Raw genomic sequence first — 907,048 nt, forward strand, 5'->3', positions numbered from 1 at the left:
AAGACCCCAACATAGGAAATACAATAGGGTGTATCCAGCTTTCAGGAACATCAGCATAATAATTTCCATCAAGACATGGCAGGTGAGAGAGAGAGAGAGAGTGGGACATAAGAAACCTTAAAGGGGACTCCAAGGGTGCCCCACATAGGGCGTGGATAACAGGGAAGATGGCACTGGGGAAGGCAACCCGTTACATTGGTGCATTGGCTGGGAAACTTCCTATGGTAGTGTGTACCTTGAGACTATGGTTTGCCAGAATGAAAGAAAGAACCTTGGGTTCAAAGAAAGGACAGGAAAGATGGGGCAGATCCAAACCATGGATATGAGGGCACAACAACAGATATGGGAACTCCTGTGCCCTGTAATCCAAGGTCTGCAGGAGCAAACAGAAAGGCAACAGGCATTGTTAAAAAGGATGGTGAGAGATGTACAGATAAAATGAGATACCCATGAGGGAGTTTGTGGATATGGTGCCAAGGTTCACCCTGGGCCAGGAGGAGAATAGCCTGCATTAATGGTGGATGTGAGGCTTGAAGGACAAAAGATATGTGCTATGTTGGATTTGGGCTCCTCACATACAATGGTGTGGAGAGATGTGTTACCCAGAAGAGAGCTACAGGTCGGATAACCATGCAATGCTTGTGTGGGGAAGCCCAAAGGCGAGACAGAGTGTGGGTTACTTTACAAGTGGGCGAGAAAATGTGCCCTATGTTGGTTGGGGTAGCGGAGCACTTACCCTACCCAGTGATGCTGGGATGTAACTGGCCAGAGCTTCTGACCATCATAGCCCAAGTATGTATTTTGAGAGGGGTGAGAAAAACCAGAAGTACCCCACAACATTACCCCATTAGGACTAGGGGGGAAGCCTTGGAAGAGAAGTCAGAGGCAGAAGAAGGCTCCAGCAGGAGACCCCTAGAAGCAGGGAAAAGAGGATGTAAGACAAAGCAGTCCAAAGGAGTACTTGAGGATGATCTTATGGTGGAGGCATTCACCGGTGAGACTGACCAACCTCCATCAGATGAAGAAATAGAACAGGAGGTGGATGTTTGGTGTTTGTGGAAGGATGAGCATTTCCGATTGGAGCAGAGCCAAGAGGAAGGGTTTCAGTATGCATTCCAGGAACACCTAGCTCAGCGAAATGGGGAGGTGCTACATCCAGAGCTGATGAAGACCACGCCATGATTCGAGGTGAGGAATGATCTCCCATATCGGGTCAAATGTGAAAGAAATGGGAGTGAGGAAGTAATACAATTGCTGGTACCATGGCGATACCGGAGGGCCCTATTGAAAGTAGCTCATGAACTCCCTATGGGTGGACATTTGGGGTGGGACAAAACTAAGGCTCACATTAGGGGAAGATTTCTTTTTGGCCAGGGTTGCTACAGGAAGTAGCAAAGTACTGCACATCTTGCCCCATGTGCCAAAAATTAAACCCCAGCCATCCTCCGAAAGCACCATTAGTACCACTGCCCTTGGTGGAAGTCCCCTTTGAGCGGGTGGCTGTGAATATTGTGGGGCCACTGCCAAGAAGGAGTGCTGGGCACCAATTTTTTTTGGTCCTCCTAGACTATGCAACATGGTACCCAGAGGCCGTACCTATGTGGACGGTGTCCACCTCCAAGGTGGCAGAGGAGTTATTGGAAATATTCTCCTGAATGGGACTCCCTAAAGAATTTCTGACAGACCAAGGAATGAACTTCATATCTCGTGTGTTCAAAGGGGTGAATAAAACCTTGGGAATTAAACATCTAAGGACTGTGGTATACCATCCCCAAACTGACGGGGCTAGTGGAGCAGTTTAACAGGACTTTGAAACAGATATTGAAGAAGTTTGTGGTACAGAGACCCCAGAAGTGGGATCAAATCTTACCGTCATTGTTATTTGCAGTACGAGAAGCACCCCAAGCCTCAATGGGGTTTTCCCCTTTTGAACTATTATACAGACGGCAACCAAAGGGAATTCTCAATTTGATCAAGGAAAGTTGGGAAGAACAACAAAGTAAAGATCGGAACCTAGTTCAATACGTGATGCAACTGACAGAAGGCCTGGAGGTGACACGGAGGGAAGCCTTAAGAAATCTGAGGGAGGCAGAAGAATGGCAAACAACCCATTATAATCAAAGGGCTCAGGAAAGGAAGTTTGAATTGGGAGACTGCATATTGGTTCTCTTGCCAGACCAGGAGAGTAAATTACTGGTGCAATGGCAGGGCCCTTATGAAATAGTACGCCAAGTAGGACCTGTGGATTACGAAGTGCATCAACCAGACAGGCAAAAGAAAAAACAGGTGTACCATGTTAACATGCTGAAGCCATGGCAAGAATGAGAAGGCCTATATTTGGCCCTGCAACTGGATGAACTGGAGCTGGGACCCTCCCTGAGGAAGGGGGTTGGGAAAAGTGAAGTGGAGGTGCCCCCCGACTCTCAGAAGAGAAGAGGCGGCAGGGAATAGAACTTGTGAGAGTATGGAGATGTCTTCCAGGAGGTTCCTGGGGAAGCTCGAGGTGTGATGCATCGAATAAGAACTCCTCCAGGCCAGGTGATCTGCAAAAACTGGAGGCAAATCCCACAACATCTTCAAGGGCAGATAAAAGAGGAGCTCAAGATTATGTTAGAGAAAGGTATAATATAAGAGTCCTGAGGTGATTGGCGCAGTCCCATTATGGCAGTGCCGAAGCCAGATGGGAAAATTAGACTGTATTGATTTCAGAAAAGTAAATGCTGTGGCTAAGTTTGATGCATACCCGATGCCAAGGGTGGACGAAATGGTGGAGAACATCAGACAAGCCAACTATATCTCCACATTGGACCTCACGAAAGGCTACTTGCAGGTCCTCTTAGCACTGGAAGACCAAGAAAAGACAGCCTTTGCCACACCATGGGACCTATTCATGTTTCGCCGTATGCCCTTTGGATTACACAGAGCTGCTGCAACATTTCAGCGGCTAATGGACAAAGTTTTAGCCCCTCACGGGGGTTTCGCCATGGTGTATATAGATGACATGTTTGTGTATACAGCAGATTGGTTGGGGCATTTAACAGTGCTGCGAGCAGTATTGCAGGACTTAAGGGAGGTGGGGTTAACTGCCAACCCAAAGAAATGCACCATTGGGAAGGAGGAAACATGGTACCTGCGATTCCAGGTGGGAAGCGGTAAAGTACGACCTCTGCTGGATAAAGTAGAGGCACTAGGGAAGTATCAAACACCGCGAACAAAGAAACAAATGAGGGCCTTCTTGGGACTGGCAAATTATTATAGAAAATTCATTCCTCACTTTGCAGATCTAGCGGTGCCCTTGACTGACATGGTAAGGGCCACAGCTCCAACCAAAGTGAGATGGACACCAGAGGCAGAAACAGCATTCTAAAAGGTGAAGGATGCACTTTGTACACAGCCACTGCTAAATACACCAGATTTCAATAAACCCTTTTCAGTATTGACGGACGCAACAAACTGGGCCATTGGCACAATGTTAATTCAAATGGGGGAAGGAGAAGAACATCTGATAGCTTACATAAGTAGAAAGTTGCACCCACCTGAAAGGAATTATGCTACGATTGAGAGAGAATGTTTGGCGATCAAATGGGCCATAGAAATGCTCCGTTATTATCTGTTAGGTCAGAAGTTTATATTAATCACAGATCATGCCCCACTAAGATATCTGACTTCATGCTTTGTAGCTAACACTAGGCTGATGAGAAGGGCTCTCAGTCTTCAACCATACTACTTTGTGGTGGAGCATCAGCCAGGGGCCAAGAACATAAGTACAGACTTCCTATCTCGACAATATGCAGAAGAGGGTGCAGAGGGGATGGAAAGGCCCCGGACAAAAGAGAAGGGTGGAGGGGTGTAACGGGGAATATGCTTGCATATTCCCTTAACTCAGCCTTGAGTGATTAAAGGTGACTCTGGTGGGGTTCCAATTATTTTATTTTCATTTTCCAAGGTATTTTGCAAGAATAATAGTTTCAAGTAGCATTTCAGTATGAGATTCTGGAAGAGGAAGAACAGATAATAAACAGGGATTATTTTAAATGCATTAACCAAAGCTCACAATGGAATCAGGAGGGAAAGGGCAAAAGAAAAGAGCAAAAAGATTATATTGATTTATAGCAATTTCAGCCATAGCATTATAATTCTTGCTGTAACAGCACTTTCCTTTTACTTGACTGTCAAAGTTTCATAACTCAGCTGTCACATATCTTTCTATGACGAACCTTTTAATGCAGAAGCTAGATCTTTGCTATTTGAAGGAATTAGTGAAGGAAAAATGTATATAATAAGATTTCTTTAGTAAGATCATTATGTCAGTCTAACTTAAATCATTTTCTTAAGACAGTATTGAAGAATGGATATAATTGAAAAAAATGTTTTAGAAATTTAAACAAAACTTCTCCACCCCTCCTTTTAGCCACTCGAAGTTAGACAAGCCCAGTTATTTCACATCACTTCAAAGGAAGTTGTACTTTCCTAGTAGGCTTTAAATCTGACCTCCAATGGATAAACAGAGGCTGTGATATCAATCTGGCTCCTTTCTGAAACACCTTACTCTTAACTGGAAAAAAATGTTACAGGCTGGAAAAGTTAACTATGCTGAATCAGTCATGGGTTGGCAATTGCTAATGGTAAATACTCCAATCAATAGCTTTACTTGACCCACTGATATTACATTCCCCACCCTTGCAGTAGGTAGTTACTGACAGCCTGAGGTCATCAGTGTCTAGATTATAGCCTACGTGTAACATCACCAGAAACATTTAATTCTGTTCAATATAACCACCAGGAACCTTTTCATAAATTAATATAACAGATTTCTGGTGCTCTTTCTTACTTTTGAGATAATTTTACATTCCTAGATTGTGTTTCTCTGAAATTCTTTTCTTGCAAGTCATATAACTGTCAAACAAGAAATATTTATAATTGAAAATTATATTTGAACTTATTAAGATTTGAACATTCCAATTAAACATTAACCTGGATATTAGTTGAGATGTTTGTGCTTTAGCTCAAATGAATAGACATCTTAAACTTATTAAAAGCCAATTATTGTCAGATTTCATTATTCAAAGGGCATCTGTATTAAGTGGCCCATATTCGTATCTTATTTTTAGAACTTTCTAGTGAGTGGGCTATTTTTTGTAATACAGCAGCTGTTATACAAAACACAACTATTTTGCTACCTTTAGAGAATAAAGCCATGGGGTTAACAGAAAGGCAAATTTAACAGAGCCTAGAGGACATATAAACTGGTATAACTCATACTTTCTTCCTGTATCAATAATATAAGATTTCCTGCAGCACCTTTTTTTCAACTCAGATGGTATGTCTACACTACAAATAGATCACACTGGAGAGTGTCATGGTGAACTATGCCAACTGGTGAGTGTAGATTCTTTCTCAAAACAGAGGTAATGTGATCAGTCCAGTGCATTGGGAGTGCACCAATAAGCTCTCCTAAGAAAGTAGCTTATTGGCAATTGGCAGGTGACACACTAATGTAACTGTGCTACATCTAACATGCTAGCATGCTTCATGAGTGTGACTGATTCTGAGCACATGTACACCACTTGCTATATAGTCTTTCATGGTGTAGATATGTTCAGGGTGACAGTCAGCCTCAGAAATCATATAAAAGTTTTGCTTTGACTCTTGGAGTGATCTACAATTATTCCACTGATATTGAAGGGGCACTAAGCTGATATAACTTACAAATCAGCAAATCTGAGGACGCTATGAAGAAGATGCATGTTAAAATGGCCCTCACCCTACATGACACCCTCTTCTGGGTAGATTGGGCCTAGGTATCCTTAAGGAAACTTGTGCAGAAAGGAAAGATAAAATAATACTAGAGGGGTCTAATATCTACTTCATAGCAGGAGAAAAACATAGGCAACTTTCTTTGAAGGATGTTCCTTATTAACAAGGTTCATTTTCTTTGCACTGTTTTTTCTTTTATACCCTGCATTCATGCCACTGGGCCACAGACAGTTTTATATTTCAGGATTCTGCCATATTCATGATTTCAAAATCATAAAAACTTTTTGTACCCTCATAAAGAACTTTAATCCTAAAACTAACAGGCTAACAGCAAATCCATTACCTGCTGAAATGTTTCCAACCTGGCAGCACAATCTATATTACACAAGTTATGAGAGCTGCTGTGCATAGCAGATGCTCCACATCAAGTTCTCTACAAGCAGACATCAGGATGACAGTGCAATTCAAGACCAGAAGTGAGAAATGTCTAACTTTTATGTGACTTCCCCATTGACAAAGTGCAAACAAAATTCCACTACTCTTCCTGTTAAAGGAAATGTGCTCACTGAAATAGAGCTGTAAGAGCACAGGCAAGATATTTAAGCATAAATATATTACATTACTGCTAAAAGTAACTTTATCAAGAGGAGCTTTATAAGATGCTTCCTAGAGGAAAGCTGGATAAAGGATATTCAGGATAAGTTTACTAAATGAGCACGGTAATATATATATATATTTCCTTGAATAGTTTTAGCCAAATTTAGAGAAAATTAGGATGAAGTGGGGGGGAAGGGTATAGAAGAGTAGTTCTCAACCAGGGTGTCATAGGTATCACTCTGGGGTGCCTTGAAATCCTTTGAAGGGAGCTATGGGGTGCCACACAATGTTAGCACTGTTAAGTGTGCAAACATATTTCACAAAATAACGCAGATATTTCAAAAAGGAAACCATATTGCCAAAAACATGCTGACCTCATCTTTGGATTCTTTGCAACAAAAGAATTGCTCTAATTTTTCTGTAATGAAAAAATGAGTGAAAATTAAGAACTGGCATCTTCTAAGGGTGCCTTGAGTCACGTGGGAGATGTCTTGAAGCTAATGAGAGACGCTTGAGTCTGGAAAAGGTTGGGAACCACTTGTGTAGGATATGTCTCTGGGTGCAAAATTGGCAACCAGTAAGGCTGTGTCAATGGAACAGTGTTTCAGTTCAAGTTTTTTTTAGTTTCAAAACCACTGTTCCATTTCATTTCATGAAAACTGTTTCGCTGTTTCTACGTTTTGCCCATAGGCTATAATAGGGAAGCATGAAACTGCCTTTAACTTTGTCATCTCTTGCTTGATTCAGATGAAACTTGCAGTATGGTAGCCCCTGCTGAGGCCACAAAGCCTGCCAAGTATCAAGGAGATAAGTGCAGGGGTTTCTGGGAAACTGCACCACAAGCTGATGATAAGCAAAACTCATGTCACTTGTAAGTGTGAAGACACAACAGGGTGAAAGCTACAGGGACTGCAGCCCCTGCTGAGGCCACAAAGCCTGCCAAGTTTCAAGGAGATAGGTACAGGGGGTTCTGAGAAACTGTACCTCAGGCTGCTGACAAGCAAAACTTGTGTCATGGGTGACACTGTGCGTGTGTTAAGATGTGACCTCACTGGCGCTAGGGCCTCTACATGGCATGATAGTGTGCCCCGATGAGGTCTCCTTCTCCCGTACAGCCTCAGCTTGGACTATCGCTTTAAATGACAACTGGTAATAATTTACTAAACTGCACAGTAGCACTAGCAGCATCTCAGGCAGCCAAACTGTCACAGAGCCTTTTTTTCCTTTCCTGCAGGAGCTTCTTCTCCAGCAGCTGCCAGAGAACTCTTCCTGCCAGCCCCAGCCCTTGGACCCTGATGTGCCTAGGACCCTGTGTCCTTCTGGTCAGGTGCTGCTGGTGTTCATCTAAGGACATGGCACTGGCAGACAAGGTCCTTTGGGTCAATCTGGTATCTTTTAGTAGAACAACCAAACAGTTAGAGAAAGCCAGGGCAGTAAATGGTTGTGTTTTGATTTTATGGAGAGGGGTTTTCCTCAATTGTTTGATGGGGCTAAGCAGCTTATGGTTAATGAAGTGAGCATTTTTATAAAAGAACTGAATGGTAGAAATAGAGGTGCTGTTTTGGATATATAAATGATGTGTTACTTGTGGTATGTGATGGTTCATGTTGTGTTTTTTTATGTTTATATGTTTATTTTTTAAAAATAGAATAGTTAGAGGAATATATCTTAGCAAGCTTTTGGGTTGAAAAACCCTTCATCAGACTGTGGAAGCACCTGCAGTTGGTCTGTGTGTGATGTGCCTGGATGGAAGACATAGTAAAGAAGCCAGAGGCTGGCAGGCAAGAAAGCCAGCCAATGAAAATGGAAATGGAGGTGTCAGGGGGTGATGGACAGGCTGGGGAGGGGAGGGGGGAAGAGGATGTAGCAGCACAGGTAAAAGTTCAGAGGTACCTAGGGAGTCAGATGTCTGGCAGGTTGTAGTGTGTCATAATTCTAATGTCTATATTGAGGCCACGAATTTCTGTACTTGTTACCTAGGAGGCTGATGAAGTGAAGTTCATAGGCCCAGCTCTGAAAAGTGGCTTGTAAATTCAAACAAGCACCAAACCTTACTAACCTAACCTCATCACCAGAACTGAAGGAAACTTCCTACAGCTCAAAACACAAAACCTGCCAACAATCTTCAGTACCCCCACAAACTGCACACCAGAATCTATTAAAAACAAGAATAACCAACTATCTGTAGGGGCACATTCCGCACAAAAAACCCACTCCATCTCCAGTATCTCAGGTCTGATCAAGAAAGGGAATTTACAAACCACTTTGGACAGCTGGGCCTATGAACTTCACTTCATCAGCCTCCTAGGTACAGAAACTCAAGGACTCAATATAGGCAGCAGAATTCTGACACACTACAAACTGCTGGACATCTGACTCCCCAGGAGCTAAGCAGGGACATGTTCTTCCCCTGCTGGCTGGTGATGCAGTAAGTGCCCCCTCTAGCTCTGAGAGGGGGCATTAAATGGTTTTGTGGCACTTGCTCCATCTGCACCTGCAGCTTGGGGAACCCCCAACAGTGGGAGGTTCACCTTGAGGAACACCAGCTGCTCCACCAAACCAGGATCCAAGGAGATGTGATGGGGTGTCACTACATCACCAGCAATGCTGAACACCCTTTCACTTGGAACACTGGTTGGTAGACAGCACAGGTGTTCCCAGGCAACCGTGGCCAGATTCAGTCACATCTGGCTGCCGCTTGCCCAGTAGGCCAAGGGGTCACAGCCCAGCGGTTCCACATCCTAGATGAGATAGGTAGCCACCAAGGCCTGAGAGCTACCTGCCTGATGGTGGGGGCTGCTGCTTCTGGACCCCACCATGGAAGCCCTGCCCTTGGCCCACATTGACAGCACCTGTGGTGGAGGAGGAGACAGGCTGGTGGATGGCATGCTGGCACGGGACAGTGAAGTCCTCTCTTCCTTGTCCCCCCACCTCCAACATTCTGCCTCCCTGACTCCCTTCACCAGTACCTCTGTCCACTGATCCAGGCTTTGGCTGCCACATACACTCCCCTTCACTCTTGGGTCTCACATGGTGGCAGCCATATGGACCATAGTAGACCACAAGGGATCAAGCCATTTCCTGATGCCCTCCTTCAGCCACCTGACCAGTGCCTACGTGTCTGGTGACAGCAGCTTGCCCCATCCAGGAACACTGATCCCCTGGAGGCTCTCCATTTAGTTCTGAAGTTCCCTCACTACAGGGATTACCTGGCTAAGGAGGGCATCACCAGTGCTGAGGGTCTCAGTGGCCTTGAGGAATGGCTTGAGGACCACCAAGATCTGGGAGATAGCCATCCATGACATGGCCTTGCTTTGGGAGATTGGGAGCAGTAGCCCCCTGAACAGAGCTAAGTGGGACACTATCTGTTGCTCCACCAGCCTCTCAAGCATCAGGTAAGTGGAGTTCCACTGAATCTCTACAACCTGCATGATTTTGTGCTGCAGGTTGTTCAGCTGTGTTTGTTTGTCCCACAGCATATTGCCCAACTTGATGCTCTGGTGGAAGTAGCCTGCTACCTTCCTGTATTTGGAAATGAGCTTGCTGGTGGTGCTGGTGCCATCACTGGCAGCCTTGTCCCCCTCCAAGGCATCCCTGACAATGAGGTGGAACTTGTGTGCCACACAGCGCCTGACCATATTGGCCCCATTGTCGGAGACCATGAACCCATGATTGAGCTCACCCTGCCCAACAAGCTACCCCTGCACCAAGTGGCCCCATGGTCTCTGTTGCCATGTGGGACTCATCCATCACCTCAGCTTGAAGAAGAGCCCAGTGATGCTCTGACTGGTTGCACCAGTGCCCTGTGAGGGAGAGGTAGGTGTGATGTCCACCCTGGCTGCACCAGGTGTCCAAGGTGAAGTGTAAGGCCACCTGCAGACCTATCTTGCATAGCTCCTCCCTCAAATACTCCCTGCATGCCTCATACAGGGAGGGCACCACTGTCCTGCTGAAAGTGGTGAGTGCTGGCACTTGGTAGGATGGGGCCACGAGTACCATGAGCCACCTGAACCCTGGCCACTCAACTAAGGAGAAGGGCTAGCCATTGACAGCAAGCATCTCTCCAATGCTCTGCGTGATCTTGCTTGACCTTGCAATGTGCCCCCCTTTCTGCCCACCTTTTTCCTACTGTTGCAGGGTGGGCTGCCTCTGCCTTGGGGGGTGGGGGATGGGGTCTTTAGAGCAAGAGGAGGACTTCTCTTTGGGCATGCCCCTGCTGGTTCCAGGGTGAGGAGCAAGGGCAAGGGGGTAATGGCTGTGGAGATGCATCAGCATTCCCATAGTTCTCGTGTTTTGTTCCCTTGCCCTGGTTTGTTTTGGCTCAGCACAGCAAGCAGACAGTGTATGTGGGGTCATCTGCCAGCTCAAAATGATCCCAGACCGCACTACCTGCTTGCTTCTGGGGTGCAAGTACATGTGTGGATGCTGCCATTTTCCCCCTCCTCAGCAGTCACAGGCACAACAACGGGAGGAGTGGACTCAGCTGAGCTGCTTGCTTCCACTTCTATGTCAACCTTCTCCAAAGTGCCTTCTGGGGAAGGAGACCTGGCTCTAGGGGAAACTTGAGGGTTGTAGAGCACAACCCTCAATCAGATGATTTCCCCCCTCCTTCACCAGAATTTCTCTTGCTAGGGCACTGAGATCCAGCTTCAGCTCCAGCTCCAGCTCTTCCTCTAGCACTGGAAGGCTCAGCATGGGAAATGAAATGGGGGTGGAGTAGACTGTCATGCTGATGCTGGTGCTGCTGCTTGTTGTTGTCATGGTGGTGGGGTGGGGGGCATTATGGCTGGTGCTCATGAGCAGGATGTAGTCTCAGGCACAGGCAGCGGCACTGCTCCCCTCTCCTTCCTGCTTGTGGAAGCCTCATCCCTTCTACCTGGAGGAAAAAGGCTGCATCTCAGTTTGGGGGGGGGGGACTTACACCTCTCCCTCTACCCCCTCTTCCACTCCTCCCAGAAGGCTTGCCACCACCTGCCTTTCCACCATGCTTCATGGTGTGTTTCATTATGTCTTGCTTTTATATAAATATATCCATGTTCCTATATGTCGCAGGGCACCTTGGTGCTCTGCTCCTAGAGAGTGGAAACTGCCAGGGAGAGAGAGCCCTGGCAGGACATAACGAGCACAGCTGTGGGTTGCTGGGGCAACTAATGAGAGTCAGCTGGCCAGAAGGGGCAGGGCTTGGCCCTCATAAAGCCCAGGCTGGCAGTTCTCTGCCAGTGGCCAGAGAGGCAGAAGCTAGGATGTGAGCATTGCAGGAACCGCTCTAGCTGAGTGAAGGAGGCCAGCTCGAAGAGGTTTGATCATTGTGGTTTAGCCAGGTGGCTTATAGTTATGTTGTAGCCTAAGGGCTTGTGGTTTTGTTGTGGTTGTTTATTACACCGGTGGCTAGGGTGAGGCTATAAGGAGTTGGAGGAGGCCTCATAGGGACCCCCAGAGGGGTGGGGGCCCTAGCACCTGAGAAGGGTGCAGCATACTCATTGGGGACTCACAATGAAGGGTGAGGACCCCAGCGCCAGAGCAGGCACAGCATACTCAGGGGGAACCCCCAGTGGTATGGGGACCCCGGCGCTAGTAAGGGTGCAGTATCCTTAAAGGGGCCTCACAGCGGAGTGTGAGGACCCCGGCGCCCAGCGTGGGCACAGCGAGCCCCAGAGAAGGGGCAGTATTATTAGGAAGCCCCAGGGCAGGCGCGGCGAGCCCTGAGGAAGGCCTAGTGCTGCAGTAAACTCCGGAGAAGGACGGTGAACTGCAGTGAACCCCGGTGAGAGGGGGTAGTGGTGCGGTGAGCCCTGGAGAGCAGGGGTAGCAGCGCGGTTGGGCCTGAGAGACAGGTGGCTCATCGAGAAGTCCTGAAGGGGGCGCAGAAGTCCCCAGGAAAGGGGGCGACATTGCAGGGAAGGCCCCAGAGAGGGCTCGGAGCCCAGGAGGGGTCAGCACAACAGAGAAGGCCCGAGAGACGGGCAAGAATATAGACAAAGAGAGACACCAACGTCTATCCCATCTGCGAGGCTTGGGGCATGGTATCAGGGGTGGTTGGAGCCACGTGTAGCCCATAAGGCTAGGGTGCATGGGAAGCACCTATCATACAGGGAGACCCCCGGTGGGTCCCGGAAAACACGGGGACAAAGGTCCCAGCTAACCGCTCAAGGAGACGTGAGGCAGCCTCCCATAGATTCATAGATGTTAGGGTCGGAAGGGACCTCAATAGATCATGAAGTCCGACCCCCTGCATAAGCAGGAAAGAGTGCTGGGTCTAGATGACCCCAGCTAGATACTCGTCTAACCTCCTCTTGAAGACCCCCAGGGTAGGGGAGAGCACCACCTCCCTTGGGAGCCTGTTCCAGACCTTGGCCACTTGAACTGTGAAGAAGTTCTTCCTAATGTCCAGTCTAAATCTGCTCTCTGCTAGCTTGTGGCCATTATTTCTTGTAACCCCTGGGGGCGCCTTGGTGAATAAATCCTCACCAATTCCCTTCTGTGCCCCCGTGATGAACTTAAAGGCAGCCACAAGGTCGCCTCTCAACCTTCTCTTGTGGAGGCTGAAAAGGTCCAGTTTCTCTAGTCTCTCCTCGTAGGGCTTGGTCTGCAGGCCCTTGACCATACGAGTTGCCCTTCTCTGGACCCTCTCCAGGTTATCCTCATCCTTCTTGAAGTGTGGCGCCCAGAATTGCACGCAGTACTCCAACTGCGGTCTGACCAACGCCCTATAGAGGGGAAGTATCACCTCCCTGGACCTATTCGTCATGCATCTGCTGATGCACGATAAAGTGCCATTGGCTTTTTCTGATGGCTTCGTCACACTGCCGGCTCATGTTCATCTTGGAGTCCACTAGGACTCCAAGATCCCTTTCCACCTCTGTGCCACCCAGCAGGTCATTCCCTAGGCTGTAGGTGTGCTGGACATTTTTCCTCCCTAGGTACAGCACTTTGCATTTCTCCTTGTTGAACTGCATTCTGTTGTTTTCTGCCCACTTGTCCAACCTATCCAGGTCTGCCTGCAGCTGTTCCCTGCCCTCCGGCGTGTCCACTTCTCCCCATAGCTTTGTGTCATCTGTAAAATTGGACAGAGTACATTTGACTCCCTCGTCCAAGTCGCTGATGAAGACATTAAAGAGTATCGGTCCAAGGACCGAACCCTGCGGGACCCCACTGCCCACACCCTTCCAGGTCGAGACCGACCCATCTACCACGACTCTTTGGGTGTGACCCTCTAGCCAATTCGCCACCCACCGGACTGTGCAGTCATCCACATCACAGCCTCTTAACTTGTTCACCAGTATGGGGTGGGATACCGTATCGAAGGCCTTCCTGAAGTCTAAGTATACGACATCCACCCCTCCTCCTGTGTCCAGGCGTTTCGTAACCTGGTCATAGAAAGAGACTAGGTTGGTCAGGCACGATCTGCCTGCCACAAACCCATGCTGGTTTCCCCTCAGCATAATTTGCCCTGCTGGGCTCTCACAAATGTGAGCCTTGATAATTTTTTCAAAGACTTTACCAAGGATGGAGGTGAGACTGACTGGCCTATAGTTGCTCGGGTCCTCCTTCCTCCCCTTTTTGAAAATGGGAGTTCCTCCCAACTTAACCTAACATCAAAGACGTGGTGGGCGAGAATAGAGGGTGCCCTTGGGCCGACTTGGCACGGAGAGGGGGCCTTAAGGAGATCACGGCCCTCCTGCAGGACCCCGCCGTGACACTACATGCATTTGATAATGTGTGTGTGGAGCAAAGTAGAAATGTATAAAAAGAAATATGAGTAAATGAATATGTCTTTCCTCCTATATAAATTCAGTAATGTGTGTGTGATGCAAACTGCAAAGTATAAATGTATGTAAAAAATATATAAATATATCTTTCTTCCTATATAAATTCTATAATGTATGTATGCTTCAAGCTTTAAATGTATAGAAATAAAATAAAAATGTATTTCCCTTCCTATATAAATTAAATTCTATAGTAATATCCTATCCAATATAATTATAAAATTGAAAAAAATAAATCAATTAATATAATAATAATAAAATAAGAGTCTCAAAGAACAGTATTCTGGAATCCCTCTTGCCAGTCTAGGCTAGGCTAGCAAATAAGAAATTCCTCAGGTCTGTGGTAGTAGCCTTCATTGTCTAATGCTCCTGAACTGCTGGAAGATAGCTCAGTAACTGTCAGACCCCAAGGCAGAAAGCAGGGCAGTTCAAACAATGCTGCCTTTTTATGCTGTTTTTCCATCCCTCCCCCAGAGCACTGGGATTTGAAGGGACCTCAGGTAAGGAAGACAGTCACTCACAAGCTACACAGTCAATATGACAGGAGTCCTTCCCCCTGCCTTCCCCCCTGTTCCCCCTCCCTCTCCTTACTTTGTTTCCCTGTAGGCAGGCCCAGCTTCAGCTTTGAAATTCAAAACATTTCAAAGCTTTCTAAACATTTTGACTGCCCTTGTTTCATTTCAAGGCTGTTTCAAAGCCCTTTGTTTCATTTTGATTTTGCTGTTTCAAGCTCGAAACAAGTTGAAACAGCATTGAAACAAAACAGCTTGTGAAATTTTGCAGAGTCCTAGCAACCAGATGTAGAAAAGTGGAAGAATACATTTCACAGCATCTATACTTGGAACCAGTAAAGGACATCTAAACTGGCAGTGGCAGGATGCATTGTCAATAGGAACTTGATGCTTGCTATGAAGAAGTGACAAAAATATGCCAGTAAATCAGCCAGCAAACAGCCGGCATATACTCTTGAACTCCCTTATCCATATCACTCCCCATGCTATTATTCCAGTGCCCGAGTTGGTAGTCCATCCATTCTCCTGGTCATAAGTGACATAAGGGGCAGGGGGAGAAGGAAAATCTATGCTCGCTCCCTTCCCCTTAGTATCTGGAAGTCAAGCAACCCCAACAGTAAAAGGGCAGGCCACAGGAGTGGTTGAAACAGGGCAACTGCAGAACCTGCTCAGAGGCAGCAGGCAGAAGAAGCCCCTAGACAGGTCTCTGAGTGTAGAAAGAACTAAATCCTTACCTGCAGTGTGCTCTCAAGTGGAGGGGAGAAGTATCCTGGCGGAGAAAGTCTGTGTTGGAGAGAGCCCCAGGAGAACACAGAGATGGTCCAGCCCCTTTTAGGTTCCCACCGGGAAACAGAACCCCTGGGAAGGGAAAGCTCTATTTGGAACCACTAAGATGAGGCTGGAACATCCCAGGCTGTTTATAACCTCGGGGGAGGAGTCACTTGATGTTAACTCAGACCAGGTGTCTCCCCTCAATACAGGACAGATGAGCTACAGCTGGGGACCAGAAACCAGCATTGATAGGATGGGAGTACAGGGTGGAGAGCCCAGAAGGACACAACCAGTAGTGAGAGAGGAAACTCTGCACTGGAGAGCAATGGAGGCCAGGGGTGAGGAATACTCCCACCATATTTTTGCTCCTAATGGACTGCAGAGGCTTCCTGGGAGTCATCCAGGAAGGTATTGAGAACTGTTCCTAGCTGTGACATCTTAACAGCAAGAGCCTGTACTTAAGCTCGAAGGACTGTGGTGGGGGTACTGGGGTTGAAGGAGCCCCCTGTGAGGCTCTGTTACAGGCTATAACTGATTATTTTGGATTATTGGACACGGCCTTGATGGCAGAGCCAGTTTTTCTTTCTTGGGGAGAGAATTCTCCAATTATTATTCATGTCGTGGCAGGCGAGTGCCCTGAGGAGGTAGCATACCCCTTGAGGGGTATGCAGTGCTGGTCAAGCCATATACAAAGGGATCCATCCACAGTGACCTAGTATAAGCACTTCATAAGACTAAACACATCAAATAGCAGGAGACCTGGGGAACATAAAATGTTTGTGTTAGAAGTCAACAGAAGCAGCTGGGACTTGTGAAAGTCAGGCTGCTTGTGTAGATGCCTAGTTGTGCATGAAGACTGTGACTTTAGGCCCTCATTTAATAATAACAAAAATTAGCCTCCTTACTAAGCTCTCTTGGAAAAAAAAATGCATGTCAGAAAAGAAATCTCTGAAGAAAAAGTTAAATGTCTAGTATGTTGGTTGACTGAGGTGTAGATAACAATTACAAAATAAAAATTCACTTATTACATTTTCTTACTCTCACCAGAGATATTTCACACTGCCATTTCATCAATGTTCTTCAGAAGTTGTACAATCGGCACATGAACCATTGGCAAGACTAAGGATTATTATATAAAATGGATTCCTTCCTGCTCTTCCCACGTAAAAAGTTCTGCCATCGGTGGGGATCAATAGTTTGCTTTCTTTCTCTCCTCCCTACTGCTCACAATCACTTAACTACATCTTTGAGAGAAAATAAAACCCAAAAGCCAACAATATTGCATTCAAAATGACTTAAGGGGAGGTTCTGAATTTTCTAGTTTGTCATTCCTGACTGAATGAAGTCCATAACAAGGAAATTAAACAGTATAAATTATTAGCTTGGTGTGCAAGTCTAACAGGGAAAACAAATTACATAGATCCCTGCATATGATTTAGTAATTCCTGTCCATACTGAATCTATATTCAGTTTACTGTTATTCTGTGATATCTTTAGGGCTAAGTACAGACAATCAAAAAGCCCAAAGCTGAACTGATTCAATCTTTACAGGTTAGTCTAACTTGCATAGATTGAACTGATAAGCAAATGAACAATCGTTCACTTTTGATTCAGAAAATGCAGCCACATGCCCGCAGTGGCTCAAGCCAGAAGCCAGGGCAGGGGGGTGCTAGAACATGTCTCCCTGATCAGCTGTAACAGGCAGATTGGGCCACAGCTAGCTCACCCACCCTGTAAGGGGGATTTGTGGGGAGGAGCAAAGCATCCTGGGATGCTGTGGGACTGTGACTTAACTTGAATCTGGAGGGGATCTGGGACAGAAGTTCAATAAACCAATTTAACTTAAATCAGTTCAATCTGATACTACATCTAGATTTATCTTAAACTGGCTTCAGCCATTTTGAAAGCAGTTTATGTATACTGAACTTCTTATAGATTCATAGATGTTAGGGTCAGAAGGGACCTCAATAGATCATCAAGTCCGACCCCCTGCATAGGCAGGAAAGAGTGCTGGGTCTAGATGACCCCAGCTAGATGCTCATCTAACCTCCTCTTGAAGACCCCCAGGGTAGGGGAAAGCACCACCTCCCTTGGGAGCCCGTTCCAGACCTTGGCCACTCGAACTGTGAAGAAGTTCTTCCTAATGTCCAATCTAAATCTGCTCTCTGTTAGCTTGTGGCCATTATTTCTTGTAACCCCCCGGGGCGCCTTGGTGAATAAAACCTCACCAATTCCCTTCTGTGCCCCCGTGATGAACTTATAGGCAGCCACAAGGTCGCCTCTCAACCTTCTCTTGCGGAGGCTGAAAAGGTCCAGGTTCTCTAGTCTCTCCTCGTAGGGCTTGGTCTACAAGCCCTTAACCATACGAGTGGCCCTTCTCTGGACCCTCTCCAGGTTATCCACATCCCTCTTGAAGTGCGGCGCCCAGAATTGCATGCAGTACTCCAACTGCGGTCTGACCAGCGCCCGATAGAGGGGAAGTATCACCTCCTTGGACCTATTCGTCATGCATCTGCTGATGCACGATAAAGTGCCATTGGCTTTTCTGATGGCTTCGTCACACTGCCGACTCATGTTCATCTTGGAGTCCACTAGGACTCCAAGATCCCTTTCCACTTCCATGCCACCCAGCAGGTCACTCCCTAGGCTGTAGGTGTGCTGGACATTTTTCCTCCCTACGTGCAGCACTTTGCATTTCTCCTTTCTGTTGCATTACGGACTTGAACTAGTTTCCAATGACTTGTGTTGGTTTATGAGTAATTTCTGTCCCTAGCCCAGGAGATGATTAAAAAAATACCTACTGTTTCATTGCTGAGGAAGAAATTACTCAGTGGATCTTCTAAGATAAGAGACCTAGCTCAACAAATACAATACAGGAAACCCTCGCTATTCACGGGTTCAGCATTCATGGTTTCAAAAATTCACAAATGCTTAACCTGCATTTTAAATACAATTTATGCACTGACAGGAGCTCCTCGGGAGCTCTGCACTTGCTGCTGCCAGGCTCCCACCACCACCACTGGGCTCCTGCCATTTCCACCGGGCTCCCACCATCGCCACCAGAGCTGTGCCCCCCCTCCCACACCTACCTGGGGTACTGCATTCATGAACCCAGTGCCTTATTTGCAGATTTTGCCATTTGCAGGGGATACAAGAATGTATCCCCTGCGAATGGCGAGGGTTGCCTGTATATATATATATTTTTTTAAAAGAAAACACTTCTATAATCAAACTCTTCCCACTACCTGCCCCCCCCCCCAAGAAAATGAAGAAACAAAAGAGTGGTGGAGCAAACTTCTATATATGTAAGTTTCATTAATATACATATTAAAATGCACCGAAAACAAAGGACTGTCACTTGCTAATCCATATCATGCTGCAGTGTCTCATGCAGCAAGGAAGCATTTTAAATTCATTACACCTCAAAGCACAGACAAAATAGTCAAAAGTGGTTGAAAACCGGATTGGGTTGTACTCATTTAGAACAGCCGAGTCAAGTCCTCCTCCAGTCAATGAGCTAATTATAAGCCTCACTTTGGTTTGGTTGGTTGGATATACTGATGGAGAAAGGTATCTTCTACCAGTTTAGGAAACTGTGAAATTTCTGTTTGCTGACATCAAATGTGCCCACTAATGAGACCTTAAGATCCTGATCTAATTGTTTTGAATGGCATGGAACTTCTACCTGAGGAGCCATCTTGCACATCAGTAGTTCAGTGACTTGGTTCTGGAGGCTTTGTTCATTTTCAGCAGGCCAGCCATAAATATACTGGCATTTCCATTTACAAAGACAAAACAATAAAGGAAGAATTTGGTGATCTAATAGCCTTCCACTCAAACTGTCAAGAGCCAAGATGTAAGAAGAAAAGCACTAATTTCAACTGATGCTGTATCAGCAGTGGGGGAGAGGGGGGTGAGTAATGGCAATGTTGACCCCTCCCAGTGCCTCTTGCCCTACTTCAACCATCACCATTGGTGCTGCTCTCTCCACTGCATGCCCTGTTACCATGTCTGGCCTACAAGGAGCCCTGCAGTCTAGATCTAGCCTAGGGGTGAAGTATGTTTGACACCCCTGCCCCAATACATTCTTAAATTACTAAATAGTTCCTCCAAAAGCATTTTGATTATAGTACCCAAATGAGACCTTCACCCCCCAAAATTAAATTATCTCTAGTGTTATGGATTTACAAACAAATACAAAGTACAATTATCTTCTCCAAAAAGTTTTCAGCTTAAGTTATAAGAGTCTAATATGAATTACTAATAAAACTGCTCCACTAGTTTATTATTGTGAGAGACCTAGAACACATCATAAATATAAAGCTCGTAATTAAATGAATCCATGGGGCTGCAGGTCTCAGCCAGATGGTTTTATGAGTGTGTAGGTAGCACTGCAACCCTCTCCTGGTTTGTTGGTTTGGGTTCCCAGCTCCTCCAGCCCTCTTAAACTGTTTTAACCCATCAAACCCAGATACATAAAATGATTTTCTTACTCCTAAAAATGAGTCATTAAGAATGTAGTTGACTCAGCTCAGGTCTCAGTAGTATCAAGTTAAAAGCCTTTTAGAGAACAAGGAGATTTTAGTCAGGAAATAATATGTCTTATGAGAAACCATTTCCTCCCTGATTTATAAATCGCTACAGTCTCCTACACCTGTTACTTAAAAAGCTTAATGAGCAAGAGTTAAAAAAAAGTTTAAAAGTTGAATGCATTGAAAATTGGAAATGTGTTTATATATCCAAAATGCAGGCACTTTGCTTGCTGTTCTTGTCATGTTTTTAATTTAACCTGAGCACCCAAATTTTGAAGGACCTGAAATTAAGAGTTCCTGGTCAGACATATTCCAAAGGCAGAGCCAAGTAACACAATTTAGATCCAAATCTGTATCAGAATAAAGTTCTCCATAAGCTTGCAGATGGTCACAGTAAAGTGAACTTTTCTTTACAGTTAACACAACCTCTTACATATTTCACACAAAACAAGTTTGACAATGAATGTACTATTTGTTTATAATATATGAATTGTGTATGGTTATTAATAAATACAATATTTAAATAATACAGAGACTGTGCATGATTATAAGTTACAAGTGCAATTGCTAATTTTCAAATTTGGGTGGAAGGAAAAGTGAATGTTACAATGAAATTCCAATGAGCAGGCAAGTCCTTTGCTTTCCTTCAAACACTCAAAGCCATTTCTTTTGAGACCAGAAATGATAAAAGAAAACATTATACAGCACATATTTTCATACCATTTCTGGAAGGCAGCCTGCATTTTTTCTGGCCCCAAGATTTGCCCACTTGCTGGAAGTATTATTTTCTTGAAATTGAAAAATAAATGCTCACAGCAAAAAAAAAAAAAATTATATTTTTTTTTTTGGGTGGGGAGAAACTATTGTTGGCAGCATCATTGTTTTGCTGGGGCTGAAAAAACAAAACAAAAGCAAACAAAATCTTTTCAGCCACCTTGAGCCAATGTAAGAATTTATGAAGTGCTCTGAATAAAGGTTAATGCATTCACAGTGTTCTACAGTGAAAAGGAGCTATTGGTTTATTCTTATTTATCAGTCTGACAGAAATAATGTTTTTGAAATACAGCATTCTGTAGCTACACTGTTTTTTTACGTTTGAAAACTACAAACAGAAGCTTGAAAATGAAATAATAATACATTACACTTCATAAAAGTGAAGAAGGAAAGCAAAGCTTTGCAAGTCAGATGCTTCCTCAAAGATAATGTATTTTTTCTTTTAAGTATGATTTCCCAACTTTAACCATTTTAGGTTTCAAATTAAGGCTTAGCTGAGTGGTGGTGAACCCAAGTGGCTCACGTCCAGACAAGCACGCAAGTACCTCTTGCCCTGCCTCAAAACCCTTTCAGGAGGGGCAAGAGGCACGTGCAGGAATGAAAAAATGTTCCCCGCACTGCAAATTCGTAGCACAGGGAGAAAATTGGACCCCTGGATATCCAGGGATCAAAAAAAAAAATGAAGTTTAAAAAAGAGGAGCAGGCAACCAGAGGCTGGGTACTCCACGGAGACACTCTGGCTGCCAGAGCACCTCTGTGGTTGGCCCCTCGCCCTGGTGCTGAAATACGCTGCCAGCCAGGCCATGTATTCAGAACCAGGGCTTCAGTGCTGGTGAGTAAGGGGTCGGGGGGCTGGAGGAGGGGGAAAGGGACCATGGAAGGGACCAGCACTGGCCCTGCCCACTCCCCCAGCCCCCCAATCCTTGTCCTGTCTGACCCCATCCCCTGCCAGCCCCTGACCCCTGCCCTGCCCAGCCCCACTCCCTGCCTACCCCTGAAAGGCCCTGACCCCTGCCCTGCCTGGCCCCATCCCCCAACCAGCTCCCCTGAGGCCCTCAACCCCTGCACTGGCCAGTCCCTCCCCCCGCCAACCCCCCTGAGGTCTCCAACCCCTGCCCTGCCCAGCCCCTCCCCCTGTCAGCCCCCCTGAGGCTCCCAACCCCTGCCCCCATCCTCCTCATCCCCCCAAACCCTCCCAATCCCTGCCCCCCAACCCCATAGTTTAAAAAAAAACCCAAAAAACTCCCCCAGCACTTACCGGCAGCTCCAACTGCCGTCTGGCTGACTGGGGCCCTGCCTGCAGTGCCGGGCAGAGGGACAGCCCCAGTGGCCCCAGCCCAGGCCCTCAGGCACCCCCCCACTGTCCTGTGCTGCCTGGAGTTGCTCTGCCAGGAGGCCATGAAGCCCCCACCCCCCACCCCAGCCTGTCCCTCAGTCCCTGATGCCTCCATTTCCACCTTCACTGACTGGCTTTCTTGCCTGCATTGCACGCCAGCCTCTCGGTTCATTACTATTTCTTTCATCCAGGAACAGCACACACACACCAACTGCAGGTACCTCCTCAGCCTGACAAAGGGCTTTTCAACCCAAATCTGGCATCCCAGGCAGCTAATCTAAACTCACCTGGAGCCTCACAACTCCACTGCAACCAGCAAGCCTCAAGCCTGTCAAAGACATGACGGGCCTGGGCTTTCCCCAGCCAGAACTCTGTGCATGAACATGGTACCCGGAGGTTATGGTGCCTCCTACCCACCTTTCACCAGGGAGATCCTCAGTCCTGGCATTTTCCAGGGCTGCAGTACTGCCAGCAGTCCCATCAGACCTCCCTGGCCCTGTCAGAGTGCAGTTTTAGTAGTCATGCCCAGGACCTGGGTCTCCTTCTTCCCCATATCCCCAGATTATACAACCAAGTTTGTCCTGGCATGGGAGCTCAGCAGGGACATGTTTTTCCCTTGCTGGCTGGTGATGCAGTGAGTGCTCCCTCCAGCTATGAGAACAGGGCATTAAATGGTTTTTAAAAAATGAAAAAAGGATGGAATAAGGAGGGTGGCACTTGCTCCATCTGCACCTGGAACTTGGGAACCCCAGCAGTGGGAGGTTCACCTTGAGGAACACAAGCTGCTCCACCAAACCAGGATCCAAGGAGGTGTGGTTGGGTGTCACTGTGTCACCAGCAATGCTGAACACCCTCTCACCTGGAACATTGGTCAGTAGACAGGACAGGTGCTCCTGGGCAACCATGGACAGATCCAGCCACATCTGGCCTGCTGCTTGTCCAGTAGGCCAAGGGGTCGTAGTCCAGGGGCTCCACATCCTCAATGAGATAGGTAGCCACCAAGGCCTGAACGATACCTGCCTGATGGTAGGGACTGCTGCCTCTGGACCCCACCATGGAAGCCCTGCCCTTGGCCCACGTTAGCAGCACCTGTGGTGGAGGAGGAGACGGGCTGGTGGATTGCATGCTGGCACAGGACAGTGGATCCCCCTCTTCCATATCCCCCTGCCTCCACTGTTCCGCCTCTCTGACTATGTTCACCAGCACCTCCGTTCACTGATCCAGGCTTTGGCTGTTGCATACGCTCCCCTTCACCCTTGGGTCACACAAGGTGGCAGTATGTGCACTATACTGGACCTCACAGGATCAAGCCATTTCCTGATGCCCTCCTTCAGCCACTTGACCACTGCCTGCATGTCTGGTGACAGTAGCTTGCCCCACCCAGGAACATCGATCCCCTGGAAGCTCTCCATTTGGTTCTGAAGTTCCCTCACTGCAGGGGTCACCTGGCTAAGGAGGGCATCTCCAGCACTGAGCCTCTTGGGGACCTCAAGGAAGGGCTTGAGGACCACCAAGATCTGGGAGATGGTATCCCACTCAGCTCTGTTCAGGGGGCCACTGTTCCCAATCTCCCTGAGCTAGGCCACATCATGGATGGCCTTCTGTTCCTCCACCAGCTTCTCAAGCATCAGTGTAACAGGAGGGATGTCAGGGTCGCCGTGCTCTCCCCTGCCGCCTCCTTTACTGTGCCAAGCTTCTGACTCGCACCCTCCTATTCTCACCCGCCACAACTTTGATTGTATATATATATTTCTTTTTATAGGGAGGCTGCCTTTCTTCTACTTGGCCACAGTTCTCCTGTCTTGGGTGTTCCGTGTACCCAAGCCTTATGAGCTGTGCGTGGCTCCTACCACCCCAATACCACGCCCCAAGCCTCCCAGGTGTAATAGAAGTTGTTAGGTTTCTCTATTCATGCCTTCTCTAGCGCTCGGGTCTCCAGTCCCATCTCTCTCTCTCTTTCTCTCTGTGCCCTTCTCTCTCAGGGGCCTTCTCAACAGTGCCGCCCTTCTCTTGGGCTTCTCAACTGCCCCTCTCTGGGGCTGGGGTCTATGTACCCCTTATGCAGTGCCCTCACTGATGCTGGGGTCCCCACACTATTGTGAGTCCCCTATGAGGCCTCCTCCATCCCCTAATAGCCTCACCCAAACCACCAGTGTAACCAATAGCAAACACAAACAGTAACATAAACACTAGCCTCTTGGATACCACATAAACATAAGCTACTAGCTATAACTATGCTCAGGCCTTTCTCTTTTCTGGCAGGGAGCTCCTTCTCCCTTAGCTGCTGGTCGGGAACTGCCTCTGGCCTCCCGCCTGTGCTTTATAAAGGAGCCAGGCCCTGCCCCTTTCTTCAGCTGGCTAGGCAGGTGTGGGTCATTATCCCACTAGTTGCCTCAGCAACCAGCACCTGAGGAGTCTTCCCTGCTCTCTCAGTAGCAGGCACCTTAGTGCCCTGCTACAATCAGGTATGTGGAGTTCCACCAAATCTCCACATCCTGCATGATTTTGTGCTGTGGGATGTTCAGTTCTGCCCGTTTGTCCTGAAGCATCTTGCCCCCTTTGATGCTCCAGTGGAAGTAGCCTGCCACCTTCCTACACTTGGAAATGAGCTTGCTGCCGGTGCTAGTGCTGTCATTTGCTGTCCTGTCCCACTCCAAGGCAACCCTGATTATGAGGTATGAACTTGTGTGTCACACAATGGATACCAACAAAGTTGGCATCATGCACTGCCTTGACCATATTGGCCCTATTGTTGGTGACCCGGAACCCACAGGTGAGCTCACCTTGCCCAATGACCCACCTATGCACCATGCGGTTCATGGCCACCATGATCTCTGTTGCCGCATGGGACTCATCCATCACCTCAGCTTGAAGGAGAGCCCACCGATGCCCTGACTTCAGGAAAGCCTTCGATACGGTATCCCACCCCATACTGGTGAACAAGTTAAGAGACTGTGACGTGGATGACTACACAGTCCGGTGGGTGGCAAATTGGCTAGAGGGCCGCACCCAGAGAGTCGTGGTGGATGGGTCGGTCTCGACCTGGAAGGGTGTGGGCAGTGGGGTCCCGCAGGGCTCGGTCCTTGGACCGATACTCTTTAATGTCTTCATCAGTGACTTGGACGAGGGAGTCAAATGTACTCTGTCCAAGTTTGCAGATGACACAAAGCTATGGGGAGAAGTGGACACGCCGGAGGGCAGGGAACAGCTGCAGGCAGACCTGGATAGGTTGGACAAGTGGGCAGAAAACAACAGGATGCAGTTCAACAAGGAGAAATGCAAAGTGCTGCACCTAGGGAGGAAAAATGTCCAGCACACCTACAGCCTAGGGAATGACCTGCTGGGTGGCACAGAGGTGGAAAGGGATCTTGGAGTCCTAGTGGACTCCAAGATGAACATGAGCCAGCAGTGTGACGAAGCCATCAAAAAAGCCAATGGCACTTTATCGTGCATCAGCAGATGCATGATGAATAGGTCCAAGGAGGTGATACTTCCCCTCTATCGGGCGCTGGTCAGACCGCAGTTGGAGTACTGCGTGCAATTCTGGGCGCCACACTTCAAGAAGGATGCGGATAACCTGGAGAGGGTCCAGAGAAGGGCAACTCGTATGGTCAAGGGCCTGCAGACCAAGCCCTACGAGGAGAGACTAGAGAAACTGGACCTTTTCAGCCTCCACAAGAGAAGGTTGAGAGGCGACCTTGTGGCTGCCTTTAAGTTCATCACGGGGGCACAGAAGGGAATTGGTGAGTATTTATTCACCAAGGCGCCCCCGGGGGTTACAAGAAACAATGGCCACAAGCTAGCAGAGAGCAGATTTAGATTGGACATTAGGAAGAACTTCTTCACAGTTCGAGTGGCCAAGGTCTGGAACGGGCTCCCAAGGGAGGTGGTGCTCTCCCCTACCCTGGGGGTCTTCAAGAGGAGGTTAGATGAGCATCTAGCTGGGGTCATCTAGACCCAGCACTCTTTCCTGCTTATGCAGGGGGTCGGACTCGATGATCTATTGAGGTCCCTTCCGACCCTAACATCTATGAATCTATGAATCTGACTGATTGCACTAGTTTCCTGTGAGGATGAGGTAGGCATGATCTCCACCCTGGCTGCTCCAGATATCCAAGGTGAAGTGTAAGGCCACCTGTGGACATGTCTTGTGCAACTTCTCCCACAAGTACTCCCTGCATGCCTCATACAGGGATGGCTCCACTGTCCTGCTGAAGGTGGTACATGTGGGCACTTGGTATGATGAGGTAAAGAGCAGCATGAGCTGCCTGAACCCTGGTCACTCAACTAAGGAGAAGGGCTTGCCATTGACAGCAAGCATCTCTCCAATGGTCTGGTGATCTCGCTCACCTTTGCAATGCACCCCCCTTTCTGTCCACCTTTTCCCTACCATTCCAGGGTTGCCTGCCTCTGCTATGGGGGGATGGAGGCTTTGAAGCAAGAGGGGGACTTCTTTTTGGGCATGCTTCCACTGGTGCCAGGCTGAGGAGGAGCAAGGGTAAGGGGGTGGTGCCTGCAGAGATTCATCAGCATCCCTGTGGTACTCCTGTGCTTTGTTCCCTTGACCCAGCTGGTTTTGGCTTGGTAATACAGGCAGATAGCACATATGGGATCATCTGCCAGCTCAGAATGATCCCAGACCACACTACACACTCACTTCTGGGGTGCAGGTACATGTGTGGATGCTGCCATTTCCCCCTCCTCAGCAGGCAGAGGCACCGCAACAGGAGGAGTGGACTCCGCTGAGCCACTTGACTCCACCCCCTCTACCTCAATCTCCTCCAAAGTGCCTTCTGGGTAAGGAGACCTGGATCTAGGGGAAACTTGAGGGGTGTGGAGCACAAACTCAGATGATTCCCCTCTGCCCCCAGAATTTCCCTTGCTAGGGCACTGACATCCAGATCCAGCTCCTGCTCTTCTTCTGGCGCTGTAAGGCTCAGCAAGGTAAGTAAAATGGGGGTGGAGGAGAATGTCATGCTGGTGCTGCTGCTTGTTGTCATGGTGGTGGTAGGGGCATTATGGATGGTGCTCTTGGGGAGGATACAGACTCAGGCACAGACAGTAGCACTGCTCCCCTCTCCTTGCTGCCTGTAGAACTGGAAGCCTCACGCCTGCTTGTTATAGGAAAGAGGCTGCATCTCATTTTGGAGGGGGGGAGGAACTTACATCTCTCCCTCTACCCTCTTTCCAGCCCTCCCTGAAGGCTTGCCAGCTTCCTTTCCAGCACGCTTCATGGTGTCTTTCATAGTGTCTTGCCTTGGTGTGCCAGACAGTCTGTATGTTCTTCTGTAATGTAATCTGATTTATGTAATATATGTAGATAATTGTGTATGTATGTGTATTTATGTTATGTACGTATGAATGTATATAATAAACAAAATATAAAAATGTATGTATGTGTTCTTCTATAAATTCTATATTATAATATGCAATATAATTATGCTGTGCTTCACTGCACAGTGAATGGAATGCACACTGTGAGAGAAAGCATAGATTTCTTTTGTGGGGGAAAAGAATCAAAATAGACTAACAAAAACAAAAAGAAGATTTGGGAAGGAATAAATTGAAAGAAATGAACGAATTTAATAATAAAATAAAAGGGTATAGAAAGCAAAAGGTACTGATGAAGCTCACTTGCTAGATTAGCAAGTAAGAAATGAATGATAGCCTTTGCTGTCTGACGCTGCTGAGCTGCTAGAAAACAGGGCTCAGTAACTGACCCCAAGGCAGACAGCATCTCAGTTCAAACAATGCTGCTTGTTATGCTGTTTTTCCATCCCTCCCCCAGAGCACTAGGATTGGAAGGGACCTCAGGGGAGGATCACAGTCACTGGCCAGCTACACAGTCAGTATCAGAGCAGTCCTTCCCCTCTCCCCCCACTCCCTCTCCTTACTTTCTGTTTCCCTGAAAACAAGCCCAGCTTCAGCTGTGAAACTCAAAATGTTTCAAAATGTTTTTAATGTTTCGACTGCCCTCGTTTCATTTCGAGGCTGTTTTGAAGCCTTTCGTTTTGTTTCATTTTGTTTTGGTGAAATTTTGCACAGCCCTAGTAAATATATTTCCTTCCTGCAAACATCTGTGTTGCTATTTGAAGTTAGAGGAAAAAAATAACATTAACAATAAACAAATGTTCTCTAAGCCAACTGAAAAACAAGTCACTGACCTCTGCCACGTAAAACTTCACCATCACAGGTCACTCCAAATTACAAGTATCATTTGCCAGACAAAGGACCTATGAAATGATCACAAAGAGAAAGGCATCAAATGGAATCAATCACAGTTTCTCAGCCGCAAAATGCAGTTGTTATTACATTCACAACTGCAACTTACACCTTTTATTCATCACATCCAATTTTAGCCCATTAGCCTTCACCAAGTAAAACTGATATCGGCTGTGCACCTGCCGATATAAATGCCAAAGAACTAAGAGAAAAGCAAAAGCTGAAAAAACAATTAGCAGAGAAAAGGTAAGTAGACATGTGTTGCAGCAAGCTATTGCCCTGCACTTAGTTAACTTTCTTAAATCATCAGACTGTTTGAGCTTGCTATCATCCATTCTTTCAACTTCATATCATGTAAACATAGCCTCATGATGCAAGTGCAACTAATGCTCTTGCCTTTTTTTGTCCCAGATACTTCTCTTAAGTATATGGAGTAGCTTTGCTCTCTTTGCATGAATTAGATTCTGGATTTTTCTATTGGCCCCAGGGACTTGTATTCAAAATAACTCCTTACTGTGCCTAATACACAAAGATATTCTCTCTTGAGCAATCAATCCTATACCACACTGGAAAGTAGTAGAAAGCCCTGTGTATTGGGAGTGATTACTGTATATTCTTGTATACAACATACGCTTTCTTACCCCTCCCTCCCCACAAAAAATCAGGCCTCCAAAATCAGGGTGCATGTATTAAGCAGGCAAGTTGATTTCTATGTCCAGAATAGAAGCCCCATGCTGTAATTACTGGTCCAAAACCAACTGTCCTGCAGCAACAATGGCACTTCTTTTCAGGAAATTGAGGGAATAGATTGACTTCATTGTTTTCACTCTACAGGTGTTAACTAATGTTATCTCCTTTTTAATATTGCTTTCTGCTAGCTACTCCTTGTCTCTCTCCTCCTATTTCACAGACTTGCAAACATTTTAGCTCTGTGCCTGCTCTATGCAGCCATAACTCCAAAAAAAATCTCCCCCCCCACATTTCATTATGCCTTCCCAAACGAGGGTGCCTATTTTATTCTGTGATGCATTATATTAGGATATATTATATTAAAACAAATCCCAGCAAAGCCATATCATACTACAAACCAATATAGAAGATGGACTAACAAAAACATTTGCAGGTGATATCTTTTATTGGCTGTATTGTACATTTGATAGGAACACAGACATGCCTTTAAGTGCCTCTGTATCCTTCCTGAGACATGAGGAAGGGTACAGTGGTACCCCAAACTTTGTCTATGTCTTTACCAACTATACAATTGGTCCAATTAAAGTAATCCCCCACAAAAATCCTTACCTCTCACATTTTTCCTAACTACAACATCACCCCAAAACAGAAGAGAGAGAACATTATAGGGAACAGGAAAATAACACAAGGAGAAATGGTTTAAAGCTGACTAATAATAAAATTGATTCTCCACCTCCTTGCACTCTCAAACTCATCCAAACTGCATTTCCCTTTCAGATGGTGTGGTGAAGTTCATGTGTCTTGAGATGGAGTATTGCAACCCTGTAGCACTATCCAACTTAATCCCTGTAGCACTATCCAACTTAATCCCTGTAGCACTATCCAATTTAAATCACCTTGCTTTGTCTTTACCCTTGGAATAACCTACCTCTTACACGATTAACTAGCAGGGTGGGACTGTGCAACTCTGGATAGTCATGAGTTCACTAAATTGCTTATCAATCACCTAGTAAAGCAGTCTTCTTAATTGGCCCCCTTCTGGGTTTCAAGTTTATTCTGTACCCCTTTTCTGACTCTGACTATGCTAGAAATGGGGCCCAAGGACTCTTGTAATAATCTTATTTGTGGATCTTTTGACAAGGCTGTAGGTCAATTGTATTTCACTGGCTCACAAGCAACAATTCTAAGCAAGTAACATCTGGCAGGAAATATACTTTTCTCTCCTTGATAACATGGGCCATAGCAGCAGAGTTCTGCATTTAATTTTTTTTTAATTTTCTGTGGCCATAAGAAACATCAAGAAACTCACTAGCAACATGTTCCCTACTAGCTGTGAGTTGGAATTCCTGCCTCAGTGATTCAAACCAGAAACTTAAGTAGATTCTCTTATATTCAGTGTCAAGAATTCAAGTGTGGCATAATCAGCAAGAAAGCAGGCCTACCTTTCAAAATGAAAATACTAGAACTTGAAAGTTACACCATCTTAGCAGCAATGGTGAATTTTATTTCTTTCTTACAGTATCCAAATTGTTCAGCAGGGTATAGCATTGTTATTCATTTATTTATTTGCAATAACACCCAATATTGTGCTGTTCAACTTTCACAGTCAAGTTATAACAATGGTCAGAAAAATAGAATTTAAGAAACAAACTACAATCAGGCAATTTATACACAAGGCAACTCAAATAACAAATGACAACATGGTATAAACAGTACTTTGCAAGCATCTTATATTTGAATAGGTTAAGGGCTTTGCGACCCATCACAAAAATAATCCACATCAATCTCTACATTAAAAGAATATAAAAACAAATTCTACACCAGGCTTCTTGGCATAGTTCTTTATTGATAAAAGTTATTTAACTTCCCAGTTCAGACCCTCAACTTAATGGGACAAAAAAAGATTACTGCCCCATTTCTATTTGTCTATTCTATACCCCTAAATTACAGGTAAATGTGCAGGTTGGCTACTGATAAAAGGTGCAAGAGACAAGATTTACAATCCAACCTTTTATTGTTTACAACCTAAAACAAAAAAAGCAAACAGTTATTTCAAAGTTTATCTGGCTACTCATGACAGCATAAAGTAGATTCTTACCTGTATTGGCTGGAAAGACTCAAGAGGAGGGAGGCAGGTGGAACACAGACTGGCAGCAGGCCTTGAATTTGCTGAATTCTCCAAATTTCCCTTCAGTCTATACCCTATATTTATAGGTGGCTTATTCTAATATCTAATAAATGTTCTCTAATTGGTTTTATTTAATTTTTTTTCACTGAAATGTCTACATCTGGACTGAACTAGATCTCTTGTGGATTTGCAAGGTGTTAATTAGTTGGGATTTATGTTCCTGTGAAAGATACATTTCTGGGGGGAAGGATACATTCTCTTTCCCTTTGCCATTGTGGAATGCTGTTCAACACTGTCCTGTTTCTTCTTCACCTTAGTTTTCAGTCTTCACTGACCAGGCTGCTTAGTTTTTACAACTTATTTTTGGGAGTTGGTGTTGCATGGCCTCAGCCCTTGCCAACCTGATGTCTTATCAGAAGATGACTTCAGGATGGGGAATCAACGCTATCGCAGTTGCTTTCCTGTGTTATCTTTGCTCACCTGCCATTAGGGCTGTGGCAAAACAGCACCATTTCATTTTGAATTCATTTTGCCATTTTGAAGGGACAGAAGTTTTTTCCCCTCTGTTTCAAAGCACTGTTCCATTTTGTTTCATCAAAACTGTTTAACTGTTTCAACGCTGTTTCTACATGTTTTGGCATTTTGTCCACAGGCTATAATTGGGAATCATGAAAATAATTTATTTCCTGTTTTAAATTAAAGCAGTGGAGATGGTAGCCTGTGCTGAGACCACAAAACTTGTCAAGTTTCAAGGTGATAGGTGCAGGCGTTTCTGGGGAACTGCACCTCAAGCTGTTCAGAGAAAAACTCATGTCACTTGTAATTGTGAAGGCACAGGTGGCTAAAAACAGCAGGCATGGTAGCCCCCAATGAGGACAAGAAGTCTTCCAAGTTTCAAGGAGATAGACGCAGGGCTTTCTGGGAAACTGTACCTCAACCTGCTGTCAAGCAAAACTCATGTCATGCGTGTATGTTAAGGCATACTAGGGTGAAAACAGCAGGAATGTTATCCCCTGCTGAGGCTATGAATCCTACCAAGTTTCAAGGAGATAGGTGCAGGGGTTTCTGGGAAATTGCATCTCAAACTGCGGACAAGCAAAATGCGTAACCTGTGTGACTTTGTGTGTGCATTAAGGCAGAGTGGGGTGAAAACAGAAGGCATGGTAGCCCCTGATGAGATCCTGAAGCATGCCAAGTTTCAAAGAGATAGGTAAAAGGGTTTCTGGGAAACTGCACCTTAAGGTGCTGACAATCAAAACATGTGATGTGTGACTTTTTATGCTGTTTTTCTGTCCCTCCCCCAGAGCACTGGGATTGGAAGGGACCTCAGGAAAGGATCACAGTCACTGGCCAGCTACACATGTCAATATCAGAGAAGTCCTTCCCCTTTCTTCCCCCTCCCTCTCCTTAATTTCTGTTTAGCTGCAAGCAAGCCTGGCTTTGAAACTTGAAACATTTTGAAACTTTCAAAACGTTTCAAGGGCCCTCATTTAGTTTTGAAGCTGTGTCAAAGCCTTTCATCTCATTTTGATTTCACAGTTTTGAGCTTGAAACAGGTCAAAACAGCTTCAAAACAAAACACCTGTTGAAATTTCACACAGCCCTCCCTGACATATCTTTGATCTTCTTTTAAATCACGAACTGGTTATGGTGGGTGATAGGTCCGGGCCTGTCAGAGTAATTTCTTCATGGGGCTCCACCTTCCCTACACTCCACCCTTACCACATCCTAGGTGTTACCTACATTCTTCTTTTGAGGAAATGCCCACCTCCCCCACCTCCTTGTGATGCTTATAGCAGCTCTTCTTGAGATGCTGAGGTCCTGGTCAGGCCCTTCTAATTGATCCACTAGAAGCCAATCAGTGGGGCAACCTATTGTTGGTCTGTCATCTGTTAAAGGTTCATGCCCCCCATCCCTTTAGCCTAACATCCTTCTATTATAAAGTAGCTTAAATTCATTCAATCACTTCACTAATCATTTCTGAGGTGCATCAGCTTAAGTCCCTTCCCACGGGCAGGGTTGATGCCCTGTATCAGAAAAACAAACTTAAGTCCTCATCTTCCTTCTGGGTTGATTCCCACTCTATCAATTTACTTTAACAGTCCCAAAGTGTAAAAAATCAATGTAATAAAGATGGAAAGATCATGGAAAAAATCATCAAGGGAACCTTTAACAACAGGCTAACAGAAGGCAACACTCTTGAGAGACAGCCAACATGGCTTCATTGTGGGTAGGTCTTGCCTGACTGTTCTAGCTGCCAGTGGAGGGTTCGGGATTGAGAGTGTGGTCAGGAGTAAAAAGGTAAGAAAGGTTTATTGACTTAACAAACACACAACTACGCGTAATATAATAAGGCAAAAATGACAGACAATAATAATTCACATCGGCAACATATCGGCAGTCCCCTCTGATGACAAGTTCCTCTTCTACAAAGCTCAGCAAAGTCAGGTGTCCCCGATCAGCGCTGTCTGAGGGGTACCGGGAAGAACCCTGGTATTCAGTCTTTAGGCTCCTCAAGATTCACTGGCTTACCGAATCTAGGTCAGCAGCTAATTTTAAATCAGTAGCTTCTCTCACACCACTGCATCTTCCTTTTAATGATTTCTGGATGTGCTAGCCAATTTATAACTTCTGAGCTATGCCGATAACTTCCAGCCATTCAGATTCTTTCACTACAACTCTTCTTAGGACTGACCGATAGCAGCACAAGCCTTTGCATTCTTCTGATAAGATTAATTTTAACTATGCCACAAGGCCTACTATTACTCTTACAAGGCCTTGTTAAATTTACTAGGCCTCACTACATACAAGGCCTCACTAATCTTTGATTTTAATTAAACTCTTAGTGGCAACATGCAGCTTATAATACATGAACTGATGACAAGAAACATGTGATCTAATCTTCACAGCATTCAGCAAGCACCTTAGACACAATTGTCAGCTGTCACACCTGACAGGTGTCATTTCCTTTTATGACTAGGTGACGCATCACCTGGACAAAGGAGAAGAGGTTGATGTTATATATTTGGACTTCAAGAAAGCCTTTGACCTGGTGTCCCATTATGTCCTCATGGTGAAATTGGGGAACTGTGGCCTCGACAACCTTATGTTCTGATGGCTGGGGAACTGGCTCCATGGATGGACCCAGACTGTGACAGTTGATGAAACAGAATCAACATGGTGTATGGTGACTAGTGGTGTCCCCCAGTGTTCTGCTCTCAGACCTGTACTCTTCAACGTATTTATAAATGATCTGGATTCTTGTGTCAAAAGTGGACTGGCTAAGTTCACTAATGACACCAAATTATGGGGAAGTGTGGTCACCCTAGAGGATAAGCTGGTGATCCAGGCCAACCTTGAGAGGCTTGCAAGGTTGGTGGATCAAAACCTGATGGCCTTCAACATGGAGAAATGCAAGGTGCTCCACCTCGAGAGAGAAAAACAACATCACACTTATAAGCTTAGCAGTGCTACACTAACTAGCACCATGACTGAAACAGACTTTGGGGTCATGATCGACCACAAGATAAACATGTGCCACTGGTGCGATGCTGCAGCTGGCAAAGCAAAAAAACCTCTGGCTTGCATCTACTAATACATCTCAAGCAAGACCCAGGAAGTTATCCTCCTACTTTCCTCAGCCTTGATGAGTCTGCAGCTTGAATACTGTATCTAGTTCTGGGTTCCGCAATTTAGAAAGGATGAAGAGAAGCTTAAGAGGGTCCAGAGGAGAGCAACGTGCATGATTAGAGGACAAGAGGGCAGGCCTTATGAGAAGAGGCTGAGAGCCATAGGACTTTTCAGCCTGGAAAAGCATGGGCTCAGGGGTGACTTGGTGGCAGCCTATAAGTATATAAAGGGTGTGCCTCAGGAACTGGGAGAACATCTGTTCACCAGGGCAACCAAAAGGAAGACAAGGTCCTATGGTCACAAACTCCTGGAAGACCATTTTAGGCTGGACATAAGGAAAAACTTCTTTACTGTCCGAGTCCCCAGGGCCTACAATAGACTCCTCCTAGGGGTAGTGCACGCACCTACTCCGGACACTTTCAAGAAACATGCCTAACTTGCTGGGATCGTTGGACCCCAGCTGACTTCCTGCCCCTTGGGCAGGGGGCTGGACCAGATGATCTTGCAATGTCCCTTCCAGCCCTAATGTCTATGAAATCTATGAAAACTAAGAACAAATGCAACTCCTGCCGGCAGACTTGATTGTCCCACTCATGGTAGGCTTGTGATCCTGAGCTGCATACCACTTATCTCCTTGGGCACCTACTACAACCCATGGCTTCAATCTTCTCCAGTTGTGCCGCTCCCAGAATTTTGTCAGTAGTCCTGGGTCAAGTTGGTGGGCCACTGACAACATGTGCCTATTGCGTGTGCCCTTTTGCCACAATTGGCTGCAGGCTGGCACAGGCAGAAGATTCCTCTGGCAACTCTTCTGCTGTGACATAGCAGTCTCTCCCCAGCTGCCCTTCTCTGGGGCTGGAAATAATGCTCCAGACTTCCTGTCCACCAATCTGGATGGGGCACTCACTGAGAAACTGCGGCAGAGTGCTCCAAACTCCAGCTGTGCTCCTCTCCCCTCCTGAAGTAAGTGAGGGACGATTAACTGATTATCATCCCCAGGACCTTCTCCATTCCCAGAGGCTTTCCTTTCACACTTATCTAAAATGCTTAACAGAGATATCTATTTTAAAACTATGTCTAATACATATAGTTACACCACTACAACTAATAATTTAAGTTATGATAGAATATTTAGGATTATTTAATTTAAGGTCTTCCCTTATAATGTCTCCTTTCAGGCCTTGTGCTACATTTAATTGGATATCCTTACTGGTTTAACTTGGACATAATGATTTTTTTTTCCCTTTACTTTGCTGACCAAGGTTGTCATGTCTGTAAAGGTTCATTCAACAGCTACTCAGAAATAGGTTTTGGGGGCTTCTGTTTAGCCACACTTATGCAGCTTGACCTAGGCCCCTTGAAAATGGCCATGCCTGGCAATGGTTCTACTGTGATCTTCAGTGAACTCAGACACATAATAAGATGTCCAGAAAAGTTATCAAATTGCATGCTTTAGCATCAATAGTTTTTCAAGATGATAAGGCAGGGTGGCATCTTAGAGACCAATTGGTTCAGAGAGGCATGTAATTTTGGAGGCAACAACCTACTTTGTCAGACAGCATATTTTTCAAAGAATTCTGAATTTTCATGATACCCCTAAAGCTCATAATAGCTATCCTTTTGAAATTCCTTTAATAAGGCAGTTATTTAAATTTTAAGTGTGGCCTCAGAACAATTTTTAGCCCAAGTTTAAAATGTTTTATTCAGATGATTTTTTTTTTTTTGATAAAACTGGTTAATCATGCTTTGAAAATACATCCAATGCTTTCTTGCTACTTTTTGTCTAAATAAATGGCTTGCCATTGAAACTTCATATAAGAAGTATTTGAGAAATCTGGTTGAGAAGTGCACATTAATGATTCTGGGATAAGAAACTGAATTATTGGAAATTTACTCACCGGTGAAATGGGATCATCAGAATGACCTGTAAGACTCCAGTAGTCTTTGTCTGAGAGGCATCAGATGTGACCTAAGCATTACTTCATTTTTTTATCTAATTTTTAAGAAGCAATTTTTTTCTGTATTATTCCATTATGGAAAGAGCCTGCAAGGCATAAATTCTTCTCCAGATATGTTTGTCACAGCGATTTTTCTGATGGGAGAAAAATTGGAAAAATACAAAGCCCAACTACCAACCCTACCAATTATGTCCTTGCCTAATATATATCATAATTACTACTACTGTTCACAGTGGTATCTAGGCTGTGGTCTGCATGGCTGCCTCCCCTCCTCCTCCCCCCACCCCCTCCCCTCTGCATGGCTATTCTCCCAGATGACAACAAATTATTAATTGATCTAAATGTAAGGTAAGATTTAAATGAGGAAAACAGTTCCTTCAAGTTATACTGAACAACAGTAAACCTCAAATGCTTAAGTCCAGGCATTTTTCCAAAGTATTTAAGCAATACAAATTATTCCTCTTCAATATTCCTTGCTGTTTGAACAACCGAAGCAGTGGCAGCCCAGGAATTTCTCAGGTTCTCTTCAAAATGTTATTTTGAGCAGTATTTCCAGTTAAAACATTTGTCAAAAAATGTTTTTCAAAATCAGAATAGATGATTGCAAAAAGATGTTCTTTTAAATTTTCCATTTTTCAGTAGGGTTGGAGTTATATAGCTGTGATGGCCCAGGAAATATGAGGCAAAGATTTTTTTATTGAATGTTTCATTGGAGCAACTTAGTGCCCAAAAGCTTGTCTAATATCTCTCCCAGCTATACAGTCAATTCAATAAAAAAATATCACCTAAAAATCTTTATCTTTTCCCCTGAAATTCAGATACCCAATTTATGGTTGTTTTGACATCAGTATTTAAGATTCAACCTCTCCTCTCCCTTTTTACCATGCTCTCTTTTTCTAAGGTCCCTGCTACCTGTGACATATATTACATAATTAACTGGTTAAAAGCACAGTAAATTTAGACTGGCTACATGTGCAAAGTAATTATTCTAATATAATTAAGGGCTTAGTCCATCTGTCTGTCTGTAATGTTCTTGGAGCATTCTGATTGGTTACTGAAACAACCAATCAGAGTACTCCAAGAGCATTACAGACAGGAGGCGGCAGCAGCGGCATGGTAGAGCACCGCCATGATGGTGAAGATGGAGAAGCCAGCAGTGCTGGCCTTGCCTCCATCTGGCCCTGCTCCTTGGAGGCAGTGGCAGCATGGGGTGCTGGTGGAGGGGGACAGAGGGGATGGCAAGCCAAACTTATCCCCCCCCACCATGGTCCTGGGAGGCAGTGGTGGTGTAGGATGGGGGCTAGGGTTAGGATTAGCAAACTTCCCAGCTTCCCACGTCATTCCTAATGGGCAATTCACTAGTCACATGATAAAAATGACTATCCAGCTATAAAAAGAGCCAACCAGCTACAAAGATAATACTTGAAAATGTGTAAGAACTCCATAGCTGGTTTCTATCCAGCTTTGATTTAAATATGTAGCAGGGCCCTAAGAAACAGGAATAGGAACAAATGAAAAAAGGAGAAAAAAAAATCAGATGGATGATGGATGAAAATTAAATATTACCAAAAAAAAACTTAACAGGCAATTTTATATAAATATTCCGTCAAATGACTGAAAAATACTCCATAATGAAGCCTGTGTAATGTTAACCTACATGAGGTAAACAGCAGCATAACAAGGGGTGGGCAGGCAGGACACCAGCTTTGGGACCAATTTAGTGGGGTACCAAAGTGCTAGTTCCCTGAGATTCCATGCTGTGCTTACAGCAACACCAATCAGGTGCAGGCACATCATATGTCAGCTGTAGCAACAAAATCTGGAGCAGGCAGACCATGCTGCAGTAGCAGAAACCAGGGACTCTAAGTCCTGTGGGCAGGTAAGGATCCTGCCCTCCCACTCCTTCCAGCACTCAGAACACTCCTCTTCCCCTCACTCCTGCCTGCTCTCTGGCATGATTTTGCACAGGGTACAAACTTCAGTTATAAGGGGATGGGCATAAGCTACTACTACTACTAGTAGCTGTGATCTCTTGCATCTGCCATATAAAATTAGGGATGAAAATGCCAAAAGAGAAATTGAAGAGAATTATTCTCTGCTTCTTTAGCATCAGGTTTTTTGTTGTTATTAGCCACTGATACATGAAATAGACTGCCTTCAGGCAGCATGGGCTATTAAAACAGAACGCATCTGTGCTTTCAACACTGATCTCCACTTTTCCAAATTGTTGATCAGTTGATATCAATTTACCAGCTAATCAGTTCATTTTCTTTTCTGCATTCTAAAATCGATTTTCTAGTTTAACTTCCAGAGTCTGTACTAGGAGCCAAACACTATCAAGTTTACAATCCGTATTTATTTCAGTTAGGTGCTTTCAGCTCAGTGAAAGATAATATAGCACATCCTAAAAGGCTCCTCACTCAACATGTTTACCCAAACTCTGTCCAGGTAATTTGAACCTCTACTGCATAAAAACATTTCCTGGCCTCATTAGATCATCCCTCTCCACACTGTGTTTCAGGGGAGGAAAACTCCTGTTTGAGAGGCCATGTGGTCTTGTGCAGAATGCTGGAGGGAGATTCAGGAGGCCTGGGGTATATCTAGATTCTGCTATGGGCCCAATGTATGATGCTGAAAAATTCTTGTCATCTCTCAGCCTCTGTTTCCTTTCCTACTCTTTGTTTACAGTCCCTTTCTATAAATTTCTACAGTCCCCAGCACAATAAAGACAAGTCTCAGCAGGGAACTCTGGATCTTACAGTATTATGGGAAATAAGAGTAAATATGGCAGTTTATTAAAAACAAGCAAAATAAATTTAATATATCAAACTAAGTACTTAAAAAAGAAAAAATTAGGAATGAAGAAAATGTTAGCCTATCCAGGCCCCAAAATTAAAAACTATAATCTACTTCCAGCAGTGCAAGGTAACTGTGCCATTTCTCATTCAAACTCCACAAGGCCCAGAGCATTGTCAAAATCCTTATTCTGTTCTTTTTGCACAAATGTCCTTTATCACCTCTAGTTAAAGTGTCCCATGGGAATGTTTATTGTAAGGTAAGCAGGGCATATAAAAAACATTTCTGGGTGAAATTTGACCCCCATTTCAGAAAGGGCAATGTTCTGCTGATTACAATGAAACCCGTTTCACACTGTGTACCTCCAAACACATAGGCTAGGTTCATCTAACCTGCAGAGATTCAACTGATATGTCAGTGGACAAATATCCACTTTTGACTCTGGAAATGCAGGCACATGCCTGTAGTGGCTCATTCCAGAAGCCACTAGAGCAAGTCTTTGTAGGTGCTAAAGCAAGTACTCATCTGTAGGGAAACTAAGTTGAGAGAAGGGGCATGACCAGGCTCTGGCAGGCCTGTGTGTGGTTAGAGAAGGGCTTAAAACCCCACCCTGGCCTACAGGACCCCAGCCAGGTGTACCTGAGAAAGAGGGAGGAATCAGCCCCTGTCAGGGGTCCCCAGCTTCCCCCCCTCCCAAGCCACTCACTCACTGGCTGGTGGCAGGAGCGGGGACAGAGATAGACCTGGGTAGCCTGAGGGGAAGTGGGGGTTTAATCCCCCCATTACAGGGGGGCAGTCTAGGCACCAACAGGCTCTGCTCATGTACCTGGGGCCATGAACTCAGGGCTGCGGGGACTAGATGCCAGTAGCCTGAGGGGAAGAGGGGCTTTAATCCCCACATTACAGACAGCAGCAGCACGGGCACTAACATGTGCACTGGTCCAAGTCCCTCTGAGGAGCAGCCAGTTGGCTGTGGGGAGGGGGGATGTGACCTGGCTGTGGGGAATGGGGGAGCCTGACTCACCACTGCCTGTCACTATGGGAGTGTGGCCTGGGCTGAAGTGGCCCTAGGAGGTGGGGGACAGCACCCACTGTCTCCCACTTCCAGTCCTGCATCCTACAGCTTGGAGGGGGACTGGATCACAGCCTACCACTCTTTGCCTCTCCCAGCAGCAACAGCAGAGTAAACTATCATGGTGGGCACTGGTGAGGCACCTGTCACCCGCTGCCTTCTCACAGCAGTGTCAGGTGCTCAGGCCAGGCTGGACCAGGCTGCAGGGGTCTTTTGCCTCCCCCCACCGCTGGCCACACCCACAGCCCACAGCCACTTGCCCAAAGCACCCAGTGCTGCCATGAGCAGGTGATGGGGAAAGGTGCCTGACCTTTGCCCAGCTCCTGGCTTTAGGCCCCAGCCAGGATCTGCCCAGCACAGGGTGTGGGAAGCCTACAGCAGGGCCCATTTCCCCACAACCCCCACTCCCTCCTTAATTGGCCCACTGGCCAGACAAAGGAAATACCTGGGAGATAGGCCCAGCACCCAAGCTGAAGCAGGGGAGTAAAGTCCCCACTGCAGGTTTTCCCTATAACTGGGAGCCATGCTTAGCCATGCCCCCTGCCCCCTGCTCAGCCAGCAGGCTGGCTGAGGAGGTAGTTGTCGGAGTGGGGGGGAAGTGGCCCCCAGTGTGGGTTTGTAACCCCTCGTGCTGGGCACAGCCTGGCTGGAGTACAAAGCTGGGCAGGGGGCCTGTTTTCCTCCTGGACTCTCTCCTCAGCTGGCCTGCCAGCCAAGAAGGGCATGTGGCCAGGTGATGGGCAGAGCTCCTGGCTGCAGAGGGGCCTGCGGTGTGGGCTTTACTCCCCTGCTTGAGCCAGGTGCTCAGCTGATCACCTGGCCACACCCCCAGCTCAGCCAGCAGGCCAGCTAAGGAGAGAGTGTGGGGGGGGCAGGAAATGCCCACGCCCTTCGCTTTGGACCCCAGTCAGCCTGTGTCCAGCATAGGGAGTGGGAAGCCCACAGTGGGGGCCATTTTCTCCCCCACACTCTCTTCTCAGCTGGCTTCCAGCTGAGCAGGGGACATGGCTGGGTGATTGGCCTGGCTTCCAGTTCAAGCAAGGGATTAAAGCCCCTACCACAGGTTGGGCACAGTCTGACTGAAGTCCAAAGGCAGGCAGAGGGCCATTTTCCCCTCCGATCTCTCCTCAGCTGGCCTGCTGGCTGTGTAGAGAGGATGGCTGGGTGATCAGCCTGGCTCCTAGCTGTTAGGAAGCCTGCAATGGGGGCTTTACTCCCCTACCTGAGTCAGGTCAATCAACTGACCATGCTCCCTACTCAGCCAGTAGGCCAACTGAGAAGGGAGGGGTGGGGGGAGAATGGCCCCACACCCAGCTTGACTTTGGACCCCAGCCAGTCTGTGCTCAGCACAGGGCATGATAAGCCCACAGTGGGGGCCATTGCCCCCGCCCCCCTCAGCTGGTCTGTCAGCTGGGAAGGGGGCATGGCCAGGTGATAACCCCAACTCCCGGCTCAGGTGAGGACTGTGGGCTTCCCAGCAGCCAGTAGCCAGGAAGATCACCCTGTGATAAGTTCTCCCTGGCCAGCAGGCTGGCAGAGAAAGGAGTGGGGAGGAAAAATGGCAGCCTGCTCCCTCTCCCTCTCCCACTGCCAATACAGATCCCTACTGCATCCCAGGACTGGCAGAGTGAGCATGGCCTCTGGTGCCACCATTTCACTGGAGCCAGCCTTTGAGAGGGAGGGCATCACAGAATTGGGACTGCCTGGAACCTCCTGGGCAGAGCTGTAGCTCAGCACCTCATTCCTGCCCCTGCTGGGGAGCCAGGCCTACCCTGAGCTCCCTGCAGGTGTTGGGTGAGTCCTCCCACCCCTGCATGGCCAGAACCAGCCTCCATTGCCCATCAGCACTACCTGGCACAGCCTATGCAGCTCCTGGCCCACTCTGCCCAGCAGGCTCTGGCAGGGCTGCAGCACAGCTAACACTGGAGGAAAGAGGGGACTCACATCCCAGGCTGCAGCTTTCCTGCCCCAGACTGTACCGCAGTGTGGGGCTCCCCAAGGAGTGCAGCCCACACCCAGGCAGGTCCTGTGGGACAGCTCAGGAGGGTGGGTGGGTGTCTGGGGGTGGGGGAAAATGCCTACCCTATGCCCAGTGGGGGTGGGGGGGAATCCAGCAGTGGGGGCTCCACCCCAGCTGGGAGCTGGGTCAATTCCCTGGCAGAGGAGGAGGTGAGGCAGGGGGTCCACCCCACTGCTGAGGATGGAAAAGTCCCTGCTGGCAGCTGGGGGCATGGCCAGCCCTGCTCTGTTGGAGCAGAGAGTATATCTCAGGGCTAAAAAGCATGCTGGGATGCTGGGGGACTCTGATTTAAGTTCAACCAGGAAAGGGTCTGGAACAGAAGTTCCATAAATCAGTTTGAGCCAAATCAGTTAAGTCTGATAGTACATTCAACCAGGTTTATCTTATCAACCAGTTTTGGCCATTTTGAACCTGGTTTATGTTCACTGAACTTATGTTCTGTTACAGGTTTAAACCAGGTCCTGACCACTTAAACCAGTTTATGTGTAATTTTTGTCCCTAGCCATAAGATAAGTAACTTTTAGCATATCAAGGATCAGAACCCAAATGATTACCGATGAAGACCCTTGACTCATACCATACACTTCAGTCAATCCAATCCATGCAAGAATCCAAGAGAAATGAGATACATGACTTTTGATGACATACATGGCAAGCACATGCAAAGTGCATAATGAATCAACACATTGCACAGAAATTATTATATTCACATATCTGGAAAAAAATTACTAACAATTAACAGCAAAATTAGCAAAGGAAAGTGAATCTGATATAAACATTTATTCGTTTTACTAAAAAGAATTCATTTCCATAAAACAGCAGTCCTTCATTTCTAGTCTAAAATAATTTATGTAAAAATGGTGTCTTGGTTCAGTTAGAGGTTCAGCTGAATGGCATTTGGGAATACAAACTTCTAAAATTAATCTTAAACCTAAGTGGGGTTTTATTTTTATTTTTAATAAAACATTGTTTCATGGCCTTCTGAGAGATTTTATGCTTTATAACCCTTAATTTAAAAGAGATCATGCTTCTATTTGAACAATAATTGCCAATGTTTCAGTTCATCACTTCAACTTCATTTAACTGTCTTAATAACTAATAATGTTAATTCAACTGGGGTTTTTTTAAAGTAATTTCTCCTCCATTAAGCTTTTTGTTTTCAGCAGAGAGTTACGTAGGATTGTTATTCCCATATAAGCAAGGATTTAAAACTCACCTAAGTAGCACATGTTGTCATTACCTTCTCCACCAAGTGTGAAAGAAAATGTTTATTTTGATTTCTCTTTACAAAAGAGCTCTTCAGTTTAGGGCTTTAAAAAAAAAAATCTTTTCTTATTATTTTTCCAGTAATGAAGCACATCTTCATTCTTCCGTTTTCATTTCCCCAGGCTACTCCTTTATAATCTCTGGTAGGCTAATTTAATGTATTAATATTTTAATAGCTTTGGAAGTATAGAGTTAACTACAAAAAGTACATTAAACTCCAGTTTAGTTTGAATGGATTGTCCATTCCCAAACTGGGATTGCTCAGTATGCCATATTTTAATCTCAATATCATGCATATCAGTTTTGGCATAAAGGTCATCAAAATCTGACCAACCTCATAGTATGGGTTAAAACAGAAGGAAAGGCTGCATTTGATGGAATCAAGTGAGTAATGGTACCAATACTTGGAGTTTATTGCATATTATTTGACTATTCTACTACATTACTCCATTTTATATTTTCAACTACAGGTGATGCAGTAAGTCAAAAAGGCAGTTCATGCTGGAGGGCACATATTTACATGAGCAGTCCTATGAAGTCAGAGGTACTACTCATGAGAATGTGTGTTCAGAGAAAGAAGAGTCAATAGGGTTTTCCCAAATTAACCCCAAAGAAATGAGATACAGATAGCATACAACCAGATTACTCCATCTTCCTGGATGTTGCCAGGGATCAATTTGTAATCATATACAAGTCCTCAACATGTCCAAGGACACTCTCATGCCCTGCCAACATACACTTTCCAAGAGAACACCCTCTAAACAGCCTCATCACTGCATTTCTGAATTTGGTGGGTGTTAGTGGGAGAGGGTGCTCAGGAACATCCTTCCAGGACATGTTAGAATCACAGTGCAGATTTACCCTTACAGACACATGGGATTATGAGGGAGTTATCTGAAAACATTGAATTTTAGGTCACAACTTCTTTCCCACCAATAAACAATTCTTAAAATAAATGGCAAAACACCCATCAAAGTACAACTGACTTGGTAAGTAAGTGCACTTTTTTACCAGCCATAGCTAGGAGTGTACAGGTTAAGACAGAACAAGTTTAAGTGTAGAGCTCATTGCCACTAAATGTTGTGGAAGCTGACAATTTAGCCACAATCAAAAAAGGATTGGACAAATTCTTGGAGGAAATGTGCATGAGTAGCTATTGAGCATTGGTGTTAGGGATACAGACTCTGAATCAGAACTTCATAGATATTAAATATTGCAGTTGAGGGCTGCAAGTGGAAAAGGAACAGTGGAAAGAAACCCTGGTCATACCCAATTCAACATCAGGGGTGTGCGAAGCGGGCCCTATTCAATCCAGATTCGGCTTCAGCGCAAATCAGGGACAGTGATTTAATTCATTGAGTCAGATCACTGTCCCTGATTTGATTTGGCCAAATCTTAATCTGAAGATTTGATGTTGAATCAGAGAATCAGCAATTTGGACACAGACACAGCTTTCTTCACACCTTGAGGTACCAGGCGCAGCTCGTGAACGCTGTGATGGTGGGGCAGATGGAGTATCCCACAATGTCCCTCTATGTGCTTGGCTGGGGAGCATGCCGGGGGGTCCCCCTGAACCCTCCCAGCTCATCAATAAGTCATGGGAAGACCCCAGGTGGCCCTCTAGACTCAGGAGACACCAGTTACCAAGCCAAGGAGGTGCAGGGGATCCCCTGCATGCTCTCCAGCAGACCTGCAAGTGGACCGGAAGTGCTTCTGGTCCACTTCTGGGTTTGCTGCCAAGCGCACTGGGGAACCCCCCACACTCCCGTGGGACCCTCCATGCACCGCAGCATCATAGCATTCATGAGCCGCCTGCTACCTAGAGGCATGTAGAAAAAACATTTAAAGCTGTGTCTATGTCTGAATCGCCGAATCTTTATGAATCTCTCCAAATTGATTCGGAGGGTTCCAATTCAATTCAGAGAGATTAAAGGGTCCTCTGATTCAGTTCAGAGATTCAACCACTGAATTGGGCCAAATCTCTGCTGAATCGAATCAGGAACTGAAGCCCTATTCAGCATATCCTTTAGGCATCCACTTTCTTCCACTGTGTGACACAGGATTCTGGGCAAGATGGACGTAGGTCTGACTCAGTAAATGTCAGTTCTTAAGTTCTTATATAAATGACCTTTTCACTAGGTGCCAATGGCAGCAACAAGAGCTTACGCTAAAACAAACACACCTCTAACTTTTTTATACACAGCCTTTGGGAAACTAGAAATAAAAAAATCCTTTGTTACTTTTTGGCTTTTCTTTTACTTAGAGTCCCTTTGAACATAGAACCATTGTAGCAAAACCCCCAGTTTTTCTTTTTATTTATTTTAAAATCCATTCCCTCCTCATCCTCAACCATTTCTGACTTTTTATCTCCCTCTCTATTCCCTATAGATAAGTATAAGTAAGCTAAGATGTAGGATACGCTTTAACATTGTATTTTAGGTAGTAAGTTTTATTTTTCTCTCCCTTCGTTGCAAATAAGTGCCCTGTTATTTTGATATAGGTATCTACTGTTTTATAAGTGATAATTATTATATTTGTATTGATTTTTTTTTACTGCTTTTATACTGTGTGATTACTGTTTTAGGCCTCTATATGTAAGTTAGCATAAGTCATGTCAAGTTTCCATCTTGTAATGTCAAGCCTCCATCTTATCTCCATGCCCAGTTGTGTAACCTATGACTCACACCTACCCCTCCTATGTAACTTAGTTCCTGAATGAATGGGGATGAATGAGGGTGCTTGAGAGACAATGGCAGTAGGTCTAAAAATAGCTTCCTCTGAATGGCCAAACTACCAAAACCAATACCTGGACCAAGGACCCAGCCCTTGGAACCACCCTCAGCATTCAAGAAACAAAAGATGAGGCAACCCACCATTGTGCCAAGGCTGCACATGCTTAGTAAGAACACCTGGAGCCTTCTGGAACAAGACTGATCTTGCCTGGACAGGCCCTCCCCATAGGAGATCAGAGGTAGTCTGCCCCATAAAAAGGGGTAGTGAAGACAGACTCTTTGGGACACCCTATCCATCTGGACCAGCACCAGGCCATGGCACCTATCTACCAAGAGACCCTGCTGGTGACCCCACTCTGGACAACACTTACTGGACAATGACCCCTTTCCAGCCTGGATAGGTAGCTATCACCCCCGCCCTCTCTTCAACCAAGGACTTGGACTCTGCTTCTCTTCCCTACCTGGACTCCAACCCTTCCACTGAGTCTTTCTCCTGCTGCCATTGTGTGTGTGTGTGTGTGTGTGTGTGTGTGTGTGTGTGAATCAATAATTTCATGGGGCTATGTAGTGTGTTGTCTGTTTAATAAAACTGTTATTTGGACCCCTAAGTTGGGTTTTGCTTTACTATGGTTTGGCCCTGCTCCAATCTCTGCTCCTCGCCACTCTAACTTCTCTCTCATTTCTCCCTCTCCTGCTTCTGGCTCACCACCACCTCCAACACCTGTCCTGAGCTCCTCTCTGGCTCCAAAACCCCTGTTTCTTTGCCATTGTCTTATCCTCAATGCCTTTTCCTTTTCCATTTCCTCTAAGCAACCAGGTTTCTGCCTCAGTTTATTTCCTGGCTGTCTCCTCCTTGCCACCAGACTTTTTTTTTTCCTTTCTCATGCACCAGTGACCTCCAGTAACCCTGGGGCCACTTGATCTTAAGTAAACCCAAGCCTCAGTTCCTCAGCCAGCTTCTCTCTAGTCCACCGGCTCTAATCCTGGTTCTGGCAACTTTCACTCCCTACATACACTTTCACTCTCTCACCTTAACCTTCCCCCAAGTATCCCAAGCACACACATATACACTGTACCATCCAAGTTAGGAACTTACCTGTGTGTATGTGTAGGTAGGTTGTATGTGTGTGAACTGGTGAGTGTGTGTGTGTGTGTGTGTGTGTGTATATATATATATATATATATATATATATATATATATATATATGTCATTGTGTGCATGATATATGAATTAGTGATCTGTGTATGTGTACTGTGTATGCAGGTATGGACAACTGATTTTTGTCTAATTTTGGGGGTGTATAGTGTATGTGCTTGAATTGGTTATAGGTATGCATGTGCCTAGGCAGGTTTGGATGTGTATGTGCTTGAGTTGGTTGTGCATGTGTGTCTGTGTGTGTGTGAGTGTGAGAGTATATATATGCAATTGTGTCACACCCTTCTCCCTGACAATGCAATATTGAGATCCTGAGTTGACCTGACCCCACAGGGCAATACCATAAATATCCATTTATTTGAAGAAAAGAGATAGCTATTTAAAACCTATAGATATATATTTTGATATCAGAACATAAACAGCCTAATCAGTAAATCAGGAGCAACTGGCCAACTTCTTGAGGCCTAGAACTCTTAACCCTACCATAAATCCCTCCAATTTACAATCCCACTTAGAGATCCAGGTATACTCAGCAATGAGTAGTGTAAACCAGAGGGGTTAGTGGGAGTGAGGTTTAGTTATCCTTTGTAGTTGTTTACAGAATTTGGTTAAGTTTAAGGGTCTGCAGGAATTAATATTCCTTTAAAAGGGACTGGAAAAAACAGAGGGGAGACCTCAGCTCAAGTGGGAGAAAAGTTTGCCCCCGATGTAAATCTTAAGAAGAGGTGGCTAGCCCAAGGAGGTAGTCCTGCAAATTGCTATTCTGCAGCAAGAACAAGAAAAGTGGAGATGTAGGAAGGGCTACAAATTCAAACATAAGGATGGGAGGGAAATATTATAGTTGACTTGTATTTGTTTAGATTTTTATGGAGTGGTATTAAGCATGCTGGACTGAAAAGGAGCTTCTGAATCAAATCCAGTTTCCTGCAACAGCAGGCTTCATGTCAGATAATCCCTTTCATAGACTTATCAAAGTCCATTTTAAAAGTTTTTGCTTTAAAAGATTTTGCTACTACTGCTCCAATTGAAGTTTTGTTCCAGATGCTCACTCCTCTGATGATTTAGAAAACTTCTTCCAATTTTCAACCCACAATTAGTCATGAAGTATTACCATTTATTATTCTTTTATCAACATTTAATTTTGAGATTATATAAATTCTCTCTTTCCTTGGAATTTATCAAATGAAATCATAACCTCTTGTTCATTTAAAATTTGGTAAAGAAATCTGTCAGTAATTGCATCCAGAAGTATTTGGGATCTATCATTATTAATAGCATTTCTTTTCTAATTTGAGAAGTTAAAATCTGCTACTGTGAACCATTACTGAAGAAATTCTCTTTTTAATGACCTTACTGAAATTTCTATCCTTATCCAGACTCCCAATATCACCTCAGTAGAAATTCCTTTACCAAATTTCTCCAAAGTGATTTGGATTGACCCAGATTCTGCCTTTATCCATAGTATCCATATTATCCATGGGATTGAGTGCATGCTTCACAAAGTTGTGGATGACACCAAGTTGGGTGGAGTTGCGGACACACAAGAGGACTGGTGGCAGAATGACAGAATGACCTGTCAGAATGACATGGTTACACTGGAGAAATAGTCCACAATCAATCAGATAAAATCCAACAAGAAAAAGTGCAAAGTGCAAAACCTTGCTTTGTCAAATACATTTCCAGATATTCTACTCCTGGATATAAGATGGGAAACCAAAAGGAGAACCTAACATCTCTGTTCCTTGAGACAGAGCTCCTAATCTCTAAAGCAGAGCCCCTTCCCTTTTCTCTGACCTGGAGTAATTTCACCAAACCAAAACCTCTCACTTGTAGTATCAGGATAATCTACTCAGATCTGGGTATAACCAGGACAAGGTTTATGCTTTTCATAAATGCAGTAATCTATTATCACTCATGCAACTAAAACAAATACCAACTAAAGCAACATAAACTCATGTAATTATGGATAAGCAACATTATAATTTATGCAAATATCCCAAGCTGACTTTTCTTTTATACCTCTACAGAGGGAACACAACATCCTTTCCCTGTAAGTCTTCTGGCCCTAGAGCTTACATTTGTAACAATTAACACATAGAACACATCCAGACAAGCCCGCACATGCCCTTTGTGGTGCCTCAAAGCTGCAAGAGGCATGCTGGGAACAAAAAAATGTTCCCTGTGCTGCATATTTGCAGTACCAACTCTAAATTTGATACCTGGAAATCCAGGTATCAAAAAATAACCCTTAGGAAAAAAACAGGGTAAGGCACAGTCCAGCTGGACTGTGCCCTGAGCCAAAGCAGGGGCGGATCCTCCAGGGACATTTTGGTATCTGACCAGAGCATCTCTATGGTGTTTCTGTTGCCCCAGCATGCACCCTTTGTGTGCAGGGCAAACAGAAGCAGGGCAAATCAGTGGCAGGATCCAGCCCTGGGAGCTGTCCCTGGTAAGCAGGGATGGGGGCACTGTGTGGTTTCTGGCAGGGATTGTGGGTATGGGTGGGTTTGTGGAGAGTGGTGGAGGAGGAGGGGGGGAGCGATCCATGCCCTGCAACCTACTAGCTAACATGTGCTCTGCAGGCTCTTTTCAGTTTCACTTTTGGGGGTAGGAAGGTCACACCCTCAGGGGTAGGAGAAAGAACTGGCTTTGTACCAGAACCACTCCCTGGGTAGTAGAGTTCAGGAGGTGAAAAGTTTTTCCACACAGAATAGGAGGGTGGGGGAGGGGACACTGCATCCTGGGATGCTGGAGGATTGCAACTAGGGTAGCTCATCTGTGGGGAATGGCCACACCCTAATGGAACAAGACCTGGGTAACCCAGATAAGAAATAAACTGGCCCTGGAGTGCTGTAACTTGTAAATGTATCCATTTATTAACCAGCTACTGTTTATCCAAATGCAGGGCAAGAAGTATCCTTCTTTTTGTGTCTGCCCAGCGTTTACAAGATAACACATGGATTTCTCACACATGGGGTTAATGTGCATGTGTTATAAAGCTAGCTATTTAGTTATCTGGTAATGAATACATTGTAATATAACCATGAAATTGCACTAATTATCAAAGAATGTTTGCCATAGAAACTCACTATTTATAATCAAACCTATTTCAAGGATGGTTCCACTTTTGTGGATGTTGAAATATTTATAAATGGTGCTTTCCTGCTATCACAAGTTGGGAATGAGCTTTGGCTAATAACAAAGTTCTCAGCTGGAGGTTGTATGGACTGGTGCCAAATCATTTGTATCAACTTGAGAATTAGTTCAGGGTTGGACAATAACAGCCTGAGATGGAAATGAAGATGGAATGGCAGGGCAGTCTAAATGCTTTCATCGGTCTAACTTTCCATCAAGTTGATGGAACTGGTTAATAGTATCATGTTGTGCATATAAATGTCAGCAGAGTGGATTGGTAAAAATCACATGTGAACTGTTAGTATAGGACAGTGTTCTGATCACTGTCTGAATCTCCCCCAATGACAACAGAAAAAACATTCTCCACAATTTATTTCTACTATTGTGAGACCTCTGTTATTGCACCATATGCTTTTTAAGCAAAGTTTCTTAATAGGAGGCTGTTCCTATTGAAGGTTTACTGCTGACACTTTCTTCAGCACCGGTTCTGTTACCATAGCGTTAACTATTCAGCATTACAAAAAGTCCAGGCTCTGTCTTTCGAAGAAAAGAACTGGCTGGGTACTCATCCCCTTGGATCTAAGGCTCGTTATTTGACTTATCTTACTAAAATGTTTGTATTACCGCAGCATATTGTGAACAATAAAACATATATGGAAAAACAATTTTCATCAGAATCAACCCTAGGATTGGTTGCCTAGCTACGGTATTTGCTAAGAAAAAGTCCCTGGCATAAATGAGAGCTATCCCATTTTATTCCTTATTGTGATCCATTAAAAGAAAGATCACTAGATTGCTTGAAATAAATGCACAGAAAAATTATATTAAAAGACCCTATATTGTTGTAAGTATTTGAATGACTATACATCTTTAAGAAAAGTACTGTTATGCATTAAAAGGAGAAGTTTCCATGAAAAGTACATTTTTATTAAAGTTACTGGGAATTATTATCAATATATTTCTTACATTATAATCATCTCTAATGTTTCTCCATTCTATGCAGCTGAGTACAAATGAGAATTAGATGTCCAAATGTGCTCTAAAATTGTAAATGAAATAAAACCTGTGGCCCTGAGATCCTTCTTTCTTATACTAGAAGCAGGGAGGTTGAAACAGTTTAAAATAAATGTTGCACTTCTTAATTCCAGACTGTTGGGCACCAAAATAGACAGTCAAGTAAATTCAACCAACCTCAAGGTGATTTGGCCTTTTGTCCAAATATCTCAGGTTCCATCAGGAACTGAGAAAGGCCCATTTCCATGTGTATCAGCATTTTCTTTGCAGCCTAGCCATACTCCTTGTGACTGCTCATGAATGCCCCCTTTTCAGGTCTCTCTTTGACCCTCTCAGCTTGCATAAGAACATAAGAAATATAGTTTACTAGCTGTGATAATAGATCCATCTTGTGCAGTCTTTGGACATACAGAGGCAGAAAGTGGATGCTGAGGGGACAGTTGAAGAGAACATACCCAGGATTTTCCATACCCTGCTCCTCTCCCATTGCAGCTTCCAGCATCACAAAATTTAGTAAGTTCTGATTCAGAGGCTCTGCCTAAAACCACCATACTCAACATCTACTGATGAAACTTTTTTTCAAGAAGTGGTCCAACCCACTTTCAAACTGAATTAAGCTGCCATACTCCACAACGTCTTGTGGCAATGAGTTCCACAACTTAACTACACACTGTGGAAAAGAACTGTCTTTTGTTCATTTTTAGGGTAGGACCTAAGGGCTTTTATACACAAAATCCACAAAATCTGCAAAATCTGCAATTTTGGTAGGTCCCTACTCATGAGTCACCAGAATGCTCCAAAATGTTCTGGTCTTTTGTCTGGAATTCCTCTGCCTGATGGGCCATTACTCTCAGATCTGTTACTATTGTGCAACTGTAGGAAAGTTCTCAACTGTAGGCAATCAATGCCCACAGATGCCCACCTCAACAGTGGCCTCTTGTTCTGCTACTGTGGATAGCCATTGTGCTGACCCTAGAACAGAATGGCAAGGGATAATTAGCAGCTCCACCCTGGTTCCCTGGATAAACCATATCCAAAACCATAAATATCTACATACATAATTCATACAGTGATAAAAATAGCATAAATGGATATGGTATAACATAGGCTCTTCAATAGATATGGAATAGGTTCCAATATGGTATAACAATAGGCTTTCCACAGGCCTTTCCATAGGCTTTCCATGAGACTACATGTGCCATATCAGTAAAATAAAAACACAAGAAAACAATTATGGCATGCCAGGACCCCAAAACATAACAGGCTCCATGACATACCCAGTAATAGATTCTAAAGTCAACTTCCAATATATTAGGTTTGGAATATTAGGAGTCACATCATTAGGAACATTCACTGTTCTAGTCTCTCCACATAGAGCCAGTGAACAATGAGGAAGACAATTCTTTAAAAACACTTTTTATGAGTCTCTATATTCCTTTACATTTCCCCCCTTGCTACATATTTTAATTATATAGTAACACGACTTGGATAATTATCTGTTTGGCTAAATTTATTCTTCAAAGAGGGAGGGAAGAATGATTTATAGTTAAAAATGAGTGCAGTACCTGCAGAAAGAAAGAAATATTAAGCCATTAGCAACAGCCACAGTAAATATGTCAAGCATACAAATTATTGGTTGAACTGGTCTAAAATTTCAATGAGAAGTTAATTTTTGTTCCTTTCCTTCCTTATTTTGTCAGCACAATTTAAAAACACCTTGTTGCCCTGCTTCGAACAGCAACCACCCTAAATCATATACAATATTATCTTGTTTAAATTTTCCATGCACTTCCTTAAAAAAATGCATACTGATATAGCATTTCCTTTTCAACACTTAGTGTTGTTCAGCAAGGAAGAAGAGAGAGAAGTACAGGTGGGTGCAGCATCTATTAACAATAAAATAATTGGAATGCCGAAACTCATGAATTAGCACTTTTCAAATTTAGCTCCAATTGGAAGATTATGATTTTTCTTACCTAATACAAACCCTAAACATTGCAATGCATTATGTGTACAGGAAGAAACTCCTTTTTTTCTTCTGCTAGTTCTTTTTTTGCCAGTGAGTCCTAAATTTTAAAAAATACCCCTTAATAGGTCAGTGAAATAGGGCGTTATTGCTATTTACAAAATCAGATAATTTGACCAATAAAAATGGGAATGAAGGCAGTGGGAGCTATGGCTGCTAAAATAATTACATTCCTCATACACTTGCTTAAATATAGTTATGACAGATTCGTCCTGGCAAGGAATCAGCAAAAAACACATGCACCTCTTGAAGTTCCATTTCCATATTTAAACTGTGTAGAGGACTTGGGCTAGTTTTCTCAATGGGGGTGAATTTCACTAACACACTATTGCATATTCATAATATTTATTGTTCCTTATCACACCTACTGAAAGTCAGTTTTTGCTTTTATTGCTTTCAGAATGTCTCCATTCAACTAAGTATCTATCTTTCTGATTATTTTTCTTCTGCAAGAGACTGCATTGATCCAATTTAAATCTCATGGGTTGGAGGGATTTTTTCTGGCTCAGATTTCCAACCTTCCTGAATCCCTTTATTTCACCAGTATTTTCACTTCCCTCCTAGCATAAGGCTGGATTGAGGCTTACTTCTGTACATATGAGCAGTACAGAGGGAAGGTGTAAGGGTAGAAGAGACAATGTTCATGTAGTGCCAGCCACAACTAAAGTCACTGCACTTCCTGATAAGAAAAGTATAACTGAGGGGCACTGACATACATGCAGCTACCCAGTCTAACTCATGGGGCTTCAGAGAAAGCCATGAGTTAGACCAACCCTCCAGACCCAACATATGTTCGCCATTTTGTTGGAAGGGTGGGGGAACTTTGGAACCAATCCTGCCAAGAAGCTGCACATCTGTGAAGTTCATAGACTCGTCTGTGAAAATAGTTTTGTAAATTCAAACAAGCCCCAAACCTTGCAAACATCATCACCAGAAGCAAACTTCCTACAACCCAAAACACACTGAATGGATCCAGACCATGCCATAACAAGAAATACAAAACCTGCCAACATATCTCCAGTACCCCCACAACCCCACAACACAACCATCACCATTCCTGGATCTTAAAGCTGCACCTCCAGAAATGTTATATATCTCATCCAGTGCACCAAATGCCCTGATGGAAAATATGTAGGAGAGACCAAACAATGACTGTGCACCAGAATGAATGCACACCAGAAATCTATTAAAGACAAGAACACCCAATTACCAGTAGGTGCACATTTCTCACAAGAAAACCACTCTCTCTCCAGTCTCTCAGTCCTGATCCTCAAAGGGAATTTACAAAACACTTTTCACAGATGAGCCTATAACCTTCACTTCATCAACCTCCTAGATACTAAAACTCATGGACTCAATATAGACATTGGATTTATGACACACTATAACCTGCCTGACATCTGACTCCCCAGGTACCTCTCCACTTTTACCTGCTACATCCCCCTTCTCCACCCCCCAACCCCTGGCCTGTCTCTCACCCCCTGATGCCTCAATTTACATTTTCACTGACTGGTTTTCTTGCATGCATACCAGCCTCTGGCTTCTTTACTATTCGTTCCATCCAGAAAGAGCACACACCCACTGCAGATGCTTCCTCAGCCTGACAAAAGGTTTTTAAACCCAAAAGCTTGCTAAGATATATTTCTCCAACTATCTAGTTAGTCTAATAAAAGATGTCAGATTGACCCAAAGAACCTTGTCTGCCTTGTGTGAGTTAAGGCAGAGTGGGATGAATGCAGCAGGGATGGTAGTCTGTAACAGGGGGCCTTCCCAGTGCCAGTTAGATCTTGGCCCGCCCACCCGTTTCTGGGCCAACCGCCCACCCCTATTTCCTGCCATGCCTTGATGGAAAACTAATTCAGATGTTACCCAGGTGGGAGGCTGCCCATTTAGGCACCTGATGTCTAAGGGTGACATCCATTCCACAGCTCTGTACCTTCCCTACACTGTGGCCCATGCCTTGCAGATTGCACCCTTCACCCCCTCCAGCTGTGGTCCCCTCTCTGAGACCTTTGGCTCCCCCTTAGGTCCTGGCCCTGCCTTCAGGCCAGTCAGAATCCCAAGCCTCTTGCTCTGGGCATGCCTCACAGTGGGCCCCTAGCCCTTTGTACCCCCTCTGGGTCTTGGCCCCAACATCAACCAGTCAAGGTTACCTCAGGTCAGATCCGAGCCACCTGACTGTTCTCACTCTCACAACTCCACTGCAACCAGTAAGCCTCAGGCCTCTTAAAGATGTTACAGGTCTGAGTTTTCCCCAGCCAGGACTGTGCGTGTGTGTGGTGGCTAGAGGTTATCAGGCACCCCCCACCTGCCTTTCACCAGGGAGGTTCACGGTCCTGGCATTTCCTGGGGCTGCTGCAGCACCGGCAGTCCCACCAGGCCTCTTTACTCTGGCAAGGTGCAGTTTTAGGTCATGCCCAGGACCTGGGGCCTCCTCCTTCCCCATAGCCCCAGTCCATACCTCCAAGTTCTTCCTGGCACAGGAGGTCAGCAGGGCAATTTTTTTCCCAAAATTTAAAAAGCAAATAGGTGTGGAGTGAGAAGGGTGGCACTCACTCTGTCTGCATGTGGAGCTTGAGAAACCCCAGCAGCAGGGGGTTCACCTTCAGGAACATCTTCTGTTCCACCAAACCAGGATCCAAGGAGGTACAGCAGGATGTCACTACATCCCCAGCAATGCTGAACACCGTCTTGCTCAGAACACTGGTTGGTGGACAGTACAGGTGTTCCTGGGCAACCATGACCAGATCCTGACACACCTAGCTGCGGGTTGCCCAATAGGTCAAGGGGTCATAGTGCAGCGGCTCCATATCCTTGGTGAGATAGGTAGCCACTGAGGCCTCCACACTACCTGCCGTATGGTGGGGTCTGGTGTCCTGATCCCTGACTCTGTTTACTAGCACCTCTGTCCAGTGATCGAAGGTTTTGCTGCTGCAGATGCTCCCCTTCACCCTCAGGTCACACATGCCCACCAGCACATGGACCACATTGGACCGCAATGGATCCAGCTGTTTTTTGATGCCATCCTTCAGCTGCTTCACCAGTGCCTGCACCTCTGGTGAAAATGGGTTGCCCCAACCAGGAACATTGATCCCCTGAAACTTTTCCATTTGGTTCTCAAGCTCCTTCACTACAGGGATCACCTGGCTAAGAAGGGCATCACAAGTACTGAGGCTCTTGATGACCTTGAGGAACACCTTGATGACAACCAAGATCTGGGAGATGGTATCCCACTCCATTTTGTTAAGGGGGCCACTGATACCAATGTCCCCAACCAAGGCCATCTCATGGATGGCCTTATGTTGCTCGACCAGCCTTTTGAGCATCAGGTATGTGGGGTTCTACCGAGTCTCCACATCCTGCATGATTTTGTGCTGAGGGATGCTCCACTGTGCCTGTTTTTCCAGCAGCAGCTTGCCCCCCTTGATGCTCTGATGGAAGTAGCCCAACACCTTCCTGCACTTTGAAATGAGCTAGCTGGTAGTGGTAGTGACAGCGCCATCACCAGGAGCCTTGTGCTCCTCCAAGGAGTCCCTGACTATGAGGTGGAACTTGTGTGCCACACAGTGGATGCCAACAAATTTGGCATCATGCACCACCTTCACTATATTAGCCCCATTGTCAGTGACCATGAACCCATGGGTTGGCTCACCCGGTCCAATAAGTCATCCTTGCACCATACAGTTCTTGACCACCATGATCTCCCTTGCTGTGTGGGACTCATCCATTACCTCTGCTTGAAGGAAAGCCCACCTATGCCCTGACTGATCACACCAGTGCCCTGTGAGGGAGAGGTAGGCATGTTCTCCACCCCAGCTGCTCCAGATTTCTAAGGTGAAGTTCAAAGCTATCTACAGACCTGCCTTGTGCAACTCCTCCCTCAAGTACTCCTTGTATGCATCATACAGGAAGGCACCACCTTCCTGCTAAAAGTGGTGCGTGCAGGCACTTGATACAATGGGGCCATGAGAGCCATGAGCCACCTGAACCCTGACTGCTCAACTAAGGAGAAAGGCTGGCCATCCAAGGCAAGCATCTCCCCACTGCTCTGGGGACCTTGCTCACCTATGGAACGTGCCCCCCACTTTGTATCCACCTTTCCCCCACTGGTCCAGGGTGGCCTGCCTCTGCTTCTTGGGGACGGGGCCTTTGGAGTGAGAGGGGGACTTCTTTTTGGCCACACTTCCACTGGTGCCAGACTGAGGAGGAACAAAGGCAAGGGGGTTCTGCCTCCTGAGATGCAGCAGCATTGTCATGGTGGTGAAGTGTTTCACATCCTTGCCCCAACTGATCTGCTTTCAGCAGTGCTGGCAGGTAGCATACCTGGGATCATCTGCCACCTCAAAATGATCCCACACCACACTCCCCCACTGCTTCTGGGTTGAGCATGGGAATCCTGCTTTATCCCCCTCCTCACCATGCAGAGGCACAACAACAGGAGGATCTGAGCCACCTGCCTCCACATCTTCCTCTGAAGTGCCTTCCAGAAGAGACCTGCCTCTAGGGGAAGTCTTAGGGGTGTGGAGCAAAAACTCAGATTCCCCCTCCTTCCCCAGAATTTCCTTAGCTATGGCACTCAGCTCCTCTGCTTCCAGATCTAGCTCCTCCTCTAGCACTGGAAGGTTGATGCTGGGAATTGAAATTCAGGTGGAGACTGTCACACTGGTGCTAGTGGTTATTACTGGTGTTAGTGGAGGTGGTGCAGGTGCAGACACTGCTCCCAACTCCTTGCTCCCACTAGCAGCAGAAGACTTTCCAGCATGCATCATAATATTTGGTGTGCTGCCAAATGTGTGTGTGTGTGTGTGTGTGTAATATGTGTTGTGCTTTCCTGCACAGTGATGACACACTGTCAGGGAAAACACAGAAGAGACTAGCTACCAAGAGACTAGATAGCAAGCTAGAGCCTTTAAGATGCTGTTGGTCCAAGAGATACAGCTCACAAAAGGCACAGATAACTTCACACACAGCCTTATATGTTGTTTGTATGTCCCTCCCCCAGAGCACTGTGATTGGAAGGGAAGTCAGGGAAAGATCACAGTCACTGGCCAGCTACAGATGTCAATATGAGAGCAATCTTTCCCCCCCTCTTTCCCCTCCCTCGTCTCAGTTTCTGTTTCCTGCAAGCCTGCCTTCTGAATCTCCATTTTTTTCCGAAACTTTTCCGAATCAATTTGGATGCTTCTGATTCAATTTGGACCTTTTAATGGGTCTCCTGATTTGATTCAGATTCAGACATTCAGCCACTGAATCAGGTTGAATCTCCCCCAAATTGAATAGGCTACCACAGCGTTGCACAGTCCTACTGTCTGTACAATTGGATGGGAGGGAGCTCAGGCTGGGGTTTGCCAAGTCCGTGCTGGAGTGGGGGGCGGGGGGGAGGGTGGATTGGAGTCCCTCCAAAGTTTTGGGCTCCAATCCATCCCCCCACCCCCCAGTGCATGTAGGGAAAACACCACCCGGAGCTCCCTCCCCCCATTTCTCCCCCCCTCTACCTCCCATCATGCAGATAGCACCGGGGGCAGGGCTGGGCTGGGCTGGGCTGCATCAGCCCAGTCATCCAAGTAGACAGAGGTTAATGAAGCCACTCTGCTTTGGAGATCCTTCATTTGAACCCTCATATAATGAAGGCTAATTTGTTGTGTAAATGGGAACTCTTAAAGTGCTCTGCAGCCATGCACTTCTGTTAGGGCATGACTGTAGAGTGATTTCAAGGGGCCTACTGCAGAACAAATGTAATTTATCTCTCTGTCCTGAGGGTACATGTCTATCACCTGATTTCCAAGCTGTCTCCCAGGCTGCAAGCTTCAGCCTTGCAGCCCCCCAATAAGCCAGCTAACTGAGAAGTGTTATGATGATTACATTCCACAGCATCTCTGGGAGCCATTATGCTTCCTAGAGTAGCCTTTAACACATTGGCCTCTTCTTTTATGAGCCCTTCTTACAACTTGTTAATGGAAGGCTGAAGCTAACAGTGGTCCCCAGTGTGCCCCTGTGGGCACCCTTCCCAATTCAGTACACTGCCTTTATGCTTTTGCTTTGAGTTTGTCTCCATCCTATTGGGAATTAATTTTTCAAGTAGAGTTAAAAAATCATGTAGCCTTGTAATCCTGATTAGTGCTCCTTCCTGTCAGAATCCAAAACTCTGTTGTGTAAAATGTGAAGACCAGAGACTAAGAGATATGAATTTTGTAGGAGGGAAGATACTGGAAACTTCCATAGCTCCTTCCTCTCCATTCCAGCCCATAAATTCTGCACCCCGTCCTCAATGTACATTCTGTTCCATCAAGCCTCTGAATCCTAACCCTCTCACTCATTAATGCAACATTATTCATCTTCCCTCCTTCTTACAGAACCTACAATACTGTATCATTATACAATATACCTCATCACACAACATACCATGGCTTCTTTATCACCACACTTAGAAACTGCAAGCATTTGACGGCAAAGCACTTTCTTCATCTTAGTGCACTACAGATGTTAGAATAATATCAGAGCTAAACAAATACTATACTTACTCGATACCAAAATGAGATTACCCCCCATTTAACCTGGGAGAAAAGCCCTTTACCTTGGATTTGTGTTTCCATCTCTGGCTGCAACCTTGGGTCATGGCTTCTGCCTCCCCACACCTTCATCTCTTCACTCCCCTGCCCCTACTCCTCTGCAGCTTCTTGTTTCCCCTGGCTTCATCTCCTTCCCATGCTGCTTCTGTCCCTCCTCCCCCAGTTACCTTTGTTTCAGCACTAACAGGCTCAGTCTTCACTGCACAATGGAGCACAGCCCAGCCCAGCCCTGTAGCAGTGGTGCCAGCTCTGTGCCACTGCTAAAGGGGAAGGCTGGGGCTGTTATCTGTTCCCCAGGCTGTATGGGGGAAGGGGGAGCAGGGAGGAAAACAGTCTTCCAGTGCTAGAGCAAAGGTAAGGAGGGAGGGGCAGGCAGGGGGTAAAAGCTGTGGGATGAGGGGAGATAGGGAAAAGAGAGGTGGGAACTCAAGGCTGCAGGGGGCAGGCAGCAGGGGATAAGTGGTCTGTCCCACTGTCTGCCCCCTTACTGCCTGTCCCCCACTCCTGCCTCCATAATGCCTCTCCATCTTCTGTCCCTCCCTTGCCTGTCCCACCCCCCAGCACTGCCTACCCCATTACTGCCCCTCTCATCCCCAGTAGCCCCATAACTGCCAGCACTGGGAGGGGAAATTTAAGACAATCCTCCAATATTTTGATTCTAAACATGGAAAATTAAAAAAAATATATACATTTTCCATGTATATAATCTAATTATTTGGTGGATTGTCTTAAATTAAGCTTGTCATGGACTTGGGTAAATACAGTGATAAACCACAGTAATTCATCCTATTCTTGTGGTCCCACTTTATAACAGGTCAGATTTTGACCACCATCAGGGCTGGAGCCTTCATTATTTATTATTATACAGAACATAGTTCAGGCTGGGTAAAGATTCCTGTGGATGGAAAAAGAATCATTTACAGAATTCCACCATCCTCCCCCTGTACGGCTTACATCATGGAACAGAAGACACAATAGACTGTATTATTGATGTACTGCTAGGAAAAGAGGCCTTCAAAGATCTTCAAAACAAAGCATGTTCTCTCAAGCTACAGATTTTATAAAACTCATATTTAGTGGCTCCAGATAAGGTTCCTATGTACCTGGTACAAACCCAGCTGTCCAGCCCTTTAATAAAAGTAGTGGACAACTATTTTCCTAATTGCTGCTTCTGTATATCATTGATTCTTCTGGATAACAGGAATGAAAATATGCCAGCATGGAAAAACTTGAGGTACTGCATAATGTGACAACAATAAAGCACATATTTTATCGTTCTAGTGCAGAAGGCTTGCAGATTTTTCTCTGTAACCTACTACTTTAGCTATATATACAACATAAAGAAAAACAGCTACATGCCAAGTGAGCCTGTTGTACTGGAAAATAAAAGGAGTTACCTGTATTGAATGGTATTGCATTAATTTTTGCAGGGCTGTCTACACTTATTCTGTCACAGGATGGTGTCCCCAGGGATGGCCGTGATGCCCCTAGGGCTCTGTGACCATGCCAATCTTGCCCAACAAGCACCCATTTCCTCTCCTGCCACGTCTTGCTGGTAATTATAATATAGGGAGGCTGTCATCAAGTTTGTGTTTGGACACGGTCCTGATAGACCCCACCAAACCCTGTCGGTTCTTGGACCTCTTTTTGGGTCCCACTCAAAATGGATGCCTCATAGGACACCCTCAGCCTTATGGCCTAGATGCATGGCTCCAAAACCACCCCTTTACCATGCCCAATGCCTCACAGATGGTATTTAAACATTGCCTCTTTGGCGCCTTGCTATAGCTCGGCCTCCTGTCATCACTGGGCTCTCTGCAGCCCTGTCTCAGCGCCCACACTAGCACTGGGCTCTCCGCAGCCCCTTTGTCACCACGCCCCTGGCACTGGGGTCTGCTCACTCCCTTTGTCACCAGGTCCCCTGGTGCTAGGGTCTGCTCACCCCCTTTGTCACTGCACCCCCTAGAGCTGGGGTCCCCACACTGTAGTGGGCCCCCCCAATGAGGCCTCTTCCTCCCCCAATAGCCTCAGTCCAATCCACTGGTTTATAAACAGCAACCAAAAATATGAGCCCCTGGGCTACAACATAATCCAAGCAGTTCAGGGTGCACTCTGTCTCTTTAAAAGAGTCAAATTTCCCCCCAGCACTAAATGCCTTGTAGGCTAGGGTACCTGGTGAGGTCCTGGAGCCCCTTAATCCTACCAGAAGCAGAACAGGCAGTCAAGATCTCCAGTCAAGCATCTTCCTCTATGAGAGCTCCTTCCCCCTTAGCTGCTGACAGAGATCTAACCCTCTAGTCCCACCCCTGGGGTTTATATGTGCCCAGGGCCCTGCCTCTTCTGGCTGCAGGTGCAGGCTAATTTCCTCATTAGCCTGCTTCCACAGTAACCTGCACCTGTGGGGTTCCTGGCTGACTGCTAGGGCCCTCTCTCTAGGCAGATTCTGCCCTTAAAGGAGCAGGCACCTTAGTGCCTTGTGACATATTCCTTTAAGATCTTTATGTTTGCAAACATCAAGAATCTTGCTGTGTTATAAAACTGATCTATTACAGCTGTTGGTTAATTTACTTAAATACCAAGTTTCATGCATTTTAAATTGAACAACTAGTGAGGTAACCAAAAAAAAACCACTCACCATATTTATGTGCAGAGCAAGATTCTAACTTTGTTAAAGGCCCACTAGTCTTGAGAATAAGTAATCTTAGTAAATTCTGCAAATGAGTATTGCCTGATCATTATCTTTGCAGAATGTCCAGCAAGAGAAAGCAAAGCATCCCTGGGGATAAGAGAGCTTTACATAAATATTAGATAAAACCCTTCCTCAGAAAGATCTGTAATACTGCAGTATCAAAAGATTTTTGCTTACTAAAAAGCAAAAGAGTTTATCAGACTTGTTTCTTTCCATATTTTAGAACTGCAGAAGTTCAAACAGTACAGATTTTTTTTAGTTTAATTCTCAAAAAATCAAAGAGAAACTAAGGTCTACACGTAAAGATTTCTGAATAAACAGTGGGTGCGTCTACATGTTCATTAATGCACAGCGGTTATTATTCATTTAATTTAGTATTTGTATAATCAAGTACTAAATAATGTGCAGTAACTATTGTTACTGCACAGTAACCCTGGTGAATGCCTTTTAAGTGATGCTACTGAGCAGTTGCCTAATAATACTGTACAGTCATGTTATAGCATGGTTTGCACTGTGACATGCTACTGCACAGTATTATTAGGCTACTGTGCTGTTAACGTCTCATGTAGATGCACTCATTGTCATTTTAATTTGTGACTTTCTTAATCTCACTGTGACGGGGGCTGTCTTGAGGCTGGTCCATATATTGGCCCACCCACCTGTCTAAGGCAGTCCACCCACCTGACTCAGCTGCCATGCCTTTGTTGGACCTGAAGAGTTGTTTCTAGGTGGGAGGTTTCCCATTTAATGCCCAATGCCAAGGGCATAACACACAGTTCCCACCTCCCCTTTACCATGTCCCATGCCTCACAGATGCCATCACTATATGGCTCCGGCTCCACACTGGGTCCCACTATATTCCCATCTGATGTTTGGACCCCAACCTGGATCCCTCCTATTCAGGTGGCCTAACCTTCACTATCATCCTGGGCTGCAAAACTCCCTAGACCCCTTTCCCTCTTGACAGTGCCTCCCTCTGGGACCTTTGGCCTGACAGCCCCTGGCCTTACCTCTAGGCCACTTGGGACTCCAGGCCTCTAGTTTCTGGCTGTCCGTCGTGGTGGGCATCCTTGCCCTTTGACCACCATAGTCCTTGCCCCAGTGTGGGCCAGTCAAGGTTCTCTGGATAGTTTTTCGAGTAGCTGGCCCTCTCTCCCATATGGGTCTGCCTTCTCAGGCCCCTCCAAACACTGTCCCTGCTCTTTGAGCTTGTGGGACACATAGTTACTCTCTGAACCCCTCCTGGGCCCACTGTTATGCCCTACTGGGCCTCTACTCTTCCCCTTCCCCAGGGTCACTACTCCACCACTTCACCGGAACTCCTGGACCCGATGCCCCTTGGGCCTCAGGTCTCTGATGACATGCCTGGAAACCTAGCCTCTCCCCTCTCTGGGATTATCCACTAGGTCATGGGGGCTGAGGCTATACTGCACTCCATCCTCACCCTTCAATGGGGAGCCACAGGTGTGACATTTCCTGGAGACTGCCTTACCAAAGGCAGCCCCACAACACCATCCAACCCCAGCAGGGTGTAGTTTCAGATCATGCCCCAGTACCAGGAACCTCTTCCATCCCCATAGTGCTTACCTTGGTGTCCAGGTGTTCTGGGAACAGCAAATCTCCAGCTGGGCAATGTTCATCCTTCAGCTCCCTGCAGCGACTGCCAGCTCTGCTACTCAGGGTCTGGTCCTATACCCAGGGTGGCCTTTTGCAGCCATGTGACCACCTAATTAGTCCTATCCACAACTGCCAGCTCCTTCACAGCTTCCTCAAACCTCTTAAAGTGGCAAGAACAACCTGTGCTCTGCCACAATCACAAATTATTGTGTTTTCAAGGAAATCAAAGTCACTGGGAAAGAAATAGAGACCATTTTCCCAAGTTTACGGCTTATAAGCCAAACCATCTAAAAATCTGTTCTTCAGGACATTTACATAAGCAAAAGAAAACTACCAATCTCTGTGGGAGTTGTCAATCAGGGAAAATGCAAGCATAGACTTCATGTGATCTTGGTCTGTGGAACTCCATAAGCATTCATACATCAGGATCAGGCCATATAGGACTGTCAAGTCCTATATTCACACTTGCAATCTGATTTTATTCTCAGGTTTTAATGAATTTAAATAATATGCAACATTGCCTACCCATACTAGAGATGGGAAATCATTTGAGTCAATTTGTCTATCTACTGGCAGTGAAAGCCTGCCTTAGTCATTTTGAGTCAGACAAGAAAAACATTAGTGAATATTGGAGGGGGAAATGGGACTGACATCTTTCCCTCATAAAACCAAAAATTGTTTTTACTTTTGTGAAAATTTGCAAAATTGAATTTCAAATTCAATATTAATTAGCTCAGATTTTTTCTGCTATTCTTTATTAAGATACTGAGAGCCCTGAACTCCCACTAAAAGCATCAGAGTATGTTCTTGAAGAGGAGGAATACCAGGTGAACCAATGAGTTGTATGTATCATCCCTCCTCTACACCAGCACAGTAATGAAGATTATTACAGGGAAGAATAGCAGATAAGTAAACTGAGTACAATAGAATTTTAAAAGTACTGTGGGCCAGATTTCAATGCCTGATCAAACTGGTTAGTGGTGTACTTGAAAGGCATGTCTACATGTGTACTTTAATGTGCAGTAACCTATTTTACTGTACATTAAAGTGTCACATAAAAAAGTGCAATTACACTAATGCTCAGTAAAATAGGCTATTCTGCATAAACATCACTTAAAAACTGTGAGCATTCATTATGGCACATGAAGGCAGCCTAATGCACATTTCTTTTGCACCTCATATTGGAGGGCACTTTGCACGTGGGGGGTGGCACTTTAATTAAAGGCGTGCTGAGAGCTGCTCTAATTAAAGTGCCACAGAGTCTCATGTATCAGTGTCTCAACATTTAAAAATGGTGGTGGGGGCATTTGTTCAATGAGCTTTAGTTCAAGCACCCCCACCACCACTTTTAAGCATGGGGATGCTGATACACAAGATGTAGGAGGCTGCTGGAGTGTGCTAATTACCATGATTTAGCAGACTCAATTAATCAAGCCTGCTTTGATTCGTTGGAATTATAGCATGTTGGAACAGCCTTCCTGCTTATGTACAGGCATCCAGAGGTATTAAATGTAATGCCCATTAGAAAAAGCACCTTAATGCACATGTAGACGTGCCTGAAAAGTAGTCCAGTTGACTTCATTTGGACTACATAATTTCATAGATTTCATAGACATTAGGGCTGGAAGGGACCTCGGAAGATCATTGAGTCCAGCCCCCTGCCCAAGGGGCAGGAAGTCAGCTGGGGTCATAGGATCCCAGCAAGATAAGCATCCAAATTTCTCTTGAAGGTGTTCAACTTAGGTGCTTGAACCACCTCTGATGGCAGGCTATTTCAGAACTTGGGGGCTCATACAGTAAAGAAATTCTTCCTTATGTCCAGCCTGAAACGGTCTTGCAGTAGTTTATAATTGTTCAACCTCGTCATCACTTGGGGTGCTCTGGTGAACAAACGTTCCCCCAGATACTGGTGGTCACCTCTGATAAACTTATAGGTGGCCAACAGATCACCCCTGAGCCTGAGCTTTTCCAGGCTAAACAGCCCCATAGCTCTCAGCCTGTTATCGTAAGGTCTGTTTTCCTGACCTCTGATCATGCACATGGCTCTTCTCTGGACTCCCTCAAGCTTTTCCACATCCTTTTTGAATTGTGGGGCCCAAAACTGGATGCAATACTCCAGCTGTGGCCTCACCAAGGTCAAGTACAATGAAAGAATGACACCTTGGGATTTGTTTGAGAAGCATCCATGGATGCAAGCCAGAATTTTGCTCACTTTACTAGCTGAAGCATTGCATTGAAGGCTCATGTTCATCTTGTGGTTAATCATGACCCCCAAGTCTCTTTCTTCCATAGTGCTAGCCAACGTAGCACTGCCAAGCCTATAAGGATGCTGCAGGATTTTCCTCCCAAGGTGGAGAACCGTGCATTTTTCAGTGTTAAACACCATCAGGTTCTCATCCGCCCATTTGCTGAGTCTGTCCAGGTCAGCCTGGTTTGCCCTCCTGTCTTCAGGTGTGGATGCTCTGCCCCAGAGTTTGGTGTCATAGGCGAACTTGGCCAGTCCGCTTCTGACTCCCATGTCCATATCATTAATGAAGATGTTGAACAATATGGGTACAAGGACAAAGCCTTGGGGGGACCCCCACTGGTCACAGGGCACCATGATAATTGACTTCAGTAAATTGCCACCCTCTGGGTCCTACCACAGAGCCTATTTCCCAACCAGCAGATCATGGTGGACCCAAGGCCACAGTTGGCCAATTTCTCCAAGAGGAGATCATGGGATACGAGATGAAAGGCTTTTTTCAAGCCAAGATATATGACATCAATCTATTCTCCCTTGTCCAGGTGATAGGTCACCTGGTCATAGAAGGAAATGAGATTGGTCAAGCAAGACCTACCTGCAACAAACCCATGCTGGCTGTCCCTCAGGGTGTTGGTGTCAGCCAGTCCATTAAGGATGGCCTCTTTAATAAACTTTTCTAAGAACTTCCCTGAGATAGAGGTCAGGCTGATAAGGAAGGTAACATTACATTGCAATGAGATATAAGAGGAGTTTTCTTGCCAGAAGTATTTTTATGACATATTTTGTGTGCTAAGTTTCACATTTCCCATCCAAAAATGAAAAAAAAAAAACTTGCTTGGTTAGTAAGAACAAGTGTTATATACTAATTATTAATTCACAATCTAGTATCACAGAACTGGAATATATTTGGTTGCACAACTTTGGGGGGGTTGAATTTTATTTTTTTTTCCTTTGGGATTCATTAATTTTAAGAAAGAAGGTGTTCAACAATATAGACCAGTTCCTGGAGCCTCTATAACAGCTACTCAAGCAAAACTTCTTTTTCCTAAGTGGTATTCTGCTCACGCAAAGAATATCTGAGTAAGACCTGAAAGATCTGACCTCTTTTTTTTTTTATTAGTTGGGGCTTAGAGACATTTTATATTTAAAAAAGTGTTGGTTCATTCAAGACAACATACACAGCTTCTGTTTCATAAAAATATGCTGAGGATTGAAAGAATATGCTGAGGATTGCACACTAGACTTTTTGTTTGAACATCATAGAAAAATCAGAGTTGAAGCTTAAATGAAATTTATGTTGTGAACTTCACATCTGCAAAAATTAAGAGGCAGTTTCATTTAAAAGACCACAGCTGAAATGAAGGTGAATTTCTCATGCACACCAGCAGTCCCATTTTTCCTCACATTCCTTATGATTCATGCAGACATAAAATCATTCAGTTCAGTACGGCAGCCTCAATTAATTTGCCTGCAAGAAAGCTGGTTGGGATTTATTTATACTTTTATGGCCCTGTTCTCAAAACAATTACATGCCATTCAAGTATTTTCATACAGAATGTTCTCAACTACAAAAAATAAAAATTGGAAGTTGTTGACCTTCTTGCAAAATGTACAAGGAGTATTTAATGTTATGAATCAATGTGATCTACAAGGGGCTCTTTACACAATATTTTGCCATTTACCAACATGTAGTCAGACTATGGAGACAGGAGGGCTGCCATTTTATGGTCAAGTTTGATGGTATAAATGGGTTCTCAGGTTCTTCTTCATCAATTCAGCCTTGGAAGTTTTGACTGTCTGTACTTAGCCTAAATGTTTGGAGAGTCAGTTCAGATTAGAAAAGATTAGAAAAGAAAGATTAGAAAAGATTAGAAAAGCACCCAAAAGTTGGGATCTTTGAGTCCTGGTAAGTACACTGCCTCTCTCTTTTCAATTTAGAACAGTGAGCCTGGTTCAGTTCTTTGAACAAAAATGTTTTAAGATCTGACTTCAAGAAAGAGTACAAGGTTGTGGATCCCAAGTGAATGAAAACCTTAGGCCTTAGAAAGTGGTGGCATATCAGACACAACCCTGTGTTGAATGTTCTCTATTGGCCGGAAGTTCTGTGGTAACTTTAGCCAGCTCTCTGATCAATATGCTCCTTGTTGAGGCTCCTAACTATGCTCTGTATAGGAAACATAGGCACCTAACAGTGATGCTGGTTTCCCGAACCTTGAGGTTAGAAGGCTGGCATTGCCTAAGATCCTTTGTAGATCTAACCTTTAGTTGTTTCAGAACATGTAGATTTTAAAATATATATAAGTAGAAGGTCTTCATTGTCTTTGATCCAGCCATTTAATTTATGATGTTTTAATATAAATAATTTAAGTAGATAAATTGATGAAAAAAGAAATTTTGCTATTCATTTTCATAATGAAAAACAAACACCACAGATTTTTCAAAAGGAAACAAGGCTTCCATTTGTTTTCCTTTAGCCCCAAAGCTCATTTTCATATTGAGTTTTTGTCATTAGTTCATGGTAAATTAAAAACATGATCTATTCAGATGCCTTACTGTGGGAGATTTATGCAGTATAACAATTGAGGCAATATTTTTTGCAATGTCTTTTATATGAATGCAATTAAGATATGAATGCAACATTTAAGAAATTAATTGAAATATACATGATGTGGATTAGAAGTCAATGTTTGTTTTGCAGTATAGACGGTTGCTGAAGTGTTACAAAACAGCAGTCTTTTGTAACAGATAAGGAAAACACAATCTTGCCATATAATACTAAAAGAAAAGTTATGTGTGTCACATGGTTCATTCTATTAAGATGGGCTATCGTTTATAAGATGGACTACAGCATAAAGATTAAATTAAACTGGCTTTTTCCTTTATTCTTCATTTGCATTTCTCATTTACGAATCCTTCACTTTTTCAGTCTCAGCATTGCTGCAGTAAAGAAAGCCAGCACTACTGCTTATTTCAGCCTGCTTTAATTTTCTTCTGATAGATTTTCAATGCGGCTCCATTTTTCTGCAAGTGAAAACAAATTACCCCACACATTCCTCATCCTTTCTTCTTGCCATAGCATTGATCATAGTGAAGGCAACACATTTTCTTAATATTATTTTTGTGAAACCCATTGAGCAGCAATGACACCAATTTGTTCACAATGATGCGGTGAGAACAGCAACACTAATGGTTTGCACTGTGGACACTATTAAATAGGCACCAAATATCAAAAGAGAAGTGAGATTTCTGTAATAGTTTTACAAGATTTGGATTCAGTTACCCTTCTACTGAAGTCAAAGGTAAAAATCCCACTGTATTTGAATGGTGGAGGATCTAGCCTTTATAAGACCTGTTGAGCTGGGAGTAAGCCACTCTTAAGACCCTGTTTCCCCTTCAGTCCAGCAGTAGATTTCCCATGCTTACAAGCTGTATGGGATAAGCTGACAACCTGAGTCTGCATATACAAAACTGATATGAATCATGTCAACTTCTGGCAAAAACTTTGTAATGGTCCATCAGAAATACCATGTTTTGTCTTTTCCATGATGGAATGTTGCAGGATTTAAGCTTTGTAAAAATATTTGAGTGGTTTGACAAATAAAAAGATTTTTTTGAATATTCAAACATTTTCAAATACTAGTTTTTTGGTTTAGTTTTGGAAAGGGTCAGAAGAAGTTTGAGAATAGAAAGAGCATCAAAATATAAGTCACTTATGGTGAAAGCTTTCTTGCAGTGTTGCCTATAGCTAGTAATTTTTAGGATTCACCTGATCTTTATTGTTTCATAGCTGGATCCCCTTGACAAAGAATATTTTGTCCCCAGCTCTCACATTCTTCATTCTGGGTGCTGAAATATGCTATGTCCTACAGGAATGAAGCTGTTTCAGTGACTCAGAAAAGCCCATAATAATTTCCCACTACTTTTTAATGCTATTTTTCATTTCCTTATGTTTCAAACAATGACAGGTAAATGGTCAGAGAAAGTTTAGGGAGGGGAACATGTCATTTTCCTGTCCCAAGGGTTTTGTGGTTCTGAAAAGCTTGCTAATATATCATCATTTCAGTGGCTGATGCACAGAAATCTGTCAATAAAAACAAAATCATGATCAGCTTACACAGCATTATGAAAGAAGAAAAATCTATTGATTTTCAGTGGTATGATTCAAAACAAATACATTCCTTCTCTCATCTAAAATTTTTTTTAAAAATACAGGCACAGTATTTAAATGAAAACAACTTTATTTCTTTTTAGCTCAGATGATAGACAAACACAACAGGCCTGATTTTCCACTGGCCTGTTTAGTTAGTCCTTTACTCCCTGGAAAGATAATTGCAGTCTGTGTTAAAACCTACCATCAGAAGGACAGATTTTACACCAGCTTTCTTCTTACTTTGTCAGAAGATGGAAATGACTGTATAATATCAAGGGTGTCCAGAATCAAATCCAAGGCCTGGTTACAGTGGAAAAAAATTCTTCAGACTACATCAGTTTCACATTAAGAGAAAGCCTTTTACTTTAAATACAATTACATCCAAAAACTACATTAAAATAGCCACTATTAAGGTTGAATGGCCATGCATTCACAAAAATGAGGAACTACCAGAATTAAAATTGCCTCCATAAACCTATTTCAGCTCTCTTCTGTGTTTCCATTATGATGCAGCCTTTACTGCTATGATGAAGTACCAGACGTATTTTCTCTACAGGACCTGCCTTATTCACTGCACAGGGTGGATGATAATGAATTAATGACTTGCTACTAAACATTTTGTTCTGGGGCCTTCAAATACCTCTCTGAAGAAGAAAAATACTGAATTCTTCCTGCATGTTTCTATGATGCACATCATCTGCCTCGCAGATGAACTCTGAGAGAAGTCAAACATTCATCCAAACCTAAAGGCCCATCTAGCTTGTGTGTTTAAGGCATATCAGATTCTGTAGCCAACAGCATACAACAGACAGATGTGTCTGGCTACCTTTGAATTCCCAACCAAAATGGCAAGGTAGCCATTTCGAATGGAGCTGATTGGGGATTGGCTTCAGCATGAGTCTGGAGCAAAGCTCAGAGTCTCATCTCTGGACTGATAGCAAGACCTCTTAACAGCTCTGCCACCATAGCTTTTATTCAAATAGTCCCACATCTCAGTTCCTGCAGCTCCTCATTTCTTCTCCTTTCAAGCCAACTTTATTTTAAGTTGAGGAGGTGAGGCATCAAATCTGAGGCAAACATCTGACATGGAAAATTTCAGCCCTAATGGTAATGTTATAAGCAACTGTAAATGGGCTTTCATAATTGAATTGGACAGCTTTAAAAATAGGTAGTGCTACAATTCTCAAATATACTTCTAGGCTAATACAAATGTTCAAAAAGCCTGAGGTAGCTTTGTACTAACTCTTGTGGCTTTTCCAAGCACCCTAGATTAGTTTGGGAGCAAACAGAACTTGTGTTTGCCCTTGCGGGGGGAAGGACTTGGAGCTGGCCAAAGTCAGCAGGCTGAGGGAGCTGGAGCAAGCTTTCAGAAAATGCTGAGCCCAGCTGAGCCATTGAGCAGCTGGACATCCCTGATTGGCCAGCATGGCCGCAGCCCATCCCCCCACCAGCTTCTGGCTGTCAGCAGTGGCTGAGGGAGGCGGGGGAATGGAACCCCTCCATCTGTGTTAGCCATGGCCATGTGGCTGTCCACTGGGTGGAAAACTGGGAGTGGGGGAGAGGAGTGGAGCTCCCCACTGCCCTCCCCCCTCCCCCCAGCTTACTGTCTCAAGTCTGGAGAGGGTCCAGGATGGGTCCATGTGATAGGAACTCTGCTCCCCCACCCCCCGGTCCTCGTTCCCAGTGCAATGGAAAGTTGTGTGGGTCTAAGCTTCTGTCTAAGCTTCTGTCTGCAGCTGTCAGCAACAGCTGGGCAGGGGGAAAGGAGGAGATATGGAGCCCTCTATGACACAGCTCCCCCCTTTCATCCGTAAAGCTAGCCAGCGTACCACTGCCCAGCTTATAAGGATGCTTCAGGTTTTTCCTCCCAAGGTGGAGAACCTTGCATTTTTCAGTGTTAAAACACCATCAGGTTCTCGTCCACCCATTTGCTGATCCTGTCCAGGTCAGCCTGGATCACCCTCCTGTCCTCAGGTATGGATGCTTTACCCCAGAGTTTGGTGTTGTCGGTGAACTTGGCCAGTCCGTTTCTGTCTCCAATGTCCACATCATTAATGAAGATGTTGAACAAAGCACAAGGACATATAGGTCCAAGGACAGAGCCTTGGGGTACCCCACTGGTCACAGGGCACCATGATGATTGACTTCTGTCAACCACCACCCTCTGGGTCCTACCACGGAGCCAATTCCCCAGCCAGTGGATCGTGGTGGACCTGAGGCCGCAGTTGGCCAGTTTTGCCAAGAGGTGATTATGGGATACCAGATTGAAGGCTTTTTTGAAGTCAAGATATATGACATCAATCTCCTCTCCCTTGTCCAGGTGATAGCTCACCTGGTCATAGAAAGAAATGAGATTGGTCAAGCAAGACCTACCTGCAACAAACCCATGCTGGGTATCCCTCAGGATATTGTCATCAGCTAGTCTGTTAAGGATGGCCTCCTTGATAATCTTTTCCAAGACCTTGCCCAGGATAGTGGTGAGGCTGATGGTCCTGTAGTTTGCTGGATCCACTTTCCTCCCTTTCTTGAAGATAGGCACTACATTGGCCTTCTTCCAATCTTTGGGCTCTTCACCAGAGCACCAGGAGTTCTCAAAGATCCGTGCCAGGAGATGGGCTATGATGCTAGCCAGTTCCTTGAGTACCCTGGGGTGTAGATTGTCGGACTTGAACGTGTCCAGCCTCTCAAAGTGTTCCTTCACGAGGTCAGCATTGATGGAGGGCAGGGAATCTCCCTCACTTGGGCTTCCCTGTTCTGTAATGGGCATGGGTGTCCTGTGGGACTGATGAAAGACCGAGGCAAAGTACCCATTTAATAGGTTGGCTTTTTCCTGGGTGTCGGTTGTCACTTGTCCCACCTGGTTTAGCAGGGGTCCAATGTTGCCCTTACTTTTCCTCCAGCTCCCCACATATCTGAAAAAGGACTTTTTATTGTCCTTGATACTTGTAGCTAGCTGGAGTTCCATCGCAGCCTTGACTTTTCTTGTTGGGTCTCTGCAAGTCCGGACCAGTGCAGAATATTCCTCCTTGGAGGTGGATCCTGTCCTCCATTCTTTTTTAGGCCTTTCTTTTAGCCTCAGGAGGTCCACTAGTTCCCTGGAGAGCCGAGGGGGCTGCTGTGCCCTTTTGCTGCCTTTCCTCCAAGATGGAATAGCCTGAGCTTGTGCATTGAGTATTGCTCCCTTGAGGAGCAAACACTTTTCCTGAATTCCCCTCCTCTTAGGGTGGTGGTCCCTTTGGGCCTCACTGACAAGCCTCCTAAGCTTGTCAAAGTCAGCTTTCCTAAAGTCAAGGACTTCTGAATTGCTGACTGACTTGCCAGTTTTACGGTGGATGGTGAAGGTGATCAGCTTGTGGTCACTGTCACCCAGCTTCCCATCGATCGTTAGGTCGCTGATTAGGTCATCCCCGGTTGCCAGTACCAGATCATGCAGCACTTTACCTGTTATTGGCCTGTAGACTTCTTGAGTCAGAGAGAGGTCATCCACGCATGAGAGGAAGCTTTACGACCACTCGGATTTAGCCGAGCACTCTTCCCACAAGATGTCTGGGTAGTTGAAGTCTCCCATGACAACCATGGACCGGGAGCATGTAGCCTTAGCCAATTCCCTGGTGAACTCCTGGTCAAGCTCTTGACTTTGGTTGGGAGGTCTGTAGTAGACTCCCACCATTGTGTCCCCTGTGCCATGTTCCCCATGGATTTTAACCCAGAGGGTCTCCAGTCGTCCACCCTGTTCACCAATATCGGCTTACAGGGATGCTTCTGATTCATATCTGGGGAGGAGCCATGCAAAGGCTACTCAGCAGGGGCTCCACTTCTCCTCCTGGCCCACCCAGCCACTGCTGACAGCTGCAGACAGGAGTCACGTTTCAGACCCTCATGTCTCTCCACTGCACTAGGAACTAGGAGGGCAGGAGTGGGGAAGTGGAGCTGAGCCAGCAAGTTTGGGGGGAGCCCATGTGGTGGGTGGGGGGCTCCACTTCCCCCACCTCAGTTCCTGGCCAAGTGGACAGCCACATGGGTCCAAGCTACAGCTCCTGGGGAGGGAAATGGAGCCCCGGCTGTGTGCCCTCCTCCCATTCTGTTGTCTCAGGGCTGGGGTGGCATGGTGGCAGGCTGCTTGACCTCCTGCCTGCTGGGAGGGGGGCAAGGCTGTGGACAGAAGTCACATTCAGCCAGGCAGTAAGGAAGAGGGGAAGCCCCTGCCACAGAACCCCCCCCAGCTATGCTGGCTGTGGAGGCCAGGATAGGGGAAGGGACCTCCATTCTTACCCCCTTACAGGCCTGACTAGAAGTTATAGACAGGACATAGGACTGGGGAGCATAGTCTCTGCTACCTCAACTCTGTGATGCTGCCTCAGCTCTGTGAGCTGCCCGGATACCCAAGGGTCAAAAAAAACCCATGCAAATAGAAAGCAGAGCAGTGCACACAGGGGCAATGTGCGCCACTCAAAACCAGAGCCTGGCTAGCCAGAACCACACTACTGCTGGCCAGGCTCCGTGTGACAGGATTGCCACTCCTCCAGCCCCAGGAGGCCCCAGGACCCCAAGAAAGGCTTCTGGAGCCAGCCCAGTGCTGGCTCCAGCCCACCCCTACCTTATCCAGGGTAACCTGCCATGCACTGGAAGGCACATGGCACCGGCATTACCCAGGGACAACTAGTGGTGGCACAAGGAGTGCTGTCCTTTGCTCTGGTCGATCACTATTAGGATTGTCCATCAGTGGGCAGACATGCCAAATTGCAAACTTCATTACTTGATTTGGACCACATAAAGAATGATTCCACTGGGCATAATTTCCAATCAGGTTAAATAGACAGACTATGTTTAGGGCACTTATTCTAGCTCCCTCCCTGTAACAGGGAACCCTAACCCTGTTACCAGCAAGCCGTCTGGTCCCTTTAACACCAGAACTTTTGGGGCACAGCCTACTGGCCAGGTAGGGGTTAAAAACTGAGCCTGGCCAGCTAGTCAGGTGACCAGAAGGGGGCAGACCAGAACTATAAAAACCCTGGGCTTGGCAGCAGTTAGAGGCAGCAGCTGAAAGGGAAGGAGGTTGTGTATGAGAGTTCCACAGGCAGGCTTAGCTGTCAGTCTGGTTGTTGTGAGAAGGCAATTCTTGATGACTCTCAGAGAAGGAGTGACAGTGCCACAGGAAGGAGCATCACAGATGGTGGGGAAGCAGAAGCACAAAGAAATGTAAGATTGCATGCTGCCTTCTTTAATTTCTTTTTGTGTGTATGTGTGCTTATAACCTATGGACTTACTGTTTATATATATATATATTTGTTGATTGAGACCGGTGGTTTGTGGTCAAAGCTGTAGGGGAGGAGGAAACCTCATTAGCACCTTGAGTACAGTCATAAAAGGCCAAGGGGACTTGGTGCACCAGTGGGTGCCAGTGTGTGCTTTTGAGCTGGGCCAGTGGGGGTGCCTTGAATTTGCAGCCCTCTGGCTGCAAGGCCAGTGGATGGGCCTCTAGGTTGGACAGCCTGGCTTCCATATGGAAAGTAAAAGGAGGGCCATGAGCCCTCAAGATTAAGGAGCTAGAGCCTCGGAGTCAAACTCTCTGGTGGGTTTAGACTGGTAGGCCTAGCTAGAGAGAGACAGGGGGCAAGGCCCATGGTGGCTGAGAACCCTAACATGGGAAGACAATAGGCAGTCTCCCGCTTGTAAATATTATACAGATGTTCTTACATCAAGATGTGGCAGGAGAGTAAAAGTGGAATACGAGAAGTATTAAGGGACTTCAAGGGCACCCCTCATAGGCTGCAGATAGCAAACACAAAAAACAAAAAAATTGCTGTGGGGTAGGCAACATGTTATATTCCCCATATGGGGTAAGCAGAGTGGATCCTAAATACGCCTGCTTAGTCATGATTGCAGCAGGCAAATTGCACACCTTTCTCTTTCTTTTTACCAAGTACAAAATGACCATCATACAATCCCAGCTCCATTCAGGTACATCCTCTTTTCACCACTCGCCCATCACTGTAGGACTTGCTATTGAAGGAAAATGACTGCACATGCTTTTTTTTAATGCTGATGCACAGTGACATCCCCACAATCACATAATTCTTCATGGTCAGAAAACCTTAATCTGATGGGAAGGAAAGCCTAGAGGACTAGAAGCTTCTAGTCCACTGAAGCCTTCATCCATCCTTGCAGTCATGGGGTGGGTGTAGATGAAACAGGGGGCCCTAAATTGAAGTGGCGGGTTTTAAAAAACACTGCTTCAATTCACGGCCAATTAAACTCCCATGCCATGCACACACTGATTTACTGGTGGGGATGGGATGGCAAGCTGCCAATGGGTGGAGCGGTTCCTGAGCTGTGTGGGGGAAGCTGGTGCTTGCTTCTGTGGCAGCAGCAGGTGCCCCAGGTGGCACCCATCCACAGGCATCCAGCTCAGGTGGTCCCAGGGGGCACCCGAAGCACTGGGCCCCTTTGCATCTTAGGCAGGCTCCAAGGGGTGGGGTGGGGAGATCAGGCTCACCACTTTTCTTGGGTGGAGCCTGATTTTCCTGGGCTGCTGCCAGGCTGCCTGCAGGGTTTTCTGCAGAGCCCCTGAGCTGCATGGAACCCAGTGCTTCACTCTGTGGCTGTAGGGGCAGCAAACTAAAACTCCTTGAAAGCGTTTTAGTTTGCTGCACCCCAAGTCATTTAAGGTACATTACACCACCAAATTTCCTACAACAGCTGGAATTTGTGTGCAATACACCACTGAGGCATGCAAACACTGACACCATTAAAGCAGTGCAAAAGCATTTGGCCCACTTTAAAGTGTCATCACACACGCCTCTCATTTCATCTACAAATGGCCCTGGTAAAGTATTACTTCTGCATCCTCCTCTCTGCCATTGAAGACTTCTATTTTTAGTTTTGGATTGTTAATAGTATTGAAATCTTGCTCTTAACCTTACCACCATGGATGACCCTACTAGAAGTACAAAACTCCAGACAGTATCACTCTCAAGGTCATTGGTAGGGCTCTATCCAAAACAAGGCAGTAGATGAGCAATTTTGCTGGTCACCATCTGTGTGGGCTTATTAAAGGAGCCCTCCATCCACCACTGATTGGCCAAGGGGTCCCAGTGGCCCTGCCTCTCACCACTGATTAGCTGAGAGGGATGCTTTTTCATGTGGCCTCCGCCCTCACTACTGATTGGCGGAGAGGGGTAAGGCTGTACAAAAGGGAGCCCTCTTAGCCAATCAGCACCAGCTTAAGCTGCTCAAGCTCAGATGGCTAACCACATCATCTATGCATGTCCTTATGGCCCTCCTTTGGGCACCCGAGGTTTATTGACCTTGCCCATTCTACCTGATGCTGGCTTTCTGATCCTCATGCTTCCAACATATGAGTGTGGTGACACTTGCTTCAGCAGCAGCAGAGGCAGCAGCCACCATCTTTGCTGCTTCCCTTCATGCTGATGGCTTCCCCCCCAGAGTGGGATACAAGGCTGGCCTACAGCACCCACTGAGGAGCCAGGATTTTATTTTTACTACATTTTTGGTTGTTTTTTTTCCCCAGAGATTCCATGCAAAACCATAGAAACTACCATTTTTTGCAGCTCCCATGAAAATTGCAAAATTGCTATTTGAGTAGGTCCCTAGCCTTTGGTAGCCCACAAGCCTCCCTACCATGTCAAAGTTGCAATCCTTGAGAAGTAAAAATAATGTAAAAGTTATCAAGAATGCATTTTGATTTTCAGAAATCAAAGCCAAGTATGCAGCAGTGGCAGGTAAAAAGGATATCTTTTCACTCATGAATTATAAAAACTTAATATCGGTTCCATGATGCAATTTGCCTTAACCAATACAAGCTTCCAAATGTTATTGTTTAAAATGTAAGAGATGATCAATACAGAAGGATTTCTAAATGATCTGTGAACAATTAATGTCTTGTCTTCTTAAAATGAAGGAATGTGAATAACAATTTTAAGGAATGAGTGGACTGAGACTATTACAGATGATATGAATGAATGAGTTATTAAGAGTATAGCTTCCCATTAATCCATGCATACATAAATATTATCAATGTTAATAAAACTCCATACACAAACATTTACAGTATTAGAAATATAAATTCTGAGGACTACAATGCTTTTTTTTCTTAACACTTATACTGCATTAGGAAATGCTTATTCAAATTCAAAAAACACTTGATGAAAACACTAAGTATAAAATATGTTTGCTAGTCCCCTAGGAAACTGCAGACATGTAACATTTGAAATCCACTTTGTTCAGATATATAGAATCTGGAGAACATTTGCAACATACTTTCTCTAAATACATTGAGTGCTATCAACAAAGGAATAGCTCCAAAAGGTATTCTTTCTCTGTTATAGTGGGACATACTAGACAACTGTTCTCTCATTGTAGTGCTAAATACCTATGAAACTGATGTTTAATGTTGTATATTGGCAAGAATTTACTTTTTTACCAGAAAAAGGGGGGGGGGGGGAATTCTCCTGCTGAAGAACTCTCCAGAAATGTGTTACAGATCATGTTCCTTTTAATGAGACACATTCTACTAGCTGCATGCCTTTTTTCCCCTTTCCATTATCCTACAATTTTTTTGTTGATAAATCTGTTCAAATAGTTTATACTCCTTTAGAGACACCCCAGTTATTTCCTTGAAGAATGCTATCTTGCTAACATATCATATTATGTTTCAGCCTGACACAAGTTTTCAGCATGATAGTAAAGTATCTGGATGAAATTCAGTGGCATGTGACCACATGAGATGATCTAATGTCCCCTCCTGGCCTTAAACTCTGAATACCCATAGACAGCATTACTTAATTAGCTAAATGTGTTGTTTTCAAAGAGCACATTATCTTATAGTGTTGGGTCTTTTGGGTAGTTATGGTTTGCTGTACTACAAACCTACTAGCTATCTGCGGGGGGGAAAGATGTTTGAGTGAACTAACAGTCTAATTCAGAATAATGAATCCAATGCCCAAAATAGACAATGTTCAGGAGGCTTTAACTTCAAAGGAAGAATACTGCAAAAATGTCCCAAGAATCAGATTTAATAGAAAACCACTGTTGTAAGGATAAGTGGACTATGTTAAACATACCTTTCAGAGGTATTTACTACTATTATGAGAGAACTAGGAATATCCTACAACATTATGCCAGAACATAATACAGAATATAACACAGCCTGTATCTAGATATGGGCTGACTTAACTTGGCTATCTGTATCTTCTAAATACTCTTCAGAGCTTTAGTGTACATGCCAAGTCCAAAGGATTGCTGAGGAAAATCAGATTTAAAAAAAAAAAAAAAAATAGGACCCTGGTATCAGGTAGAGTAGTTCCAAGCATCAGTTCCCAACTTTTTTGTTTCATAGGTTGTTATTCAAGCTAACTAGGATTGATTGACTTGAGAAGTTATGTTATATAGGAAACTAGCTGGTACCTCAAGTGTTGTCAACTTAACCAGTTGAGAAAAGCATCAAAATTCATGGTCAATAGGAATCATCTAATTGACTCTGACATGGATTACACCAGGCCAGTAATGCAAAATCATCATTGTATATTCCTGAATGGCTTACTCTGTAATTAATTTTACATTTCATTTTCTTTTAATAGGCTCTTTTAAATGTAGGTGCTTAAGGATTTTGGGGTGTGGCCTTCTATTCGGACATAACTTCCCTCAGAATCCATTTAATGCAGAGCCTTTTTTGTAAATTGTTTTTTGTTTTTATTGTCAGTGTTTTCCTTTATCTTTGGCTGACTATACTGGACCTTCACCTGTGATATATACTGTAAGACCCCTTATTACCTTCTACTCAGCCCATCACAGAGGGACTATGTAGCATAGCTCATCCCCATGCAGAGATACAGGTTTGCAAAGTACACGGAGCTTCAGCTAACAGCTGTATTGACCCCTGAGGCACTTCAGCTGGTCCTGACAGCTTTTATTTCAAAGACAACCACTTCTCTGATCACACAGGACCACTGATGAGCTCCAGCTGATTGGGAAAGTAGTGCCCTTTAAGTATAGACACAGCAAGGAGATAAATGACTCATTCTTATTTTGAAGTACCGCTGAGGGTTCTGAACCACCTGCAAGTCTCCTGTCATCCTTCGGGTGATGGACTCTGGTATTAAAAATGGCAGAACTCTCCAAAAAATAGGAAAAAAATCTTTAAGGAAGGAGCAGACAAGTGGTGTGAATTTTTATTCTAAGGAATTCATCCCAAGGAAGGTGCTTTCTCAGATTATGCCTAATTATTTGCAATGAGGTCTTTGACAAACAGGCCTTTTCCTCTTCCAACATTATGTACAAGTTCAGTGAAGAATCTCTGTTATAGAAATGGTTTCCCAAGCAAATAGATCAGTGGTTCCCAACCCCAGGTTGTGACCCAACTGATGCCAGCAGCACCACACAGAAAAGACAAGTCGTGCCACATGCCAGGAGCTCCCCTGCCCCTCAGCCGCTGCCACTGCACTCCACTCCCAGGAAGGGGGCCCGGGGAAAAAAAGGTTGGGAACCACTGAAATAGATCAAGACATGTCAACGTATTCTTTTTTTATTTTAACTTGGAACAGAAAACTGAAAGAGGAAGTGCATATATGAAAGGCAAACGCATATGAAAATAACTTTTTATAGATACAAAAGCACTTTGCCTCTCATGAGATGAGATAAGAAATGGCTGAATTAACTATCCAGCACAGATTTATAGGTCAATTATTTATTTTATAGGTCATTTTATTTAATCGCAGAATGTCATTCTGAGACAACAAAGTTCAATATTAAAAGGTTAGATGACATTTCCCTGTGTTCAATGGGTTTTTCTGATTTTGCTGTCATGCTGCAAAGCTGAGAGCAAATCACATTCTATATTTTTTGGCTCTATCTTCCTCTATTTCTTATCAACAGATAGAAGCCAGGTCTATCCATCAAACATTATTTGAATCTTACATTCTCCTTCCACACTACTTTTCAACTGCTTTTTTTTTCTGCCCCCAGGCAAATTCATGACTTCTGTTATATAAAAAAAGACAGATGAGCATATCAAAGAATCACAGACAAACCCTTGATTCCTGAAATACCATTTCCCAGGATAATAAAACACTTTTTAATTATGGGAAAACTTGGTCAAACCAGGATAAAAAAGCAAGAAGTTTATAACAGTTAAAAAAAGATGCACATAGAAGTCCAGCAAGAAGGTGGGAGCTGCCTAGTTTATTGTAGCAAGGGTATATAATATATATGTGTACACCTGATGCCAGGAGCTTCTGGATCGGAGAGAACAGATACATTTTCTCAAGGGTAGGAAAGGTAGTGGAACTAAAACAGCTAAGTGGGGCAGAGTGGCTCATGGATAAGACTTTCAGGGACATTGGGCACATCTACATGTGCAATTAGTCATGATTAAATTTGTTGAACACTAGCCTAATGCGCAGTAACTGATTTTTGGCAGGTATCTACACATGCAGGGAACTGACACTGCAGTCAGTGCCAGTTCCTTCCAGTCCTGCCATGTTCCCCTATGACCACTGGGGGGAGTGCCAGCCTCTGGCCCCAGCTGCCACCAATTGGCAGCCATCTTTAAACAGAGCCCTGCACTGTGCAGTCTGGGCGGACGCTTCCTCTGTGAGAGAAGCAGTGTGGCATGGGCAAAGGCAACATGCAACCACTCTGCTCCTGCCCCAGCTGCACTTCTTGGCCATGGCTGTCCCAGACTCTGGTCCTGGCACCCAGGAACTGGGTCCCCACATCCTGCTGGCCACCGCAGCTGTCCTGCTGGCCCACCACCATCATCAGTACCTGGCACACAGCCACCTCACTCTGCCCAGCTCCCCCACCTGCAGTAACCGCCTGGATGACAACTGCCATGTGGCCTCCCAGGTCCCCCACCACTGCACAGGTGTTGCAGCTAGCCATGATGACCACAGACTCCAGGACACCACCACCAGGGTCACTGTCACCCTCCTGTCCTTCCAGTCCCACTGCCTCTGGGCCTGCCATGCCAGCTGGGAATGGTGGCAGCACATCATACAACATGACCATGATGACAAGCAGTGGGTTGACACCTTCAGGATGACTCGGGTTACCTTTGACCTGCTGTGCTATCTATGGCCCTACCTGGGGTGCCAAGACACTTTGATGCACTGGGACCTCTCCACCAACACCCACCTAGCCCTGATGCTGGTCAAGTTGGCCACTCCCACACCTGCAATATGTAGAACACCTGTTTGGAGTGGGCAAGGCCACCACTAAGGAGACCATCCTAGAGGTGTGTGGCATCCTTCATAGCGTACTATGGACACGGTACTCCACATCTGCAACCCCGAGGCAGTGGTCTCAGGGTTCCAGGCACTGTGGTTTCCACAAAGTATTGGAGCCCTGGATGGGACCCCTGCCAACCCCACTCATGCTGGCCTTCCTATAGCTGCAGGGGGTTCCACTCAATGGTTCTCCAGGTAGTCGTTAACCACCAGGACACTTTCACTCATGTCAGTGATGACTGGGTGGGCTGCACATATGATGTGTGTCTTCCAGAACTTGGGACTAGGTCCACTCGTGGAGAGTGGGTGCTTTGCACCAGGACTGGAGGATGTGCAGCTGGTGCTGTCATCATCCCACCCCTCCTCACTGGGGACCCAGTCTACCTGCTACTGTCAAGTCAGATGAGGCACTATACTAGGCACCTTGACCTCCGTCAGGCCCATTTTAACTGGTGCCTCAGGCAAATTCACACCTTCGTCAAGTGCACCTTCAACTGCCTCAAAGGCTGCTGGCAGTCCCACATAGCTCGCCTTGAGGTGGCTAAGAAAAACCTCCCCTGGGTCATTGTCACAGCATGCATGCTGCACAATGCTTGCAAGGCCAGGGAACAGGTGTTCAGGGAGGCCTAGGCAGAGGAGGTGCATTGGGCAGAGGTGGCCTGGCAGTGGGAGCACAAGCTGCAGTGACAGCGCCAGTGGCAGGTCCCCTCTGGTGAGGTCCTAGGTGAGCCACACACCCACCAGCACAAGCCAAGGCACCAGGTGTGGGAAGCCCTAGTGCAACACCTCTTATGGCACTCCCCGCTCTAGCCCACCTGCCCCACTGCCCACAAACACCCCACCCCCTGCCAACCCCCAGCTCCACTCTCAGGACATGCACATGGCTGAAAGAAAAAGCTTTATTGCCCTCACAACCCCCCACCCCCATTGCTCCACCCCAACATACAGAACTCCTTCTCCCCTCCCCACCAAGAAACAGAGCCCCTCCACCACCCTCCAACTATAAAAATCCCGCTTCCCAATGTGCAAGCTATATACAAGAGTCTCAGACTTTTATTGCCCAGGAGTAGGGGACTGGGGGGTGGGGGTGCCTAGGGGTCAGAGCCTGGGGCCAGGCAGCCAGCACCCCAGCCTTGGGCCATACCCCCATTGGTCTGGGGACTGTGGTGACCACAACATATGGCAGGCTCATCCCCAGGTGATGGCGATCAGTGCTGCTCCAGGGTGGGCAGCTCCCCATCTAGCTGCCCAAGGGCAGGATCAGTGTCCCTTTGTGGTGCTATGCCTGGCATCTCTGGGGCCTCAGGCATGTGGCCTTGCACCAAGCAGTGAGGCTGGGCTCAAGCGGTTGGGCAGGGGACCTGGGGTGGGGGCTGGCTGCCAGGAGGCTTGCAGGGCTGGGAATGGGGGCTTGGCAGTGGGTGGCATACACATGACCACCAGGCCCAGGAGGGTATCCAGAACTCAATGGTGGTTGTCTATGGCCTCCACTGCCCAGCACTTGACAATAATCTGCTCAGGCAGAAGCTGCAGACATTCCTTCTCCAGGGCCAGGAACTTGGCCTAGAACGCCTCCTCCCAGGCAACATCCTCCACCTGCCAGGTCTGTGCCCATGCCTCCAACTTCTCAGCCACCTCCACCAGCTGCTGGAGCAGGAGGGTACAATTTTGCATACATCACTGATGCAGTCAGTGCATGTGGCAGACTCCAGTGCTGGGTGGAGGTGACCTGGAACCCGCATTCCCACTGGGGCTGGTAGGCTTTCCCCCCGGTCCAGATGTTGACTCTGCAGAGGCAAGAAACAGAAGTCTTTTGTGAGAATTTGTAACATTTCAGAGATAAGATTCACCAGTGGCTGTACGCTGCCCAGCCTCAGATCAGGGGTTGGCCTTGCATGGGTATCCAGGGACCATGGTAAGTCAGGCTGGGCAGGCCTGGGCCCAGGTGACCACCAGCCTAGTCCCCCATCCCTGTTTCCTCTCTTGGACCTGGTGTGCTGCTGGCCACAGACAGCCTGCCTCCCACGCCCTTTCCTGTCCCCGGGGAGGACAGGTCAGGCTCCTGGCAGCACCTGCTACCATGGCTGCAGACCCCACTCCCCGCCCCATCCCCCTTGAAGATCAACTGCTCTACTGCACTGCCACCCACCCCATGATGCCCAGGCTTGGGGCACATGGGGCTCCCAGACAACTAGGGCAAAGGTCTTGCTGCACCCTTGCCCTCCCTACTGGGGACCACTCTGGGGAGGTGTCCTGGGGCTGGCTTCCCCTCTTGCTGCCATTGCACCCTGAGAATGTCCCTGCTGCATTTGCCCTGGGCAGTGCATGATGAGCTGTTTGTGCAGGATGACAGGTGCCTAAGACATTACGCCCTGCTGCTGCTGATCCCCGTGGTACCCCAGGCACACCTGCACTCCTGGTTTGAGACCCTGAGCTATGGTGGCAGGGGGGAAGCCCAGGCCACCCCAAAACCTCCAACACCACCTGTAGTGCTATATATGGCAGTGCTACACATCCCTGGCCCCTGCTGCTGAGGAGGACATCGCTGCTGGCATCGACACCCAGTGGAAGGGACATGGGGTGCTCAATAAAGTTATGAACTGCGTCCCACCAGTCTGCATGCTCTGGGAGGAACCTAGGGCTAGGGGAATATAGGCAGTGACTGGGGCTGGGAGGGCCCTACCCCCAGTGCAGGACATGGCCAGGGCTGGTGAGACTGGTGGCTCAGCATGGGCCTCCCTGTCAGCGACAGTGACTGACTGTGTCTGGTGTCCTCAGCCCATGGTTGGTAGTGGGCCTATGCCCAGCCAGGATTCCCCACAAGGACGAGCTGACACTGCTGATGGCTGGCAGTGACATGACCAGCTGCTCCTCGTGATGGGGCCTGCAGCTGTGAAACTGTTGAGGCAGCCACTGGACAGGGCTTTCTAAGCTTCCAGTGGATGCAGCAGCCAAGGAGGTGGCCAGGGTGGGTCGCTGAACACCTGAGAACCTCTCCTCCAGTGATGTGTTACCAGAAGGGCCAAGTTGGGGTGGGGGCTCAGGCAGTCTGCCCCTGTTGGTAACCACTGCAGGGGTCAGGCCTAGGTCCCAGGGCACCAAAATCCTGGTCAGCTAAAGGGCATGGTCTTAGGGGCATGATCAGACCAACAATTATGTTCAGTGACAACTACCCACCATGCCCATAAGGCCTTGACCTTTATGTGGCACTGCCACAGCATCCTGGAGTGCCCTTGCTCCCATATGCCGTATGACAGGGCCTCATAAATGTGGTTGTTCGAGTCTGCACCCTACACAAGCTGACTCTGGACCTCCACATCACCTCAGAGCCCCATGAGGTCACCAATCTCCTCCTGGGTCCAGTTGGGGGCCCAGGTAGAAGACCCAGTCATACATGTGGGCAGGACCAGGCCTCAACAGGAAGGATGACAATCACATCATGTTCCGCGCTCAGTCTCTGGGCCCTTGTACAGCTTTCCCTGTGTGGCCAGCCCTGGACAGAGTCCAGCAACAGTCAGGGCAGGGACATAGCCAGAGACTGGTAGCTGTACAGCAGAGGCAATGCACCACAACACCTGCCAACACAGAAAAGACTGCTGAGGGTGAGCAGCAGCAGGGAGCAGGTGCTGGCCCTGCTGCCAGGGTCAGCCAGGTAGCAGCCCTGGGGAGATCTCAGGACTTGGCAGGGGTTGCAGCAGGCTTCAGCCCTTTGCAACACTCACCTGTGGCCAAGCAGCAGCTCTGGCTAGGAATCAGGACTAGCAGAGGCTACCTGTGGCCTGTCCAAGGGAAACACAGGATTGCTGTATTCCTGGTCAGACAACAGGCTCTCTCAGGCTGCCTGTGCAGTGTGCCCAAGGACACAAAATGGCTGCATGATTTTATAGCCTGCAGCTAGGGGCTGTCAGAGAGGCAGCCCAGCCCCATGGGAAGGAGACGCTCCCAACCAGCAGCCAGTTAGTGATGAGTTGTGTCTACATGTATGTTATTGTGCATTAACTAATCATGACTAAATTTGATACCTGCATTTGCAGATATCAACTTTAGTTGCAATTAGCCTATTTGCTGCACAGTAAGGATGCGCACGTATAGACACATGCCTGTACTGTGCACTACACTAGGCTAAGGTGCATTAATGCATCTCATGTAGATGCCCCCATTGTAGAGCAATCCCACCTTCATTGTAGCAACCCCCATGTTGCTAAGAAGAATGACAGCCTCAAAGATAGAGGACATCTGGGCCAGGTACAAACATTATACATAAACCAGTATAAGTGACTGATAGCTAATCTTAACCCATAATAGTACAGAAGTTCAATGCACATAGACTGATTTAAAAATGGCAGAACCCAGTCTAATATAGACCTGGATGGATGTAGCATGAGGTTTAAGTCATTTAGGTTAGACCAGTCTATCAGACTTCTATACAATGTCCCCTCCAATTCAAGTTAAGTTAAAGTCCCGCAGCATCCCAGGATGCTTTGCAGGCTCCTGCTAAACTTCCCTCACAGGGCAGCATACTAGTCTTGGCTGCATTCTTCTTCTCTGGTGAAGCAGGCTCTCACAGAGCCAGCTGCAGGCAGGATGCAGGGCTGGAGGCTGCACCAGTTCTCAGCAGTGGCTGAGCACCAGGAGGTGCAGGGTCTAGCTTTGGCCAGACCTGACCCTTGCCTGAGCTAACACAGTTGGGGGGAAGGGGGTGCATGGTGGGGGTTTCCCCCACTCAGTGCTTGGCCTGGCTGGCCAGCACAGCTCCTCTCCCCAGCCATGCTCCCCTCTGAGTGGCCACCTGTCAGCAGTGGTGAGGGGAAAGGAGAGGAATAGAGGCTCCTGCTGTGTGACCCTCCACAAACCTGAGCCAGCACAGCTGGAGGTCCCCCACATGGATGGGGCCTCCACTCCTCCTCCTCTATCCCCCCCCCCCCCACTGCCACTGACAGCCAGCTGCTGGCGGGGGAACAAGGCTGGGGTCTGCATGGCCAGCCAAGATGGGCAGTGGATGGGAAAGCCCCTGCTCCATGGACCACCCCCAGCTATGCTGTTTTGGGTCAGGGGGTATTCCATTCCTCCTCCTCCCCCCCCATCACCACTGACAGCCAGCTATTCATGGGGGGTGGGGAGAGGATCTTTGCTAGCCAGCTAGGCTGGGTATTGGAGGGTTAGCCCCCACCATGCAGTGCCCAACCCCGGCTGTGCTGGCTTGGGCCTCTCCCCAGCCACTGGTGGGGGAAGGCCTGCAGAAAGGGGCTGCACTGGCCAATCAAGGGTGACTGGCAGCTCAGCTGAGTTTGGCATTTGCTGGTGGCCTTCTGGAAAGCTTCCACCTTGGGCTTTTTGAACACCTGTACTTATCCCAAGATGGGAAGAAGGGAAATTTTTCCTTAGATAGGACTCACATTCCAGGTAATTTCAGTGTCCTCTTGTACTGTGGACACTTTTCCAAGGGAGGGGACCCCAAATGATAGAAGGCAGCATGTGTTTGTAGAGGGGGTTCAAACATTGCGCACACAGCAGAATTTGTAACTTCTTGGATGACCACATGATGACTTTCCTGATGACATGGTAGCAAAACACCCAATATATGTAGATAGACTGCTGGTAGGCACTAGTGAGGAGCCACTAGTTGTGGTCTATGTGGGTCCCAACAATGTAGCAAAGTCTGGGAGAGAGGTCCTGAAAGCTAAGTGTAAGGTTCTAGGCAGACGGTTACAGTCCAGGAACTCCATGGTAGCATTCTCCGAAATACTTCCTGTTCCACACACAGGGCCAGAGAGACAAGTGGAACTCCAGAGTCTCAAGTCATGGATAAGACTATGGTGCAAGGAGGAGGGGTTTAGGCTTTTCAGGAACTGGGGAACCTTTTGGGATAGGATAAATCCATCATTAATGATGGGCTCTACCTGAACCAGAATGGAATCAGACTGCTGGCCCTAAAAATTAAAAAGGTCATAGAGCAGCTTTTAAACTAAGGGTGCAGACAGAAGTACAGCTCCTCAGACTAACTTATGGCACTTCACAGAAATTGCCATAAGTTAGACTGACCCTCCTGACCCAACAGACAGTGGCTGTTTGGTTGGGAGGGTGGGAGAAATCAAGCTCCAATTTGGATCTGATCCAGTGAGAGAGGTTCCCACTCAACCTCAGGAGGGCTCCAATCCACCTGCTCCCCCACCTCCAGCTTGGCTGGGAAAACCCCAGAATGGACCTTCCTCCCCTGCCTTCTCCTCCTCCCATCCTGAGACAGCATCAGGGATGGGTATGGGCTGCTTCAGGCCAACCATGACCTTTCCATTTGATAATAGGCAAAATTTTTGATACACAGTGATAACAGAAAAGAAACAATGGAAGCAATCAAACAGTCCTATATATTTACCAATTCTAGGGCTGTAATCAGAGTCAAGAAACATCTGGCCAGGATGCAGCCTTCACTCTATGGCTCTCTTTCAGATGTCAGATGTCAGCAGCCTGGAGATGGGATGCTCAGGGAGGACAGGGAACCCAGGTAAGATCCTTTGTTACTCTCAAGTCTCTGCTTTTGTATAATACAATGCTATTATCTACAGTTATACGTCCAACTCTCCTACTATTCTCTTCAAGACAATGTAGGATCCGAATCATGTCCCACTTTGGGATTGCATCATCCTGACCTATGAGCTCTTCCACAACTCTCAGCTTTTCCCCACTTTAAGCCAGAGACAGAAATTACATGTGTTGTACAATCAGGCCCCTGGAACTGCTCTACAACCATGTCCAAACAGAAGTGCATGGCTTCAGAATTTTCTGATTGCATGACAAATTAACCCTCATTAGATGAGGTTTCAAATGAAGGTGCTCCAAAGCAGAGTGCTTTCATTACCATCCGTCTGCTCTGTTGGATTTAGGACCCAGGTGCCTTGTTCCAGGGGGATGAAGGGGAAGTAACAGGCAGCTAAGCAAGGACAAATTTTATAAGTGCTTCTACACAAATCTCAAAAGCCTAAAAAGGAAGAAAGGTGAACTAGAACACCTTGTATGAAATGGTGATTTCAATATAACAGGCATCTCAGAGACTTGGTGGAACTGTGACCCTCTCGGGGTCTTACCTAAAAGGAGGAAACACAGTCCATCTTTATTTGCCCACCATGATTTGATGATATACAAAATGAAGTTATACAAAGAAGGAGACTTCCAATAATGGGAGGTGCTAGTTATCCTAAATATTAGTTTCTCCCCTTTGGTGTGTAGTCTGAAGCTCCACCTCCCCTACACATCTTCCACATGCCAACCGGATCATAATTCAAGTGGTATTTCAGCTGAACAGTATCTAATAACGTGGCTTGCCACCCTTTGTATTAGGGCAAAGCCAGGTACCTCAGTCTGACCAAGGCATAGTCAATGTCAATTCAGTTAAATAAAATTAAATCATCACCATGTATGCACACTTTGCCTTGGTATATGGCTTCTAGTATGCCCAAAAAGGAAGAAACAAGTTACACCAGGGCAAATAAATTTGTCATCTCACACCATCATCTAGCTGACATTTTGTGAGATTCTGACTCATGTGTCCCTTCTTGATGATCCTCCAGTCATCTTCCATTTGCTGGCTCCATAAGATTCCGGACTCTTCTTAGCATCCCTGCCTAACTCAACAACCTGTGTTTGGGCAAGAGCCTGTGCACAAACGTTCTCAGAGCAGCCTCCACGCTGCTCCCCTTGCTCAGCAGTTCCCTGCTAGTTTAAATCTGCCACTCCATGACCTAAAGGTAAGTCCTCTCTCTCAGCAGCCCTTCCCAGGCTAATTCATCCCACAGCAGGGGCCATATTAAAGTGCACACTGTCTCATACGGTGGGGGCACAGTGTGCGAGTCACCTTAACTGGCAACAGGAAGGATGATAATCAGTGGGATATTATTTTAACAGGTTACAAACTATGAGGGGTGTGCAAAGTGGTTCTATTTGATCTGGTTTTGGATTCAGCCCAAATCAGGGACAGCTATTCAATTCGTTGATTCGGATCATTGTCCCTGATTCGATTCAGCTAAATCCGAATCTGAAGATTCAATGCTGATTCAGAGAATCAGCGATTTGGACACAGACACATCTTTAAAAGATTTTCTACATACCTTGAGGTAGCAGGCATGGCTTGTGATCACTGCAATGCTGGGGCGCATGGAGTGTCCCACAGGAGTGTGGGGGGATGCTCCATGTGCTCGGCAGTGAACCCAGAAGTACTTCTGGTCCACTTCTGGGTCTGCCGGGGAGCATGCAGGGGGGCCCTCTGGAGCCCCTTGGGCTTGACAATTGGCCACAAAGGGACCCTGGGTGCTCCCTTAGACCCAGGAGGCACCAGTCACTGAGCTGGGGGGCCAGGTGGGGCCTCCAGCCCACTCCCTAGCATACCCGGAAGTGGACTGGAAGTGCTTCTGGTCCACTTCTTGGTCTCCTGCTGAGCATGTTGGAGAGCCCCCCATGCTTCTATGGAACACTCCATGCACCCCAGCATCACAGCACTCATGATCCCTTGCTACCTAGAGACATGTAGAAAAAACATTTAAAGCTGTGTCTATGTCTGAATCTTTCCAAATCTCTCTGAACCAATTTGGAGGGTTCCAATTTGATTCGGAGAGATTAAAGGGTCCCACTTATTTGAAAAGAAAACCACAGAATCTTTGTGGGTAGAATTTCTGTACTTGAATAAAAAGGATGTAGTCTAGGATTGTACCACTGACCAATCATCAAGAAGGTGAAGTTTATTATGAAGTGTCAGGGACATTAGAGAAATTGCTAAAATGGGACAAACGATAATGCCAGGAGACTTCAACTATCGTCACATGGAATGGATAAACAACTCATCAGGCTAACATGTGGAAATGAAATTTCTGGATGTGATAAATGACTGCTTTGTAGAACAGCTCATCTTGAAACCCACAAAAGGAGAAACGATTCTAGATCTAATCCTGAATAAAACACAGGACCTGATTCAAGAAGTATCTATTGGTAAGCCATTCTCTAATAGCAACCATAACACAAATCATATTCAATACTCTAGTGGGAGAAAGAAAGCCCCCCCCGCAAAAAGTCCACCACACCAATATACAACTTTAGGAAGGAAATTACACAAAAATGAATAAGTTAGTTAGAAGTTAAAAAATGTAAAAAGTCTATAGGCTGCTTAGAAGGTGTTTAAAAATACTATATTAGAGGCTCAGGAAAAGTGCATACTACAAATCAAAAAAGCTTACCACCCAGATCAATAAAACCCCTGCATGGTTTAATAGCAGAGTTTATAAAGCTATTCAAGGAAAAAAGGCCATCTTTCAAAAAAATGGAAACATGTCCAAGTGAGGAAAGCAGAAAAACCCACAAATTGGCAGGTTGTAACACATCAGTGTCCCAGAGGTGGCCGTGATGCCCCCTAGTGGCTCTGTGACTGGGCCCCACTCCACCCCTAAGGCACCTTCCTGTCTCACCTGCCATGCTTTGATGAAAATATAAATGAATAGGAAGGCTGCCCACAGGCCTTTGTGTGGCCTTAGTCCAAATGAACCCTGATGGTCTCTGTCTGCACCCAGGCCCCTCACTGGACTTCACTGGTCCTTAGGCCCCTTGCTGGACCTCACTCTGTAACTGTGCTGCTGAAGGGCAACTCAAGCCTTAAGAGCTAATTGCGTGGCTCCAAATTCTCCCCTTTATCATGCCCCCATGCCTCACAGATGTTACTGCAACACCTGTGTGAGGCTTTGGCCTCCTCACCCTCTGCCCCTTTAATATAGCCAGGCCTTCTAGTCTGGGCCCACTGAATTGGACCTGCCTTTTAGGCTCTAGCTCTGTTTGTCCCTTCTGTCACTAGGCCCCAGGACCCTGTCTGGCTGTGCCCCTCTCAGGTGCCAGGCCCCTGGCCAGCTGCTCCTTGCACTCTCTGCCCACTATGAGCTCAAGTGCTCAAGCCTTGAGCCTGCCCCTGGCAGGGCTCAAGGTGATCGTGTGCTCCTTGGCCAATAATGGAATCTTCTGGCACCCCTAGAGTCCCAATCCTAAACCACCAGTACATATGATAAAGCATAAGCCCCCAGGCTATAACAGAACAGCAACATAAAAAGCAGCCCTCTATTCCTTTAAGAGGGCAAACCTTCTTTACCCTTGGGCTGTCAGACCTCCCAGCCTGGCTCCTTGTGAGCGTCCTAAGGCTTATTGTTCCCACAGGCAGCAAAGCAATCAGACCAGCGTCTCTGGGAGCCTCTGCTAGGCAGAAGCTCCTAACCCTGCAGTGAGCAGGGCTAGACTGGCTTGCCAGCCAAAACCCCAGGCTTATGTACTCCCAGAGCTCTGCCTACTTCTGGTCAGGTGACTGCCTGGGGAGGCTGCTAATTGTTTTGTTAGCACTGTTGCCCCCTACCTAGCCTGCAGAGCTCCCTGAATGGGCTGCTTTCATCTTGAAATAACAGAAAGCCCCAGGCTCTCTGTTACACAGGTCAAGTGTAAAAGTGAAAATTTGAGAAGTGTCTAAGAAAAAGATATTAAAGTTAATAATAGAAACTAAAATACATTAGAAGCAGGAAGCCAGCCAGGGAAGTGGAGAGACAATTACATGACCAAGGTGTAAAAGTACATGTAAAAACAATAAGGCCATAGCAGAGAAGCAAAACAAATTCTTTGCACTGGTTTTTACTGCAGAAGATACTAGGGAAATTCCCATGCCAGCTCAATCTTTTCTATTAAATGGGGCTCAAGCACATGACCACATTCATGGGACAACAGGTGAAGTTTTAGAAGAGATCAATAAAATAAAGTAACCCTGGAGACTAATAAGCCTGTGTGGTCCTGGGGGACGCCACCACCATAAAGGGAAGGACCAAGGCCCCCCACAGCTCAGGGGCTGCTCAGACCACCAGCAGCTCACCCACTGGCTGTGGACAGGCTCCACTGGAAAAAAAAGGATTATGCGGCCCTTGCTCATTCTGTCTTCAGCAGGCACCTACTCAAGGGAGAAGTGGTGAGGGGCCCAATCCTTCTTTTTCAGTGGAGCCAGCCCACCTCTCCTGCAGCTAGGGGTTGAGCTGCAGGTGGGCAGAATGGCCTCTGAGCTACAGAGAGCCCTAGTCCTTCCCTCCACAGTGGCAACATCCCCCCAGGGCCACCCAGGCATGCTCCAGGCATGCTATTTTAAAAGTTTAAAAAAGCAACAGGCATGCTTCTAGAGAGCCAGGTGCTGCTCCACCTCAGAGGCAGCACCTGGCCCAATCCAAGTCTTCCCTTACCCCAAGCTGGGGCAGCACCTGGCTCACTAGCAGCCCACCTGGGCAGCCCTAGGGGACACTGTTACCATGGAGGGAAGGACCAAGGCCCTGAACAGCTCAGGAGCTGCTCAGCCCACTGGCAGCTCACACCCCACCCCCTGGCCGTTGGAGAGGGAGGCAGGCTCTGTGGAAAAAGAAAAGGATCAGGCCCCTCACTGCTTCTGCCTTCAGCAGGCACCTGCTGAAGGAAGAAGCGGCGGGGGGCCCAATCCTTTTTTTCTGTACAGTCCCCCCCCGCCCCTATAGCCCCGCTCCCAGTGCCACTGCCACCACCTGGCTCAAGCACAACCCAGCTTAACACCCCTGCCGGGAAGAGATCAGTGCTGCCCCAGCCCCAACCCACATCTCTAGCCCTCTCTGCCCTGCATGCAGATCCGGGGGCATACGTCCCCCATGCTCTCCTGGGGTGCATGGCTCCCTGTTCCCATGCTCCCCGGATGAGCTGCTTGTGGCTTTGTGCCATGCCCCACCCTGGCTGTGCAGAGCCTGCCCCTACCCCAGCCCCACTCCCTCCCTCCCTCGCTGCTGCTGCTGCAGCCACCTGCGCTGCCCCATGTTTTGGGGGGGGGGCACATGCCCCCCCCCCGATTTGTGCATGGGGCAGTGACAGCTGTCATTGTGGACTGGGCTTTGCACCCCAGTCCCTGCTGCAGCTGGCCCGGGAGCGGCCCAACGCCACGTGCATGCCACTGCTGGGCTGAGCCACATCCGCAAATGGCCAGCTGCAGTGGGGCTCAAGGCACAGTGGGCAGCAGCAGTCGCCTCAGCCACCTCTGCCCTGCACAGAGACGGCAGGGCACATGCACCCCAGGCCTCTGCTTATCCCACCACTTGGCTCAGCTGGGGGCCCACACCCCCGAGCCCCTGCTCCTGCCTGTGCCCCGCTCCCTTCCTCACTGCTGAGGCCCCCCCCCCCCCACCCAGGCCTTTTCTGTCCCCACTCCCCTTCCCACACAGACTCACCTGCTGGGCAGGCGGTGGTGGGGAGGATGAAACAGGGTAGATCTTGGGTTGCTTTTTAATTCAAAAAGTGATCTCCTGCTTATAAAGGTTGGAGACCACTGCTCTATAGTATTTAATCCACTGTCAGAGAGAATAGTGGGCTCTGCCACGGTCAGAGATGGACCATTGGTCTGACCAAGTATGGCACTTCTTATGTTTTAACTAAACATTTTGTTTTCTCTAATATATATTTCTAATTTGAAATGGTAAATAGCTATCTATCAGTGTCTCCAAATAAAAGGAAACATAAATCTGTCAGTTGTAGGCTACAGTTTGAAGTTTTATTTCTACTATTATTTATTGCTTAAATGAGATTTTTTTCCCAAGGAAATGTCTATGGTAAGATTCCTTTTACAGAATTTGTTTTTAAGTACAAGCAGCAATTAAGTAACCTATAATTTGCTATCTCCTTTAAGCTCTCAAGCAAAAAGAAAATATACAAATGTAAATCATTTCAACTGCACTTGCAGACTACCTACTTGAACTTTTTACCAAGTTATATTTTCATGTCAGGTTAGATTTGGATTTTTAACCCAATCTGCTTTATAATCTAGTTACAAAACCTGCTAACACCTCCTAGCAGTTGTATTCTATATTCTTGAGACCAAGTCCTCCTTAAGAAAATCATTAGGAGAGTTTGTTTTCCTAGAGATTCCAGAACACATTCTCCTTCCATCAGTATGAACAAAAAACAAAGAATGTACTATAAAACATAGCAACCACCCAAATTCCAACCATATTCTTGGCCTAGCCCTAGACTTTAACTTTTTAAAGAAAAGAACCACTCTACCAAGAGACAGAGGACGAAAGAAAACTGAATTCTTTGTAGTGCAGCAGTGCAGTTAATAGGAAGTAAAGCATTATATTTTCCAGCACAAATGACAGCTTTGGCATGTTTACTTACAACACTTATTATAATAAAAATGCATTCAGTTATAATGGAATCTTGGCTCTTCAGTGCACATGAAGCAGTTCCAAATATGCACATGGAAAAAGTTTTTTTCTGCAAGCATCACTAGAGCTCATTTTTAAGTATATGTACATGTGCAAGCCCATACCAATGAAGCTTTCAAAGTCTACTGTCATCTGCAAATTGGAAACAACCATTGAGCTAGGAAAGAATGAAAGGCCATATCAAATCATTTGGGAAAAGGCAGATAATTCCTGTGGCATGATCCCCCTTTCCTCTGGTTAGATGCCTCTCCATTGAACTTCTAAGGGTTGTTGGGGGCCTGGCCTGGGGATGTGCATCTATGCATCAAACTCACAGGTAAACTAGATTAAAACTTTCATCCCACCCTTATGCAATAGGAACTTCATTCTCCTGATCAACCTTGTGGCCCCTTTCTGCACAGCTTCTAGTTTTATTTAATCATTCTTGAACATTGGCAGTTTGACTTGTACACAGTATTCTAGATGATACCATATAAATGTCCTGCACTGACTTTTGACAATGGGCATTTTCTCTAATGGACATGAGGCTTTTACATAAAATCATGTTCATTTCCTGGCTATTTAACATGGTTCAGAATGGTAACAAGATAAGCTTGGTACTGAAAGTGCCCTTTAACCCCAGCCTCTACCAAGGTACTTAATAGTTAAGTAGCATGCTCAAATGTACATTAGCACACCTATACATACTAAGATATAGCATCACTGTTTTCCAGCTTGTCTGGGGAAACCAAATCTATGTGTAAAATATAGATTGTGAGAAGCGCTGACACTGCCTGTGCTCAATACATGATGCAGACCAGAAATCCGTGAGTCCAGCTCACGGACCCAGAGTCCTAGAAACTTTGGATACAGTCAGTAGCCCGGAAAGAAGCAAAGATTGTTTCTCTGTTGTCATGTCTTAAAGCCAATTTGTAATAGCTCTTGTCACTCTAGTAATAGTTTGGAACCATATAATGGTTTAAGGCAGGGGCGGGCAATTATTTCGGGCAGAGGGCTGCTTACCCAGTTTTGGCAAGCTGTGGAGGGCCGCATGGGTAGCCCCCCCCCATCACTATCTTGGGACCAATGTCCCAGGGCCAGCACTGGTGAGGCCCAGAACGGGGCACAGGCTGGCAGGGATTTGTGGAGCTGGGCTGGGCTGCACCAGCAGGGAGAGGGGGAAGTTGGCCCGGCTCCATAGAGCCCCTGCCAGCTGGGATCCTGTACTCCTGCGGCCCTGCTGTGGGCCCTGCTGGTGCTGGCCCTGGGACACTGGTGCAGGCCACAAGCTCTCACTCATTTTTTAGCAAGTAGAAATGCAGCCTAGTAGTTGCCAACAAGGACATAATCTTTCTTTCTCTGTGTTTCTGTCTTAAAAGCAGTCAAAGTGAATACCATTGTACATGCCCACTACATTCATACTGTTCTGTGAACAAGTGTCATCCATTCTACAAAAGGCTGTAGCCCTCATTTTGCATGCAGAAACTGGATACCTAATGTGGCTGTTAATCACCCAGTGACCTGTAGTAGTGATCTCTAAACTGGCCTCCGTCTGAAATATCTATCCAGATAAAATAGTAAGAGAAGTCCAAGGCTACTTTTCCATGTTTATAACATCATCCAATCTCAAAAACCCTAGGTACAGGTTTCTTTGGGACAAGCAGAATGAAATTCTTGTAGAAATAAAACCAATGACTTGAGTTGTTCTTCCTATCCATTTCATAAAGCTCTTATTAGCCACACAGCCACAACTGAGTACCCAAGGACATCTGTAGCAGAAATATCCCAGTGTTAGAAGCATCAAAGGACAATGAAAATGTGAAAGGGTCTGAAAAAAATGGTATTTACTTCACAGATCTTTGGAGCCTTCACAATGCAGCATTGTTTGGAACAGGACTTGTAAAACAAGGAGTCCTTGATAGGATATAATACCTATTCAGAAGCTCAGCTTTGTACATTTGCTCTTAAAGCTTCCTTAGCTCAACCTAAATTTACCTTTATTGCACACAATTCTATTTAGATCATAGATTTATAGATTGTGTGGGGCTGGAAGGGACTTCGCAAGATCATTGGGTCCAACCCATTGCACTTACCAGGAAAGACAACTGGGGTCAGGTAACTCCAGCGAGGTGACCGCCCAATCTCCTCTTGAATATTTCCAGGGTAGGTGAGATTGCACCTCCACTGGAGGGAGTTTATTCCACAGCCTGGACACCCTGACTGTGAAGAAAGTTTTCCTAGTGTTAAGTCTGAAATGGTCTTCCAGGAGTTTGTTGCCATTACTCCTGGTTTTCCCCAAGGGTGCCCTGGTGAACAATTGTTCAGTGAGCCCTGGATGTATTCCCCTGATGTAGTGGTAAACTGCTACCAAATCCCCTCTCAGCCTTCCCCTTTTTAGGCTGAAGAGACCCATGTCCCTCACCCTTTCCTCGTATGGCTTGACTTGCAAGTCTCTGATCATATGGGTGGCTCTTCTCTGGACTCTCTCAAGCTTGTCTATGTCCTTGTTAAAGTACAGTGTCCAGGATTGGACACAGTACTCCAGCTGAGGTTTTACCAGTGCTGAGTAAAATGGAAGAATCACTTCCTTGGTTTTGCTTGAGATGCATTGGTTGATGCATGCCAGAGTATTTTTTGCCCTGCTGGCTACAGCATCGCACTGACAGCTCATGTTCATACTAAGGTTTATTATTACCCCTAGGTCCCTTTCAGTTCTGGTGCTAGTCCAGAGCATACCATTCTATGAGGATCTGTCCCACTTCCTGTCCCAACCACTGGTATATCAAAGGCTTCACCAACAGGGACCTCACGGGAGAAGAAGACACAGGAAGACCCCAGGATATCGTTCCCTACACAGGGGCTGCAGCTGTTCTGGAGCAAGTGCTCTCACACATCACTGAGCCCCTTCCAAGGTGTGGGGCATGTAACAGTCCCCCCAACTACCAATGGAGCAGCTGCTGCACCAGCATGACCTGCAGAACCCAGAGCCAGCCCTCCCCACACTTCTCCTGACAGGTCAGACCCTGCACAAGGATTCAGCCCAGGATGGTAAGGCTTGGCCCAGTTCCACGCAACTGGGATGGGGACCCAGGCCTCTGAGAAAATGCAGAGCCCCTGGAGGGGGGGGATGGAATGGGGAGAAGGAGAAAACCCAGCCACAACAGGCCATCCCATATGGTCACAACCCTCTCTCAGGCCTATGTGGTCAAAAGACCCAGAAAGGGATTGGGGTGTGGGAGTGGGGTGAGGATTGTTGGCCATAGGGAAAGGGTGAATTGCCCCACCCTGACCCACACCCAGATTGAAACCACTGGCCAGTAAGTGGTGGAAATGTTTTTCTCCTAGTGACCCCTCCCCCCATGCTTTTCCCCACCTCTGCCCTCCTGTGCCAAAGCCTTGAACCTAGATAAGATGCCAAGATTCTTTCCCCTCCTCCCTCCAGTTTCATGTGCTTAAGAAACCATGTCCCATTCAATGAGAACATAAAGCTGCCTAATTGACAACTTTTTGCCATATTTCTCAGGGCCATGTTACACTCAATGGGGCAATTAAGCCCTAGCAAAGCAACCCCAAGCATTTTTGCATAAACAGCTCCTCCTCCATGCAGTGCAGTCATGGAAAGGTAATGATAGCATTGTTTGAGCTCAGCAGGCAAAGGGTAAAAAAGTTTTGGCAGAAAGCACCCCAAGCTCAGGGAAAGGAGATAGCATGCAGCTATGTATGACAACCACAGAAGTCATAGGAACAAGCAGGAACAAGGAAAAAAAAAACCCTTGTAAAAAACTCCCCCAGCCCTCCATCTCTCCCAGTCCAGGACACATGTGATGAAAGGAGTCCCATGTGGGAACTGGTATTTCAGCCACTCAGCTCTCACTGCCAGGGTGACTCCTGGGTTCTGCACCTAAACAGGCTAGCAAGTGGTCCAACAGCACTTTTTCCCATCCCCTCTAATCTGATCTGTAGATGAAGTCCAATGGGCACCAACTGATTCTGATTTTCATGGGGCAGACACTGAATGTACTGACCCCTCAGGAAAACCCCCAACCCCCTTCCCACAATTGTGGCCTCATCCCCCCCAGACCAGGTGCCCCCAACCCCAACCCCTGAAAGCAAAGTAAGCTGTCTCCCTGCCACTTCAAAAATTGTTTTTGGGGTGTCAGGTCATCATGATAGAGCCACAGGTATAACTCAAGGTGGACTCTGAAGTTGGGTTCCCCAGTGCATCATCAAAGCAGACAGGCCCCCTCCACTTGTCGAGATGCTCCAGAGTTTGTAACATGTCTTTACTTCACCAGCACCTCATTGGCACATCTCTCATGCACTCTGCAGGAGTTTGGCCACCCATCCTGGATGCCACAAGCTTGCCTTCCATGCACAAATATGAAGCCTGAAAACAAGAGAGAGACAGGAGTCTTTTTGCAAGATTGCAACTTTTGTTGATAAAAATGAAGTATAAAGAGAAGCATTTCAGGCCCTCTCCTCACTCACCTGAGCAAACACTCAGACTCACCTGGCCACACACTCATCTGGGCACACACACAGACATACCAAAGAAGCTATGGTGAGTCCCATGTCTGGATCCTTCGCCCACCTGGGGCTGTGAGCCAAGCAGCTGCTCTCCACTTGGCACAGCAGAGACCATGGGTCCCAGCCATGCTGCAGGTGGGCACCACCTGCAGCAGGGCAAAGAAGGGTTGCCAGGGAATAGGGTTTCTCTGTAGGCATTTTGATGAGCAATTGCTCTGCTCCCTGTGATTGGGCCAGCTACCTGACATGAGCCCCAGGCATAGGCAAGGACTTGAAGGTAGAGATATGGCCCTGGAGGTAGAGGCCAATATCCCAGGGCTCCTATGTAGGAGAGCCAGGAGTCTATGGCACCCACTGTGGCAGTATCTCCTCCCCTGCAGCCTCTCCCCACTCCAGCTCAGCAACCATCTCCCACCATGTAGCTCTCTCAGACATACAGTGGTCCAGGATCTCATATCTGTCCAGCTCCTTCACAGAGAAGGCCCCTGAAAATAGTGCCCAAAAGGCACCAAAAGGCAAAAGCCTGGCCAGGGTGCCAGGTCAAAAGTCCCCCCACTCCAAAGTTTCATGTTTGTTGAGTGCAGCCCCTATAGCAATGCCACTGAACCCCTAACTGCTCCTTCCAGGTTCTTTTGCCCCTTTGTCAACCCTCACCTCATCCTACTGCCCCCCACCACCCCAGGTTTTCTAGTTTGTGTTAATTGTGAAGAGGGACCAAGTTCTGCAATGGACAATGTTTAACAGGTTTTCTCTACTAAGCACATGAAAAGTTTAACAGCTGCAACATTTTACTAAACCAAGCCATGTCTCTTCCTTGTGCCACATTCCCCTGCACCCTGGCATGCGCTCCTCAGAGGGGTTACAGAAGGAGAGGGGGAGGGGGTGGTGCTTGGGCATCCTGGGTTGTGGGTAGTGCTGCCCGGGAATCAGATGCAGAGGAGCCCAGGACTGGAGACCCATGGCCCAGTGCCAGGGAGGGGGCGCTCAAAGACCTTCAGCCCTACTCATCCAGGGAGGGCTCCTGGTTGACAAGAGTGAGGAAGAAGTTGGCCAGGGTGTCATGGATCTGGACAGCCTGCTGCTGTGTGGGACCAGGGTTACCAACATTGGCAGGGGGTTCATCCTCTCCCACATCCCACTGTGTGTGCCCACAGTGCCAGGACCAATCCATGAGCTGTGCCTCCTCAGCTCATGCTTCATGCAAGACCTCCTCCCGGTCTCGCAGATGTTGTGGAAGACAAGTGCTGATAATCAGTCACATCTAGTTCTCCTCGGCCATCTCATGGTGCATGCTAAGAGCCCACCAGTGCATAGAGCTCTTAGTATAGGGCTTCATCAGCCAGGTCAGAAGGGGGCAGGCCAGATCCCTGATGAGGATTGGGGAGACAATGACATCGCCAATGACAAAATCGGGGACCCTGGCAGCATAGCACCCATTCTGCACTGGCCAGGGCAGTGAAGTGTTGCACAAAACAGGGGCCTCATTCTCATTGACCACATGAAAGTTGGTGGCCCAGTCCAGGACACTTGGCACATGCAAGGTGCACTGGGTGGACATGAATGGGATGGCCAGCTGGTGGCTCATAGCCATGACTGGAACATGCCATGATGAACTGCTGCTGCATCAGGTCCAGGTGGGCAGCTGTGATGTCCTACAGCCTCCAGGGAGACTCATAGGGCGTGTCCACACATGCAAGCCCATGCATTTGCAGCAGCTCAAATAGAAGCGGTGCAAATTTGAGCCAGGGCTTTTTGCCTCAGCGCATGTGCTTGGACATGCGCTTTGTTCTGGAGCAAATTGTGCCACTTGGGGCAAAAAAACCCTGCCTGGCTCCTCCCAGATCTGCAGCTGGGGGGGAGCTAGTGCCTGGGGCCAGCACCTGTGCTGTCTCTAGCAGTATAAAAAGCTGCCCTGTCCTGGCCCCATTCATACAAAACCTGCCCTGGTAAGCAGCTCGGGGCTACTCACTCTTTGAAGCTTCTGGGACCCAGCCAATTAATACCTGGGGACACTACCCATTGTGCCAGCTGGGCTGCTGCAGCAGCATCCCAAATCCATTTTTTAAAATACCCCCAAATCCACATTCTTCCACATTTTAAAACAAAAAAACAACTCTACACACACACACACACACATATATATATCTAGAGAGAAAGAAAGAGACAGTGATAAGTTGGGTAATGCTTTATTGGTATATTACAATGTCAAAGCAATTTGGAAGCCTACCAGTGTCTCTATCATCACGAAAAAATAAATTCTAAATACCTATGTGTTGATCTGTGCTTTTGGTTTTCTTCACACATGATGGGTGTGTGATGGAAGGATGTGGTGTTTGCAGGAAGGTGATGGGAAGGGGTGTGGGAGAAGGTGGTGGATGGATGTGGATTGGTCTGTAGGTAGGAGTGGGGCAATTGCTGGGGTCACTGTGGGTGTGGGGGACCTTGTGTGGGGGCTGCTCAGGAGGGGTGGGTCCCCTGGCCCCCACAGGGTGCAGCCCCCCCACACAGCACATGGAATGCCCCCCCCCACCCCAACCCAACCCAGGGTCCCAGCTCCACCCTGCAGGGCCACAGCCCCTATCCCTCACAGGGCCCCAGCTGCCCTGCCCAGGGTCCCAGGCACCCTGGAGGCCCCCCCACCCAGGGTCACAGCTCCTGGGGAGCTTGCACTGCCTGGCCTGGCATGCGGGGACTGTGCGGAGCTGAGCTGTATCCTGCTGGCCCCAGGTAGCTCGTGTTCCCCAGCCAAACCCAGGACGTGGAGACCGCACAGAGCAGAGCCGGGTCCTGCTGGCCCTGGGGCTGCTCATGCCACCTGGCAGGACCCGGTGCGGCACATGGGAACCGCATGCCACGCTGGCTTCTGTCAGCATGGGCTGGGCCCCAGGGCTGGCTCCCACCTCTGCCCCCTGTACCTGCGGGGGGCTGAGGACCTGGCCCAGCCCCATGTGGCTCGCTAGTCTGGCCTTGCACCAAAGTAGGTCACAGGGCTCTGGGAGGCACAGCTCCTGTACACACCTCCCGGAGCCATGTTACCCACTCCGGTGCAAAGTCAGACTAGCGAGCCTGAGGGATCTGGGCCAGGTCCTCACCACCCCCCCCCCCCCCCGCCCCACCGCAACCCCAGGGACATTCCCCCCTTGCCACTCTCCAAACTCCCCTCCACAACCCCCTGCCACTCCTCACCCCCTCCAACACCCATGAACCCCCTCCCCTCCCGTAACTTACCTTGGACAGTGCCAGGGGCAGCAGAAACACAAAAGAGATGTTCTGGCCAAAACCAGAGCGTCTCTTTTGGAGGACTGGCTCTGGGCACATTGTTAAACTGTGCCTTGCTCCGCTTTATTGCGAAGCAGTTTTTTTAGACCCCTGGATATCCAGGGGTCTAATTTTCTCCCTGCACTGCAAACTTGCAGCACGGGGAACATTTTTTTGTTCCCTCATGTGCATGTCACCCCGCCTCAAAGGGATTTGAGGTGGGCAACAGGCACGTGTGTGCTCATCTGGACGCACCCACACAGGGCAACCAGCAGGACCCTCCACAGCTCCTGGCTCTCTCTGCTTGAGCTTGGGTGGCAGGGCACCTTGGCAGGGTTTGCACAGGCTGGAACATGGAGGCACGTGCAAGTCACAATGGCAGGGGCATGGTGGGCCATGTCCATGAGCCAATCAGGAGTGGCTGCATTCGGGAGTCTTTGGTACCCAGGGAGCCTATGGGGCATACTGGGAGGTATTTGAGAGCCCTGCCTACCTGCTGGCCTCAGCCAGTGCAGGTAGGCTCTGAGCCCCCTCCCATGGAAGGGCTAACGTCTGTTGTATTCAGTCCTGACCTAACCTTAGGCACTTAGAGTAAAGCTCAAAACTTAAGAGTGCTTCTGCCTCAGGCTTCTTGAAGGCCTGTACTTATCCCAAAAGATCCATATTGGGCTAACATGTAGGACAGTCAGGTTGCTTGAGCCCCGAACCAAGTGTCTTTATAATAGGATGCTACTCTATAGGAACATATTGCTCAAAGAGGTTTTCTCTGAATAACACCCCCTGCCCCCAATTTTTGGATTAAAAAAGTAACCCAAAATCCAAATTTTTGCGATTAAAATGAAACACCATTAATATATAGCTTATTAGTGGTGTTTCACTTGAAATCAAAGAAAAATGTGGATTTTGAATTACTTTCTTTAATCCAAAAATTGGGGAATTTTTTTTTATCAGAGAAAAAAAAAAAGGGTCCCTGCTCATGAACTATCAGGTCCTTTCCCTGGTGTTCACAGACAACCATTTACCTAAAGATTCCTAGAAATCAACACTGCAAACCCTCATCCAATATCACAAGACACAAAACCAGAATGATCCAGGAACACCCTAAACTGTTGTACAGAGTTTACTGCCACAAGAGATCAGATCCCAGTGGCACCTACAAAGGGTGTCATCATTTCATAATCAAAGCATTTGTATAATTATGCTAGCAGCAGTCAAATTCCTGAATGCTAAAGGTAGTCGGATTTCACATTACCATGGTTTAAGTTGGAAGTCTAAGAATCAGGGAGGATATTTTCTCTCTTGAACTTGTACATCATGTACATCTCTTTTGATTTGCACATATTGGGCAGTGCTTGAAGAAAATCACTGAAACAGGACAAATGATTGAATTTTTGAGGAAAATGAATGATTTTTTGTGATTTCTAGTGTAATGTGTGATTATACACATTTGATAATTTTCAAAATTATGAACAGTACCTACATATGATCCAATTCTGCACTGTGTTTGCCTAAGTAATGACCTCTGGGCCTCTTTAATCTCATAAATTTCAACATAGAGCAAAAGGAAGAACTTTGAAAGTTCAAAGGGCATTCAAAGCCATGGTGAAGTGTTTGACTTTCAAGGACCCAGGATGTCGGAGGCAAATGATCAGTCCTTGTGGAGTTTTGTAGTAAGCATGTCACATTACAACTGCAATCCTGACAAAATTATTTCTCCCCTCAGGGTATTTATGCTGAGCATTTTGTCACCGTTTAGCCTATTAAGTCATTTAACAGAAACCATTTACTCCTAATAGTAATACCTCATCACTGGCATTATTATTTGCTTCAGGAGCACCCTATGTTTTGTACTGGGTCCAATTGCTCAATGTGCCTTGAAAGAAAATGTCTCTTCATTTTTAATTTGATTGAATTGTTCTTCATCTTTTAGAAGGCACTTGAAGATGAAATACATTATGCCTGTCAGTAGCTGTTTTGCCATTATCACATACTTATGTTATCTACTTGGGTGTTTTTTTTCCTCTTTTAGATGGAAGTTTTAATTCTGAGAGAGTGGATCTGAGCAATAGTAGCTTTATAAATTAAGAAGAAAAGGAATCTTGCATACAGGCTATAATGTTTCCAGACTAGAAAGGAAGAAAACACAATATGTTCCCTACAGATGGCCTTTAGAAAGATTAATACAGTCGGCATAATATCCACCCAGAGGTGCCACTGCTTGAAAATATATTGTATGAAAATTGATATTAAGGGTCATACTGTGCTCTTAGAGGAACATCTTGGGCTCCCACTGATTTCAGTCTGAGCCATATGTCCAAGAATCAAGGCAGAATTTGACCCCAAGCAATAGGCTAGATTCTTCCCTCAGATACACAGGAACAAACCCCATCAGTGTGAGGACTGCAGTTGTTCTGTCTAATGTAAAATGCATAAGCAGTTCTGAAGAAGGGCCCAGAACTGAGATACCCTCCCTTGCTAAAGGAGTCCCACCACACAGGGCTACAAGTTGTGCTCCCACTTGCTGAGTCCCAGGACTGTTTATTTTTGCCATTCGTTGGGTAGAAAACAGAAATGGCTATGGGGATGTGGACATGAATCCTTTTAGTCAGAGGCAGGTTAAGAACCCAGGTATCCTACTTCTCTGATAGAGACTCTAACTGCTAGGCTTTTGAGCAGAAGTCAGGCTAGCAGCAACTGCATTTTGTTATGAACTGCACATATGATGTCAGCACCAAATAGTCACTCAGAGTATTCTGTAGAGGCTTAAGGAATCAGGGGCTTGGGTGGACTTTGGGAGCCTCCCAGCACCAACCTGGATTGCAATGGCAGAAGATGGGGAGTCAAGGCCAACCTGGATTACTTCTGAGCATGTACAGTAGCATATACCAAATTCCTCAGGAATTTTCTAGGCCAAAATGAAATCACCAAAAGAAGGTAGGTGCCTAAGTGCTTTTGCAGCTGCTGGATTGGGATTGATTTGCGTTACTTTTTGTAATTTAGCTCCCAAATTCTGTCTAACTCCCATTCACATGCCCAGAAGATAAGTGGAGATCTGGCTTTGGCATACATAGGTGTTTAGAGCATTGGCCTGTCAGTCACCATTCACTTGGTCTTGGCACTGCTACAATCATGAGCAGGGATCCTGGTTTTCTCTGATAAAAAATACAAACAAGCCAATGAATTTTTGGATTAAAAAAGTAACCCAAAATCTACAGTTTTCCTGGATTAAAATGAAACACCACTATATAAAGATATATTTATAGATACATATAGATTTATTTTATACATATATATATCTATATATAGTGGTGTTTCATTTTAATCACAGAAAAATATGGTTTTTGAGTTACTTTTTTAAATCTGACAATTGGGATTTTTTTTTTTTTTTTTTTACCAGAGACAACCAGGATCCCTGGTCACTTAATCCACATTGCACAGGACTAATCACATCTGCCTGCTATTTATTGCTATGGCCAGTCACATCCTCACAAAAACAAAGTCTAGATAGCATTTTAAGTGTGCATAGCAAATTAACACAAGAATGAATCAAGGTTGTAAGGAGGCATGATTTATGTGGGTGACAAAATCCCTTTCAAAATGGAACCAAGGGGAGGAGTAGGAGAAGAAGGATTGATTAAAGTAGGGGGAACTCTCCAGTAGAAAGGAAATAGCCCATAGAGTAACAGGATATCCTTGAGAGGCATGTCACTTTTTCCAGGGAAGCTGCATTAATGTGCTGGATCACCACAGTCACAATGTTGGCAAGTAAGACTGCAGGGGTACCTTGATAATGTTAATTGATTGCATCACATTTAACAACGTGTATCTGTAATATTCTGTCTGAGAGAAATTAAGAAAAGATTTGCAGAGATAGCCATAAAAGTCATGCCACACCTGTGATAGTTACAGTTATAACCACTTCAGGGTTTCTGAAAGCAAAATAACTTCAAACAACCAGCAAAGAGAGCAGGTGTTAGGCAATTAGTCCCCTCCAGGTGCATTGACCGATTTATTGATGAGAATCTCAAATGAACTAATATATTTATTAGTTTTCCAAATATGCAGCATCCACATCAAGTTGTACATTAATTTTATGGCATTTAATCTGCAGCTTTTCCATTTGTCCTAGTTCGTATTGACTATGCACATGTGTATATTTGTGCATAATCACATAAAAAACTGTATTTAGAAACTGCACATTATTTAACACACTAAGTATGCAGGTGGTGTGAGATTCAAAGTATCAAATAACAGATGTGGGAGCTAAATGTGAAGGATTGTGCCATGATTAATTATTTGATGACAATCTAGTAACACAGAGCTTTCTGAATATAGTAATAGTCAAAGTAGTTAGTTCAATAAAGAAGACATGGTTAACGAAAAGCTATCTCCATAATTAGTTGTTTTACTGCAAACCTTTCTTTATGTCTAGAACAGAAGTTACCCACTCCAAAGCTGCCTAATGCTTTCATTTCCTGCTTCCCTAATCTCCCATAGAAATAAATTAAAACAAGTCCCATCATTTTACCAGTTTAGCTAATTAAAGATTTCTAGACATCTAAATCTGATTTTTAAGGATACTAAACATCTGGCAGAATGTTATCATGTTACCCTTCAAAAGTATAGGAAATGTTCCTGACATGCTATACTTTGCATAAATTTGGTCTATCTAGGCAGAAAGTAATGAGTCAAAAAATAATAATTTGTCAATGTCAAAGGAGATACATTTGACCAAACAAGGTGATTTACAATTGAGCCTTGTTAAAGACAGACTGTCAGAACATGTATTTAAGATGCTTCACAGGCAAAAAAAAACCCCAACATATTTACAATGTCAGTATTACTTAAACTGTTATTTTCCCTTTAATTCTTTTTCAGACCCAAAGTGCCTTACTTTTCTTGTACAGCAAAAATAGGAGCCAACATCAAATAATATTGCTCTGCCAGCTGGCATTTTATAAAATCTTCATCTGTAAATATTAAAATTGATCTTGACTCTGCAGCTCATACAAGAGGGAATCACGTTTTGCCTAACCAAGCTGTTCAGAACAGAACTACATAACAGTTATTGCTAAGTTACTCTAATATTCACAGTGATATTAGTGGCCCTGTGAAGATATTCAGTGCATTTATATGAAGTTCTTTTTTGTGTGTCTGCTTTTTTTTACAACAGTAATATTTTTGTCACTGTGGCTTATGCCTGCAACTACTCATTTAGCCAAATGTTTTTTTCTGTATGTCTTCTAATTCCAAGTTAGTTATGACATGACCTCTTAGAAAGAAGGAAAGGCAGAGGTGTACCTTATAGACTAACTGAATCAGATGCATAAGTTTTCATGAGCAACAGTTTATTTCATCAGATATCCTTTCATAGCATCTGGCAAAGTGAGTTGTTGCTCATGAAAACTTGTGCATCTCTGATTTGGTTAGTACACCTCTACCCTCTTTTCTGCCTAACTTCAGACTAACACAGCTGAAGTACCTTTCTAGTCTAATTGAAGAAGCCAAGACTTCCTGAATTCAAAATTCAAGGTTTAAACAAACTTTCTATCTGACCTTGAGCAAGTTGCTTAGAGCTATATTGAGCTTTTGGGAGCCAGCCCAAGCATAAGGGGTAGTGCATGAAATAGTACCTGTAACTCTGTTTCACTTTTCCTGCTTCCACTTTGCTCTTGGGCTGGAAGTAACTTAGTAAATCTCTTTATTACATGTACCTTACTTCTCTGCTGAATCAGCTTAGCTGGCTGATGGTTGGCAAACAGAAGGTGCTTGACAAGGAGTATCAGACATGAAGTTCCTATTCTCCATTTTATCTGGGGAAACACAAAAAGGTGGGATCTTGTGAGGTCACATAGGGCTTCATGTGATTCACATACAGCAGAGATCTTACCATACCTACTTGAATTCAAGACAAAGCTTTTCTCTCCAAACAATGTGAGGGAGAAGCCGTGTCGTAGATTTCAGTAGTGGTCCATGGCAGGTGGTGGCTCAGCTCTGACTCCAGCTTTGGGTTCAGAGCCAAGGCTGGAGCTGAGCCACTGCTTACCCTGAACTGGCTCATGCAGTGAAGGAGGGGACACACAGCTAAGGAAGGGGGGGGGGGCATGAGGGAGACCCACCTGTATGGCTTGCGGGGAGACTGCACAGTCTGCCCCCAAGCCTGTCCCCCCTCACCCTCCACTCCTGCTCACCTTCTGCTCCAGCTCTGGCCCCTTCAGCCCTGATCTGGCCTAGGCCAGAGTTCCTGCTGCTCCCTCCAGCATGGCCAGGTAGGACCTGGGCCAGGGCCACTGCTGCCCAAAAGCTGGAACTGAGCACAGCAGCAGAAGGTAAGTGCCCTGGTGGGGTGGGGGAGAGGCACAGTGAGTGGCAGTGGGCAGACATAGGGAGACAGGAGGCAGGGGAGAGGAGGGGGTGGGGGACAGGGAGCGGAGTGCTAGCACAGGTATGGAGGGGCAAAGGGGCAAAGAGTGCAAGGAGCATGTGGTGGGGGCAGACAGAACGAGGGCAGGCAGAGGAGGAAGAGGCAGGCAGAAGTGAGACAATGTGGCAGATAGAACCTGACAAGGGGAACAGGCACAGGCAGGGGAGCAGGCATGGGGGAAAGTGGTAGGGGGCAGGCACAGGCACGCAGGGGAGCAAAGGACAAGGGGGAAAAAGCAGGAAGCAGGGAAGGTATATTTCTTTTGTGGCACAAGTGAGCTCTCACAACTATGCTACAGGCATACCAGTTGCCTTCTGCCACATCTATTCTCCTTTTCCATTGATTTTGTAGCCTTCTTTCTTTCTCTTCTTGGCCCCTTTTCTGCATCTTTCCATCTAGCCTCTTTCAAAGGAGAAAGACATCTTCCTCCTCTGTCTCTTAAAAGTATAGCACAAATTTTATTTACCATATTTTCTACAAACACCTAGGATTCACAAGATAAATCTAAAGATTTCAAACAAGTAGCCAGTGTCAAAAACATCTGACCTGGTACTGTCTTTCTGAGTTTTTTGCAACAAAAAGAGTGCTCTATTTAGTTTTTCTATAACCGAAAAAATGAGTGAAGTCTAAGAGCACCCTTCCAGACCAGCTTGCTTCTCTGAATGCCTGGAATGAATGAGGGCCACAATGCCTGCACGGGGCAGTAGGCTAGTGCTTACCCCTCCTGCTGACCCACAGTTGAACCTGCACCCAGTCCCATGCTCTACTGAAGTACATCTCCTACCTGATGCCTATGCTCCCAGGACCTGGACACACAATCCAGTTGGGCCAGGAGGCTAAAGCAGGGCAGAGCTCAGAGGCTGAGGCTACACAGAGCAAATAGGGAGGCTGTGTCACTCACAGCCACCTACCAAGCCCAGCCCGTGTGAGAAATCCTGTACCACCCCTCCCCTCCAGGCATGTTCCCACAGCACGACAAGGAGCTAGGGGCAGGACCAGCTCGCTACTCCTGCTGAACAGAGCCAGCACTGCAGCCCTGGAGCTCACTCTACTTGGGTGGTGCTTGGCTGGCCAGCAGCCTAGATACAGGTGATGTGGTAGGGGCTCGAGAGAAAAAAAGGATAAGGCACCTCAGAGTTCAAGTAATAAGCTGGTCCATGTGGCAGCAGGAGGCACTGTGGCCGTTGGTTGATGCTGGGCTTCGGCAATTGCTCTACTGAACAGGAGCAGCAAGCTAGTCTTGCCCCTAGCTCCCAATCCTGCCCCTGCTCACCATGCCTCTAGTGGCAAGTCACAGCTGTGCAGGTGAAGGACAGTCAGAGATGGTTTTTCCTACCTTAAAGTAAAAAACACTAAGTTGATTAACATTTGTTCGGTTTACAGCATAAGGTGTAACAAGGCCCTAACTAACCTGGCTTCCCTACTTGTCTCTGACATAGCTGTAGACATGGGGAAAGACTCACGTCTTATTCACAACACAGAGTTAGGTGAATTCCATTACAGACCATCTTCACTTACCCATAGATGCTAGGAGGTCTTCTCTACATAATGGACATGTCTACACAAGGTGCTATGGCACAGTAGCAGTGAGCTACGGTGTAGTAGCAATGAGCTATTGCACCATAACTCATTGCTATGATGCCATATCATCACTGGGCATGAACTATGATGGTGACACTATTGACCAGTAGTAATGAGCTCCTGCGCAGTAACTCATTGCTGCTGTGCAGTAGCATCTAAAAATAACCATGTAGTGAAGGGCTGTGCAGTAACATGGCACAGGACTTGCTTAAGCAAGTATTAAATGACTGTGCAGTAACAACCGCTTAGTCGGCCGCTCGTGTAGATTCAGCCAGTAAGAATAAGAATTAATATTTACACAATTGGTATGTTTGGAAGGGCACCACAGATCTTTTCACTCTCCACTCCGCTCTTTCTGTGGACTTGGTCTATACCCACTGGATCTATATTAGTATGCTTGTTAAATAAATCAGCCCCTGCCTCAATGATAAGTAAATATGGGCATTCCTTTTTCATCTGACTTCTCTATAATTTCTTCAGCAGAAAAGAGCTGACTGTTTTCAGAGGCTTCTTTTGGGCTTCCTTGACCTTCTGCTTCTTTTCTCTTGTGGGCTGTAGTATTCTTCACTCACTTGCCACAACAATTTTGCTTTGCTATTATGTGTATTTCAACTAATAAGGGATCTCTTCCCCTTTTCTTAACTCTAATTTTTGTTTCTTTTTGTAAACTTCTGGCCACTTTGTGACCTTCTCACCACTTTGCCTAAATCTTATAGACTCTGTCTTACTGGCTAACATTTAAGAGAAGCCCCTCGAACCATCCTGCTCTCCTGGGTCCCACTGGGTCCAGGCACGTGTCTGGTTGTGGAGATTGTCAACCAGGTCTCCTTCCACTCATAAACTGGCATAAATCAACCTACAGGAATATTTCCTATCTCCCAGCAATGGCACCCCATTTGCAGGAGTTCAAGCATTTCAATATCTTTTGGCTACCTTCCATCTGTATAGCCTTGTCAGCCATAGGCTTTCTTCACCCTGAACCTTCCTCACTACAGGCCTTCTGTCATCTATGGGTCTCTGCCAAGGGCAGCTCCAAATTTAGCAGGTATCACCACTCTGCCATTCTCCAGACTCCTCAGTATGTCTGGGGAGTTTAATCTGTCTAGGAACTTACGACAACTTCTTAACTATTTGGAATAAATCAACTTTAATTAGAGAGTTAATTATAAAGAAATCTATGCAGATTTACTGTGATTAATCCTAACATAGAGTTAATGTTACATTCTAGAGTTTACATGTGAACACCTACAATTCCCTGGTAGGTTGGAAATGTTACTCTATGCATAGTGCTGGTTTGAGTCCAAGCACTGGATATTTTTTTTAAATGATGCATAAGGATTTATGCCGAAATTCAAAACCCATTAACTATTAAGAGCATTATAAAGTGCATTTGGTTTCTAGTCTTAAAGCCCTTGTATAAATACCAAGTGGCAGGGCATTTTTGAAAATAAAAAATAAAAATTAATGTGTTAACCTTTAGGGTATATCATTTCATCTGTGTTAGGCTTCTTAATTCTCTGCTAAACATAATGGTTTGCTTACCCTCAGCATTTAGGTACTTCACAATTTTGAACTCAGCTTGGCTACTTTAGTTTACAATGAAGACAGTTAAAAGTCACTAACACAGTATAGGCACATATTAATTCCTACTGTTTCTTAATATGAGATCATTCCAAGTAGTGATGAATGTATTTGTTAACTTATTTTAACAGAATACAAACACAATTAGGTGCTTTTCTTGAAGGACATTTCTGGCTTAAACATTTAAGTAAATCACTATTCACAGAGGGAAGTTAAATTTTAAGGTAATTTACAATAAGCACAGATGAGAACAACTTGACAGACCTGGAATGTAAGGCATATTCATTATAATTGACGAACGGGCAAGAAGTCAAGAGACACTTGATGTATTTTATTTGTGGAGATAATGATGAAGGGAGACCATTTGCATTAAAGCAAAGATTGTTGTTTAGATGAAGCATAAATTATAACAATGGGAAAGGACCATTCATAGAAGGGTGACATAGCCATCAAACTTCAGTGATCGAAATGCTGACTCACAAAGCTGTTATAAGACAAGCTCATAAATCTTTCTGGTAGGGAGGAGAGAACCTTAAAGGACTCCACTTTCCAAAGCTCTCAAACTTTTACAAAAGATGCAATGTATCAACTGAGGGGAAACAATTCTAAAAGAATAAACATCATTTTAAATGAGTCTAGAGTTGCTAAAATGTAAACTTTATTCTAATTAAATAGATTTTTTTAAATCTGGGGATATCAAAATAAATCACTAAATGAAACATCGCTTGGATTGGGCAGATCTCGCTAACTCAGATCATACAAGTCATTTTACTCAGGCATCGTCTTCTAACATATGTCAACCACCTCTACACAATAAAAATTGGCTTTTTTGGTCAATTTCTTTTCTATATTATGTGATCTGGATTCTGCGTAAGGTACTTGCCAACAGAGGAAAAATGTCCAAAGAATGCCCTGAAGGCACTCTTCATTCACTCTTCTCCCAACTCCTTTGAACTTCCTCACAGGATAGAGCACAGGACCAGTGACTGGGTAGCGTGTGTCAGAGTGCAAAGTATTCTAGGAATTTTAGTTCTGGAGAGTGTTACGCCTCAGCTCTGTATTCTTGGGCAACCCTGGCACAGGATGCAGTCTGTCTGACTCACAAAGGACTCACCCCCCCCCTCCCCTCCTCTACATTAACGAAACTGATTAAGATGCAGTGAGAGACGCACCTAAAACTCTCCAGATAAGGGTGATAAGAGTGAAACAACTGCCCTAGGTCTCATCTGCATCTGAGATGGAACCAGATGACCATTCATTTACATGAGAGATGGAAAACAGAAAGCCTGAAGCAGAGACTGCAGTGAATTCTGGGACCAGAGAAGCAGGAGAGCGCTGCATGATGGGGAATCTGTGCTTCCAATGTTAATTAACCCATGTTCACACACACCCAGCTCAGCATTTATCAGACCAGTTCTAATCTGGATTTGCTAAGGACTTTTCTCCCCCCAGACACACACACACAGCTCTAAGTTTAATAGGCATCTCGGGCCGTACATTCCCCGGTCCCAGTATGGGAGGCCTATTTAAACTTGATTGACTAAAACTCGGTTGCCGGGTTAGGGAATGCTGAGGCAAGAGACCGAGTCCGAGGGGGTACGGGCAACATTTGAACAATGGTTAAGGGTTCATCACAGCATCCAGCCTGCTGGAGCCCTAATCCCAGGTGTTGTCGTATCTTTCCCGAGACGACTGGTGGGAGTCCTCTCCACAAAAGGTTATGAGCACCCCAATAATTGCTTTAAGTCTGTTAAAAGACTATAGTAAAATCTGGAAAAGTCATGCTAAGCTGAGGCTTGTGCACAACAAGTAAAAATCCAAAATCCTGATGCTGCAAGCTATCTATTGTTCCTGAAGAAACCATGAGATATCCCATCAGGATATCTGCCATCCATAGGAATCTCAAGCTGGCTCCCAAGTATTTGGGTTACTCCCTAATCTTAAATGTTTCCTGCTTATCAATCAGTTTCCTGAAATGGTCCAAACCAGATAACCCCTTGTCAATAGAAAAGACAATGATTTACACTACTGAGGGTGCTTCAAACCAGCTGAACTGAGGGTATAAAAATCTGTAAGTGTGTGTGCTTAAAGAAAGAAAAGGGAGAAAGAAAGAAGAAGAAGAAGCAGGAGGAAGGAGAAAGAAAGAAGAAGAAGAAAACTCCTGTGCTGACACCATCCCCTGTCGTTCTTGGGACGCTGGAAGAACAGATCATCTCTCTCTTCAAGGATTGTGCTACGGACTATGCCTGTCAGCTTTGCAGCCTGGGTACCGTGGACTCGGTGAGATTCCCAGCGTTCTCTCTTCTTTCTAGGCATAAACTTCTGAACCTGAACTGTATTAGTTAAGCTTGAGCTAAGTTTCCCCAAATACTTAGTGAAACCAGGCTAGTATTGTCATTGTTTGTGTTTGTTTTTCTTTTGCATGTCTATTACTACTAGTACTATTATATATTTCATATGCTTAGCAATAAATAACTTTTATAGGCAAACTGGTAGTAATTGGGTATATTTTTCCTTCTCTGCTTCTTTTTCCTCCTGTGCTCTGCAGCAACGCTTCTTTTACCTATGCTAAAGATCCCTGTGAAGCCTAAATTATTGTGGGGTCTGCTCATCAAGAGGCCAAAGATTGGGATGTGCTGAGTTTGAAACACATAAGAGGATCAGCTTGTACAGGCTGATTGACCCAGTTTGACTCAGACGTGCCCTTATGAACTGAATGCTGGCCCATGAGGGTGTCAGCTGGACACCCAGCCGGATTCAGAGGGATTCTGTTTACCTGTGTGCTTGTGTCTGACTGCATTTTATTGTTGCTCTTATGAACTGATTCTTGGCATATGAGGGTGTCAGCCTGTCCATGCTGATCAGCCCGGCCAGGTCAGGCGTGTCATGTTAACTTGTGTGTGTTTGTGTGTATGACTGATTTGGTGACTGGAGGAACCCAGTCCCATTGAGATTGAGTCCTGCAAGATAGCTCCACTGGGGGTGAGGGCTTGCAGAAGGGAGAAATACAGCTCCATATAGTAACACAAGCAGCACATTGACAGAATCACTAAGACCCTAGAAACTATCCCTAATAAATGAGCACACCCCAAAGTAATGGGCAAATTTGGTAACAAGAGCAGCAATGGAGTTAGAATCATAGAATCATAGAAAATTAGGGTTGGAAGGGACCTCAGGAGGTCATCTAGTCCAACCCCCTGCTCAAAGCAAGACCATCCCCAACTAGATCATCCCAGCCAAAGCTTTGTCTAGCCAGGTTTTGAAAACCTCCAGGGATGGAAATTCCACAACCTCTCTGGGTAACCTGTTCCAGTGTTTTACTACTCTCCCAGTGACAAAATTCTTCCTAATATCTAACCTAAACTTCCCTTTCTGCAACTTGAGACTGTTGCTCCTTGTTCTGTCATCTACCACGACTGACAACAGTCTAGCTCCATCCTCTTTCGAACGCCCCCTTCAGGTAGTTGAAGGCTGCTATTAAGTCCTCTCTCAATCTCCTTTTCTCTAGAGTAAAAAAGCTGATTTGCATAGATTTATAGATGGTAGGGTCGGAAGGGACCTCAACAGATCATTGAGTCCAACCCCCTTCCTGGGCAGGAAAGGGTGGTGGGGTCAGATGACTGCAGCCAGATGCCTATCCAGCCTTCTCTTAAAGACCCCTAAGGTAGGGGAGAGCACCACCTCCCTTGGAAGCCCATTCCAAATTTTGGCCATCCTTATTATGAAGAAGTTTTTCCTGAGCCTAAATCTGCTGTCAGTTTCTGACCATGTTCCTTGTTACCCCAAGAGGCACCTTGATGAACAGAGCATCTCCAATTCCTTGCTGCACCCCCCTAATGAATTTGTAGGTAGCCACAAGATCACCTCTCAGCCTTCTCTTGCAGAGGCTGAAGAGGCCCAGGTCCCTTAGTCTCTCCTCATAGGGCTTGGCCTGTAAACCCTTAACCATATGAGTGGCCCTCCTCTAGACCCTCTAGAGGTTATCCACATCCTTCATAAAGTACGGCACCCAAAACTGGATGCAGTACTCCAACTGCAGTCTGACCAATGTTGCACAGAAGGGAAGTATCACCATTTGGTTCTATTTGTCATGCATCTGCTGATGCATGATAAAGTGTGGTTAGCTTTGCTGATGATTTCATCATGCTGATGACTCACATTCATCTTGGAGTCCACTATGACTCTGAGATCCCTCTCCGCTTCTGTGCTGCTGAGAGGGTAATTTCCCAGCCAGTAGGTGTTCTGGATATTTTTACACCCTAGGTGCAGTACTCTGCATTTGTCCTTGTTGTACTGCATCCTATTGTGTTCTGCCCACTTTTCCAACCTGTCCAGATCTGCCTGCAATCATTCCCTACCCTCTGGAGTGTTCACTTCACCCCACCATTTAGTATCATCTGCAAACTTGGACAGAGTATACTTCACACCCCCATCCAAGTTACTGATGAAGACATTGAAGAGTACAGGTCCAAGGACCAAGCCCTGTAGGACACCTCTACCCACATCCTTCCAGGTCAATACCAACCCACCTACTACCACTCTTCCTCTCCTTCTTGAAAATAGAGACCAAACTGGCCCTTTTCCAGTCCTCCAAGACCTGACTCAAGCACTACAAGCACTAAAACAGCCATGCCAGTGGTTCTGCTATGACACTGGCCAATTCCTTCAGTACTCCCAAATGAAGCTTATCCGGGCCTGATGACTTAAACACATCCAGTCCATCCAAGTGATTCTGCATCAAGTCATCATTGACAGTTGGTAGGCTGGTGTCCCTGTGATGCCCATCTAACAACCCATTAGGAGACCTATCTTGATGCTTGGTCAAGAACACTGAGGCAAAAAACTCATTGAAGAGCTCAGCCTTGTCCCCCCCGTCTGTCACTAATAAGGAATGGTCAGCATGGATTCACCAAGGGCAAGTCATGCCTGAACAACTGTTCCTTATCATCTTTCTCTCTTCCAAGTGCTTAGAAATGGATTTCTTGAGGATCTGCTCCATGATTTTTACAGGGACTGAGGTGATGCTGACTGGTCTGTAGTTCCCTGTGTGGCGGGCCAGTAGGAGGTGCTCCTGCACTGAGCCGCCCACCTCGCTCCACCTGACCACCTTCCATTAACTAGGTAAGGTCTGGATTGGATAGGGCGATGACTGCCTGTGTCTATAGAGTGTACTGCCAGGTTCGTTTCACCTGGTTTGTTGGAAAACATTGTCTCAAAGTCCTTGAGTGCTGTGAGTAGCTTTTCCTTATCCTGGAAGGGCAGATGATCTGGCAGGTGGAGTTCTTTTATTCCTGCCTCTCCATCCCAGTCACCATAACTGACCGGCTCCTCTGAATCCTCAGGTGATCCTTCTACTGGGGAATCCAGAATACCACATCACTTCTATTAAAGTATGGTTTAAGCATGTTCACATGTACTATCTTAGGCTTTGTCCCACTCCTGGTCACTACATAGGTCACATCATCCAGCCTGTCCAGGATGACATGGGGACCTTCCCAAGCTGCTTGCAGCTTGTCTGTCTTTAGTGGCAGGAAAACCAGGACCTTATCACCTCATTCAAAGGTATGTAAGCAAGCCTTTACATCATACCAGGCACTTTGCTTCTCCTGTGCCTGGGCCAGGGAGTCTCGTGTCACCTTCATCATGTCAGTTAGCTTCTGACAAAAGCAGAGCATGTATTCTACCATGGAGGTCTTAGTGGAAGAGATTTTCCCTTCCCACTCTTCTTGCACCAAATCGAGAGGACCCTTAACTCGCCTTCTGAACATCAACTTGAATGGCAAGAACCCAGTGGACTCATGGGGTACCTCCCAGTAGGTAAAGAGCAAATTCGGAAGTTTCTCATCCCAGTCATTGGGGTTAGAGTCCACATAGGCCTTTAGCATACCTTTCAAGGTCCCACTGAACCTTTCTACCCATTTGCCTGAGGGTGGTAGGTTGTGGTCTTGAGGTGTTTCACCCCACAGCACTCCCACAGGCACTTCATCACCTCCGCAGGAAGTTCCCTGTCAGCCAGGATCTCAGAGGCAAAACCCAGCTGAAAGAAGATATTGGTCAGGGCTTCAGCAACTACAGGTGCCTCGGTGGCAGTCAAGGCAATTGCCTCTAGGTAATGAGTAGTGAAATCCACTAGTCAGGATGTATTTCTTCCCTCTATGAATCTTATGCCTCAGTGGGCCCACAATGTCTATACCCACTCACTGGAAGGATTGATCAATGATACAGAGGGGCTGTAGAGGAGCTTTTCTCTTGTCCCCACTTTTGCCCATCCGCTGGCACATCTCGTAAGATCTGCAGTAGTCGGTCACATTCTGGGCAATCCTGGGCCAATAAAAGTTTGCCTGCAGCCGCTGGCATGTCCATTCCCTTCCCATGTGACCAGCACAAGGTAAATTGTGACCTATGGAAAGCAATTGTTGTCTGAACTTATGAGGTACTATGAGCTGGCAACAGGATTCCCATGTCTCAGCATGTTCCTTTGGTACTCACAACCGATAGAGGGAGTCCCTTATCCCAGACCACTTATTCCCTCTTATCTGGGTGGAACTCTGTCTCTTGTTCCTGAGCCATCTGCCAGAGTTCTTCCAAGCTGGGGTCCCCTAGAACCTCCTACTTGAACTTCTCTTGCCCGGCTAATCAATCATCGAGGAGTTCTGGTACTCCTGTAAAGAGTGCACCTTCACCCTCAGAGATGTCCTCTAACTTCTCTCCAAGAGTCTCAGTTTCCTCTGCCACTGACTGACCAGACTCCTCCCTAGGACTGTCACTTAACCCAACCTCGAAGTCACTAGTTTCCTCAATGGCTGGTGGCTGGCTGCAGGGAGAGTCTGAGTCTCTCCTTTCTCCCCCTCTGCCTCTGTAGCCAGTTGAGTGACCAGGCCCTGGGAAGTCTCCACTCCTTCCACCTTAACCTTTCTGCTGTGTTGATGAGTCACCACATTAACACGGTAGGACTCCAAGAGGTGGGCCTCCTTCCTTTGCAGGTATTCTAGCTCCAAAACATCACATCCCACCAGGATGGGAACAGGACCCCTTCCAGCACTCCCAGTTCTATGCACATCCTGCAGCCTCTCCACTCGATGGGGAGATGGGTTACTGATACCTCAAATGGCTGAATGGTAAGGGTCCTCCCCAGGACTATATCCGCAGGTGAAACAAGATTGGCATTAATTAATGACACATTGACCCCTGTGTCCAGCTCCCCAACAAGGGTTCTCCCATTTACCATTATATTAGTCCGGTGGGTGGCCATCACCTCCTCTGGGTTTGTAATCCTGTAGCAACAGGTATGCCTTTCAGAGTGGCTCAGGTCCCCCGCCGCACTGCTTACAGCTGTTGCATGTCTGATTGGCTTAGGTTTGTTGCTTAGCTTTGGGCAGTTTGGCCTGATGTGGCCCAGCTCCCTGCAGTTAAACCACCCAATTCGGAAAAGGGGTTGCTATATCTGAATCGGGGGCCACCTTGCGCTTAGCAGGAGATGGCCCTCTTTCCCTTTTTGGGCCTGGCCTTCCCTTCCCCCCCTTTTTGGAACCCTTTCTGTTCCTTCCCAAAGTAGGGAGGCTTCTTGTCCAGCCTCTCATGATTTAGCAACAGCTGGTCTGCAATTTCAGCAGCCTCTTGGATGGTTTTGGGGGCCCTGTCTTTGACTAGGGTTTTAATCTCCTTCGGACAGCGGTGATAAAATTGGTCCAGTGCTATGAGGTTTAGCACCTTCTCTCTATTGTCAGCCTTGGCTCAGTCTGCTCATTTAAGAAGTGAGTCCCACACCTGGGCAGCAATGACCATTGACTTCCCCGGTTGTGGGATGGCATTCTGGAATTTTTTCCCAAAACAATTCAGTCCTAACCTGAACCTTGAACACACAGCATTTTTAAAGGCATCATAATTATCCAATGATTCCGAGGGCAGGCTGTTCAGGACAACAGACATGTCACCCTCAACCAGAGCAGCCATATGTTTCATGAACTCTTCCTTTGGCAACTTCCAGTGGCACGCTTGGTTTTCGAAGTTGCTTAGGAACACATCTGGATCATCCCCATCTTTGTAACAAGAGAAGACGAGGGTGTTCAGTCTGGGGGATGCAGTTGGTGCCAGCTGGGTGCCCACAGTTCCAGCAGTTGACTGCATCCAGAGAGCTGCAAGATTGTGTTCACACTTGAGCCTTGCCTCTTTGGCCTTTCCCTCACACTGGCACTGAGATTCTCTAGTCTCATGCTCATGCTATACCTCCTCACGCTGGTGCTGGGCCTCCAACTCCATCCTTTTCAACTCTAGCTCATGCTTGAACCTGTGTTCTCACTCCTCAGCTTCTAGCTGCAGCTGGTATTTCCGGAAGTCCCACACAGAGGAAGGCCCCCTCAGGGCCCCAGGTGGGTTCTGTATGGATGCGCAGAGGTGATCTTGTGGCCTGGTCATTATCACACAGGGTCTTAATCAGGGGTTCTCTCTTTTGCTCCTTCCTCACTGGAAGGCCTCTCTCTTTCATCATCTCTCTCAAGTCGGCCACCGTCATGTGGTCATACTCATCCGCCATCCTAGCTATCTATACTATCCAGCTGACCCGATGCCAAATTAGAGATTGTTTGCTCAACAAACAATTGGGGCCCTTGTTGGTTCCCTCTCTCTGGATCCTCAGCTGAGGCTTCTGCTCTGGAGATTATCACCAGCTGCCTGTGTGCACACCTCTGCCTGCCTCCTGCTCAGGGTCACTCCTACAGCATTCCTCTTGCAAGTTCCTCAGCCCTTGCCTGCCGGGACGCTCAGCCGCTCCTCTCTCCCTGCGGCCTTCAGGGAAGTGATCGCTCTCTGCCCCTCTCCGGGGCCAGAAATACCTTTGGGCAGTCTCCCTCCTCCAATCCTGAGTGAGATGCTGCTCCGGAAGTGTGGTGGGTATTTTCCTTCCCTTCCGGTCTCCAGCTGCAGCCCTGCCAGCCCTCCATGCTGTGAGTTTTGCTTTTTTTTACTCTCTCCATCTGTTGCTGCAAACTGCTTTCCTTCCCCTGATCTCCCCTGCCCAGCACATAAGACATCTTGGGGCTTCAGTTCACTCCCTCTCACTCCTTCACAAGATATAATTTACATTAAAAACAAGAATGGAACAACTAGGGACTCAAATTATTTCCTCACACACACTCCTACACAGACTCAGAGCTCACTTTTTCACATGCACTCAGGGACCGAATCAGGCCCTTATTAGTAATTATGACAATCCAAAATAAAACATACTATATAATCCAGTTAAGCTGAGCATTTTTCAATCCTAACTGCTAGTTGCATTGCATAGACAGAAATGTTCTAGAAATGAAAGACCTATCTTTACCAAAAGCATAATCCCCACTTTCATTTAGATGAGAAAAATACATGATTTTAAGTAGAGAATATACAATTTATGGATCAAGTTCAGGAATTCAGTCTCAGTTCTGGCTAAAAGATTGTGATTGTATTGGTGGTATACGCTCTAAAACATACCTAGCTGCTTACTTTGAAATAAGACACTTAAAAATCTGCCCTTACATGTTTGTTCTTGGTGGTACTTTGACCGGGGGGGGGGAGGGAAAGAAGGGGGTAGCAGGGGGAGGAGGAGTTGTGTTTCAAGGCATAAAGGCCTGGTACAAACATTATACTTTTACTGTTATAAGTGATTGGAAACCAAACTATACCTGCAATAAAACAGAAATTTGGCACACAAAACTGGTTTATGCCCATAACAAAACAGAAGTTTGGCACACAGACTGGTTTAAAAATGGCACAACCCAGTCTAAGATTTCCCCTCCCCCCACCACCACCAAAGGGTGAAAGTGTATTCTGTTCACTACCAATCTAAACTACGCCGCTTACAGAAAACTGCACAACTTAGATTCCACCTCAGGCTTTTTGAATGTGTGTACCTAGCCAGAGAGAACCAGAGAACGCAGACAGTGACAGTTTTTCAGCTGGAGATAGACAAAATAGTCTGAGTAAGCCCTGATCTGAAACTTGAAAGCCATTTTCCTTTTCTTTTCTTTTCTAGTTTTTCAAAAATAAGAGTCAGTTCATGTTTTCAAAAATCTTTAATACAACTGTGCTTTCTGGCACTGATTGGCATGGGAAGTAAAAATACCAGAGTACAAAATGAAAAGAAAAGAAAAAAACACTATAAAGCTCCAGACAGAACTCATGCCAGAGATCAAATAGTATATACTTAGAAACATCTGGTACAAAACTGTCACTAGTTTCAGTATCACTGAGTTGATTCCCCCCTACTGTATAATGACAAACATATTTGAAAGAAACAGATTATGATAGTGCTACAGCCTTATGTCTTCTATTTATGTATGTTTCTGGCCTCTGGGTAAACACTAAAAATACTGGTAGGCAAAGAATATAAATAAGAGGCAGTAAGAAAATTATATATATGGGACAATCATTCCATTTGAAATTTCAGCTCATTTTAGCTCCAGTTCATTTTAGCTATGCTATCACAAATTATGGAGCCCATAAGCTCTGGTATGATGTTGACATTTTATAACATTGGATTTGGTGCTAGAATTAGCCCTGTGGAATTCCTTATAAATACAGTAGGTATTATTTTCTTATTGAAGTATTAAAACATCATCCACACATTGCTCAAGTTTCCAAGTAAAATTATTTGCTAGATTTTTTGTAAACTGAGTACCATGGTCTCGTGCTATTATCTTCAGACATACCATTTGCAAGAGCAAATTCACAGGCAATTCTAGTTCAATTTCACACTTCATGACAGAGGCTTGAACCCTCCACTAGAACAAAGTGAATCGTTAAGCATGCAATGATATATACAAGGGACATGATAAATACACTGGGTAATATTACTCCCTGACATGACTTCACTTAATTTACCTCCCAATGATCAAATTAACCTATTGTATTCCAAGGAGGTAGCAATGAACAGAAACATACAAAATGTAGGCTTCAGTTGTGCCTTTCAGATACAGCTGGAAGTAGGATGCTGTGAATGGGTCATTGCATCTACATAACAGTTTGATAGTATTTACTCTTTACCTCTCTCCTTCTATGGTTGTTAGCCTGTGAAAAAGGTTTGATGAGAAAAGTAGTGGTAATTCATGTGCTTAGGAGAACACAAGCATTATGACTATGTAACTAGAATAGTGCAAAGTTGTGGAGAGCTTTTTCATACTATCCATTTATCAAATCCACTACAAATTGCTCAGGATCATCACTGTCCAAAATTTCTCAACCAGAATTGTAAATCCAGAAGTTTAAGGATATCTCGATAGTGTTTTGAATATTCATCCAAGCTCTTAGATGATTATGAGGTCCATACCTCAGCCAGAGCCATGAATATTAGGGGTCTGATTTTCAAAGCAACCAATGATTTGGGTGCCTTACACTTCTCCTGTGCAGTCTAACACACCATAAAACATTCCTGATACTGGATTTACAGTGGATGAATGATCAGTGTATCTATAAAATCAATTTCCTTCAAAGTTATTTTCAGCTGGGTATGCAAAAACATACCCAACAACTACTACATACTTTTAAAAAAATGCATCGAACCCATTTACCTCCCTCAGCCATCATCCTCCACACTAGTGTCTGAACCTCTACCTAAACTACACATGTCCAGGAAAGGTCATAGAATCATTGAAAATTAGGGTTATAAATGACCTCAAGAGGTCATTTAGTCCAACCTCCCGCTCAGAGCTGGACCCCCAACTGCATCACCCCAACCAAGGTTTTGTCTAATTGGGTCATCAAAACCTCCAAGAATAGAGTTTTCACAACCTTTCTGGGTAACCTGTTCCAGTGCTTCACTGCGCTCCTTGGGTGCGTCCACACATGCAAGCACGTGCGCTTGCAGCAGCTCAAATAGAAGTGGTGAAAATTTGAGCCAGGGCTTTTTGCCTCAGTGCACATGTTTGGACATGCACTTTGTGGTGGAGCAAATTGTGTCACTTGGGGCAAAATAATCCTGCCTGGCTCCTCCCGGATCTGCAGCCAGGGGGAGCCAGAGCCCAGAGCCAGCACCTGTGCTGTCTCCAGCACTATAAAAAGCTGCCCTATCCTTGCCCCAGCAGTACAAAAAGCATTTTTGACAGGAACCAAGGGCAAAGGAATATTAATTTTCTACATTTTTAGCGGCCCCGCAGGCTGGATAGAATGGCCTCGTGGGTGGGATCCGGCCCGCGGGCTGTATTTTGCCCACCCCTGCCCTAAATTATGCAGAGAGTTTTGTGAGATCCATATGGGAGAATAGTGATGCCAAGGAGACCTCATTCCCACATTAAAAATGAAAGATCTTTGAATGGATAAACATCCACACACCACTCACTGAGAAAAAAAACACACTGTGTGCTTTCCAATGCTTAATCCAAAAAGTTTCACCACTTCTCATAGAAGTATAGTTTCACATCTCAGATTTCTTTTTAATCATGCATCTTTTTTCCAGACCGTAAGTTTGGCCCATTATTCCTTGCCAGACCAGATTATGCGACTGCAAGTTGCCTATTTCCTTCCTTATTTCTGCACGTCAACCATTTTGGGGTCCATCTTTCTCTGTCATACGTAGGCTTAGTGGAATTTGATCTTTTTTTTTTTAATATAATTTTGACAGACAATATGGGCTTCATTTGTAATCATGTATTTAGTTTTATTGATTTAAATCTTCAGGATTCTGTGAAATTAGAGGTGTGGGGGGGGAAGACAATTTATTAATGACAAATGTAACTACTGTAGCACTGATGCCAGCTGAGTTATGGAAGAGCCCAGGTGTGGACCCCTATCAATTGAGAGAGTCAGATGTTTGTAGATTGACCTAGGGATCATGACTGGCCCAAGATGGGACCAGGGCCTGAGATGCCAAAGAGCAAGTATGCCTACCACAAGGGGCTCCAGAACCATAAGCCTCGGGTCCCAACTGGCTGGAGACAGGAGCCAGGCTCAAGTGAGTGAGGGGCCGGACTTGAAGATCTACAAGGTCCCTTCCAACCCTACTTCTAGACCCCATCTATAAACTCGCTAGGGGGGACCAGAAGGGTTTGGGGGAGACCTTGTTTCCCCTAGCGCCCCCCGGGATAACAAGGAATAACGGCCACAAGTTGTTGGAGACTAAATTTAGATTAGACATCTGTAGGAACTACTTCACAGTTAGGGCGGCTAGGATCTGGAACCAACTTCCAAGGGAAGTGGTGCTGGCTCCTACCCTGGGGGTCTTTAAGAAGCGGCTCGATGCCTACCTGGCTGGGGTCATTTGAGCCCAGTTTCCCTCCTGCCCAGGCAGGGGGTCGGATTTGAATATCTACAAGGTCCCTTCCGACCCTACTTCTATGATTCTATGATTCTATGAGTGAAGGACTCTCAGAAAAGAGAGTAAGGAGGTCAGCCAGCAAGCAGTCTGGAATGACAGAGGCTGAGTTCCAGTCACCTGATAGGAGGTATCCTGTAAGGGTTCCAAGAGAGAGTTGTGGCCAGTGACTGAGGGTTATGTTAATATGGTGGAGGCTGGAACAGAGTGCCCAGGAATAAGCAGCCCAGGAAAAACATCAAGGAGCCCAGAGAGGGAGGAGAAAGACCACTGTAGGTAGGCCTGTAGTGGGTCCTTGGTAAGACGTGAAACTGCACCCTGCTGGTATTGGATGGTGTGGTGGGGCTGCCTGTGGTGGGGCAGTCTCCAGGAAATGTCACACCTGGTCCTTCTCAGTGAAAGGCAAGTATGGGGTGCCAGAAAGCTTCATCCCCCACTGCCTTGTGGGTAACCCATGGAGGGGAAAGGCTAAGGGAGAACACCCTGACAGAAAAGCAACAGGTTTGGGTGGCAACATGGGGGCCAGGAGGGCCTGAGGCCAGTGGGAATAGGCCTGAATAAGAGTGAGGCCTGGTGGGAGGCCTGAATAAGAGAAAGGCTTAGCGGGAGGCCGAGAGGGAGGTCCAGGCATGTCAACAGATATCTGAAGCCTTAGTGGGTCATAGGCCAAGTTAGGAGTTCAGGTACATTTACAGACACTTGAGGCCTGAGCTGGCAGTAGGCTGAGTTTGAGATACCTGAAACCAGAGAGAGCCAGGGTCCAGAATCAGCCCAATGTGTGGGGCCGTAGGCCTGATATCCCATCATAGAGTGGGCCTGAATTGGGTGGTCTGAAGGTCTGTGAGGGGTTATAGTTTCATAGTTGGTAGGGTCAGAAGGGACCTGAGCAAATCATCAAGTCCGACACCCTGCCATGGCAGGAAAGAGTACTGGGGTCAAACGACCCCGGCAAGGTGTTCATCCAGCCTCCTCTTAAAGACCCCTGGGTAGGAGGCAACACCACTTCTCTTGGAAGTTGGTTCCAGATCCTAGCCACCCTGACACTGAAGTAGCACCTCCTGATATCTAGCTTGAATCTACCCTCTGCCAGCTTGTGACCGTTATTTCTTGTCACTCCTGGTAGTGCTCAGGGGAACAGGGACTCCTCCAGTGCCTGCTGGTCCCCTCTGACTAGTTTGTAAATGGCCACTAGATCTCCCCTCAGCCTTCTCTTGTGGAGGCTGAACAGGTTCAGGTCCCTTAGCCTCTCCTCATAGGGCCTGCCCTGCTGACTCCTGATCATGTGGGTGGAGCTCTTCTGGACCCTCTCCATGTTGTCCACATCCCTCCTGGATTGCGGTGCCCAGAACTGAACACAGTACTCCAACTGCAGCCTGACCAGTGTTGTATAGAGGGGGAGGATCACCTCCTTGGACCTGCTTGAGATGCATCTGTGGATGCATGACAAGATATGGTTGGCCTTCCTGACCGTGTCCCCACACTGTCGGCCCATGTTCATTTTGGCATCAATAATGACTCCAAGATCCCTTTCTGCCTCTGCACTGACGAGGAAGGAGTTCCCCAGCCTGCAAGTATGCTGCTGGCTCTTCCTCCCCAGGTGCAGCACCTTGTACTTGTCAGTATTGAATCCCATCCTGTTCTCATTCGCACACCCCTGTAACCTGTCTAGATCTGATTGCAGCCTATTCCTCCCTTCTAGCATGCCCACTTCTCCCCACATATTAGTGTCATCTGCGAATTTGAACAGGGTGCTTTTTACACCCCCATCCAAGTCGCTGATGGAGATGTTGAACAGTGCAGGCCCAAGGACTGAGCCCTGCGGAACCCCACTGCCCACTTCCCTCCAGGTCAAAAATGACCCATCCACCACCACTCTCTGGCTGCAGCCGTCCAGCCAACTAGTGACTCATTTGACTGTGTAGGTGTTGATGCCACAATCCCCTAGTTTTTTAATGAGAATGGGATGAGAAACAATGTCAAAGGGCTTCCTAAAGTCCAGAAAAACTATATCCACTGCTACCCCTCCGTCTAAGGATTTTGTGACCTGGTCATAGAAGGCCACCAGGTTGGTCTGACAGGACCTGCCTCTAATGAACCCATGTTGGTTGCCTCTAAGCATAATCTCCCCTGCTCACCCCTCGTGCACATGCACCAGGATAACTCTCTCAAAAAGCTTACCCACGACCGAAGTAAGACTGACTGATCTATAGTTTCCTGGTTCCTCCTTCCTCCCTTTTTTGAAAATGGGAACCATATTGGCCCTTTTCAGTCCTCTGGCACCATGCCAGAGCACCATGAGTGCTTGTAAAGCCGTGCCAGGGGCCCCTCAATGACCTCTGCTAATTCCCTCAGCACTCTGGGGTAAAGATCATCAGGACCTGATGATTTAAATACTTCCAGTCCCTCCAGAAGTTCCCTGACTAGGTCTTCACTGACCCTAGGCCTGGGTGTGCCTCCTCTAGGACCTGCGGGGGGGGGGGGGTTCCAGTGGGGGCGGTGACTCAGTCCCTGCTCAGAAAAATGGAGGCAAAGGAATTGTTAAATAGGTTAGCTTTGCTCTCTGGTGCGACGACCAGATTTCCTAGAGTGTCCTGCAGAAGCCCCACATTACCTGGTACCTTCTTTTTACCCTCTATGTATTTAAAAAAGGACTTCTTCTTGTCCTTGATCCGGATAGCTAGTCCCAGTTCTATCTCCGCCTTGGCCTGCCTGACCGCCCCGCTATAGTCCCGAGCAACCAAGGTATAGATTCATAGATTCATAGATGTTAGGGTCGGAAGGGACCTCAATAGATCATTGAGTCCCACCCCCTGCATAGGCAGGAAAGAGTGCTGGGTCTAGATGACCCCAGCTAGATACTCATCTAACCTCCTCTTGAAGACCCCCAGGGTAGGGGAGAGCACCACCTCCCTTGGGAGCCCGTTCCAGACCTTGGCCACTCTAACTGTGAAGAAGTTCTTCCTAATGTCCAATCTAAATCTGCTCTCTGCTAGCTTGTGGCCATTGTTTCTTGTAACCCCCGGCGGCGCCTTGGTGAATAAATACTCACCAATTCCCTTCTGTGCCCCCGTGATGAACTTATAGGCAGCCATAAGGTCGCCTCTCAACCTTCTCTTGCGGAGGCTGAAAAGGTCCAGGTTCTCTAGTCTCTCCTCGTAGGGCTTGGTCTGTAGGCCCTTAACCATACGAGTGGCCCTTCTCTGGACCCTCTCCAGGTTATCCGCATCCTTCTTGAAGTGTGGCACCCAGAATTGCACGCAGTACTCCAACTGCGGTCTGACCAGCACCCGATAGAGGGGAAGTATCTCCTCTTTGGACATATTTGTCATGCATCTGCTGATGCATGATAAAGTGCCATTGGCTTTTCTGATGGCTTCGTCACACTGCCGACTCATGTTCATCTTGGAGTCCACTAGGACTCCAAGATCCCTTTCCACCTCTGTGCCACCAAGCAGGTCATTTCCTAGGCTGTAGGTGTGCTGGACATTTTTCCTCCCTAGGTGCAGCACTTTGCATTTCTCCTTGTTGAACTGCATTCTGTTGTTTTCTGCCCACTTGTCCAACCTATCCAGGTCTGCTTGCAGCTGTTCCCTGCCCTCTGGCGTGTCCACATCTCCCCATAGCTTTGTGTCATCTGCAAACTTGGACAGAGTACATTTCACTCCTTCGTCCAAGTCACTGATGAAGACATTAAAGAGTATCGGTCCAAGGACCGAGCCCTGTGGGACCCCACTGCCCACACCCTTCCAGGTCAAAACCGACCCATCTACCATGACTCTCTGGGTGCAACCCTCCAGCCAATTCGCCACCCACCAGACTGTGTAGTCATCCACGTCACAGCCTCTTAACTTGTTCACCAGTATGGGGTGGGATACCGTATCGAAGGCCTTCCTGAAGTCTAAGTATACAACATCCACCCCTCCTCCTGTGTCCAGGCATTTCGTAACCTGGTCATAAAAAGAGACTAGGTTGGTCAGGCACGATCTGCCTGCCATGAACCCGTGCTGGTTTCCCCTCAGCATAATTTGTCCTGCTGGGATCTCACAAATGTGAGCCTTGATAATTTTTTCAGACTTTTCCAAGGATGGAGGTGAGACTGACTGGCCTATAGTTGCCCGGGTCCTCCTTCCTCCCCTTTTTGAAAATGGGGACCATGTTAGCCCTTTTCCAGTCCTCCGGGACTTGGCCCGTGCGCCACAAGCGTTCGAATATTCCCGCCAGTGGCTCTGCAATGATGTCGGCCAGTGCCTTCAGCACCCTCGGATGGAGCTCATCCGGGCCTGCCGACTTAAAGGCATCCAGTTCTTCCAAGTGACTCTGCACCATCTCAGGGTCTATGCATGGAAGTCTGGCACCTTGCTGCTGCCTCTCTACAACCCCAGTGAGAGACTTGTCGTGCCCCTCGCTTAGGAACACTGAGGCAAAGAACTCGTTGAGAAGTTCAGCCTTGTTCCCCCTGTCCGTCACCAATTGTTTCTGCCCATTTAGCAGGGGTCCTATTCCTCCCTGGGTCTTCCTTTTACTCCCTATATATCTAAAAAACAATTTCTTGTTGTCCTTTACTTGGGATGCCATCCTCAGCTCCATGGTAGCTTTGGCCCGCCTAACTGCCTCCCTACAAGCACGAGCAGAGGAGGTATATTCATCTTCGGTGATCTCTCCCTGTTTCCACTTTTTATGTGCTCCCCTTTTGGCCCTTAGGCTGCCCTGGATTTCTGTGGTCAGCCAGGGAAGCCTCCTGGCCCCTTTCCCTCTTTTGCCTCGCTCGGGGATCGTCTTGCTTTGTGCCCGAAGGATCGTTTCCTTAAGGCACAGCCACCCTTCTTGGGCTCCCATCCCTTCAAAACTCCTACTCTGCAGTGCATCCTTGACTAATCGCCTGAGTTCACTGAGATCAGCTTTCCTAAAGTCTAGCACTTTCACCCTACTAGTTACCTTACCCACTCGACGTCTTATGGTGAATTCTATTATTAGGTGATCACTGTCCCCCAATTGGCTACCAATCTGGAGGTCCCCCACCATGTCATCCCCCGTTGCCAATACCAGATCCAGTATGGCATTCCCCCTAGTGGGACTGTGTACCTCCTGTGTCAGGTATAGTCCTCCCTAGTGATGGCCCCTCTCTTCCATTGGGTGTACACCTCCTTTTTGGCTTGGAGATGTTCCCATATGCTTTTGGTGAGCCATGGGGCTTTTGCTCCTTCTTGCCCCCTTTGATCCATGTTGGGATTACCTCCCTTTGGGCTTAGAGGATTGTCTTCTTAAGGAACGACAGCTCTTCCTGGACAAACAACTCCCCTCCCTGCTGGGACCTCAATGTCTCCCTGACTATTCTCCTTACCTCATTGAAATTTGCCTTCCTGAAGTCCCAGGCTGCTGCCTTGCTACAGGCCTTAGCCACCTTGCGCTGGATGGTGAATTCCAGCAGGCAATGATTGCTGTCGCAAAGGTGGTCAAGCACCCACAGACCTCTCACCAGGTCATCGCCAGTGGCGAGGACCAGATCCAACAAGGCATCTCCCCTGGTGGGGCTGTGCACCTTCTGTGTTAGATGAAGGTCCTGTATCTCAGCTAGGAACCTACGTGAGCAGTCAGACCTGGCTGACTGCTCTTCCCATCAGATGTCTGGAAGGTTCAGGCCACCCATGATAAAAGTGACCTGATGGTTAGGGCCAAGCATGAGAGAGAGGAAGCCTGAAGGGCAGTATGGAGTAGTGCCAAGAGGGCTAAAAGGCTATACAGAGTAGGACAGAGTCCATGTGGCCCATGGTGGGGCAAGAATAAGTGTAACCCAGTTAAAGGGGCAGTGTGAGTGAGATCCAGTTATGGGGGTGCATGTAGGAGGCCCAGCATAGGGACAGAGTCTGGCCCTGGAGAGGGCTAAGTGAGAGTCAATTGTTTGGAGGCCATCTACGAGGCACGGGACGGTCAAAGCCATGTATTTTGCCCTTGGCATCAGGGCTTAGAATGGGCGACCTCCATCTTAGATTAACATCAAATTTTATGAAACATCAATGGTGTGGCAGGCGAGGCAGGGTGGACTGCCCTAGACCGGTACCGGGGTGCGGAGGTGGGGAGGGGTCCAATGTTGAGCTCAGTGGAAAACAGCCCCCTGTCACAGTCTGAGAGTATGTGGTGAAATCGACTTTTTATCAATACTTACCAATAAAAATCGAATCCTGCCAAACCTAGTCATAAGTAGCCCATACATACTGAATTGAAAATGCAAACGTACCAGTTATTTTCCTTTGCCTTAAAATAAATGGCTTACCTTGATTTAGATCAAAATACTATAGTGCCTTAAAATGCATTTTTAGATACTCCTGCTTTGTGTGTGGTAGACTTAAATGCAGATTTATCATAATTATTAAACATAATTTATGTTCTCTGTGGCATAATTTTAGAGCAAAATACATAAAAGCAAAATTTAATGAAACAAATGAACCACAACCATTAATAACACAGATCAGTCTGGGAGATAAAAGATACTGCAGAAAATGTAATATGCTGTTAATAATTATGACAAAAGATCTTTTTTATTCCACCTCACTTATCTGGCTGATGCAATGTCTGTTCATCTGTTGATTAGTTTTCATGAAGAAGAATTCATATCATTCTCCAAAGAAAAAGAAAAACAAAGGGAACAGATTTAAGGGTACTAGTGTGAAATACTGGTTTCTTTTTTCTTTTCTTTTTAAATTTCTTTTCTTTTCTTTTTTACTTTGGAGGAGAGCTTGCTTTGTTTTTTACAGTTAATAAATGAATGAAATCTCAACCCTCAGCACTTTTCAAAATTGAGATGATGTTAATATCACTGGTTTCTTTTGTGATTAGCTCTAAATGAAAAATGAAAACTCAGCTATATCACAGCATGGAATGATTTTATAGTTTTAGCAAACTTCTGGGCATAATGAGTAATACTGTAAATAGAATGACTAATTGATTAAATCACTAATGTTAAAGATGTCCCATACTCTTCTCCCTGTAACTTCTCCCTCACAAAATGGGAACATTCAGTATAGATGTGCAGTAAATAGAAAACAAATATGATGGTATATATTGGCTACACATAATTGTACATAATCACACTTAATTTAAATTTAGTTTGGAAGCTGGATTGTATTTTCTGTGCCCAAAGACTCGTGTCCAGAATAGCATGTTGTATTTGCTTTAATTCAATCCTTCACATCTAAAGAGTAATCTTTTTGCATTTTCTCTGATATCATCACGGTAGCTTCAGGCTAAAATGTACTTATCTTTTTTCCAATACATGTGTGGTAAACATTTGCAATTGAAGTGCCTTTTCTGTCTCTGAACTTTTATTTTGTTACAACTGGTCAATGTGGCTGCTTACAGATGTTTACAAAAATGGCACTTTACTTGAAACTTCTCATGCCCTCACACCAAGTGCAGTGCATGCCCAGAAGAGGCATCACCTTAGTTTGACCCTGCTCACCCAGTGTCTGTATAGATCACTTGCTTCAGTGGGGGTGGGGGGTTGGTGCTTTTATCTAATAGATGACTGAATCAGCTTTAGACCATACTGATCCATTTTTCCAGAAATAAGTCCCATTTCCTACCAGATATGGATATTAAAAAAAAATGCATTAGTATTTAACCAAAAGCAAGATCTTTCTAATATACAGAGATATCTGTTCAGTTGTAATGGTAGAGTCCACAGGTCCTTGGTAGTCACATAGCTAGTCCAGTTCTAATATTTGTAGGTGGTAGTAGTAATTTCCTCTCGGTGATTTCTGCTGTTGTTAAGTTCAAGGGCCCTTATGCTACAGCTTTTACATGGAAGCCTGCTGAAGATGCACATCAAGATGAAATCCCCAAATAATGGAACTGTTGACACAGTTTGGTGTTCTAATTATTTCTAGGGTGCACCTTCTCCACTTGTGTAGAAGAAAAGGAAGCAAACAATAACTATAAAATGTATCAATACCAGAAAGGCAGTTGTTCCAGTAGGACAGTCACTGGGGAGAAGGAAACCCTCCCCATGATGGAACTTGGGACAGGGGTAACCCGCCCCCACAGGAAAACCCTCAAAATCAGGGTCACTTACCTATTTCAGGACACCAGGAACAGGATGAGCCAAGCTGGGAAGAAACACCCACACGGTTCATCAGCCATGCTTATTTCTGGCTGGAGCCAGCATGGACGGATGACATCATTGATGAACGCCACCCGGCTGGGATAAAAGCTGGCACCAGTGCAGAGAAGAAGAGAGTGGTGGAGACAGTCAAGGCTGAGGGAGCTCTCCATGCCGGCATCAGGCAGCACCGGCATGCAGCAGCAGATCCGGCTCCAGGAGGAGCAGAGACCTGGAGCAGTGTCAAGGGACAAGCTAAGCTGCAGGCACTGGGGTTGTGAGGGTGGAAGGGCCATTTAGCCTGACCCCCCTCCCCGCTTTCCAGCCTTCTTTACTTTTGTGTCCCTTTTTTTTCTTTTTAAAGAAAAATGTACCCTTTTGTCATTTTTTCTTTGGATTATAATTTTTTTTCTTTCTATTCAGATGGGGCACAGGTAATGCTCCAAGGACAGGAGCTGCCCTAGGACCCAACAAACAGCTGGCAGGCTGCCAACATGACATCCAGGAGAGCACCCAGCCACCCCTGGAGCCCAGCGATGAGGAAATCAATTGAAATCCAGGAGGCATGAAGAGCAGGGATCAATGAGACTGGAGAGCAAGCGGCACTAAGATTAAGTAGCTTGTCTCAGAGGCTGGCATATGGAAGGGATGTAGAGGAGGTGGAACCCCATGAATATCCGTCAGGAAGCATGACCAATCCTGAGAAGTCACCAACGGGAGATCCCACCATTGAGGATCCAATCAAAGTCATGGCAGGAGAGTTTTGGGGTTTTCCCCAAGGTGATTGAGGACCCCTACAGAGGTCACATGAACCCATAAAGTACCCAACACCAGGCGCATGTGCTAAGGTGGCGTGTGAAGGGATATTTGAAACCAGATGGACACAGAAGTAAATCTCAAGTGGGGTTCCACAGGGCTGTGTTTGAGGTCCAGAGCTATTTAACATGTTTTTGAATTACTTGAATGGAGGAATAAGAAGGAGCTGAAACCATTTTGGAGGACAGGTATTAGAGTTCAAAAAGATCCTGATAAATTAGAGAACTGGACTACAAAAAACCAAATGCTATTCAACAAAAATAAATGTAAGGTGCCACACCTTGGGAAGTGAAACCAAATACACAGTACAGAATGAGCAATCACTGATAACAAGAACCTGAAGACTATAATGGATTATAAACTCAAACATGGCAGCAGTGTAAATCTGTTGCAAAAAAAATTACATGTAATTTTGAACTCAATTAACAGAAGTATTGTATGCAAGACATGAGAAGTGATATATCCTGCTATGACCATAGATTCATAGATGTTAGGGTCGGAAGGGACCTCAATAGATCATCAAGTCCGACCCCCTGCATAAGCAGGAAAGAGTGCTGGGTCTAGATGACCCCAGCTAGATACTCGTCTAACCTCCTCTTGAAGACCCCCAGAGTAGGGGAGAGCACCACCTCCCTTGGAAGCCCGTTCCAGACCTTGGCCACTCGAACTGTGAAGAAGTTCTTCCTAATGTCCAGTCTAAATCTGCTCTCTGCCAGCTTGTGGCCATTGTTTCTTGTAACCGCCGGGGGCGCCTTGGTGAATAAATCCTCACCAATTCCCTTCTGTGCCCCCGTGATGAACTTATAGGCAGCCACAAGGTCGCCCCTCAACCTTCTCTTGCGGAGGCTGACAAGGTCCAGTTTCTCTAGTCTCTCCTCATAGGGCTTGGTCTGCAGGCCCTTGACCATACGAGTTGCCCTTCTCTGGACCCTCTCCAGGTTATCCGCATCCTTCTTGAAGTGTGGCGCCCAGAATTGCACGCAGTACTCCAACTGCGGTCTGACCAGCGCCCTATAGAGGGGAAGTATCACCTCCCTGGACCTATTCGTCATGCATCTGCTGATGCACGATAAAGTGCCATTGGCTTTTCTGATGGCTTCGTCACACTGCCGACTCATGTTCAACTTGGAGTCCAGTAGGACTCCAAGATCCCTTTCCACCTCCGTGCCACCCAGCAGGTCATTCCCCAGGCTGTAGGTGTGCTGGACATTTTTCCTCCCTAGGTGCAGCACTTTGCATTTCTCCTTGTTGAACTGCATCCTGTTGTTTTCTGCCCACTTGTCCAGCCTATCCAGGTCTGCCTGCAGCTGTTCCCTGCCCTCCGGCGTGTCCACTTCTCCCCATAGCTTTGTGTCATCTGCAAACTTGGACAGAGTACATTTCACTCCCACGTCCAAGTCGCTGATGAAGACATTAAAGAGTATCGGTCCAAGGACCGAACCCTGCGGGACCCCACTGCCCACACCCTTCCAGGTCGAGACCGACCCATCTACCACGACTCTTTGGGTGTGACCCTCTAGCCAATTCGCCACCCACCGGACTGTGCAGTCATCCACATCACAGCCTCTTAATTTGTTCACCAGTATGGGGTGGGATACCGTATCGAAGGCCTTCCTGAAGTCCAGGTATACGACATCCACCCCTCCTCCTGTGTCCAGGCGTTTCGTAACCTGGTCATAGAAAGAGACTAGGTTGGTCAGGCACGATCTGCCCGCCACAAACCCATGCTGGTTTCCCCTCAGCATAATTTGTCCTGCCGGGCTCTCACAAATGTGAGCCTTGATAATTTTTTCAAATACTTTACCAAGGATGGAGGTGAGACTGACCGGCCTATAGTTGCCCGGGTCCTCCTTCCTCCCCTTTTTGAAAATGGGGACCACGTTAGCCCTTTTCCAGTCCTCCGGGACTTGGCCTGTGCGCCACGAGCATTCGAATATTCCCGCCAGTGGCTCTGCAATGACGTCGGCCAGTGCCTTCAGCACCCTCGGATGGAGCTCATCCGGGCCTGCCGACTTAAAGGCATCCAGTTCTTCCAAGTGACTCTGCACCACCTCAGGATCTACGCATGGAAGTCTGGCACCTTGCTGCTGCCTCTCTACAACCCCAGTGAGAGACTTGTCGTGCCCCTCGCTTAGGAACACTGAGGCAAAGAACTCGTTGAGGAGTTCAGCCTTGTCCCCTCTATCTGTCACCAATTGCTTCTGCCCATTTAGCAGGGGTCCTATTCCTCCCTGGGCCTTCCTTTTACTCCCTATGTATCTAAAAAACAATTTCTTGTTGTCCTTTACTTGGGTTGCCATCCTCAGCTCCATGGTAGCTTTGGCCCGCCTAACTGCCTCCCTACAAGCACGAGCAGAGGAGGTATATTCATCTTTAGTGATCTCACCCTGTTTCCACTTTTTATGTGCTCCCCTTTTGGCCCTTAGGCTGCCCTGGATTTCTCTGGTCAGCCATGGAAGCCTCCTGGCCCCTTTCCCTCTTTTGCCTCGCTCGGGGATCGTCTTGCTTTGTGCCCGAAGGATCGTTTCCTTTAGGCACAGCCACCCTTCTTGGGCACCCATCCCATCAAAACTCCTACTCTGCAGTGCTTCCTTGACTAATCGCCTGAGTGCATTGAGATCAGCTTTCCTAAAGTCTAGCACTTTCACCCTACTAGTTACCTTACCCACTCGCCGTCTTATGTTGAATTCTATCATAAGGTGATCACTGTCTCCCAGATAGCTACCGATTTGGAGGTCCCCTATCATGTCATCTCCCGTTGCCAATACCAGATCCAGTATGGCATTCCCCCTAGTGGGACCATACACCTCCTGTGTCAGGTGGAGGTCCTGTACACAAGTTAGAAACCTGCGTGAGCGATGGGACCTTGCTGTCTGCGTCTCCCAGCAGATGTCCGGGTAGTTTAGGTCCCCCATGACTACCGCCTCTTTAGCTTTTATGGTCTCTGAGAGTTGCCTCAGGAGCCCCGCATCTATTTCTTCCCCTTGGTGTGGGGGTCTGTAACAGACCCCTACCACCAAATCCCTTTCTCCTTGCCCCCCATGTAGCCTAACCCACAATCCTTCTACTTCCTCAGCCTCGGATTCTGTCTTGATGAGGGTTGATGTATATTGCTCACTGACATAAAGTGCAACCCCCCCCCCTTTCTTCCCCGACCTGTCCTTTCTGTACAATCTATAGCCCTCAATATGTACCGCCCAGTCATGGGATGAATCCCACCAGGTCTCTGTTAGCCCCACTAAGTCATAGGTGTTTAGTGCAAGCAGGAGCGCTAGTTCATCCTGCTTGTTCCCCATGCTCCTAGCATTAGTATATAGGCACTTGAGCCCTGCGACTGGCGCCTTTGCTGCCCCCTGCTCCCAGTCCCATGGGGCCCATTGTTTCTTACCTTCTTGTTCCTTACCTGTTCTGTTGTGCTGGCCTCCCCATGCCTTTCAGGTTCCCAATGTTCTCCTTCTTCAGGCTGGGCTGTCCTTGTGGGTGCCACATGGTTTGGTGGTCCACAGCTTCCCCTGCCCTCGTACTCCCCTCCCCCCGACGAGCCTAGTTTAAAGCCCGCCGGAGGAGATCCGCCAACCTAGAAGAAAACACACGCTTACCTTTGGGGGACAGGTGAAGCCCATCCCAGCTGAGCATGTCCCTCGTCGTGATGTGCGGGTCATGGTCCAGGAAGCCGAAGCCTGCCTCGAGACACCACTGCCGAAGCCGCCAGTTGGTCTCTCTGATGCAGTTCTCCTGCCGTCTTCCTCGTCCGGTCACTGGTAGGATGGAAGAGAAAACCACCTGGGCACCGAACTCCTTCAGCACGCCGCCCAGAGCACAGTAGTCCGCCATCAAGTGATCGGGGGTTCTCCTGGCCGCATCATTAGTACCCACATGGACTAGGACCATGGGGTAATAATCGGTGGGCTTGATCCTGGCCTGGATTACCTCCGTCACATCCCGAATCTTTGCTCCAGGGAGGCAGCATACCTCTCGTGCCGAGGGGTCCTGGCGACAGATGGGTCCTTCCGTACCTCTCAGGATGGAGTCTCCTATGACGAGCACACGTCGCCTCTTCCTCTGGGTCATCGTGGATCTCTTGATCTGTTTGGGGTGTGAAGAACGTGGTGTTTCTTCTTGCCCAAGGGTGTCCTCCTCCCCTTCCATCTCCTGCAGGGTCGCCAGGGCCTCGTACCTGTTCACCAGTCGGACTGGAGAAGCTGGTACCGGTTCTCTGCGTGCCACTCCGGTCCTGGCTGTGACCGTCTGCCACTCTGCTGTGGAGGGTATTCCCCGGGGTGCTTCTTCCTTTGGTGCCTGGGCCTGCAGGGAAAGGAAATAACTGTCAATTTCATCCTCCGCCTCCCTGATCCCCCTCAGCCTGCTAACCTCCTCCCGGAGCTCCCTCACCTGCGCCTCCAGGGCCCTAAGACGGGCACCTGCCAGACAGGCGTGGGGGCCCCCAATCTCTGCCCCCCCCGGCCCTGCTGGGGATACCCCACAGGCCAGGAGGTAGGGGGACACCGGCTCCCCCCTGGGCTCGGTCTGGATGGAGGCCTCAGACCTGCCCCGGGTAGCCTTGTCCCCCTGGGCAGAGGCCCTAGCAGTACTCCTCGTAGACACCATTCTACAAGCTGCTGTTTATAGACCTGCGCGGTGTCTACGCCCTACCCCTACAGGACTCCCACTCCTGGCCCTCCTGGCCCGCCCTCCGGCGCGAACGCCCGCGCAAACGCCGGCGTGCTCTTACAGAGCGCGCCTGTTTGCGCGCTCTGTTCGCGCTGCGCGGCTCGGGAGCGCGGCTCCCTACCGGCTCAGCTATATGGGACCCGGGGGGCTTCCCCTCCGGATCCGGCTCAGCTGCGCCGGGTCCCTCCGCCCCACTTACCTTCGGGGGATCAGCTGCTGCTGCCCCCGCTGCTGATTCCTCTGTTGTTGCTGCTGCCGCCGCCGCCTCCGGTCAGTTGGTTGGTAAGAAGGGCACACGTGCGTGCGGGACACACGTGTGCTGCCTCCTCCTCCGTAGACAGATGTTCAGGGCCCCACTCTAACTCACAGCACTTTACATAAAGTGTCATGAGTTAGAGCACCCTCCCACCCCCAGCTGAACAGATGTTTGCCTGTTGGGTCGGGGGGAATCAATCCCACTTACACCAGCCCTCCTGGCTGGAGGTGAGGGTGCTGGCCAGAACCGGCCCTCCCCATAGCCTTGCTTCCCTGCCTTCCCTCCCACCTCCAGCTCAGGCTGGGCTTGCCCAGGAGCTGCTGCTGCTGCTCTCAAGATGCCTAGTCAGAGCTAGGGTGGGGTAGAATAGAGCCCCCTTGCCTTAGGGGCCTGGGGTAGCTGATGTGAAGTTAACCCTCATGGGAACATAAGTTCCCTAAGGTGCTGTAAAGCAGAGCACCTTAATCTGTTACCTGAATGGACGAGGGTTAGTTTTGTGCATGATCAGCCATTTTAGAAGTGCTCTGCAGCCATGTACTGTTATGTCTCAGCTCTGTGTTCTTGGGCAACCCTGGCACAGGATGCAGTCTGTCTGACTCACAAAGGACTCACCCCCCTCCCTCCCCTCCTCTACTTAAATGAAACTGATTAAGATGCAGTGAGAGACACACCTAAGACCCTCACCAGATAAGGGTGACAAGAGTGAATCAACTGCCCTAGGTCTCATTTACATCCGAGATGGAACCAGATGACCATTCATTTACATGAGAGATGGAGAACAGAAAGCCTGAAGCAGATACTGCAGTGAATTCTGGGACCAGAGAAGCAGGGGAGCACTGCATGATGGGGAATCTGTGCTTCAAATGTTAATCAACCCATGTTCACACACACCCAGCTCAGCATTTATCAGACCAGTTCTAATCTGGATTTGCTAAGGACTTTTCCCCCCCAGACACACACACACAGCTCTAAGTTTAATAGGCATCTCGGGCTGTACATTCCCCGGTCCCACTATGGGAGGCCTATTTAAACTTGATTGACTAAAATTCGGTTGCCGGGTTAGGGAATGCTGAGGCAAGAGACCGAGTCAGAGTGGGTATGGGCAACATTTGAACAATGGTTAAGGGTTCATCACAGCATCCAGCCTGCTGGAGCCCTAATTACAGGTGTTGTCATACTTTTCCCGAGACGACTGGTGGGAGTCCTCTCCACAAAAGGTTATGAGCACCCCAATAATTGTCTTGAGTCTGTTAAAAGACTATAGTAAGATCTGGAAAAGTCACGCTAAGCTGAGGCTTGTGCATAACAAGTAAAAATCCAAAATCCTGATGCTGCAAGCTATCTATTGTTCCTGAAGAAACCATGAGATATCCCATCAGTATATCTGCCATCCATAGGAATTTCAAGCTGGCTCCCAAGTATTTGGGTTACTCCCTAATCTTAAGTGTTTCCTGATTATCAATCAGTTTCCTGAGATGGTCCAAACCAGATAACCCCTTGTCAATAGAAAAGACAATGATTTACACTACTGAGGGTGCTTCAAACCAGCTGAACTGAGGGTATAAAAATCTGTAAAAAGTGTGTGTGCTGCAAAAAAAAAAAAGAAGAAGGAGCAGGAGGAAAGAAGGAGAAGAAGAAAGAAGAAGAAAACTCCTGTGCTGACACCATCCCCTGTCGTTCTTGGGACGCTGGAAGAACAGATCGTCTCTCTCTTCAAGGATTGTGCTACAGACTGTGCCTGTCAGCTTTGCAGCCTGAGTACTTTGGACTAGGTGAGATCCCAGCGCTCGCTCTCTCTCTCTTCTCTCCAGGCATAAACTTCTGAACCTGAACTGTATTAGTTAAGCTTGAGCTAAGTTTCCCCAAATACTTAGTGAAACCAGGGTAGTATTGTCATTGTCATTGTTTGTGTTTGTTTTTCTTTTGCATGTCTATTACTACTAGTACTATTATATATTTCATATGCTTAGCAATAAATAACTTTTATAGTCAAACTGGTAGTAATTGGGTATATTTTTCCTTCTCTGCTTCTCTTTCCTCCTGTGCTCTGCAGCAATGCTTCTTTTACCTAAGCTAAAGATCCCTGTGAAGCCCAAATTATTGTGGGATCTGCTCATCAAGAGGCCAAAGATTGGGACATGCTGAGTTTGAAACACATAAGGGGATCAGCTTGTACAGGCTGATTGACCCTGTTTGACTCAGACGTGCCCTTATGAACTGAATGCTGGCCCATGAGGGTGTCAGCTGGACACCCAGCTGGATTCAGAGGGATTCTGTTCACCTGTGTGCTTGTGTCTGACTGCATTTTATTGTTGCTCTTATGAACTGATTCTTGGCATATGAGGGTGTCAGCCTGTCCATGCTGATCAGCCCGGCCAGGTCAGGCGTGTCACGTTAATTTGTGTGTGTTTGTGTGTATGACTGATTTGGTGACTGGAGGAACCCAGTCCCATTGAGATTGAGTCCTGCAAGATAGCTCCACTGGGGGTGAGGGCTTGCAGAAGGGAGAAATACAGCTCCGTATAGTAACACAAGCAGCACATTGACAGAATCACCAAGACCCTAGAAACTATCCCTAATAAATGAGCACACCCCAAAGTAATGGGCAAATTTGGTAACAGTACATGTGTTAGATCACAGTTGTATACCACTCTCAAGGGTCATGTGATGCTGCTGCTCCTCTAAGCAGTGTAATTCATGAGAACCTCCTCTGACTCACCTGCCATTCCTTTGGTGTTAACAAAAGAAAAGAGGAGGGTCCAATGGAAATTACAGGTTCCCCTTTTGAGACTACACATGGTACTGCAAGCTGATGATTTGGGGTTCCCCCTCCCCTACATCCCATCCACACATCAACAGTTGTGTCACCAAGGATGTATCAGCCACCAGATTAAAGCTGCTGGGCTCTTTTGAGGATACCAACATCAAAACCGTGTCATTGATGTCTTGTTCCTTGCCTCCTGGGAAGCAGCGGGTGGTTTTAGAGCTGCTATCCATATCCCCATCCCTGGGATCTCCAAAAGCAGTGGAGTTGAACAACGGAATTAAGAAATACCATTATGCTTTCAAAGATGCCCTTTGGATCCCTTACTTCTGGGATCTTGTCCAGGTAAGTCCCTGGAAGGGTTATGGGTACCCCAAACTTAAACCCTTTAATGGACCAAAAAAGAAAAAAAATTTAAAAAATGCCCTCATCCTTTAAGTCTTCCAGGCTGACCGGGTCAATAGTTAAAAAGAAATCAATCTGCCTGGGGCCTCCGTGCACCCACCCAGGTTTACCCTGCAATCAAACATAACCAAACCCTCCAGGGTGCCCACTAAGTGAGAACTAAAAGTAAAAGAAAACATATAAATAGTCCTGATATGCCAGGGCTTCCCCTCTTAACATTGAGGACAGCCCTAAAGCAGGGTAGAAAATGCACGTTCCCTCCTGCATTATTCCCCTCCTTGGGGTTCTTTGGGAGGATCTCAAGCCTTCCCTTAATTGGCCTCTGACTCCCAGCTCTTGCCTCCACAATGTATGGCCACATTTCCCTTTATACTGACCAGGCATTGCAGCACAATGACATCATCCAACATGTGCCCCTGGACCCAAAAGGAATACGAGCTTATAAAGTGGCATTGCAGCACTGCATGCTACTCCACCATCAGCTGCAGCTCTGTTTCACGTGGGTCCATTGAGCACTCAGCCCTTAATGAGTCCTGGTCAGCTGATTTACAGCCATCAGCTGATCAACCAACATGCCAGCCCGTCATCTCATTCGCATCTCCCCAGGCCCCATCACTTGGAAAATGTCACTTCTGTCTGTGCCTTACTTCCCACTAAGGTGAAGCTTTAATGGGACTAGTGTGTCTCTGGGCACCCTTTTTAGAAAGAGGTAGAGAAACTAGAGAGGTTCCAAAAACAAGTGACATAAATGATAAAGGGGTTGGAATGCAAGCCATACAAGGACAGGCTGAGGAGCAAGGTATGTTTAGTCTAGAAAAAAGTAGATTAAGAAAGGACATGATAGCAGCTTTCAAATCTTTGAAAAGCTTCCATAAAGTAGAAAGAAAACATCTGTTATCCCTTACCACAGAGGGCAAGAAATATGGCAATGGGCTTAAAGTACAGCAAATCAGCTTTAGGATAAATCTCAGTAAAAACTTCCTAATTGTAAGAACAGTAGGAAAAGCTATCTAGAGAATTTGTGAGATCATCTTCAAGAGGAGATTAGGTATGCATATCTGGCATGGCTTAGCAATACCTTATACTGCAGATGTGCAGGGTGTTGGGCTAGAGGATCCTTGAGACCTTGTGACTCTATGGTGTGGCCTTTTTAGACACTGAAATTTACAAGAAACACCTTTATACATTTGGGACAGTTTCTTTGTGGACTCAAACATTACAACTTATGCCTAGATGATTTTCATTGTATCAATAAAAATCAGAGTTCCATATACCACAAATAAACACTCTGTCCAGGTTTTTCATGGAAATCAAAATATATATATATTTATTTTAGATTGGCTAGAAAATAAGATTAAAATATTTTTTCCTTAGACAAATCTTTGTTCCCCTTAGAAAGGTACATAATTTTTTCTGCTAATTTCTGATGCTGTAAATCATCAAGGGAAAGTATAAGTCATATAGTATTGTAAATGTCAATTTTCCTGGCAAGATTCAGAGAAATATTTTCCATTGCCATTTTTACCTGCAGCATATATATATAAAATATTCCTGAAATCGACAAATTTTATTCTTCCCCTTCCCGAATAGCAAGAGTTTTTGCATAGTAATCTTTAGCAAGGCTTTGTTCTAGGCAATTCTGCAATTTCCTTGAATTTTGAAGTAGGCATTTTTTTTATTATTCTTGCAGTATTTTAACAAAAAAGTGCATTATATGGCAGTATAATTTTGAAACAGCTGTCACAAACTTTTGAAGAGAAGAGCTGTCTCTAGCCATAATATTTAATTTATTTAGATAGAAGAATATGCGGTCACAGGAATACTAATAATGAGATACAACAACATAGCAGTCTTTCTCCTCAGTCTTCTGGAGTCAGTTCAATAAAAGGTTATGGGGAGAAAAACTATTTACATCACTGTAGTAAAGTAGTGTAAGGTGGTGGGCATGTCTACACATACCACTGACTGTGCAGCTGTTATTGTGCAGTTATTTAGTACTTGCTGAAGCATGTGTAAATGACTGCACAGTATTTATTATTGTGTGCAGTATTTATTACCATTCTGACACACACATATGGCAACAAAGGACTATAAAACTCTATACTGAATTGTTGCAAATTTCTAAAACACAAAAGAAAGAAGCACAGTATATTATTTATTAGTAGGGGTCTACCCACCTCAAGAAGGTAGCTGGAGGATTTTGCAGGCAGATTGCAGGGCCAGCTGCCATTTTTGAGGCCTTATCATAATCGAGACCCGCCCCCTCCCCCCACCTCTGATTGGCTACGGTGCCCCAGTGGCCCTGCCCCTCACTGTTGATTGGCTATGAAGACTGTTGTACAGTCCCACCTCTCATCACTGATTGATGGAGAGGGATGGGGCCACACAACAGGCAGCCCTCTCAGTCAATCAGCAGCAAGGGGTGGGGGCAGCAGCCATCTTGGGCTCTCCTGTGTGTAGGCAACACCTCCTCCCTCCTTACCCCCCAGCCAGCTGTGCAGCCAAGCTGGCTCCCTATGTGGAGCCAGCATTTTATTTGCTGTAAGTTTTCTCTTTTTTTCACAGATTTTGTAGGCAATGTTGGAGTCTACGTTTTTCACAAAATCCATGAAATTGCAATTTCAATAAGTCCCTATTTATTAGCCATGCACAGGCCTCATTATAGTATATTTAAGGTTTTGTCAGCACTTCCATTGCAAGAACTATTTTTCAGTAACTCATAATTCAGCCAAAAGCTGGTGAATACAGTTTTTCAGCTGACAGCAAGTGGATTAACATTTTTCAAAACATTCTGTATGGCAATTTTTAAGTGAAAGTTCACAGTTGAATTTGTTTGGCTTTTTGATCTTCTAATTATTGCACTTTTCCTCTTAAAGTTTGTTGTCTGAGATAGTAAATTGTTGGTCTTTGATTAATATTTGACGTCAGTGAGCCTATTCAAATGCTTAAAGTTGAGGATGAAGTAAAAATAATTACATCTCCTTAAGGAATTCATACTCTCATTTTTTTCTGTTTAGGAGGTCCTCACTCTTGTTCATGCAGACAATCTTCAAGGAACAGACCGGAAATCAGCCCTTTACATTTCCTTATATCCTAAGATCAGCAGGACTCTTAAGAATGCCCAATATAAGCTGCTTTTCTATCACGACAATAGCCAAGCTCACTTAGGGATCACTCTTTCATCACTGTTGAGACATGTTCACCCACTGAAAGGTCAATTCATCTAGGATAATACTCAAAAGAGTCAATGTTCCCTTGCTGAAAAATCCATGCTAGCTTTTTGGGAACAATGATTTGTAGAGTTGGTATTACCCTGACTTCACCTCTCCATAGGCCTGGCCTTCTTGATCCAAGTATAATTCACACTGATTGCACAAATTCAAATATAAAATATATTGGTACATACATTCATCTGTCATGCCTTCCTTTCCATTGCAGGAAACGGATATGTATCTCATGGGTTGTACAGCAAAGTTCCCTTGGTCAGGCCTCAAATCTAATGTTGCACAGTGACATAATCAATATGCATACTTCAGTTGCATGCATTGATTATGTCACTATGCAACATTAGATTTGAGGCCTGACCAAGGGAACTTTGCTGAGAGATTTGGGGATGCAGAAATCATAACCCACGCAGAAAATGTGACTGCCATCTACTGGTAAAAATTGTATAGATAGATAATTCTTGCCATAGAAATGCAGACGTGTAAATACTAGTTATGAAAAGTGCAGACCTTGAATATCTCTTACTTACAACCCTATTCCTATTTAAATCAGTTGGACAGTGACCACTGACTTCCACGAAAGTAGGAATTGGGCTTCTGAGGTTAAATGGAAAAATTAACTAACAAGCATTGTCTTACAGTTACTTTTCTTTCAAACAAAAAGTCAGGACTCCTGGAGTGATCTCCAAGGATCCTGGGTTTCTCTGTTAAAAAATATCCCCAATTTTTGGATTTAAAAAGTAATCCAAAATCCACATTTAGATAGATAGATAGATAGATAGATAGATAGATAGATAGATAGATAGATAGATAGATAGATAGATAGATATTAGTGGTGTTTCATTTCAATCATGGAAAATGTGGATTTTGGGTTGCTTTTTTCAATTTGAAAATGGGGGATTTTTTTAAATCAGAGAAAACCAGGATCACTGCTGATCTCTGTTTATCATGGTAGATTGCTTCAAAAGCACAATATGAGAATGCTGGATTAATTTCCCCCAGAAATAAATGACAGCTTGATACCTATGACAGAGGTAGAAGACTTGAAGAAACCAGAAAAGCCAGAGGTGCAGTAAGCCTGGTTATCATGACAAATAATTTCAAAATAAATGACTGCACAAAAGGATTCACAATAAAATACAAGTAATGAATGTAGTCATTTTGTCAGTTAAAGTCTCTAAACATATGGACGCTACCAATACTGTACTAAACAAGATAATTAGAAATAGGCTTTCATTTTGCATTAGCTCATAATGTAATTGTACTAGGCCAGAGCAAGCAATTCAGTTGAAAAACCTAGGATCTAACCCTTAGATTTCCTATTCCAGGAGATCTTTTGTTCACAGAAAAACAGATAACAAGCATCAAAATGCAACACACAACTCTTATCCAGTTCACAGTTTCTTACCCAGCCAAACAGCCATAGGTAAGGAAATGGCAAAAAAACCTTCCACGTTGTCTTTCCCTTCCTATGGTTTGGTCTGGTGCTTGTGCAGGTTCCTTACTGAAGTACCTGTGAAATCTGAGCTGCTGTTACCTCTGTTTTGCTGAGCACAATAGCAAAGAGCCCTTCTACAATGCCACAGCCACATTACTGAATAAAATTTATGCAGCCAGAAGATTTAGTAAAGATTTACAAAAATTCTTATTCTGATTATGAACTAATCATAACCAAAATGTTGCATTAATGAAAGGACTCCCAAGAAGAAGTAGAGAGATTCATTTTCTAGATACAGTTTTAGTGACAAAATCTTAATTAAAAGAAGCTATTTATATTCATACATTTATATTTATAAGATCCTGATATGAAACCCTAGTTGTATGATTCCTGTTCCCAAACAAAAATTGACTGTGAATACAAGATGACCCTGAGTGTAAGCCGACCCTCAGTAATAACATTCTATACATGGAATATTTATAAATTTATTATAAATTTCATGTACGGAATCTAATTATCGAAGGATCATTTTAAATTTGCCACCCCTTTCCCCCACTACTGCAGTGGTGGGGGGAAAAGTGATGAGGGGGCAGTAATGGTGCAGGTGGTGGGAGAGAAGCAGTGGGGGGGTATGTTGTAGGACAGGTGGGAGGCAGTAACTGAGAGAGGCAGGCAGCTTGCCCCCTGTTGCCTGTCCCCACCAACTTGTCCCCCATTGTTTCTGGCCTCCCTGCAGCCTCAGGCTGCCCCTGTTCCCCCTCCTCCCCTCTCCATACCATCTCTACTACCTGCTACATCAGATCCCTCCCCCACTTCCTTCCATCTGTCCTCTCCTGAATTATCTACCCCCCCACCTGCCCCTCTACCCCCCCACTTTACTTTTGCTCTGTGCCTGCAGGCTCTGTCCCTGTTGCAGCCCAGGGCACACAGCATACTTACAGCCTGGCTCTGCAACACTGCTATGGGGCCAGGCTGGAACTATCCTCCATGCTCTGGGCTACAGAAGGGGCAGAACCTGCCAGTGTGGAGCAAAGGTAAGCAGGGGGAGCAGAGGGAGAGGGGAAGAGAGAAGGGCAGAGTGGCATGGAACTGGATCTTTCAGGGGAGGAGTGGCAGGACATGCAGAGGCAGTGTTGGGGGTGGGGGGCAGGCAGCAGCTCCAGCTCCAGCGAAAACCACAGGTTGGGGCCAGAGCCACAGCAGCTGCCTGCCCTGCCCAACTATCTTGTGTTCAATTGTAAGGCAAGGGGGTTTTTCCCCATGTTACATTGGGGGGAAATCCTTGTCTTCTAATAGAGTAAATATGGTATATCAGAGAGCTGATTAAAACATTGTTAAAAGCACCATTAAAAGGAGTTTACCCCCTTTTCCTCCTCCTCAATTATAAAACAAGAAGCAGTGGTGACATGTAGGGGGTGCACGGGGGTGCATGCGCACCCCCAGAGAGTGCCAGTGCACTCCCTGACAGCCGCATTCACCGCTTAGTATGGGCAGGCAGGGCAGACGAGAATGCCAGGATCGCTGTGCTCACTGCAGCCACTTTCGGGATTGGCTGCAGCTGCTTCTGGGAGTGGCTGCAGTGATCAACTGGCGCTTGCTCCTAGAAGCGGCTGCAGCCACTCCCGGAAGTGGCTGCAGCAAGCACAGCAATTGGCTGCAGTGATCGGCCATCATGGGACCCCCCCAGGACCACAGGATCGGTTGGCAGGACTGATCACAGGGGGAGCATGTGCCCCCCTGACTGAAGTGGCACCAGTCACCCATGACAAGAAGTATGCACAAAACTTGTTTGAATTTTACTAAGCCTTCCTTTTTTTCAGCAGCAAACTCATGGCAGCACATAGCAACCAAAGCAACGGAGATACAAAACACTGATGAAGTAAAGCCTGCAAGATAAGGGATGTTCCCCAAATTAATAGGCAAACTACACTAATATGAAACAAAATTTTTATTTTAAGGATCCCAATACATAAATTAACCCTACCCATGAAAAGGTGAGCTTGTACATTAACTAAAGTAAGCAGATTTTCATCCTATAATATATAGACATAGAGATAGTCTTCCTTGAAGCATCTTCCTCCAACATATACAGATGTCACATCTGAAGTTGAGTTTACCTTCAGGGGAAAGAAAATAGATAGGAGAAATCATTTCAAAATATTTTAATACCTTAAAGAACCTCTATTTTAAACTTATTGTATTAAAGTTAAAATCTGTACATACCCAGTGTTGTAGCAAAACCATCAGTTTTTCTTTTTTTATTTATTTTAAAATGGATTCCCTCCCCTTCCCCAACCATTTCTGACTTTTTAACTTCCTCTCTATTCCCTATAGATAAGTATAAGTAAGCTAAGATGTAGGATATGCTTTAACGTTTTATTTTAGGTAGTAAGTTTTATTTTTCTCTCCCCTCTTTGCAAATAAGTGCCCTGCTATTTTGATATAATTACTGTGCAGGCCGGGGGGCAATCCGGGCCCGTCTTTGCGCATGCGGGCTGTGGCCAGCAGCCCGGGCACGCGGGGTCGGAGAAGACCCGGGGCGAGCTCGAATTAGTCACGGACACGTAGTGGTTGATTTAAAGATTCTTTACTTACACCAAAGATGGTCGTGGTGTAGGCTGGACAGTTTCCAGGTTCAGCTCCGCTTAAATCCTCGTTAGAGGACTACGACAAATTCGTTCTTTTCCCCAGAGTTGTTGAAGCTCCGTGGGTTCGGTAGTTTCTCGTACAGGAAGGGATACGTCTAGGAATTTATCGGCGACAGGGAGAGGCTAGAGGCTGTTCAGGCTTCTGTTGCCTTTTAAGAAATGCGTTGGGTCCGTAAGGATCCACAGCGCTTAGAGATCTTCATGCTCTCCCTCTCGAACTCCAATTTCTCTCTCTCCAACTTATTTCTCTCCAACTTGGGCGGAAGCCACCCAAGCTCTTTATAAGGCTAGCAAGCCAATCGCTAGCTGCCACGTGTGCATATGTTAGAATTGGCCAATAATGTGGCACGAATCCTCATACAAATGGCGGGAACTCCTTGCACCGTGCATTTCTTAGATGCAAAAGAAATGCACCATGCAAAGAAAGCTTCAAATTGCCGGGAAATTCTCCGTTGCACCGGGGTTCTCTTCTGCAGCAGAAAACTCCACCGTGCAAAGAAGCTGCAATTTAGCGGGAAAAATAATTTAGCAGTGCTGAAGCACACACAAACAAAAAATCACAACTTTGGGTTGTGACATCCCCCCTTGCTGAGAGCATAGCTAAATTATGCTATACACTTTTCATTCTAGAACTTTGTCGTGAGTCATCAAACGAACAGATAAGCAAACAAACAAATAAACAAACATAAGATACGCTGTCCTGGGATTGAGTTACATAATAATCAAGAAACAATAATTAACACAAACACATAATCTGATTCATAACAAAACTGAACGATCAGGGCTTCAGTGGGCGTCATGGCGAAGTCGTACATCAGGCCCTCACTTCTTTCGGTGATGTCATCCCTCTTAAGGCTCCTCTTTGCCACGCACTCTGAATCTCGGATCTGTAAACAAAAACTCTCAAAAAAAAGATTAATGATCTTATTCAACAGATTTACAAAATTTTCATGGCTCAATTGGATGAAATCGTTGAGGATCCATCATCTGGTTCCTCTAAATAACGAAAACCTAACTCATAGGCCAATTGCCATTGGCCTGCGTCCCCTAAAATCCGAAGCTGCCACTTGTTGAGTCCAGAACGCTGTAGGAGAAATCCAAACATGTATCGCTCCTCTAGGGTTCTCGGTGGCAGTGGTGGAAGATCGGATTCACTATGTCTGGTGCCTTGAAGTCCGGTTGGGTGTCGACAGTCCCGATCAAGAGATAATCTTGGCTCCATCAGGATATGCAGTCGTGACAACTGACAAAGAAGATTACTGTTAGTTATATTTAAACTCTAGGGCCATAAGGTCCAGCCATGAGACTATAGCCTCGTCAGACTCCATTTCAGATTCTTTGTACAGATGTTGTAACTTTGTCCAAGCACGAATGCGACTGGCAACGACATCTCACTCATCAGTTGCTTGGTTGACCGTGGCTGTAGGGTAAGCTGCTCTTTCGGGAGTCGATGTTATTACAGGCTGAACTGTTGCCACAGGAGTCACTGCTGCTGTTGCTGCTTCAGGCAGGAGGGGTGGATGCACTCCTCCGCTTGACTCTCTCCTTCATCGGCAGGAAGGCGTGGTCGGTAGGGGCGTCGCTGCATCGCTAGGCGGGGTTGCCGGAGATGACGCTGCGTCGATGGGTGGTCGCTGACCGAACTCTCGCGGGGTCCTCCGAAGCTCCACCCTTCTTTTCCGGTTCTTCCACACGGTCTCCCTCTTGCTCAGCGCCATCTTGGGCTGGCGTTTCAGGCTTCCTTCTCTCAGCCGCTTCTTTGACCGCTTGAATAGCCATCTGCAGCTGGTTCTTTAAACTTAAATTCTTGTACATTAAATTAGTAATCGTACGAAAAGTTGCACTTAACTCTCCCCCCTTGTCATACCGCGGGGCCACCCTCTCATCTGAGGTGCGTTCCTCCGTCTCCAGACCTTCGCAGAGCTCGGATGGAAGCTCGCGACCCCTTAATCTAGCCGTCATGAGGGGAGGGAACCGGCCGATTGGCACCGGTTCTTCACTCTCCCGAGCATATCATAGGCATCGGGCACACTCCCGGGTGAAGGTCGGGTTCACTTTGCCCGCCGGGTTGGGTCCGGCAAGGGACACAGTATCGAGGGGCCTGAACAGGACCCGCTCGTCTCTCATTATACAACCGAATGCCACGGGGAGCAAATACACTTCCCTCTCTCTCGGGGCTCTGTCTTTGGAGACTCCCTCTTCTCCCTTTAGCGACAGGCGTCCGCTCACAAATCTTTCACCCGTTCCGCCCGCCTGGTGGTAAGCGATATGTGCCTCCAGTTCTTCAAAGCTTTTCACTTGGCATTGGTTATCGCGCCAAGGGCAGTTCTTAACCAATTCTAGCTCTAACGTGTCTTCTCCTGATCCTATCCTCGTTGCCATGTGTGGGCCGGGGGCGATCTGGGCCCGTCTTTGCACACGCGGGCTGCGGCCAGCAGCCCGGGCACGCGGGGTCGGAGAAGACCGGGGGTGAGCTCAAATTAGTCACGGACACGTAGTGGTTGATTTAAAGATTCTTTACTTACACCAAAGATGGTCATGGTGTAGGCTGGACAGTTTCCAGGTTCAGCTCCGCTTAAATCCTCGTTAGAGGACTATGACAAATTCGTTCTTTTCCCCGGAGTTGTTGACACTCCGCGGGTTCGGTAGTTTCTCGTACAGGAAGGGATATGTCTAGGAATTTATCGGCGACGGGGAGAGGCTAGAGGCTGTTCAGGCCTCTGTTGCCTTTTAAGAAATGCGTTGGGTCCATAAGGATCCGCAGCGCTTAGAGATCTTCACGCTCTCCCTCTCGAACTCCAATTTCTCTCTCTCCAATTTCTTTCTCTCCAACTTATTTCTCTCCAACTTGGGCGGAAGCCACCCAAGCTCTTTCTACAGCTAGCAAGCCAATCGCTAGCCACCATGTGTGCATATATTAGAATCGGCCAATAATGTGGCACGAATCCTCATACAAATGGCGGGAACTCCTTGCACCGTGCATTTCTTAGATGCAAAAGAAATGCACCATGCAAAGAAAGCTTCAAATTGCCGGGAAATTCTCCGTTGCACCGGGGTTCTCTTCTGCAGCAGAAAACTCCACCGTGCAAAGAAGCTGCAATTTAGCGGGAAAAATAATTTAGCAGTGCCAAAGCACACACAAACAAAAAATCACAACTTTGGGTTGTGACAATTATAATGTTTGTATTGATTTTTTACTGCTTTTATATTGTGTGATTACTGTTTTAGGCCTCTATATGTAAGTTAGCATAAGTCATGTCAAGTTTCCATCTTGTAATGTCAAGCCTCCATCTTATCCCCATGCCTGGTTATGAAACCTATGACTCATAGTATCCCTCCTATGTAACTTGGTTCCTGAATGAATGGGGATGAATGAAGGTGCTTGAGAGACAATGGCAGTAGGTCTAAAAATAGCTCCCTCTGAATGACCAAACCATCAACCCCAGGGGCGGGCAATTATTTTGAGTGGAGGGCCGCTTACTGAGTTTTGGCAAGCCATCGAGGGCTGCATGACAGGCAGTCCAGGGCAGATTAATATTAATTTTCTAAAAATTTTAGGGGCCCGATGGGCTGGATAGAATGGCTTGGTGGGCCGCATTTTGCCTACCCCGATCAACACCAATACCTGGACCAAGGACCCAACCCTTGGAACCACCCTCAGCATTCAAGAAACAAAAGATGAGCCAACCCACCATTGTGCCAAGCTGCACACGCTCAGTAAGAACACCTGGAACCCTCTGGAACAGGACTGACATTGCCTGGACAGGCCCTCCCAATAGGAGATCAGAGGTAGCCTGCCCCATAAAAAGGGTAGTGAAGACTGACTCCTTGGGATGCCCTCTCCTTCTGGACCAGCACCGTGCCACACCACTTATCCACCCAGAGGCCCCACCAGCGATCCCCCTCTGGACAACACCTACTGGACAAGGACCCCTTTCTGGCCTGGATAGGTAGCTATCATCCCCCAGCCCTCTTCAACCAAGGACTTGGACTCTGTTTCTCTTCCCTACATGGACTCCAACTCTTCCACTAAGTCTCTTTCTCCTGCTGCCATTGTGAGTGCTTGTGTATGTGTGTGTGAACCAATAACTTCATGGGGCTGTGTAGTGTGTTGTCTGTTTAATAAAACTATTATATTTTGGAACCCCAAGTTGGATTTTTGTCTGTTTCCTGGCTGTCTCCTCCTTGCCACCACTTATCTGCCCCACCCCCCACAATATCTCAGCTGTCTGCCTCAATCTCCAGCCCCAGTCTACCTTAAGTAACCCCAAGCCTCAGTTCCTCAGCCAGCTTCTCTCTCGTCCACCAGTTCTAATCCTTGTTTTGGCAACTTTCACTCCCTACACTTTAACTCTCTCTCACCTGAACCTTCCCCCAAGTATCTCAGTTACCCCAAGCACACACATACACACTGTATCATCCAAGTTAGGAACTTACCTGTGTATATGTGTAGGTGAGTTGTATGTGTGTGAACTGGTGAGTGTGTGTGCGTGTGTGTGTGTATGTGTGTCATTGTATGCATGATATACAAATTAGTGATCTGTGTATGTGTACTGAGTGTACAGGTATGGACAATTGATTTTTGTCTAACTTTTGGGGTGTATAGTGTATGTGCTTAAATTGGTGATAGGTATGCATGTGCCTAGACTAGTTTGGATGTATATGTGCCTGAGTTGGTAGTGTGCGTGTGTGTATGCACCTAATTGATTTGTGTGTTTGTATATATGCAATTGTGTCACACCCTCCTGTCTAACAGCACAATATTCTGATCCTGAGAGTTGGCCTGACCCCACAGGGCAACATTTTCTGTATTTACTGTTTAGTTTTGTCATGTTTACTCAATTATTTATTGTCATACATACCCAAGTTACTTAATTTGTAATCTACTCTTTATATTAGCATTTTATACTAGTAATACAATAATCTTGGAGTGCACACAGCGCTTCTGGTATAGAGGGAATGAGGGGTACACAGAGTCCTCATTGAGAGAATGCTGCGTCATGCTGATAGAGTGGAAAGGGAGAAATTAGGGAAATATCAAGGCCTACAGATTGCTTACAATAGGGAGAGGACAGGAGATCTCCTCCCCTATCTTTGCTGCCAACTGCACTTCTCATATGGTACCTGACTTTATTTGAGAAGACTGAAGTAAAGGCATTAAATGCTTCAGCCTTCTCCAGGTCATCCATGACAGATTATGTTTTGCATTCCATAAGGCACCTACACTTTCCTTGGACACCCATCTTGCTGGGGTCATCTGATCCCAGCAGTCTTTCCAGCTCAAGTGCAGAGGGGCTGGACCCAACAATCTGTAAGTTTCCTTCCAGCCCCTAACACTTATGAAACTATGACAAAAGCATGACAAGAGCAGAAGACTGGAGACACACAGAGGCCCTGGCATAGATGGATGGAGGTACCCACAGAACCCATAGAATGAGTGTGCAAAATGGGGAGGCTCACAGAACTGTTAGGAGAAGGAAGGGGCTCTGGAATTCCATGGAGCCTATAAAGGAGATGGGTATTGGAGGGTGACATCCAGGAAGTTTAAGAAAGAAAAGCAGGGATACAAGGAATCCCTTGGGTGTGTAATGAGTTTAGCTTACAAAAACAACACAGAGTTCAACCCTCCAGTTATGAAGAAAAGTGGAAATAGTTCTACATCTTAGACAAGGGAAGAGTCTTGTATACAGATACCAGCTATATTAAACTTACCATCCCTGACAGCACTTCTCCAGGCAGGCTGCCTCAAAGCAGAAAGCAGCATGATCATGTTTGCATAGAACTTCATGTGGGCTAATCGGCATGAGTGTGGGCTAATTGGTACTGGCTGCTACAACCTAATTAGCCTAATTCACATTATGCAAATGCAGTTACAATTCCTCCAGTTTAAGGGAGCTTCTAGGGAGCCATTCAGAGTATTTAAGACAGTGATTCTCAAACAGGATGCTATAGCACTCTTGGGTGCCATGAGGGTGCTTATGAGGGTACCATAGGGAGCTGTACAGTATTAGCAATGTTAGATACACAAACACCTACACATGACTCATAGGATAAACCTAGAGGCTTCAAATAGGAATCCATAAGGTCATTTTTTCCCTGGTGATATTTCTGAGCTCTTTACAGAGAAGTATTGCTCTAGTACTTTTCCATAGTCAAAAAACAAGTGAAAACCAAGAACTGCCATATATGAGATAAATGTGGATGAAGTACACACAAGGTACATCTACATGTGCAATTAATTTGAAGCAATAAACTCCAGAGATTATTGCTACAAGGCTCTGCATGTTAACGTGTACCCAGGACCGCAGCACCTTGAGCTAGGTTGGAGCAGCCCTGGCTGGCAGGGGGCCTGGGAGGTCAGCTTGTTGGCCTAGAGTTGCTCTGACCCAGCTCAATGTGCTGTGGAGGGGCTGGCTGTAGCATGAGAGTACTACAATGCAGGGCTAGCCAGCAGTCAGCCCCACATTAAGCACCCTTGTGCCCCAGCCAGCCCCATCAGCATCTACATGTGCATATTTACAAGTACTAACCTGCAGCAGAGTTTACTATGGCTTAATGGGACCACACAGGTAGATGCTGAGACATATACTGCAGAGCTAATTAGGCAGCTTCACAGTAAACTTTTCAGGTAGACACTCCCACAGTCAAGCAAATGATTCAGGATTTAAGAAAAGATGATGACTGACTAATATCAAGCATGTACATAAATATTTTGCTTGGAGTTAAAAAAAAAAAGTGATGCCTTGAGTCTAAAAAGGCTGAGAATCACTGGTTAATGGCACTACTGTTGGGCAAAGGTGTGCACACCAAAACATTTGCTGGACAGAGTATTCCCAGTACAGAAACTTTTTCCCTCTGGATTCCCTTTTGGTTTTCCTTTAATAATGAAGAAAATGTACTACTAATATGACATTTTAATCAATAGGGATCATCATTGTCTACCTATAGACCCTTGAGCATAGCGCAGAAATGGGCAATTTGCACTAAGGTGAAGAAATAGACAAAGAAAATCTAAAGGGGGGTCATCATATTGACATAACCAGTATCAGACTGACATCATTCTTCTATTTTCCACAGTATCAGTCCCATAGTTTTCCCATTTAGCTCACTCACAAGCAAAACTTTCATCAGATTCTGAGTTTTGTTCCTTACATTGTGCAAAGCCTAGATAAACACCCTGGAGATTTTCAAGAAAAGTATCTCTCTAAGATGGCCTAGGATCAGCACATCTTGCATTTAACCAGACGGCTGTATTAGATGATCCTTGAAGCCCCTTCCAGCCTTACAACTTTCACAAAATGTATTTGTGTAAAAAAATATATTAGTTTTGTTAAAAAAGAGCAGGTTTTTAATTTGTGCTTGGATGTATGTATGTATATATATATATGTGTTTGTGTATGTGTGTAAGTGATCAGAGAGTCCATTTGGACCTTAAAAAGTCTTCTTACTGCAAACTTTATCAAAACCAAATACTTCTGCAAAATAACTGTTGGTTTTGACATAAAATATTTTGATGAAAAACCCTTTGATTGAAAATGGTTCATTCAGCTCTATAAATAGAAGAAGAAATAAGGGAATGAGCGATACAGCAGTAGCAATCAACCTTTAAACTAAAGAAGACTCACTTGTCATTAATCAGGGCTACAGCGCACCACAAAATAATTCAGAATATTTAAATACAAAACCCATTTAAAAAAATAACAAGTTTATTATAAAGGTTTATAAAGAAATCACCAGGGCTAGGGACAGAAGTTACACACAAAGCACTATAAGTTATCAGAAACCAGTGCAAATCTGTTGCACAACAGGGCGACATTTAGGAAGTTAAATTGGGTTCAAAGTGGCTGCCAATTTAAACTTAGCTTGTCCCAGTGCTGAGTTTACACTGAAAAACCCAGTCTCAGTGACCAGCAATCAGTCTAAACCTGTAACCGAACAGAAGTTCCATGTACACAAACTGATCTAAAATTGCAGAACTCAGTTTAAGATAAAACTGGATCTATGCAGTATCAGACTCATTTGTTTTAAGTCAAACTTGTGCATGGAATTTCTGTCCACTTCCTCTGCACAACCCCAGGGCAGGAAAAACCCAGCCACTGGCCCCAGCCCCAGGGATTCTCTTTTCACTCCCCGCTTCCCCTTCACTGGTCTATTTTTTATCCCCCAGCCCCTTGCTCCCCCACCCCAGCCAGCACTCTCAGCCTCCATGCCACAAGCTGCTCCAAGTATAGCTGCTTTTATCAGCATTTGCTGCTGCCAAAACCAAGCAAATAAGTCCCGGTGGAGGGAGGAGTGGGAGCGATGGCGGTGTAGGCTCACAGGCACCCCCTCATCGCTCCACCTGTGGGTCGTGCTTGCCCACCCATCCCACCCTAGAGTTGTGCCTGCCCCCCACCTTGTGGGTCACACCTAGTCCCTCCACCCACCCATGGGTTGTGCCTGCTCCCCCTAACCCTCATGAGCCACATTTGCCCTCCCACCCCATCTGTGGATCATGCTTGCTCCCTGTGCCCCTTGTGGGTTGTGTCTGCCTCCCCCACCCATAGGTTGTGCTTGCTCCCTGTGCCCCTTGTGGGTTGTGTCTGCCCCCCCACCCATAGGTTGTGTTTGCTCCCACTACCCATTGTGAGTCATGTCTGCCCCCCTGCCACCTGTGGTTCATGCCTGCTCCCTCTACCCCTCATGGGTTGCACCTGCCCCCCACCCCACTCACAGCTCATGCCTAGCCTCCTACCCCAGCTCCAGGTTACATATGCCCCATCCCCCAGAAGACTCATGATTCTCCCCAGCTTGTTGGACCCTAGTCCCCCTATCCTGATTTACCTGATATTGGGCATCCATTTTAAATTGATTTAACTTCTCCCTACTGCCCCCAAATGTCTGTACTTAGCCCAGAAGTTCAGTGTACATACACTGCTTTCAAAATAGCCAAAACCAGTTTAGGATAAACTGGGATGGATGTAATATCATACTTAACTGTTTAGGTCAAACTGGTTTATTGAAATTCTGTCCCAGATCCCCTCCAGATTCAAGTTAATTTATAGTCTCCCAGGATGATTTGCAATTCCCCCACAAGCCTCTCCTTGCAGGTTGGTTGGGCTAGTCTTGGCCTAAGCTGTCTTCTCCAGCTAAGCAGGGAGGCATGCTCTAGCACCCCCCAGCTTCTGGCCTGAGCCACTGTAGACACATGGCTGCATTTCTGGAATCAAAAGTGAATGTCTGTTCACTTGCTTATTGGTTCAATCTTTGCAATTTAGAGTAATCTGCAAAGATTGAATTGATTCAGCCTTGGGCTTTTTGACTGTCTGTTCTTAGCCCAGAAGAAGTCATTAGAGACTCCAATTATCAGAAATCAGTTACCTGGCCTGAAACCTTCAGGTAGCTAATTTATATTCAGTCCTTATCAGTAATTATTGTTTAACAGCTATTTGGTAATTTACCTGAAATGTTTTCAGTCAGATCTTATGGGCTAGGCATCCTCATTGCAAAAGTCACCTTATCAGTCCCAACAAAGAATATTAGACTTTGCATCTGATCCAAAGTCCATTCAAGTCAATGGGAGGATGCCATTCAACTTCAGTGAGTTTGAATCAGTCTCTCAATGGGCAGGAAGAATGAACTAGTAGTCTCTGTCTCATTAGGGAGAGCCTTTCAAAATAGATGTAAGGTACACATGGAAATAATTTTCAAGTTATCAATTAGCAACTTTCACAAGCACTAAATTAATAGATTATTTTTAAACTCATCTGAATTCAAATAACAGAAGCATACGTTTTCATTCATCGTAAGTGGATACTAAAACACAGGGATATATACATTTGTTTAGGTGTTTTTATTTTAAATCATGATTTTCTTAGATACAACTGCTATAAGGACATGTTTGCTTCATCTTTTTCATATTGAAGAAAAGGGCTGTGATGACCTACATAAAGTTCAGAAGCAATTAGTAAGGCATCTCTCCTTTTGAAGTTTATTTACTAATATTCAAATAGTATGCTTACATTCAATGTCCATGCAAATACCCTTGCTTAATCACTTCATTTTTGCAAAAAGCTTTAAATGTGAAGGATATTGAAGTGCTAAATGGTATCATCATCTCCTAAGGTCAGAGGATTGGTCTACCACTTGGCAACTGCAGTTACGAGAATGTAGACAACATTCAACAAATACTTATTAGTATCAACCTCATCAACCTTAGTAGGTTCAACATTAGTAGCATCAACATTAGAGTACATAATTGTTTCTGACCACTACTGTATTTGCATCTTGTTCACATTAACAAAGTAAATAACATCTTTTATAGATTCATAGATTCATAGATGTTAGGGTCGGAAGGGACCTCAATGGGTCATCGAGTCTGACCCCCTGCATAGGCAGGAAAGAGTGCTGGGTCTAGATGACCCCAGCTAGATGCATATCTCCTCTTGAAGATCCCCAGGGTAGGAGACAGCACCACCTCCCTTGGGAGCCCATTCCAGACTTTGGCCACTCTAACTGTGAAGAAGTTCTTCCTAATGTCCAGTCTAAATCTGCTCTCTGCTAGCTTGTGGCCATTATTTCTTGTAATCCCTGGGGGCGCCTTGGTGAATAAAACCTCACCAATTCCCTTCTGTGCCCCCGTGATGAACTTATAGGCAGCCACAAGGTCGCCTCTCAACCTTCTCTTGCGGAGGCTGAAAAGGTCCAGGTTCTCTAGTCTCTCCTCATAGGGCTTGGCTTGCAAGCCCTTAACCATACAAGTGGCCCTTCTCTGGACCCTCTCCAGGTTATCCACATCCCTCTTGAAGTGCAGTGCCCAGAATTGCATGCAGTATTCCAACTGCAGTCTGACCAGCACCCAATAGAGGGGAAGTATCACCTCCTTGGACATATTTGTCATGCATCTGCTGATGCATGATAAAGTGCCATTGGCTTTTCTGATGGCTTCGTCACACTGCCGACTCATGTTCATCTTGGAGTCCACTAGGACTCCAAGATCCCTTTCCACCTCTGTGCCACCAAGCAGGTCATTTCCTAGGCTGTAGGTGTGCTGGACATTTTTCCTCCCTAGGTGCAGCACTTTGCATTTCTCCTTGTTGAACTGTATTCTGTTGTTTTCTGCCTACTTGTCCAACCTGTCCAGGTCTGCTGGCAGCTGTTCCCTGCCCTCCGGCGTGTCCACTTCTCCCCATAGTTTTGTGTCATCCGCAAACTTGGACAGAGTACACTTCACTCCCTCGTCCAAGTCGCTGATGAAGACATTAAAGAGTATTGGTCCAAGGACCGAGCCCTGCGGGACCCCACTGCCCACACCCTTCCAGGTCGAAACCGACCCATCCACCACGACTCTCTGGGTGCAACCATCTAGCCAATTCGCCACCCACCGGACTGTGTAGCCATCCAAGTCACAGCCTCTTAACTTGTTCACCAGTATGGGGTGGGATAGCGTAACGAAGGCCTTCCTGAAGTCTAAGTATATGACATCCACCCCTCCTCCTGTGTCCAGGCATTTCGTAACCTGGTCATAAAAAGAGACTAGATTGGTCAGGCACGATCTGCCTGCCACGAACCCGTGCTGGTTTCCCTCAGCAGAATTTGTCCTGCCAGGCTCTCGCAAATGTGAGCCTTGATAATTTTTTCAAAGACTTTGCCAAGGATGGAGGTGAGACTGACTGGCCTATAGTTGCCCGGGTCCTCCTTCTTCCCCTTCTTGAAAATGGGGACCACATTTGCCCTTTTCCAGTCCTCCGGGACTTGGCCCATGCGCCACAAGCATTCAAATATTCCCGCCAGTGGCTGTGCAATGATGTCCACCAGTGCCTTCAGTTCCAGCGGATGGAGCTCATCCGGGCCTGCCGACTTAAAGCCATCCAGTTCCTCCAAGTGACTCTGCACCATCTCAGGTCTTTAATGATATTTCTTTTAGCATTTGCCATTTAGTTTTATTTGATTCAGTTGCAATATTCTTTACAGAGAGAAGCAGTGACATACTGGTCCCTGGGCTTTCTTTATGCTGTTGAAGTTCTAATGCCTGGACCAAATACATGGATCAAATCACTGGAATAAAGAGTGTATGTTGACCAGTAATTCAGCTAGCTCCTGCTGTAGTGTGTGAATTATTAGCTACTGTTGGAGTTGGTCCTAGATCACATGGTTTCTATATGAACATAAGCATGGGATTTCCTGCCACAGAATTGTGAAAAATTTCAAATAATTTAAATCAGGGACAGATCCAGGGGGGTGCAGCTATGCAGTCATATCCTCCTTCTGCTGGTTGGGGGCATCTGGTGTTGGGACCCAGAGGCCTTCAGGCCTAGGTTTAACTTTTGTACTTGCTCAAGCTGCATGCTTAGCTTCAATTGTGGTTGAGACATGCATGCAGTAAAAGGAGCAGCTGGAAAAATACTGTCCCTGACTTAAAACAAATCAGGAAGTTGGCTAACTAAATTGAATAAATATAACCTGGGCAAAAGAGGAACAGTCAGAGCAAAACCTACCCCCACCTAAGAATGAAAAGACTACCTCAGAATAAAAAAAAAAAAATCAGTTAAAGGTAACTATATTGCCATAGAGAAGCAAGATTACTAATGTGCATTAGGAGGAAGGTTTAAGCTATTTTTTTGTATTAAGAAACACAAGATATCTGGTATATAAAGGGAGGTGAGAGAGCATCCCCTTTGGAACACTCCTGATGAAAGCCTGGAGAGATCTTGTTACCAATCCAAGATCCTGTCTCAACATCAGATGCAGGAGCCAGGAGCCCCAGACAAGACTTCACACCCTGATCAACCAGTGAAGTTGCATTTGTGATATTACAGGCTGGTGAGTATCTCCTTTGACTAGCTACAATCCTAAAATTTGTAACTGCTAATACTACTTCAATTCTAACTAGATTTGTATCTGTAGGGTTTAATAAACTTGCTTTTCGTTTAGGACAACCATGCCTTAGTATTAGGACAACTCCTTGCATGGTATAAGACCCATTATAGCATCAGGGGTTGCAACACTATAGGGGGATAGGACCATCAGGGAGCAGGTCCTGGAAGGAGAAACCTACATGCTATTAGCTGCCCTCAGATAAGCATGGTGCCCTGATCAGCTGCTCCCCACAGCCACCAATTGGAGCAGGGCAAGAGCAGCTCTAAGGCTTCCCCCATGCCTGGGTAAGCTGGGAATAGTGACAAGGAGGGGCGGGGGGGTCTCACTTCCCTGTGCCTGATCTTGACCAGGCAACCTGGTGTCCCCCACCAGCCCAGGACCTTTAGCCATACCTCATCTCCATATCCTCAAATGGTCTGAGGGGCATTGTGCTGCACCCCACCTTTAGGTAGTTCTAGATTCATACATGCTTTCAATCCAGCTTCTATTGATGGTCCATGCAATTGGATTGCACACAGGTGTCTATTATAGGCCTATTATAGGGTAAAGTATCAATATTTCTATCACAAAGAGTCCCCTCCATTCTAATTGCTTTAATCCAAAAAATGGGAAGTCTCTGTTCTTTCTCCTTGACTTAACATTTGTAAGGATACTTTCCTTCTCTTAACAGACACTCTAATTTTAAGCCTTCTTATACCTTCAAATCTCACATGAAGCACAAACAACGGTTTGCAGGTGCAGACAGAAGTGACAATTTTCGCCCAATCTGGCTACAGAAAGCAGTTTATAGCTGTGACCAAACACAAATGCACAGCTGCAAACAGCTTAAAAAGTGGCCAATTGGGTGAAAATCTGACCTTTTATTGCATGTGGTATCAAATAAAGATGTTTCAAAATGTAGCGTCTTTTGTAACTTATGTCTGTGGAGCTCCCAGCCTGTTGCTGTTTTCAGAATGGGAAGTGGGAAAGGGAGTGGAGGGAGTTCAGTCTGTGGGGTATTTTAGCCCCCCCTTGGAGGGTGGGGCAGGTGTATTGGAGCTCCACTGAGGTAGGTGGGCTCCAATTCACCCACTCCAGTCTTCAGCACTGGCTGGGAGCCCTAAGAACAAGCTCTCTCCACTGCTTGTCCGTAATCCTGTTCTGAAAACAGTGAGCACTGGCATAGAGCCCTGGCCATTGCTATGGAAACCTGGCTGCAGGCTCTCAGCCCGCAACTAGATTCCCCTCCCTCTTGGAACCAACAGTGAACTTCTGTTTGGTCTGGGGTAACATAACTCAAAACACTTTGCAAAAATCATTCTGAGTTACAGCTGGAAGCTGCACTTCAGTTGCACTCTGCATGGCTGCCCATTCTAGCTTGCTCTTTGCATGTCCTCTATGTCTTTAAATCACATATGGTTGTTTTTTTCTCTAAGATCACTTCAACATAGTGATTCTCTGGGTTGGCCCTATTTACACTTCCTGGAGTTATCTAATAGCATGCCTACTGTGGCAAAAGATCTGGCGTCATTCTTTACATATATATCAAATATTTCCATCTTGTCTTCTATATCAGTTTGGAGATAAGGAGTTATTGAATTCTATGATGAATTCCAGCATTTGATTTAAATTCATTCCATTTACTAATTAGACATTTGCTGAGGCATTTGCTTTCAAAGACATTTAAATGTCTAGCTGTAATTTTGGTGTATTTCCAGTTTTTACATGCATGTTTAGAAGTGGAAATAACATTTGAGTTGTAAATTTATATTTTGGTCCTTAAATTGCAGGGTTTGATGACCAAATCTTGTTTAAACTGATGAATGCACCTAACACTGTGCCAACTTATGACATCATTTCCTTTTGAATATCCACAGTTGCTTGCATGTTACCATTAAGGACTGAATTGACTCACTTCTGGTATTTCTGTGTATTCTAAAATAATGCTTTAGTTGAGAGTTGAGACAAAAAGCTTTTATTAAAATCTGAAATGGTTCTCAAAATCATGCAGGGGCTAGCCCTTTGAAAATAAAATTATATTTGGAGGGTGCTGATGTGTTACTTGTACAGGTCTGTGCAGCTTATGGAAGAACCAGTAAAGACTATGCATTCTGAGATATATTAAGCAATCTTTTTTTCTAAAAATAGAATTTGTTAGTGTCAGTCCTATCCTAATCAATTTAGGAGAAATACCCCAGTTTTATGCCCCATCAGACTGATTTTCTTCATAAGAGAGAGATGGAAGCTGGTTATAGTCAGGACAATAGAAGTACCTCACACTAGTCCATCACACAGTATGGTATATCACACTACACTATATTTCTTAGTATACTCTAGTCTAGCATGTCATTTTGTAAAAAAAATAAAAAGTGTCTTCAAATCAAAAATTAGTTCCCTCTCTACACCAAGGGGCATGTCTACACATTCATTAATGCATCTTAGATACTGCACATTTTGTTTCGTACTTGCTTAATAAAGTACTAACTAAATGTGTAGTACCTAGAGTTACTGCACAGTAGTGCCAGCACACAGTTATTGAGTGACACTTATTGTGCATTAACCTAATAACTGTGCAGTAGGCTATTAGCACGTTTTGTGCTGTAATGCACTACTGCACAGTGTTATCACACTAATGCTCAGTAAGTATCTCGTGTAGGCGCAACCAAGCTCTTCTAAAGAAAATATGAACCTATCCGTGGTTCCTATTACTACATGTTAAAATAAAAATGTTAACACAGCACCTATGAACTACATCTGGATGAAAAAAAATGGATCTACTGCTTTCTAAAACTATTTCCTAAGGACAACAGTTCAAAGGAGGGCATTTCCACAGAAGAAATTCCTTCACTGCCATGCAGAAAGCAGGGCAAGGTGGAATCTCCCTCTTCAGTCACATAAATGACAGAGAAATGGGTTTACTTAACATCCCAGAGCATCACTATATCCATCCAGCCCTGCCCCCCATAATCTTGTATCCTTTTGCATACTAACAATAGAGGCTTAGGGTATACAATTTAAATGCAAGATCAGAACTGTTGCTCTAATGCTAGAACAGATTCTCCTCTGGAAGACTAGAAATTTAACCCTCACTGACACCTAAGAGACCCAGAAAAGTCTTCCTTTCTCATCTATGAAATGTAACAAAGAAATGTAGAGGGGAAATAATTCCCCACCCTCCCACCCCCACCACCGTTTCTGCTCCTCCTTCTTCCCCTCACCCAAGATTATTTCTTCTACTTGTGACAAAACCTGAAGTTAGTGAAGACTGCCATCCCTGACAGATATCTGAGCTGGAGAAACCGCAGTGCAGCAAACAAGACTCCAGCTCCAGCACCATCACCAGCTGGTCACCTAGGAAAGTACATAGTACAAAGACTTGTCCCCTCTTTCTTCACATGTTAAAAAAGCATTCTCATTGCAACATTGACTTTGTTATTTTAGAGCAGTAAGAACTTGAGATGCCCCATCCAGCATTTCTACCGGCCTTGAAAATGAAATGAACACACCAGAAAAAAAAATCTTAAAGGACAAAAATAAAACAGTAAGAATAAAAATAGTCCATCCAAACATGGTTCTACCTAACATCACCTATGTAGCCAAAATATTTTTTCTACAGCTCACCACTTTATTCAAATATAAGTGTTCTGAGTGAATAGGAGAATCTATTCACATGGGTGGTCACTCTTTTAATATAAATAGCTAAAAATCTAGTGACTACTAGTTAAAATAACTGCTCCCAATAGCTGCTACAACAGCCCAGCAACTGCAATATACCAGTGTTTTCCTGTACTGTGGTAACTATTAGTAGAAGTTGACTTTTCAGTGAGCAGAACTGTAGAAAGTACTTTTCATCCCAAAGTACTTTACAGATTCCATGTATAGTGATGGTTTCTTCAGCAGTGAAATGAAGCCACCTTTGGGCCAACATGCCACACAAACTATCTTTTGGATGCAGGTTTGAATAGGGTATACACCCACCTCAAATTCAATTGTAAATGTAGATATTATAAGCCAAAAAAATAACCATTTCAGTTATTAAACAAACTTACAGGCATAAATTACTTTTGGAAGTCCAGGAGCAGGAGTTATCAGATTTTACTGATATCAGTTCAAGGCATTGTTAGTCGCTTGTTTTTTGCTGTGGTTTACTAAGAAAAAATCAAAAGAGATATATCAGTGTAACATGTAAGGCTTCCTTATTTCTAACTTACAAAATTAACCATGTAGTCATTTATTACTATGCTTTCAAAGTACTGTGCATATTAGTCAATATATTTTTTAGATCTGCTTACTAAAACCAGACTTTAATGCATTGGTGATGACAAATGACAGCTATAATTAAAAATGCTACTACTTTCACAGTGCATCCGTGCATATATATAGAGTACACTGTCATATAAGCAATTTCTTTTGAATAATTGCTTTCCTTGGTATACCATAGAAGTACACAAGACAGAATCTTGTCTCCCCAGTGACTTGTCACATATCAAAAGCAGTTGATAGAGATGACTTTGTACTGCTAGAATGCCTAACTTGAGGGTAAGAAAGAAAATCTTGTCTTAGCCCTTCAGTCTATGAAGGAACTGATCAGTGACATAAATGGTAATATAAGATGGTCAACTATTGTGCAGCAAAGTAACTTTCCTTGTTAAGATGTGGGCACACTACAGCAATGTGGCACCTGAAGGCAAAACCAGTGATGCTGCCGCTATGTCACCATAACAATGTATTCTCTAAAAATAACCACACGCTGCCAGCACAGTGTAGCATGGGCTATTACTGCACCATCATTTAGTCCTTCCCTTTGGAAGGACTAAATGACAGTGCAATAACAACGGCACCATACGGGAATGTGTAGAAAATTAGTCCTGTCAGTGTTAAAAAATGAGTACAGTTTGCATACCTGCTAAAAAAGTATGGGCAAAATCCTGCTCCCACCTCATTAATGAAAATGTGGACTAAGAAATTTACCCAGTCCAGAAACTTCAATGCAAACTGCTGCATCTTCCACCAAGTTTGAATTTGACCCTTCCCTACAGTGCTCTCGGTAGGCACAATTCTTCCCTCTTGTTAATTTACTGAAGCCAGTGAAGTTCTACCAGAGTCAGCTTGGAAAACTGATTTTGTGAAGCTAATGTTTCTTTATATTCAAATAAATAAACCAGATATAAAAACTTGTATTGCCCATTAATTTCCAGACTGCCAACCAAAACTCAGACATATGAGAGGTCAATAGCCCTGTACTATCCAAAAAGGTACATAGTATCTTCCAGTATCATGACTATATGATATATCTATAATGCCATGCAGTACTGTGTAAAGATACCCAGGCTACTTCTGAATACGCTAGTTTTGATGCCAAATGAAATGTTCTTTTCTTAGTGCAGCACTCAGTCTGGTATCATTTAAAGCTAGTTTATCTCTACCAAGCACAGCTTTATGCCATGTGGATTACCTCAAATACCTACGTAACTGATATATTCTCAATCTCCAAAGGGTTAAATATATCTCTTGAGTTTCTGCACCCAGGAAAAGAGACCCTAAAAGTGTATACATATATTTTCCAAACAACTATTATGCAGTTAATGAAAGCATAAGCAATTGGAGTCTGATATAAATTAGCAAGTACAATACCCCAATACAATACCAAAAGTAAGAAACATTAAAACACATGGAGCAATGGAAGGTTCTACTTTGACAGTGAGATAATTTCCTGCATCCAAAAAATCACTTAAAATGTAGAAAGGACTAAAGGAGTTTCTCCAGAACAAGGCACTGTGCTTTTCCTCCAGGAAAAATAAATTCTTTACAATTATATGTTTCATTATGTTTTGTCAATTTGTGCTCTTATCTATCCCTGAAGTCTGTCTGTTTGTCTTTATTCTTATTCACTATATCTGGAGACAATCAGACTGAGTTTGTTTCCCAGAGTTTGGAACGTGTGTGGCCTTGCTGATTTATACTGCAGCTCAGAGTTTGCAGAACTTATCTGTGAGAGCTTGCTGTACTGCCTTTGGACATCATTAGTTTTAGCAGCTTCAATTTGCCTTTGGTTTTGCTGATATTTGCATAACACTGGGAACATGCATTTATTCAGCTGACCTGTTTCATGCCAGCATGCTTTCATATTCATTGTTCTTTGCCTGCTGGTATCTGCCTGTCTGTCCTGCTCTTTGGTTATATCTAAAATGTGACTAAAACAACCTAAATTAACTGGGTGTGGAGCACACACATCTGTTTATGCTCTAATAAGGATGATGGTGAATCAAGATGTAGTGTGGCTACTGATCAAACCATGAGTAATGCAACTTAGAGAACATAAAGTAAAATACTGAGTCAGAGAAGACATTTACAGATGGGACCATCTGGCCATTACATGCTAGTTGTATGACCACAATACAAAACTACTGAAAGTGAAAAGGAGACAAGAGGGGTTCTTTACAGAGGGATGACCTAGCTGCTAAACCATAGGAATGCATTTCCCTGTATTAACGTTAAACTATGAAAAAGCCCTTGCCTCTTTCTCTAGCTCACAGGGTTTTAGTAATGATTTTATATTGGGTTGTATCACCTATATACTTTTATGGTTAACAATAATAGTTGTGATAACATAGTAATAATATCTGTTGAACAGTACCATAGATGTGTAATGGCACTGTACATTGTAAGATTGAAATATTTCCACTGTGCCTTTAATTTTAGTAAGTTAGCTGAAACAGCAAATTTTGCAGTACTAGGGGAAGCTCTGACTGTATACAAGAAACTACATTAGTGCCTGAACAAAAATAATAGACAAGAATTCCTCCTCATTGATTACTATGAATTTTTAAGGAAATTTGCAAAATCTTCATTTTTTATAGGGAACTCAAAAGAAGAAGAATTTGTTTATTTTAAGAAAGAATGGTGTCAAGGGGCAAATTATAAACAGTGCAGATTAAAATGAAGTGATTCAAAGGCCCAAAGGACAGCATGATGCCTAACTCGTATTAAAAATCAATACGAACCGGGCACCAAATTCCCATTTATGCCTTTGAAAAGTCCACCCTAAGAAGATACTTTAATGGTCTCATTAACATCAGAAGTCCTGGAAAACAGCAGCCACCCTGATAGCCTGTCAAGGTTCAGAACTGTTTAGATAAAAAAATCAAATATATATGAAATGTCTTTTACTTTGACCCCACCAGCCATCCTCCCCTCATATACAAACATATCATTATGAGGCAGCAGCCCTCTTTTCTTGTGGAGACAATTGATCATAAGCAATACACTTCTCCCTCCCCCCATCCAGCTGTTTCATTTCCCTGATCACTGCCTTTGAGAAGAAAAATGTTGTTTCCAGTCCTCCAGTCTCTTCTTACTACTATATATTTGCCTTGGGCCTATTTCTTACTAACAAACTCTCCATAAACCTATGTGGGTTTTTCTACTTCCTTCTCTTTGTCTGTTTTCACTCACAGCCAGGACCATTTTTAATAAGAGCACCATCACCTTCCCCAAGGGGCTGCTCTCCTCTTTGTGAGCTGGCTAAGCAAACTCCTCTCATCATTCACAAAGCTTTCCCAGCAGCCCCTCCATATGGCCACATTTTTCGTCACAAAGGTTTGCTCAATTAGAGCTTGTACATTTCAGCATTGCTGCTGTTTATGACTCTAGACATAGTTCAAAAACAAATTATAGGAGATGGAGACAATTTTATTGGCTGCTATATGTCCTCATTTTACATCGTTTAAAGGAAAATATGCAACTGCCTCTATAACATTCTGGGCTAGTGCCAAAAAGCAGAAACAGCACAGGACATAACCATCTAACTATGTCACACTGAGGGGGGAAAACAGATATATGTCTGTAACCCAGATGCTTGCATTGCAAAAATTGATTTTCTTTCATCTAATGATGGGAGAGAAGCAGCAAGGCTGAGACTTAGAATATTGTTGAAATCTCTGTGTCTCTGTACATGTGCAGGGAGCATGGCAGGGCACTGAATTACAGACATCAAGAGGAGGGGGTAAACTGTAATTACTGGCTGTGTTAAGCTGTCTCTGACACTGTTCAGAGGAATTCCATTAAAAGCAAGGAGTTTATGAAGTTCCGTTGTCTCAGGGCTGAGCCAAACAGAACTCAGTGGCAAAAAAAAAGTGTAGATCAGCGCTTCCCAGATTCAAAGGCTAGGGACAGACATTAAAAAAGCCTGAGCTTGAATTGATTCAATCTTTGCAGGTTAGTCTTGTCACAACCCAAGGGTGTGATTTGGTGTGTGTGCTCTTCGGCACTGCTAAATTATTTCCCGCCACAAGGAGCTTTCTTTGCAGGGTGCATTTCTCAGTTGCAAAGAGAAAACCCCGGTGCAAGAGAGTTCCCGCCATTCACATGCAAATTTGTGTCCCACTATTGGCCAGTTCTAAATTATTCCCACGTAGCAGCTAGTGATTGGCTTGCTAGCCGTATAAGAGGCTTGAGCGGTTCCCACCCAAGTTGGAGGACTCCACAGCCATCTGGAGGAGGAGGACTTCACATCTCGTGAAGATCTCTAAGCGCTGAGGAGCCTATCGGACCCAGCGTGTACCTTGAGAAGGCTATAGGGGTCTGATCAACCTCTGGCCTCTCCCCATCGCCAAATGATCCCTCGACGAGCCCCTTCCCTGCGTGCAAGTTCCACGGAGCCTAGCAAACTTCGTGTGAGTGTATCCAGAGCTCTTCTCTGAGTTGTTTTCTTCAGTTGACACGACAGGCTCGCGTTTTTAAAGCCTTCAACCGGATTGGGCTAGAGTTCGCGTGGAAGGAACTCTTGACCGCTTTTCTTCTTTCCTGTCTGTAACCGCAACTCAAGCAAGTTTTTCTGCCTGCACCGCGACCATCTACGGTGTAAGTAAAATAATCTTTAATCAACCGCTACGCATCCGTGCCTAATTCTAGTCCGCCGGCCTGCATTCCCCGACCCGCGTGCCAGGGCTGCTGGCCACAGCCCGCCGCGCACCCCCGAGGGCCTCGGACCGCTCCCGGCCCGCACAAGTCTAACCTGGCTAGGCTAAAATAGTTTGTAAGCATGCAGACATCCCCTCTGGACTGAAAAAATGCAGGTACATGTCTGCAGTGGCTCAGGCTAGAAGCTGAGGGGCGCTAGAGTAGCCCTCCCTTCCATTACACACTGCTGAGCTGGGGGGGGGGCATGGCCAGACCCCCCGCAACAGGATGGTCTGATAAGGGAGGATCCTCCCTCCCCCCCCCAGCAGGTAGTTGATAACACAGTGTTTGTCACCTGTAACTCAGTTTATCAGCTCATTAAGAAAACAACAGCCTCTCTCCATTAGTTCAAGTTCTTCTTAAGCAGGTTTTTCAAGGAAGGAATGGAGAGATATTACCAGCTACCTGTTGATTAGCTCCAAAAAGACCTAAGCTGACACAATCCTGTCTGCCTTTGTCCTGTCTGCCACAGCATGTACCATAGCCAGCATGTGGTGTGCTAGTTAATGCTGAGAGATGTCTTTGAAAGGCAGAGGGGAGGAGGGGGATCCCTGCTTCATCAGGGAATGGTGAGGGGGAGAAGGGGAGCAGGAGGAAGCCAGGAAGACCCCATTGTATATGCAGTCTATGCCGGAGCTGCAGTCAGGGAACAGAGGGGAGGGGCTAGCCCAGCTTTCTGGAGAAGAGGGCCCCACCCAGAGAGCATGTCAGGATGCTGGGGGACTCTGATTTAAGTTAAACCAGGAAGGGGTCTGGGACAGACATTGTATAAATCAGTTTGGCCCAAATCAGTTAAGTCTGATACTACATTCAATCAGATTTATCTCAATCCAGTTTCAGCCATTTTCAAGCTGGTTTATGTGCACTGAACTTCTATTTTGTTATAGGTTTAAACCAGTTTCTGATCGCTTAAACCAGTTTAAGTGTAATGTCTGTCCCTAGCCCAAATGGTTGGGAATTACATGCCTCATTTGCCACACCAATAGGGGGCCACACACCATAGGGACAGCACTAGAAAGGGCCATAGCTTTGTCTTCCCCACAATGCACAACTTGTGAGCATGTGTGTATGTTGGTAGGTTCTCCCCTATCCCTTGCACCACACACAGGTGGACACTCGATCACACAGCACAGCACCCTTCAGCTCCCTGTGGCACCATGCTCCACAGGGACTTTGGGCTGCTAGTTCTACCAGCATGATGGGCTGCACTGCCCACTGAGGAAGGGGCAAGCAGCAGAAATCTAGGGTGGGAAGGGAATGCCTAAGACCCCAGCTGCTGCTGCAGTCAAAGCAATAGGGGCAGGAGTGGCCACATATTTCTTTCTACTTGTCACCTGCTGGCCACCCTTGGAATAAATAATGGGAGCTGCAGAAGCCCAATGGATTCAAAAGCTGATCAGTTTGTGAGTAAGGGCATATCTGAACTGTTGGACCAATTCATAGGAAATGCCACTGTGAAATTACACTTAACTCACTCACTCCTGATCCACAAGTGCTAAGTGCTGAAAAACTGGCATGCACCCAGGGTGCACCCAGTATGGCTGTGCAAAGCTTTGGTAGCCAATTTGATTCGGAGGAGATTCGGCATGATTCAGCAGCTGAATCTCCGAATCTGAATCAAATTGAGAGACCCATTAAAAGGTCTGAATTGAATCAGAAGCCTCCAAATTGATTCAGAGAGATTCAGAAGGCTTGCAGCAAACAGAAAGTGAGAAGATGGAGGGGGCTGGGGTGATCATCCATATATGGAAAAGGCTGAGAGGTGGGGAAAGACTGTTCTGATATTGATATCTGTAGCTGGCCAGTGACTGTGATCTTTCTCTGAGTTCCCTTCCAATCACAGTGCTCTGGGGGAGGGAAGTAAAAACAGCAGATAAGGCTGTGTCTTAAGTGATCTGTGCCTCTTGTAAACTATGTCTCTCTTGGAGCAACAGCATGTGAAAGGCTCTGGCTTGCTAGCTAGTCTCTTGCTAGTTAGTCTCTCTTTTTATAAGTTGTATGTAATCCTTTCCTACTTACTCTTGCCTACAATCCCTATTGTTATTCCCTATCCATTCCTTTCAATTTATTCTTCCCCCCAAATCCTCTTATTTCTTCTTGTTAGTCTGTCTTGATTCTTTCCCCCCCACAAAAAGAAAACTGTGTTTTCCCTAACAATGTGTCATCACTATGCAGAAAAGCACAACATATATTTTACACACACACACACACACACACATTTTGCAGCACACAAAACATTATGAAGCATGCTGGAAAGATGGGTGCCAGGTCTTCTGGCAGGGGAAGGAGAGGGGGCAGATGGAGAGCTTCAAGTTCCCCCTGCCCCAAACTTAGACACACCCTCTTTCCTGGCAGCAATGAGTCTTCTGCTACTAGTGGGAGCAAGGAGGTGGTAGCAGTGCCTACACCTGCACCACCACCACCACTAACCAGAAGCAGCATGACATTCTCCACCCCAATTTCAGTTCCCAGCATGTGCCCTCCAGTCCCAGAGGAGGACCTGGATCTGGAAGCAGAGGAGCTGAGAGCCATAGCAAAGGAAATTCTGGGGAAGGAGGGAGAATCTGAGTTTGTGCTCCATGCCTCTCAAAGTTCCCCTAGAGGCAGGTCTTCTTCTCTGGAAGGCACTTTAAAGGAGGTTATGGGGGAAGATGGCTCAGCTACTCCTGTTGTTGTGCCTATGCTTGGTGAGGAAAAGGATAAAGCAGGATCCCCACCCTCAACCCAAAAGTGGGTGGGTAGTGTAGTGTGGGATCATTTTGAGGTGACAGATGATACCAGGTATGCTACCTGCCAGCACTGCCGAAGGTAGATCAGCCAGGGCCAGGCAGTTAAACACTTCACCACCATGGCGATACTGCTTCATTTCAGGAGGCATCACCCCCTTGCCTTTGTTCCTCCTCATCCTGACACCAGTGGGATCATGGCCAAAAAGAAGTCCCACCTCACTCCAAAGTCCCTACCCCCCAGAAGCAGAGGCAGGCCACCCTGGAACAGTAGGGAAAAGGCAGAGACAAGGGGGGAGGAGCGCATTCCAAAGGCAAGCGAGGTCACCCAGAATTTTGGGGAGATGCTTGCTCTGGATGGCCAGCCCTTCTCCTTTGTTGAGCATCTAGAGTTCAGGCAGCTCATGGTGCTCAAGGCCCCATTGTACCATGTGCCTGCACACACCACCTTTAGCAGGATGGTGGTGCCCTCTCTGTATGAAGCATGCAGGGAGTACTTGAGGGAAGAGCTGCAGAAGGCAGGTCCACAGGTAGCCTTTCACTTCACCTCGGACATCTCGAGCAGCCTGAGTGGAGATCATGCCTACCTCTCCATCACAGGGCACTGGTGCAATCAGTCAGGGTGTCAGTGGACTCTCCTCCAAGTGGAGGTGATGGATGAGTCCCATACGGCAAGGGAGATCATGGTGGCCATGAACCGCATGGTCCAGGGGTGGCTCATTGGGCAAGGTGAGCTCACCCATGGTTTCATGTTCCCTGACAATGTGGTCATTATGGTCAAGGCAGTGGGTGATATGTGCATCCGCTGTGTGGCACACAAGTTCCACCTTGTAGTCAGGGATACCATGGAGGGGGACAGGGCTCCTGCTGACAGCACCATCACTACCAGCCAGCTCATTTAGAAATGCAGGAAGGTGGTGGGCTACTTCCACCGAAGCATTAAGGGGGGCAAGCTGCTGTAGGACCAACAGGCAGAGCTGAGCATCCCGCAGCAGAAAATCATGCAGGATGTGGAGACTCAGTGGAACTCCACATACCTGATGCTGGAAAGGCTGGTCAAGCAACAGAAGGTCATCCATGAGATGGTCTTGGTTGGGGAAATTGGGATCAGCAGCCCCCTTAAAAAAATGGAGTGGGATACCATCTCCCTGATCTCCCATCAATCTGTTCCTTGAGGTCACCAAGAGCCTCAGCACTGGCAAGGCGCTCCTTTAGCCAGGTGATCCTCATAGCAAAGGAGCTTGAAAATGAAATGGAGAAGTTCCAGGAATCGATGTCCCTGGCTGGGGCAAGCTGCTTTCACCAGAGGTGCAGGCACTGGTGAAGCAGCTGAAGGAGGTCATCAAAAAACAGCTGAATCTGTTGCAGTTCAGTACACTCTATGTGCTGGTGGGCATGTGCAACCCAAGGGTGAAGGGGAGCATCTGCAGCAGCAAAACCCTTGATCACTGGACAGAGGTGCCAGTGAAGACAGTCAGGGAGGCAGAAGGGCAGAGGAGGGAGGATGTGGAAGAGGGGGATCCACTTTCCCATGCCAGCACTCCAACCACAAACCAATCTCCTCCACCACAGCCACTGCCAATGTAGGCCAAGGGCATGGCTTCAATGTTGGGGTCCAGAGGCATCAGACCCCACCATCAGGCAGGTAATGTGGAGGTCTCAGTGGCTACTTCCACACTGAGAATGTGGAGCTGCTGTACCGCCATCCATTGGCCTATTGGACAACCCGCATCCAGGTGTGGCAGGATCTGGCCATGGTTGCCTGGGAACACCTGTCCTGTCCACCGATCACTGTTCCAAGAGAGAGGGTAGTCAGCACTGCTGGTGATGTTGTGACACTCCACTGTACCACTGGTTTGGTGGAGCAGCTGATATTCCTGAAGGTGAACTTCCCGCTGCTGGGGTTCCCCAAACTCCATGTGCAGATGGAGTGAGTGCCACCCTCCTCACTCCACACCTATTTGCTTTTTTTATTTGCTTTCAGAACCTTGAAGTGCACTTTCACCTGCACCACTTTGCCTGAAACCTGGCAGGCCTCATGCCCGCATGAGGTCCTACCATCCCTGCTGCATTCATCCTGCTCTGCCTTAACACACACAAGTGATACGAGTTTTGGTTTCAACGGTTTGAGGTGCGTTTTCCCAGAAACCCCTGCACCTATCTCCTTGAAACTTGACAGGCTTCACACCCTCAGAAGGGGCTATCATCCCTGCTGTTTTATCTGAATCTGTAAATAAATGACAAAGTTATAGGTACTTTAGTGATTCCCCATTATAGTCTTTGGTTGAATCTCCGAATCGGTGCTGAATCTCCAAATCTGAATCAGCCAAATCGAATTGGGACAATCATTCAAATCACCGAATCAAATCACTGTCCCTTTGAATCTGAAGTGAATACTTGCTGCTTCACACAGCCCTAGCACCCACCACTATTCTCAGGTTCTCAATCTTGTGTGTATTAGAATCATAGAGAAAAAGGGCTGGGAAGGACCTCCAAAGGTCACCCAGTCCAACCCCCTGCCTTAGGGTATATTATAATCAATCTATACAATCCGTAATATAAACTCTACATAAGACTGCCATCAGTCCTGGCACAACACAGACATAACATCCTAACCTGCCAGAGGTAAAGCAGGGGAACCAAGGCAGTCAAGCATGCTCCTTCTATAAAGAATTATCAATATATGCTCAAAAGATAGGTAAAGGTAGAAGTAGAGGGCTATGCCCACTGTTACAGAGGAAGTAAAAAATCCCCACAGTCCACACCAGTCTGCCCAGGGAATAAAATCTCTTTGTGACTCCAAATACGGTAATTAGTCTGGCCCTAGAAGGAACATTGGCATACCTAGTCAAAATCCCTAGCCTTGGCTGTAGCCAACATCCAGTGCTCTGAGGGAGGCTTAAAAATACCTGGTCACATGTAGCAGAAAAGGGGGGGAGGGGCAGAGGCAAGCAGAAAAGCCCATTAGCAGGGAAATACCCAGAGTAAGACAGACATAGCTACACCTAGATTAGTGAACTTATATTACATTTTTTGGCTGTGGGTGCAGGCAGAATAGGCATGAGTAGATTTGGTGAGTTTTCAGAGCAGCACTTCCTGGCATGGTCTGATGCAGTTTATGTCCCAGGATGTATTTACTGTGAGAGTATAGCCCACTGCCTGTGCTATATTGTATCTAGATTTCTATATAGATTTCCCTTCCTTATTAGAACCTGAGGAAACATCCAACTTTTTGACATCAGAAAACACAAACCTTTGATGCTATAGAACAGGGACAAAGAATTCATCATAAACAAGTAGAGGCATCTGATAAGATATTTCTTGCAATAAGAAAAGATGGTAAAACAGCTGAAAAGTTGGGAAACTGACATAAGAAAATGCCAGTAGCATTACTTCAGAAGAGATGGTTAAGAAAGTGCTTCACAAGTATCCCAGTTGCAGAATTTTATGTATATTTCATCGATTTCATAGATTTCATAGACATTAGGGCTGGAAGGGACTTCAAAAGATCATCGAGTCCAGCCCCCTGCCCGAAGGGCAGGAAGTTGACTGGGGTTATAGGATGCCAGCAAGATAAGCATCCAATTTACTCTTGAAGGTGTTCAATGTAGGTGCTTGAACCACCTCCGATGGCAGGCTATTCCAGACCTTGGGGGATCAGAGAGTAAAGAAATTCTTCCTTATGTCCAGTCTGAAACGGTCTTGCAGTAGTTTATAACCATTCGAACTCGTCATCCCTTGGGGCGCTCTGGTGAACAAACGTTCCCCCACATACTGGTGGTCACCCCTGGTAAACTTATAGGTGGCCATCAGATCACCCCTGAGCCTACGCTTTTCCAGGCTAAAGAGCCCCATAGTTCTCAGCCCGTTGTCGTAAGGTCTGTTTTCCTGACCTCTGATCATGCGTGTGGCTCTTCTCTGGGCTCTTTCAAGCTTCTCCACATCCTTTTTGAACTGTGGGGCCCAAAACTGGATGCAGTACTCCAGCTGCGGCCTCACCAAGGCCGAGTACAAGGGGAGAATGACATCCTGGGATTTGCTTGAGAAGCATCTATGGATGCAAGCCAGAGTTTTGGTCGCTTTACTAGCCACAGCATCACATTAAAGGCTCATGTTCATCTTGTGGTCAATGATGACCCCCAAGTCTCTTTCTTCCATAGTGCTAGCCAGTGTAGCACTGCCGAGTCTATAAGGATCCTGCAGGTTTTTTCCTCCCAAGGTGGAGAACCTTGCATTTTTCACTGTTAAATACCATCAGGTTCTCATCCACCCATTTGCTGAGCCCGTCCATTAAAAATCAATCCTTGAGAAATTATATGGCACTCTCCTAGTGGTCTAACTCTGGGTTTTTGTTTATAATGTCCTAAAACCACTGAGCTCTGTCCTGTGTTTAAGTAGAGAAGTAGAATGAACAGTGGGGAAAAGAGGAGTATATCTACAATAGGCACAATATATAATAAGATATTACTCACAATATAGTACAAAGACCTGCAACCTATTACATTTCACTATATGATCACTGGAAAAAGGACCTTGCCTGGAATTAACAAGGGTGTGTGGCTCTAACCCCAAGCCCATACACTAATAGACATACTACACAAATTACATTAAATGTACTGGCTACGGAAGGAAAGATAGCATGACATCAACAACACAAGGATACCCAATAAGGCATGAAAAGAACATGTGGCTGCTAAAACACTTTTCTTCTTTCCTGGTTCCTCTCTGCTTCTCTTCCCATCACATTTTTCTCTCATAAACCATATTTATCTTTCCACTACTCTCCTCCATTATTCACTGAAATGATCTGCCTGAAAACACAGTATATATACTATATTTGTCAGGCAGAAAAATTCAGTAATTTTCCCAATAAATATATTATTTTATTATTTTTGTTGTTGTTTCTGTTGTTGATTATATATAGCCCTTCATAAGCAGAGATGCAAGCTAATAAAATGGAATCTGTGTTGCAGATAGGGATGTATGAATTTATTTTCTGTGATTTTTAACACCAGAACAATATCTGTGGTTCTAGTTCTTAAAATTGAAGGAAAATAATATATACCACATTTACTGAAATCCAAGATGAATTTCCTCCCGCCCGCCCAAGTCAGTATGGGGAAAAACTCCTTGTCTTGGATTCAAGTACCTATCTGGGGTATGGCATCTCAGCTTCAGCTTTGGCCCCAGGTTTCAAGCTGAAGCCAGAGCTAAGCTGCCACCTGCCCCAGACCAGAATGGCTCATTTGGGGAGACAGGGTACATGGCTAGGGATAGTGTGAGGGAAAATGCAGGCACAGGGTTGCCACCTCACCAATCTTAAAAAGGCTTTTGCCCAACAATGACACTCCTCCAGAGAGATAGCTTGCACGTTTGAAAGAGCCACCTGTATACCACGTGAAGAACTGCTGCAGTACAGAAGAAAACCCCCCAACAAATTGCACACCACTGGTTATGACATATCACCCCCTCCCTCAAACCCGTACAGAAAATCCTCAATTGCAACCCATACTAGAAAGAGACCCTATTCTTAAAGAGATCTTCCCAGAGCCACCCATCCTAGCCTTCAAACAAGCACCGAACCTCACTAACCTCATCACCAGAAGCAAACTTCCTCAAGCCCAGAACACACCAAAAGGATCCAGACCGTGCCAGGACAAGAAATGCAAAACCTGCCAACACATCTCCACCACCCCCACTATTACTACACCCCACAACAGAGCCATCAGCATCCCAGGATCTTACAGCTGCACCTCCAGAAATGTGATATACCTCATCCAATGCACCAAATGCCCTGATGGAAAATATGTAGGAGAGACCAAACACCAACTGTGCACCAGAATGAATGCACATCGGAAATCTATCAAAGACAGGAATACCCAATTACCTGTGGGGGCACATTTCTCACAAGAAAACCACTCTCTCTCCAATCTCTCAGTCATTGATCCTCAAAGCAAACTTACAAAACACTTCCCAGAAATGAACCTATGAACTCCACTTCATCAACCTCCTGGATACCAAAAATCATGGACTAAATATAGACATTGGATTTATGACACATTATAACCTGCCTGACATCTGACTCCCCAGGTACTTCTCCACTATTCATCCCCTTTCTCTCCCCACAAACCAGCCTGTCTCTCACCCACTGACTCCTCAATCTACATTTTCACTGACTACCTGTCTTGTATGCATACCAGCCCAGCCGCTGGCTTCTTTACTTTTCATTCCATCCAGGAAGAGCACACACCAACTGCTGAAACTTGCTTAGCCTAACGAAGGGTTTTTGAACCCAAAAGCTTGCTTTAAAATTGTTTTCCAACTATTTAAGTTGGTCTAATGAAAGATATCAGATTCACCCAAAGAATATTGTCTGCCTGTGTCCTTCGACCAACATGGCTACAACCTACACCCTTGAATGTGTTTTACTTTTTCTCTCCTTCATCAATAGGAAAAAAGGTTGGGAAAGTAAAAGAAAAGAGGATGATTTTTTCTACATTTTTCAAGGAAAAAAGAGGATGATTTTACTTTACTTTATCTTACATTTTCTTTTTTATTTCTATTTTTCTAAACTTTTCCTAAAAAAAACAAATAAGTGAAAGCATGAAATTTTTCACTACTCATTTTCTCCAGCTTTTTTACCTTCTCTTTTCTTTTAACCAGGGAGGGAAAAATGGGTATGTTAAACAAACAGAACATGGAATTTTTTTAACCATTTCAAAGAATGAAATCTTATCAAAAAGAAAAAAAGATGTTCACAAAAATATATTAATTTTCTCTAAAACTACATTTGCTATTGAGGTGCTGTGAGTACCTAAGAGTAGATGCTGAAAATGGCTATACAAGATGCTTTAGTGCATGTTAGACTAATTTAAAGCACAGTAAAGCATCACTGTCTATGTGCCAGGGGCTATCCCACCTGTCCCATCTGCCATGCCTTTGTTGTAATAGAATAGGCAGTTGTAAGGTGGGAGGCTGCCCACTTTAATGCCCTGATGCAAAGGGCACAATGCACAGCTCCCACCTCCCCTTTACCATGTCCTATGCCTTGCAGATAGCATCCAAAGTATTCCTAACTCCCCCAGTTCCATTGCTAGGCTGCACTTTGCCTTGGACCCAAACTCAGCCTCAGGCATCCGGAGACTTACCTTGGCCACATGCCCCCTCACTGGGGCCTCAACTCAGTCTGGGTTCTATGCCCCTCAACAGGCTTCTAGCCCCTCACACTCTACCCCTCCCTGTAGTTACTACTCCGCCCCTCACTGGGGCTGTGGGGCCTTATGTCCCTTAGGCCTCAGGCATCTGTTGACCTGGCTGCACCTGACTCTCAGCCTATGGCCCACTCTGGCCTCAGGCAGCTATAGACATACCTGGATTTGCCTCAGGCTCCAGGGCCTTGGGAGCCTGGGCCTTGGGCCCTGTGCTTTTCTGTTGGGGTGTGGTCCCCTAGCTTTTCCCCTCCACAGGGTCACCCACAAGGCAGCAGAAGCTGAGGCTTTTGGTACCCCATAGTCATTCTTAACTTGGGAGGCACAGGTGTGGCATTTCCTGGAAACTGCCCTGCCACAAGCAGCCCCACCACACCATCCAACCCCAGCAGGGTGTAGTTTTAGGTCATCCCCAGGACCAATGAAGGCCTACCTGCCCTGGTCTTTTCTCACTGGGCTTCTGGATGTTCTTCCTTGGGCTACTCACTCTGAGCACCCTACCGCAGCCTCAATCTCATGGCCTACTCTCAGCTGCTGGCCCTAACTCTCTCAGATCCCCTGTATAGGACTCCTCCCATTAGGAGGTGAGGCTTCAGCATTTATCATCTCAGCCTGCCTAGCAACTGACCCCCTTTGCTCTCTCACCAGTGCTCTCCATTGAGAACCCTTTGCTCACTGTGAGCCTGGCCAGGTTCTCCTCCACCCTGGCCTACTCCTCATGGTGGGCCTGGTTGCCTTTTGGACACTCTGGGCCCTGGCCCTGGTTTGGGTCAGTCGAGAGCCCTGGGACAATCCCCAGTAGCTGGCCCTTTCCACTCAACAGGGTTCCCCCCTGGGCCCCATCCATATACAGTCATCACTTATTGGTCTTGTCTAGAGCCCCAGAGATCTCATATGAGGCAGCCCTACTCTCAACTGGGCTCATCTGAGCTCCTGGCCTCACCCCTGCAAGTTCTAGTCAGGGGCTTGCCTAACCCCTGTGTAGGCCCACAAGCTATAAGCCTCTTCCTAGGCTGGGCCTTGCTCTTCTCTAGGCCTAAAGCCCTCTCTCCAGGGCTCGGGACCCCACAGAGTCCCTAGGAACTTCCTCCATCCCCATAGTTCCTACCCTAGACCTCCAGATGTACCCAGGAGCAGTAGATCTCAGGCTGGTGATGTTACCTCAGCAGCATCCCTGCAGCAACTACCATCTCTACTGCTCAGGGCCTGCCCTTATCCTGCAGTTGCATAGCCCTGCTCCAATCAGGAGGCCTCCTGATTGGCATTGCAGCCACCTGCAGGCTGCCCTGCTGCCTGCCCAATCCTTTAAAGTGGCAGGCACCAAGCCTGCCACAGTCTACATGTGTGTAGGACTTACTGCACATTAAATCCCCATGTGGTTGGAAAGATAGCTGCCTCTGCAGCTGGCACATCTCTCCCTGCCTTACAGAGATCAAAACTGGCCCCTGTGCCCCCTGCCAGCCCTGGGACTCGCATTGGGAGGAGCCTGGAGTTCCCCCTAGCTACTGCAGGGAGGTAGAGCTGAGCAGGAGCAGCCCTGGACCAAGCTTCTCTTGCCGGGTACAATTTGTTTCTGACAGGGGTGTATGTGTAGACACGTACCCAGGAGTACTTTAATAAACCTGCATTTTCTGTGCAGAAAATTCAGAATTCAGGCACATTATTTGCATGTGTAGATGTGCCTACAGTGTCCCACAAAATTAAACCTAAAAATTATATCAGGGTGATTTGGATAAGAGTATCGTGGGCTGAAAACAGATCCAAAGTCTTTAACCTAAGAGTATAAACAATGATCCATATCTAGATGGAGGAACTGTGTCTAGTAAAATTCTGAAGTGATTGCTGATTTACATCCTCATTGAAGATCTAGGAAAGTGAGCAATCAGCATACAAAGGAAATCTACAGGTGAGAGCTAGTTGAGGGGTGTTGCAAAATGTGGTCATAGAAGAGAAATACCATAATACAGAAGGAACATGGTAATGATAGAAACATAGGCATAAAAATAAATGAGGGGACAATCATCCAGTTTATTGATTAAAATGGGAGGGAAAAACCTAGGAAGAGATGCTGTAAGAGATGCAAGGATACAGTGGACAGCAAATGTGATGTGTTTGTAACTATATATACACACAATACGTATGAAAGTTTGGCCTGCCAAAGCAAAGGCAGTGAAAGGATATAGCAAGTTATCAATGCAGCAGGTCCTTAGCCAATATAAATTATTATGAAATCACTAACATCAATGCTGCTACAGCAATTAATATCAGCTGAGTGTTTGCCAGAACACCTGCTCTGGTGCAACACCACCTGAAATTTTCACTGAATCCTGAGTGCTGAATTACTGCAATGATATTGACTGAAATAGAAAAAAAAAATTATAAGGGCAATGGCAGGACTGAATTATGAGAAAATTGTATGAGTAGAATATGTGTAGCCTAGCTAAGCATACAATTAAATGGCAGAGAAATAGAAATATGACAACATTCTACAAATATTTTAAGGATTCCAAGGATGGTGAGGAATTATTTAGTATGATCCATGGAAATATACTTAGAATTAAAGAGATGAATTCAAGAAAGTTGGAACCCCAGTTGGGGTGAGGGCAAGGACAAAAGAAAGAATGAAAAGAGATTATAAACTCTGAATTTATAGCCTATAAAGATATGGTTCTGATGAGATTTAATTTAGGTATATAAAATCTTAAATTGCGTAGTTAATGCCAAATGTGCTTACAATTTTTTCTAGGAGACAGATAAGATGACATGGGATATAATTGCAAAGTAAAAAAAAAAATTTGAAACAGATGTCATGTATTTCCTTTTTCTACACATAGAATCATGAGTGCATGTAGAATAGTTTACCAGGCAAAGATGCTAAAGTTTAAACACTGAGAGATCATTCAAGAAACAATTACAGCAAATAGCATCCAGAGGGGGTTAGAGTATTAAAAGAAAATGAACCTTAATAGGCTGAATAGACTTCACTTATTCCATGAATTTATCATGTTCATAAACCCTGAAACAAATACAGTAGCAGAAAGATAAGCTATAAGTAGTCAATTTGTTATTGTTTCCATATATATATATTTTTATACACACACACACACACACACACACACACACACATATATACTATCCAATTGCCCATCAAGAATGATGGTGGGGGAGCAGGCAGGGATGGAGCCCCATGACCCGCCATCCAGGCCCACTCCCCCCTTCCCTCCTGCTGCTTGGGGTCTGGGCCCATTCCCCTCCTCCCCGCTGCAGCAGTGGGAAAAGGGGAGGAGTGGGCCCAGGCTTGATGTGCGGGAGGGCTGGGCCCAAGAATGAAGAGAACCTGGGCTGCTATGCCACTGGGGTGGGGGAAGCAGTGGGCCCGGGCCAACCTGGCAGCGGTGGGGGGATGGGAGAAGTGGGCTCAGGGCTGATGGGTGGGGGAGGGGGGAGAGGAGTGGGCCAAGCCCTGAGGGGGGGAGAGTCCTGCTCCTACCTTCCCCCAGCTGCTGCTGCATCAGGCCACATCGGGCCAGGCCCGCTGCCCCCCATCTGCCACTGCTCCCCTCTCCACCCTGTAGGTGGCGATGACAGAAGGGGCGAGTGGTAGGCCAAGGCTAGTGCTGCTGGCCTCACCCTGCTGTAGCATCCCAACCCTGCCCCCCGCCCCACGCTGCTGCCACCATCACCTCCAAGGAGCAAGGGTGGGGGTGAGGCCAGCTCCAGTGGCCTCGCCCCCGCCCACTCCATTGTCACCACCTGCACGGAGCAGGGTGGCGGGGGGGTGAGGCCAGCTCCATTGCCACTGCCTCCAAGGAGCAGGGCCTCCTCCCCCCCCTTGGGTTCCCCCCCTTGGGTTCTGTCCCCTGTGTCCCCGCCATCATGGCAGTACGTTGCCACCTATCCAAACACTTATTTGCACTCTGACTGGCTGTTTGTCAGGCAGTCAGAGAGTGAATAAAGCATTATGGACAGACAGACTGACAGACAGACAGACTAAGGCTTTTATAATATTAGAATACACACACACATATTATATATATTTAGTGCACCAATTCATTAGTCTAATATTGGATCGGCACTGATATAAAAAATTGAGTGCATCAGAAATCAGCCTGACGGGCCTGATTATTTGGCTGATAAATGCCCATGCATGTGCACATAGGTGGCCAAGAGCACAGCCTAGCAGCATGGATAGCTGTGTACGGCTGATAAGTCTGTTGTGGTGGAAGGGGAGGGAAGATAGACAGAGGGGCAGATCAATGCCCCCAGCAGTGAGGGAGGGAGTGGGACAGGGGCTGGAGCAAGCACTGCCCAGCCAGGGCAGGGCAGGCGTGGGGTAGAGCCGTGGATCATCCAGGCAGCACAGGGCAGGGACGGGCGGGGGAGTTGAGCAGTTCCCGTTGCTGCGATGCACCCCAGGAGGGTGGGGGACATTTGCCTCTGCAGCTGAAGGGTGGGGCTGCTGAAGGGTAGACTGCAGCTGAAGGGTGGGGCTGGGACTGCATTGGGCTCTTCCCATTGCAGGGAGGGAAGATGGAGGAAGTTGGGCTGGGCTTGTGCTTGGGGCTGGTGGTGGCAGTACTGGGAGGGGAGTATGGGAGGCGCTATGGCATATTTGGGGGGGGCTACACACTCCCCTTAACCCACCTCCCAGCGCCACTGCTGCCTGTCCCAAACAGAGCCCAGTGCACCCTTGGCCCCAGCCTGTCCCACATGGCCCCACACAGATCTGAGGCAAACGCCCCCCCACCATGCCCTCTCTGAGTACGTGCAGCACTGGGAGCCGCCACAGCTCTGTCCTGTGCCCACCCCATCCCGGCTGGGCACTGCTTGCCCCAGCCCCTGCCCCAGCCCTACTCCTCCCTCACTGCAGGGGCCTTGATCTGCCCCCTCACCCCTTCCACCACAACAGACTTACCGGCTGCATACAGCTGTATCAGAAATTGGACTGGTATCGGTCCCCAAAAAATCTCTATCGGTGTATATGCACCCCTAATATGTATGTGTGTGTCTGTGTGTGTGTACACACACACACACACGCACGCACACACACACGCATGTACATACATTATATATATAGAGAGAGATAGAGAGAGAGAGAGAATCATAATATATTATATTGAAAAATTGCGGCATTTACTTTTGCTGAGGAATGATACCTCAAATATTAAATGCACATAAATACATTAGGGACATGTCATCCATTCAGAATCTGCTTCAGGCAAGATTAACTATAACAATCTCTCTAAAATTGGTACAGCTGTTACTAATAAAAGAGCTAGTTTCACAGCCTTAAACATCTGGGGATTGTAAGTAAAAATAAATTAAGACAGCGATGCAGGTTTGCAGTTTGGGTGGAATTCGGGGGGAAATCTGCGTGTGGCCAGAGTACCAGGTTTTATGCAAGCTTCCTATAGTTTGAAAGCCAACTTTTTCCCCCACCCACTTTGTGGCAGGTCCCGGGGCTCAAGCATCTCCTCTGTAGTGGCTACTACACAATCTGAATTAGAATATTAACCATTCCTAGTTCCATTCCAGGTCCTACCTTACATATCTGTCTATGCACAAAACCAACAAGCCTATTTCTTTGTGTCCAGTGCTGTTCTGTGTTCAAAACCCAGTATACAATAGGCTCAGAGGCAAACCAGTACAGCTACTATGCTCATGTCTTCACTCCCATCCAAGTTTCCTCCTAGCTTTTAGCAAAGGAGGGCAAAGGTTTTATGCAAAGAAGGGAAACACCTTGCATAAATAGATGTTAATGTACTTACACCACAAAATCAATACCCTCTTGGTAACTAACTGCTTTTGAACATGACTCCATGTATGCTGGGCATACTACCCTTCAGTTCTGTGGCAAGTGCTCCTTATGCGTTTGAAGCACACAAGTGCTGAGATGACTGCTGCAACAGATTGCACTTTTTAATTCAATAGAAGGTGTCTTTGCATATAAGTCGTAGTGTTTCATGCCGCTGTGGAATTTGTATCTTGCAGTAATTTGCCAAACTGGTGAGCAGTAGAAATCTGGGCACACTTCAAAAGGAAGGAAGAGTGAGCAGTATAATACCCCACTTTCCTGGATGCTGGAAGAAACTGGAAAGCATTTTTTATTGCCTTCAGCTATTGCAGGGAAAGAAAGACAAGAAACAAAACAACAAGCCATGTCCCTGGCTATCCAGTCCAGTATCCTGTCCCTGAGAGTAGCCAGCACCATATCTTTCAGAAGAGGAAGCAAGATCTTTACAATGGAAAATATATGAAACTTGACCTTAGAGGAAACGTCTTCCTAACTCCTGACAAATAGTGACTGTTCCATCCCTTCCTCTTGGCTGCCAGAAGAGGAGAATAATGGAATAGATACTTTGCTTTGCAATGCACTGGCCAGATAGTCTTTACAGGAATTAAATGTTTTTCAATTTATAAGGAGGTTACAAAGAAATACATTGTTATTAGAAAGTTATTTTTATGCATTTTATTTACAGTTGATCCTGATATTCCTCAAAATTATGCTTCCTACAAAAGTCAATAAAAATAAGTGAACTGAATATTTAAAGAACTTCACAGCCTAATAGTCTGATCATAGTTTCATATACAATATGATTCAATATAACTTTGGCTACAATTTTGGGGAGGCTAGAGTTAAATGAGGAAATGGTTCCATATAGCATCTCAGGGTAGCCATAGGGGGCAAACCTGTTCTGGTTTACAGATAGTCGGGCCAGTCTCAACATGCATTTTTCAAGCAACAGACTACATAACTCCTATTTTCACCTAAGCAATGGACCTTGCTTTGGATGCAGATTCCAGTTATACCCCATCATCAATATAGAGCATATCAGCACTGGACTAAATAACAAGAGTATAATATCCAGAGTTCATTCACTTGCTCGTCTACCAATGTCATGTATGCCATCACCTGCTTACAGTGCCCCTCTGCTGTCTACACTGGACAGACCCTACATCTTTCCACAGTGAAAGAATGAATGAACACAGATCAGACACCAATTCCAGAAAGACACCCAAGCCTGTGGCAGAATACCTAGAGATGGAGATGGTGGCCAATATAATAGCCAGCCAAGAAGACAAACCCAGAACAACCTGGGAAAACAGTCGCCTCACACTCCAGGAAATGCAGGGGCAGGACGGCTGCTCCCCTGGCCCTGTACAACAGGTACACTCCACTCCCCACTCCTGAGGAGGCTCCAATGGTGACACCAGAAGAGGAAGAAGGTAAGCAGCTTGCTGGCACCCCCAACAGGAGGAGCAAGGTGGGGGGGGACGGACTCCCTCCTGCAGGGCACTGAGGGACCCATCTGCTGTCCAGACCCCCTGGCCTTTGAGGTCTGCTGTTTCCCAGGGGCTCACATCTGAGATGTATTAGAAATGATCCCCAGGCTCATCCAGCCCTCCGACTACTACCCCATCTCCCTCATCCACGTGGAAACAAATGACATGGTCAGGAGTAATTCAAACTGGGTCATGAGCGACTACAGGGTTCTGGGGGCTGGGCTCAAGGGGTTGGGGGCCAAGGTAGTCTTTTCTTTTGTGCTCCCTGTTTTAGGACACAGTCCCAGAAGTGAAGGATGCATTGAGGAAGTAAGCCAGCGACTCCAACACTGGTGCCACTGAGAAGACTTCACATTCCTTGACCACAGCACACACTTCAGGTAGAGACGATTCCTGGGAAGGGACAGCATCCACCTCATGAGGAAAGGTAAGTTCCTGTTCATGGCCAGGATGGCCGATCTTCTGGACGGGGCTTTAAACTCAGATTGCTGGGAGATGGAAATACACAAATTCAAATGTGTCCAGGAACCAACAAACAAGTAAGCCTTGTAGATAGGGACACTGGGAGAGCCACTTTTGCAGGAGCTGAGGGAATAGTTTTCCATCAGTGGGACAGGAAGACGAGGGCCTCAGTAGGAGGACTCAGGTGCCTAACTCCAGGAGCATGGGGAATGAGGAGGTGGAACTAGCCATCCTACTCTTCAGTGTGCATTATGATCTGGTGGGGCTCGTCACATGACTGAAACATAGCTATAGAGGGCTACACCCTGCATAGAAGGGACTGGGTGAGGAAAAAAGGTAGAGGCGTTGCTCTCTATGTGAAAGAGCAGTACACCTCCTTGGAGGCTGACATCGCCTCCAAAAATGGACAGCTTGAAACCCTCTGGGTCAAGTTGCAGGAGGTGGGGAGAGGGCGGCAAGAAAGACCTAACTGTAGGTGTATACTACAGACCACCAAACCACGGGGAGGAACTCAATCTGGAGTCACCTGAGATTTGACTGAGACTGCACATGCATCTGACAGTCATCATGGGGAATTTTATTTATCCAGACATCTCCTGGGAGGAACACTTGGCCAAGTTGGATTGGTCGCAGTCCTTCCTGACCTGTGTCGAAGAGTTCTTCCTGACTCAGGAGGTGTATGGCCAACCAGAGGTGATGCCCTGCTAGACTTGGTCCTGGCCAAAGGAGATGACCTGGTGACTGACCTAAATATAGACAGTGACTGACCTAAATATAGAAGTCTGGGCAACAGCAACCAGGAAACCATCATGTTCACTTTCAGATGTAAGGCAGACAAATAGGATAGAAAGATTGAAGTCTTGGACTTCAAAAATGCAAATTTCAACAAGCTTAGGTCACTAGTAGGCAAGTGCTGCAGGACCAGGGAGCGAAGGCAAAAGGTGTGCATGAAGAGTGGTTGTTCCTTAAGGACATGATCCTTAAAGCACAAAGTAAGTCCATTCCCATGCAGAGAAAAGGTAACAGAAGGGCTGGGAAGCCCTCTTGGCTAAACAGGGAAATCATGGTCCTCTTAAGAAAGAAGAAAGAGGCTTATAAACAATGGAAGCTCAGGGTAGGCTGCAAGGAGGACTATTCCACGAGGGCCCGCATATGCAGGGAACAGATAAGACAGGCTAAAGCAGAGACTAAACTTAGATTAGCAATGGGAATCAATAACAACAAGAAGTCCTTCTTTAGGTACATAGGGAACAAAAGGAAAACAAATGGGACTGTGGGGCCATTGCTCAACACAGGAGAGCTGATTACCGGTACCCAGGGCAAGCTGAACTCCTGAATGACTACTTTGCCTTGGTCTTTCACCGGATCAAGGGGAAAACCACACCAGGTAGAGCACAGGATGAACATGGTAGGAATAATCACCTTTGTACTATTGCCATAGAATTGGTGTATGACCAATTAATAAAATCAGATGTATAAAAGTCAGCGGGACCAGATGATCTTCATCCAAGAGTGTTGATGGAGCTGGCTGAAATCACTGCAGAACCCCTGGCGAAATTCTTCTACAACTCATGGCAATCTGAAGAGGGCCAATGTTGTGCCCATCCATGAGAAGGGCAAAATCAGCCTAACTTCCATCCTAGGGAAAATCCTAGAAAAGTTCATCAAGGAGTCTATCTGCAATAAGCTTGCAGAAGGTAAGATTTTGAATGACAGCCAGCAGGGCTTCATCGTGGGCAGGTCTTGCCTTACCAACCTCATCTCCTTCTATGACCAGGTAACTCGCAACCTGGACACAAGAAAGCAGGTTGACATTGTATACCTGCACTTCCAAAAGGCCTTTGATTTAGTATCCCATGATGTCCTTGCAAGAAAATTGGAGGATTGTGGGCTTAACTCCAAGACAGTCAGGTGGGAGAGAAACTGGCTGCAGGATAGAACCCAGAGAGTCTCAGTGAATTGATCTGTCTCATCCTGGCGAGAAGTGGGCAGTAGTGTCCTGCAGGGGTCGGTGCTCAGTCCAGTATGAATCTATAGTCCACCTGAGGGTGGCTGTTCTCAAACAGCAAACTTTTAAAAAATAAATTTGAACAGAAAATTGCGGAACAAGAAATTATATAATCCAGAACAAACTGAATTGTGTAAAGTATTGATTAAACAGAGTCTATGGATTCTTATCCCATTATCATCCTATATAACTCCTATGTTCCTCAATGAGTTAACTGGTTTGTTTTCTCTCTTCTTCACACCTTGCCTCTCCCAAAAGTACTCTCTGATTTTATCTCCCCCCTTCCTACACTTTCTATTCTAATGATTGCCTTCTGTTTAGAAGCTCAGCTTCCTGGCCTCTGATGAAGTAAGCTTTTGCTTACAGAAGTTTGTTTATTTAATTAACCTATAAGGTGTGCTGTTTTAATTAGCCTATAAGGTGCAAACATATCCTGCCTTCCACATTGATTCTCTTTTCTTTCTTCACCGCTTTCCTGGCAGTCCTCCAGAGTCCTTTGTACTTCCCTGGGGAGTATAATAGCAGCATCTGAACCAAAGTTTAAAACAAGAAATTAACATCATACAATAGAAGTGTCACAGGGCACCCTGGTGCTCTGCTCCTAGAGAGGAGGAACTGCCAGGGAGAGAGAGAGAGAGCCCTGGCATGTCATAACGAGCCCAGCTGAGGGTTGCCAGGGGAACAAGCGCAGCTGTGGGTTGCTGGAGCAACTAAGCGGAGCCAGCTGCCTGTAGGGGGCAGGGCCTGGCCCTTATAAACCCCAGGGCTGAGGCCAGGCTGGCAGTTCCCTGCCAGCAGCCAGAGAGGCAGGAGCTCATGGGGCTAAGATGCTAGGACTGCTCGAGCAGGCTGAAGGATGGTGGCTCTGTGGTGCAGGAGCTATATTGTTGCAGCCAGGTGGCCTTGAGTTAAGTTACAGCCAGGAGGCTTGTGTTTTGTTTGGTTAGTGTTGGTATTACACCGGAGGCTTGGGTGAGGCTGTAGGGGTTGGAGGAGGCCTCATAGGGACCCCATAGGGGTGGGGTGCCGTAGCACCAGTGAGGGTGCAGTCTAGCACCAAGAGGGTGCATTATTCTTATAGGTACCCCAGTGGTATGGGGACCCCAGCACCAGGGAAGGCGCGGCTCGTGCGCCAGTGAAGGCGCAACTGGCGGCAAGGAGCGCAACCAGTGGGTTGCAGACGGGGAATAGAGACCCTGGGTTATGTGCGGGGTATGTAGATCCCAGCCCCAGAGAGAGGGGCGATTTTTATCAGGGAGCCCGAGGTGGGCACGGTGAGCCCCAAAGAGGGGGAGCGCCATATTGAACTATTGAGAAGCCCAGTGTGGGCACGGCAAGCCCCGAAGAGGGGGAGTGCCATATTAGGAAGCCCAGGATGGGCGCAGCAGACGCCAGCAAGGGCGTCACTTGCGGGGTGCATAGACCCCAGCCCCAGGGAGGGGTGATTACTGAGGAGCCCAGGAGGGGCCATACTGAGGAGCCCGGTTAAAGGCTAGCACCGCGGAAAACCCAGAGGAGGGTAAGGTGCTGTGGTTGCCCCGAGAGGACGGGGAGTAGCAGCGCGGTGGACCCAAAAGACAGGTGGCCAGAGAGGACGTCCCAGAGGGGACTAGCCTACTATAGAGAAGGCCCAAGAGTGGGCTAGGTTATAGAAGAAGGGCCCGGGAAGCGGGCATGCAGACACAACGACGTCTTTCACATCAGCGAGGCTTGGGGCATGGTATTAGGGGTGGTAGGAGCCACACATAGCCCATAAGGCTAGGGTGCTTGGGGACCACCCGTCATACCGGGAGACCACAGGAGTCCGGAAGAACCGCGGGGACAGAGGTCCTGAGTAGCCGTGCCCAGGGAGTCATAGGCAACCTCCCAACCTTATATTTACCAGCAAGACGTGGCGGGAGAGAATAAGAGGGTGCCTTGGGCCGGCTTTGACATGGAGCGAGGGACCTCGAGGAGATCACGGCCCTCCGAGAGGGCTCCGCCGTGACAAGGAGTTTGAGTGTTTTATTTGTTACATCATTTTATCAGTATACCTGTGTGTGTGTGTGTGTGTGTGTGTGTGTGTGGGCATGCACACACATGCTCATTACATGACTTCTACTAGATGGGAAATCTTTTTTTCTATAAAATTGACATTTAGTACAATAAGGAACATTCATAAAGTAACAATTTGATAAGATAATTACAAGTCAAGAAAAGGCTACATTCTTTTTTCAATAAAAATCATTGTGCAAAATTAAATAGTATTTGAAAACAAAGAATTAAGAGCCAGATTCAGATACTATCTCACATATTCACTAACACCTCAATCCATGCAGCCAATGCACTGCTGGAGCATGAAGAACTGTGACCCAAGGAATGGCACCTCAATTTGCTCTTATATCACAACAATCTTTACACATAATTTAAATACATTGAGAGTTCACTTTGACTCTTTGCATGTGTTCTCTTTTCTTCCCTTTCTTTCCCATTCCTATCAGCAAAATGTAAGCACAAATATATCAGCTTAAATCAACTGACTTATGGGGTTATGTCAATCCATGCCACCTGAAGATTTGTTTCCTATTGTCTAGTCTTTCCTTCCACATTCCATATATACTTCTCTATCTTTTCCTTCTAACTTCTCATTGTTTTGTGTCCTTCAGTTTCTTTCTTTCTCTCTCATTATTTATATATATACACATATGTATACACACACACACACACACACAATACCAATATATATTAATATTAATTGAATTATTTTTGTCTTTGGACCAGTGATTTCAAACCTCTCTGAACAGGGTCAGGATCTATGCCCCTTGCCCTTTCTCACTATTCTAAGTTTAAGAACATGTTCTATATACCAGTAATTTTAGAGAATTCCTGCAAAGGAGTCTGAAATACCCAATACTAACTATACACAGGAATCCCACATTTTCAATCTGATCCACTGTATTCTACTCCGAGAAAAATCTTTGGCATCACTTTACAACAGCACCTACAGATTGAATACTTCATAGTAAACTAAAGATATTTTACACGCAGCACACATTTTTGCTGTATGGTTGAAAATTAAAATGCCAGTGTTATTTTATATACATCCTTTCTACAATGCAGAATGGACCTAACTATCAACAGCTAGTCTACACAGTGTTTCTGATGTTAAATAAAAGTTATTAACATCACAGTTAAACTGAGCATTTTTCATATCCTTGTATCATTAATCATTTCAAACTTGCTCGCCTTGTAACTGCAGCGTGACAGGCAGTACAGACCCTTCCCCTCTCATTTTAATCTCTAACAAATTACATTTATGTGGCATCCTTTGGAACTGCACTATTTTGGATGTGTCAGCAATCCCTTTTACATATTTCCATTTTCATCCCTAAAATTACATGCCGCAGTGACCTGACACTCTGCATACAAGATCTCAGTTCAGGCACTTGTTTCCCAAATTTTATTTGTTTGGCAAAAATAAGAGATAGGTCCTGCTTCTCTTCTTACAACAACACAAAGCCACAGTCCTATACTGGCTCTCTGTTTCAGACTCCTGCACCTGCAAAGTCTCTCTGACATGAAACAATATAGAGATCTGTTCTAGTGAATCCCTAACACAGGGATCAAGTGTAAAATCTGAAGTAACGTTGCTGAAATCACTGTCATAATGTCAACATTATAAGGAGAATTGGCTCCCTAAGAGTCAGCAACTGAATGCAATGGTTCTCATATTTCCTAAACTGGAAGATACTTCCCAATTTATTCTAAAATTTTCAGATTTTCATAGTAAGACACTACTGTCAAATGTTTATTTCTTTCAGTGAAATAAATTGAATCATATTCAGTCCTTCTCTCCAACTTCTTTTCAGTTTTGCTGTTGCTACAGTGATATTCTTAGGTGGGCTTTTTTTTTTTCTTCTCTGGGGTCTGGACAGCCAGATATGTTGAGTCTGTGAAAGCCTTGCAGAAGGAAAACATGCTGCAAATGGCATCATGCTATAGATGAGGTGTAACAACATTCGATTACAATGACATTTGTTAGCTGAAGATTCAGCTCATCTATGTATAATATTCAAACACGTGCAAATATTTAAGCTATTATATTTGATTGCGGCATACTGTGTACTTTTCACACAAATGGTCTGAGGACTCTATTTGCTTGGCATACACAGAGTAGTGCATAGAAGTTGCAAAACAAGCTGTGTATTACCATTTGGGGGATAGTTTAAACATATGTAATTAAAGGCCTTATTGCAATGCATATGCTCTCCTAAGTGAGGCTAGCACTGCTTTCAGCAGTCATCCTCAAGCAGAAGTTCTAATGTGCAGAAGGGGGTATAGTCTGTATCCTTGACATATCACAGCTACCTTATTTGCCTCTGTGATTTCTGAAGTTCCTGGACGTATCATGTCTCTCTGTCCCACAAAGCCTTCTTGAGATCCTGCTGGAACAAGCTGTCACCACTCTAGGGCTTTGCATCAGGCCCAGGGAAGCTCAAATATGAAGGAGCTGAGCATCTTTCCTTCCCCACCAAGTCAAGTAATTGAAGCCATTCATCACCTTGGAGAATCAGGCCCCATAGTCATAGTAGAAGCAGCACATGCTATTGCGCACTTCAGAGAAGCGATAACATTACCTCACAGGGAAGATGTCTGAAAAAAGAATAAATTTACAATTCTCCATGTAATAGAATTGATGGCACTTTTTTACAGATGGTCTAACTACGACTGTCAAGAACAATTAAGATCCCATTCAGCCAGTGACAAAGATGAATAAATAAATACAGTAGTGAGCAAAGATTATGCTAGTAAGCCAAATTCCAGATAAAATGAAAAACACGATTTTCTACTTTTTCCCCCTTCCAGATTACTCATTCTGACTCTGCAAAGTTTATCAGCCTGTTTGAGCTGTTGAAAATCTTTCTTTTCTTTTGCTTTTTGAGTATAAAACCTAATACGAGCAAGGATAAAGTAGCATGATTGTGGATTAATATATTCAGATCACAAGCTAAAGTTAACCTTCAATTCCTCAAGTTTATGTTGGGGGAGGCTGAGAAAAGTAAGCTATAATGTATTGTCTATATTGGTGTATAAATCATATCCTGACCTTGGATTCGGTCAGATACAACTTTGAGATGCACTACCGAAGTGCTCCCACACCTTCAGGGGTGTCCTTCAGCCCCAGGTCCCTCTCTGCCATCTGCTGCTTCACTACTGATAGCCGACTGAGATGCTCCAGTGGTTACTTCCCTAACCAGTGGCATGTCTGCTTTACCCACTAGACTTAGTTTTTAGCAGAGATGATTTTGCCACTTAGAAGAATGACACCCTTGACCAGTCAAGCACTCAGAAATGATAGGTCTCCCCTTCCTTAGAAGAGGCCTGCCAGTATGGTCTGAAGCTCTGAAGTCACACGTATCCTTAAGTTACTAAAAATAACAAAAAGACGTATAATATGAACAAGAGCAATCAAGGAATCAGTAACTGTATGTTGAGATACCAACAGAGATGTAAAAATAAACAAACAAAAATAAAATATCAGAGTCATAATGTTACCTTATCTCTCCATCTTAGCCCTGAGCATTAAAAATAAAGCTCTCTTTTAGTTCAACAGGTTAGAAAGCAGCTGCTGCCTCTGATCTTCCTGCCAGGGTGGCCTGCAACTTCTCTTGGCAGCCTGTTGCACACATATAACTTCCTGCCCCCAAAGGATGTGTCTGCTTGCCAGACCAAATTTTCTGATCTATTTATGACCAAGAGACTATGTACATCCTTTCAGACCAAGAATTACTAATCCAATATCTTAAAAACAATACCTTTCATTGAATTTCTCCACTGTGAACAATGCCCTTCTCTGAATAACCGGGTGTCATTCTTGCAGTCTCCTCTTAAAATGTAAATTTGTCATCAGCTGAAAGGCCACAGCAGGTCATGTGCTTCAGATCATGTCCACAAGGATCTATTTGACTAGCCATTAAACATGTCCATGTTAGATGCTAATTCTAAGTCATTCTAATTCTTGAGGAACACTTAAGTTAATGATTGCCCTACTAGCAGCCCTGGTCAAAAAAAAAACTATATTCATATTAAATACCACAATTCACACAGACGTAATAATACTGATAATGCTAAACACAGGCTACCTGTACATAGATACCACACATGGCATTTCAATAAAATGAATTCAAGAAAATATGCATAGCATTCCACAAACACCTCAAAATATCGTTCGTTCATGACAGAAGCCATTACTTTTACTGGAATAACTTCTTTTACATGGAAGGTAAACATACAATGACTGGTGAAACAAAAATTATAAATTAGATAATAGACATTTCCAATTTTGTCCACCTTATTAATGAAAGAATCAATTAGCCATGTATATGGGTAACAAGAATATTCAGGCAGAAGTCAGGGCAGGGTGCACCTTTGAGACAACTTGGCTCAGACAAGCATAATCTTTCGTAGGCAACAGCCTACAGAGTTATGTCCATTTCTGCTAAAAAAATAAGGAATATAAAATTGCATATGATAGGTCTTAATCTAGTTGCTACATGTTAGCGATTAGGAGAGTTTATTATTCAATACATTGCTATTGCAAGGTTTCTTGCGCTGAACCATTTAGAATTGAAGCATCTTTCTTTGAAACATGTAGTGTTAGACAGGGTCAGAGACATTAGGCTGGACTAGAGGAGCTAGGGGCTTAGTTCAGAATGGAAGTTCAGTAATTGATCCTACTACCAGTATATGTCACTAGGGCCTGAAACTGAACTTGGAATGAAGAAAAAAAATATCATCTCTAACTCCCTTTCCCTTTAATGGACATGTTTTATGTGCTTTACCTTCCTTCACACTTAATCTCCAACTGCTAACTATCTGAGTGAAATTTTTACTCCATGTGGAAGAAATTCCAATGGCCACTCAATAAGGGAAATAATGTTATTTATTTCAAACGTCAGGTCTATCAGCCACTGAAGGAATTGACACCAAACCATCTTAAAGATACTTCTTCTCTCTGAAGTTCAGAAGAGACAGGCTCTCATTCAAGGAAAGGACAACCAGCTTGTAAGTAGAGCTGACTAGAAAATGGAATTTCAGTCCAGTGAAGCATTTTGAGATTTTGAAATTTTGCTTGTGACAGATGAGATGAAAAGTTGAAATCTCAAATATTTTGTGCAATGAAATAAAAAAAAGTGTTGTCTTGTGTTCATGTAAAAAAAAAAGCTTTTATGATGCAGAGGAGGATCCATTTTCACATTTTTATTTCCATTTCCAGTCAATAAGAGGAAGGTTCCAACAAGGATGAAGGATGGGATAGATAGATAGATAGATAGATAGATAGATAGATAGATAGATAGATAGATAGATAGATAGATAGATAGATAGATAGATAGATAGATAGATAGATAGATACACACACACCATCTTATTCATTTATTTATTTCTCTTTTTTCATATTGACCCTCACCCACCTATCCAACCCTTATTGGAACCTATGAAACGATAGAGAAAAAGGGGATGAGGAAGTGATGGAAGCAAGGGCCCCTTACTAAGCTACAACATCGGAAAGCATTTCTCAGGGAAGGATAAGCAGCCAAACGCAGCAGACAGATGCAGCCTGTCAAGAGCAGTGGAAGCAAAAAGCACCTCCAGGCCTGATAACAAAAAGATGCTTTTGCCTCACATATGGGGAGAAGGTGAAAGAAACTTAAATAAGTATAACCCTTCACTTTACCTCCTTAAATTTACTTGATTTATTTTCTAAAAGTTGTTAAAAGTCAATGGCAATGTTGATATCCATGTTGCCAATTTAGGCCCTGTGATATGTGACAACCTGGGCCCATAAAAATCACTGCTTTACTTTACTAGTACCTTGTGTTGTTTGCCAGCCACACCTCATACTTATGTGAGGGTTATGTTACTGACACCTATCCTACAACTATGCCTTATCATTTCTTTCTCTTCCTGCTTTGGATGTGTGTCTCATCATGATCATCACAGCCTTATAGGACAGTCTAAAAAAAAAACATTCTGGAGTTAATTTCTCATTTTAAATTCCCTTTATTTCAGACACCATTCTCTAAAACAGCACCTGAGAAATTTTATCCAAAAGTTCTATTATTGATTTATAGGCAGGCGACCATTACTGTATGAGAGAACCAAAATCTGCCCACTTCTTTAGAAACACACAAACACCTCATGAATTCATTCAACACAGTGACTTCCGAGCAGTTTTCTATGCAGTCAGTGCCAGACATTGACCCCAACTGGGCTCCTCAACAGTGGAGCTGCCTGTCATGGACAATATAGATTCTGCTGCCACCTGCTTATCCCAAGAAACTGATTTCTTCCCCTCACCTCTATGGATTCATGGTACAAAATTCCCAAAACAGCTTCTCCTTCAGCCTCCAGATCAGCTGGTCTCTTGTTACTTTCCCCATACTTTTATTCTGTAGAGGTACACTCCATGGGCATATCCACATGAGCTCGGTAAACCCATTTGCAGCACAATATACTGCACAGTCTAGTGTTCTCTGCACCACAAGGACACACTGGCTGTGTGTGTGTTGCTCTGAGAATTTTTTTCTGCATGGTTTTTGACCCCTGGATAGCTGAAAAGTGGAGCCAGCCCACCCAGAGCCATACTCCACTGCCAGCCAGGCTCCGCATGGAAAAATCACCATTGCTGCAGCCCCAGGTGGCCCCCAGGGCCCCAAGCAAGGCTGCTGGGGCACCCAGGGCAAGTTGCCACATGCCAAAACACACGTGGCACAGGCTTTCCCCAGGGACAAGAAGCAGCAGCACAAGGTGCACAGCTGCTACTTGTCCCTGGGGAACCAAATGTCCACGCACATCTGGATGTGCCCCATCAGAGCAGTTTTGCACTGAGAGCTGCCATTTCCACAACATAGGTCTCAGATGCAGGCTCTGTTCAGGTTGGGACAACATGGTATAGGTGAGCTGTGTCAGAAGTAAAGAGTTATATTTTCCTTTGTCTGTTTGGGATCACAAAACTCTGGCAACAGCCAATAGCTGTGTTGCTCTGTTGCTAGGACACCCTGCTGCCTTCTGCCAAAAGCAAAGGTCCCACAGTGATGCAGCCCCATCCCAAAGACTGAGCCCAGCCAGTGACAGAGAGGTCTTGCTGGCACTGTGACTTCAAGTAGGTGAACTGAGCCACTTTGAACCAAAGGACACTTCCCCTTGAAGGAACACACAGGGCAATTTGTCACAGACCTATCTTTTGACAAGACTTGCATACAAAATGGATTTTTTTCCACATCAAAATCAGAGCAAAACAATAAAGCCAGAACAAAATGAAATACCCCATTTCAATTTGGAATCTTTCCAAAAGCATTTTCCTCGAGTGTTCAGCTGAAATTGACACATTTCAGAAAATATTTTGATGCTGAGAAAACTACATGTTTTTTGACCGTTCAACCAGCTGTACTTTTCAGTAACAGTCCATCTTTTGTACTTCTCTAGGACCACTCAGACATCCAGAAACAGATAAATTACTTTACATACTAATTCTAGCTATACTAAACCATTTTCTGTCTAGGTGCTATCAATTGGCAATCCCTCACAGTCAAGGATGATTGTCTTCTACAATAGCTTTATCTGTGGGTCTGCAGGTGGCTGACGAGGCCAAACTGGGGTCAACAGACTGTGCATGTGTTTGCAGGTGGGGTTGGTGGCCCTGGATTCCTGATTCAGTCCACAACATGCAGCTAACAAGGTGCAACAAGGTGTTATTGAGTGCCAGTTACAATGTCTAATTGACCGCGCTGATTGCCTATTAGCAGGGAAGTGGCTGCACTGCCAATCTGTTGAGTCATATTTTTCTCCCTCATGGGGCTGTGGTTCCTTCACCACTTTCTTGGGCTGCTTGGGGCTTTCTACCCCTGTTTGCCTCTTCCAAATGTTTGTCCTCCGGGCTCCCCCGCACCTTTCTTTGGTCGCCCTCATCATCTATGACCCCTCAGGTAAGTGCCCCTTTTCTCACCAGTCCGCTGTAGATCCTCCATTACTCAGGCTTATGGTTTCTGCCACTGCTCGCCAACTCCCGCAACTGACTCCCTCCTCTCAGGTATAGGTGGGCAAAGTGCTGCCTCTTGCTGCCGGCCTTTTAAGTGCGGCGATCACTTCAATTATCCTTATCTTCTCCGGGTGCGCTAACCCTCCTCTGCTGTGACCCTGGCTCCCTTGGTTACCCGTATCCTGAGCTTATCCCCAAGTAACAGGGTTTCTGTCTCAACCCCTCTTACAGTCATCATAAGGGACAGCATGGCTGGGTTCCATTCCCCATGTGCAGGGGCTGGACCCAGCTGGAAGTGGCCTCTCCCCCTCACCATAGGCAGCCACCCAGGGCCACCACATGTAGCCTGGGCCTTGGCAGCAGCTGCAGCAGCATGGCATAAGGCTGCTGGCAGCAGGCAGTCATCCTGGCTCACTCTGAGCAGATGCCCAAGCCCCAACCCTGGCCCTGATACCCTTCCCTGACTGACCCCTTTCCTGGGCAGGAGGAGTAGTGCCCAGCCCAGTGTGCCCCCCAACATCCCTGCCTCCAGCAGAGCTCAGTTTTAGCAACAGGACTCTATGTTTGAAATAAGGTCACACAGAACCCTCTATCTTTGATGTAATATAAGTCAGTTAAATTTGAACTACATATCAAAAAGGCATAGTACTCCCTCACTGGTGTGGTTATGCTGAGCAGGAATTGATTGTGTGTGAAAGTAGCTATAAAAATGTATCTCAGAAGTTTGTCAAAAATGCCAGAGCTGGGACAAGATATCCCAGTTCTCCATATCTAGTTATATTCATCCCCATTTTATTCATCTATATTATAGCAGCTAAAATGCAATTTGGGGCAATTTTTAAAAGTGATGTAAGCACTTATGGCCAGATTTTTTTCCATTTCTTATGCTCTCCTAAGTGAACATAGGTGCTAGGTACAATTCTACTCCACCCTACTTGAGACCCTGAAAAGTTGTTAATAAAAAAGTGGGTGGTTCTTCCTCTTCCTCTTTCACTCCCTCCTCCTCACCACCACTTTTTTGTGACTCAATACTAAGGCTTAGAGGACAGTATGCTACAAAAGCAGCTGCATTCATGTATTTGTACAGACTTGAACATGATTGAATAGACTAACGCTTAAGCATCTAAATCCACATTAATGTCTAATAGGTGAAAGAGAAGCTGACCCTTAGTTTCCTCATTTTATGGGAAGTTAATGGGACCTATTCTTTGAGTGCCCACCCTAGAAAACCTTGCTGCTTTAACTGTAATTGAGTTTGTTAGAGTAATAATCTCCCAAGGGTGGATACAGTTATACCAAAATAAAAAACTTATGTTAAACACATCACTTTGGGAAGAAAAATATTTACTGGATAATGTATCTTTATTCTGGTATAAGCATGTCCACACTAGGAGTATGTGCAGATGAACAGTGAAGGAACAGGGGGAAGGAATCTACCATGTAGATTTTTTAAATTTACATTTTTTTAATTTCGCCCTACAGCCACAAAGCAAAGCACCAGGCAGGGGATTTGGAAAGAGCTGCAGATGAGGGGCAGGTCCCAGCCCTCTGCCCTGATCTGCCAGTGGGGCAGCTAGCAGTTAGCTCACTACTAGTTGCCCCACCAGCAGATTGGGGAAGGGGACTGGGACCTACCCCATCCCTGCAGCTCTTTAAAAGCACCGTGCCTCAATGACCTGATTGAACGATGGGGCTGGGACCTGTCCCTGACCAGGACAGTTCCCGGTCCCTGCCCTGCATGCCAGGTGGAGGCTGGGCAGCTTGTCCCTTCATCCAGCTCTGTAAGCTTGGAGCTGGGGAGAGGGGGGTGGGGACAGGCTGGGGGGCTTGTTCCACACTCATTTCTGTGAGTGTGGAACTGAGCAGGGAACAAGCTCCCCAGCCTGTTCCCCCACAGCTCTGTGCTTGCAGAGCTGGGCAAGGAACAGTCTCCCCTGCCTCTGCCAGAAGGGAGTTCCCAGTGCTGGCTCCATGACAATGTGGCTGCGATGCTGGGAGATCCTTATCTCCCAAGCTGAGACTCACAACTGCAGAGCTCAGGCTCGGAGATAAGGGTCTCCCAGCTCAAGCCCCATGACTGCGGACTGCGGAGCTCAGGCTGGGAGATAAGAATCTCCTAGCACCAGCCCTGTGGTCACAGAGCCAGCACTGGGAGATAAGGGACTCCCAGCCCTCAGCTCCTTGATCATGATGATGGAGTGGGGGACAGGGGAACATTGTCCCCACTCAGGCCCCAGTTTTGGACCCCGCCCCAGCAGCTGTCAGCTCCCGGGGGTAGGGAACAATCTTCCACCTCCTGGTGGATGGCTGACCAAGAGCAGATTTTGCTCCCGGTCAGGTGTCTACATGATCAATATGGTGCTGTTACTAATCTTATGTAAATTTTTTTACATAAGAAATCTATCATGTATACACTGATCCACAGTAATTGCCTTTGTGAAATGTCATTTTGGGCCATGTGTAGACAAAACAAGGGGCATGTATGTAGGGCACTTCAAAGCAGGTTAAATGCTTTTGCACAGCTTTGATGGTATTGGTGTTTGCACGCATCGGCAGCGTTATTGAGCAGTAATTCCAGCTGCTGTAGCAAATTCGGCAGCATAATGCGCCTTAAATGACAGTTTGCTGCCCTACAGCTGCAAAGCAAAGCACCAGGCTCTGTGCAGCTCAGGGGCTCTGCAGGAAGCTTGTGCAGGCAGCCTGGCAGCAGCCCAGGAAAGCCGGCTTTGCCCAAGAGAAAAAAAAAAGTGTTGAGCCTGATCTTTTTTTTCCCCTGGAGCCTGCCTACCTGCCTGAGCTGCACAGGGGCCAGCTGCTTCCCTCCTCAGCTGCAGTGCTCCCTGGGACCACCCAAACCAGGTGCCTGTGGGTGGGTGGGTGCCACCTGGGGTGGGGTACCTCCACTGCCACACAGGGAAGCACCAACCGCCTCCACAACCCAGGGACTGCTCTGCGCTCTGGCAGCTTGCTCTCCCCTCCCTGCCACCAGAGAGGCAGGTAAATGCACGGGTGTGTGCACAAAATAAGGGTTTACTTGGCCCTAAACTGGTGTTTTTTAAAACCCACTGCTTCAATTTAGGGCCCCCATTTTGTCAACACACACCCTTGGTTACTTAGGCTAAAGACAGACATTCAAGAAGCCCAAGGCAAAAGCACTCTAAGTATCATGCTTTGCTCAAAGCATCCTAGCAAACTGTTTGCCCTTGAAGGGGGAAGGGTCAAGAGACAGAAGCAGCATGTGCTGACTGAAGCCAGCAAGCTGGGGACACCCCCACATACCTCCAAGGAGGCTTCTGGAATGACCCTGATCCCCAGCCCCACCCCTCTGCCAGCTAGAAGCTCTCAGCAGTGGCTGGGGGGTGGAAAAGAGGGGGAATGGAGCCCCCTGCCACACGGGCTCCCCCCAGCTGGCTGCCTTGGATCTTAGGGGTGGTCAGCCTGGGTCTACATGGCAGGGGGGCTCTGTTCCCCCAGCTGCAGCCAGAGCTATGCCGCTTTTCATTGCACTGGAACTGGGAGGAGTGGGAAATGGAGCCCCTCTGCCACACGGACCCAGCCTGCACCCCCCCACCCCAAACCTGAACCAAAAGCTGGGGAGCTCTATGCATAGCATAGAGGCTCCTTTTCCCTACCCCTCCCCCCTGGCCACAGAGGGAGGAGTCAGAGCCCTCAATGCAAAGGGGATTCATCACCTAAATGAATCTTTGGACAGTCCCATTTTTTCTTATCTTCTCTGTGACAGCCTGGGGGTGTGGCTGGGCTAGTGCTTGCCTGGAGCCAACAAGCACTATCTGAAGTTACCATACCACCCTGCAAAGGGCCCCTGGAATGCCAGCAGAATGTGACCTATCTTGATTTGTGATGCAATGAGGTACAGATATTCAACGAAGTGCTCTAGCCTAAAGCGCTTTAGTCTGATAACACATCCATCCAGGATTCACTTAGAGTGGCATCTGCCATTTTAAAGCACTTCATGTGCCATGAATAGCTGTTCAGTTATGTCTGTAGAGTGCATTCTGCACACTTGTCACATGATAAGTCATCTGTGCGATGGAGCAGCCCCGATAAAGGGGTCTGCTCAAAGCTGCAGAGTGGCAGAGGGTGATTCCAGGGCATAGGCGGAAGGAGAAAAAAAAGGGGGGGGGGTGCTGAACACGTACATGCTTGCACATGCACACACACACACCCAGGTGGAAAAGTCTGGAGGGGAAGCGGAAGGGGCAGAGGGAGGGAGTGGGCCTGGGACCAGGCAGGGAATGGAGCTAAACTGGCCCCGGGATTGGGATCGGGGCCAGGGCTGGGCCCGGGGCCTGGTGTGCCTGCCCTTTCCCCATGCACAGGGTAATTTCCCTGCACCTCACATCAATGAATCTACTGCCCCCCAACTCCACACTGGCCCTGGCTGCCTCCCCGTACCACCTGGGGGGCCTGAAGCTGGGGGCTGGAGTGGGGCCAGCCTCAGCTGTGCTGCCAGACTGAAAGAGATAGAGCCCTCAAGACCCCTGTGCCCACCCTGCCCTGAGTTGTCAAAGCCCTCTGAGAGGCATTGAAAGTGGGTGGCAGCTCCCACCGCTGCACATATCCCAGAAACACATGTGGGGTGGGGGGGCGGTTCCCCCTGGATCTGTGCAGGCAGGGCAGGGTGCCACTGCAGGCTGGGGTGGAGGCTGTACTAGACTCTTTCCAGCCTGCCCCCCCGCCCCAACTGGGAACAACTCAGCACAGCCCTGGCCCCAGCCCACAGCAGCTGCATGCCCTACCCCACTCAGATCTAGGGGCACACACCCCCATGCCACCTGGGGTGCAGATAGCAGCAGGAGCTGTGTCCCCTGGATGAGCTGCTTGTGGCTAAGTCCTTCATCCCACCAGCTGTGCAGAGCCTCCCCCTCCCCAAGCCCCAGCCCAGCCCAGCCCAGCCCAGCCCCACTCCCTCCCCACCCCTGCTGCACTGGAAGCCCTCAGCTGGGCTACCTTGTGGCCCTACTGCTGCCCCACATTTGCCCCCCCCCTTCTGCCACCTATGGTCCAGGGAATGAGCCCCGGCTCAGCAGAGCACAGCCCAGGCCGGGTTTGAACTAAAATTACCCATAGGGATGTTGTGGACTGGTGGAGAGCTAGTGCAGGTAGGAGGAACAAATAAGCAGTGCAGGTAGGAGGGACAGGGTTAAGGGGCAGTGAATGGGGATCTGGGTTGCTGGGGCGGGTGGTGGCTGATCTGGCTCAGCAGGCGAGGGAGGCAGGTGGGATACTTACACTAAGGTAGAACCTACAGTGACTACAATTTAGTGTAACACATGCTGGGTAACCTGGATCAGAGTTAATCCTGTCCTGGAGTGGTGTAACTTTGAGCCACCTAACAAGTCCTTAAAATTAGTTTCAGATGTTAATGTATGGACAATCCGGGTGTTAAGAATTCCAGGAGCTGCCCAAAATTACCATGTAACAAGGCCCTTACACTGGTACATCTAGGTAAGTGAAAATAAAAACCAACCCCGACCAAAACATTACTATGGTAGATTGTTTTCTAGTCTAAACCAAGTCTTTGTTACTTCTGAAAATGAGTTTTAAGGGGATTTAAACACACGCATTTTCGTGCTCTGATGCACCAGAGATCCAGCATGTCAGAGCAGACTAGACTAATCATCGAGCAGACACAGTTGTGTAAATGGTGAAATACACATCAGGGCACAGAAAATGGCAGTGGTGCACTTTTGAAGTAAAACATCTTTGATGTGATTTAGTTCAAAAGCACATCACCACCATTTTCTCAGTGTTGATGTGTATTTCGCCACTCATACAACTGCATGTACCCGGTGCTGTCAGCAGCACAAGATTTTGCCTCTTTGACTTTTAAAATGTGTTTTCAAAGTCACTTATGGGGCATTATTTTATTTCTGTTCTCTACAACTTTCTGAAAAATAGGGCTTGTGTGTTCCTGTATTGGCTTCTTTCCTCCCAAGTGCAGCTGTACCCTGCATGCTATTTTTTATGTTCCAAACCTGCACATAAGATTGGACAGGAATTTTATAATAACTAATTGTATATATTATGCTTATTATTTCCATGCAGCAAAGCCCTAGACTAGCAAAAATAATGTAAACCTTATATTCATTTTTTAGTCCACTGTGACATGGAGACAAGAAATTACTCTTCCTTTATGGTAAAAGTCTACAGAACTTTATAAGTAATGATAATCTTCATAGGCTTTTTTTAACTAATCTATATTATTCACATTATGTTCATCATTATATTCATACTCTATAGTTAAATATTCATATTATAGTCCTAATGCAGAAATGTATGAGATTGTTGAACAACCTACCCAAAGGAATATCCTTCTCTATTAAATTTTGTGTGTTTTTCAAGTAATTTCTGTAGATCTCTATTGAATTCCTGCAAATCTGTATTGGATTAAGCCCTATTAAATTCTGTAGGAATTTGTTATAGGCACTCTCCTAGAGAAGTGAGTTATTTGCTTCTTTTCCACATAATATGTTAGAAAGTAGGAAATAAATACAAAGGGGATTCATGACCTAAATGAGTCTTTGTATATTCCCATTTCTTCTTGTCCTTAAATTTTGTTCTTTACCATCTTGTGGCTGTTGTCTCTAGGACAACCTGTTGGGGATACCAAATGTAAGGCTTGATCTCAAACATAAGGCACTACCTTATGTAACCATTATGTAACCTTACAACATTATGTAACTCTGATGCCACATACTAGGAATCTGGAATTAGTTCTCAGGGGGTCCGTTTCCATGAGATGCTTAACTTCACATTAGCATAGTTTACTGAGATGTAAGCATGTGCATCTACATGTGCACATACTTACTTTACACTAAACCTCCCTAATCCTGAGTAAATTTGTTACCTGCAAATGCAAGTAGAAAATTTACATAAGATTAGTAACAGCACCATAGTGATCATGTAGACACCTGACCGGGAGCAAAATCTGCTCTTGGTCAGCCATCCACCAGGAGGTGGAAGATTGTTCCCTACCCCCGGGAGCTGACAGCTGCTGGGGCGGGGTCCAAAACTGGGGCCTGAGTGGGGACAATGTTCCCCTGTCCCCCACTCCATCATCATGATCAAGGAGCTGAGGGCTGGGAGTCCCTTATCTCCCAGTGCTGGCTCTGTGACCACAGGGCTGGTGCTAGGAGATTCTTATCTCCCAGCCTGAGCTCCGCAGTCCGCAGTCATGGGGCTTGAGCTGGGAGACCCTTATCTCCGAGCCTGAGCTCTGCAGTTGTGAGTCTCAGCTTGGGAGATAAGGATCTCCCAGCATCGCAGCCACATTGTCATGGAGCCAGCACTGGGAACTCCCTTCTGGCAGAGGCAGGGGAGACTGTTCCTTGCCCAGCTCTGCAAGCACAGAGCTGTGGGGGAACAGGCTGGGGAGCTTGTTCCCTGCTCAGTTCCACACTCACAGAAATGAGTGTGGAACAAGCCCCCCAGCCTTTCCCCACCCTCCTCTCCCCAGCTCCACACTCACAGAGCTGGATGAAGGGACAAGCTGCCCAGCCTCCACCTGGCATGCAGGGCAGGGACCGGCAACTGTCCTGGTCAGGGACAGGTCCCAGCCCCATCGTTCAATCAGGTCATTGAGGCACGGTGCTTTTAAAGAGCTGCAGGGATGGGGTAGGTCCCAGTCCCCTTCCCCAATCTGCTGGTGGGGCAACTAGCAGTGAGCTAACTGCTAGTTGCCCCAGTGGCAGATCAGGGCAGAGGGCTGGGACCTGCTCCTCATCTGCAGCTCTTTCCAAATCCCCTGCCTCTGTTTGGGGATCCAAAGCTAGGAGCTCCCTGCTGCTGGGGCAGGCGGACGTTGTCCCCAACCCAGGAGCAGGCAGCCCCCTGGGGCCAGGATACTGTGTCCTGGCCTGGTGCTCCCTCCCAGCCCTGGGATAGCACCCAAGGTCAGCCTAGATCTCCCTCTGGTGGCAGTGGAGGCCCGCTGCAGGGAACTGGGTGCTAATCCCCCATGTGTAGATACGTGCCCGAAAATGCTTACTCCAGATTAGTTTGCACCAAAATAAATCTAGGCCAGAGTACATGCATGTATAGACACACCCAGGAAGAAAGAAGCTAGGTACATGTATGTTGGGTAACTTAGTCTGATAAATTTATTTTGCATTCAAAGCACATTTGTATCTACCCACTCATATTTTGTATGAGGTTACTTCAGTCTCTGTAGAATTTCCCACTGTGTGCATCTTGTTTTCAGGCTAGATAGGGAATGGAGTAACATTATCTGTTACTGAACTTCAGTTTAAACTACAGTTCAAATAATATTTTAATATGCATCAAGTCTCTTCTCTCCCTTTTTCTAGTACTTATTCGAGCATCAAAGAATTGGGAAAGTGAGCACAGTAAGCACATATTTTTACTCTATGACTACATACACACATTCCAATAATCTGGGAGCATTGTCCCAGGTTTGCTTTCATGGTAGAGACACTTGCCCAGAGCCTCATGTACAGACATGCACATGCTGAGATGTTGAAGAGTGGAAAGCTTATAGTTCTGACACTGTAACCTGGTGGGAGGGGAGGGGGAGACCTCTGCACACATCTCAGAGTGCTGTATAGATGCCCTTAATCTGCCTGGTGACAGAGGGCAGGAGTGCATAAGGCAGCCTTGATTGGCTAACCCAGACTGCTCATGGTCAACCTGTGTCTTCCTGTAGCATAATGTAGGGATTGTGAAGGGGGCATGTTCTGCTTTTTGCTGAAGCAGCAGAGTCCAGCAAGTGACACTGTCTCCCAGAAGGGGGAGGAAAGGACTGCTAGAGGTCTTTGTTCTCTTCTGGGGGAAGCCACAGCATGTACAGACGTTTGCTTTCCCATCAGAAATTCTCCCAAGAGAGATTTAACCCTGGTTGTTCCCAGATTATTTTTCTCCTGGAGGAGCCATTTTTACTCTGGGAGAAAAGTCATGAAAATCTGTACATTCACAGTTTCTCCTGGGAGAGCAATAACTCTTACTGGAGAAACTGAATGTCTGTACAAGGCCTGTATAAAGGATATCCTGTCTACTCACCAACTCTATAGCAATGTGATGCAATGAATTGTTCCAGAGTTCCAAATGCAGATATGCATTATGTGATGCTGCAGACCCATCTGTGGCACTACACACTGCAGGTATTCCCCTTGCTGCTATGTTGCAGCAAGGGTGGGGGTTTTTTTTTACCGTGGGAGATTCCGGGGTCAAAAAAACCCATGGCAATAAGAAGTGGTGCAGTGAACATGGTGGCAACATGCGCTGCCCAAAACCAGAGCCTGGCCATCCAGAGCCACACTCTGACTGCCAGCCAGGCTTCCTGCCACTGCTGCAGCCCTCGGAAGGCCCCCAGGATCCTAGGTAAGGCTGCTGCATCCAGCACAGTGCTGGTCCCAGCCTCCCATAACCCAGCCAGGGTAACTTGCTGCATACCAAAACATATGTGGCACAGGTGTTCCCTGCGGACAAGTAGCAGCAGCACAAGGCGTACCACTGCTACTTGTCCCCAGGGAAACAAATGTCCAGACTCATCTATAAATACCCATTCTGTGCAACTCGCACACATGCTTGCCAATCCTGGAAATACATGCTTATTTGTTGCTCTATGTCTGTAAAGCAAGATAATGCTAGTTAAGTCATTAAAATGTTATGGGCCTCAATAATGTTTTTAAGAGCATTTCTTTTTTTACATTTTATTATCCCAACGGTGCTACAAGGTTAGTTATTCTGCTATGAGGTATTAAAACAAACTTCTGCCACAATTAAATATTGTAGTGTACCCCAGGACAGCAGCTACAAAAGTCATTGCTAAACAAATGCCAGAAAATAGTGCTGATGCTTTAACACTACAGTTCACTATGTGCCTAAAATCCCTCTCTACATAAGTTCCATTTGCTGTATATTGTTCAAAAAGCTTTACCAAACTTTATATGATGACCATAATGAACAAACTTTTACACAGTCCTTTGCCACAAATGTTTTCCTGACTGAATTAATAATTTCAGGGATTAAATCCTGAGCCTCCAACCTGAGCAGGTTTAGTAAAAATGCTATTAATGTGAAGAATTAATGGCAGCGAAGATTAAAAAATAGTAAATATTGCTATGTGGGACGTTTTTGTTCAGGCTGGAGAAATTCTCTATGTTTACTCACCATATGTTGAAACACTGATTTGTGGATCTTTTGGATCTTTTGCACAATATCTCCTTTATATTCAGTCCATAGTCAGTGGGGATTTCCTTCTTCTTGTGTCTCTACACCACATTTAACCATTTTGTTATCTCTGCTTGTGCCCATTTATTGTACTCTCTGAGATCTTTCATTGTATATGTGCCTTCAAGTAGCAGGTGTTGCAGAAGGTGTTGCATAGTCTGATGCTCTATGCCACAGGTGCTTGAACCAATGGTATAGTCCCAATTCTTCATTAGTCCCTTGGAGAGTCCAATTCTGGTACACAGGTGGTTGGGACATTGCCACCTTTGCCATGGTTCATCAGCACCTGGTGGTAAGGACTCAGCCACTAGAATAACATTATTTTGCTGTCAGGTATTTTTTTCATCCTCTCATTCCACATCTATAGTTATGTCTCCTTGGGTGTGGTATGAGGAGGTTGGGTGTTGGTGAGGGAGCTCCTGCATGACTTCAGTAATTTGTGTGCTGACGGGTGGTCATGCAGTGGATGTCTCATATCTTCAGTTTGTTTTGATCATTCTATCCTGCTGGGATTTTCAGAGTGGATAAACATGTATAAAAACTGAAAGGATCTGAAATTGGATTTGGACAGGCACATAAAAAAAATGTTTGTTTCTTCAAATTATTATTGATTTTAACAATCAAGCTGGACACCAAGTGTACTTTTGAGTAAGTAAATTTGGCCCAGAAATCTTACAGGAACATATTCTTGTATTGTATGCTTTCAGTTGGCTGGTAATAGCACAAGAGTAGATGTGTGGAAAAAATGAAATACAATAATGCAAAAAAAAGTCAATGGAATGCTTTCAAGCCACAGGAAAAAATTAAGTTAATTTTGTAGGAAAAGTTATTATTTTAGAGGATGTTTTCAGTTGTACTGAGGTGTTGTAGAACATAACATGTGTAGGTGCTTCGTTAAAATGCCCTCAAAGCACTACTGCATAGATCTCTTATGAATCTTTGAACTGAACCAATGAACCTTGGAATTCCCAATATCTACATGAAGTCAATTGGAATTTTGGGTGCAATATTTTGAATGGATCCTGTACTGTAGATTACCTTTTTAATAATCCCAATAAAATTTTAATTATAAATTGAACCATGGGAGTGTAAAAATGCTTCTGGAACAATTAAATGCTAATTATGTCTTGGCACTTCTTTGACTTCACAATAAATATATGAATGTTTTTTATTAAAATTCATCCCACACTTCCGCCCCTTGGGGTTCCCAGGCTAAATCATGTTTGCTAAGTTTCAGCCTACACCGATTTTTATGGCCAAGTTATAAACTCCTGAAAATATATGTTGATACAATTTTAAAAAATACCAAACATCACAAAAGGGAGTAAAACATTTAATTACATTACTTATTCATAACAAATTACAGTAGTAATTAATTAGGTTTTAATACATTAAATGCTATTGTAAAAATAATCAGCAGGCCTAAGTTTATACTTTTTTTTTTTTTTAATCTCTTGTGGTACACCCCAAACAAAGAATGGATCCTGCCACTATGCAACATAATATGGAGTGTTTTCTAACCTTCTCTTCTTTAACAAATATAGACATAACCAATCTTTGACCTGCAGACTTGTCAGTTATCTGATTTCTTCTGAAATAAACTACCATGGGAATGAGGACCTTACTTATACAGCAACTTCCATCCAGGAGATTCCCAAAGCTCACTGATGTTATAAGAATCATTTCACCACCATTTAGCTGACACCACAGAAGAAAGAAAGAAAGCAAGCTGTTTCTGAGTTAATTAATTATTCAGAAAAGAAGAAAGAAATGGCTTACATTGAAAGAAAAACAGCACACATAAATATACTGAAATACAAATGAGCCTCTTAATTACATTATATTGAGAAGCCAAAGGGAATATGAACTTTAATTATGACCTTTTCTGAATGAGGATATTATCTTAAATTACAAGGGCCTGGGACCTGATCTCCTTTCTTAGTATTTACTCAAACCCATGCTCACAAATTTCTAGGATTAGACTGTTTCAGATCTAAGAAAGAACCTTGCAGTTTGAACCCAAGATGAAAATCAAATGGATGACATCCTGAATCTGGTATAGATTGGTGGAACTTCATTGTTTGTATAGAGCTGTATTGTTTTGCATGGACTGATGATCTTACCAATATGTATGTATGTAGTGGACCATCAACTTCCATTGCCAGGTCAACTACCCTGACATCTGCTGGGAGATGCAGACAGCAAATTCCCACCATTCACACAGGTTCCTTTCCTGTGTACAGGACCTCCACCTGACACAGGAGGTACATGGTCCCGCTAGGGGGAATGCCTTACTGGACCTGGTATTGGCAACAGGAGATGACATGGTAGGGGACCGACAGATCAGCAGTCACCTCGGGGACAGTGACCACCAAAAAATAGAATTCATCATAAGGCGCAGAGTGGGTAAGGTAACTAGTAGGGTGGAAGTGCTAGACTTTAGGAAGGCTGACTTCAGTAAAATCAGGTGTTTAGTCTATGACACACTGCAGAGTAAGATATTTGGCGAGATGGGAGCCCAGGAAGTGTGGCTGTGTCTTAAGGAAACGATCCTTCAAGCACAGAGGGAGACGATCCCAATGCAGGGAAAGGGGGGAAAAGGGGCCAAGAGGCTTCCCTGGCTAACCAGAGAAATCCAGAGCAGCCTAAGGGCAAAAAGGGGGGCATATAAGCAGCAGAAACAGGGAGACATTACTAAAGAGTAATCTAATACATCCTCAGCTTGCAGTTGTAGGGAGGCAGTTAGAAAGGCCAAAGCTACCATGGAGCTGAGGATGGCATCCCAAGTTAAGGATAACAAAAAATTGTTTTTCAGATATATAGGGAGTAAAAGAAAGGCCCAGGGCGGAATAGAACCACTACTGAATGGGCAAAAGCAATTGGTGACAGACAGGGGGGACAAGGCTGAACTCCTCAATGAGTTCTTTGCTTCAGTGTTCCTAAAAGAGGGGCAAGACAACTCTCACAATGAGATTGTAGAAAGACGACAGCAGGGCACAGGACTACCAAGCGTTGACCCTGAGATATTGCAGAGTCACTTGGAAGAACTGGATGCGTTTAAGTCGGCAGGCCCAGATGAGCTCCAACCGAGGGTACCGAAGGCACTGGCTGATGTCATTGCACAGCCACTGGCAAGAATATTTGAACAACTGTTGCACACGGGCCAGGTCCTGGAGGACTGGAAAAGGGCCAATGTGGTCCCTATTTTCAAGAAGGGGAGGAACAAGGATCCAAGCAACTATAGGCCAGTCAGTCTCACCTCCATCCTTGGCGAAGTCTTTGAAAAGATTATTAAGGCTCATATATGCAAGAGCCCAGCAGGAAAAATTATGCTGAGGGGAAACCAGCATGGGTTCGTAGCAGGTAGATCATGCCTGACTAAACTAGTCTCTTTTTACGACCAGGTTACAAAACACCTGGATGCGGGAGTAGGGGTTGACATCGTCTACTTAGACTTCAGGAAGGCCTTTGATATGGTATCCCACCCCATACTGGTGAACAAGTTAAGAGGCTATGACTTGGATGACTACACAGTCCGGTGGGTGGCAAATTGGCTGGAGGGTCGCACCCAGAGAGTCGTGGTGGATAGGTCGGTATTGACCTGGAAGGACGTGGGCAGTGGGGTCCCGCAGGGCTCGGTCCTTGGACCGACACTCTTCCGTGTCTTCATCAGTGACTTGGACAAGGGAGTGACGTGTACTCTGTCCAAGTTTGTGGATGATACAAAACTGTAGGTAGAAGTGGACACGCTGGAGAGCAGGGAACAACTACAGGCAGACCTGGACAGGTTGGGCAAATGGGCAGAAAACAATAGAATGCAATTTAACAAGGAGAAATGCAAAGTACTGCACCTAGGGAGGAAAAATGTCCAGCATACCTACTGCCTAGGAAATGACCTGCTTGGTAGCACAGAAGTGGAAAGGGATCTTGGAGTCCTAGTGGACTCCAAGATGAACATGAGTTGTCAGTGTGATGAAGTCATCAGCAAAGCTAACTGCAGTTTATCATGCATCATCAGGTGCATGACAAATAGAGCCAAGGAGGTGATGCTGCCCCTCTATTGGGCACTGGTCAGACCGCAGTTGGAATACTGCATGCAGTTTTGGGCGCCGCATTTCAAGAGGGATGTGGAAAACCTGGAGAGGGTCCAGAGAAGGGCCACTCATATGGTTATGGGCTTGCAGGCCAAGCCCTACGAGGAGAGACCAGGGCACCTGGACCTCTTCAGCCTCCACAAGAGAAGATTGAGGGGCGACCTTGTGGCTGCCTATAAGTTCATCATGGGGGCACAGAAGGGAATTGGTGAGGTTTTACTCACCAAGGCGCCCCTGGGGGTCACAAGAAATAATGGCCACAAGCTAGCAGAGAGCAGATTTAGACTGGACATTAGGAGGAACTTCTTCACAGTTAGAGTGGCCAAAGTCTGGAACAGGCTCCCAAGGGAGGTGGTGCTCTCCCCTACCCTAGGGGTCTTCAAGAGGAGGTTAGATAGGCATCTGGCTGGGGTCATCTGAACCCAGCACTCTTTCCTGCCTATGCAGGGGGTCGGACTTGATGATCTATTGAGGTCTCTTCTGCCCTAACATCTATGAATCTCTTCTTGAACACTTCCAATGATGGAGATTCCACAACTTCTGTGGTGCACTTGGAACTTTAATACCAAAACTGAAGATACCTACGGGCTTTTAGCATCTCTAGGATTATGCAGCAGCTAAACAGAGGCTAGGAGGATCTCAGCTTTGGATTTGCCCACTTTAATCCAGTTGATTAAATATGTTTGTGAATGTGGGCTTTACAGCCACATCTGAATGAGAGAAAAATTTTTTAACTTTCATGGAAAAACAATTTCCAACCAAAAATATTTCAAAGGGGCTGTAGTCTGATCAAGTATATGAAATGTTTTTATAAAGATGTAACAATTTGCCAGGGGCATAAACTAGCCACCATAGCAGCTACCTTAGTTCAAACTTTGAAAATGAAACAAACTAGAATTGATACATGATACCTGATGACAAAGCTAGCACATCTTGAGAACTACATGTAGTGATACAATTTCAGACAGAAACAGGCTGTTTAGAACAGCCAGCATGAAGTGTCTCACTTTGGTAAACGTTGACAGATTATATTTTTAAAAGATGCAGATGATCCCCTAATTTATAACAAAAAGACTGAGAATTCCCACAGAACCAGAGAAAACAGTTTGGTAACTGTAGCTCAGCTGTTCTTCATCATCAAATGAAAAAGCATGGAGAGGAAATGAAGGCATGCAGTCCAACCTTGTGTCTTGTTTGACAGGACAGTTTGAAGAGAGAGAGAGAATGAGGTGGAGCTAGAAAAAAGCAACACAAGACAGACATCCAATGGCACAGAATTTCAATGAACAACATGCAGGGACCATAAGGTGGCAAAGATTTATGACTTCACACATTCAGAGTTATTAGAAGAGAACATACCAAAATGATGGCTGGGGGATCAATATCTACAAATAATGCACAGTGTGACACTTCTGTACTGTAGTCCTTGCTCTAGTGATCATTAGCCAGGCTCCATCTTTTGTGGAAAGGAGGAACAAGGACATAAGGAACACTTTCATCACATTTTTATAGAAACTTCATAACCAAAGTTTCAATTAAATAATTTAGAGGCTGGGACATATGACTCAAGAGGAAGTAAAGAAGATCCCTGAATAATTGTATGTTTTTGAAAACATACACTAGTCAATGTATCCTGCTGCACTGAATAGAAAAAAAATCAAGTATTCACCAGAAGTATCTATAAACTCTCAAAGAGATACTCAGTAGTATTGAAAGATGCTGTGAACTTTGTTAAAAACAGAAAAATCCCTCTGGAAAGTGTACTTATGTTGGAGCACTTAATGACTACTCTCCTTCTTTCTAAGAAAATACGTCTGGTATTTATATTTATTACCTTACAGACTCAAAGCAGTGATGGACTTGAACATCAAGTGCAAAAGATCTAAAATGCATAATATGTAAATGTGGGATTGAATAATGTACTGAAATATGTAGAGAAGGTGCCTGGGGGATCCATAGCTCAGCATATCACTCAGCCCCTGACACCTTGTAATAAAAGTTAATAACCCAAGTTATCTAATTAGCCTCCTGTCTAATACTTGGTACTCTTATCCTTTTGGTTTTTTATTTCAACACTGAAACAAACTTACTCATTAACATTTCAAATGGGACTTTGAAATAAAATGTTTAAAAGTACAAAAAAACACCCACCTGCATTCCAGACAAGAGCAGCTTCACGATCCATCTGCATAGCACCATATGTTTGATGGCTGTTTCAGGGTAAGCTAGGCAAGGATTTGAGACTATCCACAGCATGTTCTAAAAGTTATGCTTCCTCCTTTATGTGATCTCCTTCATCCTATGTCTGCAAAGGTTAAAGCTGATGAGTCAAAGCATCATCCAATCCTGCCCTGGTATATTTCAACTATTGTCTTCAAATAGCAAACATGCACCCAATATTTTAAGGTACTTAATTGGCTATTGCAAATGTCTGGCAATTCATTAAATCAAATTGTTTAATACTCTCCTATATCTAAACAGATAAAAGAAATGCACAAAAGTGTTATGATTAAATCAAGCATCACTCACTTCAGGCTCTAACTCTGCAAAGTTTATCACATACATAAATTCACACCCTGGAATGTGATGTAGTCTTAGTAGGACTGAAGCCTTGCAATCATTTTCAGAAACAAACTCAAACATTAGATGAAATTCACTCAAAAGTTGGGAAACAATATGTCCAAATTAACCTAGGTTGCAAGTGAACATGAAACAAGGTTTCAGAAAACCCAAAGAAGTTTTTTAAAAACTTGATGGTTTCAAATTCATTTTAGTTCATAAAACACACTGGACAAGTACAGACATTACATTTTTACCTGCAAGTGATAAGTAACCTGGAAACCAGTCTATACCTGTAACAGAATTTTGGCGCACAAAATCAGTCTATACCCGTAACAGAACAGAAGTTCAGCATACACAGACTGATTTAAAAATGGCAGAACCTGGTCTAAGATTTGCACCCCCACCCCTCTCCCCTCCCCACCAAAGGGTGCATGTGCATTCTGTTCCCTACCAATCTAAACTACAACACTTACAGAAAACTGCCTAACTTGGATCAATTCCATCTAGGGCTTTTTGAATGTCTGTTCCTAGCCATTGTGAAAGGCAGTTGTGAACACAGCTAACACAAACAAAGCTAATAATTTTCCTGCGAGTTTTAGGCTCTTTCTTTTGTATTGACTGTCAGTTGGGGCTTTTTTTAGTTCCAATAGCCACAGTTGTGCCTTGAACCCATAAACAATTTGCAAGTGTTATGGCTAAAATTACTATATTTCTCACTCTGTTTCCAAGCCTGTAGCATGTTGTGCACATGTTCAGAAAAAGGGGCACCAAAATTGTCCCCCACCTCCGTGAACTTCATGTCACAGCAGCAAGAGCAGCTCCATGGTGTTGCTCTTGCAGCAGCCAGTACATGGATACTCAGGCACTGCTGTGTTAAGAGAAAAACCCAGGGTAGGTAGAGTATGTAGTGGTGGTGGTGCTGGTGGCGGCAGCAGCAACAGCAGTGCAGCCTGGACTGTTTGAGAGTTCCTGGTATGGGTAAGACTCCTGCAGACCCTTCTCTCCTACAGGGTTTTCCCAGGCTGCAAACCCTACTTGTTTTGCCTCTTTAATACTAACGATCCACTACAATACAATTAAAACCTTGTTCCTACTGGATCTATTAATACTTTTACAAACTCATGCTGCATAGATACAATATAAAAAACTGAAGATAATGTTAATTCTTGTTTAGCAGCCTAACAACAACCCTAAACAATTAAATTTAATACAATAGGACACACCAGACAGAATAAATAGTGTTTACTAACCATGTCTTTTCAAGATGTTGCTAACAAGCTACAGCTGTGGCTGTTGGAGAAGAAATAGTTTAAATATATATATATTTGGTGCACAACAGAGACTAAAACCATGTGCTCGTGTTTATCTAGATATATGTAATTTTGCAAAAAGTTTATAATATAAAATCTTTCTTGTGAAGGATTTTATGCTGAATAAATATCAACCAAGTACATACTGTTCTGAGGTGAGTTAGCATGAAGTTTAAGCTAGGGTACAGGATTTTGATTTGAAGGTAAATCCAATTTAGTCATCACTCTGATTCTGAGCTTTATATTATTTATAAGAGTTGGCAATACTATACTACTTCAGTTATTTTCCTGGAATTTCGGTCCTAAACAGCAGGAAATTTCATAATACCAACTGATCTTCAAAGATCTCCATTACTTTGAAAACTGCAAGACAGACAGGTTTGCTAGGTTTTGGTTACATTTGAATAAAAAAAGGGCAGGTTTAGATCTGGAAACTTGATGTTACACTCTGTACCTGACCGAGGGTGGACTAGGCACTTAGAGCCTCTCTACCTGGGGTGGGTCTTCCTCCTGCTTACCTGCTACGTCTTGATGGTATAAGAAAGTTCAGAGGTGGGAGGAGTCATCAGCAGGGACAGCCAGAAGAAGAGATGCAGGGTGGTTGTGGGACAACAGGAAAACTGAGTACCTGGGAACAGGTCCCCAGGGGCCACTGAGCAAAAGCACTGCTGATGGAGCCAGCCACAAGGAGTCTGTCCCATTGTTGCTGGTCCCTGTATCATCATAGTATAGTATAGTCCCTACCTGGACTCCAACCCTTCCACTGAGTTTCTTTCTCCTGCTGTCAGTGTGTGTGTGTGTGTGTGTGTGTGTGTATAATGTCATTGTGTGTATGATATACAAAGTAGTCTAATTTTGGGGGTGTATAGTATATGTGCTTAAATTGGTGATAGGTATGCATGTGCCTAGGCTAGTTTGGATGTGTATGTGCCTGAGTTGGGGGGGTGTGGGGGTGTGTGTGTGTGTGTGTGTGTGTGTGTGTGTGTGTGTGTGTGTGTACCTAATTGATTTGTGTGTTTGTATATGTGCAATTGTGTCACACCCTCCTGTCTAACAGCACAATATTGAGATCCTGAGAGCTGGCCTAACCCCACAGGGCAACACCAGCACAGCAACCACTGCAGAAGCACAATCTTCAGGACCCACAACCAGCCCTCCTTTCACTTCTGCTGATGAGGCATTGTAACAGGTGCCCACTTTGGGCCGATCTAAATATGGCCCGCACACCTGTTCCTGGGCCAACCGTCCACCTTCTCACCTGCGATGCCTTGTTGTTAATTGATTAATTGATGTTAATTAATGGGAGGCTGTCCTTTTTTTGCCCCAATGCCAAGGGGTGCTATCTGTGACTCAGTTTCCTCCCCTACACCGCAGCCCATGCCTTGCCGATGGTACCACCATTGTTGTCCGGACCTTGTTGTAATCTGGCCCCCTCATCCTCACCGGGCTCTCTCTGGCCCTGCTGCCCCTCTCTCTGAGGCTTCTCAATGCTGCCCCCCTCACTGGGCTGGGGTTGGTGCACCCCAAATGCTGTGCCCTCACTTGTGCTGGGGTCCCCACACTTCCATGAGTCCTCTTCTGAGTCCTCCTCCATCCCCATATAGCCTCTCCCAAGCCATCAGTAACAAACAGCAAAACAAAACACAAGCCCCTGGGCTATAACATAAAATCTAAGCCATCTGGCTCCAACCTCATCTCGCCACACCCGAGTTGCTTCTGCTGTCCCAAAATCTCAGGCCATACCTGCAGTATGGCCCCTTCTCTTTGGCTCATTCCAACAGGGCTCCTTCCCCCTTGGCTGCCAGCAGGGAACTCCCTCCTGGCCTCTGGTTTATATAGGAGCCAGGCCCTGCCCTTCCAGTCAGCTGACCAGGCAGGTGTGAGTCACTAGCTCCCTCCAGTTACCCTAGCAACCGGCACCTGTGTAGTTACTCTGGCTCTACAAGTAGCAGGCACCTTAGTGCCCTGCTACAGGCATGCACCCAATGAGGATGCCATGCAGCTCAGGAAGGTATGGCTCATCCCCACTCCATGCATGGGTGACAGGAACCCAGGCCCTGGGGGAAATGTGGAGCCCTGGGGAAAGGGAGGGGGGGAAGGAAGGGAAATCAGGCAACCCACAGCTACTGTAGGCCATCCCCACAATCACAGACTTCTGTCAGGATGTTGTGGCTGAGAAGCCCATAAAGGGATTGGTGGGGGGGACAGGGATAGTATCCCATACCTTGGCCACGGTGCAGGGCCTGATGTTGCTAGGTGTTCAAGAGCTCTCTGTCCTTCAGCACTGGGTAGAACATCCCCCTTACACCTGTCCCTCACACCCCAACCCTTCCTCCAATCCTGGAGTGCAGCTAAGGCACCAGGCCCCACACCGCACAATTGCCCTCTGGCCTTGGGTGGTGACCAGCCCATCTCCCATTCTATGGGAACATTAATCTGCCTCATTCACACTTCTTTCCTCTATTTTTAAGGGCTATGCTCAGCTTCTGGGACAAGTGGAGCCGCCTCACAGCTCCCCAGAACACTGGTGCTGAAACAGCACTCTCCTCCTCCTTGCACTCAGGGAAAGGCAGTAACACAGTTTTTTAAGCCTTGCAGGCAAAGTGTAAAAAATAGGACAGCCCCTGCCTTCTCCAGGGATGGTCTGAGTTCCTGCAGAACTCAGGGTCCCCAGACCCTCTCTGGGAATGGAGCAGGTGCCCATCACAGTGCCTGCAGAGGGATTCATCTCCTGCATCCCAGGCAACCTGTCCCAGCACTACCACAGGGCCCATCTGCCCATCTGCAGCACAACCAGAAGAGCAGACCCTGCTCTTCTCCCTGAGTCACCCCCTCCTAGCTTGGGTCCTGCTGCAGGAGAATGGCACAGCCTTGGTGGGTTTAGGCACACCTCTAGGCTCGGTTGTGCTGGGTGATGTGAGCCCAACATGGCTGTGGGTCACAGGTCTGGGGCCCTGAAGGGGAAGATTGGGCCCCAGGGGCAGAAGCTGAGGGGCTGGAGGTCCCACGAGAGAGAGCCAGGAGTCCACAGCCCCAGGTGCACCAAAATGCACCAACCCTGCAGTTTCCCTCCCTCCTCTCCCCCCACCCCCAGGCCCAGCAGCTATTTCCCACCCCTGCCCTCTATCCCTCTCAGGCTGTTGGTCTGGGATCACCCACCTGTCCAGCTCCTACATGAAGACATCCATGGGCTTCATTCCCTAGTCCAAAAACTATTGTGCCAAGTTTACCTAGCCCCCTACTCCTTGCCTTCCCCTCCAAGGTTTTTATCTTGTTGAGTTCAGGCCCTGCAGCATTCACTCTGACCCCAACCTCCTTCACCCTCATTGAACTAACTTCTTTCACCAAGAGCAAGAAGAACCAAGTTCTGCCATGTGCAAGGTTCAACAGATTTTCTTTATTAAACACAAGAAAAGTTTGGCATCTGCAACATTTTAACCTGAGCCATGTCACTTCCTCATACCACATTCTCCCACAACCCAGCGTGTGCCCCTAGGAGGAATGGGAGGGAAGGGGAATAGCAATGGTGTCCAGGCAGCCTGGATTATGGGCAGTGTCACCTGCAATGCAGGGCCAGAGGAGCCTGGGGCAGAAGAGCTGTGGCTCAGTACCAGGGCATGCACCCTCAAAGTTCTCCAGCCTTCATCATCCATGAAGGACTCGTGATCTTCAACGGTGGGGAGGTAATCAGCCAGAGCTTCACAGATCTGTACTGTCTGCTGCTACTGCGGGCTAGCACCCCCAACATCAGTGGGAGACTCGCCCTCTCCCCTATCCTTATGCTTGAGGTGCCATGCCTGGTATGCACACTGTGCCTCCTCAGCCCAGGCTTCATGAAGAACCTCCCTCCTGGTCTTGCAGATGTTGTGGAGGGCATATGTGGTGATTATGTGTCGCATCAGGTTCTCTTCAACCACTTTAAAGATGTGTGCTGAGCACCGCCAGTGTGCCTTGAAGCAACTAAAGGTACACTCCACCATCATGCGGCACTTGCTCAGGCAGTAGCTGAAGTGCTCCTTCTGGAATTCCAGCTGCCCCCTACAGGGCTTCATAAGCCAAGGCATGAGAGCATAGGCTGGGTCTCTGATGATAAGAGGGGGAGTGATATTGTCAAAATTGTATGAAATCGGTGACCCTGGGAATGTAGTGCCCACTCTCCATCAGCTCAGGCAGCAAGGAGCTGCAGAAGTTGCAGCCAGCAAAGATGTGGGTAAAGCAGCCCTGACAGTTGATGACACCCTGTAAGATGATGGAGAAGTAGCCTTTGTGGTTGATGAATGCCTGGGTAGCCTGGGCTGGACTAGGCAAAGGATGGGGATGTGGGTACCATCCAGAGCCCCCAGTGCAGTTGGAGAAGCCCACATGGCAAAATCCAGCAACCACCTACTGTCGGTTGACAAAGCAAATGAAGTGGCTGGCTGGGGTGTCCTGTATGACCAGACACCACTCAGATGGCCTTTCTTGTTGTGGTCTTGCTCATGCTGAACTGGTTGGTGATGTAGTGGTAACTGCTGGCCACTCACTTTTCCAGAGCGAGGGATGGCTGCATGCTGATGCCCTGGCACACAATGTGGGAGGAGCAACTGAGTGATGATGTCCAGAAAGATGGCCCAGTGCATGTAGAAGAACTTGACCTACTTTTCATTATGCCAAGTGCCCAAAATGATCTGCTCCCACCAGTTGGTGCTGCTGGCATGGGCTCAGAACTGGCTCTCAACAGTCTGGAGGTAGTGCCAGAGCACCTCAGCATCAATGGTGGCCTGGGTGGCCTCATCCTCATTGGCCACATGAAAGTCAGTGGCCCAGTCCAGGAAGCTTGGCAGGCACAGGGTGAGATAGGTGGTCCCATACAGGATAGCCAGATGCTGGGTTGGGTACATGAACGCTTATGCCATGGTGACCAGATGCCACATCATGTCCAGGTGGGTGTGCATGATGTTCTATAGCCTCTGTCAAGAGTTTCACAGGGTAACATGAATAGATAAGGGATCTGGTGCAGGAGACTGGTCTAACCTGAACCAATTAAGTCTGATACTACATGCATTGCATCCAGGTCTATCTCAGACTGAGTTCTGCCATTTTAATCCAGACTACATGCAGGGCCAGATTAACTCATAGGCAAACTATGCACATGCCTAGGGCCCTGAGCTGTGGGAGGCCTGGTCCTTCCCTCTCTGGTGGTGGTGCAAATGAACTGGTCCACCTCCATTCCCTTCCCACCACAGAGGCTGTTTCCTAGTGGCAACTCCAAGCCCCGCTCCACAAGGGTGGCAGCGCTAGGGTGGGAAGGGGGGGGTCTCGACCGGCCCAGGACCCATGAGTTTGTTTGCCTAGGGTCCAATAGAGGGTTAATCCAGTCCTATCTACATGCAGTGAACTTCTGATCTGTTACAAGTTTAGACTGGGTTTTGGTCACTAATACTGTTTTATGTCTAATTCCTGTACCTGACCTTCATTTTACTTGTCACAATATGCCACTATTGTTCTGAGAGCAGAGAGAAGCAGTTAGCCATGTTAGCATGAAATTAAGTAGAAGGCAGGGTAGATTTTCACTTTATGTTGCTGACAGACATTCATTTAAAAGCTCAGTGGGATCTGACCCCTGATCCCAACATTCACACCTCCTGAATGCCACACTTGCATGGAAGAAAGGGCAACTGTGGGATCGGGGATCAAATCCCAGTTGTGCTCTAATGCCCATGGAGAGGGAGCCTGGGATCATGACTATGATCCTGGGTTCTCCCAGCACTGACAAGAAGCAAACCAGGATCCCAGCACACCTGTGGCTGGGAACACCAGTCAGATGGTCAGCACTCCCAACCTCAGGAGCTCACTGAAGACTTGAGGGGCTCTAGTGAACCCCCAAGTCTTGAAGTGCACTTGCCTCACATTCAATTTAAGGTGTAATTAGAACCAGCCCCAAAATTATTGCAAATATTTTGTGTAGAAATTTTGTGGCTTACACCTTGTTTTACTGCATGAATGTGTGGCTGGGTTACTACTGAAGGCAGGGGCGGGCAATTATTTTGGGCAGAGGGCCACTTACTGAGTTTTGGCAAGCCATCAAGGGCCACATGACAGGCAGTCCAGGGCAGATTAATATTAATTTTCCAAATTTTTAAGGGGCCCCACAGGCCAGATAGAATGGTCTGGTGGGCCACATCCAGCACCTGGGCTGCATTTTGGCCACCCCTGACTTAAAGCATAAGCAACTGCTTAATTCAGTTAAACTACTGAAGTGTAGCATCTGCCAAGGGCCTTATAGACTAAATCCAAGATGCATAGGCTTTCATAAGCAGCAGCTTGCTTCATTAGCATCTGCTTTCAGTCTTTTGATGTCATATCTTTCCATCAAAAGAAATATTTTTATAACATCATATGGCATGGCATGGTATAATAATATATAAGAGACTAAGCAATGCTTGAAACACGGCAGAGATAGTAAAGTATATTCACCATATCACCACCATTTCTAAATTATCTAATTTCCCTGTTTTATGCAGTTTTTTCCCATGAACCTACAGAACACAAGATTCTATTTTTCATCACTATTTTCTGACGCTGAGAGATACTGCCTTTGATTGTGTGAACAAATATTTTGTATCAATGCTTGAAGAGTTTGCACTTTCAGATTTAGAGTCAGCAAGTTGACAAGTGTTGGTGGTGATTGCTATGGATATGAATAGTTTTGAAGCTCTGCTGTTACATGAGGCAAGGATTAATGGTGGATTACCATTAGAAAGCTGAGATTCTTCTTTCACTTCTACTGAGGCTTTGACTGAGTTTGTCAGAAGTAAAATCCTAAAAAGTTAGACTCCTAAATCCATATGTATGCATTTAAATATGAGGCCTGATTTCAGAACTGCTGAGCCTCCATCAATTTCTGTTCACATCAGCATTTTTAAACATCGAACTGCTTATTTACATGCTTATATATGGATTTAGGAGTCTAACTTTTTATGATCCTACTTTTTTAAAATCATGCCTGAATTCTTGGTTTATAACATTGAGCCATGAAGCAATTCAGCAATATCATTAAACACCACAGTAATATTGTCATGTTGTGAAAAAATTACCCAGCACTGAACAAAAATGGTATATGTACAATTATTATTCTTTTGGCCTGAGAACGAAATATATCACTCAATATCTGAGCATTGTTAGTAATTCCCTAGAGAATTTCAGATTCCAGAGCCAGATCTAGCAAAGAACTTGGTAGAACTTAACCTAAAGTGGAACGTAGGCATTCTAAAGCCAAAATTTGAAATCCTGAAAACTCCTGGTTACCTACTGCCTCGTGTAGGAAATGCCTAAACTCCATAGGAACCTTATTTTCACAGCAAATTTTTCAGTTGTACCTCTGTGCCCAGAACTGCTCCAGTTTTGTCAGGGCTGAAAAGACCAGTGCCCAGATCTAAGCCTGATCAGAATCCAAAATCTAGACATTCCTCAGCTAAAGTCTCCTGAAGGGCTCATTCTGGCTTCCAGAACAAGCCTAACATACATTGACAGGACCAAGGTCCATATCCAATGCAATTGCAACCACCACTTCTTTTGAAACACAGCCAGAGAGGAACTTGCCACCGTGCCTGTGAGGGGGTTGTTAAATGTTGCACTTAGCACATGATAACTGAACTTAAAACATTAGCATCTAAGCACTCAAGCAGTAAAAACATGCTAAACGTGCTAAGTGCCATTGTAGTATAGCAAAGTTAGGACTTTTCTGTCAGGGAGGATCTCCAGATCCTATTACCTACTGTCTGTTCAGCTAATGTCCAACTGCTCCACAAAAATAAAAAGATCAGAGACCAATGGAAGGCTGGGGCTGACAATCTGTTCATCATTCAAAGCCCCTGTGCCACAGGGCAGGAGGGAAGAGCAGGGCTGTGACTCCTCTGCCTTCTGCCTCTGCACTGGGACCTGCAGTTCTCTCTACCTCTGTAATGGGTCCTGGGACCACTCAGGGGGAGTCTCCAGGCTGAAACTGAAAATCAGCTGATTTTTGGTCTCAGCCCTTGGATGGTACTGAAGCCAGTGTACTCTTTAGATATAAGCAAATATCTAGATTGTAGTAAGCTTTAACCTGCGACTGCTCAGAAAACTTGAGAGTCATATTAATGTTTACTACAATCTACATATAACACCTGCTAAGTGTCCTGTGTAACAAGGCCCTTACATAATAACCTAGTGGTTAAAATAGGAAGTGGAAGAACCAACTCCCACCTCTCCCAGGAAATGCCCTCATCACCAGGCATTTCTATGCTCTACAGCTCCCATCAAAGGTGTTGTGCTACTGAGGAAAGAATTCAAAATCAATTTGGCCACAAAGCAAGCACAAGAGGGAGCAGAGCTCTCCAACAAAATAGTTAAGGCACTCACCTGTGAGTGAGGAGGCCTGATTTTTGCTCCACACACTCCTGTGGCAGGGATGCCACATCTGATGCAGTCTCTCAGCAGCAGGGTTGCTCTATGTCCTCTACGATTTAAGTACCCTGCAGATGGAAGCCTTCATCAGCTTGAGTCAGCCCTGTGGCTGGGAGCCTTGTCAGCTAATGGGAGCCAACAGCAGTTGAGAGCTCCCAGGCTCGGGAGAGCACATGCCCCCGCCTTCCCAGCTGTGAGTTCTGATCCACTGAGAGGGCCCCCAGCCACAGGGGTCCCTGACCACATGTTCAATTATGGTGTGATAGGAAGTAGCTACAAAGTTATTCCACATATTTTGTGGAATAACTTTGTAGCTTATGTTACGCCTCAGCTCTGTATTCTTGGGCAACCCTGGCACAGGATGCAGTCTGTCTGACTCACAAAGGACTCACCCCCCCCTCCCCTCCTCTACCTAAACGAAACTGATTAAGATGCAGTGAGAGATGCACCTAAAACTCTCCAGATAAGGGTGATAAGAGTGAAACAACTGCCCTAGGTCTCATTTACATCGGAGGTGGAACCAGATGACCATTCATTTACATGAGAGATGGAGAACAGAAAGCCTGAAGCAGAGACTGCAGTGAATTCTGGGACCAGAGAAGCAGGGGAGCACTGCGGGATGGGGAATCTGTGCTTCAAATGTTAATCAACCCATGTTCACACACACCCAGCTCAGCATTTATCAGACCAGTTCTAATCTGGATTTACTAAGGACTTTTCCCCCCGCAGACATACACACACAGTTCTAAGTGTAATAGGCATCTCGGGCCGTACATTCCCCGGTCCCAGTATGGGAGGCCTATTTAAACTTGATTGACTAAAACTCGGTTGCCGGGTTAGGGAATGCTGAGGCAAGAGACCGAGTCAGAGGGGGTACGGGCAACATTTGAACCATGGTTAAGGGTTCATCACAGCACCCAGCCTGCTGGAGCCCTAATTACAGGTGTTGTCATACTTTTCCCGAGACGACTGGTGGGAGTCCTCTCCACAAAAGGTTATGAGCACCCCAATAATTGTCTTAAGTCTGTTAAAAGACTATAGTAAAATCTGGAAAAGTCATGCTAAGCTGAGGCTTGTGCACAACAAGTAAAAATCCAAAATCCTGATGCTGCAAGCTATCTATTGTTCCTGAAGAAACCATGAGATATCCCATCAGTATATCTGCCATCCATAGGAATTTCAAGCTGGCTCCCAAGTATTTGGGTTACTCCCTAATCTTAAGTGTTTCCTGATTATCAATCAGTTTCCTGAGATGTTCCAAACCAGATAATCCCTTGTCAATAGAAAAGACAATGATTTACACTACTGAGGGTGCTTCGAAGCAGCTGAACTGAGGGTATAAAAATCTGTAAAAAATGTGTGCGCTTCAAGAAGAAGAAGAAGAAGAAGAAGGAGAAGCAGGAGGAAAGAAGGAGAAAAGGAAAGAAGAAGAAAACTCCTGTGCTGACACCATCCCCTGTCATTCTTGGGACTCTGGAAGAACAGATCGTCTCTCTCTTCAAGGATTGTGCTGCGGACTGTGCCTGTCAGCTTTGCAGCCTGAGTACTTTGGACTAGGTGAGATCCCAGCGCTCGCTCGCTCTCTCTCTTCTCTTTAGGCATAAACTTCTGAACCAGAACTGTATTAGTTAAGCTTGAGCTAAGTTTCCCCAAATACTTAGTGAAACCAGGCTAGTATTGTCATTGTTTGTGTTTGTTTTTCTTTTGCATGTCTATTACTACTAGTACTATTATATATTTCATATGCTTAGCAATAAATAACTTTTATAGGCAAACTGGTAGTAATTGGGTATATTTTTCCTTCTCTGCTTCTCTTTTCTCCCGTGCTCTGCAGCAACGCTTCTTTTACCTATGCTAAAGATCCCTGTGAAGACCAAAAATATTGTGGGGTCTGCTCATCAAGAGGCCAAAGATTGGGATGTGCTAAGTTTGAAACACATAAGGGGATCAGCTTGTACAGGCTGATTGACCCAGTTTGACTCAGACGTGCCCTTATGAACTGAATGCTGGCCCATGAGGGTGTCAGCTGGACACCCAGCCGGATTCAGAGGGATTCTGTTTACTTGTGTGCTTGTGTCTGACTGCATTTTGTTGTTGCTCTTATGAACTGATTCTTGGCATATGAGGGTGTCAGCCTGTCCATGCTGATCAGCCTGGCCAGGTCAGGCGTGTCACGTTAATTTGTGTGTGTTTGTGTGTATGACTGATTTGGGGACTGGAGGAACCCAGTCCCATTGAGATTGAGTCCTGCAAGATAGCTCCACTGGGGGTGAGGGCTTGCAGAAGGGAGCAATACAGCTCCGTATAGTAACACAAGCAGCACATTGACAGAATCACCAAGACCCTAGAAACTATCCCTAATAAATGAGCACACCCCAAAGTAATGGGCAAATTTGGTAACACTTATCCTCGGTTTAGCGTGTCATTAATTGATTGAACATGTGGCTAAGTGACCATTTCAGAAGTGATTAACTACTTAAGCATGCCTTAAGTGTAATGTGTAGATGGAACCTTAATATCAAAGTCATTAGGCCTCCCCCTAATAAATATAGATCTTTTGTATATATAAAGCTGATATGAAAGTGTCATTAGAACTCTCAGGTAATTCTTTTTAAATTTGTATGCCACTGATGGGGTTACTGTCTCATAAGAAATCTTCAGATTCATCCGAATTGAATCACGGACAGTGATCTGAATCAACTAATTGAATCACTGTCCCTGATTCAGGCTGAATCCGAATCAAATAGGGCCTGCTTCATACAACCCTAGAAGACATTTCAAAACAGAGCATCTTTTGTAACTTCTGTCTGTGCTGCCTGCCAGCCTATTGCTGTTTTCAGAATGGGAGGAAGGAAAGGAAGTGGGATGAGTCTGGGGGTTTTTCATCCCCTGCTGCAGGGTGAGGGAGGTGTATGCCCCTCTGAGGTGGGGGGGGGGCTCCAATTCACTCACTCCACCTTCCATTGCTGGTTGGGAAACCCCTAAAATGAGCTCCTTCTGCTCCCTTTCCCTCCACTCATTCTGAAAACTTTACAGCCTCACAGGGAGGAGGAACCATTGCTAGGGGAAACCAGATGCAGGCTGCATCCAGAAGGTAGATTCCCCTCTCCTCTGGAACCAACAATGAACTTCTGTTTGGTTTGGGGGAACATTGTAACTCAGAATGCTTCCTGGAAATCATTCTCAGTTACAGTGGGGGGCTGCACTTCTGTCTGCACCCAAAGAGATTTTCAGATACTAACACTATCTGGTCATCCTAGCTGAGTGGAGAAATCACCTAACCAGAACCCTTCTTTGTACCATATAAGAAGTTATCCTTTCTGAAGAAGAGGGCAATGGCCTAGCTCATTTTCTAATGCATCTTCATTCTCTTTCAGCTTGAAACATTTATTCCTTACCCAAGAACTCATAGGTATCTTAGAAAAGGCAGTAATTGTGTCAGTGCTGAATGAGCTATGAATGTTGACTACATATTATGTTCAGCTAGGCACAAGGCATCTCGTTAACTCTCCTAGCGGCCTCATGAACGTGAATAAGTGGTATGGTCTGGATTCCTGCAGAATCCCAAGGGAAAGAATTTTCAGAGAAAATGAATTATAACCATAATCCATAACTCTCTGATCTGCTGGACAGGAATGAATGCAACCTCTAAAGTGCTGGGCCATCCATTTCTATTATGGAAAGATAAGAACAATTTCATAAAAGTCCAGCAGTAGGAATATGAAGATCCTGCTTGTGTCCTTTGCCCCAAAGAGGTTATTTTTACTGTATAGGGGACAAATCTGCACATGCCCCTGACTACACATTTGGTACTGCACAGTTCCAGCAGCACATGGTTATTTTTAGATGTTACATTGCTGTAGCTACAGTGATGTAGCTCATCACTACAGTGATGTATCATTGGCATCATGGCTTGTGCCCACCGATGCTATGCCATCGTAGCAACAAGCTATGTCACAAGCTCATCGCTACAGTGACATAGCATCTCATGTAGATGTGCCCAGGTATCCACAAGCTTGGACAAACATTTTAACAATACCATGAAAACATTACATTTAAACTCATTTATCTCTTCAGTGGATGCATCTGCAAGTGTGAGTAATGTGCATGAATACATTCTGGAGCATATTGCTCTGGAGTTTATTTGTGCACAGCATCTGGAGCCTGATTGGAGTATCCTGGGCTGACAGGGGACCTTGTGGGGGGTCAGCCTGCCAGCTTATGGCTGCTCTGACTGGGCTCCACATGCTGTAGAGGGGCTGGCTGAGGCATGATGATGCTTCAGCATGGGGGCTGCCTGCCAGCTAGCCCCAGACTGGAACACCCTGTACCCCAGCCAGCTGGGGCAGCATCTACACATCCACTGCTGTGCATGAAAAAACTCAGCAGCAGTGTAGTATTTGTATTTTACAAATACTACCCTGCTGTGGAGTTTATTAGTTTTATGTGCCCTAATAGGGGTGCATGCATAGATGCCAAGATGCTTACTATGCAGTTAAATGGTCAACTGTGCAGAAAACGTCTTGTGTACATACAACCAAGTAGCTGCATGTACATATGCAATTAATTTGAAGCAATAAACTCCAGAATAATTTGAGCCAGAGTAAACTACCCCTGGGAGCAGTATCTACATATGTGTCCACGACAGCAGCAATTTGAGCCAGAGTGGGTCAGCTTATGCCATGGCCACTCCTCCCCTGCTTGGCTCAGGATGGCAGGAGATGCGTGCAATCAGCCCCGGGCTCCAGGTGGTAGCACCAGGCAGCAACACCACAGGCTGAGGCATGAAGGTGCTGAAAATACAGAGCTGTGTCACTAGGTGGCAGGCAGGAGTCTGACCCCTTGCTGGCTGGGCTGACTGGGTGCAATTTACATCCATGGTCAACATCTACAAGTACATTTAATTACAGTAAATTACCCTGCTGTAAGATAGCACCATCTTACAGCAGTGTTAATTATTTTACTATGGCTTAATAGTATTGCATGTGTAAACAGTGATGCTTTATTCTAAAGCTAATTAGTGTACTTCACAGTTAAGGGCATGTGTAGATGCAACCAGTGATAAGCTTGCCTGAGCTAACCAGGTTGTGACCTTCAGCTCTATCTCTCTGCCCCACTTACAGCTTCAGATCTCTTTCGAATATATATAGGGTCATGGGAGAAAAAAGGGCTGTATTTGGTTCTACTCATCAGATGTATAAGTGGACTTAGACATCTATATGTAATTCTATTCCATGCTGCTTAAACCTTGCAATTTCTAAGATATCTACTTTTGTAACACACTGGGTGCATCTACATGAGTAAATTTGACTAATTTGCTCCACAAAAAGGCCTCAGCTTCTACACATGTGGCACTATTAGGCTGGAGTAAACTAATTAACTCCACTGTAGGATAGTACCGCCCAACACAAGTACTATCCTACAGCAGAGTTATTTACTCCACTGCAGTGCACATGTGGATGGTGACTGCAGCTAGCTGGGACATGAGGATGCTACAATTCAGGGTTATCCCCAGACTGTAGCATTCTCATTTACTAGCCAGCCCCTCTGCAGCATGTTGAGCTGGGGTGGAGAAGCTCTGGGATGGCAGGCTGACCCCCTGGGTCCCCTTCAGCCAGGGCTGCACCACCCTGGCTCAGTGTGCCACTATCCCAGGCACATGTGTAAATGCTGCACCCAGGAGCAATAATCTCTGGCATAATTCCAGTTTATTGTGTCACTATGTGTGTGTGTGTGTGTGTGTTTTAGAGGTGCACCAATAGAGATATTTTGGGTCAATACCAATAGCTGATCTTTAACGGCCATATTTATGGATCCAATTGCTGATATACAGGCTGACAACATGGAGAGCAGCATCGGGCTGGTAAATCTGTCAGAGGGGAAGCAGCATATGGGGCAGACTGAGGCTCTCATGGAGAGGGAGGTAGTAGAGCTGGTGCTGGGGCAGGGGCAGGCACTGCCCAGCCAGGGTGAGGCATGGGATGGAGCTGCAACTTGTCTAGGAGGTTCAGGGGTAGGGGGTGGCTACCACCACTGCACACATCCCAGGAGGGCATGGGGGTGTGCCCCCTCAATCTGTGTACGGGGCAAGGGTGGGCTTCCACTCTGAGCTGGGGCCAGGGGCAGCACCGGGCTCTTCCTGGCTGGAGGGTGGGGGGGTGGTTAGGCTGGGGCTGCACTCAGGGCAGGCAGTGGCTGGGTCAATGGTAAGAGTAGTTCACTGTGGCTCCTGCTGGCAGGTCAGCAGTACTCCTTTGGGATGGCTGAGAATGGATGGAGGCAGAAAAGCTGCTCATTGAAAACAGAGTGGTGAGAGCTAGACACAGGGGCTGAGTATAGTAGGTGACTGGGCCTTTCAGCACAGCAGGGAGTCTTCCCCCTTTATTGAGTAAATTGTCAGAGAGACCTAGTCAAAAGCAACTATAGGGCAAACTGAAGGCTGTACAGAAAGAAGAGTCTAACCTAAGTTAAAAAGATCCACAGGGAGAAATAACTGATAGTTTTTCTTATAGCAACATATTTCTGTTCTAGGTCCACAGAAAATAAGATTTTGTATCTCTTTATTCTTCCCAAACCTCTCTTCATTTCAAAGAGCAACAAATGCAAAACAGCCAATTCAGGAAGGGTTGTTATCTTTGCCTTGATTAGGGAATAAAATTTAGCAACCTTCTTTTTTTCCAATCAATCCAGCACTAATATTACCTAACATAACTCATACAGTTCACTCTCAGGTCATTCACAGTCATACTGCTACCAGCAACATCCAGAGACTACTTAAAAAGCTGGGACAAAATCACTGGTCTATTCTGTTTTATACCACACCAGTGATGTGAAACAGATGTAAACATGGTTTAACAGGCCAGTTAAACTTGGTTTATTGCTGCTTTGCATTGCTGGAACAGTGGGGATCAGCCAGAGCATTCCTATGAATATGGATTTGTGTGTGGGAGTGAGGGGAAAATACAGGATTAGCACTTTCCTTTTATTTTGTTGCAAAATATATGTATAGTGTGTGTGTGTGTGTGTGTGTGTACACATTATATATATATATATATATATATATATATATATATATATTTGCAATGGAATAAAGGGAAAGCACTAATCATCAATTTAGACTCTGTGAAAGCATTTGATAGAGTCCAGTGGGAAGACCTCTTTCATACACTGGCTGCTTTAAATTGTAGCTTGCTATTTACTTCCTGGATACAGTTATTCTATCAATATCTCTAAACCTCAGGGACAGCCTTTACTGTCTAAGATACTAAGCAGAGATAGCTGGTGTTGTTCAAGAGCCAATGAGCCTTTGGCAATAACATTATAAACAGTTTCCAACAGTTTAGGAATTAAAGTCAGCCTTTCTCAATATAGCATTTCTTAATTTGATGACACAAAATAATGCTGCATATATTTTCTGTAACACAAGATCTAATCAATCCTTTTGCATTCAAAGGGCATGTCTACATGAGATGTCTACTGCAGAGTTGCCTAATTAGCTCCGCAGTAAATGTCTCGTGTCTACACTCACAGTGCTATTAGGCCTCAGGAATCTAATAAACTCCACAGCAGGATACTACTTGTAAATACAAATGCTATCCTACCATGGAGTTATTTACTGTACGGCAATGTACATGTAGACACTGACCAAGGAGTAAATATTCCCAGTCAGTCCAGCCAACAGGGGGCCACACTCCTGCCAGCTGCCAAGTCACATGATTCAGCAGTTGCAGGAGCCTCATGGCCCAGCCAGCTCCTTGGCCACCTGATGCAACCATCCACTGCCCAGGGCTGACTCCCCATGCCCTCTGTCAGCCTGGGGCCCCAGGTACCGGGCCACACTTTTGCTACAAGCTGAACACATGTGGGGCACATCTACATGTGCAATAATGGCACCTGAATAAACTATGGAGCTTGCTGCTCTGGATTTAATTGCTCCCAGGTGCTCCATTTGAACATGCACCTGGGTACAATCAACTCGAAAGCAATAAGCTCTTTAATTTATTCAGGCACCATAATTGCACATGTAGAAGTGCCCTACATGTGCCAGCTGGCAGCAGCAGTGCAACCCAGGATGTGGAGGGCAGCCTCACATTGTCAGGGGGCACGTGGAGTACGGCCTGGGCAGCGGGTGGCTGCATCAAATGGCAGAGGAGCTGCCAGGGCAATGAGGCTCCTGCAGCTGCTGAGTCATGTGACTTGGCAGCAGGCAGGAGTGTGGCCCCCATCTGGCTGGGCTGACTGGAAGTAATTTACTCCTGGATCATCATCTACCTGTACATAGTTGTGCAGTAAATAACTCCATGGTAGGACAGTATTTGCCATTTGAATGTGCACCTGGGAGCAATTAACTCCAGAGTAATAAGCTCTGCAGTTTATTTGGGTGCAATAGCCCCTGCAGGTGTTGCCCTGTGGGGTCAGGCCAGCTCTCAGAATCTCAATATTGTGCTGTTAGACAGGAGGATGTAACACAATTGCACATATACAAACACACAAATCAATTAGGTGCATACACACACACCAGCAGCTCAGGCACATACACATCCAAACCAGCCTAGGCACATGCATACCTATTACCAATTCAAGCACATACACTATACACCCCAAAAGTTTGACACAGATCACTAATTCGTATATCATGCACACAATGCCATATATATATACACACTCACACTAGCAACTCAGAAACACAAACATACAAAATAACTAGTCTAGGTTCATGCACACCTATCACCAGTTTAAGCCTATATATGCTACACACACCAAATTTAGACAGAATCAGTTACCAGTTACCAACACCTGCACATCCAATACACATACATGGATTACTAATCCATATACCACACACAGACACAACAATACCTATATATGTATATATATGTGTATTCAGTAATTCACACACATACCACCCACCTACACATACACACAGGTGAGTTCCTAAGTTGGGTGTTGTGATGTGTATGTATGTATGTGTTTGGTGTACTTGGGATACCTGGGGAAAGGTTAAGGTAAGAAAGTAGAAGTATAGGGAGTTAAAGTTACCAGGAGCGGGATTAGAACTGGTATATTACAGGGGCCCGGGCTGAAGAACTGAGGCTTGGGGGTAACTTTAGGTTAATTGATCTTAATTGATTAAAAGACAATGCCCAAAGCCTGCAGAACAGGGAAGCAATGCTGGCACAGAGGCTGGGACTGGAGCCAGAGCTATGGGGGAGCTGAAAAGGTAGGTGGGGAGAGGGGAAATAGGACTAAGGGAAAGTGTGGGTGTTAAAGAGGGGCTCTGGATGTGGGGAGCCAGAGGATGGCTCTGGGGCAGCTAGAGAAGTTGCAGGGAGCAGCAGTAGGTGCTGGGAGCTGGAGAAAGGCTCTAGCTGCTGGAGAAAATTTCAGGACAGCCACAAGGAACTGGGAAGCTGTGGGGGGGGGGGGGGAATGACTACAGGTGTGGGGAAAGCCTGAAAATAGAGAGACGGACGGCAGAAAATCACAGGAAAAGCAGCAGGAGATACTGAAAGGTGGCAGGGGCAGCGGGAAAGCAGAGAAAGATAGCAGAAAGTCACAGAAAAAAGGCAGTAGGAGCGTGGGAAGCAGGGGGACAGCAGAAAATCACAGGAAAAGTGGCAGGAGAGACTGAAAGGCATCAGGGGCAATAGGAAAGCAGAGAAAGGGAGCAGAAAGTCACAGGGAAAAGACAGTAGGAATTGAGAGGAGATCGGGAAACTAGTGGAGAGGGGTGGGGGCTGGAATTGAGACAGAGAGAGAGAGAGAATGAGGCTGGAATTTAAGATAAGGAAGGGACTGGGATTCAGTAAAACATGACCCAACTTGGGGTTGCAAATGACAGTGGTTTTATTGAACAGGGGAGATGGTGACAATGTCTTATGTGTTCCCTTGCACCCACACACACACACACACACACACACACACACACACACACACACACACAATGGCAGCAAGGGTTAGAGAGGCTTGGTGCAGGGGCTGAAGTCCACTGAAGTCCAGGAGGAGAGAGAGAGAGAGAGAGAGAGTGAGTCCAAACTGTAGGAGGAGGTGTGCAGGTAATATCTACCTATCCAGGCTGGAAAGGAGTCCTTGTCCAGTAGGTGTTGTCCAGAGGGGGGTCGCTAGCAAGGCCTCTGGGTGGATAGATGGTGTGGCATGATGCTGGTCCAGATGGAGAGGGTGTCCCCCGGGGTCTGTCTTCACTGCCCCTTGTTATAGGGGCACACCTTGTGTGACCCTAGTGACAGGAGGCATGCCCAGGCAAGGGTCAGCCCCTGGCGTACTGAGCATGTGTGCTCCATGCAGGGATGTGCAGTTTCGGATGTCTGTAATGGTAAGAGCTGCTGATTCTGCAAGGTCTTTTGTCTTTCAAATGCTGGGTTCTTGTCTCTGTTCCTGGGTGAGGTCCATGGTTCCTGAATGAATCGATGCGAGGTGATGGCCCAGTCATTACAGGCCATTTAATAGAGGCCTGCTACCATTGTATTTCAATCATTCCCAATCATTCTCATTCATCTGGGAACCAATTTACATGGGAGGTGTACAATGAATCATATTGTTGTAACATGGGATGCCCAGGCAGAGGACACAAGATGGAGGCTTGACATATAAAATGGAAACTTGACATGACTTTGGTTCACTTATAAACACAGGCCTAAACCATACAATATCCATATGAAACAATAAAAATCAATACGAAAATGATGATAATACAATATACAACAGTAAAAATCAATATAAACCTAATAATAATACAATATAAAACAGTGGATATCCAAAACCAAAAACTTGCTACCAAAATAAAAATGTTTAAAGCTTATTCTAAGTCTGAGCTCACTTATATTTATCTATAGGGAATAGAGAAGGAGAGAAAAAGTCAGAAATGGCTGGGAAAGGGGAGGGAATGCATTAAAAAAAAAGAGAAAAACTGGGGGGTTTGCTACACAAGCAGGGGGCCCCAGGAGTCAGCCTGCGAACCCAGAACTGATCCCCCCAGCTCAGTGTGCTGCACAAGGGCTGACTGGGGCATGAGGGAGCTTCAGCGCAGGGCTAGCTAGCAAGCATCAGGGCAGTATCTACACATGTGCTGCTGTGGAGTTTTTTACCCTGTAGCATGATAGTACTTATAGTTACAGTAGTTTACCTTGGAGCTACATGCTGTGTAGTTAATTCAGTTGCATTAATTGCACATGTAGACATACCCAAAGTAAATCTATGTAACTCAAAAGGAAACCCTGTTAGCCAATGTTTTAAATGTGTTCTACTAAAAAACTTTGAAGTATAATGGACATCTAGAAGATTTAAATATGGAAGTGTGAAGACTCATATTCATTTCTTTAAGCTATTCCCCAACTTACCTTTTAAGAACATAAAAATCCTGTTAGATCTCACCAGATAACAAGAACTCCTCCTTTACTGCAGATGTATTCCCATAATTAAAATTAACAGCTTTCTCTTCCCCTTTCATGTTTAACCTATTTATTTCTCAACCTTAACTAAAACTGCTTGATAAAATAAAACTATAGAGTCACTTCTATGGAAGAACTAATACCCTCCCTGTTAAATGTGCTATTATTATAGGAAAAAGAAGGTTTAGACTTTCTGAACTGGGAATTATATAATTATGTAGTGTCATTTTGAACGATCATGGCTACATTGTTCTATCTAGCCTGGAAGTCCACTGAAAAATATTTATCTTTCAGTTATCCAACTTTTCTACCTGTGTCACATTTAAACAGGGGTGTACAATTATTTTGGGTGGAGAGCTGCTTAATGAGTTTTGATAAGTTGCTAAGGGCCACATGGGTAGCTCCACCCCTTGACAGTTGTCCCACCCCCTGGTCACCATCTTGGGACCAGAAATCCAACCCCTAACCCCTGACCTTTGCTACCAGAAGACCCTCCCCTTGTCCCTGAAAATACTCCTTTTGGGAGGGAGGGGGTTGCCATCTTAGAACCAGAAAAAAAAAACCATACGCTAAAAGTCAAATACCTACTATAACACATTTACATTTTATTACAAAAAATACTTTTGTCATGATTTGTGCTTGTGGACTGTATGTAGAGGTGATTGTATAATGACACAAAAATAATTCCTTAGTCTTGTATATTGTGGGGGGATATATGGTGGGGCATGGGCGTGTGTGTGCGTGCATGGTGGAGCCTGTGTGCGTGCGTGCATGCGTGTGTGCGTGCGTGCGTGGTGGGGGGGCGTATGGTGAATTGTCTGTGTGTGTGTGTGGTGGGGTGTGGAGGTGTGTATGGTGGGGGTAGGAGGTTGTAAGGGGTGTGGCCTGCAGGGGAAGGCGCCTGGGGCTTTCCTCCCATGCTGTGCAGTCCTGATGGGGAAGGCAGCCAGCTCTAGTGCCTAGGGCTTCCATCCTGCTCTGCATGAGCGCAGGGGCTGTGCGTGTGTGATAAGGAGTGCCAGCGATAGAGACGGACCAGCAGAGGCTGCACCCATCACTTCAATGTGCAGTGCTGGCCAGAGCCGCACTCTGAGCACCCCCACCTGTTGCTGCTGCTGCCACTGCCATGTCTTGCTAGGGCTACACACCATGAGGGGAGTGTGGGGGGGGGTCCCCACACCCCCTCCACCCTCCCTCACACCCACATGCTGACCACCAGAGGTCCGCTCTGCTGCTGCTGTCCTGGGCACAGGCTGTGCACTGCCACCAGCCCCACGGTCTGTGCTCCCACCCAGCTGCAGCCCCACCCCAGCTCCAACCCACTCCTGTGGCTTTCCTACCTGCTGCCTGGACCCAGCAGGAGACTGGGGAAGCAGAGAAGGTCCCTAAAGGCTGCAGCAGTGGCAGTAGCAGCCCTATTCAGAAGCTGTGTGCTGGCTGGGCCAGGCCCTACTGCCCACAAGGGTAGGAGCAAGGCACAATAGGGTATGTTTTGGGGGGTGTACACATACTAAATGACTGCACAGTAACAACTGCATAGTTGAGGGCATGTGTAGATATACCCAGTAAAGAAGATATAAAATGCATCAAACAATTAATGTCTATAACCCTCCAAATTACCCTTAATGCGAAACAAAGTACAAGCTTATTGGTCTATGATAACAACTTTGGGCACCTAAAGTCATTTAAAGTGCATAAAATTATTTATTTGTGGCAAATATAAGGAAATGCAAATGATACTGTACCTTGAGAATATATTTAATACCATCAGTTTAATACCAAATAGGTCTGCCCATTCTGGTGCCAAAATCAACAAATCTATTATGCTATGTACCACAGCAATCAGACTCTCTCTGTGATGTTGGGATCCTACCGAATTTGACAGAGACTGGAACTAGTTCACACCTTTTCCATAACTGATAAAAAGATGATACCCACTTCCCACTGAAACCTAGATAAATATTTGGTTAATTAGCCTCAGTTAGGCCCTTTGTTTAGACATGTAAGCATCTCATCCTTCTTCAGGGGCAAAGAAAAGCAGCCCAAGGAATAATGCTGGGAGGGAAGGTCCTTACTTCCTACAGCCCTGTATCAAATGCAGCACACTCCTACCCTTATACAGGATCAGTTGGTACAGAGAGAGGAACCAGAGACAAAGTTTACGTCTTGGGGGGCAGAAACAGCAGGCCAGCAAACTATTCTCTCTCATATGCACTGAGTGACAAATAAGGCTTTAGCTCTGTTAGGCTCTAATGTCCTTTTTCACTGATAGCTAACCTACCACAGTGTAATTTTCCTCTACTGTGAGGTGAGAGCATTGTAGCAAGACCCTGGCTGACCAGCCCTGCCTGGGTGTGGTCCAGGTGCTGCTTACTCCATGGATGTTCACTTTCCCTTGTTGCTATAACCTGCCCGCCACAACTTGCTGTTGCTGAAGGAAATTAACAGGAGGTGATACCTGCTGCCTTTGGGATTTGTGGAGATTGTGTGGGTCCTGATAGGTGTGTGGGGCTCTGCCTCCCCTACACCTCACCCCTTTCCTCTTGGGTGTTGTCAGTGATTGGGCTGGGCACCTGGTCCTGTAACGCATCTGGCATCGCTTATACAGTACCCATGGTTACAACAGAGAAAATAACTATACAACTATAACTTAGATGATGTCAGCTCACCAGTGCACTCTTGTTTCTGTTCCTGGGGCAACAAGGGGCCAGAGGCATATCTACTACTTACCAACTGCTCGTCCTGCCCTAGGAACAGCCCAGCAAAGGGGTGCACCGGCATCCCTCAGGCTCACTGTATCCCTGCCTGGCCAGCTACCAATATGCCGCCCCTGGAGCAATTCAGCTGTCCTCACCCTGGTAGGCGCAGCTGGGTCCCTGGTACAGACTCCCCACCCCCCACTTTAGTTTGGTGGGCATACTTACCACCATTTGACCTGTGTTTCCATGGTGGAATCTGTTTCCTCTTATCCTTGCATGATAGGAAGCCAGGAACAATGTTTTTCTTTCTGGGGTGATGCGGCACTGCAAAACAGAAAGGCTGTAGCACTTGTGCCCACCTAGTGGATATGGGCATTATCTGTTTTTGCAGACTGAAGCCATCAGAGTGGCCCACAGTCCATGACCAAAACAAATGGTCTCCCCAACATGTAGTAGCAGAAAAGTCCTCTCACCCATTTAATTGCTAAAGATTCACACTCTATGGTAAAGTACTTTCATTCATATGCTAACAACTTATGACTGGTTTATGTGATCATGAGCATCTGCTCAGTCCCCTCCTTTTCCTGCATTAATACAGTCCCCAGAGTCATCCCAATCTATCTGTCTGCAAAATAAAGGTTTGGTTAAAGTCCAGTATGTATAAGATTTTTTTTGGCAGAGAGCTTGCTTTATTTGTTTGAAGGTGTGTTGAGTTGTCAAGTCCCATTTGATCTTGCATGGAACATTGGAATTGCTTAAATCTGTCAGAGGGGCTACTATTTCTAAGAATCAAGGGACGAACCTCCGATAAGAGTTTGCAAGCCCCGCAAAGGATCTGATCTGTTTCTTGGTCATCAGCTGTTTGTAATCTTTTAAAGCCTGTATTTTATCTGCCAGTGGCTCTATTTTTCCTTGCTCTACTTGAAAGACTACATACTGTGTTTCTTTTTGCACAAGCTCACACTTGATGGGGTTAGCTGTCAATCCAGCTTTCTGCAGTTCCCGGAAGACCCTTCAAAGAGCCTCCACATGTTGGTTCCAGTGCTCTAAAAATATAATGATGTTGTCTATCTATGCTGCAGCATATGCCTGATGTGAAGCCAGTAGATGATCCATCAGGTGCCAGAAAGTAGTGGCCATGCCATGCAGCCCAAATGGCACAAGCCAAATTCAAACAGTCTCCACAGGGTGCTGAAGGCTGTTTTTTCCCAATCCTCAGCAGCCTTTGGGATCTGCCAGTATCTTTAATCATAGCCAAGGTGGATATAAATTTGGCTTGTCCAATTCACTGTATCATGTCTTCTATGCAGGGCATTGGGAATGTGTGAAATTTAGCCACTGTGTTAACTTTTCTGAATCTATACACAAATGGAGGGACCCGTCCTTTTTGGGGACAATGAGGAGAGGGCTTCACCACTGGCTCCTGGATTCTCTAATGATTCCCCTGTCTAGCACCTTTTGTAGCTCCTGCTTCACAGGCCCATGTAGATGTGGAAGAATCCACTACCAAGTTTCTCTAACTACGCAGCCTGGGAGAGTGATTTTATGTACCACCCCCTTCACATGCAGGTCCTGCTTGGAACACAACCCAAGATTCTTGTTAGATATCATAATTGGTGATGTTGAGTGGCACTGAGGTGCTTACCCATCATGGGCCCTCCTATCTGGTCAGACTTCTCTAAGGGTGGTCCTAGTTCCAAGCTGTCTGAGAAAGGGATTATTAAAAGGCCCTCCCACTTTTGCCATTTCTTCAATAGGTTTATATGGAACACCTGCCAGTGCAGCCTGTGCCCTGGCCAGGTGACTTCATAGTCCACCACCCCTACTTGTCATGAAACTGTAAATGAGCCTAGCCACCTAGGCAAGATCTTGCTATTTTGATCAGGTAGTAACACCAGGACCTTATCCCTGGCTTTAAATATGTGCCCCTGGACCCTGCAGTCATAATAAGCCTTTTGCCTAACCCAGGGTTTTTGTAGGTTTCCCTCCACTATCTGTTGGGCATTATTCAGCCTCTGTATGAGGTCCATGAGTTTTCTAGTGAGCTGGTCCCCACCCATGTGGGCTGTTGTTCCCATCCCTCTTTCACAATGTCCAACAGGCCTCTGGGCTGATACCTGTATACCGATTCAAAAGGTGCCATCTTGAATGGCAAACATTAAGGGTGTTAACATCTTGTCCCATTGTTTCAGGTCCCTCTGTATACACTTTCACAACATGGCCTTCATGGTCCAGTTAAACCGTTTGACTAAGCCATCGGTTTGGGGATATCTAGAAGTGTGAAAATGTTTTATCTGCAAGGTGTTGCAGACTTTGTGCATCACCCCAGCCATAAAACTGTTCCCCTGATCAGTAATAATCTCCTTGGTGATGCCCACCCAGGTTACCCACTTAAGCAGCTCATCGGCTATCTTAGAAGCTGTTGCAGACTTCAATAGAACGGCTTCAGGGAACCGTGTCACATAATCTATAATTACTAACACATATTGATAACCATCCTGCTCTTGGCTAGGAGTCCAGTGACATCTAGGGCAATTCTCTCAAAGGGCTTCCCAATCACGAGCATCATTACTACGGCAGCCACTGGAGGTTTCTCTACTGAAGTTTTCTGGCAAATAGGACAGGTCTCACAATACCGCTCAACCTCCTTATATAGACCTGGCCAATAGAATCTCTGCATCAAGTGTGCCCCCATCTTATCATGCCTGAGGTGCCCACTCAGGGGCCCATCATGGGCCAACTGGTTGAGATATTTATTATACCTCGGGGGCACTAGGAGTTGGGTGATCTCCCTCTGATCTTCTCTCCCCTTATCTATACTGTAATGCAGGTCATTCCTTACCTCAAACTGAGGAATTTGGTCTGCTTTCTCTGGCTGCAACACCTCTTCATTGCACCAAACCAGGCCTCTACCATACACGTGGCAAAATGCTGATTCCTTTATTTGGTCCTCCTGAAATGAGCCAGACTCCATCAGCTCTCCAATATCTATCTGTCAGGTTTCAGGGGTTTCTTTATTTTCTGAGGTTGTTTCCCCTGCTAACCCTTCCACCTGATGGTTTGTCTCTGTGGTTTCCCGATCCGCTGCTGCTGCTTGTTTTAAGACACGCTGTGAGTCCTCTTGAAAATGCAGCTAATCCCATCCTAATATTATGGGGCATGGGAGTTCCTTGGAGATCTCGATAGGCATCTCGCACATCTTGCCTCCTACTGTTACCCAGAGTCTCTTCTGTCTGTATGTTGTTGGTATCCCATGCATACAGAATACTGTAGTCTTGCCAGTGGGGGTGCTGAGCCACAGTGGTAGGGCACTAGCATATATTATGTACTGTGCATATTCACTGTCTACCATGGCAGTACTTATATACCCTCCCATGTACACATCTACAATAGGTTGTGGGTGTGACCGCCCAGAACACACATGTCTGAAGCTGCAATCCATCTGTTCCAGTGTGGTCTCAGCAAGTTCAACCTCAGGTGGCCTGAGACAGGTCACACCCTATACCACAGCTGGTGAGACTCTCCATGTGTTTCCACATTGGGTATCCTGACTGCCCACACTGAATGCACTTCTCTTCACACAATGTCCCCCTGCGATTATTGACCCTGAAGTCCTTCCATTGTGGGTGTACTTGGCTGGGCCTCTGCTCTAGCTCTGCATTCTCTGGGGACCTCTTCCTCTGTCTCTGTGAATGCATCTGCTAGCTTAACTGCATCTTTGAGGGTACCCGATTGATACTGCTTTACCCACTTTTGGGTGTGTTCCTCAAGATCCCAGGTGAACTGTTCTAACACAATCATATCAAACATCTAGATGAACTGAGACTCCTTCAGCTTAAGCCATTTTGCCGCGGTGTCCCTAAGCAATGTCTGTGCCAACAGTCTTGGGTTTCTCTTGCCTTTTTCCTTTTTCACCCAGACCTCTAGACAACAGTGTTCAGGGGTCATCTCAAGATGATACAATATGGCCTCTTTCACTTTCCAATAGTCCAGTGCATCAATACATCTTACCCTTCCCCCCAGTATGTAGTCTGAGCATGGCCAGTCAGCAGGGGCCCCAGATTTATCACCCATTGGCTGGAATCACACCTGGCTGCTGAGGTGGTGCATTCAAAAGATTCTAGTAAGGGCTCAGGGTCATCCTACTTAGTCATCTTAGTCAGTTTAGGTTCCCCACGGCCTTGAGTACTATGAGTCTGCAGCCTGGCTAATCTTTCGGCCAAGTCTTGTTGGTGTGAAAACAAGGTGCCAAAGACATCTATGTCACTCACCCAAGCCCAGATCAGTTCCTGTAGTAGCTGTAATATAGTCTCCTGTGGCTGTGCCAACAGGGTGGCCTTCCATACTTTCTCCCCCTGGCCCATTGATCCAGTCTAGTATTCTACCAGCCCCTGCCAAGGGGGGTTCCCTGCCAATGCACCATTTGTAGTAGGACCCTGTCTGACCAGCCCTGCCTGGGTGTAGGCCAGGTGCTCTTTACTCTGTAGATTTTTACTTTCCCATTTCTATAACTCATGCGCCATGACTTGATGTTGCTGAAGGAAATTAACAGGAGGCGGTACCTGCTGCCTTTAGGGCTTGCAGAGATGGTATGGGTCCTGACAGATGTGCATCTTCTGTGGGGCTCTGCCTCCCCTACATGCCATCCCTTTCCTTTCAGGTATTGTCAGCAACTGGGCCAGGTACCTGGTCCTGTCACATGTCCAGTGTCACTTATGCAGTACACATGGTTACAATGGAGAAAATAACTAAAGAACTATAACTTAGGTAATGTTAGCTTGCCATTGCACTCTAGTTTTTATTCCTGGGGTAAGGGGGCTCATCAGGACTTACCCTTCTCCCCTGTATGAGTCCAGTCTGTTTGGGCTGGCCCATCCAGGGCTGGGCCCTTTGAATACTCGGGGGCCACTGGCATAATGAACAGCTGTGTGGTCCCTATGTGTACCTTATTTCTATTGGGTTGATGACCATCAGTGTTCCTTCTGTGGAGATGGTGAGTCATCAGTCCCAGCTTGGGGTCTGGCATTCTGGTAGGGAGAGGAGGCTTCACCCAGTGCCAGCACCAACATCCCCTCTTCCTATGGGGCTGGCATCCTTTTATCCTGGAAGTTTCAGGCTGGCTTGAGCCATCCCAGATCCCTGCCTGCCCCCAAGTAACTTGCCCCCACTGCCGGGAGTTAGGAGCCGCGGCTGTACTTGACATCTCCTGTACCTGCCCTGTTCAGGGAGTCTAGGTGGCTTTGTGCCCCTGTGTTGCCTGTCTGCTTGGCTGGCTGGGCTCAGGAGTCAAATGGGACCCAGGCTCCAGGTCTCATTCCACCCCAAGCAAAGGGCCAGCAGTTTGTCTACTCCCTGCTGGATGCCTGTACCACCCCAGGAACAAACCAGTGCTGGGGTGCACTGGCATCCCTCAAGCTCACTGTTTTCCTACCTAGCTGGCTGGCAGCCTGCCTCCCACAGAGCATTCTAGCCGTCCTCATCATGCTAGGTCTTAGGCTCAGCCAGGTCCCTGCTACAAGCATGTACAAAAGCAGTTCCTGCAGAGTAGGCTGTGTGATAAAGCCCCAACATATTTACCTCATAGTACATAATTTATCTGCACATATATCATTGTGCTCTTGTAAAGCAATGATAGTACCAGCTACTACGTGCCCTTGGGAAAGCACACCAAACAGATTTTTACAAACTAAGGTTCATACTCAAGAGCTGAGAAAACTGATAAATAAGCTGTATATTTCATTATACCACATCCACTAAGAATTCAGCCTTCCTTTGTTGTTACCAAAAAAGACCTTCTCACACTTAAAACTCTTCACTATGTACATAAATGCTGGATTTTATGTCACTACTGTCAGTAATGTTACGTGTTGTTACCAGGCTTGCTCATTTTCAGAAGGTTTAAACCAAGCTGCAAAAGTGTGGCTAAGCAAAAGTCCCCAAAGTGTGGCTAAGCAAAAGGCCCCAAAGCCTGTGTCTGACTGACCATAGTATAAACTTTTGCAGATGTGACAGATAGTTTGATCTGCAAAGTAAAGAAAGCCATTCACATTTCCAATTAAACACAATTAAACAAAGCACAGGGCTTGAAAGAAGCCAAATACATTGCATCATAGCTTTATCTTAAAATATTAGTAGTAATGATTGATGTCTCACTCTTATGCACAGTTACGATTTGGAGTAACACTACTGAGTACTGTAATTCTGTATAAATGTTAAGTTGCATAATATACAGTAATAATATATTTGCTATTATGATTCTTAAGTCCGCATGGCACTGGTTATCACTGTTAACCTAGTCTAAAGAAAAATGGACTTATTTGAATAGATATGATACATTTATTTTGCTTGCCTAAAAATGCTTTAATAAACAGGTATGGAAAAACTTCCCTTAAACAAAAGGTAAAATAGCAGCTATCCTCCTGAGGCAAATATGGCTCAACATCTCTCATTAAATAAGATCTACTTTTGTTTCATTTATGTTAAAAAATGAAAAAAGAAAAATCAAGCTGTGAAGTAAAGTACCTCCCTCTCTGCTGCACTCAGGCAGAATGTGCTAGTATACAGCTAGTACCTACAAGGATTCCAGTCATCTTTGATGCTGTTTTCTTTCATAAATCCTCATTCTCTTCCCTGCTCTCTTTTCCCCAACTTTAAGTGCAGATGTGAATCTGCCAACCCAAGGGTACCCTACAGCACATTAGGCAAGAACTAAAGAAGAGCTGGAAGATTCAAAGGCTGGAGAACCTGAATTTTTCTTCTCAGATAGCAGCTGTACTTTGTAATTCTGGGCTCATCCTGTGAAACATTACTGACAGAAAAACACTACTGTGCATCTTTGACTTACCAGTATGACAAATTAATTATATTCACCAACTCCAAAGTAATATCCAGTTATCGTACTACATAGAAGGGAATTTTCCGTCTGGCTGAAATTTCATTATCCAGTAGGATATTAAAATCCAGATATCAACATTGTCAATATTTTAATAACAAACATAGTTCTGCAAATGATTGCTTCTTGAAACATAGCTTTAAGATCATTTTAAATGCGATAATGTCTCTTCTCCTATGGCCATTAATATTGATTAGAAGCCAACTATATTAATCAACAGCAGGTGGAAAAAAATCAGGTAGAAAGTAACAAATCAGGTAGAAAGTAACAAATCGGGTAGAAAGTGTAGATTAGAAAGATGAAGCTCTTGCCAAATTTCTTGACTTCCTCCGGCTTTTGAAAGCTCCTGTGGCTCTTCAGGGTGCCTGTAGATGTGGGAGGATGCTGTTCTGATGCGCTGTAATTACAGTATGTTGGAGCAGACTCGATTAATAGAGTCTGCTGCAGCATGCTAATTAGCGCACTCCAGCAGCCTTTGTTGTCTCATGGATTTAGTATTTCCATGCTTCAAAATGGTGGCAGGGGCACTTTAACTAAAGCTCATCAAATTAACTTTAGTTACAGTGCCCCTGCCACCATTTTGAAGCACCGACATTGAATACACAAGACACTGTGGGCACTTCAATTAGAGCGGTTCTCAGAGCCTCTCTAATTAAAACACCTCCCTCCTGCCTTCAGAGCACATGTAAAGACTCCCTTAGTGACCCAAAAAAATGGAGACCCTACACGAAGAGAATTCAACACAGCACATTTCTACTTCATGTAGTGGGCTGAGGAGGAGGGGAGGGGTGGAAGCAGAGGGTTGCATTCTAACTGAAGACAGAATCTTAATTATCAACATTCGGGCTGGGAGGTCCACTAAACTACATGCCAGAGTGATAGATCTTCTAACTTTAAATGTTATTTGTTCCCCACTCTGTGCCTTGTCACCTACACAAATTCTTGTGAAAGGAGGGAGAGCTCAGGGCACTGTTCCCAACCAAGCTGAGCAATTTCTGGTAAACTTGTTGTCTACAGACCTACTGAATGACAATAGTTCTATCCTAAGTTACATTTCATGGAAATCCCCAATCATGCACATTTCTGTTAGGGTCTATGTGTTTAACATACAAGTCAAGATTAATTCCAGCCCTCTTTGCTTGTGAAAATGTATGACCCCTGACAGATGTTCAGCTAAAGGCACAATGGGATCTGATGCATGATCCCAACAATTGCATTTCCTGTCATGTTACACATGGTGGCAGGTACAATTGTGGGATCACACATCAGATCTCCATCGTGCCATATTGCCAGTGCATGGGGAGTCTGGGATCATGTCAGCTGATCCCTGCTCCAAGCCTTGAGGAAATATTGGAGGCAAGGACTCCAAAGCTCCCCAGAGGCTGGGAATGCACATCTGCTGAACATTGCTCCCAGCCTCAGGTGCCCACTAGAGACTTTGACTCTGATGTGTGCCTGAGGCTGGAAATGCAGATCACCTGATCTGCACTCCCAGTCTCCTGAGTGCGTATGGAGTCAAGGGCTCCACCGTGCCTCCATTCCTGGGAGCACAGATCAGCAGATTGGGGTTCCCAACCTTCAGGCATAGTGGAGTGAAGAGCTTTGATGTGCCTCCATGGTTGGGGACCCTGATCAGCCCACATATGACCACACATGCAATGGAAGCCATCCAGAAAGTTATTACATATAATTAAATATGTGTAATAATTTTGTAGCTTGTTCCTTGTTTGATCATATTATTAAATGCATTAACATGTGGCTGGGTTACTACTTAAGGCAGGTTAAGTGGTTAGTCACTTCTTAAAAGCTCGGTGGCCATTGCTCCCCATTGTTGCTGGTATTCCCATTTTAGTTTTACACAGTTGGCTAATTCTTTTGTATGCTTGGAGTGCGCACACTCCTAAAGCACTTGAATGTCTGCACTGAGCCTTGCGGAACAATATTGTTGAGATTTTCCTAAAATGAAATGAACCATGGGTAAAATGGTCAATTGTGTGCTCTGAGTGAAAAAAAAATGTTTTAAATAATTACACTAATGACTTAAGCCAGAGAAAGTAAGGCTATGTATACATCACAGCCTGCAGTGTAATTTAAAAATACACAAGCTATGTTCAAATGGAAGCATTTTAGCAATTGAATTATGGAATATCGCACGGGATAATTTATCCTGTTAAGTCATGCATTTAATAAGTACAATAATGAACCACTTACTTTCCATTTAATTTGTTTGTTCAGTCTATTGTATTGTTTTAGTGAAAGCTGTAAGTAAACGACTACTCTACATCTCACTGTCTTGTTATTAACAAAACAATGTGTGTCTATTTTACCTCATAATTAGGATGTTACTCCATTTATAAGCACTAATCTTGTTTTGCTTGTAAAGCATTCAAGTTTTTTATAGTTTTCTAAAATAAACTCATTTAAAAATAATATGCATAAAGTATAATTTCACTGATGTTCTTTATTTTTTTTAAAAACTGGCAGCCTTTTGGGTCAATGCAAGAAATTTCATTTCAACCAATTTGTTTCTCTGTAACATTCCCTGCAGCTTATTTGTTGTTAATGCAGAACAAATACTACAGGTAAGACAGCATCACACATAGGAAACAAGGTACTTTTAGCTCTGATATTAATTTGGCAACTCCATGTGTGGCCTTAGGCAAGTTATTCACCTTTTTTCTCACTTTGTAAAGCAGGAATAAGGCACTTTACTCACAAACTTCACTGGAATGTTGTAAAGACTAATTAATGGATATACAGAAACATACAAAATGTTATGTATTGCTACTAGAATGGCCAGTTTTACATAAAAGAGCCAAGGTCTATCATGCCCATGCTTAAAATACTTGATCAAATTCATGCAATTAACATTCACATTACAGGTTTTAAATATAAAACTATGATCGGACCCCAGCGTTTGCAGCACAACTGTAGTAGTTAACCTGTTACATTCCTTACACCGCAATTCCACATGATTTGCTACAATAAACTACTGTATTATTAGGACTACATGTTAATCTGGCCATACCTGAGAAAGAAAGGATTATATTAGTAATAATTTTACCCCATGTTATAATATACACTCAAGTGTTTCTACAGTATTTTTTTTTCCTTTAGGAAAGGAAAGCTTTAGTTCACTAGTGCCTGACAGATCATAGTGACAGCATAAAACAGCTTTTTTTATTAGTACAAACTGATCAAGCAGAACATCAGTCACAGGCAGCAACAGTGAGATGACATCTTCAGAGTGATTTTATTTTCCAGGAGTAATCTTGACTGTTGAAACTTTCATTATTTCATTCTGAACCACTCTTGTTTTACAGCATATACTACTGTGTGTAAAGCTAATACTTTCTGGACCGCATATGAAACTGCTTAAGATATATAATAATCTGAAAATAAAGCCATGATAATTAGTTTATCATGTCACAGCTTGTGTGGCAATCATCACAATTTCAAAATCATTTCCATTTTTAGAGAAGACAGAAACTATGGTAACAATAGGCCATGAAAGACCTCCTTCCCTCTACCAAGATTAATACTCTAGTCATAAATCATCAGCATCAATTAGCAAGGTAGAGGAAGAGAAAAGAGTTACAGAATTTGGCAATCATCCATTTTTTACACTTTTTACAGTACTGGGGGCCTGATCCTGAAAATTCCTAAACTTCAGTAGGAATCTGCTTGTGTGGACCCAAATTCAGGATCTGTTTTTTTTTACCACATTTTCTATTAACAGTGATTTGCACTATAAACTATCAGCTATTCCTGCTACTTAGGCCTGTAGTTCCAGTACCTAAATAAAATAGGCAATCTGTTCTGCAGGCATTGAAGATAACTTTAATTTCACCTATATACCCTCCCGTATGCTGGAGACAGAGGTCTCCAAAGTAAACATAAGTAGGGACCTACCAAAATTGCAATTTCACAGATTTTGCAGAAAATGTGAAAGCGGCAATGTCTGTGAAGTTGGTGAAAAAATAAAAAATAAAATGCTGGCTCCCCAGAGGGAGATAGCAGTCCTCACTGTGGCCCAGGTGCACAGCCTGCTGGGGGTGAAGGGGGAGGCCTGCCAGAGCAAAGGGGAGGCCAAGATGGCTGCCACCTCTATCTCTCACCTCTGAGTGGCTGACACGGCTGCCTGTCGTGCAACTCTGCCCCCTGCACCAATCAGTGGAGAGGGGCAGGGCCACATGATGCACAGTCATCAAAACCAATCATCAGCAAGGAGCGGGGCCATATGACCGGCAGCCCTTGCAGACAATCAGTGGCAAGGGTGGAGGGGGGCACTGGGGCCCCTCAGCCAATCAGAGATGATGGGGGAGGCCCCCAATGCATTCACTACATGAAAATGGTGACCAGTCCCGCAATCTCCCTGCAAAATCAGCCAGCTGCTTCCTTGAGTTGGGTAGGGCACTAGTCATAAGGGTTACTCCTGGACTGGCTCTACCACTGCATTGCCAAACTTGACCCATGCAAGTGGAACCAAATAGTCCAATTGGACCAAATGGCCAATGGTGTGCTTGGGAGCATCCATTCTCAGTCATACCAGCACCATGGCAAAGATGTATATATAGCTACTGTAAATTCATACTTATATTTTACACCCTAATCTTTGGAATATCCTTTGGAAACTTGGTTTCTGATCCAGAATTGTTTTTTCTGTGCTGTGTTATGATCCATATACTATACATCTATCCTTGGTGACAACCTCACAATTATCATAGAGCTCAACACTGCACTTCATGGTGGTTTTTAAAAAATTGTTTGTTCTCCCTTATATTTGTTAGATCTGTCAACTTGTGTCTGAATGCCAAGACCAGTAAATTAATCTTTGTCTTGCACAATAGAAAGAGATGCTTCAAATACAAGTAGATTCAAACCTAGATCATCAGCAGAATGAAAAAAATGGTGCCATGTGTATGGGGGAAAGAGGAACATTAATATGGGTCCAAATCCCCCAAACTAGCAAGATGAATATCAAAATGACAAATTTAAGATGCATAACAATGACTCCTGATGCCTATTTGAAGTTGTCTGGTGTGTAGAATTAAGACTTTTAAGGATATTCACTTCCCTTTCCCACGTGCTTTTGGCTAAGAATAAGTGATGTTGTAACTTTGAATTCAAATGGGCATAGATAGCACCACTATCAAATGACATGTTGGCAAATAAGATCTTACTATTTGCTCAGCTCTAATGAGGATGTGTGTAGAGGAACAGAGGGAGTTAGGGGAAGAAAGTCCCTGCTCGCTCCCTTTCTCTCAGCATCTGTAAGGCAAGCTGTCTCACCTGTGAGGGGACAAGCCACAGGAGCGGCTGAAACAGGGCAGCTGGAGAGCTTGTCCCAATGCAGCAACCCCAGGAAGCCCCAGGTCTGGGGGCATGAGGGGAACAAAACCCTTATCTTCAGATCTCTATCAAGCTGAGGTGTGAGCTGTCACAGCAGGGAAAGCACGGGCTGCAGGGATGCTTCAGGGACCACGGCTGTGATCTGGCCTATTTAAAGTTCCCTCTGGGAAACAGAGTCCCCAGGAACACTAAGGTTGGGCTACAATAGCCTGGGCAGTTTACACCCTCAGGGGAGGAATCACCTGATTTCAGTTCATCCCAGGTGCTTCACATTAATACAGGACAGACAAGCTGCAGCTGGAGACCAGAAGCCAGCGCTGATAGGCTGGGAGTACAAGGTGGAGAGCCCAAAAGGATGCAGGAAGTACTGAAAGAGGAGATCCAACAATGGAGAGCAGCAGAGGCAAGGAATGAGGGAAACCCTTGTCCATATTTCTTTATTTTTGTTTCTAATGGACTGCAGAGGATTCCTGGAAGTCAACCAGGAAGGTGCTAAGAGTAGCTCCTGTCTGTGATGCATTAACAGCGGAAGCCCTTATTTATACCGGAGGACTGGGGGGGAGGGCTGGGGGAGGGTACTGGGTTTGTAGAAGCCCCTGTTATGGGCCTGTGAGAATTTTCTACAGGCAATAGCAAATTATTTTGGACTATTAAAGTCAGGCCTGAAGGCAGACCCAGTTTTCCATCTCTGGGAGAGAATTCTTCAGTTTATACCATAAAGTCATGGCAAGCAAGCATCCTGAGAAGGTAGCATACTCCTAAACAGGATACCTAGTGCTGGTCGAGCCATAGACAAAGGGACCTGACCACAATGTGAATCTGGGAATCTTTACATGTCTGACATAAAATGTATTAAGGAATCTTAGGACTTTCATTAAACTGCAGTCTCTCTTATACCTCACTCTCAAGGGACTGTATATATGCCATGTTAATTTTGTTTTGTTTTTTCAAATATATTTAAATATATGTATCTTCCACACTCTTGTGAACAGTTAACCGGAAAAAGGTAATGAATAATTTACGAGCACATGTCATGATCGGGGAACCCCAGTGCACTTGATGTTCACTTCCTTTTGTCTCTTAATTCTACATTTAATTGATTTCTGATGCAGGAGGTCTAACACACAGGCAAATACTGACAGGTAGATTAGTGTCAGATTGGACATGACAAGTTTAAAAATAAGCTATAGAGACCCAACATCAACACTAAAAGCATTTTACTCATGCACTGGTTTGCCCTGCAAGAACTGTCTGGACTTTTGCCCTTGGATTGAGTGAAAGCAAAATGGAAGTGGTTAATGAATGCATTCAGAATGTATTCATAGATGGAGCAGTACTCAGTGAGTATATTGGTATATTATAGCTGTGTTAGGTTACAAAATGTTTCTACTACCTGAAGGTTTGAATAGAAAGCAGCTTCCTAATACATGAGAGATTTAAGTAAACATATTTGGACTGAGAGTGGATATAGAGGATTAAGAAGCCTTATTCAATATATACAAGTAAAAATTATAATTTAATTGGAAATCTCAGTCACTTGATCAATAGGCTAGAAAAATCAATAGTGAAAAAAATTCCAAATAGTTGTTTGGTTTTTAATGGGGATAAAGATTTTGAATCCCAAATGAAATTTCTGATTCCAAAAGAACTATATCCATGCTCCATGGTAAAGACAATGCTCCTTTCCTACTAATTGTATGTGTTTTCAGGTCTATGAGTACACATGTGGGTTCCTGTCTTTCATCAATCTTCATCTGTAGTCTTTTCTTTCATGATTATGTGCCCAGTTTTCTGCTGAGAACACATATAGATCATTTATAGATGTGTTCTGGGAGGTGCAGGGGAAGGAGGGGATTTAATTACCACAGCTCTGAGAGCCACACTAATTAAAGCATCCAGACTGTCACGTGCATCAGCAGCCCTGCACTGAAAAATGGTGGCAGGGCACTTTGAACTAAAGCTCGTCGAACATGATCCTGGCATCTGCTGGAGCATGGTAGTTATCACGCTACAATAGACTCAGTTAATTGAGTCTGCTCTAATGCACTGTAATTACAGCATGTTGGAGCAGCCTCCTTGTATGTGAATAGGAGCCCATAGGTTCATCACAAAGTTATTGTCAATGATAGTTGGAATGATATATGGAAATTGGAAGGGGAAAGTATTGTGACAATAGATGTAATAGATGCATCCATGCCTGTTAGACAATGGAGATGAATTCCTGAATTACAGTAATTTGAATGGTCCAGAGAATAAATTAGGGCACATTTGATCCAAAAGGCATAATTTGATTGTGTTTATGTCTCAGTTGGCCCAGGAAACATGAGTCTACCACAAGCGTAGGTGCTGACACTGGCCGGGGCATGAGGATCCTTCAGTGGCTAGCCCCACACTGGAGCACCCTTGTACCCCACTCAGCCCCTCTGCAGAATATTGAGCTGGGTCAGAGCATGGCTCAACATGCTGTGGTCCTGGGTGCATGTTCAAACAGTGTGCTCAGGACTAATAAACTCTGGCACATAAGCACCAGGGTTTATTGCTTCAAATTTAAATCTACGTATAGATGTGCCCAGTAAGATTAGAAGTTAGGCTTGCTAAAAAGTAATTATCCTGATCATTTATTTCCATGGCTTGGACACCAATATTACAAGTGTTTTACTCCACTTTTATGGAGCTTCCCCAGTTTGAAAATCTGTGGCGTACCTAACTGCCAATGGTTCATGAATCCATTGGTTAATGGATTTAGGCTGGATGTCATCCAAAGCAGATTTCCAATTTCTCCTCTTTCCTGCATGTAATAATACACACTATTACAGTCTTATAAGGAAGAGGCTACAAAAATGTTTTAAGAGTGTTTTAATTTTCTTAAGCTTACATCTGCCTAGGTCAGTGATTGTCAACTGGGGGAATGCGTACCCCAAGAGGTACTTAAAAAGGTCATAGGGGGTACACAGAACTAATGTGGCTGATAAATGCTGCGTACATGAACAAAGCCACAGCACAAGATGCAGGCAGCCAGGAGAGCAGCCGGATCCAGCTAGTAAGTGTGTTGTGAGGGAAAGGGGCGGGAGGGGCAGAGCAGATCAAGGCCCTAGTGGGGCCTAGTAGGGGCCTAGTAGGGGAGGGAGTAGGGCAGGAGCAGGGGCAGGGGCTTCCCAGTAGGGCTGTGCAAAATCTTATTGGCTGTTTCAACTCACCTCGAGCTCGAAACAGAAAAATTTAAATGAAACAAAGGGCTTCAAAACATTTTGGTTTCAAAGCTCAAGTGGGGCTTGCCTGCAGGGAAGCAGAAAGTAAGGAGAGGGAGGGGGAAGGGGGGGGGGGAGAGGGGGAAAGGACTGCTCTGATGTTGACTGTGTAGCTGGCCAGTGACTGTGCTCCTTCCCTGAAGTTCCTTCCAATCCCAGTGCTCTGGGGGAGGGATGGAAAAACAGCATGAAAGACAACATTGTTTGAACTGGCCTGCTTTCTGCCTTGGGGTCTGACAGTTACTGAGATATCTTTCAGTAGCTCAGGAGCATTAGACAACAAAGGCTACTACTACCATTGATTTGAATGATTTCCTACTTGCTAGCCTAGCAAGTGGGATTCCATAATACCTTTTGCTTTCTTCTAGACCCTTTTATTTTATTATTATATTCATTGATCTATTCTTTTCAATTTTATAATTATATTGGATATTACTTTATATAATTTATATAGGAATGGAGATACATTTATACTTTATTTCTATATATTTATACCTTGTGGTATATACATACCTTATAGAATTTATATAGGAATGCAGATACATTTATATTTTTTTATAAAAACAAGACACTATGAAACACATCATGAAGTATGGTGGAAAAGCAGCTGGCAAGCTTTCAGGGAGGGGCAGAAGAGGGGGTAGAGGGAGAGGTGTAACTGTCCCCCCCCCCCCCCCCACAAATGAGACACAGCCTCTTTCCCACAACTAGCAGGGATGAAGCTTCCAGAAGCAGCAAGGAGAGAGGAGCAGTGCCAGTGCCACTGCCTGTGCCTGAGACTGCATCCCCTCCAAGAGAACCAGTCATAATGCCCACCACCACCACAATGATAACAAGCAGCAGCACTGGCATGACAGTCTACTCCAACCACATTTCACTTCCCATGCTGAGCCTTCCAGTGCCAGAGGAAGAACTGGATCTGGATCTGAGTGCTCTAGCAAGGGAAATTCTGGGGAAGGAGGGGCAATCAGCTGAGTTTGTTCTCCACACCCCTCAAGTTTCCCCTACAGCCAGTCTCCTTCCCTGGACGGAACTTCAGAGGAGGCTGAGGTAGAGGTTGAAGGGACAAGCCACTCAGCTGAGTCTGCTCTTCCTGTTGCTCTGCCTCTGCCTGCTGAGGAGGAGGAAATTGCAGCATCCACACATGCACCCACACCCCAGAAGTGAGCAGGTAGCATTGTCTGGGATCATTTAGAGCTGAGATGATCCCACATACACTATCTGCCTGCACTGCTGAGCCAAAACCAGCCAAGGCAAGGAAACAAAGTACATGAGCATCACAGTGATGCTGATACATATCTCAGGAGGTACCATCCCCTTCCCCTTGTTCCTCCTCAGCCTGGCACCAATGGGAACATGCCCAAAGGGAAGTCCCCCTCTCACTCCAAAGCCCCCATCTCCTCAAAGCAGAGGCAGGCCACTCTGGAACAGTGGGGGAAAGGTAGACAGAAAGGGGGGGCGCATTGCAAGGGCAAGCGAGATCACTCAGAGCACTGGGGAGATGCTTGCTGTCAATGGCCAGCTCTTCTCCTTATTTGAGCAGCCAGGGTTCAAGTGGCTCATGGCACTCATGGCCCCATCCTACCAAGTGCCTGCACACATCACCTTCATCAGGATGGTGGTGCCCTCCCTGTATGAGGCATGCAGCGAGTACTTGAGGGAGGAGCTGCACAAGGCAGGTCCGCGGGTGGCCTTACACTTCACCTCAGACATCTGGAACAGCCAGAGAAGAGATCACACCTACCTCTCCCTCACAGGGCACTGATGCAACCAGTCAGGCCATCAGTGGGCTCTCCTTCAAGCTGAGGTGACAGATGAGCCCCACAGGACAACAGAGATCATGGGGGCCATGAACTGCTTGGTGCAGGAGTAGCTTATTGGGTAGGGCGATCTCACCTATGGTTTCATGTTCACTGACAATGGGGCAAATATGGTCAAGGCAGTCCGTAATTATGAAATTGGAAGGGCTTGAGGACCACCAAGATCTGGGAGATGGTATTCCACTCAGCAGTGTTAAGGAGGCTCCTGATCCCAATCTCCCCGAGAAAGGCCATCTCATGGATGGCCTTCTGTTGGTCCACCAGCCTCTCGAGCATCAGGCATGTGGAGTTCCACCGAATCTCCACATCCTGCATGATTTTGTCCTGCAGGATGTTCAGCTCTTCTTTTTCATCCCACAGTATCTTGCCCTCCTTGGTGCTCCAGTGGAAGTAGCCTGCCACCTTCCTGCATTTGGAAATGAACACCCCTGCCTGCCCCAAGTTCAGCCCGGCCCAGCCCCCGCCAGATAGAGCCCAGTGCTGGCCCCAGCCTGCAGCAGCTGCCCAACCTGCCCCGCATGCAGATCCAGGGGAACATTCCCCCTATGCCTTCCTGGGGCTGTGCATAGTGGTAGGAGCCACCCACTGCATGGCTCAGTCCTGCACCTCAACCTGGCTCAGCAGTCCCATTCCCTCCCCCACTGCTAGGCCAGCCTGACCCACCCTGCACACAGATCTGAGGGTACACTCCCCCCCAATCCTTTCCGGGGTGCATGCAGTGACAGGAGCTGTCCCCCCCAAGACGAACCACTCGCAGCTCTGTCCCATGCTACGTCCTGGCTGTGCAGCCCCAGCCCCACTCCCTCCCCCATCACAGCAACCTCAATCTGCACCCCCACCTTAAAAACAAGAAAAAGTGTAAAGGGGTACATGAGCTGAAACTTTGAGAGAGAAGGGGTACACTTGTTAAAAAAGGTTGAAAACCCCTGGCCTAGGCAATGAGTAGCAGTGAAAATGATGGATTTTGCCATTGTATTTTGCATGGATGAGGATGACAATCAAAGTAAAAGATACAAGACTGAGCCTAATTTCAAATCTTTCCTTTTGTTCATAGATAAATCACTGCTAAGATTTTTAAAAAGCACTTTGATTTCGGAGGGACAAAAAAGACAACACTAGAAAGACTGGCATGATACTAAAGCCTCACTATTTATCCCAACAAAACCTTCTTTTAAACACTGGTCACCTGCTGCGTAAACTTAGGTTACAAGTGTTTTGTGAAATGTACTCCAGTCCCATAGGGTATGCACTAAGATCTTAAAAGCCTTTTCATTTTATATAATTTACGCTTTATGATCAAAAACCTTTTCAATTATTTTGACTAAGGCTGAATTTATAATCTGGGAACCATACGCTTCTGTCATTGAAACAATTCTTGTTTCATCTTTCATTTCCTGGTATGTTGCCTGTCTCTAACCTGCAAGTCATTTGTGTGTACTATTCTAGTTTTGGCAAGGATTTGGAGCATCTAAGAGGAGGTTATTTTTGCCAGTCCCTTCATTTTCTTTCTATTATTTCCCTTTGTCAGATCAGGCAGCCAGGTTCTGATCTCAAATCTTGTAAGTAAGGCTGGCCTCATTCAGGATTTTAATGGAAGATCTGCAGTGAAAATAATTCTATTTACAGGGCAATTATTAGGCCAAATTATATTTAGCTAATGATTTTATAGTGCTTAAGTTTAGCACATCTCACAGCTGGACATCAACTAATGAGAACAAGCTGTGTGTCTGCTTCAAAGAGAGCATATTTCCTTCCTGAAATCTTGTGCAATTTCTTCAAACCATTACAGTGATGCCATTTATCACTTCCAGATCATCCAAATTAGAAAGATTTTCCTAAAATGACTTCTATAGCAGTGATGATGATTTAATAGATGGTAGTCTTGTTCCAATAGCACCAAGGTTGGAACCAACACTTCAACATGGTAATATGAGGCAAGGTGCCCATAACACTTTTAACAAAATTAGGTATTAATCTCAAGGTCTAGGCCAAACTACAGTTTTCTGACCCTAGTCATAGTTCCCATGAAATTTCATATGGAAGAGGCTTCCCTCTGAAAAAAATGGTTCTGGAGGCCATACTGACAGTATTTCTTTAATAGGTGCTACAAAAATGTATGCTACTAACACTACTTCCATTCTAACTGCCTGTTTCTGGTATAGAGATGGGATGCTTATATAGGTTTAAGACTCCATAGGGGACAGCCAGACAGCTTTATACTGAGACACTACAACAAATCAGGGTCCTAAGGGTGACTGTGAGGCCCCCTGGTGGTTCTGTGACTATGCCCCACTCTGTCTCAAGCGCACCTTCCCGTCTCGCCTGCCATGCCTTGACAGAATTATGATAAATAGGGAGGCTGCTGGATCTATGCATAGCCCCGGTTCCACTGAACCTCTGCTGGAGTCCCCAGCACCCTGCTGGTCCTCACGGGTCCCCAGGTCCCTGGCTGGGCCTCTAGAATCCTAGGCCCTTGACTGGGCCACTAGAGTCAACTGTGCCCAGCCAGGCACCCAAAGCGTTCAGGGCTAATTGCATGGCTCTAAGTCCTCCCCTTTACCATGCCCCATGCTTCATGGGTGTTATAAGGATGTTGTTCCCTCTGTTGGGGCTTCAGCTAGGTCTTCTAGCCTGGGCCCACTGAATGGGGCCTGGCTCATTTGTCTCTTCCATCACCAGGCCCCTGGCCCCTGTCTGTCAGGCCCCAGGCCCTGATGTGGCTGTGCCTTGCACTATCTTCCCACTATGGGCTCAATATTCACCGAAGCCTTGAGCCTGCCCCTGGCAGGGCTTAAGGCAGTTATGTGCCTCTGGGGCACTAATGAGGTCTCCAAACCTTCCCTGACAGCCTCATCCCAAACCTCCAATACAAACAGCAACATAAACATAAGTCCCTGGGCTACAACATAATAATAATAATGGAAATGGCCCTCTGCTCCTTTTAGAGAGTAGGCCATCACTCATTATTACAGTGTCCTGGGCTTTACTGTTCCTGTGGGCAGCGGAGCAGGAAGTTAAACATCCCTGGGTGGCTCTCCTGAGCAAAAGCTCCTTCCCCTGCAGCTGCCTGGGAAAGAACCTCCCAAGCCTGCCTCAACCTTGGGCTTATGAGCTCCCAGTGCTCTGCCTACATCCAGGCAGCAGACTGCGGGCAGGTACCTGCTAATTGTTCCATTAGCCTGTTGTCCCAGTGACCTACAGCTGCAGTGCCCTGCCCAGCCTGCAGTGCTCTCTGGCTAGGCTTCTTCTTCACTTAAAGGAACAGAGAGCCCCAGACTCTCTATTACAGACACAGTACACCAGCTGTACTACCAAGAATAGTATCAATAGTACCAGGAATAGTACCAGGAATCTACCTTGCTGTGTGCTAGTAGGTTCTGTCTCCCCAGCTCCACAAATTGAGCTAGTACATGCATGTTGTAAATACTGAGAAAGCAACAGCTTATTTTCTAAGACCATGTTGCTTTTAAAGGCCCACATTTTATGTTGCAACCTACTCTCCCATTCTGCAGCAAATGAAAAGTAGGACTGGTTGGAAAAATTAGAAATTTTTCAACAAAAAGACTGGGGATACATTTATCATGAACACTTTGATATACAATGTCCCATTTTTCAAGTTGTGTTAATGATAAGTAGACAATTCTGTAGGTTCCAGAGTCCCAGACTCTAGGTATGAGCATTTGGAAACTCTGCTCCTGGTTTGCTGATTATATTCAACCAGTCTCTGCTTTTCACCCTGTGAAAGAAGTGACAGGCTGGAAAAGGGAGAGGTAGTGTCTGTGATGTGTTTGCCAGTCTTCAAACATCATGTGTCAAAGCATTCACAAAAAAGAGGAAGATTCATGCCATATCCTGGTTAACTCTATACAGGAGACATTCACTGAGGATGTGACAAGCATTCTAGCTGGACCATAAAAATAGGTTTGCAATTCACATTTTGAATCCATGTTGGAAAATATTAGAACTGCCAAATAAGTAGCATAAATAGTAAACAATTTCCACCTGCTGTGAGATTAATTATGGTAATTTCATGATGCTCAGAATCCTTTGCCTTTTCGTTTTCCCCTTATTTTTGAGTTTCAAAAATTCAGCACTTTTGCTCCAATGTAAATCTGTAGTCAAACATGAACCCAGGCTTACTACTCACAGAATCGGAAGGTAAAAGGGACCCCCAGGGTCATCTAGTTCAGCCCCTTTACAGGTGCAGAATTCACAAGTAATACTGCTACAACCCACTAGACAGGCCTGGGAACATAAATTTATAACTTTACTGGACACCATAAACCACAGGCTTAATACAGACAATGATTTTATGACTCATTATTAACTTACATGGTCTCTCTGCTAATTTCTCTTTGCTTCACAGATGATAACAGCTCTCCCCTCTTTTGAATAGTCATATGCATTTTCATAATCAGGTTTAATTATGGCAGCTTTACTTGGTCTGTTGTCTTTGATAACTTCTCTTTGCTTCACAGACTTCCTGCCCACTTCTCTTTTTAAGTGATCAGTTTTATTAACATAACAGAGTTAACCAAAGTAATTATTTTAATTTGCGCTTAACTCTGACTGCATCTTTTCTCCCAGACTTGAGAAGAGCATTTATGCCCAAAAACCAGTCTAACATCTTTCCAAACTATAAAGTTGGTCCAATAAATGATATTACAACACATCTCAAATTTCACTTTTCATATGTTCATCTTAGCTACAACTACAACCCTATAACTATTATATCCATTTGGTTAAATGCCAATGACTTTCAAGTACCAGTGCTAATGAGTCCTTCACTTACTGTACAACGTAAATGCACTTACCTTCAGCATGTAACTAACTCAATTCAATTCTTCTGAAAAAGGCATCAAAAAGTTGGAGGGGAGTGACAGCATACTAAGGTGTGCTGATACCAAGTAACTTTTCTTGATAGCAAGTAGCCTAGATGCAAAAAGTTATTCACTAACATCCAATAGTCATTGTTTAAAATCATTAAGTGGGTATTTACAGGTGCTACACAAGTATGTGCTACTAACATAGCATATATCTGTGTAGCACCCATAATACTCACTTAATGATTTAAAGACTGACTGTGAGAAGCAAGTTCCATGAGGAATTTTTGCCCTATATATTGTCTTTTGCCTGTTGCTAAGTATTTGAAAATGGTTGTACTAGTTCACAGAACTGTCCCATTTTATGCTTGTCAGCTTTGAGTCTGACCTGACCACTTTTAAACAACCACCATTGTAAACTATTTGGTGCTTTTCTGATGATAACCTGTCCTTGACCATCCCACCCTGACTCAATTTCTTATTTCAATAGATTATTATTATATGTATATTTACCAGCTCCAGACATACAAGAGTCCCACCTGGTGTCAAAAACAATTTTTTTGCCTTTAGTGCAACAATTAGTAAAATAGCACATCATCTAAGCTAAAAACAAACACAAAACCCCCACAAGAAACAACAAAACACCTCTTTCTTCTCTTTTTACTTCTCTTATTCATCTGCACCAGTTATCAGAATTTGCATTACCAAAGGCCTTGTTATTTGATATAAAATGTGACTATTCATGCTAATTAAATATACTATAAAATGTTATGTAAAATATAATTAACATAACAATTTATGTACATAACAAGACAGTAACCCTACTACCTTTTGACTGCTAATTCTACCTGTATGTATTCAATTTCAAGTGAATGTATTCAATTTTTTGTGATGGTACACATCTGCCCCCTTGTGTCATTTTGGTGTAATTACTTCTTTATTTGTACAGGAAACTGTCCAACCATGGTGCAATTAAAGATTGCAAGATTGTTTTAAGAGCTCACACACAACTTTTTAATTATTTAAATGTAGCCTGTCATGAAGTTTACTATTTAAAAGAAACAGAAATACCACTATACAATTCCCTTGATACATTTTTTATGTTTTTCCCCTAAAAACATGGAGTCCTCTAGGAAAAATCAGCTAGCTAGCAGTGATATGCAAGCCTGAAGGTTTCCAACAGATATGCCAGTAGTCTATAATAGTTGCAATATTTCTATTGCAGTCAACAACCACAATGCTTACACTGGAAAGAGGTCTGCCTTTTACATCATTATGATATGAAAAAAAACCACAAAGAAATTAAATGGAACTTGTTCTGCACTTCAAACAGAATGGGGGCAAAAAAGAAAACCGAAGGCTTTCTTCACTTCAAAAGGTGCACTTCAAAACAATTTTCAAAAGGTATTCATCAGCATTTTGTGTTATCAAAGGCTTTGTGATTTGATGTAAAATATTGTCTATGATAATATCATCGATATTACTCTTTTCAGTAGACCATAGAATCACAGAATCAAAGAAAATTAGGGTTTCAAGAGACCTCAGGAGGTCATCTAGGTCAAACCCCTGCTCAAAGCAGGACCATCCCCAACTAGAGAATCCCAGCCAAGGCTTTGTCTACCTCAGTCTTAAAAAACTCCAAGGATGGAGATTCCACAAACTCTCTGGGTAACCTGTTCCAGGGCTTTAATACCCCTCTAGTAAGAATGCTTTTCCTCATATCTAACCTAAACCTCCCTTGCTGCAACTCGAGACTATTGCTCCTTAGTCTGTTATCTACCACTACTGAAACCAGTCTAGCTCCATCCTCTTTGGAACCCCACTTCCGGTAGTTGAAGGCTGCTATTAAATCCTCCACCCCCAGCCCCCACCCCCAGTCTTCTCTTTTCCAGACTAAATAAACCCAGTTCCTTCAGCCTCTCCTCAAAAGTCATGTTTCCCAGCCGTTTAACCATTTTCATTGCCCTCCACTGGACTCTGATTTGTCGACATCTTTTCTGTAGTAGGGGGACCAAAACTGGACACAGTATTGCAGATGTGGCCTCACCAGTGCCAAATAGAGGAGATCACTTCCTTTGATCTGCTGGCAGCACTCCTACTAATGCAGCCCAGTATGCCATTAGCCTTTTTAGCAACAAGGACACACTGCTGAGTCATATCCATCTTATTTTTTACTATAACCCCCAGATCCTTTACTGCAGAGCTGCTGCTTAGCCAGTCAGTACCCAACTTGTATTAGTGCATCAGATTGATCTATGCTAAGTGCAAGACTTTGCACTTCTCCTTATTGAACCTCATGAGATTTCTTTTGATCTAATCCTTCAATTTGTCGAGGGCACTCTGAATGTAAGCCCTACCCTTCAGTGTATCAAATACTCCTCCCAGGTTGGTGTCATCTGCAAAATTCTTGAACATGCACTGCATCCTACCTTCCAGATCATTGATTAAGACATTGAACAAAACTGGCCCCAGGACCAACACCTGGGGCACTCCACTTGGTATTTGTTGCCAACTAGAAAATGAGCCATTGATTACTATCCTTTGAGACTGACAATACAGTCAGCTTTCTATTCGTCCATTCATCCAACCTGGACTTCTTTAGCTTACTTGTGAGAATATTGTGGGATACTGTATCAAAAGTCAAGATATATCATATACACAGATCTCCCCACATCCACAAAACCAGTCATCTTATCAGAGAAGGCAAACAGGTTAGTTAGGCACGACTTGTCCTTGGTGAATCCATCATTCTGAGACCAACATATATAGCAGGCATCATTGCTAATAAATTCAGTAAATTGTCTTCCTTAGGTCTCTTATCTCCCTCCCATCCCTTGTCTTCATAAACGGCAAGACAGGGTTTACATTCCAGAATCAGTTACTGCTTAGAGTGCATTCTCCATATTACAGTGCCATCCTGCTATCCCAAGTTTTTCTCCAGTCCTCAGCACTCAGATTCAGAATCTTTCCCATTCCAGCACCCAAGCCCTCTCTCACCATCTTTTCTTTGCTACTCTCCTACCTTAGACAAGTGCTTTCCCAAGACCCCTCATTTTAGAAGGCCTGGGAAGGTCAAATGTTTGTGGGAAACACCAGGTTTGGAAAAGGCTGAGTGCTGGGGCTGAAAAAGCAACAAAGAAATTGACTCAGACAAAGCCAAAGCAGCTTGAAGAGGGCCATTGACAGTCATGGAGGGCTGATGCTTCATCTTAGATGAAAAATGTCAGAATTTACAAAAGAACAATTTACATTTAGAAAAAGCAAATAAACTCCCAAGCCACAGACAGAAATGCAGCTCCCTGGTATAACTCATGGTGCTTCACAGAAAGTGCCATGTGTTAGACTGATCCTCTCGAGCCAATAGACATTAGCTGTTGGGTTGGGAGTGTGGCAGATTTACTCTAAGTTGGAGCTGCATCTCTGCAGCATTGCTCCCCTAGCTCCACCCCCCACCCCAGTTCCAGTGCTGTGTTTGGATGGGTGGAGAGAGAAGACAGAAGGAGCTTGTTCTAGGGGTTCCCCAGCTGTGCTAGAGCAGGAGGGACAGGTGGATTAGAGCATCCCACATGGGGTGGGGGTGGGGGGGGGAAGTCTGCTGGGAAGGTGGGGAATCTGTCCAGTTCTCATTGTAAGTGTAGAGTCTGAGAGCCTGTAATAACGGGGCTCTCTTGGTCTGTGTCAGTGTAACTTGCAACTTTGTTTACAGCTCTGAGACTGAGGGCAGTCTGTTCTGTTCTCTCTCTCTTTCACTGTTTTCTTACCTGCCATTGTAAATAATCTTGTAATTATTGTAAATATTGTTGTTGTCTGTTATTATTAATACAGTCCTATGGTTTCCAGTTTAATTAGAGTCTACTCATTTGTTTTTGCGGTGGGGTAGCTCTGGGTTGCAAGTGAACACCCTGTTGAGAGTCGCCCACTAGGGCTGTGCAAAGATTTGAGTGTTGATTCAATTTGAAGGAGATTTGGCCCAATTCGGTGGCCAAATTTCCAAATCCAAATTGAATCAGGAGACCAATAAAAAGGTCTGGATCAATTCAAAGCTCCCCAAATCTTCAGAAAAGATTCAGCGAGCTTTGATGATTCGGGCAGTCCCCGCCGACTACAGCAGGGAGCTGGAGCCAGACTTGGAGCTGGTAAGTAGGGGGCAGGGTGGGGGGGCTGGAGGAGGGGGAAGGGGACCATGGAGGGCCCCCTGCCAGGCCCCATTCCCTGGCTGCTCCCCCAGCCCCTGGACTCCCACCCACTCCCCCAGCCCCCACCATGGCTGCCCTGCCCACCCCAGCTCCCACTGCTTTAAAAAAAAGCCCCAACTCACTGGGTGCTGTCCGGTGGGGGGGGGCGATCCCCACTGCCCCACGCAGCATGAGGAGGGCTCTGTTATGAGCCCCCCAATCCCCTCTGCTCCTGCAGCCCCACCATGGCTGCCCTGCCTGCCCTAGATCCAACCCTTTAAGAGAAGAAAATGAAAAAAAAACAGTTCCTACAGTGGCCTCAGGGCTTTGTGGGGCTCATGGAAGAGCCCCCCACATGGTGTGGGGCAGCAGGGGGAAGTGAGGGATTTCCCTCTGCTGGGCACCACCCAGTGAGTTCAGGTTTTTGGGGACTTTTTTTTTCTTAAAGAGCCAGAGCTGGGGCAGGCAGGATAGCCATGGTGGGGGCTGAGACAGTGGGGGGGGGCAGGGGGCTTGTGGCAGAGCTCCCCATACAGCATGGGGGAGGCAACGGGGATTGCCTCCCTGCCCAGAAGCACCTGGTGAGCAAGGGCTTTTTTTCCCTAAGTGCTGGGAGCTGGGATGAGTGGGGCAACCACTGCCAGGGCTGGGAGAGTGGGTGGGGGATGGGCCTGGGTGATTTGGAGATTCGGCAGCAGCTGAATCTCCCAATCAGATTTGGCTGAATTGATTCAGGACAGTGATTCAAATCACTTAATCGAATCACTATCCCCAGAATCGGCTGAATCCAAATCCAAAGCAAATACTAGTCGATTCACACAGGCCTATCACCCACCACCTTAAAAATTCTTTTCTCTGGGCTGGGTTCTGAGAGGCGTAATACCCTTAAGTAAGAGTCAGCGTTTAACAGGGTAAGCTGTTAAATGTGGTTTTCCCAGGTGAAAATAAAATGAACTATCAACCTTCCCAAAAACATATCTTCAAAGTAGAGGTTTTATTTCCTTTCTTTGTAGGTTTTTCCACTAGGAATATCAGGTACTCATTTCTTTCTTTTCATAGGAGAAGCTTAGCAAGGGTAGGCGGTAATTAAATAGTAAATCGGTCTGAATCTGAGATTTAACTCTCTTGAATGCAGCTGTGAAGGAGAAGCAGCTGTGGGTTACCTGCATAGATTTTAAGGTCAGCGGGACCCTTAGAACTCTTAGCTTGCCATTTTGTAGGTCATAGACCATAGCATTTCCCTGGTATAGAACCCAGTAGCTTTGGTTAGCTAAACAATTTTTTCTAGAAAAGCAAACAGTCTTGATGTGGAGAGACCAACAGATTGTGAATCTGTTTCAAACCCCCCCATTTTTCTTTCTCTTTTAAAATGCATTCCCTTCCCAAACCATTTCTGACTTTCTCTCCCTCTCTATTCCCTATAGATAAGTATAAGTGAGCTAAGACATAGGATAAGCTTCAGCATTTTGTTTTAGTAACAAGTTGTATTTGTTTTGAGTTTTTTTTCTCCTTCTTTTCAAATAAGTGCCCTGTTATGGATAATTTTATATTTTATAATTATTATGTTTATATTGATTTTTACTGTTCTATATGACTGTTTTACTGATACTATATGATTTAGGCCTACATATGTAAACTAGCATAAGTCATGTCAAGTTTCCATTTTGTTTGTCAAGTCTCCATCTGGTGTCCCCTGCCCAGGCATTGTAACTCTGTTGCAACTCTGTGACTCATACCTACCCCTCCTATATAAACTGGTTCCTGAATGAATGGGGATGAATGAGGGTGCTTGACAGGCAATGGCAGTAGGTCTAAAAATAGCTCCCTCTGAATGACCAACCATCAACTCGAGGACCCAACCATCCATCCTGCATTGACCCTCCCTGGCTCAAGATTTGAAAGACAAACACTGCTGCAGAAGCCACCCAACCCACCATTACAGACACCTGAAACTGCATATCCTGACCTGGAACGCACATGCTCAGTGCTCCAGGGGCTGGCCCTTGGGCAGGCCCCCTGCCACTGGGGTCATAGGAGGTCAAAGGGGGAAGTGAAGACAGACCCAGTGGGAGCACCATTTTCCATCTGGACCAGACAAGCTCCACGTCACAATGCCTATCCACCACAGAGGCCCTGCCAGTGACCCCCTCGGGACAACACCGAGCTAAAGGAGACCCCACAACTGGCCATCGAGGATCAACTTTCAGCTTGGGATAGGTAGATATTACCCACACACTTCCTCCTACAATTTGGACCCTCTCTCTCTCTCTCTACCCCTGAACCAAGCTTCTTTAACTCCTACTGCCATTGTGTATGCATGTGTGTGTGTGGATGCAAAGGAACCAATAAGATGTCATGTCACCATCTGTTCCTGCCCAATAAACCCACTGTTAATTTAGAACCTGAGTTGGGTTTTGTCTTAATGATCTCCCAGCCCTACTCCAGTTCCTGTTCTCTGCTCCTCTGATCTTCCTCCCAATGTCTCTCTCTCTGCCCTTGCCTTCTCCCAAATCCCAGTCTCTTCCTGCCTTCTCCCCCACCATCTTTCCTGGCTCTCTTTCTGTTCCCCTACTTTCTGTCTCTGCTCTGCTGCCTCCGTGTTCTCTCTCTGTTCCTAGCTTTCCATCTCTGCCACTCCTCCCAGCTTACTGATCTGGCTGGAGCCCTTCTCTGGCTCCTGGCACTTGCTGTGAGTCCCTGCCCTGTGAGTCCCTCTCCAGCTGCCCCCCGCAGTCCCTGTCAGCAGCCAGAGCCATTCTCTGGCCCCCAGCACCCAGAGCCCCTCCTCCTAGCTTACTGATCTACCCAGAGTTCCCTCTTCAGGACCTGCAGTCTTCTCAGCATAGGCCATCCCCACACAGCCTTCCAGGGCTGCCCTGGCCTTCCTGGTGCTGCCCTGCAGTTTACCTGGCAGCTGGAGCACTTTCTCCAGCTCCTGACACCGGCAGCCCCTCCCCTGTAGCTTCCTGAGCTCCCCAGCAGTCCCTCTCCAGCACCCAGTTCCCCCTTTGCCCCTTCAGTTCCCCCCAGTCCCAGTTTCCCTTTCCCCGCCTACCTTTTGGCTCCCCTGTAGCTCCAGCTTCAGTCCTGGCCTCTGTGCAGGACTCCAGCATCACTCTCCTGTTCTTCAGGCTTTGGGCATTGTCCTTTAATTAATTAAGGTCAATTAACCTAAAGTAACCCCAAGCCTCAGTTCCTCAGCCAGCTTCTCTCTAGTCTACCGATTCTAATCTCGGTTCCGGTAACTTTCACTCCTTACAATTTAAATCTCTCTCTCTCTGTCTCTCTCACCTTAACCTTCCCCCCAGGTACCCCAAGTACTCCAAACACACACATACTCACACCATACCATCCAAGTTAGGAACTCACCTGTGTGTATGTGTAGGTGGGTGGTATGTGTCTGAACTGGTGAATATGTATATATGTCATCGTGTGTGTGATATATGAATTAGTGATCTGTGTATGTGTACTGAGTGCATGGGTATTGACAACTGATTGTTGTCTAATTTTCAGTGTGTATAGTGTGTGTGAGCTTGAATTGGTTATATGTGTGCTTGTGCCTAGCCTGGTAATTTTGGATGTGTATGTGACTGAGTGTGTATGCATCTAGTGTGGGTATATGCACCTAGAGTGTGTGTGTGCATGTGCAGTCGTACACCACGCCCTCCTGTCTAACAGCGTAATATTGAGATCCTGAGCATTGGCCTGACCCCCCAGGGCAACAAATCCACCACTTCCTTGGTAGTTTTTTTCCTATTGGTTAACTATGTTCACTGTTACCATTTTTAGCTTTATTTCTAATTTGTCTGCTTTTAATTTCCATCTATTGGTTCTTGCCCTGCCTTTTTCTTTATATGTGAAGGGCAAGTAAATAATGAAAATAAATCACAGGGCAAATAAATACAATACTAAGTACAATTTAGTGCCACATTTCACTTTTGGATGGAAATAACAACAACTTGGTCATTTTGGTTGTTGCCGATTACTTCCATTAACATGTAAAGTTTAGTTAGGGCTTGTCTACATATCATTTAGAATTAAATTAATTTGAAACCAGTTAGTTAAGCCAGTTATAGCTTAGCATTGCAACTTGTATTAAATGCATAAGTACTTAGGACCAAATGTTGTTTCTACTCAAGTCAAAAGGTAAAATTCAAATTGATAGAAATGAGAATAGGAGTGGGTCCACATAAGGAACTTATCCTTTTTTTCTTAGCATAAATGTTACTAAGGGTCTTGTTACATGGTTCTCTTGGGCAGCCCCTGGAGCTCTTAACCCCTGGTCTGCACATTAATATCTGAAACGAATCTTAAGCATCCGTTAAGCTGCTCAAAGTCCTGCAACTTCATAACAGAATTATCTCTGACCTGTGGCTACCCAGCTCATGTTGCACTAATGTGTAGCCACCCTAGGCTACATTAGTGTAAACACCTCACCTGCCCTCCTACCCTGCTGGCCCAGATCAGGCTCACTGCCTCCCCAGCACCCCAGTTCACTGCTCCCTACTCCCTGCTTGCTTGTGACTGCCTTATGCTGTCTCTCCTGGAGGAGCAAACAGGCCACTGCCACTGCTCTGTGGGCCAGAACAGCAGCAGTCCAGCCACTAACAGGCAGATTAACCCTTCCCTTCCTGTACACCTGGAACAGACAGCAGAGGCTGCCACAACTAAGTAATTCCCTAGGCAGAGGTGACCTGAAAAAGCTGCCACCACCATTGGCCGCAGCAGCAGGGGCAGAGGGGTAGTGAGCAGCTGGATGTGGAGCCAGCACTCCACCCAGCTCTGTGCCACCGCTGCTCCACCTGGCTCTGCGGGCCCCCTCAAGTGGGGGGCCTGGAGTGGTCACCCTGATTTGCACCCCCCAGGGACAGCCCTGGCCCTGTGGGTGGGAGGGGAGGTAGGTAGGGGGAGACCCTGAAATGGGAGTGGAGGGATTCTTACCTTTCTGTCCTCCATGCCCAACCTGGCCTGAAGTGTGGCTGCTTCAAACTCAAGCTAGCACTAACATCCATCAACATTTGTGCTGCTCACAACATGAGGTGTAACAAGGCTCTAAGACAGACTTAAATACTGCCATTTTGAATATTGTATCACTTTGTTCTTAAGCACTTGGCCACAACAGAAGAATTCACAGCCCTACATAGCCTTTGCAAGGTGCAGAAAAAAACTAAGGTCCTGAAAGAGGGATCCTGAAACCAGCACCCTGAGGCTACAGTTGGCAAATTAACATAGAGATACCTGAGGTAGCTGTAAACAAGCTAGGCTGTGCCTGAAATCCCATCTTGCCCTAGGAGTCTTACCCTGTGCTGCAAGGGGCATCTCTCTCCAATCATAATGCACAGCCATAAGCCCTTTGATGATGTTCTGTATCTGAGATCTTCCTTTCAAAAATAATTAATGATTAAGTCCTCTCCCTAAAACACAGCTGAGAAAGCAGCTCACTATCCTTTTGCTCTGTGGCTGTAGCACTGCAGATATGTAAGATCTTGCTTCAATTCCTGTTTCCATCTGAGGGGACTATACCACATCTGTCATGTTCTAGGAAGGAGTCCTAAACACCTTCTGTACAAATATCCAACCCCTCTTCCTTACACCATACCTAAGCCACTCATCCCAAATGATTCTAGGGATGCTATTTGGAAAACAGAGATCCAACGGATAATTGAACCCCTAACACAGGTCCAAAGCAAGGAAAAAACAAGGAATAATTACTAAAAGAAAAAATGCGGGAGAGGAACAGCCTGACTGGAAGAATGCCATTCCATAAGAAAGTGTTATTGTGGTGTAGCCCTTCACTAATCTGAAGAGCACTTATAGGAAGAACAAAAAACAATGTGAAGAGAGAAGAAACAATAAGTTAGAACAATTGGGTATTGTCTAACAACTAATGTACTGAACATCAAAAAATAGAAAGATGGTCTTCAGAATCTGATACCAAATGAGGTATCTGCAGCAGCTGGATAATCTATTTTGTGACATCTAGCAAATGAATTGAGAGAAACCCAAGTAGCCCTTGTACAAATATCATAAGGGGCTCACCCTATTCTTGGCCACAACACTGCTAGCGAATCTAATAAAATGAGCATAGATTCTAAAGGATTAGAGCTTTTCAGACTCTGACAGGTGCTTTGACTGACACAGCAAGCATAGTCTTAATATTGTTTTTCACCATTTTTGCTAAAACCAACCCTCCCCCCAGCACCCAGTTTTATGCTCACTGCCCCTACCCCCTGGGATTACAATTGGGTTGTCTTGTCCTGCAGTATTTGTGCACTCTAAATCCAGAGAATGCAGAATGATTTTCTTTGCTATGTCCTTATTTTGACCTCAACCATCAATCACCTTAAGGGATACAGAATGAAGAATACATTTTATATACCAGTGACTTGCAACCAGTCTGCACTGATAGGTGTTCAAACTTGACTCACAAGAGAAACTCAGAGTTTCCAATAGACATGCATAGTGTTAAAAACATTCTGACATACTGTGGACTTGTGGAGTTCTTTGCAACTGAAGAATTGCTTCTATTATTTTGAAAATGAAGAGCTGCCATTTTCCAAGGGGTGTCTCAAGTCTGAAGAGTGCCTTGACTCTCTTGAGGTGCCTCAAGTTTAAAAAGTTTGAGAACCACTGGTATATGATAAGATGGTTGAAAGCATGGAAGACCAAACTAAAACCCCATTTAGGCAGTAGGTCCCCTGATAGGTAGTCTGAGATATTTGACTTTGGTTTGAAGAAATAAGGTTGGATTGTAAAGGTATCTTTATAATCAGTGTTCCAAAGCTTAATCTCAGCAGTTTATCAACATCTCATTTCACTCAAGAAAACTTTGTCATAAGATTTCATAGACATTAGGGCTTGAAGGGACCTCGGCAGATCAAGTCCAGCCCCCTGCCCCAGGGGCAGGATGTCAGCTGGGGTCAAAGGATCCCAGCAAGATAAACATCCAAATGTCTCTTAAAGGAGTCCAGTGTAGGTGCTTGCACCACCTCTGGCGGCAGTCTGTTTCAGGCCTTGTGGGCTCAGACAGTAAAGAAGTTCTTCCTTATGTCCAGCCTGAAACGGTCTTGGAGGAGTTTGTGACTGTTTGACCTCATCATCCCTTGGAGTGCTCTGGTGAATAGGTGTTCACCCAGATCCTGATGTACACCCCTTACGTATAGACAGCCACCAGGTCCCCCCAGAGCCTGCACTTCTCCAGGCTGAAGAGTCCCATGGCTCTCAGCCTCTCATCATAAGGCCTGTTTTCCTGCCCTCTGATCATGTGCATGGCTCTCCTCTGGACTCTCTCAAGCTTCTCTACATCCTTTTTAAATTGTGGAGCCCAGAATTGGATGCAGTACTTCACCTGTAGCCTCACCAAGGCTGAGTATAACAGGAGGATGACATCCTGGGATTTGCTTGAGAAGCATCTATGGATGTAAACCAGAGTTTTACCAGCTGCAACATCACACTGGTGGCTCATATTCATCTTGTGGTCAATCATGACCTTCAAGTCCCACTCGGCCGTGGTGCTAGCAAGCGTAGCACTGCTGAGCCTATAAGCGTGCTGCGGGGTTTTTTTTCCTGAGGTGGAGTACCTTGCATTTTTTGGTGTTGAACGCCATCAGGTTTTTGTCTGCCCATTTTCTGAGCCTGTCAAGGTTGGCCTGGATCATCATCTTGTCCTCGGGTGTGGATGCTTTACCCCAAAGTTTGGTTTAATTGGCAAACTTGGCCAGTCTGCTTCCAATGTCCACATTATTAATGAAGATGTTAAAGAGTATAGGCCCAAGGACGGAGCCTTGGGGGACCCCACTGGTCACGATGCACCACAGTGATGGACTTTTGTCAACTACCAGTCTCTGGTCCGACCTTAGAGCCAATTCCCCTGCCAGCGGACTGTGATGTAGCCGAGGCCACAGTTGGCCAGTTTTTCTATGAGATGATCATGGGATACCAGATCAAAGGCTTTTTTAAAATCTAGATATATGATGTCAATCTCTTCTCCCTTGTCCAGATGATATGTCACCTGGTTGTAGAAGGAGATGAGATTGGTCAGGTAAGACCTGCCTGCAACAAACCCATGCTGGCTATCCCTCAGAATGTTGCCATAAGCCAATTTGTCAAGAATGGTCTCTTTGATAATTTTTTCCAAGATCTTCCCTGGGATAGAGGTCAGGCTAATGGGCCTATAGTTCCCCGGATCTACTTTCCTCCCCTTCTGGAAGATAGGCACCACATTGGCCTTCTTCCAATCTTTGGGCACGTTGCCTGAGCGCCAGGAGTTCTCAAAGATCCATGCCAGTGGCTGAGCTATGATGCTTGCCAGCTCCTTAAGTATCCTGTGGTGTAAACTGTCTGGGCCAGCTGGCTTGAAGGAGTCCAGCCTGTCAAGGTGTTCCTTCACATGGTCTACATTAATGAAGGGTAACAATTCTCCCTCACCCTGGCCGTCCCGTCCCGTATTGAGCAAGGCCATTCCTTGGGGCTGGTGAAAAACCGAAGCAAAATACCCATTAAGCAGGTAAACCATCCTCTGAAAGTGTGAATATGATGTTGAGGGTTGACACTTGATGCAGAATAAAGGAAAAGGAGATACTATAAATTAGTATTCTTTAGCATCCAGGAGTATCCCGTTGACCTTCATGAGAAGACGATCTAAGGTCTGAACTAGCTGAATAAAAATCTCTCTACTACAGACAGGAACTACATCCTGACCTGGGGGACAAACTTGAGGAAGGTTCTAGCCTGAGAATACATAACCAATAACCACAGGATTTCCCTAATGAAGGATTCTTTTGATGGACCAGCCTGCCTGTCCATTCATCTGCATTTGGATGCATGTAGCCGAGATGGTCCAATTGACTTCTTGAATTCTGAAAATAAAGTGTAAAGCCCTGATGTTGAGGAAGGAATACTTTGTGTTACCCAGGTAGTTAATTAAAGCAGTTCCCAAAACAGTTGTAGCATTTTTCTTGTATTTCTGGCATGGAAATGAAATGAAAAGCCATGGATGAGGTAGGTTAGTTCTGGGACTGATGTTTGGGTTTGATCTCCACTTGCACCAGAGGCTAACAAGGACCTGGTATTCATATACACTAGCGGGGTTCAAAGTATAGCCTGTGGGCCAGGTCTGGAAATCTGGCAGCAGGGAAGCAGTGGCAGTGCTACTGAGGCTTGTCAAATGCTGCTGCAATGAACTAGTACTTCAAAACCCTCAGCCATGAGTACTGATGAATGCTCATATTTTTCCAAGAACTTAACATCTCTTGAAACCTTCTTCCTGAGGGACAACCAAAGGCACTGGTCAAAACCAAAGCTATGGGATATGAATATAGCAGAGAGGAGAGAACAGGGGGAAAAAGAATATAGAAAACTTTCGGGACATTAGAAAACTTCCTAGAAGCATAGAATAACTACACAAGCTGCCAGCTTGGAACCAGGAAGACTGGGTGTTTAGGTGCCAGGATTTTAAAAGCTTGTTGCTGCTTCCTGCCAAGAGAAGTGCATAGGTTCCCAATGCTACATATAAGAGGACAAGATTAGTCAGCTGTTATCTCTATTATGAGAGAACACCATACTATAAAACATTTAGATTTTATAAGCATCAGACAAAGTAAAAGAAGAAAGAATCTCATGTTATAATTTGTAGTCAAGAATTTGGAACTGCTCAGAGCAGGATTTCTTAATCCCTGCCCCACAAGCCAGATCCAGCCCACAGAACCAGATCATCCAGCCTACAGGACTCCTCAAAGGTCCAGAAATTTGGTGGTTGGGGGGTGGGGCAGTGTTAATTGTCACTCCCCTGCTGCCAAATTTATGGAACCATGGGGAGCCCTGCAAGCCAGGTAACATGCCCCAATGTGCAGTACAATGCTGAAGTCAGGAGCACAGGGTGAGGCCAGCATACAGCTGGATCCAGGCATACAGGATTGCACCCACAGAGTAAACCCATGCACCAATCATATGCAGAATCTGGCTTACAGACTAACCAAGCCATTTATCCAGCCTTCCAAGGCCAGAAAGTTGGGGGCCACTGGCATTATTTTTAATATAAACACTTTCTGTTTCCAGACTCTACTCCAATGATACGCAAACCATGGCTCCAGAGCCACAAATTGCTCTACAGTTTATCATCCCTGTCTCTTCACAGAAAATGGTATCAAACTGAGTTTTTTTCTACATGTATGATATTGTATAAAGTACATTCATAAGGTCATATACAAGTACCACTATGGTGTAAATTTACTATATATAAACATAATGGATTTACTCAAATCTAAGCTGACTCCAAATTTAAGATGACCACCCAATAATTAGAATCTATATATGGAATATTTATAAACTTGTTATAAATTTTCAGGTATAGAATCTAATTATTGGAGGTTTATCTTGAATTTGTCTCCCTCCCACAGCTACAGCAGGGAAAACAGTGGCTGGGGGTTCAGGTGGCCCCTTTGCCATCTGCCATCCCAGCTTCTTCCTCCTATAACCCTTTCCCCACCCTCTCTTACTGTCAGACCCTGCTCAGGCTCTGTTCCCTCCCAGAACACATGAAAGTATGAGGCAAACTTGAAACATATGGGCCAAAAAACACTGACTTTGAAATAAACATACCTGTAGTACTTTTCATATAGGCAAATTACTACAGATGCCCATAGGTTTAGTTCATCCAGAATTGATACATCTTACCTGTTTGCAAACTGATGCCAGTTTCAGGACAGGTACTCCATAAACACACTTTTGAACACAACGTTTGTACCTGCTTATACAAAGTACAAACAATGCATGATATTAGTGCAAAGCCAAAAGGCTAATTATTTATCATCTAGTTCATTGGGCTGGGACTCAGCAGAGTCAACACCATTTCAAGCCATGGTGACCCCACAGACCCACACTGCTCAGTATGTGTGTGTACTCCAGATTACCTCTACTCCCCCCACACACACAATCCATGTGCTAATTAGCCTCCCACTTGTAACTGGAACAGGTGTTCTTCTCACAAGTCTTCAGATCCTCCAGACATTATATGCAGATAAGGTGTAGGGCTGCCTGTTCTAGCTCTCTCATGGAAGGTGGGCCCATACCAATCACATGTGATGGGGGGGGGGGGGGGAGCGACAGAGCCTCCCATCTACATAGATGTTTAATGATGTAGATTTATTAAGTAAAGTTCATGGGCTTATCTACAAAAGGTAAATTCCCTTAAAGGATTAGAACTGAAAGATTGGAGAGAGAGCAGTTGTCTTGTGAGAAGTGTACACCCACTGGTAATTGGATATTTTTGTCTTTGATAGATTTTTGGTGTGTGTTCATTTTGGTACACAGTTGTTGTTTGGCTTCTCCTACATATTTTCCATCAGGGCATTTGGTGCACTGGAGGAGATACATTACATTTCAGGAGGTGCAGGTGTAAGATCCAGGAAAGGTGAGGGTTCTGTTGTGGGGTGCGATTATAGTGGGAGTGTTGGAGATGCATTGGCAGGTTTTATATTTCTTGTCCCAGCATTGCCTAGATCCATTTGGTGTGTTTGCTTCTGGTGATGAGGTTAGTGCAGACTTCTTACAAGCCAACCACTGTCTTTCCAATCTCTCAGTTCCAACAGCTTGCATAGACTAGTCTACGAACTTCACTTCATAAATCTACTGGATACAAAAAGTCATGGACTAAATGTAAACATTGGATTTATGGCACATTATAACCTGCCTAACATCTGATAACCCCAGGTAACTTGTCTGTATTTTACCAGCTACATTCTATCACCAGTTCAATATTCCCCTCTTCTCCCAACCCCCATGTACCTGTCTCATACCTTTTGTATCCCATTCCCTCTCATCTTCACTGCTGTGCACTTGCAATTTCACAGACTGCATTTTGCATTATGACTTCTATTCCACCCAGAACAGCACACAAAACACCATCCAACTCTCCCTGTGCCTGAAGAAGGGTGTTTGTGCCTGAAAGCTTGCAAAGAACAAGTTTTCCAATTATTTCATTGGTCTAATAAAAGGCATCACATTTACCCAAAGAACCTTGCCTGCTCATGATGTTTGCTAGGCATTTCAGTCTGATGAATACACAGGAATCATTGGAAACAGGAACTAAATGGTGATGCTCAGCTGTGACAGTGAAGAGGAAGTCAAAATGCATTTAGTGTAGTGGTTCACCAGAGGTTGAAAAAGAATTGTTGCTGATGGGGACAGAATACAATGGCCACTATATCTTAATCAGATAGACTGCACTAACCTAGCTTTGTTTTAGGTTCCCATCAGTATCTTTGCCTAATATGAGTCATGTGTTTCACAGGCGTGTTTAGTGTGGTTTCTATTCAATCAACATCATAGTTGGTTTCCATTACTAAGCACATGCTGCTTTTGGCAGCAGCTTAATGACAGGCAATATATTTAATGAAGTTTTATTGTAAGTGAATATAGAATGAGGGTCTTTTATTTTGCTGATTGGGAGGAAAAACCTTGTCTTGTATTTGAGTAAATAGAGTACTTTAATGTCTCTTTCAAACGGGACTGTTTGCCACATTTATTTGCCACCATGGAGTATGTATTTTGGTTGGTTATCAGTGAGTGATCATGTGACCTTTAACCTAATCAAAACTAAGGCAACATATAGACATTCACTTTGTCCTGGGAGATTTCCTGTTCTCCAAGGAGAAGCCACAATTGTACAGATGTTCAGGCTCCCAGAGTAAATATGGCCACCCCAGGAGAAAAATAACCTGGGAACCAGGGTTAAAGAACTCCTGGGAAAGCAAATGTCTGTATATACAGTGTCTTCTCTCTCAAGAGAAGATAGTCCTTCACCAATCCCCTCTTCTGCACCCACCTAACACCCTCCTCCCCACAGGGAGAGAGTGTCACTCACTGGACTTTGTTGCTCCAGAAGGGAGCATAACATGCTTCCTTCACAATCCCCACATTGTGCTGCAAGAAAACACAGGCTGACCATGGACAGTCTGGGTCAGCTGATCAGAGCTGCCCTACTCACTGCTTCCATCTGTCACCAGGCAGACTAAGGGAGCCTGCAAAGCACATTGAGATGTAGGCACAGAGGCCCCTACTGGCTGCATAGTGTCAGCCCTGCAAGCTCTCCACTCTTGACGGCCTCAGCATTTGAATGTCTGTACATGAGCCTCTGGGTAAGCTTTTCTATCAGGAGAACAAACCTGGGAGAATTCTCCCAAATTATCTGAATATACACACACAGCCTAAGTGCCACTGGCCTAAACCAATGCCTATAAACAACACTCCAGAATGACATAATGAATAAACTGATTATACAAATACACAAATAATAAACTGAAAGGTTTTAGGCCAGTATTTTAGTTTGCTTGTATACAAATGTTCCTAAATGGGGGGAAAATCTATTCATTTTGATTAGTTACTGTACAATAATTTTATAACATGCTATTAATCCTTGATCATATGGTCAGTTGTTATTTGACTTTTAGTTTCTATACCCTTATCAGTGTTCAGTTCCCTTTGGGAAAATATAGCAGTGTATGTAATACCATTTTTTTCATGCATCTCCTACATTGAGAAGCTAAACTAAATTGAAATCAGCATGGATTTTCCTGCAACATACATTTTAATTCCCTGTAGAATTAATTTTGAATCCTTTGCTATTAAAAAGGTATGAGAAAGATTGGCAGGCACGGTTCTTTGGGTAGATGAGATATCTTTTATTAGACCAACTGAGTAATTGGAAAAAAGTTTTTTGCAAGCCTTTGAGTGCAATCATCCTTCTTCAGGCATAGGGGGTCTTTGCTGATTGCACCTGAAATGGCAGGGAACTGAGGGCACCAACATGTCTAACTGTGGCCTGAGCATCATGCACAACCTGGGAGAGCAGCTGAAGCTGGAAGAAGTTGTGGCACAGATCAACTTGTGGGGACCAGGATGCACTTGGAGCTAGGAAGATTGCAGCCACCACTGAAGTGCTGGTTGCCCTCTGAAGCACCCCCCTCCTTTTCATAATCACATTTCCTCTATACTTTCCACAGATAGAGAATAATAATTAAAAAAAAAACAGCTTCTAACATATTGGGAGACTGAGTACCCCTGGAGTCACAAAATTACCTTCCAGCTTTTTAGGAGGGTTAATTTAGCCTCTGTTGAGCTTCATATTGATGCAGCCAGACTGTTCAGTGTGACAGCTGTGCAGAAACACCAAGATCTAAAGTTTGGGCAAAGCCCCAAACAATAAAAAATGAATGAAAAATTTGCCAAGAGTCATTTCTCCTGTACCCCCAAGTCTTGGCTTAAGCTTATTCCTATTTAGCAAACCATTAGGCATGTACTAAAGCCCCATTGTTATCAGCACACACTTAAATGTTTTTTTTCTGAATCAGATGCTATATTTTTTATATTTTAAACATTAAGAATAGTTTTACAAGTATTTGTGTTAATACAAAATGGAGGAAAAAAGAAAGAAGCTGGTTCTGTAAAAGACAGGAACCAAGAAAGAATTAAAACAGAGACATGTATATATACCCTCACACTCTATAATTCAAGGGATTTGTACCAATGCCTTCTAACTGCCAACTACTGCTCTAGAAAGTCCTCTGGTAATGTGGGTGGCTTTAATGTGTGTCCAAGGAAGCAATGAAGACAAGAGAAACTGAAATTTCTTCATCCCAATTATTTGTTACAACTGATATTGCTGTTAAAAAAGGCATGATTTTCTGAGACGCTGAACATCTCTGATGAATTCCACTGACTTAACATCAACATTTCGCAAGATGAGAACCTTTGCCTGATGGATATATTTAGGACAGAGACAGAAAATCTGGTGTTCCAGCTGCTTTAACAGACTATGGGAAGGATTTGCAAGTAAAATGCACTTTGACTAGTTTATTTTAGCTCATATTAAAAATTGGTGTTTGCTACAGTATAAAAGGCTGTAGCAGGGACATGCCTAATATACAAAAACATTGTAGAGTGAGGAATCAATGTATTATATATAATGAGACTTCACGCAAAACTGTAACATATGTTCCTATCAAGAAATGCTATAGAGTGGGAAATGTATTATTTAGTTGGACTTCACCAACTACTCTCTATTTGTGTGTTTTCTTTTGTATTCATCCATAGTTAATAGCATTTTATATTCTTCCCCTTTTTCAGAATAATAGTTGCTAAAAATTAAAAGGTTCTCTTGCAGAGGATGGGGCTGCACTTTTATTACTGAAATAAGTAATACACAATTAGGCAAAGGTAATCTATTACTGTATGTTATTAGCAGTTCCAAATACATCATATATTGTGATTTATTTTAATAAAAAGTATTTTTGGATTTTTTAAAGTAATTTACTAGTATAAGTAAATTAAACTGAGCAAAGACACTTGGTTTGATTTAATGGGAATTATCATAAAGAAGCCAGGAATTCAATTTATTTTGGTTAGTGATATGCTGTAATAAAAACATGCCTAACCAACCGATAATTCAAAGAACAGTAAACCATTATGAGTCAAATCAGAGGACTCCATTTACTTATTACTTGTATTTATTTAAGCAAACCAAGGGAGATGAAATGTGAAATGAATGTGCTATTGATGGGTTACAAATACAGTCTGAAGAAAGCATATTCATCTCCTAAAAAAAGCGCATTTCTGAAATAAAATGCTATTTTAGGAAAACACTGCTGGTAACCAGATTTCAGCCATATTTATGGCATATTTTCCATTTATGTCTGAAAAATGTAAAGCATCCTTGGTTAAAGAAAAAAATAATCAACTCTTATAAACTATATTAATGGGTATGGTAGCTTTGAAGCATGTTGTTTATTAATATAATACATACATAATGCTGGGTTTACTATTTTATTTGAACGCCATATCATGTTATGCAAAATAAATTTTTATGTTACATCCACTGTGACAACTAAAATGTGAACTAGTTTGCATAGGTTAGTAGCTTGGGCAGCATGATGTTGCTCTAGTCCACCAAGGCTTAAAGATTCACAGTGTAGAGGGGAAAAAAACAGGAATTAAAGCATTTCTACTAAAATATATTTTAATAGCTGGTGTTAACTTTTTGCATAACAAAAGCCAAATTATATCAATACATCAAAGAATCTGGTAATAATTCCCATCCTTTGAAAAAAACCCAAACATTTCCTTCATAACGGCATATTCCCAAATAAAGTACATTTTTGCAAAATAACTAGAACTTTACACACTGTAAAGCAAATATATGCCAAACTGCACAGCGGTTCATTTTTGCTTTTTATATCACACTGCAAAAACCAACAGCTGAGTGTGATTCCACATCATGCTAATCAATATTAATACAGTCAGTGCTGCTTTCTGTTGGCCTAGCAACTTGTAATATGTAATACTAAGTACACGTGATTGTAATGCTACAGTATAACTTACTTTTCCCCCTAAAATTAAAAAAAAAAGTTTCAACAGCAACCGGATTACAACTTAAGTACAATATGCAAACTCTATGTATCAGACACAAAAAAGCATATGAATTCCTTTCAGTATACGGTTGTAGTGCAGGAAGGTAAGGAAGGAAAATAGCTACAAGTTTTCTTCCAGAGGGGCGATAGGATTTGGAGCTGGGGGTTCCTACAGCATAAGCATTGCAGAATGCTTTATTCTTTTAGCTCACACCAGCAATTTTGCCTCTGCCAGCACAAAACACTCACGTGTATGCAGTAGTCTGGAGATCTACCATTAGATAGCATCTGTTGCCCTTTTTAGGACACAATTTAAATATTTAGTCACTAAAGCTTGCTCCATATTTAATGTAGAATGCTATTCAAAACACTTAAGGTCTAACAGATTTTATTTCTCATTCCACATTCTGCCACTTTGTGTATTTGACTATTTTATAACATAAAGTGACATGTAGCCATTGTACAATAAAAACTAAAATTAATGTCATCCTCATTGCTTAAGGCCTTCTTTATCCCAAAGGATATCTTAGGAGAGATGTATTTATCAAGGATATAATGCATTGATGATTCCCTGTCAAAACCTGATCAGTTTAAATGGTGTGTAGTATGTCAAATGTAATCATGAGAATCCCATTTCATCAATATTAAATACTAATCTTCTGTACTGGATTATTACAGCTGAAGTATCTGTAGCTTTCTTTAGGAAAAAAAAAAGGTGGGCAAGTAAATAGGCAAGTAAGATAATGAGGCTCAAGGTGCCCATTTGTTTTTTGTACTTTTATGTGTATTTTTATCTTATTTACTATGTTACCTTTATGTGTGTCCATAAAGGAAAATAGCAGATTATAGTGCCCTTCTTTTTGCAGCACTTAGGGCATGTCTACATACATGATGTGTTATGTTGCTGTACAGCATGCTATGGCGATGTAGTGATCATGTGTGTAGCACCAGGTATAGCGTGCCATTACAGTGACACAGTGGCAAAATTTACCTGTATGCCACATGCATGGTACAGTAACCGCCCGTACTGCGCCATGCATTAGTACTTCCAAAAGGCAACATGTAGACATGTCCTTAGAGATGAATGAACTCCCAAGTATAGAATGTCTCAGAATACTGCCTCTTTAGACAGGTCCTTTCCTTCTCCAGTGAGATGTGTCCATGTAAGCAACAGATAAAGAGTAATGTTGAAGCACTGCGTTAAACTAGAAGAAATAGATTTGCACTATCCCTGCTTATTGGCTATTTTAAGGATGAAAAAGCAGTATTTTGCACTGAATTACCCTGACATTCCACTGCATACTAGCACGGCCTAAGAAACTCCTTGTAAGAAACTGAGCTTGCAAATTTTGGGTGTTCACATGAGATTTTGTAGAGAAAATATTTTGGATCTCAAAAGATTTTGCTAACTGGGCACACACATTCTGAGAAATGAGAAACTCTGCTAATAACAGTGCTCTGTAATGAGAATTTAGTTTGTTCTATATTAAAATAAAAGCTAAATGAGCATGAATTAGTAAAAGATTTCACTACAAGAAATGCTAAACATTCATTATTTTAAGCAGAGATCAGAAATTATGATGATACACCATTCTCAAGAGAAATATGATTCACATACTGTTTTGTTTTCTTGACCTTTTTTATTTTGGAAATTGCTTTAAATACTTTGCCAGGCTATAGAATATTCAAAATTCAAAAAGATAATTTTATTTCCACTGCTTAGCATAACATAGTCTTCTAATTTCATAAAATACTTATTTCTGAATTTCCTTTTTAACGTACATACAGAGTTCAATACTAAATATTTATCTTCCAAGCTAGCGTGAAGAATGCTAGTGTGATTATGGGCTTCTTTTTAAGACACTAAAAACAGCAACTTGATACTATATATATCTGTTCCTTATGCATCTTTTTATTTATATCTGCTTAGCACACTGACAACTTATTTTTACTGTTGTCAGCACTAAAAAGCTAAAATAGCAGCACAACAGCAAGTGATATCCAGTTCTACCTCAGACATCATCAGAAAAATTTGCCAGCCATCATAAAGTATTATTTTCTTATCTGTTGTTGAAGACTGGTGATTATAGCTGATGCAAAACCAGACTGCTTTTCAGAGAGCTTTTAGGCTTGGCTTAAAGTATCAGCAGCTTGAAAGAAGTTGCTTGACTTGCAAAGCTAGCAAATTTGTTATGGAAGTCTACAATAAAGGATAAGGGCCTGTGGCTGCAGCTGCTCCCTAAGCAAAACTCATGCTGTCTTCCACAGAATATTAAAAGCACAGTGTAGTTGCAGACTCAGGCCTATCTATGGAACAAAAAAGTTCCATCCTTACCGAGTTATTTTTCCTGGTTTTAACCACCTCAGGACATGCTCCTGAACCCCAAAAGCATCATCCTTAAAATGAGTTATCTGACAAGAAAATATAGGTACCCCACTTACTTTTCAATATTTATGGACTCACTACTATATTTTTTAAACATAATCATTGAAAGTTATTGTTCTCTGTCTGCCAGCTTTGGATAGGCCCCCTAGTTAACTATCCAGTGGAATTGCATGAACTCGTTGTTTTTAAATATTATGCAAAGCAGAGCTGGCAGCTATCTAGCACTAACAGGGTTTCAGGGGCTGGGGGTGGCTGTTGTTTGTTTTTGGGTTTTTTTCTCCCATCATGAATACTTATTGCTTTCCTTCATTTCTGTTAAATGAAATAGTGCCAGCTTGGTGACTTTGTGAAACCAGAAATATAAAATTCTCTAAAAACATAGTATAACTTAGTCTCTATTTTGTAAATCTAATACATACAAGATCACTGGCACACTTGCCAAATTTCAAATGGCAGCTCTCTGGCTAGTATTTTTAACTCATGTCTGAATACATGAGTATTTATGAACCATCAGAATAAAAAAAACAACCATATGTGTTTCTTAAACACATACACATTCCCCATGAAGGTTTACAGGATTTTGTGGTCCCTCTGACTTAGGCAAGAATCCTGTAAGGAGAACAACATGGCAGGAACAAAGCATCCAAGAGGAGTCCAGTTAAAGTCAATGGAGCTTTGTGATGGAGTATCTGACACTAGGTTTCTCTTTTCAGGACTGGAACTTCAGTGATAAAGCATCTCACCTGTTGCATCTCACTACTGAGATTCCAATGAATCCTTCAATCCTGACTCCAAGCTGAAGGAGCACTGGAAAAAATAGCCGACAGTTTATCAGGAACAAAATCGTCATGGCTGCAATATGGCTGCATTCTAGATAGTGTCCTGATAATGTCTCAGAAAATTGAAGCCAGAAAGATTGCAGCTGGTACTATTTTTCTCCTTTAGCTTGGTCTGAATGTGGCTTAAAGTAGAAGAGAAGTAATGAAGTTGCATAAAAGTTGGGACAATAATATTTACATTTTAGTACTGAAACCAAAATCTGAAGACTTTTTATGCAGGAATGAAGGGTTCTGTTAGATCTAAGGATAAAAAATACCTGAAAAAAAAAAAGAGCTGATAGCTTTCCTTTTTTATCCTTAGGTAAAGAAGGAAGGTGGAACAGAACTGGTAGAACAGTTGTATGCTTAGCATTCCTGTGGTGCTACCGTGAGCATCAGCAGAGGTCAATGACATTTGTCTTTCATTAATCATTTTGTATGGGTATAGCCCATTTTGGGATAACCAAATGGCTTCACATATACAATGGGAAAGTTTTGGAAGAAACTGAAGGTGTATGCCACTGGACTCAAATTCAGTACAAAATAAGAGCTTCTCTCAACTTGTTTATGGAGATGCAGCAGAGGTGGGAATATCAGCTTGTCAGCAAAGTTGCCATTAAGTTAGTCGCATGTTAGAACAAGGAATGTAGCTATGTGTTTCATGTTGCCACATGTCATGTGGGCCCCAGACTGGCTATTTACAGCAGTAATACAGAGAAGGATAAAGGAAGTGAAGTGAATTATTGCATGTACAGTGCTTTAATGGAAGCTGCTATCTAAATGCTAAGTATTATTAAAGGGAAATAGAAGAGGTGGCAATTAGGTTTTGCACTCTGGATAGTGCCTATGGGAAATGCTCTGTGTAAAAGATACCGATATGCCATGAATCAAGGAATGGTTACAACTGATGAATTGGGTAGCAGGCCAAACTGACAGAAGGGAAGGTCACAGTCATGAATGAGAGCAAATGGAAGATTCAGCAATGAATGAAATTGTGTGGGCAAGTGGGAGTTGAGAATTTTTCACTGTCAAAGCAGACTTTCAAGTTACGTATAAGGCTGCTGGGCAGTAGGGTTTCTACCAGTATGTTACCCGCCATTATTTAAAATTGTTGACTTGTCATTTTAATTCGCATATTAACTGCTCAAATGTTAAAGAGCTTTCACATTATTAGAGAGTGTTATTAAACTAAGAGTATTAAGTTTCTTGTGACTGCAAAGTGATATAAGAAAAGAATCCATTTTATGGTTATGTTTAAAAGAGAAAGAACCTCTTTATATCTATGGGAAAGGCATTTCTCCTTTACAATTAATTGACAGAAACCTTTACATGATTAGCAACACCAGTCTTCCACATGATGTTTTTAGAGAGCATTATTATTAAGCAATGCTGTTTTCAAGCTCAAAGCTTCTTGTTGATTTTTTTTTTCAGTAAAGGACCAGTATGTTGGCTTATGCTTGTGAATATGGACTGTTATAACAGTGACAAAGTAAGGAGTGTGTGGTCATAAAAGTTTTCTCTGATTTTTTTAAAAGGTTAAGTTTTGAGTAAAGCTTAAAGGACTAGAGACAAAAACTAGTTAACAAACTCAATATAATTTGCTGGAAGCATTCCTGTTTTCCCAGTTCTCTGAACAGTACCATACATCCAGCCATCATCAATTGGTTGCACATTGACGATATAGTCACCATCCCTGAAGGAAACTTCATCTTCATCTTGAGCACTGTAGTCATACATAGCTCTGTATGTTCTCTGTTAAAGGAAAAGAAGCCAAACCATGAAGTACCCACCACAGAATGACATATCGCCTCCCTCTTGCAAACATACAAAAGAGAGAGAGAGAGAGGGAGAGAGAGAGGAAGGAAGGGAATCTTTAATAAGTTTCATCATTATAGTGTTCAAATGCGTATACAGAAAGAGAAGATAAGGCTTAATATCCAACAGGTATCTCCCAGAAAGGAACTGGGTGAATGCTTCATGCCAAATAGTTTATTCAACAAATTCAAGTCCCCTTTCTGGATAAAAAAAGATAGTGATTTTGATGAATACACTCAAAACTCTTTCACCAAACATATTCAAGCTAACACATTTCTCTTAAAATATTCCCCATAATTGTTGCTTCAGTTATTTGTTAACCAAGATTCATTTTTCACTCTGTAGCTGTCCATCTGAGCCACATAGTACTGTTTCTGCTCCCTGTTTGGATAATCCCAAGCAGGCCGGTTCCAATGTGAAAAAAAGCTCTGCTTTTAACTCAAGTTATTTAACCTGTTACATCATTTCAAAACTATAAACTCTCTCTTCCTTGCTAGGATTTTACCTTAAGTTATCTAACACATGCTTTTCCCTTAGGAGAAACAGAATGGATGAGACTTAAGATGCCTATGTATATATCTGTATGAATATATATATTTACCATCATTCAGGTATACATCAAATTTTAAGGAGTATTCAGGCACAACGTTGTGATATTTTATTGTTTTTGTAAGCATGTCTATGAGCAAAATTTTGTTTACATGCAACTTTTTAGGCTGAGAGCTGGTATTTTATTATTCTTCACAGTCTTTGAGGAAACTCTAGGATTACTCTTGTTCCTAGCAGGGTCAGGTTATGCTTAAGGCTGAAATTATATTTTTTTACTGAATGGCAGACATCTACATCCATGGATTGTCTCATTTTAATGTAAATCCAAACAGAGTATAAAGTACTATCATTAACTGCCTCAGTCTTTTCTATTCCTTTGTCAGTAGGAAGCACAGTGTTTCTTCCTTCCAAAATGAAAAAAAAGTTTCATATTTATATCATATTCAGTTGTCTACTGAATTGCACACTGTGGCTTCACACTCATTTAGAGTAGATTCTCCCCAGATTCTTCTAGGGCATGTTTAGTTTTACACTTACTCTATCTGGAGAATGAGCCTTCCCCAAATTTTCTTTGGCTGGAGGCCACAGGAGCCACTCATTAAAAGCTCATGGGAGGTCTCAGTATTCTTTCCTACCACTCTCTCAAGTAGAGAAGCTGGGGTAGCTCAAGAGGCACAGGTCACTGACCTAACAGCTCTTTTTCAAGGACAAAGTGGACAGGAATCTACCTGGGATGGTTTAGAAAAAACAAATCCTGCATTGGCGTAAAAAGTTAGATTAGATATCACTTAGGCCACTTACAGTCCTAAGATTCAATGACTGATGTCTATCATAACCAGCAACATAAGATGGATGTTTTAGCTAAAGTGATCAACAGAACAAACAGTTAATGTTAGCAAAAAAAAAAACCCCAAAACAAATCAGTAGGATCAACTCTATAATTTAAGAGATAAATTAAGGAACCTGCCTCCAATCTGGAAAGATAACACAAGGCTGCTTCATGTTCAAGTTTAATTATATTTTTAAAAATGAAAATGTAAGCTGTGCCTTGTATCAATGTGTGAGGTTTTGAAGCGGTGATTTTAGGAATCTTTGGGTAAATGGATGCAGCACACACGGGAAACTGGTTTTGATATTCCAGGCCAGGTAAATACCCTAAATTTATCACAGTTGGACATTTCACAATCCAGGGCCCTGGCTGACCTATCATGTGATTAACATGTTGACTGATAAATTGTAACATGCCACATATTCAGCCAACTCATGGTGCAGAAAAATGGCAAATCAACCACAAAGTTCAGAGGAGGGTTCAGAGGAGGGCCACTCGTATGGTTAGGAGCCTGAAGGCAAAGCCCTGTGAGGAAAGATAGAGGGACCTGGATCTCTTCAGCCTCCACAACAGATGAGAGGTGACCTTGTGGCCGCCTACAAATTCATTAGCAAGGAATAGGAGATGCTCTGTTTACCAGGGCATCCCTTGGAGTAACTAGGAACAATGGCTACAAACTGGTGGAGAGCAGATTTAGGTTGGACATCAGGAAGAACTTCTTTATGGTAAGGGTTGCCAGAACCTGGAATGGTCTTCCAAGGCAGGTGGTGCTCTCCCCTACCTTGGAGATCTTTAAGAGGAGGCTGGACATGCACCTGGATGGGGTCATCTAACCCCAGTGCTCTTTCCTGCCCAGGGCAGGAGGTCAGACTGGATGATCTGCTAAGGTCCCTTCTGACCCAAACATCTATGAATCCAAGTTGTTCTAAGTTAAATGTGAAACATTTTTGTGGCTGGTTTGTATTGTGCTATAAGTATAACAAGTAGCATATGTCCTGAACTTGAGACCACCCACCTGCTTGAGCCCAACAATCAGTTGATTATCAAGATTGGGCAGGGGGGAAGGATCAGAGCCTGGGACACAGATGCCATCTGCCCATTGAAAGACTTGCCTTTCAACTTGACAGTGCCCCAGGAACCAGCATCAGGGACTGGAGTCCCTGTTGCCAGGCTCCCTTTACACTGGCAAACTGAGCTCCCTTTACACTGGTAACCTGAAAGAGTGCCATGAACCTTCAAAAAGCATGTGCAGCTGAGAAACTGGGGAGTTCCCTGATCCCCAGCTGTACACCCTGGCAGTCATATGATTCAAATCTAAAGAATTTTATGTCCCATCCCAGAAATGGTGTATCCTGCCTGGCATGTCAGGGTTCATGATTTTAGGGAATGGGCATAAACAATTCCTTATATCCCAATCATGTGATTGTATTCATGTCTGCCAGGGACCTCAGAAACATCTATATGGGCCATTTGAAGCCTGGGGGTCACCTACCACAGCTTTGTAGTAAGGGGGCTCTCATAAGCACCATCATACTGGATACAGAATCAGTTGTTTTGCATCTTCTTTCCCTTCTGAGTGAATAATAGATACAAGACAGCTCTAAATGAGAGGAAAATTAACTTGTGGTTAAATACCAGGTGCTATAGAATTGGCTATGTGGAAAATCTGCTATAAACGGTACTTCATTCTTGCTTTGTATACTATCATTTTACTGCACCTTTACAGTGAAGCTCATCTGATGATGAAAAGCTCAGCAGTCATGAATTCATCTCCTTCTTTACTTCCACAAGGAAAACATTTAATAAACATGTCCCTTGACAAGAAGCTCAGCTCCCTGGAACCATGCCTTTTTTTTTTCTTTTTTTTTTTGAGGGTGGGAAGGAGGGGTTGTTTTTTAACCTGTGTGACTCATTTAAGCCTCCTTGACTGCATCACAATAGGGCAAAGTTATAAAGTCTATCTGATACATTCTGACTTTTAAAAAATTTAATAGGGCCTTAATGCTGCTGTGAAACCCAAAGTTACAGCCTTAGCACCTAATTAGGTGTTAAATGGCTGTCAGGAGAAATCTCCATAATAATCCTATAAACACTTGGTGTCTAATTATCACTTCAGAATGTAGTCTGGGCTATATAACAGAATTATTCAAGCCTAAATTACTTGAATAAGGTATTTTAAAAATACATTTAAGTAACTTATGGAAGAGGCAAAGATTTTTGTTATGGTATCTGACAGCCTCACTGTAGATCACAGCTTTTTGGTGTGCTTGAGATGATTGCTAGTTTTGTAGACAGGTATGTTAGTCTATGGGTTGTTTGCATATGGTTGTTTGTAGGAAACCATCCTGGATATGGACTGTGGCATCTAGAAAGTTGATATTAGTGTTTGAGTATTCCAGAGAAAGTATGATCAAGGGGTGATAGTTGTTAAATCTGTGATGGAAATGAATAAGTGATTTATCAGATGTTCAGTCCTGATGATGAACATATTATCTATATAATGCAGGTATAGTCCAGGTTTGATGGTGCAGTTTTCTAGAAATTCTTTCTCCAGGTAGCTCAAGAGAAGGTTGGCATAGAGGAGCCACATTTGTGCCCATCCACGTGCCCATAGTTTGGAGGAAGTGATGACTGCTGAAAGTGAAATTGTGGATGATTGGTGAAACCTTGTTGCAAATCTGAGTGTACTCTATGTTCTCACACATTTCAGGCAGGCAGCTGTGCCTTCATCATGTGGGATATTAGTGCACAGAATGGTGACATCCATTGTTGCAAGTCTGGCCTTCTTATCAGGGAGGTGGTTGATGTTTTGGATTTTGTTGAGGAAGCATGTTGTATCCTGTTGAAAACTTGCTCTTTGGGTTAGAAGTGGTTTCAGGATAGTTTATATGAATCCCAATAGCTCTACAGTGAGGGTGCCACAATTGGATATGATGAGTCTCCCAGGGTTACCTTGTTTGTGAATCTTTGGGAGCTATAGCAAGTTCCTGGGGTAAGAGAGTTGTAAATTAGTGGAAGTAGTTTTCATAAAACTGGATTGGAAAGGATATGATAATATTTTCCAGTTCTAGAGTGAATATTGCTGCAGGGTCCTCTTCAAATTCTTTATAGTAGTTGGTGTCAGAGACTTGTCTGTTGGCCTTATTAATGTGGTCTTGACAACTGAGGATGGCTATAGCTCCACCTTTGTCTGCTGGTTTTATTACTATTTCATTGTTGGATTTTGGGACTGGATGCTATAGAGGGGGAGCATTGAACCAGATATATCTAGAGTGATCTATTCTCTATTCATAACCCACCCTGGAATCTACCATTATTGGTTAAGAGATGAAAAAGAAAACATCTCCAACCCTTTTGATCTTTCATCCAGGAATTTATCTAGTTTCTTTTTGAACCTGACTATGCTATCTGCCTCAACCAGCTCCCGTGTCAATGAACTGCACAAGTTAACTATGTGCACTATAAAAAATACCTTTATCTTGTTAGTTTTAAACCTGTCTCCTACTCATTTTAGTTGGTGCCTCCTAGTTCTAGTATTCTGTGTCACAACCCAAAGTTGTGGTTTTTGTTTGTGTGTGCTTTGGCACCGCTAAATTATTTTTCCCGCCAAATTATAGTTTCTTTGCATGGTGGAGTTCTCTGCTGTGGAGGGGAGCTCCGGGTGCAAAAGGCTTTCCCGCCGTTTTGTAGCTTCTTTGCAGGGTGTATTTCTTTGCTGCATACTAGTGATGCACGTTGCAAAGGAGTTCCCACCATTTGTATTTAGATTCGCGCCACATTATTGGCCGGTTCTAAATGTAGGCATACGTGGCAGCTAGCTATTGGCTTGCTAGCCGTACAAAAGGCTTGAGTCGTTTCCGCCCAAGTTGGAGGACTCCACGAACATCAGGAGAGAGAGGAAAACTGGAGAGATACAGAACTCGCCAGGAGGAGGAGACTTCGCACTGTGTGAAGATCTGTAAGCGATGTGGACCCTTGCGGACCCAATGCGCCTCTCTTAAGCAGGCAATAGAGGCTTAATAACCGAACCCACGGAGCTTTAACAACTCCGGAGGGGGGAACAAAAGAACAAACCGCCTCTAGCCTCTCCCCGTCACCGAGCGCAATCCAAGACGTATCCCTTTCCTGTAAACCCAATTTTCGAACCCACGGAGTCTTAACAACTCCAGGGGACCAGGGAACCGAACCCAATTTTCGAACCTACGGAGCTTAAACAACTCCGGGGCCTGGGAACCGGACGGCCCACGGAGCTTCGACAACTCCGTGGTAAAGAATTGCCGAACCCGTGGAGCCTAAACAACTCCGTGGGAAAGAATTTGTCGTAGTCCTCCAACGAGGATTTAAGCGGAGCTGCACCTGGAAAGCTGTCCAGCCTACACCACTACCATCTTTGGGTGTAAGTAAATAATCTTTTAATCAACCACTACGCGTTTGTGACTAATTCTAGCTCACCACCGGTTTTCTTCGACCTCGCATGCCCGGGCTGCTGGCCACAGCCCGCATGCACAAAGACAGGCCGCGGATCGCGCCACCCCCCCCCCCCCCAACTCGCACTTGGCGGCGGGATCGGGGCCCGGCCCGCACATTCTGGTATTCTAATTACTTTGTAATTAACAGTTCCTGTTCACTTTTTCCACACACTTCATGATTTTATAGACCTCTACCATATCCCCCCTCGGCCTTCTCCTTTTCAAACTGAAGAGTCCAAGCCTTTTTAGTTTTTCCAGGTATGGAAACTGCTCCATACCCCTGATCATTCTGGTGTTCCTTCTCTTTATCTTTTCTAATTCTACTGCATCTATTTGGAAATGCAGAGACCAGAACTGCACACAAGATCCTTTTGGAGATACAGAGACAAGAACAGGTATCCCTGTTTAAGTTGATCCCTTTTGGTATAGATCAGATAATCATTTCTCTGCTTTTCTACAGTCCTCCTGCATAGCTGTGTTGCATATATGGAGTTGTGTGCATTGCTAGAAGGTTGCAGAAGACGAGTCTCCTTGGGGTGATGTTATGTTTGTTGCAGAAGCTTAGAAAGATGTTGCTGTGTAGGCTGGCTTCTTTTTTCTTTACATTGTGGATTTTCCATTGTAAGCAGCTGATTCATATATCTTCCATGTTTTGGTGCCATTGGAGTGATGCTGTAGCTGTGATGGCCCACAAATAATGTGACAGGCAATGATTTTTGTGGGTGATATCTTTTATTGGACCAACTACATGCTTGCAACCAAATTAGGCAAACTTTTGAATGCAAGGACAAGGATAAGGCATGTATCAGATTCATAGATTCAGATGGGTTCATCATGAGAGGTGTTGAGTGTTGTAGCAGTGGAGATGAGTTGACAGGTTTTGCATTTTGCAAGGCTATGTCCCATTTGATACCTGTTGAACAGTGGGGAATTTGCTTCTGATGATGAGTTGGGCAAGGTTAGGTGGAGAGGCTTCTGTGCTACAAATGACCTCAAGAGTGATGCTGTCTGGAGTTTTCTACTCCCAGTAACCACTCATAACAACAAGGGTGAGAGTGAGGTTTCCAGGCTAACAGCAATCCAAAAATGAAGATAAAAGTCCTCACCAGCAAAGCAGGTGGATGAAACAAGAATACATCACAATGGTTGCAAAGGTACATGAGGGCTGAAGCAAAATAAAAAACTTGTAGTCTAGGTTTTCTTCCCACAAAGTATTGTGCAGTTTCTGATATGCAATTGCATCCCCATGTTAAAAGAACACACATGCAGGCATCCTCCTTCCAAATAGCAAGTCCTATGGCAACAGGGGCAGGTGCTAGTATCTACTGGAAGGCCCTAGTCACAGACCTATACAGAGGTAATGATGGTCTTTTTGTAGTTGGAACTGAGACAGATGTGTATTTCGACAGCTGCAATCATGACTGAGAAGGCCTATTTAGGATCCACTCTGCTTACCTCACCTTGGAAGCATGATAGAAAAGGTGCCTTAAATATAGTCTGTCTCATTTCACCTGAATGGAAAACCCAGTAGACTGCAGTGGGATCACTCTATCTGTGGTCCAAATCAAGCCATCAAGTTTGCAACCTGGAACATTTACACCCTAATGGGCAACACTAACAGTGACTGACTGGAGCAAAGGATGGCACTTGTGGCCAGAGAACTTGCACCATTTGATACTAATATTGCTGCACATAGTGAGACCATGTGCACAGGAGAGGGACAACTCACAGAGCATGGTGGTGGCTACACCTTCTTTTGGAAAGGAAAAGCCAAAAAAAAGACAAACACATACATGGCGTTGGTTTTGCTATCAATGCCAAGATTATTACTCAGATGATAGAATGTCCAGTTGGCATCAACAAGCATCTCATGACCCATTGTCTTCTACTGACTAACAGACAAGTAATAGTCATCAGTGACTATGAACCAACCCTCAATGCACATAACAAAACTAAAAAAGAATGGCATTTTAAACCAAGTCGTGTCATCTGTACCCAAAAAAGATACAGTAACTTTTATACTAGACTAAGCAGAGAGTTATGAAAAGGAACACATGGAAAGGATGAAGTGGAGAAAGTAAAATCAAATGGAATTCTTTTTCCAACCTAGCGCTCCGAACAGAATCTCATAAACCCCTTATTTCGCCAATGCAACAAATGGAAGATATCATGAACAACATTTGATCATCAGCATTTCATCATTAATATTTGATATGTTCCATCATATCCATTTGTGTTGTCCCAAAATGATGCAAACAAAAGAAACTACCAAGAAAGAGATTCAATATTGAGCACTTGAAAGAGCCTGCTACAAGCAATGATCTCCAGCAGTAACTCAGTGATAAACTCCCTGATTTCCCTTTTGATTCAACACCATTGGTTAATTAGAGAGCCTGAACAAAGGCATCCATGAGGAATATGAAGATTCACTAAGCTTCTCCAGAAAGAAACATCATGACTGGTTTGATGATTATGATAGGGAAATACAAGCTCTCATTGACTGAAAAAGAAGAGTCTTCAAAGCTTCATAGAATACATCAATTCCAAAAAGCAGCAAGATAGTCATCGCCACATCAAAGCTGAGGCCCAGAGAAAAAATTGAGAGCAAAGTAACAAGTGGTGGGAGGACAAAGCAAGAGATTCAAAAGTCTGTGGATAGCCATGACATGCATAGTTTCTTTAGTGAAACCAAAGCTATATATGGGCCAAGCATACCAGGAGCCATCCCTCTCAGCTCCAAGGATGGAGCAACACTCCTTAGATGCAACTCCACTACCACCTGATACTGGAATGAGCCACTTTCAAGAGTACCTAAACTGAGATGCTAATATCAAAGACAATACCATCAAAGCCATTTCACAACACCCCACTAAGAACTACCTTACAGATCCACCAATTTATCAAGAACGTGCAAAAGCCATTAAGCAGAAGAATAACAACAAAGCATGTGACCCTGATGGAATACCAGTTGAAATTTACAAGCAAGATGGAATAAAGCTCCCTCACCAACTACACATCATTATTATGAAAATCTGGAAATGGGAACAGATTCCCAGTGACTTGAGAGATGCCAAAATCATGACCATATTCAAGAAAAGAGATGGATTAGGTTGCAGGAAATATGATATTGTACTCCTATCCATAGGTGGCAAGATCTTTGCCTTCATTCTCCTCTATAGCTTCACTTTCCTCACTGAGATTCTAGCCACGTCCCAATATGATTTCAGACCATTCAGAAGCACAACAGATATGATCTTCATTGCTAGACAGCTGCAGAAGTACCATAAGCCTTCAATGACATGACTAAAGCCTTGATTCAATCAACAGAGGTCCTATGGAAGATTCTGATGAGGTGCATATTCCTGCCAAAGTTTGTTACCATTACCAGACATCTTCATGATGACACGACACAAACTGGAAACTGAACCCTTCACTATCAGAACTGAAGTCAAGCGAAGACATGTGATTGCACTAACACTCTTTTCCATCAATTCAGTTATTCCACAACTCATTGCTGACAGACTTCTACCAGGAGTCAGCATCAAATATTGCATGGATGGGAACCTCTTTAATATCAACCAACCAATTACCTTTGAAATCCAAGATAACCAACACCTCTATTATTGATCTTCAGTATACTAATGTTTGTGTCATGTGTCCTCACTCAGCTGAAGAGCTCCAGGTCACTCTTGATTGCTTCTGTGAAGTATATGAAATGCCTGAACTGTCAATTTAACAAAAACCAAGATACTTTACCAATCCACCCCAAACCAACCAGCTACTCCTCCACACCTTTAAATTACAGGTCAGTCCTTGGAGAATGTTAATCGTTTCCCCTACCTGGATACCCACCTTTCCAAAAAAGTATACATAGACAACACTATTCAACACCAGATAAAATCTACCAGTGTTGCACCCTGATGTCTCCAAAATTGTGTCATGACGTCAGGACCCAAACCAAACTTCTATCACCTTGTTGTCATCTCTACCCTGTTGCATGGGTGTGAAACTTGGATGACGTATCACAAACACTTAAAATCTTTTGAATGTTACCATCAGTGACATCTTCAAAAAATCTAATATATCAACTGGAAGGACAGAAGAATGAATGCTAGTGTTCTGGCTCAAGCAAAAACCACCACCATCATTGAAGCCATATTTGTATGGCACTAGCTCCATTGGATAGGACATGTCATAAGGATGGCTGACAACCAACTCCTAAATCAGGTCAGATACTCCTAAATCACCAATTGTCACCACTCTAGAGGTAGGCAAAAGAAGAGATTCAAAGAGGCCTTGAAGGCCAGTCTGAAGAAATGTGATATTAACAGCAATACCTGGGAGACTTGAGTCATCCCCAAGGACACCATAATGTACAACAAGAACATTTTAAGCAAACTCAACTAACTATGGAAGCAGATAGACAAGAGAGACAAAGGGAGAGAGCTGTAGTCTGACATCACCAGGATCCACTCCTTCCTCCTGGAACTATTCGCCATGTATACAGTCGACGATGTGGAATTCAGATAGGCCTCCTCAGCCATCTACAGCCACACCAATAACTTCCCTATTTACTGTAAGACTGCACCATCTGAAAGACTGCATCTTCATCTTGAGGGACTGTAATTGCTGTATTATGCTGTAATTGTTTGATGACTCTTCTAATTGGTTCCAGTGTGGGGTGGTACGTGACCACTAAGTGTGCATGGTTACAGCAGGGTTTCTTTTTTGTATTGTAGCAGGTTATTGTGAAGTATTTGGATGGCTCTTTCAAAGATAGTCTATTTTTCTATTGGGGTGTTCTTGCCTTATGAAGGCAGATTTCAGGCAGGATTCTTGTTCCCCTAGTTAGTTATTTCATTTTAAAAATAGCAAGACATTTCTATACCAGGAATGCTTTAGGCCCCTAATGGACATTCAGTTTAAAGCACAATGGGGATCTAAGCCACAATCCCAACAGTCACACCTCCTGCCATGCCATACCTGCATGGCAGGGCATGCAATTTTGGGACTGGGGGCTAGATCTCTATTGCACATTACTTGTCAGTGCAGGGGGAGCCCAAAATCATCATCAGTAAGTTTTAACCCAAGTGCTGACAATCAGTTGATTATCAGTTGGGGCTGGGGAATGAACAAGAACCTGAAGCTGGCTGCAGTCACATCCCCAGGCCCAGCTGGGGTTTTAACTGAGCCCCAACTCACAGGGAACCCTGCAATTGGGCTGCCACAGCCCAAGCCCTGGCTCCCTGTGAGCTGGGCTGTGTTAAAACTCTGCGCCATCCAGCTGGGTGGCCCACAAGGTTTTAAAGGTCATTGTGCATGGAGTCCCTGGGATTAGGCTGCCAGGACAGTTGTGTCTTGGGAATGAGTGTTGGAATCTGTCATGAGCTAGCTCCAACTGGCTACACATTCAATTTTAGGCATGATACAAGCAAGCCACAACATTTTTATAACAACACAAAACAGAAATAACTTTGTAACTTGTTAACTCTACCATGCTTTAGATGGACTTTAACGTGTGGCCAGCTTACTATTTAAGGTATGATTAATCTGTTAATTGTGTCTTAAAATGTAACAGCTGTCAGGGGCATTAGTGTTTCCAAAATAAAACATTATGGGATTTCAGTTCTACAAAAACCTTTTGGGGTTTTAGCAAAAACTTCTGAAAACTCATAACTTTTTTTGAAACTAAGATTTCATTTTATCACCAGTTTCATTAATAATTCCACAGCTCTATGTCTAATTAGAAAGTCAGAGCTAACAATTATACAGCCTCAGAACTATCCTATAAAAGTCTATGGGCAAAGCATGAGGACACAACGGCTGACCCTCTTGGTATTTCTAAGGTAAAAAACATGTGGTTTCTGTTCCACCCCTAAGCACTATTACTATAGGAAATATTAAACAACAGTGGAAGAATGTTAAAAGAATAAGGAAAGTCCAAAAAAGAAAATACACAAAACCCAAATTTTATTTTTGTCAGACTTCTTAAGTATCAAATGCTGTGTCTAGCTATACCTACTGAAAAGGGAAGGTTTAAATGCCAAGAATGTAAAAGAAAACTTGAAGGAACTACAGATTATCTTAAAGTTCCTTAGGTCTATTGGCCAAATGGGTTAAAAAAACAAACAAGAAATGAAAACCTGATTGGAAAAAAATGCTAGATCAATATTTTCTACCTTTTTAAGTCTATGAATGATAAAGCTATTTTATTTGCTTTTTGGAGCACACACCTAAATTCCCCTCATTCAGTGTTTGAGATAAAATCTGTTGCTACAACAAATCCTTTTTGTATGTTACTCACATTTAGAAGTCTCTAAAAACACCAAGTGAAGTATTTATTGAATTCCAAAACAAGAACAACCTGGAAGGATCCAGTAGAATGATTATTTCTAAAGATTCCCAACTCTGGACTGCGAGAGTATCAATGCATTTACTTTTACAGGACTCTGACACTGGCTCAGGTAATGATTCATTTATAGCAGTACTCACCAGGCCTGCTGAATGTGGCTGGGAATGCAATGACCTCATCGATGACATACTGGTCTGGTGCATGTATCCATACCCTTGTGACTGACTTTGCTGATATGCCCCAGGAAGCACAGGGGCTGTGTATTAAAGAAATAAGGAAACATTACCACAACAGTTAAAATTATTCCATTATTCCCATGTCAAGCCTTTGATGCAACTTCTCTTAGCAGTTGCTGGTAGCTGTAGATTGGTCTCCTGAATAGGAATCTGCAATGCAAATGGGGATTCATATTCCAAAAGACAGGCGATTAAAATCAGTATAGAATTTTTTTAAACAACATACATATCGAAAACAAGCTTTGTGTAAGTTAAGTGAAAATCAAACTGCAGCAGAACATTGGTTAGTACAGTGATTCTCAACCAGAGTGCTATAGCACCCTGGGGTGCTGGGAAAATCCTTTGAAAGGTGCTACCATGTGTGAAGAGATAAGTCAGGTATGAGGAGATACGCAGATAAGTGCAGGCTAGGCTTGTTCCTGCCTGGCCCCACTGCAAAGAAATAAATACAGTAATAAATATATTCGTTTTTCAAACAGTGTGGCTCTCAATTCATAGAAGTCATGGAGGGGTGTCTTGAGTCTAAAATGGTTGAGAACCACTGGGTTAGCATCACGTAACTGAAAGGAAGATGGCAAGCAAAAAGGCTTAAAAGAGCTCAAGGAACTCGAGCACATTGGATGCAGCAACATTAAGAGATTCTTATTTAGTTCATTCGGGACTTTGAAACTATCCTAAGATGAGACTGTAGGGAAGAATATCCTGACACAGAGTTCCTATGATTTTTTAATTTAAAAAATAATCATTATAAAACTGAACACTAAAATACATTTGAAATATTTTAGTAAAACTGTTTAAATGATTCATTCTTAATAATAGTATTAAGCACCTTCATTTATAGCCAAAGCAGCAGTTTTCAAACTGTGTTCTGTAGAACCCTGGGGTTCCATGATATGCCATCAGGGATATAGCAAAGAGACTGGGAGTAATGATGAAGCAGGATGGGAAGCAGTACACTGCCACTGCAAGGCAGAGCTGCCTGGCTCCATGTCAGTCTTTAGGATAGGGGTATGTGTTCAGCAGCAGCAGTCGTATGAAAAGGTTTAATTACCAAAGAAGGCCTATTGCATAGGGATTGATGAAAATGTTTAGCAGTTATGAATGTAATTTGATCAATTAGTTTATGCTGATCCTATCAATATCCACACCAGAGATTAATCAAAATTAATTAATTGCAAATCTTTATTTCTGCCTCTTTCCTTGTCCTCAGCCTTCCATTATCCTCTTCTCACCATCTCCCTTCTCTCCCACACCCTTTTTTGTTCTTGTTGTTACTGTCATTAGTTGCGACTTTGCCAATCCTGTAAGATCTTGAAGGCAAGTCAACAATGTAGTATAGTTTATTGTATCAAAATCTGATGAAAGACAGGGTGGATAAAAATCAATTATTATTTTTTTAAATAAAAAATTGGATTTTTATTTAAATCAGATTTTGTTTATTTAATCATATTTTTTATTTTAACATGCTATTTTAAAAAAATAAACCTATATAAAGATAGTTTTAATTTGTGTTAAAGCTCAAAGATATAATCATGGAATAGGGATTATAACTTTTAATTATATAGCATTTGAGACAATATATTCACGTAACCATTTTAGAAGTTTTATAAATAGGTCACAAAAGGCCATGGACTATATTAGGGGCAAAATCTTATGGGGTTCCCAGAAGCTCCTCTATAAATTACTAAAAATTAAAGAAAACCACTCTACCCAATGGGACTCAGTGCTCAGTCTAGAACAGGGGGTTTCAACCTTTTTGTATCATTGTACCCCCCCAGTGGCCAGATGTGGAGCAGTGTACCCCCGGTCACCGATCTGGGAGGGGAGGGTGGGTGGCCAGATCCAGAGCAGTGGCAGCTGCCATATGTGAGCAGCTGCCACTGCTCTGTGCCTGGGTGGGTGGCGCTTGCACAGGATGCTACGTGGCAGTGCTCTGTCCCCGCCTGCCCATGCATACTCCCTAGGGCCTTCTCAAGTACCCCTGGTGGTACACATACCCCTAGTTGACAACCCCTGGTCTAGAAGATCCCATCAATCATCTCTGTGATGTTTAGTTTCAGTTCTCATACTGTGGATTTGTGTTCCAGAGGCAACATCCTCATTAACAGCAATATATGGTGATGAAAGAGACCTTATTACCTACCCATCAGCCCTATTGTTTCTCTGCAAGTTTGTGTACGAAGACTTAAGCCCTTACTTCTCTCTAAATGTACAAAGTTCCCAGAAGTTAAATGAATAGAGGATTGTTGGGGTTGGAGTAGATCTAGGCAAGAGAAGGAGCCTGGAGATAAATGCAAGGAAGGAGAGGCAGCAGAAACAAAAGAGAATCATTTTGAGCAGAATATTTCAGAAACCTTGAAGGATAACTTTCTGAGTATAGCCTCTCCATTGATTTGAGATCTAGTGAGGGAATGGTATGGTAGAAGGAAAAACCTATCATGGCAGCAGACTTGTCAGGCCTCAAGAGAGATCCTATTTGGGAATATTTTAATGAAGTTCCTCTACCTCTGAGTAAGAGAGGCATGTGTGCAAAATGCAAATAGTGCAACAAAGACATCCAAGGCCTGCTTGCCCAAATGAAACAATATCATGAGAATTGCTCCTTTTCAGGAGGAAGCTGCTTTGAAGACTTTGAAGATGATGAATGGAACATGTCTGGACATGCAGGATCTCCAGGTTAGTAAACTTGCTTATTTCATACTTCTTTCTTAAGGACTCCCTGTCTTCCCTGTATATATCTTTTGAGTGGACTTTAGGACTATTTGAATTTTCATTAAAATGTTTGAGCAAAAATGTATTTGTTACTGTATGGAACTATCATATTTTAATGCATTGTGATATAAAATAATGGCTGAAATAGGCTTTTTTTGTTTGTTTTTGTTTTTTATAGTTTCACTTCTAAAGCAGTACTGAGTGCAATGAGTAATACTAAATAAGCAGTACTGTAGTGACTGCATTGACTTCTTTTGTTCAAGAGGATCCACCCTTAATGTACAGGATTCTGACTATCCATCGTCAACATCATCATCACTGTCTACAGTTTCAGAGTTATCTGCTAATGATACCGGTGTTCCAGCCAAATGCATGTCACACAGTATTCACCTGCAGCAAAAAGAAAAAAAAAATCTCCATCCAGGAACAACCATACACAAGTCTGTAATAAGAACCTGCAGATTACAGCAATACATCAATTACCTCATTGATGAAAAAATTGCTTGGTTTGTTTTAATTTATGCAACAAACTGTCCTTTCCATATGGTTGAGAACACACACTTTATTGACATGGTTCGGTTATTACAACCAGGATATAGTCCACCCAACAGAGCGGATATAGGAGGCAGATTGCTAGATAAAATGTATGAGAAACAAATTGAACAGTGTGCAAAAAGTCTAGAGGGGAAAATTGTTAACTTGGGTCTTGATGGGAGAGGCAATGTCCACAATGCTCCTGTAATATGTACTTCTGTGACAACAGAAGAAGAGACTGTCTACCTTGCAAAAACAATTGATACATCAGGAAATGCACACACAGCAGACTACATGCAAGAAGTAGCAGCAAAAGCTATAACAAACTTGGGAAAAAATTCAAACGTCTAGTATGAAGCTTTGTCACAAACAATACTGCAAATGTATCAATGATGAGAATAAATCAAGAAGTAAAGAAAGCCCCAAGCTAATAACATATGAATGCAGCACTCATTCGATGCACCACTTAGCCAAAGATTTCAGGGCTCCAGAAAAAAAGGCTAATATTGAAATTGCAAAATACTTCCATGACAACCCTTTGCAGCAGCTGCTCTGAAGAAAGCAGAAGGAACCAAACTAGCTCTCCCATAAGACATGTGATGGAACTCAGTAATTGACTGTTTTGATCAATATATTGAGAACTGGCCTAATATGATAATTTGTGAACAAAATCATGACAAAATAGATGGAAATGTCATAGCCGAAGTTCTCAACATTGGGCTAAAGAGAAATGTAGAATGTAGGGTGACTATCCTGAAGCCTATTACTGTAGCCTTGAAAAAAGTGCAGTGAAATTGCTGTTTTATTGCTGATGCTGTTGAAATTTGGAAGGAACTGAGACCTCAAAAAGAGAAACACACAATGACACAGTTAAATTACAGGCATTAAAAAAATTAATGGATCAAGCAATATCTCCAGTTCATCATCTTGTCAATATTCTCAATATTTGGCACCAGGGTCAATCCTGAACTGCTGGAGAGAAGCTGGCTATGACATGGGCACCAGTAGTTATCCCTCCATAATTCCAAATATAATAAATTTCAGGACTAAGGGTTAAACATTCAAGAAATATACATTTTCTGATGAGGTTTAAAAGAAAGTCACACCAGTGAATTGATAGAAGTCACTTAAGCACCTGGATCCATCAGAGACTATTGAAGTGATAATCCAGCTTTTCAAAGCTGTAGCTTCTTGTGCAGGTGTAGAAAGAATATTTTCTTCCTTTGGACTAATTCATTCTAAATTGAGAAATCACTTGGGAACCAAAAAAGCAGGAACAGATTTGGGGGCACGTGTCCCCCTGCCCCCACCCCCAGGAGTGTGTACAGAGATGGGGAGCCACCCTTGCCCCCCACAGGGATCCTCCATGCCCAGTGTGAAAATCCCAGCCCAGGGGATCATGGGAACCTACTTCTTGCAGATGCAGGTGGAACCCAGGATCAGGCTCCCCCCTACACTGGCACTACGGTATAATTGGGTCTAATGCATAATCCCACAATCATGCCTTCTACCATGCACGTGGCATGGCAGGAGGCGTGATTGTGCGGATCATGCATTAGATCCAATTGTGCCTTTACCTGCACACGTAGAGGGCCTGAAAGGGATTCTTTCAAAACCAAGTGCAACTTAAATGACTTTTTGTAGCTTTCTCGAGTCATCTTTTTAAGGGAAGGTAGAGAGTCATGACCACAATTGCCAAGGTTGTTAAAATTCAAAGGATGAGAGCCTATTCATCTCTCATTTAAACATGGTTTATAAGCCTCATCAAGGCTCAACTCTCTTGTTTTTATCCACCTATGCAGGATTCACTGGAATAGGTTAACTGAAAATATTCATGCTCAAATTAAATTTAATTAAGATAAACTCAGAAAAATAACCAAAAAATAGTCCATTTCATTTGCCACTTGCTTCCATAGCTATGATCACCCTTAATTCAATCAATCTTATCCAAGAGGATAAGCTGGGAGCCTCGATCAGCTGACAGGGCTCCCCTAGTCACATTTCAATTGATGGCCTGATAGGAACCAGCCATAAAGTTATTACAATTTTTCTGTGGAATAACTTTTTGGTTTATCCCTTGTTTTATCATGCCAGTAATTGCTTTAACATGTGGCTGGATTACAAATCAAGATGTGATTAACCGGTTACATCTGAAGTGTAACGTGTCCAACTCCCATCAAGGTGAGAAGTCAAGAAAGCTGCATAAAGAAATCTGCATGGTGTTGAAATCTACTGCAATGGAAATTTTCAGCTCCCAAAAAACGTTATGAAGTTTATGAGTTTCTTTGGCAACATTAAAAGTGGGAATATGGTAACAAGATACTATAGGCAAACAAAGACATTTTTCCACCTTAGATCTAACAGCTAGTTTAGTTACCTTTCATCCTTTTGTTTATAGCAGAGGCAGGCAATTATTTTGGGTGGAGGGCCGCTTACTGACTTCTGGCAAGCTGCCAAGGGCTGCATTGGTCTCCCCACCCCCTGGTCACCATCTTGTGACTGGAAGTCCTGCCTCCTAACCCCTGACCTTTGCCACCAGAAGTCCCTCCCCTTGCCCCCAAAAATACTCCTTTCATCAAGAGGTTTTTCCATCTCAGAACCAGAAAAATACCAAATTATATTCTAAAAATTGAACACCTACAACATTCATTAATTTGATATCAAAAATATTTTTGTCCTGGTGTACATGTGTTTGTGTAGTGTACATAGAGATGATTGCACAATAGCTTAAAATGAAGTCTTACTCTTGTATATTGTGGGGGGTGGCGGGCACCAGTATAGGTTTGTTGGGGGCTGTTAGTGTGTGGGTAGGTATAGGTTTGTGGGGGGTTGCGTGAGGATGGCTGGGGTGTATGAGGGGTTGCGGGTCTGGGGGTCTGTGTGTATGGCAGTGCAAGGGGGTGTGTGGGTGCGTGTGTATGGTGGGGTGTGCACATGAGACTCATCCTATGAACAAATACACACACACACACACACACACACACACACACAGTCTCTCCCTCATTACACACACATATACCCCTCCTGCTCCTGGCACTGGGTTACCTGCACGGGCCTGTACTCCCCGGTCCAGCCATGTGGCCAGGGGCCACGTGGTGCCACACTGGCCAGCAGGAGTGCAGGGAAGCAATGAAAACTGCGGCAGGCAGAGAATTCCAGTTGGGAGGGAGGGAGGGGCAGTGGGCACAGGAAGGGGTTTGGGGCGGGGCGGGGCAGGGCCAGGCTGGCCTTGCTGGTGAGTCCTGCCAGCTTCCCCTTTCCTTTGGGTCCTACTGCCCCCGGCTCCTGTCATCTTTCACAGGTAGCCAGAAGCAGAAAAATATACATTTTCTAAAAATATTAGGGGCCCCATGGGCCAGACAGAATAGCCTCGCAAGCCGAATGTGGCCCACAGGCCGTATTTTGCCTACTCATGATTTATGGGATCATTAAGGAAGTTAGTTAATTACACATTTTTAAGTTCTATAGTACATTTGGTACCTTTATTCCAAAAGAATAAACCCAAATTGTATTTTACTGGAAAAACAGTTCAGTAATATTGCAGCATATTCTTTATAGCTTTAGGAAAGTTGGAATCAACCATGGTTCTACAATGATTAGGCAGTTATTTTATTGGAAGATAATGGACCAGATTCTGCCTTGCCATAAGTGAATTCAATTCTACTGAAAGAAACAGATCTGTGATATGTTCACGGTAGGCAAGAATTTGGTCCCATGTGAACAAAAGTAAGACAGATAAAATGTGACCTTGCTTCACTATGACCACCTGCAGCGCACACACAATAAAAGTTCACTGCAGTTGTTGGCTCAAGACTTAAGTGTAAAATTATATAGCATCACTTAAAGGAGCAGGAGAAAAACAGTGGTTTCAGTTAACCTAAGGGAACAATAAAACACAGAGGTATAACATGAAATTCATTTAGCTGAAGCCAGATTTATTGACAAGGGATCTGGGGGCTGACCACTGCTCCCAGAAACATGGATAGGCACTTTTCCTTGTTCTGTTAAGATTTTACTAGATGCATTCTGAACTTTCTTTCTTCATTAACTTCATTGATTTTTTTTTTTATATATTTGCTAGTGGGAGCAATTACTTGTATTTCACTTTCCCTTTTATATTAATGGTTTACAATATTATCATCTTATTGGGTTTGGCTCAGGTGAAACTTTTATTTTTCAGACCTTAAAAGGTGTAAAGAAGCAATGCTAAAAGAAAAATATAAAACCAAAACCCAAAATTCCTCCCACAAAATCCTTTGTAACTTCTTACTTGCAACTTGTGACAGCTTGTGATAACTTATAATGTAGGGTGTGAACAAGCATTTGCAGAACCCAGCTCAGGTTCAGGCAGCTAAACCTGAGTCAAGATCGCCAAGTGCAAGCATTCACAGCTTACGAAGAAAGGTGCAGGCAGCCAGAAACAAGTCAGGAGGGGTGGGTGGAAGGCTGGTGGGTCCACAGGGGACTGGTGGTTTCATGGGAGTTTTGGTGGGTCCAGAGGGGAGGCTGCCCTGTCTGGGGATTGTGGCAGGGTGGAAAAACATCATAGACGCAGAGCTGTTGATGGAGAGTATGTATATTATAGGCTTGCCTGGGTTTCCAAGTTTGTGGATTTTAGGGAGCATGTAAAAAGTTCCTGGATTGGGTAGTGTGGGAATCAAGTTTTGTAGTTTTTCTTGTAGTTTAGAAGGAAATGATGTGATGGTTGTTTTGAGGTGAAAAGGGGAATTGGATCTTCCCGTAGTTTTTCATAGTAGGTGGTGTCAGAGAGTTGTCTGTTGGCATCTTTTATGCAGTCTTCAATGGTTAAGGACGACTATAGCTCCTCCTCTATTACTATTTGGGGTGTGTGTGATCTTAGAGATTCTATGGCCCTTCTCTCTGAAAGGGAAGGTTGTTATGGTGGTATTTTTTGTTGATTATTTCATTGTTCATTCTTTCCCTGACGCAGTCAATATAGCAATCAAGGTTTGAATTTTGTCCATTGTGAGGTATCCAATCTGATTATTTTTTTTCATTTTTTGGTGTTAACCTTTTCCTCAATGTTGTCACAGGATGAAGTGTTGCTGAAAGTGGATTTGTGGATTTGTTTTGGTTGTGGAAATATTCCTTGAGATGAAGGCATAGGAAAAAATATTTTAGTTCTTCACACTAGTATCTTATTAAGATATTTTTCTGGAAAGAAATTGAGGCCTTTAGAGAGGACAGATTTTTCAGCTTTGGCAAGTGTGCGTGCATGTAGAGATTGATAATATTTGAGGGTTCATTGGTTCCTTCAGTTTCGTTAGGTATGGGGTTGGAATGTTGTACAGTAATGGTGTTGTTTCTCTGATGGTTGTTTAGTGGCTGGGAAAGTTGTTCCCGTAGTAGTCGGTTCCATTGCTTCTTTTTATGTTGGATGGATGTTATAAAAAAAATCCTTGATAGTCTTTGTGTGTGTGTTGTATAATGTTTGGGAAGATATCAGGATTTATCTCTTTTAAGTTGTTGTAGCATGTATTGATTTCCTGCTTGAATTGATTTCGTTTGGAGTAGGTTATGTGAAGGAAATGTTTTCTAAGTTTTCCTGAAGTTTTCCTGCATAGTTGTGAAGCATATTTGGAGTTGTGTGCGGTAGTCAGAGGACTGTAGATATTCAGTCCTCTGGAAATGATGTTGCGTTTCTTGCATAGGCTTAGAAAATATGTCGCTGTTGAGTTTGGCTTCTTTCTTCATTTTGTGAAGTTTCCATTTCAAAATGTTCCCTTCCAACAGGCATGGTAATTTTAGAGCATTTAAAACTATTAATATTGATTATCCACAGTACAAAAAAATGAAGTGGCATCTGGAGTTCAACCACTCTCAAAGCCAGCAAATTTCAAAATATCATAACGGATAAAATGATGTAATTCTGTATTTTGATAACACTGCCCTCAAAAACATGCAAACAATAATGCAGCCCAAATAACATTTTCAGTTGTATAAAGCTGAACTAAATTAGTGTGCCAAGTTCATGATCCTGCAATTCTTTCTCAAGCAACAGTCCAATTGAAAGTGGTGAGAATTATATTAAACTTAGAGAAAAAAAATGTATGCTTACTTTGAAACATGTAGGGGCAAAAATAATGCCTTCAAAGGAGGAACAAAATACCCCAACCTGAATATTTATGCTACACATGTTTCTAATATAGATAATTATGCTTTATGTATTTATTTTGTAACTTCTGTTGTCATTTTCAGGGACCATCTTAGATTTCTGTAGAGGGAAAAATTAAGTTGATAAAACTATCTTAGGAAAGAAATACAGTATAAGGGCAGAGGCAAGAGAGCAACTCATTTTCCCTGAAGTCCCATCACTTTCTATTGAAAACTATGGTCTAGAATTTTATTCCAAAAGATATATGGTTTTACAAAATAGCTATAACTGTTTCAGAACTTTTGATTTATTTAAAAAATTTTAGCCAATAACATAATGTAGATCATAGGAATCAGTGTTGTGCTGATGCAAATAACTAAAGTATTCAACAATAAGCCCCTTAGCAAATGGAATGAAAATTTAAGAGAAGGCACAGGAGAACAATTTGGTTCTTGAAAAGGCTCTGTATTCCAAAAGTGCACATGCATCATAAAATATGTGGACAGGCACAGACTGTTCAAGGGTTTCCCCATTTCTGTGCAAAAAGGTGACTTTACATACAGGATGCTGTTTCCATAACCCCAATCTTGAACTCCATGGAGGTCTCTGTGTGAAGTTTGGACACTGAGAGCTGGATGGCATAAGAGTCAGAAGATGCTGTGATGATCCTTTATTGGTCTGCAGGGACCAGGTCAATATATAATTTGGCCCAGTCCCAACAGAATAGCAAAGTCCTAATGATCTTTTCAGGAAAATGCACACCCTCCCAACCCCACAATTCAGTTTAATGCTAACTTTCTAGTCTGCTATTTTTGGAGTGCAGATAGCTATGTTCAACATTCCAACATAACCTTAGAAAATGCCCTAATCCCTCTGACAGCAAGTTAGAAAACAAGCTTTTTTATTTAAATACAAGGCGTAGGGTATGGCTAATAGTGTATCTTCTATAAAACAAGCAACATCTTAAGAAATTCAAGAAGTTAGAATGTTTTAAAAGTCACCAGCCTGTAAAACCATAAACAGAGGTTATCATGTGATGTTCATATACACTGAAACTGAATGAAAACGTTTTCCTGACATTTTAAGTGAAAAAGTGAAAATCCATATGGAAAACAAATTAGAATTAGATATAGATAATCAAGTCTGTATTTTCTGCATCACAATTCTATAGCCAGTTGTTACAAATGCAAGTTAAAAGTTGTATGAGGTCATATGTGAGATATAGAATTTCATAGACAGTTATAACAGCCTAACCCTACCCTCTAGCATATCTACTACAACCCCCCAGCTTGCTGTCATCCAGATTGTTAATGAAGATACTGAACAAAACTGGCCCCAGGACCGACCCTGGGGCACTCCACTTGATACAGGGTGCCAATTAGACATCAACCCACCGATCACTACCTGTTGAGCCCAAAGATTCAGTCAGCTTTCTATCAACCTTACAGTCCATTTATCCAACACATACTTCCCTAGCTTGCTTGCAAGAACGTTGTGGGAGACCATATCAAAAGCCTTGCTAAAGTCAAGGTATATCACGTCTACATTTTTCCTTGCATCCTCAGAACCAATTATCTCATCATAGAAGGCAGCCAGGTTGGTCAGGCATGACTTGCCCTTGGTGAATCCATGCTAACTGTTCCCGATCACTTCTTCTCCTCCAAGTACTGTGAAATGGATACCTTGAGGACCTGCTCCATGATTTTTCCAGCAACTGAGGTGACACTGACCAGTCTGTAGTTCCCTGGATCCTCCTTCTTCCGTTTCTTAAATATGGGCACTATATTTCCCTTTTTCCAATTATCTGGGACCTCCCCCGATCACCCAAAGTTTTCAAGGATAATGGCCAGCGGCTCTGCAATCACATCAGTCAACTCCCTCAGCACCCTTAGATGTATTGCATCTGGCCCCATGGACTTGTACATGTCCAGCTTTTCTAAATAGTCCCTAACCAGTTCTTGCACCATTGAGGGCTGCTCACCTTCTCCTCAAACTGTGCTACCCAGTGCAGTAGTCTGGGAGCTGACCTTGCCTGTGAAGACAGAGGTAAAAAAAGGCACTGAGTACTTCAGCCTTTTCCTTGCCATCTCTCACTAGGTTGCTTCTACCATTCAGTAAGAGACCTACACTCTCCCTGCTCTTCCTCTTCTTGCTAACATACTTCTAGAAACCTTTGTTGTTAGCTTTCACATCCCTTGCTAGCTGCAACTCCAATTGCACTATGGACACATATGACTTCTGTAGTTCACAGAGCTACAAACAGTAAGTATCCATGTATTCAGGCTGGAGTGCCATAAAAATGGTGGGTCCACCAGAAAAAAGTTCCTATTTCAAACAGGAATATTTTAGTAATGCTAACTTTTATAGCCCAACATTTGACTTGTGGACAGTTGCAAATAACACTTCAGACTCCTAGCATTCCAGAGTGCTCTGCTCTCCCACCCCCGCTCCAATGGGGAAAGAGGGTGAGCAGCTGACAGTAGACCTATAGCAGCAACTGCCACAGAGCCATTCTGCTCCACTGCGGCTGTGACAGCAGCACACTGGGCAGCTTTGACACAACCCAATTAGTTGCTGATACCTCCACAGCAAAGGTTGCTCCTTGGCAGGAAAGCACACCTTTGAGGTGAATTTGTAGTGCTCCCAGCTAGGGGCTGTGCATGTGTGCAACCCTCGCAGTACTTTATTACAGGAGACCCTCACCATTTGTGGGGGATACGGGAATGTATCCCCTGCAAATGGCTAAGTCCGTGAATAAGGCACTGCATTCATGAACGCCATCTGCGTTCATGAATGCAGTGCCCCCGGTGGCTGGAGGTGGGGAAGGCACTGGTGGCGGCAGGAGTGCAGCAGTGGTGGTGGGACCCCAGCCGCAGCAAGTGCGGACTTTCTGAGGAGCTCCTTTAAGTGTATTTAAAATACAGGTTCAGCATTCACGAATATCTGAAACCACGAATGCCAAACCTGTGAATAATGAGGGTTTCCTGTATTTTTCTGGAGCTACAAAGTGCCTCAGCATTTTGTGGCATATTGAAGGTCTGAGCACAGTTGCCAAACCAAGAAAATGGTTTTACTGACAATTTGGAAGTTTTTACTGATATCTGTTTTAGAAGGGCTGTGTTCAAAGTTAGGGGTTTAACATGAACCATAGTTAAAAACAAATTGCTTGCCAGTAAAAAGCTTGGAATAAAAAAAAAAATGTTCTTGGGTTGGCAACCTTCCTTGACTGCAGAGACTACTTTAAACTGTCATGCCCAGACCCACTCCACCCCAACCAGGGGCCCCTACTGGTGGAATCAATAACAAGGGTACTACTGCCCTAACCTACAAAGTCCATCTGGCCCAAGAAGTGTGGAAAGGAACAGACTGAGATGAGGGAGTGGGTCTGTAAATCCTGCCACTAGAATAAAGTGTTCCCATCTCTACTACCCTATCTCAGCATAACAGTGAGCTACTAAGCTTAACAGAATCTTTCTCCTATCACACCTCCCTTGTGCAGAACAACATAGCATGTTTGAGGGTACCTCTGCTGTGCAGGATAAGCTTGTGGTCCAGACATAATGCAAGAGGCTTAAAGGAGTAGGCAAGAGACCAAGGAAATGAATGCTGAACAGTATTACTCTAGATGAAGAAGAAGACCTAGGGTCTTTGAAGACTGAAATACTCCTACATATCTCCTCATTCTCTTCATGGTAGGCAGGTGAGATGTTTCAAAGATTGGGTGAACCCTGGGAGTTAGGACTGGAAAGGTTAAGCCTTAATACTGTTTATGCTGCACCCATGCAATTGTGTAGCATTCCCATTAAAATTAATAGACAATATGGTATATTGGAAAATTCTGCTTTAAGAGCTATCTCAGTATCTTTGTTTATTCTCCTGTATGTCCTGATCAAAGCTTCATTGAGCCAGTTCCTATGAAGTCTACTTTCTGGACAGAGGCACCAGGGAAGATTTTAAGATAAGAGAATGCCAAATTTGTGTGTGTATGGAGGGTGGGTGGGGAAGAGATGGAGAAAAGAAAGCAACTTACCTAACATTTCCCCCAACCCTGCAATGATGTTAGGCTTGACCATGATATCACAGTGGCAACAAAGACTTCATACCTACTCTCTCATTTTCTCTGTATGCACAAATTAAATACAAATGTAAAATAATAAAGAAAATTGTGAGCTTTGACTCTTAAAATGGGGCGGGGGCAAGAGAAATGTATGTACTATGTATATAAGCAGTAGTGTTGCAATGAAACCCTAAAAAGGACACTAGAAATCAAGGTAGAAAGGAAATAGAAAGACAAATGAAAGAGAAAAGTACTGCCAGGAAAAATTCAGCAAAAAAATTTTAAATAACAATAAAAAGCTAAATGAGTAATACCAGATGACAACTAAGTTCACTCTAAAAAAACTCCTGAATCAAAACAAACATGGGTATCATTTAAATAAAATCCTGCTGATTTAAATATAAGGAAAATAGGAGCAAGCTCAAAGGAATGCCCCATAGAGATGCAATACACTGAAATAATTAAAATAAAAGCTAAATGAAGCAAAATAATATTAGGAAGTGAAATTAAAACATTCTGAGATCAAAACAAGATGGAAGGAAAGTAGTATAAAAGACTTTGATAACTACAACAAAAGCAAGAACTTTGAAGAATGAGGCTCTGAGCATTAATGAAAACAAAATGTGGATGTCCAAACGGCTGCATGAAAAGGAACTGAAAGAAAGATAATAGCAATGACTCATGATAGTATAACCTCTTCTAGTACTGAGGACTGGATTTCCTAATTTGAAACACAAGAGCAGCAAAAGAAGCAGCTTCAGGATCAGTGACACAAGGGATGGTAGAAAATAGAAGTGACTGAAATAATGGCAGTGCCCTGATAACAGTGCCAAGGCAACTAACAGAGTATATACCTTGTGTCAGTTCGCCATGATGCTAATAATCTACTAACCCATGAGTTTGCATAGTTACTTCCTGCCCCATCATGGAAGAGCCTAATTTTTTTTAATAATTACTTTAATGTACAATTTGTTCCAGGTGGCAGGAAGGGAACTCTGATAAGTGGAAGCAGCTGTAGTTTAGCTTCCTTGGCTGTGAATTGCTATACCCTCAAAAATGTAGGTTATTTGAAATGTTATTCTTAACTTAGAATTTCCTGTGTTTGTAATATGTTGTTTTCTTTTTATAACTAAAGTTTCAGAAAAGAAATATATACTCAAATCTCTGATGACTCCCTGAACTCCTTGCTTCCCCTTACTATCTTTTGTTTGAGATTAATAAATAAAACAAAAGGTGCAGGCACACAGAACAATGGGACCATTCCAAAATGGGAACCATTTCACAACTGCTCCCAAACAGTGCAGATGCACATGACACTGAAATGGTTCACAGTGAACTGGTTAAAAATACCACTTGATTGTCCAGGTACATTTTTTAACCATTCCAGATTTAAACTGGTTTCACAGGCTTGTATGTCAGCTTCAGGCTTAAACTGCATTTAAACTCTTCTAAGTGTTGTGTGTGTCCATGCCCAAAAATTAGTTTAACAGAAGCAGGAGTGACATAAGAGTGAACTCTGTGTTGTGCCAGTTTTAAGGCAGCTTTGTGCTGCCTGTATTCTGGGCTACTGCAGTTGCTGAAATGCAAAATACCCAAGGTTACCAGTAGGCTATAGCCACATAATGTGAGCATCAGGGGCTACTTGCTTTCTTGTGTGGGCCAACCTTCTCCCTTCCCTATCAAGTCCCTTTTACTACAACTGACAAATTTAGACAGAGTAGAAAAAAATATTCTCTCTTGGACATAGCAAGAATGGAAGTGGCCCTTGACACTTTTCAATTTATTCACAGCAATTCTTGCCTCAAATGGTGGATGTGGACACAATTTAGGCCACTACAGCAAAGGGTACTCTATGGATATAATCTAAGTCATGCCTTCGTAGTCACAGGGTACATTTTTCAAAAAGTGCACAGGAAACAGAGGAGAGCACAGAATCATAGGAAAGTAGGGCTGGAAGGGATGTCAAAAGATCAGTTAGTCCAGCACCCTGCTCAAGGCAGGATGGTCTCTGACTAAACTATCCTAACAAAAAGAAAATGTCCAAGGATGGAGATTCTACAATTTCTCTAGGTAGCCTGTTCCAATGCTTGACTACTCTGCTAGTAAGAAAGTTCCTCATAATCTCCAATCTCAATTTGCAGTTTGAAGCCACTGCTCTTAGTCCTGTCCCCTATAGCCACAGAAAAAAAGCCCACCTTCATCCTCCCTATAATCACCCTTCAGGTTTTTAAAAACTGTTATCAAATCCCCCCTCAGTCTTTTCTTTTCCAAACTAAATAATACCAGTTCTGTCAGCCTTCCCTCATAAATCTTGCTCCCCAGGCCCCTAATCATATTCATTTTGTAAAGTGACTTAGGCATGGGGTAACTTAAGTTATGTCCCACTGACTTTCAGTTATACTATATCAGTTTCCAAAATAGAACCTAAGCTTTTATATATCATTTATATGCTTCTGAAAATATTGCCTGCAGCATGATTACTAGCCCATCTCTTGTAGGTAAATAAAGTGGTCTCCAGTGACAAGCCAACATGCTCTCCCCTTTTAAAGAGACCTAGAACAGGGGTTGTCAACCAAGGGTACACATACCCCAGGGGTACTTAGAAAGGCCGTAGGGGGTATGCACGGGAGGGCAGGTGGGCAGGAATGAAGTGTGCCCCAGGGCACGGCAGCGGCATTTCCCCCAGAGCATTCCCATACATTGCTTCTTAGTCACGGGAGGTGGAGGGGCACACCGGCACCGCTGGACCCACACAACACACTACAATGCCTCCCCGCCCCCCACCTCAGCTCACTTAATGCCCACTCCCAGAAGCAGGACCCGGGGGGAAGGGGGGAATGAGGGCAGTGGCACCCCACTGCAGGCCGTGCATGCACACACCGCCCGGTCGGATGAACGGGGGCAGGAGGGGGCGGTTCACACATGGTGGCTGCCACGCCCCATACTGCCACCACTGCTCTACACCATTTTCATAGTTTCATAGTTGGTAGGGTCAGAAGGAACCTGAGCAGATCATCAAGTCCGACCCCCTGTCATGGGCAGGAAAGAAAGCAAGCTGGGGTCAAACGACCCCAGCTAGGTGATTATCTAGCCTTTTGAAGACCCCCCAGGGAGAAGCCAGCATCACTTCCCTTGGAAGTTGGTTCCAGATCCTAGCCACCCTGAGTGTGAAGTAGTGCCTCCTGATATCTAGCCTGAATCTACCCTCCATCAACTTATGGCCATTATTCCTTGTTACTCCCGGTAGTGCTTGGGGAAACAGGGACCCTCCCATTGCCTGCTGGTCCCCCTTGGCCAGTTTGTAGATGGCCACCAGATCCCCACTCAGCCTTCTCTTGTGGAGGCTGAACGGGTTCAGGTCCCGTAGCCTCCACTCGTAGGGCCTGCCTTGCTGCCCCCTGATCATGTGAGTGACCCTCCTCTGGACCCTCTTGATGCTGTCCACATCCCTCCTGAAGTGCGGCGCCCAGAACTGGACACAGTACTCCAACTGCAGCCTGACCAATGTTGCATAGAAGGGGAAGATCACCTCCTTGGACCTGCTCATGATGCATCTGTGGATGCATGACAAGATGTGGTTAGCCTTCCTGACTGCCTCCCCACATTGGCGGCCCATGTTCATTTTGGAATCACTAATGACTCCAAGATCCTTTTCTTCCTCTGTGCTGACTAGAAGGGTGTTTCCCAGCCTGTAGGTATGCTGCTGGTTTTTCCTCCTTAGGTGCAGTACCTTGCACTTGCCAGTATTGAATCCCATCCAGTTCTCATGCGTCCACCCCTGTAACCTGTCTAGATCTAGTTGCAGGCTGTCCCTCTCCTCCAGCGTGCCCACTTCTCCTCACATCTTAGTGTCATCTAAGAATTTGAACAGGGTGCTTTTCACCCCCTTGTCCAAGTCGCTGATGAAGATGTTGAACAGTGCGAGCCCGAGGACCGAGCCCTGGGGGACCCCACTGCCCACATACCTCCAAGTCGAAAATGACCCATCCACCACCACTCTCTGGGTGTGACCCTCCAGCCAATTTGCGACCCATCTGACTGTGTAGGCATCGACACAACAGTTGCATAATTTCTTAACGAGAATGGGGTGAGAGACAGTGTTGAAGGCCTTCCTAATGTCCAGAAAAACTACATCCATTCTGACACCTGCGTCCAAGGATTTTGTGACCTGGTTTTCCCATAGCCAGTCACACATGTGACTCTGCAGGCTGCTGATGGGCAATGCCATGCACAAGGCCCACCAGCAGCCTGCAGAGCCGGGTGTGGAAAAGCAAGATAAGATAAACGGACCTTTTTCCAAATGCAACAGCCTTAAAACCCAACCAATATGTCAAAAAGCAACAAATGACATTCATGCCAAGGGCAACAGCTAGAAAAGGCAAAGGTAAATCACCTTGCAACTCTGTTCAGGCTGCAGCATCGCAACACCAAGGGAACTGAGCCAACAGCAGCAAGAGAAGATTGCAAGGCTCCACATGTGCCAAGCAGAGTCCAACAGATATTTGGATTGCATTTGGCAAGGAGAAAAGTGAAGCTCTAGGTGCCCTCTAAGGTTTCCTAAATATGGATGCACTGGGCATTCACCATATGAAGGAGGTGGTATGAAGGAAAAGGCTGGCTAGACAAGATTCCTTCACTGAGAGCAAACAATAATTCTCCTAATATTATTTTAGTTATACTCTGTATTTTTATCGTCGTATGAACTCAGCATATTGTAATGCCAGTGACTGAGTTAAACCTGGCTGAAGCTGGTAAATATAATAGTCACCCTTCATATAAGATCTAAAATGTCTTTGTTCATTAAGGAACATCAGTGAACAAGTCTTAATCCAAAATTATTCACCATTTTTATAACAAATTTTGGTGATAATACAATATCTTTATTGGAAAAGTTTGCAGATGACATAATGATTGATGGGTAGTTAATAATGAGAAGAACAGGCTTCTGTTACAGAGTAATCTGAATCACCTGGTTAAATGGTTCTAACCCAACAAAATATATTTTAATACAGACAAAAACCTCTGGCACCAAACAATACAGGAGAAGAGGCTCTTGGAAATGAGGAACTTGAAGAAAGACATAGGAGTCATTAAGGGTGCTAACAGAAGTGATATTTTTCTCATGCTTGGCCTCTTGAAAGGGCTCTACAGCCATGCCCTGGCAGAAAAGCATGGCTGCAGAGTGCTTTAAAAGTGCCTGATTACACACAAAATTAATCCTCATTTAATGAGAGTTCCGATGAAGGCACTCCAAAGCAGACATGCAGCCTTTCTTGGATTGGATCCGAAGTGGAGCTTGATCCCCCAGACTCAACAGTGAACATCTCTTGGGTTGGGCGGGTTGGGGGGGGGGAAGATCACTGTAACTCATGACACTTTCTGTGAAGCACCATGAGTTACAGTGGGGTGCTATCCATCTGCCAGCACCCTAAGGTTACCACCTCATTGTAAGCTGTCAATGCTAGATTCTGACTGAATGTCATTGTATGCAACATTTGCAAGACTACACTAGAATACCATACCCACTTCGGTGCTTCAAGAAGGGTGCGGAAACACTGGAAAGAATTCCAAAAAGGGCCAACAAAAAGATCTGGGGACATGGAAATTAGTCTTATGCTGTGGGTACATCTACACAAGAAGTTTACTGCAGACCTGCCTAAGTAGCTGCAGTAAAATCTGTGTCTATACATGTATCCCTATTAGGTCACAGTAAACTAATAATAAACTCTGTCATTACTGTCAATTTTCCTTATATTGGTGCCAATCTGATATAGATTCATACATGCTAGGGTCAGAAGGGACCTCAATAGATTGAGTCTGACCTCCTGCCCCACGCTGGAAGGAGTGCTGGGGTCATGTGACCCCAGCAAGATGTCCTTCCAGCATTCTCTTCAAGACCCCAAGGTAGAGCACCACCTCCTTTGGAAGCCCATTCCAAATTCTGGCCAGCCTTCCTGTGAAAAAGTTCTTCCTGATGTCGAGCCTAAATCAGTTTGTGACCATTGTTCCTTGTTACCCCAAGAGACACCCTGGTGAAAAGAGCATCTCTGGTTCCTTGCTGCAGCCCACTAATGAATTTGTAGGCAGCCACAAGATCACCTCTCAGCCTTCTCTTGCAGAGGCTGAAGAGTTCTAGGTTCCCCAATCTCTCCTCACAGGGTTTGACCTGCCAACACTTAACCATAGGAGTGGCCCTCCTCTGGACCCTCTTGAGGTTATCCACACATCCTTCTTAAAGTACGGCACCCAAAACTGGATGCAGTATTCCAACTGTGGTCTGACTAATCCCGTATAGAGGGGAAGTATCACCTCCTTGGATCTATTCATCATGCATCTGCTAATGTATGATAAAGTGCGGTTAGCTTTGCTGATGATTTCATCACCCTGACAACTCATGTTCATCTTGGAATCCATTATGACTCCAAGATCCCTTTCTGCTTCTGTGCTGCTGAGAGGGTCATTCCCCAGCCAGTAAGTGTGCTGGATATTTTTATGCCCTAGGTGTAGCACTCTGCACTTGCCCTTGTTAAACTTCATCCTATTGTGTTCTGCCCACTTTTCCAGCATGTCCAGCTCTGGCCCCTTTGCCCCCTTTCCCTCACAATGGGATCATCTCCCTCTGCACCTGAAGGATCGCCCAGAATGACCACCCTTCCTGGACACCTATCTTGCCAATACTCCTATCCTGCTATCCTCCTATATGGGACGGATGTATTGGTGCACCTCTAGCTCTTATGACTGCTCCTGTCTTGACCTAACCATAGTTGGACAAAATGTTAGTAATACAGTTTGTGAGCAGTAGTGAGAGAAGAACACAAAAGACTTGAGAAAGCAGTGTTACTGTAGCACCCCTAACAGAAGCTGAATATAGGGAACATTTACACCACTGTTTGTATAGAAAGACTAATATTTGTCCACAGCACAGTTCATGCTGTTGTCATATGCTCTTAATAAGATACTCATTTGAGCTTGTACACTTTAAGATAAGGCCTCAATAAGGCTTTGTTGTATAATTAAACAAATTCCCTTGATGCTTTGTTTGTTGTATCAAGTATGCAGCTAAGCTCTGTAATACCCTTAGCATTGTAAACTACTAAGAATCACATAGTAAGGTGTCTTTTTTCCCCCTTTCTGTACTGAATTAATTGAATTGTGTGTCCTGCACTCTGTTTCCTCTTTTAAGAATACCAGACAAATACCAATAAGATTGATTTATGTACCAGGTAATGTGCTATTTTTTGGTACTTTACTTCTTTTCAAATAACCTTGTGAGCTAATTCTAGAAGTTATATGTTTTAAACAAGGTAGCTATAAAAAAGAATGCATGAAGTCATATGTTGAACTTGCTTCATCTAATTTACTGCAACATTATAATAGACCAAGAATTGCTAGTGTATACCATGTTACTAATAGTACTGGTCTTTTAGGCCCAGATCCAAGAAAGGGCTTAAGATATGGTGATGTTGAATGTTTACACATCTAGAAGTAAGGCAAACCATTCTGGAAACCTCAAAGCTAAGTTAAAACAAAAACTAAAGCCCTCAACATAGGATTTTATGGGGAACCTTTTAAAAGAAGAGACCTGGTATAATTCTACAATACTACAAGAAAGAATAGGAGCCCTAAACTAGGTAAACCTTGAGAATAAATGAAGGGATGCTATGGGTCCCCATATGAGATGTTACCTAAAATGATCTGTAAGGTCCATCTGAGGAGATGTAAAAGAGGCAAGATTTCAATGTGGCTAGCATTGGATAACATAGCTGTAAAAACAAAAACTGGACAAGTTGTGACAGAAACAAGATTTCCACCAAAGCAAAATGGCTTGAATCTTTCCTAGACAACATATTCCACAGTAAAAATATGGACTTGTAAGTGGCTCACTAAAAGAATCCCCTTCATAAGTTGTTGGCAACCTGGCAGGAAGAGAAATCCCAATGATTTGGATGGAAGTAAAATCAGTTTGGTTTGGTGATCTGTAAAAATCCTGACAGAAAAATACTTAGTAAACTATTAGACCTGCATTATTTGTAATCTGATTTTTTTTTCTCTGTATCAGTGATGTTAAAATAGCTCTGCTAGACCTCAAAAGAAAGAACAGAAATGTCAGGACATTATGAAAAGAATGCCAACTGGCAGGGGTATACAAATAATGATGCCATAATGGCCATGTATGTATATTTGGGTTTTCATTCTAATCCAACATTAAAATACTTTGTTGACTAATAAATTGGTCTCGTTTAGAAATGGCTGTCCTGCATCACTACAAACATCTGTCAGCTGCATCCCAAGGGATGAGGTCTCTAAAAGAAGTTTAGATCTTTATAATTCATTAAAGCAGTGGTGCAGAAGCCAGTCACAAAATAATGAAGTCTTAGCAAAAACTTGAGATATAAGACCTAGTACTAAATTGGTTTCTCCCCTATAATGGGAACAATCTACAGGACCCCAAATATTGGCTAACCACTTATGTCAACATAGCTAACAAATGTCTGGCTAAAATATTCTTATTTTGACATGTGCCTATTAAAAACAGAACAATGAATTTAAAAGGAGACAGAGAAACAAAAAATGTTAATGCCAAAACAAACAATAAGATACAAACCCACTTTCTATCCTCAGACAGCTATAGTAATAAAATATATTCACAATAAAATAAAAATAACATAATATTCACAAAAATATTCACAATAAAATAAAAATAACAAATCAAAGTTATAATGCCTTGGAACATGGTCAAAAATAACACGGAAAGTCCACAACAGATATTTATAGACAATATTCAATGGGCTAAGAATCCCACTTTAGAATGCATCAAAGCAAAGAAAGGTATAACCATTAGTGCATTGTGCATATTTAGTGTCACTTGAAAGATGTAGAAACCTAACTATAATGTCAAACACCAAAAAGGAAGTGGTCTTATGGAGTGAGTCCCAAGAGGTAGTAAAGTGTTCATTTCCCCTGGTGAATTACTTTATTTCTCCCATTTTTCATCTAGCTATCTAGGAAATAGACTCTCTTACTATGTACATGTAGACTGGTAACATAAAGGGGCTCTGGTTCTGGCTGAGCCTTCTGGGCACAGATAACAATATTAGTAATATAAAGTAATATATGACAATAAACCTTTCACCTTTTGCTGCTTACAGTTAAATCGTCACAGACTCTTCTAACACTATAACATACCAAAGAATACTAACATTATTACATGATGGAATGATTTCTATACTTTTTCAAAGTTTTATATGATATTTAGCATGATCTTTTTAAGCATATATACTTCTAGCACTAGCAAGTGGGTTCTCCTATTACTCTGTTTTTTTATTCTTTAGAATGAATTATGTCCTTCCAAAATCCACACACAAATGCAATTTAGCTGGCCCTGATCCACAAAGTTTGGATCAGGATCTGAACATCCTCAAATACCAAAAAACAATATTTCACTGTCAAATTACTTTTACTTTAAAAAACAGTAAAAAAAAAAAAGACTATCATTTCACACATATGTGATACAATTACATGTAAATAATGCCTTCTCTGCACAAAGCTATATGTCTATTTTTTCAATAGAAGGGGAAAAAGGCAAAAGTATGTGAAGCCAACATACTGATAAGTAAAATAAACAAGATAGTATATTGTAATATGAGAATAGAACAGAACATCACTCAAGCACAGAAAAGTCTAACTTTTAAAAGAACTAACAGACCACTAATTAATATCTTTTATTCATTTTCCATACCAATATATTTAATATGCTAATATGCGAAATGGCCTTTCAGTCACTGTCATTCAGTTTACTTGTTCACTGAAAATTGCAAAGTAAAATTAAGCTTTCCAGTTAAATTATACATCTTTTGATTTATTCTGTCTTTGGATAGAAAGACAAGCAAGTTCTAATCTAGGTGTGTAATCACTATAAACAGCAGTCACTAAAGTATTCAGACTAATTCAGTTCAACTCTGAGTTTGAAATATTTAAAATAAACCTCCTCATGGGCTCTCAAATCAGTGCAGGTATGTATGTGTAAAGCACACTCAGATCTAACATTTTATGTACAGATAAGGGGCACTGAATTAATACATCAGTGAAGTTTGAATGCAACATGACAGTGAGAGTGTTGTTAGTGAAAAATGGTGGGAAACTATAGGTGGGTACCTCCTTCATCAGATGGCCTTGTTACCTCACTGCTGTAAGAAAAGCTAGAGTTCATCTCAGAACCATCTAATTTGTCATCCCCCAGATTCATGCCAATAGCACTGGTAGAATGGAAATGCTGTTTATTGTAACGGCTTGCTTTTTCTACAAAAGGGAAAAGAATGGCTCAGTAAATATATCATAACAGAACAAAATAGACAGCAAATGATTAATGTACCAATAGCCTGAAATTATAAAAGGTGAACTTCAACCAATTTCACAATCAGAAAGTTGCCTGGGACTCTAAAAGTCTAAACGGAAGCAGAGAAAGGAAAGAAAACTTCTAATGAAAAATGAAGGTGTTATTCTATCTCTGCAGCATACTTAATTCTCTCAACTAGAAAACTGGTCTATATGTTTTTAAATTGGATCACTATTCATAGAAATGGCAAGTTGTGTAAGTCACACAGAAGGTAGGGTAAGGTGACACCTTAAGCTAAGTGCAGACATTCAGGGGGGCTAGGGAGAATTTAGATCATGTTAAAAATGGCCACCCAATCTAAAGTAAATCAAGATGGGGAGGACTGGGGAGATGGGGGGCAAGCAGACTCGGGGGGGTGGGGGATTTGGGGATCTGTGGGAGGATATGGGGACAAACACAATCCACAGGAGTGATATGGGGTCAGATATGATCTGTGAGGCGATGGAGGGGCATGTGGCATCTGCGAGAGGGAATTGGGGGACTCGGTGGAGGGGGCAGGCAGCATCTGCAGGAGTAATCAGGGGGCAGACAGGGTCTGCAGGGAGTTGCTGGGGTCTGGGAGGATTTGGCAGGATCAGGGCGGCTCACAGGAACCCTGGGGGAACTAGAGGCTATTTTTTGCTCCTGACCCCCCCCCACCCCAAAGTCTCTTGCCCCTCCTACCAATGATACTTATCTTCTCTTCTCCCAGTGGCACCATGAGCAACTTGTGGGATGGAGTATTTGTGGGGTGGGGTGATGGGCTGTGGGGAGATAAAAATTGTGCAATTTTAGAGGGGAGGGGAGGAAAAGCACAGCCCCAGGGCTGCACAGATAACTGTGCAGAAATTTGATGCACCTGTCTAAACTAGATAGATTAAGTTTAAGTGTACATTGATCCAAGTCTATCTTAAAGCAGGATCCACCAATTTTAAACTAGTCTGTGTTTGTGGAACTTCTGTACACTTATAAGTTTATATTGATTTCCATTCACTAAGACTGGGTAAAAGTCCAAGGTCTGCACTGGGGGGCAAACTAAGTTAGATCAGGTGGCCATTTTTTACCCAGTCTAACCTCCCCCTATTTCCCACAAATGTCTACACTTAGCCTTACAGATTAACCGGTTCAGAGAAGTGTAAGCTTTCATATGTAACAACCTACTTTGTCAGATGCTATGCAGATGGCAAAGTAAGTTGTTGCCTGCAAAAAGCTCATGCCTCTAAATTAGTTGGTCTCAAAGGTGCTTACCCTGCCTTACCCTATATTGGATCACCATCCATGTAAGACTTTCAATTCAAACTTATTTGAGTAAAAATCCCCAAAAATATCATACAGCATGAATTATGAGTGATCTATCTGAAACTGAGAGTGTGTTTACATGACATGACCATATAGTGCCATGCCCAAATGTTCAAGATAACACCACACGTACACACATAGCTATACTAGTCCTGATACCCAAGCTGCTTTGGATGTATAAATTCCATGTACAAGCAATTCTAGATCATTTACACTGTTTTTTAGGCCTGATTTATTAACCTTGGCTGGAAAGAAAAAACATGTGATGTATTGTTTGGAAATAGCTATTTTTAATCCAAAATGTAGACAATTTTGATAGAATACTGAATGTAAAAGAACTGGAAAATATGTGAGATTAATACTTTCTTAGCTGTAATGCCATTATTATTTTTACTGTGGTAGTCAGTGCAGCAAAAGCTGGCTGAATTCACCTATATTTAATATAATTCAGCTGTGATCCCATGATTCATTTTCCTGTAGGCAATTTATTCCTCCATACGACTTCTGAAACCTCACTCACATGATGATTATTTCCATGATTATAATTAAGCTTCTAAAATGTGTTCATTAGAAAATAATTTTCTAGAACTTACAACTAAGATGAGAAAGATTTGCTCTAGCCTGAATATCTTAATTTAATAACAAATTTTCTTCAGTAATTTTCAAATATAATCAATTCAGGAAAAGAAGTGATCACTAAAATGAGCACATTTTTTTGTTTCACAGCAGGATGTATGTCACTGAGCACACTGCAGAAGTTAGGAGTTCAGAATCTTCCTGCAACATCGTAGCATTTCTCGTTGCCTGAGCAGTCACTGTATTTTCAGTGTGTATGAGAGGAGAGACAGAGAGAGAAAGACTATTTAAAGCCTTTAAAATACTGTTAATATGGCTGGAAAGTGTTTAAACAAAGCTTATGAAAAGTTTTAGGATGCTTATGTAAACAAAGCATTTATAGCCTAATGATAGTCTTCTAGTCAAGTGTACTGTAAAAATGGGGTGCATCCCTAAAGAAAAATCTGGCTACTTATTAGGACCTAATCAAGGATTCAAGGGTGGTGCAGGCACCTACCCTGGATATCTTCAAAAGGAGACTGAACACACTTTGCTGGGGTTATTGGACCCCAGCAGTCTTTCCTGCACAGAGGACAGGGGCTGGACCTGATGATTTCACGAGATCCCTTCCAGCCCTAAAATTCCATGGATCCCTGAATCTGTGACTAACTGCAGTCAGCTGGAATCCCTCCATTGACTTCACTGCGCTTTAGCCTCTACCATGGGTATTTAAGATTTCCATAGATACTTACAGTATTTACTCAAATCCAAGATAAGGTTTTTTTCCCCAATTTAACAATCTAGGAGGGCAGGCACCTCCTGCAGCTCTAACTCCAGCCCAGACCTGGGCTCAGGCTCAGAGCCACAGCTACTACCCTCCCTCTGCCTCCCTTGCCTGTTCCCCTGCCATCACCACTTACCCTCCAGCACCAGCCCAGGGCACAAAGCACACGCTGGCTCAGGTCCTGGCCCCAGCCTGGTCACATAGCAGCAGTGGCAGTGGCAGCAGCAGCAGCTCTGGCCCCAACTTTGGGGTTGGGACTGCCACTGCCACAACTGCTGCTGCATGGCTGGGCAGGGACTAGAGTGCACATGTGCTCTATTTCTGGGTTGGAGCAGGGTCAGTGGGTAAGCGGTGGGGGCAGAGGCTATGGTGGGGAGGGGTGCAGAGGCAGTGGGGGAGGGAGGGGCAGAAGCAGCAGGGAGGGTAAGGATGGGTGACAAGCACTAGAAGGTGGCGAGGCAAAAGAGGGTAAGTTGTGAGGGGGGGACAGATGGCAGGGCGTGCAGGCACCATGGCAGGGTCAGGGGCCAAGAGATGCAGGGACTCACCCAGTGCAGGCATGAGGAGGCAGATAGGAGGGGGGGATAGGTGCCAGGGCACAGGGCACAGGGCAGGCACCATGGGGGCAAGTGTTGAGTGAGGACAGGAGGCAGAGGGCAAGGGGCAGGGAACAGGCTACTTGACTACCCCACTGCCTGCCCCCCAGTCACTGCTTGTCCCACTGTAGCAGTGGGTGAGACAAATTGAAGATGACTGTCCACTAATTAGATTCTATATATGGAAAATTATAACAAATGTATACATTGTCCATATATTGAGTCTAATTATTTGGGGGGTTCTCTTCAATTCAAAGTTGTCTTGGATTTAAGTAAATAAAATAGGTATTTTGGAAAAATATATAGCCACGAAAGATTATGCAGAAATTGTTTTCAATATATTTCTAATATTTAGGAAATTACATGCTTAAGTGTACTTTTCAAAAAGACCAGAGGTGAGATCATGGTCCCATTAAAATCAATGGCAATATTCCCATTGACTTCTATGAGCTCAGAATTTCACTTCATAACTCACTCCAGTGGTTTTCAATATGTGCCCGCCACTAAAAGCGAGCTATTGTTAAGAAATGAATCTATAAATATATGTTCTAAAATCTTGTTTAAATAGAAATACAAAACCCAGTCAATTTCCCCTACTACTCTTTTCAACATTAATGGATATGTTTTTAACCAAATTCTATTTAAAACATTAGGTAAAGATGTTTGTGGGAGCTATTAGACCAGTTTTGTGTTGGGAGGGATACAGACAATCTTTCAAGCACCAAGTATCTTTCCTCAGATCTCCCTCCCTGAGAAAGAACACTTGGTACCCATAAACTTGTCTATATCCCTCCCAGCTATACAGCTGGTCCAATAAATGATATAATTTACAAAAATCCTTGCCTCTTGCATTTTTCCTGGACCACCATAGCTATAGAATCATCCCAACACTATTTAAAACACTGAAGATGGTAAAGAAATAAATGTGGGAATTTAATATAGGAAAAGAAGTAATTTGAAATCAAGCTGTAGTATATGTTTCCTATTGTTTTATCCTTCTCCTCTTTCTACCTGTCACTGGGTGCATCTACATGAGATGCCCACTGCACAGTCATTTAGTACTTGCATAACCAAGGACTAAACGAATGTGCAGTAACTGGCACTACTACACAGTAGCATCCCAGCACAGTAGCCTAATGGCACTGCGCAGTACTGCATTACTACTGTGCAGTAGCATTGCATAGTGGTTCATGCTCAGCCACACTACAGCACAGTAGTAACGAGCTACTGCACGGTAAGCATCTTGTGTAGACACACCCAGTCTGTCTTTAGACTGTGCACTTCTTGGAATGGAAAATGTCTCTTCTTGTATATTTGGAAATACCTTCACATGGTGAATGCGACTGTATCAGATGCAAACAGGTACCAGATGCAAACAAATCAGAACTTGTAGTTCACTGTGACTTGTAAAAAAGTTACACAAGTTCCTTGAAATCCATTATATGGATGTCTAAAGTTTTAGTGAATTCCATTTATTTGAAAATCCCCTTTACAAAGAGTACAAGGGTTTTCAGCACACATGGAATTAATTTGGTTTACTCTAACTGGAAGTAGTAATGGCAGTTCATGACAGAAATGTTTTTGCTGTTTTTTGTTTGTGCATATGATTAGTCAATTGCTTCAAGGTGCTAATTTTTAAAATGCAACAGTTTTAAAATGAAAGGAAAAAAAATAACAGATGGTTAGCCTATCAACCTGAAAGTTTACTATGATAGCTCTACATACAAAAATGTAAAAGGACGATTTGGGCAAAACTCAAAATATAAGCAATACCAGAAAGCATACGCAGACTCCTAGACTGAATATTGTCTTCCAGAGGATCAATGTCGAAGATGGACCCAGGATCTGTGCGCCAAACTTTGAGGTCTTCTCACAAAGAAAGAAGACAGACAGCAGTGATATAAATAAAAGCATGAGATCAAGGAGTTTAAAGAACAGTGATTGTGTTATTCCTTGTTATAGTTATTAACAGAAAGATCTAGACATCCATGGACTAAAGGCATTTGTTTCCTATTAAAAGTAACTTGTTCCATTCATTTCTGATACATCATTCCAGAATGGATTAGATACAACTGATCTTACCTTAGAGTAGCAGGTGATTACCTCTCAAAATCCCTGTCCTGACCTATTTTCTATAATTTTTAGAGGACAGTTTTTTACTTTACTTCTAATTTTACCAAGCATGACAGTAACATTACATATGACTATATCAATTAAATATTTTTAAAGTATCTTATTAAATATCCATTTATATTCTAATACTTGGGGAGGTTGCTTTTTTTTTTTTTTTTTTAATAACAAAACCCACCCACTGTCCACAATAGTCACTTCCTTCTTCTGTGACTTAATTGTTATTTGTTTGCCTACCTAGAAGTTAAGTTCCTTGGGGCACCATCCCCTATCTTAGCTAAAACTACTCTTGGAATTCATCTTATGAATATAGTAAGAGGAATGAAAATGACCTCTTTCCTCGTAACTTGTACATGGACCTCACCGCAAATTTTGAAGTTCACAAGCCTGAACGGGTTAGTTTAGGAGAGAGATTTGCACATTAAAAGGTTACAATTTATAGTTAGATTCCAAGTATTAATAATTTGCTAAAGATTAATAAATGATTAAGAAATATCTTAATATATTTTAATGACTATAACTATTTAAAACTTTTATAACTATTTGTAATAAATATAAACTATAACCACAGGCCTAAAGTTCAATAACAAGAATGTTTATAACCAATCAACACCTCTGATGAACAGCTCACAACAATTTGTGACATACCAGTAAAATAATTTATAAACTTTTACAACCTATTTTAAAATAGACCTTATTATAAAGTGTGGCCAATTAAAAGATGAATTCATCAGATCATACACTTACCCTAGTGCAGGGCCAGACAAAGTCCGGCCCGCAGGCTGGATCTGGCCAGCAGTGAACTCTATTTCCCAGTAGTCCCTGCACGCGTGGTTAGGGCTGCTTTCCATGGAGACCCCAGCAACAGCCATGCTGTGACCGCATGGGGCCGGTGTTTCCATGGAGACTGGCCCCAGCAGCACTGGCAGGCAGCAGTGGTGCCAGCCTCTTCCTGGTGGTGGTACCAGAGGGAACTGTGCTGCAGGCAGGAGCAGGGCAGGCTCAGCTGCCACTGCCTGTGCAGGGTGGGCAATGGTAGAGGTGGAGGCAGCAGTACCACTGAGAGGGGTGGCTATGGGGGGCCACAGGGAATTTACGGGTGGCTACAGGCCCCTCAACCCCCCAATACTGCCTTTGCTGGCAGGGCAAAGAGTGGCTCCGGACCCAGCTGGGATCTTGTGGCAGTGACAGCATGATCCAGAGCCAGGCCACAGCCACGATCTGCAACCCAAATGCTCCAGGCAGGGATGTGCAGTCAGGAGATTGTGGCTCTGCCCTGGCTCTGAACCATGCTGTCACCACTGCAATATCCCAACCCAGCTCTGGAGCAGCCCCACACCCTGCTATGTGCCCTGCCAGTGCTGCTGGGGCCAGTCTCTACAGAAATCCCAGATTCATGCTATCACAGTGAGCCTGCTGCTGGGATCTCTGTGGAAACTGACCCCAGCCACGCAGGCAGGGCTGCTAGGAAATGGAGTCTGGTTGCTGACTGGATCTGCCATTTTGCCCACACCTGCCTTGGTGTCTGCTTGCTAGGTGAGCCCAATATTTTAGAGGTGGGAAAATGACTTGTCTTCCCAACCTGGTCCCACTACTGGGGGAAAGTGATATCAAGCTACCTTATAGGCTGGTAGGCAAAGTAGAACTATGGGGACCCCTGATATGTGGCACCTAAAGGTGACACAAGTAGTTATACCCAACAAACCAAATTCCACAGCCTCAGATCAAGATTCCATGTTATCTACTGTACTGTAGCCTTACTGTGGAATACAATGCAGATCCCCACTAAATTAATTAATTAAATTTCAATATTCAGTCTTTTGATAAAGTATGTGTTGGCTCTAGTAGTGACAAATTAGTCATCTCTGAAAAGCACTGATAGGCATGAAGGGGAGGAGGGATTGGTTAGTTCCCTGTATCTCACACTTTATTGTGTAGTTTTGTTGGTTTTTTTTTAACTTAAAAATTTGGTTGCACAGGGCATTTGTATCCTATCATAAACTTTATATTACTTTTACTCAATCTCCATCAAAACATATCAAACAATAATTTTGGCAATTTATGTCACCAAATGGCTCACATCAATTTCTTTGCTACTTCTATCTGAATGAAAATATCCTCTTCGGGTGTGGGGCAAACCTGGACTTCTTTTACTTTACAGAGACACAGACATGAGAATTCATTTATTTTGAAGTCTCTGTAATGTCCTTTTAGGATTAAGAAACATGTTCATTTTCCAGAGCACAGTCATTACATTGAAGCAAAGTTATTAGGACTTTACTTATTATATGTTGGAAGCCCACTAGAAGGGTTCTAATACAGAAGTATTTTTCCTAAGTGGCTGAACATGAATCAGCCACGGAAAAGCTTAAAAAGTGTTATAGCTGTTTTCTGAGTCTGTGATCTTTGCTAACTGCCAAGAACATTCTTTGAACAATGAGGCCATTGCTTCTGTTTAAACAAGTAGCACTTACTGAAATATCAGTGGAAGTAAAGCTTTCAAGTTGTCATAGCTATTTCTTTTAAATAACTGCAATGTTTTTATTCAAAGAATGGTATGTGTTTTGCAGTGTGTTAAAGGATTTATATTTGACAAATGATATTCAACTTTGCTTCAATAGTGTTATATGTAGGTGGGGAGCTGCAGTGGGAGATGAGCTCAGGCATAATTAACATGAGGGTATAACACTGAAAACATTTCTTGTTATATCCATGGATACATTGGTGAATTACATGTATGCCAAGCTACAAAAAGACTGCAATACTTCAATTGCTAAGGGGTTTAGAATGTGTTAAGATGTTGTGGACCCACTGGCTCTTCAACAAGCATCTGCTGTGGAAATGAGAGGTTTGCTCTGGCCTTAAAGTCTTTCTGGCAGGCAAGCAATCCCCCTGAATACCAAAGGCTTGCATTAGCTTGAGAGTTTCAGATGCCTTTCATTAGACAGAGCTCTCCCAGGTAATAAAAGCCACTTGTAACTATGTATTCTTGATATTTAAACTACAGTCAACCCTAATCTAAATTATCCTTATTATTAGGTAAAGCCATCTCTAGAAAGAACATGTTGGGGATTCTTGTCACCTATAATCCTGTCAGGAATGATAAAGAGAGGACAACCACAAAGAGAACAAAGAATAACGCCAGGTATTCACTTCCTTTTCCATTACATTTCTGATAACTTGTAGAATTATTTTGTTTTGATTTTGAACAAATATTCCTCATAAAAACATAAGGGGGAGAATTTAACTTAAATATTTTGTCTTAAGACCTTAAAGTGGTGGTCCAGGCATCTATTGTGTCTACTTCTTTCCTTCTAACCCCTCATGGCCTTAACCTAGACACTATTTTTTACAGAGGCTATTCTCAAACTGTCGCCTGTGACCTACATAATGTCTGATGAGATAGTCATGATCCACAAATTGAAATATTTGGAGTCCCATGAAAAATATTGGGATGATGGGTACCACAAATATGTGGAGCTCCAAGACAGAGAGTAGGCATTCCATAAAAGGATGTTTTCACTTGTGAGCTGCTCAGCAGTTTACATCTTAGCGAACCGCCATTTCAGAGAGAGACAAGATTACTTGAAATGAAGAATACTGCAGCCCTAGACCTCTCCAAAATAGTGAAAGGCTGTTGCATACATATTCACGTGAAAGAAAAACTGCAGAGATTCATAAAACCATCTCTCTCTAACTTTCAGACACTCCAGTTAATATTTTATAACTTCAGAATACAAATTATTTTATTAAAAACTGCCTTTTTCCTGACAGAGAACAAGTTTCACACCACAAAATTCAGACTAAGAATGAAAGTGTTGGATCACTAGATAAATACATAAGAGAAGTGATTCCAGTTTTACACAACAAAATAAAGGAAGTTACACTTCACATATTTCTGCCTCCCCAAGCATTCAAAGGATGAACCTGAATTCTCTCAGAACTAATCTATACCAGGTTGGCAAAGTCAACTTCCTTTGTGATTATTTATCCTTCTTATTAACTACTTTAAAGTCACTTAAATATAATAATAATGTATTCCTTATGGGTAGATGTAGCAGATGTAACACTTCTTATATTACAGTGCAATTTGCCTTTTCTTATTGTTTGGGAAAGTCAATTAATATCTAGTAAAATTCTGTCATTTTATTATTTGATTGCTTAATGTCCTCATTAAGTTGAAACTGATGAAGTGTATATAGTCAGCTATTTTGCCAGACAATCACTCTCTGAAACAGCAATTCTGACCAATAGTTTCAATCTTAAAAAAAAATCTTCACACAAAATAATGAATTGAAATAATATATGTTGCCCTGAAAGGTTAGTAAAAGAAATTTAACTCCAATATCACAATCAATGGAAAGAAAAATGAAAAACAGAGATATGTTTTCTTGATTATAAGGAGAAGATTGAGCAGTGCTTTTCATTTTCAGCAACAATCTTTGGATGGGAAAGCTGTTTTTCAACTTACCAACAATTATTCCAGGTCTCCTATCCATTTCAACTATATGTGGATGGACTCCTTTGTATGCAGCATCACTCATAACCTGAGTGTTTTTCCTCACCCTCTCCGTCACAGGATCATCCACCACTGGAGTGAAACCTCTGCCCTTTGTCTTCTCAAAATCTTCATGATATTTCACCTGGAAAATATAAGGAGTGATTTTTTTCCTCCTAGCCATGACTGATCTTAACTGATCTAAAGGTTATGGGCATATAAACAATTAATGTGAGCTAACACAAGGTAGGGATATTTATTGTGTCAGAGGCTGCATGAAAACTATTCATGTATATACCCAATCCTGCAGTAAGTACAAGGTAAACCACAGCAACTTAGTTTTTAATGAAAGAGAGCTAAATTTCTATATTTTAGCTTTTACCTACCATGGGTTCAGAGCATGCATATAGATAGTTACCACAGAACACTTGACACATGGTAAAACTCTAGCTCCTTTTATCCTACAGTAAACTGCTCATATGTCTTCATCCTAAATTATGCTAAAAACTGCTGCATAATAGGTATTTTTATTCCTTGGATTTTATGCCATAAACAAGATGTAAAAGACTTGGCAAGCTGTCCAATCCATTTCCTTGACCATTTTTGCAATTTATCCTGTAAAAAAGGATGTTGTACAAAAACCCAAAACAAAATTTAACATTGCTACTGAATTAGTAATTAACTCAAGCTGCTAAGAATCATTGCACAAGCATAAAAACACATGGCTAAAAAGGTACCTCCAGAGGTCATCCAGACTAGTGGGGGCAAATCTTTTTGGTGGTATGCCACAAATTAACCACATTTCCTCCTGGATTACCACTCCCATCCCCTTCCCCTGCCTAACTGGCTGCTCTGCTTTCTGGTCCCTGCCCTTCCCAATATGCTGCTCTTTTTCCTGCTCCCTGCCCAATCTGTGACTATGCTGCTTGTCCCCTCCCCCATCTGCTGTGTGCCACACACAGGCTGCCCATGCTGCTTGTGGCATATGCTACAGGTCAAGCATGTCTGATCCAGGATAAGTATATAAATACCAGTATCTCTAAAGATGCACATGTCCCCGTAGCAATCTGACAGGATTTTTAAGAACTCTTAAAAAGTCATTTAATTCATTAGAATTTCTGCTGACATGCAGAGTTTTATAGAAAAGAATTATTCCCCCTTAACATTCCTTGTTAGGTACCAGCTAGCTGGACCCAAATGAAGAATATAGGCAATTAAAAGCTTCTTCTATGTAGCCTGCTTTTCAAAAATGGACAGGTAGGTTGAAAAGTTGTTACATTACAAACTTGGAACAAATCTAAATTAGTAACAGTTATAAAGGCATTACCCCTGACTATACATTCTTTTTTTTTTTTAAATACATAATCAGTTATAGTTATATATATGTACACACACACATACACACACAAGCAAACACACTCAGCACAATTAATTTGAGTCCTAAGTCACACACAAACCAAATACATGCACAGGCACAAAGTGGTTGTGTGTCACCAGTCCAGTCAAACTGAGATGTTCAAAATGGAGGAGCAGCCTGAAGTGTTTTTAAAAAGCCAAAGAGCCAGCTGTTAGAAAACCATTTATTAGTATTTTGAAAATGTTCATTACAGTCATGTGCAGTTAGCAAACATCTTGTCTTCAGCAGGACTAAGAGAAAAAGCATTGTTTCCAAACTTTAGTACAGTGTTTAATTAGTTACCTAGATTAATGAAGGGCAAAATCCAGTGTACAGTCAAGTGTCATTCCTTAGTATAATCTAGCAGCACTCTAACAAGAGTGTACCCTACCATTGAGATGTTGTTCTGTGTTTCTCTGACATGCCTTAGCTCAGGTGTGTCTAGAATCACACTAGGTCTACCTTTCATCTGCCTCTGATCACTGCTGTACTTAACCTGGAAAACAGGAACAACATGTGAAGCCTTCATTTAAATTACTGTTAGTATAAAACTGTATTATAATATAGATTTCTAAATTATTATTAGTCGGGCCTCGATTTACATAGTATTTTTTGCACCGTTTCAATTATGCACAGTTAATTAACTGCCACCCTTTTTTTTTTGTACACGGCATGGATTCACTTTTATATGGTGCAGTGTGGTCACCGAGATGCACAGATGCATCTAGAATCAACTGATGACTTCCCACCTCCCCACCACCATGCTGCTCTCAGTGGGGCTGGTAAGTGTCTTGTGTTGTGATGAAAGGAGAGGGGGGAAGGAAGAGATGTTGGGGTGCAGATCAACGCCCCCCACGGTGAGGGAGGGAGTGGGGAAGAGGCTGGGGCAGGCACTGCCCACCTGGGGCGGGGAGGGGGGGGAGGGGCAGGCTGCAACTGTGGGCTGAAGCCAGGGCTGCACAGGGTTCTTCTCAGTGGGGTCTGAGCCAGACTGGGCTCTGGGTGGTTGGTGGGGACACTGGAAGGGGGCTACAGGGGGGCTACAGTGAAATTTGGGGTGGCTGCAGCCCCCCCCCATAACCCCCTCACAGCACTGCCGCCACCTGTCCTGAGCCCAGCCCCCCCGCTGAGAAAAGCCTGGCACAGCCCCCAGCTCCAGCCCACAGCTGCAGCCTGCCTCCCCACTCCATGCAGATCCGGGGGCACACACCTCCTCAGTGCCCTACCAGGGTACATACAGTCCCTCTCCCGTGCCCCCCAGAGCCGCGGCTTCGTCCCATGTCCGTCCAGGCAGCGTCTGCCTCTGCCCCACTCCTTCCTCACCATGGGGGGCATTGATCTCCCCCTCCACACCCCTTCCTTCCTTCCTCCCCTTCCACCACACCAGACTTACCAGCTGCACACAGCTCTCCAAGCAGCTGGGCTCTGCTCCTCGCTGCCTGCATGCTGCTCTGTGGTTGCACACACACACACACAGGCATTTATCGTCCAAATTATTGGCTGCATCTGGAACCTAAACCCTTATTTTTCATAGATCCTTGGTATCTTTTTACACGATTTCTATTTGCACGCTGTTTTTTCAAGAATGTAACCACCATGTAAATCAAGGCCTGACTGTACACATTTTCTGTTTCCTTGTCTAAACTATCTCTACCAGCATTGGCTGCTGCTGTAGCAGTTATTGAACACAGTTCTCCTCATCCCCTGCTACCCTAACAGGTGCAGGCAGGAGGGGAGAGCAGGAACGAGAAAAGCAAAATGTTGGTGAATATTCATTGCTGCTTTCAGTGACCAAGCTAAAATGAAAACACATTACACAAGCAAATAGGTTAAAAACTTTTCCAGAATTCAAAATCCTAGAGTAAGACCATGCTTATATGCCTAGCTGTCTCATACAGTTGCTCCCCACACTCTTGAGAAGACTGTTGTGCCCACTTACTACTGTTTCTTGCATGTCAAATCCAGAAAAGAGGCAGTGAAGTCACCTGGAGGGTGACTCCCTGCCATCAGTGTTGGTTTTCCTGTCTCCATTTTACTTTAAAGTAGCAGGGCCAAGCTCAGAATTTCACTGCCTCTTTTCCAGATTTGAAGTGGAAGCAAGTGAGCAAAGATCTACTTCATGGTGGGACTCTCAAGAGCACTGCAAAGGCTGTACAGACAAACCCTTAGCTGTCTAATATGTGAAATGGGTTCTGGCCCTGCATGTCCAAATAGTTGATGCAAACAACTGTCACTTGTTAAATGAAATCCCACCTGAAAAGTGTACCCCTGTTACACTTGATTTTTTATATCTTTTATTGAACCAGCTGTGAGGTTGGGATACACTTAGATGAGTTTTCGGGTATCAAATATCCTTCCTTAAGTTTCTCCTGTTATACTCATAAAGTAACCAAAAGTTTCAGAGAACAGAAAGATTCAGAGAACTTGCCAAGCTGATATTGTCTTGATTCTTCTTGACTCTTTCTATCTCAGGAGTGACACTCACAGCAGTAGCTTTTCCAGGCTGCTTTCTATAGTGAATCTATTATTCAACAGAATAAAAATGTATGTAATCTATTAAAACATGATCAGACTGCATTACATTTAAATATAAAATATAACAGGTCATGTGGGAAACAATGACTAAACTGCATTTGCAGTTTGTTAAGTTTTATAAAACATTGAGTCTTGAAGTATAACCTTGAATTCTTATTATGGATCCCTGTGATGTGTATAAACATGCTGATATACACCCATAATATCTTGACATTTGCCACACTAGTATTTTCCAGTGTTTATGGTAGTCCCTATGCCAGTAATTCTTAATCAGGGTACTGTGGTTTGGACATGGTGTTATCTTTCTGAGTTCTCTGCAACAGAATAACTGCTCTATTATTTTTCTATATTCAAAATAAAAGAGTGCAAACTAAGGCTACCTACACACATGCTCAGGAGTGGGAGGGTTGGGAGCATTTTAATTAAAGTGGTTCCCAGACAGCCACTGTAATTAAAACACTGCAACATCATGTTTATTAAGCCCCCGCACATTTAAAAATGGTTGAAGGACGCTTTAACTCATTTGACAAGCTTTAGTTAAAGCGCCCCCAGGGCCATTTTGAAATATGGGGGGTTAGGGGGAAAGGTCTTAATACACATGATACTGCGGAGATCCTAGAGCGTTCTAATTAGAATGTGGAGCAGACTAGATTAAACGAGTCTGCTCCAATGCGTTCTAATTAGAATGCATCAAATCATGTCTATAGGCAGCCTAAGATCGGGCGCTTTCTGAGGGCTGCCATGATTCTATCAAGGGATACCTTGAATCTATTGAAGGGTGCTTCAAACCTAAAAAGGTAGGAGTTACAGCCGTAAGCTTAGAATGGGTTATAACATAAATGTTTCTGTAAATTCAGTTACAGCAAGGGAAGTCTCAAAATTTTAATAGCACCCACCATAACTATGTACCTATACAAACGCAAGAACCACATAAAGGATACATCCATGGGTCCAACTTCTACACGCTATTTTCCGAGGTGACTGCTCATGAAAGACAAGCTGGAGTAGATGCAAGATGACTGTGTATAGTATATAGGCATACAGAGAGAATTAAAATCAATTGTCAAAAATCTCACTTAAGGTTACTGAGACATATTTTGCAGAATGGGAATCTGTCTCCACTTTTTTTTTTAAGGATGTTCATTTCCAAAGATAATTCAATAAAGAAATTCATGGTCAACATCATGCCAATATTTCAACAGTGTAAACTACATGACTCAAGAACTACAGACAAAACCCTAGGAAGGCTAAACTGGCAGGAATTCAGTGAAGAATTAAAAGAAGGTAGGAGAATCCATGTGAATCAACATGATTCAATGTAAAGCAGGTCTTCTTAAACAAATGTCTAATTTTTTATGATATCTCAAGCTTGGTCGATAAAGGTAACCATGCTTGCAAAGCTCTTGCACTGCAGCCTAGATCAACTCTAAGGCGCAGTCAGGCTCCTACCCTGCAGCCCTTGTTAAGTATGCTGATCCAGTTACCACTAATCAAGGCCTGCTGATCACCAGCCCCTTCCCTCTGATTGATTCTACAGTTGTATTTAAGGAACTCCTCCAGCACCTAAGCCTTGCTGCAGTCTCTGAGCAGCTCCTGTCCCAGCAATATCTCTGGCTTCCCTAGATCCTGACCCTGTTTCCTGACTCATGACCCCAGCTTGGCTTACTTTTGGACTTTGCCCTGTGGATTATTCTTCAGACTTGGCAGCTAAATAATCTGATTCCCAGCTCCTGACCCTGGATTGGCATTCTGGCTCCTAACTCGTGGCTTCTGACCCTTACCCCTGTAACCCCTCCCCACCCCAGCTCCATGACCAGCTCTACCCACTAGGCCAGCCAGCCTGGTGGACCATGACAGCACTGGCATATTCTGACATGCATGATAGTATGTAAAAATAGTATCATTCAAAAACCAGTGCAGACTATATATTAAGTGAACTAAAAACTGGGTACCTGGTAGATTACAACAGCAATTGTAAACAGGACATTACTGTCTAAGGACCCTGCTACACACTCAAATTAAAACTGGATAGAAACCAGTTATAGAGTTGTCACACAATTTCAAACACCAACTCTATAGCTGGTTAGGTCTTTTTATAGCTGAATAGACATTTTTATGGCGTGATAACTACTTGGCACATGTGGCCAACCTAACTGATTGCGTGATTAACCAGTTAATTGTTTAACATGTGGCAGGGGCCCAAATAATTTGAAAGAAAGATATAAAATCATTGCTTATAAAATTGGTAAATAATACAAAAACTGAAATGATAAACAATGATATGGATGGATCAGCTACATAGACTTACCTGTATCATTCAGTAAGGGGAGCACATTTAAACAACAAGCATATAATACAATATTAAAATACCCGTAAAAGCCTGTACATCTAGGAACAAAGCATGAAGATCACAGATATAGTGGCACTTGGTCTGTTTTCTGGAAAGCAGTAACTCTGAATGGATCAATGACTCATGATGAATAACTCAATGAACATCAGCTGTCATTGACATGTTGCAGCTGCTACTAGTCCCATTAACATCTTCTATGGAGAGTGGTTGGCCCTTAGAAGACAGAACAGGAAGTACAAAGATGGTCCTTCAACTACACAAGGATACAAAAATGTGCTTAATAAATGCTCTGCTTTTTTCTACATCTTCTTCCCCCGAAGAAATAAGACATCATGATGGACATTTTTGATATCTAACACCAATCATCAGTAAGTTGTTTTTTTAGGTGGGGAGGAGGGGGTAGGAAGGTGAAAAGAACAATTGTCATTGATTAATTGTAATCTGTTTTCACCAGTGGAAAATGTAGTGGACTGCATCAGGCAGATTTATTACTGGAACAGGAGGAATGGGTTTGGTTGAAATACTACTTTGTTTAAATTAAAAAATAAATAAATAAAATTAGTCATGGTCATTTGTTTGGCCAGGAACAATATTGCACCTAATTAATTTCCTGAACCATGCAACGACCTGGTTAATAGATCTTTTAAAAATTGTTACTCCTGCTGACCTATTACAGGAAAAATATAAATATATTTAAGTATAAGTGTCTTTCATTATTAAACACATGCTTAATTAAGGAAAACAAAGCATGGTGGGGACTGACTTGTAAGAAACTGCTAATGCTTGAGACACAATAAGAAAAAATAAAGCAACTTCCCATGCTAACATTTTCTTGATTCTTCTTCACTCTCTCAATCTCAGGAGTGACACTCACAGGTGTAGCTTTGCAGAGCTGGTCTTTGTACTGGACCTGAGTAACGGTATGAAATATTATAGATGGAGTTCAAAGCAACAAAATATGTGTACAAAAAGTTCACTGCACACAGTCTATGATCATGCAGCTTGCTTTAAGTCATGTGATTGTAGACAGGAAACATAGGTGGCAGAAAGCTGGGGCTAATTGGGCTTAGTCCCCACAAACTAATTTTGCAGCGGATGGTGACAACGTCACTGCCACACCCAGCAACCCTGCCATGCGCTCCGCACACACCACACATGCAACACCAGCGCACGCTGTCCCCCACAATGGCACTGAAGGAGGGAGGGGCAGGGGTCAGGCGGGCATGCCCCACACCACCCAGTCCCCCCAAATAATCTTTTCTCCCGCCACTTGTGACAGACAGTGACATGTGCAGGCATTCACCAGTACCAGAAGCTGCACTGGAAAACCACTGAGGGTGGAGGGGGAGAGGTTTGCAGGATCAGGAGAGCTAGAGGGTCTGTGGGGTGTTGCCCTATCTGGAAATGGGTGGAGTTGGAGGGAAGGGAGTTAAAAATTGCCAGATAAGGGGAAGGGAGGGGAGGGCAGGAAGAGCACAGGGCTAGGGCTTGAGCAAGCAGCTGGGCTTTCCTGGCCTTGGACTGCACTCTAAACGTGTATAGATGTTCTCTGTATTGGGTTACCCTGTTCATGATCTAACTTAATTCACCTACTCAGGTGAACTAATTTAGATTGAGCCCAGCATTTTGGGCCTGATTTAAACCTCCCCAAATATATGAACAGATGATCATTTAGATCATCCTAACCCTAGCTATATCCATCTAAATGTAACATCTGAAGGTACCCAAAAACAGTAGTCTAATGCCGCAAAAACACTGAACAACACACAAGCATTTTGCTAGAAATGTCATTCATTCATGGACACTCACTTAGAACCAGATGGCACTTATCATCATTCCTTCTACAAATGCTCACACCCATCACATAATGTTATTTTTGTGCAAGTAGAAAGTTCCCATTGCTGTTAAAACAAGCTCAAACACTGAGTTAAAGGGTTGTCTTCTGAAGTGAATAAATTGGTCTTTCTGATAAAGCAGAATTAATTCAAACACCATTCATTCATCTAGGCATCAAGGCATTTAAAACAACAGACAAGATCTAGTAATAAGTAATAAATATGGGTCTCACATCACTAATAGTCTTCTGGTTTTCCTTGACTCTCTTTAATTCCAGGGGGTCAGAAATAGTTGTGGCTTGTTTAATCTCTTCTTTATACTTTACCTGTATAAAACATGGTAAAATATTACCAGTTTAAGAAAGAAATAGAAGGGCATAAAAACACAGCAAATGTTTTGTAATCCTCTCCTACCTAATGCACTGTTAGACCTTACAAGCCACTACTACAGGCTGGAATGCCACAATCATCAGAACCTTCATGTGTTATTTTTCTAAACAATAATCATTTAGCTTTCTAGGCTCTCCAAGTGGGAATACATCTTAGAGGGTGCAACAAAGCATGTCTGTGGCATGTATGGGCTCTTAGGCAATATGTACTGGAGAAGATCCACCACATGGGAATGATTAGTTTTTCATCTCATATTTGGAAGTGGTAAAATTAGTAACATACGGTACCAATTATCAGCATATTTCTCCATAAAAATGCCACCCTGCCAACATTTAAGGAAACCATTCCCAGTCCGATAGCTGATGAAGGTAATTTCCAGCATAGTGCTGTCGCTTAAGCCCTTGACAGACATTGCATTTATGATATTATTAACTTGTTAGTTGCACAATAAATTATACCATGCTACATGTTCAGCCAATTTATGGTGCCACAAAATGGCCAATCAACCACAAAGATGTTCTACATTATATAATGTAGAACATATTTGTGGCCAGTTTCTATGGCACCTAAATTGAACATGTGGCCACTATTATGCTCCAGACAGAGGCTGCCTCAACCCATGCCAACAATCAGTTGCTTGTTAGCACTGGCCCCAGACAATCCTGTATTTCCAACTGGACCTGCGGCTGTCTGGAGCCAGAGCTGATAATCAACTGATTGTCAGTACTGGCCTTGGACAAACCTGGGTTTCAAACCAGGTTTCCACCTGGACCTGGGTCTCAAACTGGGTTTCCAATAAGACCTAGGCCTGTCTGGGCTGGTGCTGACAATCAACTGATCATTGGCATTGGCCCAGGATAGCCCCAGGTCTTGAACTGGACAACTGATTGTTGGCACCGTCCCCAGACAAGCACAGGTCCCCAAACTACCACCAGCCTGATTCTCAAGATTGGCTGGGGACAGTTTCAAGTCCCAAACTGGGACCTGGAGTTGTCCATGCCCAAGCCCAACACTCAGCTGAGCATTGGGATTCAGAACAGGGCAACTTCAGGCTCTAGGACAGAGCCATCTCCTGCCTGATCAATACAATAGGGCTGGAGGCAGTCCTGCAGTGGTGTGACAGGGATTTCAGGAATTTTATGCTTCATTCCAAACATTAAGCATCCTGTAAAATACAGGTCTGAGGCATAAAATTCCTCAGATCACAATGGTGCCATTACTTTAATGTCTACCAAAGGCCTAAGAGGACAAACCTGACTCTTCTACGTAAATTTGGAGAGTGTCAAGTAGGATTAAAATGCTAGTAAGACTTCTGTACATGGCATTAGTGACATCATAACACTTCTTCCATTTTGGTTTCCACTTTTCAAAAGGGATATTAAAATATTAGAAAGGACTTAAGAAAAGTACTTGAAGAATTTCTTGAAGTTTGGATAGCATGTTCTAGTAAAAAACTAAACCATAAACTATTGCTCTGACTAAACCATAAACTGTTACTGATCCACTGAGAGAAAAGTATAAGTATGTGTTTTTCATTATCAAGGACAGGCTTAATTCAGGACAACACATAGCATGGGGGAGCCTGCTTTGCAAGAAAACACTAAATCATGTGATTACAATAAGAAGAAAATAAAGTAACTTCCCATGCTGACATTTTCTTGATTCTTCTTGACTCTCTCGATCTCAGGGGTGACAATCACAGATGTAGCTTTACAGTGCTGCTTTTTGTACTGGACCTGGGAAACAGGGCGTTAGATATAGATGGAGTTCCAAACAACAGAAACACTGCGCTTTGTTAGGACACAGTACATAACACACATGCATGTCACTAGAAATGTATTCATTCACAGATGCTCACTTTGATCCAGATGGCACTTACAAACTTGCCTTCTGCAAACGTTCAAATTCACACACCTAGAAAGTAATGTTATTGTGGTGTTGGGAGGTAGTTCCCATTACTGTCAATATAAGCTCAAACACTAGGAAAAGGGCTATCCACTTAAGTAATTTAATTAGTCCTTCTGACAAAGCAGAATTAATACAAACACCATAGATTTAGTCATCTAGGCATCAAGGCATTTAACACAATAGAAAAGATTCTGCAAGGATAAATATGTCTCACATTGCTAATATTCTTCTGGTTTTCCTTGACTCTCTTTAATTCTGGGGGATCAGAAATAGCTGTGGCTTGTTTAAGTTCTTCTCTGTACTTTACCTGTGTAACATACAGTAAAATGCTATCAATTTAAAGGAGACGCAGAAGGGTACAAAAGCACAACTAGCATTGTAATCCTTCTCTTCTACTAGTGCAATTAGACCTTACAAACATACCACTATACCTTGGATGGTGTTGAATACCTCCCTTTAGGTCATAAAAAACAGTTATTGAAGTATGGACTAGGTCATGATTTTATACTAGAATATTGATTGGGATCAAATTCTTATTAGATGTTACATCAAACATATAGGGGGTTATTTTTTCATGATGTATAATGGAGTAGATTTAAAGATTATGCGGAGGACGGTATCTTTATCTGTTCATCATCTGGAGGCATTTATATAGTTTTATATTTATATCACAGAGAACTACACTAAAATAGCATTAAGGTTGTAAAGTCAAGTGTTCAGCAGTAACCAGAACTCCTGGCCATTATCTTTGAAAACTCATGGTGATTGGGAGAGGTCCCAGAAGATTGGAAAAGGGCAAACATAATGCCCATCTTTAAGAAAGGGAAGAAGGAGAATCCAGAGAACTACAGACCAGTCAGTCTCACCTCAGTCCCCAGAAAAATCATGCAGCAGGTCCTCAAATAATCCATTTCTAAACACTTAAAGGAGAAGAAAGTGTTCAGAAACAGTCAGCATTGATTCCCCAAGGGCAATTTATGCCTGACCAACCTGACTGCCTTCTATAATGAGATGACTGGCTCTGTGGATGGGGGGGAAAGCTGTGCACATGATAAACCTTGACTTTAGTAAGGCTTTTGATACTGTCTCCCTACAGCATTCTTGCAAACAAGCAAAGGATGTCTCGGTTCAGTGAATGGGCTGTAAGAGGGATAGAAAACTGGATGGATCATGACACTCAAGAGGTAGTGGTAATCAATGGCTTGGTGGCAGCCAGTATTGGGTGGAGTGCCCCATGGGCCAGTCCTGGGGTTGGTTTTGTTCAATATCTTCATCTACGATCTAGAAGATGACACCAAGCTGGGGGGTGTAGTAGATACACTGGAGGGTAGAGCTAGGATTCAGAGAGACCTCAAGAAATGACAGAGGTGTTAAAACTTCTCAAATAAATGGTTGCTAGAATTTTATAACGTGGGCAAGACCACTTCCTCTCTACCCTCCTTCCAACAATTATGATTTTGCTTAACCGTTTGTCCCCAAATTTTAATAAACAGCTTAAGAGAGATGGCAGAAGTGAAAATTTTGGGCCCTGGTGATTAAAGAACAGTAAAGTTACAAACAAGTGAAAACAAATACCTCCAGCCATCATCAACCTCTCTCTCCACAAATATTCACTACTTGGGCCCTCTTTAAAACATCCCAGTGGCCTGCTGTATCAATTACAAGCATTGGTGACAGTAATCACTGTAAGTATTATTTCTAGTGCCTAATGTCATCTGGGCTACAATTATTTAAGAAACTGATTCCTCACAATAACAAAATGAGCAACAGCATCCTGAACATCACTGACTTTAATTTTCAAGATCTGGAAACAAGCTGAGCTCAGTCTTGTTTGCCACATCTGGGATGTTTCATAAGCTTCAGAACAAGATACCTTTTTGCTTGGGCAGGTTTTAAATTGAATTATTTGGTTTTAGTTTAGTGTTTGTTTCCAGGTTTATTCTGGTTTGGTTTGGTTTTGCTTTCCTTTGCTTTGCTTTGCTTGTTTGTTTGGGTTTTGGGTTTTGCATTGATTGTACATTTTAAGCCATGTAATGTTTTACACAGAGCAACAGAATTTTATGCTTGGCAATTTTGAGCTTGTTAAGCTAAATTCAGAGACATGTGTTAGATGCTCAAGCCTAATGGACTTTAAATTTACATTTTGTTTTGGTCTCTAGTCTTGTAAGTTACCTTAACTAAATTCCCCACCAGATCCTCTTGCTGACATAACTTAAAATGTCCTTGTGTATCACCTTTGGAGTTAGCACTGTATGTTTCAGTAATTACTGTAAAGTGCCTAAGAGTGTTTAAAGAAACTAAGGGTGTGTCTACATGTACACTTTAATGCACATTAGCCTATTTTAATGTGCATTAAAGTGTCACAAAAAAGTGATGGGCACTTACATGTTTTGGGTTGGGTGGGTGGTGCTTTAATTAGAGGGGCTTTGTGAGCTACTCTAATTGAGGTACAGCTGTGTCTCATGCATCAGCATCCCCATGCTTAAAAATGGCAGCAGGGGCACTTGAACTAAAACTCATTTGAAACACATTAGTGCAAGCACCCCACCGCCATTTTTCAGTGTGGGGATGCTGATATATGAGACGCAGGAGGCTGCTGGAGTGCAGCAATTGCCACGCTCCAGCAGACTCAATAAATTCCAGTACATGGGAGCAACCTCTGCACTCATGTGCAGGCACCCAGAGGTCTTTAGTTAATGCAGATTAAAATAGGCTAATGCACATTTTTCTAGTACCTCACAATGAAGGTACTAGATTTAATGCACATTATCTAAAGCACTTTAATGAATGTGTAGATGTGCCCTGAATGAGACAAAACAAACTAATGCATTTCTCTATGTTGTGACACAGCTAGTTTTATTATCCTTGCAAGATGGGTGTCAGGTCATACTTCCATACTTTAATTAGACAATCACATTAGAGGACATTAATGTCTTTGGCATTTTTTAATTTAATGTATGCTAGACATACAAAGACTACAATACCATTGAAATGATGCTTTGTGTTCTTCTGACATCCCTCACTTCAGGTTTATATAGAATTTCACTCAATCTACCCTTTACCACCTCCTAGGCAGGCTGTTTATGAATTTTGCAGAAAGAATACCGCACATTAAATTTTCACTAAGATATGAAAGATATTGAAAGAATAAACAGCATTATATTGATGTTACTTGTAGTAGACTTTTATTGCTTTTTTCTTGTGATTTTTATATCCCAACTGCTGCCGGGAAATAATATAGTATAGAATGAAGCAATTTAAGTGACTTGCAATGGATGCAGGTGCTTTTGCTTATCACCAGTTCAAATCTGGTCTTCGGAGATAGAATCACCTTTCTATTATAGGAAGGAAGGAAGATGTCTAACTGAAAACAATGTTGTTGCACACAGAAACAGGAAGCTGAACTTGCTGTATTTTATAACTTGTACCTGAACACTAGTCAGAGTGACAATGGGATAAGAAGTGATGAGACAGATTTGGGACAAAAAGTTGTTTTTCAATAAATAAATAAATTGTCTATTTATTGTAATTTTTCTGAGGAAGATAGTATCCATTGTCATATTCTATATGGGTAAGGAATACAATTCTAGTGAGAAAATGAAAAAAAACCACCTTTTACTTATTCAAAGAACTTGCATGGTCCTACTATGACTATGCTGATAAAAGTGTGTCATTACTACCAATATCGTGTTACTGACCATATTTTTAAGTGTAACCCCAGCAGTTAATGTGCAAAAATGCGCACACCGTTGCACAATGCAGTTGCAGTTTTGTTTTCTCCTCCCTGGGGATGGCTGACCTCAAATCTCTCTCCAAATTAAGACGCTAGTAGTGGTTATCGGAAGAGCACATTCAGCTTTTATGAAGCTTTTATTTTGGTATCTCATTCTCAATTAGTAGTTAGTAGGGGTGTGCAAAATAAGGCCTATTCAATTTGGATTCAGCTCAAATCAGGGACAGTGATTCAATTCATTCATTCGGATCACTGTCCCCATTCGATTTGGCCGAATCCAGATCTGAAGATTCAATGCTGATTCGGAGAATCAGCAATTCAGACATACACACAGCTCTGCCCCCCCCGCTCCCCTGGCTCAGTGACTGGCCATGTGGGTCCCTGGGTAATCCCCAGACCCAGAAGGCACTAGTCACCGAGCCAGGGGGCACAAAGGGGCCCCCCAGCGCACTCTCCAGTGGACTTGGAAGTGGACCAGAAGTGCTTCTGGTCCACTTCCAGGTCTGGTACCAAGTGCACTGGGGAACCCCCTGCACTTCTGTGGGATACTGCATGCACCCCACCATCACAGCATTCACGAATCACCTGCTACCTAGAGGTATGTAGAAAAAACATTTAAAGCTGGATCAATGTCTTAATTGCTGAATCTTTCCGAATCGATTCAGAGGCGATTCTATTTGGAGAGATTAAAAAGGTCGTCTGATTCAATTCAGATTCGGAGATTCAGCCACCGAATTGGGCCAAATCTCTGCCGAATTGAACCAGGGACCGAAGGTTCACGCAGCCCTAGTGGTTAGGATGTTTATAATTTTCTCAGGCAACCATAGCTAAACAACATAATGTAAGGGACAAATCTTATTAGCTCCACAGTTCAATTTGTCACAAACCCTCTAGTTATTCCATTATATTTTTCTAAGTTACAGACTGTAGCTGCAATTCATTATGACTCAGTGTTATAAAGTATGATTAAGATTTTTTTTTGAAAGATTAAATTCCACCAATATATATTTTATAGTAAATAAAGATTTATTTTCCTTTTATGATAACATGAAAATAAAACATTTGTTGTGGAATCAGAGGAGCCCAATTACAAATAAAAATAATTAAACTTGGGACTTTGATGGAGCACTATTTAAATAGGGTGAGGGATGTGAAAAGTAGTATTTCTAAAAAACAAACAAACAGAAGAAAAAAAAATATTGTACCACTGTTTATTCTAGGGGAGAATAATAAATGTTGCTAACACTTACTGAACTAATATTCTGCTGATTTTTCTTTACTCGTTCAATCTCGGGAGTCTCTTTTACTGCAGTTCCAGCACCTACTTCCTCCTTATAAAACAGCTTCACCATACAAAAAGAAATAATAATTATGATTCTGTTAGGAATGCAAGCACCAAGTCTCACAAAGACAGTCGCACAATTCTCTGACTTCTAAATTGGTCTGACTGCAAGTCTGATTAGCAAAGTTAGTATTTTAAATTTTTCATAAATCAGCTCAATCATAATTATTAAAAGTTCACCTGCTTTCTAAATACTTTTACACATCCACAGTATCCCAGGTAGTCTGTCATCAACCTCTAGAGTGATATAAACTTCTTGCAGGTTTATTTAACAATAGCAGCAGCAGCAGCAACAACAATGATGATAACAATTATAAATATAAGAATAATAATAATGTTTCTCACCAGAACTTACAAATGTCTATATATGTAACTTAAGGCTCAGGCAACTTCCTTGACTTCAGTGTGATTACTCATATGTATAAACATATGCAAGATCAAAGGCCTATACTGCTTTTTCATTCCTAGATCCCTAAGCACACTGGAAAAGATGAACAAATACTACTATTTTCCAATTAGGAAAAATGTATTATTTAATAACTGTTAAAATATTTATTAAATGATTGGCAGAGTCAGAGTTAGAATTCAAATTACTTGACTCCCAGTCCCACATTCTGGCCACAGAATTCAATGATAAAAAAATAAGGATAACAGGAACCTTAACAAACCATCTAGCCAATCCTTCTGAAGGGAAAACAGAATACTTAAACCATTCCTGATCAATCCAGTAATGGGCATCCTATGTTACAAATAAAGGCAGAGTTGTCATCTGCAAAGTTGCATGTGTTATTTGTAATATCTTTCTATGTTTCAAGAACTTCAATAAGGACAAAACATAAGTTGTATCAATACACCTGTAACTCAAACTACTGAAGTATTATTCAACACAATTATTCAACAAAGTTCCAAAGCTGCGATAATATGAATATTCGTGAGGCAGGACCATAGATTGCATATTTTAAGGAAGTTTTATTTGAAAAAAAATGTCCAGAATTTTAATGTTCTATGCCAATAATGTTGCCATTCCATCTAGTGTTTTAGGTATATAATTAAATTCCAAGTCTCACTGATAATTTCATAGAATTAAGTTTGTCAGTCTCGCCTAAATTAAAATGTATTAACTCTGGTTTTGGTTAATAAACATCATAGGCACTGACTCATTTTTGCTGGGGGATGGGTGAGCCTAAGATGATGGACATGTGACAGCTCTCTTCTAGGGTGACCATCTTTTCAAAATGGAAAGGCGGGAAACATGCCCAACTTCCTCCGCCCTACCCCGCCTGGCAGCATAGCTTGAACTTGAACAGAGCTAAGTGGATGTAGGCTGCTGCATTGCCACAGCAAGGCACACCCTGCCCACCCAGCAGCACCAGTGGGCAAACTCTGGGCCGGAGCTGCTGCCACACCCACTGCTGCTGGGAGGGCAGGGGGTTTCACACCAAGGCAACACAGCTACCTTGGGGCTTCTGGGGGAGGACAGCAGGGTGGGGAGTCCCAAGGCCACAGCAGGCACACCACATCCACCCCCACCCTGCACCCAAATGTGTGAGGAGTGAACACAGCAGCAGGGAGCTGGCCTCCCCTACCTCCTAGATGAGTTGCCCGTGGCATTGTCTTACCTCCCACTCTGGCCCCAGGCCCCATGTACCACCTTGGCTGGACAGCACCCCCAAGTCCAGCCCCTGCCCCACTCCCTCCCTCACCATGGGGGCTTCAATCTATCCCCTCCCCGCCCCCACCTTTAGACTTACTTGCAGACAGCTGGGGGAGCTGCTTTTCTCCATTGCCTGGGGCTGTATTCCTGGCCACATGTATGTGTTTGTGCACATATATACATCATACCCCCTGCATCCCACTCCCCACAGCCCTTTACAGGCTGGAATTCTGCCATCCTACAAGAGGAAGGAACTCTGTCATTTCTTGCATTTTTCCATGATGAACGGAAAACACAGATCCCTTCATGATACTGGAAATCCAGGAAAAATGCTGTTTCAGAGTCATGCAGCCCAGGACCATGACCTGATGTTCCCATTTTGGGACTGTCCTGCCCAATTAGGGACAGGTAGTCACCCTACCCTCTTCCCAAGCGGGGGGGGGGGGGGCAAAACTCTCGGGCCCCCACATACTCAGTGCCTATGATAAGCATAAACAATGACGTACACATTTGAAACTGAAACACAACCTGTTAAACTTTTCAAGAAAAAAAAGAAATGCATCAGAGGCCCTTGATCTGCCAGTATCCTGTTTCTGACAGTGACCAATACCAGATGTTTCAGAGGAAGGTATAGATCACACCATCACAGGTAAACATGAGATAAGCTGCCCGTATCTTCCCACATCGAAGATCAAAATCTAACTCCTAAAAATAAGGGTGTGGCATCAAGTTTTTACATGCTTTCCAAAACTGTTATTTTAGAATTACTTAGAACAACTATGGATTTCTTGTTATCCTTATTGCTAAACTCTGGGCTTCAAAACATCATGTGGAAATGAATTCCTCAGCCTCTACATGCCTGTTGTGGAAAGTTTTTCTTTCTGTTAGTTGTGAATTTACCATTCGTTTCAGGGACTGACCCCTTGCTCTTGATTTTTGAAAGAGAGCGAGCTCAGGGGCTCCTGGCTTACCTTTGTCATACTCCCTCTTAGTCAGCTGTTCTCCAAGGCAAAAACCTCACCCTCAATGTAAGAGTTTTTACTTGCCCATAATCACTCTTAGTGTTCATTTCTGAACTCCAAAGGGACATCTACACTGTGATAGTCATGTGCCCTAGCCAGCTCTGAACATACTTCACTTGTGTGGCCCAAACTTGGAAATGCGCTGCTGAGGCTTCAATGAGGTCATTCCAAATGGCACCTCAAGCACATTTGAGACTCAATAGCAGGTACAGAGGGACAGCCAGGAGTGTTTTCCCTGGTATATTTCTGGGTTTAAAACATGATCCTGACTGCAGATGGGTGGGGCAGGCTCAGAAATATTTGGGATACACCACTGCCACAATGTAGACATTGTACTTCTTCTTGAGATAGGGTGGCCAATACTACATAATCCTGATGTGGGTGAATCATTTAAATATACAGGTTGTTTTCAATGTAACAGTATCTTTAAATATATGGCATTTTGAATTTTAGAAGTGTTTTGTACACATTTGTTAAAATGAGTTATTTCCTATAAAATGTTACATCCTGACCTGAACTAAAACATATTTCCTTTCTTCATCAAGGAGTACAAAACATATTGGATTAGGGAGTTTACTACAGAAGAGATGACTGTGCAGTTATGAGCCTACTACAAAATGCTCAACACAAGGCTTAGAGCCAGTTACACTACAACAGCATTCCCAGCTGGCAAGCTAAAAACAGCATTGATTTTATCTGAAGAGCTAGCTGCTTGTTTGTCCCCTTAACCTATAGAAGGAACCTCACATTTTCAACCCTAACAATGTCTAAGTATCAGAACAAAAAGAGGAATATATAAAAGGAGAGTCAAACAGTCTCTCAATTTATCTCTGTTGTGATTGCTGCCTGTAACTCTTCCAGCTATTAAGCACTAGACTGCTTAATAATTATCTTTATTAACCCAATTTACGTATAGTATTAAAAGGTTGGAGTGTAGAGGAAATGAACTGGTAGCATAATCATCATTACTCTCAACTATGGACTGATTTCACACAATTAGAGGAAAAGGATGGAGGCCAGAGCTCTTGCCTCAAAATAAAATGTTTTTCTTTTTGTGGCTATATTAGGTAAATATATAAGGACATTTTTCAAAGCTATGGTACAGAAAGCTTAAACTGGCCCTAATAACTGGAGAATTCTTCAGGAGGTTTCAGACCCTGAAGAAGTGGCAAAGATCATACAAGCTTTGCAGCTGATTCCTTACTGGCAGGGAATTTGAACTCCAACAAAAGTCTATACCACAAATCTATCTGTGGTATCCTCAGCTGCTAAAGAAAAGTTAGATTAGGACATGGAACAAATCTAGCCCACATTGCTATTTATTACCTACTGTGTTTGCAAGTTGCAATGGTGTGAAATGCCTCCATAACGTATAGCACAGCAGCATTTAAAAAAGAGGCAGCAAGTGGCAGGAGAGAGCAAACATAGCACTCCATGAACTGAATATAGTGTATAGGGTAGCAAAAGATACCAGCTTCACCAGTTCCTTTATCTCAAAGATTATTGGCTTTTCCTGGGCTAATTTCTAGGAAATTCTTCATTAAAGGCTTTATTAATCTTTGCTGTGTAATCTATTGGTACATAAAACTAGGTTTTCACTAATCATCTTTACTTCTAGGAAAATCTCTATTAAAGGTACACAAAGTGCTACACTCAGAAAAATTAATCAACATGAAAAAATTAAAAGGATTAAATACAAAGATAACAAAATAGAGCATTTAAGCTCATTTGTATATGGTTTTTATTCAGTGACATACTGAAACTTAAATCTAGCATAAAAGGTGAAAAAACATTCAACGCCCAATGTAGCATAAAACCATTGGCATGATATACTTTAAGTCAAAGTATGCTATAAATAGTTTCATTTTAATTCTATGCTATAATCATACTATAAACCATATATTTACCATAGTACAACCCTCAGTGTCTGCTCCTTTTTATACAGAGCAAGTGCATCTACACATGCAATTAACACAACACAAACTCTGGAGTCATCTGAGCTGGAGGAAACTGCTCCTGGGTAAAACATCAACACATGCACCCAAGACAGCAGCAATTTGAGCCATGGCAGAGCAGCAGAGGGCACAAAGGGTTAGCCCTGGGCTCCAGGTGGCAGCATCAGGTGGCAGAGAGGCTGGATGGGGCACAAGGGTGCTGAGAGTGCTGAACCATGTGGCTAGGCAGCAGGCAGCCCTCACACTTTAGCACCCTTGTGCCCCAGCCAGGCCCTGTCGCCATCTACACATATGTTTCAACACAGTTACTTACTCCATCGTAAGATAGCATTTTCCCCGATAGTACTATCCTGCAGTGGAGTTAATTGGTTTATTGTGCCCTAATACCAGTGAATGTGTAGACAGTGACACTTTACTGCAGAGCTCAGAAGATCATGAACATTTTGTGATCTTCTGTTTGCTGATGATTTTCGTGATCTTCCATTTGCTGATGACTGTTCCCTGAATGCCAAATCTGCATCTGACATGCAGCGGAGTATGGACCATTTCTCTAGAGCTTGTGCGAACTTTAGTCTCACAAACAACACTAAGACAACAGAAGGAACGCACCAACCTGCACCAGAAAAGCCTTACATAGAGCCTACAATCACAGAGAATGGCCAAACGCTGCAGGTAGTGGACATGTTCACCTATGTCGACAGTACACTGTCTTGTGCAGTTCACATTGATGGTGGCACCAATACCAGAATTGTCTAAAGCAAGCATGGCCTTTGGCAAATTATGTGCAAATGTGTGGGAGCGCAGAGGCATCAGTCAACAAACAAAACTGAAAGTCAACAAAGCCATTGTGTTGCCAATCCTGATGTATGCATGCAAAACCTGGATGGTATACAGACAACATGCTATGAAACTGAACCACTTTCACATGAGCTGTCTGAGGAAACTATGAGGATAAGATAGCAAGACAAAGTTGCAGACACTGAGGTTCTCACAAAGGCAGACATTCCAAGCATCCACACTCTGTTAATGAAATCACAGGTGAGATGGTCACCCAGATGTCAGATGAGTGACTGGCAAAGAAAATCTATGATGAGCTAAAGGAGAGAAAGTGCTTTCAGGGAGGCCAGAAGCAATGTTTCAAGGACTCCCCCAAGTCATCCTTGAAATGTTTTAACACTGACCCAAAGCCTTGGGAAGATCTCACTCATGATTGTTCCACCTGGTGAAGCCTCATCCATACTAGAGCTACTGTCTATGAGTGGAGAAGAACTGCTGAAGAGAAGCAGAAGTGCAAACAGAATAAATCTTGCAACAGCAGCATGTCCACTGTTCTTCAAGCAACCCAAAGTGGCATCCCTTGCTCAGCGTGCCATGGACAGTTCAAAACACAAATTGGCCTGATCAGTCACTCACATGCTCACAGAGACCAAACCAACCAATTATCTCATAGTCATCTTTGAATTTGAAGGACAAACCACCACTGCGGAGCTAATTAGTCAAACTCCACAGTAAAGCACATGTGTACATGTACCTAGAATATAATAAAGTGCTCTGGGGAGATGGATTTAAAAAAAAATTCAGTTAAAAGTGACTGGGGCTTGGCAAGACTAGATTAAGTGGTTTAACAATTTAAAGCAGCCGTATCAAGCCGAGGAAAGATGGGCCTTTTTTTGAAAGAATTAGTGATATTGTAGTCTTTTCCAGGAAAATTATGCAAATAGTTAATTGACAATTACTCAAATATCCACACTCCATGCCAGGACACCAGAGAAACCATTTCATACTTGAAAATATATGAAAAGTCACATCTAAAAGCAGAACTGCTGCTACTCACCAAACTAATGTTTTTCTGAGTATTCTTAATCCTTTCAATTTCTGGAGTATCTGGTACAGCAGAGTAATTACAGAGCATCTTCCCTGCTTCATCTTTGTACATTTTCTGAAAAGCATAATTTAAAAAATGTGCATCCCATGTTTTCTCTTGGCTGCGATTGTTTAAAATATGTCCACTCTGGCCATGTAAAAAGGTGCTAAAATGGATGTAAACAAAATTTACACCCAATTAAAGGCCACTGACACAGTGGTAAAAAGAGTCCTTAATTTAAATGAGAATCAAATGCTTAAAACATTAGTTCCACAAGTAGCTTCCATATGTTAATTTATTTATTATTGGTATACAGGCCTCTAATTAACAAAAGGCAAAGCAATGCATTCTGAATAATATGTTCCCAGAACACATCATTAGGAGATATTAAAACACTTAACCTTCATTCTGTACCCACCTGGCTTATTATTTCAGAAGCTCTTTTGACCCGCTGTATCTCAGGGGTATCTGCGCCAACTTGCATCCCCTTCCCTTTAATTTCAGTCTCCAAGTCTTTCTTGTATACTTTCTGCAAAAAAGGATGTTATAATCTGCAGCTGTATTGTACACTTAAGCCTATGGTAATTGGTGTGTGCCATCTTCAAAGACATCCTTGTAAGACTGGACTCCAACAGCAACTGAGACAGGGCAATCTGCTTTTATCACAAGTTATTCTTATTACCATCAACCTACTAGAAGAATATTTCCATATATTTTTAAAAGGCTCATTGTGTTTTTCCTCAAATGTAGTCTATAAACATTATTCTGTACATACCTGGCTTGCAATTTCAGAAGCGTTTTTAGCTCGTTGTATTTCAGGGGTATCCATGCCCACTTGCATTCCCTTTCCTTTAATTTCAGTCTCTAGATCTTTCTTGTATTCTTTCTGTGAAGAATAGCATGGGCAACACTTAAATGAACAACAGCTAAGGCAATAAATAGATCCCACTTTAATCTGATTGCCTTCACTGAATAGCATCCCTATAAAACCAAATGGCTTTTATATTGGTAGAATAGCTTTGTGGGATTTACCAACAGTTCATTTACACTATGTTTCAGGCTTAAAACACCCTTTTAAAAAACAAGTTACTTTACATTCATCTCAGTGGCCTTTCCCATTTTCACAGTCCTGATTGGAGGCCATCATTGATGTGAATCTCTTCCTCCGGGCTTTGCAAAATCAAACCTGGAAGGCCTTGAGGATTTTCCCTCACTGTGAACATGCTTATCAGCTATTTCTCTTCAAACAAGGAACATTTTATTCTAAGACCCCAAAACAAGTCAGGGTAGCACCAACAGCTATTCATTATGATTCAGAAAATGTAAGTAATGCTACTTACCAATGAAAACTGAGGGAAGGATAGCACTGGGAAGTCTTACTTTTTCCCTAGAATTGGAATAGGTCAAATATGACTCCAAACAGCTGCAAATCACATATGTTGTGACACCAGGGCTAGGTACAGACAATCAAAAAGCCAGAACCTGAATTGATTCAATTTTTGCAGGTTAGTCTAACCTTCCTAAATTGAACCAATTTGCAAGTGAATAGACATGTCTGCAGTGGCTCAGGCCAAAAGCCGAGGGTGCTAGAGGTGCCCTTGGCTGCAGGGAAGCTGTGCTGGTAGGGCGTGGCCAGGCACCAGCAGTAGCCTCAAGCAAACTAGCTAGAGAGGAGGGTTTAATTCCCTCCTCACTGTCCCACAGGCACAGACCCAAGCTAGGGTCCGCTTAGCACTCCCCCCTCACTGCTGCAGCAGCAGGGGCAGCACGCAACCAAGCGCCAGCTGACATGGGCCCCTGAGGCAGAGGAGGCAGGGATGGGGTTTATTCCCCCTCCACCTCCTCTGCCCCTGGGGGACCACAGCTGGGGTCTGCCAGCCCTGACTGCTGACACCGATTACTCCCAGACCGGGACAAGCAGTGGGATTAGCTCCCTCCCTGCCATCTGACAGATGCCGGAGGGAGAGGGAAAATAACCCCCCTCCCTGCCCCAATGCTTAAGGGAGCCATGATGGCTAGCCTCTGGCTACGCTCCTGCCCCTGCCATTGGAGCAACGAGGGGGGAGCAACCGTGATGGGGGCAGCAGCCCCCATCACACACTCCCTTCTCAGCTGTCCTCCCAGATGATCCGGGAGCCTGGCCAGGTGATTGGCCCAGCTACCAGCTGCAGAGAAGCCTGCACTGGGGGCTTTATTCTCCTACCTGAGCCAGGCGAATCACCCGGCCATGCCACCTGCTCAGCCAGGAGGCCAGCTGAGGAGAAAGTGGGAGGGAAATGCCTCTCCACTCCCCTCCATGGTCTGGCTTTGGACCCCAGCCAGGCTGTGCCCAGCACAGGCAGGGGGAAGCCCTCAGCAGGGTCATTCCCTCCCTCCCCCACACACTCCTTCCTCAGCTGGCCTACCAGCCAGGGAGGGGGCATGGCCAGATGATCACCCAGGCTCCCAGTTCAGATGGGGACTACAAGCTTCCCTGCAGCTGGGAGACAGGAGGATCACCCTGTGACATGTTCTCCCTGGCCTGCAGGCCAGCTGAGAAGGGAGTGGGGAGGAAAAACACCAGCCTCCTCCTCCTCCCTCTTCCATGCCTACTGCAGACCACGACTACATCCCAGGACCAGTGGAGCAAGCATGGCCCCTAGTGCCACCACTTTGCTGGAGTCACCCTTGGGAGGTCAGATCATCGGGGCTGCCCAGCACCTCATCCTTGCCCCTGCTGGGGAGCCGGGACTGCCCTGAGCTCCCTGTGGTTGTCAGGCAAGTCCTCTCCCCAGCATGGCCAGATCCAGCCCCCACTGCTCATCAGCCCAGCCTAGCACAGCCTCTGCAGCTCCTGGCCCACCCCACTCACCAAGCTGTGGTACGGATGCAGCAGGGCTGACACTGGAGGAGGGAGGGGGCTCACATCCCAGGCTGCGCTTCCCCTGACTCAGACTGTCCTGCAGTGTGGCGCTCCCCAATTGTGCGGCCCACAGCCCAGCAGGTGTGGGGCAGCTAAGGAGGGAGTGGAGGGAGGGGGAGAAACATGCACCCATGCTGGCAGAGGGGGGAAAACCAGCAGTGGGGGCTTTACTTGCCTGCCTCAGAGGAGGGGGTGAGGCAAGGAAATCTGCCCCATTTCTGGCTGCTGGGGATGGGAAAGTCCCTGCTGGCAGCTGGGGGTGGGGCCAGCCCTGCTCTGTCAAAGCAGAGAAGCATGTTAAGATGCTGGGGGACTCTGATTTAACTTAAACCAGGAAGGGGTCTGGGACAGAAGTTGCATAAACTGGTTTGACCCAAATCAGTTAAGTCTGATACTATATTTAACCAGGTTTATCTTAAACCAGTTTTGGCCATTTTGAAGCTGGTTTATATCCACTGAATTTATGTTCTGTTACAGGTTTAAACCAGTTTCTGATCATTTAAACCAGTTTATGCTTAACCTCTGTCCCTAGCCTAATACATTTTGTGTGTTACTTCATGGTTTTGATAACAAGTCCTCAGTTTACTTAAAAGCTGGCACTAATTAAAAACAACTGTACTAACCTGGCTTGCAATTTCAGAAGCTTTCTTGACACGTTGTATTTCAGGAGTATCTGTGCCCACTTGCATGCCCTTGCCTTTAATTTCAGTCTCTAGATCTTTTTTGTATTCTTTCTGTGAAGGTAGTATTTCAAATAATTTCAATTAAAAGTTTTTGCCCACATTTTTAAACCAGGTCTCAAGTTTTGCAGATACAAGTGATAGTTTGCAGTGAACTACTGAAAATGTGAATGTATAAATTGAGGTCTGAAAGAAACTCAGTCTTAAAGGTAGCTGTCTCTGCCTTTTAAAGTTTTTGTTCAACTCTCTGGAACACACAGTAACAAGTTCTGCTTAGTGCCCAGCAGGGTTTATCCAGTTTAAACACCATTTACTTTTAAGAAAAAATATAATTAAAAAAAAAAAAATCTAAAAATGCACAGAGTTGTTTCCAATGAACTCTTGGAGTAAGAAATTTAAATTATTTAATTTAAATGATCTTTCCTGAACCAAAGCCAAACTAAAGCCTGATGAATGACCAGGCTGCACAGTCTCAGCTCCTGAGGCATTTTGTAGTGTTACACAAATAGAACACAATAGGGACATGCACATGTGCATAGCCCCCCTGAATGTAATACAACAAAGTCACCCCAAAGTCAGGTTTTCCTGCCCAGGGGAAATTTTTTATCTACTGACCTCGTGAACAATTTCACATGTTTGCTGAATAGCTGGAATAAGTATAATTCTTTTCCCCTTTATTTTCCAAATCTTTTCTATACTCTTTCTGCAAAATCCAGGTGGGCATCAGCTTCAAAAGAGAATACTTCATTTTCAATTATGAGACAAATTAGAATATTTTTCAATAGGGTGCACTGTAAAACATGAACTTTCTATGCCATCAATAACCTTCACTACCATAACATACCTCATTTAGGATCTGGGCTGCATTTTTCACTCTAATCAAATCTGGCGTATCTTCAAACACAGTCAGTCCTTTTCCTTTAATCCCTTCTTCAAAATCTTTTCTATACTCTTTCTAAGGATAAAAAAAATCCTCCACTTTAAATTTTGTGCAACATGCCTCTTACTATTTGATCATTTTTTCTGAAAATTGCTATGAAATATGAATTAGCTGAAGAATATTTTTCAGAATTAAAAGAGAATTGGAAATTATCAAATCAAAAAGTATAAAGCACCAAAAAGTTTTTAATTTAGCTTTGTATGCAGCTGTCGGGCTCTTGAAAAATATTCAGCCTTTACATACTGCATCATTTGTTTAGGGAGCTCACATTAGAGATCTTCAGTTACATTAATTGCAAAAGCTTTTGCGTTGTAGGTTTTCCTGTGAATAGCAGCTTTTATAGTTGAAGGCTGGTAGGCCTCATATTCATCCCCATTTTACTAATGGCTTCACAGATAGAATGGCTATGCCCTAAACATGCCCCAAATATTACAGTAAGAGCTAGTAAAATGATTAGTAGTTAAATTACGATACAGTAACAACTTTCCTACCATCTCCTTCCATTCTTTTAACATGCTATCATAAAATAATACTATCAGTATTTTGTCTCCATGGTATACAGGTGTTCTATGAAAAATTAAAATCACAGTAGAGGCTGCCTGTGGACTGGTCACCATTCTTTTCCATATTCTTGGAGAGATGATAAAAACTCACAAAGGTAAAACATCCATGCTGACCTGCCCTGGGTGAATCTATGTTGCCAGCAGATCAAGGGAGGAGTTTCTTCTCCTAATCACATTCTCTTCCTCTAAGTGATTGGAAATGGATTCTTTGAGGACCTGTTCCATGATTTTTCCAAGGGCTGAGATGAAGCTTATCCATTGGTAATTCCCTGGATCCTCCTTTTTCCCTTTCTTAAAGATGGGCACTAGATTTTCCCTCTTCCAATCATCTGAGATCTTTCCCAATCACCACAAGTTTTCAAAGATAATGGCCAGCAGCAATGCAATCACATTGGCCAATTCCCTCACCACATTTTTCAAGGCACATTGAAGAGCTAATGACAAGCTGAGATTTTAAGCAAATATATTTTAAAAGAATTCTTGAGTAAATGAATTGAAGCTTTATTTTACTGAATTGCACTGTATTTACCAAGGTCCTTTGTCCTTCTGAGCTCTTCAATATAAACAAAAGGGAATTCAGCCATTGTTTCTTTAACAAGTCCTTTACGATCACTAAACTACAAGGATTAGCTGTCATAATCAGGGAGATTCTTCTGTTCATTTGGGGAACAATTGAACTCTCACTCTCCTGAGAAAGTTTTGCACAGATCCTAAAGGAAGTAGATCTCACAAGTACAGAAGGTGTCATCTCTTCTGAATCCTCCCCATACTCCCCACAACAGGAGATTGTAACTGAATTGACACATTGGGCATCTTTACAGGTACTCCATGGTGGGGGTGGGGGAGGATTGCTTTAATTAGAGTGGTTCTTGGGAGTCGCTCTAATTAAAGTGCCTGCAGCATCTAATGTATTCAGCATCCTGCTTTTCAAAATGTTCCTTTAATTAAAGCTCCTTCAACAAGCCTTATTTAAAGTACCAGCACAACCATTTTGAAAAGCAGGAACGCTGAATACACATGGCGCTGAGGCTGCTGTTAGTCGGGCAAGTGTATAGGTGCGTTTTTTAATAAGGAAATAGAAAGTGCTTATGTTTAACAACTTAAAGCTGTTTCATCATGTCTCCTTAAAGCATGGTTAGCTCCATGCAACAAATTTGGAGTTGCATACCTGAATTAACTTCTTGAGAAACAATTAATAATGTTTTTTAAAATATGTATATGATTTTTGGCAATTTGGGGATAAAATTATTTGAAAATCATGCTCCAAATATCTGATGTTCTCATAATGAAGACATACTAGAACCCCATTTCCACAATACTATCTGATTTTAACTATTTCTTGGTTCAGGTTTGGTGGACATTATACTTTCTGTATGTTCATTAAAGACTCTATAGGTAATGCTGATTCTGTTAAGAACACTATTTGGCAACAAAGTGGCACTCCTTTCTCAATCATGGAGTCCAACATCAAGATGAAAGATGGTTATTTGAGTTACAACAGAAAGATGGCCAAAGGAAGCAGCATCTCAGTATAGTAGTCCCTAATGCCATGTACACCTATGACCACCGTGGCAGGACCTGTTTGTCTAACATCTGTCTCTACAGCCACAAAAGAAAATGCACCACCAGTCAGTAGAATAGCTGCAATATCCACAATCACTCACTGATGAACAGATACTATTTGGTATACATCAGTATACCAGTAACTATTTGGTATACAGTAACTCTGACCAGTAACTATTTGGTATACATCAATATTTCCTAGTGTAACTTTCAATGGACAGATACCTGTATATTCAGCTAAACATTAAATAATTGTTTATTAATTAAAGCTTAATTTTACTGAATTAGACAGGATTTACCAAGGTATTTTGTTTATGAATCAAAAATACATGGGTAGGCTGCTTATTTCCCTTTTACAGTATAACAATGAGGAACAAAAAAAACAAGTGATCTACCTCTTTGAGAAGATTGGTGACATGTTTTATGTGCAAAAATTCGGGAGTCTTGTCTAAATCCAATGTTGCTTTTCCCTTGAGCATTTCTTCAAAATCTTTGCGATAAGCTTTCTATTGAAACAAAACAATATTACTAGTCCACACTTACATGTATGTGCATTTAGATGTATTGCAGAAAATACACTCTAAAAAGATACAAATGGCAAATTCAAATACGGATGAGATATGGTACAGTCATCATTACATTAATGGAACAGTTTTAGGTCCTAATTTTTATAACCTAGATAATTGTGGCTATCTGTCTGTGTGGGTTTATGGCACAGCAAGTAAGCAAAAAATTACTTTACTTGTCAGCACTGAAAGGCTTTACAGATGTAACATATCTGGAGAAAGAACTGAGCTACAAAAGGGAATTTAATGGGAGGGCAAGATGAGAAAGATCAAACTTCCGGGGCCTCAATAGCAGAAGGCATCAGAGGTGTAACAAGGTTCTGCACCCACAGCAACAGGAGCAGCAGAAGAAGCAGCAGCATCTGGGCCAGCACCAGCAGTTCTGGCAAATGGGCTGGCTCCAGTGACAGGTTGTTCTCGTGCCCTCTGTAAATCAGCCCCTGGGAACACCAGGGCTAAGTACAGACAATCAAAAAACCTGAGGCTGAATCAATTCAATCTTCACAGGTTAGTTTTCGCGGATAAGCAAGTGAACATACAATTCACTTTTCTGGAAAAGCAGCCAGATGCCTGTCGTGGCTCAGGTCAGAAGATGGAAGGCACTAGAACATGCTTCCCTGCTCAGCTACAGCAACAGGTTGGGCCAAGGCTAGCCCATGCACTCCATGAGGGGGGTTTGTGGGGAAGATGCAAAGCATCCTGGAATGCTGCAGGACGGACTGTGAGTTAACTTGAACCTGGAGGGGATCTAGGACACAAGTTCAATAAACTGATTTACCCTAAATCAGCTAAGTCTGGTGCTACATCCATCCAGGTTTATCTTAAACTGGTTTTGGGTATTTTGAAGCAGTTTATGTGCACTGGACTTCTGTTGTGTTACAGATTTGAAGCAGTTTCCAATCATGTACACCAGTTTGTGTGCAATTTTGGTCCCTAGCCCAGAGAAGGAGAAACAAATGAAATCAAGAAGATAACTAGGCAGAGTTTACATTTGTTCCACAACAGGAGGACAGGCCGATGCTGATGAGGAAGCAAGATATCGTGAAGGGTTTTGACTAGCTACTTGGCCAGAACAATGAGAAAAATATACTTTATTTCCAGTTGCATTTTGGATACATTGCAGAGAAGGTTTGGAATCACAGTCAGGACAGAAAGGATCTGACACATTCAGACAAACAAACAAAAAAACTTGTTAAGAAACAAGACGGGAAACATATTTTTCTTTAAAACAACTTTAACAGAAGAGTTCAAAAAACTCTAAGGGCGCATCCAGACGAGTGCGCACATGTGTCTTGCAGCATCTCAAACCCCTTTGAGACGCTGCAAGAAGCACGTGCAGAAATGAGAAAACGTTCCCCAGCTGCAAATTTGCAGCATGGGGACAAAATTAGACCCCTGGATATCCAGGGGTCAAAAAGAACCGCAGAGAAAAAAAGCAGGGCAAGGCACAGTACCGGACTGTGCCCAGAGGCAACCAGAGGCTGGGTTCTCCACAAAGACACTCTGGTAGCAGCCAGAGCATCTCTATGGTTGGCCCTTGCCCTGGTGCTGAAGCACACTGCCTGCCCGTGTAGGGCAGGCAGCATGCCGGCCACAGGGAGCTGGACCTGGTCTCCAGTGCCAATACGTAAGGGGTGGGTGGGACTGGAGGAGGGAACCATGGGGTGGACTCCTGGCAGCCCCACCTGCTCCCCCAGCACCCCAGATCCCTGCCCCACTCCCTGCCTGCCTCCTAAGCCTCCCCAATCCTTGCCCCACCTGGCCCCACTCCCTGCCTCCTGAGCCCCCTTGCCCCACCCTCTGAGCCCCCTGATCCCTGCCCCATCCAGCCCCATCACTTGCTGGCCCACAAGCACCCTAATCGCTGCCCTGCCTGGCTCCATCCCCCACCTGCCCCCCGTGCACCCCCATCACTGCCCTGCCTGGCCCAAGCCTGGGCCCCAGCCCCTCAATCACTGCCCCCCCACCCCAACATCCTGGTAAGTAAAAAAACAAACAAACAAAAAAACCCACACATCAGCAGGAGCAGCTGCTGTCGGGGTCATGAGGCCGGGTGACAGCTGCAGTGGCCCCAGCCCGGGCCCCACTGCCCCCCCACTGCCTCATGCTGCATGGGAGGGCTCTACCAGGAGGCCCCAGAGCCCCCACAGCCCCTGCTACTGCAGTGAGTAGAGGCTTTTTTTTTTCTTTTTTCTTTTTTTAAAGTGCTGGAGGCTGGGGGGTGTTGGCAGCCCTCAGGGAGCCAGGCATGCAAGCAGGGGATGGGGCTGGGTGGGGCAGCCACTGCAGGTTCTGGGGGAGTGGGCGGGGGATGCAGCAGCCATTGGGGGAGGCTTCAGGAGCTGGTGGGGGTGGGGACAGGAGAAGCAGCCATTGGGCGGGGGGCTGCAGGAGCCGGCAGGTGCTGGGGCAAGGCGGGTCAGCAATCCAGGGGTCTGGGGGAGCAAGTGGAGGGGCATTTGGCCCCTGTTGGGGGGGGGAAGCAAAACATATAGGTATTTAGAATTAACTTTATTATGATGACAGAGACACTGGTAGGCTTCCAAATTGTTTTAACACTGTAGATATATAAATAAAACATTGCCCAACTGATTGCTCGCTCTCTCTCTCTCTCTCTCTCTCTCTCTCTCTCTCACATGCACACGCGGTCTTTTGTTTTAATTGTAGAGGAACGTGGATTTTGCAGTATTTTACAGGCTGACTTGGGGATTTTTTTATCAGGGATTGTTCAGTTATCAAACAGGGAACACCAGAATTCCTGCTAGGGAGGCCAGTGGCAGGACCCTGCCTGATCAGACCTGGCACCTTGGACCCAGCTGAAGGTGGCTGACCTCCTGGCCAAATGGGGCCAGGAGGACATACTTTTGACAGTTCAAAGCAGGCCACCACACCTGGAACATCTTCCTAGCTGCCCAGATGGCTGGGCAGGGGGCACACATGGCAGTAGTGCTACACAAAGGCCAACTTTGCAGCCAGAGCCCACTGGCAGCTGGCCCAGAGGGGCAGATGCCTCTATTGGCTGTGCAGTCTCCATCCGGGTCTGGCAGCTGCACAGCAGGTCACAGCCAGGCAGCAGCCCCCACTGCCAGACTGCTGCAGTGGGTAAAGAGTGCAGGGAAGTCTCAGGGCTGCTTCAGCAATCTAGCTGGCACAAGGGGTAGTGGGCCCCAGAAGCTCCTAAGAGCAAGTAGCCCTGAGCTACTTGCCAGGGCAGCTTTTTGTATTGATGGGACCAGGACAAAGCAGCTTTTTATACTGCTGGGGACAGCACAGGTGCTGGCCCTGGGCTCTAGCTCCCCCTGGCTGCAGATCCAGAAGGAGCCAGGCAGGGTTATTTTTCCCCAAGTGGCACAATTTGCCCAACACTAAAGTGCATGTCCAGGCACGTGAGCTGAGGCAAAAAGGCCAAGCTCACATTTGCACCAGTTCTATTTGAGCTGCTGCAAGTGCACATGCTTGCATGTGTGGACGCACCCTAAGGGTGCAGACAGAAGTGCAGCTCTCCACTGTAACTCAGAATGTTTTGCAGGAAGTGTTCTGAGTTACAACAATCCTTCAAACCAAACCAAACAGAAGTTCACTGTTGGTTCCAGAGGGGAGGGGAATCTAGCTGCTGTCTATGAGCCTGCAACTGGTTTGTCCTAGAAATGGCCCCTTCTCCCACCCAGCCTGTCGCTATTTTTAGAATGGGAGGAGGGAAAGGGAGCAGAGGGAGCTCATTCTAGGGGTTCCCCAGTCAACGCTGGAGGGTGGGGTGGATGAATTGAAACTCCCCCCCCCAACCTCGGTGGCTGGGGGGCTCTAATACACCTGTCCCACCCTTGAGCAGGGGCCAAAAAAAAACCCAGACCAAACATGTTCATCTGACCCTTCATGCAATCTGAACCCTCTACAGTTGTTCACTTGCATTTGGTCATGGCTTATAGATTGCTTCCTATGGCCAGATAGAGCAAAAATTGTTGCTTCTGTCTGCACCCTTGTAACACATCGGGATCCCAGGCATGGCTATGATGCCCCCAAGTGACTCTGCAACCACACCCTGCTCCGCCCCTAGGGTACCTTCCCTTCTTGACTACCACGCCTTGATGGAAGAATAATAATAATAATAATAATAATAATAATAATATTGAGGAGGAGGCTGCCTGCAGGCCTTCATGTGGCCCCAGGCTAACTGAACCCCCCTGGGGTTCCTTGGCACTGTATTGGTTTTCTGCTATGCCCAGGCCCTTCGCTGGGCCTCTCTGGTCCCAGGCTCCTCACTGGGCCTCACTATGACTGTGCCACTGCAAGGCACCTGAAGCTTTAGGGGCTAAATGCGTGGCTCCAATCCTCCCCTATACCACAACCCAAGCCTCAAAGGTGTTACTATAATGATGTTTGACTCTTGTGGGCACTGGGCCCTTGGCCCCTATATGCCAGACCCCCAGGCTCCTGTCTGGCCGTTCCCCTCACAGACATTGGGCCCCTGGCTCATCTGGTTGAGCCCCTCATGGGCACCAGGCTCCTGACCCCTGCTTGTCTGCACCCCTCCTTGGGTGCCAATAGTCACTCAGGCCTTGTGCTTACCCCTGGCATGGCTCAAGGTGATCGTGTGCCCCTCAGGCACTAATGGGACCTCTCTATACCGCATCTCCCACGGCTCTGCCCCCTTCCAGTCAGCTGGCTGCCTGCAGGTGCCTGCTAATTGCCTCATTTGTCCTGTTGCCCTGGCACCCGGAAGCTGCTGCACCCTGCCTAGCCTGCAGTGTTCCCTGACTGGGCTGTTTTTAATGTAAAGGAACAAGGAGCCCCAGGTTCTCTGTTATAGCCCTAAATGCTAGAAAGCCAGGAAAACATCTTTTCTTATTTACTTTTCATGAACTATATTCAGACTAAATCTTCACGAAGAAAAAAACAGATACACTGGAAAAGTGTAGAAAGGAAAATTTAAGAGACCGAGGTTTCTACCTCAGATACAAGAGAGACAGAAAGGAGAAAATTGCCTTAGGTCCTACAGACATTGCATGGACTCGGCACAGTGTTTCTCTATTTCCTTGTTTACCATAAAGTGAATATTTTTATGCTAGCTAACAATGCCAATACCAACAGTTATAAAAAAAAGATTAGGTAGGGAGGTGCATATCCAAATGAGCATCGTAACTAGGCTCTGATTTTTAAGAGCTCTTGAAGTCTACAATTCAAGGTTCAAGGACATCAAACTCCTGTTCCAATGAAATTCTGACTCAATCCAGACTGTAACTATGTAACAGGTCTCTTCCAATTTTCGATCCAATCTGAAGCCTAAATTGTAGACAGGTGTTTATATTTGGGGATTAAAATCTGAATCGCCAGCAGTTTAAAGGGGTCAAGATGCTTCAAGTTTTGATCCATCTCTAGATGTTATAACACATGATGCTAATTCAAACACATATTTTCACCAACCTCACTTTGAATCTTTTGAACCTCCTTTGAAACCTGATAAATTGGTGTATCCACAAACTCCAGCATTGATTTGCCTTTCGATGTTTCATAATCCTCTTTGTATTTCACCTAAGAAAAGAAAAATAATTTAATATTATAGCAGATGAGAAAATCTAATCATTGTAAACTCAGTAAGGACAAACTCTGGCCTTGTCAAGTCCCTTCTCAGAAGCCTTGACTTAGATAATTTCTGCCAGAAAAGCAGGACAAACAGATCAAGGAAAGTTTTCTACTGCAGCATATGCTTTTGCTTCAATTATCTAGACCAGAATCAGTGGAATTTTCAAGACATCAACTGCATCTTGTAATGAGTGACTCAGCACAAATAACAGTTTATGAGCAGTAGCAAGCCTTTATTTAAAGGCACATATTAAAACAAATTACCATGAGGATAATTAAATAAGACACACTTAAATAACTATCCAAAACCTTGGGTTCAAGCAGGGCTTCAGGCCCTGACACATGAAGACATGACTTACCATGGACAGTGACCTCTGGCTCCCCAGCAACCATTCTTAAATACTTCTTTCAAGCATTGCTCAAGTTAACCCCTTGCTGAAAAAGGAGATGGCATTGCTCTTATAATCTCCATCTCCTCCTTTAGTTATCTCTAAATTTGACCCTGAAAACTATATTTATGGACATAACTCTGGGGATACACACACACATCTTATAAATAACATGATTTGGAGGAGCAGACTTCTTTTGACCTGGCACCCTAAAACCTGGATGAGCCTTGTAACTTCATTCTCTCATATTCATACAAGTTTTATTCAGATTTATTGACAAAGTTCATGTATAACTTAATCATTCTAATCAGAGAGAGGGGGAGGCGGGATAGAGAGAGAAAGAGATATTACAAAGCTAAATATGGGAAGTTTCATCTACTATGAAACCAAGAAAGTTAAGGGTGAAATCATTCCTTCATTCCTTTCAGATTCGTCATATCATTTTAATGTGGTATTTTTCATTTCATTATGTGTATATGTCTGCAGACACTGAATTAATATTTTAAAATCATTGCTCAAGTAATAAAATTAAACAAAATTAAAAAATAATCTGGAAAAGCAATATTTGCATAATTTTTATTATACTAAGTTCCAGGCACAGAACTGATATAATTTTAATGTGATACACACACACCATGCATACATGCATATATGTATGTATATATACATTAACTAACTAACTAACTAAAGTACCACATTAAATTACATCACCAAATCTGCAAAGAATGATTTCACCCATAACTCTCTTGGTTCCACACTCTCTTATATATTTATTGAAATCTGAATTTAAGAATAGTTTAAAGAGACCCCTTTCCTGTAAAAGACTTCAATGCACTTAGCCCTGATACTTTAATATAAGCACTTTGCTATATCCATGAGGGGCCATGCTGAATTTATATGCATTTCGTATGATCGTAATTTATTACGGGACTCTGCACATGACTTAGTCACTACATAAAAGCTGAATTTGTGTCTTTGTAAGATTTATTTACAGTATGTATATACCTGACTTTGGAGCACAGCATTTTCTTTGTGGTGCATCTGTTCAGCTGTGTCCAAGGCAAAATGATAAAGTCCCTTGCTTCTCTCAAACAGTTTCTTGTATTCATACTGAAACAAAAAATATCCAAGCATATTTTTATATATGAAATCCAGACTGTTTGAAACTTAAAGAGCATTTTAAATAAGTAAAAGACAACCAACATAAGAGAAAGTATTTTTATCCCCATCTCTCAGAAGCTCTAATGCTGAATCTAAAAAAAATTTAAAGGATCTCAGTTACAACATGAGGTAGAATGAAAAAAATGATAACATCTACAGAGTCCAGAAAAGTTTTAAAAAATCTCTTGGATACATAAATGTTAATGGTTTATCCTTGTAAGAATATTTATTATTATTTAGTCTGAAGGGGCATGAAAGAATATTTGATAGTCTCCATTTGCCTCCTAGTGGAAATGATATAAATTTCACATAACATCTGTTTAGCTCCCCTAATGGAAACAAATGAAAAATGTATTCAGACACTGAAGTAATATTTTAAAGTCGCTGCTCAAGTAATAAAATTTAACAAAACTAAAAAAAAATTTGGAAAAACAATAGAGGGAAGTTTCATAATTCTTACTACACTAAGTTCCAGGCACAGAATTGATTCCCCTAAATCCTGTACCTGTCTAAACTAACCAGTTCAAATAACTACATGCATCTGGAATTAATTTACATTGTAAAGCATAGGAAATATTAGATGTATTATCTTTTGTAATTTATTTCTTGATTGATTCTTACAGGATGCAAGTACAGAGAAAATAAAGCAATGTGTGACTGTAAAGCTACAGTACTTTTGGTTTCTTGTAAATTTTATTCCTTAGGAATATATCTCACTTAGGGGTGTGCGAAGTGGGCAGTATTCGATTTGGATTCAGATTTGGCCTGATTAGGGGGACAGTGATTCGATTCACTGATTCAGATCACTGTCCTGATTAGATTCAGCCGAATCTGAATCTGAAGATTCAATTCTGATTTGGAGAATCAGTGATTTGGCCATAGGCACAGCTTTATGTTTTTTCTACGTACCTCGAGGTACCAGGCACAGTTCATGTACACTCTGATGGGATCCCCCGCGCACTTTGTGGCAGACCTGGAAGTGCTGCTGAGCACGTGGACCCGGTCCACTGCCAAGCACACAGGGGACCACCCCCCCCCAACACCGCCCCAGCTCAGCAACAGGCCACAGGAGGACCCCAGGTATCTCCCCAGGTCCAGGAAGCACTGGTCAGTGAGCAGGGAGGTGTAAAGGGGTGGGGGGGTCCCTGCATGGTCCACAGTGGACCTGGATGTGGACTGGAAGTACTTCTGGTCCACTTCCGGGTCTACTGCCGAGCACGAAGGGGACCCCCACAACACTTCCATGGGATACTCCATCCACCCCACCATCACAGCATTCACGAGCCACACCTGGTACCTCAAGCTACGTAGAAAAAACATATAAAGCTGTGTCTATGGCTGAATCACTGAATTTCTCTGAATAAACTCGGAGCCTTTTGATTCGATTCAGAAAGATTAATGGGTCTCCTAATTTGATTTGGATTCAGAGATTCAACTGCCAAATTGGGCCAAATCCCCACCAAATCAAATCAGCAACCAAAGCTTCACACAGCCCTAATATCATTCCCTTTATGTCTTTGAATTTAGCAGGACAGACAGGTGAAAGAATGACAGACACATGGGAAGGATTTTAAGAAGTAAGGCATAATTTTATTAATTTAAACACTGAGGAGGGATACAGTGTGCCCAACTCATGGTCTTTATTGCTATTTGTTTCCAGTAAGGGTTAAAGTAGCTCATGCTATATTAGCAATCGCTTGGGACCTACTCCTGTCATCATACACCGCATGTGCAATGGGAGGAGGAGTCTGGAGGTAGCAAAAGCCAAAGTCAAGTGACCTCAGTCTGTAGAGATTTTCAGGTTTCCCCTTGTCTATATCCACAAGATCTAGCAGCTGAATTCCAAGTGTCATTCACCTTTGGAAAATGGCTTTGTTATCCTTTCACCTGCACTGGTTCTTGGCCAGTGGCCACTAGACACAGCTGTAACAATCTTAACATTTTAAACTTCCTAATGTTACCCCTTCCAAATCATATTGGGATGACCCATCTGAAGAAGTTTTGAGGAGCACGGAAAAATGTTGTGACCCAAACAGATCACTCAGATCCATGGTTTCCTAAAGACACGCTTACTACATCTAAAGAGGGGGGAGGACAGGGTAGTCAAACAAGAGCAAGCTTGAACACCAATGTAATTGTTGAGGTGGGGGGTGGGGAGCAAGAGTGGCACCAGGTGTGGGCTCTGACTTAGAGGGGGCACTGGAATGGTACTTCCCCCCAATCCAGAGACAGGAGACAGGTGCAGATACAAAGCAGGAGCAGCGGGAGTCCTTGAATTCTCAGGAGCAAGAGAGACCCTCCTTTCCCCTTCCCCTCTTCCCACTTTCAGGTACTCGGCAACATTTCCATAAGGAAGGTTTACGCCAGACTTGCCTAATACTTCCTGCTACATAATGGGAAGGTGAAGGAATTCAGAAGGGAACACAGTTAAACTCCATGTTATGCTCCACACATTATTTCACACCTCTCAAAAGTCTGTCATACTTATTTTCGTCACTCAAAGTTCCCCACTGCTGAATCAACAGAAGAAGTATTTGTATCTTTCAGGAATTCCTTCAAAATACAGAGGAAATATCTCAAAATGAAGCTTTCTCAGCTGAAATAAGGCACATAGTAACATGTATCTAGTAACATGTATAACTGAGTTTGTAAGAGTTTTTAAGCAAACTTGCAAGACATTCTTTGCCAGGTCTTTTATTTGAAAACTTGTCTAACTCTATCCCAACTACACAGTTGGTCCAAAAAATATATTACCCAAAGAAATCCTTGCCTTTCTTTGTAAGCAAATGCATATTTCTTGATCTCCTTCTAAATGCAGTAATTTATTCCCATAAAACACTGGTCTGAATAACATCTTTCTAATGAAATATAGCTAAACTATTTTGTAGTCAGCCATACAATAATTATTTGTAGCAAATCACAGTAGAGAGGCAGGATAATAAAACATATAGCTTACAATGTATTGCACAGGTGGCAGGTGTGACTGTATTAAGATAAAGACAAAGCAAAGCATAAATTTCATGGGAGAAAAGTAAACCACAGGGAAATTGTAAGGTTCAGTAATTTCTCTTAAAGAGATTTTTGTTTCAGATTGTAGGTCAAGGTAAGAGAAACAGATCTTGAGATGAGTGTTTGGAAATCGGTTGGGGCGGAAAGTCTGGAAACTGTTCCAGGTTGTGGGAATAGACTAGATGAAGGATTGTCTATTTGCTATGGAGAGAGAGAGCACAAAGTAAAATGATATTTGAGAAGCATGGGGAAAGACGGGCTTAAATCAAGAGATGGGGTGGGTAGGTCAACTCTGTGAAAGATTTTGAAGACTAATATCTTTTTTATTAGAAAAATAGCTCAGAGGATGGGAATGACGTGCTCTTGTTTCTCACCACAGCCAAGATTAGAAATTCAAGAAAATCAATATTTTAGGCATGGGTATGGAAATAAAGACGATGTAATGAAAGCAACCATCGTCTGGGTAAAAGAAAGATGGAAATCATGGCAGTTGAAGACAATGTTTTAAAGGTGAGAATTTATGCAGTTTTACATACAGGAAACTATCAGGGTCCTTATGACACCTGAGATAAAGAAGTGACAAAGTTCATTCTTAAAGTGCTCACTTAACCTGCTAGTGAAATATCAGTTTAAATATATTCAAATGAAGGAAGTTAAACTTAAGCCTAATAAGGCTGAGTATTAGGTAGACAAACAGTAGAGACTAGGCTAAACCCTAATGATTTGTAGACTTGGGATGTGTACAAAAGTACACAAATGTACACAGAATCTGCATATTTTACGGTGCTGTAATTTAGAGAATTTTTTATAGCACTATTAAGTTACAGCACTCTTAAACATGACATAAGTGCAACGTTGGGTGAGGAGGAGGCAGAATTCTCAGCCTCCCTGCACTTTCCAGGCTAGGAGGCAAGGGGTGCTCCACAGCCTCCTGGGACTTCTCCACTGGTCAGAAATTTGACCAGCATACAGAAGTTATTTAAAGCGCTGTAGGTTGCTGAAGCGCTATAAAATACAACACTTCAAATTTAATACCTCATTTAACAAGGATTAATTTAAAGTGCTGTACTCATGTTTAAAGTACTGTAAAGCCGTACGCTTCTGTTAAGTCACGGCAATAGAGCACTTTAAATGGTGAAAAAAGCAACTTTTGTACACACCCTTACATATCATCACCAGAAAAGGAGATGACTAAGAGGAAATGAGAGAGACAAACCCACTCCCCAAAAAAACATTGCCTCTTTTCTAGAAACCAAGAATCAGAAGGCTATCCATGCAGGACCTCTACATCAGGGGATCAAAGACACCTGGCTGGGCCAACAACTTGAGTTATCATACCTGCCCCGATCCTTGGTATACTGTGACTGCCCCAGTTCTCTGCATAACCGGAAAAATTATTCTCAGGCTTAGGAAGCATCTGCAGTTGCTGTGTGCTGTTCCGTAAGACAGGTGAAGGGTATTTATACCTGAATGTTGGCAAAGAAGAATGTTTCCAACTATTTGAGTTGGTCTAATAAAAGATATCGGCTTTATCAAAAGAACCTTGTCTGCCTTGGTATTATTGTGCATGATTGAGATATCATCAATATAATTATCATCAAAATGCATTGATGAACAGGAAGGTAATACCACAGAAACAATACATATTTCAATTAAATAAATAGCTATATTTTCATTTTTAACTAAAAATTCAAAGATCATCAGTTAAAAAAGCCAACTTACATTACTATGCGTTTTGCTGATATTTAAAGCATGCTCTAAATACAGTAAGTTTGGTAAGTCTGAAACTGGATCACGCAAACTTTTCATATCTTTTTTGTATTTCACCTGCAAATAGAATTCAGAAGACAGAAAAGCAAAGGTTAGTAAAATATTCTTCAAATTATTTGCATTGGTTACAACCAAGAATGTCTACCTATTACAGAGCTTTGAGAGAGATAGTTACCCATGTTAGTCTGAAGTCAGGCAAAATGCAGGTCAGGGTGGCATCTTGGGAACTAATTTGTTCAGGGAGACATAAGCTTTTGTAGGCAACAGCTTGCTTCATCAGATGCTTTAGCTGTTGCTTAAGAAAACTTATGCCCATTTGAACAAATTAATCTCTAAGGCAGTAATTCTCAGTAGGAGTGCTGCAAGATCCTTTTTAGGCTGTGAGGAAATAAGCACACTCTCTTCCCCAGGAGGCTTCTTTGCAAAGAGGTTAGAGCACAGGCTCATCTCTGCCTGGCTCCAGTATGAGAAGGAAAGTTCATGCTTGTTCTTGCAGGCCTCTGTGAGAAGCAAAGTGCTTGATGTTCTTCCCTCCCTCTGCATCAGAAGCTAAGGGTGCTGACAGACATGAAGCTCCCGAATGTAACTCATGGTGCTTCACAGGAAGCACCGTGAGTTACAGTGTTCCCCTCAACCCAACAGACATTCATTGTTGGGTCCAGAGGTTTGGGGGCGGCTAAGTTTGCTCCAGTTTGAAGCAGCTACATATATGCAGCCGCTCTCCCCTAACCCTGCCCCCCACCCCAGCTCCAATGCTGACTTCAAAATGGGGGTGGAGGGGCCTCTAATCCAATGCTGAGATGAGGGGCTTCAATCCACCTGCCACACCCTCCAGCACAAGCTAGATAAACCCCAGACCAAGCTTCCTCCCTTCCCTTCTCCCCCTCCCATTCTCAAGACAACACCAGGGGTGCAGCTGGGTTGTATCAGATGTTAATGAAGATGCTCCACTTTGGAGTGCCTTCATCTGAACCCTCATATAACGAGGGTTCAGACTATCAAGAAATCAGGCACTTTTAAAGCACTCTGCAGCCATGCATTACTGTAAGTACGTGGCTGTAGAGTACTTTCCAGGAGCCGATCGCATGACAAATGTAAATTCTGTCTATGCCCTAAGTGTCTTAGGTGCCTCTGTGTTGGCTCCAGAGCAAGGAGTTTATCTCATGACTGTCACTACCCTGCTGTTCTACAAGTAGCTGAGTGCTAACTCAGTCTCCCCATCTACCCCCCCACCTCCATGCCAAGGGTTAAATGTTGCAATAAATAGTTATTGAAGTGGGATGCCAATCAATTCACAGAAGTTATGGAAGAGTGATAGGAACCACTGCTTTAAGGTGCCATCCTGCCCTGTCTTATGCCTATTATAGTGGTTGCAATCATAATGTACATAAGCCACTAGATGGTGCTCATTTACTACTATTTGATAAACATCAACATATAATAAGGGCTTAATTTCTAGTCCTGAACAAATATTTTGGTAACAACTCACCTTCCAAAAAGATAAAGGAGTAAAGTTAACCAAATCCGATTCCCATAAGATTTTTTAAAAGCAAAATACAGAAGGCATGTGCATTAACTGTTGCTGTTTATTGACTTTTATCTGAATCTTCAATTTTTCTATGGCAGCAGAACATTTTTAGTAAGCATCTTTTATTCTAATTACACTGAGGCTACTTATTTTAAACAATGTTGATTCTTGCTTTTCTTCTCCCACTTCAGATATTTTTACATTAACTATACAAAATAGTTATCCTCTGCAGAACAGCTAACCATCAATCAATCAATATGTTGTATACATATTCTATTTACATTTACATACATTTTATTTAATAGTGTTTTTTCATCAACTAGAATAAACAGTCACCTCCAGAGAGAATGTAATAACTTGACGGAATGGCAGAGAGTAGCCTGTAAAGGATTTCCCAAACTTTTTAGAAAAAAGAAATGAATTACCCCTGAAATCTTGCCAGGGGTGTTAAAGGCCTAAACTTCTCATATTATAAATCTGTCTCACACCTCCCTGCAGCTGACTGGTCCTTTGGACATTTTCCTGCCCCATTCACCCTTGTTCCCTATGAACAGTGCAATGCTGGTATACACTTCCTTAATATGAAACCTCCTCTCTGGTCCTAGTCTAAATTTGGCCAACAATATTATACACACAAAATATAAAGTGTGTGATTATTAAAAATAACTGTTTCAGTAAAATCCCTACTGTAGATGCATTTATAATAGCATAAGACACTCTACCCAGATATACTTTATTTTACTTCAGTAAACTTATATAAGCTATGACTTCTATATCAGTACAACAACATCTACACTGGAGGAACAGGTTGTTCCTTTAACTATGCCAGATAAACATTTACATTGTACACGAAGCCTGCTTGCTCTAACAAGCAGTGAAACAGTTAAAAATAATCCTTTAAATATAGCCACTGGTCATGTCTGCACATGTGCTTATCTGCGGAGTAGACTAATTAGCTGTGGAGTAAAGCATTACTGTCTACACATAAGTGACACTATTATGCTGTAGTAAACTAATTATTCCAACATAAGATAGTACTGTCCCCGACAATACCATCTCATAGCAGGATAATTAACTACAACTAAATGCACATGCAGATGCTGACTGCAGGTGTAAATTGCACCTGGTCAGCCCAGTCAGAAGGGAGCAAAACTCCTGACTGCCATCTAGCCATATGGCTCCACACTTTCAGTACCCTCATGCCCTAGCCAGCCCCTACGCCTCCAAATGTCACCACCTGGAGCCTGGGACTGACTCCCCATGTCCCTTGCCAGCCCAAGCAAAGCAGGGTCAGAGAGGCCCTGGTGTAAACTGCTCCATCCCACATCAAATTGCTGCTGTCCCAGGCATACATGTAGATGCTGTGCCTAGAAGTAGTTTACTCAGTCCCAAACTGCTCTGGAGTTTATTCAAATTAATTGCACATGTAGATACACCCATTTGCTTCTAGGCTATTACCTTACTGAGATAAATTCAACATAGTTGTGCCAGTAAAATCCTTGGTATAGATGCAAATATTCTTTGTCAGGCTCTCTGCAAATTCAGGCAAACATTAGTACATCAATTCTACCCACTTTGTCTAAAATATTTTTTGCAATTATAGTAGCTAAGGACTAGTTTTAAAATACTTTTTAATGAAAGCTGAGTGGGAAATGCTGATCTCTCATGCTTCCCAGAGGTCAATCCCATACTTTGGAAAACACTGCTTTAAAGGATTAATAAAATATTCAAATATTCACTACTTATAAAAGTGAGCTATAGATAGTAATTGATTCAGCCATGTAACAGGATATTCCAAAAAGGTGTGATGGTTGTTCCCAAAGTTTTTAAGAACACATTAGGCAGATATTTGCCTATGATGGTTTGGACACAGATTATCCTGCCTTGGGCAAGAAGTTGGACATCTTAGATCAGTGGCTGACAACATTTTTCTGGCAGCCTTTTACTCTCCGGCTAAAATGACGAGGTACATGCTTACAGTAGATCAACTGGAGAGACTGCCATTAGCATGAGTCTGAAGTGGGACTCAAAATCATGTAATTGAGAGACAGCCAAACTGCTGTAACTCCTGCTATATTGATAGGATTATGCTACTGATAAATGTTAAGAAAATAATACTGGCATTATCTGATAATGACATATATTAAATCCTCTCACTGCTTTCATTGCATAGAATGTTGAACTTCAGCTTTATCTCCCAATTTACCACTCCATTTGATTACCCAGAAATTTAGCACAAATAGTAAAGCCTCTAAAATAAGTGGGTTGGGTCACAACCTGAGGAAGGTCAGGACAGAAAATGCCCATGGAAGGGTACACTATAGCAACTTGGAGGAAACAGTTCTCATGATAAGGGAAAAATAAGCTAAATGTGTCCCTATATATTGTACTCTACCACGGGCTCCAAAAACTGAGTTCTACTTTCAAACTGATTTCCATGTTTAATTCCATAGTCAACCCCTTAGTTACTTTATATATACACAACACAATACAAATTGTGTTCTTAGAAAAATCAAAGATGCACAATGCAGCTTCAGCTTACAAGCAAGTTGTGAGGCTTACAAATACCATATTTTCTTTGGGCTAGGACACAGCATAGAATAATGAACTTACATCACTTGCCAAAGTAGCTGCAATCTGTGCTTGTTTGAAAGCGGCACTGTCAAGAGGATTATACTGGTGACTCTTCATTTCTTTATTGAACTGCTCTTTGTATTTAACCTGTTGTCAAAGCAAACAGATCTTACATTAAAATGTAACAGTGAAGGGAGGCATGAAAAATTCAGAGATTGCTAAGGAGCTTATTAAAGACAAATTCTTCATCCATGAATCCCCAGTCATTATATAACAATAGTGAAAAAGATGACAAAATCAGAGAGAAAAGTTCCCCATGAGCACATTTTATGTAAGAATGTTTTTACTTTAACATATATTAATCACCTGTTTTAAAGAAAACAGAGCCCCCAACACTTGTATGTAAATAAAGGTAATAAAAAGAAGCAAATATATTTGTGATATCATTAGCACCATTATCATTGACAACATATTCTTGTGGATTAGGTATATGACAGACAGCACTGGGTGCATACACTTACTAAAAAAAATAAGACTATGATTATTCAACTGAATATTTAAAAGAACTCATTTCAGCCAGAGCTGAGTCCATACTATGTTAGTTTTTTACAAACTCTCATGTAATTGAGTCTTACTAACATAAAAAAATTATTTTTAGATTTACACATACATGTATTTATACTCAAGTGCTTAAGTAAAAAAATTAAAACCCTATATGATCTACATGACCAACCATTATTAATAAAGTTTGATTACTGAATACTCATTGAGACTGGCTTAACCCTGAGAGTGTGTACAGATGTAACACTTAGAAGTTTGGGAAGTTAAATTTAGGTTAAAAATGGTTGCCCAATCTAACTCAGTGATTAGATAGGTGACAGGAGCCAGATTTAAAGTAATTCAGGCAGATTTAAGGTAATGAGCAAGCAGATCAGGCAGGCTAGCAGCTCCATGTGGGGGTAGGACTGGGCAGTTAGAAGGTCCACAGGGAGTTACTGGGGTCTGAGGGGGGACTCCCCACCCCAAAATATAGGTGACAACCCCCCAATCCCACCACCTCCAGATGAACCCCCCCGTGACCAACACCCCCTCTGATCCTGCCCACCCCCCTCCTCTCACCCTGACTTATTTCAATCAGGTTCCTGGCACCAGGGGTGGTTTACAGGCTCAGGGGTACCTGGTCCTTGGGAGGAGGTTGTCCACCTGGGTTTTCCCCATCTCGGGGCTCCATTCTGAACATGTACAGATATTTGGTTAGATTTTAAAAGTCTATAATCTAGGAAATGACCTTTGACTACCTCCATATTTAACCATCTTGTCTTGCTGTATTACTTCATTGTCTCTGCTCTCTACTGCAAAGCCACATCACTTTGGGGCAAGGCAGAGGCAGAACAGTAATTTTAAATGACCTCAGCAGGATCCCTTTGCACTCCCAGCAGTTTATAACTGATATGCCATAGGTAAGCATTTTACTGAATACTGAACATATGTTCATTTTTTCTTTTTATCTATTTTTCTTTTCCTATTATTTCTCCCTCTTTAACGCAAGCCCAGAAACAATGAAGGAAGATTAGGATAGAGAGAGAAAACAACAAACAAATTAATCAGTCAGAGTAAGTACTTGTATGCTATGTTTACTTTCTCTTGGAAGGGAAGAAAGAAGAAATATGGCTTAAAGAAATAAAATAGGCCTGAAAGAAAAGGTACTAATTAAAAGCAAACAAGAAAAATATTTCATCAATGAGACAGGAAAATCTGAAGAGGTCATCCTAGTTACTGTGCAAGGGTGGTGGTGGATGCCAAGCAAAAATGTGGGAGTCAAAATTAAAGTTGTTGATGGAAATTTATCTAAGAATTTGATCTTTTAAAAAAAATCTCAATAATGACATGGGTTTAAAATAATACATCTTAATTAAGGCCTTTTGTTTGTTTGTTTTGTGGAGTGGAGGATTAATTTAAAGGAAATGTGTGGGATCTGTACCCTATTGATGCTCACAAATGAGAAGACTTTAACACAACAACCTCCCTGAAAACCTACTGGCATCAAATAAAGTTTGGATAAACAATTTTCTCATTTGCCTTACACAAAACCTATAAAAGTCACAATTGCAGCTGGATAGAACAGTTTCTTTTGAAGCTTAGCGGCAACATTCCTGAATCAAATCTGTAGTTCAAAGCCATTCACACAGGGAGTGTTCAGTTTCATAAATGGATGACATCACCATCCAAGTCTGTTCAGATTTACAAAAAAAAACTACAAAAACCGAATCATTCAGCCACTGGGATCCCAGAATGTACCACTGCAATAAAACATACTTACAGCAGAAATGTTTCCTCATGGCCAAAAACAGATTAAGAAATGAAAAACCTGCAAGAATACCTAGTTTCTGAAGGATATGTAACATAAACATGGAGTTAAATTAAATATGGGTGCCTGAAAGTGCTAGCTGAGTTTAAGCTAAGAAAAAAAAGACAAAAATTGAGGGCTTAAATTCTTGATTTAATCCCGCAATGTTATCTCCATTGGTACGCTAATGTCAAGTACATTTTACACAAAATCTTACCTCCATTAGCCCTTTGCTGTAAAGCAGTCATCACATTGGTGTAATAAAACAATTTATCATAAGACTATAAAGTTAGTATATATCATATATGTATTTGTACATTGTAGACATACATGTACACGCACTGTATTTTTCTACATACATGTGCCTTTTTCCCCAAAATCAGCCCCCAAATTGGGTTATGTGTATTAAGAGGGGATGCTGATTTTCTGCAGGAGATAGAATCAACCTGCTCTGATTCCTGCTTCACAGTGCAGCAGCCATTGCATTAGTCCTCAGGCAGCTGAGGGAGTCAATTGACTTAATGGCTCTTTGTTCTTTACTCCAAAAGTTAACTATCATTTCCCTTTTTAATAATCTTGGTGTTCCACTAATCAAGCTAAAATTCCTCAGGGCAATTTTGCTGTCTGTTAACTGTTTCTGGTCTCTCTTCTCCTATTTCATAACCTTCAAGCCTCTTTAGCTCTTTTCAAAATCATAGATCCACCCACAACAACTAGTCTTTAGCAGCAGCTAGGGTTTCAGCTTTAGTTAAACAAGAAAGGGAGGGTGACTCAGCTGAAGATTAGACTCTGCCCTTCCTCCATGCAAACATAACTATGGGGAAAAAAGTTTTCTTCATTCTGCCTTTCAAAAACAAGGTATTATATTCCTGGACATGTTGTATGCAAGAAAATACAGTATATATAATAATGTTTCTGCATTGTATATGTATATATAATGATAGAAATGCTTATTGTAAGTGGTTACTGACTGAATTTTAAAAAGAGCTCATTTTAAAAATTGAACAAAAGAGATAAACACAGTCTCATCACTATTTGGACAGAATATAATTATAAAATAAGGTATATTCTAAATGATATGATTTACCTTCTAATGATAAGAAACTAGACATATAAAGCTTCATTTTTCCAAGGATCTAATTAAGTTCCTACTTTTCATGCTGATTCAAATAAATAACAGTGGCGTAGATTGTGATGTGCAAAAATGCACTAGTCCAATCAGGCTGCCTGCCACTTCGCTGCTTTTTGGTGTCAATTTTTTTTTTTCTTTTACAAAAGACAAAGCCAGCAGAGGCTTGAGGGTCAGTCACATCACAAACCAGAGCTGCTTGGGGCACAAGGGTGCTACAGTGCAGGAGCTGCCTGTTGCCTAGGCTTGCACTGTAGTACCCGTGTACCCTACCCAGCCCTTCCGTTGCTGCTACCTGGATTCCTGGAGCTGAGCCCCCCACGCCCCTGCCAGCCCGGGGCTGCTCTACCCCAGCTCAAACTGCGGCAGTCCAGTGCATGTACAGACACTGCAACCAGGAACAGTTAACTCCAGTGCAAATGTGCCAGAGTTTATTGAGTCATACTAATTGCGTGTGTAGATGCACCCAATGTGATTCACTAATAAGTGTGAATGTGCTCCAGTTTGCCAGCCATGCCTCTCCAGTGGCCACACCCTCAGCTATATGGACCCTAGGTATAAGTCAAAGAAGAAAAAGAAAGGAGAAATAAAAGTACATAGCCAGAGCTGAATGATGGAACTGGTATAGCAACAGTCTACACTAAGCAATACGTTGTATTTTATTATTGTGATTGTTAGCATTGGCAATGCATAGGGGGTGCATGTGGGTGCACGTGCACACCATGAGATTGGCAATGCACCCCCTGAGATTGGCTGCTGCTGACACTGCTGGTGGTACCTGTGGGTGGTTACCACTCGCCACCCACCCTCCCCACTGCCTACACCACCAGAGGCTGCCTGTAGAAGCTCCCCACTCACTGCTGCCGCCACCCGAGGTCAGTCACCATGCTCCCTGTCAGCCTCAGGAGGCACGAGATGTTCATGACTGTTAGTAACAATTGAAGCAAGTTGACTCAGAAACAAAAGCAAAGGGCAGCTGGAGTGTACTGTTGGTAGGTGCTACTTGATTTTGTAAGTATGTAAAAAATGGAGATGGATTAGGGAAAGGAGCAAGCTCTCTTATTTATGAAGTGGGCTGCAGGGGAATGGAGTCAGAAATGTAACAGAGTACATTTTAAGTGAACAAAAACATGTTTTGTTTATATTCTTAAAAATTAGTAACTGTGACTCTTAAAAATAAACATTTTATCCCCTTCCCATCATTAATATACAGATCTAAAAAGCTAATCCCTAGCTTGTCACGTAGAGCATGCACTGCTTCTTGAGTAAATACCAGGAGTATGAGAAATGTATTAAGTGCTTGTCAGTCTGCTTGGGAATTACCATTTAATGTGTTACAAAAAAGGAACAACATCATCTAATTGGAACACAAAACCAGTTTTTAATTGATAAAGTGAGCAGAAATTTGTTTTGCTTTTTTTCTTAAATCCTATGGCTTTTAAATGAACAGTGTTCTTATAAAAAAGCGGACAGTTTCTCTGGAAAATTCTTTATAAACAGCTGATCTCTGGACCCAGTACCTGATCCTATCAGAAAGAGCTAAAGACTGCTAAAACAGGCCCAATGCTTTTTGCCAATTGTTCTATTCTATACTGTTCTAAACACAGTTTTCTTCATGGGTTTTTTTAGCTCTAATGGAAATTGATGTCACCAAGTCAAATGAAAGAATTACACAACACTGCACTGCAGCTTCTTCTATTCTATGTTTATTCATGTGTTTTCAGTTCCAGGGAAGATTGATACTACCTAGCAAATCAAAGACAGTTATATACATCTACATGAGGAGAGAATTTGGTTCATGATTTGATTTTAATGTATAAGAGTAGCTCCATTTTTGTCCACTTAGGACTGAATCCTGATCCCTTTTCTCACAATGGTGAGTGGTTATATAAGAAGTCCCAGTTACCTCAATCACCAAATAAGTAAAATTGGCTGAATATGACTCTAGATGACAGAGTTAATATTTCAGAAATCCTAGAAATTTTGTATAAATACTACAACACACTAGTCTGACAGCCTACATGTAACTGAGTCTAACAGTGCATTGTGCTACTGTTTAAAATTGTATCTACTGTTTTCTAAGTATCTTAAATTTACCAATTATTGCAATTTTATCTGAAATGGGTTTGGAAACATTAGCTTCACATTTTCATGCAATTGGAGATAATAATCTTAAAAAAAACTAAATATTTTATTGTGTTATTAGGAAAGAGATATCTGAATGAAGTCATTGTAAAAATGACAGACATGATCTTACTTGGCTTAAAAGTTTAGAAACTTCTTTAGCATGCTCGAAATCTGGTCTTCCAAGTACAGCAGACTCCTTATTCATTTCTCCTCTTCCTTTCTTATACTCAGTCTTTAAAAGAAGAAAAAATAATAAATTAATACTAATCACTATTAAACCCTTTGCTTCTATTTTATCAAGGGAAATATAAGCATTAGAGTTAATAGAAAAGTAAGTATCATTTAATGACCTGCAGTGACACTACTCTCACTAATGTTCTAATCAGCTCTTTAAAAAGGCCTTCCCGGCTTTCTCTCATTAACAACATAATATTTATTTTATCTGAAATACAATGCACTGCATTCACAAAACAACTCTATCCAACTGCAGAGTCCAACTCAAGGGGTGCTGGTCTCCCACAGCTCTCAATCAAGTCAGAATGTGTTACAGCAGCTCAGCAATTCTGACAGTTTGGTCCACCGTTTCCATAACATTATTTTCAGTATCTAACAATAGTTTTCAAACAAAACCAGGCTGAGGGAGTGGCAGTCATTTTAAGGAGCTAACAATAGTTTTCAAACAAAACCAGGAGGAGGGAGTGGCAGTTCTTTTGAAATAAAAGGTCAAATACTACTCTGTGACACCAGTGCAATCCTGTAGTAGGAAACTGAAGTCAGTAAGGCCGCACTGATACAATGGAGTAAAAATTGTCTCACAAAGCTGAAAATCCATGATCTTTCCTAGCAAAAGTAATCCTCTAGCAAGTACACTGCACATTTTTTCTAAAATGGTCAGAAAAATGGAACATGTATAAATGAACTGTCAAAAAATTCTTGATGATACCTCAAACTACGTATTTTTAAAAGTGATTTCTCAGGCATCAAAATGAAAATGACCCTGTCTTGAAATGCTCTGGGCAAGTCCACACTCTCACACTACTTTTATCTAGGTGGATAAATATAAATGCAGGTAATAGTCTATGGTAGCAAGTTTGAACACCCTAGCAAGCAACCCATACAGTTTGACTAAAGGTGACATGAAGAAAATAATATATTTCAAACCTGACAGAAACAGTAAGTGAAGAGCATACATTGCTTATTATCTTTGTTATCTCTGTTGCCATCTTTATGTCTGGCCTGTTCAGCACCTCAGTGTATCTATGCATATCTTCCACATCTTTTTTATACGACACCTGACAAACAAAAGACAGCTTTGCTTAAGAAACAGAAGCTTATACATCATTTCTCAATGATTTATCAGCTCAACCACCAAAATCAATAAACCTCGAGCTAATATAATTTATTCCAGCCCCAGCCTACTTGGCAGGGATTATTAAGTAAAACCCAAACACAGGTTAACAGGATAAGGAAAACAAAAACCCTCAAAAACATAAAACAATGTTAATATAGCAAACGGTCCCATTAAAAGGGATAGCCTAAAATGCTAACAGTGAATTTCTGTTCGGTTTTTTTGAGCACTTCATAAAAATTCTGGAGGTACAAGTAATGTTTAATTTGACCAAATTTTGAGCTACATCCCTGATTATGGCATAGAATCCCACTGCCTGGGCAGGACTTTGTGCTGGACAGGAAATTAAATCCTAACACAGTGAATGACTCTTGCAGAAACAGTCATGTATATGGTGGGCATGTCTACACAAGATGCTGACTGCGCAGTAGCTGAAAAACACTGCACAGTAGTGCATCACAGCACAGACAGTACTACTGCACAATATTATTAGGCTGCTGTACAGTAGCATCACCTAAAAGATGCTGCACAGTAGCACTGCCAAATAACTTTAGCTAGTGCACATTTATTTAGTACTTGCTAATACAAGTACTAAATAAATGCGCAGTAACAACTCTGCAGTAGCATCTCATGTAGACGCACTCAATATGTCAATAAATGTTCCTTCCTCTACAAGTCAACTCATCTATTGCCATGCCTGCAAACATGGAGGCTTGGCAAGCAATAAAGTTGTGGGGACAATGTTTCCAGCACGAGATATTCAAGGTAGAATTTTCCAGATTGTGTAAAAGTCAATAATATAATGAACTGGCACAATGGGTCTTTGATCAAAGGGCAAGCAATATGTAGCACAGGCCCCAAGATCTCCCTTGACCAACTTAGTCATAGAAAGGGCACAGACTTTGGGGCCATAGCCCCTCAATCATAAGCGAGAGTGTTTTCGTTCCAATTCAGCATATGTGGATGTTTTCTCTCCCTTGCAGTAGCACATGTTCCAACACAAACAAATTTTCTCAAGTTGTTTTTGAATCAGTCTGAATGATCACAAAAATTGCCCCTAGTATTTCCCATCTTTAAACCAATCAAAAACATGCATAAAAGTCTGAGAGCAGAAACCAAAATGTACTGGTACTACAAAGCTAAAACACATCCATATCATTTCTGTATTTTTGTACTTTTTTAATTTCTTCAATTGCTTAACACATTAAAACACATTTTGATATTGTTCTTATCATCATGCACTCCTCTGAGATTTTCTCAGTTTAAAATTTTGCTTATTATAAACCACTAGGATAATTCATGTTTTGAAATGGAACATTTTAATCCATGCATAATTTAAAAACTTTAGCTAGTCAACATTCAAAACTATGGTTCTCAACAACGAATGCAGTTTGTAGAAAAAAAGAATATATAAAATATGCCTGTCCATTTTTGACAGATATTTTAAAAATATTTGTAAGTTAACATGAAAGTAATTTTGCATCCATGTGGCTCAAGCTAAGCTAGTGGGCTCTGATATTTTGGCCACCTGCCCACAAATAAGATCTTGTCATTTTTAACCCACAATGGCAGATGAAATGCTAACCAAATTACTACCAAAATATTAACATGGACATTTCTTTTTTTTTTCTTTTACAATTTGTGAAAGCCACTGAAAAGCATTTAACAGAAAACTAGAAGTACAAACAAGAATTTGCAATTCAGAGCTTTACGTGGATTTAGCTAATTATATGCTGTTCATCCTAATGACCACATGAGGTGAGGCAAAAAACACAAAGGCAGCAGTAACAGGTTTCTGAATAGGGCCCTATCATCCATGTAAATTGCAAATTAAAGGCCAGCATATGTTGTCAAAATAGAAATTAGTACTGGAATGAATGGTAAATTCAAACAAGAGAAAATCAAGGAACCAGGGTGATGAAAGATGTGGAAAGTTGGTCACTTATTGCTCCCTCATGGCAGTAATATAGTGCATAAAATAACATATCATGGTTAGTTTGAAGGGGCAGAAGGGAAAAAAAAGTCAGATAGTAACAGTCTTTTATATTTCAACATTTCCAATTATATTAGATGCAAGGCCTATTGCAATAGCTTTCTTTGGTTGAATTATTATTCTTCCCACACCCAAACCAGAATACCTATTACTTATGTCTAGAAGTAAGTCATCTAACATTTTACAAATGTCTGCAATATATATTTGTTCCATTCTGCAGCTTGTCATACTCCGGTGAGAATATAAATGTTATGCAGTAGAACAGTAGTTTGTCACAGGTAGGTCAAAGAAAGAAAAAATATGTTTCCCATTTCCTGAATAACCTCAATCCCTGGATGTTGACCCTTTCCCATTGGGACAGCGTGCTGGCCTCTATTACACAGCTGCTATTCTGCTCCATCTAGTAAGATGTTTTTTTACAGTGCTGTGTTGTAACAGTAAACTGAAAGTTACTCTGCTAGAAAAGTGGAACAGATGTAGTAAGAACTAATCAGCTCAGTGTGCACAGCCATAGTTTCAGGTTAAAAGCACAGAAAGCAAAGGGTAGAGAATCACAAGTGGAAACGTGATAAAGCCCACCCAGGAAAAGAAAAGGAAAAAAACAGAAAGAAGAAAGAAAAAGGTGAAAATATTGTCAGAGAAGGAAGAAAAAGATGTTTAGATCCTTGGAGTAGGGACTATTCTTTACTCTGTGTTTGTTCAGCTTCATACAATGAGTACTGACTAGGGCCTTGAGGTGCTACCATAATATACATATTAAATAATCATGCCAATAGCTTACTTAATCACTTTTGAATGCAACAAGATTACAGTTAGCTCCAAGAAACTACTCTCTTTAATTGACTTCTGTATAGCAATCTATAGCTAGGGCTCCTGTAACTTTTAGCAGCAGTGAAAGGGTTAAATAAAGAGTACTTGAAGACTGATGGTAAGTTAAGCAAGTAAAAGACAAGCAGGAAGAGGAAACCATCTTTATCTATTTCAACTTTGAAGTTATCCTGGGCATTTTCAAATACCATATTTACCTGAATCCCAGACAACTTTGAATTTAAGACAACCTCCCCATAATTAGATTCTATACTCTAAATTCTATAAACTTAGTTATAATTCTCCAAGTATACAGTCTAATATTTGGAGGGTCATCTTAAATTGAATTTCCCCCCACCGCTGCAGCAGAGAAAGCAGGGATGAGGGGAAGGTGGTGAGGAAAGCAGCAGTGGGGAAAACAATTGTCATTGCACAGGCAGCTTGCCCCTCCCCCCCCCCCCACCTGGCTAGGGACAGACATTACACATAAACCAGTTTAAGTGATCAGAAACTGGTTTAAACCCATAACAGAACAGATATTCAGTGCACATAAACCAGTTTGGAAAAGGCTGAAACCAGTTTGAGATAAACCTGGTTGAATGTAGTATCAGACTTAACTGATTTGGCTCAAACCAGTTTATGCAATGTCTGTCCCACACCCCTTGCTGGTTTAAATTAAATTAAATCAGACTCCACCAGCATCCCAGCATGCTCTCTGGGCTGGGCAGGGCTCTCTGCTCCATAGCAGGGCTGGCCCCTTCCTCTCTGCTCCCTGGCTGCAGCTCCAGCAGTCTCTACAGGCATCGGCCTGGCTTCTGCTTCCCCCCGTCCCCTCCCCAGTCTCTGCTAAGCAGGCATTCCCCTGTCCCTCACAGACACCTCTCAGCATTAGCTAGCAGACCACATACTGACTACCTCTGAGCTGTAGCAGGCAGGACAAAGGCAGAATCAACAGGCAGCTGGTAATGTCCTGCTGCTGTTTTCATAATGGAGTGATAAACACTAAGTTAGAGGTGATAAACATTCCCTGCTGGGCTGCTCAGGAGGGATGGGGGGAACATCAGAACGTCCTGCCGGGGCCTAGCCATGCACCCCCACCCCCTCAGCTCAGTTCTGTGGAAGGGAAGGGAAGGGAAGGGAAGGGAAGGGAAGGGAAGGGAAGGGAAGGGAAGGGAAGGCGCCCCCCCCAGCTTCTAGCCTGAACCACTGCAGGAATGTGCCTGTATTTCTGGGATGCCTGTCTGGTTACAAACTGATTTAACTTAGCCAGGTTAGACTAACCTGCAAAGACTGAATCAATTCAGGCTTTTTTAATGTCTGTCCTAGCCCTGGTGACTGTGACCCCCCAGTGCCTGCTCCCCTGCAACCTGTCCCCTCTGCTACCTGCTCCCCACCATTTGTTCCAAGTGCCTTCACACCCCTAGCCACTTGCCCTTTCTGCTTCCTGCCCTAGCCCACTATGGCTCTGGCTCCAGCCTGGAGCACAGAGCATATGGTGGCTCTTGCCCCAGCCAAGCACCAGTAGTGGCAGCAGCTCCAGCCCTGGCCCCAACCCTGGTTCTGGATCAGGGATGGAGCCAGAGCCACAGCAACTCCCTTGCTGCTGTGCAATCTCCCCCATGCTGCCTGCACCTTGCACCATGCAATCTCCTGCCTTTCCTCCACCCTGCACAACACAGTCTCCCCCATGCTTCCCATACTCTACACCATATGACTTTTCCCTCATTTCCCTCACCACTGCAACCACACAATCTTCCCCATGCTCCCCCCACAATCTATCCTACACTCCCCCACCCCCAATTGTGCACAATCTCCCCCCACACTCACCCCACCCCATACCACACTTGCCACCTCCCCAGCGCACACATGCACACAAACACACAGACTACTTGGTCTTCCTCCAGTTGAGGCTAGAGCCAGAGTAGCCCCCCACCCTGGCCATATTTAAATCTAAGACAAGGTTTCTTTTTCCCCATTTTGAACAAAGAATACAACTCATCTTAGATTTCAGTAAATATAGTTTTTTCTTGCGTTTGCAAACACTCTTGCTCCAAATGCCTGCCAATAACCAAGACATGAGTAGTTTCTTCAGTGCAACCAAAGCTATATATGGGCCAAGCACACCAAGAATCATCCCTCTGAGGTCCAATGATAGAGCAACACTCCTTAAATACAACTCCACCATCAACACATGGTGAAAAGAGCACTTTTAAAAGCTCTTGGACTGAGATTCTAATGACAAAGACATTACCACCAAAGCCATTCCACAGGAATCTGTTAAAGACCATTCTGCAGATCCATCAACTTATCAAGAGGCCTTGAAAGCCATTAAGCTGATGAATAACATCAAAATCATGATGAAACTTATAAACAAGGTGGAAGCTCTCTCACCAGCTACAAAACATTATGAAAATCTGAAAAAACAAGAACAGATTCCCAGCAACTTAAGAGATGCCAAAATCATTACTATATTCAAGAAAGGCGATAGATTGGATTGCAACAATTATCATAGTATTGCGCTCCTGCCCATAGCTGGGGAGATCCTCACCAGCGTTCTCCTCAATAGACTCACTTTCCTCACTGAGGAGATTCTACCCAAGTCCCAGTGTGTTTCAGACCACTTGAGAGATACTACAGATACTATATTCATTGCTAGACAGCTGCAGGAGAAATACTGCAAGAAACAACAAAATCTTTACATGGCCTTCACTGACATGAATAAGGCAATTGATTCAATCAAAAGGCAGGCCCTATGGAAGATCCTAATGAGACCTGGATGCCTGCTAAAGTATGTTACCATTATCAGACTGCTTAATGACAGCAACTATCATAAGCAATGGCTTGGAAATGGACCCATTCACTACTAGAACTAGAGTCAAGCAAGGATGTGTGATTGTACCAACACTCTTTCCCATCTATATTGCAGCTACTCCACATCTTAGTGAAAGATTTCCATGCCAAGTCAGCCTCCAGTATTGCATGGATAGGAACTTCTTGAACATCACCTGAGTACAACAAGCCCCAGATCTACCACCTCTTCTGCAGCGCACTGAGATGGACACAGGTGGCCATAACCCTTCAGCTGGGTCTAGCCACACACCTGAAGTGACCAGCCAGGGTCACTGGACCCCTCTCCTCTTCCAAAATAAACCAATGACCAGGAAGGGGAAATGTTCAGGTAACAAGATTCAACATAATTCAGGCTGCTGCATCCTTAGCTTGGGCTGCTACTGACTTCCCGAAAGACTCTCTGTCAGGAAGGGCAAGGTGGCTGAGTGGTAAAAGGCATGAATGGGTTTAAATCCCTTCTTTAATGGTTGGTGGTGGTTGGAGACTTCAGAGGCACCACCTGCCCACTTGACCTGTTTATCTCAGGAAGTCTGCTGCTTGCCTGCAGTGCAGACACAGGGTGTCATGGAAGGACTACCAAGACTCATCTGGCCCTCTGACTACTACCCTATGCTGCTCATCCATGTGGCCACCCATGGCATTTCCTGGGGGGACCCTGACCAGGTGAAAAGTGACTACATGGTTACGGGTACCAAAGTGAAGGGGATAGAGGATAAAGTGGTGTTCTCCTCAATCTTTCCAGTCAAGGAGAAGGGCCTGGGCAAGAGCAGATGCATTCTTCAGATCAACGCATAGCTGCGCAGATGGTGTTCCCAGCAGGGCTTTTGGCTTCTTCGACCATGGGATGTTGCTCCAAAAAAGAAAAATGGCTACAAAGAGATGGGATCTACCTGACAAAGAGAGGGAAGAGCACCTTTGCACACAGACTCACTAACCTACTGAGGAAGGATTTAAATTAGGTTTGCCAGGGATGGAGATGAAAATTCTGAGGTAAGTGGGGAAGCAGATGACCTGGAGGGGGTAACAGGGGAGGCCTTCTCATTCTTCCTTAGAAACTAGGGTAATCAGCTAGTTACCTCACATGTCTGCATGAATGTATGGTGCCTGGGAAACAAGCAAGAAGAACTGGAAGTCCTTGCTGACCACAGAACTATGATGTGAGTGGGATAGCTTGCATGACTAGAGCACTGCCATGGACTGGCATAAATTGTTCAGGAAGGACAGGCAGGGGAGAAGAGGTGGAAGAGTTGAGCTTTATGTAAGAGAGCTGTATAATTGCTCAGAGCTCCAGTATAAAACTGGACATAGACCTGTCACAGGCCCTGGTTCTTATGGGGGACTTCAGTCACCCTGACATCTGCTGGGAAGGCAACAAAACAGTACACAGGCAATCCAGAAAGTTTTTGGAGAGTGTTAAGGACAACTTCCTGGTGCAAGTGTTGGAGGCCAGCTAGGGGCCATGCTCTACTTGACCTTCTGTTCACAAACAAGGAAAAATTGGTGAGGAATGTAGAAGTGGTAACTTGGACAGCAGTGAGTACAAGATAATTGAGTTCAGGATCTTGAGGAAACAAAGGAAGGAGAGCAGCAGAGTAAGGACCCTGGACTTCAGAAAAGCAGACCTGAGCAGGATACCCTGGGAGACCAGTCTAAGGCAGAATGGACTCCAGGAGAGCTGGTTGTATTGTAAAGAAACCTTACTGAGGGTATAGGAACGAACCATCCCAATGCACAGGAAGACTAGCAAATATGGCAAAAGACCTGCTTGGCTTAGCAGGAAATTCTTCCGTGAGCTAAAACACTAAAAGGAAGCTTACAAGAAGTGGAAACTTGGACAAACTATTAGGCTGGGGACCAATTAGGTAAGAAGCAGCTCTGCAGAAAAAAGATCTGGGAATGACAATGGACAATAATTTAAATATAAGCTAACAGTGTGCCCTTGTTGCAAAGAAGGCTAATGCCATACTGGGCTGCATTAGAAGAAGTACTGCAGGCAGATCAAGGGAAGTGATCTAGAGTACTAAAGTTTTGGGCCCCCCAGTACAGGAAGGATGTGGACAAACTGGAGACAGTCCAGTGGAGGGCAACAAAAATGATTAGGGGACTGGTGAACATGAATTCTAAGAGGAAGCTGAGGAAGCTGGGCTTATTTAGTCTGGAGATGAGAAGATTGAGAGGGGATTTAATACCAGCCTTCAACTACCTGAAGGGTGGCTACAAAGAGGATGAAGCTAGACTGTTTTCAGTGGTGGAAGGTGACAGAACAAGGAGCAGTGGTCTCAAGTTGCAGCAAGGGAAGTTTAGGTTAGATATTAGGAAAAGCTCTCTCATAAGGAGGGTAGTAAAGCACTAGAACAGGCTACCCAGAGCGGTTGTGGAATTTCCTTCCATGGAAGTTTTTAAGATCCAGCTATATAAAGCCTTGGCTGGTATGATCTAGTTGGGGGGGGGTGCTGCTTTGAATAGGGGGTAGGAATAAATGACCTCTTAAGGTCCCTTCCAACCTATTAGATCAAGTCTGACCCCTGCCCCAGGCAGGAAAGAGTGCTGGGGTCAGTGTCAGTCCAATCTCCTTGTAAATACCTGCAAGGAAGGGGACAGCATGCTAGGAGCATGGGGAACAAGCAGCATGAACTAGCGCTCCTGCTTGCAGAAAACACCTATGACTTAGTAGGGCTAACAGAAACCTGGTGGGATTCGTCCCACGACTGGGCGGTACATATTGAGGGTTATAGGCTGTACAGAAAGGACAGGGCGGGGAAGAAAGAGGGAGGGGTAGCGTTGTATGTCAATGAGCAGTATACATCGAACCTCATCAAGACGGAATCGAAGGATGAGGAAGTAGAAGGATTGTGGGTTAGGCTACATGGGGGGCAAGGAGAAAGGGATTTGGTGGTACGGGTCTGCTACAGACCCCCACACCAAGGGGAAGAACTAGATTTGGGGCTCCTGAGGCAGCTCTCGGAGACCATAAAAGCTAAGGAGGTGGTAGTCATGGGGGACCTAAACTACCCGGACATCTGCTGGGAGACGCAGACTGCAAAATCCCACCATTCATGCAGGTTTCTAACCTGTGTACAGGACCTCCACCTGACACAGGAAGTACACGGTCCCACTAGGGGGAATGCCTTACTGGATCTGGTATTGGCAGCGAGGGATAACATGGTAGGGGACCTACAGATCGGTAGCCATCTGGGGAACAGTGATCACCTCATAATAGAATTCTTCATAAGACGTTGAGTGGGTAAGGTAACTCGTAGGGTGAAAGTGCTAGACTTTAGGAAAGCTGATTTCAATGAAGTCTGGCAATTAGTCAAGGACGCACTGCAGAGTAGGAGTTTTGGAGTGATGGGAGCCCAAGAAGGGTGGCTGTGCCTTAAGGAAATGATCCTTCGGGCATAAAGGGAGACGATCCCGATGCGAGGAAAAAGAGGGAAAGGGGCCAGGAGGCTTCCATGGCTGACCAGAGAAATCCAGGGCAGCCTAAGGGCCAAAAGGGGAGCACATAAAAAGTGGAAACAGGGAGAGATCACCAAAGAGGAGTATACCTCCTCTGCTCGCGCTTGTAGAGAGGCAGTTAGACGGGCCAAAGCTACCATGGAGCTGAGGATGGCATCCCAAGTAAAAGATAACAAGAAATTGTTTTTTAGATATATAGGGAGTAAAAGGAAGGCCCAGGGAGGAATAGGACCCCTGCTAAATGGGCAGAAGCAATTGGTGATGTACAGGGGGGACAAGGCTGAACTCCTCAACGAGTTCTTTGCCTCAGTGTTCCTAAGTGAGGGGCACAACAAGTCTCTCACTGGGGTTGTAGAGAGGCAGCAGCAAGGTGCCAGACTACCATGTGTAGACCCTGAGATGGTGCAGAGTCACTTGGAAGAACTGGATGCCTTTAAGTCGGCAGGCCCGGATGAACTCCATCCGAGGGTACTGAAGGCACTGGCCGACACCATTGCACAGCCACTGGCAGGAATATTTGAACACTCGTGGCACACAGGGCAAGTCCCGGAGGACTGGAAAAGGGCCAATGTGGTCCCCATTTTCAAGAAGGGGAGGAAGGAGAACCCGGGCACCTAGAGGCCAGTCAGTCTCACCTCCATCCTTGGCAAAGTCTTTGAAAAATAATCAAGGCTCACATTTGGAAGAGCCCGGCAGGACAAATTCTGCTGAGGGGAAACCAGCACGGGTTCATAGCAGGCAGATCATGCCTGACTAATCTAGTCTCTTTTTATGACCAGGTTACAAAACACCTGGACACAGGAGTAGGGGTTGATGTCGTTTACTTAGACTTCAGGAAGGCCTTCGATACGGTATCCCACCCCATACTGGTGAACAAGTTAAGAGGCTGTGACTTGGATGACTACACAGTCCTTTGGGTGGCGAATTGGCTAGAGGGCCGCACCCAGAGTGTCGTGGTGGATGGGTCGGTTTCGACCTGGAAGGGTGTGGGCAGTGGGGGTCCCGCAGGGCTTGGTCCTTGGACCGATACTCTTCAATGTCTTCATCAGCGACTTGGACGAGGAAGTGAAGTGTACTCTGTCCAAGTTTGCAGATGACACAAAACTATAGGGAGAAGTGGACACGCCGGAGGGCAGAACAGCTGCAAGCAGACCTGGACAGGTTGGACATATGGGCGGAAAACAACAGAATGCAATTCAACAAGGAGAAATGCAAAGTGCTGCACCTAGGGGGAAAAATGTCCAGCACACCTACTGCCTAGGAAATGACCTGCTGGGTGGCATGGAAGTGGAAAGGGATCTTGGAGTCCTAGTGGACTCCAAGATGAACATGAGTCGGCAGCGTGACGAAGCCATCAGAAAAGCTAATGGCACTTTATCGTGCATCAGCAGATGCACGACGAACAGATCCAAAGAGGTGATACTTCCCCTCTGTCGGGCACTGGTCAGACCGCAGTTGGAATACTGCGTGCAATTCTGGGCACCGCACTTCAAGAGGGATGCGGATAACCTGGAGAGGGTCCAGAGAAGGGCCACCCATATGGTTAATGGCTTGCAGACCAAGCCCTATGAGGAGAGACCAGAGAACCTGGACCTTTTCAGCCTCCACAAGAGAAGGTTGAGAGGCGACCTTGTGGCTGCCTATAAGTTCATCACGGGGGCACAGAAGGGAATTGGTGAGGTTTTATTCACCAAGGTGCCCCCGGGGGTTACAAGAAATAATGGCCACAAGCTAGCAGAGAGCAGATTTAGACTGGATATTAGGAAGAACTTCTTCACAGTTAGAGTGGCCAAGGTCTGGAACGGGCTCCCAAGGGAGGTGGTGCTCTCCCCTACCCTGGGGGTCTTCAAGAGGAGGTTGGATATGCATCTAGCTGGGGTCATCTAGACCCAGCACTCTTTCCTGCCTATGCAGGGGGTCAGACTTGATGATCTATTGAGGTCCCTTCCGACCCTAACATCTATGAATCTATGAATCTATAAGCACCACCTCCCTTGGAAGCATATTCCATATTTTGGCAACCCTCACTGTTAGACTGGTGTCCAGTCTAAATTTGCTCTAAATGTGGCCATTATTTCTAGTTATCCTGACGGGCACCCTAGTAAACATCATATCCCCTATTTCTTGCTGACCCCGCCCTCGATGAATTTGTAGGTGGCCACTAGATCACCTCTCAGCCTCCTCTTGCAGAGGCTGAAGAGGTTCAGGTCTCCCAATCGGTCCACATAGGCTTTTTTCTGTAGGCCTTTAACCAGACAAGTGGCCTTCCTCTGAACCCTTGCCAGGCCATCCATATCCCTCCTGAAGTGTGATGCCCAAAACTGGACACAGTATTCCAGCTCCAGCCTGACCAATGCCACATAGAAGGGAAATATCACCTCCCTAGACCTGTTTGTGATACATCTACTTATGCAAGAAAGGGTGCAGTTAGCTTTACTTATTACCTCATCACACTGGTGACTCATGTTCATTCTGGAGTCAACTATAACTCCAAGATCCCTTTCCACAGTTGTACTACTTAGAATGGTACCTCCCAGGCTATAGGAGTGTTGATGATTATTCCTCCCCAGGTACAACACATGACACTTATCCTTGTTAAACTGCATCCTGTTCTGTTCCACCCATTTCCCCAGTCTGTCCAAATCAGCCTGAATTCGCTCCCTGCCCTCTAGTTTCTTTATCTCCCCACATAGTTTGGTGTCATCAGCAAACTTGGACAGGGTGTTTTCTACTCCCTCATCCAAGTCACTAATGAAGATATTGAATAGTACTGGTCCTGTGGCAGAAGGCCACCTCTGTTTCTCCCCAAAAACTCTACTCTGTGACAATTTGGTTAAGATGGTTACACACCTTATGCTATCTCTTTAGGTAACCTGAGCTGGATACATTCCTGAGGGAGGGGGGAAACCTGCTCCCTCTGCCTACATGACTGGCATCACATACCTGGGTGAGGGGCTTGAGATACCTGGGGAGCTAGGAGCTGTCAGTCTGCCCAGCAACTAGTGAAAACCTGCAATCTCTGATTGAATTCCACCAGAAATTCAACAATCACCATCCCTCCATCCGACTTTCTTTAGAATACTCCAACACCAACATCCCCTTTTTAGACACAATGATCAGTATCCAGAAGGGTAAAATACAGACCACCGTATACAAGAAAACCACAGACCAACATACATATCTGCACAGAACCAGCAATCACCCTAAACACACCAAAAAAGCTGTGATATACAGCCAAGCCCTCAGATACCACCGCATTTGTACTGAAGAGAACACCCAGGATCGCCACCTCACCAATCTTAAAAAGGCTTTCACCCAGCAAGGACACTCCTCCAGAGAGGTAGATCGCACGTTTGAAAGAACCACCTGGATAGCACGTGAAGAACTGCTGCAGTACAGAAGAAAAACACCCACAAATCGCACACCGCTGGTTATGACGTATCACCCCTCCCTTGAACCTGTATGGAAAATCCTCAAAAAATCGCAACCCATACTAGAAAGAGACCCTATTCTTAAAAAGATCTTCCCAGAGCCACCCATCCTAGCCTTCAAACAAGCACCAAACCTCGCCAACCTCATCACCAGAAGCAAACTTCCTCAACCCCAGAACACACCAAAAGGATCCAGACCGTGCCAGGACAAGAAATGCAAAACCTGCCCCCACATCTCCACCACCCCCACTATTACTACACCCCACAACAGAGCCATCAGCATCCCTGCATCTTACAGCTGCACCTCCAGAAATGTAATATACCACATCCAATGCACCAAATGCCCTGATGGAAAATATGTAGGAGAGACCAGACAACAACTGCGCACCAGAATGAACGCACACTGGAAATCTATCAAAGACAGAAACACCCAATTACCGGTGGGGGCACATTTCTCACAGGAGGGCCACTCTCTCTCCAATCTCTCAGTCCTGATCCTCAAGGGAAACTTACACAACACTTCCCAGAGATGAGCCTATGAACTCCATTTCATCAGCCTGCTGGATACTGGAGACCATGGACTAAACATAGACATTGGATTTTTGATACATTATAATCTGCCTGGCAACTGACTCCCCAGCCCAGCCCAGCCCCTGGCTTGTTTACTTTTCACTCCATCCAGGAAGAGCACACACCAACTGCTGCAGCGTCCTTAGCCTGACGAAGGGTTTTTGAACCTGAAAGCTTGCTTAATAACTATTCTCCAACCATTTCGGTTGGTCTAATAAAAGATATCAAATTCACCCAAGGAACCTTGTCTGCCAGCAACTAGTGATGCATTTCAAATTGGTTGGCCAACAGCCAACAGGTGCTGGCCTCCATTGGACCAGGTAAATGAGGTCATAAGGGCTATATAAGTTAAGAATTGCCCAGGAGGAGGGAGCAGCAGCCATGAGGAAGACTCAGAGAGAGAGAAGAGCTGAACCATATGAAACTTGCTCTCTCTCAAGATTCATGATCAAGGAACTGCCTGCCTCCAGAGGGAATCTCCAACAGCTTCTGGATGATACTTGTGAGTAAGCTACCTGAGATCCAACTAGATACATAGCTTGCAATAACTCAGATGTGTGATCAAAGGCTACCCAGCCATGCCATTTTGCTCTATGGGATTTCTCTGATATTGCTCTACCCTGTACCTTATTCTAACCCTACCCCTTGTAACTAATAAAGTTCTCCTTTGCACCTAGCATGGGAGACCTACTGGGAGCGGGTCTAGATTATGCCTTGGGGTCCCCTTGGTTCATCTGACTAAGGGAGACCACTACTTGTGCTTCCGACTGAGGGAAGCATCCCAAATTCTTGAAGTGAATCAAGTACCCTCAGCTACGAGGCCTGTATTTCCCAGGGTGAGCAGAGCCAGGATCAAGCCCATCCCTCAGTGGTGGCAGCATTACCCCCAGGTTAGCGAATGTGCTCCAGGAAGGGGGTCGGCAAGGTGTGAGGTGACCCCAGGGAGGCACTCGGAGCCTGGAAGGTGGTTGGGGGCAGTGAGGTGGGTGGCTCAATGCAGCAGCGCCCCCTACTGGCCCGCCACAGATCCCAGGACAGAGCCTTGGGGGACTCCACTGTCTACATTTCTCCTGGTAGAGACCGACCCACTCACCACCACTCTCTGGGTGCATCCCATATGCCAATTTTCTACCCACCAAACTATGTAATAATCTACATTGCAACTGTTTAGTTTAGTTATAGGAATTGGGTGCAACACTGCGTCAAAGGCCTTTTTAAAATCTAAGTAGATAACATCTACCTCTCTTCCTTCATCCAAGCATTTTGTGACCCAGTCATAAAATGAAACCAGGTTAGTCAGGCAGGATCTGCCTGCTATGAACCCATCTTGATTGCTCCTTAGCACTATTTTACGGACTGGTCCCCCACAAATGCGATCCCTAACAATTTTCTCAAAGGTCCTGCCAAGGATAGAAGTGAGGCTAACTGGCCTATAGTTATACCTGGTTCCTCCTTCCTTGCCTTCTTGAAAATAGGGACCACTTTGGCCCTTTTCCAATCCTCTGGGACCTGTCCTGAGCACCACAAGTGCTCAAACAGTTGTGCCAGCGACTCCACTATGACTCCAGTTAGTTTCGTAAGTACCTTAGGATGAAGATCATCAGGGCCTGTTGATTTAAGTACATTCAACCCCTCCAGGTGCCCCTTTCCTAGGTCAGCATGAACAGTTGGTGGGTTGGTATCTATCCTAGGCTTACCTAAAGTCCCAATGGGATGCATATTTGTATTCATGTCCAGAAATACGGATGCAGAGAAATCATTGAGAAGCTCTGCTTTGGCCATCCTATCTGTTACCAGTTGCCCTAGTTCATCCTGAAGGGGCCTAAATTACCCTGCACCTTCTTTTTGCTTCCTATGTATTTAAAGAATGACTTTTTGTTATCCTTAACTTTTGCTGCCAAACATCTATGAAACTATGAAACCTTAGTTTTCTATGATTCTGGATACCTCAGCCGGCTTGCCCACAGATGCTGTGTTTAGGCTGACCCTTTAGACACCTGAACCAACTCTAGTTTGATTTCCTAGATAATTGACTCTGCCTCCTGAACCCATGCTCTGCCTCTGGACCCATGCTCTGACCCTCTGGACCTCTGACTCGGTTCCCAGATGGATCTTGTGGCTTCCCTACACTCCAACTTAGCACACTCCCCTTTGACCTTGGCTACTTCTCCTGACACTGTGGTAACCTACAGACCTAGCTACCTATGACCCTACATGACAGACATGGACAAAAGAAGAGTTTCACAGACACCTAGAAGGCCAATATGAAAAATTTAAATATTAGCATTGATACCAGGGAGGCTCTAGCACTGGATCATCCCCAATGGTTCTATGTTTGAAATGGCATCAATCATTTCAAGCAAATCGGTCTTACGATCAAGGCACACAAACAAAAGACACAAAGGGAAAGATAAGCTGTGACCTAACAACCAGAATCTACTCCTTCCTCCCAGAACTATTTACCACATCTACAGATGAACATCCAGATCTAGAATCAGTCTCTTCAGTCCTCTAGAGACTCACCTGTGACTTCTGTTTACTGGAAAAACTGTCATCCTTATACTGAGGGCCTTGTAACAGCAGCAGCAAACACTTGCTTTGGAAGGTTATTACACTCAAAGTAATCCATCATTTTACAAGAAATTGCAATTTAAAAGTGGCTTCATGTACTCAATATTTTTAAAGAAACATGTTGAATTGAGTGCTCACCTGTACGAAAGTTCTCTCTCTTTCCAAATTTATTAAGTTTGAATTTCCACTATTACTTGCAAAATTTAAAAAATATTCAGGCCTAATTCATAATTAGTTGATAAATATTTAGGGCCCAATTTTTGACTTGTGTAAACAGGCAGAGCTCATTGAAACAACTGAGGATCTGGCTCATGCTCCTTAAAGTCTATATCTTTGCGATCATTTCGCTTTGATTTTGTATTCAAAGTGTACATAACATTTCCTCTTTTGTGAGATGAACTGAAGTGTAATTTAACAAGGAGTTAGTCATATAGGGTACAAAGCACCTCTGGCTGTCATTCTGCTGATTTAATATGATAAACATGTCCAGCTTTAAAGAATTCAGTTGCCTTTATGTCCTTTTATCATCTCCCCACACTTAACACCTGATCAAAAAGGATGTTTTGTTTTTCAAAAAGGAGTTATTGGCAAATTCTGCCCTCAGATATACTCTAAAAAAAATCAATGGGAAGATAGAAATTGACCAGTTTTAAAGTGAACTAATCAACTTTTGGTAAGCTGAAATGGCTCGTGACACTACATTTTTATAACCCTATTAGCTTCCCCTCTGAGCTAAAAAGTGTTATCACTGTGGCATCCAACCTACACTGGAAAAATGGCCAATTGCTGACATTGTCAGCTACAGCTTTTCCTGATCTCACATCAAACGATGTAGAAAAATATCTCCCTGCTTGTACATACAAGAAAACACAATTCTGTCCCACTACAGACTGACATCCCCATTCTTTCCGGTATTGGTGCTAAAAACTATTTGGTGCCATTAACACCACCAATAAATCCATTTTTTACAACACCATTTGGGAGAGGTCCGGGAGACCTACCATTGATGACCAATGTCACTGCAAAATTAGTCAATGATGACTGATTTTCCCCAATATAAATGCAGCATGGAACCCCAGCTTTAATGTGGCTTCTGCCAAAGGCTCAACAAGAGGCATCCCCATCAGCCTTTTCTAGAGTGGTGGCATATAAATATGTTCTTAATTTTAAAACTAACAATAAGATCATATTAAAGGAATCGTAATTTTCGTTCGATATATTATTTTTGTGGCCTGCACCCTATGACTTAATATGCTTTTCTATAAATAGTGAACATTAGAAGCTAACAGGGGTATTAGAAGTCACCACCACTGGTGTCCGTTGGACTGCATAAAGTGTATATGCATTCTGGAAACCTGCCCAAATAGTGGCTATTACTTTAAGTACAGCACGCCTAGCAGAATAATCATGGGACATCTTTTGGTTGACAAGAGGCCAGATTTGACAACATCTCTCTGAGTGTTGATGGACATGTCTGTCTTAATTTTTATAGGAAAGACAATATTTAACTATTCTTTTTAATGGGGTGCTGTTAAAAAAAGGAAAGAATTATGTAAACATAATCACTGATACAGATGTGAGACACCCACTGTACGACCATCTCACAGCAGGCAAACATCTGAAGTCATGCAGGAGCTTCCTCATCAGCACTCAACCTCTCAATGCCAAATCCAACGAGACACAGCTACAGATGTGGGTGAGAGGCTGAAGAAAATACCTGACAGTGAAAAAATGGACATTACAGCAGCTGAGACCTTACCACCAGGGGCTGACAAACCATGGCAAAGGTGGTGATGTCTCAACTGTCTACATACCCGAGTTGGGGACTCCAAGAAATCAATGAAGAACTGGGGCTATACCATTGATTCAAACACCTGTAACTGTGGCACAGTGTCTAATACTACACAACACCAGCTGCAAAGCCTGCTACGTGAAGGCTCATGTACAACGAAAGATCTTGCAAAGTTCAATAAAGTAACATAAGCAAGCATAACAAAATGGTCAAATGTGGTGGGGAGACATGAGAAGAAGCAGATCACAGATTTTAGGAAACTGAATATGTAAACTTCTACATAAGCACCAAGGATTATTTTTGTCCTCAGACTGTATGGTGAATTTGGTGATCATCCTTACCAGTACATTATGTAAGCTGGGTAAAATATTTCAGTCTGCAATTGTTTCTAATACCAAGTATATTTCAGTTTTCATGTTCATCTCTCCTTCCATTTCTATGTCCAGAGGTCCCTTTCCTTACCATTTGCAATTTATTACGACCCTTTGATATCTATCATTACATACTTGAAAAAGGCAGAAGTTATAGCAGGGTCGCACGTTATAGCAGAGGCATAAGAAGGAGGGTTCTGTGCCCATGGTGGCAAGCAGCTGCAGCTGTTCCTGGGCTGCCAGCTGTGCAGGGGGGTTCTTTCAGTGCCCCTCACCCGACCACCAAGTCAATTACAAGTCACTTTACAGTATTAACTGATTCAGGGAGGAATGTTCATAGGGAACAACCTACAAACCTACTTTGCTCTGACAAAGTATCTGATAAAGTAGATCGCAGATCGCTGCCTAGGAAACCTCATAACTCTCTGAATCAGTTAGTCTTTAAGGTTTAACCCTGCCCTACCTTCTGACTGACTTCAGATTAAGGATGTTATTAGACATTACCTGTCCCATGTACTAAATGCTCTTAAGATGGGAGTACCCATAAGTTAAGACAAAAGTTGATTAGCTAAGTGCCCTCTGAGCTTCTCAAAGTTACACCCCTTCCAACAAGATGGTGTTAGGCAGCTCATGTTGCACTCAAATCAGAGCCAGGCACATTATATAGGGTATTCATCCTTGCCATGTGACTGCTTACAACAAGTGCTAACTTTAATACCACCTAACTTTCTGGAGGCAAGAAATAGACATTGCTGAATGAAGAGGATCAACTGTGATGCGATGCTTCACAGCACAGCTGATTCACTTCATTAGTTGAAACACATTGGCCCTTGTCCTGCCCTTAATAACAGGCAGGTGTTCTAGGGGCTTGCCCTGGGTGGCTGGTGAGTACAACTAGCTCAGGCTGCCTGTACTCTTTTGCCACAGAATAGACGTCTGCTGCAATAAAGTGGCAGAGTCTATTACCAGCTTTGTCATGTCACTAATTTTCCTTGTTACTACTCTTGTCATGCCACTAATGTACTGCAACAAAGGGTAACAATGCCTATTTGCTAACAATTTGTGCACCCATAAAAAAATTTATGGCATCACAAATAAAACACCAACTGACATCTGTTTCCACCTTTAGAGTTAGCACATGCAAACTATAACATGTAACAACACTCTACCATAGCTAACCACCTCTCTCCTTGGCAAACCAATACTTAGAAAATGTTTATGTATTTCCAGGTGTCATTAACTGAACAAGGGTCTTTTTCCTTTTAGAAAAACTTAATCACCTTGCCCCTTTTTTCTCTTTAGGTCATCTCCTCCATCTCCCCGCTTCTGATCTGTCACTCTCAGCTAGAAACAAGAAGTGGTTCCTTGTTACCAGACAACTCTCCACAGACTATTAGCAAATACTGTGCAGTCATTCATGGTTTGAAAATCTTTGGATTACATAAAAGTATAGTAACAAATATGAACACCAGGAAGGACTGGAAGGTTTTTCTCCAACTATCAGTGTTTTGGGTAATGAAGTCAGACTTTTAATATTAATTTACATCTATTAATTTAATATTCAAATAATCCATTTTTTTTACTTAATAGAAACACAAACATTTATGTATACAAGGTTCCTTGGGTGAATCTGTGCAGGGGTGTAGGTTGTAGCCGTGTTGGTCTAAGGACATATACATTTATGTATAGAATTAGTGTTTTAATCATGTTTTCATTCTAGCACTGAATAAAGTAAAGTATAATAAATACTGAATAGTAAAGTAATTTTGTAAGTAAATTTCCTCCAGTTAACTCTAGTCACTGTTACTGAGAACAATTTTCTTTGGTAAAAGTACTAAAAAGGTGAAGATCTCTCTCTCACACATGATCAAGTTGTTAGTAGATTTTGCAGTATATTCCTATTATGCAGCTCTAACCCACACTTAAGCAGGGTAATAATATTATTCAAAATGGTGTAAAGACCTGCAGCACATGACAGCTCAAGCTATCAGCACAAATGTATTGTAAGTGGAATACAGTCTTAATTTTTAAAGGAAATTGCACGTTTCACGCAGGTATAAATGTCAGCCTTATTTTAAGGCTGAGTAAATAGTCTTAAACACATCCTAATCCTATTAGATGCAAACCCTGCGTGTAAAGGTTGAATTGAGTTGGCAGACCATTGTAGGTAAACATGCATTTGGCTCCCATAGGTATACTGTGCTGCATGGTGGATAAAAGAGCTTTGTCCTCCTATTCCCTCAGTAGTTTCTCTCTTTAACACCGTACTTCTCAAAACCACAATTCTACAAATAGCCCAAGTTCCATATGACAGATGCTTCATATTTGGAATCCTTAGTGTTCCATATTCAGAGTTAAATGTGAAACCTCAAGTGGTTCTTAATTAAACCTTTACTTACAAAATGAGAAATCCCCAAGCAAATATTCAGCATGGTGCTCAAGTAATTACACACAGTAGGTGTGTAACTCCCATTATCAATAACTAGAGTTACATGAGAGTTCCTTGTGTGCAATAAAAATATATTCCCACTGCATCTTAGTTCCATATAAGCAACAGAAAAAAAGACTATCTTGAAATAGATTAAAGGAGCTGGTTTTTTCCTTAGTTTGTTCATGCTGAAGATGTTTTCTTCATGTTTTCCATCATCTATAATATTCTGTTAAAATGATCATGTCAAGATATCATTCCCTTCTCTGTAGCCTCATATTTGTTTGTGAGGGTTTTTTAAAATAAATTTTCTATTTGGTCACAGACATAAGGAGATACCATGATTACTTTCCTATTTACTTGGTCATCTGCAAACTGCCCTCATTATTGATAGTAACAGGGATATGTGCAGCCATGGAACAATGGGGAGCTGTTCTGGACTGGATTTACAAATTTAACCTCAAAGGACATCCAACCCCACATTATAATAATTTTGACCCAAAAGCAGCTCTCCAGTTTCTCCTCTTCTCGCTTGTCCATGTATTAAGGATTCCATCTCTTCCCATTTCTGTTTCTTTTCCTTTTGCAAACACAACCTTCTCACCTCACTGACAGTCCATCACCATCCCTACTGTGAACGAGAAAAAAAATACTATATCATGGGCAAAGAGCTCCATGGTGCAAGTTCTCTCCTTATAACTGATCCCTCCCCACCCAAGTTGCCTCTATCTATCTCAGCTCTTATCATCTCTAAACCTGATGCTGGTTTAATAACTTTCAGTAGTGGGCAAAGGCCAAGTTGGACAGGCTGTGAGAAGATTCCAGGTAGGGAAGAAGCAGGGCTGGCTGGGAATTGCTCCTGGGTTTCTAGTTGAAGCATGTATCATACAAGTAGAAATAATTGCATTTCCAAGCACAAGGCCCCATGAAGTCCTATAATATCCTGACCAGCCCTCAAAGTTTTAAACATCTGAGAAACAATGCAAAGTTAAGTTAATTTCTTTCCACACACAACTTGATAGTGTTCATTGAATTGTTGTTAAAAAGCTGGCACAAATGTCAAGACATTTAAAGGTAAACCTTAACTTCAAACAAACGACAGCTTTGTTTAAAAAAACAGAAGAAAAATAATCTTATTAGTTGACTTCACATGTAGCACTTATGTAAGATAGACAGCAGACCTTAACTTTAAATGTCCTTAACAGTTTTTGTTGATCTTCTGTACAGTTTCTGAATTCCCTTTAAAGGGGCCTAATTATTTTGGCCAAATTTTGCTTAAAATTCAGTATTTGCATAACTAAGCTTTTGCAAAACCTGAACAACAGAATGTCTTTTCTTTGAATTTGTTTGTATATTAATTTTTTTAAGTTCTGTATAGCAGACATAACCTCAAAAATGAAGCACTGAGTGCACATGAGAATCTGAACTTTAAAATGACTTGATCAAAAGCATAAATAAGGTTATCATGTTATGGTATTGTCCAAGCTAAGAGAAAAACAAAAGACTAACAATCAATAGTTTAAACAAGTGGTTCTTAAACAAATTCTCTCAGTTTTAAGAAAGAAATGAAAAGTGATGCAAATTAACTTTATTAAAAGAACTAGGAGAACCTTCTGTTATTAGAGACACCAAAGCAAACCCCAGCCAGACAAAATGAGGCCCCAGTTCCAAATCCTGAAACCTCTCACTCTTCACGTCTCTAAAAGCAACATTCACATAAGTATATGTAATTTATCACTAAAAGAAATTCAAGCCATTCTATGTTTCATGTCAATACTGAGTTATATATTGTTTTAAAGTACAAAATAAATATGTATTCAGAGAGCTCTGCTTGTAAATAAAATGTAAAATAATTAGCAAAGGCAACACAGCTTTTCCTATAAGATTTATAATGAAATACTCAAAAATCATTTAGAGTATAACCCATGTAAATATTCACATACACACAACAGTCTTAAGGATTTTTTAAATGACTGTATTATCTCACATAGAACACACATCCTTTTTCCAAAAATCATCTTCTGGAAACTTGGATGCAAGTTATAAGCAAGGAAATATGGTAATAGCTGTTTCTGCAGCATAAGCCTCTGATGAGGAAAAGTAAATGTAACACTACATGTACCCCACAGGTGAGAACCCTGGGCTCCCTACCTGAAGTTACTCAGTTACTTACTGTTGCATACCAGTATTGTGTGAAAACAGAAAGATCTTTTTCTTCATTTTACCTTTCAAAATCAAGCTGAGTATCATATTTGGGGGGTATTCTGTTGTATGCAAAAATATGGTAAATGTGTATGCAAAGTTTTTAAAAAAGAAATTCCAATGGATTTCAAAATATTGTGAACATTTTATTTTATATGAAACAAATAGACTTGATCCTTTAAAATCAAGGTTAAAAAAGAGCACATACGTTACTCTGATGTTTATTGACTTCCATGGCATGCATAACATCTGGAGGCTCCTTCATATGAGCATAACTGGATGTCCCTTTTTCAGCATCATGCTTCTGTCTGTAGAGTACCTAAAACAGAAAAATACATAGTATTAGACATTACAGTAAAATCCAATATAATATAGCTGCTTTGTGACCTCATTGCATCAGGTCTTGTTTTAAAAAGATAAGAGTGTTATGACTCGAGTTAAACTTCATTAGAATTACTGAATGCAACGGTCACCCTTCATTGAGGAAAAAAAATGGAGGGAACAACTAAATTTCTCCTGGAACCAGAAAGAAACCTTAACTCAAACCAATAATGCATGTAAAAGCACAAAATAAAGACACACCAAGGACACGTGGGCAATGCAGTTTTACTAAGAACCATATTTATGCAAATCCAAGATAACCATGACATTAAGACATTCCCCAAATAATTTTCCACACATGGAAAAATGTATAAATTTGTTATATTTTTCCAGAAATAGAATCTAATTATTGTAAGGTCATCTTAAATTCCACCTGTGCACTGCTGCAGTGGGGAAAGCAGTGGCAGGGGGACAGATGGTGGGAGAAGCGGTAAGGGGAACAGGCAATGGAGGAGTTGGTGAGGTGAAAGGTGGTAGGGGAGAACAAACAGTTTGACCGCTGCCCCTGGCCCTCCTACACCTTGCCCCTTGTTGCCTGTTCCCCTTCATCACTTTCTCCCCCTGCTGCCTGCCCCACATGTGTCTGCTCACCCACAGCCTCTGTGAGGATGAGGGGCCTTTTTCCCCCATGTTAAATGGAAATAAAAACCCTGCCTTGGAATCAAGTAAATAGTGGTATATTATTTTGATAGAGGTCTGTGAGAGTGAGGAAAGCAGTAAAAAATGCCTAGAAATAGATTGTAAGGAAACAAAAGCCAAAAGCACAAAGTTTAAATAAACACCAGAAGGACGGCCCTGAGAACACCTATTGCGATAGACAGTTGGATTTAGCATTGGCTTTAAGTGGGTTGGGCTTGTGGCAGAATACCTTCTCTGCCTCTCCCCAAACTCTACTATCTGACAATTTGGTTGCCATGGTCACTACAAAGGGCAGGCACCTCTGCCCCATCAGCTTCAGGTAACCCTGAGTTGTAACCTGAGCTGGATACATTCCAGAGGGAGGGGGAAACCCGCTCCCTCTGCCTATATGACTGGCCTCACACATACCTGGGTGGGGGGCTTAAGCTCCCTATTGTTCTAAGCAATGCCAACTTTGTAGCCAACAACATGACTGGGAGGGGCTAAAGACCCTGCCAGTCTATCCAGCAACCAATGATGCATTTCAAATTGTTTGGCTGGCAGCCAACAGTTGCTGGCCTTCATTGAATCAGGTAAATGAGGTCATAGGGGCTAAATAAGTGAAGGACTGCCCAGGAGGTGGGGGCAGTAGCCATAATGAAAACTCAGAGAGAAGCTGGACCATCTGAAACTCTCTCTTTCTTGAAACTCATGATTAATTAATTGTTTGCCTCCAGAGGGAATTTCCACCTGCCTCTGGATGGTACTTGTGAGTAAACTACCTGAGATATAACTAGATATATAGCTTGCAGTAACTCAGATGTGTGATCAAAGGCTACCATGCCACTGTTTGCTCTAAGGTATTTCTCTGATACTGCTCTACCCTGTACCCTATTCCAAACCTACTCCTTGTAACCAATAAAGTTCTCCTCTGTACCTAGCATGGGAGACTTATTGGGAGACGGTCTAGATTATGCCTTGGGGTTCCCTTATTTCAGCTGACTAAGGGATACCACTATTTGTGCTTCAGACTGAGGGAAGCCCCCCAAGTTCTTGCAGTGGGTCAAGTACCCTCAAGGACTACTAGGCCTGTGTTTCCCAGAGGGCACAGGTCCAAGATCAGTTCAGACTCTGGGTGGCGGTGGCATTACCCCCAGGTTTGCAGGTGTGTTCCAGGAAGGGGGTCAGTTGGACATGAAATGCCCCCAGGGAGGCACTCGGAGCCTAGAAGGTGGTTGGGCACAGTGAGGTGGGTGGCCCAATGCAGAAGCACCTCCTAGTGACCCGCCACAGGCCTAACAGTAGAGAATTTACAGTCTATTTGATTCCTCTAGTGTTTGCAGAAACAGGATTTGTGCCTTCTTTGTATATCAAACATGACTGCTGAAAGGTACCTGCCTCCATCAGTCCACCTCCCTAACAGTAACAACCTGCAGAACCCAAAGTTTTACTGAATTTGTACACAATAGACAATACACGTGCAAATAATGTGGGTAATACATGTGCAAATAATGCGGGACCAGTTTACCCTACATTACTCCAGAGTCAAGTGACCTGGGCATGCATCTACACATGCAGCGACTTGGGAGTAGATGTCCTGCTCATGGCAACAATCTGCTCCCAACCCATCCACCCTGCATCAGCCCCCTACAGTATCCAGGGGGAGCTCTAGGCTCCCCCTGGGTGCTAGCCCAGGGGCTCGCAGGGAGCACAGGGACATTGCTCCCTACCCCTGGGACCTGCCTGTTCCCAGGATGAGCTCTGCCGCTGGAGCCTGGGAGGAAACAATGTCCCCCTGCCTGGCAGCAGGGAGCTCTCAGCCTCCACTCTGCAATCATGATCATGGGGCCTGGAATGGGAGATTCTTATCTCCCAGCCCTAGCTCCAGTCATGAGGCCCAAGCTGGGAGATTCTCATCTCCTAGCACCAGCTCTGCAGTCACAGGGCCTGGGCTGAAAGCTTCTTCACTCTCAGCCCTAGCCCCATGGATGCAGGGCCTGGGCTGGGAGATGCTTATGTCCCAGCTCCACACTCACAGGGCCCGGGACGGGAGATTCTTCTCCCCCAGCACCAGCTCTGTGGTTGTGGGGCAGTGATGGAAGATTCTTCTCTCTCATCACTGGTCCCAAAACCATGGGGTGAGGACTGGGAAATAAGGATCTCCCAGTGCCAGCCCCGGACCATGGAGCAAGTGCTGGGAAAGAAGAATCTCCCAGCACCAGCCCTGCTGCAATGGAGCTGGCACTGGGAGAGAAGAATCTCCTAGCCTAGGCCCCACAACCATGGGACAAGGCCTGGGAGACAAGAATCTACCAGCCCAGGCTCTGTGACCATGGGGCTAGGGCTTGGAGAGGAGAATCTCCCAGCACCAGCCCTACAACCATGGAGCCGGCACCAGGAAAGACAAATCTCTCAGCTCTGACCCCACAACCATGGGGCTAAGGCTGGGAGATAAAAATATCCCAGCTCTCGATCTGCAATCACAATTGTAAAGCAGGGGCTGGAAGATGAGAATTTCCCAGTCCCTGCTCCCTGACTGTAATCGCAAGGTGGGGGCTGGGAGCTCCCTGTTGCTGAAGCAGGGGGACAATGCCCAGGCATGGGCTCTGGTGGGGGAACCGTGCCTAGCAGCAGGCAGCTCTTGGGGGCAGGGACCAATCTCCTGCCCCCTGCTGCCGAGCAGCACATTTGCTGCCAGTTGGCAATCTTCACTTGCGCTACTGTGCACTAAGTAATCAGGAATAAATTTGCTACTTGTATTTACAGGTACCAAATTTACTTGCTATTAAAGCAAATTACTGCACAGTAAGCACTCGTGTGCCGATGGTGACATTTACCGGGCAGTAATTAGCTCTTATCTCAAGTAAAGCATCTCGTGTAGATGTGCCCAGTATAATATAAACAATATTTATATTCAGTATTCACTTTTTAGAAAGAAAATTGCACAGGTTTGAATTTATTAACTAATTTATTTTTATAGCACATATTGAGTCAATGGTAAGCCATCCTACAAGTTTTATAGCACTTTATTTATGAGCATGTGCGCACACACACTGAAATGGCCTTAAAGTCTCACACTGGGTTTCTCTTTCACATAAGAATTCATGCTTACTTAAGAACATTCAACTGGTTATTGATACTTGAAGAAAAAGCAAGCATCAAAATATTTTCAAAAAGATCTCCATAACAGGCCTTAAAACAATCCATGAGCAAAGCAAATTCTAAATAATATTATAAGATGATCACAGTAATGATCTGAAACTACAGCCTTCAATACAAAGACGACCACAAAACTACATGTTTTGAAATTGGAACTCCTGAGAAAACTGACCTAGACTACTAAATATAATACCAGAACTGTATGGAAATGTCCTAGCTCTAGAACTTCATATGAGAGCCACAGATCAACTGCCCTAAGGGAATACAGAAGGGAATACACACCAACAATATTATATATATCTAGATAAATAGATAACCTTAAATATACACATATATGGTGTGTGTTTAGGGGTGCAGAAAATGACAATCAATGTGTAGATGAGAACACTGTGTAACTGTATATGCTTGCATATAAAATATCAGAGCTAATTAAGTGGGAGAGGGGCATTAGTATCTGTTGTTATTCCACCGGAGCAAAAATACATTACTGTAACAGAAACATTAAGTATTATATGTAAGAGTTTAACAATGTGTAATATGACTGAAGCTCAATATTTAAAATGGAAGGCTTATGTTTACAAATTGGGTGCTAGGTTTGGATTCAATTATTTCTTTTACAGAGATATAATAATGTACATGAAATGACTTAGAACACAGATTAAAATACATTTCAACATTTTCTGTTTATTAAAAATAAATTACATGGATGTTCCAAAAACTCTCTCCAATAAGTTGAATGCAGTACTTAAGATTCACCTGATTCATCATCTTCAAACAAACAGAAAATATTGTTAAACATCCATGTATAATAACTGCCCAAGTTACTGCAACTGCAAAAGAGAAGAAAATTGAATTGCCTGTTGACATGCTCTAAACTTCAATTTGCTTTCGTTACTTATTTCCTGATAAGGAGTTGCTGGGCAATCTTTTCTCGTGGCAGAAACAAATTGATGGAATGAATACAATTCTTATGATGTACCTTGCCACATTTCCGCTCAGCCATTTGAAATACCATAATACCTTTCTAAAAACATGCTGTGAAGAGGGAAGAACTTGGTGCATTGCTTTTCAGACTGGAAAAAGATAAGACATGAAACTATAGCTGAGCAGGAATTTTCCATCAGACAAATTTTCCACAGGAAGAAGCAATTTTGCTGGAAAATTGCAATTTCCTGCCAGGAAATCAAGATGAAGTGTCCCCACCTGGAAGGCACTTGTCAAGTTTGTTTTCTTGCTGCATAAAGAAAGCATAATTGACAAATTTCTTCCTAGTAGGCAAAACAAGAAGCTTCCCTCCAGCTGGAGGCAGAGAAGCTGAACATCTCTGGTATCCCTGAAGATAAAGTGGCTTGGGAGGGAGGAAAGCCTAGGTGTTCAACCTCCAGCAGCCTACCAGCTAAGCTACTGTCAACTTCACTTTTCAGCCTCCATGGAATGGACTGCACAGAACCAAATTTCTATTTTTCAACCAGCTCTACAAAGAATATTAAGAAAAGAGTCAAAAGGGTTTTTGCAAAAGCTAGTATACATGTTCGGATATCTGCTGTCTCCCACCTCCCCCTCCAAATAAAGCGCAGGAGTCCACCCTATATAATGCCAAACATTGAACGCATAGGGAGCAGGAGAAAGAACTGATATAGTTTTCTACTTCCTTTCCAATACCATAGAATCCTCTTCATGCGAACAATACATGGCTGAAATGCTCCAGGATGAAATCCTGGCCCTAATGAAGCCAACAGAGTTTTGCAATTGATTTTAAGGGAGCCAAGATTCCTTGTCTCCTCTACCAGGGTTTATGGATGTACAGTTGCGTTACAGGCCAGCCTAAAACAACTGAATTGAGTTTCCTCCTCACATTTTAGAAAAGGGTAATTGTAGGTCAGGAATGCCACTCTGGGTTCCACTGTTCTGTCAGAAAACAGGGAATTTTCTGTACAGTTTCCCCACATGGCCTCTGTCACACTTAACTGAACACTTATGCCAAAATATTCAGCATCAGCATAGAAGAGGTATAAAGGTTGTAGTCAACTCAATATCATAGCAGAACCATCACCGCCTTCCAAAAAAGGACTCTGGCTTTTCCACCTATTTCATAACAACCTTTCTGTAAAGAAGGTAATGGCATCATAACCAGCAAGTACTTTCCCTCATATCTCCCATTTTGGGTTTTCTCTTGAAGAAAATGACAATCTATTGAACTATAACTTCACTGAAACAGCAACAAACATCCTTCCTACCATGGCACAGTTAAAATTTGAAATCATTTCACTTGCTACATAATACAATAATAATGGACACAATGTGGATCAGATTTAGATACCGTAAAGACTTTCCAGCAAAAATCCCTCAGGATGTCTCCCAAAGCTGCATTAAATTCAGGATTGTTGTAAAGTAACCACAACTTGGAAAAATGTGTCAGCACATCTTAAATTTTATGGTATGTTATGATTTATAACGCATTTACTCTTACAGGGGATGATACATATTTTTGAGTTATAGCTTGGCTCCTACTACACTGCATATTTATTTAAGAATATTGGATGTTAAGCAACATGTTCAACAAATGGCAAATGAAAATGGCAGTACCTATTCACTTTTGTGATTGTTTTGCTGACTCAAATGTTTTTATTTTTAGTGTCAGACCATTTCCCAGAATCACTCATGTGGGAGGGGGGATTATTATTTAATTTTTATTTACTAGTGTTGGAACTGATCCAGGTATAAATCCCATGGCAAACCAGTTAACTGAAGTTTATAAATCAAGCCTAATGTTTTAAAAAGTTATACAATTTTAATCTGAAATTTATTTTAGCTACAACTTTTCTAATCACTCATTTTACAATGGGGTGCCACATTAATGTCACTGTAGTTACTGCTCTGATTTAACTTAGTGCAGGGGCCAGAAACCTTTTTCAAGCTTTGGTCCAAGGACAACCCAGCCCCAGTCTAGTAGGGGCTGAGTGGCTTCAGTGATGTGTCAGAGGCAAACGGGGGGAAGCTTTCCCTGCACCCACACTGGAGCAATGCAGCTGGGAGCTGTGCTCACGCTTCTCCCAGCCCCTTGCTCCCCAGGTGCAGTGTGAGCACAGCTTCCACTCTGGAAGCTGCACCCTCATCCCCCTACCCAGCCTGGCCCTGGCGCAGCTTCACTCCAACTGAAAGCTTCTCTTGCATTGCAGCCAGGGAGAAGGGGAATGAGGAGGCGGAGGCAGGGAGAAGCAGCAGCAGCAGCAAGGAAACAGTTTCCAGCTGCCAGGCCCCAGCACAGCTCCCCACCAGCAGGAAGCTGTTCTTGCACCCCAGCCTTGTGGAGAGTGAGGAGAGGAGATGGGTGGGGAGAAGAGGAAATAGTGCCGGCATATCTTCCGCTTCCCTAGCCCTGGCACAGCTCCCCTCTGACTCGAAGCTGCATCTATGTTGGAACTTTAGAGAAAGGAAGCAGGGGACAAGGAAAAGTGGCAGTAGTGTGGGCACAGATCCTGGCTGCTCAGCCCCATATATGAAGAGAAACAGTAGACTAGAAGGATCCCTCCTGAGCCACAGAGCTCAGTTCACTGCATTTACAAGCCACCACATATCAGAGTCCTAATAACTACCCAATGCAACCCATCTCATACACAACAGACAAATCATATTACAAAGGCAAAGTTAAAAACATCCTACAGTATGCGACAGGTAAAAAACAGGGGAGACAAGTATGCCGGCAATGCCCTGCTATTTTAATGGAAGAGAAGTTGAGGTATTAGGTTAATATACAACAAGCTGATCCTAGGAGATGGATAGGAAGAAGTGGTAGCTGCACCAGCACAGGTCCCAGCTCCCCAGCCCTGGCACTGAACACTGTCTCACGCTGCAGAGAAAAGCAAAACCCCTACAGTCCTCTCCAAACTGTCTTCAGAATTTGGTATTTCCTTTGGTTATGAACTTTTAATTCCAATTGAAGCATTCTTTAAAGTAGTTCAAAAGAAAATCAGTGTACTGAACAACTGTTGAGATATTGCCACTAGTATAAAATTAGCACTGTGTTTTGTTTTTTGGACCTGACACTTCAATCTAAAAATAGTTCATTTGTCTAAAATGTTGGGGCGGGGGGGGGGCATAAAATTAAGCGATGTTTAGGGAGTAACAATATTATTTTTAGCTGTACATTTCATACCCAAGTTCAAAACCAACTTCTTGCTACTTGGTCTTATGTGGGGTTTTAAATTCTTCCCATTCTCAGTACTGACTGGACATGGCCAGAATGGAGTCGGAACTAAAATTTTATTGTAGAGAAAACAAACAATCCTGGCAAACAAGACAGACTATATAAAGGAGTCAATCCTTCAATCTCTCTCTGCTATGGTTGTAATGAATAATACTGAAAATATCCTACTTCATTTCTAAGAAGTGCTGAACACTCAGGCCTCTAGCTCATGTTACACTTAAGATGCGATTAGCTGAATACAATAAATGTGTAATAATTTTGTGCCTAGTTCCTATTTCATCATTAATTGAACACATGGCCAGACTATGGCTCCCATCCACACGGTGTACCCCTTGACACAGTACAGCAGTGCAATGCTGTAGCCAGTAGGGCAAATAATACTCAGGCATGCATCTATCGATGGATCTCCAGGAAAACCAAGGAGGTGATTCTTCCACTCTACTCAGCATTGGTGAAACCGCAGCTGGAGTACTGTGTCCATTTCTGGGCACCACACTTTAACCACACTTTAACATGGACACCACATTTTAACATGGACAAGCTTGAGAGAGTCCAAAGAAGAGCCACCCATATGATCAGAGTTTTACACTGCAATCCATACAAGAAAAGGCTGAGGGATCTGGGACTCTTCAGCCTGAGGAAAAGAAGGCTGAGGGGACCTAGTAGCAGCTTACCACTACACTAGGGGAGTACATCAAGGGCTTAGTGAGCTACTGTTCACCAGAGCACCTGAGGGGAAAACTAGGAGTAATGGCTACAAACTCATGGAAGACTAATTCAGCCTCAACCTTAGGGAAAACTTCTTTACAGTCAGGGTGTCCAGACTCTGAAATAAGCTCCCTCCAGAGGTGGTGCGATCACCTACCCTAGAAATCTTGAAGACGAGACTAGACAACCACCTTGCTGGGGTTACCTGACCCCGTTATCTTTCCTGCTTGGTGCAGGGGGCTGGACCCAATGATCTTCCAAGGTCCCTTCCAGCCTTACAATCTATGAATCTGTGAAACTGAGAGCCCCATTAGCTGACAGGGCTTCCAGCCACAGGAGCTTGCTATTTGCCAGTGCAGGGGCAGCCCAGGAAAATAAACCCAGGCTCCCCCCTGCAACAGCAGGAAGACATGATGGAATCTCATACTCTATCCCACAATCATGCCTCTTGCCATGAATGTGGGAGGCATTGGGAGAGTCCCAGCAGGCATTGGGAGAGTCCCTATTCCCCCGAGCAATCCTGGGAGTTACAAGAAACAATGGACACAAGCTAGCGGAGGGTAGTTTCAAGGTAGACATTAGGAAGCGCTATTTCACTGTCAGAGTGGCTAGGACCTGGAACCAACTTCCAAAAGAAGTGGTGCTGGCTTCTACCCTGGGGGTCTTTAAAAGGAGGGAGGACGAACATCTGGCCGGGGTCATTTGACCCCAGTATTCTTTCCTGCCATGGCAGGGGGTCGGACTAGATGATCTCCTCAGGTCCCTTCCGACCCTACCAACTATGAAACTATGTGTGGCGTAGCAGGAACCACAATCGTAGAGATCGTACATCATAGTTCATGGAGCCTTTACTTGCATGTCTTCCAAGAGCCTCTGAATTCCAACTGAAGTCAATAGGAACTGAGGGCTTTCAGAACCTAAAATTGATTAATTATATTTTTTTTAGTTGTGCATATTGAACAGAGATTAATTATTTTTCTGATTGCTATTATAATATTCCATAAATAGGAATCCATATCTGTAAATCTCTAAAAGATTTTTGACTGGTATTATTTTGAATATTTTAATATGCTTAAGTTGTTTATTATGAATAAAGAGCATCAGGAAAGTCACCGATTTTAAAATATTTTATGCTTCTTCTTCACCTTGTTCAAATCAGTGAGGGGAATTTATGAAATATGTAACAAAGGAAATACAACACCTGGAACCACTGTGTGCAATATACATCACAAAATAACTAACTGATTTAAAGATTTGCCTTCCTTTACACACCTTGTGCACTAACATCACATGAAATAATGAATGCATGCCTGGCTCTCCCATTCAAAAATATTTAGATTAGTACTTTTTCATTACAGAGTTAGTCTGGAAGGTTATTTTTATTTATGTCTAAACTGCACCTTGCTCTGAAGCTGTGTAACTTCTTTTGCAAAAACACTATCAATTGTGGCTGGCATTTGCTTGTAGATAGAGTCAGAGAGGTCTTTCTTAGCAGATCCTTTGTACTTTGCCTAGAGAGGAAAAAAGGAAACAAATAAAAGCAATAGCTTCAAGCAGAATCACATAATAACTTTAAAAAAATAACTTTGTTTTAATGTGAAATAAAATTGATACAACAGAACTGTCATATGGGAAAAGACATAAAAGTGTGTCACAGAGGAACTTACAAATTTATGCAGATCATCAAAAAATTATTTAAAGAATTTTAGATGAGTAAAGCTAATCCATAAAACAATGTAAGGTACATCTGCCCTATCTCTTTTTTCAACTCAGAAATTGGTACCAAAATATTAGAAATACCCATGTAAATACCTGTAAACTTATATGTACCACCCTTAAAAGGATCTCAGGGCACCCCCGAGTGCTATGGCCCACTGGTCAGGAATCACTGATTTAGACTATAATTTCAAGGCAGACACAATTCCTGTTCATATGTATAGCAGAGTGAGTGCCTAGACACTAGTATAATAAAAACAATAACTCTTCCATATCTCTCTTTACACATCTGTAAATTGAGTGTAGTTTCGGCTGTAATTGAACCATATACATTTAATGCCTGTAAAGTGCTTTGAGGCCCTAAAAGAAAACTATTATATAATTCCATGTTATGATTATACACAAAATGCATACAGTAGTGATAGTGCTTTAACTCACTTAAATTTTTAGATCATATTGTAACTTGATATAAATATACTCTTCCCTTAAGAATAGTGCTACTCAAGTAAACGGATTTTTTCTTGGTGAATGAGTACTAAAGAACATGCTGCAATCTTTTATGTCTTACCTCAGAAATAAAAGCACTGATATTTTTCGCGTGATTTAGCTGAGGAGTGTCAGGAACAAATATGCACTTCCCTTTAGATTTTTCATACTCTTCTTTATAGCGTATCTACAAAGAGAAAAATGACTTTAAATCAACCCTAAAAATAGGAACATACAATAGTTTTCCTTTTAGATTTATCCCGCTCCTTTGGACTGGACACTAGAATTCTCAGTTCTATGCTGTATCACAGGCTGTATCAAAGTAAGCCACAGAGAAAATATACAACTTATAAACTGAATACACAGGTAATGCAAAAATCATAGAAATCTTTTATATGAAAAATAAAAAGGAAGGATTGTTTTTCATACTATAGTTTTCTTCCACTCTACTGTTTGCAATTCATGAAATGTTCTTTTTTTAAAAAATGGAAGATGTAGTTTTCCTTCTGAGCTAGGTAAAGAAATAACACATAAACCAGTATAAGTGATCAGAAACTGGACTGTAACAGAAGAGAAGTTCAGTGCACATAGACTGGTTTCAAAATGGCGAACCCAGTTTAAGATAGACCTGAATGGATGTAGTACTGTATCAGATTTAATCAGTTTAGGTTAGACCCATCTATTGAACTTCTGTTCCAGATCCCCTCTCAACTCAAGTTAGGTCTCAGTCCCTTGGTGTCCTAGGATGCTTTGCAGCCACCTGCTACTCACTCCCCACCCCCCAGAGGGAGCCTGGGCTAGCCTCCACCACTGCTCCTCTGCTCTGGCTGAGCTGGTCCAGCCCCACGCCTGGGTTGTCACAGAGATGAGGCAGCAAAGACTTGGCTCCCCAGCTTGCACCCTGCCTGTATCCATCAGCCTAGAAGGGCAGCAGGGGGGAGACAGGGGAACAGAGCTCCCTTGCCCTGGATCTGGCCTACCCAACCTGGGGTTTGCCCAGCCTGGGGGGCCCATTACACTGCAAGGGCTTTCCCCCCACCCTGATCTTGGAGCCCCCAAACTAGGGTCTCCGCAGCTGGGGGTTGGGGGGGAGGAGGGGTACATGCCACAGGGGTTTTCCCCTGCCCCAGTCCCAGTCTCTGGAGCTGGGGTCTGCCAGCTGTGGCAGGGCTTGTACCATGGGGATTATCCCCTGACCTGGGCAATCCTCCCACGGGCAAAGGTAGTGACTCCCAGTGGATGGAACTGAGCAGCCTGACCTAGCCAAACCAGAGGGAAACCCCCACAGTGCAGGACTCCCCCAGCTGGGTAGACCACAGCTAGGAAGGGGCCAGGACCCCACCACCATCTGCCATAGCAGGGCTGGGGAGAGATTCCATGCTAGCTCTCTCCCTTTCTCCCCCTCCCCTCCCCCCCCCCCAGCTCACAGTAAGGAATTATGGGCCTGTGCTGGGCAGCCAATCTGGGATGGCCCCTGCTAGACTCGGCTTGGCTGCCCTCAGCAATGGCCAGCGGGCTGGGAGGTGTGTGGGAGTGCCCACTGCCTTCTGGCCTCAGCCAGTGCAAGTGTCTACCTGCCTTCACCAACCAGAGTGAATGTGAGTTCTGTTCACTAATAGTCCAGTTTATGCCACTTCGAGATCCTTGTGAAGACTGGATTGTTCCTCCTTGGGCTTTTTCACCGTCTGTATTTAGCCTTGATTTCAAGGTCAAAATTGTTAAAATCTACATTCCCACATACAACCTTAACAATGCATATCTGTATTTTACAGTAACATAAAAATGCCATTTTATGCATCTAACATCTAATGTACATCAGTTTGCAGTCTCTGATAAAAAAAAGACCGTCTCCAAAGACAAATAAAAAATCATAAGTTAATTACTATATTTTTAAAGTCTGTTCTATGTACAACAGAGAACCCTTTTTGTACCTTTCAGTATAGAAACAAAAATAAAAATGCCTTTCAACCTTCCTTGCCAAAAATAATTGGTTATGTTCAAAGGCCAACACAAATTAATTCCCAACCTTAAACGTATGCTGTAAAGTTTATAATACACGTGTCTAAAACACTTATATAACTCTTGTTGAAGTCAGAGTTACAGTTTTGCATCAGAGGGATTATAAAAAACCTCATACTATTTATTCAATTTAAAGTGAATTATTTAGAATTGTTTTCTCATCATTATCTGCTATCATCTCTGTAACCTCATTTTTACATTTTGCACTGCAGCAGCTTGCATTTATGCACTGCAAAGTTGCTGAAAAACACTGACAGAAGCAATATGACCTGCATCTGAACATTAGGGAAAAATGTAGTCTTCAATTTCCTCACTCCTTGAATCTTTGATGAATATCATAAGCTTTAGCCAATGTTCCTCAAAGATGAATTGGAAAACTCTTCTCTAGGATGGTAACTTGGTCTCCTCTCAGAATCAATTTTTGGCCTTTCTAGTGACAAAGAGAATTCGTTAGCCGTGTTTATTAATCTGAAGTCAGGCAGAAGGTAGGGTGGATATGCACCTTTTAGACTAACTAACTAAGAGATACGTAGCATGAGCTTTCATGAGCCCAGGCTCATCTCATCAGATGTTGTGAAAGGACATGCACAGAGAAGTGTATTAAATGAAGAGAATGATTTCAGTACAAAAGACAGGGAGGGAGGGAGGGAAGGGAGAGGCAAACAAGCCCATAGGGTGAAAGGGATCCAAATGGCCGATCCAGGTAATGTCTTTTGTAGTCACACTAGTAGGGACTGTACCAGGCATGGGCCATGGTTCCCAGGGGACTGTTCCCCCCCCCCATGCTGCACCCCATGTCCCCCACTGATGTACCCAGAGCCTAGGTGTCCCCATTCCTCCACTGCATACAGGGCACCTCCACTCTGCACTATGTGCCTAGGTGCCTCCCGCATACTATATCCCCCATCACTGAACTCCCTCTACTCCTGCTCCCCATGCCTCCCTACTGTACTACATACCCCCGCCACACTGCACTGGGCACATCCCCACTGCTGCTCCCACATACATCCATGCTGCAGCACATGTTCCCCCACTGCTAATCCCTGTGCCTACCTGCTACACTGCATACCCCACTTACTGCTGTTCCCTGCAACTCCCTGCTGCACCACACCCTTAGCTTCCCAGCCATGAGCTCTCCTATGGCAGGCTATGCTGCACTATAGCCCCCTACCCCTTGAAGCAGGGGCAGGAAGAAGCAGCTGTGGGGTGGGGGGGCAGGGGCTGGAGTTCCTACCTGCTGCTGCAGCAAACATGGGGAATGGCAGTTGGGTGGGAACCCAAGGGCTGCAACTGAACCCCTTAGGGATGACATGCAGCCCACAGGCTGTTAGTTGGACAGCCATGACTTAACTGGCCCTGTAGTTCTGTGCATGCTATTAAACGCATAAGCACAGTCAAGGAGCATTATGTTAAACTAAAAATGTTTTGGAAGGGTTAGTAGATGCTGATTTTCTCCATATGTGTGCATGCATGAATGCATGTGTTTTAAAAATGTAATTAGCATATACTTAGCAATATGCAAGCTTGAATAAGGATATATGAATCCTATAATTATATGTATATAGGAAAGTCAAACATAAAGGATTCCTAAAATGTGTCTAAATTAAGGGAGTGGAGTTTGAAAAACAACAAAATCACTGGCCTAATGTTATTGGCCTCCTTCCCTTGAAATAATTAAATAGCATCAGTGCCACCCCAGCAGTATTTTCATTTTCATCGTCTTTAATTTTCCTGTGGTAACTCCTTAAGGGCCCAGTGTGGCAGGGCACTTGGGGTGTCGCCACTTTAAGAGCTCAGGTGTCCTGCGAAGCAGGCAGCAGGTGTGGGCCAGGACTAATTGAGAGTCCCTGACCCAGGGAGCTGCCAGGTGAGGCTAGGCTGGGTAGGGGGAGTCTCCTGACTCAGGAGAAGGGCTAGGCTTAGAGTAGATGTAGTCCCAGGCCCTGAGATAAGTGGGCAGTAACATCTTGGGGCCTGCTGCAAAAACACTGGAGCACCACCACTTAGGAGACAGGTGAAGAATTCTGTAGGTTGGGGAGGAACTAAGGGGAGGAGGAGGGTCCTAGGGATGCAGGGAGGAGTCCAGAGCCTTATGAGAGGCTGAGAGTGCGGGACTGGTGGGTCTAGAGCCTAGTGAGGGGCTGAGAGTGTGGGACTAATGACAGTCCAGGAACCCGAGAAGGGAGTTAAAGTAAAGGAAAACATCTGAGAAGGATACCATCTGAGAGGCATGGAGCATGGTCTAAGGGAGGAATGAAGCCATGCAATTAGCCCACAAGGCAGTGGACCACATGCACCTGGTGGTCAGTTTTGAGAGCAATTTGGGAAGCCCAGAGGCAGTCTCTCTCATAAAAGTTATTAAAATCAAGGTGTGGCAGGTGAATGAAGGGGTAACTGCCCACACAGTGAGGGCTGCAGGGACTCCAGGGACTTCACAGCTGTGCTGGAGAGGCACTCTGCCAGACCCAGCAAAAATGTCCTAATTGTACACACAAGTTTTGACTGGGTAATTATGACAGAGCATAAAACACAATATTTATGTCATGCTTTGATCCTAGATATTCCACTCTGCTACGCACAATTTTTTATCACTTGGCATCAAGCAACTGGAAGATGGAAAAGTAGGAATGGAATACAGTTGTGCCATTTTTTAACTCTAAATACTTATTCATCATATGAAGCACGCAAGAGGTTTTCTGAAACATAAACAGTAAGGATTTGAGGTGAACAATATGCAGTAACTGAAAGAAATGGCCAAAAAGGCTTATGTTCATATTCAAATTTGAGGTTTAAAATTCGGATATGAAAAATATTATTATATGGAATTTTGCCTACCTTTCATCTCCCTTTCACCACAAAACATTATGCTAGAAAAATACATTCTTTGTGGGCCTAGAGCCACCATTGCTTTCTCAATATTCAGCCCCTTTGTAGCTGACTAAATCCAAGACAAAAGGCGCAATTTAAAAAAATTTAAAAGGTTTTTCATCATAATCATTCCTCAGGTTATGATCCTAACTCTGTCCTTACTAATCATTTGACTGGATCTAAAATACTGCCAACACTGGCCAACAAGGCTGGTAATAAAGAATTGACTATGTTTCCTATACTGCTACCAGAAGGGCAGGTTTCAACTCTCAACCATTTCATTTGAAAATAACTGGAGATGTGATGGCAAAAAGCAAATACTTTAAAATAGATGTAAGAACTAGGGGTGCAACGATAAAAGATTTTCTTGGCCTAAACCAATAGCCAGTGATCAACCAACCATACTGGCTGATGCCGATCCGATAACCAATATTTAGTAATAGTGCAAGGCATTTTAAATTACTGACATAAATAAACCATTTTTGTTTGTTTTGCATTTATAACACACACACACACCTCCTGCCTGCTCTGGCCCTCAATGAGGAAGGCAGTGACCGCCTTATTCCCATGCACATTGCTCCCTCACCCATGACTCCTACCCGCAGCCCTGCTCCCCTGCACAGCCTAAGCTGCCGTCCTGGGCTGGTGGGGTGGACCCTCATGCGGACCATGACACCGTACGCATTTGGAGTCCAAGAGCATGCTACTGCTTCAGTGCTGGCAGGCCCCAAGATGCCAAGCTCCTGTAGCTGCAGGGGAAGCCACTTTTGCAAAGGCACCTGGTGCCCAGCAGTGCAGAATATCCCTTGCACAGCTCCTTACCACACCCATGCACACCCCAATATCTCCACAGCAGCCCCAGTGCTCAGGCCCCTGCTGTGTGCCGTGCTGCCGTGGCAGTGGCAGCAGCAGCAGATGCTGGTAACAGTCCCTTTGTTCATGAGTACAGCACCCTGTAACTGTCCCCCCAATGCTCCCTCCCATTGCTCACCAGGAAAGGGGTGGGAAAGGTCTACTCTAATGGCATCTTCCTCTTGAACAAACATCCACAACACCCTGTTCTGCCAGAAAAACAAGCACAAGACATCATGGGAACACCCACAATTTAAGCACTGGCACTTGCTTGACTACACCACTGTTCATGCCCAGGATCACAAAGATGTCCATATCACCTGAGCTCTGCTAGAAGCTGACAGTTGCTGGAACAATCACTGACCTATCTGCTCAGTTAGGTCACTCAAACTGGCTCCCAAACGATGGCTGCATCAGAAGCAATGCCAACAAAAGATCAACATTGAAGGACTCAAGAACCCAAACAAGTAAGACCTCTTTCACCAGTGCCTCAATGAAAACCTGGTGAATTCCAATCAACAACAATGGGAGAATGTCAGCAGCACTTGGGGTGGCTTCAAGTTCACCATCATCAGCACCTGGGAAGAGACACTTGGATTCTCTACCAGGAAACATCAAGACTGGTTTGATACAAATGACCGGGAGATTCCAGAGTTGATCAGCCGCAAGACCATAGCCTTTTGTGCTTGGCAGAATGATACCAACTGCAAGAAAAAGAAATTGAATCTTCAACAAGCCAAGGCAGAGGTCCAAAGAAGGACATGTGATTTGAAGAACAGATGGATGGAAAACAAGGCAAAGCAAAATCAATATCTCGCTGACATCCATCATATGCGTGCCACCAAAGCCATCCATGGCCTGAGCACTCATGGTGTCTATACACATGCTGTGGAGTGGAGGGGGGAGAGACACTGTAATTAGAGCAGCTCCAAGAGCCACTCTAATTAAAGTGACTGCAGCGTCATGTGTATTCAGCGTCCCGTGCTTCAAAATGGCAGTGGGGGCACTTGAACTAAAGCTCATCAAATGAGCTTTAGTTCAAGTGCCCCCACTGCCATTTTGAACGATGGGGACACTGAATAGATGTGACATGGAGGCTGCTGGAGCAGATTAATTAGTACAGTCCAGCAGACTTGATTAATCAAGTCTACTCCAACATGCTAATCTCCATCAGAGCAGATGTCTGGCACATATATAGATGCCTTCAGGGACCAACCCCCTTGAAACCTAAGGATGGAAGAGACCTGATCAAGGAAAGGGGAGTCATCAACACCCATTAGAGGAGCATTTTGAAGACTTTCTCAATCAAGACTCTTGTTGCTGATAAGAGTGCTCTCAACTTCATAGATTCATAGATGTTAGGGTCAGAAGGGACCTCAATAGATCATCGAGTCCGACCCCCTGCATAAGCAGGAAAGAGTGCTGGGTCTAGATGACCCCAGCTAGATACTCATCTAACCTCCTCTTGAAGACCCCCAGGGTAGGGGAGAGCACCACCTCCCTTGGGAGCCCGTTCCAGACCTTGGCCACTCGAACTGTGAAGAAGTTCTTCCTAACGTCCAATCTAAATCTGCTCTCTGATAGCTTGTGGCCATTGTTTCTTGTAACCCCCGGGGGTGCCTTGGTGAATAAATACTCACCAATTCCCTTCTGTGCCCCCGTGATGAACTTAAAGGCAGCCACAAGGTCGCCTCTCAACCTTCTCTTGCGGAGGCTGAAAAGGTCCAGTTTCTCTAGTCTCTCCTCGTAGGGCTTGGTCTGCAGGCCCTTGACCATACGAGTTGCCCTTCTCTGGACCCTCTCCAGGTTATCCGCATCCTTCTTGAAGTACGGCGCCCAGAATTGCACGCAGTACTCCAACTGAGGTCTGACCAGCGCCCTATAGAGGGGAAGTATCACCTCCCTGGACCTATTCGTCATGCATCTGCTGATGCACGATAATGTGCCATTGGCTTTTCTGATGGCTTCGTCACACTGCCGGCTCGTGTTCATCTTGGAGTCCACTAGGACTCCAAGATCCCTTTCCACCTCTGTGCCACCCAGCAGGACATTCCCTAGGCTGTAGGTGTGCTGGACATTTTTCCTCCCTAGGTGCAGCACTTTGCATTTCTCCTTGTTGAACTGCATCCTGTTGTTTTCTGCCCACTTGTCCAACCTATCCAGGTCTGCCTGCAGCTGTTCCCTGCCCTCCGGCGTGTCCACTTCTCCCCATAGCTTTGTGTCATCTGCAAACTTGGACAGAGTACATTTGACTCCCTCATCCAAGTCACTGATGAAGACGTTAAAGAGTATCAGTCCAAGGACCGAGCCCTGCGGGACCCCACTGCCCACACCCTTCCAGGTCGAGACCGACCCATCCACCACGACTCTCTGGGTGCGGCCCTCTAGCCAATTCGCCACCCACCGGACTGTGTAGTCATCCACATCACAGCCTCTTAACTTGTTCACCAGTATGGGGTGGGATACCGTATCGAAGGCCTTCCTGAAGTCTAAGTATATGACATCCACCCCTCCTCCTGTGTCCAGGCGTTTCGTAACCTGGTCATAGAAAGAGACTAGATTGGTCAGGCACGATCTGCCCGCCACAAACCCGTGCTGGTTTCCCCTCAGCATAATTTGTCCTGCTGGGGTCTCACAAATGTGAGCCTTGATAATTTTTTCAAAGACTTTACCAAGGATGGAGGTGAGACTGACTGGCCTATAGTTGCCCGGGTCCTCCTTCCTCCCCTTTTTGAAAATGGGGACCACGTTAGCCCTTTTCCAGTCCTCCGGGACTTGGCCTGTGCACCACGAGTGTGCGAATATTCCCGCCAGTGGCTCTGCAATGATGTCGGCCAGTGCCTTCAGCACCCTCGGATGGAGCTCATCCGGGCCTTCCGACTTAAAGGCATCCAGTTCTTCCAAGTGACTCTGCACCACCTCAGGATCTACGTATGGAAGTCTGGCGCCTTGCTGCTGCCTCTCTACAACCCCAGTGAGAGACTTGTCGTGCCCCTCACTTAGGAACACTGAGGCAAAGAACTCGTTGAGGAGTTCAGCCTTGTCCCCCCTGTCTGTCACCAATTGTTTCTGCCCATTTAGCAGGGGTCCTATTCCTCCCTGGGCCTTCCTTTTACTCCCAATATATCTAAAAAACAATTTCTTGTTGTCTTTTACTTGGGTTGCCATCCTCAGCTCCATGGTAGCTTTGGCCCGCCTAACTGCCTCCCTACAAGCACAAGCAGAGGAGGTATATTCATCTTTAGTGATCTCACCCTGTTTCCACTTTTTATGTGCTCCCCTTTTGGCCCTTAGGCTGCCCTGGATTTCTCTGGTCAGCCATGGAAGCCTCCTGGCCCCTTTCCCTTTTTTGCCTCGCTCAGGGATCGTCTTGCTTTGTGCCCGAAGGATCGTTTCCTTAAGGCACAGCCACCCTTCTTGGGCTCCCATCCCTTCAAAACTCCTACTCTGCAGTGCTTCTTTGACTAATCGCCTGAGTGCATTGAGATCAGCTTTCCTAAAGTCTAGCACTTTCACCCTACTAGTTACCTTACCCACTCGCCGTCTTATGTTGAATTCTATTATTAGGTGATCACTGTCTCCCAAATGGCTACCGATCTGGAGGTCCCCTATCATGTCATCCCCTGTTGCCAATACCAGATCCAGTATGGCATTCCCCCTAGTGGGACCATGCACCTCCTGTGTCAGGTGGAGGTCCTGTACACAGGTTAGAAACCTGCGTGAGCGATGGGACTTTGCTGTCTGCGTCTCCCAGCAGATGTCCGGGTAGTTTAGGTCCCCCATGACTACCGCCTCTTTAGCTTTTATGGTCTCCGAGAGTTGCCTCAGGAGCCCCGCATCTATTTCTTCCCCTTGGTGTGGGGGTCTGTAGCAGACCCCTACCACCAAATCCCTTTCTCCTTCATCCCACAACAGCCAGTCAGAGATGATCTCAGAATCTGCCCAAGCCTTGACAAGGTGAGGAATGTTACCAAGCAAATGAAGAATGACAAGACATCTCGATCTGACAGACTCTCCACTGAAATCTTCAAGGAGCCAGTGGGGAGGGAGAAGAGCTGACATTACAGCTCCATGCCCTCATCTTAAGGATCTGGGATGATGAGGAAATCCCCAATGAGTTTAGGGATGCCGTGATTGTGACAATCTTCAAGAAGGCAGACAAGTCCGACTGTGGAAATTATGGATGGATCATCTTGCTGTCCACCACAGGAAAAACCATTGTAAGAACCCTCCTGAACTGTATCCTTCCACTTGCTGAATAACTCCTACCCAGATTTCACTAAATACAGTCTACCATTAAGCTGCTGCCAAAAGCAGCATGTGCTCATTGACAGAAATGAGCTATAAGGCTGATTAAATGCAGCCAAAACTGAACATGACTAAAAAAAACATGGCCCATATTGAGTACATATACTGAGTACAAACATTGACTATAAAATACATGGCCCATATTGTACAAGAATGCACATAGCCTGAGAAATAAGCAGGAAGATTTAGAAGTCTTTCCACAATCAAGGAACTATGATGTGATTGGAATAACAGAGACTTGGTGGAATAGCTCGCATTACTGAAGCACTGTCATGGATCGATATAAATTGTTCAGGAAGGACAAGAAGAGGAGAAGAGGAGGAGGAGTTGCACTGTACGTAAAAGAGCAGTATGATTGCTCAGAGCTCCAGAATGAAACTGGAGATAGGCAAGTTGAAAGTTGCTGGGTTAAGGTTAGAGGGGAGAGCAAGAAGGATGATATTTTGGTGGGTGTCTTCAATAGACCATCCGGCCAGGAGGATGAGGTAGAAGAGGCTTTCATCAGATAATTAGCAGAAGTTTCCAGATCAAGGCCCTGGATTCCAAATCAAGACCCTGGTTTTCCCTGGGACCTCAATCGCCCTGGCATCAGCTGGGAAGGCAATACAGCAGTGCATAAGAAATCCAGGAAGTTTTTGGAGAGTGTTGGAGATAGCTTTTTGATGAAAGTGTTGTAGAGACCAACTAGGGGCCATGCTGTTCTTGGTCTACTGCTCACAAACAGGGAAGAATTGGTGGGGGATGCAGAAGTGTGTGGCAAGTTGGGCAGCAGTGATCACGAGATGATTGAGTTCAGGATCTTGACAAAACGAAGAAAGCAGAGCAGCAGGGTATTGACTCTGGACTTCAGAAAAGCAGACTTGGACTCCCTAAGGGATCTGATGAGCAGGATCCCTGGGAAACCAATCTGATGGGCATGAATGGCACATGCCACCAGTGGCTGGGGAGGCATGGCTGCACTGGTGGTGGCAGGAGCGCAGCAGCCACAGCCCAGCAGTAGTAAGCTGGGAGCTCCTACAGATGCCTCTGGCACTGGCAGTGGTGGGGGAGGAGGCTAGCGAGCACTGACCAGGGGTCGGGGACCACCCGCAGGCACCGCTGGCAGCAGCCAGCAGCAATTCTGGACCGCCCGCAGATGCTGCCGGCGGTAGAGTGGTGAGCAGCGACTGCCTGCAGGCACCTTTTTGCAGGGGGTGCACCGCCACACTCAGGGGGTACATGTGCACCCATATGCACCCCCTACGCATCACCCCTACTGAGGGGGAAAAGAGTCCAGGATTGCTGGTTGTATTTTGAAGAAACCTTACTGAGGAATAAACCATCCCAATGAGCAGGGAGAATAGCAAATATGGCAAGTGATCACCTTGGTTTAGCAGAGAACGCTTTGGTGAGCTTAAATGCAAAAAGGAAGCTTACAAAAGTGGAAGCTTGGACAAAACTTGGGAGGAGAATAAGAATATTGCTCAGGCACGGATGAAGTCAGAAGGCCAAAGAGCAATTGGAGTTGCAGCTAGCAAGGGACATGAAGAGTAATGAGAAGGGTTTCTACAAATATATTAGCAACAACAGGAAGAGCAGGGAGAGTGCGCGTCTCTTACTAAATGGGGGAGGCAACCTAGTGAGAGATGATGAGGAAAAGGCTGAAGTACTCAGTGCCTTTTTTACCTTGGTCTTTACAGGCAAGGTCAGCCTCCCAGACTACTGCACCAGGCAGCACAGTTTGGGGAGAAGGTGAGCAGCCCTCAGTGGTGAAAGAACAGGTTAAGGACTACAGTATTTAGAAAAGCTGGACATGTACAAGTCCACGGGGCCAAATGCAATGCATCCAAGGGTGCTGAGGGAGTTGGCTGATGTGATTGCAGAGCTGCTGGCCATTATCTTTAAAAGGTCCTGGGTGATTGGAAATGGACAAATATAGTATCCATCTTTAAGAAATGGAAAAAGGAGGATCCAGGGAACTGCAGACCAGTCATCCTTACCTCAGTCCCTGGAAAAAGCATGGACCATATCCTCAGAGAATCCATTTCTAAGCATTTAAAAGACAAGAAAGTGTTCAGGAACAGTCATCATGGATTCACAAAGGGCAAGTTATGCCTGACCAACTTGATTGCCTTCTATGATGACAAAACTGGCTCTGTGGATGTGGGGAAAGCTGTGGACATGATATACCTTTACTTTAGCAAGGTTTTTGATACCGTCTCCCACAGCATTCTTGGATTGGATAAATGGACTGTAAGGTGGACAGAAAGCTGGCTGGATTGTCAGGCTCAATGGCTAGTAATCAATGGCTCAATGTCTAGCTGGCAGCTGGTATCAAGTGGAGTGCTTCAGGGGTTGGTCCTGGGGCCATTTTTGTTCAATATCTTCATTAACTTTCTGAAAGATGGGATGGATTACACCCTCATCAAATCTGCGGATGACACAAAGCCGGGGGGTGTAGTAGATACACTGGAGAATAGGGCTTGGGATTCAGGGTGACCTTAGACAAATTGGAGGATTGGAGGCCAAAAGAAATTTTAGGAGGTTCAACAAGGACAAATGCAAAATCCTGTATGTAGGATGGAAGAATGCCATGCACCAGTCTAACTTTAAAAGGCTGGTGATGGACTAGCTAAGCAGCAGCTCTGCAAAAAAGGACCTGGGGGTTATAATGGACAATAACCTGGATACGAGTCAGCAGTGTGCCTTTGTTGCCGAGAAGGCTAATAGAATACTGGGCTGCATTAGCAGGAGCATTGCCAGCAGATCAAGGAAAGTAATTATTCTGCTCTATTCTGTACTGGTAAGGCCACACCTGGAGTACCATGTCCAATTTTGCCCCCCCCCCCCCCACTATAGAAAGGATGTGGACAAGTTAGACAGAGTCCAGCGAAAAGCAACAAAAATGAATCGGGGGCTGGAGCATGTGACTTATGAGGAGAAGCTGAGGGAACTGAGTTTATTTAGTTGAGAGAGGAGAAGATTGGGGGGGGGGGGGTTGATAGCAGCCTTTAACTCTCTAAAGGGTGGTTCCAAAGAGGATGGAGCTAGAATGTTCTCAGTGGTGACAGATGACAGAACAAGGAGCAATGGTCTCAAGGTACAACAAGGGAGGTTTAGGTTAGATATCAGGAAAAACTCTCATTAGAAGGGTGGTGAAGCACTGGAACAAGTTACCTAGAGAGGTGGTGGAATCTCTATCCTTAAAGATTTTTAAGGCCCAGCTTTACAAAGCCCTGGCTGGAATGATCTAGTTGGGGATGGTCTTGCTTTGAGCAAGGGGTTGGACTAGATTTTCTCCTGAGGTCCCTTCCAACCCTAATTTTCTAGAATTCTATAAGTAAGTATACTGATATATTTAACACCTATACTTTTTCTGTCCTATCTCATGACCAGCACAGTTCATTTGACAGTCCATAACACAGATCTACAGTTAAGCATCATCATCCCCATTGCAATAACTGCAAGTGCGCACTTGCATCCCCACATGCCTATGTGCTCATCTCTACCTCCTGTACCAGTTACAATCATGCAAACCACCTCTATGCCCCATCCCTCCCCCTCCCCTTTCTACCCTCTATCCCCTTACAACCTCAATGTTTCTTTCCCCAGTCCTTTTCATGGCTCCACCACTCCTGAGTCTTCATCATCTTCATTGTCCTCTTCCTCCTTTCTGTTGGTCTCATTCTTTTCCTTTTCCATGCGTCTTCCACCAACTTCTCCTCATCTCTTTCTGTCTTCTTATAGTACAGCTGCAGCTTACTCACCCACATTCTGATGCAGTCTTCAACTGTAAGGTCTGTGTGCCTGTACATGAGCAGGTTCCTGGTCTTCCACAAGGTGTTACTGAAGCAGGAGATGAACTGGTTGAAGTGGGCTGTCACGGTCCCTTGCTGCTTGGCCAGGTGTCTGAATAGCACTGCATCTCTGGTCAAAGTCTTGACCACTATCACCATCTGGAGGAGTTCTCTTACTCTCCCAGACATCTCCCTGGCATATGACCAGAGGAGGTACTCTACTGTTTTGTCCTCGCACTGGCAGATTTGCCTGGGGCAACCCACTGGGTTTCTCCCCCCGCAACCCCCCACTATGTCTCAGTACCCTCATGGGAAGCACCCAGTGGGCTACCTGCCAGTTCAAAGCTCTGTGTTCTTTCTGCAGAGTCTTTTGGAAAATCTACTCCCACATAGCTTGGCAGCTGTTGCCAGGGAGTACACCCACAGGTGATAGTTTTTCTCTTGCTTTTACCATGTTCCGCATCTTATGGTAGTTTGTCAGGGTTACTGGGGCCTCATTATGTAATTTGTACCTGTTCCAGGAACACTCCAGGACCTTGTAGAATCACAGTGGTTCCCAGGCCTCTGGAAGCATTGGGCAGTATGTACTACCAGAGTTGCAGAAGGTTCCCTGTAAAATATTCCATGAAGCAGGCTGATTTGGTGTCTTCCCCAGCAGCTGGTTTGCAAATCTGGCTCATGTACTTGACTGAGAGGAACAGCAGGATATCCAGCATTCCTGGGAACCTACCACAAGGATAGGTTAGTGCAGCCCATCCGAACAAGATATGGTGTATTGACCATTGCACTCAGTTCCCTGCAGCACCAGCCCTTTTTTAAGTCATGGTGAGCCACTAACTCAATATATTCCCCCTTCACTCCTACAGCTGCCCTTCTTTCCCATTTCCAATTATTCCTGATGGGATTGTGTGTGTGTGTGTGTGTGTTAGCACACGTGTGTTTTCCTTTAAAATACAGGCAGGCATTCCCTCCGTAGGGAACTGGCACTGGGCCTGGGGGTACTGCAATACCTGGCCAGCAGTGGGAGGGACAGAACCAGCTACTATATTTCATCTTAGCCAACAAGGTTGAAAGGCTGATAGGAACCTACTATAGGGATATGTTACTGCAGCTTATCCAAATAAATACATGGCAGTGCCCACTGTGCTCAGTCCCCATTCGTGCTGTTTCCAAGTCATGGTGAGCCACTATACTGAATACATTTCAACTTCCTCTTCACTCCCACACCTGAGCTGCACCTTTCTTTCCCATTTCCAGTGAGCACTGTTTTTAAGCAGCCTTAAATGTTTGGCAAACAACACCTAATGGGGCCCCAGACAATTCAACCAGAACACCCCATTCTTGTTGCATATGATTAATGTGGCCCTACCCTCCATGTAGTGGAGCCAGACAAGGTTGCCCTGTGCCTCATCTGCATAGAAATTTTTGGACGATCCCATGACTTGTGAAAAACCCCTGGTTCCAATCATGAATGGGGGGCTAAATACCACATGGATCCTTTGTGGGGAGTATCTGGAGTACCCACACATACTGAGTAGTGCTACAATATGGGGACTCTTATGACTTCAAATGCCATTGACTTGGTTGGGGCCCAGCCAAATAAACTATATGTTAAATCATGAGCCTTTTGACTTTGGACTAACATAATGAATAGTTTGTACTGTATATGAGTAATATAAGTAGGTAGAACAGTGCTGCTTAAAAGTGCGTTTATATCTGTGCTAAAAAGGGTAAAAAGTTTCAAGAAAGGTAAAACACATCAATTCTGGATGAAATAAGTCTATGGGTACCCACAGTAATTTGCCTATATGCAGATTACTACAGGCACATTTATTTCAAAGCCAATGTTTTCAAAATTGCTCCTTGCTTCCAGACAAGGTTCTTTGGGTGAATCTGATATCTACACCCCTCCTCACTTCCATGCATTCAGGAAGAGTGCAGTCTGACATTAAAATGGGAGGGAGGGGCTCAAAAGGCAAGTGACTACTTGACTCCCCCCCCACACCCAGATCTTTTTTTCATTACTGTAAGAGGACGTGGGAAGAGGAAAAATTGAAGGCAAACCTCCAATAGTTAGAGTCTATACCTGGAAAATTATAACAAATTTATACATTTTCCATATATATAATCTAATCACCAGGGGGAAGGGGGGAAGTCAACTTATATTCAGGGTCATTTTGTATTTGAGTAAATATGGTAACACTCAAAGCCATTTTATAAAAATGTATAATTTTCTGTATCATTATGGATTTTACCATAGGTTCTTTGTAGCAAAAAGCAATTTCAATTTAACAGTTTTTTTGCACCTCTTTACACAAACTCACACACTTTCAGACTCAAACAACCTCAGATATAACCACAGATGTGTACATTAGAAAAGTTTCAAAAGAATCTGAACAAAGCAAACCATTGTGCTCCAACCCAAGCCATCAATAAAGTAAAAGATAGCCTCATTTATTTCATGAATTTTGGTTCAAATGTCCTGCTAAAGTGTGCATAGTCTTTTATAATTAGGTCACATATTCAACCATGGTTTAGGTAATTGTACAAGTGCACATTTTTCTATGCAAACTCAGTGACCTGTTTTTTCTGTAGTTTGTAGCATTGAATTCTCTTTCTTAATAAATCAGCTTCTTGTAAAAGAATATGACTGAATCTTATAACTCAAAACTGAAACAGGTTTCTGTTGAAGTTAATGCGAGTCTTTAACTTCAACACAATTGATTTCAAAGGGAGTTGGATTGGGCCCTTAAGGAATTATTACTACTGTAATTGTTTCCCTTTTAAAAATACAGTTTCAATGTGCATGTAAATAGGAAACCTTTCAATTTTGTGAATAAATTTCTCTGTACTTAGAGTATAGCCATCTTTGCAAAATATTTGTGCCATTTAGTTAAATGCAAGCAAATGCATGTCTGCAAACATATGTCTAACTTTAAAAGTCTGTCCTTAAATCTAGAAATTAATTATTTACGTTCTAGAATTATGTAAAGCTGGGTTGTCAACAGCAAGGATTATACCCAGTACTTCTGGATTAAAACCCATGAGACTGACATAAAAGAGCTATAGCAGGTTCATCAACCTTATTATTTGTATTGGCATAGCTACTAGTGCCCCTGATCATTGGACATAAAATTCCTGTGATCCCAGTTGCAGTTATATTATCATCTGTCAGGGGCCTAGAAGCCCAGACATGGGCCAGGATCCCATTCTGTAAGGTTCTGTACAAAATTAAAAGACAAATTCCTGCCCCAAACTGCTTACAACATAAGGTAAGAGGTAAGAGACTGATTCTGGAAGATAGGGGAACTAAAAGGCTAGGGACAGACATTATATATAAATGAACAGATGTTCAGTGTACCTAAACCAGTTTGAAAATGGCTGAAACTGGTTTGAGATAAACATGGTTGAGTGTAGTATCAGACAACTGATTTGGCTCAAATCAGTTTATGCAATGTTTGTCCCAGACCCCTTGCTGGTTTAAGATAAATCAGACTCCTCCAGCATCTCAGCACACTCTCTGGGCTGGGCAGGGCTCTCCGCTCCACAGCAGGGCTGGCTCCACCCCTCTGCTCCCTTACTGCAGCTCCCCTCCTCCCCCTCACCACTCCCTTCTAAGCAGGAATTCCCCCCTCCCCTCTGCCTTGCTGAGGAGTTGTCTGTGTATTAGCTAGTAGACCACATGGTGGCTACAGTCCGTGCTGAATCAACAGGTATAATCAACAGGCAGAAACAACAGGTAGCTGGTAATATGTCTCTGTTATTTCTTAAAGGGGTGACAAACACTGTTATCAGTTGCCTGCTGGGCTAATCAGAGTATCCTGCCAGGGCCTGGCCATGTACCCCCCCAACCCGAGCTCAGTGCTATGGAAGGAAGGGAGAGCTGCTCTAGCACACCCTGGCTTCTAGCCTGAGCCACTGCAGGCACATGCCTGCATTTCTGAGAAGTCTGTCTGTTTATAAAACTGATTTAGCTTAGCCACCCTGCAAAGATTGAATCAATTCAGGCTCAGGCTTTTTGGATGTCTGTCCCTAGTCAAAGAAACAATGATATAATACCAGTCAGCATGACAGGCAAGGGTCTCAGACAACCATCATAACATTTTGTTTTAGGAATCAAAAGAATTTCCTAATGCTACCCTAGAATAAGTTTTAAGAGTTAGGGTCTTTAAAGTGCCATCCTAAGTAACGTGGATTACTTCCTTGGCTGGGGATAGTGTATAAGTGTGCTACACATTCAAACAAAAATGACTGGACCAATTCTTTTTTAACCTTGTGTCAAGATCTAATCTTAACATTCAGTTGACGGCAAACAGATGCTGAATCAGGCAGAACTACAATTTAGACTAAAGGATGAGCACAATTAGAATAAATAGCACTATTTTCAAAGTGAATTTGCTGCAAGTTGCAAAGAAACACTGGTAACATAAACATATGAACTTCATTATCATGATTTAAGAGATAAGGTATTTCACTTTTTACAAAAAGGAGTGTGATGCTTTCCTTAATGATATTTTTAGTTGTGTAACAGCTTCTTTCACTCTTTACAACAGCATTAAGAACATTTGTATAGCAGAATGAAAATAGAAGAAGAGATAATAAAATACAAATAAAAACAAATGAAATGGGTCTAACTTAAATGTGGAAAAGAAAGGGACAGGAAAAGAAGGTGATGCTTATGCCAATCAAAGTAATAATTTTGAAAATATCTAAAAAGATGTAATTTAGTAGGGAAAGATTAAATGAGATAATCAGTGTGGAGTAAAGGATGAAAACACAGGCACCATGAGCAAGCACCTGCCAATTTCAGATGTAATAGTGGGAACCCTTTAACAGCACATGACACATGAACCATAGGTACATCATAATAGAAAATTCAGAAAGGACTGCAATAGGCTTTAAAAATCATAACACCAGGTTACAGTTAGACTGCAAAGAATGCATACTGAGCACAGAATAGTTATAACATCCCAAGCCATGAGCAACCCTGATGCTGAACTCTGATGGAGTAGCTGCACTGGCAGCTTTGCAAAGAGAGGCACAATAATCCAGTTGCCTGGGCACAAGGACACATGCACTGTTACAAGGTCATCCAAGGGAAAACTAAGTCATATAAAGCCATTATATACATATGTATAACACACACACAAGCATGGCAGTTTTTTCAGTCACAAATTTACTCATTGTCAGATGAATACAGTCATTCATCTGTATATTTACATGATTAAATGCTCCTCCATAAACAGTCTTGCAAACAAAACATAGCCTATGCAAAAGATCACGGAGAAGTAGATACAGAGGGCTACAAATATGGTGGAACAACTAGCAAAGTGGAACATGCAAGCCATATGCATACACATACCACATACCCATTCCTGCTATGCATTGAGCATTATTTCCAAACTTAACACTTCCTGAATGAAATAATATCAATCTAACCCTCACAGTGACATGCATCCACTGTAACTGAAGGAAGCCTGAAGAGGTTCTGCCACCATTTCTGAAAAGTGTGGAGGTAGGGTAGATTTTAACTCTTGGGTACACTAATCCTGCTGAAATTTCAAATGTAGATTTCTTGGAAGAAATTGTACCATTCTTGACCTGATCAAATGTCCATTGAACTGGTGGAAATGCACTCAGTGATTTCAGAAAGAATTGGATCAGCCCAGAAAGTGGGTTCCGTTTGGTATGTTAACAAGGTGAATTCTATTTGAAATTATATTTGTTCTGGACCATTACACATTACTATCACTTCAAAAGCATAAGTGGCACAGTTACTTTAGGCTTCACAAACCTCAGGGAAAATCTGGCATGTGCTTCTAGACTGAATGCATCACTCTTGCAGCAAAAGCCAGGTCTGTGAATCATTACAAGGTTGAGAGACCCCAACTGAACTCAGTTATTCACCTTAGCTTCTAACGCCATACAGAGCAAGAGAGAACAGTACAGCTACAGTATTTATCAATTATCAGCAGCAACCAGCACCAAAACCTAGAGACATATATTCTTTTTTAATTAAAACAAATAATTTACTACCACTTTTCAGAGGGTTTTGTTTTAGCATGGGAAAAGGGAGTTGTTTTTAAAATAGAAATTATAGAAAAAAGTGGGATAGGAAAATTAAATGTTTTTCAGGTTAGCTTAATGCTTCATCTTTACTTTCTCTTTGGCTTGTATGTGATTTGACAAGCATTTATGACATATGCTGTTCATTTCCAAAATCAATACATAGATAACCATCAATATCATTGATAAAAGTATAAATAACCTGTACTCCCTCTCAAAATACCTTAAGGTTATTCAGTAATGATTTTACCAGCCTCTGATAAGACTGTATTCAATATTCAGCAGACGGTCATACAAAGATTTAAGTATTACCAGACAGCCCACAGACTAGAAAAGTTTTAATCTTGTCAAGTTATAATCCCTACCCAGCATGGTAGTGTCTAAGCATTCCATATACACTACCATTCAATCAGATATTTGTTATTTCTTGATAAACAGTAATGAATTTCCTGCACCCACTGAAGTCCTCTTTTTGCATATTTTAATATCAGAAAGATAATACACTTAATAGCTTTGACTAATAAAACCCCAAGACTAATCTAGCCCTCACTTTACAGTCCTACAAATGAACTTCCAAATGTCTTAGTCCAGGAGTAGCTGGAAAAAGCATTTTTTCATGCAAGTCTCCATCTCACCAGCAACGGGTTGCCAGCTGCCAGTCTCCATCTTAAATAGACCATGAAGGAGACAAGTCACTCTAACTGCTGCTAATTAAAAACAGCTCCCCAGTTAGTGTGCAGTGGCAAAGCTCTTTCTGGAGCACACATTTCAACAAAAGACAGAAAAGCAAATAAAATGTAAACCTTAGCCAAAAAAAAGTTTACATTTCTTCATTAATATGAGATAGCTCTATTTGCTTCATCAGCTAAGAATCTACTCCAAGCTGTTTATTCCCTGGGAACATATATAGTAGATTTCTATACTAGTTTTAAGTTAAGAACTTTAATTAAACAGTCTTAAAAGATACTCTAACATTTTAATAGCATTTCCCCATATATAAAGGTCAAGAATAATATGCCAAACAGTTCAGCAGTTTTATCACATAACAAAGGTATTTAATGTTATCTATTGAGATTTAGTCCAATACATACCATGCAGAATGGCTCCCAGTTCACTTTTGAGTGAGAAATATAATGTGCTTGTTTTAACTTATAATATATTAAAGGGTTCAGGGTATGATTACCCAATGTATAACATTGTCTTTTTCCCATACCACAGTAGAGATCAGCAGAGACATTCTCACTGCAGACCTCCTCTCATTTTCAGACAAGGAATTGCTGCCAGAATGTCCTCTATAAAACAACCTGAATTTTGCAACACCCTCCATGTTGGCATTAAGCTCCTGCATTTTTTTGGTTTTTCATGATTGATGTGAAGCTCAGGCTTTTTTCTCAGGCTATTGAGGAAAATATGTGGTGAAGGTGAGAGGGAATGGGAGACGGGCTGTATATAAGCCACCTTGTTCTATTATATTATGCTGTGTTTTTATACATAGGACAGACATTCAGAGTACTGGATGGACATTAGCAGCTACGTTGTAAAAATTTGAACAAAAATAATAATACAAAAACTGAAATTCTGGATTCTGAACAAAAAATAAATATTACACCTTCAAAAGAAAGGAATGAAAATAAAACTTACATCACTTATCAGTTCAGTGCATCTTTTAGCCAATTCCATGTTTCTGTCCTCAATAACAGGCTTACAGAATACCTAAAAAGAAACCAAAAACTGAACTGAAATAGTAGAGAGAAAAATAAGCACTTTCACAAAAGTGATCAACTACCACTAACCTTTTCTTCTTCCTCATCTTCCTCCTCCTCACTCTCACCCACCCTGAAATCCTGAATGACAGCCACTCTCATTTTTATATACTAGAAGAAACGCAATAAAACAACATTTAAAAAAAAGTCAAGAGCTGTAACAATCAGTTTCCATTCTTCAGTGTGCGTGAGACCTATGCTCTTCTTGCGTCCTGCACTGAGCTTAACCTTCACAGAGCTTCTTCCTTATTTAGGCAGCACTTGATGGTCTTTATCTGAACAATTCAGTATGAGTGAACTGAAAGACATTACAAATGGCCTTGCTAGCTATCACTCTCAGCAGAGCTAATGCTTTCCTACAGATAAAGTATAATTAAATGACCTAGTCAAGTCAACTATTTTTAAATGTCAAAGAATATATTTAATTAAAATACTACCATTCAGTAACTTCATAACAGAGGTGATTTAATGAAATTAACTGGCCTAAAAGGATGATGTGGATCCTAGGATTATGGGAGAACTGCCCAGTTGTAATATTTTAGATAACACGGACTCCAAAGCCATGATCACATTACTTCTCTACTCCATCCAAATAAGGCATACCCAGGAATGACTTGTTCTACTGGAAAACCAGAATAGTGTGTTTCTGGACAATTCACTTTTAATTTTAAGAATGCAAATATAGCCTGCAACAAATGTAAATTTTGGTACAGCTTCCAGAAAAACTGTTTCATATTAATCATGCATAAATTCATTAATACTCAATACAGTACAATAAAGTAAAGTAAAACACATGCATACATAAATACATGTGCAAATACACATAACCACTCCAGAAGAAAATATAATATAATTTTCTTATGGACCTATATATCATTAATAATCAAAAACTGAAATGATTTGTAGCCTCAGAAATAACACTTTCTGTATCAAGTCACTTGATGCATGATGATGCATATGCCACTGGAAAATGGGAAAAATTCCCATTTAAAATAAACCAGGATATATTATAAGGCTAATTGGATTACTTTTTTTTTTTTTTAATAGAACTTTCCCTCTGTAATTCTAACGTATGCATTTTCCTCTTATTACAAATAAAATGAGGTCATGACTTTGGAGTGTTCCCAGACAATTCTAAGAACACTCCCATCCATGAAAAACCTCTAGGTTTCACATTCGTATTCTGAATAAAGCCCATAGCTATATAGAAAACGTAAGAGATGTAGGTATATAATAAATATCTTTTTAAAATGACTGAAAAGTATTTGTACCTAACATACAACGTCTCCATTGCCTGCCACTTGAAACAGATGCACCTCACTAAAAAAAGAAAAGAAAAGAAAAGATTTAAAGGACAAGGGACGGACATAGCATTTACGAATCAGTAAAAATATTCATTAAAGTCATTTGAAGTATTTATTGAAGGGGCAAATAACAATGGCTCTTAACCTACTGGAATCCTGAAAGAGAATTTCCCTATGTATTTATAATATTCAAGGTTTCTTTCTGCTGTTTAGTAGATAAGTTCCAAATTGTCAAGAGCAAACAAACATTGTTGGTTCCAAAACCAAGACATGGAAGGTCCAATTTGCACAGGTATTTCATAGTTAAGTAAGGCTGGAAAGGATCTCAAGAGATCATCTAGTCCAACCAAGGAACAAACCTGCAAATTTGGTGTTAGCACCACACTGTAACCAACCAACCTATCTAAACTATGCCATTTACAGAAACTGAGTAACTTAGATCGATTCTGCCTTGGGCTTTTTGAATGTTGATACCTACCCTTAAGGTCCAAGAAATTCTGATTCAGAGGCTGTATCCTTAACTCCTGTGCTCAATAGGTACTTATGGCCTTTTCCACCAAGAATTTGTCCAATCCCTATTTGAAACTGGCTAAACTATCAGCTTCCACAACATCTGGTGGCAAGAGTTCCGCAATTTAAGGACACGCTGTGTGAAAAAGAACTTCCTTTTGTTAGTTTTAAATTTACTACCTATTATTTTCATTTTATGACCCCTAATTCTTGTATTGAGATAGATAGTAAATAATAAATCTCTATTTACCTTCTCTTCACCATTTAGTCTTTTGTAAACTCTTATCAGGCCCCCCTTCAAGTGCCTGGTATATAAGCATTATGGTATTTAACATTCTTACATACTAGTGGTCAATGTTTTTTCCCAGTGGACAGATGCAATAGTAATTACATATTCATTGTGATTTTCACATAATGCTTTTCCATATCAAGATCATCCCCCTTTTTTTTCCTTTTTAGTATAATCACTAATTGATTTACTTGCATTCATTCATTCTAATTTTTGCAAGGCTATGCTGTGCTCCCAGACAAACTTCTGTACACCACATATCAAGGGATCATGGAAGGGTTCCCAGAGCTCATTATATAAAGGAAATAGATGCCAAAGTTACATTTTCTGAGGGAGTAGTAGAGAAAATCAGTTTCCTTCAGGGTCATGGTCAATTAGAAGTTTAACTTATTTCTAATAAGATATGATCAGCAAGTGGAAAAATGGTAGATGTAAAAGAAAAATATCTACATGAATATCTCAGTAGCAAACAACAAACCAGAGATGTTAAATCTAATGTGAATGAAGCTGTAATTAAACCCTGCCACTGTTTACTCTATCACTAAAGGGATCATAACAAATGTTTTAGTACAGCATATTTTAACCACAAAAAACCTGCACTCACCAAAACCTTCAGATGTGTGCCTATGCTAAAAAATAAAAAGGAAACACTGCACCATAAACGCTAGGATCTAATAGACAGCCAGACTTCCTGGCAGAAAGTCATCAAAGCTTTAGTATAATTCAACAGCAATAGGACTTAAAAAAAAAACAAACCACCGTTTACCCTTGTACACCATTAATCCACATGCACAAAACATTTTTTTATATATTTGTAATCCTTCTGCCAGGCACCAGTTGACAGCAACAAGAGCTAGGTTCAATTTTGGGGTACTAAAGATATTTTACCTCGGCTTCAGCCCCACCCAGACCACCTGGAAAACACTAAATAAATTACTAGAGTGTCCCACATAAACAAAAAAAACCCTCCTCACAAGCAGTATAAACACAAACATCCAAATTTATTACCAAAAATAAAACAACACAAAAGAAAACATTAAATATAATTTTAAAACACTATTAAATATAAAGCAAAGCCTATAGGTGGCACCCTCTTGGGGGAGGCTTCACCCATACCCAGGCAGTCTGGGACATGGGGCTGTCCAATGGGTAGTTCCTGGGGCCTGTGTCCCTATATATGCCCTGTAGCAATAGGCTGGAGAGCGGGGCCCACACCAGAGAGTCCTACGAGCTGCTCTTTGGGTTCACCACACCATGGGGAGCTACTTGGGAGTGTGGGTCCTTCTGCATTGCAAGGGGCTCCACTGCTCCTGGAGAGGTGGTAAAGCACCAACTTCCACTTCTGCATGGTGGCTTTGAGAGGCAGTTTTCATCAGCATACCACACCCCAAAATCCCTAGTCCCAATCCCAGTTTTGCTGGGCAGGAAACTGCAAAAGAATTTAGTAAATGTCAGGCCTATCTTGGCTTAGGCCTGAACTACAACTAGCGCCCAACCACACCGCTTGATTGGGACATAAACTACGAAAGGGATGAAAGAAGGCCCAGGCCTATCTTGCTGGGCCTGGACTGGACAACAAAAAGCCATCCAGGCCTATACTGCACTGAGGCCTGGATCAACAAGAAGTGCCAGGTCTCACCCTGGCTCAAACCGTGCCAGGCTTTACCCTGGCCCAAATCTGCCAGCCAAACATACAGCTGGGGTTCAGCCACACAGCTAAGCTGAAACGCAAGAGCTGTGAAACAGCAAAATAGGCCAGGCCTATGGCTATAGCCTGGACATCCAGTCTCAGCTGTACCACTATGCTGAGACACTACAATTCCCAAACACAGGGGCCAATAACTGCCAAGACTCATTCCTGGGCAGTTTGTTCCAGGGATTAATACCCCCATGGCATTAACCCATTTAAGTAAAAAAAAGGGGAAAGGAAGAGGAAATAAGAATCTCAGACTCCGAGACAGATGTTCTCTCCCTGTACCTGAGGCTTTCCTATCCTGTAGCTTTTGCTTGCCTCTCTAGTGAAAAGGTGGTGGAGTCCTCCATAGGGAACAGATTTTCTGGCTCCCAGTTCAGCTGTGCAGTTCTCAGCAGCCCCAGGAGAAAGAGCTAGAAACCTTAGTTGAGTTGCTCTTATATACCTTGTGTGACATCCCCCTAGCCTTGTCCAATTAGGGAGTGCCACAGTCCAGTATCTTTCTTACTCATCTGCCTGGAGGATCTTCTGCTTCCTCTGGCCAATGAGGCCAGAGGGTTTTACATATTTTGCCCAGATACAGGACCATCTTGCCCACATAAAACACATCAATAAAGGTAAGAAATGGAAGCATGGGTGCAAGGTACTTGAACAGAACAGCGTCATGATGAATATGCAACACCCACACCCACACAATACACAACTCAGTGTGTGGGTGTTGCATATTCATCATGACGCTGTTCTGTTCAAGTACCTTGCACCCATGCTTCCAATTGTTACCTGTATTGATTATAAACAATCAATACCTTTATTGATTGTAAAAAAAAGTTATTTTTATTTTAGCAAGCTAATTATATGCCATGCTATTAAAAGTTATTTGCGAACATCCAAAAACTAAGAACCATTATTTGTCTACTTGTCCATTCAATATTTCTTGCCAAAGATTTTGGTTCAACTGTCTGGCACCAGCATTCCCTCTAACCTGTGTGGCAAGTGCAGCTGCACAGCCACACACACCACACAGCTTAGAGAGAACGCTGTCTGGCACCTTACCAAAACACTGCTGCTCTATCAGATATAGCCATTTAAAAAACATAGATAGGGATTACGTAGCAAAGAAAGTAAAATCATGAGTTCTGTGCATCAGAAGAGCTGGGCTCAAATTAGTTTGCAAATAAAAATTAGTTTGGTGGTCTCATTTTTGCCCCTAATACACAAAGCAGTTTATCGCATTTACTCTCTCAGCTCCGTAAAAGAGCCAAAGATAGCACCAATTTGACAAACTTGTTCATTAGACTCCCTAAGCTAGCTCTAGCAATGTCCCCAAATATCTCTGGGTTGAAGGCACTGCAACACACAACACTACTTCACAGAACAGTAACATTTAAGCTTGCCCAAGAGAGGGCATCTGAAATGACAGAACTCTCAGTTCAGTATCTCTCACAGGAGAGACCCCAGGACTTAAGTGGCAGGGGTGTTGCTGGTTAAAGATGAAAGTACTTCTTTTGAATTGCCTACAGAAAATTTTACAGCACAGTAGCAATACTCTGAGCAGATCACAAGTATTGTAGGAGTTTGCAATTCTTAGCTGAAAAACTCAGTATGAAAAGATAGAGTTTTACTTCAGCAACTCTCTTGATTTCATTGGGTATCTAATTCAAAATCAACCCACTGATTTATCTGAAATGACTGTGCCATTTTAACGTTTATTCTCATGGGCTAAGGTACACAGCAGTGAAATAAGGGAAATTTATTCAGCACCGCAGCTGGGGATTTGGGAGGATTTTTTTTTTTTTAAAGAGTGTACAAGTACATGGTAAGCACTGAGATTGAACTGCTTTTTACTTATAGAAAGACCATTCTATCAGACTGGCAGTTATCAACAACACTGCAAAAATGTCATGGCTATGCTATCAGCACAATAATCAAAAATGGAAGGGAAGCCCTTTGAATTGCATTCCTAGGACTTTTAGTTCCTTTAACATATCAGGAATACAACACAAATTAATATTAATGAAATAAATATTATCCTATTTAGATAAAGTACAACTATACCCTTGTATCTGTCAGATGATTAAATTGCAAGTTTTCAATAAGAGCATAAGAAACATAAAATTGTCTTGTGCCTTTGAGCTAACACTGTTTATAATTTTTATAAATTTCTCTGAAAGTTTTTAATAAATATCTTATTAAATCAGTGGGTATTGGGACTCTATTTCTAGAGATACATTCCTAATATTTTTTTAAAATGTCTGGTCTCTGAATCATGGAAAATCCATTTAATACATTTCCAGGAGACTAAATATCACTCTCCAGTTCCAAAAGCACATTGGCCATGCATATATTCACAGTACCAGTGACTAGCTCAATGGAACCCCAGTGTCACTTAGGGTGTATTTAAGCACTGCCATAATAAAAATGATAAAGAAGAATTAAATAAGGCAGATAGAGCAATCAAGAATACCAGATTTTAGCACCAGTGTGGCATAACATTAATTTGCCCCTTCCACACTGATCTACATTTCTAAGGGCTGAAATGTCTAGCAGTATTTTATGGCTGGGGGGTGGAGAGGGGGGTTGTTTTTTAATAACATCTGAAGCTACTTTAGAAATACGTCACAGAAGAGAAAATTGTTCAGGTAGTTTCAGGTTCACGTATTAATACTGAATTTGAAGAAAAAAATCACACATTTCTTTTAATTTTGAAAAAACTGAAATATTTAGTTTCAATATATTTTAAATGAAATATTTTGATTTTTCATTTAGAAAGGACATCTAAAAATTACCTACAAAATAATAATAATAATATAAATTATAATTATAAATACACATCATTTAAAGCTTTAAAAAGCTTCAAATACAACACATTTTGGTCATCCCAAAGCACTTTTTTTTCAGTTTTCTTTTCAACAAGTATCTCCCCCTGCCAGTTTTTAGGCAAAAAAATGAAAAGTCAGTTATTGACAGAGCTCTCATTACTATTTAATCTCCCGATGTAATGCTTATAACCATCTACTCCACTGTACCTAGGATATTTGCAATGTTTCCTTTACTTACCTGCCATAGTAAAGACCCATTTCACTTCAGCCAAATGACTGAATGGGTGCTGAAGCTCACAAAGCCTAAACAGCCCTTACCAAATACCTGTATTCCTGGTAAGCTACCAATACCTCAGAGATTTGGAGAGTCATAGCACTAAGCAACTAAAACATATCAATAAAGGTGCACGTGTGATATGTGGTGCTCCAGACCTGTCTGTGGGGCTGCAAACCACATGCACCGCATATATAGGAGTTTGCTGCACTGCTAATTTGCAATGTGGCATGGACTGGAAGGTCCTACTGTCAAACCCATGCCTCAGAAAAGCAGGGTGGCGCACATGGCATCAGCATGCACCACCCGAAACCAGAGCCTGGCCAGCCAGAGCCATGCTCTGGCTCCTGGCCAGGCTCCACACGCCAGATTGCCAGCACTGGAGACACAGGAAGCCCCCATGAAATCAGGTGAGGCTGCTGGGGCCAGTCCAGGCACTGGCTCCAGACTCCTCTACCCCAACCAGGGCAACATGCTGCACGCCAGAGCATGTGTGCACAAGCATTCCCTGGGGACAAGTAGCAGCAACACAACTATGCGGCACTGCTATCTGTCCCTGGTGAAACGCATGTGAGCGCTCATCTGGACATGGCCATAGGGTCTCTCTTATGGCTCCACAGATCTGAAACATTTTTCACCATGTCTCTCAGGCTAGGTACAGATGTCTAAAAAGCCCCAGGTGGAAGTGTTCTAAGTATTGCACTTTACACAAAGTGCCCTTGGGTCAGGTCATATCCACATGGCAGAGTTCCTCTACCCCCAGCCTCCATTTCTTGGTGCAGCAAAGAGCCAAGTGTGGCTCTGAGCTGCAGCTCTCAGGAGGCTGGGACAGGGGAGGGAATAGAGTCCCCTTGCCATGTGAGCCCAGTCTAGTGTGCCCCCTCACAACCCTCAGCCATCAAGCTGGGGGCCTGCACAGTAGGGTGGCTCCATTCCCCAGCCCTCACCCAGTTGCACAGGGAGGAGACAGAGCATTTTCTGTCTCCTCTCTGTGGCAGCCTAGGAGCTGGGGCTGGCCCGGAGCAGATAAGCACCAGCCAAAGCTAGCATGCCACCCAGGGAGGGACCCCTAGGATGCTGGTGTAATGTGATCTAACTTAAGTCTCAAGGGGATCTGGCACAAAAGTTCAATAGAGTGCTCTAACCTAACGTGCATTAGACTGATACTACGTCTATCCATATCTAACTTAGACCAGGACCTGACATTTTTTAAGTGGTCTATGTATGGTGAATATCTCTTCAGTTACAGGTATAGAACACATTGTTTATCACGTGGTAAGTGTAACGTATGTATCTGGCCTCAGTTACGACAGCATCCTGTTCTCTGTTCCTAGAAAATGAAATTTTACCATTCCCTGCATGGACCCATATTAATTCAAAATGCTGATGTAAAGAGTATATTCCTAGCCCATCACTATAACTGTCACTCTCTCTTTCATCCATTTAGTGCTCCCCCCTTCACTATCATCCCAAACACAGGCTGCTTATCTTCACTTCCAACATATTTTTCAGCCTATTTCTCATTCACTATTAAGCTTGATTTTGACCCCCAACCGATTCCAGTCTCCACTGTCCACTTATTCAATTTTTAAATGAGCACTTTCAAATTTTTACCTAAGTGTCCCCCCATACATAGGCTTGAAAGAAATTCCTCAAAAAAAAAAATCAAAACCATTTCTTTGTTCTCCTTCAAATCTCTTCTTAAAACTTGTTGGCGATGGCCAAAAAACAAAACAAATAAAAAAAATTGATATTTAGCTGCTGGTGTGCTGAGAATAGTATGAGCTAACATAATCTGGTTTAGATTCCCTGCATTTTAGAAAAGAAAGAATTAACTGCCATTCAGGATCCCTGCTTTACGTATTTTTTCTAAATTTACAGACTGGGCATTGTAGCAGGCTGTGCCCAGCTGCTGATGGAGAAAGCTAATTGCAGGCCTGCCCAGAGGACTGGGCCAGCTAATGTGAATAATTGGCTGGCCCAAAGGAAGTTAAAAAGCTTGCAGGGAAAGGAGCTAGGGAGGGAGACAAAGTGAGACAGAGCAAGAGAGGTACCAGGCTAGCAATAGCAGAACTGAGCCAGAGTACTCTTTTAGGCTAGGGACAGACCTTCAAAAAGCCTGAGCCTGAATTGATTCAATCTTTGCAGGTCAGTCTAACCTGGCTAGGCTGAATTGGTTTGAAACCAGACAGACATTCTCCCTGGACTGAGGAAATTCAGGCACATGCCTGCTGCGACTCAGGCTATAAGCTGGGGGGGGGGGGGGGGGGGGCGCTAGAGCAGCCCTTCCTTCCCTTCTGCAGGGAGCTGAGCTGAGGGGGACGCAGCCAGGCCCTTGCAGGACTCTTTCATTAAGGAGGTCTGCCTGCATGGTCCCAGTCTTTTCCACGCTGGCTGTTCAAAGGGCGGGAGTGTTGCCAACTCCCAGCTCCGGTCTAGCACTCTGAGGCAAGGGGAAGGGGTACATGCAGTGCATGCATCTGTTGATGATACGGAGCTTTTCAATCTCCCTCCCTGCTTCACCATACTGTCTGCAGCAAACTGACAGATGAACAAGCCAGATGGGGGCTGATAACCATCTTTATCACCCGGTTAGCAAAACAATGGCCTCTCTCCACATTACTTCAAACTTCTTAAACAGCTTACCGGCTAACATATTGATTAGCTCCAAAAGCTCTAAACAGTCACTGTTCTCTTGCTTATCCCAGTGAAATTGGAGAGACACATACACACAGACACTCTTGGCATTAGCTAGCATACCACATGCTGGCTACGGTCCATACTGTGGCAGAGAGGAGGAAGGGATCTCTGCTTAAGCAGTGGAGTGGGGGGGGGGGGGGGGGGGAGAAGATAGGAGCACGAGGAAGCCAGCAGCCCCTGCTGTGGCTGCAAGTGTGTGCCAAGCTCCAGCCAGGGAGCGGGGAGCAGCAGAGGAGGGAGGGAGGGCAGCCCTGCTGTGGAGCAGAGCACCCCGCCCAGCCCAGAGAGGATGCCAGGATGCTGGGGAACTCTGATTTAACTTAAACCAGCAAGGGGTCTGGGACAGACATTGCAAAAACCAGTTGATCCAAATCAGTTAAGTCTGATACTACATTCAACCAGGTTTATCTCAAACCGGTTTCAGACATTTTCAAATTGGTTTGTGTACACTGAACATCTGTTCTGTTACAGGTTTAAACTAGTTTCTGATCACGAAAACCAGTTTGTTTGTAATGTCTGTCCCTAGCCTTAGGATCTGGGAAAGAGCCCTAGTGAACCAAGGAACTCATGCCAGAGAGAGAGGGGAAAGACTGTGATGCTGAGGGAGCAGCATAAACCCAGAGTCGCCCTCCTCTTGGGGTCTGGGAAAAGGCCCCAGGCTGGGAGTTAACCTCTTGTGGACTATGTTTATGCTTGTTCATTAGTTACTGACTTATGTTACTTGTGTTTCTTGTGAGGCAAGCATAGCTAGGAAATAAAGACTCTGCTGAGCTTTTAAAGACTATGGGCTGAGCAATCACCAACCCACTACAAGCATATATTCCTTTCACGAGTTTTTCTTGTGGCACTGCTATTTAAAATCCAATTGCCTGAACTGATGCAAGCTAATGGAGCGGAAAAGGAAAATTAGCCCTTCCCTGTAAATTTGGGTTTCAGTTATAATTAGATCCACCAGACTGTAACCTTCACTCATTTCACAACTTGTTTTTTCTCCACAAACCAAAGCCATACATAGTTTCTTCCACTTGAACTTTCTTGGGGACGCTTTTCTTGATTAGTTGTGTTTTGACTATTGTAATATTTTACTTAAATCACATACGAACTAGAGCAAAACAATAAAATTCACCGACACAAAAAGCAGACTGTAAGCCAAGTAAGCCAAGTGCCTGAGCTCCTACCCAAGTTTATTTCCAGATGGAATTAACAGAAACTCTATTTACAGGTAGGTTTTCATTTCACTTTTGGAGTTTCTGTGTAATTCACTAAGATCTTGGAATTTTCTTTCTTGTCAGATTCCTTTGGGGTCATTTCCTGTAATAACTTTATTCAAATAAATTAACCTATATGATGAGATAATATATACAGCTATTTCCACCCCAAAAAGGAACCATCATTACTAAGAGTAATTTAAATTCAGTGCTATCCTCTTAGTAAATAGACAATAATATCATGATGATTAGCCTCCAGATGATTTCCTAAAATAGAAAAGGTAAAATCAAAGACAGTGTTAATGGAAACTTCATAAGGATCCTTAGGTGGTTAGAAATGCAATTTGAGACTTCTGTCTGATGATGAAAAGATGTATTAGGTTTATGATTCATTGATGAAGAAAAGTGTGAATAAGCACAGGCAAATCATTATTTACGGATGCTAAAGGAATCATAGTAAATGTAGGATTCTAAATATCTTTCACCTTAGGGGAAACTGAGACTACACTGCATTGGTTTGAAAACAGACTAATCATTTTTAAATATCCTTAAAACTTGATACTCCTCATCTGTACATAAACCTTTCGTTTGAAAAAAAAGCTTTTTCTAATCAATAAATTGTGCCAATTACAAGATTTTTAAACTCAAAATTGCAGCTAAACATTTCATTTGTGTTCTAAAAAAAGCTCTCTCTGCTAAGAAGGGATTAAGTGCCACATAGAGTATGTACAGATGTTCAGTGAGTCAGAGTCATCCAGAAGTAAAGCTGGAAGGGACCTCCAGCAATCATCTAGACCAAACCCCTGCCTGAGGCAGAATCATCCCTATTCAAAGCCATCCCATACAACCATAATCTAAATTACGTAAAACTACTGCCGACCCTGACACTACACCAACCTAACACCCTAACCTGCCACAGGTAAAGTAGGGGGACCACAGCAGCCAATGTCCTGCTTCTATACAATGTTGTCAATATAAGCAAAGAGGTCCCCCCCACTACAGAGGAAGACAAACCCCCACAGTCTGTACTAATATGACAACAGGGTAAAATTCCTTCCCTTAAGATCAATTAATGTATCATAACCTCTTTTTACTTCAAAGAACTTAACATATACCTCTGTTAGAGTATCAAGCACCATCAATTATATGTTGATTGAGCCCTATATGTGGGGGGATATAATTGATTTTGAGATACAATTTCATTTAGAAAGCAATCATCTCCCCTTAGTTCTCAACCTTAAACAAGAGCCTGATACCCTTTCAGTTCTTAATAGAGATAGAAGTGTACCTATGTCTGTTAACAAAAAATTGAAATGGGACACCAATCTACCTGAAAAGCTGACTGATAAACTCCATGCAGATGATTTAAGTGCCTTAAGAAATTCGGTAATAGTCACTCAAATACCAGAGGAGATTTTAAAGCACTGCCAGCAAATTAAAGATCTTTACCATCCACTCCTCTCAGTACCTCCAACCTCCCATCCTTTACAGACATTTAAAGAATGAGGCACTTCCTGGTTTGATAAAGAATGTGTAGAACAGAAAAGATCATTAAATAGGAAAGCCTGGGAGTTAAGGAAAAGTGGGTACACTGGAACAAGTTTTTGGAGTGAGACTCAAATGTTATGGAAAACATATAAACTGCTTCTCCCGAATAAGAAAAAAGAATATAACTAGCAATGGGATAAACTGAGGTCAGCAATCACTACTAAAGATAGTAAAACCTTCTGGCTACTTGTACAGCTAATTTTAATTATAATGTTGAAAATAATATAACCGCAGATAGTTAGGTAAAATATTTTTTTCCAATCAGTTTACTACTTCTATGAAACAAATAAATAGTAATCTAAGGGGTAACCCCCCCCCCCCACCTCCGAAACAATTAAGTATTGGGTAACAAAGGATCAAATAGCATATCTCCTCAAAACAAACAGATCCAAAATGTAATAAACTATTTTACAATTTTTGCTTACAAGGCTGAGGTGATTAGAGTTGAATATCCTTTATTACTGATATGATTGATACATTTTAACATTATACATGATTTTATCATCTCATTGTGGATCTATGTACAACAATATGGAGTCATGTCTTGATTTATTACTATATTTATATTAATGTTTTTTATGTTGGTGGGCTCTATTTTTAGTATAATATTTGTAGTCTGGTTACTTTGTTCAAACTTATTTATATTATGGGTGTATATGTGTTATGTTGTTTTCGGGAGCATGGCATTTAGCCAGAATCCTTAATAAACTGAATTGAATTGAAAATTCCTTCCTGACACCAAATGCGGTGATCAGTCTGGCCCTGAGTGGAGGGGTAAGTCCCTCTAGCCAGAAACCTCTGGCTTTGCTTCTGGCTGAAAAAATCAGCACAATCCAGTTAAAGTGCCCAGCCATAGCTGTAACCAACACCCAATGCTCCTCAGGAGGCTTAAAACACCCTGATACATACAGCAGAAAAAAAGGAGTGGCGGGGGGCAGGGGGGGGAGGGGGTAGCAACCAGCAAAGTCCAGAAGCATGGGAAATACCCATGGTGGAAAATAGGCATTCCTACACCTAGATCCCCAACCAGTGGCTGTCCAACCTCTTTTTGAACACCTCCAGTGATGGAGAGTCTACAGCTTCTCTAGGCCATCTATTCCACCGCCTCACAACTCTGACAGCGAAGAATGTTTGTTTTTTTTCCAGATATCCAATCTAAATTTACTTTGTTGCAACTTTAAGCCATTCGTCCACATCCTCCTCTCTGCAGAAGAAAGAAAAGGTGCCTTTACTCTTCCTTATGGCAGCCCTTCAAGTATCTGAAAACTGCTATTGTGTCCCCTCTTAAGTACCTCTTCCACAAGCTGAACATGCCTATCTCCTTCAGCCTCTCCTCATATGACATGCTTTCTGAAGGATATATTCCTTTGTTCATCTTTGTTAACCACTTCTGGACCCTCTCTAACTTTTCCACATTTTTTTTCAAATGTGCAGCCCAGAACTACACACACTACTTCCGATGAGGCCTAACTAGTGCTGAGTAAAGGCACTATCACCTCCTGTGTCTTTCACCTAATGCTTTTATTGATGCAGTCCAAAACCACATTTGCTTTTCATGTGACTGCATTACACTGTAGACTCATTTTGAGTCTGTGGTCTACCAAGACTCCTAAGTCCTTTTCCATAGAGCTGCTATCCAGCCAGGTGTCCCCCATTTTGTATTTGTATAGCATTTGTCTGAATTGAACTTCATCCTGGTAGCTCCAGCCCAACTTTACAATCTGTCAAGATCCTTCTGAATTGCGCTCACATCCTCAAACATGTCCACAATTGTTCCTAGTTTTGGTTCATCTGAAAACTTGCTCAAGAAGCTTCTTATGCCAACATCTAAATCATTAATAAACATATTGAACATCACTGGGTTAAGGACAGACCTTTGTGGGACTCCAGTCAAAACCTCCTGCCATTCTGACATGGACCTGTTAAATATTACCCTTTGCTTGTAACTATTGAGACAGTTAGGGGGGAGGTTAGGGGGAGGTCAGATCAAGTTAACAATGGTCAGCCAATCTAAGACAAGTTAGGAGTGGGGTGGGGAACCAATGGGGTGGGGATTGGGAGGATTGGGGGGCCAGCAAAGTCCACAGGAGGAATTGAAGGAAGCAAGCAGGATCTGAGAGGGATCGGGGGAAGTGGAACCTGGAGGGGAGTTAGAAGGATTGGGGAAGGGTTGGGGGGGGGCAAGTGGGAAGAGTTATCCATGGAGACCAGGAGGGCTTGGCAGGATCAGGGGGTAAGCAGAGTCTGTGGGGAGGGGACTTAGAAAGATTGAGAAGCCAATCAGGGTCCATGGGGAAGGGAGGGTTGGTGGGGTCCAGGAGGATTTGGTGGCGACAGGGGAGCTGGCAGGACCCAGTGTGGGGGGGGGGGGGTGGACTCCTCTCTCCCCACTGTGACCAGGGGCTATTCTTAGACCCTGACTCCCCCCATTCTCAGAAAAACACCCCTTCCAGAAAACCTACCCTTCAAACCCCATCAGCCTCTCTTCCCACCCTGAGTTACTTCAATTGGCTCCCAGCACTAAGAGCAGCTGAAAGGATGGGGGTGGGGGAGGGAATTGGTGATCTCTTGCAGGGATTGGCTGGTCCACAGGAGCAGGGAGGTTATCCCCCTAGCAGTGGGGCAAGGAGTCAGAGGACTACAACTAGCCCAGTGCTGGGATTGGGGTGGGTAGGAAAAGTGCAACCCCAAAGCCAGGGCGAGTGGCTGAGTTTTCCCAGCCCTGGGGCAGCACTTGGAACTGCACAAAAGTTCAGTTAGATTAGTCTTGCCTAACCCAGCCTTGGAGATACAGTTAACTTCAATCAGGTTGGCCATTTTTAGAACAAACTAAACTTTCTGAACTTCTGTAACATTTGCATTTAGATCCCGAGTTAGGTCACTCTAAGTGTAATGTCTGCATATGTGTAATGTCAATCTAAGTGTAATGTCTGTAAACCAAATTGGATTGGGTGGCCATTTTTAAGGCAATCTAACCTCCCCAAACATCTGTACCTAGCCATAGAGGTTAACAGTCAGACTGCCCACTTAGCTTCTTGCTCTATGGATAACAGGTTAAGACAATCATAGCCTAATAATGTTGTATTATTTAGTAATGCTGCTGAAGACCAGTTACATAAGCTACTTAATGTGCATTCAGAAATAATTTATAATATCTGAAAGATAAGGGTTTTCTGAATCTGATTAAGTACAACACCACTCTTTCCATAAAGCTGCACTCTTCATCAAAACTGTGTAATTTAATGTAGTAAATATTTAAAAGGAACTATCTATAATAGGCTCCAGTACAGTTAGAAATAAAACTATAATAACCCCTATATTGAAAATGTCCTTAATATAACAAAGAGCTTCATACCAAGGCCTCTCTGGACCACATAAGGCTATAATTTAGCTTGTGGTTTTAATTCTGAAGAACAACTTATGAATCCTTTAGTGCTGATCTATAACACTGAAGAAAATGCACCAAAATATAATAGTAATAATTAAGTAAAGAAAGGCTAGATTCTTCCATCCACTCTACTTAACAGTTACCATGACTATTATGACATGGGGATAAACATCTTTTCTCATATCTGTCAAAACATGGGCAGCCAACCTGCAGCACATGTTCCTATAACATATCCCTATATGCTGAAAAAATCACTTAATATTTTAAAGGATTTAATGGGATATTTGATTTAGAAAAAATGCTTGTGAACCAGCAATTCTTAGTGTTCCTTTTGTTTCCTAAACCATTTCTTTTGCACACAACTTTTTAAATCAAGTTGTAAGAAAACTTCATTTTATTTTAATCACTGTTTACTATTCAATTGAACTTTTTAACATAAATGCTTTACTACAGATATATCTTCCTCATGCTTCACACACATAGGTCAAGGGACTCATACTAGAGAATGCTGCAGTGAAGCATGGCACAACTCACCCACAAATGCTAAATCCCAAAAGGATATAGTTTGACTGCTTTCAATGCAAGCCAATAAGCATGCCCAACAGTTTTCAGTGTTTGACCAGAGATGCACTAAGGGCAGCTACATTACATCCTCTGGGGGATTAGCACACACAGAATGGATTTTCTGTACTTTAGTAAGGCACTTCCTAGAGCAACCCTGTAACACAGCAGGCATGCTCTTAGCATTGTCTAAAGAAACATAAATTGAAAACAAAGATCTACATGCCTACCAACTGAAAATGGCAGAAAACAGATTAAACCTGGCAATGCATTTAGAAGAGTTAGTTTCAACTATATTCTAAAACAATTTACAGTGATAAGATTACAAAAAAGAATTATTTAGTTTGAAATTGGTTTAATTTTGCTGTATTACTTAAAAGATAGAGAGTATTATACAAAACTACTCTACTGGATCAATTACATAATTTTTTCAATTAGTGCACCCCAAATAATACTTTTTAGTCTTTTAGTTATTTCATTTGCAAAACAACACTGGATCTCAACCTGATAATTCATCAATTCTTACTGGTTTGCAGATATTCCTGGGACTGATTACCTTATCCTCTTCTAGTATACAAGTCATTCCTATGGAATTCAATGATATTGGTACTTGTCATTAACTGGACTACCAGGACTAAAGGGAGCACTTATTTCTCAAAACAACACTGTAGCATTCAGATTTAAAAGGCCTTCTTGCATTGTACTCAAAGAAAGAAAACTGTAGTCATTTTCATAAAGCATAGGTTCCTAATGCTCCAAAAAATAAAAAAAAACAACAAAACAAATTCTACTCACCTAAAATTAATGCCAAAGTACAGCTCTCCACATCATGGGATACTAGCATTTATACCAGGTTCAATTAACTGTCAAGAACTTGCTGAGGGAAGAATAAAGCAATAGATGACATGCTCTGTATCATATATCACCCAAAAACATCTCTTATTGTAATAATGTTAAATAAAAATAAAAACAGTTTGCACTCATATAGTTCCTGCTGTAGTAAGATGTGAAAGAACATTACAAATACTGGACCAGACATTCAGTTATGGGGGAACATGGGTAGATGTAGCCACCTATGAAGCATCACCACTCTTTTTGTGGAGAGATGCTCTTGAGCCCAGCCTGCTTACCTGCTTCTGCTTACATATGTCAAACAGAAATGCAGCAAACTGCAGCTTCTCTCAAGCACACTAAAGACAGAAATCTCAGGAACATTTGCTACTGTTGCTCCCCAGAGCAGGCACACCACTGTGTTTCTGGGCTCGGCATGTGCAAGTAACCATGGGTGGCAGGAAAGGCTTAAGAGCATTCCTTTCCTTTCTGCCTCTCCCCCAACATGCCAGGGATGCCATGTATATATATCCTATTATAGTGATTCTCAAGCAGGGTGCTCCGACACCCCGGGGTACCACAAGATCCTTTTAATGGTGCCACAGGGTGCCTTGCAATATTAATACATTAGCGCAAACATCTACACATGATTCACAAGATAAACCCAGAAGTATCGAATAGGAATTCATAGTATCAAAAACACTCTGAGTTCTTGTAGTCTTCCTGAGTTCTCTGCAACAGAATAATTGCTATTTTTCTGTACCTAAAAAATAAATGAGAGCTAAGAGCTGGCATTTCTGGAAGGGTGTCTTGAGTCTAAAAAGGTTGAGAACCACTGCCTACTATTTCTTTCCCAATCCTGGGGCAGCTGTGGACTAGACTGTCCTCAAAAATAAAACAGAGCAGCTATAAGGTTGCTCTGAATTCTATGGGCTAAAACAGAGACTTCTGAATCAGCTCTATAGTCTATATGCCTTTGTACACACAACAAAATTGCCCTTTAAAGTGGCTTAAATCCCCTTTTGCACCACTTTAATGGCATTGCTGTTTGCACATTTGGAAGTATGTTCCATTTAAATGGTGTTGCTGTTTGTATGTTCGGTGGTGTATTCCACTTTAAATGAGTTTGGTATGTAGCAAAAGAAAACACCTCTGAGGTGTTTTAGTTTGCTACCTAACAAAGTGCAACAGTGGATGGAGCACTGGAAGCTGATGTGCTCAGGGCTTGGTGGGCCCCACTCAGCTCAGGGGCTGTGGGACCCAATGGCAGCCCATGTAGGCAGGCTCCAATGAAGCAGGGGAAAAAAGCAGTGAGCCCAATCTTTTATTTTTTTTCTCCCCACAGCTTGTCAGCCTGAGCTGTGCAGGGGGCTGGTACTTCCTTCTGCAGCTGTGAGGGGTGGGGGCAGTGCTTCGCACTGTGGCTGTGGCGCCCCCCCTGGACCACCCAGGCTGGGTGCCAGCAGGTAGGTGCTGCCTGGGGGGTCCCCGCACAGCTCAGGAACCGCTTGGCCCACCAGCAGGTCGCCCCGCCCCCACCGAGGAGGCAGGTAAGGATCAGGCCCCAGACCTTTTGTACATGCCATGGGGGTTTAGATCAATTTAATTCTCCCTAAATTGAAGCAGTGTTTTTATAAACCCACCGTATCAATTTAGCGAGAACTAAACCAAATTAAACCACCATGCAGCCTATAGGATCAACCTGACAGAATGCTATGGTTAGAGATTTGGGAAGCACCTGATTTCATACTGAAAGTAAACAGTGTTAAGTCTAATTTAAGCACTTGAAACAATGTAAAGGAGACTTAAACAAGATTAGATATACAGAGCATTGGATTTTTTCTTCACTGTATCTCTGGAAGTACATACGCATCTTTACTCCAGTTTTAATGACAGGAAAATTAAGAGGCAGAGTAGTGAAGAGATTTGTCTAAATCAGAATGCCAGTCCTTAACTCAGCACCCTATACTAAGCACAAGAAGTACAGCACTGAGAGACTGGTATGGTATGCAGAAGAGCCAATGGCAACATTGTTAGCATTAGTTACAAAATGATGACATCCAATGTGCAGAAGGTGCTGTGTATCCACTATGTGGCCTGGAACAACGCAAACAATCTTTCTGAAGCCTGGGGCACAAAGACAGAGAAAGATAATGACAATTCTTTCCCTGTTTTTAATCAAATTAAATCACATTTTAAAGTTAATTTATGTTGTTATACCGAACTAAATGAATAAGTGATGTTAAAACTATACATCAAAAATATTTGGGAAGGTTTTCAAATAATTTTTTTAATATTTTTCTTTTCACATATAAAAACTGTCATCAGAGAATGACTTTTTTTTTTTATTAGTGTCCAAGGCCTAGCTTTGATATTTTTATCTTTCTGATGATTTCATGGAAGCCTAAGTCTACCTTTCAGTAACAAATTTTTCTAAAGCCTAGAGCTGTCTCTGTAAGAATATTTGCCTTCAAGTCTGTGGTAAATGTATTTTGGCATCTTTATGTTAAAGCTCTAGGGTTTCAGTCTCATAAAAAAGTGTAGAAAATAATAATGAGGTGTAATACAAAACTTCACACTGAGTGGGATGCAAAATCCTACACACACATATATGCATATACGTACATACATATATATACATACACATACACACACACACACACACACACACACACACACACACACACACACAGAATAATAGAAAATTGGGGTTGGAAGGGACCTCAGGAGATCATCTAGTCCAACTCCCTGCTCAAAGCAGGACCAGTCCCAGCTAGATCATCCCAGCCAAGGCTTTGTCTAGCCAGGTCTTAAAAACCTGCAAGGATGGAGATTCCACAACCTCTTTGGATAACCTATTCCAGTATTTTACTACCTTCCTAGTGAGAAAATTCTTCCTGATATCTAACCTACACTTCCCTTACTGCAACTTGAGACCATTTCCCGGTGTTCTGTCATCTGCCATCACTGAGAACAGTCTCACTCCATCCTCTTTTGACCCCGCCTTCAGGTAGTTGAAGGCTGCTATTAAATCCCCCCTCAGTCTTCTCCTCTCTAGGCTAAATACACCCAGTTACCTCAGCCTTCCCTCATAAGGGGTGTGTGTGTGTGTGTGTGTGTGTGTGTGTGTGTGTGTGTGTGTGTGTGTGTGTGTACACACATATATACACATACACACACCATCCTATAGCTACAGGAGTGACTCTGCATCCTCCACATTTCACTTGCAAAAGCAAAACTCTTTATATGAACTATTTCACATGCGTAATATTCACTACATTGTATATTTAAATCACTTTAGTCTAACTTCTCCAAACTCATATCTGCGTACTGTTCAAACAACCAGCATTGTATAGTCCTCCATTCATGATACCAACAGGGATGTTTTTAAACATCCTGGGACTTCCTACAACTGGAAAACAATAAAAACTAATAAGTAAAAACTAGCCAGCACTTAGAAGCAAATAACTTGTTAAATTTTCATTTGTAACGGGAGGAAGAATGAAGTCCAATTTCAATGCATCTTATGGTTTGAGTAGCACCCATTGTAATTTTAGAATAATTTTAATTTAGAAATAACCCTTATTCCTTCTGGCTACTTACTGTGTATGCAGTTTATTCAATGACATTTTAAAATACAATATATTAACAGTCCTCAGAGAAGGAACCAGAACTCAAATCTTCCCCTGTCCCCCTCACCAGCAGGTGCCCCAATCACTGAGCTAGAGACTCTTACTTTCTCTAGCTCCCTCTTATTAGCCAAACAAATATCAGTTAGGGCACTCTCTTGAGAAGCGAGACATACAGGTTTCAATCCACAGGAACAAACCCAGTTTTCCCACATCTCAATCGAGCACTCTCATCACTAAACTGCTGGATGAAGGGGGCACCATACATAGGGCTAGCACCTGTTCCCCAGACATGTTTTTTAAAAGGAAGTGTCTGTTGCCTTTGTGTAGAACTCACCTACTGTTGACATGTATTATATATGTTCCACCCAGACCAAACCCTTGGTTCCACCCTTCACCCAGATGGAGCCCCTGGGACCGGGCTGTGGGGGCTGCCTGGCATGGCTGTCAGCAACAGGGAATGGGAGCTACGTCATCCCCACCTGTGGTGTATGCTCCTCAGTGAGGTCCCTGGAGTCCCAGGTGACTGAGCTCCAGGCCCAGGTAAGCACACTTTGTGCCAGCAGGGCCCATGAGCGGGAGATTGATGACTACTACAGTCAGGCTCTTCTTCATTCTTCAGAAGAGTAGAAGATAGAGGAGAAGGTGGCCAACAAGAAGGCTGGCCGAAAACACCCACCCAGAGCTACCTGGAAGACAGTCGTCTCAGGCTCCAGGACATGCAAGGCTAAGGCTGCTCCTCCCCTAGCACTGCACACCAGGTATAGTTCCCCTTACCATGCATAAGATGGCTCTGATAGAGACACTGAAGGAGGAGGTGGGTAGTCAGAGAACTGCCACCTCCAAGAGGAGACGCAGGGTGGTGGGAGGGGACTCCCTCCTGTGGGGCACCGAGGGACCCATCTGCTGTCTGGACCCCTTAGCCCATGAAGTCTGCTGCCTGGGACTTGCAACTGGGATATTGCAGAGAGGATTCTTAGGCTCATCTGGCCCTCCAGCCACTACCCCATGCTCATGATCCACGTGGACATGAATGACATGGCCAGGAGTAATCCAGACTGAGTCATGAATGACTACAAGGATCTGGGGGCTGGGATCAAGGGGTTGGGAACATAGGAAGTCTTTTCTTCTGTGCTCCCAGTTGCAGGCCACAGACCTAGGAGGGAAGGATGCATCGAAGAAGTGAACTGATGACTCCAGCGGTGATGCTACCAAGAGGACTTCAGTTTCTTCAACCATAGTGTACACTTCAGGGAGAGAGGACTCCAGGAAAGGGATGGCATCTACCTCATGTGGAGGGGTAAGTCCCTGTTCTCAGCCAGGATGGCTGATCTTCTAGATAGGGCTTTAAACTAAGTTCGCTAGGGGATGGGGAAACTGACTGAAGCATGCCTGGGGACCAGCACACAAGAAAACTCTGAAGTTGGGGACACTAGGAGAGCCACTCTTGCAAGAGCTGAGGGAATGGTTCTCCCTTGGCATGACAGAAAATTGAGGGTTTCAAATGGAGGACTCAGGTGCTTGTACACTAATTCCAGGAGCATGGGGAACAAGCAGGAGGAGCTAGCCCTCCTACTCTCCAGTGGGCATTATGATCTAGTAGAGATTATGGAGACCTGGTGGGACTCCTCACATGATTGGAACACAGCCATAGAGGGCTACACCCTACACAGAAGGGACCAAGCAGGGAAGAAAGGTGGAGGTGTAGCTCTCTATGTGAGGGAGCAGTACACCTCCTTGAAGGTTGACATCAGCTCCAAAGAAGAGCGACTCAAAACCCTCTGGCTCAAACTATAGTGGGGGCGTGGTGAGAGAGACCTAACTGTAGTTGTATACTACAGACTACCAAACCAGGGGGAGGAGCTCAATCTGAAGTTCTCTCGAGAACTGGCAGAAGCCGCGTGTGCACGGGACATGACCATCATGGGTGACTTCAATTATCCAGATATTTCTTGGGAGGAACATTCAGCTAAATCAGATTGGTCGCATTGCTTCCTGACCTGTATTGGAGAGCTCTACCTGACTTAGGAAAGGCGAACCAGAGGTAATGCTCTCCTAGACTTGGTTCTGGCCAAGGGAGATGATCTGGTGAACAACCTGAATATAGAGGGTAGCCTGGGTGATAGCAACCATGAAACCATTATGTTCACTGTCCATCACAAGGCAGGCAAATCAACTAGCAGGGTTGAAGTTTTGGACTTCAAAAAGCGAATTTCAACAGGCTCAGGGCAACAGTAGGGAAAGTGCTGCAGGACCAGGGATCAAAGTTGAAAGGAGTGCATGAAGAGTGGTCGTTCCTCAAGGACACAATCCTCAAAGCACAAAAGAAGTCCATTCCCATGTGGAGGAAAGGTAGCAAAAGGGCTGGTAAGCCCTCTTGGCTTAATAGGGATATCATGGTACTCTTGAAAAAGAAAAAAGAGGCATAAAAACAATGGAAGCTTGGGACAGTCCCCAAGGAAGACTATACAACAATGTCCCACACTTGTAGGGAGTAGATTACAAAGGCTAAGGCAGCAACAGAAATCAAGGACAAAAAGAAGTCCTTCTTTAGATATGTAGGAAACAGGAGAGAAACAAATGGAAGCATGGGGCCATTGCTTAACAACTCAGGACAACTGGTTACTGACACTCAGGAGAAAACTGGACTCCTGAATGACTACTTTGCTTTTGGTATTTTACTGGACTAAAGGGAAAATCATACTAGAAAAGGTTCAGAATGGGCATGGTGGGAATGACTGCCTTCCTACTGTTGACGTTGAGCTGGTGCATGATCAGTTAGAAAAGTTAGACACTTATAAGTCAGTAGGACTGGATGAACTTCATCCAACAGTGCTGAAGGAGCTAGCTGAAATCATTGCAGGACCTCTAGTGAAACTCATCTAAAACTCATGGTGCTCAGGGGAGGTCCCCAAAGACTGGAAGAGGGCCAATGTTTTGCTCATCTTCAAAAAGAAGAGGAGAGAGGACCCGGGCAACTATAGGCCAATTAGCCTAACTTCTATCCCAGAGAAAGTCCTGGAAAAAATCATCAAGGAATCTGTGCGATACGCTTGTAGAAGGTAAGATTCTGAACAACAGTCAGCATGGTTTCATCACAAGCAGGTCTTGTCTTACCAATCTCATCTCCTTCTATGACCATGTTACTCACCACCTGGATGAGAGAGGAGGTCAACATTGCATACCTAGACTTCCAGAAGGCTTTTGATCTGGTATCCCATGATGTTCTCATGGGGAAATGGGAGGATTGCGGGCTTAACTGCTCAACAGTTAGGTTGATAGGAAGCTTAGTGTGGGGTAGGACCCATAGAGTTCTAATGAATGGATCTGTGTTGTCCTGGCAAGAAGAGGACAGTGGCCAAAGTATCCCTCAGGGGTCCGTGCTTAGTCCAGTGCTTTTCAACATCTTTAGCAATTATTTGGATGTGGGGCTGAAGAGTTCACTGGCCAAGTTCGTGGACATCACCAAGTTATGGGGAAGCATGGTCATGTTTGAAAACAGACTGCAGATACAGGAGGACCTAGACAGGCTGGCAAGTTGGGCAGATTGGAACCAGATGAAGTTCAACATTGAGAAATGTAAAGTGCTCCATCGTGTGGCGAACAATCCCCAACATACTTACAGACCTGGTGGCACCAAATTGACTAGCACTATGATTGAAAGGGAGCTAGGGGTAATAACAGACCATAGTATGAACATGAGCCATCAGTGTGATGCTGAAGCTAACAGGGCAAACAATACTCTGGCATGCATCAACCGATGCAAAACCAAGGAAGTGATTCTCCTGCTTTACTCAGCAATGGTGAGACAGCAGCTGGAGTACTGCATCCAGTTCTGAGCACCGCACTTCAACAAGGATGTGGAAAAGCTTGAGAGAGTCCGGAGAAGAGCTGCCCATATGATCAGAGACTTGCAAGGCAAGCCATACAAGGAAAGGCTGAGGGACTTGGGTCTCTTCAGCCTAAAAAAGAGAAGGCTGGGAGGGGACTTGGTAGCAGGTTACCACTATATCAGGGGAGAACATCAAGGGCTTAGCAAACAATTGTGTACCAGGGCACCCTTAGGGAAAACCAGGAGTAATGGCCACAAACTCCTGGAAGACTGTTTCAGGCTTAGCACTAGGAAAAACTTCTTCACAGTTAAGGCATCCAGACCATGGAATAAACTCCCTCTAGAGGTGGTGCAATCACCTACCCTGGAAATCTTTAAGAGGAGACTAGACAGTCACCTCGCTGAGGTTACCTGACCCTAATTGTCTCTCCTGCCTTGTGCAGGGGGGCTGGACCCAACAATTTTCCGAGGTCCCTTCCAGCCTCTTACAATCTATGAATCTATGCTCAGGGCATGCCTACTGGACTGGAATCATCAGGGGGTTCAAAGCATGGAATTAATAGTTTCAGGCTCCCAGCTACATTTAAATATGAGATAGGCACTGAGCAGCTCAGTGCCTAAGATGAAAGCAGTTCTGGTCAGGCCCAGTAACAGAATTTTAGTTTCTTAGGGAACTGTACAGGCAAAGCCTTTAGACAGTTGTAGAGCTTAGGTGCCTATAGTGTGAAGAAGAGATTTTGAGGACCTGAGGCTTGGACTTAGATGCCTAAGGGTGATTCCAGTTAGGTGTAACTTAGTTTCCTGGGGCAATTAGAAGCATTCTACTTATCAATAAGGATCTACGTAAAGCACGGGAGAAGTGTGCTACGCAACAGCTCCTTTAATGCTGCTCTTTTCCGTGTGTGCCTCCCCCACACTGTTGATTGATGGAGGAGTCCCAGCAGCCCTGATGCTCGCTCCTGATTGGCTGGGAGGCAAAAGATGTGGTTTTAAACATGCTGGGTATATTGCGATAGATAATTAAACCAAAATTTATTTTGCATTGTATCCATAGTGACATTAGCCACAGTACTAAGCTTGAGTTCCTGATACTGTGGAAGTTATTAGAGAATTAGTATCAAACCAAAACTATGGAAATTATTCTATCCTAACCTCTCACAATGGGACCATTTAAGAGTTAAATATTGTGTGCTCTTCACAAAATATATATGTCCAGAAAACTATTAAGCTATGTTCCTTCAACCAGGGTGATATGTGCCCTCTCATCTCCTTGATCTTTTTTTTTTCTTTCTTTCTTACTTTTTTTTCTTTCTGTCAGGCCTTGGAAACATATTACTTTTGTAGTACTACAAAGTACTGAGGCACTTTGTACCACTGCAAAGAACAACATGTGCACAAACCCCTGGCTGGAGCACTGCAAACTCATGTCAAAGGCACGCTCTCCCAACAGGAAGCAATAGAGGGCTACTCCTTTGCTCCCCCACCCAAATCCCACGGAGTCAGTAAGCTGACCACTGACAGCCTGCCCTCTCCCACCTCAGAGAAGGGGGCAAGGTATCAGTGATCAACTAGCAGCTACCATGAGGCAGCAACTGTCAAGGGAAGGCCCTCCCTTCCTCACTGCCCACCAGGGAAGTGGGGCAGATAAAGAGAGCTGCTACTCTCTGTTCAATCCCTTGCGCTGCACGTTCTCTGGCTACTCTGTCAGAGCTGTGCAGATACCCACTATGCCACACAGCTAGTCAGCTGCTAATTGTCTGTTCAATGACGCACAGAAGCCCCACAGCCACTGCTGCAGCTGGCCACAGGCTGTCAGGGAGCCAGACACTCTCTGCACCCATCCTTGGAAGAAGGGGAGGGAGAGCAGGGCACTCTGGAATGCTGGAGGCTTATAAGACCGCAAATTTTTGTAGTGCTTCAAAGAAGCTCCTGTTTGAAACAGGGTTTTTTGTGGTGGCTCTGCCATCTTTATAGCACTACGGTGTTTTAAATAACTATAAACTATTAAGCACTGCAAAAGTATTGTACATTGAAGATCTCATTCTTTGGGGCTATCTATACTATGATATCATTATATTATATATTGGCACCGTCTCGGACGGCCAAAGCCGACTCAAGGTGATTTAATAATTGCTCGTCCGTCGGGCGGGCTGGTGAATAGAGAGGCCGAGAAAGCTTTATGGTTGTAAAACTTTACTTACGTCGCTTGCAGTTGCGACGAAAACGGTCCAGTCGTCTGAACAACTACGTTAGTTGTTCCAGCTGGCGGGGCTCAGGCCAGCACGTCCGTCTACAAATCAGGCCGGCAGGGAAAAGGATACGTCTGGGATTGCGCTCGGCGACGGGGAGAAGAATCGATAGGTGATCAGTCTATCGATCAGCTCAGCCACGAGTCAGATCTCTCCAGAGGCACTCTGCAGTGTGCTCAAAGTTCTCCGACTTGGGCGGAAGTCGCACCAATTTTTAAACGGCTAGCAAGCCAATTACTAGCCGCCACGTGTGCATAATTTAGAACCGGCCAATAGCAGGACACAAATTTGCATTCAAATGGCGGGAACTCTCTTGCACCGGGGGTTTTCTGCTACAACAGAAAACCTCTACTTTGCAAGAAGCTCTCATGTGGCGGGAAAATTCCACCATGCCGAGGCACCAAAATCACTGGGTTGTGACATGCCCCCTTGCCGACAGCACGACTGGAATTTTAGACACATGAGCACATCTTACGGCATCTTTGTTTCGGGACTCACTGACCTGGCAAAGCTTTAACAACCAGTAATATATATATATATACATAAACAAACAACTTGATAGACCGGTCTTTTCAACAAATTACAAAATACAATAACTTTGAACATATAACAACAACTGTTGATCATCATCTGATTGGAAAACGTCTGCTTGGGACTCTCCTCATCTGGTAGTCAGTCCGTCCTCTCCTATTAACAGACAATGTCAATAAAATACCTAATAAAATGAGAAAATAGTGTTATAGCAAGTCCTAAGCAAATGGACGTTCGCCGTCTCAGTGTCTCCTTCACAACCATCGCTCTATTGACTCGAACAAACTGTAGTCTGGTGCTTGATGAATCTCACAATCGGGTGGTTGTGGATTATTACTTTTCTGGGGTCAGTCCTGTGAAGAAAGAAAACAACAACACAAAACAAAAGACTCATAATTGGATTTACTGTAAGGATACTGGGGGAACGTTGGAACGGCGTGTCATCCAGTTGTGATGAACAATAATAGGAGGACAATCGGGCTTCTCTTCCAATTGGACAGAATAGGTATTGGGATATTGTCTCGACCGCTGAACGGTCCCTTTGTGAACTTGTGGATGAGATTGATGGGGGTGCGGTATTGAAATCCACACTAACTCGTCTGGTTGGAACTTGGGCTCCCAAGGTGGAGGTTTCTGGACATTAGCTTCGTCCCATAACGGTTTAGCAGTGTTTAGTGAAATAAGGACATCATGATTAAATTTAGTCCAGTTTTTAAACATCCCTCCTCTCCTGAGGCGAAGTTGTTCTTTATACAGGCCTATGTGTCTTTCCACAACACCGTTGGACTGCAGGTGGTACGGCAAATGAAGATGCCAGGCTACATTATGAAGACGAGCGAATTTGTCCAGAGCGTTTGAATTAAACGGGGGTCCTCCATCAGACTGAATCTCATGAGGGGGTTGCCAGGTAGCAAATACAGCAGTCAAAGCAGAAATGACAGCAGTGGCATTACTTTTCCGTAGGGGGACAACCTGTAACTGTCTTGTTCCCAAATCGACAACAACTAGTCTTTTATTTGGCGGCTTAGACCCTGGGAGGGGTCCTAGCAAATCTACCTGCCAAACTTTTCCTGCCTGAAACTGTGAAGAATCGAAAGCTCCGAGTTGGTGCTTGGTTCTATGGCACTTTTCTTTAGCACATATCTCACAGGCCTGAGCTACCTTTTCCCAATCGCGCCGAGCTCCGTATGAAGCTGGTTCAGCAAGGGTTCGGCACCAACGTTGATGGCAAGCTCGTGGTCCCGGGTGACCCCAATTTTCATGAAGCCACGCGAGGAATGGATTTACTTCAGGACCGGAGGTAGATGTGATAGGCAAGACTATGTCGGTTCAGAGTGGATCTTCTAAGAACTTATCAATTACCTCATGCACTGGATCGGTATCTGGACAATGGGACTTAGTGTGCCTAATCAACGGGATGCGCACAAATTTAGTTAACGTTTCCCAAATAACTTGCCAATCGTTCAAATTTTCGGAGGGAAAAGCTGTACCAGTAAGAATTTTATAAATGTATTGTGAATCAATTGTGATGATCGGAACTGGGAGTGTATCATTATGATGTGTCAGACAATGTTCTAGTACCTTGAGGAATCCTAATAATTCACATTTTTGGGCCGAATTATCATCTGGGTCAGCTTGAAAGATTTCCCTATCGTTGCAGGCTTTGCAATAATACCCATAACCTCCGCCATGTCGGGAGGTTCCATCTGAGGCCATCCATGCTGGGGCTAAAGTTCCATACAATGTAGGGACCTTCTCCTCATCTTCTGGGCTTGGATCAGGTACCGTGTCTTCCAACCTCCAACAATGCCAGTTGTAATGGTGGGTAAGCACTAGCGTATTCCAGGTCTTAGATTCTCCCTGAAAATGTGGGTCAACTCTGTCTGCATCCAGCAAGGGTAACAATGTGGCACCAGGAGCGCGTAACGTCCCATGCCCCCTTGCTAATGGCTCCACCAGTTGTTTGGCTAGGAGGATTTTTCCTACAGCTCCATATCAATGTTGTGCTGCCTGAAGAGTCCTTATGGGCTGTATATACTAGCTCATCGTGAGGGTTATGTGCGACAGCCCACACGTGGTTGGTGGTGAACCCGAGGGTTACGGTTAGTGACTCACCCAGATCGATGGCATGGAGTTGTGTATCTTTAACCGTAGCTAGCAAACGAAGCAGGTTTCGCTGATCTCCTTTTGTCCAAGGCGTGGTCCTTCGGGATTTGTTACGGATCTGTCGCTGCAATTTGGTGAGGAGTGCCAAATCACTAGGTCCAACAATGTCAATACCAATTCAAATGACCCAACAACTGTTGAAAGTGCCTCTTAGTAGTGGGGAAGAACATTTTCAATGGATCGATATTAGGACCCTCATGCGAAATTCCGTGGCGGATGGAACCGATGTATCGAGTACCGAGGAAAGTAATGTCACCTACAGGTTGTAAACACAACTTTTCCTCGTTGATTGTCCATCCTTCACTTTGGAGGTGAGCGACTAGTTGGTTAACTATACTAGTAACTATGGAACTATCACGACCCATGATGGCGATATCATCGACATAACTCCAAATCTTTAATTCCTTCTCTGGGGGAAGAGAGTATGAAGCTTTAAAATTCTTTAGGGTGTTATTCATGGCACCAGTGGCTAGTGATGGAGCGTTACGATATCCTTGTGGACAGACCGTCCACCTGTACATGATGCCATCAATACACGTTTAGTATTCCTTCCGGGTCAGTTATTGGGATGGAAAAGAACATATTTTTAAGATCCAATGTGACTCCAACCCACTTACTTTGTTGGAACTGTGCCATCTCAAACATACATTGTGGCAGAGTAGCTGGATTAGGTTGTTGAAGTACCTGACACCTTTTGTTGACTTCTCTGTAGTCCACAACCAACCGGACTTCATTAGGCTTCCCAGGTTTCACTACCCCCCATCCTGATGACAGGTAGGTGCTGGCTGTTATGGTCTTAATACAGCCTCGTCGCTCGAGACGCCGCAGGAGGTCAGTAAGGGACTGTTTTAGAGGACCCTTAGTTGGGATCGGTCGATACCGCCAGGTAGAGGCATTACGAAGTGTTGGTTGATGCCAATCCTGTTCTGGGCTAATAACAGGTAATGCCTGTAGCACTTGTTCTTTAAGGTCAAGCGCTTTTATCCCCGGGATCCCTAAAATGTTGATGCCCCCTAGGACAGCCTCTAGGGGGTATCGGTGGCCTTGGACCCAAAATTTGACCTTCGCTGTGATGGCAATAGCGTTAAGCCCTTGTACCTTAATCGTTTTGGTGGTATTTTGGTGAGGTATCGCTGATGTAATCACATTGGTTTGAGCTCCAGTATCGAGAAGGAAGAATGCTTGTTGTTGGTCATCCAGATCGGTAGGGTTGTAAACAGTGAGTTCGGCATATGGTCAAGAATCAGTAGGGTCAGGTCTGAACTGGAGAAGGCCGCCAGCGGAACCGATGGCCATTACTCATTTTTTGATGGGTCCTTGAATTTAAATCCTAATGCTTTGGCTAGACTGGGTTCGTTCTCCCAAAACTTGTAACTGAGATTTTGTAAGTCCGGTGCGGGAAAGAAGAAAACCAAACATGGTTCTTTCCTTCAGAGTTCTTTCCTTCGGGGTTCCTGGAGGTGACCACCCTTGCTCTCATCGAGGGATAAATTCTTGACGTCTGGGTCTCAGTGTTCTGGCTGGGTATGCTGAAGGTCGGTCCCTTATATCATTAGAAGCTTCTTCACTTTGCCTCATAAGTGCTTGTAGATGTGGGAGATGGCCTAAGAGGTTTCCCACCGGTTGACCTGCCATTGGGTTCAAAAAGAGTCAGAGTGTAACGGCATTTGCTCCTCCATATACCTCCACGCAGGCATCTATAGCTTCCAAGGGTGTTGGAATTGCCCCAGGGTCCGATAGGTGGCAATGAGCCCATCTCTCTTTTCGTTGCACGGCGGTTAGTCCCATTGGATTTGTTCTTGGGCTCCATGAGAGATATGACACCCCAACTATAGCCAGGAAGAGTTGCTCCGCAGTAGCCTTCTGTGGACGACCTTCGTGCCAGGTATGAAATTTGTGGGTTACCTGTCCCACTACAAGCACCGGGAGCGGGATGGGCCAGTGGGCACTGTTTGTGACCACATTCAAGTCGGTAGCACGCCCTCTGCTCCATGCCGCTTGTCGGGTCAAGGCACTCGTTTCTTCTTTGTCTAAGGTGTCAGATCCGAATTCCACTATTAACCGTCCTAACCACATTGCCAAGGTTTCTTCTGATCTTATTTTAGATTCCTTGCAAAGCTCTTGAATTTCTGGTCGGGTGCGTGTGCGTGAGATAACAGTGGTACGTGTAGCACCATCTTCATCTGCAACATGCTTCGTCACAGCTATCGGGTGTGCTGCGGTAGAGAAAGAGTTAAATTCTTTGTCTGGGAGTGTTGGGTACATCTCTCCTCCCATTGCCCCCTCCCCTTGGCAAGGAGGCGGGGCCGCTGGGAACAACGTCACCTCAGGGGGTGGAGGCGCTAGGCGGATCCCCGCTGGGTCTTCTGAAGCTCCGCCCCTCTTTTCCGGGTTCCCCGGATGGCTCGCACTTCTTTTGGTGCCATTTTCTGCTAGCGGTATCTTGCAGCCGGTGCTGTTGATAAGCGCTGCTCCGGAGCCTTTTGCTGTCCGCTCCAGCGACTCCTTACCCGCCGTATGCATCTGTGCCTCTAAATTTGCGTATTCCCTTAGTAGACCCGCTACTGTTCAGAACAGCACATTCATCATTTTTCCCTTCTTCCATTTAGTTAGACCCCACCTCGGCACATGACGGCCCTTAGTTTCCAAATCCTCCCGGAGCTGAACGAGGAGCTCATGGCCCCACGACTCAGGCACCAAATCCGGACAGTTGAACCAGTCCGTGGGGGCGGATTCCTCTCCTTCCCTTAAGTATCGAATGCATTGAACGAACTCCTGAGCGGGGGTCAGCTTTTCTGCCTTCCGCGCTTTCACCCCGGCTAAGGATATGGTCGAGGTTTCCTCTGGGGGTCGATAATAGACCCGGTCGCTCCCCATTATGCATCCGAACTCCCCAAGGGATAGCTTAGTTCTCCATTCCTTCACTACGGCTTCTTCTCTCTTCACGGAGAAGTAACCATCAATATTTCTTTCATCCCCTTCTACCGCCTGGTGGTAAGCGATATGCGCCCATAGATCGTTGGCATTGTCTACGTGGCAAGTCCCGGTGCGCCAGGGGTAGCAACTGATTAGGTTCTTCTCTATCACCGTGCCCTTTAATCCCATCCTTGTCGCCATGTCTCGGACGGCCAAAGCCGACTTGAGGTGATTTAATAATTGCTCGTCTGTCGGGCGGGCTGGTGAATAGAGAGGCCGAGAAAGCTTTATGGTTGTAAAACTTTACTTACGTCGCTTGCGGTTGCGACGAAAACGGTCCAGTCGTCTGAACAACTACGTTAGTTGTTCCAGCTGGCGGGGCTCAGGCCAGCACGTCCATCTACAAATCAGGCCGGCAGGGAAAAGGATACGTCTGGGATTGCGCTCGGCGACAGGGAGAAGAATCAATAGGTGATCAGTCTATCGATCAGCTCAGCCACGAGTCAGATCTCTCCAGAGGCACTCTGCAGCGTGCTCAAAGTTCTCCGACTTGGGCGGAAGTCGCGCTAATTTTTAAATGGCTAGCAAGCCAATTACTAGCCGCCATGTGTGCATAATTTAGAACTGGCCAATAGCGGGACACAAATTTGCATTCGAATGGCAGGAACTCTCTTGCACCGGGGGTTTTCTGCTGCAACAGAAAACCTCTACTTTGCAAGAAGCTCTCATGTGGCGGGAAAATTCCACCGTGCCGAGGCACCAAAATCACTGGGTTGTGACAGGCACCATTGAACATGAAGAAAGAAAGCAGGTCATGTCAGTCAAACAACAGTAACCCTTCCAGCAGATTCAGAGCCCTGTTCTGCCACTCTCTTACTCATACTGAATAGTAGCTTACTAATAAGGGACTGCCTGAAATGAGCTCTATCGGTAGCTATCTTAGCACACCATTATTTTGAGTCTTCTACAGATTAAATATATGAAATCAGTAGAAGGCAGAAAAAATGAAGAAAGCCCATAATTATATTTCTTTAAATTAACTGTACACTGAAGGGATTCAATGGCTAAACAAATCATTGTAGATATCATTATCTTTGTTGCTTAAAACAGAACAAAAGAAGCAGAGTCAGGTACGAAACAGTGGAATCAAACTGAATATTTTGATTAAGATGAAATTTGGCAAATTGTATGGTCAGATAACCATTTGCAAACTGAAAAAAATTTACTCATGAAGCTCCACAACTTGTACCAGTGCATCAAAGAGTGCACAAAATTTAGATATACTTGAAATTACAGAAGCTCAAATGAAAGCACCTGGGAAAACAAAGGCTGGCCAAAGTTTACAAAATGCTGAAATCTGACCACCTTGCCCAACTCCAGAAGATCTGTCCTTTCTGTAAATCTTTTCCCAAGCCTGTTTGGCAGAAAACTGGGTGAATAAGTAATATGTCTGGGAAATTCTGATTTGTATTCTTACTATGGAGGTTGTTTTAAAAGACAACTGGCTTCACTATATGGCACTATCACTTGACCTTCTTGTGCCTCAATCAAGTAATCTATAAAACTAGGCTAACTATAAGGAAAAACTTCTTCACAGTTCATGTGACCAGACTCTGGAATAGACTCCCAGTGAGGTTGGTGCAGGCACCTACCCTGGAGATCTTCAAAAGGAGACTGGATGCACACCTTGATGGGGTTTTTTAATCCCAGCAGTCTTTCCTGCCCAGAGCAGGGGGGCTGAACCAGATGATCTCATGAGGTCCCTTCCAGCCCTAAACTTCTGTGAATCTGTGTAAACTATAGGAACCTCCTGAGAAAAAATGCACAAAGTGAGTAAAAATAATATGCAAATAAATTACCCAACAACATTTATTTTAATGGAAAATTCTTATTTCTATAGCTGTCTTATATTATACTCAATTTATATTAGAGCGATATAAACACTCAGGACCTTTAAGAATTAAAATAATTAAATTGGCTAAGAAAAGAAATTGTAATAGGGAGAGGATATATAAATGTTTTTAAAGGACTTAATTCTTTGCCATAATCATTTTATTCGTTGTACTGAATTAGATATTAACTTTTTTTACATTATTTCATATACTACATCTGCTTTCTTCTTTCCTTGTATACAAGCTGCACAGCATTATCAAAAAACCTGTTACACTCTTAATTATACTCTTATATATGTTCTACTAAAGCCAGTGAATATACTAACTGGTCTAAAAAGTCTATTCTTATGTTTCTCGCTCCTAGAATAAAATCATTCAGAACTGAACATTGTGTTCATTCAGCTGTAAGCTGAAAGGTTACATTATTTGTAGTGATTGAAATCCAAACAGAAAGCTTTGCTTGGTCATTGCTCATCATGAAATTATGCTACTTATGAATCTAGAAAGTGGATCAGAAATTAGGTAAACTAAATAGCTCAGGGAACTTATTATAAGATAAAGAAATCCTTTTCATTAGGCCATTGCATCTGGAGGCTGATGTTCTGGTGATCTTTATTTATTTAATTAATTAATGATTCAATTTATATGCTGCCCTTCCCAACAAAGACCCAGGGCAACTTACAATAAGGGGATGGAATCTCTATATATACAAGGCTTAGTCCATCTATCTTTGTGTTTGTCTGTCCATAACACTTGTGGGGCATGGCTCCTGGCAGGGCATGGCTCCAACCAGCGCTATATCAAGAATGCCCATTCAGACTGAGGCCGGGCATGGCTCCAGTGGAGCAGGCCAGGCAGATGGAGACTGGGGTGGAGAGAGGAGGAGTGGCGTGGGGCTGGAAGTGGAGCAGCGGTGGAGGGTGGGGCAGGGGGGGCCAGATGCAGAGTGGGAGGGATGTGGTGCATGACTGGATGTGGAGCAGCTGTGGCCAGGGTGGTGGGTGGCGGTGCTCTGTCCCCGATCTCCCCCCCCCCATCATTCTTGATGGGCAATTTGCTAGTAACTTATAAAACAGCAGACCAAAACATCCTACAAGGGAAGTACAATATCACCATAAAACAAAAAAATCCTCAACAATATCTGTCTAGGTGTTTGCTAAACACTTGCCCAAATAAGAAGGTCTTACAGTGGTTCCAAAATAATCCACACATGCCCTGGTAGGCCTGGTAAGTTCCAGAGCTGAGGAGCAACTGCTTAGAACAACCTCCCATGTGTATTTGCCAAGCAGACTTGACATATTGATGATACCTGCAGGAGTTTGCCATCTGACCTTACAGATCACAGTGGAGCGTATGGGAGAAGATGGTCCCTTAGGTATGTAGGGCCCAGACCATTTAGGGCCTTATAAGTCAAAACCAGCTACATGAATCATGCTCAGAAAGACATTGGGAGCCAATGTACAATCAGAATATCATTCCTAGTCCTTTGAATACCATTTAAATTGGCAATGCAGAGTGGACAGGCCAATGACTAAATTGGCAATACTGCCCTTTGTCCCTTAGAGGTCACCATAGTACTAAGCTGTCTCATATGACCAGATGTCCCAGCTTTAACTTGACATTCCTGTTTTCCATATGATGTCCCAGTTTCCCTCAGACATTTCAGGACATCTAAATGCCCTAGTCTTTAATTCAGAAATCTAAAATATCTTTTTGCCTTTTATTTAAATAAATAACTACAGAATGCTTGTTCAAAGCAGGCATATTGCTACCCTAAGTAAGAATATGCTCTCTGTTTATCCCGAGAAGTCTAGTGGAATGAATGTTCCCAATGATGAACTGTTTGTAATGAAGAGAGCTGAATAAGAGTAGACATTATTAAAGTTCTTTTGTTCTGAGTGAATGATAATGACTCCTGTTCAGTCTCTCATGACAAACCGATTCAGAATACTAAGTTACTGGAAAAATTCTCTACTTGGAGAAATATGCATGTGTCACTGCTGAATCAGAAGTTGGCAGTGGCAAACACAGCACACATATTTAACTTGTACTTTTGTGTTTTGAATGACTCTTTCACATGGTAAAATTGAAAAACTGTGGCCACAAAGTCCCAGTTTTGAATTTGAAAACATAGCTATTTTACTCCAGAAGAAAGTTAAGGCACAGTGATAGAACAAAAAAGAAAATGAAGTTTTATCTTAGGGGGAAAAAAACAAGGAGAGAGGTGTTCCACGGTTAATAAATAATCATGAAAACAAATATTCCATGACTTAAAAAAAACAACATCTACAAAACCTAAAGATGACAAACTGAAATTACTCTGCAACCCATACATATATTTAATTTTACTCTCCTATTTTATGAGTTTATAGATTTATTGAATATCTAGATGCAAATATCTGTATGTTTTTACCATTATACTATTTTGTTTATATTTTCTTTTAAACCTGTATTGTTTTATTCTCTCAGGTGCTCCAAGTGGATTGCTTGCTTCTAAATGTGGTTGTCACCCGTAATTTTATGTTTGAAACAGCTTTCCAAAATATTTATGTTTTGTACGTATGGATATATTTGATATTTTTTTCCTCAAATGTTACTCTCCCAGATATGAAACCTCCTTTCTTTCTTTTGGTTAAATACGTCTATTGCATGTGGCTACCACTATAATGATAGTTTTCCCTTCCTCAGTATTGGCTTTTCTCATTTTTCCTAATTTATATTTTATTCTTCCACCTCCATGTACGCATAAGTATGTATAAAAAAGCAGCTGGTTAGTCACATCTCCCTAGATAGCACTCCTCAACACACCAAAAAAAGATGAAAAGTTCACACAGGTCTAGGGGCCCATTGGACTAATGTGGTTAATGCACTCCAGTTGCAGAGAGATTTTTGGCTGCACTCAAATATATTCTTCTGGCATGTTTTAAACTCTGTTTTATTAAAATCCAAGTATTATCTTTTTCCCCAATGTCAACAAACAGTGGTGCAGCATATTCGATTTTCCACAGAATTCAGAAAAAAACTTTTACCCTTAGTCTCAGCCTCTTGACTATTGCCTCCAACTGTCACATCTCCTTATCAGTCTGAGGCCATATATGAGAGTCAGTTTTCTACCAAGAGGATTGCCGCTCTCCTGACGGAAACTGGCAACATGTGGAAGTTCACTTAGTTTCTCACAGAGAAAAATGCGCCACCCACAAGAAAGGTCTCCCACTTTGACATTTGAAAGTTTTTCCCTGCAGGAGAGTTTCTCCTGCTAGAATGAACACCTGTACATTTGGCAACTTCATGACAGGGGGAAGTCTACCAGCAGCTTCCCTTGTGCCTTCTCCAGGCCAGGAGGACTCCAGTCTGGAGAAGGTGGAGGGGGGCATATTTCACTGCAGATTGATTCCTTCTGATCATTGCAGATCCAGCTGCTCTCCCTCCCAGACTGGGGTGACCTTGGTCTGGGGTAAGCAGGAGGGTGGGGCTGGAATGCCTGCTCTCTACTCAGGAAGATTTCTACTGCTGCGTATTTCCCAGAAAGAGAGGAGCTGAATGTGTTCCAGTTCTTCCCATACAGGCCTCTCCTCTTTTCTTGAAGACAAGCCTCTGTATTTCTCTGAACCAGCATACTACTCCATTTCCACCCACTCACAACCACAACTCAAAGTTTTCCTTTTGTCCCACTTCTCTTTGATGCTTCTCCTTAGATGAAAAAGATGAATCTAAGCCTCACAGCTCACTGATGTAATGTAGTTAAGGCATACCAGTGGCACACAGGCAGAGTCACATAGCCGGTAGCAAGCATCATGTCCAGCATTCTTTGACCATCCTGCTCAACTCACCTGTTACCCACTCACAGCTGGGCCAGCACTGAGTTCAGAGCTGCTCTGAAATGGTACATCCCAAACCACTGCAGTCTAAACCCATGCTTCAGCAGCCTATTGTGTATAGGGATTTTCAAAAGCATTCTGTATAATTTGGGAAATTCAGTAACAACCTTTTAAGGCACATTATATGTTGACATATTTGCTCTATGCTTTACAATTAAAGGTTAAGCATTCCAAAAATAAGATAATAAGGTACAAAGGAAATGGAGTGCAGGAAATGCTGCCGATAGCTAAGGTTACCTAACACTTCCATTAGAATACCCACATTTTCAGTTGTGTAGGATGCTGCCAAGCCTGAACTGATAAAGTTGAGTGTTTCCATCCTGGGTATCTGCCTCAGGCTGGGTTTCTTTGTTTTTGTTTTTGGGGGGATTTGTTTTGGCGTTTTTGAGGGGGAGGGGGGTTAGTTTTAGCTAAAACATTCTGACTGTTTCCAAGAATGAGGACAGGGAAATATGTAATTTTTTGCTGACATTTAAAAATATATTACAACTGTTTCACTGAGAAACAGTAGCTCCTCCATGATTTGGTCTAGGGAACATGAAGTTTGGCCTGGGATGTTGTAACCTTTGTGTCCTTGCCTAGCACTATGAAAATCTCCTCAGTTTGGGTCTAACTGTACATATGAAAATCAGAGTTTGCACATGCTCAGTAGAGGCTCGTTACAACACCGCAGTTACTTTCTCTGAAGATTCTGACTGACTGAGGGGGATCACAGCTGCTCCATGATGATAACCTGAGAAAGCACCATCCCTACAAAGCAACCAAACGTGCTATCTTGAGGTTGTAGGGACACAACAAGACTTGTTCTGCAAGTGTTCTTCCCAGCAGCTGTGGGCTGCTGTGGCACGGACCAGCAGAACTAAAAGCAAAAAAACTGTTTCACGTGTGCGGCTCCGTCTAGAACCCAGCTATTCTGAGAAGCATGAAGGAACCTGACGGGAGCACAGAGGATTGAATAGCGGGGGAGGGAGGAGAGAGCAAGAGAATGAACTTCAAGAAAAGGGTCCAGCAAGAACTAAGAAGTTGGTGGGGAGGAAAAAAAAAGAATATGAGCCATATTACACAGTCAAATACAGAAGTTAGGTAGCACGGGAAACTGGGTAAGAGCAGCTGGAGAGGGGTCTTGTGAAAACAAGAACTGAGGAAGCAGAGGCATGGAGAGGTGGGGAGGAAAAGACAGAAACAAGGGGACAGGGATAGACAAAACCTACAACACTAAAATTCCTAAGCCTGGAATCAAACCCAGGACTCTCGAGTCTCAAGATGTCTCAAGTGTCTAGCAGAACTATAGGCAAAGCATGCATCTCATCCCCCTAAAGTGACTGGTCCATAGAGGGGACAACAGCCCACTACTGAACACTGTCAGTTAGAATGTCAGACCACAGGTCCATGTAGCTCGGAGGTGGGCAATTATTTCAGCTGGAGGGCCGCTCAATGGGTTTTGGTGAGCTGTCAAGGGCCGCAAGGGTAGCCCTGCCCCTGTTTGCCATCTTGGGACCAGAAATCCTGCCCCTAACTCCTGACTTTTGCCACCAAAAGTCCCTCCCCTTGCCCCTGGAAGTACTCCTTTTGGGAGGGGAAGGTTACCATCTTAGAACCAGAAAAAAAAATCATATAATAAAAGTCAAACACCTATTATAACATAGTTTAATTTTGGGCACTTGTACACATGATGAGGGTTTAGTCCCCTAAATTGAAATGCTGTGTTTTTAATTGTGATTATTAAAAACCCACCGTTTCAATTTAGGGGCTTTTCTCACTGTTACAGCAAAGGGTTGAGTGGCCCCTGAGCTGCAGGGGGCCTGGTCCTTCCCTCCACAGCACCTGCACCCTCAGGGCCACCCAGACAGGCTGCTAGTGAGCCAGAAGCTGCCCCAGCTCGGACTCGGGTAATAGTTGGATTGGGCTTGATGCTGCCTCTGAGCAGAAGCAGCTCCCAACCCGCTGGCTGCCCACCCGGGCAGCCCTGGGAGGCACCACCACCATGGATGGAAGGACCAGGACTCTGACCCTCTGCAGCTCAGGGTCCACTTGTAGCTCTCCTTCTGACCACAGGAAGGCTCCAGCAAAAAAGGATCAGGGCCCTCACTGCTTTTTTTTGTTTGTTTGTTTCCGGTGGAGCCTGCTCATGTGAGCTACAAGTGGGCTGAGCATCCCCTGAGCTGCAGGGGCTCCAGTCCTTCCCTCCTCAGTGGCGGTGCTCCCTGGAGCCACCTGGGTGGGCTGCTAATAGGCCAGATGTTGCCTTAGCTCAGATGCAGCACCCACCAGATCCAACTCTTGCCCAACCCCACCAGGGCTTCCAGCGCACCATGCACTATCCCCACTGCCTAGGACTGTCTGGGAATTGGCTGGCTTGCCCCTGGGGCAGTTTGGAGAAGCAGCAGGAGGGTGGCTGGGTGTGCTGGTGGCCAGAGAAAGCAATGAGGACAGTGCACGGCATGCTGGAAGCCCACCAAGCCCAAGCTTCCCCAAGCCTGCCTGGGCTTCCAGAGCACCATGCACCATCCCTGCTGTCTTCTCTAGCCACCAGCACACCCAGCCACCCACCTGCTGCTTCCCCACACAAGCAGGGGCTTGCTCCAGGGGCAAGCCAGCCCATTTCCAGGCAGTCCCAGGTGGCAGGAAGGTGGTGCAGACAGTTCATGATGCACTAGAAGCCCCAGCACCTTTGGAAGACTTGGATCCAGCAGGGGCTGCCTCCAAGCTGAGGCAGCCCCCAGCAACCTACCTGGGTGGCCCCAAGGGGTGCTGCCACTGTGGAGGGAAGGACTGGAGCCCCCAACAGCTCAGGGGCTGCTCAGCGCACTGGTAGCTTGCCATCCAGCCACAGGAGAGGCAAGCAGGCTCTGCAAAAGTAAGAAAAAAAAGATCAGGCCCCTCATTTCTCCCTTTAACCCACCTCTCCCACAGCCGGAGGGTGGGGGTGGGGGCGGGTAGGCACAAGCTGTCAGATTAAAGGCTGCAATGTTACAAGTAGCTACATTGCAAACTAAACTACATGGGGATGTGGTTTAGTTTGCAACATAAACTCATTTAATTCACAAAAAATCCTGTATGTGTAAAGTGTGATGGAATTAAACCACAAAACAAGCCATTTTTGTCATGTGTACAAGTGCCTGTTACAAAACATATTTTTGTCATGATTTTTGTTTGTGTACTGTATATACAGATGATTTTATGACTCAAAAATAAAGTCTTACTCTTATTTATTGTGTGTGGATAATGTGTAGGGTGTGGTTGGGGGTAGGTGTGTGTGTGTATGGTAGGGTAAATGTGTGTGGGCGGGTTGTGAGGGGTGGTGGCCTTGTGTGTGCAGGGGCATAGGGTATGTTAGGTACGTGTATATGTGGGGGCTTATGGGGACAGGGTGTGGTGTTTGTGGGGTTTGAGGGAGGATGGGGGATGTGGGGACCCCATGGTTCACGGCACCCAGCAACAGCAGTAGGCATTGGGTGCTTGGGACACTTGTGGCCCATGCAGGCACTGCCACCCAGCAGCACATGGCTCCAACCAGCACTGCACATGGTGGCAAGGAGCTCAGGCAGGTAAAGTTCCAGGTAGCAAATTAGATCAGAGTACCATAAAAAGATACATGATCAATAATAAAAGAAAGAAAAATCAAGCTGCCAGGCACGAAGTCAAATGAGTCATTGAAGGGCAAGAGTGGGAAGTTAATGACAGATTAACTTTATCCTGCCAAGAACTGGTATGATCTTTTAGGTCTGGTATTAATGAGGAAAACTGAAGGTCATCCTTGGATACATGTTCTCAGGGTGGACCGTAAAATGCTTTATGATCGGACTGAAGGAAGTCCAGTTGTTAGGATGTGAGAAGTATTAATAATATTACATAAATATTGTTTTCTTTTGGAAATACATATACAAGGGGCCAGGTAAGCTTCTAATAACAGATCTGTTTAAAGCCAGTCTTCAAAAATGTTCTCATATGCACATAGACAATCAGTTTGATAACTGACATGGTGGTCTTGGGGCAGTAAACACTTAGGACATTGTTCAAATGGTGCTCAAGATGCAGCATCTTCACAATTTGTTGCCAGTCCCAGTCTCCAGCTTTAAAAGTTTTTTCTACATACCTTATGGTAGCAGGCGCAGCTTTTGATAGCTGCAATGCTAGAGCACATGGAGCGTCCCCACAGGAGTGCAGGGAGCCCTCCACATGCTCGGCAGTGAACCTGGAAGTGAACCAGAAGTACTTCTAATTCACTTCCGGGTCTGCCAGTGAGTGCGCTGGGCCCCACGCCGGTGCCTCCCCAGCTCAGTGATTGGCCACAGGGAACCCCAGGTGCCCCTCACCAGACCCAAGATGCACCAGTCACTGAGTTGAGAGGGTGTGGGGGGGCCTCCCTGTGCGCTCCCCAGCAGACCCAGAAGTGGACTGGAAGTGCTTCTGGTCCACTTCCGGGTCTGCTACTAAGTGCGCCTGGGAGCCCCGCCATGCTTCTGCGGGGTACTCCATGCACCCAAGCATCACAGCACACATGAGCCCCTGCTACCTAGAGGTCCAAATCTCTAGGCCCTCATGAGGCCCTCCCTGCCTCTATGTCCAAATCTCCAAATCAATTCTGAGGGTTCCAATTCAATTCAGAGAGATTAAACGGTCCTCTGATTCAATTTGGATTTGGAGATTCAGCACCAAAATGGGCCAAATCGAATCAGGGACCAAAGCTTCACACAGCCCTACACATTATGATACATCATTCAGGGATGACAAGGTCAACAGTTATAAACTCCTGCAAGACCATTTCAGGCTGAACATAAGGGAGAATTTCTTTACTGTCCGAGTCCCCAAGGTCTGGAATAGCCTGCCATCGGAGGTGGTTCAAGTGTCTACTTTGAACACCTTCAAGAGAAGTTTGGATGTTTATCTTGCTGGGATCCTATGACCCCAGCTGACTTCCTGCTCCTGAGGCAGGGGGCTGGACTCAATGATCTTCTGAGGTCCCTTCCAGCCCTAAAGTCTATGAAATCTATGAAATACATTGCTTTGCTTGCAAGCCATCATTTCCAATGAAAATGAAATCTTTAAGTAGTGTGACTTTATTCAAGTTCTCTTAGTAAATCACATAAAATCTTGCAAGGGGCTAAAATTAAACCTTGTCAACACAGAGCATGCTATAGTATAACAATCTGGGCATGACTATGATTCAGATATATATTTATTTACCATACTGTAATTGTTAAACACACAAATGCCCCATCTGTTAACAGAATTTCCCATTACTATTTAAGCAAAAATGAAAATGAAAATATTTATTTCTTGATATTCTTTGGAGTTCTCAGGCAGATCCAACATTACTGAACCAAAGCAACTTGCAGGAAAAAAAGAGAAGATAATGGGCACTTCACCCAATTCCACCCCCTACCATTTTTCTTTCCCCTCACTCTCCCCCATCAATACTCCAGTTCTCTCTTCCTTACTAGTCCCCCTTCACCAAAGACTTCTCGTCTTAAATTCAGTACACCTACAAAGAGCTGGGCAGTTCTGTATGCTAGGCAGCAGTGGTGCTACCAGCAGCAGTGGCTGCTATTTTTGCAGCCCCCTCTCAAATCAGCACCTGGGGATGGTGTTCTGCTCACTCTCTTCTCTTCTTCATTACACTACTGTCTACAAATGTCCAAAGGCCATTTAAACATAGAATCATAGAAAAGTAGGGCTGGAAGGGACCTTCAGAGATCATCTAGTCCAACCCCCTGCCTGAGGCAGGATCATCCCTATCCAAGAAAATCCTGGCATCCTAAGAAAAGTCTTGTCTAACCTATTACTAGAACCATACCAGCAACTACCCTAACTTGCCACAGTGATGGTCAATGCCCTGCTGCTGTTATTAAAATATGCTCAAGAGATCCAGTGAAGAGGGCCACACCCCGCCACTAGAGGAAAGCCCAAATCCCCACAGACCATACCAATATGACCACAGGATAAAATCTCTTCCTGACCCTAAATGCAACAATCAGCCTAACCCTGAGTGGAGGAGTAAGACTCTCTATCCAGGAATCTCTACAATTTAGTCCCAGCAAGAGTATTGGCACACACTAGTCAAAATCCCCAGTGTGAAAGGAGAGAACGGGGAGAAGGAGAAAAACCTGAAAGTGTTCCCTCCCTGTCACTTACCTTAGACCAGGGGTAGGCAATTATTTTGAGCGGAGGGCCGCTTACTGAGTTTTGGCAAGCCATCAAGGGCCACATGGCAGGCAGCCAGGAGCAGATAAATATTAATTTTCTAATTATTTTTAGGGGCCCCGTGGGCTGGATAGAATGGTCTGGTGGACTGCATCCAGCCCGCAAGCTGCATTTTGCCCACCCCTGCCTTAGACAGAGCTGAGAAAACCAGTGGGGAACGGGGCTCCAAGCAGTTGTTCTGGAGCCACTGCTTCCTCCAGATTGGAGGTGGGTGGGCCCAAGGATGTAGTTCCGGCTCTAGTGAAGGGCCACTGGGAAGAATCTGCAGAATCAGGGATGAGAGGATGCCTGAGGATTCTACTGCTAGATGAGTCTGCAGCCAACACCAGCTGAGGGGCATAGACTGCATTCATGGGTGATTAGAGGATCACTGGTCAAGATGGGTACTGAGGGCCAGGATGTTCCAGCAGCTAGCCTGACTTTCAGGGACAGACACCTTTGACCAAGAGTGAGGTCAGGAGTGGCATGGGCAAACTGGAAACAGGGCAGGGGCTGCCCAGCTTGTGAAGCAGCCCGGAGGAGTTGTTCACCCCATTTAAGACTAAAAATTGATTCATAAGGGAAGCAGCTCAGAGGGGTTTGCCTACAACCTAAAGACTGGTAACTGATTCATAAGGGAAGCTGCTGGGAGGGGTGGGGCTTCATCCTTAAGACTGTAAACTGATTCATGAGGGAAGCATCCCAGAGGGGTGTCTCTTCACCTTAAGAACTGGAAATTGGTGCATGAGGGATGCCACATAGGGCATTCTTCTTTTTCTTCTTTTGGGGAATTTGGACTCTTGGTTCTTATTTTTCATTATCTGTGGGACTGGTGAGATCAGGAATTTACTCCAGTTCATGCACGCTGCATGTCAGCAGTGGCAGGGTTTTTTTTGCCTTGTCCCTCCTCCTTCTAGGAGCAGAATACCATACAACACCAAGGAAGTGGTAAGGGTGGAGTTTTAGGGGAGGTGGAACCCCATAAAAAGACTCTTTCAACAGGCCAAAAGTGTTACTCTGAGGAACTAGCTCCCCAGTAGGTGTAACAGCAAAGTTGTGGCAGGTGATAGAAGAACAGCCAAGAGCACCTGAGTGACAGCACAGCTCCTTCCAACCTGTTGTCATTTGGCAGAAGGACATCAGGCCACAGGGGCCCTTAATGCACCTACTTGCAACACCGAGCCAACTCTCAATGGTTTTGAGGAAGGTGGGGAAAAAAGTCCTGATGTGTAGCAACGGGGGGGGTAGGGGGGGTACAGATTCCTTCCTGGTCCCATGAGGCAACCAGCAAAACCTAGAAGCATGGGAAATAACCAAAGTATAATATAAAATTAGCTACTCCTAGATCATCCCTGACCAATGCTTATCCAACCTTTCCTTGAACACTTCCAAAAGATTCTACAGCTTCTGTAGTCAGTCTGTTCCCCTGCTCAATTGTTCTAACAGTGAAGAACTTTTTTTCTGATAACCAACCTAAACTTTACTGCAACTTCAAGTAGTTGTTCCACATCCTGCTCTCTGTGCCTAGAGAGAAAATGAGTTCTTCCTTATCTTTATGTCCACCCTTCAGGGCACGTACACACGTATTACCTTTCTGACAGTTAAGCTGACTTAACTTTTTTAAGTCGACATAACTGTCAGAGCCTACACACTTATGTGGAGCAGAGCTGACATTATCTTGAGCTGCATTAGTTAAGTCAACTTAGCTCACAAGATGGCTGCTACCATGTAAAGGAGCTCTACCTGTGCATGCTCCAACAAGGCTTAACTTTAAGTTAACTTAAAATAAAGTGACTTGTCTGTATGCACCACCAAATATCTAAAGACTACTATCACGCGCCCTCTTAAGCACCTCTCCTGCAAGCTGAACGTACCTCTTCACACGCAGCATACCTTCTAACCTCTTTATTGTTTTCTAATTTCTCCATGTCCTTTTTAAAATGTAGACCCCAGAATGGCACACAATACTCTATATGAGGCCTAATAAGTGCCAACTAAAAAGGCATTATTGCCCAATGCTCCTTTTGATACAGGCCAAAACCGTATTCATTTTTTGTGTGGCTACATCACACTGCAGACTCATATCGACTGTGACCACCAAAACTCCAACATCCTTTTCTGTAGCACTGCTATCCAACCAGATGTTCTTGATTTGTATTCTGAATTATTCTTCCCGAGGTGTAGCACCTTGCATTTGTCAGCATTGAACTTCATCCTGTTAGCTCCAGCCCAACTTTCCAATCTGTCAAAATCCTTTTGAATTATACTCCCCTTCCCATGTGCATTCACAATCCTTCCTGGAGGTTATTGACACTGATTCCACCAATTAACCTCACACTACTTGAATTCTCATTAAAATCATTTTATACCTCAGTGGTTGCATTTCACTTTAAAATTATACTGTGATACTCCTTAGGGGCCCCACTCAGCAAATAGGAGTCCACCTTATTAATACTGTACAAACAAAAAGATCCCCAAAAAGCTTACATTCTAAGTGCACACAGTGGATGCTATCCTTAAAATTCAACAAACCCTGAGATCCCATGTTGGTCGGGGCTATTTTTTTTTGTTATTAGCAGTCACATAGCATATATTTTTAGGTGACACTGCAAGTGATATAATGTATCCTAATAAATTATCTGAATTCCTATTGTCCCTCACAGACACAAACATCAGCTCCTGCCTCATTTGCTCTTGAAACATTATGAAAATCAGTTTGTAAGCAACTTTCCCAAAGCCTTAGCTTACACACTAAGGGTGTAAACAGATGTAGCATTTCTCCCTTTGCCCCAGGATTCTACAGACACACTTTCCCATTGTCCTGTTTCAACTAACTGTTAGAATTCAGGATAAAACATACTAACACTTTTTCCCAGGACACTGTGATGGGTATATGTAAGGTTATTGTGACTCATCCCAGGGATAAGCCTGACAAGCTGTCTGCTCTCTCTGGCCACCTACTGGCAAAGAAGCAGCAATGCAACTTGGAACAGCACGTGCATAAATAGTTGTGCTGCTCCTGTTATGATGCAAGTCAAACCCTGTGGCAATCAGGTCCCATATATGAAGAGATAACTGTTTACGGTCTAAAAGTGTATCACAGAATCATAGAAGTAGGGTTGGAAGGGACCTTGTAGATCTTCAAGTCCGACCCCCTGCCTGGGCAGAAGGGAAACTGGGCTCAAGTGACCCCAGCCAGGTAGGCATCGAGCCACTTCTTAAAGACCCCCAGCCAGCACCACTTCCCTTGGAAGCTGGTTCCAGATCCTAGCCGCCCTGACTGTGAAGTAGTTCTTGCAGATGTCTAATCTAAACCTACTCTCCAACAACTTGTGGCCGTTATTCCTCGTTATCCCGGGGGGCGCTAGGGGAAACAAGGTCTCCCTCAAACCCTTCTGGTCCCCCCTAGTGACTTTATAGTCGGTCACAAGGTCCCCCCTCAGCCTTCTCTTCTGAAGGCTGAACAGGTTCAGGTCCCGTAGTCTCTCATTGTAGAGTCTGCCCTGCTGTCCCCGGATCATATGGGCGGCCCTCCTCTGGACCCTCTCAATGTTGTCCACATCCCTCTTGAAGCGGGGTGCCCAGAACTGGACACAGTACTCCAGCTGTGGCCTGACCAGTGTCGCGTAGAGGGGGAGGATCACCTCCTTGGCCCTACTTAAGATGCACCTGTGGATGCACGATAGGGTCCGATTGGCCCTATCAAAGAGAAATGAACAGAGCAGAGTCCTTAAGCCTTTCCTTCTGCAGTCTCTATGGTCCTGAAGCTTGTACATATGGACCACACTGTAGTTTAAGAATATTGTTTCAGAATAAACTAAACATTTTGAAAGAATTATTTTTCTGGAAAAAGGAGTATAGCAAAGAAAAGAAAATACTGGTAAGCTTCCAGTAAATTAACCTATCAACTTTAATATAAAGATATTAGTCATGCCTTAGAAATGTCAGCCAAAAGACAGCACTCCTAAAGTCTCTCCCAAGGGATCACTCTTCGTACATGTATTTCACGTTCTAAACATTGCTCTGCCTAACATTCAATAATGAAATAATCAAATTGATTGAATAATTGACTGACTGAATAATGAATAGGCCAGACAGATATGGGAAAAAAGTCCTTTAATAGAAAAGGCAGCAGATTAGTTCAACCTGGCTCTGCACCACCTGTATAGATTGGACACATCAGCAGGGCTTTTTGGTGCTTTTATCTAAAATGGATTCAATCTACTATTAGATAAAAGCATCAAGAAAAGCTGTACTGAAGCGCCTCATTTTGAGCTGGGTTAAACTAATGTAATGCCTCTTCTGAGCATGTGCTGATCTTGACACAGGGGTGCACCGAATTTAAAATAAAGCACTGGCAGGGGAGAGGGTTTGGGGTAGGGGAGGGATTACATCTGTAAGCAGACAGTGTTGGAGTATAATTTAAAGGGATTGGGGTTAGAAACATGCATAGGAACAATATCTTATTTTTTTCTTAGCTCACTGTGTCTGGAATTTTCAGTTTTCCACCAAGTAGCAAAGATTTTTCCTGCCAAAACAACGAGCCAGCACTTGGAAGACTGAAAGACAGTGCCAGGGTAGAGGTCATATGAGAAAAAATGAAAGCCAGAGTGACAGGCTGTCTGCACTGCATCCATGCAGAGCCCAAGAGCACTGTGAAGAAGCATGCCCCCATCCACTTTCTCTTCCTCTACACACGCTGTATCCTAGAAGTTAGGCAAACTCTTAGGCTTACTTCACAGTGATACTCCTGGCCTCAGTAGAAAATATTACAGGCAAGCACGCAAAGTCCCCAAGCTAATGTCCACATTTACAAACCTGAATAAAAATGACGAGATTTTTGTGAGCTTCTGGTTTTAACAATGAATGCTTTCAGACCTACAGATGTTTGGCCCCTCTGAAAAACCTGGCCACTTCTTCAGGTGCCTAAAAATGTCTCTTACTGTACAACTGTATAATCTGCACAAGTCTGAATACTAAAGCAACTAAAACTGGATGGTCTTTTTATCCTATCATTGTAAGCCAAATTCAAAATGCTCTAGTTTAAGCCAGAACCGGACTGGTAGTGTAACACTAAAGATATCAGATCTTGATACGGTTTCTGAACCTACAGGGCCAGAAAGCAAGAGACTCAGTTTTTGCTGAGCTCAAAATACCAATTACCTTAAAGCCACTCATTACCTCCAGTTTTCTGCCAAGTATAATAACATTTCTCATATTTTAATAACATTTTCTCTACTACTTTTCCTTGTCCTGTCTAAATTCCAATAAATATTACGAAAAAGTAATAAGAACTTGAAAGATCAAGTTTGGGAGCTATCTGTGTAACCCCCTTTGTACCGTCAGAAAAGAGCTTTTCAAAATGTAGCCTGAGCATACACAGTGAAGTGATGGGCAGATACTGCATCCATCTTAGGAAGGTCAGAAAGACCCTCCTGAACAAGCTCAGTGGGGAAATGGTGATAGCTGGCAGCCATGGTAAGTGTACCATATGTACCCAGTAGAGAAAACAGGACCCTAGCAACCAGCTTCTATAAATACAGGGGTGTCCATGATATGCTCACTTCTGCGGAAAGCCTCTGTGAAGCGGGGAGCAGCTTTTTGCCAGGGAGTAACTACAGCAGGAAGCTTATCTGCTTACTCTCTGTGTTTACAGGTGACTTTTTAAAACCTTTGCTATACAAATAGTTGGGGTTACCATACATCCAGGTTTTCCCAGACAGGTCTTCTTTTTTGGCCCCCTGTCCTTGTGTCCAGGAGGGTTTTTAAAATGCAAGCAAATGTCTGGGTTTTTGTTCTGCCCCTGCTTTCCCAGGGACTAATAGCTTGGCTGCTTGGGGCTGGAAATAGCAGGGAAGGCGATTGGTTATTGGGGGTCATGTGTTCTGCATGCAGGCCCTGGCAAGCTGCTCCCAGGTAAGAGACACAGAGGGAGTGTTTGTGTGTGTGCATGTGTGCGTGTACAGAAGCTGCGTGGGCAGCCGGGCTGGGGGGGGACGGACCAGGGGGTTCTGGGTCAGGAGTGAGGGGCACTGCCAGGGCTGGTGGGGCAAGGCTGCAGGTCAAGAGTGAGAGGCACCAGTAAGGCTGGGATCATATACCCCTCTCCTTCCTCCTCCCTCCCTCCCCCGCACAGGTGTCTTCTCTTTTTGATACTGGAAATATGGTAACCCTATTAAAAACAAATGGTAGAAATGTAAAAGTATGTGACCCTTCCAGGGGCCTAGCATGAAACACATGCCAGTGACAAAAACCACCATGCCACCAGAAATCAAAATCCCCTCCCTTATGGCCCTCATGAAGTCATACATGCAAAAACAGCTGTCCATCTTCCACCTTGCAGAGGCCCCCTCGATAGCCCAGCATGACTGCAACCATCTTCTCCTCCTCCTAAGTAAAAGTTACCCTACTTATTGCCTTAAGGGCCAATTATGTGGGCTCTGTCCTCACCAATGCCCACACCCATGCCTTGCAGATGTTATCAATCACTCTGAGGCCTGCCTTCTCTCCCCCCTCTGGCCTTTCTGTGGCCCCTCTCTAGCTCTGGGCCAGCTGGGACCTCCTTACCTCCCCTTAGTCCCTTCCACAAACCACCAAATGTTCCCTAGCCCTCAGGCTATATGCTCCCTATTCTGCCAGCCCTAAAATCTAAGCTTCCAGGCCTAAGGCTGCATACCCACAGACACACTTAGTGTGGGCCAGAGTCACTCCCTCAGCAGCTTGCTGAGGAGTTCCTTCCCTGTCCACTGCCAGGATAAGACTGCTCAGCCCAGCTCATGCCCTGGGCTCATATCTTCCCTAAGCCTGACCCCTTGCTGGTCAAGTGATTCCCCTGATTGCCACCTGAGCCCTCACTGCAGCCTCTTCCTTCCAAAGTGACAGGCACACTAAGCACCCTGTCACAATGACACAAATTGGTACACATTTTATTGCGAGGTGAAGTGTCCACATTTAAATGTAACATGCTCCTGGACCAGGAAGCAGAAGGAGCTGGCTCCTTTAAGCCATTTTCTGTTACTTTTCAGTTACCATCTTGGCCTGGCCCAGCAGGAAATTGAATAGACAGATCTTTGGCTGCTCAGTACAGGATAGAGAAGATTTACACAGTCTCAGATAAGTCCAAGTCCAGCATGCCAAAGAAGGTGCTGAGAACAGCAGAGTGGCTGCAACCAGGGGCAGTCTGGGATGACATGAGTCTCCTCTACCTCCTCCTTGCAGAAAGGACAGACAAAGGTGCTTGTGGCCAAGGCCCCATGCAGCAGTCCCCTAGGCAGGCTTGCACTAGTATTGTTGTTACTAGGTGCTGCCTCCAAGCCATACTGGGGTGGGTAGCAAAGACAAAGGCATGACACACTTTGACTGTTCATGTGTACTGTGCTTTCCCAAACAGGATGTCAAGGTAGATCCCCACCGCTGTTGTGGCTGGGCACAGGGAAGGAGAGCAGAGTGCCAGGACAGTCATTCTCAGTGCTGTTGTTTATAGGTTGGTAATGGAAGCTATTGTAGAGTATTATATTTGGGTAATATATATATATTGATTGCTGTAGGTACTATTGTGAAGAAATCCCTGTCTTTGTCTGCCTCCTTGCTCTGAGTCTGCCCAGCCCCCTCTGTTCCAAACTCTGGCTGCTGGATCCACCTGGGCACCTTGGTGGTACCACTGGGAGGGGGGAAACTCACTCTCCTTTGTTCCCGCTTCCCGCCCAAATACCTGGGACGTACTGGTCATTCTACCTAAGGTTTCTGACATTTTTCAAACTGACCAGCCTGCATCAGCCATGGTCAGGGGATACTGGTTTATGATTGGAACTTAGTGATGAGGTCACAAAAGCTTTAAAAGGGCATCACTACATTTTGGAGAGGTCAGACATTTTGGGACACTGAAACAAGCAATCAGCCTCCAGAGTTCCATCAGTCTCTGGATGAACATGCGAGTAACTTCCCTGAAATTTAGCCAGTAACTTACGATTCAGTGAACTAGATGTATATCAAAAGGGCCAGCAAGCCTATTCTGATTTGCTCAAGTGGGTTTTCTAACAATTTTCTTCTGTTTTGTATTCCTTCCTCACTCTCTCCCTCTCTGATCAATAAAGCTATGTGTTATAGTATGCCTCGCTGTGTGTGAACTTGAAAGGGGTGAGGCAAGCCTTTTGAACTCCCTTTTGCTTGGCTGGCTAAGGTGGGCATGGTTTTTTATTTTCCTCCCATACATAAAGCTACTTGTGAATGCTTCAGGCCAAAAGGAAGCACCCCGAAGTACCACGGTGGGTTAAGCACCCCCAAGGTCTGCAGGGTCTGTGTATCCCAGGCTGCACAGAGTCCTAACAAAGACCCAGGCCTGGGTGATGGTGGCGGTTGCCCTAGGCTTGTGGGTGTGCTCCAGGAAGGGGGTTGACCGGATGTAGGCACCCCAGGGGGGAGACACGAAGTGTGGTTTTTGGTTGGGTGCAGTAAGGCAGGTGGCTCAGCACAGGAGCACTCCCTACTGGCCCGCCACACCTATTTTTTATAATAAGTATACTGACTGCTGTGGGTGGGTTTCCGGAGATCCACCATTAAGAAAATAATAAGCTGTAACTGCTGTTTTTATTGTCTAAGTTGTGAATAAGCACTGTGGCAGCTTGGGCCATAAAGCTGAGTTCTGCTGGAAGCTTCTGTGAAGAGGAGAGCAGCTTTCTGCCAGGGAGCAACCACAACAGGAAGCTCATCTCTTTACTCTTTGCTCTTTATAGAGCAATAAGCTTTGAAACCATAGTGGAGGTTTCCAGGATCACCTTCTTTTCCTGTTTCACTTCCATGGACTAGGAATATTAGGATCTCTCCAGGACTGCATATCACTGGCTTATGGTGTGTCCTCTCCAGAGAAACAATATAATATAATATTGTTATATGGGTAACAAATGGGTAAGTAATACATGAAAATGGTACAAAAATATTGAGAATTACTATATATATATATATATATATACACACACACACACACACACACACACACACACAATATATATTTCTATAGTGTATATACACTACAGATATAATGTGTATATATGCTCTGTGTGTGTGTGTGTATGCGCATGTGTGTGTAGTGATTCTCAATATTTTTTGTACCATTTTCATTTATTACCTACTACCCATTTGTTATTATAGTAAAAGGAGTTGGTAATTTTAGATTTTTTCTTGTTTCATTATAAGTCACTGAGGCAACTTTAATGACAAGTGCCCCACAATAGGTGCTGGTGGTCTATATAGTGAACCCAAAGGGGTTCTGTACGTTACTCTTCAAAACCCTTATATCTGCCCTTTCAGCATTTCTTTGCTGTTGTCATTGCAAGGCTGCAAAAAAAGGACGCTATCAATTTATTAAAAGGGAAAAAAAGCTCATCCTCTCTGCTGACTAGAGGTAAAAAGAAGAATGTTCCCATAGAAGAAATGGCATGTGAATTCAGTTCTTGCCCATGTAATTCTGCATAACAATAAAATATTATCTTGAAGTGTATATAAAAATCCAAATCCCATTCCACTGGAGAATTGTCACAAACAAATTTAACTCAAATTCAGGAACTCAAACTCAAGAAACAGGAGGCATGCTTGAGTACTTTTCCCAAGGACTGCCAACTTTTAGAAATTGTCACATCAGCTTTTCTTGAATGTACAAATACAAGACAGTTTTAATAATATTCTCCTGCACTGGTTACACATCAGTCTTCTTGCACTTCACCCTTCTTCCCCCAGAAGAACACTCCTTTTCCTTAGTATTCAAAACTGTATAAAACTTCCACCAACAAAAAAAACACACTTTTGAAAATATACAATATTCACTGCTGCACACTGATAATAGAGCTCTATATTGATCACTGCAGTTTCTTTAAGTTATTATTCACATTTATTTTTTCCCCTCCAGGCATTTCTCTGAGTGAAGAAAACCTATTGGTAATGACATTTTAATCTTTTCTATGGAAATGCCAATTGATGCCAAAATGACAGTGAATAAATGACCATAAATTGCGGAGCTCAACTTAAAGGTCATTAGAGCCACTAAATTGCGCAGAAGATGGGCTCCATTTCATCTGCAATTCAACAGATTGAAAAAACACATCTAATACCGGAACTGCTGAAAATGCAAGCATAAATCAAATTTCCACTTGCAAAAGTATTTTTCACTTATTTTTAAGTTTATTTTAGATGCATTTGTATTAATCCAATGTACCTTGCTTTCCTTCCACTGGAAAAAAAGTTTAAAGCAATAATAAAAGAAAAAAAAAAAACCCTGGTCCAAGTAATGAACATTACTCAAATATAAAACACCCTGATTATAAGACAACCCCCCCCAATAATTATATTCTATATATGGAAAAAACTATAAAATTGTTATAATTTCCCAGGTATAGACTCTAATTATTGGAGGTTTGCCTTGAATTGGTTCCCCTCCCACTGCTGCAGCAGGGAAAATAAATCTGGGGGGGTCAAGCCCCCTTACCTTCTGCCCCCCCAAATTCATTCCCTTGTAGCCCCTTCTCCTCTCCCTTAGTGTCAAATGCTGCTTTCCCTGAGCACGTGAAAGTAAGAAGCAAATTTGAAAATACTAAACTACTCACCTGAAACAAACATACCTATAGTAACTTGCATACAGGGAAGTTACTACAGTTCCCATACACTTAGTTCATCCAGAATTGATGCAGTTTACTTCTTTTGAAACTACTGCAAGTTTTAGCACAGGTACTCCATAAACAAATGTTTAAAGCAGCACTTCTGTGCCTATTTGTATATACTACAAACTTCTTTTTTTTTTTAATAGAATTTCATTTCCAGGGCCAACTCAGTTCAGAATTAAGTTCCTTATTTTGACATAGTAGAGTTCAATTGTTCAAGTCTGTGTGGCGCTACCACCCGCAAGTATCCTACCTCCCAGACCTTTTTGCCTAGAGCTTCAGATACTCCCAAATCCACGGCAGTCATGCAAGCCCCAAACCGAAAGGTCTTTGGGTTCAAATGTCCTCAAACCTCTCTTGCCCTTTGCCAAAAGAAGCAAGCTAAGGAGAAATCCCCATCTCTATAAAATAAAGTGTGAAACTGAGATCCTCCCAGTGGTAGGCTATAGTGAGGAGAGTTATACAGAGTATATTGGACAAATCTCCACACTCAACTACACAATGATATTCAAGGTGATCTTAGCCCCAAGAAACCAAGAAATGGCCAGGTAAGTATCACATTCATCCAAACCCAAAAAGCTCATGACTGTTTGTGCCTGTATGCCAGATACCCCCCACAAAGGACCCATGTGTTAATTAACCCCCACTAATAACTGAAACCTGGGGGTCTTGTTATGATTGCTGGGATCCTCCAAAACGTATAAGCTGATGAGGTGCAGGGCAACCTGGTCAAGTGAATGACAGCAGTCACAAGACAGGTTGTTAAAGGTATGGTTAGAGAGGGAGAGGGAGAGGGAGAGAGATGCAAAAACAAATAAATCAGCAGCTCAAACCTTTTTTAGTTAAGATGAAATGTAGAATTTATGGCACCAATGGAAAGGTGTCAGGGCTGGCTCCGGCCCTCCCAGTGCTGCCCTCGTATTGCAGTACCTCCAGGTCCAGTGCCAGTTCCCTACAGAGGGAACACCTGCTTGTATTTTAAAAGACCATACAAAAAGATTCCCATCAGCACTGTTGGCACTAGGGGAGGGTGTCAGAGCTTGCTCTGGCCTCTCTGAGTGCCAGCATGACACTGCAGTACCTCCAAGTCCAGTGCTAATTCCATCCTGGGGGAGCAACTTCCCATTATTTTAAAGGCCATGCACAAAAAAAAAAAAAAATCCTTTCAGTATGTTTGCCCTATATGGGCCATGTGTTTTATAGTCACGCTCAGTTTGGCTGCCTTTAATCAACTTCACAGCTGATAGACAATGGGTGCTTGTACACATGACAAAATTGGCCTATAAGGCAGCTTAATTGCCCTTTTGCACAACTTTAATGGCATAATTGTTTACACATGCAGTGGTATATTTTGCTTTAATTTAATCACACAGTACACATGAGGGGGTGTATTTCACTTTAAATTGCCTTGTTATATAGCAAGGTAAAATGCATCTGATGTATTTTAGCTTGCTATGTAACAAACTTCAACAATGCATGGGGTGCTGGAAGTCCAAAGGTGCTCAGGGAAGCTTTGGTTTAGCAGGCTTCCAGTGCCCCATGCAACATCCCTGCCACCTTCTCTCATTGCCAGCACACCCAGCTGCCCTCTTGCCATGTTGCCGCACTGCCCTGGGGCAAGCAAGCCCATTCCTAGGCAGTCCCAGGCAGCAGGAAGGCGGTGGGGATGGTGCACGGGGTGCTGGAGCCTAACTGCCTGTCCCACAGCCAGGGGGCAAACTGCCAGCAGGCCAAGCAGCCACTGAGCTGTAGGGGGCCCCAGACCTTCCCTCCACAGTTGTGGCACCCCCCCCAGGCAGCACCTACCCACTATCACCCCGCCCGAGCAGTCCCAGTGGACGCCACCACCACAGAGGGAAGCACCAGGCCCTGTGCAGCTCAGGGGCTGTGCAACCCAGCAGCAACTCAAGTAGGCAGGCTCCACTGAGAAAAAAAAAAGGAGGAAAAAAAATGGTGAGGGGCGTGATCATTTTTTTTTTCTCCCAGAGCCTGCCCACCTCTCCCACAGCTGGAAGACAAGCTCCAGGGGGGCCCAGTGTTTCCCTCTGCGGTGGCAGCCCACCTGGGTGGCCCCGGGTGGATGCCACTGCTGTAGAGGGAAGCACTGCCTCCCCACCCCTGCCCCCCACCCCCCCTCCAGCTCTGGGCCCACTGGCAATTCACCCCCTGACTGCGGGAGAGGCAGGCAGGGGCTGGGGAAAAAATAGATTGGGCCCCTTACTGCTTTCTTTTTCTGGTAGAGCCTGCCCCTGGCAGCCGGGGAGGGGGGCAGGACAAGGCGGGTGAGCTGACGGTTGGCCATTGCTGTGACATGACGGAAGCCCATAAATTGAAATGGTGGGTTTTTAATCACCACAATTGAAAACCCACCATTTCAGTTTAGAGAGAACTAAACCCCTGTCAAGTGTACAAGCAACCAATATATTTAATGAAGTTTCCTTGTAAGCAAATGTAAGATGAGGGGTTTTTTCCCCATGTTGATTGTGTGGGGAACCTCATCTTGTATTTGAGTAAATATGGTAGCCCAGCAAACAGCATGACAGTATGATATTTAAAATATAGCATGCACAAAACTAAACTGCACAAAGCTAAACTACAAATAAATAAACAAATAAATAAATAAATAGATTAAAAGTTAAGAGATATAAAAAGCAGGGAAAATTTACAGGATAAACCTAATATTTCCCAGAGCAAAAAAACACATTAAACTAGAGTTAAGGATGATTATTTATATCAGTAACATAAGGGTAAAAAATAAAACAGCAAAATAAGACTATTATAAATTATCCTCAAAAGTATTACAAAGTTTAAAATAAATCCAACAGGAAATCATGGAACTTAAGACAATGAGGGACCGTTTTAACCAGTTTACTGCATTTGCTACCTAAAATTACCTGTAATATTTAATTCATTAAACCTTATATCTAGCTAAGTAATGTTAAATGTATAAATACAGCACATGGATACAAAAATGTTAATTCCACACAAAAGGGGAAGGAAGATGAAAGAATAAACTTTAAAAAAAAATTAGTTTCATGCCATTAGGATCACAAAAATTAAAATGCATTCAATAAACTTTAATGTTTATTACATTTTCAATTAAGAATTGTATGTCTGCTCCATGATAGAGGCCTTATAAATGCCCAGAAAAGTTAACCAAAATGATTAGTGTGAGTGTATGTCAGGTTTTTATTTGAAGGGGAGAATAAGAGCAAATTACATTTCAGGAGAAGTTTCTAATATTTTCCAGTTGTCTGAGCCATTTCTGTAATTCAGATCTTTTGTGTGGTTCTCCCCAACACCAATATTGAGAGAGTCCAGAGAAAAGCCATGCGCATGATCAGAGGTCAGGAAAACAGACCTTACAATGACAGGCTGAGAGCTATGAGGTTCTTTAGCCTGGAAAAGCGCAGGCTCAGGGGTGATCTGATGGCCACCTATAAAGTTTATCAAGGGTGACCACCAGTATCTGGGAGAACGTTTGTTCACCAGAGCACCCCAAGGGATGACGAGGTCGAACGGTTATAAACTCCAGCAAGACCGTTTCAGGCTGGACATAAGGAAGAATTTCTTTACTGTCCGAGCCCCCAAGGTCTGGAACAGCCTGCCATCGGAGGTGGTTCAAGCACCTACATTGAACATCTTCAAGACAAAATTGGATGCTTATCTTGCTGGGATCCTATGACCCCAGCTGACTTCCTGCCCTTTGGGGGGGGGGGGGGGGGGGGCTGGACTCAATGATCTTCCGAGGTCCCTTCTAGACTTAATGTCTATGAAATCTATGAATTATACACATGACAGTGAGCTAGTGACATTAACCCTGCAAAGGGATCTGTAATGGGTGTTTTCTTATGTCCCTGTATAGTTCACTTGTGTCAACAGGACTCAGAACAAGTGTAAGAGTCTACTTGCAAGATCAGGACCTGTATTTATTACATCTGTCCAACTCAGATAGATAGATAGATAGATAGATAGATAGATAGATAGATAGATAGATAGATAGATAGATAGATAGATAGATAGATAGATAGATAGATAGATAGATAGATAGATAGATAGATAGATATTAGGGCTGTCAATCGCCATTAACAGGCACAATTAATGCAAAAACAGATTAACACATCAATAATCACTGCTGCTGGGCCATATGTGCTGGGGGAAAAGCAGCCCCCTCCCCCTTGATTCTGCCAGGCAGTGCACGTGCACACACACACACACTTGTGGCCAGCAAACAGCCAGGTAGGGCAGGGCGAGGCACCTACCCCTCCAGCAAGGGAATGGGGTGGGTGGGAGGGCCCTCTGAGGGTGGCAGGGAGCTCCATGGCCAGGCCAATGGCACAGGGGCTGGGCAGCCCCCGGAGAGCCTGCTGGGGAAAGAACAGGGAGCTGTGGGTCAGGAGTTAGAGGCACTGGCAGTGCCAGGGGGCTGTGGATTGGGAGTCGGGTGTATCCCCGACAGGTGTCCTCTTTTGGAATTGGTAATATGATAACAATATTTGAATTTTCACTTACTGAACTTAAGCACTAGGTAGAAATTGGCACAGTTCTATTCTGTTCTTATGGCACTGTGTTGTAATTAAAAGCAATTTATTTGAAAATATAAAAAAAATCCAAAAATATTTCTAATAAATTGGGAGTCTATTATTGTTTAGCTGCATGATTAAAATTGTGATTAATCATGACTATTTTTAATCTCACAATTAACTGCAATTATTTGTTTAATCATTCAACACCCCTAGTATATATCTATATCTATATAGATATATCTCAGAGTTGGATGGAGGTCTACATCATTTGGTGAACTAGCCGTATAGATTTTTATTCTGTGATTTTATCTTCATAAAGTGAAAAAGCATCACTTTTTATAAGTGTGTATCTTATTGTATGCTGCCAGATTTTTTTAAAACAACCTCTATCACCACATTCTTGCAATGAATGCCACACAAGTGAATGCCTACTCCAATACGGACCTCCACTGATGCTAATGGAACTAATACTGCAGACAGTGGAGTGCGAGACCACAAAGCCCATTTCAGAAACAATGCTAAATATTGCCTTTTCCTGTGTGCTAGATGTAGGCTAAGATTATCTAAATGATAACAGTTGCTATTATAATCAACTGTCCCTGTAATTTTGTACCTACAGATTACTTCAAGCTTCAGTTAGAAGTTGGCTTATGTCTTTAAAAATATGACAATATGATAAAGAAATCTATTGATTTATACTGCTAATATATTACACATGGTTCGCACAAAAAGATGATTTGCGTTCTGTAGATGTAACAGCATGAAGTAGCTTTCTTGGCACTAGCCAGATTTTAGATGGCTCTGGTCTCTGTACTATTTGGGAATATGCCGTATCTCTAATTCCACCTCAGGAACAATGCATGATCAACTAAAATAATCTTTAAAACTGGATCTACTACTGGTAAAAAAAAAAAAAAAAAAAAAAATGAATCTTTACATTCCTAGTGAAAAGATGCATTGAGTTTTGTCACCAATTTTATTAAAACCAGTACTTTGTTTTCTAAGGAAAAAATTATGTAAACCAGTACAAGCAATAAAACTTCTACCAGATTCAATACAAGAATCTGTTGTCATTACCAGAATTACAAGCACTACAAGCATTTCAGCATACCCTTTCTTAAATTATTTCCCCTCTTTGTAAAGAAAATTTTAATTGCTCAAATTCAATACCTCTGTGCACATTTATTCTGCATGTTAATCTTTTGAAAATCAGAGCTCACGCTACCAAGAACACATTAGATGAAAAGGTAATTTAAATGAAAATACCAAAAGGCATACACAAAGTGGTAATTCATACAGCAAAATAAAACTATGAAGTCTCTACAAAATGAATTTCATCTATTATCTACATAAAACCAGCTTATAATAGGGCAATTTTTCTCAGTGTTGCAACACACTGAACTGGCAGCACAACGGCTTTCATTTAATGAGCCTAATACAGTGTCTATATTATCTCACATACTTTTCCTGAACTGACCAATTTAACAATAAAATTCTTTACATTTTTATTCTTTACTATAGCTCATATGTAAACAAAGTTGGCCATTGATTTTTCTAAATAAGTGAATGCAATCTTTGATGAACATTTTATTCCTCAAAAATCTCTTTGTTCTACTTCTCTTGACTTCTGCTTCCCCAGTCAACATTCAAGAAAAAAGGGCTGATAACACTGCAAATGAAACTATACTAACCTTTCAATACTCTCAAAACAGCATTTTTAAAAGACAGAGAACATTTTTTTAAGTTGCCTGAATATAAAGCTAATGCCTCAATTATGAAAGAAAAGCTGAATATATGAACAAATGAAAGAAAATGTACTGTCCAGGTCTGAGTCATAGTCTATTCCTAGACAAAGGCTTTCTCATTGCCCTTGCACAAGCTCTTAACCTCTCTGATACTCATTTTCCTAATATGTAAATACTTACTCCAAGTTTGTTGTGAAATTTAACTCGTCTGTAAAAGCAAACTGATTTCCTTATCACTTTATTAAGGAACATACTATAACCCACCCCCATTCTCACATGTTCTACAAGGCTTTATATCTATATGGATGTCTATACACGTACTCCAGGGTGGAGGTGGGGGGCACTTTAATTATAGTGGCTCTGAGAGCAGAGGCGCCATTTTGAAATGTGGGGACGCTGAATACATGTGATGCAGACACTGCTAGAACGTGCTAATTAGCACACTCAAGCAGACACAAATAATCAAGTCTACTCCGTCATGTGCTAATTAACAGAGGTCTATCACATGTATAGGTGGCCCTATGATTCCACTGTGTGGAAAAAAGAAGAAATCTGTAGGTAGTGTTTGGAGGCCATCTCCAGACAGTGATGTCCTCAAGCTGATGTCACAACTCCAGGAAGGCTACTTCCTAAATGAAAAAAAAAATAAAGCTGTGTTTGCATGGTGCTGAGTGACAGTGCCAATCAGCCTGCTCCCAGGCTAACTGCCTGTGCCACACAGACACAGATTCTGGTTTAGGAAACAGCTTGCCTGGACCAGCACAGTGCATTTGAGGTCATCACCCTGGAGCCTAGTTGAGTCTAGCATGCACATGCAGCTTCATATTGAGACTAAGTTCAAACCACCTGTATGCTATGGTAATCCCTGGACCCCAGCATGCAGTGCAGTTTTTGTGATTGATCAAGTCAAGAAAATGCCACAGATCTGCTAATCACTCCCACAATAGAGAATGGTACCTGGAATGAAAAGTACCCTGAGGTTTCCATAGCAATGATAATCACTGCTCTGATACCTCTAAAGCAGTGGTATCAGAGAACAAACCCCTCTGTGATACCTCAAAATGTTATCAGTATACATGCAGTTGCTTAAGCTCAGTTATGGGGCCTGAACTTTATTTCACATGATGGGGAAGAATGGCAGGAGAAAAGCCAATACATTTCCAACCATATCACCAAGCCATCATGGACTATGCATACAGATACAGAATGTTTATTGTTATGAAGCCAGTCATGTGTTTTTCCAAATACTATCTAAGGATCAAGCAGGGTTCGTATCTATCTCTAAATTTACAGACACTCCACAAAAAAACTCCCTAAAAACAGTTGTCCATTAAAATCCATAAATAATTTGGCCCTCCATAAAAACACAGAGCTACTTCAACTTTAAGCTCTGTCTCAGGAAAAAAAGCTGGAGCAGTGTTGAAAGACAGATGGAACAGAGCAGTACCACCTGTTCTCTGAGCAGGAGTGCAGCATCCTGCATGCATGAAGCTCTTGTCAGGGTTCTGCAATCACCAGAGCCTACAGATACCTCCCCTTTGCTACCTGTCAGCTCTGCGTTCTTGGGGAACCCTGGCACAGTATGCAGCCTATCTGACACACAAAGGACTCACCTCTTACCACCACCACCACCTGAACAAGAACTGATTAGAGGAAGGACTTACAAAAGGCAATGAAGATACAGTGGGAGACATCTAAATCCCTCCAGACAAGGGTGATAGGAGTGAAGCAACTCCCCTCGTCTCATTTACATTGGAGATGGAACCGGATGACAACTCATTTACATGGGAGATGGGGTAGGAAAGCTTCTTCATTAGCTTTCAGGATGGAGAAGAGTGATTCCAAGGCAAGGACCACACTGAACCCTGGGACCAGAGAAGCTGGGGAACACTGCATGATGGGGGATCTTTGCTCCAAATGCTAATCAACCCACATCTACACACACCCAGCTCAGCATTTATCAGACCAATTCTAGTAATGACTCCTTTATTGGTATCCAAAACCCTGAATCTGCTTGTCTGTATTGTGAGCTTCCTCAGAGTAATGCCACCCATAGCCAGGAGTGATCCGTTCCTATTATCCAGCATATGAGCCATCGTTTACCCATAAAGAAACCTAGCGTTCTCCCTTGAGCCATTGTTAGTTCTCTACAAAAACCCCTACCCAAGCTCAAGTTTCTGTCCTGGTGCTTGGATCCAAGAGCTGCACCAGTTTCACTCCTTTTTCTGCCTGGAATCCCTTCATTGATCCTGCTGCGAGCTCTGCCTGTCTGCCGGCTCCAACAAACACCTGGGAACCGTGACCGGTCCAAACTTCACTGAGTGGTGAGACCCCAGCTCTTTTTCTCTCTCTATGACTCCAGGAATCTGTCTTTTGCTTTCTTACTCCAGGCACAGCTTTCTAAACCGGACTTTTGCTAGTCAAACTTGAGCTAGACTTCCCCAAATACCAAACTGAAACTATGTAATATTGTACCTGTTTTATTTTTTTTTCTTGTACACGTACTACTACTGGTATCATCATAAGTTCATATACCGGGCAATAAATAATTTTCATGGTCAAGATGGTTGCTATACTCTCTTTCTGAACCTCACTTACTCTTCCTTCCCCTTAATCTCCCCATTTGCTCTGCAGCAACACTTCTTTTACCTAAGCCAAAGATCCCTGTAATGCCCAAAACTTGTGGGGTCCGCTCATCAAGGGAGTTACTACTAGGACCACTGGGGCAAGAGATTGGGACATGCTGAGTTTTGAGGCTCATGAGGGTATCAGCTGAAAGTGCTGATCAGACCCAGCCTGCTCAGACGTACTCTGTTAGCCTGTATGTATGTGTGTCTAACTGCATTTATTATTGTCCAGCTGAAATAAGGGATGAACTGAGGTCAAGGCACATGAGGGTGTCAGCCTGTCAATGCTGAATAACTCGGCCTGGCTCAGGCGTGCCCTGTTAATGTGTGTGTGTGTGTGTGTGTGTGTGCGCGCGCGCGCGCGCGCATATATGTGTTCGGCTGATTCACTGGTTGGAGGAACCCAGCCCCATTGAAACGGAGTCCTGCAAGATAGCTCCATTGGGGGTGAGGACTTGCAGAAGGGAGAGATACAGCTCTGTAGAAACACAAGCAACACAAGCAGCACATTGATAGAATTACAGAGACCCCAGAAACGTACCCCTTATAAATGAGCACATCCCAAAGGGACGGGCAAATCTGGTAATACCTTCCCTAGTAAGAACTGCTGCTGAGTCCCTATGCCTATCACCTGCCTCTAATGGCCGCTCACAAAGGAGGTACAGGGAGGGGACAGGTGCAACCAGGATGGAGCTGCAGGCCAGGAAGGTAAAAGGCAGTGGGGGGGGGGGGTCCATGCTGGGACAAGGGAACCAGGGTTGCCAGAGGTCAGGCTGAGGGAGGCAAAATGGCAGGGTGTGAGGTGAGTAGAGAACCTCTGTGGTGGGAGCAGCAGGGTGAAAAATCACTGTTGCAATCACATAGGACTGGTAACCCAAGACTGATTTTTATTATTATTATTGAAAGTAAAACTACATGCCAGTAAAAACATAAAAATAAAAAAACAGTTGCTCGGTCAGTAAAAAGTGTGCAGATTCTCAGTACCTTGGATCAAGACAAAAATACTGTTAACACTAAACAGCTGCACACCTATTTCATGAGACATCTGCTTACCCTCAGATAAATGGACAAATTTGTCTCAGTCAAAAGGACAATTTTCTTGTGATATCCCAGTTGGTCTAATAAAAAGTATCATTTTGGAACCAAGAGTTCTAGTTTTTTGTATGTCTGTCAGTCAAGATGAAATTCAAAGAAAATGACTAGATAGCTACTCTGGTTCCTTAGCTTCTAACATTCAGTAAAGACTGACCTAGAACTCCAAAGTCACTATGTAAGATTGTGAGATAAAAAATGATAATAAAGGAGTGTAAATGGAGGGGGGGGGGGTCTGAATACCGTTATGTGCCATGTACAGTTTCCAGCCTCTGCTAGACAGGACAGAAACTAAATACATTGGGTTTTTTTGCTGAGGTCTTCTCTACAAACCTAGAACTTGTATCATTTTACTACAAAGATTTCAAAATTGATTTAATTACACATGTGAAATCCATTGCATGGACACCCTTAAAGCAGTTTAAGAGTACTTAGTACTGATTTAAACTAGTGCATGTCCATATAAGGGGACTGCAATGATTTAACCAAATTACATTTATGAATCAATTCAGTTAGATCAGCGTAACTTTATTTGTAAAGTCTGGGCCTGCACTGGGTTCTCCCTACGTTACACAGCAACTCAGCAAAATTCTATTTTCATGATAATCAATACTTTGCTTTCCACCAGTAACTTCCATTTGAGGATCTTGTAGCATTCAATAAATGCATTAATGGATTAAAGTTTACTATTTCTCTGTATATATGAAGTAGGCAAATGTTATCCCCATTTTACACACACAAAGAAGTTAAATAGCTTGACCAAGGAAGTCTGCCAAACACTGGAATAAATTTCCCAGCTCCCAACTCCTAGATTTATGCCTATGGCATCAGTTACAAAAAGAGGCAAGAGGTGAAGGTGAATAAAGGTACCATCATTTTTGTTCTTAGATATAGGTCCTTTTAATTTGGCCACACAATCACATATATGTTTGAATGTACCAGTTTACCCAGCTATCTAGATTGTTCTGTATCAATGTTCTGTCCTTATGTTGTTTTCCATTCCACTACTATTTGGGTCATCTATACAGCTTTTTCACAAATGATATCTTATTTCTAACAAATCATGATAAAAATGTTGAGCTTTTCTCTGAAAACTAATGTATGTAGTCCCATTCCAAAAAATATATATCCATTCCTAATGCAGTGGAGCTGGGCAACAAAATGGAGGAACCAGAACTATTAACAAGGGACATGAGCCAGACTTCCTGGTACAGGACATGAACCTGGAGATCACAAGGCAACTGATATGTAGTGGAATAGCAACCAGAACTGGAATACAACTGTTGAAAGGTACGCTCTATTCAGAGAAGATGAAAAAAGGATAAAAGGTAAGCATAGTGGGGTAGCACTGTACTTTAGTGATCTAGTGGACTATAGTGAAATAAGAAGTGACAGTATAGACAAAACAAAGCAAATGGGACAAAATCTCTTTGGGGAAGATTTTATAATATTCTAGTACACTAGTAAAACTTCAATCAGATTTGGATATGGACAAAGGCCCATTTAATACTAAAGAATTGTGCCATAATGGCAGACTAGTTTCAGCGATATATTGGATAATACGTCACCAAAAATGGCAAGTCCCAGAGATTCCAGAACATGAAAACCAATAGATTTCTTCATCAAACTGTCAATGAACCAACACAAGGTGATGCTAGTTTAGACTTTTTAAACACAAAGTGAGAAAAATATTACTAAAGTGACAGTCATTGAAAATTTCCTTGGAGAAGGAAGTTACAAACTAATTTGATTTAAATTAAATGAAAGAGTGAACAAAACCAGGTTAATAACTAAATTGTTTTTTACATTAAAAGGAGAAACTTAGAGAAATAAGAGAGCCAAATAACAAAAACTGGACTAGAATGGATGGTTAAGGACTTTCATGCAGCGGAGGTAGAAACAGACAGTCTGGAACAAATGGAAACAAGGGCTTAATCAGCAAACAAAGCTACATTTTAGTGTTCAGAATGTATAAAATTAAAATTAGACCTTGCTGAGTTAATACCTTGTAAAGGAAATTTTTTAACATAGTGATCAGTTCTTAAGCCAAAAAAAAAAAACCTTAAAAAAAAAAGTGGGGTTAAGAAAATGGTGTTGAGATTTACGATAATCTGGGTATCATCACCCCCCAAAAAACAGCTAATTTACTTCCGTTTGCATTAAGTATGACCATAAAGAACATGGGAACAAAGGCAGCATGACACATGGAGTGAGCATATACAAACAGAAACTACCATATCTGAGTTAGTCTGCAAAGTGCCACTCTGCCCTACCTTCAACCTCACTTCATACTAGCATACCTAACCACCTCTCTACATATCTGAGTTAAAAGCAAACTCAAAGACCTAAAATTCAAGGAAAACCAAATTATCTCCATCCCAGAATATTGAAAGATCACACACACACACACATTGCAAATCTGGTAGCAAGGATTTTTAATAAATCTATTAAAGTCAGAAATTGTACTATTTGGCTAGAACATAGAAAATATAGCTTCTATATTTAAGAAAGGGAGGAGGAAAAAAAGAACCTGCACAACTGTCCCACTAGTCTCATCACAAAACTTCAAGCTTTTGGAAAGAATTTTGAAGGAATAATCAAAACATGGAATTAAATGGAGATCAAGTAAAAAAAAAAATAAAAATCAACATCTGATTATTAGACAGGGGAAATGAGGTTGATCTAATCTATCTAGATTTGTGAAAAACTTTTGATATGATGTCACATGGGAAATTACTGCTTGCTGGGAAAGATAGGGGCTGGTCCAAAAAGTGAAAGATTGCTAAGGAACTTGTCCCCTGGGAGACAACTGTTTGTGCCGAAAAGAAAACTATCAGCTGGAAAAAAGCACCAGTGTAGCTACAATGGGCAACCAGAGAATGCCCTCCAGGTGTTGATTAAATAAGGGTGCCAGAACAGATGTAGTGGAGCTTAAGGCTCCAGTCAAAGGAAATAGGGGCAGGAATCACCTCATCAGCCTCACATTTTGCTAACGGTGCACAGCCATTAGCCCGAAAGTTAACACCACTGCGCACAGAGACCCTCTCATGTAGCTGCAGCCACTTTTCTCACTTCCAAATTCAGAATTTCACATCACTACTCAGGACACGCATTGGCAATAGTGGCAGCTGCAGGAGGGGGTGAAAAAGGGTTGTCTGGCTGTACTGACATCTCCCCCTGCAGCATCTCCCCCACAGCAGTAGTTATCCTTGTTGGCCCCGGGTACAAACCCTATCAGTTATACCTCTAGTTACTAGTCTCTCTAGTTACCAGTTTCTCAAGGATCTTGAGAACAAATCTTAATTAATAAAAAATTAGGAGTATACTAATGAAATTCACTGACAACAGAATTGTAAGGCAGGGACAACGCAAAAAAGGACCAGAATATCATACAGGAAAAACTGAAGAACATTGAGGACAGGAATAATGGAAATGGCATGAAATGTAATGGTAAGCTAACTAATTTCAAGATGCAGCTTGATCATTTTATGAATGAGATTATATGACATACGTGCTTGACAGACATAATGACCCAGAAAGTCACTTTCAGTGCTATGCTTCTATGACTCCCATTAAAAATTATTTTTCTAGATTTACCTTTTGAGGTTCCTATGCTCCAGAGTGCATTTACATCCTGTTGCCTCTTCCAGAGCTGCATAGTTAAGTATCTCACTCCACTCCAGAGCAGGGGTTAGCAATCTTTTGCCTTCGCAGGCCACTATATGCAATCCAGCCTCCACTGCACACCACACTTCTTGTACCTCTCCAGCAATTAGCAGATGCTTTGAAGGAAACAGACAGAAAAAGGCAGATGCTATGACCTCCAGGATGCCTCCTTTGCTGCAGCAGAGAGAATAGATTGAAGATGGCAGGCAATAAAACCCTGGGGATGCCTACTCTGCTGCCCTGGCTGCACTGTGTTGCTCATTCCCTGAGCTGCTGTGGGCTGGATCCAGTCTCTTCAAAGCCTGCAAGCAGTAGGTTGCTGACCACAGCTCTAGCGTACAGAATGGTATCCCTGCTCTAGAACCTAGGTCAATTTTAATTCATTTAAGTTTTGCAGAGTCAAGTCAGACCAGGCCAAGTCTGCTAAAATTATGACAGTAGATGGTACCTGCAGCTGTCAACGCCGAGAGCTAGGCAGCAGGAAATAACCTAGCAATCTCTATCATGCCAACAGCTTTGGGCAGAGGAGCAACATAGAGGTGGATACTAGTCCTTACCCCTGGTGGAGGAAATGCCCCCAAAAGGCAGATGCTATGGCAGGGTGGACTGGGCTCTCCAGCCTTGGTTAGCAACCAGTCTAGAAGTAGAACCCCAAAAGGCAGATGAATTGAAGATCTTCTTCATACCAGCAGCTCCTGCAACCAAGCTGGCTCCAAATGTACTGGCTTCTGCCTTTCCTTTGGGATCCACCAGCTAGGCTGAGAGAGGGTCGTTGACTAGATGGGCAACTCAAGCATCTCCATATCAACTTCCCAGGCCACTGCAGCTGAAACTGAATGGAGAGAACTCCATCTTTGCTATTTATATGAGCATAAACACAGAAGGGGGCAGTCACAGGTTATAAATTCAACTTAACCGACATAGAATAGAGCACCTTGGATCACCTTCATTGGTGGCAGAAATCAGTTTGTTCCCCTGGTCAGCAACTGCCCTTCTTAAGCTGAGCAGCCCCTAGCCAGTAAGGTGCTGACCCACCATGGTCTGCCTGCCTCATTTGGGGCTAGACCAAAAGTCAAAAAACAACAGACAGCAAAATCAAGTACCAGGCAACAAGAAAAGAAACTTTAAAACCTTCCGGCTGGGAAGCTGGTATGTCAGGACTATGCGTCCTGGCATGAATGACAAATTACAAATGATGGACAATATCCAGAAGACTGCACTGATCAAATGAGAGCTGCAAAAACTTACCATCAACATTGCAGCCTTGCAGGAGACAAGATTGACCAACTCAGGCTCAAGTCGTGAGGCCAACTACATTTTTTCCTGAGAAGGCAGGAGTGCAGAAGATACTCACCTACACAAAGTTGGATTCACAGTCTGCAACAGGTTGGTCAAAACCATCGAGACCCCACTGAAACATCAGATAGCATCATCTCACTCTGACTAGTCAACCGACAGTTTGATTAATATCATTAGCACCTATGCACCAACTTTACAGGCAAGATCAGATGATAAAGGTAACTTCTATGATGCTTTGCACCAAGTCATTGAACACCTACCAAACAAGAGGCTTCTCCTCCCAGGGGACTTCAATGCTCAAGTACACTCAGATCATGACTCCTGGGCCAACCTGCCTGGGACATCATGGCATTGGGAAAAGAATGAAAATGGCCAGTGCCTTCTCAAACTCTGCACCTTACACCACCTGAGTTTCACTAACATCTGCTTTGTGTGAGCAAAGAACATCAAAAAGTATCATGGAGATGCACTCAATCTGGCTGCTATCAACAATTAGACCTTGTGATCATCAGGAGAAAAGACCTGCCCAGTGTGCTACACACCTACACTTATCACAGTGCAGACTGTGACACAGACCACTCTCTTACTGTCAGCAAAGTGAAAGTGATACCAAAGAAGCTGCATAGAATGAAGCACAAGAGTCAGCCAAGAGTTAACGTACAATCTTTTACGTTAATAAGAGCTCTTTTACATAAAACACTAAATTCCAAAGAATAGCTTTTGGGAGTGCATAGCTAAAGCCAGTGTTTGAAAGCAATAACAGATGTCCTGGGCAGTACAGGCAGCCCCCACTTAATGTTATTTCACTAAGCGCTATTTCATAGATTCATAGATGCTAGGGTCGGAAGGGACCTCAATAGGTCATCGAGTCCGACCCACCCCCTGCATAGGCAGGAAAGAGTGCTGGGTTCAGATGACCCCAGCTAGATGCTTATCTAACCTCTTCTTGAAGACCCCCAGGGTAGGAGAGAGCACCACCTCCCTTGGGAGCCCGTTCCAGACCCTGGCCACTCGAACTGTGAAGAAGTTCTTCCTAATGTCCAGTCTAAATCTGCTCTCTGCTAGCTTGTGGCCATTATTTCTTGTAACCCCCGGGGGCGCCTTGGTGAATAAAACCTCACCAATTCCCTTCTGTGCCCCCGTGATGAACTTATAGGCAGCCACAAGGTCGCCTCTCAACCTTCTCTTGCGGAGGCTGAAAGGGTCCAGGTGCTCTAGTCTCTCCTCATAGGGCTTGGCTATAACACTCATTTTAAATTGATACCTAATTTCAATTACCACTCAGCAAGTTTCACTATAACACTCGCAGTTACCATCTTGGGTCATTAAAAAACACTTGCAGTCAACATCTTGGGTAAATACTTTCAGTTTCCCTTAAAGCTCATTTCTCATAATGCTTGGTTGTCCAGGAATCAACTAAGAGCGCTAAGTGGGGGTTGCCTGTATTCAAATGAAATACATGCTAAAATTCCTTACCTCAAGTTATTTTGGGTAGTGCCGTGCTCATAAAATCTGCACCCAGTAGCTTCCAAAACAGAAGAAGCATAAGCAGCATTAGCATAGCACTATGTGCCGACTATAAGATCTGCCTTCCACAGCTAAGCAGAGCTTCCTACTGCACATAAGTCACTGTGGTAACATGGCTACACATCTGACACTGTACATGCATTCCATCTGTATTGAAACAAGTTACACATGCCCTGTACAAGTCACAATGAACTAAAATAGTTAAACCTCTTAAAAATAAAATATATAAGTTAATATATCTTAATCTGTGTACATTATTTATTATGCCTAATATACACTCTGTTTATTAACCAATTCTACAACAAACGACACAATAGAATCCCAGTATTGTAGCAGCTGGGGTATTCAGGTGTCAAGATCATTCAAAGGATCTACAAATACAGAAGTAAAGAAATAAAAAATGCATAGCAGCAAAAGGATTACAATAAAAGTGAACTGCAAACCAAAATGGAACCTGAATTAAGCACAAAAAGCAACAAGAGGTGATGGCCAATCTACTGATGAGGCTGTGAAAGGCATTCAGTATGCATTGTATTTGATTTAACTTTTGTTGTTAGCCTCTGTGGCTCTGCTGGGTCTTCCAGGTTGATTGGAGATGCCCCAGAATCCATAATTCTGGGGCATCACAGACACTGTAAGTCTCCATGTAAGAAACACATTTTACATTATCTTCCATTAAATCGTACTAGTCAGCAGAAATTTAGAAAGGACGGTCAATTATTTATGTGCTGGCAGCTCCTTCCTGGCTTAGGTAGGAGAGACAGTATAGCATATATTTCTGAGCTCAACTCCAATTCTCCTTTAGCTTTTAAAAACAATAGAAGGGCCAACAAACTCATAACTAGACTAGATGCCTGTTGGGAATCATTTAAGAATTACAATGCTTCTTCATATTATCATAAAGTTTAAGACAGAAAAGAACATTAGAAGGAAGTCAACATCTCATCTAGACTTCAATATATAACTGGCAATTGACTTTCACTTAAATATCCTAAGCTAAACACAGAAGGCACTTGTACATGTGACATCATTACCATGTACACGTGACAAAAACATCACTGTGTGGCTTAATGGCATCACACTGTACACATGCAAGAGTTTGGGGGATTTTAAATGAGTTTGCATCATTGCAAACTAAACTACATCCCAAGGTAATTTAGTTTGCAATGATGCATTGCAGCTATTAGTTAACTCACCCTTCGGCCATGGGAGAGGCAGGCAGGCTCTCCAGAAAAAATGGACTGGGCCCCTCGCCACTTCTGCCTTCAGCAGGTGCCTGCTGAAGGCAGAAGCGGCAAGGAGCTCGATCCTTTTATTTTCTGGCAGGGCCTGCCTACCTCTCCCATGGCCAGGGGCAAGCTACTGGCAGGCAGAGTGGCCCCTGAGCTATGGGGAGCCCCAGGCCTTCTCTCTGTGGTGGCACTGTCCCACAGGGCTGCCTGGGAGGGCTGCTACTGGGCCAGGTGCTGCCTGAGCTCAAGGTCAGAAAAGAGGTGGATTGGGCCAGGTGCTGCCTCTGAGCTGGCAACACCTGGCCCACTAGCAGCCTGCCTGGGTGGCCCTGAGAGGTGCCACCACCGCGGAGGGAAGAACTGGGGCCCCCTGCAGCACAGGGACTGCTCCACCCACTGACAGCTTGCCCCCCAGCCACAGGAGAAGCAGGCAGGCTCTGCTGGGGGAAAAAAGGGGGGGAGGGGGAAGGGTTGGGCCTCTCACCATAACAGTGATTGAAAAATAAAATCCCTAAATTGAAACTCTGGGTTCCAATTAAAAACCCATAATTTCAATTTAGGGGGCACAGAGTGCAATCCTAAGGACTAAACTGCCATCACTTGTACAAGCACCCAGCTTCAGCTACACATGAGCATTTCAGTCTTCAGAATAGTTAGCTGTGTACAACAGGCAAAATGCCACCAGTATCTGGTCCCACAATGCCAGGGAAATGATAAAATGCATGTCTAAATGATCCCAGCAGGAAACCATACCCAAGCTACAGAAGAAAGTGAAAAACTCCCAGTTTTAGTAATTCCCAGTTTTTGTTAGCATTTCCCATGTTCGATTTATATTTCCAATCAGTTATGCCAACAATTGCTTTAAGCTTTGGACAGCTGTCTCTTTTAAAGTTCCAAATATGCATGTTACTGGTTGGTGGCACAATCTATTTGTACAAAGTAAATGTAACCAGACTATAATTAACAGTACCTACACAACTTCTATTATTTAGATCAGATCAGCTCCTCTTTGTCAGAATGAGGTTCGCTATTGAGTTACCTTATGGCAATGGTTCTCAACTGGAGAGCTGTGACAAGTGTTGCCACTGTAGCGGCAGCCAGGTAAAACTGTCCTGTGAGCAGGTCTGCAGCATGTGCACATTTCTTCTGCATCACAAAGCAGGAAAGGAGAGCTGGCTCAGGCTCTAGCCCTTCCCGGTCCCATCGCCCATGCTCCTCCTGGAAAGAGAGGCCCATGGGACAGTTGTGCACCTCTGTTTGTTCTACCTGTGCACCTCTGTTTCTGGGAGAAGCACAAGGTGGCCAGAGTGGGCTGGGCTAAACCCTGAGCCGGATCTTCTTTCCTTCTTTAGGGTTATCAGAGAACCCTATTGCAGGAAGGTGCACATGAATGAGCCACAGCCCTTCCAGTTTTACCTGGAGGCAACAGCACCCTGGTAAGAAGCACTGAAGTAAGTTGAGGCAGCACCAAGAGTGGTTCTCAACAGGATATACCTCCATATTCTGAAAAGTGGTGAAGGGGTGCCCTCAGTCTGAAAAGGCTGAGAACCACTGCCTTATGGGAACTTCAGGCCTGTGTGTGTTAAGTGACTGTCTGTTATTTCTTGGACATTCCCTTGATGCAGGAAGATGAACAAGGTGGCTACTAGAAACTTCTTCAAGATTCTGACCTAAATTAAACTGTGGCTTTTTACTAATAGCTTCAAAGTGGATGATAAGGGGAAAAATATCTTGGTGTAAGTCTCAATCCTTCAGACACTTTTGCACTTACAGAAATTTCCTGATATGAGCAGTCCCATTGATCTTATGCAAGTACTCATGGCCATGTAAATATTTGTGCAATCAGGGCCTACATTATAAAAGAGGCACTTGTGGCTTTGGAAGATGAAGGGGAAACAACATACAATGAAAAAGGAAGTCTGGCTTATTTGAAGTTAAATAGAATCAGAAATGTATTCTTGTTTCACTGCAAATAAACACAAAAATGATAGTATTTAAGCTTTCATTCATAGGTTACAGATTTGGTACCATATTGCATATCAACTATTTATGTGCTCTCTTTTTTTTCCCCTCCAACACCACACTGAAAATAACATTAAGGTTAAAAATCCCCCCTCATCTTTGCAACACAGAGTCAGCTGTAGTATTTTGATCTTCCAAGATAAATGCAGCAAATGAGTATTCAAAGATCATTTATGTTTTTATTGGTTTTATCAAAGCATGCGTGTCACCACTTCAGCAACCTGTGGTTTTGTTAATAAATTTAATTTTTAATGAGATCATTTTTATAGCTCTCTTTAGCAGATCACCACACAGTTATGTTGTGTGGGGGGGAGAACCCAATCATTATCTAACAAAACATAGTTTTTGGATATCTGAATGAATAGTGCTCACCAGAAACACAATGAAACAAGAAAAAGTAAAGACTTTTGACTCCCTCTGTGCTGACTTTAAAGAATTTACTAAATCTGCCAAAGCTATATGCATGTGAGAGGACAGTGTTTGAAGGCTTCTATGTACAGAGACATCAACAGAACCCTTTACAAGGCATTAATGATACCAAAAGCAAATTTAAAAAAAACAAAAGACATTCCTTTTAAATGTCATTTCAATAAAAAATGAATGTCTGAGCCTACTTCTTTGAAGGGAAATGAGCGCAAGAGAGAAGGAAGAAATCCACCTCTGTCTGTTTTAAGAATCCCATCACTGCTAGCCATACATTGTGTGGCAGCAAATTTCCTTTAAACAACTATCATTACAGCATAAAATAAAATGAAATGGCACAAAAATGAACACATCTACAGGGAATAATATTCAAGCAAATATATTTTAAATGTTTATTGTGGCATCAGGGTAGCTGTGGCTAACAGAATAAATGTGTTTGAGGACAGCACTATTGGCAAGAATCAAAAACATTCAAAAAGCACATTTGCAACATCCATTTACACAAAGCAAAGCACTACTTTATCCACCTACAGATCTCAGGCTTCAAAACTTGAATTCAAAAAGCTTTTATCTACAGTGGATTCATATGATGCCAGGGTCATTTGAAGTAGTGAATGTAATATAAATAAACATTGCTTTTAGCAATTAGAAGTATGTCTCCTCTCTGACAAGTGAACTTTCCCTGATAATACAGATTTGATTAAAAAAACTACAGGAACCTAACCTGCCATCATCAAGCCTGATGACTTAGCATTGTGGAATTGAAACAGCTTTTTTTCATTAGAGCAAGAAAACTTTTGTAAGCCTAAAACTATGAGCAAATATTCTGCAGTTTGTGTTAGAAAAATTATCCTAAATAAAACATGTCTAAAGGATTAAGCAAAGGAATTCAGAAATCACACAACCTTGAATTCACTGAAGCAGGATCCTAACCTGCATCAAAAAGAAACAAAAGCAATGCTTAGCAAAGCATGTCAACAAAGTAAATGTCAAGCATGGCAGATGAAATAATTCATTCCTCCAACCAGCAGTTAAAGTTTAGAAAATACAGTGCTAATGTGTGGGGAAGTCACAATACTGTAACAAGGATAGGAAGTTAAAAAAAGTAGCAGACTGGCCCTTTGTTCTTTTTACAATGCCAGAACAAGTCAGATATTAGGCATTGCATCTAGGGTAAATAATCAGCCCAGCTGGACCAATCAGCCTTACGGTCTCTGTGCAAGAGGTCTTTGCCTTATATCTTCTAGTGGCAAAAGGAAAGGGGGGGGGGGGAAGCCTGTAGTGTATATAAGTCAGTAGACAGAGGTGAGGATGCAACTCTACCTGTACATTTGCTGACATGTATGTAATTAAAATTGCTCTAAGAAGCAATAGACTCAGGAGGACCTATGCCTCTGGGACAATTAGAATGTTAATTTAGCATTGGAGAAATCCCATTTTTGCAAGCTATATTTCACCCTAGCAGTAATTAACAGGAATCAGTTGATACAATGTGAATTACTAAGTATTCAATACAGCTGGCTGACCTCCTCCTTAAAAGAAAAGTGTTTTATTTATTGCATTCCCTCAAATTTGAGCAAGTTAATGACATTCTCAATTTTTTCAAGGAAAATTTTCAGAAACCTAGGGAAACTGGTTCAACACATTCTCAGGAAAAGCTGTAAAACACCATCTTAGGCTGTACATAGAGCTGCTCAGAATTTTTTTGCCCAAACTTTAATTTGATTGAAAATGAAGCAGAGGGAGAAAAAGAAATCAGGGTAGTCATTCATCAAAATGCAAAAGAGCACCAAACCCAGAACAGAATTTGCCCTGTTGAATGATATTTGAGCCCGCCTGCCATTCATGCACTTACAAGCAGTCATTGCTTACAGGTATTTAACCATTTATACTGACCTGATTTTAATTCTATCTAACCCATATTTAGAATCATAGAATCACAGAAAATTAGGGTTGGAAGGAACCTCAGAAGGTCACCTAGTCCAACCCCATACTCAAAGTAGGACCTGCTCCAACTAGATTATCCCAGCTAAGGCTTTGTCTAGCTGGATCTTGGAAACCTCCAAGGATCTCCATTCCACAGCCTCTCTCGGTACCCTGTACCAGTGCTTTACTATTCTCCTAGTGATAACATTTTTCCTAATATCTAACCTAAACATCTCTTGCTGCAACTTAAGACCATTGCTCCTTGTTCTGTTATCTGTCATCACTGAGAACAGTCTGGCTCCATCCTCTTTGGAACCACCCTTTAGAGGGTTAAAGGCTACTATTAAATCCCCCCTGTCTCCTCTTCTGCAAACTAAATAAGCCCAGTTCCCTCAGCTTTTCCTCAGATGTCATGTGTGCCTAACCATTTTTGTTACCTTCCACTGGACTCTCTCCAATTTATCTATATTCTTGCTGTAGTGGGGGGCCTAAAACTGGATACAGAACCCCAGATGTGGCCTCACCAGTGCCAAATAGAGGGGAAGAAACACTTCCCTTGATTTGCTGACAAAACTCCTACTAATGCAGCCCGGTATGCTGTTAGCCTTCTTTACAACAAAGGCACATCGTTGGCTCCTAGTCAGCTTATTGTCCACTCTAACCTCCAGGTCCTTTTCCGCAGAGCTGCTGCTCAGCCCCCAGTCTATACTGGTGCATGGGATTTTTCCATCCTAAGTGCAGGACTTTGTACTTCTCCTTAATGAAACTCATGAGATGTCTTTTGGTCCATTCCTCCGATTTGTCAAGGACTCTCTAAATCCTAGTCCTACCTTCTAGTGTATCTACTACCCTCCCCAGCTTGGTGTCATCTGCAAACTTACTGAGGGTGAACTCCATTCCATCTTCTGGGTTGTGGATGAAGATATTGAACAAAACCAGACCAAGAACTGACCCCTATGGTATTCCACTTGATACCAGCTGCCAACTACACAGCAAGTTATTGATTGCAACCCTTTGAGTCTGATGATCCAGCCAAGTTTCTATCCACCTCACAGTCCATTCATCCAACCCATACTTCCTTAGCTTGCTTGCAAAAATGTTGTGGGAGATGGTATCATAAGCCTTGCTAAAGTCCAGGTATATCACATCCACTGCTCTTCCTGCATCCATAGACCCAGTCCTCTCATCATAGAAGGCAATCAGGTTCATCAGGCACAACTTGCCCTTGGTAATCCATGCTAACTGTCCCTATTCAAGACTTTCTCTTCCAAGTGCTTAGGAATGGATTCCTTGAACACCTGCTCCCTGACTTTCCGGGGGCTGAGATGAGGCTGACCGATTGGTATTTCTCTGGATCCTCCTTCTTCCCTTTCGTAAAGATGGACACTATATTTCCCCTTTTCCAATCATCAGGGACCTCTCCCGACCATTTCAAGTTTTCAAAGATAATGACCAGCAGTTCTGAAAACACATCAGCCAACTCCCTCAGCATCCTTGGGTAGATTGCATCTGGCCACAAGGACTTGTACACATCCAGCTTTTCTAAATAGTCTCTAACCTGTTCTTTTGTCACTGTTGGCTGCTCACCTCCTCCCCAAATTGTGCTGCCAAGTATAGTAGTCTGGGAACTGAACTTACCTATGAAGAGGTAAAAGGGCATTTGGTACTTTGTCCTTTTATGCAGCATCTGTCATTAGGTTGCCTCCCTATTCAGTAAGTGGACCTACACTTTCCCTAATCATCTTCTTGTTACTGACATACTTGTAGAAACCCTTCTTGTTACCCTTTACATCCCTGGTTAGCTGCAACTTCAATTGCACTTTGGCCTTCCTGATTTCATCCCTGCATGCCTGAGCAATACTCTTATACTCCTCCCTAGTTGTTTGTCCACATTTCCACTTCTTGTAAGCTTCTGTTTTTTTGTTTTAGCTCACTGAAAAGTTCCCTACTAAGCAAACCTGGTCTTCTGCCATACTTGCTAGTCTTCCTGAGCATTGGGATGGTATACTCCTCAAACATCAGTAAGCATTCTTTAAAATACAGTGGATCCTGCCCATGAGGTCCCCTCAGTGAGTCAAAGTCTGCTTTTCAGAAGTCCAGGGTCCTTACTCTGCTGCTCTCCTTCCTTGCTTTCCTCAGGATCCTAAACTCAATAATCTTGTGGCCGCTTCTGCTTAACTTACCAGTTCTACATTCCCCACCAATTCTTTCCTGTTTGTGATCAGCAGGTCAAGAAGAGCACAGCCTCTCCAACAACTGCACCAGGAAGATGTCCCCAACACTCTCCAAAAACTTCCTGGTTTGCCCATGTACTGCTGTATTACCCTCCCAGCAGATGTCAGGGTGATTGAAGTCCCCATGAGAACTAGGGCCTGTGATCAGGAAACTTCCACTAGCTGTTTGAAGAAAGTCTCATCCACCTCATCCTCCTAGTCTGCTGATCTACAGCAGACAACCACCACAACATCACCCTTGTTGATCTCCCCTCTGGCCCTAACCCAGAGGCTTTCACTGGGCCTAACTCCAATTTCATGCTGGAGTTCTAAACAATCGTACAGCATTTTACACAAAGCACAGCTCCTTTTCCTCTTCTCCTCTGCCTGCCCTTCTTGAACAGTTTATAGCCATCCCTGAGAGTGCTGCACTTATGTGAGCTATCCCACCAAGTTTCTGTTATTCCAATAGTCATAGTTCTGTGACTGTGCAAAGCCCTCCAACTCTTCCTGCTTGTTTCCCTGGTTCTGCGTATTTGTGTAAAGACACGTGAGGTAACTAGCTGATCACCCTACTTTCTCAAGAGGAATGAGAAGGCCTCCCCTGTTGTCCCTTCCTGCTTATGCTTCCTCCAAGCTACCTGTTTCCCTACTTACCTAAGGGCTTTGGTCTCCATCCCCTGGCAAATCTAGTTTAAAGCCTCCTCTTCCCTCAATTCATCAGGTAGATCCCATCTCTTCCTAGCAATCTGTCTTCTTGGAACAACATCCCACAGTCAAAGAAGCGAAAGCCCTACTGGCAACACCATCTGTGCAGTCATGCATTTATCTGCAGGATGCATCCACTCCTGCCCAAACCAGTTTCTCCAGTTTGCTTACATCAAGCCACAGCTTTGACCCTGTGCCTCAGCCTGGCCAACACAGCCTCTCGTCCAGGCCTGCCACGCCATGGTTGACCACCCAGACAGGGCAAGACTGGCCAAAAGTTTCCAGCAGGGCTTAACCTTCCACTGACTCGCTGTCATCAGAATGGCCAGTCAGGGTCAACTGACCCTCTACTTCCTCCATATAAACCTCTGCACAAACTTCCTTCACCCTCCCACTAAAGGAAACCTGCAGCAAAGCTGACCCTGAGAACCTTCAGTTGCAGTTGTACGTCCACCTCCAGGACCTGGGCCAAATCTGCCTGCTTCCAGCAGTCCAAGCTAGAGACTATCAAGATTATAGGATGCTTGCCCTTACAGCTGGCCTTATGGACTAGGACTGCTACCCTGGAGGTAGCAACCATCCACAAGCACCATGAGACACTGTCCTTCAGGGAAATCCATCCTCTGCAGATGGGATCTTCCTGATTATTTGAGAAAAAGAACATGGAGGTCCTCTCCCCACACTGGGATTTTGAGTGTCCCATTGATCTACAACCTGGGGCAAAGATCTCAGTGGGGCACAGCTATACCACATCTGAGCCAGAACTTGCTGCCCTCTAAGAATACGTGCAAGAAAACTTGACCTGGGGGGTTGTAATATAGTCACCTTACCTGCTGGGACCCCTGCCCAATTCATAATAGAGAAGGATAGGAGCTTCCAGCTTTCTGCAAATTATTGAGCCCTGAACCAGATCACCACCTGCAATCAGTACATCTTACCTCTTATCCCAGAGCTTAAAACTGACTTAAAACCATCATCCAAACTTGACCTCAAAGGAGCACAGAAGTGTGTGAATCAGTGCTCTTGATAAATGGAAAACTACCTTCTCAACTTGATACGTCTATTTAGTCATGCTCTTTGAGGCAACACCTCAACCATATTCCAGCACTTCATTAGTGACATGCTGCAGGACCTCTTGGACCAATTCATTATTGCTTACCTGGACAACACTGTGTTCTCCTCAGATGACTTTAGCCAATACCCACCACGTCTGGGTTGTGTTGGAAAGGCTGCACCAACATGGCCTTTTTGCCAAGTTGGAGAAATACACAGTCGGCCAAGCTTCCACTGAATTTCATGGTTTTATTTTGTCTTTCCAAGGCCTTAAGTATAGACCCCTGGAAAGTTCAGACCATCCAAGAGTGGAAGGCACCCCAAACCATGAAGGAACTCCAAAAATTCCTGGGCTTTACCAACTCCTATTAGTGGTTCATCACCTTTGCCCAGATGGTGGCCCTCTCACCCAACTGCTACATAAAGCTGTCAAGTTTTACTGGTCTAGGGAAGCCCGACAAGCCTTTGAGTACCTAAAGCAAGCCCTCACTGCTAGATTTGAAAGAGACAGGGGAAGTTACACCATTTAATAGACTGGAAAGGATACAAGCCCAAAGATCACACACGGGAACCAGCAGAAAACATCTATGCCCCCAAATGCTGGAAAAATTCCATAAAGAATACACCGAGAAACCTGAACCAGAGTCCCCTACAGAACACTGTTGGGGGAAGGGTGATGTCAGGCCACAAGCTTGAACCTGGGGCCTCAGCTTAGCTAACACAGCCACTCATTCAGACCTGCCACCCCACAGCTGACCACTAAAACAGAGCAAAGCTAGGTTGAAGACACCAGCAGATCCTAACCCTCCACTCACTCCCTATTACCAGAATAGCTGGCCAGGGTCAGCTGACCCTCCACTTCCCTCATATAAACCCCTCTGTAGGAATAACAAGTATACAAGCAACAGAATTCAACCTGACCCAAGATTGCTTTACTGCTCCCTCTAGCTTGCTCTCCAACTCCGCTCTCTGCTGGATCTCCAAGCTTCTCAACCTGGCTTGCTCTCTGACTGTTCCCTGCCTGACACCCTAGCTTGATGTCCTGAACTCAACTCTTTCCTAGATCCTGATCGCAAACTGATCCCCTGGGTTCTTGACCCAGCTTGTCCCTGAACTCTGCTTGCCCTTTCTGACCCCGTTCAGCACCTCAGTCACCAAGTAGCACCAGACCTGGCTGCCCATATCCCGAAATGACAACTCATGAGGATGTCACATGGGACTCTCACAAGTAAAAATATTCAGGTATATTTTGTCTACTGCATTCCTCTCATCCACCAACCTAGTTATACCATCAAAGAAGAACATGCAACTTGATTCTCCACTCAATATTTCTGGGCATAGGTTAACAAGTTTCCTTTGGCCAATTTTAAGTTACAGCCATTTAAAAATGAGTTTAAGGAGAGTATCTCTGAATTGTAACTAAAAATGTGGTACACTAAGAAATGAGAAATGTGCTGTGAAGCATTAATTACATCAATTCAAAGGCAAGCCACAAAGTTTGCCTGAGAGCACAGAACCTCCAAAACAATTTTACCCATGGTGATGACTTCATAAACTAGCAGATAATGAACTGAGAGAGGGAATTAGCTGTGTTAATCTGAAGTAAGTCGGAAGGCAAGGTAGATATGCACCTTTATAAACTATAGTCTATGCATCTATAAAAGGTATATATTTACCCTTACTTCAGATAATGAATCATCAGTGGTATTCTGTCCACTACTATCTTCTTCCATATCAATAATAATTTCATATACAGAAAAAGGGAACACAACACTTCACAACAATGTTTCTCTTTCAGTGTTTTCCAGTATTCATAAAAAGTTGCTTGCTGTTCAAGGAAATCACCACTGTTCTAATTACTAGTAATGAAAGGTGATTTTAAAAAAGTTGTAGACTCCATATTTTTTACCTTAAAACAAATGGCTACAGTCTTTCATTACATTTCTGTTTAATCAAAATAAGTAAGAAACCTCCAATTTCAGTACTGTATCCAAGAGAGCTTCAGTATTTTCATTCTCTTTCACTTTGAGTCTTTGGTGATATCATGATTCTTCATTTGACTTACCAAGTGCCTACATTGTCTTCATAAGGCACCTTTGATTTTTTTTATGAATACTGAACAAACAAAATGTTCTAGCAGTTCACTTAATTTTTATGTACATTTCAGTTATACAAATATAGCATAAAAGGAAACATACAGAAGTGTGACATGCTTGTGACAGGTTGATTCCTGGAACACTTGCTGTTTTTTATCTGTGAGACTCTTCTTTGAACAGAAAAAAATGAAAATGTCTTTTATTAGATAAAAAGGACCTTTGATCATTTTATATGTTGTGCAATGACACAAAGATGTATTTTAGTTGCAAACAGATCATCATACAGAACTTCCTTTAAAAAGAATGATAAAGCCACATTCGTGGTTGACTTTCCTTTTTCTTATGTGTAACTTAGTGAAAGACAAATGGTCAAAATCACTTTATAAGTTATTTTGATTCAGTTCATGCTAAGAAAGAAACAGGTTTCTAATCAAGAATGTGTAATCTGGCAGTGAACACAGAAGTATCACGACATTTATGAAATTCCTGGTTTACTGAAAGTTAGGAATAATTCAGGAAACAAAATGCTTATACTATACACTAGAAATTCCTACAATGTGGTTTAATTTACAAATTAGGACTTAATATTTTGAAAACAAGCAGGTCAATGGGCCTCATGTATGCACACTGAAAGGTAGAATTTAATATAACAGAGGTCATACTGCTGCTTGCCTTTCAAACCACTTCATTTTAGAGAAAATATTTTGAAACTTGCAAAAAAATTCCCCTATCTTGTGATATATCAGAAACTATGGTATTGCTTAGATAAGTGAAAACATTTTATCACTAATTTTCTGTAGCTTGCTATAGATCTTATACAGAAATTTCAGGGTAGTTAATTTGGGTCTATTTAGACTACATAAAAATAGTTGAATCAAGCCCAAAATACTTAAAAACACAACTCAGGCAAGTAATGAATGATCATGATTCATCCATTTTATCTCCATAACTGTACAGTTATCACGTACTGAATAAGACCTAAATTTGCATGGTCTAAATAAGAAATGTATTAACTAATAGGAATATTTTTAAACAGTTTCCAAAAAACATGCTTGTCTTTTTTCTCCATTAATATTAAATGTTGTGAAACGCAGGGAGCAACAGCTTGCATGTACTGAATATAGCTTTCCAAATCGCTTCTGCACATCTTCCAGTTTTCAACAATACTTTTGCAATCTGCTGAGGTAGCTTAATACCAGGGTCACTGGTCCACTGCAGTGTCCTCTCTCTCCATTAGAAAACATGCTGACACTTTAAATAAATGATCACATGCCAGGTCTCCTGAGTAGTAGATTATGTTGACAGGTGCCTAGGCCAGATTTCTCAGTTTCACATTAGCAATGCTGGGCTCTGAATCTCAAAGGGAAAGAGGGGAGGAGGGAGGAAGACAGGTCAACTGAACCACAGGCACTAGAGCATAAAAATCTACAAGACTACCATGAAAAATTTAAAATGCTTTGAAGAAAGACAAAAAGAGCACCGGTTCATGATTGTGCCCAGTGATGGAGCTAATTGAAACCTTAAAGCGGGCTAATTGGGGTCAGACTGATGGACAAATGGTGGTAAAATTCCCTAACAGACTAGGTATTTAAATACACGACTCCATCTTAACCCTGGGAATGACTAGGAATGCAGAGAAGGCAGCATTTTTAGCCTCTATTCTTCATACATTTCTCTCCAAAAACACATCTGTCTCACATGCCATGTCTACATGAAACACTGGTAGCCTGATACTCCTGAGCAGTGGCACCGCATGGAAAAAATTGTGACACAATGCTACTGCACAGTAGTATTAGGCTATTGTGCAGTAGCATCACAAAAAAGGTGTTCACCGGTACTACTGCACAGTTACTCACAGTATAAACAAGTACTAAATAAATGTGTGGTAACCACTGTGTAGTAATTTTAACTATTAAAATTTAATAGCAGCAAATTTAACTATTCAAATCAGGAACTCAATGGGAGTCAGAAAGGGAAAAGGTACAATTATAGAATCCAATTCAACAATAATTAAATCAACAAAAAGTATTGTAGTGACAGAAAAAGTTGGTTCCTCAAGATGTTTCTCAAGTTTCTTTAATGGAAATGCATGAAAATCATGAGTCCCCTTCACCCCTGTTCATTCATTCCACATCTAACTGCTAACTCACCGAGACAGATGGTGCCACACAAACACACTGCACTACTCCACACATGCTCTCACAAACCAGAAGCAGTGTATCCGTGTTCATGCAGCACTGCACCCATCACAGCTAATTAGAGCACCCAGAGTGCCACACTGAAACAGCTATGCTACTGCTAGTCTGGAGATGAACATGGAGCAGCCCAGCCTGTTTCAGCATTGTACTGCCCGGAATCATAAGTTAGTGGTACAGACATATCCACTGGAGTTTATGGCCAGAAAGGACCATTAGACCATCTAATCTAACTTCCTGTATGTCAAAGGCAATAGAATTGCACTCACCATACTGAGTCCAATAACTTTTGGGGGGATGGAGGGGTGGGCTACGGAATAACTTGCAGAAAGACATCCGGTCTTGGTTTAAAAACATGAAGAAATAGAGTATCTACCACTTCCCCTAGAAATTTATTCCAGTAGCTAATATCCTTACTATTAAAATATGTGCCTAAACTTCCAATTTTAATTTGTTTGACTTCAGCTTGAATTTCAGCATTATATAACTTTGTAAGTTATCTGTCATTTGCCTTGGCTGGTGTGTAAATGTGACCATTGTATTATGTCAATAAAACAAAAAACTTCATTGGAAAAGTTACAAAATGACCCAATATATCCGCAGGAATCTAGTACAGCAACTTCTAAAGAAATCTATGAAACAATGAGAGGTATATTCTTCTCTAATAGGTTCACAACAGGCTCCAATTCTACATGCCAAAATTTACCTCCCTTCTCCAATAAAGGCCTTGCTAGCACTAAATAGTAAATTCTGTAAAAATGAATACCCTGAGAATATCTGAGCAAAGATTCATACACACTGTTTAGTTCTGCTGCACACTGTTTTCCTAAAGAGAGTTTGGAATGATGTAAAAAAAAAAAAAAAATTCCCAAAAAAACCCTACATCAATCCATCCTGCAGAACGGATAGACACAAAATATTATTGATTTTGTTAGTTTGTTTTGTTTTCTACATATAAAATACTCCAATTCTAGACTTCAGGCAACCTAATGAATCATTACAAAGCATGATCAAGCCCAAACAAAAATAGCAGAAGCAAAACAACAGTCAGCAATAATTGAACTTCCTGGTCTTGGCTCCTGCAACATACCACCTCTCCCTCTAAACCACACATGCACACCCACACCCTTTCTTCATGGAATGATAGAATTAAAAAAATTAGTCCAACCCCCTGATCAAAGCAGGACCATCCCCAACTACGTCATCCCAGCCAAGGCTTTATCTAAATGGGTCTTGAAAACCTCCAAGGATGGAGATTCTACTCTGAGTAGCCTGTTCCAATGCTTTACTATCCTTCTAGCAAGACAACTCCTAATATCTAACCTAAACTTCCCTTGCTACAACTTGAGATCGTTGCTTCTTGTTCTATCATCTGCTGCTACTGAGAACAGTCTAGCTTCATCCTCTTTGGAACCACCCTTCAGGTAGTTGAAGGCTGCTATTAAATCCCCTCTCAATCTTCTCATGTCCAGACTAAATAAGCCTAGTTCCCTCAGCTTCTTCTTAACAGTCATGTTCCTCAGCCCCCTAACCATTTTTGTTGCCCTCCACTGGACTCTCTCCACATCCTTCCTGTACTGGGGGGCCCAAAACTGGATCCACCACTCCAGATGAGCCCTTACCAGTGCCAAATAGAGGGGAAGAATCACTTCCCTCAATCTGCTAGCAATGCTCCTACCAATGCAGCCCAGTATGCCATTAGCCTTCTTTGCACAATGGCATACTGCTGGCTCATATTCAAATTATTGTCCACTGTAACCCCCATGTCTTTTTCTACAGAGCTGCTTCTTACCCAGTCAGTCGGTCCCCAGCCTGTACCGGTGCATGGGATTGTTCCATCCTAAGTACAGAACTTTGCACTTGTCCTTATTGAACCTCATGAGATTTCTTTTGGTCCAATCCTCCAATTTGTCTAGGCCTCTCTGAACCCTAGCCCTACCCTCCAGCATATCTACTACTTCCCCGCAAGTTGGTGTCATCTGCAAACTTGCTGAGAATGTACTCCCTCTCGTCTTGCAGGTCACTTATGAAGGTGTTAAACAAAACCAGCCCCAGGACCAACCCCTTGGGTGCTCCACTTAATACCAGGTCCCTACTAGACAATGAGCCATTGATTGCTACCCTCTGATCCCAATAATCCAGCCAGTTTTCTAGCCACTTTACAGCCCATTCATCCAACCCATACTTCCTTAGCTTGCTTGCAAGAATGTTGTGGGAGACCATATCAAAAGCCTTGCTGAAGTCAAGATATAATCACCTCCAGTGCTGTCCCTGCATCCAGAAAGCCAGTTATCTCATTATAGAAGGCAATCAGGTTGCACAGGCATGACTTGCCCTTAGTGATTCCATACTGACTGTTCCTAATCACCACCGTCTCTTCCAAGTGCTTAGAAATGGATTCCTTGAGGACCTGCTCCATGATTTTGCCAGCAACTGAGATGAAGCTGACTAGTCTGTAACAGTTCCCTGGATCCTTCTTCTTTCCTTTCTTAAAGATGGACACTATATTTTCCCCTTTTCAATCATCCAGGACCTCTCTCAATCTCTACGAGTTTTCAAAGATAATGGCCAGCAGCCCTAGCATATAACAAGTGATTTTGCGGGAAGACAAAGAAACCATTATGGATTAAGAAAATGTTCCTGAAAACTTAACTTCTGCTGAGAAAACCAACCAGTAGTTTTTTGAATTACTAATCTCCATACCTAAAAAAAGCTTGTTTTAAAACTCAATATGACCTTATTTATGAGATTTCGGTAACTGCGCTCTTATTTTTTTACCTGTTTTCTTTGCGCCTCCAACCACATGACTTCATGAAATTATAACAAAGAAAAAAGGGCCCTCACCTGCCTGAACAAATGGATTGAGTGGTTTAGCTAAAGCCATGCTGTGACACATGTGCACAGCTGCACAGCACTTTTAAAGTGGCCAATCATGTGAAAAATTAACCCTCCTCAAATAAGGTATCAGATGAAGGCACTCTAGAGCATCTTAGGGAACTTGTCTTCCCCAGGGTTAACCTGTCATGTGAGGCGGGGGAGCCAGCAGCAGTGAGTTGTCAGCTGGGGTTTGACCAGCCTGAGCTGGATGCAGAGCAGGTGAATCGGAGCCCCACCACCACATGGCCTCCCCAACCCTGCCTCTCCAGCTCAGGCTGGGAAAACCCCAGCTGGCAGCTCGCTGCTGCTGGCTTCCGTCTCACCCCTACCTTTCTGCTGACTGTCCTGGAGCTGGGAGTGGGAAGAGGCAGGGGTGATAAGAGGGGTGGCTCCTTGGCTGGGGAGAGGGGCCATTCCTCAGTTGGCTGCAAGCAGACTCGATCCCTTCTCCCTCTCCCCCACCCCCCAACCCAGCAAGCAAATAACTATTGGGTTAACAGGCACACTCTAACTCATGGCACTTTAAGTAAAGCACCATAAGTTAGAGCAGGGGCCTGCATGTCTGTCAGCACTCTAAGTAAACCATTCTCAACTGAATTAGAGGCTCTCTCATGCAAAGCATCCCACTAGCTGAAAAAGTCATTAAGTGATGTATAATGCATTTGTAATACAGTGACAGAAATGAGCACAATACTGTAAGGCTCCAACCTTGTCCTTGAATGCCACTGCTCTAATCTATCCTAAAGAAATATGTTAATAACTCCCCTGTGCTGCTCAGACCTTTTTCAGGGAAAAATGATTTATGGTTTCTGTCAAAATATTTAGGTTAGCATTTGATTTAATTGCACCTAAATTCTACATTTTTGCAACCAATTTACAATTAACATTTATTTCCCATGCATGAATTAAACCAATTATATAATACAGTAAATCCATGCCTTTGGGGATTTCTCATGACTGCTTGTTTCGTGTCCACCACACAATTCAATTTTATATTGTCAATAGAGGGAACAAGGTTACAGTCCTCCTGTCAAAGTTATTTATTTAAATTAGAATCAGACTACTCAACTCCCCATGCATCTCTGCTCAAAACCTGCCATTTCTTTGATATTTTTCTATAATACAGAAAAAAACTCTTTTGTTTGTGTAATCAGGCAAGTTAAAATGTGTTGTTTATTTTCTTCTGGATCATTGCTATTGTACTTTCACATACAATTAGCAGACTCTTTTAGAAAGTCTGAAGTTTCTACAGTTCTGAAATTCAAGGTGAACCTTGTAATGTAATGTAATTATCATCTACATTAAGCTTGATAAAAATAGTGAGAAAATAGCTTTTTTAAACCAAGCCTGATGGATGACTTCTGTTATTCTATACTTCCATGTGAGAGGCCAGCCTACAATTTTAAAATCACTTTTTCACAACACACCTTTTCTTGAATTAGATATCCTATTTGACTGCTTCCCATTCTGGAGATTCCCTTAACTGAGAATACTTCCCCTTACCTCAGACTTCCAATTGGTCCTGACTTTATAAGAATTATATGATTCTGTTGAGTCCACTTATGACTGTTCATTGTGTAAGCTGTTAAAAGGGAAATTTTCAACAACAATAAATTGTTCCAAGGTCCGTTGTCAAATTTCATAAGCTCTATTCAAGTCATAATACACTTCTGTCTGACAAAAAGGAACTTTCACTTCAGACAATTTGCTGATGCGGAGGTTCTCATATATTTACAGTTCAGCATGACTATGAGTATCTGTCAAATTTCTGTAGATGTTTCTCACCTGAGAGCTTGTCTAAATTTGCATGTTTCATGTTTTTTACAGACAGCACACAAAGTAATGGCTATGGTTAAGCTTGCTAGACACATTCTGTTTTAAAATGTTCAATATGTTATAACTCTGCCAATCTTAAACCATTCACAATTAAGTATTATAACCACATTTGTCTCAGGCAACCTCCACCCCCTCAATGTTTTAGCTACAGTGGATCAATTATTTCTAAGATTATGGAATCTTGTTTTGCCTACATTTAAAAAAAATATCATTATCAATGGGTATGATGCATCTCGTTCCTCTTTACACAAGTCACTGCCCGCTTCCTTATACACACCTGCCACACCTTGATGGAAACAAAATAAAGGGAAGCTGAATGAAACAAAAAGGAAACAGTGTTCTCGCACCAAAAGGGATATGTCTTCTTCCCAGGACTCCACCTCCCATACACTCTGCTCTTACCACACCTGCCAGGTGGACCTACAATCTTTCCACTATATCCAAGTCACTTGACTAGTGTCTTGGCCAGTTGTTCAACTCTGCCTTGGGCTTTTCCCTGCACAATCTTAGGGCACAATCTTAATGCATCCTGCTATCAGCGATGTTGGCCTTCAATCAACTCCCAAACAGGGGCTCCACATTTAGGGCTACTCATCACAAAGGGCCCTCATCAATTACTTCCTCCCTATTTCTGCTCAACTTAGGGATCCCTTCTCAATCAGTTCAGTCCTCTTTGTTAAACTTATCAATTTGTCTATATTGCCCTTGGTTGTAGCACATCCATGACTTCCCGGGCAGTATCTTTCTGGCTGGCAAACCTCATCACCACAATACCCAGGTCTCTCAGAGCGATCCTCATAGGCACTCCCCACAAAAAGAGGTTTACCCCATGTCTCAAGCTCGACACTGATGGATCACATGTGTGGTTCTCTTTTGCCAGCTACTCTTCACCAGCATATTCCAATCCTGAAATATGTCCCAGCCTCAGACCCGGTTCACATTGCTCCTGGTCTCCTCTGTGCCTCTGGACAGACAGATACTGCTCACTTCCTAGGAGACAGTGCTTTCCCCTCTCCAGGGGTTTGGGTCTGTGGCACGCTCATATTTGAGTCTGCCAAGCCTCTAGAGCAGGGGCAGGCAATTATTTTGGGCAGAGGAGGGCTGCTTACTGAGTTTTAGCAAGCCATCAAGGGCTATATGACAGGCAGCCAGGGGCAGATAAATATTAATTTTCTAAATGTTTTAGGGGCCCCGTGAGCCGGATAGAATGGCCTGGTGGGCTGCATCTAGCCTGCAGGCCACATTTTGCTCACCCCTGCTCTAGAGGGCCAACTGCACCCAGCTCCCTGGCCCTATGAGAGAATGCAGCTGTGGATCATCAGAAGCCAGGACTCACACTTCTGGGTTTACTACCAGGTGCTGGCTGACAGTGGTGGGGACCCAGCCTGACCCCAGTAGGGATCAGGCTGTGCCTGGGGATCCTACTCATCCCTGGTAAGGGGGCTGCCCCCCCAGCAATGTCAGGAGAAGTTTGCTCGTGATGGTGTGGTTCCAGCACAGCTCCCAGGTAAGTAAAAGTGGCAGCCCATTTCCCCTGGGGTCCCACTCATAATGGGAGCCAAGAGGAGGCTCCCTGTTACAACTAAAAAAACTACTTCAAAATTTGGCTGATGAGGTATTGCCTTAATGTGTGGAGTGTGTCATCTGACATCCATGTGAAAATGTGCCCAAATCTGACTAATTTATACACCAAAAAATAGTTTTCACTCTGTAGAGATTTATAACAGTTTGGGAACGGGATTCTCTACTTATACTTGTACTGAGCATGCTTCATCCCCTCATAGGTTCTATGTACCAACCAGAATGTGATAATCACACAAAGTCACTGAGCATATTCTAGCCCAAGACCACAGGGACTGATCAGAACTCTTCCTGTAATAACCCAAATGGATGCTAAGAGCTACTGAGGCATCCATCACAGGACCTGAGAGCAAAAGGACTCTCTCCTTGCATTCTTGTGTACTCCTTCTTCTGGCACCTGCATTGTATGGAAGGTAAGAAGAAAGTTATCATACCTGAATGGAGTAGAATTAGAAATGTGGGTGAGAGTCAGGGACAGGAGTCTAAGCTGAGATGGTAAATGAGAGTAGGAGCTTCTAGGGGAGAGCAAGGAGAAGTGAAGGAAAGCGAAACACTGGAAGCCAGACTAGGAACAAAAAGGGGGGAGGAAAAAAGAGCACAGAGGGAGAAGGATGCTTAGAAGTAGAACTGGGGACTTACAGGCAGCAGCACAGTCATGCACAGAAAGGGAGCAGCAGGAATCAGAAGGTAGAATAGCACAACAGGGAAATGGGCAGAAACAAGAGGGTAGTAACTGAAGAAGAGTAAAAGCTGGTGCTGAGCGGTGGGAGGCAGAGAAAGAAAAGAAGGAAAAGAGAGGCTGCAGGCAGAAGGGTGGAAGTTTGTATAATCAAATCACCAGGTAATGATTTGCTCTCCCAGTAACCAAGTTTCTTTTCCTCTGCTAACTGTCTGTCTTCTACCACTGGGAATTTCTCTCCTGTCCAATTTCACAGCTCTACCCACTGTTTTTAATCACTGTTGTGCCTGCTGCTTTCCTCAGAGCAGATGAAGAATGCCTTGCATTCAAATGCTTGTCTAACTTTATCCCAGCCATGCCACTGGTCCAATAAAAGATACCACCTACAAATATCCTTGCCTCTTGCATAATTCCTGGACCATCCCAGCTACAACATCGCTCCAACACTATCTATAATCACTAGGAAAAATCTTCTTACAGAACTTGGAACTAAACATATTATTCCTGATTCTCAGCAACCTTTTGTTGTTTAGCAGATGACACTTGCTGGCAAAGTGTGTGCTCCATCTCCTGTAGCAGCATGTCACACAAAAGATAACCTATTACTGTTAATGTTTAGCCAGCTCAAGCAACAGATGGCAGTGATTTTCTTGTGTATCAGTTCTCCATTTGCAAAATGGGGATTATAGTACTATTTCCCTTCTTGGGGTGTTGTGCAAATATATTCAGTAATGCCTATGAAAAACTAAGATTCCATAATGACACACTACTGTATAGAAAACCCTATAAGGAAATTAATAACTCTTCAATGCAAAACATGTATGGTGTACAATATATAAAGGAATAGAGTCATACAATGAACAATGAAGATAAAGTATTACATAGCCTCTCGTTCAGTGAGCACTGTTTCTCCTGTACACTGAATGAGGCAGCAATCCTGTGGAAAACATAGTAGCATACAATCATGTAATTAAAGACTGTATCATGTGATTATGTAATTAAACTTCAGGCAACCTTAATTCTAGATTTCTGTTTGATTTTGCAAGCTTAATGATGTTCATTTAATATAAACATTTTGATTTTGAGCTTTTTTGGTGGAATACTCAAAGTTTAAAATGATGCGATGGCCTATTATAATCTACTTGATACTCACTAATCTCTGCACCTCACAAGCGATAACAACCCCCCTGATCAATCCTATTCTTCTACTCAGTCTCTCTTGTCTGTTCTTCCACTACATCTCTCTTGTCTGTTGGCTACCTGGTAATTTCTATTACAGCTTGTTTTTATTTACATAGAGTTTTACACAAACCCTTGTTCTATCTGCTAGTTAGCTCTGCTGTGCCTGTTTCTCTTCTAGAGACCCAAGGAAAGGTACTGTGCTTGTCTAAATCTATCCAAACCATGCAGTTCGTCCAATAAAAGATATCAGCCGCAAAAATATTGACTTCTGCATAGTTTTGCCTCTGGACCATCATAGCTACAATATCACTTCAGCACTATCAAAGTTTAAAATACATTCTTGAAGTTTTCCAGCTACTTATTTAACGAGTTCTATATAAAGTGTATTATTTAAATTTTCCCTACATCTCCAATCCCTAATTGTGTGCTTAGCCATTTTCTAGATTTTTTTAAGCTGTTCCACATATTTTTAGAATAGCTTGTACTAAATATTCACAGTTACTGATAGAGATAACAAGGTTCTTCTGCTGACTCACTCTCATATCAGGTGCCAGGACTCTGCATGTAGAGGCAAAATTATTTCTGCTTACTCACTATAACAAATCAGGTGAATCCTTTTACCACGAGCACAAATTATAAGAAGCTTAGTGTATCAGGGGGTTCTTAAAGGGAAAAATACATTAGCCTCAGGAGACAGCAAAAATTAAGGCCTATTTATAAGCAGCATAAGTTAATACAAAACCCCAGATACGAGGAAAAGTTTGAAATAATCCTGCATGTATGCATTTATTTTGTGGGAGCAGAATAGGAATTTGTCCTTCTAACACAGAGGATACAAATGTATTTACAGGAAAAAAGGTCCTTTCAGCCTCTTAGTGTCTAACCAAAACCAGGGTTATTGATGTAACACTTAATTTCAGTTCTGTGTGCTCTAAACTTAATCCAGCAAGATAATGAGCTGTTCCTAGAGTGCTAGTGAACACTTAATTGCCAGTGGAATCAAGAGGACTTGAAGGCAATCAGTACCTTGCAGAATTGAGCCTTCTAAACCCAATACTTACATACAGCTGTTCATAAACTGATGGTTGTACATGGAATATTTTGTGGCAGCAGCTACATTTTTCATCTGGCTGCATTATAATTATGCACACAAATATAATTGGATTTAAACAGTGACTGAATTTAATGTACGCCTTGCAGATGATGTACAAAAATCATCTTATTTGGAAGGAGGAGAAGACTAGGAAGATAAAAATATCTACTTAATAAGCAACGTTAAACCCAATTTTACTTTCAAATAATGCTCACTCTTTTTGTATGTGATTCCATATTATTATCTCTTTGTTGATGTGCCATAAATTATTCTTTTTATTTTTATGATGTTTAGACATACAGGTTGCTGTCAATACTTCTCCTTCAGATGAATTAAATGGGGAGGGGAAACGCTAGTTTCCAAGGTATTTTTCAAACACTAAGCTCTGAAGCCTACAAAGGGTGCTTTGGGACTTATTGTTAACATCTTCTCCTGCCAATTTTTCCTGCAATCTGTTTTGGCAATTTGAAAGTGTAGTTTATGTTTGAACAAGTAAACAAGATTAGCAAATGTGCCAATAGATTCCATATAAGGAATTGTTACTCAAATGTATAATGACAGCCAGGTTCTAATCTCAGATGCACACCAAACAAGCACAATCTGATCATAATTTCTTTTTTCCTTTCAACATGGAGAGAGGACATGCACATGTCAAACCTGAGATGGAACACTATCTCCTATTCTAAGTATCTTTTTGAGGGACAGTGGGGGGAGGGGAAGAGAGGCGAGAGAAAAATCAGATGATTCATTTTAGGGGCAAATTCTGCCCTGTAGAGTTTCATAAATGAAATTGAGGAGAAAATGCAACCAAGAGCACATCAAAATGTGCAACAATTTGCATAAGAGATGAAACAAAGATGATCTTACATGAACAGATTTTGATTTAAATGGAAACAATTTGCTACAACTCAAAATTTATTTCTAAGGAAACTGAATATTCACATCACAATTTAATCATCAACCAATGTTTAAATATTATTTTTTGTAAAAACGAGACAAGAGCATCTGTTAATTTAATTCCTGGTATGTTAGGCTGATATAAAAATGGGAGTTTGGGATTCTAATTTTTTTTTACTGTTTTTGAAGAATAGATTCAAACCAGCCCTTTGCCTCTTTACAGAGGACATGGGCAAGGACATCACAACTTGGTTTTCCAGCCACTGAAAGGCTGTTTCAGGCTCAATATTAGGAAAAACTTCTTCAAAGCTAGGGTGTCCAGACTGCAGAATAGGCTCATCCAGTGGTGGTGCAATCGCCTACCCTGGAAATTTTCAAGACTAGACTTGGATGTCACCTTGCTGAGGTCACCTGACTCCCAGTTGTCTTTCCTGCCTGGTGCAGGGGGGCTCGACCCAATGATCCCCCAAGGTCCCTTCCAGCCTCACTATCTATGAATCTATTAAACCACTTATTTTTATGTGATTGCCATCTCTTTCCCAATTCCAATCCATTGTGTGATATTCATAGATTCATAGACTCATAGATGTTAGGGTCGGAAGGGACCTCAATAGATCGAGTCCGACCCCCTGCATAGGCAGGAAACAGTGCTGGGTTTAGATGACCCCAGCTAGATGCCTATCTAACCTCCTCTTGAAGACCCCCAGGGTAGGGGAGAGCACCACCTCCCTTGGGAGCCCATTCCAGACCTTGGCCACTTGAACTGTGAAGAAGTTCTTCCTAACGTCCAATCTAAATCTGCTCTCTGCTAGCTTGTGGCCATTATTTCTTGTAACCCCCGGGGGCACCTTGGTGAATAAAACCTCACCAATTCCCTTCTGTGCCCCCATGATGAACTTATAGGCAGCCACAAGGTCGCCTCTCAACCTTCTCTTGCGGAGGCTGAAGAGGTCCAGGTGCCCCAGTCTCTCCTCATAGGGCTTGGCCTGCAAGCCCTTAACCATAAGAGTGGCCCTTCTCTGGACCCTCTCCAGGTTATCCACATCCCTCTTGAAGTGTGATGCCCAAAATTGCATGCAGTACTCCAACTGCGGTCTGACCAGCACCCGATAGAGGGGAAGTATCACCTCCTTGGATCTGTTAGTCATGCATCTGCTGATGCACAATAAAGTGCCATTAACTTTTCTGATGGCTTCATCACACTGCCGACTCACGTTCATCTTGGAGTCCACTAGGACTCCAAGATCCCTTTCCACTTCCGTGCCACCAAGCAGGTCATTTCCTAGGCAGTAGGTATGCTGGACATTTTTCCTCCCTAGGTGCAGCACTTTGCATTTCTCCTTGTTGAATTGCATTCTATTTTCTGCACATATGTCCAACCTGTCCAGGTCTGCTTGTAGTTGTTCCCTGCCCTCCGGTGTGTCCACTTCTCCCCACAGTTTTGTGTCATCCGCAAACTTGGACAGAGTACACTTCACTCCCTCATCCAAATCGCTGATGAAGACATTGAAGAGTATCGGTCCAAGGACCGAGCCCTGCGGGACCCCACTGCCCACACCCTTCCAGGTCGATACTGACCCATCCACTACAACTCTCTGGGTACGACCCTCTAGCCAATTCGCCACCCACTGGACTGTGTAGTCATCCAAGTCACAGCCTGTTAACTTGTTCACCAGTATGGGGTGGGATACTGTATCAAAGGCCTTCCTGAAGTCTAAGTAAACGACGTCAAACCCTACTCCTGCGTCCAGGTGTTTTGTAACCTGGTCATAAAAAGAGACTAGATTAGTCAGGCATGATCTACCCGCTATGAACCTGTGCTGGTTTCCCCTCAGCATAATTTTTCCTGCCAGGCTCTCGCAAATGTGAGCCTTGATAATTTTTTCAAAGACTTTGCCAAGGATGGAGGTGAGACATGTAGAAGACAACTAGGTAACTACTTTTATAGCTGTCAGAGAGGAAAGCTATGGATATAAACTTATTTCTGTTTATCCGTATGTGCATGTTTATGTTTCTATTTATGTTAAGTAAATTCCCTATCTTGAAATTGACAGAATACTTACACTGGGCAGACATTAGATAGAACTAAATAGATGTAATGCAGGCACATACTATGAAAGTTTCTATATGCTATCCTGTTTATCCAGCCATGCCAGCAATACTTCTTTACTTAGGCTAGCGGTTCTCAAATTTTTTAAGACATCAGGCACTCCTTGTTAGGCTAAAGGCATCCCTCCAAAAAATGCCAGCTCTTCCACTTGACTCATTTTTTTTTACTATGGAAATATAATAGAGTAATTCTTCTGTTGCAAAGAACTCAGATTGTGTCAGAATGTTTTTGACACTATGGACTCCTATTTGGAATGTCTGGGTTTATCTTATGAATCATGCATAGGAATTTGCACACCTAACAGTTGCTAATATTGCATAACCTCTTCTAGATTCTGGGGTTTTCCTTCATAAATACAGTCCCTTCCATCAAACTGTACCTGTTTGACTTTTGTTTTCTGTTTGACAAGCATTTATCAGAAGCAAACCTGAGAAAAAACTTACCATATTTACCTGAATCCAAGACAAAGTTTTTTACCCCCATTCAACACAGAGAAAGAAACTCCTCATCTTAGATTCAAGTACAGGGGGGGTGGGGGGGGAGGGGGGCAGAATATGCAGCTCTGACTGCTGCTCCCCACAATCACCTGCCCCCTGCAGCCTCTGCTCTTCTCCCCACTGCCCCCTCCTTCCTGCAGCTCAAGCATCCATCTGGGGCCCTGCTCTAGCTCAGGTCAGGGAACAAGGAGCATATCTGCTGCCTCCAGCCCAGCCACAAAGCAGCAGCAGCAGCTCTGTCCCAAACTCCAGAGCCAGAGCTAAAGATGCTAAAACTGCAACAGCTGCTGCATGGCTGGACTGGGGCCAGAGCTACCACAAGCTCTGTGTTCTCCATCCTGGGACAGAGTAGGGACCATCCAGAGCTGGAACTGGAAGGAGAAGTTAAGTAGCTGCAAGGTGGGGAGGGTAAGAGCAGAGTCTGCAGGGAGAAAACACTGGACACTAAGAACTAAGGACACTAAGAACCAAGGACTTTATATGCTTCTATGGCATATTATAATCTACCTGACTCCTGAATTCTTTCCACACATGAAAGGTGAGAATGGCCTTCCTCCCTTTGATAGACCTTGATTTCCCAGTCATCAGTTTTGTTTCTTCTACTAATTGTATGTCTGGTACCCCTGGCAGTTTCTCTCACCCCTTTCTACAACTGTTTTTTTTACTATGCGGTGCTTGGCTTGTTCTAGTCAGGCCTGATGAAGAATTTCTTGCATTTAAAAGCTTGTCTACCTGTATCCTAACCATACATTTGGTCCATTAAAAGATAGATATCACCCTAAGAAATCCTTGTCTCATAATTTTACCAGCTCACCAGCGTGGCTACATCACTCTTAAACTACCATTCAGTTTCTAAGAAACTTCACCCTAATTTTTGCTCTGTCATGGACCTGTACTTATTCTATTTGTATTAGTCTGGTCTAAGCACTTCAGTGCCTGGTTTACTGCTATGGAAATAGTGCTCAAGACTCAGATTTAACATCCCCTTTTCTTCCTTTGTCCACATCATATTAGCTTTTCCTTTTACGTTATACTTTCATTACAACCAAGTAGTATCTTTATCTAGTGTCTGTAGCATGTAGGAGTCAGATCATTATGAGAATGTTCATGAGTGCTGCAGGACTTACTATCAAGACAAAAGAAAATGTTTTTTAAAGATCTCCTTCTAGTGAAGACAGCTATGCACAGAGCATGCTCACTTACCCACTCACTGAAGTTGTTGCACTTTTGTTTCAAAGAGAATCTTTGGGAAGTGTCTGGTACTTGGCAGGGAAAAGTCAAAGAACAACTAAAAATCAAAACATAATATTTAGTAATTTTTTATTTCACTATATTAAAAACCACACAATTTTAGTAAGCAGAAAGAACTTACCTTTCAACCATCTTAATTTTAATTAGATCCTTAATCTAAACTGTTAAACACAAAGTACTCTGTGGAGAAAAAAAATCTGTAAAATAGTTATTCCCTAATTAGTTAAAACTGAATGCAATGCACAATTATCCTTCTACAAAGTACTGCAGTATATCTAAAGAAGTTTAGAATAAGTATAATTGATGCAACTTAACCTTTACCATACATACATTTAATTGCATTGTACCCTTTAAAATGAACAGCTACTAAAAAAGTTCTTTGATTTCAAGTCTACCTGTCATCTATATGTATAGAAAAAAAATGTCACAACACTTTTTAGCAATGAAGAAATGAGAGGTCAAAATCCAGGCATTAACTGTATTCCCCTCCAAAGACAAAGGAAGCTAGAAAATAAAATAATCGCAACCTAAACCAACCCAAACTTTTCTATAATGAAAAGAAATGCTAATGTACTGCATTCAACAGTCAGTCAATATGGTAAGTTAAGCACCAAGGTCCTGGAGGACAACAGATAAACCGTTCTCCCCACACAAAAAATAGAGCAGGACAGGTTCTTGAAATTTTAAAAACATGCATGTTCCACATCAGAACAAACCTTTCACATTGTTTCAGAGAGAGAGACAAACCCCAAATTAAACCAGTCAATGTCCTGGTGATGGCAGATACCTGGAATGTGGTAGACCTACCTTTTTAACTTCCCAAGTGAGTGCCCTATCCTTTAACAGCCAGGTATATAAGTGGGTCAGTTGATCTTTCTTCTGTCCACTTCATACAAATCAATAAAAATTATTGGAGTAGGGTTTAATACTTTCTACATGAGTGCTACACCCACTGTGCTACAGAAGCAGTCAGTTTCTGTCACTCTTCCCCTCTTTCTGGTCTATTTTTTTTTTCTTTAAGTGAAACAGCTCTATCAGGAGACACTGATAGAGACCCTAGACCAGGCTTGTCCATCATATAGCCCACGGGCCACCATGCAGCCCTCCAAGCTGTTTTCTAAGGCCCAAGGTGCTGCAATGGGAAATGAAAGTAAACACTGTACTTCCGTTTTTGGGGGGGGGGGGGGGATGCGACATCGAATCCTGTGAGGTCTTTGAACATGGCTCGCCGGCCCACTGGGTGATAAAAAGTTCATGATCCAGCCCCACATTCAAAAATTTTGAAAACCCTACCCTAGACCAAGCAAGCCAATATAGCCAGGTGGTTAGAACACCCACAGAGGATGTGGGAGACCCAGGTTCAAGTCCCTAGTCTGAATTGAAAACAGAGTAGTTTAGACTAGGGACTTAAACTTATGACTCCTACCGCCAAGATTAAAGTCTGACCCACTAAGTTAACTCTTCTGGGATGGTCTCTCTCTCTCTGTTCATAAATTGCATCCTAGGCAACAAAATCCTATCCTAATGGAAGTTGCAACAAAACTAGTATGCTTCCATGTTAGAAAATTAGCTGTTTCTAATGAAAAATCATTTTGCCTAAAATTTCCCAGCCAATGCTACTCAAAAATATTTTTTCTTACAAGTAAACCAACTTTTATGAAAACATATTTCATCAACTATGTCCTCCTGGTGCTGTGCAACCATCTTGTTTTATGAGTAAAATAAATTAAAAAATACATTGTTTTTAAAGTTGCATACAGAGAAAAGCTCTGGCAGGCAGAATTACCTAAAGGAACACATATTCTAAAAAAATATCTGGTGGCTTTTATAATTATATACTGTAACAATTCTCCAGCTTGTAAAGCCAGCTAAGTCTCCTATATAGAAACATAAATAAACAAACTGGAAATGCCCAAAAGACTTGGGAGGTTAGGGACCATTTTTGGTGTTGAAGGTACTATTTTGCATTAATGATGGTAAGAGAAGATACATGAAAATATTTTGCATCACTAGTATTTCTTGTTCTTAATTCATCTTGCAAGGCATTTTCCTGGATACTTTTTTCAAAATTAAATATTAGAATCTTCTTGTATTCTAGAACTTCATTTTATAACCTATGCATATTTTGAGAATTCTTGTTAAAAACTGTCAAACAATAGATACAAAAACATTAACACATATTTTTGCAAACAGGAATATTAAATTAAAAAGTACAATGCATATAAACCTTTGTACCATAAGCATGTATTATGAAAACCTTTGATGAAAACTGGAGAGGTGAACACACATTGCCTACGTGCTGTGTAAGTGTATGGTATAGACTGTACACCTTTAAGAATATAACACACGCAAGTCAGTCAGCAAATTGAATTTCTTCACCCTCACAAACATCATCCAAAACACCACCAACCTACAGTCATGCCTTTTCTTACACATACTATTTCTCTGACCTGCCATTACTGTAGGATATAGTCACATACATTACTGATTTGTTCCTGAGTCCTTTTCAGTCTTTGTAATTCAGGTGTATCAGTCACAATGCTGAATCCTCTTCCTTTGCTTTCTTCAAAGTCTCTTTTGTATTTGACCTAAAAAACAGAAAACAGATTCATAGGTTGCATTTGCTCTTTTTTTTTGTTTTTCCAATTTAATTCTAGGAATGATTGTTTTTAAGTGAATAAAACACTCAGGGGCCTGGAATTCCACTCAGGTGTGGAATTAGGAACAGAGGCAGCACTGCAAGCTTCCATTTAGAATATATGTTACATGTACATTTTAGTCCTTTGCCTCCATCCAACTTATTAATGGTCCTGTTTTGAATTCCAGGATCTAACTTTGTTAGGAGTGGCTTTGTGGCAAAACTATGAAGATCTTCATAGAAATATAGAAAAGAGATTTGCAGATGGTTATAAATCTACTCAGGCATACTGTATTCTGTAACATGAGGATACTTGCCCAGTTTACTGGATGATGCTGAGCAAGGGCAGAATCTCCCAGTGTTGCGACAGTTGGTAGCACTAGAACCATCTTTATGTATTTACCATATGCCAAGTCTAAGGGTTTCTGTAGTGCTCAGATTGTTTGGCTCTGAAGGTTAAAAGCATTTTTTGATTGAGAATTGTTTTCTCTTCTAGAAAATCTAAATATGTGAGAGTGACTTTCCTATGTTTTTATATGAGAACTTCAGGATGTTGAAATATTTTTTTATTCCACTTAAGGGGGGGGAAAAAAAACCCAAAACCTTTTTATATGGCTTTTCACAATTTACAAAGTTTTAGAAATAATCCCAAAATTAAGATGTTTAAATGATACATATTGGAACTTGTGTATTTATTTTACTTGTGAATATGAAAGTGCTGTGAACAGAGATGTGGGTTTTCCGCAAAATTTTGAATTGGGAAATGTTTCCAGAAAATTTTCAATGCCCTAAATAGAGCGAGATCTGATTTAGCATGTTTAGTTGACTTATATTTAGTAAACAAAACTAAAAAAGTACCCCCATGTTAATTTTATGTCCCAATAGTCACAAGTATTTGAACTGAAATATTTGATTAGAAAAAAAAAAATAAATAGTCAACTTAATGTGCTTTTAATGTTTATATTCAAACAAATTCAAAGCTTTATGTGGAAAGAAATTATTGGAATACTTGTAAAAATGTAAAGAATACACTGACGAAGGGTTTTTGAACCCGAAAGCTTGCTTAATAATTATTTTCCAACTATTTGGGTTGGTCTAATAAAAGATATCAAATTCACCCAAGGAACCTTGTCTGACTATGTCCTTAGACCAACACGGCTACAACCTAAACCCCTGAAAGAATACACTATAGCATGAACTTCCCTTACATTGTTTGTTTAAATTTAAGAAAAAAAAGAGAAGGCACTGAAAACTGTTGACACACTAAATTTAGCACACCCAAAGAACTGTGCATGATATGCCATGGTTGTCCACTCATCTACAGAGTTTAACTCTTGTCCACTGAGGTCACTGCAGCATCTCCAGATTCATTGTCACTATCTGTAGAATCACTTGCACTACTTATTAGTTCCAGTTCAGAATTAGATTGATGCAAATATGATTCAGAACTACTTGAACCACATTCTCTTTTGCTAGAGGATGGTTTTACCAATGAGTCTATGGGCAAGGGCAACTTATCATCACACTGCATCCTCTTCACTAATTGTGCTTGACTGATTCTTCAGAAGCAAGAGATTTTGAGAAATAGAAACAAGCTTAGTGGTGCGTTTATTTATTAGTTTTTCCTCTTTTTTTGTCTTGATTGAGCTGAAAGCCTTCTAGTTCCATTCACAAGAAGCTGCTTTTGGTGGAATGCTTAAGATCCTTGGAGCAATCGTGGACAACAGTCCAGTACTATAGTATCTCTTCCACCTTGTGAAAGGAGGCATTCTCTGTTTCCTGCCAAATTATGTCTTTGCTCCAAAGTTTTTCTTTTGCACGGTACTCGGCAATGTCTGTCATCATGGCTATTTCGTCGATATTGGGGACATTCTCAGCTACTTCTATAATTGTATCAAGAGCAGTAGATAGTTCATCTTCCGATAAATGTTGTCCTCTGTGTTGAGGATCCAAAAAGTTTGCTGCCAGAGGAACTAGATGAAAGCAAAACTCAGATCTCTTAATAAACATTTATTTTACTATTTCTTTTTTGGATAGAGATGAAGAAGGCCAAAGCTTAATTAGATTTTCATTCAGTTATCTGAATATCTCTGGAATATTTGAAAGGCTTGGTGCATTTCCTTCAAGTTTCTTGATAGCCACTGAAACTGGTAGCAGCAAATTGAATACTCCTTGAACTCAAACCCAGAACACATCATTGTCGAGAACCTGCTTCCGAATGTTCATGGGAATACTCTGGGATACTGTGTTATCTATTGAAGCACACTGCAGACAGTTCTTTGTGCGCAGCAGACTATGTAAACACTTTGTATCCAAGCTCCATCTAGTTCCTCCTGGCAATAAAAGTGCACTTTCCTTTCCATGTTTCTTTTTCTGTAATTTCTTCAAAGTCTGATTAGCAGCATGATGATTGTTCAATACCTTCACAATTGCTTTGCCATTTGCCAATATTGTCTTCATTGTATTCACACTTACTATGTCCTTTGCCAAAAAATTCAACCCATGAGCAAGACACCCAAATACTATTAAACGAGGATACTTTGCCTTTAATATTTGCCATGCAGCTTTCATGCTACTCATATTATCAGTTACAAGGGCTTATTATCTATTATGTAATTTAAAAAAATATATTGTTAAGCCTAAGCTACTTTAGGTGCTTAGTGCAAGCAGAAAATCAGGATACAAATATTTTAAATAAATAATAGTCCAGAGGTGCATTAACAACTTTTTAAATTATAATGTTTTAAAACAATATAGATGCTAGTCTATACTGTGTGTTGTTTAGCATATTAATGTGTTTACTTGCATGGGATTCCTGAAATAGACTTTTCTCAGATGATGCTGTTCCACCACTTTGTTGTATTAGCTTTATGTATATGGCTTGTATTCTTTCAGGACAGTTTCTACATGCTATTATATGTTTCTTCATTCTTGTTGATTTGTTGGCATACTTCTGCCCACAATATTTTCATCTACCAACTTTCTTCCTTCCTTCAATGGCTTAAACTTCACTATAATGATGCTACACACTATATTTTTTTCTGATTAGTCATTATGATGACTACTTCAAACCGGAAGCACTAAAAACTAACAGACCTTATGCAAACACTTCCAACTTTCCCAACTCAAGAAAAGAAATGAGACACTGCTCTGTGTGTTTGCTGAACTGAAAGTGAAACACAAATTAATCACAGTTCTAGTTTTGGTTTTGCTTTCACTTGCAGTCTGAGATGAAATAAGAATTTTAGCTTTGGTTTTGATTCAACCTGCACAGCCAATTAGGTGAATTCATAACTAGATTTTTGGTTTGGATTATTATGTGACTGTATTTACCCACCTGTTTACAAATCAATAAAATATATATGTGCGCTTTCACATATTTCCTTGGGATAATCACCTGAAAAACATTAATTACAACTTTGACACTGCCAAGCTTGCCTAATATTGCATTGGCATCCATTCATTGTTACTAATTAATTTTATGAAACAATGAATTTTTAGAAATGGAAAATTTTCCATGGAAAAATAAAGCACTGGAAAATTTTCCGGAAAATTTCCCACCCCACATATCTGGCTGTGGGAAAAAAATTAAGGTTAAATTAATTGTAGTTCCAAATTTCTCAATCTTTTTCTTGCTTACTGCTTACAAAACATATATGGAATATATGTTCACACATGTAACCTAGAGCACTAGAAATTACCTTTTAGACGTTAGTTTATTTTGTTGTTTCCTGCAATTTTTCTTCCTATTACTCTGGATTCCTATTTCATTTTTTTCTATTACTTACATTGCTGGAAATCAGATTGTGGATCAGTACTACTGTTGCCCAATCGAGTTAGTAAGAAACGGGGTGGTTGAGTGGATCCAGCTTCTTGGTGCTATGCATGCATTTGTAGAAGTTTTATAATACTTGAGATGGGTTGGAATGAAGGATTATCTTTGGAGACTAAATACTTTATTCACATCTTTACTGATGGATAAAAAGTATTACAATATACCTACAGTATTCTTGTTTTGCTTTCTGTGTTTTAGGACTGCCTTCCTGCTTTCATATGCTTTCTTAATTATTTAGGAGCTGTTTGTCCACTGTTGGAAATGATGCTAAGATTAAAGATGAGTGCAAAAATGTATACCAGTCGTAAAAGCTGAGGGTTTTTTTAGGATTTTAAATTAGTGTATTCTTCTCACATACGGGTGGCAGTGGGGGGTCAGATGGACAATTTTTAGAAATGAAATATGTCAGTCCTGTGCTAATCGATGGTTTTGTCACAATGCCAAAACTTACTTGCAAAACTTCCAGAATCAGGTCTGGATCAAATTCAGAACACTTTACTGTTTGTTCCTGGATTAGGTTTCTTATACAGAGAAAGACAGTGAAGGCCGTTAGTCTGGATTCTTCCTACTAACCTCAAGCTGAAACTTTAGAAAGGTTTAACAAAAACCTCTAGTTGGGCCTGTTGAAGATGCAGTGGCTTGAATCTTAGAAATATGATTTATTATTAATCACGTCATCCTCCACCCATGTAGTGTCGGATTATTCCTCAGTATTTTTTCTTATTAAACTTAGAACAATATGAGCAATGGGATCTTTTCAAATTGAAAACAGGTTTAAATAAGATGGCTTTTAATGGGAGGCATTGAAAAACAACTTTTGAATTAGATGCTTTTAAGATTTAGTTAAAAATGGATCTTTTAACATTAAATGTAAATTGTAGAGTCACTGAGTAGTTGACAGTGTTTGGGAATTACATTTAAGACAAGTATGGCACTAAAAGAAAAAAAACCTTCTTGATTTTTTTTGTGTGTGTGACTTAGCATTATGTTTTGAAAATTGATTGCAAAATTTCTGTATAGTGCATTTATTATGTTGTTATTCATATTTTTGGGTTTTCTAATTTTTCACACCCATTGTTCACAGGATATTTTAAATCATCTTTAAAGCTATGAAGAAATATTATTTTAGTACTATATTTAGTACTATACGCCTGGAGGAAAGCAGAGTGGATTGGGCTAGATAAGAAGAGTTCTAGGCTGAAGGAGTGAGAGCAGGCTGGTAAGAGAAACAAGATGGTGGGAGCAGAGTATCAGTTCTGCTGGAGAAAAAAATGTTGAGGGTGGATGAGGAATAGTGGGAGGCTTGTGGTGGTTGGACCAAGAGGACCAGAACTGGCATCACTGTTTGTGGGTTAGGGGGGGAATAGGGAAATGGAGGTAGAAAGGAGAGAAACATAGTAAACTAGGTGGCATGAGAAAACTGATGTAAGAAAGAAGTTAGGGCAAGGCTGGGTAGATTAAGATGGGATGAAGAACCTACAGTAGGGGAGTTGGACTGGGAGTAAGCTTTGGTGACAGGTAAGTGTGAGTGAATTAGGAGCTAAGAGAGGTAACTGGGACTGAGTATAGGGAGGAGGGGAGATCCTAAATTGGGAAGAGAAACTCTGACAACAACCCTGGAGGCACAGTTGGGACTGGGGTTCTTTTGAACATTCAACACACACCAGTTTCACTCTGCGTGCTGAAGGTTCAGTATAGAAGATGCACCTGGATTGGCAAAAAGTTTGTGTTTATGAAACTTGAAGGTTAGCATAATTTGTAACATTCCTTTTTTTGTTGCAAAAGATAGTAGCTGTTGAGTGAGAGAAGCAAGGGACTGCATGAAGAGAAAGGGGGGGTCTCAGGGTTAAGATAGTTGAATTCACCCCTGGAGAAGAGGATTCTATTTCTGCCTTTGCCAGAGTTCCAGTGTAAAGCTCAATAAATCGCTCAATGCAGATTTTGACAGGCAGTCATTATTTGTGATCTTCACTTTCTGGATGCCAAACTTGAGATACTAATGCAGTTGTTTTCAACCTTGTTCGACTCAAGGCACCCCTTTGTTAGTCTCAAGACATGACTTGGAAAATGTAAACTCTTACTGCACTTCAAGGAGAAATCATGAGAGTACAGATGTTCAAACTTTTCTCCCGCAGATTAAAAATGGCCCCTCTAGAAGAAAAATAACCCAGGAACAACCAGGTTTCAATCACTCCCAGGAGAAACTCTCCTGGGAGAAGAAATGTTTGTACATGCTGTGGCTTCTCTCAAAAGAGAACATAGTCCTCCAGTGTCCACCCTCTCCCCTCCTCCCCCTTTTCCCATGGAAACAATGGTTGTGTACACACGTTTAAATAATCCAGAAGAAGTTTCCCAGATTTATTCTCCTCGTAGAAAAACTTCTGCTTCCTTTTGCAGCAGCACAGTCCAACAAAGGGGACACTGTCTCTGGAAGGGAGAGAAAGAGTGGGGATAGGATACTGAAGGACTGTGTTCTCTTCTGAGAGAAACCATAGCATGTACAGACATTCACTTTCCCAAAAGAAACTCTCCTATGAGTAATTTAAACCTTGTTGTTCCCAAGTTCTTTTTCTCTTGGAGCAGCCATTTTTACTCTGAGAGAAAAAGCATGAACATCTGTACACTTATGGTTTTTCCTGAGAGAGCAGTGACTCTCGCAAGGTAAATTGAAGGTCAGTATGAAGCCAATGTGTTGCTTGCTGGACTCTGCTGCTGCAGCAGGGAGCACAACACCCACCCTTCCTGATCCTCATATTGTGCTGCCAGGAAACACGGGTTGACCATGGGCAGTCTGGGTCAGTCAGTCAGGGCTGCACTGTGCACTTCTGTCATCTATCACTAGGCAGTCTAAGGGAGCCCACAGAGCATGCTGAGATGTGTGTACAGGGTCTGTCCCCAGCTGCACAGTGTCAGCACTGCAAGCTCTCCACTCTTCAAGACCTCAGCATTCAATATGAGCCCAGGACAGCAGCAATTTGAGCCATGGTGGAGCAGGCCCAGATTGGCAAGGGGTACAGGAGGTCAGCCCTGGGTTCTGGGTGGCAGTGTCAGACAGTGGAGGGGCTAACTGGGGCATGAGTGTGCTGAAAGTACAGAGCTGGGTGACTAGGTGGCAGGCAGGAGTCTGGCCTTTGGCTGGCTGGGCTGACCGGGTGCAGTTTTACACCCACAGGCAGCTTCTACACATGCAATTAATTGCAATAAATTATGCCAGCGTAAAATAGTACTGTCCCCAACAATAATATCTTACACAGGCCTACGTTAGTTTACTGTGGCCTAATACTGTTGCACGTGGCAGTGACACTTTACTTCACAGATAATTAATCTACTACTTAATAAAGTGCATAGAGCACCTGTGCTGTCCCCAGCAGTATAAAAAGCCGCCCTGGCAGAAACGCTCATGGCTACTAGCTCTCAGGAGCTTCTGAGGCCCAGCTTATTGGTACCTGGGGACACTGCCAGCTGGACTGCTGAAGCAGCCCTGACAGTTCCTTGTACCCTCTACCCACTGCAGCAGTCTGGCAGTGGGGGCTGTTGCCTGGCTGTGACCTGGTGCGCAGCTGCCAGACTCGGATGGGGTCTGCAGAGCCAGTAGAGGCATTTGCCCCTCTGGGCCAGCTGCCAGTGGACTGCAGTTGCAAGGTTGGCCTTTGTGTGGCACTACTGCCATTTGTGCCCCCCCCCCCCCCCCCCCCCGGCCATCTGGGCAACTATCACCTGGAAGATGTTCCAGGTGTGGTGGCCTGCTTTGAACTGTCAAAGCATGCCCTCCTGGCCCCATTTGGCCAGGAGGTCAGCCACAGCCAGATGGGTCCAAGGTGCCAGCTCTGAGCAGGCAGGGTCCTGCCACTGGCCTCCCTAGCAGGAATTCTGGTGTTCCCTATTGGAACACTAAAAAATTCCTGATAAAAATAATCCCAAAGTCACTCTGTAAAATACCCCCAAATCCATGTTCCTCCACAAGTAAAACAAAAGACCACTATAAAGACAGAGAGCAAGACAGAGACAGTGATCAGTTGGACAATGTTTTATTGATATAGCTACAGTGGTAAAGCAAGTCTCTTATAATAATAAAGTAAACTCTAAATACATGTTCCATGAATTCATGAATCCATGTTTTGCTGCACTCCCACAGGGTGATGGCCCCCACACAAGGGGTTTGCCCCCCCCAACAGGGAATTCAGCCCCCCAAAAGGGGATTCGGCCCTCTCACAAGGGGTTCAGCCCTGCACAATGGGTACAGGCCCCCAAACAGGGGGTTCAGCACCCACACAAGGGATATGCCCCCCCAACAGGGGCTTGGGCCCCCACACAAGGGGTATGGCCTACAATGGGGGCCAAATGGCCCCCACAGGAGCTACCACCCCCCTTGCAAGGCCTATATGCCCCACCCCAGCCCCCCAAATGCTGCCCCACCTGGCCCCATCCCCCACCATTTGCTGCAGCCCCCCCAATGGCTACCCCACCCAGCCTCACCCCCCCTAACTTGCACCCCCAGGCCCCCATGGCTACCCCCACAACCCCAGGCACCAGAAAAAAAATGGGAAAAAAAAGCCTCTGTTTACCTGAGAAGCAGGGAGGCTCCAGGGCCTCCTGACAGAGCTCCCCGGGCAGCAGGCCCCAGGGTGGGGCTGCTGGGGCTGTCTCCCTGCTCCGCACTGTGTGGGTGGGGCCCCAGGCAGTCAGACGCAGCCAGACTGCAGGTAAGTGCAGGGGTGGTATTTTTTGTTTTTTTTAAGCTCCTCCAGCCCCCGCCAACCCCTTACTCACCGGCACCAGAGCCCTGGTGCTGAAACATGTTGCCTGGCTGGCCGCATGTTTCAGCACCAGGGCAAGGGCCAACCATAGATATGTTCTGGCAGCCAGAGCATCTCCATGGAGGACCCAGCCTCCAGTTGCCTCAGGGCATGGTCAGCGACTGTGCCCCACTTTTTTAAACATCGATTTTTTTAAACCCCTGGATATCCAGGGGTCTAATTTTCTCCCCATGCTGCAAGTTTGCAGTGCAGGGAATATTTTTTTGTTCCCGCAGGTGCCTGTTGCCTGCCTCAAAGGGGTTTGAGGCAGGGCAAGAGGCACGTGCGTGCTCGTGTGGATACACCCTATGCGTCTATAACAGAACTACTCCCTTTGTGGCCAGTTCTGTTACCCTTCTATACCTTGCTTTGTGGATTCTGGAATCCTTAAAGATTATAAGCATTGTGGAAAGATTCTTTTGCTATTCAACATTGAAGACATAGCCCAACTTATTTCAGCCCCATTCAAGCTACCAGTTGGAGGTATGCTGGAGAGGAGACTATTTAAAATACAAATAGAAACCTAAATAGAAAAACAAAAGTTTATGAAGTCAACAAAATGGGAGCAAGAGGTTGAGCTGTTCATCCTAATACAAGTTTTGGTTTAGTCAAAACTAGTACCCCACAAACTGAACTCCTTGTTAGGTTTTGCCCATTATTCTTGGGGGGAGGGGGGGGTTGGGGGGAGGAGAATGGAACATATCCTGTGTCAGTTTTAAAAAAGTAGTTTTAGACTACTGATATGCAAGAAAATTAGTCCAGCAGATCTGTTCATTTTTTGTATGCTTAAATTCAGATTTATTTTTCAGTTAAGATCATCAAGTTTATTTACGGATTTCTAAAAGTACATGGGGAAAGTATAGCAAATATAATTTTTATTTTGAATGAAATTCCCAAATAATGAAAACACACATGATTATACTGAGAATTACATCACTATAAAGAATAATCCCTCACTCACTGGAACAGTTTTTAGTTGTGGCTGATATGACCTTAGTAAAATAATTTTGTAGCAATATTTAACACTTAAGTAATCTCTACAAATATTACCTACCCCTCAGTGCAGTCAGTCTCTGACCCAAAGCCCATTTAAAGAACATTACCCACTGATGTCAATGGACAACTGGTTCCCAAACTGTAACTGATCACAGTGTCTCAATATTCAGTCAAAATTCTGTAACTACTGTACCTCTTCTATCAGGCTATGTTTTGATATCCTGTATTGAAGAAAACATGTGACAAAATTGCCAAACTTGTGCCTCATTTCCCAAATTTGATAGGTCTGCAGCTGACACCAACATGTTATGAACCGGTTTTCAGATACAGAAATGACCAATTCAGCTTGAACTATATTTCTACATACAGCTGCAAACAAGGTTCTTCGGGTAAGTGTGATGTCTTTTATTAGACCAACTTTCAGGAAGAACAATTTTCCAACTATTTAGTTGATCTAATAAAAGATCACATTTGCCCAAAGTACCTTGTCTGCCTATGTCCTCAGACCAACGCAGCTACAACCAAACCCCCTATATACAGCTGCAGCACTTATCAGAACCTTCCAATTTTTCATTCAGAGGCATTTTAGGTGTTACTGAATAGCAAGTAGATTTCCAATATGTACAAAAAAAACATTTATTTATGATGCGTGATTGATATGGGCAAGATGCCCTTTAAATATATCCATTATTAATTCCTAGTGAATACGCTTGCTTGACTTCTGCTTGAAATAGCAAGGGAAATGTTGAGAGATGCCTTCTAACAAAAAGAAGGAAGGACTGTTAGTACCAGAAGGTACCCTGCAGGCTGAAAATGACAGTTGGGTAAGGAAGAAACAGTTGAGACAGTGGAGGGTAGCAGCAGGACTCACTCACACCCGCAGAAAAAACAGAGAGAAATAGAAAGGAGTGTACAGGTGAGAAATGAATTCAGAACCAAAGTGGGTATTAAAAACAGAAAATAATTACAGAAAAGAAAGATCAGGCATCTCAAAAGAACAGAGACAGATTGTGTATTAAAATTGTTATCAGAGATGTTAGCTAACAACAACAGGCAGATTGGGGAGGGGGCGGGGAATGTTACAAATCATCATAGACCTAAAAAAAAATTTCTTTCCTAAAGGGTAGTTGGGGAAGTAAAAGTAACTGGGGAACCCAAAGGAGACTGTTTACCACTTAATCTGTTCTGAGTTCCTCTATTAAAACTCCCTTACCATGCATATTAAAAGCAATTAATTTTCTTAGCTACCAGTATTAAAGGCAGCAGTCCAACTTTCTTTTAGTGACCAGAGGACTGGAAAGGACATACTGTAGTTACCTATAAAGGAAAAGAGGAAAATTCCCTCTTCTATATCTATCCTGCTTTTAAGTTTGGAAGATGTAGATTAATCATATTATCACTATTTCACTAGAAGATACACTTAAAAAGTGCATTTGTGAAAGTAAAATTGTTGTATACAGTCAGTTTGTGTACAACAAGACACAATGACATATGGGGTTTTTATTTTTCAATTAGAAGAAAACTGTTTCCAGAAAGAGGCTGGTATTGTTTCACTGTGCTTCACCTCTACTTTCCAAGATAACATAGACTTGTGTAAAGAAAATGAAAATCCAGGCTGATTTTTAGTGACTGAATGACAGAAACAGCTACTCTCCATGTATAAACCAACAGGCACTTGTACACATCTAGATTTATTTTCTATAACAACCACTCTAAGAATAACCATACACACTAGATACTATTTTCTGTGTAAAAGCTCTCTTTTTTTTTTTTAACATATCTGTTGAAAACAATATATATATATATATATGACACCTGTAATTAGAACTAAATACATACTGATTTGTCCTACTCAGAATTCAGAGCAGATAGGGGTGCCCTGGCTCCTAGCTACACCCCATTTATCAGCCCTTTAGCAGCAAGTTAGAGCTGTGCAGGTATGAAATGCTATTAACCCTTAACATACAATTGCTCAAAACACTTCCTACTTTAACACTGTTTAACATTTCACAGGTTTAGTATGGTCTAAATGTAACATGTAAGTTCACCCCTTGGGAAGTCTAAAAGGGACAAAAAGTCTCACGGAGTCCTGTCCACACTGTATTGTAGGCACAATTACTGGAATGTCTCAGCAAAATGTATATACTCAAACAGTGAAATCAAGTGAACTAGAAAAAAAAATTCTTAAACAAATTAGCATAGGTCAAGACAGAGTTAATGGATGCAACAGAAGTCCACAAATCCTGTTATAGCCCAAAGTCTGGCTACTAAATTAAGATTAAGGGAAAAAAAAGTAAGATGTATCACAATTTCCATGATGCTTCTATACTTCCATTAAAACGTTGGATGAATGTTACCCTACCAAAAAAAAAAAAAAAAAAATCACATTTCTCTCATATGTTGACATGGTAAGAGCAGACAGTACAAATGGTAACAGCATGGCATGTTTCCCAAATATTTGTTTGAATGATACAGGCCAGAGATGCATTTAATTTGTTGGACTCAGATGAAAACTTGCCCTTTTCATCTATAATTCTTCACATTTCCTGCTGTTGGGGGGGGGGGGGACAAAAAGCACTTCACTGTAAGGTAGAGCCAATGACCTCTTGTCAATTACACAAAGCTAATATTTACTCTGAAATATAGTAAACATTGCAAAATTAGTACAAATTAACCCTGGACCAAATGTAAAGCATCACCACAGTGAAATGGACAATGGCAGTTTCATAATGCTCTATCCCTATGCTTCATCTAAATCTAGAGGAAAGTTGCCACGTAGTGATATTCAAAGATGTGTGACATTGCGCTATTCCCCAAAATACTGGTTTATGATCGTTTTTAATCCAATCATAATACAGTATATGTGTATTAGAAAGTTTTCCCTGCTAGGAAGATTTCCCATTATCCTTCACTTCATATACAGGGACCATCTTAAACAGCTGAATCATCCAAAGCGTGGAAAAGTTTTCAAATGTATTATTCCTGCCTTTCGTTCTGAAGAACCCCAGAAAGCTACACCAGCTATTTTGTATGTGTACTGTAATAGGTGTTCTTGATCTTGCACCATGCAGCAATGACATGTATTGGCACAAAAAGGTTAATGGCCTTTGAAACAAAACATTCTAGACAGATCTTAGAAGTCAGCTAGTATGACTACATCAGAATGAGATTAAGAAAAAGGATCATTAAGAGAGAGAGAGAGAAAGAGAGAGAGAGAGAGGGAGGAAAGTTGTCTGAGAGGAAACTCCAGCTGTTCCAACACATCTTCTGGAAAACCCCTTCCTTCTCACCTCCCTCCTACCTCCCCTTCAGTCTGGTAGAGGGCAGCAAACTACAGACAGACTAGGTGCAGACAGAAGTGACAATTTTTGCCCAATCTGGCCTCTGAAAGCACCCTACAGCCCAGACCAAACAAGTCCATGGTTGCAGAGTGCTTTAAAATGGCCCGATCCCATGACAATTTGAACCCTCATTACATGAGGGTTCAGATAAAGGCACTCCAAAGCAGAGCACCTTCATTAACTTGTGTCTGTGCATGCCAGGAGCAGGGCTTATCTGCACAGCCCAGCACAGCTCCCCGTACTGTTTTCAGAATGGGATGGTAAGAAGGGAACAGAGGGAGCTCATTCTAGGGGTTGCCCAGCCAGTGCTGGATGGTTAGGCAGGTAATTTGAAGCCCCCCTCCCCACCCTCTCTCCCCCAGCATGGGTGGGGAAACTCCAGAATGGACCTCCTTCCCCTGCCTTCTCCCCCTTCCATCCTGAGACAGAACAAAAGCTGGGAGAGGAGGAGCAGAGCTAAGGGAAAAGGCTGCAGAGATGCAGTCTTTCTCCCTGGATCGGTTCCAAGTTGGAGCTCAAACCCCCATCTTCCCAACCCAACAGCTAACACCTATTGGGTCAGGAGGATCAGTCTAACTCATGGGGCTTTTTGTAAAGCACCACGAATTAGAACCAGGATCTGCACATCTGTTTCTATCTTTGTTGGTAAGCAATACAGGCTTAAATTTTCATTTTCCACAGGGTAAGAGTGGGCAAACAGACAGACATTGTTGAGCAGTTTTTCCCCAGTAAGTTCCCACCCCCCATGAGCTCACTGAACTTTGGAGAGCAAAGTTATTCTTTGTTACCTTTTTATTTGATGTCTGAACCACATCTGCCTCAATGGGGTCTCAGTCTATGGCTTGGACTTGTTGGCACTACAGCCATACAAGTGGTCAGTACAATGTAATCACAGTACCAGCCTTTATCAATGCTGGAATTTAGCTTGGACACTCCAGCTGATACATGTACTCAATGACCCACAATAGCAAAAGAAGTCATTCTTAGGTCCCACTGACAATAATACACAAGTACTGAGGCAGGCATTGTATATGATAGACCTTTAAAATATACTATCTAACATATTCTAACTCTAGGCCAGCTCCCAGTACTCAGAAGTATTTTGTCACTACAGGTACCCTACTATTCTATGCTGACTGGCAAAATGTTCCCCATATGAATATAGCTTATATTCTTCTACTAATAGGTTAATCCTACCCCATCTCACCTTGACCAAACCTACCTAAATTGGCAAAAGCATAATTATATATGTATAATTGCATAAGTATCTCTGTGTCTAGGGACTTTTGCTGACACAGCTGTGCCAGTCACAAATCATACTTTATCAAATCCCAGAAAGATAGAGCTAAGCTGGCAGAAGTTTATAATACAGATCTGGGCTTGGTCTAGACAAGGCCCCAGAGGGAAGACTGCAATCTGCTCTATCAAAAATGCTATTTCCTTCTGCTTTAGTGCCTTGCATTAGTAACAGTATTGGTAGCAGTGAGAAAGCTCCCTCCTGGTCCAAGATGCTGGCTTGCCTTGTTGAAATGATCGTTCATATCAGTGCTGCTCTTCCGTCTCCCATCCGACCTACTGGACTTTCAGAGCAGCAAAGCAAGGAACGATTAGAATTAGTGCTTTAACAGCAGGCCCACTGGCATGAGCAACAGTGCAAGGTACCAATACTGCCTTGGGGCTCTTAGCACCAAAGTGGTTTTCGCAAAGGGATTGAAAGATCGACAGAAGAACATGGGAGGAAAACAGTGAGATGAATTTGATGAATAAGGAATGATGGAAGAGAGTGTAAACAGAATAAAATTAAACAGCATAATTTAGAAGTTCAGGATATTCTAGTGACCCAGCACATACACATTCTCTTAGAGACTCTCTCAGCTAGTTTTTCTGCTCCTAAGAGAGTAAAGTTATATTTCCCTTCCTTTCTCTTTGTATCTTTGGCATTACTAGAATACCAGGTGGTTTCACTGTTTGGCAACCATCTGGTCTGTCTTCTCTTTGCTAAACCACCAGTACCAAATAAGACAGAAATAGGAAATGATAAATATTAAAATACACATGATTAAATAAACAGCAGGTACTATAAATAATAGGTACAGCTAAGAAATACACTGTAGTGTTAAACATGTTTTAACTTTCCTGAAAAAAGTCTCAGTTGTAAAAAGTGACATTGCATGTGTGTGAAAGATAAACGTTCACAGGTGAAATTAATGGGTATGACTTTACAAATCAATTATGAGATGTTTGCCCACACTGCTTTAACATTGCCAGCACACACAACACCCATCCTATACTCAGAGTTTTTTAAGCAGTTGGGAATAGATGCTCCAAATAAGGTGAATAAAGAAAATCAGATGGGGAAGTATTGAAAAATATGGTAGGAAAAGAAAGAACAGTAGGATCAGATCTGCAGGTGAATATTCAGGGTTTATGTATATGCATCTTAGAAAGCAAGGCAAGAAAAGACAAATTTGCATTACTTATTGATAATACCACTTCCAGATATAGATGACTACATAAATCACTGAAAAAAGTGTCCCATTTTTTGTGATCATCACAATCCCAACAGAGAAATATAACTCCATGCCTTGTTGCTCTATTATTGATTCTAAATGTGGAAAGTTTATAACGTCAATTTTCAACAGTCCATTAAAAATGGACCTGCAGCATCTGCAAGCTCGTTCATGTGTGTGAAAAAGAACTCTCATTTCTATAAACATAATTAGGTGACATATCACTTTTGTACATTAGTAAGCAAGCCCACAACAGATGTCTCAAAAATTTGTGAGCATCTTTTAAAAAAATCTGGCTCAAAACACACACTTTTTGTTTTCATCATTTTAGTAATGATGAGAAAAACAAAGTAGGAGCAGAAAAGTAGCACTCTCAGCAAGGCCAGGCAAAATTTAATAGGAAATCTCAAGGAGAAGATGCATGTTGATGTATAGTGTGGGCCCTAATGACCTACTGGCATTTGCCCTTGTGAGTCTTATTTCAGCTGCCAGGAAAACCAGTAGATGAAGAGAAGGTGAACTGACAGTTGTATTTCACTAGGTTGTTCAATGTTCCATAAATGTCAGCCTGGAGAGGAAAAAGGCTCTTCCAGAAAGAAAAGCATCCTATTTACCACTGCATGTATACTAGAATTCTTGGCATAATGTTCATTCAAGTGCACTAAGTACATTAAGAAGATTAACTATAGACCTATTCTAAGATAAATGTTTGCCTAGACACTTGATTTATTCTGTCACCAGATCAACCTTCTTCCCATTTCCTCTATCAAAGTAGTATTTAGAAAACCTTTGCTTCGCTTGTATCTGGTATCTAAATATCTAAGAGATATAGCCCTTTCAGATTTCTAATCACTTGGCTCCTAAGGCTGGTAATAATTCAAGCTAACAGCAGTAATGATACATAAGAGAGAAAAGAGGGAAGATGCATCATATCAGATGCAAAGCCATCAAGAAAACTTCAGAGAGAGATTACAGGATAGAAACCCACAAAGTACAGCAATGCTGTTATAATGCAGCATCCATACAATGCTCTGACTACACTGCATTGGCAAAGTGAAATCCTAGATTATTTAGAGGAGTCAAGCATAGGACAATGAAACAGGCAGATTGTTTTCCTAGGGAGAACCTAACTATTTAAAAACTGGCTAATAAGTAACCATGTGTGGTGCCTGCTGTCTATCACAAGTAATTGTCCATGTGCAGTCAAGAATTTGAAAGGCCAGAAATTCCAAAATACACCTCACAACAACATCAAACTCCTAAGGTATCAAGTCCAGCCACCAGGTATCACAGGCGGCCGTGTTATGCAATCCCTATCAGAAACTGACAGCTGTATCTTAAAAATCTTGGCGCCTCTATTATTATTGGAAGGTTGTTCCAAACTCTCACTCCAATGGTTACAAATCAGATGATTTACAGTCCAAATATATCCATGCTACTTACACCTATTTGCTAGTGTGCCAGCATTGTCTTTTCCTTAAACAGCTCTTCTTCTCTGCAGTTGAGGTGCTTCTCATCACCTCTCTCTCTCCTACCCCCACACCAGATAAGATAAAAGACTCCCTATGCCTGACAAAGGGTGACTGCACCTGAAAGCTTGCTAAAACCTTTTTTTCATCTACTCAGTTTGCCTAATAAAAGATATCACATCTACCCAAAGAACCTTGCCTGCCTATGTCCTTAGAGCAACATGGCTACAACCAAAAACCCAGAAAAATATTTTTTGATTCCTCTCATACAACAGACTCTTAATTCCCCTAGACTCTGCATCTGTTCCAGTCTCAGTCCATCTTTCTTGACCACAGATGTTCAAATTTGTACAGACTGTTCCAGATGAGACCTTGTTCACAGCCTTTAATATTTCCCTCCTCAAAATACATTGTTGTGTCCTAGGATCTCACTTGTCTTCTTCACATCACATAAGAGACTCATAGACATCTTCGGATCAATTTACATAGGTAGGACTTTTCCCTTCTCCGTTGTCTCTACATGGTTTTGCTCCCATATTGTGAAGTACTACATATTGTTATCAGATATTCCTGTATGTGGAGATATAGTTCATGAAAAATAAGTATAACCTGGTTGTATTTCAACAAAATAGAGAGTCACTTTGGTGAAACGGAGTTAATCAATACATATCAAATAAAGATCATCTTATTAAAATTCTCCATGAAGCTCATTTAAAAAGTCCTCAGAATTTCTTGGTTCCTGGTCTCTTTGATGTGGTAATTATTAAAGGGCTATGTGTAAACAATTCAAGTCCTTGAACAGTGATTTCATACCAACTCCAAGGCTCTCTCTAGGGGTTTTTCATGTCTCCTGTTATTTGAAAGTTGAGAATCATTTACAAACACTCCAGGCATACTGATTATTGCTTGTCAGCAGAATATACCTGCATGGTTGTAAAGTTTGTTAAGAAGATGCAAAGTTTCACTATTCAATTATAGTAAGAAAAACCTACCAACCAGACTGAAATCCTCACTTTCTAACATTCTAAGATTTCCAGCATTATTTAAAGTAATTATCAACAATACTGCACCTCTCTTTAATGGCATGCTCTGTAAACTTAAATCTACTTGGACTGACATTTAAACATAACACAAAGTCTGTTTTTTTCTCACTCAGAAGAGAAAAAAATAATCAGCGGGTAACCATTCAGCATTGTTGCCAATATATTTCATATAATACCAATCCACATAAATAATGACAGATGTCATAATCTAGATGGAGCCAGCCTGGTGGCACAACAGCTTTCTATAACCTTTTCCACATTTAAACCTTGGTTTTTAGATGCAAGCAGATTCAAGAAAATGGCCCAAGCTGGTAGAAAGTGAAAATAGAAGCACCTCTGCTTACTTTTTTGTATCAGAAGGGTATGTGCTGTTTCTACTATTCCTAATTAAATTCTATCTGATCAGTGACACATTTCAGCCTGATCTCCATCACCTGCGCTACAATAAGATTGACACTAAGATGTGGGGCGAGGTAGACACACTTGAAGGGAGAGAGAGGCTGCAACTAGATTTAGACAGACTACAAAAGCGGGCAGATGAGAATAGGATGGGGTTCAACATAGACAAATGCAGGGTGCTGCACCTTGGCAGAAGGACTCCACAGCAGACATACAGGCTGGGGAGTTCCCTTCTTGAAAGCACAGAGGCAGAAAGGGATCTTGGAGTCATTATTGACTCCAAGATGAACATGAGCCGCCAATGCCAGACCACAGCCAGCAAGGCCAGCCATACCTTGTCATGCATCCAAAGGTGCATCTCAAGCTAGTCCAGAGAGGTGATACTCCCCCTTTATGCGACTTTGGTCAGGCTGCAGTTGGAGTACTGTGTCCAGTACTGGGCGCTGCACTTCAAAAGGGATGTGGCCAGCCTGGAGAGGGTTCAGAGGAGGGCCACCCACTTGGTGAGAGGGAAGCAGGACAGGCCCTACGAGGAGAGACTGAAGGACTTGAGCCTGTTCAGCCTCAGCAAGAAGAGGCTGAGGGGGGACCTGGTGGCTGCCTACAAGCTCCTCAGGGGAGATCAACACCAAATAGGCAGAGCCCTCTTCTCCCCAGCACCACCTGGAGTGACAAGGAACAATGGTCATAAGCTGATGGAGAATAGGTTTAGGTTAGAGATCAGAAGGCAATATTTTACAGTTAGGGTAGCCAAAATCTAGAACTAACTTCCCAGGGAAGTGGTCCTCGCCCCTACCTTGGGCAAATTCAAGAGGAGGTTGGATGCTCACCTGTCTGGGGTCTTGTGAACCCAGCATTCATTCCTGCCTGTGGCAGGGAGTCAGGCTAGATGACTTGTTCAGGTTCCTACTGACTCTAGCTACTATGAAACTGAAGAAAGAGAAAGTCAAAAAAATCCTAACCTCCTTTTGGCTAAAGTGGTCTGTGATTTCTATACCACAATTGCCAAGTTAAAAGTCAAATGACTACCCAAAAACTCAGAGTAACATCTTTCCCATTTTATATTGTCTTCAATTTTACATTGAAACAGAGCTGCACCTCCAATGCCAATGATTAAACATCTGACACCACAAAGAGCCACAAAAGTGAAATAACAACAGAAAATTAACTCTTGGTTCCACCACTGGAGATGCAGAAGCAAGCAAAGGAAAATGTATGCAAACTAACTTAAATGTTCAAAGTGATGCATAGGATTTGTACCACAAAACTGCAACTGATTTTATTATGTGCTCTGCTAATAAACCTATTAAATGTCAAAGTTTGGACTAACCCGTCCTTGGCTAGGGACAGAAACTACACATAAACCAGTATAAGTGATCAGGAACTGGTTTAAACCTGTAACAGAACAGAAGTTCAGTGCACATAAACCAGTTTCAAAATGGCTGAAACTGATTTAAGATAAACCTAGTTGAATGTAGTATCAGACATAATTGATTTAGGTCAAACTGGTTTATGAAACCTCTGTCCCAGGCCCCTTCCTGGTTCAAGTTAAATCAGAGTCCCCCATCATCCCACCATGCTTTCCAATGCTGGGCTGGGCTGGGCTGCCTGCTCCAGAGAGCAGGGCTGGCCCTACCCCTCTGCTCCCTACCTGGGGCAGTGAGGGATGACTCACAGTGCCGACCCCCAAGCAAATCCCAGCTGGGGTCTGGGGCTAGGGAAGGGGTTTAAACTCACCCTCCCCAGAGTATGGAACTGCCCTGCTGGCTTACTTAGTGCTGGCTGCAACTGTGGACTACAAATCCCAGAAGCACCTGGAAGTTGGAAGAGGAAGTGACAAGAAACCCCTCCCCCAGCCAGAGCAGGGGGTGGGGCCTGGCCATGCCCCCTCCACTCCAGCAGGGAGTGGAAAAAAATCCTTGCAGTGTCTGGTAGGTGTGCTCTAGCACCCCCAGGCTTCTGGCTTGAGCCACTGTAGGCAGGTGGCTGCATTTCCCGAATCAAAAGTGAATATGTATTCATTTTCTTACTGGTTCAAACTCTGCAGTTTAGACTAATCTGCAAAGACAATCAATTCAGCCTTGGGCTCTTTGACTGTCTGTACTTAGCCCTCATCACATCCCTATGGAAGAGAAATAGGAAGCAAGGGCACTGGAGAAGGAGTGTAATTCTAGCTGAGTTAGCTAGAATTCCTGCCAGGATTTCAACAGGCAGCCCACTTCCACAAATGTTTGCTCACATTTTGAAGAAGTGCACTGTAGTCCTCATAATCTAGACAGCTTGACCATTTGGTGCAGTGAAGAGCGTACCACATTCCCAACCTCAGATTCCCTATTTGGTTGCACACTACCAAATGTGCTATTTCAATTGGGACTAGTTGTCATGGACAGAATCACTAGCAGGAATAAGGCCCCCTCCTGGCCGCCTTACACACACTATTTTCCAGCCAATAAGCAAGGACAAAACCATAACAGAATGCAGAATCTTGAGCTTGCCAATGGGCTTTGATTAGCAGATGTTGAAGCATGACCTATTTGCACTTTTACAGCCTATAGAATTTTCAAGTATATATTCATCAAATATAACAGAAACTCTGTGGGAGGTAAGGAATGCCCTGCAGGAAAGCGTACAGTTCATGTAAGATCACACTCAACAATCAGCAGCGTTCATTATCTCAAGATTTCTAATAAGAATAATTAATAAGATTTATATAACCTTACCATAATACCGATAAGCACCCACTTATCACACAGACTCTTCCAGTTTGCTCTAAAGAATATAATTTATATCAGCAACTAATTAAAAATGTAAACCTTAATCACCCCCAAATGGCAGTGCAGAAATCTGGTATACATTTTGCATTTCTCCCCCAAAAAACCCCTCTAAACATTATTGATGAAGGCCGACATGCTGAAGTCAATGGGAAGGAGTGATTTAAGTAAACACAATTCCTGCTTGGGCTAGCCATTTTTAAGTTACCAATCATTTTGGCACCTACATACTGTGGAGTAATTAAATACAACATTGCACATGACCTAAAAGGAAGCTGTCATATCAGTCTTTTTTGGTGCATCTCTAATTTATTTAAAGATTTAAGCTTTCCCTTTCTCATCCTCTGCTGTTGTCTTCTGCCAGAATTTTTTTTTCTTCTTACCTTCTAATATCCCCTCCCCGAAAAAACCTCCAATGTAGATGTGTCCAATTTTTTGTGTTGGGATACTCACTATATTTTGACATAAAAATCAATTACCTTCCACAACTAAGAATTTCTATGCACAACAAAAACACAACTTCAACATACAATTTTTTTTTACCTAAAGTTAACAAAAATAACTAAGTTCTTATTTATAAAATCTAAGAATAGATTAAATCTTTTCCCCATCACTGAAAACATTTAATGACTGTGGGTTTGAAAGTTTACTAGACTCAAATGATATATTCTGATTATAGTCTGTTTACAAGAGAATGGAAAAAGTAGAAAAGGATCACAGGAAAAACAAATTAGGGAAAAAAAAATGAAAGATTCAGATTGGAAGATTGAACAAACAAATGCAGAGGGAAGGAAAGAAAGATTGAGAAGAGAAAAGAACACATTAATGGAAACTGAGTAGCAGATGTATTGTATTCAGGATTCCAACTGGTAAGTATTCTTCCATTCTTAATTCATCTTGATTTTTTTTCCACAGAGAATAAATTAAAGAATAAGTGGAAGTTAAATTATACCCCAAAATTGGTTCATCCTACTATTCCAAACCTTGCAAAAAGTAAAAAATTAGAAGCTCCAAAACATTGGAACGCCATCAGGTTTACCTATTCTTATTAAACTAAAAACATTTATATTGATTTTCCTGGTAATAACTATGCTATATATGTACACCTATATTATTCAATCCTGCCCCTCTCCGTTCCCAAAGAGTAGTCTAGAGTCACAGTCCAATAAACACAAAAAAAATATCTGGTAATTCTGCACTGGAATATAGCACTGTTGGCTTCTCTTTCTATCCAGCACTTATATAAGTGCCAGCAATATGTTATTTTATTTCAGGATTCCAAGACATTTCCCCCACATTTATTTTGTTACAGATTGTAACACAGGAGGTCAGTACTGCACTACCCTAAGAGTTCTTTTTGACAGCAAGTGCCATAGCACCTTAAAGTTTTTCTCGCTTTGATATACATGGATTGATATACTTCCCAAGAAGAAAGTCAGAAAGTTTTTTTTAAACTCTTCCTTGTTCACTGGTTATAACTTGATAACTAAAAACAATATTTTAAAAGTAATTTTAATTTAGATTTTTCCCCCAGAGATCCTATATCTGTGAGCCTAAAAATTTATCTTTGTCCTAGTATAGATCATATACAGAATATAGATGACAAGCCAAATATTCCAAACATGTTTTATTTTAGGTGCTCCAATCATATGACCGTGGTCTCATACTGCCATAAAATGGTCTTCCCTTTTAGACCTCTGCCAGTTAGCCCATGAACAGCTGGGGGGGGTTAATAGTTTACTGTGCTAAGTGGGACAGCTGAACAAATCAGAAAATGATAATTTTTTTAACACAGAATCAAGCTTTTTCAACCAGCTCCAATGAACCACCTTCTTGCAATTCTGAAAATATTTGCCTCATATGTTCTTTTGTTATGTTCAACCACAATTTGGGCACATTAAGCAGTATTATCAGAAGCTGGAATCCAAAAATCAATACGTGTCTGTCAATATCAGGAACATGTTTTCATTGACTGATCACAATGTTCTCAAATGAAAAATTTTACCACCTCACTACAAATTAAATATTACTTGTCAAGATTCTCTTATTAACTATAAAAAAAAAATCACATAATAATTATCCTTAGCATGTATATAAACACTACTGTTCCATGCCATATATTGCCTTCATAGGCCAAATTGTAACATGAACTATGCAGTGTGATCTCATGGCACCTAGATCAGCCTGGATTGTACACTGAACGTGCATCTAAAATGAATAAGGTACAATATTTTTAATCTCTTAAATGCCCTAATTTGTAAGCATTGCAACCTTCATTGGGACAGATTATAGAAAATGTTTTCTAGAGGAGGATGAGCTAGTACAACAGACAATTCTGTATGTATGTAAAGCTGCTTTAAGCCTTTGGACTAATTAAGCATTATGGCAAACTTTAATGGCTTAGTACTAGTATAGGGAAAAGTTTGTTTCTTCTGCAAGGTCTGCAATGGGTGAACCAGAGTGACTAGATAACTAATAGGTTAACCAGAAATTCTACTCTTGCTCTGTGTTAACCTGAGGTAAGAGAGACTGTAAACCACAAGTTTACCAATTTGGAAATAGAAAGCTGCTCAGTTAAACCACCATCAGCTTTTTATTCTTACAAAGAAATGCTTCACTATTCTGGTCTGGATCATTTAAAACATCTGTAAAGAAATATTTGAAAGGACTCTTGTGAGGCTAGAAAATTAATTTTAATATGAGGTGATGGCTCCTATCTGAGTAATAATTTTGGATTTTAAGAAAGTGAGTTCAGGTTCTGTGGACTTTAGTTCAGGTTACATGGATATTTTTAGTAGTATAGAGTTGGACTTCTACTTAACTAAATCCCATTACAGAACCAGCTATTATGCAAATCCTGAATTGGGCATATACAGATAATTATCATATTGAAACTACTCCAGATTATTAGATGTTACTTTGAGTCCAGAATACCCTAAGAATCAGGTAAAATCTTTAAAGACACACAGTAACTTAGGTGCCTACATCTTGTTTTCAGAAGTAAGTTAGACATAAAGAACACATATACAAGTGCAGTGAGGCCACTCTAGCACACTGTAATTATAGTGCATCGGAGTACATGTGATTGATTAATCAAGTTTGCTGGAGCCTGGTAATTACTGAGCCCCAGCAGACTCCAGCATCACATGTATCAATGTCCCCACACTGAAAAATGGTGGCAGGGTGCTTTAACTAAAGTTCATTCCACCAGCATTAGTTAAAGTGCCCCCACCACCATTTTTCAGCGCAGGGACGTTGATTACAGAGGCTCTCAGAGTTGTACGAATTAAAGCGTTCCCTCCCCACCACCACCACCTCCTAGAGCATGTCTATAAATTACCTATTGTGTTTCAACAAACGAGCATAAGATAGCTTAGGCTGAAAAATGGGGCATTTTAATAGGCTGCTGAAATCCTTCCATTAGGTAATAAAATGGATAACTGGATGGCTACAAGTAAAGTTTCACACTCATATCTGTGAGTTGGAGTTATAGGAGGTTGCAAACATATACTTCCCACTCCACTATGCTATTGTGGTGGCAAAGTCTCCAGTAGCAGGAGACACAGCTATTGCCTCAGGCTACATCCGGAGAAAACCTAGGGCAAATGGGCTGGTTACTGGATAAGATCACTAGACAATAATAGCCACCAGAGAGATTAAAACTGAAATGGTAATGAGAAAGATTCTGGATTATCTTCCATTTAAAGGTAGGTATAGTCATAGAGCTAGTGATTATGTAGCTCCTTTTGCCACTGTTAAGAAAAGAAGATGGTGCTGGTGCTGGGCCTGGGGGGACAGGGAGTTTAAGGGGTATTTTGAAATTAACAGGCAGAAATCTGATAGTGCTCACTCAGCTGGGCTCTGCCTAAACTGTACCCCTTCAAGGTCCCCAGTCAGTGACATGACAGTAAGATGAAAAGTTTTGGCTAAATATAAAAAGTCACCAAAACTGAGCTTCATTCACCTCTGTTAGAATATAAGGACAATGATCCCCATGAGGCCTTAGATATTTTTCCTGTTGAGATCCACTATAATATATGTCTGGAAGCTAATATTTATATAGTAATCATGGGAGAAACTTTTGGCATGAAAAACAGTTCATTCTGACCATGTAGTTATCTTAGCCTCCTTTACAATTACTGTTGTTAATCAGTAGCATAATAATGCGACATTATTACTAGAAGTATAAAGTTCATTTTGTGGCTTAATATACATGGTTTGTAAAATATATTTATTTCCATACTCATCAATTCACAAAATTCAGTAATAAAATTACATACCAATGGCCAAAAGGCTGGTCCCATTGGTAATGAAATTTAGAAAGATTTCATTTATTTTTTTCAATTTCTGCACTGGAAGAGATGACCATGTATATGTAGACATAATTAGTTAAGTAGTATTAGTCACTTTTCGCATCAGAATCTCCTGTCATTCAACTAGACCGTGGCACTGACATTTTCTTTGGAGATAGAGGGTTCCCAATGAATCCCCTTAGCTCCCCAAAGCTTCAAGGAAACAGCTGAAAATCAGTGTAGGAAACACAAAGAAAAATGGACTTGAAAAGGAGCAGCTATTCCCATCTGAATCAGGCTGCCTCATACTAATTGAGAACAAGATCACTGAGCTGACAAGGCCTGTAGTTGAGACATGATAAAAATGATGTTTATGGTCTCTAGGGATGAGGTATAGGAAGCCTGCCTGCATGCATAGGAAACATGTTAGTGATTGCATCAGTTGTGAAAACAGCTGCTTGTCCACCATATCATCGAGGCAAAAAGTGCTGGACAGTAGCTATCATTTCAGAAAGAACAGGAGGAGCCACATAGTTAAGGGGAAAATATTCAAAAGCACTTTGATGAAAAAGATATACATCTTTATTCTAGTGATTCTGCATACTGAGGAATGGAAATGCTATGGTAACAGAAACAAGAAATTCAATTGAGAAAGAGAAGAGATTTCATTGGGAAAAAAAGAAATATTCACAAAAATAATTTTATCCAATTACTACAAATTAGTTTGTATACATTTTAAACAGTATTAAGATCTACTGAATTTCTATAATTTTTTCCCCAAACTATTTTCTCCATGAGCTGCTCTTTTAAATGTAATATAAAGAAAGAATATTTTCCTAGTATTTTTCTTTTATTTTCTTGGAGATATGTCTATTTTTCTTTCACACTGCATCTCCACAATAAAGAGGACCTAAAAGAGAATTGGTGTAGATCATTGTTTTGGTAACATCAGCAGGCAGCTACTGAACCACTTGCATATACAACACAAATCAAGTTGGCAGGTGCTAGAAATCTCAGACATTTGCTGTCTATAGAAACAAAATTTGCAGATGTATAATTTACTATGGCCATTGCAAAAATGGCTAAATTAATTTAAACAAAATGGTCTATTTACTTGTACAGTAACGTTACTGATAAATGTCCAAGTTAACCTTGGAATTACATTTACTAGCCTTTTCTATCAAAACATAATGATTCCAAAAAATATTGTACACAAAGGGGGTTTTACACCCTTTTTTTTTTCCCCCCACAAAACTGGTATTTATTTATCAAGAAAACCAAATATAGTTTATTGTGCCAACTGGCTATAAAATTGGTAATGTATCACAATAGGATTTTTAAGCCAGTAGGCTGTTTTAAAAGATCTTAATATCTATAGGAGACTTTATAACTATGCTCTGTGAAATAATAAGGAAGGCCTACCTTCGGCCTCATTTAATCAGACCTTCAATAAAGACTCTCACAGGCATAATATTTATGAGCCAACAGGCTTGACTGATGCCTAAGGGTACATCTGTACAGGATAAAGTAGTGTCTGGTAAAAATACCCAAGTTCAGGCTTTACCAAGCAAATACATCCAGACTGCTTCTGTACTCGAGCTAGGCTGATTAGAGATAGCTCGAGTATCTGTGCACAGCAGTGTGCTGTGCAGTGGAATTTTACGTTGTGGCTTTTCATAGTCAGCAACTTGCAGCAAAGGAGGACAGATTCCGACGATTCCTTTAGTTTCAGCAACATTCCGTTTGTAATTGCAAACACGAAGCTTCACCCACAGGTTTAGATCTGAGCAAAGTGAATGAAGAATTAAAAACATATTTTGTCTGTAAATAAAATATTGGCTTTCCTCTGCATTTTCCTTTTGCTAGAAACAAATCTGTCTATCAATGCTAGTATTCTACCACACAGACATTTCAACCAGGATTTCTCTTTTCTACCATGTGGTTATGCAAAGCATTTACTTAGGATATGAAAAAGTGCATTACAGGAGGAAAAAACTCCCTGAACAATGTTTTTTTTTAGTCTGAAATAGTTGAAAGAGTCATGCGACTGGCTTCTGGACACTATCATCATCCAATGGGACACTGTTTTCTTTCATTATGTTACAAATTAGTGAAAGGTGGAAAAGGTAGGCATGGCTTTTATTTTATCCATTGGATTAGGTGAGGTAGAGCTTGCATGCCAGTTTTCAATTATGCTTCTTATATTCCTACTGTTTTGTCTTTGAAATTCATTTACAACTGTAAAGCAAATGTATAAAATTTAAAAATTAAACAACGTGCTTCAAATATGTTTACTTCAGCAGCTGTATGACATGTTTTTCAGAAGTACTAAGCACACAGCAGCTCCTGACAACTCTAAAGGCTGTTCTCCTTCACTGTTCATTAGCGAAACAGAATATTAACTGATTTGGAAAACATGAAGTGAATAAAGCCAAAGATCCAAACAAAAACGATTAAAAGTCTGCAAAACATGACTTGGAAGCAAAGGCTGAAAGAACTGGAATTATTTTGAAAAACTTACACTTCAAATCAACTTGAAGTCAAAAACTTCATTTTTTTATTTCCTTTTTTTAAAAATAATTTTGGGATGGCAGCAAACTAAAAATCAGTTCCTTGTAAAGCTCTACCTTCCTGAGTCTTTCTCCAACCATTGGCCAGAACACCCACATTAGAGCTTTTTCTCTAATTCCTGATATTACTTTGGTGTACAAGTTTCTAAAGATCTAGCAGCCATATTTAAGAATATGACAGTTATTTTCTTTGGCAATATTTGTGTTCTCCAATATGTACTGTTATTTCATATTCACCTCCTTGAAATGGCATGTAATTGACGCTACGAGGAGGTAGACATGTAGCATTTCTGTTGCTCCTGGATTACAATAGCAAAACCCCTTCAGACTCATGATGAAAAATAAAACAGGTTTCTCAAAAGAAAATGTTTGAACAAGGAGAACCATATTCTTGTTGTCAAGAAGGGAATCATATTCCTGTATTATTTCAGATTCCAGAACCACCAGTACTTTGCCTGGGAGCTATAAAATCCAGGTAGCTCTAAAAAAAGCTTAGATCACAAAAATGAATCTATGAGGAAGCCCTCAATACTCATTTATTTAAAGTGGACAGGGGGAAAAAAGCATTTAATATGAATCAGAAGGCAATGTCTGTGTCAGCTTACACAAAGCCTGAAAGAAGAAATTTTGAAATCTTATTAAAACACTTGAAAACATCCGCTCACCTGTTTATCATAAGTGAGAAGTTCTCTCTAGAAACAAGGGAGAGCTCAAGCCATCTTTTACTACATGTATTAAACTTCCATTTAAAAAATATTTTTAGTCCATAAGTTGCAAAGAAGTTTCCTGAAGAAAGCAACTGAAGTGGGACACTAGTTAGGAAGCAAGAAGATGGGGGTGTCTCCCCATGTCCTTTCATCATCCTGGAAATGTTATAGAACTGTGGTTCCCATTTTTTTTTAAACCAAAAGCGTCACCAAAAACTCACAAAATTTCTCATAACTAAGGATTCTGGTTTTCTCCGATTAAAAAAATCCCCAATTTTCGGATTTAAACAAGTAACCCAAAATCCTCATTTTTCCATGATTAAAATGAAACACCACTATATATAAAATTGGGGATTTTTTTTTAATCAGATAAAACCAGGATCCCTGCTCAGAATTCACAATGCTTGCAATGTTTTCAAACACATATTGAAAAACATTGCAAAAGAAAGGCTGGTGCCAGCCAGCAGGGCCCTCCCTTTAAGCAAAGGGTCTGATGCAATCCACAATCAGCTGCAGATTGCTTACCATAGCCTCTCAGATCACCAGTGGCCCATGGATCATAATTTGGTAACCACTGCTACGCTCCGATATAAAAAATGGAAACACTTGCAAAGAAGACCCAGCACTTCCCTACATTCTACCAACTCGGAATGGGCGTTCTCACCAGAAAATTGTCCCTAGGCTCAACACTGGCCCACTACCTCCCACAGCCGTCATTTTTCACATTGGACTCTACTTAATAAATTGAGTTCTCTCTGATTAACTGGTGTCAACATTTTTAAATCCTTCTTGTTCACATAACATTAAGGATCCAGATTAAGAGATGATGAGGGAAACTGAATAAAAGGTTCCACCTACACACATAACTCATTCTTTGTGCCTTTATCATTGCATCTCCTATAAAATGAATAGTTGAATGCAACCCAAAGACCCTGTTGTTAAGGTAACTGAATCTCCCATTTCATTATGATTCTCCTAATTTTAAAGATCTGTCTCGGTGTCCAATTCCATTTGAACACTGATTTTGCTTCAGTTTAGACTCCTTACTATTTGCTTAACCTATACATTCCAGTGTCCACAATCTTTCCAGCTCCACTTGCAGCAGTTCCCCGCGCCATTTTAGAAGTCTTCTGGTTTCAGCTATGTTGCTAACCCAAGTACTACTCCATACTAACATGATACTCTCAATTTCTAAACGCATTCAACTTAGAACACCTCAAGATTTTGAATATCCCATAGTACATCATTCTAGCCAGTGCACCTATAGCTGTGTATGTATTTGGCAGTAAGAAGGGACAAGGTAAGACTGAAGACTGGAAGAGACAAATGTATCCTAAGGACCTTAATGCAAGAGTGAGATACCAGAAAGGACAGTAACATGATTAAGGAAGGCAGTGAAGTCGGAAAGGAAAGGAAAAAGAAGAGTGTTATCTTTCCCAAACACCCTCAACAAGCTTGTCTAATAACAGCTACTAAAAATTTTGTTTGTATGTATACATAATCACTCACTCCTACCCCCTGACAGCTGCCCCAGTTTTCAGCTTTAAAAACCTAGTCCTTCAAATAATGATGAAAGTTTGTAGGCTAAGACATGCAACGCAGCTAAAATGAGATTAATTGTCAAATCTCCTATGAAATCAATGGCAGGTGGGTATTAAGACCATGTATGATATATGGAATCCAGCACTTATGCAAACAAAACAAAAAAATAGAAGTTATTGATCAGATGAAATCAGATTTCCCCAATTACATTAAATGTTACTTTAAAACATTTTTAAAAACTAAGCTATTTAAAAAGTGTATATATCATCATTTTTTAAATAAGCATGTAAAAAAAGCAGATTTATAAATGTATTTAGATGTCAAAAAGTGCAAATAGGTGACCCAGAGGTAGGGCTACAGAAGTTTCATTCTTCCTAGCTTCCTCTACTCCATCTCTCTACAGTAATTAGGTAAAAAGTGTTCTTCTTACAAACCAGAACTAAAGAAAACAAAGGTACATCAATATTATTACCAAAAATGACCTATAACATTACATTACATTTTCAGTCTTTCTGTCTAAAGCCTCATAGTCATTGTGCAAAATCTTTCTAAGAATTATTCACTTTTGTAGTAACATTTTGTGTGCTTCATTTCAGGCGGGGGGGGGAGGGGGGGTCTCATCTTTCAAGTGAAATCTATTTAGCCTTGAAGAAAAGTTAAAAATACATACCTTCCAATGTATGATATATCACAAAAACAAGCCAGATTACTTTATATGATTTAAATATGATGTTTTATTAATATTGGTACTACCTACATTCTAACCTTGGATACAAGAAAAATTATTTATATTCATTTTATCTGTATTACGGTTTCTCTGCCATAATTCAGAGCTCAAACCATCGAAGAAGCATATGCCACAAATTCCTCTTCTAAAACATTTTACTGTATGAAACAAAGCCCCTCAAAAACTGACATTTCAGTACCTCATAGAAAAACCTAAGATTCAATGTGATTCTGCAGGACCAAGAAATTTTTTGCAAAAAACTTCATCTATTCTCTAGCAAGTAGAGCAATGCAATATTGAATAGTTTCTGCAAGTCACTATTAAAGTCACTATTAAAGTCACTATGTAAGTAAGTCACTATATAAGTCACTATGTAAGTAAGTCACTATATAAGTCACTATCGTTTTACTAATTCTAGTCTCCTCCCTTTGTTATTTCCTGTCAAGACCCTTTAACTTGAAAGGCAATCAACATACCATATTTCTTCACCTGAACCAGGAGCTGGGCTGATCACCTGGCCACACTGCCTCACTGGCTGACAGGCCAGCTGAGGAGGGAGTTGGGGGAAAACTGCCCCCACTGAGGGCTTCCCACTGTGGCTCAAGCCACTGCAGGTATGTTCCTACATTTCCAGAATGGAAAGGGAATGTCTACCCACTTAGAAATGGATTTACTCTTTGCAGGTTAAACTAACTCACAAAGATTGAATCAATTCAGGGTTGGGCTTTTTGAATGTCTGTCTGTCCGTCCCTAGCCTAAGTGATCAGAAACTGGTTTAAACCTGTAACAGAACAGAAGCTAAGTGCACATAAACCAGTTTCAAAATGGCCAAAACTGGTTTAAGATAAAGCTGATTGAATGTAGTATCAGACTTAATTGATTTGGGTCAAACTAGTTTATGCAATTTCTGTCCCAGACTCTTTCCTGGTTTAAGTTAAATCAGAGTCCCACAGCATCCTGGCATACTTTTCAGCCCTGGGCTCTGCTCTCTGCTCCAGTGGAGCAAGGCTGGCCCTAGCCCCAGCTGCTAGCAGGGACTTTTCCATTCCCAGCAGCCAGGAATGGGACAGATTCCCCTGCCTCACCCCCTTCTCTGCTGGGGAATCGAACCAGCTCCCAGCTGGAGCAGGGGTGTAAAGCCTCCACTGCTGGCTTTCCCACCCTACCAGGTACAGAGTAGGCATCCCCTCCCTGTCTCCTCAGCTACCCCACAGGACCTATCAGGCTGCGAGCTGCACTCACCAGGGAGCCCCACACTATGAAACAGTCTGAAACAGGGGAGCTGGCTGCCAGGATGCGTGCCTCCTCCCTCCTCCAGTGTCAGCCCCACTGCTGGCCTGCCACAGCCTAGCAGAGCAGGCCAGGAGCAGCAGAGGCTGGTGGGCAGCAGGGGCTGGCTCCAGTCATGTGAGGGAGAGGACTTGCCCAACATCCACAGGGAACTCAAGGCGGTCCTGGATCCCCAGCAGGGACAGGGACAAGATGCCAGGCTGCAGCTGCCCAGGAGATGCTACACAGCCCCAATGCTCTGACTGCTGCAGGCCAGCTCCAGTGAAGCCACAGCTCTAGAGGCTGTGCTTGCTCAGCTGGTCCTGGGATACAGCAGGGTTCTGCAGAGAGAGTGAAAGAGGGAGGGGGAGGAAGCTGCTCTTTTTCCTCCCCACTCCCTTCTCAGCCACTCTGCCAGGCAGGAAAAACATATCACAGGGTAATCTACCTGGCTCTCAGCTGCAGGGAAACCTGCAGTCCACACCTGAACCAGGAGCTGGGCTGATCACCTGGCCACGCTGCCTCACTGGCTGACAGGCCAGCTGAGGAGGGAGTTGGGGGAAAACTGCCCCCACTGAGGGCTTCCCACTGTCTGTGCTGGGCACAGCCTGGCTGGCATGCAAAACTGGGTGGGGGACCATTTCCACCCCACGCCCCCAACTCCCTCCTCAGCTGGCCCACTGGCCAAATATGGGTGATTGGCCCAGCTTAGGCAGGAGGGTACAGCCCCCAACTGCAGGCTGTCCTGCAGCTGGCAGCCACGCCAATCACCTGGCCATGCTCCCTGCTTAGCCAGCAGGCCAGCTAAGGAGGGAGCAGGGGAAAAATGGCTCCCCACTTAGCTTTGGACCCCGGCCAAGCTGTGTCCAGCACAGGGGGTGGGAAGCTCTCAGCAGGGGCTGTTTTCCACCACCCCCATGCCCTCTTCAGCTGGCTGCCACCTGAGCAGAGGGCATGGCCAGGTGATCCAAAGCAAAGCATACAGTGGGGGCTGTACCTCCCTGCCTGAGCCAGGAGCCAGGCCGATCACCTGGCCATGCCCCCTCCTGGCTGGCAGGTCAGCTGAGGAGAGAGTTGGGAGGGAAAAAAGTCCCCCCCACCCACCTTTGGACCCCAACTAAGCTGTGCCTAGCACAGGGGGTGGAAAGCCCTCAGTGAGGACCATTTTCCCTACCACTCCCTCCTCAGCTGGGATTCCACAGGAAACAGGTAACCACAAGATCCTAATCAAATTTATGGCTAGATGGGAAAGATATTGTTCTTGTAAAGGCTCTGTAATGTATTACATTGATGTTGGTTTTGCTCAAGCTAGACAACTGAACTGACAAAGAAAAAGATACGGACTCTGGAGCTCTATCACCTTTTTATTACTTCTTGTGGCAGGCTCATGATAGCGACATGTCAATGGTGTGCCTTGCCTGTTAGGTTTTGCCACACCAGGGTCTGCTCGCCCACCACAACTTGTTGTTGTATGGAGTTTTACTTGGAGGTGTTGTTCGGTGGTCTCCCTCAGAGCCCAAATGACTGTCAGCACTTCTGTGGGGCTCCTCCTTCCCTTACACTCCACCCCTTTCCACTCCAGTGGTATGGATCGGCCTAGATGGTGTCCTGGTATGATGAAGGTGCTGTTTGCTCCTGCATTGATGCCCGGTCTCACAGCTGCCTGCAGGAGTATGGCTGTGGCCTCTTAGACTAACAAAATGGTAACAGAAACAGCTTGAGTGATGCAGGGTTCACCTGGTTCCCACATGGTCCTACATCATGGGTACCCCCAGGTTGAACCTGAGCCTTGGGCTGGCTATTGCCTGGCTACATACTTTAGTGCCCTGCAGAGTGTTTCTTCACACCTACACAACTCTCACAGCTCTGCCAACTCCCCGCTGGGAGGCTTTGGGTCTACAGCCATTCAGTTGGGGTGAGCAAGATTGAGGAACTCCCGAGTGAGGTCTTCCCCTCTGTGGGTCCCGGCAGTGCCCACCAAGCTGCCCTCTCCCAGTCCCAGCTGATCTGTGCATTCCTGCAGGCATCATTGCAAGTGTGGGCAAGTGGGGTTGGACCTCGTCCCCTCGGCCCATCAACTGACACTCCCATGCTGCTACCTGGGGTGTTTCCCTTGGGTGTCTGGCCAATCCCAGTGTCCTCAGGCTTGCCAGGGTGTTGTGCCCCAGGGAGAGTTTCTGGCTCTCTGCCTGCAGTTGGTTGCATGCTCAGGTCCTCCCTGGGTGTTCCAGTGGTGGGCCAGGCAGGCACCACCTCACCAGGTGTGATCCCTTGGCAGGGACATGCCAGCTGTTCCAGCCACAGGCGAAGCCTCTGCCAGTGCTCCCTCCCTCTCTCTTCCCCAGTTTGGCTCCTGGATTCCTTTTATGCCCAGAGCCTCCAGGCACTGGAACAACTGGTGGGGTTTCTTCCAGCCACATGGTGCTGGCTGGTTCACCCTTAGACCAGCTACCTGGATGTCAGCACCACAGTAAGTGGGACATGAGCCTGCCACACTTCTATTCATACAATTGGAGGTGATCTGGCTCATTTGCATTATTATTTATCTTTACATATTCCACTGAGGTTGTCCCACTTACTGTATATCTTCTCATGTTGCTGAGTCTATCTATGTAAGAAACATAGCTCCTGTTCACTGGGTTCCTTTGTAAGCAAAACTAACTCATACTTCTTAACTTCCCTTCTTTTATGTGCCAGAGCTAACTTAGATTATATCTATTTTATTCACTCTAGAAGGAGTGAATCCCATACAATTTTAAGTTTCTTGATGAATATTTTATGTATACCATTTTTTAAAGCTCATCAAATGAGCTTTGGTTAAAGCACCCCTGCCACCATTTTGAAATGTGGGGACACTGAAAACATGTGAAGCCAAGGCTGCTGGAGTGTTTTAATTAGATTAATCAAGTCTGCCTCATTGCATTCTAATTAGAATGCATCGGAGCAGGAGTCAGGCACACATATATGTTCCCTTTGATTACACACATACTGAAGCTACCCAAAATGAATGTACCTTTAACACATAGCAACAAAAGGACAAATGTTATTAGCCAAACACATAACAAATCCCATAAGATTTGGTTCATAAATGGAATCACAAGAGAAATCATCAGCTCCCAAATTAAAAAATTCTCAAGTAAAACCATACTTCTAAAGAACAGTCAAAGGGCACGTACAGACATTACACTTGGACCAGTGTAAGTGAACACAGATCGATCAAAACCCATAACCGTACAGAAGTTTGGCACACACAGACCAATCTAAAAATGGCACAAACAATCTAAGACAGACCTGGTGCAAGGTACACTTATAATTCAGCTTGTTTTAGGTTAGACCAATGCACTGAACTTCTGTACTGTTTCCCTATCAATTCAAGTTGGATGCCAGAGGGCAGTGATCTCTTTCTGGCCCTCTTCCACCTCTCCCTCACAGGGAGGTGCACTAGCACTTGGCCCACACTCAGCTGCTCCAGGCCCCAGGCTCTCCCAGCACTGAGCAAGCACAGCCCCTCTCCCCAGCCCTGCTTCTAGCCATCTGTTGGCTGCATCCATCTACCTCCTCATAGCCAGACCCTCACCCACCCAACAGATGCTGAGACTCTATAGGCACCGCTGTGCAGGGCCAGTGCCCCCAACATCAGTGGGGGTCTCACTCTCTCCAAAATTTCAGATCTACGCACTATGCCTCCTGCTCAGGCTTTGTGGAAGACCTGCCTCATAGTCTCACAGATGTTGTAAAGGATGCATGCAACATTGATGAGTTGTGGCAAGTCCTTCTCCTCCACCTCAAGGCACCTCAGGCTGAGAGCCTGCCAACGTGCAGTGAGGCAGCCAAAGGTGCACTCCATAGTCATATATCACCTGCTCAGGCAACAGTTGAATGCTCTTTTTGGTGGTCCATCTGCCCTATGTAGAGCTTTATAAGCCAGAGCATAAGAAGGTAAGCTGGGTCCCCAATGATGAGGAGAAGGATGAAAATGGCATCAATGATGAAACCAGGGACTCCAGGAGCATAGCACTCACTCTCCATTATCTGGGGGAGGGAAGAATTGCCTAAGACATAGGCATTGTAGGCACTGCCCACCCAACCAGTGAAGATGTGGGTGAAGTGGCCCTGGTGATCGACTGTGTCCTGCAGGATATAGGAGAAGTAGCCCATGTAGTTGATGAATGCCCAGGCACTTTGGGGCAGGCAGAGGGTAGAGATGTGGGTATCATCCATGGCCCTCACATAGTTGGGGAAGCCCATGCAGTGGAAGCCAATGATCACCTCTTGTGAGCTGACGAGACAGATGAGACGATTGGCCAAGACATTCTGCATGACCAGACATACCTCCCAGATGGCCCTTCCAGCCATGGACTTGCCCACACCAAACAAATAGTGGAGACTACAGAAGGTGACCAGCTTCACAATGACAATGGCCATCCACTTCTCCAAAGTGAGGGGTAGATGCATGCTGACATCCTAGCATACAATGCAGGGAGCCGCCCAAGCAATGATGTCCATGAAAGTGGCCTAGCACATGAGGAAGGTCTGGACCCACTGTTCTGTTGCTGTTGGTGGCATGGGCCCAGAACTGCCATTCGATGCTCTGGAGATGCTCTCAGAGCACCCCAGCATCCATGGTGTCCTGGGTGGCCTCATCTTCAACAGCCATTTGGAAACCATTAGCCCAGTCCAGGATGCTTGGCAGGCCCAGGGTGGCCCCAAGCAGGCCAGCTGGATGCTGGATCAGAGACAGGAAGTCCCAGAGCCAGCAGGAGGTGAGGAACCATGGCAGAGTGTGAACAGGCCGGGACATGGAGGCAAATGCAATTCATGAGGATGGGTACTTGCTTTGGGCCTCTTCTTGAAGCCTCAGGGCAGAGCATGAAAAAGGGTCCACAGTGATGTTGCAGGGGTTTGGGACATGATTCCCTGTGCCTGGCAGCCAATCAGTGGTGGCCTGGGCACTCAGCTGCACTCAACAGTCTCCAGCAGCCTGGAGAGCCTCAGCCTGTTTGCTTCCAATCTAAACTAGGCCACTTAGAGAAACCCATGTTATTTAAATCGATTCCTTCCCCAGTTTTTTGAACATCTGTACATTGCTATAGGAGACAACATGCTTCCTTAACACCGCACTGAAAACAAAGTAACTTGCATTGCTCTCACTAATCAACTACCATTTTAAATTAGCTGAAAATGACAAGAACTTACACACAATCAAAGAAAATAGAAAACTATTTTTCTCAGCCAATTCAGTAACATATTTATCACCAACAAAAAGCATCTCGTCAGCTGCACCTAAGAAATCAAAATTCCCTTTGAAACTTACTACTACTGCAATTACTACAGCAGCATTAGGAGCCAGTGGAGGAAGGGAAGGGCAGAACGTCATGCCAGGATAGCAGTTCAGTCTTTTCATTAGCAGGGCCACCCTTCCATCTGGCCAGTGTGCAAACCTTACTGAGCCATGTGGAAAGGGACAGGGTGATAATGACCTTAAGGTAAAGGACCCCTTTCCTAGAAGGCTGAATAATGCTCCAGCAGCTGTACTTGCATCTTGAACACTGAATTTTTTGTTGATATTTTTTGTTGTTATGTTTCAATTCTTCAGGTCAGGATAACTGATACTCCTAACTTAAAAGAAGATACAATAGGTCCTTTGGCATCTCTTCAGAAGGACGAATTCAACAATTCCGTATATTAGAACACAGAAATTTGTAGGTAAGCTTTTTGAGATGCTAATATATGGGTGTGCAAAGAGGGAGCAAGTGAAAAATTTTAGCAGGCTGTTTGATTAATTCTAGTGGACTGATGCTATCAACTAATCTCCAGCACTCATTAGTCTGAAGATAGCTGTCTGGAGAATTTTTGGCCTTAGGTCCTGTTCCAGGGTCCCTCAGAGTAACTCTGAAAATTACCGGGAGAGATATCAATGGCTTGACCTGCTTTTAGTTATTTTCCTGTATCTCCCTAAGATGCTTACTTGAAGGAAAATATTTTTGCCCTTGTATTTACTGTCAAAGACTGTATTGTCCATTACTTCTCTAAAATGCTTGCCCTGCAGTACTTCAGTTAATCCATTAAGTGGCTGCTTTTGTCATCCATCCTCCGCTCTGGTTTACAAGTGTCTCTAACCACAGTAGTTCATTCCAGTGGTTTCACTTCAGAGCAAGGGAGAGAGAATAAAATCTAACAAAAAGAATCTGTCTCAAATGATGCTATGAACATTTCTTTCTAAAGGGTTGGCTTTATATTTGGACCTAGTGGGCAAATTTTAGAACTTATTGACTAACTTTCAATAAAGCCTTTTTCCCATAAAAGAAAATGCTGCTTCATTAAAACCTAAGTGTTCTGTACAGTCTTTTAAGTATGGCTAATACTTCAGCCAGAAACTTTCTCAGGTCAAATTTCTGAGACTTTCTAGAACAGCAAGCAAACTAGTGATCTGAGTATTCACCTGGAAAATGAAAGACCCGGGGTCCAGTCCCTGCTCTGAAGCAGGCAGAGCAGGGGTTTGGGCCTGGGTCCCCTACATCCCATTTAAGTGCTAAGCTTCTAAACTGCCGGCTATCCTCCTCCACTCCCCTCCCAAAATCCCCAAAAACTGTTTTAAATGTTCTTGGATTTGTTCCACATTGGAACAATTGTGAAAACATTGAGATTTCAAAAAAAAAAACCCTATAATTCTAGTTTTCTGGCCAGCCCTAGAAAGTTTTCCTAAAAGTACCAATCCAGCCAAGCTAAACAACAGGCAAAAGACACTGATGCCCTCCAGGTAGGAGAATCTGCCTTCCAAATTGTGTTAAAAGTGGTTAAAGTTTATGGGTTCCTTAGGTAGACACAGCTTTCTGAGAGATCACAGATTCATAGCCCAGGCAGTATCAGTCACATAAACCTAAGGCTTTCTTGGGGAATGACACCTGGACCACTCTCTCCCTCTCTTGCATACATCAAACTGGGAAATGTAGCAGTGAAGCTTTTCCTGCAATTCCATGCTTGGCACGTGACAGTGAGAATGTGTGGGCAAGGCATGCTCAGAAGCATCCCTCTCAGTGAGCAAACTGCAAGAGCAATGTAGATGTCTCCTTAATCCTAGATGCAGAGGAACAGTAATAACTGGACATGTACAAGTCCATGGGGCCAGATGCAATGCATCCCAAGGTGCTGAGGGAGTTGGTTGATGTGATTGCAGAGCCACTGGCTGTTATCTTTGAAAACTTGTGGCAATTGGGAGAGGTCTGGACAATTAAGGGCAAATATTAGTGACCATCTTTAAGAAAAGGAAGAAGGAAGATCTAGGGAACTACAGATCAGTCAAGCTCACCTCAGTCCCTGGAAAAATCATGGAGCAAATCCTCAAGAAATCCTTTTCTAAGCACTTAAAGGAGAAGAAAGTGATCATGAACAGTCAGCATGGATTCACCAAGGGCAAGTCATGTCTGACCAAACATATGAAATCTTCATATTTTCCCAAGCAGGAAGGAACTGTGACCACCTGAAACCTGAGATCCTGCTCCTGCTTTTGTTTCAAGGTAATCTGCATCATCACAGATTCTCACAGGAGGCAAGAGGCTTCATACCAGCTATGAACTGACTGCCCAGATGAGTTTTCCATCTATTTACTCCTCTGTGAAATCCTATGAAATATAAACTTTTATTTCTACCCAAGAGAACTCTTACAATCTTCTCTCCAATGCCTTATGAAGGGTGTTTTTGCCCAAAAGCTTGCAATTAAAGAATTCTCGTGCACTGGGCAACAGCAGGCTGCCCGGTGCAGCAAGCGGGGGGGGCACAGCTGCTGCTGCCACGGCACAGCCCCAGTGGGTGAGCCCAGACCCGTCGCAGGGCCCAGGCTGGCAGTGGGGCAGGTTACAAGCTGGTGCTGAGCACGGGGTGGGGGGGGAAAGTGGCCCCTCCCCTGCCCCGTGGCTGGCACCCTGTGCTGCAGCCACTTGCAGCCCACATGAGGCTGCCTATGCCTGCTCAGGACAGCCCCGCGCTGACTGTGAGCAGCTTCAGAAGGGAGCATGACCATGGGGCAGGTGAGGGGCTTTTCCCCCATGCTCTATACCAGCTCATCCCCTGCCCTTCCTCCCCTCCCTTACCTGAGCTTCCCGAGCCAGTGCAGCCACATGGTCCCTGGCCAGAAGCCCCTCCTGGGGCTTCCAGCTGGGGGGCAGGGCTGGGGGGGCCCTGCTGAAGAAGCCTTCCAGGGCTTCCCCTGGGTCCTGCTGCCCTTGGTTCCTGTCATCTTTGACAGGAAGCAAGGACAGATACATTTTAATTTTCTAAATTTTTTTAGGGGCCCCGCAGGCCAGATAGAATGGCTCGTGGGCCGCATTCAGCCTGTGGGCCATATTTTGCCCACCTCTAGGTTAAACTGTTCTTAGTGATGACAGATGACAGGACAATGAGCAATGTTCTCAAGTTGCAACAAGGGAGGTTTAGGTTGGATATTAGGAAAACCTTTCACACTAGGAGGGTGTTAAAGCACTGGGTTACCTAGAGAGGTGGTGGAATCTCCATCCTTGGAGATTTTTAAGGCCCAACTTTAGAAAGCCCTGGCTGGAATGATCTAGTTGGGAGTGGTCCTGCTTTGAAAAGCGGGTTGAACTAAATGATCTCCTGAGGGCCCTTCCAACTGTAATTTTCTATGAGTCTATGAACTAGCAGAGACCTTCCACTTACAGACAGAACAGCAGCAGAGACTGGGGCAAGAAGAATGGTATCTGTTCTTGGCCTTGCTCTACATCCACCAAGTATATGGAACAGCAGACTTTCTGGTATATCTCATGCAGGAGTTTGAATCCATACAGCCACTTGAGACACTGAGTTTAACTGACAGGCACTGATACAACTCCTTTAGTGCCTGTGAATGCTTCTGAGCTGTTTGGGCAAGGGAAAGCTGAAGTAGGACTGCTGCTTGTGACACTGACACATGCAGAAATAGAAGGCCATGGAGCAACTTACACAAGTTCTGGTGAGGCAAATCAGCAGCTGAGGCTGGAAGCCAGAACAGGTAAGTCAAAGTAGTTGCTAAGCCCAGCCATGTGAAGGGAGAAACACAGTAGACAGTGTTTGTTATAGGAGGGATTTCAGTTCAGGGAAGAGATTTGGGGCAAATAAGGACGCTTCATGTTTTACCATAAATTTTCCATGAAGCCAGAATACTTGCAAACTCCTGGCAAGTTAGAGAGAGGACTATTCCTTCCGCAAAGGCGAAAAGAATAAACAACTCCAAAGACAAACTGCTAGTTCAGTAGATTATTTAGTCTACACACTATACTTTGGGAAGCAGGAGGCCTGGAAACTACCTGTTGCTTCAACCAGAAGGCAGATGGAAATGAGGAACCTGAACTTCGCTAACACCTATATACTTCCAGTAGCTATGGAGCTGAGGAAATCCAGCAATGGTGAATAGCAATTGATATGGGAGATAAAAATAAATGCCTTCAAAGTGTTGTTTGGAAACAGATTGCTCTGTGAAAACCTTTTAAATGGCGCTGTTTGACTCCTTAATAACATAATTTTAAAGTGTTATAAAGAGTAATCCATTTCCTATCGACTCTCTGAGAACCACCATTTTTGTAGCTTGTTTTGCCCTTGTCACATCACATGAGTTTGACAGATTGGCACCTGAGATTGGTCTTAATGGACTCTTGATAGAGGAGCTGATGCTCAGATTCAGAATACCACCAATAATTTATAATGCTTAAGATGAAAAACAAAACCAGGAAATTAACAAAAGTGCCTTTTATGTCACATAACAGAGGATGGTGCTTTTCCCTGCAGTACTGCCTGCATTCTTCTGTAAAGTAAATACATTCTAGAACACTACAGAGCTAGGAATCCTGCTGCTAAAAAGGATTCTGCCAGTTCAGAATTGCAAACATTTGAAATGTCTACAGCAACACCACAGTGTTGCAACATTTCTTAAATATATACATTTCTTCCTTTTCTGCACTCTCCCCTATGCCTTAGGACTCTACATGTAGCTGAGATGAAGGGTCCTTTGAGTATGAGGTAGGGCAACATGGGGCCTAGGTGCTAGGGATTGCCAGGGTCATTGATAACTCTTCCTGTGCCAGGAGTGCACAGGAAGGGGACTCTTGATGGAGATACACTGGTGCCCAACATTGGAAGCAGCAGGATCTTATACAAGATCTCCTGGAAAAAGACCATGAAGCACCCCTCTATCTCCAACTCATGTGTGTACTGCCAGCTGGATGGTGACCTGGCAGCAGAAGCACTACATGTGGCAGAAGCTGGGGTATCAGACCCCACCAGGAAAGTGGTACCTAGAGAAAACACCTTCCCCAGGCTGAGTAAGGGGACCATGAGGGCCACACTGAGGAGGAAGGGAGGCACCACCCTGGTTTTCTCACAGTTTGAGAGGGACATAAATGCTCCCCCCAGGGATCTCTTTATCTCCTACCTCTTGGGCAGCAGTCTCTGTGGCAAAGAAAATCATCACCTTTCCATACATTTCAGAGTCCACCATAATCGTTGAGGCTCCTAGAACTAAAGCCACACATAAGGTTCTACATGAAGAGTGGTAGGGACTAGATGGCAGCATACTGATAATGTTGAGGAAGGGTCCTTGACTGCCCAGGGGGGTGTGGACAGAAACAGTAGAGGGGTCAAGTGGAGTGGCTACAGGTTTTCCCGCAGTTGCCTTGGGCAGCTCTAGTGAGCAGTGGAGCCTACAGAGATGGGGAAAAGCAGGATGGGTAGGGCAGGCATATCTGGTTGGGGTTTAGTGTTTGTCACAGGCCTTTTGCCCTTCCCACCCACTGTATAGGAGGCAGAAGCAGAGAAGCCCTTACCTTCACCCTGCTTTGGGATGTGCTGTGGAAAACGGAGGGGTGGTGTAAGACTGGACAGAGGTATCCCACTTCGCTCCATTTTGCTATCTCCTGCCCCATTTTCTAGTGGTGGTAATGGATTGCAATACCTGAACTATCACTAAACGCTGTTTTGTTTGCTAATTTCCTACATGTTTTATATGGTGTTGGTATACCTTGGTGGATGTCGCCCAGATCAAAGAAAGAAGGAAACTGAATCCTACTTTGGATAACTGGAGCTGGCAAGCATCATAGCCCAGCCTCTGGCACGGATCTTGAAAACTCCTGGTGCTCTGGTGTAGTGCCCGAAGACTGGAAGAAGGCCAATGTGGTGCCTATCTTCAAGAAAGGGAGGAAAGTGGATCCGGCAACCTATAGGCCCATCAGCCTGATTTCTATCCCGTGGAAGATCTTAGAAAAGTTTATTAAAGAGGCCATCTTTAATGGACTGGCCGATGCCAACATCCTAAGGGATAGCCAGCACGGGTTTGTTGTGGGTAGGTCTTGCTTGACAAATCTAATTTCCTTCTACAACCAGGTGACCTATCACCTGCACAAGGGAGAAGAGATTGATGTCATATATCTTGACTTCAAAAAAGTCTTTGATTTGGTATCCCATGATCACCTCTTGGCAAAACTGGCCAATTGTGGCCTTGGGTCCACCACGAGCCGCTGGCTGGGAAATTGGCTCCATGGTCGGACCCAGAGGGTAGTAATTGATGGAAGTCAATCATCATGGTGCCCTGTGACCAGTGCGGTCCCCCAAGACTCTGTCTTTAGACCCATATTGTTCAACATCTTCATTAATGATGTGGACACTGGAGTTAGAAGCGGACTGGCCAAGTTCACCAATGACACCAAACTTTGGGGCAAAGCATCCACACCAGAAGACAGGGGGGCGATCCAGGCTGACCTGGAGAGGTTCAGCAAATGGGTGGACAAGAACCTGATGGTGTTTAACACCAAAAAATGCAAGGTTCTCCACCTTGGGAGGAAAAACCTGCAGCATGCTTATAGGCTCAGAAGTGCTACACTGGCTAGCACTACGGAAGAAAGAGACTTGGGGGTCGTCATTGACCACAAGATGAACATGAGCCTGCAATGCGATGCTGCGGCTAGTAAAGTGACCAAAACGCTGGCTTGCATCCATAGATGCTTCTCAAGCAAATCCCAGGATGTCATTCTCCCCTTGCACTCGGCCTTGGTGAGGCCACATCTGGAGTACTGCATCCAGTTTGGGCTCCACAATTCAAAAAGGATGTGGAGAAGCTTGAGAGAGTACAGAGAAGAGCCATGCGCATGATCAGAGGTCAGGAAAACAGACCTTACGATGACAGGCTGAGAGCCATGGGGCTCTTTAGCCTGGAAAAGCGCAGGATCAGGGGTGATCTGATGGCCACCTATAAGTTTACCGGGGTGACCACGAGTATCTGGGGGAACTTTTGTTCACCAGAGCGCCACAAGGGATGATGAGGTCTAACGGTTATAAACTACTGCAAGACCATTTCAGGCTGGACATAAGGAAGAATTTCTTTACTGTCCGAGCCCCCAAGGTCTGGAACAGCCTGCCATCGGAGGTGGTTCAAGCACCTACATTAAACACCTTCAAGAGTAAATTGGATGCTTATCTTGCTGGGATCCTATGACCCCAGCTGACTTCCTGGCCTTTGGGCAGGGGGCTGGACTCGATGATCTTCTGTGGTCCCTTCCAGCCCTAATGTCTATGAAATCTATTAAATCTATGAAACAGAATGAGAAATTGTACTTCTGAAGGCATTCCTGTCTATGCCAGCCCCGGGAAGCATACAGGAGACTGAGATATGCCTCAGTGAATTCTTTGTTAGCAATATTTTGTTCCTGTTTAGTTACTGAGTAAAAAAAGGGCACAACTTTATGTTTAGAAAAAATGGCATAATCTGTCAACTGGAAGAAATCTGCGTCAACACTCACTTCCCAAAGCACTCTGTGGCTTCTCTGGAGATTGGATACAGACAGAAATAGTGATAGCCAATCAAGAATTTTTCAGCAAAATCTTTGTGTTCATAAAGAAGGGCTTTTTTTTTTTTAATTTCAACAACAAAAAATTATGAAAGTTTTTAAAAACTGTTCAAATATCATATGCTGACATTTTAAATGAAAAATTCTATTTTACAATTCAAAATTACTGTATATTTTGAAATGTAGGTTCATTTATTGAAAGACAAAAAAAAGTTTATCTGAAAGGAACTGTTCAAAAATTAATTAGAAGACAAATTTCAGGTGGCCTATTCTGAATTTGTTTCACCTTCAAGCTCATGAAAATTGACAAGATTTTGACTATTGCCCTCATTTTGGCAGAAAAAAAATTAGCAATCTCAGAAATCATCTCAAAGTGGAAAAGCCATTCCTTGCCTATGTCAGACTTTGGAGGAGGGGGCACACAGGCTCTGTTCACCACTTACTTTCCGAGGTCCCTTATTATAATAGGAAACACATTTCTCAAATTAAAAACATGCCAACCTGGGACACCTGAAAATGTGATGGTCACTACCTTGGCCAACCCCGAGAACTCAACTGATGACTACAAAGCCAGAAGGATTCTTTCCATTTTTATTTTTTATTAATCAGATCTTAAAAATTACAATATTTTAAGAACAAACTCTTATCTAAAGGCTATTCGAATCATATGCAGATATGCCACATGCACACACAGATCAGCAGTATGGTTTAAATCCTCTGACCTTTAAATCCTTAGTTTAGACCAGCGTTTCCCAACCAGCATGCCACAGCACACTGGTGTACCATCAGGCATGTGCAGGTGTGCCACGGTATTTTTGGCTGGAGCCAAACCCCCTGCCTGCTGCTGCTGTAGGCACAGACAGATGGGGAGTGTGGCCCCAGCCCAAAATGCCATCCAGCTGGTTGCATGCCACCCATCCCCATCAGCATCTGGCTGGCTGTGCACTACCCCCTCCCCCCATCGGTATCCAGATGGCCACGTGCCACCGCCCCGGTCGGTGTCCGGCTGGCTGCGCACCACCCCCCGCCTCCCACTTCGTGTCTGGCATGCCACAGTGCTTTTTTGTTTAGGTAAGTGTGCCATGGGATGAAAAAGGTTGGGAAACACTGGTTCAGACCATTACTTCTAGGACTACAGGAGTAGTTGTCAGTTTCTGCAGCGCAACCCCCTTCAGGAAGACTTGATTCACTTTCCTAGTGAATTTCTCATATAATAAGAAGTAAAATTCTAGTGGTCAGAAATCAGAGATTCTATCCCTTACCCTGGGAGAGGAATGTAGTTTGCAAGAGTATCAGATAATAATCAAAACTGATTTAGTCACTCTGAAAGAAAGTATAATGTAGTGGACAAGACAAGGGTTTGCCATGTTAGACGTACTGCTTTTCAGTAAATCTAGGCAATTATTTTCTCCCCAAAACATATTTCTGGTCACCTGAAAACTATCTGCAAAGTTGGCCTCAAGTCATCTAATAGTTTTAGGGAAAGATTTTTAAAAAATGCCAGAGGAGGAGGAATGGAAGCAGTGATGCCAGTGGTTGGATTGCTCTGTTAACTGGGAAAGCAGGAGACCTAGAGGAAGAGCAAGCAGGAGGAAGCAGCAGGGGAGATGCTCTCATACTTCCTGAGAAATCAGGGCAATCAACTAGTTACCTCAGGTGTCTGTACACAAATGCACGAAGCCTGGGAAACAAACAGGAAGAATTGGAAGTCCTTGCACAGTCACAGAACTATGACATAATAGAAATAACAAAGACTTGGTGGGACAGCTCACATTACTAGAACACTGTCATAGATGGGTAGAAACTGTTCAGGAAGGACAGGCAGGGGAGAAGAAGAGGAGGAGGAGTAGCACTGTATGTAAAAGAGCTGTATGATTGCTCAGAGCTCCTGTATGAACCTGGAAATAGGCCTGTTAAGAGTCTCTGGGTTAGGGTAAGATGACAAGGGAAGTCCATTCCAGCCCATAGGAAAGGTAGTATCATAGTGCTTAGGGTCAGAAGGGACCCAAACAGATTATCAGGTCTGACCCCCTGCCCTGGGCAGGAACGGGTACTGGGGTCATATCACCCCAGCCAAATATTTATCCAGCCTTCTCTGGAAGACCCCCAAGGTAGGAGAGAGTACCACCTCATTTGGGAGACCATTCCAGAGCCTGGCAGCCCTAACTGTAAAGTAATGTCTCCTGATGTCCAACCTGAACCTTCTAACAATTTGTGGCTATTATTCCTAGTAACCCCAGGTGGTACCTGGGGGAACAAAGCCTCCCCCAATTCCTGCTGGTCCCCCATGGTGAGTTTGTAAACAGCCACCAGATCCCCTCTCAGCCTTCTCTTGTGGAGACTGAATAGGTTCAGGCTCTTTAGCCTTGCTTCATAGGGCCTGCCCCACTGCCCCTTGACCATGAGAGTGGCCCTCTTCTGAACCCTCTCAATGCTAGCCACATCCCTCTTGAAGTGCAGCGCCTAGAACTGGATGCAGTACTCCAACTGTGACCTGACCAATGCCACATAGAAGGGAAGGATCACCTCCCTGGACCTGCTTGTGATGCATTTGTAGATGCACAACAAGGTGTGGTTAGTCTTACTGACTGCTTCCTCTCACTGGCAGCTCATGTTTATCCTGGAGTCAACAATGACTCCAAAATCCCTTTCTGACACCATGTTGACAAGAAGGGTGTTCCCCAGCCTATAGGTGTGTTGCTGGTTCCTTCTCCTTAGATGCAGCACTTTGCACTTGTCTACATAGTAAAAGGGCTCAGCAACCCCATTGGCTCAACAGGGAACTCATGGACCTCCTACATCTAAAAAGAGAAGCTTATAAAAGATGGAAGACAGGAAACACCACTAAGGAGTATTCCGCACAGGTCTGCACCTGTATGGAGCAAACTAGGAAAGTCAAGGCTGTAACTGACCTCCATCTGGCAACATGAATCAAGGACAATAAAAGGTCCTTCTTCAGACACGTTGGAAGTAAAAAAAAATGAGGGAGTCATTGGACCCCTGCTAAACTAAATGGGGCAGCTGACAACTGACACCCCGGAAAAAGCCAATCTGCTTCATGATTACTTTGCTCCGGTCTTTCACCAGCCCAAAGGGACCACCCTGCCTAACAAGATGCAGGATGACCAGGGTGAGAGTGAAGATATGCCCCCCATTGGCATAAATCTTGTGAGGGAACACCTTGAGAGGCTGGACACCCACAAATCAGCTGGTCCAGATAGATTGCACCCAAAAGTCCTAAAGGAAATGGCTGACATCATAGCCCAGCCACTGGCAAGGATATTCAAGAACTTGTGGTGCTCAGGCGAAGCACCTGAAGACTGGAAGAGGGCCAATGTGGTACCTATCTTCAAGAAAGGTAGGAAGGAAGAGCCCGGAAACTATAAGCCAATCAGTTTGACCTCAAGCCCTGGAAAGATCTTGGGAAAAAAAAAAATCAAAGAAGCCATTAACAACAGGCTAACAGAAGGCAACATGCTGAGGAATAGCCAACAAGGCTTTGTTGTGGGTAGGTCTTGCCTGACCAATCTCATTTCCTTCTGTGACCATGTGATGCATCACCTGGACAAAGGGCAAGAGGTTGATATCATACATTGGACTTAAAAAAAGCATTTTACCTCGTGTTCCATGATGTCCTCATGGACAACTGTGGCCTTGACTACGCTACAGTCCAATGGCTGGGGAACCGGATGTGAGATTGGACCCAGAGAGTGTTAGCTGACGAAACTGAATCAACATGGCACTCAGTGACCAGTGGTGTCTCCCAAGGCTCCATTCTCAGACCTATACTCTTCAACGTCTTTATAAATGATCTGGACTCTGATGTCAGAAGTGGACTGGCTAAGTTCGCTGATGACACCAAACTATAGGTAAGAGTGTCCACACTTGAGGATAGGCTGGTGATCCAGACTGACCTCAATAGGCTTGCAACGTGAGCGGATGAAAATCTGATGGCATTCAATACAGAGAAATGCAAGGTGCTCCACCTCGGGGGGGGGGGGGAACTCGCATCACACTTATAGGCTCAACAGGCTCAACAGCACCATGACCAAAGAGACTTGGGGGTCACGATTGACCACAAGATGAATATGAGCCCCCAATGCAATAACACAGTCAGCAAAGTGAAAACTCTGGCTTGCATTTACCTAGGCATCTCAAACAAGACCCAGGAAGTCATCCCCCCATTATATTTGGCCTTGATGAGGCCACACCTGGAGTACTGCATCCAATTCTGGGCTCCACAATTCAGAAAAGATGTGGAGAAGCTTGAGAGAGTTCAGAGGAGAGCCACATGCATGATCAAAGGGCAAGAGAGCAGGCCTTATGAAGTGAGGCTGAGAGCCATGGGACTCTTTAGCCTGAAGAAGCGTAGGTCCAGGGGTGACTTGGTAGCAGCCTATAAGTACATAAGAGGTGTGCATCAGGTTCTGGGGGAATGCTTGTTCACCAGAGCAACCCCAAGAGAAGACAAGGACCAAAGGTCACAAACTTCTGCAAGACCATTTTAGGCTGGACATAAGGAAAAACTTCTTCACTGTCCAAGTCTCCAAGGCCTGGAATAGACTTCCCCCAGAGGTGGTGCAAGCACCTGCTCTGGACAATTTCAAGAAACATTTTGGTGCATATATTGCTGGGATCCTTTGACCCTAACTGATTTCCTGTCCTTGGGCAGGGGATTGAACCCAATGATTCTATGAGGTTCCTTCCAGCCCTAATGTCTATGAAATCTACAAGAGAGCAATAAGGGTGATGTCATGGTGGGGGTCTGCTATAGACCACTAGACCAGGAGGAAGTAAGAGGTAGATGAGGTTTTCTTCAAGTAGCTAGGAAAAGTTTCCTGATCACAGGCTCTGGTTCTCATGGGGGACTTCAATCACCCTGACATCTGCTGAGAGGGCAGTACAGCAGTGCGCAGGCAATCCAGGAAGTTTTTAGAGAATATTGGGAACAACTTCCTCATGCAAGTGCTGGAACAGCCAACTAGGGGCCATGCCCTTCTTGATCTACTGCTCACAAACAGGATGAATTGGTGGAGAATGTAGTATGGGTGGCAATTTGGGCAGCAGTGACCATGAGATGATAGAGCTAAAGATCCTGAGGAAAGGAAGGATGAAGACCAGCAGAATAAGGACCCTAGAATTCAGAAAAGCAGACTTCAACTCGTTCAAAAAATTCATGGCCAGGATCCCTTGGGAAGCCAATCAGGAGGGAGAGGAGTCCAGGAGAACTGGTTGTACATAAAGAAGCCTTACTGAGGACTGCAGGAACAAACCATCCCAATGAGCAGGAAGACTAACAAGTATAGCAGAAGACCAGCTTGGCTTAGCAAGGAACTTCAGTAAACTAAAATCACAAAAAGGAAACTTATAAGGAGTTGAAACTTGGACAAATAACTAGGGAAGAATATAACAGCATTGCTCAGGCATGCAGGGATAAAATCAAGAAGGCCAAAGCAAAATTGGAGTTGCAGCTAGCAAAACATGTGAAGGGTAACAAGAAGGGTTTCTACAAGTATGGCGGTAGCAAGAGGAGGATCAGGAAAAGTGTGGGTCTCTCACTTAATAGGTGAGGCAACCTTGTGACGGAGGATGCAGAAAAGGCTGAAGGTGCTCAATGCCTTTTATGCCTCAGTCTTCACAGGCAATTGTGCCAGGCAGCAGAGTCTGAGGAGGAGGTGAGCAACCCTCAGTGGTGAAAGAACTGGTTAGGAACTATTTAGAAAAGATGGATGTGTACAAGTCCATGGGGCTGGATGGGATGCACCCGAGGGTGCTGAAGGAGTTGACGTGCCTGCAGAGCCATTGGCCATCATCTTTAAAAACTCGTGGCGATCAGGAGAGGTCCCAGATGATTGGAAAAGGGCAAACATAGTGCCCATATTTAAGAAAGGGAAAAAGGAGGATCCAGGGACAACACACCAGTCAGCCTCATCTCAGTCCCTAGAAAAAGCATGGAGAAGATCCTCAAGGAATCCATTTCTAAGCGCTTGGAGGAGAAAAAGATGATTAGGAACAGGCAGGTGTGAAATCCTCTCCACTTGATAGGGTACATTCGGAGGTCACTCCTCCCAGGGTTAGCCCAAGTAACAGGGCTCCTGCTTGAGTCCCTGTTACAATGATATAACTAGTACTTGTGGATGCAAGGAGGCCAGTAGATGTGGTATATCTCAAGTTTAGCAAGGTTTTTGATACAGTCTCCCACAACATGCTTTCAGGCAAGCTAAGGAAATATGAGCTAGATGAATGGACTGCAAGGTGGATAGAAAACTGGCTGGAGTATCAGGCTCAGAGAATAGTAATCAATGGCTTGATGTCTAGTTGGCAGCCAGTATCAAGTGGAGTACTCCAGAGGTTGGTCTTGGGGCCAGTTTTGTTCAATGTCTTCATTAACAACCTGGAAGACGGCATAGAGTGCACCCTCAACAAGTTTGCAGATGACATCAAGCTGGGGGGAGTAGTAGATATGCTGGAGGGTAGGGCTGTTGCCAGTAGGTCAAAGGAAATTATTATTCCCCTCTATTCAGCACTAGGGAGGCCACATACTATATTCAGTTTTAAACCCCCACACTACAGAAAGCATATGGCCAAAATGGCAAGAGTCCAGTGAAGGGCAACAAAAATGGTTCAGGGGCTGAGGCACAGGACTTCTGAGGACAGGCTGAGGGAACTGGGCTCATTTAGTCTACAGAAGACTGAGAGGGGATTTAATAGCAGCCTTCAACTACCTGAAAGGAGAGTTCAAAAGAGAATGGAGCTAGGCTGTTCTCAGTCATAGCAGATGACAGAACAAGGAGCAATGGTCTCAAGTTGCAGTAAGGGAAGTTTAGGTTGGATATTAAGAAGACAGTAAAACACTGTACCAGGTTATCCAGAGAGGTGGTGGAATCTCCATCCTTGGAAGTTTTCAAGACCCAGCTAGGCAAAGCTTTGGCTGGGATGATCTAGTTGGGGATAGTTCTGCTTTGAGCAGGGAGTTGAACTAAATGACCTCCTGAGATCCCTTCAGACTCTAATTTTCTATAATTCTATTATTCTAACATAGTGGTAAGGGCACTCTTCTGGTAAATGGATGTGGCTACAAAACTCATCAGGCAAAGAGGGAATTGAACCATCATTTTCTACATCCTCAGCAAGTGTCAAAACCACCAGACAATTAGTTAAAGAGGGAACCAACACCATGACCACTTCGACTATGAATCTTGCCCTTCATTCCCTCTGTTTTTCTTCCAAGCAAACAAAAGCTGAACGATTTTGTTGTTGTCCAAACTTATTGAGAGGGAGGGGGGGCATTTCCAATATCTTGTGGGTCCACCAATCCCCTAAATCAGAGGCAGGCAAAATATGGCCCATGGACCATTCTATCCAGCCCGTGGGGCCCCTACAAAGTTTACAAGATAAATATTAATCTGTTCCAGGTTCCCTGTCAAAGCTGACAGGAGCCAGGGGCAGTAGGACCCAGGGGAAGCCACCAGGAGTCAGGAGAAAGGCCAGCACAGCCCCGCCCTCCCCCCACCTACCCAGAAGTCTCTGCCTGCCAGAGCTTTCCCTGCACATGGCTGCTCCAGCACCATGTGGCCCCAGCTGCATCACTGGACTGCAGGAGCAGGGGTGTGCTGGTACCCTGGGGCCAGGAGAGGAAGGGGGCATTGTGTGCGTGTGTCCATGCAATTAGGGAGGAGGAGACAGAGAGAGCAATGAGGGAAGGAGGGGGGAGAGAGAGAGAGAAAGCAAGAGTGAGTGAGTGAGTGAGTGTGTGGGGTGAACAAAGCATACTGTGCATGTGTGTATGCATGTGTGTGTAGTGAACAAAGCAGTGCGTGCGTGCGTGCACGATGAAGGAGGGAGAGGGAGAGAGTGCTTGTATTCATAAGGTGAGTCCTACAAGCACCCCCCACAAACCCCCACACCCTCACATATCCACACACACCCACATGCTCCCTCCCCCATACCCACACCCCACACACCTATGCACCCCCACAAACCCCCCCATACACCCTACTCACATACCCACAGCCCCCCACAAACCCATACCCACCCCCTCATGTGACCCACACCCCCACAGTATACAAGAGTAAGACTTCATTTTAAGCTATTGTGCAATCACCTCTATGTACATCACACAAACGCATGTAAATCAGGACAAAAATATTTTTTGAAATCAAAATTAATGAATGTTGTAGATGTTTGATTTTTAGAATATAATTTGGTGTTTTTCTGGTTCTTAGATGGCAAAATCCCTTGCTTCCGGTGGCAAAGTTCGGAGGTTAGAGGGAGGGTCTTCTGGTCCCAAGATGGCGACCAGGGGGCATGGCACCTGTCAAGGGGCGGGGCTACCCATGCGGTCCTTGACAGCTTGCCAAAACTCGGTAAGCAACCCTCCGCCCAAAATAATTGCCCACCCTGGCCTATAGTGACCCTACATAAGTTCTCTGCCAATATATTCAAAATTGGGGGTTAGGGAGAGTATTCCGAAGCTCCTTAAAGTAGAGGTCAGATGTGAATTCCTGGCTGCTGTTCTGGAACTTCATGGAACTCTCTCCTATGCTACAGGGAGGTCTAAACAAAGGAAGAAGTCAGTTTTTCTCTTCTTCTTCCTCCCATAAGTGAACAACAGCATTCACACCATAGCAGATCTGTAATCAAATAAGGTCTTTTCCACTTGAAGCATATCACTCCCTTATGGCCAAAAAGTTATTAAATCAGTATAAATAAAGACTGCTAGATACAACTAACATGCTATAGAGCAGCACATGAAGAAAATCAATATAAATATTTTTTACAACCCTCAGACTGTTTGAAATTTCTAGTAAAAGGGATGCAAGGAAAAGTGAGATAATCAGTGACACTTGTTAGGCAAGGTGATTTGAGACATTTTCCAGGAAAAAAATCATTTTTCATCAAACCATGCACTTCAAATAAGGCTCAAAGTTTACAGTCTGTGTTGTGTTTTGCCATTTCAGTAACATTTCTGCAACGTAAAAAGGTTTAATGTTTCAGTTAAGCTGAATGCTGTGACACAACCTTAACTATCCTGAACCTACCATTTCACCAGAATAAAATGAAACATATTGCAACCCTTGTAGCTATTTAAATCAAAAAGAAATTAACTTCCACAGATCTCCTGTTTAAAGATGAATGCATCCATAAGTCACAACAGAGAACTTCAATTAACTCCATTTGGGTCCATCAGTCATACTTCAAACACAACAGATAAAAGGCCAATATCCTTCCATTATAAAATATCATTACAAATACTGACAGCAATATTTTTCTTCATTATTCCTGTTCGCCCACTTCATCTACAAAGAGCTGTTTTTGGTCACAATTCTACAATTATTCATACCAAGAATTTTACAAGTAAATCCAGTAGTGAGACTATTTTCCTACACAAGCAGCTACCACAAAGATAAACAGAAATGAAATATATAGTCAATTGCTTTATACAACAGAACAATTTCCATATTATGCATGAAATCAAATAGGAAATCAAACTTTTTGGAAAACAAATGTATCAAGATGTTAAACATTTAATGGCAGTAGAAACAATGAGTTGTAGATCACTGAACAGCATCAGCAAGTAAACATGCATATTTTATCTGGAGTCAAAGAATTACGTATCCATTACCACCATTTTCATTGTTAACGTCTAGGCTGATCATAAGGAAATCAAGGACATTCATCTGGGACATCTGGGATACTGCCTTTCTCCCCTCCCACCCCCCACGCTCTCATAAGTTGGCAGGGATGGTCCAGTGTGCCAGGCAGGCAACAGTAACAGCCTGTCCACCAGCAGGGTGCTCCATGCCTCTCTGACTCCTGGCCAGACTGTGCCCTGTGCCCCTGCGTTTCCACCATTGTTGCACATTACCCTTAGATGATACAAAGGGCAGGAAGCCAAGGAGCATTGGAGGAGCTACAGGTATGTCAGTGGGAACAGGAAGTGGGAAGCTGGGGCAAGCAGGGGCAGTGCAGGCCTAATCTGGACAGGTGGGGGCAGCACAGACCTAGTCCAGGCAGGCAGAGGCAGCCCAGGCCCAATCCTGGAGCAGAAGAGCCTATACAGGACAGCCAGGCGGACTTGGTGACTCCTTGCCACACCCCTGCTTGCCAACTCTTTAGCAGGTCAAAGCTGTGCACCTTTAGAGAAGGTATTAACCCTTAACATGCAACTGCTTACACCACATGCTAACTTTAATATTTCCTAACCTTCCTTAAGAGTTAACATGTACTAACTGTCACGTGTAACTACACCGCTGAAGTGGTTACTCTAGGGCATGAGAACCCCTTGGGCTGAATTCAGATTTTATATATAAACTTGTGAAAAACCCTGAAAGTAAGATCAGGATTGTGTCTCTGAGTCAGCCTTGGTATTCTGCCATACCAATCATTTTGTTAACTAACTTTGATTGCTATTAAATGCTAGTATCACAGAACACTGGCATTACAATGAAAAGTTGTTAGAAAAGTAGTCCTGATTATCTAATATTATGAGACAGAAGAATTAAATTGATTACCTGACTTTGCAATTCACTCTGTTGCTTTAGGCGAAGGTTTTCAGGCGTATCAGCCACTGTAGTGAAGGATTGCTTTGGATAGTGTCTAGAAAAAGAATCACAAAGTCAAACAGAATATATGTAGATATACTAAAGAAATTAAATAAATCCATATGCTCTTTGCCACTCTAGTTCAATTTACAACTCCGTTTAAAAGTAAAAGTAGTTACTGCAAACAGTTATAGTAAAAATATTTTAGTCCTACATTGCACAAAAGATACGGATAGATTTGCATAATTAATCTGGAATCCATTTATATCCAGCATAGGCTCTCTCTGCATAGAATGATTTGTATAAGGTTTATTTTGCATACTATAAAATAAAACAGTCTGTTTTTAATTTTGTTTTGGATATTGTTAAACTGAATTAGAATCAAGATAAGATGCCTTAAAATAGAAATACTGTACAGAATAACAAAGTCATTAAATTAAATAAGTCATTATGTTTAGAATTCATAGGTATTTTGAATACAAACTATACTAGTGCTGAAATCTAGATGATTTACTGTGGTTACAATGACATTCCAGGTACAGAAAGGTCAGACCTTTTAATGTTAATCATGTCAACACACTGCTGTATGTAAAAGGAAATTATATCTAGACCAAAGGCTGCATTGGGAAAAAAAACTCCACACTGAAGGTTACTTTGTATCCGTCCTTCAATTGAAATTTCACACCTCTTCAAAGTACATTTGTTATTTTTTATGTACTTTCACAGACACCTTCAATACTCAAGACGTTTCATTTTATGTGGTTTTATCCTAAGTCTCTCTGTTGTCAGTTACAATATAATTTATATTATATGAAAGACTGGAAACAAAACTATCTGCAGGTTAGCACAATATTTGCTTACGAAGCATCTGTAAAGGGGGAAAAAATTATTCTAACAAACTTCTAGCCCAGGGGTGGGCAAAATATGGCCCATGGGCCAGATCCAGCCTGCAAGGCCATATAGAAAATGTACATTTATCTGCTCCCAGCTGCCTGTCAAAGATTTCATAGATTTCATAGACATTAGGGCTGGAAGGGACCTTGGAACATCATCAAGTCCAGCCCCCTGCCCCAGGGGCAGGAAGTCAGCAGGGGTCATAGGATCCCAGCAAGATAAACATCCAAATTTCTCCTGAAGGCGTTCAAAGTAGGTGCTTGAACCACAGTCTATTCCAAACCTTGGGGGTTCGGACAGTAAAGAAGTTCTTCCTTATGTCCAGCCTGAAACGGTCATGGAGGAGGTTGTGACCATTCATCTTGTCATCCTTTGGGGGTGCTCTGGTGAACAGATGTTCCCCCAGATCCTGGTGAGCACCCCTGATAAATTTACAGGTGGCCACCAGATCACCCCTGAGTCTGCGCTTTTCCAGGCTGAAGAGTCCCATAGCTCTCAGCCTCTCATCATAAGGTCTGTTTTCCTGACCTCTGATCATGCATCTGGCTCTTTTCTGGACTCTCTCAAGCTTCTCCACATTCTTTTTGAATTGTGGAGCCCAAAACTGGACACAGTACTAGAGCTGCAGCCTCACCAAGCCAGAGTACAACAGGAGAATGACGTCCTGGGATTTGCTTGAGAAGCATCTATGGATGCAAGCCAGCGTTTTGCTTGCTTTACTAGCTGCAGCATCACACTGAAGGCTCATGTTCATCTTGTGGTCAATCATGACCCCCAAGTCCCTTTCACCCATACTGCTAGCCAGCATAGCACTGCCGAGCCTATAAGAATGCTGCAGGTTTTTCTTCCCAAGGTGGAGAACCTTGCATTTTTTGGTGTTAAACACCATCAGGTTCTCATCCACCCATTTCCTGATCCTGTCAAGGTCAACCTGGATCACCCTCCTGTCCTCAGGTGTGGACGCTTTACTCCAAAGTTTGGTATCGTCAGTGAACTTGGCCAGTCTGCTTCTGACGCCAATGTCCACATCATTAATGAAGATGTTGAATAGTATAGACCCAAAGACAGACCCTTGAAGGACCCCACTGGTCACAGAGCACCATGACGATTGACTTCCATCAACCACCACCCTCTGGGTCCTACCGCGGTGCCGCTTCCCCGGCCAGCAGATTGTGGTGAGGCCGAGGCTGCAGTTAGCTAGTTTTGCTAAGAGGTGATCATGGGATACCAGATTGAAGACTTTTTTGAAGTCAAGATATATGACATCAATCTCTTCTCCCTTGACCAGGTGATAGGACGCCTGGTCATAGAAGGAAATAAGATTGGTCAAGCAAGACCTACCCACAACAAACCTGTGCTGGCTAGCCATCAGCCAGTCTATTAAGAATGGCCTCCTTAATAATCTTTTCTAAAACCTTCCCCGGGACAGAGGTCAGGTCCTATAATTTGCCAAATCCACTTTGCTCCCTTTCTTGAAGATAGGCATCACATTGGCCTTCTTCCAATCTTCGGGCACTTCACTGGAGCACCAGGAGTTCTTGAAGATCCATTCCAGGGGCTGAGCTATGATGCTCACCAGCTCCTTGCGTACCCTGGGGTGTAGATTATCAGGGCCAGCTGACTTGAAGGTATCCAGCCTCTCAAGGTGTTCCTTCACAAGGTCAGCATTGATGGAGGGTAAGGAATCTCCCTCACCCAGGCCTTCCTGTCCCGTAACAGGCGTGGGCATCCCTTGGGACTGGTGAAAGCAAGTTGGCTTTTTCAGGGGCGTCAGTTGTCCCATCAGGCTTAGCAGAGGTCCAATATTGCCCTTGCTTTTCCTCTGGCTCCCCACATATCTAAAAAAGGACTTTATTGTCCTTGATACTTGTAGCCAGCCTTGGCTTTCCTGGTTTGGGCTCTACAGGTCTGGACCAGTGCAGAATGTTCCTCCTTGGAGGTGGATCCCATCTTCCATCCTTTGTAGGTCTTTCTTTTTAGATGCAGGAGGTCCGCTAGTTCTCTGCATAGCCAAGGGAGCTGATGTGCCCTTTTGCTGCCTTTCCTCCAAGATGGGATAAACTTAGCTTGTGCATCCAGGATCGCTCCCTTGAGGAGCAACCACTCATCCTGAATTCCCCTCCCCTTTGGGTCATGGTCCTTTAGGGCCTCACTGACAAGCCTCCTAAGCTTGTCAAAGTCAGCTTTCCTGAAGTCAAGGACTTCTGTATTGCTGACTGACTCGCCAGCTTTACAGCGGATGGTGAAGGTGATCAGCTCGCGATCAATGTCACGCAGCTTCCCTTCTATCATTAGGTTGCTGATTAGGTCATCGCCCATTACCAGTACCAGGTCGAGCAACGCTTTACCTCTTATCAACCCATAGACTTCCTGCATCAGATAGAGCTCATCCACACATGAGAGAAAGCTTTGCGACCGCTTGGATCTGGCTGAGCGCTCTTCCCACAAGATGTCAGGGTAGTTGAAGTCTCCCATGACAACCATGCACCGGGAGCATGCGGCTTCAGCCAATTCTCTGGTGAACTCCTGGTCAAGCTCTTAATCCTGGGTGGGAGGTCTGGAGTAGACTCCCACAATTGTGCCCCCTGTGCTGTGTTCCCCATGGATTTTAACCCAGAAGGTCTCCAGTCATCCACCCTGGTCACCAATGTCAGCTTGCAGGGACAAGTAGCTTTCTTTGACATAGAGAGCTACACCCCCACCCCTTTTGTCCACTTGATCTTTCCTGTACGGGGTACAGCCGTCTATACCTGTGGCCCAGTCATGGGTGGAGTCCCACCAGGTCTCTGTTATCCCTATGACATCATAATTATTTGTGTTAAGCAGGAGGACAAGTTCGTCCTGTTCATTCCCAAGCTCCTGGCATTTGTGTACAGGCATGCAAGTGTCCTTTTGGGTTCCCTTGCTTTGCCTACAGATCATTCCAGGGTTGGGGCAGGGGTGGGCTCCCTTAAGTGCCTTGGCCTTCTGGCTTTGCAAGGGTTGCTCAGCGGGCCAGCAGTCACAGTAGTCCCCCTATCCCCCTGCAGGCTTAGTTTAAAACCCGGTGGAGCAGGTCAGCCAGTCTGGCTGAGAAAAGCCTCCTCCCCAGTAGAGAGAGGTAGAGGCCATCCCTTCCCAGAAGTTCACTGCTTCTCTCACCAAAGGCCACACAGTGGTCATGGAAGCCAAAGCTTTCCCGATGACACCAGCACCACAGTCTTTGGTTTTACTACCTCGATCCTCCTCTCCCTCCTCAGCCCGTAGCACAAAACTGGAAGGATTGAGGAAAACACCAGCTGCTCCCCCAACCCCTTAAGCCCCGCTCCCAAATCCCTGTAGTGCTTCATGACCTGGCTGGGATTTGTCATTTGTGTCCACATGGGTAAGGAGCATAGGGTAGTGGTCAGTGGGCCAGAGGAGCTTAGAGTTCTTCTATGCAATGTCTCAGATATGGGCTCCTGGGAAGCAGCAGACTTCCCAGGCTAAGGGGTCGGGGTGGCAGATTGCCCCCTCAGAATGGAGTCTCCCATGACAAACACTTTGCATTTTGTCTTAGGGAGAGTGGGGGCGGTAGCTACAGTTGAGCCTGTGTTGCCTACAGGAGCTGGCAGCTTAGCAGGCTCTGCTGGGGCTGCAAGAGGTTCATACCTGTTGCAAAGCTCCAGCAGGGCAGGGACCTTGGTGAGGCGGGCCTTTGGGCCCCTGGCCACATTGGTCCAACCCTCTGGCTAGACAGAATGGGAGGTCCCTGAGTTCTCCCTTGTCCTTGAAGGCGACTGTGGTCTACCCTCTGCCTCCAGGGGGAGATGACGACAGGACCCAGGGGCAGTGGGACCCAGGGGGAGCCAGCAGGAGCCAGCAACAAGGCAGTCTGGCCCTGCCCCACCCCCCACCCCCAACCGAAAGTCTCTGCCTGCTGCAGCTTTGGGCCTGCTCCAGCATCATGTGGCTACATCAATGGACCGCAGGAGTACGGGGCCCATGCCGGTACCCCAAAGCCAGGAGAGAGATGGGGTAGTAGTATATATGCATGTGTGTGTGTGCATGTGTGTGTGTGCGTGAGAGAGAGAGAGAGAGAGAGAGAGAGAGAGAGAGAGAGAGGGGGGGGGCTGTATGCATGTGCGTGTGTGCATGAACATGCATGTGCAGTGAGGGTGGGGAAGAAAAAGAGCGAGAGAGAGAGAGAGAGAGAAAGAGTGTGTGTGTGTATTCATATGGTAAGTCCCACACGCACACTCCACCACACACATACACCCACACCCCCGCTCACACTACCATACATGCAGACCCCACACCCACTCATACACCCCAGCCACCCTTCCCCCACAAAGTCCCCCACAAACCCTCTGGCTGGAGGGTTCCCCCACAAAACCCCATACCCATCCACACCCCACATATCCACACACACACCCACATGCTCCCTCACCCCACACTTACACTCCCACACCCTCTCCCACACCCCACATACCCACACACTAACAGCCCCCCACCCCTCCACAATATACAAGAGTAAGACTTCATTTTCAGCTATTGTGCAGTCACCTCTGTGTACACTACACAAACGCATGTAAATTAGGACAAAATATTTTTTGAAATCAAATTAATTAATGCTGTAGATGTTTGATTTTTAGAATATAATTTGGTATTTTTCTGCTTCTGAGATGGCAAAACCCCTTGCTGAAAGGAGAATTTCTGGGGGCAACAGGTGGGATTTCTAGTGGCAAAGGTCGGGGTTAGGGGGCGGGACTTCCAGTCCCAAGATGGTGACCAGGGGTCAGGGCACCTGTCAAGGGGCAGGGCTACCAATGCAGCCCTCGATAGCTTGCCAAAACTCAGTAAGCGGCCCTTCACCCAAAATAATTGCCCGCCCCTGTTCTAGCCTGACGGTTAAATCCTAACTTAGAGAAGAGGTGGCATGAGACACCTAGCTACACTTTTCATAAGCATCAGTAACATTTCCAAATAGAGTTCTCTGGTTTTCAACCAAAACATTTTTTTGGTTTTGACTGTTCACTAAAAAGCTGAAATATTATAAGAACGTACCAGGTCTAACTAAAGGTCCATCTAGCCTAGTATCCTGTCTCTGACATTGAAAGAGGCAGATACTTTAGAAGGAGAGCACTGAACGTGGCACATTTAGAGTTAGCAATCCCTTGTTCATTGCCCTTTCTGGCATCCATCATTAATGATTTAGAGATGCCAGAGGATACATCCCTGACTGTTCTGTTTAACAGCTATTAAGATATCAATCATTTATGAATTTGTCCAGTCTGCTTTTAAACCTGACTATACTTATCTGCCACTACAAACCTCCTTTGGTAATGAGCTCCACAAGTTAACTACATGCTGCTTAAAAATGTACTTTCTCTTGTTAGTTTTAAACTGGTGTCCTGCTAATTACATTGCATGTCCCCTGGTTATAGTAGTCTAGGACTTGGTGAGTAAGAGTTCCCTATTCACTTTGCCCACACACTTCATGGTTTTATAGCCCTCTTTCATATCCCCCCTCACCCTTCTCTTTTCCATACTGAAGAGTCCTAGCCTTTTTAGCCTTTCCTGGAATAGCAGTTGCTCCATACCCCTGATTATCTTAATTTTTTTTTGTACCATTTTCCATGAGGAGGGACCTATTTTCTGACTTGTTTTAGTATTCTCTATCATAATTCATAACAATGGAAACATTTTATTCATTTTTTTTTAATATATATGCACTCATATTCCATGCTTGTATTCCTGTTGGGGGGAAATTGCTTGCATCTCTGAAGAGGAAAGCATCTTTAAAACTGCAGAAGCTTAAGGTGGATGAAGCCATCTAATTTCAAAATTTACTATTTTCCACTGAATTTTGGAACAGATAAATGACCAGGCAGCAGCTTGTGGAAAATATTATAATCACAACTCAGCACAAAGGAGGTCAAGCCACTCTAGAACATCATAATTATATCATCCAACTCATTCTGGCTATAAAATGGAATAAGCACATTGTTCTAGAGTAGCCAACCTTTGCCTTATCCTGTCTCTTTCCTCAGCTGATCTGTTAACAGAAAAAGGAGATGTGTACAAGGGCCCTTCTTTGATATGCACCAAGGCACATGGTTTTTATTCTGCAGAGCTAACAGTTAAGTAATAACTTAAGTAATAACTCTAAATAGAAGAGCTCATTCTGACAAAGAGCTCCCCTCCATCTCAGTAGCTTACACAGACTTTTGCAATCCACATGAGTAGAAAAAGCAGTGAAGCCCACAGACATAGCTGCTCTGCATCAGGAAACCACTAGAAATGCATCATTCCCAGAGCTTAATGCAGGAACAGCTTACCATGTATACACCTTCAGCAAATGTAGTGATAGCCTGGTCATAGTAGGCCTAGGCTCTTAATTGTTCTCTCATCTTGCACAAGGGGAGGGGGAAAAGACAGAAAAAGCATGATGCATCTCCTTTTAACATATGTTTTCTAAACGGAATTGTCCCCATAGTTTAAGAAACAGTAAAATGTATTGTATTGAAGCAACTTATACCAGTTTTTCAATGTGAATTGTTTACCGGTACAATTGTCTGTCCCATAATTTGGTATCCAAAATCCATACAGTTTCAACAGCCACACATGGTAACCAAAACATTCATTACTAGAATATTTAACCCCATGCTTTACATTTTTACAGATATATAAAGCCTAGAATAAACGTTGTATAAATGTACAGATGCTTATACAATAAATGTACTAATGCTATAAATAAAGAAACTGGACAAAGTAGAATTAACAAAGAATCTGCTGCTCATAACAGCAGTGACCAAACTGTTTAAGTTAAAATTGTCATTTAACTGAGAACATCTCAATATATTACTTCCTTCTTAATCTTTTTTCAACATATAAAAAAGGATCACAGAGCAAAATTAAATTACCAGAAGTGTTCTAGTGGATATCATCATTATCATAATATGATCATATTATCATATCCACTGAAGCTGATCTGTGAAACCACCCACATAACATATCAAACCAGAGATATGGTTTTAGTTACAGACCCTTAGCTTATGGAAATTCTTGCCTGACACCATTATACATGGCTGATAAATACTAACTTAAGGATCTTTTTGTGTCTTGTTTTTAATTGACTTTGATTTTATGAAATAGCCCTAGTTTTATTAGAAGTATCATTAAGTAAAATGATGAATTGCCCCATTAATCCTCCAAGACTTGCTCTATCACTGTATAATTTAATATAGCTCCTATTGCATCTATTGTCTGAAGACTTGTTAAACAGAAGGAAGAGTTAAACTGGTCGCACTTTGTTTCCTAAATATCTGCTTAAGAACATACTGTATTTCAGCAAAACATTCTTAATAAGGATGTGTGGATGGATGAAAACTGCTTTTTAATTCAAGAGCTTACAGTGGCATCATAGTATTTCATAGCTCCATTCCTGTGCTCCCTTTTATCTTCATTTACTGTGGCTATGAGGAAAAAGTAGAACATTTATTAAAGGGATTGACATTATGCCAGCTATTTAATGATAATGTCCAAAGGATTATTTTTGTTGTTGTAAGTCTTTGATAGTACTGAATCTTAGCAATATGTATGATCAAGCTAATGCTATTAGTGATGATAATCCTGTATAAAGATCTACACAAGAATCTCTAGAACAATCAATATGCACGGCATGGCATTTCTGTACTATGTGGTATGGCACTGCTTGTTTCAGCTGCACAGCTTGATTAATTAATAAAGGCTCAAGTGGATTTCCTTGTATTTCTGGAGAAATTCCTTCATTTTTTTTAATTTAAAACAATAACAATTAAGTCTCAAAAGACATAGGAGAGTACCTACAATTTTGCATGTGATTCCAAGTTTAGTCACAGACAATTTCCCAAGTATGTGTTACTCATGAGACTCATCTTGTGCTTCCATTTCTGCCAGCATCAAAAGCAATGAAAAAACCCTTCTTTCAGGAATTTCTGCACTGTTCGGGGGAAACGGAATCAAGAGGCAAACTTTTCTAAGCCTCGGAAAAAAAAGACAAGACTGAAGAGCTCAGAAAGACTTGAATGGGAAGAAGGCCTGAAATACCTTTACAACAAAAGGTTAAAAAAAACAAACAAAAAACTGGAACTTCCTTCTCCAGGAAGGGTAAAAAACTTAGATGGAAAAGCTCCAGACCTTACCATAGGAATAACAATCTCAAAACAATATATAGCAGGGCTATTCAACTGGCAGATCAGGGGCCACATACAGCCCACCCATGACAGGTTAAATAGCTGCCTGTGAGGCCCTGGCAGTGGGGCTATAGCTTTCAGTGCACCTGTGGAACCCACAGAGTGAATGCCACCACTCCTTGTCCCTGCACACACACCCCCCTCCCCCCCGGTCTGCTGCCAAATTCAGGGTCTTCAAATCACTGACGGTGACTCAAATCAGTAGCTGGGGGAATAAGTGGTTCACCTCCTACGTTCCCCAGCTGTGGTAACAGTGAGGCAGCTGTGCCAAGAAACCACCACCCCACCGCCAGAAGTGGGTCATCCAGCCTATGAGAACTTTTGTGGTCCAGATCCGGCCCATAGGGCCAAATAAGTTGGACAGCCCTGATATAAGATATAAGAAGAAAGCCTTACAGCAATGAAAGAAGCTATATATTGCAGTCCAGGAAGTATCAGGATAAAGCGAGAAACATTTTTTAAACTCAAGCTTAACTAGACATGATAAATAAAAGGTTTGAAAATAGAGAACAAGAAAAGAGGTACAGTCATTATGCAATGAGAATGAAGTTGAGAGGAAGGTAATCTAGATATGGTGAACATGAGGCAAAGACAAGATGGCTAAGGGAATTGGAGGTATGGGCAAAGGAAATTACCTGAGAGGGAAGCAAATCTCAGAGAGTTTAATGTGTTCAAGCTGAGCAGACCAGATAATCTCCATCTCAGAATTCTGAAAGAACTGGCACATAAATCACAGTATCAAGGATCTTTAATAAAACTTTCAAATAAAAATTGTGAAATATGTATGGAAAAAAGCAAATGCCATACCTATACTTAAAAGGCTGTTAAAAAGTAATCCTAGCAACTACAGGGCTATTAGCCTAAACTCAGTATTGTCATTTTAGAACAAAATTTGATAGAAAGACTAATAAAAGATATGGAGGTAAATGGAAAACAGGATGAAACACAGCATGAGTTTACCAAAGGTAAATCACATTAGACTGATTTTCTAGACAGGTAATGAAGATCTCTTTTCTCTGGACTTTAATAAAGCATTTGCTATAGCACCACTTGGGACATTCTTAGATAAACTGAAAAGATAAGAATTAATACAACTATAAAATGGGAAAGGAACTGGCCATAGGGAAGATGATGACTGTGTTAAAAAGGAAACTATCTGAATGGAGGGAGATAACTACTAGAGGTTCCTCAAGGATCAGAACCATTAATATTTTCAGGATATCACACAAGAAAAACTCAATAGACTGAGGACCAGAGTTCATAGATTCATAGATGTTAGGGTCGGAAGGGACCTCAATAGATCATCGAGTCCAACCCCCTGCATAGGCAGGAAAGAGTGCTAGGTTCAGATGACCCTAGCTAGATGCCTATCTAACCTCCTCTTGAAGACCCCCAGGGTAGGGGAGAGCACCACCTCCCTTGGGAGCCCGTTCCAGACCTTGGCCACTCTAACTGTGAAGAAGTTCTTCCTAATCTACAGTCTAAATCTGCTCTCTGCTAGCTTATGGCCATTATTTCTTGTAACCCCCAGGGGCACCTTGGTGAGTAAAGCCTCACCAATTCCCTTCTGTGCCCCCATGATGAACTTATAGGCAGCCACAAGGTCACCTCTCAACCTTCTCTTGTGGAGGCTGAAGAGGTCCAGGTGCCCCAGTCTCTCCTCATAGGGCTTGGCCTGCAAGCCCTTAACCATAAGAGTGGCCCTTCTCTGGACCCTCTCCAAGTTATCCACATCTCTCTTGAAGTGCGGCACCCAAAATTGCATGCAGTATTCCAACTGCGGTCTGACCAGCGCCCGGTAGAGGCGAAGTATCACCTCCTTGGTTCTGTTCGTCATGTTATAAAAATATTATAAAATGGGATTGAATGTGATACTATAACATGCTAGATCAATCACTTAGAGATTAACAACAAAAATTTAAGATGCAAACCAAAATGTCAGCAGTTGAAAATGAGAGTATTAGTTGATCTCAGGGTGACTGTCAGCCGGCCATGGAAAAAAGCAATGAGAGTCTACGGTGTGTCAGGTGAGGCATTTCCAGTAGAGAAAGAGAAATGTTATTGCCACTGTACAAGATGCTAGTAAGGCTACACCTAGAATAGTTTGTACAGCTCTGATCATACATGTTCAAGAAAGATTAATTCAAATTGCAAGCAGTGCAGAAAAGAGCTAATAGAATGACAGAAACCAGACTTGTTTTTGAGAGGAGATTAAAAGAGTTTGTCCTGTTTGAGTTCAGGAAACAAAGTCTGGAGGGGATATTACTCTCTATAATTACACTGGGCATGGAAAAACATTGGTGAGGAAGAAGAGCTCCTTTAGCTAAAGGACTGTGTTGGTCTAGAAATACATAGGGATAACCATGAAAAAAATGAAGCTAGAAATGAGAAGATTTCTCACCAAAGAGTGAAGCTCTGCAACAGTGCTCAAACTAGGGGAAAATCCTGAGATTTTAAAGTGGAGCTTAATATATTCAGAACCAGGATTACATGACATGCTTGTTCAAAATATCAAGGCACTGAACTCTGACCCAGGAAGTCCTTCATTTCTATCCTAGTTTCTGTGTACCACCTGGAAGCCAGGGACTGAAAACTGTTACCAAGAACCCTGATTATATTGCCCTTGCTGAAGAACCCAAGGGGAATTCCTGAATATAAAACACACCTGCGACATTTCCAGTAAAATAGCTTTTAAAAATTTCACATACATGGCTCCTCCTTTGCAAGAACACATACATATTATAATCCACACAAAATGGTAATTTCTCCCACCTCTCAGGCCAGACTTAAGGGCTGGAAGTTAGATATTTCACTGCCACTGAATGTCAGTGAAATCTGGAATGCTCAACACCCTCAAGTTTCTAGGGAAATCACAGGCAAACAGCAGGTGCTCTAGCGAGGTCTAGGTACTAAAACATCATTATTTTACAACATGCAATACATGACTTGTGAGCAGATACTATTATTACTGTATTATTTTAACCCAAACTACAACTGGAAAAAATTAATGAAAACATATCCATTTTTCATCTCTTATTCATGCTTTTTGTTTGGTTTGGTTCTATTTATTTCCTAATTTATAAAATTCATAAATTTTCAGTGGGTCGTGAGGGTGTCAGTACGAGTGAGCAGGATTCAATTACATTTCACCCTAATTACCTACCTGATGCAGGATACTACTGTCTTGTCTGCTTAGATATCAGGTACCAAAAGTGAAAGAAGGAAAGGAGTTTTAATTTTGCCGTCAGTCAAACGTGAATCTTGCCCATGGCAGGCTGCTTGCTTTGAAGCTCTTGCTCAACTGGGCTTTTGCTGAGAGGCTGTCACTGGTATTCATTTTGCTCTTTGAAGTTTTTTTTTTTTTTATGAGTATACACTTGACTGCAAAAGCATATGAAGGGTTCTTGTCAAACAGAGAAGCTTGCAAGGGAGGTTTATGACTCGCTGTTGGAAAATTGGGACAATGAGGTGTGGATGGAGGATATTAAATTTGAAAGTTAGAATTCTGACTGGCTACCAGGTTTGGTAAATTGTCATTCTGTTATCTGGTAAATCCCCTTGCAGAAATTGGTTTACCTTTGAAATCTGAACTGATTTTTCTCCTTCCTCTTTTTATTGCCTTGGCAATTAACTTTTGAAGGCATTTAATTGGTGCTTTATATTCAAAAAAGAACAGATGGCTGCTCCAGTATGCAACCTAAATATTGGAAAAGTACCAAGACAACCCTAAGGAGATAAAAGAATCCTCTCCAATTCCTTTACATTCTTAAAATATACTGCCCAAAACTGAACATCTCACCTAGCTCAACATTTTAGATATTGTTTATTCTACCTGTTTGAAGAATGCCTCATACATTTCCTCTTTGTGGTGTGGTGACCCCCCAGAGCACCATCCTTGTCCTTTTTCTTCTCATCCAAATACACTCAAAACACCTGCCACTCACTTCCTCTTGGACCCCAGAGCAAAGGAATATATTTTGGACATACTGGGTGCCTACAGATGTGCAGCGAGGCTGCTTCGACGCATTGTAATTATAGCGCATCAGAGCAGACTCAATCAATCAAGTCTTCTGGAGTGTGGTAAATACAGCACTCCAGGAGACTCCAGCATCATGTGCATCAGCATCCCTGTGCTGAAAATGGCAGTGGGGGGCCCTTTAGTTAAGGGCCATTTTTCAACTTCATTTTTCAATCCAGGGGCACTGATACATGTGACGCTCCAGGCAGTTTAATCAGAGCGATTCTCTGAGCTGCTGTCCCTCCCCTACCCCCTCCCAGAGCACATCTATAAACACAATGTCTCCTTTTCCCTACCATACCTCACCCCCTCCCCAACCATACTATACTTCTGCAGCAAACTATACCCCTCAATTCTGAAATGCCAGTTGTAGGAGTTCCTTGCACCAAGTCTGTAATACTCATTAAGTCTTTTTTTTTTTTTAATTTACCTTCCTTGCTTCCTGCTCAAGCAAACTCCCAGGCAAATTCCCTCTGCTTGCTTCCACTTGAATACAAGTAGCCACCTATATTTTCAGACATCTGTCAGTGGAAAACAGAAGCAGGTTGTTCTGAATTTGGAATTATCTCATATTGGATCATCAGTTGCTTGTTCTAGCCTGATAACCTGAATGTTACTGTGAGAGGGATATGTGAAGATGAATGAACAGGTGTCACAGAACACTTTGCTATCTGCATTCAGTTACTAAGGAAACTCCAGCTGCATATTCAGCTCTTCAAGAGAATGAGTAACCTAGAAGTATTCAAGGTCCCAGATTTATGTGGGAGGTGGGCTGAACAGCTAAATAACTGGCCTAATTCAAATATCTTACAAAATAAAAGGTGATCATGGGCCCCTCTAAACATGCAGAGAAAGGCACAATGCGATCCAATGCATGATCCACACAATCACACCTCCTGCCATGCCAAACATGCATGGCAGAGGGCACAACTGTGGGATCGCGCATTAGATCTCATCACACTTTATTGCAGTGCAGGGGAAGCCAGATCCTGGGCTCCCCATGCACCAGCAAGAAACAAGCTCCCATAGCTAGGAGCCCACTCAGCTGAAGGGCTCCCAGCTGCAGATGCACCCCCACAGGTGAGCGAGAAACAGTTGCCGCAATCTACCAGCATCAGGGATGTATGAAACCCCCCGAGGTCAAAAGACAGCAGCTGCCATGATCTCCCAGCCTCAGGGATGTATGAAACTCTCCCATAGCTGGGAGATCATGGCAGCTGTGATTTCCCAGCCCCAGGGAAATCACCCCTTGGCATGGTGCACCCATCATCTGTCAGGGCTCCCAGCCACAGGGAAGACCTTGCTATGTGTGTAAATTAAAGCTTGATAGCAAACAGCTATAAAACTGGTACACATTTTCAAGGTCTAACTTTATAGCTGGTTGGAGCGTTTTATGGCGCGATAGCTACTTTGCACGTGTAGTTGGTCTCAAGGTAATTGCGCAATTAACCAGTTAATTGTGCAATACCTGTAATGTGTAGAGTGGACCTATATTACAAAGCTTAAGGATTAATATCTTAAACTCTACTGAACAAAAGTTTCCTCAGGTATATTCAAGTCAGGATCACAGGCAATTTTTCAGTTCATAGGAAATATTAAACCCATATTTTTATTTCATTTATTCATTTTTGTACCTTTGAAGTTCATCTAATAATAGAACAAGGTTAGAAATGTTTTGGGGAAGATTTTCAAAGGCACAAATTTCCATCAATGATGCCTAAATGCCAATTTGCGCCTTCCAAGATCTTCAAGCTATCTTTTTGGTGTACGAAATATATTTCTAAAATGCTAGCTTTTTACCACTTGAATAATTCAGGTTAAAAACTGTTCAATCTGAAGGATGTAAAATACTCAGAAGAGGGACAGAGAACATGAAAACGTAGATTATTTTATCCATTAATACAGTAAAAGCTTCGTTATCAAGCATGAGTGGGGTAAGTGGGGTGCCAATTATCTTGGTTATCTGAGAGTTATAGCCTGTGCAGCCAAGATCACAGATGGCCCAGGAGGCAGGTAAGTTTCTTTTGATCTACTTTCTTTTAGCTGTTCATGAGGCAAGGGCAGGCTCCAGCTGCAGGCTAGGTTCTGCTCCCTGCCTCTGCACCTCGCTGCCACTGCTTCAAAAGCAACATGGCGCCATGTGCACCCCACCGCTGGGGAGGCCAGACAGCAGGCAGGCCAGTCTCAGCGCCACCGCCCGCCCCCCCCCCCCGAGCACAGCCACCCCCACCAGGAATAGCCTGGTGCTGCCCTGGCTCCAGCCCAGTGGCAGCCCACCCTGCCCTGCACAGATCCATTAAATTACAGTTAATAAAGTATTCTGGTTAGTAAAATGCCAGTTAATACAGTTTTTACTGTACAAAGATTTACAGTGTCAGGACTATTCACAAAATTAAACATATGGAGTGAAATCCTAGCCCCACTGAAGACAAGAGCAGAAATCCCATTGACTACACTGAGGCCAGGATTCCATTCCTACACTGAGAATTAGCTACATCATGTCAAAGACCTGGGGGAAAGGATGTGAGCTGATGCTGTTTCAAAAAGATAAAGGAAAGAACAGCCGCCAGCTGCACAGAAGACCTATGCCACCAACAGCACCAGACTGGAGGCTGAATTGACAGAGACTATGGAAATAGAGACCACTACTACAGTGGAATACAGAAAAATACTAAGAAAAAAGTCAGGGAGACATAGTGAAAGGAGGCAGTTGGAGGGACAAGAACAGAAAGGTGACTGTAGAAGAAAGGTGTGTAGAAAGAGCATCAGTAATGAATAGGGATGCAAGGAAAGAACACACATGCACTGTGATATGTCACTGCCCAACTTATCTAGTTTAAAGCTAGTCCTAGTTGGTCTATGCTACCTTGCAGTAATAACAATATAGGGCATGGTAAAAACACCCAAATGTTTTTACAAGGAAAAAATAGCTTTTTAGAATGCTGTTACTACTCACCAATGGCATAATTGTAATGCTGATATTTCTCTAGTGTCTGCAGTTTGTTTTTTCATTGCTTAAAATACTTCTGGGGGGAGGGGGAAAAATATTCTCTCAATGAATTCAAAAGATTTAAGCCTATAGAAAGAAATGCACTAAAACTACAAAGATTACCATTAACTTCAGCCCTTGATGATTTACAGTAAAAAAGCTGACATAGTAAGCTGAGACATAACATGCACAAGAACTGCTCTAAGTCATCAGGGGCCAATCTTTTTGGCAGGCATATCACAAATAAGGTCTGCACCCTCCCTGGGTGCCACGATGATCTTTTTCTCTAACCTGATCTGCTTTCTGCTTCCTGCCCTGCACTCCCTGCCTCATCTGATGCTCTGCCTTCTACCCTGTCCTATCTGCTGCTTGCTACCTGTCCCCTCCCCAGCCTTCATGTGCCACACAGAGGCTACCCATGCCACTTGTGGCACCATGCCACAGGTTGGCCAACAGACTGCAGTACAGGCAAAGCCCCACTTCTGTCCACTGAAGCCTCTGGCACCCAACTGAGGTGCATCACAGTGCCAGCTTCCCCAGCTATGGCTCAGGCAGAGGCCTCCCTGCCACCAAATGTCACTGAAGCCACAGCTCTGGATCCAAGGCTCTACAAGCCAGAGGTTGCCAAACCCTTCTCTAAATGACATCCTATAATAATAGCACAAAGTAAATTTGAAAGCATTTATCTAAACCAGAGTGCCAAACTCATCTATCCCCATGGGATGGAAGAGTGGCCTGGAGCTGCTCCATATTGCCTCAGGCACACAAACCCCTCCCACTCTTGCATACCAGATCTAGTGTATATAACGCTCAGTCCTGCCAGTCCAGGACCTGTGTCACATGCAAGTGCAGGCCCAGACCAGTTGGGGCAGGCACCATGTGCAACACAGTACCAGACTAGGCAAAGTGGGAGCCACATGGGAGAGGAGAGGAGAGGGAAAGAGAACAGGTTATAAACCCAAAACAAAATACAAACTAGTTTTCTCTTATAATCCTGCCTGTGTGATTTCAACCTCACTCTGTATGTATGGAGTTTGATTTTATTTTCTCTGTTTGCTTCTGTTTTGCAAAACTATAAAAACTAAGTTATAACAAACAACTTATCCATGCTGCTAGAATCCAGAATTTCCATGCAAAGTGTTGGTAAATTAGACAATGGTAACACTAAACCTGGAAAGAACAGAAACAAGATTGATTAAAAGTGACACTGAGCACAAAATAAATGAAGGGATTATTAAAATTCCTTGATTATACTCTAGTATAATCAATCTTTTGAAAAAAAATATTGTTTAGGCTTTTACCAAAACAGTGGGACACCTAAGCCCACTAAAAATCCAAAGGGTATATGACAAGCCACTAAACACTATACCAGCTCAAACAATATATATCTTATCTCTTTGTGAGCTAACAGCACAATCCCAAAGCACTTAATCATGGGCAGAATGGTTTTACAATTATAATTGACTAGCAAATTGCCCATCATTAAGGGTGGCAGGTATGGATGGAGCACTGCCACCTAGCGCCCCTGCTGTGCTGCCGCTCTGCCTCTGGCCCCATGCCCCCCCCCACTCCCTGCATCCCTCCCACCCCCTGTGTCCAGCCCCGTGCACCCCCCTGCCCTGCGTACCCCCCACCCCCTCCCCATGTCCAGCCCCATGTGCTCCCCACACCCCCATGTCTGGCCCCGAACACCCCCTGCATCACCCCTGATCCCCTGCATCCAGTCCCATGGCCCTTCCACCCCTGCATCTGGCCCCGTGGCCCCCACACTCATCCTGGTACAGCCCCGTGCACCGCCCCCACCCCATGCTACCCCACCCCTCACCGCCATCAGCTCCCAGAAACAGGCGGGGAGGGGAGTTGCACACAGTGGTGGCCGCCATCACCTGGCAGCACACATGTCCTGTCCCCCCCCACCTCTTCCCCTCCCCTCTCTGCTAACTGTTATCAGGGCTGGGCCGGGCCGGGCAGCAGTGGCGGCAGCAGAGGGGGCACAGCAGCAGGGGGCGCTGCCACCAGAAAACCCCCCCTCCCCTTCCCTTTCTCCCCTCTTCCCTGCCTCCCCCTCTCTGCCAGCTGTTGTTGGGGAGGGGGGAGCATCACGGTGGCTCCCTCACTCCCTCTGTCCATAACGCTCCGGGCCCTTGCAGCAAATCAGCGTGCGCCCTCTTGGCAATGCATGCACAGTTAGCCCAGAGCATTACGGACAGGCAGACAGAGAGACAAAGGCTTTTAATATATTAAAATGATAATATATAAATTAATCTAATTTTATATATATATATATATATACACACACATATATATACATACACACACACACACACACACACACACACACATATATATATATATGGCTTAGTCTGTCTGTCTGTCTATCCATAACACTCTTGGGGGGCGTGGCTCCCAGCGGGGTGCGTCAACAATGTCCATCAAGAATGATGGGTGGCACAGGGCCAGACATGGAGCATCGGGGGGGTGGCGCAGGGCCAGATGTGGAACAGAGGCAGCGCAGGGCAGTGGGTGGCAGCGGCAGCTGCTGCATACAAGCTTTCCCCCCTCCCCCCACTCTTGGGAAGTGGCAATGGCACGGGGTGATGGGTGGCAGCACTCCATCCCTGCCTGCCCCCCACTGTCACTCTTGACAGGCAAATTGCTATGTAAAAGATAAAGGGGAAGGATGGAAAGGATTATGATTAAGAAAATATTAATGTCTCAAAATATTATAGGTCTTAAATTCTTATATTCTGCATTGAAAATAGGCTACCAAGCATTCTTAATTCTAATGCCTGTGTTTAAATTGATGATACTGAACAAGTAATTTAAATGGAGTTGGGCTGACTTGTAAGAGACAAGGAAATAACTAACATGTCACCACGTGGAAAATGACAAAATTAGTAGAAGAGAAAACCTTTCGGTTCTCATTCTTTTCAAAGGGCATTACAAACACTAAAGTATGTGGACACACAGCTATTAAAAAGTACTCGGATTTTAAAAGTACTGCTTTAAGCACATTGCTTTAAGATTTTAGTACTAATAACATGCCATTCATGTATTATCATTAGTTGCTATAAGAGCATCTTTATATTATATTGACCAATTGTTTCTTCTCTTGCTAATATTCTCAGTTTCCATTATTACTTTACAAAATTCTAAATTGTTTAAGGTAAAAGCAAGGACAGCTACCTTGATGAGTTCCATAGGCAATGTGTGGGGGGGGGGGGATGTGCCTCCCCCCCAGTTGGTTGACGCCGATGCTGGCTTCTGTGGGTGGTTGCCACTTGCCACACACCCCTCTCCTCCACTGGCTTCTGCGAGCGCTCACCACTCACCACCCCACTGCCACCCACAAACTGTGACCCCCTAGTCTTAGGAGGCACCAGTCAGCCATGATGAGTTGCAATCTCCATTTGTCTTCCTTGAAAAGAAGTTAGTTCCACATTAAAATATAAGTTCCTTCTAATCTTCTTTGAAAACTGCATTTAACACCTTGTTTCATCATGTACTATAGCTTTTTAATTCTGTAAACCCTGTTCTGTTTCCTGAATGTATCCAAATGTATAAAATAAGCATTAATAGGGAGTCAAAAAGAAAAATATAATTTACATGAGGGATTTTATTCTAAAAGAGAGGTTATCCTATTTCTGCATATAGGAGCACATGTGCTGAAACACAATAAATGTACAAAATAACAATGATTGCATAATAAAGATAAAACTGGTTCCTGAAAGAAGAATTCATTCTGCTGAAAATAAGGCATAGACTTAGTGAAATATTGCAGTATTTTTGCCATATATAAGAATTTTAGCCTAAAGGTAAAGTCAAACTAATTAATTTACTTGTATAGTATGTTTTTTTAATACAGTCATTATGTAATACTTTGTAGGCTCTTCACATAGTCTGACTGACATTTGTGGAACAGGATGGTATATTGCTCAGTACAGGCATGTTCAAACTCTGACCTGCAGACCAAATGCAGCCTGCAAAGCTCCCCATGGGATGGGAAATTTGGCAGAAGGGGGGCAGTGGCCATTAATATGGTCACCCTACCCCCACCAAATTTCCAAACCCCAAGTCCTGCACTGCCAATTGCAGCTACAGTATGCCCCCTCCCCAGCATCTGGATCAGAATCAGGTCACACCCTCTTCTCCCCACAGGTTTGGGTTTAGGGCCAAGCCACTCCCCCTTTTTCCCACAGGGGTAAGCCACACCTCCTTGCCCCTGCAGGGTCAGGTTGCTTCTAGGCTGCCCCACACCTTCTTCTGTGTAGCCAAAAGGTACCCACTGCACCAGCCAGATTGGGACCACTGGCAGGATCCAGCCTGCAGACAGATGGGGCATGGCCCATCTAGCCCACTGGGGAAAAGGGTTGAGCACCCTGGCTCAGTACATGGTAGGGATACTAGGAATACAAGGTTCTAGGACCTACATGGACATTCAAATTCAACTCTAGGAATTTTCAGTGTTCTTCTCAGTGTTCACTCTTCTTAAACCAATATCATCCATTCCTTACTTCTCCTCCAAGACTCCTGGCTGTTTGGACTCCTTAATGGAACCTAACATATTTGCCAAGCTCATTTGGCTTAGAGACAGACATTCAAAAAGTTTGAGCCTGAATGTATTCAATTTTTTCAGATTAGCCTAACCTGGCTACACTAAATCAGTTTTGTAACCAGACACATGCCAGAAATGCTGACCCATGCCTGCAGTGGCTCAGACTAGAAACTGGGCATGCTAGAGCAGCCCTCTTTTTCTTCCACAGCATGGAACTGAAGGGGGCATGGCCAGGCTCTGGCAGGAGCTCTGATTAGCCCAGCAGGGAATTGATAACAGTGTTTATCACCCAATTAGGAAAACAACAGAGGGATATTACCAGCTACTTGTTGATTCTGCCTGGTGATTCTACCTGTTGATTCAGCACAGACACCTCCAGCATGTGGTCTGCTAGCTAATACACAGATACCTCCTCAGCAAGTCAGAGGGGAAGGGGGAATTCCTGCTTAGCAGGGAGTGGTGAGGGGAGGGGGGGAGCAGCCCATAGTCTCTGTAGCTCCAGCCAGGGAGCAAAGGGGAGGGGCCAGCCCTGCTGTGAAGCAGAGCACCCCACCCAGCCCAGAGAGCATGCCGGGATGCTGGGAGTGTCTGGTTTATCTTAAACCAGCAAGGGGTCTGGGACAGACATTGCAAAAACTGGTTTGAGCCAAATCAGTTATGTCTGATACTACATTCAACCAGGTTTTTCTCAGACCAGTTTCAGACATTTTCAAACTGGTTTGTGCACTGAACATCTGTTCTGTTACAGGTTTAAACTAGTTTCTGATCACTTAAACCAGTTTATGTGTAATGTCTGTCCCTAGCCTTCAAGGCTCTAGCAGTGTTGCAGTATGAGTCATGCTGCCTGTTTCTCCCCCTCCTCTTTACCTCTTTGAAGAGTACCTTTAATCATGTTTTCTTCACTGCCCAGCTGTACTTTCTTCAAAAACTCTCCCTTCTTCCTCCCATCATCCTACTCCTTGGCATACTCTCATTAGTACAATTGTTCTCCAAGTAAAAAAGAAAATGAGTCAAGCGAATGTTGAAAAAGAAGGGAGAATAGATTTTTTTTCCCAAAAAATACATTGGCCCTATCCATATACCTAGGAACTTATGCCTCTTATCACCACAATAATTAAGTGACTCACAAATAATTATTTTCTTAAAAATCCTTCCATGAGGAAGGAAAATAGTATCTCCATTTACAGGTAAGGAACAGAGAATGAGATTAAGCGGCTTGTCAATGCCACCCAGAAGGTCATTCACAGAGTCCAAATCTAAATAAAAAAGACTCTCTGAGTCAAGAGCAGTGCAATTTTTATTTTTTTTAACCAAAAAAGAGAGAACTGAATGGAGTAGAAGAGAATAGGGTGGGAGAACTTATGTGAAAAAGAACACAGAAAAAAATGAGGGGGGTAGAGGGAGAAGAAAGAGAAAATGAAAGCCACTGAAATATGAAAAAAATATATGAAAGATAATTAGATAAATATGGAAAATAGTATTTGTATCAGAAAATCTCTAAGAATCTGTGAGGGTATTTCTCATCACCAAAGCAGAGAATAAAACACATCTCCTGAGCCTTTTTCCAGACATTTATACCCTTCAAACATGAATTAGCAGTTTCATAGGTTGGTCAAAGATTATTACTCAACCACCTTGACACCTGTTATGCCATCTTTGAAAATATTCTGCAAAACAAAAGCAGAAACACTGCAAACGCTTTTGGATTAATTTGATTAAAGTTTAGTGCACACACGACTGCAGGAGACAAATACTGAAGAAAAAAGCAATTAAAGTGTATAAAGCCAATGGCCTTTTCTACAGCAGAAAAAGAAAACATACTCTTTGTAGCCATTTTGCTTTTAAGCTCACAATGGCTTGAAAAGGAGGAAATATTTTCCCAGCTGATACATATTCATAAGCACCTTTTAAGTCTCCTGGATGAATGATTTATTATCAGTCCCAGTACAACCTGTTTGCCTGCTCACCCCAAAAACAACTAATTCTTAAATAATACATCTTAAAAAGTGAATAAGGGAGACCAGAATCTAAGGAGACTCCTTTAACCTAGTGAATACATTTTGCCACCTTGGCTGATGGTACCTTATTCTTTTATCAATACTGTTCTCCTGCTTATATTCCCAGTGTGTTAAAATAACACAGAAATACTTCCCAAACAAGAAATGTGTTTGATAATCAATTAGCAACTCAGGAAACAAATTCATTAAGATAAAAAGATGGAGTTTCATACTTATTTTGCTGCAAATTAATACATAGTTTGTTACCAAGGAAGCTACTGGTGGAAGCCAAAAGAAAACATTCATTTTAGGAGGCTAAGCTGTGATTAAAGGGAAAATCAAGTTGGGTAACAAACTCACTAGCTTCCATAGAATCTAATCCAATTCCCATGAAGTCACTGCAAGTCTTTCTATTAACTTCACCATCCATTGGACTGAGTCTAGAAATATTATCATCACCAGTATTTGCACTCTGATGGCTCCCAGAAGCCTCAAGCAGGCCAGGTTCCCATAGTGCCAGGTGTTATACAAACTGATGAGAAGACACAGTCCCTGACCCAAACAGTTTATCATCCAAAGGAAAACACAACATAGAACAAAGTTTCAACACTAAAGTGATTTTCCAATTAACTAATGCATCTCTAGTCAGTATGGTTTATTGTGAAGGTCTCCTGAAGATGTCAATGGCTTCTTGCCTAGCTGCTGTGTCTGACCCCCACCAACAAATTCAATCAGGTGGATAATAGAAACACTTTTGCCCTTTACAGGTTGTGGGTCCTTTTTCTTGCCCTGTTTAGGCTCCTAAATACCAAAACCACCAAGAGCTCAGCTGATGTGGGGTGAAGTGGGTATGCCAGTAGGAAGGAACAGGCTGCAAGGAGATCTAGACAAGTTACAGGGGTGGGCGGATGAGAACAGGATGGGGTTCAACACTGACAAGTGCAGGGTACTGCACCTGGGGAGGGGGAACCAGAGGCACACCTACAGGCTAGGGAACTCCCTTCTCGCCAGTGTTGAGACAGAAAAGGAACTTGGAGTCATCATCGATGCCACAATGAAGATGGGCTGACAAAGTGGGGATGCGGTCAGGAAGGCCAACCATACCTTGTTGTGCATCCACAGATGCACCTCAAGCAGGTCCAAGGAGGTGATCCTCCCCCTCTATGCAGCACTGGTCAGGCCACAGCTGGGGTACTGCATCCAGTTCTGGGCACCGCATTTCAGGAGGGATGTGGCCAATATGGAGAGGGTCCAAAGGAGGGCCATCCGCATGGTCAGGGGGCAGCAGGGCAGGCCCTACAAGGAGAGGCTGAGGGACCTGACCCTGTTCAGCCTCCACAAGAGAAGGCTGAGGGGGGATCTAGTGTCAGTCTACAAACTAGTCAAGGGGGACCAGCAGGCATTGGGAGAGTCCCTGTTCCCCTGAGCACTCCGGGGACTTACAAGAAACAATGGACACAAGCTAGCGGAGGGTAGTTTCAGGCTAGACATTAGGAAGCGCTATTTCACTGTCAGGGCAGCTAGGACCTGGAACCAACTTCCAAAAGAAGTGGTGCTGGCTCCTACCCTGGGGGTCTTTAAAAAAAAGGCTGGATGAACATCTGGCCAGGGTCGTTTGACCCCAGTACTCTTTCCTGCCACAGCAGGGGGTCGGACTTGATGATCTGCTCAGGTCCCTTCCGACCCTATGAAACTATGAAACTAACTATGAAACTATGAACTAAAGTTTTATAGGCAGGCTTAAGTCAAGTCACAAGCTAAAAGAGATGAATGAAAAGCCCCTGTAGACCATAGCCCAGGTCTGACAGAGGAAGTACTTCATTTTGCCTAAGTTTCTGTTTAACCAATAAAGCTGCACTCTGAAGCAAGGGCCTGAAACTCACTGTGCTATGACCCCGACATTCCTTGGGCTGATCAGTTGTGTGCAACTAACCATTAACCAAACTCTGAATAAGACTGAGGCAGGCTATAATTTGGAATAAATCTTCTCAGGTTATGAAAAGCCTGTAATTTACAATATCCAGAGTCTAGACATTTTTCAACATATAATTGTTGTAAACAACATGTAAGATAATTCACTTTTTTCAATTCTCAAAATATCTAATTTTAGAGGTGAGGGTCCCTCCACTGTTAAAATATTCAACCTGTTTTTCAGCACAATACGAACAGCTGTTAAAAAGTCAAAGTGCAAACTTTTTCCTTTAACAGCAGTGGGGAAGAAAGAGAAAGGCAAGGCAACATACCATCAAATTGATTAGAGAACAATTTAAAGTTTGCTAAGGAAAGAAAAAAGCATACAGACATCTAGAATGAGAGGGATCAATTTTACTCTTTCTTGCATATACAATGCTCCATTGAAGGTCAAACTCCAGGATCTGTTCCAGGACAAATAAAAACTAAAATCTCTTATGGTCACTTGAATTTTGCATGCCATTTCCTGTTTCTTTATGGCAGGGCAGAGTAGGACTGGACTATCCGGCTTCAGCTTGGCCACTATGCAGCCCACAGGGCTGCACACTGCACCAGCCATATGCTTTGGGGTGGGCCCCCTAAAACCCCAGCTCTATGGGGTCTGGAAGCCCAGAGAGGTTCCACACAAGACATTCCCAGGGCTTCCAGGTTTCCTGGAGCTGAGAGCCTAGGTACTCAGAACCCAGGCTGAAGTGGGATCTTCCAGAGTGGGATATCCTGGCTCTGCCTTAGTGAACTTAGAAGCCCTAGGACTCATGTCACAAGCCAAAGTCCAAAATTTAGATGCCACTGAGATCCTCAAAACACTTGCTCAGCTGCCACCCAAGCAAGCCCACAGGTATCTAAAAATCTTTGGGCTGTGGGGTACATACATTTCTTCTAGTTAACCCATTAAAACCACCCAAGCCCTGATATTGCTAAGCTGTTCAGAACCCTTGCTCATTATAAAGCACCAGTGAGATTTTAGAAATAGGCACCGGTCTGCTTATCTTGACTGCAGAACCAATTTGGTAAATGTTCTCAGTACAAGCTTGCCAGATCAGGTCTTGCACAGAAGACAAGCATAAATGAGATTTTTTGAAGAGGCTGTAGGTGCATGCCCCAAACCAAGCAAAGGAATTTGGAAACAGATCTCTTACCTTTGAGGTGAGTGCTCTAATTACTGAACTAGAGACTATAAAGAGATGAGTCTCCCTTTCAATATCTTTTGTTGAAGCTATTTCCTCTGTATGAATAATTAAACATTCAGTGGAACAAGGTCTGAAACCTGACATTTCCACATGTCAGGTGAGTGCCTAACAACCAAGCTGGAGAATAACTCTATCAAAATAATTTAATTATTAGGCCACAGTGAGAAAGTGGAACAGTTTTAGCCAAAAGATTGTCAAAAGCCTACACAAAAGCTCCAAACATCCTTGGGATGTGAGAGATCTAGATTCGAGTCCCTACTCCAAATAAGAAATAATGGGGATTTCAAAGCAGGGCTCCCACTTTCCAAGATACCGGATAAAATATGGAAAAGTCTTTCGTGGGCTGACTGGGTTTAGGTACCCAGCTCCAGGTGAGGGAACATGGATAACAACACCAAGCAGAGTTATGCACTCAAATGCCTTGGAGTAGAAGAGCTTGGTCATCCCTCCCCCCACCAACCTGTCTCCTTATCATTTCTTACTGGCTAGTTTAGACAGTTCACAGATCAGCCTGAGGGCTTCAGTGAACCTCATTCTTTGGTGCCCTTTTCTCTCCATGTATTGTAAGCCCAGCTGTCTAACTTCAGGCTGAAAATTTGAGGAGGCAGTACAGAATCTAAAATTTAAGCAAAGCAATGCCCACATCCTCCTGGGCCCAGGGACAGGTCCCCATCCAGGATGGCCTACTGGTCAAGTAATCAAAAAGTATCCCTTCCACTCTGAGAATCTCTCTACATTTGAGATTTTTGAGTCCTTTCTGAACTTCCCTATTTTTATGCTTTTAAGTGTTACCTTACTATATATCCTTGTGCGATTCTGTTCCTGTGGCCCCCAACCACTAAGTTGGACAGCCCTGCCCTTGAGGAAGGCCACAGATAGGGAGTAGCTTAGTTCTTATGGAAGGCAGGGTAGATTTGCACCTTACAGACTGGTAGCTTTCACTGGACTCAAGGCATCCCTACATAACTTTTGTGAATTGATTGGTACCCAATTTTAAAAACAAATGTATATGTTACAGTGCCTCTCTCAACACAGGGTCTGGGAAGTAAATGTGGTGGATCATCCAAACAGGGATAAGCCTAAGCCTGACTTATCTGTTTAGCTCTTCATACCTTACTTATATCCTCACACCCTATGGCACCCTTCAAGGGCTCTGGCATCACCCCAGGGTGCCCCAGTACTCTGGGTGAGAATTACTGTTATAAACTAAAAATCAATGTGCAAGAGAGAATGTCATGGGAGCATATAAAGTAGGACTGTGCAAAATTTAGCCGCCAGTTTTGTTTCAATGCTGTTTCGACCCATTTCAAGTTTGAAACAGCAAAATCAAAATGGAACAGATATAGTCAAAACAGCCTCAAAACAAAATGAGGCAAGTTGAAATGTTTCGCTGTTTCGACATTTCTCCCATAGGCTATAATGGGGAAGGGCAAAACAGCTTATAACTTTGTCATTTCCTGCCTGATTTGGATGAAACTTGCAGGAATAGTAGCCCCTTCTGAGGGCATGGATCCTGCCAAGTATCAAGGAGATAGGTGCAGGGGTTTGGGGGAAACTGTACCTCAAGCTGTAGACAAGCAAAACTTGTGACATGGGTGACACTGTGTGTATTAAGGTGCAGCAGGGTGTAAGCTGCAGACATGCTAGCCCCTGCTGAGGCCACAAAGCCTGCCAGCTGTCAAGGAGATAGGTGCAGGAGGGTTCTGGGGCCCTGCACCCCTAGCTGCTGACCGGCAAAACTCATGACATGGGTGCTTGGCAACTGACTGTCTCTGTCTTGGGGCAGAAGCAGTTCCTGGCTCTGTATTGATTATTTCCTCTCCTTAGTCTGTGGTTTTGTAAGTGTTAATCCTTGCTCATTAACTTGTAATCCTCACAAGCTACTGTGTACTGAGCTGTTCCCTGAGTGAATCATGACTGATTGCATAACACAGTAGCTAGCTAGCACAAGCACCTGTGTCACAAATTTCGCCTGTCAGCAGCTAGGGGTGCAGGGCCATAGAACCCCCCTGCACCTATCTCTTTAACAGCTGGTAGGTTTTGAGGCCACAGCAAGGCCTAGTAGCCAGGCCTGCAGTAGTTCCTCCCCCCACCCCATGCCCCAAGACAGACACAGTTGCACAAGCACCCATGACACGAGTTTTGCCTCTCAACAGCTAGAGGTGCAGGGCCCCAGGACCCAGAAGTCCCTGCACCTATCTCCTTGAAAGCTGGCAAGCTTTGTGACCTCAGCAGGGGCTAGCATGCTTGCAGTTTTCACCCTGCTGCGCCTTAACACACAGTGTCACCCATGTCATGAGTTTTGCTTGTCCGCATCTTGAGGTAGTTTCCCCCAAACCCCTGCACCTATCTCCTTGAAACTTGGCAGGCTTCATGCCCTCAGAAGGGGCTACCATTCCTGCACATTTCATCCAAATCAGGCTAGAAATAACAAAGTGATAGGCTGTTTTGTCCTTCCCCAAAACAGTTTCACCGTTTCAACCCTGTTTCAACAGAACAAAATGGAACAGCTGTTTTGAATCAAAACAAAATTCAAAACAAAGTGCTGTTCCATTGAAATGGCAAAACACTGATCAAAATGGAAAACTGCTGTTTCGCACAGTCCTAATATAAAGGTGAACTACTAGCATGAGACAATCTTCTTGCATAGCTCCATTTTCTGTCTCCTGCATACACCACTCCAAACATTAAAAAAAAGCTGCAGTGCTACATGATTTCTATCCCTACCACATCTCCTTTCTTGCCCACCAATGATCTGAGCCTGAGTTAGCCTTAACTAAAAGCAGGGCAAACTTGCTAAGCCTCAACTCTGCCCCTAGTTGACTAACTCTAAAGCTAAGTACAGACTTTCAAAAAAGCCCGAATCAGATTTGCACTAATTTTCATGACTTTTTCTAAGTGCCCTAGATTACATCAGGAGCAAACAAAACTCACTTTCACCCAGGATTGGGGGGGAAGTAGGGAGCACAGAGGCGGCCTGCAAATGCCAAGCCTAGCCAAGCAGCCAGCCACTCCAATTGGCTAGCATGACCCCAACCCTGCCCCCCTCACCAGCTCTCAGCAGCCACTCAGGGAGAGAAGGTAGAACGGAGCCCCCCCGCCCCCCCCCAGCTATGCTCGCTCAAGTTTGGGTGGGCCAGGGCCAGGTTGTACAGCTGTCCACTGGACGGGGAAGGGAGAACCGGGAGTGGAGGGAAGCTGAGCATCCTCATTCTCTGGGTCCTCCCCAGTTTACTGGCTTGTGTCTGCGGAGGGGAGAAGTGGGAAGGGGCTGGGCTGAGGCAGGCCAGGTGTGCAAATTTTTTTCTTCAAGCATTTTTCACTCCCTCCCCACCCATGGTTCCCAGCAGAGAACCACATGGGTCCAAGCCACAGCTCCTGTCTACAGCTGTCAGCAGCAGCCAGGTGGAAGGTCAAGGGGCAGAGGAGAGAGGAGCCCCCCACCACCAGGCAGCCCTGGACCCTCCCTAGACCCAAGCAAGCACGAACGACGCATGCCCCTGGTGGCTGGGGGGGCATGGCGGTGGCAGGAGTGGCAGGAGCGACGGAAGCGCGGCAGTGGTAAGTGGAGGACCTCCCTCAGACACCGCCAGCACTTTCAGTGGGAGGGGAGGGATGGTTAGCACCAACCAGAGGTCGGCAACCACCCGCAGACGCTGCCGGCAGTGGCAGCCAGCAGGGACCACGGACTGCACGCAGACACCACCAGTGCTGTTGGCAATGGGGTGGCGAGTGGTGACCATGCCTTTTTATAGAGGGTGCACCACCATGCTCAGGGGATACATGTGCATCCATGTACACCCTCTATGCATCACCCCTGCAAGCAAGCAAGCTGGGAGAGGGGCCCATGTGGCAGGAGGCTCTGTGCCCCTCACCATCATAGCTGGGGCACTTGCATGGTGGGAGGCTCTGTTTCCCCACCCTCTGCCCCCAGTTTCCAGTGAGATAGACAGCCACTCAGGTCTAAGCCACAACTCCTGTCTGCAGCTATCAGGTGGTCAGGTGAGGGATGTGGCAGAACAGAGTCCCACACCATGCAGGCCCCCCATTTTGCTGGCTTGAGGCCAGGGCCACATGGTGTGAGGTTACACTCCCTCTTCCCCCTTGCCACCCGGCTGCTGCTGGGAGTTGCAGACAGGAGCCACAACTCTCTATCATGCCGGGAACCAGGGGTAGTGGAGAAGAGCCCCCTACCACATGGACCCATCCCAGACTCTCCCCAGCAAGCTGGAGGCCTGAACAGTGAGGGGCTCCACTCCCTGCCTCCCCCCACCCCGCAATTCCTGAGCCAGCAGATAGCCACATAGGTCCACATAGGTCCATGGCTCCTGCCTGCAGATGCCAGGCAAGCAAACAGGGGGGAGGGGGAGGAAGAAGGAAGCAGAGCCCCCCACCGTGCAGACCAGGCCCACTGTGCTGGCTCAGGGCTGGGGCTGCTTGGTGGGGGGCTCCTCTCCCTGCCTTCCCCCACACCTAACTGCCTGAAAACTAGCTGCAGGGAGCAGGGCTGTGGAGGGAAGCTATGCTGCACCAGATAGCAAGGGAGTGGGGAAGCCCATGCCACATGGCCCCCCCACCTCCAGCTATGTTGCCCAGGGTGGGGGTTGGGGACATTTGTTCCCTCCCCCTCTGCCCAGCCCATCTAGCAGGTGCAGGCAGGATGCAGGGCTGAGGAGCAGAGGCTTTGCTGCCTCTGCTCTGACAGCCCAGGGGCAGGACCTGCCCAGCCAGGCACTCAACCAGAGCAGATGAGCACAGGCCAAGGATAGCCTGTCCACCCTGCAAGGAGGGGTTAGTGGGGCAACCACAAAGGCTCCTGGGATGCAAGGGGACTGTGACCTAACTTGGGGGGGGGATGAATCTGGTCAAACCTAAACTTATAAAATCTGGTACTACGTCTTTCTAGGTCTATCTTACACTAGGTTCCACCATTTTTAACTGGTCTTTTTGCACTGAACTTCTGTTCTGTTACAGGTTTAAACTAGTTTCCTATCACTTATACCAATTTATGTTTAATTTCAGTATCTAGCTTAGTACTGTATATCTTGTGGAAAAGCACTGTGGGAGTCTTTAAAAGGTGTTCCAGGTGAGGGGAAGGAGTGCTTTAATTAGAGTAGCTTTGATAGTTGCTCTAATTAAAGTGCCCACAACATTACATATATTCAGCATCCCAAGCTTCAAAATGGCATCAGGGGCATGTTAACTAAAGCTCATTCATGCTTTAGTTAAAGCACCCCCACCACCATTTTGAAGCATGGGGACACTAAATGTACATGATGTGGAGACTGCTGGAGTATGCTAATAAGCACGTTCCAGCAGACTTAATTAATCGTGCACATATATAGGTGCCCTGTGAGACCACACTGTCTTAGAGTACATTTTGAGTTCACAGTACATCTCGACTCTTACACAACACCTCACAAACCAAAACTACCTTTGTTTCCTGAGGCCCTAAACAGAAGCAGAAGGATACTGAAAACAGTAGATAAATCAGATCTTAAAATGGTCCTTGTGCAAAGCAGCTGCTTTGTTCATATACCCTGCTTAGAACTGAATCATATATTTATTATGAAGACTGTATATTGTATCAGCATCAATAAAAGGAAAACTGACATTGCAGCACGCAGGCAACCAGGAGCACAGCCTGGCTTCTTGGACAGCAGCATCTGGCTGGTTAGTCTGCTGGGAGGGTGCAGACTGAGCCCCCTACAGTGAAGGAGGGACTGGAGCTGGCACTGGAGCAGAGGCAGGCACTGCACAACTGGGGCAAGGTGGGCCATGGGACAAAGCCATGAGTGGCTTGTCCGGGAGCACAGGGGGTGGTTCCTGCCACTGCACACACCCCAGGAGGTGCAGAAGGGCATGTGGTCCTTGGATATGTGCACAGGGCAATGACAGGCTGCCTCTGTAGGCTGGGGCCAGGGGCAGAGCTAGGCTATTCCTGGCAGGGGGCTGGGCTGGAGCTGTGCTTGGGGCAGGCAGTGGCAGCACTGGGAAGGGGGGCTACAGTGAATTTTGGGGTGTCTGTAGCCCCCCCATAGTTCCCCTCCCAGTGCTGCCACCAGCAGTCCCAAACAGCCCCAGACCAGTCTTGCCACCGGGAAGAGCCTGGCGCTGCCCCAGCCCCTGCCTGCCCTCACCCCATGCACAGATCTGGGGGGAACACCCCCTTCCAGGCCCTCCCAGAGTGCATGTAGTTGTGGGAGCTGCCCCTGCCCCCCCCCCCCGGACAACCCACTCACAGCTCCATCCCGTGCCCTGCCCTGCCCCAGCTGTGCAGTGACTGCCCATTAGACACTAGAAATTTTAACAAGTTTTTATCAAAAAAATTCTTAGTAGAGCTGAGTGTTGTTCTGTTGGTAAGAGCAGCTTTAAGAGGTGCATTTTTGCCAAACATGATTTAATCCTTATTAGTCTTAACCACAAGTCTCTAGTTAGGGACATCTGTGTTTTCTATTTCCTCTCATTTGACCAGATCAGTCTAGTCTAAACTGGGATTTGCCTTTTTAAAAATCTAGATTTGATATCGATTCAGAGTCCACCTTAATCAACAGAAATAAGCTGGGAAAGGGGGAAATTAGAAAATACAAACTGGTGATATAATTTGTAATCACATCGTGATCACTATTCATTGCTCAGGAAAAAGGTAGATGGAAGATTTAAGGAAAAAATGAAGTGTATTATCATTTGAGGGGTAAATAATTAGGATTTATTTCTAGCCTGAACACTGGTGACTATTGCAATCACAAAAGCAGAAGAACAGCAATATAGATAGAACAACAATGCAAAAGAATTTGACCACATGTACTACTATCTTCTGCCCAAAAGACGGCTAGAAATTCAGAAGCACGTGTCACAGCAAGAAGTTCATGTCAGCTAATCAATGTCTATAAGCAACATTTTTCATTTCTTACATGTGTTCTGCCCTGAGTTAAAATGTACAAAAAATACAGCATCTCTCTGCCACTGAGAACAAATTATGTTTATAGAATAAGACAATCCATTCATTGGTCTCTGAATCTCATACTCCTCCAAGGAGCATCACAAATCTACATGGTTTCCAAGCACTGGATTTGGATGTAGCTGCAAAATTTGGGAGTTTGTGTTGCTGGTTTGTTTGTTGGTTTCTTTGTTTTGTTCTGTCTTCTTAAAAAAAATTCCATGTAATCAGAGCATTCTCCTTTGACTTTTCCTCAGAAAAGGCTCAAATGTTTAAGCTCTCTAGCCCTTTTCAACTTAAATACATTAAAGTAGTCCCAGTTATCTTACCATCTAGATAACAGCAGAAAAATAAGACACTATCTTTTGAAGATTTACTATCCGAAAAGCACATGGAATTGTGAGTCTGTGCTGTCTGGAAAGTTGAGAGAGGGAGAGATGACAGATCATGACTTAAGGAGTTGCTCATTACTTCACGTGGTCTTCTCTTCTGTTTTTCTAACGGCCACAATGCACAGGTCTGAGCAAAGAAGCCAACTTGTAAATGTGGACAGCAGCAGGTGGAAATGGAATGTCATACAAGGGGTGCTGACAGAAAGAAGTCAATTGGTTGAGGCCGGGACAGAATTAAAAAGAGGAGGCAAGAGCAGTCTGGGCTTTACTGGTTTAGGTGAAATGACTCTGCATTCTGTTGAGCTAACAAATGAAGCCTGCTAACCTGAAAACTCTCTGGAGATATTGATTAGATTGAAAAATCACAACTACAACTGTTACATGAGAGAAAATTACTCCCCTCACTACTGCAATCAGTAAGGTTGCAGAGAGGAAATGTGAAGGAGGGCACTATCATTATCTTTAATGGGTAGCACTGCTGAAGCTGTAGCCATAGGAAAGTTCAGCCTTGTTAGTACATGACATGACATGGTTGGCTCAGTGCAAAAAAAAGTTAAAAAAAGAAGAGGCAGAAAACTATTACAAAGAAAACTGTAAACAGGTGGTCTTCACATAATCAGATAATGGAAAACAGAACATGGAAGAGATGTCATTCATAAGACTACACAGTTATTGACTAATAATGTACCATGTATTATTATATATACATAAATACAATCCTTGTACATAAAGATTTTTTTTTCTTTTAGTATATTACATTGTGATCGCCAATTGTTTGCTAACCGTTGATCCTTCTGGATCATGACACTTGCATGAAAGGTCACACAGACCTTCGATACATATCCCTAGGCAGGAGTTTTAGAGGAGTGGAGGCTGCCTAGACCTTCCATTCCCCATTCAGGCCACTGAGACGGAATCTAATGGCCAGACTGAGTCCAGACATATGGTGCCTCCATGGCTGTATTTGTGTAAGCGCCCAGGAATTGAACCCAAGCCTCCTTTGCAGCACACAAGGATTCTACCACTAAACAACAGGGGACCCCATGATCACCAATTATTCTTAGAGAAATTGCATGAAAGAACAAAATTGCAAAAAAAAAAAAAAAAAAAGTGGAACCTTTGGAATAGAAAATAATGACAACCTTTTACTGAACAGACAGGATGTATGCTCATTCTATAAAGAAAATGTCAAATTAATTTAATTTACTCCAAGATGCCATTATAAAGAAGATAAATTGTTTGTATTCTTTAACCTCAATGAAAGGAAATTACAGTTTACATAGATATACCATATACCCATCATGACAAAAAGTAACACTTTGCCAAAAGTTCCTATGTAGGCATGTACAACAATTCAGATTCCATTATTCTCATTATGAGTACATCATGATCCTGCTGTATATTAATTGTAAGTGTATGTATATAACAAGGAGCTTTGTGCTCCTGTTACTTTAAGACAAGAAACACTGAGGACAGGGCTCAGGTCAAGGGAAGGTACCTGACCAGAAGTAGCCTGCGCTTAGAGAGTATATAAAACCCAGGGCCTGAGCTGGAGCAGGCAGTCTAGCCCTAGAGGCCATGGAAGGAAGAGCTACTGGCTCATACCAGGGATACACCTGAGCCTGGGAACAGGGCAAGCAAGTAGAATATTGTGGACTGGCCTGGAGAATACCAGTGGTTTGGGACTTGGACTAGCAGGGGAGGTTGGAGGTCCCAGAAGGCCTTAGAACACGGTCAGAGTCTGAGAACAGGGCAGAGGAGCATAGGAAAATGGACTAGAAAGCCCAGCACCTAGAGAGGGGGAGAGACCGGGCTGGAGGGAGAACCCAGAGAGGGGCAAAACCAGGGCTAGAGAGACCACTGAAATGACTGAGCCCAGAAGAAGGGCAGAGCCCAGGAGTGAGGTGTTAATGGATTGATCGGTAACATCTGCAAGGTTTGGGGGTGCCTGAAAGGGGAGATGAGGAGGCCATGAAATTAGCATTAAGGAGATGAGCAATTAAACCATAGCATAGCTTGTGAGTGGATGAGAGCTTGCTCAGGGATCCCCAGGGCAGCCTCCCTTTTCTGAATACATGTATATATCAAGGTGTGGCTGGCAAGCTGAAAGGGAGGTGTTCCTCAGAATTCTGACAAAGGAGCAGCAAAATTCAGTTTGAATTAGATTTCTTCCTATGTCCCTTTCTCCATGTTCTCCTCTGGGGTTTTAAGCTCCTAAAGGGATACTCCTTTATTACCTAAACACCCATAGTTAGGTTCCTGCACTAGGGCTGCCTCCCCTCTTAAAGCGCCAGGCTGTCCTGTTACACTCTTATTGGCATTGAATTTATCTCCACTTGCTGGCTGCAGCCCAATTGTGAAGGAGCTGAAAATGTTGGCGTATATCACATGCCCCTAGGTTTTTCTAGTTTTGTTGATGAATACTAGTGAGATTATATGCAAATGGATACCTTCACTGAAAAAGGCTGATAAATTCCATCCCAGGTGGGCTTTGCAGTTCACAGGTGTGAGCAAAGCATTCTTTATTAGTTCCCGTGCTACCACTGGAATCAGCCAAAGTGAACCAAGCCAGGCAACTGCTACTGCTTGTCAGCCTCGTTTAGAATTTTCTGTCCTAGCAACCTAATAATGTTTGGATTCCTCATCTGGGTCTGTTGTTTGCTTGGTACTTTGTTGCTTTGAAGTCTTATGCTATTTTTTTTTAGGATCTAATGAACATGATTTTACCTATGGCCCAAATGCCTAGGTAGTACCATAGATACAAAGAAGTAAATACAATTTCATAGAAGAACCTAGCTGTAGAATATTTGAAATGCTAATGCTTTATTTAACTTCAAATATTGGAGAACTTTTAAAAATAAAACAATTCAAAAGCCTAGACTGTCCAAGAGAATAGCAGATATATTCACAACAGTGGGTCAAATGCAGATGTTCAGCTTTGCTGTCATGTTTTATGAAGTCAGTAGAAGTCACTAAATGATTTATACTAAGGTCATCTATTATCCTGTATTTCAGCATTTCTCTTGAGTTAGCACACAGAGTAACCCAGTCAAGTCTTCTTCAATTAAAAGATTTCAGGTGTTTACATTCTTGGGCAAGTAGAAACACCACGTTCTTCACACTCCGAACAGATCAAGAGATCCACGAGGACCCAGAGGAGGAGGCAACGAGTGCTCGTCTTAGGCGACTCCATCCTGAGAGGTATGGAAGGGCCCATCTGTCGCCAGGACCCCTCAGCACGAGAGGTATGCTGCCTCGCTGGAGCAAAGATTCGGGATGTGACGGAGGTAATCCAGGCCAGGATCAAGCCCACCGATTATTACCCCATGGTCCTAGTCCATGTGGGTACTAATGATGCGGCCAGGAGAACCCCCGATCACCTGATGGCGGACTACAGTGCTCTGGGTGGCGTGCTGAAGGAGTTCGGTGCACAGGTGGTTTTCTCTTCCATCCTACCAGTGACCGGACTAGGAAGACGGCAGGAGAACTGCATCAGAGAGACCAAATGGCGGCTTCGGCAGTGGTGTCTCGAGGCAGGCTTTGGCTTCCTGGACAATGACCCGCACATCACAACGAGGGACATGCTTAGCTGGGATGGGCTTCACCTGTCCCCCAAAGGTAAGCGTGTGTTTTCTACTAGGTTGGTGGATCTCCTCCGGTGGGCTTTAGACTAGCCTCATCGGGGGGAGGGGAGTACAAGGGCAGGGGAAGCTGTGGACCACCAAACCATGTGGCACCCACAAGGACAGCCCAGCCTGAAGAAGGAGAACATTGGAAACCTGAAAGCCATGGGGAGACCAGCACTACAGAACAGGTAAGAAACAAGAAGGTAAGACACAATGGGCCCCTTGGGACTCGGAGCGGGGGGGCAGCAAAGGCACCAGTCGCAGGGCTCAAGTGCCTATATACTAATGCTAGGAGCATGGGGAACAAGCAGGATGAATTAGCACTCCTGCTTGCACTAAACACCTATGACTTAGTGGGGCTAACAGAGACCTGGTGGGATTCATCCCATGACTGGGCGGTACATATTGAGGGCTATAGATTGTACAGAAAGGACAGGTCGGGGAAGAAAGGGGGGGGGGTTGCACTTTATGTCAGTGAGCAATATACATCAACCCTCATCAAGACAGAATCCAAGGTTGAGGAAGTAGAAGGATTGTGGGTTAGGCTACATGGGGGGCAAGGAGAAAGGGATTTGGTGGTAGGGGTCTGCTACAGACCCCCACACCAAGGGGAAGAAATAGATGCGGGGCTCCTGAGGCAACTCTCGGAGACCATAAAAGCTAAAGAGGCGGTAGTCATGGGGGACCTAAACTACCCGGACATCTGCTGAGAGACGCAGACAGCAAGGTCCCATCGCTCATGCAGGTTTCTAACCTGTGTACAGGACCTCCACCTGACACAGGAGGTACATGGTCCCACTAGGGGGAATGCCATACTGGATCTGGTATTGGCAACAGGGGATGACATGATAGGGGACCTCCAGATCGGTAGCCATTTGGGAGACAGTGATCACCTAATAATAGAATTCAACATAAGACGGCGAGTGGGTAAGGTAACTAGTAGGGTGAAAGTGCTAGACTTTAGGAAAGCTGATCTCAATGCACTCAGGTGATTAGTCAAAGAAGCACTGCAGAGTAGGAGTTTTGAAGGGATGGGAGCCCAAGAAGGGTGGCTGTGCCTAAAGGAAACGATCCTTCGGGCACAAAGCAAGACGATCCCCGAGCGAGGCAAAAAAGGGAAAGGGGCCAGGAGGCTTCCATGGCTGACCAGAGAAATCCAGGGCAGCCTAAGGGCCAAAAGGGGAGCACATAAAAAGTGGAAACAAGGTGAGATCACTAAAGATGAATATACCTCCTCTGCTCGTGCTTGTAGGGAGGCAGTTAGGCGGGCCAAAGCTACCATGGAGCTGAGGATGGCAACCCAAGTAAAAGACAACAAGAAATTGTTTTTTAGATATATTGGGAGTAAAAGGAAGGCCCAGGGAGGAATAGGACCCCTGCTAAATGGGCAGAAACAATTGGTGACGGACAGGGGGGACAAGGCTGAACTCCTCAACGAGTTCTTTGCCTCAGTGTTCCTAAGTGAGGGGCACGACAAGTCTCTCACTGGGGTTGTAGAGAGGCAGCAGCAAGGCGCCAGACTTCCATACGTAAATCCTGAGGTGGTACGGAGTCATTTGGATGAACTGGATGCCTTTAAATCAGCAAGCCCAGATGGGCTCCATCCGAGGGTGCTGAAGGCACTGGCCGACATCATTGCAGAGCCACTGGCGGGAATATTCGAACGCTCATGGCACACGGGCCAAGTCCCGGAGGACTGGAAAAGGGCCAATGTGGTCCCCATTTTCAAAAAGGGGAGGAAGGAGGACCCGGGCAACTATAGGCCAGTCAGTCTCACCTCCATCCTTGGTAAAGTCTTTGAAAAAATTATCAAGGCTCACATTTGTGAGAGCCCGGCAGGGCAAATTATGCTGAGGGGAAACCAGCACGGGTTTGTGGCGGGCAGATCGTGCCTGACCAATCTAGCCTCTTTCTATGACCAGGTTACAAAACGCCTGGACACAGGAGGAGGGGTGGATGTCGTATACTTAGACTTCAGGAACGCCTTCGATACGGTATCCCACCCCATACTGGTGAACAAGCTAAGAGGCTGTGATGTGGATGACTACACAGTCCGGTGGGTGGCGAATTGGCTAGAGGGCCGCACCCAAAAAGTCGTGGTGGATGGATCGGTCTCAACCTGGAAGGGTGTGGGGAGTGGGGTCCCCCCCCCCCCCAGGGCTCAGTCCTTGGACCGACACTCTTTAATGTCTTCATCAGTGACTTAGACGAAGGAGTCAAATGTACTCTGTCCAAGTTTGCAGATGACACAAAGCTATGGGGAGAAGTGGACACGCCGGAGGGCAGGGAACAGCTGCAGGCAGACCTGGATAGGTTGGACAAGTGGGCAGAAAACAACAGGATGCAGTTCAACAAGGAGAAATGCAAAGTGCTGCACCTAGGGAGGAAAAATGTCCAGCACACCTACAGCCTAGGGAATGACCTGCTGGGTGGCACAGAGGTGGAAAGGGATCTTGGAGTCCTAGTGGACTCCAAGATGAACATGAGCCGGCAGTGTGACGAAGCCATCAGAAAAGCCAATGGCACTTTATCATGCATCAGCAGATGCATGACAAATAGGTCCAAGGAGGTGATACTTCCCCTCTATCGGGTGCTGGTCAGACCGCAGTTGGAGTACTGCGTGCAATTCTGGGCGCCACACTTCAAGAAGGATGTGGATAACCTGGAGAGGGTCCAGAGAAGGGCAACTCGTATGGTCAAAGGCCTGCAGACCAAGCCCTACGAGGAGAGACTAGAGAAACTGGATCTTTTCAGCCTCCGCAAGAGAAGGTTGAGAGGCGACCTTGTGGCTGCCTATAAGTTCATCACGGGGGCACAGAAGGGAATTGGTGAGTGTTTATTCACCAAGGCACCCCCGGGCCACAAGCTAGCAGAGAGCAGATTTAGATTGGACATTAGGAAGAACTTCTTCACAGTTCGAGTGGCCAAGGTCTGGAACGGGCTCCCAAGGGAGGTGGTGCTCTCCCCTACCCTGGGGGTCTTCAAGAGGAGGTTAGATGAGTATCTAGCTGGGGTCATCTAGACCCAGCACTCTTTCCTGCTTATGCAGGGGGTCGGACTCGATGATCTATTGAGGTCCCTTCCGACCCTAACATCTATGAATCTATGAATCTATTTGTCAAAACAAAGGATAGATAAGTTTAACATAAGCATTTTATTTTTAATAAAGCAGAACGTTAGATCTTAAAACCTTTTCCAGTTCTTAGTATATAAAAAAGCATAAAATCAAGCATACAGCCTTACCAGCTACTAGAGATACAAACAACCTTTTATTCTACATAGCCTAACACACCAAGCTCTTCAGTGTTTAATGAATAATAATAATACTAATTGTAGAGAAGCCTGAAGGTGACTCTCCTTACTGATTCTACAGTTTGGGAAACAGAAGAGCAGGAGAATGGCAAGCCAGATATAAGCTGCAACAAACAATTACCGACCTTCACCAACAGCACTGGAGGGGCGTTCAAGTCAATAGCAATATAGCACCAGTGGCCTTAGAAAGCACCTCAGTTATTGAACATGAATGAGACGCTAAACCATCCTGACATTCCTTCCTCAGGGACAATCATTGGATCTTATCATCCAACAACACTTTCTGCCAAGGAACGTTGCTGTACATTATTATTTTGGTCCCAGAATACTTCAGACTACAGCATAATACAACAGTAGAAGCCTATTTTAAATAATGTTTTATTACTTCTTGAATCAAGCAAAATTATAATCTGCATCTAATAATCAGAAAGATCAATATTATGTGGATACTGTGTATGTAATAAACATTCCAACTGTTCTCATTTCCTTTTATATAGCCAAAATTATAAGTTAAATATAAACAAAATCTATATTTATACTTTTAAAAAAATGTGGGGGGTTTTTCTGATTGGTTCTATAGTCTCTTGTTTTTGTAACTTAATAGAAAATGTTACACTGTTTAGAAAAAAATGGTCTGGACAGATGATGGAAGATATGATATTGATCAGTCTCATGCCATTTTCAAAATAAAAAAAACTAAATTTATCAAGAAATAAGGCTCAAAATGGTCACCATATTCAAAATGAAAATTTTTACAAAGGAATTACAGATATTGCATTGTATGTGATATATAAAATGTTTAAGTTTTATGAAGCATAATTTAACAGCTACTACTTGGGGGGCAATGGAGGGGTGGGGCAGAACTGGTGTGAATATACTGTCCTCCTCTTGTCCTCAGCAATTCCGGCAAATCAAAAAAAGTGGATCTACCAGTTTAATAAGCCAGTTTTCCTACATCACTAATGACAGGTGACAAAAAAGATGATTTGTTTTTGTTAAAAAATAGTAAGTAGGAACACTCTATACCTTCTATTACATGAAAGACTAGAATAGCTCAATATATAAAAGTAATAACATACAGGACTTCAAACATGCAAACCTACAGGCGCAAAATTAAAATCAAATGAAATTAACCTGTCAGATTCACAGAACTGCCATTACTGTTCAACACTGCATGCTAAAGTTTTCACAACCACAATAAGGTCGACACTGCATTACGAATTTCTGAAGGAAACATAATTTAACAAAGACAAATATAAGGCACTACACAAAATCCAAAAGCACAATGTGCAGTTGATGTTATGAACTTGGATTTTAAAAATGCCTTCAATATAGTCTCCCATGATGCACTTAAAAAACTGGGGGATTGTGGGCTGGTCAAATCCAGGAAGTGCTAGTGGATGAGTCTGTATCATCTTGGCAGAAGGTGGCCACTGGTGTCCCACAGGGTTCGGTTCTTGGCCTCATGCTGTTCAACATCTTTATCAACGATTTAGATGAGGCTGTGGAAAGCACACTGGCCAAGTTTGTGGACAATACTAAGTTATGGGGAACAGTGGTCACACTGGGGAATAAGATGTGGATCCAAGTAGACCTGGACAAGCTAGAAAGGTGGGCGGAGTGGAACCAGATGCATAGATTCATGGATGTTAGGGTCGGAAGGGACCTCAATAAATCATCGAGTCCTACCCCCTACATAGGCAGGAAAGAGTGCTGGGTTTAGATGACCCCAGCTAGATGCCTATCTAACCTCCTCTTGAAGACCCCCAGGGTAGGGGAGAGCACCACCTCCCTTGGGAGCCCATTCCAGACTTTGACCACTCGAACTGTGAAGAAGTTCTTCCTAATGTCCAGTCTAAATCTGCTCTCTGCTAGCTTATGGCCATTATTTCTTGTAAACCCCAGGGGCACCTTGGTGAGTAAAGCCTCACCAATTCCATTCTGTGCTCCCATGATGAACTTACAGGCAGCCACAAGGTCGCCTCTCAACCTTCTCTTGCGGAGGCTGAAGAGGTCCAGGTGGCCTGCAAGCCCTTAACTATACCAGTGGCCCTTCTCTGGACCCTCTCCAGGTTATCCACATCCCTCCTGAAGTGTGGCGCCCAAAACTGCACGCAGTATTCCAACTGCAGTCTGACCAGCGCCTGATAGAGGGGAAGTATCACCTCTTTGGTTCTGTTCTTCATGCATCTGCTAATGCATAATAAAGTGCCATTAGCTTTTCTGATGACTTTGTCACACTGCCGACTCATGTTCATCTTGGAGTCCACTAGGACTCCAAGATCCCTTTCCGCTTCCGTGCCTCCAAGCAGGTCATTTCCTAGGCAGTAGGTATGCTGGACATTTTTCCTCCCTAGGTACAGCAATTTGCCGTTCTCCTTGTTGAATTGCATTCTGTTGTTTAGCGCCCATATGTCCAACCTGTCCAGGTCTGCTCGTACTTGTTCCCTGCCCTCCAGCATGTCCACTTCTCCCCACAGTTTTGTGTCATCTGCAAACTTGGACAGAGTACATTTCACTCCCTCGTCCAAGTCGCTGATGAAGACATTGAAGCGTATCGGTCCAAGGACCGAGCCCTGCGGGACCCCACTGCCCACACCCTTCCAGGTCGATACCAACCCATCCACTACGACTCTCTGGGTACGACCCTCTAGCCAATTCACCACCCACCGGACTGTCTAGTCATCCAAGTCACAGCCTCTTAACTTGTTCACCAGTATGGGGTGGGATACCGTATCGAAGGCCTTCCTGAAGTCTAAGTAAACGACATCAACCCCTACTCCTGTGTCCAGGCGTTTTGTAACCTGGTCATAAAAAAAGACTAGATTAGTCAGGCATGATCTACCTGCTACGAACCCATGCTGGTTTCCCCTCAACATAATTTGTCCTGCCGGGCTCTCGCAAATGTGAGCCTTGATAATTTTTTCAAAGACTTTGCCTAGGATGGAGGTGAGACTGACTGCCTGGGTCCTCCTTCCTCCCCTTCTTGAAAATGGGGACCACATTGGCCCTTTTCCAGTCCTCCAGGACCTGGCCCGTGCACCATGAGTGTTCAAATATTCCCACCAGTGGCTGTGCAATGACGTCAGCCAGTGCCTTCAGTACCCTCGGATAGAGCTCATCCAGGCCTGCGACTTAAATGCATCCAGTTCCTCCAAGTACCTCTGCACCATCTCAGGGTCTATGCTTGGTAGTCTGGTGCCTTGCTGCTGCCTCTCTGCAATCCCAGGGAGAGCCTTGTCTTGCCCCTCGCTTAGGAACACTGAGGCAAAGAACTCGTTGAGTTCAGCCTTGTCCCCCCTGTCTGTCACCAATTGTTTATGTCCATTTAGTAGGGGTCTATTCCTCCCTGGGCCTTCCTTTTACTCCCTATATATCTAAAAAACAATTTTCTGTTATCTTTAACTTGGGATGCCATCCTCAGCTCCATGGTAGCTTTGGCCTGTCTAACTGCCTCCCTACAAGCGCGAGCAGAGGAGGTATACTCCTCTTTAGTAATCTCTCCCCGTTTCCACTTTTTATATGCCCCCCTTTTAGCCCGTAGACTGCTCTGGATTTCTCTGGTCAGCTAAGGAAGCCTCTTGGCCCCTTTCCCCCTTTTTCCCTGCATCAGGATCGTCTCCCTCTGTGCCCAAAGGATCATTTCCTTAAGGCACAGCCACCCTTCCTGGGCTCCCATTTCTTTAAAACTCTTACTCTGCAGTGCGTCCTTGACTAAACACCTGAGTTCATTGAAATCAGCTTTCCTAAAGTCTAGCACTTCCACCCTACTAGTTACCTTACCCCACTCGATGTCTTATGGTGAATTCTATTATTTGGTGATCACTGTCCCCCAGGTGACCACCGATCTGTAGGTCTCCTACCATGTCATCCCCCGTTGGCAATACCAGGTCCAGTAAGGCATTCCCCCTAGTGAGACCATGTACCTCCTGCGTCAGGTGGAGGTCCTGTACACAGGATAGGAACCTGCGTGAACGGTGGGACTTTCCTGTCTGCGTCTCCCAGCAGATGTCTGGGTAGTTTAGGTCCCCCATGACTACCGCTTCCCTAGTTTTTATGGTCTCCAAGAGCTGCCTCAGGAGCCCCAAATCTAGTTCTTCCCCTTGGTGTGGGGGTCTGTAGCAGACCCCTGCCACCAAATCCCTTTCTCCTTGACCTCCATGTAACCTAACCCACAATCCTTCTACTTTCTCCTCCTCCGATTCCGTTTTGATAAGGGTCGATGTATATCGCTCATTGACATAGAGCGCCACCCCTCCCCCTCTCTTTCCCACTCTATCCTTTCTGTACAGCTTATAACCCTCAATGTGTACCGCCCAGTTGTGGGAAGAATCCCACCAGGTTTCTGTTAGCCCTACTAAGTCGTAGGTATTTTCTGCAAGAAGGAGTGCTAGTTCATCCTGCTTGCTCCCCATGCTCCTAGCATTAGTATATAGGCACTTGAGCCCTGTGACTGGCGTCTTTGTCGCCCCCTGGCTCTGATGCCCAAAGGGCCCCTTATTGCTTACCTGCTTATTGCTTACCTGTGGTGCAGGTAAGGCAGTTCAATAAGGATAAATACAGAGTGCTTCATCTGGGGAGAAGTTACCAGCGACATCAATATAGATTAGGAGATGTCCTGGCCAGCACAATGGCTGAAAGGGACCTTGGGGTTATGGTTGATCACAGGATAAACATGAGCTGCCAGTATGATGCTGTAGTCAACAGAGCTTTTCACATGCTCTTCTAAATGATGATGCAGACCCGTCCACTACCACTTTCTGAGTTCGACCCCTAAGCCAGTACCCAACCCACCTGACTGTGGACTCTGCCTTCTTAAAATGTGACATCAACCACATCTCCCACATCTAAGTGGTTTATTACTTGATCATAGAAGATCCAACTCAGTTTTAAGACCAGCCTGCATTAGAAACTGGCTGCTGCCACAGCTACCACCTCTTCTCCCCACTGCCCAGCAGCAGGACAACATGGACAAAGTTTCCTGCAGCTAAATGCTATAGGAGCCCGATGACTCTTCAAGCCAAATTCAGCCTACAGGCCATAGGTTACTGATTCTCAAATTAGACTGTCTGACACTTAACCCAGTTGTTCCCTCTTGATTGTTCTGCCTCCATCCTTAAATACGTCTACAGTGTTAAATTCAAAGACTTATTGTCTTCCTATCTCCAGATTTCTTTGGTGGTATAACATTGCACCATCCTTTGCCCCTTTCTCTACCCATTTTTTCTACTCCTTTAATTTAATAATCTAATTAAAATGTTTAAAACCATGTTTCCATTTGCTTACATTTCATTTTTCATGATAAATTATTGTTAAAATATTTCAAAAGTCAGATTAAACTCTAATACTGGCAAAAGAGCACACAAAAAGTAAGGGGCAACACAAATCTTGACAACACAAATCTTGACTGCTCACATATCTTGTACAAAAAAAATTTCACCATCACATCACTCCCTTTGTGCTGACCTATTTAACTACACAGGCAACAACAACTCTCCAGAAAAAGCAGTTTGGGGGGGGGGGGGTAAGGGGGGGAGGAGGTATGGGTGTATAAAAGACTCCACGGGTCAGAAATCAAGGTTTTTTATGATAGAAAAATGCATTTCTTTGTATTTGATAAGAGACTTGATGTCAGTAGTAATAAGGACTTAAAATTTTAACTACGGTCACTGACATTTCTGGGTGCTAAGAAATGTGTTTATTTTGCAAGCTATGCAATGCAAAATACACAACATGTACACATTGCCCTAGGAAAGTACACATGTTCTTCTAAAAATGCTTATTTGGGGTGAAAAATAAATGAGCCAGGAAGTCAAATTACCATTTCCCCCTTGAAGAAACACCCTTTAGAACAGGATTAGCATTCTATCAAATTTCCCACAATCAATCACTAAACACCAACTAATTGGAAAGCCAAGGGGCACGTGATGATGGGGGGGAGGGGTCAATAAAAACATTGAAAAATCATGTAAATTATTGAGAATGATTCAAATTTAATCCTGGAAGTTCCTGAGTAATTTACATAAATTGAGAATACTCTAACACCCAATGAAGCTCATGGCTAAGAAGTTACGCACCTCCAGGAGCTGCTCAGTCCCTAGCACAAGTAAGACTACAGTTGACCCAGGTCTTCCCTCCTATTACATGGCAGTGGTGTTTTTTCTGAAAAATTAATTACAAAACTATAAAGGACATGTCTTTACATAAGGCATACATAACGTGTAAAGCTACACCTAGGGGGAAAAAACCCAAATGAGCAAATATTGAATAGGAGATGACTGGTCAGGCAACAGTACTGCTGAAAAGGATCTGGGGACTGGGATGGATAATAAACTCAGTGTGAATCAGTAACACTATACAGTCATAAAGACAAATCTAGTTTTGGGTCACAGTAACAGAAGTACCATATTCAGGGGCATGATATATGGGAAAATATAACATGCACCATATTTTGGGAAGGCCCCAAGAAGGAAAAAAAAAGATCTTACCTCAGTAAGTACCTGAAGTCTGGTGTCACTGGGGCTTGGAGCCACACATCGGTGCTGGAGGCTTGGGAGCCATTAGCTTGGTAGCTGGAGGCCACATGCCAGGGTTGGAGGCTTGGAAGCTGTGGACCAGGGCAGGGGGCTTAGGGGCCATGCCGCAGGGCTAGAGGGTTGGAAGCCGGGAACTGCATGCCAGTGCTGGGGGCTACACACCAGCCCCAACCTTGTGGGCCAGCCCAATACAGCTGCACCAATGCTGGGGCCACACAGCGGGTCCTGATCCAGCTTTGGCAGAACTGGGGGCTACACAGTGGGACCCGATTCAGCTGTGGCAGGGCTGAAGGCTACCTGATGGGCCTTCACAGTGGAGCCCCAATTCAGATCTAGCAGGGCCAGGGACCTGATCCAACCACAGTGGGGCTGGGGGCTCTGCAGTGGGTCCAACCCTGTGCACTGGCTCCAGCACCATATGCCAGGTCCGAATCAGCATGCTGTCCCAGACTCGGCATTCTGGCTTGAGCCTCACACACGGCTTCAGAGCTAGCATGCAGTGTCCACCACAGGTCAACCCTACATTCCAGCCCAACCAGTGCACTATTGAAAAGACAGCTCCCGATGGGTCTGGACATTTGGCAGCAGGGGAAGGAAAAGCAGTGGCTCTGGGAGGCACAGAAAGTAATGCTACCACTGCTCCACCCCCACTGCCAAATGCCTGGACCCATGGGGATTCCTTTTCCTCACATCGAATGTGTACCCCAATTTTCCCCATATGGGTTTGGAGAGAAGGGGTATGTTACATGTTAGAAAATATTGTAGTATATGAAACGTGGGAAGTGATAGTACCTCTAATCAGAACTGGTTAGGCTGGAGTATTATGCCTACTTCTGGGCTCCTTAGTTGAAGGATATGGAGAAAGTGGAGACGATCACAAGGCAAGTAATCAAGATGATAAAAATTGAGATTGGAGAAAAGAAGTATTAGGTGGGGTGTGGTAGCACTTTCCAAATATTTGAAAGGTAGCCATAAAGAGGAGGTGGGGGAAATTTTTCTTACTTGGCACAGGAGGCAAGACACAAACCAAGGGATTTAAACTGCAATAAAGTGCATTTAGATCCATTTCAGAGAAAAACTAACTTGCTATCAGAACTCTTGAACAATGGAGTAAGCTGCCCAGGGAAATTTTAAAATCTCCTTCATTGGAGATTTTAAGAAGATGCTGGATAAATATTTGTCTGGGCTGGTTTAGGAATCCATTCAAAAGGTTCTCCTGCTCTTGATGTCCCTTCCAATCCTATGATTCTGTTTTTGCACAGCACATAACAAGATAAGGACCCAATCTCAACTAGGACTTGCCAGTGCTACAGCAGGGCAAATGACAAATACTAACAAAAGTGCTCATTTCACACTCCATTGGCAAGAGAATGTAGGAAAGCTTGCACTATCACTGTTGTATCTGGTCAGCAGGTAAAAAGGACTCCAGTTTCCAGTGAGACAACTAAAGCCCCTCCACAAATATAATCTTCAATTCCAAAGTAGAATAAAAGAATTATGAAAATGTCAAAACAGTCAAAGAACCTAACAATCTTACCTGATTACAAATTATCCATTGTGTCAGTCTTACTAGGTGACTTTATGATTAACATTCTCTGCTGGCACACTAATAATGCTTATTACAGTGAAGTTTTAGCTAGAAAGAAACCGCTAAGTTGTACAGTTAATATTTTATCCAACAAACCACCTAGTCCACCATTCAAGTAAAAGTTACAATTCACCCACCCAAGCATTCCCACATCACTTCTACTTCATCTCCCTTGGCATGTTCCCTCCAGCCTTAAAACGTAAGCATTTACAGGATTTTTGTTTGCTTTTGATTTGGGGGAGAGGGAGGAAAAGGAATTGGCCAAAAAGTTATATTCTTGAACTACAACAAATCTTCATAATACACATTAAACAAAAAGAACGTACACAAGCACAAATCCAAGAACACAAAGAAATCACTACTCACTTAAAACTGCTAGCTTTGAAATACACAAAAGAATGTTGGAATGAAGATAGTGCCATGTTTGTCTTGCAATATATACTGCTTTCAAACACATACTTAAGCTACCAATTTATTTTATAAAAATTTCATGCATCCATGCATCAATATTTGTAATGCACTTATTGCTTATCTATTTAGGTACATATTGTCCATTATCTAGCATTTACAGTCTTAATAGCCACATACACTGCCATTAATGCACAAAGAATTCCTACTGGCAGCAAAAGCAGCAGAGCTAAAAGACAGACAATGAAGTGCTAGTATCTAACTTCAGATTATAACTCAAAAACTCATTTCATCAACTCTTCATAATCTTTGTACTACATTATTTGCCACCCATTAAAATAAAAAAAATTTCCATAGAATTGAGCAATTATTAAAACTTTTGATGCTTTCAATTTCTTCAGCATTCTTTTTTGTAAATTTTCTTGCCAAGCCTTCCCTTACATCAGAACTTAAAAAGCAAATGCAATCAATTATCATGCAGGAAAGTGCAACCCTATCATAGATATGCTTATAATGTATTTCAGGCTCCAGGGCCCAATCCCAGCAAAAGAGAACAGGAGGGAGCGGTAACAGGCCCCAGAGCCCAAGCCCAGTGCTCAGAGATGGGAATTCACAGTCTGGCCCTGCACCATTCATCTGGTCCATAGGGCCAAAAGCTTGAGCATCACTGGTGTATTGCAATAGGTTTGGGGGTTTTCTTAATGTCAAAAGCAGCTGCTATCCAACTGAGTAATATTCATTTAGCACTTCATCAAACAAGGTCAACAATACTACAGTCCATTAATTTTCCACTTTGGTTAAGAGCCAATACTAGTTGAAATATATCACCATCTTTCATCCTGCAAGTAATCATGCTAACATGACTCTCCCTTCCCCCTACCTCATACTCCCCCAGCTGTAGTTACATTCAAAGCTCTTTGAAATGGTGTTCAGTATCATTTGTGGCTCAGCAAAATCAAACAATGAAATAAATGAACCAAGAACTCTTGAAACCTCAGAATGCAAGGCCACAATGTCTTCCTTTGTATCCTGGACATTACCAAGTTCATTGTCAGTGATTAAATAGAAGGAGAGACATTTGTGTGGAAGAACAGCAGTACAACTCTTGCACAACTTCTGCAATGCAAAAAGCACTAAAGGAAAAATTGACAATAATGGAAGTTAATATAGAAGAAACAATACACTGAGAAATATTGCACTTTTAAAAAATGAATAAGACTGTGACACATGAAAAAAAAGGAAACACTTTGACAAAATAGTCATAACAATACTTTAAAAGTCCAGTTATACATCAGGATAAACCTAGCATAGATTCAAATCATAGCGTTTTCTTAAATTAATTTACTTATAAATATATCAAGTTACCACAACCTAGATACTGTGTCCTGGTGCTATAGCCCTTCCAATCATATTTTTAAGCTTTACTTTACAGTCATTATGTCATGAATTTGTTTTTAAAAAATGGACATTCAGATGTAATCCCATGAATTCAGGAACTGCCACTTTAAGCAGAATATATTACAAAACTCACAAAATCATAGGAGCTGGTGTTACAAGAAAGGCACAGGCCTTTCATTATCTAATGTTGGCCTCTGTGCATACTCAATAAAGATTTCTTTCCTACAACTCGTGTTCCCTGCCCCATCATTTCTTTCTAAAGACAGACTCAGTAAGGCATTTGATACTACACCATTTCCTTTTCAGTCGAATATTTATGGCAGACAAGTTCTTCTGTCTGGGGCTGGTTACTGAAAATTGTAATTGATGATTTATGACTCCAAAAAACAACTAGTTTAATTAATGTAATCAAAATGACAACATTCTAAAGCACTATTACTTACCAAGCTAGATAGCAAAAGATGCTTAAAAAATTATTATTTTATATAAATAACTCAGCTAAAATTAGGAGTTAACATACAATAAATCCTAGCATTGCTAAATTCCACCCCTTCTCAGACCCATCCTCCTCAAATGCCTAAATAAAGAGAAAGGCTTTGCAAGATGCATAGCTCAGTAACATAACAGAGAGAGAATGAGAAAGGGAAGCCAAAAAAATAGAAGCAGCTGCTTTCCTGGACCACCTGCTGCCATGCCACCAGCAGCACAGACAGTGACACTGCCCTTTGCCTCACTGCAACCCAGGGTGCTCAGGAGCCACTTTATACCTCTGGCCCAGCTGGTCAATAATATAGCTGTTTTGGAATGAGGACTCTGAGTAGGACACAAAGTTGTAGGCCCCTTCTCTGTTGTCAGCCCCTTCAAAGGGGGCTCTGAGGTCATTTGCTGATCACACATGTGGCTGTACGCACTGGGAAAATACCGCTCTTAAGAACTATAACAGGGGTCAGCAACCCCTGGCACATGTGCCAGAGCATGGCATGTGAGGCCATTTTGCTTGACACCCCACTGCTAGCCCAGGCTTTGGGCAACTGCTGCCAACCACAGAGCCTGGGCTGCTCCCTGTAGGTGGCTGGGAGGCTGCGAGCCAGGCTGCAAGCAGCCCGAGCTCCATGGCTAGCAGCAGCTACCCAGAGCCTGGGCCAGCTGTAGCCAAGAGAGTGCAAACAGCTGCACCAGGTTCCAAAGCCCCAGCATCAGCTCCATACTACTGGCGAGTGCATGCACACCTCAGAGCAGATGGTGGGGGAGGGGCCAGGGTTGTGCTGCCTGAGGCACATGTGCACCCACCAGCAGTACAGAGCTGATACCGGGGCTCTTCCCAGTAGAGAGGATGGGTCAGGGCTTGGCTTGGCCAAGCCTGGAGGCTCCACCCCTCCCAGCACCACCACCACTGCCCACCCCACGTAGCTGAGCCCACCCTGCTCCCACCCACTCTGAGCCCAACCCCCCAACTGGGAAGAGGCTGGCACCACCGCTGCCAGAAGCGCCGCACCTTTGCAGGCCCAGCTATACAGGGCGAGTGGGCAGGCATAGAGATGTGAAGGCCCAGAAAAAAAAAATGGGGGAAAAAAACCTTTTTCTGAGAACTTGTTTTATTTTTTTCTGAAAAATTGAAATTTTTTGCAAAAATTAAAATACCTCTTATGAAATATTTTCTTTTAGAATGATGAATAAAATGTTTAAGACAAGGTGTTCATATTGCTACCCTTTACTCCCCCAAAATGTTTTCTAATAACTATGTAATAGGAAGACTTTTATGTTACACTATCTACAGTATCAGATCATTACATTCCTGTACACTGAGGACAAGCAGTACAGTACAACTCTCAAATCAAAAGCAAGATGCATTTCTGCCCCCAGGAGAGAGTGCCATTTTCACAAGAGAAGGAAGAAGGATTCAGTGCCTTCTTTGCTCGTGAACTTCCTCTATTATTGACTTTTGATCTAGAGGTTTGTGGATCTGTTCCTGTCCTCCCTAGTAGGCCTCAAAGGACTGGGAATGGACACTGGCAGCAGCATCCATTCTTTACTGTAGAGATTAGAAACAAGGAACTTATTGCTCTGCTTGCTCAAAAGCCTCAGGAGAGGAGGCAGAGCAAGTCTAAAGGTTTTGTAGTTGGAAGGAACCTGACGTGTCCTGGCCCTGTGACCTTGAGATCCACAGAAATACAGAAGCAACACAAAGGAGCTGAAAGAAACTATACTTCTTTTATTGAAAGGTAAGAGTTTAGATTTATCTGAATACAGTATATTAAACTATATTTTAGCTGCATTAGTATATTTTCATAACCTATGTAATTCATAATTGAATTCCTAATAATCTGATGTTTTGTGACAAATCACCCAACCTTAGCAGCAAGGTGAGGCCTGCAGGGCAGGGAAGTTGTTCACAGTTAACTCTGAGGAGGTTTCTCCTCCATCCATTACTAAATTTGTATATGCTGTAGCTTCATGTTTATACATGAAAGCTAGCCACTAAATTACATTTTTCTATTTTCTCTCTCAGCAAAATTGTGCAACCAACTTCTAACATATGGAAGGAAGCATTTCCACACTGCAACTTATTCTGAGGGGAAAAACATGTGATTTGCAATTACTGTTAAATGAAATATGCATTTCCAAATGCTACTAGAATGACCAAACACATCTTTGTACGTAAGAAGTGTCCTGCAGACATTAAAAAAATCCTTCATTGGTGTAAGTGAGGAGGAGGTAAATCATGATGATGAAAGTGCACGTAGCTCTTTCCAATGTTCTCGATTCGGAAGTCCTCCTACTGCTGCTTCTGCTTCTATAACATCAGCATCACAAAGAGTTACCCAATCAATATCCTCAAGTAACCAAATATTGCAACCAACTGTATACAAAAGATTCTCAATAGCTGCATTTGTAGACAAGATGACACCTGAAGAGGAGGAAAAAACTGACCAAGCTCTTGCAAGAGCAATATATTTTTCTGGGAGGCCATTGTCAAGAACTGAAAATGCATACTGGCAGGAAGTTTTTAAATTTCTAAGATCATCATACCGTTTGCCTAGCAGACATTCTTTGAACAAGCCTCTTTTAGAGTCAGAATATGAACATGTAATGCAATCTGTGCAAGGAAAAATCAACGAAGCACTGCGTTTTGCAGTACTTGCAGATGGATGGACAAATGTGCGGGGAGAAGGAATCATACACTTTGTGGTAACAACACCTCAACCAGTTTTTTTACAGAAACAATGAAACAAGAGAGAACAGGTATACTGCAGAGTATATCAGTAGCATGGGCCACAGGTGCCACTTTACACCCCGCCAGTGACCAGGGGGAGTCCCCTACCACAGCTGATCTCACCAACTGGAGGGGGGTCCCCCTGCAGCCCTCCCTTCCCATGCCCTAAGCAGGGAGTGCGGCCTGTCAGGGAGCACACCAACACTCTCAGGGGGTATACATGCACCCTCGTGTACCCCCTACACATCACCACTGATCAGTAGTAAAACATGTGAAGTCCTACAGAAGATTGGGAGTGGTAAAGTATTTGCTTTGCTGACTGACAATGCAAGTAACATGAAAGCAGCATAGGAGATCATAATGCATAAATATCCACATATTACTACAACAGGATGTTCATCCCATGGGCTAAACTTGCTTCTTAATGACATCATAAAGTTGGACACTGCAAAAATCTATAAAGAGCAAAAGAAGTTATAAAACATGTAAAAGCTACTCATATTGTAGCTGCAGTCTTTAAGAAGAAAAAGGAAGAAAAGAATGGAAAGAATAAAATAGTGACACTAAAACTGTAGTAAAACTATATGGGGTGGAGTGGTGATCTCATTTGAAAGTTTACTAAAAAAAACAAGAAGCTGTACAAAAAACAGTAATAAATGAATATCCAGAAGTGTAAGGAACACTGTACTTGATGAGGATGTCTTCTAGGTTCAGCTGCAGAACTCCCTGAGTATACTAAAGCCAATTTATTCAGCAATCACTGCATCTGAATCAGACAGTGCACTTTTGTCAGACATTCCTTACCAAATGGCCCAGATAAAATCAATTGTTTTTGAAAATTTAAGTGCATCTCTACTTACAAGTACAGAAGAAAGAAAAGTGAAAAACTTCATTAAACAGACAGGAAGAATTTTGTTGCCGATCAATTCATGCTGCTGCAAATCTCTTGGATCCAAGAATTAGGGCTGTGCAAAGCTTCAGCCCCTGATTCGATTCGGCCTGATTCAGTGGCCAAATCTCTGAATCCAAATTGAATCAGAAGACCCTTTAATCTCTCCGAATCAAATCGGAACTCTCCAAATTGATTTGGAGAGACTCAGAAAGATTCGGAGATTCGGACATAGTTACAGCTTTAAATATTTTTTCTACGTACCTGTAGGTAGCAGGCAGCTCGTGATCGCTGCAATGCTGGGGCACATGGAGTGTCTCACAGAAGTGAAGGGACTCAGTGCACTCAGCAGCAGACCAGAAGCACTTCTGGTCCACTTCTGGGTCCAACAGGGAGTGCGCTGCCCCCCATGCCCCAGCTCAGTGACTGCTGCCTCCTGGGTCTGGGGGAGGAGGGGTGCACCTGGGGTCCCCCCTGCAGCCAATCGCCGAGCCAGGGAGGCACAAGAGGGCCCCCAGCGCGCTCCCCGGTTTACCCGGAAGTGGACCAGAAGTACTGCAAAGCACATGGAGGATTCCCCCACACTCCTGTGGGATGCTCCACCTACTCCAGCATCACAGCATTCACATGCTGTGCTGGTACCTCTGTAGCAAGAAACCCTTTTTTCTGCCCACCCCCCACCCCTCAAATGTGAAGCTCCTCCATATGGCAAAAGCCCCTCTTTTAGTATTTGCCCCCTTTTGGGGATGCTTTCTCTTTTCTACCTTTTCTTCCTTCCTCTCTTTTTCTTTTATTATATCATTATTGTTTTTATATAAGGTATATTTGTAGTGAAAATTGAGCTTGTAGATGCTTTTACAAATGTACTTTAAGTTTAAAAGTAAGTTGTACCATGTAACAATGTTAGCAAGAGCAGGAATCTCTGTATGGAGCAGGTGCCTGAACTAATCATGGTTGATTGTGTAACACAGTAGCTAGTCTGGATAAGCATGTTAATGAGCGGCAATTAACACCTACAAAATCAGAGACCAAGGAGAAGAAAGAATCATTAAAGAGTCAGGAATTCCCGGAAACTTCATTGTTAAAAGTACAGAAGCCTTTTTGGAACTGATCAATGCTGGAAATGCCTGAGAATTGGGGAATCACCAAAGTCTGCCAGAGAGGGATAAAAGGCAGCAAAGAACGACCCCCAAGGGCACCGTCTTTGACCTAACCAGCACTTTGCCTGTCCAGCCAGAAGGACTAGCCAGCAATCCCCTTCTGAAGCAACACTGCACTGAAAGAAGCCTCAACTGGCCATCAACGGCCAACTCCAGCACTTGGGGATAGGTATATTTTGACACCAGTGCTTAGTGTTCAGAGCTAGCTACCGTGAGTGTGTGTGTTTGTGTGCGTGAATGCATGTGTGTTTGCGGGGATCAGCACTGAGTCTTATGGTTGGACTTTTGCATAAACTAGAATTTTATGATGATCCTGTGAGTTGGTCCTTTGTAGCCAACACCTCGAGGTATGTAGAAAAATCATTTAAAGCTGTGTCTATGGCTGAATCACTGATTCTCTGAATCAGCATTGAAACTTCAGATTTGCATTCAGCCTAATAGAATCAGGTACAGTGATCTGAATCAATGAATCAAATCACTGTCCCTGATTCGGGCCGAATCCTAACCTAATAGCACCTGCTTCGCACACCCCTACCAGGAATGCAAACTGGGACTCTTGCCAAGCATATCCCTCCTTCGTACAACACAGCCTCTGGCTCCCTCTTGCTTCTTGACTGCTTCAGATTCCTCCATCTTCTGCAACATGTGAAAGTGTAACAGGGAAGCAGAGAGCCTGTTACAGGGACACCCAAGAAAAGAGCCCATTCGTTTAGAGCCCATGGTTCAGCAAAGGAGCCGAGATACAGACTTGTTAATTGCCAATTAGGGACTCCCACTTCACAGCAGTGAGCCACCAGGAACTGCTAATTACTTGTTAGAGACATTGTCTGAATGAGTGGCAGGCTGAGTGAAGACTTCCGCCAGAAGCGGAACCGGAGCTGAGGCATCAGGCGCCAGAGCAATGAACAGTTTTCCCTGTGCGAAGGTGCAGGCTAGAAGGTAGAGTGAAAAAAGAAGTCTTTCCCTAGGACGGTGAACAGTGGTGCTGCAGGAATGCTGAGAGCGAAGGAGTGTGGAGGTGGATTGAAGTTGGTGCCGGCCGGCCAAGTATGAGACTTTTCCTTTGATGGAAAAGGGGCTGGTTGCAGACACAATGCCCGAGCAATTACCTCACACCAGATAGTTTAACCCAGCCTGGGAGAAGAGAGGTCAGGATGACAACAGCCAATGGCTGGGAGTGGCAGTTAACCAGCAGCCAACTGTGTTTTGCCTGCATGGGCAGAGGCGGGGCCCAGAGTTGCAGGGCCCAGAGTTGCAGGGCAGAGGGACCAGGGCTCACCCAATAAGACTCAGGTTTGACAAACGGATTGGTGTTTCTCCTTTGGGAAGCTCAGCCTGCAGTAGCCAAGGTTGGCTGTAGTTGAGCGTGTCTCAGTATGTAATAGTCCTCATTAAAATCGGTAAGCCTCCCTCCAATTTGGTGTCACCTATTTACTCCCATAAAGTCGTGGCAGGTGAGATGGACATTGGTATGAGGGGGAGCAGGACTTAACATTCCATTTTGTGCTCGATTCAGGAGCCCGCTCATAGAAAGAAACCAGTCTACGTTTGGAAATACTCGCACCAAATCAAGAAATAAACTAACATGTGAAAGAGTAGAGAAGCTTGTCTCGATCTAGGCAAAACTTCAGTTTTCAGAAGTCCATGAAGATGACAAAAATGAAAGATCAGAAGAAGCAAAAACTGCTGATAGCAATAGCTCAGAAAATGAGACTGATTAGACACAGAAAAGTTTCATGTAACAAAACTTGTATTCAATGAGTCTTGGGGGGGGGTTTCCTTTTTTCTCAGCTCTTTTTCTAAAAATGACAGCTCTTTTTCTAAAAATCAGCTTGACACTGTGGAGGAGACTAAGTCCAGAATACATAATAAATTTCTTTGTTTTACTATAAATATTGATGGCTTCTTCCATTTTCAACTTTAATTTTTGCCTGCTACTCATAAACTGGCAAAAATTAAGAGATTCTAGGTTCCTTAGAGTTCAGTAGCTTGTAACTCTATTTGTAACAAAAAATTAAAACCTTTAAAAGTAGATTCAATTAGTAAATTTGTAATTATTGTTTGAATAAACTATACTTGTAAATTTAATAAATATACCAAACATGATAATTTTATGAACAAACCAAGTTATACATGATATATTTTATGTTCTTAAAGTACCAAAGTGAATTTACATCTGTAAAGGGTGCTATGAAAATAAGTATTGCATATATTTCAATTTTTCCCAAAATTTCCATTTTTTTCTGTGGGAAAAAATTGTTTTTTTTCCATGGCTTCAAAATTTCAGAAATATTACATCTCTAGGCAGACAGTGATGCTGGTAGCGGTGGCTAAGTCAAATTTTGGGGAGGCTATAGCCCCACCAAAACTCCTCCTAGCACCACTCCTGGGCAGGAAGCAGCAACAGCATCACCCCAGCTCCTCACCACTGCTGCGACTACATTGGAGCCACTTGGCTGAGGAGAGCCTGAGGTAAGAGGAGCAGGGCCAAGATTGTGTTGCCCCCACTCCCCTCACCTCCCAGCCTGTTGTACTACCTCCTTCCTGCTGCAACACGACTGCAACCCTGGGGCAGGGGACCCTGCCCAGCCCTGCGCGGCCAACTCGCCCCCAACTCCAAGGAAAAGGCAGTTGGCTGATGAGCGGGCTCTGGGCCAGGGCCTGGGTGGGCTGCACTGTAGCCCAGGGGCCAGCTCCCCGGAGAAGCACAGAGGCTGCAGTGGGCCTGAGGCATCGTTATGTTGTTCCTTCTCCGGTGGCCCAGCAGCCCGGCCACGTGTGCATGCACATTGGTCTGTTTGTGTGCGCTTGTCTGTTTGTATGCATCTGCATCTGTGTGTGTGTCTGTGTGCATCTGTCTGTACATGTGCATCTGTGTCTGGTTCTGCATGTTTCTGTCTGCATGTGTGTGCATGCATCTGTTCAGTCTGTGAACGCATGTATGAGTCTGGTTCTCCGTGTTTGCATGCGTGTCTAGTTCTTTCTCCTCTCCTTTTTTGTCTCTCTCTTTCTCTTCTTTCTTTCTCTCTCATCATAACTTAACAAAGAAATAATACACAACAACCAAGGTAGTATATGAAGTTTTATTTTTTGTCACTAGGTTTGGAATTTTTAGAAAACCTGGTGTTTATTGTAAAAAAAAAAAAAAAAGCAACATTTATTATTATTAACTATATTAATATGCAATGTGTGCTGCCATGTACCCCCTACCCCAATTTTGTTTTTCTGGCCTGCTGGCACTCCGGCAGCTGACAAGGTAGACATTGCAGCTTTTTTGGCACTCCAGCCAAAAACTTTGCCTACCCCTGGACTATATATAAAGCAGTTAGGTAGAAATCAACACCTTATAAATTGTTCTTTATTATATACAAAGTGCCTAATTTGGGAGCTATGTAAATTAACGAATAGATCAAACAAAAACATCAGCATACGTTCCAAGTATGCAACAATATATGTATTTTTAATTGAAAGCACTTTTCCTGTCCTTCCTGTTGGTGAGATCAACTAATTTGTGGAACAAGTTCAAAGAGAAGTGTTAAAAATCCTGTCAACTGAGTTGTGTAAACATGAATTTAGCAGAACACTGTAGTTTCCTCAGAGTTTCTTGTTGACAACTTTTCTCCACAACTTAACTTTCTTCTAAACATTCTACATGGTTTCAAAAGAAGAAACATCAACTTTTTACATTCAAAAATGTAAACAATCCTTATTTTACAATCCTTATTTCCTAGAAATCGTTTTGGAGGGAAGATGAGTGACATTTCCAGTTCCCTGACAAGACAGTTGCTAGTTGTGTCATGCTGATTCCAAACATGAACTTTGCAATGTCATATCTTGCCTTATTTAGCCTTGCTGATGTACCACATGTAAAGTTACACCAGTAGGGTAACGTGTATGCTTTGAACCAACTGTTGTATTTTTAATTTCCTATGCTGTCAAGTATACAGCTATGTCACGGCGGGGTCCTTCAGGAGGGCCGTGATCTCCTCAAGGTCCCTCGCTCTGTGTCAAGGCCGGCCCAAGGCACCCTCTTAATCTCGCCCGCCACGTCTTGCTGGTAAATATAAGGTTGGGAGGCTGCCTATGACTCCCTGGGCACGGCTACTCAGGACCTCTGTCCCCGTGTGTTCCTGGACCCCCTGGGGGTCTCCCAATATGGTGGGTGTTCCCCGGACACCCTAGCCTTATGGGCTATGCGTGGCTCCTACCACCCCTAATACCACGCCCCAAGCCTCGCTGATGTGAAAGACGTTGTTAGGTCAAATTACACCTATGCCCACTCTTGGGCCTGCTCTACAATAAGCTGGTCCCCTCTGGGACGTCCCCTCGAGCCACCAGTCTTTTAGGCCCACCGCACCACTACCCTCTCTAGTATGGGCTCACCGCACTGCTACTCCCTGTCCTCTCGGGGGCAACCGCAGCACCTTGCCCTTCTCTGGGACACTGTACTGCTAACCCTTTCTGTCTGGGTCCACCGCAGCACCCTTCCCCTGTCCTGGGTTTCCCGCAGTGCTAGCCTGTTACCGGGCTCACTACTCCTGTCCAGGGTTTCTCAATCGGGCCCCTCTTGGGCCTCTCAAACCTTGCCCCTCTCGGGCTCCTCAATAATCGCCCCGCTCTAGGGCTCCTCAGTATGGACCCTCTCGGGCTCCTCAGTAATCACTCCTCCCTGGGGCTGGGGTCTATGCCCCCGCAAGTGACGCCCCTATTGGCGTCTGCTACGCCCATCCTGGGCTCCCTAATATGGTGCTCCCCCTCTTCTGGGCTCGCCGCACCCACCTTGGGCTTCTCAATGCTGCCCCACTCTGGGGCTGGGGTCTACGTACCCCGCACACAACCCGGAGTCTCTGTTCCCCGCCCGCAACACACTGGTTGCGCTCCTCACTGTGAGCTGTGCCCGCACTGGCGCTGCACCCTCACTGACGCTGGGGTCCCCATACCACTGGGGTACCTATGAAGATAACGCACCCTCTTGGCACTAGACTGCGCCCTCACTGGCGCTTGGGCACCCCACCCCTATGGGGGTCCCTATGAGGCCTCCTCCAACCCCTACAGCCTCACCCAAACCTCCGGTATAGTCTCACAACCAAACATAAACTCAAGCCTCCTGGCTATAACTCACCACGCCCTATGGCTATAACAACATTGCTCCATGTCACAGCGGTACTTGCTGTTAGGCCTCTCTCCGCATCCTAACTGCAGGAGCTCCTGCCCCTCTGGCTGCTGGCAGGGAACTGCCAGCCTGGCTTCAGCCCTGGGCTTTATAAGGGCCAGGCCCTGCCCCCTTCTGGCCAGCTGATCCTTATCAGTTGCCCTGGCAACCTGCAGCTGTGCTCGTTATCTCCGCTGGGGCTCCTTATGTACTGTCAGCGTTTCTCCTCTGGCAGCTTTCCCCTCTCTAGGAGCAGGCGCACCGAGGTGCCCTGTGACAAGCTATAATCAATGTTTCACTTTCATTTCAGCTAAAACATGTCCAACTGTGCTTGATTAATAAGTGCTTAGTTGCATCTTGCAAAGTTACAGGGATGTGCCAATATTCAAAGACATTCTGTATATCCTTCTAGATTACAGAAGCCTTATGCATACAGACTTTACTACTGAAAATAAAAATCTCAAGCCTAAAACAAGAATTACTTTCATTTTAACATATTAATAACCTCAACTGTATATGAAAAGCTGCATTTTAAATACATAAACTGCAATAAAATCTGAGGGGAAAATTAATAAAAGATTTGTTTTCTTCAACTTCTGTTCTTTGTCTTAAAAGCAGTAGCGGAGGGAAAGGAACCCCTGACAGGCACTTCAGGGAGTCAATAGTCAATCCCAAAGGTACCGGGTGCTCACTGAGTACCGGTGGGGAGCACCATTCTATTTATCCCATGCACCTCCCTGCCCACTATTGTTTGGTGCAGCCCTGTCCTGCCCAGCTCCTGTGGCCAGGCAAGGGCAGCACAGGGGTTTCCTCACTGCTAGGGCTCCCAGGGGAAAAGGGAACTACCATCTTGCTCATTCTACTTGCGCATCCCACCCCTACTTCCTCCTTCCCCTTCCACCCTCCCCACCACAAGATGCAGTAGGCAGGGGCAATGCAGGGCTTGCCCTCCTGTGGAAGAACATCCTCAGGGTGGAGGAACATCCTCAGTGTCTGCATTCAGGATACATGCCCCGCCCCCCCCATGCTAGTTATGCTACTGGTCAACACGGACTAGTAGATAGAAACAGAGGCCTTGGAGCCAGGACTTCTGTTCCCATTTACTTACTGTGTGTCCTCTGTTACATTCTCTATGCACTGATCTCCCCATGTAAGTAATCATCATACTTCCCCAGCTTTCAAAATTGTTTTTGGTGCTTCAGAAAACTAAAAGGGGAAAGACTAATGCAGCACCATCAGTGACAAGAGTAGTGGGATGGTTACCTGTAAACAGAAGCTATATATTTGTATAGAAATACCAGTGTAGAGGTCAGAAAATAAATCACTGCAGAAATGTGTGTTAATTTTTCTAACAGCCAAGTCCTTGACAATGACTTGTGCCCATTTAGGAAGCTAAAAGTTCACTTATTATTCCTATTTTACTTTCAATAATTTGCAGCTAAGTCTATCTTCTGCACCTTAATTCCTATTTTGTTACAGTACTAGGAATCTTTTCAAAGAGCACTGAAAGCTTGTAACAAGTATTTTTAGATCCATCATTCGGGAAGCGAAAGAGAAGTGTGATTTATTTCACTGTTATTGTAAATAAAAGAAATGATGTTTCCTCTCTGAGGTCTCCATTTTTTTTAAATTTATTTCAGCTTTTATGGGGAGGCTGTTAGTGCAAAGTCAAGATAAGCAGCTGTGACTTTCTCTCAAGGGAAGGGTGTTTCCTACCAACAAAACAATTCAAGTTCTGTGTCACGATAACAGCATCAACTCAATGTAGAAGTTATTTATTTTTAAACACCTACTAGTTTTGATTAATTTTACATTATTCCAAGTCTTTCAAACTTTTTGCAAGAACTGATTTTGTGAGCACTGTCCTTGTCTTTTACCATGAAAGCCAATTTGAAATGTTTTAGACTTCTAACTCTGGCTTTAACCCTTTCATGTAGAAACATTTCAGTAGCATGCTGAGAACTGTAGGAGAGGAAAACATTTTCATCAACACTCCTAGGGTGTGTCTATACAAAGGTATTGGGCCAGGCCTGCGTAATACAGTTTAGCATGCGCCACCTACCCCATGCCTACCACAGCCTGCTGACCTTTTACAGACCCAGCAATTCACTAGTGAGGCCGCTCTGGGACTGCCCAAGTGGCTTGTCGGGACAAGCAGGCTATGCCAGTAGCTATGTCTATTCCCTACTATGGGGATTTCTCATGAGTCTGGGCTTTGCTGATTGCCAAAAGAGACTGGGAAGAAACATTTTCCCCCTCCTGTTGCTACACAAACTGAGGAAGGGAGGCGGGGGGTGCGATCCAGTTTCCTCAAAAGGATTGGCTATTGGCTGTGACCAAGGCTGGGGATTTTTACTAGTGTGTGCAAATGCTCCTGCTAAGGCTTAAACCCAGAGTTTCCTGGCTAGAAGGCCTTGCCTCTCCGCTCAGGGGCTAGGGACAGACATTACACATAAACTGGTTTAAGTGATCAGAAACTGGTTTAAACTTGTAACAGAGCAGATGTTCAGTGCACATAAACCAGTTTGAAAATGGCTGAAACCAGTTTGAGATAAACCTGGTTGAATGTAGTATCAGACTTAATTGATTTGGGTCAAACTGGTTTATGCAATGTCTATCCAAGACCCCTTGCTAGTTTAAGTTAAATCAGACTCCCCCAGCATCCCAGCATACTCTCTGGGCTGGGCAGGACTCTCTGCTCCATAGCAGAACTGGCCCCTCCCCCCTGCTCCCTGGCTGCAGCTCCAGCAGAGACTGCAGGCATCTGCCTGGTTTCTGCTCCCCTGCTTCTAAGCAGGGATTCTGCCATCCCCTCTGCCTTAACACAGACACACAGCACTAGGTAGCAGACCACATGCTGGCTATATTTCGTGCTATGGCAGACAGGACAAAGGCATAATCAACAGGTAGGTAGTAATGTCCTTGCACCCACTTGCCCTCATATAGGCACTCTCTTGCTGCTTTGGAGTGTGCACCTGGTGCCAGCCACAGGGTGTGTTCCTCTGGCCTAGATGTTGGGTCACGTTCACCCCCAAGGAGGCCCTGATACTTACCTGCCATGACTTGATCTCTCTCTTCAGTTGTGGGGCTCCTTCTCGTAGCTTCTTGCAGACTGGGCACTACCCTTAGCAGGCGTTCTTGGGGCTCCACCTCCCCTACACCCCAGCCATGAACCAGCTCTCAAGACATCTAGATGATGGATCACACTCTGATATCTTTGCCTGTCCTCTCTTCCCCCTGCTCATCTCCCAGCCTCCTTCTACACGTGATAACCATGAAATGTCAGACCGTCCCTGACAAAGCGCCGGGCCTTCCTTCACCGTGTAGCTGTCTGCTGCACTGTCCCAGCTCCCCCTGACCTACGGCATTGCTTGTAACCCCTCTCCATGCTTCAGGGCCTTGGGATAACTCAAAACAAATTAAGACACAAAAAGAAAAGTTGGGGCATGGGGCCTCAGCCTGCCCCACTCACAGGTGGCTCCAAGGTACCTCAACGCTGTCCTCCCTGGCTCAGTCACCCTGCTGGGCTGGTGTGGTACTCCTTCAATTGGTCCTGGACTACTCCATCAGGTCCTTGTCTGGGTCCTCTCTGGACTGCCGACAGCCTGTGTGTAAATTTGGGAGCAGCCTTGCCATCTGGCTCTGGTGGTGGTCCTCTGGCCATTTCCCTGCTGCCAGCTTTTAAATCAGCTGGGCAGCATTTTCTGATGATGTCATCTGCCCACACCATCCCCAGCCAGCAATAAAAGCAGCTGATGAACCGTGTGGGTGGTCCATCCCAGGGTGGCTCGTCCGGCTCTAGTTCTCCTAAAAAAGGTAAGTATGCCCTGCCCTCAGGACTTTCCTCTTTCTTCTCAGGGTGGGTCAGCCCTGCCTCAGGTCCCGCTGTGGGAGGGGGCTTCAGGCCCTCTGCTTGCATCCCCCTGGGACTGTCCCTCTGTTGTTTTCTTAATGGTGATAAATGCTGAGTTATCAATTCCCTGCTGGTCAGAAGTGGGGGAGAACCCCTCCCTAATCAGAGCCTCCTGCCAGGGTCTGACCAAGCCCCACTCAGTTCAGCACTGAGGAAGGGATGGGGGGGCTGTTCTACTGCCCCCTGACTTCTCTCCTGAGCCATTGCCTGCATTTTTCAGTACAGAGGTGATGTCTGTACAGTTATAAACTGGTTTAGCCTGGCCAGGCTAGACTGCCCTGAAAAGATTAAATCAGTTCAGGCTCAGGCCTTTTTGAATGTCTGCCCTAGCCAGGATCAGAAAGATTGCCATATTTGGGGTCAGGAAGGAATATTACTACATGGTCAGATTGGTACAGACTGTAAGAATTTTTGCCTTCCTCTGTAACAGGGCCCTTCCAACCCTACTTTTTATGATTTTGTGATTCCTCTAACTCTGCCTCTCCCTGCCTTATAATCCCTGTCACTTAAAACATCAAAAATGTTGCAGAAGTTTTGGCTATAAAATTATGCTGCTGCTAAACCTATGGAAAAAAATCCATTCTACCACCCCAATTCAGACAAACGTCTAAGCACATGCATATTCCCATTACTTTTTCTTTTTTAAAATAATTTAACATTTTGTTGTTGTCATTTCCCATGTTTTAGCAACAAAGCTAGCTGCATCTATAGAATGAATTGTCAATTACATCCAGACATCTGTTACCTTGTTGAATTCTGGCAACCAGAATTAAGGATAACAAAAAGCCCTTTTTCAAATACATAAGGAGTAAGAAGGCATCAGGTAATGTGGGGCCCCTACTGGACAGGCTTGGCAATCTGGTGATTGCAGCAAAGGAAAAAGCTGATCTCTTCAATGAGTTCTTTGCCTCCATATTTCTGAGCAGGGACCGCAACAACTCCCCCACTAGGATTACGGACAGGCTCAGGGGACACGACACCATGCCTAGAGCTAGGGACAATCTAGTTAGGGAACTCTTGGAGGGGCTGAACATGTATAAATCAGCAGGTCTAGATGCTCTTCATCAGAGGGTACTGAGGGAATTGGCGGAGGTCATAGCAGGGCCCCTGGCACAGCTGTATGAATGCTTGTGGTGCTCTGGCTAGGTCCCAGAGGACTGGAAAAGAGACAAGGTGGTCCCCATTTACAAGAAGGGAAGAAAGGAGGACCCAGGTAACTCTAGGCCAATTAGTCTCACCTTGGTCCCTGGGAAGACCTTTGAGAAAATTATCAAGGAACACATCTACGGGAACCCATCATGGGAGGTAATGCTCAGGGGCAACCAACACGGGTTCATTGCCTGACTAACCTTGTTTCCTTTTATGACCAGGTCACCAAGTCCTTGGATGCGGGTGTTGAGGTGGATGTCGTCTACCAGGACTTCAAGAAGGCCTTTGACACTGTTTCTCACCCCATTCTCATTAAAAAAAAAAACTATAGGCAACTGTGGCATTGATGCCTACAGTCAGATGGGTGGCAAATTGGCTCGATGGTCACACCCAGAGAGTGGTGGTGGACAGGTTGTTTTCAACCTGGAGGGTTGCAGGCAGTGGACTTCCCCAGGGCTCAGTCCTCAGGCCTGTGCTATTCAACATCTTTATCAGCGACTTGGAGACGGGCATGGAAAGCACACTATCCAAATTCACTGTTGACACAAAGATGTGGGGAGAAGTGGACACAATGGAGGGGAGGGACAGAATCCAACTAGATCTAGACAGGTTACGGGGGGGGAAAGAGGGGGGGGATGAGAACAGAATTCAGCACAGACAAGTGCAAGGTGCTGAATCTAGGGAGAAGGAACCTGCAACATACCTATAGGCTGGGGAACACCCTTCTCAACACAGTGGCTGAAAGGGATATTGGAATCATTGTTGACTCCAGCATAGACATGAACCGCCAATGCGAGGAAGTGGTCAGTAAGGCTAACCGCACCCTGTTGTGCATCTACAGATGCATCACAAGCAGGTCCAGGGAGATGATCCTTCTCCTATATGCGGTGCTGGTCAGGCTGCATTTGGAGTACTATGTCCAGTTCTGGGCACCGCACTTCAAGAGGAATGTGGCTAACCTTGACAGGGTCCAAAGGAGAGCCACTCACATGGTCAGGGGGCAGCAGGCCAGGCCCTATGAAGATAGACTAAAGGACCTGAATCTATTCAGCCTCCACAAGACAAGACAGAGGGGATCTGGTGGCCATCTATAAACTCACCAGGAGGGCCCAGAGGAAAATAGGTGAGGCTCTGTTTCCCCAGGCACCACCTGGGATAACAAGGAATAACTGCCACAAATTGATTGAGAGTAGGCTCAGGCTTGATATCAGGAGGCATTACTTTATGGTTAGGGCTGCCAGGCTCTGGAACAGGCTCCCAAGGGAGGTGGTACTCTCCCCTACCTTGGGGGTCCTCAAGAGGAAGTTGGATAAATACCTGGCTGGGGTATTATGATCCCAGCACTCATTCCTGCCCAGGATGGGGGGGTCAGACTTGATGATCTGTTCAGGTCCCTTCTGACCCTAGAAAGTATGGAATTTGGTTTAGCCATTAGCACAGGCAAGCCCAAACAAGGTGAATTATCTATTTAACCTATATACAACAGTAGAGATGGAGTCTGGTGCTACCATCAGGTGCCAAACACAATTCACTTGGCATGTAGCTGCAGCAAATATATGCTTTCATGCAGGGTGGCCAACCTGCAGTGTGCACCACAAGTGGCACAAGCAGCCTGTGTGTGTGGCATGCAGTAGACTGAAAAGGCAGCAGGGAACACAGCAGCAAATCGATGGGGAGCAGAAAGCAGAACAACAGATTACACAGAGAGTACAGGGCACAGCACAAAAAGCAGAGCAGAAGACTTGGCAGGAGAAGCAGTTTGTAGTGTCATTCAAAGAAGGTGCAGGGCTTACATGCTTGCTCACTTGCCAAAAATGTTGGCCCCCAGGGTCTTAGTGGAAGCCACTTAAGAGTGCTATTTTTTAAAGCACTCTTGCCTCTCCTGCTTTTTATTTGTGTACACAATAAAGCTTTTTCCTCCCATAGAGTACTATGTGGCCATGGTAAGCAAGAGGGATTGAAGCAGATGATTTTGGAGTCTTTCAAAAATATTTTTGCCTGTAAATGCTGGGTTTCTGGATTCAATGGCCTGAGGGACTCCATCTAGTCCTTTGTTCTTTTTGATATGTAAATGAGAGTTAGGCACTTACCTCAAATTAGATATCTGTATAAATCCAACCTTTAACCCCTTTAAAGCTCACTTTGTCCAAAAGAAGAGTAGTAAGTATGCTTGTGTCACAAGGGCCCGAGATGCACTCACAGTATAGCTACTTTCATCCAAGCATCTACACATGCACTTTACTGCAGAACTTACTGATTAGCTCCGCAATAAAGTGTCACTGTCCACGTGTGCACCAGTATTGGAGCACAGTAAACTCCACCGTAAGATAGTACTATCAGGGACAGTAGTAGCTTATGACAGAGTAACTAACTATGATCAAATGCTCATGTGGACGGTGTCCACCAGGCACAAATTGTGTCCAGTAAACCCAGCCAGCCAGAGGCCAGATACCCAGCTCCTGCCAGCCCCAACAGCACCCAACACCACCACCCAAAGCTGACCCCCCAAACTCCCTGCCAGACCAGGGCTGCTCTACCCCAGCTCCAATTGCTACAGTTCCAGATGCACATGTAGACACTACGCCCGAGAGCAGTTAACTCCGGCACGAACTGCTTTGGAATTTATTGTCACTTCCATAGTATGTGTAGATGAACCCACTAAGTGCAAGTGTTGTAGTTATTAAGAATAAGTTCTGGGGAAAAACATCCAGTGAAAACCTTAACACTCCAGTTCAATATATATAGATATTTATTGGCGCCAAAGTGGTAATTTCAATTAAACAAAATTCACATTCCATAAGTCCACATTTCCCTAACAAGTAGTATATACTATTTTAAAAGACAAGTACATATTTTAAATATTACACTTGTGAACTTGGGTTTTATGAAGTGGCTCAAGGAAACTAGAAAATTATTTTAAGATAAAATGGGCTCCAATGCACACAAGTAATCTTTATTCAGGTCTTCATAGGCTCTACATGACTATGCTGTTTGTATGTTATTAAACAGTCATGGGAGCTCTAAAACTATGCAAGTTTGCCCACAACTATGTAATTAGCTATCTACCTGCAATCAGATAAATAGATCCTTGAGAGAAAATGAACTTCTATTCACTTTGTTTAGAAAAAATAAATTATACATGCCTCACTTTCAAAAAAAACCCCACCTGAATACCCCACAAATATATATCCCATTCTTAGTTTTATAATTCCTTTTTAATGGCATTATAGCCAGCCTGACATCTGTAAGCAAACTGTGTCTATTTTAAGAATGTTCTATTATTGCTAGCTCCGAAAGGTCAAAAATTACATGTCAGTCTCCTGCCTCAAAAATGCAAATTTTTAATTAATTAGATTAATTTTGGGTAGTCAACCAACCCGACAGTTCAAAAATGCTGAGTCAGTCTTGTCAAAAAGCCTGCAAAAAAGAGAGGAGGACAGAGAGGGGTCATGTGCTCTGATCTGTCTTCTGATTTTCAGCACCCTCTGGCCACCCTCAATGTATAATGATTAATGTTGACAATTCTACAATTTATTGCAAGTAGGGTGACTCTTAGCCATTTCCACGGGAGCTCTCATTATAGAAACTAAATGAGATAAGACCCAGCTTTGTTAGATCCTGTATAAAGATATAACATGGCAGTCCTTGCTTCAAAGGGGCTTGCAATCTGGTACAAAGTATACGGGTGCATTTGTGATTTTTAAACTGGGACCGTGACCCATCAAACTCATCTCACCTGGAGATTAAATGTCCCTAAAATGGGGGAAGAAATCTTTTTAATTTCTACTCAGCTGGTTTGGATACCCAACTAGCAACCACTAAACAAAAGGCTCTGTATTTCATTCAGGCTAACTTAAGTTAGTAAAAATCTGCATGTTCTCCCAATTTGTGATTCAGTGCATGTTCCCTTAAGCTACTGGGTATTGTGCAAAGACAGAAACTTACCATATTTCCACAAGAGATCCTGAAGCAGAAGCCAAAATCACATTACTTGTCAGATCTAGTAATAGTGATCTTTTTAACACATTACAGTGCCATATACTGAATAATGCTACAAACTATCAAGACACTTATTTTAACATAGGAAAAATAAGTAAGTGAAGCTAACCCACAAAAACTGATTAGCTGTGCTTTTCATGACCCTAATACATTATTTCAATGATTAGAGGCAGTTTCTTATATGTCAATCTGCACATGCCCACTACAGCATCAAAGTTATGTCAGGATGAACAAGTTTCCAGGGATTTGACTAGCAGGTCTTCAACACAAGCCCCTTCATAAAGTAAAACCAATTTTGTCACGGTATCTGTATATGATCCAGGGTTTATTATAGCGCTTAAAACACCATAGGTCAGGGGTCAGCAACCCACAGCCTCTAGCCAACCAAGCAATTCTGTCCATACTGTAAAGCTGTGACATCAGCAGTAATTCAGCAGCATGGGCTCCAGTCAGTGGCACAAAAACAAGCAACAGTTTGGCAGAAGGGGGAAGTGGTCAGAAGTCCACCTTCAGACTGAGTTCTGTTAATTTGGTCTGACACTCCTAAAAGCTTGTACTATATACAACACAATCTTAGACATCACTCAGATCAGCTTGATTACCAGCATTAAGCTGTTTGCAAACAGCCAGCCATTTATGTAGCTTCAGGCCTCCGAAGTTATTTGAAAAATACTTAAATTAATACACCAACTACTGCTTGTTCATTTTCCCCACCCCTCTTTGGAGTAGAACAAGGTAGGCGTTTACAAGAACACTGAGGCAGCAATTTGGAGAGGGGCAGGGAGTGGAAACAATATCCAACTGAAACTGTGTGGAGAATTAAACCATTGACCAAAGCTCACTTTGAGCAATGTACGAGAACAATCATCACTACTCTTGACAGGAGAGCCGTAACAACTTTAGTGACCAGAAATGGTCAGGATTTAAGTTTTGAATCTTATCTGAAAGACGTATTTTTTTGCTTTACTTTTCAGCCTAGGAAAGATGAAAGGTTAAGCTTCTGATTTCTTGCATGAAGAACTTCATCCCAACCCTATTACTCTGTTATGCTGGCTAATTCCAATTTTTAAGACTTTCCCCTCAAAACTTTAATTTGCTTTTTTTTTTTTTTTTTTTGGCAAGAAAGAATAAAATGTGGTGACCTCTTTTAGTCTAAAGCATATAACAGTAAAGGGTTTGTGATTGTATTTATTCTGCCTGTGGGATGTAAGCTCCCTTCTAAGGAATAGCAGGCAAGGAGTCAATGTAAGGAAATCCAAAGAAAAAATAAACTTAATTGAAAGCAAGGGAATTCTGGAAACAGGAAAAATGGCAGGTTGGTAGCATATCTATTAACAGCTCACAAAGATACCCCAACATCAAATGGTCAGACAGAACCTAGTCCACAAAGATGAGCATCTATACCACATGATAGGCTATCCATAATGAGGCTATCCATATTGAAGGAAGAACAAACAGAAACAAAATGCTTCAGTAAGATTTGCTAGCAGAAAGGAAACCCATGGAAACAAAGTAGAAGAGTTGGCTCTCCATAAATCTTCAGGGTCTGCATCATACAGAATGAGATTCCTGCCCCATATGCAACACTGAAATCTTTAATCCATAGAACAGAAACTGGTGAAAGGACAGAGTCCAGATTCACAGGGTTTCGGAATCATTTTTGTCCATTCATAAGGTAGGGATACCTTAAAATGATTATTTATATTATGTATCTCTCCATTAGTCCACTGTCTAACAGAAAAAACAAAAAAACCCAAAACTGAAATTCTCTAAATTAAAAAAATTAAATAGACTGCCAATAAATACATTTTAGAGATGGGATGCATTTCAGGCAATGCTTGGCCATGTGTTTTCATAGTTGGTAGGGTTGGAAGAGACCTGAGTAGATCATCAAGTCCGACCCCTGCCATGGCAGGAAAAAGTACTGGGGTCTAACGACCCCAGCAAGGTGTTTGTTTAACCTCCTCTTAAAGACCCCCAGGGTAGGAGCCAGCACCACTTCTCTTGGAAGTTGGTTCCACGTCCTAGCCACCCTGACTATGAAGTAGTACCTCCTGATATCTAGTCTGAATCTACCCTCTGCCAGCTTGTGACCGTTATTTCTTGTCACTCCTGGTAGTGCTCAGGGGAACAGGGACTCCCCCAATGCCTGCTGGTCCCCTCTGACTAGTTTGTAACAGGCCACTAGATCCCCCCTCAGCCTTCTCTTGTGGAGGCTGAACGGGTTCAGGTCCCTCAGCCTCTCCTCGTAGGGCCTGCCCTGCTGGCCCCTGATCATGCGAGTGGCCCTCCTCTGGACCTGCTCCAAGTTGTCCACATCCCTCCTGAAGTGCAGCGCCCAGAACTGGACGCAGTACTCCAACTGCGGCCTGACCAGTGCCGCATAGGGGGGGGAGGATCACCTCCTTGGACCTGCTCAAGATGCATCTGTGGATGCATGACAAGGTGCGGTTGGCCTTCCTGACCACGTCCCCACGTTGTCAGCCCATGTTCATTTTGGCATCAATAATGATTCCCAGATCCTTTTCTGCCTCTGCACCGACAAGAAGGGAGTTCCCCAGCCTGTAGGTATGCTGCTGGTTCTTCCTCCCCAGGTGCAGTACCTTGCACTTGTCAGTGTTGAAACCCATTCTGTTTTCATCCGCCCACCCCTGTAACCTGTCTAGGTCCGATTGCAGCCTATTCCTCCCTTCTAGCATGCCCACATCCCCCATCTTAGTGTCATCAGCAAATTTGAACAGGGTGCTTTTCACCCCCTAGTCCAAGTCACTGATGAAGATGTTGAACAGTGTGGGTCCGAGGACCGAGCCCTGGGGGACCCCACTGCCCACATCCCTCCAGGTTGAAAATGACCCATCCACCACCACTCTCTGGGTGCGGCCCTCCAGACAGTTAGTGACCCATTTGACTGTGTAGGTGTCGACGCCACAGTCCCCCAGATTTTTAATGAGAATGGGGTGGGAGACAGTGTTGAAGGCTTTCCTAAAGTTTTGATTATGACCTATAATCAATTCTTTTTGGAAAGAAATTTTAACTAGAGTTCACATGGTTTTGAACATAGCACTGATAGCTTTGGCAAATGTGTGTATTCTTGGGTACATCTCTAAGGATTTCAAACTGAATCCTTCCCAGAATACATTCTTACAGCAGGCTTTATTAGTGACATGCAGTAATACAACTCAGCACTGGAAGAGTGTGACATCTCCGAAGGTTGAATTCTGGTACAGTGAAATAACCAGTGATCTGGTTTTTTGCATTCACCATGAAAAAGAGAAAAAAAATAGATCCCTGGAAAATCACAGATTTTGTATTTTAAAGGAGAAAAACCCAGGAAACCACATGTCCCACTGTGGGTGCAGAAATCTAGGGGAGCATATGCCCCCCCTCAACCTCGCAACACATTGCCTGTGCCCACACCCTTCCTTCCCCATACACCCACCCCCTTCCTTACATACTGCAGGGCTGGGGCCTGGGGTCGGGGGGCAGTAGGTCAGGAGTGAGGTGCACTGGCAGGACCAGGGAGCTGTAGGTCAGGAGTGAGGGGCACCAGCAGGGCTGGGAGTCAGGGACACCAGCATGGGTAGGGACAGGCATTGGCATATCAGGGCTGTTCAGCATCACAAAGGAGCAAGGGGGACAGCTCCAACTAGACCCACATCCTGGTGAGCAAAGGGGGCAAGACGAATTCTGATTTTCCATGATAAAAAAAATGCCAAAATATATTGGTATTAAGAATTTATTTTATTATAATGATTGAGGCACTGGTAGGCTTCCAGGTTGCTTTAAAATTGTAAATTAATAAATATTTAATATTAATAAAACATTGTGTTGAACTGATACGTGTATATAGTGGAGTTTCATTTTAATCACAGAAAAATGTGGATTTGGGGGGATTTAAATCAGAGAATTTGGGATTTTTAAACAGAGAATACCAGGATCCTTGTAGGTTAAACATCTAGGACCTGTGGAGAGAGTCATGTTTAGCAGGCTTACCTGTTTTGAAAAGTTTAGTGTAATTTGGTAGGAATTCTTATACCATTTTGGTAATTAAAATATTAGTCCTTGCACACTTCCCTTTTGTTCTTCTATCCCTTCCCCTCTTCCCTCCTTCCTTTTTTCCTTTCTTACTTATTGTCTCAGACATGTCCATAGTTCATGTACAGTTGATATATTTCTGATTTTTGTATTGCATTTAAAAAAATTAGATTAGACAACCAATTGAAATACATTCAATAATCTACTCTCATTTAGAACTAAACAAAAAGAAAGGAAGAGAGAATGAAAAGGAAACCATGAATATAAATCAAGAATAGGTATTTTAATATATCTCTCAAGCCAGAAGTCAAATGGAATTTGTTTTCATTTTCATTTTTACAATGTCAGAAGACAAATTTAAATGGATGTAAAGAGAGAGCAAGTTCCCCATGTTATGGCTTCACTAACTAAGAGAAATAACTAAGCTAGACTCCCAAGGTAAAATGGATGTCTGAACAAAGATAGTAGGAGGTGCTGAACATATTAAATTGTTCTGATTTTAAGTCAACCTTCCCCTGCCCCAAAAAAAGAATAATAAAAAAAAAAAAAATTACAGTTAACTTATGTGTGATGCTGATCTATAATCAGAGAACTGTTAATATACAGACCAGATGACCTCATGTGGCATCCTTAAGGTTCAGCCAGTGTGATGTCAACTGCTCCACTGCTCTTAAGTGTAATGTACAGGGGCATCTGGCTCCACCAACACCAGGATGGAGGGGATGACTCCATGCTGCACCCTCTTCTGCCATGTAAGTCTGGATATTCTGGGGGGGTTGTTTGTTTGTGGAGGGGTTTTAAACAGGACTGTGCATTCATTTATTATCTAGTGTAGTGATTGTAAACATTTCTAGCACTAAGCTTTGAAAAAAAGTCTGTGGTCAAGTTTAAAAATCTGTATTTACTAACATATTATACTCACCTTTTTCCCAAAATGTAGCTTCTCTGAAATTGGAGTGTATGTCTTAAGCAAGAAAACTGATTTCCACAGTGGAACCAGGCCAAAAGTCAAATTAGCTTAACAGACAGAAACTCCTGCCAATTTGGCAGGAGCTGTAAGAGGGTTAAACCTCTAGCTGTGGAGCTGTAGCAAGAGGGTAAGTGATGCTGATGAGTGGATTTTACTCTTCCTCCACGAATCCAGGAGCATTCAGCCATGGTGAACCCATGCTATGACAAGTAAGACTCTGCAGTGGGGGGGGGGGGGGGGGCAGAGGGTGAGGAAGGGTGGCTTCATTCTGCCTTCCCAAAACAAGGTGCATGTCTTATTAAGGGACATGTTTATGTGAGGTAATAATGGTATTTAAAAGGCAAACATCTGTTTCATTTTTCCAGAACACAAGATAGTTAAATGCACTTTGCTCATAATTTTAGAAGTCAGATTTGAACAGATAATTTACCTGATAAAAGTGGTTATAAACACACAACCAGTCACTTTCCTTTTCAAAACATCTCTCAAAAAATTAGGAAAGTTTCAATTTTTTTAACCCCTAGAGCCAGGGCTGTTTTGGATCCATGGTTATAGCTCTGTTTTCATGTAACATTTGAATTCAGAACTTCAATCTGAATGTCCAAATCTAGCCTTTTAATAAGGGCCTGCCTTTGTTTAAAGCTGTGTACACTATAGTTTCAATTTAATTAAAAATATTTGTCTTGATCCGTACTGGCCTGGAATGTTCAAATGAAGAGTATGGCAAGCCTTGGGCAAAATTACCTTTGGGACAAGAGGGTTTTTTAGTTTAGTATTTTTAGTATATTTAACCCTTTGGGCCTTCTCCTTGATTATCTGATGCTCTTGAAAAACTTCGTAAAGGTAACAGCAGTTCAAAGATTTTATCTGTAGTTACTAACTTACATTCAGGAGAAAAGGCTGTTCTTCTCAAAATTGAACCAGAAAACATAATATCAGTTTATATTGTATTCAGAACAATATGGCAGTCAGGATAAACATGCATTACCTCTATTTAATTACATTTATCTTTATGACAAATGAGAAGAGGTATAATCTTGAACAGTCACATAGCTAAACATCATAAACTTGAATATTAGACACTGTTTCAATGGAGAATTTGTTTTTATAAATCATTTAAATAGATATAATAGAAATTCTCAAGTTACTCCTCAGGAATTTTCTTACTTTCTAGCACAGAGGGGAACACACTTATCCATGTGCTTTGGCACACTGTGTTCCTTTCTTGAATGAACACAGAGGTACTCTTCATTCTGACAGCAAAAAGCCTATAAATATTTTAAACCAGTGAGCAAATCCAAGTTGGAAAACGTTTGTTTTTAGCTGGTATGAGCTGAATTAAAATTCTTACAAAACTCATACACTCTTCAGGAGGGGTAAATTTGCATAGTACCATTGACTTCAATGGAGCTATGCCAATATGTGTCATGTGAGGATCTGGCTAGCAGATTCCAGGGTAGACTAATGAAGAAATAACTGCATTTCTGTTTTCTTTGACAGTTTTTAGCCAACAAAATCAGCAGTTAAATGCAGGTCCTACCTCTACATCCAACTATAATTTGCACCTGTGAATATCTCTTTTCTAAATAATATAGTTTCTTTTCTGCTGTACATATAGTGAACGTTTCTGAAGTTTGGGCATCTATAAAGAACTTTTAAAGGAACAAATACCAGTACTTTAATAATCAGGATATTGTCAAAGTACAATACCAGAAAGCTCTCCCTGCCTACAATAAAAACATGACATTTGCAAATGCACAGAACAAAAGTTCTATGATAAATGGAAAGAGTACACATTTGGAATGTAGATTTGAAAGACTGGGACATATCACCAACACCAGTAAACTGTCCCACCCACAGCACCCATAAATGCAACTAATCTGCTTCTAACTAGAAATATAGCAGTCATGGAACAGCCATGCCACTTCCTGGCACATTATTTGTGTAGTGAAGACTGCCATGTAAACAGAGTAGAAGTGCAAGAAATGCTGGGGACAAATTACCATAATGTTTTTCTAAAAAAAAAAAAAAACAACACCCAAAAAAAAACAACCTTCTTTTTTAAAAGACATGCTGGGGCTTATCTCAGAGAAGGCCCAAGCATAGACAAAGGACAGAACATAGGACTGAAAAATCACAGCTCTTCATCATCTGGATTAAGAGAAGAGACTTCTATGATTTATTAATTACAAAAGAAAATTAACAAAACAAGAAAAGCAACAGACATCATGAGAAACAGAAAGACCAAAGTCCCAATGCTAGTAAAATCAAATCCCAAAAGCCTGTATGCTCAGGAAGAGGAACATCATAAAATGAATGGGTACTGTTGTTATTGTTAGTGGGAAAGAAAGGTTATTTCAATCCACAAAAGGTAGTTTCCATATTGGGAAAGTCACTGTAGGAAAAGCTAGGACTTGAGTTGCCATATAAACCTGTCAAAGGGCTTTGCTGAGTAGACAGACACTTAGCAGACAGCAACTTCAGCAGTAGAGTTGGTCAAAAATAGAAAGCCTCATTGAAAACTTCACTATAGATCTTGTCCATTGAAATGTTCTGATCAGCTCTAATTACCTAACAGGGAGTCAGATTCTCCTACTCCTGTGCATCACTAACAATCCAACATGGGAAGCTCAAGATGACAGGAATCAAACCACAAAAGACACAGTAGAGAGCCAGAGAAATTCCTGTTCCTCTTAGTACAACAGTTCAATGACCTTCTTCACAAAAATAGAATTCAATACTGCAGGACCCAAAGATAGCTGTCCCTTCAACGTTGCTAAATGCTTCTATGCAGCTATTATAGGCATTTGTTCTCTGCCTCTTGCACCTATTTCCTATTATCACTAAAATTGCTAATTTTTACCACTGGGTAATAGTGTCATGTCATCAGCTTGTCCTTGTAAGCAAGTCACTCGCCCAGCTTCCTAATCAAGCCAGTCCACTCTGTTCAGTGTCCAGTCAGTTTATTTTGTGAGTGGCAACCTTGTCCCCTCCAGCAAACAAGCAACAATACCAGAAAGCAGGCAAACAACAAACAAAACCATCTTTCTTCAAACCTTGAGAGGGGTAGCCCAGGCTCTGGTCTTCCCCCTTAGCATCACAGTCTCCTCTCTCCCTTTGCACCCTGCTCCAGGGGGTTTTAACCCTCCTTGTAGCTCCACCCTCATTTAACTAGTCCTCAACAGCACCTGGCTCCCAGCCTTCCAACCACAAAGACTATTCACTGCTAACTACCTGCTTCTGAGTTAAAACCTCTGAGGCTTATATATCCTCTGTCCCAAATCAGGGTCGGGGGACACTTCCAGTTTACCACCCCCTCGCAAGAGAGAAGATACACATTTTCATGCACTGCCCCAGCGTGGAGGAAGATAAAAAGCACACTGTTGCATGGCTGAGCACCACCTCATCAACCTAGGGCTGGCCTACCCCATAGCATGAAGCCACATTAATGCAACATGGCTGGTAAAAAGCAGAAAGGGAGCCCCCAGGAGGTAGCATCAAATGGTTTCAATGGCCCACTTAGTTGTGAGACACTGTTTCTCAATCACCACATATTTCTGTTCTCAGGGAAGCAGCATCCTATCTAAACAGAGGATTGGGTGTTCCCCATCCTCTAACTCGTGAGAGAGAATTGTCCCCAAGAATCACTCTGAGGCATCGGTCTGCAATACAAATTCTGTGAAGTCCAGCCTATGCAGTACCAGGGCACTGCAAAGGAGCTGCTTTATAATCTCAAAAGCCTCCACACATTCTGCAGACCATCACACCTTCTAGGAGGTCTGTCACTGGCTCTGTAATGGTTGATAAATGTGGGATTAAGCTCCAGTAACAGCCTGCCAGTCCTAAATGACTTCCCTTGCCACTTCATTGTGGGCACTGGAAATATGACCAAAGCCTTTACTTTACCTCCCAGGGGCTTAATCTCTCCATTTCTCAGGGTTTACTACAGGTATTTAGTCTCAGTACACCTGAGCTGACACTTAGCTGGATTGGCCATGAGGCCTGCTGCTCAGAATGAATAGAGCACTGCCATCACCCACTAGAAATACTCCTACTAGCTGCTGCTGAATATTACCCAAGTATGAAGCTGCATATACCCAGTGTGGACACAGTATCTTTTACATTAGATGCTGGAAGTCACCGCTGGAGTCCAAAGAGCAGAGTTCAGAACTGAGAGAGTCGCCATAGAGTTGCAAATGCCATAATTTCTTGGCTCTCTGGCACTAATGGAATCTGCCAATACCCTTATGTTAAATCCAGGATGGTGATATATTTGGCCTTTCTGAGCCCTCCTAGCGTTTCATTCATCTCGGGGACTGGGTAAGCATCAAACAGAGACCGCATTTACCTTGAGAAAATCAACACAAGCATGAATGGTTTGGTCTGGTTTTGAAAGAATTACAATGGGGCTACTACATTCACTAATGGATTCTTCAGTCACCCTGTTTACAATCTCTTGGCTCACTGTGTCCCTTAAATGTGCTGGATTTAGCAAATACATGCCTTTTGAACAGAAGACAAAAGTATTAGGATAATCCAGTGCTCCATGAGTGTAATTCTTCTGGAAGTGTTCATAAAAATGTGCTTAAGCTCCTTTAGCAGAACTTTTGCTTCCATATATTGGGCAGAGGTTAAACCTTCCCCCAGGGTAAGACCCATAAAGGAGTCTGAGGGAGGCTCTGGAAGACCTAGGCCAGGCCCACATAAACAGCTAAAGACATTAAATGCTTCTTGATCTGTAATCCTCACCACTGCCCTACCAAATGTGCTTCGTAGTCCACCTGCCCAACCAGACATAGGCCCCTGAACAGCCCTCTCATTTAGCTAATAACTTACTCTCCATGGCATGGAGGAGCAGTAGCACCCAGTCACCAGGTGCATAAACTCGCAGCTGGACATTATGCATCAGCAATCCGTTGCAATCTAGAATGATTGTCTTCCATGACTGTCTTATCTGTGGGTCCAAAAATGGCTGACTAGGCCTATCTGGGATTGACAAACTGTTGCAGCTTGGGCACATGTTTCCATGTGAGCTGGGTGGCTCTGGGTTCTTGATTCAGTCTGTGACATGCTGTTTCTGCCGCTCCTGTTTTTCCATCTCCTGTTGTCATCATAAGGTTTCAAAGTCCTGAGATCCTTGCAGCAGACTCTTCCTCCATTTGGGACAGTCCTGGGGGATAGTCTCCAATGTGTGTATGTTGATGTTGCATTTTTACAAGCTAGCCTTGAGGACATACTTTAAGCAGTTCCTTTGCTCCCCTGTTGAACGTATGCTTTGACTGAGCTGCGAAAATAAATCTTGCTTCAGGAATCTGGAATTGGAAATCCAGATGACATAGCCGACCCACCAAAGTTGATGTTGGATGATCATTGCCTCAGTGCTCAGGGAGTCTTCTTGCAAAATAACGCTAACATTGGTGTCTGTTTTAGAATCATAGAAAATTAGAATTAGATGGTCATCAGGAGGTCATCTACTCCAACGCCCTGTTCAGGCAGAACCATCCACAATAAGATCATCCCCCTAGGCTTGTTTAGCCAGTCCTTAAACTCCAAGGATGGAGAGTCCACAACCTCTCTGGGTAACCTGTTGAGTGTTTTACTACCCTCCTAGTGAAAAAGCTTTTTCTAATATTAAGAAACAAGAAGGTAAGAAACAATGGGCCCCATGGGACTCGGAGCGGGGGGGCAGCAAAGGCACCAGTCGCAGGGCTCAAGTGCCTATATACTAACGATAGGAGCATGGGGAACAAGCAGGATGAACTAGCGCTCCTGCTTGCACTAAACACCTATGACTTAGTGGGGCTAACAGAGACCTGGTGGGATTCATCCCATGACTGGGCAGTACATATTGAGGGCTATAGATTGTATAGAAAGGACAGGTCGGGGAAGAAAGGGGGGGGGGGTTGCACTTTATGTCAGTGAGCAATATACATCAACCCTCATCAAGACAGAATCCGAGGTTGAGGAAGTAGAAGGATTGTGGGTTAGGCTACATGGGGGGCAAGGAGAAAGGGATTTGGTGGTAGGGGTCTGCTACAGACCCCCACACCAAGGGGAAGAAATAGATGCGGGGCTCCTGAGGCAACTCTCGGAGACCATAAAAGCTAAAGAGGCGGTAGTCATGGGGGACCTAAACTACCCGGACATCTGCTGGGAGACGCAGACAGCAAGGTCCCATCGCTCATGCAGGTTTCTAACCTGTGTACAGGACCTCCACCTGACACAGGAGGTGCATGGTCCCACTAGGGGGAATGCCATACTGGATCTGGTATTGGCAACGGGAGATGACATGATAGGGGACCTCCAGATCGGTAGCCATTTGGGAGACAGTGATCACCTTATAATAGAATTCAACATAAGACGGCGAGTGGGTAAGGTAACTAGTAGGGTGAAAGTGCTAGACTTTAGGAAAGCTGATCTCAATGCACTCAGGCGATTAGTCAAGGAAGCACTGCAGAGTAGGAGTTTTGAAGGGATGGGAGCCCAAGAAGGGTGGCTGTGCCTAAAGGAAACGATCCTTCAGGCACAAAGCAAGACGATCCCCAAGCGAGGCAAAAGAGGAAAAGGGGCCAGGAGGCTTCCATGGCTGACCAGAGAAATCCAGGGCAGCCTAAGGGCCAAAAGGGGAGCACATAAAAAGTGGAAACAGGGAGAGATCACTAAAGATGAATATACCTCCTCTGCTCGTGCTTGTAGGGAGGCAGTTAGGCGGGCCAAAACTACCATGGAGCTGAGGATGGCAACCCAAGTAAAGGACAACAAGAAATTGTTTTTTAGATATATTGGGAGTAAAAGGAAGGCCCAGGGAGGGATAGGACTGCTGCTAAATGGGCAGAAACAATTGGTGACAGATAGGGGGGACAAGGCTGAACTCCTCAATGAGTTCTTTGCCTCAGTGTTCCTAAGTGAGGGGCACGACAAGTCTCTCACTGGGGTTGTAGAGAGGCAGCAGCAAGGCGCCAGACTTCCATACGTAGATCCTGAGGTGGTGCAGAGTCACTTGGAAGAACTGGATGCCTTTAAGTCGGCAGGCCCGAATGGGCTCCATCCGAGGGTGCTGAAGGCACTGGCTGACATCATTGCAGAGCCACTGGCGGGAATATTCGAACGCTTGTGGCGCACGGGCCAAGTCCCGGAGGACTGGAAAAGTGCTAACGTGGTCCCCATTTTCAAAAAGGGGAGGAAGGAGGACCTGGGCAACTATAGGCCGGTCAGTCTCACCTCCATCCTTGGTAAAGTCTTTGAAAAAATTATCAAGGCTCACATTTGTGAGAGCCCGGCAGGGCAAATTATGCTGAGGGGAAACCAGCATGGGTTTGTGGCGGGTAGATCGTGCCTGACCAACCTAGTCTCTTTCTATGACCAGGTTACGAAACGCCTGGACACAGGAGGAGGGGTGGATGTCGTATACTTAGACTTCAGGAAGGCCTTCGATACGGTATCCCACCCCATACTGGTGAACAAGTTAAGAGGCTGTGATGTGGATGACTGCACAGTCCGGTGGGTGGCGAATTGGCTAGAGGGTCACACCCAAAGAGTCGTGGTAGATGGGTCGGTCTCGACCTGGAAGGGTGTGGGCAGTGGGGTCCTGCAGGGTTCGGTCCTTGGACCGATACTCTTCAATGTCTTCATCAGCGACTTGGATGAGGGAGTGAAATGTACTCTGTCCAAGTTTGCAGATGACACAAAGCTATGGGGAGAAATGGACACGCCGGAGGGCAGGGAACAGCTGCAGGCAGACCTGGATAGGTTGCACAAGTGGGCAGAAAACAACAGGATGCAGTTCAACAAGGAGAAATGCAAAGTGCTGCACCTAGGGAGGAATAATGTCCAGCACACCTACAGCCTAGGGAATGACCTGCTGGGTGGCACAGAGGTGGAAAGGGATCTTGGAGTCCTAGTGGACTCCAAGATGAACATGAGCCGGCAGTGTGACGAAGCCATCAGAAAAGCCAATGGCACTTTATCGTGCATCAGCAGATGCATGACGACTAGGTCCAGGGAGGTGATACTTCCCCTCTATAGGGCGTTGGTCAGACCGCAGTTGGAGTACTGCGTGCAATTCTGGGCGCCGCACTTCAAGAAGGATGCGGATAACCTGGAGAGGGTCCAGAGAAGGGCAACTCGTATGGTCAAGGGCCTGCAGACCAAGCCCTACGAGGAGCGACTACAGAAACTGGACCTTTTCAGCCTCCGCAAGCGAAGGTTGAGAGGCGACCTTGTGGCTGCCTTTAAGTTCATCACGGGGGCACAGAAGGGAATTGGTGAAGATTTATTCACCAAGGCGCCCCCGGGGGTTACAAGAAACAATGGCCACAAGCTAGCAGAGAGCAGATTTAGGACTGGACATTAGGAAGAACTTCTTCACAGTTCGAGTGGCCAAGGTCTGGAACGGGCTCCCAAGGGAGGTGGTGCTCTCCCCTACCCTGGGGGTCTTCAAGAGGAGGTTAGATGAGTATCTAGCTGGGGTCATCTAGACCCAGCACTCTTTCCTGCTTATGCAGGGGGTCGGACTTGATGATCTATTGAGGTCCCTTCCGACCCTAACATCTATGAATCTATGAATATCTAACCTAAACTCACCTTTCTGCAACTTGAGACCATTGTTCCTTATTCTGTCATCTGCCACCACTTAGACCAGTCTAGCTCCATCCTCTTTGGAACCACCCTGCAGGTAGTTAAAGGCTGCTATTAAATCCCCCCTCAGTCTTCACTTCTCCAGACTAAACAAGCGCAGGTCCCTCAGACTCTCCTCATAAGTCATGTGCCCCAGCCCCCTAAATATTTTCACTGCACTCCACTGGACTCTATCCAATTTGTCCACACCTTTCTGCAGTGGGGAGCCAAAATTGGACACAGTACTCCAGATGTGGCCTCATCGTGCTGAACAGAGAGAAATAATCACTTTCCTCAATGCACTGACAACGTTCCTACTAATGCAGCCCCAGTATGCTGTTAGCCTTCTTTGCAACAAGGGCACATTGTTGGCTTATATCCATCTTATTGTCCAGTCTTCCCACTGAATTCAAAGGATTTTCCACGGGCAGCATGGATGGTACTTCTCCAGAAGCCTGTATCTCTCTACATGTACTGCTGTACATGGCCCTCTTTAACCTCATGACAGCCTTCGACTCTGTCAATCAAGAAGCGTTAGGGAGGGTCCTTTTGAAGTCTGGATGCCCACTGAAATTCATCACCATTCTCTGCCTGCTCTATAATGATATGCAAGCAGCAGTTATCAATAATAGATCTATAACAGATCCCTTTGAGGTTAAGACAGGAGTTAAGCAAGGCTGCATCAATGTTCCAACACTCTTCTCGATATTCCTTACTGTGATGCTACATCTGACCACCAACAAGCTTCCAGCCAGAGCAGATCTAAACCATTGAATGGATGATAACCTGTTTAATATCAGCCAACTCTGAGTCAAAACCAAGACCACCCTGACCTCAACCATCAAGCTCAAGTAAGCTAATGTAGTGTGCGCTCACTCAGAAGCAAACCTTCAGGCAAATTGTCAACATCTTTACTGAGGCATGCAAGAAAACGGGACTGATGCTTAAACATTCAGAAGACAAAGTTCCTACATCAGCAAGGTCTCAATGAGCCATCCACAGCTCCAGTAATTCAAATTCACAGTGAGACTCTAGAGAACACTGTAGATCACAACATGAGATCTGAAACCAAGCTCTGGGTTTATCAAGCTGTCATGATCCCCACCTTACTGTATGGGGCTGAGACACGGATAACGTACAAGAAACATTATTATACTGTTGATCTTGGGCCTGTTCAGCATGCAAAGGTTCTCCTTGTTGAGGGTTACCACCAAATCTAGCATTTCCTGAAACTTAAGGACGTATTGCACCATATTCTGTGCCTTTGTATCTTGGGCCTGCAAGAAATCAAATATTCTCTAGGGTTGCCTGCTATATAGCACCTTATATAACAAAGTTATCCATGGAACCCCCCAAATAACAAATAATAAATAAGGAAACAGTCTGTCCCAATGTGGGGGTTTCCCGGCTACAAACTTTTGTAACATCCCCATTAATATTTGGCTAGGTTTCAGCCCCCAAATGCTAAGCACCTCCTTTCAGGCATCTATTGCTTATTTCATAATATGATGAAGACTGTCACAGAGTTTATTAGTATACTTAGAAATAAGTAAGATTTTTGCCGTAAAGAGCACAAGTCAATTCAAATCATAGACACTACCTCCAAGTCACCGTTAAGCTATTTGATCTACTTACACAAAATTCTGTAAATCCAATCTATATTAATGTTGTTCTAGCCCAATTATAAGTAAATGCTGACAGTCATTCCATCTAAGTAAATATTAGAGGCTGTAAATACACAGTAAACAGCAAACTAATATCAAGACTTCTAAACATTGTTTAGGAAACATTTATTTAGGAAGCATTTATCTGAGGACAAAAATTAAAGTGGTCATCAATATCATATAACTGGACCCCTTTCCTTTTCTCTTTTTAATTGCTTGTTCCTTGGGCCACAACATTACACAAAACTTTGTTTCCAGAAAGAGAAATAATCTGCATTCTAATGACTGCAGGCAGCTGTTAGCAGTAAAAATGAACTGTACCCTAGTAATGAACAGCCATTCATTTTTTATTGAGAACAGAAAAGACAGAATACCATCATCAATAGAGTCATCAGTATTTCACAATCAGCTATATCAAGGTCTGTATAGAAATCTTAAGAGAATGAAGATGTATGTCTGCTCTCCATCCACTGACAGGAGGAGATCATCCATCAGTACCACAAATGCTGTTTCCATCCCAAGTCCTGATCTAAATCCAGATTGTGCAAAATGTAAGACAGGAGTGACTAACCCATGGCCCTGGCAGCTGCAGTGTATGGCATGTGAGCCACAGGCACTCAGTAAAAGGAGACAGGGAACTGCAGCCTCCAGCCACATGAAGCAGAGTAGGAACAGGATAATGCTGTGTGATGAGGTATCAAGTGTCACTGCCAGAAGCCAGGTTAACACCTCTCTGGCCCTGCAGGTATCACCAAATTCAGGACTGCGGATCCTTGCTCACTGTGGCCGTGTGGGGGTGAATAAAGAAATCTCCCTCCCTGGGGCTTTCCTGCCATGCCTTGATGTGATGGAAGAATAAGAAGTTAATTCCCCAATCAGAGAGGGTGTAGTAAATCACCCCAAAAGCAGGATAAAAGTAAATTGGTTTATTTAGTGAATTCCCAGCAGGTTGTGGATAACCCCATCTGTTCTCACAGCATGCAGTCTTGCTTCGCCCTCCACTGCCATGCAAAGCCTGTCAGCTTGCCTCCAGTCTCGCTTTCTTTCCTTCCCTCGCAGGTATCGCAGATTCTTGCTCCGTGGGACCTACTCTCTGCCTGAGGACCAATCTGGTAAGCCATCTCCCCTCTCTCTCTCTCTCAACTCTTTGCTTCACCAGTTGCCATGGTTACCTTCACCCGGTCAGCCAGTCTTATCAGCGATCTGCTCCGCACTGGGTTTGCCACTCCTGGCTTTCCCTGCTGACTCTCCTCATGCCGTGCCTCAGGGAGTGAAGAATAGCCCTCTGCCATGGACTTTAATAGCCACTGGCTCTTAATCAGGTAACACTCACACCTGGTGCGATCCCTCGCCTCAACTGTGCCTATTAAGTAATTATCCTTGCCCTGTCCCTGACCTGACTTTCCCCTGCACTTGCAACTTTGTAGCACCAAAGGAACAGGGCTGTTCTTTGCCCTGTTATACTTGCCATATAAAATTGTCGCATTCTGCAGGGCTAGGGAAGGATTAATTTAGCTCTTGGCAGTGTCACCTCTTCCACACTGGTAGCCTGCCCCTGCTCTACTCCATGTAGCCAGAAGCTTGAGCATCCTTTGCCTCCATTCCAAGGGCATAAACGCTATCAGGTATGCCCCTGGGGGTAGGGATCAGAGCAGCACCCTACTCTACACACACACACACACACACACACACACACACACACACACCCCACTATTCAAAACTAAGAATTTATTTTTTTTAGTTATTATACAATCACCTCTATATACAGTACACAAACACAATTCATAACAAAAAAATTGTAATCAAATTAAAATATGTTATAGTGAGTGTTTGACTTTTAGTATATGATTTGTTTTTTTCTTATTCTAAGATGGCAACCCCCTCCCAGAAGGGGTATTTCTGGGGGGACAAAGGGAGGGACTTCTGGTGGTAAAGGTCAGAGGTTAGGGATGGGACTTCCAGTCCCAAGATAGCTTCCAAGGGGCAGGGCAACTGTCAAGGAATGGGGCTACCCATGTGCCCTCAAAAGCTCACCAAAGCTCATTAAGTGGCCTTCCGCTTAATTACCAAATTAAGCAGGTCACCTGTTTCAGGACATATTCTGATATTCAAGGTTTGCAGAAACACTCCAAACCAGAGAATCAGGTCACACCTAAGGAAACAGAGAAACCCAAGCAGGCGCTGCTAGGGCTTCAGGGACTCAATCCTACATGCCCCAGGAAATCCCCTGAAGGCCTGGGAGAGCCTGCCTAGAATGGCTGGTGAGTACAGGCAGCTCCAAGCTTCCCACACCCTCCTGCCTTAAAGCAAACAGATATCCACAGCAAAATAGCAGCACAAATTAATATTACCTTTTATCACAGTCACAAATTTGGACATTTGTGGTGCAAGAAAGGGTATGAATGTCTGTCTGCTTCCACCTTGTGCTGCCATAAAAATTTGCAGCTTAAGATATTTGCTTTGGCTAGATGAGGTTGAAGACTGGCCACTGATTGTTGATAATAATGGACTAGAAGCTACTGTGTATAATGAAAGAACAAATAGTTCCTTTCAGGCTTTTCAGGAATCTCTTACCAAATCAGGACAGAGGTCAGATTCACTAATCTTCAATCAAGTCTTCTTCAGGGTGTTCCTTACTTCCTACAGTGTAAATTAGGGATGCACTGACAAAGATTTTTTGGGCCAGTACCGATAGCCAATTATTAACAAGCCATATCAGCCAATTGCCAATATGCAGCCCAGCAGCTTGGAGATCAGCATCCAACTGGTAAATCTGTTGTGGGGGGAAGGGGCAGGGGGAGGGAAGGGCATGGGGGGGCAGATTGAGCCCCCTGCGGTGAGGGAGGGAGTGGGGCTGGGGAAGGGACAGGAGTTAGCCAGACAGGGCAGGGGACGTTGCTGGACAAAGCCACAGATGGCTCATCCAGGGTGAATGGTGGGGGGGGTGGCAATTCCCACCCCTGTGCACACTCCCGGGGGGGGCACGGCAGACGTGTGCCCCCCAGATCTGTGCACCAGGCTCTTCCTGGCATAGGGGGCTAGGCTGGGCTGGGGCTGCACTTCAAGCGAGCGGTGGCAGTGCTAAGAGGGGTGGCCTGGGGGGGGTGCCTATGGCAAATTTTGGGGTGGCTGCAGCCCACCCCATAGCCCCCCCCTCCCAGTGCCACCACCATGTGGCCCAAGCACAGCCCCAACCCAGCCCCCACCCCATGGTGGGAAAAGTCTGGTGCTGCCCCCAGCCCACAGCAGCAGCCTGCCCTCACCCCACACACAGATCCAGGGGGAACACACCCCCAAGCCTCCCCCAAGGGTGCATGCAGCAGCAGAAACCACCCCCCCCAAGGCCCCCCGGACAAACAGCTCATGGCTCCATCCGGTGCCCCACACTGCCCAGCCAGCTAGCGCCTGCCCCTGCCACACTCCCTCCCTCACCACAGGAGCCTTAATCTCCCCCCCAGCAACCCACCATCCCTCTTCCCGCTCCTTTCCCCACAACAGACTTACCAGATAGACCTGCTGTCCAAGCTGCCAGATTGGCCATGTGCATGCTGCAGCTGTGCATATGCACGCGGCATTTATCAGCAACATTATCAGCCACATCAGCCAAAAAAGCTAATTGCCAATAATGTCAATTTTCCTTGTATTGGTGCTGATACAAAAAGGACCGATGTGAATCGGTGCACCTCTAGTGTAATTGCTTCGAATTTATTAAATAAAGGCAAGCTGTTTCTTGGCTTACAAAAGGAAATTTGATCTGTACAATCTGGGCAACTTCACAGTTCTGCTCTCTAAATCCTGGCTGTTTTAACAGTTCAGGTTGTTTTAGTTTAAAAATCCAGGGACCAAACTTTTTCAGCTCTACCTAAAACATGCAATAATCAGGAAGGATAATGAGGATGACTTTAAGCCAGTTAGCCTGACATGAATCCCAAACAAAATAATATAAAAGTTAGTACAGGATTCAGTTACAGAGAATTAAAGAACAGGAATAGAAATAATCCCGTCAACCTGGTTTTATGGCAAATACATTTGGTCAAACAAATAGTCAGGGTGTCCCGACTGTGGAATAAGCTCCCTCCAGAGGTGATACAATCACCTACCCTGGAAATCTTCAAGAGGAGACTAGACTGTCACCTTGCTGGGGTCACCAGACCCCCAATTATCTTTCCTGCTTGGTGCAGGGGGTTGGACCTGATGATCTTCCGAGATCCCTTCCAGCCTTACAATCTATTAATCTTTTTTTTGAGGAGATTAACTTGTTATCCTTATTAACCAAACCTATCAATTTAATATCCTGACACTTTGGAAATATTTAACGTAGATACCACATAATATTTTGATTAATAAATAAGCATTAAAACACACCAGTAATACACACACCTTAAATAGAATGTGAGCCAGTTAAGTAACAAATCTCAGAAAGTAACAGTCAATGGGAGAATCAGGCCACAGCCAGGGATCCAAACTAGGCCAATATCATTTGGTGTTTTCAACAAAGATTTGGATAGTACAAAATCACTGCTGAGACAAATCTGCATAAGGCACAAAGTTTTGACCAAATAACAAACAGTGATGAGGAGAGGGTAGTCACACAAAGAGAACTGAATCATTTGGTAAGAGCTAAGTACAGGCAGTCAAAAAGCCCAAGGCAGAATTGATTCAATCTAGGCAGCTTCCTCTAGGTTGCATATGTTGTACCGATAACCAACTGAACTGACATTCATTTTTTAATTGGGAAAGGCAGGAGGAGGCCTGCACTGACCCAGGCCAGCAGGCAGGGGGCACTACAGCACATCTCCCAGCCTGCTGGCCATTGCTAGCCCAACTAAGTGTCCCCAACTGGCTCCCCAGTACCCGGTCCTAACCCCCTACTGTCCCCCAACAGGGGGTTCAGGAGCCCCCTGTCCAGATACTGGCCCACAGTGGGGGGGTGTCCCCCTCAGGAGGTTTCCCTCAGCCTGGGGTCCCCAGACAAGGCAACCCTGGAGACCTGAGGGGAGTTCCCTCTCTCTCCCTTCCCAGATGCTGACTGCTTCAACTGCTGCCACAGGAGGGAGGGAATAGTAGTCCACCCAGCCAAGTGCCTGTTCATGCAGCTCCAAATGGGGGCACCAGGGAGTCCCCACCTTGGGGGGCTTACCCCCACCCCAGCCCAGACTCCTCCAGCCCCAGGCAGCCTCAGGAAGCTGAGGGGAATTATTCCCCTCCTGAACCCCAGAGCTGCTTGCCTTAGCTGCTGAGTCCCAGGGATAGCCCAGGGCAACCTCAGGAAGCAGAGGGAAACTCTTCTACTCCCCTGCAACTAGTTTTGCCTCAGACTCCTGGCAGCTGAGGCAAAACCAGCTGTGAAGGAGCAGGAGAAATTCCCTCTCTTCCCTGAAACTGCCTGAGACCCACAGGGGCTAAGGCAAAAAGCTCTGGGGTACGAGAGGGGAAGAATTCCTCTCAATTTCCTGGGGCTGTCCCAGGCTGGTGCTTCCTGGTGCCCCCATCATGGGCTGCATGGGCAGGCATCCAGCAGGGAGGACTTGTCATTCCCTCCCATGGCAGCAGCTGAATCAATCCTCAGCTGGGAAGAGAGAAGGCTGCCAAGAGTTGAAAAGCCCCCACCCACAGGGGTTTTCCCTCCCCCCATGTACTGTGTAGACCCTGGCTGGGGAGGCGGGGTCTGGGGAGCTGTTCCCCTGCCCCTCCCCGCCCCCCCACATCACCCTGTGGTCCCTGTGAGTTGACAGACACAGGCAGGAAACAGGTTAAGGAGCAGAGGGGCAAAGCAGTCCCTGCTCCACTGGAGCAGACAGCATAGCCAGGGCTGCAAAGCATCCAGAGATGCTGGGGGACTGCGAGTTAAACTTGAACCAGGAAGTGATCTGGGACAGAAGTTCCATAAACCAGTTTGACCTGAATCAGTTAAGCCTGATGCTACATCCAACAAGGTCTATCTTAAACCAGTTTGGGCCATTTTGAAAGCAGTTTATGTGCACTGAACTTCTGTTCGGTTACAGGTTTAAACCAGTTTCTGATCACTTAAACTAGTTTATGTGTAACTTCTGGTCCTAGCCATGGTGAGCCCAAACAAATGCAAAATTATACATTTAAGTACAAGGAATGCAGATAATACCTGCAGAATTAGGATAGCCTCCTGAACTGCAGTGATTTTGAAAAGGATGCAGGGGTCAAAGCAGACAAGGAACTTCCCATGAGCTTCTAATGCAATAGGTGACAAAAGACTCATAAATATAGATGAATACAGAAAATATGCCATCTGTCTTATACAAAGGATGTTGAAAAAAATAAGGTACAACAAGCCCTAGGGCACCTCTACACTATCATAAAACCCCACTAAGAAGTATAAGAGTGAAGCACAGCACATCTGCTCTGCATGTACCACCTCCGAAGACAGATATAATGAATGTCTCATTGTCATTACAGCATCACCATTTTCCTGAATGTAGTTAACCCCTTTTGCTTTTCACTCTGGTCCTTTCACTTACCCTTACAATGGTTACCTTCTTGTTAATGGATTTTATAGCACATGCATTTCATCTAATCCTTTTGAAGTAGGCATAAGCAATGCCCCAAGTGATTTCAGTGGGGAGGCACCACTCTGCAACACCACCACTAGCATTTTACCTCCAACAGGCATCCTATAACTAGGTTTCCCACTTGACTTCTCCCATCTGTACTACAGAAGTACCTCCCTTTACTTCAAATAAAATACAGAAACAGTACCTTGTCTCTCTCTTGCATGGAACTTAAGTGTACACCAATCAATTCCAAGTCTCTGCCACACCAATAGCACCTGCCCATTTTTATGATTTTATGCTGCTTCCAGAATTTTCCAGAAGTTTAAGGAAAAATGTCTTTACTGTTCGAGGCCCCAAGGCCTGGAAAAGACTCCCCACAAAGGTGGTGCAAGCACCTGCTCTAGGCTCTTTTAAGAAACACTCGGATGCTTATCTTGTTGGGATCCTTGGGCCCTTGCTGACTTCCTGCCCTTTGGGCAGGGGGCTGGACCCAATGATCTTTCAAGGTCCCTTCCAGCCCTAATGTCTATGAACTCTATGAAATAAGCCAAACTTTCTTCTGAATCTTCTTAATTTATAAGACTCACCCATACTTTTCAAATGTTTGGAATTGGGAGTACTCCATTCGATAAAGGTAATGAGTCATGATTTACCTTTAACATTGCAATCTGTCAGTCTTCAAGTGCAACTGTACTCTGAAAAATGATGAGCTCTGTTCCTTCTGTACATCAGTGTAATATCTTGTGCTTTAGTTACAAAGAATCATTGTTTTTCGTTCTGCTAGCCTCATAAAGAAATGGCACATTTAACAATGCACGAACTAAATTTTAATCCACCTCAGGCACCCTCAGCTTTGTTGACTATTAAAACCTGTGGAGTCAGTGGCCTTTTGCAAGTTTCAGAGCAGACCTAATGTATCCTGATGTGCCTTTATGACTACAAAGATGGAGGGCAAACAAGCTCAGCCCAAGCCTGAGCCTAAACAAAGTTTGCAGAGAAGACATTAAGGAAAAACGTTCATACTTGTGAGAACAAGTTAGCTTTTATCACTTATTTGGGAAGTATGTGTTATATCAGGGCCAGGCAAAATACGGCCCGCAGGCTGGATCTGGCCCACCAGGGCATTCTATCTGGCCCGCAGGGCACCTAATGAGTTTTAAAGATTAATATTAATCTGCTCCTCACTGCCTGTCAAAGATGACAGGAGACCGGGGCAGTAGGACCCAGGAGAAGCCGGGAGGACTCACCAGCAAGGCCAGCCTGCTCCTGCCCTAACCCCCTCCCATCCTCGCCCTCCACAACCAGAAGTCTCTACCTGCTGCAGCTTTCCCTGCACACGGCTGCTCCAGCACCACATGGCCCCCAGCTGCACCACCCAACTCCAGGCCACGCCAGTATCCTGGGGCCAGGAGTGGGAGGGAGGAGGGGGATGCATGGGTGTAGTGAGAGAGGCACACAGTGTGTGCGTGTCCGTCTGTCCATGCAATGAGGGAGGGAGAGACTGTGTGTGTGTGTGTGTGTGTGTGTCTGTGTTTGTGTCCATGCAATGAGGGGAGGGGGAGAGAGCAATGAGGGAAGCAGTGTGTGTGCGCATGTGTGTGCAGTAAGGGACAAAGGGAAAGGGAGTGTCCACATGTGCATGTGTTCATAGGACAAGTCCCACAAGCATACTCCACCATACACATGCACCCACACCCCTTTGCACTGCCATACATGCAGACCCGCATACACATGCCCCAGCCATCCTCCCACAAACCCTATACCCACCCACACCCCACATATCCACACACACCTACATGATCCCACACCCCCGAACCTATCCACCCTCTCCCACATACCCACACACCCAGAGCCCCCCACAAATCTATACCCATCCCCATGTTCCCCCACCCACAATAAGATTTCATTTTAAGCTTTCGTGCAATCACATCTGTGTACACTACACAAATGCATGTAAATCAGGACAAAAATATTTTTTGAAATCAAATTAATGAACATTGTAGATTGTGGCAGGGGCAACGTCAGGGTCACTATGCTCTCTCCTGTCGCCTCCTTTACTGTGCCAAGCCTCGGACTCGCACCCTCTTATTCTCACCCACCATGACTTTGATTGTACATGAGTTCTTTACAGGGAGGCTACCTTTCTTTTGCTTGGCTACAGTTCTCCTGCTTCAGGCGTTCAGTGCACCCAAGCCTTGTGGGCTATGCGTGTACAACACTGTCTTGGCCCACCCCCCTCTGGCGCTCGGGCCCTCCATGGCCCTGTCTCTCCCAGGGCTCCTCTTTGCAATGTGGCCCTCTCCCAGGGCTCTTCTCTGGAGCTGGGGCCTGTACACCCCAAACTGTGCCCTCACCAGGGCTGGGGTCCTCACCCTACCGTGAGTCCCCTTTGAGGCCTCCTCCATCCCCTTATAGCCTCACCCAAACCACCAGTGTAATCAATAGCAAATACAAACAATGTAAACACAAGCCTCTTGACTATAATGTAAACATAAGCCGCCTGGCTATAACACTGCTCAGGCCTACTGGGTTTTCTCTCCTACCGCAGTGACCAATGCTGCTCTGGCATTCAGGTTTTTCTCGCTTCTGGCAGGGAGCTCCTTCCTCCTCAGCTGCTGGTCGGGGGACTGCCTCTGGCCTCCTGCCTGTGCTTTATATAGGGGCCAGGCCCTGCCCCTTTCTTCAACTGGCTAGGCAGGTGTAAGCCATTAGCTCTCTTTGGTTGCCTCAGCAACTGGCACCTGAAGGGTTATCCCAGAACTTCTAGTAGCAGGCACCCTAGTGCCCTGCTACACACCTCCCCACTCACAATTCCAACTCACCAGGCTGGGCCTTGGTTCTTATCTGCTGTACCTCTTCCATCTCCGTTTTCTCATGTCCAGGCTCTTGTCCTTCGAACCCGTCAGCACCCAGAGGCAGAGGTTTTAAGGCGCCTCCTACCCACCTTTTACCCAAGGTGCACCATGTGGGATGTTATGGGATGTGCCCCACCGCAGGCAGTCCTCCCCACACTAGCCAACCTTGGTTGAATACGCTCCCTGTTGGTCGAGTTTTGGCCTGACTGTGGGTTTTTTCTCCCTCTCACCTCCGGCCCACCTACATTCTATTCCTGTACACCCTAGTCTCTTCCCTAGGGCGAGTTGTGGGGTTCCTTGTCTCCTTAGGCCTTTTTGGAGCTCCTGAAGCTTCTCCCATATCTCCCACTGCCTCCTCAACACCTTCTGGGTATCTTCTGCTTTCCAGAGCTCTATCTTGCCCCTGTCCGTGGACCTTCCTCCTGGTCCTGTATACACCTTGACATAAGCTACACTCCCCACTTTTTCCTCGATGAGGTTCCTTAACATCCACCATCTGACCTGTTTAGGGAGTCCATTTACATAAATCTGAGGTCTCTTCTCAGGTTTTGATCCCCCTTTTGGTGGTAGTTCTCTCCTCCTTGCCTGTTGGCATTTTTCCTCACTTTCTTTACCAGGTTCCACTGGTTTCCTTTTCCTGGGGTCCCTCTTTGATCCACATTGTCCCAGGTCTCGGGCTGCCTGTGTACATTCTTGACAGACAAAGCAGGCAGCTTCCCTCCTTGGGGTCCTCTGTTCACCTTTCCCTGTTGTCCCAGCCTCTACCAGGCCTGCTTCCCTTGGCTGCCTCTTGCTGGGATCTATGCTGTTTCTCTCGTCTCTCAATCGTAACAGTTCGTTCAGCTGATGTTTTAGCTGGCTCATCTCCTTTGCATGTTCATTCTGCCATTGTTCCCATCACCGGTCCCAACATTCTATAAGCGCCGGCAGGGCCTCCTTTTGTCAGGTCACGGGCTCCTTCTCTACAGCTCTCTCCTCCCTGGTACTTCCCCCAGGCAGTCCTGGCTCAAACTCCTCCCTAGGTTCTTCTGGGCCTAGGTCTCTGGGGAACTTCCCTAGCTCAATATGCTTTAGGTTCTTATACCGGGTGGTTTCTAGCTGAGCCTCTACTTCCTTCAGGGCCCTTTTTACTACTTCCACCTCTTGGTACTGTTCCTGGTGTTCCAACTTAGCCGTCATCACATACTCTGCTAATTGAGTTCCTAGCGCCTCCAACCTTTCCCGCACTGTGTCTGTGAACTCTCAGATTTGTGATCCCTGTCTTTCGTCTGACCCCTCAACCTCCCCCAGGTTCTGGATCTTTATAGCCATCTGCTCGTTGGCTTCTTGCAATCCTTTTCTCTTTGTCTCCTGGCTCTGGATTTCTTGCCTCATCTTTTGCACTTCCCCCTGTAGCTGCTCATTCTCTTCCCTTATCCCCTTTTCCTTTGTTAGGCTGTCTTCTATAAGGGCTTTAAGGGACTGTATCTGTTGTTCCAGTTTTTCTTTTTCCCCTTCCATGCTCTTTACCTGGGTAGCTGCTCATTTTCTCTCTCCTTAGTTTTTAGTTCCTCTTCCAGGGACTGTATTTGCTTTCCCAACATCTCATAACTTGTGCCAAAGTTTTTCATTTGTTCCACCTGTTGCATGAGAACCTTGTCTGTCTCTCTGGCCTGGGTATGGCTTTTAGACAGCTGGTCCCGCAACTCCTGTGCAAGATCTTCTACATGCCTACTTCTCTGTTGCCAACTTTTCAGCTCCTCTTGCAACTCTCCTATCCGGTCCCCCTGGTTATGGGCTTCCTTTTGGAGGACTCCTATTAGGCCTCTGGCTACTTCCAATTCCCTTAGCACCTTCTTTTGTTCTTCTGCCTGTTTGGTGCCAGCTTCCTGAGACCTTTCCCCATCTATTATTTCCTCCTGCAGCTTTTTCAATTTCTCTTCTCTCTCCCGGCCCCTCTGAGCCTCCTGGGCAATGAACCATTCGATTGCCCGCGTCTTCTCTGCTTCTTTCGTCACTAGGCTTCTAATCTCTTTTGATCCTCCCTCTTTCTTGCCAGACTGCACCTGAAGCTCTAATACAGTGGCTTGCGCTTCTGCTCTCTCCTTTTGGGCTTTTGCCATTCCTAGCTCCCACTTCAACCGTCTCATCTCATCCATCCTTTGTTGCCAGTTAAGCTTTTCCTCTCTCTGGTCTCCCATGCTTCCTAACTTTCTGGGTTGGGCCTCAGTCTTACTCTGTGAGACGCCTGGCAATGGGCTTACTCCTTCTGCCCCGCCTCACAAGCTGTGGCCCCCCCTACCTTTTTTATAAATCCTTTCCTGATTGTATTCTGGCCCACAGGTTCGTTCTTCTCTCTTCTTTGTGCACAGCTGAGTCTTTCCCAGCCAATGCACCACTGTGGCAGAGGCAACATCAGGGTCGCTGTGCTCTCCCCGTCGCCTCCTTTACTGTGCCAAGCCTCGGACTTGCACCCTCCTATTCTCATCTGCCACGACTTTGGTTGTACATGAGTTCTTTATAGGGAGGCTACCTTTCTTTTGCTTGGCTACAGTTCTCCTGCTTCGGGCGTTCAGTGCACCCAAGCCTTGTGCGCTATGCGTGTACAACACTGTCTTGGCCCACACCCCTCTCCCAGGACCCTTCTCTGCAATGCGGCCCTCTCCCAGGGCCCTTCTCTGGAGCTGGGGTCTGTACACCCAGAACTCTGTGCCCTCACCAGGGCTGGGGTCCTCACCCTACCATGAGTCCCCTATGAGGCCTCCTGCATCCCCTTATAGCCTCACCCAAACCACCAGTGTAATCAATAGCAAATACAAACAACATAAACACAAGCCTCTTGGCTATAATGTAAACATAAGCCACCTGGCTATAACACTGCTCAGGCCTACCGGGTTTTCTCTCCTACCACGGTGACCAATGCTGCTCTGGCATTCAGGTTTTTCTCGCTTCTGGCAGGGAGCTCCTTCCTCCTTAGCTGCTGGTCAGGGGACTGCCTCTGGCCTCCTGCCTGTGCTTTATATAGGGGCCAGGCCCTGCCCCTTTCTTCAGCTGGCTAGGCAGGTATAAGCCATTAGCTCCCTTTGGTTGCCTCAGTAACCAGCACCTGAAGGGTTATCCCAGCACTTCTAGTAGTAGGCCCCTAGTGCCCTCCTACATAGACGTTAATTTTTCAGAATTAAATTTCATATTTTTATGGTTCCGAGATAGCAAAACCCCTTGCTGAAAGGAGTATTTCCAGGGTCAAGGGGAGGGACTTCTAGTGGCAAAGGGTGGGGGCTAGGGGGCAGGAATTCCTGTCCCAAGATGACGACCAGGGGGCAGGGCCACCCATGCAGCCCTCAACAGCTTGCCAAAACTCAGTAAGCAGCCCTCCGCCCAAAATAATTGCCTGCCCCTGTGTTATATACTGAATGATGTGCTCACTTCTTATGCATTCGAAGTTTTTTTTTACTACCATTTGTGATAAACAAATATTTTTGCTTTGCTACTACAAAATATCAAAGCTTTTGTAATTAAGCTTAACAGGTCACCTGTCAAGGACTTTGTTATTTTTATGGTTCACTAACAGTACAATGAGGGAAAATGGTTAGAAAGTGAATCCACTTCTAAATATTTAAATTAAATATATACTGAATTCTCTTTAGGCTAAATAATGTCACATAATGCTTTTGAAGTTAAAGCAAGGGTTATATTTGTTACATGCTAGCATGCTTGGTTATGTACATAGGGGAATCCAGAATTCTGAGAAAGGAATACTGAGGCAGCAATGGGTGCTACAACAATGGCTACACCTCACTTCCAGCCTTCCCACATCCACTAGGGTAGGAGGCCACACTACAGAAGCAACCAGGGACATGTTTTAAGTCCTTGAAGCAGATACAAATCCTGCCTCCCTCTCAGCCCTGCTCCACATTACCCCTTCCATCCCCTTCAAGCTCAGCAGCACCTCCTCTCCCCTCCCTCACCCTCTCTACTTACACCTCCAGGCACAGGTACAGGAAACCTTCCCACTGCCACTGCTGTCCTGGCCACTCCTGCCTTACTCCAAAAAGGGCTGCAGGAAGTGGCCACCCAGGGAGCTGTGCTCAGCCAAGGACAACAGCTGGCTGGTTACTCCTCCCTGTGCCTTTTCCCAGGCTGGCAAGGAACAACTGGGAGAACCAAGCAGGGAGGAGTAACCTGCCCACTGCTACCATTAATGACCCCAGCTAAGCCTGGCTCCCTGTAGAGCCACTCCCTACAGCCTGCCTGGAGCAAGGCTGAGGCTCCCTGTGCCCCTGGGTTAGCTGGGAACAGTGGCAGCAATGAGTGGGTCTCCTCTTCCTATGCCCAGAAGTGTAAGTAGAGGTGCGGAGTGGGAAATGCAAGGGAAAAAAAAGTGCTGCTAAGTACAGAGGGAAAGGAATGGAGGGTACCAAGAGAAGTGGGGGTGGAGGGGAATTCTTCCTTGCTTTGGTGACTTAAAAAAGGCCCTGGCTGCTTCTCCTGAAACATGGTCCAGACCCTGCAGGAGATCCAGGCATCCAGGGCTGCAGGGAGCCAGAGCCTCTTCCACTTCATGCCACCATACCCCCTCTGGATCTGCCCCTGGGTTTATACAAGACACAGAAACCAAACTGTATCTTGTAGGCAAGAAAAGGTGGAAGATATCCATTGAAAGAGACAATTCACAAAGATCCAGCAACTGCCTTTATCTTGACTTCTTTTTTTGTTTTTTCTTGTTTCATTTTATTTTGTTCAAAAACCCTGCCAATCAGGCTGGATTGGCCTGGCCCAATCAGTCAGGATTATTCCCAGAATATGCACTGTCACCTCGCTATAGTGCCCCACATCTGCCTACATTGGACAGACAGAGTGATCACTATGTGAAAGAATGAACAGACACTGATTTGACAATAGTTCCAGAAAGACACAAAAGCCCATGGCAGAATGCTAACTCTCCTGTACAGTCAATCACCAATTTCAAAATAGCCCCTGCTGCCATTTTTCAGTGTGGGGATTCTGATACACGTGACACTACAAGCACTACATGCTCTCGGAGCCACTCTAACTAAAGCGCTTCCCCTCACCCCCCACCTCCCAAAGCACATGTATAAACGCCCTAAGGTGCTTCCCTGCCCTGTCTTCTGCCTGACTTCAAACAAACATGGCTATCTACTTCTCCCAGAAAAAAAGGTGTTTCTTCCATTCTACATAGGATTGCAGAGAACTACAATCTCCAGAATCTTAAACTAACTCTTAGCATTCCCTGGAAGAAAAATGTCTTATGAAATGTGATACTGGAGCTTTACTAAAAGGTACTTATCACTCAATCAAATTCTTGGAAAGAAAGCTAGCTCTGTAGCAATATTAAAGTTTTGGAGGAAACCTGAGACCTAGAGTGCTTTGAGCAGGTTGATGAGAACCAGATCATTCTTAGCATAAAAACAAAAGAAAAACAAACACCTAAAAATGTATTTACAAATACCTATATGGACATTAAGGATCATCCCCATAATTCCCACAGTAAATACAGTGATTAATCAAATTCATAAAAAGGATTCATAGACAATAATGTGGCTTAAAGAAAATATTAGAAATTTATCAAAATGATGAAAACTGAAGGAAGAGCTCCAATCACTGTATAAAAGCTGTGCTGACTATGCAACAACACATTTTTCTGTTCAATATCAGGTCCTAAGAGAACTATCCAATACTGAAGTTTAATCAAAAAGAAAAAAAAAATGTGCGTGGGCCTGCATTAATGCTTTTGTTCATTATGTACAGTGCTACTAATTTACAACTAGTTCTTAGGTCTGAAATTTAAAATTTTGGTTCATAAATACAAGAGGGAATTGTAAGAAGCTGCAAATGGAATTAATCGCACTTGGAGAAGGAGAAGGCAGAACAGTGCCTAGTTTGACAGTTCAATACAATAGCATCAGCTTGGTAGTTTCCATTAACTCTGCAATATAAACAAGCACTATAAACAATTTGCGCTGTTTCTAACAACCAGGCTATTTAGGATTGAGAATTCTGTTTCCCTGTATTTTTTAAATCTATGCACACACAGCAGCTTTAAAAGCTTTTGTGCTTGCACTGAAATAGGGCTTATGAAAAATGATATCTACTATTTTTAAATAATTAACGGATACAGTTCCAGGTGGGGAGATATATTGTGCACAGATGATGCTGTACTGTGGTATTTGATATCGTCAAAAGCTGAAGATGTCTCTTTTTTCCTATTACATGAGAAAATATTTTAATCAGATGGACCGCATTTATTAAACAATAAGAGATTTACCTTTTTTTTTTCATCAGTGTGAATCAAGAGCAAGTTCACCAAGATCAGCAGATACACTGGTTTAAGCTGATATAAGAATGAGGAAAATCAGACCCAAATGACATTTTAACTTGTCTTGTGCTAGTTAGTAAGTCCTAATTCTGCTATTTTCTCCAACTTTCCATTGATTTCCCTTTTCAATGACAGATTCAAATAAGAATGAAAAATGGTTACCTGTGACCAAGAGAAAGCAATTAAATAGAATATAACAATTACAAAAAGTACAATTGCTTAAATTGTCAGGTGACTACAATAAACTTCATGCATTTTAGCCTCATGTAGAGCTCTTCAAAAACTGTCATGTTAATTCTTAGAATACATATTAATTGCAACATAAGAAAAAAATTATATCACTTATCATACTTAACCAAGATATGGTCTGATTTTCTTCTTCAAGATCCACTTCAGTGGCCTGATTGAGATCTTACCTGATGAACTGAGTGGGTACACCCCAATAAGCGCACACGTGCAGTCTGTGCCACCTCAAACCTGTCTAAGGCATCACAAACTGTACACGGCACATGTATACCTATTCACTGCACTAATTTGCAGCGTAGCATGGGCGGGGGTTTGACACCAGGAGACCCCCTGGGAAAAAAAAAGGCCATTAAAAAAAGTGGCTCACCAGAAACCATAGCCTGTCCGAACAGAACTATGCTCCAGCTGCCAGCCATGCTCCAAACAGCCAACTCAGCACTGCAGTTGCCTTGAGAAATTCCCAGGACCCCATGTAAGGTTGCTGGGGCCAGCATAGGTGCTGGCCTCAGCCTCCCCACCCCACCCCTCTCCAAGTCACTATGCTGTGTACTGGAACATGCATGCAAGATGTGCCCAGGGACAAATAGCAGAGGCACAAATGTGTCACTGCTATTTGTCCCACGGGAAATGCATGCCCTTCCATGTGCACACTCACTGGGAAGCACACAGTGAAATTATTCTTGATAGAAACAAAATAAGAAACAGACTCTTTGCCGACTTTCAAACAGATGAATTAGCACAACTTGTTAGCCTTAATTGCATGGCACAAAATGTAAACCTATTTAAATTCTCTGCTGTGATCCCCAAACAATAAAAAGTAACATTTGAGATTAATGTTTCAAAAATAACTGATAACTCATTCAGCTAAATTAGTTTCTTTTTAAATTTTGTTTGGTTCATTCTAATCTTTCTTTTTCTAAAAGAAAAATGTTATCCGACACCAAATGTTCTATTTGACACAAAATGGAAAAAAAAGAATCCCAAAAAACAAGAGAGGAAAGCTAGATAATAGACCTGGTAAAGGCTGGTAGGGGTGGGTATATTATTATCCACTTTTTATCCAATAACCCAAGGATTAGGACATTCACGAAGGATGTGGGAGACATAGGTTCAAATTCCTTCTTCTGAATGTGGAAATTTGAACCCACATTAACTCCTTGCAAACAAAAATGATGTTGTCACTCGGGTATTTTATGATGAGTCTCCCTCATTTCATCCTGTTGGAGATGTTAAGAATCTCACTCAGAGGAGAGACACCTGAGGTCCAGTCAAATACCTAGTTAGTCAAAATGTTAATAGCATCAATAAAAGAGACTGAAAATATCCCAGACCAGAATAACCTTGTCTATAAGCATAGAGGTTGGGATATTCTTCTGAAAATAGAGAACATGGGTTTTAATACTCTCATGTCAAGGCAAGGGATTCTGGGCATTCTACCATCTAGGTCAGTGGACTAATCACTGAACAACAGAATAAAAGGAACACCACCACCACCTTTTCCAGTCAAATTTGCAAATACATTTGAGAAAACTGTAACTGTATTTTTTCCCAGCCAATTTACTACTTACTAAAAAAATTCACCCAGTTCCGCTGGAGATTAGAATATCATATCACTGTGTTACACGGCATTCTACAGGCATGTCTATACAGGGAAACCAAAGAAAATTAGGCCATATTAACCAAATGTGAATTTAAAATGCATTAGTTAAGTCTCATTAAAACCCCAGAGTAAACATTTTCATTTAGAAGCAAGTGGCCTAATTTAATGTGCTTTAATTAATTTAGTATTAATTCACGCTCTTAGTTAATTAGGCTTTACTTTTTCAGAGTGTCTCTTTTGTATACCTGACTAAAAGTTATGCTGCAGTCACTGAACTGCTTGTAAACCAGTATTTGTTACGCAAAGAAACAATGTGCTCCAAAAAAAGGATTGGTGTGACAAAGTGCTAGTTTCTGTTTCTGAAAGTAAGAGCAAGGAAACCTATGTTTCTTGAAAGTTAAAAAATGTAGACTTTTACCTTCTTAAACAAGTGCCCATGTTTTCTTACAGGAATCAAACTTATCATTGCCTTCCATGGAGCAGAGCACTCATTAAACAGAATAGTTTTGTTTTGCATTTTGTCTCATTTTATTTTCTCTTCTTAAACTGCAGATAGGTTTGTAAAACCAAATTATTACATTTACTGACCTTAGCTAGACATGGTAAGACCATTTCAAAAACACATCTGACAATGAAGTTTAGTGGTTCTAACTTGCCACAGCTCAGTTCTTGTCCTGAGCCTCTGCAGTTCTCATTGTCATCCACATTAAATTGTGTAGCAATGTTATGGAGTGTACAAAAGGGAGTAAGGTAAAACAAAACAAAATAAACTAAAATAAACCCCAAACTGCAAGCTGCCAAATTTTCACTTGTCCATTTTGCCAAGGTTTTATATAGTGTATTTTGTCTAGCAGAGGCTTGTCCAACATACGGTCCGTGGACTGCCATGTGGCTCGCCAAGCCATTTTCTGTGACCCGCGGTGCTGTGATGGGAAACAAAAGTAAACACTGTTTACTTTCGTTCCCACCCTTTGCCCCTCCCCCAGCTCCTCAGCAACTTCCTAATGGCTGCTGAATGGCTGGGGAAGGGACAAGGTTCCTACACGCACTGCGTCAGCTTGATGTTGCCGACGCAGTACGTGTGGGAAGAGGAGTAGCCAGCAGCGAAAGTGCGGATCGTTGATGCGGCACAAGGCGGTCCTGGGCAGAGCTTGTACTGGCCAGCACTGCGGGCGGTGAGCGGAGCCTGGCCGGGCACATGCAGGGCGAGGGGAGCGGGAACGAAACCCTCCCAGGCCCTCCAAGTCAACTTCCCCCGGGGGAAGCTAAATCGCCGCTTGCACCTGCCTCTGCCTCTGCCCCTTGGGGCTGTGGCTGAGGAGAAGGAGGCATCATCCCAGGGGCCCCATGCCTGCCCCACTCCATGCTCACCGGTGTGGTTCATCTTCCTGGTGGCAGGCAGAGAAGTTCCAGCCGGGGGCTGCCTGGGCACTGCCCTGTGCCTGGCTTGCAGGTCCCGTGTGGGCGCACGGCGCCGGCCCGGGCTTGCTGCAACACCTCCGCTTCCTCTGCCTCCTCCTCCTCCCTCCCCAGCAGAGGAAGCCCCGCCACTTTCTTTCTTTTTTTGCTGGCTCCAGGCTGGGTCCTTTAAGCCCCCCACGCTGGGGGCAGTCCGCACTGCATTGGCGGGGAAGGGGCAGTGCAGCATGGTGCCGTGCAGTCCGGATGAGCACGCAAACATGAAACATGACTGCCCAGCTATCAGCACGGCCATGTTCCCGGGCGGGATGTTGAGGAGCCCGTGCAGGCGTGCCACACGCGTGCGTGCACTCATGAGGAGGAAGCACAAGGTCACACTCGCTTCTTCCTCCTCCTCGTCCATGGGAGCCAGGTGCGAGGAGGGAGGCAGGCTGCGTGTGCGTGGCCATGCATGAAGACTGGGCTCTTCATCCCCAATGGAGCCGTGCAGCATCCTGAGGCACTGCTTCTCCTCGTCCTCGCTGCTGCTGCTGGAGGCCAACAGTCGGCTGCTCCTCCATGGCTTCCTCTACCTGGTGCTGTATGCCCAGGTGTCCCAGGACAAGCCTGCATTATGCTTCTTTCATTCATTGAGAAGTGAGCAGAAGTGAAAGTGTTTATTTTAGTCAAGTGTTTGGTATTATTTCATTGTTGTTTTTATATTGTTTTTATTTTGGATTTTAAACCACATTTCCAGATCCATTTCATTATAACTTCCTGCAACTTTATTGGTGTCAAAGGTCACGTGACATCACTTCCTGATGTGATACCACTTCCTGTGAGGTCTTTGAATATGGCTCGCCGGCCCACCGGGTGATAAAAAGTTTGTGATCCGGTCCCACATTCAAAGAGGTTGGACACCCCTGATCTAGTATCTTGTCTACCTAGGCTTCAAATTTAACACAGTAGCAAAAAGTAACAAATGCCTAGATTAGAAATCTTTTTCTTGCCATATGAAACAGGTCCTGTTTTCCTCACCATGCTTCTCTCAATTGCTACTGGACTGCATCCAACCCTTCTCTGCAATAATAGTATTTTGTCACTTTGTGATAACTGTCCAGTGACCTATGCAAAAAAAGGTGATAGTTGTAGTTCCTTATGGGCTCATTTCCAAATTGTAAAGCTAACATCACACTTGTCATTAATGGACACCCTTAGAGAAACTAAAGAATGAATCAGCATTTCTCACTGCTAAACAAAATGTATCAGAGCACTGTAACATGGCTGAAGTACACTGTCTGAAGATCATGAAAAAGGCTACACTGCTACCCATGCCATATCCATTCAGAAGATAAATGGAGGACTCATTGTTCATATCTGTCACTTTGGCACCTTCCATAGCAATAAATTAACGCTTAAAAGAAAAAGCTACAGGAAAATGAATCCTTCCTGCTTGTGATAAAAAAAAAACAAACCAAATTTTACACAAACATAACAAAGAACAGTCACTTTACAAAACAGTCCCAGAAAAAAAATAATGTATTATTCATGCAATGTGAATCATGCAACACTTTTCTAACCTTCCTTTGCACAAAGATTTTCTTAGACGTTGTAAATCATTTTATAACTTTTATGTATTATTCTCTTTCAAGCTCATCAAAAATAATGTTAACAAGTGACTTTTTGTTGTACTTTAATCACCATAAAATCACTGTGAAGCAAGTAGAAGTCAACATTTATGGTTCAGTATCTTCCAAAGCCTACTCAAGAAAACTTCTACTGATTGTCTGATAATCCCATAAGTTCAGCATGATATTCCTTTCAAATTCTGTACTATTTAATTATATTAAACTCATTGAATTAACAATTTCTTAAGTGTTGTATTCAATTTCCATTTTTACCTATTTAAAGAAAAAACAGCATTTGATAGCAAGTTCTCATTTATGGTGGGGTCCTGGCCAATAGTCTTAGATTACTGTTCAGTAATAACAAATTACAAATAACAAACCCTGTTCAGGGTCACAAATTGGCTGGAGGGCAGCACCCAGAGAGTGGTGGTGGATGGGTCATTTTCAACCTGGTGGGATGTGGGCAGCGGGGTCCCCCAGGGCATGGTCCTCAGGCCGGCACTGTTCAATATCTTCATCAGTGATTTGGACGAGGGGGTGAAAAGCACCTTGTTCAAGTTCACAGATGACACTAAGATGTGAGGAGAAGTGAGCACGCTAAAAGAGAGGGACAGGCTACAACTAGATCTTGACAGGTTACAGAGGTGGGCAGATGAGAATAGGATGGGTTTCAATACGGACAAGTGCAAGGTGTTGCACCTGGGGAGGAAGAACCAGCAGCATACCTACAGGCTGGAGAACTCCCTTCTAGTCAGCACAGAGGAAGAAAAAGATCTTGGAGTCACTATTGATTCCAAGATGAACATGGGCCGCCAATGTGGGGACGCTGTCAGGAAGGCTAACCATACCTTGTCATGCATCCATAGATGCATCACAAGCAAGTCCAAGGACGTGATCCTCTCCCTCTATGCAACATTGGTCAGGCCGCAGTTGGAGTACTGCGTCCAGTTCTGGGTGCCGCACTTCAGAAGGGATGTGGATAGCATCAAGAGGGTCCAGAGGAGGGCCACTCGCATGACTAGGGGGCAGCAGGGGAGGCCCTATGAGGAGAGGCTACGAGACCCGAACCTGTTCAGCCTCCATAAGAGAAGGCCGAGAGGGGATCTGGTGGCCGTCTATAAACTTGCCAAGGGGGACCAGCAGGCAATGGGAGAGTCCCTGTTCCCCCGAGCACTACCAGGGGTAACAAGGAACAATGGCAATAAGTTGACTGACAGTAGATTCAGGCTAGATATCACAAGGCACTACTTCATAGTCAGGGCGACTAGGATCTGGAACCAACTTCCAAGGGAATTGTTACTCGCCCCTACCCTGGGGGTCTTCAAAAAGGAGGCTAGACAGCCACCTAGCCAAGGTTATTTGACTCCAGCATCCTTTCCTGCCCATGGCAGGGGTCGGACTTGATGATCTGCTTAGGTCCCTTCCAACCCTACCTACTATGAAACTATGAAACAACAGTTAATAATAAACCCACATAAATCATACAGAGCCTACTCTTATATTTAATTTGCAACTATTAAATTGTTAATGTAACTGTAGACCATGTGTAATTATGAGTACTTTGTCCCCATCAATGCATACTGTGTAGTCACACTGATCAAAGTTTGCCCCAAAATAAGCTTATTCAGTTCCCATTAATTCTGTACAAGTAATCCTACTAAAACAAAGAACATGAAAACAGAATTTGCAGCTGTTGTCTATGCCATGTGAATGAGGCAATCTAGCCCTGCTGACTGTATAACCACAATAATATTCCATCATTATCACAAGCCTATGCAAGTCTGTACTCGCTTTGATATCAGCTGGAAATGATGGCACTAAGGACTTTGTAGAATCCTATAAAATATAGCATTTACAGTTTCTTTTCAATATGCCATCTAGTGTCAAGCTGCAAATCAAGATACTTGCCACCAATCCAAAGCAATGCAAATTTAACAACACTATAGCCTGATTAGAAGTTATAGGTAGAATTAAAGGTAACTGGTTTTAAAGTTGTTTAATGTAAGTTCTGAGTGAGAGCAATACAAGCAGGAAAAGCATTATGATGCAAATACCAGAAGAATTATTTTATAAAATTAAATCAAGATGTATCTTCATCAGTTTAAGTAAAGCAAAAGCTAACAGAAAGAGATTAAGAAACTTAGTAAACAAAGCTTATTAAAATTAAAGTCATTATATACACATACTGATCTACTGGGTCCAGTTCTCACAACTGCTAAGCCTTTGAAACTCCAACCTGAATGCAGTAGTCATAGTGATGTTTCATCACTTCTAAAAACAAAAAATCAGACCATGACAGACAGACAGAGTTTCTTTCTGTAATATCACTATTCAAGAAAGCCCATAGATTGGCAAAGCTACTTTGGATAGGTTCCACTGCATATAAACAGCATCTAATAGTACATTGAAAATAAACATCTTGATAAAACAATGTGTTACTCCACAACAAAAAGTCTAGTTAATCATTTACTAGCATGCTTTACAGTTCTTGGCATCCCAAACTGACCCACGTGTAACTTTAGAACTCCATCTGTGATAGCTGAAAAAGAAAAAATATTGTTCCGATTTTAGGAGAGACAACATTAAAACGATCTCTGATATTGTTAGTCTACTCTGCCTTCTGCCAACACTAAAACCAGGCACACAAGTCCCCGAGACATATTGTGTAAATAGACAGACCTGTGCTGATTACCAATGAACCCAGCTAGTGTAGAAATAGCTATTAACTTTCACTATTATTAAGATGCTGTTATTACCCTAAAGCATGAAAGGGCGTAAGTCAAAACATCTAATGCCTGTTTCTGTTTTGTAGTTCCAAGTCACTGATGTACAGAGAAAAATTCTAGTTACCCAATGGTAATTCCCCTCTAGATCTAGAATTTCTTCTAGTCCGGTAGGCTCAAAAATAAAACTGGGTTAAGTCATGCATTTTAATACAGGGATACAGTTAGAATGAAAATAAAGAATCAAATGTCTTTGGCATCAATAACAGTGTGAAACAGAGGTGTATCTTAGCCCCTGTTCTCTTCTATTTAACTTCTACTTTTCATTGCTGCTTCTTCATGCATCCAAGGACAGCAATGATGGCATTTATCCTTGAAACAGACAATATGGAAGCTTGTTCAATACTGCAAGGTCTAGAGAGAAAACTAAAGTGAAAGAGCTGGTTCTGTGAAATTTTTTGTTTCCGGATGATGCGGCCTTAGTTGCCTGTAGTGAATTTTCCCTGCAAAATCTCTAGGGCACACTTTCTGCACCGTGCAAGAGCTTTAGGTTGACAATTAGTCTCAAGAAGACTGTGATCATGTACTGAGGGGTGGAAGAACCAGTGCCTGACATCACTGTGTAAGTTCAATCTTTTGATGTCATCAACAGCTTTTGCTACTTGGGTTCTACAATCAGCAGGAATCTTGATCGTCAGACTGAAATCCATGGGCTTCCTTGAATAGAAGAGCCACACGCATGATCAGAGGTCAGGAAAACAGACCTTATGACAACAGGCTGAGATCTATGAGGCTCTTTAGCCTGGAAAAGTGCAGGCTCAGGGGTGATCTGATGGTCACCTATAAATTTATAAAGGGTGTTCACCAGGATCTGGGGGAACATTTGTTCACCAGAGCACCCCAAGGGATGACAAGGTTGAACGGTTATAAACTCCTGCAAGACCGTTTCAGGCTGGACATAAGGAAGAACTTCTTTACTGTCCAAGCCCCCAAGGTCTGGAATAGCCTGCCACCAGAGGTGGTTCAAGCACCTACTCTGAATGCCTTCAAGAGAAATCTGGATGTTTTTCTTGCTGGGATCCTATGACCCCAGCTGACTTCGTGCCTCTGGGGCAGGGAGCTGGACTTGATGATCTTCTGTGGTCCCTTCCAGCCCTAATGTCTATGAAATCTATTAAATGAATTGACAAATAGAATCGGGAAAACAGCTAAGAATGTCTGGCTAATACAGAAACATGTGTGGAATGACAACAAACTATCAACTAAGATGAAGATGCAAACCTATGACACCTGCATGCTGACACCCCTTCTTTATGGTTCAAAAATGTGGACTACACATGCTGGGCACACCAGGAGACTGAACAGCTTCCACATGAAATGTCTGCACAAGATCCTGAAAATAAAGTGGGAAGACAAAATGCCAAACACAGAGGTAGTCCTGAAGCATGCAGGACTGACACATTTAGAAACTACTATCAAGAAGGGGAGCTTGCAATGGCTCAGCAATATCAGAAAAATGGGAGAAGACTATATCCCCAAAAACATTTTGTACAGTGAAATTCAAGACAGCTCTAGACAGTGGCATCTCCTTCTGTGGTGGTACCACGATGTGTGCCAAAACTATATAAAGTCATTCAACATCAATGTAGAAAGCTGGAACAAGTACTCAGAATACCATCTGATCTAGAGGGAACATCTGGCACTGGGTGCAGCTCAACATGAAGCAGCTTTGATCCAGAAGATGGAAGCAAAGAGAAAAAGAAGAAAGCAGCATGATGTAAACTTGGACTCCAACTCAGACAACACATGGATCTGTGAAGCTTGTAACTAGCTGTGTCATTCTCAAATTCTGGGCTTGTCAGTCACAAGTGGATTCATCAGGCAACAGACTAAGCCTCTTATGTGTACACCATGATCCAGAGTATCAAAGATTGCCTACATGTAAGGTGACAATATGGGACAATGTGAAATCTGGGATAATATGAAATCTGGGACACTGCTCTCCCTCCCTGTCCATTCCCCCCAGCAGGCATGACCCATTGGTTTTTAGGTCACTACATCACAGTGTTAACAACCCCACTTTTTAATGGTCATTCCACTAATCAAGCTAACCCTATTTTAGGGCAATTTTCCTGTCTGCTAGGGCTTCCTATTTCACAGCTTGTGAAACTCTACCTTCCCACCAGACTGCACCCCATGTTACCTGTCAGCTCTGTTCTTGAGGGAACCCTGGCACCCAGCTTGCTGGACTTACAAAGGACAATTTTCTTCCCCCCACCCTCACCTAACCAGAACTAAGCAAAAGAAAAAATTAATAGGCATCTTGAGCCATACATTCCCCAGTTCCAGTATGGGAGGCCTATTTCAACTTGATTAATTAAAACTCAGCTGCCAGGTTAAGAAATGCTGAGGCAAGAGACCGAGTCAGAGGGGGTATGGGTGACATTTGAACAATAGTTAAGGGTTCATCACAACATCCAGCCCATTGGAGCCCTGACCACGAATGCTGTCATACTTTTCTCAGAATGACTGGTGGAAGTCCTCCCCACAAAGTTTATGAACACTCCAAGTAATCCCCTTAAATATGTTAAAAGACTACAGTAAGATCTGAAAGTCATGCTAAGCTGAGTCTTATTCACAACAGGTAAAATACAAAACACTGATGCTGACTTCATGGTGCAAGCATAGCTACGCCATCTGAGAAGAAATAATGCAGTATCCCTTCCAGTCTATCTTCTATAGTCATAATAATTTCAAGCCAGCTCCTAGGTGTCTGGTTACTCCTTAAAACTTTATGTTTTTCCTCGTTGTTAATCAGTTTCTTGAGATGTTCCAAACCAGATAACCCCTTGTCACTGAAAAAGGTAATCCATTTAAATTGAAACTGTTCCTATAACAGGATTTTCCCTGTCAATTATGGCTTGGGACCCTCTTGATTTACACAATTAAAAGAATGCTTTGAAGAGGCTGGACTAAGGGTATAAGAAAGCTGTAAAGCAGCAAACTGCTTCAAGATGGAGAAATCTCTCTGATACCAACTGCTGTTGTTCTCAAGAAGCTGAGATAAACAGATCCTCTCCTTTGGTCACCTGTTTAACCTTCAACCATCATGCTAGGAACTTTTCCTGTCAACAAAACACCTGAGTGCCTTGGAATGGTGAGATCCCAGCTCTCTCTCTCTCTCTTTTTCTCTCTAGGCATAACTTTCTGAACCTGAAATTTATTAGTTAAGCTTGAGCTAGGTTTCCCAAAATACTCAACTGAACCCAGGTAATATTGTAATGGTTTTTGTTTGTTTTTCCTTGCATGGCTATTATTACTAGTAGCATCATAAGTCTCATATACTTAGCAATAAATAACTTTTATAGTCAAACTGGTGGTAACCAGTTGTAGTTTTCCTTCTCTACTTCCCCTTCCTCACTTGCTCTGCAGCAACACTTCTTTTATCTAAGCCAAAGATCCCTGTAAAGCCCAAAATACTGCGGGGTCCACTCATCAAGAAGCTATCACTACTAGAATGGTTAAGGCAAAAGATTGGGATGTGCTGAGTTTGAGACACATAAGGGGATCGGCTTGTATTGACTGATTGACCCAGTTTGGCTCAGACATGCCCTAATGAACTGAATGTTAGCCCAAAAGTGTGTCAGCTGGACACCCAGCCTGATTCAGAGGTATTCTGTTCACCTGTGTGCTTGTGTCTAACTGCATTTTATTGCTGCCCAGTGAACTGATTCCTGGCATATGTGGGTGTCAGCTTGTACATGCTGATCAATCCGTCTGGGTCAGGCACATCTTGTTAGCAAGAGAGAGTGTGTGCACGCGTGCATGTGCGTGTCTCAGAACCCAGCCCCACTGAAACTGAGTTCTGCAAAATAGCTCCACTGGGGGTGAGGACTTGCAGAAGGGAGAGATACAGCTCCATATAGAAATGCAAGTAACACAAGCAACACACTGATAGAATTACAGAGACCCCAGAAACATACCCTAATAAATGAGCACACCCCAAAGTGATGGACAAATCTGGTAATACCCATGCCTGGGATATTCACTTTAATTTTCACCTGCCAGCCAGGACCAGCTTCCAAAATACAGGACTGTCCTGTCCAAAAACAGGATGTTTGATGTGTGTCTATATATAGACACAAACAGCTACAATGCAATTTTGCAGAATTTTATCTACTACACTATTTGTTTTCAACAATTCCAGCAATAATGTTTGGGTACTGACAGGGGGTTAATGTTAAACCTATTCTTCAAAGACACAGAGATCAAGACTCATAAGGATGATATAAATGTATATGCACTTGCAAAGGAGGTTTAAAGCTGCACCTCAGCTTCTGCCTGAGTATGACAAGATGAAGAAACAATCAGGCATACCCTGCGTAGGACTGTGAACATACTACTACAGTACGTGGGAGGTAAAATAGTTCACTGCAAGGAAAATTTGACAGTGGAAATTTCCATTTGCTTCACAGTTTAAATATGAACTTAGATATCATATCCAAAGAATATCTAAAAGCAGAAATACCTTGTATACTTTTACCACAAATTCAAAATCAGTTAATTCAGTAAATAAATATGAAGCTTAAATAAAAAAATTAAACCAGTAATGTTTAATTTTGCCTTCAATTTAGCCTTAGTATGACCTTTAATATTTCAACTAACTTCATTTGTTCGCTATGTTTATACAATGGTTAGGGACCCAGTAAAATATGGGCCATTTAGTTGACTTTACTGAAACTCTGGACACAACAGTTCTGACACACCGCCGCTCATTTCCAAGACTGCTAAAATCTTTATTTATGCCACAATTTCCTTTTACTCCAACTTCTCAGACTAACTTCTTTGTATAAGTTTCCCCAAGTTTCAGAAATCTTGAACTCAAATATCTGTACCTTGTTTCTGTTCACTTTAAGGCAAGCAGTACAACCATCTTACACCTTTACCCCCCTTACTCGGGCAGAAGGCAGTGCAGGGTAGCACCTTAGAGACTAACTCATTCAGAAAAGCAAAATATCCATAGGTGACACTGCACTCACCTGGCCTCATGTAGGCACTCTCTAGCCGCCTTGGAGTGTGCACCTGGTGCTGGCTGCAGGGTATATTCCTGAGGCCTAGGCATTGGGTCGCATTCACCCTGAGGGAAGCCCTGATACTCTCCTGCCATGACTTCATCTTCCTCTTCAGTGCTGGGGCTCCTTCTCACAGAGCCTCACGGACCGGGTACAGCCCTTAGCAGGGCTCCACCTTCCCTATACCCCAGCCATGCACCAGCCCTCAGGACAGCCAGATGATGTATCGCTGGCCCGTCCCCTGATGTCATCACCTGCCCTCTCTTCTCTCTGCCTGTCTTCGGCATCCCTCTATGCAGGATAAACTACGGGACATGGGACCATCCTCATCAACACATCGAGTCTTCCTTTGAAGTGTACTGATCTGCTGCGATGCCTCAGCTCCCCTTGACCTGAAAGGTCACTTGTGGCCCCTTTCCCTGGTTTGGGGCTCTATGCAACTCAAAACAAATGAAAAAAGAAAGAAAAAAGGAATAGCTGGGGCATGGGACCTCAGCCAGCCCCACTCACAGAGCTGGTGTCTGCAGCTCTCAGGGTCCCTCAGCACCATCCTCCTTGGCCCAGCTGCCCTGCTGAGCCAGTGTGATGCTTCTTTTAATGAATCCAGGACCCTTCTGGTAGGTCTCTGTCTGGATCCCTGCCCAGCTGCTGACATAGCCTGCGCGCCACCTGGGGAGCAGCCTTGCCTTCTGGCTCCGGCGTTGCTGCTCTCCCTTCCATGTCCCTGCCATTAGCTTTTCAATCAGCTGGGTGGCAATGTTTGGTAATGTCATCTGCCAGCATCGCTCCCAGCCAGCAATAAAAGTGGCTGACAAACCGCGTGGGGGGTTCATCTCGGTGTGACTCACCTGGCTCCGCTTTTCCTGAAAATGGTAAGCATGCCCTTCTTTCAGTGCTTTCCCCTGCTTCTTCCCCCCCCCCCCCTTTCACACAGGTCAGCCCTGCCTAGGGTCCCACTGCAGGAGGGTGCTCTGGGGCCTCCACTTGTGTTGCCCTGGGACAGACACCTCACTTTGTCAGATGCTATGAGGCTGTCGCCTACCAGAAACTTATGACTTTCTGAGTAAGACAGTGCCTAAGGTGCCACCCTGCCCTGCCTTCTCTCTGAATTCAGATCAACGTAACTGACAACTTTTTCATAGTGACTCTGTTGGGTCCCACTTATTTCTTGATTCAGTTCAAAATTGACATCTTAAATTATAAAACTTTCCCTGGTCTTGTTCCAGCTTCTTCCCCCCCTTAACTCCCCCCAGAACTGGCCCATCCATGTAATTTCCACAAAGTGGCCAGGTCTACACAAGACACTGACTAAGCAGTAGCCCAAGACTACTGTGCAGTAGCATTGTGTAGCAGCAACCATAACACAATATTACTGCACAGTAGTCTCAGGAGAATGCACAGTCAGGATCCCAAAAAAGCCATTCATAGATGCTACTGCACAGTAATTTGGGTTACTGTGCAGTGATTAAATGTCACTAAATGACTGCACAATAACAACTACAGAGACAGCGTTTCATGTAGATGTGGCCAGTTTGTCTACAAAAACACCTCACCATTGTAGCCCTTAACATGAACTGCAGTCAAAAACAGGCCTGGGTATTCATTACGCACTAATTTTCTATCTGATACAACAGCATCTGAAAAACTTTTATTCAAATCTCTTGCCTATATAGCAGAAATCATTTTAAATGGATATTCTAAATATCCTCAGTAAAACTTACTACTTTGCTTCCCGTTCTTACAATGGGCAGTACCTACAGTAATTTTCCTTCCTACCCTTATATTCTAATTAATATTAAACACTGATGTATTCCTGGATAATACACACTGTTGGCTGCCTTAGGATGCTAAACCACACCATGGGGATGGAACTAAGATGAGCTAAATATTCTGGAAGGACTGGGAAGTGTCAAAGTGTTACATAGTAATTATTGGGTACATCTACATGAGACATTTACTGCACAATAGACTAATTAGCTGCACAATAAACATCCCAGAGTCTACGCATGCATCCCTGTTAGGCTGGAGTAAACTAAACTAATTTACAAGTACTATCCTGCTGCAGAGTAAAAAACTTTGTAGCAGTGCTTGTGTAGACACTGCCTGGCTTGCTGGGGTTCAGGGGTGTTTCAGTGCAGGGGTTGCCTGCCAGCTAGCTCCACAGTGAAACACCCTCATGCCCCAGCAGGCCCCTCTGCAATACACTGAGCCAGGGGGAGCAGTCCCAGGCTTGCAAGCTGACCTCTAGAACCCCCTGCCAGCTGGGGGTGCTCCCTCCTGGCTTAACATGCTGCGATCCAGGCGCACGTGCAGACACACACCTGACAGTAGTAAGCTCCAGAGTGATAAGTTCTGGAGTTAACTGCTGTACAGTAATAGGCATGTGTACTGATTGTAAATACCCCCTCAGTCTCTTCAATCAAGGCAGCTTCCTGAGTGACTTGGAAGTTGACAAAACAGTCAAAGAACATAGAGAACAGATTCAAAATGGTAATACACACTGATATGCAAGGGAAAGTAATAATATCTAGCTGTGTGTATACACATTAGCATGAGACTGGATAGTTTAAAGAAGAAAGTAAATATTCTCGGCACAGCTTTGGTTTTCCATAATCCCACTGTCACTTGAACTGACCAGTCAACCAACAGTGAATAAAAGCTATTTTGTTTCCATTTGGTTTCTTTTACTCACTAGCAAATCTGCGGCAGTTAAACTAGAAGAAGTGTCCCCAGGGCTAAGTACAAACAGTCAAAAAGCCCGAGGCTGAACCGATTCAGGCTTTAAAGGTTAGTCTAAACTGCACAGATTAAACTGAGAAGCAAATAAACAGACATTCACTTTTGATTCAGGAAATCCAGCCACATGTCTGCAGTGGCTCTGGCCAGAAGCCAAGGGGTGCTAGAACATGCCTCCCAACCTGCCAACCACTGCCAAAGGGAACGATCTGGAGCTCCAAGGCTTTCCCCATTCCCTGCTTAAGCGGAGAGGGCATAGCCAGGCCCCAGCCTGCGGCTAGCACACTGAGGCCCAGGGGAGGGGTGCTTTAAACCTCCCACCATGGTCCATGTGAGACCCCAGCCTGGGTCTGTCTGGATGTGGGGAGGGGGTGTGCCTGCCAGGCTTCTGCCCCCCACCACCCTACTATCCACTTGATAGAGGAAGGAGGGCAGACCATGCCAGGCTGAGAGGGGGGTGGGAAACATAGTTGCACTGAATTCATAAAAGCTTGAACAAGAACAGTCGTTTCTCTGAAGCAAGCATGTACTGAACACAGCCATTTGCAACCTCAAGCTCACAACAAAGAACAACCAAAAATCTTCCCCTAAGCATAGTTTAGTATATTTTCTCTTGAAGACACAGAAGAGGAATGGATGAAAGCACACAAACACTATATTACTGAACAGTATGAAGAGAAAAGTTAGTATTTCAAAATATTAATTAAAAGAAGCTATATATTAGGACTTCTAGAGTTTATTTGTAAGCTGCACGATGCTGATCATTTTTTAGATCAAAACACTAAAGCAATACTGAAAACTTCAGTCAAACATTATAATGTCACAATCACCATCTACTCTTTGTAGAACACCCAAAGCTGTATTTGGATCCTTGCAGGTAAAACTATGCTCCTGCTATGAAGACCCTATAACCTAAACAGGCAGCACGTAAAAAGAATGTAAAAGGGAATGAGAAGCAACTGAATACAGCAAGAACAATGTAATATTCATTGTGTTGTTTTCTTTAAAAAAGGTCCCACAGGGGAATATAGGAGAAAAGTTAAGATTCAAAGGCCTCCTGAAACATGCACACTTTGAGAAAGGATTAAAAAGAAGAGGGTAGTAGCATGACTTACATGGCTATAGGGGAGAAAGGAGAATTTGCTAACCTATGCAGCAGAACAAAAGCTAGTCCAGAGGTGGTAATGGTAAAAAAGACAGGAAGACACAGGCTGGACATGGTCAGAACTGTAGGCAAAAATGGAACTTTTTTGTGGGAACATTTGGTATAACTTGAAAAGTCATGGGAGGAACATATCTAATAAAAGATATCACATCTACTGAAAGAACCTTGCCTGGGAGGAACATGGGAGATATAGTCCAGACAACTAACAATCAGAACCGAGACAAGGGCTTTGAGGCAAGGGTGAAGAAGAAAAATGAAACTGTGGAGCTATCATGAAGGAAAAAGAATTAAAAAATGATGTTGAGGTGAGGAAAAGCAAGGAATGTCCCCAGAAAAGATCCCCAGAAGACAGTCACCAGTAAAGGACAGTGGCAACACGTAGGGGGTACACAGGGGCGTGCGTGCATTGTCTGAGAGCGCTAGTGCACCCCCTGACCGGCCATGCTCCCTGCTTAGGTGATGGCAGGGGAGGCAGGTGGGAGTGCCAGTGGCTCCCCCCCCACTGTGAGCGCTGGCCGGGGAGTGAGAGTGCCGCAGCTGCTTCCCGATCTGTGACTTTTGCTGCAGGGGGACCCCCCCCCACTCCCAGTTGGCAAGATTGGCCACAGGAGGACCCCCCGTCACTGACAGGTTGCTGGGGGGGGGCAAGTGCCCCCCCAACTAAAGTGCCCAGTCGCCCATGGTAAATGAGTGTCCCCTTAACTACCAATGGAGATTGTTCTGAAGTAGCAGTGAGACACATTAGGAAAAAACATTCTGATACCTAACTCTACAAGTCAGTGAAGATGATAATGATGTTAGTGATGCCCAGGGAAGTGGTGAAGAGTAAGTATTTACAAGGAGATAGGTGACTGTTTTCAAAACAAGTGGTCAGGCTTTGTCATGTTTAACTTTGGTGGGGAGCAAGCCAAGAAAAAAAGTTTAAAGTGTGTGTGTTGGGTGTGGGGGGAAGAATGAGATACTCATTAACTATTGAAATACAAGGGTGATAAAAACAGTCATGCAATTACATAAAGTTATCCTGGGATAGGTTTTAGAAGGACAAGAGGAGAAGCCTGGTGATGGTTACTTCCTCCCAGAGAACAGCAACAGTTAAGGAGCCCCCACCCCCTTTCATCCACCAAAGGAAGCATTTTGAAGTACCCGTCAGAGACACACCAGGAAAAAAAAATACTGGAAGGATCTTTGAACCAACAAAGATGTCACCCTAAGAAAGCCTCACCTCTCGCACTAGAAGTCAGTGAAAGACCTTGAAGGATCAGGAGGGAGAAGAAGCCTTGCAACGTGGCAAGGAAAAAAACACCTTGTGCCTGTAAGTGGATCTTCTGTGGAAGAAAGAGACCAGGAGCTACAGTACAGTGGGAGAAGTTAAGCAAAAACCTAGAGATAAAGGAAGTCAAGAAAGAGAGAATAGTGCATTCAAAAAGTTAGGAGGCTTCTTGAGAAAGGAAAAGCAGCAATGGATAGCTGGTTAGGGATATAGGTAGCATTGCCAATATTTTTTTCCTCCAAATTCTTATGACTCATTTTTCTTAGATGCCCATCTCTCTTGAAGGCATGTAATTATATCAGAATATTGCTTCCATTTTAAAAAGTAAGGTTTCTATCCCTCAGGATCACAGAGAAAAAAAATGATAATAAACTCTAAAGACTCCAAAACCAAAATGCAAACAAAATTGCCAAATTGGGTGGCTTGTTTTTGGTTTTCTTAAATCTTGCTTTAAACTAGTCTTGTGACTTAATTTGTATAGAAAAGTTGAGGGGGGGGAGAGAGTGGTTGGTTAATTTAAACACTACATCCTCTTTTCAGATTTCCCAATTCTCCAGCTTGCTCCACCCAGGTTCTCCAGCAAAAAAGAATCATTTTTTTAAGCTGATATTATTATTTATATTCTGATCACTCTCAAAACATTAGCACTTTTCACACATGTATTAAGACACAGCCCCTGTTATGATCTAAAGAGAAAGAAAAGTCTTTAGGCCAAGGGTAGAGGAAAAGGATGCATTATAATAGCAAAGTGGTCAAGGTGATGACTGGTAAAGGTCTTGTAAGTGCCATTGAGTTACTTTTACTTAGGGAACAGAGGTGGATAGCAGCGGTCTGTATGGCATGAGTTCATAACAGCAAACAATGAAAAGGAACAAAGGAGATGAGGAAGGAAGAATGAAGTTGAAGGTGGAAATACTGGGAAGAGAAGAATACAGATGGACACAACCAATCAACCAGTAAAAATAGGTAGAGTTTTAGTTGCAACTACAATCCACAGACATCACTGAGGCCTAAAAGCAACATAAATATTGGGTAAGGAATGGTCAGGGGACATAAGCTGTATTTCACTACTGTTCTGCAGCTCTCCTAGCTCCCAGGAGCTGCCTCCCTCAGCAGGAATTAGTGTTTTGCTTCCCCTAGCTGAGCAAAGAGGAATGGCCACTCGAGGGTCATAGATTGGGGCAGACAGCCTTAGGAATGGCTGCCTATACATATGCTTGTTGGCGTTTTAATTAGAACGCATCAGAGTAGACTTGATTGAGTTGTAGCAGAAAGCCCCCTTTTCCTCTTGCCTGCATTTGCTCTCCCCTCTTTGGATATGTTTCTCTTTTTCTACCTTTTCTTCCTTCCTCTCTCTTTCACTTTAAGATAAGGAATTGTGTTTTAAAATGTGTATGTGTGCATTTTGTATCTCCCCTTGTAGTTTGGTATTTTTATCTATTTGTGTGCCATGGCATTGGTAGCTTATATTTTATACTCCTCACCTTTCATCTTTCAACTGAATGTATTTAGTTTCATAAGTTACATTGTAACAATGTTAACAAGGGCAGGAATCAAACTGCCCTTCCCTGTATCAGGCTGGCCCCTGAAAGAGCGAGTGAATCAGTGATTGAATGTGTAACATGGTAGCAGACAGAAATTAACACCTGGGACACTGCAGATCAACCAAGGGAAGAACTCAATAGAAGACAATGTAACAACTGGGAAATCTCTAAACCTCACTGATCAAGGGCTAGAAGCCCTGGCCTGAGTTAACCAATGCCAGGGACCAACTTTTGGGCTGAATATCTCCAGATCGACCACTCCCAGAGCCCTATTCAAAATTCATCAACGGACTCCCAAACCTGCACGTTCATGAGGACAACCCCTGGGGCTGACAGATGCCATCCAGCAGCCACCGAGGGGGGGGGAAGTCCCACAAGGGTCAATGACCCCTGGATTGGGCAAACCTGAAAACTGGGGAGTCACCAAAGTCTGCCAAGGACAAATAAAAGGCAGGGAAAAGTGACCCTCAGTGGCGTCCTCTTGATCTCCAACTTGACCAGCACCTGACCTGGTCAGCCAGAAGGACCAGCCGGCGATCCCCTTCTGGATGATAACACCACAGTGAAAGAAGCCTCGACTGGCCATCGACGGCAGACTCCAGCGCTTGTAAGATAGGTATACCTGACTCTGTAGCTTGCTACTGTGTGTGTGTGTGGGGGGGGGGGGGGGAGGGGACCAGCCCCAAGGTTTATGATTTAACTCATTACAGTGTTTCAATTCGCCTAATAAACTAGAATTTTAAGGATCCCGAGTTGAACATTTGTAGCCAACAGAGTCTGCTCCATGTTCTAATTAGAATGCTCCAGCGTCACTGCACCATCATGTGTATTAAACCCCCATGCATTTTGAAATGGCCATGGGGCACTTTTTATTTAAACCTTGTTGAATGAGGTTTAGATAAAGTATCCACAGCCATTTTAAAATGCACAGGGGCTTAACACATGTGACAGTGGGGCATTTTAATTAGAGCAGCTGCCTGGGAATTGCTCTAATTTAAAAGGCCCCCCAACCTCCAAGCACATGTATAGACAGCCAGGTTCACCTACTACTCTGTCATATCAACACACAGGTCCAGAGAACGACAGCAGCGCCTCTTCACCTTGCCCTCCTGCCCAAATATCTCAGTTCATCTGTAACACCAATCTTGAACATGACTATCGTTTTGACTAGATTGCCTTTATAGAAAGGAAGAAAGCTCTTTTACTGACATACCCTGACTTTGTGATTGCCTTAAACAAGGGGGAAACAAAGCTTAAAGCTAGCTCTTCTCTGAAGGCAAAAGGCAGGGGTGGGCAATTATTTCAGCTGGAGGGCCACTTGACAAGTTTTGGTGAGCTGTCAAGGGCCGCAAGGGGTAGCCCTGCCCCTTGGCAGGTGCCCCACCCCCCGGTCGTAATCTTGGGACCGGACGTCCCACACCCCTCACCCCCCCACCCCATGACCTTTGCCACCAGAAGTCCCTCCTCTTGCCCCAGAAGTACTCCATTTTGGAAGTGGGGCTGCCATCTTGGAACTGGAACAAAAATAAATTATTCCCACCAACAGTGCACAGCCTCTGTCCTGTTCCACGCCTACTCCAGACTCATCCCAGCAGGGGCAGATCAGCCAGAACCAGGCATAGCCCTGACCCAGCGCACCCCATGCCTAATCCGCACTACCTGCCCGTGGCGCATCCTACCACCCGCAGCAGGGCTGGGGCAGCTCTACAACTGGACTGCCTTTCTAAGAAGACCACGCAACGGCAGCTTCTTGCATCTGCTGCTGCCACTGGCCCCAGCCCCACGGTATCGATAGGAACCTGCACCACAGCATCAACTGGGTATGCCCTGAACCTGCTCCGAACTCACCTGCTCACACTAAGCAGCAGCACAAGCCAGGTGGAAACCATTGCTAAGTGTGGGGAGAAAGCGGCCCCTCCCACTTGCCACTGCCCACATCTCCCTGCTACATCTGCCCAGACCCCACGCTGGGCTGCCCTGCAGCTCCTCTATGCTGCCACCACTGCCCCATGGGGCAGCCCAGAGGTGGTGGTGACAGTGGCAGAGCCGCAGGGCAGCTGTAGCAGGGAGCACTGGCCAACAGCGATGGGGAGGAGCCACTTTTCCCCCATGCTGAGCAGCAGTTTCTGCCTAGCTGGTGCTGGTGCTGCTGCTGTTTAGCATGAGCAGGTGAATCCGGAGCAGGTGTGGGACACACCAGGTCAAAGCTGTGACACAGGTCCCCACTGGTACCATGGGGCTGGGGCCACGGTAAATGCAAGAAGCTGCCGCTGCCTGGTCTGCCTAGAAAGGCAGTCTAGCTGTGGAGCTGCCCCAGCCCCACTACATGCTCAAGGAGTGGCACTATGTGCCACTGCCTGACAGTGGCAGAGCCAGGTGGGACCAAGGGACCTGCCGCAGGCTGGACAAAGCTCCTCCATTGGCCAGATCCAGCCTGTGGACTGTATTTTGCCCACCCCTGGCATAAGAGCATGTAAACAAGTGTGGAAGAAATCAAGGTCAGATGCACCCTCATATATATCTGATAATTTCTCCTGACTCCTTTTTAACTCGAGGCTACTGTGCAATTAAAACAATTTTAACTATTTCACAGTTTCTGAGATGTTCTAATAAATACCACATAAATAAGTGATATCCAAATCCACTTTGTACAGATTTATTCTACGACCAAGGCAATTGCAGGACCCATCTGAGCAACACTGTGGTAAAAGTGTATCAATCAAGGACTTGTCCCAAGTAGGATTTAAAAGGTCCAGATGTTTACATCAATCAAGCACAGCTTTTCACATTTACTGGTTTATTTGAGGGTCTTTTATGTATTTCTCCTCTATAATTTTCTCATTTTTTCCCATTTTTGCTGCTTCTTTTTTTTGCTGCTATTTCATAGAGAACCTTTCCACCATTTCCCTACTTCCTTACTCCTCATTCTTCCCCCTCTCATTTTTCCGCTTGTATCTCTTTTTTTAGCTCTCCACACCACTGGAAAAAATTTTAAATTGAAGATCTCACTTTCTAACTCTTTTCCCCTGTCAGTTTCAATGGGCTGCAGCACTTGTTTAAGCTAGTAGAATCATGTTGCTAAGCAACAGTTTAGCACCCTGCAATAGAGAAAAGGAACATGCTCTTGTCTCTGATGATGTGGTGGCCTGATTGCAGAGATCAAGGCACATGTATACCTCAGCTGCTACAACAGTACAGTTCCATTAAGGTCATATTTTGAAAGGTGGGAGGGAGCTGGAGATGGTGGAGAGCTGAATGGTTTTATTAAGTGTAAAGTTCACAAAAATGCTTTCCTTTTTGCCCCCTATAAATTCTATACATGATCTGCATCCTCAATAGTAAAATTTATATTTAGCAATTAAATAACATTCATCCAAATTATTTCATAAATATAGGTAAACATTATCAACTTCATTTTACCAGTGGAGAAATTGAGAAAAAAGGTAAAGTTCCAAAATCAAACAGAAATAACAACACAGTAAAAAAAAAAAAAAAAAAAAAATATGAACTCACATCCCTCAACAGTTAAACCAGTAAGAATTTACAGCATGCTGGGCCATGCAGCCTCCCTAAGACTTCGGAGTGATATTCTTTATGGCTCTAATATTCCACTATATTTGTGATGGGCCTTGAAGTCCATATCCTCCACAGTTGCCCTCTTGTCCCCAGATTTATCAAAGTGCATTGATGATATGTGCACATGGGAAAGAATCTCTAGCAAAAGTTCACCAGGATTTTAACAACTTTCCCCCCTCCCCCCAATCAAACTAACTGTGGACTACTTCACCCAGAAGATTCATTTCCTGGACATCACAATGATGGTTTTCAGTGGCCACCAGACTACTACATTGTATGGTAACCAACCAACCATAACAGCTACCTTCATGCCCCTTGCTTTCATCTTCAGCACACCACAGTATCATTGTCTACAGTCAAGCTCTAAATTACAATTATATGTGCTCTAATCCCACTAACTGGAGCAGAGATTCCTATACTTACAATACAATCTCAAAAAACTGTAGCCATCAAATCAATAAAGCCAGACTCAGATCTCACTCCAACCTGCTACAAGGACAACAGTGTCATCTACATCCCCTGGAAAAGGATAATCATCTCAACATAGCCATGGGGGACAAACCTGTCCTGTCTTAAAGACAGCCCCCCAACCTCAAATGGTATTTTTCAAGCAGCCTATTCTCACCAAAGCACCAGGCCTTGCAACAGACCCAGATGACAGCTGTGCCCCCTCATCATCACTGGGCTAAATAATACGGATTATAAGCATCCATGGTTCATTCACCTGAAAATCTACCAATGTCCTATACAACATCACCTGTTTACAGTACCCCTCTGCTGTCCACACTGAACAGTTCCCTGGCTGCATCCAGATAAGCACAGACATTTGGTTTCCCAGGGACAAGAAGCAGCAGCATACCTTGTGCCGCTGCTACTTGTCTCTGGGGAATACGCATGCAATGCACCCTCCAGCACATGGCAGGTTACCCGGGGTGGAGTAGGGGAGGCTGGGGCCAGCAGCAGTCCTGCAGCTTGGAGTCTGGCCAGCAGCCAGAGCGTGGCTTCCGCGGACCATGTTTCAGTTTTGGATGGCGCACGCTGCAGCCACACGCGCCACCCTGCCTTTTTACTGCCTTTTACTTTTAAGCCCAAGATCTCCCAGGGTCAAACCCCCCCCCCCCCCACACACACACACACACTGCAAAGTAGCAGTGCAGGAAATACCTGAATATGCAGTGTGCAGCACTGGAGATGGGTCTGCAGTGCCACATACCACACAACCACACTCGCCTGGACGCAGCCCCTAAGTGTAAGAACAAATTCCAATCTAACATAAGTTCCAGACAGACATACAAGCCTGTGGCAGAACAGTTTAACTTCCCTGGGAATTCTATTGCTGACCTGAGGGTAAGAATAAACTTGAACAGGAAATCACAGAAGAAACTGTCATCCACAGACTGAATTGTGTTAACAATGGTCTAAACAGGAACTATAGATTCTTATCTCATTGCCTGGATTAATTAATTACCTGTGACCCCCTCATCCCTATGGTTTTATTGTTTGTTTGCTTCTCTCAACACTGCCCCCGCTCCCCTCCTTCCCTCCATGTCTTTTATATTCAAATTACTCCCTGTTTTATTTGTTGCTCTATGCATGTCCTTTCACAGCATCTGATGATGTGAGTTCAGGCTCACAAAAGCTTATGCTATATATCTCTGATTTAGCTAGTCTTTGAGGCGCACATCCATCCTGCTTTCTTCTAGACCCTATCTGACTATACATCAGTATAATAATGTTACTATACAAAGTAAAATTAAAATATAAAACAAGCCCTTGTCTCTTTAGTGCACACCCTTCAAAGGGGCAGTAATTTAGGGAAAGCCATAGCCATTTAGTGAACACATGAACCAATAATGGTGTCCAAGACAGAGTACACAGATTTCTTACGATGGCATGAAACACTGCCAGAAATACATTTTACCAAAACACAGGTGGAAAGAAATCATGGAAAAGATGCATGATATATTAATGGAAGGAAAGGGGAAAGACCTAACAAGACTAACAACTGCCTTTCAAAGGAAGTTTTAATATCAATATTATTCTAATCAGTAAAAGCACAATCTGTTTTAATATAAAAAAAAACACACAGCAACAAATAATCTGACAGCTCGCAACATATTCCTGTGACTTTTCAGTGACTATGTAACTGGGAGCAACAATAAAATAATTTGCCTCAAACATATTTGTCAACAGATACCTCAGTTTTTCCTATTGATATACTTAGAAATGGAAAATGGATCTGTTTTGTTATGGGCAGAGAGTGGTTTTTTACCATTTTTACAGCACCTATCACAATGGGCCCTGATTCTGCTCAGTGACTCCAAGAATTCCTGTAATAGTAGTAATGCAGATTTATAAAACAAAAACAATTCTCAGACCTCTACTATACACAATAGCACGAACATGATGAACGGAACTTAGAAGCATGTCCTGGGGGATATATCCTGATAGATATAACCATTTTGCATGCATTTGAATAAAATGAACACCAAGAAGAGGAGGAATTATTAGTGTAAGAAATACAGTTTAAAGTTTTAGCACAAAGACTTCAGTACAGGCAAGTCTATTTGACAGGGAGAGAGATGCAAACCCTCTGATGAAAACACTGGGAGATAGTACATTTCATAGTGCTTGTTTGAGTCTAAGTGTATAAGCAAACATGCTGTAAAACACTTAAAATTCTGCCTGTGCCTGAAGAAGGGTGTTTGAACCCAAAATCTTGCAGAGAACAATATTTCCAACTATTTAGTTGGTCTAATAAAAGATACCACATTTAGCCAAAGAACCTTGTCTGCCTCTATATGAAGCACTCCAACTATGGACCGCATCAGCAGTTTACAAATGTTCATCTCCCTTCTAGCTAAAGCCAGAGCCAATGCTGTTATGTTACTCCACAGCTGGAGGCTGGTAGGTAGGGATCCAAACATCCATCAGCCACAATTCCCTAGAGACTTCTAAGGCTAGCCAAGTGGAAAACACAGAGCATTATGAGAAGGCGAGCCCTAGGCTTCCACTCTTGTCTTCACCTCAAGAGGGATGACCAGTTTCAAGTCTACTGCATTACCAATGAGCAGAGAATGGATATCTACCCCATCTTCACCCTAGTCTCTGACAACGCAACTCTGCAAGAGACTGGCTGTGCTCTGCTCCTCGCAGTGGAGTCTTCACAAATCCAGACATGCTTTCTGCTCTGTTCAAGCACTTTCATCAACTAGTGTGCCACAGTATAGCAGCTCTAGGTTCAATGACACTGTATAGCGGGGCACTAGGATTAGGGACTCCCCAAGCTGCTCCTGATCTAAACCTTGATCTAGAGTCCCTTCCTGGTGTACATCACTGATGTCATTGAATAATTTAACATACATCCCAAAGTGTATCTCAGAGACAACCCACAGGTTCCTTAACAATGCCTCATAGTAAGCACATCACTTGCCAGTCACCCAAAACCCAACTGGCATCACAACCCATCTTATGTTGCACTTCACTTTGGTCTAGCACAGATTCCAATCCCAGTTGTGTATGCAGGCTGTCATTATTGATGCAAATGGCCTGTTTTCAATGGCTCTTTCATAAAGACTACTAGGTGCCCTCTCTTCATCCCTGGTGGAAAGAAGATCAAAGGCCTCCCATCCATCTACAGTTAATGGAGCAGGTCAAGGATGAAAACACTCTGCAGTTGTGCTGGAAGTGGGATGCCTGAGTGGGTGCTAAAAAATATTTCCACCACTCTCAAGAAACTAAATTCCTGAGGCAGTGATGCAGGAAACAGCAATTGCCTAGATAAGGTCACATCAGGGCATGGCCTCTGGTCCAAGGGTAGTAAAGGTGTTCCCCGCCACTGCTGCTAGCCTGGGCCCTGCGCCAGCTCCGGGCTCACCTGTGGGGGCTGAGCTGCAGAAGGAGCAGCTGGGCATAAACTGCTGCTCAGCTCAAAGGAAAGCACCGCCCCCCCCCGCCTCCCCCCCCCCCCCCACACACACAAACACACTTGTCACCACTGGGCAGTGTTTGCTGTGGCTGCCCATCTGCACCTTGTGCCGTGCTAGGCTGAAGCACAGCTGCTTCACTGCCACCTCTGTGCTGCCCTGTGGCTGTTCCACATGGCCACTGCTGCCGCACTGGGCAGCACAGAGGCAGCGGTGAAGCAGCGATGCCACAGCCTAGCACAGTGCAAGCTCCAGGCAGAGAGCCGCAACAAACACTGCATGGTGGTGAGCAAGGGAGCCACTTTCCTCCATGCTGAGCAGCAGTTTGTGCCCAGCTGCTGCTACCACAACTCAGCCCCGATGGGCAAGGCTGGAGCTGGCGCAGGTCCCAGGCTAGCAGCAGTGGCAAAGAACAAACTGGTGCTCAGCACGGGGGAAAAGTGGACACTCCCCCTCCCCATGGCAGGAACCCCATGCTGCAGCCACTCGGAGCCCGCACGGGGCTGCCTGTGCCTGCTCTCCATAGCTACCACTGCCCCACGGGGTGGCAGTGATTTGGCGGACAGGCAGGACAGCCCTACATGGACCACAAGCAGCTGCAGCAGGAAGCACCAGTGGCGTGGAGGGAGCAGGGGGGACTGCTTTTCCCCTGCACTGAGCACCATCCCTGCCACTGCTGCTCAGTCCACATGGGCGAGTTCAGGGCACACGGGCTTGGGGCTGCACACCTGTCCCCACCTGTACCACAGAGCTGAGGCAGGGGCACTGAGAGTGAGCAGGCACATGGGAGCCAGCAGCAGCTGGGCAGGAGTGCAGGGTCTGCACCAGTGCCCTGGGACAAGTGCCGGTGGGGCCCAGAGTGGGGTGGCAGGAGTGTGGGGTCCTGACCTGCAGAGGCTTTATGGAGTCAGGTCAGCTCCCCCCTCTCCCTGATGGTGTAGCCCAGCCCAGCTCCACACACCCCTACCAGCCCACACCCCACACTCCTACCGCCTCCACCAGCGCTGGCCCCGGGACACCGGCACAGGCCCCACACTCCCACACACCACTCACTTCCACTCTCTGACTCCCCACCCCTGCTGCCACTTTCCTGCCTGCCAGATGGCTGGCCACTCTACACCACATGGCTGCCGGCCACATGGCTAGACCATGGACCTCAGCAGGAGCCAGCTGGGCCCCAAGGACTGGGGCAATTGCCCACGGTCTTCCCCTGCCCCTCCACTCCCTACTTTTACCTGAATTTCCTGCACCAGTGCAGCCACAAACAGCCCCACCATCCCAGGCCAGAAGTCCCTGCTAAGCAGGGGCTTCTTGCTGGGGAAGCTGGGCCAGGTGGCCCAGCTTTTCTGACAGGAGCCAGGGACAGAGAAATATTAATTTTCTAAATTTTTTATGGGCCCTGCAAGCCAGACAATGTCCTGGTGGGCTGGATTCGGCCCGTGGGCTGTATTTTGCCCACCTCTGGACTAGAAGTTATCTTGAGGTCCAGTCTGTTCCAGCCTCACATTTCTATGAATCTACAAACTGCAAATATCAAGAGCAAGTTACATTATAGGTACATTCTTTGCAAAAAAAAATGGAAATAGGAAAGAAAAATAATGTTCTTATATTTTTTAAAGGACAGTAGAATGACACCTGACATTTAGCAGGAGACACCTTAAAACCCATCCTTAAAAATCTTGATCTTTCAATGCCCCAGAAATCCCCTTCATCTCAGCCATTCCTTAATAAATGTCTTACTCTATTTGCGTTCTTATATTGCTTCCATCAACATAATATTTGGGTGCCTTCCAGAAGAACATTAAGCAAGATAACTAACTTCTATCACATGCAGTTGTTTTTTTTATCATTAACTGCAGAGGGAAAATGGTTTGTGCAGTGTGGTGTTTCAAAATAAATAAACAGATAAATAACTACCAAGACTAAAGTAACTCTCAGTACACAACACCTGAATTAACACTACCTGCCGACTCAAATTGACTTTGCACATTAACTGTCTGACCAGATTCCAGAAATATATTGTTTACATTAGAAATGAAGAAATCCCACTTGAGCTAACTTAGTTTCATTACCTATTACTACTAGTAAAAAAAGGTAATAAATTCTAAACCTTCAAAATTAAGTAAATGGGGAAGCTTAAAGAATATCAACAATTAAAGAATATCAAAAGTTACATATCTAGCTTAAGATAATAGCAACATAAAACAAAAGCAGTACCTTCTCACCTTTTATCTTTTTACAAAGTCCAACTAATATATTTACAAGACTTAAATCACTTTTTTTTTTTAAAAAAGCAATTAATTTAAAAATTACTTTGGTAATGTACAGCTTACTACTGTATGAGGAAAAAAAAGAACAGGAGCCCTTAAAAGGCAAACACCTGTCAAACAGTAAAAGATTTTCCCATTCATATTAACATTGCTGAACACAACTGTTATTTCAGGGGATAAACTTATTAAGAGGAGGTTTTAAAAAAACCCTATGCCTCCCTGTTAAAGAAAGAAAATATTCTCTGTTTAATAGTGCTTAAATTTTCCCTTTCTACCAGAAATCATAGAGGTTTCTCTCTAATTGAGCTTCAGAGATGTTTTTGGTTTAGTTCTTATCTCCCAATAAGCCACTGGCAAAAAGGAAAACAGAGGAGTATTAGCTGAACTAGTACTGGCAGGCATAACTGGACCAACCGTTTTAAATGCGATGGGTTGAATATTGAGTTTTGTAGATCATTTACAGAATACTGACCTAAAAAATGAAAACAAAAGCAACATAGTTTAAAACCATGTAGACTCCTTGTGGATTCACCCTAAAATGTGCAATAATATCAGCGAATCATTTACCAAGGAAAAAAAATAACTGTGTCAAGAACCCCATTTTCCAAAACATGAAATAAGTGCATTAGAGGCACCCCACCTCAGATGTCAAATGCCCAACCTGTTGTATTCATTATTATCTGTTAATCACCCAGGGCAAAAATACCAAATAGACAATAGCTATTTGTTTCTTGCTTTCCCAAAAGTATAAGTGCCAACTTCCCAGGGCAGAATCAGGTTAATGCTTCAAAGCAGCATCAGTGAGCAGTCTGTTTCAGCATTCAGTGAAGCAGTCACTTCAAGGCAGAATGAAAGTGGGCACTGGCTTAAGAGAAATTTAATTCGTGATGGAATAGTTTCATGTTGTGAAAACAGTAAGCTGCTTTGTTAGCAATGAAAGCGTTCCTTTCTGATCAGGTAAAAGTGAGGCTCCCAACCATTCCCTAGGGAGGTGTCAGAAACATAGTGTTACTTTATTAAAGTAAATCTGACAATGGCCAGGACTGGATCTGGAACTCTGGACAATCAGAAAGGTGATTAAACAAAACTTGAGCTCCAGTTCTAACAGAACAATGACCAGGAGCCATGTCAGCATCTGTAGAGATTGTGGTAGGAAAAGTCTCACCGCATTTCAACACATTTAGGAGCATTCTACAAGTGTTCTTTGTCTGCACCTGTGTAAGAACTAGACCAGGACATCTTTCTTTTAGAAAGATTTAGGATGTTTCTAGAGTGTTTTTAGAAAACAGATTTTCTTTTCCACAGACTTCTTTTTAACATTTTTCCATTAATATTCCTGAGAGCTACTTCTGCAGTTTGTTACTTCATTTAGAAACAAAAGTAACTAAATATATAAAGAATTCAGCAGTTCTTAGAAAACACTCAAATAGCATGCCAAGATAAAATAACAATAATGCATTAAATATATATATATTAAGATATGGTTAATGTGACAAGTGAATGTTAGTTGATTGATAATGATAATTCAGTGGTTTTAAACTGAACATCTCTAAATTTTTATGGACCCCCATAAGAAAAGGTATGAACTGAAATAATCTGAAATATGACTGTACATAATTGTATAAACTTCTTCTCATGGAATATAGAAACTATTTAAAAATGTTAACCCAAAAAGTATCAGGGAATATGAAATATATGAACTATATTAATCCACCCAGGTTTAGCTGTGAAAGATTTCAAAACGTATACACAAACATAGTTTGCATGGACTTTATGGGGCCTGAAATGCAAGAAGGCTCATATGTGAATTAATCATCTGCCCCGAGTTAATTTGCACTGTGAACCAAGAAGTAAGACTTGACTTTGACTAATTTATACAAGCTTACTGGGCTGCCAACAGGGATAAAAATAAAAGTACTACAAGAGTCAAATTATTAACAACAGTTTTTCTTTTTCAATTATTAAGTTTATTATTGATATATTTCTCTATAAAAAGGTAAATGTACAAGATCACTATTACCCACAGTTAGACGGAAAAAGGAGTGACAAATTAGAGTGTATTTAAATAATAAGTTAACTCCTGATATTATTACTATTAGACACGCATTTGATCAGCAGTATGAAAAATACCCAAGGACAGAAAATTGGGCTGCTGAAAGTTCTATCTCCAGAAAAAAATAAAATATTTAGTCCTATGAGCCATTCAGAAGTAATTACTATAGGTTACCTCTGACACAAAGACTGCCTCTGATGTAATAAGATAACAATAGAGCAAGCAATGGCCTGTGAGTTTTTGAAATGAGATATTACACATATGCAGAACCAGGGATAAGGTGCTTTTTTAAGTAGCCATTGTCTCCTTTATGTAGCTTATAATAGTTTAGTTCAGCTGCAAATGGGGAAAAATACTTTTGAAGAAAACAGTTCAAGGATTGATTTGAATGAAACTCTTCATACTCTTGATTCATATAGAAAGAAGGAAAAATTTATTTCACAAGAAACTGATCAAAATACATTACACAGAAGATCTGGGCAATTATTATTACTGGTAAAGGCACCAATTGTATGTTTGATGCTGCATAAGAGAAGGTTCCTGCTCTGAAGATTAGTTTAATAAGAATGAAAGAACATCATTTTTTATGTTTTAAAATGTGTGTAGGAAATTTAATTGAATTCAGACCTCATTATACAGGAAGTTTAGCTTTGAGATACTTATAAATATGTTTATTTTATTTGCATTTTTGTCTTTGATTGATTCTGTGTTCGTAGTATGTACTAGGATTTTAACAACATTCCATCTGTCTGAGAAGTGCCAGCTAAGTTTCTGCATTCATAGAATCCTTACATAAAGAATTTCCCCTAGCTCTCAAAATAGGTCATCTTCCAAATCTTATGCTCCCTAATCTAAAACATGCTACACTATTCTGGGAATGAAGAAGTAATACTGTAAAAAGTGAACCTGAAGCTTTCCCAACCACCCAGTTTGCCCTTGTCATAGGTATCAATTTTACAAAATGACTGCTACAGTGGCATTTAAACTCCTACCCTGCATACAAGTAAAGTACTGTAATCCAGAACTACAGTAACACCCCAAAATTGTGCCACTCCAACAGGGCAATTTAGTATGATTTACAGCTAGAACAAAATAATAGACAACAAAAGTCATGTGATAGATAAATTTTTGCAACAAAATTCTATTTTGGGACATGGAAACACCTTGTAAAGGCAGAAGTTATCAGGATCTTGTCAGGAAAAAAGAATGTTCTGTATCATGTTCTTACTTATCTTGCAATATATTTAATTCTGAGAGCTCTGTATGATATGTTATGATAAATCAACAAATCTGTTTCTAAAATATGTGTTACCAAGCAACTGTAACCAAGACCTTCTGTAATTAAGATTAAAATTCCAAAGTAACAATACTCAAAACATCTTCATTTTTAATAGGAATATATCCAGTACTTTTTGGCTATTAAAAATAAAGATTTATTATTCCAGTTTGAGACTTACACTTCTTGAATTAATTGGAGAATTAAAAGGATACTACATGCAATAATTGTGCACAATAACTGGTCTTTGACTGCAAAGATCTAGCAGAATCTCATATAGCTTTCAGATAAATAAGCAAATTGCATTTGCAAGAGAACTTCATCATTGACACACATCTTCAGTTCCTCTCATGCTGTTAGAAATGTCATGGTTTCATATTTTACGTTAAAGTTTTAATAATATATATATCTAAGAATTGTATGTTCATACATTGCTAGTATTAGAGAAGGAAGATGAACCAGAGTCCAAGAAAGATACTGAAAACATTCTGTGGTACTTCTGTGCTGAGTAATAGTTGCCTAGACCAAGTCTCTTCTCAGTCACAAATAACAAATATCAGAACAAATTCCTAACAATTGACTATATCCACTACTACAACAGGGAAAATATCAAAATTGCCCATTTAAAATGTAAAATTCACAACATTAAGAAAAAAGTGCCAGAATAAACAGTAGTGTCTACTTTCCAAGTGTATGCAACAAAACATAATCCCCAGGAGACTTACTGTTTGCAACCCTCTGGCTAACACACACACACAACTCTAAATACACTACAAAACTAGGTAGAAGGGCATCAGAAAACACTCAAGAAGCCATCTCTTTCACCTAACCTGCCCCAAAAAGGAGCAACTTAAAACAAATACTCCACTAAACCCAAATAAATATATCAGAGACATACTTAATTGCTGTACAGCAGACCCAAAGCTGCTGCCAAAGAAGCCTGATGGCAGCCATCCAACACAAGTGGAACCAACTATTACAACCAACACCACCTCACAGATATCAATACAAAAATGATCCAAGCAGTATCAGCACTATACCAACTTCGTCACCTTATCAAAACAACCCAGCTCAAACCTATCTATCTATCTATCTGTACTACCCTACGGACTGAATTTCTGCCCCAACACACAACTCGACAAGATATTAATATATGAAAAAATGGAAGAATTCTTCTATTAGATTTGCCTTAAAGAATTTTACCACAATCAGAACACCATCTTCTCACCACAGTTTATAACAAGAACCATAAAGAAGTCTGACAGGATAACTCCAAGTACACAGAACTACACCTTGGACCAGTACATCAGCTGTTTCAGTATGATAGCTAACAGTGAAAGCATCAACACAAACTACCACCCACCAGAAATGTGGGACAGAAACTTTCTGGAAAATTTTCCAATGATTTTTTTTTCCTGTGGGAAATTTTCCATTTCTAAAAATTCGTTGTTTCATAAAATTCATTAGTAACAATGAATAAATACAATACAATACAATAAATAAATACATACAATACAATATTAGGCAAACCTAGTAGTTTCAAAAGGCATAATTAATGTTTTCAGGTGATTATCCCTAGGAAGTATATGTGTTTTATTGATCTGTGAACAGGAGGGTAAATACACTCACATAATAATCCAAACCAAAAATCAAGTTATGAATTCACCTAATTGGCTGTGCAGGTCAAATCAAAACCAAATCACAGCATGTCATGCACAGTTCTTTGGGTGTGATAAAACTAGCGTGTCAACCATGTTCAGTGCCTCCATTTTTTTTCTTAAATTTAAACAATGTATGGGAAGTACATGCTATTGTGAACTGTCTTTACATTTTTACAAGTATTGCAATAGAAATAATTTCTTTCCACATAAACCTTTGAATTTGTTTGAATACAACATTTAAACTACATTGTGCGCTGAATTCGATTTTTTTTCCTAATCAAATATTTCAGTTCAAATACTTGTGGCTATTGGGACATAAAATTAACATGGGGATAATTTTTTAGTTTTGTTTACTAAATATAAGTCAAATAAACATGCTAAATCAGATGACGCTCTATTTAGGACATTGCAAAAAACTCACTCCTCTGACCACCACAACTTCCTTCATTCAAAGCCATATAGCCCCCAAGATCCATAGGTATTATTTTCATCATCCAACACCAGATTCACTTACTGATTTCTACTGAAACTTTGACAACTATCATCTTTCCATCAAATTCTCTCTGGAATACTCTTAAAGTCAACTTTCTAGATGCTACAATACACATGCAGAATACTACCAACAAACAACCCAATACAAAAATCCCTGAACCAGCACACTTATCTCCACAAAACTAGCAATGATCCTAAACACCCTGGCTAAGTACAGTCAAAAAGCCTGAAGCTGAATCAATTCAATCTCTGCAGGTTAGTCTAAACTGCAAATATTGAACTGATAAGCAGGTGAAGAGACCTCCACTTTTAATTCCAGAAATGCAGATACATGCCTGCAGTGGCTCAGGCCTGAAGTCAGGGGGCACTACAGCACACCTCCCTCTTCAGCTGAAGCAGACAGTTTGGGCCAAGGCTAGCCCACCCACCCTCCAAGGGATATTTGTGGGGGAGTTGCTAAGCATCCTGGAATGCTGGGGGAATGTGAAGCAACATGAATCTGGAGGGGCCTGTGCGGGCTGGGGGCAAGCCGGGCCCGTCTTTGCGCACGCGGGCTGTGGCCAGCAGCCCGGGCACACGGGGCCGGATGAAACCGCGTGGCGGCAAGGCACGCACGGGCTAGAATTAGTCACAGAGGTGTAATGGTTGATTGAAAGATTATTTACTTACACCCAAGATGATCACGGTGTAGGCTGGACAGTTTCCAGGTGCAGCTCCACTTAAATCCTCATTGGAGGACTACGACAAATTTGGTTCTTTGGCCCCAGAGTTGTAAGGCTCCGCGGGTTCGGCAATTCTTTCCCATGGAGTTGTCGAAGCTCTGTGGGTTCTGTTTGGTTCTCAGGCCCCGGAGTTGTTAAGGCTCCGTGGGTTCAAAAATTGAGTATATAGGAAAGGGATACGTCTAGGATTGCGCTCGGCGACGGGGAGAGGCCAGAGGCTGTTTAAACCTCTGTTGCCTGCTTAAGAAATGCGTTGGGTCCGTGAGGATCCACAGCGCTTAGAGATCTTCACGCTCTTTAAGTGATTTCTATCCAAGTGATTTCTCTCCAACTTGGGCGGAAGCCACCCAAGCTCTTTATACAGCTAGCAAGCCAATCGCTAGCCGCCACGTATGCATATATTAGAGTTGACCAATAATGTGGCACGAACTCTTATACAAATGGCGGGAACTCCTTTGCACCGTGCATCTCTGAAATGCAAAAGAAATGCACCATGCAAAGAAGCTACAAATTTGGTGGGAAATTCCCTGTTGCACCAGAGTTCTCCCCCGCAGCAGAGAACTCCACCGTGCAAGGAAGCTGCAATTTAGCGGGAACATAATTTGGCGTTGCCGAAGCGCACACAAACAAAAACTCACAACTTTGGGTTGTGACAGGGCCGTGGGACAGAAGTTCAATAAACCAATTTAACTTAAATCAGTTAAGTCTGATACTACATCCATTCAGGTTTATCTTAAACCAGTTTTGGCCATTTGAAAGCAGTTTATGTGCACTGAACTTCTGTTGCGTTACAGATTTGAACCGGATTCCAATTGCTTATACCAGTTTATGGGTAATTTCTGTCCCTAGCCACTAAGAAAGGTGTAAGCAGAGCCAGGCCCTCAGATACCACTGCATCTACTCTGCAAAGAATACTTGTGAAACTCAGCTTACAAACCTTAAAACTGCCCTTGCCCACCAAATACACTCCAGCAGAGAAGTACACTGCATTTTTGAAGACTCCACCCAAAATATCTTGCACAAACCTACTACAATACAAAAAAAAAACCCTCTCCCACCATAGAGCCCTGGCTGTCACACATCATCATGCACTGGAACTTATAAGAAAGATCAAACAATTCCAACCTAAGAACTTCATTCAAATCATCGTCAAAAGATCCCTTCTGATCAACAAACACCAGGCAGAACAAAACCCTATCTAAACAACAAATGCAAACCCATCCAACATACCTTGACCATCACCAAAATCAACATACCCCACAACAAAACTAAGAATTCCCGAGTCCTACACATTTCTATCACAGGACACGATATATCTCATGCAATGACTAAGTGCCCTCACAGAAATTTTGTGGGTGAAAACAACCACTACACTCCAGAATTAACTTTCAAAGAAAAATGGTAAGACAGAAACACCCAATCACTAATGAGACAAGACTTTTCACAGAACAGCCACTGCATATCTGACCTCATACTCCTTGTTCTCAAGAAAAACACATCCTTAAGTACACCTTCAGAAAACATGCCTGGAAGCAAAAGTTCATAGTTTTACTGCATGCTATGAAACCATGGATTAAACACACAAAACAATTCTATGGCTCATTACAATAGATTTGCAACCTTCGCTAACCTCTCTGTGCAAGTAATAAGAACCTTCTTCCCTTCTGAATAGCATTATTCTTTTACATAATTAGGTTTGTTTATTTCAACTGTGCATTACTGTAGCTATGTCTGATTATGTCTTTCTGCTCTATATGTTTACTCTCCTTTCCCCCTATGTTCATTTACATAATAGAGTTAAACTAAAATAATTGTTCTACCTGGTATTTAGCTTAGGCTGCATCTGCTTCTTTCCTAAACTGAAGGGAAAGGTTCATTTAACATCTTTCCCAAATATACAGTTAGTCCAATAAAGCTATTAATCAAACATATCCTGCTTTTCACATAGCCCCTGGATCATCATACTTAAAACGTAACTGTATCAGTCACTACTGGTCCCATAATATTGCATCTCAGACATTTACCAAGTAGTAGGAGGGTTGCAAAGTTCCCTCAAACTTAGAAAACTGCAGCCAGTAAAAAACAGTGCAGCATGTCTCCTAAGCAATATAGGCTATCAAGAGATAGACTGCTCCTCTACTCTGAAAACTGAAGCTTTTAATGAATTTTAAATCAAGCTAAAGGTCGCTGTCACATCTACATGAGACGCTGACTGAACAGTTGTTACCATGCAGTCATTTAGTACTTGTATAAATAGTACTTGTATAGTGTTTATACAAGTAGTATTATAATAATAGTACTTGTATAATGTCTATACAAGAACTAAATGATTGTGTAGTACCCGAGGTACTGCACAGTAGCACCAATGAATGTCTTTTTTTGTGACGCTACTGCGCAGTAGCCTAATAGTACTGTGGAGTAGCATCGCATCACAGTTGTTGCCACGCAACACTACTGCACAGTAGTATCAGGCTACTGTGCAGTCAGCATATCATGTAGATGTGGCCTGTGTTTATCTTTATTCTACAGTTTCAGATTAGTTCCCAAGACTATCACATACCTCCCCACTCACAACTCCAAGTGCATGGTACATATACATATATAGCAACACACATAAATCACACAGTTTAATGCACTACCGGAAAGCTCTCAAATATTGTGGGAATGAGCATGGTAGAGGATCCCATGGAAAACAGAAAAGTAAAACACACAACTACAACTGTTGTAGTTGCACAACAATGTCATCAATTTCTCTGCACCCTCTCCTCAACCAACTCTACGTTAAGTCCACTGCACTATTAACACTGATGTCTCAATAAACACACACTTTTTCAGTTCTCTTTGAAATTTAAAGTTTCTGCATCTTTTTCTCTTTCTACCATTTAATCCCAGAACATATTTTAATAGGCTACTATTTGAATCATTATCAAAAGTTACATAGTAAATCAATGGACTACAGTATCTCCTAATTTTCCACAATGTTTTTTTCTCCACCATTTAAAATATTACCTATCTGCCAGGAGTGAATGCTGGCCTTACTGTTTTACAGCACTTAAAACATATAACCACAGTCTCCCCTGTAAAAAGAAGATACATCTCCCACTGAAGTCAACAAGTCCACTGAAGTCTACTTAGAGCAAGTGTGAATTTGAACTGGGAAGTGCCATGTAAGGATTTCTTTCTGAATTCCTTCCATAACCTAATATGCAATATAGAGGAGACACTATCCTAGCTGAACTATTTTTCAAAAACATTGTAGGCACAGACCCCCCCTTGTAAGATGGGAAACTATTGGGCTAGGGACAGACATTACACATAAACCATTTTAAGTGATCAGAAATAGGTTTAAACCTATACCAGAACAGATGTTCAGTGCACACAAACCCATTTAAGAATGGCTGAAACCGGTTTGAGATAAACCTGGTTGAATGTAGTATCAGACTTAACCAATTTGGCTCAAACCAGTTTATGTAATATCTGTCCCAGAACCCTTGCTGGTTTAAATTAAAACAGACTTCCCCAACATCCTGGCATGCTCTCTGGGCTGGGCGGGGCTCTGTATGCCACAGCAGGGCTGGCCCCTCCCCTCTGTTCCCTGGCTGCAGCTCCAGCAGTCTCTGTAGGCATCTGCCTGGCTTCTGCTCCCCCCCACCCCCCGCAACTCTCTGCTAAGTAGGCATTCCCCATCCCTCACAGACACTTCTCAGCACTAGCTAGCAGACCACAGACTGGCTACCTCCGAGCTGTGGCAGATGGGACAAAGGCAGAATCAAGAGGTAGCTGGTAATGTACTTTTGTTGTTTTCTTAATGGGTGATATACACTGAGTTAAAGGTGATAAACATTCCCCACTGGGCTGTTCAGGAGGGGGGCAATCCTCCCTAATCACAGGGGCCTGGCCATGCCTCCCTCAGCTCATCTCTATTAAAGGGAAGGGAGGGCTGCTGTAGCACCCCTCAGCTTCTAGCCTGAGGCACTGCAGGCATGTGCCTGCATTTCTGGGATGTCTGTCTGGTTACAAAACTGATTTAGCCTAGCCAGGTTAGACTAACCTGCAAAGACTGAATCAGTTTAGGCTCAGGCTTTTTGAATGTCTGTCCCTAGCCTTGGAGATATCAGATACAGCTGCAACAGCTGACTACCAGCAAACATATATAAGAAACAACTTTAAGGATCCTCTCTTGAAAGTTCTTTCACTGCAATGTACAATGAAACTAAAAGACAGGTACTTCATAATATTTCAGCCCTATTCTAGTATAAATAAGCACCTTCAAACTCAAGCAGCAAATGGTAAGGCTCTCACAGTTGCAATCCTTCACATTGATGATTCACCCCTTTTAAGTCCTCCAGAGCATGCAGAGCTCCAGACAACCAAGTAAAGGACATTTTTCTGGCCTAAGAGTTTAATGTAAATGATGACCTCTAACTGTGTAAATAAGTATGCATCTATAGAAGTGAGAAGCACTACAGAAATCAACAAAAACAACTTGACAGCTTGTGTGCTGTTAAAATGTTCAACACTGAAAAGTGACTATGTGAAAATGGAATTCAGTGACTCTGGAAGTTCTGCTCTATATGTACAGTCATGATTTGTCTACTGATTTTAGTGGTTAAAGCAGGTTATCTACTGCTTTTTCCCTCCGGTTTGTGCTGAAGAGATAGCACAGCTGACTGAATGAAACAGATTCTCTTCTGCCACGTTCATCAACAAAACTGCTTACTAAAATGAAGCCTATGCAGACAACCAGAAGCACTTGGCATAAAGGCAGTTCAATTGTTTCCCTCTTCACCAACAAGTGTTATACAGTACACAGGCCAGTGAGAGGATCACTTTTTGTAAGTAAAGGGCACCCCCTCTCCCCCCCCAGCACCTGCCCTGCCACCAGCCCCCACCCCACCCCTTTTGCCCCCCACAGGCCCCAGAGGGAGCCCTCAGCTGCCAGGGCTATAGGGCCAGGGACCTGGTTCCACAGCCCCCTGTTCCCCACAACAGCACCTGAACCCCACCCTGTTGTCCTCCCTCAAGCCCCATACACTGCCCCAGCCCCATCACCAACCCTATCCAACTCCCTCCCACTCTCACTATGAGGGCCTCAATTCCCACCCCCTACCAGACTTACCTGCAGGGAGCTGTTCTTCAGACTGTCTGGTGGTCATGTGCATGTGTACATGCACATATGCATATGGTGTCCCTGCTGATTGCCCTTCTCCCACTCCCCCAAGCCCCTTCAAAGCTGGAACTCTGCCAGCCTGCAAGGGGAAACCCACTGTTTCCCATGTTTGTCTCCTTAAAAGGAGAAAATCCAGGTTTTACCACATTTTTCTGTGGTGAACAGAAAACCTGGATCCCTGATAATAATAATTCAAACAAATGCAAAACTCTGTTAGCAACATATGTAGTGATAAGATAATAGACCAGTGAGTCTCAACCAGGGCACCACAGCCAGGGTGGAACATGTATATTATTCACAAAAGAAACCCAGAGATTTCAATTAGGAATCCACAGTGTCAAACATCTGAGCTGTTGTGGTGTCTTTGAGTTCCTTGCAAGAGAAGAATTGGTCTATTATTTTTCTGTAGTCAAGAAACAAGTGAAACGTAAGAGCTAGAATTTTCTGAGGGGTGCCTGGAGACTAATAAAGAATGCCTTAAGTCTAAAAAGGTTGAGAGCCACCAATACAGACATTTCTCTTCGGGAGTTTATTATTTGAACTCTTAATTATATATTTTATAGAGTCGACAGAATCTTGTACCATAACAAGAGAGAGATGGGGAAAAATACTATTTTTGGTTTCCTATTTAGAAACTCTTTCATCTGGTCTGCATCAGAGTATACAAATGATTATCTCACTGCAGGTGGGTAAATCCAAACTCAGCTTACATTTGTTGAAAAGTAACACTCAACATGATGATAGACCAGGCCTTTATGATTATGAAAAAGAATGTGATACTGCTGGGCAGGTTTAGAAACTCCATCTCCAATTAATTCTACAGCTAGGGCAAAAGTATCTATCAAGGTTCAGCTTGGGGCAACATCTTACTTTTGCACTATCTGTGACTAGAAAAAAATCCTAGCAACCTAATGCAAACAGACATTAAGTTATGCTTTAAAGATAAGACTAAAAAAAGGAAGAACTGCCTTCTTCCTTAAGGACTACCCTCAAATAAGTTTTCAAGCTATCAATCAAAAAAATGTCACAAACATTCAGAGGCAAAAACATGAAAGTGAAATCTTATATCACCACGTTGTTTGCAAGAATACTACCCTTATCTGTAATTTAAAAACAAGCTTATATTACCAGTGAAGTTTATCTGTAACTACCGACTTGACTAACCACCCTCATGGTCTGAAAGCTCCTCCTAATCTCCAGCCTAAATTTCCCCTGCTGCACCTTGAAGTCATTGCTCCTAGTCCTGTCCCCCTACAGCCAAACAGAAAACCCATCCTTGCTATAATCACCCTTCAGGTATTTGAAGACTGTTATCAAATCCCCCCTCCATCTTCTCTTCTCCAGCCTAAATAACAGTAGCTATTTCAGCCTTTCCTCATAAGTCTCATCTCTCAGACCCCTAATAGTATTTGTTGCCCTGCACTGGGCTCTTTCCAAACTTTCCACATCCTTCTTGAAGCATGGGGCCCAAAATTGGATACAGGACTCCAAGTAAGGCCTCACCAGTGCTGAACAAAGCAAAAGAATCACTTCTCTTTATTTACAAGTGACACTCCTATTAATACAATCCAGTATGCTGTTGGTCTTCTTTGCAACAGGAGCACCCTGTTGGCTTATATTCAGTTTATGGTCTACTGTAACTCCCAGATCCTTCTCTTCACTACTGTCGCCTAGCTAGTATTCCTGTTTCAAAGAGTGTTTTAATTCTGAATTAAAACAAAAAAAAAATTGAAGGCCCATGCAATCTATTTGGAAAGTCTAAAGTCTATTTGGAAATATCAAATCAGTCAACTTATATTATGCTGAATTATTTCAGTTTGAAACAATAAAAATATTTTGTTTCAATAATGTTAAAATAGCATAAAATATTAAAGATTGTATATGACACTAAAATTCAATAAGCTACCTTCAAGTAATATACAAATCTAAACAAAATGAATCAAAATGATAAAGCCAAAACAAAACAGTTTTGCCATACTGAAACAATGTGTTTTTTTAATTTGTCTAGAAAAAAACATTGGAATCACATTTGCACAAAATGCTCTTATTTTTGAAGAAACCTCACTCTCTCACAGAACATACGGGGAAGTCCATGACTACTGCATATCAGAGACAATAGGAGTTAGGCAAAGAAGGGGGACAGCTGCTGCTCCTCTAGGGAGAAATAATTAGATAAGGAACTAGAGTTAGCCTTTATACTCACTCTTCCTCCTCCAGCTCCTAAAATATTGATGTCTCCATTTATGAACTTATTCTGATTGCCAAGCCACCTTTTCCATATACAGTATTATCTTCCACAGGAAAGGTATAATCTCTCATAGCCATTTGCCCAGTAATTACAGCACATCAGAGCAGACTCGATTAATCAAGTCTGCTGGCGCATAGTAATTACCACACTCCAGCAGCCTCTTGTGTCTCATGTATCAGCATCCCTGGGCTTCAAAATAGCAGCAGGGTCACTTTATCTAAAGCTCATCTAACAAGCTTCAGTTCAAGTGCCCCCACTGCCATGATGCTGTGGCGCTTTAATTAGAGTGGCTCTCGGAGCTGCTCTAATTAAAGCACTGCCCCCAACCCCACAGAGCACATGTAAAAGTGCCCAAGGAGCTCCTGCTATTGTCTGAAATGAAGCTTGGAATAGTAGCAGAGGGGTTAATGTTAAGCATTTATACATGGGCAAATCTAGGATTTGTACACCCCATTCCTCAAACCATGGAAACCATGGTGGGGATGAGGGTAGAGCATGGCTGAAGCCCTGGGTCAGTGGGGGATGCCAGGGTGCCAGGCAGGAAGCAGGCACCTAAAAAATGGAAGGACCTGCCCCCCCCCCCCCCCCACACACACACACATACTGCTGCCATGGTCCCAGGCTGACCTGGGGACATAGACATGTGGCAGGGGACACAAAGGGCACAACACCCCCCCGATTTCTGCACTGACAGCAGACAAGCTGCATTCTGGCTGGAGACAGGGCCCAGCAGCAGCAGTGAAATTTCTGGAACTAGCTCCTGGAAGCAGCAGGGGCAATGGTGCAGAATTGTGCCCCCCCTTCCCACTGTCAACACTTATGCATCATCTATGCCTGAGGGCAGAGGGAAGGGGTCCCAGAGCTGCTCTTACCCTGCTCCAGCTGCTACCCATGACTAAGCCAGGTTGTTCCTGCAACATAAAGCAGGAGCAACTCTAGGTTTCCCCCTGCACCTACAACAGAGACAGCAGTGGCAGTGCCCAGGTTCCTCCTTCCAACACCTACTCCCAGCCAGGGAGAGAACCTGTGGGGAGGTAGACAGGGAGCAGATGCTAGAAGAAGGAACCTATGCACTGCTGCTGCTGTACCCTGCCAAGGTTGTTGCACCATGCAGCTGCAGCCTGTGCCTGGAATGAGACAGGAGCAGCTCTCGGGCTCTCCTCACACCTCAATCAGCTGGGGACAGCAGCTGAAGGGGGCTGCAACCACACCAGAGCAGCCCCTGGATCTGCCTATGAACTTATATCACTATGAGGAACAGACACTCTCCTGGACTTCTTCCCCTGAAAGACAATCATAGGTAGACAGATGAGATGCATGCTGGTGGAAGAATTCAGACTTCAAGATGTTTGTCCAAACCTTCTGAAGCATTACATTCAGATATTCCTATTAAACAATAATTCTGAAAGTTGCCTGGACTTATACCTTATAGGCCAAGTACAGACAGTCAAAAAGGCTGAGGCTGAATCAATTCAATCTCCACAGTTTAGTCTAAACTACTTAGATTGAACCAACACGCAAGTGAACAGACACTGTTTTTTTGTTCTGGAAATGCAGCCACATGCCTGCAGTGGCCCAGGCCAAAAGCCTGGGAGTGCTGGAGCATGCCTCCCTGCTCAGCAGGAGCAGAAAGCTTGGGTCAAAGCTAGCCTGCCCATGCTACGAGGGGGGAAGGGGGTTGTGGGGCAGGTGCAAAGCATCCTGGGATGCTGTGGGACTGTGAGTTAACTTGCATCTGGAGGGGATTTGGGACAGAAGTTCAGTAAACCTATTTTAACCTAAATCAGTTAAGTCTGATATTATATTCATCCAGATTTATCTTAAACCAGTTTTAGTCATGTTGAAAGAGGTTTATGTGCACTGAACTTCTGTTGTATTACAGATTTGAACTGGTTTCTGATCACTTATACCAGTTTGTGTGTAACTTCTGTCCCTAGCCATAGGGATTCACAAAGCTCAGGTTATTTGCAGCTTTTAAAAAAACTTTTCAGAGACAATTTTCAAAAGCGTGTATTAACTGTTCATAATTAGGGTCAATTTTTTAAATCTAATAACCCAATTCATGATGGCCCACAATAATTTTAAGCATCTCATTGTACTAAATTTGTACTATACTTTGCACAAACAATTGAAAAAATGCTTTACCATATATAGTGCCCAGTTTCATAGTACTGTCTCCATTTTTCTTTCTCCTTCCCCAAAGGATTTTCCCCTCCCCAGAGGCGTTTTCTGACAACCAAGAAATTGAAATACTTTGCATATATTGAACTTAAACTGAGAAATAACACTCCAATTATTACTCCTGAAACTTTAATGAGCTATGTAACTTTACAATAATCAACAACCTTACTACTCTCTAAATTCCTCAGGATGGGAATTGTATCTCTACGCCTCAGTAAACCAAGTATACTGTCTGTGCTTAAAGTAATAATTCTGTGCCTGGCTTTCTGTTAAACACCACTTGTTACTGTTGTTAAGAAAAAAAATTCCATGGACATAAAAAGTTAACAGGATTTTGGCAGTCTGTCAACACATGAGAACCATAGTCCAGTTCAGATGACAAAGGTTACAGAATGAAGGAAACTTGACAGCCACCAAAAGGAGAGCTCCTTTTGAGAGCTCCTTTTTTCTCCTTTTGTTTTTTCTGCTTTTCTCTGCCTTAGTTTCCCAAATTAATTGCTACAACTGTCATAAGAGATACAGAGAAAAACTAACTCAAAGTAGTGAACTATTTACTTGGGAATGTAGCTGGTTTTCAATTTCCTTTACAAAGCAAAGAATCAAGGTCTTAATATCAAAATAACGTATGATCACGGCCAACTAAAAGCCACTAAATATCCTAAATTAAATATTAACTATTATTACAATATCCCACTTGCAATCAAAGGCTCAAAAAACATGTGCACATCTAAACAAAAAGAAGTCTGTTATTTATACAACTATATTCCAAAGGCAGAAAAAAATTCTAGAAAATAAAAAAATTATACAACCTTTTCTCTTCTTTTTCCTTTCATCTTTTCTCCAAGTGTGTTCATGGGCACACACTTCTTATGTAACTGGATGAATCTTTGCTTTTGGTTTCCTTCAATAGCTATTTTTCTATACTGTTGTTTACTGAGTTTTTATATATTTTAGGAGATTGATATTTTCTCTAATTTAGCCTAGTTACAGATTCTCTACTGTCATTCCTATTTCCTCTAAATTATTATTACCTTTCCCTCTCTGTTCTGGTCACCTGAAAAAAATTATCCCACTTACCCAAAGTGAAGAAGTCACGTACAAATATGGGAAACTATATTTTTATAGTCTATCAAGGATATATTTCAAATGTATCTCAAGAAGAAAATATAGGCATTGGGACAAACCAACAAAAACTTCTTTGAGCAGGCAATTATCTTCTTTTTATTCAACCCTTCCTCCTCAAAACTCCCTTCACATCCAGCCCCAAACATTAAAATCAGTAAAAAGTGCTACTGCCATTACATTCAGGCACAAACAAGAACAGCTCCCAGGAACAACTGTGCCAAACCTGCAGTCTCAGAAACTGGCACAAGAAGCAAGGGGAAGATCCCACTTTTATACAGAAAATCATAGGGATTAGGGTTACAAACCAAAGGGAAGGAACAGGTAAAAGGTAAAGAAACATCACCACTGCAGTAACATACTCAGAACCTGAATTTCCTCCCATACACACACCTCCCCAACCAGCCTTTATTCCCTACAGCTGTGGTTGTCAACCAGGGGGTACATGTACCCCTAGGAGTACTTTAAAAGGTTGTAGGGGATGTGGGGGGGCTTCTGCTTCTGCATGCACCCCAGCGGAGGCCCAGGGGCACATGCCACCCCAATCTGTGTGCAGGGTGGAGGCTGCTGCCACAGCATGCTGGGCTTTGTGTGCTGCTGCAGCTGCCCCAGGAGCAGTGTGACACCATGTGCCTGCTGTCACTGGGCTGCGCTGTGCCCCCTGCCCATCCAGTGGTGCGACACACATGGCATCACACTGCTCCGGGGCAGCTACAGCAGCGGCCGGGGTGCACACAGTGGCAGGAGCCCTTCCCTCCCCCCCCCCCATGCCCCCAGATGAGCCACCTAGGCTCTAGCTGTCCCATGACCTGTCCCAGCCAGGGCCCCATTCACCCCAGCCCCTGCCTCTGTGCCCAACTCCCTCCATCACTGTGTGGGCCTTGATCTACTCCCACCCCCACAGCACTTTCCCCTCCCCCACAAACTTACCTGCTGGAGGGGGGCACATGCACATATGCATGCACATGCTCAGCCCCCCCCCCCCAATAAAGGGGTACATGAGCTGAAACTTTGAGACAGAAGGGGTATATTTGGTTGAAAACCCCTGCCCTACAGCACTCAAACAGCAGCCTGCAGATACCCCAAGTCTGAGTCCAACTCCTTCAGCCCACTGTCCTGGTTGACTGAGCCAGCGAGATCTCCAGCCCCACTGTGCACTCCTCTGTGTAGGGTTGACCAAATTCTATGTGCACACTGCTCTCTTTGCTCTTTCCTCCAGCCTCAAGCTTCCTCTTCTTTTTTCTTGTTCCCCAGCCCCCAGGGGAGTTTTGGGAGTTGTAGTCCAAATTAACAGACATCACAGCTGTGCAAACCGCCCCCTCATTCCACCTGCTGTTACACACGTTACCTTCACATTATACAACCTTCCAAATCCCCTATTGGATTGTGACTCATCTATGCAAGCTTCTCAAGGTAGGAACTGCATCTTGTAGGCCTTAACAATCCAAGCATACTGCCATTGCTTACAGTAATGATGTCACCAGCTGTGTGTTAAATATTACTTTTTATTGAGCAATTTTTGTTAGTAGCAGTCCCAAAAATAACCCCTATTATTTTTGTATATCCTGACAGACCAAGAATTCCGGTACCCTGAAATTCATAGATTTATATAATCATTGTTGCACAATGTGCAACTGTGTTTACCATGTTGAATACTTGCCAACATTCACTGTTTAGAAGGGACTGTCCCTAATTTAAGGTTTATTTAAATTAAGCAAAAAAATCCTCTTGTTACCACTTTATACTTCTGCATAGCCTACCTGAGTATATTTAAAAGCAATATCCCTGTTTTTTATTTTCCCTATTTCTAGTTTCCAAATGTTACCAGGAACGGTGCCATGAGCATCCAGTTCTTAGTTTTCTTCTGAGTAAAACTAGAACAAAACCAAAAAGCTGTTATCATTTAGACTTCTAGTTTCCCAAAACTGAAATAACTGAACTATAAAATAATTTACTCTAAATTAAAATGAAGTACAAAATATATTTAATTGGAAACTGGCATCAGGCCAACACATCCATGTGGAAAATGTTATATCAGTGATAGCTTTAGAACATAATAGACAACATCCAAACATTTGCTGCACCAGGGAAAGAAAACCAACAGGCACTCTTTGGAAGTTGTGAAATACAATCTTAAAGGACAAAACGGGGAAAAAAAATATGTAAGTCTGTTTCTTTAACTTAAATGCTCTTAAGATGAAAATAATTGTTTCCCGGGTAAGTCTTTGTCACAGTCTGAATAATGATTGGACAAAAGTCTCAATTTTTTTAATTGAAATTGAATCCTATAATATTCCTCGCTAATAGTCATGTGTCTTCCTGCAACTGAAATGATATGGTGGTAGTGCTCATCAAGCAGCATATCATGTCTATACTACAACTATGAACAGAGGTTGGAGGAAAGCGGGGCGGGGGGGGGCACTTAAGTATCTTCACTGGTTTCACACAATATATCCACATGTATCATACAGATCAATTCCAGATGTAACAAATTCATATCCTTTAGCCTGCATTTCTATTCACCATTGCTAGGGACAGAAGTTACACATAAACCAGTTTAAGTCCTGAGAAACAGGTTTAAACCTGTAACAGAACAGAAGTTCAGTGCACATAAACCAGTTTCAAAATGGCTGAAACTAGTTTAAGATAAACCTGGTTCAATATAGTATCAGACTTAACTGACTTAGGTCAAACTAGCTTATGAAACTTCTGTCCCAGAACCCTTCCTGGTTCAAGTTAAACCAGAATCCCCCAGCATCCTAGCCTGCTTACAGCCCTGGGCTGGGCTGTTTGCTCCAGAGAACAGGGCTGGCCTGCCCCTCTGCTCCCTAGCTGGAGCAGTGAGGGCTGGCTGACATGGGGAGGGGGGAGCAAGCCCAGCTGGGAGTGCAGCCCAGTATACAGGGGGGTACTACCCACCCCGCCCAAGCAAACCCTGGCTAGGGGCTGGGGCCAAGGGGGGGGGTTAAACACCCCTTCCCCCACTCAAACTTACTTCTGGCTACAAGTGTGGACTACAAATCCCAGAGATACCTAGAAGCAGGAAGAGGAAGTGATGAAGAAACCTGAAGAGTCCTGCTGCTGTAATTCTGGACTGCAAATCCCAGAGACCTTGGGAGCATCAAGAAGAAGTAGTGAACACCAGAGAGCTGCACTCTAGCACACACACCCGCTCCCCCCCCCCCCCCCCGCGCTTCTGGCCTGAGCTACTGCAGGCATGTGGCTGCATTTCCTGAATCAAAGGTAAATGTCTGTTCACTTCTGTTTCAATTTCAACTGTGCAGTTCAGACTGTCCTGCAAAGACTGAATCGATTCAGTCTTGGGCTTTTTGACTGTTTGTACTTAGCCCATGAGTAGGGAGAGGTAGTAGCTGTGTTAGTCTGAAGTTAGGTAGAAGGTAGGACAGGGTGGCACCTTAAAAACGAGCTCCTTCCAAAAATATAACAGCCTACTTCATCAGATTTTATGATGAGGTACAACATCCAATGAGGTAGGCTGTCACCTACAAAAGTTTAAACCTTTCTTAATTAGTCTTTAAGTCAATATCCTGTCCTGCCTTCTGTTCACCAAAGAAACTGTTCAGCTCTCAAGATCAAAGAAGGTAAAGAGGCATAAAAGAAAAGATATCAAGTTTAAAACTAAAGGATGAAATGTCATTGGACTTCTGCTTCTAGGCTTTAATTGTGCCAATACAATGAGCAAATACTCTCTGGAGCTCAGGAACCCAAAGTATCCAACTGCATGGCATGACCAGTATGTACGTCACTGTCTAAACGTCATAATCACTACATCTAGCGAGATCCCAATAAGAGATCACAAAAATTACAAGTTACAAAATAAAAGTATTTATTGTTAAGAGCAAAACTGTCTGGATTATCATGCCAAGAAAGCTTCCAAACACATAAGTAAATGGTTAAATGTTTTTATCATCACTGAAATATGCTACCACCATTTTCCCTAAACTTAATCCATTTTGAAAACTCAGGGAGGAAACAGGTTTTGAAACAAGTAGATATCCCCCTTCAAGCTCACGGAAAACAGAGTTTATCATCTTATTCAATATTTTTGAAAAAAAATTCTCAGGAGACAAAGTATTGGTACTGGACCATATAGTGATATTACTGACTTGCTTGTGGCCATCAGCTGTATTTATATGGCAACACAGTTTTTTCAAACTTGGCAAAACAAGGATACACTTTTAGAAATCTTGTGAAACAAAACAAGACATAATATGACCTAGAGCAGGGATCTGAAACATACTGCCCCTGGCCCAGATCTGGCCTAATGAACCTTTCCATCTGGCCTAGCAGTAATTTAGTGGGCCACTGGAAGCTGGGGAGCATAGCCTGCCACAGAATTCAGGGTTCCTAGACCCCAATGGATGTTGCTATCAGCAGCAGGCCCCTGGATTCATCCTGCCACCCAAACACAGCGTACAACGGCACCTGCCCCCAGAACTGTGATGCCACCCCAATGCAGCTCTGTGCTGCCACTCAGCCCCAGGATCAAACTGCTTTCAAAACATGGACCCAACACACTTGCTGCTGGTTCTGTGGATCTAGCCCACGCAACATCCCTCTAAGCTGAATCTAGCCCAGGTCTGGAGTGCGTTTCACACTCCTGGCCTAGAGTTTAGTGCCCAGAAGAGTAAAGTGTTTTCCCCATATTTATGCTTGTTAATAAACATTAAATTCCCACTGAGTATCAGCAACAGAAGAGATACTGGCAAGCAAAGCAGACCATACCATTATTGAAGCTCTGGCTCAAAGCAACCTTATTAATATTCTTCTTCAGTAGCCTGATATTGTTGGTATTCACTCTTCTTCCAAGTACATCCACTAAGGAACATTATTTTTTCACCAACTCTCTTAGGCTATAAATAGGCAACAGCCTTGGAGCAGGATTAGCTGTGCTAGGATATATCTCAGCACAGCTGATCCATTTCACTGGGCAATACAGAGGTCACCTGTTGTCCTACAGAGTCAGATCCCTGCCACTCCCAGGGCTTCAAGGGTCTGATCCTTCAGGACAACTGCAAATGGGGTAACCCCAGGTTCCCCTGTTTGCAAACACGTGCTCCAAGTCAAGGCATGGCAACATAATACACATCTCTGAGAAATTTCCTACCTGGGAATTCCTGGGGCACCCCTCTGCAAATGGAGGAACTCAGATAGGCACTCCTGGGGCTTTAGGAGCCCAATTCTGCATGCCTTAGAAATTCTCCTTTCAGGGAGAATTCCCAAGGTATAAAGGATTTGGCCCCTGAATCCCTAGGAATCTCTGCCTGGGACAGCTGGAGAGCATGGGCAGCTCTGGGCTGCTTGTCCGTTTTCTTTATGGTGAGAGAGTGCATCTGCCTCAAAAAGTAGCCTAAATATTACCAAATATTTTCACAGCCACAATTTGGGGCATTTGTGACCACAGCAAAGGGCATGGGTATCTGTTTGCATGGGCTTTCTGGCACCATATTTTTTATAGCAACACAAAGACAATCTGCTTGTAGTCTTACTAGTCAAAAAAGCTTTTTACAGCCTATAGAGTAACACTGAAAGGTTGATAACTTCCTTATCAAATTTATGCCTTTGTTTTTTGGATGACTATTTTTTAGTATAATCACAGATTAATTTTTGTCAGTGTGGGGTAATTAAAAGAGATTGCTGATTAAAACTAATAATCAAAAGCAATTAGAAGGTCTAGGACAGGGAATTAACTGAAAAAGACCTGTCTTTTAATTACAGCGGCACAAGTGTCTTACTTGCAGGATCAAACCTATTTGTCCTGTTCACATCATTAAATAAGGTTTTATTCAAAGAGACTGAAGAATTAAGAATCCAAAACCAACTAATGTATTGACTTGAATATAAGATGGCCCTGAATATAAATAACTCCTCCAATAATTAGATTCTATAAATGGAAAATATATAAATTTGTTATAATTTTCCAGGTGTAGAATCTAATTACAGGTTGTCTTCCTTTTTTTAAAATAAAATTTCATTTCCAAGGTAAAGTCAGTTCTGAATTAAGTTCTGAATTCATCCCTCTCCCATTGCTACAGCTACAAAAATGGGAGGGGGGGGTCAGGTGGCTCCCTTGCCTTCTGCACTTCTGCCCCCCGTGTCCTGTCCCCCCCCCCCCGCCCTTACGGCCAGACCCTGTTCAGGCTCTGTTCAATCCCCAAGAACAATGTGGGTGACAATAAGGAGGAGAAAGGAACAGGGGATAGCAGAAGTTTCAGAGGGAAAGCAGGAGACTGTTGCAGGTCTGACTCTGGCCCCAACCCACTCAGGGCCAGTAAAAATGACAGCAGTTGCCTGCCACCCCCCCCCCTTCCCCCTGTTGTTAATTTGAAATGCAAGAAATCAAAAAACACTGACAATGAAAAAAAAAACCCAACAGTGTAATTTGCATTGTAATCACATGGGTACCTATAGACATAGTTCATCCAGAATTGATGCATTTTAATTTCTTGCATACTGCTGAAAGTTTCAGCACAGGTATTCCATAAACACACTTTTGAGCACCACTTTTGTACCTACTTGTACATAGTACAAACTGTGAATGATATCAGTCCAGAGCCAAGTTACATTACTTATCTTATCATATCATTCAGTGGGCTGGGCCCCAGAAGAGTCAACAAAGTTTCAAGCCATGGTGACCTCAGAGCCCAGCACTACTCAATATGCGTGCATACTCCAGATACCACCCTAGCCCCCAAAAGGATACACATGCTAATTAGCCCCTCCACAAACTGGAACTGGGTATTCTTTTTTTGTCACAAGTCCCGGGACTCTCCAAAAATGAATATGCAGATGAGACTCAGGGCTGCCTGGTCTGTCTCCACCCCATAGAGGGTGGGGCCACACTCATCCCATGCAACATGCTGAGAGGGAGCAACAGAGCTTCTCAGCTACATAAAAGTTTGGTGAAGTTCACCAGACATTTATGGCTGATGAAGAAAGATTAATAATTGGAAATGGGAAAGGAAGGCACTAATCAGTTGGAGAGGGAAGAGGAAGTCGAAATGTATTTGATATAGTGGTTCTCCACTGCATGAAAAAGAGTTGGTGCTGAGGGGGACTAAGTACAATGGGTACTGTGGCAGAGCACAGGCTGTGTCTGCCACTTTAAGGGCCTGGAGCTGGCAGCCTCCAGGTGCCTGATTAGGGCAGCCATTTTGAGGCATGGGCTGCCTATATAAACAGGGCAGTTTGGCTGCAGGGGCAGGCAGCAACATTGCCTGGCTGTAGGGCTGCTGTGAATGACCTGGAGGTAAGGGGGAGCTGCAAGGGGATGGTTAGGAGGCTCCTGGTCCTGGGTGTGACCTGAAACTGCACCCTGCCAGGAGTGGGTGGTCTGGTGGGGCTCTCAGTGGTGCGGGAGCCCCCAGGAAATGCCAGGCCAGTTATCACCCCGGTGAAAGGTGGGTTGGGGCGCCTTAACCCCTAGCTCCCACTGCCACCGGGTGGGTTACCCTTGAGTTTGTTGGAGGGCCTAGAGGGCCAGTGTTGTGAGGGGCCCAGAGAGGATGGACCCCGAGAGTGGGAGTGATGTGGGCGTGGTGCTGCGGTTGCCCCCGAGAGGACAGGGAGTAGTGGCACGGTAAGGCCCAGTGACAGAGTGAGTGGCTAGAGAGACCCAGCCCGAAGGGGAGAGTACCCTCGACTGGCCCAAGCAGAGGCTAGGACTACAGTAGTCAAAAGGGCCAGGGGCCCACTGCGAGGGACGCCCAAGAGCCGGGGGCCTGGGGTCCCGACGGGCCTGGAGGTGGGCCAGGGCAAGTGGCCGAAGGTTCCAGGGGAACCACACCCAAGAGGAGAACATGGCTTCGGGGGGGCTAGGTAGCCCGGATGATGGCGGAGTGGCTGCCTGAGAGGAGGGGATCATAGAGGGGTCCTGTACGGATGATTCGGGGGCCAAGTTGTGGGGCCGGCGATGATGTGAACACCATGATGCCATCTGCGAGGCTTGGGCTGCGGTATTAGGGGAGGTCGGAGCTGCAGAGCGCCCCCTGGCATCGGGGCATTACAATGGGCAGCCTCCCGCTTAATTGACATAGATATATGAATCAATTATCATCAAAGGCGTGGCAGGCGAGATAGGCGGGCAGGCCACAAAGAGCTCAGCCCTGAGTAGGCCCCCCTGTCACAGGTACTATAACTTATTCAGATGGGCTTTACTAATCTATTCTTGTGGCAGATTCCCATCAGTATTAGAAGCCTGATCTATGTCTTAAAGGCAGAGAAAGGGATCAACAGACCATTGGGATGTAAGAAGCAGAGGAGGGAGACCTGAAGCCCAAAACAATGGCAGTGGTGGCAAGTAAGCATGAGATGGAAAAAAGAGTCGAAGAGAAATGAACATCTGGAGACAAACTGAGAGTGGACAGAGGTAGAGAAGAAAGGAAGTGACAGCAGGAGCAACAGCAGAGGCAGCAACAATGAGCGTGACAACACCAAAAGGAAAACAGGAGCAGAGGAAGTCAGGAGCAGAGGAGAGTGGAAGACAGAGCAGGAAACAGTGGGAGCAGCAAAAGAAGTTACATCAGGCAAGAAACAGAGGACAGAGGCAGCACAACAGTAGGCCGGCCTACCAGGAGTGGCTCTGCAGGAAAATATGGAAGAGGCACCAAGAGCAGCTAGATAAGAGCGGAGACTGCAGATAAAAGCAACTTTAACTGGCAACAGGAGGCAGACAGGATTGACAACGAACAGACATGATTTCCTGGAAAAGGTACTGTTTGATATTCTGTAGGTGCAGATGGAGCATCTCACCAGCCTGATTGCTATCTGGAACTGAAAGACTTGGGAACTGACTTACTGGGATGGAGAAGTGTATGAGAACTTTTGGAAGAAATATGCAGGGGAACATGGGAAGTAAAGTTAATAGCAGGGTGAAGTTAAGAGAAAGAGTGTACACAGATTTACTAGAGGCAGAAGACAGAAAGATGGATGGAAAAGTATATCCAAATGGTAAATGTCAGCAGAGAAAGTCAGGGACAAATATCTGGATAGGGTCTTGGAGTGCACAAGTAGCGTTACAAGCAAACGAGTGGCACCCAGGTGGGGTGCTGCCCCTCCCATCAGTGATCCAGACCAGGGTTCACCAGGGTTTTACAATGTACCACGGGTAACCAAAATAGTGCAGGAAATATGGAAAGGCAGCACACTGTCCCCTCATGGTGTGCTACAGATGTGAAGGGATGGAACAGAGAGCAGCAGCGTGTCAGGAGTCCCTAAAATGCAGTATTTGTAAGAGGCATATTGTAAGTGACCCAAAGCCTTTGCAAGTACAGTCAGACCTCCCAAGGAACAGCAAAACCCAGAGGAGGAGAGTAGAGGACACTGAGGTAGAAATAGTGGAAGAAACCCTGCAGGAGGGTAAGAGAGAGGAGGGGGATGAAATTTCTGTGATTGAGGCAACATGGGAGGATATAGGAGATAGAATAGAGAATGGAAGGGAAGGCAGGAAGAGTAAACAGCTCAGACATGGTGGTAGGGGTGGGGAAGAAACAGAAATGGAGATGGAGCAAGAGAAAGAACCAAAGACACAGGCCAGGTAGGAAAAGAAAGAAAATGCAGGTGCTGAAGACCAGAGAGAAGAAACCTGATAACGAGGGAGGCAAGTCAGAAGAAAAGATGGAGAGCAGTTTCTTGCTGCTAACGCCTCTGGGCTCCAGCCCTGAGTGAAGACCAGAAGGCAGGAAGTGGCCGGGAGTCGGGGAACATGCAAGCCTTCCTAAATGTGAAAGCAATCTGGCAGCTTGCAAAGGCTACAGGAATGCAAGTGAAGAATGGGAAGGAATCAACCACCCTGAGAAGTCACAGATGAACCTTAAAGAGATAAGCATACTCAGCTCAAAGCAAGCATGGACGAGCCTTAAAGGGACAGGCACACTCCTTTTAAAACAAGCATAAATGGTATTGACAACAGTTTCACTTAACACCAGGAGTATCTTAACAAGGAAAAAATGGGAACAGATTGAACCAATGTTGAACCAAGTAAGGGAAGACAGTCTGCCTACAAGAATATAGTATACCATGGGAGGGGGATTATAAATGCTTTGAGAAGAGGTAGAGATAGGGGCCCATCTTAGTGGTCAGGGACAAATCAGAACAAAACAGAAAGGATCGCAATATTATTCAAGAACCCACAGCTGAGAGCAAGCAGGTAGAAGTCATCAATGGCAGATTGCAATGAATGATGCTAAGAGTCAGGCAGAAAGAATTAGAAATGTCTAATGTATATGCATCCCTGGAGAGGGACAGAAGAAATGCATTGCTTCGAAAGCTAGCGGTTTAGTGGTTGGAAGGAGATTGTGCATGATAGTGGAAGATTTCAACTGTATAATCAAACTGGGCAACAAAACAGGGGAAGGAAGAAACAGAGCTTTAGACAGTTCACAGATACTGTTAACAAATATAATAAAAGAAGAGTCACTAAGAGATGTATGGGCAGGGGAGAAAGTTTTCACTAGAACAGACCCCACTGGAAAGAAACAGTCAAGAACTAACTTTGTGTTTGTATCAAAAGAAAGAGAGATAAGGAAGAAAGAAACTGTACATGTAGCTTTCAGTGATCACCAGGTGCTGAAGATGGAAATGAGTCTTGGTAAGAGCCCAGTGAGAGGCAAGGGACTGTGAAAGTTAAATGTGCGGCTATTACAAGATGAAGAGGTATGTCAACCATACACAAGACAGTATGAGGGGTGGTGAACACTGAAGAAATATTTTGGGAGTACTAGAATGGTGGATGATGGTGAAAAAGAGGACAGCAGAATTCTTCAGGAAGGAAGGCCAAAGATGTTGGGGGGGAAATGAAAACGTTAAAAGAGCTGCAAAGAAAGATGCAGGAGCTGTTAAAGGAAGCTGCAGAAGGAAGACGGGTAAAAAGAAAGAGCTAAAAGAAACAAGACAAGAGTTAGCAACCTGGTTTGAGAGAGAGAGAGAGAGAGAGAGAGAAAGAGAAAATGTTCTTAACACAAGCTGGGGGGAAATGGGAAATGAAGTGGTCCCAATACTTTTCAGCCAGAGTGAAGGCAGGAAAAGGGAGAGCTTAAAGCAGTGCGGAAAAGGGGTGGTGCCCAGGTGGAAAAGCACAAGGTGTTGGAGGTGACAAGAAGATTTTATGAAATGCTATACCAAGGAAGAAAGGAAGGATTTCTTGGAAGAGACTTAAGAGAAAGTAGAAGAGGAGGAAGCAAAGAAAATGGAAGAAAAGAGAAGCTTAAATGAAGTGGAGGAGTGTTTAAAAACCTAGAAGAGGGAAATCACCAGGAGCTGATGGACTGCCTATGGAATTTTATGAAGTTTTGGGTGTGGATAGGAAGGAATATAGTGGAAGTTTGAGGACGTAGTGGGAAAAGGAGAGGCAGGGAAAGATTTTACAACAGGCACTGTGGTCTTACTCTTCAAGAAAGGGGACAAGGAACTCCTAAAAAATTGGAGACTGATTACACTCCTTAATAAGGACTATAAGTTAATGGCCAAGATACTGGTTTTGCCAATGATGAAAAACCTCCAGAAGATAATATGTGAAGACTAAGTATGTGCAGTACCAGGTAAAAGGAACTCTGAAGCAATCAAGTGATCAGAGACACACTGTCTCACATCCAAGAGGAGAAAACAAACAGTTATAGCAAACCTAGATTTAGAAAAAGCATCTGCCAGGGTGGAAAATGATTACACACTCAAGGTGCTAGGGAAAATGGGGTTCCCAAAGAAATGTATATGTTGGATAAGGTTATTGTATAGAGAAGTGTAGAGTCAAATCCAAATTAACGGGCACCTAAGTGGGGACTTTAAAATCCATACAGGGGTGAGACAAGGGTGCCCCCTGTTGCTGCTACTATTTCTGTATGGAACAAAACAATTAGCACAAAGAATAAAAAAAGACAAGGTCATAAGCAGAGTAAAGATACCAGGAAGGGGAGAGGTAAAATGCATATTATACACAAATGATATAAAATGTAGTAGTTAGAGCAGGAGCAGCAATTATTTCAGGCAGAGGGCCACTTACCGAGTTTTAGCAAGCTCTCAAGTGTCGCATGAGTAGCCCCACACCTTGACAGATGCCCGCCCCCGGTTGCCATCTTAAGACCTTTAGTCCCGTCCCTAACCTCTGACCTCGGCCACCAGAAGTTCCTCCCCGTGCCCCTGGAAGTACTCCTTTGGGGAAGAGGTTTTGCCATCTTAGGGGGGAAAAAACAAATTGCATACTAAAAATCAAACACCCATAATAATATTTCAATTTAATTAAAAAATATTTTTTCCTGATTTGTGTGCAGCTAGGCAGGAGTATAGGGCCCACGCCAGTGTCCCAGGACAAGCACCAGCAGGGCCCAGAGCAGAGCGACAGGAGCACAGGATCCCAGCCAGCGGGGGTTCTGTAGAGCCGGGTCAGCTCCCCCCTCTCCCTACTAGTGCATTCCAGCCTGGCTCCACAGACCCCTACCAGCCCACGCCCTGTGCTCCTACTGCCTCGCTCTGGGCCCCACCAGTGCTGGCCCCGGGACACCTGCACAGACCCCATGCTCCTGCACGTTTCTACTCCCCCCCCCCCCCCCCCGGCCCCACCACCACCACTGCTTTCCTGCCTGCGTGCCAGCCGGCTGGCCACTCTACACCACGTGGCTCCCAGCTGCATGGCCTCACCTTGGGGCTCAGCAGGAGCTGGCTGGGCCCTGAGGACTGGGGCAATCGCCCAAGGTCCTCCCCTGCCTCTCTGCCCCCCACGTTTACCTGAATTTCCCGCACCGGTGCAGCCATGAACAGCCCCACCATCCCAGGCCAGAAGGCCCTGCTAGGCAGGGGCTTCTGACTGGGGTGGGGGGCATGCTGGTGAGCAGGAACCTACTGTGGCTTCCCCTGGGTCCTACTGCCACAGCCTCCTGTCATCTTTGACAGGAGCCAGGGGCAAATAAATATTAATTTTCTAAATTTTTTTAGGGGTCCCACTGTGGTACAAATACCTTAGAATTTAGACATAATGCCTTTTTGCAAAGTGCTTTTGTATTCAACATGACTTGCAAATGGCTTCTGCATTAGCTTCTGCACATAGATTGAAGCCTGCTTTACACCTAAAACTTCAGGACCATACCTTCTCAGTGACCTAGAGTTACACAAAGATGAGGGGTTACTAGAGGACATTAAGTTTACCACAGTTCCCCCTGTTAAAAACACACAGGTGCTATAACATAACCCTTAATAAATTGAGCATAGCCTGAAAACTTAAACATCCTGTGGAAGCTTAGACGTAACCCTGGAAACTGACATCCTGCGGAAACTTAGATGAAACAGTAGAAGCTGTAAGACTGCCAATAGCTGCATGACACGCTAAGGTTCTTTGTTTAGGTAAGCTATAAAAGGGACCCTCGGACAAAACCCGGGGTCGACTCAGCTTTGGGCGACTAGCCCCTTTGTCGATCTGTTTGCACAAACAATAAACTTGAAATGGACCCAGCCTGAGTGTGTGTGACTCTCTCCTTGAGGTAGATTGGAAAGGCCTCCAGGGGCACGAAACTAGCCGTTTGGGCAACACCACAGGCCAGATAGACTGGCCTGGTGGGCTAGATCCAGCCCACAGGCTGTATTTTGCCCACCCCTGAGTCAGAGAGAGACTTTCAATGCAAAGGGTGCTAAAGCATACATTCTAGCAGCAGCTGCGGGGGGCAGAGAAAGGCAGGGACTGCCCACCTGCCCCCCACACCTCCCGAGGCAAACCCTTGCTGGGGTCAGAGGCCAGTGAATGGGTTTAAATCCCCCTTCCCACAGTTAAACCCCCCTTCCACTGACTACAGAACTGCCCTGCCCTTCTAAACTTACTGAAAGTTACTGCTGGCTGCAACTATGAACTAGAAATCCCAGAGGCACCTGAAAGCAGAAAGACAAAGTGATGAGCAACCCTGCAGAGCCCTACTTCTGTGATGCTGGACTAAAAATCCCAGAGTCCTCAGGGCAGCAGGAAGAGGAAGTGAACACACAGCTCATGCCGGCTATGTGCCAGAGCGCCGTGCCCAAGTGCCCCCTGGCTTCTGGCCTCAGCCAATGCAGGCATGTGGCTGCATTGCCTAAATCAAAAGTGAATGTGTGTCCAGTTGTTTCTCAGTTTAATCTCTGCAGTTTAAACTAACCTGCAAAGACTTCGTTGATTCAGCCTCGGGCATTCTGCCTGTCTGTACTTAGCCTAAGGGTTTAATATATGTAATTGTATGTTTTTTATATGTAGTTATTTCTGTAATATGAAGTCTTGGTAAAACAAGGATGCTCAATATGCGTAGATTTGTAAGTGTAAGGTGATAATGTTTTATAATTAAATTTGTAAAAAAAAAAAACAAAAACCTCCAAGCAAAAAGGGTTCTCATCAGTATTGCAGGCTTTTGGCTAAGATCAAGCATTTTTGGCACCAATAGGAGGGTGTCAGGGATGGCTCGGGCAATCCCAGTACTGACCTGCAGTACCTCCAAGCCCAGTGCCAGTTCACTGTGGAGGGAACACCAGCCCTTTTTTTTTTTTTAAATCCAAAAAAAAAAAAAAAAATCTTCCCATAAACATTTTTGGCAACAGGGGAGGGCGTCGGAGCTTGCTCCAGCCTCTCCGAGTGCCAACCCAGTATTGCAGTATCCAGGCCCAGTGGTTGTTCCCTCCCAGGGGAGCTACGGCCCAGTTTGTTTTTTTTAAGGGCCCACATAAAAAAGGGTTCTCATCAGTGTGTTTGCCCAATCTGGGCCAGGTGTTTTATGGGCATACTCAGCATGGGCTGTAGTCAATTTCATGGTTGGCTTTCGTGACTGAGCACATGCTGCTTCTAGCAGAAATTTAATGATAGATAATTTATTTAGTGGGAGAAGTTTGCTGGTGTGCAAATGTAAGATGAGGGGGTTTTTCCCCCTGCTGGTTGGGTGGGGTAAAACCTCACCTTACATTCAAGTAAATAAGGAGGTAAACATTTATCTTGCTGCTTTAAAAATCTCTTAATAGTAGATAATTTTTCTAAAATAATCTACTGCTCCTGTCTGTTCAATTTATTGCTTCTTACCACTTATATATTCTTACCACTTATATAAGAGTGATATTTGACCACTGTTAGTTGCTAATTAGTCACTGCAGTGTGAAGCAGCACTTTTCAGATTTGTTACAATTAGGAGAAGCAGCCACCTAATTAATTCACTGGTGAAGAAAGCGAACCATCTTACAAAGCTAGCCTGCTGAATCATATAACCCTAGATATCATCCAGAAGATTCACAGAAATATGAAACCAAGTCCCTTAATATTTTACAACTCCAACAAATCCACCATGTTCAAAATCCAATGACGGTGCATTCCATCCATTACTTTCATTTTCTAATTACTCCATCCACTTCTCATCCCAGCTATAATGATCTATGCATAACTGTTTCCAGCAAGCATTACAACAACCTTGATTATTCTCATCTCTTTTTACATTTTTAGAATTAAATTTCAGTTGCAGTCACACACTGAAATGTAGCATAATTATTTTAGTACCATAAAATGTCATTTCTGTGTTCATGTAAATACAGCGGTATATGTGTTGTTTTTTTAAATTTAACCTAGAAAAATCCAAGATGTCAATTTTTTTAAAGAAGGGAAGGAAGAAAAAAAATTCTGTAATAACAGTGGCTTTAGATTCCAAAGAAAGTTACGGTAGTTATCATAATTAAAAACATTAAGGAAGTTGCACTGTGTTACACTAATAAAGCAAGTTTTAAGATGGTGACCCTTTTGGAAGGATTTATCTTGAAACTAAAGTTATGCCTTCTAGCCAAAGGTAAATAACAAGTCTGCATTCATTTCAGCTCTTCATTTTTCTAGAAACTAATCACCAGACATCCAGGTTTTCTGTTTGCCATAGAAAAAAACACGGATTTCCCCTTTTACCTGTGAAAAATGCAGATTTTTTTAAAATTTAACAGAGAAACACACGGATCTTGCTCTCTTGCAGAGAGCTCTCTGCAGGCTGGCAGAGCTCCAGCCTCCAAGTGGGGTGGGGGCAGTCAGGCAGGGGGCACACATGGCTGCCACGCAGCCTGAAGAGCAGCTCTCGCAGCAGGTAAATCTAGCAGGGCGGGAGGGGGATTGAGACCCCCATAAGGAGGGAAAAAGAAATGAAGGGAGTTGGGCAGGGCTGGGACAGTGGCTTGGGCTGCTGCTTATCACTGTGAGCTCCTTACCACTGCAAGCCCTACACTGCCCTGTCCACCCTGCAGCAGCAAGAGGCAAAACCCCACACCACCACCCCAGCTGTTGCAGGGTGGCAGAGGGCACATTGCCAAGGCAGCATGGAGCTCACAGTGGCAAGAAGCTCGCAGCAGCTTGCAGCTCACAGCAGCAAGGAGCTTCCCTGCCTGGTCTTGCTCTACCCTGCCGATCCCACCTGCTGGGCCATGGAGGCCCTGGGTGGAAAGCAGCAGGGCAGGGAGCCTAAGCCTGCAGTGGGCAGCCCACACCCACCCCCATCCCCACTCTGCATACAGATCTGGGGTGCACATGATCCGCCTAGTCCCCTGGAAGTGCAGGCAGTGGTGGGGAGCCACTCTCCCACCTGAGCCTGCAGCAGGCAGGCCACCCCCACCCCAGGCTCCACTCCAGCTATGCTGCCTGTGGGGGAGGGGGAGATAGACTCTGCAATCAGGCTGCAGCAGCTCCTGTGGGCAGCAGCTGGGACTTGGGCACTGCTCTGGGGGGCAGGTAGCTGTGGGCCCAGGGGGTCCTTGGCAGCTGTGGAGGGACCCGTGGACCCAGCTGCCCTGGCAGCTGGATGCCCCTTCTAACAGGGCTGGAGGGGCAGGGGGCTGTGGGTGGCAAGTGAGGGGTACCAGCAAGGTCGGCAGGATATGGCTTGGGGGTGAGGGGCCTGGACCTGTGTCCTGGTGAGCTAAGGGGGCAGGGGGAGCTCTCATTTTCCATGATAAAGAAAAGAAAATCAAATACCAAGTACTTAGAATTTCATTTACTGTAGTGATTGAGGCACTGATAGGCTTCCAAATTGCTTAAATGTGTGTTTGAGAGAGAGGTGTTTCATTTTAATTGTGGATTTTGCAATTTTTTTTATTAGAGAATTTGCGATTTATATCAAGGAAAACCAGGACCCCTGCTAATCACCATGTCTTTATGTTGGACAAGTTTCCCAAGGAGGAAGTCAGTTTTCATCAGCAGGTCTGGTTACTATGGTAAAAACATTCTAAATCTGCCCATCTCAATTTTTACAAATAAAAAAAAGTTTTATGCAAAAAGTAACCTCATGTTCTGGCTTTGGGAAACTTGTCTGGAATTAATTTCCAAATAATAATGGAAGCCTAAGATACATAATAAACTATACTGGGGGAGGACATAAAAGCAAGGGTTTGTTTTAATGTTTTATAAGTTATTTATAAGAAAAGTCTCCATAAAATGATCACAGACAACTCAGTAATTTAAAAACCTTATGAACTAGGACATAAGCAGCTGCTGCCAACATGTAATTTACTTCCTAACATCACTTACTAGGGTTGTAGGGTTTGTTTGTTTGTTTGTTTGTTTGTTTGGGGGGATTGTTTGGGGGGATTGTTTGGTTTTTTTACAATTACATGGCATCAGCTCCAATTTTGTACAGAAAAAGAAAAACTTGCAAAAAGTTTTACATGAAAAAGTATAATTTCCACATATAAAATAAATATAGATTCATTTTCATCTATAATTCTTACAATTATTTGCAAACAAGCAACAACTATCACTGACAACATTTTACAGATAAGGCACAGATTGGTTAAATGACTTGTCTTAGATCACATAGCCTGTCAAAAATAGGACTAAAATTGTAATCCACATCTGATAGTGGAATGCCCCAGCACTGGATACTGAATATATTTATGAGGGTTTCTAAAAACAATTTTTTATTAGGGCTTCTAGAAAAGTGAGAGCAAGGTGAACTGAAAACTTAAATAGTAATAATAATTATGCATTCACAGGAATGTTCAATACCCTATTGTTTCAGGCATTGTGTAAATATGTAGCAAGAGATTGCTGTGACCCAAACAACTTTCAAATTATATAAATAAGATAAAGGGTGAAAGGAAGGTAGTGGTAAAACCGACCTTCTACGGAAGGGAAAACCGAGATTTTTTGATGCAAGATGGGAGTACTGACTTTGTACATTGCCTAGAATCACACAGGAGTTCTGTGGCAGAATTGGCAACTGAACCCAGATTTTGTACATTATTCACAAAATATTTCTTCCTTTCATACCAATAGTATACAAGCATAAGGCAAGCCACTAGTTCCCAAATGTTTTTGCTTGTGATCTCACAACTCACTTCTAGTTACAAGCTCCCTTCTGGAAGCAAATTTCTGTTGATCTCACAACCCCATTCATAAGTGGTACAATCTCATTTGGTGTCACAGCCAGGGTCTGAACTGAGGGTGGCAGAGGCCAGAACAGCTCCCATTGCCATCTTTGCACCATCCTCAAGTGGGTGCCCAGGGCTACTGCCCCAGTCATCCACCCTTATGACACCACTGTTACCACCCCAGTTTGGAAACCACTAGTATGAAGTTCCACCAAAAGCTCTGTTGCAAAATCTTCAAAAATACCACAACCTTAACAAGAAATATATAAAATGAATATCAGGTCACAATGACAAGGGAACCGAGTTTTGATCTGTAACATCTCTACTAGTTTTAGCATAGCAGAAATAATCACTGCTAACAACGTGTACTTATCACTGGAACACTATACAATCATCAGCTGGAAACTAGACAAATTCCTAAAACAGATGTCTTGCCCATGTAGAAAATGAATCCTGTTTGTTCTTAAGTATACTGAATAAAAATGTTTCATAACTTAATCCTTCTTGGGCCATTAATTTTCTTTGGTCTATTAATTTTCTCTCGGGACCTCCTCTCCACCACTAAAAAAAGCAGTTTGCAGTCAGCACATTCTCAGATCAGTATCTACTACTATTTACTTCTAAAGGGCCTTAGTTTAAAAATAATCAAAATAACTTCCATAACATGCAAATACTTTAGCAAAAAAGAACAAGAAAACAGGTATGTATCTGACAATAAAGCTGAAAAACAAAAGTTAAAATTGACACAGTGTCAATGTGTTAGGTTACGACAAAAGCAATGCAGAATCGTAGAAGTTAGAGGTTTTATGTACTCCGAGTTGTTTAAATGAAAATATAACTGTGGCTTTCAAACCTATTAAATGATTTTATGATGTACATAATTCTGTACTTTTGCCTACAAATTATATTTTTATTGATGGATTGCTTTAATTGCCCATCTAATTATAACTGCTGTTTGTCAAGCACTTCCAACAGCCTATGTGAGTAAATTTTACATTTTTCTTCCTTTTGCAGATTTTCTGATTAAGATATAATTGACTTGAGTTCTTTAGTGTTTATCAATAGACAGATAAAGTAAATTAAATCTCATTTTAAATATTTTAATAGTGTACCGCCAACTAGGTAAGTAACATTTGACTTAAATATGTAAAAGGATAAATCTCAAAAGATAATTTATGAGTTACATTTTGGAAACATTGTTTTGCTTGAAACCAAACTGATAACTTTATATTACTCCAAATGTTATTAGACATTGTTCACACCATCCATTATATGCATTACTCTACTCTAGTGTTTCAGTAATATATGTAGTACTTTGAGTATTTGTTTTAAAAAGTCACTCAAATCCAGTACCTAAAGTATGACAAAATTTAAGATCAGTTTAGATTTTTTTGGTGAAGTAGTCACCTTTTCTAGCATTCAGACGTTATTTTACTGATTCAGCTCTCATTTTGTGAAGAAGTCTGATCTTCTCATTTACATAAACAATAAGTATTTTGAACCTTTTTCTAATTGGGGAAGTTTTTTAAAGTAGAGAATGAATTGTCAAAAAGAACCAACATTAGTTAAAACAACTGAAAGGAAGAACTGTGTGTTAAAGGTGTATAATACTCCTCACTCCTACGTCAAAAGATCCCTCCAGGCAATACAGACTGCATAAAAAAGAAACATTTCTCCAGCTGAAAGGTAGGGATTACTTTATAAAACACTGCATCCACTATGCACCTGCAGCTGAAGGAGATTTTGTTGAAACATGGGTTACGATAAATAGAAACCACTGAAACAACTTCAGAACTTTCAAGCAAACAGAGTACCAGCACTGCAGCTTAGCTGTGGCAGGAGACATAAAAACATATACCATCAAAATGTACCAAACTATCATAGGAATCATCGTGATTATAAATTATATTATGGGCATCTATGTTACACTCTGTTCCAAACACAACAATTTCAAAGACAGAGTACCCTCCAAAGCCAGGCTAGGCCTCTGGTTTAGTGTTAACTTGGAGGGCAATGTACCACCTACTGAATCACCAGCCTTACTTCCTACCACATGTTTTTCTTTGAATTTCTTTAAGTCTAGTATCAGTGAAGCCTGACCATGCCTTATGTAAGATATGATCTCATGTCATCATATAGCAAGGTGAAACACTGCAGGAAAAACTAGAAACTTACAGACAGGAAAAGAAATTCCTGGAGTATTACACTCGGTCAGAGGAGTCTTCAAGATTTGGCAGCAGAGTAAGTTATAGTAATGATAATTTTACAGTACACATGTATTTTTAATTAATTTTACAATTATTTTGTGATTTTATTCTGAAAGAGTATAAGCTTAAAGTTAATTACAAACTATCAGACTGCTTAATGGTGGCATTTACTGTGCCCAGAATTAAAGCTTTTAGGAGAATTATGGAAAACTATTCCAGAAAAAGATTATAATAGATTTATATCATAAGAAGTAAATCAACTATTATTTAGGTGTGGATGGAAATAATCACAATATATTCGTAACCACTATGATATTAAGGTCAAATCCGATCCAAAATTTATAAAAATACCTTTTTATAAAAAAACAAGCAAAGGGTTTCTAAAACCAAAAAGATACTCAAATGCATTTGGCAAACCTTATGGCATGATATAAGCAGCAAGCACAGGAAATATATATATAATGTATATCATAATGTTTCTAATAGCATTTGCAACTCAAACACAGAAACACCTTACAAGTCCATTGGAACAGAAGCTGAAATTGCCTGGAACATGACTATATATAAAAAAAAAAGAAGTGCAACTTTTTGGTTATCAACACAATGAAACAAAAAATAAAACTGCCTGGACAATGGGAAGTAACCTGACTTTTAAAATGCCTATTTGAAATAATCTAAAGTGTTTGACACAACTGTCGTAGGAAAACTGAACACTTATGTATATACAATACTGATTGTGACCTTAATCTGGAACTGACAGCAATGGGTAGGCAAACCTCTATATTGCCCAGAATCCCAAGGAAATTAATGGAAGTCAGCTCTGAAGTCTGACCCTGTTCATTGGGTATGGCACTTACACTGAAATCTGATACTCAAACAGTGTAACAGATATTCAGTACAGTATAACAGTCAATAAACACTATGACCTTCCTTAAATCAATGTAAATAGAGGATCAGAACTGCACTGCCACACCTATAAACCAACTTTTCAAAGCAATTCAACTCACAATCTTCCCTGTCAGCTGGTTTTTCCAAGTGCATTTCTGCAAGTCTTCATAATACTTACGCATTGCAATAAGGTTTCTTTTCATATCCTTTGTAGTTGTTCATGTTTAGAGCCATTTTGCAAACCTCACAATGGAAACATCCTTTATGCCAGTACTGTAAGGAAATGTAATCGATAGTTACTTATAGTATTGTGTAATCAGTACTATCACATGTGGATACCTGTGCAAGCTAAGAACTTGTAATATATGCTTGTATAAATGGGAGTTACTTTCTTACACATCTGCAAGTACTAGGGAAACAATTTCAAAGCCATAAATTACCTATTAACATGAAAAATCAAGATCCCAGTGCCAGTGTGACTGTATCGGCATCATTTTAACAGATACCCAAGGCAAGACCTTGACATTTTGATCAGTACAAAAGTAAAAATCAATAAAAATATTTTCTCCAAACCATCCATAGCCTATGGTAGCCTAAAGATGAGCTACATTTAGCAGGCACGGAATGGGATTCTCACCTGATCAGGCTACACTCTGGAGGGGAGAATTTGGGGGGGGGGGAAGGGGGGGGGTCAGTCTGTAGCAATTTGTCACAGCCTTAATGCTTGCACTCTTATTTATTAATTGATCCTGCTGGGTGAGAACCGACATCACAGAGGAATCATTTCAGGAGGGAAAGAGCATCTGTCGGATCTGCCCGGGGTGTAAGTCTCGGTCAGGGCAGAATGGCTGTTGTGTCATGAATGATGTTGTTGAAGCCTCCAAGCCACGCCAACCTGAGGCAGAATCAGCCCCAGCTCAGGGGATGTCACCGATGACTTGAGGGAGGCGTTCACCAGAAGGCAGGGCAGGGATGCACCCCGGAGCGCACAGCTCGCTCCGGTCAGTTTCTAAGGGGCGTCTCTACCCTGCCTTCTTCCTCCAGGGAGCGAGAGACGCCCCCCAAGATCTCGGATCAGAGCACACCCTCCCGGCCCCCGGCCCCACGGCGGGCTCCCCACTCGGGGCAAGGAGCGATGCGTCAGCGCTGTGACACGTTCATTACGATCTGCCGCTTCCCTTGCGGTGCTCGCAGGAGGAGGAGGGGCGGACTCCGGCGCCGCGCCGCGCCGAGGGGGCTCTGCCTCCTCCTGCAGGGACCTGCGCCCCCGCCTGCCGCCGGCACCGACCGACCGACCGCCGCGCTGCCCCGCCCCAGGCCGCCAGGTGGGTGCACCTGCGGCAGCCCCGGCCCACGCCGCCGTCGCCCCCGCACCTTGTCCAGGCAGTTGACTTTCTCGGTGGGATAGACCACTTTGCCACAGCGGGCGCACTGGGGATTCATGGTCGGGCTCTTCTACAACCGGCGCCGGCGCGAGCGGGTCCTGGGAGCCGATGGGGCATCCCCCTCCCCGGGGGCGAGGCGAGGCGGGGCCGAGCGTCCTCAGGAGCGGCGGCGGCGGTGGCGGCCGGGCGAGAAGGTCATCGGCGGAGGCCGCGCGGGTAGCGCAGCGGCAGCTGCTGCTGCTGCTCCAGCTGACTGCAGCCCGGCAGCATGTGTGAGCGGAGGGCGGGGAGCCTGTGCCTGCGTCCCCCGCCCGCGCCCGCCTCCGCGCCCGCCTCCGCTCCCCCGCGTGCCTGCGCGCTCGGCTCCCGGCCCGCGGGCGGCTGCGCCGCGCCGGGTGACTCACGCCGCTCCCGCAGCGCGCCGCCGGGCCCGGACCCGGACCCGGACCCGCACCAGGACCAGCCCCGCGGTCCCGCTCAGGTCCCTGCGCCAGGCCGAGGGGTGGAGCGGCCCGGGGCCCACTGCTGCCGGCTTGGGGTGGGAGCCCGGCCTGGCTCTTCCCGGGCAGGGGCTAAGGGGGGAAATACGCACAGGCACCCTCAAAAATGCCTTCTCTCTCGCCTACTGTCTGAACTGTCACAGCTCCAGCATCCCTCTTACATTACCCGGGCATTTTTGACAAAGGCAGTCATTTTAAAAAGTATCAAAGTATTCCCCCCCAAATGTCATCACAGACCCTTTGGTATTGTCCAGAGAGCAAACCCCAGCTGAGTTCTAGCTGCTGCTGCCCCTGAAACAATGCAAAGGTTATAACAGGCTGCCACGTTGGGAAGGAAGATATCTCCATCACTTTTTCCAAGCAGCAATAGATTGGACCAGCATCTCTACCAGGCAGATGCCTGAGCTGCTGCTTCCCTTGGGTCAAGAATTTCCCTTCATTTCATTATCCTAATATTCTGCTTCCTAGGGCTGACTGTGACACCTTACTCAGGTTGAATGACTAATACTTACGGACAGCCCAGTAGTCCCAGATATTTAAGCACAACTTAACCTGAGTAAAGTTGGCAGATGTAGCTCCTTGGAGCAGGCTTCAGTAATTTATTTTTAATCCTCTCATTATTGGTGTTTTGGGAATGTTACAGTAAAATATCTCCATTTTGCCCTGAATGCACTCAAGATGAATAAACTGAACTGCAAACCATACCAAGGGGAGCACTTGGTCCAATGAAGTGTAGCCATTTCTGGGGTGAGGTAATGCAGCTTTTTAAGGGAGAGAAGCAACACTGCACCACCCTGTGATAAGAAGTGAAGACAAACTCTATATATAGTTGGATTTGAGAGACTGACTGTAATCAACTAAATTGGATCTCTTGGCCATAAACCTTGCTTAGCAAGCCAACTCTTAAGCATCCACCCCACCATTGTTTTTGAGGTATGGAGAGGACTCCCAAACTATTTAATTAAAATTAATTTAAACATTATAAAAGCATATTTAATGATCAGGTCCCAACTATCACAGATCACCACTGGTAATGATATTGGGTTTCTATAGCTTCTAGATAAAAGCATTTTAAACCCAGAAAAATTGATAATGCACAGAAGATAGTAAACTATGGGCCAGCTAGGCCCCAATCCTACAATGAGATTTGCATAGGAAACAGGACTGCCAGTTCTAAAAATTAAAAAAACATTAATTAGTATCCAAACAATCAGGATGCTTTTCTAATGTTGAATTATTTCTGATCTGTCTTCAAGAACTTGACATCTCCTTGTTCATCTGAAAGCATAGGCAACAATTCCAGTGTGAACAGTTTTCATGAGTTTGTGAACACTGTTTTGACCCCTGTTGCAGGGGCTCTCACTAGAAAAGCTAATCAAGATAAGGCCCCTGTTGAGTTAGCCCAATACAAAACATGCCATAAGAGACAGTCACTACCATCAAGATTTTACATACTAACACAAAACACAGAGTAAGCTTGTGACAAGAACTGAAAACTAGACCCAACCAACTGATACAATGGGTCCCCAAAGATCTATTTCATGTGAAAAACATAATCCCTGCTAAGCTGAACTAGGCTCAACAGGGTAACAGGTGACCTACAGGTAAAGGGCTCTGTAATTCATTAGAAATACTTGTAGACTACAACCCTTCAGAAACAGTAATTGCTGTATCTTTAACAATACGGCTCAATTCCTTGAAACTTGTGTTTAATTACATGTAGGCTCTTCCACTCTCAGAGTACAGACAAAATCCTCTATGTACTATGTTCTGAGGCACTCTGCAATGTTACATTCCACCCTTTTCTTAAAAGGTAAAGAAAACTGCAAACTCTAAAAACAAATATTAGCATCCAAATTCATGTCTAAATGCAGCATTTTCACCACACAAAATCATGCCAATATTTAAAAATATTGCAAGGTACTTTTATTAACATTTATACATTTCCCCCCTCAGACTGTAGAGGGAAATGGTCAACCACAGCTTTCAAATCGTCAGCACAGTCTTCTTTCCCTGCCCACCACCAGTTATTTCCAGCACTCCTGTAATGAAAGTATGCTCTTATGCTCTATATGGGCTCATGGAGGGAAACACTACACATCTGGCCAGTTGGTTCTAACAATGTGTGAGAAAGCAGTGAAATTTGGTGCATCAGTAGTCCCATTTATTATTCCTGGCTCTCTAACCAGTATGGTCTACTGGTTACACAAAGATTATCCAAGTTTAGTAACTTCCCTGTGTGGATCTGTGCAAATTGAACCTAGACCTTCTGCATATAGAAATGCAAGCTTCTACTGTATGAGTTAAAAGAACCAGCTCTTTTAGTGTTGGCTACAAATGTCCAACTTGGGATCCTTAAAATTCTAGTTTATTAGGCGGATTGAAACACTGTAGTCATAAACCTTGGGGCTGGTCCCCATACACACACACATGCACACACATACACACACACAGTAGCAAGCTATAGTCAGGTATACCTATCCTACAAGCGCTGGAGTCTGTCATTGAGGCTTCTTTCAGCGTGGTGTTATCTTCCAGAAGGGGGTCACTGGCTGGACAGGTCTGGTCGAGCTGGAGATCAAGAGGACACCACTGAGGGTCACTTTTCACTGCCTTTTATCCGTCCCTGGCAGACTTTGGTGACTCCCCAATTTTCAGGTTTGCCAAATCCAGGGGTCATTGACCCTCGTGGGACTTCCCCCCCCCCCCCTTGGTGGCTACTGGACGGCATCTGACAGCCCCAGGGGTCGTCTGCATCTACGTGCAGGTTTGGGAGTCCATTGATTAATTTAGAATAGGGCTCTGGGAGCAGTTGATCTGGAGATACTCAGCCCAAAAGTTGGTCCCCAGCGTTGATTAACTCAGGCCAGGGCTTCTAGGTTTAGAGATTTCCCGGTTGTTACATTGTCTTCTATTGAGTTCTTCCCTTGGTTGATCTGCAGCTTCCCAGGTGTTAATTGCTGCCTGCTGCTACTGTGTTACACATTCAATCACTGATTCACTCACTCTTTCAGGGGCCAGCCTGATACAGAGAAGGACAGTTTGATTCCTGCCCTTGTTAACATTGTTACAATGTATAACTTACTAAAACACGTTTAGTTGAAAGTTGAAAGGTGAGGAGTATAAAATATAAGCTACCAATGCCATGGCACACAAATAGATAAAAATACCAAACTACAAGGGGAGATACAAAATGCACACATACAAATTTTAAAACACAATTCCTTATCTTAAAGTGAAAGAGAGAGGAAGGAAGAAAAGGTAGAAAAAGAGAAACATATCCAAATATATTTGGGAGAGCAAATACAGGCAAGAGGAAAAGGGGGCTTTCCTGCTACATTAGTACAGAGGAAAAGGCAGATTACAAACCTGAGTAAAACGCCACATATACACAGCTATTCTGTCATCCGTAACCCAACCCTGCTTTTCCAGAGCTAGCTCAGGTATCTATTCATGGTACTGCATGGTATACACGTAATTGGGCACACTCCTCATGACAGAGCGTGGTAAAGTAGTTAAGACATGATTCTATTATAATAGAAACTTGAGTTTTTAACACCAGCACCTCTGAAAGCACCCATGAACCCTGTGTCAGCTCTCTTATCCATAAAAGAATAAGTCACCTCCTCTAAATTTTGGGTGTAATGCCTGCACAGATGCCAGCAGCAATCAGTAGAACAGCTAATGCTGGAAATCACGCTCTCTCGTCTTTCAGTTCAGAGCATGCTCCCCTAGGCTACACAGCACTGAGTAGAAGAAAGATCTCTTTCTGAAGGTAGGAGCTTTACACAAAAGTTTCTACAGCAGAGGCCAGACTGATTCAATATATTTGCAAAAGCTGGCAACAGTATTGACACTTATGCCTGCCAGAAACCTGCTAGACAAAATGCACATTGGGCATACAAACTTGGCCTTATGAATTATACTGTAGAATCAGGGTTTAGCTTGGGCTTCTGGAACTTTACTGCATTTCAATTGGGATGGCAGTTGTCTGAAGTTAAGGCTAAGCTACATTACACTATTAGGTATTTTTGAAGGAATGGAAAAAATGGTGAATTCATGCACATTTTAATCATGGTCTCTAAAAGAGATGAATGGAGTTTGTCCTGTCTGGCAAGGTTCTTTGGTTAGATGCAAGGTCTTTTATTATACCAACTGAGTCATTGGAAAAAAGTTCTTTTTTCAGTTGGTCTAATAAAAGATCTCACATCTAACCAAAGAACCTTGCCTGCCTACGTCCTTAGACCAACATGGCTACAACCAAAAACTGAGCGTTTGTCCTGACTTATATCTGTAATTAAACATTGTTGAGCACTGGGTGCATGTACACATCACCATACAGTGACATTAGTACTGCACCGTGTTTTAGTACTTGCATGGGGGAAGTACTAACACACAGTGCACTAGCCACCCATACTGCGGCGTACAGTGGCGCACAGTTAGATTCACTGGCTACATCGCTGTAGTGGCACGCTATAGCTGTGCAGCACACCACTACGGTGACTTAGCCAGCAATCACAGGTAGACCCACATGATCACCACATTGCCATAGCGCACCATACAGCAACATAGAGCATTGCTGCATCACCATAAGGCAATGTGTAGACATGCCCACTGAGTCAGATGTTCGCATTCCCATCACCTATTGTCAGCACTGGAGACTTCTGCAAATGTAAACAAGTTAGTAGGCAGCAGAAATAGATTAGTCCTCTTCCACACTGATTCTATCCCGTTCCAACTGTGAAAGATTATGTACAGGATGTGCTGTCTTTCACTGATGATCATTTCAGATGTGCTCCTTACACCAATAAACAGTGAGACTACTCACTCTGAGTATGATACCATATTCAACATAAAGAGGACATGTATTCAGTAGATGTATGATCTTGTGATGACAACATTAGACAGGGAATCAGAGATGAGGTTTCTATGCACTACTGTAGTACAAATAAATAATAAGGAAGAGATATTGTGAGAAAATGTGGCTATGAAATATGTAGGAAAGAAAAAGAATTAAACTTACATTGCTGGGCTCAGGAATTGCCAGTCAGTTTTCCACCCTCACTGTCTAAGCTTACATCTGACCATTTACAAGAAGAAACCCTGCATGGTTACATTTCTAATAGGAAAAATGAAACTTTTATATGACTCTGCTTATAGCTATCTGGGGTGCGGTTACAGAAACGTCCATAAGTCATCCATTGTGAAAGCATCAAGACTGAATCTGTATCCCTCATGTACAAAGGTCAAAGGCAGTATGTTTCCAACTTTGATTTTAGACAATCTTAGCCCAGGGGTGAATGCTTTTATATCGAAACAAAAACAGCAGGATTTATTATTTAACCATTATTTTCTCATTTGATTCCAATGACACTATTTCTCCATAGAAAAATTCTGATAGACATTTGCAGAAATAAGCAACAATGGTATCTGTTTAATTCTTAAGATAGTAAGTAGAGAGGTTAGACAATGACTAATGTTTATTTGATCATGCTTCTGTCCCTGGAATAATATACAAATTGACCCCACAGGTCCAGAAATTTGGCAGTAGAAAGCAGAAGCAGTGTTAATTGCTCCCAGTTAATGTTGCCACCACTCCCCAACCTCCAGATTTACAGACCCATGGGGAGCCCCATGGCTCAGATGACATGGCCCCGTGCACCACACTGTGCACCACACACTACCACCCCGTGCACCACTGTGCACCACACCATGCACCACACTAGCACTTGTTTGTCTGATGGATGGATCTGATATGCAGGGTCAAGCCAACACACCAGATTGTACCAATGAGCTAGGGACAGAAATTACACATAAACCAGTATAAGTGATCAGAAACAAGTTCAAATCTGTATCACAACAGAAGTTCAGTGCATATAAACTGCTTTCAAAATGGCTGAAACCAGTTTAGGATAAACCTGGATGGATGTAGTATCAGACTTAACTGATTTAAGTTAAATCAGTTTATTGAACTTCTGTTCCAGATCCCCTTCAGATTCAACTTAATTCACAGTCCTCCAGCATCCCAGGATGCTTTGTACTTCCCCGCAAACCCTCCCTCGCAGGGTGAGCGGGCTAGCCTTGGCCCAAGCTGTCTGTTCCAGCCAATTAGGGAGGTGTGCTTTAGTGCCCCCAGCTTCTGACCCGAGCCACTGCAGGCATGTGGCTGCATTTCCAGAATCAAAAGTGAATGTCTGCTCACTTGCTTATCAGTTCAATCTACACAGCTTAGACTAGCCTGCAAAAATTGAATTGATTCAGCCTTGGGCTTTTTGACTGTCTGTATTTAGCCATGGACTGGCATTGTGCACCGACCCCACACTGGATCAGGCCCACAGACCAACCCTGTTTGTGGGATCTGAACCACAGACTGACCACATATCAGAAAAGGGAAGCACCACAGATTGATAGAGCATAGTATATCTGAAACTACCACATGCTACAATAGTCACAGTAGTTTAATTTAACAGCTGGTTCTGCCCAGTAGATGGCTTTTAGGAACTACATCAGACAAAGCACAACAACTATAGTAGCATGCAGGAATCAAGAAGTTCTCCACATACAATCGTCTACTGTTTCTACCACTTGCAGTTCTGATGACCAGGCCTATAACAAACAGAATTACCATATTTAGGTGAATATTTATTTATTCAAAACAAACTAAACACTTTTCATAAATAAATGTAACAGCTGCAAAGGCTTGCTTGGCTGCAAGCCGAGTGGGTGAGCTATGCCTAAGAACTTTGCAAGAAAGGTGGCAAAAAGTTTTCAGATGGTGAAATAGCTTTTCCAAACAAAGGTTATGCTGTGCACAATGCATGCTTTTTGCTGGAGCATTTGAACTGTGACCAGAGCCCCCATTGCAAACTCTGGGTTCTGATTGGCTACTATGGAGCCATAAAAAGCTGAGGGAGGAAAAAGCAGCTGTGGGGGAGGGCAATACCAGCTTGGAGAGAGGGGCAAAGGCTCAGCCCTTCTTCCCCCACCCCTAGGCAGAGGGAATGGAGATGAAGCTTGCTGGGGAGCAGACTTCAGGACAAAGGAGAGCCTAAATTATCCCATGAGAAGCTGATTCCCCACCAGGTCAGAGCTGTGCAATCAGGGACACAGGTACCCAGGGAAAGAGCTAGCTGGGAGAAGCTGCCTGGTCAGGGACCTACAGAGAGAGATAGCCCAGAGAGGGAGTGGACTATGAGAATCCCAAATTGGCATGGGTGTGTAAGGGGACACTTAACACCTAGTGTTTGCAGGATGTGTATTTTTCAGAGGGAAACTACAGAAAAGAAGCCTATTACCTGCACTGGCTGATCAGAGACTTGTTTTTGCTGAGTTACCAAGAAAGAGCAAAGAGTCCACCTTCCCTGGAGCAGCAAAAGCCTCACCTCTGCCACCTAGTGGTGGATCATACTGTATTGCCATTTATTCTTATGGGAAGGGGAGCGTTACCAGAGGGAAATTAAATGGGGTTATGAGGGGGAAACTGTTTTAAAGTGTTATAATCAGGTGAATGTAATCATTGAGGTTGTTTGATGCAAGTGGGACCACGCAGTGTGGTGGAATTATTCATCTATTGTTGCAGTTGTAAATTATATTCAAATTGTTGGTTTTATTATTAACTATTGATCTATATATATATATATATATATATATATATATATATATATATCTTCTCTTGATTAATTTCTTTTCTGTATATAGTTGTGTATAATAAAGAAACCCATTTGTTTATTGGACTTAAAGTAACTTCTTGGGTAGTGAGGGTGAGACACATCTCTCCATGGGACACCTGTCAGCAGACCTACCTGAGGGGGTTCCCAGGGCTACTGGCATCCTGAGAATCCAGAATCTGGCATATTGCCCAGCCTAGCATGCTGGCGAAGGTTATATAAAGAGTAAAAAAACCCTTTTACTTAGCTGTGAATAAAAGGACAATAACATTATTCATACCCTGTCAGTTGATCTGTACATGTATTTTGCCATCATTTTCAGAAGCCATACAGATAGAATTCAGTCCATAAATTTAAAAAAAAATGCTTCCTTTTTTAAACTGAATTCCACAGTCAAACACAGGAAGTGTTTTGCTCTGATCAGACTGTATTCATAAACGTACTGTTTAAAATACAGAGGAGGCAAGGATTTCATAGGATGATATCTTGTATTGAAACAACTGCATAGTTGGGATAGAGCTAGACAAGGTTTTGAATACAGGACATTCTTCTTCTGCAAGACATTCTGTTTAAAATACTGACAGGTACTTTGGCCAGTCAAGGGTAGTTAAGCTATGCTTACTGCTCAGGTTACTTGTAAATGTTCACACACAAGTGGAAAGAACATACTCTAGTTCTAGGCAAAGAAACAGCTCATTATACTAAAAAACAAAACAAAACAAAACAAAACCCTCAGCCTCACTGCCATGCACAAGTCTGAGACTCAAAGGAAGCCATATTTTCAACCCTCTCAGCAAGAGGATGGAATTTCATCCATTCACAAATGGGGTGGGATTATGTACAGGAAAGAGTCAGCAGCTATTTAAAAAAAAACAAAAAGTCATTTGTATCTTCAACTCAAGAGAGGTTACTGGAGGGGGAAAATGCACAAAAAAGGAGCTCTGGAGAAACATGTCTCAACCTGCCTACCAGACCATCAGACAGTAGGAGTAAAATCAGCAGCTGTCAGGTAGAAGGAGACCCCAGCAGTCTGATTTACAGAAAAAAAGATCAATCAATCTGTAGCTATATATTATGTTTTGATATAATATTACAAAAGTGATAGTCATGACTCAATGCCAAGATATGAAAAATGATACTGTTATTGTCTCTCTAAACGCATCATGGAGAATCTGACTATAAGGAACACTAAGCTTTCTTTTCTCAAGGTGAAATTTACCACAGTGCTCTGAACTCATAAAGACATCTCAGTGCCACTTAACAGCCATGTAAGCCTTCTGTTCTCAGAGAGAAAGATGTCCAAGCATCTTGTACAGCAAGTTAAATCTCTTCATTCTTAAATATGATATACATGTCTATGCTCACGTGAACTAGGAACACACTCATGAACTTTGTGCCACTTGTATTAAGACATCATGTCTGTAGAACTTTGTCTTCAAGGTATGTTGCAAAAGCTGAATTCTCAATAGTGCTATGAGGTCAGTAGATAAATTATCTACAAACTGAAATAATAGTAACTGATACACAAAGAATAAATGGCTTAAACTTTCAGTAGCATACCCTAATTTGGGGATGCTTTTCTTCTGAATTCCCAAACTAGAACCTGCTATTCCAAAACTGCAGATCATTTGCAATATCCATTCAGACTTCACCCCATGGAGTAAAAAATTTAGGCATCCAAAATTCTGTTAAATTTTTGGAACAAAATTCTGTTACACATGCCTGCAGTGGCTCAGACTAGAAGCTGGGAGGTGCTAAAGCTGCCCGCCTTTCCCTTGTGCAGTGCTGTCCTAAGTGACTTGCACAGAATTACACTGTGGCCAACTTCAATTTCATCACTAGTACTGTAATATTTAGCATTTTTCTCACAGAGCCAGTGTGGCAGGGTAAGGGAAAAGGAGCAGGGAACCAGATTGCTCTCACCCTCCCCCTTACCAGAGTAAGTTTCAAAGCTCGTCAACAAAGCAGATCCACCGCCCAAGCTAACGAGGGGCAAGCCCTTTCCCCCTCTGCTGTGAGGGACTAAGGCCAAAGCTAGCACTTGCAATCCTGCCAGGGCACAGCCTGAGATGATTCCTAATGTAGAGCATCCCCTTCCAGGGCAAAGGGCTAACTGGTCCATCCCTATAACTGGACCCACTGGAGAGTCAGGGAGGTGCTGCAGTGACAGCCCAGGGGAAGCCCTGTGCAGGACTGGAGGAGAAGCCCAGGAGTTCTGGTTCCAGTGAGGACACTCCCCAGCTAGCAGGTTTCCCCTTATCTGCAGGAGCAGGGAATATGGCAGCCTTGGAAGTACCCAGCCCTGGCCAGCTGGAGTACCGCAGTGGCAGCTACAAAAGCAGGATGAGCAGGAGAGTGAGCAGCCCTGGAGGAGAAACTGAGGAGGCAGCACTGAGGACTGGTGAGGTGCAGCAATTCTGCCCACATTTTTGCTTATTTGTTCTAAATGGACTCTTAGGCCTCCAGGGTGGGAAGACTAGGGTTGGTTGTATATGGAAGCACTCAGACTCCAACACAGAGATTGAGTGCCATGTATAGTTTCATAGATGTTAGGGGCTGGAAGGGACCTTACAGATCATGAAGGTCCAGGCCCCCTGCACTTGGACAGAAAAGACTGCTGGGATCAGATGACCCCAGCAAGGTGGGCATCAAGATGCCAAGACTTGAAGCACTCCCAGCCCAAACAGGGCTCCAGGACTGACTGAAAGTACTAGTGTCTGGAAGTACTCGCGTACGGTGGAGTTAATTAGTTTACTCTGTCCTAATAGCACTGCACGTATAGACACTGACATTTTACTGCAGAGCTAATTATGCAAGCCTGCAGTACATGTCTCATGTAGCTATGCCCCCTGATACCTAATCAGCAATCACTTGACTGAGTAATATGAGTCTCTTCATAAATGCAAAATACATTTACATCCAATATCATGGTGCATAAAAGCACAAAAATGATGCATCTAAACACAGCTTAAAATTAGGTACAAATAGAGACCATGCATTATATTTGTAAATTTAATTCAGGAAAATATCTATGCATAATATTCCATGAGTACCCTAAAATACTCCTACTTTTGGGGTGAGTTTGTGAAAGTAGAATTTCCTTCACATTCTTGTGTGTGTAGGATGAAGGATGGTATGGGGGGAGGAACAGGTATCTCCTTTACACATCTGGAGAAGGAAGTTACCTCAATACTTCAGATACCTGTTATATTGATACCTCAATAGAGGTATGCAGATGAGCATGTAAGGATGAGTACTTAAAAGTTGCTTTGGAAATAAATTTTGGTCACACGGACCATTGGGTGACTTAGTCCTCCAAAGGAAAGTTGGGTATGGTAGCACAAGCTGACAGGATTGCTTGCAGAAACTTTGACTTAGACCCAGCAACCATATTGTAGTCAGTAGAACAAGTCAGGGTCAGATCAAATAGAGTTCTTATAGTTTCTTTTGTTTGTTTTTCTTATCTCTTCCTGCTATATACTCTTGCTGTTCTTATGATTTCTCTTGTTTATGTAATAAATCTCTGACATTTCCTATACCTTACATATTGTCTGTGGTAAATGTGATTCATAGACTGTAAGGCCGGAAGAGACCTTGGAAGACCATCGGGTCCAGCCCCCTGCACCAAGTAGGAAAGATAACTGGGATCAGGTGACCCCAGCAAGGTGACTGTCTAATCTCCTCTTGAAGATTTCAGAGCATTTTGGTAAACCCAAGCTAGTTGGTCCTAAAGGGGTAAGCTGACCCCACCCCCAGTGCCTACTGCGGCACAGAGCTTTTATGAAGCTTTGTGAAGTGCTCAGCACTGCCACAGACACCGGGGGCAGGGTCAGCATAACATAGGCAGCGTCCCTGCCTGTGCTCTCCACACGCCACCCCAAATGCCTGCCGTGGTGCTGGGAGAAGTGGTTGCTCCAGAAAGCCCAGAGCAGCAACTTAAAAATTTTTTTTTTTTTTTTTTTTAACATTTTCCTCGGCACACCTCCTGGCATGCTGAGGAAAATGTCTCCATGCGCCACTAATTGGTACGCGTGCTGGGGGCTGCCTATCCCTGAGGTAGCTATTTTTCTGTAGCATAAAGAGCTGTACACTGTGGTAGCAAACATGGGCCGCAGCAATGTCCTGCTTTTGGACAACACTGCAACAAATGCAAAAGGCTGAATCATTTTGCTAGAGTTTGCAGAGAACACTGCAGGCACAGAAAGGAACTGTGTGTGTGAGCATTGCAGAGTGAGGTGAACTGCAACATTGCAAGTGGCAACAAAGAGCAATGAAGTATGTCATAATCAACAATCCCTTAATTTAAAGATTATCTCAACCACAGCTCATTATTGAGTCTTGATGTGACTTGGAGTCCAATACTTGAGCCACAGATCTATCTGCAGAAGCTGTAGGTCTTTCTGTAGGGGAGAATAAAGTGTAGACTGGGAATCCTCTCCCTTTCCTTCCTCCACTCTCTTCTCTGCTTCGAGGTCAAGACACTTTACCTCAAAATAGGATGCCACTTGGTTGCCATTGCAGTTGGTCGCAACCAGCTCCTCCCAGCTCTTGATGTAACTATCCAGTTTCTTGAGGTATGCCTTTAATGTGTCCTGTGTGTAGGGATAGTACAAGATACAGTCTGAACTTATCTTCAATTTTATTGCACCCCTCTATGGTATATATTTTTTGAATAAAACTCACTGCCTGACAGGTCTTTAGCCCTAATATAAGTACAACATTGACTTGTGTACCAGTGTCCAGTTTAAAACTCACAGGAGCTCCATTTGTTTCTAGCATGATATTCCAGTCTTCTGGTGATATTGTATTTGAGGGGCTTGGGAAGTTGAACAAAGAATATACAATTGAGCTGTTTAAACCCCATATTCCCACAATACATGCTTCCAGGAAAATTCCTTTAACTCCAAGACAAAGCCTGAAAGCAGAACTAGAGAATCTGGTTGCTCAGGATGTTATTGAGAAAGTAGTGGAACCGACAGAGTGGATTCATTAGTAATAGTACAAAAAAAGATGGAACTTGTAACGGGGCCTTCTTGGGGCTGATTATTTACCTTTGGCCCGCCCACCTGTTTCTGGGCCAACCGCCCACCTGCCACACCTTGTTGTTAATTAATTAATTATCTTAATTAAGCAGGAGGCTGCCCATTTTCTTGCCCTGACACCAGGGGGTGCTATCTGCGGATCCATACCTCATGCCTTGCAGATGGCATCCAGCTGTTAATCTCACTGGACCCACGCTGGGCCCCAGAATCCTCCAGTTTGGACCCCTCTAAGATCCTTCCATTCAGACAGCCTACCCCAACCTCATTCAGGGCTGCCTAGCTCCCTGAACCATTTCCCCTCTCGGGCATGGTCCCCCCAGGACTTCTGGCGACACAGGCCCTGGCCTCACCTCCAAGGCCAGTCAGGACCCCAGGCCCTCAGCTCTGGGCATCCCTCATGGTGGGCCCCTGGCCCTTTTGACCAGTCTGATCCTGGCCCCAGCATTGACCAGTCAAGGGTACTCTACGTCAGGCCTCTGAGCCTCTAGCCCCACTCTCTCTCTGGGGTCTGCCCTCTGGACCCTACTAGTGGGTGACCCACCTGGTTGTGGGAGCTGGGGTTAAGGTGCCCCAACCTGCCTTTCACCGGGGTGCTAACTGGTCTGGTATTTCCTGCGGGCTCCCGTGCCACCGAGAGCCCCACCAGGCCACCCGCTCCCAGGAGGTTGCAGTTTTAGGTCATACCCAGGACCAGGAGCCTCCTAGTCATCCCCTACAGCTCCTCCCTTACCTCCAGGATGTTCCAAGCCTTGTAGCCAGGCGATGTTACTGCCTGGGCTGCCAACAGGCAACTGATCTGTTTATATAGATAGCCAGGGATCTAAAACTGGCTGCCGCAATCAAGCACCTGCTGGCTGCTTGGCTCAGGTCTTAAAGTGGCAGGCACAAACAGTGCCCTGCCACAGAACCCTTCACCTTTGTGTAGATCAAAAAGAGCTTAATAAATATGTAAAAAGGTGACATTTTTCCATTCCCACCAGGGAAGAAAATCTATGGATAGATGGCACAAGCAACATATTCCTCCACATTAGATGCATCAGCTAGGTTTTGGCAGGCTCCATTAAAAAAATTAGCAGATTTTTGTGCATATTCAACATTCCATACAGAAGATTCTTCTTTCGCATATTGCCTTTTGGGTTATGTTCAGCACAAGAAGTGATTCATAAATATATCAAACAAATATTTGATGGTATTTAAGGTACCAAATTATATATAGATGATTTTGACAGGAAGTCCCTCTCAGGGCCAGGTCTCATGACGATCCACCCACCTGTCTAGGGGCACTCTGCACCTGTTGCTTGTCACGACTTGCTATTATGATATCAGTTGTAATGATGTGGGAGGCTGCCCATTAAGTGCCCGATGCCAAGGGCATTATACACAGCTCCATACTGGCCCTACATCATGTCCCATGCCTTGCAGAAGGATGTTGCAGGGCACCTAGGGGTGCCAACACCTTTAAGAGCAGAAACAGCTTAGCAAAAGAGCCTGGCTAGATACACAGGGCCCCATAGCTGCAGGTTGCCTGAGTAACAGGCTAACAAGGAAATTAGCCAGCACCTGCAGGTGGTCAGCAGACTGGAAGGAATCAGATCCCAGGGCTCCAATTCAGGGCTGAGGCTGGCCTGGAGTCACTCTCTCTTTGGCAACTGGCAGGAGAAGGAGCTCCTGGCACGAGAGAGTGGCCCAATGCACCTGGCTGCCTGCTTTGTTACTTCCAAGCACAGTAAGACTCCAGGGGCTCACAAGGTCTCCAGAGATAAGAAATGGCTGGTATTTTAAAGGTGGGAGTAGGCCCTCTTAAAGGGGCAGAGCACTGCCTTTATTATTAATGCTATGTTGTAGCCCAGGGGCTTAGGTTTGTGTTATTGTTTGAACTGGTGGACCGGGAGGAGTCTAATAGGAGAGGAGGAGACCTCACTGGGGCCATACGATTGTGTAGAGCCCCAGCACCCGAGGGGTACAGTCTCAGGGGCTGCAGAGAGCCCAGCACGAGAGAGGCATGAGCTGCAAGGTGCCAGAGAGCCCGGCACCAGTGGGGACATGAGCTGCAAGGGCCAGGGGCCAGGTATAAGAGAAGTTTGTGGGCTCATGCCTCAAAGCCGGGCCCAGCACAGTGGGTCTAAGCTAGAAGCCTTCACTGGGCCACGTGCATACCACCTCCCTCTCACTGGGGCCTCTTTCACTCTGCCCATTGTCACTGGGCCTCTTCCATACTGCCCCTCACTAGGCACACTCAAACCACCCTGAGCAACACCTTTCAGGCCATCAGGCTTACCTACTCACTCTCATGCTGGCCGATCCCCATGCAGCCCTTCAGATCACTTGAGCTTCCCTACTCTATGTGGCTCCAGCCTTATGCCTCACACTGGGTTGGTTCTGCCCCTAGCCCCTCTCCAGGTGACTTCATATATTCACATACCTATGGGGGTTGCTGCCATGTATTGCCCTTCAGGCCATCTCTACAGCCCTACTCAACACATCCCCTGGTGCAGCCCTTCAACTCACCCTTGCAACCCTATTCTATACCTGCTTATGCATAGTCCTTCAGGCTGCAACAGTGCACCCTACTCTTTGCAAGCCACTACACATACTTCTGTCCCCTCACTGGGACTGCTCTATTCATCTGCCCCCCTCACTGGGGTGCTCTGGAGTCTTTCACTCCATGGGAATCATATGTCCAGAGACATGCCTGTCTCCCATGCCTGTCCCTACATCAGGGTATCCCACCAGGATGTGGGGGCCTGGGTTATAAGGCACCGCTACCCACCTTTCACTGGGGAGGCAACTGGCCTGGCATTTCTGGGGAACTACCCTGACACAGGTAGTCCCACCAGGCCATCCTTCCCAAGCAGGGTGCAGTTTTTAGTCATACCCAGGACCAGGAATCTTCTGCCATCCCCATAGCTCCTGCCCTTACCTCCAAGGTGTTCCTAAGCAACAACTCAGCTGGGTGGTGTCTTTCCAGTTGCCAGCAGCAGATTGCTGCCTCAGTCTTGGGAGCCTGGATCTAAAATGGAGGCTGCTGGCCCTCTCCCCCTATCCCAGGGCTCTCTGGTACTCGTGTGACTGCCTCATTAGGGCTAGCCCTCACCTGCAGGCTGCCCTGCTGCCTGCTCTCAAGCCTCAAAGTGGCAGGCACCAAAGGTGCTCTGCCACAGTCATTTTTTTAATATGTGGATGTACACTGGAGGAACATGATCAGAGGCTTCAGGAAGTTCTGGAAAGGGCTCAGTAAACAGAGTTAAAACTTAACAAACGAAAGTGTAGATTTAGAGTCAGAGAAATAACATATTTGAATGAAAATTAACAGATCAAGGTGTACAGATGGATCCCAGCAGGGTAAAATTGATTACTAATATACTACCTCCCACAGATAAGGAAAGAGTGCAAAAGTTTCTGGGCATGGTAAATTTTGCAGGGAAGTGTAGCAGAGCCATGCCCCAGGGGCACCTGCAAGGTCCGCTCATGGCTACACAACTTCTGCCTTGACTTTGGCTTATCAAGGTACCCTCCTTTTTCCCTTCCTGCCATGCCTTGATGGAAATATATTGGTGTTCAGGGAGACTGCCCCAGGGTTCCAGAGTGAGCCCTTCCTCTTGTACCCAGCTGGCCCCAATCTTGCCCCTTCTGGCCCTATCAAGGCCTTAGGGCACCAGTTGGCTTAGGGACTATATTTGTGGCTTCCGTTCTCCCCTGTAGCCATGCCCATGCCTCAGAAATGTTACTCCATGTCCATTTGCAGGGGGCAAACAAAGCTGCCCCCAACACAGCTTTTGGCCCTCAGGCCCCAAACCTTTGTCTAGTCCCCAACTTTGTCCCTTTTATTCTGGCTGCATCCTTTAACCCAGGTCCACTGCCCTGGGCCTTGACTCCTGGGCCTCAGCCCCGTCTCACACTCATGTACTTTGGGCCTCTGGCCCTCAGGGCAGGTAGGCTGCTCTTACTGTATCAGCCTCATTCTTCTGGACCCCTGGCCCCAGGCTAGGCTACTTGTCACATAGTGCCCCCACCAGGCACACCTCCATGGCCACCACACCTCCACTATAGCCACAATTTAGTCCTCTGGTATCACGCTCAAAACATAATATAAACACAAGGAAGCTGCTTCACAAACTAAGTGTCTTCCCCACTAGTGAAGCTATATGTTGCTTGTAATGGGGAACATATGCTGGTGTTATGTTGCCCATAAGCCATACCTCCCTGGGAACCCTCTCATCTCAGCTCCTTTGGGTGGCTTGGGTGCTTGCCTGCCCACCTGCCTGTCACCAGCAGTCTTCTCGCTCAGAAGCTCCTTTCCCTGAAGCATACAGGGCCAGACTGCCCCCTGGGCCTCAGACACTGGGTTTTATGCTCTGAAGCCACACCCCTTCCTGTCACATGGCTCCCAGCCACACACACACACACACACACACGGGTTTCCACTTGGTCTTGATAGCCAGCTTGCACTCCTCTGCTGCAGCTACCGACTGCTCTCTCCTCTTAAAGTGATAGGGGCCTTGGCCCCTGTCACAGGAAATGTGCATCTAATCTAGCACAAAAATGTAGAAACCTAAGAGCTTCACTGCAGAAAAATAAACAATGGGTATAGGAAGCACATCACAAGGAGGAGTTTAGGAACCTAAAACAGTTGTTTCCAAAAGCTCCAGTGCTTGGATTCTATGACAGCAAACATCAGACAAAAATGCCTTTACAAGTATCTAATCTGGATCTTAGGGCAGCACTCATGGAGAAGTCTGGGGAACATCAGAGACCTAAACCTTATGCTTCCAGGGTTTAACTAAAGCTGTGTGTCAGCATGCACACATTGAAAAAGAAGCTTTAGAGAATACACAAAATACAGAGAACAATGTTTCAAGTGAATATACAGTAGAACATAATGTAAAAGTGATGTTGTAGTCATGATGGTCCAGAAATTATACAAGGAGGATTTCTTATACAAGGAGGATATATTTTATTGGACCCACTATGTAGTTGGGATAAAGTTAGACAAGTTTTCAAATGCAAGACATTATTCAAAGGTCTGCCTCTATATGGCAAAATGACAGTTGTCCAGTCATGATTATCCATCTGTAAATTCAATTTCATGGGATAGTTAGTCTTTGTGGGTTAATGCTTACTGCATCTCAGCTGCTCTAAGATAACTGTCCTTTTGCCCACAATGCCTGTGTCCATACAAGCAGGGGCATGCATTTACAGCAGCACAAATATTAGTGTAACAGGGAACCCTAGCCTTGTTACTAAGAGGCAGGGTTGCCCCTTTAAGACCAGAGTCTATAGGAACACCAGGTACCAGGAGGGTAGAGGTTAAAAGCCCAACCACCCAGGCTAGTCAGCTGACAAGAAGGAGCTAGGGCTCTGGGCACATGAACCCCAGGGCCAAGGAGTGCTGGGGAAGGCCTCTGACAAGCTGCCAGGGGAAGGGAGCTCCTGCATGGGGAAATTACCCAGGAATGCTATGGCTAATGAGGCTCCAGGAGTCTACAAGCTACCCAGAGGTAGGAGGTACTCAATACTCAAGGAGCAGTTTGTGGGTTTTAGGGAGCCAGAGGGTGGCTTGTAGGACTTGTATTATGTTATAACCCAGGGGCTCATATGGGTTCTTGGACCATGACCCACACTTCTGCACAGAGGACATGCTCGTGTGGGATGGGCTTCATCTCTCCCCAAAAGGTAAGCGTGTCTTTTCTTCCAGGCTGGCTGATCTCATATGGCAAGCTTTAAACTAGGTTTGTCGGGGGACGGGGACGCAGAGAAACATGAGGACACTTTGCCATCAAGCCAGGTGATGCGCACAGGTTAGTACCCAGGTAAGTGACAGAGGCCAGGGTAGACTTAGGAACAAGGGAGCAGCACGAGCACCTATAGGAGGCCTCAAATGCCTCTACGCAAATGCTCAGAAAAGCAGAAGGAACTTGCCCTCCTGCTAGCTAGCAAAAACCCAGACCTAGTGGGGCTCACGGAAACCTGGTGGGATTCTACCCACGACTGGGCAGTGGACATCGAGGGATGCAGGCTGTACAGGTGAGACAGCAGGGAAAAGAAGTGGGGCTGTACCATTATATGTCAAAGAGCAATCCACATACTCAATGATCAGGATTGGGTCAGAGGAGGGGCAAAATGAGGCGCTGTGGGTAAGAATGCAAGCAGGGTGTGGGGAAAGAGACTTGATAGTGGGCATCTACTACAGACCACCTGACCAGGGGGACGAGCTGGACCTGAAATTCTCACGTCAGCTCACGGAGGCTGTAAAGTCAAGGGATGTGGTTGTCATGGGTGACCTAAACTACCCAGAGGAGGAGCAGTCAGCCAGGTCTGACCGCTCATATAGGTTCCTAGCCGGGATACAGGACCTCTACCTAACCCAGGAGGTGCATAGTACCACCAGGGGAAATGTCTTGTTGGGCTTGGATCTTGCCACAGGCGATGACCTGGTGAGGGGTCTGTGGGTACTTGACCACCTGGGCAACAGTGATCATCACCTGCTGGAATTTACTATCCAGTGTAGGGTGGTAAAAGCAAGCAGCAAGGCAGATGTCCTCGACTTCAGGAGGGCCAGCTTCTGTAAGCTAAGAAGGTTAGTAGGAGAGGCATTGGGGTCTCAGATCTTCAATGAGATGGGAGTTCAACACGAGTGGTTGTTCCACAAGGAGATGCTTGTCCGAGCTCAAAGGGAGTTGGTCCCAATGTGCACCAAGGGGGGCAGGAGTGCTAAGAAGCCCCCATGACTTGGCAAAGGCATCGAGGGATGCCTGAGCGCAAAAAAGGAGGCATGCAAAAGTGGAAGCAAAGGGCTATCACCAAGGAGGATTATACCTCCATTGCTTGGGACTGCAGGGAGGCTCTTAGGAAGGCCAAGGCAGAGATGGAGCTAGCGCTAACAACCAGAATTAAGGATAATAAAAAGTCATTTTTCAAATACATAGGAAGTAAAAGAAGGCACGTGGGGCCCCTACAGGATAGGCTTGGCAATCTGGTGATTGTGGCAAACGAAAAAGCTGACCTCTTTAACGAATTCTTTGCCTCCATATTCCTGAACAGGAAGCAGAACATCTGCCCCACTAGAATTGCAGATGCACCCAGGGGAGGCACCGCCATGCCTAGGTCAGGGACAACCTAGTTAGAGAACTTTTGGAGGGGCTGGACATGTTTAAATCAGTAGATCCAGATTCTCTTCACCCGAGAGAATCCGAGGCTGAGGAAGTAGAAGGATTGTGGGTTAGGCTACATGGGGGGCAAGGAGAAAGGGATTTGGTGGTAGGGGTCTGTTACAGACCCCCACACCAAGGGGAAGAAATAGATGCGGGGCTCCTGAGGCAACTCTCGGAGACCATAAAAGCTAAAGAGGCGGTAGTCATGGGGGACCTAAACTACACGGACATCTGCTGGGAGACGCAGACAGCAAGGTCCCATCGCTCACGCAGGTTTCTAACTTGTGTACAGGACCTCCACCTGACACAGGAGGTGTATGGTCCCACTAGGGGGAATGCCATACTGGATCTGGTATTGGCAATGGGAGATGACATGATAGGGGACCTCCAGATCGGTAGCTATCTGGGAGACAGTGATCACTTTATAATAGAATTCAACATAAGACAGCGAGTGGGTAAGGTAACTAGTAGGGTGAAAGTGCTAGACTTTAGGAAAGCTGATCTCATTGCACTCAGGCGATTAGTCAAGGAAGCACTGCAGAGTAGGAGTTTTGATGGGATGGGTGCCCAAGAAGGGTGGCTGTGCCTAAAGGAAACGATCCTTTGGGCACAAAGCAAGACGATCCCCGAGCGAGGCAAAAGAGGGAAAGGGGCCAGGAGGCTTCCATGGCTGACCAGAGAAATCCAGGGCAGCCTAAGGGCCAAAAGGGGAGCACATAAAAAGTGGAAACAGGGTGAGATCACTAAAGATGAATATACCTCCTCTGCTCGTGCTTGTAGGGAGGCAGTTAGGCGGGCCAAAGCTACCATGGAGCTGAGGATGGCAACCCAAGTAAAGGACAACAAGAAATTGTTTTTTAGATATATAGGGAGTAAAAGGAAGGCCCAGGGAGGAATAGGACCCCTGCTAAATGGGCAGAAGCAATTGGTGACAGATAGGGGGGACAAGGCTGAACTCCTCAACAAGTTCTTTGCCTCAGTGTTCCTAAGCGAGGGGCACAACAAGTCTCTCACTGGGGTTGTAGAGAGGCAGCAGCAAGGCGCCAGACTTCCATGCGTAGATCCTGAGGTGGTACAGAGTCACTTGGAAGAACTGGATGCCTTTAAGTCGGCAGGCCCGGATGGGCTCCATCCGAGGGTGCTGAAGGCACTGGCCGACGTCATTGCAGAGCCACTGGCGGGAATATTCGAATGCTCGTGGCGCACAGGCCAAGTCCCGGAGGACTGGAAAAGGGCTAACGTGGTCCCCATTTTCAAGAAGGGGAGGAAGGAGGACCCGGGCAACTATAGGCCGGTCAGTCTCACCTCCATCCTTGGTAAAGTATTTGAAAAAATTATCAAGGCTCACATTTGTGAGAGCCCAGCAGGACAAATTATGCTGAGGGGAAACCAGCATGGGTTTGTGGCGGGCAGATCGTGCCTGACCAACCTAGTCTCTTTCTATGACCAGGTTACGAAACGCCTGGACACAGGAGGAGGGGTTGATGTCGTATACTTGGACTTCAGGAAGGCCTTCGATACGGTATCCCACCCCATACTGGTGAACAAATTAAGAGGCTGTGATGTGGATGACTGCACAGTCCGGTGGGTGGCGAATTGGCTAGAGGGTCGCACCCAAAGAGTCGTGGTGGATGGGTCGGTCTCGACCTGGAAGGGTGTGGGCAGTGGGGTCCCGCAGGGTTCGGTCCTTGGACCGATACTCTTTAATGTCTTCATCAGCGACTTGGACGTGGGAGTGAAATGTACTCTGTCCAAGTTTGCAGATGACGCAAAGCTATGGGGAGAAGTGGACACGCCGGAGGGCAGGGAACAGCTGCAGGCAGACCTGGATAGGCTGGATAAGTGGGCAGAAAACAACAGGATGCAGTGCAACAAGGAGAAATGCAAAGTGCTGCACCTAGGGAGGAAAAATGTCCAGCACACCTACAGCCTAGGGAATGACCTGCTGGGTGGCACAGAGGTGGAAAGGGATCTTGGAGTCCTAGTGGACTCCAAGTTGAACATGAGCCAGCAGTGTGACGAAGCCATCAGAAAAGCCAATGGCACTTTATCGTGCATCAGCAGATGCATGACAAATAGGTCCAGGGAGGTGATACTTCCCCTCTATAGGGCGTTGGTCAGACCGCAGTTGGAGTAGTGTGTGCAATTCTGGGCGCCACACTTCAAGAAGGATGCGGATAACCTGGAGAGGGTACAGCAAAGGGCAACTCGTATGGTCAAGGGCCTGCAGACCAAGCCCTACGAGGAGAGACTAGAGAAACTGGACCTTTTCAGCCTCCGCAAGAGAAGGTTGAGAGGCGACCTTGTGGCTGCCTATAAGTTCATCACGGGGGCACAGAAGGGAATTGGTGAGGATTTATTCACCAAGGCGCCCCCGGGGGTTACAAGAAACAATGGCCACAAGCTAGCAGAGAGCAGATTTAGACTGGACATTAGGAAGAACTTCTTCACAGTTCGAGTGGCCAAGGTCTGGAACGGGCTCCCAAGGGAGGTGGTGCTCTCCCCTACCCTGGGGGTCTTCAAGAGGAGCTTAGACGAGTATCTAGCTGGGGTCATCTAGACCCAGCACTCTTTCCTGCTTATGCAGGGGGTCGGACTTGATGATCTATTGAGGTCCCTTCCGACCCTAACATCTATGAATCTATGAGAGTGCTGAGGGAATTGGCAGGGGTCATAGCAGGGCCTCTGGCACGGGTCTATAAGTGCTCGTGGGGCACTGGCCAGGTACCAGAGGATTGGAAAAGGGCCAATGTGGTCCCCATTTACAAGAAGGGGAGAAAGGAAGACCCCGGCAATTATAGGCCAGTCAGTCTTACCTCAGTCCTTGGAAAGACCTTTGAGAAAATTATCAAGGAGAACATCTGCAAGGGCCCAGCAGGGGAGGTAATGCTCAGGGGCAACCAACTTGGATTCATTGAGGGCAGGTCCTGCCTCACTAACCTGGTTTCTTTTCATGATCAGATCACAAAGTCCCTGGATGGGGGTGTCAGTGTGGATGTCATCTTCCTAGACTTTAAGAAGGCCTCTGACACAGTTTCCCACCACATTCTGTTTAAAAAACTAGGTAACTGTGGCATTGATGCCTACACAGTCAGATGGGTGGCAAATTGGCTAGATGGTCACACCCAGAGAGTGGTGGTGGATGAGTCGTTTTTGACCTGGAGGGATGTGGGCAGTGGAGTCCCCCAGAACTCGGTCCTGGGGCCTGTACTGCTCAACATCTTTATCAGCGATCTGGATGTGGGTATGGAATGTATGCTATCCAGATTCGCTGACAACAGCAAATTGTGGGGTGAGGTGGGCATGGTAGAGGGGAGGGACAGAATCCAGCTAGATCTAGACAGGTTACAGAGGTGGGTGGATGAGAATAGGATGGAATTCAACGCAGACAAGTGCAAGGTGCTGCATCTAAGGAGAAGGAACCAGCAACACGCCTATCGGCTGGGGAACACCCTTCTTGTCAACATGGTGGCAGAAAGGGATCTTGGAATAATTGTTGACTCCCGGATGAACATGAGACACCAGTGTGAGGAAGCAGTCAGTAAGGCAAACCACACCTTCTCGTGCATCTACAGATGTATCACAAGCAGGTCCAGGGAGGTGATCCTTCCCCTCTCCAACTGTGGCCTGACCAATGCCGCAAAGCACTGCATCCAATTCTGGGCGCCACACTTCAAGAGGGATGTGGCTATCTTTGAGAGGGTCCAGAGAAGGGCAACTCACATGGTCAAGGGGCAGTGGGGCAGGCCCTATGAAGAGAGGCTAAAGGGCCTGAACCTATTCAGCCTCCACAAGAGAAGGCTGAGAGGGGATCATTTACAAACTCACCAAGGGGGACCAGCAGGAATTGGGGGAGGCTCTATTCCCCTGAGCGCCTCCCGGAGTTACTAGGAATAATGGTCACAAATTGTTAGAGAGAAGGTTCATGCCGGACATCAGGAGACATTACTTTACAGTTAGGGCTGCCAGGCTCTGGAATGGGCTCCCAAGTGAGGTGGTGCTCTCTTCTACCTTAGGGGTCTTCAAGAGGAGACTGGACAGATATTTGGCTGGGGTTATATGACCCTGGCACCCATTCCTGCTGGGGCAGGTGTTTGGACCTGATGATCTGTTTAGGTCCCTTCCGACTCTAAGCACTATGATACTATGATTTATGTTGTTGTTTTATCCAGTGGACCAGACTGAGGCTATTGGGGGAGGAGGAGGCCTCAATGGGGTGCACTACTGTGCAGAGCCCCAGCACCAGGGGGCACAGCGACAGGTAGTGTGCAAACCCTAGTGCCAGGGGGCGCAGCACCAAGAGGCACAGAGATGGGGGGGACAGACCCCAGCACCAGGGGGCACAGTGCTAGGGGGTGCAGTGACAGGGGGTGATCAGACCCAGTACCATAGGGCACAGGTCAACATCTGTATACCATCTGCGAGGTATGGGCCACCGTGTAGGGGAGGTTTGGAGCAGTGGGTAGCGACCCCTAGTGTCAGGGTTGTAAATGGGCAACCTCCCACCTGAGTAAAACCATAATTATTGTTCCATCAAGGCATAGCAGGTGAGAAAGGTGGGTGGGTAGCCCAGAGACAGAGGGTCAGGCCTATGTTAGACAGGTCCAGGGCTGGACCCCTGTCACAGACAAATACTAGCAAATTTGTACCACTTCTTTATGCCATAAAGCCCATGTGATTTGCAGAACACATTGTTCTGCTGCTCCATGTGTTGCAGGGGGACAGGCTAGAGCACAGGGTGCCTCAGCGCGGGGACTAGCCAGAAGACAGCCCCTACACTGTGCCCCAGCCAGCCAGGGACTTATTTGAATTAAAAAGGCCATGGGCCTAACAGCAAACAATCTGACATCTTCACAGTTAGCAACATATTCTAGCCAGGAGTATAGTAACTGGATGATCTCCTGAGTCTGTAACCTTAGTTTAAATTGGTTAACATTTAAAAAAAGTCCAAATATAGGAGTAGGGAAATACAAAAAAATGTTAACAGTGTGGGTAGCAATACTGTCAGTAAGCATGTGATTATAATAAAGGCATGATACAGTTTATGGGATTGGATTGTTTCCTTGAATTAAAAGAAACCAGTTGCTAAAGATTAAGCCTTTTTTTTTTTTTTTCCTCTCTCTCATGGGTCACTACTGGGGCAGACTTACAGTTGTTTGTATGCCACAACTTCATGGTTCCTTGCCCCTTTTTGCCTGGTACTGTTAGTGATATGTTCTCACAACATTAATTGCATCTTACCATATCTCTTTGTTTAGTAACACTCCTGGGGTTTTCTAATTACTAAGAATCTAAAATATGCATAAAAGAAGAAACCCAAAGAGAATGTAACCATATAATATCCCTAATGCGATGAGGATATAAAGGATCTCTTTTAATTTAAACTTTTAGAATAAATTCTTCACTGCTCTGAAGCAATACAAAAGTAGCTCCATTATAGCTGCCATATATTTTGTCTGCACTGCATCACAAAACCACTACTGAGAGTGTTTTGGTGAGTCAGGCCTTTAATTTCCATGATGATATGGAAATTCACTGTTACAGCTGTAAGTATAAGAGTCTTAAATATATGTAAAAGTGTTGTTAAAATTTTGATGATCAAAGACCATGTATCTTCATTCGTTGTACTCTAGCCCTTCTCCCTCTGAGATCATACCACAAGCCTATTCTCTGGATTCTCTCAGGGTCCTGGCACATCTTACACTTAAGACATAATTAACCAATTAATCGCATCTTAAAGTTGTTACCCTGCCACACATGCAAGTAATGGCATGATAAAACAAGGAGTAAACCATAAAAAATGTGTAATAACTTTGTGGCTGGTTTCTATCATGCCATTAATTGGACGTGCGGCCAGGCTGTCACTACACTCTTGCCTGAGTGGCATTATGGAGATCTAGCGGGAAGGGGACAGCAAATAATGGGTGCACTGGGCAGGGAAGCCAACCAGGTATGGGATGAGGCATAGAAACTTGTCAGAGACATGCAGATCTTCCCAAAACACTGCCCTGTGCAGTACATGCTGCATTGGATAGGCCTCTGGACCTCCAACTCTTTTCTGCTGCCCCCACCCTCTAAGGATTAAAGACAACTGTGAAAGACAGATGTTACCCAAAACCACAATCTGTTTTTATGGCCTGAAGATTTTTGGTAGAAGAAAAGGAAAAATGAGAGGGTTGGACTGTGTGAGGGGAGAAAATCAGGGTGAGAAGCCAGCCCTGTAAGACTCACAGCAAGAGGCACAGCCAGGGTGGGGAATACATCATCATGGTTCTGCAGCGTGTGCTGCCTGCAGATAGGTGGGCAGAAGATCCAGGAGGGTATTTCCAGCACTGGAGAGGGGCAGCCAAAGAGAAACCACATCTGGCAGACTGAGGCAACGCAAGAGGCCAGCAGCTGGGGAGGGCAGCGGATCCACTCGTTCAAGTGGTCGGAGTACAACTACTGAACTTCATGGTATGCAGAGGCAGAGAACCTCCCAAGGATGGCCAGGCAAAGATTGAAGCAGCAGTGTCAATGGGAGATGGTCTGTGGGTTTAGGGGCCTTGTCCCATTGCTGCTTTTACATTTCTTGCTTTTTTTCAGACCATGATTCTCTCTCACAGTGCCAAGGAAAATGGCCAGGAGAGCTCCCCTCTCAAAATGTGCTCAGCAGGCCCAACAAGCCTGGCCAGGGTAGGATCTCAGAGGAAGGGTTATTCATGTGATTTTGATGAGTTGATGTGTCTACTGTAAAGAGACAGGCTTGAATTAGTTGACTGTGGAAACTGAGGGGTGTGGATTTCATTTATTTTGATTTACTGTCTGTTTGGTTTCTGGATTCTTAACAGACTGAAAGGAGCCAATTAACCCAGAAAAGGGGAATGCATTAAATTTATCTTCTTTTTTCCCCCTTAAATTAAGTATTTGATTGGGTCCTTAAAGGGTTGACCTGGATTGAGTAGCCCAGGAGCCTGGGAAGAATCATTTTAAGGTTATATGACTTGGGGACTTTAGTCAGAGCAACCTTAGTGGATGGACTAATAAGCCCAGAAAGGACTGATGTAAAAGGATAATCTCAGGGAGGACCTGCCAGGATCACCACTTTCCTACCCATTCAGCTCCCAAAAGTTAAAGACCATCAAGTCATGGCGGGCAAGAAAGGAGTAGCAGAGTAGGGGTGGCAGTGCTGTCCAGTGCCCCAATGGTGTACATGGGCAAGACATCCAGTAGGCATGGGCCGTGGCCATACTGCACGGTGCCCCGACAACCTGGCACCATTCACACAAAAAAGGATGACAAAACAGAACCATGTGCAAAGTTCAGCATGGCACATCCAATGGGGCTTGGGGACACTTGTCACAGCATGGCACAGCAAGGGAGCCCATGGCCAGGGAGATGAGAGGGAAGCCAGGGCCACCTGTATGCATGCTGTGTGTGGCAGGGTGGCCCAGCCACCATGCAGCCTAGGCAGCCCTTGGCTCACCCTGGTGTGGCCTATGCAACATTTGGCTCCACTGGCACAGGACATGCAGTCTCCAGCACATAGAAGTTGGACAGCCCTGGTTTAAAAGATGCTGCGGGAAGCAGCAGAGTGAAAAAGAAAAAGAGGGATACATGCGAAGGTAGGCAGACTGGGATGCTATTGATTCCCCATCCATGTCCTCTACCTTAATTGATATTGGCTGTGTACTGAGGAACCTGTTCACCTTATACAGGAGCCCTTCTTTGACAAATCTAATTGACTGACAAGTGGTGCCTTCTGAAAAGTCTCAGTAATTAGTAAGTGACCACAAAACAGATGCAGAATACTGATAACTGGGGTGAAATACCTGTCAGTGAGAATTCATGGTTTTCTATTGTTCCCTTCACTTTGTTGGCGTATTTTAAACATCATAATTGTAGCATGCAAATGAGATGAGTAGCAAGGGTTCTGATTGGACAAGATACTTTTATCATAGTGAGCTTGCTTAAAAATGTTCTAAGCCATTGGCCTGGATTGGCAGATCCACAAATGTATTTTGGTACCTCTTTCCTATGTAGGCACATACCACTCACTGAAATCAGTGGGAATTTAGGCACCTGAAGAACTGAGTTTTGGTCTTGTAGTCTACAGTCAATAAATAGATCAACTTACATGAAGTAATTAGGTCAGAACCGAGTTGTTATCTGTGAGATTTAAGTGAGTTTTAGCTAAGTTTGAAGACTTCATTTTTAATCTTATTCAAGATAAAACAAGGACTGACAGTGACTGTCATTCTAAATTAATATTGCACACAGTGAATAGCTATTTAATAATTTTTCTCCTTGCTCAATAGGTGGCCCTAGGCCTTAATTACTGTACAATATTCAAGGACTGAGTTATTAATTACTACATGGACTTTTCTACGGAGCTTGCCATTATATTATCTGCATGCTTTACAAACACATTTATTTTCACAATCCAACTTCTAGAATACAGTTCAGCTATCCTACCTATCAGGCCTGCCTTTCTCCTCCTGCAATCCTTTGCTTTGTTCATGACATACCGTAGTTTCCTATTTCCACAACCAAAGGGAAGCCATCGGCAAGCCCCTGCTTCTTCACTACACAGCCAGATTCCATTATGAGGTAGGTTCCTCCTGTGCCCTAAATAAGGCAAGGTGTCCTGTGGAAAAATAATATGTTACCATGTCTCTGAAAACTAAATTATAATTCACAAAGGAGGGCAATATCAAGGTTAAACAGGCATCTTTGTATAATTTCCTAATTTCTAGGTCTTCATTTTGCAAACTTGATAATGTTCTTTTCAGCTTAGTACAGAGGTTCAAAAAGGCCAAGGCAGAAGCACTCTGTGTTACACAGAGTAAAGTGCCCTACGTTAGGTCAGGAGGGAACAGAACAGACATTCCCCTTTCCTGGGGTGGGGGAAGGGGGGAAAGCAGGGTGCCTGCACTGGCTGAGGCCAGCAGGCTGTGGATGCTCAAGCACACCTCCCAGCACCTAGACCACCTCTGATTGGCCAGGCCAGCTCTCTCCCCAGCCCCACTTCATCCTGTTCCCCATGCCACCCTCCCCCCCATCCCAACACAGCCAGCTCTCAGCTGCAGCCAAGCATGCCCCCCACCCCAACCGATGCTGGCTGGCTTGTGTGGGTGTTGGGGCCGGGCCTATGTGGCAGGTGTATGTGCTCCCCCACCAGTGCACCATGCCCAGTCAAAAATACACCCATGATCCCTAGGATACAGGGATGTGTGAAACCCCCTGGACCCAAGGGATCACAGCTGCCATGATCTCTAGGGCTCAGTGGGGCATGAAACCCCACCAACCCTGTGGATTTCAGCTGCTATGATCTCTAGAGTTTGCGGGTACATGAAATCCCTGGACCCTGGGGATCATAGCTGCTATAATACCCAAGGGCTCAGGGATGCATGAAACCCCCAGGCCCTGGGGATTGCAAGTACTGTGATCCCTAGGGCTCTGGAGTATGTGAAATCCCTGGGGATTACAGACCCTAGGGATTGCAGCTGCTGCAATCCCAAAGGCTCAGGGGTGCTTTACTGGGCATGGTGCACTGGTGGGGCACCATTCCCCCCTTCACCCATACTCTGTCACCACTGGCTGGTCTGGGAAGCAGAGACTTTACCACCTCAGCTCTGTGACAGCCAAGGTGCAGGGCCAACCCAGTTCAGCCAGAGCAGAGGAGCAGGGGCAGAACCTAGCCTGTTCTCCCTGTAAGGGGGAGGCTAGTGGGGACTTGCAAAGCATTCTAGGATGCTGGAAGACTACAGCCTAACTAGATTTGGGAGGGGATCTGGTACTGAATTTCAACAGACCAGTTTAACCTAAATCAGTTACATCTGATACTACATCAATCCAAATCTGTTTTAGACTAGGTTCCACCATTTTGAAACCAGTCTACATGCCCTGAACTTAACATTTTATTACAGATTTAGACCAGTTTCCAATTACTTATACCATTTTATGTGTAATTTCTGTGCCTAGCCTTAAGGTTTATTTTTAAAGAGCAAGCCAATAAAATAATTCCGTCTTCTGACATCATATTGGCAACCACATGGTACACAGTAGTGTTGGAAACTTTGGATCTACTACATATACACACACCTGTCACTTGAGCCAACAGAAATACTGGTAGCAAGAGCAGGTTATGATAATAGGTTGTCATCCTTTGTGTGGACCAGTAGCAGTAAATTAAACAGTTTATACTGGGATTCCAGGTATTTGGTGACCTTGTTAGTTTTAAACATGTCTCCTGCTAATTTAACTGGCTACCTTCTAGTTCTAATGTTCTGGGACTTGGTGACCAACAGTTCCCTATTCACTTTGCCCATACTCTTCATGATCTATAGACTTCTGTTATATCCCTACTCAGCATTCTCATTTCCAGACTGAAGAATCCTTCATACCCTTGATCATCTTGGTTGCCCTTCTCTTTACTTTTTCCTAATTCTACTACACCCTTTTCGAGATGCAGAGACCAGAACTGCACACAGTACTCAAGCTGTGGGCATACCATAGATTTGCACTGGATTTATGACCCAGAAACCTTGTTCTGGGTGGACTCAAACCCTCAGATTGACCACAACCTCTCCATTCAGTAATAGGTGAAGGTTACGGAAACACAGTGATAGCAGATAAGAATAATGAAAACAATTCTACATCTACCAGTCCTAGAGCTGCGCAGAGTCAAGGTACGTCTGGTCAGTCTGCAAGCTTCACCCTGATGTTCGCTCTTGAATGTCAGATGCCAGCAGCCTGGAAGTTGGAGGCCGAGACCTGACCCCTTGCCCTTCCCCATACCCGCCACAGTGGGATGAATGAGATGGGCTGGTGGGGAGATCAAGGTCCAAGATGATCAAGGGTATAAAGGACTCTTCAATCTGGGAATGAGAATGCTGAGTGGAGATATAACAGAAGTCTATAAGATCATGAAGAGTATGGACAAAGTGAATGTGCCCTCTGTCCATGGTGGTCTCAGCTTCCCCTCTTGGGGACCCTTGCTGCTCTGAAATCCCTTCTTTTGTATTCTGTTTTCCTTCTGATGACTCTTAATCTGTGGGCTTCGCTCATTGGCCTATCTGTGGTCATCATACTGTATATATTCTGTCCTGTCAGCATATTCCTTTGTTTCACAAACCCAACACATGTACACATCCTAATTTGGGCTTTTTCCGGTCATCTCCTAATTTGGTCTGTTCCCCAAAACCAAAAATCCCAAGGGCTCTGTAATTGGGCATTGTGACCTGATGCCACCTCATGTTATGGAAGTGTGGTACATGACTCCAATTTCCCAGTCTGTGTGCCTGTTTGCTACTTGCTTGTGTCAGACACTTTGCCACAAACCAGGCTTTTTAGAAATCAATTAATCCTTGCCCTGGACCATTGTTCTAATTGCTCACCCTTGCACATTCAGCTGATGTTTTTAAAGAACTGTCTATAGATGTAGGAATCTTGGTTTGCATTCTTGGCCACAAAGGGTAGTGTGTTCTAATGGGTATCAACTGAATTAAAGGATTAAGTGAATTGGAAGATAGTGTGTTCCAGTGGGCATAGACTCTTCAGATCCTTTCTGCACTCCCAAAAATAACCCACTTTTTCCCCACATTTTCTTCAACTGTTCCTCTGTTGTTCCTTCCCTCCCCTGGGTCTTTGACCCAGTCTCCTTCCTTTCACTTAATCAGTTGCACACGCCACCCTTCAGGCTTCTGATCCTATACCCAGGTTCCATGATCAGCCCATCATAGTTTCCCTCTGCATCACACTAGTCTTCCCCCTCACCCTCTGCATATTTCAGTGTGCTTGTCCAGTTTCTCCTTGCCCACTTGCAGTCCCAGTCTCCCCACTTCTGGCTCCTCATCTAAGCTATTGCTCTTACCCCTCCTTCTAAACTCAAGTCATTCCATATTTTGTTCTGTAACCCAGGAGGTACCCCCTCTCCAATTGAAGGGATCAAAGCAGGTGCACAAGCGCTGTGGGCACAACCCCTCCCCCTATAGAGCAGAGTCAGATCACTATTGGGGACTTAACCATATACCTTTTAATGAGAGAACAGTACTGGGAACATATCAGGCATAAACCAGGAGATATAGTGGACACTACAACCCCCCCCGAGGGGATAGGATTCAACAAAGGTTAGACACTTACAATCATAGACATTCATCCAGTTGACAAAAGACAGGGTTAACAAAATATAAAACACAGACAGCAGAACAAACAATACTGGTTATTTCACATTTTGTGCTTTTAGCCAACAAGGAATATAGGGCCTAGGTCCCTGGAGGGGGAGAAAGGGCCCTTTTCCACTGCAAGAAAGATTTCTGCCTGTTACTTCACTCACCCCAAGTCACCCCAGTTGGGACTTGAATCTCCCATATGGTAGGCAGGAACTCTACCACACAGCCATCAGTGCTGGTGTTGGGCCAACATGCAAGGGGTTTTGACCTTCCTGGAGCCCCTGCCTCACATCAAGCTGCCTGGTCTCTTGCTGGAGGAGCTGGAAGCAGGGCTGGGAACCTCTCAGGTCACTGCTCAGATCCTTGCTGGAGGTGGGGAACCTCTCCTGCTGGCCACAGCCTCTCGTAGGTGATCCTGAAGCCCAGCAGGGAGCCTCTCCTGCCGGTTGCACACCATACTGCTGAGGATCCAACTGCTGCCTGCAGGTCCCACTCCTTCAGGCTCTTCTGGGGCAACTGCTGCTGGCCCAGCTCTTGCCAGTTCTTTGAAGTTCCTTCCTTGTAGTCCCTCACTGGTCTCTCCCTTGAGTCAGCCATGCTGCCCCTTTTATCCCCCTCCAGGTGACCCAAGGGGCCAATCAGGGGATGCAGAGGGCGAGTCTCTGAGGCCTGATTGGTGAGGAAAGGGAATCCCAAGTCCTCCAATCATATTTTGCCCCTTCAAAACCCCTGGGCTAAGTTACTGCCAGCCAGCCCATCAGTTCCAGAGCTTAAAACTTCTTGTTCCTCCTCTTAGATGCCAATACCAAAATTTGAGATATCTGTGCTTGCAGAGAAAAATATGGTATCTCCCCCTACTCCCACCATGAGGAGTCATGAAGGGTAGGAAGATTCAACTAGGAATTTTTTCTGGAAAAGTATTTTAAAAACAATTATTTTAAAGGTCTAGTAGAAAAAGAATAGGAAATGAAGAATTGTTTAGATTTATTCCAAAACTGAATGAACTTCAATGATAATAAATAATGCATCTAGGAGGGGGAAAAAAGACAGATGCCTAGGGATTTTTTTTCTTTCATCTGTATTCACTCTAATTTAGTCTGCCTGCACAAAATAGCTATAAGTAGGTACAGTCTTCTTGAAGCATGCAAATCAATGCATTGTAGTACACTTTAAAAATGCAAAAGACTATATACTGCTTTGGAATGTAAAGCAGGTGTCTTTATAGGGAAACAGAATATGATAACAGAAAATGAAATATACTAATCTCAGCGCATGCTCCACTCCTGGGATCATTTCTCCCTCCCATCCTAACTGAGAATTAGGACACCTATATATCTGGGGAGTGGTCAGTACTGTAATTAGACCAGTATTCCCCATTGTGTGTGAAACAAAATTTCCTTCATCCATAGCTCACACAAATCACTCATCATCTTTAGAGAAAGCTGCCATCCAGCAGTGCCTAGGTTGCTTCACAGTCAATCTGTAGTTCTGGGCTGTTTCAGCATGTTGTGGGCCTTTCATTGCCAATTGGCTTTCACTCAGAGAAAAAACATGAAACAAAAAAGACAGCAGCAGAAGGACTTTGTAAGAAAAATAATTGCCTGTAAGTTGTTGATAGCTGAGAACATGGGTGGATCTAGAACAAGGGTCAGCAATGTTTTTGGCCAGAGTACCAAGAATGCTCCAACCTGGACCCACACCTTGATTTGGCAGGCCAGGGGCAGACCAGGCCAGGGAGTCACAAGAGGCCCAATTTTCATTGCTGGTGGTAGCTGTACACACACCTCCAGGCAGATGGCAGCAGAAGGGCCAGGGTTGAGCTGCCCTGCCCCCTTCACCACCCTGTGTCCTGAGGTGTGTGTGCAGCTGCCACCAGCAAGAGCTGGTGCTGGGGCTCTGGAAATCAGTGCAGTGTTTTTTCAGCTTGCCTGCTACAGCTGCCCAGAGCCCAGGCCAGCTGTGGCAAGCATCCGGGAGACTGCAAACAGGTGCACTGGGCTCTGGAGCCCCAGCCAGACTCTTTGGCAGCAGCAGGTACATGGGTGCCTCCAGGCAGATGGCAGGGGAAGGGTCTGGGGCAGCACAACTCTGGGCCCTTCTTCACCATCCACCCAGAGGCACACATGCAGCTGCCACTGCACAGAAGCCAGCCAAGAGCTCTGGAGCCCCAGTGCAGCTATTTGCAGCCTCCTGGCTGCCTGCCACAGCAAATCCAGACAGCTGCAGCAGGCAGGCTACAAACAGTTGCATCAAGCTCTGGAGCACCAGCTCCATGGTGGCAGCTGCATATGTTCCTTCTAGCAAACAGCAGGGGAGAGGTTGTGCTGCCCAAGACCCCTCTCCCACAGTCCACCCACAGGCACGTGTGCTGCCGCTGCTGCTGCAGAGTCTGGTGCAGCTGTCTGCAGCCTCCAAACTACAGCTGACTCAGACTCTGGACAGCTGCTGCCATAGAGCCCAAGCTGCTTGCAGTAAGACTTGGAGCCTCCCAGCCACTTGCAAAAACAATATACCGTATTTACTCAATTCCAAGACAAGGGTTTTTTCCCCCCCCAATTGGCATGGGCAGGGGGGAAAAGCCTCTCACCTTATAATTGCATACAAAGAAATCTCAATAAATATACTATCTATCATTAAAAGCAGCATGTACCAAAAGCAGCATGTGCTCAGCAATAGAAACCAACCAGGAAGTTAATAAAATGCAGCCAACTTTGTGGGCCATGTGTTCTATAGTTATGCTCACTGGGCAAACATGCTGGTGGGAACCTTTTTTTAAAAATGTAGTTTCTTTTAGTTGTTTTGTGATTAACACAAAACTTGACAACCTCCCTGTCACTGGCTGGTCTTGTTCCACACCTCCAGGTCTGAGTTGCAGTCCGCTTCCTTAGATTCACCCAGCACACCTGCATGAAAAAGGAAAGGGAAGCGGATTGTTGGAAACCAAAACAACAATGGTTGCAGTCTCCTCCCATGGATAGGTCCTCTTTACATGGCTCTGCCACCCTGTCCTCACCATCCTGCATAGTGAATTTAAGATCTTCCATGATACCCAGCCTCAGAATAGACAGCTTGTGAGCAGGTCCTGGCCACAGCCAGTACTTTATCAGGCTTTGTCCCCTTTCTCTCAGTTACTCTTCCCAGTAATCACTTGAATATAATTCTCCAAGTCATCACCACTCTTTGCCATAGTTGACCCTGGAAAAGTCCTTTATAGGGATATCCCAGGACAGATCCCATAGAGAGTCTTTACCATGAGTAAGCATTCGGCCCTAATGGTCAAAGGTCCACAAGCTGGCTTTCCTTCCCCAGCTGGCCAGAACCCTGTCTCCGAAGTCCATTCAGCCCAATATCCTTTTTTGGCAGGCTTCAATCCTCAAGCCACACAGCCTAGCAGTCTTCACTCATCCCACTGCCAGGCCTATCTCTGTGCCTCCTCACAGATCTGCACCACTCCCAACTAGGAAACGGTGCTCTCAGTCCCCTCTCCAGGGGCAGAGTGGCCCTTGCTCACTTACTTTAAAAAAACCAGCTTCTGTAAGGTCCAATCAACTTTGGCTACCTTCACCATGTGACCCCCTGGTAGCTGGGAGATGGTCACACCCGGAACTTCAGGCCCTTCCAGGTTCACTTCTGGTTGCCCATCATGGCGGCTGGGCACAGCCTCAGACCCTTCCAAATCTGAGGCAGGTCTGGCTGATCCCGGAGACCCAAACTTGTCCCTTGGAGAGGGGCCAGCTCCCTATAGCATCCCAGTAAGTCTCTCAGCATGGGGGGTGGAACCTTGGCGTGGGTCCCTGGCCCACGAGGTGGCAGGTCCAATTGTTGCCGGGATCCCACACGTAACAGGGTCTCGGCTCGGCACTCTGTTACTCCCTTTTACAATGCTATTCTTATTCCACCCCTTTCCACAATTAACACACTTACCTCTCATGAACCTCTCCCAACCCAGAAGGAAGCAACAACTTTCACTCTGCCCTTTTGTATTTTTGGAAGAAACACTGCCATTGTTCTTTCTTCCGTCTCTTCTCTGCCTTCTCCTTTCCCATCTCATCCACAACTTGATCCACATAGTATTTCAACTTGTATATGGCCAACTCCAAACAGTCTCTTCTGGTAAAAGCCAGTCCCTTGACCACTGGGATTACAAAGTAGGTTTCTCACTTTCCATCTCACTACCATCTCACAGAGTAGTATGGTTCTCAGTCTGTCTCTCCAGTTCTAATATACATGCGATTCAGATTCTTCAGCCCCACACCCCTCTCTTGGGCATGTTCCTGATCTTACCACAACCCATTTATGCTGAATGCCCCTCACAGGAAGAATATTCCATATCATCATCCATACAACGATATCCATATGTTCTCCTTTTAATCTATTATCTGTCACTTCTTTCCACACATTTGCCATCTGTCCTTCAATCAGCTCCCCAACTATTGTTAACATGTTCTTCTTTCTTATCATGTTAATCAATTTCTTATGGTCTTTTAAGCACTCTAATCCCACTCCCTCTAGTTTATTTACCCTTAAGAAACTCTCCATCTTCCCACGGGGGGCTGGTGGCTGCCATGCCCACAGTTTTTTCCAATTTCCCCCATACATGCCCCATGACCTGATGATCTCATGAGGTCCCTTCAAGCCCCAAATGTCTATGATGTCTGTGAAAATATTTTAACATTCTTCCTGCCAGGTAATGGCAGAAACATGCAGTCTTCCCCACCTGGCTCCATTGCCTCTTTACAGAACATGCTTATAATGTAAGTACACACAAAGCTTTCCAAATCTGGCATTCCCCAGCCTCCTCATTCTCTGGCTTCATATAGCTCCATTCTGGCTACCCTCTCTCTTTAACTTCCCCCAGAAAAAAAAAAACAAAAAAAAACACACATTTCCACCTCTGTACCCTCCTTGTCTTCTGCTATGATGGTGGATATATCATTCCTGTGTAAAGGATGATCAGCCAGAGTACCTTTTTCACCACAGCCACATTACCCTTGAAAGATAATGTTCTACCACTCCACAATCCCAAGATCTGCCTCACTCTGACCTCTAACTTCTCCCATACCTTTGATCCTTTCCCTAATGTACTTTTCACATTATTTAGTTTCACCCCAGCACTTCACCCTAGTCCTTCCTATGCTTCAATACCCTCTCAATTAATATGTTGTCCTGAGCCACTATGTTCACATCATCCATATATAATGTACATATAACTTCTCCTCCTCCTGATAATTTTACATCATCTTATCTTCACAAATTCTGTGCCAAGAGCTCCATCATGCACACAAAAAGATAGGGGGACAGTGATCATCCCTGTCTTCCCCCTGTTTGTATGGGGAATTCTTTGCTCAAGTAACCATTCACCAATACTCAACTTCCCACTTTACTGTATAACACTCTGACCCATTTGATCATCTTCAGAGGAAACCCCATCCTCTCCAATACTTCAGACATAAAATCATGTTCAGCACTATCATAAGCTTTTTCCAGGTCTAAATTCATTATTACTGTATTTCTTTTCTTCACTTGTATATCCGATATGACATCTTTCAATAATCATAGAGTCTAAGATCTCCTCCTCTCAGAAACAGTACATGTTTCTTCTTCCTGTATCACATCTGCTAAAAAGTCCTCTGGGCTCTGGATTTAGGATCCAGATACCTTGTTTGGGGTGGAGGGCCCACCCTCAGACTGACCACAGTCCATTCAATAATAGGCAAATTTATTGATATACAGTGATAACAGAAAAAAAACCCAATACAAACGATCAAACGATTCCATATATCTACCAAATTCTAGGGCTGTTATCAGAGTCAAAGTACATCTGGCCAGGATGCAGTCTCCACTCTGAGTCTCTTTCTCTTAGGTGTTAGATGTCAGCAGTCTGGGGATGGGATGGCAAGGCCCCTACTTCCCCCCCCCCCCTTCAATGGGGTGTATGAGACTGGCTGCTAGTATGCCCTCTGTCCATGGCAGCCTCGGGGACCCTTCCTGGGGGACAGGGGCCCCTTTCAGGGAAGAGAAGGAAGAATGGGACAAAAGGAGGGACAGAAAGGAAGAGAAGGAGGGACAAGGTGGGACCCTTTTGTTACTCCAAGTCTCTACTTTTGTATTCTCCTTTCCTCTTGATGACTCTTCATCCATGGCTATCTCTGGTTGGTTGTCTCTCTATGGTCACACATCCACGTAGCCTTCCAGGTCTTCTCCTAATTTGGTCTATTGCCCCAAAACTGGGACTCAGCCCCACCTGCTCTGAGGCTTTGTAGCTGGTGCCACTTATCTCATGTTATGGGTAGTATAGTACATACTCCCTTGGATCCCAGACTTTGTGTCCTTGTTGACCTTGTTGTGTTAGACAATAGGGTATATGCCCCCTCAATTCTCAGGCTGTGTCCATCTGTTGGCCTTGTTGTGTTAGTCAACTTGTCTGCTTCCTAGGTTGGGTGAAACTCCGAGTATAAAACCCAAGCTCTTAGAAATAAATTAACCCCTGTTGTCCATCTTGAACCATTCTAATCCATATAAATATACCTATAAGCCAATTCCTCAAAAACAAAAACTTTAAATGCCATTTCTAAGCCAACAAGTCCCACATTCTTTTGGCTAGTACTTTCACCATCAATTTGTAGTCTATCTTTAAAAGGGTTATTGGCCTCCAGTTACCTAACACATCTTCCTTTCACTTCTTGAATATAAAAATTACCACACTTTCTGAAAAAGCCTCCCCATCTCCCCACCCTCCATGATTTCTTTGCATGTCTCACATTTCCAATGCATAGGGAGTGCGTGCATGTGTGCGTACACCCCATAGCTTAGTGGTGCACCCCCTGTAAAAAGGCGCCACCAACACTGGCGCCTGTGGGCAGTCACCACTTGCCACCCCCCACCGCCGACACTGCCAGCAGCATCTGCAGGTGGACCCTGATCACTGCTGCCCGCTGTCAATGCTGCCAGCAGCATCTGTGGGTGGTCCCCGACTGCCGGTCGCCACCCCCCCCCCCACACCGCCACCAACAGCACTGCAGCCTCCTGTGGGAGCTCACCACTTGCTGCTGCCATGCTCCCACCAGCGACAGCACTACTGCTGCCTGCAGGAGCTTGCCATGCCCCCTCCCCAGCCTCTGGGGGCACGCAGCATTCATGACGTCTCATTATATCTGTCTGCAGCCAGTACCAAAATGTTTCATAGAATTCCACCAGAATTCCATCTCTTCCCAGCACCTTCCCTCTCCTACAAGCTTTTAAACAATCCTCCACCTCCCTCATACTTTACTTACTCCATTTTTTGTTTCTTTCCACCCTCTATACCTTCCTTTATCTCCTCAAGGAACACCTTCATTTTTTCTTCCATCCACTCCTCTTTTGTACAACTCTTTATAAAACTCTGCTGTTGCATCCAACACCTTTGCCCTCTCTTCTGCTCGGATTCCTTCTTCAGTTCTCATTGCTTTAATTTCCTTCTTTCTTTTGCTCAATTTCACCAAAAAATACTTACACCATCCTTCCCCCTTCTCCACCCAAGATGCTCTAGTGACAAACATTCTCTCAGCTGTTTTCCTTATGAACCATTCTTCAGTCCATCACTACGTCTTCCAGTTCTTCTTTCAGTCATACTCCTCATACCATCTCTTTTAATAAATCCTGCTTCCTTGCCTGCAGTTCTTTTATCTCTTCTCCCCTTTTCTTCGCTTTTCTCCAGTCAATATTTCTGAAAAATTCTATTGTTCTTCTCTTGATTATTGTCCACCACTCCCAGAAGCTTTTGTAATATCTCTTCATCATCCTCCATCCTTTATACAGTTCTACATATTCTTGACAGGTCTTCTCATCTTGTAATAATTGAACATTTAACTTCCATATCTATTTCCCCCTACCTTCTCATTTATCTAAATTCACTTCTATCAGTGATCAGTGAAGATCACATCTACAATGTCATTCTTACCAATCCTTAACCCATTTAGCGTTAATGCAACATCAGTCCTTGACACCTGCCTCACATTCAGTTACATCCTCATAATCATCTTCTTACCTGCCCATAAATCTCTTAAGCCTCCTTTTCTTATATTAGCCAGTATTTTTGACAAGCTGTCTAGCTCACCCTCCTCCCATCCCTTCTCCTATTCTCCTCCTCAGCAATGTGACTGAAATACCCCACCAGAATTTGCCTGCCTCCACCTACATACACCTCTAATTTCTTAAACAAAGTGATACTTCCTTCTCTTTCAGCCAGTGCAGATATATTAAAAATATCTAACATTTTCTTTACAAATTCCACTGCTATCCATGGCAGTCTCCCTTCCACAATCACTTGCACTTGCCACACTTCCACACATAAGCAAATTTGCAACCCAGGAGCTTTGTTTACATCTGACCTAACCCACCATAGATTCATAGATTGTAAGGCTGGAAGGGACCTCAGAAGACCATCAAGTCCAGCCCCCCTGCACCTAGCAGGAAAGACAACTGAGGTCAGCTGACCCCAGCAAGGTGACCATCCAGCGTGTCTTCTTAAAGACTTCCAGGGTAGGTGATTGCACCTCCTCTGGAGGGAGCTTATTCCACAATCTGGACACCCTAGCTGTGAAAAGGTTTTCCTGATGTTGAGCCTGAAACAGTCTTCTGGGAGTTTGTGACCATTACTCCTGGTTGTCCACAAGGGTGCCCTGCTGAACAGTTGTTCACCAAGCCCATGATGTATGCCCTGATGTAGCAGTAAGCTGCTACCAAGTCCCCTCTCAGCCTTCTTTTTTTCAGGCTGAAGAGTCCCAGGTCCCTCAGCCTTTCCTCGTATGGCTTGCCATGCAAGTCTCTGATCATATGGGTGGCCCTTCCATGGGATTCCACACTCCTGTAAACATATTGATCATGTCCCCACAAGCAAAAATGTGTTTTTCCCTGGGGACAAATAGCAGCCAACCGCCCCGGGTGGGGTAGGGGAAGCTGTAGCCAGCACCCAGGCTGGGGTTTTGGGGACTTCCTGGAGCTGCAGCAGTGGCAATCGAGTGTGCAGAATCTGGCCAGCTGCCAGAGCGTGGCTCTGGCCAGCCAGGCTCTGGTTTGCGGAAGCATGTACTGCAGCCACAGGTGCCACAACTTTTTTGTGGGGGGGGGGTCTGTTTTTTTGTGTTTTGTTTTTGTTTTTTTGTTTTTTGGGGGTTTGTTGTTTTGGGGTGTTTTTTTTTGTTTGTTTTTTTTTTTTTTTACACACCAGTGGTTTTTTTTACATAGATCTCCCAGTGTCAAAAAACCCACTGCACTGAAAATTAGCAGCATGGCAAACACATGGACATGTGCCACATGTGATTTGCAGCACTGCACATGTATTTGCAGCATTGCAAACTGCACATGCGCAGTAGTCCACTTTGACGCCACTTAATATCAGCATAATATTATCTCACCTCTTCCTTGAGGAGACACTTCTGACATTTATAGATGCATATACTGTGTAGTGCTGAGCTATGGGGTCACCATGGAGGGCAGGACCACTCTAATCATATATGCCAGGCTGAAAGAGGGTATGACACAAAGATTCTGGATATGTAATGTCATGGCTCAACGTGACTTGAAATGCTGTTGACTCTGGTGGAGCCCATCCCAGTGAACGGTGTGTTAAATCATGAGCTTTTTTGCTTTGGACTGATACCATGCACAGTTTACCTGTCTCAAGATTTCAGCTTAGATTAAGCAAGACTGGAAGCATCTGAACCCCAAGGTCTCTGGGGCTGGAGCTTCCATGTCGGATGCCTGTTTGCATTTGAGGAGTATCTGAAGCCCCAGACTGACAGGTCTTAGGGGGAGGATGCTTGCTTGGTGATAGAACCACATGGCTTTTTATTAAGCTCTGCTCTGTCACTTTTTAAAATTTGACTCTAGGGCTTTGCCCAATTGAATCTGGAACTGATCTGGCCCTTGAAACAACACACACACACACACACACACACACACACAAAAGAAGTTTATACTAGATTGTCAATGTGATGCTCAAAATTGTGTTTATGAAACACCTGTGTTAAAAACTGGAGCAATTTTAAAATAAAAAGTTATCATGTATCAATTCTGGATGAACTAAGCCTATGGTTTCTGTATGCAAATTGATACAGCCATATTAAATTTCAAGGTTATTGTTTTCAAATTTGCTCCTCACTTCCATGTGCTTAGGGAGGGGTCTGACAATAAGGGGAGGGGAAGGTGCTGCCAGGGGAAAAAGTTGGGAAGAGAGCAGAGGGCTACCTGATCCCCCAGATTTATTTTCTGTGCTATAGCAGTGAAAGGAGGACAAATTCAAGACAAACTTCCAATAATTAGATTTTATACCTGGAAGATTGTAACAGATTTATAGATTTTCCATATATAGAATCTAATTATTGGGTGGTCTTCTTATAATCAGGGTCATCTTCTATTTAAGTAAATATGGTAACTTCATTGAAATGAGGTAGAAACAATCTGCAGGGCTGTGAAGTAGAAGCTTCATTACTAGGAGCAGCTAATAGATGGCAGAATTGCAAAAGAAAGGCTAGCTTGATTGGTAAAACATCAAGACCATGAAAAAGAAGAAAGGGTTGTTAATACCTGTGGAATGAAGAGATTTTAGAAGGAATCAGGTAGATTATGAGACATGAAGTCAGTTGACACCCTCAGCACTACCTTACTAAAAATGCCTCTGCCAGGCAGTTTGTTTTAAACTTTTGATGGGGCAGGAACCAAAGGGGGGTGCAAGAGAATCCCCCAGATCTGCCCCTTGCTGAGAAACCACCTGTAAAACAGCTAAGGTGAAAAGAAGCCAGTTTTACTTGTGATGGAACATCCTGTAGTCTGTTTTGCCAATTCTTGCAGTTCTTCCAGGAAATTTGTGTTCTCAGATGCTGTGGAAGTGAGCAACAGCATCAAAATCTCAGTTTTTATTACAAATTTAAAAAGTGAGTTTCCAACCCTTGCACTAGAAAGTGTGATCCAAATGTAAATAAAGACAACCCAACATCGTTGGGGTTTTTTTAGTTCGATGATTTTTAAGTCTGTATCATGGCCTGATTAACAATTTTGAGCGCTAAGAATGGACAACACTGAGTGACACCTAAATATACAAATATGATACCATTGGACCGTGGTATATATACAAATATGATACCATATATAAACAATGCTTCCTACTCTGAATTCACTCAAAATAAACTTTAATTCTAAGAGCTGATGATGCCACAGGATGGTTGATGATTCTACAGGATGGCTTAATTGAAATTATTTAAATCACAACATATACTATATAAATTATTCTTTGAAAGTTTTGCCATTTATCATTTAAAATCAAGGCAATAAAAGTGTTAGGCTACCATTACCCGAGTTTATCATAATCTGCAAGTACAACCTCACAAATCACCCTAGCTTGCCTTCAATATTAAATTCTACACCTCCAGGGCTTTAAAAATAACAAGATTATCTCAGATTTAATCCTTTAATCCCTTTCCCACCATCTATCTGAAATCTAGGATCATTAACAACTTTATTCATTGCATGACCTGATTGTTTAGTAGGCCCTAGTTTGCTATCATACAGATAGTGCTTTTTAAATTTTTTTTTTTTTTTTTTGGCAGAAAACAAACTACTCCTCATACTCATACTTTCCTGGAGATGTTTGAACTATATGCCTTCAGTCTGTTCGTTGCTCCTGCCTGTACTAGGTTAAAAGTTAGGGTTTTAAAAATAATGATAGATAATTATTTTAGAAGTGGAGATAGGAATTCTCTCTCCAAGTTCACTCACTCCATGGATTGTGGAGTATGTTTAAAAAAAACAAAAAAAAAAAAAAAACTACCATTCTTTTTTTACCACAAGATGAGTGCGAGAGCTCAGTGGCAGGGTTTTCCCCCCCCCCCTTGTCTCTATATATATTTCCATTGTGTACAGTTTCATGAGTCCACAGTAAAGCAATATAACAACCTAAATATAAACATATCTAATACAATCAGGATGGACTTTAACAATTACATTTGAATTTTTTTTTTTTTTCCTCCTTCTTTGATTCTGATCCAACAGTTCAGTAGCAATGGGGGGCTAAACAATATCTTTCTACTAGTTCAGCTTCCACAGTTTAATATTGGCCAAATATTTAATCACAGCTCACTGGATTGTGCACTTAGGATTCCCAAATGGTCCCTGTCACAGCGGGGTCCTGCAGGAGGGCTGTGATCTCCTCAAGGCCTCCTTCCCATGCCAAGTTGGCCCAAGGGCACCCTCAAATTCTCGCCTACCATGTCTTTGATGACACAGTATAAGGGAGGATGCCTTTTCCGCCCTCTTGGTCACGTCTTGCTGTAGTCTCTGCCCTGTGGACTCTCAGGCCCCCCGTGGGTCCCGCTCTAAAAACGGGTGCTTCCGAGGCACCCTAGCCTTAGGGGCTATGTGTGGCTCCAACCACCCCAATACCATGCCCCAAGCCTCACAGATGTAATAGACATTATTCTGTCCCTCTCTCTGGTGTTCATGCCCTCTCTGGCACTCGGGCTCTCCACAGCCTTGTCTCTCTCTCTCTCTCTCTTTCTGTGCCCTCCCTCCGGGGCCTTCTCTGTAGCGCTGCCCCCTCCTCCGGGGCTCACCACGCCCACACTGGGGCTTCTCAACAACATCCCCTTCTCTGGGGCTTCTCACCTGCCCCTCTCTGGGGCTGAGGTCTGTGCACCCTGAATGCTGTGCCCTCACTGGCACTGGGGTTCTCACACTGCCGTGAGTCAGCTGTGAGGCCTCCTCCAACCCCTAATAGCCTTACCCAAACCACCGGTGATAAACAGCAACACAACACGAGCCTCTTGGCTATAACATAAACCGCCTGGCTATAACAACATTCAATCCTACCAGTGACCCTTCAACTCTCAGCAATGTTAGATGCTGCTCCTGTATCAGGCTTCTCCGCTCTCCCCTGGCAGAGAGCTCCTTCCTCTTTGGCTGCTGGCAGGGAACTGCCAGCCTGGCCTCAGCCCCTGGGCTTTATAAGAGCCAGGCCCTGCCCCTTTCAGTCAGCTGACCGCTGGCAGGTGTGACTGCTATTTAGCTCGGTTGCCCTGGCAACCAACAGCTGGCTCCTTATTCACTCACTGCTAGGGTCCCTTCCCTAGCAGTTTTTCCTCCTTAGAAGCAGGGCACCTAACTGCTCTGCGACAGTCCCCCATCAAATACTAGGCAGTAGGGTGGGCAAAACAGGCCCTATTCGATTCAGATTCGGATTCTGCCCAAATCGGGGACAGTGATTTGATTCATTGATTCAGATCACTGTCCCCGATTCAATTCAGCTGAATCTAAATCTGAAGATTTGATGCTGATTCAGAGAATCAGTGATTAGGCCACAGACACAGCTTTAAATGTTTTTTCTACATACCTCGAGGTACCAGGCGCAGCTAATAAACACTGCATAGAGCATCCCCCAGGAGTGAAGAGGAGCACCCCTGTTTGCTCAGCAGTGAACCAGGAAGTACTTCTGGTCCACTTCCAGGTCCTCCATGGAGCACGCTGAGGCCCCCCCCAGCTCAGTAATCAGATCAGCCATGGGGGGACCCCAGGTGCCCCCCCAGGCCCAGGAGGCACCAGTCACCAAGCTGGGGAGGTGCAGAGGGGGCCCCAGCACACTCTCTGGTGGACCTGGAAGTGGACCAGAAGTGTTCCTGGTCCACATCCATGTCTGGTGCCGAGCACACTGGAGAACTCACCCACCCCCCGCGCTTCTGTTGGATACTCCATGCGCCCCAGCATCACAGCATTCACGAGCCACCTACTACCTAGAAGTATGTAGAAAAAACATTTAAAGCTGTGTCTATGTCCAAATCCTTCTGAATCTCTCCAAATTGATTCAAAGGGCTCTGATTCAAAATAGAGAGATTAAAGGGTCCTCTGATTAGATTCAGATTTGGAGATTCAGCCACCGAATTGGGCCGAATCAAATCAGGGACCGAAGCTTTGCATAACCCTACTAGCCAGGCTGAGGACTGCTTAGCTTACAGATCTAATGAGACCAAGTGTATTTAGCCTTCCATAGTATCAACTTTTAAAAAAAGAAATTAATTCTGCCAAAAATCAATATAACCAGAAAGATGTAGCATACTCACTTTATTCTTTATTACATATTGTTTCTAAATAGTTATATACATACCAATCACATCCTTCTTCAACTTAAATCTCTCAGGAGTGGACTGGGTTGATGCTGAGTGTTAAAGAAGCTTGAGTGAGAAGTCTTGAAATGGCCTAAGCACTGAGGAAGAAAACACTCTAGAGACAGGCTTTATAAATATTTTTAAACTGCAAAACTGCACGCAGTATTCCAACTGCGGTCTGACCTGCGCCCGATAGAGGGGAAGTATCACCTCCTTGGATCTGTTTGTCATGCATCTGCTGATGCACAATAAAGTGCCATTAGCTTTTCTGATGGCTTCGTCACACTGCCGACTCATGTTCATCTTGGAGTCCACCAGGATTCCAAGATCCCTTTCCACTTCTGTGCCACCAAGCAGGTCATTTCCTAGGCAGTAGGTATGCTGGACATTTTTCCTCCCTAGGTGCAGCACTTTGCATTTCTCCTTGTTGAATTGCATTCTGTTGTTTTCCACCCATATGTCCAACCTGTCCAGATCTGCTTGTAGTTGTTCCCTGCCCTCCGGCATGTCCACTTCTCCCCACAGTTTTCTGTCATCCACAAACTTGGACAGAGTACACTTCACTCCCTCGTCCAAGTTGCTGATGAAGATATTGAAGAGTATCGGTCCAAGGACCGAGCCCTGCAGGACCCCACTGCCCACACCCTTCCAGGTTGAAGCCGACCCATGCACTACGACTCTCTGGGTGCGACCCTCTAGCCAATTCACCACCCACCAGACTGTCTAGTCATCCAAGTCACAGCCTCTTAACTTGTTTACCAGTATGGTGTGGGATACCGTATCGAAGGCCTTCCTGAAGTCTATGACATCAACTCCTCCTCCTGCGTCCAGGCGTTTTGTAACCTGGTCATAAAAAGAGACTAGATTAGTCAGGCATGATCTACCTGCTATGAACCCATTCTGGTTTCCCCTCAGCATAATTTGTCCTGCTGGGCTCTCACAAATGTGAGCCTTGATAATTTTTTCAAAGACTTTGCCTAGGATGGAGGTGAGACTGACTGACCTATAGTTGCCCAGGTCCTCCTTCCTCCCCTTCTTGAAAATGGGGACCACATTGGCCCTTTTCTAGTCCTCCGGGACCTGGCCCGTGCTCCACGAGCATTCAAATATTACTGCCAGTGGCTGTACAATGACGTCAGCCAGTGCCTTCAGCTCCCTCGGATGGAGCTCATCCGGGCCTGCCGACTTAAAGGCATCCAGTTCTTCCAAGTGACTCTGCACCATATCAGAGTCTACGCATGGCAGTCTGGTGCCTTGCTGCTGCCTCTCTACAATCCCAGTGAGAGACCTGTCCTGCCCCTCACTTAGGAACACTGAGGCAAAGAACTCATTGAGGAGTTCAGCCTTGTCCCCCCTGTCCGTCACCAATTGCTTCTGCCCATTTAGTAGGGGTCCTATTCCTCCCTGGGCCTTCCTTTTACTCCCTATATATCTAAAAAACAATTTTTTGTTATCCTTAACTTGGCATGCCATCCTCAGCTCCATGGTAGCTTTGGCCCATCTAACTGCCTCCCTACAAGCGCGAGCAGAGGAGGTATACTCCTCTTTGGTAATCTGTCCCCGTTTCCACTTTTTATATTCCCCTTTTAGTCCACAGGCTGCCCTGGATTTCTCTGGTCAGTCAAGGAAGCCTCCTGGCCCCTTTCCCTCTTTTTCCTCGCATCAGGATCGTCTCCCTCTGTGCCCGAAGGATCATTTCCTTAAGACACAGCCACCCTTCCTGGGCTCCCAGCTCTTCAAAATTCCTACTCTGCAGTGCGTCCTTGACTAATCTCCTGAGTTCATTGAAATCAGCTTTCCTAAAGTCTAGCACTTCCACCCTACTAGTTACCTTACCCACTCGATGTCTTATGGTGAATTCTATTATTTGGTGATCACTGTCCCCCAGGTGACCACCGATCTGTAGGTCTCCTACCATATCATCCCCTGTTGCCAATACCAGGTCCAGTAAGGGATTCCCCCTAGTGGGACCGTGTACCTCCTGCATCAGGTGGAGGTCCTGTAAGCAGGACAGGAACGTGCATGAACGGTGGGACTTTGCTGTCTGTGTCTCCCAGCAGATGTCTGGGTAGTTTAGGTCCCCCATGACTACCGCCTCCTTAGTTTTTATGGTCTCTGAGAGCTGCCTCAGGAGCCCTGAGTCTAGTTCTTCCCCTTGGTGTGGGGGTCTGTAGCATACCCCTACCACCAAATCCCTTTCTCCTTGCCCCCCATGTATCTTAACCCACAATCCTTTTACTTTCTCCTCCTTTGATTCCGTCTTGATAAGGGTCGATGTATATTGCTCATTGACATAGAGCGCCACCCCTCCCCCTCTCTTCCCCACCCTGTCCTTTCTGTACAGCCTATAACCCTCAGTGTGTACCACCCAGTCATGGGAAGAATCCCACCAGGTTTCAGATAGCCCTACTAAGTTGTAGGTGTTTTCTGCAAGCAGGAGTGCTAGTTCATCCTGCTTGTTCCCCATGCTCCTAGCATTAGTATATAGGCACTTGAGCCCTGTGACTGGTGCCTTTTTTGCCCCCCAGCTCCAATTCCCAAAGGGCCCCTAATTGCTTACCTGCTTATTGCTTACCTGTGCTGTATTGCTGGCCACCCCATGGATTGCAGGTTCCCGATGTTCTCCTTCTTCAGGCTGGGCTCTCTTTGTGGGTGCCACATGGTTTGGTGGCCCACAGCTTCCCCCGCCCTCATCTTCCCCTCCCCCTGACGAGCCTAGTTTAAAGCCCGCTGGAGGAGATCCACCAACCTAGAAGAGAACACACGCTTACCTTTGGGGGACAGGTGAAGCCCATCCCAACTGAGCATGTCCCTCGTCATGATGTGCGGGTCGTTGTCCAGAAAGCTGAAGACTGCCTCCAGACACCATTGCCGAAGTCGCCAGTTGGTCTCTCTAATGCAGTTCTCATGCCATCTTCCACATCCGCTCACTAGAAAAGAGTATTTGGATTTGATTTGGACTGATTGGATTTGATTTGGATTTGATTTGGACTGATAAAGATTTGATTTGGACTGATAAGTTGCAGGGAGAAGGTATTTGGGGGCCTAGGGAAGACTGATATCTCTGGAAGAGTACTTTATTGGGACCCACTTGATAGTACAATCTATAGGTCCCAATAGCTGGTGTACTTCTCAGCACTTGCTTCTGAGTGACTGTGCACCTGGTATTCTGCCAAGTCCACAATGTTCTGGCTATTTCTTTTTGACAGCAATGATTACTATCTATTTATTATACAAGAAAGAGGTACTTTGTTATACTAATAATTGACTTTAAAGTATTTTATTTTTAAGTGAGATGAACAATAAAAAAAAAAATCACAGGATGTCTTTATTCATGACAAACATACAGAAAACACCTTGTTCCTCCTGCAAGAGAGGAATAATTTGATTGATCTATTAAAGACTTGATAGGATAAAGTATGACTGAAAAGATACAACTTGTCATTCCAAAACCTTTAAGAAATTGCTAGCTATATTATGTAATATGTGATAAACTTATGTGGGAGTCCACTATGATTTTCAGATGCTGGCTGGCGTTTTGGTGACCAATCCTTTTATTCTACACCCACAAAACAGAAGTCAGTATCAATTTTTGCAGATGATAACTACTATCAAGAAAAAAAATGTGACTCCCGGAATATTAACTTCTTATCTAAATAATGTTGCAACAAATACTAAATAATTACTTAATTTATAAATAGGGAATATCTGCAAGGATACCCAATAGCCAGATGTGTGTGATACTTGTTTCTAAATTATTACTTATAGAAGGCAAGCTGTGAATATATGAGGTTTGACATGTTGTCGTTCCATCAAGCAGACAGTATGAAACTGAATTCTTTGTGTTTGTGGCACTTTCTGGTAGTTGAAAGGTTGAAAGGAAATGTTTGTGTAGTCAGCAGTACAAAGTGAAAACTATCAAAGTTCCCATGAGTTGGTGTTTGTCTTGGGATGTCTAATCATTTTTTTCTCAAATAACATTAATAAACCAATACATAGAGCACCAAGGAGCTGTATGACTAGTAGGGTATCTGCTGATTTTGAAGGATTCTACTGCCAAAAATACTGAAACTATGGTTTCTTCAGTAACCACAGGGAACTCAGTACCACATTGTGTTTGGCCTTCTCAATCCCCTTTCTATGCTGCACAGATATTTAGTACCTTTTCTTCTAAAACAATATTGAACCCTATCCAAAGTCTATTGAAGTCACAAGAGGACTTACTTCCCTTTGATTTTAGTGCACGTTAGATTAGGCTTAAAAAGAGCTATTTTCACACGGTTGCAAAAATAGGCTTTTTTTTTTTTAATGTTTGTATAAGCTGAATAGCTACTAACTCCAAGACTGAAAGTGGGGGTAGAAAGTAGAAGATTGAAAGAAAGGTGGGCTCTAGGATAGACCACGAATGCAGGGGGGGGGATGTGGACCAGGTATTGGGATTTGACTGTCACGGAGGTATGCGATTGGGTCTTAAAAGAGTGCCTCTGGAGTTGTTAAGAAAAGCCAGCATTTAGGTTATATGGTTATATCTGTTAATGATCTATTATATTATCTATTATGATTATATCTTTTAATTATTTATTATATGATTATATATATTCTTTTCATTCAGTGCACAGAATGAAAGGTGCACACAGTCCAGTACTTAGATCCTTATCATTCAGTGAGTCCTGCTTTAGTAAGCTCTGCCTTATTTACTCCGTTGCAGTTAAAGACAGCAATGAGCACAGATTTATTTATTCCCTCAGAGTCTTTTTTAGGGTGCTTATGTTTCTGAGGACACTATAGCTGAACTAATCTGAAACTGCACAGTGTCTCCATGCCAGTCAGGAGTATAAGTAACAACCTTCTGACTCTAAAAATTGTGCTTAAGACCATACAGCTTTAGTCCCAAAGGTGCTAAGCAAACCCGACTTCCATTGACATCTGTTGTAGCTGTTCATAGATTCATTCCTTCATTCCTAACCCACAGTACCTCAGTTTGGCCATCCTCTGATCCCATCTTGATTAAAGAAGATGTATATTGCTCCTTAACATGGAAAACAACACCCCCACTTTTTTCCCCCCACTCTATCATATCTGTGCAACCTATAACCTTCAATGCCTACTGTCCAATCATGAATAGGGTCCCACCAGGTTTCAGTTAGCCCAACCAGGTCAAAGTTATTGCTTGCAAGCAGGAGTGCGAGTTAATCCTGCTTGTTCCCCATGCTCCTAGCATTAGTGTAGAGACATTTAATCCCCCCAATGGGTGCCCTTGGGTGCACTCAGAAGGGAGAAGTCAGGGAGACTCAGTACTCTTTTTGCTACTTTGTGCACAGAGACAGCCAGACTCAACGTGATCCACAATTTTTCAGTAAAACTGGAAACTTGCATCAGCTATGAGAATGGTGAAGTCCTTTCTCTTTAAGCTATTTTTGAAAGCCTGAACAATTCCTGGGCATACACATACATTTGTCTGCTCCAACATGCCAGAGATCCAGCATGTTGGAGCAGACCTGATTAATTGAATCTGCTCCGCACGCAAGCTGATGCACCCAGTGCTGCATCACATGCATTTGTATAAATAGCGAAATGCACGTCAGCACTGAGAAAATGGTGGCAGTGCACTTTTGAATGAAAACACCTTTGCAACTATATGTGCAAATACCTCTTATGTCTTTAAAACACATCCCTACTCCAAACTATATTATCTTAAAATCCCATGGATTATGTTTTCCTAAGATGTTTGCTGTTTCATGGTTACTTACTCTACAGGTTAATCTGATTGGCAATCAAAATTTCTTGAAATAGTGATTTCTTGGAGAATCTTGGACACTAGAATAAGTGTATCAGATCCTGTCCACATTTTCCTGTCAACTAAGTTGCTGTAGGAGGAGCCTTTCGGAGTCAGAATTGTGACTGTCCTGTCTATCAGGCCCCTTAGCACTTACCTGGGCTGATCCAGTGCATGGCTTGTGGTTCTCATTGTCCACTGCATCCCCGGCCCCCAATGAACCTAGTTTAAAGCCCTTCAGAGGAGATCAGCCAATCTGTAAAAGAACAAACTTTTACCTTTAGAAGAAAGATGAAGACTACCTCACCCCAGGATACTTCTCTTATGGAAGTACAGATTGTGGTTGTAGAAGCCAAAGCCTACACAATGGCAGCAACTCCGGAGCCGCAGGTTGACTTCTCTGATTCATAGATTCATAGATGTTAGGGTCGGAAGGGACCTCAACAGATCATCGAGTCCGACCCCCTGCATAGGCAGGAAAGAGTGCTGGGTCTAGATGACCCCAGCTAGATACTCATCTAACCTCCTCTTGAAGACCCCCAGGGTAGGGGAGAGCACCACCTCCCTTGGGAGCCCGTTCCAGACCTTGGCCACTCGAACTGTGAAGAAGTTCCTCCTAATGTCCAATCTAAATCTGCTCTCTGCTAGCTTGTGGCCATTATTTCTTGTAACCCCCGGGGGCGTCTTGGTGAATAAATACTCACCAATTCCCTTCTGTGCCCCCGTGATGAACTTATAGGCAGCCACAAGGTCGCCTCTCAACCTTCTCTTGCGGAGGCTGAAAAGGTCTAGTTTCTCTAGTCTCTCGTCATAGGGCTTTGTCTGCAGGCCCGTAACCATACAAGTGGCCCTTCTCTAGACCCTCTCCAGGTTATCCGCATCCCTCTTGAATTGCGGTGCCCAGAATTGCACGCGGTACTCCAACTGTGGTCTGACCAGCGCCCGATAGAGGGGAAGTATCACCTCTTTGGACCTATTCGTCATGCATCTGCTGATGCACGATAAAGTGCCATTGGCTTTTCTGATGGCTTCGTCACACTGCCGACTCATGTTCATCTTGGAGTCCACTAGGACTTCAAGATCCCTTTCCACTTCCGTGCCACCTAGCAGGTCATTCCCTAGGCTGTAGGTGTGCTGGACATTTTTCCTCCCTAGGTGCAGCACTTTGCATTTCTCCTTGTTGAACTGCATTCTGTTGTTTTCTGCCCACTTGTCCAACCTGTCCAGGTCTGCTTGCAGCTGTTCCCTGCCCTCCGGCATGTCTATTTCTCCCCATAGCTTTGTGTCATCTGCAAACTTGGACAGAGTACATTTCACTCCCTCGTCCAAGTCGCTGATGAAGACATTAAAGAGTATCGGTCCAAGGACCGAGCCATGCAGGACCCCACTGCCCACACCCTTCCAGGTCGAAGCCGACCCATCCGCCACGACTCTCTGGGTGCGACCCTCCAGCCAATTCACCACCCACCGGACTGTGTAGTCATCCACATCACAGCCTCTTAACTTGTTCACCAGTATGGGGTGGGATACTGTATCGAAGGCCTTCCTGAAGTCTAAGTATACGACATCCACCCCTCCTCCTGTGTCCAGGCGTTTCGTAACCTGGTCATAAGAAGAGACTAGATTGGTCAGGCACGATCTGCCTGCCACGAACCCGTGCTGGTTTCCCCTCAGCATAATTTGTCCTGCCGGGCTCTCACATATGTGAACCTTGATAATTTTTTCTAAGACTTTGCCAAGGATGGAGGTGAGACTGACTGGCCTATAGTTGCCCGGGTCCTCCTTCCTCCCCTTCTTGAAAATGGGGACCTCATTGGCCCTTTTCCAGTCCTCCGGGACCTGGCCCGTGCTCCACGAGCATTCAAATATTACCGCCAGTGGCTGTACAATGACGTCAGCCAGTGCCTTCAGCACCCTCGGATGGAGCTCATCCGGGCCTGCCGACTTAAAGGCATCCAGTTCTTCCAAGTGACTCTTCACCATCTCAGGGTCTACTCATGGAAGTCTGGTGCCTTGCTGCTTCCTCTCTACAACCCCAGTGAGAGACTTGTCATGCCCCTCGCTTAGGAACACTGAGGCAAAGAACTCATTGAGGAGTTCAGCCTTGTCCCCCCTGTCGGTCACCAATTGTTTCTGCCCATTTAGCAGGGGTCCTATTCCTCCCTGGGCCTTCCTTTTACTCCCTATATATCTAAAAAACAATTTCTTGTTGTCCTTTACTTGGGATGCCATCCTCAGCTCCTGATGCAGGTGTCTTGGTGTTGATGGCAATCACTGACTGGGAGGATCGATGAGAAGACTACCTGTGCCCCCAACTTCCTAAGCCTGGCCACCAAAGCCTTGTAGTCACTCATGATGTGATCTGGACTACTCCTGGCCTCATCATTTGTGCCCACATGGATGAGGACCATAAGATAGTCATCAGAGGGCCAGATGAGGTTGGGAATCCTCACAGTGATGTCTTGGATCCTGGCACTGGGCAGGCAGCAAACCACCCACACCATGGGATTTGGTCAACAAATAGGCCCCTCCGTGCCTCTCAGGAGGGAGTTGACAACCACAATGACCCAGCATCTCTTCTTCCAGCTGCCCAGTTGTTGCTTAGCCTGAATGGTTCCCCTGCGACTTCCTCTGCTGCATCATCCTTCAGTGCTGTCAGGACTTCATATCTGTTCCCAGTTGTATTGGAGAAGCAGTCACAGCCGCATGCTGTCTGGCTCTGGAGGTGACCGTCTTCCATTCGGCTGCCTTGGGACCCTCTTGTGGTGTCTCTGTACTGGGTGTCTGGTCCTGCAGAGAATGAAAGTCCCCATCAATTTCATCCTCTGCAGCCCTGACTCCCCGCAGCCTGCTCACCTCAGCCTGGAGTTCCCTCACCTTTCCCTCCAGAGCCTCAATCCAAGCACATGCGAGACAGGCAAGGGGACTCCCAGCCCCCACACTGACCCCAAGCCCCAGAGGTCCCTCTAGGCAACTCCCGCAAACTAGGGGGCAAGGCACTTCCAACCCAGCCAAGGGCAGTGTCTGGGTGGAGGCCTCACAGGAGCTCCAGGAGGGCAGAGGCAGCAGTAGGGCAGGATCCCTGGCTGAGCTCCATGTCACCACCCCCGTAGTAACCCCCCTCCTCATTCACTCACCTGAGGTCTATGCCTGAAGCTGCTGACTCTTGGAGTTCAGGCCCCTCCTCTGCGTCCTCCTGCACGAACTCCCATGCAAACTCTGGCGCGCCCCTGAAGAGCATGCTTGTTTGCCCAGCTCATTTACGCAGCTCCTGCCCAGCTTGACTATATGGGGATGGGAAGGTGAAAAAACCCTTCCCAATCCCCTACAGCTGTCCCAGTTCCTCGCCCCTGTCCCTCAATCTCCCAGACTTACCTGATCATCACTCCTTGTCTGTCGATCAGGCTGTTGTGCTCTGCTGTGCTCTGCTGTGGTCGGGGAGAGTCAAGAGCAGACATGCGCCAGAACACACATGTGGCTGCTTTGACATCCGGGCCCAACTGGCATGGTTTGAAATTCCCATGCCAATTAACAAGCTGCTCAGGCCGTTCTGCACAGGCATGGCTTGCCCCCGTGCCTGAGCGGAAGAGGCTGCTGGCAGCCCCTCTCCCTGAGGAGACCCTGCTCTGGAGCTCCCCCTCACCAGGGATCTCCCAGTAAGTAACCCCTCCTCTCCCCCGGGGGTCAGTGCCTCCCAGCTACCCCTTGCCCACTCCCGTTCAAACTCTGGCACACCCCTGAAGAGCATGCCTGTTTGCCCAGCTCAGGAGCATGGCTCCCACTTGGCTCAGCTATATGGGGACAGGAGGGTGGAAAAAAAACCTTTCCCGATCCCCCCCTACATATTGCCTATGAGTGGGCACATCTACATGTGCCCTTGACTGTACAGTACCCGCTAGTACTGTGTAGTCCCAGTGGCACAAGGTTATTTTTTTATGCTACATCACTCTAGCGACAAGCTATGGCAACGTGGCTCATTGCTACAGTGACACAGCTTTGGCATCATGGTTTGTACCTACTGACAATACATCACCGTAGTGATGAGCTACATCACTGTAGCTCATTGCCACGGCAACAAGGAGTCTCATGTAGATGCACCCAGTATAGATCAGATTAATGTAGCTGTTCAGTTGAGCAGTAGGGATTGCTTCTGAGGTATGTAAGGTATTTCCTTTCCCCCCTTCTTTATAGGATCCCTCACGGCTGAACACTCTGCAGGGAATTCACACTTTGATGTCACCCTTCTGATGCTTGTCTGTGCATCTGCTTTTTTAAAATTCTAATCCTTCTTTAAAAGGAAATATTATTATTTTCATAAGTGCAATTTCTTTTCTTCTGTCTCTACTTAATACTGAACATTCAAATGTTTAGATATTCTGAACATGGGGCAGGAAAGAAATAACATTTTTTTCTTTTTTAAAATAAAAAAACCTTTAACTCCCCCCTTTTTTATTAAATATTTTTTAATGAAAATGGTTTCCCATGAGCACTTTTTTTTTTTTTTTTTACACAGACAATGGTTGTTAAATTTCCATGTGATTTTACTGTTCCACTAATTGTCTTTATAACTTTTGCTGTATGGAGGTTTTAGGCCCTTTCAAGCATTTTTTTTCACTTTCTGTTCCTTTCAGTTACAGGCTGCTAGGGAAGAGAGGAGGTTTTCCACCCACCCTTATAAAGGTCAAGTGTGTCACTCCTGCTACATGCTCAATTTCCTCTAGTTTCCCCATAGCAATAGTCTTAAGATTGCTTGTGAACAAAGGGCCTAATTCTGGTCCATTTGCACTATATTTACACCATATAATTCTGTTGCTTCTGTTGGTAAAAATAAATTATAAATCACTGGAGTGCAATCAGAATCAAACCCAGGTCCCATGAGAGTTCTGCTCTTCCTTTTGCCTCTGGCCAACTGCTAATTAGAACTCCAACAATTGCTTGTTTGGTTTATTTTTATATGGACATGAATTTGGGGTGTCTCAAACCATGATTCGGTTTTATCTGCAAAGAAATGTGGTAAAGAACATAAATTGCTTCAGAGGCTCTGCAAGGAATTTAATAAAACAAATGTGAACAAAAACCCCCCTCTAATCCAGCCTCTCTCTTGTCCTCACCCTTCAAAAAACCACGTAAGCACCATTTTTCAAACCTCCATAAAAATCCATGTGAAGACACAATATTTCATGGTATGAAGTTTCTGTCTTTTAAGTCATTTTTTCCCTAAATCTCTTTAGTACATTAGTGTAAATGAGTTGTAGCTGTCACAAGTAACAGTGCTGTTTTAAGTAAATGTTTGTTTTCGTTAGTGAATAAGCACTGATTGCAGATTGTTGTGTTCTCTCCCTCTTTCATGCGCACACACACATGCACTCACACCCCCACCCCCAGTTAAAATATTATTGTGCTCTCAGATTTGCAGAGTAGTGGCAATGTATTCAAAAGAAAAATAATTCCTGTTTCTTACTTATAGTAAAAAACAGCAAAAGGAACTGTGCAGCACTTGAATTGTAATTAATCTGTAATTGTAATTAATCTGTATTTCATGCAATTAATCTGTATTTAAAATAAAGCAATATAATCTGTACATTTCCTTAAATGTATTCTAATATCTCTGCTTTAAAGGAAGACTTCCCTAGATGTTATGTAACAGCTTGCACAGCTAGGCAGCTACCTCTGTGACTGCAACTGAAATTCAGTCAGACTTAATTCAGTCAAAAATATAATCCAGAATGAGTTAAGGGTTTCTGGATCTTGAGCATGAGAGCAGTGTTTTGTTTTAGATTTTTTGTTTTTGGTTTGTTGGGTTTTTTTGGGTAGGGGGGTTAGGGTTTTTTGCAAGGGCATCCTGAATGAAAGGGAAAACAAGCCACCAAAAGGAATGAAATAAGGCTGATTTTGTCTTCCTAACCTGGCATACATGCCTAGTGATCAGTGACTGGCATTTGCAGAAACCTGCTATGAGGAACTCTAAACTCTGCAAATGAGTATCACTATGGAAACTAATCAAATGAACAGGAGTATAAAAGAAAAGACCCAGGGAAAATGTCTAAGAGGGATGGATATTGCTGTAAACAAATTCTTCAGTTTAAAGTGCCTGGTGAAAAGGTTAAACAAGCTGGCCAGGTTTCTTAGGGTTCTGGAGCAAGTTCATAACTCTCTCATGGGTCACTGGAATCTGTAAGTATTGTATATCTTACTAGGGGAGAGCACAGACCACCTCATTCTTATGCACCCAGAGCAGTTGGCTCAGAGAGCAACACTGCTTGTAACCTCCAAGACGATGGTTTCTTGGCAGAGATCTGTGTCTCTGACAACCCAGGGGGAAATGGCAACTCAAATACAAGTTAGAATTAAAGTTTTAAAGAAGTGTGTTGAACAGTAAGCCAAATAACTACTTTATTTTAACTAAACACCAACACTGAAATATTTTTGCATTATAGAAAGTCTTTGCAGCAATTACCAGAGACAAATAACCATTTCATTATGCTATATTTACTTGCATATAACCTGCTCCTTCCTCCAAAATCAGCTGGTAGAAATTGGGGTGCACAATATATTCAAGGAATAGAAATCCCTGTGGGGTGAACCTGCATGCCAGATCAGCACAGCACATGGAGTCAGTCTATGGACAGAACTAGCACATGGGGTCAGACCCAATGCATGGCCTGGGACCTGACCCACATGATCCAACTCAAATGTTGGGTAAGACCCAGCACATGGCACCAGACGCAGCATGCAGGGTTGGTCTGCAGGGCTGGCAGAAGTTTTGGCTCCCTAGTTTCTGTTACTCAGTTATTACAAAGAACATTTTTGTTTTCATTCTGCCTTTCAAAAACAAGGTACATATCATATATGCGGTTTGCTGTATGCAAGAAAATATGGTATTTTCTGTGCAATTAGTATAATGTATTTTTGCATAGATACCATACTATTACTGACTTGCAAAATACTATGCAAGAAATGTTAGTTCTTGATGAGCAAATGCCAAAGTTCATGGCAACTATTGACCCAGAACACAATTCCTTGTATTTAAATATATACATACTGCATCATGTCTCATTACAGCATTGTAATGTCATAAATAGGTAGAGTGTTGGAAAAAAAAAGAATGAAAGCAGACATGGACTTTGTATGGAAGACAGTAAATATCTTCCTTCTGCAGTACCCTGCTCTTGGTGGTGATCTGTGCATGTGGACACTTCCCGCTCTGAGGCCTCATTAAATTTAACATGGCCTTTGACAGCAGTGGGTAGAGAGCCTAAGCTAGGCACTTTGCAGTGCAGCTCAGGATATGATGTAGGGTACGCAAGCTATGCATTTTTTCTGTATCAAAGCCTCCTTTTCCCTCCTGATATTTGTAGTGGTACAGAGGAAGATGTGTAGCATACATTGCCCTATGCTGGCTTTATGCCAACCCCTACTCATCTTCTTTTAAATGGGTTGGTCCTCCCTGTCCTGATTAAACTGGAATTCTGCTAAATTATGCTGACAGTGGGTGCATGTCTACACATGCATGCCTGTACTGTTCAGTAAATATGGCGGCTTAAGCTGACTTGAGCGTAAATTTGATACTTGAATAATGCAGATATCGAATGTATGCCTGATTAGTTACTGTGCAGTAACACACGTGTAGATGCATTACTGCACAGTAACCCAGGGGGCCTCCCTGCTGGGTCTCCTAGCCACTAGAAGGCCAGCCAGAGCCCAGCCTCAGGGCTCCTGGCTGGCCCCCTCTCCTGCTACTGGCATGGGCTGCTCTCTGACAGCCCCTAGCTGGAGGGTACAAAACCCAGAAGCTATTTTGTGCCTTGGAGCACACGCTACAGGGAGCCAGCAGGAGCTGCTCTTTGTCCAGGAGCCCAGCAGGCCCCCTAGACAGCCCACAGACTGGGTGTGCCTGGGCTGTCCCCCTCCCAAGCTGCTTTCTGGCCACACGTGAGTGTAGCAAAGGGCTGCAGCTGGCTGTGTCCCTTGCCCAGCCCTGCTGGCGTTGACACTGCCAGGCCTGCTCATGGTGCCAGGCCACCTCTGCCTGGCATGCCATGTCTTCCCAGGCATCCCAGAACACCTTCCCCTGGGCCTTGCACACATTGTACCGGACACACGTTGCGATGATGACTTGGGTGAGGTTCCTCTCGGCTACCTAGAGGTAGGCCATGAGGGAGCACCAGTACCCTTTCACCCAGCCGAAGGTGCACTTGATCAGGGCGTGGGTGTGGCCAAGGCACCTGTTAAAGTGGCCTGGTGGAGGTCCAGCTGCCCAGTGTAGGGCCACATAAGCCAGGGCAGGAGTGGGTAGGTGGGGTCCCCGATGAATCCTCAACCCTCAGCATAAAGTGGCTGCTCTCCACCTGGGCACCCAGTCCAGAGTTTCTGAACACACGGGCATCATGTACACTGCCTGCCCAGCCAGTGCTTACATGCATAAATGTGTCCTGATGGTTGCCTGCAGGACAACAGAGTGGAACCTGCACCTGCAGTCATAAGGCCTGTCTGCACTGGGCACACAGGTGATGGGGATGTGAGTCCCATCCAGGGTCCTAATGCACTGCAGGAAGCTCAATGCCTGGAACCCTGCAGCCACCAGCTGGGAGTCACTGATGTGGAGGATCATGTCCACCAGCACATCCTGGAGGGTGCCACACACCTCCAGGATGGCCTCCCCAGCAGTGGCCTTACACACCCAAAACAAGTGCTGCATGTACTGCAGGCTGGCGGCTGTGACCAGCTTCACCACAGTCAGGGTCAGCTGTGTGTCAGTGGGGATGGCCAGGCACATGGCCATGTCCTGCTGCTCCAGATGGGGCCAGAGCTGGTCCTCAAATGTTACCCATGTCATCCAGAATGTGTCCAGCCACTGGTCATCATCCCACTCATGCAGCATGACATGCTGCCACCAGTCCTGGATTAGGAAGACAAAGTCAGTCTTATTTCATTCCTTTTAGTGGTAGGGCTCCTGAGACAGCAGGGCAATAGAAAGGCCAGCGGGGGTGTCCTGGAAGCCATGGTTGGTGTGACTGGTAACACCAGCTGCATGGCAGCAGAAATGGTGGACAGCCATATACCTCTCATGTAGTGGGTGTTCAGAGTGGGTGGAGGACTTGGATAGTGCCAGGTGGCCATGAACCAGGCTTTGGAACTGGCGGTGGATGAGGAAGACAGCCATGGCAGCCATGAGGAGTGGGGGAGCCTGTCCCCCACCAGGGATGGGATCAGGGTCAACCATAGCTGGGAGATGCAGCTGAGGCTGGAGCAGAGCTGGCACATGCAGGCTGTGCCTCTGCCACACTGCTCCTCTGACACAGGAAGTGTCTGCTCAGAGATCACAGTGCAGAGGATAAGCTTTTAAGATGGCCACCAAGTGCTGGCAGCTGCCTCTGGCCTCAGAATGGCTGCCAAGGGCTGGCAGGCATGTGGCTGGAGGCTGGAGCTCCCAGTGGCCACAGGGGCACATGGCAGGCTGCCTACTGTGCAGTAATTTACTGTGCAGTAAATTTAAGCTGGCGTAATTGCAAGTGTAGACATGCCCAATGTTATGCAAAGTGGCCACACTAAAGTGGAGGATCTGGCTGTGTAGGTAATGTATGGCATGTGCTTCCAAATGAATAAAAATATATATATTTTTAGCAGAGGCTAATCTACCAAGGTGTGCACCCTGGGAAGCAAGGGTGGCAGCAAACCTAAGGCTGGCACCCTTGTCACCCACCCATTGTTATGCTATTCTTTTTTAGTAACTTGAAAAGAGAGAGCAAGTTCAGATCTTCCTGATTTCAGCAAGTCCACACTTTCTCTTTACTAAAGGAGATACTGAAAGCATCATCCCGCTAACATGATCTCCTTGATATTGAATATGACTGAATTGAAGTGTCCATAGAACACATTTCTTTAATCTGAATCTGTTCTTCATAAAGATGTTCTTGGTGGTGGTGGAGAAAATATTTGCATATGCAGCAACGTGCATATTTAAAGAGTGAGAATTTTAAAATGGTACTTAATGTTGTTGGGAGGTAAAATAATTTACCTGCTGCATGGTAGAGAGAGCACTTCAGAATCAGGGTTCCATAAGAGTTTTCTTCCAGAAATTGCACATAAACCACTATAAGCGCTTGGAAACCAGTTCAAATCTATAGCACAAACAGACGTTCAGTGTACATAAACCACTTTCAAAATGACCAAACCTGGATGGATGTAGTATCAGACTTAACTGATTTAGGTTAAATTGGTTTATTGACCTTCTGTCCTAGATCCCCAATAGATTCAAGTTAATTCACAGTCTCCCAGGATCCCAGGATGTTTTGCACCTCCCTGCAAACCCCCTCCCCACCTCACAGGGTGGGTGGGCCAGCCTTGGCCCAAGCTGTCTGCTTTAGCACCCCCACCCCCTCCAGCTTCTGGCCTGGGCCACTACAGGCATGCAGCTTTCATTTCTGAAATTAAAAGTGAACGTCTGTTCACTTGCTTACCAGTTCAATCTACGCAGCTTAGACTAACCTGCAAAGCCTGAATCAGTTCAGCCTTGGGCTTTTTGACTCGCTACTTAACCATTGTGATTTTTTTAAGGCCTCACATTCACCTAGTTTCCCTGGAGCAGGAAAGAAAAGTAACGATTAGTTTAGTCAGGGGTGTCAAACTCACCTATGCTCTGGATTGAATTCAGACCAGGGGGCTCCTCAGTGGCTAGATCCAGACTGCAAGGAACCTCACGGGCCAGATCTGGACTCAGCAGCAGGAGCAGGATGAGTAACAGTAACTTCTGCTCACTGCCCTCCCACCACCCATCCTCTGCCTGCCACTGACGCACATGCCTGGCTTCATAGCTGTGAATTTGGTGGCAGACTACTCAACCTGCCTCTGAATTCCCAGCCCCTTTGTGAGTCCTGTGGGCTCTGCAGTCCAGATACAGCCTAAGGGACATAATTTTGACACCCCGATATAGGTAATTAAAATGAAGAGTAAATCAAACAAATGATGTTGCTAGCGTGTCATGTATAGTAGACATGTTACAGGCTAGAAGGAGCATTTGATACCTTTAAAGCTGTCTAAAAATGCTGTTTATTCTAACTTTGAGAAATGTATCTCTGTGTATAGACTCAAAGTATTTATCTGTAAAAATATTTATCCTGAAAGCAGAACCCTGAAATTCTGCTGAATAGTGGCACCATCTGGTGGATATGACAAGTACTCCTTGGTAAAGGAAATAAACCTTCACTTCCTTAACATCTTGAGTCCAGGTTATGGGAACAATAAATTGAAGCTGCTTTATTAGAGTTTCTATACTGGGTGCTAGTAAAGCAGACTAAAGATTGAGGAGGAAAGGGAAAAATGGTTATTCTAGAGTAGATTGCCATTGTTCACCTACCTTATTTTTTTTCCAACAAAAGTATGCAACTACATGGAGCAGGAAAGATTAATAAATACATTTTTTTAAAAAAGAAGTGAGAGCATAATTCCTGATTGCAATGGGAACTGCACTGCAGTTGCTCCATATTTTTTTTAGTCAGTTCTTAAAGACTTGCTGGTGGATATATATACAAAATTGCATTAGTTGCTGTTCAATCATACCTTATGCCCCATCATGCCCTTACACTTGACCACGTGCATATATGCATAATAAACAAGAAAAATCTCATACATCATGAACTAATTGCCTTTTTATTAAGAATGAAAGCTCTAATATGGCTGATAGAGCAATTAAAAACAGGAAACAAAGTATACCCCCAAAAGTGAAAAGTTTTCATTAATTCAAAACAGCAAAATCTATATGATTACCTGTCAGATTAAAAAAATGTTTCATAGTTTAAAACATTATGATACATTGTTGTGAGTGGAAATATGTGCACTATTTAATTAGCTAATCCTGGGCTTTGTTTTTCTAACTTCAGCTTGCACAATAAATCAAAATGTGCTAAAAGCTGATATGCAAATAGCCAGGCAATATTTAATTGAATAGATATCAAATGTTTTTGTTGTATGTAATGCAATGCAAATAACCAATATGTGATAAGCAGAATCTATTTCTTTAGCTATATGTTTAACTACATAGTTACTATATAACTAATATTAAGTTTATTAGCTATGCTTGCTATAAATAAATAAAATCTAAGTTTTAATTTTAAAAAGCTTCTAGTTTCAAAAACAGCATTCACCACAAAAATGACTATGCTATTAATCAGTACCGTCAGAATCGCTATGAACTCTCCATTATTCATGGAAAGTTGCATCTGAAACCTAATGTTGAACAAAATATTTGGTGATCCTAATAAAATATAACTTGCACTGTTTTAAATTTTTGGAAAAATGCTGTTTGTATCACTAAAAGCTCTACTTTTTAATAAAGTTTATAGTCCTTTCTGCACAAATAGCATTCCAAATCTTTGAGAGAAGAACTCTGCCACATGTTTATGTTTAGCAAACATTATGCAACCAGAAAAAGTGTGTAATAACTGTCTCTTTCATATAGCACTTCAGAACTCTGTCTTACCAATCTTAGCTTGAACCATATAAATCTTAATATCATATCATATAGTTTTTTAACACTAACAAGTAAAAAATCACTGCCTATAGTGTTTCTCATTGATTTAATGTTCTACAGAACTGTTGACAGGTTTTTTAAAGTTATCCATAAACTTCCCTAATCATGGGTTTTGATCTATTGTTGAGTCTTCTGTCCTTATTCATTTAAGAACAACTTCTGCTTTCTAGTAATATGAGCAATTCATAGATTCAGGTTATAGAGTTGGAAGGGACCCCGAAGGATCATCATATCCAACCCCCTGCCCCAGGCAGGAAAGAGGACTGAGGTCAGATGACCCCAGCCAGGTGCCTATCTAGCCTCTTCTTGAAGACCTCCAAGTTAGGTGATAGCACCACCTCTCTTGGCAGCCCATTCCAGATTCTGGCCACACTTACTGTTAAAAATTTCTTCCTAATGTCTAACCTGAATCTACTCTCCACTAGTTTGTGCCCATGATTCCTAGTTACTCCTAGGGGTGCCCTGGTAAATAGCACATCTCCAATTCTCTGTTGTCCTCCCTTGATAAACTTATAGGTCTCCCCTCAGACGTCTCTTGTGAAGGCTGAAGAGATCCAGATCCCTCAGCCTCCCCTCATTGGGTCTAGCACAGAGGCCACTAATCATATGAGTGGCCCTTCTCTGGACCCTCTCCAGATTCTCCACATCCCTCTTGAAGTGCCGCACCCAAAACTGGACACAGTACTCCAACTGCGGCCTGACCAATGCAGCATAGAGGGGGAGCATCATCTCCCTCGATCTGTTGATCTGCTAATGCACAATAAGGTGCAATTGGCTTTGCTAATGGCTTTGTTACACTGCTGGCTCATGTTCATCTTGGAGTCAACTATGACTCCAAGATCCCTTTCAGCCGCTGAGCTGCTGAGCTCATCCCCCAGCCTATACGTGTGCTGGGGATTCCTCCTCCCTAGGTGGAGTACCTTGCATTTGTCTTTGTTGAATTGCATCCTGTTTCATTCTGCCCATTGATCCAACCTGTCCAGATCAGCCTGTATCTGCTCCCTGGCCTCCAGCGTGTTAACTTTGCCCCATAACTTGGTGTCATCTGTGAACTTGGACAGGGTGCTTTCCATAACCTCGTCCAAATCGCTGATGAAGATATTAAATAACACTGGTCCAAGGACCGAACCGTGCGGGACACCACCGCCCACCTCCTTCCAGCCTGAAAACAACCCATCCACCACCACTCTCTGGGTGCAGTCTCTAAGCCAGTTGGCCACCCACCTGACTATGTAAGCATCCACTCCACAGCCTGCTAGCTTCCTTAGGAGAATAGGATGCAAAACTGTATTGAAGGCCTTCTTAAAGTCCAGGTAGATGACATCTGCCTCAGCTCCTGTGTCAAGGCAGCATGTGACCTGGTCGTAAAAGGCTGTAAGGTTTGTCAGGCAGGATCTACCTGTGATTAACCCAAGCTGATTTCTTTTCAGCATCATTTCCCCTGCTGGGACCTGGCTGGAGCACCATGAGTGCTCAAACAGCCATGCCAGCAGCTCAGGAATGACACTGGCCAAACATTCCAAACATTCAAAAATCCCTGATTAAGTTAAAGAAAAACAGCTCTTGAAATCCAGCCCACCAAGGGTTTTTATCTGGCCTGTCACAGGTCCCTCAGCCCCACACAGCCCAGGCATGGAGGGGTTGCCCAGCCCCCAGCACAAGCAGCTGGTTCTGCCACCCCCTGGCAAATGGTGGGATGGGGGCAGCACAGTGGCTGGACTGGGCTTCCTGGAAGCTTCTGTGGTAGTGGCTTGCTCTCACTGCCACTGCCAGTCTGGTCCACACCCACGGCTGGGGGTGCCAGCTCTGGGGGAGATGAGGGGGTCTTTAGGGAGGTTCAGAGGGCAGGTAGGGTCCATGGAGGGGCATCAGGGAATCAGGAGGCAAGCAGAGTTCATGGGGGAAGCAGGGGGCAGGTGGAATCCACAAGGGAGATCAGGGGGCAAGCAGAGTCTATGGGATGAATCATGAGAATTGTGGGGGCAGGGAAGGCCCACAGAGGTGGATCAGGGGGCAGACAGCATCCATGCAGGGGAATCAGAGCAGTAGGCAGGGTCCATGAAAGGGATTGGGGGAATCAGGGGTGCAGGTGGGGTCCATAGGAGAAGGGGATCAGGGAGAGGTCCAGGACGGTTTGGCAGGATCAGGGGGGGCTCATGGGATCTGAGGAGGAAGAATGTGGGGTCTCTTCCCCACTCCCCAGTACCAGAGCTACTTTAACCCCTCACTACCCCAAGATGAACAACCCCCTCCTACAAACCAACCACACCCCATTTTACCCACCCCTCCCCCACCACAATTTACTTGCTCAGCTCCTGGCACTGGCAAATGCTGGTAAAACTGGCACCGGGAGTGGCTTGCAGAATGAAGGGTTTGGCAGACTGAAGGGAGAGACTGGGGGGCTAAAAATATCCCAGTGCAGGGAGGGGGTAGAAAAAGTGCAGCCCCAGGGCTGAGGCCAGAAGCTGGGCTTCCCCAGTCCTGGGGCTGTGCTGGGAGCTGTACAGAAGTTCAGAACAGTTAGATTGGTCTAAAAATAGCCAGCTCAATCTAAGTTAGATTACCTTGGAGGTAAAGTTAACTTAGATTAGGTTGGCCATTTTTAGACCAATCTAACTGTCCTGAACTTCTGTACAGTTCACACTTAGATCCACCTAACTAGTGTAAGGTCCACACCTGGGTGAACTACATTTGATCAGGTGGCCATTTTTAACCTGATCTAACTTCCCCCTAGCCTCTCTGAATGTCTGTATATATCCATAGAAAGGAAGAAGTGGTAGTATTTTATTTATGTCAGGCTGCCTCGGAGGTAGAGTTAACTTAGATCAGGTTGGCCATTTTTAGACCAGTCTAACTGTCCTGAACTTCTATACAGGTCACACTTAGCTCTACCTAACTAGTGTGAGGTCCACACCTGGGTGAACACAGATCAGGTGGCCATTTTAACCTGATCTAACTTCCCCCCTAACCCAGGGGCAGGCAATTATTTCAGGTGGAGGGCCGCTTACCCAGTTTTGGCAGGCTGTCAAGGGCCGCATGGGTAGCCCCACCCCTTGACAGGTGCCCTACCCCCGGTCACCATCTTGGGACCCATTTCCCAATGTCTTGGGACCAATGTCCCAGGACCAGCACCAGTGGGGCCCAAAGCAGGGCACAGGCTGGCAGGGATCTGTGGAGCTGGGCTGGGCTGCACCAGCAGGGAGAGGGGGGAGCTGGCCCGGCTCCTTAGAGCCCCTGCCAGCTGGGACCCCGTGCTGCTGCCACCCTGCTCTGGGCCCTGCCGGCACTGGCCCCGGGACACCAGTGTGGGCCCCGTGCTCCCACTGGCTCCCACCCCCACTCACACCCAGTGCCCCCTAGCCCTGTGGTACAGGTGGAGGGCAGCGCACAGCCCCAACTCCCTGCTCACCAGCAGGGAAGAAGCTGGTGCTGAGAGTAGGGAAAAGTGTCCCCTCACCCATCTCGTGGCTGGCACTCTCTGCTGCAAGCACTTGCAGCCTACTCAGTGCTGTCCAGAGCAGGCACAGGCAGCCCCATGTGGGCTGCAAGTGGCTGCAGTGCAGGGTGCCGACCATGGGGTGAGCGAGGGGCCACTTTCCACCAGCCCACACTCAGCTTTTCCTCGGGCCACTTTTCCCTGGGCTCCTTCCCTGCCCTCTGCCCCCCCGCTCCCCCCTTACCTGAGGTTCTGGCACTGCCAGGACAGCCACGTGCTCCCAGGCCAGAAGCCCCTCCTGGGGCTTCCAGCTGGAGAGGCAGGGCCGGGTGGGCCCTGCTGTTGTGGGAGCCTGCCGGGCTTCCCCTGGGTTCTACTGCCCTTGGTTCCTGTCATTTTTTACAGGAAGCAAGGGCAGATAAATATTAATTTTCTAAATTTTTTAGGGGCCCCACAGGCCAGATAGAATGGCCTCGTGGGCCGAATCTAGCCCACGGGCTGTATTTTGCCCACCCCTGCCCTAAACTGTCTGAATGTCTGTACGCATTCATAGAAAGGAAGGAGTGGTAGTGTTTTATTTATGTTGTCTATAGACTTAAGCAGGCCTGCATAATCCTTAGCATTCTCCAGTATTGACTGATAATTTGTTCTTAAGTATTTCAGAGGAGACTGAAACCACAGACTGAGACAGGTTTGAGATGCTGCTGTGTGTCTTCTTGCCAATCACACTCAGCATCCCAATGCCACAGGGAACCCCTGAGATGTAGAACATCTTTCTGATGCGAGTTCCCTATGGCTCCCCTCTCTTTCCACATTGTCATTTACCACTGCTCCTTCCTTCTGTTCCCCCTTCCTCATACGTTCCCTCTTCTCTGTTCTCTATTTAAAATTTCAAAATCAGTTACTGTGGGTTAATGTAATGCCACTTAAACTGCTGGTCCACCTAGTCCAGCAGCCTGCCTAGACAATGGCCTGCTTCAGTAAAAGAGCTGGAGCTTGGGAAAAAAGGGTAGTGTTACAATAGCTGTATGTTAAGTAAGTTTCCTCCTGACTCTCATCAATATCAATTAATTTTTGGCTCATGCACTGAAGGATAAGGGTTTATATTCCTTATTTTAAAAGTTATCTATTCTAGTGTAACTGGATGTATACTTACCTTTTTTTCAACTTACTAAGCTCTTGGCCTCAGTGATTTCTTATGAGTTCCCCCAGACTAATAATATTTTTTTCCAAATAAAATGCTGTTTGCTTTAATCGGTTTTAAGTTGGTTTCTTTCCAGCCTGGTTGGATGCTTATCTTGCTCATGTGTTAAAAAAATAAGGTGGGAAGGTTTAGATTTTTTTATTTCACTATCACTTTTTTTTTCTTCCTAATGTCCCCCTTATCCACATCCTCTCTCAGTTAAGTAGTCTCAGTTTGTATATGGAAGTTTTCCCTTCTTCTTCTGTTCATTTGCTATCTGTCAAAGGAATCCATAAATCAATGGATTTATATCTGATATATTTTTTAGAGATCGGTTAACCAAAACTGAATACTGAATTCCAGATGAGAAGATGCCAAAGATTCATTAATGGCATCATTGCATTTTCAGTACTATTAATTCCACCTCTCAACCATCTACATTTGTGTATGTTTGGGGTGGCAGGCAAGAGAGAAGTTTTCATTAAGCTGTCCACAATGACAGCCTTTTCTGTTTACAGTTAGTTTGGAACCCAGCAATAAGCATGCATAGTAAGTCATACCTTTCAGGATGCACTACTTCGCATTTGTCATGATCAAATTTTATCTCCCATTGTGCAGCTAGCTACTGTTCAAATTGTATTTGAATAGACTTAAATATCACTGTTGAAACCAATAGTCTGAGCCAAATAGTATCAATCTGCATGCAGCAATTTTATATCCTATTTCTATATTGAATTAAAAAGTACCAAACTGACTCACATTCTTGTCTATTGTAAATTATGGCCAAGACTTACACACACACAAAGAAAGTTTCTAAAATTCCTAATATTGCACTTAAAAAGCCACTTATTTTTCAAAAACACTGAGCAGCAAGTATCTCTCACTAAAATTGCTCAGAGTTGGTAGAAGGAAGAGTAGAGATGAACCTTATAGGCCAGCAGTTCTCAGACTTTTTAGACTTGAGACACCCCTCTGAAAATGCCAGCTCTTAGTTTTCTTGACTACAGCAAAATAAAGCTATTCTTCCCTTGCGAACAACTTGGAAAGATCACACATCAGAATATTTTGACATTATGAATTCCTCTTTGAAATATCTGGATTTATCTTGGTAATCATGTTTGCTCACCTAACAGCACTAACATTGCATGGTACTCCATAGCACCATTGAAAGCATCTCAAGAAACCGCAGTGTCATGGCACTGTAACAGTTTAAGCACCTGAGAACCACTGTGACACTCCCTACAGGCCATCTCATCCCTGCTAGGCTTTTTCTCTCAGTCCTGTCTCTTAAGATCTCACCTTGTTTTCCCGCCAGCCACATCTTGTTGGAAACTCAATGAAAGGGAGGCTACCTTCACAGACTGACACTTACAGTGCTTGCGCTCTTCTCCCTTGGTCAATTCTCCTGACCTGGCTTGCCTTAAGGGCTTAAAGCATAGAATCGTAGAAGTAGAATCATGACCTCCAGCCTCCCTCATAGTCATGTCCATGCCTCACCAATGGCATGCAGCATCACATCCAGGGGGACACTGGTCCCTAAAACCACGAGACCAGTTCAGGCCTTATTCCCTTGTTGGGGCCTCAGCCTTCCTGGCTTTTGCCCCTCCATTCTGGTTGGGCCCTTTTGGCTCAGACCCACCACACCAAGTCTGGTCCTCAGGTTCCAGCCCTTGTCTCACCCTCTTGGGCTTCTATCTTTGGCCTTCCCAGGCTGTGGGCTCGCTGTCCCCAAGTCTCCACCTCTTTCTGGGCTATGACTTCTCTAACCCTTGTCTCTGTCCCTCTTGGGCTCATGAGCCACCTCTCAGGCTCCAGGCCCTCTGGCCTCAGGCAGTGGCCTTCTCTGGGCTTGCTGCCCTCTCGAGCTCTGGATCCTCTGACCCCAGGCTGTCCTCTGCCCTTCCCCAGACTCTGGGCCCTAGCAGGACTGAAGGCAATCATGTGCCCCTAAGGCACTAATGGGATTTCCAAAGCTGCCCCACACAGACCCACCCAAACCACCAATTAGCAAACTGGCTATAACACAAGTCCTATTCTTTCAGGCTGTGTAACTAACTTTAGTCTTCATTGCAGTCCAATCACTCGGCTGTACTCCTTTAAGTACTAGGCTCCATCCCTGTTAGCTTACAGCCTTCCAGGCAGACCACCCCCAACCAAAAGTCCTCATTAGGGCACAGCTTCTTCCCCAGCAGCCTGCAGACAGACTGTCCCCCACCTTTCAGCTCTGGGCTCTTATACTTCCTAAGCCCTGTCCTGCAGGTCAGGTGACTCTCTGGTCAGCTAACTTGCCCACAAGGCCCTTCCTTACCCCTGCTTTGCTGGTTGCTACAAAAACCTCTCTCATAAAGGGGCCATGCCACTTTCCAGTAACAGGGCAAGGGTTCCCTTTAACAGGTACCCTAATTGAGAATCACTGTTACAGACTAAGTGAATCATAGGTACATATGTTTTTGTGAGCAGACTAACAAAACTAACTACCTCTCTCTGTTCACTGGAATTGCTAGAGACAGCACTTCTAAAAAAACAGGCCCTTTATTTAGGAAAATAATAGACATGTAGGTTTAGAACCAGAAAAAGTATTAAGTGTTTCTCTTCTATTTAGGCAGCTAATTCCTTTTATTTTCAAAAGGAATTAGGTGCCTAAATCCATTTTTGGATACAGGATTTTATTTTTAATATTGGATTATAGTTTTAAGATAGATCTTAACTTAACAAATGGGAATATATGGTGTCATGGCCTGGTGCTGGATTGCAGGGGAATAGACACAATGAACCAAGAGGCCCCTTCCCATCTTATTATGTATATTCCTTCTAGGCCAACATTCACATTTTTATTATAAATGTTTAACATATCCCTGGTTCTGTTTCTTTCCTTCCCTACTCTGTTCCATCTCCCATGACCCCAGGAGTGGGGTAGTACTGTTCATATTTCACCCACACTGCCCTATCCGCCCCTGTGTTTGTGCTACCTAAGCACACTAGGGAGCACTGAAGAAAGGGAACCAATTCCAGAGTGCTGAAGCAGAATGAGAAAGCTCCTGTTGAAGTCCAAGAAGAAATGGAAGAAATAGAGGAATGAGATTCTGGAACAGTCTGAAAGCAGGTAAACAGGATATTTATTTTAAAATGCAGATTGATAAACTGCAGAATTTCTTTGTCAGTACTGTTGCTAATAAACCTCAGTGTTCATGGTATCCATATAAATGTCCAATTCTGTTTTAATTTTCTTAAGTTCTTTCATTCAACAACTTGCTATGGCAGTGAGTTCTCCAATTTAAATATATATTGTGTAAGAAAGCATTTTTCTTTATTTGTTTTGAATTCCCCACATTTTAATTTCATTGCATGTCCCTTTGTTCTCTCTTCTTCCTTCTCCATTCTATTCTTTATTTATATACTTTTTCATATTACTTCTTATTCATCTCCCTTCAAATAATCACAGTCTTTCCAGCCTCTCTCTACACAAGAATTTTTCCATGCCCATAATCATTCAAGCACCTTTCTGTGAATTGCTTTTAATTCTGCAATGTCCTCTTTGAGAGGGAATGATCAGTTCTGAACACTATTCCAGAAGAGGCCTCGCCACTGATTTATGTAAAGGTATTATAATATTCCCTATATTGTTCACCATTCCATTCTTAATGAAGCTTATCATTTTCTTAATTTTTTTTTATATCACAGCTGTATGTCAAGAGATCTTCATTAGGTTGACTACAGTGAAATTCGCATCTCTTTCTTAAGTTGATTCAGTTAATTTAGAACCTTGTCAGATATATGAGTAAACTATTTTTTCCTCTAATGGGCATTACTTCTCATTCATTGGCATTGAATTTCATTTGGCATCTTGTTCATTCACCTAGTCTCTGTGAAATTCTTCAATTTTTTTGGTCCTGATTAGCCTAAACAGTTTGTCATGACAAATCTAGCTACCTTACTATTCCCATCCCCTTTCCAAATCAATAATGAATATATTAAACAACATAGGGCTTTGACTGGAACCTGGAGGCATCCCTCTGTTAATCCTTACCATAATGAAAGTTAACCATTTAATCCTGCTTTTTGCTGTCTGTCATGCAGCCAATATTAAAAGTTGGATGTACCACCAAATACTTTGACTCAAGAGTATTACAATCTAAATTAAATCTAATCAACATAAGATTGATTATAAATATAAAATGCTTGTTTTGCTGTCGCTGCTGGACTCATTGAGACACATTCTGCCCTTATTTATACATGCCCTACTCAACTGAAATAAATAGAAGTTACAGGTGTAGATGAGGAGAGGCTTTGGCCCATTTTGCTTCAGTAGTCTTTTCCTGCTCCTGTATTTTACCTGGTGCAATTACTTTCTAATGCATCTCCCACCCCAGTTCAGCTCTGCCTGTTGGAACGCAGTGGGTGGAATTTTGCCCCGTTCTCAGATCCTCTACACCAGCCGTTGGCTGCCCTTCCAGGTTGCAGCCAGTGACCTAGCCAACTCCCCCGCTGCTGCTGCTTCTCTCCGTGATGGCACAGGGAGACTACCCATGGCTCCCAGTGGTGACACATTAAAAGTGACTGCAACTGAAGCCTCCACTGCCAAATACCACTGAAGCCCCATGTCTGAAGGCCAGATTGAGTGACCTGGTATCATTTGGAGTTTTTGTTCTGTTTTATCTCATTAGTGACTAAGAGTTTTGGCAATACCCTCACTTCACCTTATACCAAATACCTGCATGACTATTTAAATACCTGCAAATGATCATAGAAACTTACAGATTGGCTTTTATCCTATTGTGCTTATGTATCAGACTTTTATTAAACTCATAAATCATTATGTCATTTAAAATGAGGAGAAGATATTTTACTTAAAGGAGTGAATCATTTGCTCATGGATAAAACACTAAGGCTAAGTACAGACGTTCAAAAAAAACCCTGGCAGAAGTACTATAACTATTGTATTTTTCTTAAAGCCCTATAAGTTTGAGTTCAAGCTAACTGAACATATGTTCACTGTTCAGTGGGGGTTCAAAGCCTGCCCACACTGGTCTCCCAGGAGATTGCCCAAGTGCCCCTTCTCCTCAGCCCCACCATCCCCACCAACTGGGGACTGTCAGCAGTGGCTGGGAAGGGAGAGACCCCGTACCCCTTCCCTATAGTCCTCCTGGTCAAAAGGAGGCTTGCTGATGCCTGGCCAGGATTGCTGCGGAGGAGGAAGACCCCTCTCCCCAAAGCCCCTCTGCCCAGGCTGCACCAAAGCAGGACCAGCAGGAGCAGCTGTGAGAAGAGGGACCCCCGAGCCCTTCCCCCATGCCCCCACCAAGCGGCAGTGTACCACTGCCTAGCTTAGGCTGCTGTGGGGGAAGAGACCCCAGAGCCCACTCCCCACACCCCAACCTGGCCAAGCTATGCCACAGCATGGCCCAGCAGGGGCAGCTGGAGGGAGAGACCCCAGAACCCACTCCTACCATGCCAAGCAGCAGCACACCACTTCCTGGCCTGGGCTGCTATGGGGGAAAGAGACCTGGAGCCCTTCCCCTACAACCCCCCTCCCTGGTCAGGCTGTGGCACACCACAGGGCTGAGGCAGCTATGGGGACAGAAACCCTCTTGCTCCCACCACTAACTACCCCCTTCCCAGCAGCAAAGCTGCGCATAGGGCTGGAATCAGAGGCTGCCACTGACTAGGGTCAATGACAGCTGAGGGGACAGCTAGGCTTGGGCAGAGCAATGAGCTCTGCCTGAGACTAGAGCCCAACCCTGCATAACACCTCCTGGTATTGTGGTGATCATGCTCTAAATTAGTCCTCCATGGGATCTGGCACAGATGTTCAGTAAAGCACTCTAGCAGAAAGCACTTTGGGTTAGTACACATCCACTGAGGGTTAAATTAGAGCTCTAAGAACCATGAATGTCTGTTTAGATACAGGTTTAGAGTGCTCTCTGCCTGCTTAATGCACAGTTTGAGTAACATCTGTACCTAGCCTAAATGATTAAATTCATCAGTTGAGGGTTCAGTATGCAGTATTCCAAGCTCTGGCTGAAGTTAATGAATTTTGGAAATGACAAGGGTTCTGGTCACTACCTTAACATGATTGTCAAGTTGTAATGATTGATGAGTCTTTAAACAGATCAAGATAACTGAATTTAAAGTTAATACTATATCATGTTAAAGGAGATGTTTTAAATTCTCTGCCTCTCCCTGGAGTGTACATTACTCAGAAGTTCAATTTGACATAATAAGTACAGCAAAAGTAGTTTGCTCTGCACTTTGATTTCCTTGAAATTGTTTTCACAGCTAGTCTCACAGAAAGGGATGTAGTATTATGATTATTTCCTACAACCGTACAGTTGTGCATTTTATTTGAAGCCTGGGTTACTTCAGAACTTGATTCCTTTAAATTATATTTAGGGGAAAGAAGTCGTGACTTTTTTTCTTAATTTAAGAGTTTAGAATTTTTGTGCAGATGCTTTTAAAAGCTTGATTTTTTTTTGAAATTGTAAAGAAGTACACAGTTTTGCTGAATACTCTTACATTGCTAAATATTTTTATCACAAGGAATATCAGAGAAAAAAAAAATGAGAAATTCTGACCCTAATACCTACAAATGTATGAAACTTTGATACTGCTGGGAAATGCTGAATAGGGCAGAGGTGGCCAGCTCATAAAGCAGGTGCCATCTGAGGAAATTTAACAGTGAGACTAGGAATAATACATGTAGCTTTACATCAAAGTGATTTACATCTTAAGCTTTTTAAAACATTATATAATGAAAAATTAATTATATAAAGATAAAAATCATAAAAGTATGATAGGCATATACTTTCAACTCAGTCTACAAATAATTAATTTGAGAAAATTCTTATTGCTAATGAGTTTTTTCCCCCCTAAGTACAGATTGCAGAAATGAGCTTTTTGTGTGTAAATATAGGAGTTACTAGATGGGAAAATCTTTGTAAAGTTACCAGACTTACAGTTACAATATTACTATAGACAATTAGCCATATTCTATCCTGATTTAAAGCCACTGAAATCAAAAGTCTGCAAGTCAGAGAAGTATTTGGTCCAATAACTTTTAATTGCTCCAGGCAGACACGTTAGCAATAATGAGTATGCTGTTCCTGTTTTGTTCATCATTCTGTAAGCTGTTTTGTGGGTTTAGAAGCCAAGCTGATATTGCAAAAGAGCTGAAAAGCTCTTATTAAAAACTGATTGAAGTATTTGGAATGAGGAGTTTATTTTGACTGGTGAGATATAATTGGGTATATTCCAGTGGTTTGCGTTCAGATGCAAGAGGAAGAGGAGATTAAGTGGATTAGCCTCAATCATCGGGGAGATGACATTTCTTGCTGTGTTTGAAGTATTTTGTGAAGTGAAGGATGGCACTGATTTGAAGTTTATATTAATCTAATCTGTTTGATTTTGTTTGATGCAGCAGCTGCAGTGACACACCCTAGTTCTTTGAAAGATTTGAGCTGCAAAGGCCTGTGTTTAGAGAAGACCAGATATACCACAGAAGTGTTGTGTTCAGCCTGCAGGGGGAAGAAAAGCACTTGTATAATTCTCCTTGTTAACATCCTTAAATTTTTGCTGGGATAGGAAACAAAAGTAAAGTTTTGAATTTGATATAAGGCTCTAAATCAAAGGCTTTTTTTTTTTTTATTAAACAGTGAAGCAAATTTGAAAAATTAAGATAAATTATCAAAGGTAATTTACTGGGCAAATTATTTTCAGTCTAGCAGTATGAAACAAGAGGTCTTCTCAGGGCCGATTTCCCTGTGGCACGCCCACCTGTTTCACGGCTAACCGCCCACCTTCTCACCCGCCATGCCTTGTTGTTAATTTATTAATTGTTGTTAATTAAGCAGGAGGCTGCCCATTTCTTGCCCCGACGCCAGGGGGCACTATCTGTGGCTCCATACCTCACACATGGTATCCTCTGTTGTCGACATCACCGGCCCCACTCTGGGCTCCAGAATCCTACTATTTGAACCCCACCTTGATCCCTCCTTTCAGGCAACCTACTCTGCCTTCATTCTAGGCTACATAGCTCCCTGAGCTGCTCCCTCTTATGGGTGTGGTCCCTGCCAGGACCTTTGGCTCCAGGCCAGTCAAAACCTCAGACCCTCAGCTCTGGGCATCCCTCACGGTGGGCTCCTGGCCCTTTGACCCTTCCGGTCCTGGTCCTGGCCCCAGCATTGACCAGTCAGGGGATGTCAAGACAGGTTTCTGAGTCTATGGCCCCACTCTCTCACTGGGGTCCACCTTCCAGACCCACCCAGTTGTAGGAGCTGGGGTTAAGGCACCCCAACCCACCTTTCACCAGGATGGTAACTGGCCTGGCATTTCCTGGGGGCTTCTGTGCCAATGAGAGGCCCACCAAGCCACCCATTCCCAGCAGGGTGCAGTTTTAGGTCATGCCCAGGACCAGGAGCCTCCTGACCATCCCCTACAGCTCCTCCCTTACCTCCAGGATGTTCCATGAAGCACCTCCAGCCAGCAACCAAATGTCCTGTTTATATGGGCAGCCAGAGCTCTAAAATGGCCACCACAATTAAGCACCTGCTGGCTGCTTGGCCCCAGGTCTTCAAGTGCCAGACGCAAACAGTGCCCTGCCACACAGTCCCACAGAATTCAAAGTAAGTATTTGAAGAATCAGAGCTAAGGGCCACATCCAGACAAGTGTGGACATATGGGCTAGGGACAGACATTACACATAAAACAGTTTAAGTGATCAAAAACTGGTTCAAACCTATAACAGAACAGATGTTCAGTGCACATAAACCAGTTTGAAAATGGCTGAAAACATTGTGAGATAAACCTGGATGAATGTAGTATCAGATTTAACTGATTTGGGTCAAACCAGTTTATGTAATGTTTATCTTAAACCAGACCCCTTGCTGGTTTAAGATAAACCAGACTCCCCCAGCATGCCAGCATGCACTCTGGGCTGGGCAGGGCTCTCTTCTCCATAGGAGAGCTAGCCCCTCCCCTCTGCTCTGTGACTGGAGCTCAGCAGACTGCAGACACAGCAGGATCTGCCTGGCTTCCCCCTGTCCCACCATCACTGCTTGTTGGACAAGTAGGGATCTCCCCACCCCTCCCTCCCATCTCCCACAGCACAAACCCCAGAACCATGGACCCTAGGCATGTGTATGCTAGCTAATGCTGAGAGGTGTCTGTGTCTCTCTGATTTCACTGGGACAGGCAGACAAAACAGGGCTTTTTGGAGCTTAGGGCTTTTTGGAACTAATCAACAGGTCAGCTGGTAAGCTGCTTAAGAAGAGTTTGAACAAATGAAGAGAAGCTACTGTTTTGCTGATGAGGTGATAAACACTGTTATCAGTCCCCTGCTGACTTGCTCACCTGTCAGTTTGCTGCAGACAGTATAAAGAAGCAGGGAGACTGAAAAGCTCTGTATCATCAACAGGTGCATGCACTGCACCCCCACCCCCTTGCATCAGTGCTAGCAGGGGCTGGGGGCTGGTAACACTCCTGCCACTTGATCAGCCATCGGGGAAAAGCCTGGGATGGTGCAGGCAGACCTCCCTAATCAGAACATCCTGTGGGGCCTGGGCACACCCCTCTCCCTCCTCCCCCCCACCCCCCCCTGCAGCTCACTGCTGTGAAAGAGAAGGGAGAGCTGCTCTAGTGTCCCCTAGCTTCTAACCTGAACCGCTGCAGGCATGTGCCTGAATTTCTTCAGTCCAGAGAGAATATCTGTCCAGTTACAAACCAGCTCAACCTAGCCAGGTTAAACTAACCTGCAAAGATTGAATCAACTCAGGTTCAGGCTTTTTGAATGTCTGTCCCTAGCCTAGGTTCCCCAGGGACAACTAGCAGCGGCACACTTGTTGTCCCTGGGGAATGTTCATGCCACATGCCCTCTGGCACACAGCAGGTTACCCTGGATGAGGTAGGGGAGGCTGGGGCCAGCAACTGTGCTGGCCTTAGCAGCCTTACCTGGAGTTCTGGGGGCCAGGGAAGCTGCAAGCATGTCGCTCCTTCAATTTGAAGTCTGGCTGGCAGCCATAGCATGATCCGGCAAGCCAGGCTCTGGTTTTGGGGTGGCACATGCTGCAGTTATGTACGCTACCCCACTTTTTTTCTTCCGTGGGTTTTTTTGACCTGTGGATCTCCTGGGGTCAACCTCCTCCCTCCCCATGCTGCAAGGTAGCAGTACAGGAAATGCCTGAATGCAGATGAGTCTGAGATGCCACATACTGCACAGCTGCACTCATCTGAACACAGCCAAAGAAAGCAAACCTTTATTTGAACATCACCAGCTTTATTAATTATCAAAAGCAACAAGGAAAAATTCTGAAAATATTTCAGAGGTAGATGGCTTTGTGCTCAATCTTCTATGTAAATGTTCTTGTGGTAAGTGAATCCCTTTTTAAGGGACATATAGTGCTCCCACTGACTTCAGTGGGGACTGGTTCTAAATTTACTCCTGGTGGGTCAAATCTAATCCTATAACTTAAATTTTAGCTAAAGAGGTTTTTATTGCAGAAACTACAGGAAAAGGTGAGGGGATAGAATTCCCAACCCCACCTCAGAAATGGGGTCTGGAGTATATGATAAACAGCATCTAATGTTGCCTGTTGCTCCCTCCTGGTGTTACTGGGGACCCACAATCTGTGTGAGGTCATGTCCCCAACAAAGTCACCTTCCTGCTCTTCTAGAGTGAGAAACAGAGTAACTGAAGGTGTTTTTGTGGTCACAAGTGATGAAGAGCCCTTGTATGGAGTCTCTACTGCTTTTTCCACCTGTGAAGCAGATATATAACTTAAGCTTATTTCTCATTTCTCTGAGTATACAAATTATTTTGATGACTTGGCCCTAAACATTTAATTTGGATTTAGTTAAACTATATCAGGCTGCACTGTTTGTCTGAAAACCTTCCCCTAAAAGATGGTGATCTCACTCTGTCAGCTAGCACATTTTCCATCCATATAAAGAAAGGAAGGAGTGGCTCTCTACAGAGAGAACTGTTGTATTAATTACTGCTTATTCCTAAAGGACCAAGGGTACCAGTTGAGCAGTCCTTGGAAAGCAGCCAAGCCTGGGGAGAAGGCTTGTGTTTTATTTTGAGCTCCTTTCATGAATAAAAAACAAACCCCAGAAAGAGATAAGTTTTGACCTGTTACAATTTATATTGATAGTGATTGTACTGGGGTTAGTTGCTGAATCTGCTCATGGGCAGTTATCATGTATTAATAAAAGAATTGCAAAAGGCCAGATAATGAACCATTTAACAATGATAAGATGATACTCAGTAAGACTATTTATGTGAGCAACTACTATAAAATGGGAGTAGGGGTTTCACATTCTTGAGTAGTGAAGTGACAGTTACTAAAGGAGAACCACTGTTTATTAAACACGCACAAAATATAGAGAGAAAACATTTAAAATGGTAATAGAGAACAATAGTAAGATTTCTACAGTATTTTAAATAATAAAATGAATAAAAGGTAATACAAGGAAAACAAAGCCTCAATATATAAATTCCTTTCTTTTTCAACCAACTTCCTGTGAAAATGTTGTGGTCTTTCCTAACCTATAAGCTAAGATGGTACCAAACAGCAAAAAGCAACTCCAAAGTAAACTTCTGCAGTGCTTGCAACATTCTGATTTGGGATTTAGCTGTTGGTCTACCTTTTAGTTATGTTTTTTTTAAATATTGAATTTAAAATATTCCCACTTTCATAATCAGTTCTGAACACATTTAAAAAAAAAGATTTGTACATATTATGATATAATTTATGATTTAACTGGGCCTTTTAAAATCAATATTAAAAAATTGTAACTAAAGAAAGACAAACAGCTAAATTCCAAATCATAATGGCCCAGGCATTGAAGAAGTTTACTTTGGAGTTGGATTTTTTTTGCTTGGTCCCAACTCTTCTTATAGGTTAAGAGTGACTGCAACATTTTCACAGGAAGTTTGTTAAAACATAAATTAAGTCATATATTGAAGCTTTCTTTTCCTTGTATTACTTTTTATCCAGTCAATTATTTAAAATACTGCAGTAAACTTACTGTTGTGCACTATTATAATTTTAAATGCTTCCTCTCTATATTTTGTAAGCAACCCCTAACCATATTCCCAAGGGATTAAATATATATTTTCATAACATGGAAATGAGCTATATAAGTTTTATTTATAAAATACTTAACCCTTTCATAACAAGAATAAAAAATGTAGACCATGGTGCAGAATCTATCTAAACAATGGAAAAATCCCTTTATAATATTTTCTGAGCTATTGCTACTCTGCAGAAAAGAAACACTTCATAGTATTTGGGACAGTATTCATCCATTTTGTATGTTCTAAATGACAAGAAAGGGCTGAATAAATAATTATAGATAGAATTGATAACCCTTCCTTACTTATATTTCCTGATTTTTTCTCTGGTTAAACCCTGTTTTAACTCGTTTATGAGTTTGCACAACATTACCAGTTGAGGCCGAAATTTTCTGTGAAGTGTCTGCCTTGGGCTGAATAATCTAAAAAGTTTCAGCAAACGTGGCAAAAAACTTGGCAAAAATCCCAAGAACAAGATGGTGTGGGGGGGAAGATTAATTGCGCATATTAAACAGTTCTGAGATATATTCAAGAGGTTTTAATACCTCCATAATTTGGGGCATAAATTTGAAATGTGGCAAGGTGGTTGCTTTTGTGTAAGGCAAGGTGATTACCTGGCCTCTTACTATTCCCATGCACACGATAAACCCAAAATATAATTGTTGCTCAGCGGAAGCTTTTAGAATTTAGCTGGTAAATACTACAAATATTCCATCTACACTGAACATGCTACATCTTAGGACTGAAGCCTGAGCAGGACTTACCTGTAACTGCTCTTTGAGACAGCTAGGGGCCACTGTAAGGCTGAGCATAGGAAACAAGAGGAGAGAGATGGTCTTCCTTTGCTGTCATGATAGCCTCTGCTATAGTGTCTCCATAGTCCTTTGTTATCAAATCTCTATGAAACCCACCAGATAAGGGGATATCATCCCTTTTTAGTGACTGGTCTGGATACTACTGCTGCACTCAATCATTCTGTTAGTCCAAGTAAGAGAGGTTTGTACAGTAGATCTAGATGTTCCAACCAAGCTGATGACTGCAGGAAGAGCATGTGGTTAAGGCAGTTGAACACTGCCTTTGGTTTCTGTTTACTGCAGAGTTCTTCTGTGATGCTAACGTATTTTTTTCATAGAAGGTCACTAATGGTACATTTCTAATTGACATACTGGGTTCTGATTTGTAGAAGTTTTGAACACTTGTAGCTGTATCTAACATCAGTGGGAACTATGCTTTGAACATGCAGAAGTGCCATCGTGCTAAGTACTGTAAAAAATAAGACATCAGGCATTTTAATTACTGTTTTTCTAATGTTAAAATAAGAATGTGGGAAAACCCACTATTTCTAAGCAAAAACATTTGAAAATTTAAATTTGTCCGAAAGACCTATTCCAAATTTTAGTGTTGGAAAACAAATAGAAAAAAAATGCTGTAAATATGAAATTTTTCCTTTCAAAAATGTTTCCAAAAAATATGTTTTCCAACTAATTTATTGTCATTAGAAAAAAATTAGCTCTAGTAATAAAAATAAACTAATTAGAAATTAATAATTCTATATTCAGAGCAAAGTTTGAATAGTGAGCAGCACATAAGGACACACACAGACAATGAGAAAAAAATCAGATAAGGGTTTATTCAGTGACCACGAGCCATCCTCTCTACAGAATGAAGGAGGAGTCTTGTGGAAAAATGCTGTGCGATTGTAAGAGGATCTCAGAAACTGAGGCACAGTGTTACCAACTCTCATGATTTTTGGTGTTGTTCTTAAAGTCTACCTTCCGGGAATATGAAAAACTTAGCTCTTTCTTTTATATATAAAAGGCAATACTGGAGACAATATCACACACAATTCTACAATACCTCTCTTCTTTGTACACATCTTGACCTTTTACTGAAGCACAAGCCAGAGTTCTGTCTCTTCAAGAAGTACAACACAAAATTGAACTTCAAAGATATTGCATGTAAGACTGATACACAGGTGTTAATAAAGGCATTTCCAAAGAGAGAGAGAATCACAGTTTCTTCGTTAAAAAATACACATGCATAAAACTTTGAAAATAATATAAAATATAGTTACAAGTGTTTCAATTATTATTTACAGTTTTTAAATGAAACACATTAAACAGTAAATCTAATGATGGTCTTAGTATAGAATTTCCCCTCTCTGTTGCCATTATATATTTTATAAGTTATATAAGTTTAAATACAAGGTTTCATCATGATATTTATATTTCTATACTTTGCTACAGACTATCAATAGAATATCATTCCTATTTGATATTCGTTCAGAAAATGTTCTTTCTTTCTTTCTTGATCACTGTAGTAGACTATAATATTTAATGTATAACAATGGGAGCCTTAAGAGTTTGAAAAGAATAGCAGCCTCTGTTTTCCCTAATCACCACAGTTAACAGCCTTAGAGCCTCTGGGTTTATAGTTGGCTAGTATTCATTTGGTGGTGACAAAAAAACAGTAGTTTATTGCCTATGTATGAAGTACTGCAGGGATTGGGGCCAGCCATCACAGCAGTGACTCTGAACTGAGATGTCTATCAACTACTGATTCCGCAAGACTGTCTTTAACTCTATGTTTAGATTTTCCCTAATGCTCCAGTTGGCTTTGCTCTCAGAATGGAGCTGTACATGACAGGCAGTTTGCTCAAAATGGGTGCATCCCCACAAGCGGGAACATGCAGTGGGAACATCCCAGGAACAAATAACAGCAGCACATATCTGTGCCACTGCTATTTGTCCCCAAGCATGCCCCTGCATGCGCGCTCTAGTGCATGGCAGATTGCCCCAGGTGAGGTAGGGAGGATGGGGCCAGCACCTGGGTTGGCCCCAGCAGCCTTACCTGGTGTCCTGGGGGTTCCCCATCTGGTGCTGCAGGCCTCCTAGAGCTACAGCAGAGGAGATCCGGGCTCATGGAGCCTGGCCAGCAACCAGAGCATGGGTCTGGCCGGCCATGCTCTGGTTTTGGGTAGCACACACTGCAGCCACATGTGCTGCCCCGCTTTTTTCTGCTGTGGTTTTTTGTTTTTTTTTACAGTGGGATCTCCCAGTGTCAAAAAAATCAACCATGCTGCTAATTAGCATCGTGGCAAACACACATATGTGCAGCACATACAGTTTGTAGAGCTACAAATGTGTTTGCAGTGTTGCAGATCACATGTGCAGATTTGTGGGGACCAACCCAATGAAAGCTTTTTTACCTAGCTTCATACCCAACTATTTAGCATATGGCACTCCATTTCTGGATGTTTCTAGACTTGTTGAATGTGTGCAGCTCCGTATGTGTGCAGACTACAAGCATTCTAATGAAAGCACATGTCTATTACCCATTGTTTCTCTCTTCTACTTTGAGAGAGAAAGTGAAAAACTTCAGAATAAAGTTTATGAGCGACATGATGATGTAATTAAAGATAATGTTGCAATGAATACAAACAAGGAGGCCAAATTAAAATCATACGGGGAGGCTAAATTCCAGCATTTTGTTACTCAATAATGCTTGACTTTGCAACTTTAATAAAGATTTTTTAATACAGGGTTTTTGGGATGTGATGAAGAACATTTAAGGTTTTGAATATCAGCTTGGTTTGATGTTAAGCTGCTTGACAAGAGTGATTTGTGCATGGAACACAGGGTCCATTTCTGACTACACAAGAAAGTCCAGATTTATCACTTTACTAACACTAACAAGTGTTAAATCCTTGAGTAGTCCCACTGATTTAATTTAGGGTGCATTTTTACTGCATATTAAGAAGTGGATAAACTTTCCTAAACTAGCTACCTGTAGTAGGCAGCATTGTAACACCTGGCTACTAGGTGGTAGGGGAATTGTTTTGAAGTGAGTGAAGGGCTACCCAGTAGGGCTGTGCGAGACAGCACCGTTCCATTTCAACCAGTGTTTCAACGTTTCAACAAAACAGTGTTTCATTTTGAATTTTGTTCTGATTTGAAACAGCTGTTCCATTTTGTTCCACCAAAATGGGGTTGAAACGGTGAAACTGTTTCGACCTTTCACCCATAGGATATAATGGGGAAGGACAAAAGAGCCTATAACATTCTCATTTCTGGCCTGATTTGGATGAAACTTTCAGGAATGATAGTCCCTTCTGAGGGCATGAATCCTGCCATGCCTCAAGGAGATAGATGCAGGCAGTTTGGGGAAACTGCATCCCAAAATTTTGAAAGCAAAACTTGTTTCACGTGTATGTGTTAAGCCACTGTAGGGTCAAAACTGCAGGCATGCTAGCCTCTGCTGAGGCCACAAAGCCTGCCAAGTTTCAAGGAGATAGGTGCAGAGGTTTGGGGGAAACTGTACTTCAAGCTGCGGACAAGCAAAACTCATGACATGGGTGACACTGTGTGTGTTAAGGCGCAGCAGGGTGAAAGCTGCAGGCCTGCTAGGCCCTGCTGAGGCCACAAAGTTTGCCAGCTTTCAAAGAGATAGGTGCAGCAGCTTCTGGGTCCTGGGGCCCTGCACCTCAAGCTACAGACAGGCAAAACTCGGGTCATGGGTGCTTGTGCAACTGTGTCTGTCTTGGGGCACAGGGGAGGGAAAACCACTGCAGGCCTGGCTGCCAGGCCCTGCTGAGGCCACAAAGTTTGCCAGCTTTCAAAGAGATAGGTGCAGCAGCTTCTGGGTCCTGGGGCCCCGCACCCCTAGCTGCTGACAGGTAAAACTCATGACATGGGTGCTTGTGCTAGCTAGCTACTGTGTTACGCAATCAATCATGATTCACTCAGGGACCAGCTCAATACACAGTAGCTAGTGAGGATAATGAGTTAATGAGCAAGGCTTAACACCTACAAAACCACAGACTAAGGAGAGGAAAGAATCAATACAGAGCCAGGAACTGCTTCTACCCCAAGACAGAGACAGTCAGTTGCACAAGCACCCTTGTCATGAGTTTTGCCTGCAGGCTACCATCCCTGCAGTTTTGACCCCACTGTGGCTTAACACATACACGTGACACAAGTTTTGCTTTCCAAACTTTGGGGTGCAATTTCCCTGAACCCCCTGCACCTATCTCCTTGAAATGTGGCAGGTTTCATGCCCTCAGAAGGGGCTATCATTCCTGCAAGTTTCATCCAAATCAGGCCAGAAATGAGAAAGGTATAGGCTGTTTTGTCTTTCCCCATTATAGCCTATGGGCGAAACGTCGAAATAGCATCGAAACGGCAACACGTTTCGACTTGCCTTGTTTTGTTTTGAGGCTGTTTCGACTATATCTGTCCCATTTCAATTTTGCTGTTTCAACCTTGAAACAGGTCGAAACAGTGTTGAAACAAAACTGGTGGTGAAATTGCACACAGCCCTACTACCCAGGGATGAAATCAGATAGGGCAGTGGTGTCCAACACATCCTGCCTGGGGCTGGATGAGTGCCACAAAGTTACTCCATGACCTGGATCCAGAGCATGGGGCTTATTCATCTGGCCTGTGGGGCTAGAATTTAGTGGCAGCAACATTAATTGCTGTGGCTTCCAGAGCTATGGCAGCCACCGCTCCCCCCTAGGGCTATGCAAAGCTTCGGTCCCTGATTCAATTCGGCAGAGATTTGGCCTGATTTGGTGGCCAAATTTCTGAATCCAAATTGAATCAGAGGACCTCCAAATTGATTCAGAGAGATTCGGAAAGATTTGGAGATTCGGACATAGAGACAGCTTTAAATGTTTTTTCTACATACCTCTAAGTAGCAGAGGCTCATGAACACTGCAATGCTGGGACGCACGGAGAGTCCCACAGGAGCACGGGGCACTCCCCAGCATGCTCAGCAGTAGACCCTAAAGAGGACCAGAAGCACTTCCGGTCCACTTGCTGGTCTGCCAGGAAACATGCTGCCCTCCCTCCACACCTCCCTGGCTCAGTGGCTGGTACCTCCCTGGTCTAAGGGGGCACCGAGGATCCCCCTGCAGCCAACTGCTGAGCCAGGAGGGCACGGGGGGGCCCCCAGCGTGCTCCCCAGCAGACCCAGAAGTGGACTGGAAGTATTTCCGGTCCACTTCTGGGTTCACCACGGAGTACGTGGAGGGCCTCCCTGCACTCTTGTGGGATGCTCTATGTGCCTCAGCATCACAGTGATCATGAGCTGTGCCTGCTACCTCAAGGCATGTAGAAATACTTTTAAAGCTGTCTGTGTCCAAATCACTGATTCTCCAAATCAGCTTTGAATCTTTAGATTTGGATTCAGCCAAATCAAATCAGGAACAGTGATCCGAATCAACTAATCAAATCACTGTCCCTGATTTGGGCTAAATCCAAATCAAATAGGGCCCACTTTGCCACCCCTACTCCTGCCACTACCAAATTTCCAGCCCTGTGGGCCAGATGATGAGTTTCACACTCCAGGAGCTGCAGCAATGAAAGCTGCCACTGCTCATCATGCTACCAAATTTCCAGACCCATAGGAACCCTCTGGGGTAGATGGCATGGCTCCACAGGCCCAATCCAGTCCATGGGTTGTATCTTGGTCACCACAGGACTAGGGTACATATGACATGTTCTACATAAGGTAGCAGGCAGATCGTGCCTGACCAACCTAGTCTCTTTCTATGACCAGGTTATGAAACGCCTGGACACAGGAGGCCTTCGATACGGTATCCCACCCCATACTGGTGAACAAGTTAAGAGGCTGTGATGTGGATGACTGCACAGTTCAGTGGGTGGTGAATTGGCTAGAGGGTCGCACCCAAAGAGTCGTGGTAGATGGGTCGGTCTCAACCTGGAAGGGTGTGGGCAGTGGGGTCCTGCAGAGCTTGGTCCTTGGACCGATACTCTTTAATGTCTTCATCAGCGACTTGGACGAGGGAGTCAAATGTACTCTGTCCAAGTTTGCAGATGACACAAAGCTATGGGGAGAAGTGGACACGTCGGAGGGCAGGGAACAGCTGCAGGCAGACCTGGATAGGTTGGACAAGTGGGCAGAAAACAACAGGATGCAGTTCAACAAGGAGAAATGCAAAGTGCTGCACCTAGGGAGGAAAAATGTCCAGCACACCTACAGCCTAGGGAATGACCTGCTCAGTGGCACAGAGGTGGAAAGGGATCTTGAAGTCCTAGTGGACTCCAAGATGAACATGAGCTGGCAGTGTGACGAAGCCATCAGAAAAGCCAATGGCACTTTATCGTGCATCAGCAGATGCATGACGAATAGGTCCAAGGAGGTGATACTTCCCCTCTATAGGGCGCTGGTCAGACCGCAGTTGGAGTACTGCGTGCAATTCTGGGCGCCACACTTCAAAAAGGATGCGGATAACCTGGAGAGGGTCCAGAGAAGGGCAACTCGTATGGTCAAGGGCCTGCAGACCAAGCCCTACGAGGAGAGACTAGAGAAACTGGACCTTTTCAGCCTCTGCAAGAGAAGGTTGAGAGGCGACCTTGTGGCTGCCTATAAGTTCATCACGGGGGCACAGAAGGGAATTGGTGAGTATTTATTCACCAAGGCGCCCCCGGGGGTTACAAGAAACAATGGCCACAAGCTAGCAGAGAGCAGATTTAGATTGGACATTAGGAAGAACTTCTTCACAGTTAGAGTGGCCAAGGTCTGGAACGGGCTCCCAAGGGAGGTGATGCTCTCCCCTACCCTGGGGGTCTTCAAGAGGAGGTTAGATGAGTATCTAGCTGGGGTCATCTAGACCCAGCACTCTTTCCTGCTTATGCAGGGGGTCAGACTCGATGATCTATTGAGGTCCCTTCCTACCCTAACATCTATGAATCTATGAATCTATAAAGACTTTCCTACATAGTAAAGTTACTATGCATTTTCCCTGTGTTAAAGTGATTTACTGCATAGTACGGTTATATGTCAAGTGCTGGTTCCACACTACAGCAAAGCGAAGTTAACTGATTACCTTGTGCGGCTGCACTTTTGAATTAATCAAGGAGAAAGGTGTAATTCAACCTACCATCGGTAAGGGGCATGTCTTCCAAATGTTGTATGAATTTGAGCAAGTCACTTAACCTCTATGGCTGATCTGTGACAAGGATAATAATACTTCCCTGCATCTCAAAAGTATGTTAAGTCTTGGTTAATATCAATAAAGAACTTGAAGAGACCTGATCCTGTGTCATGCTTTCGATGCCATATGCAACATGCTCTACTGCCATTGAATTTAAACTAACACTCTATAGGTGCAACAGAAGTGACATTTTTTGCCTGATCTGGCCCCTGAAAGCACTCTATAGCCATGACCAAACAGAAGTGCATGGCTGCAGAGCACTTTAAAAAGGCCCAATCCCACAAAAATCTGAACTCTCATTGTATGAGGGTTTAAATGAAGATGCTTCAAAATGGAACATCCTCAGTAACTTGTGTGTGCACCACCTCCCAGCCCCAGTGCTATTTTTAGAATGGGAGGGGGAAAAGGGAACAGAGGGAGTTCAGTCTAGGGGGTTTTCAGCCAGTGCTCAAGGGCGAGGCAGGTGGATTGGAGCCTACCCTCCAGTACCAGCTGGGAAACCCCCAGAATGAGCTCCCTCTGCTCCCTTTCCCCCATCCCATTCTGAAAACAGCACTGGGGCTGGGAGCAGGGAGGAGTATTATTATAGGGAGAGTGGCTGCAAGCTCGCAGCTGCTCTAAATAGCAGCTGGATTCCCCAATCCTCAGGACCCAACTGAGCATCTGTTGAGTCTGGGGGATTGTTGTAACTCACGGGACTTCCTGCAAAGCACCATGAGTTACATCGGGGAGCTGCTTTTCTGTCTGCACCTTATAGGTGTGAAGAGGCAATCACTCCTAGTGCTGCAAATTTCCCATCTGCAAAAACTTAGATACATATCTAAGTATATAGACAATAAAATATTCATTATATTAAAAGTACTGTATTTAGCCTATATTGTGCTATTACTCCAAAGTCCTTCTTCAGTTACTATTCTGGCAAAACTTACATTAATTTCCATTAGACTTTTACCTAACTAGAGCTTGGCCTGTATGGTCTTTCATTTTAACAACAAACACTCTATCTGGAAGTCTTAAAATGGAGGCAGGGGCAAATGAAGTGATTCAGTAGCACTGATAACAGATATTTTTTTGGTTCTGTTACAATACAGCAATTGATTATATAGCCCAGAGTATTGCAAACAAGACTTGAATACTAAAAATGCAGGAAACAAGGTACTGCATTCCTAATATTACAGTAATTGCTCTTTGAGTCTACATTATTGCAACAGGCTTCTTCAACTATAGATCAGCCATTCAACAGCAGGGATGGTGAAAAACATCTCAAGTGCAAAATGTTAGCACCCTGTGCATTTTTTGCTGTTTTCTACAATATTATAGCTTGTGATTTTTTAATTAAGTTTCAAGTACTTTCTATTGTGCCATAGCTTTTGTATTACTCCAGCCTTGCAGAAAACATCTTTCAATATAGCAGAAAACATGTGAACTATTCCATCAGCCTTCGTCCATTCATCCAAGTGTTAACTTCAAAGCTTGATTGGGGTGATTTAAAATGCTTATATTATTAAGCACAATAATATGAGAAACAAACACTCAGCTAGAGGTAAGGCACTCGTTTTATGGAAAGAGTCCCTTTTCCCACCCCCATCATCTTTTCCAGAATGGACCCTGGCCATCCATTCTCTCAAAACATTCTCCTTTTTGTCACACAGCTGTATAATTTAGACCCAGTGATGGAGTAAATAGGTTATTGGTAGTAGTAACTAAGGTAGTTGTTTTGCAATTTACTGTAATAGAGAGAGAGTGCCAAAAAAGAAACCTTAGTTCCCATAGCATGCATCTGAAAGAAATACTTTCATGCAGACATCATCATGAACATCATCCATCCTTTTTTTCTGCAGACACATTCGGAGTACAGTATTCCTGAGGAGACTGCTCCTAAAACTATGGCAAATATAGCTAACTTGCTTCTGTTTGACTGTGGCTAAATAGGGTGTGTGACAGATGCACTATTTATATTGGGTAGAACCTAAGGGCATATAGAAAAAATGAATTTGCATATGAGCTTATTGGCTCCTGAACATCCTAGAAGCCACTCTAGAATACTTGCTCAGCATGGGCGAGGAATACAAATGGCTGAAACACTGGGCTTTGTCCCCTTTCAAAATTTTTCCAGTGGGAAATTTTGAATATGTCAGAAATTCTTTTTCCCCTCAAACTTCCTTACCATTTTGCAGTGTCTGCAATTTGGAAAATAGGAAGAAAATGTTGTAAGTCTTATTCTCAAAAAGAAAAAGAACACAATCAGGTTGAAAAACAGCACTTAAAAATTGTTTTCTCTTGGGATGCCAATACTTCTAACCCTTTGTTATTGTTTTCCAATTTTAAAATAAGAATGTTGAGGAAAACCCACCATTTCAAAGCAAAAACATTTGAAAATTTAAAATTGTCCAAAAGGCTTATTTTAAAAAAATAGTTTTAGAAAACAAATAGAGAAAAATGCTGTAAATATGATTTTTTTAAATGTATCTAAAATATGTTTTCCAATTAATTGTCATTAGAAAAATTTTTAGCTCTAGTAATAATTTCTCTACCACTTATACAGTCAACCTATTTAAAAAATTGGTTTCCTTAGGACATCTTTATTTTGTATTAATGTCTTCCTACTTTTGGCAGAGCCAGAAGACATAAGATCATTACCTTACATTCTAGACAAATTTGCCTTTGACTAATGGACAAACTGTTCCACTATACCAAAAAGGGCTTGGCAAAATCAGAGCAAGAGTGAACCAATATTTGAGCTAGTGAGATGTGAAATAAGTTATCTGAGAGTACTGGCTTTGATCAGACACCCTAGATCTCAGATTTGCTGACTGAGACCCTACTACAGGTTCTCAAAAGAAGTTGTCATATAACATGCTTCACTTTTACATAAGCCTGGACTAACAGCCAACATTAAAACTAGTCAAATGAAGAAAAAAAACAATTCTTTTTGAATAAATTAATGACTCTTGAAGAAAACTTTGAATTATACTGTTGAAAAATTTGTACGCCTCCCTGTACCGCTACTTGTCCCCGGGGAACACTCATGCAGGTGCATTCTGGCACACAATAAGTTTCCCCAGGTGGCGCAGGGGAGGCTGCAGCCAGCACTGGGGCTCACCCCAGCAGCCTTACCTGGGGTCCTGGGGGCTTCCCGGGACTCCAGTGGTCATCTGGGTGCTCCCTGAGAAGCTAGGTAACCATTTTTTAATAAAAAAGAAAAATCTAAATTTGAAGGAAATTTTTAATTAGCAGTAACATAAGCTTATTCTGACATTGATTTTTGTTTCAGTGCAAGTCATAGCACAGAAATGCAAGTTGGCCTTGGAAGAGGGAGGCAATATACATTTTAATTGTAAACAGAAAGTTTTGTTGGAATGCCTTTACATCTGGAATGCCTTCACATCTAGAATGCTTTTAAATCTGTTCTTAAAATACTTGCTGATCATTTAGACCCTGATTCTGTAAATGCCTCTATTCCAGAACCCTAGACTTCTCAAGTACCCATTAACTTGAATCCCTTGAGGCTTTTTGGATACAGGGCTACAGTCCTGTAAAAATTACTTTAGTCTATGTTCTTCTCCTTAAGCAAATGTCTGTTTAAGAGTAGATTGTCTTATTAGCATCCTGTCCAACGCAGTTTGACAGTGAACCATACCTTATAGCAAGACACCACAAAGGAGAGTTAACTTGATTCAGAATTTTAAAAATAAATAAATAAAGTACTCAAGTCTCATTTTCAAAAATGACTTAGTACGGAGCCAAAGTTACTTTAAACCACCAAAGTGCTTTAAAATGTATTGCTGAATAATTTTTCTCACATGTTTCTGTGAATTATAATTTTTTTTAATTTACAGAAAAGCAATCTCTTTTCTTAGTGAGATTTTTTCCTAAAATTATTGTTTATAGTAAAGTTTCCTTTTATGCCTTTATTTTTCCCATAGCTGAAATTATTAAACTTACTGTAGTTTACAGGTGCCTTTGCCTTGTTTTCCTACATGTATCTTCATACAAATGTTCCATGATGGAAATGTAAGCCCCTTTTGTAGTTCAGAAGAACTTGAACTTTTGACATGAAAGACTCTTAACCTTCACTTGATGCTGTTTTATAAGGCATGGTTGTTAAACATAGTTGAAAAATCATGTGCCGCTATTCCAAGTTCCCCTCCCTCAAAAAATCACTTGCTTCTAGAATCAAAGGTAATCTCTTTTTAAAGTAGCCAGACAGATTCCTGAACACCAATGATTTTTTGGTGTTGCCTGTATTGTAAAGTAACAATGTTATGATTTTTTATGTATGCTCTGTGGATAGCAAAAACAGAAGCTTCATTGACTGTTGGGAGCAAAAAAATTCCTCCCTTCATCCAGATTTAATACATTATTGGGCCAGCTCTGCATCCAAATCCTAACTGTCATTATTATGTGACTATTCTTGGTAATAATGAAAATTAATATTTCATTTTTCTAAATTATAATCATCAACACCAAAACAAAACTGAGATTGTGCATGGGTTTTGTCTGTTACTTGCATTGTCCTGCAAAAGCTTGAGGTGAATTGTAGGTAGAGATCCAACTTTGTTGTGATCTGATATTAATTCAGAGTTTCCCCTTTAAAAAAAGGAAACAGGTCAAAGGATATACCCTCTAGGGTATGCATGGGGATTACACACCTGTGATTAATCTAACAAACTGCTGGAGATGTGATTGTTTCTTCATAGAACTGCAGCTGAAACAACAGTTCTTTGGCAGTAAAATAAATGTAACCCCTTGTGGTGCCCCTAGACATACAAGATAATTACAACAAAGTACATTCATAGGAGGTTAGGACAATCCTGCTGCATCATTAAAATAAACGGACCTGTGATAACTGATGCAGCCATGGGAGTGCCAGAGAGAAGCATGGCACTCAAGAGATGAAAGAGGTCTGCTCTCCTCTTTACCGTGCATGTGACTTCCATTAAATCTTGTGGAAACTGAGATATGTATTCTAAACTAAGAAAGAATAAGAGACAGGTTTTAGCCCACTGAAGACAGTTGGAGTTACCTTTGATGTCAGTGGAACAAGGACTTGGCCAGAGACTTCTAAGATTTTATTCTAAATAAAACTTAAAAACAAAATAAAATAATTGAAACTGAAAATGGAAAAGGCCTACAAATGATCTTTGTCCAGCTACCAGTCCAAATTTGATACTCAGAGTATATATTCACTCCAGTTACATAGATTCTTCCAAAATATTTTCTTCTTCTACTTAAGTAATAATTTTCTTAGTCTATAGTAACACTTCAAATTCCTCTGTTTCCTTGGTCTATACAACTTCAGTTACTTGTTGATAAAAATGAACTATCACTATCTATCTTCCTATAATTATTCCCCTAAATATTCATTTCTTAGTTAGGATATTATTTTGAACCATATGTCAGATGACCTTCCATCTATATCCAAACATTAGTGATGTCATAAACGGTATTATTACACTGAATTGCATTTTATCCATGTCAAAAGAATATTATATTATAACTAGCAGGCTTGTCGTGACAGAACATGTAGTCAGGATTCTAATAGGACTAACTGTTAATGTCTATCATCACTTTGAAAACTGAAAGATACTTTGCTTCGCTTATCTATTTCCAAGCCAGCAAGTCTAGTATTATCTGCTGATTTCTGTCTTATGCCTCTTCCTGAATGGGACGATGAAAAATTAAAAACAAAAGCCAGAGACAGGACAGGAATGTAGCCTTCCACTATTTATACAAATGAATATTTGACATCTCTAGTACCCCACCTCTACCATATACAACAACAGTTGGTAAACTTATTACCAGAATGTTTCTTAGGAAATGATATGCAGTGGGATGGTTAACAATGCTGCCCATAAAATCATATTACACTTAAAGGCTAATGCTTCATTTGGATAAGTACAACAGTCCACACTTCTTATAGTTGTTATGTCAAGTGGATCTTACAGATGTTCTGCTTCCTTTTTATTCTGGTGTGAAGCTGAATACAAATATTATTTCTAATAGTAGGAAACGCCATTTTTGCAGAATCAGAAGGTGGCACTGCACAGGTTTGTATCTGGAAAGTTATGTTTACTACCAAAAGAGCTAAAAAATTAAAAAGAAAAAAAAAAGGCTTAAATGGATCCCTACAAAGAATATTTTTGAGCAAGTTTACTGTGGTCACATACAGGCATTACATTTCTACCAGGAAATTCACCATTCTCCCAGTAGAAACTGGAAGCATAAAAGCTTTTATTCAGAGGAAACATACCCCCTCCAAGAGAAAGATCTTCCAGGTCAACATCTGAAAGGTCTCCCCAGTGAGAGAGTTTCTCTTGCAAAAACAAATGCTTATATGCTTGTGTAAGACTCCTCCACAACTGCTCCATGGACTCTAATTTTGAGAAGGTGTGAGGGAGCAAATCTTCGTAGCTCAGTTTCTTCCCACTGCCCTCACCCCCCACCAGGAACAAGCTGCCACTGCCCCCAGGCTTTCCCCAGACCAGGGACACCCAGAGATCAGATACACCCTGGAGAAGGTGCAAGAGGCATTGCCTTGCTATTCGCTGCCCACATCCTAGAGTGGATTGTCTTCAGACTCGGGAATGGGAAGAGGGAAATTGTCCTGATGCTCCGCTCCCCTCCTCAGTCTGATACAGAGCTGCATGTGCTGGCTTTGACCATGCCACACAGGTACCATAATATGGGGAACGGGGGGCAGAAATTGCCCTGCTGTTCCACTCCCTTCTCAATCTGGTCTATGAAAGGAGAGTGGAATGACTCCCTGGCTTTTTCCCAGATAAGGGTAACCCAGTTCAAGCCCTGCCTCACCCCTGGGAACAGGACAGGTGGAGCAGCCACTGGTCCCCATACCTTCCCCAGACCAGGATCACCATGGTCTGAAGAAGGCACAGGGAGCTGAGAAAAGGAGGTGGCTACAGGTTGAATGTCTGCAGTGCTCCCTGACGTGGAAAGATTTCTAGCAGTAGTAATGTCTAAGAGATTTCCACCATGAGAAATGAATGCCTATTCATATCCTCAGGGTAGAAAAAGATATTGCCTGATGTTACATTTGTGCCACCATAAAATTTTTTATGGTGGCACAAATGGCAAGCAAATAGATGTCCCTACCATTTGTCATGCCACATCAGTGGCATGACAAAAGGTAGTGTTAAATATTGCCACTTTATTGTAATGGACATCTATTTGCTCTGTGGCAGGAGAGTGCAGGCAGCCAGCCACCCCAGGAAGGTGCTCCAGGGGCTTGAGAGACCTGATCCCCTGTACTTCAGGAATTCCCATACAGGATTGGGTGCCTCAAGCCCCCTAGCTTTCCTCGCTTATGCCCTAGGGACTATGAGGGCAACTCTCCATAAGCGAGGAAAGTCAGGATCCCCCACTAATAAGAGACCCACTCCAAGATCTCCAGGGGCACATCTCCATAAGTGGGGAAAGCCTATGCATGTTCCAGCATTCAGGCATAGGGCCCAGGGAATCCCTGGTGCCCCATGCCTCCAAACCACGTCTGCATAGCACTGTGCCTCTATACTGGGACCCACACCAAGTCCCATGCCAGCCCTTGCTTCATGCAGAGACATTGCGTAGCATGGGACCTATGGAATTTCTTCATCTGTCAGTAAAGGAATCTCAAAAATTAAAGCATGGTTGCGTGCAGTTAGCAAGCTCTAGTGTATAACACAAAGTCATGTGGAGTTTCTTTTTTATTGCATAAAAATTATGTCCCCATTTAATTGACACAGCTGATGATCTAGAGAGGGTAGATTTGTTCTTGCAAATGTTAAAAGTATGGATTCCATTTTTACTTTGGAAGGTATCTATGGTCCCAAAGCAGACAATCCAACATTTTATCATTCTATTTTTGTAAAGCTCTTGAAATTTGGGAAATAACCTTGTATTTTGGGGAGAGACTGGAATGGAAGTTTTCATCCTGTCACTGATAGGTCTCACGTCCTTCTTTCCATGAAATCTGCTTCTAGGGAAGTTATTAAAAGTTATGTCAGATCTGGGTTAAGTAGATGTTTGGGAAATAGTGAAACCAACAATGAGGGATTATTGCTTTTTATAACAACTTATTCGGTATATTCCAGACCTAACTACATTTTAATTTCTTAAGCATAATTGATTCTGTGGTCAGTGCCTCTGTTGAGACTATAGCTGTCTTTGACATGCTGAGGTGGAGCTTCAGCTCTTCCTCACCGATAGACCAGCTGTAAATAATTACTGGTGACTCAACACCTCCCTGTTGAATGATTACAAATGTGAAGTATTCATTCTAGAAGAGTTAAAAAATGTTATGAACTTACTGTTTGCTCTGCTTCAATATTATGGGAAACAACTAAAGTCTTCTTAGGAGAGTATATAATATACATTTCTGCAAGAAAGAAAAAAGGTGATACAGAAAAAGATACCTTAATAAGAAAAATTAAGTCTTTAGATGAGGACTATGTCACAAATCCTTTGCCTGATAAAATACACCTTCTTACCAACATGAGATATGAACTGAATAATTTAGTCCTAGAGGGTGGAGTATGGTTTATTTAGACTATGCCAAGATTGTTGGAAAGTGGGGGAAGATTACTAGCATATAGACCAGGGGCGGGCAATTATTTCTGGCAGAGGGCCGCTTACTGAGTTCTGGCAAGCCATCAAGGGCCACATGACAGGCAGCCAGGGGCAGATAAATATTAATTTTCTCAATTTTTTAGGGGCCCCGTGGGCCGGATAGAATGGCCTGGCAGGCTGCATTTTGCCCACCCCTGATATAGAGTAAAGAGCAAACCCAACCATAATAAAATATCAGCTATAAGAGTATAGGAAGGAATATGCATATGACAGAGACAAATCAGCCAGCAGTTCAGTCAGTTCTATTCTAATCTGTACACCAACAATCTGAATGTTACTAGTGAGAAAACAGATATGCTCCTGGACCTTATACCCATACAACAAATTTCAGAGATGAAGAAGGAAATTTTACAGCTCCTTTGTCGCTAGATTAAATAACTTTGGCTTTAACAGACACGAACAATAAAAAATCTCAGGGCAGTAATAGATTTCTTGTGGAGTTTTATAAAAAAGAAAAGTAAAGATATATTCTTACCTCAATTATTGAATGTATATAATAATATGAAAAACCAAGGTAAGGATTCTATGAATTGTTCTAACTAGAGACCAATTTTTTAATGGATGTAGACACCAAAATTCTACCAAAACTTTACCACAAGTCCTTCCTAACTTAATTCATGAAAATCAAGTAAAACTTATCAAAAAAGGGTATGGTTCAGATAATGTTATTGATACAGTAGTAGCAATATAATATTCCAAAGCTCCTATGGCTTTTTTAGCACTTGCTGGCTTTGATTGCGTTTCTTGGAGGCACCCGTTGTCTATTACACAAGATGCACTTTGGCAAAGAATTCATAAGGTGAATACAATTGTTATATACAAATCCTACTTCAAGATTTATGACCAGTAATATGTTATCTGATACATATTCCTTGCAAGGAGGGACTTAAAAAAGTTTTCCATTATCCCCCCTTCTATTTGATTTAGTATTGGAACCACTGAGCATTTATACACGCTCTAGGAGGTGGGGGAGGGCAGCTCTTAGAGCCGCTCTAATTAAAGCATCCAGAGCGTCTTGCGTATCAGCATCCCCATGCTTAAAAATGGCAGCCAGCATAATTTAAAGTTCATTTGACAATCTTTAGGTAAAGCACCCCTCCATTTTTAAGCACGGGGATGCTGATACACAAGATGCAGGAGTCTGCTGAAGCACGGTAATTACAATGCTCCGGCAGACTTGATTAATCAAGCCTGCTCTGACTCACTGTAATTACCATGCTTCAGAGCAGCCTCATTGCTCATGTATAGGCACCCATTGGCTACAGGTAGAATAATAAGAGTGATATAAAAGGGATTAAGGTAGGAGATAATGAACACAAGTTCCTGTTGTATGCAGATGATGCACTAATACTTCGGTCACAGCCTGAGATCAGTTCCTGCTCTCTTATCATTAATCAACAAGATTAGCAACCTACCTGGTCATAAAATCAATTGGACTAAATCTGAGTTATTTGAACTAAATAATTATGTCACAAAGGATATGTTTAGCAAATGCTAATTTCAGTGGCAGTCAAAATACATAACTTGCTTGGATATTAAAATATCCAAGAATATTAATGTCATTGTCTACCAAAACTGTAAGAAGATTTTCAGTCTTGTATTACAAGATCTGAACAAATGGATCGGTTTGGGATTATCCTTGTGACAGCATGTTAATATTTAAAAATGAAAGTCTTATTTTATGTCATTTATGTACTACATAACCTACCATTTGTAATCTCTCAATCCTATTTTGTTAAAATCAACTTAATGTTTACCAGGCCTCTGTGGGGAGAGGATAAAAGGGCTGAACTTTCATTAAAAGAGATGCAACTAACAATTGAAACTGGTGGTTTTCATCTTCCAAACCTATGTACTGTATGACTGATATAACTCTCCTGTAGGGGTGGAAATAAATAGGAATGTATGTTTCCCCTTCCATTATCAACCTTCACAAATTCTACTTATCACCGTCTTTCTAATTCCCTAATTCCTACAGTTTTTTCAGCCCAAGATAAGAAAAATGTAACAAATTTACTGAAGTTTACTTCCCTGTTACGCTGTAAGGCCTCTATTTGAGACAGACCCTTTTTGAAGTATGGATCCCACAAACTGATGTGGAGAAAGTGGATGGATAAATGTATTGTGCATAGAGAACACCTTCTAGTAGGAAACCATATCAATCCTTTTTTTAAAAAGTTTTTGATGAATTTGACCTGCCAAAAACAATTGAATGGTAATATATGGAGTTGCATTAAATATTAGAAAATCACTTTGGACCTGAGGATTTAGGCTTAACAAGTGCTCTAGATATACTAATTTTTGCCTTGCAATCTGCTTCTCTTCCTCATTTTGTGCCATCACTCTATTATTATATAATGCCACACAATAGACCTGATACAGACTATTTAAAACTAAAGTGGAATGAAGACATGCCACCTCTGCCCAGTCCTGCTTCCAGTGATAAAAGCCCCAGGAACCCTGCACTGCACCCACCCAGCCCCACATACCTGGATTGGGCCACCCAGCCCCCATGCTACCTCTGCTGGGCTCCATTTCCTGGAATCTGGGCTCTTGAGGCCCTCACCATCTGGGCCTGCTTGCAGAGATCATGCTCCAGAACCACATGCCACTTACACCTGGCCCCACATGTGTGGATCAGGCTCCAGGGCTCCACACCACCTCTCCTGGGCTCTTCACACAAGAGTCAGGACTTCAAGGCTCCAAGCCACCTCTGTCCAGATCCAGGTGCCAGGATCAGACATAGCACTACCCTGCACACCAGATCTAGCGCACAGGGCCGTGGTCCATGGAGCTCCACACAGAACCATGGGGAGCCTCATGGGCTGGATGACAGTATACCAAGGGCCAAATGATAGGGCTCCTATTTGGTTGAGCAGGACAAAGCCATGTTACTGAGCAAGGTCATACCTCTTTAAAGATCAGGACTGTAGTATGATTATGATATAGTTTGGTACAAATTCAAATGACATTATAGGTCAGCTTCACAAGTAAGGTTTGTTGTGTACATTTTCCCTGTGAAATAGTGTCCATATCACAAAAGCTGCCATAATTGACATTAATCACTAAGTTTTATTGGATGTGTAAAGCAGGGGTGCTCAACTTCTGGCCCATAGGCCAAATGCAGCCTGCAGGACCTTGGAATCCAGCCCACAGGGCTCCATGGGTAGGGAATTTTGGTACTGGGGGGAGCAGTGGCATTTAATACTGCTAGCCCTTCCCCCTGCCAAAATCCCAAGCCCCTCATGGTGGGTCAGAGCCAGGCCATGACCATCCCTCACACAGCCTGATCAGGGCCAGGCCATGCTCCCTTCCCTCTCTGAGGCTGGGTTGGGGCTGGGCCGTACACCACCTCCCTGTGCACAGCTGGTTCAAGGCTGAAGCATGCCCCTTTCTTCCCCCCAGAGGCCAGGTCACATCCCCTCTCCCATGGGGTTGGATTGTGGCTGGATCATGCCCCCTCTCCACTAGCACCTGGGTTGGGGCTGGGTCAAGCCCCCTTTCCCCACAGGACTGGGCTGCCCTCACCCCCTCTATATGGCCAAATGAGGCTGCACCACACAAGTTCCACCCATCAGATTGGGTCCCCTGGCTGGATCTAGCCCATGTTGGGACAGGGCACTGCCCATCTGGGTGCACAGACAAAAAGATGGACCACCACTGCTGTAAAGGGACATAGAGAATGAACTGTCCTCTCAATTGTAGAGATAGTTATTCCAGATTAGGACTGAGGCACTTTCAGATGAGGAAAGCTTGTACTGTCAGTACTGTACTTACAGTGACTAGAAAGGCAGTCACCAGCACTTTTACTGAATACCAATACCTTCAACATTTTAAAATAATTACAATACAGTTATAATAATGAACCAGATTCTACCTTCTTTTAAACTCTTGTAGCCACATTGTCTTTAGAGAAGTCATAAAGAGTAAAGAAAGACAAAAGAAAGTCAGTTCTGAAAAAAAAAAGAAGCAAATATACGAGCAAGTTAGAACACAAGCCTATACTTTACATTTCTGGAAGGTTAATACCAGGCCCTGAATACTACTTTACAACATTTTGTTTATTTTGTAGCACAAGTACTTAATTTAATACAGTATGTGTATCCAACCATGTGGGTCCTTGGCCAGGCATTTACCCAATTTGTGCTGGTCTTCTGCTTCTATGCCTTTCCAGGTAGACAGTTTGGTCAACTAATTTGACTCCTAAGGATACTGAAGGCTCTTTCATGACATGACTTGATGTTTATTGATGGAGGAAGCTTTTCTATCTCCTAGCTTCACCCCTCAGCCAGACCTGGTGCTGTCTCTTGGGACTCCACCTCCCCTACACCCTGCCTAGCACCAACCCAATGTCAAAATTGAAATCAGGTAAATAGAGGCAGAGAGTCTCTTTACAAAGCCCCTCTTTACAAGTATTCCAAAATAAACCTCTGTGTCTTTAAGAAAGAGAAAAGCAAATAGGCCTTTTGCCCAAAGCTGGGCAGGTCCAGGAGCCCTGGGGTTTTACCTCCAGGACCTGTCAAACAAAAGCATGAACTAAAACCAACAGTGCTTATTACCCTTCTCACTTATGCTTCTGATGCTCCTCCTGTTCTCTTTTTCTAGGATAGGCATCGCCCTGGATCCAGTCATCTGCTCAGTGGGATCACCAGGTAAGTCTTAAGGCTTCTCCGAGCCTACCTCCATGGGCTGCCGCTGCTGTTCAGGCTCCGGTATCCACCACTCGCCCCTGCCGGGGCATGTTGTGTGGTGGGCCAGTAGGGGGTGCTCCTGCTTTGAGCCACCCACCTCACTATGCCTGACCACCTTCTGGGCTCCAAGTGCCTTCCTGGGAGCACTTCATGTCTGGCTGACCCCCTTCCTGGAGCACACCTGCAAGCCTGGGGTAATGCCACCACCACCCAGGATCTGGATTGATCTTGGCCCTGTGCCCCCTGGGAAACACAGGCCTAGTAATCCTTGAGGGATACTTGACCCACTGCAAGAACTTGGGGTGCTTCCCTCAGTCTGAAGCACCAGTAGTGGTCTCCCTTAGTCAGCCAAACCAAGGAGACCCCGAGGCATACTCTAGACTCTCTCCCAATAAGTCTCCCATGCTAGGTACAGAGAAATTTACTGGTTACAAGGAGTAGGTTTGGAATAGGGTACAGGGCAGAGCAGTATCAGAGAAATACCTTAGAGCAAACAGTGGCATGGTAGCCTTTGATCACGCATCTTAGTTACTGTCAGCTATATATCTAGTTAGATCTCAGGTAGCTTACTCACAACTATCATCCAGAGGCAGGTGGAGATTCCCTCTGGAGGCAGGCAGTTCATTGACCATGAGTTTCAATTCTACAGTCCAGAATTACAGCAGCAGGACTCTGCAGGGTTGATCATCACTTCCTCTTCTTGCCTCCAAGTGTCTCTGGGATTTGTATTCCACAGTAGCAGCCAGCAGTAACTTTCAGTAAGTTTAGCAGAGCAGGACAGCTCTGTACTCAGGAGAAGTGGGGTTTAACCTCCCACCCTGGCCCCAGACCCCAGAACCCAGCCAATGTTTTCCTGGTGGCAGGGGGTAGTCCCTGCCTCTCTTCCTCTTCCCCACCCCAGCCCTGCTCTGCTACAGCAGACAGTACACCCCAGCCCAGGGCTGGAAAGCATGCTGGATGCTGGGTGACTATGATTTAACTTGAACCAGGAAGGCGTCTGGGAAATAAGTTTCATAAACCAGTTTGACCCAAATCAGTTAAGTCTGATACTACATTCAACCAGGTTTATCTAAAACCAGTTTCAGCCATTTTGAAACTGGTTTATGTTCAGTAAACCTCTGTTCTGTTACAGGTTTAAACTGGTTTCTGATCACTTAAACCACTTTACGTGTAACTTCTGTCCCTAGCAATGAGGTCCATTCCAGCTCTACTTTCCTATGATTCTATAAGAGCTTTTTAAAGTAGAGTATTTCAGTGAATTCTGCTGTCTTCAGTACATGGTTTCTATTAATTTAAACATTTTACTTAAAACTGTACAAAAATTACTCAGCACAATAGATGGTATTGATCTTTTTGTTTGTATGTATGTGACTTCAATGACCAAATCTTTCTCCACCCAAGTTTTTTAAATTGCTCTCAGGATTATAGATGATCTGATGATTTTTAACCTAGAAGGTCATTTGACTACAAGTTAGCTTTGCTACATAGCCTAGCCAATCTCTTATGTTCTACCCCATCGGTGTACTATTGTTAAACACTTTAGTGATGGACTGGATGTTTTTATACTTATGAACCATCTACTTTCTCTCTCTGGGTAGTTTGATTTTTTTCATTAACATTTGATACATCTGTACTGTGTCTGTATTTAGCTCACACTAACTAAACCTTTGCTTTGTTGTTTGTTGTTGTTTGTTTCTTTGTTTTTAGCTTCCCTGGGCTAATAATGCTTTGTCTGGTTCAGATCTTTCTGCTACTCTTCAAGTTTCTAATAGGCTTTTCTTCTAATTTATTATGTACCCTTTTCTAAAACTACTGTTCTGCAGTAATAGCTGGTTTATCATCATAATTTACATAATGCAAACATAACTTGTTTTGATGAGGAGCCAATTGCCCAGACTCAGATTAAAAAGTCAGAAGAAATGAGTGTCAGAAGGAATTCTGGCCTTCTTATAACAGGCCATCTAACATCCTCAAGTTAATTCCTGTTTAAACTAGAACATATCTTTTAGGAAAAAGATCTGAGTTGTTGCATTCCTTTGTGCACACCAGTGCTTTAGTGTTTGATTCCACTTTTCTATAACTTCACAGTGACAATGCTAAACAGTCCCACTTATACAATAAAACTATTATTTTAGTGTGTTTTCATAAAGTGTTCTAAAGAGTTTAAAAACCAAACACAGAAATAAACAATAGCATCAGAAGAGGGCAATTAAGAAATATAAGTATAGAACAGCAGTGTTTCAGCTAAACACAGAAATTAGATTTTATAATCTGAGGTGGAAACATATATATATATATATATATATATATATATATATATATATATATATACAGGCTGTGCTAAATGGAAATACCTGTTGTGAAACTTGTCTTTTTCTTATTTGACTTACCTATAATTCTGACCAGAATTTTCATATTTGTACTTGGCTAAATAATTATTTAGACAGTTGAAACTGAATCAATAGGACAGCATAATGTGTCCTAGCCTTTCATGTGCAGCATGACCATCTTGGATGTTTCTTCTCCATTCAGAGAGATCTAAAGTTAAAAGGAAGATAGAAAGAATACAATTACACTTGGGAAAATCATTCATAAAACCAGTTGTGAAGTTGGCTCTTTATGCTGGAATCAATAACAAATGATAGAAGATGATACACATTCCAGACTGGATTGGAATCAGAAAGCTACATCCCCATGGGGTTCTCTGTGGTTTGACCAGTGTAAAAGCATTAGCACCAGACATTTTACAATGGTAAAAGGTAATAAGGAAATTCTACTATCCCTTTACCTTTCTTGAAAAGAGTTAACAAGGATTCTTCTCTGTAAATTATTGTTTCCAGAACTACCAGGATGAATGGGGTTGTGTTTTTTGGGGGGAGGTGGGGGTTTAAGGAAACAAAAAATTTCAGAGTTTGAGCTATAAAAAATAGACAATGATTACTGGTAAAAGATGAGATCTGACAGCTACTGGTTTCAAAGGACATCTAGAGGCTCTCCAATTACAAGACTGATTGAAGACAACAGTGCAGGAATGCCAGCAATAGGAGTTTGAAAAGAATCACAAGAAATCAAATCATTTAAATTAAATTGGGAAGAAAATCTTTTGAACTTTTAATATAGGTAAAGAAAACTAACCATGATTCTTAGTTTGAAGTCCAGCAAGTCAATATTGCAGTATAAAAACCATTAGTGAATTTATTGGTTCATATCAATATTTCCATTAAAACCTAATGATCCAGAGGGTCAGGTCTGCAAAAAGGATAGAACACCAAAGCACTGTTCCTGCAAAGAGAACTACAAAGCCACCTCCGAGTGCCCTCACGAAGCTCTTCTGAGTTCAGTTCTGGAATTTGGATTCTATTGCCAAAAATTTGGTTTCACTTATAGCACATCACCCCCAAAGTCAGTAAACACACACAAACAAAAAGGAGAAAACAATTAAAATAAGTTTAAACACAGATTTTATAACAGTCTCCCCCTCACTGCCCCCAACTCCCCCCAATATCAGTTTCTGAAACAGAAAACTCTTGTTTGGCAAGCCCTCAGATGGTATCAAATGTCCTCATTGTGAAAAAATTTTAGGTGGTAGATCTTAGCTCTCAAGTTACATTGTTAAAGTCTAGTCCTGTTTCATCTCAAGATTAAACATAAAGGAAGACAGAGAAAAAGTGTAGAAGATATGAAAGTGCAGCTCTCACTCCAGTGCTCAAATTATAGTTGCTAGAAAGCCACAAGCATTGTGTAAATATGTTAACCATTCCATGATCTAGAAAACTTTTAGTAGATTTAGACTGTTCAGGCATTATTTTAGCTTGCTATATCAGTCACAGGCAAGTGTTGCAAAGGCAGGTGTATGCCCTAGCTGGCTAAATCATATTCTTATTAAACAGGACACACACTGTTAATAATAAGGTAGAGATAAATAATAAGGTAGAGATAAACATACTTGGCAGAAGGAAGATAACAAGAGCCTTAGGTTCACATCTCAGGAGTTGGTTCAAAGCATCCCTCAAGATAGTTATGAGTGACATCCACTTCCTGCTCGTTCTGTCATCTGAATGAAGTTGAGGGAAAAGACCAGCTAACGATGTAATGTTACAGCTTTGGATCAAAATATGCTGGGCTGTGGTGGCTGCAACCAGGATGCTCATGCTAGTTAGTATGGTATGTACTCCCATTTCCCTATCATGGTTAAAGTGCCCTGCCAAGTGCCTTTCCAAAACAATTACCCAAATTTGACAACTTCAGTATGTTGTCCATTCAAAAGAAAAGGCTCACTTTCATGTGCTGATGACTACTTAAGGGGATTCTGGTCTGTTCCTATGATGAATCTGTGACAACACCACAACCTTGAAAATCCATTTTCAAGATTTCTTATTTAAGATAAAGTTGGTTTGTATCCATTTCCTTGACTCCAAGTTTTGTCCAAAGAACCATTTTTATACAGCATGTTCAATGGTGATAAAAAAGATCCCTTTAACTAACAGCCCATTTTGAACAAAGTAGATTTTAAACGAGAGTAACAGTCAATACAAATTAATATAATACTAATTATTATGACAAAAATATATTAAAAGAACATTATTGACATTAAAAGGCAGGGAGTTAGGAAATGTCAAATGTACATTTACCTTTGCTATGGTAATTTAGGCCTTTATGCCTATATAATACGAAACATTTTAATCATCTGCCCAAATACTATATTTGCCCAGGACACTAATCTTATTCAGTGCTCAGGATAGATGGTGTTCAACAAATGAGCACTTTCCTCATGGGCCTTTCTATGATGCCTACCACTGTAGTACCTGAGGGTTTCACAGACAATAGATTACATTCCCAACACCCCATGTAACAGAGAACAAAACTGCAGCTCCAAAGAAAGCAAATGTTAGGACCAAATATTTCCACTAATTTTTGGAACCCAGTAAGAGATACCTAGTACTTGGGTTTTTTTCAGAATATGGTGTCTGTTGGTTTTTAGAATCTTGTCTAATAAAATCAGTCACCAAACGCCAAAAGTATTGTACTGTGTGTATTTTTGCCACTTATTAGCATCTTGCTTTTAGAATCAGCTGCTAATTAGAATCAAATGATGTACAGAATTTATTTTTTCTGCTGGTCAGTAGAATTAATGAGTAAAAATGCAAGAGAAGCAAGGATTTCATAGGGTATTGTCTTTTTATAGGACCAACTATGTAGCTGGGATAAAGTTAGACGAATGCAAGGCATTCTTCCTCAGGTCTCTGATCACAGGAAGCCGGGCACAGCATAGTGAAACAGCAGAGAGGAGGGGCTGAGAGAAATTCTCAGGGGTAGCAGACACACAATTAACAGAACAAAAGAAGCTGATTTCTGGGAGATCAAGGCCTATCAAAACGGAAGAGGGTCATTCTCACCTTCCTTGTGTAGAAAGAACCTTGTCTTGCATAATTTCTAGACTATCACAGCTACAGTATCATTCTGACACTGCCTTAAAAATACAAGGAAGTACCAAAACCATCCAGAGAGTTTTGACAGGACTCTGCACAGGTTTTTCACTTTGCTAATTTTGTTTTGCTGCCACATATTAGAATCACTGATTCATAAAATCAAAAGTGCTCTGCCCAACGTGATTCCAATCACGTTACAGCAAACACTGTATTGAATACTATACAATACTTAATATGTTCAAAGCACAGCTCCCTTTGACTGTAGCTGCAGCTGCAAGTACTAGCATAGTTTTAATACAGACACCTAGAAAATGAGTAATGCACAATTAATGATCATATGCAAAAAGTTTAGTTTAAGTGGCTTGCCCAGTATCCCATAGGAACTCTAGGGTAAAACAAAGGATGGAATCCAATTCCCCAGGGCACTGTTCAACTGCCTTGAGCACAAGACTCTTCTTTCTCAGCCTGCATTCCCAATCCATATTAGTTACATGCCTCCCAATGTATTCAACAAAGGAAACAGCAGTCATACAGACAATATACTCTGATTTGTCCCCATTGCAGATTCATTACATTTAAAAAATGTATATGATTATGTAATTAAAGACTATATCAGAATACATATGCACAAACAACCTTAATTGCAACATTCCCTAACTGTAGATTAGCTAACTTAGTATGTTCTTTCCTTGTAATTTTTTATGTGTAGCTTCCTAGCTTTTTGAAAAAACAGAAATTCCTTAGATATACTGGCACCTACGTGAGTAGTAAATCTTTTCAAAAAACTTAACAGAATTTTTTTGCATGGAAAAATGTTTTCCTCTAACTATGCTTTTGGAAATAGTTGAATCATTCTGGCTGATTGTTTTCAGAATAATTCAGCCTGAGACACTCAGAAGGGGAATTTCAGTCTAAACAGATAAAGTTTAGCAACTGAAACAAGGCCTTTTAATGGAAAGCATCAGGCAACTGAATAAGATCTTTTACCAAAATGCATCAAACAACCTTAATTATAGGCAATGCTACCAGGTCTGCCTAGAATACAGCCTTTCTATAGCACATTGTAATTTCAAATCAACATACGTCCTTTAGCTATACATTTTTCTAATCTTTACATAATGTTGAGACACTTCATAACATACCTTCATATTTCAAACCTATATGAACCTTCAAAAATAGCAACATAACTTCATTCTTTATTTATTATAAAATTAAGGAGAATAAAGTCTTTTTTAGGAAAGAGTTAGCAAAGGATGCAAATCTATCAAGTTACTTAAGAATTTACTGCAACGTACACCACAAAAAGTCCTCAACATTAAAATATTTGAGCAGTATTTAATAAGCAAAAACATGGTAACAATTCTAATTTTAGATCTATGTAAATAGGGCTTGCGGACAGACGTGATATCTTTTATTAGACCAACAAAATTTTTGCAAAGAAAATTCTTTAAACAATTTTTTTGCAAAAATCTTGTTGGTCTAATAAAAGATACCACCTCTGTCCACAAGCCTTGATTGCTTTTTCCTTTAGACCAATAGGGCTACAACCTGGATACCTGAGATCAATACAAATGCATTTCTAGGAGGAATAGCAGCCACTCACAGTGGGGAGAATACTGAACAACCCACACCTGATAAAACTAAAAGTAATCACAGCAGCAGAGTGAAAAAAGGAAAGGTAAGATAAAGCATTGAAATGAAACAAATTTTATTTAAAAAACAATCTCATCAATTAACATTGTCAAATTGTTTTAATTAACAATGTCAAATTGTGGTCCTCTGCCCAACAAGCAAAATGTTTGCAACATATACTAGTAATTTAAGATACAAATACTTCCAAGATACTTAAAAACTTACATTCTTTTAATTTAGCCTCATGATGAAAAATGCCTGTGGGATCTTGCCTCCTATAATTTTACAGTTTATAATTCAATAAAAACTCTTTTGCTAAAATCTGAATCAGATACATAGTTACTGTTCCCATCTCTTAATCAGTTAAAATACATATTGTAACAGCATATGCTTTATAAGAGGCTAAACATAGGAGTTATTCATCTCTCCATGAACAGGCATAATTGCTACTAAATTTAATGGGAGTTACATAGGCAGACAAGGTTCCTTGGGTGAATGTGATATATTTTATTAGACCAACCCAAATAGTTGGAAAATAATTATTAAGCAAGCTTTCGGGTTCAAAAACCCTTCGTCAGGCTAAGGAAGTTTCAGCAGTTGGTGTGTGCTCTTCCTGGATGGAATGAAAAGTAAAGAAGCCAGCGGCTGGGCTGGTATGCATACAAGACAGGTAGTCAGTGAAAATGTAGATTGAGGAGTCAATGGGTGACAGACAGGCTGGGGGGGGAGAGACTCCGCAGGTATCTCTCCACTTTCATCCCTCTTCTCTCTCTCTCTCTCTCCCCCACCCCCCACCTGTCTCACCCATTGACTCCTCAATCTATATTTTCACTGACTACCTGTCTTGTATGCATACCAGCCCAGCCCCTGGCTTCTTTACTTTTCATTCCATCCAGGAAGAGCACACACCAACTGCTGAAACTTCCTTAGCCTGACGAAGGGTTTTTGAATCCGAAAGCTTGCTTAATAATTATTTTCCAACTATTTGGGTTGGTCTAATAAAAGATATCAGATTCACCCAAGGAACCTTGTCTGCCTATGTCCTTAGACCAACACGGCTACAACCTACACCCCTGTAAAATGGGGGTTACATACACACATAGAATGGAGAATATATTACATAATGTGAAGGAGTCTTATGTATCTATAAATTATTACATTAGTGCAGCTTGGTCTATAGTCCTGCCAGGCTGAACGTGCGGTCTCTCATTGGATCTGGAAAACTAAGCAGGCATGGGTGGGCCTGCCTAGTATTTGGACAGAAAATCATTTGGGAATCCTAGGTGATGCAGGCACAAATTAGTGGCCATGGAACAGTGATTCTCAACTGGGCTACTGCACAGCCAGACTGGGAAGGGCTGAGGCACGCCCTTGCTCTCCTGCCTCCTTAGTGTTCTCTGGTAACCCTAAAGCAGACAGGACAGCCAGCTTGTGTGGCAGCCCTACCTGTTCTGCCACTCTGCTCCCTTCCTCACATACACTTCCCAGAAACAGAAGGATGCAGGACAGTTCACCTGCCCACATACCTCTGTTTCCAGGAAATGCTGTGCAGTGTTGGACCAGGAAGGGTTGCAGTACAAGCTGGCTCTGCCTTCTGCTTATCAGGCAACCCTAAAGAGGCAGAAAAGTGGATATATGCTGTAGCCCTTCATGGTCTGTCTGCGCAAGGTATGTGGGACAGTTTTTCCTGGCTATAGTGACAACAAAACCCAGTTGAGAACCATTGAGGTAAGCTGAGGCAGCACAGAAGTGGTTCTCAACTGGAGTAACATCAAATTCAAAAAAGTTGAGGAGCAATGCCCTGAATCGAAAAAGGTTGAAAACTGCCATGGAAACTGAACAAGTAAAAGACTCCTCCTTCACTTGCTGGTATCAAGCTGTTGAACAGATTTTTTTAGAAGTTCAGGTTAACTGTAATGAGCAGAAGGTAACAGCCCCCCAAGGTGAAAGGCAACATGCTAGCAGGCGACAGTGGTTTAAAAAATATTTTTGTATTGGACAAAGTTAGACATTGTTTGAAGGAAATACCAAGAATGAAATTCATATCTACACTTTCAAAGTAGAATAACTGCTAATCTGGAAGCACTGTTTACAGAACCCCTGCAAGTTTTGTTTTTTCTAAGCCTCTTGCCCTGGCATGATTCCTATGACCTACTATAACAAAAGGAATGCGTGTTTAGTGACAATGTTGTACATCACAAGTTATAAGAAGTAGTAATGCCTTCACAAAGTCAGTGACCCTGACTAGTGAGGTATCTAATACTCTGTTATACTTTTAAGTGCATTTAATCCACACCTGAAGCACTTTAAAATTGAAAAACTGTATAGAGGTATTGTGCAGGAAATGGGAGGAGGGGAGTAAAGCATTTCATGGACTGCCACAGACTTAGTCACATGAGGTTGGGCACCACAGCAGTGAAGACAAGAGTCAGGCTTAAAACTTGAAGGAAACAAATGTCAGTTTGCAAGGAATGTGATCACCTGCCTGGAACATGGAGTCTGTGAGGGTGGTCTGTGAGCCTCAGCCCACAAAACTAAACATAATAAGGGATTGGAAGGATCCTACAAACCTGGAGGAAGCACAATGGCTTGTAAGTGTTCTCATCACCTCATTTCTGGTGTTGACTTGTATGAGGCAGGAGGTGGGAGTGTGGGGGAGGGAGGGTGTTATTTCCTTTGTGGTGTGACTGACTGCTCTGTCACTACAGTGCAGATATACCCCAAGGCTTAAGAACCAAAGAAGTGTCTTACTCTTGTTAAAGCTCTCAAGACCTGTCACCCACACTTACTGGATATGGAATTCACAATGAACACAGACCACAGTACCCTGAAATGATGCCTTATGAAGTGAGACCTAGGAAGATACCTGTAAAAATGGATTTATGAACTATCTAAATCAGCAGCTGGCAACGTTTACAAGTTGTGGGCTGGAACGATTTGGCTCCAGTCCAGTGTGGGCTGGATGGCTTAAAATAGGTCCACTTTTGCTCTAAGACTTCCGATTATATTTATTGCTATGGAAAAACATGAAAAAACATCTGACAAAAGGAAGTTCTATTTCTATTAAAATGTCTGTAAAAACAGACTATGATGATTTTATTAAAGACTCCATCATAACACGTATGCACAGGCTGAATTAGTATTCCCAATTTTAATTCTGTAGTTTCTAACTCCTGAGTGCTTGATTTTGCAACCTGAACTTTCTTTTAACATACCTTCTGATATGATTTCCAAAGATATTTTAAAAATATATAAATCTTATAGTGGGAGAGCATATTGATCCCCAGCATCATTCCTCAGCATGTTTGAGACCCTAATGTAGTACCTGGAGTATGAGTCTCTACAGTTTAAGGGAAAGGAATGACCAGTAGCAGGGTAAGCATGTCAATCAACCACTAGAGAGAGATGAGATGCACCTTTTATCAATGGCTATCAGCTAATGGTAAAGGAATGTAGAAACTCAGAAGAAACACCTGGATCCAGTTACACTTTGATGGGTAATGAGCACCAATGGATAGCTACTTTTTACCCTGATTCCACATCCCTTACAAGCCTGTTCCTTTCCCATCTTACCCACTCATCTCATGTCCTACCCACCTTTCCCCTCTGCTCCTCTCCACAACTAAGCCCCTCTCTTCCCATGTCCCCTACCAGTGCTCCCCATCTGGCTGCATCTCTGCTTCCTCCAGCTGCCTGAATGCCCCTCCTAACTGCCTGGGAGATCAAAGAGAGCCCGTCTCAGCATAATGACCTCTGATGGCTAGGAGGAGCAATTTCAGGAAAGGTACCGGAACATACAACTTAAATCTGTGGAGAAGGTATACATAAACTGTGATTTTTTTTTTCAAGAAGGTCATACCTTGGCTAAGGGAATAGCCAAAGGTGCATCTCTGCCATCAGGGTCATCCCATTCCCAAATTTCAAATCCCTGTACCAAAGAACAACAATGGTACAGCTTCCCCAGAAAACACGTCATAAAAATTGTTTAACACTTTTGACATGAGCCAAAGAAACCACTGTTCCATTATCTTATTCTCAGAAACAGCTGAACCTTTCCAGATAAAACTTTTAAAGCCAATTTAGCCAGAGGCAAAACTCACCAGGGAAAGTTCCAGTCTGAACAGTTAAAGTTTTATTAAATTATAATCAGCTCTAAAACAGGGTTATGTAATCTAAAGCAGCAGACATATTTAAGGATAGGCAGTACTACCAACTCATCCTATAATACACATGCATAGAATCTAACTAACTTAGCTGAATTTACAAATATACAATAGCTAATTTCTGCAAACACTTGCTCAAGTGAGTATCTTTATCCCTCTAGTATCATTCACATGTTTGCAGAGCCGTTGTTGAACTATGTCAATAATGTAGTAGCTAAAAAGCAAAACTAAAGCATCAAAAAAGGATTTAGTTCATTTTTTAATGAGTGTAGTTAAGAACTGCACATTGTACCAAGAAACTGTTTTATATTTTGAAATTTAGCAAGGTGTTTAGAATTCTGCCATTAAACTTTGCTACCCATTGTGTTTTGGAGTGAATGGATGAGCAAAGTGTGAATTGACATGTTCCGCTATCACAGCTGGTTCAGACACGGCTGACAAAACAGCAGCCACAGTGCGCCTCGAACTTCCGGGGGCTCCATCCCACCAGAACAGACTGAAACACTGCCTTGACATTCAATGCTCCTATACTGTTGCTTCAGTAAGCTCTGTAGTAATAACTTGAACCTCCTGGGAACCAAGATTTCTCCCCCTTTTTCCATGATCCTTCTGACTGTGACAGTTAGGGTTCCCCCCACTTTGTTCATCTAACAGAAAACCTCTCTTCATTCTCACTAGTTCCCTTCACGAATGTAGCAATTCTGGGCATATAGGATGCTTGTACACATGACACCATTACCATGTACATGTGAAGAAAATGTCACTTTGTGTGCCTTAATGGCACTGTACATGTGCTAGAGTTTTGGGGGTTTTAAATGAGTTTGCATCATTGCAAACTGAACTACATCCCAATGTAGTTTAGTTTGTAATGTTGAAAATTGCAACAATGCAGCTGTCAGCTCACCCCCCACCTACAAGAGAGGTGGGCAGGCTCTGCAAAAAAAAAAAAGATTGTGCCCCTCACCATTCGGCCTTTAGCAGGCTCCTGCAGCTGGCAGGACAATGGGGCTGCCTGGGAATGGGCTGGCGTGCCCCTAGGGCAATGCAGGAAGGTGGCAGGAGGGCAGCTGGGTTTGATGGTGGCCGGAGAAGGTGGTGGAGATGGTGCATGGGTCGTTGGAAGCCTGGGTGGGCTGCTAGGTGGCTGGGCGCTGCCCCAGCTTGGAGGCACCCGATCCAACACTTCCCCCAGCCCGCCTGGACTTCTAGCACCCCATGCTTTGTCCCCACTACCTTCTCTGACCGCTGGCAAACTCAGCTGTCCTTCTGCCACCTTCCCACACTGCCCCCAAAGGCAAGCCAGCCTGTTCCTAGGCAGCCCCAGCCATCCTGCCAGCCATAGGAGATTGCTGAAAGCAGAAGTGGCACAACCCTTTTTTTTTTTTTGGCAGAGCCTGACTGCCTCTCCTACAGCCAGGGGATGAGCTGGCAGTGGGCAGAAAGGCCCCTGAGCTGTGGGGGACCTGGTCCTTCCCTCCATGGCAACACTACCCCCTGGGGCTGCCTGGGCAGTCTGCTAGCTGGGGAGGTGATGCCTCAGCTCTGAGGCAGCACCCAGTCCAATCCAACTGTTCCCTGAGCCAGCCCGCTGGAAGTCCACTGGGTGCTGCTCCTTGGGCAGGCTTGGGGAAGAGTTGGATCAGACCTGGGGAGCACCACCACTCTGGAGGGAAGAACTGGGGCCCCACACAGCTAAGGGACTGTTCAGCCTACCCCCAGCTTGCCCCCTGGCCACAGGCTCCAACTCCAACGAAAAAGAAAAGAATTGGGCCTCTCACCATAATGTGACAGAAAAATCAAAATGCTGGATTTCAATGAAAAACCCACTGTTTCAATTTAGGGGGCATAGAATAAAACCCTGAGGACTAAACCCCTGTCACATGTACAAGCACCCATATACTGCTTACCTTCTTCATTAAAGCTGACTGCTCCTCCCTCAAGGCTACATATGTGAATTTGAGCCAGGTAGAGTGCCAAAAGTAGTGCAAAGAATTGAGTCTTGTAACCCAGGGATCCCAATCAAACTATGTCTTTGCAAAGGGCTCTATATGTACTTAAACAAGCCTTATCTACAATACTCAGAGTGGCACAGGCCCACTGTGAAATAACACTATTTCAGTTTTATCTGCTTATCATTCTTGTAGTTCTCAAATTGACCTAGACAGGTAAACGTTATGACTCAACTTGCAGATGGGTTTTCATGCAGATCCCACTGTGATCAAGTACAATCATAGTTTGATTCTCAACACCCCTGTCAGATCAAAACTTACGGTCTGTCTTGAAACAAAGATGAATGGGTTGATCTTTGAAGTAGCTTTCCCTGTGGGAGGGAAGCAGATAAAAGGTGTTTATATGCCATCTTTGGCTGTTAAAATAATGCATGAGGGGTAAGAATAAGCATTTCAGTTTACAGAAACCAGCAGTGGTCTCCAGAAGTCTGACAGGGACAAGTAGGCAAGAGCATCTTACAAATGGAATGTAGGGAAATCCTCTCAAGCATATTTCTATTCGATAAAATTGTGCAATCTACTAGCAAATTGTCAGATATAGGATCAGACAACTAATAAAATTGGCAAGTAGTTGTGAAAGCAGTGGTTTTTTTTTAATTATGTATAACCACAGTCTCCCATAAAATGAGACTTTTAAATAGTTCATAGAAACAGGGGATCCTAGAAGTTACTGATGATAAAGATCAGAACAAGTCCGTCTACCTGTAAATATAGGCCTTTCCCCAACCTTGTACTATATGTTCTAAAGCAGAGATAGGCAACCCCTGGCACGCGAGCCAGTTCGTGGCACATGGAGACATTTTCCTTGGCTCGCCAAGAGGTACGCCGAGGAAAATTTTTTTTAAAAATGCTTTTAAACTTGCCGCTCCCTGGGGCGGCCACAGCTCCCAGCACCGCAGCAGGCACCAGGAGCAGGATTTGGAGAGCACAGGCAGGGATGCAGGGAGCTGCCTATGTTCTGCTGCCCCACCCTCTATGTCTGTGGCAGTGCTAAGCACTTCACAAAGCTTCCTAAAAGCTCCCAGCACCAGGGCAGGCACTGGGGATGAGATAAGGACAGTGGTGGACCAACGGGCAGGGGCAGGAGGGTGCTACGTCCCCCGGGCACTGGCCAATCCCTTCAGAGTTCTTATTGCGCAGTGTGACTAAGTATTGCTACAAGAAGGATGGGGCGGGATGCAAATACAAGCATGGGCCCCTGGGTGCCAGAGACCCACAGTACATCACTGGGTAAGGAGAGCACAGGCAGGGATGCAGGGATGCTGCCTGTGTTCTGCTGCCCCCACCCCCATGTCTGTGGTGGTGCTGAGAGTTTCACAAAGCTTCACAAACTCAGCCAGAGACACCAAGGACAGTCAGGAGAGCGCAGACTATGTCCCTATTGTGCTTTCCTCACCCCACCCCCAGTGCCTGCCATGGTGCTAGGAGCTTTTATGAAGATTTGGGAAGTGCTCAGCACTGCCACAGACATCAAGGACAGGGTCAGCAGAAAATAAGCAGTGTCCCTGCATCCCTGCCTGTGCTCTCCTTGCCCCACCCCGATGCCTGCAGAGGCACTAGGAGAATGAGGAGTGAGGTCAGGAGGGGTCAGGAGATGGGGGGAGGGTGTGATGCTGCCTGCAGGAGGACACTGCCAGGAGGACACCAGGGGGTGGCAGTGGGGAGGGGGTGGTGCCAGGGGGATGCAGGCACCAGCCCCGCCCAGCTGTGCCCCTTCCCCCTCTGTATATATGATGGAAGCACATGGCTCTGGGCGGTAGAGAGCTCAGTAGCCTGTTGGTACTGGTGTTGATTTCTGTGATTTGCAAACTGAGAGTTTAACATTGCATATTATTCTGTTTATTTTGCTCTTTTAAATTATTTCATAGTCAGTTTTTGCGCTCTCTCAAACCAGTTTCTACTGTTCAGTTTATTTTGCTCTGTTAAATCAATTCATATTCAGTCTTTGCACTCTCAAACCAGTTCATATTAATCAGTTTGTTTTCCTCTGTTAAATCATTTCATACTCAGTTTTTGCTTTCTCTCAGACCAGCAGGCCGTCCCTAGCAGGGGGCAAATCAGGGTGACAGCCCCAGGCCCTGTGCTTTGGGAGGCTCTGCGGAGCCCCCCAGAGTGGCAGTGGCAACGCCATGCTGCCGCCAGCTTCACATCTGGCCACTCAGCACCTCCCCCCCACCAAATCTGCCACCAAATATAGCACGTCCAGCTGCTCGGCACCCCTCTCCCTGCGCCGCCGAATCTGCCACTGCCTTCCTCGTGTCTGGGGGCAGGGCACCGCACAGGCTGATTTGCCCCGGGACCTGCACCCTGCTCGGGTTGTCTCTGCAGAACAGTTTGTCATATTGAATGTAATGTTTGAATGCTTATAATAGTTGCCCGTTAGCCAGTTTAGGAAGAAGACAAGATTTATCTTCCTATCTAGGCCATTGTTTTGGTCTATGTGCGGAAGGTCCTGACTTTGCTCAAAGTCTTAACTCTTGAATTTTATCTTTAGAGGCCTTTAACAAAGTTAACCTAAAAATGACCCTTAAGCAAACATCCCGAGAGATCAAACCCTAGGGCCTTTGAAAAAATTGGAAAGAAAAGGTCACTTGCAGTGGTATGGAAGTTCCTCAAAGTAATTAAAATGGTCAAGAAAAGAAACTTATTACCAAGCAAAAGAATCTGTTAAGTAAGATCTAAGCCCAAATTTGGGAGTAGTGACAGGTTTGGGTAGGAGGGCCCCAAGACGGCAACTCACTCAATAAAAACTGTAACCTACTGTCCCAATTTGGAGGTAACCTCACTTGCAGAACAACGAAGGAAGAATCGCAAGTGTAGGCCGGATCAGACTGATCACCTGAACCACCCTCTCCGTGAACACGAATCTCTTAGTTCACGCTGAAGCCGCGGAGCACCCGAAAGGGACTGAAGGAAGGGGACTTAGTCCTATCAGTATTGAGGCCAGCCCATTGAATCGTATTGCTGAGGCGAGCCCATTGAACCATACTACTGAGGCAAACCCATTAAATTGTACTACTGAGGAATGAAACCATATTTAGGTGTTTGGCTTCTCGGAATTCTAGGATTGTAAGTATATTATGAAAATAATAGTATTGATTCAAATTTAACTGAGTTGTAATTGTAATTGTTTGGGAAGGAAGTACATTTGGAGCATTGTTTCTGATATATGTAGTTATTGTGTTCTTAATGTATCTGGTATTTCTTAAAGCTAAGCAGTGTTATATGTGTAGCAAAGAATTTTAAAATAAAATTGTGTTGTATGAATTAAGTGTGTAATCATTGTGAAATCATGCAATCAACTAGATACTTCCCCAGCCAGTGCATCAAACGAATCAGTAAATTGTGTGGGATTTTCTCTATTCCATAACCCACTAGAGAGACAGTTCACATCATTCAATTTATTTTGCTCTGTTACATAATTTCTTATTCAGTTTTTTACCCTCTCTTAAACCAATTCATATTTTTCAGGTTTTTATTTTTTTATTTTTTCTTTCTTTCTATCTTCCTCTCTCTTTTTTTTCTCTCTCCTCTCCTCCTTTCTCTCCTCTTTTTTCTCTTTTTTTTCTCTTCTTTCTCTCTTTTTTTCTCTCTCTCATCACAACATGCTTAACAAAAATGGAATATACAGCAACAAAGGTAATATATGAAGTTTTATTTATTGTTGCCAGGTTTAGAATTTTTAGAAAACCTGCTATTTATTGTTAAAAAAGCAACATTTATGACTATTAACTATATTAATAAGCAGTGTGTCCTGCCATGTACCCCCTGACCCCGTTTTGTTTTTCTGGCATGCAGGCACTCTGGCACCTTACAGGGTAGACATTGCAGGGTTTTTCGGCACTCTGACCAAAAATGTTGCCTACCCCTGTTCTAAAGGTCTAGGGGTCTCACTTCTATCCTTGGGAAAACCTTTGGAAAAATTATTAAGCATTACATTTGTGGGAGTCCAGCAGGAAAAACAATGCTAAAGGGCAACCAGCAGAGGTTCATAGCAGGTAGATCCTGCCTGACTAATCTTGTTTCTTTTTACAACCAGGTCACAAAATTCTTAGATGCAGGAGTCAAGGTTGATGTCATTTACTTGGATTTTAAAAAGCCCTTCGACGTGGTATCTCACCCCATTCTCGTAAATTAAAAAGTTAAGTCACTCATCGTGGTGTCCTGTGACCAGTGGGGTCCTGGACCCATACTGTTCAACATCTTCATTAATGATGTGGACAATGGAGTCAGAAGCGGACTGGCCAAGTTCGCCGATGACACCAAACTTTGGGGCAAAGCATCCACACCAGAAGACAAGAGGGTGATCCAGGCTGACCTGGACAGGCTCAGCAAGTGGGCGGATGAGAATCTGATGGTGTTCAACGCCGATAAATGCAAGGTTCTCCACCTTGGGAAAAAAAACCCGCAGCATCCTTATAGGCTCGGCAGTGCTATGTTGGCTAGTACTATGGAAGAAAGAGACTTGGGGATCATCGTTGACCACAAGATGAACATGAGCCTGCAATGCGATGCGGCGGCTAGTAAAGCAACCAAAACGCTGGCTTGCATCCATAGATGCTTCTCAAGCAAATCCCGGGACGTCATTCTCCCCCTGTACTCGGCCTTAGTGAGGCCGCAGCTGGAGTACTGTGTCCAGTTTTGGGCTCCACAATTCAAAAAGGATGTGGAGAAGCTTGAGAGAGTCCAGAGAAGAGCCACGCGCATGATCAGAGGTCAGGGAAGCAGACCCTACGATGACAGGCTGAGAGCCCTGGGGCTATTTAGCCTGGAAAAGCGCAGGCTCAGGGGTGATCTGATGGCCACCTACAAGTTTATCAGGGGTGACCACCAGTATCTGGGGGAACGTTTGTTCACCAGAGCGCCCCAAGGGATGACGAGGTCGAATGGTCACAAACTACTTCAAGATCGTTTCAGGCTGGACATAAGGAAGAAATTCTTTACTGTCCGAGCCCCCAAGGTCTGGAACAGCCTGCCACCAGAGGTGGTCCAAGCGCCTTCATTGAACACCTTCAAGATGAAACTAGATGCTTATCTTGCTGGGATCCTATGACCCCAGCTGACTTCCTGCCCTTTGGGCAGGGGGCTGGACTCGATGATCTTCCGAGGTCCCTTCCAGCCCTAATGTCTATGAAATCTATGAAATAAACTAAGTGACTGTGATGTAGATGATTACACAGTCAGGTGGATGGCAAATTGACTTAAGGGACGCACCCAGAGAGTGGTGCTTGGATCTGTATCAACCTAGAAGGATGTAGGCAGTGGGATCCCCCAGGGTTCAGTCCTTGGACCAGAGCTGTTCAATATCTTCTTCAGAGACTTGCATGAGGGCATGGAGAGTACTCTGTCCAAACTCGTAGACAACACCAAATTATGGGGCAAAGTGAACGCACTAGTAGGCGGGGAGCGGATTCAAGCGATTTGGACAGGTTGGAAAAGTGGGCAGAGCAGAATCAGATGCAGTTCAACAAAGATAAGTGCAAGGTACTGCACCTAGGGAGAAGGAATCTCCAACACACTTACAGACTGGGGGATGACTTCCTAAGTAGCACAGCAGCAGAAAGGGATCTCAGAGTCAAAGTCAACTCCAAGATGAACATGAGTCATCAATGCAACAAAGCGATCAGTAAAGCTAACCACACTCTATCAGGCATTAGCAGGCATTGGCAATGCATAGGGCGTGCACACAGGTGCACATGCACCCCCTGAGCGTGGCAGTGCACCCCCTGAAAAAAGGTGCCCCTAACACTGTCAGTGGTACCTGTGGGTGGTCGCTGCTTGCCACCCCCTCCTCCTCACCACCGACACAGTCAGCAGTGTTTGTGGGCAGTCTACAATTGCCACTAGCCACCACCAAAGCTGCTGGTGGCATCTGTGAGTGGTCACCGACCACGGGTCAGTGCTTGCCACCCCTTCCCCACCGCTGACAGCTCCACCACCACCTGTGGGAGCTCACCGTGCCCCTACCCCCCAGCTTCTGGGGGCACACAGCATTCATGTTAGCAGGTGCATCACGAACAGGTCTAGGAAGGTGATACTTCCCCTCTATGCGGCATTGGTAAGGCCACAGCTTGAGTACAGTTTTCAGTTTCGGGCGCTGCACTTCAAGAGGGATGTGGAAAACCTTGAGAGGGTCCAGGGGAGGGCTACTCAGATGGTTAGGGCCTGCAGGTAAGGTCCTACGAGGAGAGATTGAGGGACCTGGATCTCTTCAGCCTCCTCAAGAGAAGGCTGAGAGGGGATCTAGTGGACGTCTAAAAATTCATAAGGGGCAGGGGCAGCAAGAAATAGGAGATGCTCTGTTTACCAGGGCACCCCTTGGAGTTACTAGAAACAATGGCCACAAAATGACAGATGCAGATTTAGATTAAACATCAGAAAAAACTTCTTTACAGTAAGGGTTACCAGAATCTGGAATGGTCTTCCAAGGGAGGTGGTACTTTTCCCTATCTTGGAGGTCTTTAAGAGGAAACTGGACAAGCATCTAGCTGGGGTCATCTGACCCCAACTCTCTTTCCTGCCCGGGGCAGGTCAGACTCAATGATCTAGTAAGGTCCCTTCCAACCCTAAACATCTGTGAAATAAAGTTTTAAATAGTCTAATTTTAAAGGTTCAGACTTATGGAGCTGTTATTACTTTCCTTGCAGACTATTAGCTTTTGCAGGGGAAAGTTTTACTAGTTTTCTGGTAAAACTCCATTATGATCATGATTAATCCAGAATGAGAGGCTTTTGCTTTGCTTTCCTTTAACCCTTCCACAGGTGACATAAACTAAACCAAAAAAGGCCCTCCTAAACTGGAATGAAGCATCATCATGGTGAGGTTATACCAGTAAAATTATCTGAGTTCAAATTTACATCCTAAATTATTTTGAAAGAGCTCCCTCAGGTAAATAAAGCCTTAAAAGCTGAATATATCTTACTACTACTATTCTTTTGCAGATAGCCTACCTAAGGGTTTTGACACAGGTTACCTGTATAACATCACAAATCTGTCGAATGTTATGATGTCATAAAATTATGTCATTTTTAGAGCTGTTTCAGGTGAAGGCTTCTTGTCACTTCAGACCTGTATAACTGTGCCTTGCCACTAGAGGGTGGGTGAGCAAGGGTGTGGAGAGGAGCCAGGACACTATTCCTCCCCTGTGGTGGAGGCGGAGGAGGGAAGGTGGCACGTAGCTCAGAGGAGGAGAAACAAGCAAGGGGTCTGTGGATTCCCTCCCTCCACAGCCAGCAGGAGCCCAGCCAGAGCAGACAGTGGGAAGGGAGAAATCTTGAAAAACGGTTTGAAGTGAGGTGGGAGGGAGTAAAGAGTAAGGAGTGAAATATATATTGTAAACAAGTAATAATAAAGGACTCACTAAACTTTTGCGTTTGTCTCAGTGAACTGGGATTGGGCTGAAGGGGGGTGAGCTAGGTTAGGAGCAGCAAGGGTCATGCTGCCTGTGGTGGGACAGTTATCTTGACCCCAGGCACTAGGAGAGGGGAGGAATAGCCAGGGCAGAAGGCTGAGAACCAACTTGCTCCCTGCATGGCACAGAGCACATGCCAGAGCAGAGCTGAGAAACAGGGGCATTGTGGGGCCATGGGGACTGAGGCACAATGAAGTGGCTGGCCAGTAGCGGTGAGGGGTGTGGATTGGCTGGCTCTGCAAATAAATGCTGAGGGCTTCTCTCATCATGAAAGTATGGAAGTGGGAGTGGGAATGGGGATGGGGGTGGGGATAATACACAAAGACCACTACAAATTTGGAGGGTGGGAAGGCGTAGAGTGACTGGAACCTATGTATCCTGGCATGCTAGAGAAATGAGAGTGAGGAGCTCTATTTCCCCAGAGCATCCATACAAAGCCCTGGACCAACCTGAGCAAGATGAATCAAAGATAAGCCCTATCTGTAGTGGCATATCTTTGAAATATTTACAGGGTATTTATGGCAGTTAAACATCCCTTAAGAAATTACTGCTCTCCTTTTAAATGCCTTTATGATGTTTTTAAGATAACTTGTGCCAAGGCCCTAATTGTCCCCATCACTTTTGGGCCGCCATTAATTTTTTTATGGCAACACAAAGCATAAGCAAATAGATGTCTACACCCTTTGTTGCACCAGAGTGTAGTTGCAACAAAAGGTAGTAATAATGTATGCCACTTGATAGCGATGGACATCTGTTTGCTTTATGGTGGGAGAGCATGGGCAACCCAGAGCTGCCCTCACTCTCCTACCTCCCTGAGCAGATGCTCTGGGGTCTAAAGGGGCCTGATCATGAACTACCTGGAAATTCCCAGGGAGGATGCAGCCCCTCAAGTCCTGAGAATGCCTGCACAGCTTTCCCTGCTTACTGAAATGCTCCGCCAGGATCTCCAGGGTGTACTTTCCTAAGTAAGGAAAGTTAGGTTTCCCTACTTACTGAGATGCACCCTGGAGATCCTGGGGCTCTCTCTCAGAAAACAGGGAAACTCCAATGTTCCCCTCTTACTGAGGCATGGCCCTGAGATCAAGGGTATATGTCTCAATAAGCAGGGAAAGCCAAGCAAGTGGTCCCATGTCTTCAAGGCAAGGGCTATGAATTCTCTGGGGGCACAGAACCAGGGACCCTTAAGCTCAGGGAGAACACATTGCCTATGTCCTGCATCATCAATGGTCAAGACAATGGACAGTGTGTGTTTTGCCCAATAAAGCAGATTAGCATCCTGGCACAGCTGATTCCCTTCATTTGCCAACATGACGGGAATCAGCTCGTAGTTTCTTCTTTTATAGTGCATTGACTTTTAGGGAAAGGGAACCTAATAGTTATCCCTATATCAGTGTTGCCAACTCTCATGATTTTTGGTGTTGTTCTTAAAGTCTACATTTTGGGAATGTAAAAAACTTAGCTCTTTCTTTTATATATTTTTAGATTTCTATATATAGATAAAAGAGCTACATTTTTCACATTCCCAAAGTGTAGACTTTAGAACAACATCAAAAACCATGAGAGTTGGCAATACTGCTATATTAAATTTGCCAAATTAACTTTAACTTTCCAACAGTATAATGCAAGATTTCTTTAACCATTTTAAAGGAACTCTAATATCTTATTGTTTTCAGCAGTGTTTTGAAATTCATTAAGGAGAGAGCCTGGAACCAAAAAGTGCCTTTTCTCTGTCCCATGACATTCTGTTCAGATTTGCCTAAGGTACTCACTTTGAAAATCATAATTTCTCTTCAGTCACTTACATTTTCAGCCAAATTGTGACAGTATGCCAAAATAACCATTGAATGTGAATATTTTAACATGAAGCTGGGTCCAAAGCACTGCTACAGAGCATGCATTGCTCTAGGACCTCTGAGAACAGACAGCTTCTCTTGAAGGGAAAAAGAAAGCCAAGCCCAGCTCTGTCTGACCACTCCTGATTTAGTATGACTGCAGCAACCAATTATTCCCATCTCAAATAAAAGGGTACTTCTGGAGCTAACTAACGTATTTAACTTTATTTCAAACAGTGCTGCTTTAACTAAGAGTAGAAAATAGCATGTTTCATCTTATTAAAATTGATAATGTGATAGCTACTGTGGGCTATCACAGTAAGATCTCCAGATACATAAGATCTCCAGGTTCTAAAGATAACTATTTTCAGGATGGAAGGAGGTGATGTAACCTGCCTAGGTCCTTCTACTTGCATAGTAATGACACTCAAAGGCCATAAGCTCATGAAGTGACTGTAGTGTTATTTTCCATTTCCAGTACAAAGTTTATCAATCAATACCTCAGGCCCCATTAAGAGATTAGTATTGCAAAAGCTGATGGGACATTATTAAGGTTTTCATAAAGGCTAATTTAAATGTATATTGATTAATAGTTTCTGAAAAAGCTGTTTTGTTTACACTTTTACTTTGACCTGGCTGAATATGAGTTAAAATTGAATACAGGCTCACCATCAACAAAAAGTCATAGACGCATTCAGTTATCCCTGCAGCACAGGATACAACAGCATTCCCTATTAAGGTGGGTATCAAGATTTAATAACTCCCAACCAAGGCAAATATTCAAGCCAAATCAAAAGAAATTCAAAATATTTTCCAATAACATTTTTCCGTGTATTTATCCCAAAGCATCTTTGAACTAAATGTCTTCCTCTCACTGAAGGGAATAGGAATGTGGCAATTGGCTTCAATTAAATCAAGATCTATCCATGCCTAGGCCATCCATCTTGGCAGAGGTTTAGGGCTGTTAACTTAATATTCCACAACATGCTGCAGTTAGAGGTTGAATTTTGGCTGATTTTCCTTTTTCTGCTTTGCCAGATTTTTGGATAAATTTCATAGAATCAAAGCACTAGAAGTTGGAAATAGAAAAGAATTGGTAGATCATTGTAGCTGTATGAATGCATTCACTTAGTTAAGGCCAGAAAGATCATTATATCTTATAGCCTGCCATCTTAAAACTTAAGTCACAAACCATTACATTTTGCCCAATGAAACCTGTACTGAGCCAAAGAAATTGCTTTAAACTAAAAAGCATAGTCTTCAGATTGTCATCCATTTTTTGATTGAAAAAGAAAAATCCAGTACTTCCTCCTGTAGTTTGTGTTATTTCTGGGGGGATGGGGGTGAGTTTGTTGTTGTTGCTGTTTGTGAAGTGCCTTATTTTTTATTTGGATTTGTCTGGCTCAAGCTGCCATCCATTTATTTTGTTATGCCTTTCTCCTCTCATTTAAAGAACCCTTCAGTACCTCGCATTTCATCCTGTAAAAGTATTTATATGCTGTAATCAAGTCACCTTTTTATCTTTTTTGATAAGTTAAACAGTTTAAGCTCTTTAAGTCTGTCACTGTGTGGCATTTTCTCCAGCCCCATAATCACTTCAATGCCTCTCTTCTGTACAGTCTTCAATTTTTCCACATCTTTTTAAAAGCATTTACACCAGAACTATATGCAGTAATATAGTACTGATCTCACTAATGCCATACCTAGAAGTAAAATTCCTTCTGTTTCCTGCTCACTACTCCTCTGTTTGTGTATCCAAGAACCATGTTAATCCTTTCAGCCACCACACTGGGAGTTCATGGTAAGTGTTATGTTCACTATACAGAAAACCCTCACTATTCAAGGGTTCAGCATTTGTGGTTTCAAATATTTGCAAATGCCGAACCCTCATCTCAAATACACTTCCAGGAGCTCCTCGGGAGCTCTGTGCTTGCTGCTGCTGGGTTTCTGCTGCCACCACCAGGTTCCCGCCACTGCTGGGTTCCCGCCATTGCCAGCACAGATGTGCCCCCTCCCCTCCGCCAGCCGCCAGGGACACTTCATTCATGACATTCATGAACCCAGTGCCATATTCACGGACTTCACCATTCACAGGGATCTCCAGAATGGATCCCCCGCAAATGGCGAGGGTTGCCTATACCTAGTCCTTTTCAGAGTCTGTTCCAAGGTATCCTCTCACATTATGCAGGTATAACTTTCTTTCCTTATTCCCAGATGTGCAACTTTGCATTTGATTGTATTAAAATGTATCTCGTTTGAATGAGCCCAGCTTACCGAGTAATCCAAATTGTGCAACTGGTCAACCATTTTATTATCCATGAGTTTTAAAAATATGATTTTATTTACTTCAAGATATTGATGAACATGTTGACCTCTGCAGAGCTGTGCTAGAAACATCTCCATTCAATGCTAATTCCCTATTGACAGCTACTCTGAGATCTTTCAGTCTGCCTAGTCATAATCCCCTTCAGATGTACTTTGATATTGTATAGAGCCAATTCTCTAAGTTCTAAGAATGTTATGGAAAACTGTGAGGAGGTTTCCCCTGCACTCTCTGAGGGACTGTCTAAGATTCCCCAGTGACCATTTAAATGTTTAACCTCCTTACAGGTTCTCCAGCCCATCTTCACCATTCCTTATTCTGTGTATTGTAATCTTCCCAATGATCTCATAATATAACACAGTTACTCATATACCACATGCACCGTTTTCCAAAAGTTACCCCTCCAACACTGGGGGTGCAGATCTTAAATGGAGGATAAACATGGAGGCTGATTTCTGCACCAGAACAAAAGCATGAAAATGTTGGAATGGATGCCAGGAGCTGTGTTTCTCTCCCAGCCAGCATGCAGCAGGAGTGAATTTCAGCATGCAGTTGTGTCATGCAATTTGGCAGCAGCTATGAGATGGTTAAAATGCTAGCCTTTGGCTAAGCAGACGGGGGAAAGAGAGAGTGACACTGAAGAGTAGACTCTCCCCTCGCTCTATGTAGTCAGAATTCAGCCATGACTCTAGAAAAATCTTTTTCTTTATTCTGCTGTCCCAAAACAAGGTGCATGTTGGGGGGTACCATATGCAAGAAAATACAGAAGGCCTTAGACAATCCTGATTGAAAAGGAATTATCCCTTCAGCTATTTCCCATTTGTCTTAGCCCACTCCTTGAGGTATTCCAAGGTAGATTTCCAGTCAGTATTCTATTTCTACTTCCTACCAGGTTCAATTTCCTAACCACAGGCAGTAGTTCCTACTTCTTAAACAATCCTACAGTGACAAGTTTGGTTTGTACATCCAGTCAAAAACGGACCAAGACTCAGGAATAGTTTCTTTTGTCACCTAAGCAGGCTAGCAATATTATCCCCTCCCCCCGCATTTTTGTCCAACTGTCAGCACATCACTTACTAGTGTTTGATTACATCAGGAGTCTTAGGCTTTTAACAAACATCTCATTTGAGCCAGTCCTTACTGAGCTGTGCCAAAACCAAAACCAAAGAGGAGCAGTGCAGGTCTTTATACACAATACCCTAACCTGAATTGCTGCTCCTCTGCCCATACGGAGACCAAGGAGAGCACACAACTTGAGGGTGGAAGCAGACTACGCCTTCTTGGTTTAGTCTGCTACCATCTGGTTTCCAACCCTCAACTGGTCTAGCCCTCACTGTGCCTCTTAGTGAACTACATTATAGCCTGCATCTCACTTTGGCATTGAGCCTGGAGCAATTGGAGCATAAAGGTTTGCTGTTGCTGCTTCTCACTGCTCCAAGGCCATGATTTACTGTTGGATTCGTAGTCACAGAACCACTTCCATGTTAGTGTACCACCCATAAGGCAGTGGAAGGGACGGGACGGAAATCACTACCATTTTAAGACTTCAGTCTCCTGCTCATCAAGCCCCTGCTGGCTACTCTTTAATCCTTAGGTTACATTCTTGTCAAAGGCCTGACAATGTAGACCTTAAGAAGTCTGGTCTTCTTCCACCTTTTAAAGTACAGAGTTGTTTCTTATATGGCCTACCCCACTGTTTGTGGGGTTTGTGAGTCTGTTGTCTAAGTGGTATCTTAGCAGATAGCAACAGCCTCTCTAATAGTTAGCTCACCTATGCAAACAAAAGTAACAATTTTCACCCCATCTGACCACAGAAAGCAGTTTATAGCTGTGACCAAACACAAGTGCACAGCTGCAGCCAGCTTCAAAAATGGCCAATTGGGTGAAAATCTGACTGCTCATTGCATGAGGTATCAGATAAAGACATTAAGAAATGCAGCTTCTTTTGTAACTTATGTCTGTGGAGCTCCCAGCCTGTTGCTATTTTCAGAATGGGAGGTGGGAAACGGAGTGGAGGGAATTCAGTCTGAGGGTTTTTCAGCCCCCCATGGAGGGTGGGGTGGGTGTATTAGAGCCCCCACCCCTCCCTAAGATGGAGGGCTCTAATTCAGCCACCCTACACTTCAGCACCAGCTGGGGAGCACCAAGAACAAGCTCCCTCTGATGCCTTCCCCCCTCCCATTCTGAAAACAGGGTGCACTAGAAAAAAAGCCCTGGCCATTGCTATCGGAACTCAGCCACAAGGTTCTCCTCCCCCCTGGGACCAACAGAGAACTTCTGTTTGGTCTGGGGTAATGTTGTAACTCAGCATGCTTTGCAAAAATCATTCTGAGAGTTGCACTTCTGTCTGCACCCCTTATCTAACCTGCAGCCTTTTATTCTAGTTCTTGCTAGGTATTTCTTAGCTTCATCAGGGAAAGTAACTGTTCTGCCCATTAACAATTTTGTAGCTGTTACAGCACAGTTTATACCCCCTCCCCCCGCATTGTAAGATGAAATATCCTACAAAAAATCTACCTATGTTATAGCAATTACTTTCTGCAGCCTAACTTAAAATCTTACTGAAGACTGAATCAGGTTTATCTGATAAGACCTTTAACACCACGCTGACTGTTAATGATATGCCTGTCTTTTAATTCTTCACCAGTTGTATACCATATCTGCTTTTGAGTTATTTTACCCAATAGTGATGTCAACCTAATCAAATCATAGTTACCCAATCTTCTGGAATTTCCCCAACATTCCAAGATTTATCCAGAAAGAACATCATCAGGCTAGATATTCCCTCTGCTGATTTCATTAAAATTCTTAGGTGTGAGCTATCTAGCTATGCTCATTTTAAAATAATTATCTTTAGGAGATGTCATTTAACATCCTGCTTGGTGATACTTACGGACTGGAAAAATCATGAGAGTTGGTGAGCCTCCAGAAACACCCCTGTAATTGGGAACCCTGCTCAAAGGACTGATTTAAGGTTGACACTGGCTAATACAGTGCCAGGGTACTGCTGTCAGTCAAACAGTAACTTTTGTTTGTCATGAAAAATGAACACACAGAACAGACAGCGACCTACAATAGTCATCCAGTTGACACAGACAAGTTCCCCCCTATCATTTGCCTCCCTCAAAGCAATGTAGATCCTTAGGGGAAAGAATCTAAAGGAAAGATCAGACTCAACTGTTTTAGCCACATGGGCTTCTGAAGACACTCATAGTCTCAGCAAACCGCAAATGATATTTCTTACCACAAAAAACTGTAAAAAGTAAGCGGTGAGCAAGCTACAGTAAACATTATTGAATAATACTCTAGGCTTCTCAGGATAATAATAGTTATATCTGGAAAAGCAAGCAGCATTTTTTTTTACTTAGCCTGTTACCTGTTTTCATCCTGGAAGGAGAGAGTTAAATTCTGCTGACATGGATGAGAGTGGGTTGTTACCCAGTTTAGGTATACAAAGTTGGGAGTGGGGATCAGAAAAAGGATCAGGCTTTAGGAAGTAAGACTGTTCAAAAGACTATAGGTAGCCTTTATTGTTTTATTGTTAATAGTTTAGTTGATAAACACAAATGGGAAGAAGTCTGGGGGAGCTTTTACTCTAGGTAGTACAAGGATTTTTGTTTTAAGCTGATGATGTTCACAGCCTAGACTTCCCTGTTTCATGACATGATGCCTTTCTGTATATAGCCATAGCACTGATCTTTCTTATGCCTCATCACACTGCAAATTCACATGTACCTTACTGTTGGCCACTGCTCAGTTTAATAAGTGAATAAACATTGCTGAGATACTTTCCTTTTGCCACTCATAGTGATCCTGGGTATTAACATTCATTGCTAAGTGGAATAAAAAGGCAAGAGAAAAAAATCCATACACCCCCAAATGATCTGGACCATAACCTGCTTCAATAAAACGTTAGAGAGGTTCTTTAAGAGCCTGCAGGCTCTTACATGTCATTCCATGAGGGGAAGAAGAAAATCTTTCCCACGCACAGTGGGCTACAGGATCTGTCCTCAACCTCCCTGCGTGCACTGGTATGAGAAAAAGCCCAGGATACACAGAAACCGCATGCCTCTACCCTGACTCTGTCCTCAGTAGTGATGGTCGCCCTCACACAACGGATGCCTTGAGAACCCCTGTTCTAGAAAAGGCTTCTTGGAATAAGAAATTACTATTAGAAGATAAATCTGAGTCTCCTTTCTGCTTGTTATCCAAATCCTGGGATCTTCTGGAGGGATTACTGCTGGGAAACTATTGGTCTTTAACACAACATACAAACTCGTTCGTTTCTTGTGACACTTGTTTTGGCTCAGGACAAAGAAGTGGTTAATAAAGTGGGGACAAAAATCTTTATTTTATACAGTCAATTAGCTACACGCAGCCTGTTGCCAGAGCGACACAGCATCAATCACAGGCAGAGATCAGTCTCTTTAAAAGTTAAATTCCCTCCTGTTGGCACGGCCAGAGTACTTCATTCACGTGAACCGCACCTACTTCAGAGTCAAATACGCTGCATTTTGATAATGCAAAAAACAAAGAAACATTTTGAACCTCAGCCCTTTTGCCAGGAGAAAACCGATTCATCTGATGATTTAGATGCCTGGCTAGCTGCGGCTGTTTTCATCCCTGGTTACTTAGCGTGGCGGATGTTGTGCCAGTGTCCACTCGAGTCTGTCGCGGTGCTGCCCTGTCATGGCACAGTTTGTCGGTTCAGGGTAAAATACTGGTTGACGCAGAAACGCGGCGTGGGTTGCCGCTTAGGGACATGCTGTGTTAAAATGGTATCAGCTGGTGCCTGTTACACCGGAGGACTCAGCCTGAAAGCCTCTGGTTCCTGGTGAAGGCGAGCGGGGTGCGGATCCCTTCCCACTCAGCGGGGACATCGTTTGGTGCGGTTTTCTCAGCGTCCGGCTGTGCCCGGTGCCGACCTGCGCGGGCTACAGACAGGTCACCTCTAAAGGGCAAAGCGTGGGGCAGCTGCAGGTCAGCTCGGGCGGCGCCGGGCTTCGCTCCCGCTGTCTGGCTCTTCCCCACAGCTTCCGAGCGAACAACCTGGGGCAACAGAAAGGTGCCGTTCGTCGGCCCCCGGAGCCTGTCCCCTCGCTCACCTCTACAAGCAGCCATCGCCTCCCGTTGGGACCCGCCTGCGGTCCGAGCAGGGCGGTGCCACCAGGAAGCTCAGAGCCCCTCGGCGGGCTCCCGCGGCACCGTCTGCGCCCGCCCGCTGGCAGCCTCCTCCCCGCGGCTCTCCCGCCCGACGCACGGGCTCTGTGACTCGGGGCTAATGAGACCAATTTGCCTCCAGGCAGAGCCACACCAGCCCCTCGCGCCGCCTCCAGCTCCTGGGGTTTTCTCGGCGGGCGGACGCGAGACCCCCGAGGGGGACGGAGCCCGAGCCTCGTCCCCTCGGCCGAGCCGCTGGGGCTGCAAGGATATTCTCGGGATGGAAACCGGGCGCGAGCCGGGACCCGGAGGCCCCGCTCCCTGCCCCAGCGCTCCCCGGAGCCGCCGCGCCGTGCGGAGGTGACCGTGCAGCGCCAGCCCCTGCGCCGCGCTCGGAGCATCGGCCAGCCCGGCCGGGGCCCCTCGGCACACTTGTCCCGGGGCGGGGGGCACCTGCTCGGGCGCGGGCTCGGGGCTGCTGGTGCAGCGCTCGCGGAGCGGGCTCCGGCCTGGGGCTCAGCGCGAGCAGTTTGGTTACGGGCACCCCCTGTACGTGGCGTTACCCCGGGCAGGCTCCGGGCCCCCTCTTAGCTGTCGGTCGTCTCTGCTCTGGTGTCCGCTGTGCCCAGTGCTTGCTGGAAAGCGCCGGGTCTGTCTGGGGAAGCCCGTGTGCGCGCTGCCGGGCCCCGCGCTCTGCTTGAGACCCGCGGACGGGTGCCCCGGCCAGTCGGCATGTGCGGGGAAAAGCCCCGACGGCGGAGGGGGGCGCCGCCTGCGAAGCCCGGGCTGGGGCTGGCGGCCTCGCTGCAGATGGCCTGTCCCTGCAGCGACTGGCGGCGGCCGGGCCGAGCCGGGCTCCTGGGCAGCTCCCCGCCCCCCACCCTGCCCTTTCCCTAGTGTCCAGCGCCCGCGGGGGGGCCGCTGCAATGACAGGCGTGGCCCGCGCCCTGGCGCAGCGGTCCCCGCCCGTGGAGCCGGCTGCCCCCGTGGGGCTCCAGCCGCTTCGCTTCTGCGCGGCTCGGCAAGTGGCGGGTCCTGGATCCCCGCCCGCTCCGCTCGTCCCGGGGACGGCAGCCGCAGCCACCCGCTGCCCACCAGCCCCAGGCGGAGGCAGCCCGGCCCGCGCCGCCAGGGGGAGGCCGGCAGCGGTCTCGGTGGCGGAGCGGACACGGTCGCCGGTTGCCCTCGGGGCTGGGCCTCCCTCAGCCCTGCGGCGGCCCCGGAGAGAGCGGCCCGGCCTGGGGACACGACGGGCAGGACAGCCCTGGGGAAGCTCGTGGGACGCGAGGGCTCGCTGCGCCGCTCCCCCGGGCCCGGGCCCGCATCCAGCCCCTGGACCGGGGAGGCAGGCCGGTTCCTCCCGCCCGGCCGCAGCTGCTCCGCTGTCTTTCGGGGTGGGGAGCCGGCGCCTCCTGCACGCGAGGGGCCCGTGGACCCGGGGCAACCCGCGCAGCTCGGGGGGCGCCGCCCTCTGGCCGCGCGGCTGAAAATACCGCGCAAGCGGGGCGCGCAGCCGGCCCTGAGACCTGGGCGCCCGCTCCTCCGATCCGCGGGGACCCGCTGGGACCGGCGCCGCCTCGAGGCCGGTGGCACCTCCAGCCTGGCCCGTGCGGGAGCGCAGGGGCCGGGGCCCGCAGCGCGCGGGGAGATGGCGGGGCTGCAGCCGGGCGCCCTCAGCGCGGGCTGCCACCCCCGCCGCGACGGGGCGGCCCCGGGGCTGTGCCTGGCCCGGGGCCTGCCGGAGGCGGAGTGCTGAGCCCGGACGCAGAGGCGAAGCCGGGGCCTCTGGTGCCGGGCGCGGGCCAGGGCGGCTGCGGCTGCGGCGGGGGCTGCCCGGCCCCTAGCGGCGGGCGGGAGCGATGCGGCGCTCTGCGGGGCGCGCTCTCCACCTTAAGCGCCTGCCCCTTTAAGAGCCGCGGGAGCTTGGCTGGCGGCAGGGGGCGCTGCA

At 44.1% G+C, this 907,048-nt stretch overlaps 1 protein-coding gene and 1 long non-coding RNA gene across 5 annotated transcripts; both read right to left on the bottom strand.

Annotated features, from left to right (window-relative positions):
* Window positions 1-212,793: 212,793 nt before the first annotated feature.
* On the bottom strand, window positions 212,794-223,067 carry LOC132250673 (uncharacterized). 2 transcript variants are annotated; one of them, XR_009462280.1, is made up of 3 exons: window positions 223,012-223,067; window positions 219,548-219,701; window positions 212,794-213,808 (listed from the first exon to the last, which is right to left on the bottom strand). It is a non-coding gene; the product is annotated as an uncharacterized LOC132250673 (long non-coding RNA). The 2 variants fall into 2 exon arrangements; XR_009462279.1 differs by having other exon boundaries at window positions 212,794-213,853.
* A 62,527-nt stretch (window positions 223,068-285,594) lies between these two features.
* NEBL (nebulette) lies at window positions 285,595-772,515 on the bottom strand. 3 transcript variants are annotated; one of them, XM_059729063.1, is made up of 32 exons: window positions 544,707-545,751; window positions 544,538-544,622; window positions 462,272-462,353; window positions 446,454-446,502; window positions 445,213-445,293; window positions 445,061-445,132; window positions 423,613-423,717; window positions 422,729-422,839; window positions 412,464-412,574; window positions 389,624-389,725; window positions 388,564-388,665; window positions 382,870-382,977; window positions 378,681-378,785; window positions 373,794-373,898; window positions 372,241-372,348; window positions 366,649-366,759; window positions 364,032-364,142; window positions 363,131-363,241; window positions 360,381-360,491; window positions 360,024-360,134; window positions 359,576-359,680; window positions 353,019-353,111; window positions 348,250-348,342; window positions 347,770-347,863; window positions 345,971-346,062; window positions 341,446-341,538; window positions 339,409-339,513; window positions 337,595-337,766; window positions 332,767-332,859; window positions 327,540-327,683; window positions 303,871-303,986; window positions 285,595-291,468 (listed from the first exon to the last, which is right to left on the bottom strand). In XM_059729063.1, the coding sequence occupies exons 5-32, from the start codon at window positions 445,282-445,284 to the stop codon at window positions 291,292-291,294; spliced, it is 3,033 nt and encodes a 1,010-aa protein (XP_059585046.1). In that variant the 5' UTR covers window positions 445,285-445,293; window positions 446,454-446,502; window positions 462,272-462,353; window positions 544,538-544,622; window positions 544,707-545,751; the 3' UTR covers window positions 285,595-291,291. The 3 variants fall into 3 exon arrangements, with proteins under 3 accessions (XP_059585046.1, XP_059585045.1, XP_014464449.1); XM_059729062.1 differs by lacking the exons at window positions 339,409-339,513; window positions 341,446-341,538; window positions 345,971-346,062; ... (22 more) ...; window positions 544,538-544,622; window positions 544,707-545,751 and adding exons at window positions 547,066-547,173; window positions 602,832-602,916; window positions 771,024-771,118; window positions 772,220-772,515; XM_014608963.3 differs by lacking the exons at window positions 327,540-327,683; window positions 332,767-332,859; window positions 339,409-339,513; ... (24 more) ...; window positions 544,538-544,622; window positions 544,707-545,751 and adding exons at window positions 547,066-547,173; window positions 602,832-602,916; window positions 771,024-771,118; window positions 772,220-772,511.
* Window positions 772,516-907,048: the final 134,533 nt, after the last annotated feature.

Source organism: Alligator mississippiensis, chromosome 5 (assembly GCF_030867095.1).
Source record: "Alligator mississippiensis isolate rAllMis1 chromosome 5, rAllMis1, whole genome shotgun sequence".
In the NCBI taxonomy this organism is placed as follows: Eukaryota; Metazoa; Chordata; order Crocodylia; family Alligatoridae; genus Alligator; species Alligator mississippiensis.

What these genes read in the sequence shown, in the direction of transcription:
- NEBL (XM_059729063.1), bottom strand. Translation starts at nt 445,284, where the DNA reads ATGAGAGTGGCTGTCATTCAGGATTTCAGGGTGGGTGAGAGTGAGGAG. An exon ending in TCACCAATCTTCTCAAAGAG is followed by an intron (nt 364,143 to 366,648) that starts GTAGATCACTTG and finishes TTTTATCCTTAG; the next exon opens with AAAGAGTATAGAAAAGATTT. An exon ending in CACAGAACAACATCTCAATG is followed by an intron (nt 337,767 to 339,408) that starts GTAGGGTACACT and finishes TATATTTTCCAG; the next exon opens with GTGAAATATCATGAAGATTT.